General features: G+C 37.1%; 13 protein-coding genes and 16 non-coding genes across 51 annotated transcripts; 12 read left to right on the top strand and 17 right to left on the bottom strand.

The window, feature by feature from the left end:
- Nucleotides 1-85,791: 85,791 nt before the first annotated feature.
- LOC131431077 (WD and tetratricopeptide repeats protein 1) lies at nt 85,792-88,982 on the bottom strand. 3 transcript variants are annotated; one of them, XM_058596554.1, is made up of 8 exons: nt 88,863-88,982; nt 87,845-88,548; nt 87,531-87,770; nt 87,232-87,479; nt 86,871-87,159; nt 86,696-86,808; nt 86,314-86,623; nt 85,792-86,227 (listed from the first exon to the last, which is right to left on the bottom strand). In XM_058596554.1, exons 2-7 carry the CDS (start codon nt 88,538-88,540, stop codon nt 86,332-86,334), a joined length of 1,878 nt encoding a protein of 625 aa, XP_058452537.1. In that variant the 5' UTR covers nt 88,541-88,548; nt 88,863-88,982; the 3' UTR covers nt 85,792-86,227; nt 86,314-86,331. The 3 variants fall into 3 exon arrangements, with proteins under 3 accessions (XP_058452537.1, XP_058452538.1, XP_058452536.1); XM_058596555.1 differs by having other exon boundaries at nt 86,318-86,623; XM_058596553.1 differs by having other exon boundaries at nt 86,323-86,623.
- Nucleotides 88,983-100,168: 11,186 nt separating this feature from the next.
- On the top strand, nt 100,169-102,646 carry LOC131430046 (conserved oligomeric Golgi complex subunit 2). Its single transcript, XM_058594663.1, has 3 exons — nt 100,169-100,383; nt 100,442-102,183; nt 102,250-102,646. The coding sequence occupies exons 1-3, from the start codon at nt 100,234-100,236 to the stop codon at nt 102,560-102,562; spliced, it is 2,205 nt and encodes a 734-aa protein (XP_058450646.1). The 5' UTR covers nt 100,169-100,233; the 3' UTR covers nt 102,563-102,646.
- LOC131430047 (dnaJ homolog subfamily C member 17) lies at nt 102,619-104,024 on the bottom strand. Of its 2 annotated transcripts, XM_058594665.1 has the most exons (3): nt 103,959-104,024; nt 103,713-103,882; nt 102,619-103,648 (listed from the first exon to the last, which is right to left on the bottom strand). In XM_058594665.1, exons 2-3 carry the CDS (start codon nt 103,788-103,790, stop codon nt 102,818-102,820), a joined length of 909 nt encoding a protein of 302 aa, XP_058450648.1. In that variant the 5' UTR covers nt 103,791-103,882; nt 103,959-104,024; the 3' UTR covers nt 102,619-102,817. The 2 variants fall into 2 exon arrangements, with proteins under 2 accessions (XP_058450648.1, XP_058450647.1); XM_058594664.1 differs by having other exon boundaries at nt 103,713-104,014.
- Nucleotides 104,025-120,097: 16,073 nt separating this feature from the next.
- Nucleotides 120,098-122,159, top strand: LOC131432433 (SET and MYND domain-containing protein 4-like). Of its 2 annotated transcripts, XM_058598698.1 has the most exons (4): nt 120,098-120,185; nt 120,243-120,364; nt 120,420-121,644; nt 121,699-122,159. In XM_058598698.1, exons 2-4 carry the CDS (start codon nt 120,334-120,336, stop codon nt 122,090-122,092), a joined length of 1,650 nt encoding a protein of 549 aa, XP_058454681.1. In that variant the 5' UTR covers nt 120,098-120,185; nt 120,243-120,333; the 3' UTR covers nt 122,093-122,159. The 2 variants fall into 2 exon arrangements, with proteins under 2 accessions (XP_058454681.1, XP_058454680.1); XM_058598697.1 differs by having other exon boundaries at nt 120,165-120,185; nt 120,243-121,644.
- Nucleotides 122,160-127,941: 5,782 nt separating this feature from the next.
- Nucleotides 127,942-130,013, bottom strand: LOC131428646 (SET and MYND domain-containing protein 4-like). The gene is made up of 3 exons (XM_058592692.1): nt 129,904-130,013; nt 128,354-129,768; nt 127,942-128,302 (listed from the first exon to the last, which is right to left on the bottom strand). Exons 2-3 carry the CDS (start codon nt 129,760-129,762, stop codon nt 127,942-127,944), a joined length of 1,770 nt encoding a protein of 589 aa, XP_058448675.1. The 5' UTR covers nt 129,763-129,768; nt 129,904-130,013.
- A 13,941-nt stretch (nt 130,014-143,954) lies between these two features.
- LOC131428682 (proteasome assembly chaperone 2) lies at nt 143,955-145,051 on the top strand. 2 transcript variants are annotated; one of them, XM_058592727.1, is made up of 2 exons: nt 143,955-144,046; nt 144,284-145,051. In XM_058592727.1, exon 2 carries the CDS (start codon nt 144,295-144,297, stop codon nt 145,021-145,023), a length of 729 nt encoding a protein of 242 aa, XP_058448710.1. In that variant the 5' UTR covers nt 143,955-144,046; nt 144,284-144,294; the 3' UTR covers nt 145,024-145,051. The 2 variants fall into 2 exon arrangements, with proteins under 2 accessions (XP_058448710.1, XP_058448709.1); XM_058592726.1 differs by lacking the exon at nt 143,955-144,046 and adding an exon at nt 144,064-144,217.
- A 17,881-nt stretch (nt 145,052-162,932) lies between these two features.
- Nucleotides 162,933-164,440, bottom strand: LOC131428645 (SET and MYND domain-containing protein 4-like). The gene is made up of 2 exons (XM_058592691.1): nt 163,782-164,440; nt 162,933-163,035 (listed from the first exon to the last, which is right to left on the bottom strand). Exons 1-2 carry the CDS (start codon nt 164,438-164,440, stop codon nt 162,933-162,935), a joined length of 762 nt encoding a protein of 253 aa, XP_058448674.1.
- A 19,853-nt stretch (nt 164,441-184,293) lies between these two features.
- Nucleotides 184,294-186,119, bottom strand: LOC131428644 (SET and MYND domain-containing protein 4-like). Its single transcript, XM_058592690.1, has 2 exons — nt 184,711-186,119; nt 184,294-184,654 (listed from the first exon to the last, which is right to left on the bottom strand). The coding sequence occupies exons 1-2, from the start codon at nt 186,117-186,119 to the stop codon at nt 184,294-184,296; spliced, it is 1,770 nt and encodes a 589-aa protein (XP_058448673.1).
- Nucleotides 186,120-189,672: 3,553 nt separating this feature from the next.
- Nucleotides 189,673-947,743, bottom strand: LOC131427464 (protein winged eye). 11 transcript variants are annotated; one of them, XM_058590676.1, is made up of 17 exons: nt 947,387-947,741; nt 866,862-867,707; nt 298,526-298,680; nt 242,478-242,608; nt 231,769-231,894; nt 230,505-231,137; nt 220,640-220,994; nt 219,900-220,061; nt 213,270-213,494; nt 202,232-202,348; nt 201,361-201,584; nt 198,382-201,294; nt 198,086-198,308; nt 197,291-197,895; nt 196,873-197,055; nt 191,510-191,671; nt 189,673-191,435 (listed from the first exon to the last, which is right to left on the bottom strand). In XM_058590676.1, the coding sequence occupies exons 2-17, from the start codon at nt 866,897-866,899 to the stop codon at nt 191,187-191,189; spliced, it is 6,501 nt and encodes a 2,166-aa protein (XP_058446659.1). In that variant the 5' UTR covers nt 866,900-867,707; nt 947,387-947,741; the 3' UTR covers nt 189,673-191,186. The 11 variants fall into 11 exon arrangements, with proteins under 11 accessions (XP_058446659.1, XP_058446654.1, XP_058446655.1 ...); XM_058590671.1 differs by having other exon boundaries at nt 197,291-197,865; nt 198,382-201,584; nt 947,387-947,743; XM_058590672.1 differs by having other exon boundaries at nt 198,382-201,584; nt 219,900-220,019; nt 947,387-947,743.
- Trnag-gcc (transfer RNA glycine (anticodon GCC)) lies at nt 393,399-393,469 on the top strand. Its single transcript has one exon. It is a non-coding gene; the product is annotated as a tRNA-Gly (tRNA).
- On the top strand, nt 393,694-393,765 carry Trnad-guc (transfer RNA aspartic acid (anticodon GUC)). The gene has a single exon. It is a non-coding gene; the product is annotated as a tRNA-Asp (tRNA).
- Trnai-aau (transfer RNA isoleucine (anticodon AAU)) lies at nt 454,597-454,670 on the bottom strand. The gene has a single exon. It is a non-coding gene; the product is annotated as a tRNA-Ile (tRNA).
- On the top strand, nt 530,056-537,979 carry LOC131427465 (uncharacterized). Its single transcript, XM_058590681.1, has 2 exons — nt 530,056-530,702; nt 530,767-537,979. The coding sequence occupies exon 2, from the start codon at nt 530,970-530,972 to the stop codon at nt 537,300-537,302; it is 6,333 nt and encodes a 2,110-aa protein (XP_058446664.1). The 5' UTR covers nt 530,056-530,702; nt 530,767-530,969; the 3' UTR covers nt 537,303-537,979.
- Nucleotides 551,147-551,219, bottom strand: Trnar-acg (transfer RNA arginine (anticodon ACG)). Its single transcript has one exon. It is a non-coding gene; the product is annotated as a tRNA-Arg (tRNA).
- On the top strand, nt 572,079-572,150 carry Trnap-cgg (transfer RNA proline (anticodon CGG)). Its single transcript has one exon. It is a non-coding gene; the product is annotated as a tRNA-Pro (tRNA).
- On the bottom strand, nt 621,147-621,229 carry Trnal-cag (transfer RNA leucine (anticodon CAG)). The gene has a single exon. It is a non-coding gene; the product is annotated as a tRNA-Leu (tRNA).
- Trnad-guc (transfer RNA aspartic acid (anticodon GUC)) lies at nt 647,524-647,595 on the bottom strand. The gene has a single exon. It is a non-coding gene; the product is annotated as a tRNA-Asp (tRNA).
- On the bottom strand, nt 665,660-665,742 carry Trnal-cag (transfer RNA leucine (anticodon CAG)). The gene has a single exon. It is a non-coding gene; the product is annotated as a tRNA-Leu (tRNA).
- Trnaf-gaa (transfer RNA phenylalanine (anticodon GAA)) lies at nt 803,092-803,164 on the bottom strand. Its single transcript has one exon. It is a non-coding gene; the product is annotated as a tRNA-Phe (tRNA).
- On the bottom strand, nt 804,024-804,096 carry Trnaf-gaa (transfer RNA phenylalanine (anticodon GAA)). The gene has a single exon. It is a non-coding gene; the product is annotated as a tRNA-Phe (tRNA).
- Trnad-guc (transfer RNA aspartic acid (anticodon GUC)) lies at nt 907,056-907,127 on the top strand. The gene has a single exon. It is a non-coding gene; the product is annotated as a tRNA-Asp (tRNA).
- Nucleotides 917,994-918,065, top strand: Trnad-guc (transfer RNA aspartic acid (anticodon GUC)). The gene has a single exon. It is a non-coding gene; the product is annotated as a tRNA-Asp (tRNA).
- Nucleotides 923,125-923,195, bottom strand: Trnag-gcc (transfer RNA glycine (anticodon GCC)). The gene has a single exon. It is a non-coding gene; the product is annotated as a tRNA-Gly (tRNA).
- Trnad-guc (transfer RNA aspartic acid (anticodon GUC)) lies at nt 942,246-942,317 on the top strand. The gene has a single exon. It is a non-coding gene; the product is annotated as a tRNA-Asp (tRNA).
- A 7,630-nt stretch (nt 947,744-955,373) lies between the features above and the next one.
- On the top strand, nt 955,374-955,446 carry Trnak-cuu (transfer RNA lysine (anticodon CUU)). Its single transcript has one exon. It is a non-coding gene; the product is annotated as a tRNA-Lys (tRNA).
- A 9,436-nt stretch (nt 955,447-964,882) lies between these two features.
- LOC131427337 (uncharacterized) lies at nt 964,883-1,015,403 on the bottom strand. 8 transcript variants are annotated; one of them, XM_058590426.1, is made up of 9 exons: nt 1,015,335-1,015,403; nt 1,004,783-1,005,042; nt 985,292-985,537; nt 984,888-985,226; nt 977,779-979,197; nt 977,454-977,724; nt 976,938-977,222; nt 976,592-976,780; nt 964,883-966,021 (listed from the first exon to the last, which is right to left on the bottom strand). In XM_058590426.1, the coding sequence occupies exons 3-9, from the start codon at nt 985,420-985,422 to the stop codon at nt 965,848-965,850; spliced, it is 2,808 nt and encodes a 935-aa protein (XP_058446409.1). In that variant the 5' UTR covers nt 985,423-985,537; nt 1,004,783-1,005,042; nt 1,015,335-1,015,403; the 3' UTR covers nt 964,883-965,847. The 8 variants fall into 8 exon arrangements, with proteins under 8 accessions (XP_058446409.1, XP_058446406.1, XP_058446403.1 ...); XM_058590423.1 differs by having other exon boundaries at nt 1,015,235-1,015,382; XM_058590420.1 differs by having other exon boundaries at nt 1,015,058-1,015,378.
- An 11,909-nt stretch (nt 1,015,404-1,027,312) lies between these two features.
- LOC131431098 (probable asparagine synthetase [glutamine-hydrolyzing]) lies at nt 1,027,313-1,029,467 on the bottom strand. Its single transcript, XM_058596596.1, has one exon. The coding sequence runs from the start codon at nt 1,029,282-1,029,284 to the stop codon at nt 1,027,590-1,027,592; it is 1,695 nt and encodes a 564-aa protein (XP_058452579.1). The 5' UTR covers nt 1,029,285-1,029,467; the 3' UTR covers nt 1,027,313-1,027,589.
- A 33,119-nt stretch (nt 1,029,468-1,062,586) lies between these two features.
- Nucleotides 1,062,587-1,072,798, bottom strand: LOC131430330 (uncharacterized). The gene is made up of 4 exons (XM_058595214.1): nt 1,072,365-1,072,798; nt 1,063,672-1,063,782; nt 1,063,143-1,063,607; nt 1,062,587-1,063,074 (listed from the first exon to the last, which is right to left on the bottom strand). The coding sequence occupies exons 1-4, from the start codon at nt 1,072,515-1,072,517 to the stop codon at nt 1,062,922-1,062,924; spliced, it is 882 nt and encodes a 293-aa protein (XP_058451197.1). The 5' UTR covers nt 1,072,518-1,072,798; the 3' UTR covers nt 1,062,587-1,062,921.
- An 8,014-nt stretch (nt 1,072,799-1,080,812) lies between these two features.
- Trnas-gcu (transfer RNA serine (anticodon GCU)) lies at nt 1,080,813-1,080,894 on the top strand. Its single transcript has one exon. It is a non-coding gene; the product is annotated as a tRNA-Ser (tRNA).
- The last annotated feature ends 35,150 nt before the right edge of the window (nt 1,080,895-1,116,044 follow it).

Genomic DNA, 1,116,044 nt, shown 5'->3' with positions numbered 1-1,116,044 from the left:
AGGGAAAACTTTTTGCATCTAACTTCAATGTAGCTCTAAATTTATAGATATTCTAAGCCAGAAGCTGAGATTTACGAGAACCTGACTGATTGAAATTTATTCAATTGCGAATTCGACAACGAATAGCATGGAGTTGTCTTAATTATAACAAAAATATTTTATGTCGATTATTTTTTCTAGTAGTACACTAAAAACACTTGAGATTTTAATCTTTCATTCTGTCAAATTCTAGAACTTTCTGTAAAATTTCTGGAACCTAAGAGCAAATTCAGCAGCTGCAAGATTCATATGAGTGGTCTAACATATAATATAACTGAAACTGAAACAAACGTATCCTCAGCAAGCCATTTTTGTTACGCTAGCTTATTTGTGACTAGTTTGCAACCAGAAAGTGGAGCGATTGCTACTAACATCTAATCACTTGCGTGACTCAAAAAACGCAGTTTCTACTAGTTGCTAAGCCGGCTAAGAACAAGTTGTCGTTACGTTGCAATACTATACTGAAATAACTTATCTTTCCATAACATTGTTTTCAAGTAAGCTAGTTGAAAGTTAGTCACCATCAACATTATAATCATTGAATGAATCCAGAATGCTTTTCCATCAACAAGAAAAAGGCTGTATAGTATTAGAAATTACAAGGTTTTTAAAATTGTCGAGCGGAACTCAATTTTATTTACCAGTTTTTAAGCGACTTCAATCAAAATTTATTTATGAAGATATGAAAAATAGAATTAATCCAAGTAGAGCGATTTCTCCGTATTTTAAATTTATATATCATGACAATTATAATGTTATCACAATTGATGTTCAATCCCTATATTGTTTTCTTCGTGTTTATGATAGTGCATAGAACAAAAATGACTATTCTGCCTTTCATTATTTTCACCCAAAAGTAGCATTCTCATTTTATTTATGTTTCATACACTTCTTCCGACTCCATAGTGTGTTCGATTCGTTATGTTATTATCTAGTAATATATAGAAAGGTAATAATAATGGTTTCGCAACGTAGAATAAACCTTTTTTTTTCAACTTGTAGCTAAAAGCATAACTGTGATTGAAGATATGTTAGAATTAAGTAATGAGAATATACAAATAATAGTTAGTTCAATGTCTATGTTATTAAAAAAACACTGCTGTCACCTTATTTTAGCCAGTGTAAAATAAAAAACATGTTCGTGCTCTTTTTGCAACATAGTTGGGCTAAGTGGTATCAGAACTAGTTACGTGTTGCATTGTTGATGTCAAATAAACTGGTTTTCAAATAATAGCTAGAGCTATATTTTTGATTAAAGATATGTTTGGATTAAGTAACAATAGCGTATAAATTATAATTAATTCAATATGACAAGATGTGGTGATTGGAAACCTAAATGACTATTTCGTAACTAGTTATGTTATGAAGAAACATTGCTGTCACCTTATTTTAACCAGTATAACATAAAAAACACATTCGTGCTCTTGTTGCAATGTTGCAACATAGTTTGGACAAAGTCTCATCAGAACTTGGGATTTACTCAAGCCATGAGTTCTCCTATATTAGAGTAAGCGATGAGATTCCAAATTTTTGAGTGAAAATAATACTTCAATCGTGATGTACTGTTCGGCACGTTTTCATTCCAAGAATATTTTTATATCGAGCTTAAGAGCTCAAGAATTTTAATGTTTTCCATTGTAGTGTCTAGATCCTGATTTATAACTATCAATCATTGATGATTTCAATAGCAATAGGTGGTTTAAATTCGTTCACTTGTATGGACATGTAAGGAACAAAAAGTGAACAAATTCAATCGCTTTCATACTCTTTCTGTTGAAAAAAAAAATTCAAATTGGGAATATCATGTATTTCAATGTATGTGAAAAAGCGATTCTTTATTTTCACTGCAAAGAACTCAAATTTAGAATAGTTTACGCAAATTTTAAGTGAAATTTTTTTTGTTGAGTAGAAATTTCAGGTGTACAACTTTGCTTCCGTTTTCCGATAGGTGGCTATACCGACTGAGGCTGGTCAAAATACATAGATGATAATGCCTTTAAAGTGAGTGTGTACAGTGCCTAACGAATTATCATCACCGTTTTAGTGACAGTTGTTCTTGTTTGCGTATTATTCACGCTCGAAAATGTCTGTTTATGTGCCCAATTCTCGTTATTGGGGACGGGTATAGTGTGATGGGTAAGTCCATGCCTTTCACGCAGCCCGCCTGGGTTCGATTCCCAACCCCGCACATAGGGTCAGAAAGTTTTTCTGATCCGAAGAGGCGAATGACCTTAAAATTAAAACCTCTATAATCGAAAAAAAAAATTCTCGTTATTTACGGGAAGTTTTACTTTTTTGTTACAATTCGAAAAAAAAATGCAACTGAAGCGCATCGAATGCTCTTAGAAACTTACTCAGCAGCATGCACTGAATAAAGGAACGTGTCGGGAGTTTGAAACCACTCTATAAAAATAGTGGTTTCGATGTCTGTGGTGGAAGAGAAAAAAACCTTCAAAGATGAACAACTAGAAGCATTGCTTGATGATGATTCGTGCCAAACCCAAGAAGAGCTTGTCGAATCGTTGGGAGTGACTCAGCAAGCCATTTCAAAACGTCTCAAGGCCCTGGGCATGATTCAGAAAGAAGGAAACTGGGTGCCGTACGAGTTGAATTCGAGGGACATCGAGCGCCGTCTATTTGTAGTGAGCAACTGCTTCAAAGACAAAATCGTAAGGGGTTTTTACATCGAATCGTAATCGGTGATGAAAAGTGGATTCGATACGATAATCCTAAACGCAGAAAATCGTGGGGAAAGCCCGGGTATGCTACTTCGTCGAAGGCAAAACCGAATATTCACGGCGCCAAGCTCTAGCTCTTAAAACCGGGTGAAACCATCACAGGAGATCGCTACCGAACGCAACTGATGCACCTTAGTCGCGCGCTAAAAGAAAAGCGGTCACAATAACAAGAGCAACATGACAAAGTCATCCTCCAACACGATAATGCTCGGCCTTACGTCGCAAAAGTGGTCAAAAAGTACCTGGAAACGCTGAAATGGAAAGCGTTGCCCCACACGCCGTATTCTCCAGATGTCGCCCCTCCTGACTTCCACCTATTCCGTTCGATGGCACACGGCCTGGCAGATCAACATTTTCAATCCTTCGAAGAGTTGGAAAAATGGATTGCTTCATGAACAGCGACAAAAGAGAACTCCTTTTTTCGAGCCGGGATCCGAAATTTGCAGGAAAGATGGGAGAAAGCGACGGACAATACTTTGATTAATACATCTGTAAGCATTTTTTCGCAATAAAGCTTTTAATTTTGGAAAAAAAACGGCGGAAGCAAAGTTGTACACCTGATACTAAAATATTGAAAGCTTTGTTCCTTTACTCAAAAATTTGTAGATTTTTTTTCGTGAACTTTTCATGAAATTGAGTGGTGTGTCACTCATTTTTGAGTTACTTTCAGTGAGTGCGTAATGTTCCGTACGGTATTTTTGGTATACTATTCCAGGACGGATTTCATATAGCGACAACAGACCAAATCTGTCAAAACAGAGTTAGAGAGTCATGGCTTCTGATAAAGGGTAACAATCGCCTTCACAGACATTATTCCATTGATAGTGCCGGTAGAAACGAAACTTTTATACTTTCGACCATAGCTACATATGGGCTGCGAAATCAAACCAATTTATGCGGGAATTTGTTCGGAAATGTTCGGAAATGGCGTTTTTCGCATTGCAATATAAAAAGCACGATCCGAGAGCTGGTATGTTTCGTCACCCATTGGGGTACAAGAAAATTTTAGCAAAAAATTGGTATCAAGCTTCTGTTTAGCACGATTTTTTGCAGTAAAATTTTGCTTGTCATCGCGGTTTTCACTTTTGCACTCCTTACACCTTCAGTCTTTTCCTCTATTTCACTTTTTGTACGCATGATTCAACCTTCCGAACCACAGCCGAGGGTCAAAGATTTGCAAATACAGATTACACTACTTTCCGCTAGTTTCAGTTTCTTGGCAAGATCGCGTACCGCTAAATTCGGATTTTCGGATCTGTGAATATCTGTATCTTTTTAAAAATCTGAGCACCATACTGAGAGTATGTGGAACACAGTTTAACCTGTAAACGTGGCAGCTCTGCACTTGATTAGACGTCATTAAGTTTAATGTAACGATAGTGTAAGCATGTTGTAAAACGAAATAATGTGAAGAGTTTCAGCTGTCACATAAGTGAATCGTTTCAGCGATCCGTGAAATAGTTCAAAATCTAGACTTTACTTACACAAATATTTGGATTCAGAATCTGTATTTGTGTATAGAAAGAACCTAGAGTTTTATTTTTTTCTAGTCAAAGCGAAAATCTATGTATTATTTGAATCTTATCTAGTTCAATTATACGAAACTGCTAATGTAGTTTAGTAAATAAAACCTCAAGTTCAAGTTCCTTAAACATTCTTTCCAATGACTCTTACAATTTCCATTGTAAATCCAAAAATGAAATTTTCCAGCAACGAGAGCTCAGATTCACGAGCTAAAATAAGATAACCCGCATTTATTTCAAATCGGTAATGTGTGTCAGACGATGTATGTTCCGACTTATACAATTATTCTGTACACTAAGAATAGAGAGGGAGGTCTGCTCACGGTTCAGTATTTTATATCTACATGAAATTTTAAAGAAACAAGGTGTTTTTCTGGTTTCATACATAATTATTCACCACAACCACCACGCTACCAGAAAATCACTCAATATCAGGTACTTTTCATACAATCGCCCTTATTCTGAATAACATCGTATCGTTTTTACGATCGTATTTCATTTGTATTCCTAATAACGCTAGCAAAATCAATGGTAGCTAGGATTCGATCGAACCATATTCGATCGAAAAATCAATATGTCGCTATTCAGAATAAGGTGATAACTCTGATTACATTCACTCACGCAAAGTTTTCCTGCAAAACTACTATTCCAAACCATCTAGTAAAAACATTAGGTTTTCCAAGATAACCCATAAGATACAACGAACTTCACTATCGTTCCAACACATCAAATTATTATGGCAAGAATGAGGTTCTTACACAAATAACGTCATGTATGGAACAACTAAAATTCACTGATTGCAGCTTACTATGGAGAAATTACAGCTCGAATCAGTCATGCGTTTGGAAAACCACCAGAACGCTACAACCGTAAAACACTTTGTTTCAATAACAGACAACCTATAATTCAAATAGTCCATTTCATGCTGCGAAAAAAACAGTCATTTCAGATTAATCACGGGGCAACAATTTAACAAGATGTTAGTACACATGTTAAAACGAGGGTATTTTCTGTTCGACCAATCAATTTCGATTCAGCAAAAAAAAACAAACTCCCGGTACGCATCCCTAGATGTAACGAAGCTCGTTTAATGAGAAAAATTCTTGCTTCCATGCTAATTAGTACCGGCAAAACATTATTTTCCATATCCGATACAACTCGTTAGCGGTGAAAGCTCATCGACGATTCCGGGCAGCGAGAGTATGCTCATTACATGTTTTCCATGTTGTTTTTTTTCACTTACTTCTTCCTTCCCGAGCCATTATTGCAATACGCAGAAATCTAACTCTAACCAGTGAGAAGTCAGACCATATTGATTATAGTTCTCGGGGGCAAATTCCTTTGTATCATTAGTAGTAATTATTTATCTGCTGAAAGGTATGATTACGTAAATCAGCATTGTACTATCTAAATCAAGCTCCGTCCGAGATCACTGAAGAAAAGCAAAATCACGAAACGATTGATTGTGAAGTGAAATACCACGCGTTTCCATTGATGGCGATCAATCCTTAGAGCTTTCGGAAACCTTGGAAAAACTAGGCAAAACAAATGGCATTAGCAAAAACCGAATCAGCCATCGTGCATATAAAATTTGTAGCCAACTCGCAAAGTGCTCAATTTATGAGCATCAGACGGGAGATCAATGTTCATTCGGGGCATTCTCTTGGTTTTCCAGCGAAATCATAAAATTAGTAGCAATTATCTTCTTCATTTTTTTTTGTCTTTTTGCTCCTATTTCGGCTCAGTTCCTATCACTGTGTGTCTGTCGGTTTTCACAAGCAACAGTGCCACAGCCGCCACAGCTCCACATTGGGTCATCCTTGGGCGAAAATTTCTGTCTGGCTTGCTTTGACGGAATGAAAAATGTGAGAATTTTTACGATAAATGAGGGCAATGTTCAGAATGTCTGTACGATTTCCTTTTTTTCTTTCATTCGCCAATAACAGATAAATAGCTCAGAATTCCGGCTGAAATGGCTGAATTTTTTATCGGTGATAATTCCTTGAAACGGTGCCAGCGAAGCGAAGCGGCTAATATTTTTATATGGTTGTTTCCTGCTATTTTCAGTAGGGTTACCGAGCCGATAGTCATCTCAGTTAATACTTTTAGTCTACAGGTCAAAACAACAATTTTGAAGGCGCCTGATAACTCGGCGTTTTCATCAAGGCTTTTAGTCATCAAATTAATATGACTATTTTCAGATATGTCATATTTGCCATAAAACCATACAAGATATGTAAAACAATAGACCTGTCCCTTATATTTTCTACGCAATAGTATTTGCCGACTTAGAAAAAGTTATAGCCAGAGTAAAGGGTGTTACGATCAAAAATTGGTTAAACAAGAATGTGTGAAGTATATTAAAAACTGAAATCATATTGCAAATGCATTCTTGCACTAAAAATTCTTACAGGATTTTTTACTCGCACAATAATACTGGTACAAATGCCACCTGCCGTTCGCATCAAGGATGCCAGGACAAATTTTGAAGCCGATTTCGAAAAATTTGTTCTATCAAATTGGCAGTGGCAAAAAACGCTTTTCAGCGAGTAAAAATAACTGTTAAAAGCTCGAAAGATGTAAATTTACAAAAAGTCCAGTATACATTTGAAAATAAGTTAAATCTTCAAAACTCTGCGGGTTATTAAAAAAAACTGTAAATTCAGAGATAAATCTGCAAACGTGGCATCACTGGTTTTCATATATGTACTGGGCATTTTCGTTTGTTTCTTTTAAAAGTTCAATGAGGCGCAATTAAATAAAAATTCTCGCTCAAGCTACCCTTTTACCAATGCAAAATGCGAGTCTTTCGTTTGAATCCTTTTCTCTGATCACAGACGCAGAACTCCGCTACCCATATTCGCATATCAGTCCCATATCGCCTTTCGTTATTTTTGAGTTAGTTTGATCAAGTCATCCTTAATGTTGTGGGTTTGTTTAGTAAAATGTGAAAATATATCAATTCTCGCTTGTGACATGTGCAAAGTATCCGCATAACAGTCGTATTTAAAGTAAATTACATTTATTTAATTGAATATATAAATGGAATTTACTTTAAAAACGACGATTTTTTCAGGAGATTTGTTGTTTAGAAGAAATACATCTTCCAAATTTTTTAAAACCTTACCCATAATGCCTTAAACATACCTGATTTTTTCAAATTTTTCAGAGGAGCGGTTTCTTAAAAAATCAAATAAAATAAAAATCAATAGAACCACCCTAGCTCCGCCAATATGGCAGTTAAAGGGTTGAAACTTTGAGAAATTTGTTTCCAGTCTATGACCTTTCGAATGTGGTATAACAATATGAATTCTCTTTGGGGGCAGATTTCTCATGCTTTTTTTAAATAATTATTTATTTATTATTTATTATTTATTATTTATTATTTATTATTTATTATTTATTATTTATTATTTATTATTTATTATTTATTATTTATTATTTATTATTTATCATTTATTATTTATTATTTATTATTTATTATTTATTATTTATTATTTATTATTTATTATTTATTATTTATTATTTATTATTTATTATTTATTATTTATTATTTATTATTTATTATTTATTATTTATTATTTATTATTTATTATTTATTATTTATTATTTATTATTTATTATTTATTATTTATTATTTATTATTTATTATTTATTATTTATTATTTATTATTTATTATTTATTATTTATTATTAATTATTTATTATTTATTGGAATATGAGTTGAAATTAAATTATTAAGATTTAAATTGGGTAAAATAAGGAAAATAAGGATTTAAATTGGGTGTTCAGCCACAAGTAGTGACTTTTCAGCCCTATTATATATATGATTTGGTTATTACCATGAGGACATTATTTGCTTCCGCAATTCTGAGATTTTTGTGTAGGGAAAATTCTAAACCTACTTGTATTGTGTAATGGGGAAAAGGAACTTATATACTAACTTACTAACTAATACAGCGAGCGAATCGATTCAATTGAAGATTGCATCGATTTTTGTAGGAATTTGCTTATAATATTATGTGACATTACATCTAATGGTTCTATATTTGTGAGTCTGTGTAACTCATTTGTACTAAACCAGGGAGTACGCTTCAAAATCATTTTCTGAATTTTATTCTGAATCCTTTGAAGCGTTTTCTTCCTGGTGGAACAACAACTTGACCAAATTGGTACTGCATAAAGCATGGCTAGTCTGAAAATTTGTTTATAAATTAACAATTTGTTTTTAGACAGAGCTTAGAATTTCTGTTTATAAGAGGATATAAACATTTAATATATTTATTACACTTTGCCTGGATTCCTTCAATGTGATCCTTGAAAGTGAGTTTTTTGTCATACGTTAAACCTAAGTATTTAGCTTGATCAGACCATGTCAATTCCAAGCCATTTAATTTGAGCATGTGATTATTGTTTGGTTTAAGAAGATTTCACATGCTTATCCTGCTATAGCCTTAATTTTCAAAATCAGTGTTCAATTAAAACTGTTTAAAGCGCAAAATTCTCTTCACTGATAAGCCGCATTTTTTTGTTGAATGGATACGTCATCAAGCAGAATTGCCGTATTTATAGCAAAAATAATCCACAGCCGCTCAAGAATTACCGATGCATTCCGATGCATGTTCTGCTTGGTGCATTTCATGGGCTGGTGGAATCATCGGTTCTTATAACTTTAAAAATGAGGAAAGACAACGTGTTATAGTAAATGGAAATCGATACAGAACCATGATCAATGCATTTTGTTGCCAAATCTTCAAGCTATGGATGTGGACGAAATGTGGTTTCACCAGTACAGTACTTGTCATACTGCGGCCGAAACATTCGACTAATTGGAATAACATTTCAACGACCACATGATTACGAGAAATGGACCGATGAATTGGCCATCGCGTTCATTTGATATGACACTACCCGATTATTATTTTTTGTGGCGATACGTTAAGTTATTGTCTTCAGTGGATAAACCAGCAACGGTTGATGCTTTGGAAACCAATATTTAACGTGCCATTGCTGAAATACACAATGAGGAAGCAATCCGAAGTGTATATCGTTCAATTTAATCATCGTTGCCATCGACTTGTGAATTCCTATAAAAATATGGATCCATGTTTCATCCATTATCACATATTGACGCAAAAAATCTGATATTTCTTGTTAACATGGCCAAACACTGATCTGAATCATCAATACGTTGTTATTTTTGATCAACTGTGAATAAACTCATTTGAAAAGAGCTTTCATTCCTAATTAAAACACAAACTACTTTCTGTTATCTTTGCGGCCACAGCTATTTCCCGCAATTTCAATTCACGAGTAGATATAACCAATTTGTGGACTTTTTTATATTTCCGGAGTAACCACCTCAATTGGACGACCAGAACGTTCGTCATCAACAGTGTTGGTATGACCACGATCAAATTTAGGAGATCAATAACAGAGCCATTGCTGAGCTCAAAACTTTCAATTAATTTCAAAAAGAAGAAATAACAACTTGGCGCACGAAATTATTTTGAATCCATTGTTTCGAAAATGACAAAAGTAGATTCATTGAAATGTCTGTCACTTTTTTCTGATTAATCGAAATGTTATTAAATTTTCGCACATGGTCTTTTGAAAGTTGTTACTTCATAATCGTCATACTTTTTTTATCATAGAGGGGTCACTCTTAAGGGCTGAGGCCAGTAGGTCGCATATAACCACGTGTCGCGCTCTACGTATTACATTTCTCTCCATGCTCTCTCGCATATGTCCAAAATAACTCTCGATAGGCCGAGGGACCAGAAAAGTTTCGATATTTTCGAATGTAGTTTGACTACATCAATGTGTATTTCTCTCTCATTTTTCGTTACGTCACCAGGAAACTGGAGCAGACAAAATGGCGCGTGCATAGAAACCGACTTACCTTCACAAAAATAACATTCACTTCATTTTTATCGCAACAACATACCTATATGTTTTTATGCACTAATCGCATCTAAATTAAATTATCTAGACATTGTCAGGATAGATTTTTGATCCATGCTTTTGAAGGCGAGATATTCAACGAACAAGTTGAAAGACGGCGTCTTCAGCTGTGAAATTCTTCCTTCAGAAAAATCGACTTTCCCGACCGCTAAAGTCAATGAATAATTCTGAAATTTTCACAGAATAATCTAAACTAATTTTTTAAGAGATTGTCAGTTGGTTTTTTGATATTCGTCACCGTTTCTGAGAAAATCAGATTTGAAGCGTGAAAATAGCCCTCTAAAAAAACACTGGCCTCATACGTTAAGGTCATTCGCCTTTTCGGGCCAGAAAAAACGGGGTTGGAAATCGACAAAAAACACATTCGAAATAAATTTTGAATCGTCTTTTTCTTAACACGTCCACTTTCCATATGGGACTGATATGCAAATATGGATAGTGCATCTCGCTGGTAGCAATCGTTCGTACACTCTTGAGGTTCCATGTGACGATGACGATGTTCGTGGCATACCCCTACATCGCCATTTCTGCAAAATGACAAGATGCCAAATCCAACCAAAACGGAACGGAACATTGTGTGTTATTTAAGGGAAAGCAACATCCGTTTCTCAAGGCACTTTTTCGCATAAATTTCTTCGTTGATAGCTCCGGTTGCGGTGTAAATGTCACTCTAGAAACAATAGGAATACATGGCCTACAGTCTGGGATATTTGCTTGCGAACTTCAACAACTTAATGTGTTCAGGAATCTCCGCCAACATTTCTCTTCCAGTTGATGTTTTTTTATAATTCTTTTTTAATTTTATTCACTGTAGCTCAACACTTATTTCAGCAATCCTGTCCAGGAAGCTATGAAAAATCTATCTTGAAGTCAACTTTATCATCCTACACCACGCATTTACAACTTTGACACACCCTTTTCATAAAACTCTAATTTGTTCATGCTTTAGTTCGATATGCGTGGTCCCAATTTGCATGCGATATGTTGGAGGGAGAAGTTGGGGTTCCGCTGGAAACGGCTTATTACTTTTTATATCGTTTATTTTACCCCGGCTTTAACCTTTTTCGGTCGTTCAATACCAAGGCTTTGCTGTTCTGTCTGTCGACAAACGTACTCCAAACAGTTTTTTTTCCGTTAGTGACATTCAATTTGGCCCCATTCAACTATTTCGTTAAATTGAACTACGAGTTGATAAGATTTTCACAATGCACGAGCAAAACTCTGACGCGCTAATCCGCTAGCTTCGATCCCTTTTTCACAATTGAAAAAAACATCCCGCATACGCATGGCTGCTAGATGGCTGACTAAACGCTGCCAGCTGGAAAAAAATGGCTGGCAGACATTCTGGTGACCGACTGCCTCACCGCTGCCAGATATACAACTCAAACGATACAATCGCATCCACCAGGATTTTTCCACATTGAAATCTATGACATTTTCAACGAATGTGAGAAGATGAAAACGCTCGGCTAACTTAGATGCAGGCGACTTTGTTTTGTCAAATTGGGTTTGACAACCGTCACTGAATCAATTTTGGTAGCCTTCTGGTGGCCATGGCTGCCCAGGTAGCCAAAGCGCTATGCGGGATGTTAAAACCAAACCGTAAACATAATGCCTCTCGCACACATTTTTGAAATTGGTTACGGTGGCTTTTTTTTTTTTCAATATACAAAAAAATGATAAAAAGTTGAATTTTGCCAATTTTTTCATCTTTTTTACAAGGTGGAGTGCAAAGTGACCTTCTTGGGAATGAACGAAATATTTTCAGATAATTCTTTTGAATTTTATTTGATGTAGTCCCCTATAAGGTCGACACTTATTTCAGCGACTTTCAAACTTTTTGATTTAGTCCGAATAACCATTTTCCTGAATTTTTAACAGAGCAATAGTTTGCAAAGTTCTTTAATTCCGGTGGTTCCGTGCGTTACTTTTCGTAGTGCTCTCAATCGTTACAAAAATGCACTGCAAATGCCCACTGTTAATGGTTTTTCTTTCTCGAAGTAGTCCTTGGAAAGTGTATCATGACGATCCCAGAAAACCGACAACATAACCTTTACTACCCAACAATCTCTCTAGGCCACTGCAGAGTACTGATATCACCTTCAATCTATTAACTGGCACTCATTCTGTTGTCTGACGACTAATAGTGGACAGCTTCCAATTGATATCAAAAACCCTCCCAATTCTGTATCCGCGTTGTCAAACACGCTTCCGAAGTGTGTTGGCTTCCGTGTTTTTAGTCCGGAATAATTATAAGCGGCATCCTAGGGCAGGATAATGTTTTGAGCGCCAGAATCTCGTCCAAAATATAATGTGTGTGTGTATTTGTGTATGTGTGTGACCAGTACTAATACTTGTGGCATTTTTTAGTCCTTCACTTTTCGGTCGGCCAACACAACTGCATGCTTGTTTTGTCATTGTCCTGTGCACTCTCTTCGAAGTGTCTGTCGCTTCGGACTTCATCGGTAGTGAAGTTTCGAAACCAATACTTCACGATGTTATCTGAAGGAGCACTATCCCCATAGTACGCATTATTTTTTTCTTTCGATGCGTGCGCCGTTTTTTTCTCAAAGAATAATTTTTTATTAAATAACGAAAATCGTTTTGATTTTCATACACAATATGATGACAAACGCATTGGAAATTGGCTGGCAAAACAAAATAAATGGCAATATTGCGTTAAAAATCGACATGACGGCCTAAGTGTGAAAAGTTTGTAAAGCATCATAATTTTTTTACGATTGTAACAAATTTTAATGGTCGAGGAGGTTATTTTTTCTACTCTCATTTTCCCAAACTAAGTTTAAAATAGCTACACACTTGAGAATATACGCATATACGAGCGATAAAAATGTAACATTTTAACTTTTGATTTTAGACTTTTCTGACGCATATCACACTAACAAGCTAACACATGTTTTTTTTTTTTTTTTTTTTTTTTTTTTTTTTTTTTTTAATAACTATTTATTGGAATATGAGTTTAAATTAAATTATTAAGATTTAAATTGGGTGTTCAGCCACAAGTGGTGACTTTTCAGCCCTATTATATATATATATATATATATATATATATATATATATATATATATATATATATATATATATATATATATATATATATATATATATATATATATATATATATATATATATATATATATATATATATATATATATATATATATATATATATATATGTATGATTTGGTTATTACCATGAGGACATTATTTGCTTCCGCAATTCTGAGATTTTTGTGCAGGGAAAATTCTAAACCTACTTGTATTGTGTAATGGGGAAAAGGAACTTATATACTAACTTACTAACTAATACAGAGAGCGAATCGATTCAATTGAAGATTGCATCGATTTTTGTCGGAATTTGCTTATAATATTATGTGACATTACATCTAATGGTTCTATATTTGTGAGTCTGTGTAACTCATTTGTACTAAACCAGGGAGGACGCTTCAAAATCATTTTCAGAATTTTATTCTGAATCCTTTGAAGCGTTTTCTTCCTGGTGGAACAACAACTTGACCAAATTGGTACTGCATAAAGCATGGCTGGTCTGAAAATTTGTTTATAAATTAACAACTTGTTTTTTAGACAGAGCTTAGAATTTCTGTTTATAAGAGGATATAAACATTTAATATATTTATTACACTTTGCCTGGATTCCTTCAATGTGATCCTTGAAAGTGAGTTTTTTGTCATACGTTAAACCTAAGTATTTAGCTTGATCAGACCATGTCAATTCCACGCCATTCAATTTGAGAATGTGATTATTGTTTGGTTTAAGAAAAGAAGCTCTTGGCTTATGAGGAAAGATAATTAATTGCGTTTTTGCTGCATTTGGTTTAATTTTCCATTTTGACAGATAATCACTGAAAATATTTAAACTTCTTTGTAGGCGACTGCAGATCACTCTTAGATTTCTACCTGTGGCTAACAGACTTGTGTCGTCACAGAATAACGATTTCTGACAACCAACGGGTAGATTTGGAAGATCAGAAGTGAAAATATTATACAAGATTGGAGCTACGCTCGAGCCCTGCGGAACACCGGCTCGTACGGGTAGCAATTCAGATTTACAATTCTGATAGCTAACCTGAAGAGTACGATCAGTTAAATAATTTTGAATCATTTTGATCAAATAAATAGGAAACTGGAAATCAGACATTTTTGCTATTAAACCTTTGTGCCAAACACTGTCGAATGCTTTTTCTATGCCTAGAAGTGCAACTCCAGTGGATAACCCAGAAGATTTATTTGCTTTTATCATGTTCGTTACTCTGACAAGTTGATGAGTAGTTGAATGTTCATGACGAAATCCAAACTGTTCTGGTAAAAAAATTGAATTTTCATTTATATGAGTCATCATTCTTAACAAGATAATTTTTTCAAAAAGTTTACTGATAGAAGAAAGTAAGCTAATTGGTCGATAACTTGATGTTTCTGCTGGATTTTTATCAGGTTTCAGGATAGGAATTACTTTGGCGTTTTTCCATCTATTTGGGAAGTAAGTTAATGAAAAACACTTGTTGAAAATTTTAACCAGGAGTCTCAAGGCAACATCGGGAAGATTTTTAATAAGAATATTAAAAATTCCATCATTACCAGGAGCCTTCATGTTTTTGAGTTTCCTAATAATTGATTTAATTTCATCAAAATTCGTCTCAATAATGTCATCGTGTGATAACACTTGGGTTGAAATATGCTCATATTTCAGTGAGACTTCATTTTCAATAGGACTCACAACGTTCAAATTAAAATTGTGTACACTCTCAAACTGCTGAGCAAGTTTTTGAGCTTTTTCGCCATTTGTAAGAAGTATTTGATTTCCTTCCTTGAGAGCAGGAATTGGTTTCTGAGGTTTCTTAAGAACCTTAGAAAGTTTCCAGAAAGGTTTAGAATATGGTTTAATTTGTTCAACTTCTTTAGCGAAATTTTCATTTTGCAAAAGAGTAAATCTATGTTTAATTTCTTTTTGTAAATCCTTAACTATGTTTTTCATAGCAGGATCACGAGAACGTTGATACTGTCGTCGACGAACATTCTTCAACCGAATGAGCAGTTGAAGATTGTCATCGATGATAGGAGAATTTAATTTAGTTGGAGCTTTGGGAACTGAAAGATTTCTAGCTTCGATAATGTAATGATTCAAATTATCAATTACTGTGTCGATGTCCGCAGAATTTTCTAAAATAGTTTCATGATCCACATGATTTTCAATGTGAGATCTGTAATCCAACCAATTTGCTCTATGATAGTTGAATATAGAACTAATTGGATTAGTTATAGCTTCGTTGGAAAGTCTGAATGTTACTGGAAGATGATCTGAGTCAAAGTCAGCATGTGTAATCGGTTCACTACAAATGTGACTTTGATCCGTTAGAACCAGATCAATTGTAGACGGGTTTTTCACGGAAGAGAAACAAGTAGGATTACTGGGATGAAGAACTGTGAAGTAACCAGCTGAGAGTTGATTATGAAGTATATTACCATTACTGTTATTTTGCCTACAATTCCACTGGACATGCTTAGCATTTAAGTCCCCTATTACGAAAAATTTCGATCGATATCTTGTGAGTTTTTGCAAATCGCCTTTAAAGAAATTTAATTGTTCGCCGGTGCATTGGAATGGCAAATATGCTCCAGCGATGAAATAAATTCCATGAATGGTTTCAACTTCGATTCCCAAGCTTTCAATAACTTTAGTATTGAAAGAAGGTAAAATTCGATGTTTAATTTGCCGTTGGACAAAAATGGCAACTCCACCACCCATTCCAGTAAACCTGTCAAATCGATGAACCACATAATGTGGATTACTTTTCAATTTGACATTTGGTTTAAGAAAAGTTTCTGTCACAATGGCAATATGGATTTTGTGAACTTCGAGAAAATTATAAAATTCATCTTCACTCGATTTCAAAGATCGAGCATTCCAATTTAAAATGTTCAAATGATTATTTAACATCACTGTTAAATTTTAAATTCATTATAATATTATTTGCAAATTTCCATCCGATTTGAAATGCTTCAAAAAGTGATGAAGTCGAATTCATTTGGATGATCATTTGAAAAAGTTGATCTTGTAGGTAGATCATTTTATTTTCAGTTATATCGCCTAAATCGACTTCATTTAAAGAAGCGAATGGCATTGAAGGAATATTTGTAGGTAGACTGCCATTAGAAGAAGATGATTTGGCCGGTCTACCTATTAATAAATTGTTTTCGTTAGAAGATGGACTGCAATTAGAATTAGAAGAAATAGGTGGTAGATTTCTACCTAATATACCAGCATAACTGACATTAGAAGAAGATGATGACGAGGTCGATCTACCTGTCAATAAATTGTTTTCGTTAGAAGACGAATTGGCAGGCGTACCTGTTTTTTGTTTTAAGTTCGAAGAAATACTTGCCTTAGAAGAATTAGGCGTGGCATTTGTAACGGTTTTTTGATTTTCAGGTATGTTCTGTAAATTTAAGGTCGTTGATTTGACTTGTTGTCTAAGCGAACGAGCGTTTATAATTTTTTCCCTGACAGGACATTTCAAATAATTGGATTTATGATTTCCATTGCAATTTGAACATGAAAATTTATCAGTGGTTTCATTCATTGGACAAACGTCTTTCGAATGCGATTTACCACAATTCAAACACCGTATATCCATATGACAATTTTTGGTTCCATGACCGAAGCCTTGGCAACGACGACATTGCGTTAAGTTTGCAATACGATTATGCCGTTTATAATGTTCCCAATGAATTTTAATGTGGGAAATGAAACGTACTTTTTCTAAAGTTTTCAAATTGTTTACATCACTTCGATTGAAGTGTATTAGGTAAAGTTCATGGGAAATTCCAGGGCGTGGTTTAGAAGTACCATTCGCTCTTTTTTTCATAAGTATTACTTGGGAAGGGGCAAAACCAAGCAATTCTTTTATTTCATTTTTAATTTCATCAATACTTGGATCATTTGATAAGCCTTTCAAGACAGCCTTGAAGGGTCTGTCTGATTTTATATCATATAGCTAACACATGTTAATTTACGGGGCTACATAATGAATCACGAACTGTTTTTTCATCACCGATTCGAATCATTTTTGTGAAATTCTGCCATTTTACGAATTTCGTTTGATTTAATCTTTGTACCGTACGATAAAATGAGTGCTTCAGTCGACGAAATTTACAAAGTTCGTGCAGTATTCGTAATACATAGTGACGAGTAGCTCAATTATGAAATAGCGCACTATTCAATTAACAATAATTCATATGTTAGCTCTACGGAAAAGTGTACTGAATCAAAAACAAAAGGGTAGCCGTATAACTGAGAATCTATACCACAACAAAAAACAGAATTTCCTATCTACTATAAACCTTTGAACGGATCCACTATAAGCTTTTGTACGGATCCGCTACATGTGACCGGACATTGTCGTGATGAAAAAATACACAGATAAAAATATTTTGTGATTTTACATTTATTTTCCTGCACATATTTGGAGCAGGCAATTGAATGGAAATTTACATTACAAAACGAAGCGGTTTGTAAATATATAGTCTTGTTCAATGAAAAACTAAATGAATTTTAATGTAATTTTACATCAATCTTGGTTTTAAATCAGATTTTCGTTTCAACTGATGTCTATTTCATAGTACTATCGGTTTACATGTCGTGTAAGTTTCATCTTTTCTTTCTGTGTACGCACCCGTTGATTTCGTTTAAAGAAATGTTGAGATTCAACAGTGTCGACAGTTTTCAAAACTTCAAGTAGTTATCGCAAACTATTGTTAACTTACTGTGTTGCGAATCTAATAGAATTTGTTTGCCTTTCAATAGTCGTGGACTACTTGCTCTAGCCCCAAATCAATTACAATTATCACTTCCATTGGAACAGAAAGCTGACAGTGAAAAATTTTACCTGATGCTTGGACGCTACTAAAATTCATCATTCTGCACTCTGTGTATGATTATTCAAAACAAAACAAATATTAATTACAACGAAATGCTTTTTTTCTCTTATCTTATCCATTAGCCGCCGCCTGCAAAGTCCTTAGCCGTAATAAGTACCCGTCTTCAAACAGCTCGATTGCCAGTAACACAGGATCAAACCCTTTTCGAATCTACCCGGACGATCCACCTGCTCAATGTGGTTCGTTTGTCTTTGGTGCAGTTGGAAAAAAAACCATTTTACTAGATTATCGGCCGACATCCTAATGACCGGCACAACCCACCGTAGACGGTAAATGTTTGCTGTTAATACGATAGGTGGTTCTCCGGGCAGCTGTTGCAACTCGATGTCATATTCATTGGTAATCAAATTTTCCAATTTTCATATGGTTCAGGCTAGCAACATGTCAAACTCTTTTGAACATTATCACTGTAAGGGAAAGTGATCTAAAGCTTCTCACCTGACCTTCTATTAACTTTTTCCAACCACCTGGCTGAGCACGTTTACCGGGATATAAATTTGTCGAACACGAATATCTAAACAATTTAGAGGTAATATTATCATGTTTTTCGATCAGTATCATTTCGTAGTTAAATTAGGATAATGACACCAAGCAAGGTAAGAATTGCTTGGTTTTGCCCCTTCCCAAGTAATACTTATGAAAAAAAGAGCGAATGGTACTTCTAAACCACGCTCTGGAATTTCCCATGAACTTTACCTAATACACTTCAATCGAAGTGATGTAAACAATTTGAAAACTTTAGAAAATGTACGTTTCATTTCCCACATTAAAATTCATTGGGAACATTATAAACGGCATAATCGTATTGCAAACTTAACGCAATGTCGTCGTTGCCAAGGCTTCGGTCATGGAACCAAAAATTGTCATATGGATATACGGTGTTTGAATTGTGGTAAATCGCATTCGAAAGACGCTTGTCCAATGAATGAAACCACTGATAAATTTTCATGTTCAAATTGCAATGGAAATCATAAATCCAATTATTTGAAATGTCCTGTCAGGGAAAAAATTTTAAACGCTCGTTCGCTTAGACAACAAGTCAAATCAACGACCTTAAATTTACAGAACATACCTGAAAATTCTTCTAAGGCACCTGCCAATTCGTCTTCTAACGAAAACAATTTATTGACAGGTAGATCGACCTCGTCATCATCTTCTTCTAATGTCAGTTATGCTGGTATATTAGGTAGAAATCTATCTCCTATTTCTTCTAATGTAAATAATCAAAACACAGGACCGCCTTGCAGTTCTTCTTCTAACGAAAACAATTTATTAATAGGTAGACCGGCCAAATCATCTTCTTCTAATGGCAGTCTACCTACAAATATTCCTTCAATGCCATTCGCTTCTTTAAATGAAGTCGATTTAGGCGATATAACTGAAAATAAAATGATCTACCTACAAGATCAACTTTTTCAAATGATCATCCAAATGAATTCGACTTCATCACTTTTTGAAGCATTTCAAATCGGATGGAAATTTGCAAATAATATTATAATGAATTTAAAATTTAACAGTGATGTTAAATAATTATTTGAATATTTTAAATTGGAATGCTCGATCTTTGAAATCGAGTGAAGATGAATTTTATAATTTTCTCAAAGTTCACAAAATTCATATTGCCATTGTGACAGAAACTTTTCTTAAACCAAATGTAAAATTGAAAAGTAATCCACATTATGTGGTTCATCGATTTGACAGGTTTACTGGAATTGGTGGTGGAGTTGCCATTTTTGTCCAACGGCAAATTAAACATCGAATTTTACCTTCTTTCAATACTAAAGTTATTGAAAGCTTGGGAATCGAAGTTGAAACCATTCATGGAATTTATTTCATCGCTGGAGCATATTTGCCATTCCAATGCACCGGCGAACAATTAAATTTCTTTAAAGGCGATTTGCAAAAACTTACAAGATATCGATCGAAATTTTTCGTAATAGGGGACTTAAATGCTAAGCATGTCCAGTGGAATTGTAGGCAAAATAACAGTAATGGTAAAATACTTCATAATCAACTCTCAGCTGGTTACTTTACAGTTCTTCATCCCAGTAATCCTACTTGTTTCTCTTCCGTGAAAAACCCGTCTACAATTGATCTGGTTCTAACAGATCAAAGTCACATTTGTAGTGAACCGATTACTCATGCTGATTTTGACTCAGATCATCTTCCTGTAACATTCAGACTTTCCAACGAAGCTATAATTAATCCAATTAGTTCTATTTTCAACTATCATAGAGCAAATTGGTTGGATTACAGATCTCACATTGAAAATCATGTGGATCATGAAACTATTTTAGAAAATTCTGCGGATATCGACACAGCAATTGATAATTTGAATCATTATATTATCGAAGCTAGAAATCTTTCAGTTCCCAAAGCTCAAACTAAATTAAATTCTCCTATCATCGATGACAATCTTCAACTGCTCATTCGGTTGAAGAATGTTCGTCGACGACAATATCAACGTTCTCGTGATCCTGCTATGAAAAACATAGTTAAGGATTTACAAAAAGAAATTAAACATAGATTTACTCTTTTGCGAAATGAAAATTTCGCTAAAGAAGTTGAACAAATTAAACCATATTCTAAACCTTTCTGGAAACTTTCTAAGGTTCTTAAGAAACCTCAGAAACCAATTCCTGCCCTCAAGGAAGGAAATCAAATACTTCTTACAAATGGTGAAAAAGCTCAAAAGCTAGCTCAGCAGTTCGAGAGTGTCCACAATTTTAATTTAAACGTTGTGAGTCCTATTGAAAATGAAGTCTCACTGAAGTATGATCATATTTCAACCCAAGTGTTATCACACGATGACATTATTGAGACGAATTTTGATGAAATTAAATCAATTATTAGGAAACTCAAAAACATGAAGGCTCCTGGTAATGATGGAATTTTTAATATTCTTATTAAAAATCTTCCCGATGTTGCCTTGAGACTCCTGGTTAAAATTTTCAACAAGTGTTTTTCATTAGCTTACTTCCCAAAAAGATGGAAAAACGCTAAAGTTATTCCTATCCTAAAACCTGATAAAAACCCAGCAGAAACATCAAGTTATCGCCCAATTAGCTTACTTTCTTCTATCAGTAAACTTTTTGAAAAAATTATCTTGTTAAGAATGATGACTCATATAAATGAGAATTCAATTTTTTTACCAGAGCAGTTTGGATTTCGTCATGAACATTCAACTACTCATCAACTTGTCAGAGTAACGAACATGATAAAATCAAATAAATCTTCTGGGTTATCCACTGGAGTTGCTCTTCTAGACATAGAAAAAGCATTCGACAGTGTTTGGCACAAAGGTTTAATAGCAAAAATGTCTGATTTCCAGTTTCCTATTTATTTGATCAAAATGATTCAAAATTATTTAACTGATCGTACTCTTCAGGTTAGCTATCAGAATTGTAAATCTGAATTGCTACCCGTACGAGCCGGTGTTCCGCAGGGTTCGAGTGTAGCTCCAATCTTGTATAATATTTTCACTTCTGATCTTCCAAATCTACCCGTTGGTTGTCAGAAATCGCTATTCTGTGACGACACAAGTCTGTTAGCCACAGGTAGAAATCTAAGAGTGATCTGCAGTCGCCTACAAAGAAGTTTAAATATTTTCAGTGATTATCTGTCAAAATGGAAAATTAAACCAAATGCAGCAAAAACGCAATTAATTATCTTTCCTCACAAGCCAAGAGCTTCTTTTCTTAAACCAAACAATAATCACATTCTCAAATTGAATGGCTTGGAATTGACATGGTCTGATCAAGCTAAATACTTAGGTTTAACGTATGACAAAAAACTCACTTTCAAGGATCACATTGAAGGAATCCAGGCAAAGTGTAATAAATATATTAAATGTTTATATCCTATTATAAACAGAAATTCTAAGCTCTGTCTAAAAAACAAATTGTTAATTTATAAACAAATTTTCAGACCAGCCATGCTTTATGCGGTACCAATTTGGTCAAGCTGTTGTTCCACCAGGAAGAAAACGCTTCAAAGGATTCAGAATAAAATTCTGAAAATGATTCTGAAGCGTCCTCCCTGGTTTAGTACAAATGAGTTACACAGACTCACAAATATAGAACCATTAGATGTAATGTCACATAATATTATAAGCAAATTCCGACAAAAATCGATGCAATCTTCAATTGAATCGATTCGCTCTCTGTATTAGTTAGTAAGTTAGTATATAAGTTCCTTTTCCCCATTACACAATACAAGTAGGTTTAGAATTTTCCCTACACAAAAATCTCAGAATTGCGGAAGCAAATGATGTCTTCATGGTAATAACCAAATCATATATATATATATAACAGGGCTGAAAAGTCACCACTTGTGGCTGAACACCCAATTTAAATCTTAATAATTTAATTTTAACTCATATTCCAATAAAAAAAAAAAAAAAAAAAAAAAAAAAAAAAAAAAAAAAAAAACACCAAGCAAGGTCAGGTCAGGATTTTACAGGATTGTTCTGTTGACAAGTTTTCATTGAATGTTAAGGTCTCCATTGGGTCTGTCATTGCGGTCCCAGTTATACTTTATAGGTCAACTTCAAATATTAGCTGACCGCTAAAATACGCCTCTGTCGTAAAAATATTATGGTGATTTATAGTCCATTCATAATTTTCAATGCGATTTGGGTATTTGTTTTGTTATGAGATCAATTATAAGCACTCACGCCAGATTTTGGGGATTCGGACTATCCTGCCAGTGGGTGTTGCACACGCCTGAGCTCGGGATCAGAAGACACGAACGCGAGCGCACTTCGGAGGCGTGTTTGGCCATACTGATCAGAAAATTATATGTTCCCAAACCTCATCTTCAAATTACTTTTCAGACGAGATTGAAAAGGTGGAAAATCACTGGAATAAATGTATGTATATACCTGAAAGAAATTGGATAAGACAATAAATAAAACACATTTTATCGCAGATTCAATAAATGTTCTTGACTGTAACAAACGTGTCGATCGAAAAGTCCCCGGTCTGACAAAGTAAACAACAACTTTTCCCATCTTTCATCTCGGTATTATCCTAGATTTGTACACCACTTTTATAGTTCAATTTCTCCTTAGCCTTAAAAACCGCTACAGACGCTCATCATTCGATGCAATTCATCAGTAAGATACTTTTTTTTAATCTGAGAACAGAAAATAATAGCTGGGGTCTAAATCTGACGAATTAATGAAATTAACCATCGTAACGATCGAATTTTAACACGGAGCATTTTAATACACGTGAGAAAACTTTTGTGAGATACGTCCCGGAACAACAACATCGTTTGGACGACCAGAGCAGGGGTACATCATCTGTGTTTGTACAACCATGTTTGAAATAAGAGTTATACAATCACTTTTAAAATAAACTTTTGCACCAACGCTTGAGAGCCGAGTACCCTATACCATTCGAATCAGTTCGTCGAGATTAGCAAATGTCTATGTGTGTGTGTGTGTGTGTATGTGTGTGGCAAATAATCTCACTCGGAGAAAGCTAAACCGATTTTAACAAACTTAAATTCAAATTCAAGGCCTTTTGGCTCCATACAAAATTCCTGAAATTAATCAGGATCCAACTCCAGGTTCCGGAATTACAGGTTGACGTGTACCAAAAAATTAAAAATATTGAATTCACCCCATCTTAGATTCGATTGCAAAGTCTCAGGATTTATTAATATATTTCTAATTTTTAATCAGATCCTACTACCGGTTCCGGAATTACTAAGTGTGTAGGGTGTAGGTGAAATTTTATATTATTACTTAATGCGGTGAAACAAAATTCAAATTTCAAAATTGGGCTCATAACCATTCCAATCTGTATTCATCAGTAATCAGTAGTAACCAAACAAACCGATTCTGGCTATACCCTAAAATGGAACTAACTCATTTTTGTTGTCCGATTTTCCCAAACTTATAATCAAATTAAAGGTTTTACGGTCCACTATGGAATTCCTATTTTTTCGGATCCGACTTCCGGTTCCGGAATTACAGGCTGATGAAAGTTTAAAATCGCAAGCCGTTGTTAAGAGCGACGAAGCAAAAGAAAGAAAAATTCTAAAAACAACACAGTCCGTAATTTTGGTTCAAAACTTATGAACCGAAGTATTGCATCCCATTTAAATTTCATAAAGATAAATAAAAATATTATATGTCATGTTAACATTGTGTTTGTTACGCCTCAGCTCTTTATTCACTGTTATAAATCAGTAATGTATTATGCCCAGGGTTTGAAAGAATGGTTTCTTTTCTAGTTAAAATTCTATTTTTTCTGGTAGACTGTTTGGACATAAATCGTGGAAGATTTCTCATTGGCTTTCAGTCAGAATCTACTATATTTTCAGTAGTTATAGTTCAGCCTTAAATGAGAACCAAAATATTAAAAGACGCAAAATAAAATTACATTTCACAACTTCTCTCTCAAAAGAGACGAACTTTCTGGAAAAAAGTGTGTATATAAAAAAACGCGTTTTGTCGGTTACGTAACTTATGCCTTTATATCTCCGGAACAGGAAGTGACGGTCAATTGATCTTCGAACTTGATTCACAACCTAATATAAGCTTTCAAACGAGCCTATGGTTGTAGAAATCGGTTCAGCCATGTACGGGAAAATTGGGCCTATAGATAAAAATGCAGTTTGTCGGTAACGTCACTTCTACGATCATATCTCCGGAATCGGTAGTGATAGCCACTTGATCTTCGAACTAGATCCACAATCTAATAGCAGCTTCCAAATGAGCCTAAGCTTCTTGAAATCGGTTCAGCCATTTCGGAGAAAATTTAGCGTATAGAATAATTCTTCGAACACAGATACTCACCGACCTCGTCGAGCTGAGCCAAATGGTATATGACACTAGGGGTCTCTGGAGCTCCGATCAACAGCAATTCTATGACCTTTCTATACAAAATCTATTTTCTCTATTGTTTCTAGTTTTCAAAAGGTAGCGCTGTACACGAATGAATAGAATGTCATGAAATTTGTACAGATGTCTACGACGGGAATTGACCACAAGTGATTTTTAATCAGTGATGCCATCTATCTGTCAGACCGGGAACTAGGTAACTGACGGTTTATGTAGTACTGACGGTTTATGTTGTTGCGCGCTCGTTATTTTTCGCTAGCTACCTGTGCAGGGATTCATTTTTGAAGATTATCTTGTAAATCCTCATCCTCAATGTCCCTTTGACTCGTTGAACGTTGGACCATGAACCTTTTAAACCTCTTGTGAATTGAAACCCCTTTTGTCTTGGAGAATATTTGTCCAAATCCAAGTATTCTATTCGTCTGTTTCGTATCAGATTTGCGAAAGAATACTTCTCTCCGAATTTCCGGAACGCATAACTTTCACGTCAAAGTTTTCCCATTACTCAAACTGTACGATGATTGGAACGTTTTGACGTAGGACTACGTCTTTCTTTACTATGCTCACCTAAGTGCATTTTAAAAATTTCAATAACTTTTTCCCTGTATGAGTATTTTTTCTAATTCTTTCACGAAACGAATGGAGGAAGATGTGAGATTATTGTTAATACCACATTTATTACGTAAACATTGTTTAAATAGTGAAAAATTAGGTCTAAACACAGAACATCAAAATAAACCGAATCTATAAATAGACCCTGATGCATGTTTGCTAGCTTCAGTCTATGATAATGCATGAACATCGAGGGCGCATACCGCCATCTACATCAAGACAGTGGACCAACACCCGACATTATTCAACTAGTGCTTCAGTCTATGACGAATATAAGGCTCCGTTCGTCAAGTCTAAACGCAGAAAAACAACAACTAGTTCTTCCGTATATCTGCTGTTGAACGTTCGCAGTATGAGTTTCGCTTCAAACAAGAGCGATTGCGTCATCCAACTGCTGGTCGTTTGCATTGGAGAAAAAGACAACGAAATTAGTCATACTAATGGCTATAAATGTCATCTAGCAAAACTATAAGGATTATTTCTTTGCAAATCGAATGTAAATATCATCAGTTTAGTGCAAATCTAAAATAATTTGATTAGCATTGTGTTCTTTTCGCGGTGCAAAATTCGCACCAAACGAGTGTAAATAAAGCTAGCATTTATTCCGAACAATGCATAGTAGTCCGAAACGGAAAAATAGCGTGAAAAAAATATTTTCATTATTAAATGTTAGTCGTAAATGGTGTCGAGGGACGTTCGCAAAGCCAGTTTCACTTCAAACAAGAACGATTGTGTCATCCAGCTGCTGGTCGTTTGCACTGGAGAAAAATTCAACGGAAAGTGAACAACGTTGGGGATCATTCTACAAAATTAGGTCTCTAAATGCTATCGAAATTACCTCTCTGTAAATCGAGATTACCTCTCTGTAAATCGGAGGTAGAAATAATCAGTTTAGTGCAAATCTAGAATAATTTGATTTTCACCATTTCTGCGAACTTCGCACCAAACGAGTGCAAATAAAGTCATCTTCTGAAAACCTGAAATAAATCCCGCGATTACAATATTCAACTGCTAGTCGTTTGCGTTCGAGTAATATTCTCCGAAAAGTGAACGGCAACAAAAAAATACATCTAAACAGCCCAAAAAATAAAAAATGAAAATCCGGAATGAAGTAATCAACCTCAAAATTTTGTTGATATTTTTGTCGTCGTTACAACCGCTGTTTTGGAAAAATGCGCAAACGAAATCGCGTAAAAAGAAAACCCTTTACAAAAATTACTTTGGTATTGAAATGATCCGCACTGTGTGCAGTTCTGCTGCAGGAAATAATTATGAGCTGTGTTGAAAGTTGTAGAAACGGTAATCTTTGTTTTTTTTTGTCAGAAACCAAAGCATTTTACCAAGAACTAATGAGATTTTACTTGAAATGGATGATTTATTAGTAGAACATGTACCAAAATAAATGTACATTTTTAAAGTGATCCGCCTCTTGTCGACTTCAGTCCTACGTCAATCTTGCAATTGGAAAATTCAATTGATCACATTTACTAATTGCTAAAACATAAACATTGTTTCGGGAACAGATTCCCGTACATAACAAAACATGTTTGAATGAGACATCCGGTGAAATAAATTTATTAACGCGTTTTGAAAGCTATGAATTTAGTTTCACTCAATTATTGAGTAATTAGCACATGATGAATTTGTATATGAATCTAATACTTTAATCTCATACCAGGCTTGTCAACAGCTCAGAAGAGTTGATAAAAGTTGAACATTTGAAAACACAGGAACATACGTCCAACATTATGAACTCGGCATCGCAAACTCTAGTCCGTGGAATAATTTGATCCACTCGTCCTCTAGTAAACCACGAACTTCCGAACACTTGAGCATAGGAATATGTAATCAGAAATAACTGGGTGGTACCCCCACACCGTTCAGTGCCGTGGAGGAAATCGAAACGACTCTCCCTTCTTCGCACTGCTCTGACAGCCCACTACAGAAAATCACGTTCCCACTTGAGCGCTGCAACTCGAACGCTCCTAGCACCGAACCAGAACGATGTTGCCCTTCAAAATGTCGTCTTTTTTGCAGTAGTTTTTGCATGTTTTTTTTATTATTATTATTATTTTTTCCATTCTTCTGCCCATCCTGGCTTTCCATTTCATTCAGCTCGTTTTTCAGCATAACCCCTTTCACCTTCTGGCTGGTGTAACATTGCCGAACCACGCAGCAGCAGCAGGAGCAGCTACAGCAGATTGATATGTGTGTGGCATACACATTAATATGCTGGCATAGCCAGACGGTGATTATGCTCTCGTCGACGACAACGACGGGTTTGGTCTGGCGAAATCCGACTGCTCCGCTGCTGGGCTGACACTATTACGGAGCGGTGTGCGTGTGCGAATCTGCTGGCAAGAGTGCAGCATAATTTTCATGGTCAAAGTAATTTAAAATAATGTGTTCTATGTACCAACGGATGGTAGCAGCGCTCGGCACTCGGACGACCGGCAGACTTGGCACGGTAACCGTGACGTTGTGCTCTCGGTCAGAACTGGTTCTCTCTTTTTTTTGTAGGCAAAGGACAACAATCACATTCATGCCAGAGAAATTGTCAATAAAAAAATTGAAAACCTAAAATTTAAATTCTTAAAAAGTAATTCTCTGCGGATTTTAAAGTCCATTTTGTTGCTTGTTTTGTAGTAGTTTTCCCTTAAGATCTCTATTTTTTCAGCGATCCTTTATACAAATCCATTCCTGTAGGATCGAATTCTACTGTCTATAGAATTTTTTTTTTACTCTTCAAAAACTGCATACAGCAATTTTTACGGTCTCGAAACACATCACCACAAACAAAAGTTCGCCCAAACTGCATCCTCTAGCGAGAAATCGAGAAATCCCTTTTACCTTCATCGATCGACAGATCGGCCGTTGAAGGGACCCGATTACCTCCATGCCAGCACACAACAGAGACCCATCGCAATAGGCCATGTGAAACGATTATGTTCTTGGCGCTTTCGTACATAAGACCTACATTTCAGCGTCGAAAGTTCCTCATCGCCTTGTTCTTCTTCCTACTCTCCGCGTTTCGAACGCCCCCTTTTTCCGCTGGTTTCCTTGCTATACTTCCATGCACATGCATTTTTCTTTTCAATTGTTGTTGTTTTTCGCCACTTCTCCACTCTGGCAGACCTCGAATATAATGCAGTTTTTGTGCAGTTTCTTCTTTTTCTTCTTCCTCTTCTTCTCCGTCCCGATGCTGCTGCCAATGCCATGTCGTCGGTACGATCGGATGATGATGATGATGATGGTGATGGTGATGACGCTGATGGTAGTTTCCCTCCTCCCAGGGGTCTGTCGTTTTCCGAAATGCAATTTTCCGTCCGCGCTGACGGTTCTGGTCGGCAGGGTCCCATTGTTTTAAGAAACGCGACACATTAAATACGGCGGCCCCCTACTTGCAAACCCCCGATGCACGATGCACCGCCGAAAGTGAGAGGCACTACAATTTGCGCTGTACATACATACGTGACGGATACGAGAATGGTCCAAAATAGGGGGATTTTTTCCGCGGTAGGTACCTACTTTGAGAAGTTTTTTTTATTTTTTGTTGTAATTTTTATTGGCTTATTTTGGCACTCTTGCCACGCTGTTCTTGTTCGGATGGTGCCAGCTTTTGGCGTGTCTGGTGAAGCGTGAACTTTTCGGAGTTACAGTGTGGAGGAAGTATTAATTTGAAATACGAAGAGGCATACGCTCATTGCAGGGGTGGCAATTAACAACAACAAAAAAACAGCGATTGTGCAACGTTGAAGGCGTTCTATTTTCGACCTAAGCTGGGAAAATTTAACGGCTTATTTTGTTCAGTCTTTGACAGAGTTTTCCGGACACAAAAGAGGAGAGGCCCAAATTATTTTCTGCCTCCAGTATGAAATGTCTAACGATCAAAATATTTTATGGAGAAAAAAGCATTTATATACTAATGGTTTTGAGGCTTACATAAAATATTGTAGTATTTTAGGAATTAATTAATTTTTAATCGTACTTTTTGACATCACAAAAAGGCGGGAGAGTAATGTCAGAGATATAACTGGATGACATGAATACAAATAAAACTAACATGCTTTATGTGAATTTTGCAAACTTCCAATGCGTCACTTGCATAATACTAACGGTACAATTAACAGACGGAACACACGAGAGCAAAAAATCTAGGGGTTGCGAAAGGGACAAGACCGATTAAATTGAAAAATCCACAACAAATCGTTTTTGGCCATCGAGGAAGTCAAAACTTAAATTGGGAATTAAGATGACATCAATTTCAGTAACTCACTTGTCAAACTCATCTGAAATATCCTCAAACCGAATTTAACAAATATACATTATTGAAATCCAGTCTGGACAAAAAATATCGAGATTATAATTCATGAAACAAGCGTCCACAAAACTCTGAACCTCGAAGTACACAAATGATTTTCTGTGTCAGCGAAATTTGATGACGAATTTTCACCCTCAGAAATATCGCTAAAGCGATAATCGAAAGGGAGAAGGGAATCCGATGATGTTTTGATGCTGAATTTTCTACTACGCTTCAGTTCGACACCGAAGTGATTCGTGTAAGATTTAATTTTTATATTTCCATCAATAAAATAAAAACTGGGATAATTTCGATGCATATAGAGTGGTCAATATGAACAATAATATGTTTTCCACATTCCAAACAGCGATTATTGCGACGAAAGGCTGCATTAACTCCAGCTGGCTGATTACACTGCACTATTATATTTACTATTAATTTTATAAAACGCCATTTAGCATGAATTTGATTCATAAAAGTAACAGGCGTGCAGGATTGCGTATGTCTTATACACACAGCAGACGCAATGTTTAAATGGCTTGTTTGAATTGGCGTAGCGGCAGCCTGTCAATTCTTTTTCTGTTACTTCTGCGTGAACTATTCAAGCTAAATAGCCAATTTTTTTAAATCAGCTGCATTCTTATCATTATAACTATTAATAATCGTAGCACTTGCTGCTTTTATTATTGATATTACTCTACCACCACGGAATAAATTTCAAATACTCTACCTCTATTTGATTCACTTATCAACCACCCTACGCAAACTAAACATTTTCAAAAAGGTTGAAATTTTGTTCATCGGCGAATTTATTCATCATGTATTCTGCAAAGGGTTGAAGTATATCGGCTATGAAAATTCATTTCCCAAAAATCTTCTGTTCAAGAATCGTATCAGATATATTCAATGTGCGAGCTTTTTTTCTTAAACATCATCAAGCAGAATGATCGCAAATGAACTTTTCAACCCTACTTTTTTGCCATGTGAAATCAGTTTCAGTGAGAATCACCGTGTCAAAAAATTAAAAAAATACTGAACTTTCTGCAGTGAGTGTTCTGATCGATGATTTTTTTGTCTAAGAATCGCTTGTGAAAAATTTCAGAAAATGAAACATAGTTGGAATGTGCTAGATGAAGTATTGCCAAAGGTTTAGATCTGTAATAAACAATGAACAATTGCTCAAGGCGAAAAAATAAATTATAAAAGCATAACGGTTAAAAATTGTTCATAGTTCAAAAACACACGTTACATTCCTTTTGTGGAATTTGGTCTTTCTGTTTCAAGAGACTTCGCAGCCGCTCCTTAGTGTACAGAACCATTACATGGCTAGTACTACGATCCTACTGACACCAAGAATCCTTTCAGGTCGGGGCTCGAATATACGACAACTGGCTTGTGAAGACCAGCATCTTATGCATTGAACCGCCAACCCGAAAATTCATCATAGTTAGTGTATGTTTTATTAGCAAATAACATGTCGTAAGCCCACCGCATACAACCACTGAGAATATTCCGTATTACTATGTGTCGGTTTTGCACGATACGCTTTGTGCGATGAATTTCACCGTAATGCTTGTTCATATCAAACATTTAAGAAAACTTCAATTTTGAGTTATTTACGGTTATCTCAAACTACTGGAAGTTTTATCATAGATTACTGATCATATTTCCAAAGATATGGAGAAAAAAATATGTTGCCAATTTCACCAATCACTGGGTCGATTTTCGAAAAACAAAAAACTTTTCGGTTGGTTACTGTTCCCTTATACGGGGATGTTTAAAAAATTGAAGATCAGTATTTGAAGTGATTTTTTCCAAAAAATCCGATTTTGTGACTCAAAACTATAAAATTTCAGAAGAAATCCTCGAAATTTTAATATTATTCAAAGCGAATTTGCAAAATTTTCGCTATTTTCTTCATGCCTCGTGTGCGTTGTTTCGTAAAGTACTGGTGTGGACAATACACGGTGGGGTTGCTAGTATATCTCATAAGCAAAATCACATGAGAAATAATGAATCAATGTAGTATCAAATTGAGTTTATTGTCGAAATGACAGCATAATGCGTACAAAAAATTTATAAATGTAAATAAAAAATTCATTTCCCGCACAATCGTTAATTGTATTGTATTTGCGGAAATGTCAAAAACTTATATCTCGCGGGTATGAGTTTCATTTTGAGTTAAAGTGTTGAAGTTTAACCTAAACCGACAGCAGAATGTAGCTTATTTAAATATGGAAAAAGCAAAAATGATGATATTTTTAGTATTAGAATAATAATTCTAATTCTTCTTTGTTAGTGTTAGTTACTGCAGTGCTTAAACCGAAAAAAACGTTAGCCTTAGTTCAAACTTAACAGCAAAACAATGCTTTGTGTGTATGTGTAAATAGATGGTTTTCCATCGTTGAAAAAGGGAAGACGTTAAAAAACACAAACAGAATTTAGTGTAGAATGGTATTTCAAACAAAACAAACGCGAGGCCAGCTTATCTAGTTTTGGAATAGAAATAACATAATATTATATATTATTAATATATTATATTATATATATTAATAATAGAAAAACGTATCGAAAGCCCACTGCACTCAATCACCAAAAAATATTCCTTGTTTCTATGTGTCGGTTTTACATCAACTGCTTTGTGCGAAGATTCGTTCAACTCAAGCGGCCACATTTTGGCGCGCACTCCCTGGCACTGAATTTCACCTTAACTATTAAGTTCTACCCATTCTTGGACAGGGTAAATTTTGGAAAGACGCTCCATAGTGAAGTTAGTCGTATTCACGACAAAATGTTTCTATCATCGAATAATAAACATCCTAATCTTACATAATGTTTTCATTTTTCCACTGTAATAAGCCATGAGGATAAAAATTCCCCAAAGAAAAAAAACCTTCCTAATTCACCTAGTTGTGTGATAATGCCTTTCTCTTGCATTTTAAATAGTCTCATTGAAACCTCTATGAGATTCTTTTTTCATCCATTAGTATTGTGAGCTCAAATAACCTTTCAAATGAGTCTAAGTTTTTTCTGAAATCGACTCAGTAATTTCCGGTTACGTGACATATATTATTACATCTCAATCCGGAAATGATCGCCATAACCCTGTCAAACTTGACCTCATTGTAGCTTTTGAATAAGCCTAAGCTTATCGAAATTCGTTGAGTCGTCTTCGAGAAAATTTCACCGATGAAAAATGTGCGATTAGTCGGTTACGTTCCTTTTACCATTATATCTCCGAAACCGGAAGTGGCAGCCGTTTGATTGTTGAACTTGATCAATGGTCCAATAGTAGCTTTCAAACAAACCTAGACGTGTTAAAATCGGCTCGGCCATCACCGGGAAATTTAGCGGTAAATAAACATCGCGCTTTGTCAGTTACGTTACTTATACCGTTATACCTATCTTCGGAACTAGAAGTGACAACCGTTTGATCGTCGAACTTGACCTTTGATCCAATAGTATCTTTCAAACGAGCCTAAGTTTGTTGAATAAGTGTTCAGCCATCTCCGAGAAAATAGAGCGGTAACAAAAATCTTTGATAAGTGCACAAACATAGACCTTTTCCAATCTCGTCGAGCTGAGTCGAATGGTATGTACCACTAGGGATATCCGGAGCTCCGATCAACACTTACTTAACATACCTATTAAAGGCCCTCAAAAAAGCAAATCAGAGGCTCTGATTTTCACATTATACATTAACTATCTCTAGGTAAGCACATGTACAAAACGTATGAAATATGCACTCACTTTCCTTAAAGAAGGCCGAATCGATTTTCACAAACTTAGATTCGAATGAATTGGCTCATGGTTCAACAACTTATTACTTATTAAATTTCTTCTGAGTATCGAAAATCAGGTTTTTGTTGAGATCATATTATTTATCAAAGCATATCCGGATCTCTTTCCTTCCCTACTAACAAATCTCCTATCCCGTGATGCTCGTGGAGATACAGTGGTACCCGCGGTCTCTAGAAACTGCGAGTATCGCACTAACATTCCTTCCCTTCCTCAGTAGCACAGCCTTCCTCAATAGCACAGCCTTTGGTCGTGGCCGGTGTCGTTATTGACCATTTTATGTAAAGTTTTGAATCAGTGGGTATGCACAGTGAGAATATTTCGCCTCTCCCAAGCATCATTTTATTGGTTCATTGTACATTTCCACTCATTCGGTCAATCACGAAGTGCAACTACGGGCGATCTACTTCAGCTCAACTCAGAATTCAGTTCAGAAGTTCAGTCCTAGAATATAGACCCGGAATTTCGTTCCAAAATCTTTAGAATCTAGTTTCTGTTTTCAGTCGTACTTCTTGAATTGTGGGACTGAGTTTTTGGGCTGGAACTGAATTACATACCTGGATTTAGGAATGCATTTTCGAATTGAACTCTTCAAATACAACTAAATTTTGGATCTAAATTCTTATCCTGAATTTAGATCTGAAGTTCCATAACTCCATGTTAAGAACTCAGCTTCTGAAACTCAATTCTAAATCAGAATTCCGGACAGGAATTTTGGAACTGAATTCTGGTCTGAACGTCAATTTCTGTTTCAGAATTCAGTTCAAAAATTCATTTGAAATTTTTTTTTTCAAAGTCCAGATCAAGCTCTGAAACCCGGCTTCAGTTCCAGAGTTCTGGAACTCGATTCCGACCTTGGATACTGGACAAGAAACTGAACTTTAGATCTGGATTTAGGAAATGAAAAACTGAATTTCAGAACTGATTGGGCGAACACTGAAAGTCAATGAGAAAATAAAACTAATGACGCGATAATCATGATACACCCAAACCTCCGTTTACGAACACTTTTTATACGTTACCTCTTTTTACGTACCTCTTTTAACGAACCAAATCCCAAATAACGTAATCTTTTTTTACGAACCAAATCCCAAATAACGTAAACTTTTTTTACGAACCTACTTCGTAAAAAGAGGTTTTGTCATTCATCGAAAGCGATTTCCGACTCCATGGAAACTACTACAATATGGGTATTTTAGGAACGGGTTTAAAGAGTAGATTCCGGAAAATGATGCTTGAGATGTTTTGGAAATCCAAGATGGCGACTTCCGGTTTGTTGATATTCTTTGAGAACCCATACAATATGGGTATTTTCGGAACGGAATTGATGAGTAGATGTCAGAAAACGATGTTTGAGGTAGTTTTGAAATTCAAGATGGCGACTTCCGGTTTGTTGATATTCCTCGAAAACCCTTACAATATGGGTATTTTCGGAACGTGGTTAATGAGTAGATGTCGGAAAACGATATTTGAGGTGGTTCTTAAATCCAAGATGGCGACTTCCGGTTGATTGATATTCCTTGAAAACCCTTGCAATAAGGGTATTTTCGGAACGGAATTGATGATTAGATGTCGGAAAATGATGCTTGAAGTAGTTCTGAAATTCAAGATGGCGACTTCCGGTTTGTTGATATTCCTTGAGAACCCATACAATATGGGTATTTTCGGAACGGAATTGATGAGTAGATGTCAGAAAACGATGTTTGAGGTAGTTTTGAAATTCAAGATGGCGACTTCCGATTTGTTGCTATTCCTCGAAAACCCTTACAATATGGATATTTTCGGAACGGTATAGTGTTTTAAAGGAAAATGACAAAAACTTTCAAAAGATACTAATAAACCGGAAGTCACTGTTTTGCAGTTTAAAACCACCTCAAATATAATTTTCCGACGTCTACTTTTAAATCTCTTTTTGAAAGTACCCATATTGTAAGGGGTTTCAAGGAATATCAACAAATCAAAAGTTACCATCTTGGATTTAAGAATCACCTCAAACATCGTTTTCTGACAACTACTCATAAATCCCGTTCCGAAAATACTCATATTCTAAGGGTTTTCAAGGAATATCAACAAACCGGAAGTCGCCATCTCGGATTTCAGAACTACTTCAAACATCGTTTTCTGATATCTACTCATTAACCCCGTTCCGAAAATACTCATATTGTAAGGGTTTTCAAGGAATATCAACAAACCGGAAGTCGCCATCTTGAATTTCAAAACTACCTCAAACATCGTTTTCTGACATCAATTCCGTTCCGAAAATATCAATATTGTAAGGGTTTTCAAGAAATATCAAGAAACCGGTAGTTGCAATCTTGGATTTCAGAACATTATTTTCTGACATTTATTCATTAATCCCGTTCCGAAAATATCCATATTGTAAGGGTTTTCAAGAAATATCAACAAACCGGAAGTCGCCATCTTGAATTTCAAAACTACTTCAAACATCGTTTTCCGACATCTACTCATCAATTCCGTTCCGAAGATACCCATATTGTTAGGGGTTTTAGGCAATCTCAATAAACCGGAAGCATCATTTTCTTGCACTTACTCTTCACATCCTTTCCGAAAATAAGCATATGATGCGCGGTTTCCACAATAATCACACAACTTTTTTTACGAAGTAAATTCCAAATAACGTAAACTTTTTTTACGAACTACCGCTTTTTACGAACCCCCGTTTAGTTCGTAAATGGAGGTTTCGGTGTATTTTGACAGATTTCACATAAATAATGTCTCAATTGAACACTAGTCAGACCGAGGACTTATTGACCGATGTTTTAGCAGCCGATGCAGCTAAAATACTATATTTGGAATTGACGCCAAAATACTAAACACTTAAAAAATGTTGCATCATCTTAGATGCACATAAAAGGAGCGTCGCGATTCACTTACATGCACAATACATAGCATGTAAAGATAAGTCATATCATTAACTTCACAGTTAATTTAACTGAAGTTTACATCGATACTGACGCAAAATTTATATATACATGTTAGTAGATGTAATATTGTGTCATCACCGAAGAAATTACGGCATACTTGAATTTACGTCAAGCGTAAATTTCATTTTTTCTAAGAGTGTACATTTGGTAATTTACATTATCGAGTTTTCTAAAATACCGACGAATTTTGACTGAGCTGAAGACCCTCCAGGATAATGCAAAACTTTAGTCAACGTTCAAAACTGTTCAAATTTTGCGAATACAATAATTATATTAGAAGAGAGCTGAATTCTGAAAAAAAAAACATATTTATTTCCAATCCTGTTATCTAAACAGTACATTATTTCTATTCCAGATTTCCGTTCAGTTGAAACAACAATATAAAATATAAATATCTTTTAAATATCTTTTAAATGACTGAGCGGAAAAAACAGATTGATAAACGTGTATGCACGGAATGCATCAGAACGCAGGTTCGAGTCCCGTCTCTGGGCTTCATTCATTTAATTTCTCAATCTGTTTTTCCGCTCGGTCATTGCAAAGACTGAGCTGAGTTATGACGACTTTACGTCGAACCAACTAAAAATTGATAAATCGTTAAGAAATTAGTAGTAATCTGATTTTGAAACTTAAAAACTCAAATTCCACCCAATGACCTTTTTTCTGGTTCGATTATCTAATCTTCTTTCTCAGGCGAACCCTCGAGATCCCGCAAAGTTCAGTACAGTCAGCCTTTCTACCAGGCAGTGAGTCAGTGTCAGCACTCAAACTGAAACTTGGGAAACGAAATCAAATAAACGGCATTTCTCGGCCGGCAGCATCCGCGTGCGACGCGCGCAGATTCCGCGAGATTGAAAGTGTTCTTTGTCGTCTGATCTTTAGCCGCGAGAACACTCCCCATGCAGTAGGATACTGCATTATTTTCGTTCTCTTATTGCTTACTTCTCCGAGGCACTGCTCCCGTGAACTGCGACTGCGGTTCAGCAGGGCCTTCGGAAGGCAAGCGATTAAAGATCAACCTCCAACACCAACACCACCACCACCGCTCTCCCATCGTCCACGGGACTGTACAGTGAAAGGAACTTGTTCAGGAAGGATTTCGTCTGGTTAATGGGGAGAAAAAAATCAGGGCAAGCAGGAAAAGAGGAAGAACTCGAAGTCAGTTTTTGCCGCCGGCGGATGCAAGAAGCTGCTAATCGAAAGCAACTTCATGTTCTGGATCCTGAATGGTTGATAATTTCAACGAATATCCCGTATTCTCCCGCTGGTGGTCATTATCTAACTAGGTTGCTCTATTCATTTATGCGGTTACTGAATGTTTTGCCTCCAAAATGGAGTATAATAATGTCATTTACTGAAACATTGGCACTGTCTACCGGCAAAAATATTGAAACACGAACTGCTGTAATACCGATCGGTTCGAACAGTGCATGTCCTGTTCAACCTTCGATAGCAGTAAAAAAAAATAAAACGTCTTCCTCCTTTAACCACGTGATAAGTGCTACTTACCACGACTTCCACCCACCGACACAGCCTTTTCCTCCCACTGCGCTCTCCTCCTCGGTGTTTGTATGCAGAATTTCATCCCCGAAACCGCAGACCGCAACCTGCACTGCCAATACCTACGAATCGATCCGATACCAGCCAGACATAACACAATGTTGGGCCTGTCCGTCCCTGCCCCACGGACGGGACCGAAAGGAAGCTGCTCGGCACGGAGCAACTATTGGCGGTGATCTTTCCTCGTTTGGTTCTGAAAACCGTGAAAGATAAATAAAACCCTGTCTCAACCGAGCGAGCAAAAGCAAGTCCTATATACTTTCAACCAACTTTGGATGGTTAAACGTTGCCGCGAAGGTCCGAAGGGCCTTTACCTAAAAGGCACTTGATCTCGTCTTGCAGCGTTGCGTGTGTGTGTGTGTGTGGCTGTGTTAAGTTCAATATTATTATTTATCTTTCTGTTTATCGCATGGCGTGGTGTTGCCGGGCAAAGGAGAATCAAGTTATGTGGGATAGAGAGTGCTTCTGACGGAGTGATAGTCTGATGTCCAAGGGAACAAACCGAAGCACGTGGTCAGTTCAGAATGTTTCGTGACGAAAGTTAGTGCGTGGTTTGCGTAGAACAGTTTGATGACAGGCATTGAAGCAGAAAACATGTACGGTAAAAAATTTCAAATTTCAATTTATTTTTCTTTTTCATTTTTCTTGCAGACAGTGACAATGTGAATAGCCTGTACCAACTACGAATTACTTCAAAGGCGTGTGACAACTTTAGCTACTCTGGTGAGTGATTAGTTCATTATTGTCTGACTTACAATAGACTGCATCGTAAAGACGGTGATGGTAGCAGCAAAGATCATTCAACTAAATTCAACTCCTTTTTGGGTGGATCGCATTAACATATTCGTGATCAAATCCGATTGTTTCCTAGAATCACGAACAATGGTACTAACGATTCTTAGGTGGTTTGGAATTACAATTTTGTTTGATTCCGACGGTGAAAGATTTGTGTAGTAGGGAAAATTGTTAGCTTTCATGTTAATTCCTTTATAATGCTTAGAAGCATTATATCTAACGTTGCTTGGAGAGGTCGCTTGAAGATCATTTTCGAAATTTTATTGTTAATTCTTCGAAGCGTTTATTTCCTGATAATACTTCACTAAATAGTTCCCAGTCAAATAGTTGGGAATTCGATTCCGAATCCATTTGGAAAACATATGGAATTTTGAAGCAGGTTTTTTCGAGAGCTTGGAGATTTAAGAATGTTGATTTTCAACAAGTGTTTTGTATTAGCTCACCTCCCCTACAAGATCGAAAATCGCTAAAGTAATTCCTATCCTCAAACCCGTAAAAAACCTTGCAGAAGCATCTAGTAATCGACCAATTACTACTTGGAATAAGAAGTCCCGGGCCTAACAAAAAATAGTCGATTTTACACCGTGAAAACTTTTTTTATTGTTCAGTATAATCTCCATATAGAGCGAAACACTTGACCCAACGGTCCTCTAACATTGTGAAACCCGTCGTCTGACACGAGCAGCTGTTATTCAAACACTAGTGGATAGATTGTCATGAAATTTGGTATTGAACCAACTTTTTGTCAACAGAAATATACACAATTTGAAACTAATCACGTCTTTTCTGTGAGAGGCGTGGAACTTTTCATTCCATGTAGTAATTTACTTTTTTCTATAAGTAAACTTTATTAAAAATTGTCCTAGAACGAATGATGTCTCATTTAAATGAGCCCTCTAGTTTTTTCCACTTCTAATATCCTAACAAACAAGTCTACATTTTTTTCAGTGATTATCTGACAAAAAGGAAAGTTGTACTAAATGCGACAAAAACACAATCAATTATCGTTTCTCATGAGCTCAAAGTTCCTTTTCTTCAGCCAAAAAGTAATCATGATATCAAATTGAATGGCTTAGAATTGACATGATATGATCAAGCAAAATATTTAGGTTTAACGTATGACAAAAAAACTCACATTCAATGATCACATAAAAAAAATCCAGACGCAGTGTATTAAATGTTTTAAATGATTATCTCCACTTATAAACACAAATTCTAAGTTCTGCCTTAAGAACAAAATAAAAAATTATACACAAGTTTTTAAACCAGTCATCAATTTGGAACAAAATAGAATATTATACACAAGTTTCCAAACCATTCATTCTTTAGACAGTATCAATTTGGTCAAGTTCTTTGTTCCATCTGAAAAAAAACGCTTTGAAGATTCCAGAATAAAATTCTGTAAAGGATGTTAAAGCTTCCCCCATGCACTCTTAGAAAAAATGAAATTTACGCTTGGCGTGAATTCAAGCATTTCGCAAAAGGATTCATTTCAAGGAGATGAAACAATGATACATATTTTTTTGACTGAAACGCTGTAAACTTCATCTAAATTAGCTATGAAGTTAATGATATGACTTATCTTTACATGCTTTGAATTGTAAATTTAAGTGACGCTCGTTTTATGTGCAACAATAAAAACGTAAATTTACACATTTTTTCTAAGTGTGTAGTTCAGTACAAATGGATTACATAGAATCACAAATAGTTATAAAACTATTGAATGTAATATCACATAATATTAGAATCAAATTCCGACCAAAAACGGTGCAATCTTCTATTGAATCGATTCACTCTTTGTATAAGTTAGTAAGATCACAGCATAAAAATTATGAAATTTACAGCTGGCAGAAATCCACATATGACTTAATTCATAAGAACGCAATTCGTAAAATAACTGAATTTTTTCAACAATGATTCAAATATGTATTAAACACACCGAACTGTTCAAACAGAAGTGTGAATTTACATGTTTCAGCACTTGAAAATATATCAAAATACATTAAACATGTGTTATATTAGCTGTATAAATGAGTCAGTTTCAACGCTCGAATATGTCGGTCACAGAAGTCGTAAATTTACACGAATTTTTCTAGGTGTGTAGACACAGCAAAAAATATGAAATTTACAGGGGACGCAAATCCACGTATGACACAAATCATAAGAACGTTATTCGTACTCCACCTTCCAAGCAGACGTGTAAATTTACATATTTCCAAAGTTAAAAATATATCAGAATGCATTAAATTTGTGTCGGTCTTAGAAAAGGTGAATTTACACAATTGTGTTCTAGATGCTTTTCCCTCATTACACATTACATGCAGGTTTACGAATTTCCTCACAAAAAATCATAGAATTGCGGAAGCAAATAATGTCCTAACCCAAGTAACAACTCAAACGCCTTATGGTTCTGATTATAATTTATATAAGTGTTGTAATCGATTCTGCAATCACTACAAGTTTTATGACAACTTCAATGAGTGCCACTTTTGCCAAGTAATATAATTGTTTTTAAAGCTTCTATAAAACTTTTAACCCTGACTAGCAACTGAACTAAAAATGAAACAACTTGTACTAGAATAAAACCATACATACACCCTTGATATCGCTTTTAAACATTCTCTTTGAAAATTTATTGTCAGTTCAATTCATTCATAAACCTAGTTCTATGTGTGTGACTGTTTTACTCAGAGCTAAACCTGATGGGCTTTTATGATTCATTTTCAGGACGTATGCACAAGTTTTGGAGCCGAAGCAGATTTATACAAAAATGACAATGAATCACAAATATTCAATTTTACTTATTTAATTTTTCAAGGCGATTAGCTATTATTAGGTGATTAGCTATAGCTATAATTCTTATTTTTATCTATACATTCACGGTGCAAAATAAAGGCACATGAAGTTTTTACATTTAGAAAAAGCATCAAACTTGTCATTCAAATCTAATATATTCTTACTGATTGCAATCCAAAACAGACATGGCACACACATATCCAAGAAAAATATTGTCAAAATGACAGTTTATTCATTGCGTAATTCATTCCATCCGAATAAATTTATTGATAATCGTAAAGCTGGTTTCAAAAATTCAAGCTGGTTTCAAAAAATCGCTAAATAAATGTTCGAGAAAAAAACAAACGTTCTTTTAGAAAAATGTATATAATAAACTGACATTCCTTTTTCGAATTTCCAATCAACAGTGAAGAAAACTGCTGTTGCATTTTCCAAAAAAGGCTGTTATTCCTAGGATTGTAAATTACCCCTTAAGAAAATTCACCAGAAATCCGGCTTTAAAAGCAATATTCAATAACAGTACACTGAAGTCATTTTCATGCGAGTTCACGTACCGCATAACTCTGAAAATTCCCATAAAAAAACGCATAACTCTGAAACTTCGCATAAAAAAAAGCCGCAGAAAGGAAACCGCATAACTCTGAAATTCGCATAAAATCCGTATAACTCTGAAATTTTGCATAAAAAACCGCATAACTCTGCAAATTCGCATAAAAAAGTCGCATAAAAAACCCACATTAAAAAGACCGTACAAAAAAAGACCCCAGTGTACTAGATTGTAGTGCTGCCTTGGGGCGGATCATTTTACTAAATGGGCCGTTTCACCGAAAGGAAAACGTACAGAGCATAAATAGCACATAATATTTCACTATGATAAACCGACCATAAATGAAATGTTGTCGAAACTATCAATCTTGAATGAGTACGGTTGTTTTTCTTGAGTACGTTTCGACTGCTCAGTATGTTTTCGATGATTTCCAGTCGAAAAGCTTTCAAATATTTCATTTGATAATGATCAAAACTAGTGACCATAACGTCGAGTAAAAACAACCGTTGCGCTAGAATGGTAAAATTACCTTTCAGGTAAAATCACCCTTTCGGTGAAACGGCTTTCGTCAAAATAACTTTCAACGAAATGACTATGCCCAGTGTTCTAGTTTATAAACGTTTAAGTTCGGTCATAATAGTTCAGCACAAGTTAAATTTCCGAATTTTACAATTTCGCTCGAATAATACCATAGCGTTCAGATCAATTCCGGGAATCATCAGACTTCACATACTACAATCTAAATGAAATTTTGTACACGTTTGCAGATCACTATGAGAAAATTTAGTACTTGTGAAATTCATTGCGTGCCATAACTTCAATTGGGTACTTTAGCTTGAAGTATAAAAAGGTCTGGGAATTTTTTGAAGTTGTAACTTCTTCGCATTTGAAATGGCACCAATCAAATCAACGTCAAACGTTGTTTTTAATTACAAGCTCATGATAAAAACAGAACACTTTGTTTGTTATTTTCAAGTGTTTGAATTGTATTAAATATTTCTTTTTTTTTGCGGTGTATTCATTTAAGATCCACTCCAATTTGTGAGGACTAAAAAATAACGACGAAATTAGGGCGAAGAAACGAATAGCGTTTTTTTAATAATGAATCCTATCCTGTAATGTTAGAAAATAATCTCCACTTTTAAAAGAAATCTCAAGCGAGCTTCAAAACATAGAGTATCAATTTTAAAACCTTTTCTCTGTCGTCTACTATTATGACATGATTCATTTGAAATCGATGAGACATTCTTATGAAATTCGTACAAAATTTGGCGGCATCATTATATCCTATGGTTTTAATGTACGTTTCAAATAAAAGTAGCATTAGTTTCGTTCACAGCTGAAAAGTAGATGTTATGAGCAAAGTGGAACTTTACCATAGAATAAAAAGTAAAGAAACATCCATATATATTTGTGGAAAAAAATAAAGTGAAAGTTATTGAGTTTGCTAAAATGAGCTTTAATATATATAGAACATGATGTTGTGGACTTGTGTGTGTGCCTGATCTGCCCTCAGCTACTAATTATTAGTATATTCGAGTACGATGAGATTCTTACCATAAAAAAAGAAAGAAATAGTATAATATTTGCAATGGCGTACGTTTATTACGCACAAGTTTAAAGAAATCAATACCTTCTTATGTTACTTTCGGTCAGGACATAAGAGTTCCGCGTACATTGTTTGTCACTTACGATCATCAGCTGGCTACAAGTCATTATTGAATAAATGTTTTTCGAGAAAACAATGAAAGTCGGAACGAAATCGTGCAAAAAATATCAAGAAGTTAAAGAGAACACGTTTAGTCAATTCAACCCGCTTTTTCTCATCCAAATCCGATTTATTTTCCGAACCAATTGGTCGAATTTCTTTTGGAAACAATTGTTACACTGGAGTCCGAATTGATTCGGAATTTATACTGAATTCCCCGTGGAATCCTGAATGGAAAATTTTCGTGGCATTGATTCGGAATTCTGAATAGAACCTGACAATTACAATTACACGAAAAGATGCATAAATTCCTATCAGAATCGTATACAGTATTTATTCAAACTGAACACGTTGTTTCGATGTAATAACATGTGATTTATTTGCAATATTTCTCGTGAACGGAAAATTATTGCATTTGATGTTTAGTATGTCTAAATTTTTTTCACATCGATTGATAATCACGTTGAAATTGTTACAATTCTTCTTTCGCTGAGTAGGACGCTGATCTTTCAAGCCAGTTGTCGTCGTAGATTCGAGCCCCAGGCCAGGTAAGATTCTTTAGCCACACACTTAGAAAAACGGTACATTTAATAAATGCAAATAAAAGAAGCTTCACGATTCACATACATTCACAATTCAAAGCATGTAAAGATAAGTCATATCATTAACTTCACAGTTCATTTAGTTGAAGTTTACATCGATACACACAGATAAAAATATTTTGTGAATTTACATCTATTTTCATGCACATATTTAGAGCAGGTAATTAAACATAAAGTTACTTTACAATTCTGTAGGTTTCAATAGAATTTAATTGCAAACTAAGCGTTAATTGAAAGATATAGCTATATTCATTGAAAATTCAATGCAATCCAATTTAGTTTTGCATCGATGAAGGTTTTCAATCAAAATCTCGATTCAACCCATGTCAATTACATGTTACTATTGATTTACATGTCGTGTAAATTTCATTATTTCATTCTGTGCAGACGCAAAGTTAGTTTTTACATGTTAGCAGATGGCATGCTTGAATTTATGTCAAGGGTAAATTTCATTTTTTCTATGTAATGTAATGTAATGATTCTATGTGCTCAGAATCGACAGCGAAGTCCGTTGGAACAGAAAGCGTCAAATTCAAACAAAGCTAATTCGAACTACTTCTGGCACGATAAATTTCTATAACATGGAATTCCATTTTCTGCTGATTCACACTGTTAGGTGAATTTAGATACTTTGAAGGTAAAATGAATTAGGTATGTTATAATAAAGTTATTAGTAGTTTGGCTGTCAAGCTATGAACATGAAAAATTAAATTAGAACACTAATCTCTGCAGTTTATGCATCCTGTGGTTCTGGTTAATTTCTGCTGAAGTGGATCGCTCAATCGAATTGGAAAAACACAACGTACGGTCGAACAAATGATTGAATCAGTCATATCTACACGAGGAAACCGAATCATTCATTATCGACATTTATGTTCAACTCGGTTGAATGTGTCACCGTGCCTGACACATCCTGTTCTGACCTTAGCCTGATCTAAACACATATTTCAAAAACTTTTTTTCCATAATTACTCAAACCTGTTTGTTCAGTGGATAGTGCATAAAACAAATCATTCTAACACCCTCGTGTGAAATTTGAACTCACCAAAAGTGCCCAAGCGGCTTACGTGCAGCGTTTTCCCCCCTTCACTAGAACATCCGTGTCATTTAACAAACCGGAATACTTGAAAGTCTTCTTCAAGCCGGTAAGTTGAAAAACCTCGTGGTTGCAACTGTCGAGCTGTACCTTGTAGCAAATGCACATGCTGTACAAACACACTTAAAAAAAACAACACCGAACAACAACAAAAAAACTTTGCGTACCTAAATGCACAGTAAGCAAGCAGCAGAAAAAAATGGCGCAATAGATGGCAAACAAATTGCAGGATGAGAAACCAAAAGGCAGATGCACTTTCTGACCTTGAAATGCCTCCGCCTCTAGGGCCACACCAGCGGCACTCGGAACGAATTCCGCTCTGTATAAAGGTTAAGGTCTTCTGGCGTCGTTGCACATGTTCGCATCCCGGTCTGCGTGCTGAAGGGATTAGCGTAAATGGACTCTACTTCCTTTTTCTGTGTTTTCTCCGTCTGCAGATTTTCTTTGTCGCTGTCGCTGATTTTTTCGTTCGAAAAAAAATAGTACGATGGGAATTACGAGAACCACATAGTCACCGAACGCGGCCATTTCTTCCGCTGGATGACTATTCAATTCAATTTAAATGTCATTCCAGGAAGGCAAGGTATCTATCCGAATGTGCTGAGACACTCGCAACTATAGGATATCAATTGCCTAGTGCAATGCATTTCACGGCAGACAGAATCTGCAGACCGTTTTACGTGAAATAAAGTGAAGATCTCGAAAACTACAGTAGTAGCGGGCAGTGAGCGTGGGATACAACAAAGCTAAGAATTATGAAGAAAAGCAAAACACAACGACGCCAGTGAAAACCGAAGCATAAATTGCACCAAGGCCCACTGACTGACTGCGAACTCGGCCACCATTCCGAAACCTCCTACCCCAGGAAACCCCCCCCCCCCCCCGAAACCAACGCGTCTTCCCGGAGAATGGAATGGAGCGGTGGAGCGGTTTGCGGTTGCAACGCACATAAAATGAAGTGGGCAAAAATATGCATCCGCTTTTGCTGTCGTCTACTTCGCCTGTAGCCTGTAGCCAGTACCCAAGTTCTGCAGGACGGTTTCCACAAATGACTTATGATTACAGGGGAAAACGAAAAGCAGAAAATGGGTCTACGTGTATGCTCGATGTACCCGGAGAGCATGCTCGAGTATCTCAAAAGGGTCAGGGTCAATGTTGGACCCTGACGAAGGACACCAGCACATCGAGACGAAAATGAAAGGTTTTTGTGTTCACATGTTCCCATTCAGATGAAGTCAGAACAAATGAATTCTGGATACTTCGGGATTGATTCAGCTGAAAAATTTGAAAATTTCTAAAAAAACATTTGCTATCTTATTACCCGTTATGTTGATAATTATTCAGCCCGATCAGCATTTTTAGAACTATCTCTTGGTACCAAGCTGAAAGAAGTAACACAACAGAGTTACGGAATTGTCCACGATCGTAAAACAACTTTAATAATAATTATTTTCCTGAATTTTATTGATTGAAATTTAGCACAACTAATCCATTGTTATTGTTTTCTAAACCATCATTTTCACGTGAATACGTCTTACTTAACTATGGGGCGCCTTTGCAGAATTTACCTTCTAGGAGAGTGATAAGTTTTTTATCGTGAATATCTCTTGTAGCATCCAACATATCAAACTAATTTTTGCTACATGCCATCGGAATACATGATAACATTTTCAGTTGTATGGTATAATCACAAATATTTCAAAATTTAAATTTTTGTAAAAAGTTTGGTATCAACGAACAACAAAGAGGAAAACTCATGGCGAATGTTTGCTTTTCTCATCCCTGGGACGACGGCTTTGATGTAAGACGCGATATTTTATTGCTACTTTTTTGTATACTTTCTGGAGAGGTTAACACGTGATAAAGTTCGTTCGCCTGCGCAGTTAACTGAGCAGGAAGTAAAACAAGTGCATCTTAAGCACCTCATTTCGGTTTAGTTTAGTTCCAGAGCTCTGTTATAACATCAAAAGCTCAGTTCATGAATATAGCATCCAGTTTAAAATGGCAGTTTCAAATGGAGAAGGAATATTCTGCAGTCCCTGCATTGTTGTACATTAGAGGGAAATTATATCAATATTGTGGAGCATCGAAGTGACTTAATCAATCGATTCTTTATAGAGCCCTCAACCATTTTTCGCAAATAATTACTATGATATTTTCCTTCTTTTGGTATTACCTAATCGACATTTTCCATATTGCCTTTGTACGCCACTCGCAGTTCACGAAGTGAGAAAATTACAGAGAAATTTATCTTGTGCACCGTTCGCCGTGTGAGTTTCGATTCGAACAAGAGCAATTATATCAGCATTCAACTACAAGTCGTTTGCATTGCAGCAAAATGCACTCGAATATGAACAACGGTGGAGAAAATTCATTATACCCTTCGGCCCTTTATAATTGTTTACGAAAGAACTATAAGAATTATTCAACTATATTCACTATATTCACTTCAGTGAAAATAATCACATTAGTGAACCGTTCGCAGTGTGAACTTCGTACCAAACGAGCGCGCAAATAAAAGTTTGAGTCGCCAATAACACATTCGATGACTGGTAATGCTTGCTCGCAAAGCAGAAATATAAATATTGGTATGTAGAACTCAGCTTCATACTAGTATGGGTGTCGTTTCGAAATTTGCCGCGCAAAAAGGAAAGAACTTTTGACTCGGAATAGTCTCGGGTAGTTTATAACAATATGTTGGGTCGTATGAATAAAATGTAGTAAAGTCTGTTGTTTGTAGTATCTTCTCAAAAACATAGTCCACAGAGTAAAACACGTTTGGTATGAATTTGAGCATTTATTGTATGCCGTATCGAATCGGAGCCGGAAAAGCTGGAATAAGTATGCACAAAGCAAGAAAAGTACTTACTGCTGCAAAAATGCCACTTTGTTTAATTTTTCTACTTCACTTTATCAGCAAACACACGAGTAGCAACCTTTGGAGCTACCTACCGAAAAATTGTAGTAAATACAACATGTTCGAACTTTGTTGTGTAGTAAAGTCTCTGCTTTTGACAGGAACGTGATCCAAAAGCAAAGTCTTGGCATTACATTCCTTTTGTGGAATTTGGCCTTTCTGTTTAAACAGACTTCGCAGCCAATTCTTAGTGTACAGAATCATTGCATGGCTAGTACTATGTATCCTACTGACACTAAGAACGTGTTCCACATGTAGCATTTACTACCCAAATTCAAGCTTACTACGTTTTATTCACACGGCCCATTGTGTTGTTCAAGAAATTCACAAACAACCGAGACTCCTGAAAATTGCGTAATCAATCAACGATAAAATTTTTATAAATGTCTTTATATGAAATGACCATTGCGAAAAACAACTGACTGTCAGTCCTTTTCATTTGGGAAGATTGGAATGCTTGAAAAAATACGGTAAAATACCCTGTTTTTGTAACGTAGTTTTTAATTTCAAGATTAAACTCAATGATTTTGAAATGCACTGCTAGATCGAAACTCCCATAATGAAATATATCAGCAAAATGTTCACAGGGCATCAAGCAGCACTTGCAAACTTCTAATTGATTTTTATGTATGTTACTGATGAACCTTATTTGACACTTCACTCTATTTGCTTGGAAGTGTGAAAAAAATACTATACTTCACTCGGAGAGCATTGTTTTGGCGTTAAGCATTTCTATTTACATGACCTTAATCTGTCTGACTATGCCCTTTTTGGCAGTATAAATTCTGCGTAATTGAATAAAATAATTGCAGAAATATCTATTTGGAACAATAAAAACTCGTTTTACGATTAATTCTTATGTTGTGTTTCATCAAATATATTATATATCAAAATGGATCACTTTAACGAATTCAATACAAATCGAAAAAGTTAGTTCAGTCATGTTTAATAGTTTGCGTTCAGCGTGCACCCAGAAGTGAAATGTCAAAACTAATTGAGCATGATGCCCACATGAAGGTGTGAACATTTTCATATTTAAATGTGTTTTTTACGAAAGTAAATATCGCCTATAAATAATGTAGAATTACCCTCTTTTAGACCTAGCGTCTTCACTTTCAAGAGTTATGAAATAGTATTTAACTTTACTCGTGAATATTATAAATAGTGCTGAAAAGACGAAACCTATAGGCTGTGAAGTCAATGTTTGGCAGATCACCTCTGATATATAAAGGGTGATTTTTTAAGAGCTTGAGAACTTTTTTAAACAATAAAACGCATAAAATTTGCAAAATCTCATCGGTTCTTTATTTTAAACGTTAGATTGGTACATGACATTTACTTTTTGAAGATAATTTCATTTAAATGTTGACCGCGGCTGCGTCTTAGGTGGTCCATTCGGAAAGTCCAATTTTGGGCAACTTTTTCGAGCATTTCGGCCGGAATAGCCCGAATTTCTTCGGAAATGTTGTCTTCCAAAGCTGGAATAGTTGCTGGCTTATTTCTGTAGACTTTAGACTTGACGTAGCCCCACAAAAAATAGTCTAAAGGCGTCAAATCGCATGATCTTGGTGGCCAACTTACCGGTCCATTTCTTGAGATGAATTGTTCTCCGAAGTTTTCCCTCAAAATGGCCATAGAATCGCGAGCTGTGTGGCATGTAGCGCCATCTTGTTGAAACCACATGTCAACCAAGTTCAGTTCTTCCATTTTTGGCAACAAAAAGTTTGTTAGCATCGAACGATAGCGATCGCCATTCACTGTAACGTTGCGTCCAACAGCATCTTTGAAAAAATACGGTCCAATGCTTCCACCAGCGTACAAACCACACCAAACAGTGCATTTTTCGGGATGCATGGGCAGTTCTTGATCGGCTTCTGGTTGCTCTTCACTCCAAATGCGGCAATTTTGCTTATTTACGTAGCCATTCAACCAGAAATGAGCCTCATCGCTGAACAAAATTTGTCGATAAAAAAGCGGATTTTCCGAATGGACCACCTAAGACGCAGCCGCGGTCAACATTTAAATGAAATTATCTTCAAAAAGTAAATGTCATGTACCAATCTAACGTTTAAAATAAAGAACCGATGAGATTTTGCAAATTTTATGCGTTTTATTGTTTAAAAAAGTTCTCAAGCTCTTAAAAAATCACCCTTTAGAACAAAATTGAAATGAAATGAACGGTGTATTACAAATTACTTTGATTGCGATATTTTTTCATGGTGTTCATGACATTGAATTTAAATTAGCATTATCTTTTCTCTCAGGGAAAGTTAGCATGTAAAATAAAATTGTCATTTTTATAAATTGTTTATGAATTAAAAGTGCATATACTAAGCGCTCTGCACCTTGCCGTAAACTGTCAAAACTTTTAGTCGAAATTTGAAATTTCGATATTTATTTTCTGATAAGTAATTAAATTTCATTCTACAGACAAACCATTCCAAAATTCGACAAATAGAAAGTTTGTTTAGCACCGAAAAAATGTTAATAAATAGTATGATAAGTGCAATACAGTAAGCAAAAGAACAAGTTATATTTATTACTTTTACTTCAACTGATAGCTCCCCGATCATGTGGAAATAACAGAATTATAACAACTGGAGTAATTTATTTCAGAAATATTTTGTAACAAATTTTGAAATATTTTTGGCTGGTAAGCTGTTAAAATAACAAAAATCATAACAAAAAGGCGGGTGGGTAATGTCAGAGACATAACTGGATGTCGTGAATACGAAAACAACTGACGTGTTCCTTAACACTTCCGAATATCAATTGTATGAATTATGCACGCATTCCCCTTTTTCACATTTTTCGCAAAAACAAAGAAAGCTTCACTTGATCTCGATTACTGTGAATTTCACACAGCGAAAAGTGCACAAATCTAAGCAAACTGTTCTTGATTTGCAGTAAACTGAGGATATTTCCTTACGATTTGCGAACAACAAATTCTAATAGTTATTTAGAAAACTTTTAGAGCCATTAGGCTGATATTGTGCAATGCTCTCCACCGTTGTTTTTTTTCCAATGCTAATGACTGGCAGCTGTGACGTAATTGCTCTTGTCGAAAGCGAAACTAGCTGTGCAGACCAGGGATGTCAGGTTCACAGATTAATCTGTGTTTCACAGATTTTGAGTTTTCTGCACAGATTTTAAAACTGACACAGATTTTCACAGATTTTTGAAAATGATCACAGATTTTCACAGATTCTTGAATAAATCCCAGATTTTCACAGATTTTGGAAATCGAGTACAGTTCAGTTGAAAACCAAAAAGTAACAGCGTGTTGGTAGTGAGACCCTTTTTTACGGAAAATGGGTGGTGAGACCTTTTTTTTTTATTTGGTTCACCAAATTTGATTTTGACCTGCTATTGGGGTACGGAAAACGGTCACAGATTTTCACAGACAGGTTTTGGATTGGACCACAGATTTTTGAAAAAATGACCTGGCATCTCTGGTGCAGACGACACAAAACACATCTGCTCGCAGTGGCAATAGAATCCAAACTGATTCGATTTTTGTTAAGAGATTTCCTTTTATGTGAATTCGTTTGTAGCTTTTTCACTAATGGGCGGTCCTAACGGCTATAAAAAAGCCGCATATAGAATTTTAATGTCGATTATTTCATTTCGGATTTGCATAATTTATTGAAAGAAACTATCAATATGCTGTAGGGATTCGTTTCTAGTATTCAGAAGGACCAAATTGAGGAACTCACTACGATATTCACCACTTTTCGGAACATTTTTCTTGAACGATTTGTTGTACAGCAGCAGCTATTTTCTTCTCTTCCTCAGAACGCGTTCTGATTGGCTGGTGTTGACATGGGTCAAATGAGATAGGTTTTTCAATAGTGTACTATTGAAATACTTCAATGCTTTTGCTATACACGTTTAAGTTGAAAAATTTCGATTCTATTGGTAGTTAGATTATATAAATCCTTCCACAGATCACTGAGCTATGAGCTTTCAAAATACGAGAAAGGCAAACGCGCCATATGAATTATCCTCTTTGATACTCGTTTATACCAAACATTTCAGAAAAGTTTAATTTTGAACTATTTGAGATTATGTCACACAACTGAAAATTTTATCATAAAATTGTGATCATATTTCCGATGGCATGTAGCTAAAATTATGTTGATTCGTTAGATACAACAAGAGATATTCACGATCAAAAACTTATCACTCTCTCAGAGGGTAAATTTTGAAAAGGCACCCCATAGTAAAGTAAGTCGTATTCACGACAAAAAGACTCTAGGAACAAAATCGTAACAGATTTTGAAACGTTTGTATCACAATTATTATTGAATTTGATATAATCACATCCACATCAAATCACATATAAGCACAACCACATCAAATCTCGAATCTGAAGAATTTACAGCTGTTCTACTTATTGTAAAAATTTTTGGTGTGCCATTTTTCTCGCAAAGCTGAATCTTGGCATTACATTCCACGGTGACAGAAAGGATGTTTGGATATATGATAGCGGTGGTGAGGCGTCTAGGATTTAGACCATGTTCGATAAACGCTTTGCCAAATCCATTCGTGTGGTAGAGCCGTGTCTATCGCAAGGCTTGGGGTGGCGAAATGATAACTCGTATGCACGAATTGCATAAGAACACAGGTTCGAGTCCTGTCTCTGAGCGTATCTTTTTCCAAAAAATCATTTTTTCTGTGACTTTCTCATTTATTTGGCTTCTCCAATATATGTTTCCATTCAGTCATTGAAAAAACTGATTACATTCCTTTTATGGAATTTGGCCTTTCTGTTTCGACTTCGTAGCCGATTGCTAGAGTACAGAATCATTGCATGGCTAGTACTCCAATACTACTACCAATACAATACAATACTCTATGAAACCTTCCAGGTCGGGGCTCGAACATAAAACAACTGGCTTGTGAAACCAGCACCCTATGCATTGAACCGCCAACGCCATTTTTATCGAATGCACCATTCAAACATTTTCTCTTACTTCAAAAAGAAATCAGCAGAAAAACAGGCAAGTAACTGTTTTGAGTGGTATTGCTAGCGGTAATAATACCATTCCATTGAGTTTTTTCGAAGATAAATGAATCCAGAGCACGAAAGAAAAGACTCGTATGAAACTTATTGCATTTAACATTCCTGAAGGTCGTTCACGGCGGAAACTACAAAAAAAAACCGTACAGCATTCCATCACAACATGTCGTGAGAATCATGGCATGGTGGGATAAAAACCAACAGAAAATCACAGAATTCCTCATTTTGAATGGAACCGAAAGAAACACTCGGCAATCTTAACCTGTAATTATAACAAAACCTCGTCGCACAGTAGCACTTTTTCCTTCCAACGAGAGTCTTTATGAGAGTATACATACTATAATACTCTATTTAATTATGTAATCATTATGTTTATGAGAAGTATTTTCCCGTTCATTCCAACCGAGTTTTTCCGTATGCCGCCCAGTCCAGATGGTAGCCCGTTCTGCGGTTGATCGGGGAGCGGGAAGAGAGGGAGAGCATCCAACCGGTTAGGTGTGCTTGTGTATGTGTGCAAGTGGCGTGTTAATCGGTCAGTCAATTCATTAACTGATTCATTGTTGGCCATCATTACGAGCAGCAACATGAAAGTCGTTATCATTCCTCTCTGCATTGAACATTTTAATCGGCACTTTTCAAGTGGAAAATATAATGTTCTGGGAATAAAAGCCGACACCGAAAACAGTAAACCCTCACTAGCTCGATCCGAGTGATTTCAATGAACTGACACATTTACGTAAAAAAAATAATTCAATGAGGATTTTTTATGACTCCATAGAAATTGGTTGCCCAAAAGGACGTCATAAATATTCAGAAAAGGTTTTATCCCCTCACAAATAAAACGCAAACTTGCTTCAACGTCCAAAACCGTTCGACCTAGCCCACATTCAGCAGTCTCGAACATGCACTCCCAAAGCGTCACCGAAAATAAATCAAATCAAATCTCTTCGAATCTCGACATCCTTGATCCTGTGTGCACCTACCTAATCCCCACCGGTGTCGAGTAGACAGTCCCCCCGCCCCCCTCCGTAAATTTCCGTTTCCGCTTGTCATCGCATGCTTAGTGTCCACAAATCACGGACCGGCCCCCACAATCTCGTAGTTATGCAAAATTAATACCGCTTTCAGCATTCGGAGCACGTTCCACAAAACGGCTCTTCGAGAAAACACTAGACGCGGTCAACATGTGGCTACGAACGCGAAGGGAACTGTGTGTTATTTTTTTTACTTTCCTGATTTTACATGCATCAGGTACCTGTCGGCTTGTTGCTCCAAAGGAATTGTCCCGCCACGGCCGCCGCCGGTCAGCAGCTTGTCATAAAGTATTCAAATAAACACGTTTCGAACCAACGAGAGACCAAAAAAAACAAAACCATGCCATTGAAAATGAAAGCTTGTTAGGAATAAATGCGAATTTAACAGGTTGTAACAGGAAGGTATTGAAACAAATTGGCAGTAAAGGAAACCGATGCGTAGGAGCGTAGCGAACCAGGTAAGTTTCACATCTGGCACGATTACAATTAGTATGGCAGTAACAAAGGAACACCACGACAATCAACTTCTGGGAATAAGGAATAAACACGCTTCCGGAGCCTGGTAACTCCACCACCGTTGGCGATATTTGACAGCCAATGGGAGCTGGAGTTTCCGCGTACCGAGCGTTGATACATCGAGGAAGCGCCTGAGTGATGCCTGAGTGTACTGGGAAATCAAGTAAACAGGAATTCGAACACACAGAGAAAAAAATTATATAAATTAGCAAATTTGGTTTTCACACAACGATTTATTTTATGCACGGAAAGACCGAAATCAGCATTTTGGCAAAAAAATTTGTTGATTTTCTGATTTTAGTTAGTTACTTTTTGAGACAACTAAAAAAATCTTACTTTTGCTAATTTAGATATTTTAATTCTAATTCCCTTAATAATAATAAAATATTTGTTGAAATGGCTATTTTTTTAGTTGAATTCACCAATTTAACGTGCTGTCATTTCTTAGCTAAGGTACGCTTCTTATCCATTCAACTAATTTTTTAGTTGAATTAGAGAAATAAAACGTTGTTTTCAACCAACATAAATGGTTGAATTGGTTTCTGCCATTTGCAGCTATATGGCGCTCTGTCACCGAAAAAACGTTAACACCGTAATGACTACTAGCCACTAGATGGCACACGACTATCGAAAAAAATTTCAGTCACGATTATCTTTGCTATATCGGCAGGTATAAATACGATGTTGTATTGGAGAAAAAGACATAAGCGAAACATAAACTTCTTTTTGAAAAATTTTCTTTTCAATTGCTGTTTTCTTCATTCGACTTCGCGAAATTTACTATCTCACTTAAAACTTTGAGCACTCGGAAAACAAAAATCGAATACAAGTAGTACACCGGACAGCGTAGCCCAGCAGGTTGAAAGATACAAAAAACATCATTTGACATATACAATTAGAGTGCAATATTCGAAACTCACTTCACTGTTCCACGTAAAAACATTATTAAGCACAATCGCTTCAAATGCGCACAAATTCTGAATAAATACACTTCCCACTAAGAGTTTACGGCATTTTTACATATCAGTTTAGCAATTTATATATGGATATATCGTAACACATGCTAAACACATCAAAACAATTTGCAAGCAGTTTCAACAAGACTGTCCCTTTTAGCTCATTAATGGATTGTTTTGCTTTGACACTTCTCATGAGTTTTTATCTAATAAACATGTTAATAAAACCAATTTCATTTTTGTTTTCTTTGTCCTGCCCTTCAGTAATGATGGTGATAGATAAATAGAAACAAATTTTCTGATTTTAATAACTAAATTTGTTGTCAATGAGAATTTCGTACTGGATTGAAATATTGCTGGTTTGTGTCCAGAATATTCGCCAACTGAACACATTCTCTAAAAATAAGAGTTTTTTTCAGCAAAGTAAATTCTCAATTTTAACTAATTTTATAGTTATTTTGGAAATTTTGTTGTTAAAATCAACTAATTCAAAAACAGTAATACGAATTAGGAGCAGAGCTAATTTCGGTCGTTCCGTGTGGAAATAGTGACAAAAGAAAAATTGACCAATCGGTCGTACCTCTAATATATAATATATTTTCTATAAAAAACGTGTTATGTACACACCAAAAACAAATTTTAATCCCTCGTACCATATAATTCATTAAGACCTAATATGTCAAATGATGGAAAATTTCATTTGTAATGACTTAATGTGAGATTATCATAAATTTTACTGGTTTCGACTGTAACTTGCATTCTTATAGCAGGTGAGACTGTATGAATTTACATGTAACTTTTACCAGTTAAGCAGATGTATATTTCCTTGGTTCAGTCGATTAACGGACGTACTTTGTGATCCAATGATTATCGGTTCAAGTCGTGGTGGTTGCGCGCTATCAATACCATTTTTTGGCATTAAAAATGCCTAACTCTTCACTATACGGGGCCGGGGGTCAATTAAAAGTTTCAAAAATAGCCGCGTAACCTTTTTGGGTCATAATTTTGAACGTTGATAACTCAGATAACGTTGATTAACGTTTGTTGATGGATTGATATAATTTAACAACCAATCGATTTGGAAATGTCGTTTCAGTATTTCAATAGCATACTATTGAAAAAATGGTTAAAATTGACCTATGTTTTCATCCACCAATCCCAGCTGACCAAATTGACGTCATTTTCTTGTTCGGCATAGGAGGCTTTGCGTCATGCATAAAAACACCGCATCATTCTGCGTAGTTCGAAGAGGAATCTATAAATATATGTGGTTTCAGTTAATGCTTGACTGCGAATGAAATAAGTAGCTCGACTAGTCAGGTGATGACTAGATTGTATATGCGTTCGCTCATTGGATTGTCGCCTTTGCTAACTCTTCATTGTACGAGGCTGGGTGTCAATTTAAAAAAGTGCAAAAATAACCGCGTAACCTTTTTCTGTCATAATTTTGAACGCTTATAACTCAGTCATTTGTTGATGAATTTATAAAATTTAACTACCAATCGATTCGAAAACATTTAACTTAAACTTATGCGGTAACGTCATTTAAGTATTTCAATTGCATACCATTGAAAAATTGGATTGAGTTGACCTATGTTTTCACGAGCCAATAACAGTCGCAGTGAATGATGTCAAACTCTCGTCCGATTTGCGCAGTATGAACGATAGCACAAAAGGGAATCTATAAATATATACCCGAATACATTTATGCTTACTTTACCCATGGCTTATCTTGATTCTCCGGCAACTGTTCGGTGATAGATTTTTCGAAACTAATTTAAAGCGCTTGTATCTCTGTGATTTATTGATAAATTTTCCTCATTTAACTTGATTCGAAAAAGTTTAAAAATGTTTTAATTTGCCAACGGGTAGTTTGCATACGGAAATCTCCATTTACATACGAACAACACGGTGGCGTGCAAATAAATTCAGTATAAAGTTGTGTTATGATGATAATCATAGATAATTATTTTTCATTAAATGTGGCTAAATACAAAGAACTAACTCTCAGCAAAATCCCTCAGACCATATTATTAAACCAAACAATAATCGTGTAACCTAATTGAATAGTTAGAAATTGATTTAGTCGCATAAAGCATAATATTTTGGTCTAATCTTGCTTCCAAGAATTTTATAGAAGGGATATATATAGATATAGACTAAGTGTAATAAAAATAATGCAATGCAAATCGTTATGCAGTATCGATTTGAACAAGCTGTTGTCTCACCAGGAATGAAACGCTTCAAAAGATTCGGAACTTAGTACAAATAAGTTACACATACTCACATATATAGAATTATCCGATGCAATAAAATACAGTATTAGAGATAAAGTCAAGACAAGCTGATCTGCGATTTTACATGCATCATTTAAATCCTTACTACACTCGGGTTACCGCCAGTTTCAGTTAAATTATCATTTGCATCAAAACAACAAGTGTCTTATCACTACATGCGTTGGAACCAAGGATGGCTTTTATCGTATCAAAGAACGCTCACCAGCAACTCTTCACACGATTGCATCAATGCCATCAACGAGAGACGGATATCATCGTAACAACAAAAACCCGGCATGGCTCATTTAACATAGAATAGACACCAGTGCGAGAGCGAATTTCTCTCGATGAAATTTCTGAGAATCAAAGGTTAGCACGCTACTGTGGGGATCCTCTCTGAAGCAACAAACGGTCGTTTATTCTCGTTTCGCGATCCGGATTGAAAATGTTGTATACAATATAGATAGCAATATAGCAGCTTCTGTCAAATTTTCGACAATCACTGGTTGGAACAATGACAATGTTCGTTCATGTATTAATAAAATCAAGTTACAATGTGAACAAAATTAAGAAATTTTGTTGCGTATGCATTGGTTCCTTAATATGGAAAAGTGAAAATCAGTTAAAGTAAGAAAATATGTTCTACGGACTGTGTCACATATTTTCTTCCTTGAATTGCTGCCATCCTATTTTCAGACACTTTCCGAAGATAATGGACGTTTTTTAACGAAGGATCATTAAAGTTACACTATTACTGAGTTTATTGGTTGACGGTTATTCAAATTTTTCACATTCACATTTTTCGATCAAAATATTTAAAATCTTCTCTAATCGCTGTTTTTAAAATAATTAAGTTTGTACGTTCTCTGTCTTGAAAATTATTATGATATAAAATCGTTTTATTTGTCCAGATTTATATCTTGAGGTTGTTCGTATCCAAAATTGATCTTTTTAGTAACTTTGAAATCATCATAATTGACTTTCATTTAAAGGGTATTGTCCAAAAATTTTCAAATGTTACAAATTTTGTTGAAGGCATCAAAATAGAGTAGAATCAATTGTTCTGAAAGAATTTAATTATCATTTTGATCATTCGCCAAAAATGTAGACACTAAAAGTTGAGCAAGTTTGTAATTTGTGACTTTTAATGCTTCATCATCTTTATTTTTATATTTATTATGGGTACCTTAGAATTATTTCATTTTTAATGTAATCATGATTGGTGTTTCACGTAAATTTACGTGAACTGCGAAATTCCACTTATATGCATCTAATAAGATGTAAAATCATAGGGTTTTTTTTCGAGGTGTGTTTTTTATACGAAATAAAACTGATACGATACATTCAAACAATAAACTTTGTTGTATCATAAGATCATAGAGAAATTGAACCAAATTGTTTCTTGATATAAAGGTATACAGACTGTCTCAGAAAGTATGGACGCACTTTGATTTCGCTGTAAATCATTTACAAGTGTTAGATATTCAAATTTTATTCGATATACTGATAATATTAGACTACAACAACAGAATATTATTCTCAACATTTGCTACTTAACCATTGTAGACTAGCTGGCGCACCTTTTTGCGAACGTTCCTCATTAAATTCCGTACAGACTTCTTGGCGACAAGTTTTGACACTTTTTGCCAATCTTTTTCGAATTGTTGAATGGTTTCGGCTGCCGAGACATGTTTCCTAAGATGTGCCTTCGTTAATACCCAAAATTCCTCAATTGGTCGAAGTTGTGGGTAATTTGGTGGATTCATGTCTTTTGGGACGAAAGTGACATTTTTGGTAGTATACCATTCTACCGTTGATTTCGAGTAGTGACAAGAAGCAAGATCTGGCCAGAAGACAACAGGATCATTGTGGCTTCGAATCATGGGTAGAAGTCGTTTTTGTAAGCATTCCTTGATGTATATTTCGCTGTTCATTGAAGCAGTGGTGATGAAGGGTTTCGAAATATTACCGCAGCTACAAATTGCTTGCCAGACCATAGCTTTCTTACCAAATATTTCGACTTCAATCGATGTCTCGGACTGGTTTAACACTTGCCCTTCTCACACCGTATAATATTGTGGTCCCGGCAAGGATTTGTAATCGAGTTTCACGTAGGTTTCGTCGTCCATGAATATGCAGTTCAAATTTCCAGCAAGAATCGTATTGTACAGCTTTCGAACTCTCGGCCTGATCGATGCTTCTTGTTTCGGACTACGTTTTGGTTGTTTCGGCTTCCTATAGGTTCGAAGATTCAAACGTTCTTTAGCACGAAGAACATTTGACTTCGAAGTGCCCACTTTTTTGGCCACATCCCGAACTGAAACCTCCTTCTTTTGCTCGAATGCCTTCAGTATACGTTTATCCAACTGAGGGTTAGCAGGACCTTTTTTTTCGACCCGTTTTCGGTTTATCCTCAAAGGTGTTGTCCTCACCGAACTTCCTGATTGCATTTCGCACGACTTTTTCACTTACTCCTACCATTTTTGCTATTTTTCTCAATGACAGTCAATGACTTTTCTCAATGACAATCAATGACAGCGTTCTGTGCACCATTTGTACACAATTTTTCGACGTTGTTCTGCTAAAAGTCCACGCATTTCGAAACAAACTAATTAAAACGAATAAACAACTGCATTAGTGGTTATAAAAGTGTGTAAACAACAGGACACAGCCATAAAAATTGACAGATTCTGAACCATTGCGAAATGGCAGCGGTTTTTGGTTGCGTCCATACTTTCTGGGACAGTCTTTAGCAGAATTGAATCAACGTAAACATCACCAATAACATCAGCTCAGCATGTAATAAATAGTTAATTTATTTCAAAAATAAAATCTGCCGAAAGCAAAATCTTGGCATTACATTCCTTTTGTAGAATTTGACCTTTTTGTTTCAACAGACTTCGCAGCCGATTCTTAGCGTACAGAATCATTGCATGACTGGTGCTACGATCCTATTGACACTATGAATCCTTTCAGGTTGTAACTCGAGCATATGACAACTGGCTTGTAAGACCAGCGCCTTATACATTGAACTGCCAACCCGGGCTAAAAATCTGACGAAACAAACCATTTTTTCATTAGCCTGAATCAGAATTTTGCTCAAATCAAACAGATAAAATAGTAGATGTTGATGAAAGAATTTGGTTCAAAATAATCATACTCTAGCATGAACTAGAAATCAAATTTGAAAATCTACAGCAGCAAAACAGACCTTCTGCGTGCAATAAGCCTCAAACCCTCATGTCCCGCTCTCATCCACTTTTCAGAAACTGTAATTGCATACTGGATCTGTATTCGGGAACTGAATTTTTGATTGGATTTGGAAACAAAATCCTACACCAGAATTTGGGAACTGAACTCAGAAGCTGGATTCTGGTCCACCTGAATTTTGAACTTGATTTCAGGTTACGAATTTAGTTTAAGAACTCAGTTTCAGAATTTAGTTCCAGATTACAGGTTCAGAAATTATAACTATGACTCTGGAACTGAATCCTTCACAGCTAAACGTCATTAAATTAAAACGTAAACTCTCATACGACTCAACTCATACAAAACGTAACTCGTCGAATGACTGATTTTTATCAGTATCAACTCAAATCTGTTGCAAATATATTCAGCATTTTACACAGGCATTTGAAAGTACATGCTTCGACACGTAAAAATATACCAAAAAGCACCAACCTTGTGTTAAATCAACTGTAATGATGTCGGCGTATAAAAATATAAATGTACACAAATTTTTCTAAGTGTTGGTGTTGGTTTGGTTCTAGAACTGATTTTTTGACTAAATTTTGGAACTAAATTAAGTATTACAACTTCAGAATTCAGAATTTAGAATTACAACTTCAGAATTCTGAGAAAAAAAATTATGAAATGAATATTAGATCTGGATTCTGGAAATAAATGTTAGATCTGAGCTCCGATCCTAAATTTAGGGAAACTGAAAATGCATGCTGGTGCTAGGATTCTGGAACCAGACTTATTGTTGAAGAGTCTTTCTATAGTCTGCATTGTAAATTGAAGAGTCTTACTTTAGTTTGCAGATCACGATAGTCTGTGGCCAAATAAACACATATCAGATTTTCATAGAATCGAATTCAAATAAAAGGACTGATAGCCCATAAAAATATCTAAAGCCATCTTCCAGTTCTAACATTACAAGGTGATTTAAATTTTAAAGTTTGAAAAAATTCTAACTCTCTAAATCGTAAAAATATACTCAAAGTTGGGCTCAAAGTTATTCAAATTTGTATGTCATGTTAGTTTATGGTCATACGAGCTGTTTTTGGTTATGCTGCATTCATCATTTATTTCAAATTGCCATTTAAATCAAAACTGCAAAAAATTTAGAAATTCTTTTAAATTGGGCTCAAATCTGTTTCTGTTTGTAGTTCATATCAGGTTGAATGATCCGAATTTCACTATCAAGTTTTTGGTTCCAGAACTATAAAAATCTTTAAAATGAAGATAAATTCATTCTCTCATATATGATTGAATCGATTTTTTAAATTCAGATGTAGTAGTATTGCGCAAAAGAAATCTAAACAAAACTGTTTTCTAAACATTTTTAATTTGTAATATATTGAAATATCTTGCTGTAATAATATATAAGATATAATTAATTATATGAGAAAGGCATCACGCTAGGTTGATTAAAACAGGTTCTAGAGTTGCCAATCGATTTCCCACCATTTGTTTTCGGCACCACGTTCACAAACCGAGAGCCGGTATAACCGAACAAACTTAATTAGACCTCGAAAAAATCGTCACTGTAATTCCTGGAACCGGATGCAAATAGAATTCAATTATAGCCTAAGCAGGGATGTCGTAATATCGATCGAGTAATAACCCAGATAATCGAGTAATATTTAATCGATTAGTTTGAGACTATTATTCGATTATTAAGCTAATCGAATACTTCGAAAAACTCTATAACAATAATCGAATAACCAATCGAGCAATCAATTGATAGCCCACATAATCGATTAAAATTCAATCGAATTGTTCGAAAATTATACTCGATTATTGAATAATTTACGATTCAGACGATCCGGCTTCTTCCGTCACCGTCACCGGAACGTCAGCCTCCGTCAAAACAAGTGAAATGTGTTTTCCCTTTGCGCATTCACACGATCCAGCAGAGATCCGGAACGTCAACGTCCGTCAACGGCAAGCTCCGTCAACATTTCTCCGAAAGAATATTTGACGGGTTGTGATTATCGCACACATGCACGATTCATATGATTACGGTATTGAACTGACGTTTGTTATGTATGTATTCGGTGTCAAGATCCCACTCCTGAACGAAATATACCACATATAAGTAATTAAACTTATCAGTAGATTTGCAAAGTACGTTACGTTGTTGAGTGGACTGATTGTTTTGTGTTTTCCTCTTTCTAGTTAATTTTGAAAGTTATTTATTCGATTAAAAGGTAGGAAAACAACAGATCGATTGGCTTCAAAAGCTCCCAGATTTTGTATTAGTGGAATAAAATTGTGCGAAACTAAGTTCTTCAAATTCTGCGTGTAAGAAAATGACATGACGGACACGGATAGAAAACCGGATCGTGTGAATCAGAATGACGGTGACGGACGTTGACGTTCCGGTGACGGTGACGGAAGAAGCCGGATCGTCTGAATCGTACCTAATCAAGTACACTGAGGTCTTTTTTTATGCGATCTTTTTTTATGCGGTTTTTTTTTACGCGACTTTTTTTATGCGAATTTTCAGAGTTATACGGTTTTTTTTATGCGAAGTTTCAGACTTATGCGGTTTTTTTTTATGCGAATTTTCAGAGTTACCCTTCTGCGGTCTTTTTTTATGCGAAGTTTCAGAGTTATGCGGTTTTTTTTATGCGAAGTTTCAGAGTTATGCGTTTTTTTATGCGAATTTGCAGAGTTATGCGGTTTTTTGTCGTGAATACGACTTACTTTACTATGGGGTGCCTTTTCAAAATTTACCCTCTGAGAGAGTGATAAGTTTTTGATCGTGAATATCTCTTGTTGTATCTAACGAATCAACATAATTTTTGCTACATGCCATCGAAAATATGATCACAATTTTATGATAAAATTTTCAGTTGTGTGACATAATCTCAAATAGTTCAAAATTAAACTTTTCTGAAATGTTTGGTATAAACGAGTATCAAAGAGGATAATTCATATGGCGCGTTTGCCTTTCTCGTATTTTGAAAGCTCATAGCTCAGTGATCTGTGAAAGGATTTATATAATCTAACTACCAATAGAATCGAAATTTTTCAACTTAAACGTGTATAGCAAAAGCATTGAAGTATTTCAATAGTACACTATTGAAAAACCTATCTCATTTGACCCATGTCAACACCAGCCAATCAGAACGCGTTCTGAGGAAGAGAAGAAAATAGCTGCTGCTGTACAACAAATCGTTCAAGAAAAATGTTCCGAAAAGTGGTGAATATCGTAGTGAGTTCCTCAATTTGGTCCTTCTGAATGCTAGAAACAAATCCGTGCAGCATATTGATGGTTTCTTTCAATAAATTATGCAAATTCGAAATGAAATAATCGACATTAAAATTCTATATGCGGCTATTTTTATAGCCGTTAGGATCGCCCATTAGTGAAAAAGCTACAAACGAAATCACATAAAAGGAAATCTCTTAACAAAAATCGAATCAGAATAAACTACAGACAGGTCTGGATGCTTTAACGGAATATTTTACAAGCTGGAAAATTGTGATCAATGCAGCAAAAACTCAGGTCATCTTGTTTCCACATTCAAGATCTCCAAAACTTGTTCCATCAGACGAATGCCGAATACGATTCGGTGATGAGGTCATTCAATGGTCCGATGAAGTTATCTATCTAGGACTCACCTTTGACAGACATCTGATATTCAAGTCACATGTTGACAAAATCGTTCAAAAATGCAGCATACTCATTAGGTCTCTGTATCCGCTGATTTGTAGAACATCTAAACTGTGCCTGAAGAATCAGATGGCTGTCTATAAACAAATCATCTACCCCGCAATTGAATACGCAGTCCCTGTTTGGCGGGGCTGTGCACGAACACACAAACTTAGGCTTCAGCGCATTCAAAGTAAGATCTTAAAGATGATTCTAAATCTACCCCCTTGGACAAGGACTAGTGAAGTACATGAGATGGCCTCACTGGATATACTAGAACAAAAATTCGAACAATACTGCACGAAATTTGAAGAGAGGTGCTCAATCTCTGAAATACAAATAATTCAAAATTTGTACGTATTAGGTTAGGGATAGTTATAAGTAGGTAGATATTTTATTAATAATTAAAATAAATATTATGATTAAACATTAGTATGTAAAACAAGAGTAACTAAAACACCTATTATTAATAACGAATCGTATGAACAACAAAGATGAAAGGCCAAAGGGTCAAAACACTTGTACTGTAAAATGTTGATGTAATACACAAAAATAAGATTAATAAACAGATATTTATGCAAAAAAAAAAAAAAAAAAAAAAAAAAATCGAATCAGTTTGGATTCTATCGCCACTGCGAGCAGATGTGTTTTGTGTCGTCTGCACAGCTAGTTTCGCTTTCGACAAGAGCGATTACGTCACAGCTGCCAGTCATTAGCACTGGGAAAAAAACAACGGTGGAGAGCATTACACAATATCAGCCGTTCTAATGGCTCTATAATTTTTCTAAAGAACTATTAGGATTTGTTTTTCGCAAATCGCAGGTAATTATCCTCAGTTTAGTGCAAATCAAGAACAATTTGGTTAGATTTGTGCACTTTTCGCTGTGTGAAATTCACAGTAATCGAGATCAAGTGAAGCTTTTTTTGCGAAAAATGTTCCAGAGTTTAATATCGTAGAGAATTACGCAATTTGACCCTTCTGAATGCTGGAAATGAATCCCTACAGCATATTGATAGTTTTTATTTTCAATAAATTATGCAAATCCGAAATGAAATAATCGACATAAAAATTCTGTATGCGGCTATTTTTATAGCCGTTAGGACCGCTCATTAGTGAAAAAGCTACAAACGAAATCACATAAAAGGTAAACTGCAGTAAACTGAGGATATTTCCCTACGATTTGCGAACAACAAATCCTAATAGTTCTTTAGAAAACTTTTAGAGCCATTAGAACGGCTGATCTTGTGCAATGCTCTCCACCGTTGTTTTTTTCCCAATGCTAATGACTGGCAGCTGTGACGTAATCGCTCTTGTCGAAAGCGTGCAGACGACACAAAACACATCTGCTCGCAGTGGCGATTGAATCCGAACTGATTGAATTTTTGTTAAGAGATTTCCTTTTATGTGATTTCGTTTGTAGCTTTTTCACTAATGGGCGGTCCTAACGGCTATAAAAATAGCCGCATATAGAATTTTAATGTCGATTATTTCATTTCAGATTTGCATAATTTATTGAAAGAAACTATCAATATGCTGTAGGGATTCGTTTCTAGCATTCAGAAGGATCAAATTGAGGAACTCACTACGATATTCACCACTTTTCGGAACATTTTTCTTGAACGATTTGTTGTACAGCAGCAGCTATTTTCTTCTCTTCCTCAGAACGCGTTCTGATTGGCTGGTGTTGACATGGGTCAAATGAGATAGGTTTTTCAATAGTGTACTATTGAAATACTTCAATGCTTTTGCTATACACGTTTAAGTTGAAAAATTTCGATTCTATTGGTAGTTAGATTATATAAATCCTTTCACAGATCACTGAGCTATGAGCTTTCAAAATACGAGAAAGGCAAACACGCCATATGAATTATCCTCTTTGATACTCGTTTATACCAAACATTTCAGAAAAGTTTAATTTTGAACTATTTGAGATTATGTCACACAACTGAAAATTTTATCATAAAATTGTGATCATATTTTCGATGGCATGTAGCAAAAATTATGTTGATTCGTTAGATACAACAAGAGATATTCACGATCAAAAACTTATCACTCTCTCAGAGGGTAAATTTTGAAAAGGCACCCCATAGTAAAGTAAGTCGTATTCACGACAAAAAGACTTCGGTGTAATTTGAAAAATCTGACATCTCTTGTTTGGTATCTCTTCGTCTCTTTTGCTATAGCGATACATAACGAAAGCGTAAAGCTTTTTCAGGTTGACGCGGTTGATGCAAATGGTGCAAAATTGCTCGATGACGGCCTGATTGAAACACTAAGATCGGACCGATATCGTGCTCAATCGGTTCGATAATCTGGCCAATGATCGGACCGATGCGGAACGAACAAAAGACAATTGTGATTACGTGACTAATGTCAAACGTTATCGACTTTTAGCGGAGCCACATTCGACCTTCGTTACGACTCGTAACTTACGAGTTACAGAAAATTGGCGAATTCACATCAATCTAAAGACAAGTAGGGTAAGGGCTCCCTATTTCATCTGAGCTCATATTTCCATCTCATCCCTTCACCTCATTACTTTGAACATGAATAATATCTTACAACGTACCTAAACCAATATCTTACAACGTACCTAAACCTAAACCAAAATGAACGGCGGCCCTAGTGAAAAATGAGTAGGCGATACGTTACAAATCAGTTAGTAGATTTTTTAATCTGATTCGTGTTAATTTCAAGCTAGAATATGATTGTTTCAAACCATTTTCTCCCTTCAACATCAACAAAGATCTCTTTTCAATGTGAATAAATATTTTAGTCTTGCCAAACGAAAAAAAATTGTTACAGCCAATTTTATTGTTGAAATAATTCATCTATATATCGCGTATCAACAAAAGTATAGTTGATTTTATTGGCAATATTTATGTTGATTCAATTCTGCCTTATCTTTATGTTAAGAACAAAATTGATTCGTTTTATCTGTTGTCTTATTTGTGTAATGATACAACAAAGTTTATTGTTCAAGAACCGTATCAGTCCTATTATTTATAAACCAGAGCTATTTTTTCAATCGTGAATGAACAGAAAAGTTTTTTACGCGTTTTAAAAATAAAATTGTACCAGCTTATATATTTTTCAGCGGGCTTTTCAACAATCTAAGCGCAAGTATTGATAATTAATAATATTAGAAGCTGCAATAACACGTTTTCTTCTCAATATATATTTGATGCATGTTATGTCTGTCTTTACCAGAAAGGCACCGAATCATTGGATACTATCAAAAATAATATTGGATTGATTGTGGCATGTAAATAAATATTGTACAAAAAACAAGTTTGGAGGCTTATTTCGAAAGAATTCATTTTACTCGTAAAAACAAAACAAAATGAATAATTTTAACAAACTAAAGCGTAGGTTGAAATACTAATCATTTCAAGTTAATATCTTATCATTTATTTCAACTACCAAGTTTATAAATTCAAAGCACTATCAATATTACCTTTATCCAAGATTAGTTAATTTTAGATTGATTTTGCATGAAATTGTTTGTCAAGAAATTGACAGGAACGCACAAGTAAAATGTTTGTTGGTATTATAAAAATATTTATTGAAACAAACTAATCCACTGAGAAAAATCAAATACACTGAGGTCTTTTTTTATGCGGTCTTTTTTTATGCGGTTTTTTTACGCAACTTTTTTTATGCGAATTTTCAGAGTTATGCGGTTTTTTTTTTATGCGAAGTTTCAGAGTTATACGGTTTTTTTCATGCGAATTTTCAGAATTATGCGGTTCGCCCATCTGCGGTCTTTTTTTATGCGAAGTTTCAGAGTTATGCGAATTTTCAGAGTTATGCGGTTTTTTTTATGCGAATTTTCAGAGTTATGCGGTTTTTTATGCCGTACGTAAATTCGCATAAAAAAAGACTTCAGTGTATCTAGTTTTGTTGTTTCAGGCAATAATATTTGCTATATTAAACCAATTTTTCTTTTGTCACTATTTTAATCAAATAAATCGTTACGTGAAACCCCAGTTACATTTACAATATTCTTCTCTGCGTGCATCAGGCGACTATCACCGGCATGGAACGGTTAAGCGGCCCTTACACGAAAATTATTATCGAAATTTTTAATGACAACTAAAGTAATGACATTCCAAATTTGTATGGAGAATTCATCATTACTTACATTACATTACTTACGTTCATTGAAAATGACATTACATCTTCGTAATCACACTTTTCTTGTAAGGGACGCTTTACGGAGCAACATCATTAATTGTAAGCAATTTATAAACGACCCTTACACGAGAATTAGTAATGTCATTTTTAATGAACCAAGAAAAGGAGGATTCTTTCGAAAATCGTCATATCGGCAGTAGTGATTTGCAACATTTTTATTATTCATTGTATTCAATAGTTCCAATAGATATCAGCAATAAAAGTACACTCGGAGTAGATAAAATTGATTTCAAAGTGACTAAAGCTTGCTTCAGACAGAATTGAAACAAAGACAATTGCCTGTATTTCAGTTATTTATTATTGAATTCAAGATCTTTTTTATACAAATGTAGCGTTTTCTTCATACTTTTAAGAAAAAATACGGAAAAAAATTATTTGTCACGGTTTCGAAGGAATTCTCGAATTTTTCCTGTAACACGGCTCATTAGGCGGCGCACACCTTCTTCGTCCATCGTTTTAGCTATCTTATTCCACCAGGTCGTCATCTGATTGATGTCTTTGACAACCTTTCCCTTTGCCTTGAGTCTCCTCTTCATGATTGCCCAGTATTTCTCAATAGGGCAGTTGGGTGGGTTAAGGGTTTTCGGAACAAACTGGACCCCTTTCTCTGCATACCATTCTTGAACGACTTTGCTGTAATGACAGCTTGCCAAATCTGGCCAAAACATTACGGGATGGTCGTGGGATCGAATGAACGGAAAAATTCCTTTATGGAGACACTCTTTTTGGTATAGTTCCGATGCCATTGTCTGATTTGTAAGGAAAACTTTCGTTTTTTTTTTTTTTGCCACAGCTGCATATGCCCTGACAAATCATAAATTTTCTTACAAATTTGTCGGCAAAAACAAATTTAAATTTGGCTGGAACATCCCCCGAGCCGTTGCCAAGTAAAATTTTTTGACCTGAGATTTGCCCGAAGTCAGCCTTGACATAGGTTTCATCGTCCATCAGAAGACACCCGTCGAACTTGGTCAGCACCTGGTCATATAGTTTCCGAGCACGAATTTTGACCACACTATTCTGTTTTATGGTACGATTTGGCTGTTTGCTAGCTCGATACGACTTGATTCCTTCCCCAAGTCGAGTTCTCCTCTCGGTACTATGGGCAGCGCCGAATTTTCTGGCCAAATCACAGTCCGACAGATTCCTCTTAATCGTCTTCAAAATATTACCACGCAGTTTCCGGTCAACAGTTCTACTCCGACGATTGGCTTGAGGCTTCCGAATCGTCGTCAATGTTTCCTTATACCGTTTGATAACGCTCCATACGGTATTTCTGAGCAATTTTAGCTGTTTAGCTAGCCTAGATGCAGATCACAATGGATTTTCCAAATAACTGTGCACATTTTTTTTCCTTCTTTCGGCTTCCATGTTGATTGTTTACAAAGTACAGTCGATTTGCGGAATGCCAAAAATCATACGTGAAGCTGACATAATTCCCGACACGTGGGCGTCAAGAACTTCCAAATCCGTCACCAGGAGCGCCACAATATGAGCAAAAGTTTGTTCCAATTCTAAATGAAACGAGAAAAGATTAAACTTACATGACATGTAAACCTATAGTACTATGAAATAGACATCAGTTGAAACGAAAATCTGATTTAAAACCATGATTGATGTAAAATTACATTAAAACTCATTTAGTTTTTCATTGAACAAGACTGTATATTTACAAACCGCTTCGTTTTGTAATGTAAATTTCCATTCAATTGCCTGCTCCAAAAATGTGCATGAAAATTAATGTAAAATCACAAAATATTTTTATCTGTGCATGAGTTCTCTCGCACTTATTCATACAGTAGAGTAAGCGTTGAGTTTTCAAACATTTGAGTGAAAAAATACTTCATGCAGTTCAGTGCGTTTTTTTTCTCGGAATATTCGTATCGAATTTAAGGATGACAGAATACGTCGTTTTTCATTGCCGGTTCTAGATTCGGTTTTGGAAACCATGAATCATCAATCATAGATGCTTTCAATAGAAATTCTGTGGTTTCAATTATGCTAAGTGAGAAGTCCAACAAAAGGATAACGTTTTTGATTCCAAACCGGTCAAAATAACACGGGTTTGAATCACTTTTTTGCACTTCCAATTTAAAAGAAGGAAGAATGACTTTGTATATAAACATTAACGTAGAATATTTTCCTTAATTTAAGTGCAAGGAACTCAAATATTGAAAAACATATATTTTTCTTATTTTGAGTAAAATATACTCAAATTTTTCCAGCTTCGTCCCTTAACTCGAAAATGAGTAGCTAGATGGTAACTCAAGTTTTTTCTGACTTTTATAGTATCGTAAATTGAAGAGCTTCAATCGAAAAGGTGAGTGGATTGAATATTTATGAAGTGAAATCGAATTATTTCGAGATTTAATACCGGATACTATCAAAATTTTCGCAACCAAAGTTTTGTTCGTAATTTTCAAAATGTCTACCGATTTCAGTTACCGGTACCGCATTTGTTTCGACAAATCGTGAAAAATTGTCAGTGAAATGCAGAGACAAAGCAAGCAAAAGTGGAAGAAAATGAAAACTTTTGTCCATAATATTCCGTTTTTTTTTCTTTGAATAATTGCAGTCCTTACTTATATTTTCCATTTTTAGCAAAAATTTTTGGGGTGCCGGTAACCGAACACCTTTTTTGAAATTTATCGTTTACTAATTTTATAATAAAGGTTTTTCAATCAAATTAATTAATTTAGTTTCTTAATCAATTGTTAGATAGGGGCTTAAGCTTTTGTTGATGTATATATGTCTGCATAATGTGAACTTAGTCAGAAGTTATAAGCTTAAAATAAAAGGGTGCTGTTAATCGAATACTCTCCCCTACCGATGTATGTGAAGGAATTGCGCTTTACCGAAGTTTATTCGAAATGGTATGTATCAATACCAAAAAACTCTGCATCGAGAAGTGTTCCGGTGTTCTGAATGGTGTGCGTGTCTTACGCACGAGATTGACGAAACTTATTGCGTCGTATGTGATTTTGGATTTCCACGAAAGATAGCCATGTAAATCACAGGTCACCTACGAAAGCCAGCAAGCTACATGGCAATACTGTCAGTAAACTGTTCGCTATGGCCAGCCTTGTAGGTAAATTAAAAGTAAATGAACGCCTAGACCAAATCAAAATCACCAGTAACCCCGATATTTCGAAGACAGCGGCAAATTATGTGAAACCATTAAGACTTTTTTGTCTTACGCACAAGAAGAAATAATTGTGTTTAATCAATGCTTTTTTTTTTCAATTATACTCGTCCAGTTGAACAACGAGATTTACTTACAAGAAAGGCATGTAATACCGTTTTCGTTTATTGATCAGAGCAGCCCGAGAGCTGACCCAGAGTCACCAAAACAACATTTGATGAGTTTGTTTTAGCAACCTGGGGTCGCTCTAGATCGGACTCCAATCGCGTAGTTTCGCTCTGAAAATTTTCTCGGGTCGCACCACGCATCCATGCGAGTTTGTTTATTTTTTATTTTTTATATGAGTTGTTGTTTAGTGCGCGTACAACGTGTTCGTTTTACTCGGAGTCAGAGTCGCCCGTGTGTAGGTTCTAAAACGAAAACGGTATAAGTGAGATGAGCGTTACCTCCATGATTCCAAAAGTTTAAGCAGTTTAAGTTTCGGTGGCTTGGAGGAAGATTGATGTTGTTATCTTTGGTTCAACTCGAGATATCTGCGATCAAAACTTTATCACTCTTCCGCATGGTAAATTTTGAAAAAGCGCCCGTAATAAAGTAAGACGTCAAAAATTTAGACAAGTGTTAACTGATTTTTCAGGCTTAGTCTACGAACGACCAATTGTATGCTTTGTAGATTCCTGTGAAATGTTCAATGTAGATTTCAACGCTAAATTTCTGATACGAAGACTTTAATTGCCGGAGTTCAAACTGCTCCGGTAGTTCTTACAAAGCATCGGACCGTCGAAATAGATACCAATCAGCGTAAGCCATGAAAGCAGAATAGAAACAAAAAAGCCGTGCCGTAAAATATTGCTAATAAATTTATCCCAGCTCGACTCTAGGCAGCAAGAGCCTACCACAATTGCCACTTTATCGACCGCAGATACCTCCTAGTTCGCACCAAACGATGCTCGATTTCAATCCACAGAGAAGTATGTATGTATCTACTGCAATTTCAAGTGCATTTGTGTATGGTATCTGTTCCTGATCGCAACCCATGTAAACTGATAAAGCTTTATTTCCAGTACGAGAAAATGTTCCGTTCAAAATAAAAAAAATCAGGCATTCACCCTACATAGGGAGAACAACCTTCCTATCCAGTTGTTCCATCTATAGGAAATAAATTATGCTAAAATGTATTTATTCATGCTGAATGAATGCAGGAAAGCGCGGCTCCGCACAAATCCTTGGTCGATCTTGATACAGAAGCACCTACAAGTTGTTGAACCGCTCAGTGACCGCGAAATGGGAAACAAAAAAAAAATGGCAAAGTTTAGTTTCGATGATGGCCGGATGATGCGCTCCGAGAAGCCAACTCCAACGAAGGAAGCATTTATATTCTATTATGTGCCGTTAATCTTTCTCAAAATGATTAATTCCTGGCAGATAGTAATCTATTCACGTCTGTTTGTTGTAGCAATGCTTTTTATAGACTAGTTTCGAAGAACTCTACGTTTAATCTTGCGCAGTCGGTAATCCATACCATCGAGGAGTGCGGACAACACATTCATGAAGAATCATTAGTACATATCAGTGCTTTTCGGTGTAAAGTTTGAAGGGCTGAGACAGAGAAATATCTAATACACGAATTTCATGGAGATCATCAAAAACTACTCGCTTGTTTGTGTCTGTTGTGATGTCTCCCCAGACGATTGGTAGATTCTGCCAGATTCTACCCAAAATTTGGTTTCTACCCAAAATTAGGTAGCAGATGGTACGAGTGTAACAATTCATACCCACTTGTACGTGATGGACAGAGAATTTGGCCAATCGGTTATTGATGGATGCCGAACACAAATGGTAAAGCGATGTTTTAATGAAATTTTGGCAGAGGTGGCCTTTTTCAAAATATTCGGTTTATTATCTTTGATTTCTCGACAGTTCAAAATGTTACACTGATATTCGGTTTTGTTAGCCATTCTTCTTCAGTAAAAATAACATTTAATCTTACCTTACGGTACTGCTGTCAACAAATGTTTATTTGTGCTGATATATTGGTATAATGAGAGTGTTCGGTAGTTTGGCTGTTTTAAACTCGTCAAAAGATAAAAAATACCGAATGAAGTTTAGTGTGTATGAATAAGTGCATGTGTTCTATACGGAACCAGCTGCAACCAAAAATTGAATCCGAATAGAGAGATATGTTTCGTGATATTAAAAACAAATTTAACTTACGTCTGGCGCAAAATAACAGTAATGGTAAAATACTTCATAATCAACTCTCAGCTGGTTACTTTACAGTTCTTCATCCCAGTAATCCTACTTGTTTCTCTTCCGTGAAAAACCCGTCTACAATTGATCTGGTTCTAACAGATCAAAGTCACATTTGTAGTGAACCGATTACTCATGCTGATTTTGACTCAGATCATCTTCCTGTAACATTCAGACTTTCCAACGAAGCTATAATTAATCCAATTAGTTCTATTTTCAACTATCATAGAGCAAATTGGTTGGATTACAGATCTCACATTGAAAATCATGTGGATCATGAAACTATTTTAGAAAATTCTGCGGATATCGACACAGCAATTGATAATTTGAATCATTATATTATCGAAGCTAGAAATCTTTCAGTTCCCAAAGCTCAAACTAAATTAAATTCTCCTATCATCGATGACAATCTTCAACTGCTCATTCGGTTGAAGAATGTTCGTCGACGACAATATCAACGTTCTCGTGATCCGGCTATGAAAAACATAGTTAAGGATTTACAAAAAGAAATTAAACATAGATTTACTCTTTTGCGAAATGAAAATTTCGCTAAAGAAGTTGAACAAATTAAACCATATTCTAAACCTTTCTGGAAACTTTCTAAGGTTCTTAAGAAACCTCAGAAACCTATTCCTGCTCTCAAGGAAGGAAATCAAATACTTCTTACAAATGGCGAAAAAGCTCAAAAACTTGCTCAGCAGTTCGAGAGTGTCCACAATTTTAATTTGAACGTTGTGAGTCCTATTGAAAATGAAGTCTCACTGAAATATGATCATATTTCAACTCAAGTGTTATCACACGATGACATTATTGAGACGAATTTTGATGAAATTAAATCAATTATTAGAAAACTTAAAAACATGAAGGCTCCTGGTAATGATGGAATTTTTAATATTCTTATTAAAAATCTTCCCGATGTTGCCTTGAGACTCCTGGTTAAAATTTTCAACAAGTGTTTTTCATTAGCTTACTTCCCAAAAAGATGGAAAAACGCTAAAGTAATTCCTATCCTAAAACCTGATAAAAACCCAGCAGAAACATCAAGTTATCGCCCAATTAGCTTACTTTCTTCTATCAGTAAACTTTTTGAAAAAATTATCTTGTTAAGAATGATGACTCATATAAATGAGAATTCAATTTTTTTACCAGAGCAGTTTGGATTTCGTCATGAACATTCAACTACTCATCAACTTGTCAGAGTAACGAACATGATAAAATCAAATAAATCTTCTGGGTTATCCACTGGAGTTGCTCTTCTAGACATAGAAAAAGCATTCGACAGTGTTTGGCACAAAGGTTTAATAGCAAAAATGTCTGATTTCCAGTTTCCTATTTATTTGATCAAAATGATTCAAAATTATTTAACTGATCGTACTCTTCAGGTTAGCTATCAGAATTGTAAATCTGAATTGCTACCCGTACGAGCCGGTGTTCCGCAGGGTTCGAGTGTAGCTCCAATCTTGTATAATATTTTCACTTCTGATCTTCCAAATCTACCCGTTGGTTGTCAGAAATCGCTATTCTGTGACGACACAAGTCTGTTAGCCACAGGTAGAAATCTAAGAGTGATCTGCAGTCGCCTACAAAGAAGTTTAAATATTTTCAGTGATTATCTGTCAAAATGGAAAATTAAACCAAATGCAGCAAAAACGCAATTAATTATCTTTCCTCACAAGCCAAGAGCATCTTTTCTTAAACCAAACAATAATCACATTCTCAAATTGAATGGCTTGGAATTGACATGGTCTGATCAAGCTAAATACTTAGGTTTAACGTATGACAAAAAACTCACTTTCAAGGATCACATTGAAGGAATCCAGGCAAAGTGTAATAAATATATTAAATGTTTATATCCTCTTATAAACAGAAATTCTAAGCTCTGTCTAAAAAACAAATTGTTAATTTATAAACAAATTTTCAGACCAGCCATGCTTTATGCGGTACCAATTTGGTCAAGCTGTTGTTCCACCAGGAAGAAAACGCTTCAAAGGATTCAGAATAAAATTCTGAAAATGATTCTGAAGCGTCCTCCCTGGTTTAGTACAAATGAGTTACACAGACTCACAAATATAGAACCATTAGATGTAATGTCACATAATATTATAAGCAAATTCCGACAAAAATCGATGCAATCTTCAATTGAATCGATTCGCTCTCTGTATTAGTTAGTAAGTTAGTATATAAGTTCCTTTTCCCCATTACACAATACAAGTAGGTTTAGAATTTTCCCTACACAAAAATCTCAGAATTGCGGAAGCAAATGATGTCTTCATGGTAATAACCAAATCATATATATATATATATATATATATAACAGGGCTGAAAAGTCACCACTTGTGGCTGAACACCCAATTTAAATCTTAATAATTTAATTTTAACTCATATTCCAATAAATAGTTATTTAAAAAAAAAAAAAAAAAAAAAAACTTACGTCTGGCGATTTCTTGTAACAAGAAACCCCCCAGAAGAGCTATACGCACACCGGATAAAGATCCTCGTAATGCTGCATGAAATTAATGGTTGGATTCAGGTATGACCCTTCCCTGCTGGCAATGACATGAAAGTGCATTCATTCTACTGTGTAAATGCTTTAAATGGAATTTGATTCGGTTCCGGCTTCCAGTTTTTCGAAGATATAAGTTAAAGATTTTGGTTAATGTCTTATCGTTCCGTTCGCGAACGGATCCCCATCTCTAGTGACGACGTATAAAATCCCCTAAACTTGGCTCGAAACTTTTGCAAGGTATCGGTTTTTCAGTTGATGGTCACACAAATTCACCTCGACTATACCGGATCCCAGTAGCCAATTGAGCCAATTTTTTTCTGATCTCTGATTCCCGAATAGTCGAAAGCTCAAAAATGACCGATATTTACAAACTCAAGTTCAAATGAAAGATAATGTGTTCTTATAAATTCCTATTCAATTCTATCTAGATCCAATTTATGGTTCCAGAATTATTGGGTGATGCGTGGTAAAAAACGCAAAAAGTCTTATAGTAAGTATAACTTATAAACCGACTGCGGCTATACAGATTCAGTTCCGAAAACACCGGAAGTAACGGTCGAAAACTCCAAAATGGAACTCACATCGATTTCCTATCGTAGGCTTAACCAATTTCAACAAATTCAGATTTAAATGAAACGTATCGACTGCATATATTCCTATTTATTTTAATCCGGATTCAACTTTCGGTTCCGGAATGATTGGATGATGAGTGTAAAAATGTTAAACCGCCATTAGAAGCGACCACACAAAACACAAAAAGCAGTATAATTAGGCTCAAAATGAATCTATTAGTTTATGACCAAACTCATTGCGATAACACCTGTTTCCAGAATTAAAATCGTTTTTTTATAAACTTGGATTTAAGTTGAAAGTACTTCACATCAGACTTACGATCTGGTCTCAAAATTATTTTTAATTGTAGATCGTGTAAGTTGATATCCAAAAACAACTTCCTCTCTTTGATTCAAAAATCAAGAAAAGTGTTCTAAAGCGAACGCTTTCTCATAAGCGTTTATAAAGACTGTCCCAGAAAGTATGGACGCACTTTAATTTCGCTGTAAATAATTCACAAGTGTTAGATATTCAAATTTTTTTCGATATACTGATAATATTAGACTACAACAACAGAAAATTATTTTCAACATTTGCTACTTAGCCATTGTAGACTAGCTGGCGCACCTTCTTTCGAACGTTCCTCATTAAATTCCGTACAGACTTCTTGGCGACACTTTTTTCCAATCTTTTTCGAACTGTTGAATGGTTTCGGCTGCCGAGACATGTTTCCTAAGATGTGCCTTCGTTAATGTCCAAAATTCCTCAATTGGTCGAGGCTGTGGGCAATTTGGTGGATTCATGTCTTTTGGGACGAAAGTGACATTTTTGGTAGTATACCATTCTACCGTTGATTTCGAGTAGTGGCAAGAAGCAAGATCTGACCAGAAGACAACAGTATCCTTGTGGCTTCGAATCTCGCACCGTATAATATTGTGGTCCCGGCAAGGATTTGTAATCGAGTTTCACGTAGGTTTCGTCGTCCATGATTATGCAGTTCAAATTTCCAGCAAGAATCGTATTATACAGCTTTCGAACCCTCGGCCTGATCGATACTTCTTGTTACGGACTACGTTTTGGTTGTTTCTGCTTCTTATAGGTTCGACTATTCAAACGTTCTTTAGCACGAAGAACATTTGACTTCGAAGTGCCCACTTTTTTGGCCACATCCCGAACTGAAACCTCCTTCTTTTGCTCGAAGCTGACTGTTTTTCGACTCGTTTTCGGTTTATCCTCAAAGGTGTTATCCTCGCCGAATTCCTGATTGCATTTCGCACGGCTTTTTCATTTACTCCTTCCATTTTTGCTATCTTTCTCAGTGACAGTCCGCGTTCTGTGCACCATTTGTAAACAATTTTTCGACGTTGTTCTGCTGAAAGTTTACGCACAGACTAACAGACAGGACACTCAAATTAGATTCTTTAACCATATAAACGGTCATTTCGAATATTCCTTTATTTGGGACAGTACTCACATGTGTCATGATGGCACCACGTTACCCTATCAAAAACATTCTGCCTGTCATCTAGACTGTGTTTATTTTTTTCATTTACCAACCGAGTTGCCATTCATACAGAATTACCTGTAATGTATTGATTTGTATACCTCCATGCGAATTTCATGCAGGATACAGATTAATTACATATTGCCAAAACTATATACAGAATTGTGCCTACTTCTCATCCTACAACGCAATACAAAATCGAACCCGTTTTGTTACAATATTTACTTGCTTCTGGTCTGCCGTCACTTAATTTCGGGTGAAAATTACCAACACAATCAAAAATAGTCTACACACTTAAAACCATTTCTTGAGCTCGGCATATTAAAATGCCGAAACTGATCAGCAACACGTAAATTTGCTGATAGCTCAGTAATCAATACGCATGTTTCTGAACTTCGTTAAATGCATTCACTGATATTTCGGTAAAATGCTTCATTTTGCCGAAATTTGGCATAGTTGCTTGCTGAATGTATCAGTAAACAACAGATATGCCGACATCAGCAGCGACGTTTGCCGAGATTTCGGAATATGCGCTAGCTTTTTCCGAAATTCAGTACAACAGCTGTCATTTTTTGCCGCGTAAAATTTTCGCTTCGCATTGCGCGATTATTTTCTGATGAAATTCTCTAGTGAAAAAATGGATAATCTTCGAAGAAGTGTGGAACCACTTGCGAGTAAACATATTGAATAAATAGCTTGAATGTTTCGCTTTATTAAAAGCGACTTTATCAGAGCACTCGCGATTATAAGGGAAAACACCCAACTCGGGGCTCAAAGCGTCCTTGAGACAAACTTTTGGGGATATGCGAAAAAATAACCCAATGCATGGAATAATTCAATGGATCAAAGTAAGTTTATTTGAACAATACCGTATATTCATCATTAAATATTGAAAATTTTTGTAAACCAGAGATCAATGTACATATTAATTTTCATATTTCCAGCTCGACTCAAGCCATCCGGAAACGCCGCTGATGGTAGTGATGTCTGAGGAATTTGGCGAAGGAGACTGCTCATTAGTTTGGAGAGATGTAATAATTCCCATAGGACCGGAAATACTGTCAGCATTTAAAACTCTTTGCATGGTTTTTACAGTATGCGAGCCTTCCGACATTTTTTTTTGAATTTTTCTGTATGCTACATGCTGGCAACAAATTTGTAAGCCTCCTTTAAATGTTAATAAAATGAATTTTTGATCCTAAATGGCGTGTTTATAATGTTGAGAAATCACAAACAAAATTAATCTACTAGATTTTTAATTACTGATGATTCAGTAATTTATTTTTTCATTTTTTTCGTTTTATTGGATTGCCGAATATTCAGTGAACGTTTCACTGAGCAAACAGTAAATCTTATGCTGACGATTTCGGCAATATTTGACGTTTGTCAAATTTGAGGGTGCCGAGACGCTCAGTAATTTTATTTTTGCCGAGATGATTGCTGATTACTCGGCTGTGCGAATCTCGGCATATTTTTGCCGAGACTCAGCTATAAAATTTAAGTGTGTAGATGAACAACGTTGAGTAAAATAAATGTTTACCTTCCAAGATCGCTAAAAAAGTTAAATATATTATCAACGTAATCCAAAAATTTATTGTGACGATTCATTTTCAAATATTTCGATGAAATCAGGCAACCCTGCAAGCAGCTGATCGGTGTTGACAAACGAGGGGAAACCAACTAGTAAAAAAACTTTTACGTAACACAAGGGGTGTACAGATAGTAAATAGTTCGCGCAGTACAATATAGGTGGAACTAGTGCATAACGAAAAATTATTTTTATAAGAATTTACTCATACTGTCATGTCTGTTAGTCTGTGGTTTGCGCATTTCGAAACAAACTAATGAAAACGTATAAACAACTGCACAAGTGGTTGAAGAATACGTCCATGCTTAGTCTTTATTACTATACGCTTATGAGCTTTAGTGTTCTACCCCCTCAAATAGAAGGTAAAATAGGAATTCATTTCATTGACAGATGGAAAGTAATTTAGGTTTATTTTGCACTGAAAATAAAATGATTTCAAGTGGTATTATCACAAAATAACAGACAAGAGTAAGTTCAGTTATTAAGCTGATTTCATCAGACTTTGAAGAATGTTTGAAAATTAATCGTCGCGATAAATGATGGGATTACGTTGATAATATATTTAACGTTTTTAGCAATGTTTGAAGGCAACAATTTATTTTTCTCAACGTCGTTAAAAAAATGACTTCTCATATACGTGGAACCAATTATTGGTTTGTGTTATATACATAGCTGTAATATTTATACTTTTTAGTTAGTTTTTCGCACGGAATGTTTAAAAAGTTCATTATCGGGCCCGATATGAAATTAACTTGTAGCAGACCCTGTCAGCTTGAAGCGAAATCAATCTTCAGTTCAGCAACGCCATCGCACGGTGTGACATTCAACATATCATGTCAATTGCATGGGTGCGCCGTGCTGCTATTTTGGCGCGCACGAATTTGACGTTTCTCTCCCCTACGTCTATGCACGAGATTCGATGCGGACTCGCTTGAGGGCGCCATGCTCGCAAAAAATGTTGTTGCCAATGATTTGCTCGGGAAATGTGAGAGCTGTATATCTTGTTAATATAATATCTTTGCTTGTAGTCATCTAGGCTATTTTTGGTTGTGTTGTTTCATCCGAAATTAAAGTGGTGGCAGACCAAAAGCAAGTAAATATCGTAACAGAACATGGGTTTCATTTTTGTATTGCGTTGGAGGATGCGAACTAGCCAAAATTCTGTATTTAATTTTGGCAATATGTATTAAATCTGCATCCTGTATGAAATCCGCATGGACGGATACAATCCAGTACATCAATGAATGAAAAAATAAACACAGTCTAACACACTGATTGTATTTGATAGGGTAACGTAACGCCATCAAGACATATGCGAGTACTGTCCCAATTAAAGGGATATTCGAAATGACCGTTAAAATTATTAAAGAATAAAATTTGAGTGTCCTTTCTGTTAGTCTATGGTATTATAATGGCAATACAAAGAACATAAGAAGTACTTCGAAAAAAATTTAGTTCGTTTGACAATGTATTGAAGCTTTTTATCGCCTCAGGCAAAAACATATGCAATTTCATAACGATATCGTATGGTTTTTAGCCACAAGAATAGCGTATGCGAATCATGAAGTCATGAAAATTGGAATTCCAATAACAAGCCTTATGAAATTCATACGAAATTTTTAGGAACATTGTGCGAAATTTCTATGACAAACATAACTTCCCTCATATCCTGTGGAATTCATAAGTAGCTTGTATGAAAACTATAATAGTGATATATGTTATGCATATTGCACAGTCATTTACATTATAATAGAGCTTTATTTTACATCTTTTGAAACAATGATTTTGGTGATTTTTGATACATCATAAGATTTGCCTTATGATTTTCACTACTCATTTTGCCTGAGTGTGGGTATAAACATAAATTACACAGAAGAAATTTTAACTGAAGACCCGAAAGATTTTTTTTCAGTGTCGGAAAATAACTATCGAACTGTTAAAAATAAGCATACATATTTTCGAGCAGGGTTATTTTTTGAAACCGCTCAACTGTCAAATTTTAGCTAAAAGTTAAAATAATTCGCAAGATGGTCTACGATTTTGGTTAGATCTCAAATCAAAAGGTTCGGATTGTGCTTGAAGCAGAGATGCCAGATCTGCAGATTTGTCTGTAAATCTGCAGATTTCGAGTATTGAGCAATTTGACGTCTTTGTTACTCACACCGCAGCAGGGCCTTCTGACGGTTGCTAGAATTGCTCACAAGCGTGTAGCTCGTATGAAAACTATAATAGTGATATATGTTATGCATACTGCAGTGCCATTAACATTATAATAGAGGTATATTTTTCATCTTTTGAAACGATGATTTTGGTGATTTTTGATGCATCATACAATTTGCCTTATGATTTTCACTACTCATTTTGCCTGAGTGTGGGTATAAACATAAATTACGCAGAAGAAATTTTAGATGAAGACCCGAAAATTTTTTTTTTCAGTGTCGGAAAATAACTGTTAAAACTGTTAACTGTTAAACTGTAGCATACATAATTATTTTCGAGTAGGGTTATTTTTGACAACCGCTTAGCTGTCAAATTTTAGCTAAAAGTTAAAATAATTCGCAAGTTGGTCTACGGTTTTGGTTTGGTCTCGAATCAAAAGGTTCGGATTGTGCTTGAAGTAACCCCTCATCTTCTTTGCACTTACGGGGTTGCATTTGTTTTTTCGCTTTTCTTCCGCTGCCAGCTACCCTCAGGCCTTCTCCAACGATTTTTCCACACGGAACACGGTCAAATTTTCGATTCCCAAATGTTTCGCGATACACCATTTGGGATTGGCCTGGATTTCCCTCGGCCTCGCCAATGATTTCAAGTCCAAGTACTTCTTCCTTGCAAGCCGTCTCGATAGTCACTTGGCAGAGTGTTACGACGCTCTGACATGTAAACATTACACTCTAAACTAATTTTACCCAAAAAATCGTAAATTTGTATATGATATTCCCTACCCAAGTAACATTTTTAATATTAATAGATACTTGTAGCTGTCTTCAATGCTACATAATAAATCTTGCAATAAAACTTTAAACTCCACGAAAGCCTACTGAAAACCTATATAAGAGCATGTTCCTGCCAAGTGGACCATTCTTCATAATGTTTATAAATCAAAATGAATAATCAGCATAAACCTGCTTTAAAACTCCAAATTCAAGAAAATTTTGAAACCAGCTTCACGATCAACATTAAATTTATTTTCAATGGAATGAATTCCGCTTTGAATAAACTGACGTTTTGATAATATTTTTCTTGACTATGTGTGTGTCATGTCTACTTTGAATGCAAAATAAGAATATATTAGATTTTTTTTGCGAGTTTGAGGCTATTTCCGAACGTAAAAACTTCATGCGCTTTTATTTTTATCGTGAATGTAAGGATAAAAATAAGAATTATAACTAATCACCTTGAAATAAATGCGGTTTTTGCGAGAGTCTTCATGATTTATGAAAATTATTTTTCGTGATTCATCGTCATTTTTGTATAAAACTATTTCGTGGCGTTAAATCTTGTGCATACATTCTGAAAACGAATCATGAAAGTCCATCATATTTCCTCGTTTTTACATTTCGAAGTTTATTTGATGTCAATAAATGCTACGGTATAGAACATCATAATGGCGGCCATGAAATTTCCTTTAATGCAAATTACACTTAACCTAAGAAGCAATAAATCAAATAGCCTACAACTAATGTGTCATAAATGTACTTTAGAAACCACAAATTTGCTCTGTGTGAAACTGTCATCCAATGAACACGCACACACACAAAACTAGATTTATGAAAGAATTTAACAGACAATAATGTTTTAAAGAAAATGTTTGAAAGCAATATTAGGAGTGTTTGCATGGTTTTATCCTAGTACAAATTGTTTTATTTTTAATTCTGTTGTTAGTGTAGGTAAAGGGTTTTATAGAAGCTTCGAAAACTATGATATTACTGGTTAAAAGATATACTTATTATAGTTGTCATAAAACAGGTAGTGATTGAAAAATCAATTACAAAACTCCTATAAATTATAATCAAAACCATACGGCATTCGAATTGTTACTTGGGTAGAGTGCCTATAACCAGAGTGACGACATGTCTTCCGGAATGTTGGCAATAATTCAAAACACTTGAACCGAAATGTTGGCAGTCGCATTAGCTTTGCATTGTATTTGACAGGTTGTTTGCTCGTTTGGAAGAATACTGTCATTCCAAACGAACAGCTGTCGTCACTCTGGTTATAGGCACTCTAATATTCCCCATTCCACAGATATCCACTTCTATTCTAAACACCCGCTCGGGGCCATCCACTCATCGCGTTCCTCCGTCATCCAGCACTCTCGCACACTGCTTACACGCTAACTCAATCATACTCAAACTCATCGTGAATATCATATAATTCAGGATACCACATTAAATTCATGCAATAAAAAGTTCTACTCAACAGAAAGTGTTTAATTTGTTTAAGTCTTTAGTCTTTAGATAATCGATTTATGAGAAAAAACAGCAATTATAGTATTGTATCCTGTCTTTCAGGTGCTGTTTCGACGAACTGACAAGGGATCATCGATTTCTAAAAAGCATTCAGCCTAGCGTTCAGAAAAAGACGGATAAAATCAAATGTTTCATTAATATCTTTATTAAATATAACAATGTTTATGATCGAACTGGCACTAATTCAACGCAACAGTTTATGTGGCTTGTCCGTTCTGTAGTATGCAACTGTGGAGCGGTTCAATTTCCAAGACAAAAATAAAATAAAATTTATCGCGCTCTCACGCGTGCGAGTGTTTTTCGCAAAAATGCAGCTACTGTCAAAATTAGCCAAAAAAAAGAAATATTAATTAATACGCCAGCAATTGGTGTGTAAACCATTTTCGGAGTTGGTACACTGTCCAGCGTATTCCCTGCAGAAACAAACAAGTTTCCGTGCGACGGTTAATTTTGTGTCATGCTCATTAAACAAGACTTGGCTGCACTCGGCTATAAATGTAGTATCCTAGCGAATAACTTATTAACTCTAAGTTCAATCACACACTATATGCTAAATATCTAGAGATAGAGAGAGAGAGAAACAAAACAAGAGAACGCAGTTAGCAGAAACTCGGTAGCATGGAGCATCGATGAATAGAGCTTACAAACCGTACCAACAGAAGCTAACTAGCTCGACACATGGCCTGATCGGGAGCTAACGAATCGAACGGGTCGGACTGCATTCGGTTCTGATTCTCGTTGACCGTTCCGACTACCTCGTCTATCCGATGCTTCAGTCGTGACTCGAATCCCTGCGGAGACCAGAGACGAACCTCGTGATCGATTCCGCTAGTGGCAAGCAGACATACAAACGGATGGGGCTGAACACAGTTCACTATCAGCTCGTCCGCTTGGTAGATCGACGCAATCATTCCACTGTCCCGGTCCCAGATGAAGAAATTGCCATCGTCGGATCTGACGAAAAAAACAATAGGAAAGGATTAATTTTGAAAGAGAAAATAAATTCATGCGTTATTAAAAACCAACCCCGCAACGATGTAGTTTGAATCGCCAAAATAATTTGCTTCCTTGATGTCAGTTTTTGTATTGCAGTGACCCACAAATCGATCCTCGTAGTCCAAAGCGCTCGCTCGCCAGGCCTGAAACAACAGAAAATCATGACTCAGTTCGATCCCCAAAGTTACGATACTCCTCAAGCTACCAGTTCATTATCGGAAAATTGATCCGTTTCGGCATCCAGAGGTCGTTCCCGTTGCCTCTGCCGCTGTTTCTCCATTTCCGCCTCAATGTCCTTATCCAGCATCAAAACGCCATGATTCTTCGCGTACGACGGAAACCGTTGAACCAGTTCGGATAAACATGATGCTGCATTCGGCAGTTGACCAAGTTTCAGCAAAGCTCGAGCTAGCCGAAAATGTGCTTTGACGTAGTGCGGATCCAGACGAAGCGCTCGGTGACAGTCACGAACCGCGGCATAGACATCACCGTACCTTTCGAGAAAAAAAACACGTCTCCTTGTTATTGGTAGGCTCTTCCCTAGCTAGCTTCTTACGAAAGTTTACCAATTCCTTTTCATGAGAGCCGTCGCTCGGTTCAGATAAAGAATGGAACAATCTTTCTCCTGGGCTTTCCGGATGGCCATCGTGTACTGCTGGATGGCCTGCAGATACTTTTCCTTCTCCAGGTTGGCGTTGCCTTCCTTCTTCATGCACTCCACATCCGGTGGCAGTTTATGTCTATTTTTTTCTCCGTTCGTAGTCGTTCCGTTAGTTCCGATGATTGGATCGGTGAACTTTGGAAGTTGCAGAAACTACAAAAAATAGTGTCGTTGAACCTCGGTCTAAAATCTCCCGCCACTTACCATTGCCTCCTTCGGTCGGGCCAAATCGTAAAGGTAGATTTGTTCCGAGCCCATATTCACCAACAGTTCTCCCCCGTCCGGACTGAACGTTAGGTAGGTGACCGCTTTCTGGTTGAACATCGAATAAACCGTTTCTTTGTTGCGGCTCAAGTGACCGGGGCAGTAGTACTGAACGCATCCATCCCGCGGTACATTGTCGGTATCGTTTTCGTTCGGTTTCAGTTCAACGTTTGTGCTGAGCTGTAGAACAAAGAACCATCATAAGTCAATTGAAAACAGAGCGGTGAGGCCATCGTGTTTAAAACCCGTCATACCTTCATCAATGATAGCATTCTCCGATCGTACACCCGAGCGTAACAGTCGTTTGCACCTACAGCCATCAGCTCCGGCCGTTGCGGATTGATGGCGATACATTTCACCTCCGGCATTTCGTTGATGTGGTTGCGCAAATTGATCAGCACATTGGCATCATTGGCCCGGCATGTATGCGGCGTACGCATGTCATGTTGCAGCACTTTGCCATCTTCGGCCGACGACCAAAACAGGTGAACGTGTTTCGACGATGTGGCCAACCGTTTAACGCGCTGCCCGTGACAGTTGCACTTCCGAATCGGGAACTCGTTGCGGGTAATATCGAACACGAACGTACGGCAGTCACCGGCACCCGTGACCAGCGTAGAGTTGTTTCGTTTCGGAAGAAACTTGACGGAGAAAATATTACCATCGTGCGGTGTGGCCAAATCGTACAGTTTCTTATGACTAAACGGATCCCACAGCATCACGTGGAAGTCGTCGGACGCGGAAGCCAGCACTCGACCGTTGTCGCTCCATTCCAAACAGTTAACGCAACCGTTGTGGCCTTTGAGCTCGGCTTCCAGTTCTATCTTATCAATGAACTGCGGGGCAGTTTTAAGTCGATTCCTCACGATGTGTTCCATGTCCCTATAGTTACGGTCGATCAAGATCTGCGCTACGTTCGTCACATTTGGATAATGATATTTCCGCTTCATTGCGGTTTCTGCAATAAACAAACTCGAATTGATACACCAATGATACTAGTCGATAAGAAAGAAAATATCGATCGGCGAATGAACTGCGAAACAGCTGCTTATCGTTTTGTAAATGATTGTCTGTCCAAAGCTTATCGAAAACAATGTGCAAATGACTACAGACGGTCATTCCGATTTTCTTTTAGAATTTGCTGAGAAAAGTAACAGAAAAAAAAAGATTTATCGCCAAACGTTGTTTTCTTCGGGACAGCAGCTTCAAATAATCAATAATTTTGTTGTAAATCCGATAGTCCAGTTCAATTCAGTAGCCTTTCTAGATTACCTGTTATATTTAACTGTTATTCTGCTAATTTTAGAGTCACTGCAGACGGTTCTACTAATTATTTCAGAAGAAACAAATTGCACAAAATAGAGTTGAATTTTTCACAGACGACGTTTGAATGAAAAACAACTTTTTTAATCAGCTGTCAACTCCGCAGTCAATGTGCGAGGTGTACGACACTTCTGTTCAGCACAGTTGGATTCCCCTATAAAAAATTCAACAATTTGTCAAATGAACATTCAGCCAACGAGCGTATGGTCGACGACACAACCAGGCACTGCGAAGAAAAGTTAGCATTAACATTATGCGTTGAGGATTTACCGCCAGTTACCATAAATGAAGCGACCCCTTGTTAACGATGAAAATAATTTTATCGACCAGCACTGTTTAAGTTGCTATAGTATACAAACTAGTTACCAAGGGACACCAGACTAAATAAATAAACAGTCTGAAAAAGAGATCCCGGAATATGGAAAAGGTTTTGTATCAGGTACGTTAAGTCCGATTGGAATAACATTGAATAAAAAGTACTACTAATTTTAAATCGGTATAATCAACGTAGCGAATCTGAAAGGATATTCATTTGCTTCTGGGCGAGAGATGCATATCAACCGACCACAAGCTCATTTTCATGAATACTACATCAGTCCCACCAGTAACTTGTACTTGGGAGAAAATAGCTTTCTGGATTTGAATCGATCAGGTTTTTAAATATTTTTACAACAACTGATTTTCCGACGATGGAAAAGTACTAATGCTGACCGGTGTTGAGGAACCGAAAAGCTCGATCACTCGCACGAAAAGAAATACTCAAAGATCACTACAGGTACAACGAAAAATCATCAGTACATGTTTTTAATTTGTTTCTTAATCTGAATGCTGCACAACGACGAAGTTTTCATTGGTGTATAGCGATACCGATCCAATGAGAAAAATTAACGACCAGGTCGAAAGAAAGAAATTGCATCAGAATACGCTTTGCTCATTGCGTTGTGTTTTCCCATATCTCATAAGCCGATCAAAAGAATGTTTGCGTATATTTACTGTTAATGAACTTAATAAACAGCATAGGTAGATACACAAATTACGACTGACTTAAGGTTTTACTTACATTCTTAGGAATACAGCAACGGAAAATCAGTTTTACTGCTACTGCGCGATGAATGCTCCACAATGACATCAGATTATTTAAAAAGATGTACAATCTGATATTTCTCTTGAATTTCTGCTCAACGACAGCGAAGAAAACAGCTTTTACATTGTACAACAATGGCCATTTTCCTACACGCTCTTTTAACATAACTCATGGTCGCAACTACTCAAATTCGTAAACTGGAACAATATGTCCAAAATTGAGAATGGATTAGAGTAAAATCTACTCCGGCCATGAGTTCTCTCGCATTTATTCATACATTAGAGTAAGCGTTAAGTTTTCAAACATTTGAGTGAAAAAATGCTTCTTGCAGTTCAGTGCGTTTTCATTATCGGAATATTCTAATCGAATTTAGGAATGCTAGATTATGTCGTTTTTCATTGCCATTCCTAGATCCGGATTTTGAAACCAGGAATCATCAATCATAGTTGTTTCCCACAGAAATTTTTTGGTTTCAATTATGCCAAGTTAGGCGCCTAACATAAAGATATCAAAATCATTCAATTTTTCCGAACCGATCAAAAGAAAAGTGTTTTGAATCACTTTCTTACGCTTCCCATTAAAAAGAAAGAAGAATGATTTTAACTAGAAATTCATGTATATAAACATTAACGAAGAATTTCTTTATTTTGAGTGTAAGGAACTCAAATTTTGACAGCTTTGTCCCTTAACTCAAAAATAAGTCGACATGTGGTAACTCAAACTTAGAGTACGTGCACTTTTTATGAATTTGAGTGATGTACCACTCATTTTTGAGTTATGTTCAATGAGTGTGTAGGATTGTAAATTACCCATTAAACATATAATAAAATGTATTCTTTTGTTTCAATACTTAACATAAATAACTAGTTTTCTTTTGGTATCATCATACCAATAGTATTAAACGTTTTGCGAGAACCACGAATAAAGTGGGAATGTATTTCCAAAAATGTATAGCTACAAAGATAATAATATAATAACTGTAATATTGTTCAGAATAGTTCCATTTCCTACACGATCTTTGTCCTGATCAAGCGCTGGAATATCTCTGCATCAGTACAATATCTGTTTTCATCATATCCGCCACCTCGCTGACGTTCCCAAGTAGAAAGCCAACTTCGGTCGGACGGAAATACTTTGGATAATTCCATGTAACATTAATCATATCACTCCACATTTATTTACATTCTACCTGTCTTCAATAAATAGTAACCAATCTAGCTGTTATAAAAAATCAATATTTATCAACTTGTGTTTCAATATTTTTGTAAGTGATATCGTTTTGACATTACGAGTTAATGCCGAAGAGATTCACCTCGCCTCCGATGGCTAACGTGCACAATATCAGCATGCACAGCTTAGCTCTATTGGTATTGAGATAACTTGTTCGGTTGCCTTCGTGGTATTATGAGTTGATTGAGGATAGGTTTTATATTTTGAAATAACGTATTATCGACTTTATGAGGTATTTAAATCTAAATTGCCCAGAAATGGTTAGGATTTGTTGTTTCAGTCATTTGTTCCCTCATCTTTCGTACGCAGAATTCTAACACATTACATCATGTTTTAGAATTTCTTAACGTATTACACCCCGAATGACTTTTATTTAGCGTCGTCCCGGGTTGGCGGTTCAATGCATAGGACGCTGGTCTCACAAGCCAGTTGTATGTTCGAGCCCTAACTTGGAAGGGTTCCTAAAGTTGAAGCAATAAATAATTATGTGCTGAAGGTAAACATATGTTTGCTTCTTTTGTAACTTTTATTGTTTCCATGGTATTTTGCCGGAGCTAGTCTACGCTTATTAATGAAGGATCATTATTACTGAGCCTTCTGGTTAACAATTACTAACCTAACATTTATCAATGGATCGTACGAGTCATGGTAATCTTGAGCTCATCTTTGATTTTATAGTGTTAGTTTATCTATAGAAAAGGTAGAAAAGTGAATAATTTATAATTCTGAGAACATAAAACACTTGCAGATTAAAATGTTTTAAATTTAAAAAAGTTATTGGATCTTGTGCAGTACTTGAAGCATTTCTATAGGGATGAAAAGGAATCTAGCGGTCGGATTTGAAGAATTCGCATATGTTCAAAATGGAATACTTATGCACGACATTATTCTACCGGTAGCCAAAAAGTACGGGTGTGTAATGTCAGAGACATAACTGGATGTCGTGAATACGAATAAAACTGACACGATTTCTTTACACTTTCGAATTCGAATTGATAGTTGATCGATTGTGTGAATTGCGAAACTTTCCCCCTTTTCACTACTAAAATTTTCAACGATTTTTGACGTCGAATATCTCATTTCGGAATTGCACATTTCATTGAAAGAAACTATCAAGATGCTGTACAGGATTCATTTCTGACTTTTAGAAGGACCAAATTGTGGAATTCTCTACGATATTTAGCACAGTTCGGAACATTTATCCCGAGCGATTTTCGCACAGCGAAAAGTGCACGAACCAAATCAAATTGTTTTGGATTTTCACTAAATTGATGATTTCTACCTTCGAATTTCAAAGAAGTAATCTTAATAGTTCTTTAGATAACATTTAGAGCCATTAAAACGGCTGATTTTATATAATTTTGTCCACTTTTCGTTTCTTGTTTTCATTCTCTCTGGTTTAATAAGTCTTCTCACCTTGACGACCGGAAGGCAAATGAGAACTACGACCTGAACGTTTGAGGTTTTTAATCACGCAGAAGGTCTGCTCTCATTATTGACGACCGCTGCTCCCGACGACTGAAGTCCAAATGAAAGCACGACCTAAGCGTTTGAGGCTTTATACCACGCAAAAGGTCTGCTTTCATTGCCGACTGCTCCACCTGACGACTGAAGTCCAAATGAGAGTTGCGACCTGAGCGTTTGAGGTTTTTAACCACGCAGAAGGTGCACTCTCCGAAGCTGCTGGTCCCACGACGTCTTCTTGCATCCAACGCACAAGAAGAAATGATCGAATTTCGATTTTTTTTTTTTTTTGCATAAATATCTGTTTATTAATCTTATTTTTGTGTATTACATCAACATTTTACAGTACAAGTGTTTTGACCCTTTAGCCTTTCATCTTTGTTGTTCATACGATTCGTTATTAATAATAGGTGTTTTAGTTACTCTTGTTTTACATACTAATGTTTGATCATAATATTTATTTTAATTATTTATAAAATGTCTACCTACTTATAACTATCCCTAACCTAATACGTACAAATTTTGAATTATTTGTATTTCAGAGATTGAGCACCTCTCTTCAAATTTCGTGCAGTATTGTTCGAATTTTTGTTCTAGTATATCCAGTGAGGCCATCTCATGTACTTCACTAGTCCTTGAAATCGAATTTCGACCACGGTTCCCCTTTAAACGCAATCAATTGAAGATATGTGCCTGACTACCTCAAAATCGTCGTCCTTGCGCGAAAAAGCCAAGCAAATGTAACGAGTTTTCCGCGTTGTTTTCAAAGTTTTAGAAAACCTAATTTTTGAGTTGTTTGTGGTTATCTCACAATGTTCAAAATATTATCCTAAATTCCTGATCATATTTTTGATGAAATGATGAAAGATTTATGTTGCTGCCGTTAATACAGGTCGAGATATTCACGATTAAATTCTGCCCATTCTTCCATATGGCTAATTTTGAAAAGGCACCCCATAGTAAAGTAAGTCGTATTCACGACAAAAATTGTAAGCGCAAGATGAAATAGATAATGTTATGAACTGAGTAGTGTGCTATACAAAATATTGAATTGAACTCCGTCATGAAGATATCATATTTGCAATAGTTTTTAATACAATGTTCATCTAAAGCTTCCGGCACAATTCGCGAGCAATGAGAGGCATATGTGTAGAGATGTCGTAATATCGATCGATTAATCGAATAATCGAGTAAAGCCACAGTTAATCGAATGAAATTTAATCGATTGAATTATTTCAGATAATCGCAGTAATCGATTAATTTCCTACGATTATTGGTTCGATTAGTATTGTGAATTTCAGCTTAGCATAGAATGCGACGGAATCGTCGCAGAATTGCGAAATAATGAGCGTCAGAATCACAGATACCAAGTTGCAGATTTTATGTGAATTTGATGAATTTTCTTTTTTAGCGAACTATGCAGTTTTGCAGACTTTTAGAGGTTTTCGAAGTTTTTTCAGACAGTCATCTAATCTAGATCGATTAGAAAAAAAACGTCTGGTTAACCAAGGGCAATTACAGATTCAACATGCAATTTTCTTTTACGACAAGAAATATTTATTTGTTCATTTGAAGCCTCAATGAGTATATGTATCTGTCAAAGATGACTTTAATTTTAAAGGAGATGATATACAATTTTTTATTGTAGTATATTTTTCAAGTGTTTCAAGTAAAGCAATAGGTGAACACAAAGATTTCGATTAATACCAATTTAAAAATTATGTTTGTGACTTGGGGTCTCGAAGAGGATGAATTGATGCGAATGACAGGTTCGCTTCCTTTGCGGCATTCTGTCGCTTTTTGGCGCATCGCAGTCTTTGCTAACCGCCAGTGAAAATTACAATACAATAAAATGAAAGAAATGACTCCAGTTTCACTTATGTTCATTATAATCTTCTCAATTGTATTCCTCAAATTTGGTTTCGTTTCATTTTGTCAATGAGTTGAGAGGTTTTAATGGATGCCATGTGCACAGATTTTCATTGTACACAGTTATCAAAAACTGCTTAAAATTCTGTTGATTTTTTTTATTCTAATAGATAATCTCTGGTTCATCAAAAATATTTACACTGCTTTTTTATCAAAAATATTGACATTTCTTTATTTATATTACTAATCGCACAATATTTTTAATAAAATTAAACCAAAATTGTTTTGAATCTTTTACCCATAAATCGTCTACTTAAAAATTTTAAACCTGAGATAATTCAAGTTTCCTGAATTGACATTCTGAAAGCTTTAGTTCCATGCTCTCACATTCACCTTTTCGAAGGATATGATTTGTCACATAAACCTTTGCGTTACTCAAAACTATGATTTTAACAGTATTTTACTATTCAAACGATGAGAATAGTAAATTATGTTTGCTACATAGGATATCATTCGCAACAAACAAGCAAATGTATATTGTTTCGAGTGATTTTTTGTTTTTCTTAGTTTGTTCTTGTTTGAAAGAGCCATATTTTGATTAAAAGCTATTATATACATATTTACTAGTTTATATTACTAGTTTTTGAGTTTATATACCTCAAATTGATTTATTGATTTCTAGTAATCTTAGTGTACGAGGACCGAGAGCCTAATTAAGTAATTTAAACTTCATTCAGGAAAAAAACAGTATAATGAAATCGATGAAATGGTTAGTTGCTCATCAAACATCAAATCAATAGATTCAAACTCGAATGTTATTACTTCAATCGAGGACATAGTTGCTCCAAATAAATTGTGCTTATTACAAAAATAGCTCGTGTTTGCTTTAAAGTCACTAAGAACCCTGCCACTTACTTGAAGATCTGTTATGTACTGGCTGAGTGTATATCATAACAGTAATTGAAGAAGAAAAGTTCTCCTTTTCGTTTAGTCGTTAAAAATATGCTCTATTTTGAATAGTTCGCCTGCATTTCCTCAAAGAAAATATTGCCATGTGACTTATTGGTGTTTATAAAAACGAGACCAATATTTGATTAAAATTAGAATATCTATTCATTCTAATTACTAGGCATTTGTTTAATTTTTGTGCGTGAAATAAGTAAGTTGTTTCGAAAACAATCTGGCACCACTTGAAACAACAAATCGACTTAAACAAAATTGACAATCGAACGTAGAACTAATTTCACCTGACCCGCCATCTATGTTTCATTATTTGAACCTTTCTTAAGATTGATATTTTCGTATATAATTTCAATTATTTTGTAGAATTCTAGGCCTTATTATAAGAACTGTTTATTTTAAAATGTTAGAAAATTTATTTTCTTTCGTTTCGTGTAATCATTTTTGTTTTTATAAGATGATATGTTGATCAATATTGAGATCCGGAATTAGTTCTTAGTAAAAAACTATTCCTCATCATAATATCGCATATTCGCTTAGGTTTGCGCATCTGTGCGGTCTTTCAAGTAATATTTTATAATGTACGCAACGAATAAAATCATTCCAAGTTATCAACATAACCTTTTCTCGCATGCTAAGATCAGATCTGAAAATATGCATGGTTTAAAACAGAATCTTGGGTGCTGCTACAATAACATAGGTAGAAATTGATTTTTCTCACACTAAAATTAACTTTTCACTTGAAAAAATGACGTTGTATGTAAGTTATAAAGGATTTTACAAGTGAAAATTCGTTTTCCCTTGTATTTTGACAGCTAATATTGCAATCATCATCCTCGCACACGTACGCATCTAGCAGTGAAACACAACGTTAGATCGCCCATCAAATTTAGTCATGCTTAATCGCAAGCTAATCGATTAATCGAGTAATCCTGTACGATTAATCAAGCAAATCGAATAGTTTGAAAAGTTGTATTCGATTATTTACTAATCGAGTATTTCAAAAAACGCGACATCTCTACATATGTGTGAATACTAGTAAAAATTTTAACTGTTACGATAAGGTACACTTATAATATGTGACCAAGATGAAAATTGAAACAGATGGTAGAATAATTAGTTCTGAGCTGACTCGTTTACTGGCTCATGAGCTGCCTTGAGTGTCCGCTCTTGTCTTGTCTATTGTCACTATTGGGACTACACAAATCAATATTATTGTCAATCAAAATAATTAGCGACTCTCACATGAAGCGATATTGTTGTAAATATTCGATGATGAATGTGCATTCAAATGGGAATGACATATTGACGAAGGATTGGCAATACTGAATATTGACTATAATATTGTCTCGTGTAAGGGCTATTATTGTCAATACCGCTTCAATATATCAATCAATTGGTACACTGAGAAAAAAACCATAGTAACCGTAACCTGTTCTTCGTTGTCATTTCAACTATACGCTTAAATAGTAGCAACAATCATGATATATGAATATTCACCATCTGCATTGTATAAATTACTAGACAACGTAGACTACGACTTGACTAAACTATTTGTATTTATGACTTTTCTGGCATGGTCATCCTGACAATGGTAGTCATTTCAAACATAAGAACAAATAGTTAAAATCACAATTTTTAGTAAGATGAAATTGCTCTCGAGCCTTGATATATATAAAAGGTGAAGTAGTTATTGCTACCATGTAAACATGTTCACAGTATAATAATGTTACCATAAATTGAAACATGCACTCAGAAAAATATTATGGTAACAGTTACTATATAGAGGGCCAACCTGACCATGCGAGTATAGTGGTTTTCAGCCGACTATTAAATCAGATGATTTCAACAATAGTCAAGTTCATGTTTACTATAAATGGTATCGGCTCTAGAATAGTAATATTGAACAGTATATTGTATGAATAACTAATACGATTGAGATGGTTAGGCTAACCATGACCGAATCTTTATTTACATTGTAGTTCTCGCTATAACCAGAGCCATGGTATTTTTAACATTTCACTTCTAGTTATTTCGAAACTAAAGGCAGTGGTTGATTCAACAATGCTGAAGATCAGCAGAACATGAGCTAATGTTTAAAAGTTTTATGAATTTGAATTCTAGAACAAGAACAACAAAATAGTTTCATGGAATTTTATTTTATTTTCACATCATATTAAATGATGACATGCCTAGTGAAATGTTGAATAGCAACGTGGACACTGAGGAGCATTGTTTGGTAGCAGCAGTTGATCAAAGGCTCTGATGTCCGGTGGATTTTTTCCTGAAGCAGGAATGAGCAGCATGAAAGAAATTAATAGCCAAGTCCAGATGTAAACCTCGTTACCCACCTGCGATATGTTGGATGTTATTTCTACAGCGACCGATAATGAATAATAAATCGTATACGAGACGTTGATTTCACTGGAAAACGTAGCCGTTGCCGGAAAAATGGTTGAAAAATTGAATTTCAATGACGGAAACTATTAAGGCGACAAACTTTACTCACCTGCAAGACCTACCAAATTACACAAAGTCATCATACAAAATATTTTTTTCATATCAATCACTGATGTGTTAGCCACGTACGAAATTATCTGTTATATTGTAACTTTATGTGACAATAACATAGAACATTCGTTTATTGACAATTTGTATAGTCAGCACAAATGAAATACATAGTCGGTTAAAAACCAAAAATAACCGATAATGTGATTACTACATAAATTCTGTTGATATGGACTACATGAATAGTGTTTTCAAACTTCATAATCGTCTATCAAACCATGTATCTATTTATGGTAACATTATTATACTGTGAACATATTCACACGGTAGCAATAACTATTTCGCTTTTCATATATCAAGGCTCAAGAGCAATTTCACCTTACTAGAAATTGTGAGTTTAACTATTTGTTCTTATATTTGAGATGACTACCATTGTCAGTATGACCATGCCAGAAAAGTCATAAATACAAATAGTTTAGTCAAGTCGTAGTCTTTGTTGTCTAGTAATTTATACAATACAGATGGCGAATAGTCATATATCATGCTCTTTGCTACTATTTTAGCGTATAGTAGAAATGACAATGAAAAACAGTTTGCGGTTACTATGGTTCTTTTCTCAGTGTGGTTTAAAAGACTATTATGACGTTTGAAAACACTAGTCATGTAGTCCATATCAACATAATTTAAGTAGTAAGCACATTATCGTATAGTGTTTTTTAACCGACTATGTATTTCATTTGTACTGACTATACAAATTGTCAATAAACGGGTGTACTTTGTTATTGTCACATAAAGTTACAATATAGCAGAAAATTTAGTACGTGGACAACACATCAGTGATTGACTTCAAAACAATATTTTATATTGTGACTTATATTGTGTAATTTATTTATTTATTCATTTATTTATTGTAAAATCAACAGACACGATGTGGTCCTAATGATTAATTCTAATACTATGTAAGAATTTGGTCCTTGTTTTATGCCTGTTTATTTGGTAGATCTTGCAGGTGAGTAGCCTTAACAGTTTCCGTCGTTGAATTTAATCTTTTCAACAATTTTGCCGGCAATGGCTATGTTTTTCAGTGAAATTGACGTCTCGTATACGGTTCATTATTCGTTATCGATCGCTGTAGAACAACATCAAGCGATTGATGAAAACGAAGATTATCATTTGATTCCCGGATTCAATTCGCTCGAATCCGACGGAAAATCACAGGTGGGTATCGAGGTTTGCATCTGGACTTGGCTAATAATTTCTTTCATGCTGCCAATTCCTGCTTCAGGAAAAACTCCACCGGACAGAGCCTTGGATCAAGTGATGCTATCAAGCAATGCTAAGCAATATTTCACCAGGTATATTATCATTTGATTTGATGCGAAAATAAAATAGAGTTTAATGAAATTATTTTGTTGTTCTTGTTTTAGAATTTAAACTCATAAAATTTTTCAACATTAGCTCATGCATTGTTGAATCAACCACTACTTTTAGTTTCAAAACAACTAGAAGTGAAATGTCAAAAATACCATGACTCTGGTTATAGCAAAAACTACAATGTAAAAAAAATATTCGGTCATGGTTAGGCTAACCATCTCAATCGTATTAGTTATTCATACAATACACTGTTCAATATTACTATTCTAGAGCCGATAACATTCATAGTAAACATGAACTTGACTATTGTTGAAATCATCTGATTTCATAGTCGGCTGAAAACCACTATACGCTCATGGTCAAGTTGGCCCTCTCTATAGTAACAGTTACCATACTATTTTTCTGAGTGTATAGAGAGTTCTTTCCTAAATTTTCGAGAAAATCAAGCTTTCAGAGTATTCAATCTTGTGGTTCACATGTAATCATAGTTTTTGTTTTGCACATGATGTCAACGTGTAAATTTTTATCAATTTACTCAGAACCCCTCTACAGGCGAATTGCTACTCTTCTTTGCGAAAAACCCGTCAAATTTCCTACATTAATTAACATCTCAACATGGATGTCTGTTCTCTGTGGTAAACGATAGCACGGTTTCCTACCCCCCACACATTCTATTTGACAGCTCGCACTCATCATTGAAACATCATCACTCGGCCACAATCAGCTGCAATGACGATGACGGATGATGTGTCAGGTTGTCAAAACAGAGCAGTGAAAAAGTGCAATTTGAATCGCTGCAGTAAGAAATGCTGGTTATATCGTAAAAATTTCATGGTTTCCTACCTACCTACCACGTTCGGGAAAAAGGAATCTTGGAAGGACATATCATATCATATCATCAGTATGTCCAGCGGACGCGATCTGTTCAGCCTGCCGGCTGGTCCAGCCGATTTATGCTTCGATAAAAACGAGTTTATGAAGGTGAGTAACACTGAGACTGATTTCAATAGTCAGTGCCAATAATCTTCTCCGTTACTAGAAAACATTTTCGGTGGACGAATTCCTCCACGAGAACCGAAATGCGGGTAGTTTGGAAAACATACGAGATGATTTGGGACTGTACCTGAAAGTTTTGCGATCGGCGATGATCGAACTAATCAATCAGGATTACGCCGATTTTGTGGATCTGTCTGCTAATCTGATTGGACTGGATCAGGAGATTGGCGGGATTGGAAGTCCGCTGGTGAAGCTGAAACAGGAAATGTTGACGGTGAAGGAAGCGTTGGAAGGAACGATGAAGGACATTTCCGACTGTCTGGAGCAGAAAAAAGCGTTGCGTGGGTACAAAAAAAGTCTACAGAGCCTAGCGAAGGTTCGAACGGCTTTGGTAAAGCTGGAAAGTCTTCTCGAGTCCGTCGAGAAAGGGCATGAATTAAATCCCACATTGCTGGAGCGGGCTGCCCTGGAATCAATCCAGTTGCAGTTCAACGTTAAATTCTGCAGTGAGTTTTTGGACCAGGAACAACTGCAAAGTGCGGAACGGTGGAAGAACGATTTGCTGACGCAGTTGAAAACCTACTTCCTGAATATGTTGGAACGGAAAGATTTGGACGGATTGGAACGTTGTCTGCGCATTTACTGCACTCTTGACGAATGTCGAATGGCGGAGGATGTCTTCAAGACGGAAATAGTTTCGCCTTACATGAGCCGTGTGGTTTCGGAGAGTAGCCTGCAGAATTCACCACAAGGACTGACCGGAATCTACAATCAGATTTTGGACTTTATTTCGCTTAACATGAAAGGTTTGCTAAACTTGACCAAGAAAAACGGAAAGGTTAAGGGTTACAACTTTGTTGTCAATAGCTTCTGGACGGAGGTGGAGCGCCGCATGGAAACCAATATGTCTTCAATTTTTGCCCCCGGTAATCCCGAATCGTTCTACAACAAGTACAAATGTACTTTGGAATTTCTCGAACGAATTGAGTTGATCATCGATGATCCGGTGGAAATTAATTACTTCAAGGCACATCCCCAGTACAGAAGTTTCCAAGTCCGGTGGAATCTGCCGGTTTACTTCCAGATTCGATTTCAGGAAATTGGATCCAACTTGGAACGAGTTTGCAGTCTTGAAATAGATCCGGTGAAATTCTCTTCACAGCAAATCAGCGCCAGTCAGTTCAATCTTTTACCATTTTCGATTGCTCTCACGTGCATTTCGTCCTGTTGGCAGGACGGAATTTACCTGCCGCAGTTGTTTCAACGATTTCTGAAACTGACCTTACAACTACTGTCCAGAGTGACCACCTGGGTCGACAGCGCGGTCACATTCCCACCAATGGCTTCGGCGGATTCTAAGCCGGAATCATCTCTGAAGCTTAAACTTCTGGCCACCCTGTTTTCGGACATTAGTAATTTGTCCAAAAAGATACCCCAAATAGTCAACCTTATCCTAAGCCAATCGCCACCAGTCCTTGATCTGACCGTTTCGCAGTTAGACGAACTGTTCTTCGACAACCGTTCCGCTTTGACCACCAAACTCAATCGACTTCAGACGCTCGTCGTTCAGGAGTTGGTGCAGGCAAGCGTCCCTCACATCAAGCAGGTTAGTGACATTCCTAGGTTGTATCGGAAAACCAACCGGGAAGTGCCGAGCAAGTGCTGCCAATACATGGAACAGTTGATACAACCAAGCAGGAACTTTCGCGATCAATACAACTCACTGGTAGGAGACGAACGGCTCAAGGAGTTTCTAACGGACGTTTACGGAAGTCTGACTACGAGGTATTGTTTGACCCTTCAATCTTCCACCCGGTCCCAAATGATGGCAAATGTCTTTCTTTCCCTTAGTTACCACAACACAGTGGAGGAAGTTCTCACCTCGGTTCAAAAAACCGAAGAATCCCTTCGGCGGCTGAAGAGCCTTCGAGATCGGAACTCGGCATCGACAGCCGCTGCCAGCAGTAGCAGCACAACGGCTATGACCGATGACGACAAAATTCGGCTGCAACTGCAGGTGGACGTTATTTGCTTTGTGCAAGAAATCGAACGCATCGGACTGGCCCGTGGCGAAATTGAAAAACTGGACGATTTGATGCGATTGGTGGAGGAAGCGACCAAAATTAGGATCGGCTCTAGTTCGCAACCGGCGCCCCACACGTGAGGAAAACTCGAAAGGGAGTTCTTTTGTCCGTTCTAGAGAAGTAGATTTCCTAAAAGTATTATTTTGGTTAATTTTGGGAGATCGCCATCGCTTTCCGAACTGGTGTAGAACCATTTTACTACACAATTTTAGGAATTCACAAATTTAAAATTATTGTAAAAAAAATCATAGTGACAGATAATAACGCTAACAACAACAAAAAAAAGTGATACACGTAAACGAACCTAAGACCGTTGCTCAGTAGTGTCAGAATTACTATCCCGTCGCCGATTCCGCCTCGGCATCCTCTCGCATCATTTGCTCTATCAGACGTTTCCTTTCTTCCGCTTGCCGTAGCTGGCGCAACACCAAACTCTCAAAATCTCGCTCGGTAACTGTTCCTCCGGTACGCGATTTTTTGTTCTTGGGCGCATCGCCGATCCACTCCAAACTGCAGGCATTATCCAGCCGACCTTTCTCGTAGCTTACTGCCATTTCTGCTGCTTCTTGCGTTTTGAACTCAACCAGTGCACTTCCGTTCTTCTTCGGACTCATCACCAACACGTTTATATCACCGTATTTGGAAAGGAATTTGTGCAGAATGTCTTCCGTGTAGCCACCATTCGTCGAATCATCCTTGTCTGCCTTCCACTTAATCTTAATTCTATGCTTTGACGCATCCCAACTGGACTCCGATCGTGCGTGCAATGATTTTTCCTCGCGCAACTGTTGCCGCAGCAGTTCTTGTTCTTCCTCGATCAGTTTCGAGCCTTCCTTCTGCAACCGCTCGAATTCCTCCTTGAACAGTTCCTCCGGTGTTTTGTTCACTTTGTAGCTTGTTCCGCGACTGGTGGCTGCTTCTCTGGCAAGACGTTCCCTTTCTTCCAGTTCATTCTTAAGCTTCTGGCGTTTACTGTCCAGCTGCTGAGCGCGCAACTGCGCGGCCTTTTTGGCATTCAATAGTTTATCGTACGCGGCACGAGCTGAGACGTCGAGCAAAATTTCCAACGCTTTGGAAAGTTCTTGGAACAGTTCCGCCGCCTTCGGATTGTCGGGGTTCTTGTCTGGATGGCATTGAAGAGCCTTCTTGCGGTATGCTTTACGGACCTATTAAATGATAGGAAATGTTAGAATTAATAAACAGTTCAGATTGTTTTATTACTTTACTTACCTCTGCCTCTGAAGCTCCAATTTCAACCCCCAAAAGACCATACAGATCTGTCTCGCTGAATTTTTTTATATCTATCATTTTGATAGCATTCAATTGTGGGTTCTCGGAAAAATTGTCCGGAAAACAAACGTTTGATATACGTTTTGTACTCCCTAGACTTTAATATTCTCCTAAAGAAAAATAATGCAGCTTTCACTAGAAAATAGTTATTTTAGAGCAATTTTATCTTAAAGCTAGAGATTTCACTTGTCAAGTTCGAATAATTTGATCTAAGTTCTTATTGTTTTGCAGATTTCAATATTCCTTAACAGGCAAGGATGCCAGGTCATTTTTCCAAAAATCTGTGATCAAACCAAAAATCTGTGCCCGTTTCCCGTACCATAATGCCCCGTTTACACTTCTGCTGGTGTCAGTGTACTGCCCTCTTAGGAAAAAACGTTAAACTGTGGTCCAATGATCCAAAGTATTAGACCAACGAAGGACCACCGTTGAACGTTTTTTCCTCAGAGGGCAGTACACTGACACCAGCATGCTGGCAGCCAGCAGAAGTGTAAACGGGGCATAATAGCAGATCGAAATCAATTTGGTGAACAAAAAAAAAAGGTCTCACTACAAACACGTTCTGTACCTTTTTCCTCAACCGGTCTGTACTTCTCTGTGAAAATCTGTGATTTATTCCAGAATCTGTGAAAATCTGTGATCATTTTCAAAAATCTGCGTAATTTTTAAAATCTGTTCAGAAAATTTAAAATCTGAAATACAGATTAATCTGTGAACCTGGCATCCCTGTTAACAGGAATATTCCTTTGAGTTTATCATGTCTCTTACCCAGTGTTTTTTGTAGAGCCGCATCGGTCCGATAGTCGGATCGATTGGGCACGGCCACGATGTAGAATTTATAACAATGGTGGCAAGATAGGTCGAAATAAAGTATGACGACGGGACCGACGACACGACCTGCAACTCGTCTATCGAAACTGTATCGCAAATTTAACTACCCCTCAGTAACTGGTAATGTCAAAACGAAAATGCCTAAAAAATTATTGAAACTGGCAACACAAGTTGATAGATTATTGATTTTAAATAACAGTTACCATAACCTTGGTTACTGCATATTGGAGACTTGGGAAATGTAAACAAAACAAACTGCCTCGAGTGGAGTTATTATTTATTTTAATCGGATAGAGGTCTTCGTTAAGGCTTGCTGGTGCTCGAACATATTAAAAAAGACAATTCAATATTCATGGATGTTTGTTAAATAGTTCAACGTAACCATACTTAGATCTATAATGACTATCTGCTATGTAAATGAGTTTTTAAATGGGGTTAAGTTTTGCAGTCATTCAATCCGTCATTGCGAAACTTTTTATCAGTCCTATCATCAGAATTTGGTATTGAAAGCATATTTGTTATTTTCTAGTGATTTGAGCTCTTCGCAAAGTGCGTGTATACTTTGATGAATATGAAAGAAACTTGAACAGCACGGGAATCAAATTTCTCAATATATTAGATCTGATCGAAATTATAGGTTTTGAAGTGAACATCGAAAGCCAACAGTGCAAACAGGTCTCCTTCCAATAATTTAATTATTTGTGTCTCAAACAGAAACCAGATTGTAACTACGGTCTACCGTAAGGCTGCTGGAACTTGTCGAAGTAGTCGAATGTAAAGAGTGTCGGATACAATTTAACAATGAAGTCTTATTTTCATTTCGTGAAGACTGGTACTAACTTCCGGGTTGGTTGACAGTATGTTAAGCAAAAGTGATGTGTTCAGAAAACTCGACTGGTTATTTCTAAAAAGAAAGACCATCATCATGGATGAGTTAGATGACTACACTGAAGATTGAGCTAATGGGTAGTTGTGGATGATATACACTCAAAATAATAATCATATTATAGTTACGTGAAAAGTTATGTGAATATTTTCCACCCTACTTTTCACGTAGGTTTTAATGGACTGGCATTTAAAAGCTGTTTAATGCATAATCCAGTAAAAGTTACGTGTTTCATAGGTAAAATGTAATGTACTGTTCATATCACATTTATCTATCAGTTTATATCAAATTTAGATGCCAGAAAATTACTATTTTATATATTGGTTGAAGTCGAAAGGGAGATTCCAGATTTTAATATAAATCTGGGAAATGAAAAATGCCATGAAATATAAAACATTTATTTCAGAAAATTGTCATATAATTCCAATGGCTTAAAAAGCAACTAATAACGTCGTGGTATCTCAAATCGACAAGCATCCAGAAATCGTTTATGGTGACACTGCCATCCAACCGAAGCCGAAGTCGAGATCCAAGAACTCCCACAACACTACCGATGCAGGTTGAAGTTGCATTACATTTTTCCAGTGTCTCTAGCTTCATACCGACGGCCTGTTTGAAGCATTCGGCAGGAGCGGGTAAACTTCCGGACTCACGCAGGCACTCGGTCCAGTTGAACACATGGAAACTGTCATACTGGAATGGTCCGGTCGATGGAGTAAAAAATTGTAATTAAATAACTTTTCTCGCAAATATTTACACTACTTACACTTCGAGGGCCACTGCTCGCCATTTTCAAAATCGAGTTTTTCACACTGGAAATTCACGTAGATTGTTTGACGTTTAGTCAATTCACGTAAACTTTATGTGATGACTCTATTCATTTTAGGGGATGTTCGTATAACATTCATTTTCGTCACGTAAAATATTCAATTTGACATTTGAAACCATTCTACGTGATTTTTCAAGTGAATCGAACGTGAATTTTTATTTGAGTGTAGGATGACGAATCTCTGTCGCAACACTACTTCTATTACCAGATTTAGTTATTATACTATTGTGGTCGGTGTAAATCTGAAAAGAACGTTGAAACAAAATTTAAATTTATATAAACGTTTCACAACTTTCTCAAATGATTTGTTTATTTATTATAGCGCTCCTTGGTAACTAGTTCATAGCAACTTAAACAGTGTTGCTCAAGAAGTTTATTTTCATGATTATCGAGGGGTCGCTATATTTATGGTAACTGGCGGTAAATCACTCACGAACACTTTTTGTTCAGATTTTTCTTCGGAGTGCCTGGTCGTGTCGTCGACGGGACGATCGATTTGCAGGATCGATTCGTATGTAAACACTACTTTAATTTAATATGCTTTTTCATTTCAATACATAATCAAAGCGATTTGTTTCAAGATTTCATGTGCAAATTCACTAAGATGCGAGATTGGAATATTTTTCATTTAGTTTTGATGTGTTTTTCCTTTGGATGTGATGTGTTTTGCTATTCAATCGAACTACATGTGTTAAACACTTCATTTTCCAGTGGGAAAGAGTACAGCACAAATGTAGGTGCAAAACACTTGAATCAGTCTTTTTCTTCTTCACTTCTGGTGGCGTCACCTCACTTGAGATGACGCCGATTGATGGCACAGCGATTTAGCTATATTTCCAGTTAGTTTTCGTTTATAGTCCAATGGACTTTCTTTTCACTGGACTACAAGTGAAACCCTCGCTATGTGACAACGTGGAGTCACCGAAGTACGGATAAAAATCCTTTCTTTCTCGACGACGTGTTTACTCGTTGAGGGTTTTACCGGAAGTGACCTTGAATCAGTCAACTCTGTTTCAGTTGTAATCTTTATGGAAAACAATGTGAGATTCACATGAAATGCATATAGAATCTAGAGGTAACGATATATCTTATCATTTCTATGAGCATTTCATATAAACTGTTCACACCGCTGGGCAGTCACCGTCGAACAAAAAGGATGTCGGTGAAAAGTTGTCAGTGCTGTAAAAAAAGGAGAAATCAACTAGAAGAAAAACGTCAACAACATTAAAATTGCATATCATCTTGTAGTGAATTTATTCCGGATTGCTCATATAGTTTGATAAAAATTTAATTAATTGGTTGAATAGCTTGGTAGATGACTGAATAGTGTTGTGATGGCGCTCACCACACGATTATGATGAGGCTCATCTGAACCCTACGTTGTGTTTAAATTGTACGGAAATATGAAGTCTGGGACGGCTTCCAACTTAAGCCTGGGACGGCTTTCGTGCAGATTGGGACACTGCGGACACTTCGAATACATTAAGCCATGGCCAGGCTTTCGCACGGATGGGGACACCGCGGAACACTTCGGATGTGATGTAATAAACTGGTACGCGTTTATTCTTGATTAACTGACTAGTATATTATAATGACTATGACAAACAATTACTATGACTACGACAATCACGACGAATATAAAAACTTGATATACTATCGAAGTACTGTAGTACTGTAGTACCACAATACCACAGTACCCTAATACCGTAATAGGTATCGTGCCTGATCTGATCTGCACTGCCCTTATATAGTTTGCGTACATTATTATATGAACAAAGTTTGTCTCTACCGGAAAGCATATTACGTGGAATATGCCGGAAAGTCTATAACGCAGACGAATGTAATCGCAAACTCTCTCAACTACTAATAAAACTGATCGAATAATAACGTTGATCGATTTCTACTTCATGTACAGTGAAGCTCACTTAAACTTGTCTTCTGACATATGCAATTGTGCATCAACATACCGCCCGCCTTGAAAGACTACGCTTTCAACAAACTTTATCTGATGTCAATGAACTGACCTATCTTAGCATGATACAATTGAGACTCATTACTGCTGTGTAATACTATATGCGATTTCTGAACTGCCTACTGTTATTACATATCCAAAATTACTGTACGAGTTCTATTTGCCTAACTAGCCTGTTCATTACAAATTCTCTGTATTTGCTATTCACAATAATTTTAGTATGCTGCTTGCTGGTACTCGATGATCCTTTGGCGAACCATGGGCGTCGAGGACGGGAGACTTGAATTCGACTCCGTCAACTGCTATGCAGCCGGCGTCGATAAGACAAGACCCGAGCGACTCCGCTGGTTCCACCACTGCGATGAGCCGCGATGATTGCTAAGACCGTAGCAATGTTGTTGACTGGGATAAACTTCCTCGAACAGCGTGTTGTTGCATGGAAACGGACTGTTGCTGCAGGACAAGTGAGCTGATGATCTAGTAGACTACAACTGATACAGGGATCCACTTTCTTTAATGAAAATCTGGTAGTTGAATTCCTTCTGTTAACCGTCTCCGTAGTTCTGCTTCACCCTTGGTGGTGATGAATTATGATCTGCGGTAATGTTGACTATTACAACGTTGCCTGTATGGGAGGACGGATCAGTTTCTGCTGCCTTTAAATTAGATTGTATACTTAACTTGGAATAGTGTTGAGATGGTAGTTCTGATCACCTCGATCAAAAACTGAACCATCCCTGCTTGCTTTGTTGCTGGAACCTCGAAACCACTTCTGGCATGTGGTTGTCAACGGCTGATTTTGTTTACATTGTACAGCATACTGGTGGAAGAGTGCATCGGAGGCATCAATGACGAAGATTGAGGCTAAACTGCTTCTCTGACGTGATGGTGATTATATGTAGCTGTAATGATCCTCTAACTGGCGGAACTGTTTGGTGCATGAAGTTGATGCTGACGATCGGGAAAGTTGACTATGGATTTCCAATAAAACATTACTGATGCTTTGACGAGAATAGTGCTTCGACTTTTGCTGAACTGTTTCCTAACATACGATAATTTTTTGTGTACTTTTGTTCCGATGATACGAAAGAAGATGAATTGCTGGTAATGGTTGAGGCCTGGAACAGCTTTCACTCTTAAGCTTGGAACGGCTTGCAAAGCCTGGGACGGCTTGTTAGCGGATAGGAACACCGCCGGAAACTGTTTCTCCGAATTCTAAAGAATGCTTCAACACAATGTCAAACTTTGTTGACTGGCGACTCATCTCCTACTCGAGCTTTTGGAGTTCGTACTTGATCGGATGAGTACACTGATGGTTCAATATAGAACTTGGTTGAATTGTGCTGAATTCAACCCGAAGTGAATGGATGCCGCTGCTTGTTGTAGAAACAAGCCCGAATGACTTACTGGCACGCACCGCAGTTGAGTCGTTTCCATTTCGCAAAATGGATTATAGATTCCAGATGATTGGAACACCTCAGCAGGTCTGAATGAAACAAAGCACGAACGATCCGAAACCGCAGAACCTTTCGACCGACATTTTGCAAAATTATCAGCTTGACAGTTTGTTTTTGCTCTTTACGTGAGGGTATGACGTATGACAAAGACGGCGGAGATGGATTCTGCTCGTATTTCATGATGGGTGAATGAAGGTGCGCACATTTTGATATTCAATAGGTATCACAGTTAGAGTGACATTATTCAACGGAAATCTGTGGGGATTTAACTGTTACAAGTGCATGCAATTTTATTATCCGATGATGAGTTTCAAGACAAAATGGGAACGTTGTCATTACGGGCATTTTGGGCACATGTCACACACATTTTCTAAACAGCATTTTCGTTTTGCGGAATAGTTTTACACTGAAATGAGTACTTTCTGGTTATCGTTTCTATCGACAGGGTTTTCGCCGCACATCAAATAGTGAGCATAATCGAAACAAAGACAACTGCGCGCTGTCACGAATACTTCCAGTTCATTGTGAACAGAATGTAAACGACAATGAAGGTCGTTTTGAAACTTTAACAATGGCGGTTTCGGGCAGGCAATCGTACCCTTCCACGTGGTGATCATAGATTATCGTTTTCTTCTTAGGAATTGCACTTATTTCTTCTTACTATGAACGCTAATGAAAAACCGCATGACAAATTGAACTGCATTTTCACATTTCCACCGTCGCATCCGATACATTACATTACACTGGTAACTGATTGCTCGTCTCGCAAGGAGAATTCTGGTAACTCTACATTCGTCTCGCAAGGAGAATCCTGGTCACGGCACCAAATTTATGATGGCGCTCACCACACGATTATGATGAGGCTCATCTGAACCCTACGTTGTGTTTAAATTGTACGGAAATATGAAGTCTGGGACGGCTTCCAACTTAAGCCTGGGACGGCTTTCGTGCAGATTGGGACACTGCGGACACTTCGAATACATTAAGCCATGGCCAGGCTTTCGCACGGATGGGGACACCGCGGAACACTTCGGATGTGATGTAATAAACTGGTACGCGTTTATTCTTGATTAACTGACTAGTATATTATAATGACTATGACAAACAATTACTATGACTACGACAATCACGACGAATATAAAAACTTGATATACTATCGAAGTACTGTAGTACTGTAGTACCACAATACCACAGTACCCTAATACCTTAATAGGTATTGTGCCTGATCTGATCTGCACTGCCCTTATATAGTTTGCGTACATTATTATATGAACAAAGTTTGTCTCTACCGGAAAGCATATTACGTGGAATATGCCGGAAAGTCTATAACGCAGACGAATGTAATCGCAAACTCTCTCAACTACTAATAAAACTGATCGAATAATAACGTTGATCGATTTCTACTTCATGTACAGTGAAGCTCACTTAAACTTGTCTTCTGACATATGCAATTGTGCATCAACATACCGCCCGCCTTGAAAGACTACGCTTTCAACAAACTTTATCTGATGTCAATGAACTGACCTATCTTAGCATGATACAATTGAGACTCATTACTGCTGTGTAATACTATATGCGATTTCTGAACTGCCTACTGTTATTACATATCCAAAATTACTGTACGAGTTCTATTTGCCTAACTAGCCTGTTCATTACAAATTCTCTGTATTTGCTATTCACAATAATTTTAGTATGCTGCTTGCTGGTACTCGATGATCCTTTGGCGAACCATGGGCGTCGAGGACGGGAGACTTGAATTCGACTCCGTCAACTGCTATGCAGCCGGCGTCGATAAGACAAGACCCGAGCGACTCCGCTGGTTCCACCACTGCGATGAGCCGCGATGATTGCTAAGACCGTAGCAATGTTGTTGACTGGGATAAACTTCCTCGAACAGCGTGTTGTTGCATGGAAACGGACTGTTGCTGCAGGACAAGTGAGCTGATGATCTAGTAGACTACAACTGATACAGGGATCCACTTTCTTTAATGAAAATCTGGTAGTTGAATTCCTTCTGTTAACCGTCTCCGTAGTTCTGCTTCACCCTTGGTGGTGATGAATTATGATCTGCGGTAATGTTGACTATTACAACGTTGCCTGTATGGGAGGACGGATCAGTTTCTGCTGCCTTTAAATTAGATTGTATACTTAACTTGGAATAGTGTTGAGATGGTAGTTCTGATCACCTCGATCAAAAACTGAACCATCCCTGCTTGCTTTGTTGCTGGAACCTCGAAACCACTTCTGGCATGTGGTTGTCAACGGCTGATTTTGTTTACATTGTACAGCATACTGGTGGAAGAGTGCATCGGAGGCATCAATGACGAAGATTGAGGCTAAACTGCTTCTCTGACGTGATGGTGATTATATGTAGCTGTAATGATCCTCTAACTGGCGGAACTGTTTGGTGCATGAAGTTGATGCTGACGATCGGGAAAGTTGACTATGGATTTCCAATAAAACATTGCTGATGCTTTGACGAGAATAGTGCTTCGACTTTTGCTGAACTATTTCCTAACATACGATAATTTTTTGTGTACTTTTGTTCCGATGATACGAAAGAAGATGAATTGCTGGTAATGGTTGAGGCCTGGAACAGCTTTCACTCTTAAGCTTGGAACGGCTTGCAAAGCCTGGGACGGCTTGTTAGCGGATAGGAACACCGCCGGAAACTGTTTCTCCGAATTCTAAAGAATGCTTCAACACAATGTCAAACTTTGTTGACTGGCGACTCATCTCCTACTCGAGCTTTTGGAGTTCGTACTTGATCGGATGAGTACACTGATGGTTCAATATAGAACTTGGTTGAATTGTGCTGAATTCAACCCGAAGTGAATGGATGCCGCTGCTTGTTGTAGAAACAAGCCCGAATGACTTACTGGCACGCACCGCAGTTGAGTCGTTTCCATTTCGCAAAATGGATTATAGATTCCAGATGATTGGAACACCTCAGCAGGTCTGAATGAAACAAAGCACGAACGATCGAAACCGCAGAACCTTTCGATCGACATTTTGCAAAATTATCAGCTTGACAGTTTGTTTTTGCTCTTTACGTGAGGGTATGACGTATGACAAAGACGGCGGAGATGGATTCTGCTCGTATTTCATGATGGGTGAATGAAGGTGCGCACATTTTGATATTCAATAGGTATCACAGTTAGAGTGACATTATTCAACGGAAATCTGTGGGGATTTAACTGTTACAAGTGCATGCAATTTTATTATCCGATGATGAGTTTCAAGACAAAATGGGAACGTTGTCATTACGGGCATTTTGGGCACATGTCACACACATTTTCTAAACAGCATTTTCGTTTTGCGGAATAGTTTTACACTGAAATGAGTACTTTCTGGTTATCGTTTCTATCGACAGGGTTTTCGCCGCACATCAAATAGTGAGCATAATCGAAACAAAGACAACTGCGCGCTGTCACGAATACTTCCAGTTCATTGTGAACAGAATGTAAACGACAATGAAGGTCGTTTTGAAACTTTAACAATGGCGGTTTCGGGCAGGCAATCGTACCCTTCCACGTGGTGATCATAGATTATCGTTTTCTTCTTAGGAATTGCACTTATTTCTTCTTACTATGAACGCTAATGAAAAACCGCATGACAAATTGAACTGCATTTTCACATTTCCACCGTCGCATCCGATACATTACATTACACTGGTAACTGATTGCTCGTCTCGCAAGGAGAATTCTGGTAACTCTACATTCGTCTCGCAAGGAGAATCCTGGTCACGGCACCAAATTTATGATGGCGCTCACCACACGATTATGATGAGGCTCATCTGAACCCTACGTTGTGTTTAAATTGTACGGAAATATGAAGTCTGGGACGGCTTCCAACTTAAGCCTGGGACGGCTTTCGTGCAGATTGGGACACTGCGGACACTTCGAATACATTAAGCCATGGCCAGGCTTTCGCACGGATGGGGACACCGCGGAACACTTCGGATGTGATGTAATAAACTGGTACGCGTTTATTCTTGATTAACTGACTAGTATATTATAATGACTATGACAAACAATTACTATGACTACGACAATCACGACGAATATAAAAACTTGATATACTATCGAAGTACTGTAGTACTGTAGTACCACAATACCACAGTACCCTAATACCTTAATAGGTATTGTGCCTGATCTGATCTGCACTGCCCTTATATAGTTTGCGTACATTATTATATGAACAAAGTTTGTCTCTACCGGAAAGCATATTACGTGGAATATGCCGGAAAGTCTATAACGCAGACGAATGTAATCGCAAACTCTCTCAACTACTAATAAAACTGATCGAATAATAACGTTGATCGATTTCTACTTCATGTACAGTGAAGCTCACTTAAACTTGTCTTCTGACATATGCAATTGTGCATCAACATGTTGATAATACAAGGAAAGGTAAAAATTTAATCCATTTAGAGTAAGATTTGAGATTATTGAAATGTGTCGGTGAAACCTAAAAAATCTGCTAAAAACGTCGTCGAAGGCCATATTCAACCAAGCGTAAGATGATTCTATAAATAAAAGAAAAAGTATTATAAACAATTAAATATTATTAGGAATAACTGAATTTTACAAACAATCTTTGTATAAGGAAAAGAGATCTAGGAAGGATTCAATATTGTGAAAAAAGGAAAGAGGATACTATTTGGGTATGTATAAATAAAACATGAAATTATTGTTAAACTGAAATAAAATTACTTACAGTTTTTGAGCTGCTGCTGCTACCGAGGAGGACGACACTTTAAAACTTCATTTTAGATTCAAAAGAATTGATCGTCTTTTACGGTTTTTCATATTCTTGTACCCACTTGTTCGTCTTTAATGATCATAGTAACAGATGGTTATGGATCGATTGTCTTTTGTCGGTTTTCCCAGGTTAGATATATTACCATGGTGACTACATTGTTGATAATAATATTTTCGTGTGTAAATACAGTAGAAAAGCTGTCACCATAAAAAATCATTACTGGGTTAAACACAAGGTTTGATCGTAAACCTATTACCAAATACAAATTATAATACGGAATACTTCGACAAATTTTCAAGGACACATTTTGCATCGTGCGGTACACTGTCATGATACACTGTCAGAGTGACAATGTACTTTAACGAGTTTTCTATAAAACTAGCAACACTGAAGGGTAAGAACAAATTCACCATGGTTACTGTTTATTGTAGTGAAAAATAAACTTGAACTATGTTGTTGTGTATGAGATATGGTTATTCCATATCGGATTTTGTTTTTTGTCCTCCTTGGCTTTTCAGAAATTTGCTCCTTGGATTTTCGGAAATTGCTCAGTATTATATGTATGTCTCTGCACTGTTCACCGAATCGTTATGGTAGCCACCCGTTCTTCTCATTGCAAATCACTCCCGTCAGAGGAGTAGGAATTTTTCCAACATCTGCTAAATGCGGGGAACCTTTACGTCATAATACTAATAGAAAATAATTCAATTAATAAGTTTATCCATCGTGAGAGAAAAACTGCTGTGTCTGCCACCGTTCGGGCTATAATCAATTTGTCTGGGTCACGCAAAGATGAGTGACTATTGGGAAAACGCATACACAGCTAGCATTTGTTTCTCTTTTAACTTTTATTTTATCGTGTAGAGCGCTAATCCGACGACACGACCTGCCACTCGTCTATCAAAACTGTATCGTAAATTTAACTACCCCTCAGTAACTGGAAATGTCAAATCGAAAACGCTAGTGAATTTTTTTAAACTGGCAGCACAAGTTGATATACTTATTGATTTTGAATAACAGTCACCATAACCTTGGTTACTGCATGTCGAAGGCAAGATGAATGTAAACAAAATAAATTTCAGATCGGTTATTATATTACGGAACATTTTAATGGATTTACCTGACTCGAGCGGAATGTAAAAAATGAGGAGTATGAGTTATGTCTTTTATAAAGCCAAGTTCAAAATTCAGGTCTTGACTTGAAACCGTTGACATGGAAATGACCGACAACGAGCTGAGCGATGCTAGTGCTCGGCGGTACCTGTATAACGTACGGTAAAATGATTTCTTTGTGGAATTCCACTAGTAATCCTCGAATAGTGGCCAACAAGGTGAAATACTGTTTCCACTTCTGCGCAATCAACCGACACAAAACAATTTTGACACCGGTATATTACACCGAATCGTACTGCCCAGAAAAGCTAGCAGTTGAAGTGTACGGATAAATCGCTGGAAGCAGATCATTGTCCTCGTTCGTTGGTTTCATCCTTAGTTTCGATTAAATTCCGAAAATCGAGTTCATTTAAATGCATTTCTGCTTAATTTGAATAAAGTTTAACACTAATAGAACTATTCCGCCGCTTCCAAAACATATTTATTTGTTTTGGGGTTCTTTGGTAACTAGTCCATAGCAACTTAAGCAGTGTTGGTCGAGAAGATTATTTTTATCATTTACAAAGGGTCGCTAGATTTGTGGTAACTGGCGGTGAATCGTTAGCGAACAGTTTTAATGCTGATTTTTCTTCGAAGTGATTCGAAGCGATTAGCCGACGACACGACCAGGCCGTCGGCTAATCGCTGTTTCCGTGGTACGTATACGAATCGTACCCATGTTCCACGCAAGGCCCGTTTATGAAAAAAAGTCCCATCACTGCCAAAATATATCGCAATTATTCATACATCGATTGGCTGGAGTGTACCTTTGAATTTGTTGCAATACAGCAACGGAAAACATAAACAAACAAACTTGTTTTGCGCCGTAGCAACTAGCATTAAGCGTTGCCAGAAACGATCTCCTTCCACATTTTCAAACTATCGCAACAAAAGGGAGTAATTTACTAGGCTTGCTTGTTCAGGCTGTGAACCAAACATTGGCGGTTCGTTTGTATGGGACTTAGGGGTATTATTATTTGTATTTGCTATTACTATTATTATATATTTTAGAGGATCCATATTCCAATCAGTTCCTTGTCTAAAGTAGAAAGCAATATCTCAACGTGGGGTTCAAGACGGCGATATTGTTCGGTGATTATAAGTGCAGAGCTCATCTGAAGTATTTGCTTCAGATTATCAATGAACCGGAAAATCATTGCGATATCCTGCATAGTGTCAATTCGTAAATTGTGCCATATCAAAAATTTGTTCTCATATATTATGGTTAAGATATCAGAGAAGCGATACTCAGTTTTAAATACTTCCGAGATTACCTGTCGAAACTTCTTCATACTTCATGCAAGAACATTAGTCCTGAAATCTCAATTTATATTAAGCTGCAATAGAGAAGATGTTCAATTTCTCTAAATCTCGGAAAATTTCGCGCTGAGAAACTATAGTTGAGGTCTAAATTTCTCGAGAAATTTTGTGTTGAGGATGTTCACTATTCACGTATTCACTAACACAAAACCAATATCAATTCATGTAGCTGTGTATCCGGCGCTCAGTAGAATAATGTGGGTAAACAGATCGATATTTTTTAACTGTAACTTCTGCAAATCAGAATCATATTTCAGATTTTGAACAAGAAAACTATAGCCATTACCCAAGTTTGCAAAATAGGTTCTTGCTCATTTTTACAATCCCGAGTTTATGTTTCTAGTTCTTAACAAACCACATTGCAAAAATCACGAAATTTTATTGAACTGAGAAATTTTTAAGCAGAACCTCATTTTCCTGGTTGATTGTGTTATGTTTACAATCCCATAAATGTCATGAATGAGAATAAAAAAAAACCTTCGAAAAGATCGTATGTGCTTCGACTTTCCTATCAGCGGTTGGATGCGCTTTTGAACGGTTAGGTATATTTATGAGGATAAATGAAATTTGATTAGTTTTTAATGACTTTTTGAGTTTTATTGAAATTATCCGGATGTGTCGTCCCCCTCGAAAAAACCTGATGAAACTGACATGAAGACAAATCGTAATAATCGATAGAGAAAGTTTCCAAAGAGAGGCTCTCAGTTGCAGCTAGGTCCTTTTGTCGTAGGACTATCGAATTCGACAGTCCCACGACAAAAGGGCCTAACTGCAAATGAGAGGCTCTCTTTGTTTGCTTTCTCTTTTGATTATTACGGTGCCTTTACTGTCACTTCTTGGATCTTTCCTATATGAATCGAAAGTTTGTAGTTTTAACTTGAATGTTTTCAGAAGAGTATGGCGTCAAATATAAAGTCAGTCTGATAAATCGTGAAAGAAAAAGTAAACAAAAAGAAACTGTCAGTCAGTCAGTGATATTATTGATGACACTTTTAATGATCGTGTAAGGTCCGCTATTCACGATCATTAAAAGTGTAATTATTGATAAGTAATGTCATTTTTAATGAACGTGTGAGGGTAAGTAATGATTAAATCTCCTTACAAATTTGAAATGTCATTACTTTAGTAATCATTGAAAATGACAATAATAATTCTCGTGTAAGGGCCGCGATTGAAGTTTCTATGCCCGGTGAAAAATGAACGACGACCCTAGTGAAAAATGGGTGGCTAATATAACAAAACAATATGTAAGAGCGATTCACACGTGGCATCAGGCGACTATCACCGGCATGAAACGGTTATGGAATGACAACATTAATAATAAGCAATTCCTATTGAGACACACAACGTTAACGTCACGGAACATTTTGACGTCCAGTACGTGAATAATATCCGGCTAAAAATATATTAAATTACTCTTGACGCCGACCGAAATTGATTGATCGTGTGAATCGTGTTTAATGCTGGCGAAAACAAACCAATCTCATTTGAATTTGTGGTTGTAATTGAGCTGTCAGAAAAGTCAATACAGCTAAACTTTTGCGCCTATTAGGCTCTCTGACAGCTCACTTACAGCCACAAATACAAATGAGATTGGTTTGTTTTCATCAGGAAACGCATGCATTAAACACGATTCAGACGATCAATCAACTTCCGTCGACGTCCAGATTATTTCTATTAATTTTTTTAGCCGAATATTGCTCACGTATCCGACGTTAAAATGTTCCGTGAACTTGACGTAGTTGCCTTCCATATGAATTGCTTACAATTAATGTTGTTGTTCCGTAAGCGTTCCATGCAGGTGATAGTCGCTTGATGCTGCGTGTGAATCGCTTTTACATGTTGTTTTGTTTTCATCAGGAAAAGTGTTGGCAACCCATTTTTCAGTAGGGCCGCCGTTCATTTTTCACCGGGCACAGAAACCTCAATACAGACTGTTGAAAATAAAATTACCTGGCAACTCTAGTTAGAACGGAAGTATAAATCGATTTTGAATTTGGCAGCATTGAAACAAGTATATCCGGAATTAATCATAGTCAACGGTTATTTTTCTGCAAGTTTTCATTCAAGTAGGTTTGTTGCTAAGACAAGACCTGACATCTGGGGGGGCTGCTTTTGTTCCAAAATGGACCAGTTTCTGATTGGCTGATTTTGATGTTTCTACCTGCACATTGTGAAAAGAAAAAACTTTTGCAGGGCACGCGAGCAATGATGCCAAGTATAAAGATAATCAGAAAACAAGTTTATTAAAATGTACAATTCTAGCTCACCAATGAAAATGAAAATTTTCGGAGAATGTTTCACTTTTTTTTCAATCTTATTGGTAATAAATGTTTGTAGTGACAGCACTGTGTAATTAAAATAAGCATCAAGCCGTTTTTCTTTCTAGTGAATTAAAGTGTAACCAAAAAAGATTTGTTAAATTAGTGTAAACTCGAAAGTGTGTTTACTTTTACGAGAAGAATGAACTGTTGTGTTCCACACTGTGGTCGAACTAAGCATTTCTATCAAAAACTGACTTTTTCCGATTTCCAAAAGATCCGATAATACGTCAACAATGGATTCGATTTTGCGTTCAACATGAGATATTTCGTGTTTTGTCATCAAAGCTCAATTAATTGTTTTTAAGAATTAATATATAATAAAGAAATCCATTCACCAAAACATTTTTCATGTTTATTTCAAATCAAAAACCTAGTCTACAAATTTAAATATAATAAATATTTTTTTCCTAGCATCGTTAATAAAAAATCTGTAAATATGGCTACACTGTAGCCGATATGTTGGTATTTATTCCACAGGGCGAAAATGACGAGAAGGATGATTCGGAAGGAAGAATAAGAAGCCAGGTCTAGGGATGTCGGAAATTTCGAATTACTCGATTATTTAATAATCGAGTATAATTTTGAAACTAATCGATTGTAATTTATCCGATTATCTAGGTTATTAATCGATTACTCGATTATTCATTCGATTATTACTATGGGAATTTTGTAACTATTCGATTAGCTCAATAATCGAATATTAGTTTTAAGCTAATCGATTGAATATTACTCGATTATCTGGGTCATTAATCGATTACTCGATTAGTCGATCGATATTACGACATCCCTAGTCAGGTCTTGTCTTAGGTTTGTTGCTGATTCCTGTCCTGTAAGAAAAAAGGAAAAATAGTGTGTTATTCAAGTCCATCTTGCAATCAGTATACTAGCAATTAAAACATTAATTTAAGTGACACTAATTCAGACTTCTTTCCTAGGATTAATGGACGCCTTTGATCTCTACTCAGCATTATTAAGAAAGCTTGTAAGCGGTGGTCGATTTGAGCAAGTGTCGATCGATTTAAAAGCATGCCGCACCAATACAGAAATCATCAGCTATGTACGTCAACTCTTGGATGAGTCGGATTTGCCAAAATTCATAATTAAATTTACAGCGGACGTGAAAAATGAAACTCGAGCGAAAGAATGTCGAAAACTTGGAAACGAACTATGTCGTTCAGGAACTAAGGATTACATGAAGGCGGTTAAATGGTACAACGAAAGTATCGCATTGTCAAATGAAAGCTCAGTTAATTTGGCACTTGCTTATGCTAGCCGTTCAATTGTGTGTTTTGAGTTGAAGATGTATCACGACTGTTTGGAGAACATACGGTTGGCCCAGCTTAATCCATATCCGGCCCATGTGTTACCGAAATTGATGCAAAGAAAAGAACGCTGTTTGAAGATTATCAATAACAGCGAAACATCAAATGATTCCGAGGATGTTCCAAACGTACCAGTATTGTGCTATGAACCAAATCCTAAGGTACCCCAAGTTTCCAACTGTTTGGAACTAAAGGAAAATGACCAATTTGGCCGACATTTGGTAACGAATAAAGACCTTCGTGCCGGAGATTTTGTTCTAATGGAGAAACCTTTTTTTACCATGCTGGTAGAAAATTTTCGATACAATAATTGTGATTATTGTCTGAAGGAAAAAAATCTCACTTTAATACCATGCAATCACTGTTCGAGCACGATGTTCTGCTCGGAGATTTGCCAGCAAAAGGCATTCGAAAGCTACCATCGTATAGAATGTCCAATCATTAAACATATGCAAAAATTATTCACCAAAGTCATTTTGATGGCTCTCAGAACTACTACAGTAGCCATAAGTAGTTTCAGTTATAATCTCGAAGATTTGATGAAACACGTTGAAGCACTCGAGGGATCTTCCCTGAATCCTTTCGATTTGGATTGGACAGACCTGCATGCAAAACAGGTTTACAGTACGATTCATATGTTATCTACGAATCAAGCCCTGCGAAACCCCAGTGATTTGATTCAACGATCTGTTTTCAGTATTGTCATGAGCAAAGCACTGCTGACAAATACTTCGTTGAGAGACATTTGTGGAAGCAATGAGTCTTACCGTAATCTCATACAACAGCTCATTTTTCGTCATGCACAAACTTCTCCTATAAACATGCATCCAATAACGTACGTAAACCCTAGTTTGGGCGAAACTGTTCGATTCGCGGGTGGCGCATTTCCAATTCTAAGTATGGTTAATCATTCCTGTGCTCCCAATGTTTTACGTATGACGCTTTCGAACGGTCAAACGGCTCTTGTAGTTGACCGACCAATTAAAAAAGGCGGCCAATTATTCGACGATTATGGGTAAGTAAAATTGGATTGGAAAAACAAAATGTTAAGAAATTTTCGTCTTTCAAGCTTTCACCACTGCAACAAAACGTTGATCGAGCGACGAACTGGTCTTAAGAATAGATATTTCTTTACGTGCCAATGTGAAGCATGCACAAATAACTATCCTCTTTATTATCAATTGAAATCTGATAAGTCACTTTCACATGAAAAGGCATTTATAGATAAGTATTGTATTCCTAGAATGTGCTCGTGTATAGCACTGATGAGAATTCCTAAATACTGCAAATTTATTAATGATTTTGCTCATTTGTACCCTACCAGGGAAATATCGTCTGCTCAAGAAGAACTGGAAAAATGCCTGCAGATGATTTATTGTGCTCAATCACAAGCACAAGAAGATGAAAATAATGTTTTGCATATAACTACAAACTGCTTAATGAGTTTAACCGACTGCGTATAGAAAATTTTCATCAATTCTGTCTACATGTAAATGAATTTGAATTGAACTTGCCTACCAGCAAATGAACTTTAACTCCATATTTCTCCTTGTGTTTTTATTGGTCCGAATTTCCATTACTGCCTACACAGACGCTAATGTTCTTCCACACTTTCCAATGTGTGGTATTTCGGATTCAGCGTGAAATGTTCTTGTATCCTGTTATTCACCCCGATTCTGCAATCCGACGGATTTGTGATACGAACGAATCTACACTTTCGTTCGAGTTCGAATTTTGCATTCTTCATTCCGTTCGACTTGTATGATTTGATCGACTCTCGTTCGGGAACACTTAAAATTTCGAACACTAACCATCAAAGCTGTCAACACTACTTACACGTTCTATATTATTTATATTATTCATTTCTTGGTAAACGAAACCGTCACACTTGTATAAACAAATTAGAACGATTCTAAACCGAACAGAAGTAATACGTACGCAAGTCGATCGAGTAATGTTCGAAAATTGAACAACTCGAACGAATGATATTCGAGTTCATACCCAACTCGAACGGAATGCAGAATGGAAATTGTACATTCGATCGAAATATTTCGAATCGATCGACGAACAGAATAGGGGTGATTGCTTCTTACATGTTAGATTTCTTTTGACAATCTATCGCACTTATTTTATCAAACCTTACTAATTCTCGGTTGATTTTTCAAATGGCCGTATGAGCAAGTGACAGTTTCTCTTTCGATTATTGTGACGTGATTATAAAGCTTTTCTTGAATTTTACAATTCTGTTTGAAAGTCGAAGGTTTCGGTTATAATTTTATACATAGTGTTGTGGTAAACGTGACAACTGTTTGGTAATTCTGTATAAAATGTTCAAAACGACGTATGTAACAATGAGAGATTCTCTTTGTTTACTGTCTCTTTTTAATATTACGGCACTCAGCAATCCTTCTCTCCAATTATTTACCGATAATAATAACTAAAGCTATCATCTTTTAATCTGCTCTGGAGAAATTACCGAAAACAGCAGGAATATTTCGCAATAATCGAAAGAGAAAGTAAACAAAGAGAATCTCTCAATGTTACACACGTCGTTTTGAACATTTTATACAGAATTATTAGAAGAGAAATTGTCCAGCCCAGTGGCAACAATAAGGCTCTCTAGCCAGTGCTATCATAATCAACATCTCGGTCCATCGGGGCCTTCAAAGCTAGCAAGTCAGTGAGAGCAAAGTAAACAAATACAACACTTCATCAGTGCTAACGTAGCCAACATCTAGGGCATTTGGTGGGCAATCAGAGCGCTCAGAGTATGGTGAAAAATCATTCGAGCATTTCAATTCAAGTAAAATTTTAATTTCCTTATTGTAGTTATGATAATCTGATCGATAATTTTCGGGGAAGTGCTTTAAAGGGTACTGAATAAACAAGTAGTTTATAATATCCAGTTTTTTGCTAGCCATTCTTCTTCATTGTTTTGATTTTTGCATAATGATGCTGGCCACAGTTTCATGACGTCATAGCAGGCGGCTGGAATTTTGTTGCTGTTTAGGTGTCTGAAATTGAGAAAATCATCGTGTTTGGTCCTCGTGTAGTGCACTACCGATGCCAGAGTTGCCAGATTATTTTTCAAGAATCTTTCTTTTGCAGAATCTCAATATTGCTCAGTAGTCTGGAACCCTCTTTACCTCAATGGAGCTCATAGAATAGAATCTATACAACGTAGATTCGTACGTTTTGTTCTTCGACGATTACCTTGGAATAATCCACATCAACTGCCGAGCTATGAAAGTCGCGGATTGCTGATTGGTCTTGACACACTACAAGTACGACGAGAGCTGTCGCGTGCTTTGATGATAGCTGATATTTTGAGTGATAGGATTGACTGCCCCGTTTTGCTCCGTGAGGTTAATATTAATGTTCGTCCCCGTGCTCTCCGTAACAACGCCTTTCTTCGACTACCTCTACGTCGCACCAACTATGGAACAAACGGTGCCGTTATAGGCTTGCAAAGATCGTTCAATCGTCTATCATCTGGATTTGACTTCAACCTTTCACGGAAAACAATTCAAGCAATTTTTTTACTTAGTATTAGAAACTATCATTAGGACTACAATGTGTCTGTTGATTTTACAATAATAAACAATAATAAAGTCAACAGCACATGCACTCAAATAAAAATTCACGTTCGATTCACTTGAAAAATCACGTAAAATGGTTTCAAATGTCAAATTGAATATTTTACGTGACGAAAATGAATGTTAAACGAACATTCCCTAAAATGAATAGAGTCATCACATAAGGTTTACGTGAATTGACCAAACGTCAAACAATCTACGTGAATTTCCATTGTGAAAAACTCGATTTTGAAAATGGTGAACAGTGGCCCTGAAAGTGTAAGTAGTGTAAACATTTGCGAGCAATATTATTTAATTACAATTTTTCACTACATCGTCCGGACCATTCCAGTATGAAAGTTTCCATGTGTTCAACTGGACCGAGTGCCTGCGTGAGTCCGGAAGTTTGCCCGCTCCTACCGAATTCTTCAAATGCCGTTGGTCCACCGAAAAACGAATTCAAAATCAGCATGAAGCTAGAGACACTGGAACCATGTAATGCGACATCAAATTGCATCGGTAGTGTTGGGGGAGTTTTCGGTTCTCGACTTTGGCTTCGGTTGGATGGCAGTGACAACAAAAACAATTTCTGGAGGCTTGTCGATTTGAGATACCACGACGTTATTAGTTGCTTTTTAAGTTATTGAAATTATATGCTAATTTTCTGAAATAAATGTTTTATTTTTCATGGTATTTTTCATTTCATAGATTTATATGAAAATCTGAAATCTCCCTTTTGACTCCAACCAATATATAAAATAGTTATTCTCTGGTATCTAAATTTGATATGAACTGATAGGTAAATGTGATATGAACAGTACATTACATTTTACCTATGAAACACGTAACTTTTACTGGATAATGCATTAAACAGCTTTTAAATGCCAGACCATTAGCGGCCCTTACACGATCATTAAAAGTGTCATTACTAAAAAGTAATGACACTTTTAATGATCGTGTAAGGTCTGCGAGTTCAGTAATGACACGAGTAATGATGGAATTCCGGATTTTCCATCATTACCAACATTATTTCTTCTTCTTATTTTTTTGTGGAAGTGCTGAATATCGTCATTTGTATTCAGAGATGCCAGATATTTTCATAGAAAATCTGTATTCTTTGTATAAAATATCTGTAATAATCTGTATTCAGTAATAAAATGAAATTCTTACAACAAAATGATGATAAAAGATGTTATTCCAATAGATTGTCAGTCAATTCAACGACGAAGTTTCATAGTTTTTTTTATCCACAATTGAATTGCAATTCCATATATTTATCTAGTTTGAAATTGATGACTTTATAATTTGACATGGAATTTCAACGCCCAATATGCAACGTCAAGTCGGTTCAGTACAGAGTACAGATTGGTTGAGGAAAAAGGTACAGAGCGTGTTGGTAGTGAGACCTTTTTTTTTTTGTTCACCAAATTGATTTTGATCTGCTATTATGGTACGGGCAACTGGCACAGATTTTCACAGACATGTTTTGGCTTGATCAAAGATTTTTGTAAAAATGACCTGGCATCCCTGCTCTTCAGAACTGCATCACGTGAAATAAAAAATCTGGAAATGACCAACCTTAACGTTTCAATGGCAAATAAAATTTATTTTCAGCTAAACGAAGATAAAAGCGGCCCTTACACGATCATTAAAAGTGTCATTACTAAGTAATGACACTTCTGCTCAAACGCTCGTCATTACTGCATTACTGTACATCATTACTTTTTAGCATTACACGTTCATGTAAGGCTAAAAAGTAATGATGTAAAACCTACGTGAAAAGTGGGGCGGAAAATATTCACATAACTTTTCACGTAACTATAACATGATTATTATTTTGAGTGTGTGCTAGAAATTTGTCATGCCTTACCCAAGCCAAAACCGATTTTTTTGGTATTTATCTGTATTATGCCCCGTTTACACTTCTGCTGGCTGCCAGCATGCTGGTGTCAGTGTACTGCCCTCTTAGGAAAAAAACGTTCAACGGTGGTCCTTCGTTGGTCTTATACTTTGGATCATGCTGGCAGCCAGCAGAAGTGTTAACGGGGCATTAACAGTAAAGCATGAAATGAACAGAGGAAAGGTACTGGTCTCATCAACTAGATGTTTGTTTGTAAACGGAATTTTTGAGATAGTATTCGAAATAAATAGAAATTTAAACTAAGCTGAACATAGTACCCGCAGAGAAAAATATTGTAAATGTTACTAAATCTGGATTTCACGTAACGATTTATTTTGTTGAAATAGTGACAAAAGAAAAATTGGTTTAATATAGCAAATATTGTTGCTTGAAACAACAAAACTAGGTATTTGATTTTGCTCAGTGGATTAGTTTGTTTCTATAAATATTTTGATAATACCAACAAATATTTTACTTGTGCGTTCCTGTCAATTTCTGGACAAACAATTTGATAGAAATTCAACTTGCAAAATCAGTTCAAAATGAACTAATTTTGGATGAAGGTAATATTTATAGTGTTTTGACTTTATAAATTTAACAGTTGAAATAAATGATAACAACTTGAAATGAGTAGTATTTCAACTTACGCTTTCGTTTGTAAAAATTATCCATTTTGTTTTGTTTTCACGAGTAAAATAATTTCTTTCGAAATAATTTGAAAGCTTGTTTTTGGTACATTTTTCTTCAATTTATATATTTGTAAGGAATTCCAATTACATTTATAATATTCATCTACATACCACATACAATCCAATATACATTCCTTTTGTGGAATTTGGCCTTTCTGTTTCAACAGGCTTCGCAGCCGATTCTTAGCGTACAGAATCATTGCATGGCTAGTACTATGGATTCTACTGACACTAAGAACCCTTCCAGGTCGGGGCTCGAACATATGACAACTGGCTTGTAAGACCAGCGTCCTATGCATTGAACCGCCAACCCGGGACGAAATAACAGACAGCCAACCCGGGACAGAGATAACCTGCATCGAATACATGTTGTTAAGAAAACGTGTTATTGCAGTTTCTAATATTATTAATTATCAATACTTACGCTTGGATTGATGAAAAGCCCGATGAAAAATATATAAGCAGATAAAATTTTACTTTTGAAACGCGTAACCAACTTTTCTGTTCATTCACGATTGAAAAAACAGCTCTGTTTTATAAGAAATAGGACTGATACCATTTCTTTTTGAACAATGTTGTATCATTACACAAAAAAGACAACAGATGAAATGAATAAATTTTGCTCTCAACATAAAGATAAAGCAGAATTGAATCAACATAGATATTGCGAATAAAATCAACTATGCTTTTGTTGATACGCAATATATTGATGAATTATTTCAACAATAAAATCAGCTGGAAAAATTATTTTTTTCGTTTGGCAAGACCAAAATATTTATTAACACTGAACAGAGATCTTTGTTCATGTTGAAAGGAGAAAATGGTTTAAAACAATCATATTCTAGCTTGAAATTAACATGAATCAGATTTAAAAACCTACTACTAACCGATTTGTTATTTTAAACAAGCTTCATTTCTCTGCGTGTAGTATTGAGGAACAACAGCAATTTTCGCGGCTACGCATGTTGGTGATGAAAAATACCGACACTTGTAAGAATGGAGCAAATAAATAATATTGTACAATTTTAACTACTTTTAGACCTTTTCGCAAAATGACAGAACTCTTTTCATACAAAAAAAAAATTCATTTATTTCAATTCAAACTTCGTTACACGTTTCAATTCTCAAAAAGTATAACATAATTCGATTTAAAAGTAACACAGTCCCTGATATTTAATATATTGGGAATGAGGAGAGTAAATCATGTTCAAGCATTGTATAAAATCACCATGGCTAACACAAACCTCATAGTTGGGATACTTGCAGTCGTAATCTTTCAAGAATTTGCAGTGTTTCCTAAAATTTTTCAAGGCTTCCGCTATATTACGGTTGCGATAATTAACAATCCATTCCCTGCTGTCAATATCAAAATATGACGGCAGTGCGATATGCTTCAAGTTCTCGCGCAGAGGATAATCATATTGGCATGCTTCGCATCGACATTTGAAGTGATATTTCAAATAAAGTGCGGGATGTCGATCAAATAATGTGTTATGGAGGTGGTGGTACCTAAAACAAGTCAATTTTTTTTATTTTCACTTCTAGAAAACTCAGCCTTACCCGTAACAGCAGAACAGTTGACCATCTTTATCAATCGGTCGCAAAACTATGGCTGCAATTCGTCCGTTCGGCAGTGGTATCCGTGTTATATTTGGTGCACATGAGTTGTTGAGCATGCTTAATATTGGAAATAAACCACCTCCAATATAATTTTCTTTAAATCGTTCTGTTCCATGCGGGTAATAATTTACACGATTTATAGAGCACGAATTCACACTGGAAATTTGTAGATGACGAAACAAAATAATTCGTATAAGATCACGGTGAGACTCAATGTTTCCGCAAAAACTTCTCAATGGAGTATAGTTCAGCAGCACTTCGCTCGTGGCAATACACAAGACAGTTAGCTGGATCATTTCATTCGGAGTGCGTAGGTTTTGGTTTGTAGCTAGCATATGAATCGTACTGTAAACCTGCTTAGCTTGCAACTTTGTCCAATCTAAGTCAAATGAATTCAGAGAGGATTCCCCTAGTGTTTCCACATGTTCCAATAAATCTTGCAGATCATAGTCGAAACTGCTTATGGCCATTATAGTAGTTCTTAATGGTACCAAAACCTTTAGGGGAAATAACTTATGCAAATGCTTTATAATTGGACATTCTATACGATGGTAGCTTTGGTACGCCTTTTGCTGACACATCTCCGAACAAAACATCGTAATCGAACAATGATGGCATGGTATTAAAATGAGAAATTTATCTTCAAGACAATAATCGCAGTTCATGTAGCGAAGGTTGGGTAACAGCATTTTGGAAAATGGTTTTTCGATTACGACAAAATCTCCTGGATTTAACTTTTTATTCGTCACCAAGTGTCGACCAAACCTGTCATTCTTCTCCAATTCCAGGCAATCAGAGATAAATGGTATTTTAGGATTTGGTTTGCTGCATAATTTTGGTTCGCACAAAATCATGTCGAAATGTGCGGGACGATGATTATTGTTAATCATCTCTAAGCAGCACTGCTTTCTCTGCAACAATTTCGGTATCAAGCGTTCTGGATACGGATTCTGCAGGACCAAGCGAATGTTTTCCAAGCAGGCGTTATATTCCTTTAATTCAAAGCACACCGCTGAACGGTTAGCATAAGCTATGGCCAAGTTCTTTGAACCCCCATTTGACAATGCGATGCTTTCGTTGTAACATTCAATCGCAGCGATGTATTTCTTTATTCTCGGATGAAAGTTCTCGTTACCGCGTTTTCTACATTCTATTGCTTTAGTCTCGTTTTTCTCATCTACTATAAATTGAATCTGTTGCAGCAAACCTGAATCATCTAATAATTGACGCACATAGGCAATAGTTTCACTATCAGTGCGACATACTTTCAAACCTTTTGTTACTTGTTCAGCTTTGCCATTGAACACAATCTTTTTCCAAAATTTTGAATATAAATCGCTGGCGTCCATCGTAAACTGAAACAAAAACGAAAGATGGGATTTCCACTGCTATCACATGAAAATTAATTGACGAATGATTTTCAATGATTGCAATATTCTACCATTAACTGTAAGGTTATTATTGTATCTTGATTGAGAAAAAAAACTTACTTTTTTGTAGTACAATATGCATGGAAATGGAAAATCGAGCTAAATGCACGAAAGGTACGAATATGGTTTGAAGAGCGCAACGTTTTCGTATTTCCGGTTTTTCCTCATAGTTACACCGACGACACAACCAGAGATGCCAGGTCATTTTTTCAAAAATCTGTGATCAAACCCAAAACCGGTCTGTGAAAATCTGTGACCGTTTTCCGTACCACAATAGCAGTTCAAAATCAATGTGGTGAGCAAAAAAAAAAGGTCTCACTACCCATTTTCCGTACCATTATAGCAGATCGAATTCAATTTGGTGAGCAAAAAAAAAAGGTCTCACTACCAACACACTTTTTCTTCAACCGCTCTGTACTTTTTGGTGCTAAACTCTGCTCGATTTCCAAAATCTGTGAAAATCTGTGATTTATTCAAGAATCTGTGAAAATCTGTGATCATTTTCAGAAATCTGTGAAAATCTGTGTCATTTTCAAAATCTGTGCTGAAAATTAAAAATCTGTGAAACACAGATTAATCTGTGAACCTGACATCCCTGGACACAACCTGCCACTCGGTTATAAAAACTGTATCGCAAATTTAACTACCCCTCAGTAACTGGTAATGTCAAAATGAAATCTCCTGAAAAACTATTCAAACTGGCAACACAAGTTGATGAATTGTTGATTTTGAATAACAGTTACCAAAACCATGGTTACTGCATATTGAAGACTTGAGGAATGTAAACAAAATAAGCTGCCACAGGTGGAAGATCCTTATTTCGCGGCAAAGTTGTCGGTTTCACATAACATTTCAATATCCGTTGATACTTGTTAAATAATTCAACGTAATCAGTCTTCAGATCAGATCTGTGACGTGAGTTTTAAAATGTTAGCAAACTAAATAAATGAGTTTTAAAATGTTAGCAAACTGCAAGAGTCATTGAATCCGTCATAATAAATCTTATTATCAATCTGATGATTTAGTACCGAAATATGAATGACAAAGCTGAGTCAATCCGGTATATCAGTACTATTCTACTAGATGCAATTGCACTTCATATGCAGATGCGAATACACTTATAAATAGAATTCATGTTTAATTTACTTCAAATAATTTTATAATTGGTTCTCAAGCAGAATATAGGCCGTAACTTGATGATTATATAGAATGAAGCCTGTCTATCGTAGCACTACATTTAGTGTCAGATTTGGATATTGTTCCGGTCGGCGCGAATACAAAAAGAACGTTGTAACCTTCACTTGATAGATGAATGTATCTTTTAATATTAAAATTCGTTCATGATCAACTATTGAACGTGGGCTCTGGTGCAGGATAATTCTCTAATTCATGATAAATTATATATTAATTATTTTTAATTATTATTAATTCATTCCTCGTACCTAGCGTATTGTGAAATCGTCTAACTTTGTCGTATTTAATAATTAAATTTTTCAGGGGTGCCAGTCCCCGGCCAATAGCTCGCGGTGTCTCGTGCAACTTTCACAATCTTAGTTTCTGAGTTCTTTTAATTTTACGCTGATGGCACAAAAATTAAATTAAAAAACTATTTCAAAACATTCTCGACTGGTTTGTTTATTTATTAAGGGGCTCCTTGGTAACTAGTTCGTAGCAACTTAAACAGTGTTGCTCAAGAAGATTATTTTGATCGTCATCAAGGGGTCGCTATATTTTTGGTAACTGGCGGTAAATCGCTCACAAACACTTTTCATTGCGATTATTCTTCGAAGTGCCTGGTCGTGTCGTCGGTTACACTCAAATAATAATTCACGTTCGATTCACTTGGAAAATCACGTAAACTGGTTTCAAATGTCAAATTGAATATTTTACGTGACGAAATTGAATGTTACACGAACATTCCATTAAATGAATAGAGTCATCACATAAGGTTTACGTGAATTGACCATGTGTCAAACAATCTACGTGAATTTCCAGTGTGAAAAAATCGACTTTGAAAATGGCGAACAGTGGCCCTCGAAGTGTAAGTAGTGTAAATATTTGCGAGAAATGTTATTTAATTACAATTTTTTACTACATCGACCGGACCATTCCAGTATGAAAGTTTCCATGTGTTCGACTGGACCGAGTGCCAGTGTGAGTCCGGAAATGTGCCCGATCCTACCGAATGCTTCAAACAGGCCGTTGGTCCACCGAAAAACGAGTTCAAATTCGGTATGAAGCTAGAGACACTGGAACCATGTAATTCGACCTCAACCTGCATCGGTAGTGTTGTGGAAGTTCTCGGATCTCGACTTCAGCTTCGGTTGGATGGCAGTGACAACAAAATGATTTCTGGAGGTTTGTCGATTCGAGATCCCACGACGTTATTAGTTGCTTTTTATTTTCACCCGTTAAAATTCTATGCTAATTTTCTGAAATAAATGTTATATTTTTCATTTCCTAGATTTATATAAAAATCTGAAATCTCCCTTTTGACTTCAACCAGTATATAAATTTGATTACGAACTGATAGGTAAATGTGATATGAGCAGTACATTATATTTTACTTATGAAACACGTAGCTTTTACTGGATTATGCATTAAGCAGTTTTTAAATGCCAGTCCATTAAAACCTACGTGAAAAGTACACTGAAATGAAAATCTTATTTATATTCATTAGATTTGTCATATGAATCATACGCAGAATATAATTCATAGAAATTATATGGAAACCAATGTTGCAAATATTCTTCGTGTAACTAATTCATTCACGCATCCTCGCTGTGATTATACTGCCTTCGAATATGCCAGTCTCGAACAACGTTGAACTATTCACTACTCGAAAGAGAGAAGGGTGTAAAAGGAATAAGCAATAATCGTAGAGAACCCGAATATACTAATACATTCTTCGCTGCTGGTATACATCGTGCATGTTCGTTTTATACATTCGTTTGTCATTCGTTCATTTATTTTATTCTTCGAGTTGGATCGAATAGTGTCACGGCGAAGATCGTTGGTTTCCATTCTTCTCGAAGCATTCTTCATCTAATAAATTCATCATATCTCGTTGGATAGCAGCAATGGGAGAATACTGGAATATGGTTCATCACATACACATAAGACTATGGTAATAGTGCGGGGGGAAACATCTTAATTTGCATGTTTCAAAGACAGCACGAACGATCATCGCGAATTAGGTTTGGCGATGATCGCTGTATGAATATTCGTTCGATATTCACGTTAAGTCATTCGGGAGTATGTCCAATGCGAATAACAACTGCAAGGAATATATATTCGTGCAAGTAACGAAGCAGCGTCGGCTTCGTTCGCGCCCGAATATACGGACAAGTCCGAATACCAGAACGATTATCGAACAAAGGCGAAGGAAAGCGAGCGATGATCATTGACATTCGTTGTATTTTTGATATTCGAGCAACATTGATGGAAACTTATAATCTTTATTTAATGTGTACGTCAAATCTAAATGGACGTTATCATAATGAAAGTTAAAAAAATATCCCATATAATTTATATGGAAATCCGATGAAAGTCGTGAATAGTTGTGTTCTCGATATTCATCAACTGCTCCAGACCATTTTTTTCAGGAAGTTTCGCATCTCAATGTAATTTTAAATCGCTGACAAGACAGCTCATCCAACTTCGTTCAAGGATAAGCGTTAACGAACCATGAAATATATACCCGGTACATTTCATTACTCTATCTGTTTAGTAAGATTCATTTTTTTATTTTCAGTCTCGGGATATCACTTCTCTTTCGCAAATATCATGAGGTGCTCCCTTACCGAATGGAATACTAGTACAGCTTGAACCCTCAAAGAAAAGTAGTAGTTGGCAATTATCTGCTATTCGCATGACCTCCATTGAAAGTTATATATATATATATATATATATATATATATATATATATATATATATATATATATATATATATATATATATATATATATATATATATATATATATATATATATATATATATATATATATATATATATATATATATATATATATATATAAAACTTTTTTATTATATGCTTGACACTTAGGCTGTGAACCATTTCGCGGTTAATTTTAACTTTTGCTTAAAATCTGATACTCGAGTGGTTAATTTGATGTTGTCAAAAATAACCCTGCTCGAGAGCATGGTTATTTTTGACAGATCGATAGTTAATTTCCAACACTGAAAAAAATCTCGCAATGAAAATTCTAATACTAATTCTTTAGTTGAAATTATTTCCAGTGGAAAATAAACCCAAATAACTTTCTGTCCGTCAAATTCTGAAATGGGTCAGAGTTTTAGTCAAATTTAACTACTCGACACCAAATAACCACTCAAGTGTCAGATTTTAACTAAAAGTTAAAATTAACCGTGAAATGGTTCACATCCTTAGTATTGCCGCAATTGTCAGGAACTATACACACGCTTACTTGTGGCTACCCAAAATTGAGTCAAAAGTCACTCAATTTCGCAAAAACCACACCTACCTAAAATTGAGTACAGTGAGTATTACGCAATTTTGGGTAAATATGCTTTTCTCAAAATTTGAGTAGAACTTACTCTCTTTTGTTGACATTTGTAAATATGTGGAAAGTACCCATTATTGTCCAACCCAATGATGTTTGAATAAATTGCTTTAAAAACTTTTAAGAAATAACTACGTTTTATTGCAATAGTCACATGTGCAATAGGTTTAATTCAATGTTTTTTTTTTCAAACATGTATCCGGAACAGTTCTGCTTCTCTCGGCATCAATCCACCAAGCAACCACAAACGGGACGTTTGAAATCTATTCGTAGTTCAAATGTATTTTTATTGCATAATGTAAAAATGCATTTTAATGTATTTTACTTACCAGCTAGAGCCTGACACGATTCGCTGTCTATAACACTTTTAATTTTATCCATCCGGAAAAACTTGAAAATGTCGGATGGCGCGGTTAAGTTACTTTGACACAGTGACAGTTTTAAATTCTACTCATTTTTTGACATCTGTTCACAGTTGTTGAAAATGAGTACTTTCGATTCACTCACTGGGTAGCCACAAGTAAGCGTGCAGATTATTGACAATTGACAATATATACACGCTTAAAAATAGTTACTCAAAAATGAGTAAGATCTCACTCATCTACAGAAAAAGTGGAACAACTCTAATTTAGAGTAACTCCGAAGTTACTCAAATTTGAGTTCTTCCACTGGAAACGATATTTGGGTAAAATCTACTCATTTACTGAGTAATACTTTATTCGTACATGTACAAAAATAGAGTAACTATCACTCAAATTTTGTGTGAAATTTTATTTCACATATACCAAATTTGCAAAAAAAATTGCTCCTTTTCTGAGTGTATTGTATTGAAATGTTAAATAATTGAACTCAATACTATATCAAGTGGTGGTCGCTTGGAGTAGTGTGTTATGCTCAGGCACCAATCATACACTTATTCCTCATAAATGACATTTGAGCATATCAGTTTCCATTCTAAAGCACAACACGAAGCTGATCATTCCGGTTTTTGCAGACACAACACCGTTTGTGTTGATCGACTCACCCTCGAAATACGCGTCTCACTAACAAAAAATACAACCTGTTGCTACAAATGGTTATTACAACTTTTAGACTTATCGCGAATGCGAATAGTAACAAACGAGATTTTGCGTTAAACTCAAATTTAGAGTAGGAGTTACTCAATATCATTGACGATAACTACTCAATTTTTGACGTTTCCATGTATCATTTGAAAATGAGTAACTAGTACTCAAACTTTGAGTAACATTTTCTAAGATACCCGGCGAACGACCAAAATTAGGTTAAAGCCGGGTATAAATAAACGATATAAAAAAAAAAAATTTTCTAAGCGTGTACATCAATACAGTGACACTTCAAACTGACATGTTATGATATTGATCTATGTCATAAGCGGCCCTTACACGTGACAATATTATTGTCAATCCAAAGTATTGTCAATACCGTCAATCCAATTGGTTTGGTAACTGCAGTCTGCGTTTTTCGAACAAATCAAGCGTTTGGAGCTTCAAATATTGCAACTGAACATTGAAATATTGAGAGATGAGTTCATTGCATATATTTGACAGTTTCCTCTCTGGAGGGAAAGTATTGTCGGATTGATGAGCTGTTTTGATTTTTTGACAATATTTTCGTCAATCCGATGAAGTTTCCACTACACAATCAAAAGTATTGTCAATACTCCTTGTATTGACAATAATATTGTCTCGTGTAAGGGTCACTATAAAGTTACACATTTTAATATGTAACTTAGAGTGCCTATAACCAGAGTGACGACATCTCATCCGTAATTTTGGCAACAATTCAAAACATTCCATTAGCTTTACATTGAATTGACAGGTCGTTTGCTCGTTTGGAACTGGGAGCTGTCATTCCAAACGAACAGCTGACGCCACTCTGATTATAGTCACTTTACTGTAACTAATGGCCGACTAGCCTCGTCACGAGACCCTTCTCGTTATCACAGGGTCGGCAACCGCGATAGGGAAACTTACGAAGAGACACTCCAATCTCAACTTGGCCACGACTCGACAGCAATCGTACGGGGCACGCAAGAAATGTGGCAACAGGACAATATTATGTACCGTTAAATTTAGGAATTTATTCAGGATATATGAAGCAATTAAAGAAATTATAAAAACTTGACTCACTGGTTGTCGCGTCGATGATGGCGGATTCCTCGTGATGATGTCTAAGAGGCTCAATGGCTGCCGACTACCTCTGGTCGGACTCCTCGTGGTTTTTCACCTAGCACTATCTCCGATGGAAACGATCGCGGATTGAGAGACTCACTTTAGACCGGGTTTCTCTATTGGCACGGATTATAAATCTCGCTTTTCCGCACTTTTAATTCCTCACTTCCCGGCGTTAACAAAGGCACTTTTATCGCGAGTTTTATCGGATACCCGTCTCCGGGGTGACGCTTCTGTATACCCAATCTTATCCCGCACTTCCGATTTTTTTTTTCACCGGACAGAACGAGGTGTTATTTTATATGAGATCACTAACGATCGACCTCCGCGAAGAATCACACACTTATTTTTTCAAATAAACGACGCCTTTAGCAGTCGGACTTTTAAGGTTTCACTTAATTGACTTACTTTCAATTGGTCTCCAGGAAAAAACAGGACGCGAATTAGGCAGAACAGGGCTTTTATAGCCAGTGAGTTTGCCCTTCGGATGATGGGCCGACACAATAGCCCTCGCTCGGCAAACACCTGCAGATCATGCGATCATCCGAATTGCGCTCGGTCGTGTATTTCGGCCCGCATATCGTACAGGTTGGAATCTTCGATGTTCTCAATACGCCTCAAACCAGAGAGTCCCCTACCGTCCCTAATCTTACAGCTTCGAAATTCGAAGTTAGTTACTCACCTAACTAGCTCCTGATTGGCTGTTGGTATGAGCAAATGGTCCCACTTGACGACACATGGAATATTTCTGCCGCTCTGCTTGCATTCGAGATTGTTCTCTTTTTCTCGAACTAGCATGGTAACGAAATACTAATACCAACGCCGTAAGCTTTCGATCGTATGAATGGTCTCACTAGACGGTACAACAGTTCTTTTTACCGTTCTGTCTGCAATTTGGCTCTATTGTTATTATTTTTTTCCAAATGCGACGCTACGACGACTTACTTGATAGATACTTGGTCTTGAATTTTATCTTTATATAAGACGAACTTTTTCTTGCGTGAAATTTACATTTACCGACAATAATTTTGTTTAGCAAAACTGACACCCGGTCAATTGCTGTAGGGTGGAACCTTGCCAAAGGTTACAAATCTTATGTTAGAAACATTCGATATCAACATGTCTGCACGTAAGATTAAAATGTGATGATATTTGATTGAGCCATATGACGACACACTTAATTTTTATGCGTTAAAGTTTTGAAGCACAAATGAAGCGCGTTTGAAATGTTAGTGAGTTTAGAACTTGAATTGTATTTATAATAGAGAAACACATTTTGAAAAAGTGTCGATTTTGAGCAGTGTATTATTAAGATCTAGGACAGGACCTGACAATGATTATTCCACTTCGAGAGCCAGTTTTGGACCATCTCGTGATTGGTTGAAATTGACATAAACAAGTACAAGTTCAGTTTTTGCAATGACTGAGCGGAAATATATATTGGAGAAGCCAAGTGAAAGAAAAACTAACAGAAAATATGAATTTTTGGAAAAAGATACGCTCAGAGACAGGACTCCTCTGTCCTGTCTCTGAGCGTATCTTTTTCCAAAAATTCATCAAAAGTCCAGCCAGCGACTGGCACCATCAAAGAAGGTAATATACTGTAAAAATCTGTAATATTTTTAAAATCGAAATAGTTTTATACAAAAAAGACGATGAATCACAGAAAATAATTTTCATAAATCATGGAGACTGTCACAAAAACCGTATTTATTTCAAGGCGATTAGTTATAATTCTTATTTTTATCCATACATTCACGATAAAAATAAAAGCGCATGAAGTTTTTACGTTCGGTAAAAGCCTCAAACTTGTAAATAAAATCCAATAAATTCTTACTGTTTGCATTCAAAGCAGACATGACACACATATAGTCAAGAAAAATATTATCAAAACGACAGTTTATTCATAGCGGAATTCATTCCATCCAAATAAATTCTATGTTGATCGTAAAGCTGGCTTCAAAATTTTCTTGAATTTGAAGTTTTAACGCAGCTTTATGCTGAGTTAAAACTTCAATTTGCTTTATAAACCTTATGAAGAATGGTCCACTTGGCAGGAACATGCTCTTATAGAGGTTTTCAGTAGGCTTTCGTGGAGTTTAAAGTTTCATTGCAAGATTTATTATGTAGCATTGTAGATAGCTACAAGTATTTATTAATATTAAAAATGTTACTTGGGATTGACAGCATTTGAAGAAAAACATCAAATAATGGTTTCGACTTTGGTTTCCAATCCCTATTTAGAAATTATCTTATATTTTCAGATCAAATTTTGATGAATCGATGAATTAAACAATCTTCTTCTTCTTTTTGTTATGGTTGGCGTCACCTCACTTGAGATGACACCGATTTGATGGCACAACAACTTAGGCTATATTGCCAAAGTACGGCTATCGTCAAAGTACGGATAAAAATCCTTTCTCTCTTGCGAAATACTCGATTTTTCTTCGGACTAACACGATATAACGTGCTCATCCGTTGAGAGTTTCACCGGAAATGATTATAAATCTTATAAAGGTATGCATTTTTTGCGCTTTTCTTCTATGTCAACTGAATAAATCAACTTTAAAAAAGTATCACCTTCTTTCAATTTGTTTACTTCCATGAAATTGATTGGTTTTCGCGATTAGGACAAATCTACGGGTAGTTTCATAGTTTCATTTATCATTTCCAGTAGTAAATGATTCGGAAAACAATAGCGAGATGACGGTCTCATGCGAGTCCGCATCGAATCTCGTACATAAAAGTAGTGGAGAGAAACGTCAAATTCGTACACGCCAAAATAGCAGCGCTGCGCACTCATACCATTGACGTGATATGTTCACTGTATCCCGCATACGCATGGCTGTCAGATGACTGACTAAACGCTGCCAGCTGGAAAAATATGACTTGCAAACATTCTGGTAACCGACTGCCTCACCGCTGCCAGATATACAACTCAAACGATACAACCATATCCACCAGGATTTTCCCATATTGAAATCTTTGACATTTTCAGCGAAGGTGAGAAAATGAAAACGCTCGGCTAACTTAGATACAGGCGACTTTGTTTTGTCAAATTGGATTTGACAACCGTCACTGAATCAATTTTGGTAGCCGTCTGGTGGCCATGGCTGCCCAGGTAGCCAAAACGCTATGCGGAAATGTCACAGAGAGCATCCAAGTAGAAATTTCAATAAGTGTAATATAACGGTTGTTTCAAAATATAATCACTAAGTAGCAATTCTCTTGTAGAAGCGCTTCGAGCAGCCCAGCAGTTGCTTATGGGCTTTTGCGTTCGAGCTTCCATACAAAGGTAATTAATGCGTGCAAAGTCGTACGCAACGGTGATTTTAACGGATTTTCATTTGTATGCCTCATACAGCTTTTTTGAAATGTCTGAAATGTACTATCTTGGATGTCTGTGCTCTGTGGTAATGCCGTGCGATGACGTAGCTGAACTGAAGATTGGTTTCTCTTTAATGTCGTTTTTGCTTGATACAAAACCTAACCCAGTTCCCACCCTTCAAACCTAATTTCAACGTTATTGAACTGAAAATCAAGTCAGTTTTGAACCAGATTATTATATCAGGTTTGCTCACACCCCGGTTGCTAAGTGCGAACTAAAGGCATTTTCGTGAAAAGTGATTGTTTGATGAAACTATATCCTGGGTCCGTTTCAGTTTTCTCAAGCGAAAACGACATAAGATGACAGGGTCTGGTTTTAAGTAATCTAATGTAGTTTTGGCTTGAGAAAACTGAAACTGACCCAGGGTAGTTTCATCAAACAAACACTTTTCACGAAACTGTGTTGATTTCCCACTTAGCAACGGGGGTTTGAGCAAACCTGATATAACAACCAGGTAGGAAAATGACTCGATTTTCAGTTCAACAACGTTAAAACTACGTTCGAAACTAGCTTCAAACAAACAGTTTGACAGCAGTTAGGGTGGAAACTGGGTTAGGTTTGGCATCAAGCGAAAACGACATAATTATAACCATGTTGCTATACAATAAAAATATGGTTCGAGTGGCCACCAGTTTTGTCGTGAATACGACTTACTTTACTATGGGGTGCCTTTTCAAAATTAGCCATATGGAAGAATTAGCAGAACTTAATCGTGAATATCTCGACTTGTATCAACGGTAACAACATAATTCTTTCATCATTTCATCAAAAATATGGTCAGGAATTTAGGATAATATTTTGAACAGTGTGAAATGACCACAAACAACTCAAAAATTAAGTTTTCTCAAAATTTTAAAATAAAGCGGAAAACTCTTTACTTTCGCTTGGGTTTTTCGCGCAAGGACGACGATTTTGGGGTAGTCAGGCACATATCTTCAACTAAACTTACATCATCCTGTTGGTGATCGTTTGCATTGGAGCAAAATACAACGGGAAATGGACAACAATGTGGAACATTATGCAAAATCAGCCCTTCTAATGGCTTCAAATGTTACCTAAAGAACTATAAAGATTGCTTCTTTGTAAATCGAAAATTAAAATTATTTTATCATAAAGAACCATACTGGTTATTTTGTAATATTTGTGTGTCAGAATGTTTGATGTAACTAATCTGTACTGTAGTTTGGGTGTATCGTTTCAAATTCTAGTAGTGAAAAATGTGAAAGCTTGCACAATTAACACAATCGATCAACTAATTGATATTCGGAAGCATCAAGAAAGAGTGTCAGTTTTATTCGTATTCACGACATCCAGTTATGTCTCTGGCATTACACACCTGTACTTTTTTTTACATCGTGACATATTATGACACAATATCGTTTTGGCCCTTTTCGTTTGGTGCTCTATATCAGCGATGCCAGGTCATTTTTCCAAAAATCTGGGGTGGAATCACGTAAGGTGATTATCACCAGGTAACTATCACTTTTGAAAATTTGGAATCATGTAAGGTGATAATCACCTAGTACTGTCACTACTGCTAGAGGGCTAACATCACAATCAAATGTTGGCATTACGTAAGGTGATAGTCACCACGATTTAATCACCTTCATGTCAAAATGGAGGTGATAGCAATTTAGTTATCACTTTTAGTAGTAATTTGATTTTTTGAGAAGTGGCTTTATAAATTATTGTCCGTTAGGTGAATTTTAAGCCACTGATATAAACATAACCTACCAAAATTGGTCGGAGAGGATAATTTTTTAATAAAATTCGTACTGATTTTGTGTCAAAATTAAATACCAAAATGAAAAGTAACTTCGTTTGTATTGTTTAAAGAATTCATAGAATGAACAGTAGTGTTTATCAATTAAATCAATTCATTTATGTTGTAATTATTTTTTGAAAGAATATAATTAGGGTATTCGTAGAGTCAAAGATAAATTGCTTTCTGGAAAAGTGATAAGTTTATGAATGTAGACATCTCCTGTTGCACATAACGTAACAACCTAAAAAATCTATGCTAACATTTTCAGTAGAATTAGATGGTCGTGACTTAGTGAGCGACTTATCAGTCTCGTTCAACTGAACGATCAAAAAAGATTAAACTGCGTTCTTAATTTTCTTCATGTGAGTTGAACTAAATAAAGCAATATTTTTGGACAATTAGTTGCTAATCATAGTGGATATTCGTAGTACCGGTGAGTAAAATTTCCAAAATTAAACTAGCATTCGAAAGCTCTGTGAAATGCCATAATCGTAAAGTGAATGAAAACTATACACAAAATTATTTAACGGATCATCCGTTGTGAAACATCAAGAAGATCTAACAATTCGTGTCATTTCAAAGCTAGCAAATTTATCCCAAAGCACTGACTGTGACATTGATTTCCATTGAAAAATAAAAATTGGCACTAAATTAAACCAACAAGTGAATTTTTTATTTGTTTGTGCGCAGTTTGCCATACTCGCGAGGCAATTTTTTTCAACGTTACTCTTCGATCCATACAAATCATCATTGATAAACATGACTCGAATTAATAAAAAGGATTGAAAACTATAAGAATAAAAATTTAGATTTTAAAATATTATATGGGTATACGCCACTTTCATATGTTACTCCTGAAAAATTGACGTTTCTTGACAGGTGATAAGTGGAGTGAAGTTGGCTCAATCACCGGTGATGGTGATAGTAAAAGTGATCACCTTCGGTGATTCCAAACATTCTGGTGATCACCTCTTTATCACCAGGAGGTGATAGTCACTTATCACCTTACATGATTCCACCCCTGTATTCGGCGCAAAAATCTATCTGTAAAAAATCGATATATATCTGTACGATCCGTGAATTATCGGTATTTTGGGAGTACATATCTGTATTGCGGTATAGAGGTCACATATCTGTACAAATACCGATAAATCGGTATACCTGGCAACGTTGCTCTATATATAAAACTTTTTTTCTTCTTAGAGCAAATTCAGCAACTGCAAGATTCATATGGGTGGTCTATAATGTAAATGAAACTGGAACAAACGTATCCCCAGCAATCCGTTTTAGTTTTATTTATTCGACCAGTTCTACTGTCAAATTTAAAACTGGTATACACTGCCGTTCTATTTTTTCTATATTTAAAACACATATAAAACGCTGCTGGGGATGCCAGTTTATTTAGTTATAATTTCTAGATTTAAATTTTAAAACTGACATAAATTATGCATCTAGAACTAGAACACTCTTGAATATGCCCTTAGTGCTGTCATTAGATGACTGGCTAAGGCAGAGATGCCATTTATACAGATTTATCTGTATTATACAGATTTTTACATACGCATACAGAATACAGATTTTCTAAATTTAATACAGATTTCCCAAGAAGCAAAAAAAAAAAACTTTTTCATATGAGCAATCTATTAGTATTTGAATGCAGTAACGAGAAGCAATGTCTTAGCATTACATTCCTTTTGTGGAATATGACAGATGGAAAGAATTATTTCTCATTGAATCTACCATTCTAAAGCCATAATGTGTTGGTATAACATCTTTTAACATCATATGAAGACAAACACGAGAAAAGGTCCTAAATGCAAAAGACAGTTCCTCTTTGTTTACTTTCTCTTTCGAGTATTACGGTCCAATCAGCAATCTTCCCATCTAACACTTCACATAGGATTATAGCAAAAACCATCAACTTTCGATATGCACTGTAGAATTTGTTGGAAATTACTGGAATTTGCCTTAATAATTGAAAGAGAAAGTAAACCAAGAGAAACTGTCACTTGCATTTGGGACCTTTTGTAATGTTCATCGAGATATTATTGTTGAAATTTAATTTTATTAGTGAATACAGATAAATACAGATTTTATATACAGAATAATACAAATTTCTTATGAAAATATCTGGCATCTCTGGGCTAAGGCCGCAATTCGACGTCAATATTTCAAAAGGGTCCAAAAACAATTGACAGATTCTCTTTGTTTACTTTCTCTTTCGACTATATCTGCTTTATTATACAAACGTTCGTTACATATTTGGTACTGTTGAAAATGGGGATATTGTCTTTCATTCTACACGAATACTTTGTAGGTACACGTGAAAATTAAGGAGATATTCACAAAAGAGAAAGTAAACAGAGAAATTCTCATTGGTTTATGTGCCCTTATGAAATGTTGACATCGAATTGACCCATCTCGCCATAATACAAAACTTTATTGTCATTGTTTATATTTGAGTTTTTATTGAAAAACTTAAAAGTAGTGCTAAGCTAAATAATTTAAATAACACGAAATATATTACAATATCAATTCCTTTTATTTCAGTTTGCCGAAGAATGTTCAAATTTTCAAAAGAAGTTTCACTTATCGGTTATAGTTTCCTTGTGCCGAGTGTGAGTGTCGGAAATGTGGCACAATTAGCTGTTGATCTGCTGATAGAAACACTTAAGCTAGAAAAAGTTGGAATGCTATGGCACAGAGCTCTAATCCCGGCAGTAGGACCTCCAGCATTTGATCACGACAAAGATAAAGATACTACAACGGCCGAACTGTACCTGTCAGAGCAATGCAAACTGCTTGTACTTCAGATTCGAGCACCGCTCGTTGGAGCACTGCAATCCGAATTTCTCAATGAATTAAGCGCCTTCGCGCGCAACCAAAGCATGGCAGAAATTATCATACTGAGCAGTAGTTTCGCTCACGAAAACCATCAGATCGGAGCACGACCATACAAGTATCTGGCGAATGAAAAATTTCTTACCAGCAATGCCGAAACTTTGCAAACCTTACAGTGGGCCGCACTGGAAGGAAACGTTATCCATGGAGGTGGTTATGCTGCCAAATTGATGAGCGCTTGCAATGACCAACAACTAGCCTGTTTCGTGCTGTTCAATTACGTTTCCGAGGGAGACAACAGAGCGGATGCAGTTCAGCTGTTATCGCTGTTAGGTAAACTGAAGACTACGTTGCTTCCGAAGGAGACAGATGGAGTGCAGATCAAGCTTGCGATTCCCAGCTCATGGAAGCATCTATTTGGCAATGTTGCACCTGTTAACGTATACTGAATGGGAATAAAATTCACCTATTTTTTTATTTTTCACCAAACTTTTATTCCGGCCTATTTGCTGGTAAGCTTAACGAAGCAGTCCATGCACATTTTTAATTTGAAAAAAATCTTTTTTAATCTACCTAGTGGTGAGATATCCACCCTAATTTTTGTTAACGTCTGTATCAACCATTCGACGAATACATACTTTTGAACGAATACGAACAGGCCATTCTTGTTTTCACTCGATTGTAATCGAACGCGACTCGTTTACCACAAAATAATGAAATATCAGTAAATTTCTTCAAATAGACAACTTTTCTTTCGGATGTGATTTGCAATCAAACGAAAAATTTGTGTTTTGAAATAAAAATTTTTGGAAACCATAGCAGGCATAACAAAAAGCTTGTTTTTTTTTTCGCGGTTGATCTTGAGTACGATATTTATTGATTATGTAGCATTCGTCACTTCTTCGATGCTTTAAATCTTCTTTAAAAAAACTACCTTGCAGGCCGATCCTTCCTTTGCATTCGTTCACATTCGAGTGAAAACAAGAATTGCTTGTTTGCATTCGTTCGAAAGTATGTGTTGATCGAATAGTCGATCGATTGGGACCAAAACAAGCATGATGATACAAGATCAGAGAAAAAACAAGTCAAAAAACAAACGATGTCAAACATTTTCTATTGCAACTTAAGTCTGTACCAGAACTGATGGTTTAAAGGTGGATTTGCGTTATTCTTATTCATGTACGATGTTTGAAAGTGTGATTGATTACAACGTAAACGGTAATACGAATTTGACATACTTTCGAACGTATCGCTTACGGCCGTAAACAACACAACAAAAACAAGAATTGTAACAATCTCAATGTGCTGATCAATTGATGTCACAAAAATTTAGACGTACTGAGCATCAAATGCTTCAATTTACTGTTTTCGAGAAATTCTGCAGATAAATCACGAATTATTACATCGAAACAATGTTTTTTTATGCGGTTTCTTTTTACACGGATTTCCGAAGTTGAGCGGTTTTCTTGTTTTGTCTTAGAAACAGAGAACAGACACCCAAGCTAGTACGAACTTTTTCAAAAAAACTGTGTAAAGCATACAAGTAAAAATCCATTAAAAATTACCGTGGCGCACGACTTTGCACGCATGATTGTATGGAAGCTCGAACGGCAGGACCCATAAGCGATTACTGGGCTGCTAGTAACACCTCTACAGGAGAATTGCTACCTGGCGATTGATTTTTAAAACAGCCGTTAAATTTCTTACACAATCAATGAAATCTTTACTTGCAGTCTGTTCTCTGTGATCTGTTATCCCGAATTCTTTTTTAAATCAACTCTGACACTAAGAAAATTTTCGATTTTTTCAAAAAAAAAAATTTCTCCAGATCTCGACGTTTCATGCATTTCTAAGATATTTGACATCAAAACTTTTTTTTTTCAGTTTTGAAGTTTTTTTATCCGGATTTCTGAAGTTACGCTGCTTCTTTTGCGTGGTTTTCTTACGCGGTACGTATCCCCCACGTAAAAAAGACCTCAGTGTACAGATTTTTGCTACCTTGTCTGAAAATATTGAAAATTTTATATGCTGTTAGGCTTTTCTCACAAAATGACAAAACTCTCCTCATAACGACTTTTGTTTATTTCAAGGTTTTCAAATTCACTTTTTGTTACACGTTTAAATTCTTATATAGTTAATAGTATTAAGGTTTAAAAGCAACACAGTCCTTGATATTTGATTTCTCGGGAGTGAGCAGAATAAATTATGTGCAAGCATTTCACTAAATCATGATGGCTAAAACAAACCTCATAGTTCGGGTACTGATAGTCATAATCTTTAAATAATTTCAAGTATTTTGGAACATATTTCAAGGCGCCAGCTGCATCACGTTTGTAGTAAGTCCATAGCCATTCCATCTTATCGATTTTAAAATATGACGGTGTTATGTACATAAAATAATTAATTATTGAATTGAATTTAGAGTGTTCACATCAGAACGCACTCCTACTCGATGTAGTCGATATGAGCGAAATCGATGATCGAATGTCATCGTTAGTAAATAAGAAAATATATAAATCTTGTAAATAAGTAAATAAGACGTTGTTATGTAGACATTGATCTTAGAGAATAATTAAAAGGTTTCGGTCTCTTTTAGTTTTGGACTCCAACCGAAGTAGACGTTCTTTTTAATTGTGAAAAGTAATCCCTGATTGGAAAAGACATTAAAGTGGCGACGAGGATAAAAGTTCTTGAAGTTTTTTTTGAGTGAAGTGAGCAAAAAAGGTACGGCGTTTACTGTCATCTTCGCTGAAAGTATTGAGTGCTGGAAAGCTGCCGGGGCAGGATCAAGTTTTTGCTTGGTTCAAACGGAGAACGGGCCGGTCGAAAATCGACGCTTTGCTTGGAACGTGTTGGCGCTAAGAATTTGGAAAAAAGGACAAAGGAAGCAAAACGAACAAAAGAAGGTGAACAAAGGACGAATCTAAGAAAGGACAAAGGAAGCGAAGAAAAGACAAAGGAATCTAAGAAAGGACAAAAGAAGCAAAGGAAGGATAAAAGAAGCTAACAAAGGAAGCTAAGAAAGGACAAAGGAAGCTAAGAAAGGACAAAGGAAGCTTACAAAGGACAAAGAAAGCTGAGCAAAGAACGTTAAGAAATTAAGGTACGTGGTTTTTTTCTTCCTTTTTTTTGTGACATTTTCAATCCGGAGCAAATATGGCATTAATCGGCACGATTGATCCCTATTTAATAGGCACGTCTTTTTCCAATTATGTGGAAAGACTGGAATATTTTTTCGCGTGCAATAATGTAGCTGACGATAAAAAAAGGATATTTTCATGAGTTTTTCGGGCATGAAAGTGTTTGAAGAATTGAAGCTTCTTTATCCAGCTACGGATTTAAAAACTTTATCCTATGCTGAAATTACAAAAAAATTAAAAGAAAGATTTGATAAGGTAGATTCAGATATCGTTTTGAGGCTTAAATTCCGCAGACGCATGCAAGGTGCATGTGAATCGGGCGAGAATTTTATACTTGGAGTGAAACTTTTAGCTGAGGCGTGTGATTTTGGCGTTTTTCGTGATTCTGCTATTCGTGATCAGCTTGTATTTGGCGTGTACGACAAGGAAGTGCAGCATCGTCTTCTACAGGAAGATGATTTAACTTTACGAATGGCTGAAAAGATTATAAAAAATAGAGAAATTGCTACTACACGAGTGCAAGTTTTAAATCAGGATTCAGCAATTAATTCGGTGAAATTTCGTTTAGGGAATCGAGACAATAGAAGTGATTTTCGAAACATGGATGAAAGAGGTAGGAGGAGATCGCGCAGCAGAAGCAGAGATCGTCAAGCGAATCGATACGTTAATCATCGAGAAAGGTCTCGAACTAACCAGCGGTCAACCAGCAGGGGTAGATACAGCAATTTTGTGTGCCATTTTTGTAATAAAAAGGGGCACATCCAGAAAAATTGCTACAAATTCAAAAACACCCGAAGACATTCGGTGAACTCGGTTGCTGAAACAAATAAAAACGTGAATGTGCATGATTATTTTAAAAGATTAAGAGTTGATTATGACACGAGCGATAATGAATCAGGTGATTATCCTTGCGCTATGATAAAATCCGTAAATAAAGTGAGTGAACCTTGTCTCCTTGATGTTAATATTGCAGGTAAATTGTGCAAGATGGAGGTAGACAGTGGGTCTGCAGTAACGGTAATGAGCAAAGCGGATTTTTATAAGCGATTAGGTCACATTACATTAAACCAATGCAAAAAAAGGCTTGTGGTCATAAACGGCTCTTCATTAAATGTTTTAGGGAAAATACTAGTGATAGTTTCACTGAATGGAAAGTCTGTTCAGTTGGAACTCATTATCTTGGACTGTAGCCACCGTTTCGTTCCCTTATTGGGAAGAGATTGGTTGGACGTACTGTGTGAAGACTGGAGAAAGCAAAGGCTATAGTAGGATAAGCATGTGAAATCTGCCCCCAAAGGGAATTCATATTGTTATATCACATTCGAAAGGTCATAGACTGGAAACAATTTTCTCAAAGTTTCAACCCTTTAACTGCCATATTGACGGAGCTAGGGTGGTTCTATTGATTTTTATTTTATTTGATTTTTGAAGAAATTGCTCCTCCGAAAAATTTGAAAAAAATCATGTATGTTTAAGGTATTATGGGGATGCTTTACAATTTTTTTCAAAATTTTTGAATATGTATTACTTTCATTAAAAAATACTAGAAAATTTTGAAACATATTTTTTCTCTCTTCCAATTTTTGCACCACCCTGGATTTTTTAGTGATAATTAAAGAATTTTTGGACATGTTAAAATGGTATGTTTTCATATTTTTTAAAAATGTGGACGACCAAAATATTTGATTTTTTCTAAAAAATCAATAACAGTCGACCATGCGTTCCCATCAAATTCTGAGAGAAAGAAACGCATGGTGCTTAATCTTAGCAGTTTCTAGTAGTAGTCGACCATGCGTTCCCATAAAGTTCTCTTAAAAGGGAAACGCATGGTGCTTTGTTCTAGTAGTTTATGATGCAACTCAAGCGCAGGGCTTAGAAATCAAACTAACGAAAAGAAGGAAATGAGTATCAACCTTTGCATAATACATACACGATCATACTTCGGGTACAACCTAGAAAGCTACAAAGCAAGAACTTACTGGTATGTGGTTTATATATGAATGGTAGTAATACATGAACGTTGCGAGTATCACACATATGCAGTTCGGTTACGGTAGTCAAGAACTAGAGCGGGTGACTGTATATAATTCGATGATTCGATAATGTTTCATGAAATGGTCAAATCGTTTTGCACTGTTGGGTCTCGTACAACGCGGTTTTCTTTTTGCCAGCTCTGTACATTTCACTAAATACATAGCGAGTTGAAACAGCAGAGAATTTAATTTTTTCTTTTTTATATTGGTGTCAAACAAAAGTGGCCACTGATGAAGGTTGAAATCGATATCTTATAATTGTTTTTACATAAATACGTTTATTTCTTAAGGCAATTTACATAAGTTGTTCTTCGCCGTAGCATCACTTTTACATAGAATTATTATCCTAATATAATACTAATATAGTCACAACAATTTGAGTTTAATAAAGCATATTCCTCTCATTTTTTAAATATCATATTATTTGAACCAAACGATGAACTGCTATAAACTATAAAATAAGCTGAAATTTTTATACATTTTGTTGTTGATTGTTGGAGTTTTTTATCAGCACATCATTTTTAATAAAATTTTGCTATTGGATGAACTAATGGACGCAGTAGGAGTCAGAACTAAGACTCAAAAAGGTCAATTATTAAATTGAAACTTCAATTGTCTTTATGAAATGATTAAGATGTTCCATGTAAGAAAGGTCACGAAAAAATTTCTGAAAATTATTGACTGTATTATTCATTTAAATAGGAAAAGGGATAAAAATGTTATAAAAATACATTGCTGTTTCAATGCACACATTTTCTCTCTGATTCTTTTCGATTATTCTATAGAATTATCATCGTCACTTGGTAGCTGTTCTGATTTAAGCATTTCTGACAATATTTTCGCCGGTCTCACAATTCTGGATAAAAATCGAGCATAAGGAAAGGTAGTGAATAATGGCGGCCTCATGTGAACAGCAACCAACAGTTCTATTGCCAATAACGCATTCACAGCAACGGCGCTGGATTCCCAAATATCCAGTCGAATTTGTAGTGTACTCGATATAGTATTTGTAAGCCTTTAAAAATGAGACTTATTACCGGCCCGAATAGCTTTTTTGTGATCTGTGTGTCTCAATTGGGTCATCTCGTGATAAAGCTTTAAATCCAAAATTTCTTGGCAGAACATCCTTTTCAAAAGCTTCTATTCCAGAGCTACGATATTCCGTTACTTGTTGCTCTCATTCCAATCCAAGGATTGATAATATTATCTTATTAGAACTTCCCGTTCGCAATTTGAACAAAGTTGTTAAACCTGTAAAAACCTGGAAGCGTTCCTCTGAGAGTGAAAATCACTTACTGAGTTAATTATGTATTTTCAGATATTTTCTGGAAAATATGGAGCTTTCTACACAATATACCCAAAAATTAAAGAGATCGATTCAGCGAATCAAGTTTTTTAATAGACATGGTCGACAAATGCTTGACTTGAAATTATGCAAAGGTTATAACAAAAACGAAAAATAACGCATCACTATTTTTTATATCTGTTGTTGTTTCAAATTTTAGAATAAATATAAAAATATATAGCGCTATCAGTCTACAAACCATGAAAACCATCATGTAGATATTCGATTGACGTTTTCAAACACAAAATTCCAACTTTATCTTTATCATACATTTTTCCAGAAAACTATAGACATCCCTCGATAACATACCTTTATTATAACTTTTGACACTGTAATGAAACTTTCATTCTTTCTTTCATTATTCTTTCTTTACATCCATCAGCAACACGTAAAAAACTGACACCCGCTCTAGTTCTTGACTGCCATAACCGAATTTCATATGTGTAATACTCGCGACGTTCATGTATTACTACCATTCATATATGAACCACATACCAGTAAGTTCTTGCTTTGTAGCTTTCTAGGTTGTACCCGGAGTATGATCGTGTATGTATTATGCAAAGGTTGATACTCATTTTCTCCTTTTCGTTACTTTGATTTCTAAGCCCTGCACTTGAGTTGCATCATAAACTACTAGAACAAAGCACCATGCGTTTCCCTTTTAAAAGAACATTATGGGAACGCATGGTCGACTACTACTAGAAACTGCTAAGATAAAGCACCATGCGTTCCCTTCTCTCAGAATTTGATGGGAACGCATGGTCGACTGTTATTTATTTTTTAGAAAAAATTAAATATTTTGGTCGTCCACATTTTTAAAAAATATGAAAATATACCATTTTAACATGTCCAAAAATTCTTTATTTATCACTAAAAAATTCAGGGTGGTGCAAAAATTAGAAGAGGGAAAAAATATGTTTCAAAATTTTCTAGTATTTTTTAATGAAAGAAATACATCTTCAAAAATTTTGAAAAAAATTGTAAAGCATCCCCATAATATCTTAAACATACATGATTTTTTTCAAATTTTTCGGAGGAGCTATTTCTTCAAAAATCAAATAAAACAAAAATGAATAGAACCACTCTAGCTCCGTCAATATGGCAGTTAAAGGGTTGAAACTTTGAGAAAATTGTTTACAGTCTATGACCTTTCGAATGTGGTATAACGATATGAATTCCCTTTGGGGGCAGATTTTACATGCTTATCCTGCTATAGCCTTTCCAGTGTATTTTCTATAAAATTCGATAATTGTTTTAGCAATACTGAGCAAATAATAAGTGACATGAAATCAAAATTTTGTAAAATTTTTGACAATGACTTCTCTTTACCAATTTCTGGTTTTGAAGCTGAGCTAGTGATAAATGACAATCAACCGATTTTTAGAAAAGCGTATGAAGTTCCTTACCGTTTGAGAGATAAAATAAATGAGCATTTGAATGAGTTGGAACGAGTTGGAATCATAACCCCGATAAAAACCAGTTTATGGGCTTCGCCAGTGATTGCAGTTATAAAAAAAGATGGCAGCATACGGCTAGTAATAGATTGCAAAGTCTCAATTAATAAGGTTATGATTCCAAATACGTATCCATTACCAACAGCCCAAGATTTATTTGCGTCATTGGCTGGCTGTAAAATTTTTTGTTCGTTAGATTTAACTGCTGCTTACACTCAGATGAATTTGTCGGAGAAATCCAGAAAATATTGTGTTATTAATACTATAAAAGGACTGTATATATATAATCGATTGCCCCAAGGCGCTGCATCGAGCGCGGCAATATTTCAGCAATTCATGGATGGACTTTTAAAAGGATTAGATTTTGTTTTCGGTTATCTTGACGATGTGTTAATTGCTGGAAAAAATTTTAAGGACTGCAAGCAAAAACTACAGCTTGTTTTAAAACGTTTAGAAAATGCAAATGTCAAAGTAAATGCTGATAAATGTAAATTTTTTGTTACCACTTTACCATATTTAGGACACATAATTTCAGAAAAAGGCTTACAGCCAGATCCACAAAAAGTAGAAACGATTAGAATGGCTAAAGTACCAGAAAACGTGACAGAATTGAAATCGTTTCTTGGATTAATAAATTATTACGGGAAATTTCTTCCAAATCTCTCGATAATGCTTAATCCATTATATAATTTATTAAAAAAAGATACAAAATTTTTATGGACACCTATTTGTGATAAAACCTTTCAAGAATGCAAAGAACGTTTACTTGAAACTAAATTTTTAACATTTTTTGATCCGGACAAACCACTTGTTGTGTGTGCAGATGCATCTTCGTACGGTTTAGGTGGATTAATAGCTCATGAAACAAATGGAACAGAGTTGCCTATCTGTTTTACATCTTTTTCGCTCAATACTGCTCAAAAGAAGTATCCAATACTTCATTTAGAAGCTTTAGCTATTGTATCCACTGTTAAAAAATTCCACAAGTATCTGTTTGGGAAAAAATTTACTATTTACACCGATCATAAACCACTTCTGGGGATTTTAGGAAAATCTGGGCGAAATGCTATTTTTGTAACAAGACTCCAGCGTTATATAATGGAGTTGTCCATTTATGATTATGATATAGTTTACAGACCGTCAGCAAAAATGACAAACGCTGACTTCTGCTCAAGATTTCCTTTAAAAGATGAAGTTCCCACGAATATTGAAAATACAGTCATAAAAAGCATAAATTTTGACAGTGCTTTTCCTTTGAATTCAAAAGATTTGGCCAAAGAAACAAAAAATGACAAAATTTTGCAACAAGTTTTGTTTTTTTTTAAAGAGAGGGTGGCCTGAAAGAATGGAAAAATGTTTCAAAGATATTTATTCTCAACATCATGACTTAGAAGAAGTGGATGGTTGCTTGTTATTTCAAGACCGTGTTATAATACCGGAATCTTTGAAAAGTTTAATGTTGAAACTTCTTCATACAAACCATATAGGCATCGTGAAAATGAAACAACAAGCAAGAAGGTGTGTTTATTGGTTCGGTATTAATCGAGACATTGAAAACTTTGTGGGAAATTGTGACATTTGTGCTAAAATGGAAGTAGTAAAAGATAAAAATAAAACTTATGAATGGACACCTACAAATAGACCTTTTAGCAGAATACACGCAGATTTTTTCTATTTTGAGCGACAAATATTTTTACTGATTGTAGACAGTTATTCCAAATGGTTGGAACTTGATTGGATGAAAAACGGTACAGATGCAGAAAAAGTAATAAAAAAATTTGTCAACTTGTTCTCCAGGTTTGGGTTGCCGGATGTTATTGTGACAGATAACGGCCCACCGTTTAATTCGCAGCAATTCATTAATTTCTTTGAGAGGCAAGGGATCCATGTAATGAAAAGCCCACCTTATCATCCACAAAGCAATGGGCAAGCAGAGCGTTTAGTGAGGGTGGTAAAAGAAGTAATGAAAAAAATATTAATCGACCCAGCATTTAAAAATGTAGATTTGCAAGACAAATTAAATTACTTCTTATTCAATTATCGCAACACAGTTTTATCACCTGACATGGTTCCACCGTCTGAAAAAATATTAAATTATAGGCCAAAAACTTTATTAGATTTGGTAAATCCAACTAAACGCTACAAAAATATGCTTAGTAAAACATCTGCTGAAAGAGTTGCAGAAATGCAAAATTCAGATAAGGAACACGGTGATCCATTTTCCAATCTTACTACAGGTGACAAGGTTCATTACAAAAACCCTAATAAAAATGACATTTTAAAATGGTTAGATGCAACTTTTATAAAACAAATTTCTACGAATGTTTTTCAGATTGCGATCGGAGCACACGTTATCTCGGCCCACAGGGGGCAGATAAAATTGAAAAGGCTGGATCAAAAGGGTCCCAAATCAATGATGCGGTTGCATGTACCGATAGTCTCGGCGGTCGACCGAAGATCAAAACGTCAACGGAGTGAATCTGACGAAGAGGAGTTTCGTGGTTTCAATCTCTCAACAGAACTTCCGATTCCGGCTCGAAAAGAGAAACATCCGAGGATGATGGATCAGCTATCGAGGCAGTCAACAGCAGATTCCAGTCATCATTCCTGTTTAAGGAGATCTGAAAGAATTAAGAAAAAAAAAAGTTAAAAGTGATTATATATATCAATAATTTGATTTCGAAAGTGTTTACATAAAAAAAATGTAGAAATTTAACGAAATTTTGATGAGTTTAGGCTTTAGAACATTTTTTCGATTATTTTTTGATCAATTGAACTGAAATGTATTTATTTTGTTAGATATTGTTCGATTTAAAAACAATTTTGTACATACATTGAAATAAGTTTTCTTAGTTTGAATTATCATAAAGAGGGAGGAATTGTTATGTACATAAAATAATTAATTATTGAATTGAATTTAGAGTGTTCACATCAGAACGCACTCCTACTCGATGTAGTCGATATGAGCGAAATCGATGATCGAATGTCATCGTTAGTAAATAAGAAAATATATAAATCTTGTAAATAAGTAAATAAGACGTTGTTATGTAGACATTGATCTTAGAGAATAATTAAAAGGTTTCGGTCTCTTTTAGTTTTGGACTCCAACCGAAGTAGACGTTCTTTTTAATTGTGAAAAGTAATCCCTGATTGGAAAAGACATTAAAGACGGTAGTTTGATATGCTTCAAAGCGTCACGCAGAGGATAATCATGTTCACATGCTTCGCAACGACATTTGAAGTTATATTGCACTAATAGTACAATTTGTCGCCGAAATAATGTGTCAGTAAAATGATAAGATCTATAACAAAATCGAATGTGATATATTTACTCTTAGAAAACTGAAACCTACCCATAAGAGTCAAATAGTTGACCGTCCTTTTCAATCGGTCGCAAAACCATGGCTGCCATTCGTCCGTTCGGTAGTGGTATCCGTGTTATATTCGGTGCACATGAGTGGTTCAGCATACTTAATATTGGAAATAATCCACTCCCAATCTTTGTGATTGGAAATGTTTCCTTCTCATGCGGGTAATAATTTATACGATTTATCGAATGCCTATTCACAGGAGCACTTTGTAGATGACGAAACAGGAGAATTTGTATAATGTCAGGGTAGGGTTCAGTGCTTCCACAAAGACTTCTTAATGAAGTATAATTCAACAGCGCTTCGCTTACGACAATACACACCGCAGCTAGTAGGAAAATTTCTTTCAGCGTGCGTAGGTTCTGGTTTGTAGCTAGCATATGAATCGTACTGTAAATCTGCTTAGCATGCAAGTTTGTCCAATCTAAGTCAAATGAATTCAGAGAGGATCCCTCTAGTGTTTCCACATGTTGCAATAAATCTTGCAGATCATAGTCGAAACTGCTTATGGCCATTATAGTAGTTCTAATGGGCATTATACCATTTTCAGATAGAAAAAACTCGTGCACATGCTTTTTAATTGGGCATTCTATACGGTGGTAGCTTTTGTACGCCATTTGCTGACACATCTCCGAACAAAACATCGTAATCGAACAATGATGGCATGGTATTAAAGTAAGAAATTTATCTTCAAGGCAATAATCGCAGTTCATATAGCATTGGCTTGGTGAAAGAATGTTCAAATAAGGCTTTTCGATTACGACAAAATCTCCTGGGTTTAACTTCTTATTCGTCACCAAGTGTCGACCAAACCTGTCATTCTTCTTCAATTCCAGGCAATCAGAGATAAATGGTATTTTACGATTTGGTTTGCTGCATAATTTTGGTTCGCGCAGAATTATGTCAGAATGCAACGGACGATAATTATTGTTAATCATCTCTAAGCAGTTCTGCTTTCTTCGCCATAATTTCGGTTTCAAGCGTTCCGGATACGGATTCTGCAGGGCCAAGCGAATGTTTTCCAAGCAGGCGTAATATTCCTTTAATTCAAAGCACACCGCTGAACGGTTAGCATAAGCAATGGCAAAATTTTCTGAGCCAACATTTGAAAATGCAATGCTCTCGTTGTAATATTTAATCGCAGTGATGTATTTCTTTATTCTCGGATGAAAATTCTCGTTACCTAGTTTTCTACATTCTATTGCTTTAGTTTCGTTTTTCTCATTTTTTGTAAACTGAATCCGTTGCAGTAAATCTAAATCATCTAATAATTGACGCACATAGGCAATTTTTTTTTTTTTTTTAAATAACTATTTATTGGAATATGAGTTAAAATTAAATTATTAAGATTTAAATTGGGTGTTCAGCCACAAGTGGTGACTTTTCAGCCCTATTATATATATGATTTGGTTATTACCATGAGGACATTATTTGCTTCCGCAATTCTGAGATTTTTGTGTAGGGAAAATTCTAAACCTACTTGTATTGTGTAATGGGGAAAAGGAACTTATATACTTACTTACTAACTAATACAGAGAGCGAATCGATTCAATTGAAGATTGCATCGATTTTTGTCGGAATTTGCTTATAATATTATGTGACATTACATCTAATGGTTCTATATTTGTGAGTCTGTGTAACTCATTTGTACTAAACCAGGGAGGACGCTTCAGAATCATTTTCAGAATTCTATTCTGAATCCTTTGAAGCGTTTTCTTCCTGGTGGATGTGGAACTGATTTGTACTAAACCAGGGAGGACGCTTCAGAATCATTTTCAGAATTCTATTCTGAATCCTTTGAAGCGTTTTCTTCCTGGTGGAACAACAGCTTGACCAAATTGGTACTGCATAAAGCATGGCTGGTCTGAAAATTTGTTTATAAATTAACAATTTGTTTTTTAGACAGAGCTTAGAATTTCTGTTTATAAGAGGATATAAACATTTAATATATTTATTACACTTTGCCTGGATTCCTTCAATGTGATCTTTGAAAGTGAGTTTTTTGTCATACGTTAAACCTAAGTATTTAGCTTGATCAGACCATGTCAATTCCAAGCCATTCAATTTGAGAATGTGATTATTGTTTGGTTTAAGAAAAGAAGCTCTTGGCTTATGAGGAAAGATAATTAATTGCGTTTTTGCTGCATTTGGTTTAATTTTCCATTTTGACAGATAATCACTGAAAATATTCAAACTTCTTTGTAGGCGACTGCAGATCACTCTTAGATTTCTACCTGTGGCTAACAGACTTGTGTCGTCACAGAATAACGATTTCTGACAACCAACGGGTAGATTTGGAAGATCAGATTTACAATTCTGATAGCTAACCTGAAGAGTACGATCAGTTAAATAATTTTGAATCATTTTGATCAAATAAATAGGAAACTGGAAATCAGACATTTTTGCTATTAAACCTTTGTGCCAAACACTGTCGAATGCTTTTTCTATGTCTAGAAGAGCAACTCCAGTGGATAACCCAGAATATTTATTTGCTTTTATCATGTTCGTTACTCTGACAAGTTGATGAGTAGTTGAATGTTCATGACGAAATCCAAACTGCTCTGGTAAAAAAATTGAATTCTCATTTATATGAGACATCATTCTCAACAAGATAATTTTTTCAAAAAGTTTACTGATAGAAGAAAGTAAGCTAATTGGTCGATAACTTGATGTTTCTGCTGGGTTTTTATCAGGTTTAAGGATAGGAATTACTTTAGCGTTTTTCCATCTTTTCGGGAAGTAAGCTAATGAAAAACACTTGTTGAAAATTTTAACCAGGAGTCTCAAGGCAACATCGGGAAGATTTTTAATAAGAATATTAAAAATTCCATCATCACCAGGAGCCTTCATGTTTTTAAGTTTTCTAATAATTGATTTAATTTCATCAAAATTCGTCTCAATAATGTCATCGTGTGAAAACACTTGGGTTGAAATATGATCATATTTCAGTGAGACTTCATTTTCAATAGGACTCACAACGTTCAAATTGAAATTGTGGACACTCTCGAACTGCTGAGCAAGTTTTTGAGCTTTTTCGCCATTTGTAAGAAGTATTTGATTTCCTTCATTGAGAGCAGGAATTGGTTTCTGAGGTTTCTTAAGAACCTTAGAAAGTTTCCAGAAAGGTTTAGAATATGGTTTAATTTGTTCAACTTCTTTAGCGAAATTTTCATTTCGCAAAAGAGTAAATCTATGTTTAATTTCTTTTTGTAAATCCTTAACTATATTTTTCATAGCAGGATCACGAGAACGTTGATATTGTCGTCGACGAACATTCTTCAACCGAATGAGCAGTTGAAGATTGTCATCGATGATAGGAGAATTTAATTTAGTTTGAGCTTTGGGAACTGAAAGATTTCTAGCTTCGATAATGTAATGATTCAAATTATCAATTGCTGTGTCGATGTCCGCAGAATTTTCTAAAATAGTTTCATGATCCACATGATTTTCAATGTGAGATCTGTAATCCAACCAATTAGCTCTATGATAGTTGAAAATAGAACTAATTGGATTAATTAAAGCTTCGTTGGAAATTCTGAATGTTACTGGAAGATGATTTGAGTCAAAGTCAGCATGTGTAATCGGTTCACTACAAATGTGACTTTGATCTGTTAGAACCAGATCAATTGTAGACGGGTTTTTCACTGAAGAGAAACAAGTCGGATTACTGGGATGAAGAACTGTGAAGTAACCAGCTGAGAGTTGATTATGAAGTATTTTACCATTACTGTTATTTTGCCTACAATTCCACTGGACATGCTTAGCATTTAAGTCCCCTATTACGAAAAATTTCGATCGATATCTTGTAAGTTTTTGCAAATCGCCTTTAAAGAAATTTAATTGTTCGCCGGTGCATTGGAATGGCAAATATGCTCCAGCGATGAAATAAATTCCATGAATGGTTTCAACTTCGATTCCCAAGCTTTCAATAACTTTAGTATTGAAAGAAGGTAAAATTCGATGTTTAATTTGCCGTTGGACAAAAATGGCAAGTCCACCACCCATTCCAGTAAACCTGTCAAATCGATGAACCACATAATGTGGATTACTTTTCAATTTGACATTTGGTTTAAGAAAAGTTTCTGTCACAATGGCAATATGGATTTTGTGAACTTCGAGAAAATTAGAAAATTCATCTTCACTCGATTTCAAAGATCGAGCATTCCAATTTAAAATATTCAAATATTTATTTAACATCACTGTTAAATTTTAACAGTCGAATTCATTTGGATGATCATTTGAAAAAGTTGATCTTGTAGGTAGATCATTTTATTTTCAGTTATATCGCCTGAATCGACTTCATTTAAAGAAGCGAATGGCATTGAAGGAATATTGGTAGGTAGACTGCCATTAGAAGAAGGTGATTTGGCCGGTCTACCTATTAATAAATTGTTTTCGTTAGAATTATTTACATTAGAAGAAATAGGAGGTAGTTTTCTACCTAATATACCAGCATAACTGACATTAGAAGAAGATGATGACGAGGTCGATCTACCTGTCAATAAATTGTTTTCGTTAGAAGACGAATTGGAAGGCGTACCTGTTTTTTGTTTCAAATTCGAAGAAATCAGTGCCTTAGAAGAATTAGGCGTGGCATTTGTAACGGTTTTTTTGATTTTCAGATATGTTCTGTAAATTTAAGGTCGTTGATTTGACTTGTTGTCTAAGCGAACGAGCGTTTAAAATCTTTTCCCTGACAGGACATTTCAAATAATTGGATTTATGATTTCCATTGCAATTTGAACATGAAAATTTATCAGTGGTTTCATTCATTGGACAAACGTCTTTCGAATGTGATTTACCACAATTCAAACACCGTATATCCATATGACAATTTTTGGTTCCATGACCGAAGCCTTGGCAACGACGACATTGCGTTAAGTTTGCAATACGATTATGCCGTTTATAATGTTCCCAATGAATTTTAATGTGGGAAATGAAACGTACTTTTTCTAAAGTTTTCAAATTGTTTACATCACTTCGATTGAAGTGTATTAGGTAAAGTTCATGGGAAATTCCAGAGCGTGGTTTAGAAGTACCATTCGCTCTTTTTTTCATAAGTATTACTTGGGAAGGGGCAAAACCAAGCAATTCTTTTAGTTCATTTTTAATTTCATCAATACTTTGATCATTTGATAATCCTTTCAAGACAGCCTTGAAGGGTCTGTCTGATTTTATATCATATGAATAAAATTTATGAAGTTTCTCGGACAAATATCGAATAAGTCGTTCGTAATCTTCCAATCCATCAACCAACATTCCTCGACATTCTCCTCTTCGTCCGATTTGAAATGAGACTTTTACTTCCGGGAGAAAAGTAGAAAGCTCAGTACGGAATGCTTTGAAGTCGGAAATCATCACCGTCACTGGTGGCATAGATTGTTGTTTCTTCCCAGAACGACAAGCGTCCATTTTGGGAATTTTTGAAGAATTTTCTTCTATGTCGCTACAATCGGATTCAGGAAGAATCTCGTAAATATTGTTAGACGGCATAGGATCAACGGAAGGGAAATCCGTCCGTTGTCTTTTATTTTTACATTCAGATTCTATAAGATCGTGAATGTTATTAGAAAAATGTTGAATAACGGATTGTGATTTATTCCGTATTGAATTATTTTTAGCCTTAGGCTTGTTGCCTTTCCGGTTGGACGCAGGCATTTTTGAAATGAATGAAATTTTAAGTTAAATTAACTAGGCTAAATTAGTCTTCGATTAGACTCCTATCTAGCCTTAAAAAAGGCTGATTAATTTCTTAGTCACTCTAATATCACTCTTTGTATCACTTAGTCACTCTAATATCACTCTTTGTATCACTTAGTCACTTAGTTAGTGATTCAGGTAGTCTTGAAAAAGACTGAAGCCTTGAATCAATGAAACTCTAGGTAGCCAGAAAAAAATTCCAGGAGCCAAGAGCTATACGCGTGCGGTGCGAACGACTGTTTAACACCGACTGCGATAGGCAATTATTTCGCTATCCGTACGACATGCTTTTAAACGATTGACCGCTAGGTCATTGAACAATACTTGTTCATCTAAAATGCTACTCAGATCACGTAAGTTCATCATTCTGAAACAAAACCGAGTGGTGAAATTTTCAATTTTCGCATGGAATTTGACGAATGATTGAGATAATAAACAGTAAGAGTGTAAGATATTGGTAGATTATTAAAATCTAATTTACTAAAATCTGATGCTAACATACCAGTGTCAGATGGCCGAAAAATCTAGCTAAATTTACAAAACAGGTGTTTATTCGATTAATTCAAAGAACGCAACGTTTCCCTATTTCTTCGTAGAAAAAAAAATGGCAGAGATGCCAACGAAGATTAAATTTAAAAAAAACCGTACCATACACGCTCCTTCAATTTTGTTCACAAATGAACAATTTGTACACTAATAAAAATTTACACTATCTATCCCCATCGGAGCGCGAGTACAAGTAATATGACAACCATCATCATAAAAAGATTCCCCACCGGCAGTTGATAAACTGGTTGAGAAATAAATATCCATTCGTTCGGTTATGAGCGGGATATGAAATTTAGCAACGCTCTCCAACCATATCCAGAGATGCCAGATATTTTCATAGAAAATCTGTATTGATTCGTATAAAATATCTGTATTTATCACCCATCTGACACCGGTATGTGAGCACCAGCCATTTGAAAGTATACCGATTACGTTGAAAGAGTTGCAGAAATGCAAAATTCAGATAAGGAACACGGTGATCCATTTTCCAATCTTACTACAGGTGACAAGGTTCATTACAAAAACCCTAATAAAAATGACATTTTAAAATGGTTAGATGCAACTTTTATAAAACAAATTTCTACGAATGTTTTTCAGATTGCGATCGGAGCACACGTTATCTCGGCCCACAGGGGGCAGATAAAATTGAAAAGGCTGGATCAAAAGGGTCCCAAATCAATGATGCGGTTGCATGTACCGATAGTCTCGGCGGTCGACCGAAGATCAAAACGTCAACGGAGTGAATCTGACGAAGAGGAGTTTCGTGGTTTCAATCTCTCAACAGAACTTCCGATTCCGGCTCGAAAAGAGAAACATCCGAGGATGATGGATCAGCTATCGAGGCAGTCAACAGCAGATTCCAGTCATCATTCCTGTTTAAGGAGATCTGAAAGAATTAAGAAAAAAAAAAGTTAAAAGTGATTATATATATCAATAATTTGATTTCGAAAGTGTTTACATAAAAAAAATGTAGAAATTTAACGAAATTTTGATGAGTTTAGGCTTTAGAACATTTTTTCGATTATTTTTTGATCAATTGAACTGAAATGTATTTATTTTGTTAGATATTGTTCGATTTAAAAACAATTTTGTACATACATTGAAATAAGTTTTCTTAGTTTGAATTATCATAAAGAGGGAGGAATTGTTATGTACATAAAATAATTAATTATTGAATTGAATTTAGAGTGTTCACATCAGAACGCACTCCTACTCGATGTAGTCGATATGAGCGAAATCGATGATCGAATGTCATCGTTAGTAAATAAGAAAATATATAAATCTTGTAAATAAGTAAATAAGACGTTGTTATGTAGACATTGATCTTAGAGAATAATTAAAAGGTTTCGGTCTCTTTTAGTTTTGGACTCCAACCGAAGTAGACGTTCTTTTTAATTGTGAAAAGTAATCCCTGATTGGAAAAGACATTAAAGACGGTAGTTTGATATGCTTCAAAGCGTCACGCAGAGGATAATCATGTTCACATGCTTCGCAACGACATTTGAAGTTATATTGCACTAATAGTACAATTTGTCGCCGAAATAATGTGTCAGTAAAATGATAAGATCTATAACAAAATCGAATGTGATATATTTACTCTTAGAAAACTGAAACCTACCCATAAGAGTCAAATAGTTGACCGTCCTTTTCAATCGGTCGCAAAACCATGGCTGCCATTCGTCCGTTCGGTAGTGGTATCCGTGTTATATTCGGTGCACATGAGTGGTTCAGCATACTTAATATTGGAAATAATCCACTCCCAATCTTTGTGATTGGAAATGTTTCCTTCTCATGCGGGTAATAATTTATACGATTTATCGAATGCCTATTCACAGGAGCACTTTGTAGATGACGAAACAGGAGAATTTGTATAATGTCAGGGTAGGGTTCAGTGCTTCCACAAAGACTTCTTAATGAAGTATAATTCAACAGCGCTTCGCTTACGACAATACACACCGCAGCTAGTAGGAAAATTTCTTTCAGCGTGCGTAGGTTCTGGTTTGTAGCTAGCATATGAATCGTACTGTAAATCTGCTTAGCATGCAAGTTTGTCCAATCTAAGTCAAATGAATTCAGAGAGGATCCCTCTAGTGTTTCCACATGTTGCAATAAATCTTGCAGATCATAGTCGAAACTGCTTATGGCCATTATAGTAGTTCTAATGGGCATTATACCATTTTCAGATAGAAAAAACTCGTGCACATGCTTTTTAATTGGGCATTCTATACGGTGGTAGCTTTTGTACGCCATTTGCTGACACATCTCCGAACAAAACATCGTAATCGAACAATGATGGCATGGTATTAAAGTAAGAAATTTATCTTCAAGGCAATAATCGCAGTTCATATAGCATTGGCTTGGTGAAAGAATGTTCAAATAAGGCTTTTCGATTACGACAAAATCTCCTGGGTTTAACTTCTTATTCGTCACCAAGTGTCGACCAAACCTGTCATTCTTCTTCAATTCCAGGCAATCAGAGATAAATGGTATTTTACGATTTGGTTTGCTGCATAATTTTGGTTCGCGCAGAATTATGTCAGAATGCAACGGACGATAATTATTGTTAATCATCTCTAAGCAGTTCTGCTTTCTTCGCCATAATTTCGGTTTCAAGCGTTCCGGATACGGATTCTGCAGGGCCAAGCGAATGTTTTCCAAGCAGGCGTAATATTCCTTTAATTCAAAGCACACCGCTGAACGGTTAGCATAAGCAATGGCAAAATTTTCTGAGCCAACATTTGAAAATGCAATGCTCTCGTTGTAATATTTAATCGCAGTGATGTATTTCTTTATTCTCGGATGAAAATTCTCGTTACCTAGTTTTCTACATTCTATTGCTTTAGTTTCGTTTTTCTCATTTTTTGTAAACTGAATCCGTTGCAGTAAATCTAAATCATCTAATAATTGACGCACATAGGCATTTTTTTTTTTTTTAAATAACTATTTATTGGAATATGAGTTAAAATTAAATTATTAAGATTTAAATTGGGTGTTCAGCCACAAGTGGTGACTTTTCAGCCCTATTATATATATGATTTGGTTATTACCATGAGGACATTATTTGCTTCCGCAATTCTGAGATTTTTGTGTAGGGAAAATTCTAAACCTACTTGTATTGTGTAATGGGGAAAAGGAACTTATATACTTACTTACTAACTAATACAGAGAGCGAATCGATTCAATTGAAGATTGCATCGATTTTTGTCGGAATTTGCTTATAATATTATGTGACATTACATCTAATGGTTCTATATTTGTGAGTCTGTGTAACTCATTTGTACTAAACCAGGGAGGACGCTTCAGAATCATTTTCAGAATTCTATTCTGAATCCTTTGAAGCGTTTTCTTCCTGGTGGATGTGGAACTGATTTGTACTAAACCAGGGAGGACGCTTCAGAATCATTTTCAGAATTCTATTCTGAATCCTTTGAAGCGTTTTCTTCCTGGTGGAACAACAGCTTGACCAAATTGGTACTGCATAAAGCATGGCTGGTCTGAAAATTTGTTTATAAATTAACAATTTGTTTTTTAGACAGAGCTTAGAATTTCTGTTTATAAGAGGATATAAACATTTAATATATTTATTACACTTTGCCTGGATTCCTTCAATGTGATCTTTGAAAGTGAGTTTTTTGTCATACGTTAAACCTAAGTATTTAGCTTGATCAGACCATGTCAATTCCAAGCCATTCAATTTGAGAATGTGATTATTGTTTGGTTTAAGAAAAGAAGCTCTTGGCTTATGAGGAAAGATAATTAATTGCGTTTTTGCTGCATTTGGTTTAATTTTCCATTTTGACAGATAATCACTGAAAATATTCAAACTTCTTTGTAGGCGACTGCAGATCACTCTTAGATTTCTACCTGTGGCTAACAGACTTGTGTCGTCACAGAATAACGATTTCTGACAACCAACGGGTAGATTTGGAAGATCAGATTTACAATTCTGATAGCTAACCTGAAGAGTACGATCAGTTAAATAATTTTGAATCATTTTGATCAAATAAATAGGAAACTGGAAATCAGACATTTTTGCTATTAAACCTTTGTGCCAAACACTGTCGAATGCTTTTTCTATGTCTAGAAGAGCAACTCCAGTGGATAACCCAGAATATTTATTTGCTTTTATCATGTTCGTTACTCTGACAAGTTGATGAGTAGTTGAATGTTCATGACGAAATCCAAACTGCTCTGGTAAAAAAATTGAATTCTCATTTATATGAGACATCATTCTCAACAAGATAATTTTTTCAAAAAGTTTACTGATAGAAGAAAGTAAGCTAATTGGTCGATAACTTGATGTTTCTGCTGGGTTTTTATCAGGTTTAAGGATAGGAATTACTTTAGCGTTTTTCCATCTTTTCGGGAAGTAAGCTAATGAAAAACACTTGTTGAAAATTTTAACCAGGAGTCTCAAGGCAACATCGGGAAGATTTTTAATAAGAATATTAAAAATTCCATCATCACCAGGAGCCTTCATGTTTTTAAGTTTTCTAATAATTGATTTAATTTCATCAAAATTCGTCTCAATAATGTCATCGTGTGAAAACACTTGGGTTGAAATATGATCATATTTCAGTGAGACTTCATTTTCAATAGGACTCACAACGTTCAAATTGAAATTGTGGACACTCTCGAACTGCTGAGCAAGTTTTTGAGCTTTTTCGCCATTTGTAAGAAGTATTTGATTTCCTTCATTGAGAGCAGGAATTGGTTTCTGAGGTTTCTTAAGAACCTTAGAAAGTTTCCAGAAAGGTTTAGAATATGGTTTAATTTGTTCAACTTCTTTAGCGAAATTTTCATTTCGCAAAAGAGTAAATCTATGTTTAATTTCTTTTTGTAAATCCTTAACTATATTTTTCATAGCAGGATCACGAGAACGTTGATATTGTCGTCGACGAACATTCTTCAACCGAATGAGCAGTTGAAGATTGTCATCGATGATAGGAGAATTTAATTTAGTTTGAGCTTTGGGAACTGAAAGATTTCTAGCTTCGATAATGTAATGATTCAAATTATCAATTGCTGTGTCGATGTCCGCAGAATTTTCTAAAATAGTTTCATGATCCACATGATTTTCAATGTGAGATCTGTAATCCAACCAATTAGCTCTATGATAGTTGAAAATAGAACTAATTGGATTAATTAAAGCTTCGTTGGAAATTCTGAATGTTACTGGAAGATGATTTGAGTCAAAGTCAGCATGTGTAATCGGTTCACTACAAATGTGACTTTGATCTGTTAGAACCAGATCAATTGTAGACGGGTTTTTCACTGAAGAGAAACAAGTCGGATTACTGGGATGAAGAACTGTGAAGTAACCAGCTGAGAGTTGATTATGAAGTATTTTACCATTACTGTTATTTTGCCTACAATTCCACTGGACATGCTTAGCATTTAAGTCCCCTATTACGAAAAATTTCGATCGATATCTTGTAAGTTTTTGCAAATCGCCTTTAAAGAAATTTAATTGTTCGCCGGTGCATTGGAATGGCAAATATGCTCCAGCGATGAAATAAATTCCATGAATGGTTTCAACTTCGATTCCCAAGCTTTCAATAACTTTAGTATTGAAAGAAGGTAAAATTCGATGTTTAATTTGCCGTTGGACAAAAATGGCAAGTCCACCACCCATTCCAGTAAACCTGTCAAATCGATGAACCACATAATGTGGATTACTTTTCAATTTGACATTTGGTTTAAGAAAAGTTTCTGTCACAATGGCAATATGGATTTTGTGAACTTCGAGAAAATTAGAAAATTCATCTTCACTCGATTTCAAAGATCGAGCATTCCAATTTAAAATATTCAAATATTTATTTAACATCACTGTTAAATTTTAACAGTCGAATTCATTTGGATGATCATTTGAAAAAGTTGATCTTGTAGGTAGATCATTTTATTTTCAGTTATATCGCCTGAATCGACTTCATTTAAAGAAGCGAATGGCATTGAAGGAATATTGGTAGGTAGACTGCCATTAGAAGAAGGTGATTTGGCCGGTCTACCTATTAATAAATTGTTTTCGTTAGAATTATTTACATTAGAAGAAATAGGAGGTAGTTTTCTACCTAATATACCAGCATAACTGACATTAGAAGAAGATGATGACGAGGTCGATCTACCTGTCAATAAATTGTTTTCGTTAGAAGACGAATTGGAAGGCGTACCTGTTTTTTGTTTCAAATTCGAAGAAATCAGTGCCTTAGAAGAATTAGGCGTGGCATTTGTAACGGTTTTTTTGATTTTCAGATATGTTCTGTAAATTTAAGGTCGTTGATTTGACTTGTTGTCTAAGCGAACGAGCGTTTAAAATCTTTTCCCTGACAGGACATTTCAAATAATTGGATTTATGATTTCCATTGCAATTTGAACATGAAAATTTATCAGTGGTTTCATTCATTGGACAAACGTCTTTCGAATGTGATTTACCACAATTCAAACACCGTATATCCATATGACAATTTTTGGTTCCATGACCGAAGCCTTGGCAACGACGACATTGCGTTAAGTTTGCAATACGATTATGCCGTTTATAATGTTCCCAATGAATTTTAATGTGGGAAATGAAACGTACTTTTTCTAAAGTTTTCAAATTGTTTACATCACTTCGATTGAAGTGTATTAGGTAAAGTTCATGGGAAATTCCAGAGCGTGGTTTAGAAGTACCATTCGCTCTTTTTTTCATAAGTATTACTTGGGAAGGGGCAAAACCAAGCAATTCTTTTAGTTCATTTTTAATTTCATCAATACTTTGATCATTTGATAATCCTTTCAAGACAGCCTTGAAGGGTCTGTCTGATTTTATATCATATGAATAAAATTTATGAAGTTTCTCGGACAAATATCGAATAAGTCGTTCGTAATCTTCCAATCCATCAACCAACATTCCTCGACATTCTCCTCTTCGTCCGATTTGAAATGAGACTTTTACTTCCGGGAGAAAAGTAGAAAGCTCAGTACGGAATGCTTTGAAGTCGGAAATCATCACCGTCACTGGTGGCATAGATTGTTGTTTCTTCCCAGAACGACAAGCGTCCATTTTGGGAATTTTTGAAGAATTTTCTTCTATGTCGCTACAATCGGATTCAGGAAGAATCTCGTAAATATTGTTAGACGGCATAGGATCAACGGAAGGGAAATCCGTCCGTTGTCTTTTATTTTTACATTCAGATTCTATAAGATCGTGAATGTTATTAGAAAAATGTTGAATAACGGATTGTGATTTATTCCGTATTGAATTATTTTTAGCCTTAGGCTTGTTGCCTTTCCGGTTGGACGCAGGCATTTTTGAAATGAATGAAATTTTAAGTTAAATTAACTAGGCTAAATTAGTCTTCGATTAGACTCCTATCTAGCCTTAAAAAAGGCTGATTAATTTCTTAGTCACTCTAATATCACTCTTTGTATCACTTAGTCACTCTAATATCACTCTTTGTATCACTTAGTCACTTAGTTAGTGATTCAGGTAGTCTTGAAAAAGACTGAAGCCTTGAATCAATGAAACTCTAGGTAGCCAGAAAAAAATTCCAGGAGCCAAGAGCTATACGCGTGCGGTGCGAACGACTGTTTAACACCGACTGCGATAGGCAATTATTTCGCTATCCGTACGACATGCTTTTAAACGATTGACCGCTAGGTCATTGAACAATACTTGTTCATCTAAAATGCTACTCAGATCACGTAAGTTCATCATTCTGAAACAAAACCGAGTGGTGAAATTTTCAATTTTCGCATGGAATTTGACGAATGATTGAGATAATAAACAGTAAGAGTGTAAGATATTGGTAGATTATTAAAATCTAATTTACTAAAATCTGATGCTAACATACCAGTGTCAGATGGCCGAAAAATCTAGCTAAATTTACAAAACAGGTGTTTATTCGATTAATTCAAAGAACGCAACGTTTCCCTATTTCTTCGTAGAAAAAAAATGGCAGAGATGCCAACGAAGATTAAATTTAAAAAAAACCGTACCATACACGCTCCTTCAATTTTGTTCACAAATGAACAATTTGTACACTAATAAAAATTTACACTATCTATCCCCATCGGAGCGCGAGTACAAGTAATATGACAACCATCATCATAAAAAGATTCCCCACCGGCAGTTGATAAACTGGTTGAGAAATAAATATCCATTCGTTCGGTTATGAGCGGGATATGAAATTTAGCAACGCTCTCCAACCATATCCAGAGATGCCAGATATTTTCATAGAAAATCTGTATTGATTCGTATAAAATATCTGTATTTATCACCCATCTGACACCGGTATGTGAGCACCAGCCATTTGAAAGTATACCGATTACGTTGAGCCCCTCGCGTTTCGAGCCCCAAACACTGCGATGTTTTGATACTCATCGCGACTCTCAAATTGTGAAAATTTATCCTCAGTTGATGTCCCAAAACACTGTCTGCTGTATTTTAGGTAAACCGACAAGTTATTGTGAGAGAGTCGAGCCAAAATTCACTAATTTTCGTGCACTAAACAAGGTAAACGCGTAAAACAAATGTATTACTGTTTGTTTGTTTACATTGCAATCAGCTGATTTTGAAGTTCCGATTTTGATCTCATCAAGATGGCGTCGTGACAGGGGGCCGGTATTTATCTGTACTCGCTAATAAAATGAAATTTCTACAATACAATTATGTTAAAAGGTGTTATTCCAATAGATCATGGTTATAGAGTGGTAGATTAAATTTCATATCTTATATTATATTCATCGACGAAATTTTATAGTTTTTTCCTATCAACAACAATTGAATTATGGTGCCATATACTTGTCTAATTTGAAAATGTTCCCAATATGCAACGTCGAGTCAGGTAATACAACTGTCAGTCTGGCAATAATGTTTCATGATGCCAAGACTTGTCTAACTTTTAAGTTCAATTTAGTTACAAATTTTAATATAAATGGATTTCAGTGTTCTTCATTAAATATCTGCACAAAAAATATATGTTTTAAAAAGTGATTTGTACGTTGATTCCTAAACGTTTATCTCGTCGTTGCAATCAAATACTAATAGATAGCTCAAATACTAATAGATAGTTTAATTTTTCCCTAATACTTTTGGTGAAATCTGTATAAATCTGTATTAAATTTAAGAAATCTGTAAGAAATTTGTACTCGGTATTAAATCTGTATGCACATGTAAAAATCTGTATAATACAGATAAGTCTGTATAAATGGCATCTCTGACCATATCAATCGTTTCTACACTCAGCAAAATAATACAGTAACCGCAACCCACATTATCAGATCCGAATGAATTCCGAATGGATTCCGAATCAATTCCGAATCGGCGAGAAATTTTCATTCGGAATTTCATGTGGAAATCATAATGAATTCCGAATCAATTCCAACTCCAGTGCAACAACCGATTCCGAATGAATTTCGCCTACAACCGGTTGATTCGGAAATCAGACGGAATTGAGTGAGAAGATGCGGACTGAATTGTCAATTTGTCTTCTTCTTCTTCTTTCCCGATTTTGCACGTTTTCGTGCTGACTTTGTTTATTTTTAAATGAAAACATTACATAACTGATTATACACATTGAAATCTTCATGTTTTTCGGATATACAGAACTAGTAAATAACCAGTTCTTCTTAGAATTCCAACATAAACTGTTGAAATTCGCTGGAAATTAACAAAACGGCCTACCTTAGTCAGCATCATCCATTCCTCTAGCTGGAGTGTAATGAAATGGCTTAAGTCGCCTAAATTTTACACTAACACATTCATAAAATGAGCGAATATTCAATGACATTCATAATGTCACTGTCAATCAGGTTGATCGAGCAGCCAACTCAGGCGAAAATTCTAGCACTGAACCGATCGAGCACTGAAAAATCATGCAGTCGAGTAAGAATTCATTACGCATTCCGTCATTTCGATAATGTGGGAACCTGTTCCTCACGCAGAGAAATTGAGCTTGTTTAAAATAACAAAACAGTCAGTAGATTTTAAAATATGATTTCTGTTGATTTCAAGCTAGAATATGATTGTTTTGAACCAATTTCTCCCTTCTACATTAACAATTATTTCTATTTGATTTGAAGACAAATTCTCATCCTGGCTATCGAAAAACTGGTTTGTTTCGGCAGATTTTATCGTTGAAATAAATCAGCCATTTATTACATATCAACAAAAGTTAAGTTGAAGTTATTGGCAACGTATTTGTTGATTCAATCGAGTTCTACATTTACATCAAGAAAAAAATTGGTTCATTTTATCTATGATCTTATTTGTGTAATGGCAACTAAGTTTAATGTTTGCATTAACCGTATCAGTTTTGTTTCTTATAAGTCAATCAATTTTGCTCCCGTGGATGATCAAAAAAGTTTGCACGTGTTCTAGAAGGAAAATTTAAGTGTTTCTTTCGTTTCCTCGGGGTCTTTTAACAGTTGAAGTGTATGTATGGTTAATTCGAAATATTACTAAACTTGCATTACTTCACATAACACGTTTTTTACAGAAAATATTTGATGCAGGAATTCTACCTTGACCAGATTAATGGAGCACCGAATCATTAATTGTTACATGTGAAAAATTTCATCGTCATACGACAAAACGGCCCAACAGCTATTGAAAGCAATTAACAAGTTGAAAATTGATAAAAATCGAAATAAAATTAGTTAAAAAAATTACCTTGAAAATTATTTTGAAAGAAATCTCTATTTAAGAATAATGACAAACAAAAATGTATAATTTTAACAAACAAAAGCGTTTGTTGAAAGACTAATTATTTTAGGTTTGAATCTTATCGTTCATTTCATCTGCCAAGTTTATAAATTCAAAGAACTAATTTTATTATCATTATCTAAAGCTAGTTCATTTTAAACTTATTTTGAAAGTTAACGTTACCATGAATTTTTTTGTCAAGAAATTGACAGGAATGCGCAAGTAAAATATTTCTTATTTTTAACAAAATATTTCTTGAAACAAACTAATGCACTGAGCAAAATCAAATATTTTATTTTGTAGCTTCAAACAACAATTTTTGTAATTTCAAACCAGATTTTCTTTTGTCACTATTTCAACAAAATAATTCGTTGCGTGAAACCAAAATTTAGTTATTTTTACAATATTTTTCTCTGCGTGCTCATGGTCATTTCAACTACACGCTCTTTGAACATAACTCATGGTTTGAGTTGCGATTACTCAAATTCATAAACTGGAACAATATGTCAAAATTTGAGTAAAGTAAACTCGTTGCCATTAGTTCTCTCGCATTTATTCATACCTTAGAGTAAGCGTTGAGTTTTTAAACATTTGAGTGAAAAAAATACTTCTTGCAGGTCAAAGCTTTTTCATTCTCGGAATATTCTTATCGAAATAAAGAATGCAAGAATACGTCGTTTTCCATTGCCGTTTCTTGATCCGGTTTTGAAAACACGAATCAACGTCAATCATCGATGATTTGTGTTTCAATTATGCTTAGTGAAAAGCCCAACATAAGGATATCAAAATAATTTAATGTTGACTCCAAACCATTCAAAAGGAAACGGGTTTGAATCACTATTTTGCGCATTCAAAAGAAAGAAGAATAACTTTGTATATGAAAATAACGAAGAAAAGTTTCTTCATTCTGAGAGCAAAGAACTCAAATTTTGAGTTGAACTTACTCAAATTTTGAACAAAATATTGTTTTCTTATTTTGAGTACAAATTACTCATGTTTTGACAATTTCGTCCTTTAACTCAAAAATGAGTAGATGGGTGGTAACTTAAGTTTAGAGTACGTACACTTTAATTGAATTTGAGTGATGTGTCACTCAATTTTGAGTTATGTTCAATGAGGGTGTAGGCACTCAAATAATTCGATAGTGGCCCTTACACGATCATTAAAAGTGTCATTACTAAGTAATGACACTTCTGCTCAAACGCTCGTCATTACTGCATTACTGTACATCATTACTTTTTAGCATTACACGTTCATTATTAATGATGAGTATTTGTAACTACTCCAGCAATAGCAATATTTTTATTTTCGTTTAGCTGAAAATAAATTTGATTTGCCATTGAAACGTTAAGGTTAATGAACTATTAACAATTTAAATCTACACTTTGTCATTTTTTCGCGTATAGTTCTAAAGATATTCATCACTTCCACGAAAAAAATAAGAAGAAATAATGTTGGTAATGATGGAAAATCCACAATTCCATCATTACTGAACTCGTAGACCTTACACGATCATTAAAAGTGCCATTCCTTTTTAGTAATGACACTTTTAATGATCGTGTAAGGGCCGCTGATAGTCCCACGAAAAAAGGGCCAACCGCAAATTAGAGCCTCTATTTGTTTTCTTTCTCTTTTGATTATTACGGAGCCATTGTGGCAAATTCTCTAAAATTTCCAATATAAATCGAAAGCTTGTAGTTTTACCTTGAAAGTTTTGCGAAGAGTAAAGCGTCAAATATAAAATCAGTTCGGTAAATCGTGAAAGAAAAAGTAAACAAAGAGAAAGTGTCATTTACCCTTTTGTCGTGGGACGGTCGAATTGAGGTTTCTACGCCCGATGGAAAATGAACGGCGGTCCTAGTGAAGAATGGGAGGCCAAAACGTTTCCTGATGAAAACAAAAAAATATGTAAAAGTGATTCACACGTAGCATCAGGTGACTATCACCGGCATGGAACGGTCACGGAACAACAACATTAATTGTAAGCAATTCATATGGAGGGACACTACGTCAAGTTCACGGAACATATTAACATCGGGTACGTGTGCAATATTCGACTTAATAAAATTAATAAATTAATCTTTACGTCGACCGAAGTTGAATGATCGATTAAATCGTGGGCATGCGTTTCCTGATGAAAACAAACCATTGAATTTTACACGGACTCTTATGGGGAACTCATATAATTTCAATTATTTTGTTGAATTTTAAGATCTGTTACAAGAACTGTTAATTTGAAAATGTAAAAAAATTAATTTTTTTTTATTTCGTGTAATCATTTTTGATTTTATAAGATGATATGTAGACAAATATCGAGGTCCGTAATCTGTTTCGGTTCGGTTGAGGTTATTTTAAACGCTAGAGTAATAAATCAAAAGACGGGAAAACAATATTTCTCATCATAATATCGCATATTCGGTTCATTTCATGATGTACGCGACGAATAAAATCATTTGAAATTGACCAACATAACATTTTCTCCCATGCTAAAATTGGAACTGAAAATTGTCATCATTTAAAACAGAATCTTGGGTGCTGCATAATCAACAGAGGAGGAAAATGGTTTTTCTCACACTAAAACTAACTTTTCGTTGGAATAAATGACGTTGTAAATTAGATTTCCCTTGTATCTTGACAGATAAACTTGCAATCATCATCCTCGAACACGTATACCTTTGTGAAACACGGTGTACGGTCACTTCGCCGACTGTCATTAGGCATACGGTCAACTGGCATAAAAATATTTGGCATGCACACCATTTGGCATACGGTCATTTAGTATAAAGGTAATTCGGACGATCACAATTCAGTTCAGTTCATATTCATTTTTGTTTTGTTTTTCAATGTAGAAATTAATATTGACTTTTTCTTTATATTTATTGTTATTTTACGTTTTGGGTAGATCGGGCATACGGGTGGATTACAGGTTTGTTTGCAAGGGGCCGCCGCTTTCGGAAGCGGCGGCCCCTCGCAAAAAACCTGTAATCCACCCGTATGCCTAAAGACCGTTATGCCAAATGGCATGTATGCCAAATATCTTTATGCCAGTTGACCGTCGGCGAAATGACATGTTACCGTGAAACACAACGTTAGATTGTCCATTCTTTCCCGATGTTTTTTGTTTTCGATGTTGATATATTTAAAATCAAATCTTCAAGTTTTTCGGATATAGAGAACTAGTAAATAACCAGTTCTCTTTGAATTCCAGCATAAACTGTTGAAATTCGCTGGAAATGAACAAAAAGTCCTACCTTAGTCAGCATCATCTTTTCCTCTAGCTGGAATGTAATAAAATGGCGTAAGTTGCCTAACTTTTACTTTACTTTTTATTTATAATGTCACTGTCAATGGGGTTGATCGAGCACCCAACTCAGGCGAAAATTCAAGCGCTGAACCAATCGAGTCGAGAAAAAATTCATTACTCATTCTTTCATTTCGATAATGTGGGATGAACCATGAGAGAATTTTTCTACATTTCTTCTCTCAATCGCATACTCTGAGTATTTCACGTTTTGCAATGATCGGCGCTGTGTGGAATTTACCAAGAGCGAATCACGACTTGGTAAGACTTGATGATTCTCATACTAGGTTACAATATTTCAAAACCCTTGTGTGGAACATTCACAGATATTTTCATCGACACCACTTACACAAAGGTTATATGTACATAGTTAGAATAGACGGTAATAGTAGAATTTTTCTATTATCCACTGCACACTATTATGAGAGACCGTTTGTTGCTTTCGAGCGAATCCCCACAGCAGTGTGCTAACCCGTGATGCTCAGCAGCGTTGCTCCAAAAATCTGTATTCGGCGCTAAAATCTATCTGTACCATATCGGTATCAAAATTTCGTCAACATAAGTGCACGGAAATGTAATTAAAGCTCTTTGGTGAACAAAAAAATAAGGTCTCGTAGCAACCTTTTCTCCTGTCTATCTATGCTATCAACGAAAATCGGTATTTAACACATGGATCAATAAGTCCCGAGACTAACAATGGAAACAACATTTTTTTTGCAATTATTTTTTATTCATCAACATAATCACCTTTTAGAGTGATACAATGGTTCCAACGTTTTTCCAATTTTTCAATACCATGTTTATAAAAAAAATTATCTTTCGCTTCAAAATAAGCTTCAGTTTCAGCGATGACCTCCTCATTTGAGCCAAATCTTTTTCCCTGGAGCATTTTTTTAAGATCTGCAAAGAGCCAGTAGTCACTGGGGGCTAAATCTGGCGAGTATGGGGGGTGGGGACAGGCTTCCCAAATGTACCGCCGCGCGACATTATTATTGAGGCTGTCTTGCCACTCTTTCCATGACAGCCTTGTGATAGGTTTCATCACGACAGCCCTTAGACAAATAGTTCTGTACAGCCAACGTTGCCGTCATTCACTTCGTTCGACAGTTCATTCCATCTCAAGACATTTTGTCATGGTCCAGGACAGCCGAAGAAGCATCCCGGTTTCCCGGCGGTACATGTGGCCGGAAGAGGGTCGCTGACGTCATCATCGCACCCTTAGAAGGGCAGACCAGCAATCACGTCATCGTCGACAACTTTCATTTCGGTTACGGCCGGAATTTGCGGCGTTCGTACCACGCCGTGCGAATCTGCGGTAAGGACTTCAGCGCCGGTTCGGTGTGATCGAAGGCGGTCGCACACAGCAGCAGCAGAAGGAGAAACTAATGTCATCCGTTGTTACCGCCATCTGCAGAACCACGTAAAACCTAGGTCGTGAGTAAAACAATTTGCACGTTCTGTTTGTGAGTGTCCATGCGCATGTGACTCAAACTAGGGTCACTACCCTCGATATATTTAAGTGAACCCTTTATAAGCAACGGCTGCCAGCCGCACGGCAGACCGAGACAAAGCACAGTGAATCAGCACACGAGACACACGAAACAAAGCATCTTAGTGATCACGGAGATTCCGTACAGTCTATAGATACATGTAGGAGATGAATGTGGAAAAGGGAAAGGAAAGGGACTAAGACTAGGCCTAGGCATGAATGCAAGACCGCGGAAAGCGTAGACACGAATAAATGTAATTGTAAAATAAACCCTAAAAGCCTTTCAACTTGCACGATAATGGGATACAATAAAGCTTAAATTTGTAGTATGCAATGTAGATAGATTTGCTCTATATGAAGTCGTCCCGTCTTTAGTTTGCTGGAGAAGTAATTTCATGTTAGCGTTTGGCGTTCTAGATTGTTGATTGTTTGTTTACTGGAGAGGTCGACTCCGAAATCGATCCGAACGAATCCCGAATCTTTCTGCTCCTCCGCCTAGATTGAGGATTCCGAGGTTTACCTATGATGATAATTTCCCCGGCATAGACGATTGCGTTGAGCGCGCGGGAGATCTCAGGTTGCGGTTAGATCCTTTCTCTGTTTCAAGAGCCGTTTGAGTCAGCTAGCTCGCTTCCCTTCCCTGATTAGGGATAGAATGAACCTTTCCCCTTTAAGGTCTCAAGCCGGGCAAACAAGAATTGGCGGGTGATCTCTCAACCAGAGAGTGGCGCATAAATCACCTACTTATTAACGGGGCAGTAAGCTGACCAGTATAACTGGCGGCGTTCGTACCACGCCGTGCGAATCTGCGGTAAGGACTTCAGCGCCGGTTCGGTGTGATCGAAGGCGGTCGCACACAGCAGCAGCAGAAGGAGAAACTAATGTCATCCGTTGTTACCGCCATCTGCAGAACCACGTAAAACCTAGGTCGTGAGTAAAACAATTTGCACGTTCTGTTTGTGAGTGTCCATGCGCATGTGACTCAAACTAGGGTCACTACCCTCGATATATTTAAGTGAACCCTTTATAAGCAACGGCTGCCAGCCGCACGGCAGACCGAGACAAAGCACAGTGAATCAGCACACGAGACACACGAAACAAAGCATCTTAGTGATCACGGAGATTCCGTACAGTAGATACATGTAGGAGATGAATGTGGAAAAGGGAAAGGAAAGGGACTAAGACTAGGCCTAGGCATGAATGCAAGACCGCGGAAAGCGTAGACACGAATAAATGTAATTGTAAAATAAACCCTAAAAGCCTTTCAACTTGCACGATAATGGGATACAATAAAGCTTAAATTTGTAGTATGCAATGTAGATAGATTTGCTCTATATGAAGTCGTCCCGTCTTTAGTTTGCTGGAGAAGTAATTTCATGTTAGCGTTTGGCGTTCTAGATTGTTGATTGTTTGTTTACTGGAGAGGTCGACTCCGAAATCGATCCGAACGAATCCCGAATCTTTCCGCTCCTCCGCCTAGATTGAGGATTCCGAGGTTTACCTATGATGATAATTTCCCCGGCATAGACGATTGCGTTGAGCGCGCGGGAGATCTCAGGTTGCGGTTAGATCCTTTCTCTGTTTCAAGAGCCGTTTGAGTCAGCTAGCTCGCTTCCCTTCCCTGATTAGGGATAGAATGAACCTTTCCCCTTTAAGGTCTCAAGCCGGGCAAACAAGAATTGGCGGGTGATCTCTCAACCAGAGAGTGGCGCATAAATCACCTACTTATTAACGGGGCAGTAAGCTGACCAGTATAACTCGCTATTGCGACAGTAAACTTCGGGTATCAGTCACTGCGTTGTTTCTGTCGAGAGCAAAATATTACTCTCCCTTGACCAGGTCTGCGACAGTAGCCGGTGCGGTTCAAATTTGTTGCTCTTGGTTTGCTATGAAGATTCGAGGCAAGCATGTGGGTTTTAGTTTTGCCTTTGGTGATTGCTTTGCGCAGCGGTTGATCATTGCGCATAGCAATCACCGTTGGTAGGGCATTGATAACAATATAATTGATAATTAATAATATACGAAACGGATTGAAGAACGGACTTTGGTTTTAATGAATAGTTAATTTTTATATTTTGGTCGATCTTCTATGAATCGATCGATCAATGGAATTCTATAGAAAGAAAAGTTTGTTTTCAAGAAATTATATTCATAATTAAAGATCTGAGTTCGGCGTGCTCGTTTCAGGCAGTTTACGTTCGGTTTGTCGGCTGTAGCATTCATAGTGTAGGCGCGTACTGAAGTGCGTGGAGCATTATTTCCATCCTCTTTATCTCTTCCTTCAGGATATCAAAGGCGCGATCGTTTCTTATACAAAAGTGTATAAGTCAATTGAATCAGATTTTAGATGTAAACGGTGAATGAATGTTTGTAGCAAAAGATATATTCAAATTGAAGATTCTGTATTCGATACTAGTTAGCGTGATTCTGAATAGCATTCAACTTTGCAGTCGACTTGTACGTCTACGGGACTATTGCATGGTCAGTGCTGCAATACTACGGACACTAAGAATCTTTCCAAGTCAGAACTGAAACATACAAAATCTGGCTCGTTAAGTTCGTTATATGTACATTGAACCACCAATCGAATAAAAACCTTGAGTGCAAAATTTGGAGTCGGAATTAGCAATGCAAAAATCATTTAGGAACTTATTTGCAGGTACCGTACAACAAAGCTTTGAATGCAAAAACTGAATGAAAAATTCCGGTTCTTCCAAAAAACATGTTTCCAAGTGTGGAATGCAGCATGGTTGCCCGTAACAGATTCGAATGTTTATTTCGGTTTATTTAAAAAAAAAGTTTTAGTTCACCAAGTTATTTAATAATGTCTTTCTTGAGTAATATGGTCTCAAGCTTTCCAGACATATCAAGTTATCTTCTATATATGAACAGTATAGTGTTTCTATTAACTTGGAATATATTCCAAAATACATATGTGCTGATAATCTGGAATTCATTTTCTTCCTGTTATGCATTGAATTATCTTATCTCTAGAAACGGCATATTAACTATTATATTATTTTGGTCATAGCTACCAGAAGTTCGCGACTTTTACACACGTTGAAACTGTCACATGTTCGACGTTTGGAAGCATTGGGAAAATCGAAAAGACTCCCATCCAGAAATTTCGGAAGTTGCTTTAACCCTCATGACTGTGCCTGCAACGCAAGTTTCTGTTGAAAGAGCGTTTAGCGCTCTGGCGTTAGTATTGTCGTCAGCTTGGACAAAATTGTCCGTACAAAACCTGTCGAACATTTTAATAGTAAAATTAAACCATGACCTACTCCATCATATTATTCCACACATGTACAATTGGAAAGACTACAAATCGATGGGAAAAAATGAATAAAAAATTATTTTCATTAATTTAGAGCTAAAATCTTATCATTTACGGTTTCAAAATCACTATAGATTCATCGTATTGAATTTCATTGCCGGTTCTGGTTGGGAAATTTGGGGAGTACGATTACCTATAAAATACACTTATATTTCCAAAAATGGTAAGTAACAAAAACTACCTAAACATGAATTCAAGCTCAATTTGGTTTTGAAGAATCTTATATCTGTCATTGGAATTATAAAAATTTCATAGTGTCTCTATACATAGATTTTGATTTTGTCATAAAAAAAGGTTTTGAAATTACTTGAAAATCCGACTAGTGAAAGTTGACATTCGACTAAGATAAGCTAAGCAATTCCTCCGTGTGTATGTATGTGTATTGTATGTGTCAAACAACGTCACTCAATTTCTCAGGCATGACTGCACCTATTGAATTTAATTCGGATCCGACTTCCGCAGTTACAAATCTAAGAATGTCGAAAATTTTCTACCGTCTAATTGTCTAAGTAGCTTGTGTCCGCATTTAAAAAAATTAAACGTTTGGAACTTTAAATATTGTAAATGAATAGTGAAACATTCTGAGAGCCGAGTTCATTGCATATATTTAGCAGTTTTCTTTCTGAAAAGAAATTATGTTAAAAAAAATGAAAAATGATATATTGAAAAATTTAGGTGTGATTCCCCGGTGAACGACCACAATTAAGTTTGAAAGCTATTTGTATAGTAATAATAATAATAATAATAATAATAATAATAATAATAATAATAATAATAATAATAATAATAATAATAATAATAATAATAATAATAATAATAATAATAATAATAATAATAATAATAATAATAATAATAATAATAATAATAATAATAATAATAATAATAATAATAATAATAATAATAATAATAATAATAATAATAATAATAATAATAATAATAATAATAATAATAATAATAATAATAATAATAATAATAATAATAATAGTAATAATAATAGTAATAATAATAATAATAATAATAATAATAATAATAATAATAATAATACTCAGCACGTTGAATAGTAGCTATGTGATAATTGAGTTTGCAATGTCCAGTCAGAGCTCTGGCCAGAATACTGCAATGATGCTTGGAAAAATACAGTAGACACTTTGACATTTTCAGATTTAAATCTGGTAGAAATGCTTTTGTCTGAGCGCAAGTTTGCAAGCTGCGCCAGTAGCTGGCATGTTTGGATGCAGCCCAAGAACGAATCTTGTGCTTTATCCAACTAGTTGAAAGTGGTAAAGCTGGTTCAGGACCAACGAAATCATTCGTTAATAATAATAATAATAATAATAATAATAATAATAATAATAATAATAATAATAATAATAATAATAATAATAATAATAATAATAATAATAATAATAATAATAATAATAATAATAATAATAATAATAATAATAATAATAATAATAATAATAATAATAATAATAATAATAATAATAATAATAATATTGTGACTGTCATTTCCGATCCTAAAAAATTCATTGGTTTAGTTATCCTAGGAGAAACAGAAAAATCAAAACGTCGTTATTCAGAATAAGGGTGCATAAGATATTTTCGAAGTATTATCAATGAATGCTAGTGTATCTGTTTCTTTAGGAATAAGAAGTAAGCACTAAGGATGAATACTTCAGTAATTCAGATATATGAGCCGTTACACAAAACTCTGTGTTTATCTTTTAATATTCGTTAGTTATTAAAATTCATTGCCTTCGCCGACAGTATATATAAATCTAAAACAATTTCTTTATTTCACAATGGTAATGTAATGAAACCCTAAAATTTCCTGCAAAGGTAATCCCAACAACGCAATCGTATGTACTAGTACCGTTTCATTGAGGCAACCGAAATAGTGCGAGCGCACTATGAACCACAGCTCGTCTCCAGAAACAGCCGGTTTATTGCTTCAAGAGACATTGATGAGACAGCCGGCTTGCGACAGCCCTTCGTAACAGTAATTCCCTAAAAATCAAAGGATGTCTTCGATTTTCTAAGGCTGTCCCCGTAACATTTTATGCGAATGAGCGAACAGAAAGAAACAGGATACAAACAGCCCGTTCGGTTTGACTACTCTCCGGATAGAATACTCTCATCAAACTGGTGAGTAGAAACTGTCTCAGTGACAGCATTCATTTAGGCATGCGAGCGCTGTTGCCATTACAGTTCGGCATATGCTTCACACATATTGTAGACTGGGCTTTCGACTTTGCACTCAGACAGTTCATGCTATCTCGTGGCGGATGTCATTGAAAAGCAGTACTGCTGGGAAGCCTGGGTGGGGAAGCAGATCAAAGCCCAATTCGTTCAATTTCGCCATTGTTTTGTTCATTGCTGTTCTTGTTCCATCGAAAGCAATCGCGGCACCCACTTGGAATTTTTCATGAAAGATAGTAAATACACTTCCATATGATATCTGTGTCATCTCAGCAATCTCACGGAGCTTCACTTTACGATCTTTCATTATAATTTTTATCACTTCACTCACATTTTCCGGTGTAACGGCTTCCACAGGTCTACCCGAGCGTTCCGCGTCATTTGTGTGGGTACGACCACGTTTAAACTCGGCGAACCACCGACAAATCGTTGCTTTTGATGGACAAGAGTCCGGATAACATTTTTCAATTCATTGTTTCGCTTGCACGGTGTTTTTACCCATTTAAAAACAATGTTTTATCAAAACCGAGTTTCGTCGGTTTTTTCAATTTTTCAAACAAACTACAAAACGAATTTACTCCAACCTCGATAACTCAGCTGTTTCTGGTCGGATCGACTTTAAATTTTGACCCGTTTCATGCAAAGATTAGTACTCTAGGAAGACGTGGTTACTGGTTTACTACGAGCGCCATCTCTGCTTTAGTCTCGGGACTTATTGATCCATGCGTTATCTGTACGATCCGTGAATTATCGGTATTTCGGGAATACATATCGTATTGCGGTATAGTGGTCAAATATGTGTATAAATCGCTACATCTGGCAACGTTGATGCTCAGACGGGTCTTTGAGGAAATTCGCTTTCGCACTGGTGTCCTTTCTATCACAGAGAATAGACATCCAAGTAAAAATTTCAATTTTTTAACAGTTGGTAGCTCTGATCTCCGCGGTCACTGATGTTAGTCGACCAAAAGCCACTGAACTCTTTAAGAAAATTTAATGTTATTTTTTTATTCTTCTTTTTCAAATAAAAGGTTTTCGTACTTTGAACGTTTTATTTTAAAATCAAATTCCACTTCGTTACATGTTCAAGTGCCAAAATAAAGAGTAAAGTTCGATGAAATTAAAAGCAACATAGTCCTTGATATTTAAAAATTTGCGAATGAGCAGAATAAATTATATGCAGGCAACGCAAAAAATCTTCTTGTACAGAGCTTAGCTCGTAGCTTGGATACTGACAGTCGAAATCCTTTAAAATTTTGCAACATTTGGCAAAGATTTTTCGGGCCCAAGCTGCATCGTGGTTCATGAAAGCCTGGAAGTTTTCAGCTATACTGTACTTGTAACAGAGCGGAAGTTTTATATGTTTTAAGTCGTAGTACAGAGGATAGTCCTTATTACATGCTTTGCAACGACATAATAATTGATATTGCTCCCAAAGCCCAACTTTTCGCTGAGATAATGTTTCGAGGCAGTGATGATACCTAAAAAAATCAAATGAATTATTTCAACTGCTAGAATTCATAAACATCTAACTCACCCATAATTGTCGAATAGTTGACCGCCTTTTTCAATCGGCCGTAGAACTATCATTGCAATTCGTCCATTCGGAATGGTAATTCGTTGTATATTCGGCTCACACGAGTGATTGATCAAACTTTGTATTGGAAATGAAGCGCATGCAAGTTGACAATCTTTAAATTGCTCTATTTCATTCGGGAAATAATTTATACAAGACATTGTGTGCATACTAACAGGAGAAGTTTGGGAATGACGAAACACGAGAACTCGAATAAGGTCACGGTAGGATTCATTACTTCCACAAAGACTTATCAACGGAGTATTGTTTAACAACGTTTCGCTCATGACAATACAGAAGATAGATCGCTGAACCAAATCACTAGCGCTTCGTTGGGTTTGATTGGTAGCAAACATGTGAACCGTGCTGTACACTTCTCTAGAATCTGTGTTTGTCCAATCTATGTCAAATGGGTTCAGGGACGATCCTTCGAGTGTTTGCACATGTTGCAACAAATTGCTCAGATCATAATCAAAACTACTTATGGTTATAGTAGTAGTTCTGAGGGCCATAAGGATTACTTTTGTGAATAAATTTTGCAAATATTTATTTACTGAACATTCTATACGATGGTAGCTTTGGTACGCTTTTTGCTGACACATCTCCGAACAAAACATCGTAATCGAACAATGATGGCATGGTATTAAAATGAGAAATTTATCTTCAAGACAATAATCGCAGTTCATGTAGCGAAGGTTTGGTAACAGCATTTTGGAAAATGATTTTTCGATTGCGACAAAATCTCCTGGGGTTAACTTTATATTCGTCACCAAGTGTCGACCAAAAATGTCGTTTTTCTTCAATTCCAAGCAATCAGAGATAAATGGTATTTTGGGATTTGGTTTGCTGCATAATTTTGGTTCGCACAAAATCATGTCGGAATGTGTGGGACGATGATTATTGTTAATCATCTCTAAGCAGCTCTGCTTTCTCTGCAACAATTTTGGTATCAAGCGTTCTGGATATGGATTCTCCAGGGCCAACCGAATATTTTCCAAGCAGTTGTAATACTCCTTTAATTCAAAGCAAATCGCTGAACGGTTAGCATAAGCTATGGCCAAGTTCTCTGAACCCACATTTGACAATGCGATGCTTTCGTTGTAACCTTCAATCGCAGCGATGTACTTTTTAATGCTCGGATGAAAATACTTGTTACCAAGCTTTCGACATTCTATTGCTTTAGTTTCGTTTTTTGCATCTGGTTTAAATTGAATCTGTTTCAGTAAACCTGAATCATCTAACAATTGGCGTATATAGGCAATAATTTCACTATCAGTGCGACATACTTTCAAACCTTCTGTTACTTGTTTAGCTTTGCCATTGCGAACAATTTGTATCCAAAATGTTGAATATATATCGTATACGTCCATCATACTGAAACAAAAAAGAAAATTGTTCGATTTAAATGATTATTAAACGAAAATTATTGAAGTTTTAATTATCTGCAAGTCTACCTTTGACAGTAAGGATATCAATGTATGATTCTGATTGAGTAATAGAACCTTTATTTTTGTTATAAAATATGTATAAAATTTGGCAACCGAGCAAAATGTACGAAAAGTACGAATATGGTGATTTAAAAATAAGAAATTTCTAGCATTTCCTTAAATAAAATGGCTGAAATTCCATCAAGCAGTGATGCCATAGTAAGAATATTACTAGAAAAAAACAAAAAGTTATGATACCGGATATACACCGAAGAAAAAAAAAACCTTATAATTTTATAAGTTGTGACCCGTGAACCAGCACAATTTTGATTTCATTGAAGATATGCATTTAGTAAGCACACATATGAACTTCATAAGCCTGACTTATGAAATTCATATCAATGACCTATGAATTCCTTAAAACACAATTTATGATTTTTATAACAGTCTACCATGTAAAAATGTCATTCCTTAGGGCATATTCAGTAGTGTTTTAGTTCTAGATGCATAATTTGTGCCAGTTACAAAATTTAAATCTGGATTTTATAACAAGAAAAATTGGCAGCCTCAGCAGTGTTTTACTCGTGTTTCAAATATACAAAAAATAGTACGGCATCGTATACCAGTTTTAAATTTGACAGAAGAACTGGTCGAATAAATAAAACTAGAACGGCTTGCTGGGGACACGTTTGTTCCAGTTTATGTTCTATTATAGATCTTCCATATAGAACTTTTAACTGCTGAATTTGCTCTTACAAGAACACTCAAACCATAAAAATCTCGATTGATTTTTCAGAAGGCCGTAAGAGCAAGTGACAGTTTCTCTTTGTTTACTCTGTCTTTCAATTCTTGTGATGTGAATAAAAATTGGAAATAAATTGGAATGTTTAGCATAACCGTGATAGCATCTTATTTTTACATTGTACTTATTGTTTTAACTAGTGCTATGGTATTTTTGATATTTCAATTCTGGTTCGTTCGAAACACAGAATTATGGTTAATTTGACAATGGTGAAGATCATTCGAACATGCGAAAATGTTTAAAAGTTATATTAATTGAGATTTTGATGCAAGAATAACAAGAGTACATTAAAACCTGCTTTATTTTCCTAACACATTTTTACACTGATTTAACATTATATAAAGAATTATTCAAAAAATTTAAAAAAATTATTTATACAGTCAGAAAAATATTATGGTAACAGTTACTATATAGAGGGTCAACTTGACCATGTGGGTATAGTGGTTTTCAACCGACTATTAAATCAGATGATTTCAACAATAATCAAGTTCATGCTTACTATAAATGGTATCGGCTCTAGAATAACTAATACGATTGAGATGGTCAGCTTAACCATGACCGAATCTTTATTTACATTTATATTACATTTACTTCTAGTTATTTCGAAACTAAAAGCAGTGGTTGATTCAACAATTTTGAATCCGGGAATCGAATGATATTCGTCGTTTTTTACATCAATCGCTTGATGTTGTTTCTACAGCAACCGATAATGAATGATGAACCGTATACGAGACGTCAATTTCACTGGAAAACAGCCATTGCCGGCAAAATTGTTGAAAAATTAAATTCAACGACGGAAACTGTTAAAGCTACTACTCACCTGCCAGATCTACCAAATTACACAATATAAAATATTGTTTTCAAATCAATCAACAATCCACGTACTAAATTTTCTGCTATATTGTAACTTTATGTGACAATAACAAAGTACACCCGTTTATTGACAATTTGTATAGTCAGCACAAATGAAATACATATTTGGTTTAAAAACACTATACGATAATGTGCTTACTACTTAAATTATGTTGATATGGACTACATGACTAGTGTTTTCAAAGTTCATAATTGTCTTTTGAACCAGGTTTCTATTTATGGTAACATTATTATACTGTGAAAATGTTTACATGGTACCAATAACTATTTCGCTTCTCATATATATAAAGGCTCGAGAGCAATTTTATCTTACTAAAAATTGTGATTTTAACTATTTGTTCTTATGTTTGAGATGACAACCATTGTCAGGATGACCATGCCAGAAAAGTCATAAATACAAATAGTTTAGTCAAGTCGTAGTCTTTGTTGTCTAGTAATTTATACAATACAGATGGTGAATATTCATATATCATGATTGTTGCTACTATTTAAGCGTATAGTTGAAATGACAATGAAGAACAGGTTACGGTTACTATGGTTTTTTTCTCAGTGTGTGCAGAAACATAGTACACGCTTAGAAAAAGTTACTCAGAGTTTGAGTACTAGTTACTCATTTTCTAATGATACATGGAAACGTCAAAAGTTGAGTAGTTATCATCAATGATGTTGAGTAACTCCTACTCTAAATTTTAGTTTAACGCAATAACTCGTTTTTTGTTACTATTCGCAAGATCAGTCTAAAAGTTGTAATAACCATTTGTAGCAACAGGTTGTATATTTTGTTAGTGAGATCGCGCATTTCGAGGGTGAGTCGCTCAACACGTTGTTGTGTCTGCAAAAACCAGAATGATAAACTCCGTGTTGTGCTTTAGAATGGAACCGAATATGCTCAAATGTCATTTATGAGGAATAAGTGTATGATTGGTGCCTGAGCATAACTGACATGTATGTTAATTTGCGATTGATACACTACTCCAAGCAACCACCACTTGATATAGTATTGAGTTCAATTACTTAATATTTTAATACAATACACTCAGAAAAGGAGCAATTTTTTTTGCAAATTTGGTATATGTGAAATAAAATTTCACTCAAAATTTGAGTGATAGTTACTCTATTTTTGGTACATGTACAAATAAAGTATTACTCAGTAAATGAGTAGATTTTACCCAAATATCGTTTCCAGTGGAAGAACTCAAATTTGAGTAACTTCGGAGTTACTCTAAATTAGAGTTGTTCCACTTTTTCTGTAGATGAGTGAGATCTTACTCATTTTTGAGTAACTATTTTTAAGCGTGTATTGATATGAACGAACTATTAGTGGCCCTTACACGATCATTAAAAGTGTCATTACTAAGTAATGACACTTCTGCTCAAACGCTCGTCATTACTGCATTACTGTACATCATTACTTTTTAGCATTACACGTTCATTATTAATGATGAGTATTTGTAACTACTCCAGCAATAGCAATATTTTTATTTTCGTTTAGCTGAAAATAAATTTGATTTGCCATTGAAACGTTAAGGTTAATGAACTATTAACAATTTAAATCTACACTTTGTCATTTTTTCGCGTATAGTTCTAAAGATATTCATCACTTCCACAAAAAAAATAAGAAGAAGAAATAATGTTGGTAATGATGGAAACTCCACAATTCCATCATTACTGAGCTCGTAGACCTTACACGATCATTAAAAGTGCCATTCCTTTTTAGTAATGACACTTTTAATGACCGTGTAAGGGCCGCTATTGATCATTGTTGAACTCACTAACAAGAACCGATTTGGAAATGTCATCGATGAATAAAAGATAAATGTGTCAGATTTTCAAGACAAACGATTATTTATTTTACATAATTGTAAAATACATACACCTAAAACCTAGTTTAGAGTTCGGCCAATGAAAAGATGCTTAGTTATCCAATTTCTTCTCAGTTCAATGGGCTGGTACCCCTAACTTTTTCATTTCTCAATCCCTTAGTTTTGTTTGAGTATAGCCAGTACCGTTTATGGCATGACATTAGTATCGGTTTACATTTTTCCAAGTTAACTGAGTGTTAAAAAGTATAATCAACTCAACATGTACAGAACAAAGTGTGATAAACACAATGTAGGCTAAACTTTTAGCATAGCAGAAGCTCGTTCTTATTTTCGTTTCGATTAGTTACACCAATTTAAGTGCTATATATACAAAAACATGAACAGTTACTTAAAGTATAATTATATAATTTTGCCACTGGGTTGCATTTGTCGCTGTTGATTATCTTTATCATGGTATCCTACTTGCATAGTAACAATTTGTAAGACAGTTGCTTGAGTTGCACAAGTTTATCAATGCATTGTTGGTGGTACACTATTGCTCGCTTTATTAATGTTCAATTGCTGCAAGTTGAATAAATTATTCCATTCTATTGTTAGAGTACACTGAGTCTAATATCTAATTCAACGTTTTATTTTATAATACTATGATTGAAACAGATTTCATTGTACCAATTAACTGTAAAGAGATCAAGTTGAAAATTTATTTGAATATGACGTAAAATCTTCCAAGTACATACTAAACATTCACTGTCATTTCACATTGAATTTTGTCGTTCACCCCTGCTGTACATTAAAGGAACAATTTGCCAAAAAATTCCAGATGAGGAAAAAATGTTTTTTTATGATTTCATTCAATTTGTTCATGTGTTACTTTAAATATCATTCCAAAATATTTATCTTTTCGTTACGATTTTTGTTCTTTGATCGATTATAACATAATGTATAGCAGAGGTATTTCGAATTTCGTTCCAAAAGCTCTTTGACTGGTGTGGTATTTTTTGTCTTTTCTTCGTTAGGCATTAAAATCTCAACAGGTAGAAAAATATATTACCACTATTTATTTGCTTGATATTGATTTATTACATAACTATAATTTCTGACAATAAGACTGCCGTTATTTTATGTTTGGAATTATGTACACATATACAAAACATAAATTTTGTTCACTCAATCCTTAAACTTATTCATTTATTTACAATAGTTACGAATATTTAACTAGAATAATAGTTCACACTTTCTTAAAGTGCAACTATACGATTCAAATGAAATGATCTAGCAACTCATACCGTTCTTTTTAAGAACCGCTCGATTCTATTTCTACGACAATTTTAAGTCTTGGAATTGTTTTAAACAACTCAATCCATCTAGGGCGATAGATTCTTCCAACAATCCTGGATGTTGTCACTGCTGTTTGAATATTGCAAAATATTCACCAAAAATTGCACATTCTAAAATTGCATCACAATAAAATCACTAACAGTCTAATTTACAGCTCTGCTGGAGGACGATTCCCTAGTTGGTTTTAACCCATTTTTCATCACCTGGCAGGACTTCGATATTCGATTGCATCTTGATCGTAATCACGGTCGGATCGTAGTAACCAGCCAGATAGTACGTGTCATTGTTGTCATAGATGGCACTGTACTGCTTGGGATCCGATCCGAATTTGGCGGTGTACTCACTTAACGAAAGCACCTCACATTTATGCGAAATGGTTTGAACATCGTTCTCATCCTCGTGCGGAGATTGGAAGAGAGCTCCCTGAAAATGAAGTAACATACGAAAAAACATTATCACACCATATCATTGAAATCCCCACAAAGATCTACTATTACCGGATACTTGAGGTTTGGACAGCCTTCTGTTTCCTCGGGATGGTAGAACCATTTAACACGCACCACCATGTTGTTAGTAGACGTTTCCCACATGGATTCGATATGTCCGATATATGGCCTGTCTGGCCGGCCCGTGGAGAGGAATACAGCGCTGTCACCAACCTGGAAAACATAGACCATCAAAGAATGAAATGTTGTAGATCATTATCGAGTAGATTTGTTTGTTAAATTATTAATTATAAATTTTATTTTAAACGCTAGAAATTTTTATCTTATATTCGATTCAATTTTCAAAGCTTTCAGTCGAAGGATTTCCGCTAGCATTAATGCCATCAATAAGAAATGTAGTAATTTTATTTTTAATAATGATGTAAGATTGAGTTAACGAATGAATGTTTATTTATACTCGGTTTTAACCGTTAGATTTTTCAATAATGTTGAATGCTTATGCGAATCAGTAATATGGTTGTGTGGACAATTGATTGGCGAGGGAAACGTTGACTATTAATTCACTAGAATAATGTTTTAACACCATTTAATTCTACTATATTTACGTCACTATATACAACAACACTTTGAAAATGTATAATAAAGGTAACCTTACAGATACGTATTCCGAATACTATGTATTATCAGTTCAGAATGAATTCCAAATCAAATCTGAATGAGCGAAAAATTTTCATTCAGAATTCCATGTGGAATTCAGTATTAAATCCGAATCAACGTGGAATCCAGTACAACAACTGATTCCGAATGAATGAATTCCGATAGATTTTCGAACCAATCGGTTGGATGCGAAAACAGATTGGTTCGGAAATCTATCGGAATTGAGTGAAAAGATGCGAATGTAAATTCGTACACTAAAACCTCAATTTACGCGAATTTAATTCACGCGACTTTTTTACGCGTTTTATTTGAAATGATGTGATTTTAAAAAGATTTATGCATAATTATGGAAATCTCAAGATTTATGCATAATGATGGAAATCTCAATTTATATGCATATACAAAAGAATCTAACATCTTTCATGGTATTGAATATTGTACATTTATGGATTGTTTAGTTTCAAAGAATCTAAATAAAATCGTGGGCATACAAGAATTATCTGGAAAGTAAATATTGTATTAATCTCGTTTATATGACTATTGAGTGCGGTATGTACTCGAAAATTGACATACTGTGATAAGACCTGTAGAAGAACTTGCACATCCAAAACCTCCTCGGAAAAGGCCTTAAGGTCGTAACCGAATATTCGCTCATTTTATGAATGTGTTAGTGTAAAATTTAGGCGCCTTAAGCCATTTCACTACACTCCAGCTAGAGGAATGGATGATGCTGACTAAGGTAGGCCGTTTTTTATGTTGGGATTCTAAGAAGAACTGGTTATTTACTAGTTCTGTATATCCGAAAAACATGAAGATTTAAATTTGTATGTTCAGTTATATTTTATTCAAAAATAAACCGAAAATCAGCACGAAAACGTGCAAAATCGGGAAAAAAGAAAACAAATTGACAATTCAGTCCGCATCTTCTCACTCAATTCCGACAGATTTCCGAATCAACCGATTGTAGGCGAAATTCATTCGGAATCGGTTGTTGCACTGGAGTTGAAATTGATTCGGAATTCCACATGGAATTCCGAATGAAACCCGCATACGCATGGCTGCCAGAAGGCTGACTAAACGCTACCAGCGGGAAAAATATCGCTGGCAGACATTCTGGTGACCGACTGCCTCACCGCTGCCAGATATACAACTCAAACGATACAACCGTATCCACCAGGATTTTTCCACATTGAAATCTTTGACATTTTCAGCGTGAGGTTCAGGTGAGAAGATGAAAACGCCTGGCTAACTTAGATACAGGCGACTTTGTTTTGTCAAATTGGATTTGACAATCGTCACTGAATCAAATTTGGTAGCCGTCTGGTGGCCATGGCTGCCTAGGTAGCCAAAACGCTATGCGGTAAATTTCTCGCCGATTCGGAATCCATTAGCGGCCCTTACACGAGCCTTATTTTTGTAATTTTTAATGATGACTAAGTAAAGATGTATTTCAAATTTGATAAGCGGCCCTTACACGAGCATTATTTTTGTCATTTTTAATGATGACTAAGTATTGATATATTTCAAATTTGATAGAAATCTCGTCATTACTGCACCACTACACGTTCATTAAAATGATATTATTTTCTAGTAATGACACTTTTAATGATCGTGTAAGGTTTGCGAGTTCAGTAATGACACGAGTAATGATGGAATTCCGCATTTTCCATCATTAACGAAATTATTTCTTATTATTTTTTGTGGAAGTGTTGAATATCGTCAGTTGTATTAGATGAGAAAATTTGACAGCCATGAAGTAAACATTCTCTTCAGAACTATACGTGAAAAAAAATTCTGGAAATGACAAAGTGTAGATTTAAATTATTAATGTTTCATTAACCTTAACGTTTCAATGGCAAATAAAAGTAATAATGTACGGTATTTTCAGCTAAACTAAGTTAAAGAATATTGCTAATATTCTCTAATTGCTGAGGGAAAGTTATTCTGGTTACAAGCCCCGTGCTGGAGTTGTTACCAATACTCATCATTAATAATGAACGTGTAATGCTAAAAAGTAATGATGTACGGTAATGCAGTAATGACGAGCGTTTGAGCAGAAGTGTCATTACTCAGTAATGACACTTTTAATGATCGTGTAAGGGCCGCTATTCGGATCTGATAATGTGGGTTATAGTTCGACAAATTTCACCGGGATCGGGAAGTGATTCAGGTTCAACCGGTTTCAGCATTTGTTTCGGAATCCTTTCAGAAATCCGCATGATTTGTTTTCGGAATTCTCGGCTAATTTTTCATTAGGGAGTGACTAATTTTTCATTAGGGAGTGATAGTTTCTCTTTAATCACACTCTTTTTTTATTGTGATGTGATTAAAAAGATTTTCTTTGATTTCACTACTCTGTTTGAAAGTTGAAAGTTTCGGATATCATTTTATGCAAAGAGTTAAGTGATAAACGTGGAAACCGCTTGGTAATTAATGGAAGAGAAAGTAAACAAAGAGAAACAGTGACTTGCTCATACGCCCTAATGAAAAATTAATCGAGAATTAAGGAATGATTAAGTACGATTCAGATGATCCGGCTTCTTCCGTCACCGTCACCGGAACGTCAACGTCCGTCACCGTCATTCTGATTCACACGATCCGGTTTCCTATCCGTGTCCGTCGTGTCATTTTCATACACGCAGAATTTGAAGAACTTAGTTTCGCACAATGTTATTCCACTAATACAAAATCTGGGAGCTTTTGAAGCCAATCGATCTGTTGTTTTCCTACCTTTTAATCGAATAAATAACTTTCAAAATTAACTAGAAATAGGAAAAAACAAAACAATCAGTTCCACTCAACAACGTAAAGTACTTTGCAAATCTACTGATAAGTTTAATTACTTATATGTGGTATATTTCGTTTAAGAGTGGGATCTTGACACCGTATACATACATAACAAACGTCAGCTCAACACCGTAATCATATGAATCGTGCCTGTGTATAGATAATCACAGTCCGTCGAATATTCTTTCGGAGAAATGTTGACGGAGCTTGCCGTTGACGGACGTTGACGTTCCGGATCTCTGCTGGATCGTGTGAATGCGCAAAGGGAAAACTCATTGACTAATTCTGACGGAGGCTGACGTTCCGGTGACGGTGACGGAAGAAGCCGGATCGTCTGAATCGTACATTATCGATCAAATTCAACGTTGCCAGGTATACCGATTTATCGGTATTTATACAGATACAGATACCTGTATACCGCAATACAGATATGTACTCAAAAAATACCGATAATTTACGGATCGTACAGATAAATACCGATATTCGTTAATTGCATAGATAGACAGGAGAAAAGGTTGACCTTTTTTCTTTTTTGCTCACCAAAATGAGCTTTGGTGACATTTTCGTTAACTTATGTTGACGAGATTCTGATACCGATATGGTACAGATAGATTTTTGCGCCAAATACAGATTTTTGGAAAAATGACCTGGCAACGCTGATCAAATTGAAAAAAAAACCGGAAATTACACGGAAAATAAAAACTACCTATTATTTGACTTCTTTTTACTTAATTTTGAGTACTTCCTTTCATTCTCTCCTTCAATTGTTGTCAAAATACAAAGAGCAAAACCACCCAACAGCGAGAGTTTCGTTCAATAAGCTAAAATTAAGTAAACCGCATTAACTTGAAATTGAGTCAATACGACTCAACTGTAGAGTAAATATAACTCATCTTTAAGTATTTTTTTGCACGTGTCTTACGAAAACTACCTAGAGTCACTTTACCTAAAATTAGTTTATTGAACGAAACCCCCAAATTGGGTGGAATGTACTTAAAATTAGGTTGATTTGCGGTTCCGTGTAATGTCGTTTTCGTTTTTAAATTGCACTACACCGGTGTAGCTAGAGTGCCTATAACCAGAGTGACGACATCTCATCCGTAATTTTGGCAACAATTCAAAACATTCCATTAGCTTTACATTGAATTGACAGTTCGTTTGCTCGTTTGGAACTGAGAGCTGTCATTACAAACGAACAGCTGTCGCCACTCTGATTATAGTCACTCTAGGTGTAGCGAAAGCTGCACTGAAACCGTTCGTTTTTGCCAATTGCACTACACCAGTGCTACACTTTTTCTGCACCGATACCACTGGTGTAGCACTCATCAAAAGTTTGGTGTAGCTCTGTGCAATGGAATCGTTTATTGTAGTCAATGGTTACTGTTTATGTTTTCGTCAGTTTTGTTCGTTTATGCATGCCTCAGTGTAGCACTGCACCGGTGTAGTGCAAATTAAAAACGAAAACGCCATAAGTTTGTGTACGTTTCGGTGCGGTCATTCGCGTGGAGTTGAAAATGTTTTTCGAGATTTTCTATATTAAATTTTGTGCAATGAATATATAACGAGGAGTATGTTTTAATAATCGTGATTGGTTCTAGTTGTTGGATTTTTTAAAGTATCCTAAAGGCTGTTGTTTGTGAGAATTTAGAAGATAGTGAAATATTCGAATGAGAAAATGGTGCCGAAATGAAAATGTAGTGTTTTAGTCATAAATGAAACGTTTTGGCTTTAAGTGGTTTTGTTTGTTTAGCTGGTGTGGAAACGGCTTAAATGAAGAGATTGTAAAAGTGTTTTGTTCGGGAATAATGAAAATCATGAGAAACCGTGTTTCGCAATGAATTCCTCAATCGAATTGAATGCCGGAAGTGTCGATTTGTCACGCAGTTATAGTTGCAAGTAAGTGGTTTTATTTTCATTGTAATATATTGGTGTATTTTAGGCAGAATATTTTTGCGAAGTCAGTAACTCACCGAAATCGTTTCCTTGCCACGCTGAATCGATTTATAGAACTGTTTCTTGACCCGGCCCGTCGACCTTCGATAGCCCTTGCCGCACCAGGCCCAAAGTTGTCGTGCTGGAAGGAATGCTGCGATTTTACTGTTATTTTCCGTTGATTGCCTTTTTTCTAACTTTTCCAGTGATTTTTTCGGTTGCTGTTGCGGGAAATAACGATATGAAAATTTCTGCATTACATACAGGCCACATACTATTTAGAGTTTTACAGACTGGTAGAACACGTATACAGAGAATAGCGAATATCAGTATTAAATGTTTGAATAATCTTTATTATTCAAATTGGAGTTGGTTGCGACTGCAGTTTTTAACAACCACAGCGTTCAAAAGCGTTCTCAATATCTGAACGAAACTATCGTTTTCCAACATACTTACATAATACGATCCGGAGCTCTCCGTTATGGAGGAACTGGCTTCCTCTTCTGTCATGGTATCCTCCTTCAGATTCGGATTGAAGGCTTCCAGTTCGTCAACCTTCTCCTCCGGTAGGGAGGCTTCCGCAGAAGCTGGACTGAAGGGTTCCGCTGCCTGGGACGCACTGTCCCCCTGCGAGATGTCATCATCCATTGATCCAGCAGCAGCAGCATCTGGTGAGGACGGTACGTGATTTTCCCGGTGATGTTTCTTGTGCTTTCTTCGCTTCTTGTGCTTCCGATGTTTGCAGTACTCGTCGTTGCATTTGGATTTTTTCTTGTGCTTGTGGGAAGACATTTCCGCATTGTTAGCCGCCAATCGCCGTAGTTTATCCTTACGGATCTTCTTCAGTCTCCTGCGTTCCTCCCGATCGGCGTCACTGTGGACGCGTTTATCCGTGCGTTCACTAACCATCGCGAAGCAGTTGGCTGTTATCGTCGTACTCGTAGCAGCCACCGGAGCTATTGTGACCCCAATGGTTGTGGTACTGCCAGCAGTACCCATTTCAGACACACTCGGTTGGCGCTTTCTCTTGCCTAACGATAGAAGAGGATTTGGATCGTATTCTGGGTTTAGCGTCGATTCGTGTAAATCAAGTCGGAGCGAGAATAAAAAGAAAGAAAATTTGTTCCACAAATCAACCAAAAAAGGTTTCGCAAACTTAGGATTAAATCAACCGTTAGTCTTACAAACTAAATTTTGACTTGATTAGTGTGTTTTCTTGTTAGCCGAAACGTTTTGCAATTGAGGTCTTACCGACGATTGGGTAGTCGCTCAATAGAAATCGAATGTCTTCCAACGCAATCCGACCGTTGTCACCATCATCGAATTCAACGTTGACGTATCGTTTTTCCGGATCGGGCGAGGTTGGCTCGGCCGCCACTCCGGGGTATAGACAACGGTACTGCTGACTCCAGTAGGCGCAAACTCGCGTTCCTGGGATGATCTCATCAACCGATTTCGGAGCAACCTCGAGAATCTGAAAAAGGAAAAATAAAAAGTCGATCGTAAAACAGTCCTGGATGGGGTAGAATTTCTGTCGTGTCACTTACCGCATCACGCAGCACCTCCTCACGGGACATGATGTGTGGACGGTTTCCTCGCTCACCATCCAACGTTACCGCATAGATATCCGGCGGCTGAACGGCACTCAAGCACCCGGCGTAGAACAGTCCACCCATGGCGGTCAGCACTCGAGTTCTCTCCTTGCCTAGATGATCGCTGTTTAGTAAGCACTTCTGGTCGATCCGTTTCTTTTCGGAACTGCGACGTTTGCGTTCCTTACTGCGGGATTTCTTGTGTTTCGTGTGATGCTTCATCGGTACGATCACAGCTTGAACCGGAGACATTTTCAGCGAACTCGTAACGCTCGCCGGCGATGTCTTGATTTTATCGAAAATTGATGGTTTGCCACCGAAAATCGAAAACGCTGCATCCGACGGTTTGCTGTTTTCGTCTTCAAAACTGAAAGCCGGTGACTTGATTTTGATCTGCGGTTTGTTGGAACTGTCCGAAAGGTTACTGGCGTCGTCGCTGGTTGTACTTTCGAACTTTGATGCGTGTATCGGCGATTTCTTCGGTTTCGCTTCGTCCGGTTTGGTGCTACCGGTTCCGCCTACCGCGTGCTGATGGTGCCGATGGTGATGATGCGAAGACGATTTATTGTGTCCCGTTTCCTTTACGATGGTGTCACCCTGTCGGTTCTTCGATGCCAGAATGTACCCGACCAAACTTTTCGGTTTCTTGGCCACAATCGTTTCCGTCAGCGCGAGTTCGTCGTGCTTCTTGGGGACACCACCTTTTCGCTTGGAACCGGACAAACGCTCCGTCGAACCAGAGTCCACATCGTCCTGCTTCCCGGAATCCGTATCGGAACTTAGCTTCGGCAGCTCAACGAACGTCGAATTCGAAGACGACGAAAAACTAGGTGACAAAGCCGGTATTGTGCTTAGTTTTGGAGATGTGATCGTCGAAATTTGGCCTCCAATGCAGCTACTGCTGCTGGCTCCGATGCTTCCATTCAGTAGACCACTAGTACCGCTGAATCCTCCGAAGAAGGATTTTCCGATATCCGGTATTCGTACCATGGCCGTGAGTGGTTTGACTTTCGCTACCGACGCCGTACCCATCTGTTCTAGCTCACGTTTCTTTTCTTCACACTGTCTCGTGATGCTAACTAGCCTCTCCTTCATATCGGACTCGATCACACTGAACAATTCGTTAGCGGATGGCCAGCCGGTCCGGCAGCAGCGATGATCCTTCTCGTCCGCATCTTTACAGTTGCACTTCTCCAGCTTTGCTCGTACCCGCGAAAAGCTCTCCTTGAGCACACCATCGACGTCGTCATCGTCGTTCGCGTCCGAACTGTGTTTCCGTTTGCGTTCCCTTCTCTGTTCTCGATCGTGTTTTGATTTTTTGCTCGACTTCTTGGAGTCTTTGGAATGTTTGTGTTTACGTTTGCGAGACGGCACTACGTCAGCCGGTGGCTGAGGAGGTGACGAACCGCTGGTGTCGACTTTGTCACACGTCACCGGAGATATCGAAGGAGAGTCTTTTTTGAACATACCCTCTTCCTGGAAACGTTGTTCGGCCAGAGCACAGAGAAGGTTCAAGCCAACCATCTGTTCGTCACCACCACCAATGAAAGCACTTGCTACCGAAACCGGCGGTGGAATGGTTGGGCTTTCTACTGGAGGCTCTGGAACAACGGACTGGCCTTGTTCCGGGACGATTGGCTCACAAGGAAGCTGCATAGGTTCTGGGGGTAGCTGCGGAGAAATGGGCTCTTTTTTAATCATGGAAGCTTTTTTCTGGAACACTTCTATACTGCGGGACAGCAGTTCAAGTCCACTCAGATCAACCGGATGTTCCTGTTGCTGCTGCTGCTGGATAGAGCCATGCTCCGGAAAGGGTGTTTCTTGTTCGTCTTGAGAAACTGCCGGAGTTTCCACAGGTGATAGCACTTCTTGCTTCGGTATTCGTAGACCACTCAATGTCGCATTCACGGTTAGGCTCTGTGGATGAGCTTCTACTGGTGCCGGAATGGCCACCGTAGTGTGGGCTGCACTACTTTCAGGTTCGGTTTCGACTTGATCGCAATGCGTACTGCTAGTAGAGCTGAAGTTTAGACTGGTGACCGATGACATGTCCGGTTCGATAGCGGAATCACCACTACTGTTGATAATGCTGTGACACAGCAATTCCGCAGTGGATGTTGACAGCGTTGTGCTTGCCACGGCCGGAGCTGTTGTTGGTGATACGAACAGCTCCTGGAAGTTCGACGATTCTTCCGTGTTGTTAACCGACACGGTTAGTGTCGACGCATCTTGCTGGTGCGGTACATCGTCCTCTCCAACGGTGTTGTCATCTTCGCTCATCACAGGAGTGTCGGTTTGAATGTTGGCATCCTGCACCTCCGGAGCGGCACAGCAGGACGAAGTTTCCGCTTCATCTGCCTGGGAAATGGACTGATCCGGGGGAGGTGTCAGACAAGTGGTCATCGGAAGCTCCGGCTGGTGGGGACTTGGTGCTATGGCTGCCGATACCGTCGAGGGTGGAGGAGTGATTGGACTTGCCGTAGTCATGGCCGGCAGTAACGCCGGGTGTTCAATCATCGTTGTGCCGGTCTTGGTAGATGGCGCTATCTGGATGAGGTTGCCCTGCTGGAACAGCAGTTGTGGGGCAATGTCCGGTGAAGTGGCGATCGTTGCCGTCTGGATGGTTTTCTCCGGTTCGTGGAAAATGTGAGTGTTGTTGTTGTGGTTGACGCTGGCCGCCGTAGCACCGGCACCGCAGTCCTCTATTTTGATGAAGGTATGTGACGGGATTGGCATCGGGATCGGTGGATTGCACGATGCCTGCAGGCTACCAATCGATTGCTTGTTGTTCGTTCCGGTGGACCGTTTGCCACTATCGGAGGTCAGTGCCACATATCTGGTACTGTGGTGTGTTTGGGTGTGCTGTTGCTGAATCGGAAATAGAACGTTCAGTTTGGACGTCGGACCTTTGTCGGTGGTGCAGTCGTCACTAACCTGGTGCAGTGTGGTACTGCTGGCAGTTGCCAGATAGTCGGAGCTCAGCATCTGCAGTGGTGCCAGCGGTGGTGGCTGCAGCTGCTGCTGCGTTATCTGCGGCAGCAACAGATGCGGCGGCTGTATTGCGGCCGTTGTCTGCGGATACGATGGCCACACCACCGTCTGTTGGAATGGTTCTACACAAGAAATATAGATTTTATCTAGAAAGTTGGATGGATTGGCTAATATTGGATGAGTGGCAGTCACGCGAGTGTGTATATTTTTTTTTGTTTTTGTTTTTGTTCGTTTGATAGTTGTGGCGTACGGTTAAACCAAAAACAAATGCATTAGATAAGATTGGGAAGAAATAAAGATGAAAGAAAAAAGAGAAAAAGAAAACATATGGTTAAATTTGAAGCCATACAAGCACGCAAACTAAAACTAATTCGTTTCAACTAATGGTAAACTAACTAAATTGGTATCCATCCAATCACCGAAATTTAATATTCTTAATTACGAATGAAATAAAACTACTAACTAAATCAAAGTATCAACAGAATTTTAATAACTTTTCCTCTGCATCTGATCAAACTCCTATTTTAAACGTTTTTTTTTTGTTGCTTTTATCGTTTCAGCAAACCCTACGATGGTGAGTGAAACAATATAAACATTTTTGCAATGTCTATCGTAAGGAAGTGATGTTACTATTCCTAAGAAAAAAAATACTCAAAGAAGTAAAAAAAAACTGTGCCACGTTGTTCTTACGCTCAGTACACTAACTAGCGGAACTTGCTGAATAAAAAACACTACGTGATAGATCTAAAAGCTTCGTTCGATTTGCCTACGAAACTACGCTAGCAAGGGCAAAGTTGAGTCACCGTAAACTTACCGATCGCTGTCGTTGTCGGTAGGAACAGAATTTGCCCGGTGCCAGGATCCCGCACCAGTTGAAATCCTACCGGAGGAATCGGCGGCATCGGGAGCATCGATTCCATGGGGAGCGGAGCTGAAACAAAATTTCGGAGAAGTAAGCAATATATCAGTCATCATCGTACGGAACCGAAACAACATCAAAGCGTTCAGGAAACACATTTTTTCACACTTCTTCTAGCTGCCAGGTAGTCTGGGGTGGGGGGGAACTTACACGGGTCTCGAGTTGGTATGAACCATTTGACGAGAGTAGCGGGCGCCATTAATAGGAAAATACACCACCATAGACATGTGAAACTATGCGCAAAGTAGTTTTATGTCAGTACAGTACGTGGAGGACGAATGTTGTTTGTCAAAAAACTAATGCAAAGGTCCCCGGTGGCGATGGCAGTACCCCTCGAGCAACTACTATACAGCAAGTACAAGAGGAGAATCCATTAATGAGAAACCGGCAAGGGCAATAAATTATTTGAAGTCGTTTCAAAACAATCTACCACCACCACCACCACCAGCAGCAGATGCGAACATCCAAGCGACGAGTAGCGACGTGTTGGTGGCAACAAGTGCTCGCACCACAACCAGTTCACCGAAAAAATCGTAAACAAAACAACGTGCTCAACACGAACTGTTGCGGAGCGCGCGATGGCGTGCGAGGTGGTAGGAAGTCTGCCGAAGCGAACACGATGAAAGCTCACCAGCGAGGCACGAAGCGAAGTGAACCAATGGCGCCGATTGGCTGTCGGGCAGAACGTGGAAAGCTTTCGCTCGCATTGGTCGGCACGAACGGGTTCCGGGGGCGTGGCTTCGGCTGAGCTGGGAATCAACTTCCATTGCGGGGCGGGAAAGATGGCTGCGGGAAAGAGAGCGGCGAGAGAGTCTGGTGCCGGGGGCGGCCGGGGAAGGTTGACACCTCCTGCCGTGACTAATACCATTAGAGTCGGGTCGTGAGCGGGAAATTAACTAGCGTGTCCCGCGCTCGTCCCGCGGAGGCTATGAATTTTGATAATGCGATTTTTTTTATTATTGTAATTTGAGCGCACTGTAGGTCGCTTAAGTGCCTGGTTGCATATTTCGTAATTTGGTTAGCGGATTAATTGATAGTTGTTGATAGTCACTTCTGTCGTTGATGGTGTTTATTTTTAAAGTTGTCGACAGTTTAAGTCAGGTTTACTATTCTGAGAGGCGCGCAACTTGTGACCAGTCGTTAGTGAAAAAAAAACTAACTAACTGCTTACGTATTCATCGCTATATTGCACGCAGTAGGGAATTGACTTAACGTGGGACCGAATGAATTATATCTGCTAATTTTATTCCTGATTCAAGTGTGCTTTAATAATAAAATGCTTGGTTCGTGAACGTGTGACATTGAACGGGGCGGTAAATAATGTTTAACCATTTTTTTTAAATCTAGTGTTGTTTTTCATGATTCGATTAGTTTAAATCTAGAACATGCCGTTGCAACAAAAACCATCAATATTCAATTGAAATATAGAACACATGCATAGCTATACACGTAATTGTATGTCATATATATAAGCAATTCTGTATCGCTAAAAGGGACGGTCAGTGAAACGATATCGAAACAATCAAGTCAAGAGCCACTCTTCGGAAGCAGGAACTTTATTGACTAACTATTGGGAACACACTTCCGTGAAATTGACCGAAGTTCAACGATCGACACTCCAATGTTTATTGGGTAACTTGAGCCTAGGGTTACACACTGGACTGCCTGACTGACTCTAGAAAGTGCTTGAGCGACGTCGCGCAATTCAATATCGATTCCCATCAATAATGGAAAAATCCATAACGGTTAATTGGTTATTCCGTGGATGGCAGCTGCAAAATCGCCCGTGTAACCTCGGTGACCGGTTGCTGCACCCGTTTGCGGCGGGGAGCGGCTCGATGCCCGTCACGTGTCACTGATGTCGTCGCTCTTCGACTTCCCGTCCCGACACACACACACTCAATCGAACCGGATAGCACACGGATGGACATTGAAAGGAAATTTGACGAAGCTCGGAATGGAATTCTGTTTTTCGCAGGCTTTTTTTTCGGATATTTCTTTGATCCCCGCTGCGGACTTGCCTGGGTGCATACGTCACCGTATCAGAAATCGCACTCTTTGGTACACTGCCTGTCGACAGGAGGTTCCGATCGACACAATTGCGATTGATTATGCTGATAGTATACATGTATATAGATTATGCCGTCGTGCCGCGAAAAGAAGTGCTAACAATGGCAATTATTTTATGACTGCGAAAACCCCTGGCCTTGATTAGTTCGCAATGCTTTTTATGTTGTTCGTCTCCCCCAAAGCGTGTGCTCAATCAAGCCATTCCCTGTAGCTCGGGAGCGGAATTTATTACTGCGATCGCATATTCAATCTACATTTATAATCACCCAAACAAAAATGCAATTGTTGCCTTCTTTAAACTTTGTTGACGGTAGGTTTGACGAGGGCCCCGATTGGTTGCTGCCGTGCTGGTGAAATTGGCGAATCCAGTGCGAATAACCGGAAAGAGCGTACACGTGGCTATCCTTTCAGTAGTAATGCGTTCCCGCGTTAGGGATCCGTTCGGTGATGGAATAAACAGTATCACCGAACCGAACCGTCTAGCGAAGCTGGAAGCGGCCTGTCAACAATTCCGAACAGATCATTTCTGCTCTATCGAACACAAGATAACGGCTCAAATATGTTGCTCTATTGTTTAGTTGCTCTTGTCAGTATCCATGTACGTACTCTAAAGTATTAACAATAGTATCGGGATGATTGATACCATGGCATCTAACACACACGTTAGTGAGATGTGACCGAATATAGTAGAAGTTCGCAAATAAAGGCAGCATCAGAGTTATCTTGTCAACTGTCAGTCGAAAATTGATAAAATGTGACGCTCGGCAGTTGAAAGGAAATGAACAAAAATAGAGCACAATAGAAGTGTAAAAAGGAATTGCTCAGATCTGTCAGCGGATCCTGTATTGCCGGATCCGTTTACTTTCATTCAGATAAATCAGAACGTGTCTTAATTGGTAGTTACAGAATTTAAAACTACCGGTGAATTGCATTCGCAAAGTTTAGTTGTTTCGATAGCATTATGAACTACTACATAGAATGAATTGTCCCGGTCCTCTTACAGAAAAGACGTAAATAGTTTCGAACCGTTTATGTTTTTGTTGAGAACAAGCCTCTAGATGTCACAATACCAAATTTCATGATAATCTATTCATTAATGTTTGGATAACAGATGCGGTACGGATTGTTCCACCATCTCCCGTATTCTCCAGATTTGGCCCCCAGTGACTACTATCTATTTCCAAAGCTGAAAAGGTTTCTCCTGGACAAAAAATAAGGTCGTTGAATGCTGAGATTATTGCAGAAACGGAAGCCTATTTGAAGGCCTTGACATATTTTTTTTTAAATGGTATCAAAAGGTTGGAGGATCGATGGGTCAAGTGTATCCCTCTAGATAGAAATTAAACTTGAAGAATAAAAAAGTTTTCACGTTAAAAAAGTACAAGGATCAGCCCCATGGGGTTGTTCGAACCATTGATGTGGAACAAGGCAACCAAAATTTCTAATGAACTACAATCAAAAAGTTCAATCAATCGTCACACTTTTGAATCCGCAATTGCACGAGAGTCAGCTTAGATTGATCTTGATTAGGAACCAACACCGAACATCGTTTGTCTTGATTTGTATTTATTTTATAGCCGACGAAATTACACCAATCTCCCAAATGTATGCAATTATATATTTATACATACTTGCGATTTAGATATTTATGCTTCCTCTCGCCAAACCTGTGTTCAAGTTTTGTATGCAAGCAGTTATTTTTATAGCGTTACGTTTCTCTACCATTCTGCGATTTCGGTTGAAGCCAAAAACTTTTTCTCATTATCAATCGAGTTCATCTTATATAAATTAGAAATTAATCTTATGCACTCAAAATTTATCCTGGGATAGTTGTCAATTTCTCAGGCGAAACGACATAACATGGAATTTCATCTGAGTTTGCATGACACAAGATCAGAGCATACCAATTAAAGATTCGTTTTAATGGCACTTTTTGTCTTGATGTCTAGCAACATCCTACCTATAGCATGCTACGCGTAGGACCGAAACGTTAGCTATAATTTCCCTTATATTTCTAGATTTGCGTGCTTCCAACAGCTTCGCTTTTGCATCGATTGACCAATCAGAACGATGCTTTCCCTTTGATGTATTGCTTACTCCTTCAAAACCGTCGTCTATGGCAGGGAAATCCTGTATGCCGGAGATTTTTGGCAGACAAAATAGGACACAGCTCGCTACTAATCAAAATTTCAATAATTTATTATTGAAAATACGTGGCTTGATACATTCAAACTGTTTAAAACCTGACCACATTTCTACATGTAGTTTTCCTTGAGTTTCTAATTCGCACCCCTATATAGAAAATAAAGATGTGTTCCATATCAAAATTGACTTTTTCTTTGTTAGGCCCGGGACTTCTCATTCCATGTGGTACTGGAGGATCGAATGCTCATACCATAGCTTTCAAGCGCTGCCGCGTAAATGAAACCGACGTTCTGCGGAACGGGCGAAGGAACTTCAATCCAACACAAGGTGTCAGAAATTCAACTGAACAAGGCAAGTAGTTCGGTGTGCAAACAGTTAGATCACAACACCAATAATAATGTGCATTGTGTCGTACGTTAGATCGAATCCCACAAGACAGTGCCAAAAAGGCTTTAGAAGTAAATACGTCTTAGTTTACTATGAGGCATCTTTTCGAAAATCGCCCTGTGGATGAATGATTAGAACCATGGTTAGTTTTTTTGGAAATAATCAAGAAAACTCATCCCGCTTGTTTGCTGATCTGAATTCGAAAATTGAATTTTGGATTGGATTTTGGAACAAAATCCTAAAACTGTATTTTGGAATGAAATTCAGAACCCGGATTGTGGTCCTCCTGGATTTCAAGCTTACAGTTTAGTTTCAGAATTCAGTTTCATGATTATTTATTTATTTATTTATTATCATCGGAAATTACAGACTAAATTATATGAGTGGGCATAAGCCCATTTGAGTGTACCAAAACATTTCAATGGCACTATTCTCAAAGAGGCAGAAAAACCACTATCTTTTCCAATACACTAAAATTTACACATAAAACATACAAAATTGTCGTTGTAAATAAATAAAACTATACAAACATCATACGTTTATCATACAAACACCAATAAATAGTATAAATAAATATCACAGTTATTCACCCTTATTCTGAATAACGACGTATCGTTTTTTCCATCGTATTTCATTCGTGTTCCTAATAACGCTAGCAAAATCAAAGGTAGCTAGGATTCGACCGAACCATATTCGATCGAAAAACCAATACGTCGTTATTCAGAATAAGGGCGATTGTAGTCTTCGTATAGAGGATGCAAATTTTTTTGACCATTCACCATTCATAATTTGCGCAACTGTTAAGGCTTGTTGAATACGACGACGACGTTCCGAAGATTCAAGATTTAATAGCTGACAACGATCTTGATATGACGGTAGGTTCTGCGGGTCACGCTATGGTAGCATCCTGAGAGCTAATCGTATGAATCTTTTCTGAACTCTTTCTAGTTTTAGGCACCAAGTTAACTGATATGGATTCCAAACTGGCGATGAAAACTCAAGAATTGGCCGAACTAAGGAGCAATGAAGAGATTTTAAGCAATATGGATCCGTAAAGTCACGGGATATTTTAGATATGACAGTCCCAGTTGTCGATTCGCTTTTTTAGTTATATGAGCTATGTGGGAGCTAAAGCTCAATTTTTGGTCCAATATAACGTCAAGATCACTGATTTCATTGACTCTACGTAACGGTATACCATCAATGCTGTAACTGAAGATGATCGGATCACTTCCTGTAAACGCCATTACGGCGCATTTAGCGATGCTAATGGTCAGCTGATTTGTTCGACACCAATCCACGAAGCTATTCAATAGTGTTTGCAATCGATAAAAATATCGATGCCAAATAGAGTTTGAGATCGTCAGCAAATATTAGTTTACACCCAGTACCCAAAACGGAAGCTACATCATTAAAAAAGAGTATGAAAAGCAGAGGGCCCCAGATTACTACCCTGTGGTACTCCTGATCCATTGGTAAATGCGGATGATTCGCAAGAACCCAGTTTTACACGAATGATTCTATGGGTAAGGTAAGACCGTAGCCAAGTAGTTAGCTTGTGTGTGGCTCCGAGCAGACTGAATTTGCGAAGAAGAACTTCATGGTCGATACGATCGAAGGCTGCTTTCAGGTCGGTGTGCATGACATCTACCTGTAACTTATTCTCCATTTGGTCGATACATGTTGACGAAAATTGCAGTAAATTCGTTAAAACAGAACGCCCTGGCATGATTCCATGCTGGTCAGTTGAAATGTAGCTAGCGATACGACGGAGAATAAATTAATTGACGATGTTTTCAAATATTTTACTTCCTGCCGAAAGATTCGTAATTCCACGATACTACTGGACATTCCGGCTATCTCCATTTTTAAACACAGGAAACAGTAGGATTGTTTCCAAAATTCAGGAAACTTTGCCTCATTAAACGATTGGTTGAAGATTTTAGATAATGGTACCGATAAAGCAGCTGCACAGCGGCGGTAAATAACAGCAGGATTCTAGTTGCGAATTACAGGTTCAGAAATTAAAACTATGACTCTGGAACTGAGTCCCAGTTCTGAATTTTGGAACTGGTTTCTTGCAAAGAGCAAAGTCCTGGCATTACATTCCTTTTGTGGAATTTGGCCTTTCTGTTTCAACAGACTTCGCAGCCGATTCTTAGCGTACAGAATCGTTGCATGGCTAGTACTATGGATCCTATTGACACTAAGAATCCTTCCAGGTCGAGGCTCAAACATACGACAACTGGCTTGTAAGACCAGCGCCCTATGCATTGAACCACCAACCCGGGCAACTGGTTTCTTGAGTAATTCGCAATTTAAATCAAAAATTCTGATTTAGGATTTCAACTTCAGAATTCTGGGAAAAAAAAACTCAGGATCTGAATTCTAGAACTAAATGTTAGATCTGAGCTACGAGTCTGAATTTTGGAACTAACTTCTGAACAAGAGTTTAATTCCTGAAATTATTTTCATAATTTAATTTCAGAATTCAGCTTCTAAATTTAATTCCTATATTCAGTTTCAGAATTCATTTCCAACTTGCATTCTGGAACTAAAATCGGTGCTTGGATTCTGGAGCTAGGTTTTGGAACTGATTTTAGATGGACACGTATACTTGATACATAAAAGGACACTGTAGGACTATAGCTACAAGAGAAGTAAGAAAACAGTATCATAAAAGTGCGAGTTGAAAACTTTACTCCGAACGCGATTGACCTGAAGCTGACTAAGAAAGTCGTCGGATCTTTCTATAAATCCAAAACTCTCAACATCAATTTTTGGCCAAAGAGGAGGAATTTCTCAGTCAACTGCGGCAAGAAGCTAAGTCGAATTTCTATCATGTCGTAAATGATGGAAACTGCTGGGATAAGCAAGATCTAACCGTTAGAAATCACGCTATGAAATTCGATAAGTTCTGACCAAACATTGTGACTGCATCATTATGAACGATGATGCCCTGACAATTTCAACAGCATCAAAGTTGACAAACTAAGAAAAAAAATCGCATCTGGCAAGCTATTTGTTATTGTGGCCGTTGGCTCGTCACAGCAAACACGAATGTCTTGGGAGGAGATTGCATTTTACAATTTTTCTGAGTACAACTTAGAAGAGTTTTTACGATTTTCTACGACGGTTTGAAATTTCTAAAACTTATCATCTTGCAATTTTTTAACCGGAAGTTGGACTTGGATAAAATCAGCAAACTTTCTATGGGACAATCAGTCTTTTTATTTACCTGATATGAGTCTATTTGATCATAGATTAGCATGATCAGCAAACTAGGGAGTTGGATCTGGATAAAAACCTGAATATCCGTATGGTATCTAAAGACCTTTCAGTTAAATCTAAGAAAGTGTAAATCGGTTGAGGTATCTTGGGAAAAAGTGATTTTTAAAACACATCCTGTTATACCAGAACAGGAAACTCGGATCCAAATGAAATTCAGGATCTTTAAATGGGATTATTGTGCCTTTCCTTTCAATATTTGAGTTAGTAAAAATCGATTTGAAGTTTGTAAGCCAGAAAAGGAATCTATCCGAACGCCGTACTTGACATTGTTACTGTGTTTGAGTAGCACAACTTTTCAAAAATGTTTATGTCATAAAATTTGTGAACATTCGTTAACATTAATTTATTTGTTCCCCAACAAATGAATGAGAAAAAGCCCGATGAAGCTAAAATTCGCAATATCTTTTGTAGAACGAGCCTGTGTGCTATGAGGAATATTTATAATATGCGAAGGATTTTCGTGACACGACAAGCCAAGCGTTCTTGAAGCCTAAATATTTTATGTGATTCTTGAAAATAAGTTTGGACTAATAGGACTCTGAAGCCTTCAACGGTCGATTCTAGCTTGAGAACAGTTTAGGAGTGCAGTTTAATTCAACAGTTATGCGTTTGCGATTTTTGATAAGATGGAACAATTTGAAATCGTTGGCGAATGCCTTTTTTTGGGCTTTGCTGCGAGAGATTTAAATCATTCAAATAGAGTAAAAATAAAGTGGATCCTAAATGACTGCCTTGTGGTACCCCTTGATTTACTCGGATAGCTATTGGGGGATTTGTTTTTTCGAAAGCAGCAGAAAAGTCTGTAAATACTGCGATTACCTGCCGTCGTTTGTGTAACGACTGAGCAACATAGGATGTGTGCTACACAAGGTTTGAAGATGTGGACCGTTTCAGTAGTAAACTGCGTTGAGTTGAAGATAGTGCAGCTTGAACAATTGTGGATGATGAAATCCAAAACGTTTATTTCGAAAAGTTTAGGTACAAAACATAACGCGGCTATTACACGGTAGGTACAATTTCGAACACTTCTCATTTGAAAGGATCACTAATGAGTTCTTTTATCCAACTCAACCTTAACAGAACTTTCCAGTGCAGGGATCTTCAAAACATACAATACAATTAGGGATATCAAAGTATGCTCGTACAACTCACTAGTACAACTCGGAAAACCTTACCAAGACCAGAGTAATTTATGTATTCTCTGGTGGGTAGCTTGCAGAAAAAATCTTGGATCCCCTTGGATCATGATATTCTCAGACCGTTCTATATTAATTTCATTGTCCAGAAGAAACCAAAATCTGAAAATAGATTTGCTTTCTGGAACTTCCAAATGATTGTGACAGTAAAGACTGTACTGTTTTCTGTAGGGCTGTTGTAACAATCTACTGCGATACTGCTGTTATAGCGACGCTAAAACTTGAAGCGAACATTTAGAGTCAATCTATCGGACAGGGACAGCAGATCTCACACTAATAGTTTTTTAATATAAGATAATCACTGGAGCCGCTACCGTTCAGAAGCGCCTGCTCGCTTTCTTCCGGACCAATGAAGGAGACACTCCATTTTGGCTGGATTTGGCATCGTGCAATAGCTCGAAACCGATGAAGGAGTAGTATGAAGCCCACGAGTTTTGTTTTTGTACCAATGGAGGCAAATCCCCCGGGCTCACCCGAACTGAATCCAATAGAAAAATACAAGGTGATAGTGGAGGGCAAGCTCCGGAATACAGGGAAGGTGACAGAAGATTCTAAGCAGCCCCCTAGTTTGAGTTTCTACGCTGCCATGCAAAGAAATGGTGCTGGTCGAATACTTCTGTACGAAAAAGAAGTCTATGTATCCCCGGGGAACGACCAAAAAGGGCAAAGCCAGGGTAGTTTCAAACGAACTGGTTCTTCTGAAATACTGAGTTCTCTAACCTTTTGAAAAGAAATAAAAGTGAATGTAGAATGTAGTAGAAATTATATAAAAAAAATGTATGTATTTAGTGGTCGCTAAAAAAGAGCACGAAAATGAACGATTGCCATTTTAAATACAGGCAAAAAAGAAGAGTTCGTTACCAACAAAATACAATTATTTGCTCGTAGGGTTTTTGCAGAAACATTCAAAAGTTCTGAAGAACGAAAACAAAAGAATAAATACTAGGTAGTAGAACGTTTGAAGCTGTGGTCAAAGACCAAGGAAATATACTTGGGAGAGTGTTTATAGAAACTTCTATTGCCGTTTTTAAAGCCTCACGATCTGTTGTCGCTGTTTTGGTCAAATTTTATCATACTACCGATGAAAAATATGACGTACTGCAAAAGGTTCATCATCCAGGCAATGGCTGCGAGTAAATTCTCGAGCACGTTTAAACTGTAGAAGTATTTTCAAATGAATTTAGTGTCAATTTTACATTTGAAACATGCATACACAAACTGTTTTGGAGATTTTTAGGAATTATTTTAAGCTTGGCTTGGCTTTGGAATATGTTGCTTCCAGAGGTGAATTCTATATAGTCGACGAACACAAGCAGAAAAAGTATTTAAAAAAAAATTGTTGATGTGGCAAGCTATGCGCAGTTGCAGCAACCGGTTTAATCAAATTAGAGAATTAAAAAAGACCACAAAGGAAACATTTATTATTACAAGCACATCTTGATTGATCGTTTTGTACAAGCACTTCGAATTAAGCACATAAGTCGATTTATGTAGTCAAAATACAGCTTCTTTCAATGGACTTTAAAGTTGTTTCCGTTCAATGCATCACGTCATCCGTGGTACATTCTGTTGAAATTGTCCTAATAATATCAGAGTTGGGTTCACAACACATAATTTGAGTTCAAGAAAAAAAAATTCTGGTAGATGCCTGCTCTACCTTTTTACGGTAACAATAATCCAAAACATTGAGAAAGGATGAAATTAAAAAAAAAACATCGAAAACGCGGATACAAAACAGAGACGACAACGACACACGTGCAGACATCGACACTGCACAGATGGATACAAAAACCAATAGAGCCCAGGTACGGGTCCCTGGTCTGTGCAGTCGCGGTTGTTGTTACCTTTCTTCGGTGTGCAATGGTCCTGCTCGGATGCGGCGGTGGCGGCGGCGGAGGAGGAGGAGGAAACGAGCTGATCGAGCACCAGATAACCGAGTAGTTTTTTCTCCGAACCTGTCGGATCCATCAGAGCCAAATGTGGTAGCGGTGGTTGCTGGAGCTGATGAAGCTGGTGCTGCTGGAGCTGTTGCTGATGCTGCTGCTGTTGTTGCTGCTGATGGCAGCCGGCTGACGTAGGTCGGGGGGGACCACCAACGTGCGCGAAAAAGTACCGTGTGGAACGAAGAGAAAAAAAATCGTATACGACATGGAAGAGAAGTACAAAATTTTAAACGTCGTGGAAATCATCGTCACAGGCTAGCGGCGGGGGTGGCGATAATTATGCACTTTTCGTCGCTGGCTCGTGTAATTTGGCGTGGATAATTGAGATGCATGCAAAGGGTTTTTGGTTGAAAAGAAAAGGAAGGGAAGTCGCGAGATGCGGATGTGCTACGGTCTCCAAATAGAATGGGTTTTTCTTTAAGCTTTATGAATTTACAAAAGTCGTTGATTGCAACGTTCGGATATGGGTTGAACTTTCCATTGTGATGTTTTAGTGTTTCGAAATGGGTTTTATTCACAAAACTATCAATATCGTACTTTAGTTCGAAAATGTCTGCCAACAAATAAATCTGTCGGAAATGTTATTCAAGCTGTTGGTTGATTTGCAGATTTACGATTAGCAAAGTTTCTATAAGCTACGGTAAAGCATGCACATTTTTTGCATGACGAACCATGACTCATGAGTAAAAGCGACGCATCCGGATTTGAAAGTGTACCCTGTTATTACCTTTTTATAGCCATTATAATTCTCCCGTTCGTTGTTGGGCCCTCCCTTTTGAACAACAACAACAATCGATAGAATGCAACTCAGAAGTGGCGGTGATGTGATACCGGGCTTCAAAGTTGAAGGGATCGTTCGGCAACTTTGAGAGAAAATCGGAACCGTAATGTCAAGTCAAGCGAAAAAGAAGGGTCCAGGATCAATCCACTAAAGATGTTTAAAAATCGATAAGATCTAAATACAAAAATAGGAAGCAGCTTAGTAATAAAATCGTGCTCTGGATGTTGCGTTCGATTGGATTTTGTTTTCTCAAACTGAATTCATTCTGAGCCTTATTCGGTAACTTTCATTCTTTAGAAAAATTCCAACTTCTTGTCGGAAATCTTTTAACACTAAAATAATCCCTTCGATCATCTGTTGTTAGGTTTGGATTTATTCAAATGTTCGATTTTACAACAAAATAGCTTGAACCCATTGAAGATAAGGCATGACCCATTGAAGATAAGTGACGGTGTACAATATTGAACACACTTTACCTTATAACTCCGGAACCGGAAGTCGGATCCGGATGAAATTCAGGAATTCCGTATGGGATCGGAAGACCTTTCATTTGAATCCAAGTTTGTCAAAATCGGTTCAGCCATCTCCGAGAAAACCTAGTGAGATTATTTGACACATACACACACACACACACAGACATTGCTCAGCTCGATGAACTGAGTCGAATGGTATATGACACAATTTTCAATACTCGGTTTTTCAAGTGATTGCATAACCTTTCTATATGAGAAAGGCAAAAATAGAAAAAGGGAATGTTTTTAGTCGTAGATTTTAGATATATTGAAATCTTTTGCTTTTGTAATATGCACAGTATAAATACAAATCACAGAAAGCTGCTTAACATAAATTCTGGAATCCGTACTAAAAGATTTTAATTTTTAGAGGTTTTTATAATACAAAACTCGTAAACCCGTAAAATAAAATATTCGCTAATAATATATAATAATAAATATTTTGCCAAATTTCAATTTAGGATCTTTAGTAAACAATTGTTCTGTGTAATTTCTTTTCATATTTTCGGTAAAAAATACCCCAATGCAAAGTTGCAAAGATGTTCTTCGTACCTTCTCCGGTTTGCAATTACTATACCACTTGATATCATTTTATTTTTAGTGTAAAATAAACCCAAATAACTTTCCGTCCGCCAAACTTTGAAATGGACCGCTGTTTTATACCGTTTTCGTTTTTGAACCTATACGCGGGCGATTCTGACTCCGAGTAAAACGAACAAGTGGTACGTGCCCTAAACAACAACTCATATAAAAAAGAAAAAATAAACAAACTCGCATGGATGCGTAGTGCGACCCGAGAAAATTTTCAGAGCGAACCCAGGTTGCCAAAACAAACACATCAAAAGTTGTTTGGGCGACTCTGGGGTTGGCTCTCGGGCTGCTCTGATCAATAAACGAAAACGGTATTAGTTAAATTTAAACACTCGACAAAATCGAATGTCATTTTTCAGTAGGCCATTTCGGCGAATGTATTTTAATCGAAGTTCGTTAAAATCGGTTTATCCATCTCTGAGATTATTTTCGTACATGTCACCCTGTAATTCCGGAACCGGAAGTCGGATTCATTGCATTCTATAATAAAAGAAGGCCTTTCAGAAGAAATAGTCCCGAGGAAGACCAGGAATCCACAATTTGGTTCAATCCAAGGAATTCATTCGGTCACTTGAAGTACTCTGGATGTGATGAGACACAATTTAGAAAAGTTTTAAAAGATGTGAGGGTTTTACGCGCGTCTGGAACTTATTCCCCACCTACACGTATATCATCGAGACTATCACAGGTCAGAAGAAAAAATAAATAAATAAATAGATGGCAGGACGTTTGAATAGAACTTCTATTCAGTTCACACATTGCTCGGCCGTTGTGGTCCTTTTTTAAGTCTCGTCTTGCTGGTCTATTTTTTATATTATTTCTTTTACCCAGCCTTTGACCATTCTTGTCGTTCACCGGGGCCTTGCTGATCTATATATAAAAAGAAAGCAGCGATAAGTCGTACACTTACTAATCTTGTTTCACTATTACCTCCCGTTTTTAGACCCAACAGACACATTAAAATCCCGCATACCATTGTCCAGCCCAGAGATAGAAGGAAAACTGTTCCGGAAATTGGATCTGTGAAAACTGGTTCAGCCGTGTCTGACAAAATCGAAGTTTAGGAAAATTTGACCACTCCCTCAACCGGAGATCTCTATTGTTGTATACCAATCGATTCAAATCGAATATTTTTCTTACTGTACAATTTTCTCGAAGATGGCTGAACCGATTTAAACCAGCTTAAGCTTGTTCCAAAGCTAGTATTGGCTCACTGATTATGTTCGAAGATCAAGTCCCACCTTTTTTTTGTGATAAGATAAAATTTTTTTTAAAGATATAATTAAGGGCACTTTTCTTCGTTTGACCATAAACAAATCACCCTGTAAATCCAGTCAACACCGCTACAATTTAGGAATTTTATATGGGATTACAACGCCTTTCGTTGTAATCAAAGATATTGTTAAAATCGATTGAGCCTTCTCCGAGGAAAGTCAGTGCACAAATAAGTCACCTACACAATCACAAACATTTTGCGATCTCGACAAACTGATTCGAATGGTGTATGACACTCGGTGCTCCGAGTCTTGGTTCAAAAGTAAGTTCCCACCGTGATTGCAAAGCATTGATTTATGAAAAATGAAAAAATATGCGTTTTCGTTTTTCACACCAATTCTTCAAATTTTTGTGACAAAAAAAGTTTCTAGGTTGAAAACAAAACTTGTTCACTTGGCTGTTTCTCAGACTCTCTATCATCACGGTTTTTGACTGATTACGTTTGTAAGAATAGGCTTTAAAATTCCATCTGTAACATCCAGATTTTCATGAATTGGAATCTTGAACTGTGAGCGATCGTGGATTGAAACTTCGATTGAACATTACATGCAAAATAGGCAAAAATGGTCTAGCAAAACGTGCATAAACGGAAGAAAATCAACTTCAAGTTTTCCTAGAACCGTTATCAAGGATGCAGTGCACATTTTAAGTGACGATTTGCTATTCGTTTCCTGCAGAGTGATTTCAAAATTCAAAAATTTGAGTGAAAGTCTACTGAAATTTCTACGGCGAGTATCACCAAATTTGAATATTTTTTACTCCATTCTATGAGATATTTAGATGTAAAAATGATATTCAACTATTGTTTGATAAAATTCTTTAGGGAAGTGTAGTATATTTGGATAGAGTTTATGGTTAGTCTCAATCTCCCTGCTTCCCTCTTGAAAGGTAAAAAAACCTCTTCCACAGCTCAACGATCACCAACGATAGAATCACTGTTTCAAGCAAATTCAAGATGTACGCAAATCTTAGATTCGATATTGGTTACATTCCCTACACGTCGGACCTTCGCATCACGCCGCCAATAGTAGAGTGCATCAGCTCAATTCATCCAACGTCACAAATGCATGGGACTAACATCAACTACCGTGACGTTTGATTTCGATCCGTTGAGCATCGCACGAATCAGTCTAACCTACTTCACCAGAAAGCCAAGTTCCAGCAGGATCAGCCACATTTTGTTGCGGTCAAGGATGACTTTTATCGTATCAAAGAACGCTCACTAACAACTCTTCACACGATTGAATCAGTGCCATCAAAGAGAGACGGATATCATCGCAGCAACAAAAAACCGGTATGGTTCATTTAACGTAGAATAGACACCAACACGAGAGTGAATTTCTCTCTATGACCTGTCTGAGAATTAAAGGTTAGCTCGCTGCTGTGGGTATTCTCTCTGAAGCAACAAACGGTCGCTTATTCTCGTTTCGCGATCCGATTCTGTATGGGCAGTTGATAATTGCGATAGAATCAATTTACTATTGCCGCTTATTCTAACTATGTGCATATAACCTTTGTATAAGTTGTGTCTATGAAAATGTATGTGAATTCTCCACACAAGGGTTTTGAAATATTGCAACCTAGTATGAGAATCATTTTCTGCGATAATTGTCAACTTGCGTTTCTCTCTTGGTAAATTCCACACAGCTATTTGCGGTCTACGGTCCATTCTTTGAGTTTGTCGATGTTTTCGTCGGTTTTCGATGTCGATGGCCTAGCGCTTCTCTCGTCATCATTCACAGACTCACGGCCACTTCTGAAACGTTCGTACCACTGATAAACGACTGCTTACTTCAGAGTATCGTTGCCGAAACACTCTTCTAACATTTGCAATATCGTCGCAACATTAAAACCGGTTTTAACGCAAAATTTAATGCAAACTCGTTGTTGCAACTTCAATTCCATTTTGAAAATGGTACAAAATCGAGGATACGCACAATCGCAGATGTACTCAATACAGTGTAACTTTTACAAATGTCCAAGTATCAAGCTGAAAATTTGATAGAATACAGACAGATATGGCAACCTAAAAACAAATCTAGTCGGGTGACTGAGAGCATCACACGGTGGTGATCAAGGTAGTATACGACAACTGCCTGGCGAGACCAGCGTCTCGCCGATTCAGGTGTTTAAGTAATTAAGAAAAAAATATCTTACTTGGCAAGCAATTTGTACTTTCGTACGGAAATTTAAAATAAATACCTAGTTGATTCGATAACTTTTAAGTTCAAGATACAGGAAAAGATCATGTTTTGGATAGCTGTAGAATTGAAAAAATTGAGTGTGATTTTGTTACTGTATCGAATAGTCTATCGCACGGTTTTTCAAATGATCATCCCTGCAGAGCAGTAGTCATGCTGGATTTCCCCGAAACCGTTCATCTATATTTTGTGAGAGAAAACTGCTTCCCACAAGCGGGCATAATTTCAAATTTAAACCGAGTAATAATACCACCATGACGGTTGATATTTTATTAATTTATGGCGCTGAGCTGACCGCGACTGTACATACCGTGTCGTGATCTGTCCTAGTCCCGACCGTCAACCGAAACCGAATCCGAACGGGAGAGGAACTGCCCGTGGGAAGGGGCGTTTTGCACACGGGCCCTGGCAACTCGAATTAACTCGAGTCGACTAGAACTAGCTATAGCGTTTGTTAGAAGCGCGGGATGACGACGACGACCACGGCGATGATGATGCAATTAATTGCTGCCCTTAAATCAAATGTTGTGTTAAATAATATGTTAATGTCGTGTCGGGGGAGAAACCCCGACCTCTAGCGGAGTCTGGCAACACTTGCGTAACGTGACCGGTTCCCCGATCTAACGGGGAGCGTTGGGAGGGCAAGATAGAAAGGAAACGAGTACACGAGAGGAGGGCATGATATACTGGTCCCCCAGGAAGTTAGCGAGGCTGCAGCACACTGGAGTACTCTCGTTTCAATTGCTATCTCTTGAATTTACATATTCATAAGGTTCTTTGAACGTTTCTTAGAGCTTTAATTGCCGACTGGTTGCGAGCGCTCGCAAAGGTGGTTTACCAAGGGTTTCATTTTTTTTTCGTTGTTGCCCCGACCCGACTAGCTCTCGGCCATAGTCGCTTTCAGCAGACGGGAAAATGAGTTCCCCGAACATGTGAAGAAAATGTGTTCCGGCCTGTGGCCACCACACTGGCCTCCGAAATGGGGAGTGGCTTGTTTCTCACGAATGGGGGTTCCTTCGAACGACGCGACGCGCAAAAAAAACCGCAAACGGTAGGTGAGACGTGCGGTCCAGAAACCGGCTAGGGAGTACAGAGTGTACATTGAAAACAAAATAAAACAACAACAAAAAAATTGAAAACAAAAACCATACACACAGAATTAGAGACTTACCGGGATATTGCCACAGGGCGGGTGGTGTTCTAACGGCATTCTGGACGGCGGCTGCAGCGGCGTTAGTCACGCCCATCGTCACCGCCTCCGACGAGAGGGGTATCATGGTGGAGTTGGTTCCTGTGAAAAACATGTTCTGGCTCAGACTCGGTGTGGTGCAGCCTGTTTCTCGAGAAGCATAGCGAAGTTGATGATGTTTTGATGGTGGTGACGGTGGCGTTGCGATGGTGACGACCGCGGGGAGGATGAAGATAAAGCGGTGATGTGTGCAAGAGTGTCGAACAAATGGCAATATGTGGCGACGAGATGGTATAGTGTTGGTGTTGCCCCGCACGGCCATTCGTAGATGGAACCGGGCGATGGGTGCACGTGAACGAGTTGGATTGGTGGGGAGCGGGGGAAGAGAAAAAGAAAGGAGAAAAAAACATATATGTGATAATTATGCATAAACAAGTTTAATAAATTAACGGATCCAAGAAACGGGGAGGGCCGGTGTGTGGTTTTTGGACTCGAGACGGAAGGTTTCCAGAGAAAAAAAAATCGTATTAAGATAAACGTGGCAATGTAGCAAGCGAAAAAGAGCGAGACGGCTAACTAGGCCCCGGTGAAAGGCCCCTCGCGCGCACGCGAGACAGAGAGAAAGAGCAGGGGGGAGGGGGCCCACGTCCGTGGCAAACAGGTCGATTCTTGGTAATCGAAAATAAATAAAAGCGAACATAAAATAAATTAACGAAAATTACCTAAATCAGCGGTGGATCCGGTAGCTGCTGCTGGTGCGGTGGCAGCGATTCCGATTCCGAACCGGTTCAGTTCTTTGGTTTGGTGAAGCTGCGAAGCTTGGGCAGCGGTCGAATCTTGTAACCGCTGGCGGGCGACGGCGATGCCGACCGGGATCGTGGCGGCGGCCGCATTGTTCTGCGTGCTGGTGATTCCGATATGGTCCATCGTGTTCCCACCGATGCCGCAACTGGACGGGCAGGCCAATGCCTTCGGTGATTGAGCTTCGATCTTCACAACGGCCGTCAGTGCCGTTGTGCTGGTTTCGAAATTGTTCGATGTGGTTACTTCGGACACTTGGCACGGTTCACGTTTAATCTGTGGATTAAGAAACAAACGGAAAAAAAATTCAATTTCATATCAAATCTGATCACCTGATAGGGGTCTGAGGGTTATTCGGCGAACGGCTCCAAGAGCAACTGAATTTCTCTCGACGTAGCGCAAAGTAACACCAAGCAAAAGGCCAACGTCTTCTTCGGCGGCAGTGGCGTTCGATTCATCTGGAGCGTCCATAAAAGATGGCCATAAAATTTTTACCCAAACGTTTAGGCTAATGAACTGGTGGCCGGTTTATGGCCAACCGTACCCTGGCTCCGTTCGCTCTCCGGTACCGTTTGGAAAGGCTTATAGAAATGGGCCTTATAAATAATTAAACAACGTGAATAGCCACGCAGTGGCTGTAACAACGAAACAAAAAAAAAACGGACATGCCAGTGCTCTCCAATTTTGTAAAAAAAAGTTGAAACTTTTTGCTCGTTAAATGCAATTATCATACGACAGCGGCTAAGTACGTGATTCATCCATCCAACGATTCGCGAGATGTTTTGCGAGGGATATAGAGGGAGTGAGAGCCGAGCTCACCGAATAGAATCTCGTTCGGTACGGGGGAGTAGCCTGGCACTAGATTCGTCCCGGACCAGGCTACGGCTATACAAGAATAGCTCGTAGCATGAAATGAAGGCAAAATTGAAAACAATGCACTTTTACGTGAATAGTAATGTTTATCATCATTATTATTATCGCGTGTGCAGTTGCCTTCTTCTTTCATCCTCCCGCCCCGGGTTCAGTACCAGGGTTCCTACCAAGGTACGGCCGGTGTGGAGTTTGGATGACGACGAACTGCAACGAAGTACCTCTTCACGGCTGACGGCCACCCCGCCGCTGATGGAACGCGCACCGGAAGACAATGGCCGTTGTCGTTGGCGTTTATTTTTTTCTCTTCTGCTGTACGTGTAGTACTCTGCGCCCGTTCGCTGGAGTTTGTTGTTATTATACAGTAGATGAACCTGCCTCTGAACAGTTGCGCTTTCCAAATGAAAACAAAGAAATTAAAAGGCGAAATGCCATGCCATGAAGGAAGAACTGAAGCAAGAACTGAAACTGATGCCCCAACGTCGAATGCAATCCGGGCTGCCAATGATGGTAATTAGGGCTAATGATGAGGTGGACAATCTGCGGGATAAGAGGGTATAATTTTCAACTCGGCACCTACCGGGGGTGCACCGATGGGCTAGCGATGGACTGCGAAATGGTCTGTTTGAGGTTGGAAACTGTCAGGATTGATTCGTTTCCGGGTTGAACTGATTGTGTATCAATTTACTACCGTGAAAGATCGTTCGAAAAAATGAAAACTGCATGTGAGTTTGTCATTCAAAACGGAAAATGATTGTTAGGTTAAAACTATCTGTTCATGATCAATGATTTTTTTTCCTAAGTAATCTTTTCGTTAACAGTTAAATTTGCGACAACAAATGAAATGACTGTTTCACCTTTCATAGTTCTTTGTATTACTAAGATTGAGATTATAGAAGAATCAAAAAATTTGCAGGCAAAACTGCAGGATTTTGTAGCATTTATTCGTAGGAAAAAGAAACTCGATTCGTATACTTTTGTAAGATACGCCTTTTCTTTGAAAAAAACTGAAATATGCCTGAAAGTGTTTTCCGTCTTCTCGTGACACAATCTCCAAATAAGTCCCCGGTCTGACAGACATTCTTCAGATATCAACTGTCAAAATATCATGACATTCGGTTCATTAGAGTGTTAGTTATTTTGATTTCATGGGAGCTACTTTTGGAAACTTATAAACAATCGAGAAAAATAGTCTCGTGTGTTGATAAAACACTGTTTCCGATCCTCTCGCTGATGATAACGTAAATAGGTGAATTATTGATTACTGATTACACACTTAAAAAAAACCCTGTGATTTTACATCTTATTATGCACATAAATGGAGAGTCGCAGTTCACGCAAATTTACTTGAAAGAACATTTAATATTGTGTCTAAAACTCCATAACATGAAATTCATTGAAATAAAAAAAGAATACTGATAGCAACAGCCGCGACTTGAACCTAGAATCATCGGATCGCAAGTACGTCTGTTAATCGACTGAGCCGCAGAAGCATGCATCTGCTTGGCTGGTAAAAGGTGCATTTAAATTCATACAGTCGCACCTGCTAACAGAATGCAAGTTACAGTCGAAACCAGTAAAATTCAAGCTCATCTAACATTAAGTCATTGCAAATAAAATTTTCCGTCGTTTGACAAATTAAGTCTTTAAGAATTACATCGTGTGAGGGATTAAGTCACATGCAAAATTCAAGTTTTTTCTAGTGTAGTTGCTAATTAGTTACGGTAATTTTTTGACTTGTTACTCATTTTTTTTTACTCTTTAGCTAAGTTCATATGAAGTTAACGAAGCACCCTTTCCAAATAAGCTGGGAAATCAAATCGAGACCCAATGGATAGTTTGTTGCTACAAAGTAATGGTAATTTTTAGTTTGTTGTTTAATTTGGATTTTTATTTTTTCGAGTACTTCATTAAGTTGATATGAAGTTCACGAAGCAGCTCTCCCAAATAAGCTTGAAAACAAATCGAAACCCAGTGGATGGTTTGTTGCTAATAAGTTACTAATTTGTTACGGTAATTTTTTATTTATTTATTTGAGCACTTCATTAAGTTCATATGAAGTTAACGAAGTACCCTTCATAAATCAGCATGAAAGTCTACTCGACGAACGACCAAAATTTAGTTAAATCCGGATATTAATAAACGATATATATAAAAAAGTTATAAAAAAAAACAATCGAAATCCAATGGATAATTTGTTGCTTATTAGTTGCATTAGATCAATTTTTTTAAAATTTTTATACTTCGCTAAGGTCATATGAAGTTAACGAAGCACCCGACCTAAATAAGTTTGAAAGTAGATAACTAGTTGCTATTTAGTTACTAATCAGTTACGATAGCAATGAGCAACAAATTATCCCCTGGGTTTCGATTTGTATTCAAGCTTTTTTAGTGGAGTGGTGCTTCGTTAACTTCATATGAACTTAACGAAGTATTCAAAAAAATTGGGCAATATATTCAAAATCACCGTAACTAATTGGCAACAAATTGTGCCTGAACAACTTATTGAACAATAATTATCTAATCACTATAGTCTGGGTCCCGGCTCATTGCTCCATTCCTGGCAATGAAAGAGCCGATATTTTAGCCAAACGTGGTTCTATTGAGGGGGAAATTTATGAGAGACCGATTGCTTTTAACGAATTCTATAGCTCGTCTCGCCAAAGAACACTTGCCAGCTGGCAAGCTTCTTGGGATAAAGATGATCTGGGTCGGTGGATGCACTCAATTATTCCGAAAATATCGACAAAGGCATGGTTCAGGGGACTGGATGTGAGTAGGGATTTCATTCGTGTGATGTCCAGACTCATGTCCAATCACTACACGTTAGATGCACATCTCCTTCGAATTGGGCTCTCCGAGACTAATCATTGTGTTATCGGGATATTGATCATGTCGTTTGGACATGCGTGGAGTATCGTGATGTCAGATCTCAACTAATAAATTCTTTGCGTACCCAAGGTAGACTATCCAATGTCCCAGTTCGAGACATTCTTGCTTGTCGTGACCTTCCATACATGAAACTTATTTATCATTTCATAAAGAAAATTGGAGTTTCAATTTAATAAAGGCCCCTTTTAAGACTTAGTTCTGATCCCAGCTGCGTCCATGAGTTCAACCAATAGCTAAATTAGAATTAAAATTATGTAATGATACAAACAAACTCGAAACAGTTTATGAAATTATCAACAAAATGTCTGAAAATAACAGCTTATTTTATAATTTATAGAAGTTAATCGTTTGGTTCAAATAATATTTCCGAGTAGATTTCATAATTAATGACGAGTTACCTAAGATGATAGTTAAGTAATAAGAGAATATGTTTTAATAAATTCAAAACGTTGTGACTATGTTAGAATTAAATTAGGATAAGAATATTATGTAAAAGTGATGCTACGGCGAAGAAAAACTTATGTAAACTGCCCTAAGAAATAAACGTATTTATGAAAAAAAAAGTGCAACAAATTATTTACCTATTTGCGTTATCATTGGCGAGAAGTGCCTCGTTTAGTTCATTTTCGTGAGAAAAAAAAGATATACTGTGCAAGTAAATAAATCAACCATTATTGACTAGCACGCTGAATTCAAATATGGTCCTGTAGACAACGATGATGCACCAAAAAGTGCACCGATGATCGCCTGATAAGTTCATACCATCTTCATGGAAGTGTATTCACAATTTTGCATGATCAATTGAATATAAATACCAATGTTCGCAAAGCTAAATTTGATGAAATAAAATTCGAGTTTCTATCGCACTCACCACATTCACCAGATTTAGTCCCCAGCGATAATTTCCTGTTATCAGATTTCTAACAGAAGATTTTTGGGTAGAGATTTGCATCGAATGATGAGGTCATCGCTGAGACATAAAGGTGCCAGAAGCAAACACAAATCCAAAACGGAGTGATTATTTATTGATGGTTTTACTATTAAAGCGATCTCTTCATCGAAAGCAGATTTGTTGGATTTTTTTGCAGGTTCTTAAAAGAGCCGATTCACTAATTTTTTGTGATATTCCACCATTTTGCAGTGGCATTTTATTCTAATACGAAGAATCAGTTTTCCAATGAAAATTTCAGTTTCAGTCCCTGAATCTTGGTCCAGAACTTTGATTCTGGTGTAGATAAATAAATGTAGACAAAGAGAACTCAACTGTTGTAAACATCAGAAAAATTCCGCAAAGTCGTTTTTTTAGAACCTTTGAAATATTCCCCAACCTTCAAAATATTCACTACTACATACTTTACTGAACATGTAAATCCACAGAAAAGCTGCTATAATATTGTTTGTTGTATTTTGTTTCTCTCATTTGTTCCGTTATTTAATTGTAGGTTAAATATGTTTGTCTTCAATAAGTCGTACTTTAGTATAAATGTACCGTTACAATTCTGGAAGCGAAGCAGTGAGAGTTGCAAAATTCACACAATCAACTAATACGAGCAATCATCTATATTCGAAAGTGTGAAAGATTATTTATTCGTATTCACAGCCTCCAGTTATCTCTGTGACATTACCTATTCGCCTTTTATCTACTAGAATCGATGCGTATAAATATTCCAAACAATAGGTCCAAAGATATCAGGTCAAGCTGCAGGTTTTAATATTCTAACTGTTCGTACGGTTTTATTTTCCGCATTTTGGATTTTTACCCTTGCATAGAGAACAAAGACGTAGTCCCACGTCAATCATTGATCGCCTACAACTCGAATCGTCTTGATCAGAGCTTAAAATTGTCACGCATTCTCAATGACAGAAACCATTCCAACAACCTCATTTTCAATATTTTACAGTCTCATTCGTAAATGACTGACACCAAAACAAACGAAGAGCGACGAACCAGTTTCGTTTCTCATTGAAAAAATGAGAGTATAATTGGCAACGTTACTCTTTTCCCTATGACAATACGAAACTTGTTTGTAATAACGTCTTCAGCCGAATTTCAATTCTCAATCTGTGACGCTTGGCTATAAAAAGTGACTAAAATATGAGAAATCAAAGTAATTATACTACTACAACAAATTCGAGCATCAACAGGTAAAAGTCATTGTAAAACCTTTTTCTGTCATTTTCGATTCTCAAAGCTTCGGTTGAATACCGACACTGCATACTATGGGATTTTCACTGAAAACAGCAAATGACTGAAAGGGCAAATGAAAGAAAGAACACAATTTTTAGACTACTGTTCCGCTTATGTCATCTACTGGAAATGAATTTCGTTCTCGTAGTTTGCAAGCGAAGCTGAGAGTGACATTAATTTTTCTTCATTTTCGTCTATTTTGAGTCAATCAAAATGACTCTTCTGGTCTTCATGAACAAACTACAACGCATGAATATTTAAAAAGTAAGAAGTAAATTCTGACAAACAAGTTGCTTTGTTGCACTTCTCATGCTACCGATTATCACAATTCACTAAGTGTATCAGATAATAATGAGGGATTTTTCAAGAGATGTCGCTGCAAACAGAAATTCATTCAACATTGGAACTATTGCGTCATTGTTTTGCGGTAACATCACGGTTCAAAATTAACCGTTCAATCGATCATTACTTTAGGTTTTTGGATTTTTTTTTTTAAATTTTGACTATAGAAGTTTTAATCTTAAGGTCATTCGCCGCTCGGGTCAGAAAATCTTCTTGACCTTATGTTCGGAGCGCGTAGAAAAACCGCGTAACTTCGGAAATCCGCGAAGAAAAAAAACCGCAAAATTGAAGATTTTTTTTGTTTTGGTTCTAAATATTTTAGAAATACATAAAATGTTGCGATATGGTGTAATCTCAAAAAAAAAAATGGAAAAAACGTTTTTCGGTCTTTGAATTTGAGACCGTGTAATTTCGGAAATCCTCATAGAAAAAACCGCAAAACTAAAGAAATTTTTTGTTTTAATGTCAAATGTCTTAGAAATGCTTGAAACGGATGAGCATGAACTTAGCGAGGCACCTCTCGCCGATGATAACGCAAATAGGTGAATAATTTGTTGCTAATTGGTTTCTAATTAGATACGGTAATTTTGAATTTGTTGCTGAATTTATTTTTATTTTTTTGAGTACTTCGCTAAATTTATATGACGAATGCGGAGCCCTTCTCCCAAATATTCTTCAAAACAAATCAAAACCCCGTGAATAATTTGTTTCTAATTTGTTGCTAATTAGTTACGGTAATTTTAAAACGGCTGTCTCAGTCTTATAATAAAAACGAATGTTGTTTACTGTCCGACGTTTCGGCCTTTGATGTAGGCCTTTTTCAAGGAAAATAAAGTCTATCGTTTATAGTCAAAATATGTCGATAAACTATAAACGATAGACTTTATTTTCCTTCCACGATTATCACCCCAGTCGAAATCAAGTATAACCGGTAATTTTAAATTTTTGTAACTTTTTTTTAAATTTTTTTGAGTATTTTGTTAAGTTTATATGAAGCCCTTCTCCCAAATATTCTTCAAAACAAATCGAAGCCCAATGAATAATTTGTTGCTAATTAGTTAAGGTAATTTTGGTATTGTTGCTTAATTTTTTAAATTTTTTTGAGTACTTCGCTAAGTTCATATGAAGTTAGCGAAGCCCTTCTCCCTAATATTCTTCAAAACAAATCAAAACCCTGTGAATAATTTGTTTCTAATTTGTTGCTAATTAGTTACGGTAATTTTAAACTTGTAGCCCAATTTTTTTAAAAATTTTTTGAGTACTTTGCTAAGTTTATATGAAGCCCTTCTCCCAAATATTCTTCAAAACAAATCGAGGCCAGGTGAATATTTTGCTGCTAATAATTTACGGTAATTTTGGTATTGTTGCTTAATTTTTTAAATTTTTTTGAGTACTTCGCTAAGTTCATATTAAAAAATTACCGTAACGTAACTCAAATTCAAAATTACCGTAACTAATTAGCAACAAATTATTCACTGAGCTTCGATTTGTTTTGAAGCACATTTGGAAGGGGGGCTTCGCTAACTTCATATGAACTTAATTAAGTACTAAAAAAAATGAGCAACAAATTCATAATTACTGTACTTATTAGCAACAAATTATTCACCTATTTGCGTTATCATCGGCGAGAGGTGCCTCGCTAAGTTCATGCTCATATGAAACGGTGTAATCTCAGGAAAAAAATCAACTTTGGGTTTTAGAAAAATTTTAAGATTTCCGAAATCGAAATATTTTTTCTGGTCTGGTGTAATCTCAAAACAATTTATTTTTAATTGTAAATTTTCTGTCAGTGTCAGAGAGTGGACTAGAAAAAATTCTAAATAATGCCAGATCTCGATGATACATTTCTAAGCCAAAATAAGAAAACCAGATAATTTTGAAAACTCGCATAAAAAGGCGGGTGGGTAATGTCAGAGACATAACTGGATGTCGTGAATACGAAAACAACTGACATGTGCCTTAACACTTCCGAATATCAATTAGTTGATCAATTGTATGAATTATGCAAGCATTCCCCTTTTCCACATTTTTCGCAAAAACAAAGAAGGCTTCACTTGATCTCGATTACAGTGAATTTCACACAGCGAAAAGTGCAAAACTCAAATCAAACAGTTCTAGATTTGCACTAAACTGAGGATATTTCCCTTCGATTTGCGAGCAAGAAATCCTAATAGTTCTTTAGAAAACTTTTAGAGCCATTAGAACGGCTGATTTTGTGTAATGTTCTCCACTGTTGCTTTTTCATCCATGCAAATGACTGGCAGCTGTGACGTAATCACTCTTGTCGGAAGCGAAACTAGCTTTGCAAACGGCACAAAATACATCTGCTCGCATTGGCGATAGAATCCAAACTGATCCAATTTTTGTTAGGAGCTTTCTTTTTACGTGATTTCGTTTGTAGCTTTTTCACTAATGGGCGGTCCTAACGGCTATAAAAATAGTTTGCTGAATGGATGTTTTGAAAACTAAACGTATGTGATTAATCTGCATTCAAAAATAACCATCAAATGCAGCTGAGGTCCGTTATCAGATAAAATTTTCTACATTTTTTCAATCCCAACTAGAGTCCACCATTAAATTAGAATCGTTTTCTCAAAAAGTCCATTTCAATCCAACACAGCAACGAAATTAAGGTGGCACTAGCCCGGCATGCACTCGCTACACATAAGTTAAGCCTGGATATAAAGATAACATAAACTTAAATACATCGAACATTAGTGACTAACGAACCTAACCTCGCTCTCTATGTACAAACGAAATTCCTAATCCTTAAATGTAACTAAAGGTAACACTTGAAACAAACGTAAACCAACTGAACACAATAGCGAACAATTAAATCCAATTTCCGTTGGATCGCAAATTGACAGCCAGCCAGTCTTCACACACACACACACGCACACACTTACGGGACGGCACAGCTGTGGACGAGTCCAATTCAAGTGTCACCGCTAGCTGGTCGGTTTTGTTGAGCCGCATGGCGCCGCCTCACGCCAAAGGTGATTCCACCGCAGCGATAAAGAAGCAGCCCCGTCGCGGTTCAACATTTGCATTGGACCCGACCGCCGCCGCTGCCGCCCCCGCCACCGGCGCGATTGGCGCTATCGGTTCAATTCCGTTCTGTTCGTTTTTTTTCGCTGTTTGACATTCTCTATGGTTATAGCTACTGTCGATACGAGCACTGGGACTGTCTTTGATGAGCACTGGCATTGACATAAGTGTTCAAACATATCGAAATTTTGACTGCGAGGATGCGAGGATCGCGTTCATTTTTCAAGACAACGTGCGCGTGTGAGTGTGTGTGATACAATTACGGTTTGTTGTAATTCTTAATCGTACCCCGTTAGGCCGAGAAAGTGAAGCACACAGAAGAAAAAAAAAGTGGAACAGATAAAAACGAAGACTTGCATCGGTAGCGGGATCGTTCCGTACTCGACGCATGTCCTTCGTTCTAAACGAAAACACCGAACACGAACGTATGTGTGATGATCACTTACGTGAATGGCCGGACATGCCGAGTCGGGGGTGTTCCGCGGATGAGTTAAACCGAAGCTGCGCGACTGCGTCGATGGTTCGCTTGCCGTAGAGTTGGGTTGGGATCCCCAGCGACCGGTGGACAGAGAATGTTGTTGTTGTTGTTGTTGGTATTGGCGATTACTGCGCGGCGTTACGATAACACTGCAGTCAGATGGGCGCTGGTTAGCGCGTTGATGATCGGTTCGACCGACGAGGGTCTGATTGATGGTGCTCAGTGCAAAGGACGGCGATGACAGACAGGACGGTGCTACTGTTGCGGTTGTGACCGTGTTCGTCGTTGTCGTCGCTGGCGTTAGCACCAGATCGAGCGTCGTTGCTGCTGCGTCGTTGTCTACCGGACGGCGATGGCGATGGTGTTCCGACAGCCGCAGGAACGTGGTGCGAGCAGAAGTACCAGTTATATGAGTTTGGGGTGGTCTTGGGTGGTTCGGAACGGTGTGATGTTGATAATGGTGGCGCTGATCTAATCCGTCTGATTTATTGCTACTACTGTTATGATTAGTAAGATTATTGCTATGGTAAGTTATCTGACTGCCGGAACTAATATTTTCCGTCTTTATGGTTAAGTTAGTTACGGATGGTACTGGAGGTACCTGAGTGGAAATAACACAGTAATGATAAGAAAATTATTGTATACACATTATTACACGTCGGGGGAAATGCAAGAGAAGAGAAGAAAGCACAATGGAGTGAAAACTACTTGGGGTGAAATATGTGCCATATGAAGGAACGTGAAATGAAAAATTCATCGCCCAACAGAGCGTTCGTCTATTACTAGCATATTGTTTTTTTTCTCTCTCTCTCTCTCTCGCTCGTGAATTGTGTTCTCTCATTGTGTTCCGAGGCAAAATTGTGATGCGCCTGTCAACGTGTAATCGAATAATTATACCTCACCGTCGTCATTAAAACGTACTACATCATAACGGATTAGACCAATCTGGCGGAATGAATCCAACAAAAGAGGAAACAGAAAAGTAATTTTGTTCGATAAAAGAATTTTGACAGCTCGAACTGGCACGTTCCAACCGGAGGGAAACCCGTAATCCAGTTCGAGCTTCTCACACTGTCGGTGGTGTGGTGGCTTTTTAAGTGCATCAGATTTTCCCCGGATCTACTCGCAGCACAGATGCTCGAAAGTTGAAGAAAATGTGCATGCTTGCGACGGGTTTCGGGTGCTATCTTGTGCCATAGAATCCCCCCCTCCCTTCTCCCCCCGATACTCACTTGTATCTGAAGCGGCTCTAGAGTGCCGTGCTCCCACCTGCCGATGCAGGTCTCCGTCTTTTTGGCAACCGACGTGGTTCCATTGATGAAATCGGTCTGTGATTGTACAAATATGCTGCTATTGGCCTAAAAGAAAAACAAGAGGAAAAAAAAACGAAACGATCGGTAAAAAGTAAAAAAAAAAGTTCATTAAAATCTTCATTATTGCTTCATGTCGAGAGAACCGGGCCCGCTCCTCCGTCCCACTGCTCGCCCAGCAGCTCAATCATGAGTGCTCCGAATGTTGGTCCGGTGCCGGACAATTAACACTATTAGCGGCGAGGAAAGCAATTTACAAGCTTTTTACCGCAGTTGGAAATTATCTTGCATCGTGTGCTGATGATGAGTTCTTATGTTAGGGCCTGTAGTTTACAGCAAAACTAAGATGAAAAAAAACGTAAAATAAAGACGCGAATCATGTTTTTCTACGAACCGTTCCATGCTAAAATTGCACATCGAGTGCAGACTACGGAGACGGCATTGCTCCGGGAGGTCATTTCATAGGAATCTGACATCTTGAGTGACATAATGCCATGTTGATTGGATGGTTCTCTAGTGGTCCGGACTGACGGATAACTTTGCAAATTGCCCATGAATCAAATCGCTTTTTTTTGTTCGACCCGGCAGCAAAAAGTTTGATGGTTCGGCACGCTATCTGCAGTAATGGTCTGGAAAAAGTTGATTTTACTGCCTATTTCGCAGCACCGTCCCGTAGCTTCTGACAGCAATCTTTTATTGTGCAATTTAGTAATTAAAACATTTGAGTAAACTTCCTACTGCAAGGAGCTTGGTACAATTGCAAGCAAATTAGATGGAACTTTTAGAAAAAATTATCCTTTACACAATTGACCTATGAACTGGGTCTAATGACCGAAGTTGAATAGAAACGTCAAATCAAGATTTGTCCCTCATATTACTTGTATTAAATATCCTTGAGTGCAAATCTTGTGACCTATAAGCCCATGAAAGTTGTTTAAAGAGTATACGGACTCGAATTGCATCACATTCAAATATCTGTAACTTTGTACCAATTGGGCATTCTCAATCAGAATTTTGGGTAAAACAAATTCAATGTGGCAATTCAGGCAATTTGCTCATGTGTCACAAATCTATTTGTGACAACCGGTACGATCAATAGGCACGTATACAGAAAGAAATGACTTCAAAAGTGTATTCTTCCACTTCTAAGGTCACACAATGGTCCTACACTTTTCTGGCTGGATTTAGCCTCGTGTCATTACTCAAAAAATGATTAGTGGAGTTATACACGGCTAATGAGGTCAACTTCGTGCCGAGCGACTTCAATCCCCCCAACGCACCGGAATTGCGGTCAACTGAAAAGTACTGGGTCATCATGAAGTAGGCGCTTCGGAAACATCCTAAGGAGGAAGATAGAAAAAAAAATGGATTTCGATGCAAAAAAAAATTTTTTTTTGGTCCAAACGTTGTACAAGATCTTATAAGTGGTGTTCAGAGGAAGGGCCATGCATTTGGGTATGGTTTTGAATTTTGTATAAAGCGAAGATGAAAAAGTTTGATAATATATTTGAGTTGGTTCCCTGAAAGTTTGGAGATGATCGGTTGAATGGGTGAATTCTGCCAAATATTTTCTTGTGATGCAATTTGATTCCGCACACCCTTTAATACAAAGTATAGAGTTATCGTTCGTTGTGCCACCTACGTATCGACGCGAACGATTGTATAGAAATCTGATACAAAGCAGACTAATTATGTTAAAATAAAAACAAGGATTAATATGCATGGAACGAGGTCATTCCGTCGAGGCAAATTTCGCCGAATGGTTTTTTTTTCGTCGAAGCGTGGTATTTAATCGAAAGAGTAATTTCGATAAATCAAACCAATTACAAAAGTTTAATTGGAGTAATTTCAAGCTATAAATTTTAGAAGATAAGTCAAAAAGCCTAAGTATGATTTTGATGCGCCTTTGTTGTTTTCAGGTAACGTTTCAACGGCTGATAATTTGTATTTGATATTATTTACATTTCAATCGGTGAATCTGTGGTTTGGCGAACAATTTGTAAGTGTGGAATGTTTTCTAATCCATTTGTGTTGTTGAAGATGTTTACATTCGGGAATGCTTGCTCTCTTTGTTGAATTTCTCAGAGTGCTTCATGGTTGTCGGAGTGAAAATTTTAGGAAAGTCGGCATCTCTGCACGGATAGACCGAATTCAGCATTTTGGCGAAAAAAATAGTTGATTTTCTGATTTTAGTTAGTTATTTTTTGAGACAACTAAAAAAATCTTACTTTTGCTAATTTAGATTTTCTATTTCTGATTCCCTTAATAATAATAAAATATTTGTTGAAATGGCTTTTTTTTTAGTTGAATTCACCAATTCAACGTGCTGTCATTTCTTAGCTAAGGCACACTTCATTTCCATTCAACTAATTTTTTAGTTGTATTAGAGAATTAAAACGTTGTTTTCAACCAACATAAATGGTTGAATTGGCTTCTGCAATTTGCAGCTATGTGGCGCACTGTCACCGAAAAAAACGTTAACACCGTAATGACTACTAGCCACTAGATGGCACACTACTACCGAAAAATATTTCAGTCGCGGTAGTCTTTTATATATTTATACGATGTTGTATTGGAGACAAAGACATAAGCGAAACATAAACTACTTTTAGAAAATTTTTCTTCTGAATCGCTGCTTTCTTCATTCGACTTCGCGAAATCGACTCTCTCACTGAAAACTTTGAGCACTCGGAAAACAAAAACCGAATACAAGTAATACACCGGACGGCGTAGCCCGGAAGATTGAATAATTCAAAAAACATCATTTGACATATACAATTAGAGTGAAACATTCGAAACTCACTTCACTGTTGCGCGTAAAAACATTATTTCGCACAATCGCTTCAAATGCGCACAAATTCTGAATAAATACACTTTCCACTAAGAGTTTACGTCATTTTTACAAATCGAATCAGAAATTTATATATGGATATATCGTAACACATGCGAAAAACATCAAAACAATTTGCAAGCAGTTTCAGCAAGACTTTCCTTTTTAGCTTTTTAATGGATTGTTTTGCTTTGACACTTCTCATGGGTTTTTGGCTAATAAACTTGTTAATTAAACCAATTTCATTTATGTGTTCTTTGTGCTGTCCTTCAGTAATGATGGCGATAGATAAATAGAAACAAATTTTCTGATTTTAATAACAAATTTGTTGTCAATGAGAATTTCGTGTTGGATTGAAATATTGCTGGTTTTTGTCCAGGATATTCGCCAACTAAACAAATTCTCTAGAAGTAAGAGTTATTTCCAGCAAAGTAAATTCTCAATTTTAACTAATTTCATAGTTATTTTGGAAATTTTGTTGTTAAAATCAACTATTTCATAAACAGTAATACGTAATAACACAATTACATAATACCTGCGACAAAAGTGTAGAAAAAAGCCTTTTAGATTGCGGACAATGGTAGATCTATAACGTAATAATGGGTCAGAGACATTTCACCAAAAGACATTTCACCGAAGCATTCAATTTTCGAAAAAATTGCAAATAAGAGAAACGAACGGTTTTTATGTTCGAGCCCATTTTGATTATCCAAAACTATACATCTGAAATTTTGTCATTATTATTCAGTTCATGTTGCATCGAGTTTCTGTTTTAATTGGTAGCAAAGTGCAGCTGAAGCGCATCAAATGCTTATGGGTGTTTATAGTGATAATGCTAAATCATGTTGGAAATGGTTTCGACGTTCCAAGAATGCAGATTTCAGCGATGAGGACAAGTCTCGCTCTGGACAACCAATAAAATTCGAAGACAAACAGTTAGAGGCATTACTCGATGAAGATCCGAGTCAAACGCAAGAGTAGCATGCAGAATCATTAGAAGTGAACAAACAAGTACTTTCTGTACGATTAAAACGATGGGTATGATTCAAAAGCAAGGCAGTAGGGTGCCTTATGAACTGAAACCGAGAGACATTGAAAGGCGATTTTTCACTTGCGAACAGCTGATTCAAAGGCAACAAATAAAGAGTTTTTTACATCGAATCGTTACTGGATGAAAAATAGGCATTCTAGGATAATCCCAAGAAAAAACAATACTATACTATGCGCGGTCAATTGTTGCCGTCGACCTCAACATCAACACCAAAGCCGAATATTCAGGCGATACTAGAACGGGCGATCGGTATAGGCTGCAATCGATGCGTTTGAGCCGTGCATAACGAGAAGAACGGCCGGAATACGAGCAAAGACAGGATAAAGTTATTTTCCTGCATGACAACGCTCGGCCTCATGTTAAAAAAGTCGTTAAAAAGATATTTGGTAACGCTCAAGTGGTACATTTTACCGCACACGCCGTGTTATCCTGACATTGCTCCTACTGAATACTGGTTGTTCCGACGAATGTAACACGATCTGGCAGGTTTACTTCTTTCGCAGGAATTTGTACTCCAAATGACAGATTAAATCTTTCTCCATAGTTCATTTTCAAGAGAGTATTGTAAATTGGACTTGCCACATTAAGTTATGATTCTCAGAAGGGAACTTTTAAGAAAGCCATGCAAACTTAATTTTACTACCAAGCATCATGGTATTTGCTTTTATGTATCAACCAGTTATTCTCATTGTTTTAGTATATTTTTAATATACACAAAATTATTACGCAACTGTCGAACAAAATTCAATTCTGGTTATTGCAAACGCGCAAGCCGTTAAATTTTTTGGGTTTTGAGTTGTGACGTAAAGTCGTCATCAACTCAGTTTTCACTTTTTTATCCAAAAATGAAATCAATAAAACCAACAACAGATTGTATGAATCGATTGAGTCGGCATCGAGAAAATTGAGCGGGTTGAGAGAAATGTGCTTTGTCGGTTATCACCTGTATGATTATTTCTCCGGATGGAATTCATTCTACCCGGAATCCTTCACCGTAGTAGCTTATAATAGAATACAGAAGATTGATGTGCTCAGAAAAATATCAGATTCGCATAACGAGTCAAAGACGAAACGCAGAAAAAAAAGAAAATACACTTAGCACAAACCGGTACCCAAACAGTTCCGAGATCCCTAAATAACTATTATTTGTTGACGATCAGAAAGTCGACATTATGCTCAGTGTTGGTGATTACCGATAATTTGACTGAAAGCGGCTCGATATTTCTCTACATTATATACAACATTTTCAATCTGGTCGATGATGCTACAAGATCTCGCTGCCTATCAATGCATGAACCGTGAGAGAATTTTTCTACATTTTTTCGTTTCACCTCATACTCGGAATATTTCACGGCCCTTACCAAATAGATACAGTTTTGCAATGATCGGCGCTGTGTGGAATTTACCAAGAAAGATCATTATTGCAGAAAATCGAATCGATGATTCGGCTTGATGACTCTCATACTAGGTTACAATATTTCAACACCCTTGTGTGGAGCATTCACAGACATTTTCATAGACACAACTTATACAAATGTTATATGTACATAGTTAGAATGAGCGGCCCGTACAGAATCGGATCGCAAAACGAGAATGAGCGACCGTTTGTTGCTTTCAGACTTGCTCAGACAGGGTCATCGAGAGAAATTTCTCTCGCTCTTTGATGGCATTGATTGAACCGTGTGAAGAGTTGCTAGAGAGCGTTCTTTGATACGATAAAGGCCATCCTTGACTAAGTTGCGTTCTTTCGGCACTTCAGTAAAGACGTGGATCTTCGGTACAAAGAGTATTTTGCAAATAGCTTTAATTTTACGTCTGCTTAGCGGTTTACCGATGAACCAGTTAGGTGACATTAGCCGTTCGACCTAAACTGCTAATGTACCGATGAGTCGTACGCGAAATGTAAATAAAGGGTGATTTTTTAAGAGCTTGAGAATTTTTTTAAACAATAAAACGCATAAAATTTGCAAAATCTCATCGGTTCTTTATTTTAAACGTTAGATTGGTACATGACATTTACTTTTTGAAGATAATTTCATTTAAATGTTGACCGCGGCTGCGTCTTAGGTGGTCCATTCGGAAAGTCCAATTTTGGGCAACTTTTTCGAGCATTTCGGCCGGAATAGCCCGAATTTCTTCGGAAATGTTGTCTTCCAAAGCTGGAATAGTTACTGGCTTATTTCTGTAGACTTTAGACTTGACGTAGCCCCACAAAAAATAGTCTAAAGGCGTCAAATCGCATGATCTTGGTGGTCAACTTACCGGTCCATTTCTTGAGATGAATTGTTCTCCGAAGTTTTCCCTCAAAATGGCCATAGAATCGCGAGCTGTGTGGCATGTAGCGCCATCTTGTTGAAACCACATGTCTACCAAGTTCAGTTCTTTCATTTTTGGCAACAAAAAGTTTGTTAGCATCTAACGATAGCGATCGCCATTCACTGTAACGTTGCGTCCAACAGCATCTTTGAAAAAATACGGTCCAATGATTCCACCAGCGTACAAACCACACCAAACAGTGCATTTTTCGGGATGCATGGGCAGTTCTTGAACGGCTTCTGGTTGCTCTTCACTCCAAATGCGGCAATTTTGCTTATTTACGTAGCCATTCAACCAGAAATGAGCCTCATCGCTGAACAAAATTTGTCGATAAAAAAGCGGATTTTCCGAATGGACCACCTAAGACGCAGCCGCGGTCAACATTTAAATGAAATTATCTTCAAAAAGTAAATGTCATGTACCAATCTAACGTTTAAAATAAAGAACCGATGAGATTTTGCAAATTTTATGCGTTTTATTGTTTAAAAAAGTTCTCAAGCTCTTAAAAAATCACCCTTTATAAGATTTAGATATTTTAAATACATTTTTCATCCAGTGGAATTCTACGGAAGATACATTATGATAAACCGGAATCGCCGATGAGAATAGATGCAAAGGCCGGGAGTGAGGTTTAAGGAAACTATTTCACTTTTTCGGGTTCGATAGAATCTAAGCTAGTGTTTTTGCCTTTCTCTATAGAAAGGTAATAGAATTTCTGCAAAAAAAAGCGACTTCCGAATGGAGCCCCAAAGGCCCATATGTGCATCTTTCAAATATTTTTTTTTTGTTCAATTTTCTTAGAGATGACTAAACCGATTTTAACAAGCCTAGTCTCGTTTGAAAGCTACACTATCGAATCATTAATCAAATTCGAAGATCAAATGGCTGTCATTTCCGGTTCCTGAGATATAGGTAGGTGACCTAATCGACTAATCGCATATTTTTTTATCGGAAAATTTTTTTCGAAGATGATTCAACGAATTTCGACAAACTTAGACTTTTTTGAAAAACTACAATGTGGTCATTGATCAAGTTTGGAAGGGTTAGAACAAACGGGAGGGGTAATTTCGCCGAAGGTCGTTTCCCGATTGCCATTTCGCTGAAAGTCGTTTCGCCGAATAGGTCATTTCGCCGAAAGTCGTTTCGCCAAAAGGGTCATTTCGCCGAAAGGGTAATTTCGAATACATCAGCTACATAACTGAACCCAAGATGGCTCGGTGGCACAAAGCCGCCGAGGCGACCCGAGCTGAGTTGGCCAATGACCCGCCGTCGGAACCGGTGGACTCTTGTATACGAACCTGTAACCGGCTCGTTTGCCCAGTCTACTCAAAGCTAGGTTACTTTGCTTTAGTTAGGACCGAAAGAGCGGTAGCGAGGTCGGACAGCACACAAACCAAAACGATGTGGTGAAGCCGCAATAGGTTTTTTTTTTCATTTTCACTTTGTAAACGGAAAATACCACATACATTTGCCTGGTAGATACACCTATGCAATTACTTTAATGCTTAGTAGTAGTAGTAGTAGTAGAATCAAGCTTTATTCAAGAGTACAAGAATCAATCTTTATTCAAGAAGTAGAATTGTCAAGTAGTTTTGTCAACAAAACGGGAGTTAACGCTATCATCTTTCATTTGTATTCATTTCAAATCAATTCCAATTACTGTATTAAGACAATTGCAAGACTCGGCGAAATGACCCTCCGGGCGAAATGGCTTTCGGCGAAATGGCCTTCGGCGAAATGACCCTTTCGGCTAAACTGATTTCGGCGAAATGAGCCTGATCCATAGCGAACATTTCCAGTTTGGAACATGCCCTTTTATACATGAGGTAACCAACAAATCTCAGTGTTTTCAATGCACTAGAATTTATCTTATTACATAGATAAGAGATTATGAAATCACTAGGTGAATCAAGACGGGTTTTTTTTATTGATGTCCTGAGCGGACGCATAGTTTCGACTGTGTCGAACAAGAAGCAACACTGACGAAATTAGTAAGAATAGATTTATAATGGGTATAGTTTTGTTTTTTTAGTAAATTCCTTTTTCGTAGACAGGGGCAGGGGTCCACTAGGAGATTGATACTACCTGTTATCTTCCTCCGGACAGTATACCAGCCTAGATGCCGTGTGGAATCCGGCGGAAAAAATGAGCCAAGTATAGATCCACTGGGTTCCTGCTGACACTGGCGACAATTGCAGGAGTTCCCTTTTCCTTTCAGTTATTAGATATTTTCATCGTTTCACTTCTGATTACTCTTTTTTACTAAATTATCTCTTCAATCAACTTATCAATTTGCGACTAGTTTTGGATAGAAGTTTTATTTGATATGTTTTCTTCTTCTATGTTATTGCTTGTCTTTCAAGATTATAAATTGAATGATAAAAATCAACTATTGCGCAAATTCGTTTATATTACAAAGCTAATAACAGAGATAACATATATCGGTATATTGAATAAATGGTAAAAAATACTTGATAAATTAATAATTTTCTATCGGTAGCCGGTTGCCCAGATCAACCAATATACCCAATTATTAATTTTAATAAATAATTGAAATAATAAAGCGGAAATAAAAAAAAATCAAATCGTGCGTGAAATCTGTGGACCTTTTCTTGGTGCCTTAAAATGATTTTATAAAAATTTTTAGAATATGTCACTACAATGAATCAACTATTTTGTCTAAATCCTATTCACTCGTTTATTTTGTAGCAGGTATTTCCATTTAGAAAAAAATAAGGAAGTTTTTATTCGTTACGCAATAGTATTTCAAATTTTCCTTCAGTTTCCACGAATAATAACTGTGAATCAAGACTCCTCGGGACTTCAGTATCGGATATTGTTGAAACTTTCACTCGGAAAGCCAGTGAGTTTAGTGGTGCATCCGAACATCTTGAAACCAGAACATACTAGGTCAAGTGTTGGACTAACATCCCTCTGTTGGACTAACATCCCTCTCCATTCCTTAGACGATCTACGTTCCGGTCTGGCCGGCGCCGGTACTGATCAATGAATTCTGGGGTTACCAGAAGATGTACATTGAAGGATGATTTACCAGTACTAGGTTGGATCATCTAGAAATTCCCTGTACAATTTCAGCTAATCCCGATCAGTAACGGAGTAGCAACCAGGGGTGGTCGCTCAAGCTCAAGTTCAAGCTCATTAGTAAATTCCTTTTTCGTAGATGAAGGTGATTTTCAAAAATGGACCCTCAAATTTTAGAAACCAATCAAAGGAAAAGCGCACATCGTTCCTTGTGACATTTCAACACAGCATTTCTGCTCCTCACTCACACATCGACACCATTCATCACACTGCCAAAGCTAAATACCCGCCAGATATACATCAGAAGCAGCAGGAATTCGGTGCTAATATATTCAAGTTAAACCGGCTAGAAAATTGCTGTGCATTATTTATGTGTTACTACGGTTTACTAGTTCTCTTCTTTGACTTGTTGTTGTTAGCCTGCTCTTTTTTTTTCGGGTATCCAATTCATGGCAGAAACCTTGAAACTTCTGCTCGTAGGTTAGATTCATCCGAGAACTAGACCGTGTGTAATAGATGGCAAAATGTTGGCTAGTCCGTGAAAGTCTAAAAACGATTCACAGAACTACGCACGCAAGAAGGGAAGATTAATGTCTCCGCTCTCCGAGGAGGGATAATCTATTTTTAATCACCTGCGAGGAATCTTTCCACCTCTCTCTCTCTGACTTCCTCGTTCTCGATTAGTTTGACTCTCCGGACCAAAAAAAAACACCCAGAACGAGTACATATAACCCCATGCTGCGCCACCTGAACAAACATCGAGAGACTCGTCTCTCGTGGTTGTAAAAAGTACGCTACAAAAGTGAATTCACTCGTTTGAAATCCAATATGTATGCGTGTGCGCATAAACGATCCTAGCTTGAAGCATCCCGGGGTTGATTGATCTGACTGGAGGAAACCGACGGTGAGGAAGGTGAGTGATTCGAACTTTTCAACTCATCAATAACTCAAGAAGTTAGCTTTGTTCTTGGCTACCTTTTTTTGCTGTTGTTGGCCCGAACAGGTGATTAATGGTAGCGAGAAAGAGATGAAGCTTCCGTCTGTGGTTGGGTTGGGAGGAAGAAACCAATTTCTCACTTTACTTTGGTAATATCTAATGGAAACGAGGCTGTCTCGCGTCTCGTTGTTTGTTTGTTTCCGAAGGATCGGATACCGATAGGTGCTGAGTTCGGCAAGGTAAGAGCATTCGAAAAACCACGGCAACCATCGTGCACTTTGTAACGACGATGTAAGGGCCTGTTGTCAATGTGGAGCTTAAACTGTCAACCCTGGCTGGTTTTGATGGCTGCTGACCATCACGGAAAGCCGCTTATTGTTGCTTTTTCGTCAATGGATTGAGCTGGACAGCAGTGGACCGGATGATGTACATACACTTACTCGGGCGATACTTACTTGGCTGAATGTGACAGCAGCGCCGGTACTGTGGTAGTTTTTCGCGACCAGTTCCAGCGGTGAACAGGGCAGGAAAGGTGAACTAGCCGGTGGAGTATTATACCCGCCTGCTGCGAACAACGATTCTGTCACTGTAAAGAGGGAGAGAGAGAAAAACCAGAAATTAGATCTTCTGTGTTAACTGATTATACACTTTTTTACGGATTTCTGTTAAGATTTTTTTCAAATTTTATTCTCTCATCTGTGTAGATTCCGCGGAAGAAAAAGAGAGAGAGAGAGACGACAGATTACAAATTCAAAATAAATAACAATAAAAGTCGACTGCCGGGCGGACGGGCGGGCGAGCGGCCGGTTGGTCGTGCGGCACGAAAAAGGTGGAAAGCCAAGACGTCGTGTGCAGGAGGAAATGGAGGAAGAACGAACCCATATGGAGACCCGAGAGTAGTATATTTGCGACGGCCAGGCACTTGAGAACGCTGAAGTAGGCAGAAAAAAAGGCTAAACGAGCACAACATCGCCCGAGCGAAGATTAAGATAAGACCCGGCGTGCGGATCTAGACGGAAACCGGGGAACGGGGAGTTGTATTATATAATGCGGCGACACAGCAGAACTCGCCTCATGCGGCGCGCGAGAAGGTTGGCGTATATTGGCTCCAAGTTGAAGGTAGGTTTAGGAACTCGTTTGAAAATGGGTCAAACGGAGAGCTGGGGAGTTCCAGTTCCTTTTCCTCGTTCTCGCGCTCGCCGGAGCAAACCGGCGGAAAAACGAACATTAGCAATCTCGTTTTCGTCGCATGGCTGTGTGCTATTTCTTTTTTTTTTGCTTTGCTGGTCAATGCCAATATGTTGTTGTTATGAAGTACCTAATATTTTTTTTTGGCAAACAGACTCAAATTCATTTCCACACGAGCGAATTTCGAAGAATTTGTAATAAATAGCATAGTTTCTCCTTTTTCGTCCGGTTGGCTCCTTTGTTCTATTTTGTGCCATTCTAAGCAGAATTCCGGAAAGTTGGCAGTAGCAGCATATTTGTGCCTTGGACCTTTTTGTTTTCGTTGCACACACACGCACACACAGTTTCGTGCTGCCGTCGCCAATGTCGTGAGTATAACCTTCAGGCAGATCTGTTTTGGGGACAGAAGAGGGTTTCGACAGTTCATCTACTCTGACAAGCAGGTCACGTTTTAATTCCTTTATTGGTGTCAAATTGCGCCTCAATATCAGATAATTCTGCTGGCCTTAATGCATCGCTCGGCACTCGATGACCCCCTTTGAGCAAAGTTATTTTTCAATTAAATTTGATCCCTTCGGTTTTCCTTTACGTTTACGATTATCATGACGACCAGAAGTGCATTGCCTGTTCGAAGCTTGCAGGAAAACTTATGAGGGTGCATTCCGGTTGGAATCTTACCCTCATAAGTGAAAGGGATTGTTTAATACCTCAGTTCTATTTATCTTGCATCAGGGCTTCAGTCTTGTATTCCGTTTATTTTTTTTCTCTCCCCGGATGGGAATCCTAGCAGTAAAAGTTCCATTGTTTACATTCAAAACAGAGCAATAAAATTGAAAAACGAAACGAGCCGCTTGATTCCAGTGTTTGGGTCGAAGCAGGACTAGATTGTATTACCAGCATTGCAAGGACGACCACTCGCATAGTTCGAAGCAACTGCTTTTCAAACGATTGCGCTACAACGCACCGAACACAACCTGTAACCTGCTTCTAAGAAACACTGAATCCAGTTTGTTACCTTTCCAGTTCTAGCCTTCTGTCTTCCGTCTGTGTATTTAACGAGAATGTTTTGTTTATCGTCCTGAAGACGTATCGCTGCTGCCCCCTGTCAGTCCCACAGCCCTGTCCGTGTTTACCGGGGTTTTGTTGGCCGGCAATGAATTGATATGGGCTATCACCGGGGCCTGCGTAGAATGGCATGGAAGGATGACAACTTGTTTCCTTGCTCCTACAGCAGTGTCTAGTGTTCTGGTGTATGCTATTGGGAAATGTTCGTTTTACCAGATTTGACAGGAAACTTGTTCCGGGAGTGTGAGGTTCCGTCACGCCACCACCCACATTGCTCTGATTATGATGGCAATCCGAATGGGGTAATCTTTTAGAGTTGTTGCGGTTTTCCAAAGATGAAACAATTGTGGTCGAACGATTTGGAACGAAATCCTTGCGGCCGTCGGGTGTTTTGTGGGGTAGCCATTATTATCAGGGACTCTGTGGTCTCTTACTCCACCAGTGTCCAGACCTTTTTCGTGTTGCTGCGAAGAGGGTTGCCACTCAACATCTACTCGAATGGATGTTGTTTATGGGATGTAGGACGTTTCTGTTATCTGCCAAAGTAAAAACCCGTGCAAGCGATTCTAAGAAAGTGTGCAGAAACTGATTGCAACATGATGGTTCTGGTTATGATGCTTTCCCGAGTTACACAAGTCTGTCATTGAACTCAACACGACCTGACTTGTTCGAGAATCGTAATATCATGCTGCTAATTTATCTGTACTTCTATTGAACTCTTGACATCCAGATCATCTATCTCCAAACGATGCGACTTCAACTCGCATGGTTCTGAACTAGAATAGAACAAAGGCGTTTTACTCTGTTTTAACATTCTTGTCGCAATTTTTCGATAAACCCACCAAAAACTGCATTGTTTTTTATCAATTCCCTCTCACTTCTCGTTCAGTTCGGATCCCATCGGCAAGCCTCCCCTTTATTTTGCTACTAAAAAAGACAATACAAAGAACAGTCGCATCGATCACAAGGAGCGTTTGTTTTTCGTGCGGTATAGATATGAGTGATTCGAATATACAAAATACGTTGTTAGATTTATTACAAACTTTTCATGAAATCTGAAATCTATTTACTGAATCATCAAATCTGCTCTGGAAAAATTGTGTCTTTCAAAGTCTTACAAATACTAACTACTGAATTCTTTGTTCGACACGAAAACGTTTGGCCCTCTTTAAAGGACAATCTAGATCAGTGATTTCCCAAACTGGTCCCAACAGCCCACTAGTAGGCATTAGTTCATTTTCAGTGGGTAGTAAACTCAAAATTGTTAACAGGTGGGCAATGAGTCACATACTCGAATAAAAATGGGTAATATATCATTGCGAAAATCAATTCCATTCCAATCTATCGGTTGCAAAAATGAAGTGATTGGTGCATCATTCAATTCTTGTGAGATTTGTGAGAAAGAAAACGAACGTAACAAGATGAAAATTTAACCAACCGACCAACAATGAGTGTAAATAGCTGCAATGTTTCATTAGAAATTCATATCATATCTATATTCCAAATTCAATTCATACAAAATACAGAAAAAAATCAGGTCCACGTTCAGAATCCAGATGGTCAGAATGATTCTCAGAGATCGAGTCCAGCATCCTGAGGTCAGATCCAGAATTCAGATTCATGTTCGGAATTCAGGTTCAGAATCCTGCTTCCCGGTTCAGAATTTAGGTTCAGATCTAATATTTCTGTTAGGAATTCAGACCCGGAATCTAGGCCTTCTAGGAGATCAGTACTCATGTCCAAAACACACGAAAATCTCTATTCCTGTCAAGAGTTCAGGTCTATAACCTAGCCAATTGAGAGTGGTTTTGGCATAGTGAGCCGACGCTAAATCCGACCAAAACAGTGGAGGTGTACTATGCTTCTTATATAAAGGCAGCAATCTCTTCTGAAGGCACTCAGATCGATAGATTTCTGCATTTATAGTTCCGGTAGTGTAAAAAATGCGTGACTTCAAACCACAGGAACATATTGCTTGCCATACCAGTACCTTTCGACCGAATTTCTCCACTTGAATCGGCCTGTCCGCATCGCTCACATCCTCCCCAACGACGACAGTAAAGTATTGTGGTTTTTGAGTTCTCCTTCACATAAGTCTCATCGTCCATCAAAACGCATGCATTCGGACACTGCAAAAGGCGCGAATACAATTTCCGGGCCCTTGTTTCTGTTCGCTTCTTCTGTTCTTCACTTTGTTTCAAGATTTTCTGCTTCTTGTAGGTCTTCAGGTGATTTCGCCTCTTGATACGCTGGATCATTCCGACACTCGTTCCTGCTTTTTTGGCCAAATCACGTATTGACATTGATTTGTTCTTCATGATTAGAGATACCACTTTCTGGTCCAGTTTCGGGTTGGAAGAACCGGGATTTCTTCCTCTTCCTGGTAGCTCATCCAAAGAATAGTGTTCCCCAAACTTATTAATGATGGTATTAACACCGGCATGATGAATTCCAAACCGCTTCGCCAATTTTCGCAAAGTAATATTCTTCTCACTTAGCCATGTGTCCAGAACCCTAATTTTCACTTCCTTTTCAATATGCGACATTTTGAAAACGCAGAATTTCAACCGCACAAACAAGTAAACAAACGAAAGCTGACAGCCAAACGCACAGCATGCTGTGATCTGAGCATAAAAAACCATCACAAAAACATGCGTACAACACAAATGTATGTGGATAGCTTATTTTCGATACACTCCTTAATCTCTTTCAAGAATCCAGGTTCAGATTCAGTATTCTGATTCAGAAACCTTGTCGGACATCCAACTCCAGGGTCCTGGTTCAGAAACCTGGTCTAGGTTTCGAATCTCTGTCAATAATTTAGGTTAAAGTTTAGAATTGAGCAATACTAGAGAACTTATGTCCAGAATTCAATTCAGGCTCAGTTTCGGAAACTCTGTCAGAAGTTCAGAAAACAGAATTCTGGCGCAGAGTTCAGGTCTAGAATCTAGGTTAAGGTCTTTGTCAGGAGTTCAGATTCACAATCTAGCTCTGGGTCTAGAATCCAGATCCATGTTCCGAATAAAAGTACTGAATTCTGCTTCAAGCTCAGAATCCATATTCGGATAATTATTCTCTTTCAAGAATCCAGGTTCAGATTCAGTATTCTGATCCAGAAACCTTGTTCGATAGTTCAATTTTCTAATCCAGTATTCAGGACCAGAATCCAAATCTAGATATCGCTTAGTTATTACTGGGTGAGAGAACTTGCGTGTTTTTCTAACATAGAACCAAATACTAACAAATGTAATAAATACAGTCATGCACATCTTCATCACCAAATTTCCCCTGTGGGAAGTCGTCACCTAATGAAAAACTTTTCTCCATTACCCAACGGAATTAAAGCTGATAAAATTAAAATAATGAAAACCAAAAACGAAAACATCATAAACTTTCAAAAGCAGTTATAAATCCGTCCGCAACCTTCTCCAATCCAGGGAAATCGCTCTGCCAACTGAATTACTGTAGATGTTATAATACACAAGGCAAATTACTTCCCGGTAGAAAAGAACTTGGTATTTGATCTGACTGTGCACGGTCGGGTGAGTTCACATTTTAGTTGATTTTCTGTGATCCAATTGCGAGAACGATTGATATTGTAAAGGAAGTATGGCAGTTTTATTCGTACTTACATCGTCAAAATCTGTTTCTGATATTACCCACCCAATTTTTTTTTATCTGAAAACTATTTGGTAGAAATGTAGATTTTTAATGAGGCTCAAACTAATGTTTGCATTTAAATAAATGGACTAATTTCCGATTTTTCATGAGTTCCTCCGCACTGACAAAACTACCCATACAGCATCAATCATAGTAACCCATGAGTCAGCAGACAAAATTTGACTGCTCTTATTATTCGAACTCTTACCGTGATGGCAAAAACAGGGAAACAACTCTATTCAGAAGTGTGCGCGTTCAAAGAACAGCACCCCACCGCATCGAAAGCGGACATCGTGCGGAACTTTGAGGACGCTGAATACGTCCGTTCCGTCGTCTGCAACATCTTGACACAATTAGAAAGGGAAGCTGAAGAGGAAGACCGAAGGAAAAGTGGCCACATCGTCGCGTGCGCTTGGCCAGGAAGTCGGAGCAATCGGCCAAACAGTGACAAAGTTCCAGGCAAACATGAACATACATGTCAGCGGCTGAATAAGATGGTCAATTCGATTTTCCCGGCGAATCGAGAATCGCGTAGGGGTGGTGATGGACAACGAGACCTATCTCACCCTAGATGGCAACTACTGGCTGGGCTTTTCATATTTTACTTCCCCCACGAAGGAAGTGAGTTCCGAGTTGAAGTCCATTTCACACACCGAGTGCCCCAAGAAGGTGCTACTGTGGCAGACAATCAGCGAGAATGAGATGTTAAAGCTGCTCTTCTTTCGCTCCGGACTGGCCGTAAACGGAGAATTTTATAGTACGAAATGCCTGCCGGAAACTGCGACGTTCATCGAAACATCCCATAAGGGCGAAGACGCGATGTTCTGGCTGGATTTGGTGTCGACCCACTACTCGAAGCGATCGTTGGGGGAGATGGAGGGTCTGAATATCGATGTAAAATCCAAGTTCCCCAGCTGCATCCCATCGAGACTTTCTGGGCCATTCTGAAGCATAAGATCTACTCCAACAATTTTGTCCCGAAAACTAAGGAGGAATTGATAAATAAGACGAAGAAAGAACTCGAAAACATGCCTTCATGCGGTTAACTGCCGGAAGGCCGCTCGCAAAGGCGTATAATTAGTAATTAGTAAGCTTAAATAACTACCTTCCATGGGACAATTATCAAAAGCAATTATCTGTCTTAACTTTTTTTATCACTATCCGAAAAAGTCTATTGTTTAATACAAACGTTAGGGCAATATTGTTAATGCAAACTATGTTTTCCTGTAATTACTGTTTTTCAGTGCTTGTAATACAAATTGAACAATTTTGAAATACAAATTGAACCAAGAAACCTGCTACGCTTTCCGGTTGCTCTTAATATTGTTTTTTTTTTTTCATTTCATATCGTGAGTTATTCCAGCGAACGAACTGTTCCTTAAAATTTTAGTTCAAAGCCAAAAGTGATAAATTTCCCGCAAGATCACTTTGGAAGGTTCGGGTATCATGCGCATAATTCACAATGTGAAATGATCAAGTGCTCGAGAGAAAAAAGGGTCTGGTTTGTGCCGCCGATTGGCTTCAAGTGGGCCGACTAATTTATGATGTACATTGGAGTGCGTGGACGGAAGCGTGCATGCTCATGAAAGAGCGATCCTGCGGGCAGTCGGAAAATGTTCCTTCTCACTTTCACACCTTCAATTTGTTGAATCATAGCGAACTTCAGAAGCACTTCAGTTATGGAAAATATCAGGAATGGTGCAAAGTTGTGACTAATGTGTTGATAAAACGAAATCTTACAGAATTGAGATACAAGTTCAGTTCAGAAGGTTTGAACTTGTTAAGAATTTTTTTGGTATCAAACTGTTGTCTAAAACTAGTTATTAAAATTCAGTGACGTTCAAGGACAATTATACTACCTTTTTGAATCGATTTAAGATTATTCAAGATATGAAATTGTATGCTAATCCCATCTTGAAATCAGCATTCATTAGAAATCACTGATACTGATGCAACCAGTTACACTTCATAAGGCTGAAGTTTAATTATAAAAATCCTTTCGTGGCTTGCAGGTAACATCAACCCGAGTAGATTATAATGAAAGCGAAAGGATTAGCTCTATTCCAGGCATTGCCCTATTTTGTTTCAAATTTCGATACCTACATTGATGTTACGCCCTACGAGTCAAACAATTGCCATTGTTGTAGTTGGCGAACTCTATCTGCGCCATAGCGCCATTCTTCCCTCATCAAAATCTAGATTTTCACAACCGCCGGAAAGACTGACACGTGCGGCGATTAAGCTCCGGTTTCCGGCCTGGCCTGGCCTGGGTGGTGGACTGTTTAAATCCACATTATAATCCACATCGCAGTCAAGTTGATGACCTAATTAAAATGAGGGCCACAATTCGGTTTAGCTACGGCGGTAATTAGTGCGAAATAGGATGCCTGCTCGATATTAATTGGCGGAGCTACCAACGACACGTTTTTAAGACTAGTGGTGGCAGCATTCGTCTATAGACTGTGCTAAAAGAAATGGAACATTATCAAAAAAATATTTAAGTCGAATATAGTTGAAATTCTCAGGGAATATATAAACACATAATAAATATGTTCTTGCAAAGTTGGTTTATTCATCCCTTAGGCTAAATGCCCTTGAACCTCGGACTTAATGCTACCCATAAAATCACGTGCAACACTTGCGTTATCTTCCTTACACACTTGCATTCACTTTTTCTTCAAATCCTTGTCATTTTTGAAGACCTTCCTTGTTTTCTGGAGATTGCCCAGAATTTTTCTATGTGGCGAAGTTCTGGAGACTTTGTCGGATTTGTATTTACATCGTACCATTACATAACCGTTTTCGTGTAATGGCACGATGCCAGATTTCGTTAAAATAGAGTGTCACCTTCGTTGGATCGTAGGAAAGGTGACAGGTGCTTCTGAAGGCATTCTTTTTTTATATATTTGGTCGTGGATAATTGCGTGTTTTATGTACGGCTTGCTGAGTTTATCGCACCGATAGATCGTCTGCCAAATCAAGTATTGCTTGGCAAATTTGTTGATATTTTTCTTCCGGAATTTCTCGTCTGGGTCTCTTTGGAGGATTGTGCTACACGGAACACGGTCGAATTGTCGATTTCCAACAGTTTCGCTATCCACCTGCGGCACTTCCACATCAAGGCCCATAATTTTTTGTCGAAGTACTTCTTGCTTGGAAGTAGAGATTTCAGATTTTTTACATTTTGGCAATATTTCTGGAATTTCCGGTACCGAAAACCGGAGTTTCGCATTAATGAACCATCAGAAAATATGAACGTTAAACTGAAACAGTTTTGAGCCCAATTTAAAAGAATTTCCAAGATTTACTGCACTTTCGATTTAAATGGTTTGGAAGTAAAGAAACCCTCTAATTCTGTTTCAATGCACCTAGTGGTGCTGCAAGTATATGAATAACTAGTTCCTATATATTACATCAAGAATAATCAAAATACTTCAGATTAAGAATATCTAAAACCTTGTTTTGAACACATCTTTTGCACAGTACTATCACATTTAAGGTTATTGAAAATCGATTCAATATTATTCAGTGGCGTCTCGTCCTCATGTGCACTGCACAACCGGTCGAATTCAAGGAATGAACTGCGTTCTCAACCCCATCCAAATTCAGTTATTTGTTGGAATTCTTATTTATTCGATGAAAGCAGGTTGGATCGCACCGAAATTGCATTTATTTACACGCATCTCATATACATCAGACATAAAATTTCAAGTATCTTTTGTCGCTGTGTTAGTGTCTTTTCCGTGCACATGAGTTACTGCACAGACTCAAGAAGAGAGAATTACCCAGTTCAGCTCTGAGATTTGTTTGTTTAATTAAAAATCCCATCCGAAAATATATCGTTATCTCATTGTATTGAAAAACACAAGCGAATTTCCATTCCTCAATATTTAGTTTTCACTTACAACGAACTGTTGAATCTGCTATCATACCACATAAGCAGTGCAAAACTAGTCAATTTTGTCACGATGACATTGATATTTTTGATATTTTTGAGAAAATGAAGTGAGCTCCCTTTCATAAATTTTTACTACTATTTCCGTAACGTTCGGTATCGAAAGCCGGAATTTCGGATCATTAAACCATCAGAGAATATTAACTTTAAACTGAAATAGTTTTAGTTCACTTCAAAAGAATTTCCAAAATTTTCTGCGCCTTTGATTTAAATGGTGGTTTGAAATAAAAGACGGGTCTAGTATAACTAAAAGTAGTTCTCATGACATACAATGGTTGAAATTAGGAAAACTCATCACCTTGTAATGTTAGAACCGGAAGTCAGACTTGGATATTTTTATGGGACTATCAAACCTGTTAACTTGAGTTTCATTTTATGAAAATCTGATATGAGTCTAGGGTCAAATCTAGACAATCTTGATCTGTTAACTAGAGAATCTGTTTAGTCAATTTAGAGAATTCACTTCTCATCACATGGTTACTTATGGAAAAATGCTCTTGAAATTGACATTTTTACTTTATGTACTCTATCTCCGGATGCAGAAGTTAGATCTGAATATAAATCGGGATATTCTTATATTATCTGAATACATCTCAGTTTAATCTAAGATGGTAAAAATCGGTTGAGCCAACTTCGAAAAAAAAGTATGACATTATTTTCACCATTTTGGTGCTTATCACCCTGTAACTCCGGAACCGAAAGTCGGATCCAAATGAAATTAAGGAACCTTGTGTGAGAACGTGAAATCAATTGATTGAATCTAAGTTTGTGAAAATCGGTCGAAAAGCCATCTTCGAGAAAATTGAGAGACTTAATTCAACTTCTTGGTGCATATTTCCCTGTATCTCCGGAACCGAAAGTTTGTGCAAATCGGTTCAGTCGTCTCGTAGAAAATTGAGTGGTATTATTTTCACTTTTTTGATTAGAAACTTTGTATGGGACCATTAGACCTTCCATTTGAATCTAAGTTTGGGAAAATCGGTTCAGCCATATTTGTGAAAATTGAGAGACTAACTAACTTTTTGGGGCATATCTCCCTGTAACTCCGGCACCGAAAGTCGGACCCGAATGGAATTTAGGAACTTTGTATGAGACTGTGAAACTCTTCAACTGGATTCAAGTTTGGGCAAATCGGTTTAGTCTTTTCCGTGAAAGTTGTGTAAAATTACTTTCACTTTTTTGGTGTATACTACCCTGTAATTTTGGAACCGCAAGTAAAATACGAATAAAATTCTGTAACTTTATATGGGAGCGTAAGACCTTTCATTTGAATCTAAGTTTGTGAAAATCGGTTCAGACATCTTCGAGAAAATTGAAACCTAATTTAATTTTTTGGTACATATCTCCCTGTAACTCCGGCACCGCAGGTCAGATCCAAATGAAATTTAGGAACTTTGTGTTAGAATGTGAAACCTATTAATGGAAACTATGTTTGTGAAAATCGGTCGGAAAGCCATCTTCGAGAAAATTGAGAGACTTAATTTAACTTTTTGGTACATATCTCCCTGTAACTCCGGAACCGAAAGTCGGACCCGAATGGAATTTAGGAATTTTATATGAGACCGTGAAACACTTCAATTGAATTTACGTTAGTGCAAATCGGTTCAGTCGTCTCCGAAAAAACTGAGTAATATTACTTTCACTTTTTTGGTGCATATCATCCTGTAATTTTGTAACCGGAAGTTAAATACGAATAACATTCAGGAACGTTGTATAACACCATTAGACATTTCAAATCGGCTCAGCCATATTTGAGAAAATTGAGAGACTTACTAACTTTTTGGGGCATCATGTCACCCTGTAAATCCAGAACCGGAAGTCGGATCCAAATGGAATATAGGAACTTTATATGAGACCGTGAAACCCTTCATTTGAATTTAAGTTTGTGCAAATCGTTTCAGTCGCCTCCGAGAAAATTGAGTAATATTTCTTTCACTGTTTTTGGTTCATATCATACTGTAATTTTGGAACCGGAAGTTAAATACGAATGAAATTCAAGAACTTTGTATGGAAGCGTAAAACCTTCCATTTGAATCAACGTTTGTGAAAATCGGTTCAGCCATCTTTGAGAAAATTGAGATACTTAATTTAACTTTTTGGTACATATCTCCCTGTAACTCCGGAACCGCAGGTCAGATCCAAATGAAATTTAGGAACTTTATATGAGACCGTGGGACCTTTCAATTGAGGCTAAGTTTGTGGAAATTAGTTCAGTAGATTGAGTGGTATTATTTTCACTTTTCGCTGTTTATCACCCTGTATTTTCGGAACAGGAAGTTGGATACAAGTGAAATTCAGGAACTAAATATTCGGGTTTGGGTCGGGTATGGTTTAAGAAAATAGATCTTCGGATTCGGGACGGGTATGGTTTAAGATGTGTGCTTTTATCAGGTACTGGTCGGGTTCGGTTTAAGAAGAAAAATTATTCTCGCGTATGGGGAAAGGATTTGTAATTTCGGGTACGGGTCGGGTTCGGGTTTAAAAAATTGCTTACCCTACCATCTACTCGGAAGCCATCCCGATAACCATTTGACATATTGTGACGAAATTTTGCTTATACACTCTAAACTAGTTTTACCAGAAATTTCATCCATTTTTACCCATGCAATAAAAATGAGTTCCATTTTTTTCGAGTACAAGCTTCGATTATAATGAACGGCCATCGCCCGAGGAAAATTACAACCGAATTACACTCGTTCGTCTGTTCCCCTAGGTGCAACGAAGTATGATGAAAGACATTACCGACAGAACTCCGAATGAATCCGTGATGAGCAGACAAATTTCCTGAATAACTGCAATTTGATACACAAATTTATTGCTCACCACAATCGACATCGCATTTTAATGACAAACCATTCTCGGATCGGTTGTGGGCCGTCAGCAACAGGAGCAGCAGTCAGTTTCATGTTTGCATAGATTAAACATTTCATTCGAGTACAGCTGAACTCATAATAAAAAGGCTTATGAGTACCGGTTTGAGGTAAACCGCAATGGTGAGTGGTTCTAGTGTCTGGTTCGGATGTGATGGGAATAGTCTATGTGACTGAATTCGGTGCGTCGGACGTCCCAATTGCAGACAGTGCTCACGCAGCCAATGTGTATAAGTCATTAAATGTTCATACCCGCACACAACCACACAAAACAATCAAAAGTCAACAAATAATGTTCTAAGTAGTCCAACTGTTCGGAGTTCTCCTGCATCATCACATTGGTTTGCGAGAGAGCACCCGGGAGTATCCTGCGAAATTGTCAAACCAACAAACAAACTCCGATGATGGAGGAAATAATATGCGCAATTCTCGAACAAAGATCCCGTAGCACAAGGGGTCAACATTAAATATATTACCAACCTCTGTCGCGGTCAACCTCCTTCGGCTACTAGTAGGAGGATAGCATAAAATTGCAGTACTCTCACTTCAAACCAACCAGCAGCCGTGTTCCGGTTGTGGCTCGGAACACAGCATCCAAAGTTTACCAATTTATTGTCTCTGTTGTGCTGCTGCCTGTCCCTTGCAGCAAAATAATGGACCCAGGACTATCCAAAAACCAACAGCCCTTCAGAAGAGGTGAAGGTGGGATGGTGGGTGGTTGCACACGTGGTACAAAAATCGCATACCAATTGGATGCATTTCATCGTCGTCGTCGTCGTCGTGGTCATTGGATCGCGTAGGTGGCAGCTGCGACGAACCAATACCGACATCTCAAAGCCCAGGGCACTGGGTTGGACAGTTTTTCGAGACTTGTCGGTTGTCCCCATCGGTTTCAAGGGAAATCACCCAATCAAACATTGTCCCCTTGCCCCACCCTTAAACGACACAGCAGGAGGGGGATCCAAAGATCCGACCATCGGCATCGAGAACGTGTCATAGAATGCATTCTTCTTCCTCTAATTTACATTTATAATCTACTCTACTCGCTCGTTGTGGGTGAGTGAGTGAGCGAGTGAGTGAGTGTTTTGTGTTTGCCCAACGGTACCCCGGTCGCTACAACCGGGGCCACCGGGGAGAGTTTATATTGCACCGCAGTTGGAATTCCGTATGCAATTGCATGCAGTTCGGTTCGGTTCGGTTCTGCAGCAGTAGTAAATGTAAATATACCGTCTGCTGGCGGTGGCAAACTACGACGACCGGTCGACCGATTGCACTCGGTTAGAGGCCATGCTGAACCTGATTTGCAAGTTGGTCAGTTTGGTTATGATAAATACCTGAGAGTTTGGTCGAGCTTGGTGAAACAACGGCCCCGAAGATGTATCTCCTCCGGGCTGGTAAACATTCCGAGTACTGCCCTTCTGGATTGCGGGCGGGCATATCCAGCCAAACCGCTCTCGTCTGCGGTTGTGTTTTTCATCTAGATTTCAATTTAAATGGCATTACATACGATGCATGTGAACACAACGGGTCCTACCGGAGGATTAGCACAATCCGGCCGGCTACTGCACGGTAGCCGGGTCAGTTTATCATATATGCAGCAGCAGGAAGTCGGACGGAATGTCAACTTTAAAATTTTCATACTTCCTTCCTTGCGAAGACATGGATTATTCATTTCTGGTGTATGCACGGGAGTGCGTGCGTGCGTGTGTGTGTGTGTCCATGTGTCCATGTTCATATGAGTCACAGTCCCAAGCCCCACAAAGCCGGTAGTAATGCAATGCATGGTCTGGGATTATATGATCGAAGGAGAGATTGGTTTGAGCTTGCAAGGCCCAGGCACGTGGGATGCATAATATATTGAATTTACTGCTCTTTGTCCCGAAGATTTGCCCACAGGAGTACCGAGGCAAACATAGACGCACAGGAGAAGGCAAACAGAAGAAACAAAACAAAAAAAAACAGATTAGATTATCAGTTCAGTTCGTCCTGTATGTAGTAAGTTTTTAGCATAATTTTCGTTTCCTTTGCTTGTTTGTTGCTTCGGAATGGACATATTCAATGAGTCGCAACAATTGATTACAGTTGAGGTCCGCTGATGGCGATGGACATTGTTGCTTGATTTATTCTGGTATGGTTGATATTGTCAATCAAATACGAGCTGCTTTTAATAGTCTGCATAGTACGAATATACATATAATACATATAAGTAACAACACCAATTAAAAATCCCCGAAAAAAAACCTCTGTTGATAATGCCTTTCTTTTGCCATTCAAATAATCTCAAAATTTTATTTATGAGGTTATACCCTCTGCCGTTCCACGCATAGTTGCCCCATATGTAAATAGGAAATCCCATAAAATATGGGACCGTTATGTGTAGAACGATCGTTTTGTGAGCTTATCAAATAATCTAACAGTAGCTTTCACACGTGCCCTAAGGCTTCCGAGTTCGATTGAGGCTTCGTCGAGAAATTTTGGCTCACTGAAAAACACTACCTATTGTCGGTTAAGTCATATATAAGATTACATCTGTCAAACCCGGAATATTGAACATAATTTTACAAACTATACAGATACAGATACCACATTGCAGCTTCTAAAGAAGCCTAAGTTTATCGAAATTCGTTGATTATCTTCGAAAAGTTTGATCCGATGAGAAAAGTGCAGTTAGTCGATTGCGTCACTTATGCCATTATATCTTCGAAAACGGGAAATGACAGTCATTTGATCTTCGAGCTTGGTCAATGGTCCAATAGAAGTTTTCAAACAAACCTGGGAATGTTGAAATTGATTCAAGTAACTCTGACAAAATTGAGCGATGAAAAAACAACTTGTTTTGTCGGTTACGTCATTTATATCATTATATTTCCGGAACCGAAAGTAACAGCCATTTGATCTTGATCAATGGGCCATTAGTCAGTTCGCTTTCTCATCTCATCCAAGTCAATAGAACGACCTCGAAATGAGTGAACCAAACGAACAAAAGCTACCGCCGACACGAAAGAATACAATTGTTGTTGACTTCAGACAGTGCAAAATTCGACCTTCGATACGAGAACTTGAAGGTTTGCTTAAGGAGCAAATGCATATTGACATTAAACGTGTGCATTTACTTCAATGCAATGAGACCAATAATGCTGTTTATATCCAGTTCTATAAAGAGTTGGATGCAATTCAATTCGCTAAAGACAATGATAATGTGCACTATGTGGAGCATGAAAATATCAAGTACAACATTCCAGTATATATGGAAGATAGTGCTATAGAAGTGCGTGTGCATGATCTTCCCTCAAGCGTCATCGATCCTTATATTTGCAAAACTATGTCCCAATACGAAGAGATTCTCTCTATCGAAAAAGAAAAGTGGAATATTTTTTTCCCCGGTATTCTAAATGGCGTACGTTTGTTACGCATGCGCTTGAGGAGGCCTATACCTTCTTATGTGACATTCGGTCAGGATACAAGAATCCCGTGCAAATCACTTGTTACCAATGACAATCAGATGGCCACATGACAATATTGCCAAAAAGCTGTTCACTACGGTAAGCCATGTGATAAACTGGACAAGGAGACAACTACACCAAAGGACAACGGAGCTTCCTTCACTCCAACCCCAAGCAACCCCAGTACATCTGTGACAGTCACCAACAACAGTGAAGCATCCCCTTCAACGAATCCATCCAACGTATCCCCTATAGAACAAAGTACACCAGCTGCAGCTAATAACTTACCATCCAACCAACCAGCAACTGCAAACAATGTACAACAAGGCGCATCTACAGCAACTAGCAACGAAATCAACAACAATACCACCGATGCGGCAATGAATGACGAGACGAACCGCGAACAAACTGCCCTCAATCCTCGCAGGAGGAAAATGGAAGCTCCTCTCCCCCTAGGAAAAGGGTGACAACGAGATCTAATCCAAAAAAAATATCTAAAAACAGCTAAATCGGCCACGTAAAGGTTGTACGCAAATAGGCCTGAATAAAATATCTTTTAAATAAAAAAAATGGCCCATTAATAGCTTTGAACCAAGTCTAATCTTGTTAAAATCGGTTCAGCAATCTCCGAGAAAATGGAGTGGTAAAATATCTTTATAAAGTGCACACACATACACACATAAATTTTTCCGATCTCGTCGAGCTTAGTCGAATGGTATACACTAAGGTCTTTTTTTATGCGGGTTTTTTGCGCGACTTTTTTTATGCGAATTTTCAGAGTTTGCGGTTTTTTTATGCGAAGTTTCAGAGTTATGCGGTTTTTTTATGCGAAGTTTCAGAGTTATGCGGTTTTTTATGCGAAGTTTCAGAGTTAAGCGGTTTTTTTTAATGCGAATTTTCAGAGTTATGTGGTTTTTTTATGCGGTACGTAAATTCGCATAAAAAAGACTTCAGTGTATAACACTATAGGTCTACGAGGCTCCGTTCGAATATTTCTGAGGTGGAATATTCCTTCTTCAAGGTAAAATGGCTATAGTACCAGTAATGATCCTGGAGATGACGGAATGTTCTTCCGAAACGTAAAAATTTAACGAATAATCCATTTGTGGTAAATGATTGAAAGACTACTAAAAAAAGTATCCTTCTGGGAAGGCCTTACTGTTTAAAGAAGAAAGTGCCAATTGTAAGTGATTTGCCTAATGGTTCAACGGTCAACCACTAGTCCTACTTATTGAAAATCACTAAAATAACTGTACTACAAAATGGCTCCTTGGTTATATGCTGCTTTACAAAATTTTTACACTCCGTTATTGGTCGATGTTATGAAAATCATTTTTTTTTTTTCGTCTTCCGAGTAAAATGACTACAAACCCGGGATTGATTCTGTTAATTAAGGAATATCCCATCGAAACGTCAGTATTTAACACTAGGTTTATTTAGTGTAAAGTTTGTAATGAAATAAATGATCAAAAGGCTCCCAAAAAAAATCCTTCAAGAGAGGTCTTATTGTTCAGTGGAACAAAGCAATGGCGGTGAAAGTGATTTCCTCATGGTCCAAAATTTAACTGCTAACCCCACTTATTGAAAATCACTAAGACCACTGCCTTAAAAAGTGCTCTTTTAGTTCTATTGCTGCTCTTTGTATTTTGCGCAACTGGTCGACGTTATACAGGAGTTTTATTTTATCATCAGGATAAAACAGATAAAATCCCAAGAATGACCCTGAGTATTAACGAAACAAAATTATCAAAAGACTCCTGAAACAAGCATCCTTCAAGTGAGGTTTAGAGGAAGAAAAGAACGATTCTGAATGTGATTTTTTTTATGGCTCAAAATTCAACCACTAGCCCCACTTAGTGAAAGTCACTAAGACCACTGAATTAAACAATGGTCATTTGTTGATCTCCGTTATTGGTCAACGTTATGAACAAATATTTCTTCATCTTTAGAGCGATACGGCTATAAACTTAGAAATTACCCTGAAGATGAAAGAATATTCCTTCGAAACGTCAGAATTTAACACTCAGAATGTACCATTTGCAATGATTAAAAGGCTCTTTAAACATGTATTCTTCCGGGATAGCTTAGCTGATAGGACAGGATTATTAGCTGATAGGACAGTAATATTCTGCAGTCTAAAAATCTAATCTTAAGAGTTGAAATTCATTAAAAAATCTCTGATTTGGCAGGAAATTCCCAGTTGAGGTTCAATTATGCACTCCGCACTTCTCTTCTGAAATAGTTTCGAATCCCTGTATCTTTCTAAAACCCTGTCAAAAAATTCTTCTAAAGTTGTCCGGTTGTGTATTATTTTTGTTATTCTATGAGTTGTTTTAGCTCGATTGTTTGACAGTACAGATGAAGGAAGGAGTCGTACTTTAATGGGTTTTATTGTGATTTGTTAGAAATAAGATAGTAGAAAAGTTAATGAGAGAGTGCTAGAGGGAGCCTTTTTATGAATACAACACAATAATTTTGACTACGGTTCAGAGTGCCATACTGCCACTTGCATAGATCATTTGTCTCATTTCAATAAAAAGATTGCATAATTTTTTAATGTATTTTGAAAACGAATTGAATATTTCTTTGAAAATTTGGTAACATTTTAGAATAACTTAATAATTAATAATTTAGCATTTGTAAACTTTTTTTTTTCAATTTAGACTGCTTTGCACTGACGAGTCGGAGACGAACCATAAAGGAAAAAATGGAAATAGTTATGTGCGCTTAGCGCAAACAGATTACTTTTCATCAAAACCTCAAAATAATTATTGGAATAGATTTTTTGTTTATAAATTTTCTTTTAACATTTCGAAAAATATGGAATGGAAATACTAGGAATATGGAATAAACGTCTGCCTAGCGATTTAAGTTGAACTGCTGTGGTGCACTAGTAGTTTGATTTGAACTGCAATGCACTGATTAATCGAAGACGAAGCTAATAAGAATTTAATATGGTTGATTCTAACTAAACTTTGGAAAATACTTTATTCACAAACGCTTCAGAAGGTGACTATAGGCTAAACATTGATACTAAAAGTGTAATTTAACTAGTCCTCTTGTAATCCAACACTCGTAGGTGACGCTTGTTGCGCGAGTTGTCAGATGATATTTTCAAATAAACGACAAAAATAATGCATAGCTCCGACAATTGCTTCTGCCGGAGATTTTTTCACTTTAAAATGGGGGAAACAAACCGAACTAATCTCGAAATGCTATCAAATTTGCAAAAGAATTGCACGAAAAAAATAATTCCGCCCGATTTACAACCCCCGACGGCTGTGTTTTTCTTCTGTGCCGAAGCGATAGTGGCGCCAACAACATTAACATAAATCAGAACTTCATTCGCAGCGCAGCAGAAGGCAGAAATAACCCAATGCAAAATTCCGGTTGTTGAATCTCCCAGGGTACTGAGACGAGGCACTGGCAAAACTTCAATTACGTATGAGTTTTTTGCCGGTTTCATGCTTTACTAGAGATGTTTGCTCTGCGCAGAGTGAAATTGAATGAGGATGATTACATTCATTAGAGGAGTTTAATGACGGTGCACGCACATTCGACAGAGATACATGGTGCGAGTGAGTGAGCGAGAGAGAGAGAGAGAGAGAGAGAGTGAAATGGGAAGAACTAGAGAACGCATTTTCCGAAGAGCTATGGGCGCCTTCGGACGAAGATGGTAGGAAATTGGGCCTTTTGAAGAACTATTATTTGTTTGCTTTAAATACCTATCTGGCGAGTTTCAGATGTACGGCTGGCGCACACGGTAGCCGGTGGAGGGTGCGGAAGGGTGAGGACTGTATTAAAATGTTTGCTGTAATAACCGGAAAATGGAAAGATGCTTGGAAATTATATGCTCGTGCATCGACGCTTGGGGGAGGCCCGCGCAGACGGACAGACGGACGGACGGACGGGTTGAGTACTTGAAATTTGTTCTATTTCAGGCAGCAAAACGAGAATCGTTTGTCGGAGGATGCCGCTTTTAATTTCAAGCTCTGCCTAATGGGAACTTTTCCGGGCGGAACTGCGCATGCAATTAATGTTGACAAATTTATAACTATGCCGCACATTGAAGTTGAGTACTGAATTCCACTGCTCCGGTCCATGAGTGCATGACGTTGATGACGACGGCAGTCCCCGCCGCCACATGTTTCTCGAATCTTGCCAATTCCGAACTGTATACAACCATAATTGGATGACGTTATGATTTATTAGATCGGAGTTCTGAGTAAGCATCGAGGAAACACGGACTCGTGAGATTGAGTGGTTTGACCATCTGTTGGCGAATTTCAACGTTTTGCCCGTGGAAACTTGAGTCACTTGACCACACGTGAGCAGGATTGGATTATTTCGGAAAAAGTTAACTTTGTGGAATGATCATTAGTCCCAAGCTCATGCCTTTCACTAAGTCATTGAACAGTTCAAGTCATTTAATATCTGGATACAAAAAAAACTTATTTATCTCGAAATTAGGTTAACGAAATAGCCAAAATAACTGTTCTAAAACCGTTTAGACAGTCTCGTTCTCTACCAGCTACCATGTACTTTGTTATGGTAGATTTATTTTTGTCAACCCTATCCTCGCTGCTTTTCTCTTAAAAGGTACAAAAGCCTCTTCCACAACTCTACGATCAACACAAATCATATTCATGTCTTTCGCATGGCCAAAGAACATGAGAAATTTCAGTATTAAAGAAATTTCTCTATCCTGTTGGATCTTCGTATCTACTGCATTGAGCTTTAAAATTTTAAACTAATAGATTTGAGAGTGCATCACCTTGCTTCAATTCGTCTTAGTTCATGAATGGAGTGAGCCAATACCAACTATCATGACGCTTGATTTCGATCCATGGAACGTCGCACAAATCAGCCTAATCAGTTTTGTTGGAAAGTCATGTTCTATCATGAATGGTGTTGGATTCGAGGTGAAGAATGGTGTGTTGTGAGGTAAAAATAGTGCTTTCTGCGCGGATTCCGTAATCAGATGAAATCGCGTTGCTTGTCGACACGCACAAAACTTGCTCTAAACAAGTACTTTTCGGAGGTAAGTTTTCGAGTGCTCGGAGTGTTCGAAATAAAAATTCTGTGCTCAATTCTCGGCGGTGAAGAAGAAACTGGCTTAGGCGTGCTGATATTGGAAGGTTCGTAAAACACAACAAACTACAGTTGGCTGATCATGTAGCAAGATTGCCGGACAAAGAAAATGGACTACGTGATGCTCAGCAGAGAACCTGGAGGAGATCGTCAACTTAGGGGCAGACCTCGGTGTGTCCAATGGAGGAGGATGTGCGTGGATTAGAAGTACAGAGTGGCGGAGACCCGAGATCAAGTATACTAATAATCTACAATTTCGTTTGGTCATGTTTCGGAGACGGAATATGAACCATTAAAGTATGGAAGAGTGCTTAAAATAAAGATTATTTATTGCATCTTGAAAAAATTAAAAAAATGATATTCCGATTGGGTTTTGATGAAATCTCACACTCATCATAACCCTGAAACACTATTGGTTAACCTGAGCGGCCTTTTTATCCTATTATCCATCCCGAGTCTCCAATCTACTCATTTTCTACTTCGTTTTGACAATTGCCCAAAATGTTTCAAGGTAGCGGTTTCCTCCGCAACTTCTGGATGAATCTTCAAGAAAAAAACATCAGTTTATTTAGAAAAATGTACCAAATAAACAGATATCTTTTGAATTTTCGCTTAACGAATGCGACAAAATTGCATTTTTCTTGCAACAAAGACATATTTCCTAAGATAGTAAATTGCCACATAATTGGGTGGAATTGAGAGCAGCTGAGTAGATTGATGTCGTTTTAGAAGCAATCCACTCCGTTGTCTCGATACCACTGTAGCACGTCTCCGTTGCAGTGACAGCTTGCCAAATCAAGCCAAAACTGTACAGGTCGGTTCATTGTGAGTTTCAATGCACGGAAAAATATACTATTTCCAGCACTCATGCCTGTGAGTTTGGAAATCCGCAGTCTTGTTTGTCACGAAAATATGAGTTTTTTGTTCGCAGCTACATATACCTTGCCTGATAATAAGTTTTTTGAGGAATTTATCGTCATAGCAATTTGAACTTGTTAGGGATACCACCTAGACCAATCGCTTCATAGAATTTTTTTTCCGGGCAGCTACCCGTAATTCATCTTAACAAGAGGATGCATTCTTCGTAGGAACCATATTCTGAAAGAACTTCATTGTGCTACTTCAGGGCACTCTTTTGGTCACTAGATTCCCCTAGACTTGTAACAAAACCCCTATATGACTATTACCTGATAACGACTAGTTTGTCGTATCCTTATTTACGTTCGAGACTTCGATACTAGTTGAAGGATTCTCAAGTAGAGAAAAATATATGTCTTCTTAACAGTTTATGTTGAGTTGCTGAGTTCAGGTTGAACTGGCACACAACTCAGTAGTTCAACATAAACCGTTCGGGATTTCATCAGTAAATACAAAAACAAGTTGACAAGTTGTCCCAAGTAGAGATAACTTTACGTCTGATTATCGGATTATGTTTAACTGCTGCTTGGCGTGGCAGTTCAATATGAACTGCTATACACTGATGCGTCAAAGACGAAATATAAAATTAAATACGACGCCGAATTGCAAGCATTATTGGATGAAGACTACATCCGAACGCAAACAACTGCTTGCAGAGGGACTTACCGTTCAACAGCAAGTAATTTCCAAACGTCTATAAGCCATGGGGAAGATTCCGACAGAATGAGGTGATTTTAATCCACAACAATGTACCATCGCATTATTCGAAAGGTGTTCGCGAAACGTTGTGAAATTTCCAGTGGGAAGTGGTTGATCATGCGACTTACTCTCCTGAACTGGCCCCATCCGATTACCATCTGTTTGCCTCGTTGGGTTTCTGAGCAGCGCTTCGCATCTTACGAAAATTTACGAAAAATACTCAACATCAGTGCATAGTGGGAAAAAATAGATCAAAAACATTTTTAGACTTTACTTTTTCGCATATTCGACGACACTTTCGAAACAAAAACTATAAGTAATAATACATTCGAACTTGATCATTGGTTACTTTCTGAAATAAGAGTGGATAGAAAAAAAATCTACTCGCGTCACTAATACCATTATGTTTCTGGAACCGGAAGTAAGCCTAAGCTTTTTATATTCGGTTTAGCCGTCTCGGAGAAAAATGAGCAGAGAAGAAATAAATGTGTTTTGTTGGTTACGTAACTTATATCATTATATGTCTGGAATCGGAAGTGACTGGCAAATGATCTTCGAACTTGATTCACAACTCAGCAGTAGCTTTCAAACGAGCTTAAATTTGTAAAAAGCGGTTCAGCTATTTCCGAGAAAATTGATCGGAGATTGTCGGTCTTCGAACTTGATTCATAGCTTAAAGACTGTCTCAGAGTGTATGGACGCAACCAAAAACCGCTGCCATTTCGCAATGGTTCAGAATCTGTCAATTTTTATGGCTGCGTCCTGTTGTTTACACTCTTCTCTAACCACTTGTGCAGTTGTTTATTCGTTTTCATTAGTTTGTTTCGAAATGCGTGGACTTTCAGCAGAACAACGTCTAAAAATTGTATACAAATGGTGCACAGAACGCGGACAGTCACTGAGAAAGATAGCAAAAATGGACGGAGTAAGTGAAAAAGCCGTGCGAAATGCAATCAAGAAGTTCTTTGGAGGATAAACCGAAAATGGGTCGAAAAAAAAGTCCTGCTAACCCTCATCTGGATAAACGTATACTGAAGGCTTTCGAGCAAAAGTAGGAGGTTCAGTTCGGGATGTGGCCAAAAAAGTGGGCACTTCGAAGTCAAATGTTCTTCGTGCTAAAGAACGTTTGAGTCTTCGAGCCTATAAGAAGCAGAAACAACTAAAACGTAGTCCGAAACAAGAAGAATTGATCAGGCCGAGGGTTCTAAAGCTGAACAATACGATTCTTGCTGGAAATTTGAACTGCATAATCATGGACGACAAAACCTACGTGAAAATCGAACTCAAATTCTTGCCGGGACCACAATATTATACGGTGCGAGAAGGGCAAGTGTTAAACCAGTCCGAAACATCGATTGAAGTCGAAAAATTTGGTAAGAAAGCTATGGTCTGGCAAGCAATTTGTAGCTGCGGTAAGATTTCGAAACCATTCATCACCACTGCTTCAATGAACCGCGAAATATACATCAAGGAATGTTTCTACCCATGGTTCGAAGCCACAAGGATCCTGTTGTCTTCTGGCCAGATCTTGCTTCTTGCCACTACTTAAAATCAACAGTAGAATGGTATACTACCAAAAATGTAACTTTCGTCCCAAAAGTCATGAATCCTCCAAATTGCCCACAACTTCGACCATTTGAGGAATTTCGGGCATTAACGAAGGCACATCTTAGGAAACATGTCTCGGCAGACGAAACCATTCAACGGTTCGAAAAAGCTTGGAAAAAAGTGTCAAAACTTGTCGCCAAGAAGTCTGTACGGAATTTAATGAGGAACGTTCGCAAGAAGGTGCGCCAGCTAGTCTACAATGGCTAAGTAGCAAATGTTGAGAATAATATTCTGTTGTTGTAGTCTAATATTATCAGTATATTGAATAAAATTCGAATATCTAACACTTGTGAATTATTTACAGCGAAATCAAAGTGCCATATCCGAGAAAATTGAGTAGAGAAAAATAAATGCATTTTGTCGTTTACGTCACTTATACCAATATGTTTCTGGTACCAAAAGTGGTAGCCATACGATGCAATCTTCGAACATAATTCACAACCTATTAGTAGCTTTCAAAGTAGCTTAAGCTTGCTGAAATCGGGTAAGCCATATCAGAGAAAAGTGAGAAATCGACAGAACCATCTCCGAGAAAAGGGAGCGTATCGAAAAAACGTGGAAAGGTTCATTTTTCGGTCTTATCGAGCTGAGTCGATCGGTATATGGGTCTCCACAGCTTCGATCAAAAGCCGGTTTCTCCAGCTATTCTGGTACCTTTCTATAGAAAAAGGTAAAACGTATCTTTATTCAGAGTACACCTCGTAAACAGTGTGTCCTGATATAAAATGACTCAAGCTTTATCTTTTAGGATATTGACAGAATGAAATGTCATACGTTTGGTTTAGTTTCATTAGTTAACCTGCAGAGAAAATAGGCATTAGAATGATAAAGTTGAATGTATTTTACGATCAGCTCAAAATTGTAAACTACCTCTGGGTAGCCGGCTACCTAGAGCCTCTAACTACCGCAGAACATCATCAGGTTTTGGATTATTCTGTGATACTCGTGTAGTCTGAAATTGTAATAAATCAAATTTGTTGACGGTTGCGTTTCAGCTGTTCGGCGGAAATTGAAATTCGAAGATTTATCATTATTTCAAGATTAAATAAAGCTAATTGATTGTAGGACTATCAAGTAAGTGCCAGACACAGAGCAAGGCTCCTCCGACTCGTTGGCCACTCACAAACACACACACACAGCGAACCGCAGTCGTCATCAGCCCCAATCGAACTGATGCGGTCCATCAGAACCAGATGTGACATTCGATTGTTCTGCGGTGTTCGAAACCGCTACACGCAGCAAACCCCCCCGCACCAATTAATCATTGCCAAATGAGCCCACAAAAATGTCCGGACTCCACCGGCCACCGCCAACTGATAGCGTGCTTTGATTAATGAAGCCATCGTCTTATCAGGCTGCCATTAATTACTGTGGCGCTATAAATTTTTCGAAAACAACAAGCTTCACTTTGGGTAGTGTGTGGGAAATTTTCTACCACATCATCGCTCCGCCCCGAGTGAGTGTGTTGGTACGGTTAATTTAGATAATGGATCCGGAGTACAGCCGGCAGACTAGCTATAGCCCCCTCCGATTGCCTGTCATTTATCAGCGGACTTTCGCAGCATGGGATTCTGTTTAAATTACAATGAAAGCTTGCAAAATGCAAATCATGCGGTCGAGTTCGGAGTCTAGAAATGTACGGGTCCTATGTCGAAAATCGGCCCCACAAAAAGACCGGTCCGACTGCAATAAATAACCGACTGACTGCATTCCGAGACCCCCTTTGATCATCAATCAATGAATGCGAGACTAATGAGTGTATCAGGAAAAGGTTATCGGAACCGGGTAATGATGTCCGCAGAGAGAATCAGAAGATAACAAGAGTGTGTCGTTATCTAAGTCCAAGGATCGCTACAAATCAGGGATAATGCATGCATTACCAATGGCAGCCAATGAAACTGTTGTAAACATGAGAGATTTACGAATGAATAAATAATGCACTTCGGAGAATTGCTTTAGACGACACATTAGCGGTCGGTATCTTCTCAACGAGGGGTGTCACCGGGGGTGTCTGAGAAAAAAAAATATAGTTATAAATTTTACGTTTCCACCTAAAATGACGAGCTATTTCACAAGAGTATGTCAACACTCCCGGACCTTCGCCTCAAGATTCGTTAACCCTCCGAGAACGAAACGAGGGCTCTTCAATTTGCGTACAATTAAATATTTAAACATGCAAACAATGTATGATAAACAGAACAAGCCTGAATCTTATCTCTCCGTAAAGAAGGAGGGCGGTTACAGTCTCTGATAATTTTTGGATGCAGTGAGTGAGAAAGACGAAACAAAAAAATTGTAGTCCACTTTGTACACATCCCACATCAAAGGCACATGTTCTAGCAAATACACGTGTGTACATTTGAACAACCCCGCTAGCAGCAGCAACAGCAGCAACAAAAGCGATATCAAATTTCACATTGTTTCAACTTGATGGCGATGGCTTACACGCTATGCTGCTGGTCTGGTGTGACGTGTATTAAATGACCACTTCCTGTGCGTACACTCGTACCCATTCTACCTCCCATCCCCCCCGGACCGACTGACATGCCCCACAGAAACCCACACGCATCTAGCTCTCTAGGCATAGCAGTAGCAGCAGCAGCATGCCCGAGTTCGATTTATTTCCGTGACGCTGCAGAACTCTAAATGTTCCATAGTTTGTCGGCCTCATTATAATTACCCTGACTTAGATTGGCATTATTATTGGTATTGTTGTTGTTGTTGCTGTTAAGTTTGGGGTAAAAACCGATCGTTCCCGTTCCGCCGAGGTCCGGGCAATTCGGCCGGCACCCTGTGGCACATTTTTCGCGTGCGTTCAAACTTTGACTTACCTTCCGTGCAATATTTGATTTCGATTCCAGCTGTGGTGCCTGTCCAACCGTTCACCGGCGTCGATGAGGGGCGATGACCCAGACGATTGATAGGCTGGGCAGATGAGTGTTGTTTTGCATTCAGCTGTCTCACCTTACCGCTGTGCACCAGGGGGAAGGAATGGAGTTTTAAAACTTATCGCTTCGGCATGGTCATAAATACCTAGCCATTCGTTGGGATCTTTGCTAGGCAGTATTCGGTTTCGTTGATATCGTTCAGTGTCGAACGGATCGCACAGAACCAGTCGTCGTTTGCAGTGTATTTTAATTTGGCACCGTTCAAGCGAGCGAACTGCTGAATTTCTGTGATGACACCACACTTAATCAAGTCCTAACAAAATATTGCCTGCCACCAAAAATAGCAGTAGTATTTTATTGCCACGGGGATTAGCTGGCGAACAAATGAAATAATGACTTAACAGTCAGCAGCTACATATTGCTTGCAAAATAAGACCTTTTTGAATTTTTTTTAGATAGAATCGAAATGAGAAAGTTTCTAACGGTTGAATACTCTATGCGGAAAAGATACGCATGTTTTTGTTTGAGTTATGGAAACAAGCGTATGAATTTCATGAATTTTTGTGTGGCTCGGCAAGCTGAAATAAATTATAAGACCCCACTTATAAAACTGGTCTAATATACATTTCTGTTCATTGTTCTGGTCAATTTCAACAGCTAGTTGTAATGAAAATATAATATTATACACTCACTTGATCGCCATGTAAAGGGAATATAAATAGCATCGGTTGCTGGAGAGAATTTAATAAGGTTTTTTTGTTCTCGTTTTGTTCTATTTTTACTTTCGTAGAGAACGTCATCTTTCCCAGATATACACCCAGTGCACAGATCGATAGACTAGTAAAAGCAAACTCAGGGTATTACATTCCGATGCGGAATTTGACCTTCTTTTTTTTCAAGATGTTTTCATTTAGGTATATTACCTAAGTTCAACGATTTGTATTCAATTTGGCCTTCTGTTGCAACAGACTTCGCAGTCAACTCATAAAGATACAGGACTATTACATGGTCAGTGCTACGACCCTTCGGCCACTAAGAATCCTTCCTTGTCAGGACGACATTGATACGACATTTGGCTTGTTAGACCAACGTCTTAAACTCTTAACAGACGCAGAACCCAATGTTAGCGATTTTTACAAACATAGTTTCAAATGAGAGAGCTTATGATCTCATACTACATCACTAAATTTTATTCAGTTCGAACTTTCGATTCCGGAGTTACAGGGTAATAAAGGGAAAAAAACTAATTTCATTACTAATTTTCAAAGATGGCCTGACCAATTTTCACAAACTTAGATTCAAATGAATGATCTTGTGATCCCGTACAAAGTTCATGAATTTAATTCGAATCCGATTTTCGGTTCCGAAATTACAGGTAAATTAGCGTAAAAATCGAATCAAGGGTGTTTTTCATAAATTACCTTGCTTTTAAAATTGTTCAGATCTTTCTCTAGTTTGTAGAGTTGCAGTTGAGCAAATAATCGCACTTCAGTTATACTGGTATTCAGTTTCCGGTTCCGGATTTAGTGGTGAAAAACTCCAAAGCGGAGCTCACTTAAAGATTCATCTTACAATCTTAGGAACAGTCTTTGTTTTATAAAGCAAAAGCATTTTACTACGCTATTGCTAGATAAATCATCATAATGAAAATATCATTTTATCTAGAAAAACGAACTAGATAAACTGATATTTCGTTTTTGAATTTTCATTCAACAACAGCAGAAAAAACTGCTTTTGCGTAGCTGTTTTGCTAAGATTGTACATTGTCCCTGGTTTTTTTCAGAGAATGATGAAGCCATCTTACACACACTTAGTTTAAAATGAAAGGACCTTAAGTACTGTAAATAAGTTTAAAATTTTATACTGATAGCCAAACAACCTCAATTCGTCATTAACGGTTTCTGGTTTCGAGGTTATCGCAAATAGTGATTAAAAACTTCAAAAAACCAGAACTCACTTTGATTCCCCGGGGATAGATTTTCATAAACTTAGGCTCAAATGAAAACTCTTGTGGTTCCATAGAATGTTATAAAATTTATTGGTATCGAGTTTCCAGTTCCGGAATAACACGGTGAAGAATGCGGAAGGTGCTAAATACGAAGCCTACATTTAAATTAGGAAGCAAAATACGTAAACTTTTTTTGAAACTGTTCCAATATATCATATTACTGATAATGAAACTATTTTGTTTTGCCGCTATTAAGATTTAAACTGGTTTTTGGTCCTACTGTTTTGGTCATATCTTGCGCTGATTAGTTTCTTTTTTAATTTTTCGAGAAGAAAGAAAATTTCAATTTGAGATTCTAGACTATTTTGGTAGTTGAAAAATCAAATCAACGTGTCCATCAAAAGATAGTGATTCTTTTAACATAAATATTTGAAAATTTCGGATGGAATTTGAAACTATCAGTTCAGATTTGATTCGGGTGATAAAACATGTGTAAACAAACGATTCAACTAAACTTAAATTTAATACATCAATGAATGTCTAAATCTTCCAAAAAATCTAAAGAATTCCCACATTTGAAAACAGCAACCAACCTCACTTCTTCAAATTTGATATTTAATTTTACGATTTCTTCATCAATATGAATCTAACATAACGCGAAAAGTCATTGAAATATAATCGATCGATTTTTTTTATCCAATTTTTATACGTTTTTGTATGTTATTCGTTTCATGAGAAAAATATGAAAACAGTAACTTTTTCAAATCTGTAATTGATTTTAACCCGGCTCAGGTTAAAGCCTAGTCTAAATATACGATATAAGACAGAAATCTTTTAAGCCAAATCTAAAAATTATCATCATTGCTTAGTTCCAAGTTCGTCACTTGACCAGCGCAGAAGAGTTGGCTGGATTCTTCAATAGAAAATTTAAACATAAAAAAATTGAAAAAAAAAATGGTAGCGCGTATGCCCGGAATGCATAAGAACGCAGGTTCGAGTCCTGTCTCTGAGTGTATCATGTTCCAAAAAATCATCTTTTCTGTTTGGGTTTTCATTCATTTGGCTTTTTGGTAATATTGACATGTGGCCATCTGATTGTCATAGGTAAAAAGTGATTTGCACGGAATTCTTGTATCTTGACCGAAAATCACATAAGAAAGTATAGGCCTCTTCAAGTGTATGCGTAACAAACGTACGCCATTTAGAATACCGGGGAAAAAGTTCTTCCACTTTTCTTTTTCGATAGAGAGAATCTCTCCGTAGTTTTGCGAATATAAGAATCGGTGACGCTTGAGGGAAGATAATGCACACGCACTTCTATAGCACTATCTTCCATATATACTGGAATGTTGTACTTAATGTTCTCGTGCTCCCCATAGTGCACATTATTATTGTCTTTTGCGAATTAAATTGCATCCAACTTTTTATAAAACAGGATGTGGACAACATTATTTGTCTTATTGCATGGAAGTAAATGCACACGTTTAATGTTAAGATGCAGATGTGTATTCCGGCATGTGACGTTCATCAGTGCTCGTTCGCATATTTTCGAGACTTTTCGTTGTTGATTTGACTCAAAAAACTTGTTGCCAGAGCTGCGAAAGAAAGCTGTGTGTTGCTAGGGTTTGGTGATATATGGTCACAATTACAATATAACTAAACGTTTACGTACCTCAATGCATAGAACAAAATAAAAAATAAGCCGGTATTTGTAACGGACAAATTATACGTCGAAAAAGTTGAAATTTCTGTACCGGATAAATTTGAACAAGTGGCTGTTCTGTTCGGTAAATTGATTGCATCAAGGCGCCCCGATTGGAGTGATCAATAAAAATCGATGACTTGAGGTTTTTTTTCTCTTCTTTTCCTTTTTCTGCTTGATGACCCCAGAGGTTGCTTCCCATCGAAGAAAGTATCCTGCCGATCGATGAAGCACCACTATTTTCAATGAGCCCACACCGCAACAAAAATGACAGCGAAGTGGGAACGACGATAAAAGAGAACACTCCCTAACCTGTCAAATAATCAATGAAACAATCCAACGAGGGATTAAAGGTTATTTTCCTCCGGCGGAAATGAATTCCTTCTGTACCCCCAAGGAGCTGGATAATAAATAACCTTCGTGTGGAAGAAAATGCGCACACATCAAAATTCCTGCCTGTCCGATAGACAACCCCGGAAAACCACAAAAGAATGAAAAATTGTATCACCAACGATGACCGAAATGCGGTTATTCCAGGTTATCCTCGGAGATCATAAACGCAATAACGCACCGCACGTTCAAACGCTGACCAAAGGAAGGAGTCACCCTTTCCTCCTTGAACCGATAAAAATCAGCAAATCTTAGCAACCATTCTCGACTGGCGGAGGGCGGAGGAGCAAAACGTTGGGGTTTTTATGACAATACCGTCTGCTGGCCATCTTTTGATGTCCACCCGGAAGACTGCCGAAGATGTCCCCGGGGGTGCGGCAGTGTGAGCCAGAGCGAGAGAGAGAGAGAAAAAAAGAGAAATAAATTCATTTTCACCCTCCCGTCCGGGCCACGGTGGCTGACCGGACCGAACCGGACTCGACCCGACCCCAGAATGTTCCTGTCGGCACCGAGGGGGCAGAGAAGTCGTTATCGCACTCGCTACGTGCCGGCGACCATGCCGAAGGTGATTACGCGCTCGAATGATGTGGCATCAATCGGAGCAGCGTCCGAGCCGAGTTTCGGTCACCAACTCGCTTTTACACCACTACCGGTCTTCACTTGGAGCATGACTAGCCGGAAACAAGAGTGAATCCGTTCGTTCGTTCGTTCGGGAGGCGATTGCAACAAAAACAACGACGCGACGGAACATAAGTACGTTCTTAAGAAAAATTAAATTTGAATTGCTACGTGATCAATCATAGATTTCATTAATTTTTTCTTTCTTCTTCTGTGTACCCACCAGCACGGAACGTCGGAGTCTGACCATTGTCGGTTGACAGATGATTAGTGAAGGCCCGAAAATAATGAACAGCAGCAGGAGTCGGTTGAGTCGCTCGCTCGCTGCACGGGTCCGTTGGATGCAAACAACCACCATCAGCTGCAGCAGTAAATATCTGCGGTACGTTCGGTACTTCCAATTAGCATTTCCTTCCAACGCCCCTTGAAACTGCTGCTCGCTGACAGCAAAAGCTTTCTCTTCTAATCGGAGAAGCTAGTTTTCTGAAATTTATGATCCATGCGAATGGGGCTTAAACCAGTTAATGTTTGGAACGCGGATTCGCACGCAATAGATTCCTGCGGCAAAACAGACGCGCACAAAGGAAGATTTACACGAGACGTCTGCTGCTGTTCCGGCGGTTGCCGGTCGGACGAGACGTGTCTAGATTGATTCCGTTTCCGCGGGGTTCCCGCCGAAGCTGAATGCAACTTGTTTTATTTTTTTTTCTGTGCCTCTCTCTCTCTCTCACCGTGGTTGGCTGATTTGATTGTCGATTTGTTTTTTTCGCTGCAATCGATGTTCAGAACTAAGCAAGAGGTCGATAACGCGTTAAACATTTGCGTGTTCATCCCGTGTCACATTGTTCCTTACCAACAAACACACTCACACACACACAGCGATAAACCTCGGAGAACAAACAATAAAAAAAATCGCCCGTTGTTTCCTCCGATTCACGCTGATACCATTTAGCGAATCCATTAGACGATTCTTGTAAAAATCGATTCAATGCCTCGACTAATGACTTTGGCAATTACCGATAATGTACAACTCAATTTCTGCGCATTCTGCAGGCTATTTCTAGCCTGAGGTTTATCGATGTGGGAAGCAGAGGAGGGTCGTGGAGCACATCCGACCACGGTCGAACAGCCGGTGGTCAGGATAACGCTCGGGAAAATGATCTCCGGAGAGCACACGCGGACGACGACGACGACGGCGGAGGCGGCCGAGTAGCGCGACCGGGAGTAACGGACAAGTAATTAGGGGTTGTAGTCTATTGGCGAACTAGCGCTAAATACAGTGGACGGACTGGCCCCAGCGTGTACCCGCGCGGTTTATTAACTACGCTACGCTGTTTCGATCTGTTGTCGGTTGCGGATGCCGAGTGGAGTGTGTCCAAAAAGTGCGTTTATGATGTTACTTTCCGATGGGTTCAGGGGAAGAGGGTATTCGTGAGTGTGCGTGTGTTGCAGAATAGATGGCCCACCCCCCTCCGGTGCCTAACGGGATATGCAGCTTCATGTGCTACTTCTACGTCATATCAGCCCCAGCACGGCCAGCACGCTCCGCACAATGCATGCTGGGGATGATAATATGATTAATGTAACTACATTAATTTCATCTTTTTCCATTAATAATTCAAACGATGATTGGCGGTACCCGCTGGTCTTTGCGTCGATAATAAATACTGTCGATTCGGGTTGAAGCGAGTTTTGTCGCGCTTTTCCGCGCAGACCCACTACTACTACTACTACTACTACTGCTACTGCACCGAACATCAGGTTGTTGCTTCAATTTATGGGCGAATGTGGCGCGCACTTTAATTAAAACAGGAAATTACTTCGTTATCAGCCTGCTGCACACTGGATTCATGCGGGTTTGTGAATTGTTGAAAAAACAACGAAAAGCTGTGTTTTGGTGGTGATCAACCCTCCTGCTGCTGCTGCTACGACGACGGCTACCTAGCTGGACATATTGTTGATGGCAACGTACAACACAAAAATGACAACCTATCCAAGCGTTTCGTAGATTGACGGGTCATTATACTGCCACCGATCGAGGTCGCTGGCCAGGAACGCAGGCCCGCGATACACACCTTGATCGAAACTCATTTAAAAATACATGAAAAGGGTTCACGTGATAGCTTTTGGATGGCTAATAGGAGCCCAACTTATTTATAATTGATACACTGTCCGGTTGAAGGAGATAAATTTTACAACAATTAAACGAATTTGTTCACAAATTTATTCCTAAAGAGTGCCGTTTTGTTTTCTGCCGTCTTATTAATTCATAGCAATTACGCGAATAATAAGTCAGAACAGTTACTTTCAATGTATTGCCTTTGTGGGCAGAATTGAAAATATTACCTGATTGGCTGTGCATAGTGTACATGTACAGTGCTTTCTTAGATGTTGAATCTTCTAATGTACAGAGTAGCTCAACTGACAGAGCAGTTCTACGTATTTAAGAAGGCTCAAACTCTGCCTTCGTAGCACACTTGATCATTTGTACAATTTTTGAAAAACTTATTTGTTTAACCCATTATAACTCAAGGGTTTTAAAATTTGTATCGAATGAACTGATATTATCAGCTCCATGAAGATTATGGGAAACGCAAAACCACTGTTAGAAATCCTTTCTAAACTAAATTATTCCACCGTATGATATATCATACACACAAATGTTAGCATCAAATTTTACATTATTTTACACATTATTTGGGATTTTTTTATAGATATAACCTTTTCAGAGCCTCTGCCAATATTTTCTCACAAGATATAAGTATAAGCGCATAATTTGACCAACAAATACAAAGCAATGTATAACTTGTATAACTTACTTTTGCACTGCCATTTCTAGTCGTTAGTAGATCGAAGGTCAAGGATCAAAATACAATTAAATTTTGAAAAACAAACAGCAGATTTAACACACAAAGAAGTTGCGTAGTGCAGTTTATCTGTGTTTGTTATCATGAAGCTGCTGGGTTGTGCAGTTCCACAGTAAACATTTTTTGAAAAATAGATATTTCTGCGTATGATATATCATACGCTAGGACATAATGGGTTAAACAAAACCCTAACTAAAAAAAATAATTGCCCTAACCAATTGTCACAAAATAAATAAAAATTCAAATGAAAGGTCTTATTGTCCTACACAAAGCTCCTGAATTTCATTTGGATCCGACTTCATGTTCCGGAATAACAGGGAGATATGTACCAAAAAAATGAAAATAATAGCTTTTTTCAAAGGTGACTCAACCGATTTTTACCATCTTAGATTCAACTGAGAGGTCTTCAGATACCACAAGAATATTCCGATTTTGTTCAAATCCAATCTCCGGTTTCGGAGATGAATGCTTAGTGTAAAAATGTGAATTTAAAAAGTTTTTTCTCATAAGCAGCGCATTCTTCAAATTGGTTAATAAATTTCTCTAGTTTGCAGATCAATATAGTCCAAGGTAAATGAAATCACATCAGATTTTCATATATTCAAACTCAATTTAACAGGTCTGCTAGTCCCATAAAAATATCCAAATGCGACTTCCGGTTCTAACATTACACCTTTTCAAAACTCCAATCCTTCATAGAAAATCGTAAAATATCTTCTAAGCTGTGCTCGAAATTTTTCCGATATGTAGGTCATGTCAGTTTATGTCCATACGTATTGTTTTTACTTATTTCTAATACCATGTTCACATTAGCGCTGATATCACTCGATATACCGAGATGATATGCATATCATGTCGAAGTGTTCACATATGATCGAAATGATATCGTTTGACAATCAAGTTGTCATATAGAATGTTCCCATTAGAAGTAAGATAAATAATATTGCTTTTCTCTCCTAAAATTCAATCAATAATTGAAGTCTCGCATTTATCGGTCTCCGAACGCCAATATTCGTTGATAAAATCAAAATTATAATGATTGTTTATTGTCACTCTCAAATGGACGTTCATGAATGAGTGCGTTCAAGCCATTATCCGTGTTGCTAGTTGCGATTTTTGACAACTCGACATGATATCGTATATGATATCCCGGATATCATGCTAAAATGGTGATACGCGTTGACATCAAATTGTATGGGATATCAAGTGATACGCACATGATATCAACGGATATCAAGTGTATCACTATATCACTTGATATCAGCACTAATGTGAACATACTATAAGTCGAAGCTGCAAACAATTTTGGAAATGGTTCGAAATTGGACTCAAAACTGTTTCAGTTTGTCAGTATTATCTGATAACTAATAATCCGAGCTTCCCTTCATTTTCCCAATTATGGTTTAATCGATTTTCACTAATTTAAATTCAAATGTAGTATTTCAATATAGTAGTATTATGCAAAAAAGTTTTTTAAATGGGTTCTAATTTTTTTTTCGTTCGTAATATTTCGATGAATCTTGCTCTAATACACTGAAGTCTTTTTTTATGCGAATTTACGTACCGCATAAAAAAACCGCATAACTCTGAAAATTCGCATAAAAAACCGCATAACTCTGAAACTTCGCATAAAAAAAACCGCTTAACTCTGAAACTTCGCAGAAAAAAAGATCACAGAAGGGTAAACCGCATAACTCTGAAAATTCGCATAAAAAAACCGCATAACTCTGAAACTTCGCATAAAAAAAACCGCATAACTCTGAAAATTCGCATAAAAAAAGTCGCGTAAAAAAACCGCATAAAAAAGACCTCAGTGTATATAACTTCACGTTCCAAAAATCATTGCTGTTTTGTCTATTGAAAGTTAGTTATTGCTAGTTAGATAGCACCATAATCTTACAAACAATAACTAACTTGCAATATATTACAATCATATGCAGGCAGAAATTTCAGCTCGATACAGCCATTTATTTCGTTTTCAAAGTTCATTTTTATATATGTGTTCATCATCCCGTGGAGTGAGAGAAAAAAATCGATTTTCGTTCGCTCATAAACCACTATTTTTTTAGGGACTTAAAAAAGCATTTTAGATATTATGAGGCTAGTTTCCATTATGTTGAGTTTGCAAATACCGTAGAGATTAATACTGTGCGCTCATGTCATGCTTTAGGAGAGATTCCGAGGATGAAAATATGTTCCTGCCATTGGATGTCGCACATGCTGATTCCGACCTAAAAACTCAACGCGAGCCTCCTTCGGAAGCGTGTTTGGTGATATTGATAGATGAAATCGGGTGAGCTTCTGGCGTCGATTGGTAACTCTTTGACGAAGCTTGGATCCACTATCGCACGCACACACACAAACACACACACACACACACACACACACACACACACACACACACACACACACACACACACACACACACACACACACACACACACACACACACACACACACCAGAAAACGGAGTGAGTGCACGTCAAGGATAGAAATAGGCACGAGTGCTCCGCAGCAATCTAGAGAGTTTCAATGAGTCTGAAACGTCGAGGAGTCGGTTGTATGGGACTGTCATGGAACACTTTTCATTAAATAACGGAGAAATAATCAACAGCGAGTATTACTGGAGCGATTATCGCTGCGATACAGTCTCTTATGAAGCGATTTTTTTTTTGTTTCTACAAGACAGTGCATCGCAAATTTGATTAAACTCAACGATTTAAGGTTCCAACTGCTTCCTTGTTCACCTTATTCGCCAGATTTTACTCTCTCGGACTTTTAGCTGTACCTATATCTCAAAATAGATATCCCGGCAAAATTACTGTTAGAATGAGGTCAAAAAGTAGAAAATCACTGGAATACGTGTAAAGGCCTAGAAGAGGAATGTGTCGAATAAAAGCTAAATAAAAATTAAATATCCATTCCTACTTTTCACCTCATTTAGAAATTATATTTCCTATCTTTCTAACAATATAGCGGAAAATAAATCTCAATACCGGGCTGGCGATACCGAAAAAAATAGGACGGTAACTGCCTGTAAACGATTACATGACCAAAATGGACTAATTTAATTGTATGATCTCCCCAACCAGAGCTTATAAAAGTCCAAATAGCTAATGAAAATCAAATAGACGAAAATGACCAAAACTCAATTCCGCTTTCAAATTTTGATAACTAGATCCATGCCCAGTCAACGAAAAAAGCGGAACAGTAGTTTCAACATCGCGGTCCTTTTCTCGCCAAACCAGTTATTTTCGGAGAATAGGGGCACGAACATAAGACAACGGCTTGTATATCCTGCGCCCTATGCATTGTGTCGCCATCCCTGGCTATACCTACATAATCTCTAGAGTGTCTCAACTGGTCGAGCAGTTCCACGGATTGAACAGCAGTTTCATGCTCGAGTTTTGCTTTCGAAGGAGATTAGTTCAGTTCGATGTTTATCTACCTTGTTTGCGTTCATAGGGAGAAACATTCTTAAGGAATGACAATAAAAATCGTATGAAAAAGTGGTCAAATTGTCAAAATCTCGTAAGTCAGCTAATTTCAAAAAGAATATTTGAATATATTTGAAAATCGACTTATCAAATCAAATCAAATGGTTATGAATAAAATGAATGCAGAAAAATGACAATTGCACACTACAAGAGAGGTATAAAACAACAATATTATTTTCAAGTTCTTTTCAGGAATGCTCATAACACATTGATCAATAAGTCCCGAGACTAAAGCAGAGATGGCGCTCGTAGTAAACCAGTAACCACGTCTTTCTAGAGTACTAACCTTTGCTTGAAACGGGTCAAAATTTTAAGTCGATCCGACCAGAAACAGCTGAGTTATCAGGGTTGGAGTAAAGTCGTTTTGTAGTTTGTTTAAAAAATGGAAAAAACCGAGTTTCGTGTTTTGATAAAACATTGTTTTTTAATGGGTAAAACACCGTGCAAGCGAAACAATGGATTGAAAAATGTTATCCGGACTCTTGTCCATCAAAAGCAACGATTTGTCGGTGGTTCGCCGAGTTTAAACGTGGTCGTACCGCCACAAATGACGCGGAACGCTCGGGTAGACCTGTGGAAGCCGTTACACCGGAAAATGTGAGTGAAGTGACAAAAATTATAATGAAAGATCGTAAAGTGAAGCTCCGTGAGATTGCTGAGACACAGATATCATATGGAAGTGTATTTACTATCCTTCATGAAAAATTGATCATGAAAAAGGTTTTTTCCAAGTGGGTGCCGCGATTGCTTTCGATGGATTCAGAAAGCAGTTTAAATTTAACGAATTGGGTTTTGATCTGCTTCTCCACCCCCCATACTCGCCAGATTTAGCCCCCAGTGACTACTGGCTCTTTGCTGATCTTAAAAAAATGCTCCAGGGAAAAAGATTCGGCTCAGATGAGGAGGTCATCGCTGAAACTGAAGCTTATTTTGAAGCGAAAGATAATTTTTTTTATAAACATGGTATTGAAAAATTGGAAAAACGTTGGAACCATTGTATCACCCTAAAAGGATATTATGTTGATGAATAAAAAAAAATTTGCAAAAAAAAATGTTGTTTCCATTGTTAGTCTCGGGACTTATTGATCCATGTGTTACTTCTTTTAAACAGCACAAAAACCGAAAAAAATAGAAGTAGTTTCTGTTCCCCACGAGATGCTGATTATTCTGCTGTTATTTTTCTTTTTTTTGTTTCAGTTATAGAGTTTTTTTCAATTATTGAGGTTTTAACCTCATTCGCCTCTTCGGGTCAGAAAAGTTTTCTGACCCTATGTGCGGCGTTGGGTATCGAACACAGGTGGGCTACGCATCGACTAACGGATATGGCATCCGTCTCATGTTATTTTTACTGGTGTAGCTTGAAGCTGATTATTCCGTCGAATGGTTTGAACAGAAATGTTCCTTACTGGATTTGGTTGAACTGCTAGGTGCTAATGGCGGTTCAATTTGAGATGCTGATGCAATTAATGAGTGGAAGACGAAACGCGAGGAAAATGATTTACCCAAAAAAATAAAAGAAATCTTTAAACAATTAGAATAATTAATTCCAATGTTGTTACCGACCTACAGCTTTCTATGTTAACAAAATATTGGCCATATTATTGTGTATTCCTACGTCAACTATCGTAGCTCCATTGAGATTTTTAATAGTAGCTTTTGAGATCAGTTCAGGATGATGCATGATAACTGCACTGAAATAATCGAAAGAGAACGTAAACAAAGAATAGTTTCCATTTGCTTTTTAGCCCGTATGAAAAGTTAATATTACTTTGACTGTTGAAAACGATAAAAGCGATGGCATTGAGGCATCACCGTTTCCGAATCTTTACACGTGTTCATTTATAAAAGGTTCCTAGTTTACGTGGGTTTTCTATTAGTTCCAGTTCATGCCGATTCCGTCTTGAAATTCAAATCGCATTAGTTTATCAAATCACGAAGCGGGAATATTTCTTCTGGTGAAACGATAAAACGAAACACTAGCCCAAAACGAACTCCTGAACTGTACCCAACATCAATAATGCATGCTGCTGAACATTTCAATCTCATTAAAAACCGTACCGGAGTTTGTTCTATAACGAACCGAACTCCAACGAATTAATTATGATCCCTCATTACTCTCGACAGAACGAAAAGTCAGTACAAAGAAATAAACCTATGAATTATTCAAATTGCATTGTCCTAGTCGTTTATCGTGTGCAACTTTATACCCGGTATCGATGGAGGCAGAGAGAGACAGAGAGAAAACGAAAAAAGAACAGATTAAACGCCAGTTTTTCAACTGCGCATTGTTATGAAACGGACAAACGGAATATAAAAAAAAATACTGCTCGAAAACATCAAATGTGGGCTGTTGGCTGTCAGCGTGAGGTTAATCGTAATTAATTGAAACAATTAGCATTTACCCACAAACGAACGGCTGGCTGCTGGTATGGATTTCAACCGTTTGATTAATGATAAACCTCCAACCGATACTCGGGCCCATTCATCTGTCTGTCAAATGCGATCGTTTATTTGTCATCTCGATATATCGTGACGCGTCGATCGCTGAGGCTGATTGAGCTTAGCCCGTACAGTGTGGGTTTTCGCTTATTTTCACACTTCACACGCGAAGGGAAACTATCAACGAAATTTATCCGCCCGTAGCCGTCAAAATAAATCCAAACAGGAAGCTCCAGCTAGGCGCGAACGAGAACAGCAACTATCGCAGTAAACAACAACATGAATTAATTAAATGTGTTTGAACTCGAGTTCTATTTCTTTTTCTGTGTTTTTACCTACCCACACACACACCTTGCTGCAATCGGCCTCGATTAGTCGATTGCCGTCTAGAAAAAAAAAAGTGTTTTTTGAAGTCATTCTCTGGGACCGATTTTCGCACGACCTACTGGCGGTGTGATTACGGCGTTATTTATCGTTTTTTTGCCAATAGACAGACGCGCAGGTACATAACCTTTACACCGGTTATGCTGGGCATTTTTCACTCTCTCAATCTTCATAATTAATTGAATATTTAATTACGGCAAGAAATTAAACAGAAGCTTCTACACAAGTTGTGTAGTAGTTTCTGCTTCTATCCATTTTTCTCGCTCCAATAATAGCTTTCCGTCCCACCCGTCAACGGAGTATTGCATCATGTGAAACACACAACGAGAAAGAGGGAACTTCATGCCACTCATTTAGCCGTTATCCCGCTCTAGTTTACTCGGAAAGAAACACATGTTCCCTTCGGTATATTCGGCTCGGTGCCCGCGACCCTCACCCCCTCTTCGCCTTCACTCACCTCGGTTCGAACTGGAGGTGCAAAACTCTTCAGAATACGCGTTACGCGCGCCTCCGTACTCCGCGGCGATCGTGGTGAGAAAGTGACGTGTTTTTACGTGAGTCATTTCCCATTTATCGTGCACACAAAGTAGGGCGTATGTACTCCCAATCTGTCTGAAAGTTTGATGTGTATTTTTTTTCGCTGCATTCTTGCTGTTGCGCATATGGTTTCGGTCCGGGCTCGGGCATAATTACCGGGCCGGCAATCCTAATTAATGCCACCATCGCAAATGGAATGATTACACCGGCAGGATTAATGACGTAGCGAACTTATCGTTCACCTGTCAAATTTGCGTCGCTGGCAGAATTTAGAATGATTGACCCTTTAATGGGGAGCTGTACCTTTATATTTACGCTGATCCTTCTCTAATTTATTTCGATTTGCACATTTTTGGCCGTTCTCGAATGGCAGGGGTACTGGTTTGAGAACGCGAATCAACCGAAAAAGAAGTAAACAAAAAAAAAAACATCCATACAGCCGTGGTACATAAATAACAAGTTGTCCCTTTCGGTAACAGCGGGTGATATTGAAGTGACATAAATTTATGCTGCATGGGCAATTTGGCGAGAGTCCCTGAGATCGGACCCAGTTATGGCAGTCAGTATTGGTGGAAGAAAAATTTGAATGGGATTTTTTTTTCTGTCGTCCTGCGTCTGATGATGACCACAGCAATAACGTGTTCTCCGGTGTTCGGAACGTAGTGCCATTCCGAAGCGCTCCCGTTCACGGATAGAAGGGATGAAAGTCAATTTAATGTCACTTGTTTGCTTGGCCCTGCGTGGCTCCGGGACTTGAGTGCGAAGAAAACGATCACGGTTGACGGCGGGGCGGCGGCGGTGGCGGTGACGGTGGCGACAGGGTAAATCGCAATCGACTGTCCTTCCGTCCTTCCGTCCGACCGACCGACCGACCAGCCGTCCGTTCCCGATAGTATTGTTGTTGTCGCAGTACATTTCAAGGGAGTGTTTTGATTTATGACAGTGCGATCGTTCGAATATTAAAAAAAAGAAGTTATTGATGGTTGCTTACTGGTTCGCTTATCGAGTGCTGGACAGAATTTAGTGGGTTGAAGTGATGACAGACACGGATTTATAGAAGTGATTAGCGTTTTAATAAACTACTCTGCATTGAAACCGAAAAGAAAGGGAACGGCATTAGCTATTCCATTGGAGTTGAAACAGCGAATGATAAGCTACGAAGTGATTCATCTATTACTTTTGAGCATTGTCTCGCCAGTATTATAAACCAAAAACGGAACACAGTCAACACATGAAAGATAAAATATGATGAAATATAATGTTTATAGTTCTTTCATGTTGATTTTTTTACTGTCTTCCTGTTGACAGGAACGAACCGAACATCAGTTCGTCGCATGATTCAACCGTAGACGTTCATATTCGCAAGGTGATTTATGTTCCGGATGTGGAAGACGTTTTTTTATTGAATCTGAACCTATAGAGTCATCAACCCGAGAACTGATTGCACATATATTATTGAGGATTATAATTTCAAATATCGAACCCAACGCGAAACTATGTTGCACCAAAGTGGTGCGTACCATTTCCAATAATACTTTTGGATTTCTGTTTTGTTTCATGCAGAAACAATAGAGTCGACTGAATCCGAATCCAGTTCGAATCTCTAAAAATACTGTCGACATATGGTGGCCAACATAAGACATGTTCAGTAAACAGAATTCACGGATTGTATCGTGGCACGGTGATTGACGTGCATTGAATGTACTGTTTGTGTTGTTGCACCAGCTATTTTACTTCATTCTAGCAGTTCGAAAACGTTTTTCAAACATAATCAGAGCACATTTTCCGTTGTTTTTAAGCTTCTTTTGAAATTGCCCGGTCATGTTTTGAACGACCGTCCAAAGGCAAATGGCAAGTTTGTTGTTTGGAGATTTTGTTTGATTATTCATGATAGCCAAACTCTTCTATAAGACATAAACCATAACACACGTTTCTTTTCTTGAGTGCTAGGACTATTGTACCAATAGTAGAGTCGAAAAATTGTTTTGCGAATTACGCGATTTTCATTCCAAGAATTGTGATAAAACCGTATACGTCATCTTTGCTTCGACTCTGAAAAGTAAAACCGAAGAAAAAATAGTTCGAAACCTGTGCAATACAGCTGTTCTTGCGACGCGAAAACTCGAAGCAAATGCACCTATTTTCATCTTTCCTCTAATGTTAATCTATCGAACAGAGATAACAAATGTCACTCTAGCTAATGGTTTTCGTGTATGAGATGACTACTGGAGCTGAGATCAATAGGGGTACCGTTACCCTACATCTAAATAGGCGAAATCAGATTAATTTTCTACATTGCATTTTAACTGCTGACGAAAAATGGTTTCGTGGGTGCTTCGTCGATAGCAAAACCGAACATCAAAGGCTTCAAGATCATTCTTTGCATGTGGTACACCCTTCGAAAAAATGAAATTTACGCTTGACGTAAATTCAAGCATGCCGCAAGTTCTTCGATGTTGACACAATATCACATCTTCTAACATGTAAAAATAAATTTTGCGTCTGTATCGATGTAAGCTTCAGCTAAATCAACTGTGAAGTTAATGATATGACTTATCTTTACATGGTTTCAATTGTGAATGTAAGTGAATCACGTCGCTCCTTTTATGTGCATCTATAGAGATGTATTTTTTTAGGTGTGTAGAATTGACTAAAGGAGAATCGCCATTGAAGAAAGTAGATTCCATTTAATTTCACTATTTTAAACTATTTCGTGAGATTAGTAGCTATTATCAGGTTCAGATATTAGTATTTCGGCATGCTTTTTTCAACCTTCATCCGTGCATCAGTTCTAAGTTTGTTATGAGTTAAAAATTTGCATTAAAAAACCGGACAACCTTGAAAATTTGCATTAAAAAATCGCATAACTTTGAGAATCCGAATAAGAAACTCGTAAAACTAAAGAAAAAAAAATTTTACTACCAGATATCTTGAAAATTCATAAATAACTGCCAGATATCTTGAAAATTCATAAAAACTTGGTGTTATTTCGGAAAAAATTGAAAAATATCGACTTAGATTTAAAAAAATTTGGACATGTCCGACATCTGAAAATCTTTTCTGAATCAAAATGTGTCAGAAATGCAGGGAATGTCAAGATCTGGTGTTATCAGGAAAACAATTTTTCGATGTCCTAAAAGGTCACGAAACAAAAAACCGCATAACTTTCGCATAAAAAAATCTCATTACTTTGAAAATTCACATTAAAAAAATCTCCTAACAAGAAATTTACATTGAACAAATTGTATAAATAAAAACCGTATATGGGAAGTACATAAAAAAGACTTGAGTATATAAGAAAATATCTGATAAAATCATTTTTCAGCATGACAATACTAGTACCCACATCGCAAAGTGGTCAAAAATCGCTTAGAAACGCTGGAAAGAAATTTTTTATCTGACCCACCGTACTTTTCAAATGTTGTTCCATCTGACTACCATTTGTTTCAATCGATGGCACAGGACTTATCTAACGGGTCCTGCTGTTTTTATGGAAAAAACGAAAATGGAATTGATACTTGGATTGCCTCAAAAAATTAACAGTTTCTCCGTCATGAAATCCGTATTGTGCTTGGAAAATTTTCAAAGTGGATGCATGCAACTGTCTAACTTACAATGAATTGCAATTGTAGATAAATGATAAATAAAAGATAAAGAAAACAATGTACTCCTCATATTCTCTCCAGTTTCTAAGGTTTGCTTCCAAACTGTAGTAGTAGCGACTCGGGAATTGGGCACATTAGGCACTTTGTTTCCGAACGGTTAAAAAAACTCATTCTTCTCTAAAAACAAGTCAACAGCATTTATTTTTTGAAGAACTTAATTTTCGATTTTGCTCGAAAGAAATGAACAATTGTAACTTGTAGTTGTTACATGTAGTTATCGAAGCGGTAGTAGTTTTTTTTTTGTTTTTTTTTTAAATAGAAAAATGAATGATTGAAAATAAGTATTAGTTGAAAACTATACGAAAATTAGCACTATGTTCACAACAACTGTGTTATGACAAAGTAGGGGAAGGTGTTCGGTTGCCGGCACCTCACCGTAACTTTTGACAGAAAGCAGATAGCGTCAATCCGACAAATGTCATGTGTGTGTAATAGCAGCACGTTCTTTTTGTGCCAAATTGCGAAGCAAACAGTCACTTGTACTTTTTGATGCGTTCAAAATAACTTTTAATTACGTGAATATCAACACAAAAGTTTTTTCTGACTTTTTTTAGAGTATCATGAATTGAAGAGCATTAATCGGAAAGGTGAGTGGATTGAATATTTATGAGGTGAAATAGATCTATTTCGTGTTTTAATACCGGATGCTATCAAAATTTTCGCAACCAAAGATTTGTCATTTTCAAAACGTCTACCAATTTCGATTACCGGCACCCCATTTGTTTCGATAAATCTTGAAAAATTGTCAGTGATATGCAGGCTGTTGTCGAGACAAACATCTAGCTGCTCATACAGCAGATGCTCCGGCTAAGAAAAAACGTTGAAAACCGGATAAAATAATACCAAAGGCGCCACCATCCAAATATTCAACCAAGAGAGCCAAGGCGAAGTCACAATCAGACAATGAAGACTTTCATCAAAAACGCTTCGAAAATGAATGAATCCTTTTTTTCCTTTGAATAGCTGCAGTCTTTACTTATATTTTTCCATTTTTAGCGAAATTTCTTGGGGTGTCGGCAACCGAACAACTTTTTTAAAATTACCAAAATTGATCGCTTTACTAAATTGATAACAATTTTTTTTTCAATCGAATGAATCAACTTAGTTTCCTAATCAGTTGTTAGCCAGGGACTTTAGCTTTCCATTGATGTATAGATGTCCGCATAATGTGCACTAAGTTATAAGTTATGAGCTAAAAAGAAAAGGGTGCCGGTAACCGAACACTCTCCCTTACAATTAGTTGCTGTAATATTTTTTTCGTAGAGCGAAAGGAAATCTAGATGGACGAAGGAAAAGTTCAGAAAAATTAGTTACAGTGTTTATCTGTTACCATCTGTTTAATCAATTTTTACTCGAAATAATTAATTTATATGTTGTTAGGTACACTCTTAGAAAAACCAAAAATTACGCAAAACCTAAATTCAATTATGCCGTATTTTCTTGGGTGATAATTGTTTGTTGAATCTATAAATATGTAAATTTAAGCCTTAATTTTATGTGCATTTATTAGGACGCAAATTTACATGATTGTTTCGATTTAGCAAGGCTGTGTTAGTCTCAAGAGTACATTATTCTCCGAACACAAAAATGACTGACGAAGCGACTTATCACTGCTCTTAATTAAGCAAAACTTGAGAGCAATCGTCCGTTTGATTCATAAGAACGAAGGAAATTAATAGTAGTAATCTATGAATTCATCCCAATTATAGCTGGAAAATAGGGTACTTACTATAGAATCAACAATCATACTTCCTAAATGAGAAACTTTCTTAAACAATATTGTTTGACGAATCAACGTGAAATGCTTCTTGCGTGCAACCGATAATCAAGCATATAATACTACTACATGGAATGAGAAGTCCCGGCCCTAACAAAGGAAAAGCCGATTTTTTACCGTAAAAACTTTTTTATTCTTCAGTATAATCTCCATCTAGAGCGATACACTTGACCTATCAGTCCTCCAACATTTTGATGTCCTTTGAAAAAAAAAATGTCAAGGCCTTCAAAATAATAGGCTTCCGTTTATTCAGTAACCTCAGCATTCGACGAAAATTTCTTCCCCTAAAGAATTTTTTTTAGGTTTGGAAATAGATAATAGTCGCTGGGGGCCAGGTCTGGAGAATACGGTTTCACCGTTTTTTTGCATGAATGCGCTTGTCCTTCTTTTTCAATAGCTTAATAACAACTAGAACCCCAGTTCGCTTTCACATCTCATCCAAGTCAGTCGATATAACAAAACCGCTTACGTTCGGGACGGAAGAAACCAAGTACAGTATTGTGTAGTGAACAATAGAACGAACTCGAAATGAGTGAACCAAACGAACAAAAGCTACCGCCGACACGAAAGAATACAATCGTTGTTGACTTCAGGAAGTGCAAAATTCGACCTTCGATGCGAGAACTTGAAGGTTTGCTTAAGGAGCAAATACATCTTGACATTAAACGTGTGCATTTACTTCAATGCCATAAGACAAATAATGTTGTTTACATCCAGTTTTATAAAGAGTTGGATGCAATTCAATTCGCAAAAGACAATAACAATGTGCACTATGTGGAGCACGAGAACATTAAGTACAACATTCCAGTATATATGGAAGATAGTGCTATAGAAGTGCGTGTGCATGATCTTCCCTCAAGCGTCATCAATTTTTATATTCGCAAAACTATGTCCCAATACGGAGTGATTCTCTCTATCGAAGAAGAAAAGTGAAAGAACTTTTTCCCCGGTATTCCAAATGGCGTACGTTTGTTACGCATGCGCTCGAAGAGGCCTATACATTCTTATGTGACTTTTGGTCAAGATACAAGAACTCCGTGCAAATCACTTGTTACCTATGACAATCAGATGGCCACATGTCAATATTGCCAAAAAGCTGTTCACTACGGTAAGCCATGTGATAAACTGAACTGAATATGGTTTTTATTATCTAGCGACTTTAGTATCATTTAGTAAATTTAGATCATTTTGAGCCCTCTAAGATTTATTAAGACTAATAGCATGAGAACGACGACGTGCGTTTTTACCATAGTTGGATTTTTCTTCACGGAAAAATTGCAGAAATTATTGCAAAAACGATTACTTTGGCAATTGGCAAGCGTCTACAAGCGTAATAAAAAATTTATTGTACAACTGATGTTTAACAAGGAAGTTTGAGTACAAAGTCGGTTTATGCTAAAAATAAATCATTTAACACCATTTGCTAAATTTAAACCCAATATGATGAACTGGTCGTCTAATCGAGAACATCAAAAAAGTCCACAAATTGGCTATATATAATCGTAAATTAAAATTGCGTAAGAAAGCTGAGACCGTATATATCAGTGTATTTACAATTATCCATTGACATTGGACCATAAGTCAGCTTTTTTAAAAGTGGGTGCAGTGTTTACACACAGTCTCCCTGGTGAACGACCAAAAAGGTTAAATCGGGGGTAAAATAAATGGTACATAAAAAACCCACAGTCGATCAAAACACAACAACGTTTTGATGATTCAAAGCAGTGTTTGACCAAGTTCACAAGTAATAAATCAGATTGTTTTACTTTGATATGTGACAATGGATGAGATATGGAGCCATTACTTTACTCCAGAATCAAAACGATTGTCATCTGAGTGGACTGCAGTCGGTGAAGCACGTTGTGGCGAAAAAGGAATAAGTGGATGGGAACGTAGATTATGGCGTGACCTGTTAAAATGTATTAGTTGAAAAAGGTCTGATCAATCCATTCTCACAGCTTTTTCGTTTTCACATTTAGCACTAAACCTAACCATCGATGGAATCGGTAGGACAGTTCGAGCTGTCTACAAAACAAGTCAAATTTGTTTGCAATGTGAGATACAAAATCCTGATGAAAAATTCTTTTGTTTGACCTTCAATAGAAAAGTGATTTTTCGATTTCACAAAAAAAAACTCTTTCCTTTCTCCGCCAACAGATTGTTTAACTGTTTCTTGCGACTGACAACAAAGACCCAATGGAAATCTTTATTCTTGTAGTTTTGCACATGTGTGTGTATCTTTTCTATTTTCATGTTTCATTTATAGTAAAATGGTGTCCCGAAACGCTTTTTTGATATTTCTCTCACATGTGAAATTGAACACCATTAATTAGGAAAAGATCCGAAGAACGTTGGGTTGATCGACTGACAATGTTTAGCCTCTGAATACCCTCGTCAAAGCAAACACTTGTCTCTCAGCACAGTTTTAATGACATTCCTTTGAGTGCGTGTTTGGGTGTGTATATGTGTGTGTATGTCTCGACATACCATACATTCCCGACAAACCGGTAACCCTTTCGGCCCAAGGCGGCAACTCTCCAAACAGGCTCTAGATAATAATGACAATTATCGTAAAATAAATAATAAAAGCCCGTCAGATTGTGACCGCTGGTGGTTTGCGAAATGTAAAAAAAAAGAATCATTCCGTTGGGTGCAATCAATTCCAGTTCCCCCTCCTTCTGGTGACGATAGGCGTCGAGAGGAGGCAGTAGTAGACAGGTAGAAGGAAACCGGGGTGCGGTCCAGAAGTGCATCATGCGGTCGCGCAGCGCATCGGCACCGTTGAAGAACAATGAAATAAACATTATTCTAATTTTATTAACAATTTAAAACAATCGAGCAATGATGGCTGGTGTCACTGTTTTTTTTTCGTCTTTCGTTCGTGTGAGAGTGTGCCGGCTTGGAGTCCGACCGTGCTGTAAATAATAAAAGGTAGTCAATCGGCCAACAAAGTAAGCAGGAGAAAGTCACTATCACTGATAATGGGAACGTAATGAACTGCAATCGACCGAGAAAAACGCGGCTGACAGAAAGACGGAAATTTATTTGCGCCTTCTTCCGGTGCTTTTTGTACAAGACTTTAGTCGGAGAATCGAATTGCATGAAAACGAATTTAAATTAGCAGGATGTGTCAAAAGACACACTCCTAGAGTAAATTGGAATAATTTAAGTCGACTAGGAATCACGAGGGACGGTTGAAAATTTACCTTACCGACGTTGGAAATAAAACTAAAAATTTTCTGGGATAAGATAAGATACCCGCCTGTGGCACCGGAGAGCTCAGGCCGAAGTAGAAAGTAGCGGTGGGAGGTGGGGGTAAACACGAAATCTGAATATCATGAATATTGATGACACTTCAATCACTCTTCCTTGTGCTTCCATTGTTATTACTGATTTTTTTTTTGTGTGTTCCTTTATTTCGGCGACTGAGCCCGAACCCGATTTATTCGATTCCATTCTACTGTTCGTTAGCTGGCTGCTCTTTACACACCAATTTAGTGGAATAAAAAATGAGCATGCCAGAGAGGCACGATCCGGGCTCAGATTTCCCATTGTAGATGTTGGCATACCGGGAACGTACATCCCGTCCTCTCAGCCATGGTTTTTTGGCAGGATCTCGCCCCGGCACTCCGAAAAGCACGAATTCCAAGACTTTGTTATAAATTTTGGAATCTCATGCTTCACCATAAATGGGGAAAGATTGAGTATGCATCGAGTACAATTTCACTGCCCGTCTCCGGCTTCCACCGCGACCGCCACCACCATTCGATTGGTTCCGAATCCGAGTTTTGCCCGGTTGCAATTGCCTAGCCTGCTGTTGCCGTGTTGAGTTCATGGGAATGGTCCGGATTTCTAAACCGAGATTGGAATTTTGCATTGAATCTTGCACGATTGGAGCAGTTATGCACCGGTGGGAATCGGATACGGTTGTCCGCGAGGGGCGATGAGAGAGAGAGAAGCTTTTCTACAAATTTTATTGGGTAAATATAGAACTGTTTCGGAATTTCAAGTTAACATTTTTTCAGCTCGAACCACGTGTTCGACAGGTTTGCACTGCCAGAAGGACGATCAGCAAATCGATGAACGTGGTATATATTTTAAGAACCGTACGAGTGTGGTGTTACGATAATTTTATTCAACAACTGCTCAACGCACAAGGAAATTCGTAAAGGCTTTGTATTACGATCCTACTTTGACACTAGACTCGTTTTCGATCGAACGTAAACTTTTGGTTTGCCATTCAGCATATCTTAGCTTACCGAACATTCTAATATAAAAAGAAGAAGCTTGGACAGAGTGGCTTCATTTAAAGTCAGTGTTGGGCAAAAATCTTTATGGGATTGAATGGAATAATGATTTTTAATACAGTACAAATATGCAGTAATTCAACTAACGGATTTTGAAAAAATAAACTGAAAAAGTTCATTCAGAGTATTGATCATTCGAACAGGTTCCCATTGAAGATTTATAATTAATGAACTATTCAAATTAAATTATTTATCTACGTTCGGGCCTGGCCGGCGCCGGCACGGATCGATGAATTCTGGGATTACCAGATGTACATTAAAGGATAATTTACCAGTCCCAGGTCGGATCATCTAGAAACTCCCTGTACAATTTCAGCTATTCCCGATCAGTAACGGAGTAGCAACCAGGGGTGGTCGCACAAGCTCAAGCTCAAGCTCAAGTATGACACACAAGGCTGACTTGGTGAGAAAAACAAAAAAAGTTCGGTCAAAAAGTTTGTTAATTTTGAAAAACGTCTGCGAAAAACATTTGCCGATAAATCTGCAGACCTGGTACCACTGGTTATACTGGACAAAAAATTGTATGCACATAGCACTCTTATTTCAATTTAACGGAATCTCTTGCACCACCTTCACATCGAGATGCAATAATTCGATGGCATTTACAGTCGGATGAAATCGGCTATGAATGAAATCAGAGATGATTGTCTTCAATCTTGAAGGAGCCAATGGCTGTGCATTGTGTTCGCTAGTGTTGCTCATTCCGATATCGGTTTATATTTATCGAGATCTTTGATTTTTTTTGTGGTTCCGACCATAAGTTAACTATGACCGTATCGAACGAGACACGAAGGCAAATTGGGAGTAGACTAGACGGAAAGGTAAAATTTAAATAAAACTTCACAGGCCGTATTTTTGAGACATGTATAAGATCTTTGTTTTATCGGATTTCTTCTATAATTTTTTTCCCACAAATCAGAATCGCTTTTTGATACTCCATACGAAAATGCATCTTCATTATCAACTGTCTTCCGATGCTGTCTAGATTGCAGTAGTATATTTCTACGGACTAATGGACCTTTTAAAATCTATGAATTTTGCATTATTTCTTCAATTTCATTTTTACATATTTGTTTTCCATGTTCGATTATAAAAATTATCAAACACCTACCGTCACCCAATTACCTCATATTAAATCTAAAAATATTTCTAGATACATTTAGTGAATTGTTTTGGCCATATTGGCAACGATGAGTTGTCACTCTAAAAAGTTCCACACGACAAGTTCGTCTGAATGGTACATATACGAAAGAACCTACGGATTTAATCTCGAGGAACAGGGGCATCACTGCCCAGAATTGATTTACTGGAATTCCGTTTGGCTCCGTCCCGACAACTGAATAACTGTAGAAGCAAGGAATTTGTTTTGCACTTTTCCTTGCCTTTTTCAGATGATAGGAATTGTTTCTAGTTCGAGAGGCGAATGACCTTATAGTTAAAATCTCTATAATTGATTAAAAAAAAAACATTGAAATGAACCTATCTCACTTTTTACTGAAAGGTAGAGATTGTACAGTTTTAGTCTTCGTCGAAAAGTTATTAAACCAATTCATGGTAGCTTTTAACAAGAACTGTTTTACTAACTCACGTGAAATGCCTCGAGCATACATGTTTGTACATAGTGCTTTCGATGCATTAAGTCTAGCGGTTACTATTCAGAATTGGAGATATTTGAGCTGTCATTGTCAGAATGATGACAAATACACGAAACTGGTTTGATTGATCAGGCTTAAAAAAGGTAGTAGTTCGTTTTGTTCACTTCTAATCACGTGAATATTTGATCACCAACTAACCATATCTGCCTAACTGAAGAATTATAAACTGATTGAAATTCAACAGCAGGCTATGGGCCTTTAATTTCAATCAGATTTGATCGGTGGTTTCTGAGAAAATCGTGTACACTTTTTTCAGTAATATAAAAGTATTAATGTCATCCTAATCGAGGTGAGGCTGACATTACTAATCTCCATCTAGAGCGATACATTTGACTCATCGGTCCTCCAACACTTGTTGATACCCTTAAAAAATAGATTTGTCAAGGCCTTCAAAATAGGCTTCCGTTTCTGCAATGACCTCAGCATTCGACGAAAATTTCTTTCCCAGGAGAAACCTTTTCAGGTACGGAAATAGATAATAGTCGCTGGGGGCCAGGTCTGGAGAATACGGGGAATGGGTCGACCAGTCCGTATCGCAAATCATTCAATTTCAGAAACAATGTTTTATCAGGACACGAAACTCGTCTTTTTCCATAGCTGCCGTGCTTTCTGGATGGCGCTTTTGTTTTCCCACGTTGAGGAAAGTCAAACTTTAGGAATAAATGGAATTCGCGGCTTCTACTTAGAAACAACGATCACCGGATTAGATTTACTTGCATTCCGTTCTCCATTTTGTGAAGAATTATTATTGCTTTATTTGACGCTTCAAGAAGTGAGGCAGCGATCAGCTCAGCTCAAAATAACCGTTGATATTATCACTGATCTCTTAGAGCAAATTCAGCAGCTGCAAGATTCATATGGGTGGTCTATAATGTAAATGAAACTGAAACAAACGTATCCCCAGCAATCCGTTTTAGTTTTATTTCTTCGACCACTTCTACTGTCAAATTTAAAACTGGTATACACTGCCGTTCTATTTTTTCTATATTTGAAACACAGATAAAACGCTACTGGGGCTGCCAGTTTATTTTGTTATAATTTCCAGATTTAAATTTTAAAACTGACATAAATTATGCATCTAGAACTAGAACACTCCTGAACATGCCCTTAGTTGTTTAGCCCCAGCCATTCGGAATACGTTGGGAACATACAAAGTTCATATTACCTTATGTGAATTTTGTCGTTGGACTGATGATCTTAAATACAAGATTTCGGTGATTATTTTCTCAACATTCATTTATTCATATGAAGTTTGCATTATTCTTGAAGTATAAAAGAAATTCTTCAAAAACATGTTTATGCTCATTTTTATAATTTGTAATTTGTTGTATTTCAGGAGGATCAATGAAAACAAAGCTAAATATTCCTCTGCGAGATCTTTCATTATTCAATGGTAAGTATTGTCAATTCTATTTCTTTTCTCAACATAAAATTTGTTTCGTTTGGGTTGGGCAAGCGCAACTCCACTCCAAAATGGTACAATTATCTAAACATTAAGGTAATAAAACAAGTCGTATTTGGATGGCGGTAACAAAAAAATACCCCTACATATAATTACGCCCAAGACGTCTCATACGAACGGTTACGACTGTTTCTGTTTTTTTTTAAGAGTTATAAATCTCCTTCCTTCCGTCCATTTTTTCTATGATTAAATTATCATTGCTACGGCAGTACATTCGCCAAAAAGCGTTTACGTTGGCAGTCGCGTCGGCATCGCTTCAAGCCATCACTCGGAAAATGATGGCTCTATAATGAAGCGAGCATCAACCTAAAATGAGTTTGCAACTAAATCATTGCAAGTGTATTTTCATGTTTTAGGTGTGTTCAACCAATTAAACGAATTCCCGTTCCCGCGTTTTCTTTCGATTTTTCGGACTGACTGGATCATTAAACATCCTCTCGGCAAGTCATTAGCGGTGGGGCCGCCATTGTCAAATACTTGCTACGATCAGGAATACCCTAAAAGGACGCTTAAACCTGTGGACGCGTCATTAGAGCGGTCTCCAATTTTTCTGCAGGGAAGGTGCAAAATGTTAGTGAGTTTTTGGAAACTGAACTGCTCTATCGGTTCTCTGGTATGTGCCAGTGACTGATGGGTTTACTTCTCTACAGTTCCAAGGGACAGAACAGAGACAACAAATGGGTGCTACACTAACACATACACACGAGGAAGAGTGGTAATCAATTTTCACAGCAGGAATATAATCAAGAAGAATGGCCTTTTCGCTTGCTCTAATATCTTTTAGCAATTTGATTTATGACCGAGCTTCTTTTGTGACGTTAGTCGAATGAACAAACCCAAATGGCCAAGACCTTTGCTTCGATTAAGGATAGTGAAGTGAAGAAGTGCAGGCAGGTCCAAAGTTTGTTTTGTGCGGCACCCAGGACGGCAGGAGATGAGCAGTAAGACAAAAACCTAATTTCAATACAAGTCTATAAGCCTTCGGACTATGGCGGACTCTTGCCGGAGTACTAAAAGTAATGATAATGACATTGGGCTGTGTTGTTTTTTTTTTGCCTTCCTCCAAGCAGCAGCTCAGTGGTGAAGGAAGGAAACGAGTCTTGAGAGGAACAAATTTGCCTTATTGAATGAAAATGTGCCAGTCACTGCTGCGAGAAGATTATCATGCCTCCTCGTAGCCGTACGAGAGTTCAAGCGGGCGGCGGGCCTGTTGCCCGGGGATGATTGGTCTAGGTTTTCCGGAAAGCAACCAGACGGAATCGGTTGGATAGTTGTTAAACGAAATCTGATGGCAATGGGATCCATTATCATCGCATACGGCTTGGGTTGGGGAGCGGGAAGAAAGCAAAAGGTAATAAACGTCATTCAACGTGTCAGACCGACCGGTGTGTAATCAGGCGGATGATTTTTTAAAAACGATTTTTATTGAATGCCTGAAAATTGAGGAATCGGAAATCCATTTTCAAGATTACACTTTGGCGTTCTGTTCCCTTGCGAGAATCCCGGAGCCCGGCCGGATTCAGTAACGAGCAGATGCAAAGCCAGAAGAATGATAAATGCTTTTTTAAAGTACCATAAAAGTCGTTCAAATATACTCTCCAAACGCTCTGTGTACGTTCTCTCTCTCTCGCGCAGGCTTAGTTAAAGACGGGTTTATGTTAAACAATTTTCAAGTGCTTCGAGGCAGGCACGGACCGGAATCCGTGCTTCTTCTTCTTCTTCGGCGATGGAATTTTCCCCTGGGCCCGGCAACTAGCGAGATGGTGTGAAAATTTGCACCTCCGACCAAAATGGACATCTGCTCTCCCGCGAACGAGTAAACGTTACCGAGCGTAACGTCGTAACGCTTGTTTTAAAACTTGGCACCTACCTTCGCCATTGGGCTGGAACTCGAACGAACGACTCGCTGCCGGTGGCCATAGATTCCGATGATGTGACACTGATGTCGATGCGGACGAACCGATGCCAGCAGGTCCCATTAAACGACCATTGGCGGTGGGCCCCAACATGCCTTGGCACGGCACACTGAAAAAGAAAACGAAGAAAAAAAGAAAAGAAATTACTAAATCATACACCTCCTTGTTACGTCGGTGTCACGTTCTTTTTTTTTACCCCGTTTTTCAAGCTTAAAACATTCCATTCCCCCCTCGCATTATCGTCGTCGTCGTCATCATTGTTGACTGTTTTCACAGTGGTGCGGTTTTATGAAGATAAGCTACGTGCAAGAGGTTTGAACTTTCAACCGTTTTTTTTCTGTTGTTTTCATCGCCTCGCGACGCGCCGCATCTTACCGCGGCTAAAGGATGTTGCGGGTTGTGGCTTTTCTGACTCTTTGTGAACCATGGTTTTGTCCTATCCATCCGTTCACAACAGTGATAAAAGCAAGCCAGCCAGCCGAGGAAACAACCGCTAGAGGGAAAATGTGATAATTTTTAAATTCGCACAACCCGCTGCCAACCCCGTTAATGAGTCCCGCCAGCCTCCGAGGTTGTGTAAACGGGTTAAATAATAATTCTCGGTGTAAATATTTGAATAAACAGCTGGCATGTTTAAATGCAACAGTCAACCCGAACTCGTCGCGCTTCTTCCGAAACGGTTTCGATATTTTGCCGCGCAGCGCAGAAATATATGCAATTTGGAAATTACAATTGTTTACCGACACCACACCAGTTGCAGCAGTTCGTCTTGGATGGGAGAGATAGCAACAGTCGGTACGCGAAAACAACCAAACCAACTGCATTACCGTCCCGTCCCGCCACCATCCCCTTCACCATTGCCATCAACCTCATAATTACGATACGTGTGAGAGCTTTAGCTGGGCGTTGCTCGCGGTTTTCTGCGGTTGTAGTAATATTTCGAATAATTTATTCATTTCACATGAAGTGATTTTCGTACTCAGCACACCACACCCGCTTCATGTGGACGATGCTTGCTGGCAAGGTGCCGCCGCTCGGTTGTTGGTGGTGCGTTTCGAAAGTGAAAGGTATTTTTTGGTCGAATGACGTTTCGCAATTATTTGAGAAAAAAAACCGTTATGTTAACCGATACGAAAAGTATTTCACTCAGCTGGGCGTTCTCTAATTCTGAACCTATATATTCATTAGAAACAACGGTTGGTATATTTACATTTTGACTGCAACTGAGAATACCTTGCCAAATCAGATTTCGACATGATTTCGATACAATCGATTTCTCGAGCTGTAAAAAAACCTTTTTTCAGATAAAATGTGCCATAGAAATTTTATTTAGATATGTGACTAACTCAATTCCCGAACTCATTTAGATGTTAGTTCAATCGAACTTCGACGACAGAGCGAGTCATGTGCGAAGACCATTTATCAATCAACTAATTTTGCTTTAGTTCAGTGCAGGCATTGAACAAACTCAAAGATTACAGTAAGCGTAAAATTTTCATTTCTACACGGATAAAAGTCCATTGCCGGTACCATGATTAAAAATTATGAAATCATGAAACATGTCTTCTCATGAAATTTCATGAGCTAAATGATCGATATTATAAAAATTTTCTTGGGAGATGAGTTATTGTTTATGATATCAACCATTTTGCACATGAAATCATAAACAATAAGGCATGATTGACATGTTTTATGATTTCATGATTTTTAATCATGGTACCGAGAATGGATTTTTGCCCGTGTAAAAAAGATATTTCCGCTAAGTGGTTTGTGATTGTGTTATTTGTGTTATTGATGTAGTAATCGATCAATTACATCCAAACCCGCTGACTTCCGGACCGCTCAACTATAGTTTCTGTCAGTATAATCAGATTTCATAGTACCGTATCCAATGTATTGTACAGATGAAATGTTTCTTGGGCTAACTGATTATGAGAATAGAATAGGGGAGCGTTGGATCAGGGTCATTTCGCCGAAAGCCGTTTCGCCGAAAGCCATTTCACCGAAAGAGCCATTTCGCCGAATCCTGAAATCGTCTCAAAATCGTAATTGGAATTGATTAAAAATAAAACCAAATGAAAGATGATAGCTTTAACGCCCGTTTCGATGACCTACAATTGTACTTCTTGAATGGAAATTGATTCTTGTGCTCTTGAGTTCCCAAGAAAACTTGTTGACTATTAGCTACTAAACATCAAAGCAATTGCATTGGTTTATCTATCAGGCAAATGTATGTGGTTTTTTCCGTTTATTAAATGAAAATGAAAAAAATATCTAATGCGGCTACGCCATATCGTTTTGGTTCATGTGCTGTCCGACCTCGCTACCTAACTAAAGCAAAGAAACCTAGCTTTGAGTAGACCGGGAAAACGAAGCGGTTACAGGTTTGTCCGACGGCGGGTCGGTGGCCGACTTAGTTGGCGTCGCCTTGGCAGCTTTTTGCCGACGCGCCATCTTGGCTTCGGTTATGCGGCTGCGACACATCAGTTATACAAGCGTCGTAACATACAGCCTTTCGGCGAAATTACCTATTCGGCGAAACGACTTTTGGCGAAATGACCCGCTTTCCCACAGACCCATAGTGCTATATAACATTCGACTCAACTTTCGAAGTTCCATACGCTCTGAGATGGCTAAGTCGTTTTTAACAAGCTTAGGCTCACTTGAAAGATACTTTTAGATTGTAGATCAAGTTCGAAGAACAAGTGATTGACACTTCCGGCTCCGAAGATATGATCGTAGAAGTGACGTAACCGACAAACTGCATTTTTTTTTTCAATATATACGCTCAATTCTTTCGGACATGGCTGAACCGATTTCAACAAACTTAAGCTCATTTGAAAGCTACTTTTGGATTGTGGATCAAGTTCTAAGATCGTAGAAGTGACGTGCATTCATTTCTATTCATTTGGTTTAAGGGGTTACACCACTGTAGAAAAAAAAGAGAAGGACTTTTTTGGGGAATTATTTTGTGATTCAAAAAAATGGAGTAATCCGTATTTTGTATAAAGCACTTTTTAGAATGTATGTTTATGTGCAAAAAAAAGGTTAAGTTTTAAAAATTGAAAAACAAAATGGCAGCTTGGCGGCATTTCCGCGAAAGTGCTGCATTTTGACGGCCGGAAATTCAGCTCCCGCAATTTTCGATCTAGAACAAAAAACAAAGCATTTTCTAATTTCATATTACAGTGTGCAGAGAGGTAGGGTAGGGGTTTTTTAATTAATTGATTTTCTGTGAAATGGCAGCCCTTTGAAAATGAAACCGCATTTTTTCATCACGAAATTGTTAAAAAAAAAATATTCGTGATTTCCAAAAACCACAATTCGATTCGGTCAAGATTTACTTGACTTATGTTTCCGGCCGTCAAAATGCAACACTTTCGCGAAAATGCCGCCAAGCCGCCATACTTTTCTTATCTATCCGAATTAATATTAAAGCATTGGTCTCAAAAATAAGCCCAAATTCGTGTTAGAAATGATCTGAACAAACAAAAAATGTTTCAATGAGACTTTGTGAATAACAAGATAAGGGCATTATTACATCACTAGGTGGATTAGGAAAAGGGTTTTTTTAAATTTATTTTCTAGATGTTAAAGACATATTACTTTGTTGTTTATGCATAAATTCGTATCATTTTTTTATAAGTAATTTTTGCTCACGATATAACGCCACCGAACCAACTGTGCATTTCTTACACCACCACTATACGAAACAGCAGTACGCAAGCAATATAGGAAATAAAGTTCACTCGAAACTTTTTCAAATTCCGGTGGTTTTCGTCAAACACTACTTTTCCGTTCTAAAACCATCCCCGTGGAACGGAACTGTAATCGTTTATACATTTCAAAACCAATTACAAAAGTTCAAAATTCCAAGAATTGATAAATTTAATAGCAAAAACTAAAGTATTTTTGGTGTTTCGAAATTCTGTCTAGATTTTGAATAATCGATAAAAAAAAAACGCGACTCCGGCACACGTCGGCGATAATAGTGTGTTTTGATTCAATAAAATTGAATAGTTTCTTCGATTAAGTGCCTTAGTAGGATATTGTTGCTTACTCAATAAATCTGTTAAGGACAGTTTAAAATCAAATTGCCCTGAATAGTTAATAAAGAAAACAAGTACGAGAACTTTTGTTAATATTTGTTGGAAAATGGCTCTTTGGATATATGTGCATATACAAAATATGTGTTTGGCGTTTGAGGCCGACGTTTCGAAAGAACATTCTCTTCATCTTCAGGGTGAAATCAACTTCAAATATTTTTCGTTGCAACAATAGACATGTTCTAAAACTGAAACGGTTGCTTGAAATTATACGCTTTCCATTCATGTAAGTTCAGATTAAATTAAAAAAAAAACAAAGTAAATATTTTGTGAAGTAACTTTTGAACGAAAAAGCCGCCTTTCAATGAATATTGAGTGAAGGTAAGCGAGTATTTCATAATAACGCTTGGTTTTGCTTTGAAAACAAATCGGATGGTAAAAAATTGTGGAGTAACTTTCTTGCTTCAAACATGTTGATGGAAAAAGATACAAATTCACAAAATATTTATAGAAGTAATAGTTGATCGATCACTAACAAATATCAACTAGATTTTTGCGTAGTAAAACAAAAGCTTATTTTTGAACTATGCTTATATCTAATACATTTATAACAATATGCACTCTCTATACATTGCATTGAATTTATTTACTCGCGAGTCTCTGATCTCAGCTTATACTATTAAAATTTTCCTATAATTTTTACCTCGGATTCAGGCCCGTGCGCAGGAATCATCCATGGAGGGGGGGGATGGCGGTTTCAAGGGGAGAGGGGGGGTGTCCAAAAGGCAAAAGGGGGGGGGGGAGCGGGGGGATTCAAGTTATTTGCACTTTAATATAATACGTACTCCATTGTTCATGAAACTTATTTTAAAAAAATTCTTCATGAGGGGGGGGATTAAAAACCCCAACCCCCCCCCCCCCCCCCCCTGCGCACGGGCCTGCTCGGATTTCTGTAACTGAATTGGCTAATCAGTTCAAATATTAGAATAACAAAATGTGCAAATTATTCTTCAATCTCTTCTATATTTGAATAGCATCCTAAGTTATGTTTGACTCGCGTACATTTGGACTCTGCCGACATGTGGTTCCAACAGGACGATGCCACATGTTCCACTGTACGCGAAACCATGCACTTATCGAGAGACGAGTTTGTTGAGCAGCTGGCCACCATGTTCGAGTAATTTGTCTCCGTTGAACTAAGGTAAATCTCTTGTCTATTCGAGTAAACCATACATGATAGCTGGTTTGGAAGTCACCATTGAACGCATCGACTCGTGGTTAAAATACCGGTCGAAATATAAGAAAAGTGTGGTTAAAAACTGGTCTTTCGGAAAAAAAACCTGTTTGAAGCGTAATCAAGGGATTAATTTGGTGGATCAAATTTCACTTATTTGAGTAAAATTGCAGGTTATTATGACGAATAAACTCAATGTTACTTTTTTCAGTATCAAATGAAAAATAGAGGATGAGGGTGTGATAAGCGAACGAAACAAACTCCTGAATTTGCTGCATAACACACGGATAAAAATCTATTACCGGTACCATGATTTTTTAATCATGAAATCATGAACCATGCCTTCTCCTGAAATTTCATAATCCAAATGATTGATATCATGAAAGATGTGTTATTGTACATGATATCAATGATTTTGCTCATGAAATCATGACTTATTATTCATGATAGACCTGATTCATGATTTCATGGTTTTTAATCATGGTACCGGCAATGGATTTTTACCAGAGCCTCTCTCTCTCCCAAGGAAAAGGATAACAACGAGATCGAGAAGTAAAAACTAAAACTTTTGAAATGTTACTTATAAAATGTAAATGTTAAGTCAACCTCGTTTAGCTGTAGGATGGCGAGTCGTATCAAATAAGTCAATATAAGGGACTTTATTAAAGACTGATGAATGTAATAGCTCAAATGAAAATTGGGGAAAAATTAACTTCGGGTTTGACGACCCGAAAAAAAATTCGTCATCTTCTCTTTGCCATGGACTCTGCCAACAAAGCTAGCCTGGCATACCTTAAAACACATTGCATAAGACAACCCGATTAAGTAGCGCGATGCACGTGCTTAGTGCGCTCCGGTTGAAGTTCATACTGTAGCACTACCAGCTGCTGACCTCATATCGCAAATCTCACTCTGGCCGTTTCATCGATCCGTCCTCTTATTCCCCTTGCTCAGTCTTCCGCTCTCTCCGTCTATCTTCTCTAGGGTACCCTTTGGCATCACAATCTTTCCCCTCGGTAAGTTTCTCACTGGCAGTGATAAAAAATTATTACGTGGTTTGGCTGTGTATAGTGCTGAATTAGTTTCCCGGCCCTAACAAAGAAAAGTCGATTTTTTTCCCGTGAAAACTTTTTTATTCTTCAGTATAATCTTCATCTAAAGCGATACATAATCGGTCCTCCAATATTTTGATGCCCTTTGAAAAAAAAAAAAGATTTGTCAAGGCCTTTAAAAAAGGCTTCCGTTTCTGCAATGACCTAAACATTCGACGAAAATTTCTTTTCCGGGAGAAATCTACTCAGGTTTGGAAATAGATAATAGTCGCTGAGGGCCAGGTTCGGAGAATACGGGGGATGGTGAACCAATCCGTACCGCAAATCATTAAATTTCACCGTTGCTTTTATTCATGAATGCGCTGGTGTGCCTTTTTCTATAGTCTAATGAAAATCAGAACTCGCCGGACACGATCAGCTATTATTCAAACACTAGTGGTCCTGACATTTGGTATTGGGCCATCTAGAGGCTTGTTCTCAACAAAAAACAAAAATACACAGTTCGAACCTATTCATGCTTTTCTGTGAAAGGCCCGGGACTTTTCATGTCATGTAGTGTTATCGCTCGAAATCGTAGTATGAGAACTGTCAGTAAAAGTTTTTTCTGAAACATTACGTGCACTTTAGTATTACTTTGAAGCGTTTTTTTTATTTAAGATGCGGGTGCAATTTATTTAAAATATGAACTTGGAGTCCAAAAACAAAACCGGTAGGAGAAAAAGGAAAATTATTTTAACATTTCTCGTCGTAGCTTACGGTCCTAAGTAAACTACGACGAGAAATGTTGAAATAATCACCTTGACGAAGACCAGACCCATAGGTCGAAACGTCGGGCAATAAATAATTTATTTTAACATTGTTTTTTTAACATTGTTTTCTCTCTTATTTAGGAGATGGTTAAAATCGACATCAGTTTTAAATTAACTTGTACAGTAACTAATTCTAATTTCAAGATACAGACCTAAGCCCTTAAATTCGCTTATACTTGTCTCTCAGTCGTGAAATATTCTTGACGAAGATATATTGAGCTCAGAGCCAATCAGTGGGTTGTTTTTTTTAAGAACTGCAGAGTAAATTCCGAAGTTAATGTATTTTATTTTTTTGTTGAGTTCTGATTCGAGGAAATCCATCTCAAATGTTCAGGGTTTCAGAAAATGATTTTCCATTCTTGTGATCAGCCACGGAGGAGCTCCATCTGGACGTTTCCACCACCGGCACCATCATCATCATCATCATCGTCAGCTACTGGCACGCTTCGGAACTGGTAAAAATAAAAACAAAAACCCCTTAATTGACACGTTTATTTTTCCTACTTTACTGCACGGGGGCCACTACAGAAGGCACAACCCGGACTCGATAAAGTCATAATGTACCTCCCTTTTAGTGGGAACTTCGCAAAACGACGACTGTGAACCGGCACCATCTGTTGCAAATCACTTCCAGCATCGGCCGGGTCTTTCCTTCACTGCTGTCGAAGTGAAGTAGCCAAGTCCAGGGAAACCATTCATATGTAAACCATATTGAAATCCATGACGTGTGCTCAAAAATACCATTGAACTCGGAGTAAGAGGCACAGATAGCAGCAACTGGAAAAAAAATTCAACACACCCGGCTTGAGTTAGCTTCTTGGGGAGGTCTGTCGGCCGGCGATACGCGCCTCACGTAATGATAAAAAATGTGCTCCTCGTTTTTTTTTTGCTTTTGCCAACTCTCAATTATCCCACCTCAAACCAATCGGCTATCCACAGTGCTACTGTATTTCTGCTGCCTCTGCTGCTGCTGCTACCGGACCAAGTGCATTGTACCCTGCTCTCCCCCTTGTTTGCGCCATTCCATCCTCCCATCATACGTGGCTTTCATAAATGCGTAAATAAATAATAATTACCATCCCAAAAGCGCCGTCCCTGGCGTTTTGTTTGAGACTCTGAGCGCAATCGGGTTGACTTGGGTGGAATGCTCCGAGAAACAAGTGTGTGTATGTGGAGCAGGGGGTGGCACACGGGGAACCATAATCATATTATCATTATTTGCACAGACAGTGGCAATAACGGTTCCGAGGCTTGTTTTCCTTTAATTTAATTGCGTTTTGTGGGTTAAACCGCAACACACTGACCGCCAACGATTGTGTGTGTGTGTGTGTTTTAAATCGCAATTTCATGAATGGGTTATTCTAAAAAGGTTGCCAAGAATACGAAACGCTGTTTTGTCCGTGTCTGCCATCTATACCAATCGTTCACACGCGGTTACGGTGGTTCGTCCTAGGCCTACCTAGTCGTCGTAACACGGCGCTTCTTCCGGCATCATCTTCGGGCCCTTTTTGCTTGCTACGGTAGAGTGCACAAGACAGACGGCAAAGAATTTGTTTAAATTTTAATTGCAACTACACGATACTCTGTGTTAATTCCAATTAACGCAAGAGTGATATCGTGCTAGACTGGCCCCGTAAAACAACATAAAACTAGATACCGAGCGGGCGAATTTTGCATGCAAACCGAGAGGAGGCTAATTTACATGTGCGTGTGTTTTTACTCTAACTCTACGGCCAGTGTATTGGAGGAGCAACCAACGCAACGGAATGGTGCTGTGTTGTCTTCATTTGCATCTCATTATGGGGATTTTTTGCTCGATCCGAAAACTAGCTAGCAAAATCGACTGTTGATTTTTTCCTCCCGGACCTGATTCCGGGAGAATCTCAATCGGGGTAATTTTCTCCACTGCGCGCATCAACAACTTTGTTGCTTGTAGTAAAAAAAAACCTAGAGATGTGCGCCGATTCAAAGTATCGAAATTGGCGACGCAAGATCATTTTTACCGGCGGCGTCATACCGTCTCTAGAAAAAAAGACCGAAACGTCGGATAGTCAACGAAATTCCTGATTTTCAAGGAAAATAAATTCTATCGTTAATACTCAAAATGTTGATGTCTGACGTCACGTTGTCTGGTAAATGTTAGAGCTTGCAACATTAATCTGACAACGCAGTATCCGACATCGACCATTTTCACTATAAATAAATAATAAATTTAATTTATTTATCCCTGAAAAAGACCTACATCAAAGACCGAAACGTCGGTCATTTTCTTTCAACTGACTTTGCACCTAATTTTTTACGTACATTACCATTACATGGCTTGTTATGCTACGATGCTTAGAATCCTTCCTGATCGGTCGAACATACGCTAACTGCCTTGTAAGACATGTTGTGTTTGAAAATACTCTACAAGGTTGCGCAAAGGAACCTGACATAATTTGTTCTCCGGGTACACCGGAGGGAGAATCCGAACACATCGGCATCGGACAGTAGAAGAATGAAGGTTTACTTTCGTCTTGTAGTTTTCCATCATGGAGCACTGGAGTGTCGCTCACCGCGTTTTTATTTATCACTCGTTTTTGATAAACATTTCAGTTATTCATTAGATTAAAAAACATTTAAAATTAATGCCAAAAAAATATGAAAATATGAAAACAAAATGTATAAAATATGAAACTAGTCATGTGCACTTTTCCCCATGAGGAACCAAAACCCCAGAATTACTATAATCTCAGTTTTTTGCAATGACTGAGTGGAAACATATATTGGAGAAGCCAAATAAACGGAGATGGCTGAACCGATTTTCACAAACTTAGATTCAAATGAAAGATTCCTGAATATTATTTGGATCCGACTTCCGGTTCCGGAATTATGGGGTAAAATGTGCAAAACATTGAGAAAAAAAGTGCACCAACTTTTTTCGGAGATGGCTGAACCGATTTTCACAAGCTTAAATTCAAATGAAAGCTACTTAGGTCCCATACTAAGTTCCTGAACTTAATTCAGATCTGATTTCTGGTTCCGGAGTTATGGGGTGAAATGTGCAAAAAAATGAAAATAAGTTTTCGAACTTTTCTCATAGATGGCGCGACCGATTTTCACAAACTTAGGTTAATCGAAAGGTCCTGCGGTCCCATACGGAATTCCTGGATTTCATCCGGATCCGACTTCCGGATCCGGAAATATAGAGTAAAATGTGTTAAAATTTTTATACCATCACTGAAAAGGGCGAAAAACCGTACAAAATTTTCTAAATCGACTTCAAATTTTCTCCAATTGATAGATTTTGACAGTAGAAGGTTAAACAAACCGATTTCAGTTATTCTTTCAAGAATCTAAGATAATTATTTTGAAGAATACCACAGTATGATATATGATAGTATGATTGACATGAGAAAGATATAATTGCACCACTAGGTGGATTAAAACAGATTTTTTTTCGAGTACAGCCCACATACCGTCAAATTGTTCAGTTTTTCTGGGCACGTTAGGAAAGATATTGTACCTCGGTGCAAATAAATATTCTGTGAAAAGTAATGTTGTTACGCCTGCTTAGCGGATTATGTTGATGCACGAGGTGGCTTCAGCAGTTTAACATGATCTGCTAATGTACTGATGAATCGAAGACGAAATGTACAATATAGGTAAGTCATGTGAACTTTTCAAGTGCACAAACTGGTTATCCACGAGATAAAAGCCCTGAATGACCACCGTAAAAAGTTCTTTTTATAATTTGTGATTGCCTTTAAGTTCAAGAAGAAATTCTCTGACACTTAAAAAAGAAAAAGGATATATTTTGCTCAACATTTTTTCGAATGAAACTCTGAAAGAGAATTCTTTTAGTAATAAATTTCAGTTATACAATTAAAAAATTATCACGTAGGAAAAGTGAAGGTATTCTTTGTGCAATATTATCTTCAAAAGAAGAGTGGTATCGCCGACAAGAGGAAATAAAGTTTCGAATTTTAAACGATATTAGCAATCTGTTCGGAATACCGAAATGTAACTTGAGAAGTTTTTTTCGAATGCCTAAATGTTACGTTTATTAACTTTTAAGATCGCCTTAGAGCTTAATAGAAGTCCTCTCCGTTAGCCCGGTCTACCCAAACATGCATTTACCTCAGTTAAAAACGAGCGGCAGCAAGATTCGGGGAAGCCGTTTCAAGCATATTTTTCTCGCGTCCGGCTAACGGAGAGAGAACACAAACTTTATGTGTATTGCTTTTGTTGTGGATCATAGGATGTTTCGTTTTGTTAAGCTAGAGGAAACTATCAAGGCCATCCAGCGGAAAATGATTGAACCACATTTTCTCTTTACTCGAAATTGATTAATTCATCGAGAAGACATTTTGTACAGAGGAAGCCAAACGAAATTTTCGTAAAGAAAATTGTGATAAATGTCTTTTGCCACCGGAGTTCGGCTGCTGATCAGTATTATTTTTGGCAGTAGAGAAAATAACTACTGAACTGTCAGATTTCAGCCAAAACAAAGGTTTCAAATAATTCGCTGAATATTTTATAACCCAAATAATCCCATCATCCTATCTAAACAAAAATATTTACACAATACTATGTATTGGTGAACAAGGCGAATGACCATGCCCAAAATTTGTCACTGTTAAGGTTCTACTTATAATCTTAGGAAATCCACCATTGTTGAAAAACTAAAAAGCAGTTTTCTCGGCTATCGATTTGTGAAGAAAAAAAATCAATGCATTCAGAAAAACGAATTCAATGAACTGATAGTTCTGTTTTGAATTTCCACGAAATAACAGTGAAAAACTTGTTTTGCATTATGCAAAAATGTCTGCGAGAATAAGATTGTAAATTGCACCCTATCAAAAAAAAAAAAAAAAAATAGCGAGACATTCAAGTCACGGTCAGGGTACCTTACTACTCCGCCGATTCACCAGTGAACGTACAGGATCATTGCATGGATAGTGATAGGAAAAAAAAATTACTGACAGTTATAATTCCGATTTCAGTTCGAGGCTCCTACGTACGACAACTGTTTTGCGAACTTGTACTCTGAACCATTGACAGAAAAAAACACAAACTTCTACCCTGCAAAGGCTGGAGAGAAACGAATAGATGGTTGTAAATAGTTGCAAATATTGAATGCAGGTTCGAGTACTGTCACTGCCGAAATTTTTTTATTAATATTTCCATCACAATGCTTTCATTCATCTAACGCGTGGATCAACGACTTCCGCGTTGTAGTAGAAACTCCATTTTTTGAAACCTGCAAACTGAATGTAGTGGCTGAGGGTCATATCCGGTGCAAATGGTGGATGCGGCAGAAATTCGAAGCCCAGTTCATACAATTTTGCCACACAAAATAGTGTACACAATGCCATATGGTATCTTCAATATGTCTCACGGTTTTGAAAAATGATTTGGTGGACGTTTTTCACAGTTTCCTGTGAAATAACCTCATTTTCCCGGCCGGCATCTTCAGTGTCAATACGAGCACGTTTAAACTCAGCATACCACTAACCAATGGTTGTTTTCGGAAGACTAGAGCTCTCGTAGCATTTCTAAAGTCATTTTTTAGATTGCACTGTGTTTTTTGCATCAAAAAGCAATAACAAGTTAACACACGAAGTTGTTTCGAATCAATAGTTTTGAGAATATCAAGACTAGCGTCACTTAAATCACTGTATCTCGTGTCATAAATCTGAAAAAAATATTTTCATTGGAGAGCAAAGAGCAAAATGCAATAAAAATTGAAATATTAGTATCAGCACTAATGTAGTAATAGTTCATATCAACGTAACCTAATAACTTCGGTAGTGCGACTAGTAACAAAACTGTCATCGGTGGCGGCTCACAGGTCTAGTTCAATTCACCTGGTCGTGTTAGTGATACATATTTTAAGTTGAGATACTCTAATGAAGATGCCTTTTTTCAGAAAAATAGTTCAAATGTGGTGCACCCGAATGTAGTGCAAAAAAAATACCACATTTGGCAAGCAATCTAAACTTTCGGATGGAATAAATTATCGTTCGCAGCCGGATCAAAACGCAAAAAGTAGATCCCATTTTAGATATTGTTGAATCCGAAGTTTTTGGCCACCGGTAATTGCTATGCACACACGCGAATTACCTCGACTAAGATTAGATCCCGTAGGTTCCATTTCATAGTCTGTTTTATGAGCCAATTTCGTAACCTTCCTCCGTGCGAGAATGTGCGCAACTTTTCACAACAGTATCATTTCCCCGACCACAACGGGAGAAAGTAAACATAAATTCCAGCGTTAACCACTCACAATTATGCTAAATTCAAGTCTGCACACCAACACTGCCGAGCATCGTCTCACCAACAATGGAACACAAATAACTGGCCTTTCGGTTGCTGCTGTTGCTGTTGTTGCTGATGATGATGCTGCCGTTGCTTCGTGTGGCACCTTTTGTTTCATGGCTTTGTTTTTAAATACACTGGAGAGTGGTGTGTATAGAATGTGCTAGTAGTGTGTGGCACCGATTGACCAAGCTAGATAATACTGAAACCCCAGGGGCATGGCCTGAGAAAAAGCTTTCTGAATTGAATTTCTCGAAGTTATATACAACACCGCTTTATCCCGGAAAACCGTGGCTAAAACGAAGGGGGATAGGACTTACCGTTGGCTCGGTAAAACGACGTCACGAAATGAACGTGTGCAGTCCATCTCAAAAAGTGCATTGTTCCGGTCCGGGGCCAATGCTCGGTTCGGTGTGCGCGCTTCTGGCGATTTTAGATTGAGATAATTCACTGCATTCAGCAGTACGCTGATCAGGCCGTTTTTTGCAGAGTTGATGTCCAACTGGCCGTTGGGCAAAAGATAGAGGAAGAAAAAAATAACAATGCCGAAAAGGAAACCTGGGTTTGTTTTCCATTTAGCAGAGTTTTTAATTTGCTATTTTACTGCGCGATTAAAAGTTGAAAATTGGCTCTCGGATCGCAGCAAAGGAAATCGGGATCTTCTACTACTGTGGCTACTACCGCGTGCCCATTGCTACCGGAGAATGTGATTAAAACGTGAAATACGGAAATGACCGAAATCCGGCGGATCTCGGCGTCGATTCTGGGGAAACGATAGCAGCAAAAGTTTTCCAATGGTAATTGGTTTTCGTCGGCGAAGGGTTCGTCGGGTTTGGAACTGGATGGATTCTCGTGCAATTTTGATGAGCCTTTTCGGTTTGTATCGCGCATTATGCGAGCGGTAAAATCTTTTAACAATAAATTTACCATATCGTTAAAATTTCGAATTCCAACTAAATTTAGTGAGCTACCAAGGGATAAACAGGCCGAAATCATCCTACACAACTACTCTAAATTAAGTACACAAATTTGAAATTTCCCAAAAGAACAAAAATGTTTCTCCTAAGCTCATCACTCAAGAAAGATTGTCAACGTGGTAAAAATCGAAACAGCAGAAAGTATATGATTAGTCACGCAATCTGCAGTTTCAGATCAGAGAAGCGGCAGTTTTATTACTATTAAAGTAGTCTCCTATTAAGATTTGTTTGACAACGGTAGTCGAATAGTGACATCATTCTAGAAATGTTTTCATATGTATTTTGGCACAGTTTTGCACCAGCTTTGATGGATTTTCAAAGAAGAATACGCTTCTCAATTATTCAAGTGACATTTGACATGAATTTTATGAAGATCCAAATATTTTCAGATTATTTTCCATATAGCGCTAAAGTTTGCTTGAATTTTTACGTCGCCTATTCGGTGTGTGCGGATAGATAAAAGTGTCGGTTACGTCAATTATACAGTTATATTGGAACCGAAGCGGTTTGTCATTAGCCTCCTAAAACCGGATCAATAGCCCGATAATGGCTTTAAAATGAGCTTTAGATTATTGAAATCGGTTCTACCACCTCCAAGAATATTGAATGGACAGCAAAATGCGGTTTGTTGGTTACGTCTCTTATACCATTGTATTTTCGAAACCGTTAAAATGAGACTAATGAATCTCCAAGAAAATTCATGATGAGAAAATTGTTATCATGAGCCTATTTGAATGACAAGAGAAACGCATTATCACACTATTAATTGGATTTGAAGGTAGGCACAAATCTCCAAATAACTAGGCACAAATCTCCAAATAACTAGGGGAACGTGCCACTTGAGCCATATAGGTCTGATTCCTGATTCAGATAAGTCATGCTCTACTTGTAAATGCAACAGAATGTGTTCAATTAAATACACTAATAATTGATGCAAATGTCGTCCGTCTGAGACATCAGTTATGGCAATGGATTTTGGAACAACTTGAAATTTTTTTCACTTTTTTTGTAGTGTTAACTGTTAGTCAGATTAGTGGTCGGAATTAAATGTTATGAAAATTAAAAATGTCCAAAAGAAGTTCGAAACGAAGCGTGTAAGAACATAATGAAACGCCATTTTTTCAACTTGAATCCTAAAATAAATACGAAGATGTTTTCAAGTATCTCTTTCAATTCACGATTACCCTAATAAATCATGAATCAGAATGCAAATATGTCTACGACTTAACGGCTGAAGACGACCTACTCAAGATTGTTGGATAAATAAAAACTCAAATTTGGATAAAATGGGGACGGGTATAGAGTGATGGGTTAGTCGATGCCTTCCACGCAGCCCACCTGGGTTTGATCCCCAACACCGCTCATAGGCTCAGAAAGCTTCTCTGGCACGAAGATGCGAATGACTTTAAGGTTAAGGTTAACTCTATAATTGAAACAAAAAAAATGAAAAGAACAGTGAAAAAGTTTGACTCTGATGCAAATTCCTTGCTTGATCGAGAGTTTTTTAGCGTCTAAGCGTAGCTGATTTCTGGCATAGTTAAGTTTTGCAAATTGAATCCAGTCTAACCAAGACCAAGAAAATATAACAAATTGTTTGAAAAATTCCAGTTCAGAAGGTGTTTTGCTCAGAAGATAAGGTGAAATAACCTTCGAAACGTTGGCCGTTAACGCAGAAAAAATTTTTTTTTCGAAGCCAAACAAAACGACGTCTTAGAATAAAATAGCAGCTAAAACGGTTCGTATGTTTATTGCCTTTCTCTATAGAGAGGATAAAAGTTGCAGGAAAAAACAGACTTTCAATCTGAGCCCCGGAGATCTCTAGTGTTATATACCATTCGACCCAGCTCAACGAGATCGGAAAATGTCTGTGGGTATGCCCAATTCAAATATTTTCCAGCTTACTATTTTTTAGGAAATGGCTGAACCAATATCAATAAGCTTAGACTCATTTGAAAGTTACTCTTCGGTTGTTGGTCAACTGGTAACTTGTGGTTCCAGAAGAATAATGGTATAAATAGATCAGGGTCATTTCGCCGAAAGCCGTTTCGCCGAAAGCCATTTCGCCGAAAGGGTCATTTCGCCGAATCCTGAAATCGTGTTTAAATCATATTTAGAATTGATTTAAAACAAAGACAAATGAAAGATGATTGCGTTAACCTCCGTTTTGTTGGCCTACAATTGTACTTCTTGAATAAAAATTGATTCTTGTACTCTTGAATAAAGATTGATTCATGAACCTCAGAACGGAGTTCCCAAGAAAACTTGTTGACTATTAGCTACTAAGCACTAAATCAATTGCATAGGTGTATCTACCAGGCAAATGTATGTGGTATGTTCCGTTTATTAAGTGAAAATGAAAAATATCTATTATGGCTACGCCACATCGTTTTGGTTCATGTGCTGTCCGACCTCGCTACCACTCGTTCGGACCTAACTATAGCAAAGAAACCTAGCTTTGAGTAGACCGGGCAAACGAGGCGGTTACAGGTTTGAATGCAAGAGGCCGCCGCTTCCGACGGTGGGTCGGCGGCCGACTCAGCTGGTGTCGGCTCGGCCGGTTGAATGCCGCCGAGCCATCTTGGCTTCGGTTATGTGGCTATGCCACATCAGTTATACAGGAGACATAACATACATGACCCTTTCGGCGAAATGACCCTTCCGGCGAAATGACCTATTCGGCCAAACGACTTTCGGCGAAATGGTATTCGGCACTCTCTCTGCCTGTATTTCGCGAAGAAATGCTTCAATATTGGTTTCCAGTGTGTTATTCATTGTTGGTTTATGCTTGTAGACATGAGCCTTAATATTGTCCCACAAGAAATAGCCCAAAGGCGTTAAATCACACGATCTAGGCAGTCAATGGATGGGCCCAAAACGTGAAATAAACTGTTCACACGAAGTTGGCTTTCATTTTGGTCATTGCTTCGCGTGCCGTGTGGGATGTGGCACCGTCTTGTTGAAACCACATGTCATGCATGTCCAATTCTTCCATTTTGGGCAAAGAATTCATCAATCATCACACGGTTGCGCTCGGAATTTCGCTTGTTGACGTAGCTATTCAACCAGAAATGAACTTAACACATTTTTTGGATAAAAAAGTGGACCAAATGTTAGACGTTGTAAGTCAATTCATGAATAAATTATAGAGGAAACTAAACAAATTTGACAATGACACAGGCCACGATTCACGCGTGATCTGCCGAAAACTGTGTTTCTAAAAAGATACCAGCTAAAAAACACCCTTTACAATACAAAAAAATAAGTACTTCTCAGTAAAAATTATGAATTTTACAGGTGACATAATTCTTCAAACGATACAATTCCCAAGTACTTAATTTTTCAAACGACGAAATATTCCACTCACACAGAATTTTACACGCCCCGAGTGTAATTTGTACTCGGCTACTAAGTGCCGCTTTATTATTCTATGGACAAACATGAGCTGTGTGCTTCAGTCGAGTAACCGGTGTGCTTGTGATCTAATGTTTCTCGGTTCAAAGCGCGCTGCTGCTATCGATATTTTGTTTTTTTTTAATTTCATTCGAATTCATTCCGTGTAATTTTCAAATAACACAATTTTACATGTTTTTGAAATAAATTTGTGTGAAATACGACGCTCCCCTTAATATGCATATTATAAGATATAAAATCCCGAGATTTTTTCGAACTGTGTTGTTATACTTGATATTTTCATGCTCCGCGTAATGCATGATGTTGTTGCAGTTAGTAAGTTCAATTGCTTTGCACTCCCTATGAAACTGAATGTAGATTATGCTAATCGTTTTATTTAGCTGCAATATTCGCACCTGTTTTAATATAATATCGGTAAGGTTGCAATTTCTTCTATCGAAAGTCTTCTTATTGATCCCTCACAGTATTGTTTTTGTTTCTATCGGACCGGCTGAAAACGGAGTATTTTGTCGATTGTCTTGGACGCAGTAAGAAAGCCAAACTAAATCTTATAGATGACGTAACCGTCAAATCGCAGTTTTTCTAAACACACCGAATTTTCTCGAAGTTTCCGGAATCGAAATAATAGATGCATTTCTGAGCAACTATTAGGTTATTTGATAGGTTCACAATGTAAATGATGAACGCTTTTTGATAGTCGGTGTTGAACAGTCGTTCGCACCGCACGCGTATAGCTCTTGGCTCCTGGAATTTTTTTCTGGCTACCTAGAGTTTCATTGATTCAAGGCTTCAGTCTTTTTCAAGGCTACCTGAATCACTAACCAAGTGACTAAGTGATACAAAAAGTGATATTAGAGTGACTAAGTGATACAAAGAGTGATATTAGAGTGACTAAGAAATTAATCAGCCTTTTTTAAGGCTAGCTAGGAGTCTAATCGAAGACTAATTTAGCCTAGTTAATTTAATTTAAAATTTCATTAATTTAAAAAATGCCTGCGTCCAACCGGAAAGGCAACAAGCCTAAGGCTAAAAATAATTCAATACGGAATAATTCACAATCCGTTATTCAACATTTTTCTAATAACATTCACGATCTTATAGAATCTGAATGTAAAAATAAAAGACAACGGACGGATTTCCCTTCCATTGATCCTATGCCGTCTAACAATATTTACGAGATTCTTCCTGAATCCGATTGTAGCGACATAGAAGAAAATTCTTCAAAAATTCCCAAAATGGACGCTTGTCGTTCTGGGAAGAAACATCAATCTATGCCACCAGTGACGGTGATGATTTCCGACTTCAAAGCATTCCGTACTGAGCTTTCTACTTTTCTCCCGGAAGTAAAAGTCTCATTTCAAATCGGACGAAGAGGAGAATGTCGAGTCTTGGTGGATGGATTGGAAGATTACGAACGTCTTATTCGATATTTGTCCGAGAAACTTCATAAATTTTATTCATATGATATAAAATCAGACAGACCCTTCAAGGCTGTCTTGAAAGGATTATCAAATGATCAAAGTATTGATGAAATTAAAAATGAACTAAAAGAATTGCTTGGTTTTGCCCCTTCCCAAGTAATACTTATGAAAAAAGAGCGAATGGTACTTCTAAACCACGCTCTGGAATTTCCCATGAACTTTACCTAATACACTTCAATCGAAGTGATGTAAACAATTTGAAAACTTTAGAAAAAGTACGTTTCATTTCCCACATTAAAATTCATTGGGAACATTATAAACGGCATAATCGTATTGCAAACTTAACGCAATGTCGTCGTTGCCAAGGCTTCGGTCATGGAACCAAAAATTGTCATATGGATATACGGTGTTTGAATTGTGGTAAATCGCATTCGAAAGACGTTTGTCCAATGAATGAAACCACTGATAAATTTTCATGTTCAAATTGCAATGGAAATCATAAATCCAATTATTTGAAATGTCCTGTCAGGGAAAAATTTTTAAACGCTCGTTCGCTTCGACAACAAGTCAAATCAACGACCTTAAATTTACAGAACATACCTGAAAATACAGGTACGCCTGCCAATTCATCTTCTAACGAAAACAATTTATTGACAGGTAGATCGACCTCGTCATCATCTTCTTCTAATGTCAGTTATGCTGGTATATTAGGTAGAAATCTATCACCTATTTCTTCTAATGTAAATAATCAAAACACAGGACCGCCTTGCAGTTCTTCTTCTAACGAAAACAATTTATTAATAGGTAGACCGGCCAAATCATCTTCTTCTAATGGCAGTCTACCTACAAATATTCCTTCAATGCCATTCGCTTCTTTAAATGAAGTCGATTTAGGCGATATAACTGAAAATAAAATGATCTACCTACAAGATCAACTTTTTCAAATGATCATCCAAATGAATTCGACTTCATCACTTTTTGAAGCATTTCAAATCGGATGGAAATTTGCAAATAATATTATAATGAATTTAAAATTTAACAGTGATGTTAAATAATTATTTGAATATTTTAAATTGGAATGCTCGATCTTTGAAATCGAGTGAAGATGAATTTTATAATTTTCTCAAAGTTCCCAAAATCCATATTGCCATTGTGACAGAAACTTTTCTTAAACCAAATGTCAAATTGAAAAGTAATCCACATTATGTGGTTCATCGATTTGACAGGTTTACTGGAATGGGTGGTGGAGTTGCCATTTTTGTCCAACGGCAAATTAAACATCGAATTTTACCTTCTTTCAATACTAAAGTTATTGAAAGCTTGGGAATCGAAGTTGAAACCATTCATGGAATTTATTTCATCGCTGGAGCATATTTGCCATTCCAATGCACCGGCGAACAATTAAATTTCTTTAAAGGCGATTTGCAAAAACTTACAAGATATCGATCGAAATTTTTCGTAATAGGGGACTTAAATGCTAAGCATGTCCAGTGGAATTGTAGGCAAAATAACAGTAATGGTAAAATACTTCATAATCAACTCTCAGCTGGTTACTTCACAGTTCTTCATCCCAGTAATCCTACTTGTTTCTCTTCCGTGAAAAACCCGTCTACAATTGATCTGGTTCTAACAGATCAAAGTCACATTTGTAGTGAACCGATTACTCATGCTGACTTTGACTCAGATCATCTTCCTGTAACATTCAGACTTTCCAACGAAGCTATAATTAATCCAATTAGTTCTATTTTCAACTATCATAGAGCTAATTGGTTGGATTACAGATCTCACATTGAAAATCATGTGGATCATGAAACTATTTTAGAAAATTCTGCGGACATTGACACAGCAATTGATAATTTGAATCATTATATTATCGAAGCTAGAAATCTTTCAGTTCCCAAAGCTCAAACTAAATTAAATTCTCCTATCATCGATGACAATCTTCAACTGCTCATTCGGTTGAAGAATGTTCGTCGACGACAATATCAACGTTCTCGTGATCCTGCTATGAAAAACATAGTTAAGGATTTACAAAAAGAAATTAAACATAGATTTACTCTTTTGCGAAATGAAAATTTCGCTAAAGAAGTTGAACAAATTAAACCATATTCTAAACCTTTCTGGAAACTTTCTAAGGTTCTTAAGAAACCTCAGAAACCAATTCCTGCTATCAAGGAAGGAAATCAAATACTTCTTACAAATGGTGAAAAAGCTCAAAAACTTGCTCAGCAGTTCGAGAGTGTCCACAATTTTAATTTAAACGTTGTGAGTCCTATTGAAAATGAAGTCTCACTGAAATATGATCATATTTCAACCCAAGTGTTATCACACGATGACATTATTGAGACGAATTTTGATGAAATTAAATCAATTATTAGGAAACTCAAAAACATGAAGGCTCCTGGTAATGATGGAATTTTTAATATTCTTATTAAAAATCTTCCCGATGTTGCCTTGAGACTCCTGGTTAAAATTTTCATCAAGTGTTTTTCATTAGCTTACTTCCCAAAAAGATGGAAAAACGCTAAAGTAATTCCTATCCTAAAACCTGATAAAAACCCAGCAGAAACATCAAGTTATCGCCCAATTAGCTTACTTTCTTCTATCAGTAAACTTTTTGAAAAAATTATCTTGTTGAGAATGATGACTCATATAAATGAGAATTCAATTTTTTTACCAGAGCAGTTTGGATTTCGTCATGAACATTCAACTACTCATCAACTTGTCAGAGTAACGAACATGATAAAATCAAATAAATCTTCTGGGTTATCCACTGGAGTTGCTCTTCTAGACATAGAAAAAGCATTCGACAGTGTTTGGCACAAAGGTTTAATAGCAAAAATGTCTAATTTCCAGTTTCCTATTTATTTGATCAAAATGATTCAAAATTATTTAACTGATCGTACTCTTCAGGTTAGCTATCAGAATTGTAAATCTGAATTGCTACCCGTACGAGCCGGTGTTCCGCAGGGTTCGAGTGTAGCTCCAATCTTGTATAATATTTTCACTTCTGATCTTTCAAATCTACCCGTTGGTTGTCAGAAATCGCTATTCTGTGACGACACAAGTCTGTTAGCCACAGGTAGAAATCTAAGAGTGATCTGCAGTCGCCTACAAAGAAGTTTAAATATTTTCAGTGATTATCTGTCAAAATGGAAAATTAAACCAAATGCAGCAAAAACGCAATTAATTATCTTTCCTCACAAGCCAAGAGCTTCTTTTCTTAAACCAAACAATAGTCACATTCTCAAATTGAATGGCTTGGAATTGACATGGTCTGATCAAGCTAAATACTTAGGTTTAACGTATGACAAAAATCTCACTTTCAAGGATCACATTGAAGGAATCCAGGCAAAGTGTAATAAATATATTAAATGTTTGTATTCTCTTATAAACAGAAATTCTAAGCTCTGTCTAAAAAACAAATTGTTAATTTATAAACAAATTTTCAGACCAGCCATGCTTTATGCGGTACCAATTTGGTCAAGCTGTTGTTCCACCAGGAAGAAAACGCTTCAAAGGATTCAGAATAAAATTCTGAAAATGATTCTGAAGCGTCCTCCCTGGTTTAGTACAAATGAGTTACACAGACTCACAAATATAGAACCATTAGATGTAATGCACATAATATTATAAGCAAATTCCGACAAAAATCGATGCAATCTTCAATTGAATCGATTCGATCTCTGTATTAGTTAGTAAGTTAGTATATAAGTTCCTTTTCCCCATTACACAATACAAGTAGGTTTAGAATTTTCCCTACACAAAAATCTCAGAATTGCGGAAGCAAATAATGTCCTCATGGTAATAACCAAATCATATATATAATAGGGCTGAAAAGTCACCACTTGTGGCTGAACACCCAATTTAAATCTTAATAATTTAATTTTAACTCATATTCCAATTAATAGTTATTTAAAAAAAAAAAAAAAACGCTTTTTGTTCCGAAGGTATAATCGCATAAGTGACATAACCGACAAGCTGAACTTTTTCTATCCGATTTTTTTTCTCAGAGAGAGTTCGATGATCAAATTCAAATGTATTCAGTTCTGAGAATGTTATTAAACAAGCGACATAAGGATTGAAGTACGCTTTTGTGAATTTTTTGAATAATTCTGATTGAATCCGAATGAAGAACAAGAAATAAAATGCTTTAATTCGAGCATTTGATTGGGTTGAGAAAGACATTATCATACAAGGTGAATTAAAAAGAGATTTTTTTTAAATTTTGGAAATAAATTCGATAGGTGATCAATTTTGAATCTTGATATCATGCTACAAATTTCCCTCCAAATCAGAACTTTTTATGACCAGTTCGTTGGGAACCGAACAAGCCCCGACCACCGCCACCTTCTTCAAAATGGTGCGTAGTCAAACTTCTCTACTGTGAACTGTGTGGTGGAATTTATGCAGCATTCCACCATCGCAACGAAATTCATTCATGTTATTTATCTTAGCGACATTGACATTTGGCAGCCGAACCTTTTAGATCTAAGTCACGTCACGTCGAGATCTCGGTATCGATCCGAAACCGGTTTTATGTTCGACACTACACGCTCAGTTGCCCCGTGACTGACTAACTGATTCCACTAGCCGAAAGCTAGTGAAGTTTATCCGCTTCTATTGATGACATCAGTTCACGCTCCTTTCGAATCTCGGGTCCATCCAGACTGACGAGAGATTGTATTCGTAAATTGTGTGAAAAGTTAAGTCGTTTCCACGACCCCATCGTAAGCTGGGCTGAACTGAAACTCTCGCTCGGTTTCTAAACCGCCCCCGCAAAGTGTTAACAATCTTGGCAATAGTTGCACTTTGCTATCGTAAATAGTACACCGGATAAAAATCTATTCTCTTGTTTGCCTGATGTTATCCTGGTTTCGAATTACTTCCCCTCCGGTCGGTCTATCGCTGGTAAAATAGACCCTCCACATCCCGAGCGAAATTACATGTTTCGTGTGTTTGTTCTTCCCGCGAGGAGTTTCACTTCTCCACTTGAGGCGCCTCTAGACGTCAATCGGAACGACGAACCCAGCGGCGGAAAAGGTAGGTAGGAAGTAATTTAGTGAGCCGTGTTCAATTTCGTATTCACGAAGCAGCGGTAATTGACATTTGGATGGTACTCGAAAGAGAGAGAAAAAAAAAACGAACTCGGAATTAAATCGATAGTGGGATCGCCGGTGTGTGACCGAGGGGCGCCGTTTTATGTCGCTACGACGGTAAAGTTCTCGTGTGGAAAATGAGAACCGAACACACACGGCCCAAACGAGACAACGACTGTACGTAGTTATGGACACTATGGTGCATAATGATCTGAGAAATATCACAAATTAATGGCCCGCCTGTGACTGTCAGTGGCACAGCTAACCATAGGTTCTGTCATCCCCGGGGTGGGTAGGGGCTTGGGTGGGGGAGACGTCGACCACGCATCGCTGATCCTAGCGATAGAAGTAAAACGAACGTGTAAGTGGATATGATATTCGTACGGTTATCGGCTACCGAAAGACAAGCTTCCGTCGTTGAGTACCGACAGAAGGGAAGGTAAAACCAAGGGGTAAAGCGATTTTATGAATGTCACTTTTTTCCGCCGCACGATATATATATATATATATGTGTGTGTATGTGTGTCGTTCCCTTCTGTTGTGGCGGAATGAACGGAGGCAGCAACATCGACAGAACTGCCAAAAACAATAAATGTAACAAATAGCCCATTAAAAGCCGTTTGGTGGATGTGTTTAATGAAAGTTTGTGTTGTTTAAGTGTGGCGCTCCCACGAAAACGTGAGAGAAAAGTTGTTTGGCGGAACGGGGGATGTACGATGCAGTCGGAAGCGATGGGACGATAATGTGATTAGTTGTGGACGAGGGGATCTGACCGAAACAGAAGCGACAGTGTCAGTAATGGAGCCAAACGGCCAACAATTAAAAGATATGACCGATGGAGGGAAAGGATGAATCAATCGTTTTTACAGCTGCCAAACATTCAAAAGTATCTGTTACAGTCGGATGAGAATGATGGCAATAGTGCGATAAAAACGGATTGCTTGGAAAAGTTTTCGCATACACAGCTTATTTCGGAGACTTCAGAAAATGTCTCATTTTTATCTATCGAACGAGAAAAGTTCTGCACCTGCGCCGCAAAGGAAATCGAAAACAATCAAATAAAAATTAACCAGCTGTGCACAATTTTATGATGATAGATCATATCATTTTGCGAACGCTCTAACATCTGTGAAAAATGATACATGGCGATTCGTTTCGATAATCGAGTAGTTTGCAAATAAAATTCCCTTAGAAAACGTTCAACTTGTAAAACTGTTCTAGCTTTGCTCATGTGGCTTTGTATCTCTTTGTTTTACACTATTTTCTAATATAACACTTCCCAATAACTGTTTTTCGACAACTTGATTTCACTTATAGCCGTAATCGTAACCTCAATTACTGTAGAGATCGCAGTTTTGTTGTCAACGGTAGTGCCTTTCTTTCTAAAGAAGGTGCGTGAAATACGGTTAAACAAATTTGGAATTATTATACACATACATTTGCTACCTCAGCACGAAGAAGCATCGGTCTATAATACACATGGTTATTGTCGTGGATGAAAAAGTCAAATATAGCATACCAAGTTGAGGCTGGTACCGTAGAAATGTGTGTGTGTGTGATCATCTCTCTCTCTCTCTCTCCGCTTGGTTGTCGATTAATGTGTACAAATATTGCTGTTGTAGGAGAAAAGGTGAGTAATAGTGCGCGGTACATTTTAGTGCGCATCTCATTGTGAGCTTCTGTTAATGTTTACCACTATTTAATTACAATAAATATTGAGATTTGACCTAATTAACTTTATTCGATTACATTTAAAATTCCCTATTAATTTTATACCAATACGACAGACGTAAATATAAAATCTGTCATTAGAAAAAAAGCTTTATATTTATTTCTAAAAGAATCACGTTTTTTTCTGATTTCGTAACAGCTTTTCGACCCAAACGAAGTTATTATCGAGTATCTCGAGTATTACGGAAAATGCGAGTATTCGAGTACAACGGAAAATACACTGAGCGCATAATTGTGTACCACTGCGCACTATCCCCTTGCCTTGCGCACTATTAGGAACAAAACACAATTATTTTGTGGCTTTCATACTCGTAAGCAACATAATTATTGTAATCGTTCGTTTGAGGATATTGAGAAACAAGGTTTTATGTTTCCGTAGACGTGTCTATGATCTTGATGAACGAAATATTTTATCTGTAATACTTCAAGAGCTTAGGCGCGCAATAATCGCCACTGTAAGATACTGTTTTTAAATGATTCAGATTTATTTCCTAATAGCCCAACGTGTTTCTCTTCTTTGAGAAACCCCCCTACAATTGCTATGGTTCTAACAGATCAAAGTCACATTTGTAGTGAACTGATTGCTCTTGCAAAGTTTGACTCAGTTCATCTTCCTGCAACATTCAGAATTTCCAATGAAGCAATAATTATTCCAATTAGTTCTATATTTTACTATCAAAGAGCTAATTGGTTCGAATATAGAATATAGACTCATTGAAAATAGTGTGAATCATAAAATGCTCTTGGGAAACACTGCTGACATCGATACAGCAATAGATTATTTGAATTCTTGCATCAAGATGAGATTACTGACAAAATTAAGTCAATCATTAGGACACTTTAAATAGTGGAGGCCTCGAGTATTAATGAAATTTTAAATGCTCTTATCAGAAATCTTCACGAGGTTGTTCTGTTTCAATGCGTGTTTTGCATTAGCTTACTTTTATAGATGAAAAAACACTACCTTCAAATAAAAGTACTATTTGAAAACACCAAATAGATTTAAACAAGCTTTCTGTTGGAGTTGCTTTTCTAAACATAGAAGAAGCACTCGGTACACACTTAAATTGGATTACCGATCTCAGCTGTTCAAACCTCGGTAGATGTTTTTTCAGTATAAATTACGTTTCACCACAGCGCTACCTTAACGTACTGCTGTCAACAAATGTTTATTTGTGTTGATATATGAGTAGAATGAGAATCCTTGGTAGTTCGGCAGTTCAAAACTCGTTAAAAGAAGCAAAAATTACCGAACCAAGTTTAGTGTGTAGTGTTTGGAACAATTTGATAAAAATGATACGAAATGATTTAACTGTTTCGTACTTTTACGGTTAGCTAACAGAATTTTGAATTATAATCATTTGCGAGCCGGTGTCCCGCAACGTTCAAACATGGCTTCAATTCTGTCAATGTTTTCAGGTCTGACTCCTCAAATCTACAGGTTGTCTTAACATATCTAACCTCATATACACTTAAATTCTAAGCTCTGTCTAAGAATTTAAATTACCTGCAATAAAATAGAATCAGGGTCATTTCGCCGAAAGCCGTTTCGCTGAAAGCCGTTACGCCGAATAGGTTATTCTGCCGAAGGGGTCGTTTCACCGAAAAGATAATTTTCACAAAAAAAAGTAATACCGCCGAGTGTAATATCGTGAAATCAATTTTCAGGGTGAATTCAAGTTTTATTCGAACTTCCATGACTTAATCATAGAAAATATATTTTTTTAATTTAATAACATAATTTCAAAGGCACACTGCTTAAGCTTGAAATTAACTTTGGGTGAACCGAACAAAGAGAAGCGGATAATTTTACCGAAAGTTGTTTTGCCGATTGCCATCTCACCAGTTCTCACAAGCAAATCTGTTTTTTACTCGTTTTCCTAGCTTAGTCAATGCTAGTTTGTGTGGTTTAGCTTATTTGACTCCAACATCTGTAGCGGTGAAACCGACATTATTTGTATCGAAAACTTTATTTCATGGCGATTCCGAATCGCACAATGAGCAGTCGAAAGCCTCGTTTGTCCGGTTTATTAAAATCTATTTGCATTGCCTATACCGTATTAATGAATTTGACTAACCGATAAGTACTGAAAATATCTCTTCGCCCCAACAGACTAGGAATCTTCAACAAAAATGTTTGTTTACGGTCCTTGATATATGAATCAGATTAAGACGGTTTGACGGTTCGCGATTTGTCGTTAGAAATCACATGTGCTTAAGGATCAAGAGTAAACCAAGTTTATTTGTGTATTACGTACATTTTATTTGGTATGTATGTCATAGATCAATGTATTCATATATTCAGTGAAACCAGTTTATCAGAGTGGCTTGCACGATTGTGTTTCAAACAATCTTTTTAACAATAATTTATTCTCAAATAAATGTTAGGTCTGACTTTTGGATGAAATATCAATTTTTCACCAACATTTGATGGAACATTGCTTAAATTTTAGGAATTTAGATTTGGATTCCCTAATAAAAAAGTTAGCAACACTATTTGAATGCATATGTTTTAGATTGCGCTACACAAAATAAACAAAACAAAATATTTTCTGTTAAAAAAGCAGTTTTCCGGAAAAATAAATAGTTTTATGAAAACATTCCATATCCATTCCCTCTCGCGTGTTAAATTAAAGGTTCCTATTTTGCGGGTTTACTTATAGAAAGTACATAAATCTTTATATCGCAATAATTGGTGCAAGAGGAAATCCATATAGGAATGTGTTTGTTGCTAATCAAATGTGTTAGTGGATTTAAGCTGAAACTGAAATAATTTTTCTCGAGCAGTTTTAAGGAAAACGGAAGAGTTTTAAACAAAGATTTCCGATTTTCTTGAATTGCAATTTTAAGCAGAATGAACTGATTGGTTTGTTTTTACAACCAAATGGAAGATTTATTGATTAAAATCAGGAAAAGAAGCGCCGGAATTTCTTTTTACGCACACATGGTTGGCAAAGAATCTTGCTTCTTAAGTTTATTCGTTCTGTCCGGTTTAGCCAGAGCTAATTTCTTTGATTAAGTTCAATTCGACGACAGGTTGCGATTTGGGATAGCTAGAATTTAACCGGTTGATACGCCGCCAATTCTATGATTGAGATTCGATTCAACAAAATTGTTTTCCTGGAGAAATGACTCCTTCAAATGGCTTTCGGCGAAATGACTTTCGGTGAAACGGCTTTCGGTGTAATGATTTTCAGCAAAAGGACGTTCATTCATACAAAAAATCTTCTCTACACTTCAGAATTATTTTGAATTGATTATAGTATTTATCTCAATCATTCTTTACATTTGCATACATTGAAAATAGATACGCACATTTAATTAACATATAGTGGGACATCACACTTGTCTGCAATCTTCAAGGCATGCTTTTGACGAAATTGAAAGTTTTGGAACATTGTTTGTCAAAAATAATCTTCATACTAAGTTGAGTAACTATCGTGAAGACATCAAACAACTCAGATTAACTGCTATATATTATACTAAAGAAAGACAAATCATATTTCGACTAGTAGCAGCAGTGGTGTTAGATATATTAATAAATATATTATACAAACATCGGATTGTTTTGCGGTCTTCAAAAGTTTTTTTCACATGCACTGATCCTTAGAGTCTGTAGGGTGATCTCCACCCTTTTGTTTTTTGTGTAAAAAGCCGGTTTTCCCATACTAAATCCAATACAAACTTCAAACCTCGGGCACGAATATAGTTTCACCCAATGGCGTCTCGTCCTCATGTGCAGTGCACAATCGGGTAAATTCAATGAAACGAATTCTATTATTTATTTTTTAGATTCTTAATGTATTTGATGGAAGCAGGTCGGTTGGTACCGACTATAAAATAATGAGTAACAGTAATTCCACAAAATTTCAAGTATCTTTTGTCGCTGTATCAGTGTCTTTTCCATGCACAGGAGTTACTGCACAGAATCAAGAAGAGAACCAATTATTCAGCTCAGCTCTAAGGTTTGTTGTTCTCTCTGTCACGTTTGGCTCTGTGAGAATTTGTATGTACAAAGTTAGCAGGGTCTTCAGTGACTTATGCTTATGGCAGTTGAAAACAAATTCCTGTCCCTGTTGCAACGCCAAAACGGTTTTATTGATTAAGTTATTGACAGATTTGCTCGACGTACAGAGCGCCAAATTCTTATTTGTATCGATGATATGAAATAAGTTTAATAAGAAAAAAAATCAACCCTAGTATATCATTATTTCATTGTATTGAAAAACACAATCAAATATTCATTTCTCAATCGTTAGTTTTCATTTAAAACGAACTGTTACAACTGAATTCATACCACATAGGCAGTGTACAACCCGTAAATTTCGTGGTTTCACCGATTGAGCTAAAAGTTTACATAGTTCAGTAGAGCTGAAATAAAAAAATGTCCCACTACAATATGCAATCACTGTGAATATCGAGTTTTAAAGCGAGGCCTGGAGGATCGAGTGTTATATACCATTCGAATCAGTTCACTCGAGATCGCTAAATATTTTTGTGTATGTGCAAAAATATGCACTTGGTTTCCTCCGATATGGCTGAATCGATGTTTACAAACTTAGATAGGAAAGGCAGTGGCGTCTAGTCCTTATGTGCACCTTGTGCACTGCACAACCGGTCAAATTTCCATCCCCATCAGCATTCTATTATTTTTAGATTCTTTATTTATACGATGAAATCAGGTCGGATTGTACCGAAAAGAAACTAATGAACGATTTTGTTCACAGCACAATAGGCACAAATTCACTGTAAGCTATTTGCACTTGCACGCGGCGCTCTGAATTCAATCACTTTGCTTTGTACATCGCAATTACCTGTATTTACACACATCTCATATACAGGGTCCGGCACTCGAAGTGTAACCAATTAAAAAGGCCATAAATTCAGTTTGGAAAATTACTTTTACTTAATTCAAAGTACAAAATGTGTAAAAATAATACAAAATTCAGAATCAATTCACTTTTGCTCGATATGACCACCTTTTGCCTTGACTTGATGACTTGAGAGAGCGTTGCTTCGTTTGGCCGAAAGCGGTCAATTTCCGAACATTGTATTTTCTGACGAGAAAATTTTTCCAATTGAGCAATTCGTAAACTCTCAAAACGATAGGGTTTACTTGACCGACCGTTCATACGAGAATTTGAGTCATCGATTGGCCACCAGGAGGCAGCACCCGCAACAGATAATGGTTTGGGCCGCTGTAACCGCAGATGGGCGCTCTCCAATCGTTTTCATCGAGCCTGGCGTCAAGGTAAATGCGACATATTATCGGGAAAGTATTCTGGAGGTTGCTTTGAAGCCGTGGGCAGACAAACATTTCGGTGGCAGACCATGGACGTTTCAGCAGGACTCGGCACCGTCTCACAAAGCTCGAGTGAACCAAGAATGGCTGAAAAACAACGTTCCGAACTTCATCACGTCCACACAATGGTTCTCGAATTCACCAGATGCGAATCCAATGGATTATTCTCTTTGGGCCATTTTGGAGAGCAAAGTCCGAACTAAAAGATACACCAGTCTCGAGGCGCTGAAAAAAGTTATTGTCCGCGAGTGGGCCAAAATACCTGCAAGTCACATTCGGCCAAACGAAGCAACTCCTTCGCTCTCTCAAGTCATCAAGTCAAGGCAAAAGGTGGTCATATCGAGCAAAAGTGAATTGATTCTGAATTTTGTATTATTTTTACACATTTTGTACTTTGAATTAAGTAAAAGTAATTTTCCAAACTGAATTTATGGCCTTTTTAATTGGTTACACTTCGAGTGCCGGACCCTGTACATCAAACTTTAAATTTCAAGTATCTCTTGTCGCCGTGTTAGTGTCTTTTCCGTGCACGAGAGTTACTGCACAGATTCAAGAAGAGAGGGAATTACTTAGCTCAGCTCAGAAATTTGTTGTTCTCTCTGTCACGTTTGGCTCTGTAATAACTTGTATGCACATCTTCAGGAGAGGCTTCAATGGCTTATGCTTATGGTAAATGAAAACAAATTGCTGTCTCCAGAGATACCAGATTCACAGATTTATCTGATATTCACAGATTCTGAATATGCTGCACAGATTTAAAAAATGGTACAGATTTCTGAAATCAATCACAGACTGACAATGAGCCCCTAAAAGTCTTCAAATTGCTATGGAAAACAAAGTGTCCTAAAGAGCGTGTGAAGTGTCGGGTCCTTTTTTTTGCTTAGACTGATTTCTGGTTCAAACACAGATTTTTAAAAAAAGATGGCCTGGCATCCTTGGCTGTCTCAGTTGCAACGTAGAATTATTGTATTGAAAAACACAAGAATATCAATTCTTCAATCTTTAGTTTTCGTTTATAACGAACTGTTACATCTGTTATAATCAGTGCACAACCCATAAATTTTGCCACGAGACGCCACTGAGGGCTTCCTTTTCCATACAACGCTATTGAATTTTATCCGGATCCGACTGCCGGTTGCGAAATTACAGGGTAATAAGATGGTAATGGAGATTTCCGATATATCGACTACCGGTTTCCGATGCCGGAAGTACCGAAAATATTGGGCAAAAACTCCAAAAACGGAATTCACTTCATTTTCGCAGAGACACCTAAACAGAATTCCGCTAACTTAGACTCAAATGAAAAGTCTTACGATTCGATAAGCTACAATTGAATTTTATCCGGATCCGACTTTCGGTTCCAGAGTTACAAGGTGAAGTGTGTTTAATATCTCATAACGTCATTTAGAGCGACGATGCAAAATATGGATAAAAAATTCTAAAATTAGCTCTAAAACTGTTTTAAATTGTAGTTTCACTTCATTTTCTCAGAGACAAGCTTGTCCGATTTTCGCAAATTTGAGCCTAAATTGCGAAAGGTCTTACAGGCCAATAAGCTGCAATTGATTTTTTTTTCGGATCCGACTTTCGGTTCCGGAGTTACTGGATGAAAGTCGTGTAATGAGTTATATGAAAAATGCATTTCCACACCACTAGGTGAATTAAAACAGATTTTTCAATGTGTTCTATACGTTTTCAAGAAGTTTTTCATTTTCTAGCCATCAATGAAGACTAAAAAACTTTTTTTTTAGATGTCAGTTGTGACGATTTTTAGAGACTTCATTGATGGAAACCTTTGCATAAACTAATTATTGTTACTTTTAGAGTATACTGAAGTTTTTACGTGGATTTCCGAAATTACGCTCTGTTTTTTACGCTATTTCTCTGACACTTAGAAATTTTCGATAGAATTTTTTTTTCATCTTGATGTTTTATGCATTTCTAAGACATTTGACATAGGAAAACCTTTTTCGGAAATCTCACAGTCCCAAAGTCTTTTTTTTTCGTCGATATAAAATCATATCTCTATATTTCATGACTTTTGAAGACATTTGGCAACATTTTTTTCTATAGTTTTGCAGTTTTTTTTACACGGATTTACAAAGCTCCGCGATTTTAATTATGTTGATTTCCGAATTTACGCGGTTTATTTTTACACACTTTTTTTGTGCGGTACGTGCCCCCGCGTAAAAACGGCTTCAGTGTTCACTGATGAGCCGATAGTGATGTGAAATCGCCACATTCGCAGGGGGCGTGTCGCTAGAGCCCCCAAAATTCAATACTAATGATCAACGATACAACGATTAAATTCAATCAACCACCATATGGCTACGAAGACAGTGTCCGCTGGGAAATTAACCGGTTCGCAATCCCAGCTAGTAGTTTTTCTTCGCCCCGTGGGAGTTGGAATTCACCGGAATCAAATCAATCAAAATGCAATTCGACGAACTACGAGCGGTTCCACTTTTTCGACTGCCTTACCCAACATCGGGGTCGCCCCCTTTCCTCCGGACTGTGTGTGTGTATGTGGTTGTTTGGACCCGGTCATTAGTACCAGTTGTTAATCAATCAAGTTCGCGACGCTCGGAAGCAGTCCCGGGCACATTTGTTCTTCATTAGACCAAAAACCATATACGACAGAATGGTTCGGCGTTCTTTGCAAATCGTTTAATGACTACCAAGAAGCACACGCTTTTCCACACAAGCATACACACACATACATACGGGCGCTTTTAGCGGAACATATTCTCTCCACGTTGGTGACGATGAGCACCACCTCGGTCGGGTTGGTGGGTGGAAAGGGACGAATGCGGTGGTAAATCCAATATGCAAACAGGAATTTTAGGCGAACAACATGTTGGAAAAGCAGAGACATGCAGCAGTATTTTACCCATATAGCCGGAAGATACGAGTGTCGAGACGAGCTTCTCGATAGAGAGAAAGAGTGAGAAAGAGAGAGGAAATTCTCTGAAAAACGGAGTCTGCGACGGTGCAATGTAGTAACAACAAGGAACAGGTCGCGGTGCTGCTGCTGCTGCTGCGGCTAGAGGAACTGCATGAAAGCGCGACCGTAGTGAATATAAACAAGTAAATAAATAAATAAATATTTCAAATTCAGATTCGCACTGGCAACCAAGTTGACTGGCTAGCTGGCTGGTCTTGTTGTTGGCTGGCTGTTGTAGGGAAGAATAGGTTATATCAGCAGCAGCCGCAGCACATGGATGGAGTAGTTTACTCAAATCGAAGGATGGCAAGGAAGTAGTACTAGCATGCTGGGGACGAGAGTCCGTCGGTCGTGGACAAAACAACACACAGACCGGAGCATGAGATAGTCAAACTTGATGTAGCGTAAGTAAGCTGGGGAAGAACCGCAGGAGGTCGGAGGACCTCCACTTTAGTAGTGAGTGCCTGAATGGATGGATGGACAGCATCAGTCGGGGGAAAATAGTAATTCGCTCGATGTTGGAGTGAAACTCTTATGCTGGTCGAGGTGCTGTACCGAGGGCCAGGATCCATAATTTATTTTCCAATTCAATATTGTACCGATATGTATCGGAAACAGACGAAAAAAAAAATTTATCTCATTTTGATAGTCGCTTTGTGTGCGACTGAAAAAAAAGGCGCTTGGCAAACGCAGTGCTAAAACACACCGGGAAACTGGATACGGGCCTACCCGATATAGGTGGAATGTTTTTACCTGAATGAATTATACAATTTTCGAACTTGCGGGATGTTATATGGAGGAATGTTTTTCAGCTTTCCGTTAACCACACACTAACGATGATAACTTTTATGAACACTGTATGCTTTATTGCATTAGGTTTGGGCATATCGAAACTCGGCCGGTTTCGATACTCTGACGGTGCAACCCTTTCTAGGCCCAGCGTTTCCACTGGTTATTGGAGATTTATGGTACCCATAAGATAATTCATAACCAAACAATTGGAAAAAGTTGTTTTCCTTTACACTCGCAAATGGGTCGATCAATATTTTCCTTCGAATCTTCGGTGCAGTCTTTCTACGCTTCTGCACAAGAAGACTTTGTTTGTAGTTTTAATACAGCTATGGTCTCATAAAACAGCGTAAACGAAGAATAGTGACTGTTTACGGAACAGGTTTTTTTAATGTCGACATTTCTCACACGGAATCGGAGGAATTCCGATTCTATAAATGAACGAAATGAGTCATGATTTCGAGAACATTTCCATGTTATGATAATACATCATGCTGAAAAGTTATTCGATCGTGAACTAACACAGTACTCAATAAGTCGTGTGTCTAACTAAGCAAAACATGTTTTTTTGCGATTCGATTATATCTATCAATGTAATCTTTTTCGAAAGCAATATAATCATTCCAACACTTTTCTAGCTTCTCGATGCCATTCACCGATTCACCTCGAAATGGGCTTCGCATTCAGCAATTGCTTCTGCATTTGAGATTAATCTCTCGCCGGTAGGCTTTGTTTTAGATCAGTGAATAGCCAGTAGTTACTAGGGGTCAGACCTGGACTATACGGTGGATGAGGCAGCAATTCGAAGTGTAATTCGTTCAATTTAACCATCGTTGCCATCGACATATGAGGTCGTTTTTCGTTGTTTTTCGCATTCAAATGATCAAAAAACGTTATGTACACTCAGGTCTTTTTTACGCGTTTTTTAGTGGTTTCTTTTTACGCGACTTTTTTACGCGGTTTTCCGAAGCTACGCGGTTTTTTTTACGCAGATTTCCGAAGTTACGCGGTTTTTTAACACGGATTCTCCAAGTTACGCGGTTTTCTTGTTTTGTCTTAGAAATACATCTGGTGCATCGAGATCTGGTGTTATCTCGAAAAATTTTGTAAGTCAACTTTTTGATACGATTTTCGATTTAAAAAAAAATGTTCAGATTACACCAGAATGCGACGTTTCATACATTTCCAAGACATTCGGAATCAGAATTTTTTTTTTCGAAAACCCAATGTCGATTTTTACACATTTGTTTTTGTTCTGGACGTTTCATGCATTTCTAAGACATTTGGCAAAAGAATTGTTCCATTTTGCCATTTTTTTTCTACGAGGAATTCCGAAGTTACGCGGTCACAAATTCTCTAAGTCCCAAAGTCGATTTTAACAAAAAACTTTTTTGAAATTACACCAGGTCTGGACGTTTCATGAGCGCTTAAAAAGATACCTCAGTGTAGTATTCCAACCCCAAAATACTAAAGCCATAACTTTCCCAGCTGTCTGTTGTGCCTTTAGACGCTTCGGACGTCGTTCACCGGATGCAGTTCACTCAGATGATGATCGTTTTGATTCCGAAATGAAGTGATGGATCCATGTTTCATCCATTGTCACATATCGATGCGAAAAAGCTGATTTATTACTGGTCAACTTGGACAAATACTGCTCGTCATTATCAACACGTTATTGTTTTTGATCGACTGTAAGTAAACGCGGCACCTTTGCCTTCTGATTCCTTTACGGTCTCAGCTATGTCACGCAAATTCAATTTACGATTACATTTAACTAATTTGTGGACTTTTTTGCTGTTCTCTGGGGTAACTACATCAATTCGACGACCAGAACGTTCATCATCATCGATGTTTTAACGACCACGATTAAATTCAGTAAACCAATAGCACATGATTCTTTTCCATGGAACAAACGACACTTTTGAAGCTGAGTTTGTACAGTTTTTTTTTCATTAAGAAGCAATGATAAATTGATATAGGAAATTGTTTCAAAAATTCATTTCACTAAAATGGTTGTCACTTTTTTCTGACTTGTCGCAATGTCAGGAAATTTCATACGTAGTTTGTTTAAAGTTAGTACTTCATAAACGTCATATGGATTTGAAAATAATAACGCCATCTGTGTGTCAGACACAAGACTTATTGAGTGATGTGTTGACTTCTGAAAGTAAAGCGTATGCGCTTTACACTGATGGGTATGATTTCACGTGTGTTTTTAATTTTGCTCATACAAACGGCTGTGTTTGACTCTGTGTGTGTATGCAAAAAACTTGCACTCCATTTCTACCAAGATGGCGGAACCGAATTTTACAAACTTAGATTACTTGTGAAAGGTCTTACTTTCCGGTTGCGGAAATATGGAATTGCTAGACATGGGGAAATTCTACTAAATTTGGCTCAAAATAGCTTCAATTTGTACGTTAAGCTAGTTTTCACCCGAACAAACTTTCTTGTTTTTATTCAAGATTCAATGAAAATAGATTCTTTTCATTTAAACTAATGTTTGTAATGATATGCCTTTGATTAGAAAAAAAGCATCGCATATTTTTTGTTGTCTAAAAATTTGTTTGAGTTCAATTAATCTAAAACATAACAATGTTCAAACTGTATACTCTAAACAATTGTTTGGTTATTGCTCCAGTTCTAATGTTGTCTTCAACTGTTGTCATATGTTTTTTCGCTCGGCATGGCATTAATATGTGTTTTGCAAACATCATTAGCTTTAAGTCTACTCAGTGGTTTATGTTCAACCGCGAGGTGACGTTATCAGTTTAACGTAAACTACTAATGATTGAAGAGTCGAAGACGAAACAAAAAAAATGGCCCTCACGAAACAAAAAAATGGCCCTCACACTCTGATGATGACCAGAAAGTCGTCACGTGTTTTTCCGTTCGGCTCGTCAGGAAAGAAAAAAAAATTGCTTATATTGCGTCTACTTAACTTAACAGTTTATGTTTAACTGCGAGGTGGCGCTCACAATTCGATATAAACTGCTAATGCACTGATCAGTCGAAGACGAAATGTGAAAAATGTGTATTGTAATCTTCAAATAAGTTTTTTTCCAGCAGTTTACCTTTTCAAATATGCGTTGGAAAGCACTGTCATACAGTATCAGGATTAGAGTGTGTCATTTAGCAGAAGCGTGAACAACAATACTTATTTTTACAATGAAATTGTCGATTTCTGTGGTGAATACTATGTTTTTGCGGGAATAAGTGTATGGTGAGCATGCTCTAGCTAAGCGAACGTGTCGGAAATGGTTTGCACGGTTTAAAAGTGGTAATTTTGATTTGAAAGACGAGGTACGAGCCGAAGTGCCATCAAAGTTTGAACACGAAGAATTGTAAGAATTGCACGATCAAGAGCCATAGGACGCTGGTCTTACAAGCCAGTTATGGTATGTTCAAGCCCTGACATGGAAGGATTCTTAGTGTCAGTAGGATCCATACAATGATTCTGTACACTAAGAATCGGCTACAAAGTCTGTTGAAACAGAAAGGCCAAATTCCACAAAAGGAATGTACTGCCAGGACTTTTCCTTGACGATCAAGAGCCGTCGCAAATGCAAGAGAAACTTGCAAAATCACTCGGAGTTACTCAGTCAGCCATTTGCCAATGTTAAAAAGCAATGGCAATAATAGACAATTGGGTGCCGCATGAATTGAAGCCAATGGATGTCGAACACCGTTTCTTCACGTGCGAACAACTTCTTCAACGGTGCAAAATAAAATGTTTTTATTGGAATCTAAATGTCATTGTCAATGGCCAATGCTCTGTATATTGCGGGACAAGTTGGTTGATGTTTCATTAGCTGTTGCAACCGATTGGAAGGATCACGGCAAAGGTCTTCCGATGACAGTTGAAACGTTTGAGCTTAACATTGCAAGAAAAATGGTCACAATACACAATACACTGACACGTCAAAATAATTCTTATGCTACACAGCCCGGTAAAATTACTTAGAAACGCTCAAATGGGAAGTGCTACTCAACCAGCCGTATAGCTCAGAAATTGATCCTTCCGATTACTGTTTATTCCGATCGATGTAACTCGGCCTGGCTGACCCACACTTCTCCAAGTATGATGAAGCCAGAAAATGGATCGATTCCTAAATTGCGGTCGAATTTTTCGAGCAAAGTATTTCTGAATTCCTTTCTTCATATTTTTTATTTCAACTCTCAAGGAATCAATAAACTCATTGAATCTCTCTAATTAATAAATAAGTATTACTACGATCACACAATCTATCACATAATCTGTCACAGCTTGATTCAGAAGAATTCGGGAAGATTCGGGAAGAAAATTGTACAAGTTTCATCACAGATTTATTTCCGCACAGTAGATCGCAAATCAAAAAATCTAGAATAAGTTTACCACAGTTTAGTATTTAATCCAAGTCATTATAATCATATTTGATGAACGGAACCCGGTCCCAATCAAGGTCTACAACACGTTTCAGTGAGCATTGCGATATAAACCACGCGCCGCGTTGGTGTCCGCGTGCGTACATGTTCCAACATGCATGTATGTATGCATAATTAAATCACAAACTTTCGCGATTAAATTTCTTTGCCGGAGTCATTAGTTCAACTCCGTGTGCTGGCGCATTTTTGCCGTGTCGATGTCTGTCGATTGACCAACATCGCGCACAACCCCATCTGGTGTGTTATGTAGGGTGAATTTAGATCGTTAGCTGGCAAACTTCTGGCACTAAAAATGTACACTTTTACACGGCCCCACCGAAATTAGTCCCGCATCCACCGGCACCTCTAATTGTTCCAATGGTTTCGGAATATAACGGAAAAATTGCTACTCCAACATACACATAGGATCCAACATGACGCCGGCGGCTGTAGTAAATCGGATAAGTGGGCGCCAATATTGTAACTCCAGCTGCTAGCTCGAACCAGTGACGCCAGTCGGTTGCCAACCTTGAGCCTTTTTCCAAATTCTTTCCTACCATACAGTCACTTTCGTGGAAGATTACCGACTATCGACCTTCAGTGACTCTACTGCAGAGATGATGGAAACATACATTCCACTATTTAACTTACTAATGATATGATTACACGATTCCCGAAGCATTAGAAAAAAAATCGGCGACACTGCCTTCCGGTTCCGATTCTACCAACACATTACAAGGGTTTTCCTCCAGTCTAGCAATACGCCAATTCCCCACACTCTTCTCCAACACATTTAATTGATGTAACGAACTAGCAGAAAGCAACTTTGTGCAGCTCCACCACCACCACCACCCGGTGGTGGGGAAACCTCTGCTCGGATGGAAAGGCTTCTCTCGCTCAATTTCCTTCCACGACGAAGCTGAAAATGTGTCGCGTTTGTTCGGTCGAAAGTAAGAGACCGCTACATACAGGAAGTTGTGTGTTTGAAGGATTTTTATTCATTCTGAAGAAAGGTCGTGCAATAACTCGAGGATAATCGCAAAGTGGAGGGTGGTGTTTTGTGTGAATGTCAAACCGAGTACAGGCGGGAACAAATTTCTTTAGATTTTCCTACCTTTGACAGAGACGTACAATGTTGGTGCACTTCCAGAAACGAGTTCCGAGTGGTTAGCTTCTAAAAACGTAACCGAAAGGACTTCTCATGTGCTCAAAATTTTCATTTGAAAGTAACATCAAATTAAAACCAGTCTGTTGTAGGATGTTTTGCTGTAACATAGAATGCCTAAAGATAAAATTTTCGGAACAGTAACTGGAGAAATCATCAGGAGTGGCAAGATAATGTAGTACCGACTTCGTTCAAATTCGTAACGAAAAAATCTCGATAAGATATCAAATCCTGAACAAACGCATCAGCAATATGATTTTAATTGTGAAAATTTCCAGCAACAGAAAAAACGCTTCTACAATTGCCCACAAATGCAATGGACCATCAAAGATGTTTATTTCTGAAGTTATTTAGAGTCAATATAATATCTGTTTTTTTTCATACTAAATCAACAACAATTATTTGGTTGTCAAACAAAATGGAAGCAGAATACAGCGAAACCTTTTGTAGAGGATACCGAGAAACGCTTAACTGGGAAGTTATATCCTATGCGGCTCTTTCCGATTACTAATATTTGGTATCGATAAGACACGCATTCCTTCAATGGAGAGGTGATATTAGAAAAGAATCAAAAATCATACTTTGAATACTTCGAGCAAATTGCACATCATTTTTCCGAAGCATAATAAAATCGGAATATTCTTACTTCTATATTTCATGCTTAGTGGCATCAGTTGAACGACACTCTAAAGTGAATATATTCCAGATTAGTCATAGTTTATACGTAGACTGCTGGCGAACGTTTCAGAAACTTGTCGAGCTGGTGACCGAATTGGTTAATTTTTACCTTGATAAAACTCATAAAAATTTACAAGAAGGTGGCTCCAGCAAATGTTTTCTTCAGTGAACATTTAGTGAACTTTCGATTTTATGCTCTCCGATCTCTTATGAAAACTTTTCGATATATGTGATTACGTTTCCCCATTCTATTGCGGAAGTCGAAAAAAGATTTGCGCACTCAAACATATAGCTGTCTCTGATGGAAGATATCGACTCAGTGAAAACACATTCAATAATGCAAAGAACGTAATCAGGCCCGTGCCCAGAAGTTCGTTTCGGAAGGGGCCGGTTGACTTTTCTGATTCCGGATGCACCGATAAAAAGTGGCAAAAACGTCGGAATGGAGCTCACACCGATTTATAAGACATTGCTTGGTCTAATTTAAGAACTTATATGCCATTTAATTTCCTCGAGATCTAGCTTCAATTTCCAGTCGCCATTAGAAGTAACAGATAATAGTTCGAGGGAGCCAAATCAGATGAGCAAGGGGGACGGGCAAGTAATCGGAACCCTAAACCGTTTATTTTAACCATGGTAGCGACGCTCATATGCTTCAGATAAGGCCATTTCACAGTGATTTCGTTCCTCAATCGCTCCATTTTTGCACGTTAATAATTGGGGTCTGTTTTGAAGTAGTCCTCCAAAATTATGCCATGACAATCCCAGAAATGCCGACATCATGATCTTTTCCACTAATTGAGCCTCCTTTGAGGCACTCATACCGTTTCGAAGCGCTCGTTTTAAATTCAGCCCATTGTCGAGTAACCATTTAGTTCTCTGGCGTATGATAATGGATCCAGCCAAACATGTGTTGGAAGTGCGCTTGCGTTCGTCTTTTCAGGTCCAAATAAGTATGTGCGGGATCCAGCGGCAGGGTATCTTTTTCATCTGCAGAATATTGCTCATGACCAAAACGAAACCACTATTTCACGGTGCAGTCTTCCCCGTAATATTCTTCAAACTGTAGTTTGTTTCGGTTTCTGATTTCGTACCCTCCCTCTGGGTACGTGCCTGAACGTATTAAATGGAATGCTATGCTTCGATAATATGGTCAAAAATGTTGTGTGTGTGTGATAAAAATCGCATTCTTAAAGCAAAATTTTAACGACTCAGCTGCGTTCGACAAAATCAATCATCACATCTACAAGTTAAGTAGACTGGGATTTAACGGATCATTTTTGAATTGGCATCGATCATATATAACTGTTCATGAAATAATAGGAGAAATAGGTGAATAGGAGACTGTACAACATCACCATTTGCTGTTACTTCTGGAGTTCCTCAAGGAGAAGATATACCTTGGACCGTTTGTATTTTTATTGTATCTCAACGATCTAAATTTTTCGATCAGGTGTATGAAACTATCGTTCGCTGATGACTTTTAAATATTTCATATAATCAACATCAACAAAATGGTTTTAAATGCCACTAAATGCTCCGTCTTCTCTTTTAGTCACAAAAAGTCTGTATTCAAGTTCGACTGTAATGTTTCACAAACCGTTCTCGATCGCGCATCGTCTGTGGGTGTTCTTTGGATTCCTAAACTAATTAGGATTATTTTTACTAATTACTCCTAACTAATTAGATTTATTTTCCGCGTTACTAAAAAATTCTCTGATGTACAAGTAAAATGGCAGAAATGAAAATGTAAAGAATTTTTTTTAAATTTTAGTGTCAATCTCTATTGAATTCATAACTATTACTCTTGAAAATAAGTCAAGAAATTTTCATTAATTCAATAGAAATTTTTACTACCTACTTTTTCATGCGTTTTGAAATTAGTACAAAAATAGAAGAAGAACAGTACAAAAATGCAGGAGGATACAAATTTTACTACTGTTGTAGCTCTCACATTACGGAAACTTCGTTTCGATAGATGCTCATTAAAAGAACCAAAGTCATGAAGCAGGGTCGCCATTTACCTAAGTTTACAAAGTCTCGTTTGCAGAATTCAACTTCGCAGAATATGTAATTGCAATGATAATTTTTTTGCTTGGATTATAGAGTGTTTAACATTAAGATCATTCGCCTCTTCGGAACAGAAAAATTTTGTGCGGAGTTGGGAATCGAACCCAGGGGGGCTGCATGAGAAGCATCGACTAACCCATCAAACTATACCCGTCCGCCGAGATGTTAAGTTGTGTATGTCAATGAGAATATTCTATTCTCAGATACAAAAATACGGCATGCTTTGATTTATGTCGATGTGTACTATTTCTTATTTTAATATCGTTTTTTTTTCTTAAGAAATCTAGATCCATGGGATTTTCTTACTGTACACAATTTTTACGGTACTGAATTGTGTTCGATACTGATTCGAAACTGACTCGGAACTGCTTCGAATGTTTTTTAACGGATTTAATACTAGCTTTTAAAAAAGTTAGCTGCAAACTAGGTTACAAACTTAAAAAACTCTGTGATTTTACATCTTATTAGATGCACATAAATGAAGCGTCGCAGTTCACGCAAATTTACGTCGAAGAACATTTAATATTGTGTCTAAGACTCCATGACATGAAATTCATTGAAACAAATAAAAAGAATACTGATAGCAACCACCGCGACTTGAACCGAGAATCATTGGATCGCAAGTACGTATGTTAATCGACTGAGCCATAGAAGCATGCATCTGTTTGGCTGGTAAAAGGTGCATTTAAATTTATACAGTCGAACCTGCTAGCAGAACGCAAGTTACATTCGAAACCAGTAAAATTCAAGCTCATTTAACATTAAGTCATTGCAAATAAAATTCTCCGTAATTTGACATATTAGGTCTGTATGAATTACATCGTAATTAAAAGTCACCCGTAAAATTCAAAATTTTTTAGAGTGTAGGTTAGGCTTCAAATCAAAAGGACTTGAGTGTGTAGAAATAACATTGTCTAAAAAATTATGTTGCATTGCATTGGCTTAAAGGATAAGATAAAAATTAGTGCATGCGCTTCAAATTCTCCCGTCGCAATAGCATAGTTTTGCATTCTTTCTGTACCAATTGTAATGTGATATGGCTTCTTAATACTGAAACTGAATATACAGTGATTTAGGACGAGTAATCATCAAATTATGAACGAGCTTCGACTAATGTGATGAATATTACTACATCTGCTCTGTAACTGAAGTACAAAAAAAGTGGCAACTGACGCTAAATTATCGGTAGGTTTATTCACCTTGATTTGTGATTCTATAATTTTTCTAATAAAATATTTTTTCTTTTTTAGATTTCGTCTTCGATTCTTCACTGCATAGCAGCTCATCTTTAACTGCTATTGAGATCATCTGTGCCGTTTAACTTGAACCGCGAAGCAAACGAATTGTTGATTTTTTTATGCAATGCGTTTTTTTGTCATGCATTCGGTACAACCTTGACAATTCTACAGTTCATACCTGATACCAACAATTTAGCAGCCATTTAAGAGCAACAACGCCCCGACAAACCGGTCCCATTGAACGACAAAACAAAGTACTCATTGGCGCATAGGCACCTGTAATGATACGGTCGGTCACAAATGCATGGTTGCCGCAATCAAACAACCAAGAGTCCACTTCAGCCCCGGAACCTGCTATTAAAGCGGATGAAATAATTACTGTAATCCGTGCTGGCGGTTCGGAACTCCACGCACCTTTCGCAGAGCAAATGCAAGCCTACACACACACATACTCAAACAGCCATGGGCACCAATCTTGGACATCATGACCCGCCGCGGTTAACCAAACAGCCCTTAGCACAGGTAAGAGACCCTGCATTCGCATTCACCACGCAACGGTTGAGACAATATGTGACAGGAATTTTTCTCCACCTCAGAAATTTCTTACGAAGAATTCTTCGTTTCATTGTTTTACGGTGCGCGGAAACGAATAATATCAGCTTTTCTCTGGGAAGCCGAACCGTCGTAATATCGACCGTGACGTCGACATTCGCGGTGGAGTAGGAGACGAAGAAAGAGGATTCCTTCTGCCATCGGTGCGCAGCGGAATGCATAAATTTCAGGCGCGAGCAAACTTTGTGACTCCGCAGGAATAGACGCTTCCGGATCCTGGGTACGACACGGGAAGGCAAAAGGAAAGTGTATAATCAAAACAAAAGAAAATTGATGATACCAGTGTGAGCGATTGATGATGATGAGCTCGGGAGGTCGACCGAGGGAATAAAGGAAGGAAGATTTATATTGTAATAATCGCACGGATACAAGGGAGAATTTCTTTTGCTGAGGAGTTCTGCCGGGTAGTACCAATATCCATACGGTTTGTACGGAGTCAGGGAAAATGTGAAATCCAGCTTGCGTAATTGTCCCGAGCGCGGCTGCTCGAATGCGAGCACATCGTTCGTACGTGAAAGCCACCCAATTCATATTAATTGATTTATCATTATCATTTGCTTTCGCTGCCGCAGCTGATGACGATGATGCTGATAAATCCGAACTAATATTCGCAGGTCTTTTGTGAACCTCGAATGCAAAGAATGATGAGCGAGACAGAGCTCGAGTGCGGGCTGATCACACGGACAACCGGCGCGCCACGGTACGGGAAATGATGGCACTGAAAGTGACAGTTCTCTGAATGGATGATTGATTTCGTTCCGCTGCGGCCGCAACAAACACGGAGCCCGCGACACGGAGCGGGCTAATGTCAAACAACACACCTAATTCTGACTGGGCCGTGCCGGGCTATCATTTTATTAAAAAACATTAAAATAGCTTCAATATTTCACATGCAGGAACCCCGTTTCGTGGTGGCCTACCGAGACTGGATGCGCGACATTGTGCAACTTTCGTACCGTGTACTGAGCTCAGCTAAAGCGAGACAGATAGCGTTCCTGTGAGTGAGTGAGTGTGTGTGTGTGTATGTGTGCCTTGTATGCGAACGAGAATGTCGTGTCATGGACGCGAATGCCGAAATTCAGTACGCGCGATCAACCCAGCGTGAATAATCCGAAAATGATGAATTAATTTTGAGATAATTAACTTTCCGCTTGGTGCGCACTCTGGCGGTGCCACGGCTCTGCTGGACGGCATATTTTTGTTTGCTCCGGTAACATAGTTTGCCTAAGGTTAAACGGTACTTACGACTCGATTGCGCTTGATGGTTCTGTAGGTAATTTTCGAAAGTGGTGACTTACTCAAGGATGGAAGATTTGATGGGTGACTGAGAGAAAATCATTGAATGTCATCAATGATCGAAACAGTGTTAAACTATAATCATTCATTGTATTCATTCTTCCTTCATCGAAAATATTTATTGATTTATTTAAAGCCATCGTAAGAACAGTATGTTCCATTCAAGTCTAAGCTAAGAACGCAAGTCCATCAATACTTCATTGTATACAAAGTGCAAACAAAGCTCGAAATTATAATAAAATGAATAGTTCAATTTATTTACCTCTGGGCCATATAAGAACCAAACGGGTGCCTCTAATGCAAACAGTACTGTACAAACCAAATTAAACACGCCATAACCCTAACACCGTGTTCGCGAATTGCTTTCATCGATGCGGTCATCTTCATAAAAGTTGCAAAGAAAATAATCTCATCAGCAGCAGCATACACACGAATGGTGGATGCTGTTTTGTCCCTGAGCTTCGAACCGTTTATTCTATTCCCGCGCGAACCGCGAACCATCTATCTAGCAACTGAGGTTGTTCGAATAGAATGATAGAATGGTTGGAGCTCACTCAATCAAAAATTCTTTTTGATTTACCGCTCAACCAGTTCTGCATTCGGAACGGCAACTTTAATGTTATTTAATGTGATTTGTGCTAACATGTGGAACCCAAATCTAACATATGTTTAACAAATTTCAATAATTAATTGAGATCATTTTCAAAAAAACTGCTTTCTCAGTAAAAAATGCTTTAGAAATGATTTAAATTTAGTTGTCTAATGTTCATCTAATGGCGCTTTTTCAAATTTGACAACATTTTGCATTTTGCAAGAGTGAGGAGCCGAACGGTTTCCAAAAGTAATTCTTGTGCCTCGTTCGCAACCAAAAAGGGTGATTTTTTACACGATCTGGCAGGAGGAGCCTCTCATTTAACCAGAAAGTACTTCTTAAACATTCTTAAACATGGAAGATGTTCAACCAATCGGTTCTTTTAAGAACCAAAAATCGATTTCAAACAACAATTATAGATATCACTCATTAAAATAAATTATTGAATCCGAAACACACAAAAAATTTATGACGAAATTCTGTGTGCTGGGTACCGCCTTACAAACTGGAAAAGTGTAATGACGCAAATATTTAAAGAAAGCCCTCATTCGGCTAGAGTCCGTATTGATTAAATTCGCATCGCTTACAGCTCTGCACGACATGACAATTCTATTGTCTTGAGTTCACCGAACCCCAAAGGTGGGGATCAGTAGGAAGATTTTTGTTTTATACGCCGTTCGCTCCGAGAATGTTGCAATTACCTTCAAAAATATTCAGCAACAGAAGCTTCGGGTTCAGTATTGATCTCATAGACAACTGGACCCACTTTAATTAGAGAATTTGAAATTTTGAACTTCTATTAATATCGTTAAGAATTATTTATATTACTTAACTGTGTGGTAGTTGCGCCACCTTAATTTTAATTATGTATATAAAATCACACAAAGCTTCGGTTCCAATTCGGAATAATAGAATCATACCTAACGCTCGTATCCGTACTGTATTCTACAGTATTGTACTGTATTTTTGACACAAATACTGCGTACTGTTTTTCACCCTTAAATGTACTGCATTTCAATTTGTATTCTCCTATTAAAATGTACTGTATTTTGCTTGTAAAAAAAATAATATACAGTTTTAAATGTTTAACGCATCGTATTTCGATTCGCTGCAATAAAAAAATGTCAGTAAGAACAGTGACAACATGTAGCGAATATAAATAGGGGAGACCGGAGCGAAATTACCAGGAACAATTATGCAATAATCAACGTTAAAACATTTGCACTGAATGCTCCCACAGAGCTCACCCAGATTTGGTGCTCAAGCGATAGCGTTGTCCCATGCGTGAATTGTTTCCCTGAGTCAGACAGTGAATTAGGTTATGAGTGAAACGATCATTTTTCATAGTTCTTTAAAAAAAAATCAGACATTTTAAAATGAAATGATATTTTTCATGTACAGAACAGTTGCAAAATATCAATAAGGCCCAAAAATTTCATTTACATACAATATCCAGCTATGTGTGATTGTTTTTAGCACTAAAATCAGACTGGCCGTTTTCGCCACAATAAATGGATTTGTCTTCATTTTTGCTCAGAGCGCGTCACAACAATTTAGCTAAATTTTGTTTATTTAAAACAATAGAAAGTTGTCTCCACCAAAAACAAAGAATACAATAAATCTAATTCATCGTCAAATATATCCGTTTCATGAAAAAATCACGGAATTTTTTAGCAAAATAGTGTTCGATGATTAATTGGTTCATTTATTTATTTTATATAGAACTTAAAAATACCTTCAAAAAGAGTAATAGAAAGAAAAACTATTGAGATTATGAAAATAAGTCATCTGATTTTTTTTAATTTTAATTAACCTATTATTAGATAAAAAACTGTAAAATCTACAGTTTTTCAAAATCGATGCACAGTATTTTTTTTGTTTTTACGCAAAATGTATTGTTTTTCGTCAAAAGAAATATTTGTGATTGAATTCATTCAAGTCAAAATTCGAAAAATTGTGGTAAAATCTGTACTCAAGTACGTCTCCAATATCAGAGACTAAAGCACAATCATTGTGTGTTTCGATATGCCAGAGAGTTAGGTACTCTGTTCAGAAGGTAGGACCTTTTTTCTACAAATTAAATTGCTGTCGGTCGATGTAATGTATTAAATCGATTTTTTTCCGAATCCTTTTCAAACGTTTTTCAAATTTCCAATAACGGATGATTTATCTGTGATAGTTTAAAAGAACCTAGCACAATAATGCTATTAGTTTGGATGTGGACATTAATTTTGGGCGATCCGCACAAAACACTAAACGTAGACAGATGTTATTTCGGGAAAAAAGGAGCCATTTGTAATAAATAACATTCGAATACCAAGGGCCATTCGCCTATATCCCAAAATCGACAAGCAACCTGCGCCAATCTTTTCGTGCACTACTCGTACAGCTACTTGTAGGTGTTGTTTCGATTAGGCAGTCATTTGTCTAACTGTGCGTACAGCAAACAATGTTCGCATTAATCGTTGATCCCGCAAACTGTCAAGTTCGTACTGTAATAACATATTTGTGTGCAAAAGAATCTTCAGCTACAGAAATTCACCGCTAGTTATGATTGATTTATGGATCTACTGTGATGAGTGAAGGACAGGATGGTGTCATGATTTCAAATATGAATGAGTAAATGTTCATTGCGAAGAGCGAAGTGTAAGTCTTAGTATGTAAACCGATGAAATTATCTCTCTGGGTGATCGGATGACGACTGATGCCCAGGTTGATAAATCTGCTCACCTTGGATGCCCTGGTTCAAATGGCAGGCAGTGAGAAGTGAAGGCATGAAAAAAATCTTGAAAGTGATTTCAAATAATGTACTAAGTGAACAGATACTTATAGATTTCATAAATTTCTAGTCAGCGGTATCGGAGAAAACTGCTTGTACGATTTTCAACAATAACTGTTGTGAATTGTTCCTTTAACGGTCAACTTTCCGAATTTCTTATTCTGTAGGGCAAAACAACTAGAAATATTTGTAATCATTTGCCCTAAAGATGAAGAAAAAAACTTCGAAACTTTGACCGTTGACGCATAATAAATGTTTTGACGAGAAACCATAAAGTTACCATTTAATTAAAAGCTTTCACTTTCGATTCACTTGAGGTTCACGCAACGAAAATTAAAGGATTCAAAACTCTTAACTCTACACGAAAAAAATTCAACATTGAATGACCAATATATGAATATGCCAAACCATTTATTTTTCACGAATAGAAGATTCATGATCCGATTCATGACAAACTTTTGAAACGGGCGAATGATTTTTTGTAGATACTTTTTGTCTTTTTCATATGGAAAAGTTATGCAATCACGGTGAAAACCGACTTTTGAACCGAGGCCCGGATGGCCGAGTGTCATATACCATTCAACTATGTTCGTCGAGTACGCAAAATGTTTGTGCGTGTGTGTGTGTGTGTGTGTGTGTGTGTGTGTGTGTGTGTGTGTGTGTGTGTGTGTGTGTGTGTGTGTGTGTGTGTGTGTGTGTGTGTGTGTGTGTGTGTGTGTGTGTGTGTGTGTGTGTGTGTGTGTGTGTGTGTGTGTGTGTGTGTGTGTGTGTGTGTGTGTGTGTGTGTGTGTGTGTGTGCGTAACGTTTTTTTGCACTAACTTTTCTCGGAGATGGCTGAACCGATTTTCACAAACTTAGATTCAAAGGAAAGGTCTTGTGGTCCCATACAAAATTCCTGAATATTATTTGGATCCGACTTCCGGTTCCGTAATTAAGGGGTAAAATGTGCAAAAAAATGAAAATATGTGTTCTAACTTTTCTCATAGATGGCACTACCGATTTTCACAAACTTAGGTTCAAATGAAAGGTCCTGTGGTCCCATAAGTAATTCCTGAATTTCATTCGGATCCGACTTCCGGATCCGGAAATAAAAAGTAAAGTGTATTAAAAATTTTATACCATCACTGAAAAGGGCGAAAACCCGTAAAAAGTTTTCTAAATCGACCTCAAATCTTCTCCAATTGATAGTTTTTATCAGTAGACGGTCAAACAAACCGATGCATCATTACCCCACTAGGTGGATTAAAACAGGTTTTTGATATTGCTGTTGATCGGGAACTGTTACTTGTATAAAAATGGTGTCGAAAAAGAAAGTTGTAAGAAATCGGTTGTGCAACACCGAACAGTATGCACTGGAATAAAAGTCGAAAAACCAAATAAGAAAATGTTTTTTCGTGTTATATTGCAATTCTTGAAAAAGTGAAAAAGCTCGATTGATTTTCTACTACTTCTTTTTCAACGTAATTCTTCCTTTAATAATAGCTTCCGAGTTACAATGATTTAAACAAAATCTCATGCAAAAATGCATTCTCTTTTTTGAAAGTCAGTTTTGACGTAGGACTACGTTTTTCTTTAGTATGCTCACCTGTGTACATTTTCAAAATTTCACGACACGAAACTGTAAAGAAATTACTTCAGGTTAGATTTCTTAGGAACTGTTTCCATGATTGAGTATTTTCTCTTATTCTTTCACTAAACGAATAGAAAAAGATGTGAGATTGTTGCTAATACCACGTTTAATAAGAAAACATTATTCAAATAGTGAAAAAATAGGTCCAAACACGAAACATCAAAATCAACTGAATCTATAAATAGACCCTGTTGCACGTTTTTTTTAATAACTATTTATTGGAATATGAGTTAAAATTAAATTATTAAGATTTAAATTGGGTGTTCAGCCACAAGTGGTGACTTTTCAGCCCTATTATATATATATATGATTTGGTTATTACCATGAGGACATTATTTGCTTCCGCAATTCTGAGATTTTTGTGTAGGGAAAATTCTAAACCTACTTGTATTGTGTAATCCTGTTGCACCTAGCAAACGTGCAACAATTATCAGTATATGATAATCCATGAACGGAGACACATCGAGTGCGCAAACCGCCATCTACGTCCAGGTAATGGAACTACACCCGTCATTATTCAACTGGTGCTTCAGTCAGTGGCAAATATGAGGTTCCGTTCCTCAAACCTAAACGCAGAAAAAACAACAACTAGTTCTTCTGTAAGCATATCTGCTGTTAGACATTCGCAGTGTGATCTTCGCTTTAAACAAGAGCGATTGCGTAATCCAGTTGCTGGTCGTTTGCATTGGACAAAATGACTACGAAAAGTGGACAACGATGGGGAACATTGTACCAAATCAGTCGTTCAAGTTTTTAGTCAAATTGGTCTCTTCATCCGTGATAAACAGATGGTTTGTCATACTGAAGATGTGTGCAAAGTTTCATACAAATCGTAGAAAGGTAGATCCAGATCTTGTCACCTTTTCTGATGTTGATTTCTGGAATGGGTTGAATCTTGTATTAATTTTAAATTTATTTTTTTTTAAATTGGATCCCATGCCGCAAGTGATAAAATATGAAAGTTTTTAATTTCTTGTGTTATTTCAAAACGAATACTTTTAGATATAAAAATAGTTAGTTAGTTGTTTATTTTAGCCCGGTTTTACCCTATCGGTCATTCACTTGAGAAACACAGGTAGAAATAATTTGTGAATTTATATCAATGTTCATGCCCTTATTTGGAATAGGAAATTGAATGGGAAATTACTTCACAATTCTGTACTTTGAAGGTATAAGCGTTTTTTTAAATATACAGTCTTGTTCAATGAAAAATCAATATATTCCAATTTAATTTTACATCAATTATGGTTTTAAATCAGATTTACGGTTCAACTGAAGTCTATTTCAAGGTATTATTGATGTACATGTCGTGTAAATGTCAGAAAGTTGAATTAACAGTAAATTACACCTGAAATATTGCTAATCGACAAACGTTTGTACGAACCAACTAGATCAGCCCCTCAAGATTTTACTGGGTGGAAGAATATTCTCCCGGTTTAAAGCAGAATGATTTAGGTACCTCAAAATTAATATTGCAGAGAAGTTAGTTGATTTCATTAGTTCCCAAGCAATAAAACATTTAAACTCGGTACATAACATAGTTCGGATTCAACCAAGTCAAAGATTTACGCTTTAGCTGAACAGAACAAAATCAATGAATTAGCTGGAATTGGCTTTCGGTACAATGGTTACATGTTCATGGTGGCTCAATGAGCAGCGCGATTCGATCAATTTGTAGCTATGCTTGATTTTCGTCATGTTTATCATTTTTGGTACGATTTTTTTTTTGCTGATAAACGCAACCTAATTAGAACAGGGAACTCGGCTGACGGTTTAGCTCTTATTTGTGAAGTGTTTTAAAAAAGACACGAAAAAGAGAAAACTGCGATATTTTCTCTTTACAGAACCCACGATTCATAACTTATCGTAATGCAATAGACCTAAAATTTGTACAGAACACAAATCGCGCCATCTTTGGAACCGCAGGCAAACATAAACCCTGTAATCAGCTCAGCAGTTATTTCGCTCAGCTGAATCAAAATTTTCAATTCCCACGCATGCTACCGAGGATGAAACCATTCCACCATCGAGTGCTCTCTCTCTCTCTCTCTCTCTCTCTCGGATGGGTTGGCATCGATCCGACAACGTTACTCGAAAGAAAAGAAAGAAAATCCAATTTTCTTCGGCCGTATTTCAAAAACTTGTAACATCAAACACGCTTTAATCCGAAATTTGACACTAAATAAATTTGGCTTTCTGCTGGACACAGTGGAACAAGAGGAGGAGGAGAAGGAGAGAAAAGGGCTTTGCTTCGATTTGCTCTGCGTCTTTTTTTTCTACCAAAAAACCACAAACATAACGACTTTGCGCTCCCCTGGTGGGCATTCCTAATTAAGACCGAAGACGGTGTTGTTTAGTCTAACTCCACGGCTCATGTGCAATCCAGGCTGGGTAGTTCTCCGGAAAAACGTTGATGTGCCAGCTGGGTGGAAATGGAGAAAAAAAAATAAACAAACAAAACAACCACGCGTTCGGATCGACGAATTTTTGTTGTTGTTGTTGTTCTTGTTGCTGTTCGGTGTCGTTCTCTTACTTCTTTTATTTTTGTCCGGTTCTCACTATTAATGAACTTCGATAAACGTGAAGGAAGAATAATCCCCCTAGATCCTTCCTGGCACTTCGTGGCCTCCGGCTCTCGAGGAGCCCAGCGCCATGCGGCGGATGATGATGATGATGGTCGTCGCGAAGTCATCATCCCAATGACTACTGGGGCTTTGCTAAAGTGCATTAACACAGTTTCGAGGCTGGAGCAAGAGAGTCTCACTTTTATTACAGGTTCTTGTTCGCTTTCTCTCTCTCTCTCTCTTTCTACCCCCCCTCTGTGGATGTCTGATCATAAGAAATGAGATAATCAGCAACAACAAGTGGAAAGGAAGGAACATGCCGAAGCGCGAAGAATAAGACGAAGGCAAAATTGGAAACCTGTTTTGCTGGTCCTTCTCGGTATCGGAAAAAAAACTCGTAAAAACATGGGAACAGAGCCGGCACCGAAAAGTTCCACTTGATTTGGCTTAGAAACAAGTAACTGCTCATGAATAGCAATTTTTCGTCCAACTTAACGAAACCTTCCGACGGGGGCTAGCAGGACGGTTTAGTTTAGTACCGATGGAATCCGGCTCCGGCTCCGGCCCCTATATTCAGAATTCCAATTTATTGCAATGAGAAAACATAAAAGAAAATCTCTTCTAAAAAACAGGGTAGCAGCAGCAGCAGCAACAACTCGCACCTTTCAGCCCGGTTTCCTTTTCATCACGTACTGAAGGGCAAAGGTCCTAATCCGTTACGCCTATCCCGGCCCATCCGGGTGGTGGTGGTACAGAGAGAGAGTGAAGTGGTCCGGTCCGGTTGCATCGCAAATTACTTCGTTCGATGTAGCCAAAGATCGTTGTTTTTTCTGTTTTGTTTAAATACGACCGGACCGAATTTCGTGAACTATGCCCAGACACTGTCCGAATCTTTCGATCGGAAGTGTCCGGGCGTCTTTCAGAGGAGAGCCTGCAATCGCGCTGCCTGATCGCGATGATTTACAACCGCCTCGCCTATCTATCACAGCGCGGGGCTGTACTGACCGAGGGACACATTCGGTCGGTATCAATTTTAAAAATATAGCCTGAATTATTCAACAGATAACTCAACGGCCGATCTTTGGAGGCGAGAGTGAGAGGCTAGATAGAGATAGAGCAGAGAGCGGGACGCAAATTTATGGGTATAAAAATTATAATAAATTTCTCTCGGCTGGAAATTTATACCGGGAAGTATTGGTACGTAAAATAGGATCAGTCGTATTTTGACAACTTTGTTTTGGTTTTGTTTTTTTTATTGGTTTGCTGCTGATTGTCGCTGCCCCGGAGTAGGAGTTTCACTATCAGCAGGCCAACTGCGGAACCGTTAGATGGATCGGTTTTTACTTTCTTGATTAGTGAGCCACTGCGGAATGATAACTTTTTACGTGCGGCAAAGCCCAGGTAGGCCAGACCCAGTGTTCGACAGGTCGGTTAATCGGATTATGACTTTTTTTTTCTTTGTGTTACCAACCGTTGTTGGTATTTCGGTCGATTTTGCCGGACTAGAAGACCAGATTTCGAATCCAGTCGTCAGGTAGCTGTCAATCCCGCCCATCCAGTATCGTCATCAATCCATCAGACCGAACTGACATTTATTTTGTAGTTACTATTTTGACAGATTTCCTCTATCGATCATTTCAATGGTTTACGTCACATCTTCAGGTTCTGTTAAATGAACTCTTCATAGTGTGCTTCATATTGAATTTAAGTATTTAAACTGTAAAAAGAATACTGTCTACATGTCCTGAATTAATAACGATTGATATTTTGAATACTACAGTTACATGTAAGTGTACATTATATTTCAATCAAATATGCACAATTCAAAGCATTGACGTCGGAATCTTTGTACACGCTTTTAGCGCTTAAAATATTCATTGTAGTAAGCTGAAAGATAGTTATAACAGGATTTCGAAAACGTTTACTGGTTATCATTACCATTTCGGATTTATACAAAGTTTCATTACAGTATATTGACTTTTCTGAAAATTCCGTCGTTATACATGTAAGTGTAGCTAGGATCGACAAATGGGTTCTGCGTGAAACATTTTGTGTATGCCATTTTTAAACAATGAGGTAGAAACAGATAGGGCAAACAAAGCACTCTAGTGTTCGAGAAATGCTAAGTACAAGTTTGCTTTCGTTATACCACTCGATCTAGTGTCCCATGAATCAAAGCAATCACCTTTGAAATGTTCGCAAAGTTTTGGTTTCTAACACCAGTAAGCGACTGTACTCTGCACCACCTTCCTATACCTCATTGTTTTTTAGATAGTTCAGATTGAAGAGTTTGTCTAAATTGAATGGAATAATTGTCGTAAGAAAATTCTTTTCCAGTCAATCAAACCCGTTCCCACTGTATCGAGTCTCTACCGTAACTTTTAATGCTATTGAGTTACGACTTCTTAATTCGTTTTTACGACCTGTTTTGGTTTCGAGCAACGGAATAGAATAGAATAATAAACTATTTATGAGAATATTAACTCGTTATTAGTTTTGTTGGAAATTCGTTTCGTCTTCCTTTGTTATAATATTCTGTATGAAGCAAGAGACAATATTCAGTTGATGCCCAACGCAACGATATTGATTTCAGCTGAAATTGGAAGAAATCCAACCTTTTTTGGGTTGCTCCTAGTCAAACTCAAACTGATGTTTTTCTCTCTTATAGGATGATCTCCGGTTTGATTACTTGGTCTTGATTCATGAGAAGAGCACTATTGCGTTGTCATTCCGAAATTGAGGCAATGTTTCATATATCAATGAAAAGTACTGTAACTGGAAGTAAGCTCGGGGTTGCTTTGACGGAAATTAGAAAAGGATGAGTGGGTAATGTCAAAGACATAACCGGATGACGTGAATACAAACAAAAAGGGATACATTCCCGTTACACTCTTGAACATCGAAAATCGTTTTCATTAGTTGTTTGATTGTGTCAAGTTTTCACCTCTTCGTTCCTGAAATTGGAACGGTGCATCTATACTAAAGACCGACTTATTCACGATAAAAATCTTCCTAAACACAGATAAAAAAGGCGAAACAAAAGGTAGCGAAAAAAAATACCCGGCGGCAGAACTGAGCACGGTGTGAATTAAATTATTATTGTTTTTTGAATGGAAAAACATGTGAGGACTTATTTTTAGTATCTATTTCAGGTTCTTAAAAGAACTAGAAAAAATACAAAGATTCTTTTTCGGAATATTTTTGATATCTCAAAATTTGGCAGTTTATATAGAACCGCAAAGTGGTATGAGCAACCTAACATAAACTAATAATGCACTGATGAGTCGAAGACGAAACGTAACGTTGAGGTACCAAAACTCCAGAAAGACTTTTGAAAGTAGAAATAAATAAAGATCTGCTGATGGATCGATTCCTATAAGTATCAATGAATGAATAATGAAAGAACTGTTTGATATATTTTTCACGGGAATGCTAGTGTCAGTATGATTGACATTCAACAACTCGGTTCTTGAAAGAACCCAAAATCAAAAAAAATTGGGGTTTCATGGGGGGTTAATTTTCTTTTCTAAAACGGTTGAATCCCAATGAGCTATTTTTTTTCCCATAGAAATGCTCGGCGTCAATATTATTGTGAATCGCACCACATTTTGTTGCTCTAAATTATTCCGTTTCATTTATTTGTGCGATAGAAAATGTTTGTCGTCAGTCTTCCCATGAGCATCGACACGTTTGTGTCAATGCACGAACTTTCAAGCACATGTCCAAGCTTAAACTTACTGCGAGTCTATGTTCAAGTTCAGCCCGAGCACCGTACACGAGCGACCACAGTACGTACATTGGTTCGAATTTCCGTGCACGTACATCGTGTACGTACACCGGGCACATGCTTGGTACGGTTGAACCAGTGATAAAAGAAAGATAGAATAAGGCAAAAATAGAAACAATGTTCGGTAGTAATCAGAGTAAGAGATGTAATTGGAACAAAATTGAGGAAGTCAGTGTTTATTCAGGGGTTAGCCAAATTTTGTGCTAGGGCACATAACCGATTTTCATATGTTTACTAACCCCTGAATGACCAAACCTGCATCGGTCAGAAAAAGTCGAAAACACGTTTTCGTTCGGCACGTCAGTATAGACATTGCATTTCGATGCAAAGAAAACAAGTGTTCTGTAAGTAGCAGAAACTTTACGTCTGCTTAGCGGTTCAAATTGAACTGCCGAGTTTTGCATAAAGCAGTTCAATTGCTAGAACTGCTATGCACTGATGAGTCAAAGACGAAACGTAAACATATCAAATCAGTGTTGCCGTTGATGTACATTTTATGTACAGAAATTCAACAATAGTGTTTCAAATTTATTTAATACTAGTTCTACGATTTTTTCATCTTTTCGTGTACAAATCTATGAGTTTGGTTTTGAACGTGACTGGAGAGTTCGGTATGAGAACAGAAGCTCTGAGAGCATGGTGTTCGATGTTTATTTGGAAATACAGTTTGTCGTGAATAAGTCGGAGTTTACTGCCGGTGCTTCGTTACAATTCTGGAAGCGAAGGAGTCCAATCCAATCCATCGAGTAATGATATTGTGAAGTGTTAATATTCTATCGATATTCGGAAGTGTGAAGGAAGCAGGTCAGTTTCATTCGTATGCGCGTCAACCAGTTTTGTCTCTGACATTATTCACCCGCATTTTTGAATTTTAAATGGAAGTTGGTACGAGCATATTTATCAAATAGTGATCAATTCTATAAAAAATAAGTTTTTGGAACATTAAACTTTTGTGGAAGAAAAATATCTAACATAAATCAAAAAGGTAGAAGTCATTCGTCAAATTTGTTTGTTAGATAAAAAATCTGTTTTTTATGGTTGAAACTATGAATATTGGTATTTAGGTTCAAAAAGCTTATTGTCTAACATATTTATACCCACAAAAAAGTTGGGTTGAGGATTAGGTTCGAAGATCATTTAGCTGACGCTCCCGGTTCCGGAGATGTGATCGAATAAGTAACGTAACTGACAAACCGCATTTTTTAAGCGTTAAATTTTCTCGAAGATGGCGTAACCGAATTCAGCAAGCTCATTTGAATGATCTTGTTGGATTGTGGATAAGGTTCGAAGATTAAGTGGCTGACACTACTGGTTCTGTAGATATGATCGTATAAGTGACGTAATCGACAAATCGTACTATTTATCTATACGCTCAATGTTTTCGTTTTATTTTTCAACAACCTTAGGCTCGTTTGAAAGCTTCTATTGGGTTGGTAATCAAATTCGAAGATCAAGTGGCTGTCACTTTCGGTTCCGAAGATATAACGGTATAAGTGACGTAACCGACAAAACGCCTTTTTCTCTCCGTTCATTTTTTTCCTATATAGCTGAACTGATTTTACCAAACTTAGGCTCTTTTGAGAGCTACTTTTAGGTTGTGAATCAAGTTGGAAGATCAAGTGCTTGTCACTTTCGGTTCCGGAGATGTATTGGTATATGTGACGTAACCGACCAAACGCATTTTTTTCTTCGCTCAATTTTTTCTGAAATAGCTGAATCGATTTCTACAAATTTAAGATCGTTTGAAAGCTCTCATTGAATTGAAAGCTTTTATTTGATTGTAAATCAAATTCGAAGACCAATCGACTGTCACCTTCTGTTCCGAAGATATAATGATAAAAGGTATAAGATCAAGTGCCTGTCACTTTCGGTTCCGGAGATATATTGGTATATGTGACGTAACCGACAAAACGCTCCGTTCAATTTTCTCCGAAATAGCTCAACCGACTATAATAAACTTAGGGTCGTTTGAAAACTACTATTAGGTTATGAATTAAGTTAAAAGATACATTTGCAGTCACTTCTGGTTCCGAAAATATGGTGGTATAAGTGACGTAAACGACCAAACGCGTTTTTTTTTCTTTTCGCACATTTTGTCAGATCATCAAGTTCAAATTAATTATTATTGATAGATTTGGTTTCGAGAATGTAATCGAATATGCGACGTATGCTTTGAGTCATGCTTTTCTGAACTAACCGAAATAATCTGAATGAATTTTTGTTAAAAATTCGTGTCAGAAATTATCCTAACGATTAAGGATTAAGAAGAGTTTTTTTGGGGAATTGAGCTAATTCGAAGATCAAATGGCTGACAATGGTAAAGGTGGCGTAACCGCGACACTCCGCACTCTTTTCTCTATGCTTAATTTTCTCGGAGATTACCAAAATTTCTGCAATTTTAAACTCATTTGAAAGCTTCTATTGAGGTAGTAATCACTTTTGAAAACCAAAAAGCTGATACCTCGGGTTCCGGAGATATAATCGTAGAAGCGATGTAACCGACAAACCGCACTTATAACCTTAATTTTCTCGGAGATGATCGAACCGATGATAAAAATCTCAACCACATTTGAAAGCTACTGTTGTGTTATTTATTTTGTTCGCCGGGAGATAAAATCTTATAAATGGCGTAACCGACAAAACGCATTTTTTCTATACTCTCAGTTTTATCGGACGTGACTGATTTAGATACTAATCAAATTTGAAAATCAAATGACTGACACTTCGGGTTCCGGAGATATAATCGTAGAAGCGACGTAACTGACCAATCGCACTTATGTTCTAAATTTTCTCGAAGATGTTCGAAAGCGACTGTTGCATCATTTATCAAGTTTGGAGGGCAAATGAATGACTCGTTTTATTTCGGAGCTATAATCGTAGAAGCGACGTAACCGACAAACCGCACTTATAATCTTAATTTTCTCGGAGATGGTCGAACCGATGATAAAAATCTCAGCCACATTTGAAAGCTACTGTTGTGTTATTTATTAAGTTCGCCGGGAGATAAAATCTTATAAATGGCGTAACCGACAAATCGCATTTTTTCTATACGCTCAGTTTTATCGGACATGACTGATTTAGATACTAGTCAAATTTGAAAATCAAATGACTGACACTTCAGGATTCCGGAGATATAATCGTAGAAGCGACGTAATTGACCAATCGCACTTATTTTCTAAATTTTCTCGAAGATCTTTGAAAGCGACTGTTGCGTCATTTATCAAGTTTGGAGGGCGAATGAATGACTCATTTTATTTCGGAGCTATCATCGTAGAAGTGACGTAAACAACCAATATTGACCCAACCTCATCGGAGAGGGGTCACCGCCTTTCGACAAACTGAGGCTCATTTAAGAGTTATTTACTAGAGTGCATAGAATAAGTTTGACAACATCATGGTGAAAATTTCCGGTTCGGGAGATAAAATTCTATAAAAGGCTTAACCGACATTCCGCACTTTTTTTACGCTCAGTTTCCTCAGTGATATCTGAACCGATTTCGGCAATTTATGCTCATTGGAATGCTACTATTGGGGTTTTGATCAAGTTTGAAAATCAAATAACTGACACTTCGGGTTCCGTAGAATTAATCGTAGCAGACGTAACCGAATAACTGGAATCTCCTGAACATTTGAAAGCGACTGTTGTGTCGTTGATCAAGTTCGGAGGGTGAATGAATAACATGTTTGGCTTCAGAGATACAATCGTAGAAGTGACATAATCAACAAATATTAGGTAAACTTTTTCGGAGATGGCTCATCCGATTTCGATAAACTAAGGCTCATTTAAAAGCTCATATGTGTTCATAGATCAAGTTGGCGAAAATGTCCAGTTCGGAAGAAAAAATCCTATAAATGGCGTAACCGACATTTGCCTATTTTCCTACCTAATTTTTATGCCTTGTGGAAAAAAAATTTATCAAGGCCTTTAAAATAGGCTTCCGTTTCTGCAATGACCTACGCATTCTACGAACATTTTTTCCCCTGGAAAAAAACCTTTTCAGGCTTGGACATAGATAATAGTCGCTGGGGGCCAGGTCTGGAGAATACGAGGGATGGTGGACGAATCCGTACCGGAAATCATCCAATTTCACCGTTGCTGTTTTATCAGAAAACGAAACTCGTCTTTTTCCATAGCATCTTGAAAGCTAGAACTCGTCTAACACGATCAGCTGTTATTCAAACACTAGTGGATAGATTGTCATGAAATTTGGTATTGGGCCATCTAGCGGCTTGTTCTCAACAAAAGTATATACGGTTCGAAACTATTCACTTTTTTTCTGTGAGAGGCCCGGGACTTTTCATCCCATGTAGTATAATCTTGAATGCTACTTTCGGGTTATTTTATAAGCTTTCAAGGCTCATAGCGAACACATTGGGTTCCGGAGCTAAAATCGTATAAGAGGCGTAACCGACAACGTAACCGAACGCAACTGATGCGCCTTAGTCGCGCGCTAAAAGAAAAGTGGCCACAGTATCAAGAGCGACATGGCAAAGTCATCCTCCAACATGCTCGGCCTCACGTCGCAAAAGTGGTCAAAAGTACCTGGAAACGCTGAAATGGGAAGTCTTGCCCCACCCGCCGTGTTCCCCAGATGTCGCCCCTTCTGACTTCCACCTATTCCATTCGATGGCACACGGCCTGGCAGATCAACATTTTCAAACCTTCGAAGAGTTGGAAAAATGGATTGCTTCATGGATAGTGTCAAAAAAGGATTCCTTTTTTCGAGCCGGGATCCAAAAATTTCCGGAAAGATGGGAGAAAGTTGTCGCTAGCGACGGACAATACTTTGAACAATACATCTGTAAGCACTTTTTCGCAATAAAGCTTTAAATTTTGGAAAAAACGGCGGAAGCAAAGTTGTACACCTAATAGGTTATTAAGAAACACATTCTAAGACTTTTGATGACAAAAAATTGGATCAGAATCAATCTCAATTTATATAAGAAGTGAATTATTTTGATTTGATTCTCTTACAATATTTTTCTGAACAAAATCCAAAAAGAGCCAAGTAACTGTTCAGAATTTTTTCGCGTGGAAAAAAACCTACCTCAAACCACTTATCTGTGGTATAGCGGTTCTAACTTGAGATAGTTGTTCGACAAAAAAAAAGAACACCATATCAGGTTTAAATTTATTTATGAGCAGTTTATCTGCAAGTACGCCCAAAATCACATACCAGACCGCCAGTAAGCCGACGATGGCGTGTCTTATCTGTCGCGGCTTTCAATCGCCGGGGAGATGTAGCACGGGAAGCAAGCACACTAATCCATCTCAAACCAGGGCTTCGGGTCACTGTTTGTGTTTGGTTTGGCATTAGTTTTAGTCCCGTTGTGTACCCAGACCGCGACCGGTGGGGCTCCGAGTCTACTTAAGGATAAAGTAAAGTCTATATTCACCCAAAAAAAAACCTTCGACATCGGTCATTTGGCGCCCCCGTTCCGTCCCGGTCCGGTCGAAGGCGTGGTATCAGTAGCTCCACTAAAAACACACACACACACGCACACAAGACCCCCGGTATGCGGATGGATATACGTGATGATGTGTATGCCGTCCCGAGTCGGGCTTCGTGTACAATTTCCAATGATTTATGACATACAATTAATCATATTTATTTTATCTTTATCGCTGGAACTAGATCCACTCTTCTAAGGGTGGCGGAAGGTTGAGTGGATATGTTTTCGTAGATTGGTCGGGTGTCAAAGCAGTAAGATTCAACGTACGTGTGCGGGTAAAAGGAAATTGTCTGTCTAATTAGGGTTTGGTTTAAAATTTGCACACGGAACACCAGTTTCCCTTATGCATAATTCTTCACCCCTGGGTAACGCTAGCGAAACGTCAGAAATGAAACGAAACGTCAGAAATGAAAAGATGGTGGTGGTGGTTGCTTACCGTCTTTATTGGGTTGTAGATTGCTATCGATGTCAGCAGTGCTAATATATCCGATCATACTGGGAGACAGTTCGGCTGCTAATACTTGCTCTGGTTCCCGCACCACTATGGGAGGTTCTTTCCCCTAAAGCGCCCACAACTCAGCAACTCAAACTCGCCGGTAAGAAAAATATATTTTATTCAAACACTTCGTCACTTCACTAAACACCGGCCAGATTAACTACCCACTCTGGCAGAAGTTGTTGGTCAAGCTGTGTATTTGTTTGTATGTGTATATATATATGTGAGTGTACTTTATATCCCTCTCTTCTCAAGTGCTCTCCAGAGCAGATATCTTCCCCGGTTTCTCGGTATTCCTGCCGTTCAACAGCGATGGACAGTGACAATAAATATCAATTTTATATATCCTCGTTTTTACGATTCTTTTTTTTTTTTGTTGCTTTTACTTCTTTCACTCTCTCGGCACTACCGCAACCACTTACTTCTTCGTTTTGCTTGTTATCCTTTTTATTCCTATCTCTTTCCTGGGACGAACCGATTTGATTTATATCACCACTTTCGGACGCGCTTGGATTTATGCAATTTTTATTACCCTACGGTTCGAATCTCAGCGCGGAACACCTATCTTCTGTTTCTACTCGCGGATGGTTCCAGGACAATCGCTTTCTCCCTTCTCACGCTGGATGGACCAACTATCGAAACCAACAGAAAAAAAAAACAAAAAGCAGAAACCAATCACATACGCACACACTCATGCACGGTAGTATTCGCTCATCGCACTACCACCACAACCGGGAACAGATTCTTTTCTTCCAATATCAACTTTAACAACTAGTTGGCAAACTATACTTTCAGCGCACTCAAAATTCACTGATTACTCCCTGCAAGGTCTCACTCCCTCATTATGCTGTTTTCGTCTGCCCTGTCCCCTGTGTTTCTTCTTCGTGCGCGCTAATTTAGGATTTCTTGGCTCCGTTCGCTGGACTGTTTTTCGCCTCGCCGTATTGTTGTCGCGCCCGGGGGGTACACCAACGCGCCGTTGCCTGTACCGTGGTTGGTTGATTTTCCAGAACGCTCAGTATTTGAATTCGTGCATCAGATATCAATCATTGTCGGTGCTTTATGCCACGTATTGTGCCGTAGACCTAAAACTAAGGCCAAGTCCTGCCCGGTACTGAGGGGGGACCTGCTACCAGTTTTTGTTTTGTTTTATGTTCTAGGTTCGAACGGGGGGTTTTATTTCCACGACGATGGCACACTCCCACCTTGTTGGTATGCACGGTACTGCTCGTTCGGTGTCGGTTGCTTCGTTAGGCCCCAGCCTGTACACGATTTCTCCCGGGGGTGAGATGGCGGGCGATGTAAGACAGGCAACGCGGCCGATTTGTGAATGAGTGGGTGGTAGATCGGCAACCCAAAAAAAGCAAAAGAAAAAAAAACAGGAAGGAAGAATATAAATAACATTATATTAAATATTAGTATGAATGACACCATTATTTAGATTGAAGTGATTGGGCAAGATTCTCGGCTTGTTAGGACTAGTGAGTGTGAGTCCCGCGGGAAGTGACTTTTTGGTTCTCACGTTTTCACTGAATATTAGACGCTTGGGGTATTTTCTGGACGTTCGTGCCTATCTGAACCGGTTTACCATTAACGACTGAATAGCACTGTTAGTAACGATTCCACACAATCGCTCGGATAGGTTCATTCGACTTGGTCATTAACTCATCACATCCATTACGAAAAAGTGCAGTGAAGTCATTAAAAGGCAAGTGCGAAATCGAAAGAGTTCTAGGTCCTAGGTTCACTGGTACACCTGGTTTCGTTTATGGAACAAAATATATTATCTGAGACGTAAAACCATTACTGTATTCAGTCAGCACGAATTAGAAATTAATGCTTTCATAGAGACTTGAGAGTATGGAAATAAGTTTCCACTCGGATGAAATCATTGTGAAACGATCTGTTTAGAAATTGCCATTTTAATCAATGCCAATTTAAACAGTTATCCCGTTTAGAATAAGAATGCTTTCCAGAAAAGAAGCCTCTATACCTATGATCAACGTGAAATGCTTCGTGCGTGCATATCAGCAAGCAATGGCATTGAAGTATCTTCTATGTCTAAACACACATTTTAAAGTAAAATTCTTTCCGATTGCCAAGACACCGTTGAATATGAATTCAAAGTAAATAAATTAGACATAATCGGTCGTTATTTTTCTGTCAATCAATTCTTGTCCATCAGCAAATGTTGGTTGCTCGCCAATTTCTATGTGAACTAGATGTGAAGTATAATTAGTTTTAGTTATTTGTGAGAGATAATAACAGAAAAAAAGAATCTTTCTATATTCATACAAATTTTTGAGTATTACGCTACGCGCTTCGTTGTATCCTAATTCTCGAACTAAATTTTCCTAAAAGTATGCCATCTTGTGTTGTGATCTGTCACCCTGCTTACTATAAGTAGTCAATTGACTATTGGTACCACATGCTTAACCGGTTTATAATGAGTGCGCATGACTGTGTTACTTTACTTGTTTTATGTTTCGCCTTCGACTTATCAGTACGTTAGCATTTAATGTTTAGCTGCTAATGTCATCTCCCTGTTCACCGTTAAGCTAACGTAAAGTGAATGCTATTTGCAATTCACATTTTCCACCGAAGTGCAATGTATTTACTGACGTGCCGAACGAAAACAAATGACTTTCTGGCCGGCATTGTAAGTTTATATCGTTTTTCATTGATTCCACTCACTCGGAGTCAGTATTTTGCACAGAAATCTGATAATTGAAACAGTTTTTTGAATGTTTGTACTGTTTTTGCCTTTTTCATGCAGAAAGGTTATGCTATCACTGTGAACCGAGACCCGAAGGGTCTAGTTTCATGTACCATTCGACTCTGTTCGTCGAGTACGCAAAATGTCTGCGTGTGTATTTACCTATTTTTCATTAACTTTTCTCAGAGTGGCTAAACCGATTTTCACAAACTTATGAAATGTCTTGTGGTCCCTGAATTTCCTGAATATTATTTCGATCTGACTTCCGGTTCCGGAATTATGGTGTAAAATGTGCAACAAAAATAATAAAATAAGTGCACCAACTTTTCTCAGAAGCGGCTGAACCGATTTTCCCAAACATAGATTCAAATGGAAGATTCCATACAAAATTCCTGAGTTTTGTTCGGATCTGACTTCTGGTTGCGAAGTTACGAGTTAAATTGTGCAAAAAAAATGAAAATATGTGTACTAATTTTTCTCAGTGAAACTTTGATTCAAATAAATGATTTCATGGATCTTTACGAAACTTCTGAATTTCATCTGGATCCGACTTACGGTTTCAGAATTATAGGGTAAAGTGTGGTAAAAATTTTACATCATCACTTAAAGGGATGAAACATGATATGACAATTTCCTCAAATATATTCAAAAAAATATTAATATACACATAGAAAAAATTGTGTATATTCTGAGACCGATATATTTGAGCGTCAAAAATGACTAATTCTTACAGTTGATCTAAAACATGTTTAACGCATTCTGACATATTTTATTCTGCTGTCTACTTAAAAGGCTGGGTATGTTTGACACATTTTAAACTCAATCTTCTAATCTTCAGTCATTTTATGAACTACGTTCTTATAAATTTAGTCACATGTGGAGTTACGTTATCTGTAAATTTAATAATTTTGTTTTTTTTTTACGTCCCATACCCCATGTCCGACCGATCCAGTTATTTATAGTAGTACTAAAATTTCATAGAAAACGCAATAATCTTAACATTACGATAAAAACATGTAAATTTACGTCTCGATAGATGCACATAGAAGATACATCGCCATTCATTTGAAATTACGAACATGAACGAACGTTAAGGTGAAATTCAGTGCCAAAATAAGGCACATAAAATTTCAACCGCATGAATTGAACGAATCATCGCACAAAGTGTATTGTGCCAAACCGACACATAGAAATGCGGAATATTTTCAGATTTTGAGCGCAGTGGGCTTACGACACGATTTGTTTGTTCGTAAAGCAGGCACTAACTAAGTATGGTTATAAAGAATGAATATTTTTAATTTACTAATATGAGGAAGACACATTTGTGCATGATGTTTAAGATGGTCAATTCAGTCATTCAATTTATAACCAAAATACCCTTATAATTGATTTTCTTGTTTATAGCGAAATTGTTCATTCTGCAATAACAATACTGCACCTTCACCTAGCTGATGTTGAACTGAGTGAAGAGCCTAGGAAACCATTTAATATCGAAATTAAAAGCAATTCTTTTTTCGTATTTATTGGTTTATATACTTAAGTTTCCTAAAATCATTTGACTACTCGTCCTGAAGCATATCATTGCAGACTGATCACAAAAGTTTGCTGTCTGACGTCGTTGTAGGTTGCTCGGATTTAACTTGGGCAATATAGCTAGTTTTGGGTGAATCGGGAAAAGTGAGTAAGCGAAGACAAATGTGGTTTCTACCGGAAGTCGTCGGGTTCGGATGGATATAGTGGATATGTAAGTTCATACATTCGTTATCAGATCAGAGAACTTTAATCGGTTCATTTGTGAACAGTTTTTTAATCGCTTCATTTGTAAATGATCACATTCGAAACAAGAGATCATATTCGGAGGATAATCGTTTTTTTGTTTTTAGCAAAAAAGACGGGTGGGTAATGTCAGAGACATAACTGGATGCCGTGAATACGAAAACAAATGACATGTACCCTAACATTTCTGAATATTAATTAGTTTATCAATTATGCATTCCCCTTTTTTTCACATTTTTCGTAAAAACAAGGAAGGCTTCACTTGATCTCGATTACTGTGACTTTCACACAGCGAAAAGTGCTGATCAAACTGCTCTAGATTTGCACAAAACTGAGGATATTTACCTTCGATTTGCGAAGAAGAAATCCTAATAGTACTTTAGAAAACTTTTAGAGCCATTAGAACGGCTGATTTTGTGTGATGCTCTCTGCCGTTGTCTCCTTTTCTTTGTTTTTTCACCAATGCAAACGACTAGCAGCTGTGACGAAATCGCTCTTGTCGGAAGTGAAACTAGCTTTGCAAACGACACCTAATACATCAGCTCGCAGTGGCGATAGAATCCAAACTGATCCAATTTTTGTTAAGAGGTTTCTTTTTACGTGATTTTGTTTGTAGTTTTTCCACCAATAGGCGGTTGGTAGTTAGATTATATAAATCCTTTCATAGATCATTGAGCTATGTGCTTTAAAAATACGAGAAAGGCAAACGCGCCTTATGAATGATCCTCTTTGATACTCGTTTATACCAAACATTTCAGAAAAGGTTATTTTTAAATTATTTGAGATTATGTCACACAACTGAAAATTTTATCATAAAATTGTGATCATATTTCCGATGACATGTAGCAAAAATTATGTTGATTCGTTAGATGCAACAAGAGATATTCACGATCAAAAACTTATCACTCTCTCAGAGGGTAAATTTTGAAAAGGCACCCCATAGTAAAGCAAGTCGTATTCACGATAAAAAAAAGAAAATCAACATAAACATAATTCCATCCCCTGCCTCAAAATGAAATTGAAATATTGTCTGCAGGAAATTTCAATCGAGGTTCGATTTTCCTTCTTTCTTCAACATAACGAAAACAACTTAACATAACTGCACTTCAGAACTTCTTTCGAAACTACAAATATTAGATACGAGCAGTAATAGGTAAGAAAATAGTGAGTATAGATATTAATTTGATTATTGATTCTAGACGCTTCGATTGAATATCGATGCTGCACAGTAAACATTCTTCGCTCAGAACTGAAGGCAAATCAATGGCAGATTGAAAGAGAGAACACGATTTTGAAGCTACTTTCCTGCTTGAGCTATCGACTGAACATGGATTTCGTTTTCACATTTGACAAGATGGACCGAGAGTAGCATATTTTCTTTGAGAGTGAGAGTAAGAGTTTCGCCGGAATTGTATAATATCAATTTTAAATGTGTTCTATACAATTTCATAATTTCAAAAAGAGATAACCACAATGTTAACTATGCGGGGATTATACGCATTGCTATACCATGCTGAATTGTTTGCTAATCCAATAGCAACGCGGATTATCAAGGTCTGAATGCTTATCCGTTTCTATTTGCTTTGACAGTAAGCTGATTTGAATTTAAGTGGTTATTAGTTGGTCCAATTGCATGAAAAAAGCTTACTTCAAAGTTTCTCAATCGAGATCGGGTATATCGCATTGCTCTTCAGTTCAATTAAGACATAAAATTAGATGTTTTCATGCTTTAGAGTAAAAGCAAACCCTTCAACCTACATTGCTTATTCCGTCTGTTTTCAGACCGTTGTCAAAAAACTTCACAACCAGTTCTTAGTGCACTTTAGCTACTTGCATGGTCAGATCCAAAGAATCATTTCTGGTCATAGCTTGAACATATGACAACTGGATTGTAAAACTAGCCCTATATGCTCTGAATCACCGACGGCAGACTACATTTCAACAATAACAAAATTGTTTGAATCATTTATACTGTGAACAGAATTTTTTGAACAAGTTTTAATTATACCTCTACGCATGTCACTACGTTTACGTCCGAGACATTAGAAACGAAATTGCACTGCGATACAACAGTGTAAAAATTTGTACTCAAATAGAGTAAACTTTGCGTCTGTTCAGCGATTTAAGTTGAACCGCTAGGTTGGAATGACTGATTCATTGAAACTGTTAATTCACTGATGATTCGAAGACGAAACACAAAAGCAAATAATCATTACACCGTTTCTAGGGTTATCAAAGGATGTATTTTTGTCACAAATATTGAGTTCTATATTTATGTTGTTCTGCAAGAACCTAATTGAAGAAAAATTGAATATATGTAAAGAAATCAAAGCAATGAACGAATGTGAAGATGAAGAAATTCGCTTTGGTTTCCATAGTAAACGGCAAAAGATCATTGTCTTCACTTTCCGACACCGAAACTCCGGGAAGACGCTTTTACCGTCTTAAACTATGGAAAGTTTTTTGCTTGTTCATGAAACCATTTGTCACGGTCTCTTGTCATTCTTTGTCTTTATACCGTCTCTTATTTGTGTACTGTCCGGATCAGCAAGCCTATAATAAGATTATAACAGAAACCAATTTTGCTAACAAATGAAGTTATAAATTGTTCTCGTTTGTAGTGGAAATAAGAAAATTTTCTAACTACTTTAAACACAAAGGTTGATTGCATTTTAACAAAGGGTTTTTTGGTCGTCTGTTGCTTGAAAAATATTTATTTCGCGTAATGGTTAACGTTTCGAAGATTTTTTCCTTCATCTTCAGGGCAACTTTAAATTGACATTCATAAATTTATGATTAACTTATGAATATAAAATTCACGTTGCCATGAAGATGAAGCAACAAACACTCGAAACGCTATTAATAATATTTTAAAGATAAGTGAATATTTTTAAAGCCATTTTTTAATAAAATATGGAACCAATAATCGAAAAGAGTACACTGGGATGAACAAGTGCATATTGAGATAAGGTCTTCAAACGATTTTCAGTAGCAAATAGATAACTTTTCCGGGTAGTTTTTTTTTCCAAATGAATTTTATTCATAGGACTAATATTGAATTTGACATTGTTAATTCAAGTCACAAGTGGTAATTTCGCAATTCTGTGGTGTTTGTTGTATACAAAACAGAGGAAGGCTTACAAACTACATAAAAAAATAATAAATCCATTCATGTGCGCTTAGCAAAAACCGGTTCCTTGAACCAAATTTCTCGATGACTTCTAGCTAAAAACGTATGTATGTCGTATTTCTTTACGTTCGGGACTTCATTAGTAAAGACACTGTGCTTCGATATAATATAAGTGTCTCGGGTAGGAATAACTTTACGTTTGCTTAACGGTTTATTTTGAACTGCTGAGTGGCGTGGTAGTTCAACATGAACTGCTATGCATTGATGAGTTAAAAACGAAACGTAAAATAAAACCAGTCAAGTGCGCCTGATACAAACCGGTCCCTTGAACCAAACCTCTAGATGGCCTTATAAACTAAATTACTATGTATGTAAATATTGAGTCGATTCTAAAGAAGATTACATCGTTTGGTTCTATATGTGTAAGTATGTGCAACTAGTTTGTACTAAACCAGGGAGGATGCTTCAGGATCGTTTTCAGAATTCCAAACGTTTTGAAGTGTTTCCTTTGTGGCGGGACAATAACTTGACCAAATTGACATTGGCAATTGAGGTAAAGTTTATAATTTTTGTTTGAAATATGATATAAACATTTTATATGTGTTCCACTTCTTTTCAGGGTATTTTCTCACATTAAGGACTGTATTGCTAATGCTCCGATCGGTGTTATTATTTTTATTTAACCCCTGTTTTAACAACGATCTCATTTTCTTCCACAGCTGTAAAAGCTGTAAAAGAAAACTGTACAAAAATCCTCAATATCTCATAACTTTTAAGGGATTTAACATTCTGTTTCAACAAATTTCGCAATCGATTCTTAGCGTACAGCGTCTACTGACACTAAGAATCCTTCCAGGTCGAAATTTTAACATACGGAAACGGGCTTACGCCTGGAAATGAAAGTTCTCTCTTTGTTTGACTTATCTATTCATATTTTCATAACCGAAAAACTATAAAATTAGAGATTTAGACTTTTTGAAAAATGAGGGGTTTTGAAAATATTCTTCGAAAAGAAGCTCATGGATAGCAAATGAAAAAAATATCAAATAGGCCTTTTTGCGAATTGGAGTAATATTCGATCCATGTTTATCAAGGTAAGTTTACCATATATTAGTGAATATTTTCCTAAGTCTAGACAATATTTTACTTAAGTTTAACATGTTGTAACAAATTCCAATAAGCATGTCATAACAGACAGAACGTGTTAGAATTTCTAACAGAAATAATTTTCCACTATAAGTTAAGCCTGTTATCACTTACATATTGGAATATTGTAAAAAGTAAAACTTATAGACAATATTCATTTCTTTCATTTTTAGATATATTTCCTGGGCGGTTATTTCAATCAAGAATGGACTCTAAGGACACAATCTATGCAGATAAAATAAACCGTAGCGATAATATCACAAACTTTAATTATTTTAGGTTGCAATATTAGAAATTTTGTAGGCTTTTTGTGAAATTTTCAACGAGGTTTCACGGGGCTTAGAACATTTTACTTTATATCGTACATTTCAGATGCGTCAATGCCATTACCAGATAAGGGAATTCGAATTCATCCAAGTAGAAATCATTAAAACAACGTCGAATGTAAATTAAAATTATAATTTGGTTTCTAAAATTAAGGAGGGATTTTAAACTTCCTATTTCAGAGAGAAAATTTAATAACAACGAAATGAAAGCATGTTCCAAAAAATATGCCTGTGAGCTCTTCATAATTGTTGAATGTTTTTACTGCTTATTAAAGAAAAAGGGGAAGGATTCGGAGTCTGCATATAAATGTGAAGTGAATCGATGTAGGCATTACGAGGTGGTTAGCTTGATGATAACACTACACATCCCGTGAAAACCCCTTTTTGAAATCCCTTGGTGAATGTCAACTAATCAACACAAAAGCAATTTGGAAGAGTTGAACCCAACACCACTCAGTGGGTAACCTTCGGTTGGAGGTGGGAACAGCAGGAATGATGGAACAACAATAGTCAAAAAAGAATCGACTCATCATTCACCCTCGAAAAATTGACTCCAATGCCTTCCGGGGGCAATAAGAAGGAAAACGACCCCTTTCCCGGCAGAAACCGAAATAGGAACCAAACCATATACATCACCCATAGATTACCGATGCAAATTGGTTCCATTATTTCATCCACCGGAGCGGGTAGGGTCAGAAATGATCCACCCGATTGGAATGCACTCCGATGTTTTGGCTGCTCGGTCACTGCGAAGTCATACACCTAGCTAGCGATAGATGCAAATGGCTTTGCGGATAGTTGCAAGTCATAGATTATGCCAACAACCCCCATCCGATGCCTAAATTCGTGCCAATCTACGAGCAAAATGCAACTCATTCTTGTTTCCCATAAGCAGTAAGCAGCAACGCGCGCGCGGCGACACCAGCCAAGAATTTGCGTTGGCGGATGAGGCGCAGATTATTGAATTTTGTTTTCCTTCCCCCGCGGAAACGCGACCGCAATCAGAGGAAGGATATCACGTCATCTGTCAGGGAATTTATGGGAATCGATTCACACAAGTTGCATTCTATTTGTGCGCTCGCTGTGTGCTGTGTAGTTTGCCGTTGTTGTTTCCGACAGGCAGAAACAGCAGTTGGATTAAAATAAATTAAGCACCGAAGCATGGGATGTGGTGCTCTAGTTTAACGAACATTCCCAGAGGAATCCCGTCCCGTTCTCGTCCCGTCCACCCGGGAGCAACGTTCCGCAAAGACAGAAGAAAGCATCATCAAAGAGGACCAGACGTTAATATATCGGCTGGTCCTGTATCACAGTCGGAACACCAGGGGTGAGAATAGATTACCGTCTAATATCCTATCTACTCCCAGTCGCACCGTAGTTGTAGTTGTGCACACTGTGTTCCAATACACTGACAGAATAGATTAGGCCACGTCCTGGGTTGTTGCGAATAACGCGACTGACAAGGCCCTGGGAGCGACGACGAGGTTGTAATATTGTGCAATTTCGCCCCCTCGATTGCCGTCTCCCGGAACGCCGCCAGGGCAAACGTTAGAGCAGATCTCGCCACCCGCCTCGGGAGGGATTTTTCGTCATTAACGACGTTCTCCATTAGTGAGAGATCCTTGGCATAAAATATGCCATGGAAACGGTGGTGCCCCGGTCCGATCTGGACAGGGTTTCGGTTTTCAAATTTCGTCATCCGTGTCCTATTAGGAAAACATTGCAATGTACTTACTGGGACACGGCTTACGCTAGTAAATATGTTTATTGATTTTGTTCGATTCTCTCGGACACCTGTAGCACCCACGTGCGACACTTTCGGGTGTGTACGACACATCAAATCAAGTACAAATAGCGGTCCCCGCTATTTTATTTTTACTCGAACTTTCGGTACTTTAAGTTTAATGTAGTGTACCGGCGAATGTGTGGTGTTCTTTGAAAGAGACTGTGACATGCAGTGACAAGATAAGGTCCATCGCTTATCTAGTCTTGCCGACAAGCGGTTTCACTTGAACCTAGTCGGGTTGGCAAAGGGAAAGAAGTGCTGCCGATATCAGACAGCAGTACCAAAGTCGGCACAAAACTTGCCGTCTTCAGACGGGTTGGTTTTGTTGCCGTCGCTCTTTTTGTTTTGTTCGCTTTGATTACGATCGGAAACAAGTTCCCCGACAATGTACATTCGGATGACAGTTGTTTGTAGCCTTTTCAGAAAAGTGACATTGTGCTGGGGACCAATGTTGAAAAACTACAAGATTTCCTTAACAGTCCACTCAAGCAGAACTGGGGAGAGAGACAGTTTGATAAATTATGGCACATGACGGGTATTCTGCTTATTAATTGTTTTGCAGCATCACTAATTAAACAAGGCTAGATGAGCAAAAGTAGCGCACACATATGGACACTCACACACACACACACTGAGCATAATTCGAGAATCTTGTTTCACATCAATCATGACTGGTGCGATAATCGTAACACTTTCATCACCTTTCATCGCTCCTCGTCGTATCCTGTAGCCAATCCGGGTCGATTAGTTTTCCGTTTTCGACCGAGAATTCCAGAAACTGCTGACGAAAAGTTCCGCCTGTTGTCAGCCAGCTGCAGCTTTATTTTGGCGCTTTTTGCAAAACACTTCTCAACGAATCAACTGCACTTTCGTAGCACAGTTTTGTTGAGCAACAACTACAAACCGAAGAAACAAAAAAAAAAATCCAACCACTTTCACACAGTAATCCGTTGAATGCGTCCGGCTTGCCACTGCACACCTCACAGAGTTCACTCCGTGTAGGTTCGTCCGAGATTAATGATTATCGGAATTCACGACTCTGTTCTCGGAGCGAAATTCATTAATCCTTTTGTTACAGCAGAAAAACGGCACCGGAGGGAAGATTGCACAAAACATCACTTTCCTCCCCGGAGTTGGTCCTGTTTCCCTCGATTTCTCGTTCGCTTACAAAAGCACGAACTGATGAATGGTTCTCTTCCACCTATTTTTTCTTCTTTTGCTGTACTCAACCACCACTGGGAAAAAAACAAGAAGAACCTCTAATGTTCCCATATACAGAGTAGATTGGAACAGAAAAGCACACGCAAAAACCCCGTGAAAACGTCTCGACCGAACGAAAGCTGAAGAACAACTGCCTGTCGGTGCTCGGTCGACAAACCGACGAACCCTGCTTGGCTGGTTGCCTGCATTCATGCCCGCAAGCCGATGGTGACGACACATATTTTGTGGAACGGGCGAAGACGATGGAAACGATGTGGTGGAGCGAAATATATTTTTCTTTGGCCTCTCTGCCAAAGCACAGTCACGATGATGTTGAGCGTGAGGGAGAAAGCGCGACTGGGGAAAGAGAGGCATGCAACTCTTAAAAGCTGCTCAACATGCACATCAAGAAGCAGACCAAGCAAATCAACTACAACATCACACGCACACACGGAAACCTAGCACACGCAGACACCGACCAAACATTCCGCAAACAGCTGATTGCTTTGCGAATCTACGGACGAACCGTTTCGTTGTGTGGGTTTGCTTTATTTTTTACACACAACCGCGCTTGCACACACATACACAACCATACGCCACTCAGTAGTTCATCAACAGAAGAGGTTGCTGGAGGAAAACTGCACTCTAACGACCGAACGCATTTTTAACCGCCCTATCTCCCATCGAGCTTTCGGTAGACCTCCCACTATTGCCGTAGTTTTGCCCATTTCGCCCGACGCTTGCTTAGTCCCCTTTGATGCCAAAAACATGAATTTTCAGACAACCGAACATCGAATGGGCAGGATTCGTTTGGGGGAGGAGCTGTCTTGTTCATCCCGAAGCCAAGTTGGTTTGTGCGTTCAGTAACTCCTTCCACATGCCCTATGCAACTACCACCGAGAGAGACAGAGAGAGAGAAACTGTGCAGCAGTGTGGTGATGGCTCCAGAGAATGCGACAATCAACCGGCGGTAGCTGGGAACGAAAGGAAAGAGATCCAATGAGAGAGCATTGATAAAAAAAAGAATGCAATCAATGAGCCAGCGACTAGAAAGATGTCGTGAACTTTGCGAAAAAGGCTTTCAATTTTAGACAGCACAGACAGCGAGCTTTCCTTGCTTTCACCCCGTGACTTCCCATGGTCTAGGTCTGGAAATTGGTTTTTCCTGTAACTAGTTCGCTCGCTGTCGCCCGTGTTCATGGGCGCCCAGTAGTGGCACAGTGGAATACACACACTCACTACTCACTCGTCCCGAGCACTCCGGCTGGCGGTTGATGATAACGAAGTAAAACCGGCTACTTCGATATCGTCGTCGGTAGCCCGCGGGCTGAGGTGGGTTGCGAAATCTTCGGCATAGCTCGAGGTTCAGTGAACCTCCCCCGATCTGGTCCCCCGGATGGGAGGTAGCGAGCGATGACTATGGGGATGAATTCGTTTCGGATCTAGTTGTAATTTGCCGACGGCAGTCGAAGAAAAGTGGTCGATAAGATTTTAAACTTTTTTTTTTGCTTATGAAATTGTCGGATGATAGAGCCTAGAGTTCATTTCGGTTGCTCAACTATTTCAGCTTGAATATCATCTAGATTTAAAAAATGACAGTTTGAGAACTGACTCGTTTGTTAGCTTAAGAATCATATCATGTACACTTACATATATATCGTTTGTACAATGCGTTATACATCTGCTCTGCATATATTAAAGCTATATAGGTCGAATTTAATGTAGTATTTATAAATTGAAAGTTCAACGAAAGAAAGATTTCGTGATTTGTTGATTGTGAGCTTTTAAAAATCAGAAGTACTAGCAGGGTATCGGGAGTATATACGTCATTATGATGATTTTCACCAAAATCTCTACGACAAATTTACTAATTTTTTTCGACTTTCATTAAAATTAGTCTAATGTGAACATCATCTGACGCTTATTTGTTCGCTCGTGGTGAGATGATTGATTTTTACATTCTACAAAGTAATTTCGTCACGGAACTAAATTCAATCATTATACGAACTTGTCACTATACATTAGAGTCAGGACCAGAATAAGCTCTGTTACATTTACTGCTTCACACACGAGAAAAGTTTGCTTTAAAGTCTCAAAAGAATATTTATTTACGAGTTTCTACGGCAGCAATACCTCGGCAGTTTAAAATTTAGGCGGAACAGCAGACTTCAGCAGAAGAATTCATTTCATGAAATCATGAACGAACAATGAATAACAGAATTATCGAAACGAAGAACGTTGGAATTGTTAAGAGGTATTAACATAGAGAAAACATTTTTTTTTTCGTTGTTCTCTCCTTTTCAGTGCTTAAGTGGTAGAAATTTGATACACGTTTGCTCCATGAAATAATCCGGAAATTATGAAAACTAACCGAAAGTTGTTTTCGACTCTTTAACACCGACTTTCAAACAGACGGGTGAGTAGTGTTACGGACATAACTGGAGGATGTGAATACAAGTAAAAATGATAATTGTTCGTATTAGTTGATTGTGTGAATTTCGCAACTTTTACTGCTTCCAGAATTGAAACGGTGCAATTCTACTTAAGATTGACTCATTGGCGACAAATATTTTCTACCACACAATTAATTAACGCGGAATCAAATGAGTATAAAAAAACCTGTTTTATTCCACCTAGTGGTGTAATGATGCCTTTCTCATATATGTTAAATCATACTATCATATATAATATTGTGGTATTCTTCAAAATAATTTTCTTCGATTCTTAAAAGATTAACCTAAATCGGTTTGTTTGACCGTCTACTGATAAAAACTATCAATTGGAGAAGATTTGAGGTTGATTTAGAAAACTTTTTACGGTTTTTCGCCCTTTTCAGTGATGGTATACAATTTTTAACACACTTTACCCTATATTTCCGAAATTCAGGAATTACGTATGGGACAACATTTGATTTTCATTTCATTTGAACCTAAATTTGTGAAAATCGGTCGCGCCATCTACGAGAAAAGTTAGAGTACATATTTTCATTTTTTGCACATTTCACCCCATATCTCCGGAACCTGATGTCGGATCCAAATAATATTCAGGAATTTTTCATGGGACCACAAGACCTTTCATTCCATTGTTAAAATCGGTTCAGCCATCTCCGAGAAAAGTTAGAGCAAAAAAAAAGTAACATACACACATACGCACTTACACACACACACACACACACACACACACACACACACACACACACACACACACACACACACACACACACACACACACACACACACACACACACACACATACACACAGACATTTTGCGTACTCGACGAACTGAGTCGATGACGCAATTGATCTGCGAACGTCCCACAGTTGATTTAATATTGTGCTGAATTATTGGTACTGAAACTGCAACTGAGCTGTGGTCCTGAACCAACTGAAATGATAGAACCTATATTGCGGAACTAAAATCTGAAAATTGAACTTCTCGTTACGACTACCGAAAACCAAATGATGACAGGTGCTCTCTCCGTCGCTGCTGGTTTAACTCCCGCGATGGCAGTTTTCTCGCCTTGATGGCCAGCAAGCAAATGAAAGTTGCTACCTGAGCGTTTGAGGTTTTAACCACGCAGAAGGTGCACTCTCTGTCGCTGCTGGTTTAACTCCCGCGATGGCAGCCTGCTCGCCTTGAAGGCCAGCAAGCGAATGAAAGTTGCTACCTGAGCGTTTGAGGTTCAAACCACGCAGAAGGCGCTCTCTCCGTCGCTGCTGGTTGATGGTTTAACTCTCGCGATGGCAGTCTGCTCGCCTTGAAGGCCAGCAAGCGAATGAAAGTTGCTACCTGAGCGTTTGAGGTTTTAACCACGCAGAAGGTGCTCTCTCTGTCGCTGCTGGTAGATGGTTTAACTCCCGCGATGGCAGCCTGCTCGCCTTGAAGGCCAGCAAGCGAATGAAAGTTGCTACCTGAGCGTTTGAGGTTTAAACCACGCAGAAGGCGCTCTCTCCGTCGCTGCTGGTTTAACTCCCGCGATGGCAGCCTGCTCGCCTTGAAGGCCAGTAAGCGAATGAAAGTTGCTACCTGAGCGTTTGAGGTTTTAACCACGCAGAAGGTGCTCTCTCCGTCGCTGCTGGTTGATGGTTTAACTCTCGCGATGGCAGTCTGCTCGCCTTGAAGGCCAGCAAGCGAATGAAAGTTGCTACCTGAGCGTTTGAGGTTTTAACCACGCAGAAGGTGCTCTCTCCGTCGCTGCTGGTTGATGGTTTAACTCTCGCGATGGCAGCCTGCTCGCCTTGAAGGCCAGCAAGCGAATGAAAGTTGCTACCTGAGCGTTTGAGGTTTAAACCACGCAGAAGGCGCTCTCTCCGTCGCTGCTGGTTGATGGTTTAACTCTCGCGATGGCAGTCTGCTCGCCTTGAAGGCCAGCAAGCGAATGAAAGTTGCTACCTGAGCGTTTGAGGTTTAAACCACGCAGAAGGCGCTCTCTCCGTCGCTGCTGGTTTAACTCCCGCGATGGCAGCCTGCTCGCCTTGAAGCCCAGTAAGCGAATGAAAGTTGCTACCTGAGCGTTTGAGGTTTTAACCACGCAGAAGGCGCTCTCTCCGTCGCTGCTGGTTGATGGTTTAACTCTCGCGATGGCAGTCTGCTCGCCTTGAAGGCCAGCAAGCGAATGAAAGTTGCTACCTGAGCGTTTGAGGTTTTAACCACGCAGAAGGTGCTCTCTCCGTCGCTGCTGGTTGATGGTTTAACTCTCGCGATGGCAGCCTGCTCGCCTTGAAGGCCAGCAAGCGAATGAAAGTTGCTACCTGAGCGTTTGAGGTTTAAACCACGCAGACGGCGCTCTCTCCGTCGCTGCTGGTTGATGGTTTAACTCTCGCGATGGCAGTCTGCTCGCCTTGAAGGCCAGCAAGCGAATGAAAGTTGCTACCTGAGCGTTTGAGGTTTTAACCACGCAGAAGGTGCTCTCTCCGTCGCTGCTGGTAGATGGTTTAACTCCCGCGATGGCAGTCTGCTCGCCTTGAAGGCCAGCAAGCGAATGAAAGTTGCTACCTGAGCGTTTGAGGTTTAAACCACGCAGAAGGCGCTCTCTCCGTCGCTGCTGGTTTAACTCCCGCGATGGCAGCCTGCTCGCCTTGAAGGCCAGTAAGCGAATGAAAGTTGCTACCTGAGCGTTTGAGGTTTTAACCACGCAGAAGGCGCTCTCTCCGTCGCTGCTGGTTGATGGTTTAACTCTCGCGATGGCAGTCTGCTCGCCTTGAAGGCCAGCAAGCGAATGAAAGTTGCTACCTGAGCGTTTGAGGTTTTAACCACGCAGAAGGCGCTCTCTCCGTCGCTGCTGGTTGATGGTTTAACTCCCGCGATGGCAGTCTTCTCGCCTTGATGGCCAGTAAGCGAATGAAAGTTGCTACCTGAGCGTTTGAGGTTTTAACCACGCAGAAGGTGCTCTCTCCGTCGCTGCTGGTTGATGGTTTAACTCTCGCGATGGCAGTCTGCTCGCCTTGAAGGCCAGCAAGCAAATGAAAGTTGCTACCTGAGCGTTTGAGGTTTTAACCACGCAGAAGGCGCTCTCTCCGTCGCTGCTGGTTGATTGTTTAACTCTCGCGATGGCAGTCTGCTCGCCTTGAAGGCCAGCAAGCGAATGAAAGTTGCTACCTGAGCGTTTAAGGTTTTAACCACGCAGAAGGCGCTCTCTCCGTCGCTGCTGGTTGAAGGTTTAACTCCCACGACGTCTGCTTCCATCGAACGCACGAAAAGAAATGATCGATTTTCACCACGGTTCCCCTTTTATATGCATTCAGTTGAAGATATGTGCCTGACTACCTCTAAATCGTCGTCCTTGCGCGAAAAACCCAAGCGAAAGTAAAGAGTTTTCCGCATTATTTTGAAATTTTGAGAAAACTTAATTTTTGAGTTGTTTGTGGTTATCTCACACTGTTCAAAATATTATCCTAAATTCCTGATCATATTTTTGATGAAATGGTGAAAGAATTATGTTGCTACCATTAATACAAGTCGAGATATTCACGATTAAGTTCTGCCCATTCTTCCATATGGCTAATTTTGAAAAGGCACCCCATAGTAAAGTAAGTCGTATTCACGACAAAAAAAGATTTTTCAATAGGCTTCCGTTTCTGTAATGACCTCAGCATACGACAAAAATTTCTGTCGTTGGAGAAACCTTTTCAGATTTGGAAATAGATAATAATCTCAGGGGGCCAGGTCTGGAGAATATGGGGGATGGTGGATCAATCCGTACCAGAAATCATTCTATTTCACCGTTTGTTTTATGCATGAATGCGCTGGTGCGTTTTTTTTATAGCTCGATGAAAATTAGAACTCGTTTGACACGATCAGCTGTAATTCAAACACTAGTGGATAAATTGTCATGATATTTGTTATTGGGCCAGGCTAGTTCCCAATAAAAATATACACGGTTCCAAACTATTCACGTCATTTGAAGAATTCGGGAACGGTATGCTGGAACTAATTTCGAAGCTGGGACTCTGGAACTAGGTTTTGGAATCAAACTTAGTTTCTTTATCAGGCACGGAATTTAAGTTCAGAATTCAGTTCTAGTACTTCTGGATTCAGAAAATGAGTCATTTAGTCTCATAATTCTTGAACTAATTTCATAACCTAAATTCTTGGTTGGGCTATATTCCGAACCAGAATTTTGCAGTTTAATACTAAGCCTGCACCATATTTCGAATTTAGTTCTTGAAATTAGTTTCGATTTCTGAATTATGGTTTAGAATTTTGGATCCAATCAATGAGTGATGATGAATGCTGACAAAAAGTACTCCTTTGTAAACATCGGATCAATTCCGCAAATCGGTTTAGAGCCACTAAAATAGTCCCAAAGAACTATGCAAAGTTTTTTGTACTTCATAAGTAAATTCACAAAAAAGTACTATAACATTGTTTGTTTGTAGAATATGTTTGTCGTCAAAAAGTTGTACTTTAGTACAAATGTACCGTCACAATTCTGTTAGCGAATCAGTAAAATTTGCATAATTTACGCAATCAACTAATACGAACGATTATCTATATTCGGAAGTGTGGAAGATGTAAGTCTGTTTTATTCGTATTCACGTCCCCCTGTTATGTCTGTGACATTATCCACCCGCCATTTTTTAAATCGAAACAAATTATTTTCTAATCAAATCATCTTTAGGGCATTCTGAATGGGTTACACTCACTGCCCATAAATAATTCATACAAATATAATGAAAGTATTTTTCAGTTGCCATTGTTAGCGTTCCAATTTCAGTAGAATATACGAGTCAGAAATCATTGTATTAGAGTGTTTAAATGAAAAGTTGTTAGAGGCAGCAAGAACGCACCCAAAGAAAACATAGGCATCATCAGGAAGCAGTATTTTATATGTTTTGAACAACAATCAATTCCTCGATGAGTATCGTGATTTTCAATTCTTAACATTCGCAAATGGTGTTATTTGCCATTCATATCGTCTACGAAATGGGAGCGGGTCATTTCGCCGGAAGCCATTACGCCGAAAGTCGTTCCACCAAAAGCATCATTTCGCCGAAAGGGTAATTTCTCCGAAAGGGACATTTCACCGAAAGGGTAATTTCGAATACATCTTTTTTTGTTTTTTTGTTATGTCACCAGACTCAAATCTAAGTTTCTTTGCTTTAGTTAGGACACGAACCAAAACGATATGGCGAAGCCGCATTAGATATTGCTTCATTTTCCCTCAGTAAACGGAAAATACCTCAACATTTGCCTGGTACATACACCTATGCAATTGCTTTGAGACTTAGTAGCTAATAAAGTCAAGAAGTTTTTTCTGGGATCTCCGTTCTGAACTTCATGAATCAATCGTTATTCAAGAGTACAAGAATCAATCTTTATTCGAAAAGTACAATTGTTGATCAACAAAACGAGCGTTAACGCTATCATCTTTCATTTGTCTTTATTTTAAATCAATTCTAATTACGATATTAAGATAATTGCAGAATTCGGTGTATTGACGCTTTCGGCGAAACTGCTTTCGGAAACCGGCTTTCACCGAAATGACCCTGACCCCTACGAAATATACAGCGTTGGTTACTGAAATTCGATATTTTATTCAATTCACTAAAAATTGTTGAAAACTTTTACTGAATTTGGCAAAAGAAATGACATTTCAAAGTATACTGAACATACGGAAGGTATATAAGCTTTTAAACGATATTCTGCGGCAATTTATGGTTTTTTTGTACCGTGTGATAATTTTCTTCATTATTTTACTTTTTTTCATAGCTACACGTCTGTTTAGCGGTTTTTACTGAACCGCCAGGTAGTATTAGCAGTTCAACATAAGGTGCCTATGCAACATAATGATGAAACGTGCGCGGGAAGATGGATTATGGGCAGCTTCCCGATCATCAAGTCGTTACAAATTTATAACAAAAAGCAGTTGTCATAGTAAATGCTGATGTAATCTTGTCTCGATAGTTGTTAACACTCCAAATACCAAGCCTCAAAAAAAGTTGGAACGGTAACTTTGAGCTGTTATAGCTCAGCTGTTTTTCAACGAATCTCAATAAATTTTACACCCTCGAATTTTGTGAAGTTCGTAGATTGATTCCAAAACTTTGTAGCAGACGATTGGTAAAAGAAAACCAATGAAAATTTGATTTTTCCCGTTCCAAGTTTTTTTCACGCGCCCAATATGCCCTATCTGCTTCCCAATTTTCGTTCCTTTGGCTTAAACGTCGCATAGAAAATATTGAATACTTCAACTTTACCGAGTCATAACTTTGTTGTTAGTCAACCAATCTTCAAAATTTGTTCACCATTGGAAAGGTACTACTTCCAAAAATAAAATGCACTGAAAAAAACTAAAAATAGGGTTGGCTACCCAAAGTTATAATGAAAACTGTAGATAGATGCCCTAAGAAAAGATGAGACTTTTTACAATGATCGTAAATATCTCGAAATTCAAAGCGATGACCTATATATTTTTATACATTATTCGATTGCTAGTGATACCAGCTACAATTTTTGCTCAACTACCATTCCTGCACAATCAAAAGAAAACATCAAACAATCGATAAATTTATAAATATATATGAATTTTGTCGTGAATACGACTTACTTTACTATGGGGTGCCTTTTCAAAATTTACCCTCTGAGAGAGTGATAAGTTTTTGATCGTGAATATCTCTTGTTGTATCTAACGAATCAACATAATTTTTGCTACACCACATCGGAAATATGATCACAATTTTACGATAAAATTTTCAGTTGTGTGACATAATCTCAAATAATTCAAAATTAAACTTTTCTGAAATGTTTGGTACAAACGAGTATCAAAGGGGATACTCCATAAGGCGCGTTTGCTTGCTCGTATTTTTAAAGCTCATAGCTCAGTGATCTGTGAAAGGATTTATATAATCTAACTACCATTAGAATCGACTTAAACGTGTATAGCAAAAGCATTGAAGTTTTTCAATAGTACACTATTGAAAAACCTGTCTCATTTGACACCACCAACACCAGCCAATCAGAACGCGTTCTGAGGAAGAGAACAAAATATCTGCTGCTGTACAACAAATCGTTCGAGAAAAATGTTCCGAAAAGTGTTGAATATCGTAGTGAGTTCCACAATTTGGTCCTTCTGAATGCTAGAAACGAATCCCTACAGCATATTGATAGTTGATTTCAATAAATTATGCAAATCCGAAATGAAATAATCGACATTAAAATTCTGTATGCTGCTATTTTTATAGCCGTTAGGACCGCCCATTAGTGAAAAAGCTACAAACGAAATCACGTAAAAAGAAAGCTCTTAACAAAAATTGGATTAGTTTGGATCCTATCGCCACCGCGAGCAGATGTATTTTGTGTCGTTTGCAAAGCTAGTTTCGTCTCCGACAAGAGCGATTATGTCACATCTGCCAATCATTTGCATTGATGAAAAAACAACGGTGGAGAGCATTACACAAAATCAGCCGTTCTAATGGCTCAAAAGTTTTCTAAAGAACTATAAGGATTTGTTGTTCGAAAATCACAGGTAAATATCCTCAGTTTAGAGCGAATCTAGAACAGTTTGGTTAGATTTGTGCACTTTTCGCTGTGTGAAATTCACAGTAATCGAGATCAAGGGAAGCCTTCTTTGTTTTTGCGAAAAATGTTCCAGAGTTTATTGTCGTACAGAATTACACAATTTGACCCTTCTGAATGCTACAAACGAATCCCTATAGCATATTGATAGTTTCGTTAAATAAATTAGACCTATTGTATCATTGATCAACCCAGCGAATTAATGTTTTCTTTATTGGAAGATTATAATCGGTTGTAAACGCTACACCTACACCAACCATATCAGTATCGCACCCACGTACAACAGTTCAGCCTGGAATTAGATGACGGAAGTCAGCGGCATCCATCGGATCGAATTCAACTCATCACTCTCCAACACAAACGCTTTTATAAAAGGCTCTTTTCAGAGCCACCATTATATTATTATTAAAAACTATACTGGTTATTTCAAATATTTGTGTTTCAGAATGTTAAATGTAACTAATCTGTACTTTAGTTTAGATGCATCGTTTCAAATTCTACATACAATTTCATACAATTGATCAACTAATTGATGATATTCGGAAGTGTTAAGGAACATGTCAGTTGTTTTCGTATTCACGACATCCAGTTATGTCTCTGACATTACCCACCCGCCTTTTTTCATTTTTTTTTTCACATGTTTGTATATAACTCAAAAATTAAAGCGATGACATGTACATTTTTTTGATTCAAAATATTGGAATCATTACCAGAAACAATGTACTGATGATCAAAATTATATATCCGTTCAAAGAATCTCAAGAAATTTGGTACAAATACAGAGAATTTCTATTATTGGGAAAATTTTGCCAGAAAAAAAAACAAATCAAAAATTTTGAAATTTTATAACATATATTTTTTTATTACTTTAGTTGGAAATTTATTATGAACAAATTTTACAAAAAAACTGAATCTTGGATTTCACCGAAAATCTTGAAAATTTTGGTAAATATACCTAAACTCTAAAAATAATTATGTTTTTGTATTGGACAATTTTTATGCACAACCCAAATGGAATTGATAACTACTCAAATTAGGTTTTTTTGTTTTAGGTTTTCCGTAAAATCTCAAAAAATCGGTAGAAGATCGGAAATTTCAAAATTTCTGATATATATTGCGATCCAACGTTTCTGCAAATCAAAGTGAAAATATTGGAATCCGTTTTGATTTCATCTGTTTCAAAGAGACGTAGAATTTGTTTCTATTAATAAAATAAATTTTGTGACAACACGAAAATTTTAAATTATTTTTAATGGCTGTACAATAAGAAATAGAACGTAAAATTATATGAATTTCATATACTAACCCATGGTAAAAGAAACCAACTACAATTTAAAAAAAAATTATTGCTTGATTTTTGTTTTACAAACAATTAAGAACAAAAACATGTATCTTAAATTTTCCGCTATCCTAAACAATATCAATTATAATCGATAGAATATTAAAATTTAAATATCACAAACTTAGAATTATTTCGGAATGTATAGAGTTCGAAATTTTTTTGAATTTTCTATTAGTAAACAATTCAGAAAAAGTAGAATTCTGAATTTAGCACAAAAAATCACACAAAATTAAGTAAAACTTGATTTTATCCACCTAGTTGTGAAATGATGCCTTTCTTATATCTCTTTTATTATCATATAAAAAAATGTATTCTTCAAACAGTTTTGTTTGATCTTTGAAAAACATGAAAGCTAGTACATGAACTAGTGTAACCTACAAAATGAAACAGTTCTCAAATCGGTTAGGCCATCTTTCTCAGTGAAGTGCAATCTATTTGCAGCTTAAAGTTGTCTTCGTCTCGAAAAACAACCTCTTCGTTTGAATGCTTTTTACTGAATGAAACCCTACACCTATGTTATCAGAACTAATTGGCTCAAGTGGCATATTCCCCTAGTTATTTGGAGATTTGTGCTTTGCCGTAGCTTCTCATCAACTTCCTGATGGGATGGGAAGGATAAAAAGAACATGGAAGGGAATTGGGAATTGGGTGAGGTGGGAAAACAGCACACAACATAAAGAAATAAATCGTCCTGCATCCCCGAAAGGACGCTCAACGATCTGCAGGTGCCAAAATGCAGTTGATAAAACCTCCAACCACCGGGAGGCCATAGAGATTTTACAAAAGCGACACCATTCTGCATTTCCCGAAGAATGCGAATATTTTTCAATGAAAAAACCCAATGTATAAAAATAATTTAAAAAATGTTTAAAAAATATCTCCTCCGCCTTATTTTACAAACATGCTCGAAAATATTTTCTGTCAAATACAAGAAACGGATTTTTTTCGTTTGCTCAATGTTAGATATAGCAGTTTCAAAATAACCTGTTTTTAAACTAGTTTTGCTCATAACCTCGGTTCAGAAACGCTACCTAAATACGCCAGTCATTAAAAAATTGGTTTTAACAAACTCTAAAAGATGTTCAAAGATACCTATAAGAAAAGAGAAAATTATATAAGCTAGAGCAAAAAATCTGATTTTTTGAGGAACATTCTAAGTTGCTCTTTAAAAATAGCTGTAACACTAAAACCGTTGCAGATACTACTATGGTGTCCTCAGCAAAGCTGCTCGATATAAGTTTATCTACAATTTTGCCGAAGAATGCAGTCCTCTATCTCAATACATCCGGAAAATAAGTTTTGGATCACCTTAATAATAAGAGCCACCCTAATACCATGTACATCGACATATGGCTTATCTTCACTGATCATTTGTTTTGAAAACAGCTCTAAAGTATAAGGTTAAGCCACAAATGTTTTTGTCTCCCTAAATTGTGGATCCGGACCACTGTGCAATGCAATTTAACTCGGAAATTTTAAAACTTCCGATCTTTTACCTATTTTTTGAGATTCTACGGCAAACCTACAACAAAATCAGAATTTTAGTAGTTATCAATTGCGTTTGGGTTGTGCATATAAATTGTTTAGATCGTTTGTCCAATACAAAAATATAACTATTTTTAGAGTTTTAGGTTATTTACAAAAATTTTTAAATTTTTCAGTGAAATCCAAGTTTCAGTTTTTTTTTGTAAATTTTGTTTATAATAAATTTCCAACTATAATAATAAAAAAATATATGTCATAAAATTGAAAAGTTTTGATTTCATGTTGTTTGTCAAAATATTCCCAATAATAGAAATTCTCTGTATTTGTACCAAATTTCTTGAAATTATTTGAACGGTTATATAATTTTGGTCATCAATACATTGATTCTGGTAATGATTCCAATATTCTGAATAAAAAAAATGTACATGTCATCGCTTTAACTTTTGAGTTATATACAAACATGTGAAAAAAAATGAAAAATTCATATATATTTATAAATTCATCGATTGTTTAATGTTTTCTTTTGATTGTGCAGGAATGGTAGTTAAGCGAAAATTGTAGCTGGTATCACTAGCAATCGAATGATGTATAAAAATATATAGGTCATCGCTTTGAATTTCGAGATATTTACGATCATTGTAAAAAGTCTCATCTTTTCTTAGGACATCTATCTACAGTTTTCATTATAACTTTGGGTAGACAACCCTATTTTTAGTTTTTTTCAGTGCATTTTATTTTTGGAAGTAGTACCTTTCCAATGGTGAACAAATTTTGAAGATCGGTTGACTAACAACAAAGTTATGAATCGGTAAAGTTGAAGTTTTCAATATCCAATTCGCGATGCAGGTGCCGCATGAATGCAGATAGGGCACGTTTTGAGCTTGAAAAAAAACTTGGAACGGGAAAAATCTGATTTTCATTAGTTTTTCCTAAAAGATCGTCAATAATGATATACCTAAAATAATCTACAAATTTCACAAAATTCGAGGGTGAAAAATTTATCGAAATTGGTCAAGTAACAACTGAGCTATGATAGCTCAAACTTACCATTCCAACTTTTTTTGAGGCTTGGTGCTTCGCGTAACTTTTTTAGGCTTGGTATTAGGAGTGTTAATAAAGTTTTCTACCAAAAATCAAAAGGAGAAATAGTTCAGATATGAAATATAGATCGGGATTCCTGACAAAAGTTCTTCAAACCCCGTGGGTCGTGGTGATGTAGGGGAAAGTGAGGAATTTTGAACCGCACGGACTGATAACTCTCCCGAAAATCGAATCTAAATTGGTTAAATGTTCGATTCATTAGAAGTAAAAACCGCGATTTAAGAGTTGCGGTATTTAAAAAAGGCGTATTTATTTTAAAGTTATAAGAATCATCAGAATTAGGAATCGGAACAAATTGGCTCAAGTGGCGCGCTCCCTTCGTTATTTGGAGAAGAAGATTGAAACAACTCGAGCAAATATTGAAGTAATTGTTGTACGCAGTTGTTTTCGTGGATTTTCTAAGATACACATTTTTCATGGGGATTTTTATAGTCACGAGGTTCTTCTACGCGGATTTTCAAAGTTATGCGGGTTTTACGTGGATTTCTGAGGTAATGCGGTTTTTTACGCGGATTTCCAAAGTTACGTGACTTTTTATGTGAGTTTTCGAAGTTATGCGTTTCGACGTGAATACGTTTTACTTTACTATGGGGCGCCTTTTCAAAATTACTCTCTGGAAGAGTGATGAGTTTTTTATCGTGAATATTTCTGATTTTATTCAACGTATCAAAATGTTTTTTTCTCCACTTCATCGGATATATGATCACCAATTTGTGATAGAATTTTTGGTAGTATGAAATAACCACTAGTAACTCAGAATTAAGATTTTCTAAAATGATGGAAAAGTAAAGAAGGGAATGGTTTGATACTTCATTCAGTAGTAGTCTCGTTCAGTTCAGACCAGAATCCAATTCTATAGGTAAGTTGTGAAATGTTATATCAAAATTCTTAACCACATTTTTTTTCGAATCCAAAATCCAAATCTAAAATTTATTTCCTTGTCCAGAAACCAATGCCAGATTCGAATTCAAGAAGAACTACAAGAACTTAAACCGAATTTAAGAACTTGATTCTAAGCCTGTATTGTGGAACTAAAATCAGAATTTGGACTCTGGAAATAAATTCTGCACTTGGATCTGTATTTTTAAACTGAATTCTGGAACTGAAATTGAGGTTCAGACTAGAATTCAGTTCTAAATTCCGGTTCAGAGTTAGAATTCAGATTCAGAATTCGGAGACTGAATTTTGAACATGGAGTTCTGAAACTTAAGACCGAGATCCAGAACCAGAATTCAGATACAAAACTCAATTGTATTTCCAGGATTCAGTTTAAAAATGCATTTCAGAAATCAAGTCCAGAGCTCAGCTCCAGAATTTAGGTCTAGAAATTTGTTCGAAAATTCAATTTCACAATTCCAGGAGTGTATCTGAATACAGGAACTAGATTCTGATGATTTTTGATCTAAATTCCGGATCTGGATTGTAGAAGCAAAGTCTTGGCATTCCACAGTTCAAGAACTTAAACCGAATTTGCGAACTTGATTATAAGCCTGGAAATAAATTCTGAACTTGGATCTGAATTTTTAAACTGAATTCTGGAATTGAAATTGAGGTTCAGACCAGAATTCAGTTCCAAATTCCAGTTTAGACTTAGAATTTAGGGTCAGAATTTGTAGACTGAGTTTTGAACATGGAGTTCTGGAACTTCAGACCGAGATCCAGAACCAGAATTCAGATACAAAACTCAATTGTATTTCCAGGATTCAGTTTAAAAACGCATTTCAGAAATCAAGTCCAGAGCTCAGCTCCAGAATTTAGGTCTAGAAATTTGTTCGAAAATTCAATTTCACAATTCCAGAAGTGTATCTGAATACAGGAACTAGATTCTGATGATTTTTTATCTAAATTCCGGATATGAATTGTAGAAGCAAAGTCTTGACATTCCGCAGTTCAAGAACTTAAACCGAATTTGCGAACTTGATTATAAGCCTGGATTGTGGAACTGAGAACAGTATTTGCACTATAAAATGGAAATAAATTCTGAACTTGGATCTGAATTTTTAAACTGAATTCTGGAATTGAATTCGAGGTACAGACCAGAATTCAGATCCATATTTCAGTTCAGACTTAGAATTCAAGTTCAGAATTTGGAGACTGAGTTTTGAACATGGAGTTCTGGAACTTCAGACCGAGATCCAGAACTAGAATTCAGATACAAAACTTAATTGTTGAATTCTGGAACCGAAATTGGAAACTGATTCCTGGACCAAAAATCTATAACTAAAAACCAGAATTCAGTTTAGAACCAGAATCCTGGTTTTTAATTCAGTTCCAGATCATAGGTTCAGTGATCACTTTAACAAAACAGATCCAGAACTCCAGTTCTAGATGTCAGTTTCAGAATTCAGTTGCCAAGTTCAGGTTCAGAATTTAGTTCCAGAATCAAGCATGAAAATAAGCTTCAGAACTCAGTTCAAGCATTCGGCTCCTGAGTTCGGTTCCAGAAATCACATTCCCTACGATGAAGAAACTGAACCATTTTAGTCGTATTCACATCTCCCGGTTATGTCTCTGACATTACCCTCCCGCATTTTTTTACGCGGATTTGGCATAAGTAATACTTCAATTTAATGCAATATTGTGATTGATTCAGTTCGTGCTCGCATCGCATCCGACGCAGTCCAAAATTTCTTACGGTCGCGACGACAGAAACAAAGACAATACAGTGCAGTGAACAATAGAGTGTACGAAATGGGCAAATACGATTTAACAAAGCCTGAAACTTGGCCTACAAGGTCAAATTCAATTTGTATTGATTTCAAGCGCTGCAAAGTTAGACCTGCAGCAACCGAAATTGAAATCTTGCTTAAGGAACGAATGCATCTAAACGTTAATGATGTAAGTGAGATTCAATTCAACAAGGCGTCGAACTGTGTGTACATTATGTTTAAACGTGAAAAAGATGCAATTGCATTTGCTTCGGTTAATAACGGGGTGCACAGTATTGATCATGACAATGTTAAATATAAAATCCCTGTGTACATGGTGGAGAATGCCATAGAAGTACGCGTGCATGACCTTCCCCCGCAGACCAGCGAGGGGTATGTTCGGGAATGTATGTCGCAGTACGGTGAAGTTCTTTCCATCGAAAAGGAAGTATGGCGGAATTTTTTCCCGGGTATCCGAAATTGCGTGCGAGTGGTACGTATGCAACTACGTAAAGCAATTCCATCTTACATCATTTGTGGTCAAGACGGGATACATCCGTGTAAAACGTTGATTACGTATGAAAATCAATTGGTTACATGTCAGTTTTGTGAACAACCTGCACACTACGGCAAACCTTGCACTGAAACTGCGAAAACAAACAAAACAAACAAAAACAAGGACAACCGCTCAACAACGGAAACTAGTGAATGCAGTGCTCTTGTTTCAAAAACACCTTCACCATCTAACCAACTATCAACTGCAATCAATGTACAAAGCGCATCTACGGCAACTGCAAATGAACCCAAGACGGCGATCAACAACGAAAACAAGGAAACGGAAACCGCTCACAACTCCAACGATATAGCAATGGATGATACGAGCAACGTACAAAATGACCTCCAATCTTCGCTAGAAGGAAATGGGAGCTCCTCTCCCCCTAGAAGAAGGGTGACAACGAGATCCAACAATAAAAAAATAATTTTATGTAACAAAAACATGGGTAAATCGGCCACGTAAAGTTATACGCAAATTGGCCTGAATAAAAATTGTTAAAAAAAAAAAATATTGTGATTGGAGTGTTCTCCGTGTTGGAAAGTTGGGAATTGGTACCAAGAATTTTGAATCGAAATGTGATTAAGATGTCAAATATCTGGATGAAAGTATGTTGTTTATATGCAATATATACAAGAAAGTAATTAAAGTGTCTATATGCTAAAAATTTTTTCATTTAAAAAGTTTCCAAAGTATTCTAAGTTTTGATATTATTTTTCCAAAAAAAAAATGCTTCGAATAGTAGCTTTTGTGTAAAGCAGAAATTCTAAACTCTAAACATATAAATCAGCAATATTGAAATAAATCAATACGAGCCGATTTTTTTCGTATATTACTTTTAGCCACTGGCTTTATTTGTTATCAACGATTCGCGTTGAAAGGGTGCAAGGCGACACGAAGTCAGAGCACAGCGCTGCATATTTACCGAGAAATGCACACAAAGCATTAAATCATGATTCCAGCAACTCACAGCTCCCCATGCAAAAAATAATTTAATTTGCTAAGTTTATTTACTGTTCCAAACTAGCTTTCCGGCCATGGGTCGGGTTTTCTACACAAGGGCTTTACTGAGCCTCCAAACAAAATGACACAATTGTTTGATTTCTTTATTTTCATCCATTATTCATCAGCTTTGGGGCCCAATGACTATAACTTTTTGGGAACAAGCGCGTCCCGCACTCCGTTGGCGCGGGACGAATGAAGCAAACATGGCCAGAAACCGAAAGAACGACACTTGGCGCGCTTTTTGTTTTTATTCAGTCAGCAACTCGTTTATTACCGGCATTGTGTCCATATATACGAATGTGAACTAAAACCTCGACGAGCTGCGCTTGTGTTATCTCTAAACTCTGTGTTTTTTTTTTATTATTTCCCTCTCGCGTTTCGCCTCATTTCGTTATGTAAAAGCTTGAAAACCCGAAACAGTGTCGCACAGCAGCGAATGGTAGGGAACGAATGGACGGACATACGGACGGAGAGACGGACGGTATCTCCCCGATATGCTTCTCTCACATGCCTTCTGTTTATTCTTGTGATGTTCTATTTCGGTGCGACCGGTATGCTACGGCTAATGGGCGAGAAGAGGCTGCTCGATACGTAAGCATGCATGAAGAAGAGAGATCGTTTCGGCACTTCCAGCAGCAGCCGATGATCGGCTGATCGTGCTGACGTACGACGGAAGCCGATTTCGATTCGCTCAAACTGGATTCTCTTCAGCAAGCATCGGTGGTTCAGTGGTAGAATGCTCGCCTGCCACGCGGGCGGCCCGGGTTCGATTCCCGGCCGATGCAGTTAAATTTTTTTGTTGCAGGATTTTTTCTTTCGTTGTTCAAAAAATTTACTATTGATTTTTTGTGTTTATAGAAAGAGAGCGGATTTCTCTTAACAATCCTTTTTTATGTGAACTTTATTTTGTGTAATTTAAATCAAAATACTTTGTGTCAAGAAACATTTGTTAATTTTATATGAAAGCACGTAAATTTAAGATACGTGTATTCCGTGCCATCGAAACAAGTCCTCGATAGTATAGTGGTAAGTATCCCCGCCTGTCACGCGGGAGACCGGGGTTCGATTCCCCGTCGGGGAGGTTATTTTTTTTTGTTGATCTCTTGCATACCCTATTTAAACTCAATTTTAAGCACAGGTTTCATTATGTCTCCCCTTGGCATGAGTAGCCGAATTAAAGTGATGATTCTTTCTTAATCTTCTATCTATTCCGGAAGATCGATACGAGGGAAACAAAGCGAAGAGAACGAATCGATTTGATTGGAAGTGAGACGTTTCGTTCCGGGTTTGCAGTTCGAAATGTTGGATCGTCGTACCCGTAACGGTACTTCTGGTTTTTTTATTCTCAAATGAACCTTACGCTGCGTCATTCACACAGACCTTTTGTTTGAGCCTTACACCAGCACGAACACACACACACCGGCGCCTGTGGTCTGTTGTTTCAACGCGTTTCGAAAGCCTCTAGAATTTACACATTCTACGATTTATCAAGAGGGCCTCTGTACTGTACTGGGAGTGGCTATCGAAAAACAACAGTTGTCTAAACGTCTCGAGAATTATCTCCAAAAATCCACTTGATTGACTGAAGTATTTTGTACACCGTCTGGAAGGTCCGTGAGCTGAAAAACATTTTCCCACCCGACCGGAGCTCGCGACCACGCGAACTCACACTCCCCGTTCGTGGGGCATCACCTCTCGAATTCATCGAGCTGCCTCTTCTAGTCTTCTTGCTTGGATGGGCCAGGCAAGTTTCATCACCATTCGATTGCCTTGTTACTTGCCCGAGTGGAAGGAGGTACCATTATTGTGAAAGATATACGAAGCACGAAGAAACTGGAAGGCCTTTCCGAAAGCACGGTTGAAATAGAATTTCGTACCCTCGTCTTTCTTTGAAACATAGTTATGGTATGCTCTGCTGGACGGGACCTGTTTCTCATTTCGTTGAATGTTCAACAATCTCAACACATAAAAGAAATTATCATTAACTTTTCTTCTATGCTAGGGAGCAACAATGAACCCGTATAGGATAATGTCTGCTTTTGTCGTTATCCCGTAAGCTACGAGCTGAAGCTGTCAAGTTTGAACTGCTGCGACATTTTCAAAAAATCAGATAATGAGAATCTGTCGACGTGGGGCAGCACAGTTACTCACTCTCCAGCCAGGAAATCCCAACGACAAAGTTCACATTCGAACCTTTTTTATTCAAGTGGCATAGCGACCGGCAGGCAAGTACGTACAGTGCGAGAATCGTTTCTTAGCTTACTGTTTTTTATTGATAATATCTGTCGAAAAGGGTCGACTGGATTAAGTTTAGGAGAAGTCATCTCGTTAACTTTATAGTTATCTTGAGAATAAGTTCGTGTTCAGCAAGTTATGTAATGCTTTTCGTTATGTCCTGCCAAAATGATTTGCCTATAAAGAGAATTTATCAGTTCATAGAAAACGAAGGTTTACCATGATTTAATCAATTGCAGTAGCTTCTAAGTACTGTCGCTTCTATATTTTACAACTAACGCGCAAAAATAGCTCTTGGGGAGAGTCGGCAGAAAAGGTATTTAAACATTCCTCTATTTTTATATAAAAACTGTATTCAAAAATTTGTTGACATTGGGCCAAAAGCTCCGAGTGCCTTGAATCACAACTATCATCAACTATCATAATTGCATCTATAATTGTTTCAATTGATATAACTTTTAACAAAATTGTTCCTTGTAAAGAAAAAACGTGATTATTCCACCTAGCAGTGAGATGATACCTTTTTTTATCAATACGCATGTGTTTTTGCATGGATATTCTTAGGTGTTTGAGTTCTCATGACATTATTTTAATTATCGTCGTTTTAAACGGCAAATTGAGAGTTTAATCACTCATTACCCTATAATGCCGAAACTGCAAAACATATCGAATTTCAAGCTTAGCGTGTGACAATCGATTGAACATTCCATGAGATGTCGAAGTAAGTTCCACTTTAGAGTTCTTCGTCATTATTTATGGTACTTCCAGAGCCGGTATTCAGGAATTAGCATAGCCCAAAATGATTCGAATGGCCATAAATTATTACGCCAAACAATTTACATGAAATTTATAAACTCATCATCTGTAATTCCAGAATCGGATAAAATTCACCGATTTTGTATTGGACCTTAAGTCCTGTAATATTTGTTTTTGAAGTTCGATTTGGTCTTTTTTGAGAAAATGATTGAGCTTTGAGAATCGATTCGATACTGGAATCGGAATTCTAAAATCGGTGTAGCCGAAATCAGTTAAATTCACCTGAGGAGTGTGTAGACATCTTTGAGAAATTGTAGTGCGAATTAAAATTTGGGGGTACATTCCGAATCCAAAAACGAATACCGTTCAAACTAATATAAAATTATTTGGTAATCGACTATTCAAATCTGCACCTGATTAATTTATGTGAAATGGACATTTTTATACTAATCACCCTGCATTTTCTAAATCAGAAGTCGGATCTGACTAAAAAGTAAGAGGTTTTATAGGATTTTAAGACCTCTCATTTGAACCATAGATGATTCTTAGATTTCATTAGAATCTTAGATCGGTTCAGCCATCTACGAGAAAAATTAATTGCATTTGTTTGTAGAAAACGGTTTAACCATCTCCGAGAAAATTGAGTGATATTATTTGTCACACACGCATTTGCTGATCTCGACGAACTGAGTCGTATGGTATATGGACGTCATGTTCTTCCAGCATTTATTGTTGTAAATAGTTTAAATCAATATAATTATGGAATTACTTCCAACTCGATAATGCTGGTATCATCTGGTTTACATATGCCATATTCGAAAGATTATGTTGCCAAAAATGAACCGTGCTAAAATTGGTCCGAGGCAAATTGTCATAAAAAAGGATGCTGTACACAGTCTTTTTGGTACTTAGAAACAGTTATATGTAACAGTATAAAAAATCGTGTTTCATGTTGCTCCCAAGCATTGCTTTTTCATACAGCGCCCAAAATTCCTTCTACTGGAATAAGGCTTACACAAAAATATCGATATCTCCGTTAAAAATGGACGGATTTTAACAATCTATGGCTTGTTGGATAGGTATTACCGAGCGAAATCTAAGTCTGGAAACATATTCTGTTTTCAAGGTCAAATGTGACAGATACTGTCAAAAAACTGAAAATTTTGACATAAAATTTCGTATAACTCAAAAAGTAAACATCCGATCTCAAAACCATTCAATAGCGTTCTGGGTGACGGGGAGACCTTTCATTTGCGACTAGTTTGATCAAAATCGGTCCAGCCATCCCTGAGATCTCGACCTCTTAGTTGACAACACACATACAGACACACACACACATACACACACACACACACACACACACAGACATTTGCTCAGTTCGTCGAGCTGAATCGATTGGTATATGACATTCGGCCCTCCGGGCCTCGGAAAATTTTTCGAAAGTTTGAGCGAATTCTATACCTATTTTTCATATATATAAAAAAGGTAAAAAGTATTGAAATTTTATTTGCTCACAAATTTATAGTTTTACTAGAATTAATATCGTAAATGGTGATGTACCATAACATACAAGTAAAAAGAAAAAACCTTTTTTAATCCACCTAGTGGTGTAATGATGCCTTTACAGGGTGACAAGTGACCGGGAAAATCGGGAAAACCGGGAAAAAGTCGGGAATTTGATTTCACCGGAAAAAACCGGGAAAAAGTCGGGAATTTCAGTGAAAAACCGGGAAAAATATTACTAGCTCACCTATAAGTAACAGTTGTTAGCATAATGATTTATTTTCAACAATCGAAGAGTAAGAGACAATAACCAATTTTGCGTTTGAGCGAAATGTTCAGTACAAGTGTTGAAATAACTTATTGTCCATTGGAAATTGGGCCAACACCCCATTGCCTATATTTCTGTGAGATGTCAAAAGGACTCGCAAAATTGGAAGAGTTGAAACTGGTTTCTGAAAACCAGTATAGAATCTTAGAAAGATTTAGAAAATTAATTGATTTGTTCAGTGAATCTATGTTTAATTTTCTTTTAGAGGTCCTCAACTATTCCATAGTAGGATCACAAAAACGTTGATATTGATGTAGATGAAGGTGAATTGAATTTAGTTTGAGCTTTTGGAACTTCAATAAAGTAATGATTTAAATTATTTTCGGCTATATCTATATTTACCAAAACAATTTCAGGGTTTACATTCGATAGTATTCTAGTCGATTAGTTCTAAACTGGTAGAATATATAACTAATTGAACTAATCATTGCTTAATTTGAAACCCTGAATGTTATTGATTGATCTGCTACAATCAGATCAATTGTAGGAAGATTTCTCATAGAAGATAAATTAGTTAAGCTATTGGAAATAAAACTGGTTTAAAACCAGCGGAGAGTTCATCATGAAGAACTCGTACTATCTGATTACTCTACGAGCGTTTAGAATCCTATTAGGATTAGATCGATATATTGGGCATTTTAACAGTCATTTGATTCATTTGCCCATCAACGCATTGAAATCGTAAACATTGTTTGTTGACTAACAGATATATTAAAACAAAAATTGTGTTTTAAAAGAGCAAGTCAACGGTTTTGCGAAATCTTAGATATACATACATCTAATGATTTTAAATTCAATTCTATTACATGAAAATTTCAAATTTATGGTCTGACATGACTTTGTTAATAATTGGTTTTATGGTTTTCATCACAATCACAGCATGATAATTCATCTGAGGGTATCGTTCATTGAACAGACGTGCTTGTAAGCGACATAATTTAAACAGTATATGTCCATATAACAATTTATTGTGCCATGGCCGAAGCCCTGGCAATGACGATATTATGTTAGATTCGTTGTGCCAGCATCAGTGTTAGTGATTGCCGATAATTTGGCAGAAAGAAGCGGCTCGATATTTTGCTACATTGTATACAAAATTTTCAATCTGGTAGAAGATGCTACAAGAACTCGCTGTCTCTCGATGCATGAACCGTGAGAGAATTGTTCTACATTTCTTCGCTCCACTTCATACTCTGAGTATTTCACAGCCCTTAACAAAATATATACAGTCCGGCAATGATCCAAGAGAGAATCGCAAGTTTATAATTATCGCAGATAATTCGACTTGATGATTCTCATACTAGGTTACAATATACAATATTTCAAAACCCTGGTCTGGAGCATTCACAGACATTTTCATAGACACCACTTATACAAAGGTTAATTGCACATAGTTAGAATAAGCGGCAATAGTAAAATGATTCTATCGCAATTATCCACTGCCCGTATAGAATCGGAATCGCAAAACAAGAATAAGCGACCATTTGTTGCTTCAGAGAGAATCCCCACACCAGCGTGTTATCCCGTGATGCTCAGACAGGTCATCGAGAGAAATTCGCTCTCGCACTGGTGTCCATTCTATGTTATATGAACCATGACGGTATTTTGTTGCTGAGATGATATCCGTCTCTCTTTGATGGCCATGATTGAATATTGTGAAGAGTTGGTAGAGAGCGTATTTTGGTACGATAGAAGCCACCCTTGGCCATTATGCCGTTTGTAATTTTCCCGCCGATCTGAGATTTCCACTTTTACTTCCGGAAGGAGCGAAGAAAGCTCTGCACAAAATGATTTGAAGTTGCAAGCATAGATTGTTGTTGTTTTTTCCTAGTGGCAAGCGTCCATTTTTGGGATTGTTGTTCCTTATTGATTTATTTTCAATCATGTGTATACCAAAAAAATTATAAAAGCAGTCATGTGCACTCGGAAGAAATCGGTTACGTGTAACCAAAACCTCTGAATGACTTGGAAAAGGCTTTATGCTTTTCTTATTTGCACATGTTATAATTGATATTTTTTTTATTTATTCATCGAAATGCCTGGAAACTAATTGAATCCTCAATTAGCGGGCCTATTACAACGATTCTCTTTGGACATGGGATATCTGTTTAAAGTTTAAATTAAAAATTAAAAAAACTGGGGCGATTTGAGCCTATTCCAAAAACCGGGAATTTTTATCTCAAAAAACCGGGAAAACCGGGAAAAGACCGGGAAATTGAAATCGGCAATTCACTTGCCACCCTGCTTTATCATATTACTTATATTTTTAAAAATATCACTAGAAGATTCTGTCAAGAAATTTTTTTTAACCTTGAATAAAATAAACTTTCTTTGGATATAAAATAACATTAACCTTTCCAATTTGTAAACAGTTATGTCAAGTTAATAAAATTTTTTCTTTATTTTGCATCGTCTCACTGAATGATTAGACACACTTTACTCTATAGTTCTGGAATCGGAAGTCGTACCCAGACGAAATTAAATAGAAACCTAAGGAGTGTATCGATAAGTAGTTAGCAACATTCAAACAGTTATTACTCTGAAATGGCTTAAGTTTTTGCAGCGTGTTTTGCGGTGACATGTTTGTACATGTCAATAACAGCTGCGCAATCGATTGGTTTCGGCACGGTTTATCGTTTCAATGATGAATCGAATTGATTCGGAAACGCGAAAGAAAATTCTGCATACTTGGTGCTCAGAAAGTGGTGTCACGTACAACGAAATTGCAAAACGGGTGAAAGTGCACCACACCAGTGTCAAAAATACCGAGAAGTTCGGTAAGACCCTTTCCATGAAGGATTTGCCTCGATCCGGTAGGAAAACGGGTCCCAGCCAGCCCGGGCAGGACTTAAAAGTGGTTGAGTACATCAGGAAAAACCCATCGGCGTCGACGCGGGATTTGGCCAAGCAGTTCAACACCAGCATCGGGATGATTCAACGGATCGGAAGTTCGGAACTTCCTGTAAACGTACGAGAAACAGAAGGTGCCGAAAAAGTTCCTGGTACAGCAAGTTCAGGCCAAAACAAGAGCGCGAAAACTGTATAACCGGATTCTACAGAATAAAGATGAATGCATCCTGATCGACAACGAAACCTACGCCAAGGAAGACTCTCGCTGCCCGGACCGCAATATTATACGAAATTGGTGTACCAGGACCTGGACGACGCTGACACCACGGTGGCGATGGAAAAGTTTGGGCAGAAGGTGTTAGTCTGGCAAGCAATTTGTACCTGTGGTTTGCGGTCGTCGATTTTTTCACGAAGGGCACAATTAATGCCAAGGTGTACGAGGTAGAATGTTTGAAGAAGAGAATGCTGCCACTGTACAGAAAGCATAAGGCTCCTTCTCTCTTCTGGCCGGATTTGGCTTCAGTCCACTACGCCAACTCCGTTCTACAGTGGTTGTCAAAAAATAATGTACAATTCGTGGAAAAGGACATCAATCCATCGAACTGCCCGGATCTTCGGCCAATTGAAAGGTATTGGCAATTGTCAAGCGGCACTTTCGGAAGGAAGGTACAGTGTCCCAAAACATGCAGGAGTTAAAAAACTGGACAGCTGCCACCAGGAAAGTCACAAAAGTAACTGTGCAGAATTTAATGAAGAATGTCAAGTCCAAAGTGCGAGCGAGAAATTAGGATTTTCTTCGATATAATCAGTGAATTGTATAAAAATTGTAATTTTTCTACAATATATCGAAAACTGATGTCAGAATATGTTTTTTTCACTTATTTATTCGATAATCAATGTTGTTAACTGCTTTTCGATACACTCCTTATGGGACGATAGGAACTTTCATTTGAGCTTAAGTTTGTGGAAATCGATCAAATCATCTCTGCCAAAATCGAGTGAGTCTCGTTTTAGAGTTTTTGACCACTATTCTCGGTGCTTCTGGAACCGGTAACTGAGAACCGGTATAGCTGAAGTCGGTTCCTTTATTAAGTAACTAATATAGCCTACAAATTAAATCAGTTTTGAGCTAAATCTAGAAGAATTTTAAACTTTTTTGCATCGTCGCTCTAAATGACGGTCTGTAATTTTAAATTTCCTTTTACCCTATGAAGGCATGATGAAATTCAATATCAACCTATGGGACTACATACTCACACACATACATACACACACACAGATTTTGCTTAGCTCGATGAGCAAAATGTCGAATGTCGAATGGTATGGAACACTTAGCCCTCCGGACCAATTTTAACTAGTCAATTTTTCAAGTCATTGCATATACTTTCTATATGAGAAAGGCGATAAGTGTACTTTTATAGGAAAGCATCGTTATCACGATTTTGTGATAATATTAACAAGAAGGTACAAATTAAATAAAAAAGATATACAGATATACATCTTTCCCACTGGAAAAATATAGATTTAAATGTGGCAACCATGCACGCTATACGAAATTGACCAAAGCACGTTGCGAACGGATCAAAGCCAGTGGTGTTTTCTTCTTCCGTACCGCACGCACCAACGCGTACCAATTTTGCATCGTCGGATAACGATTTGAATGTTTTAACACTCAACGCTCAATAGTTTCGGAACCGGAAGTCGGGTCTGGATGAAATTGCACCGTATCTTTCAAGACAGTAAGAGCTTCAATTTGAATCATAAATTGCGCAAATCGGTTTCACCGTTGCTGAGAATAAAGTGAGTTTCGTTTTTGGAGCTTTTCTTCACTATTACCGGTACTTTTGGAAGCGGTATCAGATGGCTGGTAGTCCCAAAGTAGTTTTATATATTCACTCGCTAACAAGATCTGCCAACTAGATGAATTTAGATGTAAGTTTTATAAAAATTAGCACCTCGTTTCGCCATCGCTTGTGAAAAAATATTCATGAATTTAGACAATTTTCGCTAATCACACTGAAATACCGGAACCGGAAGTCTGATCTGGATCAACTTTTCGGGAACTGTTTCAAATAATTTCAAGACCCTTTTATTTACTTCTCAGTTTTTGAAAATCGGTTGAGAAATTTCCGAGAGAATTGAATGCGCATTTTCTCATAAATTTGCACATATTGCCTTGTCATTCCGAAACCGGAAGTCGAATCTGATTTAAAAACAAGCGGTTTTTTGGGATTTTAAGACCTTTTATTTGAATGTTAGATGGACGAAATCGGTTCGGCCATCTACGAGCAGTGACATTATTTTAAATTAATTACATATATCATTCTGTAGTTTCGGAACCAGAATTCCGGAAGAAGATCCAAATGAAATTCAGAAACCTTATATGGGAGTATAGGTCTGTTCATATGAGGCAAAGTTTGTAGAAATCAGTTAGGCTATCTCCGAGAAAAATCAATGAAATTATTTTTATCACACTGCTTATCTCGACGAACTTCTCATAGTTGTAAAAGTTGTGTTCTTCCTGCAATTATTGTTGCAAGAAGTATTAATTAATAGAAATATGAAATTATTTTGAATGTGAAAATACTGCTACCTTTCTAATAAATATGTCACGTTAGAACGATTATGTTGCCAAAACCGAACCGTGCTAAAATCGAAACGTAATGAAAAAGGGTGCTGTGCATAGTCTTTTGGGACTAAGAAACAATTGCATAAAACAGTATTGAAATCGTATTTCACTTTGTTCCGAAACGTCGCTTTATCATAAAGCGCGTAAAACTCCTACTGCTGGAATATGGTGGAAAGTTGCTTACATATGAATATCGATATCTTCGTTGAAAATTAATGGATTTTAATAATCTATAGCTTGTTGTATAGCTATTACCGTGCTGAATATAAGTCTAAAAACAAATTCTGTTTCCAAAGTCAATTGCGACAGATATTGCAAAAAACAAAATTTTGAAATAAAACCTCGTTTAACTCAAAAATTAAACATCCGATTTCAAAACTATTCAATAGCGTTCAGGGTGACGAGGGGACCTTTCATTTGTGACTAGCTTGATCAAAATCGGTCCATTCATCTCTGAGATTTCGACCTCTTTGTTGACAACACGCACACGGATATTTGCTCAGTTCGTCGAGCTGAATCGATCAGTATTTGACAATCGGCCCTTCGGGCCTCGGAAAATTATTCTAAAGTTTGAACGAATCTACACCTATTTTTTATATATCTAAAAAATGGTTAAACACAAAAAGATTGAAAAGATTGATTAAATCTTCATTGGAATCGATAAAGCGATCAATAGAATTTATTGTTTAAAGATGATTTCATGCAAATGTTGGCCGCGGTTCCGCTTTATATTGCCCATGGGCAAGGTCAATTTTTACACACTCTCTCCTACATATCGGCCGGCATTTCACGAATAAATGCTTCAATATTGGCTTCCAGTGCGTCAATCGTTGCTGGTTTATCCTTATAAACATGAGCCTTAACATGGCACCACAAGAAATAGTCCAAAACCGTTGAATCGTACGATCTAGACAGCCAATTGACGGGCCCAAAACGTGAGATAAACTGTTTACCGAAGGCGGCTCTCAATTGGGTCATTGTTTCGCGTGCTGTGTAGGATGTAGCACCGTCTTGTTGAAATCACTTGTCAGGCATGTCCAACTCTTCGATTTTGGGCAATAAAAAATCTCCAATCATCACACAGTAGAGCTCGCCATTAACAGTAATGTTCCGTCCATCGTTGCCTTTGAAGAAGTACGGCCCGAAGATGCCACCGGCCCATAATCCACACCAAACAGTGACTTTTTGGGATGCATTGGTAGCTCTTGCAGTGCTTCTGGCTGGTCTTCACTCCAGATGTGGCAGTTTTGACGTATCAACCGGAAATGAGTTTCGTCGTTGAACACAATGTTTCGTCGAAAAAGTGGATCTCTTAATCTCTTAAACGAGCATGAATTTTGATAGTAAAATTAAATAATTTGCAAGCATTGTTCGTTCGTGAGTCGATTTATTATTAAATTATAGAACAAACTGAACAAGTTTGACAATGAAACAAGATACGATTTATGCGTCACAGTGCTGCCAGAAAACACCAGCAAAAATCACCCTTCATAATATCAAAATGGAAACATATGAGGTGATCTAAATATAATGATGAGATACTATTGAATAGGCGGTTATCTAATATTCAGGGATTTTGCCATCTTTTACATGGCTGTGCGATGGTCCGACGATGTTCAGGCAAGATTGGCATCAAGTCACTACATGAAGCACGTGCTAGAGAGGTATAAGGCGAATGATGTCGATGTCGAACCCCCCGAACACTCCTAAGTTGCGTTCAAAAGAAACATACTGAACCATTATAAAGCAACAACCTATAGTAGTAAAAACAGTAGAAGAAATGCATTGAAGAAGGCAGAAGAAATCACAGCTTAAAATTGTCACATATTTTCAATGAAAGAAACCATTCCGACAGTCTCATTTTTAATGTTTTGCTGTCTTATTCGTAAATGACCGACACCAGAACAAACGAAGAGAGACGAAGCATTTCGTTTCTCATCGAAAAAATGAGAGAGTATAATTGCCAACGTCACTCGACAAGACGAAACCAAACTAACGTTTTCAGGAAGCATCAGCAGAATTTCAATTCTCATTCTTTCATCGACGTATTAAAAATCTGTGACGCTTGGCTATAAATAGTGTCTAAAATATGATAAATCGAAGTCGTTCCATCCCAGAACCTCTTTGGAAACCAAAACTACTACAAATTCGAGCACCAACAAGTAAAAGTTATTTGTGAAACCTTTTTCTGTCATTTTCAATTCTCACAGCTTCGGTTGAATATCGACACTGCATACTATGGGATTTTCACTGAAAACTGCAAATGACTGAAAGGGTAAATGAAAGAAAAACACAATTTTAAAGCTACTGTCTCGCTTATGTCATTGTCTGGACATGGATTTTGTTCTCATAGTTTGCAAGCGAAGCAGTAATTTCTTGTCATTTTCGTCTATTTTTTATTCAACGAAAATAACTTTTATTAGCTCTGGAAGATATACAGAAAGAATGGGTTAAGATGCAAAAGCTGTCGATTCTTAGGTCGTGCCGAACTTTATGGCTGGGGTTTAGGGCAAGGTTTGCGGTGAAATAAATTAAATGAATTCTGCCCAAACTATTTTTTTGTTGTTTCTTCTACTTCATAAAAATGTTGTGACAATCGGATCAGATTTTGTGAATGGATTCTGTGTGTGTGATTTTTTTTACCGGAACACACTTCAGAATTCTGAATTTTATTTAGATCCGACTCCCGATATCAAAGTTACAGGATGATTCACAAAAAACTCATTTTCAAGAGTATATTTTTAAATGTGATCATGCAAACAGAAACGGATTCTTCAAAACTGTTTAGCAATAGAAATTTCGTAGATTTTGTTAGTTTATGACCAATAAAACTTATTTTGGTCATATCGGTTTCTGGTTTCTTGTTGCTTATATTAAGAGAGTTCTCTCTTCACGAGAACCCAATTACGTTCGATAGATCGCAACTCTGGGCATTTAGGTGGATCCTTCTGTACTAATGGATTCCATTCACTTATACTGCCCATACTCGCATATCAGTCCCATATCGATTTTCGCCAATTTTGAGTTAGCTTGAGGAATGAAATCTATCCTCAATATACTCTCAGAAATTGCAATAAAAGTTGAGGGTTTGTTCAGTCAAATGTGAAAAAAATATCAACTCATATCTGTTCCATATGCAAAGTATCCGCATGTCAGTCCCATTCAGTGCAAGCTTCAATAATTTCTATTGTTGCAATATTAAAATAGCAAATGTGTATTACCGATATTTCATGTAATAATACCATGATTTAGCATTAGGTAGCACAATAAATCAAAAAATTCGGAAATATAATTTTGATCGTCTTTTTCTCGACATGCCGATTTACCATATGGGACTGATATGCAAGTATGGGCAGTATATATGTATTCCAAAACATCTTTCGCATATACCCGGTGAACGACCACGATAGGTTAAAGCCGGGTATAAATAAATGATATACAATACAATCTTTCGCATAAAGACAAGTTGCTCAACCAGACCATAATAGCGAGGGAGCGTCATGGCTGAGTAGGAATTGTACCAATCGCTTCTTAAGGCATTCGTCATGGTTTATTTACTTTTTTCCCGTTCTGATAGTGATAAAGCTTTGGTTTGCTCGACCACAGCTGCATATTGCTTGCCAAACCATTTATTTTTTGGGAAATTTAGCCTTTTGCTTCCTTCTGAAATGTTTCTCTGCACCGTTCCGTTGCAAGGCAGTATAGAAATACATTCCGGGAAGCTGCTTAAAGTCTTCCAGCACATACGATTTATCGTCCATTATTACGCTGGAATGCTATTGGCGTTAAAGACCTTGCCGGTGCTTGGAAGTATGCACAAAATTTGGAGACATCTCTTCTTCAATATATGCTTCACCTTTGCCTTCTTCTGGTAGGTGGTTTCTGTAATCCGTTTTTGTTCCGCTTTCAGCCTTCCTGGCTGTTGTCGAACGTGCATCGGAAGATTTAAGATTGTTATGGACTGTGCTTACAGGAAACCAAGTTTTTTTTGCATACGTTCATCAGTCTGCAAAATATTTCACGCGTTGATGTAGTATTTCCAGAATTTCGTCGCGAACGATTTTCGGAGATGGTTTTTTAATTAAATCATATCGTATGATCTCCTAGATTCCTATAAAAAATGAAGTTCGACTTCCGGTTTCTTGCAAAGAAGATGAAACTTTTACGAAACTTTTTTCCAAAAGTGAGTGAAAAGTTTTTTGGAGATCCCCACTAAAATTTTTTTGAGAATATGAGTCTTATGAGAAATGCTGCTCTAGGTGGATTAAGGAGTGTATCGAAAATATGCTATCCACAAATTTTTCTTTCAAATAATGATAAAAAAAACGATATTTTATTCAAATAATGATAAAAAAACGATATTTTATTCAAACTAAAAAGTGATCCTTTATTGTACGAGGTTAAACTTGAGCATAATGAAAACCGGATGAAATTTAATTTATTACTTCACGAATTTTCGAGCTTTTGATCGAACGCTCTTCATCAAGTTCCGGACAAGTGTTGCATCGCATTTTTTGGACGCTTGAGCTGAAATTTTTTTTGAACTCCTGCATGTTCCCAGCTGTCTAACCAGTCTTCTTTGAAGACCCTCTTCACGATTGCCCAGTAACCTTCGATGGGTCGAAGCTGAGGGCAATTTGGTGGATTGATATTTTTCTCAACGGAATTTATACCGTTTTCCGCAAACCAATTGAGAGTGGTTTTGGCATAGTGAGCCGACGCTAAATCCGGCCAAAACAGTGGAGGTGTACTATGCACTTCTGGAGATATTCAGATCGATAAATTTCTGCATTTATAGTTCCGGTAGTGTAAAAAATGGTTGACTTCAAACCACAGGAACATATTGCTAGTTAATTTATGTTGTTACTCTCGCTGGTTAAATTTGATTTTAACATATTCGCAATTGTTAAACGGTTTAGAGTTTAGGGCCTCGAAACTCGTTGATTTGAAAAAAAAAACCAACATAGCAAGATCCCAAAAGGTAATTTTTGCTTAACTTGGAACACTTTTGTTACATCAATATTACGCAACAATTGCTTATATATAAACTGTTGGTAACTTAATCTATTGATGCATTCGTTCTGTATGTAAATCGATTTTTTGTTAGATTCATTTCTTCACGTTTTCATTCGATATTTATTCCACTTTCCGTTTTGCTGGAAGATTCTACTCAATTAGGTTTATCTGCTTGTGTGTTGACCATGGAATAGAACATTCAACACCACCATAATCATCATCATCATCATCATCATCATCACCATAATCATGTGTATCTTGTGTGTATGATTGAAGCATATTTGAAATACACTCTCCATTAACTTGCATTAACATCAGCAATAAAAGGTTAACAAGAATACAAGAGCACAAGCGAAAGAAAGAGAGCAAACGATGTTGGAAAGAGAACGAAAAAAAAATCCGTATATGATCCCTCGAACACAATCTTGTTAAGTCGACTGCTACTAAAGAACCACTCTATTCAGTTATTCAAAAATCCATCAATCAAAGTTATGAGCATCTAGTGGGTATCGAAAGTAAAATCTCTTCCTTCCCGGTGATGATTGCGAAGCGGGCCTAAATGAAAAAAAAATTGACTCGAACCAATGCGAGAAATGAATGGCGGCGGGCAGCGTCAACGCGCGCGTACTTCGGAGAACGGATAGTCTCCGTCAAGTGTTCCTTCCTCTCGACGGTGCTGGAAGTGGTTCGAGTAATTTCCTGGGAAGAAATCCTGCAAAACCTCCCCAACTAAAAATGCAAACTAAGTGGGATGACTTGTCAGATGTCTTTTCGCTTCTGAAACCAGTCTTTTCCCACCACACCTTCAGTCAGTGATCTTTCGATGTGTTGTTGTTGTTGTAGCGAATCGGCTGTTTCCCTCCTAGTGCTGCTCGTTTATTCGACGATTCTTGTATAAAATATGAGATATGATTTCGTGTGTATCCATCATGTTTTTTTTCGTACAAAGCATTTTCATGCTTTGAATAAACTTTTCGCGTTCAATCCCGGGCTAACCGAACTTTCAACCCCTCGTGCACCCGCGGTGGTTCCGGTTCATCAACCCGCAACCGGCAGTCATCAGTCCTAATTAGAATTTTGAAACGTTAACCACTGTCACTTTGATTGCCGTAATTGCAGTGCCTACCCGGTTGCTCTGTTATCGACGTGTCAAACCAATCTGTCAAATTGCGCGACATGTAATTCCCTCGGTACGACCGAGCCACGGGAGCAAGTACATGGACGCGGCGCGGTTCTGGGAAATTAATAAATGCCGACCGTTTTTCCTCAGTTTCGGCAGCGATCGCGCACGTGGGTTTGGGTAATTAGCTCTAGAACACGTACTTCCGCGGCCCGAACCGGTTCCCGCGGATCCTGTTAGACTATTGGACAAAGCGGTACAATAGGCCCACATGACATAATCAGGTGGGGTGGGAATGGAGTGGTAAAAATCACGACCATCACCCACCACGCACTGACGGCAAGCATCGAAAATCCTGAAATCCTGCGCCGGCACGTGTAGAGAGTAGAGACTGTTCAAAAATGTTTGTTTAAATAATTTAATTAAATCTAGATACTATGTGTTAGGATGGAAGGTGCTCTGCAGATTGTATTGAAAGTTATGAAAGGGGGTTATGAAAAAAAAATTCTCCGCGAAGGGCAGAGTAGGATCACTTCTAAATACTGGCGCTTGCAGCAGGTGGTATGTTTAGAAGCCGATAGACCCGGACAGAGCTCGATATTGGAATTGGTTAATTGCTACAACGAGGAAGTCATTAGTTTAGTTCGACCCTTTGTGTTCGACTTTTTGCATGCAGACGGAAAAAATATACCTTTAATTAGTCCAATATTGAATAACATATTTCATGTTCGGTTAAACTTCCAGTTATGCATGTTATGTTTATGAGAGCTTGTTCATATCGAAGATTAGGTTCTGTTATTAACGTTTTTTTTTGTTGGTTCTGTTTCTCTCTGGCGTGTGCGATTGAATGAGCTTGCTATTCTCGAGGGTTGGTCAATATAATATGAAAACATGAAACTTCTTGTCTGATTTAGATTATTTCTATGATATTCGGTTTATTTTACCCAGGCTTTAAACTTGTTGCTGGAAAGATATCCAGTTTAGAAAAGAGAATTAGCAAGGTTATTTCTTGTGAAACGATACCACAATACTAAGTTTCTGTGATTCATCACGTCCAGAGTAGTTCAATTAAAAGAACGTTTCTCCTGAATAGCAGAAGGAAGGTTCAAGTCCCGCCTTCTTTTTAAACTTCTATAGCTTTGGTTCAAGAAACATATTTCCAAAGGGAAACTTCTACGTTGGAAAAGTTGTTAAACTCAGTCTTCGTTGCCTTCAACAAGAACGGTATGACTAATCCTCGTGAAATGTCTCGTGCATGCATACTTGCAAATAGTGCTCTCGATGTTTCCCTCATATCGGAGCTCACAACTCGCGATATTTGTGCTGTCTCGCACAGTTGGTCTGACTATTGATGACATGGACAGGAAAAATGTCTATTGTTCGGCATATTTGCCGCATAACCAACCTATACCGAGTGATTACATCAAAAAGGTTGTTTCATACTACTGCAAAAGTGATTTACCGGAAGTGATGTAAATGTCCACCATATCATTTGGGGCAGCAGACTCTGATTTGATGGAATTGGTGAGCCGTACAAACCTGCACATAGTCAATGCAGGAAATCGTCCAACTTTTGTGGGATTTGAAAGAGAGGAGGTTTTGGACGTAACTCTTTGCTCTGATAGAATTGCGCATGAGTTGGTAAATTGGCTCGTCTCCGATTAGCTTGAAGCTTCGTTTTCTGATCATAAGTACATCTTTTTTTATCATTCAAACGTTAAATTTCATATTATCACATATCGTAATCCCAAATCTACGAACTGGGACCTCCATGAAGAGATTTTACGGGTATTAACCAACAATTGAAACCCCAATTGTTTGGGAAAATGTTGTCGACGAGACAAACTCACTCATAGTTGCAGCATATAAAGAGGCTTGTCCACTTCGGATTGTGCGAACTACTAGAGAAACTCCTTGATGGAATGCTGAACTTGCTAGACTAAAGAAACTATGCAGAAGAGCTTGGAACCACGAACACAGAGATGGGCTACGTGTCGGCTCGAAGGGCTTACGAAAATGCTTTTCAATCGTCTGAGCGAAGTATTTGGAAAAGCCTTTGCACAAATGTCTCTAGTCTCAACGAGGCTAGCAGATTAAGTTACTTTCGAAATCTAAGGACTTTAAGGTCGGTTTCTTAAGAACTTCAGATGGTGAGTACCTATTACTTTTCTATAGAGAAGGGCAAATCACGTCGTGGTGTGCAATGATGCTTTATTTTTTTTTTATTTAAAAGATATTTTATTCAGGCCTATTTGCGTACAAGCTTTACGTGGCCGATTTAGCTGAGTTTTTAAATAAAAGATTTTTTTGTATTGGATCTCCTTGTCACCCTTTTTCTAGGGGGAGAGGAGCTTCCATTTTCCTTCTGCGAGGATAGAGGGGCACTTCGTTCGTGGTTCGTCTCGTCATCCATTGCCGCATCGATGGTATTGTTGTTGATTTCGTTGCTGGTTGCTGTAGATGCGCTTTGTTGTACATTGTTTGCAGTTGCTGGTTGGTTGGATGGTAAGCTGTTAACTGCAGCTGGTGTACTTTGTTCTATAGGGGATACGTTGGATGGTTTCGTTGAAGAGGATGCTTCACTGTTGTTGGTGACTGTCACAGGTGTACTGGGGTTGCTTGGGGTTGATGTGAAGGAAGCACCGTTGTCCTTTGGTATAGTTGTCTCCTTGTCCGGTTTATCACATGGCTTACCGTAGTGAACAGCTTTTTGGCAATATTGACATGTGGCCATCTGATTGTCATAGGTAACAAGTGATTTGCACGGTATTCTTGTATCCTGACCGAATGTCACATAAGAAGGTATAGGCCTCCTCAAGCGCATGCGTAACAAACGTACGCCATTTAGAATACCGGGGAAAAAATTCCTCCACTTTTCATCTTCGATAGAGAGAATCTCTCCGTATTGGGACATAGTTTTGCGAATATAAGAACCGTTGACGCTTGAGGGAAGATCATGCACACGCACTTCTATAGCACTATCTTCCATATATACTGGAATGTTGTACTTGATATTTTCATGCTCCACATAGTGCACATTATTATTGTCTTTAGCGAATTGAATTGCATCCAACTCTTTATAGAACTGGATATACACAACATTATTGGTCTTATTGCATTGGAGTAAATGCACACGTTTAATGTCGAGATTCATTTGCTCCTTAAGCAAACCTTCAAGTTCTCGTATCGAAGGTCGAATTTTGCATGTCTGAAGTCAACAATAATTGTATTCTTTCGCACCGACGGTAGCTTCTGTTCGTTTGGTTCACTCATTTTCGAGGTCTATTGTTCACTACACAATACTGTACTTGGTTTCTTCTGTCCCCAACGTAAGCGGTTTTGTTTGTCGACTGACTTGGATGAGATGTAAACCCGAACTGGAATGATGCTTTATTATTCATATTCTCATTCACATTACTATGGGGTTCTTCAAAACACTTTTCGTTTACTCTCGAATAGAAAATAAAGTTCTTTTAATCAACAAAATATTAAAAATTCAAACATACTTCACTCTATCATTCCGGAAACAGAAGTCGGATATGGATGAAATTCGGCAGCAGTTAATGACGGGTGTTTTTTAGGTTTGTTTCTTTCAATAGGGATTACTCTACTACCTGAACATTGTTTTGACGGTGTAAAGTTGCGTCTCTACTCAGTATTGTTTGACAAAGTATCATAAATAGGTGCACTCAACGCTACCAAATCGTAGAAATTTATTTTAAAAATCAATGTTCAATTGAAACTGTTTATAGCGCAAAATTCGCTTCAGTGATGAGGCGCATTTTTGTTTGAATGCAAATTGGAACAACTGCCAAGGTATCCAAAGTAATCAGCAGAAATTTGACTATGAAGTACCTACTTCATAGTCAAATTTCTGCTGATTACTATTCAGTTTCATTTCAGAATAGCCCAACTCGTTTTTCTTTTTTGAAAAACCCTCCTGCAATTGATCTTGTGCTAACTGATCACAATATCATTTGTAGTGAACTAATTATTCATGTAGACTTTGACTCAAACTATCTTTGAATAAAATTCGTAATATCAAAACAAAAAAAAAGAATTGAATAATCCTGTCAATTTTTTTTGCACTACCATTAAGGTAATTAACCACACAATCGTACAATAAAAATTATGTGAATCATAAAATTGTCTGGAAAAATTCTGCTGACATTGATACGAGCAATATATAATTTCGAAGATTAGAAGAAATAATGGAAATAGTCTTATCTGTCACTATCCGACATTGATTTATACGTATGTTTCATTTAGAAGTACTGTTGTTGTATCTGTAGACTTGTTGAAACGACGTTGTACAATAAGAATCTGAGATTTTTTTTAGGTTTCCTGTCTAAATGTCATGAAAACGACTATTTCTAGGTGGGTCACTATAGGTAAATAATTTGTTTGCTTTAAAATTATTTCTGCTGTATCAGGAACTTGTTGGCTCAAGTGACACGGTCTCCTAGTTATTTGGAGATTTGTGCCTTGCCGTAGCTTCTCATTATTTTCCTGATGGGAAGGAAAAGATAAAAGGAACATGGAAGCACAAAACAAACAAAAAATAAATCGTTCTGCATCTCCGGAAGGGTGCCGAGCGATCTGCAAATGTCAAATTGCACATTTAATACCACCTCCAACTGCCGAGAGAACTTAGGGATTTTACAAAAGCGACACCATTCTGCACTCCCGGAAGAATGCAGAACGAATCGCAATATGTATGAACAGAAGTAAATTCGGCACCCCATAACAATCTGCTAAAACCTTTTAAGGTACAAACATAAAGGATTCATTCACTCTAGGAGGAACGATAAATCCCTCTGACTATAGCTTTTTACCACATTGGGTGAGAGACGATAGAATATCCTTTAGTTTTAGCTACCGATACACAGATTCAGCCAAGTATGGAGAACCAAAAACCTGGATACGTTACTGTGGCAATGCGGTACAGTTACATATCAGATAATATGAAGTACGATTAATACTCAACACGCTGAACAGTGGCCATGTGATAGTTGAGTTTGCAATTTTACTCAGAGCTCTGACCAGATTACTGCAATGATGCTTGAAAAAATGCGATAGACATTTTAACATTTTCAGAATCAAATCTGTTAAAAATGATGTCGTCTGAGGGCAAGTTTGCAAGCTATGCCAGTTCAAGAACATGCAGCCCAAGAACGAATCCAACTAGTAAAGGTGGATCTCTCATTCATGGTATCAGCTCTAGCCAACTCGTCGGAGATAGTTTGTGACTGACAATTTACAGTATCCGAATTTTCAATGGTGGATGAAATTCCAACGGCATCATCCATCACATGAGGTCCTGTCTCGTAGGATGAAGATGAAATAGTTACATCATCCTGCATTTGAAACTTGGATACTTGACTGAAATACGTAACCATCTCAACAAGCCTTGCCAAAAGCTATTTGCTTTGCAGAACCATCAAACGACCCGCAATCGTCAGTGTTTGAGAAAGATGAAGTTTATGCAGAATATCACACTACGCTTGGCAGCGTGATGCATCAACACTATAAACAACGAAGTTTTGTATGAAATCAAATAAATAAAAATGAATTGACTAACTGACTGGCTTTAGCTCCACTGGAATTCATATAATATGAAGGATATGAAGTCATCGGTCGATGAAGACCGGTTCTAAAGTAAATATTTCGAAAAATTATTTCATGTATTCAGGTAATATAAGTGCACTCGATTTTCTCGAAGATGGCTGGACTGATTTTCACAAACTTAAATTCGAATGGAAGATCTCTTGGTCCCATAGCTTGCTAATGAGTTTTACCCGTATAATTATTGTATTGGGCAGGTATGATTAGTTTATGACCAAATGCGTTGATTTTCTGTATAACGGATTATCGTTCTTGGTTGCGAAAGTATCGGAAGTGCTACAAACTAGAATTCACTATAATTTCTTAGAAACAGCGAAACCGTTCTTCGTAAACTGAGATTCAAGTGAAAATTTTCATTGGCTAATGTAGAATTTTATCCAGATCCGGTTTCCAGTTCCGGGAACATAGGGTAGTGTGTATGAAATTGCAACTAGTCATATAAAGCGATTATGTAAAATACATAAAAAAAATTCTAAATTCGGCTCGAAATTGTTTCAATTTATAGATTATGCTAGTTGCTGGGAAAATGAACCGATTTCAACTATACCGGTTTCCAGCTCCCAGTTCCGGCAAAAAACCGAAATAGTTGTCGAAAGCTCAAAAACGAAATTCTCTTCTTTTTTTTCAGAGATAGAGGAGTCTATTTTCACAAACTGATACTTAAATTGAAGGGTCTACGTGTATAAAAACCAACTGCTTTTGACTTTTGTTCGGATCTGACTGCCGGTTCCGGAACAACAGGATGTGTTTAATATTTAAAACCGTCATTTGCAGCGAAAATGCGACAATCAAAGAATCCCATTAACTTGGGTCAAAGCTGATAAAAATTAAATAGTAATTTAGTAGTAATATAATGAAAAACAAAAAATCGCCTAGGTGGATTAAAACAGGTTTTTTTTCATAATGAAAAGTTTCCGAGCAATAATAATTTACTCTTGAGTCGGATTAGTCAACCTATTCGTGAAAAATTAAATGATTTGTCACATAGAAGTTTCATTTCAATAAGAATGTTTTAAGTCTGATTACCAACTACACATTTATGAAATTGATCTAATGATAATTGATTTTTGACAATAGGCTCTTATTCAAAATCATCTGATACAATTAAATCAGTGTAGTTTCCATTACGATTCTCATCCGGAACTTCGAAGAGATTGTTTTTAAAGCTGCCTGACTGTCGGAACAAAAATAAATTCGTTTACCACAGATCCTCTGCTGAAGTGCCGATTGTATTCCACACAGAATCGCGTAGATTTCTGCTTGGAACACAGTACAGTATCTACCAAGTAAATGAGACTACTCTAACTTTATTTCACGACAATAGACACCAGCACCAGCACGACCATTAAACAGAGAACCGTCCGTATAACAAACTAAGTGTTCATCAAGTTGTCGTTCCAAATAACCAGACTACCATTCCTCACGAAGAGGATAGCTCACATTGAACGTTTTGAAAGGAAAACAGCATGTGAGAGTTAGGTTCTTTAAGCGACGTAACCGACAAATTAATTTTTTTCTATCCTCACGATTATTTCAGAAAGAGATCAATGATCAAGTTCAAGAAAAGTATTGCCGATACATTTGGTTTGAGAAATGTTGCCGAATAAGCGACGTAAGTGCTACAGCATGCTTTTGTAAACAAGATTTTTGATGAGATTGTTGTGAATGCCAAGAGAAAGGCATTATCACACCACTAGTTGGATTAAGAGTAGGGAATTTTTCGTACTCTCATTTACCCTGCCTGGTGTTAGAATATGTTTCTTGTGAATAAGTCGTACTCTAGTGTATATCCTTCATAAGAATTCAAGAAGAGAAACACAATTCACAATTTAATAAACTAATGACAACGATGTTCGATTATAAGAATGATAAAGGAAGAGTGTTAGTTTTAATTCGTATTCACGTCATCCATTCACGTCGCTGACATTACCCACCCGTCTTTTTAGTGTTGTATGTTATTGTCAAATTGAATGGCTCTGACTACTAACAAATCTAGCAGCGATTTATTTCAAATCGATAGTTCTATCATCTGCTTTTTGAAGTTAATTACCACAGGTAAAAAATACTAATATTAGACAAAACTGTAAGAAGTTTGCAATATTTTACCGGCGTACGAGCGTTACGACGTAGAGGCAAAGACATTTGGAATCATCGTTTCACCGTTTTCTCCGCCGTGTCAGACTTCTTCGCAGAATCTTTAGTCGCAAGTGAATAGCGAAGATCCGCTGGCACCTCGGGTTGTTGGGTGGAAGTGGCAGAAGGGCTTGATTAATTATCTACCATCGGTTACACCAGGTCGAACCCCCAGGGGAACACTTGACTTGACTGGTCACCCACACTCCTGGCAGCATCTTTTTCCTGTGCCTCTCCGACCGCCTTTGGTTCACTTCTTATCGCCCGTCACCCGACATCGAGACCCTGATTGAAAAGTTAATGAACCGTTAAATAAACCCCTCATCAGCCCAACTTATTTGTGTTGCTGCTGTGGCTGATGGGGGGGAGGCGAGCGGAAGAGGTAGCGAGTAGTGGAGCAAGAGTGCGCGAGAACTTGATCCTGGTCTGGCCCTGGCAAAGATTCTTGTTTTTTTCCCCAATCGCATTAACTGCTTCTGTAAGCCTTTACGGCACTTGGAACACGGCATACGATCTCCTTTTGGCGCTTCTTCCGTTGATTGTCTTAAAAGATGAAAGTCATCAAAGGGCGCAGGCGATATGGACGGCGGGAATGACTTTAATATTTTTATGTGTAGCCAGTTTTTGCCATGCACCGAGCGGCCGACAGGACCAATTCCCCGAATGATTCTGCAAGTGGAAGGCGCCCTCCTCGTTGAATGACAAGGGCCATTACCGGGGAGGTTTTGTCTCTTCATTGTCCGGACGGCTACAGCCGATTTCGTTGATTAAGTTTATTTTGTAACCATCAGACATCCTTGAGAGGAAAGAATTCAACGACGAAGAAGGCGGACAAAAAGTGGTCCAAACGAAAGCAGGCTTTAATTCCGCCGTGCTTCCCGGTTTTGCTGGCTGGCTTGGCTGTCTTTGGTTAGTGTACCGAAAAACATTCAAATTTTCACTTCAAGCACATTCGGCACGGCGGAGGGGTTAAATTTGTATTTGGTGGAAACTTTCGCTCGTTCGTGCAAACGACGAATGCGACTGAAATCGAAATAATTTGACTTGTTAAACATGCAAATTTGATCGTTTTTGCTTGAATTGGTTCAGGCCGATAAGGAAGACCGGCGAACACCGTGCGCTGCGCTCCGTGGACATCCATTGACATCACTGATGGTGAGAAAGGCGCCGGCGGAGACAACAACATTTACCATGCGACATTAAATTTAATCGGTCGTTGTCGAAATAATAAATGACACGGATTGTGACTGGGTAAAACACCCCCTCCGTGTGCGGGATTGAAAGAACACAAAGCACGATCGGGTCGTGATTCTCGAAAAACGATGTTGATTGCGAATTGGATTTGCGCGATGTGTGTTTCTGAAGGCATATTTATGTACTGTGCGCAGATTACGTTATTCAGAAGTGTTTCAGACTCACGTCGGCGGAAAAGCTCACGAACTTTTTCGTTGCAGCATCACTGCTTAAGAAAAGTAGGATTTTTTAAAGGTAACACAATGCTGTTTCAATTTTGTTTTTCGATTCACCATGAGGACTGTAAAAAAAGTTCTTAGCAAATCTTTGAAGCTTGTGAATTTGTTGAAATCCTAAAAACTTAAAGATGGGCGAACGTTTCAGCAATTGGTAGAGCTGGCCGAATTGGTGAATGGTAAAACCTTGATAAAACCAAAATTTACTAGGAGGCGGTTCTAGCAAATGTTTTCTTTAGTGGACAAAATTTCGATTTTATGCTCTTCGATCTCAAGTGGTACAAATTGCTATTTCAACAGAGCTGTTACCAAGAATTATAAAAACTTTTCGATATATGTGATTGCGTTTCCCCATTCTAATGCGGAAATCGAGAGAAGATTTTCGCACTCAAAGATATTGATGTCTGATGGAAGATATCGTCTCAGTGAAAACACAGCCAATAATGCAAAGAACGAAATAAACGGAATGCTATTCTTCAATAAAATGGTCACAAGTTGTGTGTATGATAAAAATCGCATCATCAAAGCAAAATTTTCCCAAGACCTCTGGCACGCCCAAGTGCATTAGATCTATCTCTTTGCTCAACATCAATTCGACTAGATTGCACCTGGAAAATACTGCCTGATTTACACGGTAGCGATCATTTACCAATCATCATCTCAATTAGCAGTAGCAATTGCATTGCTACTTCCGCTAGTATTCCATATGATTTGACAAAAAATATCGACTGGATTAAATACCAAAGTAGTATCTCTAGTATTTTGAATTCAATGGAAGAGCTCCCTCCACTTGAAGAATATGACTTCCTCATTTGTTCGATTCTGGAGGCAGCAGAACAATCCCAAACTAAACGCTTTCCTGGGCCAACGACTAACAGAAGGCCTCCCAACCCCTGGTGGGACAAAGAGTGCTCAGAGGCTAAACTCGCAAAACAAAATGCTTGCAAGACGTTTCTAAAACGGGGAGGAGGAACTCCTCAGAATTTTGAAAAACTTATGGTTTTAGAAACCAAGTACAAGAGCATACTTCGAGCCAAAAAATGTAGCTATTGGAGACATTTTGTCGAAGGTTTGTCAAGAGATACCTCAATGAGCACTCTTTGGAACACGGCCAGACGAATGAGGAATCGTAACGTGGGCAATGAGAGTGATGAATACTCGAACCGATGGATATTTGACTTTGCTAGGAAAGTTTGCCCAGATTCTGTTCCTACGCAGAGCATTATACGGGAATCTCCTCCAAATAATGGTTTTATTAATAACCCATTTTCAATGATGGAATTTTCTATAGCACTCTTGTCTTGTAGCAATAACGCTCCAGGGTTGGACAGAATTAAATTCAACTTGGTGAAGAATCTGCCCAACCTCGCAAAAAGACGTTTGTTGGAATTGTTCAACAAGTTTCTTGAGCAAAATATTGTTCCACCTGACTGGAGACAAGTGAAAGTTATCGCCATTCAAAAACCGGGGAAACCAGCTTCCAATCACAACTCATATAGACCCATTGCGATGTTGTCCTGCATCAGAAAATTGTTTGAAAAAATTATTCTACGACGTCTCGACACTTGGGTCGAGACGAACGGTTTGTTGTCAGATACTCAGTTTGGCTTCCGTAGAAATAAAGGGACGAATGATTGCCTTGCATTACTTTCGTCTGACATCCAAATTGCCTTCGCTCAAAAGCAACAAATGGCATCTGTATTTTTAGACATTAAAGGAGCATTTGATTCAGTTTCCATTGATGTTCTTTCAGACAAGCTTCACCAAAATGGACTCCCAGCGGTTATAAATAATTATTTGCACAACCTTTTGTCAGAGAAACACATGCATTTTTCACATGGCGATTTGGCAACACTCAGAAATAGTTACATGGGTCTCCCGCAAGGCTCATGCCTCAGTCCGCTCCTCTATAATTTTTACGTAAATGACATTGACAGCTGTCTAGTAACCCCATGTACACTAAGACAATTGGCAGATGATGGCGTGGTTTCAGTTACTGGACCCAAAGCTATTGATCTGCATAAACCATTGCAAGATACCTTAGATAACTTGTCCGATTGGGCTGTTCATCTTGGTATCGAATTCTCTGCGGAGAAAACAGAGTTAGTCGTCTTTTCAAGAAAGCATGATCCCGCGCAGCTTCAGCTCCATATGATGGGAAGAATGATCCAACAGGTTTTAACTTTTAAATACCTCGGGGTGTGGTTCGATTCCAAATGCACGTGGGGAGGACACATTAGGTTTCTGATAACAAAATGCCAACAAAGAGTAAATTTTCTTCGAACAATAACAGGATCTTGGTGGGGTGCTCATCCGGAAGATCTAATAAAATTGTATCAGACAACGATACTTTCAGTGATGGAATATGGATGCGTTTGCTTTCGTTCCGCTGCAAACTCTCATATTATCAAACTGGAGCGAATTCAGTATCGTTGTTTGCGAATTGCTTTAGGGTGCATGCATTCGACACATACAATGAGTCTTGAAGTTCTGGCGGGAGTTCTTCCATTAAAAGATCGATTTTGGGAGCTTTCATCACGCCTGCTAATAAGATGTGAGGTGCTGAATCCCATGGTAATTAATAATTTCGAACGACTAGTCGAGCTTCGATCTCAAACAAAATTCATGACAGTATATTTTAACCATATGTCACAGGAAATCAACCCTTCAAGATATATTCCTATCCGTGTCAGCCTCCTAAATGTCCCTGACTCAACTTTATTTTTCGATACATCCATGCAGCGCGAAGTGCGTGGAATCCCGGATCATCTACGTTCGACGGAAATCCCAAAAATATTTTCAAGTAAGTTCAGGCATATTGACTCTGAGAAAATGTTTTACACGGACGGATCGCGAATTGAAGAAGCGACAGGGTTTGGTATGTTCAACAATAATGTTTCGGCCTCATTTAGGCTTCAAGAACCTGCATCTGTTTATATAGCAGAGCTAGCAGCAGTTCATTATAGTTTGAGTGTAATCGTCACATTAATTCCAAACCATTATTTCCTCTTCACAGATAGTCTGAGTGCAATTGAAGCCATTCGCTCAAACATGACTGGCAAGACTGAACCGTTTTTCCTGGGCAAAATAAAACAGTGCCTGAACGACATATTGAACAATAATTATCTAATCACTATAGTCTGGGTCCCGGCTCATTGCTCCATTCCTGGCAATGAAAGAGCCGATATTTTAGCCAAACGTGGTGCTATTGAGGGTGAAATTTATGAGAGACCAATTGCTTTCAACGAATTCTATAGCTCGTCTCGCCAAAGAACACTTGCCAGCTGGCAAGCTTCTTGGGATAAAGATGATCTGGGTCGGTGGATGCACTCAATTATTCCGAAAATATCGACAAAGGCATGGTTCAGGGGACTGGATGTGAGTAGAGATTTCATTCGTGTGATGTCCAGACTCATGTCCAATCACTACACGTTAGATGCACATCTCCTTCGAATTGGGCTCTCTGAGACTAATCATTGTGCTTGTGGCGAAGGTTATCGAGATATTGATCATGTCGTTTGGACATGCGTGGAGTATCGTGATGTCAGATCTCAACTAATAAATTCCTTGCGTACCCAAGGTAGACTATCCAATATCCCAGTTCGAGACATTCTTGCTTGTCGTGACCTTTCATACATAAAACTTATTTATCATTTCATAAAGAAAACTGGAGTTTCAATTTAATAAAGGCCCCTTTCAAGACTTAGTTCTGATCCCAGCTGCGTCCATGAGTTCAACCAATAGCTAAATTAGAATAAAAATAATGTAATGATACAAACAAACTCGAAACAGTTTATGAAATTATTAACAAAATGTCTGAAAATAACAGCTTATTTTATAATTTATAGAAGTTAATCGTTTGGTTCAAATAATATTTCCGAGTAGATTTCATAATTAATGACGAGTTACCTAAGATGATATTTAAGTAATAAGAGAATATGTTTTAATAAATGCAAAACGTTGAACTATGTTAGAATTAAATTAGGATAAGAATATTATCTAAAAGTGATGCTACGGCGAAGAAAAACTTATGTAAATTGCCTTAAGAAATAAACGTATTTAGGAAAAAAAAAAAGCAAAATTTGCACGACTGGCTTACGAAGCGAAGTTGGACAAGAAGGGAAATGAAGAAGTTCTGCGATTCCATCCGTGGTGATAAGAAATTGTTCTAATAGTTTGTTGGGTTTACTATCCAACATTTTCAATTGTTCTTTGCGCTCTGGATTTTTTCTTAAATATGGAAGAAATCCTATGTGAACAAGGGTATTGTATCCAACTACCGTGGAATTGCTGCTTTGTTCGCTGTATCGAAGCTGTTTGACATTATAGTTCTGGATTTTATAACACATAGTTGCTCTGACTACATATCTGAGACTCTGCATAGCTCCATGTCAAAGCCTTCAATATCAATTTAGTAACCTACACTTCCTTCATCATACGTTCTGTACAAGCACAACTACTAGTAGATTCTATATACATCGATTTCGCTGCTGCGTTAGACAAAAACAATAATCACAAATGATTTCCAAGTAAGGTAGGCTGGGATTAAACGGATCATTTTTGAATTGACTTCGATCATTTCTAACTGGTCATGAAAAGCTAGTGAAAATAGAAGACTGTGCAACAGGGTCACTTTAATAGTGGGGATGTGGGGGCACGTGGCTTCGGGCCCACGATTTTAGGGGCCCTTAACGGGACCTGCAGTCAAAAAATGTCATTTAGTTAGTAAGGGACACACAAATAAATCTTACCCCGGTCCCATCCATACGTGAAAGTAGCGCTGCTGTACAACTTCACCATTTACTGTTACCTCTGGAGTTCCTCAAGGAAGTCACCTTGGACCTTTTATAATTTTATTGTATCTCAAGGATCTAAATTTGTCGATCAATTGTATGAAACTAACTTTCGCCGATGTCTTCCATATTTCATATTTCATATTTCATAATGGTTTTAAATGCTACGAAATGCTCCGTTATCTCTTTTAGTCGCAAAAAGTTTGTATTCAAGTTCGACTATAATATTCCACAAACTGTTCTTAAACGCGCATCGTCTGTTAAGGACCTGTATGTTCTTCTGGATTTCAAGATAAATTTTGAAGAGCACATAGAGCTTACTATCTCCAAAGCCTCTAAGCTATTAAGATTTGTTTTCCGCGTTACTTAAAAATTCTCTGATGTACATTGCATATAAGCTCGGTATTTCGCTTTAGTTCGCTCAACTCTTGAATATCCAACGCATTGAAGTGATCCAACGAAAATTTGTCCGATTAGGTCTCCAACGTCTTCCATGGAGATATTCTTTAAACTTACGAGTGACTATGATTGCTGCAAACTGATTGGTCTCGATTTATTATTTGTCAGTCGCGATGTTTGTAAGGCTAGTTTTGTGACAGACCTACTCCAGTCGCGGATTGATTTCGCCGAGCAATTACAATTGTTACAATTTGACATTCGACGTCGTAATCTTCGATCCTATTCCTTTCTTCGGATTCCCTATGTTAGGAATAATTATGGATATAACGAGCCCATTGCTAGGATGTGCCGCATATTTCATTTATTACGTAATGTTATCAAGAAATCGTTTCTTATGCTACTGTCTCATTAGATTTAATTACTATAATATATAATAATTACTATAATAATAGATTAAAGGAAATGTATCATTTGGATGATTGTAATATATTGATTCGAAAGACGAGGAGGTTCTATGCTTGCTGGAGAAAGACATTCAGAGTAAAATCTGATAACAAGAGAAGGTGCTATCATAATTGAAACTGAAATTAAAAAAAATCAGATCATCCTCATCCTGGTCTGCCTTAAAATTCTTCTTACCAAGAAGGAAATGCTAGCCGAGCAAGAAGATGTTGAAGCAAAAAAATGTCTTCACTGAAATCTGTTTAACTTCTTTCAGAATCACAATTGTAAGCATTTTTATTTTTACTGTAACATTTTCCGTACATCAAAGAGGGGTTTCTCAAAGTGACGTGCGGACGCAAAGTGCGGACTCATTCATTGTGTTCATATGACAAACTTATGCAGATTTTTAAATTATATTTATGTGAATTCTCAAGTTCTGCGGAAAGTATAAGCTGCATAAAAATAGTGGCGTTACGCTTCGCTCGAATATCGCGCGTTTTAGTTTTCAACTTTGCGCGTATTTCGCGCGTTTTAGTTGTCGACTTCGCGCGGATTTCGCGCGTTTTGATTAAGAAATTTTTCGAAACAACCCTGCATGAGGTTTCGTTCATAATCTCAATTGAATTAAGGGGGTCGTCTAGAGTAACGGCCGATTTGTTGGGTAATTTTAAAGATTTGTTTTAGAAAACTCGTTTCAACAAAATAATTGTTATAACTCATATCTTTTTACATAGGACTACGTCATTGTTTTGTGTATAGAGGTGCAGATACATAATACGTGAACATGTACAAACGGTGGTCAGGTTTTGAAAACCAGGAGCTTTGTGCCTTTGCATCCCTGCGACTCCGAATCTCTGTGTCGCAGCATTTCTATGCGTTCGCAACTCGCTGTCTTTTCATCTCCGTGTGCGTATGAATGGGCTGGCCTTCCTAGCCTGCTTTACCTTTACTTGCAGCGCAACGTGTTGCGTTTGGCACCAACATGTTTTCTACCTGTAGCTAGAAATGTCGTCGTCTCGGTAGCAGCCACGTGACTCACGAGCCAGTAATAACGAAACACAACCTATTTGCGTGAATGCTTTTTACTGAATGGAATAACCCCTTGATAATGATAAAAGTAATCCTCTTAAGCAGCACAGCAGTTTAAGTTGCTACGAACTAGTTACCAAGGAGACCCATAATCAATAAACAAATTATTTGAGAAAATTGTTTTGAATTTTGTTACAGCGTTCTTTTTGGATTTGCGCCGACCACAATGAGTGCATAACATCCAAATCTGACACTAGAAGTAGTACTGAGCAATTCCAGGAATGAGTAGACGAAAAAGTGACAAAATCAGAATCGACCTTCTACGATTTGGATGAAACTTTGCACATGGCTTCAGTATGGTAAACCATAAGTTTTGAACCGATTGAGAGGTCAATCCGACTCACGACTGATTTTTAAAAAGGGCGTATGTATTTTTGCATTTCATAAAAATTGCCTTTTTCAAATCGTTGTAACTCGGAAACCGTTAATTGTATAAAAATTGCGTTCAGGAAGAAGTTTTTGGAAATCGATTGGGAACTCTAAAAAAAATATACACTGAAAAAATATTTTGATTTTTTTTCTCAATAATTACAAAATAATCCGAAAAAGTTAAATAAAAAAAAGCATGGTTTTATTTTTTTTATTATTTTTATTTTAAAGCTGTTATTAAAACCTACAGATTGATGGCTATCCCATCCGTGCCTTTTGAATAATGAAGAAGTTACAGCTAAAACAGTTTACGGGTCTCGTTGTATTTCGGAAACCGTTCATCATACAAAAATGGCGTCCAGGAAGAAGTTGTAGAGAATCAATAGGGCACTCTAAAAAAATATACACAAAAAAATTGATTTTTTTTTCAATAATTTCAAAATGCACAAAAAAAATTAAAATAAAAAAACAGGGTTTCGATTTTTTTTGATAATTTTTATTTTAAAGCTCTTATTGAAACCTACAGATGGATGGCTATCTCATCGGTGCCTTTTGAAAAATGAATAAGTTACAGCTAAAAGAATTTTCAGATATATTCGAAATTTCAATTTCTCGTTGAAAGATAATCATTTAAACAGTATAATATTATTCTACAGGTTAAAGGCAATAAATTTGTTCATGACATCCTTTCTTCTAAAAGTAGTTGTTCTTGAGATATTTATATATTTAATACTAACACCATTTTTTATATTTCCATGAATTGTTTATTTGCTTGCTATACCTACAATTATTACATGTACATGAATAATTCTTAATTATATTTAAGGTTTTAAGTTTTTGAAAATTGTATGAGTACTACGTGCATCGTCATTCGAATACAGTCTTGTGACGATTGTGGTTTCTGAAATCCGAACGAAAGAATGGTATTTCTGTGTGCCTGGAATCATTTTGGTATCCTTATAAACACTATTCCACTTGGTCAAACCACGTTCATATTCTTTCTGTGACACGTAACAAAAAAAAACATGGTCGTGAATGCATCTCGACGTCTCTGTTCTGCCCATTCATATAATTGTTTTGCAGTTGTGATTGGGTGTTCATGTAGTTTAGCCAAGCTTTCACGTCGTGCTATTCGCTTTAAATTACCCCCGAGTGCATCACATGATCCTTCACCATGAGAAGTTGAAAAAAATGCCACTCAGCATCAATGTTATACATTCATTTAAATTTACAGAGGCTTGCTTTTTTTTTTGCTATTTTTGTACTGCGAGGCAGCTCCGTCAGACATAAATAAAACCTTAAATATAATTAAGAATTATTCAAGTACATGTAATAATTGTAGATATAGCAAGCAAATAAACAATTCATGGAAATATAAAAAATATGTTATAATTAAATATCCAAGTATCTCAAGAACAGCTACTTTTAGAAGAAAGGATATCATGAACAAATTTATTGCCTTTAACCTGTAGAATAATATTCTACTGTTTGAATGATTATCTTTCAACGAGAACTTGAAATTTCGAATATATCTGTAAATTGTTTTAGCTGTAACTTCTTCATTTTTCAAAAGGCACGGGTGGGATAGCCATCAATCTGTAGGTTTAATAACAGCTTTAAAATAAAAATTATCAAAAAAAAATTAAAACCATGCTTATTTTTATTCAACTTTTTCGGATTATTTTGTAATTATTGAGAAAAAAATCAAAATTTCAGTGTATATGTTTTTTAGAGTGTCCAATCGATTCCCTACAAATTTTTCCTAAACGCAATTTTTGTACAATTAACGGTTTCCGAGTTACAACGATTTGAAGATGGCAATTTGTGTGAAATGCAAAAATACATACGCCCTTTTTAAAAATCAGTCGTGAGTCGGATTGCTCTCTCAATCGGTTCAAAATTTATGGTTTGCCATACTGAAGCCATGTGCAAAGTTTCATCCAAATCGGAGAGGGTCGAGTCTGATGATCTGCTAAGCATTTCTGGAATTGTTCTGCTGCGACAGGAAGGCGTAATCGTATATCATCTTCAACGGCTATCCATTGGATTTATCTGTAGTGTAACCATCAAACTCATTCATGATACCGGTCATTCTCTCCAGAAATATCCAGTTAAGTTTCCGAAACACATCACCGTTGTTTGATATATTGTCAAAAAAATCCGGAAGCTCGTGCCAGTCTTCACGAAATGAAAATTACACTGCATTGTTGGATTGTATCTTTACATTCGACTATTGCAATAGGTTGCAGTCGCCTTACGGGAGCCCGTAATTACTGTCTTTTTTGTGCTTTAGTCACAAATAATCAAATTATTTGAAGGAGACCTATTTTTACAGGTAGCTTTCTATATGCACTTCAAAACCTATAATATCGATCAGATCCCATATCCTAAGAAACTTGATTCCCGTGCTTTTCAAAGTGTCTTTCATTTTCATCAAAGTATAAACGCACTTTGCGAAGGCTTCAAACCACTGAGAGTAATAACACATAGGCTGAATAGTCCCAAGCCTAACACATAGATAGCGCTAGCTTTATTGCAGTCATTTTTTTCCAGTTAATACTAACCTTTAAAAGACAGTTGTTAAAATTTCATGATATTCTATTCATTACGTTGTGAGTTATTGTGCTAAGAGTAAGCTACTTTTGTAATTTTTAAAACAATAGATCAAAACCAATGTCGTGTTTCAATTTGACACTACTTCTTGAAGGAAAAAAAAATACAGGAAAAAATACAGTTTAAGCGAAGCAATGGCTTGAAAAGTGTTATGGAGACTCCGTTTCATCAGAAACCCCAATAAAACGTTGGTTTGCTAACTTCAAATGTGGTCGTAGAGACACCGATGATGCAGAACGCAGTGGACGTCCAAATGAGGCGGTAAAACCAGAAAACTCAAAAAATCAGAAAAATCGTTATGAATAATCGAAAAGTGAAGTTGCGTGAGTTAGCTGACATCGTAAAGATATCAAAAGAACGTATAACGGCTTTATATTGCACGAGCATTTGATTATGAGAGCGCTCCGTTCAAAATGGGTGCTGCATTTTCTCACTGTTGACCAAAAACGAGAACGTGTTGATGATTCTGAGCAGTATTTGGCCATGTTTAAACGCAATAAACCGGATTTTTTGCGTTGATATGGGACAATGGATGAAACATGGATTCATCACTTCTCTCCGGAATCAAAACGATCGTCACCTGAGTGGACAGTAACTGATGAATTTCGTCCAAAGCGCCCGAAAGCACAACAATCGGCTGGAAAGGTTATGGCCTCGGTATTCTGAGATGTGCGTGGTGTAGTATCTATCTATTTTGAAAAAGGAAATACCATTAACATGTGAATATTATATAGCGTTGTTGGAGCGTTTGAAGGCTGAGATTGAAAAAAAAAAAACGACAGCTTATGACAAAGAAAACAATTTTTTTTTATCAAGGCACACGGAGAACCCTTCGATCATAAAATTGCGATATCGCAGTTTTTGATTTTTGTGATAGTTGATTTAACTAATTTCTTTTTGTTTCAACCAATATGGTTTTTGATTTGCATATATTCAAGTAGTTGAAAAATATGTTATTTTGAATGCTGTCAAATGCCGGAGACAGTTTAAAGCAAAACAATAATCGCAATGCAAAATCAACAACTTTTTTAGTTGAAATCTGTTCGCGTCGCTTCAAAATGTCAATGAAAACAACATCGATGGTTAAAGCGTTTGGTGAAATTGTGTTGATTCGATTTGAGAAATTTATGATAACAAGTGTTTATCTAACAGCGGTGTTGTGATAAAGTTAACCTTGTTTAAGATGAAAAAGATTTGGTGACAAATTAGAAAATTTTAATGAATGATCATCTCGTAACCTTTCAGGTATGCGCAAAAATTTTATGCTTCAAATTCGATCATTGATTTACTTCCAGCAGACTGTTTTACTTCCAGCTGTTTGACACCGATGATGATGTTCATACATTAGCAACAAAACGCTTTTTGACATGAATTTTATTTATAAAGGTAACAGGAGCGAAGGGTTTCAAACACACAGAACGCGCTGCGATTGAATGGCGCGTTTGAATTGCCGTCGCAAAATTCTAATTCCGAGCAGTTGATGCACCCAAGCTCATATAAATTGACTAAAATTATCAGTGCATAACTTTAGTTCAACAGTTTGAAGGCATCATCTTTCAATACTCATTTTAGGTAAATTTAATAATTTCGCTAATTTACTCGCCCCTCCGGGCGTTTTTTCCGAATTAAAAACGTTTTTCTACGTCAATCTTTTCCGATCGAATCAGAGGTTTTTTTTAGAATTTAGATCTTTACTGATCTCGACTTGACATGATCATGATCATACAGAAATCAAAATCACTTAGAGATCAGATCAGTTCTGATTTCGTAATGATAATTTATTCCTTGGTTAACATCACTTGAAATCAGCAGTGATCGGTGGGTTTCCCAGCCCTAATGATATTACATGTTAATATAAAATACTGTTTATATTTTAACAACGATATTTATTTTATGAATCTTAACATACCGAACTTATTTCAAATAGATCATGACGTGTATCAGTAAGTATATTTTGATTATTTTCGCAAATCAATAACATTGTTCGAGTTGATTCAACTATTTGCAATGTCTAAAACAAAAAAAATATTTTTCAACTAACAGAATTTTGTTTCAATAAAAACACCAGTTATTTCAACTAAAATATTTGTTGAAATTGAAAGGTATGCGTCCTCGCTAATTGACAGCATTTTTTTCAAACAGTTAAATTAGTTGTTTCAACCATCGTTTCTGCTAATCGAAAAACAAAAATGACAGTTTAGTTAAAACAACAATCGATTAGTTGTGCCAAATTTTAACCAATCGAATTCAGAAAATCAACTAATATTCTGGTTGAAATGGGATCGCGGGTGGTTCCGTGCATAAGTCAACCAAAACAATGGCAATACTACATTAATTGAACTTCGAATTGCTCTCACATCCACCGTATTCGCCGGATTTGGTGACTACTGACTGTTCGCAGACCTGAAAAAATACTCGCCGGTAAGAAAGTTTCGCACGAATGAAGAGGCTATCGCTGAAACTGAGGCCTTTTTCTTAGGCAAAAGGTATTGAAATGTTTCTCGAATGTCCAAAATATGACGGCGTCTCATTTTACAACATGTATGCTGATTAGCAACGAGGTTTCTACGCTTTATTTAAGTAATTTATTAGAAAAGAACAAATATGAATTCGTTACTGAATTTTGCTGATCAGACTGATAAAAACTTTCGCACTGACGGATTTAATTATAGTCATTATAGATCTAAGTCGGGTTATGTCACACTATTTAACAAGCATCGACGAATATTGGATCGCCTAAAAAACCATTTTTCATCTGTTCGAGCCCCAGCCAGCCTTAACGTAGGCCTCTATCCTATTGAACTAATCAATCCACTGCTCTGGCACGTGATGATGCTGGAGAACTTGCAAAAAGAAAGATCTTCCACTCTTATAAAGCGCATCTGTACGTACATGCGCTGGTACGGAAGAAGAAAACACAACACTGCCTCTACACGGAAAACCCTCCAATCAAAAAATTACGATCTTGAAATTTTTGATTTTTGCAGTTGTTGTTTTAACAAATAATGAGTTGATTCAACCAATTTGCTATTTGATTTGCACATATTGAAGTAGTTGAAAAATATGTTGTTTTTAAAGCTGTCTAATGTCCAAAACAGCAACAAAAATCGCAATGGAAAATCAACCATTACTTTAGTTGAAATTCAAACGCGTTTCTCAAACATTTTCATGCAAACGAAATTCGCTTATTATACGTTTGTAAAACTCGTGAAGAGTAACTTTTGAATGATAGTAAATTGATGTTTATCATAACAACAATTGAATATTAATGTGATGATAAATTATTTACATCTTAACTGCTCTTGTGTTATAAGAAGAAACGATTGATATAAAGTAGTGCTATGCACAGAACTGATAGTCGTTAGAGATATTGCAATTACCAAAACGTGTTTAACCAAAACTAGAACCCAGTGATGCGTTTGAATTTTGGTCTTAAAATCAACTTGATTCTCCATCGTGAAATGCATGTTAATGAATGAGCATCATATTATCTTCAAGTCATGTACAAAAATTGTATGAACAAAGTGATTAAATTGAAAATGTTTAATATTCATTCATATAATCTGTTGAAACTGTAAGTTGCAATGGCTCAAAAAATAAAAATCAGTGCATTCGGTTCGACTTTTTGTTCGTAAGTAAGTCACAATTAGAAATTTTCGTTGACACCAGCACTACTAAAAAACAGCATATTAAAAACAAATTAAAAATTGTTTCAATGAATAATTCATTTAATATAAAGCAAGGGCTGAGAAAGGTTTTATCATACCGATAGATAGAAGGTAATATAATTTTTCTGCTTCATTCAAAATAATACTTGGCTTGATAGGATTCATGCGTTACTTCTGTACATGACCACCGGTTTCAGTGCGTAGAAGCACTACGCGCAGAACTACAAAAACATTAACTTATATTTATACCGTCATAATATAATATATTATTTATATTAAATATTACATATTTTTTTCATATCTTAACATACCGAATTTTTATTTAAAAAATCAAAACGTATATCAATAAGGAATATTTTATTGTCATTCAAAATCAATAATTTTGCTAAAGTTGAAAAAACTAATCGTAATATCTAAAACAATTAAAACCGATTTGTTTTTCAACTCACATAACTGTAAAATCAATAACAAGGTCGGTTGTTGTAACTAAAATCTTCAATGAAATTGAAAGGTGTGTGTGTCTTGACTAACTGACAGCATCTTTTTTCAACCAAAAATTTTGTTATTTCAACCATCGTTTCTGTTGATCGAAAAACAAAAATGACAGTTTAGAAAAAACAACAATCGATTAGTTGTACCAAATTTTAACCAATCAAATTCAGAAAAACAACTAATATTTTGGTTGTTTCACGATCGCGAGGGGTTCCGTGTATGAACGAAGCACACAGTGTGCGGTGCTCGATTTCGTAGAAACTGTTAAGCGAACAAAAACCGACACCGGAGCTCGGCTTTAAAAACCCAAAGAAGTCTACTGACACTGAGCACACATAAGCAACGAGTTTTCAACGGTTTCGGCGAAATCAGAATCACTGTGCAGACACGAATGTTACCGGTGTGTGATTTTGGTTGAACACTGTGCTGAGGTTTCATAGTCGTTTTACGGGATGTGCGGTCCAAAAGAATAAGAATTTTCAATTGATTGGAGTTAATTTCAAAAGACTCTTGCGTCGGGATAACCATTTTTTTTGGAGAACACCAGATCTGGACATTTCTAACATTTCTAAGACATTTGCCACCAAAAAAATTCCTTTGATTTTGCGGTTTTTTTCTACGCGGATTTCCAAAGTTATGCGGTCTTAAATTCTCCAAGTCTTAGTCGTTAAAAAAAATTATGCTACATCATATCTTAAAGTTTCATGTAATTCTAAGACATTTGGCATCGAAACAAAATTTTCAATTTCGGATATCTCAGAAGTGACAATGTCGATTTCCCAAAAAAATTTACACTAGATCTGAACGTTTCATTTTTATTTCTAAGATATTTGGCATCAGAAAAAAAAATTCTAGTTTCGCGGTTTTTTACGCGGATTTCAGAAGACTCACTGTATTTAATTTTGTCTGAATCAGGCTTTCGGTTCTGAAGTACTCATTATTGCTTGCAGACAGATTCGTCAAATAACTCCGAAACACTGTCTGTAAATTTTATCCGGATTCGACTTTTTACTTTATGGGTTGTTATGTATGATCGACAATTCTCAAAACAAATTATCAGGCAGCTTTAAGCATGTATGTGAAAATGATTCATCTATGTACTGGAACTTATGAATGATTTGTTTCAATTTTGAGCTGGCTTGAGATAGTTTTAAATATGATCAGTATCTAACGTAGAACATAAATTGGAAAAATTACATGCGAACACCACTAAGTAATGATATAGTGGTTGAAAGAACAACTTTGGCTCGCGGAATGTGTGTAAGTGTATCTGCTTACTGGTTTGCTCAATCAAACGCTTTTGTTCGGTTTTTCGGCAACAACCATGGTAAGAAGATGAATGGATGCATCATATCAGGGCTACTCCAAGTCTACCCGTATCCACTGGCAAGTTCTTGGAACTGATGGTGACTTTATTTCACATCACATCACATCACGGTTATGGTTTGGTGACCGAATCCGGATATAAAATCTTTGTTTTAGTGGTGAAAATGAAAAAAACTCAAAATCAAAAGTTTGCATAAAATTGCCATAATAGGGAAATTTTACAATTGAGGTTTAATTCTTTAGTTGAAAATGGATTACTTGGAATTTGGAATGCCTTCAATGTCATTTTCTGGCATCACCTTAACAGTCTACTCTAAAAAGATGGATATTGAAAGATCTTTTTCCTCTATTTGATGACCACGCTATTTTCCTTCTTGCAGGCACAGCAGAGGCGGAAACGTTGCTTCGGGACATTGTCCTCTTGAAGGACTAAATTTATGTATGCAGGATCAAACACACGCTCAAAAGGTTGCTTGTTTTGAAATAATCTATTTAGTCCAGTGACTTCTACTGTCATACAACTTAAAAAAAAACGACAAACTGTGATGGGATAATCGTAAAATTAAATTTTTACTCAAACGAATCCATACTAAAAACAATTTGAGCAACGGGAAATTAAAACTCCAGGTGGCATTTGCAATGTCAAGTATAAGAAAATAACCCGAATCATTTCTTGACATGTTTCCCAATTTCGCCACTGAAGATAGATCCCATTTTCCGGACCATTCATTCGTCGAACATACCAAGAGTAATCCGGAAAAAATATATACATAATTGAGCCGGAATTGTTCGTCGTTCTTCTTCGCTCCGTTGCAACGGTCACGGGTTGACTTAGTTCCACAAGTTGAGAAATTACATTCGTAATGGGGGTCCCACCCCGTGTCCGGTGAAACACAATCCACGTCAAACTTTACCTGACGTGTAGCAGACAGAGAGAGAGAATCGACCGGCTGGTCTTCGGCTTGAGTGAGTTATTATTAATCTGCATTAACGAAAGTGCTGTTGTTGTTTTGGTTTGTAGCCTGGATTATGGGTACTTATGTTTAGGCTTCATGGTTTTTTACTGCCGAAACATTATGTTAATGCTTACGGTCCGAGAAAAAAAGAAGAGTTCGTTTCAAGGGGTTTTATGACCGTGCGTTTTACTGTAGCTCAGCTGCCGTTGAGCATTCCAGAAATAGTTTATTTCATTCGGTTAATAGACGAACGTGAAGATTGAAATGTAACTATTTGACGAACGGACTACGGACTGAGGAAGGCCAGCTCAGTTCCGGCCATGAAGCGCAGTGTTCCAATTGAGCGTACGGGTTTTTATTGAAAGTCGTAATTTTGGTACACAATCATATACTGATATGAAAATGTTTTATGCCATCGATTAGTTGGCTTTTAGTGAAGAGATTGAAACTAAAAACCTTTCGCTTGTTTAAAATAAAACATCAACGCTCAAAATGTTTGCCTTTTTGAAAAAGAATACTTTGCATTTTGATACTGATACTGATATAGATTTTGTGATGAAAAATAAAAACAGTTTTCCCATTCTATAACTGATGACACGATCTACTTTTGCTCCAGACAACCTTTTCTGCAAGTACGAAGTGTTTCAGATTCGGTTCTCCTAGAAGTGGTTGCCACTCATACTTTAAATTACTACACTTAGAATCTATCTTTTCTTCGATTGTCATGTGTCTAATAGCGATTGATTAGTCCATTACTTTAGACACGATCAATCACCCCTTTACCGTGTGCTGCCCACTTTAATGAGCCGTAATTTAATTGTCTCGCGTTGTCAACATGCTCTCATAATGGATATAACTAACTCAGGACTCATATGCTTGCATCATTCTTCATTTAAAAATTTTGGTATTTAGCCAACACCATTTGGATTCTCTCGTTTTACTATATTTATGATTTGATAGAATTAGAGTAGTACAAATGCCTCTCACACTGCTCCACGATCAACCACCTAAACTCAAAGAAGCACACTATTAAACCGTAGCTTTCATTTAAAATTAGGTTAAGTATGTTGGTTCTTCTTTTCTACATTTTTCGTTTATTTTTGCATCTCACAAGATAATTTTTTTACACGACCGCACTCTTTAATCCGTGGCTTTGGAACCGTGACATAGGTGCAGACAAAATTCAGTTGCAGTCGATGAAACCATGAGGCTCATAAATTTGAATCAAAGCTTGTGAAAATCAGTGCCTTTCGAGAAGTCGATGTAAATATCACTTTAGAGTTATCGATCACTGCTTTCCATTCTTTTTAATTTCGGAATCTGGGAACCGGCAGGCAGTCGGCAGATGTCGTAAATGACTTTCACAGTGTCATCATTTTAAGAGCAGACTTCGATCTTCAACATACCCAGACAACGTGGTTCATTGAGTTTACTCCAAACTCAAAACAATATTCCACATTCTAGTATTGAGATTTAATCACTTTGTGGGCCGGGTCTTGTTGGAAAACCATGTCCCTGGAACTAAAATGCCGCCACGCCCACGGCTCGACGACTTTCAGCAGAACTAGTTCCCGATACGTGGATCTTGTAAGACGTAACTTGACGTCCCCCTTCGATCGTAGTGATACTGTTGGTTGTTCGCGAGAAAATGTGGATACCCCTGAATACGTATTTCTGTTAAAATACTTCAACAACACGTGAAATATATCGTGCAAAATTAATTTTTGGTGATACTACAAGCTTTTAGATCGAAGATGGAATCGAAGGAAGAGCAATTGTTTGCGGTCGCAATGCTAACCCAGATCTATCAGTAAGAAAATTTGTAAAAAAAGCTTGTTTTTCCTGCCAGCACCGTTCATAACGCTCTTAAATCTTACACGTTTGACAACAGCCAGGAAGGCTAGGAGTGGAACAAAACTAGATATTAGGAATTGCCAGAAGGAAACAAGGTTAAGCAAATATTGCAGATATGACCAGCAGTTTTCCGGAATGTCTATTTATACTGCCATGCAACGGAACGGCGTAGAGGAGCATTTCAAGACAAATAAAAAAGTTTTAGTTTGACAGGCAATATGTAACTGTGGTCAAGCAAACCAAAGCTTCATAACTAAAGAAGAATTTTCGCTCTAAAAAAGCGATCGTTACAATTCCTACCCAGCCATGACGCTCCCCCGCTATTATGGCCTGGTTTGGCATCTTGTCACTACACCAAAGATATTTTGAAATGGTACAAAGCGATTGTGTAATCCATGGTGTATCGAAAACTGCCCGAAGTTGCTATCTATCGAACGGTGTTGGGCTCTCGTGAACTCTCTCAACATAAACAACAAGCTACAACTTTAGAAAAATTTCGAAAATCTTGGCCAAAATCAGCTAAATCAGTTGCCAAGATGCCTGCACAAACCCCAATGGCTGGAATGAACTCAATAGGTAATAGTTTCTTCATGTAGTCCAATTAACTGCAACTGTAACTTGTTTTAAGATGAATAATTATGCACAATTAAATGGATAAAAGATACATTTTGGATTGAACTAACAGAAAATTGTTTTTAAATTCCACATTTTATCTGTCCAGATTTTGTCGCGAAAAGCCATATGTTTGAGTTCAAATGTTGTGCATGAAAAACTAGAGTGTGTATAAAATGTAACAAAAATAGTCAGTACGTCGATGTCAATAATTTTTTCCAACGATGCACAGTGTACCTGTACGGCACTGTTCAAACGGTACGCTTTAACGAACGCATCCAGACTGGCTCAGCACGAAGAGCTGCTCTACGAATTGGGTCGAATTTTTTATGCTCCAGTATAGGCGATACTATTCGGGAAATTCTCATTTTTGTTGCTTTATTCTTCTATCGTTTTCAATCTCTCCCGTTGTGTAAGCTTTTTGATGTGATTGAACACTAACGATTCCATGCTTTCGTAATCGTAATTAACAGGGGCGCAGGCTATCGTGACGCTAATTCAAATGCTGCGATTATTGTGTGTTTGAGACATGCACAATGCTGCACTCCTGTTACTTCATAAATCAAATTCATGCTAAATAGCGTTTTACTGGGTTTAATTTTAATATGTAGTGAAGTGTAGTCAACCAGCTGGAATTAAAACAGCTTATTATGAGCCACAAAACTTGAAATTTTCATGGTGAAAAAAGTATTTTTGGTTTACGTTTCAGCTAAATGGTACATACTGGTTCTGGAACTATATGGCAGTAGCTTTCCAACGCATTTTACGAAAAGTAAATCATTGAAACAAAAATGAAACCACGCAATGGTTATTGAAAATCGAAAAATAATGCTAAGTTAAAAATTGAAATTAAAAAGTCCTAAAAAATGTTGAAATCGCACGTAAATAAATACGTTCAAGTGATAATACCGCTCTGATATTAAGCATATTTTCCTTAATATTACAGTGGTATTCTTTGAAAAACTTTTCATTGGATCTTTAATGAAAACAAGAAAGTTTGTTCGAGTGTAAACTAGCTTAACGTACAAATTGGAGCACTTTTGAGCCAAATTTAGTAGAGATTTCCCTTGTTTTGCAACTCCATAATCCGGCAATTAAGACCTTTCCAATTGATCTGAGCGTGCAAAATTCGTTTTAGCTATCTTCGAGAAAATAAAGAGCAGATTTTTTTTTGCATACGCAAACAGAGTCAAACAGACATTTACTTTAGTTAAGTGAAAGTACCCCTGAAATCATAACCAGCAATGCAAAGCTCGACACACTTAACATTCGGCAGTCTAAATAACACCTCACACAATCAATCATGTGACAGGTACACAGATGGCGCTATCATTGTCAAATTCATATGACGTTTATGTAGTACCAACCTTCAAAAGACTGTATGTCAAATTTCATGGTATTTCGATTAGTCCGAAATAAGTGACAGCCTTTTGAGTTAAACGTGTTTTGTCATTTCCAAAACAGTAGATTCAAAACAATTCGTTGTGTTAATTTATCATTACTGCTTGATGAAAAAATAAAATACTGTATAAGCTCAGCAATGGCTTCAAAAGTATTATCCGGACTCTGCTACATCGCAATGAATCATTTGTTATTGGTTTACTAAATTTAAACGTGAGGTGGTCACTCCAGAAAACATCAAGAAACTTCACAAATTAGTTATACCTAATCGTAAATAGTAATTGTGTAAAATAGCTGAAGCCGTAAATGTTTTAGAAGGCAGCAGGGTGTTCGCAATTATGCGTGAAAATGACCATGAAAAAGTTTTTGATCGATATTGGATCATGTTTACAAATAAATTTAATTATTTGAGTCGATATGTGACAATGGATGGAACATGGATCCATCACTTCACTCCAATGATCTTCATCTGAATGGATTGAGCAGCTGGTAAACCTCGTTCGAAGTGTCCAACGATACAACGTTCAGCTGAGAAGGTTATGGTTTCAGTATTTTGAGATGCACATGGTATAATCTTCATCGATTATCTCGAGAAAGGGAAGGAATCAATAGCTGCTTTGCCTGATGGATTTGACGTTTCCATCATAAAGTTTAAAAATATGTTCGGCATTTTTAACCATTACCATCTTCATTCTGCCATTTGAGCGCTATTTGTTTTGTTAACGGTGAGTTGAAAATTTTACTTTAGCAAAAAAAATGGAATTGAATCGTGAACATTTTCATAGCATAGCAAAGCCTTGGTATTACATTCCTGTAGTGGAATTTGACCTTCTGTTTCAACAGACTTCGCAGCTGATTCAGAGTGTACAGAACCATTGCATGGCTGGTGCTACGATTCTACTGACACTACGAATCCTTCCAGGTCGGGGCTCGAACATATGACAACTGGTTTGTAAGACCAGTGCCCTATGCATTGAACCGCCAAACCAGGCCATTTTCGGAGGATATTGTGAACATTTTCATGCAATGATTTATACGATTTTCGTCGTGGATTATCAACACAATAGTGCATCAATCAACTTAGTTCGACTTTTGGCAGAGTAGCACCATCCTATGCGACTGTCAAAAATTGGTTTAATGAATTCAATCGTGGTCGTAGTTCGTTTGCCGATGAATTCAAAGAAGGTCGAACTTCGATGCTGTGGTAAATTTGATAATGGAAGATCGCAGTGTGACGTATTGTGAAATGAAGGCAGTCTTGGGCACTAGTGTGAAAAGCTTATATGTGTTGCATGAACATTCTGTCGTAAAAAATTGTCCATATTGGATTCCACATCATTTGACAATCGCTCAAAAAAAGACTAGTGTCAATTGGTGCAAAGAAATGCTGAAAAAGTTCAATCATGGTGATTCAAACTTGGTGTATAATATCTACACAGGTGACAAAACATGGATTAAGGAGCGTATCGAAAATAAGCTATCCACATACATTTTTGTTGTACGCATGTATTTGTGATGCTTTTTTATGCTTAAATCACAGCATGCTGTGCATTTGGCTGTCAGCTTTCGTTTGTTCACTTGTTTGTGCGGTTGAAATTCTGCGTTTTCAAAATGTCGCGCAATGAAAAGGAAGTTGAAATTATGGTTCTGGACACATGGCTAAGTGAGAAGAGTATTACTAATCTAAAATTGGAATTGGCTTGGAATTCATCATGCCAGTGTTAAAATTATCATCAATAATTTTGGCCAACACTATTCTTTGGTTGGAGCGACCGATTGCTTTCAACGAATTTTATAGCGCGACTCGCCAAAGAACACTTGCCAGCTGGCAAGCTTCTTGGGATAGAGATGATCTGGGTCGGTGGATGCACTCAATTATTCCTAAAATATCGACAAAGGCATGGTTCAAGGGGCTGGATGTGAGTAGGGACTTCATTCGTTTGATGTCCAGACTCATGTCCAATCACTACACGTTAGATGCACATCTCCTTCGAATTGGACTTTCCGAAACTAATCATTGTGCTTGTGGCAAAGGCTATCGCGATATTGATCATGTCGTTTGGACATGCGTGGAGTATCGTGATGTCAGATCTCAACTAATAAATTCCTTGCGTACCCAAGGTAGACTATCCAATGTCCCAGTTCGAGACATTCTTGCTTGTCGTGACCTTTCTTACATGAAACTTCTTTATCATTTCATAAAGACAATTGAAGTTTCAATTTAATAATTGATCCTTTTGAGGGTTAGTTCTGACTCCTACTGCGTCCATTAGTTCATCCAATAGCAAAATTTTAATAAAAACGATGTGCTGATACAAACAAACTCAAAATAGGTTACAAAATCAACAACAAAATATATGAAAAATTCAGCTTATTTTATAATTTATAGCAGTTAATCGCTTGGTTCAAATAATGTTCTTAAGTAGATTTAATAATAAATAACGAAATAGCTAATATGATATTTAAAAAATAAGAGAAATATGTTTCATTAAACTAAAATCGCTGTGACTATATTAGTATTATATTAGGTTAAGAATTCTATGTAAAAGTGATGATACGGCGAAGAAAAACTTATGTAAATTGCCTTAAGAAATAAACGTATTTATGAAAAAAAAACTATTCTTTGGATGAGCTACCAGGAAGTGGCAGAAAACCCGGTTCTTCCAACCCGAATCTGGACCAGAAAGTGGTATCTCTAATCATGAAGATCAAATCAATGTCAATACGTGTTCCTGTGGTTTGAAGTCAACCATTTTTTACACTACCGGAACTATAAATGCAGAAATTTATCGATCTGAGTATCTCCAGAAGAGATTGCTGCCTTCATATAAGAAGCATAGTACACCTCCACTATTTTGGCCGGATTTAGCGTCGGCTCACTATGCCAAAACCACTCTCAATTGGATTGCGGAAAAGGGTACAAATTTCGTTGAGAAAAATATCAATCCACCAAATTGCCCTCAGCTTCGACCCATCGAACGTTACTCGTGGAATCGTGAAGAGGGTCTTCAAGAAGACTGGTAAGGCAGCTGGGAACATGCAGGAGCTCAAAAAAAAAATTGGGTTCAAGCGTCCCAAAAATGCGGTGCAACACTTGTCCGGAACTTGATGAAGAGCGTTCGATCAAAAGCTCGAAAATTCGTGAAGGAATAACTTCAATTTCATCCGGTTTTCATTATGCTCCAGTTTAACCTCGTACAATAAAGGATCAATTTTCAGTTTGAATAAAATAACGTTTTTTATCATAATTTGAAAGAAAAATTTGTGGATAGCTTATTTTCGATACACTTTTTTACTCATGATCCGGAAACTAAACAGCATTCGCCTGTATGGGTGTTCCAAGAAGAACCAAATTATCCAACAAAAGTTGTTCGCGCTCGAAGCTTACAAAGAAAATGGTGGTTTGTTTTTTCGGTATAAACGGACATATCGCTACCGTATATCACCATTTGTTTGCCAGAAGTTGACGTAAAATCATTCTTTGTAACGATAATGCAAACTCTCACACATCAGCTCAAGCAACCGCTCATTTGAGCACTCAAAACGTCGAATTGATGAGCCAACCGCCGTATGGTCCTGACTTGGTATTTGTTCCTCTCCATGAAGAATAAACTGCATGGAGAGCAATTCAGTACTCCTGAAGAATCTGTTGAAGTGTTAAATAATCATGTGTTGGGAGTGCCTCAGGAAGAGTGGGAAAAATGTTATGAAAATTGGTTCAAACGTATGCAAAAGTGTAGTGATCATCTAGGTGAATATTTTGAAAAGCAATTAAACCATTTCCGATCAAATATAATATTGTTTCCATTTTTAGGCTAAATACATAAGTAACAACCTTCGTATATCAATGAAAAGAGCACATTTTCACCGAAACATTGCACCGATTCATAAGTTCTATGGCAAGAAATGGTTAAATTGAACAAATAACACTTCGACATTTTTTTCCTCATCCACCGTGTAGCCCAGAACTTGCCCTCAATAACTACTTGTTATTCGCTTTTCGAAGCAAATGTTGAATTTGAATTCTATTTTAGGTAAAAGAAAAAACCTTCTACAAGCACAACATCAAGAAGTTAGAGAAGCATCGATTTTTGGCAAAAAAAATTGTTCTTTTTAGTTAGTCACGCGACTTATTGAGTGATGTGCTAAAATAAGTTCTGTGTCAAATTGACGCATGACAAGGCACTCCTACAAACGAAACCGACAAAACGGCAAGACTAATTTTCACTTGAAAAAGGTCATAAAAACGACCGTAACGTCGGGTAAATTTAAAAACTCGTCTGTCGATTTTTTTTTACTGAGAAAAGCCGTTAATTTCAATTCAATGTGATGAAATAAAGTAAAACTACTTCTTACCTTAAATTCAAAGAACGATATCCTTAACGGCAATATAAGTATCTGTTAATCATCAATAACAACGATCAACCCTTGCTAGGATGTCGTTACAATCCGGGCAAATGTCAATACTAATTTGTGACAATGTTTATCTTTTAGAGGACATTTGTTTTTAAAAGGGTTGATAATCCAAGAAGCACAGAAGGTACTTCACACACCAACTGCCCGGAGGCTTCATAACTTCGATCTGCTTCAGTTGAAACATTATAAATCGGTTCTGTTTGTCAACATGCCGTTGAAATGCGCTTCATTATGCCCAGGGGACGGACGACAAATGTTTGCTTTTCGGTGTAATTGGAGCCGGGTTTTATTGTGTTTTTAGTTCGCATTTACAATTGTGCCAAAAATGCTCACCGCCTCCAATCCGGCAACAACAACTGCTTCCAAAAGTCGACTCTGCTGCGACCACTCGCTGGGATATTGAGGAAGCAATAAATTTTCGGAGGATATTGTTCTCGCCGTTGAAAAGGTCTAGAATTATAATAAATTGTTGGTTGGTTGTTTGGTTGGTTGGCTGGCTGGCTGGATGGGTGCATGCAAGGCCGAAAGAAAATCGAATGAATCTCCCCTTCGAATAGAAGAAAAAATCCATAGACATTAGTGGAACCAAACCGTGAATGAATGAAATCCCTGACGTGCCAGGCAGAAGGGGAAGCACGGGAAATACAAACGAAAATTATGATGAACGAGGAGGAGTAGCATTTCAAAGTTGCGATGCTTGGGGTAAAATATTCTCCGGTTGAAGATGCAGCACGGTCAACCTTTTGTCGTACAGCATATTTTTCCAAAGGAAAAAACCCAAACGTACAGATTCAAATGACTCAAGTGAAACTCATAAAACAAAATAAAATCACAGTATGTTAGGGAAGGGGAAAATAACTTTCCCTAAGTGGGACCGTTTCACCCCACAGTTCCTCCCCATAATGTGCCCGGGAAAAAATGGGCACAATTATGCACGTTCTGTATGGTTTCCACCGTTGAGTGTGGCGGTAATGGAAGAGTAAATTGGTAAATTAGATTTTAATTTTACACTTGCCGCGAACGGCAGAGATGGGAAGCAGTTTTGCATTCGCTAACTCACTCCCGCACTCTTGTTGGTCGTGTTTTTTTCTTCCTCCTCTGTTGTACTTAAGGGCTCTCATCAAACTGCCGGCAAAGTGGTAAATTCGACAATAATGTGACGAAAAAGCGGCGTGGATTGTTGTTGTACATTTGCCGAGTGCTAACATTCAAAACCACACCGAGATCGAAAACGATAAAGTCGTAAATTTGATGAGAAGCCATAATCATCCGAACCGACTGACTGACTGACTGACTGACTGACAGACTGACTGAACAACTGACTGACGAACTGCCGCCCTGACTCGGCTAGCGTTGACCGGACAAAGTGACGGACAGATGCAATGTTTTTCTTTTGTGTTTGCTAGGGCTTCTCCAATAGATTACTTTCCTGTCTATACAATGCTACGGCTCCTTTGAGTGGCGTAAGTAGAGCAGCCGAATTAAAGAAGATATTCAGGAAATCGGTCGAACACCAAGACGGACGCATTGGAAAGGCAGAGCCGCAAGTATGACCTTACATACAAACACATGCCACGACCTCGCACTGTCAAGACTGTCTTGAACTAATGGAGTAGTGTATAATTTAAGGCTTTTCGCTTTTTTCTGTATTTGTCTAAGTCATTTCTGTTTTGTTCAGATAAGCCATGATGAATGATTGGAACTGAAAACTAGTTGATAATGATCTGAAATAGTGTTAAATTTCAAGTCACTGACAGTTTCCTGGCAGTTGCTGTTTATCCCTTATGTGAAAAGAATGTCAGCAATACGGTTTGAAATATTCACGCTCGCTGTTGTTATTTTCATTGTTGAAAACAAATTTAAATATGAAAAAAACGATATTAACATGCTCAGTAGACAATGATTTCGAACATAGAAGTTGCGAGTATGTTAAATTATATACGGTAGTGTCTGTAGGTTTGTCATCATTAAAGCTCTCGTTTGGCAAATTTCTAGGAATTATTTACATAAATAAAAGATTCGAAAGTAGGAGGGTCATGAATACTGGTCGTAGTCTGTCAGTTCTATTTAGTATGTGGCTTTTCCTAGATGTCATTTTCCATGTATATTCGGTATAAAATATTCCAATTAACTGAGGTGAGGTAGAGCCATTTGTTATAAGATCAAATGTATAATAATTGATGTTAAACTTGTTCATATAATTATTTGATTTGAGCTGAACAAAGTATATTAAAGTTTGCTTCATTTAGAAATGGAACAAACTTTTCCTCATATTGTGGCGCTTCTGGTGGACGGATTTATAAGTTCTTGGGAATTTTGTCAGCTTCGCATATAATTTTTGATATTCCGCAAATCGACTGTACTTTGTGAACAATCAACATGGAAGCCGAAAGAAGGGAAAAAATTGGGCACAGTTATTTGGAAAATCCATTGTGGTCTGCATCTAGGCTAGCTAAACAGCTGAAATTGCCCAGTAATGCCGTATGGCGCGTTATCAAACGGTATAAGAAAACATTGACTGTCGACCGGAAACTGCGTGATAAGATTTTGAAGACGATTAAGAGAAATCCTAATCTGTCGGACCGTGATTTGGACAGAAAATTCGGTGCCGTCCATAGTACCGTGAGGAGAACTCGACTCCGGGAAGGAATCGAGCTAGCAAATAGCCCAATCGTCAAAAGTGTGGTCAAAAGTTGTGCTCGGAAACTATATGACCAGGTGCTGACCAAGTTCGACGGGTGTCTTCTGATGGACGATGAAACCTATGTCAAGGCTGTTTTCGGGCAAATCCCAGGTCAAAAATTTTACTAGGCAACGGCTCGGGGGGATGTTCCAGCCAAATTTAAATTTGTTTTTGTCGACAAATTTGCCAGAAAATTTATTATTTGGCAGGGCATTTGCAGCTGTGGCAAAAAAATCAAAAATTTTCGTTACAAATAAGACAATGACATCGGAACTATATCTGCTAGCACCTGTGGCGATTTTGTAAGATTTGGAATAGTTCATCTATCTGAAGGATTTTTGATAATTTTCGCATTTCGAAGGAGTTATTTCATACGAATCAATTCGCACCCTCTCATTCTGCTACTAACGCAAAAGGCGATAGCACCCAGTCGACGCCGTTTTTTATTTGAGCAAATGACATCATAGACACACGGGGATGCATAAGATAGGAAATGATGAGCACTTAGTTATCTGAATTCTTAACCTAAATTCTAAACCACAAATAAAGTGCATAATTCAGATGGACCAACCCCCACCAAGACGTTCAGTTTTGTCTAACGCACAATAAAAAATCATCAATTTTTGAACACGCATGGAAAAATTCTCGTCGTGTTGAACATCAGGACAGTTATGTGCTTGATTATCTCAAAACCATCGTCAGAGTACAACAAAGGCAAGCAAGCGTAATGAGTTTTTTCATTGTTTTCAAAAGTATGAAGCAACTTGATTTTTGAGTTATTTTATGCTTATCTTACATTGTTGAAAATTTAATCATTGGTTTGCTGATCATATTTCTGATGGCATGGAGAAAGAATTAAATTGTTGCGTTTAGTACAACTCGAGATATTCACGATTAAATTCTGCTCATTTTTGCACAGGGCGAATTTTAAAAAGGTGTCCCTTAGTAAAGTAAGGCGAATTCACGTCAAAAAATAGATTTATTGATTACGTAACTTGTACGATATCTTCGAAACTTTAAATCTCAACTTTATGATCTTTGAACTAGATCCACAGCATAATTTTTGCCCCGAACTAGCTTAAAACTATTGAAATCGGTTCATCCATATCCGAGAAAATTGAGCGGCAATGTAATTGATCGTTTACGTCACTTATTTCAATGTAAGATAAGCATAAAATATCTCTGAAATTAAAAATGACAACCATGTGAATTTCAAACCAGTTTAATGAACCAATAGTGTTCAGCCATCTACGAGTAAATTGAGCGGAGAGAAAAAATGTGTTTTTTGGTTATGTCACTTATACCATTGTATCTCCAGAATCAAAAGCGGAAGCCATTTGATGTTCAAACTTGATCAATGGCTTAGTAGTTGCTATTAATCGAGCCTAAGTTTGTCATAATCCAACACATACATACTCACAAACACAGACATTTTCTGATGTCGAGCTGAGTCGAATGGTATTCAACCATATTGTTGAACTTTCTCGAATCCACCTTCTGTTTCCAGAGTAACGGAGTAAAATGTCCAAAAAAATAAAAATAAGTGAACTTGATATTGTCATATACCGTTCAGTAGTAGCTATAAACAAAAGAGTTTTTGAATTTCGCCCAGATCCTTGTTCCGGTTTCGTAGTAAACGAGAACAATGGGTAATAAATTTTTTTTAAACTTTCATAAACTTAATTTCAAACAACCAGTCTCATAGTCTGCTATTGATTTGTAACCATATCTGACATCCAGTTCTGGAGTAATAAGGTAAATTTTTCAAAATTTGTCTCATAGCTTTTCAATTTGTGAATCATGCAAGGTGCCGCCCGAGCAAACTTTCTTGTATTCATTAACACTCCAAACAGAGATGGCATTTCACCAGAGTTATACACGCTAGAGTCAGATTTTTGCCAAACCAAAGATGAAAAAAACGAAGCACCGCACAAAGAGGAAAGCGCACTTCTTCTCAGTGTCGAATAGACAGCATTTGAGTGTGTGCTTGTGGTTAAAGCAGCTGGCGCGAGTGAAACACATTCTCTTCGCATGAATCGCTCACACGCGCTCTCGTCTAAATACACCCAAGTGACCACTGGCGCGTGATGGTGAGCGAGCACTTCTGTGAACTTCAATTAATAGAGAGTAGATCTGGCCTTGCTATGAAAAATTTGCTAGGAAAACCGAAAATTTTACGATAAATTGTTTTATTTTGCTGATTTTGCGTGTCCACGCTTCATCTACGAAAACCATACAGCAGAGTGCTCAACGGCGTGTACACCTCTGTGAAAGTATCTGCATCCTCCTCAGAGAATTTATTAGCTAATGCTCTAGCACTTTGGTGCGATTCAGTGGAAGAGGTAAAAGGAAATAAACAAACGCACTCATGATGCGTGCACACTTACACAACAGCGGTGTATAAATGTGAAAGAGAAGAGCTCTCGTTGAAGTTGTCAGTGCGAGGGGAGAAATTTTGCTTGCTCTTCATCACACAGAGGAGATAGACATCTCTGACTCCAAATACCAAGTCTGAAAAAAAGTTGGAACGGTAACTTCGAACTGTCATAGCTCAGCTGTTTTTCAACGAATCTTAAGAAATTTTACACCTCCGAATTTTGTGAAATCCGTAGATTGATTCAAAAACTTTGTAGCAGACGATTGGTAAAGGAAAACCAATGAAAATTTGATTTTTCTCGTTCCAGGTTTTTTTTTCACGCTCCCAATATGCCCTATCTGCTTTCCAATTTTCTTTCCTTTGGCATAAACGTCGCTTAGAAAATATTGAACACTTCAACTTTATCGAGTTGTTCACCATCGGAAAAACACTACTTTCAGAAATAAAAGGCACTAAAAAAACGAAAAATGGGTTATCTACCCAAAGTTATAATGAAAACTGTAGATAGATGACCTCAGAAAAGGTGAGATTTTTTACAATGATCGTAAATATCTCGAATTTCAAAGCGATGACCTTGAAACTTTTTTTTAAACATGCAATAAAACACAAACGGTTCATCCGTTTTCAATATTTATTTTTTTCGAAGACCGAAGATCGATCGTAGCGTTGGCTGTGTGGCACGGAGCACCGTCTTGTTGGAACCAAATGGTGTCCAAGTCTTCCTCTTCTAGTAACGGGAAAAACCAATCGCTAACCATGGCGCGGTAGCGCTAGCCATTGAGCGTGGCGGCGGCTCCTGCCATTTTCGAAAAAAATGGCCCAATGATGCCGCCAGACCAAAATCCGCACCAAACCGTCACTCTCTGAGGATGCATCGGCTTCTTTATGATAGCGTGCGGGTCCCCCAGATGCGACAATTTTACTTATTAACATACCTGCCGAGATGAAAATGTGCCTCATCCGAGAAGATGATTTTTTGGCAAAAATCGGCGTCTTCTTCAAGCTGATTTTCAAAGTAAAACTTCACTATTTTCACGCGTTCCTCAAGCGTACACAATGATTTTCGTTCAGCGGAAAGATAAAACTAAGTTTCTGTCAAATCAAAAGTGACATTAAGGTTACCAATGTCGAAAAAACCGCTAGTTAAAAAAAATGTTAGATGACGGACCCTGTATATATGTTCACACATCATTCAATTCTAGTGAAACCAGCTACAATTTCTGTTCAACTACCCTTCTTGCACTATCAAAAGAAAACCTCAAAAAATCTATAAATTTATAAATATATATGAATTTTTCATTTTTTTCACATGTTTGTATATAACTCAAAAATTAAAGCGATGACATGTACATTTTTCTACTCCAAAATATTGGAATCATTGCCAGAAGCAATGTATTGGTGAACAAAATTATATATCCGTTCAAAGAATCTCAAGAAATTTTGTACAAATACAGAAAATTTCTATTATTGGGAAAATTTTGCCCAACAATCAAGTCAAAACTTTTAAATTTTTTTTTCATTATTTTAGTTAGAAATTTATTATGAACAAAATTTGCAAAAAACACTTAAACTTGGATTTCACTGACAATCTTAAAAATTTTGGTAAATAAATTTTGAACTCTAAAAATAATTATTTTTGTATTGGACAAGAGATTTAAACAATCTTTATGTACAACCCAAACACAATTGATAACTACTAGAATTCTGATTTTGTTTTAGGTTTTCCGTAGAATCTCAAAAAACTCGGTAGAAGATAGGATATTTCAAAATTGTCATCCGTTCATCTATTCCATATAGACGTGGAGTTTAAATTTTTCTAATAAAATAAGTTTTGTGATAATAAAAATATTTTAAATAATTTCAATGGCATTACAATAAGGAATAGAACATAAAAATATAAGAATTTTATATTCTATCCCATTGCAAAAAAAACAACTACAATTTAAAAATAATACATTGCTTGATTTTTGTTTTACAAGCAATTAAGAACAAAATCATATATTTTAAAATTTCCGCTATCTTAAATATCAATTATAATCGATAGAATAATGAAATTTATATTTCACAAACTTAGAATTATTTCGGAATGTACAGAATACGAAAATTATTTGAATTTTTTATTAGTAAATTCCACTCGAAAATCTATCATATACTTGTTTTACAATTCAGAAAAAGTAGGATTACGAATTTAGCACAAGAAATCTCACGAAATTAAGTAAAACCTGTTTGTATCCACCTAGTGGTGTAATGATGCCTTTCTCATATCTCTCTTATTCTCATATGAAAAAGAAATGGTATTCTTTAAACAATTTTGTTTGATTTTCGAAAAACATGAAAGCTAGTGCATGAACTAGTGTAACCTACAGAATGAAATAGTTCTCAGATCGGTTAGGCCATCTTGCTCAGTGAAGTAAGTTCCACTATTCCGGGTACTTCTGAAACTGGAATCGCCCCGAACATTGGTTTTGCAGCAGCCTTTGCGATTAGCACAAACAGGTTATCTATCTGCAGCTTACAGTTGTATTCGTCTCGAAAAACACACTCTCCGTTTTTGATTGGATTTTTATCATTACTTCTACCATTATAATTAAACAGTAGGGTGCCAATATTTTGGGATCATCTTTAATTGCGTAAAGCGGTGAGTGGGTGAGTGGTGCCGGCCGGCATTGCAAGTTATTTAGGAATTAACCTTGTTTGTGCTAGGGCACATAACCAATTTCATTATGTTTACGTTACGGGTTAGCCTCGGCGGTTTATGTTGAACTTCAGGTGGCAAACAGTTCAACATAAACTGCTATGCACTGACGAGTCTAAGACGAAACGTTAAGATAATGGTGAAAGTTTAATAATTTTCCATTTTTAAAAATCACCGGTTTACATGAAATTTCCGAAATAGACATTTTTTTTATTTCCAAAATCCTAAAATTGGCTGAAACGATAAGATCTAGTGTCATCAGAAAACAATTTTAAAAATAACCCATTTTTGAACTAGTTTTGCTCATAACTTCGGTTCAGAAAACGCTACCCGAATGCGACAGTCATCAAAAAATTGATTTTAACAATGTTCAAAAATACCTAATACGAAAAGTGAAAAATAAAAATGCTACAAAAAAATTTGATTTTTTAGGAACACCCTAAGTTGCTCTTAAAAAATAGCTGTAACACAAAAACCGTTGGAGATATCACAATGGTGTTTTCAGCAAAGGTGCTACAATTTTGCCGAAGGATGCAGTTCTCTATCTCAACCCATTGGCAAAATATTTGTTGGATCACATTAATAATAAGAGCCACCCTAATACCATGTACATCAAGATATGGCTTATCTTTCACTGATCATTTGTTTTGATGACATCATAGCTCTAAAGTATAAGTTTAAGCCACAAATGTTTTTGTTCCCCTAAATTGTGGATCCGGACCACTCACTGTGCAATGTAATACAACTCGCAAATTTTAAAATTTCCGATCTTCTACCTATTTTTGGAGATTTTACGGCAAACCTAAAACAAAATCAGAATTTTAGTAGTTATCAATTGCGTTTGGGTTGTGCATAAAAATTGTTTAAATCTTTTGTCCAATACAAAAACATAAAATTTTCAAGATTGTCAGTGAAATTCAAGTTTCAGTTTTTTTGTAAATTTTGTTCATAATAAATTTCCATCTAAAATAATAAAATCTTTTTTTTTTTTAGATTCTTTGAACGGATATATAATTTTGGTCATCAATACATTATTTCTGGTAATAATTTCAATACTTTGGAGTAGAAAAATGTACATGTCATCGCTTCAATTTTTGAGTTATATACGAATATGTGAAAAAAAGAAATATTCATGTATATTTATAAATTCGTCGATTTTTAAGGCTTTCTTTTGATAGTGCAAGAATGGTAGTTGGGAGAAAATTGTAGCTGGTATCACTAGCAATCGAATGATGTGTAAAAATATATAGTTCATCGTTTGAAATTCGAGATATTTACGATCATTGTAAAAAGTCTCACCTTTCCTGGGGTCATCTATCTATAGATTTCATTATTTTGGGTAGACAACCCTATTTTCCGTGTTTTTCAGTGCATTTTATTTCTGGAAGTACTTTTCCAATGGTGAACAAACTTCGAAAATCGGTTGACTAACAACAAGTTCTAAGTTATTCGAAATTCTCGTTAGCAATGTTCTGTTTGAAAAAACCAAATCGTACATATCGACCGATCAACATGGTTTTTTCCCCGGTAGATCAACAGCTACGAATTTAGTTCAGTTTACGTCACACTGCATCAGAAACATTGAAGATGGAGCACAGGTTGATACAGTTTATACAGACCTTAAAGCAGCGTTCGATCGTGTTGACCATACTCTGCTACTTGCGAAAATTCGAAAACTAGGTGCATCGGAAACATTCATAGATTGGCTCAAATCGTATCTTGTTGGCCGTTCACTTTCTGTTAAGCTTGGAAATTGTGAATCAAATAGCTTCTCGAATCTGTCGGGTGTGCCTCAAGGTAGCAATCTCGGACCTATGCTATTTTCTTTGTTCTACAACGACATCTGTTTTGCCTTGCCACCAGGGTGTAGGCTTGTTTATGCAGACGATCTCAAGCTATTTCATATCATTAGATCTGAAGAAGACTGCATGGCTTTACAACGACAAGTTGATGTCTTCAGCGACTGGTGTACGCGTAACCGATTGACGCTTAGTATATCGAAATGCTCCGTTATTTCATTCACACGCAAGAAAGAACCTATTCTCTGGAGATACACTATTTTTGGAGAATTCCTTGAGAGAGTATCAATTGTAAGGGACTTAGGTGTAGTACTTGATTCTCAGCTGTCGTTCAGAGACCACTACTCCCATATCATTGCACAAGCTAACCGGAATCTTGGATTTATCTTTAAAATAGCAAAAAAATTCAGTGACCCTTACTGTCTCAGATCATTGTATTTCACCATTGTCCGATCTGTTCTTGAAGCTTCATCGGTAATATGGTGTCCTTACGCGGACGTTTGGATTACCCGAATTGAATCAATACAAGCTAAATATCTCCGCTACGCCCTCAGATCTTTACCTTGGCGCAACCCGACAGAATTACCACCTTATACTGATCGTTGTCGATTACTGGGTATGGACACACTTTCAAAAAGGAGAAATATTTCCAGAGCTGTATTTATAGGGAAACTATTGATGGGACAAATTGACGCTCCTAATATCCTTTCTCAAGTAAATATCAATGTACCACCTAGAACTTTAAGATCGCGGAACTTTTTAAGACTTGACTATCAACGTACTGACTATGGACAAAACGAACCCATTAGGGGAATGTGTAATAGTTTTAATAGTGCTTATGAATGTTTTGATTTTTCCATTTCATGTGATGTTTTTAAAAATAGACTAAGAAGATTATTGTAATGTATAAGTGTAAGCCCACAATGTAATATGAAAATATATGTAGAACTGTATTATTGTCAACCGTCAGAAAAGATGAAGGGGTTTTTACGCCCAATTGGACGATTGAATTATTTTCAATTGGGCTTTTCCCCTTCCAATTCTTCATGGAGACTATAACAGGTCAGATGAAGGAATAAGAAATAAATAAAGTTATGACTTGGTAAAGTTGAAGTTCTCAATATCCTATTCGCGATGCAGGTGCCGCATAAATGCAAATAGGGCATATTTCGAACTTGAAAAAAAACTTGGGACGGGAGAAATCAGATTTTCATTAGTTTTTCCTAAACGATCGTCAATAATGATATACTTAATATAATCTACAAACTTCACAAAATTTTAGGGTGTACAATTTATCGAAATTGGTCAAGTAACAACTGAGCTATGATAGTTCAAAGTTACCGTTCCAACTTTTTTTCAGGCTTGGTGCTCCGCGTAACTTTTTTAGGCTTGGTATTAGGAGTGTTAAAGACTATTTGAAAGAACCCCACTGTTATAAATATGAAAATTTAGTATTGACAAAATAACACCACCAGATAGTTTGAAACAGGTTTTTGATTGCAGATAACGCTAGGATATAGTGCTCAGTTTTTCTGGTTCCATGAGGTTTAGATTGTTTGCCAAGCAACAAATGATGTTGCGTAAGCTTGTTTCTTACCAGTATGCAACCAAGATTTTAGTTTCAAACTGGTCACCAAAATATAATTTACCGCTAGAGTGCTTCGAGAATAGCCAAATATTATAGCAGTCATTTTGCCGAATACCATTTCACCGAATCGTACAATTATTTGAATGTTTTTTAAAATAAAGGAATGTGAAATACAATAGTGTTCACGCCCGCTTGTTTGACCTAAAATCGTACATTTGAAATATTTCCTATATAAAATAACTGATTCATTCATATCCTCGTGTTTAATTTATAAAGAATACTATCTGATGGATTCTTTCAGATCGATCAATGTTCCTTATGTTACCACTGAGCATCACAGTATTTGCATTAGCGTATCAACCATGCGCAGTACTTTTCCGTTAACTGAGCATAAAGGAACAAATGCATTATACAGTTTCGGAGAGTCAACTTGCGGTGATATGACAATCAGCGAAACGACGTTCGGTGGAATGACTTTCGACGAAATGACCCATTTCAGTATTTTGCATGTTTATCAATGCTATTTGGCATATTTATGAAAGCATAAAAACATATTATTAAAGCATAAAAACAGATAATTGGGATTAATATTGGTACAATTACACCATGAACTAAAGTCAATTGGAATTGCACTTGAAGCAAAAGATATTATGTCACACTGTACAAAAAAACAATGGCTCCAGAGAGGATCGAACTCACGACCTTCGCGTTATTAGCACGACGCTCTAACCAACTGAGCTATGGAGCCAGATGTGCAGATAATGACCCCATCGCACTGCAAATAAAATGTAGATTTATGCTTCGCTATAAGCAATAAGTCTCATGATAAAATTCAATCACATGTTTATGCACTAGTTTAATCTAATCTCAAGAAAGCAGAATCAGTTGCATCATTGTTGGACAGAATGGAAGTCAAGTGCACTTGCTTGAGCTACTGTCGATCCTTTCTTCCCTCCGACGACCACTGGATAAACTAATCCAATTTCAGTGTAATTTCAAATTGGCACAGTATTAAAGTTTATTTTCATGAATGTTTATGACATTTAACTCCCTCCATCTGGGCTGGCTCCTACCAAATTGCGGAGTTCCTTGGGGACGTATCCGGCAACTCTTGCACTAGAACATCGTACCCTAACAAGCGAACATTCTGTTTATGAGTTTTTGATGACACCATCATTTCGCGTTATCCTGTTGAACCTTGCCTACTTACGCAACAGCAGGACACAACAGCAAAAGGGTACGGGCACAGGTTAAGGGAAAGTTTGCCTGTGCGGTGCATTACCTTTGGTGTGCACGACAGAGATAGATCCTATGTTCGATTCGCATCGGGACACCCGCCGTCGGGGCTGCGACACGATGAGTTTTAATGGTGATATTAGTTTTCTTGAACAGCGGTACGTTCTTTTTTTCCTTTTTATTTTTTGTTTTGTTTTTTTTCGAGACCTGCTGGAGCGACGATTTCATCATCACACATGTTCACGCTTCCAGATGGCTAGCGCAGCACCGTGCGACATGTGAAAAACCCGCGTCTGGAAGCCGCGGTTTGACGACGGGACCGTGGTGGCCTCAACGGCAACGGGTTTCTGTCCCTGTCGCTCCCAGCGCAAAACGCTTGAGACAATGATAATGCCTTTACACCCGGTTCGTGATCCTCTGGGGTATAATTTTCATTTTTCATTTTCTAAATTTAAAATAAAAAGACCGCGAATGATTAAATGTAACTGGCGTGGTGTTACTTGATGCCGACTGTTGTGTAGGAAGCAACCAGTGTGACAATCGGAAAGGCAGACAGACGGTAGGCGAATGGCGTGAGAGCGGCAACTTTGTGAGATTTTACTGGAGATGTTTAAAAAATTATATGATGAAATCCCGGAGGAATGTATCATAGGAAAGAATGACAATCGCTTTGCAAAATCACTTCCTATTCTGTTCTGTTTATCACGAGAATCTAGACTTTTTGTGTTTTTTTTCGGTAAATATCTTTTAATTTGATCCAATGGGATTGAAACTATGACATGCAATTTAGAGATGGTCGGTTTTGTAATTCCATAAACTCGTACCCGACCCGAACCCGATCGAAAATAAAATACTTTTACCCGAACCCGAAAATAATTTTTCTTGCAAAACAAAACCCGACCTGCATCCGACAAAAAATACCCGACCCGAACTCGTAAAAATTCGGGTATTCGGGTTGAAATACCCCAAACCCGACCAAATTTTTGAACCCGAGCCCATACCTGTTTAAATTGAAAAAGTCGAAATCCGTACCCGACCCGAACCCGGCAAGTATTTTTTTCTTGAAGCCGAACCTGACTCGTACCCGCCTCTCTAATGCAAATGAATTTATGAAATCAGAACTGCGAAAAGACTACCGAAGAGACGGGACTCGAACCCGTACTTCAACAAGACCAAAACAAATCGTGCGAATACCTTGCTGCTGATTGATCGGAAAAACGTTGGATAATAACGAGAGCGTCTCTTACCTTATGGAAAAAATAATAAAACATATTTTTCTTATTGTCATCGGTTTCGTGGAACATATTTTGTAAATGAGCCGAAATAAAAGCTACATATGAAAATCGAAATAAAAGTTATATATGGAAAAAACATTCCGGATCCTGCAACTTGAAGCTGTACAGTGAAATAAGTCGATAAAAATGGAACACTGAAAATCCTCTGTAATATTTTAATCTTTTCATAAAAACTTTTTTAATCCACCTAACAATGAGATGAAACTTTTTTTATCAATCCGCATGTGTTTTAGCATGAATGTTCGTCGGTGTTGTTTTATGTTTGTTTCTATTATTTACACCAAAATGTAAAGAAATACACTAACTAATTTACACCAAATTGCAACGAAATACCCGTACATTTACATGGCCAGTCAGACCAAGATGCAAGAGGCCACCGCTTCCGACGGCGGGTCGGCGGCCGCCTCACCTGGCATCGGCTCGGCGGCTTTGTGCCGCCGAGCCATCTTGGTTTCGGTTATGTGGCTGCGCCACATCAGTTATACAGGAGACATGACCCTTTTGGCGAAATTACCCTTTCGGCGAAATGACCCTTTCGGCGAAATGACCCTTTCGGCGAAATGACCTATTCGGCGAAACGACTTTCGGTGAAATGGCATTCGGCAAAACGTATTTCGGCGAAATGACTCACTCCCGTATCAAACACTTATTTTGCATAATACCATAATATAAACAGTAAACAATTTATAATATTTCGACCGGATAAGGGTCATGTCGCCGAAAGCCATTTCGCCGAAAACCGTTTCGCCGAAAGGGTCTTTTCGCCGAATATCATTTCGCCGAATGGGCCACTTCGCCGAAAGGGTCATTTCGCCGAAAGGGTCGATTCCTGCAATTGTCTTAAAATCGTAATGAGAATCGTTTGAAAATAAAGACAAATTAAAGATGATAACGTTAACGCCCGTTTTGTTGACCTTCAATTGTACTTCTTGAATAAAAGATTGATTCATGAACCTCGGAACAGAGTTCCCAAAGAAACTTGTTAACTATTACCCACTAATCATCAAAGCAATTCCATTTCCGGTATTTTCCGTTTACTAAGTGAAAAAATATCTAATGCGGCTTTGCCACATCGATTTGATTCGTTTGCTGTCCGACCTAGCTATCGCTCGTTCGGACCTAACTAAAGCAAAGAAACCTAGCTTTGAGTAGACCGGGCAAACGAGGCGGTTACAGGTTTGTATGCAAGAGGTCGCCGCTTCCGACGGTGGGTCGCCGGCTTCATGCCGCCGAGCCATCTTGGCTTCGGTTATGTGGCTGCGCCACATCAGTTATACAGGATGCATAATAACACAAAAAAATAATTTGATGTATTCGAAATTACCCTTTCGGCGAAATGGCCCTTTCGGCGAAATGACCCTTTCGGCGAAACGACTTTCGGCGAAATGACCCGCTCCCATTTCGACCATTGTTCCCGGTAATTCAATTTGTTCAATTTGTTTGACGATCAACTAATATAATTACGACTGAAACAGTTTTGAGCGCAATCGTGTGGAATTCAATTAGGCATTCCATGATATGTCGATAGATTTTTTTTTTATTATTTACGGTATCGCTGAAACCAGTAATTAGAGACCAGCATATCCCAAAACGGTTCGCCCCTCACTTCTGCACATGAATTAACATGACGAACAAATTGGAATTGTTTTGAGCCCAACGACGATTTTTGGTGTCGTCATTTCGGTTTGTATTTTAAAAAACTCATTACCCTTGTAAGCTTTAGTATCACCTATTGTCTTGAATACGACTTACTTTACTATGGGGTGCCTTTTCAAAATTAGCCATGTGGAAGCATGGGCAGAACTTAATCGTGAATATCTCGACTTGTATTAATGGCAGCAACATAATTCTTTCACTATTTCATAAAAAAAATGATCAGGAATTATAGATAATATTTTGAACAGCGTTAGATAACCACAAACAACTCAATAATTAGGTTTTCTCAAAATTTGAAAACAACGCGGAAAACTCTTTACTTTTACTTGGCTTTTTCGCGCAAGGACGACGATTTTGAGGTAGTCAGGCACATAACTTCATCTGACTGCGTATAAAAGGGGAACCGTGTTCGAAAATCGATCATTTCTTCTTGTGCGTTGTATGGAAGCAGACGTCGTGGGAATGATTTAATCAACCACCAGCTTCGGAGAGTGCACTTTCTGCTTGGTTAAAAACCTGAAACGCTCAGGTCGCATCTCTTATTTGGACTTCAGTCGTCCGGTGGAGCAGTTGGCAATGAAAGCAAACCTTTTGCGTGGTATAAAACCTCAAACGCTCAGGTCGCAGAGCCAGTTGCCCTTCGAAGAAGATCAATTACATCATCCTGGTGGTCGTTTGCATTGGAGCAAAATACAACGGAAAATGGACAACAATGTGGAACCTTATGCAAAATCAGCCCTTCTAATGGCTCTAAATGTTACTTAAAGAACTATAATGATTGCTTCTTTGTAAATCTAAAATAAAATTAGCAGTGTAGTGCAAATCCAAGATAATTTGATTTTTTTGCAATTTTCACAGTACTAATCTCGCAACAGTGTTTAAAATAGTTTATATCCAATCAATGTTTAATATCTTAGAGAATTATACAATTTGGCCCTTCTGGGATGCCAGAAATTAATCCCGTACAGCATTTTAATAGTTTCTTTTACTGAAATATTAACATCCGAAATGAAATAATCGATATTCTCTAAGGTGCCATTTGGAACCATAATTTTATACCCAAAGAATTATGCGAAATTTTACTTCACCATACTGTACACGGACCATTTTTCCATCAGTTGTAGTTTGTAGTAAACTTTCTGCTGATTTGCTATATAAAATGCAAAGCACCGACTCAGAAGCCACTCACTTCGAATTTGGCTGTCGTTGTCATCGTGTTAATTATGGTGCGATCGAGGAATCTCCAAGCGAAATACAAAGCTTGTTACCGCAAACGGAAGAAGCAGGAGACTCCAACAGAACACATATCAGTATCGCATTCACGGACAACAGGTCATCCTGGAAATAGATTACAGAAGTCAGCGGTATCCATCGGAAGTCAATGGTATCCATCGGAATTTGAACTAAACTCGTCACTCTCCATCACGAACGCCTTCTTAAAAGGACACCACCATTATTTTATCATAAAGAACTATACTGGTTATTTCGTAATATTTGTGTGTCAGAATGTTTAATGTAGCTAATCTTTGCTGTAGTTTAGGTGTATCGTTTCAAATTGTAATAGTGTAAAAGTGCAAAACTTGCACAATTAACACAATCGATCAACTAATTGATATTCGGAAGTATAAAGAAAGAGTGTCAGTTTTATTCGTAGTCACGACATCCAGTTATGTCTCTGACATTAGACACCTGCACTTTTATTCCTTGTGAAATAAATTTTCATCCATCAAATATATAAGGGAGACCGAGGCTTAGCCAGGCACTTTTGGGAAATTGGAAAAAGCGTCCATTATAACTAGGTTTTTACACAAGTTATCTATTAAAATTTAATTCCCAATTTGTGACTTTGAAAACCAAGCATTAGTTTTTTTTACCAAGTCACCATGACCAACCAGAAATCCAATATTTAGGAACCGGGGGGCTAAATCGGACTTCAAAGTTTCACACAAAAATGCGCTAAAACTTAAGGGGTGGGTAGGGTCTAACGCTGTTGAAAAATGATTTATTTTTTTCTTTGTATTTTCTTATAGTAAAACATTTCAAGAATATTCTATGAATTTTGTTTAGCTTATCGAAACAAAACTCAGCAAATTATAGGCATTTATCTTTGCTTATCTCAAACTGCTAAGAGGTTGGCACCCAGGCCCAAGATTTCTGCTTCGAGTGCCCAAACCCAAGATTTCTGCTTCGATCGACTGAAAAAATTGACAAAACATTCTTGAAATGTTTCATTATAACAAAATACAAAAAGAAAAATAAGATTTTTTGAAAATGTTAGTCCCTACGGGCTCTCTAGAGTAATGAATTGTTTCCTTCGATTTTATAGACAAAAAACTTTGGATGCGTTTTTCTCGAAAGCAGGTTTTGAAAGTTCGTGTCCAATGACGATTCAGAAACTACTGCATCATTTTTTTTTTTTCAAATTGTGTACACACTTTCTACATGTAAAATACCGGGCTCCAATGTTTTTCTTTTTTTGTTTGTTACTTTAAGGATGTTTTACAGTCACAAAATGGCGATATTTTTCGAGAAAAGTCCTACTTTCGACTCTATCTATGCTGCTTTGATTTGTTGATTTCTGATTAATCTGCGCTGAGATGCTGTGGACACCGAAAATTATGATTTTTAAAAAGCGTCTTCAAAACTACCTCTTCACCGTCTTATTTCTCACTATTTTTCCACGAAAAAATTACAAAATGTTGTTCGAATGATGCAAATTCGCAAAACTGATGTTTTCCTTCATCATTTAGAAATAATTGGTGCTTTAGAAGATATTAAAGCTGTCCGGTTTATCTCCTTGTCCGGACTAGCCCCGGTTTCCCCTGTGATATTCAATCTTAAGCGTAATAATGCGTTTACATTTGAGTCAGTTCGCTTGCGCGGACCCCTCTTACTTGTATGAGATAGATTCGTTCACTTTTTCTTCTGTTGTTAACCACATCACAAATAGCACCACACCCACTTTACAAAAAGCAAGGAGAACGTGCCACTTGAGTCAATTATTTCTGATTCTTGATTGGTCATCGACTATCAAAATCTGAAAACCTGATTAATTTATGTGAAACAGACATTTTAAAACTATTCACCTTGTATCTCCTGAACCGAAAGTATCAGAACAAATTGGCTCAAATGGCACGTTCCCCTTGATATTTGGAGATTTGTGCCTTTCCAGGAAGTTCCATATAAATCTAATTTTGTAGAAGTCGGTTAAGCCATCTCCGAGAAAATCGAGTGAAATTGTTTGTCATACACACATTTTCTGTTCTCGACGAACTGTTTCGAATGGTATATGAGTGTAAGTAGTTATTTTCTTCCAGCAATTATTTTTTTTAAATCAATACAAATATGAAATTGTTTGGAATTCGAAAATACTACCATCTTTCTAATTCATGTGTCATATTGGAACGATTATGTTGCCAAAAACGAGCCGTGCAAAAAACGAAACGAGGCAAAGTGTCATGAAAAAGGTGTTTCCCTTTTCTCCCAATCTTCACTTCATAATACAGTGCTCAAAACTTCCACTTTTTATTTTCTGATAGTAAAACATTTAAGAATATTCTGTGAAATTTTGACGCCTATCGGAACAAAACTCAGCAAGCTATGGGCCTTTATCGTTTCCGATCTCATACTACGAAGAAATAAGAGCTGCGCACACTGGCCCACAGATTTGCTTCGATTGACTTAAAAACTTGACAAAACATTCTCGAAATGTCTCATTATAACAAAATACAAAATATAAAAATATGGCTTTTTGAGAATGTTAGAGCCTACGTGCACCCTTGAGTAATAAATTGTTTCCTTTGATTTTATGGACAATAAACTTTAAACGCGTTTTTCCCGAAAGCAGGTTTTGAAAGTCCGTATCCATCGTTATTAAAAAATTACTGAACCAGTTTTTTTCAAATTTTGCCTACACTTTCTACATGTGAAAAAAACAGACCCCAACGATTTCCTTTTTATTATTTGTTACTTTGGGGAGGTTTTACAGCTACAAAATGGCCGATTTTTTCGTGAAAAATCGTACTTTTGAATTTAAACCACCAAAAATTTAAAAAATATAAAAATAATCAAACAGAAACGTTAGGGTCTGGAACAACTTCTGCTCTAACTATGCTGCTTTGATTTGTTCACTTTTGATTAGTTTGCATTATTGGACACCGCAAATCATGATTTTTATTAAGCGTCCTTTAAAATGCCTCTTCACCGACTTATTTCTCAATATTTTTCCACGAAAAAATTACAAAATGTTGTTCAAATGATGCTTTTTATTATACAAAATATTTGAATTTATTTTTTTGAACGATAGGTCTGAAAAAATTGTCAAAAATGATGATTTTTTTTCATCATTTAGACCCTACCAACCCCCACAACTCCCCTTAAAAATGGACGGAAATGTCCAAAATCTGAAAATTTCAACATAAAACTAAGTATAATTCGAAAAGTAAACACCCCATTTATAAAGCATTCAGTATCGTTCATGCTGATGAGACTTTTCATTTGCTACTAGTTTGATAAAAATCGGTTTAGTCATCTATGAGATCTCGACCTCTTTGTTAACAACACACATACAGACAAACACATACGTGCACACGAACATTTGTTCAGTTTGTTGAACCGATATATATGTAAATTGGCCCTCCGCGCATCGGAAAATTTTTCCAAGGCTTCAGCGAATTCATCTTATCTATTTTTATATTCATGGGAAGGATAACAATCGATAAGAAGTCAATGGTTTGGCAAGCAATATGTAAGTGTGGAATGTTTTCGAATCAATTTGGGACAACAAATACGACAACAGCTTATGTTTCCGTATGGGAATACTTGCCGGTCATGATCAGAAAACATTATAATCCAGTACACTGCGGTCTCTTTCTACTGGGGGGATATGTACCGCGTGAAAAAACCGCGCAAAAAATCGCGTAACTTCGGAAATCCGTGTAAAAAATACTTAAAAATAAAGAAAACAAAAGATCCGCGTAAAAAAAACGCAATATGGAAAAACAATTTTTGTATGTAAAATGAAACTGCATGAAACTTTCAGATTTGGTGTAATCTCAAAAAAAAAATTGTTGAAATCGACTTTGGAACTTTGAATTTTTGAAATTTCCTAAATCGAAAAATTTTTGTGATTCCGAATGCTTAAGAAATTCATGATACGTCGAGATCTGGTGTGATCTGAACATTTCATTTTTGAAAAAAAAAATCGGGATAACACCAGATCTCGACGAAAACTGCGTAACTTGGGAAATCTGCGTGAAAAAAGCCGCCTAAAAAGAAACCACATAAAAAAGACCTCAGTGTACTGCTTTGGCCGGATTTAGTATCAGTCCATTACGTAAAGGACACGGCAGCCTGGTGCAAGATGATTTCTTCAAATTGTCCCGGTTAAAACTTTTTGAGCTCTGACAACGGTCAAGGTTACGGATTCCATTGCTACTTTTTAAAAAAATTGCAAATAAGTATCCAAAATCGTTAGAAAGCAGTGTGTGCAGAACAGAACAATGTAAAAAAAAAACCTTCTTAATCCATCTATTGGTGTGATAATGCCTTTCTCTTTCTTCATAACAGTCTCAAGAAAAAATGTTTTTTTTTAGTAATTTCGGACACTAATTTGGGCTCAATTTTGACACCAATTGATTCAGCTTGATCCGAGTAGTTCACAAAAGCATGCTTCAGTGTTTATGTCACGTAGTCGGCATAATTTTTCCAATCAAGCGCTTGACATTTGCGTTGCCTATTTGTACGAGAAGAGTGATGCTAATCTAAAAAACCCTTTTTAGTTCTCTTAGTGGTATTTTCATAGATCTTGAAAAATCACCAAAAGTCCCAGAAAGTCGTTTTTTTCAAAATTATTTTTTTCTGAGATGACACTAAATCTCGACGTTTCATGCAATTTTAAGATACTCGGCATGAAATTTTTTTTTGATTTCGGGAATTTAATGTCCTCACCCTTATGATGATTTTTTAATTTCGAAAAATTTCAAACCTTAACCGTCGGATAGCACCCTTTACCCATATCCGATTCAGCTCAAATTTTGTATGGGGACTTTTTTCGAAGTGCTCAAACTTTTGAGCATCACCGCCTTACGACATTAGAGGGGTACCCAAAATATTCGTAGCCTTGTACATATTAGATCTATTGTATATTCAATAGAAAAATACATCTCTAAAAAAATGGGAATGAAAAATTTTCTAGGTGGAAATGTCTAACAGGAGTTGTTGACAACGCCACATCGAAAAGCAGTGCTTCGTTGCCCCCATCTGATGCTGCAACACTGGACGAAGCGGACGAAGGGATAGTCTTCGACAAAAGCGTCACACGGTTAAACTCGGAAGAAAAACCGCTATTGCGACACTCTAAAAACGACGCTAAGTATCAGTGAACGCTATTTGCATTATCGCTGAGTAAATTTACTTAACAGTAAAATATTTATATTAACTACTAAAATTTACACCTAAACATACTTCTGAAGAGTGTTTACTTAAGAGTAGAAAGGTTTGTTAATAGTACATTATTCTGCCGGCTAATCTATACAAACTATTGGTAGCCTGAAGGTGAGAATTTCTCTTAATTGGTGTGAAAGTAAGAAATACTAATCCTAACATTAATGTGAGCAGATTGTACGTTACTGGAATTTAAGCGGTGTTGCCGTTATTATTATATAAAGCTAGCTCACTAGAAGTAAGTTATATTACTTCAAGTTGTTCAATGAACTAACGCAATGTTTTGCAGAAATTTTTTAATTCTACTTCACTGTGAAATAAATTATTGAATTGGAGCTGATTTTTTCGCTTTCTCGGCAACAGGAGTATTGGTATTGGTAAATATATTTTTATATACTGATACAACTGGTAGCAAATCATATGTAAAAATAATAAAAAAAAAAAATCATAAAATAACTTTGGATTGACAACTCTATTATCTATTACTTTTAGTACACTTTGTTACTAATAAATTTGCCTTTCTGTTGATGACAAAATCAGTCAAAATATAGCTGTATAATATAATCAGTAAAAATTAGCGTTCCCATTTTTGTACTCCTTTGGTAGTCTGCGTAACTTTTTCCTCCTTGATATTGGGAGTGTTAGGACACATAGAAGAAAATATACTGTTTCATTATTGTAGAAAATTCGAAAACAGAAAAAGTCATGAAATACCCCACATTGAACGTAACTAAGTAATTTATGCCTTTCTATTGACGAAAGGCTATACAATCACCTTTCGAACAGAGGCCCTAGCGACAAGTGTCACATACCATTCGAATCAGTTCGTCGAGATAACAAAGTTTCAGGCATTTTATGTGACCAAATGTGACGAAGCAAATTTTGTTTAAATTAAACAGCAAAACACATTAATTTTCACATCTATTAGTTGATGATCGAACAATCTCATTTCTATGAAATCATAATAAACTTCAAAGTGGTACTAACTTTTATTTTTACAAATTTAGATACAAATAAAAGATTCCATGGTCTCATTAGTTGCCATGAAATTTCTTCCGGATTCGACTCCCAGTTCCGGAATTGTTGGATATAGAGTTATAGAAAATTAACAATACGTCATACTGATGACGATGCTAAGAACGCAAGAACTCTGCGAAACTCTGATCAAAACTAATCCAATGTCTTTACTGATTTGCTAAGTTGAGAGTCAAACGTAACGGTTGTGACTTTAGCGGTCCCGGTTTCCTATTCCGGATGTAGCGGAAATAGTGGTCAAAAACCAAAATAAACGGGCTCTCGTTTTCTCATTTTTGCGATTTTTTTCCTAGAAATATCGAGGTAAATTTAAATGTTTTGACTAGTTTAAACAACATTTTGTGATTTTTTTCGTAGAAAAATATTAAGAAATAAGTCGGTGAAAAAGCATTTTCGAGGACGCGTTTTGAAAGTCATGAATTAAGCATCATGTTGATCTGTTCTACCAAACGACCATCGCAGTATCAAAGATTTGTAAATTTTATGCCAAATGACTGTTATGAAAAATGGCTTTATGCCAAACGGCGTTATGCCCCATAGTTCTAGTACATGTTTTTATACACCCCCTTGCGTTTTGATTTGATATATTTAGAATTTGTTTTAATTATTGGTGATTGTTTAAAGTCAAAATTTGCGGTTTCACGAAAAAAATCCTCCATTTTTTGGTTGTGAAACCTTCCCAAAGTAACAAAGAAGGAAAACGTTGAGGTTGAGTTTTGCCTTTCTCCATAGAAAGGTATTAGAATTGCTGGAAAACTCGACTTTCGAACGGACCCTCGGAGACCCATAGTGTTATATACCATTCGACTCAGCTCGACGATATCGGAAAACGTCTGTGTGTGTGCACTTTTCGAAGATATTTTTACCGCTCAATTTTCTCAGATATGGCTGAACCGATTTTGACAAACTTAAGCTCGTTTGAAAGCAACTGTTCGGTAATCAATCAAGTTCAAAGATCAAATTCCAATGTCACCCCTTTTGGTGATTTTTCAAGATCTATGAAAATTCCCCCCTTTTCAGATTAGGATCAATTTACCCCGCCAAGCGCTTGGTTTGAGAAAAGATGCCGAATATGTGACATAAACGCTAAATCATGGTTTTGTGAAATATCTGGATCAATCTGGATACATTGGTGTAAAAAATGAGCCCAAATTATTGTCAGAAAAAATCTTAATAAAATGACTAAAGCGCTATTCGCACTAGGCCGTGACGTATCCGGAACGGGACTGGGCCGGATTCCGTCCGGGTTACGCTTCAAATTTGTTTAATGCAGCTCCATGTGAATATTCTCACTAGACCGTGTCGTACCCGTGTCTGTATCGATACACGTCCGAAGCACGGTCAAAGCATGCGTTGACTCAAAGTTACTATTGGCAGGGACTGGAATTGTCACATGTTTCCATCCAAGGCTCCAAGATACAGCGGGAAATACCACAAAAATCGTTAGCAATCTTCTTTCACATATCTTCTGTTGGTTTCGGCATTGCATCGTCGATTAATTTTTCGGTAACTACACGACATATCTTGTGAACAATCTGGTAGACAGCCCCAAGTCTGTAACTAAATGCTATGGTTTTTTGCGTGTCTCCTGTTGATAAATATCTGAAATCATGAGACGAACACAAACTATAAGCCATCTCAATGATCGTTATACAATTTTTGGTTGGAGTTTTCTTGACATTTACAAAGAAATCTTCTTAACAAATCAATGAAAATATCTTAAATACACTGCCAGCCTCTCTCGGAGAGTCACTGCTAATCGGAATGTAGTGTCATGCTTTTCAAGACACGGATGAATTTTACTCAACAGCGAGTTGAAACAAGCTTCTGACATTCGGAAGTATTCCTTGATCTCGTCATTCACAAGCTGGTTATATAAAGTGATGAATTCACCCTCAACTGCTCTTTTTCTCCAAAGTTCGTGCATCCAAGTATTCTTTCTTTATTTTGTTTGTATTCAAACTGCTGATTATCTTCGTCATTCAGAGCAATTGCAATTATGGCCAATTCTTCGTTGAAAAAATGTGCCATTTTCGTGAGGAACAGAAGCACATCAAATTCAACGATTGTGTATGTTACTAATAGCAACGGTAGCGACACGAAAAGTGCACGGTATGATGGGAATATTTTACAAATAAATCCCGGCACGTTGCAGTCCCGTTCCGGATACGTCACGGCCTAGTGTGGATAGCGCTTAATGAGACAGTTTCGATGAAAGAGAAAGACATTATCACACCACTAGGTGTATTAAGAATAGGTTTTTTGTATGTGAAAAGTCAGTGCAATATTTTTTTTTATTTAAAAGATTATTTTTTTTTATTCAGGCCTGTTTACGTACAAGCTTTACGTGGCCGATTGAGCCGATTTGTTAATTTTTTTTTGTATTGGACCTGCGAGGATTGAGGGGCACTTTGTTCGTGGCTGATCTCGTCATCCATTGCCGCATCGGTGGTTTTGTTGTTGACTTCCGTTTTCTCTTCGTATTCCTTGTTATTTGCAGTCTTGAGCTCGTTGCAAGTTGCTGTACATGCGCCTTGTTGTACATTGGTTGCAGTTGCTGGTTGGTTTGATGGTGAAACAGGAGTACTGCACTCACTAGTTTCCGTTGTTGAACGGTTGACCTTCTCTTTGGTTGAAGATGTCCTTTTCGCAGTTTCAGTGCAAGGTTTTGCGTAGTTTACAGGTTATTCAGAAAACTGACATGTAATCAGCTGATTTTCATAGGTAATCAGAGTTTTACACGGATGTATCCCACCTTGACCACAAACGATGTATGATGGAATTGCCTTAAGTAGTTGCATACGTACCACTCGCACGCCATTTCGGATACATTCGTTAAAAAGGGCACGTACACACACAGACATACATACACACATACACACAGACATTTTCCGATCTCTGAGTCGATTGTTATATAGCACTATGGGTCTCCGGGGCTCCGTTCAATACTCGGTTTTCCAGCAATTCTTATACTTTTCTATAGAGAAAGACAAAAAACATTATTTAATCCAAAACTAAAGTCGTTTGGGTTTGGTACCAAATTATTAACCTTCGATAATTTATTCCTGAGCATCCCTTCATAACCTTAATGCACTGTGTTCCTCGTATGGAAAAAAGCACTTCACTTCCAAACACCAGAAGCAAATTCTACAAATATGCGTGTGGTTTTGTCATTTGTCTTCTCCTCTTACCATTCCGCACTGGTCCTCTTTCAAAAATTGGACCATCATCATCCTCCACCTCCTTGCCAAGACGCGAGATGTAAACTTCCATTGCTGGTCCTGCTGCTGCTGCTGCTGCCACTGCTGCTCCTGTCTGAGCTTCTGGCTCTGATCATGATGCTGGCCGTTTGGCGAAGCCAGGTTATTTCATTGTCGACCGCAACGGAGAAAGGTTCTGGCAAAAATTTAATTCATGTGTCTTGTCTTATTTAGCCATCAACGGCCAAAGCAGCAACGACAACAGTAACAACAACAATGGTCTGGAATAATGATTCCCGTGAAACCCGACCGGCGGCTGGTTGTTGCTCCACGCAAGGATCAACACACCGAGAGTTCTGATGCTGTTTGAAGTGCTTTATAATTCCGTCGAATCCGATCCGCATGCCAGCGCGCGCGGCCTGGCGGTAATTTATCCGTCCGGTGACAACGATGCTATCGCGTTTGCCGCGCCATGCCATGCCGCGCCTTCCATGGAAGTGTGATAAATTTCGGCGAAAATAAAAATAATGACGGTGAATGTTCTAGCGGAGCAATGGATATGGTTGTTTTCCCGTAGGGCTTATCTCTCGTTTTTTTAGTATTTGTTTTTGTCACTGTTGGCTTAAAAAAAAGCGGGAACGATTTTCAAGAGGGGACAATCGGGAATGATAAAAGGACTTGCAATATAAATATTTTTCACTTTAAATCTGGGATCAGTTGCATGCAATTATTGATTACATCTGTAAGCATATGGAAATGTGCGCTTTCACGACTGATCGCAGAAGCTTCGAATGAGTTACGTTTGATATCCCAGCTGCATGACTTCAACCGATAGATTCTAGAAGCTTAGGTTTGTATTCTTTAAGCTTCGATAATTTGTGTGGCTTGCCATTTTACCAGCTCGTAAATCTTCCACATTGCAAAACAGGTCAATTAAATTCATTTACATATTAATCGAGATTTGATCCATGATAATGTAAAACAAGGAAAGTAGATTCACACCCGTCGACTGAAGTTTCTTTGAACCTCTAGATGAAAGAGAACCCAACCAAGATGACATGAGCACAAAAAGTTTTCATTTTTTTTTCTTCTCTCTGTTCAGCCGCGATAATGCGTTTGCTACGGTCTCCAGACCTATCGGAAGTACTTGAAAAATGAGGGAGAAAAAATGTCACTTTTTTTTCGCTGAGACCGTGGAAATGAAAGCCATAATCCCAAGGTGCTAACGAGAATCCCGAACGCAGTAGGGGATTGAGTATGCCGGCAAAACGACGAAAATTAAGTGTACTGTTGCGTTGAGCCGCGTCTAAACCTTCGACAGTATAATAATCGATTTAGAGACATGAACTCGGCGGAATTGAGTTTATTTTCGGCTGTCATCGGCAGAGGTGCGCTCAAAGTGACTCTATTATTATCGATCATGCGGTGCAGTACGTTTAACTTGCCGTCGATGAGATTCTTAAATGTGTTATGACTTTGAATTGAAAAAAAAATATCCGTAAGGAATATGTTAAACGCTAAGTGTCTTTGTAAACAAAATTGATTGAGTTCCACTTCTGACACAGCTCTACCTAATTGTACTTTTCCTGTTTATTTTGTTATTCTACGTCAGCATGGATGGAAGTGTATTGCGAAACCCTTTTATCTATGCCATCATTTATGACATTCTGAATTGAATTGAATGCTTTTCAATATGAGACGAAATCCTCTTCATATTTTCACTTGCCTTTAAATTATATTATTACTTTCAACATCATCTGCAATTCATTGTTTTGATATTATGATATGTTTGCTTAGGTTTCTGCTGTTTTGATCGTTTCAAATGTTGAAATATAAATATTGGAAAACAAAACAAAAAATTCTGTTACATCATATTATTGTCACAATAATAAAACAACCAATGTGAAACAATGAAAATAATAACAAAGTCGAAAAATCAGTTGTTGGTTGCTTTTGAAAAACGTTACAGAATCAAAACTTTTCCGAGGCCCAATCGATTCAGTTCGACTGAGAAAATCTCACTCTCTCTCTCTCTCTTTCTCCCACTGTATATGTGTGAGGCCTGCTTCTTAGAGATTAAGAATACATGCCGATCACGTAAAGTCTTTAAAATGACTTGGTGTCGAAATATGAATCCGGAACCAGTACTAATTGGTTCAAGTGGCACGTTCCCCTTGTTATTTGGAGATTTGTGCCTTACTTTTTTATAAATATAAAAAATAGGTTTAGAGTGGTGATCATAAAGAAGGCTGGACTGATTTTGTCCAAACTATTTGCATACGAAAGGTTTTCCAAGAAGTAAATACGCTATTTGTTTTTGTTTTAATATGAATACGTCATACTTTACTATTGATCCACCTTGTCAAAATTCACTCTGTGCAAGAATGGGCAGAACTTAATCATGAATATATCACGTTGTATTTATGGCAGCAGCATATTTTTTTTTCATACCATCGGAAACATTTTCAGTAGTATGAGATGGGAGCGGGTCATTTCGCCTAATCAATTCTAATTACGATTTTCGGACGATTTCAGGATTTGGTGAAATTACCCTTTCAGCGAAATGGCTTTCGGCGAAATGGCATTCGACGAAACGGCATTCGGCGAAATGGCATTCGGCGAAATAATCCTTTAGGCGAATTTATGTTATTTCATTTGGTTTCAAAATCTTCAGAACGAGATTTCCAAGAAAACTTGTTGACTTTATTAGAATATCTATCAGGTAATTGTTTGTGGTATTTCCCGATAACTGAGTGCAAATGAAAAAAAAATCGAATGCGGCTCCGCCATATCGTTTTGCTCTCCGACCTTGCTACCGTTCGTTCGGATCTAACTGAAGTAGTGAAACCTAGCTTCGAATAGACCGGGCAAACGAGCCATCTTGGCTTCGGTTATGTGGCTGCGCCACATTCAGTTATACAGGAGACATAAAAACAAATCGATAATATTGATGAACAACCAGAATTTGCAGTTTTCTAATTTATTATGTGAAACGAAATGACCCTTTCGACGAAATGACTTTCAGCGAAATGGCATTCGGCGAAATGATCCGCTCCCATATGTTCAGTGACTGAGCACAGTGGGCTTACGACACGTTTTGTTCGCTAGTAAAACAGACACTAACGACGATCAATTTAGTCTTTCAATTTATAATCAAAATGTTCTTAAAAATGATTTTTTCACCTACAGCAAAATCGTTGTTACAGGCCATAATCTTTGGCAGGATGAAAGCACATCACCTTTCTGATTCCAACTATGCATCACTTTACAAAATAACTGAAGAGTAAAATGCAAAATAGATAAAAATTGTTTTATTTTGTTTGCATAGTACTTAATATTACTCTGAGAGGATCAGGGTCATTTCGCCGAAATCCGTTTCGCCAAAAGGCATTTCGCCGAAAGGGTTATTTCACCGAATGACATTTCGCCGAATGGGTCACTTCGCTGAATGCCCTTTCGCCGAATGCCATTTCGCCGAAAGCCATTTCGCCGAAAGGGTAATTTCGCCGAATCCTGAAATCGTCTTAAAATCGTAATTAGAATTAATTTAAAATGAAGACAAATGAAAGGGCGTTAACGCCCGTTTTGTTGACCTGCAGTTGTACTTCTTGAATAAAAATTGATTCTTGTACTCTTGAATAAAGATTGATTCATGAACCTCAGAACAGAGTTCCCAAGTTGTTGACTATTAGCTACTAAGCATCAAATTAATTGCATATGTGTCTCTACCAAGCAAATGTATGTGGTATTTTTCGTTTATTAAGTGAAAATGAAAAAATATCTAATGCGGCTACGCCACATCCTTCTGATTCATGTTGCTGTCCGACCTCGCTAGCGCTCGCTCTAAACTAAAGCACTAAAGCAAAGAAACCTAGCTTTGAGTAAACCGGGCAAACGAGGCGGTTACAGGTTTGTATGCCAGAGGCCGCTGCTTCCGACGGCGGGTCGTCGGCCGACTCAGCTGGTGTTGGCTCGGCGGCTTTGTGCCATCTTGGCTTCGGTTATGTGGCTGCTCCACATCAGTTATACAGGAGAAATAACATACCCTTTCGGCGACATGACTCTTTCGGCAAAATGACCCTTTCGGCGAAATGACTCTTTCGGTGAAATGACTTCTTCGGCAAAATGACCCTTTCGGCGAAACGATTTTCGGCGAAACGACTTTCAGCGAAGTGGCTTTCGGCGAAATGACCCGCTCCTCTCTGAGAAAACTTGAAGGAATGATTCTTGGAAAAATCTTTTACATCGCTATATAATTTGTATTGTCGAGACAAGTTTAACAAGTGAGTTATTGAAATTGGTGTGATATTAATTCCTAGCTTAAATTTAAAAATCTTCGATGACCACAAACGATTTGCTGTTGATTTTTCCAATTTAAATGAATTTATGAATGAATTTGAACATTGCATTTTCAATGTCATCGCCATAAGTCTAGTCTCCCACACAAACCTGTATTTTCTTGTTCTCGTGTGTTTCGTCTTATACCGTTAAAATTCTATAAGTAAAGTAATAGAAGTTTGCAAAATTCACACAATCAACTATTACGTACGATTGTCGATATCCGGAAGGGTGGAAAAATCACATCAATTTTATTCGAAGTCACGTCATCCAGTTATGTCTCTGACATTACCCACCCACATTTTGTTGGATGTGATGATGATTACTTTCCGAGTTATTTCAAAATTTTCTGTTTTTTTTTTGTTAATATCTGTCACAATTGATCTTGAAAACTAAAGATTTTTTTCACATTATCATAATACCAATCTAACGAGTCGTGGATTGTAGAAAATCCGTCAATTATTCACGGAGATATCGATTTTTTCGTCATATCCCAATAGTTGGGAACAGGGTTTTGAACGAAGCACGATGAAATGACGCTTGGAATCAAAACAGGTTACAATTTTCATTTTCAATCATTTCTGAGTGATTGAAAGATTGAATCGAGTGCTCTTCAGTATAGTATTTGATTTGTTTTTAGCACTGTTCCTTTTTGGCAACATTATTGTTCGATTGCGACGTGTTAATACTTATATTTTAAATTCATTTACATTTTACATTTTTATAACTAACGAGTGTTTTTAGGAGGTTTGTTTTTTTTCAACAGCGATTACTCTATTGTCTAAAAGTTGTTTTGACAGTGTAAAGAGCCGTTTCTACTCAGTATGGTTTGGTAAATCATCATGAACAGATTATCTCCAAAACAACGCTCCCTAATCGTGGAAAAATACATTTCAAAATCAGTGTTCAATTAAAACTGTTTACTGCGCAAAATTCTCTTCAGTGATGAGGCGCATTTTTTTACCGATGAATTCCGATAAATGTACAGTTTGGTGCAGTGTTTCTTTAAAAATAACATAGGACGACGCGTTACCGTGAATGGAAATCGATACGGAACCATAATCGATGGATTTTCGTTGCCAAATCTTCAAGATATGGATGTGGACGAAATGTTGTTTCAACAGGATGGTGCCACTTATCATACTGCGGCCGAAACAATCGACTTATTAACAGAACATTTCAACGACAATATTATTTCGAGAAATGGATCGGTGAATTGGCCTCTCTGTTCGTGTGATTAGACGCCACTCGATTATTTTTTGTAGGGATACGTGAAGTCATTGGTTTATGTGGATAAACCAGTAACGATTGATGCTTTGCAAACCAATATTCAACATGTCATTGCTGAAATATGCTTGAAAAAGTGGTCGAATTGGACCTCCAGAATGACATTTGTGAAGAATAGTCGTGGCGGCCGTATGCCCAAAATCATATTTAAATGTTAAATGCCAAGAAATTATCTACCAATTGAAAAAAATTGCCATTTCATAATTTGGCATGTATTATGTTTAAATTTCATATGAGCAAGCTCTTAAAAAAAAACCCTAAAATATATATAAAAAAATCTTTTGAAATTGTCCTAAATATTTTAATAAATATTATGTCATACTTATTTTAACGATGACCAGTCTTCTTAGTCACAATATTTGAGAGAGATACGATTAGTGACACAGAAAACATGTGGACCGATAAAGAAAGATTTCATCTCACTGTTAGGTGGATTAAGCACGTTTTTTTTTACGTTTAAACAACATGTTATGCTTTAATATCTTCTACATTAAAAAATCAATTTGCGCAGCAAAATGAAAACATCTGTTGAAACATTGATGAATAGAAATCGAATTGCATTTTCCCCTAGGCACTTGCCCAACCTTGCGACAGATTTTATGATGTTGTTACGGTCCAGATTGGAAAAGATGCGCACTTGTGGTGTCATTTGCAGTGTCTGACAAGAAGAGCAGTAAACATACAGAATAGGAACTACAAAATAGATATGTTCCTAATTCTGATTATGCCAGATTTGACAGCTATTACCCATGACCAATAACCACTCGGATTGGCGTTTCAATGCATAGGGTACTGGTCTTATAAGCCAGTAGTCTTGTGTTCGAGCCCAGACCTGGAAGGATTATTAGTGTCAGTAGGATCGTAGCACCAGCCATGCGAAGTCTGTTGGGATAGAAGGTCAAATTCCAAAAAATAATGTAATACCAAGGCCTTGGCTTACGCCTGATGCAGGTAGGGGTTTGCAGTATTGGTCCTATAATGATGGGTAGTTGAAAGATCACATACTACTGAAATGATTACCTGTAATACATACATCTTTTTTCTAATCCAGACATACTTGACTGCCAATTTAAATGTGCTGTAATTGGTAGTCATTACAACATCGCACACCTGGTAGTCTGTTTGCATGACAGTTTGGAGACTACCTGTAAGGTCCTGTACAACGTTGGGACCAATATTTGTTTATGTGTGAATATCCATTTTTGACTTTTTTATATAGAAAGGTTATGCAATTACTGTGAAAACCGACTTTTGAACCGAGGTGAGTTACATATACCTTTCGATTCAGTTCGTCAAGTACGCAAATATGTGTGTTTGTGTAACAAAAATGTGCACTCGATTTACATCGGAAGTGGCTGAATCGATTTTCACATACATAAATTAATTTGAAAGGTCTCTCGGTCCCATAGTCTCCTATTGATTTTTTTCCCGGATCAAACTTCCGGTTCAAGAGTAACGGAGTACAATTTACCAAACAAATTAAAAGTGGACTCAATTTTTTCAGATCCAACTTCCGGTTCCGGAGTAACGACGACCGTGAAAGCCTTGCAGTCCCATAGAACCCTATCAAATTTCATCTGGATACGACTTCCGGTTACGAAATTATAGGCTGATAAGTATAAAAACTAATTTTCAAGAGCGGTTTTTTGTACATGACCGTAAAAAATCGACCGAAATATTTTCAATTTGCCTTATATTTCTTCAATTGAACAGGTTTGGTGAGTTGATGACGGAATACATTGATTTTGGGTAATTTCTCAAAAACGGCAGCACCGATTTCCAAAAACTTATATTCAAATGAAAGTTATAATGTTCCCATAAGATTTCGCGTTCCGGAATTATAGGGTTGAGTATGTATGAAACTGCAACCCGTTATATAAAGTGATAATGCTCAAAAATAGCTGGTCAAACGAACCGATTTCAGCTATACAGGTTCCCTATTCCTGGTTCCGAAAATACCGGAAATAGAGGTCAAAAACTGAAAAACGGAGTTCTCTTCATTCCCTCAGAGACCTCAGGTTGAGTATATTTTCACAAATATAGACTCAAATAAAATCTTTTTTTTTAATTTTTACGTTTCGTCTTTGACTCATCAGTGCAGAGCAGTTTAAATTGAACTGCTTAGTGCAAAACTCGGTAGTTCAATTTGAACCGCTAAGCAGACGTGAAGTTTCTGCTACTTATAGAACACTTTTTGTTTTGCAACGGAGTGCAATGTCTTTTCTGACGTGCCGACCGAAAACGTGTTTTCGACTATTTCTGGCCGATGCAGGTTTGACTAACCCCTAATTGATACTTCTACGTGGCTCTGAAGAGTAAACTGGCTGCGTAGAATCACTGTAACGTAACGCAAAAGAAGAAAAGGTCAAATTGTGACCAAATTTTACTTGTTACACTTCTTGTTGAACAGCAGGACTGATATTACATCAAAGCCATCATCCGCAATCGAGAAAGACAACCATTCGTAATGAGATTTCCTCTTTCTTGATTTTCATTGATACCAACAATTTAATTTTTTTTAGGTATTTTGAGTTATTTATGATTTTATCTCATTTCACGATAGAGATATTACCAACCAAAAACCCTGCCAGGACAAATTTTGCAAACGAGCTCCATGCTAAAGTAAGGCTAGTGTTTGGTTCTCATGAGCAGAGCTACAGGGTTCGGCACTCGAAGTGTAACCAACTTCAGACCTTCGAGCCTGGCGTCAAGGTAAATGCGACATATTATCGGGAAAGTATTCTGGAGGTTGCTTTGAAGCCGTGGGCAGACAAACATTTCGGTGGCAGACCATGGACGTTTCAGCAGGACTCGGCACCGTCTCATAAAGCTCGAGTGAACCAAGAATGGCTGAAAAACAACGTTCCGAACTTCATCACGTCCACACAATGGCTCTCGAATTCACCAGATGCGAATCCAATGGATTATTCTCTTTGGGCCATTTTGGAGAGCAAAGTCCGAACTAAAAGATACACCAGTTTCGAGGCGCTGAAAAAAGTTATTGTCCGCGAGTGGGCCAAAATACACCTGCAAGTCACATTCGGGCAGCTTGCGATTCGTTTTTTGACCGTCTCAAGGCCATAGTCAAAGCAAAAGGTGGTCATATCGAGCAAAAGTGAATTGATTCTGAATTTTGTATTATTTTTACACATTTTGTACTTTGAATTAAGTAAAAGTAATTTTCCAAACTGAATTTATGGCCTTTTTAATTGGTTACACTTCGAGTGCCGGACCCTGTAATAAAAGTCAGTTTCATTGACTCAACATATACGAAAACTATGGAAAATGGATGTCACTTTCAGCACCACTCGCAAATTATGAGAACGACATCCATATTCAGTCAACGAGATAAGACATTCTTTCATTTACCCTTTCAGTCATTTTCGGTTTTCAGTGCTAATCGTATACTGTGCAGTAAAGAATTTTTTGATGTCAAAATCGAACTTGGGGCTTAGAAAAAATTGAGATGATCCGAGATCGAAATTTTTTTATGCCAAATGTCTTGAAAATGTCGAAACGTTAAGGTTGGGTGTGAACTCAAAAAAAAATTTTTGTTCACATCGAACTTGAGACCTTGAGACCGAGTAACTTTGGAAATCCGCGTAGAAAAACCGCAAAACCAAAGAAATTTTGTTTCTGATGCCAAATGTTTTAGGTATATTTTTTAAAAAAGGGTCAGAGAGTTGACTTGAAAAAAAAAATTCGGGACGGCACCAGATCTCGACGTTTCATGCACTTCTATGACGAAACAAAGAAACCGGATAACTTTAAAATTTCACGAAAAAAAACCGCGTAACTTCGGAAATTCGCGTAAAAAAATCGCGTAACTTCGGAAATCCGGGTTAAAGAAGTCGCATAAAAAATTGCAAAAAAACGCGTAAAAAATCTCAGTGTACTAATGAAACAATGAGAATTGAAATTTGACTGATTCTCCCAGCAGACGTTATTTTGATTTCGTCTAGTCATAGGGGAAAGAGTGACGTTGGCATTGATACTCTCTTTGGTTACAATGAAAGTCGAAAATGCTTCATCTGTCTTCGTTTGTTTTGAAGGCGCTCATTTACGAATGAGAATGGTAGAAAAAAAAACGAATATGAGACTGTTGGATTGGATTCACTTTCATTGAAAAAGGGTGACAGTTTTCAGCTCTGCTCGTGAGTTAATCACATATTTTACAGGCGTATGATCGCTCCCTCTCGGGGCTATGTATAATTCTATAGGAATAGTAAATGTAGTGATTTAGTGATTCATTTTGATAAACTGTAAAATAATTATCAGTGCTCGATGATATACTGTCGTATTCTAGTAAATTGTATTTAACTTTTTTTTTATTTCATAATATAATTTTGACGGAACACTGCCTAAGCTCTAAGATGGCGAGGGCATATTTGACATGTTCGTATTTAATTTGAATTGGATCCTTTTCGATACTTATATTTACTTTACCCAAAAAGGGCAAATAAAAAATATACATAATATTAAATTTTGTATTAGAAAGTTTCGTTCGTTTTCGAAAAGTTTCTTCTACTTCAAACTGCTAAATGATGTGAAGGTATTAAAATTCAATCAACGTTAAATGGAGCTTTCTACAAACGGTTATCTTCGAAGAACATTTCACTTTTCGATGCCTTCACTTTTGACTGTTTTCTATTCCCAGTGTACTACGCTCAATGGAGGCAGTTTCCAACCCTTTTATCTCACTTTTTTCAGCTTACCAATCAAAACAGTTTTGACGATTAGGGAAAAATTTACGCAACTTGTGATTTTCGATATTCAGCTCCTGCTATTCTTTGTAATCTTTGTGAAGAGAAATACTGCTGTCCGTTAACACTTCCCTTTCAAAGTAACCAAAGATCGATGCAATCTAACGAGCGCCTACCTGAAACCTATTTTTTGAGAAAAGAAATTGCACTCGGTCGATTGAAAGATACCTCTGTGGGTAAAACGATAAGAGCCATTATTCGACATTTATTGGGAATCTGTTGATCGTTCTCGAAAACCTCATGTTCATATTTCCGAAATTCCATTGGAAAAGTCTCAATGCAGCAAGTTTCTAACACTTTCTACTGGATTCCAAACTGGCGCCTACCCTTTCCTAGCCGAAATCCTTCCAAACCTCCAACGTCATCAGGCGCATAGCGGCCGAGATTACAACGAATCCGGGTGATAAATATTGGCAATATCCGCTTTGTTTCCCTTTCTTTCACTGCCCATCCGAATGAGGACGATGGGAAGAGGCGGCGGTACATTTAGAGTAAAAGGTCTCTCCTAACCTTGCCCGATAGCGTCAAAACAAAAACCTAGAATGAGTCTGATAAGGTAGGACCTGTCAAATCCGGAAGCAACGAAACAGAGAGTTGGAAATCCTCTGCTCGCTGCATATCAACTCTTGTTGCCAGCAGCAACAGGAGCCGCATTACAGGTTGATTAGTGACGACACGACGAACCAGCAGCAAAATGTCTCTATATCTACCGGAATACAATCAGAAATAGACGAGATATGGCGAGGGATCGTACCCGGGTCCGTTTGACTTCCACGTGCGAAGGGCATCCGAGTGAGTCTGGACCTGTTCGCTTGATGAGCCCAAATTACCACGAATGAGATTTCGTTTTCAGCACTTCATACGTCATTCTTTCCCAGGCCAATCTGCTACTGAAAGGTGATTCGTTGATTTGTTAGTTGCGGAGTGAGCGTCGAAGGGTATCAGCGTACGGACAAGCGAGCAATCCATCAGACTGCTGCTGGACGACCGTATGCCGAATGCTGAGGCGGAAAACCACAAACTCCCCTAAACTCTGCAGCGATGGGATAAGAAGCAGAATATTACAGAACATTTAGGTTTGATGCTAGTCGAGAGTCTAATATATGCGAAAGGTGCCGGGGCTGGTTACAGCCTGTGCCATATGAAGGCACACACGAACACACTCGCAAAAGTCATCAAGGGCATCAATCATGATTACTGGCATCACACACGGGCACCAAGCTGCTAGCGACCACTCGTCGTCGATGGGTTCGTTGGGTGGTGGGTAGGTCGGACGGACGGACGGGTGGTTATGTTTATGTACTGCATGTGCAATGAGCGTCGTGAGCGTGACTGGTTCGGCATTCGCGGATGAGGGTACCAAGTCAGCATCACCGTCATCATCATCATCCTCCTCCTCCTCCTCGCCTTCCGGGCCCCTACTGTTGTTACTGTCCTGGCGTAGTTACAAAGTAATGCTTTGACGAGGGATTTGTAAGGCCCTAGCAGCGCACAGCAAGCGGTAAGACTCACCGTTTTGATGGCTTGATGCCGAGATGTTTTCCTACATGTGATGATGTTAAACGAAGTGTGAGCCGAAAGGGATAAACATATAGCCTAAAACGAAAATCCTCACGCTTCTGATGCAATCGGTAGGGAATAAGTGCTCGAAGGAGGGCATGAATTATGTATATTATATCCGAAATTAATTGATAATTTATGCTCTTCGTGTTTGTGCGCAATTTTTTCCCCGCCCTTTCGCGTTTTATTGGCGGTTTGGTTTGTTTGATTTTGTATTTATCTAGCAGTTGTAACTATTTGTGGGTGGAATCGATTTGTATCGATTTTGGAAAACAATGGTCTTCATTATTTTGAACATGTGGAAAATCAGTTTTGCAATGCTTCTTTGTTCGAAACCGAGGCTCGTAATTATTGGGATTACTCATGAAAAACAATTCCTCACGAACGTTGGTTTTAAGCGCTAATAGCGAAAGGATTAATTCTTTGATATTTTCCAGAAGCAACACTCAAACCTACAATTCAGAGAACTGCTCTACTATGGAGCTACCCAGGAAACGTGGGAACAACTTTAACGAGAGCTCATCTATTTTACATATATACGTCACTGTTGTATAAAGTGTGCACGCGTCATGAGTACGCGTGGTTGTTTTCTTTTACCTCTAGCACTGAATCGCACCAAAGTGGTAAAGCAGAGCTCTAAAAATCTCGGAGATGGACGCAGATATTTTCACAGAGGTGTACACGCCGGTGAGCGCTTCGATGTATGGTTTGCGTAGAAGAAGCGTGGGGCACGCAAAATCAGATAAAAAATTATCGTTGAATTCTCGCTTTTCCTTGCAAGGTTTTCATAACAGGGCCAGACCTACTCTCTATTAACACTCCAAATACCAAGCCTCAAAAAAAGTTGGAACGGTAACTTTGAGCTGTCATAGCTCAGCTATTTTTCAACGAATCTCAATAAATTTTACACCCTCGAATTTTGTGAAGCTCGTAGATTGATTCCAAAACTTTGTGGCCGACGATTCGTAAAGGAAAACCAATCAAAATTTGATTTTTCCCGTTCCAAATTTTTTTCACTCGCCCAATATGTCCTATCTGCTTTCCAATTTTCTTTCCTTTGGCATAAACGTCGAATAGAAAATATTGAATACTTCAACTTTACCGAGTCATAACATTGTTGTTAGTCAACCGATCTTCAAAATTTGCTTTCCATTGAAAAGGTACTACTTCCACAAATAAAATGCACTGAAAAAAACTAAAATTAGGGTTGTCTACCCAAAGTTATAATGAAAACTGTAGATAGATGACCTAAGAAAAGATGAGACTTTTTACAATGATCGTAAATATCTCGAAATTCAAAGCGATGACCTATATATTTTTATACATCATTCGATTACTAGTGATACCAGCTACAATTTTCACTCAACTACCATTCCTGCACAATCGAAAGAAAACATAAACAATCGATGAATTTATAAATATATATATATGAATTTTTCATTTTTTTTCACATGTTTGTATATAACTCAAAGATTAAAGCGATGACATGTACATTTTTTTTATTCAAAATATTGGAATCATTACCAGAAACAATGTATTGATGATCAAAATTATATATCCGTTCAAAGAATCTCAAAAAAATTGGTATAAATACAGAGAATTTCTATTATTGGGAAAATTTTGCCAAAAAAAAAACAATTTAAAACTTTGAAATTTTATGACATATATTTTTATATTATTTTAGTTGGAAATTTAGTATGAACAAAATTTACAATAAAACTGAAACTTGGATTTCACTGAAAATCTTTAAAATTTTGATAAATATACCTAAACTCTAAAAATAATTATGGTTTTGTATTGGACAAAAGATCTAACCAATTTTTATGCACAACCCAAACGGAATTGATAACTACTAAAATTAGGTTTTTTGTTTTAGGTTTTCCGTAAAATCTCAAAAAATCTGTAGAAGACCGGAAATTTCAAAATTTCTGATATATATTGCGTTTCAACGTTTCTACAAATCAAAGTGAAAATATTGGAATCCGTTTTGATTTCATCTGTTTCAAAGAGACGTAGAATGTGTTTTTCATTAATAAAATGAATTTTGTGACGACACAAAAATTTTAAATTATTTCAATGGCTTTGTACAACAAGAAATAGAACGTAAAATTGTATGAATTTCATATACTAACCCATGGCAAAAGAAACCAACTACAATTAAAAAATATATTGCTTGATTTTTGTTTTACAAGCAATTAAGAACAAAAACATATATCTTAAATTTTCCGCTATCCTAAACGACATCAATTATAATCGATAGAATATTAAAATTTAAATATCACAAACTTAGAATTATTTCGGAATGTATAGAATTCGAAAATTATTTGAATTTTCTATTAGTAAACAATTCAGGAAAAGTAGAATTCTGAATTTAGCACAAAAAATCACACGAAATTAAGTAAAACTTGTTTTTATCCACCTAGTTGTGTAATGATGCCTTTCTCATATCTCTCTTATTCTCATATAAAAAACGTATTCTTCAAACAGTTTTGTTTGATTTTTGAAAAACATAAAAGCTAGTGCATGAACTAGTGTAACCTACAAATTGAAACAGTTCTCAAATCGGTTAGGCCAACTTTCTCAGTGAAGTGAGTTTCACTATTTCAGGTACCTATGAAACTGGAATCGACCCGAATATTGGCTTTGCAGCAGCCTTTGCGATTACCACCAACCAACTAATCTATTTACAACTTACAGTTGTCTTCGTCTCGAAAAACAACCTCTTCGTTTGAATGCTTTTTTACTGAATGAAACCCTGCACCTATCTTATCAGAACTAATTGGCTCAAGTGGCATGTTCCCCTAGTTATTTGGAGATTCGTGCCTAGCCGTAGCTTCTCATCAACTTCCTGTTGGGAAGGGAAGGATAAAAGGAACATGGAAGGGAATTGGTTGAGGTGGGAAAACAGCACAAAACATAAAGAAATAAATCGTCCTACATCCCCGAAGAATGCAAAACGATTTCTTCCCGAATATCCACTTGAATTAATTTGACACTTTAGAAGACAAAAATACCTTATTTTTTCATATATATAATAAATGACTTACATGATACGAATATTTTTCAATGAAAAAACACAATGTTTGAACATAATTTAAAAAAATTTTAAAAAATTTCTCCTCCGCCTTTTTTTATAAACATGCTCGAAAATATTTTCTGTCGAATACGAGGAAACGGATTTTTTTTTCGTTTGCCTCAATGTTAGATATAGCAGTTTAAAAATAACCTGTTTTTGAACTAGTTTTGCTCAGAACTTCGGTGTTTTTGAACTAGTTTTGTTCATAAATTCGGTTACGAGCAAACCTGAATACGCCAGTCATTAAAAAAATTGGTTTTAACAAACTCTAATAGATGTTCAAAGATACCTATACGAAAAGAGAAAAATATAAATGCTAGAGCAAAAAATCTGATTTTTTTGAGGAACACCCTAAGTTGCTCTTTAAAAATAGCTGTAACACTAAAACCGTTGCAGATACTACTATACTACTAGATTACTAAAATTTTTAAAATTTTCAGTGAAATCCAAGTTTAAAGTTTTTTTTGTAAATTTTTCTTATAATAAATTTCCAACAAAAACAATAAAAAAATATATGTCATAAAATTTAAAAGTTTTGATTCGAATTTTTCCAATAAAAGAAATTCTCTGCATTTGTACCAAATTTCTTGAGCTTCTTTGAACGGATATATAATTTTGGTCATCAATACATTGTTTCTGGTAATGATTTCAATATTTTGAATCAAAAAAATGTACATGTCATCGCTTTAATTTCTAAGTTATATAGAAACATGTGAAAAAAAATGAAAAATTCATATATATATATATATATATATATATATATATATATATATATATATATATATATATATATATATATATATATATATATATATATATATATATATATATATATATATATATATATTTATTTATAAATTTATCGATTGTTTTATGCAATCGAATGATGTGTAAAAATATATAGGTCATCGCTTTGAATTTCGAGATATTTACGATCATTGTAAAAAGTCTCACCTTTTCTTAGGTCATCTATCTACAGTTTTCATTATAACTTTGGGTAGTCAACCCTATTTGTCGTTTTTTCCGTGCATTTTCTTTCTGGAAGTATTACTTTTCGAATGGTGAACAAATTTTGAAGATCGGTTGACTAACAACAAAGTTATGACTCGGTAAAGTTGAAGTTCTCAATATCCGATTCGCGATGCAGGTGCCGCATGAATGCAGATAGGGCACATTTTGAGCTTGAAAAAAAACTTGGAACGGGAAAAATCCGATTTTCATTAGTTTTTCCTAAACGATCGTCAATAATGATATACTTAAAATAATCTACAAACTTCACAAAATTCGAGGGTGTAAAATTTATCGAAATTGGTCAAGTAATAACTGAGCTATGATAGCTCAAAGTTATCGTTCCAACTTTTTTTGAGGCTTGGTACTCCGGTGTCAAAGTCTGTCTAATTTACACTGAGAAGAAGTGCGCTTTCCTTTTTGTGTGGAGCCCACCGAATGCACTCACAGTGTAGAAATGAAACTTACACACTGGTATATTACTCTATTGAAATGCCATGTCTAAGTCTATGTCTATGAAATAAACTTTTTTTTAAAATATATGTTTAAGTAATATTTATGATATTATGAGTGACGTGAGACAAATAAAAGCTCTGCCATTTTCAATCGACATTCTCTTCATTGGCCATGAAGTTCTTTTACCTTTTTATCTAATGTCTGATGAGATAAGAATGCATAGAGCAGAAAACGCTTTCTGTGAAACTATCTGGAATATTTCAGAACTATGAAGAATGAATACGTAAGCATGCTGCATTGAAAACATATTTAACAAATAAAATAGATAGAAATTGCAATGATGTCAATTCTACTCACGCTCATCAAAAATCTTGATTGTCTAACAAAAATTCTTCTTCGCTCGAAACCGAAGCTCGTAATTATTGGGATACCTCATGCAAAACAATTTCTTACGAACGTAGCTTTCAATGGATAATAGCGGAAAGATGAATTCTTGGGTATTTTCCAGGTGCAACACTCAAACCTTCAATTCAACGATTTGCTCTACCATGGAGCTACCCCGGAAACGTGGGGAACATCATAATTGTGTGGGTGGCATGAGAAACCTGTTTTGCTGGTGGTTTGGGAAACCAATACTTGTACCGATGTGATTTATATTGTTGAAAATAATATGAACATGTTTTGACGTAGGACTACGTCTTTCTTTACTTTGCTCGCCTAGGCGTATTTGCAGAATTTCACAACACGAAAGTGTAACGAAATTACTCCAAATTTGATTTCCTAATAACTCTTTCCCTGTTTGAGTATTTTCTCTAACTCTTTCGCGAAACGAATGGAAGAAGGTGTAAGATTGTTGTTAAAGCTTGCTTCAGATAGAATTGAAACAAAGACAATATTTCAGTTATTTATTATTGAATTCAAGATCTTTTTTCATACAAATGCGGATAAAATTATTCGTCATGGTTTCGAAGGAATTCTCGATTTTTTCCTGTAACACGGCTCAGTAGGCGGCGTACACCTTCTTCGTCCATCGTTTTAGCTATTTTATTCCACCAGGTCGTCATCTGATTGATGTCTTTGACAACCTTTCCTTTTTCCTTGAGTCTCCTCTGCATGATTGCCTAGTATTTCTCAATAGGGCGGAACTGGGGGCAGTTGGGTAGGTTGAGGTTTTTCGGAACAAACTGGACCCCTTTCTCTGCATACTATTCTTGAACGACTTTGCTGTAATGACAGCTTGCCCAATCTGGCCAAAACATTACGGGATGGTCGTGGGATCGAATGAACTGCAAAATTCGTTTTTGGAGACACTCTTTTTGGTATAATTCCGATGTCATTGTCTTATTTGTAACGAAAACTTTCGTTTTTTTGCCACAGCTGCAAATGTCCTTTCAAATCATAGATTTTCTTGCAAATTTGTCGGCAAAAACAAATTTAAATTTGGCTGGAACATTCCCCCGAGCCGTTGCCAAGTAAAATTTTTGACCTGGGATTTGCCCGAAGTCAGCCTTGACATCGTCCATCAGAAGACACCCGTCGAACTTGGTCAGCGCCTGGTCATATAGTTTCCGAGCACGAATTTTGATCACACTATTCTGTTTTATGGTCCGATTTGGCTGTTTGCTAGCTCGATACGACTTGATTCCTTCCCGGAGTCGAGTTCTCCTCACGGTACTATGGGCAGCACTGAATTTTCTGGCCAAATCACGATCCACTTTTAATCGTCTTCAAAATCTTACCACGCAGTTTCCGGTCGACAGTTTCACTCCGACGGTTGGCTTGAGACTTCCGAATCGTCGTCAATGTTTCCTTATACCATTTGATAACGCGCCATACGGTATTTCTGGGCAATTTCAGCTGTTTAGTTAGCCTAGACGCAGACCACAATGGATTTTCCAAATGACTGTGCACAATTATTTCCCATCTTTCGGCTTTCATGTTGATTGTTTACAAAGTACAGTCGATTTGCGGAATGTCAAAAATCATACGTGAAGCTGACAAAATTCCCGACACGTGGGCGCCAAGATCTTCCAAATCCGTCCACCAGGAGCGCCACAATATGAGCAAAAGTTTGTTCCAATTATAAATGAAGCAAGCTTTAATACCATGTTCATCATGTAAACATTGTTCAAATAGAGAAAAAGGTCCGAACACAAAACACCAAAATCAACCGAATCTATAAATAGACCCTATTGCTCGGTTGCTAGCTTCAGTCTATGATAATCCATAAACGGAGACACATCGAATGCGCAGGCCTCCATCTATGTCTAGACCATGGAAATTAGGTATTATTCAACTGGTGCTTCAGTCAGTGGTGAATATGAGGGCCCGTTTCTCAAGCGTAAAAGCAGAAAAAACAACAACTAGTTCTTTTGAGTTTCGTTTCAAACATGAGCGATTGCGTCATCCAGCTGCTGGTCGTTTGCATTGGAGCAAAAGACAACGGAAAGTGATGGGGAACATTATGTAAGCCATTCTAATTGCTCTAAATGTCATCTAAAGAACTATTAAGATTACCTTTTTGCAAATCGAAGGTAAAAATTATCAGTTTAGTGAAAATCTAGAATAGTTTGATTAACTTTGTGCACTTTTCGCAGTGCGAAAATCACACCAAACGAGCGCAAATAAAGCTAACCTTTGGCTGCTTTGCGTTCGAAAAAAATGTGCGAAAAGTGTTTAATATCGTAGAGAACACCACAATTTGGCCATTCTGAAGGCCGAAAGTGTATCCTGTTCAGCATTTTGATATTTTGTTCACTCATCGACATCAAAATTTTGTATGTGGCTATTTTCGGGGCCGTTAGGAACGCCTATTTGCGTAAAAAGGAAAACAACAAAGGAACTCACGTAAAAAGAAAGTTCTAAACCAAAAATGGTTTAGTATAAAATCAATCGGCGTTGTGACCAGTTCGACCGATTGCGTCATTCAGCTGCTGGTCGTTTGCATTGGAGAAAAAGGAAATGAAAAGTGGACAACGATGGGGAACATTATACAAAATCAGACATTCTAATGGCTCTAAATGTTATCTAAAGAACTATTAAGGTTACTTTCCTAGCAAATCGAATCACTTCCATTGCAAATCTAGAATAATTTGATTAGCTTTGTGCATTTTTCTCTGTGCGAAATTCGCACCAAATGACCGCAATTATAGCTAGCATTTGGCTGCTTCGCGTTCGAGAAAGATGTTCGTGCTTCCTGGAATGCAAACGTAATCATCCGTAACCAAATAGTCATTTCCAAGACTCCAAAGTCACTAACGGTCCTTTTCAGGACCCCAAAAGTAACGTAAAGAACTTAGTTAGAGTTACGTCACTGTTCGATAATAACAATTTTTGAGCTTATTATGAATTGCAGGGTATTTCGTTTTGAAGGTTATGCTAGTTTACACCCGAACTTTTTTTAAATTCCACAGTAATATTTATGATAGTATGAGTGATGTGAGAAAGGTACATGTTCTGGTTGCTGGTTTTCAGTCATTTTCAATCGAAATTTTCTTCATTGGCCATGAAATTCCGCTACCTTTTTGTCTAATGTCTGATGGAATAGGAATAGCAGAAAATGCTTTTTCAGAACTATGAAAAATGAATACTTAAGCATGCAGCAATGTAAACATGTTTTGCAAATAAAATATATAGAAATTAATTCAACTCACGCTAATCAAAAATCTTGATGTCTAATTGTGAATAATCGAAATGACGCAGTATAAAAAATCAAAAATATTTGAAAAAGTTCTTGATTTAATAACCGGGAAACCTAACATGGATTCCGCAGTCATAGCATTTTCGAGTTTCAACTCAAAATCTTGCTGCATTAGTGCCGGTATCAACTGATTCCTGGTTAGTCCTAACATCATACGGCCTAACCTCGAGGCAGAAAACCCGTTTTGAACGCACCGAAAAATATAAGCACTGGTTCATTGCATCCCGTCCATGTTTTCCATAACCCCGCAAATGCGGCTGGCCAAAATTTGGCAGTGAGTTCCTTCATGCACAAGGTCTGTGTACACACTCATGATGACCACATTCCATCCCATTGCCGGCCCTGACCGAATTGCTGTGGACCATATTAATTAAATTCAATGTCGTCGCAAAAGAGGAGATTTTTTCCGGGTGCAAACCGAAATACTCCGGTCTACTCTCGGCTGACCCCTTCCCATGTCAAGGTATAAATTTGCTTGCTGCTTTCACTCTACAGTACCTACTCTTTTACCGCAATCTGGACGAACCACCATCCGTCATCTGAGTTGGTGTGCTTTTCGGTGTCCGGTGTTTTCCATCGGATAGTTTACATATTTCAATGCGTGACGCGGGGGGGCGGCACGGTGTGGTTAACTGATTCGAGCACTGCCATTCGGGTCCCTGAAATTTCTTTCCCCGGGCAAATCTGTATAATGGTTTCTAGGTTGTATGATCAAACTATGGTTCTGCATTGAATTGGAGCAGTTGGGTGGTCGTTTTCCAGAGTCCCTCACTCTCACCACACGTGCCTCTTACCCAACAGTTCGTATGTTCAGTGTTTCAGTGAATAGTAATTTGAGTGATTTTTCTTTTCGGCACTTTCGCTACATGTACTATTCAACAGGGGGTCCCATCTTTAGCATTTTTTTAAAGTTGCCACAGTTTCCCTTAAATTAAGTTTTTTTGCGAATATTTTCAGCATGGGTAAATGGGTGACATATAATGTTACCTTGTTTTCTCGGAGATGGCTAAACCAATTTACACGAACTGATGTTCAAATGAAAATTCCTTTATTTCATCCGGATCCGACTCCCAGTTTCGGAGTTGCAGAATGATATATGTAAAAAAACAGATGAAAATAATGTCACTCAATTTTCTCGGACACTGCTGAATCCATGTTTATAAAATTGAAATTAATTAATGGAAGGTCTTACAATCTTTTGGAAAATTCTTAATTTTTATTCGGATTTACCTTCCGACTCTGGATTTAGAGTGAACGCTGGTTCGTATGCTGTCTCTGAGAGTATCTTTTTCAATTAAATCATCTTTTCTGTTAGTTTTTCATTCATTTGGCTTCTCCAATATATGTTTCCACTCAGTCACTGCAAAACTGAACTTAGTTGTGGCGGCTTTACGTCAAACCAACTAAAATTAATAAATCGTTTTTATGTAATGTTTGAATCCAATTGATGCAAACATTGCATTAAGACGGGGCTGGTCTATGAAACGGTGACCTCGGAATTCACTCTGTATACGAAATGAGTAATCAGTATTCGATTGAGATAGCTCCTCCCTGAGTGCTGAACTAAATTTTTTTTCGAAATGGGTAAAAATTTGGAATGCCAGGAGTGAGTTTTCATAACATGCGAAGCGAATTTCCTAAAGCTGATCTGTAAACTCACATAGAATTCCGGTCTTTTCAGGAAAACGGCTATTGTGACAAAACGCAAAAGCAGTTTTTTCGCTACAGTTGAGTAGATATTTAAAACATTGACAATATGTTGAGTGTGTTTGACACATTTTCCTGAATAATCAATATTTTTTCCCTAAGCTTGTAAGCTTCCTCAAATTGGTCTGTAAACTCATACAAATTTCCTTTTTCAATAATTGATGATCAAATAGACTCACTTTCACTTCACCAGTTACAGGTTGCAAGTTCCGGAAGCCTCTGAGTTTTTGTTAAAAAAAACTCAGTAACAAAACTAATATCGACTTCTCGGAGATGGCAGATAGATTTTATAAAAATCAAACTCAAATGAAAGGTTTCACGGTCTCATTGACTTTTTCCTAATTTTATTCTGATCCGACTTCCGGTTCCGGATTTACAGGTTGATAATTAGTTCAGATTGCGATTTTGTCGGACAACTCTACTTTTTGGCTACTCAGGTCTCCGAATACCGGTTCCTGGGTTCCGGAAATAATGGCCAAAAGATTGCAAATTAGAATTTTCGTCGATTTCTAAGATATGAACAAAAGCGATTTTCACAAGTTTGAACTCAAATAATTGATTGTACACTGGGGTCTCTTTTTACGCTGTTTTTTATAATGTGGTTTCTTTTTACGCGAATTTTTTTACGCAGATTTCCGAAATTACGCGGTTTTTTTTACGCGAATTTCCAAAGTTACGCGGTTTTTTTTTCGGCATCAAAAAATTTTCGATTTTGGAAGCCTCAAAAATTTTTTATGTCCTAAAGTCGATTTTCACAAAAAAAAATTATTTTGATATTACACCAGATCTGGAAGTTTCAGTTACGCGGTTTTCTTACGCGAATGTCCAAAGCTACGCGTTTTTTTACGCGTATTTCCGTAGCTCCGCGGTTTGTTTACGCGATACGTATCCCCCCGTAAAAAGAGACCTCAGTGTATGTTTCCATTGACTTTTTGTGGAATTTTTTCCTTTCGGCGGTCCTTTCGGTTGTGGAATTACAGCGTGTTGAGTTTCAAAACATGAGAGAAAAACAAACGTGAAGACGCAAAATCTCAAGCCCCAAGTGTATTTAATCTATCCGAAGCCCCACAGTCTGGCAGCGGCTTACAAGAAAAAGATTTTTACATATATTCTATTTATACATGAAAATAGTTTTAGTCCAGAACTCAGGGAGGAGCTATTTCAATCGAATTCCGATTACTCATTTCGTATACAGAGTAAATTCCGAGGCCACCGTTTCATCAACCAGCCCCGTCTTAATGCAATGTTTACATCAATTGGATTCAAACTTCACATAAACACTTTCGATCCCTTGCAAATGAACAAAAATTTAGTTTGCAAGCAATCTGACATGAATCTAGTTTCTGGTTTTTTGTTTTGTATTTACGATTAACATTTTTCGATTTTTCCATTACTTCACTTAGCATCTAAAGTCTTATTTCTTACCAATCGTATCCAAATATCTAGTCTTCGGAATTAAGGGGTTTAAATACACTTCAGCAATAGGACCTCAAGCCGAAGTGCTTGACCTATTTGAAGGATTTTTAATATTTTTTTGCAAGTGATTACATGCAAACCAATTCGCACCGTCTCATTCTGTTACTAACGCAGAAGGTGATAGCATCCAGTCGACGCACAGTGGTTCAAAAGCTCAATTTTTCAATTTTCTTAATTGATAACTCATTAAAAACGTGATTTTTGGAGGTACAGTATTTTCAGCAAAGTTGCTCAGAATAATAGGTGCCATCTTTAAAAAAAACTATGTTATTCATTCCCCTAAAAGTTATAATAAAATATTATTGTAGCTCATGATCAACATGGAGGTAAATAAATTTGACAAAGTTGTGCAGAAAGTCATTTAAAATACATTTGCACTATTTCCGTAATTTGAGTGTAACTAATGATACAATGAATTTTCTGAAAAGGGTGTCCTAAAATCAGTTTTCGCAAGAAAATTTATTATTTTTATTTTCTATGAGTTTTTCATGTTATTCAAAGTTTTTCAGCATTAAAAGCTACAAAACTTTCTCAAATATACTATGCCGCTATCATTTCAGTTTACTGAAATAGAGCATTTTTCATGTCATTCGACTGATCTAGACGACATCGAAAAATGTATGTGTGAGTGCGTGTGTTTTTTTTTCATTTTTGTGCACAATTTTCTCGAAGATGACTCAACCGATTTCAACAGACTTAGGCTCGTTTGAAATCTACTACTAAGCCATTGATCAAGTTCAAATGACTATCACTTTTATTTCAAGAGATGTAATGGTATAAGTGACATAACAGACCAAACGCTTTGTTTTATTGTCACTCACTTTTCTCAAAGATGACTTAACCGATTTCAACAAACTTAGTTTCGTCTGAAAATTACTATTAGTTCGAAGATCAAATGGCTCCGGATCATTTTAGTTCCGGATATATAATGGTATAAGTGACGTAACCAATTCAACACGTTTTTTCTCCGCTCAATTTTCTCGTAGATAGCCATCCGATTTTATCAAAGTTAGGCTCGTTTGAAAACTACTATTGGTTCATTAAACAGGTTTCAAGTTCATATGGCTGTCACGATTTCAGTGATATAATGGCATAAGTGACGTAAAACTCATTACCACTCAATTTTCTTGTATGCGGGTTAATCAATATCAATTATTTTAGGCTCTTTCTGTTTTGGGTCGATTTCGAAGATCATATGGCCGACAGTTCAAGTTTCGAAGATATAATCGTAAAAGTGACGTAACCGATACAATAATTATTTCAGATAGTGACGTTCAAATGAATTATATCTGTTACGCTTGGTCTGAGAAATATTACCGAATATGTGACATACACAATGAGTCATGCTTTTGTCAACTACCCGAATCAAACTAAATAAATAGGTACCAAAACTGAGCGTCAAAAATTATCTCTATGAAAAGGCATAAAATATTTTAATGAGACTGTATCGATGGAAGAGAAAGGTATTATCACACCATTAGGTTGATTCAGAATAGATTTTCCCGCTTAATTTTCTCGGAAATGATTGAACCGATTTCAACAAGTATATACTACTGAGCTGTGAATCCAGTTCAAAGATCAAATGGCTGTTTCTTCCAGTTTCGGAAAAAAATAACGGTATAAGTTACGTAACAGATAAAACCGCTCGATTTTCTCGGAGAATGTCGAACCGATTTCCGCTAACGTCAGCATATTTGAAAGCTATCTCTGAGTTGTATATTAAGTACGAAGATCAAATAACTGTCTTATGTAGTTCAGGAGATGTAATAGTATAATTGACGTATCCGACAAAAATAACTTTTTTTCTCCGCTCAGTTTCTCGAAAATGGTTGAACTGATTTCAACGGATTTCTGCTCGTCCGAAACTAATATTAAATTGTGAATCAAGTTTGAAGAACATTTAACTGACACTTTCGGTTCGGGAAGGATAATCGTATAAGTTACGAAACCGATAGGCACGTATCCAGAGGGGGGCGGGGGACCAAATCGAAGTAAAGTGATTTCCATTTTCTGATGTTTAACCACTATTTCAACAGGAACAGAAATGAGTTTTATCGGCCATCAACTAACAAGATCTGCTAATTAGAAGATTTTATCAATTAGTTTTGAAAAACCTGTTTTTATGCAATAGATTTTTGTTTTGGACCTTAAAAGTCGGTTCTTACTGTGATTACAATCAATGTCTAAATTAAAGGAAATGGTACTGGACGACCAGAAATTGCCATGACGATTAGTACTGAGCAAACATATCATAATTTTAGCCAGATTCTGCGAATGAAAAAGATGTCCTGCCGCTGGATGCCGCACTTGCATACTCAGGATTAAAAAGATGAACGCAAGCACACTTCGGAAGCATGTTCGCCTATGCTGATGATGATGGTGTCGGTTCGTAACTGTTGACGAAGTCTAGATCCATTATTATACGCTAGACAACAGAATGATTAACCGACAATAGACTGAAATCGGCACGAGTTCTCCGAAACGGCCTAGGGAGGCTATATTGGGCGGAATGGTTATGAAGTCGGTTCTTTGGGTTATCTCGATATACTTTACGTGGACTAACTCTAAAAAAGAGAAACACCATCGACAGCAAGAAAACACCCATTTTATACTCATCACCCTGTATATCTAGACCAGAGATGCAAAGTACAAATTTAAAATATATTCATTCAGGGTTGAAAAAGTCTGTAAACTCGAAACTGCGGACTTCAAGTTTTGTTTTTCGAAGATTGATCCACGGAATTGGTGTATAGCCAACAAAAAAAAAAAGTCCGCGGCAATTTTAAAAGTCTGTAAATTTTTACAAACGTCTACAGAAAACGTGATCAAAAGTCTACAAAAAAGTCTGCAACTGAAACCTGTCTGCAGCTTATTTTATAAATTTGTTCGACAAATAATCAACAAATTTGGAAGCTAGAAGAGCATCTTGAATAGTTTCAAAATATTTGTTCCTTTTTACATCGTGACTTATAAAAACACACCCTTGAAATTGAAGGCTTTAATACTCGTCACTCAGTTTTTCCGGAACCGGAAATCGAACCCGAACTATAGGACAATATGATAAGAGAAATGTAAAAAATCAATCACTTGCTTCAATCCCTCATTACCCAATCCAAAATAGTTGAGTACATATTAACTTAAATTGCTAATTACTTGCACTCACTCTTAAAAAAGCACTAAAGGCACAAGAATCATCAGTTTTCTTTCTTATTTGTGGGCCCCTCTAGAAACGAAATCCTGAGTACGGGCCTGGTAACCGACGTTCAATTTTCAATCTAAATTTTTTTTTCAGAAAGGGACCAATTATCCACATCAAATGTATTCACTTCAATGTTGATACTTTTGTTTCGCGAATGTTGTCGAATTTGCAATGTATGCGATACGGCTATAAGGTGGCAGGCGGTGAGATCTTTCGTTTGAAATCTAGTTTATGGAAATAGACAGTCTGAGAATTTAAGGTCCACTAATTGAATTTCAATTTCAGGCTACGGAATTATAAAAACTTTCATTCATAGCTACGTTTAGTAAAATCTGTTGAGCAGTTTATGAAAATTTCGGGTGCCATCATTTTATGTTCACTCCTTTTACCCCGTTACTCCGGAACCAGAAGTCGGATTCGGATAAAAACCAATACAATATTATGGATTTCGAATCGCAGTTCATCGAAATCGGCCCAGCCATCTTTGAGAAAATGGAGTGTTCATTTGCGTTACATAAATACGTTACATGCACACAAAGATATTTGCTAAACTGAATCGAATGGTACAGGAGACTCGGTTCGCCGGTTTCGGTTGCAAAGTCGATGAGAAAGGCAAAACAGGCAAGAGTAACGGAAACGGCTCCTAAAAATCAACATGTCGAATAAAATGACCGGAGGGATAAACAACTTGGATAAAAATTACGTTTTCACAAAATTTGAATAGGAATCACAAAACTGAACAAATTGAATCAAACGGCACGTTCCCCTGATTATATCGGAAGACTTGTGCTTTGCCATGGCTTCTCATCATTTTCCTTATGGGAATAGAAGTATGAAAGGAATTGTTTAGTCGGCAAGGTGTGAAGGTGGCTTGGATATGTGTCTTTATTTGTATATCCTCATAATGGGTAATTATAATTTAAATGCCAAACTAACAGACAGCGGTCCAAAACAAGAAGACTTCCACCTCAGAGTAATATTTGTATAAAACATGCTAATATGTTAAGTAGCTTTGTAGTTTGCAGTCACGAAAAAAGGAAATGGTTTCAAACATTATATTTCGGTTTTCAGATTCCTCGTGTGAGCTGGCTGCAAAAGGTTTTTATGTTTCCCGAACCTGAACTGCTTAATTTTAATTATGATGATAGTGACCAAAAAAAAATTTCCCCTGCCACTGATATATTGTCAATCATCAGCGGAACCTTGCCTGGACAGCCAGGCGGATCCCGGCAGAAGTTTCACAGTTTCACATGTTCATATCCATACATTAAAAATACACACCCTGCGAATGTTGGCTCATTAAAATGAAAAATTAAACCCTAAAATGACGATACTTCAAATCCGACAGCTCTCGACCGCGCTTTTCCATCCTTTGCGGGCTGGAGGCGAGTGCAAGTGAAGGTGAATTGTTCGGCTGGCCGGTATTTTGTCCGACCCAAAAATGGTAAATATGTCAAGTTGTGGGACCAGTTTATATGTTGGTCCTTCCGAAAGCTAGCCGCTGCATGCTTGCATGTTTAAATATGCTGTTTGAAAATTTAGGAAGCGAGCCCCGGAACAGGATCGGATGGCGAGGACTAGCAGAAGCATTTTAGTTTAATAACTTCTTTAACTTTTTTGCTGCGGTTTTACTGGACAAGGAACCTGACCCGTCGTACTCTAGCCTGATGGGTCAGCCTTAACCCTTTGTTGTTATGCTGCTGTATGCTCAGTTGATAGCATCTTCCGAAAGGGGGAACGGGGTGTCTAGGGGAGGTTGTTGTGATGTTGCTTGCACAGTTTGCCTGCCACCCGATGTTTCGGTGTTTCTAAGTGAGAAAAGCACACACGACACACAAATGCCATACTTTTTTTATGGCTTTTTGATAAACATATTCCGGGGCATGGCTCGGATCGGACCTTTTTGAATTGAAACACTTTTTCATGGATGCCGTGTAAATATTTTATGACATATGTTTTATGTTCTGCTATTATGTTGATTATACAGAAGAAAGTTTTTTGGTCCTTTCGAGTGGAATTTTTAATTGTTGCGATGCCTGAACATTGTGCTCAAATCGAACATCTGCCTCGATGGAATAAGTGGCACGAGTGTGACAGAGCTAATCATATATTGTGGAATTGATTGGTAGCCTTATGGAGTATTCTAGAGCAACATTTTTTTCTTTTACTTACAATAAAAAGTCGAATTTGAACTCATTAGAACTGTTTGAACATCTCCTCGCCAGCCACCCAAGGCTTTCTTAGAGGTATATTCCTCGTTGTTCGCTGCGTTGCTTCATCTGGATCAGATCTAAAAACCGTTCTCGCTAGACTGTCGTCCGGCATTCTAATTTACATGTCCAGCCCATCGAAGCCTTCCAATTTTTGCTGTTCGTACGATAGGTAGCTCTTCAAGCAGGCGGTGGAATTCGTTGTTTATACGCCATTTACACGGTCCGTTTTTCATCTGCAATTCGCCGTATATAGTTAGTTCGAAACACTAAGTGCGAGTAAATCCTCTTTCAACATAGTCCCAAACTCAAGAGCTTAGAAAAACAACAGGCTAATGATTGTTTTGTAGATGATCAATTTCGTGCGAAGGCTTACTTTTATCGTTCAAAGAGTTTTATTGAGCCCAAAATACGCATGATAGAAATGATGCAAATGGGCAGCTTCAAAGGTATAAGCGTCAAAATTGACGTAACCGACAAACCGTTCATTTTTTGTATATTCACTCAATTATCTCGGAGATGCCTGAGCTGATTTAGACAATTTTAGATTCGTTTGAAAGCTAATATTGGAGTATTTATCAAGTACGAATGGAATATGATGGAGGTCGTCAAATGGTAAGATAACTAAGTCCTCACAAATTCCTATCTCATGCCTCCCCGAGCGTCTATGATGACATTTGGTCAATAGAACGGCTTCGACTGGGTGCTATCGCCTTCTGCGTTAGTAGCAGAATGAGAGTGTGCGAAATGACTTGTAGAATGAAGCCCATCCTAAAGTGCAATTTTTATCATAGTATATTGCAATTTGTGGTTCTGATGTTTGTTGGATTATTTGTTATGTATTAAATTGAATTATATTACATGGTATTTTATATTGTTATTATTATTATTATTATTATTATTATTATTATTATTATTATTATTATTATTATTATTATTATTATTAGGAAAGAAATATTATACTTCCTGCAGTACTGCGACTAAAGAAGAGCATAACTTACACTGCGACATCAACTGTTTTATATTGTATCATAGCATATTTATTACTTCATATATGATATTTTGTTATGTTATATTATGTTGTATGGTATTCTGCATTGCATTATTATCATTTCTGAACTCTTAAATGCCATCTTGCTACAATACTTGTGTTTAAGTTGGATTATTTTTCTTTGGAATATCGATTTCAATCGAACTCTCATCGCTCATATTGGAATTGTCGATACCCAAACTGTTTTTGAACTTTTTCGCCCTTCTGTAAGAAGTTTTGCTTTCCGTCATTGAGATCAGAAATTAGTTCCTAAGAACTTTGAACAATTCCAGAAAGGTTTAGAATAGTATTCGAATCGTTCGATTCTTTCGCGAACTTTTCAACGATAGATTTCATAGAAGAATCACAAGAGATTAGATATTATATTTGAAGAACTTTCTACAAGTGAATGAGCAGATGAAAGCTGTCTTCGATTAATTTAGTTTGAGATTTTGGAACTAATATATTCGTAGCTCTAATCATGGACTTATTGGAACATTTGACCACAAAATCAGCCATCTTTAATAAAATTTCAAATAAAGCTTGTTCGCTACAATACGTATATCTCGTAAATACGTATATCTTTGGAAATACTTCATCAACGCGCGATATATTTGACGAAGTTTTCCTGTGTCATAATGGACGATGTGGTGGAAGTCTGTAAGAAGCTTCCCGAAATGTTCTTCTATACTGCCATGCAACGGAACGGCATAGACCAGCCTTTCAAGACGAAGAGAAAGGCAAAGTTTCCCAAAAACTATTTGGTTTGGCAGGCAATATGCAGTTGGGATCAAACAAGCCAAAGCTTCATCACAACCGGAACAGTAAACATAAAGAATGCCTAAAGAAGTGATTATTACCATGCTTACACTGCCATGAAGTTTAGTAAGTTTTATGATGACTAATACAATGAGATCTATTTTTACGCGGGGGATACGTAACGCGTAACTTCGAAAATCCGCGTAACTTCTGAAATCCGCGTAAAAAAACGTCAAAATGAAAAAAAAATGTTTTGTGCCAAATATCTTAGAAATGCATTAAAAGTCCAGATATGGTGTAATCTCAAATAATTTTTTTTTCGTAAAAATCAGAACTTGAAAAATTTGAGACCGACTTGGGAAATCCGCGTAAATAAACCGTAAAATCAACGAATTTTTTATGCTAAATGTCTTATGAATGCTTAATTATAGATTTGATGCAACATAAAAAAGTTTTTTTGGAAGAAATCGAATAATCTCATGCATTTCTAAGACAAAACAAGAAAAGGTCATTTCGCCGAAAGCCATTTCGCCGAAAGCCATTTCGCCGAAAACCATTCCGCCGAAAGGGTTATTTCGCCGAATGGGCAACTTCGCCGAATGCCATTTCGCCGAATCCTGAAATCATCTTAAAATCGTTATTAGAATTGATTTAAAATAAAGACGAATGAAAGATGATAGCGTTTACGAGGGGTTTTGTTAACCTACAATTGCATACCATGATTTAATTCCTTTGTTCGGTAATATTTTTGACGAGAAATTCCGGTAATCTATAGAAATGACCGATATGACATGAGTTTTATTTTACAATAATTATGCCGAAAGCCATTTCGCCGAAAGCCATTTCGCCGAAAACCATTCCGCCGAAAGGGTTATTTCGCCGAATGGGCAACTTCGCCGAATGCCATTTCGCCGAATCCTTAAATCATCTTAAAATCGTTATTAGAATTGATTTAAAATAAAGACGAATGAAAGATGATAGCGTTTACGAGGGGTTTTGTTAACCTACAATTGCATACCATGATTTAATTCCTTTGTTCGGTAATATTTTTGACGAGAAATTCCGGTAATCTATAGAAATGACCGATATGACATGAGTTTTATTTTACAATAATTATGCAATTTTTTACCGGACGATCAGTTTTACTTAAATTTCATTACATAATTTTGTAAATAGACATACAATTCCTACGGTAAATCTGAATAGTCGCCGAGTACGGTAAAAACCAGACTGTCCGTATGTTAAAATTATCTTCCAATAACCGAACTTCTGTGAAAGCTGATTGTCGTGAAAGTAACTGTCAAACAGTTATTAAAATTTTCAGTAAGTGTCTTTTTATCAACCAAACGAAAATAATCATGAAGAATTCATTGAATGGATTGAGGTACAGGTGCTAGTTAGTTTTTAAAACATTAGAACCACTAAAAGCTTTTTGCTTACTTATAGGCAGAAAATAATAAATCAATTGTCCACTTGCTGCCTACACAAATCGTTCGAGGGTAATTTCTGGTGAACTCGACGGATTGTGCATGATCGTGGAATAAAACCATAGCCACAAAAGGTTGGAATTTTCTTCATTCGTTTTTGTAAATTTGTGTTGTTTTTTGAAAATCCAGAGTTTTAACCAAAGCAAAACAAACAAAAAATTACCGAACAATCAGTTAGATCCATTTGGTTTACAGTTTACGGTAGTTGTTTGACAGTTCAGCAATTACCGAACGATCGGTAATCAATTTAATTACCGAACTGATTACCGAACGTTCAGCTGTTGAAAATTCGGTAAAAAATTACCGAATTCTGCAAAATTTTCTTAGTGTGTGTACTTCTTCAATAAAGATTGATTCTTGTACTCTTGAATAAAGATTGATTAATGAACCTCAGAACGGAGTTCTCAAGAAAACTTGTTGACTATTACCTACTAAGCATCAAAGCAATTGCATAGGTGTATCTACCAGGCAAATGTACACACTTAGAAAATTTCGTTTTTTACCGAATTTTCAACAGCTGAACCTTCGGTAATCAGTTCGGTAATTAATAGATTACCGATCGTTCGGTAATTGCTGAACTGTCAAACAGCTACCGTAAACTGTAAACCAATTGGATCTAACTGATTGTTCGGTAATTTTTTATTTGTTTGTTTTCCATTGATTAAAATTCTGGATTTTCGGATTTCAAAAAACAACACAAATTCACAAAAACGAATGAAGGAACTTCCAGCTGTTGTGACTATGGTTTTATTCCACAACAAAATCAAATCAAATGTTCCGGCTGACCGGAATCATGAACGCCTTCCAAAACACTACACAATCCTTCGACTCCACCAGAAATTACCCTCGAACGATTTATGTAGGCAGCAAGTGGACAAGTGATACAAAACTATTTTCTGCCTATAAGTAAACAAAAAGCTTTTAATGGTTCTATTGTTTTAAAAACTTTTGCACCTGTACCTCAATCCATTCGATGAACTCTTCAAGAATTTTTTCATTTGGTTAATAAAAAGACACTTACTAAAAACTGTTTGACAGTTAGTTTCATGACATCCAGTTTTCACAGAAGTTCGGTTATTGGAAGACAATTTTACCATTCGGACAGTATGGTTTTTACCGTAATCGGCGACTATTCAGATGTACCGTATGAATTGTATATCTATTTACAAAATTATGTAATGAACATTTATGTAAGACTGATCGTCCGGTAAAAAATTGCTCATGTACCGAAATATCGGTCATTTCTATAGATTACCGAAATTTCTCGTCAAAAATATTACCGAACAAAGGAATTAAATCTTAGTGTGTATGTCGTATTTCCGTTTATTAAGTGAAACTGAAAAAAATATCTACGCCACATCCTTTTGGTTCATGTGCTGTCCGAACGAGCGGTAACGAGCAAAGAAACCTAGCTTTGAGTAGACCGGGCAAACAAGGTGGTTACAGGTTTGTATGCAAGAGGCCGCCGCTTCCAACGGTGGGTAGGCGGCCGACTCAGCTATCGTCGGCTCGGCGGCTTTGTGCTATGGCTTCGGTTATGTGGCTGCGCCACATCAGTTACACAGGAGTCATAACATACAGGAGACATGACCCTTTGGGCGAAACGACCCTTTCGGCGAAACGATTTTCGGCGAAATGGCTTTCACCTTTGTAACAACAAATCACGTGATTGACTGAAGGAAATAAAGCATAGTTATGTGTTTGTTTATTATTTTACTCAATTTATACACGAATTTGAAAAAAAAATAGTGATGGAAGTCTTGATAGTCTCAAAACAAAATCTATCAAAGTGTCGGAAATGTCAAGAAATCTTGTTTGTTTTATTCCTGTTGCTTTACCGCACCTTAATTTTTTGTTTGTTTCAGCATTCTAATGCTCCAATTTAATTAATAGAAAATGAACAACTGAGTATTATTTTTACCAATGGCTACGCGACCACATCATAATAGCGAGAAATGAAAATTCCGGAAATCCAGTTTGGAAAGTTTTGTAAAGAGTCAGTCTGTTGAGAAGCAATTCAAATAGTCTTATTTCTCCAGACCGATTTGTATTTGTCCAACAGTGACTAATTTCTTCGACTTCTTAAGAGGGGTACCCGCGTGACAGCCAACGAACCAATTGATGTCACGCGATACGGTTGGCAGGCACAAAAAAAATTGGTTTGTGACCGATAAAACTAGAATAGATATACCGTGTCGTGTATCACGAAAATGCCGTGAACTCTCGGATTTCGAAGTTGTTGAAAAGGGTTTTATGGTAGACCCTTCGTGGAAGGATTTTTGTTTTCAGGAAATCGGTTCCCAAAACGAAAATAGTACCAATATAAAAAACGCCAAAACGATTTAAGCATTTCAAACAAGATACCACTTCTGAGTTTATTCATCCAACGGTTCAATCTCCGCTTCGCTCGCTGCATTGCAACATTTGTAGATTTCGGTGCTATCTTATCAGAGTTTCATCTCCCAGTTTCAAAGGTTGGACGCGTCTAGCAAGGCACAGCACAAAGGGAAGAACTCAAATGAAATCTGTTTAACAAATTGAACACTTCGACATCTTTTCGCCAACCCCCGGGTCCTGCAGCGAGCGCATAAAATGTGGAAAATATTGCTTTCCCATACTTTTCACACAATCACTTGCTTTGGCATGATGTTTCGTTGAGGGGGGGGAGGGGGGAGGAGGTACAATCAACCCCTGCGTCCAACTCGAGCAGTTGTAAAATGCAGGAGAGCTCTTCCAATGTAAATTAGTTCTGTAAATTTAGTTTCGCTCCGTTGATTATCTGTAAACATTTCCATTTTAGGTTCTTGTCGAAACGAAAGTAGTATCGGGAAAGAAACCACAAGCATTTTTTTTCTCACTTTCTCTCGACGTTTTCACCTGACGGCAACTTTGAAAGGTAAATCTGGAAAACTCAATTAATTTTCCTTCCGCTTGAAGTGTGTTTCGATTCATCGAGCAAGCAACTGTTTGAAAATTGGCCGAGAATCGAGTCTGCACTTTCTGTGTTCTTCTGTTTGCAGTCGACAGGCAGACTGATTCTGCCTGCAGTCACTAGTGATGAAGATCAGGTTAATTGAATTAAAAAATTCCAATCAGTCATCCGTAAATCAAAGCCGATCGAACATGACCACAATATGCGAATCAACATAAATATTGCATTTTTGGTTCGGTTCAGATCGGATCGGCTGTAGGCGGCAGGAGGTGTGGAGTTGAAGTCCCCTTGGTATGAGCAGGAGGTTGGCATAAAACGGCAGCAGCAGCAGCGACCTCTCGACATGAGTGACCGTTTCTCGATGCTAACCGTTACCCAGTACCAACCGTGAGCACCACCATCACCGCCCGGTCAGGTTTTGGCAATCTGGTGAACCGATGTAGTGTTGTGCGGCCATTGGACAGAATGTACACCGAGAAACTCCGTTGGTTCTGAAAAGTCACATGAACTAAAATTTTGAATCAACTGTTTTTTTCGTCAGTTCGAGTAGTAAACTTATTTTAAATTTTAGAAAAATTATACGGAAAAAAATTTAAAATCTTCCGATGCATCAATTCTGGGTGTCCCAAAGTGCAGTTGCATTCGCTGGGTCATGATTTCAAACGTAAGGGGGCGGATATCCAGCAGTGAACTGTTCGCTACACCACAAACCGGTGAAGCATACGTACCTGGATAGTTGTCCCCGAGAAGACCTGATATGACGAACTGCAACATGCAATTCCGTACACTCGCATCCACGCGAATATGACTTCACATTTTGACTTATCTACACTGGTGGGGGTGGGTTGGTTGGTTGGTTCGTTAAGGGTTAAGCAGGCAACGGGCCGAAATCAATTAAAATTTTATTGGCTTATTGATTATATAAAATTTAAAAAAAACCATGACTGGTCTGCGGTCGCTTTCAACAGTTCAGTTGATATTGCTACTTTGCAAGGCGGCTAGCTATAGTTACCGAGAACTGTCAGCAATCGGTTGCCGGTTCGGCAGTAAGATTTTATCGGAATGTTATCAATTTGAGTAAATTGATTCAAATGCAGCAGCCTTCGTTGGACAACAATTTATATCTTGGCATGTCTGTCAATCATAATACTAATGGAATTCAGTTTCTTTTGAAAGACAGGAAATCTCAACTTAATTGAAAACCGTTACAGGAAATGTTACGTGAATAGGGAGCTGTCGTCTATTCAGAACAAACCAAACAGCACTTTTAGCAAAAAAAATTGACGTTAATTAATTGAAAACAAAATTTCTTATACGCTGGGCCCTTTGTTTTGCTTCGCATCTTGACATTGCTTTGTGGGAGTTGATAATTGATTGGATTTTGAAATGAATCGAAATTGAATCGCATTAAGATTTTCGTGAGCTTAGTAGCCCAGATTATCAGTGCTTGTCTAACAAATCCGAAATATTTCGGTATAGTAAATTATGGTGTGAGTTTAAATATTTGTTGAATAAAGATTTTTTTTGCTCTTAATTTTTTGGAAATCCTTTCCTTAACAAATCACGCGTGAATCGTGTCTTGGGACTTGTTCAGTTTGGTCTTTAATTTAATCATGAATCGACTTATGAACGAGCAACACTTGCAAATTATTGAATTTTACTATCAAAAGATAAGCAACTTACTTTTTTTTAACAAAAAATTGTGTTCAGTAACAAGGCTTGTTTCTGGTTGCATGGATACGCCAACAAGCAAAATTGCCGCATCTTGAGTGAAGACCAGCCAGAAACATTGCAAGAGATACCAATGCATCCAAAAAAAGTCACTGTTTGATGTGGATTATTGGCCGGTGGCATATCAACGGGCCTTACTTCTTCAAAGCCGAAACGTTACTGTGAATGGCGAGCGCTACCGTTTAATGATTGATCTTTTTTTTTGTCCAAAATGGAAGAATTGGACATACCTAATATGTGGTTTCAACAAGACGGCGCCACATCCCACACGGCACGCTAAACAATGCCAAAATTGAGAGCCGCCGTGAACAGTTTATCTCACGTTTCGGGTCCGTCGATTATCCGCCTAGATCGTGTGTTTTAACACCTTGGGACTGTTTCTTGTGGAGCCCTGTTGAGGTTCATGTGTACAAGGATAAACCAGCAACGATTGCGCATTGGAAGCCAATATTGAAGCATTTAATCGAGAAATACCGACCAACATGTTGGATAGAGTGTGCCAAAATTGAACTCTGAACATAGGCCGGGGCCTACATTTGCATGATATCATTTTCAAACATTAAATTAGGGGTAGAAGGGGTAAAACGATCCTTCCTAAGGAAATGTTGCTATAAAGACTGTCCCAGAAAGTATGGACGCACTTTCGCTGTAAATAATTCACAAGTGTTAGATATTCAAATTTTATTTGATATACTGATAATATTAGACTACAACAACAAAATATTATTCTCAACATTTGCATCTTGGCGACAACTTTTGACACTTTTTTCCAATCTTTTTCGAACTGTTGAATGGTTTTTGGCTGCCGAGACATGTTTCCTAAGATGTGCCTTCGTTAATGCCCAAAATTCCTCAATTGGTCGAAGTTGTGGGCAATTTGGTGGATTCATGTCTTTTGGGACGAAAGTGACATTTTTGGTAGTATACCATTCTACCATTGATTTCGTGTAGTGGCAAGAAGCAAGATCTGGCCAGAAGACAACAGGATCCTTGTGGCTTCGAATCATCGGTAGAAGTCGTTTTTGTAAACATTCCTTGATGTATATTTCGCTGTTCATTGAAGCAGTGGTGATGAAGGGTTTCGAAATCTTACCGCAGCTACAAATTGCTTGTCAGACCATAGCTTTCTTATCAAATTTTTCGATTTCAATCGATGTCTCGGACTGGTATAACACTTGCCTTCCTAGCACCGTATAATATTGTGGTCCCGGCAAGGATTTGTAATCAGGTTTCACGTAGATTTCCTCGTCTATGATTATGCAGTTCGAATTTCCAGCAAGAATCGTATTGTACAGCTTTCGAACCCTCGGCCTGATCGATGCCTCTTGTTTCGGACTACGTTTTGGTTGTTTCGGCTTCTTATAGTTTCGAAGATTCTTTTGCTCGAACGCCTTCAGTATACGTTTATCCAACTGAGGGTTAGCAGGACCTTTTTTTCGACCCGTTTTCGGTTTATCCTCAAAGGTGTTATCCTCACCGAACTTCCTGATTGCATTTCGCACGGCTTTTTCAATTACTCCTTTCATTTTTGCTATCTTTCTCAGTGACAGTCCGCGCTCTGTGCACCATTTGTACACAATTTTCCGACGTTGTTCTGCTGAAAGTCCACGCATTTCGAAACAAACTAATGAAAACTAATAAACTACTGCACAAGTGATTAGAGAAGAGTGTTAACAACAGGACGTAGCCATAACAATTGACAGATTCTGAACCATTGCGAAATGGCAGCGGTTTTTGGTTGCGTCTATACTTTCTGGGACAGTCTTTATCTTAACTAAAGAAAATAAGATGTGAAAGTTTTATGTATGACTAGCTTCCGTCACCATTATTGCTCATGATTACGAACAAATGCTCCCTGTATGCATTGAAAAATACATGAAATATCTTATTTTTCAAAACCCTTGAAAATTTTACATTGAAATATTGGACGCCCGATCGTAGGAAACATGATAAGTATACATTTCAAATTACGCGAAGTCACGGTTTTCTGAACAAAAAGACAAGATGATCTTAGACAACGGGTGAACATCCATCAAAACAACGGAGCAAAACACAAGACAACAACGGGGCAAAACGCACCCTAATAGAGCTTCTTTATCTAAAGAAAGTTTTAACCTTTTTGTGGAAGAAGTGTTTACCAGATGGAATAAGGAGTGTATCTAAAATATATTATCCACATACATTTGTGTTGTAGGCATGTATTTGTGATGGTTTTTTATACTCAGATACTCAACATGCTGTGCGTTTGGCTGTCAGCTTTCGTTTGTTTACTTGTTTGTGCTGTTGAAATTCTGCGTTTTCAAAATGTCGCGTATTGAAAAGGAAGTGAAAATTAAGATTCTAGACACATGGCTAAGTGAGAAGGGTATTACTATGCGAAAATTGGCGAAGCGGTTTGGAATTCATCATGCCAGTGTTAAAACCATCATTATATGCATGGGGAACACTATTCTTCCGATGAGCTACCAGGAAGAGGCAGAAAACCCGGTTCCTCCAACCCCAAACTGGACCAGAAAATGGTGTCTCTAATCATGAAGAACAAATCAATGTCAATGCGTGATTTGGCCAAAAAAGTAGAAACGAGTGTCTGAATGATCCAGCGTTTCAAGAGGCGAAATCACCTGAAGACCTACAAGAAGCAGAAAATCTCGAAGCAAAAAGTAGAACAGAAGAAGCAAGCAGCAACAAGGGCCCAGAGATTGTCTTCGTGTCTTTTGCAGTGTCCGGATGTGTGCGTTTTGATGAGACTTATGTATGTACTTATGTAAAGGAGGACTCAAAAACCCTTCCAGGTCCACAATACTTTACTGTCGTCTTTGGGGAGGATGTGAGCGATGCGGACAGGTCGATTCAAGTGGAGAAATTCGGTCGAAAGGATCTGGTATGGCAAGCAATATGTTCCTGTGGTTTGAAGTCAACAACGTTTTACACTACCGGAACTATAAATGCAGAAATCTATTGATCTGAGTTTCTCCAGAAGAGATTGCTGCCTTTATATAAGAATCATAGTACACCTACAATTTTTTAGCCGAATTTAGCATCACTATGCCAAAACCATTCTCAATTGGCTTGCGGAAAAGGGTATAAATTTCGTTGAGAAAAATATCAATCCACCAAATTGCCCTCAGCTTCGGCCTATCGAACGTTACTGGGCAATCGTGAAGAGGGTCTTCAAGAAGACTAGTATGGCAGCTGGGAGCATGCAGGAGTTCAATAAAATTTGGGCTCAAGCGTCCAAAAAATGCGATGCAACACTTTTCCGGAACTTGATGAAGAGCGTTCGATCAAAAGTTCGAAAATTGGTGAAGGAATTGCTTAAATTTCATCAGGTTTTAATTGTGCTCAAGTTTACCCTCGTACAATAAAGGATCAATTTTTAGTTTGAATAAAATATCGTTTTTTATCATAATTTGAAAGAAAAATTTGCGGTTAGCTTATTTTCGATACACTCCTTATTGCTCACTATTTTCCTTGAAAGTGATAACTTATACATAACTTTTGTAAGCGTATTGTTTAGAATTTTGCCTCACACAACTCGGGTCATTTTGTCCCCAAAAACATGGGACGATAATTTTGACGATTTTCCCATATAATTGCAAATATGTCGTCTGTATTAGAACTGATTTTAGAAAAACGAAGAATTGACGCAGAAGTTCGTTGGTTACATAATTCAAATCGCCTTCCTCACTCTAGAAAATTACTAGGGAACGAACACCAAAAATTACATATGACAGAGACATAATTGGTTTTTGGTCATTTTTCCAGATAGTATTGAACCATCGCTACGGAAATTTTATAGTAATGTACTGTCATGACAAACTTTCAGTTTCATCAAAATTTGTGTGAAAAGAATTAGTTACTTCTGAGAAAAGCAGGAGGTGCCTTTTAACTCGAGGATGCGTTTTGCCCATCTTCCCTTATATTGATCGTTCTAACGATTTCAATAAATGATTACATCAATTTTCTCAAATTTTGTGTGTGCTTTTTTTTGAAAATCTAATCCTATAGGGGAGACCGGGGCTAGTTGGCCGAAGGGCCGGTTGGCAGAGTAGCTTTTCTGAAAAGGCTATTATGCGCAGTGGCGACATCTATTATGATATTGGTGGAGCATTAGGTCACCCACGTACCGACGTAATTTTAGGTGTTTCTGTGTTGTCGTTTGTGCAGGAGCACGTTTTTCCTTTTTTCGGCACTGGTGAGTAAATTTCTGTATTTGTAAAGTAATACGTGTAACGTGGATCAATTTATATATGATTTCCAAAAACATGGTACCATTGGGAAGGATATTCAAAACTTTACAAAATGGCATATTGGTTTTCAGTATAACCTTACTTTTATTTTTGTGAATCGTGATTGTCTCTAAAACATTCATTGGGGCATGTTGGCCGAGTTTTGTGCGAGGTTGGTTGGCCGAGTTATAATGTTAGCTTAGAGTAAAGTGCACTTGGATATCCGTGAAATGTTATCCTTTTTTTGGACGGAATTGGATTGTATGTTTATATTGGTGATTATAATAAAAAATATGCATGAGAAATAAGTAATGGAAATAAATTAAAACCATTGACAATAGAGATTCGAATCATTAAAAGTTGGAAATTGTCAATAGAGAATATCATTCCAATATTTTATGTCTCAAATTTCATCAAAACTTTTAGCATTTAGAGTTCCTGACAGGATTTCTCGCAGATTAACTCCGAACAAAACTCATCAATTAGTATAGAATCTGCTGCAAATGTAAGCCATCCTGAAAATAACAGACCTCTACCCAAGGCTGATTCCAAAATTGTGAATCCAGAATTAATCAAAAATTTGTACAATTCTCTTAGAAAAGCAGCATTGGAGGAGTACAAAATAAAATCAAGCATAAGCGCGAACGCTGGTGGAGAAAAAGGTAAAAGGAAAACTGGAAAAGTTCATGATTGCTGCTGAAACTAATTCCAGAATAGTTAAAAAGACACAAAAACCAAGAAGAAAACCTCCTTTCTTCATAATACTTACATAATACAAATGATGCATACAGACTTTTTTAACAAATGAAAACGTTTATTGATACAATTGATGTATTTTTAATATTTTTTAAAACTCGGCCAAGCTACCCCGGCTCTGAGGTTGGTTGGCTGATTTTTTTCTCCGCATTTGATAGTTAATAACTATTTTCCTGATTTTCATACAGGAATGAAAAAAAATCATACATGTGCTCCAAAGGTGTATCTTCATGACAGAGCAAAGCGTTTATCAAAAAGTCTAACCAGAAAGAGTACAGAAATTCCGAAAGCGAAACTCGGCCAACTAGCCCCGATCTCCCCTACCTCTTAAAAAATCACCTTTCACTACAATGATCTATTTGTCTAGCCACCTCGGCGAAAGACCGAACGGTTAAAACCGACGATGAATAAACGTTGTTTCATTCATTCATATCTATTCAACCGACTAAAATGGCTGGATTAGGCAACTCAAATCCTTTCCGCAGAAATTTATTTTCATTGTTTTTTTTTTAAGTATGAATATCAACACACCTGTGCAAGGAATCAATTTCTCGTTTGAAACGTTCCAATCTCATTAATAACGTCCACATACGTTGACCAAGCAATAATTTTTGTTCGATGTGTATGAATTAAAAGTAGTCATTGGGGGCTAAATTAGGGCTATACGGCGGATGGCCCATCAATCCACTGTTTGACGAAGATATGTGATAAAGTGTTCTGAACACGCATCCCACTCAACTATACGATGCTGATTTTGAAGAATTGAAATGAGTGTTACCATATTTCGCCCGGATTGGCGTTTCAATGCATACGGCACTAGTCTCTCAAGCCAGTTGTCGTATGTTTGAGTACGATCTGAAAAGATTCTTAGTATAAATAGGATTGTAATACTAGCCATTCAATGATTCTGTACGCTAAAAATTGACTGCGAAGTCTGTTGAAACAGAAAAGTCAAATTCCTCATAAGGAATGTAGTGGCCCGACTTTAATCAACTGTGTCAACATAGACTTATGAGGCATGAAGTGGAAACTTGTGAGCACTTTTTCGTTTGTGGTTCAGCTTCACGGAAAGTGACCGTTGCAAGAATTCTTTTAGAGTGGTTTGTTTACACAGGCGCCTACTTTCTGTGGTACAAATTTCACGGTGTTTCGTGCAATGAGTCAAAAGTTATTCCAGATGAAAGCCGAGAGGTGAGAAAATATTCTGCACAACCCACTTTGATAATCCAACGTGGTTTGCAATTAAATCGAAAAAAAACGTTTTAAAATCGCAAAATCAACCATGTATGATGTGCTCAAACGTTTCAGGGAGCGTCGTAGTGGGACATATGACCGCAAGCTAAACCAGAACCGTCAGAGCAAACTCTGGACTATCAGATAATGAAATCTCGCAAAAATACGCTGCTTCTCGCAGTACCGTTCGAAGAATACGAAGAATATCGAACTAGCGAACAACAATCAGAACGTTGAAGCAAAGATTCGTCACCAAAACTCGATCTCGGAAATCGTACCAGCAGGTTTTGACGAAGTACCAAGGAAGTCTGCTCATCGACGATGAAGCCTGCGTCAAAATGGATTTCGGACAGCTTCCTGGCCACAAATTCTACATGGCGAAGTTTAAGTTTACTTCTATGGACAAATTTACATAAAAAACTGATGATTTGGCAAGGGATATGCAGCTGTTGAGCAAAGACCAAAGTGTTCGTGATGAATGAGACGACGGACACGAAGCTGTACGAGGAAGAGTGCCTCAAAAACCGCGCTTTACCTTTCATTAAAATCTATAAAAGTCCCGTGAAGTTTTCGATCTATTTGGCGAGTTGCCACTACAACCGGGAAGTCATCCAGTGGTACCGCGATAATAACGTAGATTCATCGATAAAAACATGCCCGCTGTTGAGCAATAATGTAGCGGAAGCACAAGAAAAGTGGAAAAAGGGCTCGGGACGCGACTCAGATGACCAAAGTATGAAACAAATTTGCCATGGAAGTTGACTCCGAAGGCGTTTGATGGGAGGAATCAAGAAGAATGTGCGAAATTTCATTAGAAATAATTCGTATTGATATTGTTTCCTTGAAGTACAGTGAATTACATTTGTTTTGATGTATTATCCTTATTTCTACGTCAATTCGCATGCAGATGATTTCATTACTTCGGGTTGTAAATGGGCACAGCTTTAAGAATGAAGGAGAATCATTTCGAGGATGTTACCACAGATCACAAAGTACATCAAAATCTAAACCACCTAAACCTTGATTATTAATTTTGTATTTAATATTCATTTAAAATGGACCAAAGTCCGACAGCAAAGCGAAGCACACCGCCCTTGGGTTTAATACCAGGAGCCTAGACTTAGGCAAATTAAAAAAAAACGAAGCGTTTTCGAAATGTAGCTGGCAGTGTTTTCTGAAGTACGCCGGTAGGTCGTTCTAATAATGTTGTAAGCTCATTACGAATCCGTATAAAAAATTGCCGAAACCTCTACACCGAGCGTAAATTTGAAAACCGCAAGATCATCACTGCTGTTACTTGCCTGCCACCCTTGGCGAAGGAAGTGCACCTGGACAAACAGTCCTCCCTGTAACCAGTGGTGGGCGCATCGCATCGGAAGCAGCAATCGTTTCTATTAATCAGGACAAATTAATACTGACAGATTAAATATCTCTCGCACCGTAACGACAAACGGTCCCTCCACTCAAGCACAAATTCGTCCCGAAGGACACTACGATATAATCGACGAACAAGCAAGCAGACAGACAGGCAGGCAGGCACACTTTTCTTTTTCGTTTTCGTATTTGTCGTACACTCGCGCGACGACCACCGGAATAGAGGACTATTCGATTCCGGAGGAAAAGCCAACTGCTGGCTGCGGTTTCGTCTTCGACTCTTCTCAACTAATCTTTATTACGTCATGACACAGCAGCAGCAGCAGATCCTGCCTTCATTAAAATTATATGGCAAAAGACTATACGACTTGAAGATTGCAAGAATATGCGGAAGGAGGTTGCGGTCGAGATACACTTCTTTATAAGTATTCGGACAGCAGGGAATCAAGTGGAGTGCTGATCCTATTTTGATAGGGTTTTTTCTTCGTCCGAACCGATGATTTGGAACAATCGAAGAATTAGTAAACAGAAAAGCAATATGAGGTTGAGTTAAATTGACCCTTGAATCTAGTCAATGGTCCTGAAACTAATTTGCATTCTCAAATCCTAATACACTTAATCGGCTTGAAACAGGTGAACCACCCTACGAATTCAGAATCAAGCGTCTATTTTGCTGCCATCACACCAAGTGACTGACCGCAAACCAGGGATAAAAATGGTATCGATTTGGTGGTTTGTTGTATTTGGGGATGTGTGAAGAAGAACCGAGAAATTGAGTTTTTTTATTCGGTTCCCACTGCTCTTACAGAGTCGCCTTACCCTACAGAGAGAGAGAGAGAGACAGACTAATGCGACCACCGTTTTTTTTCTAGTTAGGACAATGAGGCAACGAGGGTCGCCCTAGCAATTTCTTAAATGAACAGTATGTTGTTTCAGTTGTCTTTGTTATGTTAAATGTTGCATTGAACTGCACGAACAGCAACGGACAATATTTGTTCAACGTTTTGTGTGTATTTTTGGAGACTGCATATGGGGCTGCCGAAGTCAGTTAATGTTGATGGTAGCTTTTGTCTAGTGAGAGAAAAGGAACAGTTGTTTAGTTGATGAGCAAATAAACATTTCAGAAAAGACTTATATCTTGATTGCCAATGTAAAACAAAAATTATAAAATAAATACAAGTAGACTTTCTGTTTCAACAGACTTTCGAGCCGTTGCTTAAAAGTACAAATCAACTGTCTAGTTAGAGATATGATCCTACAGAAACTATCAATCTATTCAGGTCGGGTTTTGAACATGCGACATTAGTCTTGCGAGATCAGTTCTTTAAACTCTAGACCGCCGAATTCGGAAAATCGCGCAGAAATAATGATTTTTTTTCAAGTGTTGATAATTTGATTCCATTTGTTCATTAAAATGACTTTTTGAAAGAAACATACAAAAATTCACATTTTTTTGAGTTGGTTCAATGGCCAAATAAAACCAAACTATCAAGATTTACAAAATACACCATGAATATTTTACGTTTCGTTTTCAACTTATCAGTGCATTAGCAGTTTTTTCCTAACGACTAACGCAACCTCGTGATTCATCAAGAACCGCTGAGCAAATGTAAAATAAAACAACAAGTAATATCCAAGTAACCACAACGCATTATGTAACATACTTCAATTCCCCCTTGTATAAATTCAGTGCGACTCTGGCATTTATATGCCATAAAACATTAAGAACTTTTATTATGTAAATATATAGTGGAAATGGGCACTTATACGACTAATAAAAGATTATATTTATATAACATGTTAATTGCATCCACTTTGCTGAAATACAGTATATAATTCTTCTTTATCGATTTAATCATATCATCCCAAATAACAATAAAACCTTTTATGTACAGTGCGAATGCACGCAAGACAGATATAACACCACTTGACTAAGTCGTATGTCTTCTTTTTATATGTTTATGTAATGTATGTAGGACTTGTAGCTTTAGATGTTATGAAACATCAACAATTCATTGAAAAACTTGAAAAATAATTCGAAATTTGTGAAATTGAACGGCACATAATTTGCTTTCCATTACACATATGAAGTATTTTTTGGGATCGAACATTCAACTTCGTATATATTTTTTTAGTATATATTCTTTTTTTGGAGTTGATCCTTGGGTCACAGTAACATGCATTTGTAGTCCGGTAGCCTATACACTCTTCTCTGTAAATAAATCCATTTATATTCTGCTATCTGCGCTATGTAAGTGAATGTAGGTAATACATTTTACTTCTGTTTTACCGACAACCATTATATTTCAGTTCGTTTTCATATTTCATCCAAGTCAGTCGATATAACAAAACCGCTTACGTTCGGGACAGAAGAAATCAAGTACAGTATTGTGTAGTGAACAATAGAACGACCTCGACATGAGTGAACCAAACGAATAAAAGCTACCGCCGACACGAAAGAATACAATTGTTGTTGTCTTCAGACAGTGCAAAATTCAACCTTCGATACGAGAACTTGAAGGTTTGGAGCAGATGCATCTTGACATTAAACGTGTGCATTTACTTCAATGCAATAAGACAAATAATGTTGTTTACATCCAGTTTTATAAAGAGTTGGATGCAATTCAATTCGCAAAAGACAACAACAATGTGCACTATGTGGAGCACGAAACCATTAAGTACAACATTCCAGTATATATGGAAGACAGTGCTATAGAAGTACGTGTGCATGATCTTCCCTCAAGCATCATCGATCCTTATATTCGCAAAACTATGTCCCAATACGGCGAGATTCTCTCTATCGAAAACGAAAAGTGGAAGAACTAAAATCTAAATGGCGTACGTTTGTTACGCATGCGCTTGAAGAGGCCTATACCTTCTTATGTGATTTTCGGTCAAGATACAAGAATTCCGTGCAAATCACTTGTTACCTATGACAATCAGATGGCCACATGTCAATATTGCCAAAAAGCTGTTCACTACGGTGAGGCATGTGATAAACTGGACAAGGAGATAACTACACCAAAGGACAACGGTGCTTCCTTCAAACCAACCCCAAGCAACCTCAGTACACCTGTGACAGCCACCAACAACAATGAAGCATCCCCTTTAACGAAACCATCAGTATCCCCTATAGAACAAAGTACACCAGCTGCAGTTAACAACTTACCCTCCAACAAACCAGCAATTGCAAACAATGTACAACAATGCGCATCTACAGCAACTAGCAACGAAATCAACAACAATACCACGGCAATGGATGACGAGGCGAACCACTGCCCCTCATTCCTCGCAGGAGGAAAATGGAAGCTCCTCTCCCCCTAGAAAAAGGGTGACAACAAGATCCAATACAAAAAATTTTTATCTAAAAACTCAGCTAAATCGACCACGTAAAGCTTGTACGCAAATAGGCCTGAATAAAATATCTTTGAAATAAAAAAAAGTAGTTCACAAAAGCATGCTTCAGTGTTTATGTCACACAGTCAGCATCATTTTTCCAAACTAGTGCTTGACATTCGCGTTGTCTATTTGTATGAGAAAAGTAATGCTAATCTAGTCTTCTTAGTCCACTTAGTGGAATTTTAATATATCTTGAAAAATAAGGGGGGGGGACGGGGTGTCGGGGTACATGAAATTTTCGAAATCGAAAAAAAATTGTTGATGCCAAAAGGCTTAGAATTGCATGAAACGTCGAGATTTAGTGTCATCTCGAAAAAATTTTTTTTTGGAAAATATCGACTTTTGGGACTATCCCAGAAAGTTGATCTAAAAAAAAATTTTTTTTTGAGATGACACTAAATTTCGATGTTTCATGCAGTTTTAAGAGTTTTGGCATCAAAAAAAAATTTCGATTTTCGAAATTTTATGTACTCCCCCCTATGATGCTTTTTCAAGATCGAAAATTTTCAAACCTTAACCGCCGGTCAGCACCCCTTACGTATGTCCGATTTAGCTCAAATTTTGCATGAGGACATTTTCCGATGTGCTTAAACTTTTAAGCACTACCGCTTTACGAAATTAGAGGTGATCCCAAAATATTGGCACCCTTATATGTATAAGAGCGGTAAAAATCAACGTGTTTTGTCGGTTATGTTACTTATACCATCATATATTCGGAACCAAAAGTCACAGCCGTTTGATCTTTGAACTTGATCAATGGCCCAACAGTAGCTTTCAAACGAGCCCAAGTTTGTTAAAATCGGTTCAGCCATCTCTGAGAAAATTAAGCGCGTTCAAATATCTTCTAAAAGTGCACACACACAGACATTTTCCGATCTCGTCGAACTGAGTCGAATTGTATATAACACTATGGGTTTCCGAGGCTCCGTTCGAAAGTCGATTTTTCCAGCAATTCTAATACCTTTCTATAGAGAAAGGCAAGAATACCTAATCTTGAGTATCTTTTACCCGATTTCGAGGTTCCGTTCAATAAAAAAACAACGAGTTCTATCGGTTACGTCTCTTATACCATCGTATCTCCGGAACTAGAAGTCACTGCCATTTGATCGTCGACTTTGATCAATGGCCTAACAGCTCAGTTCTCTTTCTCATCTCATCCAAGTCAGTCGATAAAATAAACCGCTTACGTTCGGGACAGAAGAAACCAAGTACAGTATTGTGTAGTGAACAATAGAACGACCTCGACATGAGTGAACCAAACGAACAAAAGCTACCGCCGACACGAAAGAATACAATTGTTGTTGTCTTCAGGCAGTGCAAAATTCGACCTTCGATACGAGAACTTGAAGGTTTGCTTAAGGAGCAAATGCATCTTGACATTAAACGTGTGCATTTACTTCAATGCAATAAGACAAATAATGTTGTTTACATCCAGTTTTATAAAGAAATTCAATTCGCAAAAGACAATAACAATGTGCACTATGTGGAGCACGAAAACATTAAGTACAACATTCCAGTATATATGGAAGACAGTACTATAAAAGTGCGTGTGCATGATCTTCCCTCAAGCATCATCGATCCTTATATTCGCAAAACTATGTCCCAATACGGCGAGATTCACTCTATCGAAAAAGAAAACTGGAAGAACTTTTTCCCCGGTATTCTAAATGGCGTACGTTTGTTACGCATGCGCTTGAAGAGGCCTATACCTTCTTATGTGACATTCGGTCAGGATACAAGAATCCCGTGCAAATCACTTGTTACCTATGACAATCAGATGGCCACATGTCAATATTGCCAAAAAGCTGTTGACTACGGAAAGCCATATGATAAACTGAACAAGGAGACAAGTACACTAAAGGACAACGGTGCTTCCTTCACACCAACCCCAGTACACCTGTGACAGCCACCAACAACAATGAAGCATCCTCTTTAACGAAACCATCAGTATCCCCTATAGAACAAAGTACACCAGCTGCAGTTAACAACTTACCCTTCAACCAACCAGCAACTGCAAACAATGTACGATAAGGCGCATCTACAGCAACTAGCAACGAACTCAAGACCGTGAACTATACCACCGATGAGGCAATGGATGACGAGACGAGCCACGAACAAAGTGCCCCTCAATCCTCGGAGAGAAATGGAAGCTTCTCTCCCCCTAGAAAAAGGGTGACAACGAGATCCAATACAAAAAAATCTTTAATTTAAATAATCGGCACAATCGGCCACGCATATAGGCGTGAATAAAACTATCTTTAAAAAAAAAAGGCCTAACAGTAGCCAAACGTCAAACGAACATAAGCTTGATCAAATCGGTTCAGCCATCTCTAGGAAAATTGAGGGGTGAGAAAACAACGCGTTTTGTCGGTTACATCTCATCATATCTCCGGAACCAAAAGTTACATATCTTTCGGATACCTTTCTATAAGCAAAGCCTTGGCATTACATTCCTTTCGTGGAATTTGGCCTTTCTGTTTCAACAGACTTCGCAGCCGATACTTAGTGTACAGAATCATTGCATGGCTAGTACTATGGATCCTACTGACACTAAGAATCCATCCAGGTCGGGGCTAGAACATACGACAGCTGGCTTGTAAGGCCAGCGTCCTATGCATTGAACCGCCAACCCGGGATACCTTTCTATAGAACCTGTTTTAATCCACCTAGTGGTGTAATGATGCCTTTCTCATATCAATCATACTATCATATATAATACTGTGGTATTCTTCAAAATAATTTTCTTCGATTCTTAAAAGAATAATCGAAATCGGTTTGTTCAACCGTCTACTGATAAAAATTGTCAATTGGAGAAGATTTGAGGTCGATTTAGAAAACTTTTTATGGTTTTTCGTCTTTTTCAGCAATGGTATAAAATTTTTTACATACAGGGTCCGGCACTCGAAGTGTAACCAACTTCAGATCACTCCCGCAGCTGACGCACAGGCATCAGCTCTCTAGAAATTTGCTAAATGACAGTCCGGAGTTGTATTGTTTACAAGCGCAAGAAAGCATTTTGCCAAAAGTGAACGCGAAAAAAAAATCTTGACTTGAGAGAGCGAAGGAGTTGCTTCGTTTGTCCGAAAGCGGTCAATTTCCGAACATTGTATTTCTGACGAGAAAATTTTTCCAATTGAGCAATTCGTAATCTCTCAAAACGATAGGGTTTACTTGACCGACCGTTCATACGAGAATTTGAGTCATCGATTGACCACCAGGAGGCAGCACCCGCAACAGATAATGGTTTGGGCCGCTGTAACCGCAGATGGGCGCTCTCCAATCGTTTTCATCGAGCCTGGCGTCAAGGTAAATGCGACATATTATCGGGAAAGTATTCTGGAGGTTGCTTTGAAGCCGTGGGCAGACAAACATTTCGGTGGCAGACCATGGACGTTTCAGCAGGACTCGGCACCGTCTCACAAAGCTCGAGTGAAGCAAGAATGGCTGAAAAACAACGTTCCGAACTTCATCACGTCCACACAATGGCTCTCGAATTCATCAGATGCGAATCCAATGGATTATTCTCTTTGGGCCATTTTGGAGAGCAAAGTCCGAACTAAAAGATACACCAGTCTCGAGGCGCTGAAAAAAGTTATTGTCCGCGAGTGGGCCTAAATACCTGCAAGTCACATTCGGCAACTTGCGATTCGTTTTTTGACGGTCTTAAGGCCATAGTCAAGGCAAAAGGTGGTCATATCGAGCAAAAGTGAATTGATTCTGAATTTTGTATTATTTTTACACATTTTGTACTTTGAATTAAGTAAAAATAATTTTCCAAACTGAATTTATGGCCTTTTTAATTGGTTACACTTCGAGTGCCGGACCCTGTACTTTATATTTCCGGATCCGAAAATCGGATCCGGATAATATTCAGGAATTACGTACCACAGGACCTTTTTTTTCAATCTGAGTATGTGAAAATCGGTCGCGCCATCTATGAGAAAAGTTAGAAAACATATTTTCATTTTTTTGCACATTTTACCCTATAACTCCAATACCGAAAGTCGGATCCATATTATATTCAGGAATTTTGTATGGGACCACAGGACCTTTCATTTGAATCTAAGTTTGTGAAAATCGGTTCAGCCATTTCCGAGAAAAGTTAGTGTAAAAAAACGTTCCATACACACATACACACACACAGACATTTTGCGTACTCGTCGAACTTAGTCGAATAGTATATGACACTCGGCCCTCCGGTGCTTGATTCAAAAGTCGGTTTTCACAGTGATTGTATAACCTTTTTATATGCGAAAGGCAAAAAAAGGCAAAAAACACAGCTATAACAGTGTTAATTTTATTTTTAGCCCTCATTTGCTCCACGTTATTTAATTGTGTGCTAGAACATGTTTGTCATCAATAGGTCAAACTTTAGTATAGATGCACCGATGCAATTCTGAAAGCGAAGCAGTGAAGGTTGCAAAATTCACACAATCAATTAATGCGAGCTATTAACCGATTTTCGGAAGTGTGAAAGAAGCATGTTAGTCTTATTCGCATTCATGTCCTCCAGTTATGGCTGTGACACTACCCACCCGTCTTTTTTGTCAAAGAAATACACAAAAATCCATATTCATGTGTTCATATTTTTATCCATTGAAATACATCCGTTGTTCTTGACCAGAGCTTGAGCTTCTATGTCGAATTTTTTTTAACCAGTCTCATCCGAGTCATTGGAATTTTAGTTTTTTACCGATAGAACTTAATACAGTTTATAGTTTGATAAATTGTTATCGGAATACAAAGAAAAAATTAGAAACAAAACAGACGCTTTCATGGAAGGTACTTGAATCCAATCCATCCCATTGGAGCCGGTCGCTTCCAGCAAAGTTGTTCAAATATTTTCCTATCATAAATCAAAACTATACAAGCATACGGTAAGTCTCGGAACGGGCCAACCCGGTCGGTTCTGACTCTAGCACCTCAACAGAACTACCACGGGTCTAAAACAATACCAGCGCGAAATGATGAATATCATCAATTCGTTAAAATCAGATTACAGCCAAGCTCCGTGGGCCGCTCGGAGTCAGATCTTCGTACCGCGGTGCTCGACGGTACCGCAGCGCATCGTTTGACCATCTCGGAGGATTCGTTACACGTACAGCATAGGTACATACACCCACCACTGCACGGCACCGGTCGGAGACCACAGACGCGTACACCATCACGGTCGTCCTGTCTTGTCTGGCGGCCGAACATTCCGCAATCCTATCAGTGTAAATATCGGAACCAATTGGGTTATGCGAGTGATTATAAATACATTTCACGCGGACGGTTCTTCGCGGTGCTTTTGGGAAGGCTTTCACGGTATTGCCTTCTGCCGGTTCGTCGGTTGATGTCGTATAGTTAGGCAGGCATCGTGCGCAGAGGTCTTCATGGCACCCGTGGTGCTGCCCGTGGTGAGGGGGGGCGAGGTGGTGTTGGTTTCGGAACAGCTTGGATCGAACGTCTGGATTTGTCTGCCACCAGCCCACAACAGAAGACACTGATTGTCGACAATGTAACATCATCGAAGTCAGGGAGCAGTGTATAATGAGCGTCGGATTTCCAGAAGGGTGATTGGCGAAATTGATTAAGTGCACGCTTTTGTGGGCCTTAATTGTTGAGAACAATGGCGCTGTCGGTTTGAGTCGTGTAGAATTGTAGATTGATTTACACCTCCGAGGAAGGAGTCGTGTTCGTGTAGGTAATGCTTCCGAAGCGGAAGGTCTGGAGGAAGTCATCAACAGTGTGAACAGCAGTATGGTCTATATTTACGATGAACAGAGAGCTTCATTGACTTAAGCTGCCCCCGCCAGTATGGTCGGACTACAACCGGTATGAAGTCACTTAGCGGGAAATACCGAAGAACAGTACAACACGAGAACGGTAAAAGTTATGTTTAAATTGAATACACTCACAATTGTACCCGCTAACGTCTTAAGCGCGCTTATTTTAGCTCGGCCACAACCAGATAATGATCCCTTCCAAGCGAATGTAGGCGCGTACCAATTTATTCCCCCCTCCGAGTAATCTCCCAAACCGACCTCCGCCGAAGAGGGCGACCACGTTTGAGCCATATTTTCCCCAAAGTGTGAAATTTACGAGCTATCTTAAAGCCAGTTACGGGAGACGGGACTGTGTAGTGCGAATCAGAGATCAGATAATCCTAGGTGGAAGATTGCTTCCGCTTCGTTGAACCTTCCTTCTAAAGGATCGGTGGTCTAAAATATTCAATTTCAATTTAATTTGAAATTTTAATTCCTACTGGCAGCAACAGCAGCAGCCCATCTGAATCCGCTGGGGGAACCGTACCGTAAGTTCTCTCACGATTTAACCTCGCTCGGTTCCGACGTTCGCAGGAAAAATTACACGGCCGACCTCGAGGATTTCTGTTCTGTTTCATCGAAGAGGGTTTGGCAAATCGTAAATCGTATCGAGTAACATTGAACTGTCGCTGGGGAGGCTTTCCTGCTTGCAAGCCAAGCCAAGTCGAAAGGAAACAAACACATGAACTCGGAGCGTGGTTGCTTCGCCACAAAACTCACGATCCGCGGAGTAGCATTCTATGCAAATCAGGAGTCATACCGGGGTTCGGTTGTTAGCGGGCTCGGTTCGAGAATGCCGAATGGTTGTCGGACGGACCGGTCGAATGCGATTCTCTGTGTCTGATTTAGTACCTGGAAAATTATTATTTACACGTGAATTTTTCTCCGGCATTCCATGAAATCGAACTCGTGAACCGGAAACATGATTAATCATTCGTTAGTGATGGGCTATGTTTCAAGAACGAATCCAAATTGTTTTGGAAATGAATCCCACATGTAAAGGTTAAAACTCGTCGTTCTTTATCCGATTTTAGAAAGAAGCAGAACACATCTAATTAGTGTCTTTTGTCTGCAGATCGTAATGGTTTAAATAGGTTGTAATCCTATCGAAGCAATTTCAACACTTCTTCAAGATTTTAAACCGGTTTTTCAGGCTATGCTGAAAATGTCATTGATGATAATTTTTTTTAAAGATTTCTACAACGATTAAAGACCAGTTAGTGGTATCCAATCACGTCAGCATTTTTTCTCCTAACAGATGACACCAAACTCAATTTTCCTGTTTCAAAGAGAGTCCAAACAAAAGGTTGGAAATTGGGTACTGTACAAGTTGAAGCCAAGAGACAGTTAACATGTCCAAAACGATTTGTTTTGCTATCATTGATTACGATGCTTAGTTGACTGCTTGTGAGTGTTCCGTCATTGATAAAGAAAGCATTTGAAATTGTATATTAAATCGAATGCATGATACTTGGGAGTAAGTATATCATGCTCAACGTGCAACTAACTTGGAACATAATATGATCAAATAACGTAGGTGGCAATGCCCATGTAGGCCAGTATAAAAAAGGAAGGAATGTTAGAATAACTTTTTTCTACTAGTGACCGAAAAGTATATTAATCTGTATCTATCTATATATTTTTGTATTACTTTGTTTAAACGAATTTGACGGAAAAAGATGAACATTTGTTTTTTTTTTATGAAAATCATTTAAAATCACGAGATCGTGTTCCATAGAGAACTGAGCAATTCCAGACGAAAAAGTGAGAAAATCAAAATCGACCTTCTCCGATTTGGATGAGACTTTGCACATGGCTTCAGTATGGCAAACCATAAGTTTTGAACCGATGGAGAGGTCAGTCCGACTCACGACTGATTTTTAAAAAGGGCGTATGTATTTTCGCATTTCACAAAAATTGCCTTTTTCAAATCGTTGTAACTCGGCAACCGTTAATTGTACAAAAATGGCGATATACATAAGTTTTTCTTCGCCGTAGCATTCACCATTTGTAGTAATAGCTTAATATATTTCGAATATAAAAAATGTTACTTCGAGTTTCCTTAAATGTCAAATTATTCAAACATCGTTAATATATTTTCTCATATACTGTACAAGAAAGTTTGGGCATGATGCTTTAACAATTCCACTGCTGGACAGTGGTTATCCATCAAATGACACAAATCTTGAGAGAATTGGCCATTGAGCTGATAACTGCTTCAAAAAAGTTTTAGCTATTGGAAGAAATGCCAGTATGAGGGTCTGTAGTTCATTCATAGTAGGACACATTAAAATAAATTAATATGTTGAACGAAAAGCCAGAATTTGTAGTTACAAAACTAATGTGATGGATTCGAAATTACCCTTTTGGTGAAATGGCCTTTTCGGCGATGTGTGCCTTTCGACGAAATGTCTCTTTCGGCAAAATGACCCTTTCGATGAAGTAACCCCATTCGGCAAAATGGCTTTCGGTAAAATCTGCTTTCGGTGAAATGACCTGTCTTTACAATGCACACCGTTTATCTCTGCGAAAATAACATGTCCCGTTTTGAACAACCATATCTCAAAAAGAACTCGATATTTCTACATAAAATTAACACTCCTACTTAGCAGTCCCTAATAAAAAAATAATAACTACATGAAAATGTAAGATTGGGCAACCCCTCCAATGGACAAAAATGGAAACAACTTATTCATAACAGACATCTGATTTGTAACCATTGATCAATATTTCAACGACATGTCAAATTTTGAGATATTGTTCAGTTTTTTTTTTTAACGAGCCGTTTCGGATGAACAAATATAGGTCTAGTTAAGGGGAACTTCTCCCGTAGACGGAGTTATTTGTTTCTTCATTTGCGAAATCTTCAAATTTTATGTAGTCATTAGTCTTTTTTAGAGACTGCTACAGTAGAAATTTTATGTAAAACATATCGAGTTGTTTGAAGTGGGACAAACTGTCAAACTGGTGAGCTGATGTGCGATTCAATGACAGCATTGCTGAAAAATCTCCATATTAAAATGACGACAGGGGGCGTGGACGAATTGAGCACACCGTGGCTCGTTTGATAATTGATTTTTTAAAGTGTATTTTCTATCATAATTTCAGGGTAGCATTGACCGAGAAAAAGTCGGGAGTTTAGTTTCACCGGGAAAAATATTACTAGCTCAAATTTGAGTAACGATTTTCAGCATCATGGTTTTTCTGTTTCAGCAAGTAAAAAGTAGGAGGCAATACCAAATTTTGCTTTTTAATGTGAAAGTTTTCAAACATCTCATTGACTCACACAAGTTCTATGTTGGACAATCCATTGGAAATTGGGCCTTCAACACATGTCTCGTTCAACGTTGCCAGATTTAAAATTGCAGTCAAACATGCAAACATCATTAATTACAGCTCATAATGAAAAAATAAGGACGAGGCTGACGAGGAGACCTTTCATTTGCGACTAGTTTGATCAAAATCGGTCCAGTCATTTCTAGGTTCTCGATCTTTTTCTTAACAACAGACACGCACAGATACGGATATTTGCTTTGTTCGTCGAGCTGTATCGATTGGTATATGAGACTTGGCCTTCCATTGTATAGCAAAAAATTTAATTTAGATAAGCGTAGTTCGCTACAAGAGTAACTACGCTTATCTTATCGCTGTTTTTTTCTTGAGTAAAATTACACCTTATTTTCTATTTTCAGAAGGCTTAAACGGACGCCATGAATTAGAATTCCTTGACATACTTGTGATTCGTACAAAGAAAAGCCCTCACAAGAACAAAAATTTTCAATTTTTTTTTCATCTAAGACTTTTCTTAAATTTAGATCCGCAAGGAAAAACCATATCCGTGATGTGCTTATTATAGTATATTAAAATTTATATTTAAGTGTGAGAAAATGGGAATACCCCTTAAGGTAATGAAGCGCCACTAAAACGACTTTTCATGCACAAACATCAACGTGTTGAACAATCATAGCCAGGAACACAACGACGAAATGCAGCTTCCAGGAGAATATTTACTTCAGTATGTGTGACTATGAATACTTCGCTCAAACCTAATTTTGTAAATCGCTACAAATAAACTGAAAAAGATGGTCAAGTTCACAAGTTAATTTTTATTAAGAGGATAGTACCAATTTCGAATAGAAAAAAAGTTGTTTACGATTATTTTTTCTAATTCGTTTTGAAGAAATAAATATTTCAAATATTTTTGCTTGAGATATAAACTATGTAAAAATGTGTTTCTCGATGCATATTCGCCTCATTTTCCAAACAGTTTTTTTGGATTTATCTACATAGAATCTATCATTATTAGAATCCATCATTAGTATCTACTACAGAGTTTTAGATAACATTTAAATAAGTAATATGAAAGATATTTCTAACCGGTTTTCAACCAAAACTATCTAAGATTTGATAAATATGTACAAGCGTTCAAATATATACTACAGATCACGAGGGGGAGTGAAACCAGCGACTACGGGACACGCGTGAACACGCATGAACAAGCTCATGTTTGAGCACGCGACTTAAGCAAATGGCTGCGCTTTTTATTTTATTTTCTTTTTGACAATGAATAATACTAGAAAAAACCTGTTTTAATCCACCTAGTGGTGTACTGATGCGTTTCTCATATCAATCATACTATCATATATAATACTGTGGTATTCTTCAAAATAATTTTCTTCGGTTCTTAAAAGAATAACCGAAAACGGTTTGTTTGATCGTGTACTGATAAAAATTATCAATTCAAGAAGATTTGAGGTCGATTTAGAAAACTTTTTAAGTCGGATTCAAATAATATTCAGGAATTTTGTATGGGATCACAAGACCTTTCATTTGAATTCAAGTTTGTGAAAATCGGTTCAGCCATCTCCGAAGCTAGTGCAAAAAACGTAATATGCACACACACACACACACACACACACACACACACACATATATATATATATATATATATATATATATATATATATATATATATATATATATATATATATATATATATATATATATATATATATATATATATATATATATATATATATATATATATATATATATATATATATATATATATATATATATATATATATATATATATATATATATATATATATATATATATATATATATATATATATATATATATATATACATATATATATATAAATATATACAGACATTTTGCGTACTCGACGAACTGAGTCGTATGGTATATGACACTTGACCCTCCGGGCCACGGTTCAAAAGTCGCTTTTCACAGTGATTGCACAACCTTTCTGTATAAGAAAGGCAAAAATCTAAGTGGAACTGGATGGATCTTTTTGTAGGTTTTTCAAAGTTATTTTTTATTATTGAAAACCCAAAAAATTAGCAGTAGGATTTTTTTACCATAAGTATTGTAAAAGTGAGCTACATTAAGTTGCATGTTTTGCTTTGGTGCAAGGTTTTATCTTAGGTAAAAAAGGTTATATGTTGTATAACTTTGCCCGGAAAGAATAAACCTATGCACTACCTTTAACAAAAATGTGACATTTTATATTTTCTACAATTATTTCGAACAAAGTATGCATAAAAAATATGTCGAAACGAATTATGATTAAAAAACTAGATTCAACGGGTTGCCATAAAAAGCGCTTTGTATATACGAAACGGTGCGACCTCGACTTTTAGTATTTTCGACAGGCTATGTCCGGTGGGCCAAATGTCATATACCTTTCAAATCAGTTCGTTTAGATCACAAAATATCTGTGTGTATGTGACAAATTATGTCACTCAATTTTCTCCGAGATGGCTGAACCGATTTTTACCAACTCAGATTCAAATGAAAGGTTTTATGGTCCCATAGACTGCTATTGAATTTTATCTCGAACTGACTTCCGGTTTCGGAATTACAGGGTGATATGCAGCAAAACTAGGGAATAAATTGTCCCTCACTTTTCTCAGAGATGGGTGAACTGATTTTGACGAACTTAGATTCAAACGAAATGTCTTATGGTTCCATAGCTTGCTATTGAATTTCATATCTGTCTTTCGGTAATATGTTCAAATCTATGAGATAATGATTTCCATAAACTAAAATGCAAAAAAACATCTTGAAATTCTTTTAAAATTCCCCGAAAAGTTGATCCAGATCCGACTTCCGGTTCTGGTATTGCAGCGCGATAAGTGGAAAATTTTCAATTCCATGAGTATTTTGATGTGGAACATACAGAAACTTAAGGAAAAATACACGCAGAAATGTGGTTAGGTTTTAAACACTTACAGCTCAGTCTATTTTGTATCAATTATTAATATTATTTCATCATTTGATTGGAAATATTTCTAAGATTCGATTTGAATGTATCAAGTCACGTATTTTCAATAATAAATGATTGAAATTTTTGTTAGTAGCGAGCAGTGTTCTATTTTGTCTGCTAAAAATCTCCGGTATACCAGATTTCCCTGCCATAGACGACGCACAGTGGTTCGAATCAATAAAAACGTGGACATAAATCAGTAGCTGCCAAACCGTTCTTTTAATGCATATAGTTGCTTTGAAGAAATTATTTACAAATATATACCGCGTAATTTGATCCTATCATTAATTGTTCATGGCCTAATTTGACAAAAAATGTAACCATAACTTTTTTTTCTGAAGAGATAGAAATTTTTTTTCTTCTACAAAGTTTTAGAACTATTAAAAATAATTTACTTTGTCAAATATACCAAAAGTCTAGGTCGCACCGTTTCGGATATACAAAGCGTTTTTATGGCAACCCCCTTAAAATCAGTTTTTTATTCATAAATTGTTTCGAGTTATTTTGTTATGCATACTTTGTTTGGAATAATTGTAGAATTTATAAAATCGCATATTTTTGTTGAAGATAGTGCATAGGTTTGTTCTTTCCTGGCAAAGTTATTCAACATTTTACCTTTTTTTACCTAGGATAAAACCTTGCACCGAAGCGAAATATGCAACTTTATGCAGCTGATTTTTACAAAATTTGTAGGCAAAGATGTGCCCAATATCATGAAAAAAAATCTAAGTGGAACTCGGTGGAATTTTTTTTTTAGGTCTTTTCAAAGTTAGTTTTAATTACTGAATTATGGCAACCCCCTTAAAACTAGTTTTCTAGTCATAACTTGTTTCGTGTTATTTTTTTATGCATACTTCGTTTGGAATAATTGTATAAAATATAGAATTTCATAATTTTGTAGAAGCTAATGCATAAGTTTATTCTTTTCTGGAAAATTTATGCATAATTTCACCTTTTTTTTACCTAGGAAACCTTGTACCGAAGCGAAATATGCAACTTAATGCAGCAAACTTTAATAATACTTATAGGAGAACATGTAGCTTATCCAATTTATTTTCCAATGAGAATATCTTGAGTACTCTTCGTGTGACTCATTTTCACTATGGCCATGCTGAAACCATGAATGGTTAAGAAACAGAGGGCGTCACGCGTCTGCTATTTCTGTAACTCACTTTTGCAGTGAGCGTCGCCGATCAACATCTCGTCTTAAAAATCGTGTTGCTTCGCGATAACTGAAATTTATTTACACGTTTAAACATGGAATCTCTTCGTGAAGGTTTGTACTTTAACAATACTTTATCATATTTTGTCTAGAAAACATTTCTCCATTTTTTAAATATGTGTTGAAGTTTTGATATTTTTCGGATTTTCAATAATTAAAACTAAATTTGAAAAAGCCTAAAATTGCATCTACTTCCACTTAGATTTATTCTAATATTGTCATTTGTAAAAAGTAACAAAATAAAAATCGCAACAATTTGCTTAAGTTGCGCGTGCAAGCATGAACTTGTTTATGCGTGTTTACGCGCCTCCAGACTGGTAGTCGGAAATAGTATAGAAATATCTTTCATATATTTGCATACGTGCATAGCATGTATAGTAATAATCCATGGGGTATTTCTCACAAAGCCTTTTTTCAACAGCCTGTAAAATATAACAAAGATACAAAAATTCGTCCAAGGCATGAATGTACGGTTTTTTCTTAGGTTTCAAATAAGCGATTTCATAAAACAACCTTTATAGTTTATTGAATGAAAAAAGTTAAAAATTAATAAACAAATAAAAAAATCCAAACTTGGGCACGAGGAAAAACAGCCGTGAAAAAACGATGACAGATGTTTTTTGTAGACTCCTTGTACCGTCTGTTGACGCAGTCAACACAGCTCTACTGTACGGTAATATGTGGATACCGGCTGCCCATAAGCGCGCCGATCTATAACTCATTATATCTATAGATGATAAGAGATAAGTAGGGGAAGAAGAGTAAAATAAGAAGAATTTATAAAACTCATATCAGATCTGATCTCGTCGAATTCATTAGATCTATCGAAACAGGGAAATATTGTTGAATTGTTGTAGGTGAAATTTAAGAAGAACTAAAACTGTAAGTGAAATTAATTATATACCACAATCACACTGAAATATTAAACGTTAAATAAAATTTGCAGCTAAAAAGCGATTCAAAGCTAAATGAGCAGTTCTTTTACTCAACATCAACAGAGCGATTTCCAACAAACTTTTTAGAGTTTTACTCTATAACGACCACGTCAACATCTGGTCCTCTAAAGTCCGTTGAAGCAAAAATTACCGAACATCTTCTGTGTGATCAGATTTATGTGATATACGAGAACAAAGGTTATATAACCTCGTCATGTCGTTACCAGTGCAGTACAATTGCCCGCAGTGTAAAGAGCCTGATCAGGCGGATAATATGGTGGCCTGTGATAAATGCGATGCCTGGCATCATTTCAGATGTGCTGGTGTGAATGACTCAATAGCAGATCGGTCGTGGCGGTGTATCAATTGTCGCTTGAGGACGTCATCAGTTCCTTCTAATTCGTCTCGAAAGTCAATGTCCCAAGCACAAGCAGAACTACATCTCAAAAAATTGGACGAGGAAAGAGCAATGCAAGCTAAACATCTTTCCGAGGAGTTTGCTCTCAAACAAGCCAAGTTGGCGCAACAAGAAGAAGCGTTAAAATTACAAATGGCATTGGACCAGCGATATATGGAACAACGATATGCAGTTTTACAAGCGACGCTAGAAGAAAATGATGGAAAGAGTCGGTCAACGTGCAGTCAGCAAAGCAGTAGAAGTAAGGTCAATGATTGGATGGAAAAGCAGCAAGAACAAATAACGGGTGCGAAATCGGAAACAAACAATTTTCCCGTCGACACTAGTTCGTTCGCTGCAATCCAAATAAGTTCATCTAAAACCACTAGCGCTGCTGCTGAACAAAAGTCTGTACCCGTCAGTTCCACTTCTACTAGTATCTTTGACTTTGCTACTTCCCGCTTGGTGTATACGGGAACCATACCCAAAAGACCATTTGCGAGTATTCCAGATGCTCTTCCTGTAATACCATCACCTATTGTAACGCCCAGGATTATCCCGACATCAACCTCTATCGGTGCCACCCGTTCTACAATAATAAGTCAACCTGTCTTTTCAACGGGACAAGGGTTACGAGGATGTGAGATGTATCCAGTTTCTGCCGACAATGCTGTTTGGAATGTGCTACCTATTACCTGTACTGCAGCCACTAACCCTTCTACAAGTCAAGCAGCTCCGTTCGTGCCAGAACGTACTTATATTGTACCGACATCGTGTTCATCTGGTAATGTTAAAACGGGTGTAACGTCTCTGTTAGCTTCAAATACAGAAGGTAATTATAGTGTCCATCAAAGCTCAGGAGGTAAGACATTAGAAAAAATCCTCGATCAAATAAACAATAGAATAGGAGAGTTAATGATAGAAAATAGGTCAATGAGAGTGCCCAATACAAATATGTTTCCCCCACGCTTACGACCTGTAACTTCTCAAAACTCATCGATAAATCCTACTAGTAGAAATGAATTTAGATGGTCTCATAGTACACCTCACGTTAACCATAATCGAATGCATACTCCCCATTTGGGACAGACTCAAATGCAAATTTCGTCTCCAATATTGCCTGAAAATGATCGTAACATGCATAATTCAGCAATTAGCTCATCTATTGGTGTAGTTGTGCCATCACAGCAACAATTAGCTGCTCGGCAAGTAGTCTCTAAGGAGTTACCAGTTTTTTCGGGTAATCCACTGGAGTGGCCATTATTCGTGAGCAGCTATGAGAACTCGACAGCTTTATGTGGGTTTTCGGATGCGGAAAACATGATGCGATTGCAACGCTCATTGAGAGGTAATGCACTAGAAGCGGTGCGCAGTAATTTGTTGATGCCGAATGCAGTGGCACGCGTATTGAGTACTCTGAGGATGCTGTATGGCAGACCAGAATTGGTAGTTAACGCTTTGCTAGAGAAAGTTCGGTCCACCCCTCCTCCAAAAGCGGAAAGATTAGAAACTCTCATTGCATACGGACTCGTTGTACAGAATCTGTGTAGTCAATTGATTGCATCTGGACAAATTGCTCATCTCGGCAACCCGTGTCTTTTGCAAGAACTTGTTGAAAAATTACCGGCCAATATCAAGATGGATTGGGCGCGGTATAAGCGAAAAGTATCGTTTCCTGATCTTACCACGTTCGAGGAATATATGACGTCAGTAATCGAAGAGGCAAGCGAGGTGTCACTGTTCACCGAGACAGATCGAGGCAAGGAAACAAAAAGAGCATTCATTCGAGATAAGGCGTTTGTGAACGCACATGGTATCGATGAAACTGCTAAAGAAAAAAATGTTCAAAATAGAAAAGTTCAAGACCAAACAAAAGGTAAATGTTGTCCAATTTGTCAATTGTTTGGACACAAAGTGAAAGATTGCTCTAAATTCAAATCACTGAATTTACTTGAACGTTGGAAGTCAGTGGAAGATCAGCAATTATGTCGCCGTTGTCTTGTTCGTCACGGAAAATGGCCTTGTCATACTTCAAACCCGTGTGGTATGAACGGCTGTGACGCTTGTCATCATGAATTGCTTCATCCTGGAAAGACTACAGTAGTGAATAAATCAAGAGAAATAATTCATCCGGCGGGAAAGTTGAATTCTGCTACAGCTACATCCGGTGTGCTTGGTACACATCGACAGATGGCAGATTCAATATTATTTCGCGTGATTCCAGTGACGCTGTATGGACCAAAATCATCACTCAAAACATTTGCCTTTCTCGACGACGGCTCGTCGTTGACTCTAATGGATAAAGGTATCGCAAAAGAACTTGGATTATCTGGAGAAGCAAGCTCATTGTGTTTAAACTGGACTGGCGATATATCCCGCACTGAGCCGAACTCGGAACGTTTATCAGTAGAAATATCTGGAGCTAACAGTCAAACCAGATATTCTATGTCTAACGTTCGAACGGTAGAGGGACTGAAACTACCAACTCAAAGTCTCATGTATGAAGATCTGGTTCAAAACTATCCTTATCTTAGAGGTCTTCCAATAAATAGCTACCGAAATGCCAACCCTCGCATTCTTATTGGAGTGGAACATTCAAAACTCAGTTTAACTCTGAAGAAACGGGAAGGACGTACAAATGAGCCTGTAGCAACACGATGCCGTCTAGGATGGACAATACACGGAAGACTAGGAGATGATACTCATAGCAGTTTATTCCATCACAACCATATATGTGACTGTAATACAGACCGCGAACTTCATGGTATGGTTGAACGATTTTTTTCAACGGAAGCAGTTCCACCAGTGGGACCCGTAATTGAGACTGAAGACGACAAAAGAGCTCGTCGAATTCTCGTTGAAACCACAGTACGTGTTGATGGTGGCTTTGAAACAGGTTTACTATGGAAATACGACCACATAGAATTTCCCAGAAGTTATTCGATGGCCGAGCAACGATTAAAATGTCTGGAACGTCGAATGAAAGCCGATCCAGAATTACATGAAAATCTCGTTCAACAAATTCGTGACTATCAACGCAAGGGCTACGCTCACAAAGCGTCGGAAAAGGAACTTTCTTTAGCAGACCCCAGACGAGTTTGGTATCTCCCCCTTGGTATTGTGATCAACCCAAAGAAACCAAACAAAGTACGGGTAGTTTGGGACGCTGCAGCCAAAGTTAATGGCATCTCGCTGAATACGATGCTTTTAAAGGGTCCCGATCTGCTAACATCACTTCCAGCCGTTCTGAGCCGTTACCGACAGCGACAGATAGCCATCAGTGCTGACATCAAAGAGATGTTTCACCAACTTCGAATTCGAGAGAGCGATAAGCATTCCCAGCGATTTCTATGGCGCGAAAATCCGTTGCAAATTCCTGAGGTGTTCATTATGGACCGAGCCACCTTTGGGTCTAGCTGTTCTCCAAGTTCGTCTCAGTACATCAAGAATTTGAACGCCGAAGAGTACTCTACAGAATTTCCGGAGGCAGCAGAAGCTATAATCAACAACCACTATGTGGACGACTATCTAGATAGTCGTGATACCGAAGATGAAGCGATTCGTATTGCTCGGGAAGTGAAATTTGTTCATTCCAAAGGTGGGTTTGAAATCCGAAACTGGCTTTCAAACTCAGACAACGTCATCGCACAACTCGGAGAAACAACATGTGGTAACATGAAGCGGTTTTTATTTGACAAATCGGTCGACGAATCTGGAGAACGTATTCTCGGCATGATCTGGTTGCCGAACGAAGATGTTTTCACATTTCCAATTTTGTTTAGTGATACTCTGAACGTATTACTATCTAATTCGATCACACCAACCAAACGACAACTTTTAAAAATTGTTATGAGCATCTTCGATCCAATGGGTTTCTTGGCGACGTTTTTAATTCATGGAAAATTGATCATCCAGGAGTTATGGAGAGCTGGCGTAGAGTGGGACCAAGCTATACCTGATCGAAGTTTGCCTTTCTGGAACCGATGGGTGTCCCAATTTTCGCAGTTACCCCGAATTCGTATTCCCCGTTGCTACTTTCCAAATTATCATTCAGAAAGTTACGGAAATCTGCAGATGCACGCCTTTGTAGATGCCAGCGAGGCAGCTTATGCTTCCGCCGTCTACTTCCGTATTGAAGACCGTGGCGCTGTACGGTGCGCTCTTGTTGCAGCAAAATCGAAGGTAGCTCCTTTGAAGCCACAGACGATTCCCCGCCTAGAACTGCAGGCTGCAACTCTTGGATGTCGTTTGGCTGTTACTGTTGAAAACAATCACACTCTACAGATTACTCGTCGTTTTTTCTGGAGTGACTCTACCACTGTTCTATCCTGGATTAGATGTATAGACCCTAGAAGGTATACACCTTTCGTAACCTTCAGAGTTAGTGATATTTTGTCACAATCGAATGTTGCTGATTGGAAATGGGTACCGACAGCGGAAAACGTAGCAGATGAAGCTACAAAATGGGGAAAAGGACCTAACTTAAGCTCAAACAGTCGTTGGTTTGTTGGACCAGAGTTTCTCTACAAACCAGAGACTCAGTGGCCAATACAAGGATCACATGCACCCGACACATCTGAAGAGCTTCGTTCGAGATACGTTTCTCATCACGTGGAGAAAAGGCCGGTTGTTGATATTCGCCGATTTTCCAAATGGGAGCGCCTGTTACGAAGTTTAGCATATGTTCATAGATTTCTGGATAGCTGTCAACGAAAGCGTCGAGGTGAAATGGGCGACAATAGTGATATATTGCTTTCCGAGCAAATTCAGAAAGCTGAAACGAGTCTATGGCGTCTGGCTCAAAATGAGACCTTTCTTAATGAAATTGTCGTGCTCACCAACAATAGTAAACTTCCACCGAAGTTGCAAAAAAGGTTGGATAACACAAGCTCCCTACGGAAGCTGAGTCCATTTTTGGATGAATCAGGGGTGATTCGAATGGAAGGACGTATTGTCGAGGCTCACTATGTTCCATATGAGGTTAAATTTCCGGTAATTCTTCCGAAGGATCATACTGTTACGTTATTACTGCTAGATTGGTACCATCGAAAATACGGTCATGGTTACGGAGAAACAATTGTCAATGAAGTCAAGCAAAGGTTTTACATACCTCGACTTCGCTCAACAGTACGAAGTATTGGTAAAAAATGCTCATGGTGCAAAATTTATCGTGCATCTCCTGGTGTTCCTCGAATGGCTCCGTTGCCAGCAGCGAGACTGGCAGCCTACGTAAAACCATTTACTTATGTGGGACTGGATTATTTTGGACCTATTCTCATTCGGGCTGGTCGGACAAACCAAAAACGATGGGTTGCTCTTTTCACCTGTCTAACTGTTAGGGCAATTCATTTAGAGGTGGCTCACAGTTTGACGACGGAAGCTTGCAAATTAGCAGTTCGACGATTCATCGCACGCAGAGGTTCGCCATTGGAAATCTATTCTGACATGGGAACCAATTTCGTAGGTGCAAGTAAGGATTTACAAAACGAAGTGAAACAAATAGTTACTGGTGTGGCATCTACCTTCACGAATACGAACACTCGTTGGCTATTTAACCCTCCCGTTTCTCCTCATATGGGAGGAGCGTGGGAAAGGATGGTTCGTGCTGTTAAGATGGCGCTTTTTGCTGTTCCAATGGACAGAAAACCCACCGATGAGTCGCTAATCACGTTGCTGGCGGAAGCCGAATTCATTGTAAACTCTCGTCCTTTAACATTCGTACCACTGGAGGCCGCGGAAAAGGAAGCTTTGACGCCAAACCACTTTTTGCTGCTGAGCTCTAATGGAATCTCTGTTCCTTCGATTCTCCCGATTGACGACAAACTAGCTTTGCGTAACAATTGGAGCCACGTACAACATATGACGGATGTATTTTGGAAGCGTTGGATACGAGAGTACCTGCCAGTCATAACCCGACGAACGAAGTGGTTCGATGAAACAAGACCGGTCAAGGAGGGTGAGTTGGTGATTGTAGTGGACGACAATGTACGTAATGGATGGCTAAGAGGGCGTGTGGTTAAAGTTTTGTGCGGACCGGATGGACGTGTAAGAATGGCGGATGTGCAGACTTCTACTGGCGTACTTCGTCGACCAGTAGTCAAATTGGCAGTGTTGGACGTGCTTGGAGTTAGTAAGACTAGTGCACACTAGCCTCACGGGTAGGGGTATGTTGACGCAGTCAACACAGCTCTACTGTACGGTAATATGTGGATACCGGCTGCCCATAAGCGCGCCGATCTATAACTCATTATATCTATAGATGATAAGAGATAAGTAGGGGAAGAAGAGTAAAATAAGAAGAATTTATAAAACTCATATCAGATCTGATCTCGTCGAATTCATTAGATCTATCGAAACAGGGAAATATTGTTGAATTGTTGTAGGTGAAATTTAAGAAGAACTAAAACTGTAAGTGAAATTAATTATATACCACAATCACACTGAAATATTAAACGTTAAATAAAATTTGCAGCTAAAAAGCGATTCAAAGCTAAATGAGCAGTTCTTTTACTCAACATCAACAGAGCGATTTCCAACACCGTCTGACCCACTGATTTCGAATATTTGTTACAAACCTATCAAAACTGGAAAGAAATTGTCACTGGAAGCAATTGATATGCTAGAACTTACAGCAGAACAAGAAATTAGCGATACGGAAAACTCGGACGATAGCGTGAATGCAATGCGACTAAGTGACATATTGTAATGATTTATTAGGTAACATTAACTACCTAGTTGATTGATTAGGTTGTGAAAAGTATTGGGAAAAGTTACTCATTTAAATGCTAACTTTGTAGTAGATACTTAGGTAATAGAGATAAATTCTACGTAGGTAAACTGTTTAAAATAAAGCGAATATTCCAAAAAAAATTTTTTTTGCATTATTCATATCTTCAGCAAAAATACTTGAAATGTTTATTTTCTTTGAAATGAGATAGAAAAAAAAAATTTTCGTCAAAAACAAAATTTTTTTTTCTTTCGAAATCGGTACTACCCCCTTAACAAAAATTGCTACTTTCAAAAGAAGCGTTATATAATTTTGGAAAACTTCTTCGAAGACACGTTAGCTCTTAAAAATCAGTGAAAGTCTGTACAGACTTGTGACCGTCTTTTTCCAGTTTTGGACTATTGTGCGCCCTCTGTTTCTTAACCATTCATGGTTTCAGCATGGCCATAGTGAAAATGAGTCACACGAAGAGTACTCAAGATATTCTCATTGGAAAATAAATTGAATAAGCTACATGTTCTCCTATAAGTATTATTAAAGTTTGCTGCATTAAGTTGCATATTTCGCTTCGGTACAAGGTTTCCTAGGTAAAAAAAGGTGAAATTATGCATAAATTTTCCAGAAAAGAATAAACTTATGCATTAGCTTCTACAAAATTATGAAATTCTATATTTTATACAATTATTCCAAACGAAGTATGCATAAAAAAATAACACGAAACAAGTTATGACTAGAAAACTAGTTTTAAGGGGGTTGCCATAATTCAGTAATTAAAACTAACTTTGAAAAGACCTAAAAAAAAGTTCCACCGAGTTCCACTTAGATTTTTTTTCATGATATTGGGCACAACTTTGCCTACAAATTTTGTAAAAATCAGCTGCATAAAGTTGCATATTTCGCTTCGGTGCAAGGTTTTATCCTAGGTAAAAAAAGGTAAAATGTTGCATAACTTTGCCAGGAAAGAACAAACCTATGCACTATCTTCAACAAAAATATGCGATTTTATAAATTCTACAATTATTCCAAACAAAGTATGCATAACAAAATAACTCGAAACAATTTATGAATAAAAAACTGATTTTAAGGGGGTTGCCATAAAAACGCTTTGTATATCCGAAACGGTGCGACCTAGACTTTTGGTATATTTGACAAAGTGAATTATTTTTAATAATTCTAAAACTTTGTAGAAGAAAAAAAATCTCTATCTCTTCATAAAAAAAAGTTATGGTTACATTTTTTGTCAAAGTAGGCCATGAACAATCAATGATAGGATCAAATTACGCGGTATATATTTGTAAATAATTTCTTCAAAGCAACTATATGCATTAAAAGAACGGTTTGGCAGCTACTGATTTATGTCCACGTTTTTATTGATTCGAACCACTGTGCGACGGTTTTGAAGGAGTAAGCGATTTATCAAAGGAAAAGCATCGCTCTGATTGGTCAATCGATGCAAAACGAAGCTGTTGGAAACACGCGAATTTATGAATAGAAGCGAAATTATAGCTAATGTTTTAGTCCTACGCGTAGCATGCTAGAGGTAGGTTCTTGCTAGACAGCACGACAAAAAGTTCCATAAAACGATTTGAAGCTTTAATTGGTATGCTCTGATCTTGTGTCATGCATGTCGTTTCGCCAATTGACAACTACAACTTTGAGTGCTTAAGATTATTTCTAATTAATATAAGATGAACTCGATTGATAATGCTAAAAAGTTTATCGCTTCAACCGAAATCGCAGAATGGTAAAGAAACTCAACGCTATAAAAATAACTGCTTGCATACAAAACTTGAACACAAGCTTGGGGAAGAGAAGCTTAAATATTGAAATCCGTATCGCAAGTATGTACAAAGATATAATTGCATACATTTGGGATATTGGTATAATTTCGTCGGCTATAAAACATACAATTTTCGGTGTTGATTCCTAATCAAGATAAATCTAAACAGACTCTCGTGCAATTGCGGATTCCAAAGTGTGACGTTTGATTGAACTGTTTGATTGTAGATCATTAGAAATTTTGGTAGCCTTGTTCCACATCAATGGCTCGAACAACCCCATGGGGCTGATCCTTGTAGTTTTTTCACAAGCGATGGCGAAATGAGGTGCTAGTTTGTATACAACTTTTCGTTCAATTCATCTAATAAGCAGATCTTGTTAGTTAGGGGATATATAAACCTACGTTGGGACTTCTATTCCCCGGTTTGCGGTTCCGAAAGCACCGATAATAATGCCGAAAAGCCTAAAAAACGGAACTCACTTCGATTTATCAGTAACGGTTAAACCGATTTTCACAAATCATGATTCAAATTCAAACTCCCATTGTCTCAAAAGATACTGCGCAGTTTCATCCAGATCCGACTTCCGATTCTGAAATTATATGGCAATGAGTAGCAAAACTTTCATACCGTCATACAAAATAACAATGCGAAACCGGTACGCATCGGTATGTGCTGACACGGAAGAAGAAATAATCAGCGCCTAGCACACATCAAATCTTTATTTTTCAGGAGAAGGCTCTGTAAATCTGTACCGGGAGATCAAAATTCTGTATGTGGAAATGAAAGGGAACCGTCATTAGCAGATGGAACCATTTGTGTTTACCATCCTTGATATTCTCTTTTATTGAATTTGTACCCACTTGTTAGTATTATCACAAAATCATGATAACGATTCTATTCTAGCAAAGTATACTTATTGCCTTTCTCATTTATAAAGTTGAAGCAACCACTTGGAAAACTGACAAGTGAAAATTGGTCCGGGGAGCCAAGTGTCCTATACCATTTGACACAGTTCATCATGCTGAACAATGACTGTGTGTGTATGTGTGTATGTATGTATGTATGTATGTATGTATGTATGTATGTATGTATGTATGTATGTATGTATGTATGTATGTATGTATGTATGTATGGGTGTGTATGTATCAAATAATGTCTCTCATTTTACTTAGAGATGGCTTGTCCGAGTTTCACAAACTTAGACTCAAATAAAAAATCTCATAGTCCTACAAACCACAGTGACAGTTTGGTTTAAGATGGATTCGGCGCCAAATTCTCTGGGCAAATTATTAAGATTCTTGGTCATTTTTGAAAGTGGAAAAAGTTTTCGTTGGAATGTTCATCATCATTAGCTTGTAGTTATCACTTTATTTATTGAATAACTAATAAAACGAATATGGCTGTAATATGTTGATACAACTTGAATAGCTCTCTGGAATTGTGTTCAACTAATAAATCCAGAGAGAGAGAAGGATTTGGTAAATAAGTTAATCACAATGGCTGAAAGGCAGAGTTCCGAAAAATTATTCAATTGTATAGCAGTCAGGCTGTTGTCAAAACCCTTAGTTTTTGGCATAAAACAATTTAGAATAGTTCTAGAGGATTGATATTATCGAGCTAGATTCTCACAAACGGATAACATTTATTTAGGACCCGACAGGCCGACTAACTCTTTAAACTGCACGGAACGAATCCACCAAATCGGTCGAAATAAATTTCCGGCGGCACAATTACCGAATTGCTATCGTACAGTAACTTAAAACGTTTTGCAATCTTCACCGGCAGAAAGTTGTACGACGGGTGAAATAACAGACGTTTTGGCACCGAACTGGCGGCATTCAGAAAGTTTGCATATTTACCATATATCCATACAAAGCACCAAGCAACGGACGGTTACTGACTGACATCTGCAGACAGATCGGCCGCATACGTACCTGCAACGAGCGAGAATAAATTGAAATCATTAGAATAAAGAAGGTGGTTCGAAATTACGCTGCGCGTGATTTTCAGGCGAAAACAAAACCTGTGCAGAAACGGGAAAGACAAATACGTCGGTACTTTGATCAATATCGCGATGGTAGCGTTGGTGGAGCCGATGGTGGTTGTGGTGGTGGTGGCGGTGGTCTTATTGGCGGTGCGGCGCTGTAGTGGCGCTTCATTTCCCACAACATTTTAGTCCAGCCTGCCAGCCAGCCAGCCAGTCAACCAAGTCAGTTCGGACACACCGCACTCCACGTGGAGTTTCTCGGGGGGTCATTCGTCAAAACACTCACCGGTCGGCACCACCGTTGAATCGTGCGTCACTGTTGTAGTGGTCGCCGTCGTCGTCGTCGTCGTCGTTGTCGAAATCGTTTTCTTTTAGCTTCCCCGTTGCCTTGCTCTATTTCCGACTACGATTCGCAATGCTGTATCTTTCCATTCTTATCTGGTTGTTCATCGCATGGGCCCCATCCCAAGCCAGACAGAAGTGGGGGGATTTCCAATCCGTTCCACTCGTCCGTACCGGAGACCGAGAGTGTTCGTCGGCCCGGGAGAGGCAGGGTATCGGGGAGTGCAAGCAAGTCCATCATATATGATTTTTACGCCATTCAATCAACACGAGAAGATGACGGAATGAGAGTGCTTCATGAAACTTGAATCCCATGTCCATCGGACCCCCAACCCCCAACCCGGAGATCCACCGATGGTGATGATGAGATGAGAGTTATGTTGTGCTCTTTCTGCGGAATCAATTTTGTCTGTCTCTTTCGGGAGCTCGACACAGGCACACCACAATTTCACCATAGCGAAACCGTTTACCGGCTTTCACTTGTCAAATTTACTGCGAACGTTAAACCGACAGATGAAGCAGAATGCGATCAAACGCTGTCAAGAATGCGACCGACAAGCATATCTGCGGACACTCGCACAGAACCTCCGGCTATGCCGTAGTAACATGAACCTGTGGCACTAGCTAAACTTTTATGCGATTTTTAGGTTGGTACCATCTTTACGATACTGTTCCTCTGGCCCACGAGCCCCCCCGGTTTCTACCCATTTCCACACATCAATCCAGATCGATGTAATCGAAAATCGATTGTTCTTCCGCTTCCTGCGGCGAAACACAAGGGGCAAGAAAACGGCAATTTTCTCGACCCCTTTACTTTCGTGGGGAACTTCTGTTCGACAAATGTCACGTTTGCTTGCTCCCCCCGGTGAATGTCATCGTTTTTATCGGCTCGATGTTATTTTGTGTGAGCTGTATTTTCTACCACGGAAAAAGAACAAGGAGTCAGAGTCAGAGAGCAAGCAGCGAGACGGTTAGATGCAGCAGCCAGAAGCCGAACAAAAAAAATTGGATCGCTTTGCGGGTGAAGTCCCCGGGGTAAAATGCATGTCGGGAGTGGTTTCGGTGCCTTCCATTTGTTAATCGAATAGGATCCAATGTTAAACCAACTGTTGGTTGTTAACTAAAACCATACGAATCAGGTCTGAATAGTACATGCAGTTTGCTTGAATCGGGTCTGAATAAAAGATGAACAAAATATCAGGTTATGCGGGATTAATACGCATAGTTTTATATGTGTTGCATGAGGCTTGACATAAACTAAAACTAAACTAATTTTATGGCTAGTGAAACAATCTTGCTAATTTCAGTGAAACAAGACCAAATTTCACGTCAATCTATCCACTAGTGTTTGAATAACAGTTGATCGTGTCAACTTTTCATCAAGCTATGGAAAAAGAAGAGTTTCGTGTCCCAATAAAACTGCAGTGTTGAAATTTAAAGCTTTGCGGTACGGATTGGTCGACCATCCCTCGTATTCTTTAGATCTGCCCCCCAGCGACTGTTATCTTTTTCCAAACCTGAAAAGATTTCCCTAGGGAAAAAAATTGTCGAATGCTGAGGTCATTGCAGAAACGGAAGCCTATTATATCTTGGGTCCGAACAAAAATATCTATTATATCTTGGGTCAAATGTATCACTCTAAATGAAGATTATACTGAAGAATAAAAACGATTTTACGGTAAACTATAAAAAATAAATAAAACATTGAAAATAGAATAATAACGATTTCGACTTTTTATTGTTAGGCCCGGAACTTCTAATTCAATGTAGTAGTACCTCGAAACTCGATGCCAAGGATAATTATTTTATAAAAACAATCTACAAAAATGGAAAAGTCAACTCATTCATAATGGGCGTCTGATTTATCACAGCCGAAATGCATTGATAAATTTCTAACAAAATAGTTAGTCTTATAGTTTTTTCTTCAATTTCAAGGTTACCGATAAATAAATATGGAGTTATTATAATTGACGGCCAATCAGTTCTGAACTGTGGTGCTATGATAATGATAAGCGGAGACGATAGTTAGCTTATTTGAAATTATATTTGATTTTTTACTTAGTTTCGAATGAACCGATTCTTACGAACAACTATCGCTCTAGTTTAGTCAACCTTGGTTTGTCTCACAGTGAAACTTTATGTTCTGTAGCTACTCTCACCCCATTAGTTCCAAGACGAATTTTGAGCTTGTCTTGTCCTGATCTTCTACCTCATACCTGGATATCATAGTAAACATCCAGACACTTCAACTATTTTAACGTAAAAGTATTTATCGCATGAACTAATTCAGCCTTTCTATGGATCCGGAACCTACTTAAACTATATAAATCGAATTTCTTCTGGACAAATCCCTAGTTGATCACACAAACACTAAACAAACCATTAAACGAAACGTCGAAGGTGAAACGCGAAGAAAACGAAACGAAATACATACTTTTTGTACAAACCAAAAACCTCTGAATGTTGACATTTTGCGGCGGCCAGTAGTCGGTCGCAACTCGTTTTCGCCCGAGACGTCAGATAGGATATGGTACTTAGGGTCACATAAATTATGTAAACTTTGCGTCTGCTTAGCGGTTAAAATTGAACGGTTAAGCGGAGATGGCGGCTTAATTTGTTTACTCATTTTTGAGATTTTTTTTCCAGAATTATCGTTCAACAAAATAAATTCAAAAATTTTGCATTATAAAAAGCATCATTCGAACAACATTTTGTAATTTTTCGTGGAAAAATATTGAGAAATAAGTCGGTGAAGAGGTATTTCTGAGCACGCTTCCTAAAAATCATGTTTCGCGGTGTTCACTGTATCTCAGCGCAGACTAATCAGAAGTGAACAAATGAACGCGGCATAGTTAGAGTAGAAGTTTTTCTCGACCCCAACGTTTCTGTTTGATTTTTTTAAATTTTTTTTAAATTTTTGGTGGTTGTTCAAAGTGAAAACTACGAATTTTCACGAAAAAATCCACCATTTTGCAGCCGTAAAACCTACCCAAAGTAACAAACAACGAAAAGGAAATCGTTGGGGTCTGGGTTTTTATATGTAGGAAGTGTGTGCAAAATTTGAAAATTGGTGCAGTAGTTTTTGAATGACGACGGACACGGACTTTCAAAACCTGCTTTCGAGAAAAACGCGCTTAAAAATTTTTGTCTATAAAATCAATGGAAACAATTAATTACTCCTGGGAGCCCGTAGGGTCTAACATTTTCAAAAAAATATGTTTTTCTTTTATAATTTATTATAATGAAATATTTCAAGAAAGTTTTGTAAAGTTTTGAAGTCAACCGAAGCTAACTGCCTCTCAACCCTCACAGGAGGGAAATGGAAGCTCCCCTCCCCCTAGAAAAAGGGTGAAAACGAGATCCAATACAAAAAAATTTTTAGCTGAAAACTCAGCTCAATCGGCCACGTAAAGCTTGTACGCAAGTAGGCCTGAATAAAAATATCTTTTATAAAAAAAGTCAATCGAAGTAGATATCTTGGGCCTATGCGTCGAGCTCTTGCTTCTTTATAGAATGAGATAGCCATAGATAAAAGTCCATAACTTCCATAGTTTCGTTCCAATAGGCTTGAAAATCTCACAGAAAATTCTTGAAATGTTTTACTATAAAAAAATATGAAGAAAATAATGAATGATTTTTCAAAAGTGTTAGACCCTACCTGCCCTTCAAGCACTGATGAACCGAAGACGAAACGCACAGAAATCTAAACGAAATATGTACTTGTTGTTCAAACCAAAAACCCCCTAAATGTTGTCATCATTAAATTGTCAGTTCATGTAGTAAGAAGATATGTGTGCTATTCTAGACAGCTCGGAATATGCATTAGAAAACTAAATTCATAATTCTTTTAATCTTGTGAAAAAGGCATATGAAATAAAGAAACCTTCAAACAATAACTAAGCGGAAAACTTTTAATGACAGCACTCGTCATGAGAATAAGCGATGAGAAACGCGTGTGAATTGAGCTCTTCACAACCTGTAGCGTTGGAAAACGAGAATTAACACGGAAGAAGATTTTTTTTCAGGCAGGACTATTCTTAAAAGTTCGAATGATTAGATGAGAAAACATTATCTAGAAAAATTAAGAAAAATATAAGCACTGTTGAACCAAATGATAGTTTAGTGAAAAAGAAATCTGGTAACTGAAAGTAGGAAAAAGGAAACTTTTGTAATTGTTGCCTCTTACGACATGGAAGCAGGAACCCAGTGGATCTTTGCTTGGTATCATTATTTTACCGCCGGATTCCACATGTTCTAGGCTTGTCCTGCCCGGAGAAAGATAAAAGGTACTGTCAATCTCCTCTTGGACCCCATCCCCTTATCTCAACAAACAAAGACTGTATTCGGAGAACGTGATACGTGATAAAACGCGAAATTAGAAGAATGAATTGCAATATCAGAATCGATGTGTGGTATTATTAGTATTACCTCCTCAATTTGCAAACAGTGAGAGTCAAATTTAGAAGATGTTTCTCGATTTTCGCATCGTCACTCTAAAACGACCTTAAAAACTCTAATTACCCTGTTGTTCCGGAGTTGTTAAAAAAACATCGTTTTGGCATTTCTTTTGTAAAATTAGGTCTTCCTGTTTAAACAGGCTTCGCAGCCGATTCTTAAGCGAACAGGATCATTGTTTGGCTAGTGCTACGATCCTACTGACACTTAGAATCTTTCCAGGTCGAGGTTCAAATTGATCATTTGTTGTCTGTAGCGATTAGCGTCAACAGTTTCATAAGGTTTTAGAAGCCGATAACACACCACACCTTTCTTAACACATGGATCAATAAGTCCCGAGACTAACAATGGAAACAACATTTTTTTTTTGCAAAATTTTTTTTATTCATCAACACAATCACCTTTTAGGGTGATACAATGGTTCCAACGTTTTTCCAATTTTTCAATACCATGTTTATAAAAAAAATTATTTTTCGCTTCAAAATAAGCTTCAGTTTCAGCGATGACCTCCTCATTTGAGCCAAATCTTTTTTCTTGGAGCATTTTTTTAAGATCAGCAAAGAGGGGGCTAAATCTGGCGAGTATGGGGGGTGGGGAAGCAGATTAAATCCCAATTCGTTCAATTTCACCATTGTTTTCATCGACTTGTGGCAGGGTGCATTGTCTCGATGAAAAAGGATTTTTTTCTCTGCATGTGCGGCCGTTTTTTTTGCGATTTCCTCCTTCAAACGCACCAGTAAGTCAATATAATAATCACTGTTGATCAATTAACCTTTTTCGAGGTAGTCAATGAAAATCACGCCATGCGTATCCCAAAAAACTGACGCCATGACTTTGCCAGCTGACTGCTGCGTTTTCGGATGCTTCGGACGGCTTTCGCCAGCTGTGCGCCACTCAGATGACTGCCGCTTCGACTCTGGGAGTGTAGTGATGTATCCATGTTTCGTCCATGGTCACGTAACGACGCAAGAAATCTTTTTTGTAGTAAAGCGATAAACTGCTTTCTGAATCATCGACTCGTTGCTGTTTTTGTTCCATCGAAAGCAATCGCGGCACCCGCTTGGAAAAAACCTTTTTCATGCTCAATTTTTCATGAAGGATAGTAAATACACTTCCATATGATATCTGTGTCATCTCAGCAATCTCACGGAGTTTCACTTTACGATCTTTCATTATAATTTTTGTCACTTCACTCACATTTTCCGGTGTAACGGCTTCTACAGGTCTACCCGAGCGTTCCGCGTCATTTGTGTCGGTACGACCACGTTTAAACCCGGCGAACCACCGACAAATCGTTGCTTTTGATGGACAAGAGTCCGGATAACATTTTTCAATCCAATGTTTCGCTTGCACGGTATTTTTACCCATTAAAAAACAATGTTTTATCAAAACACGAAACTCGGTTTTTTCCATTTTTTAAACAAACTACAAAACGACTTTACTCCAACCTCGATAACTCAGCTGTTTCTGGTCGGATCGACTTAAAATTTTGACCCGTTTCAAGCAAATGTTAGTACTCTAGAAAGACGTGGTTACTGGTTTACTACGAGCGCCATCTTTGCTTTAGTCTCGGGACTTATTGGTCCATGTGTTATCCCACCAAACTCAGAGCATAGCCTTCTTGCGGAATTGATCTGGTGTACCAATTGCGTTGATGCTATTCCAAATTATCCATGATTTTTTTTTCGGTTGAGCATTCTTAAAATATATCCATTTTTCGATGCAAAACTGATTCTTTTTCGTGTCTTTGAAGCAAAATTTCATTAGTGTTCCGGTTTTCCATCTGTCTTTCATTCAATTCATGTGGCAACCATTTTCCACACTTTTGAACGTTACCTATACCTTTTAGACGACCAGAAATTGTTTGTTGTGCAACATTTAATATTTTTGCATTCGCTTCTGACTGAAACTATTATTTTCATTTAATATTTGTTGCAATTCGGCGTCAACAATTTTTTTTATTTTCTTCCACGATATTCATTGCTCACATCAAAATCATATTCTCTGAACCGTTCAATCCATCTTTTGCATATTGCTTGTCATATAGCATTATCACCATATTCCTCACCGAACATTCCACGCGACTCTGAACATTTTTAACACGATGAAATATTATGATGTTGTTTGATGTATATTGAATATATTTGGCAGATATCATACTAGCCAAAAAATCCATTCCTTATCCACCTAATGGAGTAATAATGCGTTGCTTTTATCATTTGAATAGTTCCATTAAAACATTTATAGAATTCTATATTGTGCCATTAGTATGGTGAACTTATTAAATAACCTAATAGTAACTTTCAACGGACCTAGACTTCGGCTAAGCCATCTCTGAGTGAATTGTGCGGTAAAACAACGCATTTTGTCGGTTACGTCACTTATACCATTATATCTCCGGAACCAAAAGTGAGAGCCATTTGACCTTCGAACTCGACCAATGGCCTAATAGTAGGATTCAAACGAGCATTAGCTTGTTGAAATCGGTTCAGCCACCTTCGAGAAAACTGAACGGTAAAAAAATCTTCGAAATATGCACACACATATACACACAAAGACATCCGATCTCGTCGAGCTTAATCGAATGGTATATCACAATATGGGTCTCAATAGTCAGTTTTTCTTGCAATTCTATTACTTTTCTATGAGAGACAGCCAAAGATAAATAATAAAGGCTCGTTCAAACCAAATTTCATTATCGTCACAATATCTCAACGCTGATGTCATACCGGTATATCTGGGTAGTTAATTGTATAGTTCTCGGCGAACTGGGGGTGTCAAGCTGATTTTAATTGACCACCGAATCTTCATCGATCATTTATCGTTGCAGCAAACACCGATTCGTACATTTCAAGTAATATTATCATTGGTAAAGGAACGAAGAACGAAGCCTACTATGACCGTTCTCCGACAAAATCTAAATTAATAACAACTGAACACTGAAAAAATGACGATCTGTGAGCCAACCATCTCTCAGTACTCTCGGGATTGCAATAATAACGCCTTTTCAATGTTGTTATAAATTTATATTTTTTGTTATAAATGTTTTTTGTACCACACTTGGCGAGTAGATATTAATAATTTGCTGTTGTGAAATTTTTAACATGCTAGATGGTGGCTTCCGGTTTATTGATATTCTTCCAAATCGCTGTATAATTCCAATTTTCGGGGTGTGTTTTACGAGTAAGTTTTTTGAGATTATTGTCATATTTAGTTCTAACTTCAATGTGGAAATCATAGATTATGACAAGCGAATGATTAGTTTTTTTTTTAAATTTGAATTAATTTGTGAATAAATTTGAAGATTTCATTTTTCATGTCATCGTAAATGGTCGTGTGCCCCACCCTATAATTTTTTGCTCTCGCTTTTTAAATTTTGTGGTAGAAAGTAGAAAGAGTTGAAAAAATTCACACAATCATTCATTTATTACGAACGGTTATTGAATTTCGGAAGTGTGAAAAAAGCATGTCCTTTTCGTTCCTATTCACGCCCTCCAGTTATAAATCTGACATTACCCACCCACTTTTTCTATTAGTTTATGTAGTACTAAAGATCGTTTACAAAAATGTTGAGTCTTGATTCTTGATTGGAACAATATTTGTTAGTCCATGAACCTACAAGGTACAAGAATTGGAATTGCTTTAAGCCTATTTCTCAAGATTTTTATCAATAACAGGTGATCAAACCATAGAACCTTTTATTGGAATCAATGTTTGTGTCAGTCATACCGAAGAACATCAAGTGACGTTTATTTTTCTTCGCGTTTCATCTAGCACTTCACTGTTAGTGCTCCATGAAAGCTCAACATGAACGGCTAGGCAGACGTAAAGTACTACTCTACTTGAGAGTCACGTTCAGGACTTCAGAATAGACATTTGAACAAAAAGAATCAAAACGATTATGTGCCTTTAACTAGTGCCAAACAGCTACTTGCAACCAAGCCCCTGAATAATAAATAACATAACCATTGCCTAACTCGACGATTGGAGTCGAATGGTATGTGGTAACCGGTCCTTAGATTTTCTAGTTGAACTTCACTTGAGATTAGTCTGTTCTAATAAGAAATACCAGAAGAAACAAAAATAAAACTCGGTCGGTCTCATTTAGGTTCGATTACTCGATTGAATAGATACATTTTACCCCATCGAGTTGCTGTTGCTGCACGTGAATATCGCCGCACCGCATTATCTTTTCCCAGTCAGAAACTGACTGCAAAATAAGCGAGTAGTACAAAAAGAGTACAGCAGAAGAAGAAAAAAAGCTGACAGAATCAACAACAAAAAGCAAGAGTCGACATGCCGACGGACCTTTTCTATACACACTACTTCGGGTTCGATCCGAATCAGTGTTTCGCTATTATTTCTGTTTGCTTATTTTTTCTTGTTCAGCCGTTCGCTAGTTGCTTCTCGACACGGGCCTTTGTTGTGGGAAATTATGTACGTTAGGTACGTTTCTATTTTGGTATTCTAAAAACCAAACCAAATGGAAGAATTGATAGGCGACTCTAGTTAAAAACAGTTGTTTGTGCCTTTTGAAGGCAGCAACCTCTAGTACGGATTAATGTGTTTTTTTTCATTCGGCTTCGTGCCATGGAATGATGTGAGAAAGGGATGCAATTTTTGTCAGATCCATTAAATTGTTGATTAAAAACAAATCACGTTGGGTTCGGAGCTGAAAAAAATTGGTACAAAAAAAAGTTAGCGATCCTGCCAGGAGTCGAACCTGGAATCTTCTGATCCGTAGTCAGACGCGTTATCCATTGCGCCACAGGACCAGATTAAAATACACAGTGATCTTTTGACACAAACTAATGTGCCGGCGATAAGACGTTTACTCGTAGAGTTGCGCAGTGGTTATAATTCTTTGAAAGTGATATTTTCGTATCCGACAGTAAAAAAAGATCGTGATCTTTCTGTTGCCTGCCTATACATTAAGTCCCGCCCGAAAATTTTGACGCCGGTTCCACCGAAATCGAGGAATACCTGGCAACCACCAGTCTTCGTTCCATCATGGTTGAGTTACTCATATATGCTGATACAGAAAACCCTTTATAATTGAGAGCCCTTTTGTTCCACTCGGATTTCGTTTACACCAATCAGTTGAAAGAACCATTCATCAAATCCTCTGGCAGTTGCCTCTGCTGTTGCTACCTTTTTTTGTTTTGCAATAATCATCCGAACAGGCAACTGCAAACGAGTCTGAAGATTACTCACTTTAATGTAAGTTCGCCATTTTTTCCCCGCCACAAACTCCATTCAAAATCATCGTACGTACTTACCCGTACGTATCGTCAAGGTAAATGAGTTTTTCCTTTTCAAATGATTTTACTTTTTTCTTGTTCATGTGAATAGCACTTTGGACGCACGAACACAACAAGCCTGCCAGCTTCAGCCTGGAAAAGTTTGAACATAAATTTCGTTTATTCCAGGAGGGGCACTGAGAGACCGACTACTACGGGGCTGTGCGGGTCTTGCTGTTGTGGCGCCGTGTGATTGGTCGAAATTTTGAAGGACGAAGAAAAATTTACAAAGAATAAGTGTATGACTCAAGTTTATCACTACAGGGTTATTGCCTAGACTGGTCGGATGTTTATCGGTCTGCGTACGATAATTGAAATATTGCGTTCACTCGGAATTATCTTTTAAATAAATCTTTTAAATCTATGATAATTTAAAGATAATGTTCTAAGTAAATCATAAAAACTGAATAAATTGGATAACAACTCAACCTTAAAACCAACAGCAATAAATATATAGGGGAAACAATCGATCCGTATCCTTCCAGCTGCCCACAAGTTAATCTTGCAATAAAAATTGGTTCTCGTTTCGTAACCAGTTTTCATCGAAAGGTTACCGAAGAGACTGGGATAGGTCCATTACCCTACGCTTGGGGCATGCTGCCGGAGGTGTGCGGTCGGTAGGAGCAGCAGCAGCATCGAACGCACCATTTATGAACAACAAAAAAACGACCAAACCTGTAGTACAGAAAGGAAAAAGGCGGCAACATTCATCATTTTATGCCCCATTTCGGCCAGCCCCCTGCTGGGAGTTACTTCCCGAATGGGTTGCCTTTTTCGAAACCGGTTTTCTGCACTGCACTCAGTTTCGCATACATTCTCCGCTCGCACACGTACGTGAAGGTCAACATTAAAGGCGGACTTTAATGTGTGGGGAAAGGCGAAAATTAAAATAAAGCGGCAAAGTTACGAAACATATATGTGCCGGGATATTTTTACATTTCGACCAACGTAAAGTTTGATGAAAAACGAATAAATTACAGGATGTTGTTTATTTGTTGCGACATTTCGTTTTTGTGGTAAACCGAAATATTTTTTAATTCTTTTCCGACGGGATCGAATGATTTTTTAATACTTCAGCTTTGGGCGGTGACGCGACCTCAAATAGTCGACAATTTCGATTCCAGATTGATATATCTAAAAATTATGTTAGTTCGTTGGATTGTTAGAACAATTCTTCGTGGGGAATTTTCCATCAAAAATCATAATTTATAATTTCAAAATTTACTCTTCAGCCATTATTATAATGTCCATCGGTTCTGAAGTATAAACAGACAGGCAGGATGAAAAAAAAGGAATTTTCTAGTTGAACATCTGCAAAACTCCTATAGTTTTTAAAGAATAATACAGGAATAATTATATTCAAAAATTTATATATTACCATGAATATCGCAAATGAAATCAAGTGAAATATTTCAAAACCCAAACGTTTGAGTCCACTTTAAGTTTATCGTAGTGGCATAGCAGTTCAATATAAACTGTTATACCTACACTGTCGAATCTAAGATGAAGCGTGGAGTAAGTAGACATAATTGTTCAAATCCATTTGCAAATAGACTGAATGATTTATCAAACGGTTATTTGCTCATCACATCCACCGCGAGTTCTGAAAAAAATTTACTTAGTAACAGTTGTATTCTCCGATCTCAGTTTGAAATCTCTTGCCTGATCATAAATTTGTATGGCAGCACTTTAATTCGTTACTAGCATAATTTATCAGTTAATTCTATGTTGAATTCCCTCAGCATGATTTTATTACGAATTGAATTGCGAATTTGAAAATATCGTAAACCTAGCTCTCAAAATGAAGAAAGAAGGAAATTTCTTTATACGAAAAACTGATTTTTAAAATGAAATTTCAAGCAATTGAAAATGGTATCGATTGTCCCCCATACCCTGATATTGAATTTTACCCGGATCAAAATTCCGGTTCGAGAGAAACGGGGTAAAATGTGCATGAGACCGCGTAACCGGTTTTCTTCAACTCCTTAGCCTGCTGTTGAGCTTCATCTTGATTCGACTTCCGGTTCCAAAGTAACGGGGTAAAATGCGAAAAAATTAAAAAAATGTGCACTCGAGTTTTTCAAACACCACTCATCCAATTTTCGCATGCTTAAGTTCAAATAAAAGGTCTTACAATCCCATAGAACCCTACCGAATTTTATTCGGATACCTTTTCCGATTTCGGAGTTACAGGCTGATAACGGCTGAACCTATTTTCACAAACTTAGATTCGAATGAAAGGTATTATCTTTTCATAAGTAATTGAAGAATATTGTCAGGATACGACTTCCGGTTCCGGTATTATAGAGTTAGGTGTTTATGAAATGGCAATCCGTCATTTAGAGCGATAATGCAAATTCTTCTACATTTAGCTCAAAATTGTTTCAATTTGTAGGTTGTGTTAGTTGTTGCTAAAACGAACCAGTTTCAGCTATGCCGGTTTCCAGTTCCCGGTTCTAGAAATCCCAGAAATAGTAGTATAACATTACATAACATATTCTTCATTTTTCAAAGACGGCTGAGTAGATTTTCACAAATTTAGACTCAAGCGAAAGGTTTTATGGTCTCATAGAACGCTATTGACTTTTGATCAGATGCGACTTCCGATTCCGGAACTACTGAGTGAAGTGTGTTTAAACTTTATGCCGTTATTTAGAGCGAAAATGCGAAGAAAAAACGAAAGATTCCTTCAAACTTGGCTTATAGCTTCTATAACCTTTTATAAATTGGAAAGGTTATGCCAGTGTATGCTCCAACGAACTTTTTTTGTTCTCATTCAAGATGGAAATAAAGATTGTTTTAAGAATCCCTTAGTGATATTGATGAAAACAAAGGTTATATGAGAGAGACATCGTTACACCACTATTTGCAACTCACTTATTTTTCACCTTTTTTTCTGAGCGTCATTTTCGTATTTTTAGATTCAGCACAAGTTTTGCATAAGTATTCTTCATGACCAAAAAGGACAATTTACCTACTCAGCTTGCCATTTTGACTCTAGCGTTACTTTTGAAAAGAGCCTTGGCGAAAATTCCTTGATAATTTCCAGAAAACTATATCTCATAAACGGATCAATCTATTTGGCGTGTTTAGCAATGTTTTAGCACTGGTACTATATGGAGAAAGTATTTACTGTCCAAAAATGTGTTTTTATTTTGTTCTAGTAAATAATTTCATTATTTGACATGCTGTTATTGACAACTGATGAAGTTTATTGCACTATAGTTCAACTGCAGCGGGTCATTTCGCCGAATGCCATTTCGTCGAAAGTCGTTTCGCCGAATAGGTCATTTCGCCAAAAGTCGTTTCGCTGGAAGGGTCATTTCGCCGAAAGGGACTTTTTGCCGAAAGGGTAATCTCGAATATATCATATATCGCCAGCTGAGTTGGCCGCCGACCTGTAACCGCCTCGTTTGCATACAAACCTGTAACCGCCTTGTTTGCCCGGTCTACTCAAAGCTAGGTTTCTTTGCTTTAGTTAGGTCCGAACGAGCGGTAGCGAGGTCGGGCAGCACACGAATCAAATCGATGTGGCGAAGCCGCATTAGTTATTTTTTTCACTTAGTAAACGGAAAATACCACATACATTCTTTTGATAGATACACTGATGCAATTGCTTTGATGCTTAGTGGCTAATAGTCAACAAGTTTCCTTGGGTTCTGATGTTCATGAATCAATCTTTATTCAAGAGTACAAGAATCAATCTTTATTCAAGAAGTACAATTGTAGGTCAACAAAACGGGCGTTAACTTATTATCATTCATTTGTGTTTATGTTAAATCAATTCCAATTATACTATTAGGACAATTGCAGGAATCGGCGAAATTACCCTTTCAGCGAAATGATCCTTTCGGCGAAACGGCTTTCGGCGAAATGACATTCGGCGAAATGACTGTGTGTGTGTGTGTGTGTGTGTGTGTGTGTGTGTGTGTGTGTGTGTGTGTGTGTGTGTGTGTGTGTGTGTGTGTGTGTGTGTGTGTGTGTGTGTGTGTGTGTGTGTGTGTGTGTGTGTGTGTGTGTGTGTGTGTGTGTGTGTGTGTGTGTGTGTGTGTGTGTGTGTGTGTGTGTGTGTGTGTGTGTGTGTGTGTGTGTGTGTGTGTGTGTTGGTGTGTGTTGGTGTGTGTGTGTGTGTGTGTGTGTGTGTGTGTGTGTGTGTGTGTGTGTGTGTGTGTGTGTGTGTGTGTGTGTGTGTGTGTTGGTGTGTTGGTGTGTTGGTGTGTTGGTGTGTCCGACAAATTGCACATAATTCTATATACGCTCACTATTCTCGGAGATGGCTCAACCGATACCAACAAATTTAAGCCTATTGATCCATTCCATTATTGATCAAGTCAATCAAATTTCATTATTGATCAAGTTGATGAAGATCAACTTATTTAAACGATTATCGTTGTACGGAAGTATAAAGAAATCTCACGGAAGTATAAAGAAATCTTCACGTCATCCCGGTTAGGTCGTCAAATGGTGAGATAACTAAGTCCTCACAAGTTTTTAACTCATGCCTCCCCGAGCGTCTATGATGACATTTGGTCAATAGAACGGCGTCGACTGGGTGCTATCGCCTTCTGCGTTAGTAGCAGAATGAGAGGGTGCGAAATGGCTTGTAGTTTGAAGCTCATCCTAAAGTGCAATATTTATGGTAGTATATTGCCACATGTGGTTCTGTTGTTTGTTGCATTATTTGTTATATATTGAATTGAATTATATTACATTGTATTATAAATTGTTGTTATTATTAATAATAATATTATTATTATTATTATTTCGATTATTATTATTATTATTATTATTATTATTATTATTATTACTATTATAATATTTATTATTATGATTAACAAAGAAATATTATATTTCCTGCAGTACTGCGACGAAAGAAGAGCATAACTTACACTGCGACATCAACTGTTATACATTGTAAGATAGCATATTATTTCATATAGTATCTTCTGTTATGTTATATTATGTTGTACTGCATTGCATTATATCGTGTTATGTTGTATTATATTATATTACAAGTATATGTATTGTGTTATATTGTATTATGTAATAGTATATTGTTAGAATATATTGTGTAATGTTGTATTATAATGTGCTTTATTATATTGTATTATACTGTGTTATATAAGGTTATATTTTATTACAATACATTATATTATATTATGTTATATCACAGAGAACAGATATACAACAGACATTCATACGTGCAAAGTCGTGTGCAACGGTGATTTTGAACAGATTTTCACTTGTACGCTTTACACAGCTTTTTAAAAAAGTTTGTACTAGCTTGGTAGTATACTGTATTTGCATTAAATTATGTTATATTATATTATGATATGAAGTGTTATGTTTAATTAATTATATCATATTATATTGTTTTGTATTGCATTCGGATGTGATATATTATATTGTACTGTACAGTGGCGTCTCATGACAAAATTGACTAGTTGTGCAGTGCTTATGTGGTATGATAGCAGATGTAACAGTTCGTTGTAAGTGAAAACTGAAGATTAGGAATGGAGATTCGCTTGTGGTTTTCAATACAATGAGATAACGATATATTTTCGGATAGGATTTTTTATTAAACAATCAAATCTCAGAGCTGAACTGAGTAATTCTCTCTTCTTGAATCTATGCAATAACAACAGATACTTGAAATTTTATGTCTGGTGTATATAAGATGCGTGTATCTACACGCAATTTCGGTGCGATCCAACCTGCTTTTATCGAATAAATAAGGATTTCAAAAAATAATTGAATTTTGATGTGGTTGGGAACGCAGCTCATTCCTTCAATTCGACCGGTTGTGCAGTGCACGAGGTGCACATGAGGACGAGACGCCACTGGTACTGTATTATATTATATTTTTTATATAAATTTATATTATATTATATTATATTATACAGAGTGATTTTTTAAGAGCTTGAGAACTTTTTTAAACAATAAAACGCATAAAATTTGCAAAATCTCATCGGTTCTTTATTTTAAACGTTAGATTGGTACATGACATTTACTTTTTGAAGATAATTTCATTTAAATGTTGACCGCGGCTGCGTCTTAGGTGGTCCATTCGGAAAATCCGCTTTTTTATCGACAAATTTTGTTCAGCGATGAGGCTCATTTCTGGTTGAATGGCTACGTAAATAAGCAAAATTGCCGCATTTGGAGTGAAGAGCAACCAGAAGCCGTTCAAGAACTGCCCATGCATCCCGAAAAATGCACTGTTTGGTGTGGTTTGTACGCTGGTGGAATCATTGGACCGTATTTTTTCAAAGATGCTGTTGGACGCAACGTTACAGTGAATGGCGATCGCTATCGTTCGATGCTAACAAACTTTTTGTTGCCAAAAATGGAAGAACTGAACTTGGTTGACATGTGGTTTCAACAAGATGGCGCTACATGCCACACAGCTCGCGATTCTATGGCCATTTTGAGGGAAAACTTCGGAGAACAATTCATCTCAAGAAATGGACCGGTAAGTTGGCCACCAAGATCATGCGATTTGACGCCTTTAGACTATTTTTTGTGGGGCTACGTCAAGTCTAAAGTCTACAGAAATAAGCCAGTAACTATTCCAGCTTTGGAAGACAACATTTCCGAAGAAATTCGGGCTATTCCGGCCGAAATGCTCGAAAAAGTTGCCCAAAATTGGACTTTCCGAATGGACCACCTAAGACGCAGCCGCGGTCAACATTTAAATGAAATTATCTTCAAAAAGTAAATGTCATGTACCAATCTAACGTTTAAAATAAAGAACCGATGAGATTTTGCAAATTTTATGCGTTTTATTGTTTAAAAAAGTTCTCAAGCTCTTAAAAAATCACCCTGTATTATATTATATTATATTATATTATATTATATTATATTATATTCTATTATATTATATTCTATTATATTATATTATATTATATTATATTATATTATATTATATTATATTATATTATATTATATTATATTATGTTATATTATATTGTATTATGCTCGAGTATATCGACAAGGGGCTGCATCAGGGTATCTTACAAGTGAATGACTGGATGATGGAGTGGATTGCCAACCTGAGTCACGTGGGGGAAGCTTTGTGTTTTTCCCTGAAGGTCTGAAATGAGTAAGACGCACCCTCCTAAAAAACAAACCATCAGGCGGGTTTAAGCTGGTACAGCGAAATTCTTTATTATATGGCCGAAAGTTCTTGGCGCCGGGTCCTCAAACCCCATTTTGGTCTTCTTAACAGCAATTATATGAAAGCTATCTGATAATCAAGTTCGGATCTACTGTAAGTCTACCTGCATACACTGGTAATGCCTTGAACTGATGGTGGCTTCAAACATACCTACATACATACATACATATTCACGTCATCCCGGTTATGTCTCGCATATTATAATTTATGGTTCTCTCCATTATAATTTATGGTACTTTTTATGCGATTCCTGCAATAATGCATATTGTCGGTCTCCATATAAAAAATATAGATTCGCCAGAAAAACTGACTTTTGCTCCAAGCCCCGGAGATCTCTGGTTTTGGAAAATGCCTGTGTACCTTTCGAAGATTTTTATCTCCACTCAAATTTCATGAAGATAATAAAACAGATTTCAACGAACTCGTTTGAAAGCTACCATTAGTTCATTGATCATGTTTGAAGCTCAAATGGCTGTAGAAGCTACAGTATCGAAGTTGAGTCGTCGGGGCGCCAGTGAACCGGAAGCCATGCTCCAACTGGAATCACAAGATTCGGTGTCGGGAGAAACTCTTTCGTCGGGGAGCTCTACGTCGGCGTAGTCTAGATCCTTCGACGGGGATTAGATGCGTCGATTGCGACGTAACTCCGGTATGGATCGTCGGCGCGCCAGTGAACCGGAAGTCATCCTCCAACCGGAATCACTGGACCGACCCAGGCGTTCTGCCATTCGAACTGTTCACGGATTTCGGGAGCGTCGGTCCCGGGGAAACTTGCATCGTCGGAAAACTTTTCCGTCGGTGTAGGCTACATCCATCTTCGGGGATTAGCTGAGTAGTCCGTGACGTTTGACGTAGACCAGCCGTGGGTCGTCGAGGCGCCAGCGAACCGGAAGCTAAGCTCCAACCGGAATCGCCGGATTGACCTCGACATCCTCCTGGTCGATCCCCTGTAGCGAAACGAGTGGCTCAAAGTCGAGTGATAAATGGCCAAAAGTAGGAGAGAACGTCGCAGATGTCCATGGCGATGCATAAGTCCGGGAAGGGTGCTTTGAGCACCGATTGCTTTCCACCCCGAAGTAATACCTAATGGGTTGGAGATCCAAGGTGTTCTAGTGGGTAGTTTCAATTATACAGTGGTAGTCCTGTGGAGAGTCCCACACTCTGTGCCTAAATGCATTTCACCTTGTAAAAATAAAAAAAGCTCAAATGGCTACCTCTTCCGATTCCGGAGATGTAATGGTATAAGTAACGCAACCGACAAAATGCACTTTTTTCTCCCATGAAACCGATTTCAACAAGATTTGGTTCGTTTAAAAGCTACTAGTAGGCAATTGATCAAGTTTGGAAGGGTTTTAGTGAACGCTTCCGTTTCGGGAGAAGTTTCTCATAGATTACGTATCGTTTCTAGTTTTCTTCAAGCTATGGAAATAAATGAGTTTTGTGTACTGATAAAACAGCAACGGAGAAATTGATTGATTTGCGGTACGAAATGGTCCACCATCCCCCGTATTCTCCAGGCCTGTACCTCAGCGACTATTATCTATTTCCAAACCTGAAAAAGGTTTTTCCAGGAAATTTGCGTCGAATGCTAAGGTTATTGCAGAAACGAATTTGAATTTGAATTTTTTGAAGGCTTTGACAAATCTTTTTTTACGAAGGGCATCAACATGTTGGAGGACCGATGGGTCAGGTGTACCGCTCTATACGGAGGTTATACTGAAGAATAAAAAAATTTTCACGGTGAAAAAAAATTTTTTTTTTGTTAGACCTGGGATTTCTCATTCCATGTAGTATATACTGGAGCTGATACCGTCATCTTATAATTGAAAAATCGCATTTTTTACTGTGCGCTTAATTTTTTCGGATACGAATAAAACGATAACAACATCCAAGGGCTTATTCGAGAGTAATTTGGGCTGTGAATCAAGTTCGAAGTGACGTAACCGACGAATCTTATTTTTTCAATCCTTACATTTTACACATAGAAATCCAAATGTTATATTGTTGCTACTTTCGATTTCCCTGGGCTTCCAATGAGTAGTCCATGGGCGCGTAGCCTCGGTTGCCAAAAAAAAACAAAGAATTTAGACCCAGTTAAGCTATACCGAGATAGAACATTTATTTATGACGAGTAATTGTAATGCTCTTTGGATTGATCGCGGATTAGATTTCACTGATGGAGCTTTAAATAGACAATTGGTCATTAGGTGGTTTCAAGCCAACCACTTTTAACCTTGAATTGGTTACCAATTCGTATTAACTTGATGCGGTTAGATTGAATCTTAATATAGCTTTTTTGTCCTGAACTGGTGAGTTTAGTTCGACATCTTCGAACTGTTCCAATATACCGCACATTGCGGTGGCTTTGCCCATATTTGTCCGGTAACGTCTCGTATCTAAACTGAGTCGAGCAGGAGTAAATACACTTTCGAATTATATTAATGGACTTTTTTTTTCTAACATTGGAATAGATTCAAAGTGCTGATTGAAAATGTGAGACGAGTGACTCTGAGAAGTTACGGTTCACTTGGATCACATCATCCTATAACACCTAGTAGTTTATATGCATGCTACATGAAACTGTTGTTTTAGACTGCAGTGTTGTCGATAGTAGAATGGTTGTACTTTATCATTGCTCAATTAAATCATATGCTCATATGCTTATATAAATTATGATATGGCAGTAGTATGTTTTTTTCCTCTTTTCTACTCCAACTGTTCAAGGCGAATCTATGTTTAGCAGCATACCTTGTATTTTTTTTTAAATGGAAAAAAAATTATAATACAGCAGACACTGACTAAAATACTAACTCGATTGACAACACTGACGGACGTTTGAATGGTACAGTCTCACAAACCAATTCTTGACCGAGGTGGAACACATTGCTTGCCTAAATGTCAAATTCTCCAATGTATTTGCAACAAAAGATACTCTATCTTTCGTTACAAATTGATCATGCAAAGGGATCGCTTGGGTTACATGCTGTACCCGATCAGATGGTAATAACTGAATTATAACAACTGGAGTAGTTTATTTCAAAAACATTTTGTAACAAATTTTGAAATATTTTTGGCTGGTAAGCCGATAAAATAACAAAAATCATAACAAACAAGACTCTAGCAGTATCAAAATCGTAACAGATTTTGAAACGTTTGTACCACAATTATTTTTGAATTTGATATACATACAGAAGTCCGAAAGTAGAAATTTATAACAATAGTTGTAATAAATTAGATAGAATAACGAATAGTCCTGAATAATGTCATTGATATTGTTAATTAATGTATAAATTAGAAATAGGTTTCAGCAAACTATATCACAGCCAATTTTTAGCATTGTTCCAACCATAAATTGTAAAATGATTTTTTTATTAAATGAATAATTTGTTTATTGATCTGGTTTCTTGATAGTTTTTTATATCTCGATATAAAGCAACGGAAGAACTCATTTTCTCAATTAATAACTCTTGCAAATGAAAACAAAACATCATAACTGATTTTGTTATTATATTGATATCATAAGTTTTAACTTTCAACTGCTTTCATTTGTAAATTATCTCAAAATAACACAAATTGTTATACATATCGACTGTTGATATACTTGTGTAATGATTTTGTTATGTACATCTGATCGGGTAGGGAACCCATCACTTCGATGATGGTCTCGGTTTCCACCAGCGTTACTGGTGTTCATTTGGGAGACGTAGCCTAGTTCGAAAACGGAAAAGTGGATTACTCGAACAGTGTATTTTATTATCTTGGTATGAGTTGGAAGATTAAAATTAAAGAAATATAGGTTAACTAGAACTAGAAGTGAATTGGTACGCACAACGAGGCCTGTGATTCGTGAATCAACAAGTTTAAAATTCAGTTGGTTTTTTTATTTACAGTGCATTGATTAAATTTTCAAAGTAACATCATTAGAAGGTTACATTTCTCCAGTTCGAACGAAATCTCAAACTTTCTTTGACTACACAGCGAAAACAGACACGAAATCAACGTATTTCTTACATTTTACTCGCATTCGCTGGATTTTCTTCGACTGTCCCCCCGCTTCATCGAAGTCGATTTGGTTTCAAATGGTCCTGTTTTCGATTGGTAAAAGTTCAATTCACTTCAAACGGGGGCAAAGTTTCGATTGCAAATTCGAAAAAATGTCTGTCGGCTCTAATTTCTCTATAAAGTATGATACACAAAACTGGCTTAGCGACTTAAAAAAAATTTTCATTTCATTTCGACGATAAACTCGATTTTAAAAAGTCTGCAGCATTTTATAAGAAATCCAAAGATTTGCAGACATATCTGCAGACCAAACATCCTATCTTCAAATCGATCTTATTAGCAGCATATCACCTTTGAGTAGTGGCAGCCAGCTAAATCGTACCAAATGATGACATGGCCTTTATGCTTTAGGTTGAACGACAGTACATGCTTTTTCAGGTATTCTTCGATATAAACTTGCGATGTCATAATCGAAGATGTGATGAATGGTTTCGTTTCCAGACCACAGCTGCAAATCGCTTGCCCAATCATCGTTCAGTCGTGATGTGAAAATTTGATCGGAAAGCTGCTCAAAATCGAGTTTGACGAGTGTTTCGGTCACCAATTAAAGGTCAGCCCTTGTGTTTTGTCGAAACACTCTCATACAAAAACTAGGCTCGTTTTTAGGTCACGGAATTCTGCTTCATGTACCGGTTCGGATGTTCATTGGTTTTGTACGACTTGTATCCTTCTCTGGTTCCGTTTTTTTGCAGTTCCGCTGTTTTATTTCCACACTTCCACAAATTTGGAATCGGAGAAACGATATTCGGAGAAATAACCCGTTGTCGATTTATAAACCCAGTTAATAATCAAGTCAAACTTCGCCTAATGAGCTGCAATGAAAATGCAGTTCACGTGTTCTTTCAATGGACCTTATAAGAAAAAAAAACAGGTTAATAAAGCAGCACCAATATAAACATATCCTCATTATACAAACAAGCAGTTCATTTCAACTTTCTCTATTGTGCCATTCAAGATTTATATTGAACCTTTGCATAATGCGCTGATGGGACCCCAGGACTGTAATCAAAACAGCACCATATCTTTAATCTAACCTTTTAGAATCCAGTCATGAGTATCTGGAAAACATCAACTTCCCCGCTGCCCGGGTCGACTTCGTAAACAATGTTGATCAACTGATAATTTTAACGGCATTATTTCCATTTTCCCTTTTGTACTCGGGTGTTTTCCATAATGGCATTCAGCCAAACAGTGGAGGATCTGGGCCGCAACGAACTGAGGGCTTCTTGGTCTGAACAGCACTTTGGTTCTTAGGAATCATATAAACTGGGAATTAAAACTTTTTTTATTCCGTATTGATTACTAACGAACTAATTCAGTGGTTTCGCTCTCAGTCTCTGTCTCTTTCATTGGACGTAGCTTCTCAGAACCAAAGCAATCTTCGCGTCAAAATTTTCTCCGATAATTATATGAATTAAGCGCCTGGCAGTTCCAAAACGGTTTCATCGGTTTCCACCTCCAGTTTCCCGTCCAAAACCGGCAAAGCGCCAACCGGTTGGGCGCGATAATACACGCGTCGTCGTCGTCGTCGTCATTCTTCACTTACTTTCAGCTGCTGTAGATCTCGAATCCGGGCGGCTCCTGGAACTGCGCGTTCCGAGTTTTTACCCCTTACGATCATCCATCCCATCGAGGCCCGCGGGCTTCGGCTGCCGGACGAGGTTTAATTTACATTTTCAAGTGGCTTCCAGGGAACTGCCTATCATTAACGTATCACCAATCGGGCAGCTTGGGTTACCTCGTCTCAGCCGTGGCCGCCTGGGTCTGTGAGTAGAGGCTGCAGGGCAGAAACCAATTTCTCCTCTCTCCCTCTCTCTTTCAATCACGCGTAGATCGCGCGAGGTCCGTGATCCGATATTCGCATGCGAGTGAAGAAAATTAGCTCACTGCTTGGTTATTTTATTACATTCGGTTTTTTTTCATTGACTATTTGGAAAATTGCACCGTTTGTTTTTATTTTTTTGCACCAGTGTTGCCTTTTGTCAGCCGTCTGTTTTGAATTCTTGGCCAAACAAAATCAAACAGAACAACAACAACAAAAATAAAAAAAAATCGCGCGGAATCCCATGGACATTTTCGGAAAAATTTTTGGTCATGTGCTCAACTTCCCGAGAAGACCCCGGCACTCCCAGTTCACATTGCAACCGGTTCAGCCGATGGCAATAAAAGGAGAAAATTCCGAAAACAGTCAGCACCGCATCATTTTTTGTGACTTCCGCCGTTCCACCACGCCCGGACAGTGATTTATAGAGCTATTGAAAAGCCGGTTCTAGGCGCTGCCGCACAGTTTGTTTAGTTCACGGTTCGCTGGTCCGGACCATTCGTTCCCACAGCATGGACATTGATCGGATACGGGAGTGAACGGGTTGAGTCCGGGGAGAGGGGAGGTTCGAGGGAGGCAGAACAGTAGTGAACACAGCTTCAGTTAGTTTGCTTATGTAGTTTTCGCATTTAAAGCGGCACCGTGCAGGTCTAGTGTAGTACTAGCAGGCGTACACTTGCTGAAAGTATGGGGTCTAATTATTCTATTTTCATGCCTGGCAGTGCACAAGTGTACAATCGTTTCAGAAACCACCACGAATGTTGATAAGGCAACAGCAGTAGCAGCAGAAATAAACCGGAATGCTGCAATGTATGGAGGAAAAAATGTGTCCCTCCTTGTAACAAACCAGACGCCGGAGGAGTATTTTAAGTAGATGCTCTTGGGTGCCAATTTCGCTTGTTCCGGACGCGGTTGGCAACACACAAAACTACAATTTCTTTTATGTGCGATCTGATTTCGGATACTGCTAAAAACTCATCCGTTTAGAGCACATGGTAATCAATCCCGGCACGACTCTCACCTCCGCAAATGAAGCTCTGATACCGGAACAGCTGCAGTTTATAGACGCTCCACTAATGCCGTTACCTTGTGTAATAGTACTTCAACAAGTCGGTCGGTCGGGCTTGAAACCAGGCGTACAGTTTTGGTAATTTAGAAACAATCTTTTATGTTGCCAGTTTATAGGAGCGGTGATCGTAAAGACGTGATAAACTACCGTGGTACAACGACACCACGCAACCTAACTGCTACCTTCAAGCTGCTACTTGGAATAGACGTGCTCACTGTCGTAACAAAAAAAAACCTACATCTCTACTGATCAACATAGATTTACGACTGGACGATTTGTTAAAACAAATCAAGATCACGTCGGGTTGCACTTCACGAATGAAACCAAATAAAAAAAAAGATCTGAATCAATGAAGTAGCATTCGGTTTGTTAAAACAGCCGAATTTCCCTGCGAAATATAGCTTGACTGAGACTGGATTTAAAGAATTTTGTTCCTAAAGCTAGGCTATTGTAGTTCCCTAACAGTTGACGAATCGAACATTTTCGCAAAGTGATAACATGGAGCCTTTGGAGTTTTTATTGTTCATCAACGATTTTGTTTCGCTAATTCAAATGTGAGCTTTGAACGCAACCCTTAAACGTGGATATTAAAGGATGATTTTTCGAGAGGTATAGAGTTTAGTTTTCAAAAACAACATAAAAAAAATTGAGAAAATTGATGAAATATTTATTGGAATTGATAGAACGATCAATATAATTTAATTTCGGTTTTTTAACGATATCAAACTAACTAGAGATTATAAGAGGAGAAAGATTCCATCACACACAGCGATGAGTGGAGCGCTGTCCGTGCGCCGCTTGCACCCTGGGACGCATAGCCATACGCTACAACTCCAGGCACTCAAGCAATAGTTTCGGATAAATCTTCCATTCCGGTGTTATAACTAACTGTATGAGAAAATATCAACACAATGAAACACATTGTGTGAGAAACCGTCGTGGGCAGAAAGTGACAACTTCTCGTAACTTTACTTTTGCCGGTTCGGACAGTAAATGGCAAACGACCTTTGCCTTTACTTTCTGACATATCAGAGACTCGGATAACTCGTATCGCTAAGATGCCTAAGTTCGACTCCTCTGGTAGAAGGTAAAAGTTTAGATACGAGAAGCCTTCTGCTTACTTAAATGACCCTTGTCACGTCTCACTTTTCCGCACTTTATTCTTCACATCCTTGCTCTTCCTTGAGTACTATGGCTCTATGATTTCATATTCTTTCTCCTCTTATAATCTCTAGTTAGTTTGATATCGTTAAAAAACCGAAATAAGTAAAAAATACTGACTGACCAGAAGTCATAAATAAAAAAAAAAAAAAAAATATATATATATATATATATATATATATATATATATATATATATATATATATATATATATATATAAATATATAAATATATATATATATATATATATATATATATAATTTAATGTTTAAAGATGATTTTATGCAAATGTTGATGGGCCCAAACGTAAAATACAATGGGTTCTCTTTTTACGCGGTTTTTTAAAGCGGTATCTTTTTTCGCGGCTTTTTTTACGCGGATTTCCGAAGTTATGCGTTTTTCTACGCGGATTTCCGAAGTTAAGTGGTTTTTTTACGCGGATTTTCATAGTTACGCGGTTTTCTTTTCGGCACAAAAAAAAAATTCGATTTTGGAAGTCTCAAAATTTGTCATGTCCCAAAGTCGATTTTCACCAAAAAAATTTTTTTTTGAGATTACACCAGATCTGGATGTTTCATGCATTTCTAAGATATTTGGCATCAAAAAAATTTCTTTCTTTAGTTTGGTGGTTTTTTTACGCGGTTTTCCGAAGTTACGAGTTTTTTTTACGCGGATTTCCGAAGTTACGCGGATTTTTTTGCGTGGTTTTTTTTACGCGGTGCGTATTTCCCGCGTAAAAAAAGACCTCAGTGTGAACTGTTTACCAAAGGCGGCTCTCAATTTGGTCATTGTTTCGCGTGCCGTGTGGAATGTGGTACCGTCTTGTTTAAACCACATGTCCAATCCTTCCATCGTCAATAATTTGCAAGCATTGTTCGTTCGTAAAGCGATTCATGATTAAATTATAGATCAAACTGAACAAGTTTGACAATGACACAAGGGACGATTCACGCGTGATCTGTCAATAGCAGTGTTGCCAAAAACATTCCAGCAAAAAAACACCCCGTTGCTACAACGGGATTCATAAAAAATATGTTTTGTTTTCGGAGTCTTACTTTATTATGGGGTGCCTGCTCAAAAGTTTTCCTCTGGGATAGTGATCAAAAATATCTTTCGTTGTATCTAACGCAGCAACATAATTTTTGCTGCATACATTGGAAAATATAATCAGCATTTTGTGATGAAATTTTCAGCTTTAAGACTAGGCAACTAATAATTTAAAATAAAAGTTTTCTGAAATGATTGGTATCAGCAACTATCAAAAAGGAGAACACATGACGTGTTTGACACGCGACAACGGTTTTGACGTAGTAAACGACATTTCGGTTCCAAAGTATCCAGCCTATCCAGTAGGTTGACACGGTATATTACATTCATTCTAGCCTGCGAAGTAGACTGAGCAAGGAAGTACAGTAAAGGCATCTTGAGCAGTTGCAGGTTCAGAATTCAGTTCCAGACACAGCATCAAGCATTTTTTGCAAAGAATTACTAAGATATATTTGGAGTTTTGTGCCTTGCCTTGACTTCTCATCATTTTCCTGATGGGAAGGGAAGAATAAAAGGAACATGGAAGAGAAATGTGAAGTAGGTGAGGTGAAAAAACAGCACAAAACAAAAAGAAATCAATCGTTCTTCATCCACGAAAGGATACTGAACGATCTGCAGGTGCCAAAATGCACATTTCATAGAATCTCCAACGATAGAATATCCTTCAATCATTAACTTTTCGTTTGAGTGTTTGAACAGAATGATTTTACAAGGATAAATTTTTTAAAATATTACCATTTAATTCTGTTATTAGTATATCACGTCACTATACAAATTCACTATGTATCTCACGACACTATAAATCTTGTATAATAAACGTCACATCACATATGCACATTTCGAATACAATTTATATTCATCTTCCGTGTGATAGTTTTGTTTAGTTATTGAAAGAATGCTGCAATGTTGTTCAACTCATTCATCTCGTAGATGACTGAACCGATCTAAGATTCAAATGAAATCTAAGAATCATCTAAGATTTAAATAAAAAGTTCTAAGATCCTATAAAACATCTTGCTTTTCAGTCAGATCCAACTTCCGGTTTCGGAGATACAAGGTGATTAGTATAAAAATGTCTATTTCACATAAATTAATCAGGCTTATCGGGTTAGCAGATTTGGATAGTCGATAACCACTTACCTTTCCTAACAGCTATAGGCCTGGGGGGTCCTTTGCTGTATCAAGCATACGTCTCCACATAACTCGGTCCGTGGCTGCTCGTCGCCAGCCACTCAAGGCACGGATGCTTCTGAGATCACCCTCCACTTGATCGATCCAACTTGCTCGCTGCGCTCCTCTTCTTCTTGTACCAGTCGGATTAGATTCAAGAACCATTTTCACTGGGCTGTCGTCCGACATCCTTATGACATGCCCAGCCCATCGTTGACGTCCGATTTTAGCTGTCCGTACGATAGGTGGTTCTCCTAGCAGCTGTTGCAATTCGTGATTCATACGCCGTCTCCACGTTCCGTCTTCCATCTGCACTCCGCCATAGATGGTCCTCAGTACCTTCCTTTCGAAAACACAGAGGGCGCGTTGGTCCTCTGCCAACATAGTCCAGGTCTCGTGGCCATAGAGAACAACCGGTCTAATTAGCGTTTTGTAGATGGTCAATTTCGTGCGGTGGCGTACTTTTCTCGATCGGAAGGTTTTTCTGAGTCCAAAGTACGCACGATTCCCTGCCAAAATACGTCTATGAATTTCTCTGCTGGTGTCATTATCGGCGGTCACTAGTGAGCCCAAAATACACGAACTCGTCAGCCACCTCGATATCGTCACCGTCTATCAATATTCGTGGTGGGAGGCGTAGTGTTTCTTCTCTAGAGCCTCTTCCTCTCATGTATTTTGTTTTCGATGCATTTATGGCCAGTCCGATACGCCTAGCTTCAGCTTTCAGTCCGCTGTAGGTTTCCGTCATCTTCTCAAGGTTACGTGTCAGAATATCAATATCGTCAGCGAAGCCAAAAAGTTGTACGGACTTTCGGAAGATCGTGCCACTCGTGTCGATCCTCGCTCTTCGAATCACACCCAGATACTGGGACGTAGCACATCACTCTATCCATCGTTGCTTTGACCAATCGCGTCAGTTTATCCGGGAAACCGTATTCGTGCATGATCTGCCATAGCTGTTCTCGATCGATTGTGTCGTATGCCGCTTTGAAGTCAATGAATAGGTGATGCGTGGGTACGTTGTATTCACGACACTTCTGGAGTACTTGTCTTATCGCGAATATGTGATCCGTAGTGGCGCGTCGATAACCAAATAAACTTATTTCAGTTTTAGTGGTATTCAGTTTTCGATTCGGAAGGTACCCAAAAATTTAATTCGCTCTACGATTTCTCAAAGATGTCTACACTGATTTTCAAACATTTTGAAACAAATGTAAACTATACAGCTCCTGAGGTGGATTTAACTGACTTCGTTTACACCGATTTTCGAATCCCGGTTCCTTTTCTTTTAAATTTTTAGGTCATATTAATTGATGACCATATAAACTTACTTTGTCTATACTGTTTCGGTTTCAGGTTCATGAGAAAGTTGGGGTCTAAAATTTCAAAACAAAACTCACATTAATTTCTCAGAGATAATTTGAGGTTTTGGAACAGATAATAGCCCGAGGAAGCCAAATCAGGTAATCGGGTAATCATTCTGTTCTCTAGCATATAATAATGGATGCAGCCAAACATGTATTCGAAGTGCACTTGCGTTGGCCGTTTTAGTTCTAAATAAGTATACTTGTGAATCAGTGGAAGGATATCTTTTCATTTTTGGAATCTTTACCAACTATGGCTAACTTCCAGTCATCCTGTACAATTTTGTGCATTATCATTATTGTCATTTAACCTCCATTTTATGTAGTTTTGACTCTGTCAGTGAAGTATCCATTCCTTTTTCGTTCCCAAACGACGAGAGAGGTTTGACGATTCCATAGTCGAAAATTGCCCAGAAGATGAGAAGAAGTTAAAATTTGCTTAGGATATTACTTCTAATAATAACAATAAAGCCTCAAATTTCAAAGCAAAGAAAAAGAGATTACTTCTATTCCATATTGCTGCATTTAGCAAATATTGAATTTCAGAAGATACAAGCCCACTTGCATGCTCGTGATTTTAAAGCTTCAATTTGCTTAAAAAATTTTTTCCACAGTAAGGCAACTGTTGCAGGACTGTAGTAGGAGTGGTTTTTCAGCGCAAAAATATCCCTTCCGGCACCGGAATGGACATGACATAATTTTTCTACCCCTCGTTTCCAAAACAAGCTTTGCGTAACTCGGTAGCTTGCAACAACCTGCTCCGAGTGGCATTTACCCTACTCAAAGGGAACACTTTTCGACATTTTTTCGTTATGCAAATTGACTCTGACAGAATCTGTAGGTTTTCAGGTGATTTCACAACGTTTTCTAAGCCGAGAAATAATAACCGGTACCATTCTCCTATGGGCCAAGTTCCCTGGATGGAAACAACCGGTGCCGTGTGCCGACTGCCGGGGCCTCTAACGAGATTTGCGATAAACCCTCGGCCCTCGGTCAGCTCATCGGTATTCTTCTCGGAAAGACCACCTTGAAAGTTGACGTGAACTTAGCCTGGAAGACTACAGTTTTTTTTTTGTTTCGCCGTTCCGTCTTCGCCGTTCCCGGTCGTGTTTAGGTAGTTGTTGTTGCCCCAGCTGCGATGGCTGCCCCCCGATAGCGTAGCAAACATGCTCGTAATTTGATCCGCGCCTCGCTTGTCTAGCAAAAGGCCCGCAAGCAAGATTTGTTTATTTATTTATTCTTTTTTTTCCTCTCCATTGCCGTTCGAGCGCATCGCGTCACTGGTTAGTGTTGCAGTGGGTTACGACCTATCGTTTGCGAGTGTGCGTGTGTGTTTACCGTTTCCATTCGAATCGCAATCGCGGCACAGCCGTAACACGTGGTCGAATGCAGTGAATTTTAGCACTGACAGGCGAACGACGTACGGAAAGGTGGTGCGCGGTACGAAATCCTATCCGCAAGTGGCTCGTTGGTCTAGGGGTATGATTCTCGCTTCGGGTGCGAGAGGTCCCGGGTTCAATTCCCGGACGAGCCCGGTTGTGCGAATTTTTTATGCGAATTTAACGTCATTTTGAATAATGTCTATTGACGTGGGGTAAGGGGCAATTATTTGTGTAATTTATAGCAACGCTTTGGTACATATTCTCTAACAGAAAAATTGTATCCGCTTGTTGCTGCCCGACGACACTCTCTGAGGAAAAGGAGCTGCGTGAATGCGAGGAAGGGTATCCCAAATGTCGTAACATTTATTAGCCCGGTTGTATTGAAGATGACTTCACTTTTTGCATCCTTTCGAAAATTCATATCTTCCGTCGTGGTGGTGGTAGATTCACAAGGGGGTTCCTATATACTGTCAGTACGGTTCAACATAACCACGCAGTAAAGTGCAGGGTTGTATTAAAAAAATGGGAAATGAAAGATGCAAAACAATAAAAACAAGAATCTAGGTAAAGGGACGCGAGCGAGAGATAGAGCGCTTACGGCTACAACCTGCTAGCGACGGCGGATGGGGGCAGTCTTGCTATTAAAATTCATCTTTCGAATTGAACAAGCCCGGTCTCTGCCTGGTATTTTTTCGAGGGAGGAGACGAAGTTTGTGGTACTCGAGAGGCCACTCACTGCATTTCGAAAGGGTGGTGGCGGTCGGTACTGGTTTTCCTTTTTGGTGCTGGCAGCAGTGGAAATTAAATGGGATATGAAATTTTTCAATAAAAGAATAATAACGCAGGCGATAATAAAATATTTACGATGCACGTCATCCGTTGCAGCGTTTCATACGAAATACTACTGGGATGATGATGCGTGCCTAGCGAGGAATTACTTTTTCGATGTGGGGATCAATATTTTTCTTTACCCTAAGTGGTATGGAAGTACGATATTTAACATATATAAAATCGTTTTTTGTTTGAAAGTATTGGGAAATCGATTTATCACATCAAAAAGCAGCTATTGAAACTTTCTAAAAAATTCACTTTCTATTTACAGGAATATAATGAAGAAAATCAACAGTAGATCATCGAATGGAACTAACACGATCCAATCTGCTAGGTAAGTAGAACACAATAATAATGTCAATACTAGTTCCAATTTAAATTTATACTGCATACTACGAAATTCTAAATTATTAGATTATTCGGAAGACAACCGAGAATGTTATTTTTGGTTGAAGGGATATTATTTTGAAGTTGTTTAGATCTTTTACTAAAAAGTGGAAGTCGAGTTTTGTTCGTAAAATGCATTTAATGTTGCTCATCGTTTCGTATTGAACTGTATTTTCGAATCGCTCGGCTCGGATTGGATTTGATTGTAACCACCTGAAATATCCGATTTGTTGTTAGGTGGTTTCAAGCTCTTCGTCTTATGCCTGGAATTGGTTACCAAATCCAATTGATTTTATACGGTAATTCTTCTTTAGCACAAACATAGTCTTTAACAGAACAAAGCTATACATTTCTTCAACTTTGATAAATAACTAAGAAAGTCTTCAATTTTATCTTTTGACGCAGCAGAATTAACGACAAATTTGATGAAAGCAAATTTGAGAAAATTGATGAAATCTTCATTGGAATCGATCGAAAGATCAATATAATTTAATATTTGAAGATGATTGCATGTAAATGTTGGCCGCCGCTCCACTTTAGATGGCCCATGCACAAGATCCAATTCTGGCACACTCTCTCCAACATATCGGCCGGTATTTCTAGAATAAATGCTTCAATATTGGCTTCCAATGCGTCAATCGGTGCCTGTTTATCCTTGCAGACATGTGCCTTAACATGACCCCACAAGAAATAGTCCAAAGGTGTTAAATCACACGATCTAGGCGGCCAATTGACGAACCCAAAACTTGAGATAAACTGTTCGCCGAAGGCAGCTCTCAAATTGGTCATTGTTTCTCGTGCCGTGAGGGATGTGGCACCGTCTTGTTGAAACCACATGTCAGACATGTCTAATTCTTTCATTTTGGGCACAACAAATCGTCAATCATCACACAGTACCGCTCGCCATTCATAGTAACGTTCCGCCCATCGTCGTCCGATGATGCCACCGGACTATAATCCACACCACACAGTGACTTTTTTGGGATACATTGGTAGCTCTTGCTATTGACTGATCTTCGTTCCAGATGCGGCATTTTTGATTTTGTATCCATTCAACCAGAAATGAGCTTCGTCGCTTAACACAATTTCTCTATGCACCAGCTGTATCTTATAAGGTCTTACACCCCAATCCTTTTGCAAAATTTCGCACGTCGTGGAGTAAAAGAGGCCCAATCGCTGCAAGCAGCGTCGAATCGACATTTCACGGTCATCGGTAACACTGGCGGATACAGCCGAAATATTTTCTTCGGTCCTCATTCTACGTATGCGTTTGTGAATTAATGTCCAATTGTGTAAACTGGGCTCGAAACTTAGTCACAAGCTTCCGAATAGTTCCCTTAGTAGGCCGACCAGATAGGGCCCATAAATTGAAAGAAGTGCGCGATGCACTCTCTTAACCGAGCCTAAATTTTGATAGTTAAAATAATAATTTGCAAGCGTTGTTCGTTCGTAAGTTCGTTCGATTCACGCGCGATCTGTCAAGACAGTGTTTCCAAAAAGGTACCAACAAAAAATCACCCTTTAAACCAAGCCTGACCCTCGTTAGTAGTCCTGGCGGAGACGCACTTAACAGACGAAGTTGAATTTTGTTTTTTTTTTCGATTATCGGATACTCATTGCAAAACAGTTTTTCGCAATGGAGCGTGGCACACTGGAAGAATTTCTATGTATGTAAGAAATGATGTAAAAGTGGATTTCAAATTATTTGATACAAGAAAAAGAAATTGAATCTTATCAGCCAAACTCCTTCTCAAATCTTCGACACAACAATTTAGGTGTGCCTCAAGGAAGTGTCTTAGGTTCACACTAAATGATATGAAAAATAGTCTGGGCAGCAGAAAGTTGAAACTTTTCGCCAACAATTCTGCCTAATACTGGGAAGGTAAGAACCTAAATGATGCTAATACCAATACAACCTTGAAATAATGTGAATAAGTGTAATGAAACATTTAAAAGGTTTACATTGACGAGAAAATGAATTTTATACAGCTCATAGATTATATAATCAAAAAGGTATATGGTGTTCTGTGCCGTATCGATAGACATATGACGTTTTGGATCAAATTGACATATGTGAAGGCGATAATAATGCTACACTTTGATTATTGCTCGACAATACTTCTACACAAGGGTGGCTTTTATCGTATCAAAGAACCTCTACCAACTCTTCACACGATTCAATCAGTGCCATCAAAGAGAGACGGATATCATCGCATATCATATCATCGTCTGAGCATCACGGGTTAACACGCTGCTGTGGGGATTCTCTCTGAAACAACAAACGGTCGCGTATTCTCGTTTTGCGATCCGGTTCTGTACGGGCAGTGAATAATTGCGATAATATCATTTTACTATTGTCGCTTATTCTAATTATGTGCATGTAACCTTTGTATAAGTTATGGCTATGAAAATGCATATTGCAACCTAGTATGAGAATCATCAATTCGAATCATCGATTCGATCTTCTGCGATAATTGTCAACTTGCGATTCTCTCTTGGTAACTTTCACACAGCACCGATCATTATTAGACTGTAATTTTTTTTAAGCACTTAAGCTTGAACTTGAGCGACCACCCCTGGTTGCTACTCCGTTACTGATCGGGATTAGCTGAAGTTGTACAGGGAGTTTCTAGATGATCCGACCTGGGACTGGTAAATCATCCTTCAATGTACATCTTCTGGTAATCCCAGAATTCATTGATCAGTACCGGCGCCGGCCAGGCCCGAACGTAGATCGTCTAAGGAATGGGAAGGGATGTTAGGCCAGTTGTTGTTATTAGAGGCCGTATATACTACTGCGCACTCCACAAGTGTCACGGGAGAAGGATATTTGTTAGTAAAAATTTCAGTATTGGTATTATTCGCGCGCCACTCAGCATGTTCCGGTTTCAAGATGCTAAACTCACTGACTTCCCGAGTGAACGTTTCAACAATATCCTACATTGAAGTCCCGGGAAGTTTTGATTCACAGCTCTTATTCGAGTAAACTGAAGAAAGATTTGCAATACTATCGCGTAAAGAATAAAAACTTCCCTATTTTTTATAAATGAAATTACGTGTTACAAAATAAACGAGTGAATAGGGTTTAGACAAAATAGTTGATTCATTTATTATTTTAATTACTTATTGAAATTATTAATTGGTTATATTGGTTGATCTGGGCAGTCGGCTACCGAGAAAAATTTTAATTTGTTGTTTGAAATATTAATATCAAGTGTTTTTACTACGTGTTCAATATATCGATATATGTTATCTCTGTTATTAACTTTGTAATACCAACGGATTTGCGCAATAGTTTTAGATTATTTATTTTTATATCATCCAATTTATAATCCTGACAGACAATCAATAACATGGAAGAAAAAAACATTCCAAATAAAAATATTTTTTCGAAGTTAGACGGAAATTGACAGTTTGAATGAAGAGATAATTTAGTAAAATTGAGTAATCATAAGTGAAACATTGAAAATATCTGATAAGGACTCGGTAAGTGTTTTTCTAAAATTTTTTCATTCACAAATTTGATTTTGTTAAAATCGCTAGTAAAAGGTGATTTTTTTCTGGTATGTTTCTGGCAACACTGTTTTTGACAGATGACGCGTTAATCGTGTCCAGTGTCATTGTCAAACTTGTTCAGTTTGGTCTGTAATTCAATCATGACTCGTCGTTCGGACTAAAATTTATTCATGAATGTGCGCTGGCAAAGTTTGAGGTAGATTCACTTTTTACCGAAAAATTGTGTTCAGCGACAAAGCTCATTTCTGGTTGAGCAAGCAAAATTGTCGCATCTGGAGTGAAGACCAGCCAGAAGCATTGCAAGAGCAGCTAATGTATCCCAAAAATGTTACTGTTAGGTGTTGATTATGGGTGGCATTATTCGTGAAGTACCGGCCGATATGTTGAAGAGAGTGTACCAAAATTGAACCTTGCTCATTAGTCATCTAAAGTGGAGTCGCCGCAAACACTTTCATGAAATCATATTCAAACATTAAATTATACTGATCGTTCTATCGATTCCAATACAGATTTCATCAATTTTCTCAAATTTTTGTTGTTGATTTTTTTAAATTCAAATTCTATACCTCTTATTAAATCACCCACACTTTTTTGAAGGATTTGTCTTTTTTCGACAATATATAAAAGAAAATTGTAAAATAGCCGTTTTACAGTGATATTTTGGAAAAAGTCTACCTGTCCAGGAAGTTTCATTCAAATCCGAGAGGGTGCTGCCAATATTTGTTCGAGTTAGCCCAAAAAAAAATAATATATATACGACTAAAAAGTCGCAGGCTACAGACCGGTGGCCTAACCCAAACCTATGAACAGAATACAGTGGTCAAAACCAGAACCAATAATGGAAGACGAAACCTTCATTATAGTACATCGCCGGCTTTGAGTTTATCGTCACCAAGTCCCACCGGAATGTTTCGAAGAAGCTTCGGAAGATGAAGGTTGACAAATTTCCCAATAAGAACTTGACGTGGCAGGCGATCTATAGGTGATGCAAATTCATCAATCTCTACTTAACGACCGGTACATATAAGGAAGGTAACATTGTGTTTTGGTAGACTTTGGCATCGTGCCGTTGCACGAAATAGGTGATGGACTGCTATAAAGTCAACGTACAAGCTTCGCCCAATAGACAAGTTCTGGGTGATTATGAAAAACAAGTCTTGGAAAGGTCTTCAGAAACGACAGGAATTTGAAGAAAGATTGGATGAAAATATGTAAGAAAGATGGCGTAATTGTTGCACAAGATTTGATCGGTAGCGTTAACTCCAACGTGTCCAGAAGAGGATAACCTGAGAGTTTCAATAATAATCGACATTAACTACAATTTTGATCCGTTTTTATGGAGTGCAGTCTTACATACTGTTCCATCCATTTCAAAGCAGTTCGGAATTCGTTTGGCGTTTCAATTGTCTCCGATTATTATCTATTTTCAGTGCTAGAGGGATCAACGCTTCAGTATAATGCTAAATAAAATGAAGTTTCCCTGGTGAGACGCCTTTTAACAGGCACTCAGACGTAGAACTCCATCTTCATCCGAAGTATCTCCGTTGTTTGTTTTTTGTCATGAAAGATCAGACAAAATTGAAATAAATAGCAGATTGATAGACCGACCTTCACTACCCACGGAGAAAATATTCCGCATGGCGGGCCCCGTCACAAACCAGCAAACACCGGTTTTGCGATTGTTCCTCCGCATCACCAGCAGAAACTTGCGCGCCTCCCAGAAATCCATTAATCACACGTTTATCTAAATTCGATGATAAAAAACAGCCTTCACTTGGCCCGGCATTTGTTGATTTTTTTTTTCTAACTTTTTTTATTCTTCATCCTAATTCTCGCGCGCGTTCATTTTTCGCTCCACAACCGTGTAATCGCTCGGTACACTCATTCTCCCACGTCGTCGCTCTGCCATTCGCCGCACCGGAACCATCGGAACTGTCAGAGTTGCAGCAGCGAGTCCCGAATCAGTGCGGGTTTTTGCTCCACTCCTAAGTCTGAGCTTACCCGCGGCGCTCGAAAGCGGGACCCAATGGCAGCGAGTAGGTAAGCGATAATCAACTGAATGTTTACATTCGCATTTATGATTCCATGTGTCCGAACTGTTGGGAACCCAATGCTGCTGCCGCCGCCGCCGTCGCCATATGTGTCCCCGTTTGTGCACTGTTTGTCTACAAAACCGTTCGGTCGTGGTTGGTCTACTGGCCGCGCGCGCGTGTATTGCATTTGTTGTTTGTCTTTCAGTCGGTTCGCGTGTTCTTCGCAGTCTGTGATGACCGCTGGCCGCCCCTGCAACAATAGAATTACTCCTATGATCGAGTTTATTGCCAGTGGTTTTTTTTTCTCTCTCTCTCTCTCTCTCTCTCTCTCTTCTGTAGCACAATAGTTGTTGCTGTTGTTATTGTTCGCATTTACTTATTTGTTTACCACTCGTCGCTCCAGATGGTATTGTCAAAGTGGCAGTTTTCGCGCCATTGCCGTATGTACGCGTGACGAATTTGTTTTCCGTAGCCGTATGTGGAACAAAAAACCCCGCTTGACGGATTGCTTCAGGTATGAGTGAGAGCAATTTCGTGTCGTTTGTCACAGAAGGAACCATCAGTCACACTTCCGCTTTGATCGGGCCCGTACAAAACTTCCGTGATGCCAGATCCGATTGGGCCGGTGGCATGGCGGATCCAAAACATGTGAGCGATATATTAAATATTTACGACGGTGCGTAACATGTGGCTGCCGTTGGAAAATTATCGCTTCCAGTGCAATCAACTCTAATCCCATGAATTATGTATGTCAATTTTTAAAAAGTTTTTGCACATTTTAAAAGTGTACCGTTCGGGCAAAGTAAAGGAGCATGTTTCCCATCAGCAGGTGTAGACTTCGATTGGCATTGATTTATCCGAACCAGTTTTCGCCTAATCGACGAAACGAGTTTGAAATTCGGCAAGCATTCGCGAACAAAAAACAAATACTTAAAAATTAATATTTGTGAACCAAACACAGGCTGCTTGATGAGTCGAATAAATTGATTCAATTGACACAGCAGGAATGTAACATTATTCAAGGATAAATCGGCAATGTTGATTCAGTAATAGCCGTTCAACCGAGAAGGTTGTGTATAGAAGCGTACAGTTTAATAACGCTGGTTAGTTTACACGCGTTAAATACGACAACGGTTGAACTACAGGTAGAGACCTGTTGGCAGCAGCCGTTAAAACGTAAAATCGTGCTGCATAAGAGAGCCCTAGTGCTGGGCCAAGCTGGTGAAGGAAACAACAAAGGGCGTTTCCCAAGCTCTACCCAGGCCACAATATACAGCCACAAGTGCTGAGCAGGAGAGTGCAAAGGCACATTGAAGAAGGAGTGCAAAGGCACACAGAAGCAGGAGAGTGCAAAAGCACACCGGTGCGAAGGCACTTCGGTGCAGAAGCATATCGGTGCGGAGCACAAGGAAGAAGGAGACAAGACAACTCGGTCTTTCCACTGCCATACAACACGCAGGTATACACCGGTGACCTGCGCTGGTTGCAGCTGGCGAAGACAAAAGTAAATCGGAAATCGAGTGGTGCTGGATGTCAGGTAGCAGTAGCATCACATCCAACAATCAGCATCCAACAAGAACATCTAGAGCAACGAGGATCTACACGGCAGTGCAACGGAGATAGACAACAATTTCAAGGTAGAAGTTTTTTCTTTTCCTTTTGATTGAGTACTGTGTAGTGTTGGTTTCATTTTTTATTTTAAAGTTTGATTAAAAATTTTAATGTGATGGATGAATCCATGGACGTAAATCCTAGCATGAATCCTATACCCCCACGAACGAAAAAATATCAGGAGAGCTCTTCTGGGCCTTGGATAGTCTTTTTTAGACGTATATCAAAGCCATTAAACATTTACCAAATTTCTAAAGGTTTGACATCACGATACTCTTCAATCAAAGAGATCATAAAAGTAAATAACGATAAAATTCGTGTTGTGGTAAATAATTTGAAACACGCGAATGATATTGTCTCTTCGGAACATTTCATTAAAGAGTATATGTAAAGTTTACATACCCTCCAAAGATGTCGAAATTGACGGTGTTGTTACCGAAGCGAGTCTTTCGGTAGATGATTTACTCAAGCATGGTGTTGGTCGTTTCAAGAACTCTATGCTTGAGGGTGTGAAAATACTGGAGTGCAAACAACTGTACTCAGTAGTTTATGAAGAGGGAAAAAAAGTTTATCGCCCATCAGACTCGTTTCGAGTGACATTTGCCGGATCTGCGTTGCCGTCCCATGTCTATGTCGATAAAATTCGCCTCCCTGTTCGGCTTTTTGTTCCAAATGTAATGAATTGTACGAACTGCAAAAAATTCGGACACACAGCTACTTACTGTCGCAATAAACCAAAATGTATTAAGTGTGAAGGACCTCATAAAGATAATGATTGCAACAAGGAAATTGAAAAATGTATTTATTGTGGGGAAAGTCCTCATGAGGATATTTCAGTATGCACTGCATTTAAAGTGCACAAAGACAAAATTAAGCTTTCTTTAAAAGCACGGTCTAAGCGCACATATGCAGAAATGCTTAAAACGGTCATTGATGTCCCCCCTTTGGAAACCGAAAACGGGTTTTCAAATCTAGAGGAACCAGAGGACTCTGACTCTGACGAAAATAGTGAAGGTAATTCGTTTATCACTACCCAAGGGTCAGTTAAGAGAAAGAAGTCTTCCTCCAAATTACCAAAAAAGACACCTAAAATTTCATCTTCAAAAAAGATCCCCGTGTTAAACAAAAAAAGTCAAAACCAAAGACTGTGCCTCCTGGTTTGTCAAATTCACAAACCAATCCAGGATCTAGTACAGAAAAAGATAATAATCCAGTGGGCTCCATTTCACAGCCACCAACAGGATTACTGAAGTTTTCGCAAATTGTTGAATGGATTTTCTCAGCATTCAATATATCTGAACCCTTAAAGACCCTCATAATGGCATTCCTTCCAATAGCTAGAAATTTTTTGAAGCAGTTATCAGCTCAATGGCCAATTGTCTCAGGTTTTGTATCTTTTGATGGATAATTTATCACCCGCCGCAAATGATACAATCACTGTCCTGCAGTGGAATTGTCGAAGCATCATGTCAAAACTTGATTCATTTAAAATTTTATTGCATAGTCAAAAATGTGATGTATTTGCTTTATGCGAAACATGGCTTACTTCAAACATAGCTTTAAATTTTAATGATTTTAACATTATACGTCTCGATAGAGACTCACCGTATGGTGGAGTGCTTTTAGGAATTAAGAAATGTTATTCCTTTTATAGATTCAACATTCCTTCGACTTCTAGTATAGAAGTTGTTGCTTGTCAAATAAACATTAAAGGAAAGGACATTTGCATTGCTTCGGTATATATTCCTCCAAGAGCTCAAGTTGGACAACGACAGCTTAATTATATTGTCGAAGCCCTTCCTGCTCCACGTTTGATTTTAGGAGATTTCAATTCGCACGGAATTATGTGGGGTTCCGTTTACAATGATAGCAGATCATCTCTAATATATAATATTTGCGACAATTTTAGCATGACGGTACTAAATATGGGTAGCATGACACGGATCCCAAGACCTCCTGCACGTCCAAGTGCATTAGATTTATCTCTTTGTTCGACTTCAATTCGACTAGATTGCACCTGGAAAGTATTTCCTGATTTACATGGTAGCGATCATTTACCAATCATCATCTCGATTAGCAGTAACAAAGGCATTGCTAATTCAGTTAATATTCCATATGATTTGACAAAAAATATTGACTGGATTAAATACCAAAGTAATATTTCAAGTGTCTTAACTTCAATGGAAGAGCTCCCCCCACTTGAAGAATATGACTTCCTCGTTTGTTCGATTCTGGAGGCCGCAGAACAAGCCCAAACCGAACGATTTCTTGGTCCATCGTCTAACAGAAGGCCTCCAAACCCTTGGTGGGACAAAGAGTGTTCAGATGCTATGCACGCGGAACAAAATGCTTTCAAGACGTTTTTAAAACGAGGAGGAGGAACTCCTCAGAATTTTGAAAATTTCTTGACTTTAGAAACCAAGTACAAGAGCATACTTCGGGCCAAGAAATGTAGCTATTGGAGACATTTTGTCGAAGGTTTGTCAAGAGAAACCTCAATGAGCACTCTTTGGAATACGGCCAGACGAATGAGGAATCGTAACGTGGGCAATGAGAGTGATGAATACTCGAACCGATGGATATTTGACTTTGCTAGGAAAGTTTGCCCAGATTCTGTTCCTACACAAAGCATTATACGGGAATCTCCTCCAAATAATGGTTTTAATAATAACCCATTTTCAATGATAGAATTTTTATAGCACTCTTGTCTTGTAACAATAACGCCCCTGGGTTGGACAGAATTAAATTCAACTTGGTGAAGAATCTGCCCGACCTCGCAAAAAGACGTTTGTTGGAATTGTTCAACAAGTTTCTTGAGCAAAATATTGTTCCGCCTGACTGGAGACAAGTGAAAGTTATCGCCATTCAAAAGCCGGGGAAACCAGCTTCCAATCACAACTCATATAGACCCATTGCGATGTTGTCCTGCATCAGAAAATTGTTCGAAAAAATTATTCTGCGACGTCTCGACACTTGGGTCGAGACGAACGGTTTGTTGTCAGATACTCAGTTTGGCTTCCGTAGAAATAAAGGGACGAATGATTGCCTTGCATTACTTTCGTCTGACATCCAATTTGCCTTCGCTCAAAAGCAACAAATGGCATCTGTATTTTTAGACATTAAAAGAGCATTTGATTCAGTTTCCATTGATGTTCTTTCAGACAAGCTCCACCAACATGGACTTCCAGCGGTTATAAATAATTATTTGCACAACCTTTTGTCAGAGAAGTGCATGTATTTTTCACATGGCGATTTGGCAACATTCAGAATTAGCTACATGGGTCTCCCGCAAGGCTCATGCCTCAGTCCGCTCCTCTATAATTTTTACGTGAATGACATTGACAGCTGTCTAGTAACCCCATGTACACTAAGGCAATTGGCAGATGATGGCGTGGTTTCAGTTACTGGGCCCAAAGCTATTGATCTGCATAAACCATTGCAAAATACCTTAGATAACTTGTCCGTTTGGGCTGTTCATCTTGGTATCGAATTCTCTGCGGAGAAAACAGAGTTAGTCGTCTTTTCAAGAAAGCATGATCCCGCGCAGCTTCAGCTCCATATGATGGGAAGAATGATCCAACAGGTTTTAACTTTTAAATACCTCGGGGTGTGGTTCGATTCCAAATGCACGTGGGGAGGACACATTAGGTATCTGATAACGAAATGCCAACAAAGAGTAAATTATCTTCGAACAATAACAGGATCTTGGTGGGGTTCTCATCCGCAAGATCTAATAAAATTGTATCAAACAACGATACTTTCAGTGATGGAATATGGATGCGTTTGTTTTCGTTCCGCTGCAAACTCTCATTTTATCAAACTTGAGCGAATTCAGTACCGTTGTTTGCGAATTGCCTTAGGCTGCATGCACTCGACACATACAATGAGTCTTGAAGTTCTGGCGGGAGTTCTTCCATTAAAAGATCGATTTTGGGAGCTTTCATCACGCCTGCTAATAAGATGTGAGGTGCTGAATCCCATGGTAATTAATAATTTCGAACTACTAGTCGAGCTTCGATCTCAAACAAAATTTATGACAGTATATTTTAACCATATGTCACAGGAAATCAACCCTTCAAGATATATTCCTATCCGTGTCAGCATCCTAAGTGCCCCTGACTCAACTTTATTTTTCGATACATCCATGCAGCGTGAAGTGCGTGGAATCCCGGATCATCTACGCTCGACGGAAATCCCAAAAATATTTTCAAGTAAGTTCAGGCATATTGACTCTGAGAAAATGTTTTACACGGACGGATCGCGAATTGAAGAAGCGACAGGGTTTGGTATGTTCAACAATAATGTTTCGGCCTCATTTAGGCTTCAAGAACCTGCATCTGTTTATATAGCAGAGCTAGCAGCAGTTCATTATAGTTTGAGTGTAATCGTCACATTATCTCCAAACCATTATTTCCTCTTCACAGATAGTCTGAGTGCAATTGAAGCCATTCGCTCAATCGCTGCTGGCAAAAATGAACCGTTTTTCTTGGGTAAAATAAAACAGTGTCTGAACGACATATTGAATAATAATTATCTAATCACTATAGTCTGGGTCCCGGCTCATTGCTCCATTCCAGGCAATGAAAAAGCCGATAATTTAGCCAAATGTGGTGCTATTGAGGGTGAAATTTATGAGCGACCGATTGCTTTCAACGAATTCTATAGTTCGTCTCGCCAAAGAACACTTGCCAGCTGGCAAGCATCTCGGGATAGAGATGATCTGGGTCGGTGGATGCACTCAATTATTCCGAAAATATCGACAAAGGCATGGTTCAGGGGACTGGATGTGAGTAGGGATTTCATTCGTGTGATGTCCAGACTCATGTCCAATCACTACACGTTAGATGCACATCTCCTTCGAATTGGGCTCTCCGAGACTAATCATTGTGCTTGCGGAGAAGGTTATCGGGATATTGATCATGTCGTTTGGACATGCGTGGAGTATCGTGATGTCAGATCTCAACTAATAAATTCTTTGCGTACCCAAGGTAAACTATCCAATATCCCAGTTCGAGACATTCTTGCTTGTCGTGACCTTTCATACATGAAACTTATTTATCATTTCATAAAGAAAATTGGAGTTTCAATTTAATAAAGGCCCCTTTTAAGACTTAGTTCTGATCCCAGCTGCGTCCATGAATTCAACCAATAGCTAAATTAGAATAAAAATTATGTAATGATACAAACAAACTCGAAACAGTTTATGAAATTATCAACAAAATGTCTGAAAATAACAGCTTATTTTATAATTTATAGAAGTTAATCGTTTGGTTCAAATAATATTTCCGAGTAGATTTCATAATTAATGACGAGTTACCTAAGATGATATTTAAGCTATAAGAGAATATGTTTTAATAAATTCAAAACGTTGTGACTATGTTAGAATTAAATTAGGATAAGAATATTATGTAAAAGTGATGCTACGGCGAAGAAAAACTTATGTAAACTGCCTTAAGAAATAAACGTATTTATGGGAAAAAAAAAAATCGGCAATGCTGATTATTCATGATAAATTTTCACTGAAATGCTGTCCATCTTCCATTTGTAACAATTTGCTACATTGTTTGCTCCGATATGCGTTTCAGCAAGATAAAACTGAGCATGGTGTTTGGTACTAAAGATGTTTTACTAAAACTTGAGTCATTTAATATATGGACGCAACAAAAAAAAAAACAGATCTCTCTCAGGATTACGTTTTTAGAAAAATTATAGTCATTTATGAAACTTTAAAAGAAAAATAACGAAAAAATCATTCCGATTTGGTTTTAATGAAATCTACATCTTCGAATACCACTCATCCTATTTGGGATACTTTGCTTGCTAACTTGAGCGGTCCCCACCTTTTCATCTCTGTCGCATCTCAAGGCATATTTGCACTTTCTTCCATTTCTAACTGGCAATTGCCCAAATTTATCAATTGAGCAGAATTGAGGGCAGCCATGTGGATTGATGTTCTGGGGGATCTGTGGTGGTGGTTGTCACAAAAATCTAAGTTTATTGTCCGCGGCTGCAAGAACCTTACCAGATCATAAGCTTTCTTGATAATATAGCTAGTAACATAACCTCGACTTCCTGCTCCATGTTTCATTTTAGGAGATTTCAATTCGCACGATGTGGGGTTCCGTTTACAATGATAGCAGATCATCTTTAATATAAAATATTTGCGACAATTTTAGCATGGCGGTTTTAAATATGGGTAGCATTACACGAATCCCGAATCGTCCAAGTGCATTAGATTTATCTCTTTGCTTGACTTCAATTCGACTAGATTACACCTGGAAAGTATTTCCTGATTTACACGATAGTGATCATTTACCAATCATCATCTCAATTAGCAGTAACAAAGGCAAAAATTGTTGACTGGATTAAATACCAAAGTAATATCTCAAGTACTTTGAACTCAATGAAAGAGCTCCCCCCACTTGAAGAATATGACTTCCTCGTTTGTTCGGTTCTGGAGGCCGCAGAACAAGCACAAACAAAACGATTTCTTGGTCCGTCGTCTAGCCGAAGCCCTCCAAACCCTTGGTGCGACAAGGTGTGCTCAGAGGCTAAACTCGCAAAACAAAATTTTTGCAAGACGTTTCTAAAACGGGGAGCATACTTCGAGCCAAAAAATGTAGCTATTGGAAACATTTTGTCGTAGGTTTGTCAAGAGAAACCTCAATAAGCACTCTTTGGAACACGGCCAGACGAATGAGGAATCGTAACGTGGGCAATGAGAGTGATGAATACTCGAACCGATGGATATTTGACTTTGCTAGGAAAGTTTGCCCAGATTCTGTTCCAACGCATAGCATTATTAGGAAGTCTTCTCCAAATAATGATATCATTGATAGCCCCTTTTCAATGATGGAATTTTTCATAGCACTCATGTCTTGTAACAATAACGCTCCTGGGTTGGACAGAACTAAATTCAACTTGGTGAAGAATCTGCCCGACCTAGCAAAAAGACGTTTGTTGGAATTGTTCAACAAGTTTCTTGAGCAAAATATTGTTCCACCTGACTGGAGACAAGTGAAAGTTATCGCCATTCAAAAGCCGGGGAAACCAGCTTCCAATCACAACTCATATAGACCCATTGCAATGTTGTCCTGCATCAGAAAATTGTTCGAAAAAATTATTCTTCAATGTCCTGACACTTGGGTCGAGACGAACGGTTTGTTGTCAGATACTTAGTTTGGCTTCCGTAGAAATAAAGGGACGGATGATTGCCTTGCATTACTTTCGTCTGACATCCAAATTGCCTTCGCTCAAAAACAACAAATGGCATCTGTATTTTTAGACATTAAAGGAGCATTTGAAACAGTTTCCATTGATGTTCTTTAAGACAAGCTCCATCAACATGGACTTAAAGCGATTATAAATAATTATTTTCACAAACTTTAGTTAGAAAAATGCATTTATTTTTCACATGGCGATTTGGCAACACTCAGAATTAGCTACCCGCAAGGCCCATGCCTCAGTCCGCTCCTCTATAATTTTTACGTGAATGACACTGACAGCTGTCTAGTAACCCCATGTACACTAAGACAATTGACAGATGATGGCGTGGTTTCAGTTACTGGACCCAAAGCTATTGATCTGCAAAAACCATTGCAAGATTCCTTAGATAACTTGTCCGTTTGGGCTGTTCAATTCTCTGCGGAGGAAACAGAGCTGGTCGTCTTTTCAAGAAAGCATGATCTCGCGCTGCTTCAGCTTCATATGATGGAAAGAGTGATCCAACAGGTTTAGACTTTCAAATACCTCGGGGTGTGGTTTGATTCCAAACGCACGTAGGGAGGACACATTAGGTATCTGATAACAAAATGCCAACAAAGAGTAAATTATCTTCGAACAATAACAGGATCTTGGTGGGGTGCTCATCCGAAAGATCTAATAAAATGGTATCAGACAACTATACTTTCAGTGATGGAATATGGATGCGTTTGTTTTCGTTTCGCTGCAAACTATTTTATTATCAAAATGGAGCGATCTCAGTATCGTTGTTTGCGAATTGCTTTAGGCTGCATGCATTCGACACCTACGACGAGTCTTGAAGTTCTGGCGGGAGTTCTTCCATTGAAAGATCGTTTTTGGGAGCTTTTATCGCGACTGCTAATAAGATGTGAGGTACTGAATCCCCTGGTTATTAATAACTTCGAAAGGGTAGTTGAGCTTCAATCTCAAACAAGATATTTTAACCATATGTCACAGGATATCGACTCTTCAAGATATATTCCTATCCGTGACAGCCTAAATGTCCTAAATGTCCCTGACTCAACTTTATTTATCGACACATACAAGCAGCGCGAAATTCGTGGAATCCCGGAACACCTACGCTCGATGGAAATCCCAAAAATTAATTACAAGTAAGTTCAGGCATATTGACTCTGAGAAAATATTTTACACGGACGGATCACGAATTGAAGAGGCTGCTGGGTTTGGTATATTCAACAATAATGTTTCGGTCTCATTTAGGCTTCAAGAACCTGCATCTGTTTATATAGCAGAGTTAGCAGCAGTTTATTATAGTTTGAGTGTAATCGTCACATTATCTCCAAACCATTATTTTCTTTTCACAGATAGTCTGAGTGCATTTGAAGCCATTCGCTCAAACATGACTGGCAAGAATGAACCTTTTTTCTTGGGCAAAATAAAACAGTGCCTGCACGTCATATTGAATAATAATTATCAAATCACAATAGTTTGGGTCCCGGCTTATTGCTTCATTCCAGGCAATGAAAGAGCCGATATTTTAGCCAAACGTAGTGCTATTGAGGGTGAAATTTATGAGAGACCGATTGCTTTCCACGAATTCTATAGCGCGACTCGCCAAAGAACACTTTTTGGGATAGAGATGATCTGGGTCGGTGGATGCACTCAATTATTCCTAAAATATCGACAAAGGCATGGTTCAGGGGACTGGATGTGAGTAGAGATTTCATTCGTGTGATGTCCAGACTAATGTCCAATCACTACACGTTAGATGCACATCTCCTTCGAATTGGACTTTCCGAGACTAATCATTGTGCTTGTGGCGAAGGTTACCGCGATATTGACCATGTTGTTTGGACATGCGTGGAGTATCGTGATGTCAGATCTCAACTAATAAATTCCTTGCGTACCCAAGGTAGACTATCCGATGCCCCAGTTCGCGACATTCTTGCTTGTCGCGACGTTCCTTACATGAAACTTCTTTATTATTTCATTAAGTCCATTGGAGTTCCAATTTAAATTTCATTTTATGTTAGACTGTTTTCTCTTCCATGAGTTCAACCAATAGCCAGCTATTTTATATTGAATAAAAGTGATGAACTGATACAAACAAACCTGAAATAGAAGATCATGTACAAAATTTAATGTAATTTATAATAGCAACTCGCTTGAAAAAAACAGTGTTTAGATTAACTAACGAATACCAACATACTAATATGATATTCGAAATGTATTAGGTTTAAAGTACTATGTATTGTGGATGCCACGGCGAAGAAAAACTTATGTATATTGCCTATGAAATAAAGCTACCATCTTCACGTACGTTTCGTTGTTCGTTGCTCTTAAAAACCTTATTGAACAACTTCATCGGTACGTCTTCTCGCCTCTAGATACTGTTTCAGTGTGCTGTTTGGTAGCTTAATGGTCCCAAAAAGAGCGAAATTCATCTGATCGATCCTCGGCAGGTATTGATTTTTTTCTACCATATCATAATCCGGTAGCCCTGAGCTTTACTCTAAACCTCCTCAACACCTCCAAATGCAGCATTCGATATGTTCCCAGAATGTAACTTGCGTACTCATCGCCTGTTTGTTGGGTTTTCGTACACCGTTTCATTCAGTGAAACACATCGAAGTTTAAGACGGGAAAATAGCTTTGCGATCAAACTGATTAGAATGAAATGAACCAACAAGATAGTTGAAATAACATCCGAAATAAAGTTGGTGAATTGAAGCAATGTGACTAGCTCTCTAATATTTTTTTTCAATATAAAAGGTGTAAGAAATCAAATTGCGTTTAGATATTTTCAATTGAAATTCTGGGCGAAATTATTTCGATGTGATTTTTACATTGTGTAAGTGACAGTAGTATTTTTGCAATCGTTGCGAAGATGTAGTCGGAAAAAAGGCAGTGGCTCTCATCGCGTTATCGACAGGAAGCTGGGAGTTATATAATCTACGGTATCTCTCGTAACAGGCTTTTCCACACTACGGAAAATTTTCCTTTAGCTTGAGGGACTTCTATACCTATTTATCGTGTAAAAAGGTAAACAAACATTGAATATTTTTTAAATAATTGCATTTTTCATGATACTGTCAGTAACGACCGACGTATAACATGTAAAAAACTCAAATGAAACCAAACATTTTCAAGGTATAATAAAAACTATTCGAGCCATACTTGGAAGCAGACTTCCGTCAGCTTCCGGGACTTTTCTTTTTCACTTTTCATCTCATAATTTTGATGTCCCAGAAGACGTCAGGAAGCAGATGATCAAATTTTGCAAAAAAAAATACATGATTTGGCAAGCAACTGGCTGTGTGTGGAAAGCGGAACACTCTGTTTGTGCCAACCGGTACGGTCAGCTAGCAGGTACATACATAAAGGAATGCCTCCAAAAGAATCTATTTCTACTTCCAAGGTTCTACAATGGCCCTAGACTTTTCTGGCTGGATTTAGCCTCGTGCCAGCACCCGAAAGATGTTTTGGAGTAGTACAAGGCTAATAATGTCAACATAGTGTCGAAGGACTGCAATCCCCGGAACTACGACCAATTAAGAAGTACTGGGTCAGCTTCGAAGACATGTTACGAAGTAAAATCGGAGAAAACATGAATTTCCACGCAAAAATGTTGGCCAAACCGTTGTACAAGATGTACAACATTGTGATATAGTACAAAAATTAACGATAAATTAACTAACGTATTTTTAAGGTTTTTCGTTACCTCTGTATGAAGTTAAAAAAAAACTAAATTTATATACGTTTCGTCTTCAACTCATCAGTGCATTAGCCGTTGACTTTGAACGTTTGAGGTGATTTTAGCAGTTTATGTTGTAATTAGTGCAGTAAAATTTCATTTAATTCAATAGAAACCGAATGTAAAACACACTGCCGATCTCTCTATTGCAGTAAACTTCACACTCTGACACACAGAACGTTCGCTGACGTACCGAACCGGCAAGCTCAGTTTAACCACCGTCAGTTGATCTCTTGAAGTAACAGAATATCAAGTAGATGAAATATCAATTACAGAATACACATAAATTAATAGTTTCCTCCTTCAGTTTTCATTTTTGATACTTTACTCCATTTATAATTCTATTCATTCGAACTTGCTCACTACCAAGAGCGAAGACAATGAAGGAGCCAGACTACTTAGCACTTGAAACTGAGCAAGCAAAACTTCAAATGACTAGGTACGATTATTCAACTGACGATGAATTCTGGGAGCTTCACTTGAAACTGGCAGCAAAAGTCATATGAATTTGTATCGATATGCTGACGGTCAGTGGCCATAAATTTCATTTTCATTTGATATCATTCGATAGAAAATGAAATTTTACCGCACTGGTTGTAATGATGAGTAAAAGACGAAACGTAAATGTTAGAGATATGTCGCACCTTATTCGACAGGTTGGTAAGGAGATGGAGGGCAACGGAAACCATCGTTCCGAAGAAAAAAACTGGTCGTCTGTGCCATCAGGTCACTTCTTAAGCACGATATGAGATTAATGTCGTACAAGAAAAGAAAGATTCATGAACTTTCAAAAACCAATGAGAATAACTGTACTATTCGCAGTCGAGTGACTTTTTCGTGTTTTCGAAAATAAACAGGTGACGTGAATACGAATAGAAAAAATCATTCGGTATCTTCAATCTTTCACACTGTTGAGTGCACTTATCTCTAAAACGAGAGAGAAGCTAGACCTCGACGTACCATATTACTTGTCTAAGTTCAAATCGAGATCCAAATAACTGGATCTGGACATGGATCCGTACTACGGTACGTCCAAGTTAGAGATTTGTACCCGAAAACCCCGACCCGAACCTGAACCCGACGGATACGGGTTGGGTTCGGGTTCAGAGAACAAAATTATGACATGAAAAATATATATCATTTTCACTGTGCATATCACTCACTCGAAACTTGTCTTTCCATAGTAAAAAAAAACGCCGGTCACGACCAAAGACTGTGCTACTAAGAAAGGAAAGGAATGTTAGTCCGCGGGTACCATTGCTTCTCCACGAGTATCACAGGATAGGAGATGTATTAGTAAGGTTGGGAGAAGATTTGGTATATGTCTGCAATACGATCTCAATAGAAACGACTCGATACACTAACAGAATTTGTAAAGTTACAGACAGTCGACTGTCACGAGATCTGGCGCATTATTCATTTGCCAATTTTTCTAATTTTGTCTTTACGATGAATAACATATCGACCGATTGCAATATTATAGAACAAAATTGAACATGAAGTGCAATGAAAAACTGTTTTGAAACCTGCTCTCAAACCAATATATTCAAATAAGTTTATCAAGGAAGCTGGCTACCGGGAATAATCATTGGTTTTTTTTGTAATAGTTTTTTTTTGTAAAATGGTCTTTCTCTTGCCATTTAAATAGTCTTATTAAACCATTCATAAAATTCTATCCTCGGCCATTTGTATTGTGAGCATATCAAATAACCAAATAGAAGCATTTAAACGAGTCTAAGTTTTTCGAAATCGATTCATTCGTCTTCTAGAAGTTTTGGTGCATTGAAAATCACTGGGATTTGTATACATCTCATATATTGTCACATCTCTCGAGTCGGAAATGTTTGCCTTAACCTTTCCCAATTTCATCAACATTATAAGCTTTCAAAAATGGTAATCGAAATTCGTTGAGCGATCTGCGAGAAAATTCAGCCGATACAAAACGTGCTGTTAGTCGGTTATGTCACTTAAACCATTATGTCTCTGGAACCCGAAATGACAGCCATTTGATCTTTGAACTTTATCCAAAATTTTATAGTAGCTTACAAACGAGCATAGGCGTGCTAAAATCGATTCAGCCATCTCTGAAAAAATGAGTTGTAAAAAACAACGCGTTTTGTCGGTTACGTCACTTATAACATTATATCTCCGGAACCAGAAGTGACTTTTACGAGTCGAATGGTACTCGGCGAGGCTCCGATTGCAATTATATGTAGAACCTTTCTATAGAGGAAGACATAGTTTTCAATTATGCCTAAGACTAAACACATAAGTTCACAAATCCAAATAAGAATAACTTAACTTTGGAGACTTCATCTATCATATCTTCTTTGCTCAAGGGATGAGAATCACATCCCGATCATCCTGAAGAAAATTGTTTTAATTATTAACGAGACCAGACTTATATTAGCACTTGCTACGAAAAAAAACTTTTTGTAATAAACTTGTTATGGCTTGATGATCGAAATACGAAGTATTCGTGCTCTACTCGTACAGCTATGTCAGGATTTGTGTCGGTTTACCTATCTGTGCGTACAGTTAACTATGTGCCCGATAAAAAAAACTATTGTGTTTTTGTTTTTTTAATGGACGAACACATTGCCATGACGAAGAGCGAAGTGGTAGGCCCCGTATGGAAACTGAATATGTTTATCTAGTGAATCAAAATCTGATCGTCGTTTACCGATTATTTCTTTGGCTGAAGAATTTTGCCAATTGTCTCGGAAAAAATCCTAAACATTCACAGGCGCTGATGGTGAGATCAATGGAGTTCGTTACACAGGGTTATATTTTCTAAGTGTTTAATATTATACTGTGACGTAATATTTCAAAGCTTGAAGCTAGATCAACTGATATACTTTTCACAATTCAAGCTTTTCGTCTGAGTCCTGGGAAAAAAAACTTGACTTTCATCTCTTTCCGAATTCCCACAACTGGCATCACCGGACGTTGTTGGTTTTGAGGTGATGTACGATCAACCCTATTTGCAGATTATTCGCACGTTGTGACGCATCCGTGGCATTGCATTGCGAGCGGTTCGGCTCGAAAAGAGAAGAGAAGTGGTGACAGAATTATGCTTTTTTTTCCTACCCCCGGAGTGCCGAGGAAAAATTGACATTCATTTGTATTCATTCCTGATGTTCTCGCTCAATCGCACTCGGGGCCCAGGTTGGTCGTTGGCAGCAGCTCCGGTTGTCGCAGTGAATGGTTCGAGTTCCACTTTTTCACAATCATGATTGATTGCATTTGATTTCATCTATCATCGTAAACATCATATTCCAATATTCGTTTTACGTGTCAGTCGGCAGTCTATTTTCGGTACCGACTCTCGGGTCGTGCAGTAATTGTAAGTTACGTGCCATACGGATTTCTCTCTCTCAGAACACGGGGCTTAGATCCTTTTAGTCACAGATGAATGAGTAATCAATAGAGCTAAGGAGGGATGCCGAAGCGTGAATGACATTTATTTGCAAACAGCAGTATTTGAAGATTCGGTTTGCATAGCGGAACTCCTGGCGCAGGCAACTAAAAGAGCGTACAAACAAATGAGTAAATATTCATGAATGAATTAACCTTTCCTTTCCGGCGAAGCGAGAAATTGATTTGGCAAACAGTAACTGTCGAATTTTGCGGCAACTTTTTACTCGGTTGAAGGTTGAAGGATTGACGCCGCCGCTTCTGACAGCTGCTGCCAGTATTCGCGCGGTTAAGGGAAAAATCGTGACGCTTTTGGCCGTAGGCCGAGCCAATTCCGGTTGCAGTTCATCACTTCACTCTTACACAAGTGCACGCAATGTATCTCACAAAAAAAAACACTCGCTCCGATGACAGCAGTGCACGATTCCCATTTTCGGTTAGTTTGAGGCGTCATGCAAACGAATTATGGAGCTACTGTATGCACCGCTGAAACAAGTGCATTTTGTGCAACCACTGAAAAAAGCCTCTCCAAACTAGTCACACTCGCGTCGGTCGAGTATTGGAGTCTCTGTTATCGAACTGAACAGCTATTTGGCATGCAAGACCCTCCCGGTAGAACCAACCGACCGACCGACCGACCTCCCCCTAGAATCAAACAATAAGCGTCACGCATCATTGGTACCCCATCCATACCCAGCAATCAACCTGTAGGCCAGTTTTTCGCCCGACCTTGCTTTGCTTCCGTCGCCATAAAGCTGCAACGACCCGATTCTGTGATTCTGTACTGTGCTGCAAGCTTCACTGCACTCGGGAATCACCTCCGGCTGCACACAACGCTCGGTCCTAGAATTACCGCCAGAATGACAATTAAATAAATAATTAGGTTTCAGCTGCCAGCATCAATCGTCAAACTTCGACAGGCAAATTATAGTGGCAACTGAAATCGTTCGATTCGGAAAACCCGGTCGGTGCGTGACCGCTATACTAATCTTGTTTGATGGGAGCTCTGGATGCCGGGCAATTCGGCACATCATCCTGCTTCTGTTTCGCGAAGGGTTTGGTTGCGTGATTTTGAACTGATAAATACGGGGCGCGTACCACCAATACGAGAACTGCCAGTATTTTTTGATATCTTCAATATGCCGGTCCAGAAAAAAGTTTCGTTTCTATTCTATCTGTTTGTATGGGAAAAATATTCAACATTTATCATATATAATGGTCAGTTTTTTTTTGTCACGTCTTTCAGAAAAATTATCTTTCTATTTGTTCAAAATAGTGACAGGCAATGAATATATACAACAAATTCAGAAGTTTGAGAGATACAAAATGTTTAAATTTATTCTTGCGTGATCATGAAATAAAATCAGCAAAAAAGTAGTTTGGTACTGAATTCATTTTAGGTGTCTACCCATAATAGATTTCAATTGAATGATGTGGTTAGCAAATAACTCTAGATGACTACTAGCGGAAAACGACCAGTTTTGCCAGCTGTAACACATTTAAGTTCGGGTCATCATCAGTAAAGACGGTATGCTTCGGTACAATTTGAAGTGTGTCAATAACATTACTGTTCGTCATGATAAATTTTATTTACTGGCCTTATTTTGCGGTTTTTTTTTTTCAAATAACGCGATTGATTATTGAATTTACGCTAAATGATCGCGTAATGAAGGAAATTTTTATTTATACGTATACAAAACAATCCAACATACTTTAGTGAATTTAATATTATGAAATGTACATTACGGAATTGTTTGGTTTTATATCATCTAGTTGAGGTCTTGGGTATCCAAGAATTCTCAGGAAAAAAGAAATCAGTGTATACTCGCATGACTGGTCTTTTGAGTGCGGTATGTGATCGTAGTACTATATTCAGCAAATTGACTCCATACCACAGTGGTTTGAATCGACAAAAACGTGAACTTAATTCTCTAGCTGCTAAACCGTTGATCCAATATACATAGTTCCTTTGGAGAACTCATTCACAAAAATAAACCTCGTGATTTGATCACAATAAAAATGTGCAAAGCCTACTACGATAAAAGTTCATTTCAACAACTTTTTCCCCTTAAGAGATAGAGAAACGTTGTCTTCTACAAAGTTTTAGAACTTCTAACGAGAAAAAACTTTGCCGGAAAAGCTATAGATTTAACGCAAAAAGTTTCGGATATATGAAGCAATTTCGTTTGAAATCACTTAAAATCATTTTTTTGTACATAACTTTTTTCACAATTAATTTCAGTGTCTACTATGTTCGAGACAATTACTAAAATCGTAAAAGTACACATTTTTGTTGAAGACTATGCACGGTTTAGACTTTTCCTTAAAATGGTATTTAACATTTAAACTTTTATATACAATAACTTTAACTACTAATAGGAAGCAGGGTCGCAGACCAAAAGGCACATACATATACTTTTTGGAAAGCTTAAATCAAGTAATATAAAGATACGAAGTGAGTAACGTGGCCTTTTTAAATTGTGTAAATAAGACAACGAAATATAGAGTGCTTTTTTGACCATTTTCTTAAGTAAAACGTACTTTAATAAAATTGTTTATCTTCATATCACGCGTTATTTGTGATATCGACCGATAAGTTACCTTTAGGCAAAAACTTTTGCAAGAAATTGCAGTCCAGGTATAAGAAATAGAGCATTCGTTTTAACACCAGATGAAAGAGAAGATATTTCATTATTTTATTATTATGACTTACTCTCAGCGAGTACCGAGTCTTTCGGAATTCCTCTTCAAAGTGAATGTTGATAGGTGTCTTATTGACCGTTATCACAAAAACCTGTTTTAATCCACCTAGTGGTGTAATGATGCCTTTCTCATATCAATCATACTATCATATATAATACTGTGGTATTCTTCAAAATAATTTTCTTTGATTCTTAAAACAATAACCGAAATCGGTTTGATCGAGTACGATAAAAACTATCAATTGGAGAAGATTTGAGGTCGATTTAGAAAACTTTTTACGATCTTTCGTCCTTTTCAGTGGTGGTATAAATTTTTTTACGTACTTTACCCTATATTTCCGGATCCGGAAGTCGGATCCAGATGAAGTTCAGGAAATACGTATGGGACCACAGGACCTTTCATTTGAACATAAGTTTATGAAAATCGGTCGCGCCATCTATGAGAAAAGTTAGAAAACATATTTTAATTTTTTTGCACATTTTACCCTATAACTCCGGAACCGAAAGTCGGATCCATATAATATTCAGGAATTTTGTATGGGACCACAAGACCTTTCATTTAAATCTAAGTTTGTGAAAATCGGTTCAGCCATCTCCGAGAAAAGTTAGTGCAAAAAAACGTTACATACACACATACGCATATACACACACATACACACACACACAGATCTTGCGTATTCGACGAACAGAGTCGAATGGTAAATGACACTCGGCCCTCCGGGCCTCTTTTTAAAACTGCATAACTTTTCTATATGAGAAAGGCAAAAATCGCGAGATATTACTGACTTCAGTAGAAAATGTAATAGAATTGCAGTAAGGCAACCGATTAGTTACAAATTTCCTAAAACCAAACGAACTTTTTTTGTTAATTATTATTCTTTATTCTTAGTCTGTGCACGTTTTGCCTTTCTCATATAGAAAGGTTATGCAATCACTGTGAAAACCGACTTTTGAACCGAGGCCCGGAGGGCCGAGTGTCATATACCATTCGACTCAGTTCGTCGAGTACGCAAAATGTCTGTGTGTGTATGTGTGTGTGTGTGTGTGTGTGTGTGTGTGTGTGTGTGTGTGTGTGTGTGTGTGTGTGTGTGTGTGTGTGTGTGTGTGTGTGTGTGTGTGTGTGTGTGTGTGTGTGTGTGTGTGTATGTGCTTATGTGTGTATGTAACGTTTTTTTGCACTAACTTTTCTCGGAGATGGCTGAACCGATTTTCACAAACTTAGATTCAAATGAAAGGTCTTGTGGTCCCATACAAAATTCCTGAATATTATTTGAATCCGACTTCCGGTTCGAGAATTATGGGGTAAAATGTGCAAAAAATTGTGAAAATAAGTGCACTAACTTTTCTCAGAGATGGATGAACCGATTTTCACAAACTTGGATTCAAATGAAAGGTCTTGTAGTCCCATACAAAATTCCTGAATATTGTTTGGATTCGACTTCCGGTTCCGGAGTTATGGGGTAAAATGTGCAAAAAAATGAAAATATATTTTCTAGCTTTTCTCATAGATGGCGCGACCGATTTTCATAAACTTAGGTTCAAATGAAAGGTCCTGTGGTCCCATACGTAATTCCTGAATTTCATCTGGATCCGACTTCCGGATCCGGAAATATAGGGTAAAGTGTGTTAAAAATTGTATACCATCACTGAAAAGGACGAAAAACCGTAAAAAGTTTAGTAAATCGACCTCAAATCTTCTCCAATTAATAGTTTTTTTTATCAGCAGACGGTCAAACAAACCGATTGCGGTTATTTTTTTTTAGGAATCGAAGAAAATTATTTTGAAGAATACCACAGTATTATATATGATAGTATGATTGATATGAGAAAGGCATCATTACACCACTAGGTGGATTAAAACAGGTTTTTATACTCGAGTTCAGGCATTTCTCTTTTAAAAAATGTCTAGACTCATAATTTACATAATTTGATTTGATACTTTACCGTGTACGCCTGTATGTAACGTTATATTATCATTGACCAAATGTTCCAGCATTTGTATTATCAACCAACTCTTTTGTTTTCCATAAAATAATATGCAGTGCTTCTCTCATCAACACCAACAGTGCGTATTTGGAGCAAGAAATGTATTATAAATGTGCTTCACTGTTCTTCAGTTTTCAATAAAAAAACTCAACTTTAAAAGTAAAACTAATCGTCAATATAGATAAACGGTCATATTTATTGAAATTAATGTATTCCAATTTAGTTTTACATCGATGATGGTTTTGAATCGATTTTTTTATTCAACTGATGTCCATTTCATAGTACTATTTATTTAGAAACAAGGATGGCTTTTATGGTATCAAAGAACGCTCACTCGCAACTCTTCCACGATTGAATCAGTGCCATCAAAGAAAAACGGAAATCATCGCAACAACAAAAAAAAACCGGCATGGTACATTTAACCAGTGATGCCACTTTTTCCTGAGATCAAATCCGTAGATTTGGCTCAATTGAGACGAACTTTTCGAGCGAAACTCTTTCGACTGACAAATCATCCTTCCCAATAAAGACAAAACAATTCACTAAATGCGTCTAAATGCTTAGAATGAAAATTAGTAATTACCAAATACGAGAAAAATAAATCAAAAGGTACGACAAATTAACAGTTTAAAATTCTAAGCGAAGAAGACAAACTTCTAAAAATGAGTAACCGGTGACGATAGATGTTTGATAATTAGACATGAGGAAAAAAATATCTGTAACAACGATGTGACAATATTCAATTATTTTCCTTAGATATCTAGAGAAATAATAAAAAATTAAAAGTCAATAATTTTTTGAAGAAATTTTGTTAAATCCGTAGATTTTGAGTGGTCTATCCGTAGATCCGTAGAAAGAACAGAAATCCGTATATCTACGGATAAATCTGTACAGTTGGCATCGCTGCATTTAACATGGAATAGACACCAGTGCGAGAGCGAATTTCTCTCGGTGAACCGTCGGAGAATCAACGGCTAGCACGCTGCTGTGGGAATTCTCTCTGAAGCAACAAACGGTCGCTTATTCTCGTTTCGCGATCCGATTCTGTATGGGCAGTGGATAATTGCGATAGAATCTTTTTACTATTGCCGCTTATTCTAACTATGTGCATATAACCTTTGTATAATTTGTGTCTATGAAAATGTATGTGAATGCTCCACATAAGGGTTTTGAAATATTGCAACCTAGTATGAGAATCATCAAGTCGAATCATCGATTCGATTTTCTGCGATAATTGTCAACTTGCGATTCTCTCTTGGTACATTCCACACAGCGGCGATCATTATCAGACTGAAATTTTTTTTTAAGGGCCATGAAATACTCAGAGTATGAAGTGGAGCGAAGAAATGTAGAAAAATTCTTTCGAGGTTCATGCATTGAGAGACTCGAATTCTTGTAGCATCTTCTACCGGATTGAAAATGTTGTATACAATATAGATAAAAATCGAGCAGCTTCTGTCAAATTTTCAGCAATCACCAACACTGCTTAGAAATCGTGTGAATTTCATTTTTTTTCAGTGTATGGCTTAATTCATAAGAACGTATTTCGTAGAATGACATGATTTTACAAAAATGTTTAAATGTTAAATAACTTTTTAAGGAAAAGGCCAAACCGTGCACACTCTTCAACGAAAATGTGTAATTAATTGTCTTGAACATAGTAGACACTAAAAATCATTGCGAAAAAAGTTATGTACAAAAAATTGATTAAGTGGTTTCAAACGAAAATGCTTCATATATCAGAAACTATATGCGTTAGACCTTTAGCTTCTTCGACAAAGTTTTTTCTCGATAGAAGTTCTAAAACTTTGTAGAAGAGATCGTTTCTCTATCTCTTAAGGGAAAAAAGTTGTTGAAATGAACTTTTATCGTAGTAGGCTTTGCACATTTTTTATTGTGATCAAATAACGAGGTTTATTTTTGTGAATGAGTTCTCCAAAGGAACTATGTATATTGGATCAACGGTTTAGCAGCTAGAGAATTAAGTTCACGTTTTTGTCGATTCATACCACTGTGCATACTCGTGGTATCACATTGAATTCATGGGATCATCGTGATTAATTATGAAGAAGTGTTTGTTCATCCAAAAACTATCTGGAGTTCAGATCTTAAAATTTACCAGCATGACAAAGTGCATTAATGAAATTATTGTCCTCGTTCCGTATCCGTGATACCATATGCAATTAATAAGCTCATTGTGAATATCTACGCTATCCAAAAATTACCTGTAGTTCAGGCATTGAGGTCTACCAGAATAACAAATTCACTACCGAACTTAACCTTCACGTTCGTTTCATACTCGTAGCTCACTGAAGTCACGCTTTGACTGAAAATATTTCTGAAACAGTTCAAAATAGACAAGTAATCAATATGTAGCTCCATGACTATATCCTGCGTTGAAAAATTATAGGGGAAGATGTTCGGTTGCCGGCACCCCACCGTAACTTTTGACAGAAAGCAAATAGCGTCATTACGACAAATGTCATGTGTGTGTAATAGCAGCACGTTCTTTTTGTGCCGAATACCAAATCAAACAGATGCTTGTACTTTTTGTTGATGATGATGGTCCCGCCTCATACCCCTACAAAGGTGTGAGCTGGACGATTTATCTAAATGATAATAAATATTGCATCACATATTTTAACCAGTTAACTAAATATAAAACGATCTGGTTAATCCAGCAGGTATAGATTCTCCTTCTAAAGTACAACTGAGAACAAAAAAACATTCAAATATTTCCTATTTACTATCCAGGGTCATTCAAGAAAATTTCCAACCCGGGAAGATCCTTGAACAAATCAGGAATCGAACCCGATATCTTTGTCAGTATCAGACAGTAATTTACCTGGCCCTTCCCGCCGGACCAGTTCATCGCTACAAACATCAGCTACGATGGAGTAACGAGACTGCGGATGAGCTCAATTCCATCAACAACTTCCAATCCCGATAATTTCCGAAATATAATCAATAAATAATTCATCAAATCTTACAAAGTTAAGATTCGATCTCGACACGTAGAATGCTAAAGCTCTCAAAAATAAAAGAGAACATATCCAGTTTCAGTTATATTCAATTTTCAGATTGCCTCTACCTGCTTTGCGCGCGCGAGGCTCATACTTTTGTAGACAACTCATTTTTTTTTAACTAAACAAATTATTAAAAATCCATCATCATCATACAGGACATAACAACCTAATGCGTCTTACTTGAAAAAAAAATAAACAAAAATAAAATAAATACAATCTTCGTCATTTTACACAGTTTTCGAAAAAATCAAATTGCACTAATTCATTGAAGATCCAATTACAAAATAGATTTTATGTGTGAAATACACAATTTTTTTAACTCCCTCAATGTTGCAGCCCGCTTGATTCGTCCTGGCATCGAATTGAAAAAATTAATCGCTTTGTACAATAACGAGTTCTGGGATCTGGCTGACAAAAAGCTTGGTGTTCTAGCATCAGACGCATTTCTAGTATTGTATCTATGCAAGTCACTTCCTCTTTCAATCCGATCACACAAATATTGAGGCAGCCTTCCATTTAAGATTTTGAAAATGAACACCATTGTTAAATAATATACTCTCTGTTTCACTGAAAGCCATTGTAATGCGTTCAATAGAATATTAGAGGAAGTATATCTATTACATTTCAAAATCAATCGCATGACCTTATTTTGCAATCGCTGGAGTCTCAATATTTGCGTGTTGTTAGCAAGGAACAGAATCGATGAGCAGAAGTCAATGTGAGGAGAGATTATTGATTTATACAGAAGAATTTTACTACTGGTCGTTAAATCATTTTTCGGACGGCATAATACACCGTACTTTTTGGCAACCTTCTTGATGATGTTGTTAACGTGAGATTTGAATGTTAGCTTTTCATCAATTATGACTCCAAGATACTTCAACTCTCTAACGCGATCAATAATATCTCCATAAATTTCAATGTTGGCTTCACGTCCAGTGCTTAAAGCAGAAATAACCATATATTCAGTTTTCGCGACATTCAGTTTTAACTGCTTGAATTTCAACCACTGAGCCAGAGAATGTAAGTCCTCGTTCAAATGTGCAACCGCTTCATCCAAATCCTTAGCTGTAATGAACAGAACAGTATCGTCTGCAAACAAATTTATTTCACAAAACCGTAAAATTCGCTTCATGTCATTTATGTACATAATGAATAAAATCGGACCTAAAACACTACCCTGTGGCACACCAAGTGAATTACCTTGGAAACTAGACACAACATCGTTGAAAACAGTTCTCTGAGTTCTATCAAATAAATAGCTTTCAAACCATTTATATGCTACTCCTTCGATACCAAAGCGTTGTAGTGTTTGTAACAGTATAGGTCTAGAAATTGTTTCGAAAGCGCGCTTGAGATCCAAGAACACTGCAAAAATAGTCTCTTTAATCTCGATTTTCTCCTTCCATTTTGCTAAAACCAGGTTTAAAGCGGTTTCGCAAGAGTGACTTTTCCGATATCCCGATTGTTCCGGTATTAGCAAACTGTTAGAGTTTAAATAGTTAATCAGCTGATCTTTAACAACAAGTTCCAAAATTTTTTTCCAACGTGTGCAACATGTTAATGGGACGGTACTCCTCGGCTTTATCCGTTCCAGTAACCTTGGGGATAGGAACCACCAGCGATTCTTTCCAAACTTTTGGCACATGCCCCGTGTATAACGATTCATTTACCAAGTCCAGCAGATCGTGACCGATAACATGAAAGCAATCTTGTATCACTTTTGAGTTAACATTGTCAATACCAGCCGATTTTCCTAAATTAAAACAAATATCTTTCAATTGTTCAAAAGTGATTGGGTGAAATTCAAGAAATCTACAATAATTACTAATCGGCTGTGTTATTTCAACAGGTTCACCAACCAAATCAATACTTTGATTGATCTGCTGTATACTATTTATGAAATAACTGTTTAAATTTTCTGGTATCACTTGCTCTGAGTGCTCTTCTCTGCCATTAAATGGTAAAGTTATTGCTGAGCAATGTGTAGGTTTTAGTAATTATTTAAGAATTTTCCATAACTCCTTGCTGTTTTTCTGATTTTGATCGATCTTCCCCTGAACATATTCACATCTAGTCTTCTTCAGGGCCCGTGAATAAATGTTTCGTGCATTGGTATAAGCACGCCAGTGACATTCATTATTAGTTCTACAGAACCTCTTGTACTGTTTATCTCTCTCTCGTTTTAATCGTAAAAGGTCCATTGAGTACCAGCTACTTGAGCTGTTCAAACTAACGTACTTTTCAGTGACTAATTTATTAGTACACTTTTTTAATACGTCCGTAAGAATTGCGCTTAAAACAAATTTTAGTTGAGTGAAAATCAACATAAAAGTTTTTTATGGCTTTTTTTATAGTATCATAAATTGAAATTCATCAATCGAAAATGTGAGTGGACTGAATATTTATGAGGTGAAATCGATCTATTTCGTGATTTAATACCGGATGCTATCAAAATTTTCGCAACCAAAGTTTTTTTTGTAATTTTCAAAATGTCTACCGATTTCGGTTACCGGCACCCCAAGGTGTTTCAGTTACCGGCACCCCATTTTTTCGACAAATCGCGAAAAATTGTCAGTGATATGCAGGGATGCCAAGTCTGCAAATATGACTGTAAATTGTCAAATTGCTTTGTTAACATGTAAACCTTTTTTCGTCCAAAGACCTTTTACAGACTTTTGAAACTTCGAATGTTTGCAGACATTCGTCAGAAATTACAGACTTTTGAAAAATGGCGCGATCTTTTCGATTTTGCTAGCTAAACTTATTGTATTACCAACAATATGCAGCTGTCAATACAATACTTGACAGCTCCAATACATCCGTCATATAAATAAAAAATTTGGTTCTCTGGTTCTGTTAGCCATGACGACTTCAAACCAATCGTCCAAGTCAAATAAAATGAATTTTAATGCATTGATTAATGCCATTTAACGTTGTTTAGTGGAAGCCAATAAATTCGACGTCAGCAGCGTATTCAACCCCGCGACACCGGCGGAAGACCAGCCAAATCAACACCAAAAGCGCCACCATCCAAATCATTGGCCAAGAGAGCCAAGGCGAAGTCACCATCAGATAATGAAGACTTTTGTCCGAAACGCCTCCGAAAAGAATAAATTCCGTTTTTTCTTTGAATAGTTGCAGTTTTTACTTATATCCTTTTTCAGCGAAACACCTTTTTTGAAATGGTCAAAATTTATCATTTTACTAAATTGATAATAAAGTTTTTTCAATCGATTGAATCAACTTAGTTTCTTATTCAGTTGTTAGCTAGGGACTTTAGCTTTCCATTGATCTATACATCTGCATAATGTGCACTTAGTCGGAAGTTATGAGCTTAAAAGAAAAGGGTACCGGTAACCGAACACTCTCCCTTACATAAGCTGCGGATTGCTCGTGCAGATCTTAAGACTTGTTTTTACTCAAGTTCTTAGATGACGGAGAATATTTCTGAAGTAGATCAGAGTAGACAACAAGTAATAAGATGCCTACGGAAAAGGACGTCTGTCTACTTTTTGGACCTTGAAGTCTGTCCAGCGGATCAAATTGAACTGCTATGCTGCACTAGCTATTTAATTTGAACAACTATGCTCCGACAAGTCGAAGACGAAACAATTGCACATGTTTTTAACTTAAAGTGATTTCATCCTGCTTGGAAAAAGTCATACATCTGTTGAACTACACTTTTCGATTTGCACACTTCAGCATATATTTTTATTATATATCAATTATTTTACCCTGGCTTTAACTATTTTGGAATTCAGCATACCTTAGTAAGTGGCTTCGAATCGACCAGCCCATCGAAGCGAACCGATTCTGTCCCAGTGTAGTGTGTAGCGTGTGTCGAATTGCCCAGATCAGTGTAGTGTAAATTCGACACACGCTATTTGCGCTTGTTCGGTAGTATCAAGCAGTTTTCCTGTTTACCACTTGTTTTAGCTGATCGGCTCGGATTTGAATTTGTTTACCCAAAAAGCATGGAGTGACGGAGAGATTCTGTAAACATAGCGAAGCGGTTTCGTTTTGATTCGTGCTCATAGTTGAGAAGAGGACCACATTAATTGTTTAGTTTAAGCCAACGAGCTGTGAATTTTTTTTTGTAAAAGAACTCTAAGCTATCAGCTGATTGATGATGATGATGATGATGATGACGATGATTAACAGGAGGATCGATGTTTCAATCGATATTTTGACACATTTGAACAGCAGTAGGCAAAACATTTCTCGCAAACATATGCTTCATGTTAAAAAATACAACAGCAAATATGTTCGAATACCTCTTGAACAACAACCGAACTTCAACCAAAGACTCACTAATTCAAACAACTTTTCTCATGTTGGTCACATCAGTCATCGAAACAGAAGATATGGTTACGTGTTTGTATTCATGAGAATAGGATCGGATCGTGTTTCCTAACACTGCGTCCCAAACAAATAAACAACTCCAAAGTAATTTTTTGCCGGAAGCGAAATCCCAGCTAGAATTTGTAATATGTTGAGCAAATTTTGGTCACCACGTTTCACATAATCGGTGAAACGCGTAAGACTGAAACAGAATTCATGAAAATAAATCTTATTCTTCGTACTACACATTTTTAGAATGTATTGAAACACAAAAATTCCGCACTGGTTTTCCAACAATGTCAATTATACTGATTTATGCTCTGCTTGATACTATGAGTTTTGATTTTGGAGTTGTGGAAGAGGTTTTCGAAGCATTTGAGAAGAAATCTGCAAGAATAACATTACTTGATGTTGTTGAAATTGATTGGGTATAATATGAAATTGTTATGTTGTCGAAATATAAAATAATAGCACGTTCTACGACCTTCACGGCTGGGTACACTTCTGTGGCTTGAAGACACGCAATACAAAATTCTGTACATTTCGTTGAAACTCTTTGTCATAGCCATGAGATATATAGAATCGAAGAGCATGCCCGCGCGATGGAAGTACAGAGAGACTAGGGAATCGTGATCTATGAATGAATCTTCTAAATATCTGATAATAAATTTAATAATCTAAGTTTTTTGGAAGTACCATCAAGTTGGGTAAACAATTGTCCTGATCAGGTGGTAGCTCGAATAAAGCTGGAATCCATTTTTGTGTCACTTGAATAAACTATAATTGAACAAATACAACTTGGAGTACCTGATTACTCCGCCCATTTCATGATCTAACCCATACCGACGAAAGGAGACCAGAGATAACTGTACCGATTTTAACGTTAACTCAGATTCGTTATGACTACTGACCTACTCGATATACAACCTAATATTAGTCTTGCCCCAAAATCTTTTTAGTCTGAGCCTAAAATAGCAGACATCGGTTCAGGAGTTCATGAATTTGATCGAAGCAACCGCTATTTGGGTGTCGAAGTTGATCAAAAATCCAATTAGGTTTTACACAATAACGACACAAATGAACTGCCGATGAATCAAGTTCATCTTTGACAGCTGCCGTGTGCTTGTTTTGTTTTGCGACTGCAAATTAAAAATTGAAAAATAACGAAAAAGTGCCTGTTAAAAACGTGTTCCACAGTGAAAAGAACTAAAAGATTTCCCTGTATGCGTTTCCAACACCAAGGAGCAATATATTTATATAAATCTGTTTAGTGTGAGACGACTTGCAATTTTTAAATTCAAATGATGAACCTCTGATGAACTTTTAAACCGTAAAGAAATACACGGCGGCTGTCAAAAAAGTTAATTATTGTGAGGTTATATTATGTTCGTGCAAAACCTAATGAAAACTTTCAGCTGAGCCTACATTTATTGAAATTGTCTAATTCATCCCTGCTAAAAACTAGCGGTAAGAAAAAAGTGCGTTTTTTTCGGATACGTTTTTTACACCATTATATCTCCGTTCGATTTTCGAGTTGAATTAACGACTCAACAGTAGCTTTTAAACCACCCTAAGCTTGTTGAAATCGGCTGTCTCAGCTTCGAGAAAATCAAGTGTTAAGAAAAATAACGGATTTTGCCGTTTACGTCACTTATACCATTATATTTTCCGAATCGAAAATGATAGCCTTTTTGGTCTTCGCATTTGATGTCAATGACCCAATAGAAGCTTTCAAACAAGTCTAAGCTCACAGAAAACGGTACAGCACTCTCCGAGAAAATTGAATAGTAGATAAAATTTTTGAAAGATGCACACATACTACCATTTGCCGATCTCGTCAAGCGAAGTAGAATGCCATGTAACACTAGGGGTCTCCGGAGCTCCGATCGAAAGTCGATTTTTCCACCTATTCTATTAACTTTCCACAGAGAAAGGTGCTCATTTGAGCAAGTAATCTAAACTTTTTATGTGAAAAAATGATTGTTCAAGTACACGGGAATGCATATACGAAGAAATATCTGCTCGAATAAAAATGAAATATTCTAGAGATGTTTAAAATTAATCAAAACCTGGAGTGCTAAGGATTATATTGTGAATTCGACCTACTTCACAATGGGGTGCCATTCCAAAATTTACTCTGTACACGAACGGGTAGAACTGTGAATATTTCTTGTTGTATATAAGGCAGCAACTTAATTTCTTCTACATACCATCGGAAATATGTTCTGCAATTAAAATTTTCATTGGTGAAAGATATCAAAAAATAACTCAAAGTTGAAGTTTTCCAAAATGTTTGGTATGAACGAACATTAAGGTGAAATTCAGTGTCAAAATAAGGCGCTCAAAATTCCAAATACACGAATGGATCGAATCATCGCACAAAGCGTATTGTACAAAAACGACAGAAAAATTGAATACAAAACGAGTAGAAATTGTAAAAATTTGGCTGTTCATAACAATCCAACTTTCTGAATTAACGAAACAGATCAGTTATTATGAATCTCCTAAAATCCTTTTTTGTATTACTGTTATGAATTTCAAGTTTCTAAATCGATCATTTCAACAGTTTGAAATGTATTAAGATGTGTTTCGAAATATTAAAAATTAAAAATTGAAAAAGGGAACAATTAATCTATGTATATTTTGTAATTGATATTAAGCTATTATGACTGGTGTACCTTTCATTCATTATCTTGAGCCAATTCGAATATTTACATGAGCCTCACTTGAAGGTCAGTGTGTGCACACATTCGATTTCAATTAAATTGAATGTAGTTTTAAAGCACTGCTTAGAGGTTTTAATTGAATTTGATTCGAATCCGACTTCTGGTTCCGGATATACAGAATGATGAGTTTTGCTAGCTTCAAACAGTCGTTGAAAGTGATGACGCAAAAAAACGTACGAAATTTACTAAGCTGCACATGCTTTAACTGCACATAAAAACTATTGCTATGAATAGGACTTGTTAATTGACGTTCATGCAAACTTACAAAAATCAACCAACCTTAAACTCAAATGAAGGATCTATTGGTCTCATTGGTTCTTATTTAATTTAACCGGGATCCATTTCCCAGTTTCGGAATCATAGAGTGATGAGTGCTAAAAATTCTAAAGTTGCTAAAGTTTTACTCGAAACGACGATGCAAAAAACGGAAAAAAACCTTCTGACTAGGCTACAAACCAATTCTTCTAGTAGGTCTTGTTGGTCATATTGGTTTCGGAAGCACTGGTGGTAACACTCAAAAATGTTGATCGTAGAGCAGTGGAAGAGGAGAATCATCAAGTCGAGTCATCGATTCGATTTTCTGCGATAATTGTCAACTTGCGATTCTCTCTTGGTAAATTCCACACAGCACCGATCATGATCAGACTGTAAATTGTTTTAAGGGCTGTAAACCACTCAGAGTATTGAGTGGAACGAAGAAATGTAGAAAAATTCTTTCACGGTTCATGCATTGAGAGACACGAGTATCTTCTACCGGATTGAAAATGTTCTATACAATGTAGAGAAATATCGAGCAACTTCTGTCAAATTATCGGCAATCACCAACACTGTGTAAGACTTTGTATATAATTTCAAAACTCTTCATTCATTCCTTCAAATCTTTTTCGTCCCCCTCGAAGTAATCCCCTCAGACCACAATACACTTGTGCCAACGTTTTTTTTTCAATGTGTTCAATTGACTCAAAACGGTTTCCCCGGAGCGGTCGTTTGAGTTTGCTGAATAACCGGAAGTCACACGGAGCTACATCAGGCGGATTCGGTGGATGCGGAACGATTTTGGTTAGATTTTTGGCGAAAAGCGACTATTTTTGGCGGTGCTGTTTTTCAAAAAAAAATTGATTTTGGAACCAATCGTGCTCTCATTTTTCTTAGGCCCAAATGGTCCTTGAAAATGTTTTTTTTTATCTTCCGATACTTCAACGATCCCAGTAAGGTCTCTGACTGTTGATCGTCGAGACTCGAGCACTAATACCTTGATTTTATTTACGTGTTCATTATCAGTTGATGTTGATGGCCGTCCTGGACGTGGTCCGTCGTCAACGCGTTTTCGATCCTCTTCGAACAACTTGCTCGCGACATGAATTTATCAGCGAAGGCCTTTTGCAACATTTTGAACATTTCGGCATCAGAAATTTGTTTTCGCACACAAAATTGAATGGAGCTTCTTTGTTGAATAATTGCACTCATTGTAAAAATCGCCGATTGGGCTTTTCAATACTTCAGAAAGACAGACGTATACTGAACACTAATGAATATTTTGACGTGACACTTGGCACAGATGTCACTGACAGTCGTACCAACCTAGAAAAACATAAGGCTTCCGTGCAAAATGTATCGTATCACAGACGCTTTTTCGATCGTCATCAGTATTAGGGTTCGAGTAATGTTCAATTATGATCTGAACTATGTTTTATTTTGAGAAGTGCAATAATTTTCTGAGGTTGTATGCACAAAAATCAAAATCGTTACGGTATTCAGCTCAACATGGTTTCCCATTGTAGAACATTCCGGTACAACTGAAAACTCTCTTTCCTAACCAGTGATTTCCATAAACTGACAGCATTTCCTCCGTCTGGAATAATCATGAAACAAAAAACCAATTCATTTCCCTGTGGTAACTCAATTTATTTCCAATTGTAACTCTCCGCCCAGCCTGCGCTCCGGCGCCATTAGTTTACAGCCTGGCACTTTGGAGGCAACATTATAAAATCAAATATAGCAATAAATATGCATTATGTAATTCGGCAAACCCTCTCGAACATCATCATATTACCGTACCATATGGCGGACAATTGTGCGAAAAAATTAACACCACACTAAAGGTGATAAATATGTGTCATTTGTTTCCAACCACTACGCCGGGTCCGGACGCCCTCCCTCCGAGAAGACCCGTTTCGGAGCAGTTTTCCGAAATACACCACGTCAGTATGTGTCTCCTCCGTCCACCACCCACCCACGCGATTGCTGATGAGCGGTTTCGCGCGTTACCAGCCATCCCATCAGGATGGATGACAGCCGAATCCTCCTAAACCGGATTGGCAGAAAAATGGCATTGATAAAAGAGATTTCAAGCACACAGACAAGAAAAAGTGTATATATAAATTGGAAGATATAATCATAAATTTTCAAGAGGAAATTTGTTATCTTCCTTCTCGTGGCGGCTGCCTCCTTGCCAGTCAGTCAGCCAGCCAGAGGCTGCAAAGGGGCCGTTTTGGTTTTCTCAGGAGAAATGAGAAATGAATTTTGAAGAGATAATTTTCCGCCCATTCCTGCCATCCGGCTCCCGGTTCTGGTTCCAGCAGCAGACCATTTCCAGTAACAACGCTTGCTAAGCCGATCAAAGCAAGTGTGGAAGATATGTTGAAAATTTGCGAGTTTTCAAGTGCTAGGAAATGAAAAGAGTATGTGAATTTGGTCTTTCATCTTTCAGGTGAGGTGTGCCAGACGGAACGGTTGACGGTAGATTGCTGGTCGGATACCTCTTCCAGAAGCGGGTAGCAGTAAACGAGACTTTGGACAGTCAGTTTGGAGCTCCGGAAAAAATATCTTTCCCTTGTGTCGTCTACTAGCCACTGCTGGGATGCTGACAGAACCAAAAGGTTTTTGTTTCAAGACGAAAAGACGATACGCAGTCGGAGGAATGCCAGCGAACAAGGTTTTTCACATGGTGCGGGGGTGTAGAGCCAACAACACACTGCCTGGCAAATATTATTGCAATTTATGTGAATATTATGTTTATCTCACGGATGCCGTTTTTATCACATTCATGTTCCCTAACGAGTTCCGAGTTCTCCGTAGGTGTATGAGTCTGTGTATGCTAATTGATTAGCATAATAAAACCATTTTGAGTGAATTGTTGTTTTCACGGTAAATATCTTTCTCGGCTCAAGCTGCACTCACTCACTCGAATTCCACACTCCGGTCGCTCAGCGGTGGACCGTTTTCCCGGGATGATGGCTGTAAATTTCCATCCTACACGTTCGATAATAGCCACACGAGTTGGTGGGGGAGAGATTCTAAAAAGCGAAAAAACAAACACTTCTTTCCAATTTCGACTGTTAGTTAGTGGATTATTGTTACCAAGAGGGGTACCGGTTTTGCGTTGACGGGTCCCTCAGGCACCATGTTTCTGACGGTGGTGCACAACATTTGGGGCGAATACCCATGCATATCGATCTGACAGATGCTGCGCTAGCACTTTGCTGGAGGGCCGGAAATGAAGCCATTTGTTTTCGCCATCCGTCCGCAACATTATGCTAATAATGCTCTGGGCCAGGTTGATCAATGAGTTTTGAATTTTATTTTTCGCAGTGCAGTACAGTACGGGTTTCGGAGGGGGCTCCCAGGTAGCGGGACGGTTTGGGATGCTTTAACCACTTCTACCCGAAACGGTAATCTCGGAAATAGATTGGGATAATCACGATAATCAGTCCCACCGCGGGACCGAAACTCACTGAATCCCATTCCGCGAGTCTCGCGGGTGCGTGGGTGAACTGCAATCAGAGTACCGATGAACAATGGAAGTTTGTTATGGGTTCGATTTATTTTTCGATCGGTGACAATTTCCGGGGGCGGCCGGTTTACTGTGCACATATGGATTCTGTTCATAGTATAAATCATTTTGATTTAACATTGTATTATGTTAATTCATGACAGCACTTGATTTAATATGTTACTTAAAGAGTTCAATAATGCAATAGATCTGTCCACAGACCACCATCTGTTGTACATTCAATGTTGATTATAGAATTTCTAGAACAAGTTAACAGTTTAATATTCTGTTACCGTTCAAGCGAGACACGTATGTTGAGAATTAGTCGACTGCAGAGAATGATTTAAACTGGTTTGGAGTCGATGAAATAATGCATAGTTTCAGAGGTATAAAAATAAATTATCTTTTCATAACAAGAAAATAATTTACTTTCAAGTAAACTAGTTTAAACTTAGTCGTCAACGACATTGTTAACATGAAATGAGTCCAGAACTTTTTCCTATCAACAATAAAAGAACAGCATAGTATTTGAATTTACAAAAATGATACGATATGCAAATGTTACTGTTATTGTTGCGCGAAATTCAATTTCAATTAAATATTTTTTCATGAATCTGCAATTAAAATCTGGTTATAAAGATATGAAAAACAAACTATGAAAATTAAAGTACTTGCTAAAAAGTATTCCACTTAATTCTTATTACTTATTATTTTAATTTCTTATAAAGAGTGATTTTTTGCTGGTATCTTTTTGGCAACCCTAATTTTGATAGATCACGTGTGAATCGTGTCTAGTGTCACTGTCAAACTTGTTCAGTTTGGTATTTAGTTTAATCATGCATCGACTTACGAACGAACAACTGTTGCAAATTATAGAATTTTACTATCGAAATTCATGCTCGGTTAAGAGAATACGATATCCACTTTTTTATCGGGAAATTGTGTTCAGCGACGAAGCTCATTTCTGGTTGAATGGCTACGTCAGCAAGCAAAATTACCGCATCTGGAGTGAAGATCAGCCAGAAGCATTGCAAAAGTTACCAATGCATCCTAAAAAAGTAACTGTTTGGTGTGGATGATGAGTCGGTGGCATCATCGGGCCGTACTTCTTCAAAGGCGTGATGATTGACGATTTTGCTGCCCTAATTGGAAGAATTGGATATACCTGACAACAAGACGGTGCCACATCCCACACGGCATGCGAAATAATCACCAAATTGAGAGCCGCCTTCGGTGAACAGTTCATCTCACGTTTTGGGCCCGTCAATTGGCCGTCTAGATCTTGTGATTTAACGCTTTTGGACTATTTCTTGTGGAGCCATGTTAAAGTTAATGTCTACAAGGATAAACCAGTAACAATTGACGCACGGGAAGCCAATATTGAAGCATTTATTCGTGAAATACCGGCCGATATGTTGGAGAGAGTGTGCCAAAACTGGACCTTGTGCATGAAAATCATCTCAAAACCTTAGATTATATCGATCGTTCTATCGATTCCAATAAAAATTTCATCAATTTTCTCAAATTTTATGTATTTTTTTAATCAAATCACAGGAGATTTTGAGATAGCTGTTTATGCTTGATTAAATGAAATAGATTTTCTGCTAGGGATTTAATCAAGTTCGTGCCGCTTTAGCCTTTTAACCGAAGCCCGGAGAGTCGAATGTTATAGCCTGCTGTTGAATTTTATTTGGATTCGACTTTCGGTTCCGCAGTTACAGAGTAATATGTGCTAGTTGATGAAAAAAATGTGCACTCAGCTTACTCGGAGATGGGTTAAACGGATTTTCACAAACTAAGATTCATATGAAAGGTCTTAAAGTTCTTCAAAAATTTCTCGAATATTTGATCCGATCCGATTTTCTATTCCAGAACTACATCGCGAAAAGTAGAAAATTTTCAATTTCATAAGTATTTTTTCACAAGTGATGGCAAAAACAGTTGCAAATCCCATAAAACTGACTGATAAATACTCCTAGTTTGCAGAACTTGTTAGTTGGTAGATATATGAACTTGATTCGGCACTACCGGCACCCCGCTTCCTGTTCCGGAAGCTTCGAAAGTAGTGAAGAAAAACTCCTATTGTCCCAAAAGCTACTGTTAAATTCTTAATCTTCTTAATTTCTGACTTCCGGTTCCGTAATTATCAGGCGATGAGTGCCAAACTTTCAAACCATCATATAAAGTTCAGATGCGAAACCGGTATGCACCGGTACGTGCTGGCACTGAAGAAGAAAACACAACCAATTTTATATGCAGTTTGAAAAGTACGGGTGTGTAATGTCAGAGACATAACTGGATAGCAGCCCTTACACGAGTCAATAAAAATGTCATTACTAAAAAATAATATCATTTTAATGAACGTGTAATAGTGTAATGACGAGATTTATATCAAATTTGAAATACATCATTACTTAGTCATCATTAAAAATGACAAAAATAATGCTCGTGTGTGTTCTTTACACTTTCGAATTCGAATTGATAGTTGATGGATTGTGTGAATTGCGAAACTTTTCCCCCTTTTCACTACTAAAATTTTAAACGATTTTTGACGTCGATTATCTCATTCCAGATTTGCATATTTCATTGAAAGAAACTATCACGATGCTGTACAGGATTCATTGCAAAACGAGTCATGATTTGAGGATAATAATATATTTTCATGTTATGATAATACATCATGATTAAAATTTCTCGGACGATGATCCATTCGGACTGATTTCTATGAAATTTAAACGTAACGCACTTGAAGTTGTTGGGTATAACTTCAGGCGTGTTTCTGCTACGATGATAATTTTTGCAACATAAATTCAGGCGTTTTGTGTGATTTTCGCAACGATGGTCATTTTTGCAATACAAATTCAGTGAAAAGCAACGACGAACTTCTTTTAAAATGAAAATATTCTGTTTTTGAAAAACGACGACACAAGAGATAACGTGTTTACTTGCGTTCATTACTTCAGTTTTGTTTTTGTGTTTCAGAATTTGAACACTTAAACGAACTGCATGAAAAAACACTAGTGAATCAAGCCTCTTAAAAAGAAACTCTATGTCGAATTCTTGTAAAAAATCGTCTTATTCATAATATTTAGGCGCATCAATACAGCTTGTGTTGTTATATCGATGAAACAAATTAATAAAAGTTGCGGAACAAAATATTTGTCTGATTTTCGTTAGATGGTGTTCCAAATTCACAATCGAATTAAACGCTAGCTCTCGGAATATTCGAACAAAATATAACATTGATGTTTGTCAAATGAAAAGCGTAGCCGTGCTTAGTCTCTTATGATGTCAATTTTCGGTTCATTATCTTTATTTTTATGTTATGTTTAATTCTCTATCAGCCGGTGGGTAAAACAACACGATTATTAAATAACATACTTCAGGATCAAGTAAACATTTTCAGCAGGTCTTGCTTTTCAATGTCTGCTTTTTGCTTTACCATTAATCTATTAATCTATCACATCACTTGAGGCAGAGGGTTCAAAGTGATATCCGGGTAGAAAATTAGAGTTACGAGCTTTGAAAGAAATGCATTCTTCAAGTAACGCATTTTCGAACCATGATTAATTTTCATGGGAGAAGAGTTATTGCTCATGATTTCATGATAAGTTAAAATGATTGGTTTCATGATTTTCTAATCATAACAGCAGTAACGGATTTCTTTCCGTGTACGATGTTTAGCACAGTTCGGAACAGTTATCTCGAACGATTTTTGCACAGCGAAAAGTGCACGAAACAAATCAAATTATTTTGGATTTTCACTAAACTGATTATTTCTACCTTCGATTTGCAAAGAAGTAATCTTAATAGTTCTTTAGATAACATTTAAAGTCATTAGAATGGCTAATTTTATATAATGTTGTCCACTTTTTGTTTCTTGTTTTCTTTCTCTCCAATGCAAACCACCAGCAACTGATGCAATCGTTCTTGCTTGAATTGAAACTAGCTTTGCGTACAAATCGACACATCCGGTCGCAGTGCCAAATGATGCGTAACTGGTTGAATGCGTCTTCTCGCCTTGACGACCGGAAGGCAAATGAGAACTACGACCTGAGCGTTTGAGGTTTTTAACCACGCAGAAGGTGCGTGGTGAAATGATCGATTTTCGACCACGGTTCCCCTTTTATAACGTTCAGATGAAGATATGTGTCTGGGGACGGGTATAGCGTGATGGGATAGTCGATGCCTTTAACGCAGCCCGCCTGGGTTCGATTCCCAACCCCGCACATAGGGTCAGAAAGTTTTTCTGGTCCGAAGAGGCGAATGACCTAAGATGTTAAAGTCTCTATAATCGAAACAAAAAAAAAAAAAAAAGATATGTGTCTGACTACCTCAAAATCGTCGTCCTTGCGCAATAATCCCAAGCAAAAGTAAAGAGTTTTCTGCGTTGTTTGAAAATTTTCAAAAAACTTAATTTTTGAGTTGTTTGTGGTTATCTCACACTGTTCAAAATATTATCCTAAGTTCCTGATCATATTTTTGATGAAATAGTGAAAGAATTATGTTGCTGCCATTCATACAAGTCGATATATTCACGATTAAATTCTGCCCATTCTTCCATATGACTAATTTTGAAAAGGCGCCCCATAGTAAAGTAAGTCGTATTCACGACAAAAAATTGATTTTTTTTAATCTCTGTAATTCTGGTGTAATTTTATTGTTTTATCGTTTAATTCCGATGTAATTAACAGCATTATAGTAACACTGAGCGAGCAGTGTTGCAACTTTATAAGATTTTATTTACCATAACTTCCCATTTACGTAAAATGTTAGAACAGATGAACTTTTATTATTTTTACGTTTCGTCTTTGACTCATCAGTGCAGAGCAGTTCAAATTGAAATAATATGAACGGTTACGTGCCCTAGCACAAAATTTGGCTAACCCCTAAATGACCAAACCTGCATCGGCCAGACATAGTCGAAAACACGTTTTCGTTCGGCACGTCAGAAAAAAACATTGCACTCCGTTGCAAAACAAAAAGAGTTCTGTAAGTAGCAGAAACTTTTCGTCTGCTTAGCGGTTCAAATTGAACTGCCGAGTTTAGCACTGAGCAGTTCAATTTGAACTGCTCTGCACTGCTGAGTCAAAGACGAAACGTAAAAATAATAAAAACAGTTATGTGCCCTAGCACAAAATTTGGCTAAACCCTAAATGAATACAAAAATATTTAATTCGAGTATTTTGTTCTCTACGTCAATACAAATTAATTTAATAACTTTTATATTAACAAGTATCAAATTCTTCTTGAAACGGTAATTAAACGTGCTATAACTTTAAAAATATGTAGAATATTTTCAAAATCTGTTAATTTTGAATGTTGCTGTATGATGCGTAAATAGTTGCCTTTCTCAATTGAAACATTTTGTCGTGAACACCCGTAAAAGGCACAGCGAAAATTAGGTACATAAGCAATCTTCAGTAACATTATTTTTTTATCATTGTGCCCCTCCCGAAACGAAATCCTGGGTACGGGCCTGGTCTGGACGACAGTTTTGATGCAGTGAGCGACTTTGCGTTTTCGCTTTACCTGCTGTCTAGGTATATAACATAAAAATTGACATTTTTTCAGTTTTTTCATTCATTATAGCGTGCGCAGTTGACTTTGAAGTACCTGGAAATTGATTATTAAAAAGCCTTGCTATTACATTCCAGTAGTGAAGTTTGACCTTCTGTTTCAACCGACTTCGTATCCGATTTAGAGTGTACTGAACCAATACATGGCTGTTATAAAAAACCTTGCACAATTCACACGATCTATCAACTTATGAGAACGATTTTAGATATTCAGAAGTGTTAATAAACGTGTTAGTTTTATTCGTATTCACGTCATCTAGTTATGTCTCTGACTTTACCCACACACTTTTTTCTGCGAGTGCTCTATTGATTACTACGCGATTCAAATCGCAGCAGTGCAATCAAATCCATATGATACGCTTTCATTCAATTTGCCAAATAATATATTTCATTTCATTTTATCAGTAAAGCTAGGAAATGTCGAGTCACACAACTTCATTAATGAATCAGATGTTCCTCAAGGAAGCAATCTAGGACCATTGCTGTTTTCATTATTTTTCAATGACATTTTCTTTTGTCATTCCATCAGGATCCAGCTTATGTAGGTGGACGATTTGAAACCGTTTCTTGTTGTGCGATCGACAGCAGATTGCAATGCAATCTCAACCTCTTAACTATAAGTGTGTCCAAATGTTCTGTGCTTTCTTTTACATGAAAGAAAAGCCCTATACTGTGGAACTACACTATTCCTTGGGGAACTCTTGAAAGAGTATTTTGGTGTGCTTCTTGATTCTCAGCTCTCCTTCAGACATCATTATTCGCTTATAATAGCTCAGGCAAATAGAAACTTAGGTTTCATTATGAGGATCGCCAAAGAGTTTACTGATCCATACTGCCTTCGAGTGTTATGTTACACCTTAGTACGGTCTACCCTTGAACCTTCAGTGCATATTTTGTGTTTGAATCAATAGAATTAAAGCAGTAAAATCACGATTCCTACAATTTGCTCTTAGATCTCTGCCATGGCGTAATCCGTCGGAACCTCCACCATACATTGAGTGCTGTCGTTTACTCGACATGGACAAACTAAACAAACGACGAAGTATATTCAGATCTGTATTTGTAGTGAAATTGTTGAATGGACAAACTGATGCTCCAGAGATTCTTTCATGTATTAATGTCCCACCAAGAACGCTTAGAGCATGGAATTTCTTGCGACTCGACTTACAAAGAACGGAGTATTTGTGAAATGTAGTTATGTAAACACATATGTGTAAAATGTTAAAAGGATTGTGGGCTTTTACGCGCATTCGTTGAAGCTAAAATGGGCTTTTCCCACTCCACCAAAACTCCATTAAAATCAATCTAGATCAGATGGAAGGAAATAGATAGATAAATAAATAAATAAATAAATAAATTAATTAATTAATAAATAAATGAATAAATTAGAGAGACATATTTGTGCACGCTGTTTAAGACGGTTCAATTTATAATCAAAATGCTCTTATAATTTATTTTTTCGCCTATAGTGAAATTATTCATTCATTGTTACTAATCAAAATCATTGGCATGAGACTGCTTCATTCGGTTCATAAGCGAAAGGCGTGAATGCTGAGTGTGATACTCCTTGTAGTCGATTGATCACCTTTACGACTATATAATACCTTGAAGACTCTTTAATATTCTGATACTTGGTAGTTCCCATAGACAATACGAGTAGTAAAAATTTGGCTATCCTCGACAATACACTACAGCTTTTAGAACCGTCGACTATGCAAAAAAGCAAGAACTCTTCTAAATTTGACTCAATTGTTTCAATTTGTGAGTTATTTTAGTTGCACGTTAAACGAATCATTTCCAGTTATACCGGTTTCCAGCTCCCGGTTCCGGAAGTAACGGAAATAGTGGTCGAAAACTTCAAACCAAAACTCACTCATTTTTCTCAGAGATAGCTGAACCAATTTTCACAAATTTAAACTTAAATGAAAGAGATTTCACAAGAGATTGATTTTTATTCGGACCCGACTTCCGGTTGAACTGGAGAGTGAAGTGTGTTTGAAACTCCAAACCGTCACTTAGAGCAAAGTTGCATAAAAACGGAAAAAATCTCAATTTTACACAATTGTTCACAAATTGAAAAGGTTATGTTAGTTTGTGCTAAAAAAAAACTTTCTAATTTTTATTCAAGCATTCAAGAATTTTGATTGACAGAATCCACTAGTAATATTCATGAAAATATAATAAGTAATATGAGAAAGGCACCACCATATGAATTAAAACAGGGTTTTTTCTTCAAAAGCACCGCAAAATACTGCTTCTATTGTCAGAAGTGGGATTCGAACCCACGCCTTCAGAGAAGACTACGACCTGAACGTAGCGCCTTAGACCACTCGGCCATCCTGACTGTGACGTGCTGCTGGGTTAAGCTGAAAACGCTTCACTCCTACCGGTTGTACACGGATACCAGTAATTATGTATACAATATATTGGAACCCGGCAGCTGAAGCCATAAAATGTTTTGGGTCATTTAGGCCATACTCATTGTCCCAAACAATGAAGCTCACTGACAAGTTTACGGTCATACTTCATGTCAGTAGCACGCCAATCCGGTTGCTACTTGCGCCACCAGTGTACATCACACCGCGTGACAGGAGGAGATAGAGCGACGGAGAGATCCGACCACTGTTTTATTTACAATAATCGTTGGCCATTGAAACCATTGTGTGACAGGAGCAGCAGCAAACAGCAGAAGGAGGAGCACCAGAACGCGGGATATTTATAAATTATAGAGTGGGCTAAACTTTATTTAAAGTAAACTGCCCGCTTTCGTGATAATAGACCATTAGTCGGGGACGCAGAAATGACTCTACGCTTGCAAACCAGTCAGTAGTTACTAACCACCGGAGCTAAAACGTACTCCGAACGACTACAGGCAGGCGTCGGGGTTAATATTAACACAATTTCTATAATTTACTAGAACTGGTTTGAGCGACGGAGCGACTTTAGGACCGAAACACACGTTAAACAAAATTGATACAATCTATTGCACGTTTTCCTAACAATACAATTAACAAACTACCAAATAACCGTGCCTTTTGGTTGTGACAAAAAAGCACCGGAACTGTCCAGCCGTGACATTAGAAGTAACGCAGACAACCGTTAATATTTTTTTTATTTTCGCTAGTAAAAAACAGAAAAAGTTGTAACAGTTCCACGCCCACCGTCGAACGGTTGGTGCAAGGCCAGACCTTGCTGCCGGTCGGTCCCGGGATGACGTTCGTGTTTTTGCGATATATCTGGTCCGCTGTGTGTGCCCGTAAGCCAACTACAAAATTATGGGTTTGATGACGTTATATGGATGTCCCTCACCCTTCCCCCTTCGGGCAGCACTGGTCATCGATCGGATATATGCATGTTCCGTTACGAAATCGTAGGACTGCAGCAGTAGAGTAGGGCAGCAGCAGCAGCAGCAGCAGCACCCCGTGGTGGTAACGGACGAAACTAAATGGATCGAGTTTGTATATAAATTTGTTATTATTTTTCGAATTTCATTCTTCCAGTTCCCCTTCTCTTTGTATCTTTAGCTGCGTGGACCAGGATATTAAAACGAAATTGGTTGCATCGGAGCGTAGTCGAGCATTTACTCGTTATTAAATTTGATAAGAAATCGGTACCAGGAGGTTATTAAAATTATGAACGTGATCAGTGGAGTGCAAAAATTAAGCACTTCCACAGCGATACTTTTATGACGTGAAAAAGTTAATATTTTTGTAATTTAAAATTGTAGTCACTAGTCTTTGCTCTTCCGTTCTTCTTTACTTTTGATTCATGATGTAGTATGCTTCTACTATGTCTTATATGTCATCTTTATATATTTTTATTTCTATTTTGTACAATATGCTCCTTTACTAATGTAATCTATCTTCTTACTCATATTACTCTTATTACTTTTACTATTATTAATTTTGTTACTCTTATTATTCTTATTATTCATATTACTCTCATCACATTTATTATTCTTATTATTCTAATTTATCTTATTACACTTTTTTTATTTAAAATATATTTTATTCAGGCCTATTTGCGTACAAGCTTTACGTGGCCGATTTAGCTGAGTTTTTAGATATTTTTTTTTGTATTGGATCTCGTTGTCACCCTTTTTCTAGGGGGAGAGGAGCTTCCATTTTCCTCCTGCGAGGATTGAGGGGCAGTTTGTTCGCGGTTCGTCTCGTCATTCATTGCCGCATCGGTGGTATTGTTGTTGATTCCGTTGCTAGTTGCTGTAGATGCGTCTTGTTGTACATTGTTTGCAGTTGCTGATTGGTTGGATGGTAAGTTGTTAACTGCAGCTGGTGTACTTTGTTCTATAGGGGATACGTTGGATGGTTTCGTTGAAGAGGATGCTTCACTGTTGTTGGTGACTGTCACAGGTGTACTGGGGTTGCTTGGGGTTGGTGTGAAGGAAGCACCGTTGTCCTTTTGTGTAGTTATCTCCTTGTCCAGCTATCACATGGCTTACCGTAGTGAACAGCTTTTTGGCAATATTGACATATGGCTATCTGATTGTCATAGGTAACAAGTGATTTGCACGGGATTCTTGTATCCTGACCGAAAGTTACATAAGAAGGTATAGGCCTCTTCAAGCGCATGCGTAACAAACGTACGCCATTTAGAATACCGGGGAAAAAATTCTTCCACTTTTCTTTTTCGATAGAGAGAATCTCTCCGTATTGGGACATAGTTTTACGAATATAAGGATCGATGACGCTTGAGGGAAGATCATGCACACGCACTTCTATAGCACTATCATCCATATATACTGGAATGTTGTACTTGATATTTTCATGCTCCACATAGTGCACATTATTATTGTCTTTAGCGAATTGAATTGCATCCAACTCTTTATCGAACTGGATATAAACAACATTATTGGTCTTATTGCATTGAAGTAAATGCACACGTTTAATGTCAAGATGCATTTGCTCCTTAAGCAAACCTTCAAGTTCTCGTATCGAAGGTCGAATTTTGCACTGTCTGAAGTCAACAATAATTGTACTCTTTCGTACCGGCGGTAGCTTTTGTTCGTTTGGTTCACTTATTTCGAGGTCGTTCTATTGTTCACTACACAATACTTTTTCTGTCCCGAACGTAAGCGGTTTTGTTTTATCGACTGACTTGGATGAGATGTGAATGCGAACTGATCTTATTACACTTATCACTCTTATATCTCTTATTACACTTATTATTCTTACTGTTCTGAATACTCTTATTGCTTTTAATACTCTTATAACTCATCACTTATATACTAATTACTCTTATTATTTTTACCTAATTACTTTTATTATTCCTAATGCTTAATTCTTACTAGTCACATTTGTCTTATGTTTCTTCACATATTATTTTAGTCACTTTTCCTTTTCAATTAATTTAATGTAGAAAAATTCTCTCGCGGTTCATGCATTGAAAGACTCGAGTTCTTGTAGCATCTTCTACCGGATTGAAAATGTTGTATACAATATAGACAGCAATATAGCAGCTTCTGTGAAATTTTCGGCAATCACCAACACTGTATATATATATATATATATATATATATATATATATATATATATATATATATATATATATATATATATATATATATATATATATATATATATATATATATATATATATATATATATATATATATATATATATATATATATATATATATATATATATATATATGAGGTGAAAAAAATAGAACTTTAAGAAAAAAACAAAACAAGCAATAAAATAAGTAAAAACAAAAAAGTAAAAAGTTAGCCGAGCCAAAGATATAAAAGGTAAAATGATGGGAAATAAAAACCAAAAAACGTAAAAAGTAAACAAACAGAAAAACTGAAGAGTAAGTAAAGATCGCAAAATGTGACGAAAGAGAAAAGTAAGAAAAGATTAAGAAAACTATAAGTAAGAAAGTAAGTAATAAATAAGAACAAAATACATGTATAATATGGGAATATGAGACAAAGTAGAAGCAACTTACGTCGTGGAACAGCGCAAAAAGTAAGCAGCCATAATAAATATAGGAACAAAATAAATAATATGTGAATATATAGAAAGTAAAAAAAGTAAAAGGGAAAGCGACAATAAACATACAAAAAAACTGGAAAGTATGTAAATATCGCAAAAGATGGTGAAGAGAGAGTAAGGGAAGTAAAATATGAGGAAAACGTTAGCTAAAAATATAGAAATTATTAAAAAAATAAGAAAACGAGCAAAAAGGAAACAGTAGGGAGGGCAAACGAAATAATAAAAGATACATAGATAGTACAAAATAAAAAATGTAAAAAGTATAATAAACGAACGAAAAAACTTGAAAATAAAGAAAATAAGATGAAAGTCAAACAAAAAATAAGAAGCAAGTATAAAAGGCAAAAAGTACATGAAACAATAAAGAAGAGACTAAAAAGTAAAGATAGTAAAACCCAGACTAGTAAAATGAAAACAATGTGAACAATAAATAAATAGGAGCATGTATTAAATAAAGTAAAAATTAGATAAAACAAGAAATGAAGAGAATGAATAATAAAGAATGTAACAAGAAATGTAAGGGAAGTGAAGAATAAACAAAGTACAAAAGTATCAATATGAAAATTAAATGAAATGAAATAGGAAAAGTTAGATGTAATAAAGGTGAAAAGCAGGAAGAACAAAAAATATAGCAGACAAAATGTAAAATGTGAAGGTAAAGAGCAAAAGTTGAAAACCGTGACCAGTAAAAAATAGAAGGTTAAACAAATTCAAAATGAACCAAATCAAATTGTATAGAAGAAAAAACATCTATAATCCAACGACAAAAGAGCTTAACTGCAAATGGTTTTTTCTTGCACGATTTACCGGATTAAGTTTTTAATGAACGCCTTACTCTTCGCATAGCTTTCATGTTAAAACCACATTTATTTCGATCAAAAAAGAAAGTAAACAAAAAGTAGCTCTCATTTGCAGTTAGGCCCTTTTGTCGTAGCTATAGACAAAACAAAAACAAAGAAAGTAACAAATGAAGAAATTATAAATCATATAGGAAAGATAAAACTGCAAGAAAATAAATAAATAGTAATCGTAACGTAAAGAAGGTATAAAATAGGTAATATGTGAAGAAAGTAAACCTTCTAAACCATATGGGGCAGATGGTTTATGTCTTCGACAAAGCTATAGTATTTGAGTTTATCAACAATATTGTGGAAGACTTCAAAATTGTATTCCTTCAAATAAAAACGTTAGTTTTTTGTGTGTCTTTACAGTGAGTTTTGGAACATGGTTTTTAAGTTTAAAAAAATCTTCAAACTACACCGAGCAACTATTGTGAAGACATCAAACAACTCAGATCAACCGTTGTAGCATAATAAAAGAAAGCAAACTCACATTACAACACTAGCAGCAGCAGAGATGTCTATCTCCTCTGTGTGACGAAGAGCAAGCAAAATTTCTCCCCTCGCACTGACAACTTCAACGAGAGCTCTTCTCTTTCACATTTATACACCACTGTTGTGTAAGTGTGCACGCATCATGAGTGCGTTTGTTTATTTCCTTTTACCTCTTCCACTGAATCGCACCAAAGTGCTAGAGCATTAGCTAATAAATTCTCTGAGGAGGATGCAGATACTTTCACAAAGGTGTACACGCCGATGAGCACTCTGCTGTATGGTTTTCGTAGATGAAGCGTGGACACGCAAAATCAGCAAAATAAAACAATTTATCGTAAAATTTTCGGTTTTTCTTGCAAATTTTTCATAGCAAGGCCAGATCTACTCTCTATTAATTGAAGTTCACAGAAGTGTTCGCTCACAATCACGCGCCAGTGGTCACTTGGGTGTATTTAGACGAGAGCGCGTGTGAGCGATTCATGCGAAGAGAATGTGTTTCACTCGCGCCAGCTGCTTTAACCACAAGCACACACTCAAATGGTGTCTATTCGACACTGAGAAGAAGTGCGCTTTCCTCTTTGTGCGGTGCTTCGCTTTTTTCATCCTCGGTGTGGCAAAAATCTGACTCTAGCGTGTATAACTCTGGTGAAATGCCATCTCTGAGCAGCAGTGGTGCTAGATACATTAAGGAATGAGCCATCGTTCGGACCTTGTCTCGGTTTTTCTTTAATAACATTTTTTACAGATGTCGGATTATGTTACAGTCTTCGAAGGTTTTCTTCTTCATTAAATTTCCTACAAAAATCACCTGCCCGCTGATTTTCTGAGTATATAGGGTGACCTCCAGATGATTTTTTGTTAAAAGTTAGTTTTCCCATACTAAATCCCATACAAACTTTGAACCGTGGGCGCGAAAATATAGTTTCTCCTATCGAGCTAAAATTTTGCATGGTGCTTATGGGACCCAAAAGGAACACGAAAAATTTGGTGGAGCAAGAAAATAATTTTTCCCATACAACCTTGTCCCACCCTAATATATATATATATATATATATATATATATATATATATATATATATATATATATATATATATATATATATATATATATATATATATATATATATATATATATATATATATATATATATATATATATATATATATATATATATATACTGTTACTTACTTTTTTGCCTGATAGCATTTTAGTTTTACTTTCTTAATATGCTACTTTCATCACTTTTTAATTTTTTACGATGTGCTTTCTTTGCTTTTACTTTTATTAGTTATTATTTTCAATATATTGTTACAACATTTAATTTCTTTTTGCTTTTTACTTACTTCACTTTTTATTTTCTACTCACACATTGTAACGGTTTCGTTTACTATTTGTTTTGATCGTTTGTTATATTCCTTACACTTTTTCAGCTTTTCTTTTAAATTTCGTTGTTTTTACTTTTTTCACATATTACCTATTTTATACCTTCTTTACGTTACGATTACTATTTATTTATTTTCTTGCAGTTGTATCTTTCCTATATGATTTATAATTTCTTCATTTGTTACTTTCTTTGTTTTTGTTTTGTCTATAGCTACGACAAAAGAGCCTAACTGCAAATGAGAGCTACTTTTTGTTTACTTTCTTTTTTGATCGAAATAAATGTGGTTTTAACATGAAAGCTATGCGAAGAGTAAGGCGTTCATTAAAAACTTAATCCGGTAAATCGTGCAAGAAAAAACCATTTGCAGTTAAGCTCTTTTGTCGTGGGATTATAGATGTTTTTTCTTCTATACAATTTGATTTGGTTCATTTTGAATTTGTTCAACCTTCTATTTTTTACTGGTCACGGTTTTCAACTTTTGTTCTTTACCTTCACATTTTACATTTTATCTGATATATTTTTTGTTCTTCCTGCTTTTCACCTTCATTACATCTAACTTTTCCTATTTCATTTCATTTAATTTTCATATTGATACTTTTGTACTTTGTTTATTCTTCACTTCCCTTACATTTCTTGTTACATTCTTTACTATTCATTCTCTTCATTTCATGTTTTATCTAATTTTTACTTTTTTAACTTTAAATATTCAATTTATATATCGTTTACTTATACACGACTTTAACGTTGAACTCTCCGCTGTTCACTGTACTTTTTTCGTTCTATTTTCCTTTCTTACTGATACACTCTCCTATTTCTTTATTGTTTACATTGTTTTCATTTTACTGTTTTGGGTTTCACTATCTTTACTTCTTGTCTCTTCTTTTTTGTGTCATTTACTCTTTACTTTCTATACTTGCTTATTATTTTTTGTTTGATTTTCTTCTTATTTCCTTTACTTTCAAGTTTTTTCGTTCGTTTATTAATACTTTTTATAATTTTCATTTTGTGCTATCTATGTATTTTTCTTATTATTTCTTTTGCTTTTCCTACTTTTTACTTTATTACTCGATTTCTTAATTGTTTTCTTTTATTATTTCTATATTTTTAGCTAACATTTTATTCATATTTTACTTCCCTTACTTTCTCTTCACCAGCTTTTGCGATCTTTACTTACTTTTCAGTTTTGCTGTATGTTTATTGTCGCTTTTCTTTTTACGTTTTCCACTTCCTATATATTCTCATATTATTTATTTTGTTCTTCATTGCTCCTTACTTTTTGCTCTGTTTTACGATGTAAGTTACTTCTACTTTGTCTCATATTCCCATATAATACATGTATTTTGTTCTTATTTATTACTTACTTTCTTACTTATAGTTTTCTTAAACTCCCCCTACTTTTCTCTATCGCCATCTATTTTGCGATCTTTACTTACTCTTTAGTTTTTCTGTTTGTTTACTTTTTACATTTTTTGGTTTTTATTTTCCATCATTCTACCTTTTACATCTTTGGCTCAGCTACCTTTTTACTTTTTTGTTTTTACTTATTTTATTGCTTGTTTTGTTTTTTTCTTAAAGTTTTATTTTTTTCACCTCACATTTCCTTAACTTTTTACTTCTCTTACTTTTCTCTCACTCCATTTTGGGAACTTTACTTACTTTCCAATTTTTCTGTTTGTGTAATATTTTTTATATTTTTGTTTTTTTTTCTTTCTATATTTTTCACATATTATTTCATTTGCTCTTTTTGTTTTTTGCTTTCTTCTTTTCACTTACTTGTTCGTTTTCTTAATTTTTATATTTTCCCAAGTAGCAAACATGATATGTGTCACAGCAATAATATTTGTTAAGAGAGAACTGGATATGAAACTGTTCAAATGAACATATTGTACAGTCAGTTAGTAAAACCGATCTGGAACAAAATCCTTTCAGGTTTTTGATTTGGTTTCACAAGCAGTAATATGAATGATTTTCACATTTGCTACAAAAACACATGAAATCACTTGTCTAACATAGCCAACAAAAATAACCGTTATGTAGCAATTGTGAAACATGCCAATTTTAACAAGTTCTAATTGCTATTTGGGTTACCTTACGTTTTCTTCACGTTTTATTTCCCTTACTTGTCGTTTCTGTCATATTTTGCTATCGATACTATCTTATATTTGTTCTACTCTTTCCATTTCCTTTACTCTCTGCTCTTATCATTTTTATCTTTTTTACTGTCACTTTTACTATCTTTGCCTACTCATTATTTACGCATTGTACTTTTGTCTTTCCTTTTCATCCGCATTTTATTTCTATTGGGGTATGTAGACTCTCTCTCTTTACACTGCACTACACATTTTTTTATGTTTTTTTTTCTGGTATTACTCATTGCCTTCTTTTTCGCTCTCTGTTATTTGCTTTGATACTTGCTTTAGGTTAAAGCTATATTTATATAGCGATATTTTCTATATCGTTTATTTAACCCCGGTTTAAAATGTAATCTGACGAACGATCGTAGGGCTTTATATATTTTTTCAACTTATTTTACTCTCTATCAATAATATTTTATATTCATTTTTTACGTTTCGCCTTCGGCTCATCAGTGCAATTAGCAGATTATGTTGATCTGCTAATGCCACGTCACGGATCAACATAATCCGGTAAGCAGACGTAAAGTACATGCTATTTACAAGTCACTTTGGTTACACCGAGATTTAAGGTCTTTGCTGACGTCCCGAAAGAACGAAACAAATTGACGGCATTCTGACCGCCAACAGGTTGTAGTCATTTAGGGGTTTTGGTACTTCATGGGTACCGGTTTGTGCAAAAGTACACATGACTGATTTTATTTTTTACGTATCGCCTTATATCCCTTCTCTTAACTCTACCCACGTTCTTTACATTAATTTCTTTTACCATTTTTTCCTTTCCTTATCCTTTTGCACTTTCGGCTCTCCTTACTGTCTTAACTCTCTAATAGTTTTTCTGTCTTGACTCGTTAATTACGATTCTCTTTGCTATGTTGGCTCTCTAAACTTTCTTATTCTCATAACTGTCTTCATTCTTCTTATTCTCGTTCCTCGCTTGATTTCGTGGACTCTTTTGACACCGTGATTGTCGTTATGCTTTGTACTCTCTTAATGCTTTGTACTTCATTTCTACTCCTTCACTGACTTCTTATTCTCTGCACTCTACTCTTTTCTCTTTTTCCCCATTAATTATTTCTCAATATTTACGCTCTTTCATTTTTTACTCTTTGCTTTCCTTACTATTCGAACCCATTTCATTTACAACTTTTTCTCCTCTGTATTTTCATTCGTTACGTTCATTACTTCATTACTCATTATTCAGTGTTGATTTCAACTCATTGTTCTGTTTAAATTTTTACTCCATATTCTACTGTTACGTTTGCTGTTTATCCTGTAATCTTCACTCATCTCAATCGTATTTTTCATTCTTTACGCATCTTTACCTATATCGTTTTTCTGTTTTTTTCTTGCTATTAGCCATAGTTTCTCTCTATTTTATTTCTTTCATATTTTTGTCGTTTTTTTTTAATCTAACCTTTATGTTATAGTTCTACTTTTTTTCGTTTCTACTTCGGGTTTATATGCGTTAATATTCGTAGCTCACACGACATCTTCATCAAGTTGATGTTTTCTAACTCTTATACACAGTCCTTAAAGCCAGTCACATACAGACCATAAATATCGCTGCTGGTCATTTTGCTCGTTTTACTTACTCCCCCCTTAAAATCCCGAACGGTCCAGTTTCGGTAAAGTTCCTGCATCCTTTGATATCGGATACTGGGTAATGTTGCCATTGCCATTGCCAGCACACGAAACCAGTAGCCCCACCCACCGGATTTCACTTTATGGAGCTTGTTCCGGAAGAGTCTTACTCAAACGAAATTAAAATAACACGCTTTTGTTCCAGCGCACAACTCTTTCTGCCGTCCCTTGGCTTGACCCGATGGTGAAAGTATTTGTTCTCTCCACAACACATCCCCGAAAGCGTAATACTCGGGAGAAAAAAAAACGTTTTTCGGCACAACACGGATGCTCTCTCCTCGCTGCCGAATCATTCTTTTAAAGTGGGATATGTCCGGCCATCAGGACATGGGCAATTCCGCACTCACGCGGGTTTGGCTTCAAGGGATCCGGAATACGTGAACATGTCATGAATGTTTCGGAAGCTTTTAAAGCGGTGGTTCATTTGTAAAAGGTTTGTATTATTGCCTCGTAAAGCTACATGAATGTGTCATTTCCTCCACCCGGGGCACAGTTCCGTTCCGTGCATTGCCGATCGTCCTGTCCGCGTTGGTTTTTAGACGACCAAAGCCGAATGCAACTATCGCATTGAATGAAACCCGCGGCTGGTCTACCGCCGTCATAACAGAGATCGTGCAACCGTGCAAAACAGAGATGAAGTAACGAATTTATTCCAGTTCCTGACTGCGCCTGAACTGCCCTTCGGCACAATCTAGCTCATCGCTGCGATGTAGAACCGGGTATTCCACCAAAAACGGGACAAACGACGACGACGACGACGAAAGTCCTCTATTGACGAGAACTGCTGCCGGTGAGGAAGCCCGGTGGGTGTCGGGAGACACGACGGGCCTCGAAAACACGATGTATACATTGCAAACGTTTAGGGTACGTGCTTGTGTGTTGGTTTGTTCTTCGAATTTTCGCTCTTTGGTGGGCACTTATTTATCTGCATAATCATATTTGAACATATTTCGGACCCCAGGTTCAGCCTTGATTTTGGCTTTTTGGTTTTTCGTTGGCGTGGGAAAGTATTTGTCTCGGGGTAAAAACAGATCCCGTTCTGAAGCTGTACAAAATTCAATATTGCTTTTAGTTCGTGTCTGTAACATACACTGATTTTCGGATGTAGCAAAGTGTTTTGGTTTTTCCTAGAATCCAAAGAGGAGTGTGACGAAAGCAGAGAACCGAGCTTGAATTGTGTTGATTTGTAGGAGCGAAAAAAAATCGACCTTCATCACGTTTGTTGGGCAATAGGATAAAACTAACTGGTAACTGGATAGCCCCTTTGAAAATTTTCTTTTTCATTTATTTTATAATTGGTTTGCCGACACACTAACGCAGAGAATTATTGCTTTTTTAATAGATTGCCCAAAACTGTATTTTCCAAACAGGAAATGGAATTACTGGTCACTATACCTACACAAACCGGGACGCAGCGCAATAAAGCCACCTCGGCTGCTTTAGGGTGATTTAGTTTCCTTGGTAACCGGTAACTTGGTACTTAGTTCCCCCATGAACACAAACAGCTAAATGTTTATATTTGTGCCTGGCGGTGTCCTAGATCATAATGCGTAAAACTAATAAAGCCTTGCAATAGACTGTGCTGTAAGTTAGTACGAGAAGTGTTATTGATGTCGTAAATAAACCCGAGAAGTTCAAGTATGTTCAGTGCTTATTTATGCCGGATAAGGCTTACATGTACCAGTATTCGATTTATTTAATTCAGAGCAGCAGCTGTTATTTTGAGGGTAGAGGCTTGCCTAATTTCTGTTGAACATTGTATGCTTCATATTTTACAGAAGATACCGTTAAAGCTCGATTCACCTAATACTGGAACAGGAGAAATAAACTCTATTTTGGGATTGGTTACATCAGTGATTCCCAAAGTGGGCAGTAGCTAATTTTAAATGGACAGTGACCATAAAAGGTAAATTTATTCCTGACAAGTTTATATAGACATGTGAAAAACTTTTTAATAAAGCGATGCTAAACCCAACCAAGAATCGAGCCAATTTAATAATTACAAAAACAATCAAATCTTTCGATGTGGCACAAAACGTTAAGATCTAGTGTTCTCTCGAAAAAAAATCGAGTCTGGGACTTTTTTTTTCAGATAATATCAGATTTTGATTTTTCATGCATTTCTAAAATATTTAGCATACAAAAACTTAATTTCGGATATCTCGAAGTTTTACCAAGTCCTAAAGTCGATATTTTCCAATAAAAACCGCACAGAAAGAAATTATGAATTCAACAGGTGACATAATTCTTCAAACGATATAATTCATAACTACTTAACTTCTCAAATGACACAATATTCCATTCGTGCAGAAATTTACTGGCTCCGAGTGTAATTTGCACTCGGCTAGCAAGTGAGACTGTATGAATTTATATGCACGATTTACCAGCCAAACAGATATGTGCTTCTGTGACTCAGTCGACTAACTGGTGTGCTTTGTGATCTAATGTTTCTCGGTTCAAGTCGTGTTGTTGATGTCGATCTTTTGATGTTTATTCCTTTCGTTTTAAAGCCATGTAATTTTCAATTCACACAATTTTACATGTTCTTGAATATAAATTTGTGTGAAATATGATGCTCCGTTTATGTGCATCTGATAAGATGTAAAATCACAAGAATTTTTCGAACTGTGTGGATCTCGATGCATCTTATGTTTTTCAAGCATCTGTGAGAAAAAAATTTCTTCCTTCTCATTTTTTGTATTCAATAATATATTTTTTTCAGATTTAAGATTTGGCATTTTCTAATTTTAATTAATGACTAACTTAAAACTTGAATAGTATCATAAGGTAATGTCGTATTGGGTTCGCAGCGGTCGACTTTGACAGATCCAGCCTTCAGTTAGCGATCGGAAGTGGCCTGTGAAATGGGAGTCTTCCAGATGACGTTGGTAAATGTTGGCCCAATCCTTTTTTTCGTGTGGGAAACACTTCCAGGCTACGAGGACCCGGCGGATGGCTCGCATGTTGGTCGTCGACTGGAGCGGTTTTGATGATGTTGCCGAAGAAATAGAAAAAATAGCACGAAATGACTAAAGAACGACATAGATCTAGTTAGAGGCGGGAGAAGTGGGAGCGCAAAAGTTAGTGACCAAAAAGATCTTGTTAGTTCCAATGAAGAGGAGCGTTGTTTGATACAACCAGATCAGGTCTCCTGGGTAGGCACCCCACCATGATCTGATTATTGTACGAAGAATATTGATCCCTTGTTGGCATGCTGATGCAACTTCTCAGATAGGATGTTTATGGAAACTGTGTATCTGGAAACAAGCCATTAGTTTCGATCCAATTGTCTAGACGGAAGAGAATCATTTTTTCGATCAACTTCCGGATACAGGGAAGCATAGCAATCGGCCGATACGAACTGTGATCGGAGGCTGTTTTTTTTGGTTTTTGAATGGCGATCACTTTCACTTGTCTCCAGTCATGTGGAACAATATTGCCCACAAGGAACTTATTGAATAAATTCAACAAGCGCCTTTTGGCGGGGTCAGGCAGATTTTTCAACCAGTTGAATTTGATTCTGTCTTACTTACCTTACTTAACAGCTATAGGCCTGGGGTGTCCTTTGCTGTATCAAGCATACATCTCCACATAACTCGGTCCATGGCTGCTCGTCGCCAGCCACTCAAGGCACCGATGCTTCTGAGATCACCCTCCACTTGATCGATCCAACTTGCTCGCTGCGCTCTTCTTCTTCTTGTACCAGTCGGATTAGATTCAAGAATATGATGATTAATAGCGAGCAGTATCCAATATTGTTTGCAAAAATTCTAAGACACTGTGCTGGCTTACTGGGTTTCTCTAACGGAGACGATGGTTTCGAAGGAGTATGCGATGTATGATTTGGAAAGTATCGCACTGATTGGTCAATCGATGCAAACGCGAAGCTTTGTATATAAGTGAAATTAGTTTTAAACCTTAAGGTCGTTCCCCTTTTTGGGCCAGAAAAGCTTTCTGATTCTATGTGCGGGGTTGGGGATCGAACCCAGGTGGGCTGCGTGAAAGGCATCGACTAACCCATAACGTTATACCCGTCCCATTTAAAGGTAAACAAAGTCTATGTTCTGGGTTCACGTCTTCGATGTTCAATTACGTGAAAAATTTTTGCTTGAGACAACTGTTCTGGGTCAGCTTGTTTTTTTTTCAAACGAAAACGACATAATATAGATCCAGTCAAAAGAGACTCGTGCAATTACGCTTTCAAACGTATGACTATTGATTGAAAATTTCGATCATTAGAAATTATAGTTGACTAGGGCTGATCCTTGCAGTTTTGTGACAAAGTCTTCATGTACAGCAAGTTTCATGTGAAATCTGGGAGGGTGCTGCCAACTCTGAATACGATTTAGTACGAAATTCGCCCAAAATATGTTGGCTCGATTGGTTTTTAGCATGGTTCCTTTTTGGCAACATAATTGTTAATTGTTCGACTGTGACGTGTTAAATCTCTTATTGAAAATTCTACATTATCTTCGTATTCAAAGTGATATCCCATACATTTTACAACTGAATCAGTTGTGACTGTTTTCAACTGCAACCCACAAAACAAATTTTGTCTCAAAATGGTTAAAGCCGGGGTAAAATAAATAATATATATATATATATATATATATATATATATATATATATATATATATATATATATATATATATATATATATATATATATATATATATATATATATATATATATATATATATATATATATATATATATATATATATATATATGTGTGTGTGTGTATTAAAATTATTCTATTTGTTTTAATATAGCGTTCGAATATTGATGCAAAACCATGTTGATCGATAAAGTAAGGTAAGGTTTCTGGTAGGTGAATGAAGCAATTTTTTTCTTTTAAAAATATAAACTTTTCCACGCAACATATCGAAAAGTTCTCTACGATATTGATTGAAATATCAGAAGTAAAAATTTGAGAAAAATGCAACATTAAGGCAAAACTTAAACCTGCATCTCTTTGCTTATTCATTTGAACCAATTTTGAAAAACAAATCTGTTTTTATCCACCTAGTAGTGTGACGATGCCTTTCACATATCAATCGTACTATCATATATAAAACTGTGGTATTCTTGAAAATATTTTTCTGCGATTTTCGGAAGAATAACCGGAATTGCTTTGTTTGGCCATCTCCTACCGATTGGAGTAGTTTTGATGTCGATTTTGAATTTTTTAAATTTTTTTTCACCCTTTTAAATGATTTAACAAATTTTTAACACACATGACCCTATAATTCCGGAACTTGAAGCCGGATACAGATGAAATTCAGAAGTTTTACAATACATTTGAATCTAAGTTTGTAAAAATCGGTAACGCCATCTCTGAGAAAAGTGAGTAAGTAATTTTAAATTAGAATTTTTACACTAATCACTCTATAATTTCGGAACCGGAAGCCGAATTGAGGTAAAATTCAGAAGTTTTGTAAAGAACCATAAGACCATTCATTTGAATCTTAGTTTGTAAAAATCAGTCACGCCAATTTCTGAGAAGAATTAGTCCGCAAATTTTTAATGTTTTTGCACATATAATCCCCATAACTTCGGAACCGGAAGTCAAATCCAAACAAAAGTCAGGAATGAAGGCTTTCCATTTGAATCTAAGTTTGTGAAAACCGATCCAGTCCTCTCCGAGAAAAGTTGGTGCAAAAAAACGTCACATACACACACAGACATTTTTCGTACTCGACGAACTGAGTCGAATGGTGTATGACACTTGACCCTCCGGGCCTCGGTTCAAAAGTCGGTTCTCACAGTGATTGCATAACCTTTTCATATGAGGAAAACAAAAACATATTTTGTTTCCCATCGTTCATTCGGAAAAGACGTTTGGGAAATGTTGTATTTCTTTTCGATTTGAGTAAATGAGAATTTATGACGGTTTTGAAATTTCTTAACGATAAAAAAATCTTTTTTTTATTGCCTTAAAACTCGACCGCGGAATAATAATAGTGAGTCTATATCGATTAAGTCGATAGATTAAATAAGCTTTTCTGAATTCTCAATGGAACAGAAAAATCTTTTTCTAAAAATTTCGTTTTCTACACGTTAAAATATGTACTATTCTGCCATCACCCAAGTAATTATGTCATACATGAATTTGAGCAAGTTTCATTTTTTTTTTCTAAGAGTGCTCCTACAGATGAGAAGGATTTATTCAAACCTGAATGTGTCATGTTTATTGAAATTATACACTGAAGATGCATGTCGCATGAAACCAGAAAGCGCACTATTGCCACTGACCTGAAAAAAAGAAAGAATAAGGAAAAAAACTATCAATGGCAGTAATCATATTTTTTTTATTCAATAATATAATATAAAATTAAGGCACACTGCTCTCAGTAATCATATGTAAGAAATTTAATTAATATTTTCTTTATTTTTATTTTAATAAAACCATACGCTTACATTTTATTTATATCGCTGAGTTTATATCGAATAGTTATACGTGAAAGGTTCGATAACAAAACATTGAAAGAGGAACTCATTTAATCAATTTTCGTCAGGTAAAAATTTGTGGGACAACATTTTTATCGAGATTAAAAGAAAATGGTATCAATCCTGGTTGTTTTTCAAGCATTTTATTAAGAACCATCGGTTCTGAAGAGTCTATATTCAAAACTCAAAACAGTTTTTCTAGGATATTAACTTTTATGCAGGAAAATCCCGTTCCTAGTCTTGCACAATAAATTTCAAGACCATAAAGACTGTCCCAGAAAGTATGGACACACTTTGATTTCGCTTTAAATAATTCACAAGTGTTAGATATTCAAATTTTATTCGATATACTGATAATATTTTGGGACGAAAGTGACATTTTTGGTAGTATACCATTCTACCGTTGATTTCGAGTAGTGGCAAGATGCAAGATCTGGCTAGAAGACAACAGGATTCATGTGGCTTCGAATCATGGGTAGAAGTCGTTTTTGTAAACATTCCTTGATGTATATTTCGCTGTTCATTGAAGCAGTGGTGATGAAGGGTTTCGAAATCTTTCCGCAGCTACAAATTGCTTGCCAGACCATAGCTTTCTTACCAAATTTTTCGACTTCAATCGATGTCTCGGACTGGTTTAACACTTGCTCTTATTGCACCGTATAATATTGTGGTCCCGACGAGGATTTGTAATCGAGTTTCACGTAGGTTTCGTCGTCCGTGATTATGCAGTTCAAATTTCCAGCAAGAATCGTATTGTACAGCTTTCGAACCCTCGGCCTGATCGATGCTTGTTGTTTCGGACTACGTTTTGGTTGTTTCTGCTTCTTATAGGTTGGAAGATTCAAACGTTCTTTAGCACGAAGAAGGGTTAGCAGGACCTTTTTTTCGACCCGTTTCCGGTTTATCCTCAAAGGTGTTATCCTCACCGAACTTCCTGATTGCATTTCGCACGGCTTTTTCACTTACTCCTTCCATTTTTGCTATCTTTCTCAGTGACAGTCCGCGTTCTGTGAACCATTTGTACACAATTTTTCGACTTTGTTCTGCTGAAAGTCAACGCATTTCGAAACAAACTAATAAAAACGAATAGAAAACTGCAGTGGTGGTGGTTAGATAAGAGTGTAAACAACAGGGCGCAGCCAGAAAAATTGACAGATTCTGAACCATTGTGAAATAGCATCGATTTTTGGTTGCGTCCATACTTTCTGGGACAGTCTTTATGATGACTGTCGGTATGCTTGAAATATCGTTCATGTCGAAATAACGAAGAAGAACTCCCCAAAAAGAAACACTTTATTCGCCACAAAATTCGACATTTTCATAGTGAAAAAGGTATTGTTGCTCACGCTGTAGCTATATTACACATACTGGTTCTGAAACTGTGTGACAGTAGCTTTCTAACGCATAATTGCGTTGAAATTTGTAGATTTACACTTCTACAAGCACGACTACACTCCAAGCACGACTCATGCAATGCTGTTTAATTCTGTTTAGATATATTGCTGAAACCAAACAAGAGTTGTCAATGAAACTAAACTTGACTCTCCTCATTCGAAGTTTTTTGGTGGCGGTCGCAATAAACCTTATCTAGAATATTTGAAAGATTTGTTGAATCTAGGATCTTTTCTTGATCATTAAAAAACCTTTAAATTCAGTGTTCTTCAAATGATTTAATATGTTCTATTATTTCTCAATATTTTGACTTCATTGTAGGGCCTTATATAAGGGCCTTTGATCGACCAATTTTACGTTAATGGTATAGAAAAAAATTAACTCTATCCCTACATTAGTGGAACCCGCATTGGTTTTTGATTCTCACGCACGTGGCAAAGCCAATGGCTGCACATGGTAGCAATATTACACCCAAAACAAACTTTCGTCGACCGTCCTAATTTGATTGGAAACCCAAAAGCAATCCTATTGAAAGAATTCAAATCCCATACAGAATGAAACACACAAGAAGAAACAACTTTACCGACCCAAAGCAGGTGAAGATTTTGTTAAGTGGTAGGTGATTTCCGATTCTGAAACGGTTCACCCTGAGTGATATTTCAAGTACTTCGTTACCTTATTCCGACAACCAATCCGAAGTGCTTTAATGACGACGGAGCATGTTCTCCATCTGGAACCATCTTGAGGAAATCCACGAAAAAAGCCGTCGGCAAAATTGCAAGTTTAAAAAATACGAAATCTCTTCGGCACAAAGAATTTCGCCGGACCGAAACAGGCAAAATGTTTTCAAGTTCAGGAATTTAATTAGAAACGTTTCTGCCTGCGCCTGCCCGCACTGTGTCTTGGCGGCCAGGCCGACTGTAACAGCCCTTGAGTTCCTTCCATTATCGAAAGAGAAAGTTTTTCCGAACCGATTCGTACCAAACGCCGACCAGCAGCTGGAATATTTGATGAGAACCAGTTTGCTGCCGGTGCGATACGGCTGAGGAGCAAACGAAAATTCATTGCATTCTGCCTCCGGTTCGGACTGGGCCACCCCGCCCTCGGATGGTGGTGGGTAAAACCCGTGAAAAGAAAATAGTACTCTTGATACAAAGTGCGCCGCCGGGTTGGCGAGAATGGCGGCCGGGGTCCGGACGTGCCGAAATGGGAAGCAGCAAACGAACGACTTTTACACTTTCACGAGTGCGAACATTGTACGATAAATTATGGAAAATTAAATTTTCCGGATGCAAATGAGCACACCCGAAGTGCTGAAAGGCATCGGAGGGGCAGTGAAACTGAGTGCGGTACAATCAGTAAAAATTTTCCCGCCGGAAGAAACTTTGAACTGCTTTTGTCGGCCCGAACCGACAACTGGTTGGCTGGCTGGCTGGCTGGCTTTTTTCGGTGGGTGGTTGGTCGGAAGGGAACTGATAACGAGAGCGGGGGCGACGTAGGCAGAAGGGATTACGTTTGGTTGTTCGAATTTTCGGAGATGCTAATTTTCAGAATTATTCCAGATGAACATGTTGGAGCTTCACAGTGAAGTTGAAGAAACTGCTTCTAATTCGGGTTCGAGTTCCGAGCGGGGAAGCCAACCTATAGGCGATATCTTCGGCTCGAATTCGGTTTCACTAGATTCGATGAGAAGGAGTGGAGCTGCTCAAGCATTTTACTTCGATCGTTCGATGCCAGAGTGTATATTCGGGCACACAATTGCAAGCTCTGCCTCTTGCTCCGATGAAGGAAGGTGAGTAAGAGCGCTAGCATGTCCGGACGGAACCCTGTTTGGAGCCTCGTGAACTCACCATCGCGCATCGGATGGTGGTCGTCTTCGTCTTGATCTGCTGCTGCTACTCGGATCTGTTTCCTCTAATCGGGTCGTCGCGAAACCGCGCACTCCACTCGGATTCGGTTACTCTCCCCCAGAGAGAAAGAAAGAGTGCGATGGTGACCAGGCTGACAGGATTCGGAGCTGGTCATGAAGGAACGTTGGTTGATACGCTGGTGCTACACTGCAGCAGGTATCGACACCCGGACACCATCAAACGTTGCCCGTTGACGCTCCGGAACGAACGACCGGCTTCTCTTCTCGACTGGCGCGAAGCCCGCAGAATTTACTGAGATGCCCGTTCGGTTGCTGTTGAGTACGTGTTCGGTTTTCGTTTGCTCTTTTTTTGTTTGAGTCAGTGTTGGTTTAGTGGTACTACACTGCACGAGGTCTATTTCGGTACTGGCCTTCAACTTAACATCCGTCCGTCGTTGGCTGATTCATAATTTATTGTGCAATCAACTGATAACGAAGAACTAAGACTAAATTACCATAAGCGGAACACCGCTCGAGCTGTCAGCATTCAAAACATGCAACATATTTATAATATAACACGTTTCAACGACCGATGAAATGCAAAAAAAAAATCCATGAATACAATTTCAAGGAACACGCATTCACACATTTGTCGACGATTCTCTTCCATTTTATAACCAACAACTCTAGTTCTTATTTTTGTAGCCGCCCATCTGCTATCTCCATCTTTTGTCGGTTGCTATCTACTGGATTTGTATAAAAGCACTTCTCTGCTCTCGGAAAAATTGTTAATGAAGTAGTATGAAGCACGACATAAGTATGCCCCTAACAAGGACTCCTGAACGGATACTGAGAGTAGACTCCCTTTTTATTCTGGCAAACGACAAACGTTGCGTTAGAGACCAAGAGAGTCCAATTATATTCTTTGAACTAGAACTGAATCACGCTTTGCAAGTAATCTCAAAACTGAGATGTGTCTTTATAATATTACCCTAGAGTAGGACGAACAAAATACGAAATAGTTTTAATAGTCCTCAGCACTCTTCTCATCAGTCTCATTATAAAATAAGTCCTTCTTTACTTGTTACACGTCCATACTTGGGGAATCGAATTTAGTTCGACCCTTTCAGGTAGACGGATGCTTATATGAACCTCCCTAACTCTTATAACTAATTGAATCTAGAATACCTATCCGTCTTTTCATTTCATATCTTTCTCTCAGCTAATGCTTGCCGAAAATAACCAATCAAAATCGATATACCATACGTCCTTCTGTTTCCACGAAGTGGTTTGTCTTCTTAACTGCCTGCACGCAATCACCCGAAAATTTCTAATTTGGATTTCAATTGGATAAAAATAGGTACAACAAATCAATTGTTGTTTTTTTTCAATTTTCACGAAGATGACTGAACTGAATTTATCAAACTTAGGCTCATTTGAAAGCTGCTATTAGGCCATTGATCAAGTTCGAAGATCAAATGGCTGTGACTGCTGGTTCTAGAGATATAATGGCACAAGTGACGTAACCAACTAAACGTGCTTTTCCTCTTCTCTCGTTCTCAAATTTAGGCTCGTTTGGAAACTACTATTGCTCATTAAACAGGTTTGAAGTTCAAATTGCTGTCACTTGCAGTTCCGGTGATATAATGACATAAGTGACGTAAACGTCAAAATTCTTTACCGTTTAATTTTCTTGTATATGGATTGCCCGATGTCAATAATTTTGGACTGTAGGTAGATTAGATAGATGATGGCTAACATTAAAAGTTTCGGAGATATAAATGACTTAACTGAACAAATAGTTTTTCTATATCCGTATAATTATTTCAGATAGTGACCTATGATCACATTCAAATGTATTGTTTCTGTTACGCTTGGTCTGAGAAATGTTGCCCGAAATGTGACATTAACGCTGAAGCATGTTTTTGAGTAGGGGTAGGTGTTCGGTTGCCGGCACCCAACCGTAACTTTTGACAAAAAGCAGATAGCGTCATTCCGACAAATGTCATGTGTGTGTACTAGCAGCACGTTCTTTTTGTGCCGAATACCGAAGCAAACAGACGCTTGTACTTTTTGCTGCGTTTAAAACAAATTTTTATTGCGTGAAAATAATCAGTTTTTTCTGATTTTTTTTTTATAGTATCATACATCGGAAAGGTGAGTGTATTGAATGTTTATGAGGTGAAATCGATTTATTTCGTAATTCAATACCGGATGCTATCAAAATTTCCGCAACCAAAGATTTGTTTTGCCATTTTCAAAATGTCTACCAATTGCGGTTACCGGCACCACATTTTTCCAACAAATCAGTGAAAAATTGTCAGTGATGTGCAGGCTGCTGTCGAGACAAAGTAAGCCAACGTTTTCGCCAAACATCTAGCTGCTCATACAACAGATGCTCCGACTAAGAAAAAAACGTGGAAGACCGGCCAAATCGACACCAAAAGACGCCACCTCCAGATCATCGACTAAGAGAGCTAAGGCGAAGTAACCATCAGACAATGAAGACTTTTTTCCAAAACGCCTCCGAAAAGAATAATTGTTGGGTTTCCTTTAAATAATTGCATTCTTTACTTAAATTTTTCCGAAATTTCTTTGGGAGCCGGTAACCGAACACCTTTTTTGAAATGGCCAAAATTTATCACTTTACTGAATTGATAATAAATCGGTTGTTAGCTAGGGATTTTAGCTTTCTATTGATGTAAAGATGTCCGCATAAAGTGCACTAAATCAGAAGTTAAGAGCTTAAAATAAAAAGGTGCCGGTAACCGAACACTCTCCCCTACTACTCGAATCAATCTGAATTAATTGGTGTCAAAAATGAGCCCAAATGACAAATTATCTAAAGCCGAAACATATTTTAATGAGACTGTGTCGATGAAAGAGAAAGGCATTATCACACCTATAGACAAGGATAAGGAATAGGTTTTTTTTTTCTAAATTATCATTTTTGTCGTGAAGACGATTTACTTTACTATTGGGCACCTTGTTTTTCAATTTAACTTCTGAGAGAATGATAAGTTTTTGATCGTGGATATCGCTTATTCTATCTAACGTATCAACATAATTATTGCTAGGGGAAAGTGTTATAAAGCGACCCTGCTGGCCAAAACGTCCCCTTCCTTTTTGAAGCATTCAAGACTTTTCTAAACAAAAGTTTTATCAAATTAATACTATCTTTTCGTAGAATATTTATGCTACGCAAGTTTGGCGTGTGTCGTTGTCAGGAAAATGTGAAAATGTCATTATACAGCTTGTTGATGTACTAAATAAGCATTTTATTCGCTTCCACTAAATAAGCATTTAATTCGCTTCCACTAAATAAGCATTTTATTCGTATAAAACGTCTAATGGTTGGTCGCATCTTGGTAACTAATTTCTACCAGTGCTAATGTATCTATTCACAGTATAAATATGAAGAGAAACGAAGCCATTTTTTTGATATACTAATTTTCTAAAAACAGTCACTTTACGGATATAATGCCCAACCCACGATTCAACAGTATGTTTCGATTTAAAGTAATAATCTATAATTTAAAAAGATTATTAAAACAAAATGTAGCGCTGGAAGTACCGAAAATGTTGCTTCCCAATCGCTATTAGTTGATTACGCAAATAATTTCTTCTTCATCTGCTCTTCTTCTATATCGACATTTCAAAGGGCATATTACATCATTGTTGTGGGGCGTAATGTCTTTTGGAAAGTGAGTTTGTATCAATCTATTCCCATCACTTCCACCAGAATCATTGAAAACTATGTTCCTTAGGCGTATTGCAATGAAATACCCACATTCTCGATGAAAATATAGCAGTACGTTTAGAAATATCTCAATGTTTTCTTAAGGGGAGCATATTATAACACTTTACTCTCCATACGATAGGAAATATGATCATCAATTTGTGGTAACATTTTCAGTTGTAATCACAAATAATTCAAAATTAAGGTTTTCTGAAATGTTTGGTATCAACGAGTGTCAAAGAAGAAAAAGTATGTTTTTAAACTTAAACATGTATTGCAATAAAATTGAAATTTCGTCTTTGACTCATCAGTGCAGAGCAGTGCAAATTGAACTGATGAATGCTAAACTCGGTAGTACAGACACTGCACTCCGTTGCAAAATATAAGCGTTCTGCAAGTAGCAGAAACTTTACGTCTGCTTAGCGGCTCAAATTGACCTGCCGAGTTTAGCATTCAGTATTCAATTTGAACTGCTCTGCACTGATGAGTCAAAGACGAAACGCAAAAAAAATTTACGGTTATGCGCCCTAGCACAAAATTTGGCTAACCCCTAAATGAACATAGAAGTGTTTCAATGGTACACTATTGAAAAACCTGTATGATTTGACCTATGCCAGCACCAACCAATAGGAATGCGTTCTGAGGAAAAGAAATTACCTGGTGCTGTACAACTGTATCGACATAAAAGATGAACATTAAACTTTTCCCCATTGTTTTCTGTGAAACGGTTGTCAAAGCAAGACATACGGGAGAGCAGCACCGAAGACCTCACGCTTTTGAAATGAAGCTAGCAGGAGGATTGTGCCGAAGAACTGTCGCAGCAGGACACACCGCAAAACCACACCAAAGGCCTGCGAATCAAATTTCGGACGAGTTTATCGAGTGTACACTCCCAGAGCCGTCACAATTCTGCCTGAATTCAGATTACATAGACCGTGGCAATTAATTGGGAATTATTTGAATTTTTTCCATTTCTCACCAAAAGCATCGGATTCTTCAAAATAGAAGATGGAAAAATTTGGCGCCGTCACTAACAAACATCTACAATTACGACGGACAACGCTCGCAGGCAATGCGAATATAAAAGTATGGATGTGGAACATATCTTTATACTAGTATGGGTGTCGTTTCGAATCAACGATAAAATCTTTAAGCCTATCTTTGTATGGCGCTTAGACAGGGATGCCAAGTATTAAAAATAAAAAACTGTATATTTCGAAAATTAAGACTAACGAAACCTGGCGCACTATAAAGAGGAGAAATTTTGTTTGACTTAAGCAATGCTACAATTGCAACTTGACGCAATATCTTCGTTTACATATTAGACAAAAATTGAAAACCTGTATGAATTTTTTCGAATTTTAACGTATGAGGTGCTGATGGATGGTAACATCCACCAAGCGATCATTTTAATCACATTGGACTATTGAAACAATTACTGGGTTGTTACAAGAAACGACCGGTTGCGATGACAATAGAAATGCCGTAATTGAAACATTCTAGATTCTAGATACAAGGAATAATATTCTTCACAGAACATTTCCACTGCTTTGTAAACAGTTTAAATGTTTTTTTTATATTGGATAGCGCAAGCGTTATTGTAAAGAACTATATAGATTATCTATTTCCTCAACTTTCGTTGCGTGTTATCAGGTTATCTAACACAGTACCCAAAATATAATAATTGGCATTTAAAGAAATGTTCAAGATTTCATTCAAAGCCAATCGGAGTATTTTTACTCTTCGCTTTTTTACTTGAGAGTACAATAAATGACATTCATTTTGAGTACTCAACATTGTTATTTCTTTAACATGGTTCCGAGGTGAATCAGTTTTTTCCGCATCCAGATACTAAATGACTTAAGCTTCGTGAAAACAACCTCTCAAAATTTCTATTTAGTTGGTTGTTGCTAAAAGACTAAGTGTCCTTTTTTTAATACAACCAATTCTCTTTGTACACTTTTTTACTAACTACATGTAATTTCTGAATAGAAAACAGAATTGAGTGTACTATTCTGAACATTTTTTATGTTCTACTGTATGGCAAAGTATGGCAGAATTCACAATCTTCAACCAACTTTTATCAGATAAAATTCGGCGAAACGACGGCCACATAAACTTTCGTTCTAAAATCATTGACACACACGTTGCACATGCAGAATATGAAATCTGATTTAAACACGTATTGAAGTAGTGAACTCGTTTTAATCTGTCAAATATTTTGTGTTTTTTTATTGCTGAGAGTAACCTAAACAATCCAAACGCAATTAGAGGCTAGACCGATGGTTGATCATAATTATAAAAGTTGTGGAAACTTACACAAGCAATGAGAGACGCCAAATCAATACTTATTACCTAAAACTAGAATTTAATAGCTTTATAATCATGAAAACAGTTAATAAGTTTTACGCAGTTTTACATTTGATTTCTGAATTCATTTGAAAATACAAATGATACTGATAAGCGGTGAAATACAGCGTAGGTCATTCTGAATATACGTATATCCGTTCCTTCGCGAAAATGATTGCAGAAAAATTTAATTACTATGTAATTGATCAAGACGTTGATTTCTTATGATCCGAAACTAACGTAGTTTCGATCCATCCATTTGACAACAGTTTTTCAATGCCCACCGAAAAATATGTCTCGTAAACAGAAATAATAGTTTCAGAAAATCAAACCTTCTTAAAAAAAAATCTCCCCGACGGGGAATCGAACCCCGGTCTCCCGCGTGACAGGCGGGGATACTTACCACTATACTATCGAGGACTTGTTTTTCAGCGAACGATGGCAAAGCTTGCATCGACCCTCAGAACAATAATCAGCGCGGTCATATCCATAACCGCACCATGCATTGGTGAAGTGCGCAGTGAGTATATACGGTTTTTATTATCACGTTCCTCGGGGGTTACCAAAAGTTGTACATTGATGGATGATTCGCTAATCCTATGCCTTATCATTCAGAAATTCTCCGTTAGTTTTCAGCTGGTTTCGATCAATAACGAAGTAGCAACCAGAAGGAGGTCATTGAAGTACATTCACTTTTGATCCGTTTGTAAATAAGTTTTTAACGTTCGATGATGAAGTTTAAAAGATGTTAAAAGACTTAATATCAGGTTAGGGAGAATGAAATTAATAAACTACCCAAATGTTCAAAGTAGAAGTAAATCAATTTTGGTATTTTGTAAATTTGACAGTTTGTCTATGACAAATCCAAAAATGCAAATCAGATGGGAAAAATTGGGAATGAAGTTTGTGGTCCCGATACTGTAACAGCTGATTACGTCCAATTTTGGTTTCGTAGATTTCGTTCAGACATTTTTTATGGCAAAGTTTTCCTTTGCTCAGATGAACCAGCGGTCAATAATGCTGATGATATCACAAAGACAAAAAAAAACTGACCGGCGTGTTTGTATTAAAAACATCGCCCTGAAGTTAGAGATCCATTATAAAATTGTTTTAAATCATTTGCACAAATCTGAATTTTTAAAGAAGCTTGATGTTTGCATGACTCGAGATAAGACGTGAGTCAAATGCGGAAACATGGTCCGAAAACGATCGAAGTTGAAGCGCAAAATGCTTTGAAATTAGTGGAACTGGAAAAGGATCTTCTTTCTATTTAAAAGATATTTTATTCAGGCCTATTTGCGTACAAGCTTTACGTGGCCGATTTAGCTGAGTTTTAAGATAAAAATTTTTTTGTATTGGATCTCGTTGTCACCCTTTTTCTAGGGGGAGAGGAGCTTCCATTTTCCTCCTGCGAGGATTGAGGGGCAGTTTGTTCTTGGTTCGTCTCGTCATCCATTGCCGTGGTATTGTTGTTAATTCCGTTGCTAGTTCCTGTAGATGCGCCTTGTTGTACATTGTTTGCTGTTGCTGGTTGGTTGGATGGTAAGCTGTTAACTGCAGCTGGTGTACTTTGTTCTATAGGGATTACGTTGGATGGTTTCGTTGAAGGGAATACTTCCCTGTTGTTGGTGACTGTCACAGGTGTACTGGGGTTGCTTGGGGTTGATGTGAAGGAAGCACCGTTGTCCTTTGGCATAGTTGTCTGTTTGTCCGGTTTATCACATGGCTTACCGTAGTGAACAGCTTTTTAGCAATATTGACATGTGGCCATCTGATTGTCATAGGTAACAGTGTGATTTGCACGGTATTCTTGTATCCTGACCGAATGTCACATAAGAAGGTATAGGCCTCCTCAAGCGCATGCGTAACAAACATACGCCATTTAGAATACCGGGGAAAAAATTCTTCCACTTTTCTTTTCCGATAGAGAGAATCTCTCCGTATTGGGACATAGTTGCGCGAATAAAAGGATCGGGGACGCATGAGGGAAGATCATGCATACGCACTTCTATAGCACTATCTTCCATATATATCGGAATGTTGTACTTGATATTTTCATGCTCCACATAGTGCACATTATTATTGTCTTTAGCGAATTGAATTGCATCCAACTCTTTATAGAACTGGATATAAACAACATTATTGGTCTTATTGCATTGAAGTAAATGCACACGTTTATGGTCAAGATGCATTTGCTCCTTAAGCAAACCTTCAAGTTCTCGTATCGAAGGTCGAATTTTGCACTGTCTGAAGTCAACAATAATTGTATTCTTTCGTACTGGCGGTAGCTTTTGTTCGTTTGGTTCACTCATTTTCGAGGTCTATTGTTCATTGTGTCTATTACACAATACTGTACTTTGTTTCTTCTGTCCCCAACGTAAGCGGTTTTGTTTTATCGACTGACTTGGATGAGATGTAAACCCGAACTGAAGGATCTTCTATTATGAGTTACTTCCATATGGTCAAACACAAAATTTGGATCTCTACTGTCATCAACTGAACCATTTAAAGTTAACAATTGACCAAAAACGTGCAGAATTATCCAACAGAAAAGGTGTTGTGTTCCATCAGAACAACACACGTTTATAGTGATTCGTTATAAGCTCCGAAAAACTTAATTGGGAAACTCACAATTCAACTCATAATGCTTTTAAACTATAACACTTTGGTACACTGATGATGTTTGTGAATACATATACGATCGGAATACGCATCTGTTAGTGTGTAATGACGTTTGCTATACTGTGTAGTAAACGATGCGGTTCGTAAATGGTAAACGATTTTTTAAATTTACTTTTTGACATATCAGAGACTCGGACGATTTGCATTGATGAGATGCCTAAGTTCGACTCCTCTGGTGGAAGTTGAAAGTTTAGTTTTCGAGAAACCTTCTGCTTAACGAAATGATTCTTGTCACGTTTCACCGTTCCGCACTTTATCTTCACGTCCTTGCTCTTCCAGTTAGTATTTATAATCTTAGTTATTTTGATATCGTTCAAAATATGAAATAAAGTTATGTACATCACCAAATAATCCGAGTTTAGTACCAAACGATTATTATCTTTCCCAGAATTGCAAATTGGCATCAGGAGAAGTTTGTGGATCTCAATTACTAAATTTTTGGCCAATTCGGACCAAGACTTCTGTAGGAGAAGCTCGTATATTACCCGGCGAACGACCGTAACTAGGTTAAAACCGGGTATAAATAAACGATATAATAATAATAAAGCTCGTATATTTAACAAAAATTGAAACTCTCGTAAAAATAAGGCGTACGTACAGATGGCTTGCCAAACGAGATACTTTTAATGACATTCAGTCGTTGCGAAAACCAATATTCTACCGTTATCTACTATTCGCAGTGGCGTATCTAGGGAGGGCGATTATTTTCTTATAAAACCAACGATGGGGGCAACGAATCGCTTATTTTTCCACGGTACGCCACTGACAATTCGACTTAGTTTGTCGAGATAAAAAAAATGTCTGGTCGTGTATGTGTGCGGATTAGAAAAATGTGAACTCAATTTCTTGGAGATTGCTTAACCTGTTAAAAAAAACTTTGAAACAAATAAAAGACCTTATGATTTCATAGAATGGTGCCGAACCGACTTGGGTTCCTGCATAACAGAGTGATGAGAATTTAAAACTCCAAACCGTCACTTGAATTTACTATTCAAAACAACTACCTATTCTAGACTCAAAACTATTACAATTTGAAGGTTTTGTTAGTTGATGACGAACCGTCTTGGGATATACCGGTTCTCGGTTTTGATTACCGGAAATTCCGATAGTAGTGCTCAAAATCTCAAAAAATCAAGAAATTTTTCAAGCTCATCGCCTGGGTGCATTTTCAAAATTTCACAACACGAAAGTGTAAAGAAATTACTCCAGATTTGATTTCTTATTAACTTTATCCCTGTTTGAGTATTTCCTCAAATTGTTTCACGAAACGTCTATCCGGCAAACGACCGCAACTAGGTTAAAGGCGGGTATAAATAAACGATATAAATGAATTAAATTTCACAGAACGATTGGAAGAATGTGTCAGATTGTTGTTAATACCACGTTTATTACGTAAACATTGGTAAAGTAGTGGAAAAATATGGGAACAAAAATTTAGATTGTAAAAAAATAATAATACTACATACGCTAGGGCATTCGACTGGCGCTTCAGTCAATGTCGAATATGAGGTTTCGTTCCTCAATCAAAACAAGAATTAGTCCTTCTGAGTTTCGCTTCAAAGAAGAATGGATGGAAATAAAAATTTAAATAGTGAAAAAATAATGGAACTACACCCGGCATTATTCGACTGGTGCTTCAGTCAATGTCGAACATGAGGTTTCGTTCCTCAATCGAAACAAAAACTAGTCCTTCTGAATTTTGCTTCAAAGAAGAGCGATTGCGTCATCCAGTTGCTGGTCGTTTTGCATTGGACGAAAAGAAAACGAAAGTGGTCAACGATGGAGAACATTATACAAAAGCAATCATTGTAATGGTTATCTAAATCTAAACGTCATCTAAAAATCTATCAAGATTACTTCTTTGCAAATCGGAGGTGTCTGGAATAATTTGATTATCTTAGTGCACTTTTCGCTGTGCGAAATTAGCATCAAACGAGCGCAAATAAAACTGCCATTTGGCTGCTTCGTGTTTGAGAAAACTATTCGAAAAGTGTTTAATATCTTACAGAATTCCACAATTTTACCCTTCTGAATGCCATAAATGAGTTCCGTACAGCAATTTGATAGATTCTTCCAATGAAAAATACAAATCCGAAATGAAATAATCTGCTTCATAATTCTGTATGTTGTTATTTTTGTATCCGTTAGTGTTTATTTTTTAAAAAGTTACAAAGGAAATCATTTGAAATTGGGTTAGTATTGAATCAATCAGCATTGTGAGTAGTTCGAGCAATTGCGTCATCCAGCTGTTGGTTGTTTGCAGTTGAGAAATAATAAACGAAAAGTGGACAACGATGGAGAATATTATACAAAATCAGCCGTTCTAATGACTCTAAATGTTGTCTAAAGAACTATTTAGATTACTTCATTGCAAATCGGAGGTAGAACTCTTCAGTTTGGCGCAAATCAGGAATAATTTGATTAATTTTGCGCACTTTTTGCTGTGCGAAGTTAACACCAAACGATTGCAAATATGACTGGCATTTGGCTGCATCGCGTTCGAGGAAAATATTCCGAACAGTGTTTGATATCATAGAGAATTCTACAATTTGACCCTTCTGAATGCCAAAAATGAGATTGGCATTGAAAGATTCTTTCAATGAAAAATACAAATCCGAAATGAAACAATCTACATCAAATTTCTGTATGTTGCTATTTTTGTGGCCGTTAGAACCCATTTTCGAAAACGCTTTAAAGGAAATCACGTACAAAGAAAGTTCTTAACCGAATTTGGGTTACTATTAAATCAATCGACATTGTGATGTGAGCAGCTCGAGCGATTGCGTCATCCAGCTGCTGGTCGTTTGCAGTTGAGAAATAGTAAACGAAAAGTGGACAACGATGGAGAATATTATACAAAGTCAGCCGTTCTAACGATTCGAAATGTCGTCTAAAGAACTATTTAGATTACTTCATTGCAAATCGGAGGTAGAACACTTCAGTTTAATGCAAATCTAGAATAATTTGATCAACCTTGTGCTATTTTTGCGGTGCAAAAATACGCACCAAACAAGCGCAAATATAGCTGGCATTTGGCTGTTTCGTGTCGGAGAAAAATATTGGAAAAGTGTTTAATGTCGTAGAGAATTCCTCAATTCGGTCCTTCTGCAAACCGGAAATGAATCCCGTACATCATTTTGATAGTTTCTTTCGCTCAAATATTGAGATGTATGAAATATTAAAATATATGAGCGATCGAACGACTTACGATTAAATTTATATAATAATTTCTTCTAGGTTAAAATAACGTAAAGAACTTGTTTAGATAACTGTCCTAAACTGCCGCTTTTATTTCTAGAATACAAACGCAATCTTCCGAAACCAAATGGTTCTTTTCAGGACTACAAAACCTTAAACGGTTTCAAATCAGCTAATATCTTTACACATCTCTAATGGACTTCTACGTCAGTTACGCGACTGTGACTCTGGCATTACCCACTCCAAGTGTTTTCAGTAACGTTTTTTCTAAACACTAGAATATGATTTTATTGATTTTTCATTGGATTGGAGAGTATATTTAAATTAATGCTTGGTTATACTTGCAAAGTATATTAAAAAAAATGATTTGTGCAGTAATTTTATATTCAATTTCCTGTTTCCAATTAATATTATGCAAAATATTTTTATCTGTGTACCGAGCCGTTTGCCTAATGCACTGATGCCAAATCTAGCCAAAACAGTATGTACTGGATTGTGATGATTACGGATCATGGGAAGTACCCATCGCTGCAAGCATTCCCGATCGTAAACATTCGCTGTTATCGTATATGTTTTTACAAATGGATCTGACAGCATCCCACAGTCACAAACTATTTGCCTTTGTACCGAATTATTCTATAAAAATCGACTTGTCGGATTCTTCAATTCTTTGTCCATCACGGACTTGTCACCTGGAAGCGTAGGATTCATCAGGAGGATGATGTTGATTTTCGGTGAAAACTAAATGCACCGGCACATGAGACTCACAAATATACCGACTCAAATGTAATCAAAAATAATCATCAGCTGTTGAAACGTCATTCGAAAACAATCAAAACGCCTCGAAAGAGTGCTTAGAAACTTTCTGGGAAACCCGAAGCTGCCGTCACTCGACATGATTTGAAAATTTATACACATAAACTTGTAGTACTTTATGGCAGCAAAACATTTTCATTTTACTGAAATCGATTAAACTTTGCACCATAAGCGGAAAATGTAGTAAAATACTTATTTTACTGAAATTTTATTCAAATAGTGTCATTTAGGCATCCGCTAGCTAGCAGCACCCAACGATAAAATGACATCATGGGTGGGAGTGGTAATTTGCTGATGTCGACTCCCCTTCCGAACATATCTTGATGCTGGGTGAAACTGCACATCTTATTACCAGAATGGAACATCGAATGTAAATGAACGGACATATATTTTGACATAACTGTTTATTTTTTCGCCGAATATTCAATAGCTACGATTGAAGTGGCTCATGTAAACGTTAAACTTTACTGCTCGAGTCTGAGTCCTTTTATGGATACCAATCTGCTGATTGATTTTATACGGCAGTGGAAACCGATATTTCAACGGTGAATTGTATGTAGTATGCACATAAAACTACCGTCCTTCCATTAGTTTCAGCATTTTTTTTTTTCGGTTGAATTACACTAATTAAAAACGACAAAAGATCTGCATTAGATAAGCAAGAGACCATTTTGCCCGTAATCCAACCTTTAATCTATTCGGACTTTCCGGAAGGAATGTTGTCTCCTTCCAGCAGTGTTTCAATGACTGTACAGTGATTCCCAAAAGACTGGGTAACTGGGTCGAAGGAAATTTAATGGCCACAGGCCGAACCGCACCACTCACCACCACCACCACCACACACAGGAACAGTAAATTTCTTAATTAAAGGCTCTGCGCTTCCGGTCGGTGCCGCGCACACGGTTGGAGGTTAGAGACCAGGAAAAACTTGTGCTTTCTCGCAGTTTTGCCAGTGAACAGTGGTTTCCGGAAATGTGTAAGGCTTAGCACCTTTTTCCTTCTGTTTCCTCTGTCCCCAGTTGCCGTTGTGGGTATGGGTGTGTGTGGGTGTAAATTGCCTTCAAGACACCCATTCTTTAATTTACTAAATTGGCCGCTTTTGCCTTTGTCGAGGTAAACTTTTTGCCAAAGGGGTTGAAAGGGACTTCTCCGCATCGGGATCTACGCTTCCTCTCCCTAACCCAAGATTCCCCTCGACGAGTCTCATCAAAAGGGATTCATTTTTCGATGATTTTGAGCTGTTATTGTTTGATTGTTTTTCGATAGGAGGATTTATCGCAAGCCAGCGATTTTGGAAGTTTGCTCCTTTAGTTGTCCTCGGTTACCAACTTTCTGTCCTTAGATAGGGTATTTTCGGAATGAGCTGCTGCTGCTGAAGACGGGTCTGTAAGCTTCTTTTCAATCGAATAAGTTCCAGATTGAAATCACGGGGCGGGTGTGCATTCGAGCAGATTCATTAATTATGTTTTTGTTCCGCGCTTTATCAAACTCAGAAGAAAGCATACTTCAATGCGAGAGTTTTCAGCCCGTGCAAGAATAACAGAGCAGATGTTTATTTTGTTACCCCTCACTACAGGGCATCGCGAAGGATATGGTAGGACTTTCCAGTCGTATGCGATGCTCATGGAAGGTATTGTTTTGCTGTCTACCCGAATAGAAATTTACAAAGCATAGTCCTTTATTCTACAACATTAGAATAGTCTCACTGTTTCTGTATTGTTTGACTATGCATTTCACATATTTTAAACACATTTGTCGTCAAATAAAAGGTGAACTTGTTTGAAGAAATAATTCTTTCGATTTTTCCTAATATTTCATAATATTCTGGAGAAAAGTAGACTCATCTTAACAAAATTTAAATCACGTTTTAAGCAATTTTTAAATCAATTCTCTCAAGTAGTGGTTCTGGTTCTTCTGAATTGAATTAATGTACTTATAATTCTTATGAAGTTACCTTCGATTGTTCTCAAAGTTTCAAAAACATTTTGAAAAATGGTAACAATTTCTTATTGGTCTTCGATTTTCCAATGGAAAGCAATTCATTTTGTATACCAGAGCTTAGTAGTTTAACTTGAATCACTAGGCAAACGGGAAGTTTCTTCCTACTTGGAAAAATCTATGCTGGCCGACCATTGCTTAAGGAAATGATCAATTGGATTGGGCTAAATAAGAATGTGATTGCTTTTGGCATAACCAAATTCCTGAGCCTAGAGTTTGAGCTTGATTGACCATCCCTGGTTGCTTCTTCTTTACGTATTAAGAATCTGTTGAAATTGTGTAGAGAATTTCTAGACGAGCACACCTGGGACTATCAAATCTTTTTTCCCAGGAATTTCCAAATTTGTCAATGTACACTGAGGACTCCTTTTTAGGCGGGGATACTTAAAAAAGCCATACAAAAAAATACACTAACATTGGAAACTCGCGTAAAAAACTCAAACCTAAAGAATCTTTTTATGTCAAGTATCTTAGAAATGCATGAAACGTGTAATCTCAGAAAAAAATTGAAAAAAATCAACTCTGGGACTTGGAAATCTTTGAAGATTGGCGAAATCGAATTTTTTTTTTAAGTGTCAGAGAGTTGACTTAAAACATGCTGGATAACATTGGATAACGACGTTTTATGCATTTCTAAGACAAAACAAGAAAATCGGATAACTTCGAAAATTGGCGTAAAAAACCGCGTAACTTCGGAAATCTGCGTAAAAAAAGATCTCAGTATACATCTTCTGGTAACTCCAGAATATATAGATCAGTACTGGCTACACTGTCAATCAACAGACAGAATTTTGTGCTAATCATATTCAGAAAAGTTCTTTTTCGTGACTGACTAAAATCGTATCCAAATGATAAATTTTCATACCTAGAAATCGAAAAAAGGTTCTGTTACGGTGAGCTCTGGACCTATCATTGAGGCTGTCTGCTATTATAGAAGTGTGATAAATCGCACTTGTAGTGTGACGAGACCGATTAGTAACCCGCGACCTTCATAGCTCGGTAGTTGATGAGGATCGATCCACGGCAATCAGCGAAGCTAACAAATCTGCGTTGCATCGTTGCATTTTATGAGCAGCGTTCAGAGAGCGTATAGTAAAGGAAAGTACACATATGTAAAGGGCTTAGCTTTCGTTATTAAGAATTCTAGATTACGCCTACAATGTAACTTGAATGTAAGTTGTTGATGAAGTTGGACGCCATCCATCCAGAAAGTATTAGAAATGAAATAGCTATTTTTGCTTTTCTCTAAAGAAGGGTTATAGAAATGCTAAATGCTAGAAACCTATTTGAGTTGAACAGTTTTGCCTTTCTCTATAGAAAGGTATTAGAATTGCTGGAAAAAACGATTTTCAAACGGAGCCTCGGAGACCCATAGTGTTATATACCATTCGACTCAGTTCGACGAGATCGGAAAATGTCTGTGTGTGTATGTATGTGTGTGTATGTGTGTGCACTTTTCAAAGATATTTGAACGCGCTCAATTTTCTCAGAGATGGCTGAACCGATTCCAACAAACTTGGGTTCGTTTGAAAGCTACTGTCGGGCCATTGATCAAGTTCCGATCAAGAGATCGGAAAATGTCTGTGTGTGTATGTATGTGTGTGTATGTGTGTGCACTTTTCAAAGATATTTGAACGCGCTCAATTTTCTCAGAGATGGCTGAACCGATTCCAACAAACTTGGGTTCGTTTGAAAGCTACTGTCGGGCCATTGATCAAGTTCAAAGATCAAATGGTTGTGACTTTTCGTTCCAAAGATATGATGGTATAAGTGGCGTAACCGACAAAACACGTTGATTTTTACCGCTCTTATACATATAACTTTACTTAGGACATAGAAAAATTTTGATAATTTTGATATTTTTTAGTCCCAGAAAGTCGATATTTTCAAAAAAATTTTTTTCGAGATGACACTAAATCTCGACGTTTCATGCAATTCTAAGACTTTTGGCATCAAAAACATTTTTTTCGATTTTGAAAATTTCATGTGCATGAGTGACATGGTGATTTTTCAAGATATATGAAAATTCCACTAAGTTGACTAAGAAAGGTTTTTTTTAGATTAGCATCACTCTTCTCATACAAATAGGCAACGCAAATGTCAAGCACTAGTTTGGAAAAAATGATGCTGATTGTGTGCCATAAACCAGGGGTGGAAATAAGCAAATTTTTTGATTCACAGTAAATAAAAATAGTCAGTATTATCTTCTTATATCACGTATTTATTGTAAATAATATTAAAAATTAAAAAAAATTAATGATTTTTGATAAGATAAATTTTGGTTTTACTTAGAATTTTAAAAGGTCTTCAATTTCATTTCCCACAATTTAAAACACAATTTTAGTTTTGTTACCCAATTTTTTAATCACGGTGTTTGGTTTTTTGATTTACAATCGGAAATCTTGATTCACTTTTTCATGCGCAAAATGAACTTATTTCCACCTCTGCTATAAACACTGAAGCATGCTTTCGTGAACTACTTGAATCAATCTGAATCAATTGGTGTCAAAATTAGTATTAGTAATTATTTAATAAAAGTATGAAATATATTTTCATGAGACTGTTATGATAGAAGAGAAAGGCATTATCACACCACTAGGTGGATTAAGAAGGGTTTTTTTTCATTCTCAAACGGCGAAAAAATCAATATCTTTTCAACATATCAACGAAAATGATAATTGCAATGAAACTTAAAGTTTCCGAAAATTTTCTTCAGAGCGCAATTCAGGAGCATATATCTCCCCATTGATCAGTTTTCCAATTAATAATGTGTCGATTGACATCTGGCCTGATATGGCGTCAGATTTGCCGGGTTTAGTCAAGGTAGGTTTCATAATACCAGACGAACGAATCGTTTTAGAACTCTTTCAATGCGTATGCTTCACGAAATTTGATGTGGAATCCAAACTACTGCAGCATTCTCTAGCAAAGTCTAGCCAAGTGAACAATACGAAGCCTCCAAACAATGAGAATCTCGAAAGTTTTAAGCGATTTTACCCAGTTGACGTAATACTTTTGAGATGATCAGTGACCGTTGTCAATCAAACGATATTTTTTTATCTAGCAGTAATCCCAAATCGCATACCTCTATTCAAACTGAGCCATCGATGTGTAGTCGAATTTAACAGGACTCAGAGTACGGTGAAACGTTATCACCTAACAATTTGCAACGTTAATCAAAAGTTTGTTTTGGCTACACCAATCTACGAACAATCCAAGTGCATCTTGTAATCGCCAACAAACCTCCACAGTACGAATAACGGGCTACAATTTCAAGTCGTCTGCATATGTAAGTTTGTAACCATTTCCCAAAGCAAATGAAACATCATTTAAAAATAACACGAAAAGCAAAGGTCCTAAATAACTACCTTGATGAGCTCCTGATTTGTTAGAGAATTGAGCTGATGTACTGTTGCTCAGTTTTACTCGTAGAACTTTTCCGGAGAGATATGAGCTTAACCAGAACACAAGATGCGCGGAAAATCCGAGACGAGATAATTTACTGAGAAGTACTGTGTGGCCAATTTTGTCGAAAGCAGCTTTTAGACATTCATTAGTAACTCTTACTCGTAAGACTTTTGCTTTATACGTCGAATAATTTGAGGATGAGATGAAAAATGCTAATTTATGGATAAAGCAAGGAATTTTACAGGCGATTTTTATCAAAACAAGTTGACAAAAATACTGAATAAATTAACGTCAATTTAAAACCACTTTAAAGGACTTATAAATGAAACACTGGTGAAAGTTGCAAACACCGAACTACTAGCATCTGTATCTGTTACAATCTCTTGACACTAGTGGCGAAACAGTAAAGATTTTATAGTTTTTTTTTACACATCAGCAATAGGACGTCAAACCGAAATAGTTATTCTATTTGAAGGATTTTTAATAATTTTCACATTTCAAAGGATTTATTACATAAGAACCAATTCACACCCTCTCATTCTGCTTCTTACGCAGAAGGCGATAGCACCCAGTCGGCGCCGTTCTATTGACCTAATATCATCATAGACACACGGAGAGGCTTGAGATAGCACCTTGTGAGTGCACTTAGTTACCTCACCTTTCGACGACCAGAAAAATTTACATCATGGTAGTACAGTTGAAATATTATCTGTTCGAGATGGCTTCCCTGCGGAATCCCAGGGGATGCGTGGAAATTTTTAATTTGCTAAACGACGATTTCTGAGATATGACTGTAGCCAACGAAGAATATTCAAACCAAATCCAAGTTTGTCCAATTTAGCATCCATGATGTCGGGGTTTATTACCGAATGCGACGGAAAATTTTGTGTAAATAACGTCTGTCTGTAAACCGTTACACATTGCATCAGTCACATAGGATTAAAACCCTTCTTTATCTACCTAGTGGTGTGATAATACAATTCTCTTGCCACTCAGTCTCATTTAAACATTTGTAAGATTCTATCCTCGGCTAATTAGTATTGTGAGCTTATCAAATAACCTAATAGTAGCTTTCAAACGAGTATAAGTCTTTCGAACTCGATTCTTTTATTATCGTGAAATTTTGTTGTCTTGAAAAACAATACGTCTCTTGAACCGGAAATGTTCGGCATAACCCTTCCAAATTGGATTGACATTGTTAACTTTTTAATAAGCCTAAGTTTATCGAAATTGGTTGCATCTTCGAGAAAATTTAGTTTACGTCACTTATACCATTATATGTCCGGAACCCTGAGGTGACAGCCATTTGATCTTCGAACTTGATCCACAATTCAATAACGATTGCATTAAAAAAAAAGGTGCTCAATCCACCTAGCAGTGAGATGATACCTTTTTTTATCATCCGCATGTGTTTTTTGCATAAATATTCTTCGGTGTTTTAGTTCGCATGACATTATTCTAATGATATTCAAGCGGCAATTTAAAGTTCTATCTACTCATTACCCTGTAATGTCGAAACTGCAAATCGGATCGAATTTTAATCTAAACATGTAATACTCGATTGAACCTTCCATGAGATGTCGAAATAAATTCCATTTTAGAGCTTACGGTTATTCACGGTACTACCAGAACCAGTATTCAAGAACCAGCATAACCGAAAACGATTCGTATGGCCATAAATTAATATGACGTATAAATTGCAATAGTTTTGAGTCCAAATTTGAAGCTTTTTTTAAGAGTCATCTTCTATATCGGTATGAATTTTAAAAACTCATCACCCTATAATTTAAAAATCGGATAAAATTAATTAATTTTGTATGGGACCATACATCCTTTAATTTGAATTTTTGTAGTTGAAATTTGATTTGGACTTTTTTGAGAAAACAATTGAGCTTTGAGAAACGATTCGATACTGGAACCGGAATTCTAAAATCGGTGTAGCCGAAGTCAGTTAAATCCACCTCAAGAGCTGTATAGTTTACATTTGATTCGAACTGTTTGAAAATCAGTGTAGACATCTTTTAAAAATCGTAGTGCGAATTAAATTGTTGAGTACATTCCGAATCGAAAACTGAATACCGCAAAAACTGAGATAAGTTTATTTGTTTATCGACTATCCAAATCTACAAATCCGATAATACCTAATAAATCTACATTTTTATACTAATCACCCTGTATCTCTTAAACCGGAAGTTGGATCTGACTAAAAAGAGAGATATGTTATAGGATCTTTAGACCTTTCATTTTAATCTTTTATGGTTCCTAGATTTCATTTGAATCTTAGATCGGTTCAGCCATCTACGAGAAAATGAGTAACACTATTTTGATTTCGTTTCACATATCATCCTGTAGTTCCTAAACCAGAAGTCGGATCCAAACATAATTCAGGAACCTTGTGTAGAAGCATACGACTATTCATATGAATCTGAGTTTGTAGAAAACGGTTGAGTCATCTCCGAGAAAAATGAGTGAAATTATTTTTCACACAAGCATTTTCTGATCTCGGCGAACTGATTCGAATTGTATATGGATGTTATGTTCTTCCAGAATTTGTTGCTGTAAGTAGTTTTAATAAATATAATTATGGAATTGCTTTCAACTCGAAAATGCTGCCATCATCTGGTTTACATATTCGAACGATTATGTTGCCAAAAATGAACCGTGCTAAAATCGGTCCGAGGCAAAATTTCTTGAAATAGTATGCTGTACACAGTCTTAGTTGGTACTTAGAAACAATTGTATGTAACAGTATAAAAAATCGTGTTTCACGTTGCCCCCAAGCATTGCGTTGTCATACAGCGCTCAAAATTGCTACTGATGGAATAAGGTGAAAAGTCGCTTACACAAAAATGTCGATATCTCCTTTAAAAGTGGACGGATTTTTATAATTCATGGCTTGTTGGATAGGTATTACCGTACGGAATCTAAGTATTGAAACGTATTCTGTTTTCAAGGTCAAGTGTGACAGATACTGTCAAAAAACTGAAAATTTTGACATAAAACTTCGCATAACTCAAAAAGTATACATCCGATTCTCAAAACCATTCAATAGCGTTCAGGGTGACTGGGAGACCTTTCATTTGCGACTAGTTTGATCAAAATCGGTCCAGCCTTCTCCGAGATCTCGACCTCTTAGTTGACAACACATATATAGACACACACAAGGACATTTGCACAGTTTGTCGAGCTGAATCGATTGGTGTATGACACTCGGCCCTCCGGGCCTCGGAAATTTTTTCTAAAGTTTGAGCGAATTCTATACCTATTTTTTATATTTATAAAAAAGGTAAAAAGGCGGGTGGGTAATGTCAGAGACATAACTGGATGTCGTGAATACGAAAACAACTGACATGTTCCTTAACATTTCAGAATATAAATTAGTTGATAAATTGTATGAAATTGTATGTAGAATTTGAAACGATGCACCTAAACTAAAGTACAGATTAGTTACCTTTAACATTCTCAAACACAAATATTATTAAATAACCAGTATAGTTCTTTATAATAAAATAATGGTGGCTCTGAAAAGAACCTTCTATGAAAGCGTTTGTGATGGAGAGTGATGAGTTGAATTCGAATTCCGATGGATGCCGCTGACTTCAGTCATCTAATTCCAAGCTGAACTGTTGTACGTGGGTGCGATACTGATATGGTTGGTGTAGGTGTAGCGTTTACAACCGATTATAATCTTCCAATGAAGAAAACATTAATTCGCTGGGTTGATCAATGATACGATAGGCCTAATTTATTGAACGAAACTATCAATATGCTATAAGGATTCGTTTCTAGCATTCAGGAGGGTCAAATTGCGTAATTCTCTACGACATTAAACTCTGGAACATTTTTCGCAAAAACAAAGAAGGCTTCACTTGATCTCGATTACTGTGAATTTCACACAGCAAAAAGTGCACAAATCTAACCAAACTGTTCTAGATTTGCATTAAACTGAGGATATTTACCGTCAATTTTCGAATAACAAATTCTAATAGTTCTTCAGAATACTTTTTAGCCATTAGAACGGCTGATTTTGTGTAATGCTCTCCACCGTTGTTTTTTTCAACAAATGCAAATGACTGGCAGCTGTGACGTAATCGCTCTTGTCGGAAGCGAAACTAGCTTTGCAAACCACACAAAATACATCTGCTCGCAGTGGCGATAGAATCCAAACTGATTCAATTTTTGTTAAGAGCTTTCTTTTTACATGATTTCGTTTGTAGCTTTTTCACTATTGGGTGGTCCTAACGGCTATAAAAATAGCCGCATACAGAATTTTAATGTCGCTTATTTCATTTCGGATTTGCATAATTTATTGAAAGAAACTATCAATATTCTGTAGGAATTCGTTTCTAGCATTCAGAAGGAACAAATTGAGGAATTCACTGCGATATTCAACACTTTTCGGAACATTTTTCTCGAACGATTTGTTGTACAGCAGCAGATATTTTGTTCATTTCCTCAGAACGCGTTCTGATTTCCTCATTTGACATGGGTCAAATGAGACAGGTTTTTCAATAGTGTACTATTGAAGTACTTCAATGCTTTTGCTATACACGTTTAAGTTGAAAAATTTCGATTCTATTGGAAGTTAGATTATATAAATCCTTTCACAGATCACTGAGCTATGAGCTTTAAAAATACGAGCAAGGCAAACGCGCCTTTTGGATTATCCTTTTTGATACTCGTTTATACCAAACATTTCAGGAAAGTTTAATTTTGAATTAATTGAGATTATGTCACACAACTGATAATTTTATCATAAAATTGTGATCATATTTCCGATGGCGTGTTGCAAAAATTATGTTGATTCGTTAGATACAACAAGAGATATTCACGATCAAAAACTTATCACTCTCTCAGAGGGTAAATTTTGAAAAGGCACAGTATAGTAAAGTAAGTCGTATTCACGACAAAAGACAAAATTGTCGATTTTTCATGGGTTTACCTTCACCCGAACTAACGAAACTACCCATGCAGCATCAAACATAGTAACCCGTGAGTCAGAAGACAAAATTTGACAGCTCTAACTTAAGACAGCTCGAGGGAAAAGTGGCTTCATCGCTGCAAGTTCCCCAAGAAGGTTCTGCTGTGGCTGGCAATCAACGAGAAGGGGTTGTCAAAGCCGCTCTTCTTTCGCTCCGGATTGGTCGTGAACGGGGAAATTTATTGTACGAAATGCCTGCCGGAAGTTGCGTTGTTCATTGAATGATAGCTATTATGATAGTTTTTGAGTTATGCGAAGTCTCTTATGAGATCATAAGAGCGAATACGCGTTGTTCTGACCGGATTTGGTGTCGGCCAACTACACTCGAAGCGATCGTTGGAGGAGATGGAGCGGCTGAATATTGATGTGGTACCCAAGGTAGCGAATCCGCCCAACTTCCCCCAGTTGCGTCCCATAGAGAATTTCTGGCCCAACCTGTAGCGCAAAATCTAAAACAATTTTGTCGCGTAATCTGAGAAGACATTGTTGAATAAAACGAAGGAAGAACTGCTAAACATGCCTTCGGCTATTTGCTGGAAGACCGCTCACAAGGACGTAGATTTTTTTTGCAAGTAAACCTAAATAAAAAATAACAAAAAACCGTTCCCAAAATACTGAACGAGTATTTCGTTTATTATGTTGTTCAACAAACTCGCAACGCCCAACACGATCTAACCGCCTGCTCAGTGGGCGCCAATGTTTCGATACTGTTAACTTTTATTCGGGTAGCATTTTATCTTTTGTAGACTTCTGGAAAGGAAGAGTAACTGAAATAAATCGAATTTGGAAACGATTTCTTGCAACTTAAAGCTTTTGCGAGACTTTAAAGTAAACGGTTGTTCAACAAACCTTGTTTGGAAAGTATAATCCTCTACGACCGACCGAGTTGATTGTGCCATTGTTGGCAATGACGTCTGTCGGAGATAACAACTTTTCATCGAACGCCTCCTACGTCTCCTCACAAACGCGACATCATCTAATTAAAGTTTGGAACGGTACGGCCTAGAAAGGACTAAACTTGCGCATACCAAATTTCTCCCGGTCGCAAAATTTTCACACAATTCCACTCAAAAAGCATTGTTTATTCTCAATTTTGCACTTTTCATAGCAGTTTGATTTGTAAGGCAAATACGTCTCGGCTTTGTGGACGACGACGTTCACGACAAAACAGGCGACGGAAACAAACACAAATAATACACCACCAGTGCCCTTTCGGAGAGAGAGAGAGATTTCATGCCTTGACTTTGCCGTTGTTATTGAATATAATTTAAATAAATATTCTAAATTGAATATGCAACGGCGGTTGTTCAATTTTTAAATTGGGAACCTTAATTTCCAACTGGTTTGGTTTGTTTATGCCCGTCATCAAAAACAGTACACGGTCCGCCCAAAAAAAACTCTTGTCAGAAGTGGGATTCGAACCCACGCCTTCAGAGAAGACTACGACCTGAACGTAGCGCCTTAGACCACTCGGCCATCCTGACTTCGTTGCTTCCCATCCGTCGGTAGATCAATATTAAAGTTGTACCCAGACACGAAAAATGCTAGACGCTCTGGAGCTAGGTATATTTATACAGACGCGACGAAAATCCAATTAAATTGCACACATTCTCGCCAACGGTTCCCGCTTCTCGTTCTTGACTCTCCACCGTTCAGCATTACTGTGTGTGGGGCAAATCAACGTGTGGGTTTTTTTGTATATCTGTTGAACGGACAGCTTACGGACCGGCTGGCCTCCTACATATGATCGGTCGCGGTCAGTTCTGTGCTGCCCGGCGAGGGGAAGGTAACCAAACAAAAAGCGAAACAGAAACAAAACGAAAAAAAAGTTTATTTTTAGAACTCGCACACTTTTGCCTGGGAGGACGGACGGATGGACGGGATTGTGCTGTGGTTTCTAAAAATATAACCATCATTGAGGATTGGAGGTAAAATTAATCGGACTACCTACGCTACATGAAGCCAGTTGCCCGTATCTTTGCTGATAAGCTTGATTTCTTCTTTTCAAGTTCGCTCGTTAACACCGTCCGGGCTGGCAGCGACGGTTACTACCCCGAAGCCGACCGATTTCTGTAGTCAGCAGGACAAGAGGGCAACCCTGTTACAGCTTTCAGCAGGGGGCAGCACTTTGTTTACATATGGCTCTCCGACTCCCGGCCCGGCTCTCTATCGGTTTGCCGTTCTGCTGTGGTGGGGACATTTTAATGCCTCTTCGTTCTTTATTCCGAGAATACCGAAATAAAAGGATTCATTCATTCGGAGTTTGAGTAATAAAAACGAGGAAGGGGTCCTTTCTGCCTGTGTCACTCTCGTTGCTACGGGTGTGTTGCTTTTATTTTTATGAGTTTTTATGTGTCTTTTTTTTTGTTTGTTTGTGCCTAGGTCCCCTTGAGCACTGCTGCAGAATGAAGACAAATGGGTCACGGGTCGTTTTAAGTGTCCAGGACTAATCTCGCCTTCCTGATGATTATGGCCGGGATTTCGAAGGATTTCGGCGTAGGAAACTGGTTGTTTCGGGGAACAAGACAGGACCATAAATATGGCCGAATGGATGACCGACGTTAGTGAATTAGATGAGGCTCGAATGGTTCTCTTTTTTTTTTGGTTCAGTCATTTTTATGCTGTTTCAGCGCAATGCTAACCTACCGGATCTTTCCAGACAGAGAAAATAAAAAAGTCTGCTGCCGGAGGTCTTTTCCAGTTTTGTTTATTATTTGCCAAACACGTGCTGCTACCTCCTATTTCGGCTGCTTACAACTGCCGGTACTCTATCGGTTTGTTTTCACAAGTTTCTATCGTTCCCATTCCACTATTTACACTCTGACGTAAGAGAGCTTCTTTAGTGGCCGGTTCGGTGATGGGAATTTTATTCGAACCAGATCATCGATAGTCTAACAGTTAATCCAGCCATATTCAACGAAAACATACTTCTATCGTGCTGGGAACTAAAGCCGTGCTTAGACCAGTGAAAGTTTACAGGGGTAAGGTGACTCATAAAGATGGAATCTTTTGAGGAGGCAGGGGAGAGTGACATCATAGTTTACGGATTATTGTTGATTCAATTTCTTACATGCACTTATGATTGGGTTATTAGGTACGTATTTCATGTTTTTAGATTAAAATAGTAGTTCTTGTCTGAATTCTTTAAATGTAATTTCTGTACACACAATTTCTGCAATCTACAGAACTCTTTTTATGTTTGCACCGAAGTGCAATGTCTTAACTGTCGTGCCGAACGTAAATTTGAACGTTTCTCTACAAACTTTTGTTCTTCGTTATGAAATTAAATAACGTTTAACCGAGAAAAAAAGATATCTATACAGCAATTCCATGAGAAATAGATGTACGACCTTTCAAATATTCGTTCTCCATTGGAAAATGTTAGATCCGCATCTATTTTTATTTTCATTTTGCTATTAGCGTGACCATTACCATGTTAGGTGTATATTGTTCGATTCAGCTCGACGAACTGAGCAAATGTTTGTGTGTATGTATGTGTATAATGACAATCAATTTTCTCGGTAATGGCCGAACCGATGTTCACATTCCTTGATGTATATTTCGCTGTTCATTGGAGCAGTGGTGATGAAGGGTTTCGAAATCTTACCGCAGCTACAAATTGCTTGCCAGACCATAGCTTTCTTACCAAACTTTTCGACTTCAATCGATGTCTTGGACTGGTTTAACACTTGCCCTTCTCGCACCGTATAATATTGTGGTCCCGGCAAGGATTTGTAATCGAGTTTCACGTAGGTTTCGTCGTCCATGATTATGCAGTTCAAATTTCCAGCAAGAATCGTATTGTACAGTTTTCGAACCCTCGGCCTGATCAATGCGTTTTGTTTCGGACTACGTTTTGGTTGTTTCTACTTCATATAGGTTTGAAGATTCAAACGTTCTATAGCACGAAGAACATTTGACTTCGAAGTGCTCACTTTTTTGGCCACATCCCGAACTGAAACCTCCTTTTTTTGCTCGAACGCCTTCAGTATACGTTTATCCAACTGAGGGTTAGCAGGACCTTTTTTTTCGACCCGTTTTCGGTTTATCCTCAAAGGTGTTATCCTCACCGAACATCCTGATTGCATTTCGTACGGCTTTTTCACTTACTCCTTCCATTTTTGCTATTTTTCTCAGTGACAGTCCGCGTTCTATGCACCATTTGTACACAATTTTTCGACGTTGTTCTGCTGAAAGTCCACGCATTTCGAAACAAACTAATGAAAATGAATAAACAACTGCACAAGTGGTTAGAGAAGAGTGTAAACAACAGGACGCAGCCATAAAAATTGACAGATTCTGAACCATTGCGAAATGGTAGCGGTTTTTGGTTGCATCCATACTTTCTGGGACAGTCTTTATTCTAGGGTCAAATAAACTCATATCAAATTTTCATAGAATAAAACCCAAATTAACAGGTTTGATAGTCCAACAAAAATATCCAAGTCCGACTTCCGGTACTAATATTACAAGGTGATGAATTTTCAAAATTTTAAACCGCCATAGAAAACCTTTAAAAAAATTTAAACCGCCATAAAATATCTTTGAAGTTGTGCTCAAAACTGTTCCAATTAGTAGGTCATGTTGGTTAATGGCCATACGAATTGTTTTTAGTTATACTGGATTACTGGACCTGTCATTTATTTCAAACCGCCATTTAAATAGAAATTTTGGGCTTGCAACTGTTTCAGTTTATAGTTCATATTTTCTACTTTGTTGGGTATTCTAAAATTTTAACTTTGTTTCTTCGCTTGTTAGTTTTGCTATTGTTGTCATAAGAGCGTTTTGGTGTTCCTTTATTATACACGGAACCACCCGCGATCACATTTCAACCAGAATATTAGTTGATTTTCTGAATTCGATTGGTTAAAATTTGGTACAAATAATCGATTGTTGTTTTAACTAAACTGTCATTTTTGTTTTTCGATTAGCAGAAACGATAGTTGAAACAACTAATTTAACTGTTTGAAAAAAATGCTGTCAATTAGTGAGGACACATACCTTTCAATATCAACAAATAATTTAGTTGAAATAACTGGTGTTGTTATTGAAACAAAATTCTGGTAGTTAAACATTGCAAATAGTTGAATCAACTCGAACAATGTTATTGATTTGCGAAAATAATCAAAATATACTTACTGATACACGTCATGATCTATTCGAAATAAGTTCGGTATGTTGAGATTCATGAAATAAATATCGTTGTTAAAATATAAACAGTATTTTATATTGACATGTAATATCATTAGGGCTGGGAAAACCACCGATCACTACTGATTTCAAGTGATCTTAACCAAGGAATAAATTATCATTACGAAATCAGAACTGATCTGATCTCTAAGTGATTTTGATTTTTGTATGATCATGATCATGTCAAGTCGAGATCAGTAAAGATCTAAATTCTAAAAAAACCTCTGATTCGATCGGAAAAGATTGATGTAGAAAAACGTTTTCAATCAGCATAAGTGCCCGGAGGGGCGAGTAAATTAGCGAAATTATTAAATTTACCTAAAATGAGTATTGAAAGATGATGCCTTCAAACGGTTGAACTAATGTTATGCACTGATAATTTTAGTCAATTTATATGAGCTTGGGTGCATCAACCGCTGGGAATTAGAATTTTGCAACGGCAGTTCAAACGCGCCATTCAATCGCAGCGCGTTCTGTGTGTTTGAAACCCTTCGCTCCTGTTACTTTTCTAAATTAAATTCATGTCAAAAAGCGTTTTATTGCTAATGCATGAACATCATCATCGGTATCAAACAGCTGGAGGTAAAACAGCTCAAATTTGAAGCATAAAACTTTTGCGCATACCTGAAAGATTACGAGATGATCATTAATTAACATTTTCTAATTTGTCACCTAATCTTTTTCATCTTAAACAAGGTTAACTTTATCACAACACCGCTGTTAGATAAACACTTGTTATCATGAATTTCTCAAATCGAATGAACACAATTTCACCAAACGCTTTAACCATCGATGTTTTTTTCATTGACATTTTGAAGCGACGCGAACAGATTTCAACTAAAAAGGTTGTTGATTTTGCATTGCGATTATTGTTTTGCTTTCAACTGTCTCCGGCATTTGACAGCATTCAAAACAACATATTTTTCAACTACTTGAATATATGCAAATCAAAAACCATATTGGTAGAATCAAAAAGAAATTAGTTAAATCAACTCTCGCAAAAATCAAAAACTTCGATATCGCAATTTTATGATCGAAGGGTTCTCCGTGTATTAATAGTGTGAAACATTTGCTTAATCTCCAAACTCACGATTTTTTTAACTGACAATGTTTTGTTGATTTTGTTTAGGATCGGTCCGTTATCAGTTAGCTATTGATATATTTGAAGGAGTCTGTTATGTGGTTTAGAAATCTTCCTGATATTAGCACTTAACTAGGAATGACTCACGTGCCATTGTTTTTTGTTGCTCTGACTGCAGTAGATCCATAGCTATCGTCATTGTACCGGCAGAAGCTTTTGTGTATATTGGATTGATTTAGGAGACTGTCGTCTGGATTCATTTAAACTTATAATCTTCTTTGATATAAAAGTAGTTTCTGTATTTGTCAAGAAGCATCGTTTCAAGCCAAATAAATGTTATAATGAACTCCTCTGTTTTAGTATACTTACTACAGCTTTCCTCCATGATTACCCATATGAGCACCTCGCGTAGTTTACAGTACCCTCCACATCCACAAACTCTACCCTTTTGATCACATCTGCAATGACTGTCTAAACTCGTAGACAAAAATAAAAAAAATACCCTTATGACGCTCTTAAAAATTACAGAAAAGCACCAGTGCCAAGTTTGGTGATAATTTACTGAGTTTTCATAGAACTTTGCCGACAATTTGACTTCCAGCTTCTTTATTAGCGACAATTGCTATCCCTTCACGCGTATAAATATGCTTACGAGCATCTTTTAGTTATTATAAATATCTGTACCTGTTGAAAAATGTCGATTGTTGCAAAATTCGAAACATTCAATCTTTAATTTCCCCTGTTAGAAAACACTTACTACACACCACCCCATAAAACTTGACAAAGATTCTTGAAATGGTTCATTATAACTCAAATTCAAAAAAAAATGTTTGAAACGGTTAGATCCTACGGGCTCCGGCAGTAATAAACGCGTTTTTCTCGAAAGCAGCTGTTGAAAGTCCGTATCCATCGTCATTCAAAAACTACAGTCTCAATTTTTTTTTCAAATTTTGTATACACTTTCCACATATAAAATACCAGACCCCAACGTTTTCCTTTTCGTTTTTTGTTACTTTGGGGAGGTTTTACAACTACAAAATGGCGAATTTTTTCGTAAAAAAAATTAGTTTTGACTTTAAACGACCACCAATAATTTCAAACGAAATAAAAAAATCAAACAGAAACGTTGGGGTCTAGATAAACTGCTTCTCTAACTATGTTTCTTTGATTTGTTGACTTCTGATTAGTCTGCGCCGAGATAGAGTGGACACCGTAAATCATGATTTTAATTAAACGTTCTCAAAAATACCTCTTCACCGACTTATTCTTCAATATTTTTCCACGAAAAAATTACAAAATGTTGTTTGAATGATGCTTTGTGTATTACAAAACGTTTGAGTTTATTTTGTTGACCGGTAGCTCTGAAAAAAATTCGCAAAAATGTTGTTTTTTTTCATTATTTAGACCCTATAGGCTCGATTGAAAGCTACTATTGGGCCATTAATCAAGTTCGAAGATCAAATGGCTGCGACTTCTGGTTCCTGAGATATGTGGGTATAAGTGACATAACCAACAAAACGCGATGTTTTTTTACCACGCAATTTTCTCAGGGATGGCTAAACCGATTTTAACAAGCTTAGACTCGTTTGAAAGCTACTATTGGGTCATTGATCAAGTTCGAATATCAAATGGCTGTGACTTAAGCGCTATTGTTCAAAAGTTTAAGCACCTCGAAAAAAGTTCCCATTCAAAATTTGAGCTAAATCGGACATAGGTAAGGGGTGCTACCCGGCGGTTAAGGTTTGAAAATTTTCGATCTTGAAAAATTACCACAGGGGAGTACATGAGATTACCGAAATTGAAAATTTATTTTTGATGTCAAACGTCTTAGAATTGCATCCCAGAAAGTCGATTTTTCAGAAAAAAGGCCCAGAAAGTTGATTTTTCAAAAACAATTTTTTATTTTGATGTCAAACGTCTAAGAATTGCATGAAACGTTTTGAAAAAATTGACTTTCTGGGATGCAATTTTAAGACATTTGACATCAAAAATAAATTTTCAATTCCGGAAATCGATTTTTCGAATTTTTTTTTTCAAGATGACACTAAATCTCGACGTTTCATGCAATTCTAAGACTTTTGGCATCAAAAATGGTTTTTCGATTTCGGAAATTTCATGTACTCTTGCCCTATGGTAATTTCCACGATAGAAAATTTTCAACCCTTAACCGCCGTGTAGCACCCCTTACCTATGTCCGATATGGTGATTTTTCAAAATCTGTGAAAATTCCACTAAGTGGACTAAGAAGGGGTGTTTTTTAGATTAGCATCACTCTTCTCGAAGTCAAAAATCAAAATCAAAAATGAGCCCAAATTAGTGTCAGATATTATTTTAGAAAAAGATAAGAATATCGTGAGACTGAAGAAAGAGAAAGGCATTATAACATCACTAGGTGGATTAAGAAAGGTTTTTTTTAAGGTTTTTGTTTCGCCAGTACTCTATAACTACCCTATAACTCAGGAACCGGAAGTCGGATCCGGATGAAATTCAGGAATTCCGTATGGAACCGTGAGACCTTTCATTTGAATCTAAGTTTGTGGAAATCGGTCATACCATCGCTGAGAAAATTGAGTGAGATCCATTTTGGTACATATGACCACTATTTCCGGTGCTTACGGAACCGGAGACCGGGAACCAGGATAGCCGAAACCGGTTTTTTAGTTGCCTACTGATAATTGCTATCGATTTTTGTAGTTTTGAGACCAGTTTAGAAATTTTTTTACGTTTTTTTGTTTCGCCGGTTTAAGTGACGGTGTACAATATTGAACACACTTTACCCTATAACCCCGGAACCGGAAGTCGGATCCGGATAAAATGCAGGAATTCCATATGGGACCGTGAGACCTTTCATTTGAATATAAGTTTGTCAAAATCGGTTTAGCCATCTCCGAGAAAACCTAGTGAGATTTTTTGACACATACACAGACATTGCTCAGCTCGATGAACTGAGTCGAATGGTGCATGACACATTTTTACTTGTCGGTTTTTCAAGTGTTTGCATAACCTTTCTATATGAGAAAGGTAAAACATCATATATTTGCTTTTTAATTGTATAAATGGTATCGGACGAGAGGAGCAACGCTTCAAAATTTCGCTCGTACATCTCGAAAATCCGTGCTACTCGCATTCCAGATAGGTGAAATTGGTAAGTCGAATCTACCGTCACCAACATAATCTAATTATTCGGAGAACGCCAGAAATACTGCGTCGGGAATAAAAATCTTAAACCGGAGATTGCACAAATGTTGAAAAAAAGCCAGCTGTTTCGAGCGGAAACCCAACCTCTCCATCTGAGATGTCGTTGGCAACCTGGGAATTCCATCAATAGTTGTGTATTAAGCTAAAAACCGGGCCGGATTGTTGTCTATTAATATAGTGGTGATTTCGTTACGCTAAGTGAAATAAGTCGGCTAGTGCAAAATTGTTGTAGATGTACATGTAAATACTTGTTGTGGGCGAACAATTCCATCGGTCACAAAGAGGACGCCTTTCCAGCCAAAAAGAACCACACAAACAAAACGCTAGTGGAAGCAAATATATTCCATATATGCACAGATGGTCCAGTGTGCTGTTGTTAGAGTCTTCATGAAGTACAGAAGCCGTGAATATAATTTTCTTTCTCGTTGGTCTGAGCGTCGTTCTTCTCACAAAATATTCAACTGCAAGCTAACAATCTTCACGGGGCTAGGAAATGATGAAGATTATATATTCAGTTTTCGCTAACAGACTGATGACTAGCTCTCCGAGCGCGAACGGATGTTATTGATGACTTTATGCCACGAAAACTGTTGTTGTTATATCACTTATTTAATTCGTGTCAAGTTAATAGAGGGTGAGAATTCTTAGTTATACTTGAATATTATAAACAGAAGTAGCAGAAGTGTAGCAATTAGCAATGGCGATCTGGTGATCTTAGCAAATACTGCAAACAAACAAACGCTTCGTTTGCTGGGTGTTATAGAGAAACTAGCTCCTGCACTCTTGTTACTTCTGTAAATCATGTTCCAGCTGAATAGCGATTCGATAGTTTAGAGCCAATCATCAGTCTGTTGGCGGAAACTGAATATATAATCTTCGTCACTTTCTAGCTCCGTGAATATTGAGAAACCGTGAGAAGGAGAAACAGTAGCAGGGGTGAATATTGTTTGCTCTCTTCCATTCTCGTGCATGGACAGCCATTCCAATAAAGCAACAAGGCTCACGTTTTTTCAAAAGTGACATGGTTCATAAAGCAGGTATATTCATGAATATCATACGCCGTGATGCATGTGTACTCATCTTCACTGCTTCATTCATCCAAACCCTGTTTATGACCAAATACATTGATTTTGGGTATACCGGATCTTCGTTTCAGTTTCCGGAAGTATAAAAAAAAGTGATCGTGTACTTCAAACCGGAAATCACTCAAATTTCTTGAAAGCGGATTAACCGATTTTCACAAACTCAGATACAAATGAAAGGTCTTGTATTCACATATCAAAATCCTGAATTTTATTTGGATCCGACATCCAGTTCCGGAAATATGGGGTAAAATGTGCAAAAAATTGTTAAAATTGGTGCACTAACTTTTCTTAAAGGTTGCTGAGCTGATTTTCATAAGCTTAGATTCAAATGAAAGGTCTTGTGATCCCATACGAAATTCCTGAATTTTGTTTGGTTTGTACTTCCGGTTCCGGAGTTATGGAATAAAATATGCAAAAATGGAAATAAGCGTACTAATTTTTCTCAAAGATGTCGTGACCGATTTTTACAAACTAATGTTCAAAAGTATGGTCTTATTATTCAATACAAAACTTCTGAATTTCCTCTGGATTCGATTTCCGGTTTCGGAATTATAGGGTCAAGTGTGTTAAAAATTTCATACCACCACTTAAAGGGGCGAAACAAATGATTAAAAAAAATTATAAATCGACATCAGGACTGCTTAAATCGGTGGTCATTATCTGTAGACGGCCACACAAAGCGATTCCGGTCATTCCTTCAAAAATCGAAAAAAAATTATTTTGAAGATTACCACAGTATTATATATGATAGAATGATTGATATGAGAAAGGCATCATTACACCACTAGGTGGATAAAAATAGGGTTTTTTGATTCTGTTTGAATTCAAAGCCATAAAATAAAGCTTGATTTGAGCAATCAAACCGCTAAATGCTGGTTTCCATAACTTATTCGAAATAAAAGTATTGCGTATATTAATTCTATTATTCGGTTAATTTCTGATTCTTTACGTGAAAATAATAGATTTCTAATACCCCATCCTGATATTAAATCAAAACAACCCAAGTGCAGAAACGTACGTCTATCAATTAAGCCTAAGCCAGTATAGTCCCTTTTGATCGTTTTCACTTCAAGTGTACCGAATATACCGATTTAGGATTTGCCAGCACAACAACGTAACGTTTCCCGCACTTGTAAATTCAATCCAATCAAAATCGAAGTTCGTTTTCCCCTGGTTATTATACCTCGTTGCACTGCGTGATTAACCCCTCCCCAGCACAGGAACTGATAATTGTGTGATAAACACGCAAGCAGTGAGGAGATCCCGTCGTTCTACATTTTCTCTTCTGTCTTACGCCTAAACTACATGTGTTCTCCCCCTCTTCGTTGTGATATTTAGCCGCCCTTCGAACGAACAAATGGTTTGTTATCTGCTAAATTCGATCGCCAGTGTTCCTACAGCTGGGTAGAATTATAATACTACTTATTCTTCGAAAAAAAAAATCACAAATAGCGAGGGGTGCCCGTGAGCTATAATTATTATCCTCGCGAGAAAATCTCCTCTCATGAAAGCGCATGTTGATTAGTTCATGAAATACTTCAGCGAGGTTTTTTTTTTTGAACAATTGAGGAATTCTTTCTTTATTTTCAAATAACATACTCTTGATCCGATGAATACGGCTCACATCAAACTGAGAAGAGGGCCTTAGATCCTGATTAGAAGACGGATTTTGTTCGTTATCTTTTTTAAGTGAATAGCTCCGATCAGAAAACGTTCAACGATGACAAAATATGAACCCGTATGCCATGAGTAGTCAATGCCCAGCCACTTCAGTTGAATCGTTCTGCCGCTCTCTAATGACAAGTGTTATTAAAAACGAACGATCCATTACTACCTTATTCCCAACCGATGACAGATGCCATCAGTCAGTACCCAAGTGATCACAGCCCGTGAACAGTGTAATCACCTTCCATTAAACTTAATTGTAAACACTTCATAATCGATAAATAAAACTCGGTACTTTGTCCACGACTCCTCCACCGGGTGTCGGGTGCAGTAAGTTCGAAAAAAAGGACACTTGGTCGAGTTCGAGAGACACTCATCAGTGCGATACGATACGATACGATATGTATCATTCCCACCACTTCGCCCGCGACAGCATTCAATTCCCATCGTTTCCCCAAAGCAAACGCAGAAGGAATCCATCCATCGAAACGTGGGGCGGAACCAGGTCAGATACCGCGTTGGACCTTCGAATGAGATGCGAACAACATTCATTGCGATTGCCGATGGACGGTGGAACTTTGCATCGAAATCACCGTCGACCGTCACCGAACCGTTGACCGGATCGATTGATGGTAATGGTAATGTTACGAAATTAAACATCGATGAGCATCACTCGTCTTCTCGTCGCTTACTGATGGTTGTGGTGTGAAACGCCATGGCAAAGACAGGATGATGCGGCAGGACATGAATGAGAGAACCACGCTGGATGGATGACGGAAGCAGCAACCAAAAAAAAAACAGTAGAAGATCTGCAACCACATGACTCGCCCAACCTACACAAAGCAACTTGCTTGTGCTCGTCCGAGAGTGAGTAAATCTGTATAATTAGGATAATTTTTCATCATAATCAACATCGTTCCGGACAGGACTAACAACGAGTACTCCGGTATGGCCAGTGTGTAACATATGGTCGACTGTGTGGGCAGTTCATTTATTCCAGCGACGGAAGAGCGCCAGACCGGAATGAAAGGATTGGGTGTTGGGTTCCTCAAGTAGTAGTACCCGGTCCCGTAGTAGGGTAAGTGCGCTAAGCAACAGCAGCAACAACAACAACATGGTCACGAGGCCGTTGGAGTGTGAGGCCGTCGGACAAGCTGCAATTTCGAGACTCACTGAAGCGAACATTTTTAACTCCTGCTAAGTGGATGGACGGGAAAATCTCAGCAAACGAACAACCAAGGCAAATGTAGAACATAATCCGCGTGCAAACTAACCACCGGTTCCAGAGAAGACAGACCGGTGCTGTGTTTGTGTTTCCGTCGTCGGTCGGAAAACACCAGCCTCGGTAATGGGCTATCGACGATAGCCGATGATTTCCTTTTCGAACGGATAATTGCCCGTTGGTGGATTTAGGAGGATTTGTACGTTCGGATATCCGTGCTAGGTCCCACTTCTAGCGCCCCGTGTTGGAGTAAGAAAATCACCGCAATGGTAGTATTCTGAAATCAATTGATACTTAATGCGATTTTGATGTAATCACTTATATCAATAAGTCTGATCTATAGAAATGAGTGGAATTAATTCCCAATTATGTTCACCTCACTCCGTGGTAATTGGTAGTTTTCAAAAACGACAAAAAAGTTCCTTCCACTGAAACTGGACCAAATTTCCAATCAACAAACTGGCGAGATATGTGGAAAGGTACTCAGAAGGTAAAGACTAAAGCTCCAGATAATGTTTGGTGGATTCTTTTTGCTTACTGTTATTGTAGTTATTACATCAAAAGACTATTGACAGCTACGAGTTCATCGTACCATTCGTCACGAATACTTTGGTCTTTGTTCCGCAACTGCATATCCCTTGCCAAATCATCAGTTTTTTGGCAAATTTGTCCATTAACGAGATGAGAAAAAAATTTATACACTCACGATGAAAGTTCAACATGGCCAGGAGAAAAGATTACAAAAAATTCTAAAATTTACGACCGTAAACTTAGTGCTGAAACGTTACCGGGAAATATTAACGTTGGATCGGGCAAAACATCGCAACTGTAAAGTTATGTCCATTTAGAATCCGTAATAATTAAATCATTTCTCTTCGTTCGCACTATCATCTTGGTTCCTTCCATCAAACGCTGCACACCTCCGGAGTCAACTTCCTTAGCACATTTGTTTCACATTTTGGTCATCTGAATCGCTTCCCGAGCCGTTTTTCCACTTTTCTTAAGCTTCCACCTCATTATTGCCCAAAATCTCTCGTTGGGCCGGTACTGCGGGCAGGGCACTAGGGTGGATTTATGATTTATGTTATCGATGAAATCTAAGTTATTATCCTACTTTAATAAAAGGCAATACGCAGTTTTTGAGGTATTCTCTCTTGTACAGCTACGAGTTCATCGTCCCATTCGTCACGAACACTGTGGTCTTTGCTTCGCAGCTGCATATACTTTGCCAAATCATCAGTTTTTTGGTAAATTTTTCCATAAAAGCAAACTTTCACATCTCCTTGTGCTATCGCCATGTAGAATTTTTGGCCAGGAAGTGTCTGTCTCATCTGCACCTTCCTGCGCCTTATGATGATAGACAAGTTGGAATTATATAAAAAAAAACCTGTATATTTCCACCTAGTGTTGTAATGATGCTTTTCTCATATCAAACATACTATCATACTGTGGTATTCAACAAAATATTTTTTTTTTAAATTCTTGAAAGATTAATCGGAATCGGTTTAGTTGCCCGTTTACTGATAATAACTACCGATCGGAATAGTTTTATGGCCGATTTAGAATTTTTTCACGTTGTTTGTTTTGCCCCTTTAAGTGATGGTATAAAATTTTTAACACACTTTACCCTATATATCCGGAACCAAATGTCGGATCCAGATGGAATTCAGGAATTGTACAGGACCTTTCATTAAACCAAAGTTTGTAAAAAATTGTCAAACCATCGCTGAGAAAAGTGAGTGAGATCCATTTGAGAAAATATGACCACTTTTTTCCTGTGCCATCGGAATCGGAATCTGGGAATCAGGATAGTCGAAATCAGTTTGTTTGGCGAACCAGAAGTCGGATCCTAATAATACTCATGAATTTTGTATGGGACCATAAGACCTTTCATTTGAATCTGAGTTTGTGAAAATCGGTTACGCCATCTCAGAAAAAAAATTAATTTTGAATTGGAATTTATGCGCTAATCACCTTATAGTTCCGGAACCAGAGGTCGAATACAGATGAAAATCAGAAGTTTTGTGAAGGATCATGAGACCAGTCATTTGATTTTAAGTTTGTGAAAATCGGTCACGCCATTTCTGAAGAAAATTTGTACACATATTTTGATTGTTTTTCACATTTCATCCTATAACTCCGGAACCAGAAGTATGATCCAAACTAATTTCAGAAATTTTATATGGGACCATAAGATCACCATCACAGTGATAGCATAATCTTTATATATGAGAAAGCCAAAAATATTAAACTGAAATGATAGCGGCATAGTATATTTGAGAAAGTTGTGTAGTTAGTTAATGATGGAAAACTTTGTAAAACACGAACATATAAATTGAAAATATATGTATTTTTACAAAAACAGGTTATGGGACACCCTTTTCAGATAGCACATTATATCATGAATTACACTCAAGTTAGGGGAATAGTACCTTTTGAAAATTTGTTTGAAATAACTTTCTGTATAACTTTGTCGAAGTTACTTAGCCTAAAATAATATTTTTATCTAACTTTTAGGGGGATTAACCACATAAATAAAATTTTATAAAATATCGCGCCTGTAATTTTGAGCAACTTTGCTGAATATAATGTACCTCGAAAACCACGTTTTTGATGAGTTATCAATTAGGAGTGTGAAATTGGGCTCTTGAACCATTGTGCACTGTAAACGAATTCTTGCAGCAGTCACTTTCCGTGCCGTTGCAACACAACAAGTGATTCCGGATTTTAAGTGGACATAACTATATAAGAGGAACCTGTGACCGGAAACTACGAGTGTAGGCTGTTAGAACAATAAAACAGAATCCTGGGATCTCCGGTGGTGATCTGTCGAAAAAGTTCATCTAGGCATATTGCACAGTCCGACGAATTTGTTTGTGAGAAGGATTCAGTCAGTCATACCGTATCTAAAAATGACGCAACAGATCGCTGAAACCAATCCTTGTTGCCAAAAACCGTACCAGGAATCTAGGGAGGCACGAGGGTCATCTGACCAAATATTATCGATGTCAAAATGGTTTTTTAGGTCAAAATGGTTTTTTAACAACATCCGGGTAAAAATTTTACCTCACTACATTTAAAAAGTTCGATTTGTCTTTCAAAACAAATTTGCTCGTACGTTGATGATTTGGCAAGGTATATGCAGTTGAGGAAAAAATCAAAGCTTTCTATGAATAAATCACTTTACGAGAAGCAGTGGCTCCAAAATCGTTTTTTGCCATTCATTCGATCACGCAATTGTGGTGGCAAGTGACCGGGACAATCGGGAAACCGGGAAAAAGTCGGAAATTTGGTTTTACCGGGAAAAAGTCGGAAATTTTAGTGCAAATCCGGGAAAATATTTACTAGTCCTAACCTTAGTAACTATTTTCAGCATCATGATTTTCCTGATACAATAAATGAAATGATGGAGGCAATTTTGTGTTTGAACTAGAAGTTCAGTACAAGTTTTGAAACATCAGGTTCAATGGTGCATAATCGATTCAAAATGGGGCCAACACCTCATATCACAACGGTTCTTGTATGGGTTTGACAGCAATTTTAAATCAATAAATGCTTTCTTTGTTGTCATCAATAGCACAATGAATGCTCTCAATGAAAAATAAGGATAATTAGGATGCTTCTGCTAGATTTCTATTAAATCTCGACAAATATTATGGCGTTTTCGTTTTTAATTTGCACTACACCGGTGCAGTGCTACACTGAGGTATTAATAAACGAACAAAAATGACGAAAACATAAACAGTAACCATTGACTACAATAGATGATTCCGTTGCACAGAGCTACACCAAACTTTTGATGAGTGCTACACCAGTGGCATCGGTGCAGAAAAAGTGTAGCACTGGTGTAGTGTAATTGGTAAAAACGAACGGTTTCAGTGCAGCTTTCGCTACACCAGTGTAGTGCAATTTAAAAACGAAAACGACATTAGAGAAGGTTCCAAGTGCGAATGACAGTGTCTCTTTGTTTATTTTCTCTTCCAATTATTACGGCGTATTCCTGTATTTGTATTTTGTATTTTTTTATTTTTTTCAACAGCAGAACGAAAGTTGATAGTTTCAATCGTTATTATATGCATAGTGTAAGATAGAAAATTATCAGCTATGATGCGGATATTGATGTCGACGCAGAAGCAGTCGAAGATTGTCGATGATAGGATAATCAAATTTAGATCATCTTAGTCACTGGAGGCATAGATTGTTGTTGTTTTTTCCAAAGTGACAAGGGTACATTTTAAGAATTCTAAAAGAAAGGGCGTCTCATCCTCATGTGCACCTGTGAGAACTTGTATGCACACATTCAGGAGAGGCTTCGGTGGCTTATGCTTATGGCAGTTGAAAACAAATTGCTGTCTCAGTTGCAACGTCGAAACGGTTCTGATATCATACCATATAAGCAGTGAACAACCCGTAAATTTTGTCACGACGCGACTGGTTGTTAGAAGGAATCGGGTTTGCGGGATGAGTGTTGTTCTTTAGTTAATTCATTTTCAATTTTTAACCTTATACTTTTTTCCAGACTATACCAGGCTGAAAAAGTATTAGAATACACTAGAGATGATCAGTCCGCGAACGTCCGCAATATGATGTGAAATCATATTCGATTTTTTTCGATTTTCGAGTTCGATTTCGATTTTTTCATTAATCGAATATGATGTGCAAGCTGCGCCTAAGAGCATTGTTGGAAAAAGCAAGAAGTTTAGATAAAATGTGCTGATTTTGCAAGAATTTTGATGCTTCATTCCACAGTGAAATGCAAGACTGATCATTTTCATCACCGTTGGCCAGATATGTTTCTTGTTTTAATCCTATTGTTACATCGAAGTTACTGGCGAAGTAAAAGACAAAATAAAGATGGAATAAATTGGGCTGGATGGTACTGTTAGTTCGGAATATGAACGTTTGGACAAACTGTGGATGAGATTTTTAATCATAATTCCAAGCAGATACCCGAAAAATACTCATTTCTCTATGTTTTGTTGGACACGGGCTTTCAACTTAAAGCTTAAATGAGAGAAATATTAAAAAAAAAACGGAACATAGGCCTGGTAAAAAAATAGGGAATTTTTAGCCTCGCGCACCGGCAAAACCGGAAAAAAACGGGAAATTGAAATCGCTAATTCACTTGCCACCCTGCGCAATGGTCCCGTGAAGTTCTGGCCAGACTTAGCTAACTTCCGCTACAGTCGTAATGTTATCGAATTGAATAAGTAGCATGATACTGATTTTATGGATAAAAATATGAATCCACCACGATGTACAGATTTTCATTCGATCGAAAAAATTTGGGCATTTTTCATTCGCAAAATGAAGAAATGTGGAAATCAATCCAATTGATTGGAAATTGGTGGAAAAAGATTGCTAATAAAGAAAAAGTGGATTTTTTCCGTGAAAACTTTGTTATTTTTCAGTATAATCTTCATCTAGAGCGATGCACTTGACCCATCGGTTCTCTAACATTTTGATGCCCTTTGAAAAAAAGATTTGTCAAGACCTCCAGTATAGGCTTCCGTTTCTGCAATTATCTCAGTATTTGAAGAAAATTTCTTTCCCTGGTGAAACCTTTTCAGGTTTGGAAATAGATAGTGGTTGCTGGGGACCATTAAAGGTCATCTAGAGGCTTGCTCTTAACAAAAATATACACGGTTCGAAACTATTCACGTCTTTTCTGTGAGCGGCCCGGGACTTTTCATTTGATGTAGTAAGGTGGACAGTATAGCTCTACGTTTTGTGCGGCTTGATTTTAAGTGGAGCAGTTTTTATTCCAGAACCAAAAATAAGGGGTGATAAAACGTAAGTAAATATGAATTTTGAGTATCTTCTCGGTCTGGAGTGCTGATAGGATTTCCGGAAGTTTCTTATTAAGAAAACGATTTGAAACCGCGGACAAAGAATTTACCTTTGAAGCTCTACGAGGAAAAGTGCCTGGAGAAAACGAATTCTACCTTGAATGGGCTAACTAAGGACTGAAGTCGAAAGAAAAGAAATTCTTTTTTTGTGTGTGTAACTTTTTAGTGGATGGGTAAAAATTGATGAAATTTTGGAAAAAGCTAGTTTAGAGTGTAACGCTTACATGTGCAAAATTTCGTTACAACCTGTCGATTGGATTGGATATCGAGATGACTCCAAACAAGAAGTGGTCCAAAAAAATAATTTGTGGGCGTCTTTGGAAAATCCAAGTCAGTCTCACAGGTTGATCGTGGAACAGTTGAAACTCAACAATTCGGTCGTTTTAAATGCAATAAAATGGTTCAAGTCATTTTAAAACAGATTATTTAATAGTAATTTTTTACTTATACATACTTATACTGTATTTTTCCCGTTTCCATTCAGTACAGTGCCGGCTCCGGGGTTTGGGATCACCATCTTAACTGGAGTTTGGGATCACCATCTTAACTGGTAACTGGAGACCTTTTTGCTTGTCCTTGACGTAAGGACAAGTCCGGATTGCTTGATTCGTTTTTCGTCATTTTTAATCACTTTTCCTACCGAACCACGATTTTAAAGGCCGACCACGATTTTTTTTAGGATGTGTGCATTTTGGTCCTTCAGAATGTGTGCATAGGAACACGATTTCGAAGTGCTTCGCGTGCATGGTAATCATCGCGATTTTAGTGTTTTTTTTCGACGGAAGATTGACTGTTACTGATTTTTTCAAAATTCCACAGACAGAAGTTCCCTCTACCGATTCTACGAAGGTGTCACTCTGTAATGGCAGTATCTGGCATCGTTCCATTACGCGTAACCGGTTTTCGAAATCAACAAGGATTTGAAGAAAGACAACTAGTTAGAAGTAAAAATATTGCAAAAAGACATTGAAGATGCAATTTAGGCAAGGATGGCTTTTATCGTATCAAAGAACGCTCTCTAGCAACTCTTCACAAAGAATGGATAGCGAATTTTACTCGATGACCTGCCTGAGAATCACGGGTTAGCATACTGCTGTGGGGATTCTCTCTGAAGCAACAAACGGTCACTCATTCTCGTTTTGCGATCCGATTCTATACGGGCAGTGGAAAATTGCGATAGAATTTTACTATTGCCGCTTATTCTAACTATATGTGCATATAACCTTTATATAAGTTGTGTCTATGAAAAAGTATGTGAATGCTCCACACAAGGGTTTTGAAGTACTGCAACCTTGTGTGAGAATCATCAAATGAAATTATCGATTTGATTTTCTGCAAAAATCGTTAACTTGCGATTCTCTTGGTAAATTCCACATAGCGCCGATCATTGCAAAACTGTATCTATTTTGGTACGGGCCGTGAAATATTCAGAGTATGATGTGGAGCGAAGAAATGTAGTAAAATTCTCTCACGGTTCCTGCATTGATAGGCAGCGAGATCTGAAATCCAAATTGAATATGTTTTATACAATGTAGAGAAATATCGAGCCACTTTCTGCCAAATTATCGGCAATCACCAACACTGGATTTAAGTTTAATTCCGGAAAAAACGTTCAACTGTTTTTAGTTACACCGATGCCGTGTATACATTGATGTGGGTTGGTTCAATCTTACACTGAGGAAAAAACATTTGAGAATCATACACTGCGGAAAAATCGCACGCTATGAACTTATGAGCCAAATAAAAACCAGTTCCATTAGGTGTAATAGATTTTCTTAAGCAGCTGTTAGATTTTCTAAACCGTTTCAGTCTAAGTCTCCGAGAAATTTTGTTGCATTGAGAAACACTGAAATTTTTTGGTTACGTCACATATAACATTGCATCCCTCGAAACGGCAATGTTCGCCATGTTTCAAATTTGATTGACATTGTTAACCTATGTTAATTCAATTTCGAGAAAATTCAACAGATGAAAAATGTGCCATTATATGTTTGAAATCAGAATTGACAATCGTTCGATATTCGAACTTAGTTCATAATTCAATAGTAGCTTTCAAATGAGCCTAGTTGAGCCAATCCCAAAAAAATTGCGCGTTAGAAAAACAGCGCGTTTTGTCGTTTAAGTCACATATACCATTATATCTCTGGAACTGGAAGTGACCGCCATTTAATTTTTGAACTTGATCAAAAGCCCAATAGTAGCTTTCCAATGAACCTAAGCTTGTTAAAATCGATCCAGCCATTCCCAGGTAACCAATAAGCACATACCAATGCCGCATTATAACAGCAAATAGTCGATAACTGGTATTTCAATCGCTCTTGAGACTGAATTAGGACTGATTTTGGCAAAATATACTGCTATTCATAGAAAATGCTTATTTGTGACTAGTGTGCATTAAAAAAGCTGAATTCTGATTGATTTGTAACAGATGACCTTTTAGATTGCAGATATAGAGCTATTAGAATTTTCGGTGCTCATAAAAGGCTTATTTAAAACCATTATTAGTGCTCACTGGTTACCTGGGTACCTGAGAAAACTGAACGGTAAATAAACAACGTGTTTTGTCGGTTACGTTACTCATACCATCATATCTCCGGAACCAGAAATCACAGCCATTTACTCTTCGAACTTGAACAATGACCTAGTAGTAGATTTTAAAACGATCCTAAGTTTGTTGAAATCGACTCAGCCAGCTCTGAGAAAATTGAGCGGTAAAAAGACAACGCGTTTTGTCGGTTACTGCACTTATATTACCATCATATCTCCGCAACCAGAAGCCACCACTGTTTGATCTTCGAAGTTGATCAATAGCCGAATAGTAGCTTTCAAACGAACCTGAGTTTGTTGAAACTGGTAGAGAAAATAGAGCATCCCAGAAAAAATTGAGCAGTAAAAATATTTTCGAAAAGTACGCTCACATACACACAGACATTTTTCTATCCCGTCGAACTGAGTCGAATGGTAAATAAAACAATGGGTCTCTGAGGATCCGTCCGATAGCCGACTTTGAAAGCAAAAATGCACTAAAAATGTAGAACTGATTCAAAACGGTCCAGCCAGTCTTGAACGGCAAGAATCCGGCATAAACAGAGCCGCTGATAACCGTTAGACGAAATTTGTTGCATTGTTGCCAGACTCTTCTGTCAGAATGTTGGCAGACTATTGCCGGAATTCTGTCAGAATGCCGTCTGAAATTTCTGGCAGACAAACCGCGTCGTCTGGGGGTAAATCTGCCAAGCGCGTACGAGTGGGTTGTTTTAAAGTTACTACACTCTTAAATTGTAATGTTCAATTTTGGCAAAAACACTGCGATTTTCACAGCCAAAAGATCGGTAATTGTCTCGGCAAAATATCAAACAAATTGTCATTTACTGATTTGTACTAAGCGGGCGTGACTGTTTCATATTTTTTATTTTTCATTTCGTTTTCGTCTTATCGATGCATAGCAGTTCATCATTATGTTGTAAACTTCTTTACGTTCGGGACATCATCAGTAAAGTCATTGTGCTTCGGTACAATATAAGTGTCTCAAATAGAGACAACTTTGCGTTTTTCTTAGCGGTTTGTGTTTTAGTGTTGAGTGGGGTGGCAGTTCAACAAAAACTTCTGTGCACTGATGAGTCAAAGACGAAACGTAAAACATAAAACGTTAATCTTCGGCGAACGACCGCAACTTGGTTAAAGCCGGGTATAAATAAACGATATATTAAAAAAACGTTAATTTGTGTCAGTATCTAACGACGAAAATAGATTAGAAAATTGACATGCAAATACAACTATGTAATGAAAACCGCAAAAAGATTACAGCCGAGACGGGATTCGAACCCGTTGCTAGCTGCTATCTGGAAAAATTACCGTATTCGCCAACATTTTAGTTCTCAACGACTGTTTTCTGTTCTGAGATTTAAAAGAGAAGCATGCTGGAAAAAGATTTGTATTGAATGATGAGGTTATCGCTGATCGTTTTTTAAAGCTAAGGTTGAATCAATTGTATTGCTTTTCAAGAAGAATGCATTGATTCAGACGTAGTCATAATTGGGTTCCGGTACCTTAAGTGAATCGGTTTGTGATAAGCGCACATGACTATTTTCATTTGTTTTACGTTTCGTCTTCGACTCATCAGTGCATTAGCAGTTCAGTATAAACTGCTAATGCACCGAAGACGAAACGTAAAACAAATGGTTCAGATGTGTTTGAAATCTACTAAATTAACTACTACTACTACATTACTAGGTAGTTTATCCAGTGCTACAACAAATTTTCTAGACAACCAACATGAATCAGTCTGAAGTACAACCAAATGTACTTGTTTCGTCATCAGCAGTCAATTTTTGAAGCAATTACGTCAATAGCTCGTGCGCTGCTCTTGGGCAAAGCTCTTTATTTTTGCATCCAACCAGTCTAGCCAGTCATGATTCGTTTTCCGAAGTGCACTTTAGAGAAATGTAATTCGCCAGCGTAGCGCCAGTTTGCAAGGCAATGGATGACGCTCGTAAATGCCAGCGAAACGTCAAGTATAATTCAAATTTAAAAATTATCCCCACTCCCGACAGAAACTACAGAAAAATCTTATTAGTTGCTCTCTCTCTCTCCCTCGCTCTCTGTCCGTATAATAACTAACTTTGGTTGCTTGGCGATGGTGATGCGCGCGTTATTCGAAGGGCAATAAACAAAATTTATGAAGCGTCTTAGATAGCTTAGCAGCAGCGGCAGAACCCGTAACAGCCCGAAGCGTTCGGCACTTGGACGAGTAAGTCTACTACACTACATGTGCCAAATGCACATCCCATCCCAGAAGGAAAACATGTCGCGAAAGATGACAAATAGTTTGTGTCCCTCCGGGGTGCACTTAACTGCGCACCAGCAGAAGAATACATACATTCTCGCTCTAGCCAGGAGCACAGATGATGGATGACAGTTTGTGAAGGCATTTTTCAAAGTGTTCTGGACTGGCAACTAATAATGATCACAATGAATATTTAACTAGAATCGCTTTTTCGGGAAAGTGTCGTGCATCGTGCCGCCCTTCCGGAATGACAGCGTGAAGTGGACCCTAAATCCTAATTCATGACTAAGGAATCCCATTCGTTCTTCCGAGTGTGCTCGTCGTGGATGAGCCGAAAACTCGCCCAGCAGACATTAAAAAGCAGTTTAAAAGTTGTAGCATTAATTTTGAATTGCTTGCTGCTGCCTTGCCCCACCGCTCCTGTAGTGGGTCCAATAATGCTTGCCATCGTAATCGAGCGTCTTTATTTGGACACTTCTTCGGCTCGTTATAGTTTCCGCTCGTTTCTCTTTTGTTGTCACTTCCTGGCGCTTCCGGCCGAAGATAAGAAGTTTCTTGCCGTCGCGTCGAAACGGCCAAATGACATCGCATTGTTCGCTTCTTTCCGTATCTCGATTGAATTACTGGGCCCCTGTTCGGTCGATCGATTTTCCACTCTTCCTGTCAATAACCCCGGCGCAAATCCGGAACCATCCATGCCCCCTAGGAATGGCTTTAGCCTGACTGCTATAAATGTTTAATGTGGACCTTATTGAATTTCACCGGTGCTTGCAAAATCTCTCCTTTAAAGCTCAAAAACCTCTAGCGAACGTCGGTTTGTGTTTTTTTTTCGTTGTTGCTGTTGTTGCTGGCTGCTGTGCTGCTCCCGCTGGTCGGGATAAGGGCTTTCGTCCCTGTTATGTTTTGCTCTCTCTCTCTCTGTGTTTGGATTGTCGGCAGTAATGGCAGCAGTAGCACCACTTTTCTTACGTGAAGTGATTATTAGATTTGTGTTCTACCCTGCTCGACCGACCGACGTGCTGTGAATTTTCACGATCTGCTAGCAACTGCATGCGTATGGATTTTGAAGCTGAGCATCCTTCAGCATTCCGTGAAGCACGTCACTGACAAACATTGGATTTCTTTTTTTTGTATATATACAAAGAAAAACTCTCAGTCAGCCATGCCTGATTCAATCCGGCGGGAGGGTGCCTGATGTGTGTACCATGCGTGGATGTGGAAATTGCGCATTTGATGTTTTAATCTATCCCTTCGTTCATTGTGTTAGGATAGATTTCTGTTTTTTTTAAGTCAGACATGACAAATTTTGACGGAATAAATTTTCTTAAAACGTTAATTTACATAAGTTTTTCTTCGCTGTTGTATATATGGAGCTTCGAATAAAGATAAACTCAGAATACAATGACCATTAGAGTCACCAAAGATTCGGTTGACTCGTACAACTGAGAAGCTCTTGCTCATCCGGCTTACTCGTCATACCTGGCACCATCAGATTACCTCTTGTTTGTATTGATGGGGCACGCACTTAAGATGAAAACGAATTTGTACCGCTTGAGTTGAATGAATCGTGGCACAAAGCAAAACAGGCAGAACCGACATATCGATACCAGGATTATTTTCAGTGATTGAGCGCAGTGGGCTTACCACACGTTTTGTTGGCTTGTAAAATAAACTATATCATAATATAATCTTTACTGTTAGTGATTACTATGAACCATGAGTATTTATAGCTGACTAACATGAGGTTATATGTATATGTATCGACTAACAATGTATGTGCCTGAATTTAGTAGCAAGTATAGATTTAGAAGTATTTTCAGTAACTTTGTCAGTACCAAATAGTAATTCACCAGACCCTTCAAGCCGATAAGATGCAATTTACATAATTTACATAAGTATTCACTTGACGCGCATGAACGAGCGCTGTCGAATTTCATTGTCGATTTAAAAACTGTTGAAATAAGAAATTCCGAGACATTAACTATCAATGTATTTCATTCCACTCAATTGACTTTCGTTGTTCGAATTAGTAGAGACATTTTATATTATAATTTTTCTTTGTGTTAATGTTATATTGGGAGTACAATTATTTTCCATAAATGCGTTTATTTCATAGGCAATATACATAAGTTTTTCTTCGCCGTGGCATTCACTTTAAACATTTAGTACTTTAAACATAATACATTTCAAATATCATATTAGTATGTTGGTTAATTATTAGTTAATCTAAACACTGTTTTTATGTAGCGATTTGCTATTATAAATTACATTAAATAAAATACATTTATTTTGTACATGATCTTATAACTATTTCAGGTTTGTTTGTATCAGTTCATCACTTTTATTCATATAATATAGCTGGCTATTGGTTGAACTTATACATGAAAAAGGGGTCTTACATAAAATAAAATTTAAATTAGAACTCCAATGTACTTAATGAAATGATAAAGAAGTTTCATGTATGTAAGGTCACGACAAGCAAGAATGTCACGAACTTCGACATTAGATAGTCTACCATGGGTACGCTATGAATTTATTAGTTGAGATCTGACATCACGATACTCCACGCATGTCCAAACGACATGATCAATATCGCGATAACCTTCGCCACAAGCACAATGATTAGTCTCGGAAAGTCCAATTCGAAGGAGATGTGCATGTAGTGATTGGACATGAGTCTGGACATTACACGAATGAAATCCCTACTCACTTCCAGTCCCCTGAGCCATGCCTTTGTCGATATTTTAGGAATAATTGAGTGCATCCACCGACCCAGATCATCTTTATCCCAAGAAGCTTACCAGCTGGCAAGTGTTCTTTGGCGAGACGCGCTGTAGAATGCGTTGAAAGCAATCGGTCTCTCATAAGCACCACATTTGGCTTAAATATCGGCTCTTTCATTGCCTGGAAGAGTACAAATTAGTTCGATCCGGTTTCAAAAGATGCCTCTATATTATTAATATTGAACTGGAACAGCTGGTGTCGATCATCTGCCAATAATATTCAGTTGCTTTGAGTTTTTTTAAAGATTTGTTTTAATTGGAAGAAAAGTGCAGCTGAAGTGCATCAAATGCTTGTGATTATTTATGGTGATAAACATGTAGGGAATGGTTTCGACGTTTCAAAAAACCAACTCTGGACAACCTAAAAATTCAAAGACAAAGAGTTGGAGGCATTACTAGATGAAAATCCGAGTCAAACGCGAGAGGAAATTACACTTATAGAATCATTAGAAATGAATTAACAAGCAATTTCTGTACGATTAAATTCCATGGGAATGATTCAAAAGCATGGCAGTTGAGCGCCTTATGAACTGATGAAACCGAGAAACATTGAAAGGTGATTGCGCAATCGGGAATTGTTACTGAGAATGAGAAATGGATATTCTATGATAATTCCAAGATAAAAAAAATATTACGCTATTTTCGGACAATTGCTTCCATTGACCTCAAAATCGAAGGTCTTGTTGTGCATCTGATGGGACCAAAAGGGTGTTATGTACTATAAGCTGCTACAACCATGCGATACTTTATCGGTATAGTCTTCAATTGATGCGTTCGGGCCATGCACTACAAGAAGAAGGGCCGGAATATAAGCAAAGACATGATAAAGTTATTCTTCTGCATGACAACGCTTGGCCTCATGTCGCAAAAGTCGTGAAGAAAATATTTGAAAACACTTAAGTGTGGACATTTTACCGCACCTGCAGTATTCTCCTGACACTGCTCCTACTGATTACTGGTTGTTCCGACGGATCGTTTTGCAAAAATCGAAAATCGGTTTCTTTTGTTTCTTTTGCAGAAATCGAAAATCGGTTTCAAATTTGGATCACATCAAAGACGAGAGATTTTTTTGAGATGAAATTTAAAAATTGCCTGAAAGGTGGGAAAAAGTAGTAACTGCCGATAGGCGATACTTTGATTAATCTTTAAACTCTTTATTTTGAAATAAATGCATTATTGGTCCCAAAAAAACGAATCGATTTAATTTGTACGCCAAATATGTATTTTTTTCTTACGATATAATGCCACCGAACCCACCGTGCGTTTCTAATTGATATTGACACTTTGTCGAATTTCGGTTATTTCGGCTAAAATTTCATAAAAGTGAGTTGCCTTTTCAGATTCTTTGTAAAATTTTGCTTCAAAGACCATTTTTTAGTTCAAAATCATCATCATTTATACATTTCAGAAATCAATTATGTCTCGGTAAAGGAAACTTTCGAAATAATAAAAACACTTAGTTGTGGTAAATTTAATTGCGAAAACTTGAGTATTGTTTGGTTTTTCGAAAATCGGTCTAATTTTTAAATAATCAATCAAAAACGCGACGCGTGCATTCCGCTACATTTCACCTTAACAATACACATTTTACTTTTTAAAAGGTGAAAAGTGAATCGATGGATGGATTGACGCCAAAGCCAATTCATAAATTGCCCAAGAGATAGGAAAAATGTAACATTTTTATGAGTAAAACTGTATCCATGTTCTCAAAATAAACGTGTTTTGGCATAAACGAGTTCCATATTTGTACACCCGGTATATGAGTTATGATTGGAAGCTGGGTTTTTCGGTATTTAAATGACGATAACACTCACTTGCCTCCAGTTAAAAGGTACAATATTTTGCTTAAGAAACTTGTTGAACAATTCCAACAAGTATCTTTTTGCGAGGCCCGTTCAAATTATTCACCAAGCTGAGTTCAATTCTGTCCAACCCAGGAGCATGATTGTTACAAGACAAGAGTGCTATAGACCGACAAAACGCGACAAACGTTTTTTACCGCACAAATTTCTCCGAGATGGCTTAACCGATTTTAACTAGCTTAAGCCAGTTTGAAAGCTATTATTAGACCGTTGATCAAGTTCGAAGATCAAATGGTTGTGAGTTCTGGTTCTGGATATATGATGATATAAGTGACGTAACCGACAAAACGCGTTGTTTTGTTACCGCGAATTTTTCTCAGATATGGTTAAACCGATTTTAACAAGCTTACACAGATAAAAATATTTTGTGAATTTACATCTATTTTCATGCACATATTTGGAGCACGTAATTGAACATAAAATTACTTTACAATTCTGTACGTTTCAATACAATTTAATCGCAAAATAAGCGTTAATTGAAAGATACAGTTATATTCATTGAAAATTCAATGCAATTCAATTTAGTTTTGCACCGATGAAGGTTTTCAATCAAAATTTCGATTCAACCCATGTCTATCACATGTTACTATTGATTTACATCTCGTGTAAATTTCATTATTTCTTTCTGTGTAGGCTTGTTTTTAAAGCTACTATTGGGCCATTGATCAAGTTCGAAGATCAAATGACTGCGACTTTAGGTTCCGGGAATATGATAGTATAAGTGACGTAACCGATAAAACACGTTGTTTTTTACCACTCTAATATATAAGGGTGCTAATATTTTGGGATCACCTCTAAATTCGTAAAGCGGTAGTGCTCAACAGTTTAAGCACTTTGAAAAATGTCCGCATGTAAAATTTGAGCTATATCGGATACGGGTAAGGGATGCTGCCCGGTGGTTGAAGTTTGAACATTTTCGATCTTGAAAAATCACCATTTCGAAATCGAAGAATTGTAAACCAAAAGTCTTAAAATTGCATCAAATGTCGAGATTTAGTGTCATCTTAAAAAAGTGAAGCATTCTAAGTCCCAGAAAGTCGATCTTTTGATTTTTTTTATGACACTAAATCTCACCGTTTCATGCTATTCTCAGATTTTCGGCATCAAAAAAATTCTTCGATTTCGGAAATTTTTCGTACCCCTGCCCATGGTGATTTTTCAGGATCTATGAAAAATCCACTAAGTGGATTAAGAAGGGTTTTTTTTAAATTAGCATCAGTATTTTACCGCTCTGATTTTTCTTTCACACACCGATTTTTGTTTTTATTTTCTTTGCAGTTTTTTATTTCACTTTATTCGAAAATGAAAGTGATCGGGAAAATACATACGTTCCTTTTAAAAATAAGTTTTTAGGCGATTTGAAAATTGATTTTGTACGAAAGTAAACAAATCGCAAATAGTTTGTTTGCACTCAGTTGGATACTTGCTTGATCGAATTCCGATAACACAAATCATTTCATCGACTAGCCCCGCTTAAATGCAATATTTGTATCGAATGGATTCAAATATCACAGAGGAACTATAAACCTCTCGTAGTTAGCAGGCAATCGATGTGTACTATCAGTTTAGTATATAAAAATAACATTTTCTTATTTCTAGCCAATCGAATTCACACTTTCAGTTTTCACAACTAGCCAATTATAATTTCTGGACAAAGTATGATATTGTATTCATCTGGCTATCGTTGCTATAGATGATCCTATATAATAGAGATGGTCGGGTATCGGGTATTTTACCCGAAACCCGACCCGTACCCGTACCCGACGGGTTTTTGGTCGGGTACGGGTAAAAATTTTTATTTTCAATCGGGTACGGGTCGGTTACGGGTAAAAATTTTTACTGCTCACTCGGGTACGGGTCGGGTACGGGTAAAAAAATTTACCGCTCACTCGGGTACGGGTCGGGTACGGGTAAATTTTTTTTTTGGATCGTTTACCCGACCATTTGTACTTCACATAAATATGTTTATACGTTGACGAGATTTTTTCATTGCAAAACAGTTCTTCCGAAAAATAATCAATTTGATTCAAGGGGGTTTGATTCGCGCCTAGGACCAGACCTGTCAACTGGCATCTTTTTCCAGAAAAAAACATTTTTTCTTCATTTAAAAAAAAGATCAATCATAGTTACGTGAAAAGTTATGTGAATATTTCCCGCCCTACTTTGTTTATAACATATTTAATAAGACACACTGCCTTAGCTCTATGATGTTGCGGTCGGAATCTACTTTTCTCGTAGGTTTCAATGGACTGCCATTTTAAAGCTGTTTAATGCAAAATCCAGTAAAAATTATTTGATTCATATACTGCCTATACTCGCATATTAGTCTCATATCGATTTTCGCCAATTTTGAGTTAGCTTGAGGAATGGAGTCTTTCCTCGATATACTCTCAGAAATTGCAATGAAAGTTGAGGGTTTGTTCAGTAAAATATAAAAAAATATCAACTCATTTCTGTGTCCCATATGCTAAAGTACCCGCATATCAGTCCCATTCAGTGCAAAATTTCAATAATTTCATTTGTTGCAATATTGGAACAGCAAAGGTGTATTACCGATATTTCATGTAATAATACCAAGATTTAGCATTAGGGAGCAAAGCAAAGTCTTGGCATTACATTCCTTTCGTGGAATTTGGCCTTTCTGTTTCAACAGACTTCGCAGCCGATGCTTAGCGTACAGAATCATTGCATGGCTAGTACTATGGATCCTACTGACACTAAGAATCCTTCCAGGTCGGGGCTCGAACATACGACAGCTGGCTTGTAAGACCAGCGTCCTATGCATTGAACCGCCAACCTGGGACCAGCATTAGGGAGCACAATAAATAAAAAAAAATCGGAAATAAACTTTTGATCGTCTTTTTCTCAACATGCCGATTTCCCATATGGGACTGATATGCAAGTATGTGCAGTATATAAAATGTAGTGTAGTACTCATATCACATTCAGATACCAGAAAACTGTTATTTTAAATATTGGTTGGAGATTTTCAAAATTTTCATAAAAATCATTAGGATTCTTACCATAAAAACATGAACATTTATTTCAGAAAATCTGCATAGAAGTTCTTCTTATTCTGCACTTCTGGGTGGTGTCATCTCACTTGAAATGGCACCGATTGATGGCACAGCAAGTTGGGCTATAATGCCAGTTAATTTTCGTTTCTTTTCACTACAAGTGAAAATCTCGATGCGTGACAACGTGTAGTCGCAAAAGTAAGGGTGAAAATCTTTTCTCGCGAAATACTCAAATTTTCACCGTGTTCACTCGTTAAGGTTTCCACCGGAGATAACACAGAAGTTCAATGGCTGTAAAAACCACCAGATACCGATAACATCGTGCGTGTGGGTTTGTGAGGCTTACAAAACGGGCATAGTTGACAGATTAATTTAAATCAAAATCATAATTCATTTTGCTTTGTAGTAAAAAATTGTAACCAAAAAAATTTCCTACGAATGTTCAAACTACTTACACTTGAAGGACTCACTGTTCACCATGTTCAAAATTGAATTTTTCACATCGGGAATACACGTACATTGTTTGATTCTTGGGTCAATTCACGTAAACGAACTGATAACACACTATTCATTTTAGAGGATGTTCGCATAACATTCATTTTCGTCACGTATAATACTCAATTTGACAGTTGGAACTATTTTACATGATTTTTCAAGTGATTCGAATGTGAATTTTTATTTGTGTGTCAAGATAATGAGCACGCTTACTTGTGGTTCTAAAGAATTGGATCAAAAGTCGCACTGTTTCGTAAAAACCATACCTACCCAAAATTTAATACAACGGGTATTACGACATTTTGGGTAAATATGCTTCTCGAAAAATTTGAGTTGATATTACTCCCTTTTGTTGACATTTGTAAATGAGTATAATGTACCAAAGACATTGAAAATCTACAGGGTCCGCCATCTAATATTTATTTTTGAACTAGCGGTTATTTTGACAGAAACTTAGTTGTATCCTTCCGCTGAACGAAAATGGTTGTGTATACGCTTGAGGACCGCGTGAAAATAGTGCAGTTTTACTTTTAAAATCATGGTAATGTTGCGGAATGTGTGCAAAAAAATCATCTTCTCGGGTGAGGCACATTTTCATCTCGGCGGGTATGTTAATAAGCAAAATTGTCGCATCTGGGGACGGAAAACCCCCACGTCATCATGGAGAAGCCGATCTCAGAGAGTGACGGTTTGGTGCGGATTTTTGTCTGGCGGCATCATTGGGCCTTTTTTCTTAGAAAATGAGGCAGGAGCCGCCGCCACGGTCAATGGTGAGCGGTACCGCGCCATGATTTGCGATTGTTTCTTCCCGTTACTTGAAGAGGAAGACTTGTACACCTTTTGGTTCCAACAAGACGGCGCTCCGTGCCACACAGCCAACGCTACGATCGATCATCTGTGCACAGACTTCGAAGATCGAATTATCAGTCGAAATTCGGATGTCGTTTGGCCGCCTCGGAGTTGTGATTTGACACCGTTAGACTATTATCTTTGAGCGGCTGTCAAAATAAGTGTTATGTGGACAAGCCAGAGACAATTCAAGCCTTGAAGGATAACATTCGTGCATCCATAGCTGAAATAAAGCTGCATACAATCGAAAATGTATTAAAAAACTGGACCGACCGTATGGCGTACTGTAAGGCCAGCCGAGGCAGTCATTTGAATGAAATTATATTCCACAATTACCCGGAAGGATTGTACTTTAACATGAAAAAATAAACTTTGAATTCGGATGAACCGTTTGTTTTTTTTTACAAGTTTAAAAAAAAGTTACATTACATTATTCATGCTTCACAGTGTATTTATATGTTTAAAAGTAAACAAGCATTTTAATGTATTTTTCTTACCAACTAGAGCCTAATACGGCTCGATATCTAAAACACTTTATTTTTTCCATACTGAATTTTGGTAAAATTTTTACTACTCATTCGGGTCGGGTACGGGTACAGGTAATTTTTAATCGGGTACGGGTCGGGTACGGGTAAAATTTTTTATTTTTTTTCGGGTACGGGTCGGGTACGGGTAATTTTTTTGTATTATTGATCGGGTACGGGTCGGGTACGGGTAATTTTTTAAATTTTTAATCGGGTACGGGTCGGGTACGGGTAATTTTTTTGCTGATCACTCGGGTACGGGTCGGGTTCGGGTATAAGAATTTCTATACCCGACCATCTCTACTATATAAGGAACTTAAGAATACCCAAACAGATACATATATTTCGACGCATTTTTTAGTACAGGCTTCAATGATTATACATTTATTTGAAAGGTTAATTCATGAAATTTTGCTTTCAACAGGGCGGCGCTACGTGCCACACAACCAACGAAACAATCGATCAGCACAAACGGTGATGTGAATTGGCCTCCGAAAAGTTGCGATTTGACGCCGCTGGATTATTTTCTTTGGGAAGTGGTTAAAGTTAAATGTTACGCCAACCATCCAGAAATAATTGAATACCTCAAGCACGAAATTTAAGTTACTATTGATGACATAAGGCCAGAAACAATTGAAATTTACTTAAAAATTGGGTGTATTGGATTGGGAACTGCCAAGTCAGCCGTGGGAGTCATTTGAACGAAATTATTTTTCATAAATAATTTCTTGAATCAACGTTTCAAACAAATGTATAATCATTGAAACCTGTTAAACCGTGTTCTTTTCATTATTGCATTTTTAAATTAAAAATTTTTCGTGCAACATCCTGTATCTCCATAATGTACAATTGTAAATCAAGCAGGAGACAAATAAAAATACTTGTCGAACCATGCTATGGGAAAGAAAGGAATTTTTCAAAACATTACTACAAACCAAACTGAACTAATATAACATACAAAGCAATTCACACCCTCTCATGCTGCTACTAAAGCAAAAAACGATAGCCGTTCTATTGTCCGACGTTGTTCAATTGATTAAATGTTATCAAAGACACACGGAACGGCATGATATAGGAACTTGTGAGCACTTAGTTATCAACCGTTTTGACAATTTAACGATGTTACAAATTTCAAATATCATTTTGTTACTTGTTACAATATTTTGTTATTTCAACCATATCGTACTTAGGATTACAACAAAGTACTTCTCGTTATAAATTTGGTACGGCTTGATGACCGTGAAACGTATAGTTATGAAACGAGTGGAACGAGAAATCCTACCAAGCCTTTGCTTAAATTCGGATTTTGGTTTAAATAAGTCTTAATTATCTTCCAATCCGTTGCACTCGATATACTAAATCGCCTGTGATGAACGCTATTATTATCGACGTTTCATTGGAAAAGTTTTCCTTCCCGGTTAGTGTGTATGCCTGTGTGTGCGTTTGTGTGTAGGTAAACGGTCTCCCTTATCCGGAGTATGTACGTCGTTCCTCCGTTACCAGGAGTCTCGATCTGCATTGAAATATCGTCATCATAATCATCATCATCGTCATCATTATTACCGTCGTTACTATAACTAAAAGTTTTATATGATACTTCGACTTCCCTAAGTTTCCGTAGCGAAACGAAACGGTAGCAACGCAAATCTCTCCCTACCGAATTACGATACAGTTTCCTTTTTTTTTTGTTTGCATAAAACCCGTTCCGATATATGTGCCCTTATAATTTACTGTACATTGCAAGAACAACCGAACTGTCATACGGATCAATGTTAATAAAAGTTTACTGTTATTGTCATCGAAACGTCAGCCAAGTGAAAAAACATTTCGGCTGGATGTGTTTTTTTTCTGTCTCTCTCTCTCTTCCCAGTTCTTCGACTGTTGGCGGATGAAGGTGCGTCACGTGTTCGCTTTTCCCACAAGAACTATGTATTCGATTCCGTGTTGGACAGCTCCTGGCACTTCGGCTCCGAACAAAACAACAACAGGGCACGTACAGAAAAAGCTTCCAAATTGTCCCTAGGAAAAAGTTAAGTAGAGAGAATTTGCAATCAAAAGTGTGAAATTACATTGGACGAACGGATATGACTGGCGAAACTTTGCACTGTAAAACATACATGTTTATATAGGAACTTTTTTTCGGTGGTGGTGGTGGTGATTGGGATGACGGAACTAAAACTGTATGACATGTGATCAAGTAGGCGGCACAAAAAGGCTTACAAACTTTTGCAATCAGAGTGGTAGCATGACGATACAGGAAAACAGGTTGAAATTCGTTAATTTCCCATGAACATTCTATGTCGTTTATCTCAACTTTACCGTGGCAGCTGGGACGAAAGCAGTTTTTAGGGAACATCGGTACCGGCCATAGACAGGCGAACAGTCCGTCCTTTTTTGTAATTGCCTCGATATAACCATAGGTTTGACTGCAATCCGGTTGCATTCCAGTTGTGGTAGACAGTTAGATTCTAGGGTTATTTACTGTTACATTTGTTCTAATGTCGTTCAATTTACTCATTCGTTGCGAATGTGCGCTTCTTACTAGCATTCTACTACTACAGAGAGGAACAGACACCTCAACAATCCAAATCAGTGCTGTTCGTATGGACGAGCCAATTCGGAAACAAATAACTGATGTTTAAATTGTAGAAGCCATTTTTTGAATAGGTTTGTAAGTTTTCAATGGCCATTTCAGAAATAGCTAATTGTTTATGATACGCAGATACGTAAACGTGTCTGAGTTGATGGCAACACTCTATCGAGAATATCGAAAGCAAATGTTATGAGTTGTAAAAGTGGTTTCTCTACTCATTTGTTTTCGATTTTGAGCAATCAGCTTATATTTTGCAGTATCGATATTCAACCGAAGCTTAGAGTATCGATAATAATAGAAAACAATTCACAATCATTTTTACTTTACGGTGATTTTTTCTATACTATTTTGGCATCTAGAGGAGCTCTGGAGTGTAGTTATGTTATTTCATCGCTCTTTAGACACACTTTATGACCAAAGTAGATCGCTTCTTGGTTATTTTAATGTAAGAATTAGAATCGACTTCACGGCATTTTTATGCACATGTTATTTTGGTTTTGTTTTGTCGTAAAGAAACGAGAGTCGTTAGCATTGCTACTCTCTTTTGCTTGAACGAAAGATGAACATGTTTCGCCACTGTTCGTTGGTGTTGAAATAGATCATTTACGAAAGAGACTGTTGTCCGAAATAAATCCTCAAAAGGTTCGCTTGCTGACGCGTACTGCAACCTGCTCCACGGTGATAACCAACCTCACAGAGAGCATATCGGTCCAATATCGTCTCTGTTTGAGAAAGTCAAGGTATTTATTGATTTTCGACCACTAATTACCTGGAAGATGTAATTTTATCTACTCCGATGCGTAGACATATTTCCTAACAGTAGATGTAATGATATGGAAAATCTGTTAAAAATTGATCGAGCAGTAGATGTTCAAGACTTGACCAATGTTTATCAATTATATGGATAACAAAGTTGTAGTCCTACGTCAAAAGTTTATTATTTTTCTCGGTTACTTCTTTTTTCTTAATGTTCGAGTAAGTATTTTTTTTATAAAGTTGGCAAAACTATGAAAAAATTATGGAAAATATTTGTAATAAAATAACTTTCACGACATGTAATGAGTTCTATACTCAAAAACATCGGAACATAAGTAGGAGTACATTTGGTATATTATTGATTCTGTACGCTATGATACGGTTGCGTAGTTTTTTGACACGGCTAGAATCGGACAAACTTACACCTAATGCTTTCTATGGAATGTGTTCTCCTTTAAGATAGCACAGATTATTTTGGAAGATTATAAAATAGCTTTATCATGCTTTGATTACTGACTTAAGATAAAATGTAGCGAAATGAGCGCGTCGTGTTTTTTTTATCAATTATTCCAAAACTGGACCGATTTTCGAAAAACTAAAAACACTTAAGTTTTCGCAATAAAAATTTATCACAACTAAGTATACTTAGAATTTTGAAATTCTGAATTTCCGAGTAGTAATTGGTTTTTTTAAATGTATAAACGGTTACTTTTTTTTAATTTTATTTCGATTATAGAGGTTTTAACCTTAAGGTCATTCGCCTCTTCGGGCCAGAAAATTTTTCTGACCCTATGTGCGGGGATGGGAATCGAACCCAGGCAGGCTGCGTGAAAGGCATCGACTTACACATCACGCTGTACCCGTCCCCATTAAACGGTTACTGTTCCGTTCCACGGGGATTGTTTTAGAGCTGAAAAGTAGTGTTTGTAGCAGAATTTCACAACTCAAAGTTATAAAACTGAAACCAAAACAATCGAAATTTGAAAAAGTTTATATAAAATTTTCCGCATTTTTTATTTCTTGTGCGCTGCTGTTTCGTATTGAGATGGTGTGAGAAATACGCAGTGGGCACTTTGGCCTTATATCATGAGAAAAAATTACATATCAAATAATGACACGAATTTATTGATTGGACTTTGTGTTGAAATAAAAACGAGTTGAATACAATAAAATGAGTATAGTAAGAAATCTTTTATTTCCTAAGTAACTGTCGTTTATAATACTAGTAATGTCCAAGTCTGTTGAGTTCAATGCATTGATGTTGCCGGATAATCTTGGATTATATCATAGCTATTACTTCAGATTGTAGCAATTCATTATAACAAAACTAAAAATTCAACCTTGACAGACTACTATATAACTATATAAAATATAACATTTATATAACTTGGTGCCAGATCCAGAATTCAAAAATATATACGTTCATGGAATATTTATCATTATACTGAATAGAGGATCAGAACATAATGCATTTGACACAATCTCCATATAATTGTATTAGATAATAATAAAACTCGAATAAGCATCGTAAAGCAAAACAAAATCTTGGTATTAAGTTTTTTTTGTTAAATTTGGCGTTTCTATTTCAACATACTTTGCAGCCGATTCATAGTCTAAGTTCTATTACATAGCAAGTGCTACGATCCTATTCACACAAAGAAAAATAATAATATAACCACTTTGTACTTATACGAAGATGACAATGAAAGTCAATCAGAATGGAATGTATTGGCAGTAATTTCAGTCCAGGAATCTATTTTAACAGGATTTTATTCGGTAAAGAAATTCGACCCCGTTTTATCATGCGTGCCAAGTGAATACCTTTACATAAATTTCATCTCAATGGGGTGAAGGGTCTGATGTCAAAGATACTGAAAATACTTGAATGTTTTCTTGTATCAGGTGTACAACTTTGCTTCCGCCGTTTTTTTTTCCAAATTAAAAGCTTTATTGCGAAAAAGTGCTTACATATATATTATTCAATGTATTGTCCGTCGCTAGCGACAACTTTTTCCCATCTTTCCGCAATTCTCGAATCCCGACTCGAAAAAGGAGTCCTCTTTTGACGCTATCCACGAAGCAGTCCATTTTCCAACTTTTCGAAGGATTGAAAATGTTGATCTGCCAGGCCGTGTGCCATCGAACGGAATAGGTGGAAGTCAGAAGGGGCGACATCTGGGGGGGAATACGGCGGGTGGGGCAAGACATCCCATTTCAGCGTTTACAGGTACTTTTTGACCACTTTTGCGACGTGAGGCCGAGCATTGTCGTGTTGTCGTGATGACTTTGTCATGTCGCTCTTGGTATTGTGGCCGCTTTTGTTTTAACGCGTTTGGGATTATCGTATCGGACCCACTTTTCATCGCCGGTTACGATTCGATGTAAAAACCACTTACGATTTTGTTTTTGAAGCAGTTGCTCACATACAAATAGACGGCACTCGATGTCCCTCGGTTTCAACTTGTACGGCACCCAGTTTTCTTCTTTCTGAATCATACCCAGGGCCTTGAGACGTTTTGAAATGGTTTGCTGACTCACTTCCAACGTTTCGGCAAGCTCTTCTTGGGTTTGGCACGAATCTTCATCAAGCAATGCTTCTAGTTGTTCATTTTTGAAGGTTTTTACTCTTCCACCACCATGTTTGTCTTCGACACCGAAATCACCAGTTTTAAAACGTTGAAACCACTTCCGACATGTTCTTTTACTCAGAGCAGCATCACCGTGATTTTCTGAGAGCATTCGATGCGCTTCAGCTGCATTTTTTTCGAATTTTAACAGAAAAGTAAAACTTCCCGCAAATGGCGAGAATTGGGCACATGAACAGACATTTTCGAACGTGAATAATACGAAAACAAGAACAACTGTCACTGAAACGTCGATGACAATTCACTGAAACGTCGATGACAATTCGTTATCATCTATGTATTTTGACCAACCTCAGCCGGTACAGCCACCTATCGGAAAACGGCGGAAGCGAAGTTGTACACCTGATATTCAATCGTTCTTTTGAAGGAGAATCCATGCTTGCTACTAAACTCATGGCAAGCAAATTAGTCAATCATAATTGCTCATGATTCATAGTTCTAGTGTAATAGTAATCACTAACAATAACGATTGAATAAGAATATATATATTCAACATGTGAAGGATGGTAACCCCTCTCCGCTTAATCACTGAACATATTCCTGGTTTCTATGTGTCGGTTATTCTTGTTACGCTTTGTGCGAAGATTCGGTCAACTCAAGCGATTGAAATTTTGCGCGCCTTTTTGCCTTTCTCATATAGAAAGGTTATGCAATCACTGTGAAAACCGACTTTTTAACCGAAGGTCCGGAGGGCCGAATGCCATATACCATTCGACTCAGCTCGACGAACTGAGCAAATGTCTGTCGTGTGTGTATGTAACAAAAATGTGCACGCGATTTTCTCGGAGATGGCTGGACCGATTTTCCCAAACTTAGATTCAAAAGAGACCTTTCATTGGTCCCACAGGATGCTATTGAATTTTACCCAGATCGGACTTCCGGTTCGCGAGTAACGGAAGAAAAAGAAAAAGTGCACTCGATTGCTCAGAGATCACTAAACCGATTTTCTTCAACTAAGATTTAAAGCAAAGGCCTTAGAGTCTAATAGGTTGCTATTGAATGTCATTTGGATAAGACTCGGTTCGGGAGTTATGGGGTAAAATGTGCAAAATGGACTAAAACCGTGCAATCGTTTTTTTTTTACAAACGAAGGCTCAAATGAAAGGTCTTACAACCCCATATAATCTTACCAAATTTCACCCGGATCCGAATTCCGGAGTTATAGGGCAAAGTGTGTTCGATATTGTACACCGTCACATAAACCGGCGAAACAAAATGCGCAAAAATTTTTCTAAAGTGAACTCAAAACTACACAAATCAATAGCCATTATCAGTAGGCAACTAAACAAACCGATTCTGGCTATCCTGCACACTTAAAAAAATCCCTGTGATTTTACATTTTATTAGATGCACATAAATGGAGCGTCGCAGCTCACGTAAATTCACGCGGAAGAACATTTATTATTGTGTCTAAAACTCCACGACATGAAATTCATTGAAATAAAAAAAGAATGCTGATAGCAACCGCCGCGACTTGAACCAAAAATCATTGGATCGCAAGTACGTCTGTTAATCGACTGAGCCACAGAAGCATGCATCTGCTGGGCTGGTAAAAGGAGCATTTAAATTCATACAGTCGCACCTGCTAGCAGAACGCAAGTTGCAGTCGAAACCAATAAAATTCAAGCTCATCTAACATTAAGTCATTACAAATGAGATTTTCCGTCATTTGACAAATTAGGTCTTTATGAATTACATCGTAAGAGGAATTAAGTCACCTGTAAAATTCGAAATTTTTTAGAGTGTGGTTCCCGGTTTCAGATTAACGACCGGAGAAAATAGTCATATGCTCAAAAATGGATCTCACTCACTTTCCTCAGAATTTGTAAAACTGATCCAAATGAAACTACCTAAACTTGGGTTAGGAGTTAGCATAATGAAAAAAATGCTGGTTGGTATCACTATTTGATTGGGCATCATGGTACCACTAGGATTAAGATGAAGTTTTTTCACACACTGCTAGACACTTCTAGATATTATTTGGTTCGGATTTCCGCATATCCATTAAACTGATTATTTTCACAAAGTATTGGCTGAGCCAAGCAAAAGAGATGAATTATTGAAAAAGGATTGGAATGGAAAAACTAGACTAGACAAGCTAATACAAGCATAATCAAGCATGAAGGAGAAATTTAAATCTACTTGAGGATTTCGAACTTTAAATTCATTTACTTCTAGATCCAATATAATGATGATTCTACTGTGATTTACTCACAATCTGTCCTACATCCTCTTCTTGTGATCTTCCGATGTAGGCAACATCAATTATGTTAAACTCATTCATGGACTTAATAACCTTGATTGATTACCCTTTGCATCGGGGATAGCAACGTGAAAGTTTCCGAATAGGAATGAATAAAAACCCAACACAACCATCAGAATGCTACTCTGTATGCACTTACTTGAAGGACACCTCGATTCAATTACGAATGTACTATGCAATCTATAGGAGCTAGACTTGCATGCGGGATACGGTTTTGCTTTGTTGTCAAAATAAGGGTGTATTGAGAACGGATTAGCCCAAATACGGATCGCACCAAGAAAAAAAGCTATTATTATCGTTGATTTACTATTCAACGAGTGTATTCGGCGAAAATTGGACACTATAATCTGCCTGTTTACCTTGCAACGAGGGGTCTTCCTGACAACAAGGGTAATTTCTGACATAATCCAATTTGTTCCAAATGTTCACATCTGCTAAAGTTTTTCATCATTCACGAGGTGGTGTGCGTAGCCGGGTCATCGAAATCAAACGAAATGATTAATAATAGGATGTGCAACTGTTTTCCTCCTATGGTACCATCTTTTGGTTGCTGATGAATTTGGTGTCACTCCTATTTGGAATAAGTGGTAACCAAAATGGGAAAATTATTCAACTGAACTAAGCTAATTTATAACTGTTTTAGACAAAAGATATGTTCCGATTTACCTTCCGACAAATATTACACATCGACATGTAACCGTGACGAAAGATGAAAGTTTTTCGGTGTGTAGATAATATTTGAAAATCATTAGGCGAAATCGATCTCCGAAGCTCATATTCCACGTTCCATAAAAATCAAATGTCGATGATGGACACGCATGAAAGCAACACATGTTGATTTTGTATCGGAATAATGTAATTCACGGAACGGCGGCACTGTGGGATGTCATTCCAGTGAATATAATTGAACTGTCGTTCGAGCAGGGGCTGCCACCGAGGAAATCTGAGATGAGGAAAACAAACGAACAAACGAACAAATGAACGTATGAATTGGCGAAAGCACGGCTCGGGGTAGCGGAACAAGTTGTAGTAAATGATGTGATTTTATTAATGGACTCCGAAATAGCGAAGGGGAAATTAGGTAACACGGTGAGGGAACCCAATTCAATTTCTCTTTTAAAAAAGCAAACAATCACTTTGAAGCATAATCAAGTTATTATTATTCTTATTATTATTTCTGGAGATTGCAGCTGACTGTTGACTCATGATTCGACTGAAAAACATAAAATTTTCTGCAAAGTTCTGCCACAGGAAACAAGTTTTTATATCTTAAACCAAAATTTACTTTCTACTGAAATATTAAAGACTGTCCCCGAAAGTATGGACGCAACCAAAAACCGCTGCCATTTCGCAATGGTTCAGAATCTGTCAATTTTTATGGCTGCGTCCTGTTGTTTACACTCTTCTCTAACCACTTGTGCAGTTGTTTATTCGTTTTCATTAGTTTGTTTCAAAATGCGTGGACTTTCAGCAGAACAACGTCGAAAAATTGTGTACAAATGGTGCACAGAACGCGGACTGTCACTGAGAAAGATAGCAAAAATGGAAGGAGTAAGTGAAAAAGCCGTGCGAAATGCAATCAGGAAGTTCGGTCAGGATAACACCATTGAGGATAAACCGAAAACGGGTCGAAAAAAAGGTCCTGTTAACCCTCAGTTGGATAAACGTATACTGAAGGTGTTCGAGCAAAAGAAGGAGGTTTCAGTTCGGGATGTGACCAAAAAAGTGGGCACTTCGAAGTCAAATGTTCTTCGTGCTAAAAAACGTTTGAATCTTCGAACCTATAAGAAGCAGAAACAACCAAAACGTAGTCCGAAACAAGAAGCATCGATCAAGCCGAGTGTTCGAAAGCTTTAGAATACGATTCTTGCTGGAAATTTGAACTGCATAATCATGGACGACAAAACCTACGTGAAACTCAATTACAAATTCTTGCCGGGACCACAATATTATACGGTGCGAGAAGGGCAAGTGTTAAACCAGTCCGAGACATCGATTGAAGTCGAAAAATTTGGTTAGAAATCTATGGTCTGGCAAGCAATTTGTAGCTGCGGTAAGATTTCGAAACCCTTCATCACCACTGCTTCAATGAAGAGCGAATACATCAAGGAATGTTTACAAAAACGACTTCTACCCATGATTCGAAGCCACAAGGATCCTGCTGTCTTCTGGCAAGATCTTGCTTCTTGCCACTACTCGAAATCAACGGTAGAATGGTATACTACCAAAAATGTCACTATTGTCCCAAAAGACATGAATTCACCAAATTGCCCACAACTTCGCCAGCTAGTCTACAATGGCTAAGTAGCAAATGTTGAGAATAATATTCTGTTGTTGTAGTCTAATATTATCAGTATATCGAATAAAATTTGAATATCTAACACTTGTGAATTATTAACAGCGAAATCAAAGTGCGTCCATACTTTCTGGGACAGTCTTTAGGTAAATACGTCCCCTACCATCTTTAAAGACATATAGTTGTTACAAAAAATCTTCTTGTCCAAAATGATTTTTGCCCAGTGTATTTTTATCGAAAAGCAAACTAAACATCATCCAAGAATCCAATGAAACTCAATTTGTGAGTAGATTCCACATAATATTCTACAGTTAGTTGCCCGATATTCGCAAAAAGTATCAAACTGGACAGGAGAAGTTTGTTTCAAGAAATACTCGTGGACCCTTCTTCAAATGTAAGATCGGTTGGTAGCGAGCATGATTACCTATCTTGGAACAAAATTGCATCAAATTTAAAAATGGTATTCAGCGTAGGATTTAATTCTGAATGTTTTCCGCATTTTTAGTGTAAAAATTAGACTGATTTTGGGAAAGTCAAAAGTGCAACAAATTTTTATAGGATTTATCTCATTTTGCGACAAAAACCATTTGAAACAATTTGGTCAAAAAAGTTTGACCTTTTTTCAAGCGACAGGAGAATGCTTTAATGAATGTGTTATGGAATTTTTTTTTTGTTTCAATTATAGAGGCTTTAACATTAATGTCATTCGCCTCTTCGGGCCAGAAAAACTTGGGAATCGGGTTGGGAATCGAACCCAGGCGGGCTGCGTGAAAGGCATCGACTTACCCATCACGCTATACCCGTCCCCTGTGTTATGGAATTGTTGGTAGCTAGTCCAAACAGAATCTTTTTTTAAACGTTAGAAGAAATACTCGAAATTAAAAAGGGGAAATTTTTCATGAACTAAGTAAACAAACTTAAAGCCAGGATAAAATAAACGATAAATAATAGAAATAATATCTAACTGAAAGTGTGCTCATGCCTGCAGGTACAAAATATATCCACACAAAAAAGGGTTCAAATAGTAGCAAGCTTACGAGAAATCCATCAGATATTTCAAAAAGCAATCAATGGGAAGATGACAAAGTATATAAATATTTTAAATTTTCATAGCAAAAAGATGCAAAGTCCGAATAGCCTATTTCATGAAATCGCTCCGAAGCTGCAGGTTAAATAGCGGCCTGTGGCTGAACCCGGATAAGCTGTTTGGGTGCGAAAGGTTCATTGTTTGCTCGTGCCGTCTGTTTGTCTGTGCCTCGTTAGCGTTTCTGTCCGTGCCTGGTAAGCAGAGCTCCCCCGCGGCAACGATATTTAAAATTTTCTTCCCCGTTTAACACGAGCGGGGCACATGTCTGATAAATATCAGAAGGCATTTTATGTGTTTACAATTGTCACACAGCCGCAAGCATTCGAACGAAGTTTTCGGGCTTTGATCCTGTGTGTGTGTGTTTGTGCAATAAAGTTCGGCGACTCGCGCGCTGAAGGTGGCATTCGAAAGGGGCGCGAAATGAATGTTACCACGGCAAGGGGTGGGCATTGGTAGAGGCAAACTTCACTCAAGGATTATTATAATGAAATGTGTACGATTTAATGATGTCTTTTTCCTCCAGCTGTGGCACGTAAACTGTATCATATGAAGTTTCACTTTACCACTTGAATCGTGGTGTCATTTGGCAATGATTTTCGGGTAATCACTTTTGAGGAAGAAAACGATACCCGAGGTTTGTGGAAAATGTGTGTTCTATGAGATAAGGAGTATCATTCTGATCCTGAGTTACACAAATGATCCTGGATAATATCAAGTTTCAAATAATATGTAGCAACATTATTAATAAAAATCGGATGTCAACATACCTACATCCAAGCAGTAATCTAAGCTTTAAAATTGCCAAAGTGACTGTAACGTCTACCTTCCATGGTTCAGAGAACTCTGTACAGAGGTAATGTTCGACTTCATCAATTAATTATCTACCCTCCTGTCAGAGATTGATATCCATCGACTTCGTCGCCTTGAGTACAAATCCTGCGCTGCCGAGAAGAATGAAACCATAAAAAAACAGAGATTACTCTCCTAAATCGAAATACGATATCGTCAAGGTAACCGTACCGCATTTCGCCCGCACACTTTCGCCGCCGTTGCAGTAGGTCGGTCGATATTGAAAAACGATTCAATTTAAATGATTACCAACGGCGATGCTTCGGGAAACAGGTTGAAAAGAAAATCCACTCTGCTTCTGTGTGCGCCCTATTTCAAGATTTCCTGCGTTCCACGGATGATTCGAACCGAAAGGGAAGCAGCAATCGGTCGGAGAAAAATAAATTCAATTGAAACCTTTGAGACATTAATATTATTTTAAATTACTTTTACGACCTTTGTCCGTGGATTCCAACGCGGGTCAGGAGGAATATCCTGTAAATATAGTTTAGTGATGATCACTGCGACGCGCCTCCGATCCGGTCTGGAACCGAATGTATTGTGACAGAAATCTGAACAAACCACCTCATTAGTTCTAATCACGCTCGATTCAACAACCATTCAACGAAAATGTCAGCCCACCCTGCATGTCAAACTTTTAGTGAAATGCTCTGGCAACCTTTGCTCCGGGGCGGGCAGCAAAGTGTTACTTTCCTTTTGATATTTCAAGAACGGAATTACAGTTCGGCTGAATGAAGTTATTTACAGGGATGGATGGGAAAGTTGAATTTTTCAATTACAATTGTTCTGTGAAAGGTAGTTTAATAATTAAGATGGATATGTAAGTTGAAAGAAAACCCATAGAACTGCCTAATCATCGAGCTAGCCTGGAGATGTCCCTGATATATCGAAAGATATGGAATGAACTGTGCACACAACGAAAAATCATGTAAATTAGCGTTTCAATAGATGCGTCGCAGTTTACTTAAATTTACATCCAAAATCGCGTAAATGTTACACCCAAGCCTCCGTTTACGTACCCTTTTTTATGTTACCTCCTTTGACGTAACTCTTTTTACGAGTCAAATCCCAAATAACGTAAACTTGTTTTTGCGAACCTGCTTCGTAAAAAGAGGGATTTTGCACAAAATGAAAACGTTTTCGATGATGATATCCCATGGAAACCGCTACAATATTTTTGGATCGGATTAGAAGATTACTTTTTCCGGAAAACGATGTTTGAGTTTGAAAACCCTTACAATATGGATATTTTCGGAACGAATTTGATGAGTAGTAGCCGGAAAACGATGTTTGGAGTTGTTTCAAAATCCATGATTGCGACTTCCGGTTCATAGGTATTCATTAGAAACTCTTATAATTGGGATACTTCTGGAATGGATTTGATGGTTAGTTTTGAGGTTGTTTTGAAATTCAATATAGTGAGTTCCGGTTTATCGATATTCCTTGAAAATCCTAAAATAATCGTAATAATTCATTGTACTATTATTATTATTATTATTATTATTATTGAAATGTCAAAATAATGCTTCAATTAGGTATAATAGCTTGTTTTGCAGTTATTCCGCAATTTAGAGATGATATAACTGATGTAGGTATCAGACAAATTGTTATACAATAGTGAAGATAAGTTAGAGAAATTTTTAGTAAATTTTGTGAAAATGTGATACATTTATTAAAATGTTGGATTATAAGATGTACAAATTCTACGTCTACGCAGGATATTCTCTTGGACACTAGCAATGTTCCACTTCGTTCACCGTTTGGTCCCCATCCTTATTACGACTGCTGTCGTTAACAATGCATTTTTGAAACTAAAATCATCATTATGTTCCGGCCCTGATGGTATTCCGTCATTAGTGTTGAAGAAATGCTGCAGAAGTCTTCTTGTACCCTTGAAAAAAACTGTTCAACATATCTCTCCAGCTTGGATTTTCCCCGAATTTTAAACATTTGAAATAATAGTCCTGGACTTCATAATTCATAACTGCTCCAATTACATATCTGATACTCAACACGGTTTCATGCCTAAACGGTCTACGTCTACAAATCTTGTTTTATATACATCATATATCATTCGATCTATGAAAGCGCAACATCAAGTTGATGCCATCTATACAGATTTCACTGCTGCATTCGACAAAATTAACCATCAAATGGCAATTGCAAAGTTCGACAGGTTTGGATTCAGCGGCCCCTTTCTCAATTGGATTGAATCATATCTGACTGGTCGTAGTATGACCGTGAAAATTGGCGACTGCGTTACTCCATCATTCATCGTGAGCTGGCGTTCCTCAGGGAAGTCATCTAGGACCATTCATATTTCTGCTATATCTAAATGATCTGATTTTTACATTGCAATGTATGAAGCTATCATTTGCCGACGATTTCAAACTGTTTCATCTCATCAAAGATCTGAAAGACTCAAATTTCTTGCAGTCACAGTTGGATGTATCAACAAATGCTCCGTTATCTCCTTCTTGAATCTTCCAAACTACGCGAATCGATGTTGGTTCATACACCTAGATTTGCTATGTGTCCGCCATGATACACTGAAAGCTGTTTTTGTCACGGACCTAATCCAATCTCGAATTGATTGTGCAGATCACCTACAACAGCTAAGTTTTGACATTCATCGGCGTAATTTGCGGTTTAATCCCTTTCTCAGAATTCCTCATGCTAAAACTAACCATGGCTTTAATAAACCGTTTTCGAGTATGTGTTGCGTATCCAATACTTGCTCCCATGATTTTGATTACAATTTATCTCGTAACACCATTAAAACCCGTTTTCTCCGAATCTTTTCCCGCTAGTTTTATTAAGATAATTAGACGATATCAATAGTTGTTAGTTAGCTTTGTAGTTTAAATAAGAGTAATTTAAGATTTCGTTATGCATCATTTGGACAAATGTTATCTGTGAAGAAGGTTTTATGCCTGCTGGAGAAGGAGGACAAAACTATCGGCTCCAGTTGGCTTCTTCCTTGCTCCTAAATAAATAAATAAATTCAGTAAAATAGTCATTCATCGTTTTATTTTATTATGCCATTCATTCGGTATGCATCAACAAAAGAAATTTATTTTTCGAATCCGTCAACTGCGTTCCCTCAGTTCAAATGCACTGTATTCTACATTTCCATAGTTCTGGGTTATTGTTTTAGTCTTAAAAATACCTAAATAAGATATTACTTGTGAGCTGGTGAAAAATTCTAAGTAATCTGTTTGTATTTTAAGTTTTTATCGCTAATTTGAGGCTCATATGTCTAACCAAGTGTGAACTGTAAGCCATCAACGTTTTCGACACTTATATTTCAAAGAGAAAATAAAAATAAAATTAGAAAAGACTCGTAAATAATTACATGCTTGGATAATGCTTTGATTATAAATTTTTACTGTGTTTTCAGGGAATGAAAACCTACAAAATTGTTTTATTCAATTTCGTCTTCAATTCCTGGGATGCTTGGAAAGTTCCATCCTTATAGTTTCCGAAATACTCTCGCGTTTCGATTGTAGTGGCAAGACGCTGAATCACTTTAAAACAAAATTGATCCTTTGTGCTTCTTTGTGAATGGTAAGAGACACTTTGTCGTGTAAATCGTTGCTTGTTTCGGAAGCTGTGAAAGGTGTAAGCGCTCGTTTCACAACTTTCTGAACAATAAGTAGGGCGATTTCGCCACATCCGCAAACCACCGGCCAAATCGAAAACTGCTTCGCCAAAACCGAATTTATCGAAATATTCTTGCCAAGGAAATCGTCGAATAAGACTGGTGTGCTTCCTTCACACTTCCGAATATCGAAAATCACTCTAATGAGTCGATTTAGATGTGCAAGCTTCCACATTTTCTCTTCCAGAATTTTAAACCTCTCGGAATCATTTGGACGAGACTCGGGTTGGTGGTTCAATGCATAGGGCGCTGGTCTTACAAGCCAGTTGTCGTATGTTCGAGCCCCGACCTGGAAGGATTCTTAGTGTCAGTAGGATCCATAGTACTAGCCATGCAATGATTCTGTACACTAAGAATCGGCTGCGAAGTCTGTTGAAACAGAAAGGCCAAATTCCACCAAAGGAATGTAATGCCAAGACTTTGACTTGGTGCGTAATATTAGAGCAGAAAAGCCACTTGACATGTGACTGAGCACTTAAATCCAAAATATGCACTCTTAGAAAAAATAAAATTTACGCTTGACGTAAATTCAAGCACGCCGTAATTTTTTCGGTGATGACACAATATCACATCTACTAACATATAAAAATAAATCGATGTAAGCTTCGGCTAAATCAACTGTGAAGTTAATGATATAACTTATCTTTACATGCTTTGAGTTGTGAATGTAAGTACATCGTGACGCTCCTTTTATGTGCATCTATTTAGATGTAAGTGTGTAGTTGAGAAATTTTTCGGGCGCAAGATTTGAGCGAAGCGTGCCGGGTTTGAAAGCAATACCGATTTTATTATCAGCTGGGATTCGGTGGCTTGGAGTCTTTCACATGGAATTTGAATGCAACGGAAATGCTTAAAATTTATCAACGTAACCCAACGAAGACAGTCGACATTATTTTTTAAAGAGAAACATCAAAATGCGGTCTAAAATATTCATGTATTTGAATCACTGTTGCAAATTTCCAATTCCATTTTCAACAAATAGTTATTGAATTTGAAAATTCCATGTAAAGTTTGTTTTCGAATTTCACAATATGGCATTGAGATTAACAGTGTGTTGCATAAAAAAAAGTCTAACAATATAATGATTTGTGTTTGAAAAACAGCTGATCGTGTCAGACAAGTTCAAGTTTTCATCAAGCTTTGGAGAAAGACGCACCAGCGTATTCATGCATAAAAGCAACGGTGAAATTGAATGCTTCGGATTACGAATTGGTCCACCATCCCCCGTATTCTTCTGACCTGGCTTGCAGCAATTATTATCAATTTCCAAACCTGATAAAGGGTTCCGAAATTTTCGTCGAATGCTCATTGTAGAATCGTAAGCCTAGTTTGAAGGCCTTGGACAAATCTTTTTTTTTTTCTCGAAGGGGCAAGATAGGTCAAGTGTATTGCTCTAGAAGGGAATTATACTGAAGAATAAAAAAGTTTTCATGTTGAAAAATCGAGTTTTCTTTGTTAGACCGGGGACTTCTCATTCCATGTAGTAGTGATAACTGATTTTTTTTTATCAGTGTAACCAATTGGTTACTAACACATAGATCAATAAGTCCCGAGACTAAAGCAGAGATGGCGCTCGTAGTAAACCTGTAACCACGTCTTTCTAGAGTACTAGCCTTTGCTTGAAACGGGTCAAAATTTTAAGTCGATCCGACCAGAAACAGCTGAGTTATCGAGGTTGGAGTAAAGTCGTTTTGTAGTTTGTTTAAAAAATGAAAAAAAAAACCGAGTTGCGTGTTTTGATAAAACATTGTTTATTAATGGGTAAAAACACCGTGCAAGCGAAACAATGGATTGAAAAATGTTATCCGGACTCTTGTCCATTAAAAGCAACGATTTGTCGGTGGTTCGCCGAGTTTAAACGTGGTCGTACCGACACAAATGACGCGGAACGCTCGGGTAGACCTGTGGAAGCCGTTACACCGGAAAATGTGAGTGAAGTGACAAAAATTATAATGAAAGATCGTAAAGTGAAGCTCCGTGAGATTGCTGAGATGACACAGATATTATATGGAAGTGTATTCACTATCATTCATGAAAAATTGAGCATGAAAAAGGTTTTTTCCAAGTGGGTGCCGCGATTGCTTTCGATGGAACAAAAACAGCAACGAGTCGATGATTCAGAAAGCAGTTTATCGCTATTTACTCGCAACAAAAAAGATTTCTTGAGTCGTTACGTGACCATGGACGAAACATGGATACATCACTACACTCCAGAGTCGAAGCGGCAGTCATCTGAGTGGTGCACAGCTGGCGAAAGCCGTCCGAAGCGTCCGAAAACGCAGCAGTCAGCTGGCAAAGTCATTGCGTCAGTTTTTTGGGATACGCATGGCGTGATTTTCTATTATTTGACTACCTCGAAAAAGGTAAATCGATCAACAGTGATTATTATATTGACTTACTGGTGCGTTTGAAGGAGGAAATCGCAAAAAACGACCGCACATGCAGAGAAAAAAAATCCTTTTTCATCAAGACAATACACCCTGCCACAATTCAATGAAAACAATGGCGAAATTGAACGAATTGGGCTTTGATCTGCTTCCCCACCCCCCATACTCGCCAGATTTAGCCCCCAGTGACTACTGGCTCTTTGCTGATCTTAAAAAAATGCTCCAAGGAAAAAGATTTGGCTCAAATGCGGAGGTCATCGCTGAAACTGAAGCTTATTTTGAAGCGAAAGATAAATTTTTTTATAAACATGGTATTGAAAAATTGGAAAAACGTTGGAACCATTGTATCACCCTAAAAGGTGATTATGTTGATGAATGAAGAAAAATTTTGCAAAAAAATGTTGTTTCCATTGTTAGTCTCGGGACTTACAAAAAAAAAGTTCTTCTCCATTTTAACGAGATAGCTTTGAACATGTTAACATGATAATATTTCACAAGGTATTTTAAATATTTACATATCAATTGGATCTATAGTAATAAATAGTAAATTCGTGTATAATCGTCAGAAAAATTAAAAGCGATACACTTTTTGGTTTAATCGATTTCGAGAATTCAGGTAGTGTCATTCGAAACAACAATATCTGATGCATCATCTTCCTTCAGTACCAATTGAAATTAAAAATCTGATTTCAGTTTCTAAATATAAAAGAAGATAAAACCTGTTTTTATCCACCTAGTGGTATAATAATGCCTTTCTTATATCAATCATACTATCATATATATAATATTTTTTTCGATTCTTAAAAGAATAACCGTAATCGGTTTGTTTGGTCGTCTACTGATAATGACTACCTATTGGAGTAGTTATGAGGCCGATTTTGAAAATTGTTTACCTTTTTTATTTCGTCTCTCTAAGTGATGGTGCAAATTTTTTAACACACTTCACTAATTCTGGATCCGGAAGTCGGATCCAGATGGAATTCAGACGTTTTGTATAAAATCATAAAAACGTTCATTCAAACCTAAGTCTGTAAAAATCGGGCTCGGCATCTCTGAGAAAAGTGAGTAAATAATTTGAAATTAGTATTTTTCCACTGATCACCCTATCATTCCGGAACCGGAACTTGAATCCAGGTCAAAATTCAAAGGTTTTGTAAAGGATCATAAGGCCATTCATTTTAATCTAAGTTTGTAAAAATCGGTCACGCTATCATTGAGAAAGGTTAAAACAGTAAACACATATTTTGATTTTTTTTGCGTATTTTACCCCAAAACTTTGGAACCGAAAGTTAGAGGCAAACAAAATTCAGAAAGAGACTGAAGTTGAATTTAAGTTTGTGAAAATGGTTCAGCCATTGCCGAGAGAAGTTGGTTCACCTATTTTCAGATTTTGTACACATTTCACTCCATAGTATAGGAACCGAAAGTCAGATCCAAACAAAATTAAGGAATTTTGTATCGGACTACAAGTCCTTTCATTTAAAAATCGGTTCAGCCATTTCTGAGAAGATTAGTGCCAAAAAAAAAACGCAAACACAGCCAGAATCGAATGGTATATGAATCGTAAGTAGATTACATCTAAAATACCAATCGAAATGCAATCAACTAACTGTTTCTTAAGAAACAGTTTGACAATAGAGAATTTCTCTCAAATTCACCCGATAGCGTATCATCACGGGTGCACCAAAACTATCCTTGCTCACTGGAGTCGAGGAACACTTTTTGTTTCGGTTACTAAAACGACGATTGGGGGCGGTGAACCAAATTTTACTCTGGGTGCTGATTTTCCTAGGTGCGCCACTGAATTCACCAATTTTCATAATCAAACTTGCAATTATATAGTACCGGATGCAGTTAAGACTGCCATCTGGAACTGACATAAATAATAATTCTGCAACAATTGTTCTACATCTAAAAAAATTCAGTTACATTTGTTACTTGCGTTTGTACTCAACTTGTTCTGTATATTGCTGCCATCAGAACCCAGTTACTTTCAATGGATTCTTCGATAGATCGTCTGAGTAGAATGTTTTTGTGAACTTCTCCTTTTAAAATAACTTTGCATTCTTAATTTTTTTTTCCTTGCAGGTAAATGCAAACAACAGAATCAGTAAAAATGGACGAGCATCGGTAAATACAAAGTAAGTCATTGTTTTATATTATATTGTTGAAGAATATTCATATTCTCATTGCTATTCATCACGTTTAATTAAACAAAATATTTTTCGTTATATTTTCTTTCAATATGACCATTAGCAAAATAACGCCTTCACTGCTGGGTGGTTCAGAAAACCTTACTTCCACTGCCCCACCCAGCTTCCCAGTAGTTTTAGCCTTTTCCAAAGCATATCAACAACAACAACCAATTTGCTTTCGAGTTCCGTTCACGCACTACGACTGACACCCTCGACTTTCTCCTTTGGACGGTTTTTGGATAGATTTTCTGGGGCAGTTACGCGAGACTATGCTGCTGTTTGCTTTGTACTTTCTACCGAAGCCATGAGAGCGGAAACCGGTGTTTCTTTTGACCCCTCCCGGTGGACGCTTGACAGGACTTCCTCTGGCAACAAAACAATGAGTTCTTTCCGCCAAGCGTCGCTCAAACAACACCACCACCGCCGTCGGTTCTATTTGTTTTTCGTAAATTACCGAGTAGCATCCTCTTTCCATGGAAGTGAAAGTATCGAATAAATCAAAGCAACGGAAAACGAGTGGGAGTTGCACGGAGCCCCCTTCGGGATATGGCTGTCCTGCGAATCGAACAAACGGTAGCTGTTGGATTAAGACAACTAAACCGATTACTTCGGCAGCTTGCAATAATTGGAATCCGAACCATGTGATTGAGTCCGAACTCCCAGTGGCGCCGACGAAGGCATTTTTCTTACTTGTTCCGCACAATATAAATGACACTTTGGGGAAGCAAACAGGATTAATCGAAATGTACTTACAACTTTGCCGACTGCAGGAGCGGGAACAATTCCTATAGGTAGAAAAGTTTGTACCCGGACATTTTTTATTTTTGCTCTTCATTCCCCTTATCGTCACTGAACTGCAGCCGCCGCCGCCGGTAGCAGCAGAAAGTCGGCTATTTGTTCCACGTCAAGTGGCATCCTTTCCACGTCAACATCCCGCCGAGGATCTTTTATGCAAATTTCTTATCACACACACGCGCGTTTGCTACTCCTCCAGGCTCACAAAAGTATGTTCCCGGCCAGAAGCAAACCGTCAACGTCACATTGCTGGAATCAATTTAAAATGAAAACCTTGTTACGGCAAAGTTCCGGAAAAAGGGGAGCTTGCATGTACAAATTTTCAGGATTTGGTGCGTCTCCCGTAGCATATCTACTTCCTCATTCGAAGTGTCAAATTGAGCCTTTGAAACGGAAGTTTTTTCTTCTCCTGTCAATGAATAATAAATAGTTACTGAAGTGTTTTTTTCTCATTTTCGTAAAGCTGGTTATCAAATATTCGTTCGGTAGATCCATTACAGATCTGGTTGAAGACGAATTCAATTGTGAAATCGACAATTTCTGAGTTTTAAACATTGTGATAGAACCGAATTTGAAAGTTGATACAAAATAGTAGCATAGTGAAGCATATTTTTGATGAATACTTTTGGTCTGTGAAAACTATCTCTAAGAATCGAATGGAAGAACCCACACTGGCCGCACAAAACGTTTTGGTGGATATTTTACCTCATAACATTTTTTACATAATATAAGATAGTTTTCGTATGGTTTCAACGTGATTCGCTTAAGACTTAAGGGTGATTTAGATGAAAATTTCACATATTGGAGGAATTGGGGAAAAATAGTCACCAGCAAGTTTCGTGCGCCCAGTATAAGTTCTGGCATTAGATTTTACAGACTTTTTTACATAAGATAAGCTAGAGTTAGTAAACTTCCAAAAAGTTTTGCCGAGATTTAAGGACGAAAAATAAAAAAATAGCCACCAAAACGTTTCGTGCAACCAGTGTACACTCTTCCATTCGATTATCCAGACAGTATTACATAAAATCAAGGTATTTCAGTAGACCGCACTTGATTTCTTTTCAAGTTACAGGACAAATACTACAGAAAACCCTTAAAACTGCTGGGCATTTGGGGTAAAACGAGCAGGATAGCGATTCGTGCGGCCATTAAAATCCATTCCATTGAATTTCTTGGATTTTTTTTACATAAGAATCACTTTTTTTCCCACTGTGCATTGGTTTGTAAATCTAAACACGCTTCACCATATAGTTCCAGAACCGAAAGTCTGTACCGGATGAAATTCATCGTCCTATGAGACTGTAGGACCTTTCATTTAAGCTTAGGTTTGTGAAAATCTACCAAATCATCTATGAGAAAATTGAGTGAGTTTCGTTTTAGAGTTTTTGACCACTATTTCCGGTACTTCCGGAACCGGGAACTGGAAACCGGTACAACCGAAGTCAGTTTACATTAGTAAGTAACTAATGTAACCTTAAAATTAAATCAGTTTTGAGTCAAATGTTGAAGAATTTTACCCTTTTTCGCATCGTCGCTCTAAATTACGGCTGATAAACTTCAATAGCGCCCTATGAGACTAACTTTCTACATGAGAAAGGCAATAAGTGTACTATAGAATAGTATTTTTATCATGTTTTTTGGTACTACTAACAAGTGGGAACAAATTAATTCAAAGATTATATCAAGGATGGTAACTAAAAATGGTTCCATCTACTAATCACGATTTATCTATATTAACTTTCTTTGCTATTATTTTAACGTAATTCTTTTTGTTTTTTAAAATTTCTTCTGATAACAAAAAGTATCTTAAATCAAAAGATTCGATTCAATAACATTTTCATTTCATCCCGGGTTGGCGGTTCAATGCATAGGACGCTGGTCTCACAAGCCAGTTGTCGTATGTTCGAACCCCGACCTGGAAGGATTCTTAGTGTCAGTAGGATCCATAGTACTAGCCGTGCAATGATTCTGTACACTAAGAATCGGCTGCGAAGTCTGTTGAAACAGAATGGCCAAATTCCACAAAAGGAATGTAATGCCAAGACTTTGACTTTAGTTTAGTTTCGCTTTTATTTCTTATCATTTTAATGTACAAATTTCCAATACAGAATCTTGATCGCCCGGTATAGACTTACATATTATTCTCCTGAAAAATATATATTGAAATGTGGCAGCGCTGCACGATATACAAAATCAAACCAAGCACGCTGCGAACGGAACAAAGCACGTAGCGGTTTTGCATCGTCATTTTGTATGACGGTTTGAAAGTTTTGACACTCATCGCCATATAATTTCGGAACCGGAAGTCGAATGTGAATGAAATTGCACAGTATATTTTAAGACAATGAGAGCTTTTTATATCTTTTATTTATACCCGTCTTTAACCTAGTTGCGGTCTTTCATCGGGCAATAAGAGCTTTAATTTAAATTATGAATTGTGAAACTCGGTTTAATCATTGTTGAGAAATCGACGTGAGATCCGTTTTTGTAGCTTTTCTTAATTATTATTAGTGCTGTCCACTTACTAACGAGATCTGCCATCTAGATGAATTTCTCAGTAAATTTGACCGCGTTTCATTGAAAGTTTTCCACTTATCGCGCTGTAATACCGGAACCGGAAGTCGGATCTGGATCAACTTATCGGGCTCTTTTGCAAATAGTTCAAAACCTTATATTTGCATCCTAGTTTGTGGAAATCAATTGGGATATTTCCAAGAAAATTGATTGCGCATTTTCTAATAAGTAATTACGGAGCCGGAAATCGGATAAAGATGAAATTCAATAGCAAGCTATGGTACCAGATGATTTTCGTTTAAATCTAAGTTTGTAAGAATCGATTCACTCATCTCTGAGAAAAGTGAGTGACAATTTTTTTCATTTTTTTCGTGCATATCACCCTGCAACTCCAGAGCCGGAAGTCGTATCGGGATAAAATTCAAAAGCAGTCTGTGGAACCATAAGACCTATCATCTGAGTTTGTGAAAATCTGATTATTTTGTTGTCGGATCCGGATGAAATTCAGGAACTCCGTATGGGGCCATAAGACCTTTCATTTGAATCTAAGTTTGTCAAAATCGGCTCAGCCATCTCCGAGAAAACCTAGTGAGATTATTTGACACATACACACACAGACATTGCTCAGCTCGATGTACTGAGTCGAATGGTATATGACACTTGGCCCTCCAGGCCAATTTTTGCCAATGAGAAAGACAAAACACAAAAAATAGAGAAATTCATGCAATCTTTATTGGGATCCATAGAACGGTCAATATAATTTAAAGTTTGAAAATGATTTCTTGCAAATGTTGGCTGCGGCTGCGCTTTAGATGGTCCATGCGCAAGGTCCAATTTTGGCACTCTCTCCAACTGTGTTTTTCATGACAATCTATGAAAATCCACTTTTGAAATTGAAATGTTTACACTCATCCCGCTAAAATTCTAGAACTAGATGTTGCATTTAAATTCATGAACATTCTATGGTGTCATAAGAAATTTCATTTAAATCTTATTTTGTGGAAACCAGTAATTCCCGAAACGAAAATAATATCCGGTAAAATCTGTAGATGTTTTATGAATTTGTGAAAATCGGTTTGCCATCTTCGAAAAATTTTGAATCACAATAATATTATATTTTTAACGTGTACCACCCTGTGACTCCGGAACTGGACGTTAGATCCAAATTTTAGTCAAGAGCTTTGTATATCGTAATAAGGCATTTAGTTAGAATTTCGATTTAAGAGTCGGTTTTAGTATTCATTAAGTAGTCTTCTCTAAACATTATCGATATAAGAAAAACGAATCAATAGGCTTAAAAGAAAGTTTCCATCGTTTCTTAAAATATGACGACACTAGTACTTACTTACCCATACTTTCATATAAGTCCCATATGGAAAATCGGCATGCCGAGAAAAAGAAAGATTTCAGTTCTCTAGCTAACTCAAAATTGAAGAAAATCGATATGGGACTGATATAAGGGTATGGGCAGAGTAGGTCTTAGTAGAAATGTCGAATGCGATTTTCACAAACCAAGATTCAAATGAAAGTTCTCATGATACCATAGCCTGCTAGAGAATATCATCCCGCATCGATTTCCGGTTCCGGAGATACGCAGGTTGTCACTTATGTATTTAGCCTTGGCAACATTATGTGTTGTCCGGTGGATTTGACGTTTCCATCATAAAGTTCAACATTTTTAATCATTACCATCTTCAGAACATTCTGTCATTTGAGCGCTGTTTGTTTTGTTTACAGTGAGTTAAAAAGTTTACCTCAGCAAAAAAAAAGGAATTGAATCGTGAACATTTACGTGCAATGATTTATTACGATTTTCGTCGTGGATTATCAAGACAGGAGTTCTTCAATCGACTTAGTTCGACTTTTGGCAGTGTAGCACCATCCTATACGACTGGAAAAATCCTGTTATAACGAATTCAATCGTGGTCGTAATTCGTTTGCCGATGAACTCAAAAAAGGTTCGTCCAAAATCAGTAGTTTTGCCAGAAAGCATCGATGCTGTGCACAAAAAAAAAACGACAAAAATATACACTTACTTTTACATTTCTGGTTGAACCGATTATCACAAACTTCAAATAAAAGGTCATATAGTCCCAGAGTCTTCTATTAAATTTTGTTTAGATCCGATTAAGGGAAACATTTCTCGGAAACGGCTTAACCGATTTTTGCAAACTATGATTCAAATGAAAGATCTTTTAAATTTTTCAAATTTATATAGGACATTCAATCCGAATCCAATTTTTATTTCCGGAACTAAAGCGCAGTATGTCCCAAATCCCATAAAAATGACTGATAATTTCTTCTAATTTGCAGAACTTGCCAGTTTGTAGGTGTATAAATTTAATTCGTTACTGCTGATTTCCCGTTTCCTTCCTGTTCCGGAAGTACCGAAAGTAATAAAGAAAAACTCCAAAAGTAGAATTCATTTCGATTTCTCAGCGATGCTTGAACCGATGTTCACAAATAGTTACTGTAAAATTTCTTCCGGGTTCGACTTCCGGTTCCGCAATTGCAGGGCGATCAGTGTCAAAACCTTCAAACCGTCATCTAAAATGACGATACAAAACTGGTGCGTGCTGGTACGGAAAACCCAACACGCCTTTAGGAACGATGCACACAGCTTGCTCTGTTCAATTTCATACACGCTATAACGAAAACCAACACAGAAGCTTGTGTCCATCAGCACCGTAAACACATGACCAGGAGTTTTCAATCGCGTTGAATAAACCAGATTCACGGCGCGACTATTAATGTCTGCTACTGGTGTGCGATTCTGGTAAAACACGGTGTTGCGAAAATTCTTAGCCATTCTTCGATCAGTGCGACCGAAAAAATAAAAGAATGTCAATGAATTGATCTTTGCACCGAGATCCGGAAAGCCGAGTGTCATTTACCATTCGAATCGGTTCGCTGAGTACGACAAATTTCTATGTGTATGTGTGTTTGTAACATTTTTGTGCACTCACTTTTCTCTGGGCTGAATAAACTTTAGAATCAAATAAAATTTCCAATTTATTCGACTTCTGGCTCCGGAATTACAGGGTGATTAGAGTAAAAATTTAAATTTCTGATTACTTACTCACTATCCTCAGATAAAGTGTGACCGATTTTCACCAATTTAAGTCTTATATCTCATACAAAACTTTAGAATTTCATACGGATATGATTTGCGGTACTGGAATTACAGGGTGAAGAGAGTTACACATTTTTAATCGTCACCTAAAGCGACGAGCAAAAAATATTTAAATAAATCTGAGCAGGACTCGAAACTATTCCACTAGTTAGTCATTGTTAGTAGACGGTCTATCAGTAGTAGTAGATTTTCGATTCCAGAAAAACCGAAAATATTAAACATATATTAGAGATGTTTGGATATATGGTACCAGTCGTGAGGCGGCTTGGATTTAGACCATTTGTTCGATGTACGCTTACCAAATCCAGTTTCTGGGTAAAGCTGTGTCTACCACAGCTCAGGGTGACAGAAATGGTAAACGCGTATGCACGGAATGCATAAGAACGCAGGTTCGAGCCCTGTCTCTGAGACTATCTTCTTTTCGGTGAGTTTCTCATTCATTTGGCTTCTCCAATACACTGAGGTCTTTTTTTATGCGGTTTTTTATGCGACTTTTTATGCGAATTTTCAGAGTTATGCGGTTTTTTTATGCGAAGTTTCAGAGCTATGCGGTTTTTTTTAAATGCGAATTTTCAGAGTTATGTGGTTTCCCTTCTGCGGTTTGTTTATGCGAAGTTTCAGAGTCATACGGTTTTTTATGCGAAGTTTCAGCGTTATGCGGATTTTTTATGGAAATTTTCAGAGTTATGCGGGTTTTTTTATGCGGTATGTAAACTCGCATAAAAAAGACTTCAGTGTATATGTTTCCACTCAGTTATTGCAAAACTGAACTTAGTTATGGTGACTTTACGTCAAACTAACTAAAAATTAATAAATCGAAAATAGTATTCAAATTCTCCAAAATCTTACGGTTCCATATAAAATTACGGAATATCATCTGGATCCGACTTCCGGTTTTTGAACTACTGGGTTTAGCGTAAAATTAATTGGATGGTTGCCATACAAACCAACTCGGCTATTCTGGTCTTCGGAATCGGGTTTCGGAACTGTCGAAAATAGTGATAAAAACGGTAAAAAAGATCTCTCTCTCTCTCTCTCTCTCTTTTCTTCAGGATGGCCAAATCTGTTTTCACAAACTTATAGATTCAAAAAATAAGTCTTACAGTTTCATACCGAATTCCTGAATTTGTTGTGGATACAACTTCTGGTTCGGGAGCTACAGAGTCAAAAGGATTTACAGGTTTTGTTAGATTACGTTCGAACAAACTTCAATGAACAGTTTTTTAGAATTCCACAGTAAAATTTATGATTGTATGAGTAATATAAGAAATGCACCATTACACCACTAGGTGGATATTAAAACAGGTTTATGCATTATTTTCGAAAAAATAAAGCAGTCGAGGTGCCAACATAATATTTCGCCTTGCAGTTTCAGTGGTCGGCTTGACTAAGCTCATTTGAACCGATGGGATAAAATTTCTGTCCTCTGCAACAAAGTGCCTGCCAACTCAGAAATTTTCTATCGAATTTATCAGCAAATCTGTTGCGGATATTTCTCCGATGGTAGAACGTAATAAAACCGTCATAAACGAAAAAAAAGACAAGTTTTTTAACAGTTTGTTTTCCATTTAACATCATTTTATAATATTGTTGCAATGAAAAGCATAGTCTCGTTTTTGGAACCAAAGGAAACATGTTTAAATAGCGAAACGTATCTCAAGCAGTTTAATCGAAAATAACAATAACTCCACAGACGACTAAATAAAATCCGTTTTTGATTTATTCCATCTTTTCAAACTTTTGCGGATTAGGAAGGAAGCTTGCAAATACGCCGAGCATTCATATGTCACTCATATCGCTTGAAGCAGTCGAATACACACGAACCATAAATTCCCTGAGCTCGTCGCCAACCATTCAACCGAACAGATGAAATTATATTCCAATCGTCGGATTCGTCGGACCCAAAAATGTACTACCTTTTATTTCATTGAGAACCAACAACCCTCTGCGTTCGCTTGAATGAAGAAGCTGAAAGTATCACAAACAACACGAGAGTAGATTTAAGTGAACTGGAGTGAAGCTGTCTGCATGTTCGTTCGGTTACAAGCGACGGCGGCGGCAACTCAGAGTAATGAAAAGGAAAACCGGGCGCCCATTCCGAAAGTGATTCAAACCGGCGGCACACGGTGGAACCGATTCGGGAGGAAATTGGTCATAATTTTAGTTCGGTAGATATTGTTTCGTGATAAAAATGACGTCTAGAGGTACGACGGCCTGATTTAACGGAGCACCGTACATGTACACTGTGTACGCTCAGTGAGGTTCTTTTTTAATCGCGCCCCCAACGGCCCTATATCGCAAGCTAAGTTTCACACGCGTTTTTCAGTCATTGCAATAGCAAATTCACTTTCACTCTTCCAGTTATGGTTTTTTGAGAACCATCTTAGAATTTAAATATTGATATCAAGCGGGTTTCCGTAAGGGTTTCCAAAGAATATTGAACCCACCGTGCAGCCCCCACTCAAACTCCCTCCCTCTCCTCTACACACAACTTCCACACGTAAAACTCTGCCAGCAAACACGATAGCATCCTGCCTGTTCCGATGGGTTTAAACGTCGTGGGAGGACAGGTTGTTCCTCGATTCTGCTCTACTCAGGATATTGGAAGTAAATTGAAAGAGAGATTTTCGCTTTCTTCTTCGATGCCGATGATGCCGAACAAGACCGGGACCGTCGTTTTAGATTTATCTGTTTTTGCCTAGTCTTCCCTTCGGTCTATCCCTCTTTAAAGGCTCGGCCCGATGAGAGTGAAATTGGGTGGTAACTCTTTTTCGCCTCCCAGTTCCAACGGCTGGTACCTACCATTCTGGGCGATGGAGCAAAATGGTTCAACATGCGTTTTAATGGAGAACAAAGTGACTTTTTCGGCTATACCCCAGCGATTGAACGTTCAATTTTCATCATCATCAAACCTGGTGACACATTACCGGTGCCACGCCGTCCCGTGGAGCGTGAAATTAAAGAATAACTGAGTGAAAGTTTACTTTCGGCCGAGAGAGGTTTTGCGTACGGGTTGGGTTGACACAGCAGACACCGCTTCTTAACACCGGGTAGCATTATTTTAGAATATGGTGATTGTGTGTATGTGTGTGTACGTTAATGTCAGTGACGGCAGTGATGGAAATTGAATGGTTTGGTATTTAAAGTGATGAATTATGCAAAGGTGTCACTTTTGGGAAAGGGAACCGTTGGGAAAATTCAATTAATTTGATAACGGATATAGTCATTTAAATTCAGTTAGAAGAGTCATGTGTTCTCGTTGTTCCGCAAACATGGAACTTTATTGTTAGAGCGATTCTCATCTCTAACCCCGATATTAATTGTGCGTCAGTATACTTATGCTTATGTGATCCTGTGTCCTGTATAATAAGACGAATTTCACGCCAAATCGTTGGTAGCACCCTGTCAGATTTGAATGCAACTTTCTGAACGAATAGACTTAGTCACAAAATACCACTTTGCCTAACTTGTTATTCCAAAAAATATCTGGACTGTCTTTTGAGCAGGGCCAAACTTTTTATTAAATGACTATAATCAAAACCTAACAAATCCTCTTGAATATTGTGTAAGTCACATATGACCGTCGCGCGTTTCACACAGATGAATGTCACAAATGAAAATGTGGAAATAAAATGGAATGAAAATTCCCGGGTCGCTCACAAAAAGGATGTGCACAGTTTCGAACTGTGTATATTGTCGTGAATACGACTTACTTTACTATGGGGCGCCTTTTCAAAATCTACCCTCTGAGAGAGTGATAAGTTTTTGATCGTGAATATCTCTTGTTGTATCTAACGAATCAACATAATTTTTGCTACATGCCATCGGAAATATGATCACAATTTTATGATAAAATTTTCAGTTGTGTGACATAATCTCAAATAGTTCAAAATTAAACTTTTCTGATATGTTTAGTATAAACGAGTATCAAAGAGGATAATTCATAAGGCGCGTTTGCCTTTCTCGTATTCTGAAAGCTCATAGCTCAGTGATCTGTGGAAGGATTAATATAATCTAACTACCAATAGTATTGAAAGTGTATTGCAACAACATTGAAGTTTTTCAATAGTATACTAATGAAAAACCTGCTTGATTTAACCCATGACAGCACCAGCCAATCAGAACGCGAGTTGTCTGCATCTGTACAAGAGCTTCCATATAAAAGTTGAGTGGTTCATTTTTCCTACCATTTGCTGAGCAACTATTCCCGAAACAAGACACACACACACGAAAGCAACATCGAGGACCTGTCGTCTCACTGTTTCCCGTTCTGCGAACAGGCAAAGGAATTTTGGCAATGGGGCTGTCCGTACACCGCTGCCAGTAGCAGGTATACAATGAAATGTGATGTGAGAAATAGTGTCATTTAAGTTAAAACAGCTACTCTGAACGTACGAGACATCGTCAGCACGATGGCACCGAAAACTGGTGGAAAGACAGCCAAAAAGTCCAGCAAGGCCCATTCAAAGCACTTTTCTGTGCTAAAGATCATCCTAAAGAACTAGTTGAATGTTGTCGCTTTTCTACCATTTTCTGAGCAAGCCGTAAGCCGAAACAAGATAAACATCTCAGAACCATCTCAGATCTAAATGCAGATCTTGTTGATTGTGACAATTCAAGGCACTTTTTAGTGCCACAGATAATCATTAAGAGTTAATTAAAATTTTAATAGGGCTGAATGACCCTAGTGGTTAAAGGCCAAATAAATAAATAATAATAATAATAAACTTTTAATATTTCCTACTAAAAGATTCATCATGATGGAAGTTAAAATAATTTGCACCGTCACTAACACATTCAATTACGAACGGCAATGCGAAAGTGGAAGTGATGATGTTGAACACATCTTCATACTATAATGGGGTCGTGTGAAAATATGCCATGAGAAACAGGGTTGCCATATATACAGATTCATTTCTATTGTTATTATAATTGTTATTTATATTACTATTATTATTATTATTATTATTATTATTATTATTATCATTATTATTATTAAAATTACTCTTGCATACCGAAGATCGTCTAAACATTTCAGACCAGGCCATTGCAATTGTCTCGTACTGAAATTTCGAGAAGAATCAGTTATCTTCGAACTTCATAGCTTCAATAAAAATAAAATACAAATTTGTCGTACCTAGCCTTCTATATTAGTAAATTAAAAAAGAATTGTTTCAAAATGTTGGAGGACCGATGGGTCCAGTGTATAGCTCTAGATGGAGACTATACTGAAGAATAAAAAAGAAAAAAAATGGCTTTCAAGGTTTTTGAAGCCGGAATTTTTTTTTAAGTTTTAGGAATGCATAAAAAGTCTTAGGAATGCATAAAACGTCAAAATCTGGTGTCGTTTCGAGAAAAAAAAATTCGGGATAACATTAGACGTTTCGTTTCTAAAAGCGTTGAAAATTTTTGCAACAAAAATTCGCATAACTTTGAACATTCACACGAAAAAAACCGCATTGCTTTGAAAATTCGCATTAAAAGCACCATATAACTTTGTATTCGCATGAAAAACACAAAACTAAGAAGAAGAAAAACCTTTAGTTCCCATTTGAAACATTTGTGAGATTCTATCCTCGGTCATTCGCATTGTGAGCTTATTAAATGATCTAATAGTAAGTTGCAAACGAGTCTAATTCTTTCGAATATGACTCTTTCGTTTTGTAGAAATTTTGTTGCATTGTAAAACTCTGGGATTTGTCGGTTATGTTACTTATATCATTATATTTCCAGAACCGGAAGCCATCTCTGAGAAAATTGAGCGGTGATCATATTTTCGAAAAGTGCACACACTTACACATGGACATTTTCCGATCTCGTCAAACTGAGTCGAATTGTATGAAACACTATGAGTTTCGGAGGCTCCGTTCGAAAGCCGGGTTTTTCAGTAATTCTAATACCTCTATAGAAAGCTGTAGAGAAAGGCAAGATTGTTTTTGCCAGAAGTCTTGAAAATTCATGAAACGTCTAACTTTTAAATTTATTTATTTATTAAATTTTTGTTTTTTTATCTGTGTTACCATGAAAAAAAAAATTTTGAAATATATCGACTAGAAATTTTTTAAATAATTTTTTGTATGCTTTAAAAATGCACGAAACGTCGTACCATTTCGAATTCATTTTTTGAGATAACACTAGATCTCAACTTTTCGTGCATTTCAAAGGCGAAACAAGAAAACCGCATTACTTCCAAAATTCCCACAAAAAAATCGCGAAACTTTAAATATTCGCATGAGAAAACCACACGATTTTAAACATTTGCCTTAAAATAGGCATAACTTTGAAAATTTGCATAAAAATCAGTATTACATTGAAAATTCGTCGTTCAGTGTCTCAATTTTTATGAAATATTATTAGAAGGGAAATCAACAGTGACAGAAAATTACTAGAATTTAGCATTTTCAAGGTGTATAGGTGTAAAAAATTCAATTATTCTCGAAGATTTTTTTAAATTTTTTTTATCGAATATCAAGAATTTTCTCAATGCATAGTGTTGTCAACTAGCGGGAATAGACCATTTTGTAAAAAGGTCGAGCATTTGTCTAAAGAAAAATGAAGCTAACGTAGGTCTTAAATTAGGAAAGATTTGTATCAGCATAAATAAACTACATTTGTAAAAAATATGAAATATTATTTGAACGAAGAGGGAAAACAACAGTGGCAGGAAATTTCTAGAACCAAAATACATAGGTTTGTCAATCACCAAGAAATGACAATTTTTGAAAAAATGTCAAACATTTATTGCATGATCGGGAAAGGGGTTGGGGTGATTACTTGAAATTTAGCATTTTCAAGGCGCGTTTAAATCAAGGTTTTGAATCAACAAAATTTCATTTTTTGGGAAATTTTAAAAATATGAGCTGAAAGGAAAAGTAAATGTTGATCGAAAATCACAGTGTTCAAGAATTTTCAAGTTGTCTATGGTTGTCAACAAATGAAAATAGGCATTTTTTGAGAAAATGTAAAACATTCATTGAATGATAAAAAATCAATATAGGTCTTAGATTGTAAGATTTATACCAGCGAAAATAAACTACAATCTAGTTTTTTTGAGTGGGGGCTACGTATCGCTTATAAAAAATCGGAAAACAAACTGTGTAACTTTGGATATTCGTATAAAAATCGCATAACTAAGGAAAAAAATTGTTGTTAGGATGGTTTTTATCGTATCGAAGAACGCTCTCTAGCAACTTTTCACACGATTCAATCAGTGCGATCAAAGAGAGACGTATATCATCTCAGCAACAAATAACCGGCATGGTTCATTTAACATAGAATGGACACGAGTGCTACAGCGATTTTCTCTCGATGACCCGTCAGCATCACGGGTTAGCACGCTGCTGTGCGGATCATCTCTGAAGCAACAAACGATCGCTTATCCTCGTTTCGCGATCCGATTCTATACAGGCAGTAGATAATTTCGAAAGAATCATTTTACTGTTGACGCTTATTCTAACTATGTGCATACAACCTTTGTATTAGTTGTGTCTATGAAAATGTCTGTGAATGCTCCACACAAGGGTTTTGAAATATTGCAACCTAGTATGAGAATCATCAAATTGAATCATCGATTCGATTTTCTGCGATAATTGTCAACTTGCGGTTCTCTCTTGGTAAATTCCACACAGCAACGATTAATGACAATAAATTTTTTTTAGGGCCGTGAAATACTCAGAGTATGAAGTGGAGTGAATAAATGTAGAAAAATTCTCTCGCGGTTCATGCATTGAGAGACTCGAGTTCTTGTAGCATCTTCTACCGGATTGAAAATGTTGTATACAATATAGATAGCAATATGGCAGCTTTTGTCAAATTTTCGGCAATCACCAACACTGATAACACCGTATATCGTTGATAATTCGCATAGAAAACCACAAAACTAAGGAGTAAAACCTTTTTTTAATATACCTAGTGGTAAAAGTGATGGATAAAAAAAATTAAGAATTTTGCTTATGTACCTAATTCTCGGTGTGCTTTGTACCTACGTTTTTAACAGACACTTTAAACTTTTCCTGCCATTATGAGTATTCCAATAAAATTTGTAACTGTGACCGAGAGTAGTTTATTGTATTTCATTTCTTTACGTTTACTATCATGTTATTTCTGTAACACATTTCAAAGACCTTCTAAATATAGATAAAGCACTACAATCCACAAGACTTGTCATGATGCCATATATTCTGAGATCATTTACATTCCTACTTTAAATGACGACAATTCATTGCAAAGAGTAGCACAGCCGATTCGTACAGAACGAAAAACATCTTCTGAATTTATAGGACATATTAGTAGATGGTCATACAAATTTACATTGACTATACTGGTTTTGGATTCAGGTTCCGGAAGCAGGGGTTTGAAATTCCAAAACGAAATTCATAAATTTCTCAGAGATAAATTAATGTTTGAGTCAGGGGTGGAAATAAGCAATTTTTTTGATTCACTGTAAATAAAAATAGTCAGTATTATCTTTTCATATCACACATTTATTGTGTATATTATAATGAATTTTGAAATGAATGATTTTTGATAAGATAAATTTTGGTTTTACTTAGACTTAGAAAAAGGTTTCAATTTCATTTCCCACAATTTGAAACATAATCGCAATTTTAGTTTTGTTACCCAATTTTTTAATTCACGGTGTTCGGTTTTTTGATTCACAATCGAAAATCTTGATTCACATTTTCATGCGCAAAATGGGCTTATTTCCACCTCTGGTTTGAGAACAGATAATAGTACGAGGAAGCCAAGTTAGATGAACGTGGGTGATGCCCAAGTGATTGTAACCTAAACCGTTGATTTTAACCACGGTAACAATGCTTATGTGCTTCATGTAAGGCCATTTCACAGCGATTCAGGTCTTCAATCGCTTCATGAATGCACGCTAATACTGGATTTTTTTCATTTGAAGTAGTATACTATGCCGATCCCAAAAAAACCGACATTGTAATCTTTCCGTCCCATTGACATGCCCTTCGAGTACCTCGTGTCGCCTCGATGCAGTCGTGCTAACTTCTGTCTTCTGTCGGGTAACGCCTACAACTCACAAAAAACTATCGCCTGTAACTTACAAAAAGTAACGTTTCGTAACAAACAAAAAAGTAACGCATATAACGTTTCGTAACGTCTTTAACTTACAAAAAAGTAAAGCATGTAACGCTTCGTAACGCCTATAACTTACAAAAAAGTAACGCATGTAACGCTTCGTATGCATGTAACGTTTCGTAACGCACTACAAAAAATAATTTTTCGTAACGCCTTCAACTTACAAAAAAGTAACTCATGTAACACCTATAACTTCGTTAAAAGTAACGCGTCGTAACTCGTTCACCGCAAGTAGCTAACCCTTAAAACGGTTTTTAACATTCATAATTTCTTTTTTCTTTTTTATGCGATATTCATCTAACCAAGGACCATTTTTGTAGAAACAGAAAATGAAAATTATAGAATGATAGTACTCAAGAGAGAGCAAGGATGTGAATATATAGAACGGAAAATGAGAGACGTGACAGAGGGTCATTTAAGCAAGCAGAAATCTTTTAGTAACTTAACTTTTACCTTCTACCAGAGGAGTCGGGCTTAGGCATCTGAACAATGCGAATCGCCCAAGTCTCTGGTATGTCGGAAAGTAGTGTTAAAGGTCTTTTACCATTTACTATCCGAACCGGCAAAAGAAAAGTTACTAGAAGTTGTCACTTTTTTGCTTGCGACGGCCTTATCACACACAATGAGTTCTTCACTGCATGGATGTTTTTTTTTTTTTCTTTATCTCTATACGGCTAGTTTAACATCGGAATGGAAGGTTTGTTCGAACTATTGCTTATGTGCCCAGAGTCACAGCGTGTTGGCTGTTTAGTCCAGGTTGTAAGCGGCGTTCAGCAGCGCTCCACTCACCGCTACCTGATGGAAACCCATCATATTAACTTTTTTACTTTTTTCTTTTTGACGACTAAGTCAATATTTCTTTTTTCTTTTTTATGCGATATTCACGATATTCGATAGAAATATTGACTTAGTCGTCAAAAAGAAAAAAGTAAAAAATTCAGAATTTCCACAAAATAACTTATTCAAAAATTAAACTACTTTTTTATTTATTTGATGTATTATTATTGTCATTTATTTTACCCCGGTTTAATCCTCCGTTTTATGTGGTTTTGACTCTGTTCTGCTCGTAGGGCCTGACGCTGCGTGCTTTATCGGCAGTGGAGTTTTGACCGTCACGTAACTCTCAAAACGTCTTTCTCCTCTTGAAAATTTTTCACTTATCGTGCTGTAATACCAGAACCAAAAGTCTTGATCCGGATCAACTTCTCAGGAACGTTTTGAAGAATTTTAAACCTTCTATTTGCATCTTAGTTTGTAAAAATCGGTTGAAAAATTTCCGAGAAAATTGAGTTCGACTCAGTTCGTAGAAATCACAAAATATCTGTGTGTGTTTATGTTTCAGTGTGTGTATGGAATATATGGAAAAAACTCCCGATAGTCAACAGTTAACAGGGTGTCGTTTCCGGATATAAACCTGAAAAACTAGCGATTTTTTTAACCTGGAAAAACATGCAGTTTTCAAGAAATAATCGCTAGAATCGGAGAGTAAAACGCATCGGTGATTAACTAATTATGTTCTTTTATTGTTTACGTGACAGAACCCTCCCTTATTTTATTGTTAGCTTTTTGAACAAAAAAACTTTCGAATTCAAATTCAAGTTTACTTAGATTTGATTAGTTTAGGCTTGTCCGTAATTTATCGAAGTAAATTTAGACATTTTTGCTACTCGTATTGTCTATGAGAAATACCATGTATCTGAGTATTGACCAGTTTTTAATGAATTACATAAATGTACAGGTGATCAGTCGACCGTAACAAGTTTCACATTTACTATTCACATCTTGTACAGAATAAATTTTGGGAATGTTCAGGATTTATCCCACATCATTTTGAACAAAGTTCAAGTTGGTGCTTGAAGAAAACTGCATCCTCGTTATTTCGAACTATTTGGAATAACTTCAGATGATCAGCGAAAGATAATCGTGTGCATTCCAAAAAAAGATTCCTATTACAGAAGTTCAGGGGAAAAAACAGCGGTCCAAGATGGCTGCCTTGTGGAATCACGGAGACTTACTGTTTAGATACAGAGCCATTTATCTTGATTTCCAATCAGCGATTATTGAGGTATGAGCGAAACCAACGCCGCATGTTTTTGAACCGAAGCCCAATCTGTCGAACTTAGGAATGAATTGTATTGGTGTGGTCAATTTTGTCAAAGGTAGTGGAAATGTCCGGGTAGCTAATGTCAGTTTGTAAGACGCAGTACATAGCATCCGTCAGAAACGTTGTGAAGGATAAAAAATGGTAGTCTTAGACCATTTCGGCATGAACCAATGTTGTGTTTCTGCAATAAACCACTTGCAATGGTTGAATATACAATTCCCAAAATTTTTTATCCGAATAGTCGAACGCACAGAATAAACTTTTTTTGTGGTCAGATCGATGGGTCCAAAGCGATATTTTTAAAGCATGGTCCAAACCGACTTTCAAGGAGATAAAAGTTTAGCATCAGTTGACATCAGTTTCTTTAGCCAACAACTTAACAGATATCATACCGAAAGCAATTGTTTTGTGAAATTCGGCTGATATCGATACAGCAATAGATTGTATAAATCATCACATGATTGAAAGTAGGAGTATATCAGTTCTAAAAGCTTAAACTACATTTATTTCAACAACTCAATTGCTCTTTCGTCAACACCAATATCAACATTCTATGATCATACTATGGATTCTATAGTTCTCACTGAAAAAAATCAAATCATATTCCGGAAATTTCTACGGTTCTTCACTAGTCCTTAGAAGCCAGTTTCAACTCTCAAAGAAGGGAATCAAACCTGCAAACGATATATAAAGTCAAAGTCGACAACTTCTTCAATTTTGTGAGTCCTGTGAAATTACTGAGACAAATTATGATGATATTAGAGTAATAATTAGTAAATTTAAAGAAAAGTACTGATGCTTTTCCATTGATATAAAACCCTTAAATTCTTTTAATCTCTTATAAAATCGTTGGACGTGACATGAGTTCAATTTTCAATGGATGGATCAATATAGAACCTGTATCACTTTTACTAAACCTCTTCAAACGCAAAATTAGATTGGACTTTTCAAAACAAATCATGATTCTGATAATGGTTACTCATATTTGGGCTAGCAATATTTTTCCCGGTTCAGCAACCGCTTTTTCTCGATTAAACCAAATTCTCAACTTTTTCTCCGTTTGCCCGATTTTCCCGGTTACTTGCCACCCTGTAATCGTCATCATACTACTGATTCAAAATATGAAACTTAGATAGCGTACTATGTAAATTTAGTTTTGCGTTTGATTGCCAATATCACCGACTTGCACTCTGTCAATGCCGTAGAAACTTTTCAGGGTATCCAAATCCGCGAATCATTATTCTTGAAAAAATGTTTTGCGTAGATACGAATAACACTGGATGGAACACATAAAAAAAACAACTGCTGTCCAAAATACAAATGTTAGTAGTTTATTTTGACAATAGTTGTGTAGTCCTACGTCAACAGTTCGAACAACTCCATATGGCCCTTGCAGTTTTTCATCAAAAAATTTAAAAAGTGCACTACATTTTCAACATATACATTCGGCAAAATAATGCACCAAATTTGGTATCCAAGGACACCAAATTTGGTGCATTAACAGAACAAGAAATGAATAATAAAGTAATAAAAAGGTTTTGTTCAAAGAATGAGAGTCCTGAATTAATTTCATGTCTATCTGAAGTAACGACGAACGAAATCAGGGAATTTAATTTCCAGTCGACACTCTGTTAGAGACTGTTCCAATAAAAGAAAATTTATTGTAAAACAGACTTCAGCTAATGTTCCCAATTGGTTTGATAATCATCGACAACACGTTCTAATACAGAATACAGGGGTTCTCGGAATTGTACCTTTCAGTCCAACCTTCACAATGCCCTGGAATAATGTTGACTTCCAATTTTATTGATACAATTGTTATGCTAATCGAAAAATGTTATCGTGCATGAACAATATTTGCAGTTGTTACTGCCGAAAACTTGTTACGGGAATCCCAATAAATTTTGCCAATACCACAGGTTTCTGTCGCAACACGAAAACTCATCACAGAGGTCATGTTACCTATTAGAACCGTCTCCCTAGAATCCCTGATTGTGTGTTCCTCGCCCATTTCTCCCTTTCACCGTCTCGCACGTCTAAAAAACCCTTCTTCCGAAACCATACGGATGCTGTCCATATGTGAAATAATAGTCTAAATCTACTGTGAAGAGAAAGGGTCAACCATGGTCTGAAAATACGAAAGCCCACAACAACAATTCCAGCATTCTGGCAAATATATGTGGATAGGTAATAGAGGTAGTAACCAAATGTCGACATCGGCGTGCACCGAACTCAGGCTACCACGGCCGAACCGCACACCATGACATTCGAAATATCATTAAACGACTTCATTTAGGGAAGATGATACTCTTCCCCAAACCCCCGTCCACAGCTCGTCACCGGAGTCGAGAATCTCTCTGGGAGTTTATTTGGTAAATGAAGGTTTTATTAATTCGTTCCCATCAACCTCCCCGTTTACCGGCCGGCCTGTCGGTTGTCGGTCGGTCGGTCGCTTGGTGCCAAAGGATTTGAGATATTGACACTGGTCGTGTGTCGTTTAGGCATTGCTACATGATAGGGTTTAATTTGACACAATGTATTACGAGCTGTGTCAGGTTTTGTTATTCGGGTTGATTGGTCAGTGGGGCGCATCTGTTTCCCGTTCGTCCCGGTGTGGTGGTCAGCTTTGAATGACACCCGTCAGTTAGAAATGAGAAATGAGCTACAATCGTAAAAGCTGGTTCCATCGGTTAGACAATTGCCGCACGAGGCTATAATGGAAATGCGGATTGAAGGATCTTTTTCTGCTTTCATTTCGCAATCACCAAGCAGTGGTGATGGCGTCTGTCAGAGAGTGGGCAAACACTTGAAGTAGTCTTAGATTGATTCTAGTTGCCAAAACGAAACAGACTTGGACAATGTTCCATTCTCACAGCAAGTGGATTATTGAATGATGCAGGGGGTTACTGTCAGGCCTCAGGCAGTAGACTTATTGTAATTGAAAAACTTATCTTAATTTATCCGGTGATGCAACTATGGCAGCATATATTGACATTATCATCATCATCATCATCCTCTTTTCCTCTTTCAATAATGGAACATCGTAGTTCGTGACGCTAATGCTTAAGCATTTTTGCAGGTATCTAGATGTTGGTACTCGACTGAGATTACACATGCCTCTAGTAGACCAGTTTAATTGCTATAATGTATTTTTGACGGCCGTATTAACAAATTCATAGGGGTAGAGAAAACATTAAAAAAAATTTTCCTGTGAAAAATTTCCATGACACAAAGAACAAATCTACTCATAAACTGAGTTTCATTGATTTATGAGATAATTATATATTTCGATGGTTTAGTTTTCGATAAAATTACACTGAAAACCCTTTTTCAATCCACATCACTAGCAGACGATTCTGACAAGAATTTTGTTTTCAATCTGGAACAAAATCGAAAACTACCATAAACTTTTCAATTTGTAAACAGTTATGTCAGGTTAATATCGGTTTAAATGTGGCAACCCTGCATGCTTTACAAAATTGAACAAAGCACGCTGTATGCTAGGTGGTGGTGTTTTCGTTTTCCGTACCAGCACGTACCGATGCGTACCGGTTTTGCATTATTTTGTATGACAGTTTGAAAGTTAACTTAATAACTTAAAAGAAAAGAATAACGATTTAACGAGCATCAAGGAGGGAAACTAAGCAGACTTACCTTGCTTTTTGTGCGTTTGCTGGCGAATTTCACGTAGTCGAATACATATCAGTCTCTCTGCTCAATTGGACGAGAATAAAAGAAAACCCGAGGTCGAAATTTGATCATTTCTGTTTGAACGTTAGATGAATAATGGAAAATGCGGTTATCCACTACTAGGCCATTTTATATGCCTCTGTAATCATGGTGTACCCGCCATCCATGTCAATATACCGCTCATGGCAATCTGCAGCCGGAAAATTATTTGTTCTCATTAGTCCCGCCTTGTTGACTGTAAACCTATACTCGTATATCTGTATGCGGTGGGGAAATTTTTTTGCTTTGCATTCGTCAGACACCAGCGAAGTGATCTCCAAGAACTATTTGAATAATGATTTAGGGTCATTATTGTTATTCCCACTCTATGAGCTTCAGCGACCGGGAAATTTTTCTCATTAGCCCGCCTTATTGACTGTAAACTTGTAATGACTTGAGTATTAATTAAAAGGCTTTTCATTTTGATAGTGTCATTATTGTATGAAATTCTGCGGTGGAGACATTTTGCCATGCGTGTGTCAGAGAACTGTTCATTGCTGTTGTCGCTATAAGTGGTTTATGACCCGAAAACCCACAAGGGTAAAGCCACAGCAAATTAAAATACGTACATAATAATAATGATAAATGGTATATGACTGTGTCAAACGAGAAATTAAATTTCAACGTACTGTTTTCGGAATCTCTTTTTGAAATATGCACTGTTCGTATTTTTAAACTGTTTCTACCTCGATTTATTATTTAAGATTTGAATCAGTAAGCGGCTATTTGCTGTTAATATCAAAGTTAGTGTTAACCGCCAATTTAATTGGATTGTGATTTATGAAGTTTTGTGTTGAGTCTAGTGCTATTTATTCTGTTTTCGTCATGTGCTGTGTTCAATAATCAATAATCAATTTTCACATGCGTAGTGATTCTTGCATTTTGTATAACCTAATGGAAGGTGTTAAGTATTGAGTATGAAGTATTTTTTGTTAGATGGAATTTTTTCTTTACAATTGACGACTAATGGTCGTGATTGATGATTCTTTGCTTTTTCAGGAGTAGTAGGAGTTCTTTGCTTTTTTCAGAAATTCCCTTAACCTTCAGCAAAGGTGTTATAGTCCCATACAAACTCCTGAATTTTATTGGGAACCGACTAACGGTTCCAGAATTACTCGATGATAAGTGTTTGAAATGTAAAGCCTTCGTCGTTCAAAGCACGATGCCAAAATTGTAAAAAAAAATTGTTTTTCGTGGTTGTGCAAAATCAACCAAAAGACATAGAATTTAGCTTTATTACTTTATTTATCGTCTTCATGATATTATTTTTACCTTCTCAATGAAATCAATATTAATGTTGGCTCTGAGGATTGATGGTTTGCTAATTACGCAATCAGTGCAACGGCGACGTTATGATATTACAACAAACCTTCTATACGATTCCATTCCAACATTCCACGAATAAAAACAAACTCATCCATAATACTTTCGTTCTTAGACATATTCTTGCGCGGGTCCATATCCGAAACCGAAACAATCATGTATCATTTCATCACACTGCTTTCATCATCCCTCGTTGTTCATCTTTTTTTGTTTTCATTACATTAAAGAGAACTTGCCACGTTATACCGTCGCAATGTTTAAAATAAATAACATCCAAAAAATATTGTTCAACTGTTTATCTTTGCTTTTATTTCCGGAATTCCGCACCCCTGTAGAAACGGTTTAGCATGATTAAGTGGACGCAATAGGAAACCTTTTATCTGCATTGGGTTTTCACGTAGATGGATCTCAAAAACATTAACAATAGCACTAAGGGTGGGTTTCGTTGAAACGAAACAAATCGATAAAATATGGTGTGTTTTGTGAAATAATAATGAAACGAAAAATTGTTCGTAATAACCATTCTGATTGAAGGTCTTTCGTGCTCATTTTGAAAAATGAATTTCATAGGAAACCATACAATAGGAAATGAAACGTCAACTTGTTAATTTTAAATATTGCTTCGAACTTGTTTATTTAAAATATTCTTTTTTTTAGCATTAAAACATTGTCACTCTTCTTTATGTTGCGTTATTTCTCAGACTGTGCAGAATACGCACCGGTTGAATATTTATGCTACTGTTTTGCAGCAATGTTCTAAAATATAGGAAATTTCTTACTACTTCTTTCGAAAATAATTTCTTGAGCTTTGAACACGTTATCAAATTACATTGCTTGCCAGTGCACTTTTGATAGACATATTACATTATGAAGGGCTATAAAATGCGTTATCTGAAACAATATAAGTCTCAATGAATGTGAATTTTATTTATGCGAGTTTACGTACCGCATAAAAAAACCGCATAACTCTGAAAATTCGCATAAAAAACCCGCATAACTCTGAAACTTCGCATAAAAAAACCGCATAAAAAACCGCATTAAAAAGACCTTAGTGTATATAAAAAGTTTAAAGTAAAAAGGACTTATAAAATGGGTATCGATTTGAATCCGGAATATTTCACCTATTTATCATTGAAAAGCATCAATCTAAACTAGTAATCAGTGGTGATCTAAGTTCAATACACAAATTTATATGTGAACTTCCCCCAAATTATATAAAAATCATTTATCTAATAACATTCTAACACATTTTTCTGATTTTAACTGTCTAACATCAATAGTAACTGTATCACATAAAATTTGAATTATTAGAGTTGTTCCCTAAGATTCAAAAGGTAAATCCATGATATACTTTGCCAGTATGCATGTCCGAGGCATTTCACGTGGGAATATGGTTCTAAAATAAAATAAAATGAATAAAAACAAGTGTTCGAAACATTCACTGTGTCAGAGCTTCGTTTAACTTTCGGTTCGATCGACTTTCAAGGTACTGTAGTTAAACAGTCATCTTTACAATACATGCGCTTGCATGTTGGTGCTACTGATTTTGTCACATTTTACGACATGAAATGTAAAACTAGATGATTGGTTCGTGGTAGAAATATTTCCAGCTGATGTCGATGTCATAGAACTTTGCTTCCACCGTGCACATTCCATCTCCGGAACATGACCGAAAATTTTTCGACCGTTCACAAAATCGTATCGGGAAACAATAAAAAAAATGGAGCTAAAATCTAAAATTGATTCATATTTCAAAGAATATGATAATTTGTTGATCCACTCCAACCTAATTTTATTTTTCACATTATATGATATTCTAATGGTTTTGCACTACTGGCATTTCCTATAATAGTCTAATATACGAGGTCTGTTCAAAAAGTTCCCGGAATTTTTTAATTGCGCGCGTCTGAAGAGTCCGGTGGTCAAAATTTTTTTTTATTGTGTTGGTACATATGTCCCTAATGTATGGTGAAATTTTCAGCTGTGTTCATTGTTTACATTCTGTCTTGTAGCGGCTGGTGTAGACGTGTTTTTTTGAGCTCGGCGATTTTTGTTAGTTTAAACAATGGAAGAATTGAAGAGTCAAAGAATTTGTATTAAATTTTGCGTGAAAAATGAAATAAAGTGTAACCAAGTGTGCGAAATGTTACAGAGAGCCTACGGTGAGTCTGCTATGAATAAACAAGTGTTCACGAGTGGTATAAGCGTTTCCAAGATGGCCGCGAAGACGTTGAAAACGACGAACGCTCCGGTCGACCCAGCACGTCAATAATCGATGAAAATGTGGGAAAAGTGGAAAAAATGATTATGGATGATCGCTGAATCACTATTAGAGAAGTTGCTGATGAAGTTGGCATATCAGTTGGCTCATGCCATCATATTTTTTCAAATGTTTTGGGCATGAAACGAGTGGCAGCAAAATTCGTTCTAAAACTGCTGAATTTTGATCGTGATTTTTTGGCTAAAAACAAGACTTTAATCATGCCCCAACCTCCTTATTCACCAGATATCGCTCCGTGTGATTTTTTCCTGTTCCCAAAGTTGAAGAGACCCATGAAAGGCCAGCGTTTTTCATCGATTGAAGAGATAAAGGCAGAATCGATGAGAGTGCTATGGAGCATTACAAAAAGTGACTATTTATAAATGCAAACGTTAATAAGCAGGTTGTACACTACTCCCTTTTGAAAATGTCCTGAGGCAATTTTTTAGGTAACACCAAATATATTGTATATTATTATTGATCACTCCAAAGAATCAAATCCAAATCGAAAGAGACATCACTGTTACACCCTCTCGTGACGGAAAAGGTTACTAATTCAATATTGTTTAATAATTTGCTTGCAACAAAATCTGTAATATCAAAACTAATTTAGCATGATGCCCACTTAGAGGTGGAAACTTTTCAATATTATGAGTGTTGTTTTTTCCTGATGAAATAAAATATCGCCTATAAACAATACGACAATCAAAACAACAAACCGTTCAAATTTCTGTGCAGAGTTAGAACTAAACTTATCGTCTTCAAGTTCAAAGTTCATGATGAAGTGGTGTTAAATTCTTCTGAAAATCATCATTATTAACCTTAATACAAGTGGATTGATTTCTAAAATTATAATACTTTCTTCGGAAACTTTACATATATTGAAATAAATTTGACATACACTTATATCAAAAAGGATTTTTGTTTAACAATATATTCTCTCTCGAATTAGTAAAAGATTGTATTTTTAGCCGTATTTACAGCTTTTTTCGTGCAGTGCAAATGGAATATTTTATATGTTTTGGGGTTGTTTTAATCAGTGTACTGTTTAAAAAAGCTGTCATACGTGTATAAAAAAATTTTTAGTGTATAAGGAGTACCGTACCTAGGGGGCATTCGCCCCGGGCGCAACATTTGAAGGGAGCGGCAAAGTCATCTTTGGGACCTGTTTTTTTGGCTTTGATCTTTGCGGATTTCCGGATTTTTGTTTTTTGCTCACTAATCCAACGATGGGGGCGGCAAAACTCTTATTTTGCCCCGGGCGCCAAAATTTCCTCGGTACGCCACTGTGTATTAGTAACCGTTTTGCCACCGGTGATGTCCCTCGTGAATCGCAATAGTGATTCATATTGATATATAATATATTTGAGGTTAACACTGTGGGAAAAATATGATTTTATTTTGTTCAGAAAATAAACCCTAAAAATCGAAAAAGTATTCTTGTTTTTTTTTTAATGTTTGATATGTTTTAACTGACAATTATGGAAGTTCATTGCACTACAGCTCAGGATGAAAAAGTAATTAATCGAAAAGTTATAGTATTTTTAATATATCTGAAATTCTGGAAAATTGTTCAAATATATATTTTAATGTTTTTCGACACGATTTTTCTAAAGATCGCTTAATTTACAATCGATTTGGTGTTCAACATAATTTTGCTAAATGCTACCGTTTTCAAGATACAGCGGATTCATACTAACGATTGCTGGAAATCGATAACTTCCGGTCATTTTTTAATGTTTCTCGTGTGATCATGTTGGTATATAAAACAATCGGAGCTTAAAATTGTCACTTATTTTCATTGAAAGAATCCAATCCAGCAGTCTCATATTCGGTCTTTTACCGTTTCATTCGAAAATGATCGCCTCCAAAACAAACGAAGAGACACGTTGCATTTTCGTCTTTCACTGGAACAAAATAGAGTGGTCACGTGGGGGACCATGAGAAGATGAAACAAAAATGACATCTGCAGGGAGAATCACTCGAAAGTGTCATTTATACTTAGAACCGAGAAGAATATAGAACCACTTTCAAATCACCTAGTTAGAAGCGTTTAAAATTACGGAAATTTTGAGTCTACTCTGTTAGTACAGCGTTGTTTGTCACTGGTCAACGAAAATTAATAACGAATTGCAGCTCAGTGCACAACCACACAAACGAAAAACATGCTGGGCATGTTTGGCACCCCCGCATACAGCGGCGAGACAAATTTCAATAATTTTCAATGCCAATATTATGCTTCATAACACTACATCAATTTGTAACCATTCAATTAGGTTGCATGGTTATTGTTTGGTTCAACAATAGTAGCTAAGGGCTTATCCTGAAAGATAGTTCTTAGTGTTCAGTCACATTTAATGAAAAAGAAGTATGTATGATTACCTTCATATTCGCCGAATGTTTTAAATTGTCTACAAATTACCCGAGAACCGAATTCAACAGCTAACTAATACTCAATATACTCAAACGAACACGGTGTGGAGCAGACAGAAAATTACATCCACACGCAATGCATTATCCTTCGATCGAAAGAATGCAACTTGAAGTTTTGTCATCCACTCACCAATCAAACAACTTCCCTCGCTCACAGTCCGAAGCTGACTGTGTAAAAAATGGTCGAGTCATATATTTACAGATTCCCTTTTGAACGGTCAAGAGGATGACATAATTATGGCAAGCTCTGATTGGTTCGTTAAAACATAGGTCTATTTAAACCGATTTTTCAATGGTATGCTATTGAAATATTTAAACGACGTTGCCACATATGTTAAAGTTAAATATTTTCAAACCGATTGGTAGTTAAATTATATAAATCCATGATTAAATAACTGAGTTATAAGCGTTCAAAGTTATGAGAGATGAAGGTTACGCGGCTAGATATGTATTTTTTTAATTGACACTCGGCCTCGTATAGTAAAGATTAAGGCATTTTTAATGCCAAAGCTATTTAATGGTAGCTTAGTTACACAGAAAGAATATATTAATTTTACAGGTGACATAAGTCATTTCGCCGAAAGGGTAATTTCGAATACATCATATTATTATTTTTTTGTGTTATTATGCCTACTGTATAACTGATGTGGCGCAGCCACATAACCGTAGCCAAGATTGCTTGGCGTTATAAAGCCGCCGTGGCGACGCCGGCTGAGTTTGCCGCCGACCCGCCGTCGCCGCTGAGTTTGCCGTCGGAAGCGGCGGCCTCTCGCATACAAACCTGTAACCGCCTCGTTTCCCCGGTCTACTCAAAGTTAGGTTTCTTTGCTTTAGTTAGGTCCGAACGAGCACATGAATCAAATCGATGTGGCGAAGCAGCATTGGATATTTTTTCACTTAGTAAACGGAAAATACCACATACATTTGCTTGATAGATACATACACCTATGCAATTGCGTTGATGCTTAGCGGCTAATAGTCAACAAGTTTCTTTGGGAACTCCGTTCTGAGGTTCATGAATCAATCTTTATTCAAGAGTTACAATTATTGGTCAACAAAACGAGTGTTCATTTGTGTTTATTTTAAATCAATCCCAATTATAATATTAAGACAATTGCAGGAATTGACGAAATGACCCTTTCGGCGAAATGGCTTTCGGCGAAACGGCTTTCGGCGAAATGACCCTGATCCCTTCCAGCGGTACAATTCATAACTACTTAACTTCTCGAATGACGCAATATTAAATTCGTACAAAAATTTACTGGTTCCGTGTGTAATTTGCACTCGGCTAGCAAGTGAGACTGTATGAATTTATATGCATGATTTACCAGCCTTACGATTTGTGGCTCAGTTGACTATCTGGTGTGCTTTGTGATCTAATGTTTTTCGGTTCAGGTCGCGTTGTTGCTCTCGATCTTTTAATTTTGATTCCATTCATTTTAAAGCCATGTAATTTTCAAATCACACAATTTTTCATCTTCTTGAATATAAATTTGTGTAAAATATGACGCTCCATTTATGTGCATCTGATAAGATGTAAAATCACTAGAATTGTTTTAACTGTGTAAGTAAAATTGTGCGCAATAATTAGCTTGACAACTCTTTGGAAAACAACTTTCTCGTTGAACTGCCTTCAAAAAAGTTAGAATAAAAAAGTGAGTTTTCAAGAGCCACGAATGAAGAGCTAGGAATTTGGACTTTTCAGGGAAGTTACTCAGAATAAAATTTCCTACAACTTTACTGTGAAGTGCAATAATTTATAAATTTAATTAAAGAAGTTAGATTCCAGATTTCAATCCAAAGTGGTTCATGGTCTAAGCATTTTTTGAGACGGCAACTAACCTCAAGAATAAAATTCAACAGTGAAAATATTTTTTGTCTCGCTAATTTAAGTGTGCACTATGGTCCGAAACGGGAAATTAGCGTGACAAAAATATGTCGCTATTAAATATTAGTTTTTTGTAGTTAGTGTCTTCACAAAAGTAGTTTGCAATCAAATGGCGCTCCTTTTGATGAAGGAAATTACTAGGGTGGTTCTCATTTCGATTGAAATCTGATATCTAACTTTCTTAATTGAACTCAAAAATGATTTTGTTGTACATTAAAGTTGTAGAAAATTTTATTTTGAGCAACTTTGTTGAAAAAGGTACCTCTCTAGCTCTTCATTTGATCGAGTTACATCAATTTTCCCGAGTAAAAGTAGGGTGGCTCCTGAAAAATCACTTTTTTTGTTCTAATTTTTTTGTGAAACGTTCTACGGAAAAGTTGTCTTCAGAAAAGTTGTTAAACTAATCATTACGCATAATTTTGCTCAACCAAGCTTTTTCATATGAGCTACCAGTAAAAAGTGATGATTGTTTTTTCATCAAAAACTAGTCAAGCTTCAAATATCAATATTCATTAGATGCCAGATCGATGAAAATGTATCCTATGCGGTTCCAGAAAGGTCATAATATAAGTGAAAATTTAAGAGAAAATTAGAAGGGTGTTATTTTTTTAACTTTTTTAAATTAGTTTTAAAAATATCTTCAAAAAACTCAAAAACATTACATAACTCCTAAACGCATTAATGTATCAACATACTTCCGTCAGCAAAATATTAGTATTAAATTAGTTCTACAAGTGTTCCATATATTGTCTGTTCGAGAAATGAGAAACACAAAAACTACAGCTGAATTTTCAGGAGCCACCCTACTTTTACTCGGGAAAATTGATGTAACTCGATCAAATGAAGAGCTAGAGAGGTGCTTTTTTCAACAAAGTAGCTCAAAATAAAATTTCCTACAACTTTATTGTACAACAAAATCATTTTTAAGTTCAATTAAGAAAGTTAGATATCAGATTTCAATCTAAATGAGAATCACCCTATTAATTTTCGTCATCAAATGGAGCGCCATTTGATTACAAACAACTTTTGTGAAGACACTAAATACAAAAAACTAATATTTAATAGCGAAAATATTTTTGTCACGCTAATTTCCCGCTTCGGGCCACTGTGCAATGGCAGTTAAATTTGAACTGCTAATTCACTGATGAGTCGAAGACGAACCGCAGAAAAGAAAAATATCAAACTTTCCCTAATGTTCGAAAAGTTGTACGGTTATTACTGGAAATATGTTGCACATCAAAATACGCTTTGCCAATCGGACAATAGTTGAGAGAAGAATTATGAAATATAATGAGGTCTTTTTTACGTGGTTTTTTTTACGCGGATTCTCGAAATTATGCGGTTTATTTCAGAAGTTACCCGGTTTCTTTTACGCGAATATTCAAAGTTATCCGGATTTCTTGTTTTTTTTTTTATTTAAAAGATGTTTTATTCAGGCCTACTCGCGTACAAGCTTTACGTGGCCGATTTAGCTAAGTTTTTAGATAATTTTTTTTTGTATTGGATCTCGTTTTCACCCTTTTTCTAGGGGGAGAGGAGCTTCCATTTTCCTCCAGCGGGGATTGAGAGGCAGTTTGTTCGCTGTTCGTCTTGTCATTCATTGCCACATCGGTGGTATTGTTGTTGATTTCGTTGCTAGTTGCTGTATATGCGTCTTGTTGTACATTGTCTGTAGTTGCTATTTGGTTGGATGGTAAGTTGTTAACTGCAGCTGGTGTACTTTGTTCTATAGGGGATACGTTGGATGGTTTCGTTGTAGGGGATGCTTCACTGTTGTTGGTGACTGTCACAGGTGTACTGGGGATGCTTGGGGTTGGTGTGAAGGAAGCACCGTTGTCCTTTGGTGTGGTTATCTCCTTGTACAGTTTATCACATGGCTTACCGTAGTGAACAGCTTTTTGGCAATATTGACATGTGGCCATCTGATTGTCATAGGTAACAAGTGATTTGCAGGGGATTCTTGTATCCTGACCGAAAGTCACATAAGAAGGTATAGGCCTCCTCAAGCGCATGCGTAACAAACATACGCCATTTAGAATACCGGGGAAAAAAATTCTTCCATTTTTCTTTCTCGATAGAAAAAATCTCTCCGTATTGGGACATAGTTTTGCAAATATAAGGATCGATGACGCTTGAGGGAAGATCATGCACACGCACTTCTATAGCACTATCTTCCATATATACTGGAATGTTGTACTTGATATTTTCGTGCTCCACATAGTGCACATTATTATTGTCTTTAGCGAATTGAATTGCATCCAACTCTTTATAGAACTGGATATAAACAATTATTGGTCTTATTGCATTGAAGTAAATGCACACGTTTAATGTCAAGATGCATTTGCTCTTTAAGCAAACCTTCAAGTTCTCGTATCGAAGGTCGAATTTTGCACTATCTGAAGTCAATAATAATTGTATTCTTTCGTGTCGGCGGTAGCTTTTGTTTGTTTGGCTCACCCATTTCAAGGTTGTTCTATTGTTCACTACACAAAACTTTTCTTGGTTTCTTCTGTCCCGAACGTAAGCGGTTTTGTTTTATCGACTGACTTGGATGAGATGAGTAAGCTAGCTGATTTCTTGTTTTGTTTAAGAAATGCATGAAACGTCGAAATCTGGAGTTATCCCGAATGTTTTACCAACTCTACTCTTTGACACGTTCAAACAATTTTATTTTGTATTACCCCAGATCTGGACTTTTCATGCATTTCTAAAACATTTGACATCAAAAAAAAATTTCTTCGATTTTGCTGTTTTTTCTACGCGGATTTCCGAAGACACGCGATCTCTAATTTTCCAAGTTCCAAAGTCATTTTTTCCTAGAATGTTTTTTCTAGATTACACAATATCTCAACATTTCATACTTGTCTTAGACATTCGATATCAAAAAAAAATTTTCGATTTCGGAAATCTCAATCCCAGTAGATTCAAATAAAACCAATTTTGTTGAGATTACACAATCTGGACGTTTTTATACTTTTCTAAGATGTTCGGCATAAAAAAAAATTCTTTAGTTTTGCGGTTTTTACACGGATTTCCGAAGTGACGCGTTTTTTTTACGTGAACTATCGAAGTTACGCACGAAAAGAGACCCCGCGTGAAAAGAAACCTCAGTGTATAATTCACTAACAATGTTAGCTATATGGGCATTGTCCTTCCGCTAAGTAAGTGGTCTCAACATTTCCTTTCATGCCTCTTCCTCTATACTGTTTTCTTTAAACGATGGCAAGTGTGGCGACAAGCAGTAGCAATGGAAAAATTTATACAAATTGGAATACGGTTTCTTGAATAAATCATATTAGCCAGAAAACATGCTTAAATCAGTATGCAATAGTTTAATTGAATCTGATATTCAATGATGAAAGAGTGGCAATAAATTGAACACATGCGTCTTAGGAAAAAACTCCAGCGAACAGTAGTTTCATTAATTGAGTTGAAACCTGGAACAATCTTCAATCAATTAATTACTCTCTACAATGAGCTTGATTAGAAATTAATTCTGTTCCGATAAAAAAAAGAAGAAGTTGACAATACCCAACCGGGCGCTTCGTCACGTTCTACAGATTGTTCACAGTCGCAATCAACTCCGTTCCCAGGACGGGACAATACGGATTCAATCGGAACCAAAATGAATGGCTGATGGTGCTGTGCTCAAGTGTTTAATTTCCTGACGTTAAATTAGCTGTTTTCGTTTCTAGATCAATGATCGCGTTTTTTCGCCAACCGACGCTAGTCTGTTGCCTATTAGCTTTGCTTGAATTCGATTCTATACGGGTATGGGGTTTCCTTTCTGTCCTCTGTTGGCGGTGCGGTTCTCTCTCTGTAATGCGGCAAAGACGAAAGTACCGCGAAGAAGATGAAAATGAACTGATAAGAGTAGAATTTATTCGCTAAATAATATCGATGAGTCGACGCTGGTTTTCGGCGGGAGGGCAAGCAGGCAAACGAGCAACTGGTTTCTTTTCAAATACATTGGAGCCCAGAAATCAGTTTGGCAGTTTCGGCTGCGGTTAAATTGGATTGGAAAATAAAACGCCGATTCATTTGCTGCGATAACCCTAAATAGGCAGCAGAATAAGCCAGGGCATACTTCGCTATCATAGCAGTCTGTTTCGCGGAAATCATCGTTGCCTGGAACAACAGCAAAAAATGGTGTTCCTTTGCAGACAGTTGGGTCGATGCACTTCGGCCGGAAGCATTAGCTTGATAGTTTCCAGAAGCGAGTCGGACTGGATCAGCACTGATAGCTAATTATTTTCGTGGACATGTGTGCGAGTAGATTTTAAACTTATTCCAGCAGGAGATTGTCAACTGAGATTGTCAACCGTCATTCGCAAAAATGGCGAAGCACAGATTCTCTATACCAACTACCACTGATTGTGCCTGTCAAGAACAAGGAGGCCATCATAATTCGGTTTACCAACCAAAAATGAGCAACATCCGAGACGAGCACCGTGTTGAAGTCAATGCGAAAATAAATGATATTATGCGATATTAAATTTTATTATGTGTATTATTACCTTTTTTTCTCGTTCAGTCTCACTTCAAGTCTCGTTTGGCTTCGACTACTACGACTACGACTGCTGCTGCTGTTTTCTACTCCTATTTGCCTGATGATGTTGATTACGATGGTTGGTGAATGAAAACCCGACTGGAGATGCAACAACAACGAAAAAAAAAGCTTTCACCAGCAGAATCCCGTGGGGGTGGTGGGAGTCTGCGCTACCGCTCAATGCCGTGGAAGGAAAATTTCGCATATAAACGTCTGCCGGTATTGTGATGAAGTTCTTTAGTCGATGGAGAATCCATTGAACACCACATTACGGCGGAGAAGGTCTGTCGGCTCTTGAGGATAGAAGCAAAAGAAGGAAAAAAAGGAAAAGACAAAACGGTTGCGAGTCATTCTCAACCGGCGGCGGGCGGGCGGGCGCACTTGTCGATGGCAGATGACGAAGACAAGTGAGGCAACTGCGGGAACAGATTTTGTTTATGAACTCCGACTTCAGCGAATCGTTCATAGATTTCCGCTGCTACCTACGGTTGCTCTAAGCAAGGACAAATCGGAATCAGAAATGAAAAATTGTCATACATTGTGCACCTGGCCAAACGCAGGGAAATGGATTTCATTGAGAAATTGAGGGCACTTCACATGAAGTTCGTTCAGAGTAGACTGAAGTTTTTTTTCTCCTGACAAAGGCACACACAAATAATCGAACGAGTTCACCGATATTGGCGTAAGCGATGATAATCCGTTAAAATTTTTCATATTTTCTATTGCACACAGTGCTTCCGGTCGGTCATGTATGTATGGTAATTCCTACTACACTTTTGATCTCGATTGTTCAGAGATCCTGTCTCGAGCAACTGAAAACTTTTCACATAACGCTGAAATATTTATTGGGCTGATATCCTTTGATTATAACGCATTCGTGCGGTTCAATCTTTCCAGTGGATTTGCTTGTTAGGGTAGTTAATGCTATTGAGTTTTGGAGCAAACCCTTTCTAGATATACTCAAAGCACTTACACTATTTAGAAGCCTCAAGTCAGTCTTTTGTCAGTAATTCAATGTATTAAAGGAATCTCCAGCATAGATATATTCACCCTTATTCGGAATAACGACGTATTGTTTTTCTGATCGTATTTCATTCTTATTCCTAATAACGATAGCAAAATCAAAGGTAGCTAGGATTCGACCGCACCATACGCCGTTATTCAGAATAAGGGCGATTATCCAACAATTTTAGATTACATATGCCGAATGCTAAGTCAGATTAAACTTAGTAAAATTCAGTTGAATAGGAAAAAAACCTGTCCAAGTGTTCTGATCACCTGTTTGGATTTAACACAGAAAACCCGACATTTAATATATTTCTATATTGCCCAAAAGTAGTCAAATAGACTAGAAGAGAGAAAGTTAAAAAAAATTGATCAGAAACCAGTTGAAATTTCATATTGAACCAAATGCATGATACTTGAGATATCGTAGATCATGCTTAACGTGCAATCTAAACTGACTTAGAACATGAACTGATCAATAGCGTAGATGGCCACGCTCATGCAGGTCAATATGGGAAGGGAAGGAATGTTAAAGACTGTCCCAAAAAGTATGGACGCAACCAAAAACCGCTGCCATTTCGCAATGGTTCAGAATCTGTCAATTTTTATGGCTGCGTCCTGTTGTTTACACTCTTCTCAAACCACTTGTGCAGTTGTTTATTCATTTTCATTAGTTTGTTTCGAAATGCGTGGACTTTTAGCAGAACAACGTCGAAAATTTTTGTACAAATGGTGCACAGAACGCGGACTGTCACTGAGAAAGGTAGCAAAAATGAAAAGAGGAAGTGAAAAAGCCGTGCAAAATGCAATCAGGAAGTTCGGTGAGGATAACACCTTTGAGGATAAACCGAAAACGGGTCAAAAAAAGGTCCTGCTAACCCTCAGTTGGATAAACGTATACCGAAGGCAAAAGAAGGAGGTTTCAGTTCTGGATGTGGCCAAAAAAGTGGGCACTTTGAAGTCAAATGTTCTTCGTGCTAAAGAACGTTTGAATCTTCGAACCTATAAGAAGCAGAAACAACCAAAACATAGTCCGAAACAAGAAGCATCGATCAGGCCGATGGTTCGAAAGCTGTACAATACATCGATTGAAGTCGAAAAATTTGGTAAGAAAGCTATGGTCTGGCAAGCAATTTGTAGCTGCGGTAAGATTTCGAAACCCTTCATCACCACTGCTTCAATGAACAGCGAAAAGGGAATGTTTACAAAAACGACTTCTACCCATGATTCGAAGCCACCAGGATCCTGTTGTCTTCTGGCCAGATCTTGCTTCTTGCCACTACTCGAAATCAACGGTAGAATGGTATATTACCAAAAATGTCACTTTCGTCCCAAAAGACATGAATCCACCAAATTGCCCACAACTACGACCAATTGAGGAATTTTGGGCATTAACGAAGGCACATCTTAGAAAACATGTCTCGGCAGCCGAAACCATTCAACGGTTCGAAAAGGCTTGGAAAAAAGTGTCAAAACTTGTCGCCAAGAAGTCTGTACGGAATTTAATGAGGAACGTTCGCAAGAAGGTGCGCCAGCTAGTCTACAATGGCTAAGTGGCAAATGTTGAGAATAATATTCTGTTGTTGTAGTCTAATATTATCAGTATATCGAATAATATTTGAATATCTAACACTTTTGAATTTTTTACTGCGAAATCAAAGTGCGTCTATACTTTCTGGGACAGTCTTTAGTTCAAAAATTGTTGCTACTATTGACCAAGGAATTCTCTGCATCACCACAAGTGTCACAGAAAAGGAGGGATGTTAGTGGGGTGAGGAAATGATCATGATTTATCTTGGTAGATTATGTGATCTACTTATTACTTATAATATTATCATGTGTTTATTGCTCTGGGTAGCCGGCTACCGAGAGTTCGTTGCAATTTTATTGCGTTTTGTATTAATATGTGCTTCCTATCAGAATACGAAATTTCTTCCGAAACTCGTAAAACTTCAGTCGGGAGGTTCGCTAAAACAATTCATATATTTAATTCATTGTTCTGTTTTTCTTTGCAATAGTCAGTCATCAATCGAACAACATTGTCTTACGCGATACGAAGTAATGTCGATGTCTACTCTTTAACCAAAAATAAATTAAAAAAAAAAAACAAATGGATCCTCCTCGCAGTCTGAACTATATTTACATCCGTCCTAGTTTAACACGGTCGCAAAAAAATCTGCACGGTTATGAACTTCACGCACGCGTTTTAAACATAGCGTTCAACCCGAAGAAAAATAGAAGAAATGTTTCCTTAACAATCGACGGAGTTTAGTCTAGTCCTATTTTTAGCAAGGAGAAATATAACAATATTGTAAATAACAAAAATATCTCTTCTCCTATTCGCATTGCTGTGAACATCGCGAGATGACACACCACTACTGAAAAAATATAACAATCACCCGCGGATGAGTTTGCTGCAGATAAATTTTTGTTTTTCAGTTTAAATCACACGATTTGCTTGTAAATTTTCACACATTCCATCGAAATATGATCTGATACCACCGACAATGATATGCAGATGGCGCTTCGATCGGTTGACATCGCATAATTTTGGGCGGTAAATTCGCTGTTTCCGTCGCTTGAACATTTTTTTAGATTCGCGAATCAGCAATATTCAATAAACAACATTTTTCACTTATCGCTACACACTTGTCACAGCTGCACTATCACTATAATGATAGATCCATGTTTCATCCATTGTAACATATCGATCTAAAAATTTCACTTAATAAACAGTAAAAATGGTCGAACACCTTTGTGAATCAGTGATACGGTGTTGTTTGTGATCAGCTGCTGGAAAACAAGAAATATCATACTCAACTGCTAATTCAAAATTATGAATATACTTCTTTTTTTTTATATCTTTACGATGTCATCTCCATCCTGCAACTTCGCTGTTCGATTTTCCGTAACGATGGAATGAGCTTTTGCTGTGATTTTCAGAACTACAGTCTCATTTGTTTTAATGGTCGCTACAAAATGGTCGATGACAACAAAACTTTGTTCCATACAGTCTATAGGGTTTGCACTTTTTGCCTTTTTCATATAGGAAGGCTACGCAATCGCTGTGAAAAACGACTTTACAACCGAGGCTCGGAGGGCCAAGTGTCATATAGAATTCGTCTCAGTCTCAAATTCAAAATTCAGATTTAAATGAAAAGTCTTATGGTCCCATAGACGATCCGACTTTCGGTTCCGGAATTACAGCATGATATGCACCAAAAAAAAAAGAATAAAATACTCACACAAGTTCATGAATCGATTTTCACCAACTTGGATTCAAATGAAACGCCTTATGGATTCATACAATTTTCTTGAATTTCATTTGGATCTAACTTCCGGTTCCAGAATTATAAAGAAATATTTGCAAATTTATGAAAAAAGATGCACTCAATTTTCTCGGAAATTTCTGAACCGATTTTCACAAACTAAGAAGCAAATGAAAGGTTTTGAAATTCTTTAAAAAGTCTGGTTATGGTATTACAGTGCAATTAGTAAACATTTTCAATTTCATGTGTACTTTTTCACAAGCGATACGCGCGAAACGAGGTGCACATTTTTATAAAATTTACTGCTAAATTCATCTAGTTGGCAGATCTTGTTAGTAAGTGAATATACAAAACTACTTTGTAGCTACTAATCCCCGGTTTCCGCTTCCGAAGGCACCGATAATAGTGAAGAAAAGCTCCAAAAACGGAACTCACTTCGATTTTTCAGTAACGGTTAAGCCGCTTTTCACGAATCATTATTCAAATTAAAGCTCTCATTGTCTACAAATATACTGTGAAATTTCATCCAGATCCTACTTCCGGTTCCGAAATTATAGGGCGATGAGAGTCAAAACATTCAAATCGTTATTTTAAATGACGATGCAAAACCGGTACACAGCGCTACGTGCTGGTACTAAGGAAAAAGAAAACACCACCGGCTTTGGTCCGTTCGCAAAGTGCTTTGTTTATTTTCTTAAAGCGTGCATGGTTGCCACATTCAAATCTGTATTGTTCAGGTGAAAAAAATGTAAATTATGTGAATTTGTAAATATTTTGTTCAATTTGTATGGATCGAAAATTGTTCACTTATAAAATAAAAAATCTCATAGTCCAATAGGTTGCTATTGAATTTCATAATGATTTCATAGAGTAAAGTGTGTTTAAATTGCGCACCGTCATTTAGAGCGACGATGCAACAAATGAAAGTTCCTATAGTCTCATAGGTTGCTGTTTGTTTCATCCTGGTCCGACTTCCGGTTCCAGATCTATAGGGTAAAGTGTATCATTTAGTGCGACAATGCAAAAAAAACCATCTTATAAACTTAACCTAATTGTTCACAAATTGAAAAAGTTATGTTTGTTCATACTCAAAGAATTTTTTTTATTTTATTCAAGATTTAAAAAAATCTTAGTAGAATCTTCTAGTGCTATCTTTGGAAATGTAAGAAAGGCCTCATTACACCACAAGGTGGATTGAATAAGGTTTTTAAATATGATCTTGCTTCACATCTTTAGACTGATATTATAAAATTGAGCTATGTGTGAATATAGATATTATAATAATTCAAAAGAACACACTGAGGAATATTTGATCGCACTCTCCACATAATCCCGCAAGAACATGCAATACACTTTTCAAGGAAACTAATATGATAAGTCCAGGATAAAATAGGGTCTAGATGTATGCCCAGATATTAAAAAAAATCTCATATTCAATAACATAATCAGGCGCGGCAACTTTTTGCCCCTCCAAAATATTTATTGCAATGGCCATACCCTCCCAATATTTTGGCAACTGGAATAAATAATTGCAAATTTACTAGAAATATCCTCGTAATTAGTCTCTGTAATCGTTCATATTTCTTAACTAAGTTACTAAAATTTTTGAATTAATTTACTACAATGTGAAATGTGCTACTACTTTACCACTTTCGAATATTGATTATTACTGGAATAGTAAGGAAAATGTTTGTGATCGTGTCACAACATTCACAGACAGAGAAATTAATCTTGCTTACATGGTTGCTTTCTATCTGCAAGCAATTCGGGCGTTCCACTAAGATTCAAATTACCTGTATCGTTTATGTACAAAAGGAGCAACAATGGTCCTATTTTACTACCCTGCGGTACACCATTTTCCGTAAGAGCGAAATTATTACGCTCAGGGAACTAGTCAACTAGTTCTATAATAGCAATTTGTGTAGTACTAGAGCCTTGCCTGAAACCATATCGAAAATATTAAAACACACTGTGTTTGTTCAAGGATTTAGGTAATCTAGCTACCAATAGCTTTAATTTTTTTAATACGACAAAGCAAATTTTTGGCATTACTTTTCCATTTTTTTAGTTGTAAAATCGTGGGAATCATATCGAAAATTTTCCCGTTTTTGTTTTCCATTTAATACTACATGGAATGAAAAGTCCCGGGCCTCTTACAAAAAATACGTGATATATTTTTGTTCAGAACAAGCCTCTAGATGGCCCAAAACCAAATTTCATGACAATCTATCCACCAAGGTTTGACTAACAGCTGATCGTGTCAGAAGAGTTCTAGTTTCCATCAAGCTATAGAAAAAGACGAACCAGCGCACTCATGCATAAAAACAACGGTGAGTTTGAATAATTTGCGGTACGGGTTGGTCCACCATCCCCCGTATTCTCCAGACCTGGCCCCCAGTGACTATTGTCTATTTCCAAATTTGGAGAAAAAATTTCCCCAGAGCAGTGATGGCATTTCACTAGAGTAATACACCAGTGTGTAAGTTTCATTTCTACGATGCGGATGCATTCGGTGGGATCACATAAAAAGGAAAGCGCACTTCTTCTCATTAGATTCATTAGACAAACTTTGAATGTGTGTTTGTGGTGAAAAAAGCTGGTGCGGGAGAACCGAAGTAGCACGTTATGTTGCTGTCCTATATTTTTCTACAGATTGTGCAATTTATCAAATTAGTTCATATTACTATTGTAGTAACTGTTGTGTTATGGAAAAGGCGCAATTTTTCTGTGTTGTGCAACATATCTTCAAGTTCTTCCGTTGTCACGAACATTTATTCACAATAATTGTGCAACTAACACAAAAACTCATGCATCGACCCCATTGCAAATGCAGCAATCAAATCAGCGAAAAAACAATTGTGAAACTACTACGTAATGTAAACAAGAATTGAATTGATGTTTACAAAAACATAGCAAACATAATTTCTAATGAATATGTTTCACATTTGATTTTCAATACGACTGCCCGTAATAAAAAACATGGAACTTTAAAATATTCTGCACATAAATAAATAGTAATACTACATATTGTAGAATTGATCTTTTATGTTTTAGTAAATAGAAAATCGACAACGAACAGCATTTTTATGGTGAAACATGTCTTCGTACGCCTTATATTTTCAAGCGCCTTTGAATGTACGTGTTTTGATGACTGAACATGAATTTCTATGAAAATAACAATCTATTCTTTTCAATGAATATGGTCGGAATTGTGTTCAAAATATGCATAAGAAAGCTATCAAACATTCATACACCTTTTTAGACGATTTTAATCATATTGACGTTTCAATTAATCTGTAAAATCTTGTAATGAATTGTTCTTCAATATCAGTGTGTTGAAAAGAAAATGATTCACCCGACGTAATGATTTATTTTACCTAAATAAATGGAAATATAAAGATGTAAATATTGTAAAGAGAAATTTTTGTTGTTATTTTTATCAAAATAGTTGTTTTTGTTTTTATCAAATTAGTTGACTTAAAGAACAATACAGTTTAGTCATTCATCTTAGTGAACACGACATTTGTGATACGCACTGTAGGTATTATTTTGGTGAGCCCATGTGCTTTAGTCGCAAGAACAACTTGCTCAAGCGGTAATATATAACTATGAGAGTAACTATGATGAACTTAACTTTTCGTTCAATATCTTTGAAAAGTGATGTCAAGTCTGTTCATTTTTTCGCGAGATGAAAACCGAATACAACTTATCCGATTTGATTTTAGTTTTCAATGCGTATGTAATGCTGTATTACTGAAACTTTTATTCCAAGCTGATAAATCTGGTACAACTTATTTGCAAGTTTCGAATTGTTTTTCTAAAAATGAAGAAAACTTCACACACTGACCTAAAATTTCATGAGGCAGTCAAGACAATGCGGACCCGGCAGCAAAAAAGTTTTTACTGCGAGGTTTTCAATTCGGCTTCTCAGTTTTAGCCTTGCGGAGAGCATAATATCACTATTTTTTTCTTCACAAGAGATATACAACCATTTCGACATATATTGAGTCCGATACAATTATGACAGCCATTTGGAAAATTTCTGATAAGTTGAACAATTGTTTTAGTTACTTCGTTTTTAAATGACGATGTGAAAATTTTGGCAGAGCTTCTATAACTACTAGTGCAACGTGGGCAAGTTGGTGATTTGTTGCACAATTGTTTTAGATATACTTAAAATTGTTCTGTAGTGATTTTTTTTCGGTATTATCGTAAAACTTAACAAGTATAAGTTGCACAAACGATTTTAATATATTTAAAAATCGTTTTGAACATATCTAACATAAAACACAATTCTAAAACAATTGTAGAACCTCTTGAAATTTCAATAAGTTACATTTGCTACTTGGGAATTACATTCTCTTCGCATGAATCGTTCTCACGTGCTCTCGCCTAAATACACCCAAGTGATCACTGACGCGTGATGGTGAGCGAACACTTCTGTGAACTTCAATTAATAGAGAGTAGATCTGGCCTCGTTATGCAAATCGAATCGAAAAACGAAAATTCAACGATGAATTTTTTTTGCTGATTTTGTCTGCTCCACTTTTCTTTTACGCAAACCATACACCAGAGTGCTCACCGGTGTGTACACCTCTGAGAAAATATCTGCGTCCACCTCAGAGAATTTTAGAACTCTGCTCTAGCACTTTGGTGCTATTCAGTGCTAGAGGTATAAGAAAATAAACACGCGCACTCATGATACATGCACACTTTATACAACAGTGGTGTATATATGTAAAAGAGAAGAGCTCTCGTTGAAGTTGTCAGTGCGAGGGGAGAAATTTCGCTTGCTCCGTCTTTTTCTTCGTTAGGACCGGAACTTCTCATTCCATGTAGTATGTGTTTAAAAGTAATTGAATATCTGCTAATTGTACATGGCAATATTATTTCTTCTAATTTTGAATTCGTCTTCGACTCATCTGTGTAAAGCAGTTTCAATATTTTTCATTTTGTAAAACTGTTGCATAAATGATTAACAAACCATAACGAAAATTTGGAAGTTTGCTGCTCAAGTCGAAATTGTTTGGGATTATATTTCTATCCCGTATTATTCTTGAAACTTTCCACTTCATGGTTCAAGTTTACTGAACCTTGTAAAATTTACAAAAACGACACGCGGCATCGCCTCCACCGAATGGAACGACTGTTGTTTTCGTTTTTCGGAAGTATTTTAGCGATCGGATTATCACATCGGAAACCCACCCGACACAATCCAATTTCCCATGCTCGTTCCCAGGAGTTGACAGAAGTCATACATTCCGAACCACGTGGTCGCATCTGAATGAACCTATCGTCCCGGAACCGAAAATTACTCCGTCTCTGACACTGCAAAGCTGACTCTTTCTAATTGATAAATTGTGTTTTGGGCAATAAAATTTGATTGTTCTTTTTCCACATCATCCTGTGTCCCATGGAGGCAACGCGATTCTCATGCCAACCGACGGCGTGGACAAACGCGCGACGGTGGCGGAAATGAAGGTGCCGGCAGAACTAAACATAAGTGGTTTGGTACGGCAACCATGGCAGCCGAAGACACGCGTCTTCTCGGTTCGGTTCGGGTTCAGCATAAAATCCGGAATCCGGCAGAAGTACCCTCCAGAGGATATAAATCGGTGAGCAACTTGCTATGAAAGGATTACTCAAGAGGCGCAGAATGGGGGGGCTCACGGTTGTGATGGGAAATGGATTCGTGCTGGAATTGGAATTCCGAAGGAGTAGGCTAAAGGATTTGGTACGGAATCAAATAATATAAATATTGCAGCTCAAGCGATCGAGTCGAGGAAGAATGAACGAATCGAAGTGGATGTGCTTCTTAAGGGAAAGGGTTGAAATGTTCCGACTATGGAACGAGGGCTTTCGCTTCCGCTTGGTCGTGCACGATTATGATAAATGGATCAATTCGAATCCCCTTGTTGCCGTGCTCCAACAAAGCTAGGTATGCGGTATGTCAGCTAGTTGTCTTGGATAAGTGATCGGGAGGCTGAGGGGATCTTCGGCTAGCGTGTAGGTTTCTTAAATCCGTCCAGCCTCTCCGTCTTCCATTCTTCCGTTCTCTCTCGGTGGCATGTTCCGAACAGGTAAGGGTAAAGCAATAAAGGATATTTGCTTTTCTGCTTGGGGTGCATGAAATGAAGGGAATTTAATTAACCTTGAAGGTGCACCAGAACAAGTTTCCCGCAAAGGTGTTTTGGATAAGACTACAGTTTCTTTGATGTTCGACTAGATATTGTAAGGGAACCAGCAGATTCGTTCACCCTTTTCTCTGTTCTTTGTCGGCGGAGCAATCTAATAAGACTGTGAGTTATAAGCCGGTGCCCGGTGGTTGTAGTTGTCTTCCCTAGCGCCGGTTTCGGTCTCAATGCTCTGCGCAATACCGTAGTACCCCCCCGTAGTAAATCTGGATTGTCATACCAATTTGAACCCCATTACATCGTCAGTTAACGGTCATGAGTAGCGGCGATATACAATTTACCCAACGCAAAAGATAGCAACATCTTGGAAGAATGTTCTGTTTGCCATTCCTGTAGCCCAAAAGTATCATCATCAGTAGCAGCAGTAGCAGGAGTGGCAGTAATAATAATCCTGTTAATTTGTAAATTGCATAAACATAAGGAACAGCTTCCCTTCCTTCGTTCCGAACGTCTCGTTATTCGAATTCATGCTTCATCAGCCATAATCATAATCACCCCCCGGTTCATCCTTGTGGCGCGACTCAGGCTGTCACTGACAGCACTCGATTCCCGGCTGCAAGTTGCTCCACGGTTTTCCGTACTGATCTCAGATTTTTCCTTCTGTAATTATATTCTTCGCGTTTCGCCGCGTTGCTTCTCCGGATGAAACAGGCAGCTTTTTTGCCCAGCGTTTGCGAATGACGACGCCTGGCTGAAGACAAACCGAATAGTAAAACGCAAAACTTTGGTCCGAACGAATGAATATTAATTGGTACAGTTAAAGATTTTAATGCCCTGCCCACTCCTGCATAGCAGAGGAAGGATTTGGTGCAAAAGTTCCGCTGCGTTTTCCTAGCACTTACTTTCGCTGGAAGCATGTTGTCATTTCGATCATTCCGGGTGCTAAGAAGTAATTAGTTGTGGCGAGGATGCTATTTGCCATAAATTTTCGATGTACTTAAAACTGAAATAGTGTTTTGTATACCACGGAAAGTATTGTGCGGCAGAAACAAAGCACCATAAAATTCGGGCTGTTTTCTTCATTTACATTTCAAATTTCCTGGAAATAATAGCCTTTTAAATTTGTTTTGTTACATCTCATTGCATCATTTGATTTTATTTTCGGTTTGGGTTGGGAACTGTAATATATAATAACTTGATGGATTAAATGAAGCTGAAAAAATTCCGATATTTTAAGATTTTCGACACTTCAGCTAGTGGAAAGGCTGACTAAAAGTAAATTGGTACGCCTCTAGTGTTGGGAATCGAGAATCTTAAAAAGCGATTTGTTTACATTTCTATAAAAAACTTATTAGATGAATATGAAATTTATAACCGTTGACTGTCAGCATATCTATTCTCATTCATTTTACTTTTGTTGTCGAAGCTCCCAGAATTCATCGTCAATTGAAAACCCGTACCTAGTCACTTGAAGTTTTACTTGCTTAGTTTGTAGTGCTAAATAGTCTACCTGTTTCATTGTCTTCACGGTCGGTAGTGAGCAAATGAGAATTAGTATGCATAAACATAGCAACTCGATAACCGAAACTCTCTCCAACCATAATTATAAATAGAGTGTGAGTTCTCAATTATCATAAGCAAGTCAAAATCGATAATTTTAAATTGCTTGAAATGTATTGAGATGTGTTTCGAAGTATTAAAAATGAAAACTGAAAGAGGGAACATTAAATTTATGTTTATTCTATAGCTGATACTTCAGTTATCATGACTTGTTTACATTTCATTCATTATCTTGAAGCAATTCGAATGGTTACATGAACCTCACTTGAAGCTCGCTCTTTCATTCAATTGTAAGAGATATTTTGACGGTGGTTGAACTAAGCTTCGGTAGAAACAGAAACGAATGATTGACAGGATGATGCCCATTCGGTGCGACAGCGCAGGTTGTGTGTTGGAATGTGAAGTTTACTGCAGTAGAGTGGTCGTCAGTGTGTGCACATATTCGATTTCAATTGAATTGAATGAAGTTTTACAGCACTACGAAGGGGGTACATGAAATTTTCCGAAATCAAAATTTTTCTCTGTCAAAAGTCTTAGATTTGCGTGAAACGTCGAAACAAATTTGTTTGTTTTTAAATCAACTTTCTGGGTCGTAAAAAAAGTTCCCAAATCGAAAAAAAAATTTGATGCCAACTCACTATGGTTTGAAACGGGAAATTAGCGTGACAAAAATATTTTCACTATTAAATATTAGTTTTTTGTAGTTGGTGTCTTCACAAAAGTTGTTTGTTATCAAACGGCGCTCTTTTTGATATAAACTAGGGTGGTCCTTATTTAGATTGAAATCTGTAATCTAACTTTCTTAATTGAACTCAAAAACGATTTTATTGTACAATAAAGTTGTAGGAAATTTTATTTTGAGCAATTTTTCTGAAAAAAGCACCTCTCTAGCTTTTCATTTGACCGAGTTACATCAATTGTCCCGGGTGAGAGTAGGGTGGCTCCCGAAAAATCGATTTTTTTGTTCTCACGTTTTTGTAAAACGTTCTATGGAAAAGTTGTCTTCAGAAGAGTTGTTGAAATAAATATTGCGCATAATTTTGCTGAGTAAAGCTTTTTCATATGAGCTACCAGTAAAAAGTTATGATTGTTTTTTCATCAAAAACTAGTCAACCTTCGATTATCAAAATTCATTAGATGCCAGATCGATAAAAATATATCCTATGCGGCTACTGAAAGTTCATAATATAAGTAAACATTTAAGAGAAAATTGGGAGGGTGTTTTTCTTTTAACTCATTTAAATTAGTCTTAAAAAAACCTTGAAAAAATTCAAAAACATTGCATAACTCTTAATCGCCTTAACGTATCAACATACTTCTTTCAGCAAAATTATAGTATCAAGTTAGCCCTACAAGTGTTCCATACATTGTCCATTCGAGAAATGAGACACACAAAAACTACAGCCGAAAATAAATTTTTTTGCTGAACAATTTTAATTAATTTATTGCCAAAATAACTGATTCAGTTGAGCTTAAGCAACAGAGACACTGTGTAATATGGTTATTCCGAAGTAGAGGCCATGATAAATATATCAACAGAAATTTTCATTAGCTTGACAACCAAAGCTCAAACAAGCTGGTGCAAGTTAGTGAAACGCAAATATTTTTATCCAAATCGTACCGAGACGCCTTTTTTCTCACCCACTTGTGTACCGAATAGCCTGTGACAACCGGAAAACGACGCACAATGAGTTTTGGTTAGAATAAATACAGGGTGATTTTTTAAGAGCTTGAGAACTTTTTTAAACAATAAAACGCATAAAATTTGCAAAATCTCATCGGTTCTTTATTTTAAACGTTAGATTGGTACATGACATTTACTTTTTGAAGATAATTTCATTTAAATGTTGACCGCGGCTGCGTCTTAGGTGGTCCATTCGGAAAGTCCGCTTTTTTATCGACAAATTTTGTTCAGCGATGAGGCTCATTTCTGGTTGAATGGCTACGTAAATAAGCAAAATTGCCGCATTTGGAGTGAAGAGCAACCAGAAGCCGTTCAAGAACTGCCCATGCATCCCGAAAAATGCACTGTTTGGTGTGGTTTGTACGCTGGTGGAATCATTGGACCGTATTTTTTCAAAGATGCTGTTGGACGCAACGTTACAGTGAATGGCGATCGCTATCGTTCGATGCTAACAAACTTTTTGTTGCCAAAAATGGAAGAACTGAACTTGGTTGACATGTGGTTTCAACAAGATGGCGCTACATGCCACACAGCTCGCGATTCTATGGCCATTTTGAGGGAAAACTTCGGAGAACAATTCATCTCAAGAAATGGACCGGTAAGTTGGCCACCAAGATCATGCGATTTGACGCCTTTAGACTATTTTTTGTGGGACTACGTCAAGTCTAAAGTCTACAGAAATAAGCCAGTAACTATTCCAGCTTTGGAAGACAACATTTCCGAAGAAATTCGGGCTATTCCGGCCGAAATGCTCGAAAAAGTTGCCCAAAATTGGACTTTCCGAATGGACCACCTAAGACGCAGCCGCGGTCAACATTTAAATGAAATTATCTTCAAAAAGTAAATGTCATGTACCAATCTAACGTTTAAAATAAAGAACCGATGAGATTTTGCAAATTTTATGCGTTTTATTGTTTAAAAAAGTTCTCAAGCTCTTAAAAAATCACCCTGTACAATCTACTAATTTTAACAAACTAATGATTTACTTGGGTTTCAGGAAGTGCTTTGTCTTACAAAAAGCTAACGGATTTAATGATTGCTGGTAGAAGTAATAAGGACATTTTACAGTATATCATTTAAGAATTGCGTATGAAAACCCCCACCTGGCGTGTTAGCAAACTGAACAAGACCGTGAAGGGATACAAATATAAAAACTGCGTTTAGAGAACATTTGGGTATCGGCGAGCCATTGCTATCAGGAGGTAATTCCAACGACGGAAACACGGCCCGGAAATTTTTCAAGAAGTGGAAAGAAACAGCAGATATAACAGGCAACGCAGTGATGAAACACTGTTGGAAGGATTTCACGTTATTCTCAGTGTAATCAATAGTCGATAAGATAAACGTCGACGAATTCCAAAGTTACACTGAGAAAATACGAGCGTTGTATGTATCGTTGTATGGCTGGTATCCACTATCACCAACTGCTCATAAATTGTTGATACATGGAGCCACGATAATTAGACACGCAATTTTACCTATTGGTATGCTTAGTGAAGAAGCTCAGGAGACTCGAAATAAAAGTATCCGGAACTTCAGAGAGCACCATGCCGAAAAATTCAGCAGAATCGCGAACATTGAAGATGTTTTTAAAAGGCTGCTGTTATATTCAGACCCTATCTTGGCATTGTCGAATAAACAAAATAGGAGAAGTTCAGAAGACTTATCCGAACAAGCAAAATGTTTAGTTTTAGATAATAATTAGAATGATTCATTGCTTAATTTATTCAATACATACCAAACCGTAATCAACTGTTGTCTTATGTTTTGTTTTGAATGTTAACGATACGATCATTACCTTAACGAAATCAAAATCAATTAAATCAGTTATTTTGGTAATAAATTAATTGAAATTGTTCAGCAAAAAATCTATTTTCGGCTGTAGTTTTTGTGTGTCTCATTTCTCGAATGGACAATGTATGGAACACTTGTAGGGCTAACTTGATACTATAATTTTGCTGAAAGAAGTATGTTGATACGTTAAGGCGTTTAAGAGTTATGCAATGTTTTTGAGTTTTTTCAAGGTATTTTTGAGACTAATTTAAATGAGTTAAAAGAAAAACACCCTCCCAATTTTCTTATAAATGTTTACTTATATTATGAACTTTCAGTAGCCGCATAGGATATATTTTTATCGATCTGGCATCTAATGAATTTTGATATTCGAAGATTGACTAGTTTTTGATGAAAAAACAATCATAACTTTTTACTGGTAGCTCATATGAAAAAGCTTTACTCAGCAAAATTATGCGCAATATTTATTTCGACAACTCTTCTGAAGACAACTTTTCCATAGAACGTTTCACAAAAACGTTAGAACAAAAAAATCGATTTTTCGGAAGCCACCCTACTCTTACCCGGGACAATTGATGTAACTCGGTCAAATGAAATGCTAGAGAGGTGCTTTTTTCAGAAAAGTTGCTCAAAATAAAATTTCCTACAACTTTATTGTACAATAAAATCGTTTTTGAGTTCAATTAAGAATGTTAGATTACACATTTAAATCTAAATAAGGACCACCCTAGTAATATTTTATATCAAAAGGAGCGCCATTTGATAACAAACAACTTTTGTGAAGACACCAACTACAAAAAACTAATATTTAATAGTGAAAATATTTTTGTCACGCTAATTTCCCGTTTAAAACCATAGTGCTTGTCTTAATTGTCTAAAAATTTTGCGTTTTTTTAATCTATATTCTATGTCCCAGAGTCAAGATTGAAAAAAAAAATCGATTTCAGAAATTTCAAAAATTTTCGAAATCCCACAGTCAATCTTTTTCAAAAAAAAATTTCAAGATGACACTGGATCTCGACGTTTTAGACATTCGGAATCAAAAGAAATTCCCAGAAAGCCGATTTAAAAAAAATCCCTAGATGACATTAAATCTAGACGTTTCATGCAATGTACTTCCTCCTTCGGAAATTTTTCAAAATCGAAAATTTCCAAACAGTTTTTGATGTGCTTAATAAGCTTTTGAGCATTATCGCCTAACAAAATTAGAGATGTTCTCATTAAAAAAATTACTGCTGAATTATGCGAAATATTTCGAAAATCTTTGGTGAACATGCATCATTGCAAAATACGACTTAAGTGTCGAGACGAAGCTTCAAAAACACATAATACGGTACACTTTCAAAAGGCATCCGCTATTTGGAAAATGATAAGACTAAACAGAATAAGGCAAGACAGAGTCATTTTTTTTTTTTTTTTTTTTTTTAATAACAATTTATTGGAATATGAGTTAAAATTAAATTATTAAGATTTAAATTGGGTGTTCAGCCACAAGTGGTGACTTTTCAGCCCTGTTATATATATATATGATTTGGTTATTACCATGAAGACATCATTTGCTTCCGCAATTCTGAGATTTTTGTGTAGGGAAAATTCTAAACCTACTTGTATTGTGTAATGGGGAAAAGGAACTTATATACTAACTTACTAACTAATACAGAGAGCGAATCGATTCAATTGAAGATTGCATCGATTTTTGTCGGAACAGAGTCATTTTTGGTTAAATCAATTATTCGTCGTATATACGGCAGAAGTGATTTGAGAGATATTGGAAGCACTCATAAACTGGGAAGTTCTACACCTTGCGATCTACAGACCAGATTGGGCTCTTTCCGATTAGCATCTGCTTTTGTCGTTCGGTAACACACTTACTGACCCACGCTCTGTAAAAACAAAATATAAACAAATGGTTCGGTGAATATATTTCATCTATAACGATAAATCGGTGCTCGTCCCACGTGTACAAGATAATAATATCAAATATGGAGAATTTGGAGATTAAACTATTTTGGTACTAGGGCACATAACCAAATTAATTAGATTCACGTTTCGTCATCGACTCGTCTACGCCTGCTTAGCGGTTTATGTTGAACAACTAGGTAGCATCACAGTTCATAATAAATTTCTATGCACTGATGAGTCGAAAACGAAGCGTAAGAGTAGTGACCAGTGGAGAAGTGTGAATTCCAAATTCCACTTTCAATTAGCATCGAGCGGAATATGTGGTTGTCGCAGTTGCACATCCATAATTACCCAAATAGTTTTAAGCTGAATCCGTAAGATGTGGCCAAGCGCTGTCGTGATAAAAAATCACGAATTCTTGCCTGGTATCATATTAGAGTCGTTTGATTTTTTGAACGAATTGGTTGGTTTTGATACAATGGTACTTTGATGGTTCGATCACTCGGAAACATTTTGTATTATTTTTACGTTTCGTCTTTGACTTATCAGTGCAGAGCAGTTCAAATTGAACTGCTTAGCGTTAAACTCGGCAGTTCAATTTGAACCGCTAAGCAGACGTAAAGTTTCTGCTACTTACAGAACACTTCTTTGTTTTGCAACGGAGTGCAACGTCCTTTCTGACGTGCCGAACGAAAACGGGTTTTCGACTATTTCTGGCCGATGCAGGTTTGGTCATTTAGGGGTTAGCCAAATTTTGTGCTAGGGCACATAACCTTTTTATTATTTTTACGTTTCCTCTTTGACTCATCAGTGCAGAGCAGTTTATATTGAACTGCTTAGTGGTAAACTCGAAAAAAAAACTTGAAACAAAGTGAACATTTTGTAGTTTACAGCACCCTAGTGATTTTCTGAGTCTAATCATTGTGCTTGTGACGAAGGTTTTCGTGATATTGATCATGTCATTTGGACATGCGTGGAGTATCGTGATGTCGCAACATTCTTGTTTGTCGTGTGAACTGCACAAATACACCTTAGCAATTCCAGAAATGCTTAGCAGATCATCAGACTCGACCTTCTCCGATTTGGATGAAACTTTGCACATGGTTTCAGTAAGGTTTGAACCATGGAGAGGTCAATCCGACTCACGACTGATTTTTAAAAAGGGCGTATGTATTTTTGCATTTCACGAATATTGCCTTTTTCAAATCGTTGAATTCGGAAACCGTTAATTGTACAAAAATGGCGTCCAGGAAGAAGTTGTAGGGAATCGATTGGCCTCTAAAAAAAATATACACCGAAAAAAAATTGATTTTTTTTCTCAATAATTACAAAATAATCCGAAAAAGTTAAATAAAAAAAGCATGGTTTTAATATTTTTTGATAATTTTTATATTAAAGCTGTCTTTAAAACCTACAGATTGATGGCTATCGCATCCGTGCCTTTTGAAAAATGGAGAAGTTACAACTAAAACAATTTACAGATATATTCGAATTTTCAAGTTCTAATCATTAAACAGTAGAATATTATTCTACAGGTTAAAGGCAATAAATTTGTTCATGATATCCTTTTTTCTAAAAGTAGCTGTTCTTAAGATACTTGGATATTTAATTATAACACCATTTTTTATATTTCCATGAATTGTTTATTTGCTTGCTATATCTACAATTATTACATGTACATGAATTATTCTTGATTATATTTAAGGTTTCAAGTTTTTGAAAATTGTATGAGTACTACGTGAATCGTCATTCGAATACAGTCTTATGACGATTGTGGTTTCTGAAATCGGAACGATAGAATGCTATTTACGGTTTAGTTACAACGATTTGAAAAATGCAATTTTGGTGAAATGCAAAAATATATACGCTCTTTTTGAAAATCAGTCGTGAGTCGGATTGACCTCTCAATCGGTTCAAAACTTATGGTTTACCATACTGAAGCCATGTGCAAAGTTTCATCCAAATCGGTGAAGGTCGATTCTGATTTTGTCACTTTTTCGTCTACTCATTCCTGGAATTGCTCACCTGTTTAGCGGTTTATGTTGAGTCGTTAGATGACGTTAGCAGTTCAACGCACAGTATGTTACACAAGAGCGTGGTCACTGTTGTGAGAAAATGAAAAATGAAGACTCAACAAGAAAATACTTTTGAATATTGTTTTATTAGATCAAAAACTAACAAGTAAATACATCAATAGCAAGTCCCATCCTCTTCAGCGTTAATCATAGCTTGACACTTTCGAGGCATACTTTGAGCGGGATTTGGCGCGTATTCTTCTGAAAACTACCTTCAAATTTTGTGAATTCGGCGAACAAGCCAAAGCCTTGGTATTACATTCCTATAGTGGAATTTGACCTTCTGTTTCAACAGACCTCGCAGCCGATTCAGAGTGTACAGAACCATTGCATGGCTGGTTCGACGATTCTACTGACACTACGAATCCTTCCAGGTCGGGGCTCGAACATACGACAACTGGTTTGTAAGACCAGTGCCCTATGCATTGAACCGCCAACCCGGGATAAACAAGCTGCTTCAAATTGTGTGGTCGGTTCTTTCCAAGCTTCATCTTCCCAAACGTTTTCAATTGGATTGGTATTGGGCAACTAAGAGGGCCAATTCAAGGTTACGACACCATTTTTATCTCTGACCCATTCAAGACGTTTTTGCACATGTTTTTCACTCAACATCGGTTTTTGAAAAGTACTCCGAAAGTTCAAATTATTTGCGATCAAATGTCTGCGAACAGATTCTTCAAAAACAGGTCACAAATCACATTTTCGTCTTTTTACCGACAATACACCGACAGAACCGCAATTTGGAAAGTCATCGACATTTTTCACATCTTTAAAACGACTCACCCACTTACTCACAAACTGTTTCGACTTTTGCATGCATTTCGCCGCGGCAGCTTGGGTCATTTTGGGACCTTTCGGGTGCGAGCACTAAAAAACTGTTCGAACCGCGTAGCGTACGCGGTACTCATTTTGGCAAAATGTTAAGATCGAATTCTAAGCAATAGTTAGCTGATTTATTCTCGCATTGCATGAAGGATACTACTGCACTCTGTGTTAAAAAAAAATCACACCATTTCACTTTACCAATCGCGATCAATCGTGACCCCGCTCTTATGTAAAAGACTGTAAACTGCTAATGCACTGATGAGTCGAAGACAAAATGTAGCAATAGGCATCTCCAATAGGATCACAATTTTTTTATTCGAAACAAGAGCAATAAATCTGAGCCATACCAATTTTTTTTGAGTGCAGTACATTTACTCATACAGACCTTTCTCCATTTAATGCTCTTGAGATATGAAACCATATTCTTGTGTCAAAATGATTATTTTTCATTTAGGGGTTTGGTACCTCATGTGTACCGTTTTGTGCTAAAGTGCACATGACTAGTTTTAATTTTTTTTATGTTTCGCATTCAGCTCACCAGTGCGTCAGCAGTTTATGTTGAACCGTTAGGTGACCTTAGCAGTTCAACATAAACTGCTGACGCACTGATGAGCTGAATGCGAAACGTAAAAAATATTAAGATTATTTTTTTCTTCAAATAAGTTGAAGTATCGCAAATACCCTTAAATGGTTTTAAAACCATCTTCATTTTTGGAAAAACACTAAGTCAATTCACGGCAAATGTTGCCTATAATAATACCTTTACCCGACCGAACCCAAAAAAATTGGGTTTTCGGGTTCAAAATACCAAAAAAAAATGAGAGCTTTAATTTGAATCATGATTTGTGAAAATTGGTTTAACCATTGCTGAGAAATCGAAGTGAGTTCCGGTTTATGGAGCTTTTCTTCACTATTATCGGTGCTTTCGGAAGCGGAAACCGGGGACGCGTAGTCTCAAAGTAGTTTTATATATCCACTTACTAACAAGGTATGTCAACTAGATGAATTTACCAGTAAGTTTTATAAAAAATTGCACCTTGTTTCGCTATCACTTGTGAAAAAATATTTAGGAAATTGAAAATTTTTAGCTTATCGCGCTGTAATACCGGCACCGGAAGTCGGATCAGGATAAAATTTTCGAGGACTTTTTTTTAAAGAATTTCAAGACCTTTTTTTAGCATCTTAGTTTGTGGAAATCGGTTGAGAAATTTCTTAGAAAATTGAGTTCACATTTTCTCATAGATTTGCACATATTACCTTATAATGCCGGAACCGGAAATCCAATGAAGATGAAATTCAATAGCAAATCGGAAAAAAATGCGGCTTTCTCAGTCAAATGGATATAGGCAAACGATTTGTTTAGAAAATTGCCCGACGTTTCGGCCGTTTTTGATGGCCTTTTCAAGGAAAACTAAAAATATGCATTTATTATACAACATTGAATGGACGTTTATGGTATATGGATTATTCTAATGTACTTTGTGAACTCACTTTGGTCTAATCGTTATTGTCAGTCTCGTTGATTTCCAACGCTGGGATTGTCTGTTGTCTATTTACGGTAACACGGTGCACACAAAACATCATTTGCTTGCAAAAAAATCAAGAAAGGAAGAAGAAAGCCGACGCAACGAATGTTTTTGATTTTTGCTTATATGAGGCTCAAAATTAAATGGATTGCAGCAACGATTTTTGAATTTTGAATTCATTTCTACACCGCGATCTTAACGGAAACATTGCTAACAATAACTGACAAAGTTAGGATTCGATCTGTGACGCGTAGTAGTAGAACAAGGGAGTCTGAAAAATTCTGGAGCCCAATATTTGTCCCTATCGACTCTAGAGTGTGATACTTTTATGATGTTTTGAATCAAGGTACATCAAGGTATATATGCCTACTAGGGTGGGACTAGGTTGTATGGGAAAAAGATGAAAAGGTTTTTTTCCTCGCTCCACCAAACTTTTCCTGTTCCTTTTGGGTCGCATAAGCACCATGCAAAATTTTAGCTCGATCGGAGAAACTATATTTTCGCGCCCAAGGTTTAAAGTTTGTATGGGATTTAGTATGGAGAAGTTTACTTTTTACAAAAAAAATCGGCTAGAGATCAACCTATGAACTCTAAAAATAAGTGCGTATGTCATTTTTGTAGGAAATTTAACGAGGAAGAAAAACTTCGAAGACTTCAAAACAATCCGATATTTGTAAAAAAAAATAATTAAGAAAAACCGACACAAGGTCCAAACAATGGCTCATTCCTTAATATATCTAACACCACTGCTGCTAGTGAAAGTAAAATGATGTGACTTCCTTTTAATGTGCTATAACGATTGATCCGAATTGTTTGATATCTTCACGATACTTACTCAGCAGAGAATGAAGATTATTTTAAAGTGACAAACCATGCCCCGAACTTCACTGTAAAGACACAAAAAAGTCATGTAAATTGTGTTTTTGTTTGCATAACATAGTACCGTTTATATATTCTAAACTTTAAGAGATAGAGAGTTTATATCTTCGGCAAAGTTATTGGATTTGAGCTTATCTAAAGTATTGTAGAAGATTCCAAAACCAAATTGCTTCAATTTAAAAAATTAGACATTTTTGTGTCTTTACAGTGAGTTTTCGAGCCTGGCTTGTCACATTAAAAAATTCTCATAATACGCTGAGAAACTTTTGTAAAGACATCAAACAACTCAAATCAATCGATATGGAATAATAAAAGAAAACAAAATCATATTACCACCACTAGCAGCAGTGGTGCTAGATGTATTAAGGAATGAGCCACTATCCGAACCTTGTGCTGGTTTTCCTTTAATAACTTTTTCTACAAACGTCGGATTGTTTTGTGATCTTTTAAACTGTTCTTCCTAGCTAAATTTCCTACAAAAATAACACATGCACTGATTTTTAGAGTTCATAGGTTGATCTCCAGCCGATTTTTTTTGTAAAAAGTGAATTTCTCCATACTAAATCCCATACAAACTTTAAACCTCGGGCGCGAAAATATAGTTTCTCCGATCGAGCTAAAATTTTGCATTGGTGCTTATGGGGCGCAAAAGGAACAGGAAAAGTTTGGTGGAGTTGAAATCAATATTTTGTACCACCCTAATGCCTACATATTCACTTCCTGTGATTCTAGTATGTCCTTCCAATCTATCTATCTATATATATATATATATATATATATATATATATATATATATATATATATATATATATATATATATATATATATATATATATATATATATATATATATATATATATAAAAATGGATGTAAGTTTGTATGTTTGTAACGCGATAACTTCGGAACTACTGAACGGATTGCCACCAAACTTGGCACAGGACCTTTTTGTATTTCAGAGATGGTTTAGGGAGTATATTTATATGGAAGGGAGCGTAGCAAGTGTCATAAACAAGGGAGGGTCATGGAAAAAATTATATAACTCGACAAGAATCGATACTTTTTGAAGATCGTAGAACCATTTTGCATACCTCATATATGACTCTATGGGGGGTGGATGTAGCAAGTGCCTTTAAAAAGGGGGGTGTAATGTTTGTAATGGCATAACTCCGGAATTACTGAACGGATTGCTATCAAACCTGGCACATGTACTTCTTGCTCTTCAGAGATAGTCATAAGCGTATTTTTATGGGGGGAGGGAGGGAGCGTATTTTTATGAGGGGTCATGAAAAAAATCATATAACTTGATGAAAACCGATATTTTTTGAAGATCTCAAAAACATTTTGCATACCGTAGATGTAATTTAATGGGGGATGGATGCAGCAAGTGCCTTTAAAAAGGGGGGTGTAATGTTTGTAATGGTATAACTTCAAAACTACTTAACGGATTGCTATTGCACCTGGTACATGTACTTCTTGCTCTTCAGATATGGTTATAAGAATATTTCCATGGGGGAGGGAGCGTAGCAAGTGTCCTTAACAAAGGTGGTCATTAAAAATATTATCTAATTTGACGAGAATCGGTACTTTTCGAAGACACTTTTTGCACAACTTAGATAAGATTATAAGGATATTCTGTGGGGAAAGGGTGTAGTAAGTGCCTCTAAAAAAGGAGCGTAATGTTTGTAACGGAATAACTCCGGAGCTATTGAACGAATTGCTATCAAATTTGGTACAGTTAATTATTGCTCTTCAGAAATAGTCATAAAGGTATTTTTATAGGGGAGGAAGCGTAGCAAGTATCATTAACAGGAGGGGCCAAGAAAAATAAATTTGACAAGAATCGATAATTTTTGAAGATCATGCAAACATTTTCCATACCTTAGATATGATAGATATGGTGAGTGAATGTAGCAAGTGCATTAAAAAAGGGGGATGTAACGGCATAACTCCGACACTACTGAACGGATTCCTATCACACTTGGCATAGCTGCTTTTTGCTCTTCAGAGATTTATTTTTTGGGGGAGAGCGTAGCAACTATCCTTAACAGGGGTCATGAAAAAATTTATTTAATTTGACGAGAACCGATACTTTTCGAAGACCATAGATACTTTTTGTGCAACTTAAGGTATTCTTGTGGGGTGGATGTAGTACGTCCCTCTAAAAAAGGGGATGTAATGTTTGTAACGGCGCAACTCCGAACCTACTGAACGGATTGCTATCAAATTTGGCACAGATACTTCTTGCTCTTCAGAAATGATCATTAGGACATTTTCAGGGAGGAAAGTGTGTAGGAAGTGTCCTTAACATGGGGGGAGAGGGTCAATGACGAAATTTGAATAGAATCGACATTTAGACTAGAAGGAGGGGTTTCTGAAAATAAATTTTAATTTCCCATTTTTTATAAAACAAGAGAGTGGCAAAAATTTCAAGGTCGTATTTTTCTTTGAATAATTTCAAAGGATCTGGTTCCATTTTGCCGGGGAATTAAAAGAGCTAAGGGAAAATAATCTTTATCTGTCTATGAACGCGAGTGTATTTGAGTCTCAGCATAACTACGAAACAACTTAACGAATCGCCACCAAGTTTGGCTCATGTACCAAAGGTGGGAATCGATATTTGTTGAAAAGCACAGATACACTACTCAGGGTAATCATGGAGGAGATCTATAGTAAGTTCACTGACAAATAGGAAGTTAAATCAAAATAGATAATATTTTTTTGAGGATGAGGGAGTGTAGCTAGTGCCCCGAACATGGAAAGTGTAAGGGAAAATTGATCGGGTTTTACGAAAAACTGATACTTCTTTACGAGTACAGTATATTTCTAGCAACTAAGAGAGGTTCACAAAAATATTTACAAGAGGAAGGGGAAATAAGTATTCTCAACATTGATCTAAAGTGACGAAACCATACAATCAATGTGCATTTTATTATGTAAATTGAGAAAACTGTCGACTCAAGGTGATGGAAATAGGATTACAACAATATTTGTATTAACTGAATCATTATTCTTTAGGTTTTTCTCTCCGATGAACGACCAAAATGGTTAAAACACTGGTAAAATAAATTATATAAAAACGTCATTCTCTACTACGAATGTTGTTATGATGTTGAAATAATCATTATTAGATGAAAAATTTTAAGCGATTACGTAGAAATAATGATGTCATACAAACTTTTATGAAGAGGAGGGAGTAGCAAGTGTTTATAGCCATGGAAGCCTAAGGTATTGTAGATCGATTGTGACGAGGAAGTACGAAAGTACGTTACAAGCACATATAGATATGAAACTCGGAGTTTACTAAGAAGGTATTTGTAGAGAGAAAGGTGTTTTAAATGTTCCTAACAAAAGGGTTCAAATATAAAACTGACCCAATTTGTGGAGAATACCATGAAAATTATGATTATTGTGAGATCTAAGATGGGACACTGATCATTCGCAGTCTGAACATGAACGGAGTATTGTTCGATCGGGTTTCCGTCTAAGTTATGTTTCACTACTAGAGTATTTCACTAAGCAGGACAACTTCGAGAATTTTTTGTCGGCCTTCCCTTCACGAAACATTTCCGAGCAACGCCGGGTAATTCAGCTAGTTATACATAAAAAAAACCAGAGTGCTTGTTATAATAAGAGTTGCAGAGTGAAGCCTAAAAGAACCAATCGAGCCGTCAAAGGGCACTAAACGAGCAAAGTAAACAAACAATATTTCACGAAAAGTATTGTTATCGAGATTTCAGAATTAATCAAGGAATTTAACAGTAATTATCAAGTAACATGGATCGAGGAGCGTTTATAAAGAACCAAACACCAAAACAAAATCAAAAGTCCTCGTGGGTGACCAGTTTGTGCACATGACAGTTGATATAATCGACAACCCGAAAACAATCCCTCCTCCAATCGATGACTAGTTCACCTTTAAACAAAATGCAGCTCCTAGGACTTTAATTTAGCCATATCCTTGTTGATCTAGCCATTCCTCGTCTGGAGAAGGAACTTTAGAGAGTCGAAGAACCGTCCCCATCCGAAAGATGACGCTTGTTTCGTAATTTCAGCACGTCTCCGGTGTGAAGAACCGTCACCAGGAGGACCATACCGAGCTGGAACGTGCTTCTCGTCGAACCGAACAAAGTATGCTTTGAGCAGGAAGGAAGGGAAACGGAAATGAGCAACACGGCTTCCTCCCGGCTTTCGTCGTCGAATCTTTATTTTCTTTTTTTTTTTTGGCAGTGTGGTGGCTTAGTACTGCTGAGCGATTCATGTCTCCCAGGAAAGTGATTCCCTCACTGCTCTGTGGGATTCTATTGCTTTATAAGGAAAAAGCAACAGTTGGATTTACATTTCAAGACAGGAAAAAGTTGCTCGATACAGTAAGCTGAAAAGATTCGACTGATGTCAGAATGTATTCCCAACGATTCCTTTCTGGCTGCTCTGTCTCCAGAGGCGAAGGGGAGTGGGCTGCTGATATGATAATTTAATCCGTCACTTTCGGTTGCGTTGCAGACATCGCATGGGGTGGTCTCACAACTGAATTCAATCGTGTTCACTCACTCGTTCCGTTCGAGCAATTTACCAGCTTCGATGTTCATCTCGATCAGCTCACAAATTGAAGAAGCCTTTCATCTACTATTCAAAATGAAGTAAAGTAAACAGGGGCTGCAGTTTCATTGTATGTCGAATGTCGAATCAGGATATCATATTTGATGAGACAATCGAAGTTAGCGTTTTTGTTCTTTAACCTTCATCCCGCAACCGAAGCCAACCCTAAGCAGTTGGCTTTATCTTCAATGGCTGCTGCATCTCATATTGTTATTACTCTCAGCGCATGTTGTTTCCTTCCTGCTATAGAATTCTCCCCTAATCAGGACGAGCAGCAACCGCCACCATCACACGAACAGAAAAGTCAGAGAAAAGTTTTTACGAAAAACACCATCCTCAACAACCCGGAATGCGTCCGTCGACTGTCAAAGTTCTCACTCGTTCGTATCGCCCAAGCTGAGCGATATGGAAAAGATGTCTTCATTTCCCTCGGCGACCCTCGACACGACCCCGGTCCGACCTCGGAACCCGGGGGGCACGAAGATATGGATTCCGCTGCCACGAAGCTGCCAACACAACACACCCACACACCGTCACCATCAGCAGCGGCCGTCAGCTCCGATGGCACTCACTATCGCCGGTCGGCATTCACTTCCGTCACATTCTGCCCAATTTGTGCAACCGCGTGTGACTGATGCTTGATGTCGTGTCGGAAGAAGAAATGATTCTGGTTGGATGGAGGAGACAAGCCCCGACCAGGGAAAAAAAACATTGACATGTGGCATCAGACACACGACGACAACAAAAATCAATAAGTGTCACCCTCGTAATCCACCAGGAGGATCCGTGGTTCGGTGGCAGAAACCTGGCCGGGAGACAGCGGTGGAGCGGTGCAGCGACACCACAAAGGTGCACACAAACTTACCGAGAAAATCGCTGAACAGCCAATTTGTAAAATCTTTATTGGATTTGTTTAGGCAAAGCGGGTACATGACAGCAGATTGATAAGGGATAATGCGGTCTAGGGCCCCGGAATGCACTGGTAGGATTGCCCATCGTAGCCGACATTCACGCTTGATCTGAACGATTTTCAGAGCGAGTGCTGGAAAGTTTCTGGAAAACTTTTTACTAGCCTTTTCGAAAAAAATTTAATCTCAAGTCATATGCAGTCGGAATATCAAATAAACTGAAATTGAACCTTCACCTTTCTTCCTCATTCCGGATAGAAACGAACTCTAATATTCCATGTACATGGGCATGACTTCCGTGAACATCATGCATGCTATCACTTGGTATGCCATACGAGCAAATGCGTAGAAGCTTTCGGAAAACTTTTGCCCAGTTCGACTCTACAGCATCACAGAGTTACTAGTTTTCTTTGATATGGAAACAGATTCTATTTGACGATGTTAAGTCAGGCTAGGTTATTTCAAATGTCATTTTTTTAACTTTAACGTTTGAACAGTTTCCTAGAACACATTCCCCATCCGGGTTCGACTCCCAACCTCGCACATAGGGTCAGAAAGTTTTTCTGGTCCGAAGAAACGAATAATCTTATGGTTAAAACCTCTATAATCGAAACAAACAAAATATTTGTGACAACGTTTATCCTCAGGGTATTGTTACTTTTACATTACACAAGGCATTCTCCTCGAACCTGCAGTTTTCATACTATATATAAAAGATTTTTGTTTACAAGTATATAGAACATTTAGCCAAACTTTTTTACGTTTTGTCTTGGACAAATTGAAATCGTTTTCCATAGCGAAAGTCATCAGTAAAACAAATTACAGATCATGATTAATTTGTGATTCCTGGCAAATGAAAAACTAAAAAAAAAACTGGAATAAAAATAAACAACTTACTACCTATTTAACACAAAATCGTATCCGTAGTTGACAGCATCCTCTCAGATTTTAATTAAATTTTCTGGATATCTAGACTTTGTCTCTATAGAAATACTGCTTACTTTGTTTACCAACTTTTTCAAATGATGATAGTGAGCAGTTCAAGAAATGCTTAGCAGATCGTCAGACTCGACCTTCTCCGATTTGGATGAAACTTTGCACATGGATTCAGTATGGCAAACCATAAGCTTTGAACCGATGGAGAGGTCAATCCGACACACGACTGATTTTTAAAAAGGGCGTATGTATTTTTGCATTTCACATTGATTTGTGTGCCTCTAACTAACTCGGTGGGTCCCATCAAGGGCCCGGGAAACGTGTCCCCACTGCCCCTCTGTAAAAGCGGTCCTGCTGAAAAAAATCAAAATTACCACAACTGTTTGGGGACAAATTATCCATTGAGTTTCGATTTGCTTTCAAACTTATTTGAGAGGGATGCTTCGTAACTCCATATGAACTTAGTAAAGCACTCAAAAAAAATTGAAAATTAAAAAAAATTTACTACCGTAGATAATTATTAATTATTATTCAATGGAATTCGATTTTTTTTTCAAGCCTATTCAGAAGGGATACTTCGTTAACTTCAAATGAACTTAGCAAAGTACTAAAAAAATTTAAAAATTGACCGAAAAAACTAAATTATCGTAACTAATTAGCAACAAATTATTCACCCATTTGATTGATAGATTAGAAAGATTTTTTTTGTGTATGTGGATTAGTTTGTTCAATAATTCATGGTATATTGATGGTATTTTTCTAGTACAAGTAGCGCGAATGAGTTCTATCTGAATTATAGAATCATTTGAGCTCACTACATTTGTCTATTTGTGACTTGTCATTACCGTTTGTTCATGACGTTTTACCAAAACTCATTGATTTCAGTTTCATTTTGTGCATTCTTAGAAACATTTTCAAGCAGTTTCCGTTTTCGTTAGTAGTTAGTTAGTGTTCTCCATTCTATTTCTTCTCATAATGACCTGTATCATTTTTTCCAGTGTGCGAGTTAAAATCTCCGTTAAAATTATTTTCCTTTCTACCTTTATATATATATATATATATATATATATATATATATATATATATATATATATATATATATATATATATATATATATATATATATATATATATATATATATATATATATATATATATATATATATATATATATATATATATATATATATATATATATATATATATATATATATATATATATATATATATATATATATATATATATATATAAAATAGGTATAGAATTCGCTCAAACTTTCGAACAATTTTCCGAGGCCCGGAGGGCCGAATGCCATACCAATCGATTCAGCTCGACGAACTCAACAAATGTCCGTCCGTGTGTGTGTGTGTGTGTGTGTGTGTGTGTGTGTGTGTGTGTGTGTGTGTGTGTGTGTGTGTGTGTGTGTGTGTGTGTGTGTGTGTGTGTGTGTGTGTGTGTGTGTGTGTGTGTGTGTGTGTGTTGTCAACTAAGAGGTCGAGATCTCAGAGATGGCTGGACCGATTTTGATCAAACTAGTCGCAAATGAAAGGTCTCCCCGTCACCCTGAACGCTATTGAATGGTTTTAAGATCGGATGTTTACTTTTTGAGGTATACGAAGTTTTATGTCAAAATTGTAAGTTTTTCGACAATATCTGTCACAATTGACCTTGAAAACAGAATATTCAGATTCCGCACGGTAATAGCTATCCAACAAGCCATAGATTGTTAAAATCCGTCCATTTTTAACGGAGATATCGTAATTTTTGTGTAAACGACTTTTCCCCCTATTCCAACAGTAGGAGTTTTGAGCGCTGTATGACAAAGAAATGCTTGGGAGCAACGGAAAACACGATTTTTTATACTGTTACATACAATTGTTTCTAAGTACCAAAAAGACTGTGTACAGCATCCTTTTTCATGACATTTAGCTTCGGACCGGTTTTAGCACGGCTCGTTTTTGGCAACATAATCGTTCGAATATGACATATATAAACCAGATGATGGCAGAATTTTTTTAATTATATTGTTTTAAACTACTTACAGCAATAAATGCTGGAAGAACATAACATCTATATACCATTCGAATCAGTTCGTCGAGATCAGCAAATGCGTGTGTGACAAATAATTTCACTCAATTTTCTCGGAAAATTTCTTTTCTACAAATTCAGATTCATACGAAAAGTCGTATGCTCCCAAACAAAGTTCCTGAATTATGTTTGGTTCCGACCTCTGGTTCCGGAACTACAGGATGATATGTGAAACCAAATCAAAATTGTGTAACTCATTCTTCTCGTAGATGGCTGAACCGATCTAAGATTCAAATGAAATCTAAGAATCATCTAGGATTCAAATGAAAAGTTTCCAGATTCTATAAAATATCTTGCTCTTTAGTCAGATCCAACTTCCGGTTTCGGAGATACAGGGTGATTAGTATAAAAATGTCTATTCCACATAAATTAATAAGGTTTATCGGGTTAGCAGATTTGGATAGTCGATAAAAAAAATTAATTTTTTTCAGTTTTAGTGGTATTCAGTTTTCGATTCAGAAGGCACCTAAAAATTTAATTCGTGCTATGATTTCTCAAAGATGTCTTCACTGATTTTCAAATATTTTGAAACAAATGTTAACTATACAGCTACTCAGGTGAATTTATCTGACTTCGGCCATACCGATTTTAGAATTCCGGTTCCAGTACAAAATCGTTTCTCAAAGCTCAATCGTTCTATCAAAAAAAGCCTAATCAAATTTCAGAAACAAAAATTCAAATTAATATAAACTTATATACAAAATTAATTAATTTTATGCATACACACAAAAATTAATTAATTTTATCCAATTATGACTTCCGGTTCTCGAATTACATGATGATAAATTTACAAAATTCAAACCGATATAGAAGATGACAATCCCGAAAAGTTTCAAAGTTGGACTTAAAACTGTTGTAATTTATTCGTCATATGGCTATACGGATCGGTTTAGGTTATACTGGTTCCTGAATACCGGCTCTGGAAGTACCTTAAATTACCGTAAACTCTAAAGTGGAACTTACATGGCATCTTTAATCGATTATCACACTTCTAGATTTAAATTCGATCCGATTTGCAGTTTCGAATACAGAGTAATGAGTGCCTAAAATCTCAAATTGTCGCTTAAAACGACGGTCATTAAAATAATGTCATGAAAACTTAAACACCGAAGAATATTCATGCAAAAAAACACATGCGGATTGATAAAAAAAAAGGTATCATCTCACTGCTAGGTGGATTAAACACGTTTTTATCTGTATATCTACTTGAACTGACATATGTAATTTTTGTGTTCATTATACCCACAGTATATAAATAATAATAATTTCCACTACAAATTTTATGTACTAATCTTATATTTCATGTTACTGTTACTGTATTGTTGTTGTTGAATCTATGATTTCTCATTCAGTAAAAACCATTCAAGCGAAGAGGTTGTGTTTCGATTGTACTGGCTCGTGAGTTAACGGCTGCTACCGAGACAATTCTAAGCTTCAGGTAGTTAAACTGCCCATAGCAAACGCAATATTCGGGGCGTTTCCCGACTGGAAAGCTAGCAACGAAGGCCATCCCGTTCATACGCACAGAGGTATAGAGACACAGAGGTGCGAGAGCATAGAAGTGACGAGTCACAGAGGTGCCATCGCATAAAGGTGCGAAGACGAAGGGGTGCAAAGGCACAAAGGTGCTAAAGCAACCCAGTGCTGATCTACCAGGTACCAGAATTTGTACGCTGCGTAGGATCAAAAGAGACGGCATTTATCGCGAGGTGCTACACTGCAAGCATCGCATTTGATCGCCACCAAGAGCAAAAGCACTGTACCTGGGGTCAGGTACAGGCAGCACACCAAGTTCAGTGGTGACCACAACGACGGCAGAGCAACTGAGATAGCAGAAAACGACAGAAGACTGCCAATTGGAAACAGCAAAAGACTGCTAATTGGAAATCGTTGGAAGAGCTTCACGTCGTTCTTCACGATAAAGGAACAGAGACATCAGCTACAAGGTAGATTTAATTTAATTTATTTTTTATTTCTTATATCTGAAATTTTACTAAATATAAGTTTTCATTTTGGTATTATTAATTTACAAAAAAAAATTAATGTAATGGATGATCTTATGGAAGATCATCCGAATCCGATTCAGGATACTAGTCAGAGCATAAATACTCCGAGGGCTAAACATTATCCACAGGGTACCACTGGGCCATGGATAGTCTATCTTCGAAAAAAGAAAAGATTTTAAATTTGATGCAAATTACCAAGGATTTGACATCACATTTCTCTGAAGTTAAAGAAATATGTAAAGTTAATAGAGATAAAATTCGAGTTGTTGTCAACGACTTGAAACAGGCGAACGAAATTGTAACCTGTAAATTATTTTCTGTTGAATATCGAGTTTACATTCCATCGAAGGAGGTGGAAATTGACGGTGTTGTGACTGAAGCAAGTCTGACGGCCGATGATTTGCTTAAAAATGGAGTTGGTCGTTTTAAAAACTCCATGCTTGAGGGAGTTAAGATACTCGAGTGCAAGCAATTGTACTCAGCATCTATTGTCGATGGAAAAAAGTCGTATCGTCCCTCAGATTCGTTTCGTGTAACATTTGCCGGATCTGCGTTGCCTAGCCATGTCTATATCGATAAAATTCGTCTTCCTGTTCGGCTTTTCGTACCGCATGTTATGAATTGCACGAACTGTAAAAAATTCGGGCATACAGCTACTTACTGTAGTAATAAGTCCAAATGTATCAAATGTCAAGGGCCTCATAAGGATAATCTTTGCGATAAAGATGTTGAAAAATGTGTTTATTGTGGGGAGAGACCTCATGATGATCTTTCAGTATGCGCTGCATTTAAGTTGCGTAAAGACAAAATGAAGCTTTCTTTAAAAGCACGGTCTAAGCGCACATATGCAGAAATGCTTAAAACGGTCATACATGTCTCCCCTTTGGAAACCGAAAACGGTTTTTCAAATCTTATGGAGCCAGAGGAATCTGACTCCGACGGAAATAGTGAAGATACCTCGTTTGTCACTCCTCAAGGGTCTGTTAAGAGGAGATTACCAAACCACAAAATACCAAAAAAGACACCTAAAATTACAGCTTCAAAAAAAGATCCCCGTGTTAAAGCTAAAAAGCCAAATTTAAAACCAAAAACTGTGCCTCCTGGTTTGTCAAATTCACAAACCAATCCAGGAACTAGCTCAAGAAAAGACAATAATCCAGTGGGCTCCGTTTCACAGCCACCATCAGGATTACTGAAGTTTTCGGAAATTGTAGAATGGATTTTCGCAGCATACAATGTTTCTGAACCTCTAAAGACCATCATAACGGCATTCCTTCCAATAGCTAGAACTTTTTTGAAACAGTTATCAGCTCAATGGCCAGCTCTTTCAGGTTTTGTATCATTTGATGGATAATTTATCATCCGCCGCAAATGATTCAATCACTGTCCTGCAGTGGAATTGTCGAAGCATCATGCCAAAACTTGATTCATTTAAAGTTTTGTTGCATAGTCAAAAATGTGATGTATTTGCTTTGTGCGAAACATGGCTTACATCAAACATAGCCTTAAATTTTAATGACTTTAACATTATACGTCTCGATAGAGACTCTCCGTATGGTGGAGTGCTTTTAGGAATTAAGAAATGTTATTCCTTTTATAGATTAAACATTCCTTCGACTTCTAGTATAGAAGTTGTTGCTTGTCAAATAAACATTAAAGGAAAGGACATTTGCATTGCTTCGGTATATATTCCTCCAAGAGCTAAGGTTGGACAACGACAGCTTAATGAAATTGTCGAAGCCCTTCCTGCTCCACGTTTCATTTTAGGAGATTTCAATTCGCACGGAATGATGTGGGGTTCCGTTTACAATGATAGCAGATCATCCTTAATATATAATATTTGCGACAATTTTAGCATGACGGTACTAAATATGGGTAGCATGACACGGATCCCAAGACCTCCTGCACGTCCAAGTGCATTAGATTTATCTCTTTGCTCGACTTCAATTCGACTAGATTGCACCTGGAAAGTATTTCCTGATTTACACGGTAGCGATCATTTACCAATCATCATCTCAATTAGCAGTAACAAAGGCATTGCTAATTCAGTTAATATTCCATATGAGTTGACAAAAAATATTGACTGGATTAAATACCAAAGTAATATTTCAAGTGTCTTAACTTCAATGGAAGAGCTCCCCCCACTTGAAGAATATGACTTCCTCGTTTGTTCGATTCTGGAGGCCGCAGAACAAGCCCAAACCAAACGATTTCTTGGTCCATCGTCTAACAGAAGGCCTCCAAACCCTTGGTGGGACAAAGAGTGCTCAGATGCTAAACACGCGAAACAAAATGCCTTCAAGACGTTTTTAAAACGAGGAGGAGGAACTCCTCAGAATTTTGAAAAATTCTTGACTTTAGAAACCAAGTACAAGAGCATACTTCGGGCTAAGAAATGTAGCTATTGGAGACATTTTGTCGAAGGTTTGTCAAGAGAAACCTCAATGAGCACTCTTTGGAATACGGCCAGACGAATGAGGAATCGTAAAGTAGGAAATGAGAGTGAGGAATACTCGAACCGATGGATATTTGATTTTGCGAGGAAAGTTTGTCCAGATTCTGTTCCTACGTTCCTATTTTTTGTCAACTCATATGGAATATTAACTGAATTAGCAATGCCTTTGTTACTGCTAATTGAGATGATGATTGGTAAATGATCGCTACCGTGTAAATCAGGAAATACTTTCCAGGTGCAATCTAGTCGAATTGAAGTCGAGCAAAGAGATAAATCTAATGCACTTGGACGTGCAGGAGGTCTTGGGATCCGTGTCATGCTACCCATATTTAGTACCGTCATGCTAAAATTGTCGCAAATATTATATATTAAGGATGATCTGCTATCATTGTAAACGGAACCCCACATCATTCCGTGCGAATTGAAATCTCCTAAAATGAAACGTGGAGCAGGAAGGGCTTCGACAATTTCATTAAGCTGTCGTTGTCCAACCTTAGCTCTTGGAGGAATATATACCGAAGCAATGCAAATGTCCTTTCCTTTAATGTTTATTTGACAAGCAACAACTTCTATACTAGCATTATTAGGGAATCTTTTTCAAATAATGGTTCCATTGATAGCCCCTTTTCAATGATGGAATTTTCCATAGCACTCATGTCTTGTAACAATAACGCTCCTGGGTTGGACAGAATAAAATGCAACTTGGTGAAGAATCTGCCCGACCTCGCAAAAAGACGTTTGTTGGAATTGTTCAACAAGCTTCTTGAGCAAAATATTGTTCCACCTGACTGGAGGCAAGTGAAAGTTATCGCCATTCAAAAGCCGGGGAAACCAGCTTCCAATCACAACTCATATAGACCCATTGCGATGTTGTCCTGCATCAGAAAATTGTTCGAAAAAATTATTCTACGACGTCTCGACACTTGGGTCGAGACGAACGGTTTGTTGTCAGATACTCAGTTTGGCTTCCGTAGAAATAAAGGGACGAATGATTGCCTTGCATTACTTTCGTCTGACATCCAAATTGCCTTCGCTCAAAAGCAACAAATAGCATCTGTATTTTTAGACATTAAAGGAGCATTTGATTCAGTTTCCATTGATGTTCTTTCAGACAAGCTTCACCAACATGGACTCCCAGCGGTTATAAATAATTATTTGCACAACCTTTTGTCAGAGAAACGCATGCATTTTTCACATGGCGATTTGGCAACATTCAGAATTAGCTACATGGGTCTACCGCAAGGCTCATGCCTCAGTCCGCTCCTTTATAATTTTTACGTGAATGACATTGACAGCTGTCTAGTATCCCCATGTACACTAAGACAATTGGCAGATGATGGCGTAGTTTCAGTTACTGGACCCAAAGCTATTGATCTGCAAAAACCATTGCAAGATACCTTAGATAACTTGTCCGTTTGGGCTGTCCATCTGGGTATCGAATTCTCTGCGGAGAAAACAGAGCTGGTCGTCTTTTCAAGAAAGCATGATCCCGCGCAGCTTCAGCTTCATATGATGGGAAGAATGATCCAACAGGTTTTGACTTTCAAATACCTTGGAGTGTGGTTTGATTCCAAATGCACGTGGGGAGGACACATTAGGTTTCTGATAACAAAATGCCAACAAAGAGTAAATTTTCTTCGAACAATAACAGGATCTTGGTGGGGTGCTCATCCGGAAGATCTAATAAAATTGTATCAGACAACGATACTTTCAGTGATGGAATATGGATGCGTTTGCTTTCGTTCCGCTGCAAACTCTCATATTATCAAACTGGAGCGAATTCAGTATCGTTGTTTGCGAATTGCTTTAGGGTGTATGCATTCGACACATACAATGAGTCTTGAAGTTCTGGCGGGAGTTCTTCCATTGAAAGATCGTTTTTGGGAGCTTTCATCGCGACTGCTAATAATATGTGAGGTACTGAATCCCCTGGTTATTAATAACTTCGAAAGGCTAGTTGAGCTTCAATCTCAAAAAAGATTCATGACAGTATATTTTAACCATATGTCACAGGAAATCAACCCTTCAAGATATATTCCTATCCGTGTCAGCCTCCTAAATGTCCCTGACTCAACTTTATTTTTCGACACATCCATGCAGCGCGAAGTGCGTGGAATCCCGGAACACCTACGCTCGTTGGAAATCCCAAAAATATTTACAAGTAAGTTCAGGCATATCGACCCTGAGAAAATGTTTTACACGGACGGATCGCGAATTGAAGAAGCGACAGGGTTTGGTATGTTCAACAATAATGTTTCGGTCTCCTTTAGGCTTCAAGAACCTGCATCTGTTTATATAGCAGAGTTAGCAGCAGTTCATTATAGTTTGAGTGTAATCGTCACATTATCTCCAAACCATTATTTTTTTTTTTTCACAGATAGTCTGAGTGCAATTGAAGCCATTCGCTCAAAGGCTGCTGGCAAAAATGAAACGTTTTTCTTGGGCAAAATAAAACAGTGCCTGAACGTCATATTGAATAATAATTATCAAATCACAATAGTTTGGGTCCCGGCTCATTGCTCCATTCCAGGCAATGAAAGAGCCGATATTTTAGCCAAACGTGGTGCTATTGAGGGTGAAATTTATGAGAGACCAATTGCTTTCAATGAATTCTATAGCGCGTCTTGCCAAAGAACACTTGCCAGCTGGCAAGCTTCTTGGGATAAAGATGATCTGGGTCGGTGGATGCACTCAATTATTCCTAAAATATCGACAAAGGCATGGTTCAGGGGACTGGATGTGAGTAGAGATTTCATTCGTGTGATGTCCAGACTCATGTCCAATCACTACACATTAGATGCACATCTCCTTCGAATTGGACTTTCCGAGACTAATCATTGTGCTTGTGGCGAAGGTTACCGCGATATTGACCATGTTGTTTGGACATGCGTGGAGTATCGTGATGTCAGATCTCAACTAATAAATTCCTTGCGTACCCAAGGTAGACTATCCAATGTCCCAGTTCGCGACATTCTTGCTTGTCGTGACGTTCCTTACATGAAACTTCTTTATTATTTCATTAAGTCCATTGGAGTTCCAATTTAAATTTTATTTTATGTTAGATTGTTTTCTCTTCCATGAGTTCAACCAATAGCCAGCTATCTTATATTAAATAAAAGTGATGAACTGATACAAACAATCCTGAAATAGTTATAAGATCATGTACAAAATAAATATATTTCATTTAATGTAATTTATAATAGCAACTCGCTTGATAAAAACAGTGTTTAGATTAACTAATGAATACCAACATACTAATATGATATTCGAAATGTATTAGGTTTAAAGTACTATGTATTGTAGATGCCACGGCGAAGAAAAACTTATGTATATTGCCTATGAAATAAACGTATTTATGAAAAAAAAAATCTATGATTTCTTGGTTTAAAACAACTATTCTTTTTGGTTTGATAAACAACTGATAATTTGTTGTTCAGAGCAATTGAGATTATTCTGCGTGTACATAAAACTGTTTCGCGTGCAGCAACTCTACCCTGAAACGTTGATATGAGTAGAGGTATGCATTAGCATAAGCATTTGATTTGTTCGAAACTACTTCCATCTACGGTACTTGGTTTGAATTGGAATGATTTGAATATTATTCAGTTCATTTATAAAATGATGCATATTTGGAATCAACTAGGTAAAGTACAGTCATCAGGCGAAAGTTTTTGGAATGGAAAACTTTACTATAAACGAAAAAATCAATTATAAGAACGTTTTGTATATAAATTGAAAGACCAAATTCACCGTCGTTAGTGCCGAGGCACAAATCTCCAAATATCAAGGGGAACGTGCCATTTGAGCCAATTTGTTCTGATTCCTGATAGTGCCTGTACTACCAGCGAATGAAACGTGTCGTACGCCCACTGCGCTTAATCACTGAAAATAATCCGAATTTCTGTGTGTCGCTTTCGCACGTTACGCTTTGTGCGACGGTTCGTTCAAGTTATGTGGTTGAAATATGGCGCGTCTTATTTTGGCACTGAATTTCATCCTAATGCTCGGTCATACTATACACTTTAGAAAGCTTCAATTTTATGTTATTTGTAGTTATCTTGTGCTGCTGAAAGTTTTATCATCAACTGCTGAACATATTTTCGATAGTATGAAGAAAAAAAAGTTGCTGCCATAAGTAAAACAAGAGATCTTCACGATTAAATTCTGCTCATTCTTGTATAGAGTGAATTTTTTAATGGCGCCCCATAGTAAAGTAAGACGTAACACATTTTACCTCATTACTCCGGATCGGAAGTCAGATCCGGATACAATCTCACAGTAGGCTATGGGACTCAACGAATTTTCATTTATTTATTTTTATATTCATTTATTTATTTTGTTCGATTCCATTATTATATGAATGGATTAGTTTCAATCCGTGTTATGAATCCGCAAGATAGACATAAAAGTGCGGATCATTGACTTTAACCGGTTCGTCAAATCCGAAGTTAGAACGATGGAAATTAGGTACGACGCAGAGATCTGGATGGCACTCGGATGCTTAACGATGACAGTTGATTAGGGCTGTCGACTTTTCCGTTCAACAGCTTGTAGCATTCTCAAGTATTGGCCGAACAGTAGAGAGCTTTTAAACAGTAAGAATCAAACAATTGTTTTGGTATCTTCGCGATAAACCCTAATTGTCGATCCCTAGTTTAGATAATTTTATTCCATTCACCAAAACCACCGGAACCGGTCACTAGAACGCTATTACAAAATGGACGTAATTGAATCGAGTTGAGCTGATTTAATGGCTTATTGAAAATATCATGTATTTTAGATTACTGTTGATTTTTTTTAAATAACTGTTCCAACTGAGTTTAGGTTCAATGAACCAAGCATCTCATGAGTAATTCTAGCAATGGATCGTGATTTGTAACTCTAATGAAATCGTTCGAGATCGTAAGGTACAAACGCTACAGGTTCTGGGTCATAGCAAATAATCTATTGTCAGGAGCTGACGGAATGGCTTTCTTAACCCCTCATAAATCGGTTCCGCTGAGTCCACCGGGGCGACATCGAACCAAACACTTTCATACATATTTTTTTCCAGCTCAGTATCATTGGTGGAAGGTGAAAAAAAACAGCAAGCTTGAGTCACGCCGGAGTACCTCCAGCTGGGCCCAAATGTTAATTAAGGTTATTTATGAAGGCAATTTAAGAATACAAGATTTAAAGGTCGATGTGTAGACAAACTTTATCCACGAATAGTGCGCAAAAACGACTGGAACTGGAGGTATTTGTTCATTGAACAAAAGGATTGAGCTGAGAACGATCCTATGGCGGCTGATTCTGGGACCCAATGGGAAAGAGGTACGCTTAAGGAAGGAACTGAAATATATAATTCAACTGATTCGTTTTTTTTCTGCTCTCCAGTACCATCCACATTCCAAGTGCCACACGCTCCCGAGTACGACGAGTGACTTGACGTCATAAATTACCCCATTTGTTAATAAACCTGCCAGCAGCAGACGCAGATTCTAACACATGTGTGCACACGCGTATCAAATTTCCTTTCCGTCATTCAACAGAATGGACATCTTACAGAACAAAGCAGTAAGAATTCGCAAAGAAAAGCAAAACACTTCGGGGGCTCGAAAAAGGATTCAACCCTGAACCTGTTGCACTAAATCAAGATTGAACGCATTTTTTTTCTTCTAATTGTGTATCCCATTAAGACATTGTAAGCCGGTCCGAAGTGCCTGCAATCACATAATTTATTTGGAGATCGCTCCCCCGTTCATTATCCCACTTTTTGACCAACTGAACCAGCAGGTAAATCTGCAAGAGTCAAGGCATAATCGTTGTAATATAAAACTTATGTTCGGTTTAAGATGGACAAAAAACACCATCATCATCGTTGATGGTTAGTTTTTGTGCTAGAAGCCAGAATCTAATGGCATATCTACATAACCCCCGGATTCTCACCTTCTCACTTGTGAGAGAGAGATTCGCATGGGTGCTCAAATGGACTAACGGGAACGGAGGGTGGCAGGCGAACAATAAAATACATTCAACCATAGGACAGTTTCCTTTTGCATCAAAGTGAAAGGGAATTCTACAGGGGGGACTCGGGTTGCTCGTTAAAATCTAGATAGGAATGTTACAATTAGAAAGAATCCCTTTTTGTAATTGGATTGCTCTGTGTGATTTGGTACTAGAGTGTTGCAGGAGGTGAAAGTTTTTTGAAGAACTTTTCCAAAATCTGCCCTTTGTGCAACCTCAATAATTTCCAAATTATCTAGATTTCAGTTCGTTGTGTGTGAGAAGAGAATAGAAGCAAAATTCCGCAGTAGGATAACTCCAACAAGCACACACAGCATTACTGTGATGCAAAACGATTGAATCGAGCTGAATGAAGTTCAGTTCGCACAGATTGCAGAAGCACCAGCAACATGTGGCATGTTTTTATTCACTTTTCTAAGTGGAAATTAAATCAGTTATCAATTCAATTGTGCTCTCCCTTTGAACGAGTAAACATATTTTTAGAGTGCTGAATAAAAAAAACGCTTTCAATTGAAGCCAAGTAAAAATCTCCGTTGGCTCTAGTTAGGAAATATTTTAGATTCGATTTGAACTTGTAAAAGCTAGCACTACGATCCTGAACCTGATTTATTGAGGAAAAAACTCAGATTGTATTTAAAATCGGTCAAGAACGTAGTGTTTGTTCAAATTCATTTGTTATATGGGATTTGGAAACTCAGTTAAACCGACGTCAGTTTCTCCCTTGAAATAACAAACATCTCTTTCAATTGACTGAGGGATCAAATAAACTCCTGGTGATAATAAATTAACTATAAACACGGTCAATCACAGAATGTACTTAAATTTATTGCTTTCTCTTCCAATCTTCATTTCTAATATTTTGGAATACGTCTCAATGCATACCAAAAACTCAAAAAGTATATATTCACACTTCCTGGCGATAACTGTAAACTTCAATGGAAACCGTTACCGTATGTTTTTTGTACCGGTCGGAATAATTTTCTGTCATCGAACCGATGTTCATGCCACGGGAGGAAATAAGCGAATTTTTTGATTCACAGTGAATATAAATAGTTAGTATTACTTTTCATATCACCTATTTATTGTAGATATTTCAATGATGAATTTTGGTTTAACTCAGAATTTAAAAATGTCTTCCTCGTTATCAGTATCACTGTCTAATTCGGAATCCACATTTCAACAAAGTTAGGCTCGTTTTAATGCTATTCTGTGTTCATTAAACTGGTTTGAAGTTCAAATGGCTGTCACTTACGGTTCCGGTGATATAATAATATAAGTGATGTAAACGTCAAAACTGATTACAGCTCAATTTTCTCGGCTATGGATTATCCGATATCAATAATTTTAGGCTCGTTAGGTGAGTTTATTTCGTCCGTCGTATCGAAATTTCACACTTCGTGATGTTTTTGAAATTTATTCACCAATACCGTCGTGGTTGATTGATATAATCAATATAAACAGCTAATAATGTCAACATACATGCTGCGATAAATAATAATTATAATGATAAGAAAAACACGTAAAATCGCAAAGCGTGCCATGGAGCTGATTAATATTACCCTATTTAGCTTGAATATCCTACACAAAAGTAACAGGAGTGCAGGACTTTGCTACGTCAATTCAAATGCACCATTCAAACGCTGCTCTAAATGTTGCGCTCCTGTTAATGCTATAAATAAAATTCACGTCAAATAGCGTTTTATTGGGTTTAATCTAAATAGTGCACGAACATCATCAGTAAAAGTAAAACAAAGTCTTTTGTCGTTATAATCACTATTTGGTGTGGTATATTTATCTACTAATTTTGCATTGCGAACTGCTCTTGCGCAGTGAAAATGTTTAAACTAACATTATCAATGTGATTACGATCCAAACTGATTATTTTCATTAAACCTTCATCTAGTGTTAACGAATTAAACAACTGGTTGCAAAAGCGAACACGGTTTTTATCAAACGAGAACATAAGTTTAAACTTCATACACCGTGCCGTAACGAAACCGGTGTTTTTCCCCACTCTGGTGATAAGGACTGTTAAAAGAGCATTCCTGAACGTTACAAATTGACAATTTTTCCCCAATTTGAGCACCCTCATTGACAAAAATCATTGATGTACATGCTTCTTTAATATTCCTCACTAAATTTTTCAAAGATACAAAATTTTCACACTTTCTACGATTTTAAAATTCTTATTGATACGCGTTATCCTTAGTTAAAAAATTCCTGTAGGATTACTGTTGTCACTAATTTTCATACTCATCGGGATCAACGATTTTAGACGTAAATCAATCGGCACTCATGTCTGATCTTGTTCATATATGATTTTCTTCCACAATGCTCATAGCTGATCGAATCGTCTAGTGATTTGATCTTACAGGAACCTATGCAGTGTGCTAATAGTAGCTCAATATCATTACCGATTTTGTGTGACGGAAGATCAGTATTGAATTTGATCGATGTGATGCAAAGATCACTGATCAACTATTCTTAAAAGGATTAAATCAGTGGTGATCTTTATTGGGAATCTTCGCTAATGATTATGATTTGATGATTTTTTTTATCCTGATTTTTCAAGCCCTGATTCAAGGGTATCTTCGAAGTTGACAGTTTCACACTGCCTGTAAAGTTCAAGAATTCAACTGCAGGATATTTTACATATTAGTAGAGCTTTTTAATTAGATGCAAATATGCCTAGAAGCCGTAGAAGCGTTCTATGAAATGAGCATAAAAATTAAACTTACCATAATTTTTTGAATATATTCCTGATTCTGTTCATATATTCGACATAGAAAGTAACTTGAAATGTATGTGCGAGGCCAGTTTTGAAGATTTATAAACTTTTTGTGATCATTTATCTGCCAGTTTTCATTTTCTTTGGTGGACTTTTCTGATCCAGAGAGGTTAACAACCATAAAGTTAAAAGGCACATAATTCGGGAATCGCAGAATCAATTCATAATAGCTATGTTTTGAATCTAAGTTCGTGGGAATCAATCGATACCAGTTGCATTTTGGAGTTATAGACCACAATAATTTAAGATTTTTACATGGTGATTCAAATGTGCGACAACAACAAAAAAGTTTTCTGCGGCCTAATACACATATTCAAGTTAACATTAATAGATATAAATGAAACATCAATTTCCAAAGTTTTTTTTATCAAAAATTCGCTGTTGGATGATACTGTTTGAAACATAGCAGATTTCCAAAATTGATTGAGCCTTATATGAACGGCTGATAAGTGAAACTTATCGTTGAAACCCCCTCTAATTAGTTTTGAATAACCGAATCGAATTAATATTTTGTGTGCCAAAACCGGACTTGAACTTTCCTGAGCAGAAAACGTATAAAGATATTTTTAATGCAAGAACCGAGCAAAAAAAACTTTAAATGTGATAACCAGATAAAATCTTAGCCGGTACTTCCAGAGCAAATGTGTTGATTTTGCATAGAAACTTTCTACGTGTTTCCCTCGGCTGCGAGATTCATTCCACGTATTGAATGTTATCTATTTTATCTAACAGATTCAAAGTCGTTTGTTGTAATAATTAAACGTATTTGCTTGGAACCCACTATTTAACCTACAAGTTGTTTGAGATCTTAAAGATTTTTTAATACTGGATATTGATGACGAACCTTTCATTTTAGTCTAATTGTGTAGAAATCAGATATTTTTATCTTGACGAATTAAGTTCGATAAAATATGTCTTTTAAAATATTTTTCGGAATCGAAATTCTTTAAAAAATTATTCCGATTATCGATATGATAAGGTTTAAAAAGTAGTTCAATATAATTAAAATTACTAACGTGATTACTATATTTCATTCTAGATTATATTTGAATGGTTTTTATGTACGACCACGCAAACAATTTTAAATAAACTTGAAGGTGGTGTGGGACAAGATCGCACCAGGATTTTCAAGAAGTAGATAAAAAAAAGCTAATTATCAACAATTGTGCAGTACGCCGAAGAAAGTAATTAAACAAGTCTCAGAAAACACCAAAAAATGTAGAAACTGCCAAAAAATGTAGGGCTTAATTATTCTTATAAAATTGTATAAATGTTATATTGTCACTTGATTTTACGTTTCGTCTTAGACTCATCAGTGCGTAGCAGTTTATGTTATATTGTGATCGGGGACTTATAGGAGAGTTAATTAGCACATGTTGCGACGCCTATTCTTATGTGACTGGATCACTCGAACCTCGTTCTTTGCTAAATGCGCTGAGAACGTACCAAGCGTCGTACATTCATTACGCGGTATATAAATGCGCGAACGAGTTTTTGTGAGAGCAGTTAAAGCTCTTCACCCGCGCATGGTTGTCTTCTGAGAATGAATACTCTGTGTAATATAGAGTTCCAACAATTTAAAAAATAATCGCAATTTTAGTTTTGTTACACAACTTTTTAATTCACTGTGTTCGGTTTTATGATTCACAATCGAAAATCTTGATTCACATTTCCGTGCGTAAAATGGGCTTATTTCCACCTCTGGTTCATGCCTATTCATTCGAACTTGTTCACTGTCGCCGGTTCATTCGCTCTGGAAACGGAGCAAGCGAAATTTCAAATGACTAGGTATGGTTATTCAATTGACGATGAATCCAGTGGATCTCATTTGATTATGATCACAACAGTCAATTGAATGATTTGAAATACACTGACAATGAAAGACCAGTCGTTTCATTTCTATCAAAATAATTTCATTCGAAAATGAAATTGTACCGCACTGGTTCTGATACTAACAGTTACTTGTGCCAACCTTTATTTGTGACTTTCATTTTCTCGAAATCAATGACTTTTACTAATGAGTCCTAAAGTTTGTTCCACGGCAAACACGGATTTGGAATTTACACGAAACAAATCCATGAAAAACAAGAAGCATTACTCCTCATGAGACCATGTCTATAACTAATAATTTTGTGAGTAAATCCCAAAAAAAATTTCATGATTTTAACCATAATTGCTCATAATATCATTAATAGTAGGTATGAACTGACGAAAAGACACGTTACATGATTTTCATAATTTCTTAATCGTGGTACCGGTAATGTATTTTTATTCGTGTATGATTCCAGTACGTTTAAATATGCGATCATATAGGTCATTTTTAAACTTGTTCGTTAGCATGTTGAAGCCATCGTCCAAGTACCATGCGCGCTAGTTGTTTTGGGAAATTTTCGATAAAAATTTTGAAAAATTTTCCAAAACTAGAAACATACAGACCTTTGAAAAACTTTTATCTATCATCAGGGTAAAAATGGTTGAACAATTCGGAAGATTTTCCGAGTGTTACACAAAAAAGGCGCTGAAAAATGAGTGTTTGTGTGATCTTTCACAATTATTACACACATTCAAACTGAAGCGGATTTTCTTCAGCTCATTGCTAAATTGATCTTATTTTGTGGAAAATGTAGAAAACTTCACAAAACTAAAATTGTTAGGTTTATAAATTGAATTAGTATCGTTGCGAAATAATTTGTATTTCATTTAGTACTTACAAATCGTCAAAATACAACAAAACCGGTTATATGAAATTCGTTGATTTTCCTTGTAGCCAGAAAAAGTTTTATTCGAAAAAAAATTATCATGTCATCACTTAATTTTTCAAATAATTGTAAAATATCACAAAAACACTCATTTTTCAAAGTTATTTTTGATAACACTCGGAAAATTCCTGAACTTTTCAACCAATTTAGCCCTACAGGTAGATACAAGTTTTTCAAAGATCTGTATGCATTTGGTTTTGGCAAATTTTTCAAGATTCCATCGAAAAAATCGAAACCACCCGCGCACATGGTTCTTGGACGATGGCCTTAAACGTTGGTTTGAGAATTGCCTAAAAAAGTGAATTTGCAATCCACATTGCTATTTGTTTCAGATACTGAGTCTCTTCTATTCTTTTCTCTTCTCTTCTCTTCTCTTCTCTTCTCTTCTCTTCTCTTCTCTTCTCTACTCTTCTCTTCTCTGCTGTTCTCTTCTCTGCTCTTCTCTGCTCTTCTCTTCTTTTTTCTTTTCTCTTCACTTCTTTCCTTTTTTCTTTTCTTTTCTTCCCTTCTCTTCTCTTTTCTGTTCACATTCACTTTCATCTCTGCAAACACTCTATAGTCATCTTAGGACGAATAGGCGAATTCCACACCTAGGTTTTCTTAGGCACCTATTTCTTCGAATGTAAAATAAAAACCCTGTTTTAATCCACCTAGTGGTGGAATGATGCTAGATATTACAGCAGAAATTCTCGGAAATACATTTTAAAAAAATTCAGAAAATAGTTCTGAAGATTTCTGTTGCATAATACAACTACATTTGAATTTAAGTGAATTTTGAAGAAAAAAAAATTTACCGGTATTCGGACTTGGATAAAATTCAGCAAATCATTTATGGGACTATCAATGGTATATTTGGTTACAGAGTCTCATGGTCTGCAAACTAGAGACAATCACTAGTCAATACAAAGAAGTAGCTTATTAACTTATCCTGAATTTGACGTTTTCATACTGAGCACCCTATCTCCGGAACAAAGGGTTTGACCCGAATGAAAATTGGGATATTTCTTATGGCATCTTAAAAACTTCCATCTCCTAGAAAAGTGAGTGACATTATTTAAACATTTTTGGTGCATTATTTTCACATTTTTGGTGCATATCACCCTGTAATTCCGGAACCGGAAGTTGGATATATAAGAAATTCCGGAACTTTGTTTGGAACCATGACACCTTCAATTTGAATCTAAGTTTGTGAAACTCGGTCCAACCATCTTCGAGGAAATTAAGTGATTTCACATTTTTGGTGCTTATCATCCTGTATTTCCGGAACCAGAATTCGGATCTAAGTGATATTCAGAAACTTTGTATGGGACCATAAGAACTTTCATTTCACTCTAAGTTTGTGAAAATCGGTATAAACATCTCCGAGAATAAATAGTGACATTATTTTCACATTTTTTGCCCCTATAACACTGTACTTCCGGAACCGAAAGTCGGTTCCAAAAAAAATTCTGGAACTTTGTATTTGTATGTATGACACCTCACATTTTTTATTAGAATCTAAGTTTATTAATTTGGTTTAGCCATCTCCGAAAAAAGTGAGTGACATTATTTTCACATGTTTAATGCATTGTATCCACATTTTTGGTGCATATCACCTTGTAATTTCGAAAGCGGAAGTCGGACCCAAGTGATATTCAGGAACTTTGTATGAGACCGTGAGACCTTCCATTTGAATCTAAGTTTGTAAGACAAAAACGAATTGACTAAAGTGAGTTTAAAATATGTTTGTAGAATTTTGTATTTATGTAACTTTTTGTACCTTCTTTTTGTCAATAATAAAAACACAACTTCGCAGTTTCCATTGATAAAGGCCACCAAAAACGGCCGAAACGTCGGGCAATTTAAGCTTTAAATCGTTTACAAGATCAACTTTTTCAAATGATCTTCCAAATGAATTCGACTTCATAACTTTTTGAAGCATTTCAAGTTGGATGGCAATTTGCAAATAATATTATAATAAATTAAAAATTTAACAGTGATGTTAAATAATTATTTGAATATTTTCGATTGGAATGCTCGATCTTTAAAATCGAGTGAAGATGAATTTTATAATTTTCGAAAAGTTCACAAAATTCATATTGTCATTGTGACAGAAACATTTCTTCATCCAACTGTCAATTTGAAAAGCAATCCACATTATGTGGTTCATCGATTTGACAGGTTTACTGGAATGGGTGGTTGAGTTACCATTTTTGTCCAACGGCAAATTAAACATCGAATTTTACCTTCTTTCAATAATAACTTTGATAATCGAAGTTGAATGGAATTTATTTCATCGCTGGAGCATATTTGCCATTCCAATGCACCGGCGAACAATTAAATTTTTCTAAAGGCGATTTGCGAAAACTCACAAGATGTCGACCGAAATTTTTCGTAACAGGGGACTTGAATGCAAAGTATGTCCAAATAATAATCACATTATCAAATAGAATGGCTTGGAATTGACATGGTCTGATCAAACAAAGTACTTAGGTTTAACGTATGACAAAAAACTCATTTTCAAGGATCGCATTGAAGGAATCCAGGTAAAGTGTAATAAATATATTAAATGTTTATATCCTCTTATGAACAGAAATTCTAAGCTCTATCTAAAAAACAAATGGTTAATTTATAAACAAATTTTCAGACCAGCCATGCTTTATGCAGTACCAATTTGGTCAAGTTGTTTTTTTTTATTCAATAATATAATATAATATTAAGGCACACTGCTTAAGCTCTAAGATGCCAAGGGTATTTACTAATCTTAATTATCGTCTAACTTAAAACTAGAGTAGTATCATTATGTATGGTCAAGTTGTTGTTCCACCAGGAAGAATACGCTTCAAAGGATTCAGAATAAAATTCTGAAAATGATTTTGAAGCGTCCTCCCTGGTTTAGTACAAATGAGTTACACAGACTCACAAATATAGAACCATTAGATATAATGTCACATAATATTATAAGCAAATTCCGACAAAAATCGATGCAATCTTCAATTGAATCTATTTGCTCTCTGTATTATTTAGTAAGTTAGTATATAAGTTCCAGTTCAACAGACACAATTTAGTCCTAATGATTATTTAAAATATTAAAAAGTAGATCGTATGGCAGATCGTAATAGCCGTGTGAATGTAATGATCGAACATTTCTTGGGATTCAGAATTAATCGGTTGATCTTACACCAGTTGGCGACAGTTGATTTTGCGGAATTCTGGCATCATCTGTTTTCTGGATTACGTTGTAAATTTTTAAGATCACCGTGGTCCTTTCAGAGAAAAATTACCGTCATTAAAATACAGTCATCTGATACACAATCATCGATTCTGACTGTAAGACAGTCGATTCATCCATACTCGAGCTCATCACACGATGAAAAATATTTACCGATAATCTAAGAGAAAAAAATCTCAACGAACAACCCCGCTCCTAGTCAGGGTTATAGCAATGTAATCGGCAGTACTTCAGAATAGAAAAAAATTACTTCCCATTGCCGAAACCCGGGATTGAACCGGGGACATTTAGATCTTCAGTCTAACGCTCTCCCAACTGAGCTATTTCGGCTGACGATAAGAATTTTTTAATACAATTAATTCATTATAAATTAAAAATTGCTTCAACAAAATGAACTAAGATGCAATTCATGAATCACGATGAGTCTCAAGAGCGGATGGATGGATGGATGGATGCAATCTGTTCTCTTCTCGCAAAGACAAAGTACAACTTCGCGTGACGTAATTAACGCAAACTCCCTCAGTCCCCTTAGTGCCGTTTATGTCATATATATTTCAACGAGCAAAATTATTACAAATTACAATACAAGCAAAGTTCATTTATTTTCCGCTGCTTTTCCCCGAACGACCGCGACTAGCAGCTACCATTGCAATAAAAAGGGGTATGATGAATGTGTACCTTTTGTCTCAATTTCTGCACGTACAAATCCCATTAATTTGAAAATGAAAAATCCCTTTTGGCCACACCTTATTCGCACACCAGAAACGATACGAAACGAAACGAAACGTCTCTTTTTCCGCGAGCTTTTTCAGCACCAGAACCACTATGCTATGTACGATGCGAACGCAAATGCCAACACAACAACAACAACCCCTTCGAGAATACATAAATATCTTATTTTCCGCTGGTTGTAGAAGAAACATACAACAGCAAACAGCAGAACCGCTTAACGATGGAAACGTTTAATCAAACTCGTAAATTCTAACCGCCATGCAATAAATTTGCAACCCTCTCACACGTGTTTTGTTTTACGCAGGGAAACCCCCTCGTTAATGATCGCTCGCTGTGAAACTGACAAGCCGCCATTTTCGCCGACCGACAAAGCATTGTATTCTACTGAACGCAATTAAAGGGCTCAAGCATGGCCGTTGATGCAATGGCGAAAATTTAAAAAAAAATATGCCACCATTGCCGAAACCCGGGATTGAACCGGGGACATTTAGATCTTCAGTCTAACGCTCTCCCAACTGAGCTATTTCGGCTGACGGGAAGGCTAGCGAATGGGAAGCGGAGCGCTCGCACCGCACGCGGGCAGTAGAATCAGTGGAATCAGTGGGAACAGAGAAAAGATAAGTCGACTTTCACGCTGTCCTTGAAATTGGAAACACTTTGGCTTCTCGTTTGCATCTATGCTATATCATCATTTTCATACATAGCCGGAACTCTGTGGTGTGGTTTATGTTCGTAAATGTTGAAAATGGTAACCAACCAACCAGTAAAGTTTATCGTACCTTTAGATTGATTTTTTCGATGTAATATGTACTAGTAAAACATGTAGTATACACTAGAGCACATGTTACGGTAATAGACTCATGTCTTTAGGATAATGACGGGGACCGAAGAGCGACACAAAAAAAAACATAAAAACGTACCGTTGTTTTACTTTTATGCTATGGGAATTTGATGTCGGTTGGTATTGATTCTGTTGAGCACCCGAAGCGATACGGTAAAAATAAAATAGGTTCGGCTTTTGTTTAAAGTACTTTAATTGCCCCCTGCATTCTTTTCACTACAGACTGAACACTGGATTGAAAAACATGAACAGAAACGCTTACGGAAAAACGGTTGAAAGTATTAGAAAAATGAGGACATTCATAAAACAATATGACTCGAAATCCAACATCTTCTCGATGCTGCCGGTTCCACTATGTAACTTCAGCATATTCAATTCTTTCGTAGTAAAATGCCTTAGTTTTTATTTGATTACGGCTTCTAGTCTCAGAGGACCTTTTTGGTCAGAACGTAAATGACTACATGAATTAAAGAAAGTAAGTTTGAGTTCACCACTATTTCGGTGATAAACTCTACATGTAGATCATTTTTCTATCATGTAAAAGATGATACTTTACTTCACTATACATTTTGAACCTTAAAAAAAAAAAAAATTAATCAAAACGAGTCCGGTTTGATGGCATTTGTGGAAATAAATAAGAATTTCAGTACGGCTTCACACCGCATGCATGTAAAAAATAAATCTGTTTTTAATCCACCTAGAGGTGTAATCAAGCTTATCTTAAATTTTTGTATTACATGTTATATTTCAAAATACTTTCGTTCAACTCTTCCATAGAAGCAAACTAACGTTATTTGGTAATGGTTGTTTGCCTTTCTTATATAGAAAGGCTATGCAATCATTGTGAAAACCGACTTTTGAACCGAGGCCCGGAGAGCCGAGTGTCATATACCATTCGACTCAGTTTGTCGAGTACGCAAAATGTCTGTATGTGTGTATGTGTGTGTATGTATGTATGTAACAGTTTTGCGTCCACTTTTCTCGGACATGTCTAAGATTTGAATGAAAGGTCTTGTAACCCCACTCAAAGTTCCTGAATTATATTCGAATCCGACCTCCGGTTCCGAAATTACAGGGTGATATGTGCAAAAAAATAATGAAAATAAGTGCACTTACTTTTCAGAAACGGCTGAACCGATTCTTACAAACTTAGATTCAACTGAAAACTACAATTGTCCTATACAAAGTTCCTGAATTTTATTTTGATCCGACTTCCGGTTCTGAAGTTACAGTGTGATTAGTGAAAAAATTCTAATTTCAAATTATTTTCTCACTTTTCTCAAAGATGGCGTGACCGATTTCAACAAACTTAGATTCAATCGAAAGGTCTCATGGTCTCATACAAAACTTCCGGAAATTCATTCGGATCCGACTTCTGATTCCGAAATCTAAGGGTGAAGTGTGTTAAAAATTGAATACCGTCATTTGAAGCGGCGAAACAAAACACGTAAAAAAATTCTTAGCTTGCCTCGAAACTATTCCAATCGATAGTCATTGTCAGTAGACGATCAAACATTACTTTGGCTTTCCTTGTTCCTGGGTTTCTGATGACTGACCGATGGATCCGAGTCACTTTTCTCGAACCAACTCAATTTTTTGATTTTTTTTAAACTTTTGAACACTTCCGCTTAACACTTAGAGATGACTCCAAAATGTTGGATCCGTACTGTACATACCCCATATGCGAAGATTGTTATTTAGACGACCTTATTTTTAGTAAAATGAGACCGGTTAGTGGAATAATGTATAGAGAGATAAGATATTGATCGTTTTTCAATAACACAGGGGGTGTATTCGTTAAAAGTGATAGACATTTACTCACCAAAATTAAACCGATTATCTGATTTTGTTGAAATTTTTTGCGAATTCAAGAAGTTATGATTGATAAAATTTGTTTAATTCATTTTCTCATCCCCTCCCGAAAGCACCTCCACCAATCAAATTTTGTACAATCGATTATCGCAGTGTTTTTGTTGTTTTTACCCACATTTTCTAAAACTCCAGAATTATTTCAATAGTTTTGTGATGTTCGCAAAGTTCCATATACATATAAGCCCCGAATTTCTCAACTAGGCGAAGTACCGGCGAATTTGACGGGTTCATATTTTTTGTGCATCCTTATTAAGGATCAAGAGTAAACCAAGTTAACTCGTGTTGGTTATTTGTGTATTACGTTCAATTTATTTGGTACGTATGTCATAGATCTATGTATTCATATATGCAGTGCAACCAGTTTATCAAAGTGGCTTGCACGATTAAGTTTCAAACAATCTTTTTTAGCAATAATTTATTCTCAAACGAACGTTAAGCCAGACTTTTTGGATGAAATATCAGTTTTGATAAATTTTTTACCAACGTTTGATGGAAAATTGCTTACATTTAATGAATGTAGATTTCAATTCCCTAATAAAAAAGTTAGCAACACTGCTTCAATGGATTTGTATTAGATTGCGCTACACGAAATTAACAAAACTAAATACTTTCTTTCACAAAAGCAGTTTTCCGGAAAAATAAATAGTTTTACGACAACATTCCATATCCATTGCCTTTCGCGTGGTAAATTAAAGGTTCCTTTTTCGAGTTTACTTATAGAAGGTACGTAAATCTTTATATCGTAATAATTGCTGCAAGAGGAAAACCATATAGGAATGTGTTTGTTGCTAATCAAATGTGTTAGTGGATGTAAGCTGAGACTGAAATATTTTTTCTCGAGCAGTTTTAAGGGAAGAGGAAGAGTTTTAGATTAAAATTTCCGCTTTTCTTGAATTTCAATTTTAAGCAGAATGATCCAGCAGAATTTTAAGCAGAATGATATCAATCATATGGATGATTTATTGATTAAAATCAGGAAAAGAAGCCCCGGAATTTGTTTTTACGCACACATTGTTGACATTACTCATACACTTGCAAAGAGTCTTGCTCCTGAATGGCAAGAGACGCTTCTAAACAAACTCTTCCGTATGAATCGAACCGTTGCACAGTGGTTCAAAACTGCAATTTCATGCCTTTAATTATATGGCGACCTTACCATGAACTTTTCCTTGTTGGTGTCTTTGGCAAAGTTGTAGGGGTTATAGACGCGGTCTGACGTCAACCATGTTCCAGCACGCTCGTAAAGACAACTAGAAATATTAACTTTTTACTGGAGACAGATATAGAGTCTTCGACAATATTGTTGCTATTGCAATTTCTGGTAACTGTGCCGAAGAAAACATCTCACTAACTATAACCGTTAACTCATTGTTCGGTAATATTACTAAAAGGTTGTAAAAAAACAGTTTTTTGTTCTAACTTTTTTCACATTAATTCTAGAGAAACGATTTGTCGAACAAAGTGTTAGATTTTGTAAAAATACGTAACATTGTAGAAAACTTAATTATTTCAGAAGGTTGTAAAAAGTTGCAGATCAAACTACTCTTGTTTAAAAGTACTTTTTATTTATATCAAAACCTTGAAGAAATGGTTTGTATCCGATAGTATCCTGAGATGCTATGAGCGAAAGTATATCTGATGTATATGATATTTATGGACTTTTAATATTTAAAAATTTTCTTAAACATAAATAAAATGAACATAATATAAGGTATATAAGTTCACTTTTTTGTCTTCTATTTCCGTAGTAACTAACTGGAGAAAACTATCTAAAACGCCATGAAGTTCCTTTCACCGGATGCAAAAAGATATTTGAGTTACAATGATAAGTGTAAGCATTCATCATATATTTCTAGTTTAAAGGATTCAGAAGATGAATTAGAGTTTGTTGAACTTATATACCTTATGTTCATTTTATTTATGTTTAAGAATATTTTTAACCACTAAAAGTTCATAATTATCATATACATCAGATATACTTTTGCTCACAGAATCTTAGGATACTATTGGATACAAACCCTTTTTATCAAGGTTTTGATATAAATAAAAAGTACTTTTAAACAAGAGTAGTTTGATCTGCAACTTTTTGCAACCTTCTGAAATAATTAAGTACGAAATATGACTATTTTTTATATAAAACTATCCATAACTATTTCAAACATCCATAATTATTTCAAAACATTTGAAGTTTTCTGCAATTTTACGTATTTTCACAAAATCTAACACTTTGTTCAACAAATCGTTTCTCTAGAATTAATGTGAAAAAAGTTAGAACGAAAAAACTGTTTTTTGCAACTTTTTTTTGCAATTATTACCGAATAATGAGTTAACGGTTATAGTTAGCGAAATGTTTTCTTCAGCAAAGTTACCAGAAATTGCAATAGCTACAATATTGTCGAAGACGAAAACTCTCTATCTGTCTCCAGTAAAAAGTTAATTTTTCTAGTTGTCTTTACACGCGTGCTGGAACATGGTTGTTCATTCACGTCAGCCCGCGTCAATAACCCCTACAACTTTGCAGAAGACATCAACAAGGAAAAGTTTATGGTAAGATCGCCACATAATTAATGGCATGAAATTGCAGTTTGTGCGTTGGTGAGTGTTGGAAGTGATGTAGGAAGCGTTTTGTTCACCACATTCGCGAATCTCTTACCAGATCAAAAACTTTTTGTAAACAAACATTTTCCGGAGAATCAAATCTCGACAACAAAATATACTTTAAAGTTAAAGACGTTAACGGAAGTCGAGCTTAACTAAAGTGAATTTTGTTCACGCAAAACCGACTCACACAGCGATTTTTTACCGACATCTCGAATTGACATTCTTAGACGGTTCTTTAACGGTTGTATTACTTTGTTGACCATTTTACTGTCCATTGAACAACTTTTACGGCTCCTTTAGGCACTCGTATACTTTTAAGAGGATCTTTTCACACGGGACACAGTTGTATTCAAACCTTTTTTTACGGTCGGACGTCTCTAGATTTAGATTCAAAAGTTACAGAAGAATTTTGGGTTACCATTTTTATCAAATTCACCCTTTATATTACCCTACCTTATATAAGATGAGTGTTGGAAATGGTATTTCGCAGGTTTAAAAGCGGTGTAGCTCTGATTCATCTCTATTAATTTCATTACATTTTTAGGAACGTATGCGTATTTGAATGATGACCGGTTTTATGGTATATTTCATTGCATTAATAATCAGTGAGAAATTCAAATTCATGCACGGAAAACCGAAATCAGCATTTTGTCAAAAAAATTAGTTGATTTTCTGATTTTCTGATTTGAGACAACTGAAAATCTTACTTTTGCTAATTTAGATTTTTTAATTCTCATTACCTTAACAATAATAAAATATTTGTTGAAATGGCTAATTTTTTAGTTGAATTCACCAATTGAACGTGCTGTCATTTCCTAACTAAGGCACACTTTATTTTCATTCAACTATTTTTTTAGTTGAATTAGAGAAATAAAACGTTGTTTTCAACCAACATAAATGGTTGAATTGGCTTCTGCAATTTGCAGCTATATGGCGCACTGTCACCGAAAAAAACGTTAACACTGTAATGACTACTAGCCATTAGATGGCACACTACCACCGAAAAAAATTTCAGTCGCGTTTGTCTTTTCTATATTGGCAGGTATAAATACGATGTTGTATTGGAGAAAAAGACATAAACGAAACATAAACTTCTTTTTGATTTTTTTTCTTTTAAATCACTGTTTTCTTCATTCGACTTCGCGAAATCGACTCTCTCACTGAAAACTTTGAGCACTCGAAAAACAAAAACCGAATACAAATAGTACACTGAACGGCGTAGCCCGGAAGGTTGGAAGATACAAAAAACTTAATTTAACATATACAATTAGAGTAAAACATTCGAAACTTCATTGTTCCACGTAAAAAATTATTACGCACAATCACTTCAAATGCGCACCAATTCTGAATAAATACACTTTTACATATTGGTTTAGAAATTTAAATATGGATATTTCGTAACACATGCGAAAAACATCAAAACAATTTGCAAGCAGTTTCAACAAGACTGTCCTTTTTAGCTTTTTAATGGATTGTTTTGGCACTACTCATACGTTTTTGGCTAATAAACTGGTTAATAAAACCAGATTTCATTTTTGTTTTCTTTGTGCTGTCCTTCAGAAATGATGGTGATAGAAAAACAGAGACACATTTTCTGATTTTAGTCACAAAAATAGTTGTCAATGAGAATTTCGTTTTGGATTGAAATATTCCTGGTTTGTGTCCAGGATAATCGCCAACTAAAATAAGAGTTTTTTTCAGCAAAGTAAATTCTCATTTTTAACTAATTTAATAGTTATTTTGTTGTTAAAATCAACTAATTCAAAAACAGCAATACGAGGCGCAGAGCTAATTTCGGTCGTTCCGTGTGTGGTCATTTGGTCAGGTTATATTCAGATGGTCTCCCACTGTTAATCATTTTTACTGTATTCCAAGATTATTTTTGATCCATTTCCGAGTTGATTGAAGTTATGAGTGAATTTGAAGACACTCGTTTTTCGAAGTGAATTCCTGAATGAGAAATAGATTGTATTGAAAACCGCATAACTATGAAAATTCGTATAAAAAAAACGCATAACTCTGAAAACCCGCATAAAAAACCGCATAACTCTGAAACTTCGCATAAAAAAGTCGCATAAAAAACCGCATAAAAAGAGAACACATAAAAAAAGACCTTAGTATATTAGGTTGCGCATATATATATATTTTTATGCTTTATCAATTATATCTAAAAGTTTTATGAACAGAAACCTGATATCATTGATACATGTTAATTGTAAGTAATAGGTTCAAGATACTTCATCCAAAGTAGTTGCCTTTGAAGGCCTGGGCATTTTTTTTCATTTGTTTCCAGCTCAAGAATACTACGTCGAAAGAACTGTTTATCTTTTGAAGCGATCCAGTCTTGAAGGTATTTTCCACATCATACAACTAGAACAAGACAGCGATGCAAGCAAATGATAGACGCCAGGGGCCAAGTCTGGGGAGTATGGTGCGTGGAGCGAAAGTTTCCATCCGAGCGATGAACTGATGTTCTTGACGGCTTTCGCTGTATGTTTGGGGACGTTATCATGCTGCAATTTGATTTTTTCATGTCTTGTCGAGCATTCTGGTCATTTTTCGAGAAATGCTTAATTCAATTCCATCATTTCCTGTCAGTAGCGATTAGTGTTTACAGTGTCCGTTGGTTTGAGAAGCTTGTAATCCAAGATACCTTTTTGAGCCCACTAAATGCACAGCATTGCTTATTTTCTCGGAGGGATTGGGTAGTGCAATTGATGTCGATGGCTGCCTTGGGTTGACCTATTTCTCATCTTTTGTCATGATCCGGAGTAGAAATTCAAATTTTTTTAATGTAGTGAGTAAGAAATTCTATGCGAAATTGGATTTATTTAATCATTTTTATTATATTTAACAGATTTTTTTTAATAACGGCCAATAAGCCACCCAAGTAGCAAACATTGTTCTTGTGTTGAATTTCTTAATTCTTCCCGCAACGTTTATGTGATTGTAAAAGCGCACTTTGCTTGTATGATGTGCAACAAGCTTCTTGTTTGACATGTTTCACAGCAGTAATATTTGTTGGAGAAAACTGGAAATGAAACAGTTTAAATGAGCATATTGTACAGTCAGTTAACAAAACCGATCTGGAACATAGTTCTTCCAGGTTTTTGCGTTGGTTTCACAAGCAGTAATATGAATGATTTTCACATTTGTAACAAAAACACGTGGAATCACTTGTCAACATATCAAACAAAAATAACCGTACTGCAGCAATTGTGGAACATGTCAACAAGTTCTAATTGCTACTTGGGCATCCATCAACATTCATTTTGAAGAGGAATTTCGAATAACTCGGCACTCGCTAAGAGTAAGTCATAATAGTAAACGGTAGAGAAAAGTTTTCTTTTTCGTTTGGTGTTGAATTTAATACTGTATTTTCCATAGCTCGCCTGCAGTTTCTTTCGAAAGTGGAAGTTGACAGGTGGCTTATCGGCTGTTATAAAAAAAAACGCTTGATATGGTCCTAATGATTATTTCCAGATATATTTAAATAACTAATTTTAATTTGGCTGCGTGAGACCTGAAAATTGAATCTCGTTGATACAGCATTTAAAGATCGTTGCAATCCAATGATGGTCATTGATTCCATAATTAATGCAGCTTAGAGGCATTCTAAGGAGGTCTCGAGCTTTTCGCAGAGCGCGAATATTTATGTTTATTTGACTGAGAAGTACCGAATTCCATTCTGCCGAACATTATTAGAGAGTTGAACGTACAAGCGAGCAGTAAAGAGATTCCAAACAGTTGATTTCTGTGAAGTACTTAGCAGTTCTCATTATATATAGCAGACAACGTATAGCCTTTGCAAAAATGTACGAAATATGCTGCTTGTCATTCAGTTATTCGTCAAGAAAAAAAAACAAAATTCTTGACACATATGACTTTATCTATCGTAGATTCTCGGAGACAATTTATTTACGTTTCATCTTTCACTCGTCAGTGCAGAGCAGTTCCAATCAAACTGCTTAGTACAAACTTGAACGATTCAATTTGAGCCGCTATAAATTGTGTTCTTTTCCTTGTGAACGTGACAATCGAACATACTCAATGTCATTCGGTTTAGTTCTCCGAACTCCGAAAATTTTTTTAATTCTGAAGGAAAATGGTATCTTCAATTGTTTTGTTAATTTGAAATAACATGAGATAGTCGGCAAACGATAATCGAGGAACTTCCAGTGAAAAGTTCACGTCGTTGAAATACAGGAAGAAAATCAGTGATTCGAAGTGCCTTGTGAAATACTCGAAAAAAAAAACAAAAAACTCCTTAGATACATTATCATCGATCTCAACCGCCAGCCGTCGATTGCAAAGATATGATTCAGTCTACTGAAGAATGTCATATTTCATGTCGAGAAAGTAAAATTACGCTCAACAATTTTCGCAGTCTGTCATTCAGCTCATTAGAATCCCATTTTCTCACCTTTTAAATCTTTCTTTTGATGACGATCTGAAATGGTTTAACGACTTACTTTTAACCACACCGCCATTTGCTTTCAAGTTTGGGTATTGTCATCGCTCAAAATCCCTTGCAATTCGGCATCTTCAATTGTTTTTTTTTGTGGTGGCCAGTGCGTTCTTTGTCTTTCACACTGAAATCGTTTAAACTAACGTTCACAAGTCGCGATCGGTAGCAAACAGTCTTCGTTAGCTTCAACAAGAATTTGATGGGATTTAGCCGCATTTCTTTTGCAAAACGAAGTAAAGATTCAACAACTTCCGCAAATGCTTTGATAGGCAAAGAATTTTGATAGGTTCACTTCACTAAATGTATATATTTATTAGAGACATCTACAGTGTAAATTTTATGTAAAAATATCGAATTGTTCCTGAGATATGGTTGCTCAAAGTGGGACGAAGTGGAATGTAAATGAGCCAGAAATGATTTTCCTTGTATGCAAAAATCTCTTTCTCCGAAGTAGGTTCGTAATAAAAGTTTACGTTATTTGGGATTTGGCTCGTGAAAAAGGTTTACGTTATTTGGGATTACGAAAACATTCTTCAGTAGACTGAATCATATCTTTGCAATCGACGGCTTTAACCGCCAGCGATGATAATGTATCTAAGGAGTATTTTGTTTTTTCGTAAAAAATTGTTACGTAAAAAGCGGTAACGTAAAAAAAGTTAACGTAAACGGAGGTTTGGGTGTAAAAGTTGTAAAAAAATATATAATTATTTAAAACAAATTTGTCGAAAAAAAATGAAAATTTTGCATATTTCGTTGTAGTTTTTGTAAAAGTCATACAAAATAACACAAGTTCCCTCAAATACATAGAAAAAACATATAATACTGTTTGTTCTAGAATTCAGAATCAACTCGATATTTTTCCATAAAAATTACACTGCTGCTGTCTCTAATAGAGAACAATAACTATATAAAAGTTTAAGATTAGGTACCACCTGCTCAATTGCATATATGTTATTTGGTGGATGTTTTGTATCACAAAACGTTGTATGTTTTTGAATTTTTTCATTATGTCAAGATTCAGGAAGCTGAGGTCCATTAGGAGATTATTCTCCTCCGCATATAACAAGTATCTGGAATTCGGTGGCAAAATCAAAAGCTTATGCAATTATGGGTTTCTGCTTCCTTGCCGTAAATGTCCATAATTGCCGGAGGTTCCCCTTTTCTACTTTCAGTTGCCAGATTTTTTCAATGTTTCGAATTCGGGTAATCTATTTCACTAAACTATCACTTCCAGGGTTGTTACGGTCGCGCGGATTTCGCGCGGTTTTTGGTCAGATTTTGATGCGATGGCGCGGATTTCGCGCGAGTTGCAAGAAACATTATTTCAGACTTGTGAGGTATTTGTTCGAGAATAAACGGTTTCTTACATATTTTTGAAGCTTGTGAGTTTTATGAAACCTCAAAAAATTAAAGATGGGGAACGTTTCAGCAATCGAGCCAACAGGTCGAACTGATCGAAATTGTGAATTTGATAAAACCAAATTTTACGAGGATGCGGCTCTAGCAAATATTTTCTTTAGTGGACAAAATTTCGATTTTATACCCTCCAATCTCGAGTTGTACATAGCGATATGTATTTAAGCATAACTGTTACCAGGAATTACAAAAACTTTTCGATATATGTACTTGCGTTGTCCCATTCTAAAGCGGGAATCGAAAGAAGCTTTTCGCACTCAAAGATATTGATGTCTGATGGAAGATATCGTCTCAATGAAAACACATTCAATAATGCAAATAACTTTATTAATGGACTGCTATTTTTCGATAATATTATCACAAATTTTGTTTGTGATGAAAATCTCATTCTTAAAGCAAAATTTGCACGTCAAGCGTACGAAGCGAAGTTGGACAAGAAAAGAAGCGGAGAAGAAAAAGTTAAAACGTTCATCTAGTGCTGGACCCGACAGGATTCCATCCGTGGTGATAAGAAATTGTTCTAAAAGTTTGTTGGTTCCACCATCCAACATTTTCAATTGCTCTTTGCGTTCTGGATTTTTTTTCTGAAATATGGAAGAAATCCCATGTGTTTCCGGTTCACAAAATTTGACATGGTGTCTCTTCACACTTTTTGATATCTGAAATGAAAGGTGATATATTGTGTGAATTTTGCAAACACTGAAGTCTTTTTTATGCGAATTTACGTACCGCATAAAAAAACCGCATAAAAAAAACCGCATAACTCTAAAAATTCGCATAAAAAAAAACGCATAACTCTGAAACTTCGCATAAAAAAAGACCGCAGAAGGGCAAACCGCATAACTCTGAAAATTCGCATAAAAAAAACCGCATAACTCTGAAACTTCGCATAAAAAAACCGCATAACTCTGAAAATTCGCATAAAAAAAGTCGCGTAAAACAAAACCGCATAAAAAAAGACCGCATAAAAAAAGACCTCAGTGTACTTTCTTAATTTCCAGAGCAAGAATTTCTATGGAAAAAGTATCAAAAAGTTCTTTACTAATTAAATATATAATTTACTGAGAGGTACCACGAGAATGCAATGTCGTTCACTGCATCAAAACCGTCGTCCGAACACGAGAAAGACAAACAAGCCTCAAGAGTTTTTCTCTTTGTACTCGTTTATTCCAAACATTTTAGAAAACTATGATTTTGAGTTATTTGTGGTTATTTAATGCTACTGAAAATTTTATCACAATTTGCTAATCATATGATATTTTTTATAGCATGAAGAAAAAAAATGTTGTTGGGTTTAGTACAACAAGAGATATTCATGATTAAGTTCTATCTATTCTAGTTCAGTGTAAATTTAGAAAAGGTCCCCAATAGTAAAGTAAGTCGTATTCACGACAAAATAAGTAACAAGGGTATAGTATCTAACCATCGTGGAATTGCTGCTTACTGCGCTGTACCGAAGTTGTTTGGAATTATAATTCTGAATTTAATAACACATAGTTGCTCTGATTGCATATCTGAGACTCAGCATGGATTCATGCCAAAGCGTTCAACTTCCACAAATTTAGTAACCTAAACTTCCTTAATCATATGTTCTTTACAAGCACGTCTACAAGTAATTTTATAAACACCGATTTCTCTGCTGTGTTCGACAAAATCAATCATAACATAACGATCTATAAGTTAAATAGACTTGGATTAAATGGATAATATTTAAATTGGCTTCGATCATATCTAAATGGTCGTGAAATGATAGTGAAAATAAGAGACTGTCCAACATCACCAGTTACTGTAACCTCTGGAGTTCCTCAAGGAAGTCGCATTGGACCGTTTATATTTTTACTATATCTCAACGATCTAAATTTTTCGATCAAGTGTATGAAACTATCGTTCGTCGATGACCTTCAAATATTTCATATAATCAAATCTGTAGCTGTCTCAGAGTACCTACAAGAACTGTTAGATAATTTAACTAATTGGTGTAAAATCAGCAAAATGGTTCTAAATGCCTCAAAATACTGCGTCATCTCTTTTAGTCGCAAAAAGTTTGTATTCAAGTTCGACTATAATATTTCATAAACTGTCCTCGAACGCGCATCGTCTGTTAAGGACCTGGGTGTTCTTCTGAGTTCCAAGTTAAATTTCAAAGAGCACATAGATTTTACTATTTTCAAAGCCTCTAAGCTGTTAGGATTTATTTTCCGCGTTACTGAAGAATTCTCTGATGTACATTGCTTGAAGCTCCGTATTGCGTTCGCTCAACTCTCGAATATGCTGCTGTTATCTGGTCACCTCATCGATATCCAACGCATTGAAGCGATTTAACGCAAATTCGTCCGATTCGATCTCCGACGTCTTCATGGAGATATCCTTTAAACTTACCGAGTGGCCATGACCGCTGCAAACTGATTCGTCTCGACTTATTATCTATCCGTCGCGATGTTTGTAAGCCTAGTTTTGTGGCAGACCTACTTCAGTCACGAATCGATTGCTCCGAGCTACTATAACTAGACATTCGACGTCGTAATCTTTGATCCTATTTTTTCTGCAGATTCCTTATGTTTTAACTAATTATGGAAAAACGAGCCCATTGCTAGCATGTGTCGTATATTTAAAAAATATTTCAATTCTTCTGACTTCCATTTATCACGTAATGTTATCAAGAAATCGTTCCTCATGTTATTGTCTCATTAGATTTAGTTGCTGTAGAAGCACTGGATTTAAGGAAATGTATCATTCGGATGATTGTAATCCATTGATGTAAGAGATGACGAGGTTTTACGCCTGCCGGAGAGCAAGTTTGACAGAAACTAACTCCAGTGGGCGTTTCCCTGCTCCAAATAAAAGAATAAAATATGAGGAGGAAAAGAAAGACATACAGAGTAAAATCCGACAACAGGAAAATGCGCTGCCTCAGAAAACGAAAGCTAAACAGGAAGCGATAAATTGTATTGAAACTGTCATTAGAAAGATTAAATCAGATCATCCTGATGTGGTCTAACTTAAAATTATTCTTTCCGAGAAGGAAAAGCTTACCGAGCAAGAAGATGTCGAAGCAAATAATTGTCTTTGCTGAAATCTGTTTAACTTCTTTCAAAATCACAAAATTGTAAGCAATTTAATTTTCACTGTTAGTTCTGCGGTAAGCATCACCTGCACAAAAATAGTGGTTTAAACGCTTCGCTCAAATATCGGGCGTTTTAGTTTTCAACTTCGCGCGGAATTCGCGCGTTTTTGTTTTCGACTTCGCGCGGATTTCGCGCGTTTTAATTTTGAAATTTTTCGTAACAACCCTGGACTTCGTACATCGAGCCAATTTTATTTTTCATGTTTGTTTGAACGCTTTTGCTTTTGCGATATGTTAAATAAATTACAGGAAAATACTTGATATTTTTAGTCATTCCGCATCAACCAATCTTATAACTGCTCATTCATAAATTCTAAGTACAATTTCGGCTGAATCCCATCCGTATTAGAGTTACAACCAGAGACGGTCGCACAAGTTCAACCTCAAGCTCCAAAATATTCCCGATAAAATTATCAAAATTTTTTTTGTCGATTTACTGAATCTGGAAAATGTCAAATGTGGAAAAAAAATTGACGCCGTTTGATCCTAAAGATAACGACTTACAATTCCCTTGCTGTCACATCAAACTCACCACATCAAACTGTATTTATATTACATTTTGTTTGCGTCGAGATGCTGTATTTCATACATTATTCAACGTTTGATTCATGGCCGGAACTGAATGCTTTTTGATATGTCTTTGATCTTCTGTCGAAAGAGCAAACGATTTCCAATAGCAGAAGAAATTATGCGCTGGATCTTGCCTGCCGCCGTACACTCCACTATTTAACAGTAATAAGACTATTATTGGTGCACTGTTTAATCTATCCCAATAAACAAAACCGTGGCAAAGGAGCTCATAGAAGTGACACCTAAGAATGCTTCCCCATTATTTATGGTTCGATGCGTTGGTTCTCTCGTATCACCATAAAGATTCTCCCCCTCGTTGTTGTGTTCGGAACATTTTTCCTCGAGGTGAATGACTCACCCAAGAAAAAGGAGAAAAAAAAACGAAATATGCTTTATAGCATTTTCTTCGACATGCATTCTCCTCCTCCTATCGACCGGAACAAATTTCCTCGGAACGAGCCCGTCAACACGAAAGCAAGTGCGGTGATGTTCAGTAGAAGAAGAAAAAATGTCAATCCTATTCCGGGGAAACCTCAGAACATCACAGGGCAATTTCTTCATCAATTTTCAATTACCTCTACATCACTTCCAATTTGGATTAGCGCGTACAGCAAACCGAGATTTGATTGGACTGATTTTCCTGAGGGGACCGGCAGTCAGCAGGCAGCAGGTTACTCGCGGGATCGGAAAAACCAAACAGTCTACGGTCATCGCTTTGGCTGCGGCAACCTTGTTTTGGACTATGTTTGGACATTCGGTGGCGGAACGAACAGCAGCAACCAAACCTTCGGACACCGGCGAAGGGGGAGGTGTTCGCTTGCTCGAGGGAAAAAAACCGCTCTTACATGGACGACCAACTTTCCGGCGAACTGGCGCAAATTTAATTTAAATGTCACACTCCTCCGTACTGAACTGGCTGGCCGCGTAAGGTATGTGAGTGGGAAATGTGGCATAAAAAGTTGGGCGGAGTTATGCTGGCAGTTGACAGATATGAAGGAGGAGGAGGAGGAGAAGGAGACAGTCGTCACTGAATTTGTTTTCGGTGGCTTTTTGATGTTTCATCTAGTAAACCCAACTCAGAAAGTTTTTTTTTTAACAAATTTAATGTTTGATAAGAAAGTGTCAAAAAGTGATTTTATTTCTCAGTCTACTGAAACAAATTAATCGGAAATTTTAATTAGGAACTTTTTCAGCAAGTTTTGATGATTTATAAATAAATAAATGAACTTTTTTTTTACACCTAATGAAAATCTAACGTGTATTTCAACATTGTCATTAAAGGTAACGTAGATAAACACTGGTTTATTATTTCTGGGAAAAGATGGTTCTCTGGAGCTGCTAAGTATTACGTGACAGTAATACAATTTTTATTTAGATCGCAATTCTCACAACTACGTGAAAGTAATCAATCGGACCACTGAAATAACAAGTCAAAATTTCAAGTCCAGAGCGCGCTATTGCTGCCTGAAGATGTTTCGCTCTCTGTATGATGCCAGACCCTGTCAGCTTGGAGCGAAATCAATCTTCAGTTCAGCAACGCCATCGCACGGCATCACATTCAACATATCATGTCAATTGTATGGGTGCGCAGCCCTGCTATTTTGGCGCGCACGAATTTGACATTTCTCTCCCCTACTTCTATGTATGAGATTCGATGCGGACTCACCTGAGGGCGACATGCTCACAAAAAAGGATGTTGCCAATGATTTGTTCGGGAAATGTGAGAGCTGGATATCTTGTTAATATGATGTCTTTGATAATGCCTAACCTTACTCTTCAGTTTTATTTACAGAAATTTTAACACAAGTACAATCTTATCTATACCTTACAATTTTATATAGAACTTAGTTTTTAGTGTTCAAAATTTTAAAGCGCTTTTCCAACAATTCACGTGTTTTAATTTTACCTTAGCCTTGAGATGGAGACTCCGCTCCATTAAAAACAATAATAAAAAGTTGGTTTGTTGACTTCAAACGTGGTCGTGGAGACACCGATGATGCAGAACGCAGTGGACGTCCAAATGAGGCGGTAACACCAGAAAACATTTAAAAAATCAACAAAATCGATTTGAATGATCGAAAAGCGAAATTGCGTGAGTTAGCTGACATCGTAAAGATATCCAAAGAACTTGTTGGCTGTATAATTTATGAGCATTTGACTATGAGAAAGCTCTGTTCTAAGTGGGTACCGCGTTTGCTCACTGTTTCCTAAAAACGAGAACGTGATGATGATTCTAAGTAGTGTTTGGCCAAACCGGAATTTTTGGGTCGATATGTGACAATGGATGAAACATGGATTCATCACTTCTCTCCGGAATCAAAACGATCATCAACTGGACCAGTGGACAGCAACTGGTGAACCTCGTCCAAAGCACCCGAAAGCACACCAATCGGCTGGAAAGGTTTTGTGATGTGCAAGGTGTAATATTTATCGACAATCTTGAGAAAGGAAATACCATTAACAGTGAATATTATATAGCGTTATTGGAGCGTTCGAAGGTTGAAATTGCAAAGAAATGACCGCATATGGCAAAAAAAATTTGTTTTTCATCAAGACAAAGCATTGTGCCACAAGTCAATCAAAACAATGGCAAAACTACATGAATTGAACTTCGATCTTCCCACATCCACCGTATTCGCCAGATTTGGCTCCTAGTGACTGCTGGCTGTTCGTAGACCTGAAAAAAAATGCTTGCCGGTAAGAAATTTCACATAAATGAAGAGGTTATCGCTGAAACTGAGGCCTATTTTGAGGCAAAAGGTTATAAGGCTCGGCCCTCCGGGCATCGACATTTTTTTTCTAAATGTGAAGCGAATTCTACCTGTTTTCTATTTTTATAAAAATCTTGTATTAATTCACCTAGCGGTGTATATTACATCAGAAATTCCCCGAAATACTACAATTTGAAAAGTTCAGAAAATAGTTTTGAAGATTTCTGTTTCATAATACTACTACATTGATACACTATATTTGAATTTAAGTTAGTGAAAATCTATTCAATCATATGTGAGAAAGTGAAGTGAGCTCCATTTTATCATATTTGATTATTATTGCCGGTACTTCCGGAACCGGTAGTCGGACTTGGATAAAATTTAGCAAATCATTTATGGGACTATCAATGGTTTATACTAAGCACCCTCTCTCCGGAACCAGGGGTTCGATCCGAATGAAAATTGGGATTATTCACATTTTTTGTGCTTTATTTTCACATTTTTACGCATATCACCCTGTAATTCCGAAACCGGAAGTTGGATCCAAATGAAATTTCGGAACTTTGTATGAGACCATAAGACTTTTTTTTATGAATCTTAGTGTGATAGTGAGTGATATTTTATTCACATTTTTAATGCAATATTTCCATATTTTTGGTGCATATCAGCCTATCAAGTTGGATATATATGAAATTCCTGAACTTTGTTTGGAACCATGAGACCTTTAATGTGGAACTGGAAGTCGGATCCAAATGAAATTCAGGAAATTCGGTTCAGCCATCTCTGAGAAAAGTGAGTGACATTATTTTCACATTTTTAATGTATTATTTTCACATTTTTGGTGCATATCACCCTATAATTCCGGAAGCTGAAGTCGGATCCAAACGATATTCAGGAACTTTGTATGGGACTATAAGACCTTTCATTTGAATCTGAGTTTGTGAAAATCGGTTCAGCCATCTCCGAGAAAAGTGAGTGACATTATTTTCACATTTTTGGTGCATATCACCCTGTAATTCCGGAACCGGAAGTCGGATCCAAATGAAGTTCAGGAACCTTGTATGGGGCTGTAAGACCTTGCATTTTTATCTAAGTTTGTGAAAATCGGTTTAGCCATATCTAAGAAAAGTGAGTGACTTTATTTCCACATTTTTAATGCATTATTTTCATATTTTTTAAGCATATCCAGAACCGGAAGTCGGATCCAAATGAAATTCAGGAACTTTATATGGGACTGTGCGACCTTTCATTTGAGTTTGAGTTTGTGAAAATCGATTAAACCATCTCCGTGAAAAGTGAGTGACCATATTTATCACACACACACACACACACACACACACACACACACACACACACACACACACACACAAGTGTTTTGCAAATAGCAATAGCAAATATTTGGTACCAAATATATAAGTGTTTTGCAAATAGCATTAACTTCACGTCTGCTTAGCGGTTCAAATTGAACTGTTTAATTTTGCAATAAGCAGTTCAATTTGAACTGCTCTGCACTGATGAGTCTAAGACGAAACGTAAAGAACAGTAAGGGAATAATTTTTTTCGTCATGTGTCCTAAAAATTCACGAAGCATCGAGAAGAAATTTTTTTGTAAATATCTACTTTGACACTTTGGAACAGAATTTTAAGAATTCCGAAATCGAGCAATGAAAATTTCAGATGCCAAACGCGTTAGGAACGTTGAGATCTGTATTATCTTTAAATCTTTTTCTTTTCTAAATAAATATCGACTTTGGACTAGGAAAAATTTTGAGTATTCCGGAATCGAATATTTTTATTTTTTGATACTAAATGTTTCAGAACGAACGTCGATGTCTGATGCTGTCTCGAAAAAAATATTTTTAAAAAAAGTCACACAAAGTCGACCTGAAACCTGCATCTTTAAAACAAAAAATTAAAACCGCATAGCTTAGAAAAATTTCATAAATAATTTATTGAAAAATTCACATAACTTCGAAAATTTGAATAAAAAAAACGCATAACAAACCGCATAAAAAGAGACGTGAGTGTAATAATCTAATTTGAAATTTGATGTATAATTCGGTAAATAAACTTTCAGTGAAATTCGGATTTCGACCAATTGACCCTGACACTTATATTATGGGTTGCCAGAAATGTTGAATCTATTTTCGAAATTTCTGAAATGCCTCTTTTGATCTATTTTAAAATTTATGGATTGTTTCTTATAAAATTTACATAACGGGAAATCGAACACTGAACAGACGTTCAACTTCTAGCGAGTGTTTGCTGGAGCTGAGAGTGCCAACGCCGAATGACATCATAATTAGTCGAGCTCAACTTACAGATCCCAAAATGAATAAGTACTTGGAAGGCATGACACATAAGTCCTGAAAAAAAACGTTCAGAACCTTTAAAATATTATACGGTAGTGGAGAACATATTTTATAGTTTGAAAATTAATTTTCTCAAGTGTTTCGGATCTGGTGGAAACGAAAAATAATCTTGAGTAAATGTACAATAGTAAGAAAACACCCATAAATTTGAGCGTAAATCAAAAACATTGTTCTTTTTCTGAGGATGCATTAGCATACTTCATAAATTTCGTGAGCCAAGGGACACGTTAGACACATGAAACATGAGGCATTCACAAAATTGCTTTTTATTCCGATCAGTTTCCAAACCATATAAGATAACACTAATTAAAAAAGACTTTTATCACTTACCATAATACAACGATGTTGTTACCCTCCACCGCATCGCACACACATTCTACAACGGCAGCATATAAAATCCTCCTGACAGTCTCGATAAGGCTTCCCATATCCAATCTAAACACTTTGATGTTTATGCCCTCTCCCAACACGCCATTCGCATTCGGAAGTTCAAGAGGAAGAGTCCGATATTAATTGTCGTTTAGGGTGCATCCAAACCACTAGCGGTGCGTCCCGTCGTGCCGGTTCCGAGTGGATTCGTATGTGGGACCACCCTCCCATCGCCATCGGACCGGTTCTGTAAATGACTTTCGCTTTCTAGGAACGAAACCAAGGCATCGCGCGGCATCATAAAGAAGCATCGGTTCTTGGCAGCGATGCCATATTCGTATTAGTAGAAGAAGCCAAGAATCAAGAGCGCCACATGTGTCCCACATTTCATACAAATAAATATCCCCCGTCTTCTTCTCGTTCTCGTTTACCCTCAACCTTCCTCCCCCGTTGTCCCGACAATTTATATTCAATGTTCGCTAGTTGATCACCATTAGAGTGGGGTTCATCGGGAGGTGGAGAGCACCGTTTTCGTGTTTTTTGGAAAGATCTCACCCCCAGCGACTTCTCGAGTCTTCGCTTAAATACAACATGACACAAATAAGTTCTACCAAACAACAACAAAAAAAACGAGAATAACCCACTCACGTACTCGCGGTGGTGTACAGATATTATCATCATAAACTATTTACGATGCGTTATTAAATGTTCGTTCGAAAAGTAGTACCTCTAAGTAAAGTAAAACCCATAACCAAGGGTAGACACCTACTTGAACTTGGTACCGAGCCGGGGGGGAACTCTTTAGGGTGTTCTCGTTCCCCTTTTTGGCCCCGAGGACAGACGATTACATATTCGGGTTTCATTATTATGATTATTACGAGAGTAAATATACGTTGAAACCAACTTTGCCTCCGCCCGCCAGCACCCCCAGGTTCCCACAAGGATGGAAGGACGGAACTCGCTCACCTACACACGTTTCGTTTTCGTACGTGAGGTCTCGGCAATGCTCAACACTGCCGATATGGTGTATTTATATTTCTCTGCCACAAGTTGTACTAATATCTCCATACACCCCCTCCCGAACCTTTTTGCACTTGTTGGAAGATGGTTTATAGTAAGTTTATAATAATAAGGGACTATGTTCGTTCTGTTGCCCAATGAACGAACATAGCATAATTTACAGTGCAGAACCGAAATAAGTTTTGATGATTACCAACAAGGAAAACATCGTAAAAAACAAAGTTAACAAGTTAGACTTCTGCGAATGACGACGCCCTTTCAGAAAATCGACCTGGAAAATTTTCTTTGAAACTGCAAGCATTGACTAGTTCGGGGGAAAACTTACGGCGTACTTTTCCGCCAGACTGAGCTAGACTTTTATTAAGCGAGTTTAATTGCGGCTACGCCATCCGTTAAACCGATAGGCTACGATGTTACATGCTACTTATCACGATCACGGATGAGTGGTGTCTTCGGATATTCACTTCGCTTTGCAATTATGTTCTATTGAATTAGGCAATCAATGATGGGCACAGTGGAACTTTCGGGAATGCTGAGTCGGTTTACTAATTATGTAATCAATGGCTCGGCAGAGCTTTCAAACTTTGCAGTATAAATCAGTTGGTCTTGAACTATTTTAATATGAATCGGATCAATCGAATGATTAGATTAATTTGACAATTTGTATAGATACATTTAATTTAATATTTTAATGCATATTGCTAACCGCGTCTTGTTCCATAAAGGATGTATTCGATAAAAAAAAATCTTCGGTAACTTTCAAATCGTACCGTAGCCTGAAAGTTTGAGAAAATCTTATTCATAGTGTATTGTTTACGTCTATTAAGTTTCTTAGTTTTTCGTACACTAGTTCCAGTCATGCCGTCAAAACAAGATAAAGGAGTTGAGTTGAGGCGGTCGCTATAATTTTCTATTGACTTGTAATCCGTCTGAAAACTGGTCGTCAAATGGTGAGATAATGAAGTCCACACAAGTTCCTATCTCATGCCTCCCCGAGCGTCTTTGACGACATTTGGTCAATAGAACGGCGCCGACTGGGTGCTATCGCCTTCTGCGTTAGTAGAAGAATGAAAGGGTGCGAAATGGCTTGTAGGTTGAAGCCCATCCTAAAGTGCAATATTTATCATAGTATATTGCAACATGTGGTTCTGTTGTTTGTTGCATTATTTGTTATATATCGAGTTGAATTATATTACATTGTATTATATATTGTTGTTTTTTTATTATTATTATCATTATTATTATTATTATTATTATTATTATTATTATTATTATTATTATTATTATTATTATTATTATTAATAATAATTATTATTTAATAATAATTAAAAGAGAAAAAAAGAAGTATTGTATTTCCTGCAGTACTGCGACGAAAGAAGAGCATAGCTTACACTGCGACATCAATTTTATGTACTGTATCATAGCATATTATTTCATGTATTATTGTCTTATATTATATTTTGTTATGTTATGTTATGGTTTATGCAAGGATGGTGTTTATCGTATCAAAGAATCACTAGCAACTCTTCACACGATTCAATCAGTGCGATCAAAGAGAGACGGATATCATCGCAGCAACAAAAAACCGACATGGTTAATTTAACATAGAATAGACACCAGTGCGAGAGCGAATTTCTCTCGATGATCTGTGTGAGAATCGAAGGTTAGCACGCCGCTGTGGGGATTCTCTCTGAAGCAACAAACGGTTGCTTTTCTTGTTTCGCGATCCGATTCTATACGCGCAGTTTTCCTGCTTAGTGAAATACTCTGATTGTAGTGAAACATAACTTAGACGGCAACTCGATTGAACAATACTCCGTTCATGTTCAGATTGCGAATGATTAGTGTCCCATCTTAGATCTCACAATAATCATAATTTTCATGGTATTCTCGGCAAATTGGATCAGTTTCATATTTGAACCCTTTTGTTAGAAACATTTATAACACCTTTCTCTCTAAAAATACCTTCTTAGTAACAAGTTTCATATGTATATGTGTTTGTAACATACTTGAATTATTATGTATATGTGCTTGTAACGTACTTCCATACTTCCTCGTCACATTCGATCTACAATACCTTAGGCTTCCATGGCTATAAACACTTGCTACTTCCTCCTCTTCAAAAAAATTTATGACATCATTATTTCCATGTAATCGCTCAAAATTTTTCATCCGATAATGATTATTTTATAACGAAAGGCGGATCTACTGTAAGCCTACCCGTATATACTGGTAATGCCTTGAACTGATGGTGGCTTCACACATACATACATACATACATACATACATACTTGTAATCCATCTGAAAACTCAACAAATAAGAAATAGAAAAAATTTCTTAGAAATTGGTCGGTTTCTGGTATCATTTCATAACAAGAGATGAACGTTTGTAGTGGCCGAGTAATTTTTTGTTCTAATGATTTTTTTTAATTATTCAAATAATATATTTTTGTATCATAACTTATTAGTTCTAAGGCGGTAGCATATATAATTATTCGAAATGATCAGTGCTCTATTTAAAAACCTGAGACTTTTCGAGTAATTAGTACGCTACAAATGATCTGCTAGAACCAAATCAATTGTGGAAGGATTTCTCAGAGAACATAAACTAGTTGGGCTGTTTGGAAATAAAACTGGCTTGAAACCAGCGGAGAGTTCATTATGAAGAACTTGTACTTTCTGGCCATTCCCTACATATTCCACGAGAAATGTGTAGCATTTGAAACCCTATTAAAGAAAAAGCGGTTGTTAAATGTAGAAGACTTAACCGGATGACGTGAATACACATAAAATGGAGGGTTCAGTTTCCTTGATGTTAAAGAATCTGAATTCTGGCCCTTAACTCAGGTACTGAATTCTGAAACTGAGTTCTAGAACAGAATTCTGGATCGGGGTTGTTGAACAGATCACCGAACCTGTGTTCTAGAACTGAGTATTGAAACTGAATTCGTGGTCGGGATTCTAGTTCGGCACTGTATTCTGAGCTGGAATCCTAGTACTGACACCTGCACCAGAATTCTGATCTGCAGCTGACTTTTAGTTGCAGAACTCCAATCCCGGATCAATGTTCAACTTCGGATTCAGAATTCAGCTCCGAAATTCAGTTATAGAATCCGGAATTTAGTTAAAACACTATCTAGTTCCTAAATTCAGCTTTTGAACCCAGACTCTATACCTACGTTCTGAAACTAAGTTTTGAACCAATTCTGGAATGAATTTTAGAACTGGATTCTGATAATACAACTGATTTTTGTAAATTTCTGTTTCAGAGTTCAGTTTCATCATCCAAATCCACAATTCATTTCAAAAATTTAGTTTTAAAATTCAGGTTTCAGATTTTGATTCCAAAATCTGGTGGAACTCGCTTTCAGTTCCTCCATTTTATGTGTATTCACGTCATCCGGTTAAGTCTTCTACATTTAACATTCGCTTTTTCCTTAATAGGATTTAAAATGCTAAACATCTCTCGTGGAATATCCAGGGAATGGCCAAAAAGTACAAGTTTTTCGTAATGAACTCTCCGCTGGTTTCAAGCCAGTTTTATTTCCAAACAGCCCAACTAGTTTATGTTCTCTGAGAAATCCTTCAACAATTGATCTGGTTCCAGCAGATCATTTGTAGTGTACTAATTACTCGAAAAGACTCAGGATTTTGAATAGAGCACTGATAATTTTAAATAGTTATATATGCTACCACCCTAGAACTCCTAGAACTGATACAGAATTATATTATTTAAATCATTACATGGTTGAAGTTAGGAATATCTCCCACAAATATGAATATAACATAAGTGTTGTCTCGAGATGAGTTATAATAAAATAAAGACTTAAAAGCTTGAAGGTTTCCAAGAATTTTCAAATATATATCTGAATACTTTCCCGATGTTATCATGAGACTTTGCCAAGAGACTCAGCAAAATCATCCAAATTATCATTATTTTCCATTATGAACTTTCACTGTGCTGCTATCGATAACAACTATGAAAAGCTCCTATGCTTCCTGATTGATTTAAAACTGCTGTTGGGATGTTGGCTGAATATCCAATGGATTGTTCAACAAAGAACAAAAAATTACTCGACCACTACAAACGTTCATCTCTTGTTATGAAATGATTCCGAAATTTGGTGGTTCTCGCTTTCAGTTCCAAAATTCTGGAATTCAATTCTGGCCTTGGACGACGGAACGAGGAACTGAATTTTAGATCTGGATGCAGGACCTGAATTCTGGTCTGCACTAAACGGGTCAACTACGCGGGCTAGAATGAATGAAGCATCAAATTTTTACCTTCTTTACTTTAATTTCGAGTTATTGGTGATTATCTCATGCAACTGAGAATTCTATCACAAATTGCAAGTTAAACCAGGTTGAAAAACGTAAAATTTCGGATCGATGGATTAATATTTAGCTGTTTTTTACAGTTAACTTGAGTTGCGAATGTAACATAAAGTGAAATGGTGAAAGTATCAGTTCTTTTCAAAACCCTGAAGACTGTCCCAGAAAGTATGGACGCACTTTGATTTCGCTGTAAATAATTCACAAGTGTTATATATTCAAATTGTATTCGATATACTGATAATATTAGACTACAACAACAGAATATTATTCTCAACATTTGCTACTCAGCCATTGTAGACTAGCTGGCGCACCTTTTTGCGAACGTTCCTCATTCAATTCCGTACAGACTTCTTGGCGACAAGTTTTGACACTTTTTCCAATCTTTTTCGAACTGTTGAATGGTTTCGGCTGCCGAAACATGTTTCCTAAGATGTGCCTTAGTTAATGCCTGAAATTCCTCAATTGGTCTAAGTTGTGGGCAATTTGGTGGATTCATGTCTTTTGGGACGAAAGTGACATTTTTGGTAGTATACCATTCTACCGTTGATTTCGAGTAGTGGCAAGAAGCAAGATCTGGCCAGAAGACAACAGGATCCTTGTGGCTTCGAATCATGGGTAGAAGTCGTTTTTGTAAACATTCCTTGATGCATATTTCGCTGTTCACTGAAGCAGTGGTGATGAAGGGTTTCGAAATCTTACCGCAGCTACAAACTGCTTCCCAGACCATAGCTTTCTTACCGTTTGGTTGTTTCTGCTTCTTATAGGTTCGAAGATTCAAACGTTGTTTAGCACGAAGAACATTTCACTTCGAAGTGCCCACTGTTTTGGCCACATCTCGAACTGAAATCTCCTTCTTTTGCTCGAACGCCTTCAGTGTACGTTCATCCAACTGAGGGTTAGCAGGACTTTTTTTCGACCCGTTTTCGGATTATCCTCAAAGGTGTTATCCTCACCGGACTTCCTGATTGCATTTAGCACGGCTTTTTCACTTACTCTTACCATTTTTGCTATCTTTCTCAGTGACAGTCCGCGTTCTGGGCACCATTTGTATACAATTTTTCGACGTTGTTCTGCTGAAAGTCCACGCATTTCGAAACAAATTAATGAAAACGAATAAACAACTGCACAAGTGGTTAGAGAAGAGTGTAAACAACAGGGCGCAGCCATAAAAATTGACAGATTCTGAACCATTGCGAAATAGCAGCGGGTTTTGGTTGCGTCCATACTTTCTGAGAAAGTCTTTACAAGGTTAAAATGAAATGTTAATTCTAGATCCTATTGAGCAGACATTGTTCATGAAAAAAAAATAGTCAGTTTATAGACCAAATTCTTTTCTACCGGAAAGTCTTCTGAGTTATGTTTCATCATTACCTCTTATCGGATAAGGTTTCGAATTAAGAACTGTCTTTGAGAATTAATGTCGCTAGGTTTCGTATTTCATTAGTATCATTTTATCCGTCATTTTCGCTGTCTGTCTGTAGTTTGGCAATGTATTAAAGCTAAATGTTTGGTGCAAATAGTCCAACATCATCCGAAAAAAAACAGCTGACCGTCAGTAATTTAGATTTACTAAACATCTCACTTGCAAATTCCTTGGTGCAAAGTTGATTTCGTAATATTACCGATTTGTTGGTGAAGATTTTTATTAACAATTATCTCCACATATTAACGACATTCAAATTTAAGCTGTCAAATCTCGAAATAAAGTCCTTTAGAGAGAATCCTACATGTGCGCAGTACTCCTGCAGATGTTCATCTTTAGCATGTCGTTGGACGAGATACTGAGATCCCATATTGCGTTTAAGCTTCAATAGTTTTGCATGTGAAGCACAAACGTTTTTGTCCTAATTAAATTAATCGATTTGCAATTGTAATTGCAAGCTGATTTATGCCCATAGAGTACGCTATGTCGCTTTCGACCTCATCTAACATCATGCCGAGTGTTTAGTTTTGATATTTGCTTCTCGATTATAAAAAGGCATCGAAACAAGAATAGCAACGTGTCAAAATTTTGCTCGCCCGTCGCGAAAATCCGAACTACCCGCACACAAATTAGTCGAAAAGAATTAATGTCGCCAAACTAACTGCTACTAATGTAATGAAAGTATTCGTACGAGTACGTTTCTCGACCGCCAGAAAGACTGAATCGGGAGAGGTTGAATTGGAAGATGAGATGTACCAATGATTTACTGAAAATTGTTCTACATGTCTGTACGAACTTGTCATGAATACATTTGTTTTGACCCTTTCTCAGGGAAAAAAATTTAATGGGGAAAATCACTATTTTGGACTTATAGAGTTTACTATCCATTAAAAATAAGCAAGCGCCCACATGTGGTAGAACCCAGTTTGGAAATCACTGGTCTAAGCATGTCGATCCGAGATGTTGCTGAAAAATCCAAGGTGTCAGTTCTGTATAGACAAACCATGAAGCTTTCTGGGTAAAATATTACACGGTGAGAACATCCTCAAACTGGAATGAATTTTTTTGTGAAAACCCGATGAAATTTCACACCAAACTGTTCACCGAATCTTGTTGCATCGAGATGGATGATGAAACTTGAGCGCCCGTTAACTTCCTGAGCAAGAATATCTTGAAATTTGCACAGAAGTTTCTGATCTGGCAGGAGATTTGCGAATGTGGCGCTCCCTTCATCACCTCCGGTACAATTAACGGTGAAAATTTACACGGAAACGTGCCTTAAGAAGCTTCGTTTGCCATTCATAAAGAAGCACAACCCGAATAAAAAACGATAGCAAAATTACCAGCGTTATTTTTATGTTGAAACGGCAAAATAATGCATCAATTTGGTATAATAGCTTGTTTCGCTATTATTTCGCAATTTAGAGTTAATATAATTTATGTAGCTTAACATATTTAATAAATTATTAGAAATCTTTTCACTAAATTCACTAAAAATTTCTAAAACTTCTCTAGCAGTTATCTAAAGAAGTTTAAGAAATTTTTAGTGAATTTAGTGAAAATGTAAGAAAAACTCAAATGTTGTGTGCTATTCGTTAAAATTTTGGAATTATAAAATGTACAAACTTAGTAAAGTAGTTTTCCACCGTTTCATTTTATTGTGTCATTCAATATAAAATAAAATAGAAATATTGAAAAGTTCTCTCTTCACGAGAGCCCAATAACGCTCGGTACGTCGCAATTCCGAGTCAGTGCAGTGGAACTTCATTCAAAGCAATTGAACCCGAATGTGAAACACACTCACGATCTCTCTACTGCAGTACACTTCACACTCTGACACACACAACGTTCGCTGAAGTACCGAACCGGCAGCATTCCGTTCTTCAATTGATTCTCCTCAAATCAAAGCTCAGTTTTACCACCGTCAGTTGAATCGTTGAAGTAACAAAATATCTCTTTCAATAATGTGAGAGCGGCCTTCATATGAGGCTTATGTTTACATATGAGGTTCGTTGGTTTATATTGGTTAAAGATAATAGATGAAAGACAAACCAGGTAGCTGAAATATCCATTACAGAATACACATAAATTTATAGTTTCCTCCTTCAGTGTTCATTTTTAATACTTTACTCCATTTATAATTCTGTTCATAAGTGGCCATAAATCTCATTTTCATCTGATATCATTCGATTGAAAATGAAATTTTACCGCACTGCTCCGGGTTATGTGAATTCCGCTCTTTCGGTACAACGCGGACTCGATTCGCTTTATACCATTCCAAAACATCTTTGGTGTAGTGACAAGATGCCAAATCGTGACAGAATGGTTACAACCCGTGTAGATGTAAATAACAAACAATGATCAAAATAATAACAAATGTTACCATCATATCATGTCTTGATGTTTTTGTGCTGTCATAGCGATACTTGATATTTTTTTGATATTTCATCGAAGGAATCAAGACATTGTACAATATCAGTTTGGCATCAACTAGTCATCGTATCTTATTTCGTTATTGATGAGTTATCACAATTTAATTAAGTTCAATTAATCCATTAACTCTCAATTTGTTCTTGCTCTCACTTTGTTCTTGCTTTGACATTACAATGAAAGAACTTTATGTTCTGTAGCTATTTTCTCATGCAGACTTTGTAATGATTTTTTTGATATTTTAACTCTTATTTCAAACTAAATAAGGCTACTTTCTACCATTGAGATGTTCAGTTTTAATAATAAAATTTGTTATTGGTTCGCAAATCACTTCCACCCATCTTCACGGTTTATATCCTTGTTTACCGTTCCAGTAGTGATGAAGCTTTTGCTTTCTCGACCACAGCCGCATATTGCCTGCCAAACTAAATATTTGGTATTTTTCTTCGGTCTGGAATGTTTCTTTACGCCGTTCCCAGTATGAAAAAAAAACTTCCGGAAAGCTGTTTAAAGTCTTTCAATACACTTCGTCAAATGTTCGTGATACATCTTGCTAGCCCGGGTTTTAGCCGTCACATTCTGTTTATCATTACGGCTCGGAACAGTTTTCACCTTGAACAACTTCATACCTTGCCGGGTTCTTGAAAGTATGCACGAAAGCCTTGGTCTCTTCTGCAATATTTGCTTCACTTTCGTGTGCTTCTGGTGGTTTCTGAGATCCGTTTTTGTTCCGCTCTCAGCCTTTTTGGCTGTTGTCAATCATATATCGTAAGATTGAAGAACGTTATGGACAGCGCTTTCAAGAAAATCGAGCTTTGTTTTAGCCGTCACATTCTGTTTATCATTACGGCTCGGAACAGTTTTCACCTTGAACAACTTCATACCTTGCCGGGTTCTTGAAAGTATGCACGAAAGCCTTGGTCTCTTCTGCAATATTTGCTTCACTTTCGTGTGCTTCTGGTGGTTTCTGAGATCCGTTTTTGTTCCGCTCTCAGCCTTTTTGGCTGTTGTCAATCATATATCGTCAGATTGAAGAACGTTATGGACAGCGCTTTCAAGAAAATCGAGCTTTGTTCAGTTTTCTAACTGACGGATCCAGATTTTCATTGCGACCGCACACAATTGCTTTTTGCACTTGCTCTTCTTTCGACGCCATTTTCGATCTTAAAACTTTTAGTATCATCAAAAATTGATTTCACCCAAAGAACAGACATACAGTTCATCAGTCTGCGCGTTTTGTCGCGAACAAGCCTTATTTACCGATAGCAAGACCGAAACAAATCATTGAAAGTCATTAGTAGTTTTCAGGGGTTTGAACAATTGCATTCTGTTCCGGGTAACCCAATTAGGTTAAAAGAATTTTCAATATAATTACCATTAGATGAGGCAAAATGTGAGGCTAAATCTCATTCTTGAATAAAAACCGAATACTTATATAAGACATAATTGTACTATTCGAAGTAATAAAACTTAGTTCCACTAAATAATTATTCTCGCACAACCTTTTGAGCACCAGTTGATTTCTGTAGCCGAAAAAAAAACCCATTACATGAACGATGATATGTGTAAGCACTGCTTTTAACGAGTTTTTCCCCATTTTCATATATCAATAACCCCAGTTTGTCAGGCAGAGTAGTTTGACAGTTTTAATTAATATTTATTTGTTTTGTCTATTGCTCGCAAAACATCCTCAAACACACATAACCTGTCAAGCAGATATTGGATTCTCGCGCGTTAAACGAAACATCATGTTCGCGTTGGAAACCATGGTGATGTGGTGCTGCTGGGTGACGAAAATGAGCCGGCTGTTTTCACCACCGCCGCCGCGTGCTCGTCCGTCTCATCAACCAACCAAACAGCGTATAATGAGCTGTTCCGTCGATAGAAGGCGCACCCGTTTATCGTGCTGTCAGTCAAAATTTTGACAGCTTCATGAGACAAAAATGGTAAAAACAGCAGCTTCGCGACACTTGATAATCATCATCATTAAGAGGCACAATGTTCTTCCAATAATTTATAGCTTCCAGGGCCCCCGAAAATCCCGGTTACCCTTTGCACCTCCGTTCACCAGGGAAACTAGTTTTATCACGCAAAATCCATATCCAAACCCCGGGCAACGAGATGATTAACTGTTATTTAATGCGATTTTTTTCCTCTCATGTTTCATGCAATTCAGCGCCGGATTCCCACTCGCTGCCATTGGTTACCGTAATCATCATTTATCTTCACTTCCAGTGTGACGTCACTTCCCGTGAGTTTTATTCCTCTCAGCAATCCCCAGATAATCTTGGACATTTTTCGAAGCCATTAATCACGAACTTTGGGTCCAAGATTTCGCTACAAGGTTGCGGAAAAGTTTACTGACTGGAAAGGGAAGTTTTAATAGTGATACGGTTGCTACTTTTCATATGTATTCCGCTGTCGGCCGGCATGATTAGAATTTATCTCACGGAATCAGTGAAACAATCACGGGCTACGGCCAATTTCGTATAATTCAACACTCCGTCATTGTTCGAGTGGAAATTGATGCAGAAAAGTGTGACAGAACGAAGAAATTGACCGTCAAATAACTTGGATTAAGTGCGGCTACGGGACTAACAGACAATTCTGTTTCGTGAATCCGCATCCGAAGCCAATCAACTCAAATGCGAACCATGAGTGTTTTCATTCGATTATTCCGATTTGGCAATCGTTCATCTTACAAAATTGCGGCGGCAGGGGTCACGCGTCATTTCCTCATGCGTGTAGCAACATTAATGTTGATTCGAAGATAACAAACGTGAAAAGAACCGGAAAGCAGGAAACTTTATCCGTTCTTGTGCTCACGTGTCGATTGTGAAGTCATGTTTCGACAGTCATTTAATTTGCATAAAGTTGGTCGATCTGCACCTGCATTTTAATCACCTCGCGAGTACAAACAAACCGGGATCACGTAAAACCGGAGCCATTATCGAACTCATTTTCATATTAAATTCTGCTATCATTTAATACAGTTTAATTCAACTGATAGTGAAATTAATACTAAATGGATAATGATATCTCAATTTAGAAATTATGTTTCGGCTTCCGATAGTTTGCTGTTTTTTTTATGTTTTAAGGCAATTTCATTACCAGCCAGAGAAACTGAGGGGACTGTTTGTTTACTAATCAAGCCTTCGAAATGTAATCATCAGATATACGAGTAGAAACGAAAATTATAGCGTACATACTTCCAGGATGACCTTTCATTTGCAACTTTTTTTTATCAAAATCAATTCAGCCATCACTGAGATCCACGTATCTTAATTTTTGCACGCATAATTAAGTTTAACGAGCTGAACCGATTGGTATATGGCACTCGGTCCTCCAGACCTCGGAAACGTTTTCCAAAGCTTGATCGAATTCTATGCCTATGAAAAAAGATAAAACTAGTCATTTGAACGTGATTTGTGATCATATCGTAGCTTTTAAACGAGTCCAAATTTTTCGAAATCAGTTGAATTACCTTGCGGATAGAAATAGTGGCTTCAATTGTTGGAATCGGTTAAATCATTCCCGAGTAAATGGGTGATTTTTCAGTGAGTCAAATAGTAACTATAATACCTGTTTCAATTCACCCAGCCTTTCTCATATCAATCAAACTTTGGTATTCTCCATAATAATTTTCTTCGGTACTCAAATGATAAGCCGGAATCGGTTTCTTTGGCGGTCCACTGATAATGGCTACCGATTGGAGTAGTTTTGAACCACACAATTTGTCTCATATTTTGTTTCGCTGAGATGGTATTATTTTTTTAACACACTTTATCCTATAATTCCGGAACCGGAAGTCAGATCCAAATGAAGTTCATAAGTTTTGTATTCGACCATAATACCATTAATTGCGCTATGGTTCGAAACGGGAAATTAGCGTGACAAAAATATTCTCACTGTTAAATATTAGTTTTTTGTAGTTGGCGTCTCCACAAAAGTTGTTTGTAATCAAATGGCGCTCCTTTCGATGAAAAAAATTACTAGGGTTGTCCTTATTTATATTCAAATCGGAAATCTAACTTTTTTAATTGACTCAAAAGCGATTTCATTGTACAATGAAGTTATAGTAATAATTTTATTTTAAGCAACTTTGCTGAAAAAAGCAGCTCTCTAGCTTTTCATTTGATCGAGTTACATCAATTTTCCCGAGTCAAAGTAGGGTGGCTCCTGAAATATCAACTTTTTTCAGAAACGTTCTATGGTTTTCTTCAGAAGAGCTGTTGAACTAATTATTGCGCTGAACCAAGCTTTTTCATCAAAAACTAGTCGAGCTTCAAATATTCATTAGATGCAAGTTCATTTAAATAGGTATCTTATGCGGTTTCTAAAAGGTCATAATATAAGCAAAATTTAAGAAAAAATTGGAAGGGTGCTATTTTTTTAACTTATTTAAATTAGTCTTAAAAATACCTTCAAAAATCTCTAAAACATTGCATAACTCTTAAACCCCTTAACGTATCCACATACTTCCTTTAGCAAAACAATAGTATCAAATTAGTTCTAAAAGTGTTCCATACAATGTTCATTCGAGAAATGAGACACACAAAAACTACAGCCGAAAATAGATTGCAGAACAATTTTAATAAATTTATTACCATCATTAAGATCATAACCCCTTTCATTTGAATCTAACCTTGTGAAAATCGGTTCAGTAATCTCCTCGTAAAGTTAGTACTCATATTTTCATTTTTTGGACATCTTACCCCACAATTCCGGAACCGAAGGTCAGACACTTACAAAATGCAGGAATTTTGTATGAGATTAAAGCTTGCTTCATTTAGAATTGGAACAAACTTTTGCTCATATTGTGGTGCTCCTGGTGGACGGATTTGGAAGTTCTTGGTGCCTACGTGTCGGGAATTTTGTCAGCTTCAAGTATGATTTTTGACATTCCGCAAATCGACTGTACTTTGTAAACAATCAACATGGAAAATCCATTGTGGTATGCATCCAGGCTAGCTAAACAGCTGAAATTGCCCAGAAATACCGTATGGCGCGTTATCAAACGGTATAAAGGAACATTGACGACGATTTGGAAGCCTCAAGCCAATCGTCGGAGTGGAACTGTCGACCGGAAATGCGTGGTAAAATTTTGAAGACGATTAAGAGGAATCCTAATCTGTCGGACCGTGATTTGGCCAGAAAATTCGGTGCTGCCCATAGTACCGCGAGGAGAACTCGACTTCGGGAAGGAACCAAGTCCTATCGAGCTAGCGAACAGCCAAATCGGACCATGAAACAGAATAGTGTGGTCAAAATTCGTGCTCGGAAACTTTATGACCAGGTGCTGACCAAGTTCGACGGGTGTTTTCTGATGGACGATGAAACCTATGTCAAGGCTGACTTCGGGCAAATCCCAGGTCAAAAATGTTACTTGGTAACGGCTCGGGGGGATGTTCCAGCCAAATTTAAATTTGTTTTTGCCGACAAATTTGCAAGAAAATTTTTGATTTGGCAGGGCATTTGCAGCTGTGGCAAAAAACGAAAGTTTTCGTAACAAATAAGACAATGACATCGGAACTATACCAAAAAGAGTGTCTCCAAAAACGAATTTTGTCGTTCATTCGATCCCACGGCCATCCCGTAATGTTTTGGCCAGATTTGGCAAACTGTCATTACAGCAAAGTCGTTCAAGAATGGTATGCAGAGAAAGGGGTCCAGTTTGTTTCGAAAAACCTTAACCCACCCAACTGCCCCCAGTTCCGCCCTATTGAGAAATACTGGGCAATCATGAAGAGGAGACTCAAGGCAAAGGGAAAGGTTGTCAAAGACATCAATCAGATGACGACCTGGTGGAATAAGATAGCTAAAACGATGGACGAAGAAGGTGTGCCCCGTTTAATGAGCCGTGTTACAGGAAAAATTCGAGAATTCCTTCGAAACCATGACGAATAATTGCATCCGAATTTTTTCTTAAAAGTATGAAGAAAACGCTACATTTGTATAAGAAAAGATCTTGAATTCAATAATAAATAACTGAAATACAGACAATTGTCTTTGTTCCAGTTCAATCTGAAGCAAGCTTTACAAGACCTCAAACTCTTAAACTCAGGAATTTTGTATGGGATTCTAAAACCTTTCATTGGAAACTAAATGTGTGAAAATCGGCTCAGTCATTTCCTAAAAAAGTTAGTGTAAAAAAAAACTTTACATATACACATACACACAGACGTTTTGCTTACTTAACGAACTGCGTCGAATGGTATAAGACACTTGACTCTGCGGGCCTCGGTTGAAAAGTCGGGTTTCACAGTGATTGCATAGCCTTTTTATATGAGAAAGGTAAAACGTCAAGGGTCTTTGGGGCTCAACTCAGAAGTCGATTTTATCCAGCAATACTAAATTCTCTCTGCAGAGAAAGGCAAAATTATTAGGGGCTGGGGTCTAGTGGGAGATTGATAGTACCTACTCTTTCTCCCGATAGAATCAGCCTAGCGGCCGTGTGCAATTCGTGGCAAAAAATATAGCCAAAAGTAGATCCCCTGGATTCCTGCTTCCATGTCGTAAAATGCCACAATTGCAGATGTTTCTATCTTCCTACTTTCAGTTAGCAGTAAAGCCTCATTTAGATTGGATTTTGGATCTGAATTCTAAACCTGAATCTTGGAATCAAATTCCACCAGAATTTTGAACTTAATTCTGGTTTTAGAATGTAGTTGTGGAGCTCAGTTTCAGAATTAAGTTGCAAAATACGGGTCCAAAAGGTAAAACTTAGACTCCGAAACTGAATCCTGATTGTAGATTCTAGAACTAGATTTTTGGAACTGGTTCCTTGACTTGGAACTGTATTTAGTGCTATAATTTGAGTTTAGAACTCGTATCCTTTTTCTGAAACAAAAATTCAGAATTCAGAAATAAAATCCATGATATGAAGTCTAGATCTAGATTTTTGAATAAAATTTAAAATCTAAACCAGAATTTTTAAACTGACTTCAGATCCTGAATTTAATTCCTGATTCCAGTTTCTGAGTTCATTACTCTTATTCAGATTAAGCATACTGGAGTTGAATTCAGGAACTTGGGTTCTGGAACAAGATTTTGGAACTAGACACAGGTCTTCAAGCCAAGTTCTGAACTCAAGTTTATTGTTTAGTTCTAGAATTGAATTTGAATTCCGAATTGTGAAAATAAGTTAAGTTCCAGACTTCTAAAACTAAATTAAAGAACTGAATTATTGATCTGGACTCCAAACCTCAATTTCGCAACTGAATTCGAAGTTAGTCCCATGTTCCGAATTCAGGCCCAATCATACTTCGAAATAGATGGCGCCGTTACAATTCTAGATGCGACACAGTAAAAGTTTTACTATTCACACAATCAATCGACTATTATAAACGATTTTTGATATTTGCTAGTGTGAAAGAAGCATGTTTGTTTTGTTCGTATTCACGTCCTGCAGTTATATCTTTGACATTACCCACCCAGCGCTTTTTTCTGTAAACGCTCCTGCATAAAACACAAATAATAAGAATTGAATTATTATTTATACCTAAAAAGTTGTTCTTTTCGTCTTAATTTTGCTTTATGCGTCAAATTATCAGGTGTACAACTTTGCTTCCGCCGTTTTTTTTTTTTCAAAGTTAAAAGCTTCATTGCGAAAAAGTGCTTACAGATGTATTATTCAGCGTATTGTCCGTCGCTAGCGACAACTTTCTCCCATCTTTCCGGAAATTTTCGGATCCCGGCTCGAAAAAAGGAGTCCTTTTTGACGCTATCCATGAAGCAATCCATTTTTCCAACTCTCCGAAGGATTGAAAATGTTGATCTGCCAGGCCGTGTGCCATCGAACGGAATAGGTGGAAGTCAGTAGGGGCGACATTTGGGGAATACGGCGGGTGGGGCAAGAATTCCCATTTCAGCGTTTCCAGGTACTTTTTGACCACTTTTGCGACGTGAGGCCGAGCATTGTCGTGTTGAAGGATGACTGTGTCATGTCGCTCTTGATGATATGGCCGCTTTTCTTTTAGCGCGCGACTAAGGCGCATCAGTTGCGTTCGGTAGCGATCTCCTGTGATGGTTTCACCCGGTTTTAAGAACTCGTAGTAAGTTGTTATTCATCTTTGAAGGTTTTTTCTCTTCCACCATCATGTTTGTCTTCGACATCGAAATCACCATTTTTAAAACGTTGAAACCACTCCCGACACGTTCTTTTACTAAGAGCAGCATCACCGTAAGTTTCTGAAAGCATTCGATGCGCTTCAGTAGCATTTTTTTTTTAATTGTAACAGAAAAGTAAAACTTCCCGCAAATGGTGAGAATTGGGCACATAAACAGACATTTTCGAGCGTGAATAATACGAAAACAAGAACAACTGTCACTGAAACGGCGATGACAATTCGTTAGGCACTGAACACACTCACTTTAAAGGCATTATCATCTATGTATTTTAACCAGCCTCAGCCGGTACATCGGAAAACGGCGGAAGCAAAGTTGTACACCTGGGATGATATGCAAAATACTAATTTATCAATTGCAAGGAATGCTGCAGACGGTTTTCACGAAAACAAGTCCTCAATTAAAAGTCTCAATAAGGGTTTAAATACACTTCTGCAATAGGACGCCAAGGCGAAACACTTGATCTATTTTTAAAATTTTCAATAATTTTCGCGTTTCAAATGAATTATTACATACAAACCGTTCCGCATCCTCTCATTCTGCTACTAACGCAGAAGGGGATAGCACCCAGTCGATGCCGGGATGATGACCAAATGTCATCATAGACATACGGGGAGGCATTAGATAGGAACTTGTGAGCACTTAGTACTCTTATCTTTTGACGAGTTCTGAAGAAAAAAAGTTTTTCTAACAAAAACTTTCTATTGTCTAAACTGAACTAGTTTTCGAGTGCCATTTTTTCGAAACATATAACCATCCAAGAGTCCAATGAAACTCAATTTGTGAGAATATATTATACAGAATACTCTATGGTTGGAGGTCCGATATTGGCAAAAATATCAGTACAGGGCAAGAAAATTTTTTGGTTAGAGAATCTTTTTTCTTCTCTAAAACTTCCCATCTTGCAGTATATGGACGTTTGTTAGGGGATATAATTGCTTATCTTGGGACAAAATTTCAACTACAAAAGAAATGAGTTTTAAAATCGATTGTTTCTGATTTATAATAATTATAAGTTCAGTTTAGCCCTTTTCAAAATAGAGTCTAGTCCAACTTTTTAAAAAACAAATTATGCAAGGTGGATTTTTGTGACAAAGTCAACATACCCAGGAAGTTTCGTTAAAATCGAAGAAGAATAAGCTCTGATTTTTTCATTTAGATCTGATTTCCGGTTCCGGAGTTACGGGGTAAAATGTGCAACAAAATTAAATTATGTTTTCTAACTTTTCTCATAGATGGCGTGACTGATTTTCACAAACTTAGGTTCAAATGAAAGGTCCTGCGATCCCATACGGAATTCCTGAATTTCATCCGGATCCGGATCTGGAAATATAGGGTAAAGTGTGTTAAAAATTTTATACCATCACTGAAAATGAAAATCGACCTCAAGTCTTCTCCAATTGATAGTTTTTATCAGTAGACGGTCAAACAAACCGATTTCGGTAATTTTTTTTAACAATTGAAGAAAATTATTTTGAGGAATTCCACAGTATTATATATGATAGTACACAGAAAGAAATTATTAATTTTACAGGTGACATAATTCTTCAAGCGATACAATTCATAACTACTTAACTTCTCAAACGACACAATATTCCATTTGTACAGAAATTTACCGGCTCCGAGTGTAATTTGCACTCGGCGAGCTAGTGAGACTGTATGATGTTATATGCACGATTTACCAGCCAAGTAGATATGTGCTTCTGTTACTTAGTCGACTAACTGGTGCGCTTTGTGATCTAATGTTTTTCGGTTCAAGTCACGTTGCTGTCGATCAAGCTTTTGATTTTTATTCCATTCCTTTTAAAGCCATGTAATTTTCAAATCACACAATTTTACATGTTCTTGAATATAAATTTGTGTGAAATCTGACGCTCCATTTATGTGCATCTGATAAGATGTAAAATCACAAGAATTTTTCGAACTGTGTATGATTGATATGAGAAAGGCATCACCACTAGCTGGATTAAAACAGGTTTTTGTTATACAAATAGTTTTTCTTTTTTTTCTATAATGGAAATTTGTAATTCAGGGTATTTTGTTTTTTTTTTCTTTATTAAGATAGATAAATTTCGTTCTCAATGTCAGCTTTACTTAGAAGATTGATGGCGTAATTCGAATAATTTAAATTTCAACTACTTTTTTTTGTCCATTTTCAAAAGCGTAAAACCGACTGATATTGCAACATAATAAATTCGAATTTAAACCACACGACGAATAATCTGGCATCGGCTTTGTGTGTAACAACATAAATCACCATTAGACATCTTCCAGTTGTTGTTTGCATTCCGATATATTCAAATTGTTCGAATTTAATTGCATTCTGTGGGTTGGTTCGGTTTCTCAGACCCCCAATCTGAACTATATTGCGGGTTATTGCATACTGCACAAGCACAAGATTCACCACCACATTTTATGAGTAAACAAATCCATTGAATATTCCATGATAATATAAATCAACGCAACTATGTTGCATCTCGTTCCCGCAAAACCGCACAATCCTACGGCTCCGATCAGTTCACGGTTCGGTGAGCTTCAGTGATCGATTACATTCAATTTTTACCCATTTAAAAAAACAAGATTGAGTTATGCATCTCATCAACCAGTGGTTTTTCGATTGGTAGAACTCCAGTGAACGCAGTATTCTTTTTGTTTCATTATTTTTGCTTTTCTGTGCCATTAAAAGTACTGTACTGCGTTTGTGGTGGGGAGGTGCGGTACAATCGCACTTCATGATACAGCAAAAATTTCCCATCGTCCAACTGGCAAGTTTCGCACAGTCAAGTTCTGCCCTCCACTGGCCTCTACAACTTGTTGCACCGAAAAATAAAATGCCCATTTCACCCCGCAGCACCACCATCAATGCAAGGAGATAAGCGATCGGAAAGCCCTCCTGTTTCTTCGATTTCCGTTGAATTTGTCTACCCAAACTCGGCTCAACATCAAGATTCGAAGGGAGGACAAGTTGATTGACCGGAGGCGATGGGCATGGCCTGCTTGACTAAAGAAGGAAGATCTTTCACCATGGACACGCACAGCATTGCAGCAGAACCGATCGGAGCTAAGAAATAACCTCTACGGGTTATAATTCTATTCATGTTCGGAATGCCCGCGGCGAAGGAATTGCGCTCGGTGAAGTGCACTTTGCTTTCCCTACTGCTTGATGGCAGAGGAAGCGAGAGCTCAGCGTCAACCGCAGCGCTACGAAAGCACGTGGCCATCCCGGTTTGGGAGTTTCCTCTGCGGAATAATGAGAATTCAACAACTATAAACAACGTCTACAGGCTGTAATGAATGAGTTCCTCTTTCAGATCTGAAAAATTGATTAGGACACATCGGCTGTGTGGTATTCGGAATACTGAAACGATAGGTAAAAGGTGAAAACCCAATATCAATATTAAAATAAGTGCGGGATATTTTTTTTTCGCAAACGATACTCACTAAAAAGTTTCAACTTTATGATATTACCATAAAATTAGAAAAGAAATAATTTGCTTCGATGTTTGTTTGTATTTTTGTTGTTTGTCTTCTTGTTTTCTTGTTTTCTTGTTTTCTTGTTTTCTTGTTTTCTTGTTTTCTTGTTTTCTTGTTTTCTTGTTTTCTTGTTTTCTTGTTTTCTTGTTTTCTTGTTTTCTTGTTTTCTTGTTTTCTTGTTTTCTTGTTTTCTTGTTTTCTTGTTTTCCTGTTTTTTTGTTTTCTTGTTTTCTTGTTTTCTTGTTTTCTTGTTTTCTTGTTTTCTTGTTTTCTTGTTTTCTTGTTTTCTTGTTTTCTTGTTTTCTTGTTTTCTTGTTTTCTTGTTTTCTTGTTTTCTTGTTTTCTTGTTTTCTTGTTTTCTTGTTTTCTTGTTTTCTTGTTTTCTTGTTTTCTTGTTTTCTTGTTTTCTTGTTTTCTTGTTTTCTTGTTTTCTTGTTTTCTTGTTTTCTTGTTTTCTTGTTTTCTTGTTTTCTTGTTTTCTTGTTTTCTTGTTTTCTTGTTTTCTTGTTTTCTTGTTTTCTTGTTTTCTTGTTTTCTTGTTTTCTTGTTTTCTTGTTTTCTTGTTTTCTTGTTTTCTCGTTTTCTTGTTTTCTTGTTTTCTTGTTTTCTTGTTTTCTTGTTTTCTTGTTTTCTTGTTTTCTTGTTTTCTTGTTTTCTTGTTTTCTTGTTTTCTTGTTTTCTTGTTTTCTTGTTTTCTTGTTTTCTTGTTTCCTTGTTTTCTTGTTTTCTTGTTTTCTTGTTTTCTTGTTTTCTTGTTTTCTTGTTTTCTTGTTTTCTTGTTTTCTTGTTTTCTTGTTTTCTTGTTTTCTTGTTTTCTTGTTTTCTTGTTTTCTTGTTTTCTTGTTTTCTTGTTTTCTTGTTTTCTTGTTTTCTTGTTTTCTTGTTTTCTTGTTTTCTTGTTTTCTTGTTTTCTTGTTTTCTTGTTTTCTTGTTTTCTTGTTTTCTTGTTTTCTTGTTTTCTTGTTTTCTTGTTTTCTTGTTTTCTTGTTTTCTTGTTTTCTTGTTGTTGATTTTAAAAAAGATAGGTGATCCTATTGCATTTACCTTTTTGTATATCTCAATGAATCGATAACGGTTGCTTCTAGAATAAAGGTTCCTGTGAGTGAATTTCTCACTTTTCATTTGTAAAAGGAAGGCCTAGGTAAAAAAAGTACGGGTGTGTAATGTCAAAGACATAACTGGATGTCGTGAATACGAATATGACACGCTTTATTTATGCTTCCGAATTCGAATTGGTAGTTGATCGATTGTTTGAATTGTGCAAATTTAGAAAAATTAAACGATGCGCCTAGACTAAATTACATATAAGTTAAATTAAACATTCTGAAACGCAATTAAATATTATGAAATAAGCAGTATAGTTCATTATAAAAAGAACGGGGCTAGAACATACGACAACTGGTTTGTAAGACCAGCGCCCTATGCATTGAACCGCCAACCCGGGACGAAAAATCAAATCTGATACAAAAATCAGGTTTGACTGTATTTTGAAAAGGGCAACAATTTGTTAACCTATTTTTTCAAATAGTTGTAGTGGAAAAACGACAAAAAAGTGTTGTAGAAGTCGTTTTCACAAAATCAATTGAATTTTCGAGTAAAAATGCTAAAAAAATTCCACACTGAAAAAAATCGACTTTTTAAAGTGTAACGAAAGTACTCCAGACTTGATTTCTTTATAACTTTTTACTCCCAGTATTATTCAACTGGTGCTTCAGTCAATTACGAATATGAGGCACTGTACCTAAAGCCTAAAAACAGAAAAAACAAATGTGATCATATCTACTGTTGGACGTTTGCAGTGTGAGTTTCGCTGCTGGTCGTTTGCATTGGAGGAAAAGAACACGAAAAGTGGACACGAAAAATCATCAATTTAGTGCAAACCTAGAATAATTTGATTAGCTTTGAGGACTTTTCGAAGTGCGAAATTCGCTCCAAACGAGTGCAAATAAAACTAGCACTTTGCTGCTTCGCGTTTGAGAAAAATTCTCCAATCAGCGTTCAATATCGTGGAAAATACCACCTTCTGAAAGCCTGAAATGAATTCCGCGATTATATCACTCAGCTGCTTGTCCTTTGCGGACGCGTGAAATTCTCCGAAAAGATAACGGCAATAGAAAAAGTACATTTAATCGGCCCTAGAAATAAAAAATGATAAATGACGTAATCAACCTAAAAATTCTAGAACATTTGTAGCCGTTAGAACCGCTTTTTTGGAAAATTTTGCAAAAGAAATCACGTAAAAAAACCCTCCACAACCATTGCCAATAATAATAAGTGAAGTTTTCTGCGCCAGAAAAAAAACGAACGATTTTGATCTAGAATACATATATAAACCGACAGTTCTAAGGGCCATAAATGATAATGTGTTATAATCTGCAATTACGGTCAAATCATGTAGTTCATAACCATTATCACTGGCTCCACATAAAATCAAGCAAAGAGTTGTTGTACCGTTCAATTCTACTATGTCCCGTCATTACAATCTCAAAAAGTCACTATTTTCATAAAAGTGTATCATACTCTATAATACAGATACGTATTTTGGAATGTTATTTACATCCTTCCTCAGTATATCGGTTTTATAAGTTTATGAACTGTATTATAACGTTTGATTCACTTTTGTGAAAATAGCGACTGTAAAAATAGTGAGAGTGTAATGACGTGTCATAGTAGAATTAAACGGTACAATAAAAGTACCTCAAAAGGAAATCTAGTGACAATAATTTGATTTTATAAAATCGCTAGTACATACAACGACCAACTTCATGGGTGCCACGACTCGGTGCAGAACGTCAGCGCTGTAGAGAAGGGCACACAAGCAAGTGGCAGATTGGTTTTGTGCGCCGTTCGCCAAACGAGAGGTAACCGATTTGTTCGGAATTTTGTCGTGGAAATTATTGTCAACTGTGTTGGAAGCTGAAGTAATGGTAACCTTCGGTTCGTTTCCGGAATTCGAAGCATTTCACAAAGAACTAATGAGATTTTTGCTAGAAATGAATGGTTTATCAGAACAATTTACCAAAATAAATGTGCATTTTAAATGTGATCTGATCTTTGTCGACAGCAGTCCTACGTCAATCTCGTGGTTATGTCTCTACCATTACTTCAATTTTTTTTGCAATTTTTTTGGAATCGATTTAAAGTCAATTTTTTTTCAGTGTAAGACTTGATAAGGTTTTTTCACCATTTTTTTCCTCGAAAATTTGATTTTGTTACAACCACTATTACAACACTTTTTGTTTAGTCCTTTTGAAAAGATAGTCTCGATCAATTTTGGGAAGAAAAGAAGAACGCAAAGTGGCTCTTGTGACCAAAACACATGTCCAGAAAGTTTCTTTCAAATCTGAGATAATGTTTAGCCAACTGCGAATACAATTTGAGGCAAAATTCGTCTAAATAATCACATTCGTGCTGAAATTCACAGCATTTTTTCATTTAAAAAAGACGGAAGGGTACTGTCAGAGATATAACTGGATGACGAGAATACGAATAAAATTGACATGCTTTTTTCACACTTCCAAATATCGATAGTCACACGATTGATTGTGTGAATTTTGGAATCTTTCAATTCGTCACTTGCATAATTCTAACGGTACAATTATAAGGCGGAACACACGAGAGCAAAAAATTGAGGGTATGTATAGGAGACAAGACTGATTAAATTGAAAAACCACAAGCAGTTTTTCCCCATAGATAATTTCTAAATTTAAATTGGGATTTGTCCTATCAATTAATAAACATGTCTCAAAATACAAGTTGTACACACATAAGAATATTTTGTAAATTTCCCTCTATTTTCATGCACATATTTGGAGCAGGCAATCAAACATAAAGTTACTTTACAATTCTGTAAGTTTCAATATAATCTAATCGCAAAACTAAGCGTTACATGAAAGATACAGTTCTATTGATTGAAAATTCAATACAATCCAATTTAGCTTTGCATCGATGATAGTTTTGAATCAAACTTTCGATTCAACCCATGTCTATGCACTTCATAAACTAGAAATTTTTAGTGAACATTTCCATGTGTCGGTTTTACACGATACGCTTTGTGCGATGATTCGTTCAATGCATGCGGTTGGAATTTTGCGCGCCTTATTCTGACACTGAATTTCACCTTAATATTTTTTCATACCAAACACCTAAGAAAACTTCAATTTTGAGTTATTTGTGGTTATCTCATACTACTGTAAATTTTAACGTAAATTGTTAAATTTATTTCCAATTATATGGAGGAAAAATTATGTTGCTGCGTTAAACACAACAAGAGATATTAGTGATTAGGTACTACCAATTCTTGGAAATATTCACGACAAAACTAATGACTGTGTTGAAAGTTGAATCCGTTAATTTTTTCGGGAAAACAAGACATTTCCGTGAATTTCATCTGCGGATCCCTATATCCGTAGAATTTCGCGAAATCTGTAGATCTACGGAGGTCTTCGTAGATCAGATATCGATGGCATTCGTGTTTAAATTCTAACCAAGTCATTGCAACTTAACCAGCAAACTCTATTCTGCTAGTGCCGCGATTTTTTTGATAATCATAATGTCAAAGTGATAAGTCAAACAAATAAATTCTTTCAGATCAGATATGTGTTTCGTTTCACTGTGCACAACGCGGGTAAAAATTCGAGTCGATTCCAAATACGTCCATTTCAACAGCTTTGAATAACAAGAACGTTAGACTCATCGCACGCATAATAGAAAGCCAATTTAAAAAACAAACAAACTCAAATTCAGATTGGGAGAAAAGTTACGTGCTTGGTGAAAAAAAATACTCGCCTTTTCGGCAAACGAACGACGACCGATAAGTCACGTGCTAATATTTGATCGGTAGCAGGCAATGCGTTTATAAGAACCGAACGATGCCCGCTTCTCGGACCACAGTGTTCATAGGTTTTGCGAATAAGTGCCGCATCATGCTGACCATGTTCCGAGTTTGGTTATCGGTATCCACACTGACCGTTTGGATACTGGTCGTAGCGGCCAAACCTGCTGACGTCAATAAAATTCATATTGTGATTGAAATTCGAAAATCATCGAACGAAACTGACGGACAGGAAGTAATTGAAGTGTATCAGGAACTCGAAGAAACGGAGGATCCGACGACAGCTGCTCCTACGACAACTACAACGACAACGACTACGGAAGAGATAACAAGCGTTGCCAGAATCACGTCAACTCCAGCCCCGTATACAATGGCTCGAATGGTTCCCAGAGCTCCTGTCACATCCACGACGGATGATTCCTCAGAGGAAAGCAATTTCCGTCCTCCTAGGCCCAGTTTTGTACACTCCAAACGACCCACAGATCCACTGGTGTTCGAAGGGCGAGATCCTTTGGCCGCTTTCAACAGTAACATGCTGAAACGGGAGTTCTCGTCGATTCGAAATCCCAGAGGAACCGTGTTGCCAGTTTCCGCTGGCTCTAAATCGTCCAATGGGTTTGAAATCATCGGTACTTTTAAGGTGGCGTAATTGTGCTCTAATGAGTCAAAATAAATTATATTATTTAAATAAACAAAAGTAAAGAATTACAATTTAACTTACTCACTAATTTCGCCCAAGGTAAAAATAGCTTCTGAACATATTTTGCAACCATAAATTACACAATCGGTTCAATTAGTTCGCTGAAAGTTTTATTGCTACCGAAACAAGCGCACACACACTCTCGCTCCTCTCCGTATCGACATCACAAAACCGAAATAATTAGAATGTAGGATCCGGAGTTTGGGGTTGGTCTAAGGGTTGAATAATGATGCTACATGTTCAATCGACGACCCTCTCTCCCTATGCCAATATTCGAAAATAGTGAATAGGAAGGTGCGATTAAGGATTTCATTAATTACGAATTATAATCGAGGAGTGTGCAGCCAGCTTCTACCATTTTACCATTGAACCGGTAATACAGTGGACCGACGCTTCTCAGCGGGACGAAAATCCTGATGATGGCTTCGAGCAACACCCAAGCTTTGCATTGAGAAAAAGCCATAAAACTGTCTCCTGCCGGATACCGACCTGGAATTCAGTAGATAATTTACGATTCGTTCACGTTCGTCCGAGGTTGGTTTTCTTGTTACGATTTGCCATGTGCGAAACTTGCTCGTTTTGGCATCATTTATAGTTAGTTCTATTGCAAAATGAAACCCAATCCAGTTAACGCATTCGGAGCGTTCTGCCCTGCTATGCATCGTACGTAGTAGGCAATGAACGCAGCAATTCATTCGGTAGATGTGTCATTCGCTTACGAAGGCATTTATCATCATTGTCGATTCACACACGCACACACACAGTCGTAGGCTGAGTCCATTGCAAAACGTGCTACGGTTTTGCTCACAGAACTAACTACACAGTCAAATATATGCTACTTTGGTTCTTTTTTCTTTTCTACACAACAAACATTATTCCTTGCGTTGAGGAAGCGGAACAAGTAACATTAAATAACCAACATTTGCATATGACCATCATTGAACTGAGTTGTCTATTAAATATTTTCCTGTCATCAATTGCCTTGCCAAAGTGTTCGTTAGTCATGTTTGTAACAAAAGAAGCAACGCTCGGAGTGTTCTCGTAAATTTCACAGTGACTTGCACTAGTCATATATCACTAGCAAACAAACACAAACCTTCCGGAACATAATATCTTTTAGAATAATTGACTTCTTTGATGTAAAGTCGTATACATGTGCATTCCGAATTCCGGAAATCGTTAGCATAGTTCAACGTTTATCCACTGCTTTACAAAGTCAATAAAACTGTTCATCAAACTACGTAAATTTGCTGGTTTGAGCAATAAATGCAAATCAAACTTTTATTAGGTCTATTAGGTTCTGAACTATATTTTTCGATCCATGGTTATCTAAAAAGTTGATTACTGAAACCGCAACACATAGCCGAGCGTTTTTATGATGAAAAATTATGGACTCGTGCCAATGGGCTTATTTTTTTTATATGCTTTCAATCGAATTAATTAGCTTCATTGTAATGCACATTTTACCCAAGGCGGCAAAAACTGAAAAAAACATTTTCAAAGAATCAAAAATCGTTGCTCGAAATTATTTAAAAAGCAATTCTCCTGATTTTTTTAACGTTTTAGTGCTGCGAGAAATGTTTCAGTCCGGCCATATAAAATGTGTCACATAATTCAATAGACAGACAGACGGTCTGACAGACAGATGGCGTCACTATTCACTGATTTATGGTGACAACGATTCATGACTTTCGGTTCATTATTTTGTTAGTTATTGGGCTTTCAGTTACGCTACTGTTGGATAATTGGAAACAATGGAGCAGTGATGGCATTTACACTCTAGAGTGATACACGCTGGTGTAAGATTTATGTCTACACTGGGGATGCAGCAAGCGAACACCACACGAAAAGGAAAGCGCACTTCTTCTCAGTGTCGAATAGACAGACTTCGAGTGTGCGATTGTGTTTGAAGAAGCTGATGCCAGTGAACCACATTCTCTTAGCTTGAATCGCTCTCACGCGCTCTAACCTAAAAATCGTTTCATAAGCCTTTTCCAAAAAATCGTTTCATAAGCCTTTTCCAGGCTCTGCTCCAAGTAAATCAACAATTATTAACTGATATGAGGATGTTGTTCCGAAAGTTCATTCCATCGTTATGGATAATCGAGAAGAAAGCTGACAACTTCAAACTAACGAAAGGAAGTGTAGGCCCAATTTTACAAAGCAAAGCCTTGGTATTACATTCCTGCAGTGGAATTTGACCTTCTGTTTCAACACTACACTACACCTTCCAGGCCGGGGCTCGAACATACGACAACTGGTTTGTAAGCCAGTGCTCTATACATTGAAGCGCCAACCCGGGACGACAGATTTACAAGATCACTTGAATATGGAACAGTTATTTGAAAAGTGATTAAATGAACTATCTCACAAGTCGATCGTTACGATGGCTAAATTCTATGAATTGAAAATTTCTAGCGCATCCAACTTATTCGTCAGATTATCCCCTTAACGACTATATTCTGTTTCCCGAATTAAAAAAATCAGGATGGGTAATGTCAGAGACATAACCAAATTAACCAATAATTTCCTCCAATTTATTTCAGATTGATCATTACAATATAATCAACAAAATATCTGACACCACTTGCCACCAAAACGCATTCAAACCAATACACACAATGCATTTTACTCAAATGCAAAGTAGCTGAAAACTGGTTGAACATTTCTTATAGTTCTTTTGTAAACATTTTCTTCGTTTTAGGTGTCTTTGGTTCCAATGCAAACGGCCAGCAGCTGCATGCTGATATAATTGTCCTTGTTTGAAGCGAAACTTACACTGCGAACGGTGCATAAAATAAATCTTACGCCGGAGTTAAGGACTATTCACACATTTCAGTTCCGTGACGGTTCAGTGAAAGTGCCTTCAGTGCGCCGTCAATGTTCTTTTTTTATCGGAACCCTTCCGTTCCGTTTCCGTGCTGTTTCCGTTCCGGCACAGCCAACACAATGACATACCGACTTCAGTGAAAATAAAAAATATCGGTAACGACGAATTTGAGTTTGCCGGACGGACGGTACACTGACGGCGAGCTGCACTGAAACGGCACGGTGCCGGATAGGTGTGAATGTGCGCATAGAAAACGATTGAAATAATATCAGTATCCGTGCACGGTGTCGTGCCGGCACTGAACCGGACCGGATATGTGTGAATAGTCCTTTAAGCATTGCGTGAACTGCAAATGGCGTATAAAGTCAATATGCAAAATGACGATTTGCTAATACCAAGGCAAGGAATGTCGTAGTAATTCTTTGCGTGAAGACTCTAAAAAGAACCGATAATTAACCGTTATTCCGATGCTCCACAATATTGATGCCATTTCCCTCGAATGTTTAACGCACGAACAGCTGAATATTTCTTCTCCATTTGAAACTAAAATCTGGAACTGAATGCTTGAGTCTGCATCTTGAACTGAATTCTGAACCTGTACTGAACAATACAATTATAAATTACAAAAAAGTAACGCATGTGACGCTTCGTAATACATATAACATACCAAATAAGTAACACATGTAACGCACGCAACACTACGTAACACCTATAACTTACAAAAAAACTATCATATGTAACGATTCGTAACACTTATAACATACAAAAAAGTAACCCATGTAACGCTTCGTAACATCTATAACATACCAAAAAGTAACGCATGTAATGCTACGTAACATCTATAACATACCAAAAAGTAACGTATGTAATGCTACGTAACATCTATAACTTACAAAAAGTAACGCATGTAACGCTTCGTAACATTTATAACTTACAAAAAAGTAACGCATGTAACGCTACGTTACACCTATAAATTACAAGAAATAATCCATGTAACGCTTTGTAACAGTTATAACATACAGAAAAGTAACCCATGTAACACTTCGTAACATCTATAACATTCAAAAAAGTAACGTATGTAATGATTCGTAACACTTATAACATTCAAAAAAGTAACCCATGTAACGCTTCGTAATATCTATAACATACAAAAAGGTGTCGTATGTAACGCCACGTAACATCTATAACTTACTGAAAACTAACATATGCAACGATTCGTAACACTTATAACATACAAAAAAGTAACCCATAAAACGCTTCGTAACACCTATAACATACAAAAAAGTGTCGCATGTAACGCTACGTAACATCTATAACTTACAAAAAACTAACATATGTAACGATTCGTAACACTTATAACATACAAAAAAGTAACCCATGTAACGCTTCGTAACATCTATAACATACAAAAAAGTGTCGCATGTAACGCTACGTAACATCTATAACTTACAAAAAAATAACATTAACAACAATAACATAACATATCATTGAATAAAAAACACTACCGTATAAAAAAGTAACGCATGCAACGCTAAATAACACCTATAACTTACAAAAAACTATCATATGTAACGATTCGTAACACTTATAACATACAAAAAAGTAACGCATGAAACGCTACGTAACATCTACAACTTACAAAAAAGTAACGCATGTAACGCTTCGTAATATCTATAACTTACAAAAAAGTAACGCATGTAACGCTACGTAACACCAATAATTTACAAGAAATTACCCATGTAACGCTTCGTAACAGTTATAACATACAAAAAGGTAACCCATGTAACGCTTCGTAACATCTATAACATTCAACAAAGTAACGTATGTAACGCTACGTAACATCTATAACTTACAAAAAAGTAACGCATATAATGCTTCGTAACGTAACGTATCGCTTAGTTACGTCATAACACACAAAAAAGTAACGCATGTAACGCCACGTAACACCTATAACTTACAAAAAACTAACATATGTAACGATTCGTAACACTTATAACATACAAAAAAGTAACCTATGTAACGCTTCGTAACATCTATAACATACAAAAAAGTGTCGTATGTAACGCTACGTAACATCTATAACTTACAAAAAAGTAACGCATATAACGCTTCGTAACATCTTTAACATACAAAAAAAAACATTAACAACAATAACATAATATATCATTAAATAAAAAACACTACCGTATAAAAAAGTAACGCATGCAACGCTACGTAACACTTATAACACACAAAAACTTAACGCATGTAACGCTTCGTACCACCTATAACTTACTAAAATGAAACGCTACGTAACACCTATGACTTACAAAAAAATAACAAATGTAACGATTCGTCACACTTATAACATACAAAAAAGTAACCCATGTAACGCTTCGTAACGTATGTAACGCTTCGTAGGATTAGTACTTCGCGTTCCGTAATTATAAAGCCATCATTCGAACATTCGTGTCCGTAATATTCGAATTTTTAGGTCGTGTTGGGTCATGATCATATAAACTCATTTCATCTATACCGGTTATCTGGCTCAGATTCTAGAAGTACTGGAAGGCCGAAATTTCCATAATGAAACTTACAATCGATTTCCCGTAGAAGACTGGACCGATTTTTACCAAATTCTATTCGAATGAAAGGTATGATGGATTCACTGAAACCGCAAAACTACTCCAAATCAATATTCTTTTCGTTTCGTCTTTATTTCGTCGAAGCATAACAAGTTTCGTTGAACTGTTATGTCACCTATCAGTTCATCGTAGAACGTTAAGCAGGCCCCTAAATGAAAACGTCCTGTTTTTGTCTATCCAGAGAACCGTTTTCTAGAACTTCAGGGTTAAATTTTGAAAGAATATAAAAAAAAGATGTTACAAAATCAGCAGTGTTCAATTTATTTAACTTTAATGTCTTTCATATAGATAAATGAAAAAAAAAATCAACAACTGATAATGTGGGAACTTTATTGGGTCTTGTCTGTGTACCTTATGGCGTTTTCGTTTTTAATTTGCACTACACCGGTGCAGTGCTACACTGAGGCATGAATAAACGAACAAAAATGACGAAAACATAAACAGTAACCATTGACTACAATAAACGATTCCATTGCACAGAGCTACACCAAACTTTTGACGAGTGCTACACCAGTGGTATCGGTGCAGAAAAAGTGTAGCACTGGTGTAGTGCAATTGATAAAAACGAACGGTTTCAGCGCAGCTTTCGCTACACCAGTGTAGTGCAATTTAAAAACGAAAACGACATTAGTAGCATCAATTATGACATAATTCCGTCGAGGCCTACTCTTCGCGAGCTTTTCAGCAAACTCATTTGGAAGTTGCCTCTAAATTTTGTTCGAATTAGTCGAGAAAGTTGATTCAAATTATATATCTTGCGTTGGCAAAGTTCAATTCGAATCTGCTTTACCTGTGTGTTTTCGGTACGATAAATAATGTATTGGCTAATTTCCTTCTCTTGCACATTATTTCGGTTCGTAGTTTATGACATCCATACCCGCTAGCGCATCCCTCGAAATAAGCTCATTTCAGCCCGCTAAGTATTATCTAACATCATCTAGCCTAAACATTAGTGATCATAAAGCATATTAATACAACGTTTCATGTTTCATTTCTTCCGGTTCTATTCAAGTTATAACAAGCTTGTGATATATAGTGTCATGTATAGTCAACAGATGTAGAGTATATGTTCAGTGTACATTAGCATGGAAAAGGTTTATGCTAGCGTTGAAAATGAGAACGAAAAGTAATGTTGATAGTTGCATAAGCTTCACTGGTTAGGCGAATTTCGATTTCTTTCGCATTTTGGTTTTCTATATTTAAATAGATTGGCAACATAAATGAATAGTAAAAAGCAATATTCAATGCCATTTAAATTAGGGTTGTTGTACCAATAGTCATCTCATCTGGATAAATTAAAACTACATTGAATGGTTTGGCAATACTTCAGTAACAGTTCGGCTGAAAAGTTCGTATCGTTTAATAGAAACACACATTTTTTTGCCAAAATTCGTTTTTATTATTCAACATAATTGCCATCAGAGGCGATACAGCGATTATAGCGATCTTCCAACTTTTCGATACCATTTTTGTAGTACGATTTGTCCTTTGCCTCAAAATAGGCCTCAGTTTCAGCGATTACCTCTTCATTGCTTCTAAATTTTTTACCAGCGAGCATTCTTTTGAGGTCTGAGAACAGGAAAATGTCACTGGGGGCCAAATCTGGAAAATACGGTGGATGAGGGAGCAATTCGAAGCCCAATTCGTTCAATTTCAGCATGGTTTTCATCGACTTGTGACACGGTGCATTGTCTTGATGAAACAAAACTTTTTTCTTCTTCAAATGAGGCCGTTTTTCTTTTAATTTCGTCCTTCAAACGCTCTAATAACGCTATATAATAGTCACTGTTGATGTTTTTTCCCTTTTCAAGGTAGTCGATGGAAATTATACCATGCGAATCCCAAAATACAGACGCCATAACCTTACCGGCCGATTGTTGAGTCTTTCCACGCTTTGGGTTCGGTTCATCGCGTGCAGTCCACTCAGCTGACTGTCGATTGGACTCCGGAGTGAAGTGATGGAGCCATGTTTCGTCCATTGTTATATATCGACGAAAAAAATCGGTTTTATTTCGATATAACAGCTCCAAACACTGCTCAGAATCATCAATTCGTTGTTGTTTTTGATCGATTGTGAGCTCACGCGGCACCCATTTTGCACAAAGCTTTCTCATATCCAAATATTCGTTAGTAATATGTCCAACACGTTCCTTTGATATCTTTAGGGTGTCAGCTATCTCGATCAACTTCACTTTACGGTCATTGAAAATCATTTTGTGGATTTTTTTCACGTTTTCATCGGTAACAGCCTCCTTTGGACGTCCACTGCGTTCATCGTCTTCGGTGCTCATATGACCAGTACGAAATTTTGCAAACCACTTACGAATTGTTGCTTCGCCCGGTGCAGAGTCTGGATAACACTCATCAAGCCATTTTTTGGTATCGGCGGCACTTTTTTTCATCAAAAAGTAGTGTTTCATCAACACACGAAATTCCTTTTTTTTCCATTTTTTTCACAATAACAAAAGTAGCTTCACTCAAAATGCAATATCTCACAAACTAATAATCAGACAGCTGTCAAATTTATACACGTATCTTTTGAAGGTTGGTACTAACTGAAAATGGTGTGGATTTAATTCTAGTGACGCCCTCTCATAGAAACGATACGAACTTTTCAGCCGATCTGTTAATAGGACGATAAGAATAAAAGGATTTTTAATAACGACGACCTATTGACCAAATGTCATCATAGACACACGGGGATTGCCCTCGGCTTAAGCCATGTGCCTTTAAACTTATATTATTAAATTAAAAAAAATAGACAAACGGGACCATAAAACCTGGTGGTGTTAAATGTCTCTCTCATCAAAGAATATATGAGATATCGAAAACGGCTTCCAATTTGGGATTTGTTGAGTTCATCTTCCGGTGCTTCCGGAGCCGGAAGCCAAGAACAAATTTAAATTTTTTTTTTAACCCCATTAAAAATTTCATATCTTTATTGCATAGCTCCTCATATGACGGTTTAAAGTCCGTGTTATTCCGAACCGAAAGCCGAATAAATGCGAAATTTTACAGTAGGCTATGAGTTAATTTTACTCTAATGTCGTTTTTTCCTGATGGCAAACCTAACCCAGTTTCCACCCTAAAAGCTGTCAAACAGTTTGTTTGAAGCCAGTTTCGAACCTAGTTTTAACGATGTTGAACTGAAAATCAAGTCAGTTTCGAACCAGGTTTTTATATCAGGTTTGCTCAAACCCCCGTTGCTAAGTGCGAACCCAACACAGTATCGTGGAAAGTAAAGTATTTGTTTGATGAAACTACCCTGGGTCAGTTTCAGTTTTCTCAAGTGAAAACGACATAAGTTTCTTGAAAATCGGTGCGGCCGTTTCCCGGAATTCGATGGGAGTTTCATGTCAGAAATTTTGCCCCATTATTTAGAACAATTTCGAAACCAGGAACCGGGGAGCCAAAGAAAGTTGTGCAGATCTTCAACAAAAGCAGGAAGACTTGTTAACTAGGAGATTACACTGATTAGTTCCGAAAAATTTTCTGTTTTTGCATCTTCAAAACACTTTTTTGTCACACATACAGAACGATTTCGACGATGATTACCTTGATCAAGAAGTTCCCGGAATTTATTCAGAAAATTAAAAATAAAACATTATTCATCAAAATCGATATTGTCCCCTTCAAAGTACTCTCCATCGACTGCAACACACTTATGCCAGCGCTTGATCCAATTCTCACAATCTCAAATTGATATGAAAGGTTATGGATCCGACTTCCTGTGTCAAAGTAACAGGTTGATATGCGCAAAAAAATTTCAAAAGAAGTACTCCATGTTCTTGTAGATGTCTGAACCGATTCATACTCGTATAAAAATACCGGTTCTGAAATAACACGGTGATTAGTAAAATTTCAAGAACGTGTTTCTATACAATAGAAGGTAAAAACTAAAAAAAAACAATCCTTTGAAATAGCCATATGAAACTTATGTTGTGTACGTCTTGTTAGTTATTGGTAATAAACATGGATTTAGGCGATATCATATATTAGTTCCCGGTTGGGGAAGTACTTAGCGAGACACCAGCGATGATAACGCAAATATGTAAATAATTCACTGCTAATTAGTTTCTAATTAGTTACGGTAATTTTGAATTTGTGGCTCATTTTTTTAGTACTTCGCTAAGTACATATTAAGTTGACAAAGCACCTCCTTCCAAATAAGCTTGAAAACAAAGCAAAACCCAATGGATAGTTTGCTCAGATTTTTTTACTTTTTAATTACTGCACTAAGTTCATATAAAGTTAACAAAACACCCCTCTTAAAAAAGCATTAAAACAAATCAAAACCTAGTCGATAATTTGTTACTTATCAGCTGATTAACTACAGAGGTTTTTCATTGTTTCGTGTACTTCGCTAAGTTCATATAAAATAAACGAAGCAGCCCCCTTAAATAAGCTTAAAAACAATATTTTTTAAATAGTTACGGCAAGTTTGAATTTGTCGCTAAGTTTTATTTTTTCAGTACTAGCTATGTCCATATGAAGTTATGAACTAAGTTCTTATCAAGTTAATGAAGTATCCCTTCTAAAAAAAATGAAAACAAATCAAAACCCAGTAGATAATTTGTTGCTCATTAGTTACTAATTTATTACGGTGAATGGAAATTTGTAGCTCATTTTTTCCGAATATGCACCTCTCCCAAATAAGCTTGAAAACTAATTGGAACCCAGTGGATAGTTTGCTGCTTCGAATACTTTGTTAGTTTCGTATAACTTCATAAGTAAAGTACTCAAAGAAAACTCAACATTACCGTAATAATTTGGCAACAAATTGGGTTTCAAGCTTATTTGGGAGGTGTGCTTCGTTAACTTTATATAAACTTAGTGCAGTACTTAAAAAAAACAGCAACAAATTTAAAACTACCGTAACTAATTAGCAACTTAAAAGTAATCAACTGTCTCTGTGTTTCGATTTGTTTTCAAGATTATTCAGGAGGGGGGTCTCGTTAACTTCATATGAACTTAACGAAGTACTCAAAATAATCGAGCAACGAATTCAAAATTATCGTAGCTAATCAGCCACTTATTACACGGAACCACCCGCGATCCCATTTCAACCAGAATATTAGCTGATTTTCTGAATTCGATTGGTTAAAATTTGGTACAACTAATCGATTGTTGTTTTAACTAAACTGTCATTTTTGTTTTTCGATTAGCAGAAACGATGGTTGAAACAACTAATTCAACTGTTTGAAAAAAATGCTGTCAATTAGTGAGGACACATACCTTTCAATTTCAACAAATATTTTAGTTGAAATAACTGCTGTTGTTATTGAAACAAAATTCTGTTAGTTGAAACATAAATCGGTTTTATTTGTTTGTTTGTTTTGAGATCAGTAAAAATCTAAATTCTAAAAAAAATACTTCTGATTCGATCGGAAATTTTTGATGTAGAAAAACGTTTTTAATCAGCAAAAGTGCCCGGAGGGGCGAGTAAATTAGCGAAATTATTAAATTTACCTAAAATGATGCCTTCAAACGGTTGAACTAAAGTTATGCACTGATAATTTTAGTCAATTTATATGAGCTTGGGTGCATCAACCGCTGGGAATTGGAATTTTGCGACGGCAATTCAAACGCGCCATTCAATCGCAGCGCGTTCTGTGCGTTTGAAACCCTTCGCTCCTGTTACTTTTATAAATAACTATAATATAACTTATAAAATATTTAACTTTATCACAACACCGCTGTTAGATAAACACTTGTTATCATAAAATTCTCAAATCGAATGAACACAATTTCACCAAACGCTTTAACCATCGATGTTGTTTTCATTGACATTTTGAAGCGACGCGAACAGATTTCAACTAAAAAAGTTGTTGATTTTGCATTGCGATTATTGTTTTGCTTTCAACTGTCTCCGGCATTTGACAGCATTCAAAACAACATATTTTTCAACTACTTGAATATATGCAAATCAAAAACCATTTTGGTTGAATCAAAAAGAAATTAGTTAAATCAACTATCGCAAAAATCAAAAACTGCGATATCGCAATTTTATGATCGAAGGGTTCTCCGTGTAGTAACAAATTATTCACCTATTTGCGTTATCATCGGCGAGATGAGTCTCGCTAAGTTCATGTCCATGTCAGTTGCTAGCCAAACAGTCTCAGTAACCGGTTCCGGAAGCTGTCCTTCAAAAACTTCAAAACGGAGCTTATTTTTAGTTTCAAATGAAACTCTTATGGCTCTATCTACTACTGAGTAATTCCAGGAATGAGTAGACGAAAAAGTGACAGAATCAGAATCGACCTTCTCCGATTTGGATGAAACTTTGCACATGGCTTCAGTATGGCAAACCATAAGTTTTGAACCGATTGAGAGGGCAATCCGACTCACGACTGATTTTTAAAAAGAGCGTATGTATTTTTGCATTTCACCAAAATTACCTTTTTCAAATTGTTGTAACTCGGAAACCGTTAATTGTACAAAAATGGCGTTCAGGAAGAAGTTGTAGGGAATCGATTGGGTACTCTAAAAAAATATACACTTAAAAAAAATTTTTTTTCTCAATAATTACAAAATAATCCAAAAAAGTTAAATAAAAAAAAGCGTGGTTTTTATTTTTTTTTGACAATTTTTATTTTAAAGTTGTTATTAAAACCTACAGATTGATGGCTATCCCATCCGTGCTTTTTGAAAAAAAAATTTTTTAGTGTTTTTTTAGTAATTTTTTTTATTTATTTTCAGAGTGCTCAATCAATTCCCTACAACTTCTTCCTGAACGCAATTTTAGTACAATTAACGGTTTCCGAGTTACAACGATTAAAAAGGCAATTTTGGTGAAATGCAAAAATACATACGCCCTTTTTAAAAATCAGTCGTTAGTCGGATGGACCTTTCCATCGGTTCAAAACTTATGGTTTGTCATACTGAAGCCATGTGCAAAGTTTCATCCAAATCAGAGAAGGTCGAGTCTGATGATCTGCAAGGCATTTTTGGAATTGTTGTACTGTTAAATCTCATCCGGATTCTACTTACGGTTCCGGAACTACAGGGTGAAGTGTGTTCAAAATTTCAAACCATCATTTAGAGCGACGTTGAAGAAATCGGGAGAAATTCGTCTGAATCTTTTCCTGATTTTGATCAACAAAGTTCATTCAGCTTAGATATGCAATCCAAGAAAAGCAAAAACAAATGCAATCAAACAGTGTAGCCAACTTTTTCATTGGGGAAATAAGATCTACATTCATCAAACGTGAGCAATTTTCCATCAAACATTGGTGAAAAATTAATCAAAACTGATATTTCATCCAAAAAGCCAGGCTCGTTTGAGAATAAATTATTTCTAAAAAAGATTGTATTAAACTCAATCCTTCAAGCCACTTTGATAAATTGGTCGCACTGCAGATCTGTGACATACGTTCCAAATAAAATGTACGTAATACACAAATTACCAACACAAGTAAACTTGGTTTACATTTGATCCGTTATTTTCAATTTTTCGCTTAAAAAAATGGTTTTTAAATTCCCGATTTTAGTGTAAATAACACAAAAAATCTAACTGCGTTCAGCCGCAAAAGCATCTAAGACCATCTGAGAATATTCTGAGACTACGGAAATCTTTAAGAGTTATTCCAAAATCCATAAACTACTTTGAATATTGTCCTTAGAGACTACACTAATATCTATTTATTGTTTGTTGTTCATATTTTTAGAGCTACATATTACTTATTGTTTATTTATAGCTGCTCCAGGTATGTTCCCAGTAGTCCAAGAACTTCAGTAGAAACAGGTCTTAAGATCTTCATGAGCAATCGCAGCTTATTAATTACTTTTCAATGCTGTTCATAGACGTAGAGCTACATGCTGCTTATTTGTCTATTTTGATCTATTTCAGGCATATTTTTAGTCATCCAACGACTTCAGTGAATCGCGAGTATGGAGCGTGAAGACTAAGTTTTTTTTAATGCACTTTGTTATTCGGTCTGAAGTGCAGGTAGTTTTTGGATGGCGTAGTTCATTCACAATAGGCCTATTCATTGCATGTGGTATCACGAGTATGGGCCAAAACGCAGTTCCTTGAGATTTTAGAGTCTGAACTTCAGGTAGTTGGATGACCCAGAACATCTACAATAAACCTCTTCATTGTAAGTGGAATCACGAGTATAGACCGTGATCAATAATTTCGGTATTACACTTTGTTGTGTTGGTAGACCTTAAGGGCTGAGACCAGTAGGTCGCGTAAAACCACGTGGCTCGCTGTGCGTATTACATTTCTCTCCATGCTCTCTCGCAAATGTGTAAAATGATTCTCGATGTGGCCGGTTGGCCAAGATAGTTTTGATATTTTCGGTTACAAGTTTGACTAAACCACATAAAATCCAAGAAAGCTGCCGCTTGTTCGGCAGCCTTTTTGAGCCGATTTTATTTCTCTCTCATGTTTCGTTACGTTACCAGGGAACTAAAATGGCGTCGATATAGAAATCCACTTACCTCCACAGAAATAACTTCCACTTAATTTTCATCGTGGCAACATGTATGTTTTTATGCACTAATCGCATCTAAATTAAATTATCTAGACATTGTCAGGATAGATTTTTTATCCATGCTTTTGAAGGCGAGATATTCAATGAACATGTTGAAAGTTGCCGTTTTCAGCTATGCAATTCTTCCTTCAGAAAACAGACTTTCTCGACCTCTAAAGTTAAACAATCATTCTGAAATTTTCATAGAATAATCTAAACTAATTTTCTAAGAGATTGTCAGTTGGTTTTTTTTTATATTCGTCACCATTTCTGAGAAACTCAGATTTGAAGCGTGGAAATAGCCCTTTAAAACGCCCTAAAACACACTGGTCTCAGCCCTTAAGGCCTGATGTCTAGGTAGTTTTTGGATGATCTAGAATTTTCACAATAAACAAATAATTTGCATGTGGTATCACGAACATGAACCGTATACAAGGATCTAAATAGTTCACTTGGTTACGCTGGTAGACCTTGAGGTCTATACTCCAAAGAGTTTTTGGATGAATAACCACTACCTCGGAATACATCACAATGATCAAATTAATTAAATGTGATGCCACGAGTATGGACCACAAAGAAGAAACTCACTAATGTCATCGGTTTCGTTGGTAGACCTCAAGGACTATATTCCAAGAAGGTTTTGGGTGGACAAGAACTTCCACAGACCTTATCACAGTATGTCAATTTGCTGAATATAGTACTACGAGAACATACTACACTTGAAAGTCATACTAAAGTCACCAGTCACGCGTTCATATATTGATTTCTTTATTTTCCATACAAACTTTAAACCTCGGGCGCGAAAATATAGTTTCTCCGATCGAGCTAAAATTTTGCATGGTGCTTATGGGACCCAAAAGGAACAGGAAAAGTTTGGTGGAGCTGAAATCAATATTTTGTCCCACCCTAATGTACATTTCATAAAATTTAATTCACTGAAGCATGTTGGATTGTATTGTTTACGTATAAATATAAATTTCCTTTATCTTGCAAGAACTTCTTTTACGCGATCATCGCGGTATTTCAAATGAATCGCTAAAAAAAAGTCGCCTAAATTGAGGTTTTAGTGTATGAGAGTGCGAGTAACATGAGATTTTACGTAGTGTTTTCACTCTTATCCTGATCTTGATTGATGTAACTGAAGGCGAAACGAATAGGAGCTCAATAGAAGGTTATTGTTGTTTGTTTTTTTCAACGAAAATTTCTTGACTGAGCATCGTGAAATGCTTCGTGCATGCATACTTACAAATTTTCAAATTCGACATTCCAATTTACTTTGGTGCATCAGAGTATGATTTTTCAGGGTCATCATTGGAACTGTTTATGTAATCTGTTTGGGAATAATCTACCGCTGCAGTATTTGTTACTTAATCTCCACATTGAAAGCGTTATGTGATCTTTGTGCTATATTTTATGAACTGGTGATAAATTACTCGCATTTATGATTGTTTGAGCAACGTAAGTTACTTGTACGCTGAGGAATATGATTTGAAGACTAATTTTTCATCCACGAATAAAAACATATGTCTACCAACTTTTAACGTTGCCAAATATTTAACTTAATTTCGATTAGTTATTATTTATTTAGAACTTTTCTGATTCCGTGTACGAGAATTTCGAATTATAATTTATTACAGATATTGATGTGTGGCTCTTTTTATGGCAATTTCATGTCAATGAACATTGAAATAAATAATCATTCGTATCAGTTTTGGCGATTGCACCAATTATTTGCTGTTGAGTTAATTATAATTATTCCTTAAGCTCAAATTTATGTCACCGATGAAATTATTTATATATATGGAGTGCATCATCTCCTGCTTATTTAGGTGCCATTCTCTGCTTCGAACCCATCATCAATCTTTTTACAGGTAGCTCTGATTTGTTCACAAGTAATCAGAAAAAGTGACAAAACTCATCAAATACTCATCCGTACGATTCCACACATAATCTTGCCATCATAAAAGAATCAATCCAATTCCTGCGCCAAGCACTCAATGCGCTCGGATCTTTATCTGTCGTTTCATGAAAACACATTGAGATCATATCATGTCCATCATCTCAATCAAAGTACAAAAAAAAAGCGAACCCATCACGGTAATTGCCTCTCCCAGCAATACCCCGGCGGTGCTAGGAAACCACAGAGCATCAGAACCATCGCTTCCCGTATCGGAGGGAGGAGTTTGTGCACGTGTATGTGTATCGGTAAGTATGTGTGAGGGAGGGTGCGTAGGCCCGAACGGACGGCGGAGTTCACTTCCATAAAATATTCATTTTTAATTAATTTTAATGCTCACAGAGAAAAGCAGTTGCGCTTCGGATTTTTCGACTAGATTGCACACTGTCGAGGTTCGGAGCCGGCTCGGCGATCAATCACCGAGCCCCGCGTTTTACGACGGGTAATCGAGAGGGTTTGAATGTGGGCCAATTTGAACTCCGATGGCTTGTGATTGGCAAATTGTTCACGCGGTTGACGTTTCGACCGGTAGATTGATGCCATCAATCTCACTCGAATTAATTGCTAATGTAGCCAAGCTTCAATCAGTTGCTTTGACGGAACCAGTTTCGGGCAATCGAATCGTCTGGGAATTATTAGGCCGTTGGACCGGACCTGCCCGGCCCGGTCGGGTTGAATTTTATGACACTCATCTGCTCATTAAGGGATCTTTCCACCTACCTTCGGCCGCATTCCGGAGTGCACGGTTTGCCGGACATTCTGGCTTGGTTCCTCTTTAGCTGGTGGATATCATCGATTCACTTCTCTTCAATATTTTTTTTGATTGCACTAAAACAATCTTAAACTAATTTAACGATATAATGACGAATTGATAACTAATGATAAAAACTACAGTTGCTTTGCGTCACACTGTTATGATAATTGAAAGAAATAATTCACATTTTACTAAAAAAAAAATTACGACGAATTAACACACTTGACTGAATGGAAAAATGATTAATTTTGCAAAAGATTTCCAATTAATGTGTTAAAATCACATTGACTTTGTGCAGTAATCATTCTACGGTATCCGATCGTTGGCTTCGATGTAGTCACAACCTCGCACCCGTTCAAACCCATTTAATAAGTGACCAGACAAAATACACAAAACACAAACTTTGCTAACTTCATTAAAAATTTCATTTAAATTTCATCATTTCACGTTTAATCTTCGCGTGCTGCCTTTTGCTACTACGTGGCATATTTTTTTTCTCTCGCACTCTTTTTCTCTTCGTTCGACTCCGTCAAACGGGAAAACTTTTTCCTGCCGTCTGATCAGCCCGGGCAGTGGGTTCGTGATTTCATTATGTGTACTTTTCCCGTGTACATTGACATTGGATTTTGGTTGAAAAGGTGAAAAACAAACAGCGCCGATAATTACTTCCTGGAATATCTGTCGTGCAAAGTAGGATGCGTTGTCAGTCAACTTGGATGATTACTTTTTTTTTCGTGAATAATCCACGGAAAACACGGCAAGTGGATGCGTAATAACTTATGATGCAAGGTGTAAGATAGCTTGACACGTATCTGTGAAAGAAAAGAAATCATAGATTTATGTTAGGATATGGCTAGAGCAGAATAACATTTTAGAATGTTGGGGCTAAATTTAAAGCAAAATTCAAAAAACTCACTCTGCTGAAAAATAATAAATTTCCACGATCAGAAAACGATTACTAATGCTTTACACTGGTTTATCTCGGAACCATGTTGATGATGCAATAATATTTAATACTCAAAACGAATGTCATTCAATCTCAATCTTCTTTCCACTCTTCCTCAACTTTGCTTTGACAATTGCTCAATATTACTCGTTTGTATTTGGTGGATTGATGTCCTTTTCGAAAACATCGACTCCGTTGTCTCGGAACCACTATAGCACTTCTTCTCTGTAGTGACAGCTTGCCAAATCAGGCCAAAACTTTACACATCCATTGTGAGCTTGACCCTACCGAAGGCTACACATTTTCAGGTATTCCTGCTTGTAAAAGGTGATTTTTTTGAGGTTAGGATTTTCATGCATTAGTATTTGCTCAGATTTTTTGAGGTTATGATTTTCATGCATTATTATTTGCTCAGTATGCTCTGACATTTCATCATGAATAGACTTACTAACGAGCAACGCTTGCAAATCATTGAATTTTATTACCAAAATCAGTGTTCGGTTCGAAATGTGTTTCGCGCTTTACGCCCGATTTATGGTCTACATAATTCTGGTTGAATGGCTACGTAAATAAGCAAAATTGCCGCATTTGGAGTGAAGAGCAACCAGAAGCCGTTCAAGAACTGCCCATGCATCCCGAAAAATGCACTGTTTGGTGTGGTTTGTACGCTGGTGGAATCATTGGACCGTATTTTTTCAAAGATGCTGTTGGACGCAACGTTACAGTGAATGGCGATCGCTATCGTTCGATGCTAACAAACTTTTTGTTGCCAAAAATGGAAGAACTGAACTTGGTTGACATGTGGTTTCAACAAGATGGCGCTACATGCCACACAGCTCGCGATTCTATGGCCATTTTGAGGGAAAACTTCGGAGAACAATTCATCTCAAGAAATGGACCGGTAAGTTGGCCACCAAGATCATGCGATTTGACGCCTTTAGACTATTTTTTGTGGGGCTACGTCAAGTCTAAAGTCTACAGAAATAAGCCAGTAACTATTCCAGCTTTGGAAGACAACATTTCCGAAGAAATTCGGGCTATTCCGGCCGAAATGCTCGAAAAAGTTGCCCAAAATTGGACTTTCCGAATGGACCACCTAAGACGCAGCCGCGGTCAACATTTAAATGAAATTATCTTCAAAAAGTAAATGTCATGTACCAATCTAACGTTTAAAATAAAGAACCGATGAGATTTTGCAAATTTTATGCGTTTTATTGTTTAAAAAAGTTCTCAAGCTCTTAAAAAATCACCCTGTACATTTGAGAATTCAGCACGGGCTTCATTGTTTATTATGGAGCATGGAAAAGCCCAGTGGAGCTAAAACTTTCTCTCCAACAGGCATAAAACCTCCTCATCTTTTGCATCAACAGATTACAATGATCTAAATGATACATAATGCATAAGACTAAAACTAAAACTTAGAAATTATACAATGATGAGAGAAAACTTATACTAAACATACTATTTTAGTTACTAGAACCTATCGAGACAGATAACTGAGAAACAGCTTTTGTAGAACATTACGAGAATAATAGTTAGTTCTAGATTAGGGTATTCTAAGAAATGGGTGGAAACGAAGAGTACGGGGATGAATATCTAAGTGTAACAATTGTAGAAGATCTGAACAAACTATACGAGATTGTAGTAAATCAGCGACGAAAATGACGTCGAACAGAGCAAATCTAGCTTGCAACGATCGTCGTAGCTCGGAAGGTTTGATGGGTCTCTCCACGGAAGACGACGAAGTGCAAAACGAACGAATTTGCGTTGGATTGATTCAAGGCGTTGAATGTTTCAGAGGTACAAAAGTGACCAAACGACAGATGCATACTCTGGAGTCGAGCGTATTAAGCTACAGTAAAGTGCTTCCAGACAATAAATATCGTCAAAATTCTTGGAAATACGGAAAATGAAACCAAGAAGCCTAGAAGCTTTAGAAATAATGAATTCTTTGTGTTCCTTGAAAGTCAATTTGGAATCTAATAAAACTACTAGATCCATAACTGACGATCTTCGATCTAAAACTGTATTTAAGATATTATAATCGAAGCTCGCAATCAAGCGTTTGCAACTGAAGAAGATAACGGACTTCACACCAGTTTGAAAAATTGTCCAATTGCATTTGCAAAAATTTGCAGTCTTCAGTATTTTCAATAATGTTGAACAGCTTAAAATCATCCGCAAAATATAGCTTCATGCATTCTATCGAGAAATTTAAATCATTTAGGTAAATTAGGAAGAGGAACGGTCCTAGATGACTACCCAAAATTCACAATCATTTCACGGCCGGTCAAGTACGAGTGTAACCAGTCAAGGATAGAGCCAGTAAATCCGAGTCTTTCAAGTTTGGAAATCAAAATTTGATGGTTAAGCTTCAATTTTAAACACGCTGATTTGACAGTAGAAAGTGTGATGATAAAGACTGTCCCAGAAAGGCTGCGTCTTGTTGTTTACATTCTTCTCTAAACACTTGTGCAGTTGTTTATTCGTTTACATTAGTTTGTTTCGAACAACGTCGAAAAATTGTGTACAAACGGTGCACAGAACGCGGACTGTCACTGAGAAAGATAGCAAAAATGTAATTTCGTAAGTGAAAAAGCCGTGCGAAATGCTATCAGGAATTTCGGTGAGGATAACACCTTTGAGGATAAACCGAAAACGGGTCGAAAAAAAGGTCCTGCTAACCCTCAGTTGGATAAACGTATACTGAAGGTGTTCGAGCAAAAGAAGGAGGTTTCAGTTCGGGATGTGGCCAAAAAAGTGGGCTCTTCGAAGTCAAATGTTCTTCGTGCTAAAGAACGTTTGAATCTTCGAACCTATAAGAAACAGAAACAATCAAAACGTAGTCCGAAACAAGAAGCATCGATCAGGCCGAGGGTTCGAAAGCTGTACAATACGATTCTTGCTGGAAATTTGAACTGCATAATCATGGACGACGAAACCTACGTGAAACTCGATTACAAATCCTTGCCGGGACCATAATATTATACGGTGCGATAAGGGCAAGTGTTAAACCAGTCCGAGACATCGATTGAAGTCGAAAAATTTGGTAAGAAAGCTATGGTCTGGCAAGCAATTTGTCGCTGCGGTATGATTTCGAAACCCGTCATCGGTAGCAAATGTTGAGAATAATATTCTGTTGTTATAGTCTAATATTATCAGTATATCGAATAAAATTTGAATATCTAACACTTGTGAATTATTTACAGCGAAATCAAAGTGCGTCGATACTTTCTGGTACAGTCTTTAGAATGACGACCTATTGGAGAAGGAATGGGGACATTTTTGGCAGCTTCAGAGACTTGTTGAGAGGTTAAGTTCTCAGCGGAAAAAACACTACTGAAGTGCTTACGAAATAAGTAGCAGATGTCGAGTGTGGTGAATGCTTCAGAATCGTTGAGTGTCATGATGGTAGGTAGTCCGGTTTCCTTCTTTTGTTCGTTGACGTAGTTCCAAACATTTTTTGTATTGATTTTGAGATTGTTCTGAATGCAACGTTGGAAGGTAGTATAATGGGTTTTATTCAGACGTTTGTATCTATTGTTGAGATGTACGTAATACGCTCTGAGAGTGAAGGATGGGCGCTTAGTAAGTTTTCTGAATGCCGAACGTTTTGCAGATTTATAGTACTTTAGAGATGAATTAGACCATGGTGGATAGGTTGGCTGACTGAGTGCTTTTTAGGAGTGAACTGATCGATAGCATAGGATACGATATGCGTCCATAACAAGACAGCCGAATTACAGTCTCTATTGGTTAACAAAGAGTTCCAATTCAAGTTAGATATAAAATCATTCATTGCGACGAAATAAGTTTTCTTAAAATTATCACATGTTTCTTCAAAAACAATACTGAAGATTAAGGGCTTACATTCTGCAATGGTGATTTGAAGAGGTCGGTGATGCCGACAGATTTTAACGTGAATATCAGTAGCAACTGATATAGAACACAAGTGGGATAGTTCTTGGCTGACAAAAAAGAGATCTAACATACGATTATTACAGTTGTAATAGTTGTTTAATTGAGCTAGACTCGCAATATTGTAGTAGTTTTGAGGTGCTCTGAGTTAATGTAGAACATGCAACATCAGGATATAAGAAATTGTACGGGCTCCGAGTCCATTTGGGCTTGGCATGAAAACCTAGGGTTTTTGTTCTCAGTTGCAAATATCTTGCCAGATTAAAAGTTTTCTTGCAAGTTCAAAACTTATTTGAACTTATTAGGGACGTAATTTCGATCAATGACTTTATTGAACTTTTGTCCCGGAAGCGTAATTCATCTTTGTGCACGTTTCGTCATTCATGAGAGTGCTTCCTTCGTAAGAACCATGTTTCGTAAATCCAACATTGTTCATCTTCAGAGCACGTATTTCATCTATTCTGTTTCAGTGTCTTTTTTTACTCACTTGTCCGGAAAGAGCAAAATCCTTCTTGCAGTCGTGTTCTTTTGACGGTGCTTTGACTTGAATTTCTTGACCATATCATATTCCGACTGCAATGGATTTGCCCTAACCATTTTCCAAATCTTGGAGTGCAGAATCCGATTACTAGTTACATAACGACACTGGCTGTGATTCTGTCGATCGATAGTATGCCGCTCATAGAAATGTTTGAGAACCTTGCACACGATCGATTCAGCCAATTTAAATGACTGCGATTTTTGAATCGGGTTTTCGAAGCTTCTATCAATCATAACTTACTTCATCAATTAGAACTTTATAAGTTTACATTTTCTACTATTTTTATGCTCTTAAAAATCTGTATAAACTTACATATTTTATGTCCGACAGAAGCAGTGAACATAAAATTTTTGCATCACAGATTTTCTACTTCTAAATCTCATCTGTTTATCGAATAATCTCTTGTCAATTCCTCGAAATCCTTGGAGATCTGGCATCACTGGTGAATGGCGGATCAACAGGTAGAAATACCCCAATAAAAAGTTTTAACAGTGCGACGTGAACATTTCAAACGGGCCTAAAAGCCAATGTCAGATCCTCATTGTTTACTATCTCTTCCATTAAAAACTCATGTAGAATGACACCCAAATTGTTTATCTTTGCTATCAACACTAAAGACTGTCCCAGAAAGTATGGACGCATTTTGATTTCGCTGTAAATAATTCACAAGTGTTAGATATTCAAATTTTATTCGATATACTGATAATATTAGACTACAACAACAGAATATTGTTCTCAACATTTGCTACTTAGCCATTGTAGACTAGCTTGTGCACGTTCTTGCGAACGTTCCTCATTAAATTCCGTACAGACTTCTTGGCGACAAGTTTTGACACTTTTTTCCAATCTTTTTCAAACTATTGAATGGTTTCGGCTTCCGAGACATGTTTCCTAAAATGTGCCTTCGTTAATGCCCAAAATTCCTCAATTGGTCGAAGTTGTAGGAAATTTGATGGATTCATGTCTTTTTGGTATTATACCATTCTACCGTTGATTTCGAGTAGTGGCAAGAAGCAAGATCTGACCAGAAGACAACAGGATCCTTGTGGCTACGAATCATGAGTAGAGGTCGTTTTTGTAAACATTCCTTGATGTATATTTAGCTGTTCATTGAAGCAGTGGTGATGAAGGGTTTCGAAATCTTACCGCAGCTACAAATTGCTTGCCAGACCATAGCTTTATTACCAAATTTTTCGACTTCAATAGATGTCTCGGACTGGTTTAACACTTGCCCTTCTCGCACCGTATAATATTGTGGTCCCGGCAAGGATTTGTAATCGAGTTTCACGTAGGATTCGTCGTCCATGATTATGCAGTTCAAATTTCCAGCAAGAATCGTATTGTACGGCTTTTGAACCCTCGGCCTGATCGATGCTTCCTGTTTCGGACTAAGTTTTGGTTGTTTCTGCTTCTTATAGGTTCGAAAATTCAAACGTTCTTTAGCACGAAGAACATTTGACTTCGAAGTGCCCACTTTTTTTTACCACATCCCGAACTGAAACCTCCTTCTTTTGCTCGAACGCCTTCAGTATACGTTTATCCAACTGAGGGTTAGCAAGACCTTTTTTTCGACCCGTTTTTGGTTTATCCTCAAAGGTGTTATCCTCACCGAACTTTCTGATTGCATTTCGCACGGCTTTTTCACTTACTCCTTCCATTTTTTTATCTTTCTCAGTGACAGTCCGCGTTCTGTGCACCATTTTTCGACGTTGTTCTGCTGAAAGTCCACGAATTTCGAAACAAACTAATGAAAACGAATAAACAACTGCACAAGTGGTTAGAGAAGAGTGTAAACAACAGAACGACAGCCATAAAAATTGACAGATTCTGAACCATTGCGAAATGGCAGCGGTTTTTGGTTGCCTCCATACTTTCTGGGACTGTCTTTAGATAGTTAATGAACATTTATATAATAACGCAGAAATAATTGAAAGAAAAAGTAAACAAAGAGAATCTGTCATTAACGCTTAGGTCCGAAACTTATAGTATCAGCCATATGATCTTCGGAATCGACCCACAGCCCAATTTTAGTCTCGATTGAGCTTGATATTATTGATATCGAATAATCCATATCCGAAAAAATTGAGCAGAAATCCGTTTTGACGTTTACGTCACTTATGCCATTGTATCAGCAGAACCATAAGTGACAGAAATTTGAACTTCAAAACTGTTTAATGAACCAATAGTAATTTCCAAATCGGTTTCCAATTTTGTTGAAATCGGTTCAGTATTTTCGAGAAAAGACGAGACGAGAGAAAAAGCGTATTTTATTGGTTACGTGATTTACACAAAAAAAAAATTATGAATTGCTCTTGACATAATTCTACAAACGATATAATTCACAACTACTTCATTTTTCAAATGACGCAATATTCCACTCGTATAGAAATTTAACATGCTACGAGTGTAATTTGCACTCCGGTATTAAGGGCCGCTGTATGAATTTATATGTGTCAAATATTCAATAAACAGATAAGTGCTTCTGTGGTTCAGTCGAGTAACCGGTGAGCTTACGACCTAATGTTTCACTGTTCAAGTCGCGCTGCTATTATCGATCTTTTGTTTTTTATTTAATTCGAATTGATGCCATGTAATTTTCAAATCACACAATTTTACATGTTCTTGAATATAAATTTGTGTGAAATATGACGCTCCCTTTATGTGCATCTTATAAAATGTAAAATCACAAGTTTTTTTTCGAACTGTGCATATCATTATATATCCGGAATCAGAAGTGACAGCAACTTGATGTTCAAACTTGATCAATAGCTCAATCAGTTAAATCATCTTCGAGAAAATTGAGTGGTGAAAAAATCGTACTCACAGAAATTTTCCGATCTCGTCGAGCTGAGTCAAATGGTGTTTAAAAATATGTGTCTCCGAGGCTCCATTCGAAAGTTGTTTTTTTTTTGTTTTTAGAAATTTTACTATTCTATAGAGCAAGGCAGCATCATTTTTTTTATTGCTTTAATCAATGGATATTTACATATTATTTGAGATCATTTACTCGGGCTCAGCTTAGGTTTCTATAAAATTATTGAGCAAAGTCGCGTTTTTGATCGTTTTCTCCCCACTGTGCGATGGGTTGATTTGTACGGGATCGAGTCTTGTCTCTGTGGTAATTTTTTCGCAAATATTTATATCTGCTATTCTTTCCATCAATCCTTTTCTAGACTGCATTTTCGTTGTATGCTGATTAAAATTTAAAGTTTCGATCGTTTACTAGAAAATTAGAATGAATCAACGAGAATCACATTCAAAAGCACTCATTTGACTACACCCTTCTTTTTTTCTCTGCATTTTCAAACAAACGCATTTTGTTTAACTTACCAGTTATCTCCAAGTACAATCAAATCTGAATTCGAATCTCAAAATTCGACAATTTATTTATATGTATTTTGGTAATGATTCGATATCTTTTATGCGAGAATTGTTCCATTCAATGGCGTAGTTCAAATTAGTTTTCCTCATAAATTCATGGGTTTACGTATCTTCACCGATCCGTTCTACGGCTAAAACTCTACGGACTCCGCGGCATTCGATTCGTTCCATCGGCCCGGGAAATGTTTGTTCGACAATTCTCGGTTGTGATTCGGTGATGCGAGTCGCGATACTCGTACAAACCCATTTCGGTCCTAATAATTCCCAATTACCATGCCCTGCGAGTACGCCCTTCAATAAATTCCTATTCTACGCAAATCGAACCGGGTCGATCGACGCCGAATGCAGTACGGCAGCAGCAACTTCAGCAGAATCCACCGAAACGGTAATGTTCCATGTTATTTTATATATATATTTTTCGTTCGGGCAGGGGGAAAATGTTTACCAAGTGGATCGAACACGGACGAATGAGAAAATTTGCATGTTCATTGCTCTTGCAAACACGCGAATTCGCGTTCCGACGACGAGGTCCGCATGCAGCCTACGTAAACCGTCGGTGCCGTTGTTTTTTTTTCGTTGTCCTGTTTATATTCCGGTACTCTGTAAAAAGGTTTCTACTTTGTTTTTACTGTAACGATGGAGTGTAATCCCGAGGGCGTGGGTTCTCTAGGCGAAGATAAAGTTCGTGAGAGACAAAAGGGACGAGGGCTACAAAAAAAACTTGTAGACCGTCGATGCCGATGGAAGAAGCAATTCTTTTCGGCAGTTTGGATGAAAAAAAAAACATCATGAGCTTATCAAGTTCACACTTTAAGAAGCTGCGGCTGGTGTCGCGTCGCGTCGTCTGCTTCAATTTCCGGTCAAACGTGGCCGTTGCTCGATAACGGGCAAGCTGACGCAGATGGGATGGAAACCCCTTTTTTCCATTCCGTACAAATCGAATGGTTTAATCTCATCGCTTCGCTGGGCCTTCTACGCTTTCCGGTTCGGGTGGTGTTTATTTATGGAACACACAGCGCACTGATAATCAAAACGACTGATTCTGCAGTCGTATCCTGTGTGGCAAATGGTGGTGGCCGTACGACAAATCAGAGATCGGACACACACACACACACGCACTTGCACATGAGAATTCTGGTCCAGTACATGGCTGTCTCTGCCAGTACGACGCCCCGTATGGCACCGTGTGATGGCCGGCATTTCCGGATTGGGAATTCGGACGATAATGCGATGTTTTGGATGCAACCAATGTTCAATATTAGATCGATTGTGATTTGAAAGCTGAAATTGCGAAAATCGATTCTGCCGAAAATTTGAAGTGCCTACTAAAACGGAAGCGGTTTAAATCGTTAGCTCATCTAATCGTATCGGGCTAAATCCGTTAGACATCGGTTAGACGAAACTGTTTTTGTTAAAGTAAATTAAAGCTGCTATCATAGGAATGCTTATTTAATCGTATGCCCAGCTACAAACATTCCGAACCAATTCCCATACAAAAGTTTCCACAATATTCTGACTTTTGAAATTATCTCACTAAATTTCCAATCGCTATGAAAGAAGTTTTATCGGTAATTTATGGAAATTAAAAACTTCTCGCGGTTTATCAATCCCGTGAATACTGAAGCGCGAAGCAAAGGTGGCAATTGGCCAGGCCAGGCGAACCAATTGTTCGGTTAGTGGCTGGAAAACGCAAGCAAAAGAAGAAGAAAAAGCACCAACATTAGGGACACACACCACAACAACAAAAAACGGAGCGCACGAGATCTAGTGTAATTGGAAAGGCAGGCATTAACATATTTCTTCGATGATGATTTTCGTAATAGTTATCATTAGGCGTAATTTTTCAGCATGTAATGAATAGCTAAGTGGTTTTTAATGGCATACGGAGAAGTAGGAGAACGGGCGACCGGAGCAACAAACGAAGCGGAACACCGTCAGGATGGAATTGGAAGTGCCAAAGTAAGATTTACCTGTGGGACTCTTCCCAATCATGCAATGTGATTTGTACCCGTTTTTTTCCCCGCCGTATTCCGTACGAGGTGACAGTTTGTACGCTCGCACAGTAACAAATTTTCCCGGTGGTAAATGATGGTTCCGGTAACTAATGATTCTTTTGTGACAGAAGGACTCTCGAGTGTGCTGAGCAAGAAACAGTCCGGACTTCTTGTAGTACACAATAGTCATAATGAGAAATGCTGTCAAGCCTTACTGAATCCCAGTTTTGCGTCTTGTGTAAACGACTTTGAATATGGTTCTAGCGCAGGCACTTCAAAGACGGTAAGAAAATCTGAAGGCTTGACTTGGAACAAATTTAATTACAAACAACGGAACTTCTGAGTGAGTGCAAGAATAACAACCCTCACGAATACGATTACAATGGCAGCAACAATAATCAATTAGGGGCTAGCTTAAAAAGATCACATGGACGTTTTTAATTTTGTTTACGTGTCGTCTTCGACTCATCAGTGCATAAGTTGTTTACGTTATAGCACCTAGTAGTTCAACATAATATGTGACATATGCAACAATTTTTCGTTTGATGTGTCACAAATGAAACGTGAACAAAATAAAAAACGTCTTCTTAATGCATCTAATGCACAGTGGTTCAAAAGCGCAATTTCACGCTCTTAATTGATAACTAATAGGATCGTGGTTTTTGAGGTACAGTATCTTCAGCAAAGTTGCTCAGAATGATAGACGCCATCTTTTGGAAAATTTTATTTATGTGATTAATCCCCCTAAAAGTGAGATAAACATTTTATTTTAGCTCAGGGCCAACATATGGGCTAAGTTACTTCGACAAAGTTGTGCAGAAAGTTATTTCAAACATTCCCGTAACTTGAGTGTAATTCAAGATATAATGTATTCTCTGAAAAGGGTGTCCAAAAACCAGTTATTGTAAGAAAACATATATATTTTCAATTTATATGAGTTTTTCATGTAATACAAAGTTTTTCATCTTTAAAAACTACATAACTTTCTCGAACATACTATGCTACTATCATTTCAGTTTAATGAAATAGAGCAATTTTTCATGTTTTTACCTTTTTACCTTTTTTTATATATATAAAAAATAGGTATAGAATTCGCTCCAACTTTCGAAAAATTTTCCGAGGCCCGGAGGGCCGAATGTCATATACCAATCGATTCAGCTCGACGAACTGAGCAAATGTCTGTGTGTGTGTATGTGTGTGTGTCTGTATGTGTGTTGTCAACTAAGAGGTCGAGATCTCAGAGATGGCTGGACCGATTTTGATCAAACTAGTCGCAAATGAAAGGTCTTCCCGTCACCCAGAACGCTATTGAATGGTTTTCAGATCGGATGTTTACTTTTTGAGTTATACGATGTTTTATGTCAAAATTTTCAGTTTTTTGACAGTATCTGTCACATTTGACCTTGAAAACAGAATATGTTTCCAGACTTAGATTTCGCTCAGTAATATCTATCCAACAAGCCATAGATTGTTAAAATCCGTCCATTTTTAACGGAGATATCGATATTTTTGTGTAAGCCTTATTCCAGTAGAAGGAATTTTGAGCGCTGTATGAAAAAGCAATGCTTGGGAGCAACATGAAACACGATTTTTTATACTGTTACATATAATTGTTTCTAAGTACCAAAAAGACTGTGTACAGCATCCTTTTTTATGACAATTTGCCTCGGACCAATTTTAGCACGGTTCATTTTTGGCAACATAATCTTTCGAATATGGCATATGTAAACCAGATGATACCACCATTATCGAGTTGGAAGTAATTCCATAATTATATTGATTTAAACTATTTACAGCAATAAATGCTGTAAGAACATGACATCCATATACCATACGACTCAGTTCGTCGAGATCAGCAAATGCGTGTGTGACAAATAATTTCACTCAATTTTCTCGGAGATGGTTAAACCGTTTTCTACAAACTCAGATTCATATGAAAAGTTGTATACTCCCAAACAAGGTTCCTGAATTACGTTTGGATCTTCTGATTGCGGAACCACAGGATGATATGTGAAACGAAATTAAAATAATGCAATTAATTTTTCTCGTAGATGGCTGAACCGATCTAAGATTCAAATGATATCTAAGAATCATCTATGATTCAAATGAGAGGTCTTAAAATCCTATAAAACCTCTTACTTTTTAGTTAGATCCGACTTCTGGTTTAGAAAATGCAGGGTGATTAGTATAAAAATGTTCATTTCACATAAATTAATCAGGTTTATCGGGTTTGCAGATTTGGATACACCCAAACCTCAATTTACGAACCCTATATATGTATGTATGTATGCTTACACACTCACTCGTTTGCGTATATGTGTATATATTTATACATATAAATGATCGCTTTTACTTCAGCAATATTTATATGTATTAAGAAATACAAATATTTTCACACATGCGTACGTATATTAATACATATATACATATATAAGTTACGTAAATGGAGGTTTGGGTGTAGTCGATTACCAAATAAATTTATTTCAGTTTGAGCGGTATTCGTTTTTGGATTAGGAATGTACCCCCAAATTTTAATTCGCACTACAATTTCTCAAAAATGTCTACACACTCCTCAGGTGAATTTAACTGATTTCGGCTACACCGATTTTAGAATTCCGGTTCCAGCATCGAATCGATTCTCAAAGCTCAATTATTTTCTCAAAAAAGACCAAATCGAACTTCAAAAACAAATATTACAGGACTTAAGGTCCCATACAAAATTGGTGAATTTTATCCGATTCTGGAATTACAGATGATGAGTTTATAAATTTCATGTAAATTGTTTGGCGTAATAATTTATGGTCATTCGAATCATTTTGGGCTATGCTAATTCCTGAATACCGGCTCTGGAAGAACCATAAATAATGACGAAAAACTCTAAAGTGGAACTTACTTCGACATCTCATGGAATGTTCAATCGATTGTCACACGCTAAGATTGAAATTCGATATGTTTTGCAGTTTCGGCATCACAGGGTAATGAGTGATTAAAATCTCAATTTGCCGTTTAAAACGACGATAATTAAAATAATGTCATGAGAACTAAAACATCGAAGAATATCCATGCAAAAACACATGCGTATTGATAAAAAAGGTATCATCTCACTGCTAGGTGGATTAATCACGTTTTTTAAATAAAATTCTAACTTGTCTGTTATCAAAAGGCACAGGAAAGTGCAGATGAGACTACTAACATATTAAACTACTTAAAAAAAGCTTTCATACCGTGGTTGAATTACTCGTCTGCGATCGTCTGCAGGCGAGATATGTTCTTTTCAAATATCCTTGTCCTTGACATTTTCAATGATAAGGTTCATTGTATTTCAGATTAGATTTCAGTATATATTAAATAACTATGGTACTTGCCACAAAATATGATTTTTTTGTGCACATTGAATTCTATGAATTGAATAGTTTAGTAACTGTTTTGTCACAACTTTTAAAAAAGCCATCATCAAATGGAATTAAGTTATGTCATCTTCTGGTAGAGAAAAGTATGATCAAAACTCATTTTTAGTTATTTGTATTTATTTTATGATAGCTGGCAATGTTCTTAACCAGTTCGACAGATTCTTCTTGGACTGTTTTGGCCATTCACGAATATTTGTAAACAAAGGATCCAATGAAACTAATTACCAATTCATGGGATCCCGATTCGTAAGTGATCTGTATTGCTCACGTGTATAATACTCTCGAAATCTGTATGAAAGAAACTTCTTAATTATTGTGAACAGTACAATATAGCAAGCGTTTATCGATTTCCACTTTAATTAATGAATAGAAGATATTTATCCACAGAGCTTTTCTATAGAAAAAACTTACCAAAAAATGACATAACGTAATTTGACATGATGATTGCCTTTTTTCAAAGTCGTTGCTTCCTATCTCACTTTTAAAAAACGTCGGACAGTTACTTTCAAAAAACCGTCTGTAATTATTACTAAACTTTCCTATTTGTAGACTTCGATGTCCATTCCATGGTAACTCTTTTGAAGTAGTTTAATATGTAAGTAGTCTCATCTGCACCTTTCTGCACCTTTTGATAATAGACAAGCTAGAATTTTATTAAAAAAAACATGAAAAATTGCTCTATTTCATTAAACTGAAATGATAGCAGCATAGTATGTTCGAGAAAGTTGTGTAGTTTTTAAAGATGAAAAACTTTGTATAACATGAAAAACTCATATAAATTGAAAATATATATATGTTTTCTTACAATAACTGGTTTTTGGACACCCTTTCCAGAAAGTACATTATATCTTGAATTACACTCAAGTTACGGGAATAGTACTTTCAGAAAACTTGTTTGAAATAACTTTCTGCACAACTTTGTCGAAGTAACTTAGCCCCTATGTTGGCCCTGAGCTAAAATAAAATGTTTATCTCACTTTTAGGGGGATTATTCACATAAATAAATTTTTCCAAAAGATGGCGTCTATCATTCTGAACAACTTTGCTGAAGATACTGTGCCTCAAAAACCACGATCCTATGAGTTATCAATTAAGAGCGTGAAATTGCGCTTTTGAACCACTGTGTAATGGTGTGTTAATGCCGTTCTTTTATATATCACATAGTCCCATGAAAACATTTTTTTATTAAGATAATTCATAACACGAATTTGGGCTCATTTTTGATGAAAATTCATCCAGATTGATTCGGGTAGGTAACAAAAATATCCTTCAGCATTCCTTACCAAATGTATTAAAAATAATACATTTGAACTTGATCATTGATCGAATCTATAATTGTGCGGATAGAAAATAGTTCTACACTGAGGTCTTTTTTACGCGTATTTTCGAAGTTGCGCGATTATTTTATACGCGGATTTTCGAAGTTACGCGGTTTTTTACGCGAATTTTCTAAGTTATCCGGATTTCTTGTTTTCAGAAATACTTGAAACGTCGAGATCTGTTGTTAGTCTCAAATCACTCAACTCTCTGACGCTTAGAAAATTTTCGATTTTTTTCAAAGAAAAAAAATATTCATAGATCACACCAGATCTCGACGTCAGAACATTTGACATAAAAAAAGAATTTCTTCTATTTTGCGAATATTTTCTACGCGGATTTTTAAATGATGTTCAACAAAATAAATACAAACGTTTTGCATAATGCAAAGCATAATTCGAACAATATTTTGTAATTTTTTCGTAATTGAGAAATAAATCGTTGAAGAGATATGCTGTAAAATCTCCCCAAAGTAATAGGTATTTTACAAGTAGAAAGTGTGTGCAAAATTTGAAAAAAAATTGTTGCAGTAGTTTTTGAATGGCGATGGACACGGACTTTCAAAATCTGCTTTCGAGAAAAAACACGTTTAACGTTTTTGTCTTTCTCTATAGAAAGGTATTAGAATTGCTGGAAAAATTGACTTTTGAACGGAGCCTCGGAGACCCATAGTGTTATATACCATTCGACTCAGTTCGACGAGATCGGAAAATGTCTGTGTGTGTGTGCACTTTTCGAAGATATTTCTACGCGCTCAATTTTCTCAGAGATGGTTGAACCGATTTGAACAAACTTATGCTCCCCCCTATGGTGATTTTTCAAGATATATGAAAATTACACTAAGTGGACTGAGAAGGGTTTCTTTAGATTAGCATCATTGTTCTCATACAAATAGGCAACGCAAATGTCAAGCACTAGTTTGGAAAAATGATGCTGACTGTGTGACATAAATATTGAAGCATGCTTTTGTGAACTACTCGAACCAATCTGAATCAATTGGTGTCAAAACTAGTATCCAAAATTATTCAATAAAAGTATGAAACATATTTTCATGAGACTGTTATGAAAGAAGAGAAAGGCATTATCACACCACCAGGTGGATTAAGAAGGGTTTTGTCTATAAAATCGAACGAAATAATTTATTGCTCTAGGGAGCTCGCAGGGTCTAACATTTTCAAAATATCATATTTTTTCTTTTGTATCTAGTTATAATAAAACATTTCAAGAATGTTTTGTCAAGTTTTTGAGTCAATCGAAGCAGAAATCATGGGCCTGTTCGCCGAACTCTTAATTCTTCGCAGTATGAGATAAGCAAAGATAAAGGCTCATAACTTGCTGAGTTTTGTTCCGATTGGCTTGGAAATTTCCCAGAATAATCTTGAAATGTTTTACTATAAGAAAATACAAAGAAAAATAAATGATCTTGCAAAAATGTCTGACCCTACCCGCTTCTTAATCTAAACGTGTGACGATCGATTAAGCATTCCATGTGATGTATAAATGAGTTCCTCTTCAAAATATTTGTCATAATTTATGGTACTTTTAGATACGGTATTCAGAGATCAGCATAACCCAAAATAGTTCGTATGTCCATGAAATAGTATGACGAATAAATTGAAATAGTTTTGAACCCAACTTTGAAGATTTTTTGGTATCGTCATCTTTTATGACGGTTTGAATTTTTAAAACTCATCAACCTGTAATTTTTAAATTGGAAGCCGGAATCGATAAAAATTCACTAATTTTGTATGAGATCATTAGATTATTTTAATTTCAATTTTTGTGTATTAAATTCGTCTTGGCCTTCTTTCGGTTTCTATAATCGCGATACTTTCAGACACGGAATTTGAAAATCGGAGCAGCCGAAGTTAGTTAAATTCGCCTAATGGATTGTTAATAATTTCATTGTATTCGAAATTTTTGAAAACCGGTGTGGCCATCTTAAAAAAATCATTGTGCGTTCCACATAAAAATTTTGGGTACCTTCCGGGATCGAAAACCGAATACCGGTAAAACTGAAATCAGTTTAATTGGTCGTCGACTCTCAAAATCTGTAAACCGATAAACCCGATAAATTTATGTGAAATTTTTACACTAATAACCCAGTATCTCTTGAACTGGAAATCGGATCTGATTAGAAAACAAGCAGTTTAAATGGAACCTTAAGACCTTTTATTTGAATGTTAAATGGACGAAATCGGTTCAGCCATGCAAAATGAGTGACATTATTTTAATTTCATTACATATATCATCCTGTTGTTCCGGAACCAGAAGTCGGATCTAAATGAAATTCAGAAACCGTATATGCGAGCATAGGACTGTTCATATGAGTTTAAGTTTGTAGAAATTAGTTGAGCCACCTTCGAGAAAAATTAATGAATTTTTTTCACACACTAATTCGCTCATCTCGACGAACTTTTTCGAATGGTATAAGGGTGTAAAAAGTTTTGTTCATCCATCAATTATTGTTGCAAACAGTATAAATCAATACAAATATTGAATATTGTTTTGAATTTGAAAATACTGCCATCTTTCTAATACATATGTCATGTTCGAACGATCATGTTGCCAAAAATGAACCGTGCTAAAACTGAAACGTCATGAAAAAGGGTGCTCTGCATAGTCTTTCAGGTGCTAGGAAACATTTGCCTAAAACAGTATTGAAAATCGTGTTTCACAAAAATATCGATATTTCCGTTAAAAATGAACGCATTTCAACAATTTAAAGTTAGCTGTTACCGTCCGGGTTTTAAGTCCAAAACCAAATTCTGTTTTCCTGGTCAATTATGACAGATTTTGTCAAAAAACTAAAAATTTTGTCACAAAACTTTGCATAACTAAAAAAGTAAACATCCGGTCTTAAAACCATTGAATAGCGTTCAGGGCGCCAGAGGGACCTTTCTTTTGCGACTAGTTTGATGAAAATCGGTCCAGTCGTCTCTGAGCCTTCAAAGTAGATTTTCGTTTCTGCTATGACCTCAGCATTCGACGAAAATGTCTTTGCCTGGAGAAAACTTTTCAGGTTTGGAAATAGATAATAGTCGCTGGGGGCCAGGTCTGGTGAATACGGGGAATGGTGGACCAATCCGTACCGCAAATCATTCAAATTCACCTTTGCTTTTATGCATGTGTGCGCTGGCGCGTTTTTTTCCATAGACTGTTAAAAACTAGAACTCGTCTGACACGATCAGCTGTTATTCTAACACTAGTGGATAGAGATTCAGATTTGGTAGAAATAAGATTTGGTATTGAGCCTTCTAGAGGGTTGTTCTCAACAAAAATATACACGTCTTTTCTTTTTTCAGTTAATACTAACCTTTAAAAGACAGCTGTTAAAATTTCTGATATTCTATTCATTAGTTTGTGAGTTATTGTGCCAAGAGTGACGCTACTTCTGTTATTTTCAGAACAATGGATCAAAAACAAATTCGTGTTTCAATTTTACACTGCTTCTTGATGGGAAAAAATACCGTTCAAGCGAAGCAATGGCTTGAAAAGTGTCTTGGAGACTCCGCTCCACCAGAAACAACAATAAAACGTTGGTTTTCTGACTTCAAACGTGGTCGTAGAGACACCGATGATGCAGAACGCAGTGGACGTCCAAATGAGGCGGTAACACCAGAAAACATTGAAAAAATCCACAAAATAGTTTTGAATGATCGAAAAGTAAAGTTACGTGAGTTAGCTGACATGTTAAAGATATCAAAATAACGTGTTGGTTTTCTATTACATGAGCATTTGACAATGAAAAAGCTCTGTTCAAAGTGGGTGCCGCGTTCGCTAACTGTTGACCAAAAACGAGAACGTGTTGATGATTCTGAGCAGTGTTTGGCCATGTTTAAACGTAACAAACCGGAATTTTTGCGTCGATATGAGACAATGGATGAAACATGGATTCATCACTCCGGAATAAAAACGATCGTCATCTGAGTGGACAGCAACTGGTGAACCTCATCCAAAGCGCCCGAAAGTACAACAATGGATTGGAAAGTTTATGGCCTCGGTATTTTGGGATGCGCGTGGTGTGAGATTTACCGACTATATTGAGAAAGGAAATGCCTTTACCATTGGATATTGTATAGCATTATTGGAGCAATTGAAGGCTGAAATTGCAAACAACCGACCGCATATGGTAAAGAAAAGCATTAAACTTCGAATTGCTCCCACATCCACCGTATGCGCCAGATTTGGCTCCCAGCGAGTACTGGCTGTTCGCAGACCTGAAATAACTTCTCGTCGGTAAGAAATTTCTCACGAATGAAGAGGTAATCGCTTCAACTGAGGCCTATTTTGAGATTTTAAAAAGAACCAATTTGCGAAGTTTATCCGGTGTTTACAACTGCTTTATTCATCTACACCAAAATCAAATTCTGGATCAGGATTCAGGATTTGAAACTGAACTCAAGAAATGATTTCGAAATATGGAATAGGCTCCGAATTGGGTTGAAAAAATTGGTTCGGAATCCAGACCTTGAATTCTGTTTCTGAATTTAGATCAAGAAATCTAGAGAATCTTAGAAACTTAACTCATTTTCAGAATCCAGAAGTTCTAGGACTAAATTCTCGAATGAAATTCCAAAATTTAGTTCTAGAATTCAAATTCTGAATTTAGTTCCAATAAGCTGGTTCTGGATATTGTGGAAATGAATTATGAAACTGAATTCAGGAATTAAATTCCGGTTCAGAAGTCAGCTTTGATCTAACATTTAGTTTCTGAATCCAGATCTAAAATTAATATTCTGAATTTTGTACCCGAATTTTGAAGTTTCAATCCTGAATCAGAATTCTAGATTCGAATTCCGAATGTGAATATATCCAGGATCCAGAATTAGGATTCAGTTCCTGGGACATGGTTTCAATTTCTGAACCTGTAATTTGGAACTAAATTCTGAACCTACACCAAAATCCAGCTCAGTTCCGAAATTCATGTTAAGATTTTGCTCCAGAATCCAATCTAAAATTCAGTTCCCGAATCCAGTATTCAGAAGAAAATGAGAGTGCGACATGAACGTCTGAGGCCTTATAACATGCAACAGTCTGTTGTTGTTGCTGTTGGTGGAAGACCCTTTTACAACTCGTACATTTCACAATTTTTGTTATGGTTCTGGCATATGTTATCATAGTTCAGTTATCAATTTTTGTGGGTAAAACAGAAAAAAAACGGCCTTCCAATTGGCCAGTTTTGTTTGTCAATTTAGTCATTTATGATTAGTGCTGATGAATGAGTACCGATAAATTTCAGCCGCTAGGTGAGCGTATCTCATTAACACCTCCTTTATCCACCGAGAAATACTTCAGCCGTCAGAAAAATTCTGATCCAGTCAAAGCCCGTTCACAAACCAACACCATTTTTTCACACCCCTTCTTATCGCTATTATAGAAACATCGGCAGGTTTGAACGTATAAAACGCTGAAACGAATTCTTCAACAACAACTTCTCGAAATAGGAATTTCATTGCGTCGTTCTCAACTTTTACCTTGGCTTGTTCCGTCATAAAATTGAAGTTTTATTTAATTAATCCAATTAAGAGTGTTTTGCCATTGCCCGCACATTCGCATCACTCGTGGCCATGTCTGCTTTTGTTGCTGCTGAGCTAGAACTGAGCAGGATTCCTGCGTACCGATGGACGACGCTAGCGCTGGGCCGCACCTTTAGGCGCAGGAATGCTCCTCCCCATTCAATCATTTCGATTTATGTACAAACACTCACACACGCACACGCACTCCATGCACATACCAAGGGAAAAAAGGTTAAGGCTTGAGCATTCCTGATGGATCTGTTGTAATTCCAGCGTAAAAAATTCGGTCCTTTTCGGACGATCGGAAATTAAACGCTCCCGACGCGAGATACCGGTTTTACGATTGTGATAGAACTCAAGAACCTGATGAAAATCGTTCAGTCGATTACTGAGCAACCAATTTGGGGAGAAAACTCTAATCCGATCGCGATGACTATCAGCATGATTGGCCCCGATTATAACACCATTTAGCGTTCCCAAATCCGGTAGACTTCCGCCCATGAATTTGGCACAATCCACCGAATGATTCCCCCTTCCAGGTTGCATTCAATGCTAATGATATTCATAATTAGGACGAGGAAACTTTCCGCCGGAACGCTCCTGCGGACAGTCTTGGCAATGGCTTTTGGCTTCCTTGTTTTTTTTGTTTCTTGCACTCTCTCGTCACTGCTGATTTCTGGGGACGCTACATCGTCTTCATTGAGTTCGCCTTCTTGTTAATGACAAACGTTGGGATAGGGATGTAATGAACGGAAAAAGCAGCAGGAAAAAAAAACTCTAACGGAATGAGCCTCACCAAAGAGGAGATAGGAAGCGTCTCGCGGAAAATAGCCTCAAACCGAACTTAATTGTTTTTTTTTTTGCTTTGCCAGCAACGCAATGTTTCCCCTATAATTCATTTGCCCTTGCAACAGTACATAAACTTCCACGCAGCTAACTTTGCGCGGAACGACGTCGGACAGGACAGGAAGACATTTTTTACTCAACACTTTGGAACGGGGCAGTTTTCAACAATGAAATAATATATATTACTTTCATCTTGATAACCATTGTGACAAAAGGCGTCTAATGGAACTATAAATTTTCTACGATTGGAGCTGGTTTCAAGTGTTCTGTGGATTTGATTTTCAACCAATAGAAAAGAACCTCGATGCACTGAATTCAAATAAATTTAGAATAAATTAAACATATAAGTAACAAAATTCATACACAGCTCGAAAAAATCTTGTGATTTTACATCTCATAAGATGCACATAAATAGAGCGTCGTATTTCACATGAATTTATGTTCTAGAACATGAACAATCAAATTGAGATAAAAAGCAAAAGATCGATAGAAACGGGAGCGGATCATTTCGCCGAAAGTCGTCGGAAGCGGCGGCAGTATAGGATCGTGATTTTTCTGGCAACCAAACTCTGTTGTTCTGCTTATTCGCAAATTGACAGATAGGCTTAGATTGAATATTGTTTTTTGAGAATTATGATATTCACCATGGCAGTAACATCCGTATTTTTATGCTTGCTTTCGTCATTCATTTCGAAATGGTTTCCTTTGCATTAAATCATGTTTCCTTATCTAATCATGCCGAAGCACTTCTCATTGATGGTTGAAAACACCAGCAAACCAGCTATAGTGAGAAATGGGTGTAATTTAGCCTACCGAGAATGAGCAGACAACTTTATATGTACATACATTTTTGGGTTCATTTTTATACTTAGCTCTCACTAGATAGCGCTTTGTGTGTCAAATTAAAAATGTCATGTGTCACAATTGCTACAGAACGGTCATATTTGTTGGATATGTTAGATAAATGATTTCACACGTTTTTGTAACAAATGTGAAAGTCGTTCATATTATTGCTTGTAAAACCGACTCGAAAACCTGAAAGGATTAAGTTCTAAATCGTTCATTTAACTCACTGTACAATAAGTTCATTTAAGCAGTTTCATTTCCAGTTTTCACTTAAGAAATATTACTGCTGTGGAACATATCAAACAAGAAACTTGTTGCACATGATACAAGCGTAGTGCGCTTTTCTATCCGCACAATCGTTGCAAGTATAGTTAGGAAATACAATACAAGAACAATGTTCGCTACTTGGGTAAATCCAAACATTCAATACATCAAAAAATTTAAGCTACCGCTATGTGAATCACGCCTCATGAATGTTATCAGATGGTTGTTTGATGGTAGCAATTAAGCTATTCAAGCAGCGCAGTTTTAATAGCTATTTACACTTATCTTTGTCTGTGAGAACCAATGGTGACGCGAAATCTCAGAAGGAGAAATCCCGAAACTCCATTGCTGTATTTCACCGACTTATGATACAATATTGCAACAGTTTTCATATTTGTGTCGATAATTCAATTCAAAGAGATGAACAGATTTCGCAAGTATAATGAGCAATTGCATGACTGATGGTATACAATCCTGACACTAAAAATCTTTCCAGATCGGAGCTCAAACATACGACAACTGCACAATATAATGTGCTACAACGAAAAAATACCATCCATATCGACTTCCAACGGGCTCCTCTTCGTCCTTCAGTTCCTCTGTCTAAAGCACGTGCATTTGCTTCTGAATACAACTATATGCCAACATTTGAACAATTGTGTTAACTATTGTTTAACTATTGTGTTTAACTAAGAATTGTTTTCGTATATTAATTTCTATAACTCTCCTGCAGAAACCGCAGAAAAAATTTTTATTCGTTTTCTGAAAATCGTTCCATCGAAGACCTTTCGTAAAAAAACAGATAACTCTATCTTTGAAAAAAAAAACTTCTGCACATTCATTCTTTCGAAAGAACTTGTACTTTCGAGCCGACAGTCGATAAAATGATCCACTTACGACTGGAACAACAGAAATAAAGATCAATACAGTAAACAAGAAAATAACAATAAACGTTTCTAGACGAGTAAACCAAACAGACTAAAGGCACAGGTGCTACCACGAAAAAAATCCATCGTTGTTGACTTCAAACGGGATCGTTTGCGAGCTTCTGAATAACCAATTTAAACTTTGTTCGATGAGCAAATGCATCTCGATATGAAGCTAGTCATTTGTTGCAACCGAATTAACCTTATAGTTTCATATGCATTCAATTTTATTTGAAGCGCAAAGTAATTGAATTTGCTGAAGAAAACAAAAACATGCACTATGTGTAGCATAAGAACATCTAATGGATTGAAATCAAATTGAGAAAAAAAGCAAAAGATCGATAGAAACGGGAGCGGGTCATTTCGCCGAAAGTCGTTTCGCCGAATACCATTTCGCCGAAAGCCGTTTCGCCGAGTAGGTCATTTCACCGAAAGTCTTTTCGCCGTTGGAAGCGGCGGCCTCTTGTACACAAATCTGCAACCGCCTCGTTTGCCCGGTCTACTCAAAGCTAGGTTTCTTTGCTTTAGTTAGGTCCGAACGAGTGGTAGCGAGGTCGGACAACACACGAAACAAATCGATGTGGCGAAGCCGCATTTGATATTTTTTCACTTAATAAACGGAAAATACAAAAACATAAATATCAAAAACGGGCGTTAATGTATTATCGTTCATTTATGTTTATTTTAAATCCATTCCAATAATAATATTAAGACAATTTCCCATTCGGCGAAATGATCCTGATCCGATAGAAACAGCGCGACTTGAACCGAGAAACATCCGATCACTAAGCACGCTATTTAATGAATTGAGCCACAGATGCTCATATCTGCTTGATAAATAATTGATACATATGAATCCATACATCGGCACTTGGTAGCCGAAAGAAAATTACACTCGGAGCTGGTAAAATTCTGTACGAATTTAATATTGCGTCATCGGACAAGTTAAATAGTTATGAATTGTATCGTTTGTAGAATTATGTCACCTGTAAAGTTCATTATTTCTTTCTGTGTATACATTTACTTTTTTTTATAAAGTCGTTTGTTGGAAAATATCCATTTTATAATTGGCTTAAATATCTAAAGAAAAGAGTTTTCATAATATAGAGGAGACTGAGCTGAACCTGACATTTTGTGAAAATTGAGAAAAGACATCCATTATAACTAGGTTTTTACCGAAGTTATCTCTTCCATTGAGTAGCTTCAACCTTCAGATACAATTCCATATTTGTGATTTGGAAAAATATGCATTAGTACCAAGTCACGCAGAAGTGACACCAACCCAAAATCCAATATTTTTGGAGGCGCGGGGCTAAACTAGATTCGTTATGGGGCAAAACCTGACTATAAAACTTTACACAAAAATGAAGAACAAATACAATGGGGTGCCAAGTCTCGACAAACCTTGATGAGCGCAAAGAAAATGAAATCATGTTCGAATGGACTCTCTGTTGGATTCAACCTTTAGTGAAACGCCAACCTCCAGCTAACTGACGTCTGTCTTTCACATGATAGAGCGTTTATACAAAAGTCAATCCATGGATCGAAAAAATTGTTGGTTTATAAGATATTTAAGCTGTTAGGTTTTATCCCGTGTCCTGTCTAGCTCCGGTATCCCTTAAATAATTTCTTGAGTTTCGTGGGAAGCGGGGGTAACATTATTTTGATTACACATATCATCATGTAGTATCCGAAACCAGAGGTCGGATCCAAAAGAAAAAAAATCCTGTGAATTTCCGGAATAGCATTCAATGCGCGTAGCGATTCACGTTTGATGTTTTCAATTGACTCAAAACGGTTTCTCCGGAACGGTCGTTTGAGTTTGCTGAATAGCCAGAAGTCGCACGGAGCTAAATCAGGTGAATACGGTGGGTGCGGAACGATATTGGTTAAATTTTTAGCGAAAAACCAGGAATTGTAGGCCCATAATTCCGGTCTTTTTAACTAATAGCTTCGCGCAAATGACGCACAATACTCAAATAGTATTCCTGGTTGAAAGTTTGGCCGGTCGTAAGGATTTCGGACTGCACCATACTTCGATAATCAAAGAAAACTATCAACATTACCTTGATTTTTGACTTTGCTTGCATTCTCGACCCTCTCTGAACAACTTGTACCAATCCAAAACATTTGGCATACAATTAGCACCGAAGGCCTTTTGCAACATTCTGAACGTTTCGGCACCAGAAATTTGATTCCGCACACACAATTTAATGGAACTTTTTTGTTGAATAATTTCACTCGTTGTAAAAATCGTCGATTGCACTTTTAATACTTCAGAAAGATACTAAACACTAATGAATATTTTGACGTGACACTTGGCACAGATGTCACTGACAGTCATACCAACCTAGAAAAAAATATTTCGACGCAATATAATGCAAAAGTCTTACTACTTTTTGCCCACAGTAGTATGGGTGTAAGAAGTTATATTCATCCACCAATTATTGATGTGAGCAGTTTAAATCAATAAGAATATAACATTGTGTAGGATTCGAAAATATTGACATCTTTTTCATTCATAGGGAAGACCAGGGTGAAAATGGCCACTCGCAATAATTCGAACACTAAATGTCACATTGGCTAAGCCCTCTATACTATATCTGTCTATTCTGATTTTAGAATTTATGGGTTGTATAATTCATACTCAGTGAGTGTTTTAGATAAATAAGATGCGCTGAATCGGATGGTGGTTTTTACGATAGTTTTTGTTTGTATTACAACATGAAAATTGAAACGAAAAACAAAGCAAAGTCATGACATTACGTTCTTTTCGTGGAATTTGGCCTTACTGTTTCAATAGACTTCGCAGCCGATACTTAGCGTACAGAATCATTGCATGGCTACGATCCTACTGACACTAAGAATCCTTTCAGGTCGAGACTTGAACATACGTCGACTGGCTTGTAAGACCAACGCCAGATGCATTGAACAGCAAACCCTGGCAAGATCGAGAAATCGGAACGGAGCGGAGGGGCTGTAAGGGAAACAAAATTTGGTGTGAGTCGTAAGTTTATTATTTTTTTACAAAAACTTGCTAATATTATTTTAAACAGTATTTTCGAGTACGTACCAACATTTAGACAAACGTACCGATTTAGACAAATGCTTCATTTACTGGGACAAATTACTCAGTAATGAACGCTACAAAACTCACCCAGATTGAGCGCTCAAGCAGCAGTATTTTTACATGCGTCAGTTGCTTCCTTAAGCCAGACAGTAAGTGAGACTATGAGTGAATTGTTTTTTTGTATTCTTTTAAATTTTGGTCTTAACTCAAAAACGATTGGATTTTATTTTTTATATATTTTTCTCATTTCTTTCATATCTTTTAAAAAATCAGTAATTTTAGCATGAAATTATATTTTTCATGAACGAAACAATTGTAAGATATTAAACAGACCCAAAAAATTCATTTACACACAATAATTGGTCATATGTCTGATTGTTTCCTGTATTAAAATGTGACTGGCCATTATCGTTCCACACATTTTGAAATTGTCGATTTCGAAGTTGGTGCACTTCGAACAAGATTGCGCCTTTATAAATGAAGATATGTACCTCAAATCAAGTGCGTTTTGTAACTAAAAGTTGTAGCTTTCGAGTATCCCGAATGAAAATATTATTGCGCATTTTTAACTAGATTAGACTTCTGCAAAACAAATTTTGTACACTCGGATTACACTCATACAAATAAGCCCAGTATGTGAAAGCCAGTGTTGCCACGTTTGCAGATTTATCTCGGAATTTACAGATGTCTGGTTACGCTACTGACGTTCTTTTTGTGCCGAATACCGAAGCGAACAGACGCTTTTTTTATAGTATCATAAATGGAAGAGCATCAATCGGAAAGGTGACTGGATTAAATATTTATGAGGTGAAATCGATCTATTTCGAAATTTTATACCGGATGCAATCAAAATTTTCGCAACCAAAGATTTGTTTTGTCATTTTCAAAATGCTCGGTTACCGGCACTCCATTTTTTTTCGACAAATCGTGAAAAATTGCCAGTAATATGCAGGCTGCTATCGAGACAAAGCAAGTCAAAGATTTGGCCAAACACCTAGCTGCTCATACAGCAGATGGACCGGCTAAGAAAAAACGTGAAAGACTGACCAAATCAACACCAAAGGCTCCACCTTACAAATCATCGACTAAGAGAACCAAGGCGAAGTCACCATCGGACAATGAAGACTTTTGTCCAAAACGCTTCCAAAAAGAAAAACTTCTGTTTTTTCTTTGAATAACTGCAGTCTTTACTTATATTGTTCCATTTTTAGTGAAATTGCTTGAAGTGTCGGTAACCGAACACCTTTTTTGAAATGGCCAAAATGTATCGCTTTACTAAATTGATAATAATTTTTTTTCAATCGACCGAATCAACTTAGTTCCTTAATCAGTTGTTCGTTAGGGCTTTCCATTGATGTATAGATGTCCGCATAATGTGCATTAAGTCAGAAGTTGTTAGCTTAAAATAAAAGGGTATCAGTAAACGAACACTCTCCCTTACTAATACGAGTTAGTATGCGAGCAGAAAGCTCCTGTCAAAAATTTAGTACTAGAGTCCTTGAATTCGCAGCATTTTGCAATGTATTTTGTGTATGACCTAAAGAAACTATTTTCACTCCGGTCTCCCCTAATTCTTCGAATCTTATGTCAAAGTATTCATGGCTATGATGTGCTAGTGTTTGAATTACTCACTCAAACATTTTTCACTCAAACATTTTATAATTAGACACTGATCAAAAACTGACGGGATTCCTTCATGATTGGGGCCAACAATTCAACCAATTGTGTTAGATCCAGGGGTCGCCAAACTACGGTTTGTCTTAGAATCGTTTTTGTTCGGTACGTTAGCAAAAGACATGACACTTCGGTGCGAATTAAAAAGTGTTAAAGTTTGCATCAAGCAGTTCAATTTGAACTGCTCTGCACTGACGAGTCTAAGACGAAACGTAAAGTAAAGCATGTGTATTCGCTTTTCATCGAACCGCGTCGTCAATGTCATCATTGCCAGTCGAAATAATGAAGGTCATCGCGCCTTTTTTGCAGAATTCTTCAAAGAAATGGAGACTCAACTTTCCGAGTTTCTCCTTCACAATGAAGTGCAGTGGCTTTCCAAACGTATGGTGCTGAAACGTTTTGTTTAATGCTTGAATTAAATAAACACATTTCTCTATGAAAGAAGTATTAATCACTCTGAATGAGCGAACGGCGAATGGATGCAAAATATTTACCGACTTCGGCAAATATTTACCGAAATTCCAACAGCTTGCCGTTCGTTCATCAGTACGATAATTGAATTGACTGCAAAGTGTTTGGTAATAAAATTTTCGTCGATCTGTTAAACTATACCGAGCAGTTCTGTAAACGCTGTAAACTCTAATGGAAGATTTGGTGAATTTATTGTGCATTCGAATTATTCATTTGATCTAAAATGGAAAAAAATGTTCGAAAAAAAAATGCAATAAAAAATATGTGAAAGGTTTAAAATTATAAATTAAATTCAGACACATACCCGGAATATGTTTCTAACTTTTCAAATGATTTTCACAAATTTCACGCTTTTAAAAGGTAATAGTCGGGTAACAAAATGAATCCTTAGAACCAGAAATTCAACACCGAAAATCTATAGGTTTAGTGAGGTTTGATATAATCTTTCATTTGAGTCTAAGTTTGTAAAAACCGGTCGAATCATCGTCCAAAAATCGTAGTAAAGAAATTTCCATTTAGGAATTTTTAACCACTATCTCTGGAACCGAGAGCCGAAATCAGTTTTATGGCCATTGACTACTAACTAGAAGATTGTATTAACCAGTTTTGAATGACCCACTTCTTTTTACAATCGATTTTTTTTGTGTTTATCACCATATAACTTCAGACTCGAAACTCGGATAAATATGAAATTCAGGATTTTTCTACTGAATCTTAAGCCCTTTCGTTTTATACACAAGACCTTTCATTTGAATCTAAGTCGGTTTTCATAATCATCGCATACCCTTTGTATATAAGAATGGCAAAAAGGCTATCGTTTAAAAAAAAAAAACATTGGAAGCAAAAGTTTGATGCATATTACGGAGCTAGTGCTTCTTCTGATTACACAGAAGCCCGTAGTGGCAGGCCTTCCGACGCGGTTACAAAAATCAATGGCAAAATTAAATGAAGCGGGACTAGATGACCGGAAAGTGAGGGTGCCAAACTAGTACTAGAGAATTTTTGTACATTTCTTCGTTCCACTTCATACTCTGAGTATTTCACGGCCCCTAAAAAAATTACAGTCTGATAATGATTGATGCTGTGTGCAATTTACCAAGAGAGAATCGCAAGTTGACAATTATCGCAGAAAATCGAATCGATGATTCAACTTGATGATTCTCATACTAGTTACAACCCTTGTGTGGAGCATTCACATACATTTTCATAGACACAACTTATGCAAAGGTTATTTGTACATAGTTAGAATAAGCGGCAATAGTAAAATGATTCTATCGCAATTATCCACTGCCCATACAGAATCGGATCGCGAAACGAGAATAAACGACCGTTTGTTGCTTCAGAGAGAATCCCCACAGCAGCGAGCTAACCTTTGATTCTCAGAAATGTCATCGAGAGAAATTCGCTCTCGCACTGGTGTCTATTCTATGTTAAATGAACCATGCCGGTTTTTTCGTTGCTGTGATGATATCCGTCTCTCTTTGATGGCACTGATTGAATCGTGTGAAGAGTTGCTAGTGAGCGTTATTTGGTACGATAAAAGCCATGCTTGTCTAGATTATTAAGAGAGAATGATTAACCGAAAATAGACTGAAATCGGCAGCCTACCTCGAAAAAGGAATACACCTTCAACAAAAAGTAAAAGTGTGCATTATTGGAGCAATTGAAAGCCGAAAAGAAATTAGTTTTTCGAGCATAGTGTGAAATTCATTTTGAAGTTCTGACTGCTACTTCCGCAGCCGGAAGCCGGATTCGGTTAAAACAGCGTAGAAGTCTATGAAACCATAGGACCTTCCAATTGAATTCATTCATACATTTTGTAATTCGTTCTAGTCATCTCAGAGGAATGTATGTGAGTTCCTTATTAGAGTTTTTGACCACCACAAAAAAAAATTTCGGTTGTTGCATCGTCACTCCTAATGAAGAATATAAATTATCAATACTCATCACCTTGTATATCCCGAAAGGTGGATCTCGATGAAACTGAATGGGATTATAAGACACTTCATTTGTAAAAATCGGTTCCACCCACCATCTCTAAGAAATCGATTGAAGTTCTATTTCGAAATTTTTAACCGCTTATTATGGACCTTCCGGAACCGCTTTAATTGAATTGCATTTATTCAATAAATAATCAACATGTTTCAATAGCATTTGCTACTATTTAAATCGTCTCTTATAGAAAACACACTCTTGAAATTGAAGGTTCACTCGTACTCTACAAAATTTTTCTTGCCTCAAAGTGCTGGCTCAGTTTTGCCGAGTTTTTAGTTTTAGAAGATATTATTTATGATTTCGGTCGGTCGCAAACAAATTCCTACGCTGATTTATTGTTCCAACATATTTGACAATTTGACAACAATTCTTGGAAATGTTAGAGGAACAATTTGAAGGAACATTTATCAGAGCCGGACAGCTTTCAAGGTTGGAGTCGCCAACAGCCAACAGCAACAAAAAAATGTGGACCTTTGCTACAAAACACGAGAATCATATCGGACATCTCATCGGGCGTGTTATGCTGCATTAATTTCTTCGGAACCGTTGATAAATTTTGGCTGGCTCTGTACACAACCGATATTTCAAATTTTTGACACAGATATTCTGAATAAAAACCATCTACTGCTGGTGATTGGTCGTCCTAATACGCCGTCATGGCTCACAAACGGAGTGAATTCACAGCTCGGCTGGCCGGCGAACGACTCTCATCCATTCTCATTATATGGTGTTAGTTTTTACAACCTATTCATTCAATTTCGGATGATGGATCTGGTATTGTTGCTCTCATGACACGGGGCGGCTATTCAACCGGAACATCGTCACGACGGCCAAAGGAATGAAAACTGGTTCTGTGTTCCTTGTTCCTAATGCAAGCCGAGCAGAGACCAACTTCTCAAATTAGGGCCTAATTTTGGAATTCTTTTGTGCGCCGTAAAATGAAACCTCCGAAACCTACGATACGCAGGTATTTCAGTCCTCTTTCGGATAGGGAAAACACAAAGATTCTTCCAATTAGCTACCTTCAATTCCGAACCGAGAGAGGTCAGTTACCGGGTGCCGTTGCCTCGGCAAAACCCTCATCAACCCAAACAAGGATTTGCAGTCACGGCAGCAGCAGCAGCAGCAGCAGCAAAAGCAGTAGACAGGATCCGATGCTGGCATCGAAATTGAATTTGCTTACAACCGCGTTCGTGACTCCAGAAGGTGACGTTTGAATTCAACCGTGAAAGGATTGTGAGGAGAATTCATTACGGATTCTACCTTATTTTTATAAGCAGGAAAAGATTGTTCGTCCTTCACCGCAAACTGTGTGCGGCTGCAGGATAATCTTCAAACCTAAAGAATCCTCGGTTTGGTTTTACATAATCAGCCGTGCCGAGGAAGAATTTTATTAAAAACTTTTTTCATTAGCCGTATGCATAATACTTGGATATAAGTTAGTATGATTCTTCTGCGAAGGGAAGCTAGCGGATGTCGGCAAGCATCACTTAGACAGATAATATCTGAAGTAAACGATCCAATAAAAACGGAATCTTTTCAAATGACGGTCCATTAATAAGCACGGTATGAAACGTGGTATGGTTCTAAAAAGGTTTTAACTGCACCGGTAATTAATTCTTACTTTTGATGGATGGAAGCTTCCCCCCCAAAAAATACACGAAACGTGCAAATTGGTGGAGACAAATTCCATCCAAAAAAATCGAACATTGCGTTATCGTACTTTCAGTTCGTGGGCAACGTTGCCAGAAGAGTTCCTTTTCAAGCTACCCACACACACATACACACAAACACAGTCGCAGTCACACACTCCGCCTCGGACGAGACCAAAAGTCCAGCAAGGTTAGGCTCATATTTCATTTCAAAATTACAATGGTGAAGAACTCTGCGAGAAGGATGGGACATTCCGAAGAAAGATTCTCTGCGGGAAGATAAGCAAAAGCAATTTCATCAAGATGCTGCGAAGATCCGGGGGATGACAGACTAAGGTTTCGCTGCAGAATTTATGGCCCTGCTGTTGTTTGAAGTGTTCGCTGCAATAAAAAGATACTGACGCGACGACGGTACATTTGATTCCAATTTCTATATCAACTCTTTACAAGCCGGTCCGGCAAGCATAGCAAGAGGGATGTGGGCTGATGAGAAATCAAAAATTAGACGATAGGCAATGTCGATGCCTCGACTGTAATGAAACAGAAAGAGAACATGAACATGAGCATGGTTGTGTGAAATAATTAACAAAATAGTCTGCAATAATTTAAATTTATTCACGTGCTAAACTTAGATCGTTTTCTACGAGAAAAAATTCTTGACTGCTGGCTTTTGCCAAGAGAAATAAATTCTACTAATTTACGATCAAAACCCAAAGTAAAAGACAAATTTTTGGCGAACCAATTTGATAACATTCGTTGGGAACCTTTTGAATCGAAAGCGCCAAATATGCTATTTACAAAACAATTAAATTTTGTTGAAGTCACACAATATTTTCTTAACAACAGTTTTTCTTCTTAAGAACCTGAATAAATAATGTTTTTTCTTTCCTGCAGGTTTTGCTGTGCTTACAGTTTTATTGTGTTTTTACATGAAAAAAAACTGCTGTCAAATGTATAGCACAAATCTTCAAAAAAAAACAGGAGAACGTGCCACTTGAGCCAATTTGTTCTTTTTCCACTTGGGGTTGACGCTGGTTCTATTTCAGTTGCCTACAATCGAAAACGGTATTTGATTGAACTCGTAAAATTTAATTGCGCTGTACGGTAATTTTTCGATGACAGCTTTCCATAAATGTATGAAAAATATCATTATGTTATGCGAGAAACGAATAATGTTTTTTTGTAATTTAATTTCAAATTTTTAAGATCGATTTTTTCGGTGTAGGGTTCGATAAGTAATTTTTTCAGTATTTTTATTCAAAAATTAGATTGGTTTAGTGAACATCGCTAGCAAAACAATTTTTTGTAAGATTTACAGGGTTGTTACGGTCGCGCGGATTTCGCGGTTTTCGCAGATTTGGCGCGGTTTCTGCTAAGATTTTGATGCTATGGCGCGAATTTCAAAAAACATCATTTCACAAAATTCTTTGCAAACTTTTGAAGCTTGCGAGTTTTATGAGACCCTAAAAAAATAAAGATGGGCGAACGTTTCAGCAATTGGTCGAGATGGCCGAATTTCCACCTTGATAAAACTAAAATTTACTAGAAGGCGGTTCTAGCCAATGTTTTCTTCAGTGGACAAAATTTCGATTTTATGCTTTTCGATCTCGAGTGATACAAGTTGCTATTTCAATATTTTGCACTCAAGGATATTGATGTCAGATGGAAGATATCGTCTCAGTGATAATACATTCAACAAAGCAAAGAACTTAATAAATGGAATGCGATTCTTCAATAATATGGTAACAAATTTTGTGTATGATAAAAATCGCATTCTTGAAGCCATACTAACACGACATGCTTACGAAGCGAAGTCTAACATTCGTGGTGATATGAAAGTGTTCTAATAGTTTTCAATTGTTCTTTGCGTTCTGAAATTTTTCCTGAAATATGGAAGAAATCCTATGTGAACAAGGATATAGTATTCAACTACCGTGAAATTGTTGCTTTGTGCGCTGTAACGAAGCTGTTTGGAATTACAGTTCTGGATTTTATAACACATAGTTGCTCTGACTATATATCAGAGACTCAGCTTGGATCCATGCCAAAGCTTTCAACTTCTCCTGTTGCGTTCGACGAAATCAATCATCACATAACGATCTCCAAGTTAAGTAGACTGGGATTAAACGGATCATTTTTTTATTGGCTTCGATCATATCTAACTGGTAATGAAATGATAGTGAAAATACGAGCCTGGACAACCTCACCATGTGCTGTTACATCTGGAGTTTCTCAAGGAAGTCACCTTGGACCGTTCATAATTTTATTGTATCTCAACTATCTGAATTTTTCGATCAGGTGTATGAAACTTTCGTATTTCATATTTCAAAATGGTTTGAATGGTTTGCTCCGTCGTCTCTTTTTGTAGCAAAAAGTCTGTATTCAAGTTCGACTATAATATGCCACAAACTGTTCTTGAACGCGCATCGTCTGTCAAGGACCTGGGTGTTCTGGAAACCAAGTTAAATTTTAAAGAGCACATAGAGCTTTCAACTGTCACAATTTGACATTCGACGTCGTAGTTTTCCTATTTTTTTCCTTTGGATTCTCTATGTTAGAACTAATTATGGATATAACAAGCCCATTGCTAGCTAGCATGTGCCGCATATTTAACAAATGTTTCAATTCTTTCGACTTTCATTTATCACGTAATGTTATCAAGAAATCGTTTCCTATATTACTGCCACATTAGATTTAGTTTCTATAGAAGCACTAGATTTAAAGAAATGTATCATTTGGATGATTTTGATCTATTGATACAAAGGATGAGGAGGTTTTATGCCTGTTGGAGAACAAGTTTGACAGAAACTAATTCCAGTGGGCTTTTCCCTGATCCAAATAAAAGAATAAAAGATGAGGAGGAAAAGAAAGACATTCAGAGTAAAATCTGACAACTATTATAATTGAAACTGAAATTAAAAAGAGTGAATCAGATCATCCTGATGTGGTCTACCATAAAATTCTTCTTGCCAAGAAGGAAATGTTTGCCGAGCAAAAAGATGTCAAAGCAAAAAAAATATCTTCGATGAAATCAGTTTACTTTCTTTGAAAATCACAATTGTAAGCATTTTTATTTTTACTGTAACATTTTCCGTACATCAGAGAGTATTAATTTAGGATCAAGAGTAAACCAAGTTAACTTGTGTTGGTAATTTGTGTATTACGTACATTTTATTCAGTACGTATGTCATAGATTGATATATGCAGTGCAACGAGTTTATTGAAGTGACTTGCAGGATTGAGTTTCAAACAATCTTTTTAGCAATAATTTATTCTCAAATGCATGTTAAGCCTGACATTTTGTATGAAATATCAGTTTTGAACAATTTTTACCAACGTTTGATGGAAAATTGCTTACATTTTATGAATGTAGATTTAATTTCCCTAATAAAAAAAAGTTGGCAACACTGCTTCAAAGCATTTGTATTAGATTGCGCTACACAAAATAAGCAAAACTAAAAATTTTCTGTTACAAAAGTAGTTTTCCGGAAATATAAATAGATTTACGACAACATGCCATTTCCATTGTCTTCCGCGTGTTAAATTAAAGGTTCCCAATTTACGAGTTTACTTATAGAAGCTACGAAAAAAATTTCTGCAAGAGGAAATCCATATAGAATTGTGTTTGTTGCTAATCGAATGTGTCAGTGGAAGTAAACTGAAACTGAGATAATTTTTCTCGAGCCGTTTTTAAGGAAAACCGAAGAGTTCTAGACTAAGACACTTTTCTTGAATTGCAATTTTAAGCAGAATGAACTGATTGGTTTATTTTTCAACCATATGGAAGATTTATTGATTAAAATCAGGAAAAGAAGCACCGAAATTTTTTTTTACGCACATATTGTTGACATTGTTCATACGCTTGCAAAAAGTCTTGCTCCTTAACTAAGGGCATCGAAAAATATGGAGAATAAAAATGAAATCGTTTTCATGGGATTTCTCGAAGTGATGTGCAGTATGCGGACTTATTTATTGTGTTCATATGACAAACTTATGCAGATTTTTAAATTATATCTAAATGAATTTTCAAGTACTGCGTAAAGTATCACCTGCACGGAACGACCGAAATAAGCTCTGCGCCTAATTCGTATTACTGTTTTTGAATTAGTTGATTTTAACAACAAAATTTCCAAAATAACTATAAAATTAGTTAAAATTGAGACTGTGTATAAAAATAGTTGTCTAACGCTTCACTCGAATATCGCGCGTTTTAGTTTTCAACTTCGCGCGTTTTGATTTTGAAATTTTTCGTAGCAACCCTGAATTTATAATCTTTCGGCTAAATTTTTTGCAAAAGACAAAACAATGTTTAGCCCTTTTCTAAAAACAGACTAAATCAGTGATTTCCGAACTTTTTTGGTCAAATGCCTACTTTGGGTACCTTTTTCTTTTTATTACCCACCAAGTTGAAAAAATTTGAAAATTTGGATTGATGGATTAACAGCTTTTTTGGAGTTTTGAGAGTAATATATAGTGTAAAAACAAAAACAATGTAAATTGTTTTGTTTTCAATCCCATAAGGCTAAAATGTAATACTTATTCTAGAACATATCGTCGCCCATCCGGAGAATCAAAGAGAGATTTGATAAGTATTTGCGTGCGGTATTGATTCACTGACATGAGACTAATGTTTGAACCACACAGGTCGTGAACTATCAGATCATGCCAAGTCTGTTTTTTACTGGGAAAGCTACTAAGTTGTGTTTCATCACATCCAGAGTAGTTCAATTGGCATAGCGATTTTCCCGGATCGGAGAAAATTGGTTGTTTGTATGAGAATTGATGTCGCTAGGTTTCGTATTTCGTTATTATCATTTTATCAGTCTGCTTTTACGGTAGGTAATGCATCAAAGCTAAACTAGTTTTTGTAACTAATTCCACATCCTTTAAAAAACAGCTAACCGTCTGTAATTCAGATTTGCAAATCACCTAACTTGCAAATTCCTTGGTACAAACGTTGCATAATTTTGATGCTTGCTTCTCAGCTGTAAAAAAAAGCATCGAAGAGTAGCAACGTGTCAAAATTTTGCTCGTCCATCGCGGAAATTCGTACTACTCGCACGCAAACTAGTCGCTATTGATTAATGTTGGGAAACTGACTGTTACTAAGGTAAAAAAGCGCGCAAGCAGCTAATGAACTTTGATTGCAGAGTATAGAATGACGGAAACTACGGCAAGACTTTCACGCTTTTAAAGAGCTCCCTGTACAGGAATATTCAACGGCTACTGCAAAATGGATTTACTTTACTTTACTTTGAGCTAGAGAAATATAGTGTCTGGCAAGGAAACTGCTTAAAAAAATTGTAAAACAACAACCGGAATCATCAATCGAAAAAATATGTAACAGAGCGCCTGTACAAACTGTTGTTTCCTTTCCTCAAACTTTTCTGTTTTGAGCGGATTTGGCAACTCATGAAAAAGCGACAGGTGTATTTCAGCCAGTTGCAATTCAAAGAAAACTGATAAGATGCAGTTCTTCTGGTGAGGCAGGTTACCAAAAATGCATAACAAAACTTTGCTGGAAAGAGTCAAAAGAAAGGCACAGATAATCGCATTTGTTAGGAAGATAGTTTGAATGAATATTTTTTCTTTTCTTTTGTATGAATTGAACTTGAAATACAGATTTGATTCGAATCTTGTTTGACCAACTTTTAATCATATCACGCTTTAAGTTTTTAAATGCTCACTTTTATGGTCTTTCTTATGAATCTCACAAGATTTAAATGATTCACTATTAACATCATATTTGCAACTAATATGTTGGCTTGATCCTGGACAGTATTTAAAAATGATTTCATAATTTTTTGTACATTTTCTTTGACCCTTTATTAAATTTGTTTTCTGGTGGGAAAACTCACTATATGAGACTTATTGCTCACCTGTTGACGATTTAGAGTTTACTGTCCAGCAGGGACCAGTTTGCCCCCTAAAAAAACGTCCAATGGAAGTCCTCTGCTGGTCCAAAACGTTGAACCGTTGGTCCGACGAATGTCCGATAAATTGTCCAAGGGGAGATCGATTTGGAAACAGACCATTGAACCGAGCGTCATTGGTATTGAAATGCCAACTCGAAAAGAAATCGAAGAATACAGTCAATGTTTGAATAAAATTACACACATAGTATGTTATGTATAGGAAGCTGTTTCAATAAGGAAATGCCACAATTCGAGATGTATAACTCCACTTTGATAAGCAGATTATTCATCAGCTGAAACATTGATGTTAGCTAAAGGATCAGCTCACTTAGTTAGAACAATGCGCATGTCCCACGCATTGATAAATTTCTAGTAATTAGATCTATAGTTTGTTTTACGCACTTTAAACAAAGTGAGAATAATAAAATATTTAGTACGCTGTTCCTCCCTCTCTCAATCGAACCAAAAATTGGTGAAGAAGAATAAGTAATGTCCGGAAAAATCAGCGATTGTAAAAAAGTGCGACACGTCGGTTACGTCATTTGTGGAAAGATTAACGTAATAAATGAATCAATAGTGGCTTTCAAACGTGGTTGAGCTGGTTGAAATTGGTTAATCCATCTCCGTTAAAAATTGCGGATAGAAAAACACATTCTCGACGAACTAAATCGAATGGAATTTAACACTGAGAATCCAATCAAAAGTCTGCTTTTTCCAACAATTCTATATCCTTTCTATAGGGAAAGGTAAAACGAATTTGGATTTGTTGGGATCGTTTGGTTGCGTGTCCGATTTGGCTACTTCCTCGTTCTATAAGAATGAAAGCTATTGTAAAACTTTTTCCAGGTATGAGGATAGCTGTTATAACACCACCAGATCCGACCACTAAGTAGTGCGAATATACTCACACTCATACAGAGAGAAAGGAAGAGAGTAGATGACCACCACTAACTTTGTATAAAAGCGTCAAAAAAAAATTAATTAAAAGCGAGTAGCATTTTATAGGAAACTACTAATTTCACGAACTAAATGAAACCATAGAGCAATGTCACTGACGGACGAACGCTTATCAAAGTAAAACATTATCAACAGCTTTATAAATCCGTCAGACTATATGTATGGTGACCAGCAGCTAATAAACCCCGAAACACAGTTTAATTTTTATTCCGAAAGATTTACTCTATTTATATGCCTGATCAGACACGGAAAGTTCTTAGTATTTTCTTAAGAAACAATTACTATTTAGTACCAATAATTCAAACGTCTGTTACATAAATAATAATAGTGCTGTAGATATGTTAGTATAGAGAATATTCTCAGTTCGAGGGTTTAGAACTTTATGGCGTTCGAAAACAGTCCCGTTAGTTGCGAACTTGAATATGACTCAACTGACCGTCTCTGAATATAGATAATAATATAATAATCAGTACAACACGTGCATGTACCAATTATAAATAAATAGTTCGTTATCGTAGTCCTCGATAGTATAGTGGTAAGTATCCCCGCCTGTCACGCGGGAGACCGGGGTTCGATTCCCCGTCGGGGAGATAATTTTTTTCTGTCTCATCAAAACGATTTCCATTAGATGAAAGTGATAGAAAAACACTATGCATTGAATTTGAATTTTCGTTTTTCGCAGTTATTACAAAACTTATTACACAAAATTTAACTATACTTCGTTAAACTTTAGTTAGAGTGAAAAAAGGGGAAATGTGAAAATGGTCATAAAAACAGGGTAAACAGGAGATTTGACACTTCCACTGTTCTAAAATATTTGATTCCATTAAATAAAACCTGTTTTAATCCACCTACTGACGTATAATACTTTTCTCATATGTCTCATATTTGCATAAATATCACTCAGAGATTATTCGAAAAAAATAATATTATGAGACGAATAAAAAATAGAAAGCTCATTTGAGAATGGAATTGGTGTAGCCGAAATCAGCTCGTGTAACCAGCTACTAATAGAACTTACAAATTAAAACAGTTATGAGCCAAACTTAGAAGAATTTTTCTGTAATTCACATCGACGCTCTCACTAATCGTTTGAAATTTAAAACAGACTTCACCCTGTAACTCCGGAGCCGGAAATCATATCCGGGTGAGATTCAATAGCAACCTATGGGACCATAATACCTTTCATATTTCAAATTTGTGAAAAGCGCTGCAGTTATTTCAGAGCAACATAAGTGACAATTTTTAACACACAGACATTGCACAACTCTACGAACTGAGTCGAAGAGTATATGATATGACAATTTTGGTCCGTTGATTTTAAGTGATAACTTAACCTTTGTATATGCGAAAGGCAAAACTATATATTTTAATGACACATCATTCAAGCAATGTCCTATTGCCGTTGCTTTTGGAGACATTATTCTGACTTCTCCCAACAAATACTAAAATTTTGAATATGTGCGTTCATTTCGCATTTTGATGTGGAACACATCTTTATTTTCTATATAGGAGTGCAAATTAGAAACTCAAGGAGAAATACACGTAGAAATGTGGTCAGGTTTTAAACACTCACAGCTCAGTATATTTTGTATCAATTATTATTATTATTATTTCATTATTTGATTGGAAATATTTCTACGATTCGATTTGAATGAATCAAGTCACGTATTTTCAATTATAAATGATTGAAATTTTGATTAGTAGCGAGCAGTGTCCTATTTTGTATGCTAAAAATCTCCGGCATATCGGATTTCCCTGTCATAGACGACGGTTTTGAAGGAGTAAGCGATATATCAAAGCGAATGCATTGCTCTGATTGGCCAATCGATGCAAAAGCGAAGCTGTTGGAAGCACGCGCATCTATAAATAGAAGCACAATTAGAGCCAACGTTTCAGTCCTACGCGTAGCATGCTAGAGGTAGGTTGGAGCTAGATAGCAACACAAAAGTGCCATAAGACGATTTGAAGCTATAATTGGTATGCTCTGATCTTATGTCATGCAAGCTCGGATGAAATTCCATATAATGTCGTTTCGTCTGAGAAATTGACATCTACCCCAGGATAAATTTTGAGTGCTTAAGATTAATTTCTAACTTATATAAGATGAACTCGATTGATAATGAGGAAAAGTTTATCGCTTTAACCGAAATTGCAGAATGATAGAGAAACTTAACGCTATAAAAATAATTTCTTGGATACAAAACTTGAACGCAAGCTTGGCGAAGAGAAGCTTTAATATCAAAATCGTATCGCATGTATGTACAAAGATATAATTGCATACATTTGGGATATTGGTGTAATTTCGTCGGCTATAAAACAAACAATGTTGCGGATTAAAAAATGTGACGATTGATTGAACTGTTTGATTGTAGATCATTAGATATTTTGGTTGCCTTGTTCCACATCAATGGCTCGAACAACCCCATGGAGTTAATTCTTGTAGTTTCAAATTCTACATCCAAGCAAATAGGGCAGTCCATTTCATAGGTCGGAAAAAATTTGGTGCTACGATAATTTGCACTATTTGCAGTTCGTTACTGTTTCGAGGATTACAGTGTGTACTCGTAATCCGATGGAGTTAGTGAAGAATATTTGTCGAATTTGATTTGTCTGCTAACGGAAATGCAATCTTTTTTTGACATTCAAAGGAAATTCATTTAAAAATGATTAAATATAAAAGAAATTGTGAAAGTGAACCGGTTGTATTAAAAAGGTTGTATTTTTTTCTTTGACAATTGATCATGACTTACTTAGTTTTAGTTCAAAACTAACTTATCAGCAACAAAAAAATACTCGCTTGAAACCATTCTTTTCAATTTAATTATATGTTTATTGCTCAGAGCAAGCTCTAATGGAAAATTTTAAACATACAATTCTTTTGATTGGACTCCCATCTGTATATAAATTCATCGTTTGGTAAAATTTTATGGACCATAAAATTCAAAACGTACTTTTCGTAGCATCGTCTCCGGTTTACTTTGCTATTCTTTGTACATTGATATTGATATTGATTAAACTAATACAGAGATTTTAGCAGCAGTCATGTGGTCCTACGTCAACAGTTCGAACAACCCAATCGAACAACCCAATCGAACAACCCATTTTAATTTTTCAAGAGATCAAGATGATGTATGATTGTGATTTGTGAAACAATTTTCAATCTATCGGTGTATTGAGCCATTCACAGTAATTGGTATTTGACTTATGAGTTACGATCAGTATTTGGATTTCGGATAAATCGATGCGAGTTATATTACTGATATTTTCACCAGTACTTTCATACTAATTGACCTGCAGGAAATCGAAAAAAACCTGTTTTAATCCACCTAGTGGTGTAATGATACCTTCCTCATGTATAATATTGTGGTATTCTATTCGAAAATTTTTTCTTCGATTTTTGAAAGAAACCAAGAGATTGTTTGTGCATTAACTAGTATAACATACAGAATAAAACAGTGCTTTGATTGCGTAGGTCATCCTTAAGAAAACGAAGTGGGTTCACTATTATATGCACTTCCGGCACCGGAACCCGAGAACCGGTTCAATCAAAGTAGGTTCGTACGGCCACCAACTAACATGACATACAAACTCTACTAATACGCACTCTAAATTACGATTTAAATGTTAGTCGCATCCGAAAATATGCAGTAATTTTTGGTAGGACCATAAGACCTTTCAATTGACCCTAATATTGGGAATAACGAGTCCAGTTTATAACATTTTTTACGGTTTTTGTTCCGCCAGTTTAAGTGACGGTGTACAATATTGAACACACTTTACCCTATAACTCCGGAACCGAAAGTCGGATCCGGATGAAATTCAGGAATTCCGTATGGGACCACGAGACCTTTCAGTTGAATCTAAGTTTGTCAAAATCGTATCAGCCATCTCCGAGAAAACCTAGTGAGATTATTTGACACATACACACACACACACACACACAGACGTTGCTCAGCTCGATGAACTGAGTCGAATGGTACAAGAAACTTGGCCCTCCGGGCCAATTTTCACTAGTCGGGTTTTCAAGTGATTGCATAACCTTTCTATATGAGAAAGGCCAAAAGATTTTTATTGGAAATAAATATTTCTTACTATTATTCGTTAAAATTCAAATGGGAATGTTCAACAGTAACTACGGAAGAGGAATTCGAATCCTAATAAAATTCGAAAGTAATAGATGAATCAGGAAAACTGTTTACTGCAATCTGAGTCTTGAAAAATCATTTAATCCGATATATTTATGTGACCACAAAATATATACATTATACCACTGTGGTTTGGGTTAAAAAGTCGGTTTTAAACGGGATAAAAAAAATTCCATGCAGTAAAGTTGTTAATTTACGGTAAGTTACAAAGCAGGAGGATTAGACATTGATATCATCATTTTACTGGAGGCTCACCAATAAGAGTTGCCTAGAAAACGATTTTGGAAATTGACATCATGCCAACTCAAATAGAACATCTTCCCACTTCTCCTACTTTACAGACTACTTATTATAATTTAGACGCATATGAGGTCTATGATCCGTTTAATCCAGTAATGCGACTTCGGGATAAGAAACATTACTTACTGTGTTTATACTGCAAGTGTACGTTTAAACGAATAAGAGTGAAATTTTTATTCGTGATTGATTTATTAATTCACTGTACCGCAAGCTTTCGTAGACGTGTAAAAATAAATAATTTATTAATAAACAAAAAACCGTTCCCATTTACTAACGGGCACCCAAGATATTCATTTGGTCCAGATTGTGCAGTGCCGGATATGTGCTATTCATTGCCGTTTCAACCTTCCGAGCGAACGGACGTGCTTTGTGTTTACTGCGAAAAAAACCAGTGCCGTGTGTGATAACGTGACCGGACGATCAAAACTAGATTATATCGCTATTGTGTAATAGACAATAGTGCTTTTTTCTGTGAGAGGTTTTTTGTACATTATACACTTAAGCAGTGCATTGTTGTGAGCGGACGATCGAAACAGTACCGTTAGCCGGTGATTGTTTGATCGATCAAGGCCAGATTTCAGTGGCCATTGTGATTATACTGTGCGGATTATAAGTGAGTGTGCTTTTTCCTCTCGGAGGTTTTTTGCACACCCTCGAAGCGGCGATACGCCGATCGACGAGGGCTTGGCCTTGGTGGCCCCCGTTGGATTAAAAGTTAAGTACTATTATTTTGTATATTTTTTTTTCTTCTTCATTCGACCGTTCATTACCCCCCCCCCCCCTTCGAATCATTTATTTCTGCGCGGAGGTAGCTCCGCGACATGTCAAATTTGACTCCCGACCCCTCCGTTCTCGATGATCAGATGGAGACTTCTGTTGGCAGCAATAAGTCTCGCATAAAGAGTTATCCCGATGGGCTTGCACTCTCGGCCGGGCCTTACTCGGTTTATTTCCGGACCAAGGCTAAAGAAAAAAAATTGAATGTTTTGAAAATATCGCGGGATCTGTCCTCGCGATACAATACTATAAAAAGTATTGATAAAATACGACCAGATAAGCTCAGGGTTCTGTTCACCAGCTCAAAGCAGGCAAATGAGCTCGTTCAAAATGACCATTTTACGCGGGAGTACCGCGTCTACGTGCCAGCTCGCGAAGTAGAAATCGACGGTGTGGTCACCGATTCGAGTTTGACTTGCGAGGACGTTCTTAAGTACGGAGAGGGCTGTTTTAAGGACCCCTCACTTAAGAACGTCAAGATACTGGACTGCAAGCGATTGCATTCAGTATCGATCGCCGGGGATGGAACAAAGTCTTATCCCCAATCTGACTCTTATCGTGTGACCTTCGCCGGCTCTGCTTTGCCCAACAACATCCTCTTGGACCGGGTTCGTCTGCCTGTTCGTCTTTTTGTACCTCGAGTAATGAATTGTACCAATTGCAAACAATTGGGGCATACAGCTTCTCATTGCTGCAATAAGCCCCGGTGTGCTAACTGTGGGGAGGCTCATGCGGATGGCTCTTGCGGTAAGGATGCTGAAAAGTGTCTCTACTGCAAGGAGGGTCCGCATGACCTAATGGCATGTCCTGCGTATAAGCTGCGAGGAGATCGGATGAAGCGTTCCCTGAAGGAACACTCCAAGCGTTCCTTTGCCGAGATGCTTAAGAGTGCCACCCCTCCTAAACTGACAACGAACCCATATGCCTGCTTGTCAACTGACGAGAGCGATTCTGACGACCCTTTGGAAGGTCCATCATCGGCGGTCCCTCATAGCTGTAGGAAAAGAATGAATAAATCCTCTCATAAGCTACCTAGTAAGGGCTCGAAGGTGTCTTCCGAAGGGCTTCGAAAAGTTACAGCTAACGGGAATCGGGACAAACCACCGAAGCAAAAGGCTCCTGGTCTCGGAAAACTCAGTTCCGAGATGGAACTCCCACCACTTCCCGGGACAACAAAATCCCCAAACGTCCCCGAAAATCTATCAGAGAACCAACTAGGTGCTGGACTTATCAAGTTCTCTGATGTTGTGGACTGGATTTTTACAACTTTTAATATTTCTGACCCTCTTAAAAGCATTTTAATTGCTTTCATGCCAACAGTAAAAACATATTTAAAGCAGTTGACTGCAAATTGGCCCCTTCTCTCAGCGATTGTATCCTTCGATGGCTAAATCATCCATCGAGGTCACGGATCTAATCACTGTTTTACAGTGGAATTGCAGAAGTATTATCCCAAAAATAGATTCCCTTAAATTTCTAGTAAATAATCTGAAATGTGACGCATTTGCATTGTGCGAAACTTGGCTAACTTCTGAAATATCCTTAAACTTCCACGATTTTAACATTATTCGCCTGGATCGAGATGATCCCTACGGAGGAGTACTTTTGGGGATCAAAAAGTGCTATTCTTTTTATCGAATTAACCTCCCCTCGATATCAGGTATTGAAACTGTCGCATGTCATGTTACAATCAAAGGCAAGGATCTTTGCATTGCTTCAATCTATATTCCCCCAAGAGCCTCGGTTGGGCATCGGTGGCTCAGTGATATCATTGAGCTCCTTCCCGCACCGACGTTGGTTTTAGGAGACTTTAACTCACACGGTACGGGATGGGGCTGTCTTCACGACGATAACAGATCAACTATGATCCATGATATCTGCGACAACTTCAATATGACAATCTTGAATACGGGAGAAATGACACGGATTCCTGCACCACCAGCAAGACCAAGTGCGCTGGATTTATCACTTTGCTCGACATCGCTACGGTTGGATTGCACGTGGGAGGTAATTCCTGATCCCCACGGTAGCGATCATCTACCGATCGTAATATCAATCACCAGCGGCTCAAAACCATCGAAGACAATCAATGTTTCCTATGACCTCACACGAAATATTGATTGGAATAGCTATGCGACCGCGATATCTGAGAAACTTGAAAGAACACAACAACTTCCTCCGGAGGAAGAGTACACGTTTTTGGCTGGCTTGATTCTCGACACCGCGACTCAAGCTCAGACGAAACGTGTACCCGGCGCAAAAACTAACATCCGTCCTCCCAACTCGTGGTGGGACAAAGAGTGCACAAATTTAAACGCGGAGAGAGCCTCCGCGTATAAAATATTCAGAAAAAATGGAACACCTGATAATTACCGGAATTACGCGGCGTTAGACGTTAAAATTAAGAACTTGATTAGAGCTAAGAAACGCGGTTACTGGCGTCGGTTCGTAGACGGCCTAACAAAAGAAACATCTATGAGCACTCTTTGGAACACAGCCCGACGAATGCGCAATCATAACACAACGAATGAAAGCGAGGAATATTCTAACCGCTGGATATTCGATTTCGCTAAAAAAGTATGTCCAGACTCTGTTCCGGAACAGAAGATCACCCGCGCCGCGACACCAAATACAAACGAAACACCGTTTTCGATGGTAGAGCTCTCACTTGCGCTCTTGTCATGTAACAATAAAGCCCCGGGATTAGACAGAATAAAATTCAATTTGTTGAAAAATCTGCCTGACCCCGCCAAAAGGCGCTTGCTGAGTTTATTCAATAAGTTCCTTGAGGACAACATTGTTCCACATGACTGGAGACAAGTGAAAGTGATATCCATTCAAAAACCAGGAAAACCAGCCTCCGATCACAATTCGTATCGGCCGATTGCTATGCTTTCCTGTATCCGGAAATTGTTCGAAAAAATGATTCTGTTTCGTCTAGACAATTGGGTCGAGACTAATGGCTTACTTTCAGATACACAATTTGGTTTCCGCAGGGGCAAAGGAACGAACGATTGTCTTGCGTTGCTCTCAACCGAAATTCAAATGGCATTTGCTCGTAAGGAACAAATGGCGTCAGTTTTCCTAGACATCAAGGGGGCTTTTGACTCAGTTTCTATAAATATCCTATCTGAGAAGTTGCATCAGCATGGTCTTTCACCAATTTTGAATAACTTTTTGTACAATCTATTGTCCGAAAAATACATGTATTTCGCGCATGGTGATTTGTCGACAATACGATTCAGTTACATGGGTCTTCCTCAGGGCTCATGCTTAAGCCCCCTTTTATACAATTTTTACGTAAACGACATCGATAAATGTATCAACACATCTTGCACGCTGAGACAACTTGCCGACGACAGCGTTGTGTCCATTATAGGACCCAAAGCTGGCGATCTGCAAGGGCCGTTACAAGATACTCTTGCCAACTTATCCACATGGGCTCTTCAAATGGGTATCGAGTTCTCTACGGAGAAAACTGAGCTGGTTGTATTTTCAAGGAAGCGAGAACCAGCACAACTACAGCTTCAACTAGGGGGTGAAAACATAGCTCAGGTCTTCACATTCAAATATCTCGGGGTCTGGTTCGACTCCAAAGGCACCTGGGGATGTCACATTAGGTATCTGAAACAAAAATGCCAGCAGAGAATCAATTTTCTTCGTACAATAACCGGAACTTTGTGGGGTGCCCACCCAGGAGACCTGATCAGATTGTACCAAACAACGATATTGTCCGTTATGGAATATGGATGCTTCTGCTTCCGATCCGCCGCGAACACCCATTTCATTAAGCTGGAAAGAATTCAGTATCGTTGTTTGCGTATTGCCTTGGGTTGCATGCAATCAACTCATACGATGAGTTTTGAAGTGTTGACGGGCGTCTTACCGTTGAAAAACCGGTTCTGGGATCTCTCATATCGTTTGCTCATTCGATGCGACATTTTGAATCCTCTGGTGATTGAAAACTTCGAAAGGTTAGTTGAGCTTAATTCTCAAACCCGTTTTATGTCCTTGTATTTTGATTACATGGCTCAGAATATTAATCCTTCTTCGTTTGCTCCCAACCGTGCTCATTTCTTGGATACTTCTGATTCTACTGTGTTTTTCGACACATCCATGAGAGAAGAGATTCGTGGAATTCCGGAACACGTACGCCCTCGAGTGGCCCCTAATATATTTTATAATAAATTTAGAACAGTCAACTGTGAAAAGGTGTTTTACACTGATGGATCAAACATCGACAAGTCCACAGGCTTCGGCATCTTCAATCAAAACATCACCGCTTCTTACAAACTCAGTGATCCGGCTTCAGTTTACGTCGCAGAATTAGCTGCTATTCAGTACACCCTCGAGATCATTGAAACATTGCCCAAAGACCATTACGTCATTGTCACGGACAGTCTAAGTTCAATAGAAGCTCTCCGGGCAATGAAGCCAGGAAAGTATCCCCCATATTTCCTGGGGAAAATACGGGAACACTTGCGAACTTTATCTGAACGGTCTTATTCAATATCGTTAGTCTGGGTCCCTTCGCATTGTTCCATTCCGGGCAATGAAAAGGCAGACTCATTGGCTAAGGTGGGCGCATTACAAGGTGACATTTATGAAAGACCAATCTGCTTCAATGAATTTTTCAGTATTTCTCGTCAGAAAACTCTCGAAAGTTGGCAAACTTCATGGACGAATGACGAACTGGGACGATGGCTACACTCCATTATCCCTAAGGTATCGACGAAACCTTGGTTCAAGGGGATGAACGTGAGTCGTGATTTCATTCGCGTTATGTCACGACTCATGTCAAATCACTATACATTCAACGCACATCTCCGGCGTATCGGGATCGTGGAGAACGGGCTCTGCACCTGTGGCGACGGTTATCAGGACATCGAGCATGTCGTGTGGTCGTGCGTAGAGTATCGCGACGCCAGATCGGAGCTATTGGAATCCCTCAGGGCCCGAGGTAGACCGACTGAGGTTCCGGTTCGGGATGTGTTGGCGAGTCGGGATAGTTCATATATGCTTCTGATATACCAGTTCCTCAAACACATTAATATACAAGTGTAATCTGTTACATCTTGCTTAGAAAGTTCCTCCTATTTATCGACGTTATTTCAACTGTGGCTAAGAATTATTTTCACCTGCAGGCTCGACACTAACTTCCGCCGATTATCCCGATTCCTCATCTGTCCACCATCTTCATCGGAACTAACAAGATCTTTTTGCTGTCACTAACCTTTTCGCTTCCCCCCTCCCCGTCTCTTCTCCATCTCGATGTCAACTAATTAGATCTCTGTCGTTCTTAGTCATTTCGTTCCCATATCCCCATTTTACTTCGTTTTCCGCAATATTTACTTCTCTATATTTTTTCGTTATATTTACATCACCATCATCGCCCACGGAAGGTCGCTCTAGTCATGCGGGCCACCCGCCGGGTATTCGTAGCCTGGGGGTGTTTCCCGCGGACCCACACAGACCGAGGGATGCGGCCAACGTCATCTGGAAGACTCATGATATATTCCACCCACCGGCCGGTGCCGATCGCCAGCTGAAGGTTGGATCTGCCAAAGTCGACCACTGCGACCCCAATACAACATTATCCAATCATACTATCCTAGTTTTAAGTTAGTCGTTAATAAAATTAGAAAAAGTCCTTGGCACCTTAGAGCTAAAGCAGTGTGCCTAAAAAATAGTTATATTATTGAATTAAAAAAAAAAAGATATGTGCTATTGTCAATCTTAACTAGAATTGTGTAGCTATCAACTTTATTCATTGATGAGTACATTCTCATACTCATTGTTAGTGGAAACAAATAGTTCTTTTAGTCACCCTGGCAGCTCTGTAACATTGAGATTTGAGAGGTGAATTACCAAAATTTCGTGCTATAGTATTTAGCTTTTTGTAGCACAAAATATCAAAAAATTCTATAGTAAAATTCACATTATCTTTTTATCAACATGCTGTTTTTGGAACTGATATGCGAGTACGGACAGTTTTGGAGTCAAATCTTCGAATAATATTTTCTTACTTACCACGAAAATAAAAATATATTTAATTACTAAACAAACAGAAACAACAATAATAAGCTCAAATTTATCTCTATCTGCTTGACATTCGCCAAAGTCCAATGAATTGCGTTCATGGATATGACTCAACGGATTACCAATTGATGTAGGGTTTGCCATTTTTCCTAAACATTAATCAATTATATATGCGCTGGTATCAATTATGAGTCCTCGATAGTATAGTGGTAAGTATCCCCGCCTGTCACGCGGGAGACCGGGGTTCGATTCCCCGTCGGGGAGAGATTATTTTTTAATGCCTGATATGCTGATTTCCTCTAGATTCACCCCACCTTAACTGTATGTAGGGTTACCCGGGTAGATGTGAATAACAAACAACGATCAAAATAATAATAAATGTTACCATCATACCTTGTCTTGATGTTTCTGTGCTGTTATAGCGATACTTGATATTATCTTGATATTTCATCGAGGGGAGCAAGAAATTGTACAATATGAGTCTAGCATCAAAATTAGTTATTATATCTTATTTTATTGATAAGTTATCCAAATTTCTTTAAATTTAATTGATCAATTACCTCTTTTTTCAACACTATTGAATAAACTACATCAGTTATGATAAATGCTTATGATATTATTTTCTGCTGAATGCTAGAATACCAATTAACTGAAAATTCATCTTCTATAAATATTTTGTTCCTGCTTTGATATTACAATGACAGAATTTTATATTTTGTTTCCATTTTCTCATGCAGACTTTGTTATGGTCTCTGATATTTTAACTCTTATTTAAAACTAAATAATGTTAATTTCTACCATTGAGATGTTCGGTTCGGTTATGAACTTCATCAGTTCTCAGTCACAACTTCACGGACGGCATAGCAGAGAATGAAGATAGACTTGCGATACGACGTGTAGTGATTGCTGGCGGAGAGATTGCCATAGAGATATGACTTCAATTGTTCTTCGTTTCTTCTAGTCAACTAGATTGTTTCTTCATGTGTTTCAGTAGTTTTATTGGTAAAACAATTTCCCCGGATAGGAGCTAGCTAGGTTCAAGTTCCGTCTCTGCGGTAGCTTTTTCGCGGTTTTCATTACATAATTCGCATGTCATTTTTCTAATCTGTTTCCGCGTTATATGCTGATCAAATTTAAAACTAGTTATGGCGGCTGTACTTCTTAACAAGACTAAAACAAATCATGTTCCAATGCGCTCAATGTAAATTAGTTTAAGAACAACGCTTGAAAGTGAGGAAAACGCGTGGCAATTTTATTCGTATTTACCTTATCCAGTTAGTTCTCTGACATCACCCACCCGCTTCTTTTTTATTTCAAACAAAACTATTTGTAGACGTATCTTGTTGACTTTCTCATATCGGGAGGTAATGTAACCTCAGAGAAAACCAGTTGAAACTTTGACCGAAGTTCCAAGTGTCATTCAAATGGGTTCGCGTTAATTAGAAAATTAAAAGGCTTGTTCTCTGGAAACACTTCACCAACGCGTGAAATATTTCGTACACTGATGATACTACAAGATTTTTGATCGAAGATGGGTCGGAAAAAGAGTAAGTGCGAAAAGCAATTGTGAGCAGTCGCAATGAAATTCCGAATCTGTTAGTAAGATAACATTTAAAGTGGCTTGGTTTTTTTTTTGCAATCACTGTCTATTATGTTCTCAAATCTTTCGATGTACATTTGACAACAGTCAGCCAATTTTGCAGAAGAAACCACATCTTTCGGTACGTACTGTAGCTAGAAAAATAAAATTGGTTCCAACTTTCGTACATACTTTTAAGCACCGGCAAGATATAAAGTCGTTCAAGGTGAAAACTGTACCGAATCGTAATGATGAAAACAGAATGTGACGGCTAAAATCCAGACTCGCAAGTTGTATCGTCAATATTTGACGAAGTTTTCCTGCGTGATAATGGACGAAGAAGCTTATGTACTTTAAGAAGCTTTTAGGAATGCCCTTTATACTGCCTTGCAACGGAACGGCGTGAGGGAGCATTTCAAGACGAAAAAAAAGACCAAGTTTCTCAAAAATATTTGGTTTGGCAGGCAATATGCAGCTTTGATCGAACAAGCCAAAGTTTTACCACTACCGAAACGGTAAACAAGGAAATAGGGTAAGGGCTCCCTATTTCATCTCATTTGTAAGGACGTCGCTTTCAAATCCCGATTTAGCCACTAAAATCACTGTAACTATTTCATATTACTGCTTCATTCGCCTTGCTCCACGTTGAGAATTGATTCACATTTCTTGAAAATTCAACTAATATTTATAAAACAGCTAAAAACGCTAATGATGTTTTCACTACTCTGCTCCTAATTTCATCTCAATGGATTTTTATCCATCCTATCGTTGATCTTTTATTCATCCTATAAATTAGCAATGGCGACAGCAATCAAAACAAAATATTCCACTATTACACTCTCACCCGCATACGCATGGCTGCCAGATGGCTGACTAAACGCTGCCAGCTGGAAAAATATGGCTGTGCAGACATTCTGGTGACCGACTGCCTCACCGCTGCCAGATATACAACTTAAACGATACAACCGTACCCCTTTACTCGTTGAATTATCTAATTAATACTCGTTGAATTATCTAATTAATGACTTACGGAGATCTAAAGAACTATCTTTTAACATCATTTCATTAGTGAAAACAGATAGAACAGATATAGACTTTCTATGCAAAGTAATACATATTTTCTATGAAAATATCTGGCATCTCTGTGCACAGCCGATGAAACACACACACACTTCACAGCGTTATGTTGGCGTATAGCGGAATGAAACCAGTGCTACTAGATTTGCCACAATGATTATTTCATTAGTATTTAACACGTTCTTTCTGGTAATATTCAAAGCTGAAACAGTTTTATTGAAATATTCATATCAATAATATAATTAAACTAATGTCACGGATACCAAAAACATACTTTTTGATTATAATTTGAAGAAAATAAACAATTTTTGTTTTGTAACATTATGAGATAACTTGGCAACTTTGCAAAACCAAATGAGATGAAAACAAAGCGCAATCAAGTGAACGAAGTGAAAAACTTTCATCTCATATTTTTGAAGACTTTTATTACTTGTCGGGTAATTTTTGAAGTTTTTAATCGTTAACTAAACAAGTGGCAAGTGAACATAACCAATTATGAAGTCATCCAGCATTCAATAGTAGTGTAATTGTGCGAAATAGTGATCATGTTTTGAGACGAATCGATTAGTAGATATTCAGAAACATGACGAACTGTAAATCTTGAGACGAAAATGTGTCCTAAATTGAAAAGTGAGTTTATTTTATATGAAAAAAACGATCACCGAAGAATTTAAAACCATTTCTTTCAATAGGAAAGTGTGACAATAGCTTTTCAAATCATTTTAAAACATTTCACAGTTTGCTTCCGGTAGGTTGTAAAATATTATTCATGTTCAAAGTTATGAGGTGAAGGGATGAGATGGAAATAGGAGCTCAGATGAAATAGGGAGCCGTTGCCCTATATCATGAAGAATGCCTAAAGAAGCGATTGTTACCATTCCCACGCAGCCATGACGCTCCATCGCTTATTTGGCCAGAATTGGCATCCTGTCACTATGCCAAAGATTATTTGGAATGGTACAATGAGAATGGAGTCTATGTTGTACCGAAAGAGGCAAATTTACTTAACTAAAAGCAAAACCAAACCTAAGCAAACCCAATTTTATTAAACATAAGCTCGTTTGAAAGCTGCTATTGGGTTGTAAATCAAGTTCCAAGATCCAGTGGCTGTCATTTCCGGTTCCAGTGATATGTTGGTATAAATGACGTAACCGACGCATTTTTCTGTATCCGCACTTTTCTTTCAGAAAGTAACCAGTAGTAAAGTTCAAATGTTTTATTGCCAAAACTATCTGAATTAATTTGTGTTTTAAATCAGCACAAATTCGTGTCAGAAACTATCCTAACGATAAAAATATGTTTCAATATGACTGAATGACAAGAGAAAGATATTATCACACCACTAGGTGGAATAAGAAGTGTTGTTTTTTTTTCATTTTCGATCGGCAACGGGCCGGGTTCTGGTTCGAGAAATTGCTTACCCGATCATCTTGTTTTTATTCTTACTTTTGAAACTACAATGCAATATAATGAATATACCAACATTTTGGCAGCTTCCCGATCAGATGCACATGACAAAATCATAACACAAGTACATATATCTACAGTTGATATGTATAACAATTTGTGTTATTTTGAGATATTTAACAAATGGAAACAGTTGAAAGTTAAAACTTATGAATGCAATATAATAACAAAATCAGTTATGATGTTTTATTTTCGTTTGCAAGACTCATGATAACGTTCATTAATTGGAAACTTGAGTTCTTCCGTTTCTTTATATCGAAATATAATGATCAGAATTTCATAAAACTAAAACAAGAAAACAGATCACTAAATAAATTATTCATTTAATAAAATAAATCATTCAACAATTTTGGATTGAAACGATGCAAGCATCAGGCTGTGATATAGTTGTTCTGTGTTAAATTTGCTATCTAATTTATTACAACTATTGTTATAAATTCCTGCTTTCGGACTTCTGTAGTTATATCAAATTCAATAAAAGTTGTGATACAAACGTTTCAAAATCTGTAACGATTTGGTTCCCGCTAGAGTCTTTTTTGTTATTATTTTTGTTATTTTAACAGCTTACCAGCCAAAAATATTTCAAAATTTGTTACAAAATATTTCTTAAATAAATTACTCCAGTTGTTACAATTCTGTTATTACCATCTGATCGGGTTCTTCGTTCATAAAACTATTTATCCAAAGCTATTGATTATATTCAGATCTCCTATAATTGTTTATTGCACTGACCAATTGAAAATTTCCGATCTCCGAGTTTTTGGGCTGACTGACGCTGTCGAATGCAGCCGTGGATCATCCTGTCCGTAACAGTCTAGTAAGCCATGCTTCATCCAAAGCAACAGACTGTCCAAAAACGTAGAATGCTAGAACTTTTGTTCTGTACGGCTAAGTTATCAGTTATCCCTTTCTTGGGATAAAAATGTTTTTAAACAATTTTACATTCTTAAAATTTAACACTAGCTCGGTTTTAGCCTTCAAATAGCAAGGTCAACTAATAAGCGGTCCAACATTGTTTTTCACTTATATAATATATAATACACAATGATAGAAAATAGCTATTCACATTCAATAATGATTCATGTCTGCACCACAATTCCGTGTTGTTTCCCCGAAATATTTTCATCCATAGCCACAAAAAGTAGCATATATCTTGTATTCAAGTATATTTGCGCTTATGAAGTCCCAAAAAAATAACCTTGCATCGGCCGGGAATCGAACCCGGGCCGCCCGCGTGGCAGGCGAGCATTCTACCACTGAACCACCGATGCTTGCTGAGTGAAGTACACTGCGCTCAGAAGAAGTTATAATCTTTTATGACATTTTTCATCTTCATCCAACTACCGAGAGTTGAAATGGAATTGTAATTGAAATATAAAAGAACATACTGATAAAAAAACATTATCGCTATGAGCAGTATTGGTAAACGACAACGGTAATTTCCACTCATGTTAAGTCCGAGGATTGCGTGGAAGAATATTAAGTTATAAAATATTTAGTGATATTTTTTCGATTTGAAAAGTAGAGGCCAATAATGTCAGATAAAGTTGTGCTCAGTTCAAAAATGGCTTCATACGGCTATGTCACTTGCACATACTCAGATAAATTACCTATTCTGTGCACTCTTCCGTCACTTCCGAGAACATCAAGCCGGTTGTTAAAAATGCACCGCTTTCCGAAACGAATTCGCAAACAAAAAATCAATTGACACAAACGACAATTTCCAATAAAATATGATGACAGATTTCAAAACTAAAATGACGTCCGTTTCCCGCGAAAAAAAGTAATCGGTAAATTAAATTTGTCAGAAAAATCTATAGAGAATATTGGCGACATGAAAAATGCTCCTCATTCGTCGTTGAACGATTCGTTATGTTATTAAATAAAATATAGCATTTCTAGCCTCATCATTTATGCGCACTGTCAATTTCGCTCATAGATGGTTTTTTCGATTGAATGCTTCAAATCTAGCTTTTCGTTAGATAGCAAAACAAGCAACAGCCTAAGATACGAGATATGGACTATGCTAATTAGATACCTACATTATTTATTAACTGCGATTGTAATATACAACCACACTCGAACAGAACCATTCTAGCTATAAATAAAAACGATGAAAGTTGATATAAATTGGGAGGCGAAACACTGAATTATCGATCTTTTCAATTCAACTACGCTGCTGCTATGCTGACATACTTTTTTAATTAGCCAACTGAAACCACCATGCCCGGAAATGATTTACTGTTACTACATGCAATTTACAACGAGGGCTCTCATCGTTCGTCCCTCGGGGTCAGTCGGAATTAAATCCTGATGCAAATGATAGGTTTCGCCGATTTTTCCCGTGCCGTGGTTCTATCAGTTTAACTACAGGGATAGAAACAGCAGCAACAACAGCAACAGCAGCACCCACCACCCATCCCGCGAGTACAATTCAAATGCTTAGGATGCGCAACGTGATGCGGTAATCGAAAAAGGACCGAAATACCCTATAAATATAAATATAAATCTGCCGCTCGGAAGGGCAAGGCGAACAACAACAACGCGTTGCCGGGATTTCAATAACAAATTTTATTTCTGTTCTCGTGACACTCATCGGTGAGGAAGGAGGCAGGTTTGTTTGGTTAAACTAGGGGATGTATGCACCAGACGCAGATCCTGAGAGCCAATTTGGGCAAATTTGTGCATGCTTGTTTTTACTGTCAATACATCCAACAAAACTATTTTTTTTTTCGAATATTGTTTAAATATTCAAGGTCTTTACTATGGACGCATCTATTGCTCGGTGTTTGAGAAAAACTAGAAGGATCAGCCGTATTGGGTTGCTCGAGCTATTGATGTGGAACGAGGCTATCGAAAAATTTTATGACTGATAATTTATATAAAACAGTTCAATCAGTCGTTCGTCATAATACTAAAAAATCGTCACAACGCGAACCTTTTAGTTTTTGTGTGAAAGTTCGAAAACCGTCGGACACGCGAACCAAGAAAATACACTGGCCATAATTTGTGTTTGTTTTTATACGCCGAAATTATATCAGTAGCCGAAATGTATGCAATTATACGTATACATAGTGCTTGCTAAAGTGCATGGTATTTTGGTATTTAACCACATTACGCCAAATTTTTACTCAAGTTTTGCTTGCAGGCAATTATTTTTATAGCGTTAAGTTTCGCTTGGGAATGCGTTGTGTAGCGATTCGAGTTCGCCCTATGGCTTTATCAGTCTGCCATATTGATGAAATGTTGGCAGCGCCCTCTCTGATTTCAACGAAGCTTTCTGAACATGAAGACTTTGTGTCAAAAAGTCACTTTGTATACTTTGTTTTTCCATCGAAACTGTCTTTTGAGAAGGGCTAACCATGTTTAACCAATTTTTTTCAAATGGTGTCGAAAATGATAAATCCTTAAAAAAGTGCTATACTAAAGATTTTCACAAAATCATTCAAATTTATCCAATAAAAAAATACTGAGCTGAGCTGAAGTAGATCGCCCGTAGTTGCACTTCGTGATTGACCGAATGAGTGGAAATGTAAAATGAACCAAGAAAATGAAGCTTGTGAGAAGCAAATCATTTTCACTGTACATACTCACTCACTCCTAACTTTTTATTAAATGATCAATAACGACGCTGGCTACGACCAAAGGCTGTGCTACTGAGGGAAAGGAAGGAATGTTAGTCCGATACTTGTTGTTTCTAGAGACCGCGGGTACCACTGTATCTCCACGAGCATCACGGGATAGGAGATTTGTTAGTAGAGAGGAAAAGAGATCCGGATATGTTTTGGTAAACAATATGATCTCAACAAAACCTGATTTTCGATACACAGGAGAAATATAAAATATCTCCAAGGAACGATCTCACCAGTATGCCTTTTCTCCTGCTGTCAGTAACGCGAGATGAAACACGACCACTGAAAAAATAAAATAAAAACACTCGCGAATGGGTCCGCTGCAGACCAACTCTAGACCTTCAGTCTGAATGACACGATCGACTTGTAAACTTTCACACATTCCATAGAAATCCGACAACACCGACAATGACATGCAGACGGCGCATCGATCGGTTAACAGGTTATCATAGTTGAATTTTGGGGCGGTAAATTCTCAGTTTCCGCCCGTTGAGCATCTTTAGTTTCGCGGATCAATATTATTCAATAAATAGCACTCTCACTACGAAACACACACTTGCCACGCATGCACTGTCAGTCAATATAACTATTTCAACCAAATTTTCAACTAAGTTATACGTATACAACAACACATTGAAATTTTACTTTTTTGAGATCGGCACCAGGACACCGCATCGCACTCCCAGTGATGCCAACTCACTTCCACTCACAGTTAAATTTATCCAATAAAAAAACTCTTATCGAGTCCCACATTGAACAAAAAAGATTTTCAATGAAATCTATTTTTGATTTCGATGAAATTTTGTCCCAAGATTGGTGATTATCTTCGCTACAAACCGTTCATACATTGCAAGTTAGGCACATACAAGGGGAAAACAACTTTTCAAACAAAAACCATTTCTTGTCCAAATTGAGTTTTTTGTCCAGTGTCTTTTTTTTTCTTAAAACTAAACTAAACAGAAAGTCATAATCATCCAAGATTCCAGTGAATTTCAATTTATATGAAAATTTTACCGAATACCCTGTTTGCTAGTTGTTCGCTAGTTGCGGAAAGTATCAGTGCTGGATAAGAAAAAGTTTTTGTTAGAAAAATATGTTTCCCTTCAAAACGCCAATCTTACAATATTTGGAAGATTGTCAGGGAACATAATTGTCTATGTTGGAACATTCAAATAAAGAATGGCGTTTTTTGCAATTAGACCAATATTTAAAATCGTTTTTTCAGTTTTAAATTTGATTTGTAATTTTTTCAGTATATTCATCAGAACATCAGCAACACAATAATATTTTGTAGAAATTGCTGCTCTAATTGAATGCAGCAAATTGGTAAAAAGACCTAGTCTAGATCAGTTTTGGAAAAATAAAGTGAGCGAAGTGGCTTTTTGTGACAGCCTAAGGAGTGTATCTATAAGTAGTTAGCAACATTCAAACAGTTATTACTCTGAAATGACTCAATTTTTTGCAGCGTGTTTTGCGGTGAAATGTTTGTTTACATGTCAATAACAGCTGCGCAATCGATTGGTTTCGGTACGGTTTATCGTTTCAATGATGAATCGAATTGATTCGGAAACGCGAAAGAAAATTCTGCACACTTGGTGCTCAGAAAGTGGTGTCACGTACAACGAAATTGCAAAACGGGTGAAAGTGCACCACACCAGTGTCAAAAATATTATCTAGAAGTTCGGTAATACCCTTTCCATGAAGGATTTGCCCCGATCCGGTAGGAAAACGGGTCCCAGCCAGCCCGGCCGGGACTTAAAAGTGGTTGAGTACATCAGGAAAAACCCATCGGCGTCGACGCGGGATTTGATCAAGCAGTTCAACACCAGCATCGGGATGATTCAACGGATCAAAGTTCGGAACTCCCTGAAAACGTACAAGAAACAGAAGGTGTCGAAAAAGTCGACAGACACCACGGTGGCGATGGAAAAGTTTGGGCAGAAGGTGTTGGTCTGGCAAGCAATTTGTACCTGTGGTTTGCGGTCGTCGATTTTCTTCACGAAGGGCCCAATTAACGCCAAGGTGTACGAGGAAGAATGTTTGAAGAAGAGTATGCTGCCACTGTACAGAAATCATAAGGCTCCTCCTCTCTTCTGGCCGGATTTGGCTTCAGCCCACTACGCCATCTCCGTTCTACAGTGGTCGTCAAAAAATAATGTACAATTCGTGGGAAAGGACATCAACCCACCGAACTGCCCGGATCTTCGGCCAATTGAAAAGGTATTGGGCAATTGTCAAGCGGCACTTTCGGAAGGAAGGTGCCACCAGGAAAGTCACAAAAGTAACTGTGCAGATTAGATTGGCAACACGAAATTTTACTGATTGTTCAGTAATTCACATGCTCATTGCCGAGATTCGTTATTGTAAAGTTCTGATATCTCGGTAAATCGCATTTTATTGCCGAAGTTTGGTATAATATGTTGCTGAACTTGTCCGTAAACAACAAATATACCGAAATCAGGAAATCCGTTTTCCGAGATTTCGAACAGTGTGTTGTGTCATCTAATGTCAATTATCGATTTTGTACAGCACCGGACGTCGCCATTTCTCATGGAGTTGAAAATATATACGAATGTGGCGAATGAAAGAGATTTCAGTATTACGTGAAAATCTAAGTGGAATCTAAATGTTCTTTTTATATATTTTTTTGAATATTTGTTTATTTCCAGGTAGGGGGAGCACCAGAAACAAATGTTTTTATCTTTGATATTTCTTTTCGTGAATTGATTTTTTTTTAAATTAAAGTGAGCATTTATAAAATACACTCCTTACCAAATTTTGGGTTTCGTGATAAGTTTTTCGTGCAATAAAAACGCAAAATCCTTTCTACACTCGATTACTGATGACTCGGTAATCCATGATTCGTTTCCGATCGCTTTTGCCGAACTAACAGCAAAGTTGCTGCCGGCAAGTTCGGCAATAATTGACAGCTCAGTAATTATACATTTTGCCGAGACGGTTACCGAGCCCTCGGCTGTGCAAATCTCGGCAATTATTTAGCCGAGATTCGGTAATAAAATTTAAGTGTGTAGTTTTTAAAATAAAAATACACTGTAATTTTTTTTTTTGTAAATTGATTTTAAAATTCTAAAGTTAATTTGTACAGTGTAGGACTCGATATGAAAGTTTTTAAGTATTTTGATTGGAAAACTTGACTGATTTTGTAAAAATCAACAGTATAATACTTTTTAGTAGGCTTAGTCTTTTTTCGTTAACTATTTGAATAAAAATAATAAAAATAGTTTAGCCGATTTTAAAAGACAGTGTGGATCAATTTATGGAAAAATAAAGCATGTAACGTGACATTTTAAGACAAAGTCTACATGCCCAGAAAGTTCCATTCAAATCTGAAAAAAATTGCCAACTGCGAATATGATTTAGCGTGAAATTCTTTATATTTAGGTCAATATTAAAATGAAAAATTGTAAACAATCGACTTTATCCAAAAAAAATTTAATGTAATTATATACATATTTCCATGCGTATGGAAATTAATCGTCTTGTTTTAAAAACACATCCACCGACACGGATCATCCTCATCCCAAGAAGCGTTCCAGTTGTCCTTTGGCGAGAAGTGCTACATGTAGTATTCGTTGAAATAAATCGGCTGCTCATTAATTTCCCCCTCAAGAGCACCCCATTTGGCTAAATTATCGGCTCCTTCATTGCCTGAAATGGAGCAATGAGCTAATTTTGCCAAAGAAAAACGGTTCATTCTTGCCAGTCATGTTTGAGCGAATGACTTCAATTGCGCTCAGACTATCTGTGAAGAGGAGATAATGGTTTGAAGATAATGTGACGACTACACTCAAGCTATAATGAACTGGTGCTAACTCTGCTATATAAACAGATGCAGGTTCTTAAAACCTAAATGAGGCCGAAACATTATTGTTGAACATACCAAACCCAGTAACCTCTTCAATTCGTTATCCGTCCGTGTAAAACATTTTCTCAGAGTCAATATGCCTGAACTTACTTGAAAATATTTTTGGGATTTCCATCGAACGTAGGTGTTCCGGAATTCCAAGCACTTCGCGCTGCATGGATGTGTCGAAAAATAACGTTGAATCAGGGACATTTAGCAGGCTGTCAGAATCAGGAATCAGAACAAATTGGCTCAAATGGCACGTTCCCCTTGATATGTGCCTTAAATAGGAATATATCTTAAAAGGTCGATTTCCTGCGACATATGGTTAAAACATACTGTCATGAATCTTGTTTGAGATTGTAACCTTTCGTAGTTATTAATAACCAGGGGATTCAGTACCTCACATGTTATTAGCTGTCGCGATGAAAGCTCCCAAAAACGATCTTTCAATGGAAGAACTCCCGCCAGAACTTCAAGACTCATTGTATATGTCGAATGCATGCAGCCTAAGGCAATTCGCAAACAACGATACTGAATTCGCTCCAGTTTGATAATATGAGAGTTTGCAGCGGAACGAAAGCAAACGCATCCATATTCCATCACTGAAAGTATTGTTGTCTGATACAATTTTATTAGATCTTCCGGATGAGCACCCCACCCCAGATCCTGTTATTGTTCGAAGAAAATTTACTCTTTGTTGGCATTTTGTTATCAGATACCTAATGTGTCCTCCCCACGTGCATTTGGAATCAAACCACACCCCGAGGTATTTGAAAGTCAAAAACTGTTGGTTCATTCTTCCCATAATATTAAGCTGAAGCTGCGCGGGATCATGCTCTCTTGAAAAGACGACCCGCTCTGTTTTCTCCGCAGTGAATTCGATAACCAGATTAACAGCCCAAATGGACAAGTTATCTAACGTATTTTGCAATGGATTTTGCAGATTAAAAGCTTTGGGTCCAGTAACTGAAACCACGCCTGCTAATTGTCTTAGTGTGCATGGGGTTATTGGACAGCTGTCAATGTCGTTCACGTAAAAATTGTAGAGCAAGGGACTGAGACATGAGCCTTGCGGGAGATCCATGTAGCTAATTCTGAATGTTGCCAAATCACCATGTGAAAAATACATGCACTTCTCTGACAAAAGGTTGTGCAAATAATTATTTATAACCGCTGGAAGTCCATGTTGGTTCATCAATAAAAACTGAATCAAATGGTTCTTTTATGTCCAAAAATTCAGATTTCATTTTTTGTTTTTGAGCGAAAGCAATATGGATGTTAGACGAAAGCAATGCAAGGCAATCATTCGTCCTTTTATTTCCACGGAAGCCAAACTGAGTATCTGACAACAAGCCGTTCGAAGTATAATTTTTTCGAACAATTTTCTTATACAGGACAATATTGCGATGAATTTTCATGCGTTGTGATTGGAAGCTGGTTTCCCCGACTTTTGAATTGCGATTACTTTCACTTACCTCGAGTCAGGTGGAACAATGTTTTAATGTTTTTCTCAAGAAACTTGTTGAACAATTCCAACAAAAGTCTTTTTGCAAGGTCGGGCAGATTCTTCACCAAGTTTGTTTTTTTTTTCTGTCGAATCCAGGAGCATTTCTGTTACAAGACAAGAGAACCATTATTTGGAGATGACTCCCGAATACACATGTATTGAAAATAATACATTTGAACTTCCGGTCTCGGGGATATCATTGGTCAAATCTGATAAAATTGTGCCTAATTTATACGATTATTTCTACTGACCCGAAATCTAATAGTAGCTTTCAGCCATCTCTGACAAAAATTGAGCGTATAGAATAAATCTTCAAAAGGTGTACGCACACAGTCATACACACACAGTCTTTTTCTATATCAATTAATGTTGATTTTTTCATAAACGCATCACATCTTTTTATGCCATAAGGTGCATACCACCCTTACCGTGAAGCGATGGTAAAGATATCTCCGCCCGTGTGCCTGTCTTTGATGAGCACATCAGCTGTTCGCTGCCTTTATCCGTGTAGCTTCGTCACGGTCAGGAATAAGTTGCGACATGAGAAACCATGGTGTAGGTACTTTATTGTTCGAAGTATGCAACCTTTCCCGATTACTTGCGCCGCTCGTTGTGTTGGTGCGTTTTGCGCCAGTTTCAACTCTCGGTGGACACGGCGAACATCCGGGGAAAGGGAGTACGAGATGTTATTTAAATCCAATATTTACTCCCGTGTGTTTTGTTTTTACGCCTCCTCCGCCGCCGACCATCACCACCACGGTGTATCACCGCGGGGAAAAAACGCGAAGAGAATAAATGAAATATTTGTTATGATTTTCGGCCCTTCTCTGTTTATGCTTTGGTTGCATTTTTTTTCTATCCTGCCACGGCACGGCACCGAACCCGATCCTAGCGAGATCCATTCATTTGTTAGTTAGCACCTCCGTGCTCGGTCGTGAACAGAATAATTTTGAGCTCCAGGACGGCAAGGGTGCAACGACTAAGGGTTGCATAGCGTTTCCGTGCTGGCAGGTTCATTCGGTAATGAGATATGAGGCACGAAACCAAGAAGGAGGGACACTTTCTGAAGCAGTTTCAACAGCTTTAAATCTTTTTAATTTGAAAATTCGATGCGTACAAAGGATAATACCAGAACGGATTAGAATCGCTGTAACTTATGCCTTCGATATACCTTGCGATATCGCAGGCAAGCAGACAGTCTACTCGTAGGCACCTCGATTCCGTTTTCACTTTCGCGAACAATATACCGGATTTTCATTATTAATGTGCTCCGGGGGAGTGGCCCATCACTTATTCACGGCAGAGCATTCATTTTTCATAAGTACAGCTAGCACACAGCAGTGTTCTCCATCGGACAGCAGCTGATTGGATTTCAGACAACTGGCAGAAAATCCGTCCACCCACTTCAACTCAGCTTTAAGCTGATATGCGTTGTCGAGTGATATTATTATAGGACCGACCGAGTTGCGAAAAACCCTCCAAGTACATATAGATTTCACGAATGCCACGAACTACACGAGTGAGGGTGGCGGTAGGGTAGAGGCTTTCTTTTCTGAGGCATCCTTGAGACAGAATATTGACAAAACTTGTTGGATTGAATATAATTATTTAGGGTGTCTGACCGTCATTAGTATTGTATTGAATTGTATTGGTTTTCCATTCCTTCTGTTCATATTTTTGCCCGGGCCCTGCAAAAAGCAAAGGATACGTAATTCGATTTTTGCACAGCCCTTCGATTTAATATATGATTCATTCAGTGCACCTAATATGTCATCAGATGATATTGGGACTATGGATATGACAACATATTTTACTTATTCAGTAAACCAGAGATGATTGTTATCATTACTTTGCGTGTTTAATAGTGTTTATTTTGGTCGATGATTTCTGATGATGTTGTTTTAGTCTATTATCTTTCTTATACTGCCGAATATAATCCTTTCTGACGCTTTATAGAAGCTTGTGAATTGAAGTTTTTCAGTCCGAAATACTCGATTCGGCAAGAAAGAAATGTTCTGTGTTTGATGGGATGGTAAAACTGTTAATGCTATTTGATACAGACAATAAATGATCAATTTGCACCGTGACTTGATCGAAAAACTACCAGAATTGACCAGAAGACAAGGCAAAATAATTTTGTTGCACGATAATGCACCTGCACATAGTTCAAAACCGGTTCAGGATACAATCAACTGTTACCCCATCCACCGTATTCGCCAGACTTGGTTCCTCCCGACTATCATTGATATTCAAAGATGGACCATGCATTGGCTAAGCAGCAAAACGAAGAAGTCGAAAATTGAGTGCCTAATTGGTTTGCTTCAAATAAAGAAAATTTCTGTTTTTGACTTTTTTTTAAATATTTGGTAGAATTCCTACTAGGGTGCAGCAATCGGTTTTCCATCGGAAAGAATGATGCATTCCGAATCGATCCCGATTTGAATTCTACTGGATACAGTACAGTGATCGGAGCAACTAATAATCTAACAATGCAAATTAAACTCGTGTCATTACATTCAATTTTGTGGATTTAGGTCTTTCTGTTTCAACAGAAAGCTGACACTAAGAATCCTTCCAAGTCGTGGCTCGAACATTCGACCACTGGCTAATAATCATTATCTATTTCGAAAATTACTTGTCATTGACACTGTCCAAACAGTTTACTGAGTGAAAACAACACAGTCAAATGCACAGAAACTGATAATGCTATACTTTTATTAAAGTAGCTGTGTACTCAGAGATCAAATATTATCTAAAAAGTCGTTTTCGCTTGATGCCAAACCTAACCCAGTTTCCACCTCCACTACTGTCAAACCGTTTGTTTGAAACCCTGGGTCAGTTTCAATTTTCTCAAGCGAAAACAACAATAGTAAATAATAGTCTTTAGGAGCAATTCCATGCGGAATCAGCTGGCTGTGGGCACGACCTCCTTCGATTTGCATGAATCTATGCATATGTGATCGGTATGACTAATAAAATATTTTTATTCAGTATAAACAATCTCAAAATACCACACGAACCAGAGCCTTAGCAGAGCGTTCTTATATTAAGTAAAACGAGCTTTCATATGCAGAGTTATGTATTCACCTTTCTAACTTTATCTGATTGCCTTTCTCATGAAGAAAGGGTAATCACTTATAAAGTTCCTGAATTTCATTTAAATCCGACTTTCGGTTCTGGAGTTACAGTGTTAAAAAATGAAAAAAACTTACTGTTCTCAAAGATTACTATCAATTCTCACACAACTATATTCAAATGAAAGTTATTACGGTCTCGTGTAAAGTTCCTGAAACTCATCTAGCTTCGGCTTCCGGTTCCGAAATCACAAAGTGGTATGTATAAAAAAATGAAAACAATTCCATTCACTTTTATCGAAACTGACTGTACCAATTTCCACCATCTCAGATTCAGTTGAAATGTATTAAGATACCCTGATTTTTATTCATATCTAACCTCCGGTTCCTGAGATACTGGGTGATTGAATACTCTTTATTTCACCTAATTCCAACCTGCGGTTCCGGAAGTACAGAATGATGTGAGTTAAAAATTGAATACAATGTCACTCACTTTTCTAAAAAAATACTTAACCGATTCTCACAAACTTAGATTTAAATGAAAGGTATTACGCTTTCGTATAAAGTTCCTGAAATTTATCCGAATCCGACTTTCGGTTCCGGAATGATAGGGAGATATGTGTTTCTCGAAGAAGGCTGAATCAATGTCCACAATCTTAGATTCAGCTGCAAGGTCCTAAGATGCCATAAAAATTTTTTTCCTTTGACGATTTGGAGTATTTTTCTCATAGAAATTCATTGAAATTATCTGATAAATTTCTTTAGATTGCAGATCATGATAGTTACAAACAAATGAACACATGTCAGTTATATCGCTAACCTGTTTTCGGAAGCACCGGAAATAGTGATCAAACACTACAAAATGGAGCCTACTTCGTTTGCTCTGATTCGGCAAAACCTATTTTCATAAGTTCGAATAAAAGGACCTACTGCCCCGTACAAAATTTCTGGGATTTTTTCCAAGGCCGACTTCCGGTTCTGGAATCACAGAGTGATAAGTTCTTAAAATTTCAAGTCATCATCGTAATCATTACCAAAAGTACCGTAAATAATCTTCTAAGTTGGGCTCTAAACTCCTTCATAATGATGCCAAAGACATAACCGGATTGACGTGAATACGAATAACTCCTGCGGATGACAAATACAGGTTAAAATTGGGACTAAATTTGGGGAGATTTAGTGCCATCTTGACAAAATTTTTTTTTGAGAAAATCGATTTTCTGGGACTTGAGATTTTTTCTAATTCCCAGAAAGTTTTTTCGGTTACATCACTTATACCAGCATATCTTCGGAACCAGAAGTCGCAGCCATTTGCTTTGCACTTGGTCTATAGCAGAATAGTAGCTTTCAAACGAATCTAAGCTTGTCAAAATCGATTCAGTCACCTCTGAGAAAATGGTGCGGTAAAAATATCTTCGAAAAGTGCACACACATATACACACATAGACATTTTCTGATCTCGCCGAAATGAGTCGAATGGTATATAACACTATGGGTCTCCGAGGCTCCGTTCGAAAGTCGGTTTTTCCAGCAATTCTAATATCTTTCTATAGAGAAAGGCAAAAACATACACTCAGAAAAATCCTCACTTCTACGTGAAAACGTAAGTTAATTTCGTCCATATAACTGTTCTTATAACACTTATGTGAAGTATATGTGGCACAGAATGAACTCATGAACTCTTAGTCCACATTTGTATCACGTAATCCCTACGTGATTTTTTGTAGATAGTAGACTGTGAAATTTACATGAAGTTCATTCAAATTGTACTGTAAAATTACTTTCATTTGAACTTACTTTTTATTAGGGTTTTACGTAATAGTCACATTATTTTCATGTAATTGTTACTAAGTTCTAATTGAATCCTAATAATGAATATAGGTATTGAAAACTAATTAATTCATTCTACGGGTTGTAATGCGTGTATTGTGATTGAGGGAAATTTTCGATGAACAGTTTCCTTTGAAGACTGATGTGCTTGAACACAATCTAGGGGATTTGCCTTTTGAACTGTAGAAAAGAAAAAATGATTTGTGTTTCAGTTTCGTATTTTTGGTACACCGAATTCGCGTTATTCCGATTTGTCATGCAAATAAGTTGTTGAGGGTTAGTTTCGTAGATTCATTTAGTAAACTCAATAACATTTACTAAATTTGCTCATGAACTTCACTTCTGCTCGGTACCAATATTAGATCTGAAAGTATAATTAAATTATGTTGATTCGCGAGGTGGCATTAGTCTGCTAATGCACTGATGAGCTGAATGCGAAACGTAAATAATTCAATAGAAATCAGTTAGACTTTATAACTGTTGATTAAACTAATGAGCAATTATTTACCTTAAAATCACTGTGATAAATACCGCAAAGCAAAGCCTTGGTATTACCTTCCTTTAGTGGAATTTGACCTTCTGTCTCTGACTTCGCAGCCGATTCAGAGTATACAGAACCATTGCATGGCTGGTGCTACGATTCTACTGACACTACGAATCCTTCCACGTCGGGACTCTAACATACGACAACTGGTTTGTAAGACCAGTGCCCTATGCATTGAACCGCAAACCCGGATAAATAACAGTTCGGCTGAAAAGTTCGTATCGTTTAATAGAAACACACATTTTTTTGCCAAAATTCGTTTTTATTATTCAACATAATTGCCATCAGAGGCGATATAGCGATTTTCCAACTTTTCGATACCATTTTTGTAGTACGATTTGTCCTTTGCCACAAAATACGCCTCAGTTTCAGCGATTCCCTCTTCATTGCTTCTAAATTTTTTACCAGCGAGCATTCTCTTGAGGTCTGAGAACAGGAAAAAGTCACTGGGGGCCAAATCTGGAGAATGCGGTGGATGAGGGAGCAATTCGAAGCCCAATTCGTTCAATTTCAGCATGGTTTTCATCGACTTGTGACACGGTGCATTGTCTTGATGAAACGAAGCTTTTTTCTTCTTCAAATGAGGCCGTTTTTTTGAAATTTCGTCCTTCAAACGCTCTAATAACGCTATATAATAGTCACTGTTGATGGTTTTTCCCTTTTCAAGGTAGTCGATGAAAATTATACCATGCGAATCCCAAAATACAGACGCCATAACCTTACCAGCCGATTGTTGAGTCTTTCCACGCTTTGGGTTCGGTGCATCGCGTGCAGTCCACTCAGCTGACTGTCGATTGGACTCCGGAGTGAAGTGATGGAGCCATGTTTCGTCCATTGTTATATATCGACGAAAAAAATCGGTTTTATTTCGATATAACAGCTCCAAACAGTGCTCAGAATCATCAATTCGTTGTTGTTTTTGATCGATTGTGAGCTCACGTGGCACCCATTTTGCACAAAGCTTTCTCATATCCAAATATTCGTGAATAATATGTCCAACACGTTCCTTTGATATCTTTAGGGTGTCAGCTATCTCGATCAACTTCACTTTACGGTCATTGAAAATCATTTTGTGGATTTTTTTCACGTTTTCATCGGTAACAGCCTCTTTTGGACGTCCACTGCGTTCATCGTCTTCGGTGCTCATATGACCAGTACGAAATTTTGCAAACCACTTACGAATTGTTGCTTCGCCCGGTGCAGAGTCTGGATAACACTCATCAAGCCATTTTTTGGTACCGGTGGCACTTTTTTTCATCAAAAAGTAGTGTTTCATCAACATACGAAATTCCTTTTTTTTTCATTTTTTTTACAATAACAAAAGTAGCTTCACTCAAAATGCAATATCTCACAAACTAATAATCAGACAGCTGTCAAATTTATACACGTATCTTTTGAAGGTTGGTACTAACTGAAAATGGTATGGATTTAATTCTAGTGGCGCCCTCTCATAGAAACGATACGGACTTTTCAGCCGATCTGTTACCGTTGACATAATGAATTCAAGTAAGTACGTGACACATAAAAAAAATATGTGACAACAGTAATGATTGTGACATACAATCTATTTCATATTCAATCATGATCCGATGGTTGTTAAGAACATCACGTAAACTCCAATGACAAAGCCATTTTTGGAATCTATGTGATTTTTTACATAAGATCAACGTGTGGATTTTTTTTAGTGTGATTATGGAAATAATAATAATAATAATAAGACTAATGTCACACAATGAATAGGAAATAATAGAAATACACTGAAGTCTTTTCTTAGGTGAGTTTACGTACCACATAAAAAAACGCATAACTCTGAAAATTCGCTTAAAAACCGCATAACTCTGAAACTTCGCATTAAAAAACCGCATAACTCTGAGAATTCGCATAAAAAACCGCATAACTCTAAAATTTTACATAAAAAAGTTGCATAAAAATACCTTAATGTAGTTCTTTATAATAACACATGCGTTATCCAAAATGATTAAAATTTAAGTTGGAGTTGTTTTACAAATCAGTGGGAATATTATTCCTTGTACTTGACGAATACACTGAAAAAAAATCAGTTGAAATCACCTATCTTGTAACGAAATTTCATCAAAATCAAAAATGTTTTTTTTTGCAAATCGACTTTAAATTTTCAAAATCGGTTTTCTCCAGTGTATGAGCCGATCAGAGTTTTTTGTCTGTTTTTATTCGAAAACTTGATTAGTTTTGTAAAAACCATTGTTACAACACTTTTTTTGTCGACTACAGTCATTTGAAAAAAAAAAATTGGCCCTTTTCAAAAGACAGTCTAGATCATTTTTGGAAAAAAAAAACAAAGTATGCAAAGTGTTTTTTGCGAGAAAGTCTTCATATACAGCAAGTTTCATTAAAATCTGAGAGGATACTGCCAACTCTGAATACGATTTAGCACGAAATTCGTCATTTAGAACCTAGAACCGTGACCTCTACCATTAATATGATTCCGTTAGTATTTGAATTACTGCATTTTTAATGTCATCGCAATCGGTCGTGTTTTGTACGAAACCTAGTAATTTTGCTTTCTGATTCGACTTCCGATTCCGGATTAACAAGATTATGAGTGATTGATAAATTTATACCAACAATTAAAATGAAGGTGTAGAAAACTTGAAAAGCTCGTCTAAATTGAGCTCTAAACTGTAGTTTAAATTAGTTGATGATTAAATTAAACGAATTTCATTATTCCGGTGACCAGTTTTCACTTTCAGAAGCTCCGAAAATAATAATGTTCAGAATCTTTAAAATGAAGCTCACTTCATTTCACTATATATGACTGAGTCGATTCCGATTTTTTAAAATTGTTGTGTTTTGATGTAAACGACTACTAATTAAACTAGGTAGAATAAAACAAATTTTAGTACTTTTACAGACATAGTTCTGCCAGAAAATAAGTTAGCATATGTAGAACTCGCGTGAAAAATCCGTTCGATACTAATCGATGATAAATCCAAATAGGTGGTTTGATTAATCGATGTTCTCAATCTAGCTTCCAAACAACCAATAGAATACGAGACATTCGATTATTTGTAAATATCATACATCATTAATCACATGTTAACTATAGCACCAAGTCGTCAATTAATTTTTCGGAGTCATGTACCAAATTATGTATTGGTTATTGGTTACTAAAATGCTAAAACAACAAAGGTTAGTTGTTGTTGTTAGATAAGTGTATGGATTACACTAGACACTATTGGCACACATTTTCATTGTGTAATATTTCATACACTCATATCTAAGTAGCTTTGTATACATGCTATACATGTTACTGTGCATTGCATATACTGCTCGAAAGCTGTTAAACTGATGTTTACTTCAACGGATGAAAGAACTTCCATAAAATTTCATGATTATAATTAAACAAAGTTTACAAAGATATCGCATTTCAAAACGCAATGCAGCGTTAGGTTAGGTTCGGCTCTAAAATGGGAAATCGAGAGAACTGTTCTCAGAGATTTACACTTTGCATCGCTCTTTCTGACAGCTATTATTTATGGCTTTGTTTTTATTCAATCCTAGAATAAAACAGTGCACCTGCAATGCCAATGTCTAGCTTTCAACATATGTTGGTCAGTAACATGTATCATATCAACGATTGTTTGAAAATAAAAGTTTCTTTTTCCATTTTTTCCATCTTTTTTTTTCACAACAGTAGACGACAATAACAAACATCATTCACAGCGCACCGTGAATTACCATAGAAACGTAATAAATCGCTCCCAAACAAACTATGAATGACTATCATGAAAGAAAACTTGACAAACATCGGCAATCAAACGAAAGAAAGCACATTAGAAACGCCTTTTCACCTCTTGCTTGCCTGCTAGCATTTTGCACCTTCTTGTTCGAGAGAGTTCGATCGCTTCTCAGACACGGTACTTTCGAGAGACGTGATGAAATGTTCTACCGGCTAACGATTCGCTCCGGTCGGAACAATGGCACTTTGCTTTCGAACGGCTTTTACATAATTTTTTTCTTCGCTTATTTTAATACGCGCACTGCAAGAGGATTACTGTCAAAAGACACGATGGCCATACTGTTGTTGTTGTTGTAGTGTAATGATGATGATGAGCATTCCATAAATTTGAATAGCACTTGAATTTGCATTGCACGTGTCATTTTTTAATTTTTCATTAATAACATCAGGGGAAAATTTTGGATAATGTTTTTTTTCGGAACTGAGTCCAAATCTGTGCCGAGATGAGTTCGGCTAATTAATTTGGCTTTAAGCGGGGTATTATGTTCTCGATTTCAATTCATCTGCGATTTTGTCGAACCATTGACTTTTAAGGCAATCAGTTAAACGAAAATTTAAATAGTATAGTACCGACGGTGAATACAAAATTGAAAATAAAAACTATGAACACTCTAAGTTATCGTGTAGGGAAAGTTCTGTGGCGGTCGTACATGACACTGTAGACCATATCTTCAATGTATCGGGCCATTAAAGTTCGTACAATGCACCAATTTTATTGGCTTTTCCTCCCGATCTCACACACCAACGTGAGCTCCCTTCTACAGTTTCACTCAATTCTCAGCTATATTTTCTCGTCCCCTTCCCGTTGCTCTCCTCTGTTACACATACACACTACCGCCCCCTGCTAACCCAGAAACCGTCACCGGTTCATCGTATGTATGCGACAGGGTGGTGTGTAGTCCGTCAGGCTCTTTTGCGTTCATCTCAGGCTTTGTAATAAAAACAAAATTTAACAACTTGACGAGGGTGACATTTGAGTAAACAACAACGATATATTATTCATGCAGTGTGCGGTGTACACGCACATTTTTCCCGGCTTGTTCCCGGCGGCCAGAGCGGCGGCCCAGTCCAAGTTCATTATCTTGTGTTTCATCTACTTACTGCAGCAGGCTGGTTCGTGTGCAGCAACAGCATCAGCTTTCGATTCCTCACATTACGAACAGAATCTAATTCATTAGGCTAAGTATAAAAAGGGCCTAGATGCCGTTTTGTGTTTGTATGTGTGATGTTTGAAATTAGTATAATAAAATCTGAGATTTACGAGGAGCAAGCCTGGATCTGTCCGCATCTGGACAACAGTGTAATGCTGCGCCAAAGTTCCTCTTATTTGTTCTCGGCACCCCATTCGCAGATAATCAAATTTAATAACAAATATTCAATGTCCGTAGGGAGCCGTCGTCGTCGTCGTCGTCGTTGACAGCTCCGCTAGGTTCCATTCCAGTTGGCTGGCAGCTCTCATTGGAGCGCAAATATTTGGCTCACAACCCGGAAACCCGGAACTCACATCCAACTCCAAGTGATATGGGCTTTCCCTATCAGCTAGAGCAGCTAGGATACCCCCGCCGATGTCGATATCTAGATTCAAACAATTCACCTGACAATAGCTCGTTACCAGTTGATCTCTTCCTTGATTTTTAGTAGCTTCCGTTCGGTGAAACTACGCCGGTTACGGACGCAATCAATTTGATTCCTGCATCACAAACCGATCACCCGCTGGTTCATGAGTCAGGAACTCGATGTAGATTAGGGATGAACAAAACAGTTCGTTTAAAAGAACCGGTAAGAATTTGGTACTACTGGTAACGGAACTTTCGTGAATGGCAATTTCCATACCTTCTACCAAAACAATGATAATAATAATAAAAATAATAATGAAATTTTATTGTAATTGCACACTGATATGACCATGTTTTCTGTTGATTAGCTAATAAGATCGACTAAGAAAAGTGTATAGGAAATTGAAACCATTTCAATTAAGGTTGAACATCTCAACAGAATGATAGTCACTATTTGTCGAGCGCTCCCATCTCCGGTCGCTCACAGTGAAGGACAAGAATGTGGACTGCATGGAAAAAAATATTGATGTAGTCCTCGATAGTATAGTGGTAAGTATCCCCGCCTGTCACGCGGGAGACCGGGGTTCGATTCCCCGTCGGGGAGAGACAATCTTTTTTTATAGCGGTGAGCTCAATTCGTCCCAGTCTCTCTTGTCGTCAATTTTTATCTTTTTTATGCATATAAAAAATATGTATAGCATTCCGTCTAACTTTGGAAAGCTTTTCCAAGGCCTGGAGGTCGAGTGTCATGTGCCAAACGACCTTTGTTTTTCTTTGGGACCTTTGTTTTTTTTTTTTTGCTCGTCGAGGATCTTTGCGGATTTCCGGATTTTTGTTTTTTGCTCACTAATCCATCAATGGGGGCGGCAAAACTCTTATTTTTCCCCGGGCGCCAAATTTCCTCGGTACGCCACTGGTTACAATGTCTTATCATGTTTCTCTTTACTAAAAGTTGGGCTAGACTAAACTCCGTCGATGATTCGGGGAACGTTTGATCAATGGGTCTATTTCTCTTCGGATTAAACGCAAAGTTTAATCCGCATGCGAGAAGTTTATAACACATATTAACACAAAACGCAATAAAATTGCATCGTATTATCGGTAGCCGACTACCCAAAACAATAAACACATTGGTAAAGTTATCTTCCAATAACCGAACTTCTGTGGAAACTGATTGTCATGAAACTAACTGTCAAACAGTTATAAAAATATTCAGTGAGTGTCTTTTTATTAACCAAACGAAAAAAATGTTGAAGGGTTCATCGAATGGATTGAGGTACAGGTGATAAAAGTTTTTAAGACATTAGAGCCACTAACAGCTTTTTGTTTACTTATAGGCAGAAAATAATTTTGTTTCACTTGTCCACTTGCTGCCAACACGAATCGTTCAAGGGTAATTTTTGTTGGATTCGAAGGATTGTGCAGTGTTTTGGAAGGCGCTCATAATTCCGGTCAGTCGGAACATCTGACACTTTTTAAATTTCTCGTGGAATAAAACCATTTTCTTCATTCGTTTTTGTGAATATGTGTTGTTTTTTGAAATCCGAAAATCTAGAATTTTAACAAAAGGAAAACAAACAAACAAAAATTACCGAACAATCTGTTAGATCCATTTGGTTTACAGTTTACGGTAGTTGTTCGACAGTTCAGCAATTACCGAACGATCGGTAATCAATTCAATTACCGAACGTTCAGCTGTTGAAAATTCGGTAAAAAATTACCGAATACTGCGAAATTTTCTAAGTGTGTACACAATTTCAAACTACGCGCTATTCCCAAGCAAGTTGTTTCAGAAAAAGATTTTGCAAGCTTAATTGATTCTGATCAATAACAGAGTAGCAACACACGGGCGGTCTCTAATGCTAATGCGAATGCTAATATCTGTTACAATTGATCTTGTAAACAGAACATGTTTAGAGATTTGAATTCTAAACGGCAATAGCTATCCAACCTGCCATAGATTGTTAAAATCCGTCCATTTTCACCAGAGATATCGATATTTTTCTGTAAGCGACTTTTTCCCCATATTTCAGTGCACAGTAGTTTCAATTACGCAAAAACGCGTTTATTGTTTGCACATAAGAGGTTGATTTTTTAGCCTAAATGGCTTCAGAAGAATTTTTGATTGGAATTGTCCCCTTCTTTTGATATAATTAAAACTGTCAGTAATCCAGCTAGAAGATATGGAGCATTATTTATCGGAGACCACAAAAAGTCGTTTTACCACTTTTTCCATTGGTCGGACAACACATGAGCCAAAACGATGTGGCGTAGCCGCAATAGATATTTTTTCATTTTCACTTAATAAACGGAAAATACCACATACATTTGCCTGGTAGATACACCTTTGCAATTGCGTTGATGCTTAGTAGCTAATAGTCAACAAATTTTCTAGGGAACTCCATTCTGAGGTTTATGAATCAATCTTTATTCAAGAGTACAAGAATCAATATTTATTCAAGACGTACAATTGTAGGTCAACAAAACGGGCGTTCACGCTATCATTTTTCATTTGTCTTTATTTTAAATCAATTCTAATTACGATTTTAAGATGATTTCAGGATTCGGCGAAATGGCTTTCTATGAAACTAGCTGCACACTTCTGAATATCTAAAATCGGTTTCATTTCTTTACTTCCAGTATTGTGACGATGTACCTATACTAAAGTACGACGAATTTATGACACATTTATTCTAATAAACATATTAACCTGATAGTGCAAAAGAGAGTAAAATGTTGTTCGTCTGCAGAAGCACACAGTGCGAATTACAATAATTTCAATTGAAGAAAGTATAGAAAAGTTCTTCAATAATTTATTTTAGTGATACTTCAAAATCAACTGCCCAGGCTAGAATGAATGAAATGAATCAATTATTTCATTTTATACCTACTCAGTAGGTAACGAGAGAATGCTCACTGCATCAAAATCGTCGTTCGGGCACGAGAAAGAGGTTTTCTCTTTGATACTCGTTGATATAAAACCATTTCAGAAAATTATAATAAAGGCTGTCCCAGAAAGTATGAACGCAACCAAAAAACCGCTGCCATTTGCCTCTTGTTTACACTCTTCTCTAACCACTTGTGCAGTTGTTTATTCGTTTTCATTAGTTTGTTTCGAAATGCGTGGACTTTCAGCAGAACAACGTCGAAAAATTGTGTACAAATGGTGCACAGAACGCGGACTGTCACTGAGAAAGATAGCAAAAATGGAAGGAGTAAGTGAAAAAGCCGTGCGAAATGCAATCAGGAAGTTCGGTGAGGATGACACCTTTGAGGATAAACCGAAAACGGGTCGAAAAAAAGGTCCTGCTAACCCTCAGTTGGATAAACGTATACTGAAGGCGTTCGAGCAAGAGAAGGAGGTTTCAGTTCGGGAAGTGGCCAAAAAATGTGCACTTCGAAGTCAAATGTTCTTCGTGCTAAAGCACGTTTGAATCTTCGAACCTATAAGAAGCAGAAACAACCAAAACGTAGTCCGAAACAAGAAGCATCGATTAGGCCGAGGGTTCGAAAGCTGTACAATACGATTCTTGCTGGAAATTTGAACTGCATAATCATAGACGACGAAACCTACGTGAAACTCGATTACAAATCCTTGCCGGGACCACAATATTATACTGTGCGAGAAGGGCAAGTGTTAAACCAGTCCGAGACATCGATTGAAGTCGAAAAATTTGATAAGAAAGCTATGGTCTGGCAAGCAATTTGTAGCTGCGGTAAGATTTCGAAACCCTTCATCACCACTGCGAAATATACATCAAGGAATGTTTACAAAAAACGACTTCTACCACTTCTACCACTTACCATTTTTACCAAAAATGTCACTTTCGTCCCAAAAGACATGAATCCACCAAATTGCCCACAACTTCGACCAATTGAGGAATTTTGGGCATTAATGAAGGCACATCTTAGGAAACATGTCTTGGCAGCCGAAACCATTCAACAGTTCGAAAAAGATTGGAAAAAAGTGTCAAAACTTGTCGCCAAGAAGTCTGTACGGAATTTAATGAGGAACGTTCGCAAGAAGGTGCGCCAGCTAGTCTACAATGGCTAAGTAGCAAATGTTGAAAATAATATTCTGTTGTTGTAGTCTAATATTATCAGTATATCGAATAAAATTTGAATATCTAACACTTGTGAATTATTTACAGCGAAATCAAAGTGCGTCCATACTTTCTATGACAGTCTTTACGTTAACAGTGCGAACTACCTGACAGTAGTTTGATGTCGTAATTTTTTTTTCAAAACAAAATATTGAAAACGCTTCAAACTTCAAATTTACGCATTCCTCTTTCACTTTTAAGGGATAAATATTTGATTAGATTTAAGGAATACTTCAAAATAGTGGGTCATTCCCACCGGTACGAAAAATTACCCACCTGGGCTTAATATGTTTCACCGGCCCTGAAAAGATTGCTGATCCCTGTTATAGGGTCATCATTGGAAACGAATAGCAATCACTTAATGAGAAAAAGTATTTCTTTTAAGAGTTATGGAGACAAAATACAATTCTACTTATTTATTTATCCAACAAATCAATGCATTATTTAAATACTAAACATCTGCGTACCGAATAGCGTTGAATGTTGGAGTTTAAAGTCACGTTCAAACTAACTGGGGGTGTTCCAAGCGAGAATGTTAAGCATAAACTGAAACGTAAACAATGTCTCCTCCAAACAGCAACCTGAGTGAGAAACATAAATAAATAAACGGTGGAATGAACTCTTCCGCTATGACCGTCATATGTTTTCGTTCATCTTTTTTTTCTAAATTGAAAATTGTTTCAAAATCCAAAATAGCATCATGCCACATGATTTATAATGAACAGATGGGAAATATTGTTCTATAAATTACCATAGGCGAATAAATATTATAACTGATTCGTGAGAGTAAATCGAACTGACTTCAATCGACCATCTTTGCAAAGACTAGCGGAGCAGGATTTCGCTACGACCGTTTTCCTGCTCATCTGCATCATCACTCTTCCCCAAATCGACTCGATTCGACTCGATTCTACTCTATTCTACTCTACTCTACCGAAGGCACTCCTCTGACGACGAAGTGAAGCAATCTCACTCCAGAACACTTTCTCGGAGAAGCGTACACGGCTAGCATGAAACCGATGGGGGTATTTGTTTACTGAGCTGATGGCTCTCGTGGATTCATTAAACAGTGCACCGCTCGGAGGTGGCGCGAAACAAGTTCAAGGTCATCATCATTATCATCATCGCCACCATCGTCATCATCATCATTCTTACCGTCGGAATGTCTATGCTGTTCTACCGTGGTTTGGTGCATCGAATCGGATGTAGCACGTTTGTATGCGCGAGCGTGAGTGTAACGTTCGTCCGTCGGGTCGGTTGTAGCGCGGAGAATTGTATTGCTCTTCGCACACGGACAGGCAAACGAATCATGCCAAAACCGAAGCTCTTTTTGTAGCAATTTCCCACGCTAAGGATGCTTTCAACTTTAACCGCACACGCGCTACTGCAAGCCGGTAGTGCGTTACCCTGGGCCGGGAGAGGTTGCACTCAATTGTAATGGGTCAAACCAGATCAAAAGCCCCTGACACGCGTAGTTGTGAGTGTTTCTCTCATGGAATGTGCATTTTTCGCGAAAATATGATGTGGAAGTTTCTGGAAATTGTACAATTTCGCATCGCAGTATGATTACCTTCATCGGGCGGGTTGTTCACCGTCGAGTGAAACTTTTCACTCGGATGAAGATAGCATGAAGAAGCATCACCGCAAGCCGAAGATGCCCTAAGGTTCAGTGCTTCTATCTTCACACTAAACACCTTCTTCGGAGCACATAACCACTTTAAAGCACAATTTTTCTAACTCTCACTTTCCACAGATCCCATACATCGGAAGGAGCTAGCTGGTTGCCAAGCTAAATATCGAAACTTTTCTTCCGGAAAAGTCCTTACACCAGCAAGCGGTAACCGACCACAGGAAACTGGGCCGTGAGCGTTTGGAGACCGTTTTGGGTCCCCACACCAAGCCGTCCCGATGCACAGAGCTACCAACATAAACGAAGGTATCCAGGAATCAGGATGCGCTCGAAAAGTGCAGTCCTCTGTTGTGATGACGACGGGCTTTTGTGTGTGCTGCATGCAAAAATTGCGCTCACCGGAGAATTTACACCACTGGGCAAGAGTGTGGGTTTCGAGAGTGCGAGTAGTGCTGTGTGCTACGAAGGGAGCACGAACCAAAGCCGTTCGGGTGAACGTTAACACGTGACAGTTTTGGGACTTGCCTGATGAAAGCCCGAGGAAAAAGAAGTTATCATATAGTTTTGAAATTCTATTTTAAATGCTATATCGGAAATTTTTATGTTATATGAACTGATTCGATAACCTATTATTCTTTTTAGGAGGGTTGTTTTTAACTGCTCCTATGATTAATTTTGTCAAAAAATCTCGATATAGAATAGGTTCCTTACGTCCAAATAGACACTTAAAAATTCACCAGTATTTCCACTGTTTTTTTTCTTCATTATATATTTATTCGTTTATTTGGAGTAGGGAAAATCCCGGTTGAGTTAGTTTCTGTCAAACTTGTTCTCCAACAGGCATAGAGCGTCCTCTTTTTTGCATCAATAGATTACAATCATTCAAATGATACATTTCACTTAAACATGGTATTTTTAAACTAACTAAAACTAAAACTAAAACTAATTAGATAGTAACCCTAGGAACAATTTCTTGACAACGTTTCGTGATAGATTATAGTCGAATGAATTGGAACAGTGGTTGAATGTTCGACACATGCTGGCAAAAAGCTCGTTATGCTCATAATTATTTCTAGCATAAGGGATCCTAAAAAAAGAATAGTTTCGAAAATATCAATGGATATCTATTTGTAAAAGCTGTAAGAGCTCGGAGCAGTCTGTTCTTGATTGGAGGAGATCCGCCACAAAAGTAGCCTTGCTGACATCACGACGAACGGATAACAAATCGAGATCAATCAGTTCGCATCTGGCATGGTCGGATTGTTTCAATGCGTTGGATAGCATTTTGGTAGTACGGTGACCAGACTTACTTACTTACTTTACTTTAATGGTGCACATCCGTCTTCGGAACATGACCGAACGAATGGTAGCTTTCCAGGATACTCGATCTTTAGCCGCCGTTCTCCAGTCGCTCTGTACTTCCGCTGCGCGTGCATCCTCTTCGATTGCGCACAGCCAGCTAGTGCGAGGTCTACCCCGCAGTCAACGACATAACGTAGGCCATTCTCTATTCCGGCATTCTTGCTACATGTCCAGCCCACTGTAGTTTGCCGTGTTTTAACACATGGATCAATAAGTCCCGAGACTAACAATGGAAACAACTTTTTTTTTTCAAATTTTTTTTTTATTCATCAACATAATCACCTTTTAGGGTGATACAATGGTTCCAACGATTTTCCAATTTTTCAATACCATGTTTATAAAAAAATTTATCTTTGCTTCAAAATAAGCTTCAGTTTCAGCGATGACCTCCTCATTTGAGCCAAATCTTTTTCCCTGGAGCATTTTTTTAAGATCAGCAAAGAGCCAGTAGTCACTGGGGGCTAAATCTGGCGAGTATGGGGGGTGGGAAAGCAGATCAAAACCCAATTCGTTCAATTTCGCCATTGTTTTCATCGACTTGTGGCAGGCTGTTTTTGTTCCATCGAAAGCAATCGCGGCACCCACTTGGAAAAAACCTTTTTCATGCTCGATTTTTCATGAAGGATAGTAAATACACTTCCATATGATATCTGTGTCATCTCAGCAATCTCACGGAGCTTCACTTTACGATCTTTCATTATAATTTTTGTCACTTCACTCACATTTTCCGGTGTAACGGCTTCCACAGGTCTACCCGAGCGTTCCGCGTCATTTGTCGTCACGACCACGTTTAAACCCGGTGAACCACCAATCGTTGCTTTTGATGGACAAAAGTCCGAATAACATTTTTCGATCCATTGTTTCGCTTGCACGGCGTTTTTACCCATTAAAAAACAATGTTATATCAAAACACGAAACTCGGGTTTTTCCATTTTTTAAACAAACTACAAAACGACTTTACTCCAACCTCGATAACTCAGCTGTTTCTGGTCGGATCGACTCTAAAATTTTGACCTGTTTCAAGAGCAAAGGTTAGTACTCTAGAAAGACGTGGTTACTGGTTTACTACGAGCGCCATCACTCCATCTTTGTATACTTGGTACAGCTCAAGATTCATGTGTCTGCGCCATTCTCCATTCTCTTTGCCGCCGAGTATTGAGCGCAGGATTTTTCTCTCAAAGACGCCGAGTACTCGAACATCTGTTTCCTTCAACGACCATGCTTCGTAGCCGTATAGGAGTATCAACGACTTGTATACAGCAAGATTTGTGCGTGTTTGAAAGCTGCGAGACTTCAGCTGGTTGCGGAACTCCCGGAACTCCTGGAACTCCCGGAACTCCCGGAAATCCTGGAACTCCCGGAATTTCCGGAACTTCTGGAACTCCTAGAACTTCTGGAACTCCTGGAACTCCTGGAACTCCTGGAACTTTTTAATCGATAATGAAATTCAACCTAATGCGGTAAAGATACCAAAAATACTAGAATGTTATCTTGTTTTCAATCGTTCTTTAGAAGTACTTCCCATCGACTGCAACACACTTGTGCCAGCACTTATACTCGAAACATTTTTTATATTCAGTTTTCGGTACGACCATCAGAACCATCTGCGATTTTTCCATAATCTCATCTCGGGTGCTGAAATGCGTTCCACGAATAGGAAAAAGTCGCAGGGAACCAAATCAGGTGAATTCGGTGGTTGCTGAATGGAATTCGTTTCGTTTTTAGCCAAATGTTCTATACTTGCTACTAAACTCAGGCATATACATTATTAGCATGTTAGTCAAAGCATATACATACCACATTAAACAAAAAGTTGTCGGAATCACCACTGTGTGGCGCTCTCAGTCACCAGATCCGCTCAAGACATTTTAATTAATGATTTGGGCCTCAAACGTGGCGCTGCAAAGCCGGTGCCGAAAGACCTGAATTTCATGCAAAAAAGGGACCGCGTTAACGTCGCAAAAGACATGACTTTCAAGGCCCAATCGGACACAACATTCATTAAACGGATTGTTATCGAAGACGAGACGTGGATTTACGACAGACATTAAGTGAGTGAAAGGCGTACATCGAATGAACCGCGACCGAAAAAAAAACACATCGTTTTCAGTTGAAAAAGAAGGCGATGCTCACAGTTTTCATTGATTACAAAGGTGTTGTATATCATGAATTCCTTCCACAAGGCCCGACCGTCAACAAGGAGTATTATTTGAGCTTTATGAGACGTTTGCGTGATGCAATTCGCCGAAAAAGACCAGATTTGTGGGCGAACAACTCGTGGATCTTGCACCACGATATCGCACCGTCACACAATACCATCGTTATCCGTGAACATTTGGCTAAAAACGAAACAAATGCCATTCAGCAACCTTCACCGAATTCACCTCATTTGGCTCCCTGCGACTTTTTCCTATTCGTGGAACGCATTTTAGCACCCGAGATGAGATTATGGAAAAATCGCAGATGGCTCTGATGGAATTTAATTTCGAAATTAAAGTTCTACAACTAAATTGCAGTAGAATACTGACTTTGTACTGAGTTCTGAATTTAGTTCTTGAACTCAGGTACAGTTCCTAATTTCTGAATTCTTCAAATCGGTTCTTTTTAGACCCATTCATATATTCTCAAAGAGTTATGCGAAATTTTGACGTGATTTACTGTACTATTCAAAAAATGCCTTTTCATAATTTACCCTGTGGAAGTATAAGTAGAACTCAATCGTGATCAATATCTTGTTGTATTTAACCCAACAACAGAATTGTTTCTGCATTTTATCGAAAATTCGATCAGCAATTTATGATAAAATTTTCAGTAGTATGAAATAACCACAAATATCAAAATAATAGAATGTTTGGTATCAACGAGTTTTAAGGAACACGACCATTTTTTACTCTCTTCTGCTCTGTCTTATTAATTTGTGTATTAAAATAAGTGTGTCGTGAATTCGTCGTACTGTAGTACTGCACCGTTAAAATCCTGGTAGTAAAGTAATGAAACCGTGCACAATTCACATAATATATCAAATTATGAGGACTATGTTAGATATTCAGCAATGTGAAGATACGTGTCAGTTTTATTCGTCTTCACGTCATCCAGTTATGTCTATGACATTATCCACCCACTTTAAAATATAAACTCGAAGCAATATTGTATATTAATGACAGATGTCGAACCTCTTGAAACTATTGACATCAGCTGTTATTGTTCAATATTCATAACAACCAGAGCCATCATTTGCTGGGGTTCTGTTTGAATCAATGGTCACACTCTTTTCGATGTTTTCGTGGTGTCCAGCTTTCGATTATCCCTCTAACTCATTCTTCCGACTGTTGAGAAACGATCTAATGAAACTTTCATTACAGGGTCCGGCACTCGAAGTGTAACCAATTAAAAAGGCCATAAATTCGGTTAGGAAAATTACTTTTACTTAATTCAAAGTACAAAATGTGTAAAAATAATACAAAATTCAGAATCAATTCACTTTTGCTCGATATGACCACCTTTTGCCTTGACTTGATGACTTGAGAGAGCGAAGGAGTTGCTTCGTTTGGCCGATTGTGACTTGCAGGTATTTTGGCCCACTCGCGGACAATATTTTTTTTCAGCGCCTCGAGACTGGTGTATCTTTTAGTTCGGACTTTGCTCTCCAAAATGGCCCAAAGAGAATAATCCATTGGATTCGCATCTGGTGAATTCGAGAACCATTGTGTGGACGTGATGAAGTTCGGAACGTTGTTTTTCAGCCATTCTTGGTTCACTCGAGCTTTGTGAGACGGTGCCGAGTCCTGCTGAAACGTCCATGGTCTGCCACCGAAATGTTTGTCTGCCCACGGCTTCAAAGCAACCTCCAGAATACTTTCCCGATAATATGTCGCATTTACCTTGACGCCAGGCTCGATGAAAACGATTGGAGAGCGCCCATCTGCGGTTACAGCGGCCCAAACCATTATCTGTTCCGGGTGCTGCCTCCTGGTGGCCAATCGATGACTCAAATTCTCGTATAAACGGTCGGTCAAGTAAACCCTATCGTTTTGAGAGTTTACGAATTGCTCAATTGGAAAAATTTTCTCGTCAGAAAATACAATGTTCGGAAATTGACCGCTTTCGGCCAAACGAAGCAACTCCTTCGCTCTCTCAAGTCATCAAGTCAAGGCAAAAGGTGGCCATATCGAGCAAAAGTGAATTGATTCTGAATTTTGTATTATTTTTACACATTTTGTACTTTGAATTAAGTAAAAGTAATTTTCCAAACCGAATTTATGGCCTTTTTAATTGGTTACACTTCGAGTGCCGGACCCTGTACATTAGCGACAGTTTATTTGGTTACATTCACCAATTTAACCTACTTTGCGTGCGAGTAGTTCGAATATAAGCGATGTGCGAGCAAAATTTTTTTGCGATGCTCGTCTTGCATTTTATGGCTTTTCCACGACCGAAGAGTAAATGTTAAAATTGCATCAAATTTTTAGTTGATCAATTAAGTGTATTGTAAAAAAAATAAAAATTCATTGATCTTCAATTTCTTTTCGTTCTTACAGGAATCCTATATCTGGATGGCAACCATTTGTCGATCTTTCTCAACTTGGTGAATCATAGGTAAATATTTTAATAATTTTATGATTAGAACCAATGTGCAATAGATTAACTAGCAATTAGAAAAAAAAGTTCGAGCATCTAAAACTACGTTCATAGAATTGAAGTAAGAAATAGAAGCAGTTATTATTCACGCATTATTCTTAGGGCGTTATGTTGAGCAGATTGAAGCACTACAGACAACTTATTTAAGATCATATATTATTTCAACAAACCCATGTCATTTTAGAACGTTAGAGGGAATAGGTTGTAGTCATGATTCTATTTCAAGATTTTTTTTTAAGCCTAAAATGTTTCGAATGATTAAACAATGAGTTGATAAACCAGATTGTTGAATGTAAAAATAATTATACTTCTTGGTTTTCAAAGATTTTTATACAAATGAACATACTTTCTCATCATAGAAGTGTGTTTATTCAACCTCCACAAAATTCTCAGTTCAATCGATGCATTTTGAAAATTATTCTATATTGAACAAGCGACATTTTTTGGCCCCCGTTTGATAGGTCAACCTTGTCTAAATAGAGTTTAAGACTATCGATTGTATGAAACCGCTGTGTGTTCAGTTTACTTATTGTAAACAATTCAAAGAAAACAATAACTGTAACTCGCAATGAAAAACCTGTTAAAGTAAACTTATATTAAATATACATCAGCATTGTCACAACAACCTTATTGAACGACTTATTATCGATTCTGTGACTATTGATGAGCTGTAACACGCAAACAAATTCGTACTCTCTCATTTTGCTACTAACGTCGAAAGGAACAACACGCAATCGATGACGTTCAATTGACGAAATGAAAGAGACATGCGATAGGAACACTTGGTTATCTCATCTTTTCATGACCCACACGAAATTCAAAAACTATTTGAATAAATGTACAGTTGGTATGCAAACAGGAATCATTCTATGTTACAATTGTTCGGTTATGTCGCAAAAATTTAACTGTGCTAAAAGACTAACGTACCAAACCGGCACCGTTCCAAAAACGAATTGTTACTTAACTAAATTTGATACCATACTACTTGATTTGATAACAAGGCACTGTGATAGAGAAAATTTTATAACGTTTCGCCTTGGAATTATTAATGCATAACAGTTCAAGTTGATCTGTTGTTGCAACTTAGCACTTTAACAAGATAGTCCCAAAAACCGTTGCTTGCGTTTTAAGCACATATAAATTCATGGTTTGTTTGAAATGTTTTAGTCTATCGTGTTCTACAGTTTATAATCCACTTTCTATACCGTAGGGCATCGATGAATTTTCTAGTGTTTGCCAAGCTTTTCCCGAAATGGAAAGACAAAAAAAATGCAGCACGCAGGTATAAACAAATTCAACTCTTCTAAAAATTGAACACGCATAGGATTGCGACGGCCACGACGCATCTACGCATCAAAGACGAAAAACTACTGCGCCGCGTTGTTTGCATTTTATTATCCAACATAAATAAACTATGCCAACACGAGATGAGATAAGTGGAAGAAAAATAAACATTCCGCAAGAATGAACAGCCGGGAAAGATCCTTTACCGGTTGCCGACTAACCGTGCGAAACCCCGATGGAAGGGCGTGGCCTAAAGTCTCTGACGGTGTTACTTTTTATTTACAACCATGCGAGTTTCCCGGTACGATCGAAAGGAAGGAGAAACAAGGAAATAGCAACCATGCCGCAGACCATGCATGGCAACCAACATGGAACAATTTTGCATTCCTTCATTTCCACTGTTTGGGTTTTTCTCGAGCGTTGAAAATGTTCTTATTAGAACCAGTCGGTTTTCTCTGCTTCACAACCACTTTACATAATTTGTTCTCCCTAATTGCATGCTTCAATTAGTACCCCATTAGAATATGTAATTTGAACGTTCTGAGTCTGTGCAAATGTTCACGCAGTTCCAAAAATAAAACTGCACGTACACATTTTCGTCGCCGCGAAATATCCTCCATTTAAAGCAACGGTTCGCATATGTGCCCGGCTAGCTCAGTCGGTAGAGCATGAGACTCTTAATCTCAGGGTCGTGGGTTCGAGCCCCACGTTGGGCGAGATTTTTTTTATTATGAAAATGCTATAAATAGTTGTGAATATTTTAAGAATTGATTGGTGATCAAATGTTTACGTCAAAGTTTTAGTGTTCGATCGTGTAGATTGCGAGTGATGCTCGAATTCCGAAACGTATTTATTATTTCTTTTTTCGTAATACTGTATGCTTTTTCCGAAAATGTGCATCGGAATGCAGTCCTAAAAATTTGCTTTGTTCGTACGATCGTTTCAAACAAATGAGAGCTTCATCTTCGAGAGGCCTAATCGAAATTCAGCCAGAGCATTATTCATGACATCAACCTGCAAACCGTTTAACATCGAAGTGTTACTCGAGTTCAAATTCAATTTGGATTGTGTCTACGCTAAACGTCGATGAAATATCATAATAGCTCAAATACTTGAAATGCAGGTTGCGCTGCTGTAACAGTAACGCTTAACGTCGAACGAACGGACTTTCGGACGAAGAATGGCAGAAGGATGTGCCTATGCGTTACAATGTTGGTAATGCTAAACGGTTAACGTGTCATAGACTATCCAGACCGGAAAGTTGCTTGGAAATACAATCAAGGTTTTCTTTTGTTATATAGGGACACTCATCTCGGAATCGCTGAGTTAACTGGACGAATTTAGTTCTACAGTCAGACCAAATGATCTCTAAAAGTCATAAGAACGAATTATAACTTTCAGACATAAGGATTATAAATGTATACCATACTAACTTTGCCGGAGAACTTTGTCCTTGCAAAATTCATATATTCTATTATCCACTGTCACGTCACTTTCACTAAGGTGTAAGAATTACAATACAGGTACTAATTCTGCATTACTTTTTGTAGTCTTCATCATTGTATCCGTTGTATAAGTTTGCCGGTATGAACTAATGAATACTGCAAAAGTAATGAACTAGTGGCTAATGTGATGTGATGTGAAGTGAAGCCACCATCAGTTCAAGGTCTTGCCAGTGGATGCGGGTAGACTTATACCAAATATATTATATATCAATATGGATCACTTTAACGAATTCAATACAAATCGAAAAAGACATCCCAGTAACACCATCTCGTGACGGCAAAGGCTATTAGTTCAGTCATGTTTAATAGTTTGCGTTTAGCGTGCACCCAGAAGTGAAATGTCAAAAATAATTGAGCATGATGCCTACATAGTGGTGTGAACATTTTCATATTTTAATGTGTTTTTTTTTCTGACGAAAGTAACTATCGCCTATAAATAATGTAGAATTATGCTTAGACCTATCGTCTTCACTTTCAAGAGTTATGAAGTAGTATTTAACTTTGCTCATGAATGGTATAATAATGCCGAAAAGACGAAACCCATAGGCAGTGAAGGCAATGTTTGGCAGATTACTTCTGATAGGGTAACAGAGGTATTTTGGCCCGCTTTAGGATCGATTTTATTTTGGCCCACTTTGTAAAAATATCCACCAAATGTTTTAATATCTTCGAAAAATCCTTCCGCAATAGGTAATTTAATGTGATTAGCTTCAAACTGATGCAACATGGGTTACCTAAGATCGATTGAATCCATAAAGATTGTTAGGTGGGCCAAAATATATGAAGTGGCCAAAATACCTCTGTTACCCTATATAGAACAAAATTAAAATTAAATGAACGATGTATTACAAGTTACTTTGATCGCGATATTTTTTTCATTGCGTTCATGACATTGAATTTAAATTTGCTGCACATTATTTTTTCTCAGGTAAAGTTAGAATGTAAAAGAAAATGGTCATTTTTATAAATTGTCTATGAATTAAAAGTGCATATACTAATCGATCTGCCCCATGCTGTGAACTGTTTTGCGATTAGTTAAAACTTTTAGTCAAAATTTGTAATATACAAATTTATTTTGTAAAAAGTAATTGAATTTCATTCCATTCCAAAATTCGACTAATAGAAAGTTTGTTTATCACTGCAAAAATATTAATAAATAGTATGATAAGTGCAATACAGTAAGCAAAAGAACAAGTTATACTTATTATTTCTACTTCAATTGATAGCTTTAATTGAGGCGAATTACGGTATATTCATATACTAAATTGTTTTGTTTTGAAGCATTTATTTATTTATTAAACAACCTGATACTGTATATATTTATCACCGTAACTGTTATTTTTAAAATCAAGAAATTGTAGTACATACTTCAGAAATGTTGATAAAATTCTGGAACTAACATTAATAATAATTTGTTTAGTTCTGTGTGCACATTTCACATATATTTATATAATAATAGAGATTTTTATGAAAACAAAATGTTCTCATCCGAGTTAGTATCAGATTACTATTCTAAACCGTATTTACACCTTATTTTTTCGTGCAGTGTATATCGAGAAATATACCATATATTTGGAGTTGTTTGGTTCAGTGTACTGATTAGGAAAACTGTCATATGTGCATTAAAAAATTTATAGTGTATTAGTAACCTTTTTTACTACCGCACTTTACTGTGATGTCCCTCGTGAATCGCAAGAGTGATCCATATTGATATATAATATATTTGCTTATACCGTTTTCGTTTTTGAACCTAGACGCGGGCTACTCTGACTCCGAGTAAAACGAACACGTGGTACGCGCCCTAAGCAACAACTCATGAAAAAAAGAAAAAATAAACAAACTCGGCTGGATGCGTGGTGCGACCCGAGAAAATTTTCAGAGCGAAACTATGCGATTAGAGTCCGATCTAGAGCGACCTCAGGTTGCTAAAACAAACATATCAAACGTTGTTTGGGCGACTCTGGGTCGGCTTTCGGGCTGCTCTGATCAATAAACGAAAACGGTATTACAGTAGCCCCGATATGACTCATCCATTCACCTTCTTACTATAGCTGTTACCGAAAAGCGAACAAAAAGGGTTGGGCGGATATGTAAGTAGAGTCACTTACTCGTATTCCGCGGGAATAAAAGATGCTCTTCCAACCATAATATCCAGTGCATGGATGAAGCATATCGCTATACATGCTTGAACCCGCCTAATGATTTGTTTGAGAAGGGCGCGTCAGACTCATTTCAAACCTTCAGAAGGAAACAAGTTTCCTTCAAGTGGCTTGGGCTGGCTATCCACAATCCCTCGTCCAGTCATCAATTCGTCCGATGCCCTGATGCTCCCTCCCCTTTACGGCCCCGTGCAAAATGTTTTATATTGATAAATACAATGAAACATAGTGTAATGAAATTAATATAACATAGAATGATATAATAGATTACAAAATAATATAATATAACACAATATAATATAATATAATACAATGTCATACAATATAATATAATATATTATAAAATAATATATAAAATAACAGTTAATGTAGAGTGTCAGTTATGCTCTTCTATCTTCGCAATACTGCAGGAAGTAGAATATTTCTCTTCTAATAACAATGATAATATCCACATCTATAAAAAAAATATATGTTATAATTATTGATTACAAATTAATAATAATAACAATAAATATAATAATGAAAATAATAATAAAAAACAATAAAATATAGTACAATGAAATATATAATAAATAATAGAATTAATAAAATGATATGTTGCGATATGCTATGATATTATATTACTTGAATTTATATGTCATTTCTCATCCTCTCATTCTGCCATCAACGCATTCCATCGACCAATTGTCACTACAGACACACATGTAGGCATGAAACAGGAACCAGTGAGGACCAAGCTCACCTTGTGACGACCTTGATAGTTAGATTATTTTAAAAATGATAACTTATAAGGAAAACAAATTTATATTTTGCGCAGAGGTACGTAGTACTACTCATAATAAACCCTATAATATAATATAATATAATATAATATAATATAATATAATATAATATAATATAATATAATATAATACAATATAATATGATATAATGCAATGATATAATGAAGTATAATACCATACAAAATAGTATATAATAACATAAAATAGTGTAAGACGATAATATATGAAATAATATGCTATGATACAATATAACAGGTAATGTCGCAGTGTAAGTTACGCTCTTCTAATAGTATTAATAATAACAATAATAATAATAATAATACATGATGTAATAAACAACAGAATTATATGTTGCAACATACTATGATAAACACTGCACTTCAGGATGGGCTTCAACCTACAAGCCATTTCGCACCCTCTCATTCTGCTACTAACGCAGAAGGCGATAGCACCCAGTCGACGCCGTTCTATTGACCAAATGTCATCATAGACACTCGGGGAGGCATGAGATAGGGATTTGTGAGGACTTAGTTATCTCACCATTTGACGACCAAGTAATGAAATAGTGGCTAATTGTGATAAACAAAGTGAAATAAATGATAAAATTCTACTAACAGGCCAACGCAGGAAGATAATTTAATAATTGAATTATCGATTCAACGTGTGTTTCAATTACGCCGAGAGTTAGTCAGATTTAACGTATGAAATTACGGTGATAATTTGACTTTACCACTTATACACTGAATACTGAAAAGGACTAAAGACTGTTCCAGAAAGTATGGACGCAACCAAAAACCGCTGCCATTTCGCAATGGTTCAGAATCTGTCAATTTTTATGGCTGCGTTCTGTTGTTTACACTCTTCTCTAACCACTTGTGCAGTTGTTTATTCGTTTTCATTAGTTTGTTTCGAAATGCGTGGACTTTCAGCGAAACAACGTCGAAAAATTGTGTACAAATGGTGCACAGAACGCGGACTGTCACTGAGAGAGATAGCAAAAATGGAAGGAGTAAATGAAAAAGCCGTGCGAAATGCAATCAGGAGGATAACACCTTTGAGGATAAAACGGGTCGAAAAAAGGTCCTGCTAACCCTCAGTCGGATAAGCGTATACTGAAGGCGTTCGAGCAAAAGAAGGAGGTTTCAGTTCAGGATGTGGCCAAAAAAGTGGGCACTTCGCAGTCAAATGTTCTTCGTACTAAAGAACGTTTGAATCTTCGAACCTAGAAGAAGCAGAAACAACCAAAACGTAGTCCGAAACAAGAAGCATCGATCAGGCCGAGGGTTCGAAAGCTGTACGATACGATTCTTGCTGGAAATTTGAACTGCATAATCATGGACGACGAAACCTACGTGAAACTCGATTACAAATCCTTGCCGGGACCACAATATTATACGGTGCGAGAAGGGCAAGTGTTAAACCAGTCCGAGACATCGATTGAAGTCGAAACATTAGGTATAGCAAGCAATTTGTAGCTGCGGTAAGATTTCGAAACCCTTCATCACCCCTGCTTTATTGAACAGCGAAATATACATCAAGGAATGTTTACAAAAACGACTTCTACCCATGATTCGAAGCCACAAGGATCCTGTTGTCTTCTGGCTAGATCTTGCTTCTTGCCACTACTCAAAATCAACGGTAGAATGGTATACTACCAAAAATGTCACTTTCGTCCCAAAAGACATGAATCCACCAAATTGCCCACAACTTCGACCAATTGAGGCATTTTGGGCATTAACCAAGGTACATCTTAGAAAACATGTCTCGGCAGCCGAAACCATTCAACAGTTCGAAAAAGACTGTAAAAAAGTGTCAAAACTTGTCGCCAAGAAGTCTTTACGGAATTTAATGAGGTACGTTCGCAAGAAGGTGCGCCAGTTAGTCTACAATGGCTGAGTAGCAAATGTTGAGAATAATATTCTGTTGTTGTAGTCTAATTTATCAGTATATCGAATAAAATTTGAATATTTAACACTTGTGAATTATTTACAGCGAAATAAAAGTGCGTCCATACTTTCTGGGACAGTCTTTATTTGGTTTCGATAGATTGCGTTTGTATTCTCGGGCGACGATTCTAAACAAGTTCTTTACGTTATTTTTGGGCCCTGAAAAGGATCGTTAGTGGCTTTGGAATCCTGGAAAAGACGTTTGTTTTCCAGGAAATAGGGCGCCATTCCAAATCATTTGTAAGTTTGAGCCTAGACGAAATTATTACATAAATATAATCGTAACACAAGACGTACAATCGCTGATATATATCAATATTTCATACATCTCAATATTTGAGTCAAAGAAACTATCAAAATGATGTGAGGGACTCATTTCTGTCTTTTAGAAGGGCCAAATTGTGAAATTCTCTACGATATTAAACAGTGTTCGGAGCATTTGTCTCGCAGCCAAATGCTAGTTTTATTTGCGCTCGTTTGGTGCGAATTTCGCACAGCTAAAAGTGCTCAATGCTAATCAAATTATTCCAAATTTGCGCAAAACTGATGATTTTTTCTGATGATTAGAACGGCTGATTATGTCTAATGTTCCCCATCGTTGTCCACTTTTTGTTCTTTTTTTCTCAAATGCGAACGGTCAGCAGTTGGGTGACGCAATCGCTCGAACTGCTCACAATGCCGATTAATTTAATACTAAACCAATTTTGATTATGATTATTTCATTATAATTTGCATATTTCATTGAAACTCTCAAAACTCATTTCTCACATTCAGTAGGGCCAAATTGTGGAATTCTCTACGATATTAAACGCTGTTCGGGAACGTTGTTCTCGAACGAATTTCATACAGCGAAAAGTGCACAAAGCTAGTTAAATTATTCTAGGTTTGAACTAAACTCCAATGAAAACGACCAGCAGCTGGATGACGCAATCGCTCTTGTTTGAAGCGAAACTCATACTGCGAATGTCCAACAGCAGATATGCTCAAAGTTGTCGTTTTTATGCATTAAGACTTGAGGAACGGAACCTCATATTCGCCACTGACTGAAGAACCAGTTGAATAATGATAGGTGTAGTTCTACAGTCTTGACGTAGATGGCGGGCTGCGCACTCGATGGATGGATTATCATAGACTGAAGCTAGCAAAAGTAGATTTAATTGATCTCGATGTTTCGTGTTTGGACCTATTTTTTCACTATTTAAACAATGTTTACGTAATAAACGTGGTATTATCAACAATCTAGTATTTTCTTCTATTCGTTTCGTAAAATAATTAGAGAAAATACTCTAACAGGGAAAAAGTTATGTAGAAATCAAATCTGGAGTAATTTCTTTCCCCTTAGTGTTGTGAAAATTCGAAAATGCACCCTAGTTAAGTGAATGTTATTTTTGTGATTTTAAGTCGATTTCTATACACGCGCCATTTTTTCTGCTACAGTTTCCTGGTAACGTAACGAAAAATGAGAAAGGAATAAAATCGGCTCAGAAAGGCTGCAAAACAAGCGGTAGCTTTATTAGATTTTATGTGATGTAGTCAAACTTGTAACCGAAAATGTCAAAACTTTTTTGGCCAATCGAGAGTCATTTTTCAAATATGCGAGAGAGCATGGAGAGAAATGTAACACGCAGAGCGAGGCACGTGATTATACGCGACCTACTGACCTCAGCCCTTAAGAGCTCTGCTTAGCAGTGAAAATTTTCTTCGAAGACAATTGTCTTCACTCATGAGGTTATTCGATTCAAATATTAGCTGCTAACTATGGACGTAATCGAATGTGAATATTTGGATGTGTGGGCTTGGCATCATTCCTCACCTCTTTTCAGTCAAAGCAGACATTGTATTTTCGATTGATTATCGCATATCGAAAATATGTCTTCGAGAATTTGTTGGTGTATTCTATATTATAATTTTTATGTGTTCATTCGTTTACTGGTTCACTGGTTCACTGGTTCACTGGTTTACTGGTTCACTGGTTCTTTGGTTCACTGGTTCTTTGGTTCACTGGTTCTTTGGTTCACTGGTTCTTTGGTTCACTGGTTCTTTGGTTCTTTGGTTCACTGGTTCACTGGTTCACTGGTTCACTGGTTCACTGGTTCACTGGTTCACTGGTTCACTGGTTCACTGGTTCACTGGTTCACTGGTTCTCAGATTCACTTGTTCACTCGTTTATTTGTTTACTTGTGCATTTGTTTATTTCATTGTTGTTTCGTTGATTTTTAAAAATTTCCCTGGACAAAGCTTACGACAAATAATCTTTCGATTCTCAACCGCCCCAGCATCTCTTCCCCCTCCCTATTATTCGTACAAATCTTCGAATGTTTGTCCAGATTCGATAGGATAGGACATAAGAAAATGCACGAGTTTGTAATGTATTATTACGACAATGTTGTTTTTCTCGCACGTGGACCATTCGATGGAAAGAAAGACGAGAAATTTGAAGAGCAGCCGTAAGTTTCGCACGGGACTCTTCACAAGAGCAGATCGAACTCGTTCAACATTCACTGGTGTCCGGACAGTCCGGACGTAGCTCGGAGGTTTTTTTGGGTCATAGAACCTGGTTTTACCCACAGCTTCACTGAATTTTACGCTTTACGGCATTTTCAACTTTCATTTTAAATGTTATTAAAACTCAAGAATAATTGTACTGATTCTTTAAAAACAAGTTATGAATAAAAACGCAGTGAGCGACACTCCAGTGCTCTATGATGGAAAACTACTAGACGAAACTAAACCTTCATTTTTGTACTGTCTGCGTGTGTATAAGGATGAATTGAAAAATGAGAGAATAATGAGTTCTGATAATAAATTAGATGTTAGAAAGAATAGTTTCTCAAAAATATTGCTCATGCCAGACCTACAAATATCTACATAGCTAATATAGTCGGGTTCCCATTCGTTTCGACAAGGGATCCACAGTTTCGCAGAATTTCTCGAATTCTTCAGTTTTCCATAGATCTGTCATCGTCGAGGGAGCGGGTCATTACTGCGTTGAATGAAACACTGTGGCGAGCAGCTAACTGAATTCACTGGTTCACTGGTTCACTGGTTCACTGGTTCACTGGTTCACTGGTTCACCGGTTCACTGGTTCACCGGTACACTGGTTCTCAGATTCACTTGCTTACAACAAATAATCTTTTGATTCTCAACCGCCCCTGCATCTCTTTCCCTTCCCTATTATTTGTACATAAGAAAATGCACGAGTTTGTAATGTTTTATTATGACAACGTTGCTTTTCTCGCACGTGGACCATTCGATGGAAAGAAATGCGAGAAATTTGAAAAGCAGCCGTATGTTTCTTAGCTGAACGCGCGGGAGTCTTCACAAGTCCGGACAGTCCGGACGTAGCTCGGAGTTTTTTTGGGTCACAGAACCTGTTTTTACCCACGCTTTACGGCATTTTCGACTTTTATTTTAAATGTTATTAAAACTCAAGAATAATTGTACTGATTCTTTAAAAACAAGTTATGAATAAAAACGCAGTGAGCGACACTCCAATGCTCTATTATGGAAAACTACTAGACTAGAGAGAATAAGGAGTTTTGATAATAAATCGGATGTTAGAAAAAATAGTTTCTCAAAAATATTGCTCATGCCAGACCTACCAATATCTACATAGTTAATATAGTCGAGTTCCCATTCATTTCGTCAAGGGATCCACAGTTTCGCAGAATTTCTCGAATTCTTTAGTTTTCCATAGATCTGTCATCGTCGAGGGAGCGGGTCACAACTACATTGAATGAAACACTGTGGCGAGCAGCTAACTGAATTCATTTGCATCCTTTTTTATTTTCTCCTTTGGTAAGCGTATAATTCTATATAAAACGTTTTGTATAATAATATTTCACAAGTGATCGGTTTTCGTTCTGCAAACTGTTGCTATTGTTGCCTGCTCAGTGGTCCGGTCCTAGGCACTTCATATGTATAGACTGGGTCGAAACTAAAACCTTTGGGGGTAATCTGTTTATTTTTCCTTCTACATAGCCAGTACACTTAGACGTATGTTATCAAACTGAAAAGCTAACACAAATTGGCATTTCGGTTTTATACAGTCTATATATAGAGTGCCTAAATTAACATTCATACTTTTGTTTTGTTTTTTTTTAATATATATTTTTTGTGTTTCTTTTGTGCAGATATTGTAGAATCCGCTGTTGATAGTTATATCTACGATTTTTATGCATATAGAATAGTACATAGTTTGGCTTACTGTCAAGGGTTTGAGAAGTAGTTGACATGTTTGTTTTTATATCGTCTAAATTTTTGACAGAACAACTAAACGTGAATGGTTTTGCCACATTCGTAGCGATTTCACTGAGTTTAAAACGGTAATTAGATAAGTCTTTTGTAATGCCTATCTATCGAATAAGATCACTACTTGCATTCTTGTCTGTCATGTATGTAAAAAGAACTGCCCTTATTTGAGTTTTAAGTCATCGAAGGAAGACTTTGTCGTCTGATTCTGCATGTGACGCTTGCTCTGAAGTATAATCATTCGCATATTTACAAAACTCCCTGCCTTGTCTAATGTGTGTGAGTGTGTATTTGTTTGTTTCATTTCCTGTACATTGTTTAATATTGGTAAATATTGCTTTCGTTTGATGATTTCTCTCACATGCTACGCTTGGCTATGTTCGTCTCTATCTCACTTTCTGTCCTTAAATAGCAGTTGTCTTTTGTTTGTTCTGTGCTTTCGACTGCTCCTAGACCAGGGTGCCCGTTCCATTTTACTGTCCAGCCCGTTCGAAACCAATCAATTTGTCGAAAAAGGAACTGTAGCTTCGGTCGTTGTTGTAGTATAATGGATCCTCCAGAATATCTTTGGAGTGCAGCAACGTAGCGGCGGCCAGTTCCCCAACGGTCCATTTACGATCTTTCAGAATCCGACAGATGGTGTCCAGCTGTAACAAGAGGAATGGTTCATTAGTTGGTGAATTTTATTTCCTGTCATTTGATTTGATTTTTTGTTTGTTTTGTAAGCTCGATTCGAATGTGATAAATCAATTCTATCTCCAGATTGGTTTTATGCAATAATAACCAGTTAAAATTATGTTTTTTTTGTGCTTTCCGGAAAAATATTCAACAGTCTTATTCCGTTTTGATATCAATTTCGATACGACCCTTCCGGTAAAATGACCCTTCCGACGAAAAAACTCTTTCGGTGAAACTCATCTGAGTTTTTGCTTGTATCTTTTTAGCAACACTGTTTCTGACAGATCATGCGTGAATCGTGTCTTGTGTCATTGTCAAACTTGCTCTTTTTGGTCTATAGTTTAAACATGAATCGTCGACTTACAACGTCTAACATTTGGTGAATGGGCGCTGGCAAAGTTGGACGGAAATCCACTTTCTATTGAAAAATTATGTTCAGCGATCCATGTGTACCGGTTTATGCTAAAGTTCACATGAATAACCCCTGAATGACTACAATCTGTTGGCGGCCAGTATGCCGTCGATTTGTTTTGCTCTTACGGCACGTCAGGATAGATATTGCGCTTCGGTGCAAATAAATGATTTGGAAATAGCAAATATTTTACGTCTGCTTAGCGGATTATGTAGATCCGTGAGGTGGCATTAGCAGTTCAACAAGATCTGCTAAAGCACTGATAAGCTGATTGCGAAACGTAAAATAAATAAATTTCAAAAGTTGCCTCCCTGTTTTGTGAGGATTATAGGTCTAGGGCATCATCGGGCCGTACTTCTTCAAAGGCGGCGATAAGCGGAACGTTTCTGTGAATGACGAGCGCTACCATACGATGATTGACGATTTTTTTCCAAAATGGAAGAATTGGACATGCCTAACATGTGGTTTCAACAAGACGGTGTCACATCCCACACGGCATGCGATACAATAACCAAAATGACAGCCGCCTTCGGTGAACAGTTTATCTCATGGGTTCGTCAATTGTGTAATTTAACGTCTTTGGACTATTTCTTGTGAGGCCATGTTAAGGCTCATGTGTACAAAGGATAAACCAGCAATGATTGACGCACTGGAAGCAAATATTGAAGCATTTATTAGTGAAATACCGGCCGATATGTTGGAGATAGTGTGCCAAAATTGGACCTTGGGCAAGGGCCATTTAATGCGAAGTCGCGGCCAACATTTGCATAAAATTATCTTCAAACATTAAATTATATTAATCTTCTATCGATTCCAATAATGACTTTCAATTCAATTTTCTCAATTTTTTGTGTTATGTTTTTGAAAATCAAAGCATTTTACTGCAACAGTCAATAAAAAAAAACGTTCACTTGCCCAATATATCTAGATGTTGGTGTCACTGAAGTGTTTCTCGATTGTAGTGGCAGCTAGCCAAGTTCCACCAAAACATGTGTTCTCGCTGTCGAATATCGCTTGATTTTCACGAAGCTTTCTGGATCAATTTTCACAAATTTAGTTTCGAAAGAGTGGTCTTAAGATCTCAAAAACATTTTCCCCGGATCTGACTTTCTATTCCGGAGTGATAATGAGCATAATTTAGTGTTTAAGTGACTTTTTTTTTATCAAAAACTTCAAGCTTGTTCATTTTTTGTCAAGTATTGGGTTCGATAACAAATTTTAAACATTTTAGTTTCAGATTGAAAAAAGACTGACGAATGAAACAGTGAAAGGAAAAACTTCGAAAAAGATACCACAGATAAAGGAGTCGAAGCCGTAACTTCGCCTATCCCTTTCGTTAATTTTAAGTTTTGAATGAAAATATTTCAAAAATATTGCAATAACGTTTAATTAATGTTTTTTCTTTGATTTTTTTTGTTGTATTTATTGAAAAAGCATGATATAATTAAAAGTTTCCGAGTTACAACGATTTAATGAAAAACGTCACAATTCAACAACGGAGCAGATAGGCCCGTACACAGGATTTCGTTTCAGGAGGGGCCCTGAGCACAAATAATAAAAACCTAATTTCTTGATGTATCTAATTCTTGGTTCGCCTTTAGTATCTCTCTGTTTCTTGGAAGCGTGAGTGCAAACTCAAAAGTGATTAATCAGCTATAACAAATTTCCGTATTCGCATAAAAAATAATTAGCCACTTAAATAAATATTCATATATTCTACAGGGTGATTTTTTAAGAGCTTGAGAACTTTTTTAAACAATAAAACGCATAAAATTTGCAAAATCTCATCGGTTCTTTATTTTAAACGTTAGATTGGTACATGACATTTACTTTTTGAAGATAATTTCATTTAAATGTTGACCGCGGCTGCGTCTTAGGTGGTCCATTCGGAAAGTCCAATTTTGGGCAACTTTTTCGAGCATTTCGGCCGGAATAGCCCGAATTTCTTCGGAAATGTTGTCTTCCAAAGCTGGAATAGTTACTGGCTTATTTCTGTAGACTTTAGACTTGACGTAGCCCCACAAAAAATAGTCTAAAGGCGTAAAATCGCATGATCTTGGTGGCCAACTTACCGGTCCATTTCTTGAGATGAATTGTTCTCTGAAGTTTTCCCTCAAAATGGCCATAGAATCGCGAGCTGTGTGGCATGTAGCGCCATCTTGTTGAAACCACATGTCAACCAAGTTCAGTTCTTCCATTTTTGGCAACAAAAAGTTTGTTAGCATCGAACGATAGCGATCGCCATTCACTGTAACGTTGCGTCCAACAGCATCTTTGAAAAAATACGGTCCAATGATTCCACCAGCGTACAAACCACACCAAACAGTGCATTTTTCGGGATGCATGGGCAGTTCTTGAACGGCTTCTGGTTGCTCTTCACTCCAAATGCGGCAATTTTGCTTATTTACGTAGCCATTCAACCAGAAATGAGCCTCATCGCTGAACAAAATTTGTCGATAAAAAAGCGGACTTTCCGAATGGACCACCTAAGACGCAGCCGCGGTCAACATTTAAATGAAATTATCTTCAAAAAGTAAATGTCATGTACCAATCTAACGTTTAAAATAAAGAACCGATGAGATTTTGCAAATTTTATGCGTTTTATTGTTTAAAAAAGTTCTCAAGCTCTTAAAAAATCACCCTGTATGTGTTGAAAAGGGAAACAATGATTTTAAGTTTCTCGTATCATATAGTCTAATAGTACGGATTTCAATTCCGGTTCCAGAATTACAGAGTATTGAGGCTGTGAACCATTTCGCGGTTAATTTCAACTTTTGGTTGAAATTTGACACTCGAGCGGTTATTTTGATGTTGTCAACAAAAACCCTGCTCGAGAGCATGGTTATTTTTGACAGATCAAGGGTTATTTTCCGACACTGAAAAAAAATCTTGCAATGAAAATTTTAATATTATTTCTTTACTTGAAATTATTTTCAGTAGTTCTAGTTTGGAAAGAGCGTTCAAAAAGTTCGATATATAACTCTTATCGATTTCTCAAACAATCTTTTTGGCAACGGTCAAAAACGACGAAACAAAGCCAACGAAGATTGCTCAGAGAGAACTTGAACGATTTTCGAAAGAATGGTTTCATAGATTTATATGAAATTCCAGCTAAATCCGAATTCTGGTTCCGAAAAAACAGAATGTTGAATGGTTATTTAGGGGTTAATCATTTTTTGTGCATGTCCCAACCGTTTTATATACTTTACGTTACCTGATGTTATTAGTCAGTGAAAACGAAGAGCCATCATCTATTTTACCGAATAAGGACTGTATCGAAAATAAGCTATCCACAAATTTTTCTTTCAAATTATGATAAAAAACGATATTTTATTCAAACTAAAAATTGATCCTTCATTGTACGAGGTAAAACTTGAGCATAAAGAAAACCGGATGAAATTTAAGTTATTCCTTCACGAGTTTTCGAATTTTTGATCGAACGCTCTTCAACAAGTTCCGGACAAGTGATGCATCGCATTTTTTGGACGCTTGAGCTTAATTTTTTTTGAACTCCTGCATGTTCCCAGCTGCCTAACCAGTCTTCCTGAAGACCCTCTTCACGATTGCCCAGTAAGGTTCGATGGGTCGAAGTTGAGGCCAATTTGGTGGATTGATATTTTTCTCAACGAAATGTATACCCTTTTTCGCAAGCCAATTGAGAGTGGTTTTGGTATAGTGAGCCGACGCCAAATCCAGCCGAAACAGTGGAGGTGTACTATGCTTCTTATATAAAGGCAGCAATCTCTTCTGGAAACACTCAGATCGATAGATTTCTACATTTATAGTTCCGGTAGTGTAAAAAATTGTTGACTTCAAACCACAGAAACATATTGCTTGCCATACCAGTACTTTTCGACCGAGTTTCTCCACTTGAATCGACCTGTCCGCATCGCTCACATCCTCCCCAACGACGACAGTAAAGTATTGTAGACCTGGAAGGGTTTTTGAGTCCTCTTTTACATAAGTCTCATCGTCCATCAAAACGCATGCATCCGGACCCTGCAAAAGACGCGAATACAATTTTCGGGCCCTTGTTGCTGCTTGCTTCTTCTGTTTTACACTTTGTTCCGAGATTTTCTGCTTCTTGTAGGTCTTTAGGTGATTTCGCCTCTTGATACGCTGGACCATTCCGACACTCGTTCCTGCTGTTTTGGCAAAATCACGTATTGACATTGATTTGTTCTTCATGATTAGAGATACAACTTTCTGGTCCAGTTTCGGGTTGGAAGAACCGGGTTTTCTGCCTCTTCCTGGTAGCTCATCCTAAGAATAATGTTCCCCAAACTTATTAATTATGTTTCTAATACTGGCATGATGAATTCCACACTGCTTCGTCAATTTTCGCATAGTAACCCTTCTCACTTAGCCATGTGTCCAGAATTTTAATTTCCACTTCCTTTTCAATACGCGACATTTTGAAAACGCAGAATTTAAACCGCACAAACAAGTAAAGAATCGAAAGCAGACAGCCAAACGCACAGCATGCTGCGATCTGAGCATAAAAATCCATCACAAATACATTCGTACAACACAAATGTATGTGGATAGCTTATTTTCGATACACTCCTTATGCTGGTTGATGAGAGCTTAGCGATTCTCATAACGTAGTCATTGAAGACGATTCAACCAAGGTAGTCTTCGAAGAGCTAATAGGACGAAACACTTTTGACACTTTCGATCCGATCGATGTGAACATTGTGATACAAACCCTAAATCGTAATTACATATTCCAGAATACTTCTAGAGAAAATACACATAATTGAAGTCTTGAGTATGGTGTTTGATGAGTACCAAAATTCCGTAAGATTTTGCAACAACTAAAACAATCTGGGTGCCGTTTTACGATCGAAAACTTCAATATGAAACTCACATCTATTTCTTGATAGTTTGTAACAAATAAGCGCAAGGAGATTGTGATAATCCACGGAAGCCAAATTGGGTAAATAATGTGGGAATGGGTTGGTAATTGCTCTTATGTACAGGTACATTGTAGATTTTTCAGTATTCAATTGCTCCAATAATGCACACCAATAGTTACTGTCGATGTTTTAATTTTCCTTTTTCAAGGCAGTTCATGAGAAGTATACCATGACAATCCCAGATAATCTACGTCATGACCTGTCCACCCCATTGAGTCTCCCTAAACTGCATCGGAACACTCGTTTTGGCTTTAGTTCATTAACAGATAATCATTATGTGTCTTGGCGTGTAATAATGGATCCAGGTCTCGTCAACAGTTACCAATGAAAACACACAGAAAGGTCAACCGAATCTGCATCAGCATAGCCTAACATGTTTACAAAGTGCGCTCGCGTTTGTCTTTTTAGTCCTGAGCATGCATCCGCGGCGTCCCGCGAATATCTTTTTCATCTTTGTTTATTGTTTATTTTTTATTGGAGCAGGAAAAACCCTCTTGAGTTGACCAACTACTAGTACTTACTCAAAAGGGCGCCAAACCTTCTCATCTTTTAGTATCAACAGATAATACAAAATCCAAATTATACACTTTCCTTAAAACTAATACATGCTATACTTAACATACAAACATTAACTATATTACACTTAAGCAAAATTAAATTACATACGAAAGTTTTGAAATACATTCAATAATAGGTCAAGTTTGAAAAAAAAATCAATAAATAAACGTTTGAGAGTGAGACGAGATAGATTAAAATCGAATATTGTATAACACCGATTAAATATGCGAGCCATACTAGACAGAGGTTCATTCTTCGCGTAATTTGTTCTAGCAAACTGGATGACGAGGAAAGAGTTGTTCCGGATATTTATATCCATTTGTCCGAGAAGATCAGGACAATCTATGTGACCAAGTATCAAATTGGTCTTTAGAGACGTTGCGTCGATCGCTAAGTAGCTCGAGTCCAATTAGGTTACATCTGTTTTCATATCTAGGAAGATTATAAGGGTCTCTCCAAGTCAAGAGCAAATCGGAGAAATTTATGCTGCACAGCTTCGATGCGCTGTACTCCTTTACGATAATAAGGTGACCAGACTACTACCGAGAAGTCGAGTACAGAGCGAACAAGGGAAATATATAATGCTTTGAAGCAGTGGATGTTTTTGAACGACTTCGTCATTCGAAAGATAAAACCGAGTTGCTTGGATGCCTTTGAGACGATGTACGATATGTGCTCACAAAAAGTTAACTTGCTATCAAGTATGACACCAAGATATTTGATGTATCAGGAATCAGAACAAATTGGCTCAAATGGCACGTTCCCCTTGATATTTGGAGATTTGTGCCTTGCCATCAATTTGTTTTTAGCATCATTTTCCCGATATATAAGAGGGAAGGATTGAAAGGAAATGGTAAGGGTTGGACTAGGAGGATGGGAAAAATTGACGACACAAAAACACATAAAAGCAGAAGTAAATTCTGCACCCCTAAGGGATGCTGAACAATTTGCTGAGGATCAAATTTAGTGGAAGCAGAAGGAAATTCTCTACGAGGTCCATAACAGTCTGCTGTTAATAAAACCTCCAACCCCCGAGAGGATTTAGAGATCTTACAAAAGCGACACCATTCTGCACTCCCGGAAGAATGCAGAACGACTCGCAGTATGTAAGAGCAGAAGTAAATTCGGTACCCCCAAAAGGATGCCAAACAATCTGCTAAACCCTATTTAAGGTGAATACAGAAGGGATTCATTCACTCCAGGAAGAACGATGAACCCCTCTGACTATAGCTCCTTACCACATTGGGTGAGAAACGAGAGAATATCCTTCAATTTTAGCTCCGCATACACAGACCCATGTACGGAGAACCAAAAACCCGGATACGTAGCTGCGTCAATGCGGGACAGTTACATATCAGATGATATGAAGTACCATAATCGCATTTACACAAATCACACGAATAATACTCAGCACGTTGAATAGTAGCCATGTGATAATTGAGTTTGCAATGTCCAGTCAGAGCTCTGACCATAATACTTCAATGATACTTGGAGAAATGCAGTAGACACTTTGACATTTTCAGATTTAAATCTGGTAGAAATGCTTTTGTCTGAGCGCAAGTTTGCAAGCTGCGCCAGTAGCTGGCATGTTTGGATGCAGCCCAAGAACGTATCTTGTGCTTTATCCAACTAGTTGAAAGTGGTAAAGCTGGTTCAGGACCAACGAAATCATTCGTTGCACCAGCTCTAGCCAACTCATCAGCCCATTCATTTCCAGTAATACCAGAATGGCCGGGTACCCATAAGAAGTAAACAGCATTTGAGATGCTGAGGTCTTCAATTTGAGTTCGATATGCGATCACTAGATTCGACCGTGAGTCATTCGAACTGAGTGCTTTTGAGGCTGCCTGACTGTCAGAACAAACATAAATACGTTTACCACAGATCCTCTGCTGAAGTGCCGATTGTACTCCACACAGAATTGCGTAGATTTCTGCTTGGAACACAGTACAGTATCTACCAAGTGAATGAGACTGCTCCAGCCTCATTTCACGACAGCAGACACCAGCACCAGCACGACCATTCAACAGAGAACCGTCCGTAAAACAAACTATGTGTTCATCAAGTTGTCGTTCCAGACAACCAGACAATCATTCCTAACGAAGAGGATAGCTCACATTGAATGTTTTAAAAGGAAAACTGCATGTGAGAGTTAGGTCACTAGGAGCGAGTAAATACTCATCCCACGTAACCATTTGAGACCACAAGCGAGTGTGGCTGGTAGCATAATCTAAGGGGTTACTGTTCCAAAGCCCTGTAACCCTAAGACGGTATGCACAAGATAATGCTTCTTGTTTTAGGAACACATGTAGTGGTTTAATGCACAGTAGCGCCTCTAGAGCAGCAGTAGGAGTTGTCGTGAATGCTCCTGTCATCGCCATTAGGACCATCCTTTGGAGATGATTTAGCTTTGACTGAACTGTCGCGACTTCTCCTTTCTGCCACCATACAAGACATCCATATGCTAAAATTGGTCTAACAATAGTTGTGTAGATCCAATGAATATATCTGGGTTTGAGTCCCCACGATTTTACAAAAGCTCGTCTGCATTGGCCGAAAGCCATGCAAGCTCTTTCAATCCTGAAGTCAATGTGAGCAGACCAATTCAGTTTTGAGTCAAGAATAACCCCGACGTATTTAACTTTATTGACCACAGTGACCTCTGAACCAAAGAACTGCAACGGACGAGCTCCTGTAATTATCCTACGATGAGTGAAAAGCACCATTGATGTTTTGCCCGGATTTACAGATAATCCAACCTGACAACACCATTGTTCAACAGATCGCAGGGCTTGTTGCATTAAATCAAAGAGAGTGTTAATGCTTATACCGGTCATCAATATATGATAATCGTCGGCAAAACCATAAGTCGGAAATCCGAGGTTATTAAGTTTCCTTAACAAACCATCAGTGACTAGGTTCCATAAAAGTGGGGATAGTACACCACCTTGAGGAAAAACCCAAGATATTCCGTTCACGACTGCAATGTTTAACCTCCTGCAGCCATTCAGCCATCGGCACGGAAATACACCTTGACTTAGGAGTTCCTATTTTTGTGGCCTTTTACGACATGGAACAGGAAACCAGTGGATCAATTCTTGGTAAAAAATAATTCCGCCGGATGCCACACGGCTTACCTGTTTGGTGGACTTATACCACCGGTACAGGTGGACCGTAGCGTTATTCTTAGCCAGTTGGGAAACCGCTACCGACACTACACGGCTATCTAGGCTGCTCAGAGAGGAAAGTTAACATTGATGGTCAACTTCCATGGATGGCCGAGCAGCTTTGAAGCAGTGGATGTTTTTGAACGACTTCGTCATTCGAAAGATAAAACCGAGTTGCTTGGATGCCTTTGAGACGATGTACGATATGTGCTCACAAAAAGTTAACTTGCTATCAAGTATGACACCAAGATATTTGATGTAACTTACTCTATGTAGCTCGACACCGAGAAGTGAATAGTTGAACATTATTGGATTTCGTTTACGATTAAAACATATTATGGAACACTTTGAGGCGTTCAGTACCATTCTGTTGACCTGACACCAATTTCCGAAAATATCAAGTTGTTTCTGAAGGAACTTAGCATCATTTTGGCACACGTTGGAGAATCATTTGAAGTCGTCTGCGTATGAGAGCTTAGAGCACTTCAACGAAAGATTGGCGTCATTATTTTAAATTAGAAACAGAAGAGGTCCAAGGTGACTTCCTTGTGATACGCCAGATGTAATAGCAAAGGATTGAAAAGTGACGTCTCCGACATTTCGCAGCGAATAAGGTACGACTTAATCCAGTCAAGAAACCGTCCCTGGAAACCGATAGACTCATCTTCAGAATCTTACTCAGTACTAATCCTTGTTGCATCTGTTAGCTCGCACACCTTCTATTTGCAGTCATTCAGTACCATCTCGTGCAGTTTTGATATTGTCTTTTGTAAGCGCATCGAAGGACCTGTCGCTGCGGGCCTTATCGGTAGTGAAGTCTCGAACACCATGCAACTCTCGAAACCACAATTTCACGGTGCAATTTAAAGGAGCACTAGACTCATGATATCATATCGTAACTTTTGTTTGGCTTCCTTCGCCGTTTGAATGCATTGAAATTGTTTTAACTGCTTGAAATTTTTTTAAAAGCGCACTTTCCGAGTTACAGTGAAATGTTGGTTTCGATAACAGGTTCGACTAGTTATTTAACGGCGTTTTAGCTAATGATGGATTACAACGAATATTTTAGTTTCAATACCCAACGTTTGGCATTACATTTTTTTTTCGATTACGGAAATCTCAAAATTTTTCTAGGTTCCTAAGTCGATTATCTTGATTACATCAGATCTAGATGTTTCATGCATTTCTAAAACATTTGGCGTCAAAAAAAAATATTTAGTTTTGAGGTTTTTTTACGCGAATCTCCGAAGTTACGCAATTTTGTTGTTGAACGGATTTCCGAAGATATGCGATTTTATTTACGCAGATTTCAGAGGTTACGCAGATTTTTTTTAGCGGTACGTATCCCCCGAGAGTACCTCGAGACCTCAGTGTACTTTCAAAATACTATTATGACTGACTGCTAGGAACCAAAACCAAACGAAACCCATGTTTCATCCTAGAAGAAAATTTCAAACCATACTTCGTTTTCAATGCTGCATACCTTGGATAGTTTATCGCTTCCGGCGGTGTAGTAGATCAGATACGGCAGTCCGGCAACACTGGCCGCCATCCACTGTATTACCATCTTCAGCTGGACGTCACCTCGTTTGGAATCTCCGCAGCCCCAGTTGCCGGTAGCTACCGGTCTCAGGTTCACGTTGAACGTTCTTTTCTGAGCTAGTTGTGATATCTTTTCAAAGAAACCAAATGGTTTGATTAGTATTCCCGGTCAGTTTAGTAGCTAAAACTAATGGTTAGTCTGATCGATGGTAAAGCACGGTTAAACAACAAACAGTAAACCAGAGCGATGTCAAACAAAAAAACCACCACACTTTTAACATTACTACCTTGAGCGTAACATCATCGCATTTTATGTCCTGATAGTAGGAAACGGACCAGTTCGGTTTGTAGTTCTGCAGTCGAACTTTGAGCGACGTCTGCCGCTCGCACGGTTTCCTGCGGGTCTTCTTTTTCGCCCGTAGAGGAACCACCGGGCGTACTTCGGACGTGGTGGAACAGATCGAGCTGCTGGAACGTAATCGACGCAGTAACCTTCGCTGGTCAGTTTGGTTCAGTTGAATGTTGGGACACTTGAAGAGCTTGGCCGGCTCCAAAGCGAGATACTCATTGCGCTAGTGCAATGATCGATGATGTTCGTTTGAAGTAGCGGATGATTGTATTGTTTATGGTACAATGAAACCAAACCAAACCAAAATAACGGGACAGGAATGGGAAACGAAAAAGAAACCAAAACGGTATATTGTTTAAAATAACCTAACTAAAGAAGCAAAAAACCGTTTTACCAAACCCAAGCGAAGCCTAACCGTTGCCAATCGCTTGAAACCGGCGAATGCAAAACTCACCAATTGAGCCGCAAGTTTGTGCTTATGCTTAGCCAACTCCAACGACAGAGATCTTACGTTCAGCACCACTTTGCCTTTCTGACTCCCGTTGCTGGTGATCACAGTTCCTTCCCCACACTTGTCCTCAGTCATACCGTCGTCCGTCAGGGAGATTCCAACGAAACTTTCACTCAAAGTTCTTTTCAACAACGAATTGGCAAACCGCAATACGGCTTCATCCCGGGCATCCAACTTCTTCGGTTTATCACTACAGATCGGTTCTTCGAGCCACCTGAAGGAAAAAAATCTTTATCATCCTACTAAACCGCCTATCGTAACAACTTACTTTGCAAACTTCTCGTAAACCTCCTCCAGCTCCGAACCCAAATCCGAATCGAAACTATACCGGGAAGATTCGTTAGTCGCATTCCTTTCCAGCAACCCATTCGGCTTTCGGTTGCACCTATCGAACCATTCCCGTTCCTCCGAGGTGCTTCCCGTCGATCCGTCCAGTACGAACCCATACGAGCCTCCTCTTCTCACGCGAATGTCGGCATCCTTCGTTTGAGATCCCGTCACACTAATCCCTACCGCATAGTTGCTATCTTCCATACTACCAGAATTATTGTCCTGCAGTGCTTCACGCAGTTTTTGAGCAAAACTGTACCTCCTTTCCGGAGTGTCCAGTTCGGTTGAGTACTTCCCGACTCGCAGCACTTCTTCGTCCTCGTCGTCGAAACTGCCCCGAGCACTATGGAATTCGTCGTTGCTGGATTCACAGCTCGAAAACGAATCGTTGCCGGTTGGAATTTGTAGCGGATGTCGATTCACCGGAAGGCATTCACCCGATGAACCTAGAATTATAAACTTTCCACGATGACCTCCCGTTACTACGCCACTCGTTGACCCCGTTGAACTATTCAACGGTGATCCATTGCCCATTGGTCTCTCTGGCGAAAGCCACGAACGCCTCTTATTGATGTCTTTCTCCAACTTATTCGAGTCACTGCTGGAACGTTTCGAGTTAGAAGTGGGCTGCCGAATGAAGATGGTAGTGTACACATCTGGTGACCCAGGCGTCGAACCTTCCCGGTCTCGTTCTCCGATTGGCGACAGCCTACCGATGCCGGAGTTCGTTTCCAACTGGTCTAATCGAGTCGGTCGTTGCTTTTCGCTGGGCTTCAGTTCCACCACGGGACACGTTGTATTCTGTCTAAAAGCTAGAAGGCACTTGTTCAGCTCACGTAGGATATCATCTTCCTCGAACTGGTGCGAAGGAATCGCTCGATAGTTTTCGGCGTCTATACAACACAAAGACGTCTTTTTGGGCTCCTCGATGGTTTCAAACAGTGCCCTTCCGCGTGGTTCCAGTATCCGAGCCATGTGGTGAGCATTTTCAATCTGCAGCGACTCGTTGTCTTCTAAAGCCTCCACGTACAACAGCACAGCCAACAATTCGGGAAAGGTGAAAAACTGTACCGATTCTTGAGAATCACCGGCCGCCAGAACGTTGCCCCCCAATCGAGCATTGGCGAAGACAGTCTGCATCGTATCCGTGCTGGCTTTGTCTAGACGACCTTCGTGTTTGATTTCGACGTCACATAACGGCAATCCACACTCAAGCCAGTCCTCGATCGTGAGCCATTGCTTTCCGGTCAGAACCTTTCTACTTATTTTCAGTGTTCCATCTAGCATCTGAGGGTTGGCTGCCAGTTTGTCGAAATAATTGAGGAAACTCCGGAATTTGGCCTTTTGTACGTTATTGCTGAAAAATAGTAAGTTGGTTACTAAGCACGCTAAACAAACTGTTGAAGCTGGAGTCGTTCAATATCTGGGTTCAAAGCAACTGAACTAGCTTGGAACAACGGTAAAAAAGTGGCAGTTTAGCTTTCAAACGAACCTAAGCTTGTTGAAATCGGTTTAGTCATCTCCAAAAAAATTGAGCGGTGAAAAAAACGGACGTTTTGTTGGTTACGTCACTTATACCATTATATATTCGGAACCAGAGGTTATAGCCATTTGATCCACGAACTTGATCAATGACCCAAGAGTAGTGTTTTATGGAATCATATCCCGAGTCTTTTTTTCACTCTACGTCAACTTCTGTTTGTAACTGTCCGTTATCTCAATACCATTGTATCACTACTTCACTGTAGTGACATTTTGCCAAATCCCACCAAAACAAAAGTAATCTTTAACACTCCGAATACCAAGGTGGTAAACAGTTACGCGGACTGCCAAGAGTACCATGAAAAGTGGGAACGCTAATTTTGACTGACTATATCTCAGACAGTTCTCGAGCAATTTCAATAGTTTAATCACCATTAGAAAGGTGAACATACTGAGAATGAAATAAACTTACGATTATGGAAAATAGAGTTGTCTAGTCAAAGTTATCAGAAAAAGTGGGAACGCTTACTTGAACTGAAATTTGATTTTTAAAATTTTATGATCATATGAAATATGATTTTTTTACAAAGTAAATAAACTTCGATATTCTTCATTTACACATAAGTTCTGATTATAAACGAAATCAAAAAGTCCAGGCATGAGTAATGGGAAGCTTCGTATTTGTGACGGATCTTGAAATTCAAAGCGGTGACATATATTACATGGAATGAAAACTCCCGGGCCTCTCACAGAAAAGACGTGAATAGTTTCGAACCGTGTATATTTTTGTTAATAACAAGCCTCTAGATGACCCAATATCAAATTTCATGACAAACTATCCACTAGTGTTTGAATAACAGATGATCGGTCATTGCAGAATGGACCATTGCAGAAACGGCCTTCAACTTGATAAATCTTTCTTTTTTTTCAAAGGGCATCAAAATTTTGGAGGAGTGATGAGTCAAGTGTATCGCTCTAGACGGGAATTATATTGAAGAATAAAAATGTTTTCACGGCAAAAAATCGACTTTTTCTTTGTTAGGCCCGGAACTTCTCATTCCATATAGTTTACGTTCCATTTTTGTTTACTAAAAGATTGAATTTGATACCAGCAACAATAAATGAAAATTTATGTTTTGACTTTTCTCAAAATATCCCACAAAAACACTTGGCACTTTTTGAGGAATGCTAAGCAAATAGAAAAAAATCGATATTTTCAAAAATGTTTCAGAAGTATTTGGAGCTTAACGAAGAATACGAAAAAAACAACATCTATGAAATTTTTTGTACTGAGTAGAGATGGTCGGATAAGTAATTTCTCAATCCTAAAATCGACCCGTACCCTTTTACTTTTAGTCGAACACGAGAATATTTTTTCTTCCAAACCCGAACCCGACCCATACTCGATAAATGAAAATTTGTATACGTACCCGACCCTAACCCGAAAAAGTTAGCATATTCTGGTTCGAATATCCGAACTCGACTAAAAATGAAAATAAATCCCGCCCAGTATATATTTTTTTCTGAATCCGTAGCCGTTTGGCTCGTTTTCGGGTACAAATATCCTTAACCCTACCATATCTAGTACTAAAGACTGTTTTCGAAAAAAATGCACAATTTCTTTTGTGTAGAATCTTCCATTGGATGGGTAAAGTTTAAATGTGTAAAATTTCGTTACAAACTGTCATTTGCTTATCGTGATGGCTTAGAGCAATAAATGCTAGTAAAAAATTGTGCGTGGTTAATTCAGTCTAGTCCCACAGGTGGATCGTGTATCAGTTGTGAATGGACACTTGGACCATGTTCCATGTAGTAAAATCGGTCAAGAACACCCGAAATGCAACCCTGTGAACGCAACACGAAGAAATGCAACCCTGAGAACGCAAGGAATGTGAGGGATCACATCTAGCACAATCCGAACCTTTTGATTCGGGACTTGACTGAGTGGAAACATATATTGGAGGAGCCAAACGAACGAGAAACTCAAAGAAAAGATGATTTTTTGGAAAAAGATACGCTCAGAGACAGGGACTCGAACCTACGTTCTTATACTATCCGCCACCCTGAGCCGAACCTCATATCTTCAAGATAACCCAACCATTAAAAGAGAATACGATGTCCGAATCACACACCAAGAAACCGCTTCTTGTCAAAAAGTGTCAAAAACATCTACGATTTTAGAATTGCTGTAAATATGAAATTATTTTAATTATAAAATTGTAACCTACAAACTGGAACAAATTTGAACCAAATTTAGCAAAAGTTTACCAAAACATAACCTACAAACTGAAATAAATTTGAACCAATTTAAAAAAAAAACAAAAATTTCGGTTCGAGGAAACGTCGTTTTAAATAGTGAAAAAATATAGGTTTGAAATTTTCGGCCCGCTTCCCTCTGCATTTACGAAACCGGAAGTAAGATCCGGATCCGGATAGCAGTCTATGAAACTGTTAGGCTTTTTATTATAATCGTAGTAAAAATTTTACCTCCAAAAGTAAGTGAAACCGGTTTTCGAGTACTATTGTCGGTCCTTCCGGAACTGGAAACTGGGAAGCGCCGGAGTCAGTTCGTTAACTAATATAATTTACAAATTAGAACTGATTTTTTTTTGCATCGTTTCTCTAACTGACGGTTTAATATTTTGAACGCACTTCACCCTGTTATTCCGGAACAGGAAGTCGGATTCCGATAACATATGGTATCAGTAGCAGTTTATAAGACCGTAATTATCTCCTCTGTTATCTCCAACAAAATGAAGCGAGTTCTGTGTTGGACTTTTTGGAGATAATAGAATTGCTGGAAAAAAACTATTCGATTCAGCTCGACGAGATCACTTAATGCCTGTAGGTATGTAAGTGTACCTTTCGAAGATTTTTTTACCTCTGAATTTTCTCGGGGATAGCTGAACTTATTTTCGCAAGCTTAGGCCCGTTTGAAAGCTGTTATTGAGCCACTGATTACATTCGAAGATCAACTGGTAGCCATTTTTGGTTTCTGGAGATATAATGGTATTAGATTTTTAGATAAAAAAATCATCCATCAGAAAACTCACTGCAGAAAAGTTCAGTACTGATTTTTTGACAACGCGGTTCTCACTGAAACTGATTTCGCATGGCAAAAAATCAGTTGTGAAAAGTCCACTAGCGTACATTCTGCTCGATGATATTCAAGAAAAAAGTTCGCACATTGTATATATCTGATATGGTTTCGAACAGAAAATTTTTGGGAAATGAATTTTCATAGCCGTCGTATCTCAACCCATTGCAGAATACATGATGAATTAATTCGCTGATGAACCAAAACTGAATCTTATTGGAATGGTGCAGTGAGCGTAGGGTGGTTGGTAATTAGATCAATAGTGGTTATGTATCTGAAATTTATTCGGCACTACATCATTAATAAAAGCAGCAAGTGCTGTGATTAATAATAGTTGTAATGATAGTGAAAACATCAAACAACCATCACAAAGCATGTTATGCAGCAGATTAAAAAATATTGGCCATGCCATGCCATTTAATTTGAATAACGTACGCAGAAGTAACAGGAGCGCAGATTACCGCTACCTATTCAAACGAGCCATTCGAACACTGCGCCTACGGTTTCCGAGATTTGCTGACAATGCTGCGCTTCTGTTACTTCTATGAATCAAATTTATGGTAAATAGCGTTTTATTGAGTTTAATGTAAATAGTACAGTGTGATCCGCTAGCCATTAAAACACCCTGTCTTCGCCATAATCACTGTTTGGAATGTGGAAAAAAATATTGTTGTTCATATTAACCCACCCTACGTGCATCGAAAATATTTCTCAGTTGCGGTTCAGTTGTGAATTTAGTCAGTAGAGATTATTTTATTGATAAAAATATATAGTAATTAAACCTTGCACGAATCACTTCGGTACCGAACTGAAGCGTAGTACAAATTTAGAGCATCGAAGTATCATCGGAGACTCTTCTCCCTTTCGATTATCTCTTTAGCGATATTTCTTTGGGTGAAAATTCGTCATCAAGTTTCGCTGACACAAAAAATCACTTGTGAACTTCGAGGTTCAGAGTTTTGTGGATGTTTGTTTCATGAATGAAAATATCGGAAGTGATTTTTACAGTCATCGAGTTTTTTTAGAAAATTTCTTGAACTGATTTTTTCACGAATGATAGTGAAATGAACTTTTCCTGATCATGATTTTCCCAACACTGTCTGTCATCGCTGGTTCTGGAAATATTGCGGTATAAGTGGTGTAACCGACAAAACACATTGTTTTCTTCAGTTCAATTTTCTCAGAGATATCTGACCAAATTTCAACGAACTTAGGCTCGTTTGAAAGCTACTACTGAGCCAATGATTAAATTCGAAAATCTAAAGATTGACGTTTTTGATTCCAGAGTTATACAGGGTATAAGTGACGTATCCGAAAAAACGGACCTTTTTACCTTCTCCGCTCTAATTTCTTTTTGATGTTGAAACTGATTTCGACATGCTTAGGCTTGTTTGAGAGACATTATTGAGACATTGACCAATATTCAAAGATTAATGTTTGTCGCTTCCGGTTCCGGAGACATAATTGTTTAAGTGGCGTAACCGACTAACCTCACATTTTTTCTAGGCTAAATTTTCTTTATGAATTTTAATAAATATAAATTTAGATAAGTTTAAGCTTGTTTAAAAGCTATATTTCCGGTTCGAGAGATTTAATCTTATAAGTAACGTAACCGGCAAATATCAGTGTTTGTAATGCGACAAAATTTCTCGGAGATTTCGAAAGACCTACACTATTAGGTGTTTTAGTTAAGAATCTTATAAATGTTTCATTGAGACTGTTGAATTGACAAGAGAAACGCATTATCACACAAATAGGTAGATTAAGAACGGTACTATCGGAACCGGGAACAGAGAACCGATATATTCGAAATCAATTTTGTTGGCCACCAACTAATAAGATGTACACAAAAAAGAATTATATGGCTAAGTCGAACGATTTTGTTCGTTTTTACTTTGCCGTGTCAGAAAGACATTTTCGATTTTGTTTTTTTGTTTAATTTTGGAACCGGAAGTGGGATCCAGATAATGTTCACTAGCGTTCTTTGGCAAAGAATGACCTTTCAAATGAATCTAAGTTTTGTAAAAATCGGTTTTACCATCTTCGATAAAATCAAGTGCCTTGTTTTTTGCCCTGTATAATTGCTTACTGGCCCAAAATGAGCGAAATTATTTTCGCAGCCGAATCTTTCTGACAGTGATATCATTATCCAACAATTCTGGGTTTACCCTAATCGTTCTCAACATATTCAGAAACAGCTTTCGATTCTTTGCTTCATCAGGACGCTTGCTTTGATCCTGCCGATCAATTTCAACGACTTGGCGATTTTTTAACCTGGCGAAATTAATTTTCGTTTCACCGAATTAAATCGCGACAAAATTTCCTGCACGGAAAGAAGAAACATTTCAAAAACAAACTACAGTCAAATCATTCCAGATCCGACAACCAGGAGCGCTATTCAGTAAAAAAAATGAACAATGTGTCCAGATATAAAATGACTCATGCTTCGAATCCCCTCGGAAACTTACTCTACTAAACCTCTAAAAAAATATGTAAAATTGAAGTCTTGTAGCGTCGGGTGAGTTTTTTCGGTACGTTTTGGAAATGTGGAGAAGAATGCATTCGCCAGGAGGGACGCCACCAGCCGGTAACCGAGCTCGTAGCTATCGGGCTGTTGCTGCAGGCTGAAACTAAGCCCTCGCGGTGGACGGTGCAGTTTGAGATCCCGCGCATGTCGGGCGATATGTTTCATGGTGTGATGCAGAAAGTGTATCCGCTCCTCCTCGGACAGCGTTTGTTCGACAAAGTGTCGCAGACCATCGAATACGCCACTGTCCTTACCGTCGTCCTCCGGATCGAGACTTACGCTAGAAAACAGACGCTGCAGTTAGGCGATTCAACTACGGGGATTTGAAAAGGCCGGGGGACTTACTTGCATAGTTCATGCAACTTCTGCATCACTTCGAGGATCACATCCAGTGAGAGTGCTTCCTCGATCTGGATCAGTTTCTTCTGGACGTTGGACCACCAGGGTAGATCGCATGGTAACATCACCAGTGCCATCTTGCATTGATGCTTGGAAGTAACACGGTTCGATGAGATTGGTTTTGCTGGGAATCGTAACTTAATTGTAAATTGAGCAGAGCAGATTTTTCCTGTGCGTTCTTACGCCATGTTGCTGAAAAGAGGAAAAGCGAAAAATGAAAATTATTAGTGTTTTTAAATAATTACTTGTCGTGAATGCATTAAAAGTACATCTGAGGATTTTCGTTACAAACAATCGGTTTGTAGCAAGATGCCAGTAGTCTTTCGAACGATCAGAAGTGTGTGTGTTTGTTAATAGAACTTGAAGTGTTTCTCAAGTTGCAGTAGTGATTAAATTCTAAATGCTATGAACTGATAATCCGAAGACAAAACGGAAAAAATAGACGAGCTCATCAAATACGAGAAGGGCTATTTCGAAAGCTCCTTGCTTAACAAGGTTGAGGATACAGTGGTGCATAGCTTCCCAATTCTGCTTCGACAATTTCTTACAAGTGACCAAAGATGTATGTGATCGAGCGTTGTCATGATGGAAACCGACATCTTGGCGATTCAAATGATCTACAATATTGTTTTAAAATACTTTGACTAATTGAGTTTACCGACACTTCCGAGATGATTATTTTAAGTTATGTTTCGGAAATGATTCACCGATATTGATGCGTTTAGTCAGAAAAATTTAATTCAATTCATTGCCGTATTGCCGTTTTCATGAGCCCAAATTTCAAGCGGTTTTTAATAGGTTTTAAACAGGGGTTTTGAAATTCTCACTTCTTTTGTTCATTTTCAATTTGTTGTCAATGCTACAAACATTATTGAAATTTCATTAGCTACTGCAGAAGAGCGATTTCATTTAAATTCGAAGATTGATTTTTTGGCTGTATATTTTAATGTGTGTTCATAAGCATTCTGTATTTTCAAAAAACCTGTTACAATCCACCTAGTGTAGTAATGGTGCCTTCCTTATTAGCATTTCACGGAAAACGATGCAAGTTTCATATTGTACATTTTGAATAACTGTTTCCGGAACCGCAAGTACGAATAGTTTTACAATCTGCTTCAAAAATTTCGTAATTGTTTTGTGTAGTACACTTTATGAATCTTATACATTTTTATCTTTCATTATCCTGGAAGTCGAATCCAAGTAAAATCAACCTCATTCAATAGGTTAATAAGACATTTATTTGAATCAAAGTTCGACCGGCTCAGTCACGGTTGTTTGACTTGCATGCAAGAAGAATTAACTAGCTAGTTTTAAGGAATTTCTTCCATTTTCAATACCCACTAACAATAAATTCAATGACAAATTTATTTCATTCTGAATATTGATTATAGAGACAAAGTCTTGTGTTAATTTCAGCTTACCTCTCATGCACTATTCGAATTAAAAATTAATTAATTAATTTTTGAATCCGCTGCGTAAATCATGTTTTGTGATTGGATTTTGAATCATTTTTGGTCACAGCACGTATTTTCATTGACATCACTACACCATCGCATCAGCTCGATATTACTGTACTACTATTTCGATGCTTTATTCTTTTCAAGTAAACTTGAATCCATTGAAATTCTCTCTTTCTTCTGGGCGTTCATCTCGTAAGGTGGCTATAATTTTTCTCTACCTCAGCACCGGTAACAGACATTCGTGTCTGCACCGTGATTCTGATTTCATCAAACGGTTGGACTCCCTCATGTTTTCAAAATCGAGCATCGCTGTTGGTTTTCGTTTTCATTACCGGGTGTATGAAATCGAACACCACACACAGTGCTTCGTTCGTAGAGGCGGTGTTGTGTTTTCTTCTTCCTTACCACCGCATGTACGTACCGGTGCGCTTTATAAGACGGTTTGAAATTTTAAACACTCGTCATCTTGTAGTGTAGTTATGTATGGAACCATAGGACCGATTTTTATGAACCTAAGTTCGTAAAAATCGGTTAAGCCATCGTTCAGAAAAGTGAGTTCGATGCATTTTAGAGTTTGTGACCATTATTCCGGTGCTTTCGGAGCCGGAAGACTGGGATTGGTATAGCCGGAATGAAGACATTTGACCGTCAACTAATAAGGTCTATCGATTGGAATTGATTTGAGCCCACATCAACCCCATGTTTTGCATCACTGCTCTGTATAGATGCTTGAAATGTAATTCCGAAACCGGAAGTCGGTTCAAGATGAAATTCCGGAATTTTCTTTGGGACTATAAGTCAGTTTCACAGTGATTGCACAACCTTTCTATATGAGAAAGGCAAAAAGACATTTTGCATTACCAGCTCACCATTTTGACTCTAGCCCTACTTTTGAGAAGGGCTAAGACAAAAATACGTAGAAAATTTAAAAGACGTATGTCCCAGACAAGGTTTGTCCAATGGATTTTGTTGCACCACCAGAACAAAGTGGTTTTTTAGGTAGTTTGTTTTAATTACAAAATTCAAATTTTAATATTAATTTTTCGGTATGCTGTTGCTGACAACTGATATAGTTTACTGCACTGTGGGTTCAAGTGAAGAAATAATGGTCGGAAAAGGAAAAACAAGTTTAAATCAGGAGGAATTTTTTAAATATTCCTAATGCGTTTTTTGACCCAATTCGCCAAATTTACATTGTAAACGGTATACAGAAAAATTCTTCTACTTGTTTTTAGTTCATCGAAAAAAATTTAAAAAAAATATTACAAGTCAATCGAACCAATCATTAACAATACATGTTTTTGTCTTTGTCATGTAGAAAAGTCATGCAATCACTGTAAAAACCGACTTTTGAAACGAGGCCGAATGTCATATATCATTCGACTCAGTTCGAAATTTTTTTACGGTTTTTCGCCCTTTTCATTGATTGAATAAAATTTTTAACACACCTTACCCTATATTTCCGGGTCCGGAACCCGGATGAAATTCAGCATTTACGTATGGGACCAAAGGGTTTTTCATTTGAACCTAAGTTTGTGAAAATCGGTCGCGGCATCTATGAGAAAAGTTAGAACACATATTTAAAATTTTTCGCTCATTTTACCCCATAACTCCGGAACCGGAAGTCGGATCAAAATAATATTCAGGAATTTTGTATGGAACCACAAGACCTTTCATGTGAATTTAAGTTTGTGAAAATCGGTTCAGCCATTCAGTGCAAAAACACACACATATACAGACATTTTGCGTACTCGACGAACTGAGCCGAATGGTATATGACTCTCAGCCCTCCGGGCCTCGGTTCTAAAGTCGGTTTTCACAGTGATTGCATAACCTTTCTATATGAGAAAGGTAACATGCAAATAAGTGCACTTACTTTTCTCAGAGACGGCTGAACCGATTCTCACAATTCTTAGCTGCAAATGAAAGGTACAATTGTCCTATACAATGTTCCTGGATTTTATTTTGATACGACTTCTGGTTCCGGAGTTACAGGATGATTAGTGAAGAAACTATTATTTTTAATCATTTCCTTACTTGTCTCAGAGATTGCGTGACCGAATTCAACAAACTTAGATTCAAATGAAATGTCTCATGGTCCCATACAAAACTTCCAAATTTTATCCAGATCTGACTTCCGGTTCCGGTATTATATGATGAAGTGTGTTAAAAGTTGGATACCGTATTGTTTTTTCTACCAGTCTGACGATTTTTATTGAGTTTCTACACATTTTGATTTATTGTTTCTGTTATTCAATTCAGTTTTCTTTTTTGGGCACATTCTAAAATACTGTCCAATTTTACTATTTTTTATACCTGGTCGTATAGGAGCGATAGCGTTTTAATGAAAACTTTCACTATGATTTCTACCCTTCAACTGTTATGTAGTTACTTATATGTATTTTATTGTATTTCTCTTGTGTTTATTTTTTAATGTTTGTTAGTTTAGCGATTTTATATGTTTTGCTATTTTTATTATATTACAAACTTTTGCATGACTTACTTTTTTGTGACCTCTTGTTATTCTATTTCGAATTAAATACAGTTTTGCTATTTTAGCTATACTCGTCTCTGTTAATTAGTTATTTATAAATTGTATTCATTCAATTATATTGATTCTTGCTGGACTTTGTATAACTTTAGATCTTACAGCAGTTTTTCGTGTAATTTACTATCAAGTCATTTTTGTTAATTCGGAGTTTTCTAGTATTTTTTAATATGTTATTTGATGTTTTTGTTCTTTTTGTCAGAAAAATATTTTAAAAATTCTTCAGTGTTTCAGAGTATTATTTTTTCATATATTTGTTTTTGCTTCTACGCGCCAGTATTTCATTGATCTATTTTATCTACTGCTTTCGACTGTATTCGTACTCAATTTTTAGAATTTTAATGTTTTACTGAATCTACGCTACATTGCTCAATGTTAATACAGTTTACAAACGAAGGAAAACATAACGAACTCTATGTTCAGTCTTTTCTCAGTTTTGATAAAAGTTAGCAATTTGCTTAAATGCACGTAACTTATTTGATTTTTAATGTTTCGTTTTCGACTCATCGGAGCTTCGGCTACTGATATTAAACCACTACAGGAACTTAGCAGTTCCACGTAAACCGCAAAGTAGACGTAAAGTACTTCAGTTTGACAAATTCTACACTGAAAACAGTAGTTCTTATTTTGATGTCTCAGTCGAAACCCACAAACGAATTGTCCATATTGGTTTTCAAGCTTTAGTCCCAAGCTGGGTAAGGATTGAACTTGAAAACCTGGAAGCGAACAGTAAATAGTTTTTGTTTTCATCTGAGACATCAGATGAGTTCAGCAGATCAGTGGTGGCAGATCATATGGAAGAAGCGATAGTAATGTGCAATTTGACATAACGTAAATCAGTAAATGATAATTGAAGAAAATATTTGGTATCGAGAATGTACAAATATATGAAGCAAGACAATAAATCCGGTTTTTGGTATCAGCTCATGAACGAATCATTAAGTAAAACAATAATTATCACTTTTTAAAATCGAGCCTACGTCATGCAAACCCAAAACTAAACATAATGTATTCATGCGATATTCAAATCGTTTCGATAATATATTTGACTTCGCATTTCTTTCATGTCATGAAAATAAACCTGGAGAACACGCATACCTAATTTCAATTAGTAGAACAATCAACTTGACTCGAAGAAATCGTCTTTGTTTTCATCTAAGACATCAGATGAGTTCAGTAGAAATAAAAATGGTAGCACCCCAATACTTCGTGGCTGCTTCGCACGTATGCTCCTTATGGTGGTGAATTAATCTCTCATCTCTCATTCATTAAGACCGGAGATGAGTTGGCATCACTGGAAGTGTGTTGCGGTGTTCTGGTGCTGCTCTCAAAACAGTATAATTTCAATTTGTTGTTTTATACGTATAGTTAAAACTTTGGTTGAAATAGTTATATTGAGTGATAGTGCAGGTGTGGCAAGTGTGTGTTTAGTAGTGAGAGTGCTATTTATTGAATAATATTGATCCGGGAAACTAAAGATGCTCAAGCGGCGGAAACTGAGAATTTACCGCCCCAAAATTCAACGATGTTAACCTGTTAACCGATCGATGCGCCGTCTGCATGTCATTGTCGGTGTTGTCGGATTTCTATGGGATGATATGACTTATTATATTTCTCTGAGTATCGTAAAACCAGGTTTTGAGGAGATCATATTGTTTACCAAAACATATCCGGATTTCTTTCCCTCCTTACTAACAAATCTCCTATCCCATGATGCTCGTGGAGATACAGTGGTACCCGCGGTCTCTAGAAACAACGAGTATCGGACTAACATTCCTTCCCTTCCTCAGTAGCACAGCCTTTGATCGTAGCTAGCGTCGTTATTGATCATTTAATAAAAAGATAGGAGTAAGTGGGTATGTACAGTGAAAATGATTTGCTTCTCCCAAGCTTCATTTTCTTGGTTCATTGTACATTTCCACTCATTCGGTCAATCACGAAGTGCAACTACGGGCGATCTACTTCAACTCAGCTCAGCTCAGTTCATACGATGTAATTCATTAAGACCTAATTTGTCAAATGACGTAAAATTTTATTTGTAATGAATAATGTTAGCTTAGGTTGAATTTTATTGGTTTCGGCTGTAACTTGCATTCTGCTAGTAGGTGTAGCTGTATTAATTTAAATGCACCTTTTAGCTAAACAGATGTGTGCTTCTGTAGCTCAGTCGATTAACAGATGTACTTTGCGATCCAATGATTCTCGGTTCAAGTCGCGGCGGTCTCGCTATCAGTATTCATTTTTTTTATTTCAGTGAAGTTCATCTCATGCAATTTTAGACATAATATTAAATGTTCTTGCATGTAAATTTTGCGTGAACTGGGACGCTCCATTTATGTGCATCTAAAATGATGTAAAATCACAGGGTTTTTTCGAAGTATGTGGAAACAAAATCTTTGACCAAATTGTTTCCAAACAAAAGTAATTGAGTTTGATCGCAGAAGCACAAAGGTCTTTTGTTCGTTGCATTTGCTCTGTATGAAGCTTGCTCTACAAATAAAGTTTTCTTACTCACACATCGAAACTGACTGCAGTATTTTATTACTAAAGAGCACGAGGACAGCTTCCACAAAAGAGCAAATGACCATCTTCGAAAACAAATACAATACTATAGACCTATAATCATTCTCAACCGGCAGGCTTTGAGACGCGGTGTTCATAAAATTAATCCAATTCGTGTAGTGTAAATTATCCTGGCCAAATAATTACTTAAATCGGTGACGCACAGACACGAATGTGTGAAGCATGTTTTTCACCGTCAGAAGCCATAAAGTCTGTTTGACGTCTGCAACGGAATTGGAAGCTTTATGGGTGTCGGACAGCACCGATCGAAAGATTGAAGTTGTTCGAAAATCGAATCGTTCTCGAAATTCACATTATTCACAAGTAACATTGAAATTGTTGAATCATGCAAATTTAGTGGAAATTGTTTAGCTGTTTTGTTCAGAAAAAAATTTATATGACTAGAAGGAAAGTCCTGATCCATTTGACCGGCAGTGTCTGCACGCGCACGAACGACAGCAAAAGTACTTATTATTTTCAACAAATTTTCACAGCCGGCCGCGCTGGCGGGAAACACTGTGTGGAAATATATGCCTACTACGACATGCAGGGTCGAAAGGTCTTTAATGCGCTACTTTGCGTGAAGTGGTCATGTTTGAATTTTTATGCTGATCACTTCGCTCATCGATAAAAAAAAGTTATTGTATGAACGATTTTTTTCATTCTGTTTTTTTTTGTAAACGTATACAGTTTTCATTTAAATTCAGTGATTTCTTAAATTTACTTCGTTCTTTAAGTTAATAGCCTAATAAACAATCCTCCTTTCTTCTCATTCGATTAGTTAAAAACAAACAGATACATTTTCGTTTAACACGAAAAAACGATTGGAAGCAGATTGATATAACTTTTGAGGTATAGCGATACTTTCTGGGCTGAACAAATTATATATAATTTTCAAACTTATATATTTAGAAGTACTGGAAAATGCGCCACATTGTAGCTACTCAAATTGATAGTAATGTCCACCCAAAGAATTCTGCTATTTGTGAAAAAAATTTCTTTTATAAATGATCTTTCATTGATTTCGACCAACCCAAAACCAATTTTAAAGCAGTTAAATAATAATGAAAAGAACCTATCTATAGCCAATATTTGTTCCCTGTTACATCATTCTCAACCGATGTGGTTTGGGCCACCCCTAGCCGGTGTGGTGCATGTATTCTGTTTGTTTTGCCTGACTTCATTTTATTTATAATCATTTCACTGTTTGGGTGCGATACGAAACGATCAGGGTCCCTTTTAGCAGCAGGTGGTTCAATCGATTAACGCGCTTTTAGCTAGTGATAAATTGAACCCGGTTTCGCTTCATTAGAATCGTTAAATTTATCTTTCATGACTGACTTATAGGTGCAGTGAAGTCAGCGAAGACGTCGTGTAGCCATCTGTGGTCTAGATGATGACGATGATCGCTGTGTCATGTGAAAAAATTGATTGAATTGCAACTGGTCAATGAAAAGACAGTAGCGCTCATTTATCACTATTTTCAATTAGTTTCAAAGTAGTGACCTCTGATTTAACAAACTTCCAAGCCAATTACGATCTAATTGAGACTTATATTCAGATCTCTTGACTGATCTGCTCTCTTCATTAAATATCACTATTGTTGTTTAACTGTCCGATTCGTATAAAACGAGTTCTAAACTGTAAAACAGCGACAAAATAATTACTTCGCTTGTGACTACAATAATACTTTATTACTTTATTGGAACATCCCGTAATCGGAACATGACCGAACGAAATTCTAGGATACTCAATCTTGGGCCGCCGTTCTCCAGTCGCTGTGTACTTCCAGCGAGTACTAGGTTCTGGGTTCTTGCTTCATGTTTAGCGCACTGTAGTCTGCCGTGTTTTATAAGCCTTCCAATGTCCGCATTCCCGGGTTGACGGTTAAATGCATAGGGCCACTGGTCTTACAAACCAGTTGTCGTATGTTCGAGCCCCGACCTGGAAGGATTCGTAGTGTATCCTACTGACACTACGAATCCTAGCACCAGCCATGCAATGGTTCTGTACACTCTGAATCGGCTGCGAAGTCTGTTGAAACAGAAGGTCAAATTCCACTACAGGAATGTAATACCAAGGCTTTAATGTCCGCATGTTTGTATACTTAGTACAGTTCGTGATTTATGCGTCGATGTCATTCTCATTTCTCTTCTTTACCGCTATGCATTGAGTGCACGACTTTTCTCTCGAAGACGCCGAGTACTCGAATATCTGTTTTCTTCAACGACCATGCGTCGTGGTCGTATAGCGAAAAAGTGAGTATCAACGACTTATATAGCGCAAGTTTTGTGCCTGTCTGCAAGCTACGGGAATTCAGCTAGTCACAAAGTCCGTGGAGCTGCTGAAACATGTCTCTTTACCTCCTGGTTAATGTTATTATCGCATGACACTAGTATTCCAAGGGTATGTGAACTCGTCAACAACCTCTTATCGTACCTCGGATTCTACACCGTTTGGGCTGCCTCGTTCTCTATCAGTCACCATGTACTTTGTCATGGTAGAGTTTATCGTCCACACTATTGTTGCAGCTTCTTTCTTAACGGACAAAAAAGCCTCTTCCACTGTTCTACGATCCACACCAATAATATCAATGTCGTCCGCAAAACTAAGATGCTGGTGAGACTCACTGGTGATAGTTCCGTTGCTCGGCACGCCGGATCTGAGTATCACACCTTCCAGCGCTAAATTGCCCATACTTGCATATCAGTCTCATATTAAAAATCGACAAGTTAAGAAAAAGACGAATACATATTTCGATAATAATTCGCTTTTTTCCACTACTGTGATAATTGATCCGTGATACTATTGAATCACATACATGGTTCACATTATAAACTTTATATATGGAATAAAATATTGCATATTTACCTTTCTCATATAAATAGGTTATGCAATTACTGTGAAAACAGACTTTTGAACCGATGCCCGGAGCAGGGATGCCAGGTTCACAGAATCATATCACTCCATATTATCAGAGATAGCTAAACCTATTTTCACAAACTCAGATTGAAATGAAAGGCCTTATGGTCCCATAGACTGCTGTTAAATTTTATCCCGATCCGACTTCCAGTTCCGGAATTACAGAGTGATATGCACCAAAAAAATATAAAAAATATTATAGTCACACTCGTTCCTCAGAGATGGCTGAACCGATTTGCACAAACTTGAATTCAAATGAAACGTGTTATAGCCTTATACAATTTTCTTCAATTTCATTTGGATCCAACTTCCGGTTCCGGAATTACAAGGAGATATGTGCAAATTTATGAAAAAATTCGCACTCAATTTTCTCGGAAATTTCTTAACCGATTTTCACAAACTAAGATACAAATAAAAATTTTTGAAATTCTTTAAAAAGTCTTCTAAAAGTTCTGACAGATCTGACTTCCGGTTGTGGTATTATAGTGCGATTAGTGAATATTTTCAATTTCATGAGTATTTTTTCACAAACAATGCGAAACGAGGTGCATGTTTTTATAAAACTTACTGCTAGTGAATATATAAAACTACTTTGGGACTACTAGCCCCCGTTTCCGCTTCCGGAAGCACCGATAATAGTGAAGAAAAACTCCAAAAACGGACCTCGTAGAGGTTCAGAATTTCCTTCTGCTTCCACTAAATGTGATCCTCAGCAGATTGTTCAGCATCCCTTAGGGGTGCAGAATTTACTTCTGCTTTTATGTGTTTTTGTGTCGTCAATTTTTCCCATCCTCCTAGTCCAACCCTTACCATTTCCTTTCAATCCTTCCCTCTTATATATCGGGAAAATGATGCTAAAAACAAATTGATGGCAAGGCACAAATCTCCAAATATCAAGGGGAACGTGCCATTTGAGCCAATTTGTTCTGATTCCTGATTCCTGAACTCACTTCGATTTCTCAGAAACGATTGAACCGATTTTCACGAATCATAATTCAAATAAAAGCTCTTATTGTATTTAAATATACTGTGCAATTTCATCCAGATCCGACTTCCGGTCCGGAAATTATAGGGCGATGAGTGTCAAAACATTCAAATCGTTATACAAAATGACGATGCAAAACCGGAACACGTCGATACGTGCTGGTACTAAAGAAGAAGAAAAAACCACCGGCTTTGATCCGTCCGCAGCGTGCTTTGTTCAATTTCTTAAAGCGTGCATGGTTGCCACATTTAAATCTATATTGTTAAAAAAAATTGTAAAATGTAAATTATCAGGTGTACAACTTTGCTTCCGCCGTTTTCCGATAGGTGGCTGTACCGGCTGAGGCTGGTCAAAATACATAGATGATAATGCCTTTAAAGTGAGTGTGTACAGTGCCTAACGAATTGTCATCGCCGTTTCAGTGACAGTTGTTCTTGTTTTCGTATTATTCACGCTCGAAAATGTCTGTTTATGTGCCCAATTCTCGCCATTTGGGGGAAGTTTTACTTTTCTGTTACAATTCTAAAAAAATGCAGCTGAAGCGCATCGAATGCTCTCAGAAACTTACGGTGATGCTGCTCTGAGTAAAAAAAATGTGTCGGGAGTGGTTTCAACGTTTTAAAAATGGTGATTTCGACATCGAAGACAAACATGGTGGTGGAAGAGAAAAAACCTTCAAAGATGAACAACTAGAAGCATTACTTTACTACGAACTCTTAAAACCGGGTGAAACCATCACAGGAGATCGCTACCGAACGCAACTGATGCGCCTTAGTCGCGTGCTAAAAGAAAAGCGGCCACAATATCAAGAACGACACGACAAAGTCATCCTCCAACACGACAGTGCTCGGCCTCGCGTCGCAAAAGTGGTCAAAAAGTACCTAGAAACGCTGAAATGGGAAGTTTTGCCCCACCCGCCGTATTCCCCAGATGTCGCCCCTTCTGACTTCCACCTATTCCGCTCGGTGGCACACGGCCTGGAAGATCAACATTTTAAATCCTTCGAAAAGTTGGAAAAAGTGAATTGCTTCATGGATAGCGTCAAAAGAGGACTCCTTTTTTCGAGCCAGGATCGGAAAATTGTCGGAAAGATGGGGGAAAGTTGTCGCTAGCGACGGACAATACTTTAAATGATACATCTGTAAGCACTTTTTCGCAATAAAGCTTTTAATTTAGGAAAAAACGGCGGAAGCAAAGTTGTACACCTAATATACTGTGCAATTTCATCCAGCTTCGACTTTCGGAGCTCTCTTTCGGAAATTAGAGGGCGATGAATGTCAAAACATTCAAATCGTTATTCAAAGTTCCTATAGTCTCATAGGTAGCTGTTTAGTTTCAACCTGACAACTCCGACTTCCGGTTCTAGATCTATAGGGTAGAGTGTGTTTAAACATTTATTCTTATTAACTAAACATAACTGTTTACAAATTGAAAAGGTTATGTTAGTTCATACCCAAATAAAGTGTCTTATTTCATTCAAGATTGAAAAAAAAATTCGTCGCAGAATCTTCTAGTGATATTTTTGGAAATATGAGTAATATGAGAAAGCCATCATTACACCACTAGGTGAATTAAAAATGGTTTTTATCATACGTTCATAGAAAAACTGTTTCGCAACAAGATAGGACCCACATGCGAGTACTTTTGTTAACGAACGAAAATATACTCGCATACCGGTCCCATCATAGCATGCTGTGCTTCTCTCGCACATGACAAAATTCCATGTTTGATTTCCCATTCGTGTAAAAATTTTAATCGTTCGATATAATTAAATTTGTGATATCCAGTCTGTAGTCTTGATCAGAGCAGTAAAACTTCATTCAAACCGAATGTGAAACACACTGGCGATCTCTCTACTGCAGTAAACTTCACACTCTGATATACACAACGTTCGCTGACGTACCGAACCGGCAGCATTCAGTTTTTCAATCGAGATCTCTTTAAGTCAAAGCTCTGTTTAACCACCGTCAGTTGATCTCTTGAAGTAACAAAATAACAAGAAATAGTTTTTGTTGGAAAAGCATCTAGATCAATTTTGGGAGAACGAAGTATGCAAAGTGGCTTTTTTGTGACAAAGTCTACAGATCCAGAAAGTTTTATTTAAATCTGAGGGGGGTTGCTCACATTTGTTCAAATTTGGGCGAAATTCGTTTACATAAGATGACTACTGGAGCTGAGATGAATGGGAGTCCGTTACCCTATTGAACCGTACACTATTGATAGTTGAATCTCTTAATTAACAGTACACTGAAGTCTTTTTTATGCGAATTTACGTACCGTATAAAAAAAGCCGGATAACTCTGAAACTTCGCATAAAAAACCGCATAAAATAAAACCGCATAACTCTGAAAATTCGCATAAAAAAAACGGCATAACTCTGAAACTTCGCATAAAAAAGACCTTGGTGTACTTTCATATTATCAAAACATCTAGTCAGTATAAACTCCACTTCCAATCAAAATATGACGGGTGATTATTGAACTCAATCTTACTTTTTTTCATCAAGAATTACTAATTCACGTGAAATTCCTCGCTTACATGTTATCGTGGCATCCCTTATATTGAAAGCAGTTCCGACAGTCGGACTACTTTCAAAGCACTTACGGTATAATCTAGTGATCGCGTGTCGGACTCAAATCTGCTGTTTACTTCCTGTAGGTTTACTTCGGACAATCTAACATTACTGGAAAAGGGAGAGCTGATTACTTGGCTAGAGCTAGTGCAACAAATAGTTTCATTTGTTTAGAATTAGTTTCACAGTTGTAAACTAATTGGACAGTGCACGGGATTCGTTACTAGGCCGTATCCAAACATATCGGCAATTATGCCCTGTAAAATGAATTTAAATCTGAGAATGTCGAAATGTGTGTTGCACTTTCAATTTTTTGTTGCTTCAGCATGTTAAGTATCATTTGTGTGATTTGTTGGAAAGTATTCATAACATCTGACATGTAAATGCACTGCGTTGACTCAACTACGTATCTGAATTTTTTAAAGATAAAAATAATTTTTAATCGGATAAGAAGTCACCAAAGACAGAGTAAATGTTTATACTCAATAAATATCTCAATTAAAAAGTGAAAACATTCATTAAACCTAAATGTTCCCACTTTGTTTCCCTTTCTCCTAATAGCAAAAAAAATTTTCTATGAACATTTTTAAACCGGTATCAAGCTTATGCGGAAAGGTCACTTAAGTTAAAATTTGGTAAACAATTTCTTCAAAACTTCACATATTCTAAATGACTTTCCAAAAATTTCATTGAAAGAAAAATCCTGGTCAGCTTTTGTTTATAAGAAAAATAATTACAGCATCCGCCGAAAAATTTTAATTTGAATCTCCAAATGCAGTTGTCGCCATTTGAACCTACAGTCTTTGAAAAATGTAACTTACCAACGACGAAAATTCAAACATGCCGTAATTTCCGAGCTGATGACAAAATATGACACCTTTTAACATGTGAAAATAAATGTTGTGAAAAGTTCGTATCGTTTCTATGAGAGGGCGCCACTAGAATTAAATCCATACCATTTTCAGTTAGTACCAACCTTCAAAAGATACGTGTATAAATTTGACAGCTGTCTGATTATTAGTTTGTGAGATATTGCATTTTGAGTGAAGCTACTTTTGTTATTGTGAAAAAAATGGAAAAAAAAGATTTCGTGTGTTGATGAAACACTACGTTTTGATGAAAAAATGTGCCGCCGATACCAAAAAATGGCTTGATGAGTGTTATCCAGACTCTGCACCGGGCGAAGCAACAATTCGTAAGTGGTTTGCAAAATTTCGTACTGGTCATATGAGCACCGAAGACGATGAACGCAGTGGACGTCCAAAAGAGGCTGTTACCGATGAAAACGTGAAAAAATTCCACAAAATGATTTTCAATGAGCGTAAAGTGAAGTTGATCGAGATAGCTGACACCCTAAAGATATCAAAGGAACGTGTTGGACATATTATTCACGAATATTTGGATATGAGAAAGCTTTATGCAAAATGGGTGCCGCGCGAGCTCACAATCGATCAAAAACAACAACGAATTGATGATTCTGAGCAGTGTTTGGAGCTGTTATATCGAAATAAAATCGATTTTTTTCGTCGATATATAACAACGGACGAAAAATGGCTCCATCACTTCACTCCGGAGTCAATCGACAGTCAGCTGAGTGGACTGCACGCGATGAACCGAACCCAAAGCGTGGAAAGACTCAACAATCGGCCGGTAAGGTTATGGCGTCTGTATTTTGGGATTCGCATGGTATAATTTTCATCGACTACTTTGAAAAGGGAAAAACCATCAACAGTGACTATTGTATAGCGTTTATATATTAGAGCGTTTGAAGGACGAAATTTAAAAAAAAAAACGGCCTCATTTGAAAAAGAAAAAAGTTTTGTTTCATCAAGACAATGCACCGTGTCACAAGTCGATGAAAACCATGCTGAAATTGAACGAATTGGGCTTCGAATTGCTCCCTCATCCACCGTATTCTCCAGATTTGGCCTCCAGTGACTTTTTCCTGTTCTCAGACCTCAAGAGAATGCTCGCTGGTGAAAAATTTAGAAGCAATGAAGAGGTAATCGCTGAAACTGAGGCCTATTTTGAGGCAAAGGACAAACCGTATTACAAAAATGGTATCGAAAAGTTGGAAGATCGCTATAATCGCTGTATCGCCTCTGATGGCAATTATGTTGAATAATAAAAACGAATTTTGGCAAAAAAATGTGTGTTTCTATTAAACGATACAAACTTTCTAGCCGAACTGTTAAACTAGCTGTGAAGCTAATAATTAAATTAATTTTTACACTATCGTCAAAAGGTGAGATAACTAAGTGCTCACAAGTTCCTATTTCCTGCCACCCTCCCGTGTGTCTATCGTGACATATGGTTAATAGAACGGCGTCGACTGGGTGCTATCCCCTCTTGCGATAATAGCAGAATGAGAGGGTGTAAATTGGTTTGCATGCAATACTTAATTTAAAACGTAAGAATTATTGAAAATCCTTCAAATAGGTCTAGTATTTTCGCCTTGACGGCTTATTGTTGAAGTGTGTAAAACCCCTTAATGTAGTTTTTTTGTCTGCAGCATTCCTTGTAGTATTATGAAGCATCATTTTTCATATCATCCTTATGTATATTGACGTATAAAATGAAACACGTCTTATGAGCAAGAGTAACTGGTATAAATAATAATTCTATTCTTACAAGTAGTGTTTTATGCGTCTATAGAAAAAAATCAGAAGTGTGCAATAACATATGTACTATGTTCCAAGCGTGTAATGGGCTTGTTCAGAAGAGTGAAGGTTTGAAAGGTTTCGAAATCATTTCGGTTGCGAAATGATACATTGAATTCAAAAATTGGTAAGATTAGAAAATGTTAATTATTCATAAAAACTGTAGAACATAAACTAAATATGCGTCAATTGCAAAAGATCGGAAAACTTTTGTGTAATGATATGTTTACGTTCCTTCTTTGACTCACTTTGACTCTGACTTTTGTGCTAGGGCACATAACCGATTTTGATATGTTTTGGCAAAAAAGTTGGCTCCTGAATGACCAAACCTGCATCGGCTAGAAAGAATCGAAAACACGTTTTAGTTCAGCATGTCAGTAAAGACATAGCATTTCGATGCAAAGAAAATCGTGTTCTGCAAATGAATTTCAAATTGAACTGTCGAGTTTTGCATTAAACAGTTCAATTTGAGCTGTTATGCACTGATGAGTCAAAGACGAAACGTAAACATATCCAAATCAATTATGTGCCCTAACACAAAATTTTGGCTAACCCCTGAATGACTTTCTGTACTGTTTGAATCCATTTGATGCAAACATTTCGTTTAGGCTGGGCTGGTCGATGGAACGGTGACCTCGGAACAGGATTTGCTCTGCATACGGAATGGACCATCGGAATTCGATTGAGTCAACACCTCCCTGAGTCCTAGGCTAAAATTATTTTCATGTATAAACAAAACACATGGAAACATCGTTTTTTTCTGTAAACCGCTGCCAAACAGTGGGGCTTGGGATAGGTTAACCACACACACACACACACACACTCATTGATCATTTTGGTCATTTCAAAAAAGGTGGTCGGTTACCGGCATCCTTAGAAATCTAGAAATCGTAAAATTTAAGTAAAAACAGTAAGAGAAAACTATTGTGTTGATGATTGAAAATCGGCAATATTGATCAATGTTGATATTCGGCACAAAAATAAGGTGCTTATATCACATTCATATGACGTTTGTCAGAATGACGCTACCTGCTTTCTGTCAAAAGTTATGGTGGGGTGCCGGCAACCAAACACTCTTCCCTACTGGTGAGCGTTTGCAGAAATTATTAGCAAAAAAGGTGGCGAAATCAGGATCGATGATTTAGATAAAACCTTTGACACACCTTCAGTATAACAAACCAATCGTTCTTCCTGGAGTGAATGAATCCCTTCTGTATTCACCTTAAATCGTTCTGCATTCTTCCGGGAGTGCAGAATGGTGTCGCTTTTGTAAGATCTCTAAATCCTCTCGGGGGTTGGAGGTTTTATTAACAGCAGACTGTTCGGGACCTCGTAGAGGTTCAGAATTTACTTCTGCTTCCACTAAATGTGATCCTCAGCAGATTGTTCAGCATCCCTTAGGGGTGCAGAATTTACTTCTGCTTTTATGTGTTTTTGTGTCGTCAATTTTTCCCATCCTCCTAGTCCAACCCTTACCATTTCCTTTCAATCCTTCCCTCTTATATATCGGGAAAATGATGCTAAAAACAAATTGATGGCAAGGCACAAATCTCCAAATATCAAGGGGAATGTGCCATTTGAGCCAATTTGTTCTGATTCCTGATAGATAAAACCTTCAGTATAACAAACCAATTTTTTCACGGATGGAGAGATTAATTTGACCTAAGACTGTTTTTTAAAAATGGGAATATATTTTTTGTAGGGGAAGGTGTTCGGTTGCCGGCACCCCACCGTAACTTTTGACAGAAAGCAGATAGCGTCAATCCGACAAATGTCATGTGTGTGTAATAACAGCACGTTCTTTTTGTGCCGAATTGCGAAGCAAACAGTCACTTGTACTTTTCACTGCGTTCAAAATAGCTTTTAATTACGTGAATATCAACACAAAAGTTTTTTCTGACTTTTTTCAGAGTATCATGAATTGAAGAGCATCAATCGGAAAGGTGAGTGGATTGAATATTTATAAGGTGAAATAGATCTATTTCGTGATTTAATACCGGATGCTATCAAAATTTTCGCAACCAAAGATTTTTTTGTCATTTTCAAAATGTCTACCAATTTCGGTTACCGTCACCCCATTTTTTTCGACAAATCGTGAATAATTGTCAGTGATATGCAGGCTGCTGTCGAGACAAACATCTGGCTGCTCATACAGCAGATGCTCCGGCTAAGAAAAAACGTTGAAGACTGCCAAATTAATACCAAAGGCGCCACCATCCACCATCCATTCGACCAGATGTCCACATAATGTGCACTAAGTTAGAAGTTAAGAGCTAAAACGAAAAGGGTGCCGGTAACCGAACACTCTCCCTTATTGTTTTCATGTTGAGCCATAAAAGGCTAAAGGCTTTGGGCTATGGTAACCTTTCTCTTAGAATTAGCCGTTCTCGAAATGTTTGAACAAGTAAAAATACTTAGATTCTTGTTAAATTGCGCCCTCTTTCTTCCAATTGTTGTAGCTTGGAAATTGGTATTTGAACAAACATTTTGTCGAAGAAGAACTTGTAGAAAATTGATTTAGATCTCGTTAAAAATTTATATTCTTTAAAAAAGTCGAAAACTTTTTCAATAATTAAAATAATTTATCGAAAAAATAACATTAGTAGCCTTCGATTTTTGTTAAAATTTTCTTTAAACCTAAATTAAAATCCACATTTGTTGTTTATTTAATTTATCTCAATTAAAAAGTAAAAGAAATAACAGCTGAAAAAATGTCATTACAAGTGTTTTTTCCAGCTATAAAATTCTCAGGAAAAATAGTTATTCAAACAAGATAATTCATCACACAATTAGAGCTCAACTTTTGGTATTTTAACAAGGGGCAGTCATTTTTAAAAAAAACATGATCCCATGATTATATTGTTCATGTTTCCTTGTTCCAATTGAAGTAGAAAAGAAAATTTTCGAAAAACTTGTTGGAAAACTACTGCAATCCATGGAACTGCTCTGTCAAATGAGTTACCCTGGAAATGTAAGGAATCCTGATTGAACACACCACCATATACTAAATGGAATAAGAAGTCCCGAGCCTAACAAAGAAAAAGTTGATTTTTTTCCGTGAAAACTCTTTTATTCTTCAGTATAATCTCCATCTAGAGTGATACATTTGACCCATCGCTTCTCCAACATTTTGATGCCCTTTAAAAAAGAACTGTCAGGGCCTTCAAAACAGGCTTTCGTTTCTGCAATGACGTCAGCATTTGACGAAAATTTCTTTCCCTGGAGAAACCTTAGCAGGTTTGGAAATAGATAATAGTCGCTGGGGGCCAAATCTGAAGAATACGGGGGATGGTGGACTATGGTGTGTTTTTTCCATAACTTGATGAAAACAAGAACTCGTCTGATACGATCAGCTGTTATTTAATTACTAGGGGGTAGATTGTCATGAAATTTGGTATTGGGTCATCTAGAGGCTTGTTCTCAACAAAAATATACACGATTCGAAACTATTCACGTCTTTTCTGTGAGAGACCCAGAACTTTTCATTCCATGCAGTACACTTGCACGGTCAGTAAGTTGAATATTTTTCTATGTTTCACGTATGTGATACGTGCTTATCAATACATTACACCTATTTTAGCAGTAAATTTGGAAGGTAATCTTTGCATACACGACGTACTTATAAATCATGTCGTATATAACTTTGGAATTATTACTATCTCGAGTATTTTTTTTTCAAATTCCATAATATTATTTTATTACGAAACAAACACGGATTTTTCACCTACCTTTTTCTTATGTTGAAGGAATCGGTGTCTCAAACGAAAAACCATGAGTTGTTATCTCGAAACATGAGTTATTCGGAAAATCACACTTTACGGCATTCAACAGAATCCAATAATATCGACGGTTTAACAAAACGTGCAAATCACTTTTTTTTCTAAACCACTCGTTCAGCGCCAAAACTGTCACATTCATATCACACTGGACATTTTCAAAATCACACAACCACAATATTTAGTTTTGCCTGTCACCAAAGACTAGCCTTCTGTCGAAAAGATCAAACAAAAATATTATCACTTCACCGTTGCAATTGTGTTGTCTAACTCGCAATTTTTTGTCGTTGTTGTTGTTGTCCTTAATGGGAGCGCAATTATCACATCAGGTAAGTCGCATTTTTTCCTCTCCCTCTTAGAATCTTCACAATGAAAGCAAAACCTCGAAAGGACAGGGAATGTGATTGCGGCGCGAATTAAACCGGAATCCGGAGAACCGAACGATTTCACACCACGTATGTGTCTCTTGCAGACTACCGGGATGACGACAGTTTATGTGCCACCCTGCCGTGATCACCGTCAAGGAAAAGTGAAAAGTCTATTTTCTCGACAACATTTTCATTGCTGCTGCTGCTGCTGCTACTGCTATTATGGCTGATGTTGTTGTTGTTGTTTCTACTGTTGATGATGTTGCTGTTGATTATAACGGTATGGCGGAGAAGCTATTTTTAGTTTCTCACATATATTAGACATTTTTCTGTACTATGGCGGCTTTTGCACCGTGGACTATTTTTTTTTTGGCACACACTTGGCGGATGTTGTGCATTCTATCAGTGGCTACGCGATGAGCTCTATTGCGGTGGAATATTTAGCAGAGTGCAATGGCTGCTAAGATGTATGATTTTGAAAAATGTACAACCGTGTTTTGCCTGGGATATTTTGAATATTTTGAAGATATTTAGAATCCTCTCATGGAGGCGGCTGGTTTTCTGGTATTACGTGAAATTAATTGTGCGGTTTAGTTACTTGACCCAAATACTGTTGCTATTTTAAGTAATTGTTTCTAGAAATAACTGAATTTGTTTTTGGCGCATTCGAATGATAAAATTTGCCAAAAACAAGTACAGTGGAATCTCATACAAACTGCTAACCTATAGCTACATACAGTTTTCAGCAAACTTGTTGTAGTTACTTAACCATCAATTTTGAGCCATTTGGCAGACAATTATTTGATAACTGCTTTACAACGGGCGATTGAAAAAGAGCTTGAAATATGTTCTTTGTTTACAATAGATAAAATGGTTTAAACATTAAGTGTCACGAAAATAAGAGTACACTCAGAAAAATATTACAGTAACCGCAACCTGTTCCTCTTAGTCATTTCAACTATAACGACCATGATATCAGATTATTTACCATCTGTATTGTAATAAGCACTAGAATAAAAAATCTACTACTTGACTATACCATTTGTCTTTATGACTTTTCTGGCGTGGTAATTCTGACAATCATTAAAAAAAAGAACGAAAAACTCCCAATGACAATTACGAGTAAGGTGAAATTGAGCTTTCGGTCACCATAAAGTTGAGAAGTGATATAATCATGATTACCATGTGATTAAGAATATAATAATGTTACCATGAATAAACATATAGTTGGATAGAGATTGTCAAGTTTGAAAGCACTATACATATTGTTCATATCAACAAAATTTATGTAGAAAGAACATCGTCGTATAGTGTTTTTCAATCGACTATGTATTTTCTTAGTGCGACTATACAAATTGTCAATTTACGCGTCTGACACTTGAATATCTCTAATATTCGAAAAATTTGCTGAGTTTTTCCGTTAAGTTTCTGTGTGAATACTTCTATTAGTAATTTTTATATAACGTTTTTTTACACTTTTATAGGAACAGTATTATTCCCCAAGAAATTGTCTACAAGCGTTCAAAAACCAAGCTCTTGCGCTAACTAGTGAAGGTAATTTTATCATCATAGAAAAGTTGAAAGTAACGGATATTCAAAATCAAAATCAATTGCCAGAAGTCGCTCGTTTCATTGCTGAAAAAATTGGCTCAGAATCAGAAGTATGATAAATATTTTTTTTAAATTTTATAGATAATCTTACATTTATAAAGTTAAATCTGTGAAAAATGAATTAGAAAAATAAAGCAGGTTTTAATGTATTCTTGTTATTTTTGCATCGAAATTTCAATAAATATAACTTTTGAACATTTTTGCATGTTCGTATGATCTTCACCATTGTCAAATTAACCATAATTCCGTGTTTCGAAAGAACCAGATGTGAAATGTCGAAAATGCCATGGCACTAGATAAAGCAATAAGTACAATGTAAAAATAAGATGCTTTCACGGTTATGCTAAACATTTCAATTGTCGTAGTTATTCATACGACATACAGTTCAATATTACTATTCTAGAGCCAAAACCATTAATAGTAAAAGTGAGCTTGCATATTGTTACCATCATCTGGTTTTATTGTGTGCTGAAAACCACTATATTCGTATGGTTAAACTAACCTACCATATGGTAGCTGATACTATCTTATTTGTCTGAATGTATGTATTTGGAAGAATTAGGACGACGACACGACCTGAAATAGCAGGTAAGAAAAATTGTAACGAAAAGTGTCCATAAGCCGTTCACTGCCAATTACCAAATATTGATTACCAAACCACATAATTGGGACTCGAACAAAATAATAACGCAACATTCGCTTTTCGAGCATTGGCTTTACTTTGAGAAAACAATGAAACATAATTCGAGAAGTAATGTTGTTCACTGAAAGATCAACGACAAGAAACGGTGCCCTTTATGTTTCGTCTTCGGCTCGTCAGTGCATAACAGTTTATGTTGGACAGTTATAATACCAAGCAGTTCAACATAAATCGCTAAGCAGACATAAATTGTTCAAAACGATCATTTACCCAATGCCCAAAAAAGTTAGCCCCTAAATGACCAACACCTGAATCGACGAAGCACGTTTACGTTCGGCACATCAGTCAAGACATCACACTTCGGTGTAAACAAAATGTTCTGCAAATAACAGAAACTTTACATCTGTTTAGCGGGTTCAGGGGGTCTAAAACCAAGGATGGCTTTTATCGTATCAAAGAACGCTCACTGGCAACTCTTCACACGATTGAATCAGTGCCACCAAGAGAAACAAATATAATCGCAACAACAGAAACCAGGCATGGCTCATTTAACATAGAATCGACACCAGTGCGAGAGCGAATTACTCTCGATGACATTTCTGAGAATCAAAAGTTAGCACGCTGCTGTGGGGATCCTCTCTGAAGCAACAAACAGTCGCTTATTCTCGTTTCGCGATCCGATTCTATACAGGCAGTTGATAATTGCGATAGAATCATTTTACTATTGCCGCTTATTCTAACTATGTGCATATAACCTTTGTATATGTTGTGTCTATGAAAATATCTGTGAATGCTCTACACAAGGGTTTTGAAATATTGCAACCTAGTATGAGAATCATCAAGTTGAATCATCGATTCGATTTTCTGCGATAATTGTCAACTTGCGATTCTCTCTTGGGAAATTCCACACAGCAACGATCATTATCAGACTGTAAATTTTTTCAAGGGCCGTAAAATACTCAGATTATGGAGTAGAGCGAAGAAATGTAGCAAAATTCTCTCACGGTTCATGCATTGAGAGACTCGAGTTCTTGTAGCATCTTCTACCGGATTGAAAATATTGTATACAATATAGATAGCAATATAGCAGCTTCTGTCAAATTTTCGGCAATCACCAACACTGTCTAAAACTTTAGAAAAATCATATTTTATTGGTATTTTTCATAATAACACATTTCAAGGATGTTTTGTCGAATTTTTTCAAGTCAATCGAAGCAGAACTCTTGGGTCTGTGCGCCGAGCTCTTGCCTCTTCGCAGTATGAGATAAGAAAAGATAAAGGTCTATAATTTCCAGAGTTTTGTTCCGATAGGTTTGCAAATTTGACAAAACATCCATTTGTTTTAATATAAGAAAATACAAATAAAAATTTTATGATTTGACCTGCCCCTTTACACTTAAATGGTTTGCTTGATGTCAATTCCTATCCTTTCAATTTGAAAATGTGATTTTTGTTCGGTTACAAAAAAGAAGCTCTTGGCGTAAGGAAACTTACTAATCATTAAAATTATTTAACTCGTAGATTTTTACCTATGGTTAACGGATTTGTATCGACACCGTATAGAGATTTCTGATAACCAACGGGTAGATTTGGAAGATTAGAAGTGGAAATATTATACAAGATAAGAACTGCACTACAACCTTGAGAAACACCTGTTCGTGCGGGTAGCAATTTAGGTTTACAATTCCGATAGCTCACCTGGGTAGTACGGTCAGCTAAGTAATTTTGAATCATTTTGATCAAATAAATAGGAAACTGGAAATCAGATATTTTTCTATTAATCCTTTGTGCCAAACACTGTCGAATGCTTTTTCTATGTCTAGAAGAGCAACTGCAGTGGATAACCCAGAAGATTAATTTGTTTTTATCATGTTCATTATTCTAACAAGAAGATAAGTAGTTAAATGTTCAAAACGAAATCCAACCTGCTCTGGTAAAAATACATTGAGGTATTTTTACACGGTTTTTTCACGCGGATTTCCGAAGTTACGTGTTTTTACACGAATTTTCAAAGTTATCCGTTTCTCTTGTTTTGTCTTAGAAATGTATGAAACGTCGAGATCTGGTGTTATCCCGAATTTATTTTTCAATTCAACTCTGTGACACTTTTTCAAAAAAAAATTGCATTTCTAAGACATTCTAAAACTCTTAGGGAAGTAAGCTAATGACAAACACTTGTTGAAAATTTTAACCAATAGTCTCAAGGCAAAATAGGGAAAATTTTTATTTTCAACTATTCTGCGCCAAATCGTCCATAAATGGAACGACCCCGTTCGATTGGCATAAAACTTTGCAACTTTGTGATCGGTATGGCAAATAAAATATTTTCCACTGGTCTAGAGATTTCTTTCATTCAAGACTATTTTTTAAAAAAGGCGTATTTGTTTTAAGCAAGCTTCTACGGAAATTTTGTCTAAGAAGAAGTTGTAGGCATCAGTTGAACTTTAAAAAAATACACTGAAAAAAATTCCGATTTTTCAAAAAATCATAAATAAAATTATTTTTTGAAGATTACTAAAGTAGTTACTCCATCGTAATTTTTTTTTCATATCATACCACAAAAAACGTTAAGTTCCAAGGAAACTAATGAATATTTAAAAAATATAAAAATGTTTCCCGAAGAGAAACTTTTTGTGGATTTTAAAAAATCGCAGTTTTTATAGGAATAAATGTGTCCGAGTAATCAAATATTATTCTTCAAGCTACGCTCAATGAAAAAGTTAGTAGAGAGCTACTTCCTAAATGCAGCCTTTTTCGAGATAATTGAAATAAAGCAGTGCTTTTTCTTCGATTTTGTTTTCAAAATATCTCGAAAACAGCTGCTTGCATTGTTTTGATGTCAAAGAAAAATTTATTCGAAATTTCATGAGGATTATAAAAATAATAAATTTATCGATGCAGCATCCAGACTAATTTTAAAAAAAGACGTATTCTCATGATATATAATTTTTTTCGATTTAGTTCCTCATATATCTCGAAAATAAATGCATTCATTCTTATGAACTTTTTCATTGAACGTAGCTTGTAGAATAATATTTCATTACTCAGATATACTTATTCCTATATAAAAATCTTTTTTAGAAAATCAACAAAAAGTTTTTCTTCGGTAAACTTTTTTATAGATCATCCCTCCAACTTTCTTTAATATTCATTAGTTTCCTTGTAACATAACGTTTTTCGTGGTATGATAAGAAAAACTATCTTACGATGGAATGACTAAGAATTTTTAAAAATAAATTTATTTCGTGAAAGCTATAGATTTCGAGTTATAATTGTTTAAAAATAATGTTGCTTAAGACACATATACTTTTCTCAAAAATTAGTCTTGAGTGAAAAAAATCTCTAGACAAGTGAAAAACACTTTATTTGCCATACAAATGACATATGCAAAGTTTCATGCAAATCGAAGGGTGGGGGTCGTGCCAATTTTCGTAGAAGCTATAGATTTCAAGTTATAATTGTTTAAGCTCTATTAAAGATTTTCAAGTTTCCTATTGATTGACTTAATTTCATCAAAATTAATCTTGTAACAATACTTAAGTTGAAATATGATCATATTTCAATGAGGCTTAGTTTTCAATAGTTTACAACTCAGTTCGAGCTGGCATCTCATCAGACACAGTCGACAATTGCTTACGGTCGAGACGATAGAAACAAAGACAATACAGTGTAGTGAACAATAGAGTGTACGAAATGGGCAAATACGATTTAACAAAGCCTGAAACTTGGCCTACAAGGCCAAATTCAATTTGTATTGATTTCAAGCGCTGCAAAGTTAGGCCAGCAGCAACCGAAATTGAAATCTTGCTTAAGGAACGAATGCATCTAAACGTTACTGATGTAAGTGAGATTCAATTCAACAAGGCGTCTAACTGTGTGTACATTATGTTCAAACGTGAAAAAGATGCAATTGCATTTGCTTCGGTTAATAACGGGGTCCACAGTATTGATCATGACAATGTTAAATATAAAATCCCTGTGTACATGGTGGACAATGCCATAGAAGTACGCGTGCATGACCTTCCCCCGCAGACCAGCGAGCAGTATGTTCGGGAATGTATGTCGCAGTACGGTGAAGTTCTTTCCATCGAAAGGGAAGTATGGCGGAATTTTTTTCCGGGTATCCGGAATGGCGTGCGAGTAGTACGTATGAAACTACGTAAAGCAATTCCATCTTACATCATTTGTGATCAAGACGGGATACATCCGTGTAAAACGCTGATTACGTATGAAAATCAACTGGTTACATGTCAGTTTTGTGAACAACCTGCACACTACGGCAAACCTTGCACTGAAACTGCAAAAAGGACATCTTTAAACAAAAATAAGGACAACCGTCCAACAACGGAAACTAGTGAGCGCAGTACTTCTGTTGTACCATCAAACCCACCAACAACTGCAAATAATGCACAACAAGGCGCGTCTACAGCAACTAACAACCAACCCAAGAATGCGAATTACAAGGAAAACAAAGAAAAAACGGAAACCAACAACGATACCACCGATGCGGCAATGGAGGACGAGACGAGCCACGAACAAAGTGCCCCTCACTCATCGCAAGATAAAAATGGAAGCTCCTCTCCCCCTAGAAAAAGGGTGACAACGAGATCCAACGGTAAAAAATTTATTTTATCTAATAAAAACATGGCTCATTCGGCCACGTAAAGCTTGTACGCAAATTGGCCTGAATAAAAAAAATTTTTATAAAAAAAAACAAAATAGTTTACAACGTTCAAATTAAAATTGTGAACACTCAAACTGTTGAGCAAGTTTTTGAGCTCTTTCGCTGTTTGAGAGTAGGAATTGGTTTCCGAGCTTCTTAAGAACCTTGGACAGTTTCCATGTTGTTTGTTTTGAAGGTTAAATTGTAAAAAATCGCGTTGTACGAGACCGTATTGCACTCCACAATTTTTACGTATAATGTTATATAAAACTAATTCAATAGGAATCGTTTCATTTGTTTATTTTACTTATTTTGTTTATTTTATTTGTTTTATTTATTATATTTATTTTGTTTATTTTATTCATTTTATTTATTTTATTTATTTTATTTATTTTATTTATTTTATTCATTTTATTTATTTTATTTATTTTATTTATTTTATTTATTTTACTTATTTTATTTATTTTATTTATTTTATTTATTTTATTTATATTATTAAGTATTTTTGTTTTAGTTATTTTATGTATTATATTTATTTTGCTTATTTTATTTATTTTATGTATTTTATTAATTTATTCATTTTATTTGTTTTATTTACTTTTTTATGTTATTTATTTCGTTTATTTTATTTATTAGGAACGGGGAAAACCCATTAGAGCTGAAACTATCCAATCTCTTTCTCCAAAGCCATAAAATCTCCTATATAAGAAACCTTTGAATATTCTTTTTATCGCTTTTCGAGAGACATGGCAATAAAAGTCTTGAGAGCAACTGTGAAATAAACGACACATACTGAAAAATGGTTAATTATATTCGTAGTTGGCACTGGCACGAGAGATTCGTAAGAATGAATGACAACGAAGACTGCGACAATGGATGTCGAAAACCGGAGATCAGAACAATCAATATTGGATTGTATTAAATCAGCGATGAAAACAGCCTTGTAAACGTTTCTACGAATAGACAGCGGACTCAGCTCGATAAGTCGACAACGATCTTTATACCTTGGAAGGTTCCACGGGTTTCTCCATGGTAGATTTCGAAGTGCGAGCCTTATGAATTTGCGTTGAACAACTTCTATACGATCGATATCAATTTAATGCGATATAAGGACAAATCTTGTTTCGTTAAAAGAGTAATTTCAGAAAAGCGGGATAGAATGGAGACTGGATTGCTGACTGAACGATTGCTTAGTGCTTTCTTGCGGAATAAGATACTGAGGGGTAATGTAGAATATAGAACCTCACAACCAGTCGGGTTACATTGTGGATTGTGTTTCATTGAGTCCGGTATCTGGCTTTATTTGATACATTTATGTTTCCTAGATGATAGATTTTTCAAGAAAGTTGTCAAAATTGCTGGTATAAATTTTGATTCCTTGCACTACATTAAAGCGCGTTCTTTTGTAATATTTGTCATATCGGTGACCATCCTAATTGATTGTCTTAACCGATGGACTTGAAAGTTATGTCGTTTAAACAAAAGCTGATAGCGACTGCGATACTTGAACCGAACATAATTGATCCAATTATGTTCGGTTCAAGTATGTCCGTTAATCGACTGAGCCACAAAAGCACACTATTTGATAGTTGCTGTGTTTATTAGAAACATAAATATTCAGATATTTCCGTGTCATTTTAAGAGACCTTACAAAACAGTTTTTTTCTTGAACTGGTGTATGTGATTTTTTGTTGGGAAAATTGTAACCACAAATAGGGTTACAATTTTCCCAACAAAAAATCACATACGTAACGAAGGGAAAGGAACTAATATACTACCTAACTAACTAATATAAAGAACGAATCGATTAAATTTAACATCGCATTGAAACTGCTTTTAATAGTACAATCTATAGTTCTATATTTGTGAGTCTGTGCGTTAGAAATCATAATAAATTTAGTTTCTGTAATATTCAATAAGTCATAATAATTTATTTATGGAACTTTTGTTGTGTTGTGTTTGAACTGACATCCACCAAATAAAATGCTCTAAGCTTCGAAAATCCTGTAAGTAGCCTGCACCTGAAAAACTGGCTATAAAGCATTTCAGTTCTGTACTTCTTATTTCCAATCATTGACATATTTATTGTTCCCATTTCCGATGCTGAAGGTAGACATCTTAAGGGAATTCGTACGATAGAACCACACTCTCAAAACAGAGAGCATATTTGTTTTTGTCAAGCATTCTTCGAATATTTGTGTTTGCTATCAGGTTTCTTCTGGGAAACGTTTTCCAATTTTACAACGACTTCACCGGCTCGTATGGTGTTCGGTGCACCGTGCCAAGTTGGGCCGCCATGAGCAATGTCGTCATTCGAGGCGATACTTCATCGTTTTCCTTGGAAAGTTCTGTGCTTTCGAATTGCAACCGACCGGGATGGTTGTAGTTGGGTGCACGAGCGAGATAACATCAGGAAAACTCTCGTCCTCCCAGATCATGAGAGCGAGTGGGAGCTGTTTTTATCTCGTACACCAAGCGTCACCACCCACTCATCCATTCACACGGGGCACGGTTACTGCTGATGCTGCTGCTGCTGCTGCTGGTGTCGATTCATGAGTGTTCTCCTCTTCGGTCGATCGTTTACTGTATGTCCACAGACCGAACATCTGTGTTGGTGAAGGTTCAAGAAGATATTGGACGGAAAATTATGACACGAGTTTTACGACAAATTTTTCTTCTTCAATTTTCTTTATAAAATTTAACTGCTCAGGAAGTATAATTCTGCGCAAATCAAAACGACACGCAAATCAACAATAGATCATTTTTTAGCAGCAACAAAAACAACATCCACCAAGCACCAAAATAGAATGATTTCAAAGTTGAATGCATCGAGAATCAATAGCTTTTTTTTCACTGTAGTAGAACCCGAACGCATTAGAACTTTATCTCCGCTATTCGCCCGAAAGATTCTCCTCCATTTGGCACTGTTTCATCTTTATAATTACATCTCATTTACTTCCCAAAACCGTTTTCACTCGATTGTGTCTCTTCAACCGTTCGAAGACACCGAAACGCGTTCTACTGGGGCTATTTTAGTTCAGATAGCGAAATCAAAACCGGAAAAAACTACACAGAAACCAGACAAACATGTAGGAGGCAGATAGCACGGGAAACGAAATCACCTCCCCCTTCGCCACACGGTCAGTCACTCAGGACTAAGGAAAATAGAGAAGAAAACGAACAAACGAACGAATGAACGAACGAACAAACGCAGACACGCACTTCAATGGCAACCGCACACGGCCAAGATCGAGGAAAAACTGGCGACTCTCGGGCAACCGACGGCCGAGAAAATCACGGAAAAGTGAACCGCGCCAGTAGTGAAACCATTCGGTACGGGCTGTTAACCACCAACACCCCCAAATCTCGGTCGGTAAATTTTCATCGTTATCGCCGTCGTCGCCGTCATCGTCGTCGTCGTCGTAGTCGTCGTCAGTAGGTGTGTATCGTATGCGATGGTGGTGTGTGATGAGACTGTCTAGGAACCATCGTTTCCCGCATCCTATGTGCGGGAGAGTGATGGACCAGGACCGTGCTGCCAGATGGTTGGGTCGTTTTTTGCAATGGAATGTGACGTTTGGAATGACGATTCCAAACAGAAAAATATATGGGTTTTAAGTAGTATTTTCTGAACCATAACCAAAGTTAGCGAAACTTTGTGAACGAATAGAAATTGTTCGGGTAAACCGAAAGAATCACTTTCTGTTAATTGGTTTTTGTAGGATAGATGGGATTTTTTTCAGAACTCCCCAAATTGTACAAAACTAGATTTTTTACGATTTATTTATTTATTTACCTTGAGTTAGTTTGAAATTTTATCAGTATCTAACCAGGAAAACAGATTCAAAAAAAGTGGTGTGATAATGCCTTTCTCTTACATCAAAACAGTCTCGTTAAAATATTGTTGGCTCATTTTTGACACCAATTCATTCAGATTGAATCGAGAGAGCATGACTCAGCGTTTATGTCACATATTCGGCATCATTTCTCAAGCCAAGCGCTTGACATTTGCGTTGCCTTTTTGTATGAGATAAATTATGCTAATCTAAATAAAACACATTTTGTCGGTTACGTTACTTATACCATTATATTTCTGGAATCGGAAGTGACAGCTTTTTGATCTTTGAACTTGATCAATAGTACAATAGTAGCTTTCAAACAAGCCTGAATTTGTTTAAATCGGTTCTGCCATCTCTAAGAAAAATGAGAGGCAAAAAAACAATGCGTTTTGTCGGTTACGTCGCTTATACCATTAGAACCATAAATCACATCCATTTGATCTTCGAACTAGATCCACAATTTATTAGTGGCTTTCAAACAAGCCTAAACTTGTTGAAATCGGTTATACCATTTCTGAGAAAATTGAGCGGTAAAAAAATCTTTCAAATGTGCACACACAGACATTTGCCAATCATCGAGCAGCAATTCAAATACCTTTCTATACTGCCCATACTCGCATATCTGTCCCATATCGATTTTCGCCAATTTTGAGTTAGCTTGAGGAATGAAATCTATCCTCAATATACTCTCAGAAATTGCAATAAAAGTTGAGGGTTTGTTCAGTAAAATGTGAAAAAATATCATTTCATGTCTGTCCCATATGAAAAGTACCCGCATATCAGTCCCATTCAATGCAAATTTCAATAATTTCATTTGTTGCAATATTGGAATAGCAAAGGTGTATTACCGATATTTCATGTAATAATACCATGATTTAGCATTAGGTAGCACAACAAATCGAAAAATTCGAAAATAAAATTTTAATCGTCTTTTTCTCGACATGCCGATTTTCCGTATGGGACTGATATGCAAGTATGGACAGTAATAGAGAAAGGCAAAATAATCGAACACAAATATGGAAGGGTATTTACAAAAAAGTTACCGCAGATTGGACTCCAACCCTCTATCTTCTATCCCGAGAAGAATTGACCAAAAGCTTACCCCGGAGAGGAGAATCTACGGGTTCGAGTACCGTCTTTGGGGTAACTTTTTCGCAGTTTTCATTTCATTCGTAATGTCTTTTTCGAACCTATTTTCCTCGTTAGCTAATTTTAATAATAATTTAATTTAATATTAATTTTTTCTTGTTCCAACGTGCTGTAGTAAAACGAGCTGAGTAAGGCTATCGTTTTGCTGAAGAAACCAACCGTAAATATTGAGTTAAGTTGCCAAACTTTAACCGATCATTCGATTCGATATTGGGATAAAGTGAAAAGCTTCCAAAAACTTTTCAAAACTAGCTCAAATGTTGTAATAAAGTTCTCACATATATTTATTGTAAGTCGAAAAAGGTACAAAGGATATACATAAAATTTAAATAGTAAGCAGAATTGTTTAGAACTAAACCCGTTTGCTACAAAAAATGTCTTTTCGACCTTTTTTCGACTTCTTTTTGGGCCGGTTAGAAGGGGTTAGAGTTAAGTTTATTGAAATTTAGCGTGACGTAATTTGTGCCTGACGCCTAAGCAGAGATGGGTTATGAAACACACCGGTACGTACATTAAGTTAAATATTGAATACACAGTAACAAGTGTGCAGCATTTAGCTACGCTATTTCAAACACGCTATTCAAACGATGTGCTTGTTGTGTTTTCAAGACATGCCAAATCCTGCGCTCCTGTTACTTCTATAAATCAAATTCATGAGAAATAGCGGTTTATGGGCTTAATATCAAAATAGTGCATGAACACCACCATCAGCATCAACCAGCTGGAAGTAAAACAACGTGTTTTGTCGTTGTTATCACTATTTGATGTGGAATTTATTTTTACGAGTTTCGCATTGCGTATTACTGTTGCGTAGGTAAAGTTGTAAAATAAACATTATCAATGTCATTACGATCCAAGCTTATTATTTCCATGAAACCTTCATCTAGTAATCATTTCTCTTTAACTAGTATTCAGTGAAGCGTGAATCGGGCACCGGATGGCAACATCTGTTGAAACTATTTAGACCGTGCCGTACCAAAACCGGAATCTTTCCCAGTTCTGGAAATAAGGAGTGTTGAAGAAGCATTTCTGGAAGTTACAAATTGACAATATTCATGGGGGGATCAACGATTTTGGACGTAAATCTATCGGCACTCATGTCTGATCTATCAGGAATCATAACTAAAGACTGTTCCAGAAAGTATGGACGCACTTTGATTTCGCTGTAAATAATTTACAAGTGTTCGATATTCAAATTTTATTCGATATACTGATAATATTAGACTACAACAACAGAATATTATTCTCAACATTTGCTACTTAGCCATTGTAGACTAGCTGGCGCACGTTCTTACGAACGTTCCTCATTAAATTCCGTACAGACTTCTTGGCGACAAGTTTTGACACCTTTTTCCAATCTTTTTCGAACTGTTGAATAGTTTCGGCTGCCGAGACATGTTTCCTAAGATGTGCCTTCGTTAATGCCCAAAATTCCTCAATTGGTCGAAGTTGTCGGCAATTTGGTGGATTCATGTCTTTTGAGACATTTTTGGTAGTATACCATTCTACCGTTGATTTCGAGTAGTGGCAAGAAGCAAGAACTCGCCAGAAGGTAACAGGATTATGCAGTTCAAATTTCCAGCAAAAATCGTATTGTACAGCTTTCGAACCCTCGGCCTGATCGATGCTTCTTATTTCTTATTTATTGTTTTGGTTGTTTCTGCTTCTTATAGGTTTGAAGATTCAAACGTTCTTTAGCACGAAGAACATTTGACTTCGAAGTGCCTACTTTTTTGGCCACATCCCGAACTGAAACCTCCTTCTTTTGCTCGAACGCCTTCAGTATACGTTTATTCAACTGAGCAAGACCTTTTTTCGACCCGTTTTCGGTTTATCCAGTTTATTCCTGATTGCATTTTGCACGGCTTTTTCACTTACTCCTTCCATTTTTACTATCTTTCTCAGTTACAGTCCGCGTTCTGTGCACCATTTGTACACAATTTTTCGACGTTGTTCTGCTGAAAGTCCACGCATTTCCAAACAAACTAATGAAAACGAATAAACAACTGCACAAGTGGTTAGAGAAGAGTGTAAACAACAGGACGCAGCCATAAAAATTGACAGATTCTAAACCATTGCGAAATGGCAGCGGTTTTTGGTTGCGTCCATACTTTCTGGGACAGTCTTTTATCCGAAAAACTGAATTCTTTAGTTCCGTGTTTAACTGTATCATTCATCGATTCGTTGTCCTCGTACCTAGTATGGTCGCTACAGTGCTATTTATGGCGGTCATTATATGCCTTCAACCATCTTCAAGAGTCGCTGCGCATAGCTGATTTTTCGTTGGTGGTCTATACAAGTGACTCCTGCTAATGGGCATAACGATCTGCAGTTGCTTAATGTTGAGTTTCGGCGTTCTTGTGCAACAAGCGTAATGTTCCGTCGATAGTTTCGAGCATATATATAAATGATAGTTGTCCATATATTTGCGCAGCGGTTTTTTCGAACATTGATGACGTCTCGAAGAAGAATTTCCGTGTGACGCTGAGCAGTGACATTTCAGCCCTTATGAGACCGTTGTCGTTTAAGGCCACATGCAGGCTTTCCAATCCTATCACAAGCCTATCTGAGTCATTATGTCACAGATGACGAGCTTCACATCTTGCCAAGGACCACAGTCGTAGGTTCGTTCCAGCTGAGCGTAGAATGCTTCATTCTCTTCTGTACGTTGATGATGCTGTTGTTAAAAAACGGCCTTCAATCTTCAACATACACACGCTGTCGCTGATTGGTTCCCATTCCATCACGCAATGGCGCAACTTGTCCAGTACTCTGAAGCCAGTTTCTAGTACACAAGGTGTACCACCCCTCTGGTATAAGGTAGCCGCTCGATGCCCGCACTTCCATTCACTTGGTGAAATAATGTTACAAATCGAAATAAAACTGACTGAGCAGTGTTTATAACATGACCTCTGTTCTGTACATTTACCTCCTTGAGTTTCTAATTTGTACCCTTATATAAAAAATAAATATGTGTTCCACATAAAAACATTAAGTGCAAAAACCGGACAATAAGTTTTGGAACATGGTTTGTCATTTATGAAGAATCTCCATACTAAGCTGAGTAACTATTGTAAAGACATCAAACAACTCAGATCAACCGTTATAGCATAATAAAAGAAAGTCAAATCATATTACGACCACTAGCAGCAAAGCAAAGCAAAGTCCTGGCATTACATTCCTTCCGTGGAATTTGGCCTTTCGTTGTTCGGTAAATATACCAAGCTGTTGTTCGGTAAATATACCAAGCTATTCATTGTTCGGTAAATATACCAAGCTATGGATAAACCGGTCGAACCAGGTGGTTACAGAAGCGGCCGCTCGGTTATTGGACGACTCTAACTGCTTCACCTTATGTCTAGTACTCGCGATGAATTCCAAGTTTCGATGCAACTTTGCAACGGGGATTCCGACTCAACTAAGGCATTACGGGTGGTTTACAAAATTGCTTGCGAAAGGCAGCCGCTTCCGACAGCAGGTCGAGTGTATTCAAAGCTAGGTGCTCAGTTAGATGCATTAACCCTAAAAAGGTACATTTACATTCGTTAGAAAACGCGTCAAAGCAAACCGTGTTATTTGATTTGAGATTCTGACAGTCACGTGCCATATCAGCACATTTTTCTCGAATTCCGTGTAGGTGCAAACCCGGAAAACCAGTGAAATCACTAAACACCAACAACTCAAAACTATCCTATCGAGCAGCGAATTTCAACCATCGCTAGGAGAAAAAAAACAATCTCACAACCGCGCTAGAATGGATCCATTTGTGACGTGCCATCGTTGACGTTTGCATCGCAACAAACCACGTGCTTTGCTGTTGAGAAAGCAGAAAATAATATTCGTCCGTCTACCCATACATGTACACGCTCGATTGCGAAATTCACCCCAATGCCTTCCATTTGTAGTGGTGTTATCTAGTTTTCTTTCCAAAGAAAAGTGAAAGCGCCTTTTCCTGCGATTAGTGCTCCTCGATGCTGACGTCATTCGGTGTTGCCCCCTTTTCTGGTAGCCAGTGCGTTTGCGTGAAATTCACGTAAAGTGATTTAGCAACTGCGAGCTATTTTTATAAGGATAATACACTGTAACGACGGCGAGTAGTGACGTCAACAGAGATGCAAATTTCCACGAAGCTACAGTAGCTACAGTGACGTTGGGTGAATCGGAACAACAGAGACAATGTTTCGAACGTGTCAAATACGTGACCACCTGGGAGATGATAGTATCTGCCATCGACTTTGTCTCACAGCTCACGTTTGGGAACGTTCACTCGACATTCAATATTTTTCGTAGGGTAAATTCTCATAAAGTGGCCATCATCCCAAATAAAAAATTTGTTCTATTTGTTAAATGTCGTGCCTTTTGTTTGACTCATTCCATCAGTTTACCTTAAACTGTATTTCGTTGACAACTATCTTTTGTGATTTCTTGAGGGAAGTGTTTCGTTGGCTAAATAATTTATAGATCTAGAGTGTTGAGAGGGTTCATATACTTGGACACCATCTGGACGTTTCTCGTGGCATGTCACTTGGTGGTCTTTTTTCCGTAATGGTAAGATGTCAAATCCTTCCAAAATGCAACGATACAATTGTGTTGTATGCGAAAAGGTAGCAGACGTTTTGGTAAGCGCTTCTGCACACTTCTTCCCACGTTGAAGGTCCTGGTCGTGATGTAAATGTCAGTCAAATTATATTTCTTTCTTTTTACAGTAGTTGTTGTTTAAACGAGTCGATTAAGTATATTCAACTATTAACGAAAATTTTATGACTCCACTTACAAAGCTAACTTATCACTTGAAGATGAGCTTTACATCAGTGTTCTTGGTTAATTATCATTTAACCGAATTTTTATTTGACCGTTCGGTGTTCAGTAATGTGATTTTCTATGGTCTGTAAAAAACTACCGAGCACTTCGAGCTGTTCAATGATATAAACAAACGGGAAAATCGATGAACTTAGTTTTTTTACTTAACCGAAAATTTCTGTGTTTTTCCAAGAAACTTTATTTTTGTCTTTGTTTATAGGTAGGTAATATAAACCGACTTTTGTTCGGAGCTCCGAAAACCCCTAGTGTTATATACTATTCTATTTATCTCTACTAGATCGGGAAATGTCTGTGATTCGTTTGAAAGCAACTGTCGGATTTTAAATCAAGTTCGACGATCAATTGGCAGTTCCTTCCTAATCCGGAGATATAATGGTATAAGTGACGTAAACGACAAAACGCGATACTTTTCAAATACCGTGAATGCTGTCGAATTTACGAAGTAAGAGTTGAGTCAAAAAGTATCAAGAGTTATTATTTTTTGAAAAAATAAATTCGTCAAAAATCCCTACCCGAGCGTTTGAGTGTTAAAGTCGTTTCGGAAAACAAGTTGACAACTTCCGGTTCATCAATATTTCCCAAAATCGTAACAAATCGGTATTTTCGGAATGGGATAAATGAATGGATGAAGGAAAATCCAAAATCCAAGATGGTCAAGAAGGCGACTTCCGGTTTATAGATATTTCTCAAAACCCGTAACGAAATGGGCATTTTCTGAACAGGATTGATGAATAGATGTTTTTAAACCATGATTGAAGTCGTTTCAAAATTCGAAATGGCGACTTCCGGTACAACGAAAAAAACGTAACAAAATGGTTGTATTCAGAACTTGATTGAAGAGAAGATGTCGGAAAACGATCTTTGAAGTCGTTTAAAAATTCTAGATGGTGACTACCGGTTTATAGATATTTCTCAAAACCCGTAACAGAAAGGGTGTTTTCCAAACGGGATTGTTGAACTGATGTCGCAAAACTATGATTAAAGTCAAAATGGTAATTTCCGGTTCATCGATTTTTTCCAAAAAATGTCACAAATTGGATATTTTTGGAACGGGATTGAAGAGAAGATATTGGAAAACGATGTTTGAAATCGTTTAAAAATTCAAGATGGCGACTTCCGGTTTATCGATATTTCTGAAAAATCGTATCAAAATGGGTATTTTGGGAACGAGATTGATGAGTAGATGTCAGCAAACGATAGTTGAAGTCGTTCCACAATCCAAATTGGTGACTTTCGGTTGATCAAAATTCATTACAAACCATTACAATATAAGCATTTTCGAAACGGGTTTGATGAGTCGATGTCTCGAAACGATACCTTAAGTCGTTTCAAAATTCAAGATGGCGACATCCGATTAATCGATAATGGTCGAAATCAGTAACACAATTAATAAGTTATAATTACAGTTCAATTAGTCGGAGGACTTAAATCCTCCGAACGTACCGAAACTGCGACCAATCGAAAAATTCTGGCCCATCATAAGGCAGGTACTAAGAAAACATCCTATCGAAGTAAAAACGGAGGAAGATAAGAAAAAATGGAATCACACACAAAACAAAATGTTGGTCCAAACTTTATGCAAGACCTTGTGAGTAGTGTTAAGAGGAAGGTTCATTCATTTGGGTATGATATTGAAATTCAATAAAGCGAACATGGGAAAGTTAAACAATATAGATTCATTCATATATATATATATATATATATATATATATATATATATATATATATATATATATATATATATATATATATATATATATATATATATATATATATATATATATATATATATATATATATATATATATATATATATATATATATATATATATATATATATATATATATATGAATGAATCTATATTGTTTAACTTTCCCATGTTCGCTTTATTGAATTTCAATATCATACCCAAATGAATGAACCTTCCTCTTAACACTACTCACAAGGTCTTGCATAAAGTTTGGACCAACATTTTGTTTTGTGTGTGATTCCATTTTTTCTTATCTTCCTCCGTTTTTACTTCGATAGGATGTTTTCTTAGTACCTGCCTTATGATGGGCCAGAATTTTTCGATTGGTCGCAGTTTCGGTACGTTCGGAGGATTTAAGTCCTCCGACTAATTGAACTGTAATTATAACTTATTAATTGTGTTACTGATTTCGACCATTATCGATTAATCGGATGTCGCCATCTTGAATTTTGAAACGACTTAAGGTATCGTTTCGAGACATCGACTCATCAAACCCGTTTCGAAAATGCTTATATTGTAATGGTTTGTAATGAATTTTGATCAACCGAAAGTCACCAATTTGGATTGTGGAACGACTTCAACTATCGTTTGCTGACATCTACTCATCAATCTCGTTCCCAAAATACCCATTTTGATACGATTTTTCAGAAATATCGATAAACCGGAAGTCGCCATCTTGAATTTTTAAACGATTTCAAACATCGTTTTCCAATATCTTCTCTTCAATCCCGTTCCAAAAATATCCAATTTGTGACATTTTTTGGAAAAAATCGATGAACCGGAAATTACCATTTTGACTTTAATCATAGTTTTGCGACATCAGTTCAACAATCCCGTTTGGAAAACACCCTTTCTGTTACGGGTTTTGAGAAATATCTATAAACCGGTAGTCACCATCTAGAATTTTTAAACGACTTCAAAGATCGTTTTCCGACATCTTCTCTTCAATCAAGTTCTGAATACAACCATTTTGTTACGTTTTTTTCGTTGTACCGGAAGTCGCCATTTCGAATTTTGAAACGACTTCAATCATGGTTTAAAAACATCTATTCATCAATCCTGTTCAGAAAATGCCCATTTCGTTACGGGTTTTGAGAAATATCTATAAACCGGAAGTCGCCTTCTTGACCATCTTGGATTTTGGATTTTCCTTCATCCATTCATTTATCCCATTCCGAAAATACCGATTTGTTACGATTTTGGGAAATATTGATGAACCGGAAGTTGTCAACTTGTTTTCCGAAACGACTTTAACACTCAGACGCTCGGGTAGGGATTTTTGACGAATTTATTTTTTCAAAAAATAATAACTCTTGATACCGTTGATCAATTTCGATGCGTCCAGTGTCAAAAAAAAACAGATTTTCTTCTAGTCTATGCTGACTCATACGGAACCGCAGCGGTCTAAAAACATCGGAGTTATTCCAGATCGCGTTGGGGTATGTCTGTTCTGCCGTTAGAAGTTTTTGATACATAAAATTTTATATAAGTATGGGATTAATACGGAAATTGTATAAAATGTGAAGGACTTACTAGAGCTCATAATAAATACATTTTTCATAAACGTTTTTAAATTGTGATTCTGGCACTAGGTTATATGAATGTTGTATATTTCATTGTTCTAAATGAATGATAATACTTTTTTTTTATAATAAAATTTTTATTCTGGCCTTTTTGCGTAAAAGCTTTACGTGGCCGATTGGCTTACATTTTTATTACTTAAAAAAATTTCTTTTTTTGCTATTGGATCTCGTTGTCACCCTTCTTCTAGGGGGAGATGAGTTTCCGTTTCCATCCAACGAGGATCGGGGGTCACTTGGTGTGAAGGAAGCACCGTTGTCCTTTGGTGTGGTTGTCTCCTTGTCCAGTTTATCACATGGGTTACCGTAGTGAACAGCTTTTTGGCAATATTGACATGTGGTCATCTGATTGTCATAGGTAACAAGTGAATTGTACGGAATTCTTGTATCTTGACCGAAAATCACATAAGAAGGTATAGCCTTCTTCGAGTGTATGCGTAATAATCGTACGCCATTTAGAATACCGGGGAAAAAGTTCTTCCACTTTTCTTTTTCTATAGAGAGAATCTCTCCGTATTGGGACATAGTTTTAGGAATATATGAATCGGTGACGGCTTGAGGAAAGATCATGCACACGCACTTTTATAGCACTATCTTCCATATATACTGGAATGTTGTACTTAATGTTTTCGTGCTTCACATAGTGCACAATGTTATTGTCTTTAGCGAATTGAATTTCATCCAACTCCTTATAAAACTGGATGTAAACAACATTATTCGTCTTATTGCATTGAAGTAAATGCACACGTTTAATGTCAAGATGCATTTGCTCCTTAAGCAAACCTTCAAGTTCTCGTATCGAATTTAACACTACCTGAAGTCAACAACAATTGTATTCTTTCGTGTCGGCGGTAGATTTTGTTCGTTTGGTTCGCTCATTTCGAGGTCGTTCTATTGTTCACTACACAATACTGTACTTGGTTTCTTCCGTCCCGAACGTAAGCGGTTTTGTTATATCGACTGACTTGGATGAGATGTGAAAGCGAACTGAATGATAATAATTGGATTGTTTTCATTTAATTCACTCTATTGGTAAACAAAGCCGAACATTACTAGCATTATAAACGTCAGTTACCTTAGAAAATGAATGATTTCTTATAATACCCATTTTATTGTATTCAACTCGTTGTTATTTCTACACAAAACTCAATGCATAAATTCGTGTCAATTTTTATATTATATGTAATTTTTACTCTTTATCATACGAAACAGAAGCGCGCAAGTAATATAGAAAATTTTGAAATTTTTTTCTTGTTTCGGTTATTTCAACTAAAGTTTTATAATTTTGAGTTTCCTTCCCATATTCTTCGTAAAATTTTGCTCCAAACACTATTTTTCAATTCAAAAATCATCCCAAAACGGAAAAGTGACCAGTTATATTTTTCAAAAACCAAATACAGCTCGGCAAAGCAAAGTTTCAAAATTCTAAGAATACTTAGTTGTGAGAAATTTAATCGCGAAAACTTGTTGCTTTTGGTTTTTCGAAATTGTATCTAGTTTCTAAATAATTGATTAAAAACGCGACGCGCGCACCTCGCTACATTTCACCTTAATATTCTAGAGGAATTGCGATCGCGGGTGTTTCCGTGTAAAATATCGGAAAAACTTGATTACACCACTGGGTGGATTAAAACAGGTTTTTACCTCAAACAAAATTGTTGCCAGGCGAGAGATGCGACTGCTGCTGAAACGTTCATACATTATTCATTAGATCGTAGTACTAGGAAACTGAGAGTCTTCAACTTAAGTTCTAATTGTACAAACTTTGCTAGATTGATGGACAGACAACTAGAAAAGGGAAAAAACATTATTTAATTCTACATCACTCACTAAAAAATAAACACTTCATCTCTGGTTGCTCATTGAATAAAATATTCGCACTCGAATATTTCACATATTCTTGGATTTACTAGTATACTTAATTTTTTAGTGCATCTGACTGAAATTGTACCATCTTTGTATGGACATTTACTCATAAAACTGAACGAATCATCATGTAGATGAGCTTCGGAATGTTAACGGGCTTTCAGTATTGTTTTATAATATTGAAAACATTTACATTTTTGTCACTCAAACATTCATGTTATTCATTTTATTCAATAAATAATAAACAAAAAGATTATCGCATTTTCATTTCCATCTGCCACATCTGCTAAGGTATCAAGCTGTCCGCAAGTCATAGCTTGCTTTGTGATTTACTGTTTTAACATACCTTAGGCTAAACACATCACTCCATAGATAGTCATCTAATCTACATTGTCCTTATCTCTCTAATAACGGTTGAATGTACCAACGTTCAATCAACATGCCATGCCATCGATTTCCAACTGGTCTAATCTAGTTCTTCTTGATGTGCGCGTGCTGTTTCCGCCCGGACGGATCCGCCGAGCATCCCCAGTCCGTCCGTGGCACCCACCGTTTCACGGTAGACGCGCAGCTCTGGTGGGGAAACATTTCTTCGAATACCTGCCGGTAGTAATAGGCCTCCTTGGTAGGTGGAGTATTGATCGGGAATTGCTCAGCTGCTCCGGCAAATTCTTCATCGCTCACATGCGACGCCGCGTATTCTGTGATCGTGTCAATCCAACTATACCCGACACCATCGGAAAACTGTTCCTTCTGGCGCCACAGGACCGCATCCGGGAGATAGTTGTTTGCAAATGCTTCTCGCAAAATGAACTTTTCCATTGATTGAACTTTTCCGTTTCTCTTGATGCACGGCATTCGATCTTCGGGTCGGATGCTCATCACGTAGTTGACGAAGTCGGTATCCAAAAAGGGTACACGAAGCTCCAGGCCCCATGCAGCGGTTGATTTGTTGGCTCGAAGACAATCGGCGTAATGCAGGTCCATAACACGCTTGACTGTTTCCAGGTGGAATTCTGAAGAGTTTGGTGCTTGGTGGAAATAAAGATAGCCACCGAGAAGCTCGTCGGCACCCTCACCGGAAAGTACCATTTTTATACCTTCACTTTTGATTAGTCTTGTTAGCAGGAACATTGGAATCGAACAGCGCACTGTGGTTATGTCATAAGTTTCGGTGTGGAAAATTATATCGCGTATGTAGTTGAGTCCTTCGTCCACCGTAAAATACACGTCGGTGTGGTCACTGCCAATGTAATCAGCTACCATTCTACTATATTCGAAATCTGGTCCACCCACCAGACCGACACTGTAGGTTTTCAGTCTATAATCCTGACCGTGGCGCTTTCTCATGATCTTCGTGGCAATCGAGGCGATTAAGCTAGAATCCAAACCACCACTGAGTAATGCACCCAGCGGAACATCGCACTGCAAATGTGAAAGAACTGCATCCTCCAATCGCATTCTCAGTTCTTTCAAGTCGACCGACATAGTGGGTATCTCTACTAACCAGTCCGGCTGGAAATATTGCTTCGGTTCCATATTACGTCTTGATCCATAGAACATGTGTCCGGGTGGAAAAATTTTGATCTCAGGACACTTCTCCACTAAGCACTTCATCTCACTGGCAACCCAAACATTACCTGCCAGATCCGTCCCGTAGTACATCGGAATTATGCCGATAGGATCTCGTGCCATCAGAATTCGATCATTCCGTTTGTCATACAAAACAAACGCAAACATTCCCCGAATGGTTTTCATCAGTTCAGCAACACCGAAATGTTCGTAGAATGCCATAATGACATCGCAATCACTTCTTGGAACGTACGTTTCTTCGTCAACATCCAACGCATTGTTTACCAGCTTAGCCATCGGGAGATAGTTGTAAATTTCTCCGTTGGCAACCAAAAGTACCGTTCCATCTCGGGACACAAATGGCTGGCTCCCGGTTTTGACACCCAGGACGCATAATCTTTCCTGCACCATCACCAAACGGGCCTCTTTGTCCTCCACCAAACCCGTATAGTCCGGTCCACGATGTCGCTGTTTGCTCGATTGTCGGAAAGCCAGTTCCCGGAGTGATTCGGTACGATTGCCAGCCCGGCGAAGAATCGAACTGCTACCATCGGCATCGGGATGTTTCAGGAATATCGAAAAGATTCCACACATTTCTAATTTTTGTTCTAACTTTACACAACCTCAGAACTCGTTTATCGGTTTTGCTGGTAGAAAGTCAAAGTACTGTTTTTTGTTGTTGTTGCTATTGGGTATTGTTTAATTCGTTCCTATTTCGACTGTTGAAAGGACACTGGTTGGAAGTAGCAATGCACCGCAAGCCTTTATAGGTCTTTATAGCACGATGGCTAGCACAGAATGCGCGAGAGAATCCGAGAAGCAGCACGTGCTTTCCAGTGTCGGTTTGATGGGAGAGCGTACCAAAGGCTGCTGTTGCAACGATTCCTGAAATCGATAATGTCTATGGCATTAAATATACTCGCTAATGATGACGATGTCACGAATATAGTTTGATGCAGAGGTGGAAATAAGCCCATTTTGCGCACGACAATGTGAATCAAGATTGGCGATTGTGAATCAAAAAACCGAATACCGCGAATTAAAAAATTGTGAGACAAAACTAAAATTGCGATTATTTTTTAAATTGTAGGCACTCTATATTACACAGAGTAGCAGCAGACTTTATGCATATGCATAAGGTTAACGAGGTTCGAGTGCTCTAGTCGCATGAGAATAGGCGTCGCACCATGTGCTGATTAACTCTCCGATAAGTCCCCGATCACAATATACCATTTATACAATTTTATAAGAATATTAAACCCTACATTTTTCGACAGTTGTGTATTCCGAGATTGGTTTAATTACTTTCCTTTGCGTACGGCACAATTGTTGATGATTAGTCTTTCAAAAGCGAGGAAAAGTATCTGTAACTATTCAATCATTCTAAAGATTTTTTTATCTACTTCTTGAATTGCGATTTTGCTCAACACCACCTTAAAGTTTATTCAAAATTGTTTGCGTGGTCGTACATAAAAACCATTAAAATATAATCTTGAAATAAATATAGTAATTACGTTAGTAATTTTATTATATTAAACTACTTTTTAAACCTAATCATATCGATAATGGGAGTAATTTTCGAATGAATTTTGATTCTGAAAAATATTTTAATAGACATATTTTATCGAACTTAATTCTTCAAGATAAAAATATCTGATTTCTACACAATCAGATTAAAACATAAGGTTCGTCATCAATATCCAGTATTCAAAAATCTTTTAGATCTCAAACAACTTGTAGGTTAAATAGTGGGTTGCAAGCGCATACTTTTAATTAATACACCAAACGACTTTGAATGGATAACATTCAATACGTATAATGAATCCCGCAGCCGAGGGAAACACGTAGAAAAATTCCATGCAAAAATCAACCTATCTGCTCTGAAAGTACCGACTAAGATTTTATTCGGTTATCACATTCAAAGTTTTTTGTTCGGTTCTTGCATTGAAAATATCTTTAAACGTTTTCTGCTCAGGAAAGTTCAAGTCCGTTTTTAGCACACAAAATATTAATTCGGTTCAGTTATTCAAAACTTAAAAGAGGTTTCAACGATAAGTTGCACATATCAACCGTTCATATAACACTCAATCACTCTTTGGAATCTGCTATGTTTCAAACAGTATCACTCACAGCGACTTTTTGATAAAAAGCTTTGGAAATTAATGTTTTATTTATGTGTATTCATGGTAACTTGAATATGTGTATTAGACCGCAGAAAACTTTTTTGTTGTTGTTGTCACGATGTAAAAATCTAAAATTATTGTGTCTATACATCCAATATGGAACAAGTATCGATCGATTCCCACGAACTAAACATAGCTATTATGAATTGAATTTCATTCAGATCCAACCGATTCTGTAATTCCCGATTATGTTACTTTTAACTTTATGGTTATTAACCTCTCCGTATCAGAAAACTCCACCAAAGAAAATTAAAACTGGCAAATAAATGAACACAAAAAGGTTATAAATCTTCAGAACTGGTCTCGCACATACATTTCAAGTTACCTTCTAATACCTTCGTCGAATAATTTTTATGCTTTTTTGATGGAGCGCTTTACTGATAATATACGAATATTTTAGGTATAATTTTTTAAAATATTTGCATCTAACTAGAAAGCTATAGCCATATGTAAAAGATCCTGAAGTTGAATTCTTGAACTTTACAGGCAGTGAAACTGTTAACTTCGAAGATACTCTTGATTAAAAGCTGGAAAAATCAAGATCAAAAAATCATCAAACCATAATCATTAGCGAAGATGATCGCCTGTGATCTTTCTGTGTGTTGATTAGTGATCTTTGAATCACATCGATCAAAATCAATACTGATCTTCCGTCACACAAAATCGTTAGTGATTTTGACCTACTATTAGCACAGATTCCGGTAAGATCAAATCACTAGACGATTCGATCAGCTATGAGCATTGTGAAAGAAAATCATATATGAACAAGATCAGATATGAGTGCCGATTGATTTACGTCTAATATCGTTGATCCCGATGAGTATGAAAATTAGCGACAACAGTAATCCTATAGGAATTTTTAACTAAGGATAACGCGTATCAATGAGAATTTTAAAATCGTAGAAAAAGTGCCAATTTTGTATTTTTGGGAAGTTTAGTGACGGGTGATAAGTAATACTAAAGGAGCATGTACATCAACGATTTTTGTCAATGAGGGTGCTCAAATTGGGAAAAATTGTCAATTTGTAACTTTCAAGAATGCTCCTTTAACAGTCCTTATTACCAGAGTGGGGCAAAATACCGGTTTTGTTACGGTACGGTTTATGAAGTTTCAACATATGTTCTCGTTTGATAAAACCCGTGTTCGATTTTGCAATCTATTGTTTAATTTGTAATAAAATTAACACTAGCCAATAAAATGCTATTTGAAATTAATTTGATATATAGAATTAACAGGAGCGCAGTATTTGGCACAGCGTTTGAATTGGCGTAGCAAAGTCCTGCACTCCTGTTACTTTTGTGTATGGCATTCAAGCTAAATAGGGTAATATTAATCAGCTGCATAGCACGCTTTGTGATTGGACGTGTTTTCCTTATTATTATAATAATCATAATAATAACAGCATGTATGTTAATATTATTAGCTGTTTATATTGATTATATTACTCCATCACAACGGGATTGGTGAATAAATTTCAAATACATCACGAAGACATGGAATTTCGATGCGACAGACGAAATAAACTCACCTAATGAGCCTAAAATTATTGATATCGGATAATTTTGACGTTTACATCACTTATCCCATTCTATCAGCGGAACCGTATGTGACAGTCATTTGCACTTCAAGCCTGTTTAAATCAACACAGAATAGCATTGAAACGAGCATAACTTTGTTGAAATGTGGATTCCGAATTAATCAGTGATACTGATAACGAGAAGACATGTTTAAATTCTAAGTAGGGAACGGGTATAGCGTGATGGGTAAGTCGATGTCTTTCACGCGGCCCACCAGGGTTCGATTCCCAACCCCACACATAGGGTCAGAAAACTTTTCTAGCACGAAGAGGTGAATGACCACAATGTTAAAACCTATATAATCAAAACAAAAAAAATTCTAAGTAAAACCAAAATCATTGAAATATATAGATACAACAAACACATGATATGAAAAAGTAATACTGACTATTTTTATTCACTGTGAATCAAAAAATTTGCTTATTTCCACCCCTGGTTTGATGTAAGTTATCATGTCAATGGGTCTTCAAAGGGAATCGTAGAATTCACGACAGACAACAAAATCTTTTTCCCAGTAGCTACATTATTACAAATTTAGTTGAATCATTTATTTTAATATTCGGAAAAGAGGTCTCACTAATGAAAGTCGCAGACCGTCTTAAAAAGTTTTTGCAACCGTTAAATAGCCAGGCTTACAAATTCAAAAAGTTATAAAATGAGCTTTGAAAATTTTCTTTGATGATTGGACAGACATTTTGACCAACATATAATAATTTCAACGAAAATACTATTCCATTCAGATGTTGACTGTAGTGACAAAGATTTTGATTGAAACAAAGCTGGTTGATTCACCTCTCGTGCTCTATTTCGATTGAGTACTAAAACCAAACAAAAACCTCTGCTGTATAAGGAATTCACGTTAAATTAGTAGTAATACGTTGTAAGTGTTCGTTTTCTTTTCGTTCTCCCATACACGATGTACGGAATTGAAGGAAGCATGCTGCGTGCTTCGTTCGCAAAGGCGGTGGTGTTTCTTCTTCCGTACCAGCACGTATCGATGCGCCCCGGTCTTTCATCGTCGTTTTGACATTCATCGCCATATAATTTCAGAAGCGAAAGTCGGATCTGGATGCAATTGCACAGTATGTTTCAAGACAATGAGATATTTAATTTGAATCAAGGAACTGTTCATCTTTGTTATGACAGATTCTCAAGTGGCCATGAGATCTAATGATTCTCAAACAAAAACAAAAGAATACAGAAAAGGGGTTTCTTTGAAAAGTAGATTAAATTATTTAACGGAAAGGATATAGTTTGCATGCTCATGTTCAGCCAGGTGTATTTTTCCCAAAGTCGTATTTCCGCATTTTTTCGAATCTATTTTCCTTAAGTAAAGCTAAGCTAATTAGTCTGACTGAGTTTACTGAATTTCGCTGTTAAATTTTTTTCAATAAACAAAAAATAGAGACCACGTAGACTTTGAACAAAACCCTCCCCTCCCCCCTCGTGGACAATCGTAGACTTTTATGACAACCCCCCACAGAGTCTACGTGGTTTATGAATAATTCCCAAGATATGTTAAAATCGGTTTAACTGTTGCTGAGAAATCGAAATTGGATTTTTTGTTCACTATCATCACTACTAACAAAATCTGCCAACTAGATGAATTTACCAGTAAATTTAAAAAAAAATGTGTATCTCGTTCCGTCATCCATTGCGAAAAAAATACTCATCCATTGCGAAAAAAAATTTTCACTTATCGTGCTGCAATGCCGGAACCGGAAGTCGGATCCGGATCGACTTTTCGGAACTGTACAAAGAATTTGAAGACCTTTTATTTGCATCTTAGTTTGTGAAAGTCGGTTAAGAAATTTCCAAAAAAATTGAGTGCGAATTTTCTTATAAATTTGCACATAATACCTTGTACTTCCGGAATCGGAAGACGGATAATGATGAAATCTAATAGGCTGTAAGATAAGCATTCTCGCTATAAACATATATTAGAATTGTTCCAAGCGAACAACAATCAAACATCAGTGAACAGATTTTGAATAAAAACTTGCCTAAAAGAATGAAGACTGTCGCAGTCGTAGACCACTGTCATTTGTCAATGTTTGAGAATAAGCCATGCAATCATTCTGTACACTCTGAATCGGCTGCGAAGTCTGTTGAAACAGAAGGTCGAATTCCACTACAGGAATGTAACACCAAGGCTTTGCTTGAGAATTAGTTAACTTTTATAGCTGTTTAAACTTTTCTCTAACTACTTGTGTAGCCGTTTATATGTTTTCATCAGTTTGTCTGAAAACGCAGGGACTTCCAGCAAAACTACATTACAATATTCTGCACAAATGGTGCATGATTTTTGCCGTGAACACACTATTAATGTAGTTAGAAGAGCAAGTTTGGCAAGCTATTTGTGACTGAGGTAAGATTTCGCAATTCTTCATCAGAACTGCTTCGCTGAACAGAGGAACATCTATCTATGATAGGAAGGCAAAATTTTACCACTTCCGTTTCAAGCCCACCAAATTGCCCGCAAATTCGAACAATTGAAAAATTTTCGGTATTGACAAAGGCATATGATGGCAAACATGTCTTAGTCGTCGAAATTATTCAACAGTTTCAAAAAGGTAAAGAAAAGTTGTCAAAATTTGTCGCCAATAAATCTGTGCTGAATCTAATCAAGAATGTATGTAAGAAGGTGCACCAGTTTGTCTACAATCACTGGATAGAAAATGTGAAGATTATTTTTCTGTTATGCTACTCTAATATTACCAGTATATCCAATAAAAATTAAATATCCAGCACTATTGTATTATTTCTATTGGAAACTAGGTGCGTCCGTACCCTCTGAAAATCAAAGTCCTGGCATTACATTCCTTTTGTGGAATTTGACCTTTCTGTTTCAACAGACTTCGCAGCCGATTCTTAGTGTACAGAATCATTGCATGGCTAGTACTATGGATCCTACTGACACTAAGAATCCTTTCAGGAAGGGGCTCGAACATACGACAACTGGCTTGTAAGACCAGCGTCCTATGCATTGAGCCGCCAACCCGGGACCCTCTGGAACAGTGTTTAATAAAGCTAGAATAAAAATTATCATAATACACACAAATTTGAACTGACTGATAATCTAAAACCAGTTCACAGATTTAGGAAATATAGTTGAATTCACGTCTGCTGACTCTGTTATATATTAACGCCCGACAGCAATTAAATTTAAGGAAGAGTATTCAGAAATGAAAGGGAGCTCAATAAACAATACAATAATTGTAATATAATATCTGGTCTTACATGACCACTTAAGGAGTGTATCGATAAGTAGTTAGCAACATTGATATCAAAATATGTTTTTTTCGCTTTTTTATTCAATAATCAATGTTGCTAACTACTTTTCGATACACTCCTTATATTATCGTATTATTCTCATTTTGTTTGAAGTTAACCATGGGTCTAATTACACAGAGGTTAACGATGCAGGGAATATGCGCATTATTCTTCCTGAATGAGCTGCTTCTTTTCTTAACCCTTAAATGCATGATTTTTTTTATTTTCCTATTACAAAGCATTTTGAAGTAAATCAACATTTCAACACGCAAAAACGATGATTAAAGGATTGCGACTAACTTCACGTTTCTTAAAAATGTTAGCGCTTACGCATAGAGTAAAATGTATTATGATATATTGCATGCTGCAAAATAACATAATTTGGTAATCCGACTCCGTTGGTTTTGTCCTTCGAGTAATGCTTTGATACCAAATCCGGCCAAATTATGGATTCTATGATAATTTCGAACTATGTGGAAAGGGTGTCGTATTCCCAAACGTAAACATCCGCTGTTACCATATCTGTTTCGCATTTTGAAGAATAATAAACTTAGAAGTCATAATTTTACAGGTTAAAATGTACCCAAAAATACACACTAATCATCAACAGTTCAAATATTATCTGAATATAACAAAGATTCATGAAAATTATGCTTTGATTTTCTGAGAAACCACTTCAATATAGGAATTTGGCAAGTGATTAGTTAGGTGTTTTATTGAAAGGATTTTTCTGCACAGCAATTTTGAAGGGGGAATTTTTGATAATCGCGTAGTGTATAATGCACGTCTTGTCAGCTTACGGATTCAACATAATCCATATTTTTCCGAAATGTTGAAACTTAACAACAATTGTTCAAAAATGTTTTAAAATTCTATCAGCTGTCAGAATTATTGTCAGAAGAGCTTAGGCGACATGACATAAATTCATGACAAAGCATTTGTTTCGATATAACTTTACTAGAAACGCGTAAATTCGAAGTTTGAAGCGTTTTCGGTATTTCGCCTGAAAACAAAATTGCGCATTTAAAGGTCAAATACGACAAAAAACCACTGTGTTTTGAATAGCAGTCTTTTGTGTTCCGTATAAACTTATTTGTGTCTGCGAATTTTCGAAATTATTTCCTTGAGAATTTTTGTTACCGTTTATTTCGTTGGGGTTGATGATGGAAGGTGCTGAACTCATTCATCCAGTATTCCATGATCGAGGTCATCCTGAATTTCCTCGAATACGAAGAAACAGCTGATTTTTTTTGTGTTTTTTGGTTTTCATGACATTATTTCAATGACGGTCGTTTGAAGCGGCAATTTGAGATTTTAATCACTCATCACTCAGTAATGTCGAAACTGCAAATCGGATCGAATTTTAATCTAAAAGTGTGACAACCGATTGATCATTCCATGATACGTCGAAGTAGGCTCCACTTTAGAGTTTACGGTTATTTAATGTATTTTCAGCATAACCCAAAACAATTCGTATGGCCAAAAAGTAAATATGACGAATAAATTGCAATAGTTTTGAGTCCAACTTTAAAGCTTTTGGGGATTGTCATCTTCTATATCGGTATGAATTTCAAAAACTCACCTTGTAATTCCAGAATCGGAAGTCAGAATAAAAAATGAAATTTACGCTTGACGTAAATTCAAGTATGCCGTAATTTCTTCGGTGATGACACAATATTACATCTACTAAAATGTAAACATAAATTTTTCGTCTGTATCGATGTGAGTTTCAGCTAAAACAGCTGTGAAGTTAATGATATGACTTATCTTTAAATGCTTTGTATTGTGAATGTAAGTGAATCGTGACGCTCCTTTTATGTGCATCTATAAAGATGTAACATTTTTTAGGTGTGTAGGATAAAATAATTAATTTTGTATGGGACCATAAATTAATTTGAATTTTTGTTTTTGAAATCCTATTTGGCCTTCAGTTAAATTCACCTGAGGAGCTATATAGTTTACATTCGATTCAAAATGTTTGAAAATCAGTGTAGACATCTTTGAGAAATTATAGTGCGAGTAAAATTTTTGGGTGCCTTCCGGACTGCTTTCACTGCTAAAACTGAAATAAGTTTATTTGGTAGTTGACTATTCAAATCAGCAGACACGATAAACCTGATGTAGAATGAAAATTTTTATACTAATCACCCTGTATCACCTAAACCGGAAGTTGGATCTGACTGAAAAGCAAGATGTTTTATAGGATCTTGAAACCTTTTATTTGAATCTAGATTCTTAAATTTCATTTGAATCTTAGATCGGTTCAGCCATCTTCGAGAAAAATTCACATCCTGTAGTTCCAGAACCAGAAGTCGGATCCAAACATAATTCAGGAACCTTGTCTGGGAGCATACAGCTTTTCATATGAATCTGAGTTTGTAGCAAACGGTTAAGTCATCTCCGAAAAAATTGAGTGAAATTATTTGTCACATTTGGTGTATGGGTGTTATGTTCTTCCAGCATTTATTGCTGTAAGTAGTTTAAAACAATATAATTATGGAATTGCTTTTAACTCGAAAATTCTCCCACATCTGGTTTACATATGTCATATTCGAACGATTATGTTGCCAAAAACGAACCGTGCTAAAATCGGTCCGAGGCAATCTCAAACAACACTCAAAACTCCTACTACTGCAATAAGGCGAAAAGCCGCTTACACAAAAATATCGATATCTCCGTCAAAAATGGACGGATTTTAACAATCTATGGCTTGTTGGATAGCTATTACCGTGCGGAATCGAAGTCGGGAAACACACACACACACATACATGGACATATGAATTTTTTTCAAAAATTTGAGCGAACTCTATACTTATTATATATAAAGGGTGATTTTTTAAGAGCTTGAGAACTTTTTTAAACAATAAAACGCATAAAATTTGCAAAATCTCATCGGTTCTTTATTTTAAACGTTAGATTGGTATATGACATTTACTTTTTGAAGATAATTTCATTTAAATGTTGACCGCGGCTGCGTCTTAGGTGGTCCATTCGGAAAATCCGCTTTTTTATCGACAAATTTTGTTCAGCGATGAGGCTCATTTCTGGTTGAATGGCTACGTAAATAAGCAAAATTGCCGCATTTGGAGTGAAGAGCAACCAGAAGCCGTTCAAGAACTGCCCATGCATTCTTCAGGTTAGCTATCAGAATTGTAAATCTGAATTGCTACCCGTACGAGCCGGTGTTCCGCAGGGTTCGAGTGTAGCTCCAATCTTGTATAATATTTTCACTTCTGATCTTCCAAATCTACCCGTTGGTTGTCAGAAATCGCTATTCTGTGACGACACAAGTCTGTTAGCCACAGGTAGAAATCTAAGAGTGATCTGCAGTCGCCTACAAAGAAGTTTAAATATTTTCAGTGATTATCTGTCAAAATGGAAAATTAAACCAAATGCAGCAAAAACGCAATTAATTATCTTTCCTCACAAGCCAAGAGCTTCTTTTCTAAAACCAAACAATAATCACATTCTCAAATTGAATGGCTTGGAATTGACATGGTCTGATCAAGCTAAATACTTAGGTTTAACGTATGACAAAAAACTCACTTTCAAGGATCACATTGAAGGAATCCAGGCAAAGTGTAATAAATATATTAAATGTTTATATCCGCTTATAAACAGAAATTCTAAGCTCTGTCTAAAAAACAAATTGTTAATTTATAAACAAATTTTCAGACCAGCCATGCTTTATGCGGTACCAATTTGGTCAAGCTGTTGTTCCACCAGGAAGAAAACGCTTCAAAGGATTCAGAATAAAATTCTGAAAATGATTCTGAAGCGTCCTCCCTGGTTTAGTACAAATGAGTTACACAGACTCACAAATATAGAACCATTAGATGTAATGTCACATAATATTATAAGCAAATTCCGACAAAAATCGATGCAATCTTCAATTGAATCGATTCGCTCTCTGTATTAGTTAGTAAGTTAGTATATAGGTTCCTTTTCCCCATTACACAATACAAGTAGGTTTAGAATTTTCCCTACACAAAAATCTCAGAATTGCGGAAGCAAATGATGTCTTCATGGTAATAACCAAATCATATATATATAACAGGGCTGAAAAGTCACCACTTGTGGCTGAACACCCAATTTAAATCTTAATAATTTAATTTTAACTCATATTCCCATAAATAGTTATTAAAAAAAAAAAAAAAAAAAAAAAAAAAAAAAAAAAAAAACTGCCCATGCATCCCGAAAAATGCACTGTTTGGTGTGGTTTGTACGCTGGTGGAATCATTGGACCGTATTTTTTCAAAGATGCTGTTGGACGCAACGTTACAGTGAATGGCGATCGCTATCGTTCGATGCTAACAAACTTTTTGTTGCCAAAAATGGAAGAACTGAACTTGGTAGACATGTGGTTTCAACAAGATGGCGCTACATGCCACACAGCTCGCGATTCTATGGCCATTTTGAGGGAAAACTTCGGAGAACAATTCATCTCAAGAAATGGACCGGTAAGTTGGCCACCAAGATCATGCGATTTGACGCCTTTAGACTATTTTTTGTGGGGCTACGTCAAGTCTAAAGTCTACAGAAATAAGCCAGTAACTATTCCAGCTTTGGAAGACAACATTTCCGAAGAAATTCGGGCTATTCCGGCCGAAATGCTCGAAAAAGTTGCCCAAAATTGGACTTTCTGAATGGACCACCTAAGACGCAGCCGCGGTCAACATTTAAATGAAATTATCTTCAAAAAGTAAATGTCATGTACCAATCTAACGTTTAAAATAAAGAACCGATGAGATTTTGCAAATTTTATGCGTTTTATTGTTCAAAAAAAGTTCTCAAGCTCTTAAAAAATCACCCTTTATATATATATATATATATATATATATATATATATATATATATATATATATATATATATATATATATATATATATATATATATATATATATATATATATATATATATATATATATATATATATATAAAGTAAAAATGTAAATGCCGAATTCCTATTATTGATAAAGACTTGTGATATTCTAGTTCTAAACGTAACTAAATGAAGCAGTCATTCGGAAACATTATTTTGCAAGTTTTGATAATCGTGATGGATCAAAGCAAAATCAAAGTTCATGAGATTAGGTGTACTGAGATGGTTAGCACATCAACTGGATGTGCTTTTGCGATTTTACACAAAAATCTGTGCATGAAAATGCTCTTTTTCAAAAAGGTGTCGCGTACGCTCACAATAGAACAAAAACCACAACGCATCAACGATCAAGAGAGCTGCTCGGCACTGTTTAGTTGCATATAAAATAATTTCTTGCGTTGGTATGGTACAGTGGACGCAACATGGATCCAGCATTTTCTCGGGAGTTTCGGTCCGAAAACACAACGAGTAGCTGAGACATTCATCGGTATCTCGAAAATCAGTTGAGAATTGATTAAGATGTAGATTTTCAAAACCTAACCACTGTTTGTAGGGTTTTGTTGTCTGCATTTTGAATTATCAATCCGACTAGGTTCATTTGACCAAGTGGAAATCTTTTAGTAACATAATTGAGAGTGACAACTACTGGTAACATTTCTTCGGTTCGGAAAGTTAATGGTAAAAGATCTTTTTCGGTACTTGCATACAAGATACTTGAGTGATTGAGCTCGACTCTAATAATACTACTGTTTTTCGCTTCAAACTTCAGGTGGGTAATTATCCACCTTTGGAATTTTCGGGTGGATAGTACTACTCACCGTACCCACCTCTTGAACCGGGCCTGTTTGTGCTTATAGTTTTATATCAGTGTTATGGATGGTATTATTTTAAGTTTTCAAATTGAGATTCATAATATTGTTCTAAAACATATTGACTGTTTCTTTGGCAGATCCAACTTTCTGTTTATTAGCACAACATGTTTTCGTGCTTCTAAAACGAATTTCGCACAATCTGTGGATTGTAAAGTGAAAACGACGAAGTGAAACCATTCAGCAAATGGATAAATAAATGATTTTTGTTCTTTCATAAAACGATACTTTTTGAGAGGCAAAACGGCTAAGAAAAGTTGTATAGCTATTATGCCGATGACGTCCTCCATAGGGTGGGCCCTTTTTAGCCAGAGGAGAGGAAAAACAACCCTTCACAAAAAATGATTTTTGATCAAAAACTAACGTGAGCAGACTTCGGAAGCGCGTTTGCCCATGCTGATGCAAAGTCGGATGAACTTTTGGCGTTGATGTATCACTGTTGACGAAACCTGGAGTCACTATTGCACAAAATGTTTGTCTGGTAAGCTAACACTAATACTTCGAAACCGCCTAGAGATGCTCAATAAGTTGAAAAGTTCTTTGCGTCAGTTTTTTGGGATTATCATGGTATACTTTTCGTGAACTACATCGAAAAAGAGAAAAAAAAACATCAACAGCGAGTATAACTATGCATTTTCTTAAGAAATTAAAGAGATAGTCTACTCAAGATGGTCCGGAAAATCCTTCATTTTAAATTCAATTTTGTTAATGTACACAATAAGTTTTAGGAGAAAGAAGAGGGGGCAATGTATGGTTCAATGTATCGCTTATTAACCGTAAGCTACATAATTTTTATCTGCCATATTTCTAAATATTTAAACTCGTTTTTCTATAATCCTTTTTTTGGGATGGTGGACATGATTCACAAACACCAATTGTCGAATTAACTTGAAATTTTTCAAGACTATTAAACAAAATTTAAAGGTATGGCTTATTTTCGGCTTATTTATTATTAACAAAAATATTTTCAACTTTAAAAACGAAAATAATTTTTCAAAACCTAAACAAAAACTCTTAAATAAAAATATTTAACAGCTTTTAAATGCTGAAACATCGATATTTGGGATCACCCTGGGTAGAATACCCGGGTTGGCCGTTCAATGCATAGGACGCTGGTCCTACAAGCTAGTTGTCGTCTGTTCGAGCCCCGACCTGTGGAAGGACTCTTAGTGTCAGTAGGATCCATAGTACTAGCCATGCAATGATTCTGTACACTAAGAATCGGCTGCGAAGTCTGTTTAAACAGAAAGGCCAAATTCCACAAAAGGAATGTAATGCCAAGACTTTGCTTGCTGGATAGAATACCCATTTGAAGACCGAAACTGCTACGAAACGGTTTAGCATGAAACGATTTTTTTTTGTTTCCAAACAACACGTCAGTTTACAAGAGTATCGAAACCATGGATTTAAAATCAACAATTTAGTACTTCAATTGTTACCCCATCAACCTCACTCTTCCGATTTGGCTCTCTCGGTCTATTATCTGTCCCCAAATAAAAAAAACACACATTTTTATGTTAAAAGTATCTTTTTTAGGATCCACGATTTAGAACTTGAATTGCAGCTTCTTTATTCACCTTATTATCTTTTCCCAAACTCGTTCTTTAATTTAACATACTACCAATAGCGAAAGAATTAAAAGAACAGTTCCAGACGAGACTTTGTATCTCTGTATCACAAACGGTTAAGATTTACATAAATCTTCATTGACCATGCAAAGAGTACATCCCAGAATGGGTAAATTGATAGAACGGTCCCAAGAATTGGATTAGGAAATTCGAGACATTCATCTAAGTAAAACTTTTCTAACTTCACCATTCTTGCGTAATGATTAATGTTTAATCTAAGTTAATGATGACTTAACGTCATAACGAATGAAATGATAAAATTCTTCATAAGTTTTCAGTGGCATTACGGGACGGTGTATTTTTTTTAGTAAGATCGGCTAGGTCCGTGCAGGCAACCCCAACAAGTTCCAACAGTACAATATTTTAATTATTATATTGATATTAAATCAAATATGCTATATTTTTGAAACGCTAATAAATTGTCGCGTTTTTTTAATAACGGACAAAAATCCCCTGACAACATTTACTATGAAGAGGAATTCCGAAAAAATTGGAATTGGTCGTTACAGTGAACGAAAAAGTAAAATGTTATCTTGTATATGATTTTGAGATTTCTCCACTATTTTCAATGGTCCACTTTCAGTTCCTCTGCAAAAAGAATGTTGACATTTGACTTATTGGCCGTTATAAAAAAAGCAACTATTTATCAATAACATCAAGAATTTCAATTTACTGAACTAAATTCTTTGAGAAGAATTGTATAGCATTGCACTCGTTATTACAACAACCAAATACAAGCCGACCGGTGAGTTGATCTGCCTTTATAAAAACGGTTTCATTGATGAATAGTATGATGCAATCGTACTCGAACGAATCATCATTCCGAAGCCAAGAACTCTCTCCCGCTCTCCGGCAGAAAACCGGCGCGACTTTCGATACGGCATCGTAAACACCGTTACGATTCAGCTGTGGGTCCTGTAAACAAACAATGCGATTCGATAGACAAAATGTATTTGATAACAATAATATCCATCTGTGTTGACGGAATTATATGTTTACGAGTGACGAATGAATGCTGCATCATTTTGATGAGTTCAGGTCACAATGCGTTCTAATGGAAAGTTTTCAAAGCGAGAGAGAGAGAGGTTGTTACCTATTATTCGGATTTATTACTCATGGTAATTAAAATCAAACAAAATATATTGACAAAATATCTACTATATTTTGTACATTTGTACAAAGCATTGTATGTTTCTTGTAAATACGACCCATTTTAATAATTTGTAATGTTGAAATGTATTAAATAGAAAATTACACATTAAAATTTTTTTTTGTAGATTACCTAGTTGTGAAAAGTTAGAAACATATTAATATATTGAGATCAGTGGTCCAATTAAACCATTTTGACTAATTATTGCTTGTATTTTGTAACACATGGGCTAAAAAGTACCGGGGCTAACACATAGATGGCGCTAGTTTTATTGCAGTCACCTTTTTTCAGTTAATACTAACCTTTAAAGGACAGATGTTAAAATTTCATGATATTCTATTCATTAGCTTGTGAGTTAATGTGCTAAGAATGACGCTACTTTTGTTATTTTCAAAACAGTGGATCAAAAACAATTTCGTGTTTTAATTTTCATTTTCACTTCTTCTTGATGGAGAAAAATACCGTTCAAGCAAAGCAATGGCTTGAAACGTATTATGGAGGCTCCGCTCCATCAGAAACAACAATAAAACGTTGGTTTACTGACTTCAAACGTGGTCGACGAGACACCGATGATGCAGAACGCAGTGGACGTTCAAATGAGGTGGTAACACCAGAAAACATAAAAAATACACAAAATTGTTTTGAATGATCAAAAAGTGAAGTTGTGTGAGTTAGATGACATCGTGAAGATATCAAAAGAACGTTTTGGCTTTATATTGAATGAGCATTTGACTATGAGAAAGCTCTGTTCAAAGTGGGGCCGCGTTTGCTTACTGTTGACCAAAAACGAGAATGTGTTGATGATTCTGAGCAGTGTTTGGCCATGTTTGAACGTGACAAACCGGATTTTTTGCGTCAGTATGTGACAATGGATGAAACATGGATTCATCACTTCACTCCGGAATCAAAACGATCGTCCTCTGAGTGGACGGCAACTGGTGAGCCTCATCCAAAGCGCCCAAATGCACAACCATTGGCTGGAAAGGTTATGGCCTTGGTATTTTGGGATGTGCGTGGTGTAATATTTATCGACTATCTTGAGAAAGGAAATACCATTAACAGTTATATAACATATAGCGTTATTGGAGCGTTTGAAGGCTGGAATTGCAAAGAAACGACCGCATATGGAAAAGAAAAAAAATGTTTCATCAAGACAACGCACCGTATCACAAAACAATCAAAACAATGGCAAAACAACATGAATTGAACTTTGATTTGCTCCCATATCCACCATATTCGCCAGATTTGGCTCCCAGCGACTACTGGCTGTTCGCAGACCTGAGAAAAATGCACGCCGGTAAGAAATTTCGCATTGAATGATTGCATATTCTGTACGCTGTAATCAGCTGCGAAACCTGTTGAAACAGAAAGGCCAAATTCCACAAAAAGAATGTATTGCCAAGACTTTCTGTAGAACTATAATGATTGGATTTATAATTTATTTAACACGGTTCCACGGAACAGACTCAACATTTTACATTGTGTCTATCTAATGAAAAAAAATTACTGGGTCTCGTTGTTATTCTTTCATTCGGAGGGGAGGCAGCAAATCAACGGAATGGTTCACTGTTCACGGCCTCGTACATTGATTCAGCAATGCTGTTGTTTGTTGTCGTTATTTTTCAAGACGTTGGGTTCGATGTTAGTTGAAACATAATAATAATGGTTTCAGTGATGAGAGTGTTTACTGATGCTAAGTACCTGAGCTATTCGAGATCGGTAAATAAGTAACCGTAGTGAACAGCTTACTGACAATAGTGACATGTTGCCAGCTAATTGTCGTAGATGAGCTGCTATTAACATGGCTGTCTCGTATCCTTGCTGAGAATCACAGAAGAAGGTATACATTTTTTAAGCGTATTCGAAACCAGTGTTGGGAAAACAATCGATGAGAAAATTCACTGTAGAAAGAATCAGTAATGATTTTTTGACAAAGCGATTCTCACAGAAACTGATTTTTCATGGCAAAAAACAGTTGTGAAAAGTTGTCTAGCGAACATTCTGCTCAATGAAATTTAAAAAAAAAATATCTGATATGATTCTGGAACAGAAGATTTTTGGGGAATGAATTTTCATAGCCATTGTATCTCAATCCTTTGCAGAATACAAGATTAACAAATTCGCCGATGAACAAAAACTGAACCATTCTGAAAATATTCACTGTGGTGGTTGATAAGTAGATCAATAGTGTCTGTAGTGGTGTATTTGAAATTTATTCGGCACTACGTCATTAATAAAAACAGCAAGTGCTGTGATTAATAATAGTTGTAATGATAATGAAAACAATCACAAAGCATGTTATGCAACTGATTAAAAAATATTAGTCATTTAGCTTGAATAACGTACGCAGAAGTTACAGGAGCGCAGACTACCGCTAATAATACTACTGTTTTTCGCTTCAAACTTCAGGTGGGTAATTATCCACCTTTGGAATTTTCGGGTGGATAGTACTACTCACCGTACCCACCTCTTGAACCGGGCCTGTTTGTGCTTATAGTTTTATATCAGTGTTATGGATGGTATTATTTTAAGTTTTCAAATTGAGATTCATAATATTGTTCTAAAACATATTGACTGTTTCTTTGGCAGATCCAACTTTCTGTTTATTAGCACAACATGTTTTCGTGCTTCTAAAACGAATTTCGCACAATCTGTGGATTGTAAAGTGAAAACGACGAAGTGAAACCATTCAGCAAATGGATAAATAAATGATTTTTGTTCTTTCATAAAACGATACTTTTTGAGAGGCAAAACGGCTAAGAAAAGTTGTATAGCTATTATGCCGATGACGTCCTCCATAGGGTGGGCCCTTTTTAGCCAGAGGAGAGGAAAAACAACCCTTCACAAAAAATGATTTTTGATCAAAAACTAACGTGAGCAGACTTCGGAAGCGCGTTTGCCCATGCTGATGCAAAGTCGGATGAACTTTTGGCGTTGATGTATCACTGTTGACGAAACCTGGAGTCACTATTGCACAAAATGTTTGTCTGGTAAGCTAACACTAATACTTCGAAACCGCCTAGAGATGCTCAATAAGTTGAAAAGTTCTTTGCGTCAGTTTTTTGGGATTATCATGGTATACTTTTCGTGAACTACATCGAAAAAGAGAAAAAAAAACATCAACAGCGAGTATAACTATGCATTTTCTTAAGAAATTAAAGAGATAGTCTACTCAAGATGGTCCGGAAAATCCTTCATTTTAAATTCAATTTTGTTAATGTACACAATAAGTTTTAGGAGAAAGAAGAGGGGGCAATGTATGGTTCAATGTATCGCTTATTAACCGTAAGCTACATAATTTTTATCTGCCATATTTCTAAATATTTAAACTCGTTTTTCTATAATCCTTTTTTTGGGATGGTGGACATGATTCACAAACACCAATTGTCGAATTAACTTGAAATTTTTCAAGACTATTAAACAAAATTTAAAGGTATGGCTTATTTTCGGCTTATTTATTATTAACAAAAATATTTTCAACTTTAAAAACGAAAATAATTTTTCAAAACCTAAACAAAAACTCTTAAATAAAAATATTTAACAGCTTTTAAATGCTGAAACATCGATATTTGGGATCACCCTGGGTAGAATACCCGGGTTGGCCGTTCAATGCATAGGACGCTGGTCCTACAAGCTAGTTGTCGTCTGTTCGAGCCCCGACCTGTGGAAGGACTCTTAGTGTCAGTAGGATCCATAGTACTAGCCATGCAATGATTCTGTACACTAAGAATCGGCTGCGAAGTCTGTTTAAACAGAAAGGCCAAATTCCACAAAAGGAATGTAATGCCAAGACTTTGCTTGCTGGATAGAATACCCATTTGAAGACCGAAACTGCTACGAAACGGTTTAGCATGAAACGATTTTTTTTTGTTTCCAAACAACACGTCAGTTTACAAGAGTATCGAAACCATGGATTTAAAATCAACAATTTAGTACTTCAATTGTTACCCCATCAACCTCACTCTTCCGATTTGGCTCTCTCGGTCTATTATCTGTCCCCAAATAAAAAAAACACACATTTTTATGTTAAAAGTATCTTTTTTAGGATCCACGATTTAGAACTTGAATTGCAGCTTCTTTATTCACCTTATTATCTTTTCCCAAACTCGTTCTTTAATTTAACATACTACCAATAGCGAAAGAATTAAAAGAACAGTTCCAGACGAGACTTTGTATCTCTGTATCACAAACGGTTAAGATTTACATAAATCTTCATTGACCATGCAAAGAGTACATCCCAGAATGGGTAAATTGATAGAACGGTCCCAAGAATTGGATTAGGAAATTCGAGACATTCATCTAAGTAAAACTTTTCTAACTTCACCATTCTTGCGTAATGATTAATGTTTAATCTAAGTTAATGATGACTTAACGTCATAACGAATGAAATGATAAAATTCTTCATAAGTTTTCAGTGGCATTACGGGACGGTGTATTTTTTTTAGTAAGATCGGCTAGGTCCGTGCAGGCAACCCCAACAAGTTCCAACAGTACAATATTTTAATTATTATATTGATATTAAATCAAATATGCTATATTTTTGAAACGCTAATAAATTGTCGCGTTTTTTTAATAACGGACAAAAATCCCCTGACAACATTTACTATGAAGAGGAATTCCGAAAAAATTGGAATTGGTCGTTACAGTGAACGAAAAAGTAAAATGTTATCTTGTATATGATTTTGAGATTTCTCCACTATTTTCAATGGTCCACTTTCAGTTCCTCTGCAAAAAGAATGTTGACATTTGACTTATTGGCCGTTATAAAAAAAGCAACTATTTATCAATAACATCAAGAATTTCAATTTACTGAACTAAATTCTTTGAGAAGAATTGTATAGCATTGCACTCGTTATTACAACAACCAAATACAAGCCGACCGGTGAGTTGATCTGCCTTTATAAAAACGGTTTCATTGATGAATAGTATGATGCAATCGTACTCGAACGAATCATCATTCCGAAGCCAAGAACTCTCTCCCGCTCTCCGGCAGAAAACCGGCGCGACTTTCGATACGGCATCGTAAACACCGTTACGATTCAGCTGTGGGTCCTGTAAACAAACAATGCGATTCGATAGACAAAATGTATTTGATAACAATAATATCCATCTGTGTTGACGGAATTATATGTTTACGAGTGACGAATGAATGCTGCATCATTTTGATGAGTTCAGGTCACAATGCGTTCTAATGGAAAGTTTTCAAAGCGAGAGAGAGAGAGGTTGTTACCTATTATTCGGATTTATTACTCATGGTAATTAAAATCAAACAAAATATATTGACAAAATATCTACTATATTTTGTACATTTGTACAAAGCATTGTATGTTTCTTGTAAATACGACCCATTTTAATAATTTGTAATGTTGAAATGTATTAAATAGAAAATTACACATTAAAATTTTTTTTTGTAGATTACCTAGTTGTGAAAAGTTAGAAACATATTAATATATTGAGATCAGTGGTCCAATTAAACCATTTTGACTAATTATTGCTTGTATTTTGTAACACATGGGCTAAAAAGTACCGGGGCTAACACATAGATGGCGCTAGTTTTATTGCAGTCACCTTTTTTCAGTTAATACTAACCTTTAAAGGACAGATGTTAAAATTTCATGATATTCTATTCATTAGCTTGTGAGTTAATGTGCTAAGAATGACGCTACTTTTGTTATTTTCAAAACAGTGGATCAAAAACAATTTCGTGTTTTAATTTTCATTTTCACTTCTTCTTGATGGAGAAAAATACCGTTCAAGCAAAGCAATGGCTTGAAACGTATTATGGAGGCTCCGCTCCATCAGAAACAACAATAAAACGTTGGTTTACTGACTTCAAACGTGGTCGACGAGACACCGATGATGCAGAACGCAGTGGACGTTCAAATGAGGTGGTAACACCAGAAAACATAAAAAATACACAAAATTGTTTTGAATGATCAAAAAGTGAAGTTGTGTGAGTTAGATGACATCGTGAAGATATCAAAAGAACGTTTTGGCTTTATATTGAATGAGCATTTGACTATGAGAAAGCTCTGTTCAAAGTGGGGCCGCGTTTGCTTACTGTTGACCAAAAACGAGAATGTGTTGATGATTCTGAGCAGTGTTTGGCCATGTTTGAACGTGACAAACCGGATTTTTTGCGTCAGTATGTGACAATGGATGAAACATGGATTCATCACTTCACTCCGGAATCAAAACGATCGTCCTCTGAGTGGACGGCAACTGGTGAGCCTCATCCAAAGCGCCCAAATGCACAACCATTGGCTGGAAAGGTTATGGCCTTGGTATTTTGGGATGTGCGTGGTGTAATATTTATCGACTATCTTGAGAAAGGAAATACCATTAACAGTTATATAACATATAGCGTTATTGGAGCGTTTGAAGGCTGGAATTGCAAAGAAACGACCGCATATGGAAAAGAAAAAAAATGTTTCATCAAGACAACGCACCGTATCACAAAACAATCAAAACAATGGCAAAACAACATGAATTGAACTTTGATTTGCTCCCATATCCACCATATTCGCCAGATTTGGCTCCCAGCGACTACTGGCTGTTCGCAGACCTGAGAAAAATGCACGCCGGTAAGAAATTTCGCATTGAATGATTGCATATTCTGTACGCTGTAATCAGCTGCGAAACCTGTTGAAACAGAAAGGCCAAATTCCACAAAAAGAATGTATTGCCAAGACTTTCTGTAGAACTATAATGATTGGATTTATAATTTATTTAACACGGTTCCACGGAACAGACTCAACATTTTACATTGTGTCTATCTAATGAAAAAAAAATACTGGGTCTCGTTGTTATTCTTTCATTCGGAGGGGAGGCAGCAAATCAACGGAATGGTTCACTGTTCACGGCCTCGTACATTGATTCAGCAATGCTGTTGTTTGTTGTCGTTATTTTTCAAGACGTTGGGTTCGATGTTAGTTGAAACATAATAATAATGGTTTCAGTGATGAGAGTGTTTACTGATGCTAAGTACCTGAGCTATTCGAGATCGGTAAATAAGTAACCGTAGTGAACAGCTTACTGACAATAGTGACATGTTGCCAGCTAATTGTCGTAGATGAGCTGCTATTAACATGGCTGTCTCGTATCCTTGCTGAGAATCACAGAAGAAGGTATACATTTTTTAAGCGTATTCGAAACCAGTGTTGGGAAAACAATCGATGAGAAAATTCACTGTAGAAAGAATCAGTAATGATTTTTTGACAAAGCGATTCTCACAGAAACTGATTTTTCATGGCAAAAAACAGTTGTGAAAAGTTGTCTAGCGAACATTCTGCTCAATGAAATTTAAAAAAAAAATATCTGATATGATTCTGGAACAGAAGATTTTTGGGGAATGAATTTTCATAGCCATTGTATCTCAATCCTTTGCAGAATACAAGATTAACAAATTCGCCGATGAACAAAAACTGAACCATTCTGAAAATATTCACTGTGGTGGTTGATAAGTAGATCAATAGTGTCTGTAGTGGTGTATTTGAAATTTATTCGGCACTACGTCATTAATAAAAACAGCAAGTGCTGTGATTAATAATAGTTGTAATGATAATGAAAACAATCACAAAGCATGTTATGCAACTGATTAAAAAATATTAGTCATTTAGCTTGAATAACGTACGCAGAAGTTACAGGAGCGCAGACTACCGCTATGTCAATTCAAACGTGCTATTCAAACACTGTGTCTACTGCGTGTTCGAGACTTGCTGAAGATGCTGCGCTCCTGTTACTTCTATGAATCAAATTTATGCTAAATAGCGTTTTATTCTAAATAGTTCCAGCAGAAATGAAAAAAGCCATTCGTTGCTATAACCATTATTTGGAATATGCAAAAATATGTTCGTTCATAATAACCACCCTACTTGCATCGAAAATATTGCAGTCGTTTTTTCTCAGTTGCGAATTTATTCAGGAGAGATTTTTTTATTGATGAAAATATAATAAATCTTGCACGAATCACTTCGGTGTCGAACTGAATCGTAGTGAAAATGATCTCTTTAGCGATATCACTTTGGGTAAAAGTTCGTCATCAAGTTTCGCTGACACAAAAAAAACACTAGTATTTCGGTGTGCTTTTTGCAACCTTCATCAGTCTATCAGTTGGCACACTGAAATGCTAGTATCTGTTAGCAAATGGTCAGGTACGCATTTTTTGAACCCGTACCCGATCGAAAATAAAAAACTTACCCGTGTCCGACCTGAACCCGAGATTAAGAATTAACCCAAACCCAACCCGGAACCCGATAAAACAATTTGAAGCGAGTTAGTTCACTCCACTAACCGCTTAAAAAGTAATTTTCAGAAATAAAGATCCTTCCATGTGTTTTGTTTATACATGCCAATAATTTTAGCCCAGGACTCAGGGAAGTCAATCGAACTCCGATGACCCATTTCGTATACAGAGCAAATCGTATTCCGAGTTCATCGACCAACCCCGTCTTAATGAAATATTTGCATCAAATGGATTCAAACATTAAAGAAAGACTTTCGATCCCTTATAAATGGCAATCGACGCATATTGAGTGTATGTTTTTCAATTTTTTATATACGATAATAATCTTTGAATCTGTGCAATAATGGAAAAACAAATTTGACTAAAAATTTGAAAAAATAGAATCAGTTTTTAACCACATTAAGGGATTCAAATACACTTCATAAACAGGGTGTGAAGCCGAAACACTTGACTTATTTGAATGATTTTTAATTAGGTACAAACCAATTTGCACCCTCTCATTCTTCTACTAACGCATATTTCAATAGCACCCAGTCGACGCCGTACTATTGACCAAAAGTCTTCATAGGCTCACAGGAAAACGCATTTTCTTCTTAAGCAAAGTTCCAACTTATTCGAGTGGGAGTCCAATGCGACACTGCTTGGGATCAACCGCGATTGTACTTTTTCACCTCACTGTTTTTCGTTCGTTGGATTTCCTCTTTTCGATATAGTCTAATTGTTCACCACACAGTATTGGGGTTTATCTAAATGGTTGAAAATTGAATGGCGATGCTGCATGTTTGATGCATTGTTGAAGCAAATAAAAACACTTTTGCATCATGTTTCCACTAGTGACTAAAAGTAGATTTATTATGATAGTTCATAAGGTTATGTTCTTAATATGGTAGGATAAACAAAAGTCTGTAGTACAAACTGCATTCGAGGGGTCAAACCTTCAACCTTCGAACCAAGCTAGCTCATTCGAAGTGAGCATTGAAATAAAAACTGCCTGAATATGAGTCAAGACACGAATCCGTTATTTTTCATCACGACAATGTTTGGCCACGTGATTCTGCCTCAAGTGCTAAATAGTTCAAGCTTGATGCTATCCGATCGATGCAGAACAAACGTCAGTTTAAATCGATACAGAACGCAGACGGAAGCCATGAGAATTTTGGGCAGCTAAGAAGTCAAGAACCGGAACTCTCCAATTTGGTAGGAGTTGAAATCGGTTCATTTGGCCAGAATCTAACATAACCTATGACATTTATTTAATAACTCAATTTCCACAGTAAGTCGCATTTGTTGTATGTATTTTTCCAGTTTTTGAGTTAAAAAATTTACGCTTAGAAGTAATGGAACTCAGATAGGATACGAATATTGTTTGCGTTGGTTGGTTGCGCAACTTTCTGATATCTTTGATCATGTATGAAATATCCGATTGTGAATCCGGTTCTGAGTTCGTCAATCTTGCAACCCCGCTTCTCCACTGACACGGTAATTTGGCCAGCCGTACTCAACTTGATATCATTTAGATTAAATTTATTACTCTATTGAACCGGCTTCTATCTGGATTTTTTGATTTATGAACCCAAACTCGTAAACATGTGTTTTCAGTTTTTACTTCTGGGTTGCTAAAAGTAATAATTAAAGCTTCTACCCGTTGCAAAAACGAAGCCACGAGGTACTCACGATTTCACTTGTTGATCGCTCAAATAAATGACTGAAATGGGTTTATTTTCAAAGTTTTCTCGTTCACATATTGTCTCTTTTTGATTGAGAATTAAATGAATTATCTACTAAACTCGACTTCACTTTTAAAAATAGATAATTATTGATGTGTATTGCTTATGATTTTATCTTATGGCCATTCGATTCTTAAACGGAGAGGTCGAAATCGGCATTTCGAGAAAAAAGTAGTTTATTTTGTGAATCTACTAATTAGCTTGGGGGTTTGAGTGTTTAATAGAATATTTATGATAGAATAAAAACATTTTTTTTGTGAATCTAGTCAGTTATTGTTTAGAACAACTGAAGAATTATTAATCTTTTTGACTTGGGTTTGTTAATCTCAATCCCCTATTAAATTTTTTTTTTGTTGAAATGAAAAAAATATTTAGCTTGATCTGCAAACTAGAGGGATTTGTTAACCAATTTAAAGAATTCACTACTCATCACATGGTTATTTATGAAAAAAATACTCTTGAAATTAACATTTTTACTCTAAGCGCACCATATATTCGGATCCTGAAGTTCAATCTGAATGAAAATCAAGATATTCTTATAGTATGGTAGTAAAAATCGGTTGAGTCTTCGAATAATGTTGCTGACATTATTTTCACCTTCTTGGTGCATATCACCCTGTAATTCCGAAACCGGAAGTCGGGTCCAAATGAAATTTGGAAACTTTGTATGAGACCGCAACACCATTAATTTAAATCTAAGTTTATGCTAATTGGTTCAACCGTCTCTGGGAAAATTGAGTGATGTTATTTTCACTTTTGACGTAGCACAACGTCTTTCTTCACTATGCATTTTCAAAATTTCACAACACAGTTCGCTTTCACATTTCATCCAAGTCAGTCGACAAACGAACAAAAGCTACCACATACGAAAGAATACAATTATTGTTGAATTCAACCAGTGCAAAATTCGACCTTCGATACGAGAACTTGAAGGCTTACTTAAGGAGCAAATGCATCTTGATATCAAACGTGTGCAATTACTTCGATGCAATAAGATAAATAATGTTGTTTACATCCAGTTTTATAGAGAGTTGGATGCAATTTATTTCGCAAAAGACAATAACAATGCGCACTATGTGGACCATGAAAACATCAAGTACAACATACCAGTGTATATGGAAAATAGTGCTATAGAAGTGCGTCTGCATGATCTACCCTCAAGCGCCATCGATCCTTATAGACTGTCCCAGAAAGTATGGACGCACTTTGATTTCGCTGTAAATAATTCACAAGTGTAAGATATTCCAACTTTATTCGATATACTGATAATATTAGACTACAACAACAGAATATTATTTTTAACATTTGCTACTTAGCCATTGTAGACTAGCTGGCGCACCTTCTTGCAATTTAATGAGGAACGTTCCATTAAATTCCGTACAGACTTCTTGGCGACAAGTTTTGACACTTTTATCCAATCTGTTTCGAACTGTTGAATGGTTCCGGCTGCCGCGATATGTTTCCTAAGATGTGCCTTCGTTAATGCCCAAAATACCTCAATTGGTCGAAGTTGTGGGCAATTTGGTGGATTCATGTCTTTTGGGACGAAAGTGACATTTTTGGTAGTATACCATTCTACCGTTGTTTTCGAGTAGTGGCAAGAAGCAAGATCTTGCCAGAAGACAGCAGGATCCTTGTGGTTTCGAATCATGGATAGAAGTTGTTTTTGTAAACATTCCTTGATGTATATTTCGCTGTTCATTGAAACAGTGATGATGAAAGGTTTCGAAATCTTACTGCAGCTACAAATTGCTTGCCAGACCATAGCTTTCTTACCAAATTTTTCGACTTCAATCGATGTCTCGGACTGGTTTAACACTTGCCCTTCTCGCATAATATTGTGGTCCCGGCAAGGATTTGTAATCGAGTTTCACGTAGGTTTCGTCGTCCATGATTATGCAGTTCAAATTTCCAACTAGAATCGTATTGTACAGCTTTCGAACCCTCGGTCTGATCGATGTTTCTTGTTTCGGACTACGTTTTGGTTGTTTCTGCTTCTTATAGGTTCAAAGATTCAAACGTTCTTTAGAACGAAGAACATTTGACTTCGAAGTGCCCACTTTTTTGGCCACATCCCGAACTGAAACCTCCTTCTTTTGCTCGAACGCCTTCACTATACCTTTATCCAACTGAGGTTTAGCAGGACCTTTTTTTCGACCCGTTTTCGGTTTACCCTCAAAGGTGTTATCCTCACCGAACTTCCTGATTGCATTTCGCACGGCTTTTTTACTTACTTTTTCCATTTTTGCTATCTTTCTCAGTGACAGTCCGCGTTCTGTGCAACATTTGTACACGATTTTTCGACGTTGTTCTGCTTAAAGTCCACGCATTTTAAAACAAACTATTGAAAACGAATAAACAACTGCACAAGTGATTAGAGAAGAGTATAAACAACAGAAATAGTAAAAAAAGTTTGGAGTGTAGATTTCAGAGTTTCGTGATAGTCAGAATTCTACTACCACTGAATAACATAAAATGGAGACTAAACGACAATGATATAAAAAATACGCAAAATTGTACTGATTGACCGGTACGAGAAGGTTTGCTAGCATGCCATTCTACAAGGGAAGGTTCTACAGATAAGAAAGATACACACTTAAAAAAATCTCTGTGATTTTACATCTTATAAGATGCACATAAATGGAGCGTCGCAGTTCACGCAAATTCACATGAAGGAACATTTAAAATTGTGTCTAAAACTCCATGACATGAATTTCGTTGAAATAAAAAAAGAATACTGATAGCAACCGCCGCGACTTGAACCGAGAATCATTGAATCGCAAGTACGTCTGTTAATCGACTGAGCCACAGAAGCATACATCTGCTTGGTTGGTAAAAGGAGCATTTAAATTAATACAGTCGCACCTGCTAGCAGAATGCAAGTTACAGTCGAAACCAGTGAAATTCAAGCTATTCTAACATTTAGTCATTACAAATGAAATTTTCCGTCATTTGACGAATTAGGTCTTTATGTTTTACATCATATGAGGAATTAAGTCACCTGTAATATTCAAATGGTGTGTATCCTGGCGCTGGATCCCGCATATACTTATTTAGAACTAAATATACGAATGCAAACGCACTTAGAATACATGTTTGGTTAGATCCATTATAATACGCCAGAGCAGAATGATTACAATGATTAGCGGCATGAGTGCCCCAAATAAGGCTCAATGGGTCGGAAAGATGATGTCGGTTTTCTGGGATTGTCATAGTACTCTTTTGGAGTACCACCTCAAAACAAAAATGCAAGTCATTTAGGCTGTCTCTTCATGTGTTTTTCTATATGCAGGGTAGTTTAATTGACAAAATCATTTCCCCGGTAAGGAGCAAACTACGGGTTCGATTCTCGTCTCTGCGGTAACATTTTCGAGGTTTGTTGCATGTCTTTCATCCAATTTGTTTTCCCCGTTAGTTCAGATCTAGTTGACTCAAGTGGCACGTAACCTTAGTTATTTGGAGATTTGTGCCTTGTTTTCCATTCTCTCTACTAATCAGAGTAAGGGAGCTGTCACGGACCACCTCTCAATATCTTTTATCACAAGTCTTGTGGATTGTTGTGCTTATATAAATGGAAATTTACAAGGTCTTAGACATGTGTGACAGAAATTGCTTTACAGTAAACGTTAAGAAATGGAAATTTTGGCAGCTATGTTACTTCCAGAACCGAAAACCGGAAACTGGTAAAGCCAAATTGGTATAAAAACCAACTAACAAGACTTTGAAATTGAAACAGTTTTGAACAATGAGAAATCGGTACGAGTTCCATTCCGACGTTGATGACCGCTTTTTCCGATGCTTCAGGTGAACTGGTGAAGTCACCTGGCCCCTCCCGAAACGAAATCTTGGGTACGGGCCTGCTTCCGGAAACTGTATGTTTGGTAATGTATTTGGTCATCAACTAACTAATTTTTATACCTATCAGTCTGTAATTCTGGAACCGGAACTATATGGGGTTGTAAGACCTTTCATTTGAACCTACGCTAGTAAAAATTGGATTCAATAACACACCATGAGACCAGGATTTGAATATAAGTTTGTGAAAATCGATCCAGTCATCTTCGAGAAAATCGAGTGTACATTTTTGTTACATACACACATACAGACACTCACAGACATTAGCTCAATTCGTCGAGCATTGCGAATGGTATAAAAAGTCCTCGGTCTAGGTTAAAAAGGCGGTTTTCACAGTGATTGCATAACCTTTCTAAATGAGAAAGGCAAAAATGAAAATGAATACTTTTCGCGCAAAACGGTTGCTTTTCAGCGATACCAGATAGTGGTAGTGTCTTCTTTTTCAGAAGCTCTCGCGGTAAAAAGCTTTTTTTTTCGTTTTGCTCGCCAGACAAGATTAGTTCAGTTTTTGCAATGACTGAGCGGAAACATATATTAGAGAAGCCAAATGAATAAAAAACTAACAGAAAAGATGAATTTTTGGAAAAAGATACGCTCAGAGACAGGACTCGAACCTGCGTTTTTATGCATTCCGTGCATACGCGTTACAATTTCGCCACTCTGAATCTTGTTTTAGTCACTCCAAAACGCCAAACAGACACAATAGCGCGTACATCGAACATGGTCTACATCCTGGCCGTCACACGACCGATACCTTATATCCAAACATCTTCTCTGTCCCTCAAACACTAGTCTTCTCGCTTTATACCTATTTTTCCGATCAAGCATTGAGTAGGAGAGTGTATTTATGATCGCTTGTCACCTTCACGACTGGCACCATTAAAGAAGGTGACAAGCGATTATAAATACACTCTCCTACTCAATGCTTGATCGGAGAAATAGGTATAAAGCGAGAAGACTAGTGTTTGATGGACAGAGAAGATGTTTGGATATAAGGTATCGGTCGTGTGACGGCCAGGATGTAGACCATGTTCGATGTACGCGCTATTGTGTCTGTTTGGCGTTTTAGAGTGACTAAAACAAGATTCAGAGTGGCAAAATGGTAGCGCGTATGCACGGAATGCATAAGAACGCACGTTCGAGTCCTGTCTCTGAGCGTATCTTTTTCCAAAAATTCACCTTTTCTGTTAGATTTTCATTCATTTGGCTTCTCCAATATATGTTTCCGCTCAGTCATTGCAAAAACTGAACTTAGTTATGGCGGCTTTACGTCAAACAACTAAAATTAATAAATCGGCAAAATTAGTTGCCGTAGTTCTCCGTTGATAAATTTTAATTTCCGTAGAAAAAATCCAATTTCCGTAGATTTTGTCTACGGAGCCGTAGATCCGAAGAAAATGTTCGAAGCCGTAGATCTACGGAGATTTCCGTAGATCTACGGAGATTTCCGTAGATCTGACATCGCTGTTGCTTTTAATTATAACATTTAAATAACTTGAAGAACTATTTTTTATTTACCTGAAAACCATCAGAGCTTTCACCAACGCACAGTGGTTCCAATCATGTCAAAACACGCGTTTTTTTATTTGCGCTTCAGGGGATCTACAATTATATTTTAATTATCAAAATACATGTTTTTGTCAAAGACTGCATATTTTTAAGTTCACAAACTAAAAAGTGTTTGAGCTATTTAATTACAAAATACTACATATTCAAGTATCAATATCTCGAAAATGTGGAAATATGTAGAACCAATTTCAATAAAGTTTGAAAGTATGATCAGAACTCTATCAGAAAAATTAGTAGTCACAACTTAAATTCGCTTAAATTTATATGAAAACGCACTTTTAAAAAAGCATGTCCTTGCATTCTCGAATACATAACAGTTCGGCTGAAAAGTTCGTATCGTTTAATAGAAACACACATTGTTTTGCCAAAATTCGTTTTTATTATTCAACATAATTGCCATCAGAGGCGATACAGCGATTATAGCGATCTTCCAACTTTTCGATACCATTTTTGTAGTACGATTTGTCCTTTGCCTCAAAATAGGCCTCAGTTTCAGCGATTACCTCTTCATTGCTTCTAAATTTTTTACGATAAAGTCGATTGGACTGAAGTGAGTGAAGTGATGGAGCCATGTTTCATCCATTATTATATATCGACGAAAAAAATCGGTTTTATTTCGATATAACAGCTCCAAACACTGCTCAGAATCATCAATTCGTTGTTGTTTTTGATCGATTGTGAGCTCACGCGGCACCCATTTTGCACAAAGCTTTCTCATATCCAAATATTCGTGAATAATATGTCCAACACGTTCCTTTGATATCTTTAGGGTGTCAGCTATCTCGATCAACTTCACTTTACGGTCATTGAAAATCATTTTGTAGATTTTTTTCACGTTTTCATCGGTAACAGCCTCTTTTGGACGTCCACTGCGTTCATCGTCTTCGGTGCTCATATGACCAGTTCGAAATTTTGCAAACCACTTACGAATTGTTGCTTCGCCCGGTGTAGAATCTGGATAACACTCATCAAGCCATTTTTTGGTATCGGCGGCACTTTTTTTCATCAAAAAGTAGTGTTTCATCAACACACGAAATTCCTTTTTTTCCCAATAACAAAAATAGGTTCACTCAAAATGCAATATCTCACAAACTAATAATCAGACAGCTGTCAAATTTATACACGTATCTTTTGACGGTTGGTACTAACTGAAAATGGTATGGATTTAATTCTAGTGGCGCCCTCTCATAGAAACGATACGAACTTTTCAGACGATCTGTTATTTAGCTCCCACACAGTATTCATTAACCCTGCATCTTAAATTCAATATTTATCAAAGTAAGCGAGAAAATAGGAGCAGTTGGAAACTTCAGACAAAAGCAAAAAGAATTTCCTAAAGTAGACGAAATTTTCAATGTATTCTTCAATTAAATATTGTTAATCTGCTAAGCGGTTTGTATTTCATTTTTGATTGCAAGGAACGCAGTATCAGGAGACATCTCTGTTTTTGTTTATTTTTTTTTCTGCTCCTATTTTATTGCTTACTTTGATCAATTTTGAATTTAAGGTAAAAGGTTAATGAATACTGTATGTTAGGGTGCTACATACATATGGGGTAATGTTAGAACATGCTTTTTTAAAAGTGTGTTTTCTTATCAATTTAAGTGAATTTAAGTGGTGACTACTAATTTTGCTAATAGTGTTTTGATGATACTTTCAAACTTTGTTGAAATTGGTTCCACATATTTTCACTTTTTCGAGATATTGATAAATGAATATGTAGTATTTTGTAATTAAATTGTTTAAAAACTTTTTAGTTTGTTAATTTTTACAATATGCAACCTTTAACAAAAATATTCATTTTAATAATTGAAATATTACTGTAGAACACTCGAACATTCTAAAAACTCATTGAAAAAAGTTATAATGAAAAAACTTGATTTTAAAGTGTTCATGTCTTCGGCATGTTTTATTGTTTCAATATGATCTACAGCTTTTCTAAAGACATAAATAGTCTATCTCGTATTGTATGCAAAATAATTTTTCTAACTCACTTGTAGCTGGATTAATGACAACTTTGATTATATTAAAAGAAGCGGACTATTTCAAACAGAAATTCTTCTGAAGACATGAAAGCTCGAAAATTGACCCCTGAAGCGCATATTAAAAAAAATGCATGTTTTGACATGATTGGGACCACTGTGCAACTGCGAAAAACGATGAAAATGAAACTTAATGGAAATAGCTCGACAATGGAGCGCCACATGGGGCCGAGTAACAATTTCAAACCCCGAACGATATGCAGTAGAAATTTCACCCTCATTCATCTTTTTTTTCTAATTTAAATCGAACTCTTCTACTGTTTTCGATACAATGTTATTCAAACGAGATGATAAACCAACAATTCCATTGTCACCCCTCTACTCTATCTCGTTAATTGAAAATTTCGATTAATTGATAGTTCAATCCATCTAGATAACTTTCATCACTCAATACCGGCTACCCGAAATCGGGTCAATCCGTTTCCCACTTTTCCACACGCCCTGTGACCTCCATCTGGAACCGAAATAGTATTCAGCGCCTACTAATTATAAGGTTGAATCTAATTATCCCTCCCTCGTCTGGTAGCAGCGCACCCTGTCTGTTTGTGACGTCACAGAGCTAAAAACGCCACTAATTGGCATCGGGTGCTAACGATGATTAAGTGTCATCACTCGTTTCAGTCGTTTGGACGAGTGACACGGGTTCTAGAACAGTGCAGAACTTTTGTCACACACACGCACATACAAAGCAGCAGCTGGGTCGAAGCATAATTTTATCAACTTTTTTTTATGTCTCCAATTAATTCGATAATTAAACTATCAGGGTTACGCCGGTTGAAATTTGTTTATCATTTCTCGTGTTGGTACAACCAAATATTACATGTTCATTGCGAAGAAGATTTCAGTACGTGATGGCAACGTTAACTGCTTCAATTGGATTAATAAACTAGACGGTTGTCAGAACGAATTCGGCAGGAACCGTTTTATTGAGGTCGTCTTCGAAAAAAATTAAAACTACTGTCTTAGATGTTCTCCTATGGCTAACTAATGACTTTTGAATTCGTATGACACATTATGACACCAGGCTGATCCTGTCAAGCTTTCCGACACATTAAACATGTTACTCAAGCAGTAGAATACGGTTGTCAAAAATACAATATAATTTTAAAAATTACACTTCATAGCAACAGTTCTGAACATGAATAAATAAGAAATAGATCAGGGATGACGAGAAATATTCGCACGAGCAAAAATTTGCTCAAAAATACCTAACGAGCTACAAACTGGTTTCATTTTGTAATACAGTGCAAAAGCAGCGCAATGAACAAGGCAGATAATATTCCCAGGGAAGATTGGGTTGAAGCTCCGCTATAACAAACTTTCCGCACCGAAGTCGTGGACAGGTTTCGCTTTTTCAACAGATTTCGTATGCTCTGGTTCTCCTGAAAAAAAAAATGAGAAATAAAAATTGTGATTAAAATTATCTATTAATTGCCGCATCTAAACTCACCTCCGGTGACAATCCCATCGGGTGTCTCGATAGAACAACCGAGAACAGCTGCCCTCCAGGTAAACTCTGGCAGAACGTCAACACCAGCTGGTTGTTGATGGCCTTAAGTACCTGTACCGTACCGGAGAATTGATTGTACGACAGTTGAACCATGGTCCCGGTCTGCGGTGTCGATGCAATCCAGAATCCGGGCCTTGTGTTGTTGTACCGCAAGGTATATTCCAGGGTGTGATCCTTCTCGTCCCAAATTAATCGCAGGTATTGGGTGTTGGAAAATGGCTGCCGATAGTTATGTTGCTGTTGCTGGTGTTGTTGGTGCTGTTGCTGATGCTGCTGACGGTTCTGATAGCGACGATTTCCGTATTCCTCCGTGCTGTGATAAGTTCGATCACCTGGATAACCATACGAGGTACCGAATCTCACATCGGGTCCTTGATCTCTCGACGGATATTCGCTGGTATTCGTCTGTCAAAATTAAATTATCCTAATCAGACCTTAAAATTAACCAAAACCAGAACACTTCACCAACCGAGTTCGTTATATCCGCCAGATGAATCACCACACACGTGTCGTAGATCGATTCGCCATCCTCGTGACCGAGATGAGTTATTACTTCGCTGCCGTACCAGAGACCCATTATCTGCGAACAGAAGAATAGTGCTGTAGTCAGCAGGCTCCGTTTGTGCGAACGGTAGAGTAATAAATGGTAAATAATAAATTTTTCCCTTATTTTGTAGTCTCCTGCCCTCTCGAGTCAATGTCAATATATGAATCCCAGCGCTATATCATCAATGGTTCCATTGATGTTAGTTCTATTTAATACCAATGAGCAATAGTAAACGGATACAGCTTTCACTAGTATGTGCCATTCTGCTTGCTAGCAGATCTGGAGCAACGGTTCATTTATTAAACACAATTAGATCATACACTGACTGTATCGTTGCGATGAATATCAACCGATATGTTGTTTGCGCAGTATGACCCCTAGAAAAGAGAGGTCTCAATTTCGATTGGACGGGTTATGACTCAATCGTCGAATTTCAGATTTCGTTTCATAAGAGATGTTAGTTGTGTTTTTCGATTCTTTATTAAACTACTAGTGCTAAAAAAAATTAGAGCCCTTGTGAAGTCATCAATGTTCATGTTTCAAGTAATATTTTAGTTGGTAAGTGGTAAGTTTTCAATTTGATCGAATCATGTCACACGTTTTCAGAATGGCAAACCATTTGTTTTGCTCCGATGGAGAGACCTATTGAACTCGAGACTGATTTTTAAAACAAGCATATATAGTTTTGAATGCAATTTCCTCAAATCGTGATAACTCGGAAACTGTACATTGTATAACAATAGTGTCCAGGAAGAAGTTGTAAGAAATCGATTAGGCACACTTATAGAATATACACTGTGAAAAAAGTTGAATACTTTTTGAAGATCTAAAAACCAACCGAAAAACTAAAATATAAAAAAAAAACCTTCTTAATCCACCTAGTGGTGTGATAATGCCTTTCTCTTTCTTAAAAACAGTCTCATGATTTTTTTTTATCTTTTTATTAAATAATTTCTAAAACTAATTTCTAAACACATTTGACACCAATTACTTGAGATTGATTCAAGTAGTTCATGCTTCAGTGTTTATGACTACATGAAATTTCCGAAATCGAAAAAAATTTAATGCCAAAAGTCTTAAAATTGCATGAAACGTCGAGATTTAGCTGGGGCTGTTTTCGAGGTGTTTAAACTTTTGAGTATTAGTACTTTACGAAATTAGAGGTGATCCCAAAACATTGCAACCCTCAAATATAAGAGCGGTGTAAATCAATTTGTTTGGTCGGAAGTCGCAGTCTTTTGATCTTCGAACTTGATGAATGGCTCAATAATAGCTTTCAAACGAGCCTAAGATTGTTCAAATCGGTTCAGCCATCTCCGAGAAACTGGCGCGTTAAAAAAACAACACGTTTTGTCGTTAACGTTACTTATACCAACCATTATATTTCCGGAACTAGAAGTCACAGCCATTTGATCTTTGAACTTGATCAATGGCTCGACAACGGCTATCTCTGAGAAAATGAGCGGTGAAAATATCTTCGAAAAGTGCACACACACAAACTCACTCTCACACCCTCACACACACTCTCACACTCTCACACACACACTCTCTCTCTCTCTCTCTCTCTCTCTCTCACACACACACACACACACACACATACACACAGCATGGTCTACATCCTAGCCGTCACCCGACCATGTCTGGCTGCGTTTTAGAGTGTCTAGAACAAGATTCAGAGTGGCAAAATGGTAGCGCGTATGCACAGAATGCATAAGAACGCATGTTAGTGTCCTGTCTCTGAGCGTATCTTTTTCCAATGGATCATCTTTTCTGTTAGTTTTTCATTCATCTGGCTTCTCCAATATATGTTTCCACTCAGTCATTGCAAAACTGAACTTAGTTATGGCGGCTTTACGTCAAACCAACTAAAAATTTTCGGTTTCATTTAGGCTTCCAGAACCAGCATCGGTTTAGATAGCAGCGTTAGCAGCAGTTCATTATCTCCAAACCAATATTTTCCCTTCACAGATAGTCTAAGTGCAATTGAAGCCATTCGCTCAAACGTTGCTGGCAGAAATGAACGACATATTTAATAATAATTATCAAATCACAATAGTTTGGGTCCCGGCTCATTGCTCCATTTCAGGCAATGAAAAAGCCGATATTTCAGCCAAACGTGGTGCTATTGAGAGTGAAATTTATGAGAGATCGATCGCTTTCAACGAATTCTATAGCGCGTCTTGCCAAATAACACTTGCCAGCTGGCAAGCTTCTTGAGATAAAGATGATCTGGGTCCGTGGATGCACTCAATTATTCCTAAAATATCGACAAAGGCATGGTTCAGGGGACTAGATGTGAGTAGGGATTTCATTCGTGTAATGTCCAGACTCATGTCCAATCACTACACGTTAGATGCACATCTCCTTCGAATTGGACTTTTCGAGACTAATCATTGTGCTTGTGGCGAAGGTTATCGCGATATTGATCATGTCGTTTTGACATGCATGGAGTATCGTGATGTCAGATCTCATCTAATAAATTCCTTGCGTACTCAAGGTAGACTATCCAATGTCCCAGTTCGCGACATGCTTGCTTGTCGTGACCTTCCTTACATGAAACTTCTTTATCATTTAAATAAGTCCATTGAAATTCCAATTTAAATTTTATTTAATGTTAGACCCCTTTCTCTTCCATGAGTACAACCAATATATTATATGAATAAAAGTGATGAACTGATACAAACAAGCTTAAATAGTTATAAGATCATGTACAAAATAAATGTATTTTATTTAATGTAATTTAAAATGGCAAACGCTTGATAAAATTCTTAGATCAAACGGTTTAAAGTGCTATGTATTGTGGATGCTACGGCGAAGAAATACTTATGTATATTCAGAATATCAGAAAAAAACTCAATATCGATTTATTAATTATAATTATTTTATTTTTCATAAATACGATTATTTCATAGGCAATAATCGTATTTATGAAAAATAAAATAATTATAATTAATAAATCGATATTGAGTTTTTTTCTGATTTTCGTTTTTCGGTTGGTTTTCTAATTTTTGAAAAAATGATCAACTTTATTCACAGTGTGTTTTTTCTTTAGAGTGCCCAATCCATTTCCTACAACTTATTCTTGGACACCATTTTTTTGTAATTTTCAGTTTCCAAATTACCACGGTTATGCCCTTTTTAAAAATTCTGTCTTGAGTTGAATCGATCGCTGTCTATGTGCAAAATAAATGTCTTGTTATACTGAAAACATGTGAAAAGTTTCATCCGAATTGGAGGATGTGAACTCTGATGACTTGCTAATCATTTCTGCAAATGCTCTATTTCGTCTGTAATATCACGAACTGGTAACAGACACCATCACAGGGTGCTCCATCTTTTTTGTCGGTATGTAAACGCTGAATAACTTTCACATTTACCATCCGAACGATTGCATCAGATATGTTTTGGAAACGTCAATTCAGTACATGTTTTGCCATGGATCGCTTCACACCGAAACAACGAGCTGAAATAGTGACACTTTACATCGAAAATAGGTGTTTCATTGTTTTAACTCAACGTGCATATCGGAAAAACCAGCCTCAAACTATTGACGAGCTCAAGGCAAACATTCGTGCTGAAATCGTCACTATAACACCCGAGATGCTCGAAAATATAATGGCGAACGCAAACAAAGGTGCCATTTTGTAATTGCTAATAAAGGTGACCACTTAATTGACATTGGTTTCAAAAACTAATCCAAAAAATTGTAAGGAACCAAACTGAATAAAAATACATCGGTTGTTTTCTCTCAAAGTTTTTCAATGTTTACATACCGCCATAAAAGATGGGGCACCCTGTACTTCCTTTTTACCATGCCCATGCATCTCTCCCGTAAAAATATTTTTTTGTTGCGAATAATTTATTATGATAATCATTGATTTTTCTTCGAATAAATATATTGGATTATGTTTGTAGTATTTTTAAACATATGCACACTAATGATTCATTACTTCCTGTTGATTCTATTTCAATTTAAAGAAGGGTGCTACATTTCTCCCCCACTTACCCTAGTTTAGTTCCACTAAAGGGATTTCTTTCGTTTTTGCCTTTCTCTATAGAAAGGTATTAGAATTGCTGGAAAACCCGACTATCGAACGGAGTCTCGGTGACCCGGAGTGTTATATACCATTCGACTCAATTGGACGAGATCAGAAAATGTCTGTGTGTGCACTTTTCGAAGATATTTTTACCGCTCAATATTCTCAGAGATGGCTGAACCGATTTTAACAAACTTAGGCTTGTTTAGAAGCTACTGACGAGCCAATGATCAAATTCAAATATTAAACGGCTGTGACTTCTGGTTCCGGAGATATGATGAAATAAGTGGCGTAACCGACAAAACGCGTTTTTTTACCACGTAAGTTTCTCGGAGATGGCTGAACCATTTTTTACAAGCTTAGGCTCGCTTGAAAGCTACTATTAGGCCATTGATCAAATTCGAGGATCAAATGGCTTCGACTTCTGGTTCCGGAGATATGATAGTATAAGTGACGTAACCGACAAAACACCGCTCTAATATATAAAACGGTGCCAATATTTTGGGATCATCTCTAATTGCAATCGTAAAGCGCTAGTGCTCAAAAGTTTAGGCTCCTCGAAAAAAGTCCCCATGCAAAATTTAAGCTAAATCGGATTTGGGTAAGGGGTGCTGTCCAGTGGTTAAATTTTCGATCTTGAAAAAAACCATGAGATTTCCGAAATGTCGAGATTTAGTGTCATCCCAAAAATAAATTTTTTAATGAACTTGCTGGGAATTTGGAAATAATTTAACAGTCCCGAAAGTCGATTTTTTCAAAAAAAAATTTTTCGAGATGACACTAAATCTCGACGTTTCATGCAATTCTTTGCATGGCTTTCAGAGAAACAGAGAATTTACTACTTAACCATGGTATTTAGTTTCGAAGTCATAAATGGCGTGCTCTTCAATGTTTGTGTGATCGAATTGAAAGAGGAACTGATTTGCATCGGTGTTTTTAGCTCATTTCTATCTGAAACAGAGGAATGTATTGTCGACCACTATACCAGGGAGTTTAGTTTGAGCGTACTTCCGCTACCAATATGGAAAGTCCACTACAACCCTGTTACATGATGTTGTATACAACATTGAAAAAGCTTTCTTTGCTTGGAAGTTTTCCTAAATATTGAAGGAGCCCTCGAAAACACCTGCTGCTGCTATAGAGGCGCTACTATGCATCAAACCACTACATGTGTTCCTAAAACAACAAGCATTATCTTGTGCATACCGTCTTAAGGTTACAGGGCTTTGGAACAGTAACCCTATAGACTATGCTACTAGCTACACTCGCTTGTGGTCTCAAATGGATCATCGAACTGATTCCTGAATTCAGATACTGCACCAAAACTTTGGACATAGATTCTGGACCAAGATTTTGGATTTGAATTCTGGAGCAAGATTTTGGATTTGAATTCTGGAGCAAGATTTTGGATTTGAATTCTGGAGCAAGATTTTGGATTTGAATACAACTACATCGGTATAAAAGATGAACATTCTACTTTTCCCCATCATTTTCTGAGCAACGGTTGTCGAAGCAAGACATACGCGAGAGCAATATCGAAGACCTCACGCTTTTGGAATGAAACGAATGCCGAACAGCCGCAGCCGGACACACAGCAAAACCACACTGAAAGCCTACCAGTGGAAGTTTTCACTCGTCATAGAACCTTATCAGTTAATTTGTCTGAATTTGGAGCCGGATTTCATTGTGAGTTCCAAATGCACCAATTGATTCCGCCCGAAATGGATTGTTGAAAACACGTCTTTAATATGGCTGTCGTCTCTAAATATGCCGTGCGAATCAGGGTTGCAGGTTGACATATACAGATTATTCTGTATTTTATTTTTCCTGAAAAATACAGCTTTAAATGTTGCGAAAGGAAAGAATTTCTTAACACAGCTAAAAATTCAAAATGTTTAAAAAATACGGATGGGTAATGTCACAAGCATAACTGGAAATTGTGAATATGAATAAAACTGACATGCTTCTTTCGCACTTCCGAATATAGATGAATTCCGTGTCAAATTTCGGTTGAGTTTATCAAGTGTACACGCCAAGAACCACCTCAATTCTGTCTCAATGCAGATCCTGTTCCCGGGTAGGTGTAAATAGCAAACAAAGGTCAAAATAATAACAAATTTTACCATCATATCTTGGCTTGATGTTTCTGTGTTGTCATAGCGAAACTTGATATTTTCGTGATATTTTATCAAGGGATCAAGACATTGTACAATATCTGTTCAACATCAGAATTAGTTATAATATCTTATTTCGTTATTGATGAGCTATTTCAATTTCATTAAGTAAATTGATCCAGTAGTTCTATCTTCAAATAAAATACCATTGAATAAGCTGCATCAGAATCAGATAAGAGAAATACTTAAGATATTACTCTATTCTCAATGCTAGAAAATGAAATAATTAACAAATTCATCTTCTATAAATATTTTGCTCTTGGTTTGATATTACAATGACAGAATTTTTTATTTTGTTGCTATTTTCTCATGCAGGGTTTGTTATGATTTTTGATATTTTAACTCTTATTTCAAACTAAATAATGTTAATTTCTACCATTGAGATGTTTGATTTTAATAACAGAATTTGGTATTGGTTTGCAAATCACTTCTACCCGGGTTGGTCGTGACCAGTTCGGTAAAGTTAATTTCCAATCGAATAATATAAGATGGAATGAAATGGAATAATCATTTGAAGTTTTGATTGCTCAGTTTCAAGTGCCAAGTAGTCTAGCTGCTTCATTGAGGCAACTCGAAATCAGAAATTCTCTCCGACCAGAATTATAAAGAGAGAGTGGCGATTCACATTTGAGTTTTGGATTATCACCAGTAAGTTTAAATCAATAATATTTAACTGTTTGTAATGTAATGAGATGTGCTCCAAAGTATTAAAAATGAAAACTGAAGGAGGAAACAATGATTTTTTGTTCATTCTGTAATTGAATTGTCAGCTATCATGACTGGGTTGCCTTGTCATCTTCGAATATTTACATGAACCTGATTTGGGGGCCGCTCTCACACTATTGAAAGAGACATTTTGTTACCTCAAGAGATCAACAGACGGTGATTGAACTGAGCTTCGAATGGAAGAGAAACGAATGAAGAACGTTCAGCACCTCAGCGAAGGTGGGGTGTTGGAGTGTGAAATTTACTGCAGTGGAGTGATCGTCAGTGTGATCCACAATCGGTTTTAATTGAATTGAATGAAGTTTTACTGCACTGGTCGTGACAATTCAAGGCACTGTTCAGTGCCACAGACCATCATTAAGAATTTATTGAATTTTCCCAATTTGTCATCAAAAGCAACAGATTCATCAAATGGAAGTTGAAAAAATTTGCACCGTTACCAACACATTCAATTACGACGGGCAACGCTCTCACGCAATGTGAAAATGAAAGTATTGAAAACACGTCTTTAATATGGCTGTCGTCTCTAAATATGCCGTGCGAATCAGGGTTGCAGGTTGACATATACAGATTATTCTGTATTTTATTTTTCCTGAAAAATACAGCTTTAAATGTTGCGAAAGGAAAGAATTTCTTAACACAGCTAAAAATTCAAAATGTTTAAAAAATACGGATGGGTAATGTCACAAGCATAACTGGAAATTGTGAATATGAATAAAACTGACATGCTTCTTTCGCACTTCCGAATATAGATAATCGTTCGTATTAATAGGTTGTATGAATTTTACAACTTTTCTCTTTGTACGCGGGGGATACGCATAAAAAAACCGCGTAACTTCGGAAATCCGCGTAAAAAAACCTCCAAACTGAAGAAAAAAATTTTTTTGATGCCAAATATCTTAGAAATGCATGAAACGTTCAGATGAGTCAAGATGGAGATTATACTGAAGAATAAAAAAGTTTTCACGGTAAGGAATCGACTTTTTCTTTGGTAGGCCCAGGATTTCTCATTCCATGTAGTATTCTTTCAGTCATTCGTATAGAACCCAATACATGTTTGTAATTGTAGGTGCTGAAATTTATTCATAAATCAATTACATGTTACTGGGATATATGATCAGGTTTGATTCTAATAACATCATTTCTGTTATCGATATTGATGATGGTATTACTTTAAAGTTATATACATGTTTACAACTGTAGGTACAGAATATTATTTGATTTATTATTTGAAAAAATCAGCACCTACAGCGGTAAACAAGTATATGACTTTATGGTAATACCATCATTAATATCGATAACTGGAACGATGTAAAACGAACCATTATCATGAAAACTCGTTAAAGCATAATTTCTTAGCATTTTTTTTTTTGCATTTTCACATAGATTCCGGTAACGAGCCATTTCGCTCCCCTCCCCCATTAAAACGGATTAACATTCTAGCACGGAAACCGGTGCACAGCTTATCGCATTAACCTTTTAAATGCTTGAATGCATCACTTCCAGGCATGGTAACTCTTTCAATGTCCCAGGCAACGGTGACCGTTTTTTTAACCATTTTATTTATGTTGGCCATACCAAAACTTGCTGATTCAATTAAATACTTCCGCACTATCTCTATCTATATTCTATTCGCCTGCCCAAACAACCGATCCCTAAAATGGGATAGTTCGCATACTTGCTCGATATCCAGTCCGGTCTGAGGATTCAGATCGGTGCAGAATTTCGCTGCAGACGAGGCCCGATTCTCGCTCGATGATTCATGGAGTGCCATCAGGTTGCTACCGCGAACCGTGTGCACTGTCACTGCCACTATCATCCACATCAACATATTGGATTGGTTATGCTTTTCTTCCAAGAATTCGTCGACAGCAGATGAAGTTCTGATCACCTTTCACCTATTAAACTTCCCGAATGAACGGTCAAGTCGTAAATGTAATTCTAGCCTAATCGAATTAAATTTCGTTCACTGCCAATCATCCACACCGCCGTCTCCGTGTTCCAATTCATTCACCAACATTCAAATTCTGCGTCCACCACTGAAATTCTCTCGTCATGGAATCGCGACCGGATCGTTCGAACTGTGACAGAAGACTGAAAACATAGTTCGAATCCATCGGCGGTCGGTACCCCGTACGAATGGGATAGTCCCTCGTGCTGCTGGACTGCCGTCATGCCGTTTCGACGCACTCATGCTTTCAGTTCTCAGTTCTCAAAGCTTTCCCGCCACCATCCGCGTAGTGTTTTGATGGTTTTTTTTATTCTTCTTTCTAGTCTCAATGATAGTGTGGAGCTGCGCATGTGAGGTGCTTCCCTACTTCACTTCCTTCTCGTGCAGAATGCAGCCCTGTACAATTGCGGATCGGCTGCGAGGGTTCCGGTTGCAAATATTTTACGCTTCATTGACTGAACATTCAATGCGTAGTAAACAAATGAAAGTACTGAAACAAACGATGGCAGCCGTTGAAAGAATGAAACTGAGCGATATTCATGCCAAAATTAATCAGCCTAATAGATACATCATAGCTAGCGGATATTCATAGTGAAACTCACAAAACACTATTCTCGCATCATCGAATAGATCCCTGGTTCGGAAAAAGCCGATTTGTATCAGTACGATCATCGACAAAAGATGAGATAACACGTGGATCAATCAGTCCCGGTACTGACAAAGAAAAACATTTTTTTTGCAAAAACAAACTTTATTCATCCTCATCATTAACTTTATTCGTCAACTACTCCTACAGTTCAATACTTTTCTAACATTTCAATACCTTTCTTGTAGAACGATTTACCAGGTACTATAACGGTATGAAGATAACGTTTTTGTTAAAATTTGATAATTTTGAGCTTGAGCTTGAGCGACCACCCCTGGTTGCTACTCCGTTACTGATCGGGATTAGCTGAAATTGTACAGGGAGTTTCTAGATGATCCGACCTGGGACTGGTTAATCATCCTTCAATGTACCTCTTCTGGTAACCCCAGAATTCATTGATCAGTACCGGCGCCGGCCAGGCCCGAACGTAGATCATCTGAGGAATGGGAAGGGATGTTAGTCCAACACTTGTTGTTACTAGAGGCCGTATATACTACTGCGCACTCCACAAGTGTCACGGGAGAAGGATATTTGTTAGAAAAAATTTCAGTATTGATATTATTCGCGCACGACTCAGTATGATCCGGTTTCAAGATGCTCGGATGCACCACTAAACTCACTGACTTCCCGAGTGAACGTTTCAACAATATCCTATATTGAAGTCCCGGAAAGTCTTGATGCACAACTCTTATTCGAGAAAACAGAAGAAAAATTCGCAATACTATCGCGTAAAGAATAGAAACTTCCCTATTTTTCATAAATGAAATTACGTGATACAAAATAAACGAGTGAATCGGATTTAGACAAAATAGTTCATTCATTGCATTGACATATTCTAAACAGTTGTTATAAAATCATTTTAAATCACCAAATAAAGGTCAACAGATTTCAAACGCGTCTTGATTCTGTATTATTTCCGCTTTATTATTTTAATTGTTCATTAAAATTATTAATTGGATATATTGGTTGATCTGGGCAGTCGGCTACCGAGAAAAATATTAATTTATATTTTGAAATATTAATATTAAGTGTTTTTTTACTATGTATTCAATATACCGACTTTGTAATATCAACGGATTTGCACAATAGTTGATTTTTATCATTCAATTTATAATCCTGAAAGACAATCAATAACATGGAAGAAAAAAACATTGCAAATAAAACTTTTTTTCGAAGTTAGACGGAAATTGACAGGTTGAATGAAGAAATAATTTAGTAAAATAGAGTAATCAGAAGTGAAACATTGAAAATATCTGATAACTGAAGGAAAAAGAAACTCCTGCAATTGTCGCCTTTTACGACATAGAAGCAGGAACCCAGTGGATCTATTCTTGGTTCATTTTTTTCCGCCGGATTCCACACGGCATCTAGGCTGGTACTGTCCGGAGAGAGCTAATAGGTACTATCAATCTCCTAGTGGACTCCAGCCCCTATTGTTAAAATTTGATAATTTTGAATGGAAAAAAATTCTCTGTTTAATGCATTGCTCATTGTTTTCTACACATCTTGACCATCTTTCTGGCATATTACAGATACTACACCAATAGAAATGCTCATCTTTTAAAGCAAACAAATCAGACACCCAATGTTCGACTTCTTCGTAGGAATCGTAGTGCTTCTCAGCCAATGCGTGGTCCATCGATTGATACAAATGGTAGTCGGAAGGAGCCAACTCTGGTGAATATGGCGGGTGGGTAGCAGCTCCCAGCCATCCCAATGTTTTAGTTACCTGGGTAGCCATGGGCACCAGACGGCTACTAAAATTGTTACAGTGACAGCTGTTAAATCCAATTTGGCAAAACTTTGTCACCTATATCTTAGTTAGCCGAGTGTTTTCATCTTTTCATCTCCGCTGAAAATGTCAAAGATTTCGATCAGTATGAAAAACGTCTGTCAGCCACGTCTACCTCAGAAAGCCAAGCCTATTCGGGCAAGTGCTTTGATTGTATCCTGAACCGGTTTTGCGGGACGCCTTTCCAAAATTTACCATGTACAAAAATGGGTATGGGTCTAAATGATGAAAAAAATCATCATTTTTGCGAATTTTTTTCAGAACTATCGTTCAAAAAAATAAATTCAAATATTTTGTATAATAAAAAGCATCATTCGAACAACATTTTGTATTTTTTTCGTGAAAAAATATTGAAAAATAAGTCGGTAAAAAGGTATTTTTGAGGACGATTCTTAAAAATCATGATTTGCGTTGTCCACTGTATCTCAGTGCAGACTAATCAGAAGTGAACAAATCAAAGCAGCATGGTTAGAACGGAAGTTTTCTTGACCCCAACGTATAGGTTTGATTTTTTTTTAATTTTTTCAATTTTTGGTGGTTGTTTAAATTCAAAAGTACGATTTTTCACGAAAAAATCGGCCAGTTTGTAGCTGTTAATCCTTCCCATAGTAACAAACTACGAAAAGGAAAACGTTGGGGTCTGGTTTTTTTTATATGTAGAAAGTGTGTGCAAAATTTGGAAAAAATTGGTGCAGTAGTTTTTGAATGACGATGGACACGAACTTTCAAAACCTGCTTTCGAGAAAAACACGATTAATTGTTGAATTAAATGTGGTTATCTCACGCTGTTGAAAATTTCATCATAAATTTCTGATCATATTTCGAATGACATGGAGAAAGAATTATGCTGTTACGCTTAGTACAACTTGAGATATTTACGATTATGTTCTACCCATTTTAAACCCAGTAAAGTAAGATGTATTCACATCAAAACAGTAAACGATTTACCTGAACTAGTACAAAAGAGATTGCATTGCACTTTTCTTCCAACAGACTTAGAACTGATATACTGATGAAGGCTGCAAATAGCACAACGAAATACCGGTATCTGTTTCTGTTACTATCTCGTGACATAAGGTGACGAAATAGTAAAAAAAATTAAATATAGTGTAATTAAATCGAAAATCGACAATATTTAAAAATAATTATCGTCACGCTTGTACCTCTACGCTCACTTCTTCCCTCTATATTTGTTTTTTTTTTGCCCTGGAATAAGCGTGTATCTCAGCGCTGACTTCCTCGTTGGAGTAGATTCTTCTTCTTTTTTAGGCCTACAACTAGGTAATAGTCGCTGGGGGCCATGTCTGGTGAATATGGTTGGTACGACAGCAATTAGTAGCGGCAGGTACGGCAGCATTCATAAAATTTGGCTCGAACGCCTTCAGTATACGTTTATCCAACTGAGGGTTAGCAGGATCTTTTTTTCGACCCGTTTTCGGTTTATCCTCAAAAGTGTTATACTCACCGAACTTCTTGATTGCATTTCGCACCGCTTTTTCACTTACTCCATCCATTTTTGCTATCTTTCTCAGTGACAGTCCGCGTTCTGTGCACCATTTGTACACAATTTTTCGACGTTGTTCTGCTGAAAGTCCACGCATTTCGAAACAAACTAATGAAAACGAATAAACAACTGCACAAGTGGTTAGAGAAGAGTGTAAACAACAGGACGCAGCCATAAAAATTGACAGATTCTGAACCATTGCGAAATGGCAGCGGTTTTTGGTTGCGTCCATACTTTCTGAGACAGTCTTTAGTCTTATTTTTTAAAGGGGCTGGAGTCCACTAGGAGATTGATAGTACCTATTAGCTCTCTCCGGACAGTACCAGCCTAGATGCCGTGTGGACTCCGGCGGAAAAAAAATGAACCAAGAATAGATCCACTGGGTTCCTGCTTCCATGTCGTAAAAGGCGACAATTGCAGGAGTTTCTTTTTCCTTTTCAACGTTTCACTTCTGATTACTCTATTTTACTAAATTATCTCTTCATTCAACCTATTAATTTTCGTCTAGCTTCGGAGAAAAGTTTTATTTAGAATGTTTTCTTCTTCCATGTTATTGATTGTCTTTCAGGATTATAAATTGAATGATAAAAAAAATTATTGCGCAAATCCGTTGATATTACATAGTTAAAAACAGAGATAACATATATCGGTATATTGGATGCATAGAAAAGAAATACACTGAAGTCTTTTTTCATGCGAGTTTACGTACCGCATAAAAAAACGCATAAAAAATCGCATAACTCTTAAAATTCGCATAACTCTGAAACATCGCATAAAAAAACCGCATAACTCTGAAAATTCGCCCAAAAAAGTCGCATAAAAACGCATAAAAAAAGACCTTAGTGTACTTGATATTAATATTTCAAACAATAAATTTATATTTTTCTCGGTAGTTGGCTACCCAGATGAACCAATATAATCAATTAATAATTTTAATAAATAATTAAAATAATAAATCGGAAATAATAAAGAATCAAGACGCGTGAGAAATCTGTTGACCTCTGTTTGGTGATTTAAAATGATTTTATAACAACTGTTTAGAATATGTCAATGCAATGAATGAACTATTTTGTCTTAATTCTATTCACTCGTTTGTTTTGTATCACGTAATTTCATTTATAAAAAATAAGGAAAGTTTTTATTCTTTACGCGCTAGTATTGCAAATTTTTCTTCAGTTTCCTCGAATAAGAGCTGTAAATCAAGACTTCTCGGGACTTCAATATAGGGTATTGTTGAAACGTTCACCCGGGGAGCCAGTGAGTTTAGTGGTGCATCCGAGCATTCATTCCTTCTCCCGTGACACTTGTGGAGTGCGCAGTAGTATATACGGCCTCTAGTAACAGCAAGTGTTGGATTAACATCCCTTCCCATTCCTTAGACGATCTACGTTCGGGCCTGGCCGGCGCCGGTACTGATCATTGAATTCTGGGATTACCAGAAGATGTACATTGAAGGATGATTTACCAGTCCCAGGTCGGATCATCTAGAAACTCCCTGTACAATTTCAGCTAATCCCGATCAGTAACGGAGTAGCAACCAGGGGTGGTCGCTCAAGCTCAAGCTCAGTCTTTAGTCTTATTTTTTAAGGTAGTCATTCAACATATTTCATGAACATCCCAAAATATTAAGGCCTTACTGGTCCACATTTGCGTTTTTCTCTGCTTTAGACGGTTTCACCCACACTAGTCCACTCGGCTGACGACTCCAGAGTGTAGTGATGGATCTAGTTTTCGTTCATTGTCACATATCGACACAAAATTCGATGTATTTCGGAAAAACAGTTTTTTAAACAGCGCTGGGAATCAACTTTTTTGGCGTTTTTTCTTTTCCTCATAAATAAAAATGCAAAATAATACACTCACTGTCATATGTTATTCTTAAGATGTCAGCTATATCATGAAATTTTAATTTACGGTTTTCAAAAATGGACATTTTCACGGTTTCCGGTGGAATTACCTCATTTAGCCGGCTGAAGCATCTTCAGCATCATCAATGTCAGTACAGGCTCGTTTAAACTCGAAAAATGGTTTTTGTTGATAGAACAGCGTCCCCCTAGCACTTGTTTTTTTTCTCATCAAAAAGCAATGAAAAATTAAACACGAAATTTTTACGAAACCTTTGATTGAAAATATTTAGACTAGGGTCACTTAAATCAATGTAACTCGTATCTTTTTAAAGTTGGTAAGCTCATGAAAAATGTATCAGGCAGTATGTATCGGGTCTTACGAGGTTCTTACGAAACACGATAGATGCATCTTTATGGACGTCGAAACCTGCGTGAGGTGACGTTTGAAAAATTCCTTTTCCTCAGATTTGACGAATGAATCGATCCAATTTTTGGTGGTGTCGTAGTTTTTTAAACTGAACTGCCAAGTTATGCGCCATGGATTGGAGCAAATGGCAACCGTATGGAGCAATGTCTGATCAAAATAGCGGCTGGTGCAGAACTTTTCATTGCAACGATTTCAAAAAAAGCTTTTACAACTTTCGAAACATGGGGTCTTGCATTGTAATGAAGCAAAATGACTATATCATGAAGATCTTCATATTGAGTCCGCTTTACATGCAGTACTCTGTTCAAACGCAGCAAGTATAATATGTATATGGCACCAGTGATGGTGTCACCTAATTTGAGCAGCTCATAATAAATAGCGCCCAGTCAATCCCACCACCTGCTCTTTTTCTGTTGTCCGGATCGTTGCTTATAGTCTATATAAAAAATTCCTATATTTGAACCGCGAAAACCACTTTATGCATGTTTGTTTTTTTTTTTTACATTTTACATAGTTATTTTTCATTTTACACAGTTTAATAAGATACTTTAACATAATAAAAATTTACTATTATTAGTGAAGCGGTAGTATTGAACTAAATTTTGTTTTGTACTTCTTTTATTGAAAAGTTTCCGTTCTTTCATAAAATCGAATCGAAAAACTTAAAAAAATGCAAAATGCAGAACATTTTCCAAAAATCAATATTTTTCTAAAAAACAAAAAAAAATCGTTCGTTACTCTCCCATCTTTACTCATAGTGTAATATACTTCAACAGTTGTAAGTTACAACATATCAGAAAATAAAAATACTAAAATAAGCCCTTTTAGAGAAAATTGATGTTTTCAAGATATAAAGGACAAGTTTTTTTTATCTCAGTGTATACATTTTTCAGGTTTAATCTTAGAAACATTAGTGAAAGCTCCAAATCAATCACGAAAAAAAAACACACAAGTTAATTTATTTAAAAAAATCGTCATTTTCCGGTCCGTAGCGAATTGTTCATCATGTCACTTTTAGGTGGATCGAATATTATTTCATACAATATCAAGATGGAAATATATTCAGAGATCTCAAATTATTAATAAAAATTCATCCAACTGACGTTCATCGACGTATTTATGGTTTTTGCCAACTTATGTATGGAAAGGCATCACTGTTCGTTCATTCGTTCTTAAGAAATTTGAAATGTTTCTGCAAAATCCTTACGAAAACAAATAATTATGTTTCGTTGGTAACATACTTTTTAATGGAAATGCAGTATCTTTCTTGCATGTATTTAAAGTAGCAATCGTTCACTTTTATGCACTTCTTCAAAGGTCGCTAATATATTCTTGACAAATGACAATAACTTAATGGTTAGACATTCCCCTCAGGCTATGAGTCACAAAACCAAATTTCATGAAAAAGAATGCTGAATGTGAAATCATATTCATCCCAGATGCCTAGTTTTATGCAAAAATGTTGAAGAACCAGTGTAATTTTTAGCACACAAAAACACTCTTGGAATCTCATAAATTAATTGATTATCACAGAGAATAATTAATTCAACTGATAGTAAAAAAATTAGATGTAGTTGAAGTAATACGATGGCAGATGTTTCCTATAGATCGAAGCCAGATAATGCCAGTTAAGACTAATGGCACTCCTTGAATTGCTTTAATTATACACAGATAATACCGCTCGCACCCTTACGTATGTTGGTTTTGTGCTAAAACGAAATTGCAAGCACATTATTATGAGAAGTTAATCGGATGAACCATACGATCAAAAGTATAGACACCAAACTTTCATAGATGATCGTGTGTTCATTGATTTGAGTCCTGATAGCTAATCCATCCAACTGAGTGTCATTCAAAGATAGCTTCAGGTCAAACAAATACACATTATTTCCTGAGCAGATGTTTCATGTTTCGTAATCGGCTATCTGATCTCGTGTAGGCGTCACTTGTCTGTAGACCGACGAGGTGGCCGAGTGGTTAAGGCGTTGGACTGCTAATCCAATGTGCTCTGCACGCGTGGGTTCGAATCCCGTCCTCGTCGTATGGTGACACTATTTTTTGAAAATTTATTTCCAAGTTCATTCTAGGCAAATAGCATATGATGAGTTTTATAATTTCACTCTTTCAAATGTTCGTAAGCTTTTAACTTTATAAGGTGAATGTTCTCGAATGAAAATTATGAACTCCGCCACATTTTCTAAAAGTCGTCACTTTCTAGAAATAGTGTTGTTTTATATTGGAAACAATCGCTGGATCAACCCATAGCCGTAGCCGTACTGCATCAAGATCCTCACATTATTCACTAAACGCCGTTGTTCGATCATAGGGAAACTGTTTAGGTCGGTATTTGCTCGAAAATCGTTCGCCCGATTGAAATATTATAGAATATATATTATATTAATATTATATTTACGACTGATTTACGTCACAAGAAAGCATTCAAAGACCAAATAATTCATCGATATCGCACGGTTATTATTATGATTCTAATCTAAACATCGACAATTAATTTAATACTCTCGTCCTGCACAACGGTTTGTGTCATACAGAGGATCTACTATTTACATAATGACTTGATTTTATCGTTGATAACGTTCGCCTACCCTTTCGATATGCATAAGTTAACCCATTAATGAATTTATTCATGTTTGACCAGTTATCCTGCAGTAAAGTGAATGTTATCTGACAGGCTGTAAATTATGCTATAATTGTGACTAAAGACTTCCGCGAGGATAGAAGCAATATAAATTATGCACAAATATTGCCACGCTAAATATATCACTCATGATGAATCGAATTACAATGTACTAGTAGTTTATGAGATATCGTTCGAGAAATCAATGTGAGTGCCACTCTTTACTTCTCGGGCTGCTGTTTCCGGAGCTTCAGTACCCAAATTCATTTGAATCGAAGTTTGATGAAATTGGTCCTGCCATCTCCGAGAAATCCATGTCAGTTTCATTTAGCACTCTTCCGTCCGATAGTCATGGATCGTCCGGAACCTGGTATTGAAAATATCAGTTCTCGAAGATTCTCGAGGTAATACCGTTTTTTATGGGAATTAATTATGCATTTTCTATACGATAAAGTTCGTTATGATGTACGACGTATTCCTTAAACCTCCAAGTTAAGATAACTCGGTGGTACACAACCGCCGAGGCGACGCTAGTTTAGTTGGCCGCCGACACGCTGGTGGAAGCGGCGGCCTTTCGCATACAAACCTGCAACCGCCTGTTTGTCCTACTCAAAGATAGGTTTCTTTGTTTCAGTTAGGACCAAACAAACGGTAGCGGGGTTAGACAGCACACGAACCAAAACGATGTGGCGAAGTCTCATCAGATATTTTTTTTCATTTTAACTCAGTATACTGAAAATACCATAAACATTCGCCTGGTAGATACGCTTATGCAAATGCTTTGATGCTTTGTAGCTAATAAAGTCATCAATTCTTGGTAACTCCGTTATGAGGTTCATGAATCAATCTTTATTCAAGAGTACAAGATTTACAATCGTAGGTCGGCAAAACGGGCCTATCACCTTTCATTTGTCTTTATTTTAAATCAATTCCAATTACGATATTAAGATAAATTCAGGATTTGGTGACATGACCCTTTCGGCGAAATGTCATTCGGCGAAATGATTGTTAGTTCGACACATGTAAAGGGTGAATTTTAAAAGGTTTGTTCTTTCAAGAGGGATTACTATATTGTCTGAATGTTGTTTCGACAGTGTAGAGTGCCGTCTCTACTCAGTGTTTAGCAACTCATCATGCATAGGTTAACTCCAGAACAACGCTTCCAAATAGTGGAAATTTATTTACAAAATCTGTGTTCAATTTAAACTGCTTATAGCGCAAAATTCTCTTCAGTCAAGAGGTACATTTTTGATTGAATGAATACGTTCACATGCAAAATTGCCGTATGGAAGCAAAGATAATCCACACGCCGTGCAAGAATTGTCGATGCATCCCGATAAATATACTGTTTAGTGCGGAATCATCGGTTCTTATTTCTTTGCAAATGAGGAAGAACGACGCGTTACCGTGAATGGAAATCGATACAAAACCATGATTAATGAAATTTGTTGCCAAATCTTCAAGATATGGATGTGGACGAAATGTGGTTTTAACTTGTCATACTCGACCGAAACAATCGACTATTTGAAAGAACATTTTAACTAAAATACTATTCCGAGAAATAGTCCGGTTAATTGGCCTCCCCGTAAAAAAATAAACCATTGATTTTACAGCATAAACAATTAATTCACAATTAGATCTATTGGTTACAATACATTTTATTGTATCTTGACAAGATTTTTTTCGTTTCTAACTATTCAATATATTGTTTATTCGATTCTACAATTGAATTTATTGTACACGTGGTGTTTCGAACAATATGCAAACTGTATATTTAACTGTTTTCCAAGAAAACATACTTTAAAAAATTTTATGATTTGAATTGTTACGATACTTAACAACCTATACATTCTATTGTAAAAAGCATGTTCACAATTAATTGAATAGTGTATAAAAATACATTAAAATATTTTTCAATTGTCAAAGCAAAATGGTGGAAGGATTTGTAACAGCAAATCATATTGTTTTTCTACAATATTTTTATTCGGGTCCGCTATCGTGTGATTTGACCCCACTCAAACGCTTTCAAACCTTTGTAAAAAACTGTCGGTGGGGGGCCACATGCTCTAAATCATATTAAAATTTAAAGTTTTTGTTGACGTTTCGTCTTATGACGTTTTTCATTGAAAAACACTGGTGACGTGGATTGCTCTGGTTTTGCACTTTCGAGCAGAAATGGCAATAAAACACCGTCAGAACACTGCATTTCTGCTCGAAAGTGCAAAATCAGAGCAATCCACGCCATCAGTGTTTTTCAATTAAAAGCGGCATTAGACTCGTCAGTACATAGCAGTTCAAATTGAACTACTTAATGCAAAACTCGGTAGTTCAATTTGAACCTCTAAGCAGACGTAAAGTTTCAACTATTAGCAGAACACTTTTTGTTTATAGACTGTCCCAGAAAGTATGGACGCAACCAAAAACCGCTGCCATTTCGCAATGGTTCAGAATCTGTCAATTTTTATGGCTGCGTCCGGTTGTTTACACTCTTCTCTAACCACTTATGCAGTTGTTTATTCGTTGCGTGGACTTTCAGCAGAACAACGTCGAAAAATTGTGTACAAATGGTGCACAGAACGCGGACTGTCACTGAGAAAGATAGCAAAAATGGAAGGAGTAAGTGAAAAAGCCGTGCGAAATGCAATCAGGAAGTTCGGTGAGGAGAACACCTTTGAGGATAAACCGAAAACGGGTCGCAAAAAAGGTCCTGCTAACCCTCAGTTGGATAAACGTACACTGAAGGCGTTCGAGCAAAAGAAGGAGGTTTCAGTTCGGGATGTGGCCAAAAAAGTGGGCACGTCGAAGTCAAATGTTCTTCGTGCTAAAGAACGTTTGATTCTTCGAACCTATAAAAAGCAGAAACAACCAAAACGTAGTCCGAAACAAGAAGCATCGATCAGGCCGAGGATTCGAAAGCTGTACAATACGATTCTTGCTGGAAATTTGAACTGCATAATCGTGGACGACGAAACCTACGTGAAACTCGATTACAAATCCTTGCCGGGACCACAATATTTTACGGTGCGAGAAGGGCAAGCGTTAAACCAGTCCGAGACATCGATTGAAGTCGAAAAATTTGCTAAGAAAGCTATGGTCTGGCAAGCAATTTGTAGCTGCGGTAAGATTTCGAAACCCTTCAACACCACTGCTTCAGTGAACAGCGAAATATACATCAAGGAATGTTTACAAAAACGACTTCTACCCATGATTCGAAGCCACAAGGATCCAGTTGTCTTCTGGCCAGATCTTCTTGAATTATTTACAGCGAAATCGAAGTGCGTCCATACTTTCTGGGACAGTCTTTAGCACCGAAGTGCCATGTCTAAACTGACGTGCCGAACGAAACCGGATTTTCGACTTTAACTGGCCGATTCCGGTTTGGACATTCAGGTGTTAGCCTAATTTTGCACTTTGGAGCTCATAACCGTTTTGAATTTTGTTAAGGTTTCGTCTTAGACCCATCAGTGCACTGCAGTTCAAATTGAACTGCCGAGTTTTTGCATTAAGCAGTTCAATTTGAACTGCTATGCACTGACGAGTCTAAGACGAAACGTCAACAAAATTACGAAACGTCAACAAATCTCTCGTCGCTATTCGATAACCGAGAACCAGTATAGCCGGAATCGGTTTGTATTGCTGCCTACTGATGATGGCTTCAGTAGTGCAGAGGCCAATTTTAAATTTTTTTTTATTTTTTGTTCCAACGCTTTAAGTGAGGGTACAAAATCATTCTGGTACATTCTGATCCGGATGAAGTTTGGAAGTTTTGTATTGGACCATAATACCTTTTATTTAAACTTAAAATCGGGTGCACCATCGCTGAGAAAAGTGAGGAAGAAATTTGAAATTGGAATTTTTACACTAATCACCCTCACAGATAAAAATATTTTGTGAATTTACATCTATTTTCATGCACATATTTGGAGCAGGTAATTAAACATAAAATTACTTCACAATTCTGTACGTTTCAATATAATTTAATCGCAAAATAAGCGTTAATTGAAAGATACAGTTATATTCATTGAAAATTCAATGCAGTTCAATTTAGTTTTGCATCGATGAAGGTTTTCAATCAAAATTTCGATTCAACCCATGTCTATTCCATGTTACTATTGATTTACATCTCGTGTAAATTTCATTATTTCTTTCGGTGCTGTAATTCCGTAGAACCCTGTAATTTCAAGAATTTTGTATGAGACAATTATACCTTTCATTTAAATTTAGGTTTGTGGAAATCGGATCAGCCATCTCTGAGAAAAATTAGTGCACTTACGAGGTCTGTTCAAAAAGTACCTGGAATTCTCATTTTTCTAAAAAAAATATTTATTCGTCTACATCTATATGGTCCCCTTCAAAGTAATCCCCCTAGATATAATAAACTTATGCCAGCGTTTTTTCCAGTCTTCGAAACACCCCTGATAGTCACTTTTTGTAATGCTCTGTAGCACTCTCAGCGATTCTGCCTTTATCTCTTCAATCGATGAAAAACGCTGTCTTTTCATGGGTCTCTTCAACTTTGGGAACAGGAAAAAATCACACGGAGCGATATCTGGTGAATAAGGAGGTTGGGGCATGATTAAAGTCTTGTTTTTAGCCAAAAAATCACGAATAAGCAACGATGAATGAGCAGGTGCGTTATCGTGGTGCAAAACCCATGAATTGTTTTTCCATAAATCGGGGCGTTTTTTTCGAAATGCTTCACGCAAACGTCGCATTTCTTCAAGGTAATACTCCTTATTGACGGTTTGACCTTTTTTTCCACTTTTCCCACATTTTCATCGATTATTGACGTGCTGGGTCGACCGGAGCGTTCGTCGTCTTCAACGTCTTCGCGGCAATCTTGGAAACGCTTATACCACTCGTAAACACTTGTTTTTTTCATAGCAGACTCACCGTAGAATCTCTATAACATTTCGCACACTTGGTTACACTTTATTTCATTTTTCACGCAAAATTTAATACAAATTTTTTGACTCTTCAATTCTTCCATTGTTTAAACTAACAAAAATCGCCGAGCTCAAAAAAACACGTCTACACCAGCCGCTACAAGACAGAATGTAAACAATGAATACAGCTGAAAATTTCACCATACATTAGGGACATATGTACCAAAACAATAAAAAAAAATTTTGACCACCGGACTCTCTAGACGCGCGCATTTAAAAAATTCCGGGAACTTTTTGAACAGACCTCGTATTTTTTGTGCACATATCACCAGGCCCGTACCCAGGACTTCATGTCGGGAGGGGTGCCTTTTACGGCTGTTTTTAACATACACTTTAAATTTTTCCACTGGAACTGATATTGTATTACATTTCATAACGTTTACTGTCTTGTTATTTCTGTAACACATGTCTGAGACAATCTAAATAATTATATGTTTTTGATTTCGGAAGGGGCCAGGGCTCCTCGGGCCCCCCTCTGAGTACGTGACTGCATATCACCCTGTAAATCTGAAACCGAAAGTAAAATTCAGGAACTTTGTATGGGGCTACAAGATCTTTCATTTGAATCTATGTTTATGAAAATCGGCCATTTCCGAAAAAAGTGAGCGCAAAAAAAATTACCCGCATATACTCATACACATACACATACATACACACACATACATACGCATACAGATATTTTGCGTACTCGACTAATTGAGTCGAATGGTCATATACCCGGTTCAAAAATCGGGTTCCACAGTGATTGTTTAACCTTTCTATATGAGAAAGGCAAAACACGCCCCCTTTTATATCTATCAGTCTGTAATTTCGGAACCGGAAGTCGTATCTAGATGAATTTTGGTAGTGTGAAATTTACTGTTTTACTTTGATTTTAGTACAATAAATGTAAGAAACATAACATATCAGCGCATAAATAAAATCTATAAACCGTGTATTAAAAACAAAATATTTATCAAATCATTAGTTCTGATTCATGTTCTTCTTCTGGCACACATGTTCACTACCCAAGTAGCAAATGTAACTTATTGAAATTTTCAAGAGGTTCTACAATTGTTTTAGAATTGTTTTTTTTTATGTTAGATAAGTTCAGAAAGATTTTCAAATATATTAAAATCGGTTGTGCAACTTATCACTGTTAAGTTTTACAATACTACCCAAAATATCACTATAGAACAATTTAATATACATCTGAAACAATTGTGCAGCAAATCGTCAACTTGCCCACGTTGCAGTAGCAGTTATAGAAGTTCAGCAAAAATTTTCACATCGTCATGTAAAAACGAAGTAACTAAAACAATTGTTCAACTTATCAAAAATTTTCCGAATGACTGTCATAATTGTATCCGACTCAATACATGCCAAAATGGCTGTTTATCTCTTGTGAAGAAAAAAAATAGTGAAATTATGCTCTCCGCAAGGCAAAAAATGATAAGTCGAATTGAAAACCTCGCAGTAAAAACAATTTTGCAGCCAAGTCCGCATAGTCTTGGTTGCCTCATGAAATATTAGGCCAGTGTGTGCAGATTTCTTCATTTTTAGAAACAAAATTCGAAACTTGCAAATGAGCTGTACCAGGTTTATCTGCTTGAAATGAACGCAAAACTAGCCAAAATGAGAATATTATCATAAAAGTTCCAGAAATACAGCATTACATATGCAATGAGAACAAAAAACAATAAGATAATTTGTATCCGGTTTTTATCTCGCGAAAAAAATGAACAGACTTGACATCACTTTTTAAAGATATTGAAAGAAAAGTTAAGTTCATCATAATTATATATTACCGCTTGAGCAACTTGTTTTTGAAACTAAAGCACACCTACACTGCCCATACTTGCATATCAGTCCCATTCGGAAAATCAGCATGTCGAGAAAAAGACGATTAAAATTTTATTTCCGATTTTTTTTTGATTTATCGTGCTACCTCATGTTAAATCATGGTATTATTACTTGAAATATCGGTAATACACCTTTACTATTTCACTGCTTCAGTGAACAGCGAAATATACATCAAGGAATGTTTACAAAAACGACTTCTACCCATGATTCGAAGCCACAAGGATCCAGTTGTCTTCTGGCCAGATCTTCTTGAATTATTTACAGCGAAATCGAAGTGCGTCCATACTTTCTGGGACAGTCTTTAGCACCGAAGTGCCATGTCTAAACTGACGTGCCGAACGAAACCGGATTTTCGACTTTAACTGGCCGATTCCGGTTTGGACATTCAGGTGTTAGCCTAATTTTGCACTTTGGAGCTCATAACCGTTTTGAATTTTGTTAAGGTTTCGTCTTAGACCCATCAGTGCACTGCAGTTCAAATTGAACTGCCGAGTTTTTGCATTAAGCAGTTCAATTTGAACTGCTATGCACTGACGAGTCTAAGACGAAACGTCAACAAAATTACGAAACGTCAACAAATCTCTCGTCGCTATTCGATAACCGAGAACCAGTATAGCCGGAATCGGTTTGTATTGCTGCCTACTGATGATGGCTTCAGTAGTGCAGAGGCCAATTTTAAATTTTTTTTTATTTTTTGTTCCAACGCTTTAAGTGAGGGTACAAAATCATTCTGGTACATTCTGATCCGGATGAAGTTTGGAAGTTTTGTATTGGACCATAATACCTTTTATTTAAACTTAAAATCGGGTGCACCATCGCTGAGAAAAGTGAGGAAGAAATTTGAAATTGGAATTTTTACACTAATCACCCTCACAGATAAAAATATTTTGTGAATTTACATCTATTTTCATGCACATATTTGGAGCAGGTAATTAAACATAAAATTACTTCACAATTCTGTACGTTTCAATATAATTTAATCGCAAAATAAGCGTTAATTGAAAGATACAGTTATATTCATTGAAAATTCAATGCAGTTCAATTTAGTTTTGCATCGATGAAGGTTTTCAATCAAAATTTCGATTCAACCCATGTCTATTCCATGTTACTATTGATTTACATCTCGTGTAAATTTCATTATTTCTTTCGGTGCTGTAATTCCGTAGAACCCTGTAATTTCAAGAATTTTGTATGAGACAATTATACCTTTCATTTAAATTTAGGTTTGTGGAAATCGGATCAGCCATCTCTGAGAAAAATTAGTGCACTTACGAGGTCTGTTCAAAAAGTACCTGGAATTCTCATTTTTCTAAAAAAAATATTTATTCGTCTACATCTATATGGTCCCCTTCAAAGTAATCCCCCTAGATATAATAAACTTATGCCAGCGTTTTTTCCAGTCTTCGAAACACCCCTGATAGTCACTTTTTGTAATGCTCTGTAGCACTCTCAGCGATTCTGCCTTTATCTCTTCAATCGATGAAAAACGCTGTCTTTTCATGGGTCTCTTCAACTTTGGGAACAGGAAAAAATCACACGGAGCGATATCTGGTGAATAAGGAGGTTGGGGCATGATTAAAGTCTTGTTTTTAGCCAAAAAATCACGAATAAGCAACGATGAATGAGCAGGTGCGTTATCGTGGTGCAAAACCCATGAATTGTTTTTCCATAAATCGGGGCGTTTTTTTCGAAATGCTTCACGCAAACGTCGCATTTCTTCAAGGTAATACTCCTTATTGACGGTTTGACCTTTTTTTCCACTTTTCCCACATTTTCATCGATTATTGACGTGCTGGGTCGACCGGAGCGTTCGTCGTCTTCAACGTCTTCGCGGCAATCTTGGAAACGCTTATACCACTCGTAAACACTTGTTTTTTTCATAGCAGACTCACCGTAGAATCTCTATAACATTTCGCACACTTGGTTACACTTTATTTCATTTTTCACGCAAAATTTAATACAAATTTTTTGACTCTTCAATTCTTCCATTGTTTAAACTAACAAAAATCGCCGAGCTCAAAAAAACACGTCTACACCAGCCGCTACAAGACAGAATGTAAACAATGAATACAGCTGAAAATTTCACCATACATTAGGGACATATGTACCAAAACAATAAAAAAAAATTTTGACCACCGGACTCTCTAGACGCGCGCATTTAAAAAATTCCGGGAACTTTTTGAACAGACCTCGTATTTTTTGTGCACATATCACCAGGCCCGTACCCAGGACTTCATGTCGGGAGGGGTGCCTTTTACGGCTGTTTTTAACATACACTTTAAATTTTTCCACTGGAACTGATATTGTATTACATTTCATAACGTTTACTGTCTTGTTATTTCTGTAACACATGTCTGAGACAATCTAAATAATTATATGTTTTTGATTTCGGAAGGGGCCAGGGCTCCTCGGGCCCCCCTCTGAGTACGTGACTGCATATCACCCTGTAAATCTGAAACCGAAAGTAAAATTCAGGAACTTTGTATGGGGCTACAAGATCTTTCATTTGAATCTATGTTTATGAAAATCGGCCATTTCCGAAAAAAGTGAGCGCAAAAAAAATTACCCGCATATACTCATACACATACACATACATACACACACATACATACGCATACAGATATTTTGCGTACTCGACTAATTGAGTCGAATGGTCATATACCCGGTTCAAAAATCGGGTTCCACAGTGATTGTTTAACCTTTCTATATGAGAAAGGCAAAACACGCCCCCTTTTATATCTATCAGTCTGTAATTTCGGAACCGGAAGTCGTATCTAGATGAATTTTGGTAGTGTGAAATTTACTGTTTTACTTTGATTTTAGTACAATAAATGTAAGAAACATAACATATCAGCGCATAAATAAAATCTATAAACCGTGTATTAAAAACAAAATATTTATCAAATCATTAGTTCTGATTCATGTTCTTCTTCTGGCACACATGTTCACTACCCAAGTAGCAAATGTAACTTATTGAAATTTTCAAGAGGTTCTACAATTGTTTTAGAATTGTTTTTTTTTATGTTAGATAAGTTCAGAAAGATTTTCAAATATATTAAAATCGGTTGTGCAACTTATCACTGTTAAGTTTTACAATACTACCCAAAATATCACTATAGAACAATTTAATATACATCTGAAACAATTGTGCAGCAAATCGTCAACTTGCCCACGTTGCAGTAGCAGTTATAGAAGTTCAGCAAAAATTTTCACATCGTCATGTAAAAACGAAGTAACTAAAACAATTGTTCAACTTATCAAAAATTTTCCGAATGACTGTCATAATTGTATCCGACTCAATACATGCCAAAATGGCTGTTTATCTCTTGTGAAGAAAAAAAATAGTGAAATTATGCTCTCCGCAAGGCAAAAAATGATAAGTCGAATTGAAAACCTCGCAGTAAAAACAATTTTGCAGCCAAGTCCGCATAGTCTTGGTTGCCTCATGAAATATTAGGCCAGTGTGTGCAGATTTCTTCATTTTTAGAAACAAAATTCGAAACTTGCAAATGAGCTGTACCAGGTTTATCTGCTTGAAATGAACGCAAAACTAGCCAAAATGAGAATATTATCATAAAAGTTCCAGAAATACAGCATTACATATGCAATGAGAACAAAAAACAATAAGATAATTTGTATCCGGTTTTTATCTCGCGAAAAAAATGAACAGACTTGACATCACTTTTTAAAGATATTGAAAGAAAAGTTAAGTTCATCATAATTATATATTACCGCTTGAGCAACTTGTTTTTGAAACTAAAGCACACCTACACTGCCCATACTTGCATATCAGTCCCATTCGGAAAATCAGCATGTCGAGAAAAAGACGATTAAAATTTTATTTCCGATTTTTTTTTGATTTATCGTGCTACCTCATGTTAAATCATGGTATTATTACTTGAAATATCGGTAATACACCTTTACTATTTCAATATTGCAACAAATAAAATTATTGAAATTTGCACTGAATGGGACAAATATGCGAGTACTTTGCATATGGGACAGACATGAGTTGATATTTTTTCACATTTTACTGAACAAACCCTCAACTTTTATTGCAATTTCTGAAAGTATATTTAGGATAGATTTCATTCCTCAAGCTAACTTAAAATTGGCGAAAATCGATATGGGACTGATATGCGAGTATGGGCAGTACAGTGCGTATCACAAAAGTCGGGTTCACTAAGATGAATGACTAAATTGTATTGTTGTTTAAGTCAACGAGTTTGATAAAAATAAAAACAAAAATTTCTCTTTTAAATATTTACATTTTTATATTTTCTTTTATTTAGGTGAAATAAATCATTACGTTGGGTGAACCATTTTCTTTTCAACACACTGTTACCCTCGATGCCATGTTGAAAAATATTGAAGAAAAATTCATTTCAAAATTTTTCAGATTGATTGAAACATCAATATGATTAAAATCGTCTGAAAAGGTGTATGAATGTTTGATAGCTTTCTTATACATATTTTGAACACTATTCCGATCATATTAATTGAAAAGAATAGATTGTTATTTTCATAGAAATCTATGTGCAATCATCAAAACACGTACATTCAAAGGCGCTTGAAAATTTCAGGCGTACGAAAACATGTTTCACCATGAAATCGATGCATGAGTTTTTGTATCAGTTGCACAATAATTGTGAATAAATGTTCGTAACATAGGAAGAACTTAAAGATATGTTGCACAACAAAAAAAAATGCGCCTTTTCCATAACACAACATTTACTAGAATAGTAATATAAACTAATTTGATAAATTGCACAATCAGCAGAAAAATACAGGACAGCAATATAACGTGCTACTTGGGTAATGCGCTTCCCTACATTATTGCTAGGCAAATCGTGACATAAATGTTCCTGAAATCTATGGCCATTTCGAAAATTTAGAAGCAGCCATGAAATGTGTTAAAGAAGTACAGTAGACATTTTAAATTTGTCAATTCTCAATTCTCAACTTTCGATTCTACATTCTGTAAAAACGGTTAACGAATAACAAAAACACATTCGCTGCTATTTTTTGTTCAATACAGAAGGAGTATTTCCATCTTGCCTTACCTACTTCGAATTAATTAACAACAAGCGGCACCTCTCCCAAAAAAATATTTTTTGTTGTTTGTTGTGTTGTGATAATCATTGATTTTTCTCCGAACAAATGATTAATTTGTATTAATTGTATTAATGTCACTCATGTTTGTAATATTTTTGAAAAGGTCCACAGCAAAGGTTCTTCACTCCCTGTACATATAATCTTACTTTAAAGAAAAGTACGACATCTCTCCCCATTATTTTTCATATTATATATTCAGTGAGAAAGATTTTTCATGTTATATTTTCAGTGAGTATAGGAATAGAACGAGGGGAAAATAAGAATCAAAGTAGAAAACCTGTTTTAATCCACCTAGTGGCGTAATGATGCCTTTCTCATATCAATCATACTCTCATATATAGTACTGTGGTATTCTTCAAAATAATTTTCTTCGATTCTTGAAAGAATAACTAAAATCGGTTTGTTTGACCGTCTACTGATGAAAACTATCAATAGGAGAAGATTTGTGGTCGATTTAGAATTTTTTTTATGATTTTTCGCCCTTTTCAGTGATGGTATAAAATTTTCAACGCATTTTACCCTATATTTCCGGATCCGGAAGTTGGATCCAGATGAAATTCAGGGATTCCGTATGGGACCGCAGAACCTTTCATTTGAACCTAAGTTTGTGAAAATCGGTCGCGCCATCTATGAGAAAAGTTAGAACACATATTTTCACACATACACACATACACACACACACATATATATATATATATATATATATATATATATATATATATATATATATATATATATATATATATATATATATATATATATATATATATATATATATATATATATATATATATATATATATATATATATATATATATATATATATATATTGCGTACTCGACAAACTGAGTCGGATGGTATTCGACACCGACCTTTCTATACGAGAAAGGCAAAACGATTTTTCGGTTATGTGCCCTACACACCAATTTTTCGTATTCTGTTTCAGCAAAATAAACTATGAATGAATTCTGGAACTAATTCAGTAAAACATTTTTTGTTGTAAATACAGTAATAAGAAATGAATACCAAAGCTTGAAATGATTTTTGTATTAGTTTACCGAAATGTTCGGCAAAGAAGATAAGTATTTACTGATTTTCCAGTCAAATCCTGACAGTTGTGTGTTGCTGTAAAATCAGTTGACAGTTTTGCTGGATGCTTTTATAAAAGATTAACCCCTGAGTGAGTAAAAACTAATCAAATTCGATTTTAAATGATTTTGTAATTTTTTCATTATTTTAATTTTTTAGCAAATTTAAAAAACCCTGTAGAACGTGAATAGAACATATCTTTTCATTCGAAATAAATCTGATTTTCAAGTACATCTTAAAAAAATGTGACATATTTTGTACATGACCCCTTAGTTGCAGTAGTAATTTTGTAGTAATAGATTACCAAATCAATGTCCGCGTAGTTGTACTGTACTATCGCAATCTGATACTTTTGTATAAACCTGAATCAGGCAGATTCCAACTGAGGTTTCAAAATTCTTATTTAGTAACATGTTCTTCGAAAGAGTGCTATCTGAATAAATGTTAACGATTTTTTTAATTATATCAAAATACTGACAATCATTTTCAAAATTTAAAAAAAAATGCGGTGTCATACTACTTTCACAAAATGAACGCTTCAATCCAATTTCAAAAAGTGTCAAAGAACCAACTGATGGAGATTCTCTTTACAAATTCAATAATTCTAAGATTCGGCTTTCCAGGCGCCGCATTTTTTTGGCGTTATCGCAATCCGACGTGAATTTTTTTTACTATCTAATCAGAACGTTCGGCTGCAACTAACCAAAACAATCGATGCAGCAGTCTGTGATGGACCGTTTACTAGCGAAGCAGCTTCGTCTATTTTCAACCACTCATACAAAACAACTGAAATAATGACACTGAGAGATAGTGATTGAAGTAGCAAAGTGCACTCAGTCAATAATTTTTCGCAGGACACACTTCTCAGGTAAGCCTTTTGGCGCGATTTAAAACAAATTTCAAATAGATTAATTAGAATCGAATTTCCCCACGCAGACTTAACTTTCAGGATGGAGCGCCTGAAGCGAAAAATCGTCGAAATCAAGGACAAACATACCATGCGGGATCCCGAACAGGATCAAAGTGAGCCGCAGCCAGGACTGTGGCACGATCTGGAACAATTTATCAGTTGCACTCCGCCAGGCTGGCTCGTGGTTATGGGCATCGTGTTGCTTCTGTTTCTGCTGGTGGTCGTGGGAGTTTTCCTATCTACAATAGTGCTGTTGGTCACATTCTACTTCTTCGTTGTCGAGCAGGAACACACAGCCGGCACACGGGAGTACAGTTGAACAGAAGCGAGAGAAAAAAAACAGGAACAAATAATTTATGTACGCAGAAGCAAACAATAAATATGAGCCGGCGAATCATACACCATTTGGCTATAATTGCATCATCAGTCAGTCAGGAAATTCGTGATTAAAACTCTGAACTTTGCTTCCATCCAATACTGTTCCGAAGCGAAGTGATGTGAATGCGAAGTGAGAATCGGACAGTCCTTCAAAACAGTGATGCAAAGGGTATTCGTTCGTATTGTAATCGCACCGTAAATTGACTGCATTCGGCCAGTCGAACCATCATAAAATCAAACTATTTTCTCCAATTAAAAGAATATAGTAAAGATAAAAAATTTCTCCAAATGTATGATCAAGGATCCTTGTATAAAAATTCGTTTGTTTGTATTTTTAGAAGTGAAATTAAATTGTATGATTAAGAAACGAAAATGGAGAAAATTATTTGAACGGCTCAATTCGGGACGTGGCCCAGAAAATCAATTCTTTCAGCTGGTTCATCTAGTAGAACTTCCGATGGTGAGTACTTGTCTGATGAAGGTGATGTAATCTTTTTAACACTCTCATTCCAGGATGTATGGAGCCATCACCGACAGCTGTTCCTGAGACTTTTTCGGGCAGTTACGATTCTTGGGCCCTTGCTCGAAGAATTGTGACGATTTAATCGGTCAAATGGGCAGTTGAGAGTCTTGCTCCGTACAAGTCTCCTGGAAAGAATGGAATTTTCCAAGTGTTACTGCAGAAAGGGTACGAACATTTCAAATATGTTTTGAAGAAAATACTCACTTCTAGTCTTGTGACAGGATATATTCCAAGAGCTTGGCAAGAAAATAATTGTCAAATTTATTCCCAATTCGCGATACTTATAAGGAACCAATGAATGATTTCGTTGGTCCTGAACAAACTTTCAACCAGTTGGATAACGCACAAGATTCGTTCGTGGGGTGCTTTCAAACATGCCAACTTGCGCATTTTTACCAGATTTGAATTTGAAAATGTCAAAGTGTCTACTGCATTTTTCCAAGCATCATTGCAGCATTTTGGTTAGAGCTCTGACTGGACATTACAATTGCTGAGTATTATTTGTGTGATTTGTATGAATGCGATTACGGTACTTCCGATCATCTGATATGTAACTGTCCCGCATTGACGCAACTACGTATCCGGGATTTTGGTTCTCCATACATGGTTAAGTCTGTGTATGCGGAGCTAAAATTAAAGGATATTTTATCGTTTATCACCCAATGTGGTAAGGAGCTATAGTCAGAAGGGTTCATCGTTCTTCCTGGAGTGAATGAATACTTTCTGTATTCACCTCAAATTGTTGGATTGATTGATTGTTTGGCATCCTTCATGGGGTGCCGAATTTACTTCTGCTTATTTTGTTTATTTTGGGAGCATGGAAAAGCCCGATGGAGATGAAATTTGGCATTCTCTCGCTCCAGCAGGCATAAAACCTCCTCATCTTTGCATCAATAGAATACAATGATCCAACAGATACAATAAGGCTTAACACTAACAATAAAGACTAATAATTAAATCTAAACCTATAACCCTATATTTAGTTGATGACATCAAGCATTAAAGGGCAGCTATAGTGTTCTTGCTTAAACGGCCAGAGACAGAAGAGAAAAATGGATAGGTAAATGGATGATGAAGGTAGGTGGAGGGGGTGTAAAGTAAGTGTGGGCGAAGAACGGGGTTAGAATCGGCATGTAGATCTAATTAGTGATCGAAAAGATGGTGGAAGACGGAGGGAAAGACGGAGTTAGAATCGGTAAGTAGATCTAATTAGTGATCGAAAAGATGATGGAAGACGGGGGAAAGAAGAAAGTCCGAGCGGGTTAGTAATTGCAAGCGAATCTGATTAGTTTCCAATAGAAATACAGAAGACGAAGAAAATGAGAGGGGAAGCGAATGGGTTAGTATCAGCGAGCGAACCTAATTAGTTTCCAACGGTGATGGGGAAAGACCTAGTGATGGTTGAACAAAAATATAAACGGTTACAAACAAATCCTGATCCAAAGTTAATCTAACCAGTGGCAATAAAACAATCGTTTCATCAATGAGAGCGTAGATTACGTCGATGAATGTCCAGAGTAATCAATTGCAGAAGCTCGTGACAATCGATACGTGATTGTAATAAATCAGCAACAAAAACGGCTTTGGCGAGATTCCTACGAACAGATAGCAGATCCAGGTCAATAAGCTTACAACAATCTTTGTAGCTAGGAAGATTAGTGGGATCCCTCCAAGGTAAGTTGCGCTGAGCGAATCTAACAAATTTACTTTGAATAGCTTCGATGCGTGCAATGATCGATTTGATAGTGAGGTTCCCAGACAACAGGTGCATATTCTAGCGTCGAACGGACAAGAGCACAATATAATGCCTTAAGTCAGTGTACATTAGTAAAGCTCTTAGTAACACGAAAGACGAAACCCAAGAGCTTGGAGGCCTTTGAAATCACATAATCGATGTGACTGTGTGACTAATTGTCCAGCTTGGAATCAAGAATGATACCCAAATCTTTTACGGAAGATTCACGTTTCAGTATATTGTGCGAGATGCTATAGTCGTAGGTAATCAGCGAGCGTTTACAAGTAAACGACGAAACGGAACACTTCGAGACATTCAAAATTATCCTGACGCCAGTTTGTGAATAAGTCTAACTGTGACTGCAAATATATAGTGTCTTCTTGACATTTAACTAAATAAAGAAGATTGAAGTCGTCTGCGAAGGATAGTTTGTGTCATTTCAATTTTGAAGTTGAGATCATTGAGGTAGAATAAAAATAAGAATGGTCCTAAGTGACTACCTTGAGGGACTCCAGAGTTGACAGCGAAAGGCACTGTAATGAAGTGATCTTCACAAACATTTCGCGACCAATTAAATACAACTCGAGCCAATTTAGCAACCATCCACTGAAACCAAGTCTATTGAGTTTGGTCACTGCTATTTGGTGGTTTTTTTTTTCAAAGGCTTCAGAGAAATCAGTGTAGATTGCATCAACCTGTAGACGTGCTTGTAGAGATCGAACTATAAAAGAAATGTAGCAGATTAAGTTTGTTGCAATTGATCGTATCGGCATGAATCCGTGTTGAGTTTCTGAAATGTAGTTGTTGCTGTTGTGCTTCAAGAAATCCAGAACTATAGTTTCAAATAATGTAGATACGGCACATAGTGCGGCTTTACCACGATAATTGGAGACATCGGCTTTATTTCCCTTCTTGAAGACTGGGAAAATAAATGATCTTTTTCCAAATATTTGGAAATGTTCCTGACTTAGGAAAAATATTGAACAACATCGACAGTGGAATTAGAAGACTCTTTGAGCACTTTTTCAGTACTAACGAAGGAATACCGAACTGTCCAGCTTTGGAAGATGATTCCATTTTAATACACGCTTCTTCAATCATAGCAGTTGTTATGAAGGGGTGAGAACCAGTTGGAGAGCGGCTATGAACATTGATGGAGATCTGATTACTCGATAGAGTTTCATTGGAGAATACACTGTTCAAATGTCGTTGAAATAAGTAGCAAATATCAGATATCGCCGATGATTCAACGTCATCAAGAAACAACTGATCGTACATACTGCGAATCGTTCTGCATTCTTCCGGGAATGCATAATGATGTCGCTTTTGTAAAATTTTTGAATCCTCTTCGGGGTTGGAGATTTTATGAACTGTGAATTTTGGCACCTGCAGATCGTTCAGCATCTTTTCGGGGATGCAGAACGATTTGTTTCTTTATGTTTTTTGCCATTTTCCCACCTCACCTACTTCACAATCCCCTTCCAGGATGGGAAGGGAAATTGACAAGAAGCTACAGAAAGGTACAAATAACTAGGGGAACGTGTCACTTTAGTCAATTAGTTCTGATTCCTGATTACTAGCGATTTCCGCCTCGGATCCAACACTGTTGGGGCGGCTGCCTTGTTCTCTACCAGCCGCCATGTTAAAGCTTGCTTCAGATAGAATTGGAACAAAGACAATTGCCTGTATTTCAGTTATTTATTATTGAATCCAGCGTTTTCTTCATACTTTTAAGAAAAAATACGGATAAAATCATTCGCCACAGTTTCGAAGGAATAATCGAATTTTTCCTGTAACACGGCTCATTAGGCACACCTTCTTCGTCCATCGTTTTAGCTATCTTATTCCACCAGGTCCTCATCTGATTGATGTCTATGACAACCTTTCTCTTTGCCTTGAGTCTCGTCTTCATGATTGCCCAGTATTTCTCAATAGGGCGGAACTGGGAGCAGTTGGGTGGGTTAAGGTTTTTCGGAACAAACTGGACCCCTTTCTCTGCATACCATTCTTGAACGACTTTGCTGTAATGACAGCTTTAACATTACGGGATGGTCGTGGGATCGAATGAACGGCGACACTCTTTTTGGTATAGTTCCGATGTCATTGTCTTATTTGTAACGAAAACTTTCGGTTTTTTGCCACAGCTGCAAATGCCCTGCCAAATAATAAATTTTCTCGCAAATTTGTCGACAAAAACAAATTTAAATTTGGCTGGAACATCCCCCCGAGCCGTTGCCAAGTAAAATTTTTGACCTGTGATTTGCCCGAAGTCAGCCTTGACATAGGTTTCATCATCCATCAGAAGACACCCGTCGAACTTGGTCAGTTTCCGAGCACGAATTTTGACCACACTATTCTGTTTTATGGTCCGATTTGGCTGTTTGCTAGCTCGATACGACTTGATTCCTTCCCGGAGTCGAGTTCTCCTCACGGTCCTACGGGAAGCACCGAATTTTCTGACCAAATCACGGTCCAACAGATTAGGATTCCTCTTAATCGTCTTCAAAATCTTACCACGCAGTTTCCGGTCGACAGTTCCACTCCGACGATTGGCTTGAGGCTTCCGAATCCTATGTGATTTTCTATGGTTCCTTATACCGTTTGATAACGCGCCATACGGTATTTCTGGCCAATTTAGCTAGCCTAGATGCAGACCACAATAGATTTTCCAAATAACTGTGCACAATTTTTTCCCTTCTTTCGGCTTCCATGTTGATTGTTTACAAAGTACAGTCGATTGGTGGAATGTCAAAAATCATACGCGAAGCTGACAAAATTCCCGACACGTGGGCGCCAAGAACTTCCAAAACCGTCCACCAGGAGCGCCACAATATGAGCAAAAGTTTGTTCCAATTCTAAATGAAGCAAGCTTTATCATGCAGGAGCTTACGGTCAATCAAATTCTCGTTCCATCTTTAAAAGTACAAAGCCTCTTCCGCTGCTCTTCGGCCAACACCAATAATACCAATGTCGTCCGTAAGACCAATAGGTGTATTAGATTTCTTGGTGACGGTTCCGTTCCTCTGCACGTCGAATCTTCGTAGCTTATTCGGACTTCGACAATTTACATCTTCCAGACACTTAAGCAAAATGCATTTTAAAATATATTAGAATTAAATTTGTCATAAACTTTTTTTAACAAATCCGAGTCCGTCCCACTGTCTCTCAAAATAGACTAAAATGCTTTATTACGGTAACTCAAATTGTTTGAATTGTGGTCAAAAGCAGTTGAATACCTAAACGAGAGAAAGTTACTACCTTGCACTTGCGTATTTTTAACACTTCTATTCCAGTGATTTGGCACCAGACACCGAGATTATCGAGGTCGGATTGAAACGAGTTATCTAAGTCGTTTACAAAAGTTTAGGAGATTTTATCGCTCTGCAGAAATCTTTAATAAACCGCTGCGGACCCATATGGCTTTCTTGGGGGTACCTGATAATTACTTTTATGAAATAAGATGTGAAGATAAGCCATTTCATTTTTAGGAATCGAAATTCCTCTATTTTTAGTCTTATTAGTTGGAGACCATAGAAAATCACATAGGATAGAACGGTCCCCGGATCTCGGTTCTGGAAGTATTGGAAATGATGGTGAGAAACTCCAAAACGGAGCACTATATTTTTTCTTGCCGTTAGCTAAACCGATTTCCACAAATATTTTTTTTCAAATAAAAGGTTTTATGATCATTTAGGGGTTAGCCTATGTTTGTGCTTAGGGCACATAACCGTTTTTACGGTTCTTTACGTTTCGTCTTAGACTCGTCAGTGCAGAGCAGTTCAAATTGAACTGCTTATTGCAACTTAAACAGTTCAACTTGAACCGCTAAGCAGACGTAAAGTTAATGCTGTTTGCAAAACACTTATAGGTATATTTGGTACCGCAGTACCACGTCTTTCCTGACGTGCCAAACGAAAACGTTGTTTTCGGCTTATTCTGGCCGATGAAGGTATGGTCATTTAGAGGTTAGCCTAAACATAGACTAACCGGTTCAGGTTTTATGATGGTTTTATGTATTTTGACGAAACTAATGTGTAGAAGTTATATGAGCATTTATATCTTTAAAATCAGTTACAAAAACAAAATTATATTTAAAAAAAAACAAACACTGAGATAAATGTTTTGTTTATACAAGTTAATACGAGGCATATTCTGATGAACGTTTTGTTAATACTAGGCTTCTTCTGCATATCAGAAAACTAGCTAATTTTGAGTAATTTACAACTAAATTCGGGGTTCTGTTTAGTAGTTCAATTTTGTGTAAAGGGGTTCTATATGGCCCTTGCAAAATTATACTGGAATGACAGTTATCTACTCAAATGTTTGGCTTCATTGACTTTTTTCCAGATTGAGTGTGATTTACTTAATTTTAGCTTATTGAATGGAGCTCTCGCTATTGGATGCTTTTGTTCTTTGTTTTTGACAAACATGATAGGTAAAAGAAGGAAAGTTCAAATATACAAATATACTTCTGTTTCTAAGCTACTGCTCGCCTATCTGTGCGTACAGCAAACAATATTCGCTACTGTAGCTTCCGCTAGCTATGAAATTAGCACTGTAATGACATTCTTGTGGACGAAAGAATCTTCAGATGCTGAAATTGATGGAAAGTTATGCCTAATTTATGAGTCTGCTATAATAAGTGACGGATTTGTTCAACGCTGGTGTACTATGGGATGTCTTTCCTTTCTGACAATCCGCGTCCTCATACCGCAGCAAAGCTCCTAGAGAAATTTCGAGAGGATCTTTTAACCACCCCTGACCCTCAGTTCTGACCTTGCAACTATTGACTACATTCTTTCCTTAAATTTGTATTTGAGAAACCAAAAACGCTCTTGGAAATTGGTTTAGATCGCAAGGGATGAGTTTCTGTGCAGAGAGGTTAACGAAGCTGATACAGCGCACAGTGGTTCGAATCAATAAAAACGTGGACATAAATCAGTAGCTGCCAAACCGTTATTTTAATGCATATAGTTGCTTTGAAGAAATTATTTACAAATATATACCGCGTAATTTGATCCTATCAATAATTGTTCATGGCCTACTTTGGCAAAAAATGTAACCATAACTTTTTTTTCTGAAGGGATAGAATTTTTTTTTCTTCTACAAAGTTTTAGAACTATTAAAAATAATTTACTTTGTCAAATATACCAAAAGTCTAGGTCGCACCGTTTCGGATATACAAAGCGTTTTTATGGCAACCCCCTTAAAATCAGTTTTTTATTTATAACTTGTTTCGAGTTAGTTTTTTATGCATACTTTCTTTGGAATAATTGAAGAAAATAAAAAATCCCATATTTTTGTTGAAGGTAGTGCATGGGTTTCTTGTTTCCTGGCAAAGTTATACAACATTTTACCTTTTTTCAGCTCTCATAAAACCTTACACAGAAGCGAAATATGCAACTTTATGCAGCTGATTTCTACAAAATTTGTAGGAAAAGATGTGCCAAATATCATAAAAAAAAATCTAAGTGAAACTCGGTGGAACTTTTTTTTTAGGTCTTTTCAAAGTTAGTTTTAATTACTGAATTATGGCAACCTCCTTAAAACTAGTTTCCTAGTCATAACTTGTTTCGTGTTATTTTTTTATGCATACTTCGTTTGGATTAATTGTAAAAAATATAAAATTTCATAATTTTGTAGAAACTAATGCATAAGTTTATTCTTTTTTGGAAAATTTATGCATAATTTTACTTCTTACCTAGAATACCTTGTGCCGAAACGAAATATGCAACTTAATGCAGCAAACTTTTATAATACTTATAGGAGAACATGTACCTTATCCAATTTATTTTCCAATGAGAATATCTTGAGTACTCTTCGTGTGACTCATTTTCACTATGGCCATGCTGAAACCATAAATGGTTAAGAAACAGAGGGCGCACAGTGGTCCAAAACTGGAAAAAGACGGTCACAAGTCTGTACCTTTCACTGATTTTTAAGAGCTAACGTGTCTTCGAAGAAGTTTTACAAAATTATATAACGCTTCTTTTGAAAGTAGCACCTTAATTTTTGTTAAGGGGGTAATACCGATTTCGAAAAAAAATAATTTTGTTTTTGACGAAAAAAATTTTTTTTTCTATCTCATTTCATGTGTGAAAGAAAAAAACATTTCAAGTATTTTTGCTGAAGATATGAATAATATAAAAAAAATATTTTTTGAGATATTCGCTTTATTTCAAAAACAGAATTTATCTCCATTACCTAAGTATCTACTTCAAAGTTAGCATTTAAATGAGTAACTTTTCCCAATACTTTTCACAACCTAATCAATCAACTAGGTAGTTAATGTTACCTAATAAATCATTACAATATGTCACTTAGTCGCATTGCATTCGATCAATCAGTATCAGTCACGCTATCGTCCGAGTTTTCCATATCGCTAATTTCTTGTTCTGTTGTAAGTTCTAGCATATCAATTGCTTCCATTGACAATTTCTTTCCAGTTTTGATAGGTTTGTAATAAATATTCGAAATCAGTAGGTCAGACGCTACTAGGAGTCGAAAAAAAATTTGTCATCGTTTTTTCACGGCTGTTTTTCCTCGTGCCCAAGTTTGGATTTTTTTTATTTGTTTATTAATTTTTAACTTTTTTCATTCAATAAACTGTAAAGGTTGTTTTATGGAATGGCTTATTTGAAACCTAAGAAAAAACCGTACATTCATGCCTTGGACGAATTTTTGTATCTTTGTTATATTTTACAGGCTGTTGAAAAAAGGCTTTGTGTGAAATACCCCATGGATTATTACTTTGTTACTTTTTACAATTGAATTTTTTGTTACTTTTTACAATTGACAATATTAGAATAAATCTAAGTGGAACTAGATGCAATTTTAGGCCTTTTCAAATTTAGTTTTAATTATTGAAAATCCGAAAAATTATAAAAAAAACTTCAAAGCATATTTCAAAAATGGAAAAATATTTTCTAGACAAAATATGATAAAGTATTGTTAAAGTACAAACCTTTACGAAGAGATTTCATGTTTAAACGTGCAAATAAATTGAGTTATCGCGAAGCAACACGATTTTTAAGACGAGATGTTTATCGGGCGACTGCAAAAGTGAGTTACAGAAATAGCAGACGCGTGACGCCCTCTGTTTCTTAACCATTCATGGTTTCAGCATGGCCATAGTGAAAATGAGTCACACGAAGAGTACTCAAGATATTCTCATTGGAAAATAAATTGGATAAGGTACGTGTTCTCCTATAAGTATTATAAAATTTTGCTGCATTAAGTTGCATATTTCGCTTCGGAACAAGGTTTTCTAGGTAAGAAGTAAAATTATGCATAAATTTTCCAGAAAAGAATAAACTTATGTATTAGTTTCTACAAAATTATGAAATTTTATATTTTCTACAATTAATCCAAACGAAGTATGCATAAAAAAATTACACGAAACAATTTATGACTAGAAAACTAATTTTAAGGGGGTTGCCATAATTCAGTAATTAAAACTAACTTTGAAAAGACCTAAAAAAAAAAAGTTCCACCGAGTTCCACTTAGATTTTTTTTATGATATTGGGCACATCTTTTCCTACAAATTTTGTAAAAATCAGCTGCATAAAGTTGCATATTTCGCTTCTGTGTAAGGTTTTATGATAGGTGAAAAAAAGGTAAAATGTTGTATAACTTTGCCAGGAAACAAGAAACCTATGCACTACCTTCAACAAAAATATGGGATTTTTTATTTTCTTCCATTATTCCAAAGAAAGTATGCATAAAAAACTAACTCGAAACAAGTTATAAATAAAAAACTGATTTTAAGGGGGTTGCCATAAAAACGCTTTGTATATCCGAAACGGTGCGACCTAGACTTTTGGTATATTTGACAAAGTAAATTATTTTTAATAGTTCTAAAACTTTGCAAAAGAAAAAAAATTTCTATCTCTTCAGAAAAAAAAGTTTTGGTGCATTTTTTGTCAAAGTAGGCCATGAACAATTATTGATAGGATCAAATTACGCGGTATATATTTGTAAATAATTTCTTCAAAGCAACTATATGCATTAAAAGAACGGTTTGGCAGCTACTCATTTATGTCCACGTTTTTATTGATTCGAACCACTGTGCAGCGGTACGAAAAATATTTAAAATAAACAGTGATTATGATGTAAAGTTTAGTAGAATAATAGAAAACTAATGTCATTAAGGGAATTGCGACTTAAGACTTAGACTTAAGAGACCCGGAACTAACCTAGGGATTTGAGGACGAGTATAGTGTGATGAGATAGTCGATGTCTTTCACAACCCCGCACGTTAGCTAAGAAAGTTTATCTGGTCCGAAGAGGCGAATGACCCTAAGGTTAAAACATCTATAAGTGAAACGAAAAAAACCCTAGGATGTTTCATCAAACGAACAATTTTCATGTAACCAGGGTCATCGCGAGTGGTGGAAGAAGAGTGGAATCCTTCTGCCCAGCACTTTTTCAGAGGACTTGGAAATTTCGAAATCGACTCGAATTTTAGTTCAATTGCTTTGAAACTAGGTCCAAAAATGATTTCGAATAAAAGGTCTAACAGCAGTTATGGTGTAAACTGGATTATGTTTGACATCAAGCGAAAAAGTTTATGGCAAAACGGGTTTGTTTTTCCGAATATGTTTCGTAAAAAACTAAAGGATACTATAGAAAAATAATGAAAAGAAAAGAAAACTAGTTTGTATTATAGTAATTCTCACAAATGTAGTACTTTTGTAGAGTGACCAAAAAAGAATAACGATTTATTTGTTTTTGGTTGGCAGCAATAAATCCATTTCAGCGAAACTAAAACTGTTATCTAAAATTGAGAAAAATTGTAGACAGACACGTTTGAAGTGAATGTAATTCACATTCATTTAATTCATTTCTGTACATCTGCCTAAAATAAACCCGACTCCCTAACGGCGCTAAAAATAATAATAATTTAAATCGGAGCCAACTGTATCAGACATTAGAAAATCGGACCGTTTACTTCCATCAGTGCCAACTATGATGCCACAAGCAACAAACTAGCAAATGCAAACGGTTGGGACAACACGAGTACCGTCACCCTTGATAGGACCACCTACGCGCCGCTCTTCGAAATTAGTCGCCTTCGAACGGGGGCTTTGGATCTTCCAAGAGCGTAATCGAAGTGTGCTAGGGTTGCCATGTACGGTCGGCGTCAGTTAATTGAATGATGACAACTTTTGACGGACGAATCTACCGCGCCCAGGCTCGAGTTACGCCACAGATAATACACGGAACGACCGAAATCAGCATTTTCGCGAAAAATTTAGTTGATTTGCTGATTTTAGTTAGTTATTTTTTGAGACAACTAAAAAAATCTTACTTTTGCTGATTTAGATTTTTTATTCTCATTCCCTTAATAATAATAAAATATTTGTTGAAATGACTATTTTTTTTAGTTGAATTCACAAAATAAACGTACTGTCATTTCTTAGCTAAGGCACACTTCATATCCAGTCAACTAATTTTTTAGTTGAATTAAAGAAATATAATGTTGTTTTCAACCAATATGAATGGTTGAATTGGCTTCTGCAATCTGCAGCTATATGGCGCCCTGTCACCGAAACGGTAACACCTTAATGACTACTAGCCACTAGATGGCACACTACTGCCGAAAAATATTCAGACGCGGTTGTCTTTTCTATATTGGCAGGTATAAATACGATGTTGTGTTGGAGAAAAAGACATAAACGAAACGTAAACATCTTTTTGAATTTTTTTCTTCTTAATCACTGTTTTCTTCATTCTCACTGAAAACTTTGAGCACTCGGAAAACAAAAACCGAATACAAATAGTACACCGGACGGCGCAGCTCGGAAGGTTTGAAGATACAAAAAAACTTCATCACAATTAGAGTGAAACATTCGAAATTCACTTCACTGTTCCGCGTAAAAACATTATTACGCACAATCGCTTCAAGTGCGCACAAATTCTGAATAAATACGATTTCCACTAACAGTTTACGACATTTTTACATATCGGTTTAGAAATTTAAATAAAGATATATCGAACACATGCGAAAAACATCAAAACAATGTTCAAGCAGTTTCAATAAGACTGTCCTTTTTAGCTTTTTAATGGATTGTTTTGCTTTGACACTTCTCATGAGTTTTTGGCTAATAAACTTGTTAATAATACCCATTTCAGTTTTGGTTTTTTGTGCTGTCCTTCAGTAATGATGGTGATAGATAAATAGAAACAAATTTTCTGATTTTAATAACAAAATTAGTTGTCAATGAGAATTTCGTGTTGGATTGAAATATTGCTGGTTTGAGTCCAGGATATTCACCAACTAAACACATTCTCTAAAACTAAGAGTTTTTTCAGCAAAGTAAATTCTCAATTTTAACTAATTTTATAGTTATTTTGGAAATTTTGTTGTTAAAATCAACTAATTCAAAAACAGTAATACGAATTAGGCGCAGAGCTAATTTCGGTCGTTCCGTGTAAGTAGTAATTAATTCCAAACCTTTTCTCGCGGGAAGAACAAGTGCAACGAAGAACAAACAACCGTCCAGCAGCGCGCTCCGGATGAAGCAATTTTCGCTTCCATCCGTCGTCGTAGCCGTAGCCGTCTTGCTGTTCGCTGCAGGAAAGAGTTCGGAAGGTGATCCAGTTAAATTAGACCATTTTCCCCTCCGTGTGATTTTAATTTGCTCTATGCTTACTATGGCCTAAAAACAAATGGTTGCCTGACTTCTGTGGGAACACCTTCGTATGTCCCGGCAGGTGTCGCGTGCTGCCAGGTTAGTGTTTTTTTTTTTGTTCCGTTTTTCCAGTTCATCCTGATTTGTCAATATTTGTTACGAGGTGCCACGTGTATCGGTTGTTTTGCCACCCAGTTGGGAAGTGTGCCTTTTGGGAGTGGAAATAATGTTGGCCTTTCTCCCTGCGACAATGGCACTAACGGAAATGAAAAATTTTACGACCTGTCATGGTTCACGTAAATGTACCTTTTATTTTTTACGAGTTTTTCGTGGGAAAGCGTAATTTTTCATATGAAAGCATTAACCCTTATGCACTCGAATGGGTACCCGGGTACCTTTTCGAATTTCAAAATAAGAAATTTCTGAGTTAGGTTTAAACTAAGATTCTGCAATTCGGTCAATTCCAAGAACTAGTTGGACCATAACTTCTCATGCTTTGACTTTTCATTTTACAGTAAGGGGGGTCGAATGGGGGGGCTCAAATTTTTTTTATTACGTAAACACCCGAATGGGTACCCGGGTACCCACAAATAAAAATGCTTGTAACTAAGGCAAATTCCATCCGATTTGAATTTTTTCAGTACGGGTAAATTCAGAAATTTATCCACTTTTCGATGGCCGTGTATATTGCTGTAGTAGGTTCTTCTGGTTCCCGTTAATCCGGATTTCCGTAGAATGTTCCGACACTTGTGTTTTCCACCATAAATGTCATTTACTAATTTGAAACTTTTCCAAACCAGCTATTTGAGAAAGGCCGTACCAAAATGAACCTTTTGTAGAAAAATGACGTCATCTAAAGGGTAGTTGGCCTATTCTGGACTTACTCTCATAGAACGAAAAAAAGGAAATATAAATGAGAACGAAACTGTTTGGGAAGTAACTTCGTGATGTTTCGAAATGTTTGTTGCCAGAATTAAAAATTGTATTGCGTGCTCCTCGCAATAGGCCTGAAGTACATAATAATTTTCAAACTGAAGATAAGAAAGTGAAGTATATAAGGGAACATACATAAAGTACGTCACGCGTTTAGGGGGGAGAGGTTTCAAAAATACGTGACAATACATGGTGAAAAGATTGAGAAATGCTCGACAAAGGGGGAAAGGAGTGGTAGAAAAATTCAAAATTTTATGTTACGTACATAACGGATGCCCCCTGAAATATATAAACATAACAACTCAGCATAGCACTTGATTTCATATAGCAATTCTTAGATAAGATTACAAAAATACGTGAAATCCGTGTATAAATGCCTCGATGTCGGAACTCATTTAGGATATCCGGGTTCCTGGGAACCAGGAGCACCATGTCCATCTTTATGGGTACCAATCCCAAAGAGCTTAAGTTCCTGAATCCAACAGTGCTAAAATTACTTCAATCGGTTGAAAAATGCTCAACTTACAGCGATTTAAAAAAATGGGTACCCGGGTACCCATTCGGGTGGTTAAAGGTGTTTTTTTTTTCGAGTGCACAACGGTTAACTGAAAAAAAGTAAAGTTAAAACACTTTTCCGATATTCAGCAAATAAAATCAAGAAGCCGAATTCCATAGCCATCTTTATATTTTGAAATTAGGTCTCCGGGAGACGAAGTAATTTTTTCGTTAATCTGAGTCGAAACGGAATTATACCCATGCAAATTGTCTGAAATTTGAGACGACATTCATTACGATTCCTAAATGAATTCCGAATAGAAGTGCAACAACTGGTTTCTAGTGATAATCGTTTGTTACACATGAAGCGGAGTCGAAATAGAAATCGTAATGAATTTCATCGCAAATTTCATTCAAAATTTGTTGGGTACAATTGCAACTCAACTCAAACTATCCGTAAAACTGAATGTGTATGGGAACATTTAGTCCTTCCGCCGAATACACATATCTTCCATTGATTCTCGTTATTAACACTGGTGACGTGAAATGTACTTGTTTTGCTAGATCAGTTCCTTTTTTTTGCATGAGTTTTTTCACGACGTTTGGGATGCGTTTCGAGGACAAAATTATATTAACACTTTTTCCTTTTTAAATCTATTTACAACTAGCGGACCGCTGTACACTTCGTAGCGAAATAGTATTAGATTAGATGTAAAAAATCAAAACTTCTTTCAATCAATTTTAATGATTATTGAAAAAAAGTTATTATAGTGCTCTAGGACAGTGATTCCCAACCTTTTCACGAAGGCTGTTACTTATGTATTTAGCCTAAAAATGTGAATGTATTATATTTGATCGGAAATGGTTTTATTGTTTTCCTAAATAATCCCTTAGATGATCACTATAGTTTTTCATACGCTTGAATCAATTTTCATAACATTTTTTTCACTTGCCTTGAGGCACACCGAAAACATGGTTCTGAACGTTTCAACAATTTCTTTAAGAGTGTTGAATCGCTCTTCACGCAGTTTATTCGTCACGGAAGGAAACAAATAGAAGTCGTTAGGAGCCCAGTCAGGACTATAAGGCGGGTGTCCCATCTATTCGACGTTTTGGGTGCTCAAATATTCGATTGTTTGATCCGATGTAAAGGAGCTTGCATTATCGTGATAAAAAATGATTTTGCATCTTGCGTTCGTTTTCCTTATTTCACGAGAAACTTTTCTAAAGCAGCGGTAGCGATATGTTAGTTTATACCAAAAAAACAAGCCACCATTTTCTTTGAAATGCTTCGAGTGGAACTAAGTTGATTCCAAGCACTCTTTTCTTGATAATCAACGATGTAAATTGTAAGAAATCATTGCTGAGGTAAAATTTTCAATTCACTGTAAACAAAACAAATAGAACTTCAATGACAGAATATTGTGAAAATGGATCATAACGGGCTGGGGTCTACTAGGGAATTGATAGTACCTATTAGCTTTTTCCGGACAGAACCAGCCTAGATACCATGTGGGATCCGGCGGAAAAAAATAAGCCAAGAATAGATCCACTGGGTTCCTGCTTCCATGTCGCAAAAGGGGACAATTGCAGGAGTTTTTAGTTTTTTTAAGGTTGACCTTTTAATTGAATGATAAAAATTAACTATTGCGCAAGTAGTAAAAAAATACTTGTTTGTTTGATAAATTAATATTTTTTTCTCGGTAGCCGATTGCCCAACCTATTAATAAATTTAATAAATAATTGAAATAATAAACAATCAAGACAGGCGTGAAATCTGTAGACCATTGTTTGCTGATTTAAAATGATTTGATATAATTTTTAAAATATGTCACTACAGTGAATCGACTATTTTGTCTGGATCCTATTCACTCGTTTATTTTGTAGTAGGTCATTCCATTTTGAAAAAATAAGGAAGTTTTTGTTCGTTACGCGATAGTATTTTAAATGTTCTTTCGGTTTTCACGAATAAGAATAAGGAATCAAGACTTCCCGGTATTTCAGTATCGGATATTGTTGAAACGTTCACTCGGGAAATCAGTGAGTTTAGTGGTGCATCCGAGCATCTTGAAACCGGAACATACTGATAGCGTTTTTCCTTGAAAAACACTGGTGGCGTGGATTGCTCTGGTTTTGCAACTTTCGAGCAGAAATCGCAATGAAACACCGTCAGAATGTTGCATTTCTGCTCCAAAGTGCAAAACCAGAGCAATTCACGCCACCAGTGTTTTTCAATGAAAAACGGCATGAGTCGCGCGTGAATAATACCAATACTGAAATTTTTACTAACAAATATCCTTCTCCCGTGACACTTGTGGAGTGCGCAGTAGTATATACGGCCTCTAGTAACAACAAGTGTTGGACTAAAATACCATCCTATCCCTAAGCGGACCTACAACCGGACGTGGGCCGGTAAACTTCGGGGTTACCAGAAGTTGCACATTTCAGGTTGATCTGCCATTCCCAGGTCTGATCTTCCAGAATTTCTCTGTGCAACATCAGCTGATCCCGATCAGTAACGGAGTAGCAACCAGGGGTGGCCGCTCATGCTCTAGAATATTGTGAAAATGGATCATATGTCCGTAGCAAATCATATAAGTTATTTTGTGGAAACAATGAATATTAAAAACCGTTATAAGTGTCAGATTCTTGCGCTAAACGAGTTACGGTACGTTGTTTTTTTGTTATAGGCGTTACGAAGCGTTAAATTTTTGTGAATAAGAAGTGTTACATGTGTTATTTATTGTATGTTATAGGCGTTACAAAGCGTTACATGCGTTATTTTATTGTTATAGACGTTACGAAGCGTTACATGCATTACTTTTTTGTAAGTTATAGGCGTTACGAAGCGTTGTATGCGTTACTTTATTGTTAGTTATAGACGTTACGAAGGGTTACATGCGTTACTTTTATTTTAGTTAAAGGCGTTACGAAGCGTTACTTGGGTTACGTTTTTGTAAGTTATAGGCGTTACAAAGCGTTACATGCATTATTTTGTGAGTTAAAGACGTTACGGAGCGTTATATACGTTACCTTTTTTGTAAGTTACAGGCGTTACGAGACGTTACAAATATATAGGCGTTATAGGCGTTACAAAGCGTTGCATGCGTTACTTTATTGTTAGTTATAGACGTTACGAAGCGTTACATGCATTGCGTTCTAGGCGTTACAAAGCGTTACATGCATTACTTTTTTTGAAAGTTCTAGGCATTACAAAGCGTTACATGCGTTACTTTATAGTTATAGACGTTACGAAGGGTTACGTGCGTTACTTTTATTTTAGTTATAGGCGTTACGAGGCGTTACATGCATTACTTTTTTGTAAGTTATAGGCGTTATAAAGCGTTACATGCATTACTTTTTTTTTAAGTTCTAGGCGTTACGAAGCGTTACATGTGTTACTTTATAGTTATAGACGTTACGAAGGGTTACATGCGCTACTTTTATCTTAATTATAGGCGTTACGAAGCGTCACATGCGTTACTTTTTTGTAAGTTACAGGCGTTACAAAGTGTTACATGCATTAATTTTTTATAAGTTATAGGCGTTACGAAGCGTTACATGTGTTACTTTATTGTTAGTTATTGGCGTTACGATGCGTTACATGCGTTACTTTTATTTTAGTTATGGGCGTTACGAAGCGTTACATGCGTTATTTTATTTATAAGTTATAGGCGTTACAAAGCATAACATGCGTTATTTTGTGAATCAAATACGTTACGGGGCGTTATATGCGTTACCTTTTTGTAAGTTACTATTTTGAAATTTAAAAATGTTACGAAGCATTACATGCATTACTTTATTGCGTTACTTTACTGTTAGTTATAGACGTTACGAAGCGTCACATGCGTTACTTTCATCTTAGTTTTAGGCGTTACGAAGCGTTACTTTTTTTGTAATATATAGACAAAGCGCGTCGCAAAGCGTTACATGCGTTATTTTGTGTGTTAAAGACGTTACGGAGTGCTATATGCGTTAGTTTTTTGTAAGTTAAAGGCATTACTAAGCGTTATATGCTTTATTATTTTGTAAGTTATAGGCGTTACGAAGCGTTACTTTTCATGAGCCATAGATGTTAAGAAGTGTTACAAGCATTATTCGCATGTAAGTTCTAAGCTTTACGATGCGTTATTTTTCAGTATGTTTTAGACGTTATGAAGCGTAAGTTACAAGCGCTACAAACGTTACTATTTTGTAAGTTCCAGGTGTTACAAAACGTGACATGTTACTCTGTATATGTTTTTGACGTTACGATGCGTTACTTTTATCTTAGTTTTGGGCGTTACATGCGTTACTTTTTTTTGTAAGTTATAGGCGAAGCGGGTTGCAAAGCGTTACATGGGTTATTTTGTGTGTTAAAGACGTTACGGAGCGTTACCTTTTTTGTAAGGTAAAAGCGTTATATTCTTTACTATTTTGTAAGTTATAGGCGTTACTTTTAATGAGCCATATACGTTAAGAAGTGTTACAAGCATTACTCGTATGTAAGTTACAAGATTTACGATGCGTTACATGTGTTACTGTTTTGTAAGTTGCATGTTTTACAAAACGTGACATGTTACTCTGCATATGTTTTTGACGTTACGATGCGTTACATGTGTTAGTTTTTTTGTAAGTTGTAGGCGTCTATTACTCTGTTGTAGCTTTTGTGCGTTGCGAAACGTTATGTGTTACTTTTTGTAAGTTATAGGTGTTAAAAAGAGTAACAAGAGTTTTGGCATCCCAATTTTAACATATTGAAGAACTTTTTATTTGAAAAATCTACTGAAAACGTCAGAATTATGCAACGATCCTACAACGACTTGGAATACACCATCACCCCCGTTCACCTGATTTGGTTTCCTTGTACTCTTATCTGTGCTCAAACGTTAATTTATCTCTGAGAAATTTATGTGAGTTTCGTTTTGGAATTTCAGACCACTACTTCCGGAACCAGTATAGCCAAAGTAAATTTGTACGACCATCTACTAATATGACCTATAAATTTATAAGATGTTTTCTGTTCGCTTCGAATTGGCTGGGCTAATCTATGCAGTTAAAGTAGGAATGTAAATGATATCAGAATATATTACGTCATCAAAAGTCTTGTGGACACGTGATACAGAAATAGCATGTCATGAAATCCTGGGCACAGGCCTGGCTATTAATGTATTTGCCTGAAAGTAATCGACATAGGAAACATGTACATTGAACATGTGTTTCAAAATAGTGAAACACATGGATCAAGTAGACTCAGTAAAATTTTCTACACAAAGCAAACTCGTTGCGCGCCAAACGATTTTATAATATTTTATAGTATTCATATTTTGCTCTCCAGCGGGCAAGCATTAAACAACTCTATACGCGCCAAACAATCATCGATGATTTATCATGCATTGATTGGAATATTTCCAATTCCATACAAAACAATTTTCTAGATTTTGTCCACTTTCCCGAAAGATTTTTGTAATATAGCCTAAAACCTAAACCTATCATTTCATAAGCAACTCAATTAGCAGAAAAAATTCCTCTTATGGGATATGATATGGGAAGCACGACGAAAAATGACTTGATAAAATTCAAGAGCTAGATCAGGGGTTCTCAAAGTGGTCGATGTAGACCCCTTGGGGTCGATATCCTTTTTGCGGGGGTCGAAGTAAACGAAAACTGACTATGGGGGTCGGCGAGGTCTAGAAATCGACCCCCTATTGTTTGATATAAGTTGTTATTTAAAATATTCATGCTAAAAAAGTTGTGTTTATTTGACCATCCGCAGAAATTGGTAAGTATTCTACATCAATATTAAAAAAGCAAGAAATTGAATTTTCATAGTAATTTGTGAATGGGGGTCTGTGGCCTAAGTTAGTTTTAGTAAAGGGGTCCATGACCCAACATAGTTTCAACATCATTTTGCGACTGGGGATAAAAAACTAGGTATGATTTGATACAACTTAACCGAAACAAAGTGGATCGAGG

This window comes from Malaya genurostris, chromosome 2 (genome assembly GCF_030247185.1).
Source record: "Malaya genurostris strain Urasoe2022 chromosome 2, Malgen_1.1, whole genome shotgun sequence".
Taxonomy (NCBI): domain Eukaryota; kingdom Metazoa; phylum Arthropoda; class Insecta; order Diptera; family Culicidae; genus Malaya; species Malaya genurostris.
Note: the sequence above shows the minus strand (reverse complement) of the source record. Positions and strands in the feature narration are given on the sequence as shown.

Excerpts from the sequence above, each read along its gene's own strand:
- LOC131431077 (XM_058596554.1), bottom strand. The coding sequence starts at position 88,540 with ATGAAGCGGAAATATCATTATCCAAATGTGACGAACGTAGCGCAGATC. Across the intron at positions 87,771-87,844 it reads GAATGCTATCATTGATGAAG|CTCAGCACAAACGTTGAACT; the intron begins GTATGACGGGTT and ends TTTGTTCTACAG. Across the intron at positions 87,480-87,530 it reads CCCGACCGAAGGAGGCAATG|TTTCTGCAACTTCCAAAGTT; the intron begins GTAAGTGGCGGG and ends TATTTTTTGTAG.
- LOC131430046 (XM_058594663.1), top strand. The coding sequence starts at position 100,234 with ATGGTTTCCTACCTACCTACCACGTTCGGGAAAAAGGAATCTTGGAAG. Across the intron at positions 100,384-100,441 it reads ATAAAAACGAGTTTATGAAG|AAAACATTTTCGGTGGACGA; the intron begins GTGAGTAACACT and ends CTCCGTTACTAG. Across the intron at positions 102,184-102,249 it reads TACGGAAGTCTGACTACGAG|TTACCACAACACAGTGGAGG; the intron begins GTATTGTTTGAC and ends TCTTTCCCTTAG.
- LOC131430047 (XM_058594665.1), bottom strand. The coding sequence starts at position 103,790 with ATGATAGATATAAAAAAATTCAGCGAGACAGATCTGTATGGTCTTTTG. Across the intron at positions 103,649-103,712 it reads TTGGAGCTTCAGAGGCAGAG|GTCCGTAAAGCATACCGCAA; the intron begins GTAAGTAAAGTA and ends ATCATTTAATAG.
- LOC131432433 (XM_058598697.1), top strand. The coding sequence starts at position 120,248 with ATGGACGCCTTTGATCTCTACTCAGCATTATTAAGAAAGCTTGTAAGC. Across the intron at positions 121,645-121,698 it reads CAATTATTCGACGATTATGG|CTTTCACCACTGCAACAAAA; the intron begins GTAAGTAAAATT and ends TCGTCTTTCAAG.
- LOC131428646 (XM_058592692.1), bottom strand. The coding sequence starts at position 129,762 with ATGGACGCCAGCGATTTATATTCAAAATTTTGGAAAAAGATTGTGTTC. Across the intron at positions 128,303-128,353 it reads CAACTGTTCTGCTGTTACGG|GTACCACCACCTCCATAACA; the intron begins GTAAGGCTGAGT and ends GACTTGTTTTAG.
- LOC131428682 (XM_058592727.1), top strand. The coding sequence starts at position 144,295 with ATGTTCAAATTTTCAAAAGAAGTTTCACTTATCGGTTATAGTTTCCTT.
- LOC131428645 (XM_058592691.1), bottom strand. The coding sequence starts at position 164,440 with ATGTTTTGTTCGGAGATGTGTCAGCAAATGGCGTACAAAAGCTACCAC. Across the intron at positions 163,036-163,781 it reads CAACTATTTGACTCTTATGG|GAATGATGACTGGAATCTGC; the intron begins GTAGGTTTCAGT and ends CTCCTTAAACAG.
- LOC131428644 (XM_058592690.1), bottom strand. The coding sequence starts at position 186,119 with ATGGACGTATACGATATATATTCAACATTTTGGATACAAATTGTTCGC. Across the intron at positions 184,655-184,710 it reads CAACTATTCGACAATTATGG|GTATCATCACTGCCTCGAAA; the intron begins GTGAGTTAGATG and ends TGATTTTTTTAG.
- LOC131427465 (XM_058590681.1), top strand. The coding sequence starts at position 530,970 with ATGTCGTTACCAGTGCAGTACAATTGCCCGCAGTGTAAAGAGCCTGAT.
- LOC131427464 (XM_058590670.1), bottom strand. The coding sequence starts at position 866,899 with ATGTCCGGCAAACCGTGCACTCCGGAATGCGGCCGAAG. Across the intron at positions 231,895-242,477 it reads CTGCTGTCACATTCAGCCAA|GCCAATAGCAGCATATTTGT; the intron begins GTAAGTATCGCC and ends TTTTTCTTTTAG. Across the intron at positions 220,062-220,639 it reads CGGATCCACCGCTGATTTAG|GCTGCACCACACCGAGTCTG; the intron begins GTAATTTTCGTT and ends CTCGAGAAACAG.
- LOC131427337 (XM_058590426.1), bottom strand. The coding sequence starts at position 985,422 with ATGGCACTGGTGATGTTACCATGCGATCTACCCTGGTGGTCCAACGTC. Across the intron at positions 977,223-977,453 it reads ACAAACTTGCGGCTCAATTG|CGCAATGAGTATCTCGCTTT; the intron begins GTGAGTTTTGCA and ends TCATTGCACTAG. Across the intron at positions 976,781-976,937 it reads GCGATGATGTTACGCTCAAG|ATATCACAACTAGCTCAGAA; the intron begins GTAGTAATGTTA and ends TTCTTTGAAAAG.
- LOC131431098 (XM_058596596.1), bottom strand. The coding sequence starts at position 1,029,284 with ATGTGTGGAATCTTTTCGATATTCCTGAAACATCCCGATGCCGATGGT.
- LOC131430330 (XM_058595214.1), bottom strand. The coding sequence starts at position 1,072,517 with ATGTTGATGTGGATGATAGTGGCAGTGACAGTGCACACGGTTCGCGGT. Across the intron at positions 1,063,783-1,072,364 it reads CCGGACTGGATATCGAGCAA|ATAATGGGTCTCTGGTACGG; the intron begins GTATGCGAACTA and ends TTCTGTTCGCAG. Across the intron at positions 1,063,608-1,063,671 it reads TGGCGGATATAACGAACTCG|ACGAATACCAGCGAATATCC; the intron begins GTTGGTGAAGTG and ends TAATTTTGACAG.